The sequence below is a fragment of the Eschrichtius robustus genome, chromosome 4, assembly GCF_028021215.1.
Source record: "Eschrichtius robustus isolate mEscRob2 chromosome 4, mEscRob2.pri, whole genome shotgun sequence".
NCBI lineage: Eukaryota > Metazoa > Chordata > Mammalia > Artiodactyla > Eschrichtiidae > Eschrichtius > Eschrichtius robustus.
Genome location: NC_090827.1, coordinates 70,392,588 through 71,395,449, shown reverse-complemented (window position 1 = coordinate 71,395,449; position 1,002,862 = coordinate 70,392,588). Strand labels below are relative to the sequence as shown.

Here is a 1,002,862-nt window from a genome sequence, read left to right as displayed (position 1 = left end):
ATACACATACACATACACACATATATAATTTGTAGAATTTCTATTCAGGTTAATAATATGATTTTTTTGTGATAAAATACACATAAGACAAAATTTACCATTTTCACTATTTTTAAGTGTACAATTTTGTGGTATTTAGTACAACCAGGGTGTTGTGCCACCACCACCACTATCTACTTCAAGAATATTTTCGTCACTCTGAGCAGTATTTCCCACTCATCCTTCACCCCAGGCCCTGGCAACCATTAATCTGCTTTCTGTCTCTATGGATTTGCCTATCATTGATATTTCCTATAAATGGGAACATACAACACATGGCCTTTTGTGACTGGCTTATTTCACTTACCATAATGTCTTCGAGGTTCATGCATTTTGAAGCATGTGTCAGAATGTCCTTCCATTTTAAGGCTGAATAATATATTGTATGTATAGATCACATTTTGTTTATCCATTAATCCATTGATGGACACTTGGGTTGCTTCCACTTTTTGACTATTGTGAATAATGCTGCTATGAATATAAGTATACAAATATCTACTCAAGCCTCTGCTTTCATTTATTTTGGGTATATACCCAGAAGTAGAATTGCTGCATAATATGGGAATTCTGTGTTTAATTTTTTGAGGAATCACCACCATTTTCCAAAGCAGCTGCCCCATTTTCCAAAGCAGCTGCCCCATTTTACATTCTCACTACAAATGCACAAGGGTTCTAATTTCTCCACATCCTCGACAACACTTGTTATTTTCTGTGTTTTTGATAATAGCCATTCTAATAGGTGTGAAGAGATATCTTATTATGGTTTTTATTTGCATTTCACTAATGACTGGTAATGTTGAATATCTTTTTATCTCCTTACTGGCCATTTGTATATTTTCTTTTCTTTTAATTTTTTTAAACATCTTTATTGGAGTATAATTCCTTTACATTGATGTGTTAGTTTCTGCTGTATAAAAAACTGAATCAGCTATGTATACATGTATCCCCATATCCCCTCCCTCTTGCTTCTCCCTCCCACCCTCCCTATCCCACCCATCTAGGTGGTCACAAGGCACCTAGCTGATCTCCCTGTGCTATGTGCTGCTTCCCACTAGCTATCTTATTTTACATTTTGGTAGTATATATAAGTACATGTCACTCTCTCACTTCGTCCCAGCTTACCCTTCCCCCTCCCCATGTCCTCAAGTCCATTGTCTATGTCTGCGTCTTTATTCCTGTCTGGCCCTAGGTTCTTCAGAACCGTTCTTTCTTTCTTTTTTTTTTTAGATTCCACATATATGTGTCAGCATACGGTATTTGTTTTTCTCTTTCTGACTTACTTCACTCTGTATGACAGATGCTAGGTCCATCCACATAACTACAAATAACTCAATTTCGTTTCTTTTTATGGCTGAGTAATATTTCATTGTATATATGTGCCACATCTTCTTTATCCATTCATCTGTTGATGGACACTTAGGTTGCTTCCATGTCCTGGCTATTGTAAATAGTGCTGCAATGAATATTGTGGTACATGACTCTTTTTGAATTATGCTTTTCTCAGGGTATATACCCAGTAGTGGGATTGCTGGGTCATATGGTAGTTCTGTTTTTAGTTTTTTAAGGAACCTCCATACTGTTCTCCATAGTAGCTGTATCAATTTACGTTCCCACCAACAGTGCAAAAGGGTTCCTTTTTCTCCACATTTATTGTTTGCAGATTTTTTGATGATAGCCATTCTGACCGGTGTGAGGTGATACCTCATTGTAGTTTTGATTTGCATTTCTCTAATGATAAGTGATGTTGAGCATCCTTTCATGTGTTTGTTGGCAATCTGTATATCTTCGTTGGAGAAATGTCTATTTAGGTCTTCTGCCCATTTTTGGATTGGGTTGTTTGTTCTTTTGATATTGAGCTGCATGAGCTGCTTGTAAATCGTGGAGATTAATCCTTTGTCAGTTGCTTCATTTGCAAATATTTTCTCCCATTCTGAGGGTTGTCTTTTCGTTTTGCTTATGGTTTCCTTTGCTGTACAAAAGCTTTTAAGTTTCATTAGGTCCCATTTGTTTATTTTTGATTATACCTCCGTTTCCCTAGGAGGTTGGTCCAAAAGGATGTTGCTGTGATTTATGTCATAGAGTGTTCTGCCTATGTTTTCCTCTAAGAGTTTTATAGTGCCTGGCCTTACATTTAGGTCTGTAATCCATTTTGAGTTTATTTTTGTGTATGGTGCTAGGGAGTGTTCTAATTTCATTCTTTTACATGTAGCTGTCCAGTTTTCCCAGCACCACTTATTGAAGAGGCTGTCTTTTCTCCACTGTACATTCTTGCCTCCTTTATCAAAGATAAGGTGACCATATGTGCGTGGGTTTATCTCTGGGCTTTCTATCCTGTTTCATTGATCTATATTTCTGTTTTTGTGCCAGTACCAAACTGTCTTGATTACTGTAGCTTTGTAGTATAGTCTGAAGTCAGGGAGTCTGATTCCTCCAGCTCGGGTTTTCTTTCTCAAGATTGCTTTGGCTATTTGGGGTCTTTTGTGTTTCCATAAAATTGTGCAATTTTTTGTTCTAGTCCGATGAGAAATGGCCTTGGTAGTTTGATAGGGATTGCATTGAATCTGTAGATCGCTTTGGGTAGTATAGTCATTTTCACAATATTGATTCTTACAATCCAAGAACATGACATATCTCTCCATCTGTTTGTATTGTCTTTAATTTCTGTCATCAGTGTCTTATAGTTTTCTGCATACAGGTCTTTTGTCTCTTTAGGTAGGTTTATTCCTAGGAATTTCATTCTTTTTGTTGCAGTGGCAAATGGGATTGTTTCCTTAATTTCTCTTTCAATTTTTTCATCATTAGTGCATAGGAATGCCAGAGATTTCTGTACGTTAATTTTGTATATTGCTACTTTATCAAATTCATTGATTAGCTCTAGCAGTTTTCTAGTAGCCTCTTTAGGATTCTCTGTGTATAGTATCCTTTCATCTGAAAACAGTGACAGTTTTACTTCTTCTTTTCCAATCTGGATTCATTTTATTTCTTTTTTGTCTCTGATTGCTGTGGCTAAAACTTCCAAAACTATGTTGAATAATAGTTGTGCAAGTGGACAATCTTGTCTTGTTTCTGATCTTAGTGGAAATGGTTTCAGTTTTTCAACATAGAGAACAATGTTGGCTGTGGGTTTGTCATATATGGCCTTTATTATGTTGAGGTAAGTTCCCTCTATGCCTGCTTTCTGGAGAGTTTTTATCATAAACGGGTGTTGAATTTTGTTGAAAGCTTTTTCTGCATCTGTTGAGATGATCATATGGTTTTTATCCTGCAATTTGTTAATATCGTTTATCACATTGGTAGAATTACGTATATGGAAGAATCCTTGCATTTCTGGGATAAACCCCACTTGATCATGGTGTATGATTCTTTTAATATGCTGCTGCATTCTGTTTGCTAGTATTTTGTTGAGAATTTTAACATCAATCTTCATCAGTGATATTGGCCTGTAGTTTTCTTTCTTTGTGACATCTTTGTCTGGTTTTGGTATCAGGGTGATGGTGGCCTCATAGAATGAGTTGGGGAGTGTTCCTCCCTCTGCTATATTTTGGAAGAGTTTGAGAAGGATAGGTGCTTGCTCTTCTCTAAATGTTTTATAGAATCCGCCGGTGAATCCATCTGGTCCTGGGCTTTTTTTTGTCGGAAGATTTTTAATCACAGTTTCAATTTCAGTGCTTGTGATTGGTCTGTTTATATTTTCTATTTCTTCCTGGTTCAGTCTGGGAAGGTTTTGCTTTTGTAAGAATTTGCCCGTTTCTTCCAGGTTGTCCAGTGTATTGGCATATAGCTGCTTGTAGTAAATCTCTCGTGAACCTTTGTATTTCTGCAGTGTCAGTTGTTACTTCTCTGTTTTCATTTCTAATTCTGTAGAGCTGAGTCTTCTCTCTTTTTTTCATGATGCGTCTGGCTAATGGTTTATCAATTTTGTTTATCTTCTCAAAGAACCAGCTTTTAGTTTTATTGATCTTTGCTTTCATTTCCTTCATTTCTTTCTCATTTATTTCTGATCTGATCTTTATGATTTCTTTCCTTCTGCTACCTTTGGGGTATTTTTGTTCTTCTTTCTCTAATTGCTTTAGGTGTAAGGTTAGGTTGTTTATTTGAGATGTTTCTTGTTTCTTGATGTAGGATTGTATTGCTATAAACTTCCCTCTTATAACTGCTTTTGCTGCATCCCATAGGTTTTGGGCCATTGACATTTCATTGTCATTTGCTTTTAGGTATTTTTTGATTTCCTATTTGATTTCTTCAGTGATCTCTTGGTTCTTTAGTAGCATATTGTTTAGCCTCTATGTGTTTGCATTTTTTATAGTCGTTTTCCTGTAATTGATATCTAGTCTCATAGCACTGTGGTTGGAAAAGGTACTTGAAATGATTTCAATTTTCATAAATTTACCAAGGCTTGATTTTTTGCCCCAGGATATGATCTATCCCGGAGAATGTTCGATGAGCACTTGAGAAGAAAGTGTATTCTGTTTTTTTTTTTTTTGATGGAATGCTCTATAAATATCAATTAAGTCCATCTTGTTTATTGCGTCATTTAAAGCTTGTGTTTCCTTATTTATTTTCATTTTGGTTGATCTGTCCATTGGTGAAAGTGTGGTGTTAAAGCCCCTACTATGATTGTGTTACTGTCGATTTCCCCTCTTATAGCTGTTAGCATTTGCCTTCTCTATTGAGGTGCTCCTATGTTGGGTGCATAAATATTTACAATTGTTACATCTTCCTCTTGGATTGATCCTTTGATCATTATATATTGTTCTTCTTTGTCTCTTGTAATAGTCTTTATTTTTAAGTCTATTTTGTCTGATATGAGAATTGCTACTCCAGCTTTCTTTTGATTTCCATTTTCATGGGATGTCTTTTTCCATCTCCTCACTTTCAGTCTGTTTGTGTCCCTAGACCTGAAGTGGGTCTCCTGTACACAGCATATATACGGGTCTTGTTTTTATCTCCATTCATCCAGTCTATGTCTTTTGGTTGGAGTATTTAATCCATTTACATTTAATTTAATTATCAATATGTATGGTCCTAGTACCACTTTGTTAATTGTTTTGGGTTTGTTATTGTAGGTCTTTTCTTTCTCTTGTGTTTCCTGCCTAGAGAAGTTCCTGTAGCATTCGTTGTAAAGTTGGTTTGGTGGTGCGGAATTCTCTTAGCTTTTGCTTGTCTGTAAAGATTTTAATATCTCCATTGAATATGAATGAGTTCTTTGCTGGGTAGAGTAATCTTGGTTGTAGTTTTTTCCGTTTCATCACTTTAAATATGTCCTACCAGTCCCTTCTGGCTTGCAGAGTTTCTGCGGAAAGATCAGCTGTTAACTTTATGGTGGTTCACTTGTATGCTATTTGTTGCTTTTCCCTTGCTGCTTTCCATATTTTTTCTTTGTATTTAATTTTTGATAGTTTGATTAATATGTTCTTGGGGTGCTTCTCCTTGAATTTATCCTGAATGGACTCTCTGTGCTTCCTGGACTTGCTTGACTATTTCCTTTCCCATATTAGGGAAATTTTCAACTATAATCTCTTCAAATATTTTCTCAGTCCCTTTCTTTTTCTCTTCTTCTGGGACCCCTATAATTCGAATGTTGGTGCATTCCAGAGGTCTCTAAGACTGTCCTCAGTCTTTTCATTCTTTTTTCTTTATTCTGCTCTGCAGTAGTTATTTCCACTATTTTATCTTCCAGGTCACTCATCCATTCTTCTGCCTCAGTTTTTCTGCAATTTATTCCTTGTAGAGAATTTGTAATTTCATTCATTGTCTTGTTCATCATTGTTTGTTTGCTGTTTAGTTCTTCTAGGTCCTTTTTAAACGGTTCTTTTATTTTTTCTATTCTATTTCCAAGATTTTGGATCATCTTTACTGTCATTACTCTGAATTCTTTTTCAGGTAGACTGCCTATTTTCTCTTCATTTATTTGGCCTGGTGGGTTTTTACCTTGCTACTTCATCTGCTGCCTATTTCTTTGTCATCTCATTTTGCTTAACTTACTGTGTTTGGGATCTCCTTTTCACAGGCTGCACGTTCATAGTTCCCGTTGTTTTTGGTGTCTGCCACCAGTGGGTAAGGTTGGTTCAGTGGGTTGTGTAGGCTTCCTGGTGGAGGGGACTGGTACCTGTGTTCTGGTGGATGAAGCTGGATCTTGTCTTTCGGGTGTGCTATACCAAGTCCGTTGGTTTGTTTTGGGGTGTCTGTGAAAGTATTATGATTTTAGGCTGCCTCTCCGCTAATGGGTGTGGTTGCGTTCCTGTCTTTGTAGTTGTTTGGCATGAGATCTACAGCACTGGAGCTTGCTGGTCGTTCAGTGGAACTGGGTCTTAGCATTGAGACGGTGATCTCTGGGAGAGCTCTCGCTGATTGATATTACATGGGACCAGGAGGTCTCTGGTGGTCCAGTGTCCTGAACTCAGCTCTTCCATCTCCAAGGCTCAGACCGGACTCCTGGATGAGCACCAAGACCCTGTCAGCCACATGGCTCAGAAGCAAAGGGAGGAAAAAATAAATAAATAAATAAATAAATAAAATAAAATAAAATAAAATAATTAAAATAAAAAATTTAAAATATATATTATTTACATAAAAAATGAAAAAGTAATTAAAAAAAAAAGAGCAAACAAGCTAATAAACAAGTCCACCAATGATAAGAAGCACTAAAAACTAAACTAAGATAAACATATAAATCAGAAACTAGTTAGTCGCATACAGCAAACCCCAAGTACACTTGCTCCAAACGTCCACTGCCTCAATTTTGGGATGATTTTTTGTCTGTTCAGGTGTTCCACAGATGCAGGGTACCTCAAGTTGATTTTGGATATTTAGGCTGCTGCTCCTGAGGTTGCATGGAGAAATTTCCCTTTCTCTTCTTTGTTCACACAGCTCCTGGGGTTCAGCTTTGAATTGGCATGGCCCCACCTCTGTATGTAGGTTGCTTTCTGGCATCTGTTCTTTGCCCAGACAGGACGGGGTTAAAGGAGCGGCTCATTAGGGGCTTCTGGCTCACTCAGGCTGGGGGGGGAGGGCAGGGTACAGAATGCAGGGCAAGCCTTTGGCGGCAGAGGCCGGCGTGTCGTTGCAACAGCCTGAGGTGTGCCATGTGTTCTCCCGGGGAATTTGTCCCTGGATCACTGGACCCTGGCAGTGACGGACTGCACAGTCTCCTGGGCGGGAAGGTGTGGATAGTGACCTGTGTTTACACACAGGCTTATTTTGGGCTGCAGCAGCAGCCTTAGCGTTTCATGCCCGTCTCTGTTGTCCACACTGATAGCTGCGGCTCGTGCCCATCTCTGAAGCTCATTTAGGTGGTGCTCTGATTCTACTCTCCTCACGCACCCTGAAACAATGGTCTCTTGCCTCTTAGGCAGGTCCAGAGTTTTTCCTGGACTCCCTCCTGGCTAGCTGTGGTGCACTAACCCCCTTCAGGTTGTGTTCATTGCAGCCAACCCCTGTCCTCTCCCTGGGATCTGACCTCTGAAGCCCGAGCCTCAGCTCCCAGCCCCCGCTCATCCTAGTGGGTGAGCAGACCAGCTTCTCAGGCTGGTGAGTGCTGGTTGGCACTGATCCTCTGTGATCCTCCGCTTTGCCCTCTGCACCCCTTTTTTTGTGCTCTCCTCTGTGGTTCTGAAGCTTCCCCCTCCACCCACCCTTTGTCTCCGCCAGTGAAGGGGCTTCCTACAGTGTGGAAACTTTTCCTCCTTCACAGCCTCCTCCCCGAGGTGCTGGTCCCATCCCTGTTCTTTTGTCTCTGTTTTTTCTTTTGCCCTACCCAGGTACGTGGGGAGTTTTTTGCCCTTTGGGAAATCTTAGGTCTTCTGCCAGTGTTCATTCGGTGTTCTGTAGGAATTGTTCCACATGTAGATGTATTTTTGATGTATTTGTGGGGAGGAAGGTGATCTCCACGTCTTACTCCTCCACCATCTTGAAGGTCCTCTAGACATATCAATTTATTGTGAAGAGCAATTAAAATAAGATATTCTTGAAAAGGAGTTGAATATGTAGGACCACGTAAAGTTTAAACTAATATATATTTTGTCAGAAATACTTATCATGGAGGAGTAAAGTGTAGTGGTGAAGAGAATGGATGTGGGCCAGTCAGGTTTCAAATACTGGCCCTGCCACCTACTTGGTGAGTGGCCTCGGGCAAGTCACTTAATAGTCTCAGTTCCTTACCTTATTTACATACAGATTGGGGGTACTAAGAGTCCTTACTTAGTAAGGTTGTGGTACATATGAAGTTGATTAACATATGTAACATGCTTAGCACAGTGCTGTTAGAAAGGAAAGCTTCAGCTATCTTGGTTGCCTGTTCTTGAATTACAATTCTTCCTGTAGCTCTGAATCCCCATGAGGTTTCAGTTGAACAGCTCCTATAACTAAGTTTCACCTTAACTTAGTGGCCTTAGAAAGAAGCTAAGGGAATTCCCTGGCAGTCCAGTGGTTAGGACTCTGTGCTTCCACTGCAGAGGGCACAAGTTCAATCCCTGTTTGTTCCTGTTGTGCAGCCAAAAAAAAAAAAAAAAGAAAAAGAAAAGTTAAGAAAATTAGTACTTCTACTTTCTGAATACAGATTTCACTGAGAGAAAAGAAAAGGGTTTATTTAGGAAAAATAAGTGGTTTTGCTCATTGAATGTTTTTTGCTTTTTTTTTTCTGTTTGAGTTGTTTTTCATTCCTACCTTTCTTTTAGCATAATACTCAGATAAATTATAATATGACACAAATGTTTTGCATTTTAAATTTACTTCAAAACAAAGACTTATATTTAAGACAAAACTGTGAGAATGTATGCAAATAGAATTATTTTGGTGAAAAATAGATTATTATATTGTGCTGGAGTATGAAGAGCTTGATTTATAACCATGAATAGTTAATATGAATAAATCATACATTACAACAGTGAGCTTCTTCTGAGATTTAGAATACAGTATTTGCATATAGTCAGAATGAATTTGGCTGAACAAGTGTTAGCTTTTTGTTTGTGTGCATATATATATACATATACATGCACGTATGTATATATGTATACACAGCTATGGTCTTTAATCTTTTGTCCATGTAGACTCATATACAAATATTTTGTTTTTAATCACAAACTAAACATAGAAATATGTGATTTGACAGAATGGAAGATTTATTTTTCCCCCTTAATCTGTGAGAGAAGTCTTTATCTTTGGAATTTCTTTTGTTTAGAGCTTACTTTACCAGGAAGGCCTGAATGCCTTTCACACTGGAAATCCTTCCTCAGTGACAATGGTATTATAGAATAAAGATGAGAAATTTAATTATGTGGCTAGTAATATATTTTACCTGTTTGTTAAAGCAAAACAAAACAAAACTCTTAAAAAACGACTTCATGATCTTGGACTAAAATTTAGTTGGTTTTCCTTTTATGTACCTAAATGTAATCACTCTAACATAGTGGTGGTGGGGTGGGAAAAAACATGTTTTAGATTTGAAACACTTCAAAGAGGTTATTTTCTAACTAATGATGACAATTGAAGCAGAAAGAATATCATATGAAGGCTGGAGGAGTGGACAAGGCAGTGAGAAAAACATCAAAGCATTATTATTAAAAATGAAAAGAAGAATTAATCATAACTTTGGAAAGTTTTCAAAGTTGAAAATGTTTTCCTATGACAGAGATTACAGTTGAGAATATTTATAACTAGAAAAGGTAAAAATATGGTCAAAGCTTAGCTATCTATATTTGAGCCTGGATGCTGAGACTAACGTATTCTTAGTAATAAATTCGTTTATTTAACAAATTTACTGAGCATCAGCCATGTGCCTGGCCTAGAGATTGTAGGTGTGAACAAAATAGACAGAAAACATTGTTTTTCTGTAACTATTACTATATTACTATAGTAATATAATAATAATAATATAGTAATAGTCTGTAACTATTTAACTCAGCTATTCTCTATTCTAGTCTATCCTACTCTACTACATTCTATTCTTGATTCTGAATTAAGAAGAAATATTTACAGATAATAGCCCTACTCTACTTAAAGAAACACATTCTTTTACATCATTGAGATATTTGAAATTGAATAAACCTGTTACTTCATCATTAGATGTAAAGGACCTTTGATCAATAACAACATAGAGATAGATATGTGTTTAGTTATTTGTTACACACACACAGAAAAAACAATTTTCACACAGGTACGGAGCTGTATCTGTTTTATTCATTTGATCTCTACCAAATTGTCTATTAGTTTCACATGTATTTAATAATAAAACAAAGCAGATATTTGAACAGAATGTTACAAAACATTCCTAAAGGAATTCAATGAGTTATTTAAACAGCCTTTATTCCATACCTACTGCTTGTCTTCGCTTTGTTACTTAGGCTGATCAAATGTAAAGAAAAACACAGTCCCTAGAGTTTTGGGAACAAGAAAGAACAAACAAAATGATATGTGGCTCAGGTAAAACTATGTTGGTTTACTTTTGAGTCTAGAAGAGGTATATAAGAGTTTTGAAATGTGGTGTATTGAGGTAAGTCTCAAAATATGCATAAGTAGTTGTCAGAAGGAGAAGATAGGAAATGACCTCCCATTTATTGGTTAACATTTAGTCATACAAATTTTATTACATGGTAAAATGTAGGGAGTTATATAACTCAGTTTCTCTTCTAAATTACTTTTAGATGTTTTTCTACCAGTTAATATCACTTATTCATATTTTGATATACTTCTTTTTAGTCTTCTGAAAAAATGTACCTATGATGTTTTTTCTGATATAGAGTCTTTATGGACCAGATGCATGTACAGTTTGTGTCTTTTACTTAAATTAATACATCATGAGGTACTCTCCTTGCCCTTAAATACTTCTCAGAATGTGATTCAGTGACTGTTTGCATTGTTTCCAAGAAACTAATCTCCCTTTATTAAACCATGGTTTGAAAATATATAATTGCCCAAGTTAATAATAATTTTTCCAGATATAAAATTGGTATTTAGCCGTTAAGCAAGTTATTTCACTAGGTTGTATGTAGTTATCCTCAAGTACTTAGGGGTTGGCACCTGGTAGTCATAGTGCTTAATTTGGAAGATGATGGGAAATTGATTATTAAACATAAAGTAATAAAAATATGATTTTCATTAAATCACTTACCATGTCATATATTAAGAAAAAATCAAGAAAAATTTAAAATTCAGAAAATTCTGTCCATTGGCTTATTCTTTTCTGTGAATACAGTTTTGATAGCAGAGATCTCAGCTTAAATCATGTAATAGTCATGTTCTGAAGTAGCTTAGTTTGAAAACCTCTGTTAAAATGCAAATTACAGACAGTTGAATAATGGGAATTTAATCAAATTAATGGAGCTTTAATTTACATTTTTAATTCCTTCTGACTTGTTTCTTGTTCTTTGTGACTGGTCAGATTCAGTATATTCTAGAATGAGACCTACACTGGCAATTAAGTTTCATGAGTTGGCTTTTAAGGTCTGCTACTATATGTGTGAATTTTAGGAAAGTCATTTAATATCTCTTATTTTACTGACTTATAAAATGATTAGATAGGACAAGGTTAGAGTTTCTTAGTTATTCCTGAAGACCTTGAGTTTCTGTATAAATTTGTGTGTGTGTGTGTGTGTGTGTGTGTTTGTGTGTGTGTGTGTGTGTGTGTATGAATGCAGATTTTGCTTGGGGTTCCTAATCTCCAAAATTATATAAACAATCATTGATTTTTAAGGCCTCTTGCAAATATAGAATTCAGTCTTTCTAGAAGTCTTCAGATTTCATGAAATGCTTTTTGCCATAAATTTGTCAAGATGCTTTGTCAATGAGTTAACGTGTCTGTAGATAGTAACTATATAACAATAGATTGCATGTGATAGTATTCTTCTTTTTGTCATAATAAGTGGGGTACTTTGCATTATGATTTTGGACCACTGCTATTTGATTTGTATTTGTTTCATGGGAAGTGAAAATAACTAATTGGATATGTCCATAGATATGAATAGTAGTGTTTTAGTTCATAAAAGTATGATGAAACAACTGTTAAATATCTTTAGTTCACCTATAAAAATTCAAATTTTCTTTATTTTTTAAATCTGAGTTAATTGAATTACTTTACTAATTTTCAAAGAGATTTCTAAAGAAGTAATAAATAAAATCTTCATTAATAATTGTTTGGTCAGAAGGATAATATTATTTTAAGACTAGAAATATCACCTCCAGTAATGGTTCTTTATGTTCTAAATAGGTACTAGATACATGATTTATAAATGTACTTAAGATATGAGTATGATCTAATAATATTCTTGTTAGCTCTCAAATAGTGATTTGTCTTAGAAGAAATGGATTTGTAAAAATAACAGGAATAGAAATAGGTAAATTCCTAAATTTTGATCTTGAATACCAATTTATTCTAACTTATAAATAAGAAAATATAATGCTTTCTTGCCAAGTAATTGAATTTACCGCATCAAATTATCCAACACAAATTATTCAGGTCATCTAACATTACTGACCAAAGTTAATTTAAAATTATATCAAAATACATTTTAAATTATGAAGCATTTATTTATTTCCTTTTTGGAAACCTGTTATCCCTAGATGTTCTTGAGATATTTTATTTTTCAAAATAGCAAAACTGCAGTGTGATTAGCATGACACTAGTATCTTAGAATTTCAGTTCCATTTATTTTTCTAATTCCTATTTGTCACATTTTGTTTTAAAGGATTTGGTACATTTAAAATATCACCAATAAGTTGTTTGTTCAAAAACATGTTAATATTTAATGACATAACTGATGGTGATTTTTTAAGGATGAACTTTATATCGCAGTCAAAAATATATTTTAGTTTATCTTATTTAGCTCATGTTCTACTGTATGTGAATTATCTTTATAAATTTGTTTCATTAGATATTAAGGACAACCATTTAATCTTAAGTTTTAAACCCATTCTCATTCATTGACACTAACTTTTTAGGCACTTATCTTAAAATCCAGTAATAATTTAAAAAGTCATTAGAAACTGAATTGTGTCATCTTTCTAAGTCACCAGTACAGATCTTAGTAGACACCATATTGAATGGATTTATATAAACACTGTATGGTAACAAATTGATTTACCTCAGGATTACAGCTAGTTCCAGTTCCATGCCTCATAGCTGGTGTGAGTCATCTCAAAAGTGCATCCTTTATTTTCTGTTATTCATCTGTTCAGAGAGGATGAATTATTTTTCCTAATAAGAAAAAATAGTAATTAAAAAAATCAAACAGACAAAAACATCATAAATGACTAAGGCATGTATTATTAACTGCATGAGGTATAATAAAATATAGTATTTATATATGTAATTAAGGACCATCTTGTTGTAAAATTTATACTTGACCTTTCATTTTTATAGCCCTTTTAGGAACCTGGTTATCTCCATTAAATGCATAAATAGAGATAGGAAGAAGTACGATTTCAACAAGTATTTCTAATTTGAGCTGAACTTAATAACAGGCATAGTAAATTGTTGTCTATATATTGTTATTTTAAGGGTTCCAGAAAGTCCTTGGATCAACTAACCTCTTACTTTGCTGATGAATTAAATCTCCAGTAAGATCAATTCTTGGCTTTTATTGAAATGCAGGTGTTCTTGGGAAGGATAACTTGAGCCCTAGCAGAACTTTATGCTTTAGGTAAGGGAGCTTATCACATTGTTTTCTAAGTAAAGCAAGGAAGAAGGAGTGAGAATTTGAGAAAAAGGTGCCTCTGAAGGAAAAAGAAACAGTGTGGGGAAAATAGTTTCGAAATAGAGGAGACTGGGCGGCTGTCCTGGATGCTTTGGGCTTGGTTTGGTCCAGTTCACTGAATCAGTAGAAAAATTTGTTATGTACTGAAACATAATTAGCAAAGAATATGATGACTTGATAGTGTCATTGTCCCTTGGTAAACTGTGTCTTAAATGTCATTTAACAGAAGGAAGTAATAGATCTGAGTATTTGAGAGAAATAAAAAAAGAGAAAAAGAGATAGAAAGTTCTGTTGGGTTCTGTTTTCACCTTGGCCGAGTACATTGGGCCAATCAGCCTAGCCAGGTGTTCCGGTGTTACCCAGGATACACAGCCATTGTTCAATGAGTATAATGATTGTACAGTACCTGCTTCTTGGCAAAAGATAGAGGGCCAAAGCCAAGTAGCACAACTCCTACACCAACAAGATTAAGACTTAGTCAAATTTGGGCCTAATCAGAATGGTTTCAGTGGCCCCCTTCTTAGATGTTTCCTTGTTCCCACCTCCAGGGTGTTTAGTAGAAAAATATAAGCCTCAGTTACAGAGCTAATATTCTTCCAAAGGTGCAATAGTTTAAAAGTAAAGTGAATGTAGAAAGGAAATCACAAAAGGAGCAGGCATGGGCCATTTAAATTTTCCTTGTTCCTAGGTATGGTTAAAGGGGCGGGTAGGGTAGGCATAATGACTTGCAATTCTAAAGACATACAGATATACAGCATATACAAGCATATGCTGTTCATTTGAAATTCAAATTTCACTTAGCATCCTGCATTTTTCACTTTAATCTGGCAGTCCTTGTTTAGCGGACACATTAAAAAGAAAAAAATGAACATAATAAATACAATGCATATGGTGCTTTACCTTGAAAAATATTTCAAGTTTATTGTAGAAGTGTGTGTGAGATTGTGAGTTGTGAGGAAGGAGTGGATATGAAGGAGTGGATATGAAGGTTATCTGAAATTGGATGGGAAGTTTCAACGCCAGAGTGGACAAACTGAAGCCACCAGTGGACATTTGAATGTGTATCTATGCATTTTGTGTGTCACTCTGCATCTGGATTCAGTTGAGTACAGCGTTTTCCTAAGGGGCTAGAGATGGTCTGTTACAATTACTTGACATTTGAAGCCTGAAAGCAGTCATAGACAATACATAAAATGATGGGCATGGCTGTCTTCCAATAAAGCTTTATTATACAAAAACAGGCTACCTGCTGGTTTTGCATGGGTTTGCAGACCCATGGCTTAAAGTTTCTTGCCTACAAAGTCTCACATAAGCAAATACAAAAGTTGCATTATGTTCAAATAGTTTCCCAACCACACCAATTGCATTGGAACAAATTTATATTTTCAAAACAAGTCTTTCTTAAGTTTGGCATATTGGGGTACATGGACATATATATAGCAAGAGGGTGAAACTTAAATAAAGAGTCATTAATGCCTGTCCTTGGGAATATAAAAATGCAAATTTGTTAGCTGGGACATGCTAAGTCAGGTTCACATTCTCTGCCAAGGTGTTTTCATATTTTCATTTCTTTAATTTCTTAAATTTAACTTTTGGTTTGCACTGTTTATGTGTATGATATTTAAAAATATCTATTTACTCCAGCAATCTCTATAGTGCCTTTTGCATTTAATTTAGACTTTTAGAAAACATTTTAACTAAAGTTCTGAAATCCAAACATTTAAATATATATGTCTATTCTTTTAAAATAACATATAACTAATATTATAATTCCTAAAGAATTTATACTATGTAATACACATTTTAATATTAGAACTAGGAATATGCATTGCTTGTAATTGATATGGAAGGTATCCTTTCTTGACCACTTGATTTAAAATTGCTTTAAATTTTAGATAGTGTATTTATTAGTTATATGTTTCCCTAGAAAACTTATCAAGGTTGGAGCATATAAATACATTCTTTACAACTTTCCCTAATGCAGGCAACCAGTTTGTGTTTATGGTATATATAATTGGTGAATGCCTCAAATAGTACCATAAGCATATTAGTCTACATAACAATATAACTATTCCTCTGATAATCTGTATCTTCTGAACCTCAAACTGAAACAAAAAGCCTTTAGAATTGTTCTTTATAAATTGTCATCAATTGATCCTCAACACTGGGATCCTGATGTCAGTGCATGTTTTGGGAACGTGCATTTAAGTAAATGTTAAAATATGTGATTATTTTAGAAGACCCATGTAGACATGCTACATTTAGAGTATTTTGTATATCAATAAAATATCAATAAAAAAGGTATCTGCAAATATATTTATAGGTGTATATATGTAAATATAAAAATACAATTATTATTTAAAAAAATAAAAAAATTTAAAAAAATAAAAAATAAAAAATACAATTATTTGCAAGACTGCAAATATATTTCATTTTATAGTAAATATTTTTTCTGATTTAAAGTTAGTAAAGCTTGTCCAGAGGAAGATAGGAAGGATTTTAGGAAATAATTGTGAGAAGTTTTTAAATAGTATAAAATACAACCTACAAATAGCTACATTTTTGTCCTAAACAAGCAGATTAATCAGCTCTAACACAATACATAATATTACGTTTAAATATAATTGGGATACAATTGTAGAGACATATGGTTGTCCATTCTATAAATAATCTAGATGAATTTATATTGTATTTTATTGAAAGAAAAACAAACATTATGCTTTCTACTTATATTTCTTATAATTTTAAAGTTGAATGTTCAAAAAAGTCCAATAATTACTTGAGTATGAATTATGTATTTCTAACTGCCAAATGATTTTGCCAAAATTTATTTTTTTCTATTGGTAAGTTAGTCCAGCATGAATGTGGAATATAAAGCTGTGGTTTGTTTTGGATTTGGGGGCTGGTTCTTGAATGGTAAAGTAATATACATAAATTTTATATGGGATACATATTTTTGTTATACAATCATAATTCAATACAAATAAGCCAACTCATTTTTAATGTGAAAACTGAAAGGATTTAACAGTTGATAATCACATTTAAAACAATTTCCACTAACTGATCCCTTTCGATCTTATTTCTAGATTATCTCATACATTAGCCAGTATCAGAAAACAAAGCCTTGGGGAAATTTGTCATCTCTAAAAATGACTGTAAAATACATTTCAATTCACCATATTATTTTCTTATATGAAAGATCATTTTAAAAAGCCCTAAACATTTTGTGTCGTTAGCATTTCATATGGGTGCCAAGAGCAAAATGTCCACTAGATAATTCTATTGAAGTTATAGTTGGTTTAGTCTGGTAAAGCAGGGAGGATACAAAAATCAGCTTATGGACGAGTGTGTTTTCCATTACCTTCTTCATGCCATTAAATTGCCAAACAGTGGATCCAGTACTATTTAGAGAATTAAATATCCTCAAGGGATTATATGTTCCATAAAATCAGAGACTGCTGGCTTTGTTCCCTGCTCTATCCCCAGACTTAGAATGTCTGGTTACAAAGTAGACACCGAATAAATATTTGTTGAATGAAGGATGTCTTCCTGTGTTTGTTAAACCAATGAGAGTTCGATTAAACCAATAATCGTTTGGGAAAATTTATTATATAAAAATTAAGGAAGTAAATTTAAAATCAAACAGAACCCAGCTTGAATGTCAGCTTTGTTGATTTTAGAAAAGCACCTGACTGGCCACATTAATAAAATATGGATGATGATACCTAAATTACAAAACTATTATAAGGACCAAATAAAAAAATGCATTTAAGGGGCTTAGCACAATGCATAAGATGCGTGGCACACATTTTAAAAAGTAATTATTTTTGAAAACTATGTCTGTGGACCGGTTTATTCATTAACCATGTGATTATCACTTGCTATGCCAAGCTTTGGTTTAGGTCCTGGGGATGCAGAAATGAATAAGACACAGCCTGGATGTGTTCAAAGTCAAGGAGAAGCAACAGTTATAAAAGCAAATAATTACAATAAATTTTTAATGTCCATAATAGTGGTATGGACATTACAGTGTTAATGGAGACATGCATTTTGTCTTTAGGTATGTTTTGTTCCAGTCTCTCTCACCTATCGATGTGAAAGCTTGGTAGTTGCTTAAAGCACTTGAGAGTATTCCTGTTACCTTTGACTTCTATGCTCTAGTCTTGAAACTATTTTTATGGTGTTGTAGACCATACATTTAGCTAAGGAATTTCAATGCTTGACATACATTTAGTTAAAGAAATTCAGTGTCCGCTACTCTAAAAACTATTGTTGAATGGATGAGTGAATGGACACATTAATGAGAAGCTTGATTGCATTTCAAGTGTGGACATATGTATATGTGAAATAGATGAAGATTGAGGTAGATGTAGTTGGAGAAAAATTATTTCTTTAAGAAGTGTGGCAGTGAAAGGCATCTCATTTCAAGTTGAAACACTCAGGAGTAAAAGTGATCTCTAGTTTCCTTGTCACAGTTTGTGTGAACGTAGCTAAATCATCTCCTAATTATTTGACACCTCATTATCTCATTTGTAATTTTGCAGTTCTTGCTTTCCTTAAACAATTTCCCTTTTTCATTAAAAAAAATATTTGATTATTTTTCATTATTCTCCACCTCTCTCTCTCTCTCTCTCTCTCCCCCTCCCTCCCTCCCTCGCTCTCTCCTTTCCTTTCATCTGTTTTTGATTTCTGGAACATTGAAAATAGTTATGAATAACCACATATATTCTCTTCTCTGTGCATGACTATGGCTGCATGTCTGTATTGCTCTGTCTTTTTAATCACTGAATTGCTACGTACACCAGGAAAAATATTGTAATTATTGTAGAAAATTATGTTCTTGCTACCTAAATGTGTTTTTGTCACACCTTTGGCCTCTGTCAAGGGAAGGATAGATTAGACCTTGGGTAAGGCAAGTATACCATGGTATCTCAGGTAATATAGATAGAAGGGGACATGGAGAAGAACACAGGTGTCCAGAGAAGAGAACGTGAGTTTCTCTTTGTGTGTTGGGGGGAAGGGGATGAATTAGGGAAAGAAGTAGCTACCTTAGATGTGATTTATCAAGCATTAGTCAGTAAACTAGGGTGAGACAAATGCCCATGTTTTAAACTTTGTAATAATTTAGCTGGTCAAAATGCCTCTTTTATATGAATAAGCCAGAACTGTGGAAACAAGCCAACAAAAAACCTCAAGGAAACTTTAAAACGGCAGCATTGACTATTGATGCAAAGTTCTAATGATATCAGATTATTTGTCTTTGTTTCTTTGAATGTCTGTTGCCATCCTCACAAAATATTGCTTTGTAAAAGTCCACATGTAATAGTTCTATGCCATGTACAATGTACAATAATTTAGGATTAAGTAATTTAACATACATGAACTTATGTTCTGACACAGTCATACACATATTGCTTTCCTTTACTTTTGTGCTAGGGAAGCAATAAATAGCCAGGCTCTAGCAGGTTTTTCCCCTTTAACTAGTCTTTATAGTTACAAAAATCACTTTAGGCTAACAGTTCTCTAAATCATGGCAGCATATACTGCAACAGGTGCTGCAAAGGAATTACGCATAAAAGGGAATAAAACAAAGTAAAAACCCCATCGTTGAAAAACAGTTATTACCACAGGCATAATTTCTTCCATCCCTTCTCCTGAGCCCCTGCCCATATAGTGGACACCATCTCTTAAGCAATATCAGTCAGGTAACTTTGTGAAACCGTCTCTGTGTTTTACTGCCTGGCATATAAATACCAGGTAGCTCGGCTTCAGCAACTGTTTTCCTGACTTCGTGGCTTTGGTGAATCATTATAAGGTGCAGCTGGGATACCAATGCCAGAGGGCTAGGGAGAGATCTCTTTTTTTCAAAAAGGTCTGCCTTTGTCAAATCACCCTGAAAGGAACCATTTTTCTCTAAAAGACTTTTTCAGAGTGTCCCAAATATTCTGTAATATACAGGATGATTAGAGTTTAGAGAAGATTTTACTTTATCAAAACCTTAGCCTCAACTGAGTTAAAAATTCTTTCTCTTTGTCCAGAATAATAGTGTCTTATGAAGCTGCATGTTGGAAATAGTGGAGAGAGCGATCTGAGACTCTGGCAATAGAGGCTGGGAGTAGGCGTAGGATAATGCTGAACAACTGTGAGAAGTCCTTGTTTCTTGTTTAATGGACTTAATAACTTAATGGACGCCAGCTCTGTTACAGTGGCTGGCGTTAGGAGAGGGAATGTCATTTAGCAGAGCCTACGCTGCAGACTCGACCACAGAAAGAAGGACACCTAACTTCTCTACTTCAGTCATTGACTATCAAGCCAGTCACCTCTTTGTACTGACAGCTTCTCATTTCTCAAGTAATAGGTAAAATGAAAGATAAAAGTAAAATAGATTACTAAAGTATAAAAATGTTATCATTAAACTCTTCTTAACTTCTTTGTGTCCCTGGAGCCAGACTCAGAGTTCTGGACTGTGTGCTCTGTTTGGCTGGGCTTTGTCATCTAACCCTGTCCTAACTCCAGGGAGCATGGAATTTTTCTCTGTTCTTAATGAGAGGTCCAGCTACCATTATTTCTAATTGACTCCCAGTCAGCCCTCAGATCTTAGAAGGAAAGGCAATACACTGCCTTGTGGTTCTGAGTTTAGGCTCTGTAGTCAGCCTGCCTGGTTTGAATCCCTTTTTGGCCGCTGTGTGACTTTGTGAACAGAGATGTCTTCTTGGGAAATTCTTAATTGTTCTGTACCTCAGTTTCCTCATCGGTAAAGGTGATGAAAATAATAGCGTGTAACTTAAAGAATTATCATGATAAATAAATTAACCTTTGCCAAGTATTTTGAATGAAGCTGAGTATATCGTAGGTGTTCAAATGGGGAAGGCTTTCCTAAGTAAAGACTTCTGTTTAAAAGCTCTCACACACAGCCCCATAAATTTCTCTTTAGAAGCAATGGTCAGAGTTGCAGTTTTACCTTTGTGTGTGTGTGTGTGTGTGTGTGTGTGTGTGTATGTATGTGTGTGTGATTCAAGTTTGTCTCTTCATTTGAAAGCTATGCTCTTGGACATTTAAAAACTTGTCTTATATTAAAACTTGTTTTTACATCATCCTAATAACATTTTATCCCGTGTAAAATATTTTTAGTTACTCTTTTGAGATTGAATTTGGATAGAAAAAGAGATAGATTTGGCCATATGAAGATTCATAATTTTTAAACATTATCCAATTTCAAGGCAAATTGTAGTTTATCACATGAGAATATTGCACGGAATACAAGTGCCAAGAGAATATATAATATGGAAATTAATTTAGGATATAGTTACATATATGAATTGTTTTGAAAAGTCAGATACAACTCCAAGAGCCCTAACTGTATGTGCCTAGGAAGAAAAAGAAGACAAGATATTTTTATCACTGTTGTACCCCCAGTAAGAATTTGTTTCACTGTGTCTTGTTTAAAGAAAAAAATACCCTAAAGGAATGGGTACACTTTCTACCAGGTGGGTGCTTTATTTGTCATTATTGACTATATACACTGATTATATAAAGCTAATTTAAATTCTGCTTTTCCATTCTAATCACTTTGTCACACTTTTAGATGGTACATCATAGTAAGATTCTAGACAGCTGAGAGGAAAGTCTTTTTTCATATAATTGGAAAAACTATGCTTTTGAATGGGGAGGAAAATCTTGATCCTAAGTACCTTCTGAGGCAGATTCATTTTAAAAAGAGAATAGGTTGAATTCTAGGACCTGGAAATTGATTACGTTAAAATTATCTGTATCCCATACCTCTTAGAGAGTCTACATATTCCCAGGGTAGACATACCTGAGTTTAAAAAATATTGTCTTAAAACACTTAAGTAACAACTGAAAATAACAATAGAACCAATAAGACAGAGAGGTTCTTATCTGATTGACAAAAACATTTAGATAACAGTGATTTTTTAGAATTGCAGAAGTGGTCGATATAGGTGTCATTAAACTGAATTTTTGCTAATTCTGAACTTTTAAAGTAATATTTCAATACCTATTCTAAGGTTGCAAATTTGTCCCAACCACAAATAGCAGAAGGAAACCACTATATATATTTGAGAAACAGTAAACCAGTTAACACGAAGTGGAAGATTGTGTTTGACTTTGGGTACTAGATTCAGTATTTTTAACATATCCCTGGTATGTGACTACGTTTATGACATTGCTTGTGGGACACTGATTAACAAAAAAACATGGTCAATGTAATGGTGTTGGAAGGATAATGGATTAGAACAATACAAAATGCTTTGGGTTGAAGAGATACTTTAACTATTACAAGTAGTTTCAGGATAAGATGTATTATCTTTGTTGCATGAGAAAAATTACTCAAATTATCATCTTAAAAAAGCATTTTCTCATAATTTTGGTGGGTTATGAGTCTAAGTGTTACTTAGCTGAGTGCCTCTGGCTCTGTCTTGGGAGGTTGCAGTCAAGATGTTGGCCTAGGCTGCAGTCTCAACTGGAGGAGAATCCATTTCCACGCTTACTCAATGTGGGCCTCTCTACTGGCTACATCATGACATAGCAGCTGGGTTCCTCCAGAGTGAACCATACAAAATAGAGAGTACCTACGATAGAAGCCACAATATATTTATTATCTAATATTGGAAGTGACATCCTATCACTTCTGCCCTATTCTGTTTTTTTTTTTTAAACATCTTTATTGAAGTATAATTGCTTTACAATGGTGTGTTAGTTTCTGCTTTATAACAAAGTGAATCAGTTATACATATACATATGTTCCCATATCTCTTCCCTCTTGCATCTCCCTCCCTCCCATCCTCCCTATCCCACCCCTCTAGGTGGTCACAAAGCACCGAGCTGATCTCCCTGTGCTATGCGGCTGCTTCCCACTAGCTATCTATTTTACATTTGGTAGTGTATATATGTCCATGACACTCTCTCACCCTGTCACATCTCACCCCTCCCCCTCCCCATATCCTCAAGTCCATTCTCTAGTAGGACTGTGTCTTTATTCCCGTCTTGCCACTAGGTTCTTCATGACCTTTTTTTTTTTTTTCCTTAGATTCCATATATATGTGTTAGCATACTGTATTTGTTTTTCTCTTTCTGGCTTACTTCACTCTGTATGACAGACTCTAACTCCATCCACCTCATTACAAATACCTCCATTTCATTTATTTTTATGGCTGAGTAATATTCCATTGTATATATGTGCCACATCTTCTTTATCCATTCATCCGGTGATGGGCACTTAGGTTGCTTCCATGTCCTGGCTATTGTAAATAGAGTTGCAATGAACATTTTGGTACATGACTCTTTTTGAATTATGGTTTTCTCAGGGTATATGCCCAGTAGTGGGATTGCTGGGTCATATGCTAGTTCTATTTTTAGTTTTTTAAGGAACCTCCATACTGTTCTCCATAGTGGCTGTATCAATTTACATTCCCACCAACACTGCAAGAGTGTTCCCTTTTCTCCACACCCTCTCCAGCATTTATTGCTTCTAGATTTTTTGATGATGGCCATTCTGATCGGTGTGAGATGATACCTCATTGTAGTTTTGATTTGCATTTCTCTAATGATTAATGATGTTGAGCATTCTTTCATGTGTCTGTTGGCAATCTGTATATCTTCTTTGGAGAAATGTCTATTTAGGTCTTCTGCCCATTTTTGGATTGGGTTGTTTGTTTTTTTGATATTGAGCTGCATGAGCTGCTTGTAAATCTTGGAGATTAATCCTTTGTCAGTTGCTTCATTTGCAAATATTTTCTCCCATTCTGATGGTTGTCTTTTGGTCTTGTTTATGGTTTCCTTTGCTGTGCAAAAGCTTTTAAGTTTCATTAGGTCCCATTTGTTTATTTGTGTTTTTATTTCCATTTCTCTAGGAGCTGGGTCCAAAAGGATCTTGCTGTGATTTATGTCATAGAGTGTTCTGCCTATGTTTTCCTCTAAGCGTTTGATAGTGTCTGGCATTACACTTAGGTCTTTAATCCATTTTGAGTTTATTTTTGTGTATGGTGTCAGGGAGTGTTCTAATTTCATACTTTTACATGTACCTGTCCAATTTTCCCAGCACCACTTATTGAAGAGGCTGTCTTTTCTCCACTGTATGTGCTTACCTTCTTTATCAAAGATAAGGTGACCATATGTGCGTGGGTTTATCTCTGGGCTTTCTATCCTGTTCCATTGATCTATATTTCTGTTTTCGTGCCAGTACCAAACTATCTTGATTACTGTAGCTTTGTAATATAGTCTGAAGTCAGGGAGCCTGATTCCTCCAGCTCCATTTTTCATTCTCAAGATTGCTTTGGCTATTCGGGGTCTTTTGTGTTTCCATACAAATTGTGAAATTTTTTGTTCTAGTTCTGTGAAAAATGCCAGTGGTAGTTTGGTAGGGATTGCATTGAATCTGTAGATTGCTTTGGGTAGTAGAGTCATTTTCACAATGTTGATTCTTCCAATCCAAGAACATGGTATATCTCTCCATCTATTTGTATCATCTTTAATTTCTTTCATCAGTGTCCTATAATTTTCTGCATACAGGTCTTTTGTCTCCTTAGGTAGGTTTATTCCTAGATATTTTATTCTTTTTGTTGCAATGGTAAACGGGAGTGTTTTCTTAATTTCACTTTCAGATTTTTCATCATTAGTATATAGGAATGCAAGAGATTTCTGTGCATTAATTTTATATCCTGCTACTTTACCAAATTCATTGATTAGCTCTAGTAGTTTTCTAGTAGCATCTTTAGGATTCTCTATGTATAGTATCATGTCATCTGCAAACAGTGACAGCTTTACTTCTTCTTTTCCAATTTGGATTCCTTTTATTTCTTTTTCTTCTCTGATTGCTGTGGCTAAAACTTCCAAAACTATGTTGAATAACAGTGGTGAGAGTGGGAAACCTTGTCTTGTTCCTGATCTTAGTGGAAATGGTTTCAGTTTTTCACCATTGAGGACAATGTTGGCTGTGGGTTTGTCATATATGGCCTTTATTATGTTGAGGAAAGTTCCCTCTACGCCTACTTTCTGCAGGGCTTTTATTATAAATGGGTGTTGAATTTTGTCGAAAGCTTTCTCTGCATCTATTGAGATGATCATATGGTTTTTCTCCTTCGATTTGTTAATATGATGTATCACGTTGATTGATTTGCATATATTGAAGAATCCTTGCATTCCTGGAATAAACCCCACTTTATCATGGTGTATAATCCTTTTAATGTGCTGTTGGATTCTGTTTGCTAGTATTTTGTTGAGGATTTTTGCATCTATGTTCATCAGTGATGTTGGCCTGTAGTTTCCTTTGTGACATCTTTGTCTGGTTTTGGTATCAGGGTGATGGTGGCCTCGTAGAATGGGTTGGGGAGTGTTCCTCCCTCTGCAATATTTTGGAAGAGTTTGAGAAGGATAGGTGTTAGCTTTTCTCTAAATGTTTGATAGAATTCGCCTGTGAAGCCATCTGGTCCTGGGCTTTTGTTTGTTGGAAGATTTTTAATCACAGTTTCAATTTCAGTGCTTGTGTTTGGTCTGTTCATATATTCTATTTCTTCCTGGTTCAGTCTCGGCAGGTTGTGCATTTCTAAGAATCTGTCCATTTCTTCCAGGTTGTCCATTTTATTGGCATAGAGTTGCTTGTAGTACTCTCTCATGATCGTTTGTATTTCTGCAGTGTCAGTGGTTACCTCTCCTTTTTCATTTCTAATTCTATTGATTTGAGTCTTCTCCCTTTTTCTCTTGATGAGTCTGGCTAATGATTTATCAATTCTGTTTATCTTCTCAAAGAACCAGCTTTTAGTTTCATTGATTTTTGCTATTGTTTCCTTCATTTCTTTTTCATTTATTTCTGATCTGATCTTTATGATTTCTTTCCTTCTGCTAGCTTTGGGGTTTTTTTGTTCTTCTTTCTCTAATTGCTTTAGGTGCAAGGTTAGGTTGTTTATTCGAGATGCTTACTGTTTCTTGATGTAGGCTTGTATTGCTATAAACTTCCCTCTTAGAACTGTTTTTGCTGCATCCCATAGGTTTTGGGTCATTGTGTCTCCACTGTCATTTGTTTCTAGGTATTTTTTGATTTCCCCTTAGATTTCTTCAGTGATCACTTCGTTATTAAGTAGTGTATTGTGTAGCCTCCATGTGTTTGTATTTTTTACAGATATTTTCCTGTAATTGATATCTAGTCTCATAGCGTTGTGGTCAGAAAAGATACTTGATATGATTTCAATTTTCTTAAATTTACCAAGGCTTGATTTGTGACCCAAGATATGATCTATCCTGGAGAATGTTCCATGAGCACTTGAGAAAAATGTGTATTCTGTTGTTTTTGGGTGGAATGTCCTATAAATATCAATTAAGTCCATCTTGTTTAATGTATCATTTAAAGCTTGTGTTTCCTTATTTATTTTCATTTTGGATGATCTGTCCATTGGTGAAAGTGGGGTGTTAAAGTCCCCTACTATGATTGTGTTACTGTCGATTTCCCCTTTTATGGCTGTTAGTATTTGCCTTATGTATTGAGGTGCTCCTATGTTGGGTGCATAAATATTTACAATTGTTATAGCTTCCTCTTGGATCGATCCCTTGATCATTATATAGTGTCCTTCTTTGTCTCTTGTAATAGTCTTTATTTTAAAGTCTATTTTATCTGATATGAGTATTGCTACTCCAGGTTTCTTTTGATTTCCGTTTGCATGGAATATCTTTTTCCATCCCCTCACTTTCAGTCTGTATGTGTCTCTAGGTCTGAAGTGGGTCTCTTGTAGACAGCATATATATGGGTCTTGTTTTTGTATCCATTCAGCCAGTCTGTGTCTTTTGGTGGGAGCACTTAATCCATTTACATTTAAGGTAATTATCGATATGTATTTTCCTATTCTCATTTCCTTAAATGTTTTGGGTCTGTTATTTTAGGTGTTTTCCTTCTGTTGTGTTTCTTGCCTAGAGAAGTTCCTTTAGCATTTGTTGTAAAGCTGGTTTGGTGGTACTGAACTCTTTCAGCTTTTGCTTGTCTGTAAAGGTTTTAATTTCTCCATCAAATCTGAATGAGACCTTGCTGGGTAGAGTAACCTTGGTTGTAGGTTTTTCTCCTTCATCACTTTAAGTATATCCTGCCCCTCCCTTCTGGCTTGCAGAGTTTCTGCTATAAGATCAGCTGTTAACCTTATGGGGATTCCCTTGTGTGTTATTTGTTGTTTTTCCTTTGCTGCTTTTAATATGTTTTCTTTATATTTAATTTTTGATAGTTTGATTAATATGTGTCTTGGCATGTTTCTCCTTGGATTTATCCTGTATGGGACTGTGTGCTTCCAGGACTTGATTAACTATTTCTTTTCCCATATTAGGGAAGTTTTCAACTATAACCTCTTCAAATATTTTCTCAGTCCCTTTCTTTTTCTCTTCTTCTTCTGGGACCCCTATGATTCAAATGTTGATGCATTTTATGTTGTCCCAGAGGTCTCTAAGACTGTCCTCAATTCTTTTCAATCTTTTTTGTTTATTTTGCTGTGTGGTAGTTATTTCCACTATTTTATCTTCCAGGTTACTTATCCATTCTTCTGCCTCAGTTATTCTGCTATTGATTCCTTCTAGAGAATTTGTAATTTCATTTATTGTGTTGTTCATCATTGTTTGTTTGCTCTTTAGTTCTTCTAGGTCCTTGTCAAACGTTTCTTTTATTTTCTCCATTCTATTTCCAAGATTTTGGATCATCTTTACTATCATTATTCTGAATTCTTTTTCAGGTAGACTGCCTATTTCCTTTTCATTTGTTAGGTCTGGTGTGTTTTGACCCTGCTCCTTCACCTGCTGTGTGGTTTTTTGTCTTCTCATTTTGCTTATCTTACTGTGTTTGGGGTCTCCTTTTCACAGGCTGCAGGTTCGTAGTTCCCGTTGTTTTTGGTATCTGTCACCAGTGGCTAAGGTTGGTTCAATGGGTTGTGTAGGCTTCCTGGTGGAGGGGAGTAGTGCCTGTGTTCTGGTGGATGAGGTTGGATCTTGTCTTTCTGGTGGGCAGGTCCACGTCTGGTGGTGTGTTTTGGGGTGTCTGTGGCCTTATTATGATTTTAGGCAGCCTCTCTGCTAATGGATGGGGCTGTGTTCCTGTCTTGCTAGTTGTTTGGCATAGGGTGTCCAGCACTGTAGCTTGCTGGTCGTTGAGTGAAGCTGGGTCTTGATGTTGAGATGGAGATCTCTGAGAGATTTTCGCCGTTTGGTATTACGTCGAGCTGGGAGGTCTCTTGTGGACCAGTGTCCTGAAGTTGGCTCTCCCACCTCAGAGGCACAGCCCTGATGCCTGGCTGGAGCACCAAGAGCCTTTCATCCACACGGCTCAGAATAAAAGGGAGAAAAAATAGAAAGAAAGAAAGAAAGAGGATAAAATAAAATAAAATAAAGCTATTATAATAAAAAATAAGAAAAAAATTATTAAGAATAAATTTATTAAGAAAAATTTTTTTTTAAATTTTTAAATATAGATTTATTAGTTTTTTATAATAAAAAATAGGAAAAAAAATTATTAAGAAAAAAACGTAATTTTTTAAAATAAAAAATATGAAAAAACTTATTAAAAAATTTTTTTTTAATTTTTAAAAATAGAAAATAAGGAGAAAATGATTAAGAAAACATTTATTAGGGAAAAAAATTTTTAAGTAAAAAAAAAAATAAAATAAAATAAAACGGATGGACCTAACCCTAGGACTAACGGTGATAGCAAAGCTATACAAACAAAATCTCACCCATAAACATACACATATACACTCACAAAAAAAGGAAAAGGGGAAAAATTAATATATCCTGCTCCCAAAGTCCACCTCCTGAATTTGGGATGATTCGTTGTCTACTCAGGTATTCAACAGTTGCAAGCACATCAAGTTGTTTGTGGAGCTTTAATCCGCTGCTTCTGGGGCTGCTGGGAGAAATTTCCCTTTCTCTTCTTTGTTCGTACAGCTCCCGGGGTTCAGCTTTGGATTTGGACCCGCCTCTGCATGTAGGTCGCCTGAGGGCGTCTGTTCCCTGCCCAGACAGAACGGGGTTAAAGGAGCAGCTGCTTCGGGGGCTCTGGCTCACTCAGGCCGGGGGGAGGGAGGGGTACGGAGGAGGCGGGGTGAGCCTGCGGCGGCAGAAGCCGGCCTGACGTTGCAGCAGCCTGAGGCGTGCCGCGCGTTCTCCCTGGGAAGTTGTCTCCGGATCACAGGAGCCTGGCTGTGGCGGGCTGCACTGGCTCCCGGGAGGGGCGGTGTGGAGAGTGACCTTTGGTCGCACACGGACTTCTTGGTGGCAGCGGCAGCTGCCTTAGCGTCTCATGTCCATCTCTGGGGTCCGCGCTGATAACCGCGGCTCGCGCCCGTCTCTGGAGCTCGTTTAGGCGGTGCTGTGAATCCCCTCTCCTCGCGCACCGGGAAACAAAGAGGCAAGAAAAAGTCTCTTGCCTATTCGGCAGCTGCAGACTTTTTCCCGGACTCCATCCCGGCTAGCTGTGGCGCACTAACCCCTTCAGGCTGTGTTCACGCCGCCAACCCCAGTCCTCTCCCTGCGATCCGACCGAAGCCCGAGCCTCAGCTCCCAGCCCCCGCCCGCCCCGGTGGGTGAGCAGACAAGCCTCTCGGGCTGGTGAGTGCTGCTCGGCGCCGAGCCTCCGTGCGGGAATCTCTCCACTTTTCCCTCTGCGCCCCTGTTGCTGTGGGATCCGCGCTGATAGCCACGGCTCGCGCCCGTCTCTGGAGCTCGTTTAGGCGGCGCTCTGAATCCCCTCTCCTCGCGCACCGCGAAACAAAGAGGCAACAAAAAGTCTCTTGCCTCTTCGGCAGCTGCAGACTTTTTCCCGGCCTCCTTCCCGGCTAGCTGTGGCGCACTAGCCCCTTCAGACCGTGTTCACGCCGCCAACCCCAGTTCTCTCCCTGTGATCCGACTGAAGCCCGAGCCTCAGCTCCCAGCCCCCGGCCGTCCCGTTGGGTGAGCAGACAAGCCTCTCGGGCTGGTGAATGCTGGTCGGCGCCGAGCCTCTGTGCGGGAATCTCTCCGCTTTGCCCTCTGCACCCCTGTGGCTGCGCTCTCCTCTGTGGCTCTGAAGCTTCCCTCCTCTGCCACCCGCAGTCTCCGCCCGCGAAGGGGCTTCCTAATGTGTGGAAACCTTTCCTCCTTCACAGTTCCCTCCCACTCGTGCAGGTCCTGTCCCTATTCTTTTGTCTCTGTTATTTCTTTTTTCTTTTGCCCTACCCAAGTACGTGGGGATTTTCTTGCCTTTTGGGAGGTCTGACATCTTCTGCCAGCGTTCAGTGGGTGTTCTGTAGGAGCAGTTCCACGTGTAGATGTATTTCTACTGTATCTGTGGGAAAGAAGGTGATCTCTGCGTCTTACTCTTCCGCCATCTTACCGACTTCAGCCTGCCCTATTCTGTTTGTTTGAAGGGAGTCAGTAAGTCCAGTCCAGCCTCAAGGGGGATGGATTACATGCGAAGGTAGACACCTGCAGGCAGGAATCATTGAGGTCCATCTTGAGGCTGCCCACCAAAGAGATGAAAGCCTGAGATGTAGATTTGGTAGAAGTAGAAAAAAAAGATCTACAGTGAAGAAAGTATTGATGAACTTTGGAATGATAGCCCTAAATTTTAACCATGGCTCTGTGTCTAACTCAAGATATGATCTTGAGAGAACTAACTTATCTTCTTTAGGCCATAGATTTCCCATTTGTGAAGTGAGGTGTTGAGCTCAATTATACCTACGGTTTCATTATTATTTGGTATTATTTCCTTTTATCCTTTGCGTATGATTGAATTTTAGGAGCCAAGGGATCTGATTGGTATAAGGATCATCAGTGCTGCAGATGACTTAAGTAGATTGAAAACTATGAGGAGGCTACTGGATTTGACAATTAGCCATTAGGGAATTTTTTGAGAGACTTTTCAGTGAGAGGAGGAGACAGATCTGGACTGTAAGTAATTAGAGGTTGAAGTGGCTGTGATGTAACAGAGCCAACATTTATGTGCTAAGATGAGAATTTTGGCAGTGAAATGAAAAAGACACCTCTTCGTATGTTTTTGAGTGTATGTACGTGTTTTTTTTTAAAGCATTAGAGACTTTTATATATTTCTGAGAAAGACAGAGACCAGGGATAAAAGGGAGCCTCAGCCTTATTCACCTTTGTAACTTAGGTGCTTTGTGCAGTGCCTGGAGCAAAGCAAATGCAGGGCAAGGGTCTGATGGATGGATGAAAGCAGCTTTTCCTTCTCCCATCATCAGAGGCAGAGCTATACGGCTAAGAGCAGGCACTAGATTGAAACTACTTGGACTGAAGCCTGGATCCCACACATTTTAGTTTGGTGACAAGTATTTGAGCAAGTTCGTTAAGGTTTTTGTGGCTCAGCTTTTCCATGTGTAAAATGGGTATAATTCCAGACTGAACAAGAAATAAACGAAGAAAAAACAAAGACAAAACAAAAACATATATACTGTTTATAATAGGACATGAGACATGCTAAGAGCTTGATGTATGTTAACCTTTATTATTAACTAGTTTTATTTAGGAAAAAATATTTTCAGTCATTTTCTCTTTGACCTAATCAACTCTAATTTCTCATCATCTGGAACCTTAATCATTGGTTTATTCTGTTACAATTTAGTGAAGCAGACATTTATTGACCTACTATTAGATGCCAAGCCTTGTGCTAGTTGATGTGAACATAAAAATGAATAAAATATGATCTTGTACTTTTGGGCCTTATTGTCCAGGAGGAGATACACCTATGTGAACAAATGAGAGTAGTAAAGTATTCTTGACCTTGTGATAGAAATGTGAATAGACATTTTTGGGAATTTGTCAGGAAAACGTTTGCAGAATAAAAAATTGTGAATATTATAGAAGTAGGGTTTATTTTGTGATGGAAGAGATTAATGGATGTATTATCAATATTGACAATTAGCTCTGTTTACAGAGCTCATGCTTGAATCTTTACTTTTACAATAGTAAAAATCCTTACTTTTACAATATTGTAAAAATACTTTTACAATAGAGCCAGCAGGCAAAATATTTTGCAAGGCTAAGTTTCAGTGTACAATAAGAAGGTTAGGACAACTTGTGCAAAATCCCTCTGAAATATTCAGAATGTAGTCTTGGTATTTAGGTACAACTGTCTTATATGAATAACTTTTAAATAAGGAAAAGAATGTGACTATCCTATCACTTTTTGTGAATGACAGTAAAAACAGTTAATTAGAGTCTTTTCTATGGGAGGCTTTGTTTTGCCTCCCTACCACTTGAGGTTCTAAAAGTTAAGGACATGTAACAAACAAACAAGCCTCACTGAGTGTTATGGTAAATAGCACTTTTGGGATACTGAGATAATTTATGTACATCATTCATTGAACACAGGGGTTTTATAGATTATTATTAGTTGCCAAATTCATAGAACCAGAGTGATATCATTGCCCTTAAGTGTTGATAATTTTTTGAGGGAGAACATGTGAAAACCATTTGCCTAGCAAGAAGGAACAGTGAGAACACTTCAAATAGCAAAATAAACAAAAACTGAGAAATGTCCTTATTGTGTTACTTTTATAATTTTTCTCACTCTAAACAGTAGGTTAACATCATCAGCACCATTATAGATTTTATTAACATGAAAAGGCCTGCATATCTCAAAGCTTTAGCACTAAGGAATTACCAGCTTTTTAGTATGTAAAGCATAAATTTATTTCACTTGAGTGCTATTATACTTCATCTATTTATCCAAATTTAGTGTATTTCCTTCAAAGATAAATCCTTTCCCCCCACAAGATTTTGTTGCTGGTTAAATTAATATAACTTACTGTCCAACTCTCATTAAATCACTATTGTCCAATTGCACAAAGTTACGTTTTTAATTTAAAATGATTAATTGCTCACCAGAGAACATGTGCACTTCATAACAATCAATTAAACTATTTTAGACTCATGTAACAAACTATTTTAGAACATGACAGAAAATGTAAAATAAATGTCTTCTCACTGTGCTCTAATTGAACGTTCTGAACAGAGTTTTCACAAGCTGGGGCATTTTCTTGTGCTTCTTTGTTTACTATTGATTTGTTCTATAGTAGTATTTATTGCATGTCGCATGTCATAGGGTCCCTTGATTCTCTGTGTTAAAAATAATGGTATTTGAATCATGAAATTTTAAGCATGTTTTATCAGAACCTGAGGGAGGTGAAATAAGTTGAGATACTATCAACAAAACTACTATGTTACCTCAGCCAAAAGAAAAAGAATACAGTACATTCTGATTGAATTCAGGGCTCGTTTCTGAAAGTGACAAAGATTTATAGTTTCTTTTCTGTCAGTCCTGCTTAGTCCCCATGGTACTAGATCTTTCTTGAAGTACATAAGAAAGGGTTAGTGCTAATGGCAAGATATTTTCTATGAAGGTGTATTTTAAAGGTAGATTTGGGAAATGTTAGCAAAGCAACTCTGATTTTTTGAAACCATGATGAATTATGACTACCAAGTATAGGTCTTGATTAATAGTCATAAAATAGATCTTACATTTTCTTTGTTTTGTCAAAATACCTGCTAAGATCTTGTGTTAACTGCTGCGACCACAGAGATTCCTCGGAAACCTTGATAACATTTCAAGGCTTTAAACTTCAATTCAAGAATATTAAATCACGGACAAATGAAACTTCTAAATTCTATTACCTCAGTAGATTTATAGACTATGTGCATTTAGTATTGAAATCTATAGACATCATCTTATTCATTGTAAAGAGCAAATCTGTAGATCCTGTACTGATGAGAAAATAATGACAACCTTTAATTTCAAAAAGTAGATGATGTTACACAAACATTTTAGTTAAGAATTTAGACTTTACTCTTAAAAGATTAAGTGGCTTCTCAGAAAAATATGGGTGTATTAGCGGCATCACAATCTGTCTTGGCCTAGGGACATTTTTTGGGCTGTGCTCAGTTTGGGTCATAAGACTTCTATTATTTATCTTTGTATTTATAAATCAGATTTTCTGTTGTGCGATAGCTACTGTTCTATCGTCTGGCTAATTCCTTTCTAAATTAAGTATTCGAAAACGTTTGTTACCATAATCAAGTATTCAACAAATATCCTTGTGTATCAGTAATTTATAAGGATAATTATTACTGCTGGGGAGCTTCTGTCCCACATTCTACTTCCCATTTTATTTATTTATTAAACAAAAGACTTGAACTCAGTCATGTGAAAACATTGATGAAATATACAGAAATAAATGAAAAGGTATTGCACCAAATCTTAATCTTTGTGGTTTGAAAAAGCACTGTACTGTAATATGTCTGATACATAATTTTTAAACATCTTTCTTTCATAGCTTTTCAATAATTTTTTGTTCAATACATCTAAACTAATTTCAACTATAGTTTCGGTCTCCATACAAATAGTATAAAATCAAAAAAGTCAACTGCAATAGAGAAGTTAATAAAATTTCTCATTATTAGGTTAGAGTATTCATGGCCAGAATTTTTATCTGGCAGTATGGTCAAGCTTTGGTGTGGTGGTCATTTATGTTTTGTTATTATTAAGCTGTAGTAGTATTTTTTTAAAAAAATGGTGATAGTTTATTTAAAATAGCAATGATCCACATCAAAAATTGTAAAAAAGAGTTGAACCAAAAAAGCCTGCTTTCTTTTTTTTTTTTTTTTTTTTTGTAAAAATATTAATGTTCCAAGAATCAGTGAATTCTCTGGACAAAACTGCTTAGTACAAAAATGTGTGGAATCAAGAATTTGAACTGTACCCTTTAGCTCCTTGTAAACAGATGTTACCCCCAACTGTATTTTACATTTTCTTCAGTTTCTCTAAGACATTTGTAAATGCATCCCAGTACTAAAGTGTGTATAGGGGAAGGATGCAGAGAGCTTAGGGAAGTGTACAGCAATATCTCCTCCTCACTTGGCTTAAGGGATTTAAAAGTCTGTGTATACACACTACTATATCTAAAATAGATAAACAACAAGGACCTACTGTATAGCACAGGGAACTATATTCAATGTCATGTAGTAACCTATAATGGAAAAGACTCAAAAGAATAGATACATATGTGTGTGTGTGTGTGTCTAAAACTGAATCACTTTGCTGTACACCTGAAACTAACACAACATTGTAAATCAACTGTACTTCAGTTAAAAAAAAGAAAATTAAATTTATTGTGTGGTTTGGGGTTGGAGTTACTACTTTCTACCTTACTATTATAGTCCTTCTTTATCTTTATCATTTTAAAAAGCTTTATTTTGGCAGAAAAATATATTACTAATAGAGTATTCATTAAAAAAAACTAGTTGATTTTTAATGTTCAATGCATTGCATTTCTCCTCTTAAAAAAAAAAGGCTTGAAGAAGATGATTTTGAGAGATTTCCTTAGTTCTGACATGCCATAATTACCCAAATATGGACTTTGTACTTTTTACATATATTAAACTATTTTAGTTAATTTCTCCATAAAATGTCTTGAGTCACATGTTTCATTTTTATTTCCTTATACATTTTCTTGGAGAATAGAACATAAAATAATAATTACTTCATTTGGAATAAAATCTCCCAAGGCCAATAAAATGTTGATCTCTGTCAGAGTAATTTTTATAGTTATCTAGGATTAACTCTGTGCTAAAAGGATTAATGCTACATTTCTTTCCAGATAATTTTGTATATTCTGGTTAATTTTAAGATACATACGCTCACATTGAGATACATGTTTGCATAAAACCATCTACATTGATAGCAGGGTGATTCTTTGCATTCGTAGCTGGACCACTGTAAGTCAACAAAGCAAAAGAGAAAGAAAAAAAAGAGGGAAACATAGGGGGTCATGTCTGAGAGGAGCTAATGAATGCTTTTGGTATAATGATACCTGAAATATATTTTTTAATGTTCCTTAGAATTCAAAGAAACTTTTCCATTACAGTAACTGTTTTAATCCCTGGGAACACTGATGTTCTCCAGACTGCCCATCACATTTCTTTTTGCTTCTGCTATATATCTTCATTTCTGAATCTTTAAAAAAATTAAGGAATCCAGTGTGGGGCTATTTGACTCTTCTCTGTTTGAGATAAAGAGAATCATTGTAGTATCTGTGTCTTGGATTTGGATGATGAAGATGTTTTATAGTGGATGTTTACTGGCAGTATTCAGCAAATTTCCCCTTATCTATTAATTTATAATAATACATCCGTTTCTATCTAAAATTTTTAAATGTGCCTGTGTGTGCACATATGTATATGTTTTATTTATAGTCATATGAAATAATAAAATAATTATTTCAGGTAATATTTCCACAGTGAAAAAAAAGAATGTATAGATACATTGTAAAAAGAGCTCATTTTTTCTATAGCATTTGTCACATAGGAATTACTCAATGTATTTTTGTTGTTTGATTGGTTAACATTTGTTGCTGTATTTCAGCTGAACTAACAAAGGTTTTCCTTTTTTTCTTTTTAACATCTTTATTGGAGTATAATTGCTTTAGAATGGTGTGTTAGTTTCTGCTTTATAACAAAGTGAATCAGCTATACATATACATATATCCCCATATCTCCTCCTTCTTGCATCTCCCTCCCACCCTCCCTATCCCACCCCTCTAGGTGGTCACAAAGCACCGAGCTGATCTCCCTGTGCTATGGAGATGCTTCCCACTAGCTATCTATTTTATATTTGGTAGTGTATATATGTCCATGCCACTCTCTCTCTTCTTCCAGCTAAACCTTCCCTCTCCCCGTGTCCTCATATCCATTCTCTTTGTCTGCGTCTTTATTCCTGTCATGCCCCTAGGTTCTTCAGAACCATTTTTTTTTTTTTTTAGATTCCATATATATGTGTTAGCATATGGTATTTGTTTTTCTCTTTCTGACTTACTTCGCTCTGTATGACAGACTCTAGGTCCATCCACCTCACTACAAATAACTCAATTTCGTTTCTTTTCATGGCTGAGTAATATTCCATTGTATATATGTGCCATATCTTCTTTATCTATTCCTCTGTCAATGGACACTTAGGTTGCTTCCATGTCCTGGCTATTGTAAATAGTGCTGCAGTGAACATTGTGGTGCATGACTCTTTTTGAATTATGGTTTTCTCAGGGTATATTCCCAGGAGTGGGATTGCTGGGTTGTATGGTAGTTCTATTTTAGTTTTTTAAGGAACTTCCATACTGTTCTCCATAGTGGCTATATCAGTTTACATTCCCATTAATCTCCAAAATTTACAAGCAGCTCATGCAGCTCAATATCAAAAAAACAAGCAGCCCAATCCAAAAATGGGAAGAAAACCTAAATAGACATTTCTCCAAAGAAGATATACAGATTGCCAATAAACACATGAAAGGATGCTCAGTATCACTAATCATTAGAGAAATGCAAATCAAAACTACAATGAGGTATCACCTCACACCAGTCAGAATGGCCATCATCAAAAAATCTACAAACAATAAATCCTGGAAACGGTGTGGAGAAAAGGGAACCCTTTTTCCTTTTTTTTTTTGATATTAGTTATTAGCAAATTAACTCTAGGCAAAATTGTCAAAGAGATGCCTCTTTGACATCTTGATTCCCAAACTTCTTTTGTGTTTTGACACCAGGCTCCCAATCAGATCCACATTTTTCTTTGTATTAGAAGAAAATTAACATTAATAAGCCACAAATCCCTCAGTATAAATCAACTACCCATGCTAGAAAACTTCCGTATTTATAAAAGGACCTTATGAGAGGATATTTAAAATAAACTTAACACATAAGCTTTATAAACTAAACACAGGTGGAATACACACACATGGACAAATGCACACCCTGGTGGAAGAACGGATATTCAAAAATATTTGGTTATATTACCTACCTGTCTTCCTATAGAGTTCCTTGGTGAGAAATACATTAGGACCATAAGGCATTCCTCAATTCTGTAAAAATATAAAATGTAGGGTGCCATTCTTTCTGCTGACTGATAGGAGTGATTCTTAAAGGGAGCTATTTTTTGGAAATTTTTAAGAAATATCTTTTATTTTAAGTAAATATTAAAAAGTTAAGGAAATTAGAGAAGATTTAAATCAGAAACTATTTTTTGAGCCCACCACTGGGGAAAACACCATGGTGCATAAGTCTTGATTAAGATAATAAAGGAATTTTGAGGGGTAAAAATACAGTGTAAATTCACTGGAAACATGTACATCAAAGGTGAAATCACCGTATAGTGTTTACATGATTTTTTAAATATTTGAGATCCATATTAATATTGTTCCCAATGATATAATTTCTCCTTTTTTAAAGTTAGCATTGTTGTTACAGTCTAAGGATGCATTATGATTTAATTTTAAATCATAATGAATTACTCTAGAAGGCATTAACTTATCCCCTGAACAGTTTATAATGGTCAAAACTGATATTTTATAAATAATTATACAATTAAACTATGCTTAACACACCTCTAGTAATATACTGGCTGTGATAATGAACATTTATTCCAAACAGCCAGAATCTGAAACAATATAATTGTCAGTGATCTAATTAATAAACAGTAGTAAGTTCAGTGATGAGATTTAATCAAAGAATTTCATGCACTTCTTCATCTGACTAAAATGACTTGGTGATCGCAAAGTTTTCTTTGTACAATTACAAAGAATAGCAATAAAAAGGCAAAGAAGAGAAAAAAAGGTAGGATGATGCTTTGTAGATAGTGTGTACTGATTAACGATGACACTTTGTAGACCTTGGCTTTCTCAACTTCCTCAGGTGTAGTGAGGGAGCTTAGAGGAAGATGGGCTTTGGAGTTACCCAACTCCAACAGGTGAACAAGACCCACCAGAAACGTACATGTTCTTCATGTGGGCAAAACTGATGCAGTTTGTTAGAATAAAAAAAGCCACTCATGACAAGATTATGAAAAGCCACTAAATATAATTAATCTGTTGAGATGTTTATGTTAGGAATAATTGGAATTTTATATATTAATTAGGTTCCTTTATCAAGACCATGGGGAAGTTTGAGAGTATATTTATCTGTGTTTTATTTTTTTCTTCCAGTTTTATTGAGATATTATTGACATACAGCACTGTATAAGTTTAAGGTGTACAGCATAATGATTTGACTTATATATTATAAACATCACGAAAATATTGCCATAACAAACTTAGGGAACATCTATCTCCTTATACAGGTACAAAATTTAAAACAAAAGAAAAAAATTTTTCCTTGCAGAACTCTTGAGAGTTCTCTTGAGAACTCTTAGGATTTACTCTGTTAATAACTTTCATAGAAACCATACAACAGTGTTAATTATATTGATTGTACATTATATCGCTAGTATTTATTTATCTTATAAACTGGAAGTTTGTACCTCTTGACCACCTTTGTCACTACACAAAGATACTACATTATTATTACCTATATTCTCCACTCTGTACATTTCATCCTTGTAACTCATTTATTTTGTAACTAGAAAAACCAGTTATTAAAGTATACATTTTCATTAAAAGTAAAAAATAAGACTTATCATAAAGAAAAAAAAAAGAAGCCCTTTCAAAAGGCCACTATTTTAATTGACTAAATAATCTTATTGTTTCACAGCGAAAAATAATTATCTCCCTTGTATTTTAACAGTTTTAGGAAAAAAAAGTAAAGGATATAAGCTTTGTGTTTAAACCATGTTATGTTTCATGCATAGCATTAAAAAATTATTGCTATGGTAAATCTTCATAAAAGCAAGACTATGTTTCTTTGGAAATGCAAGTTCCTGAGATATTTCAGGGAACACCTTATTTTTCTGAAAGATAAATTAATGTCTCAAATGCAAGGAGAAATAATCTTTGGGGTGCTTTCAACTATATCTTATTCAGTAATCACAGACATGATAGAAAAAGCAAAACCAGAAAACATAGATATCTCTTGATTCTAAAAAAAAAGATAAAAGAGATTCGTAATTATTCTAACTCACAAAAAATTTAACTCCAAACTTAACACAAATATAGTTACTGTTTTTTTAAAAAATATTTTTAACCTAAAGTTGTTTCCACAGTTTCCATGGTAGGCAGTTATCTGCTATCTGCCATCACTGTGAAATATATTAGAAGAATATTTAAATAAAAGGATAGTTAAAATTGATCCAGATATCATTGTATATAATAATCTGCCAGCTTTGTTGTTTCTGATGGATTTTCCATCACAGTTGATCTGTGTTCCCTTACTTTATTTCTAGCTAGAGCCAAGTAACAATGACACTATATATCTTTTTGTACAATTTGCCAATTTTGGTTATTTTAGAACCTAGGTGCTCCTGAATTGTCCTTGTGAATCACCATTCTACAGAGAAAGGACTGAACAAAGAAATGATTTATGTACTGAAACATCAATGTGATTTTGAAACTACATAACTCAAAGATATTTTTACCAAAGATGGGGAGAAGGGCTTTTTGTAGGGAATCAAAACAATGGTATCTTTAAATAAATAGGAGCCATTAAGCCATTTTAAATGTCTTAATTATTAAGAAAATCAAATTTCATGAGAAAACCTTCTCACAGGCATTTACCTTAAATAATAATCTTTATCAAAGTAATTTTGGATAGCCACTTTTGTACTGCTCTTTTTCAAGTTTCTTTCCTTATGCTTTTTATTTGCATAGTCTCTAGAATGGATTGCTTTTGTCCTAAATTCACTTAAATATAACTTGGAGATAATTGTATAACATATCCTCTTACCTAATGGTAAATAAAAAACAGTCACCCTATAGAATAGTATCTGGCTCAAATCAGTGAGATGATTTCATTGACTTGTCCAGTTTTTGAACACTTTGGAAAGTACGAACACCCAGAGGATGCAGTGTAAACACCTCTAGGTGAGATGTGTATGCCGTTTGTGTGGTTAGGTTTTCATACGTTTTCATATGTCTTAATGGGGCCGTTCCTTTTCAAGAACAAAAGAACAACTTGGTTATTCTTCCCATTAACCAAGACTCTTTTGTTTTGTTTTGTTTTGGTTTTACCAGTTGTCTTAAGTCATTGTATTTGATTGGTTTAATTATCTTTTTACATCAGAAAACGTGTACTATTATTTGTGTGGACATCTTTAGGAGTCATTTGGTGTAATTTTTTTAAATGGCAAGTGTTTGACATTATTATAATTTGAGGTGCCACTTATTTTTACTATTATAAAATCACAAGATACACAGAAGGTACACTGAGAAATAGAAATTGACTATTTGAATGATAACTTTGGATTATGTATTCATATACATTCTCTTGTTGTACTAGGTTACTAAAATCACAAAAATTGTGAGTTGCAATATTTATTGGATAAAAATATGAATGGTATGATAAAAGATTATATGTTATAATTGTAGTTATATGTACATTCATATAAATTATATATTCATACGAATGAATAAATTCATATATTAATAACTATAAAAGTTCTGTTATAAAATTCTCTAATTATGGGAATCTGAACAGGATCTGACTTACATGTTCCTTCTCTAAATACATCCTTTATTAACCTGTATTTAAATACATTAGCCAAACCAGTTTAGTTATTCCTTTTCCACTGAGGTACTACCTTTAAGTGGAAATTTCCACTTAAATTTTTTTTTCTTTTTTTGATATTTTCTTTCCCAAGCTTTTGCTTACTTATCCCCAGACCTAATTGGTGCTTTTTAGTTTTTCCTAATGCTGTTCCACATCAGTTTCTATAGTGATAGGACCGGAAACAAGATGAATGAAACATAAAGATGGTTTCATTCTGATTTCATTTTACTTCCTGTTTGCCATTTTGCCTACCAGTTAAAACCCCAGAGTTGAGGAAATGTTTTTAATGTGAAAATAGGCTTCTTTGCCTTAAGCAGCAATGCCAATATCTCCATCATATACTTGTTTTATAGCTCCTGAAGAATTGATGTGATGATGATCATTATTTCTACTAAATTATATACATTTTACTATAAAGATTAAATATATTTTAGATATATTTTTCTTCCCCATGAAGAAAAATACTTTGACGTCTAAGCAGCTATCTTAAAAGTTAAGTTTTGTAAAGTGACCCATTTCATAATTTGGTAGCTACCTATAAATGCTAATCATCAAAGCATTAATATAAAATGTATTGATACATTGATATTTTTAATCTGTGTCTTGGTGTTATGCTAAACCTCACTATGGTAGCTGTTGATTTTAAAACCATAAATATGTATTTAAATAAACTCCCAGTCAGGCTAAAGTTACAGCAGAAATATTGCATCATATGCTACAACCTTAGAAACTCTCCCTTGACAGTAATGGTCCCTGACTGCCTTTGGGTATTTTAGGCATGATACTCCATAATGGGCCATTAAGGAAGATGTTTAATTTGAGACCTATCCAGGTGCATCCTACTGAGATGAGATAATTTCAAAATGTGTATTTTCTCTCCTGCCTGGTTACTACTGATACACCAACTACAAGGAATGAAATATAGCAAAGTTATCTTTATGAATCACAAAAGACAATGTATTTCTTTCATAATCTCAAGAACAAGGTATTTAAAATATATAGATATCCTATGTCAGGAGGTTCTAAAGGAATTATTTTTAGACCTTGTCCGCTATACATTTAAAAATATTTCCACTATTTTACAGTAATCTCTTTCTTATTAATACTTGTTTAATTCTTATTAATACTTGTTTAATTTAATTTTGAAAAAGAGACTTGTTGAAGTTTTTTAAAAATGTGAATATCAAGGGTTTAAATTCAAATTGTTTATATGAAAGAGATGAATGGGACTGACTAGTCATGATAACTAAACTACAGTGAAACTCTCATATAAGCATCTAGCTCATAAAGAAATTTAGCTTCCCCTGCATTCCTCTTGGTTTTGGAAAGTCTTTAAAGAAATTGTAAGTAGATGTGTATTTTTTTCTTATCTGCCTGAAGAAATTGGAATAGAATGAATTTGACATTACTACCTCATTTCTTGTAGCTTTTCTATCCTAGGCTTTATTTTTAAGTCAGTTTTATTTAGTAACTGTCATTGCTTTCAGAGAAAAAGTGTTAAGACTTTTTCCCCCAATTCAGCCCCCTAAACCCATGCTGTAGCTTGATATGATAATTTGACTTTTAAAGTTTATTGTTCCCAGCTATGGAAATAACTTTTTCACCAGTCTCAACTGTAGTGCTATCTGTAATGATATTTTCTACAATTTTGCTGGAGAAAACGTGGTTATGTTGGTTTTAAATCAAAACCTGCAACTTCACTTGTAAATGAAACTTACAGTAGATATAATATATTGTCATAGTTGTCAATTATGAAGTACCCAGGTGATTTCAGTTATAAAATTGTCAAAAAGGAAGCGACATAATGCAGTACTAGTTTATCCCAATCATACAGCCTCAGCAGATAATAAAAACCCAATAAATATTAGAAACGTTTGAGGTCAGCTTTACTGATCATTTGTTAATTTGATTCTTGAATTTAAAATAAGTGTGATAAAGTCACAAATAATTTTAATACTTTGAAGATATATTTTCTTCTTCTCAGTAACATTCCAAGTAATCTCAGTTCCCTTTTTGGAAAAATTACTAACAGAATTAGTCATGCTGACTGGAATTAAATTGATACATTTTGAAGCTTTTTCAGAATTTCACTTGGGAGATATTTATTTTTTTCCTGATTGCTTTCAACTTTTTATATAATTTAAGAAGCGCTTGCTTGGCTATTAAGAACCTCCGAGATCATCATTTCTGGGCTACTCACCTAATAAAGTCTGTGGGCTTGTCCCTCACTCACCCAAAACAAGCATGAATAAAATGGATCATTGGTGTCTATTCAGATATGCCAGAGATATATGATGCCAGCTAGTAGATTTTCAGAAGTGAAAATAATGAAGGCCTTCTGTTTATGGCATGAATCTCTCAATCTGAAGTTTGTTTGAATATTTCAGTGTATAACGATATCCTAGATCTTCATCTCACTTCATTCAACCCATAATCACTATCATAACTAGCTTAAAGCTCCTTACGTTTATATAAAGTATTTTTTTTTATCACAGACTGCTCTAAGAAAAATACCATAGGCTGGATATCTAAATAAACAACAGAAATTTATTTTTCACAGTTCTGTAGACTGGAATTCCAAGATCAGGGTACCAGCATGGTTGAGTTTTAGAGAGAGCCCACTTCCGGGGTTATAGACAGCTGTCCTCTTGCTGTGAGCTCACATGGTAGAAGGAGCTAGAAAACTCTCTGGGGATTCTTTTCTAAGGTGCTAATCTCATTCATGAGGATTCAGCTCTCCTGACCTAATCACTTCTCAAAGGCCTCACCTACAAATTCCATCACATTGGGATTTGTATTCAACATATGAATCCTTGGGGAGGGACAAGCACAATCCATGGGTCTAGACTGTTTAGGTGCAAATCTGGGCTCTTTATTTTCAGCCATGTGACCTCAGCAGGCTCTTTTAACTTCTTGTTCCTGTAGTTTCCTCATTGGCCAGTTAGGAATAATAATAGCCCCTTCCTTTGGAGATGTTATAGGATTAACAATAATGTTTATATTTAAAATCAATTAAATTATTTAATATGTGGGAAGCTCTTACAACAGTGCCTGATAGTAAGGGCTCAATGAATGTTAGCTGTTGTTATGAAGAAGACTATATTTTGCCTCGTGCTCTAGATTTTGGAATAGATTCACATGCTTCTGTTAGAAATGGAATTATTTACTTTGAAGTAGAAACCTGTTAAATCTGCATGTTTTAACTATAGCTTGCTTGCCTTTCCTAATTTTTACTTCCCTTGGAAACAGAAATTAATCCTTGATTATTATCGTAAATGATGTATTTTAAAGCAATTGTTAATTTTTTGAATATCCTTTTAAATAATGGCTATATTCATTCAAACTTATTTTTCACAACTAATATTGATGATAAAAATTTGAGATTTTATGAGTATTTTCATTTGTGAAGAGCAAAGTATCTATTTTACAAATCATATACATGGAAAGAGTGTGAGATTCAGTTTTTAGTTTTAAGTTATCTCATTTCAAACACAATTATTTCCCAAACTAGTTGCTTTAATGTAATTATTTATAGTTAGCTTAATTTCAGACTCATTGATTTTTATTTCCTATTGAACATATCAATGGAGGAAAATATTGTCTTATCCAAAGTCTGTTGGAAACAAACTCCAATCAGTTGCTTTGTGGGATCTCAGGGAGAAGGTTAACTCAAGGACACTTGGCAAGAAAATGATCCTCAGTAAAACATCAGTCTATTTTATGGTTAAATGATATGTTGCCCTAAAGCTAAAAATAGCATTGTTCATTAAATCCAAATTTGTTCCTAAACATTAATAGACACTTGTTAGATCATAACATTATCTGAAAGACAATTAGATGGGACTTTTACTCTAGAGAACTTCCTTATTAATATTACCTTCTAGATTACTTGTTTTCTAACGTAGCATCAAATTATGATTGAAATATAATTATAAGGCAATATGTGTTTTACTTAGGCAATAAAAAATATTGTTTGTTAACATTTCAGACAATGTGTAGAGATTTAGCATTTCATTGCTTGAAAAGTGTGTTAAGTAATCTTTAAAAAAATTTAATTATATACAAATAGGTCTTTCTTTGCTCTGATCGCTTTGAAACTTGTGGAGAAGATAGTAGGAAAGGAATGAGTGAAAGTTCTAGTGGAAACGTAGTTTTATTTCTGAACTATTCTCCCTACTTCTAATCTGATTTAATTTTTTCCTGTATCTTCTGTTTGCAGTGATTTTTATTTATTTCTGTAATTTGTGCTTTTAAAAATTAAAAAAATAATATTATTTAAATCTTCAAATTTGTAGTTGGAAACTAAGCAAATTGAATTCAAATTCCTTTGTATAGCCCTCAGAACCTTTCCTGTTTTACCCAAATGCATTGTCTATATGATTTTCTCTTGTTCCTTACTTGCCCAGTAAACCTGACATACCAGATAACTTGCAGTTCTGTAATATGCTGTTTCTTTTTCCTGCTCTTAACTTTTTTCATAACAACGCTTAACTTAGAATAATCCTTCTCCAACCACTGTTTAGTGAAATTTCATCTATTCGTATCCTAGCACAAGTATCATTCTCTTCTTGCAGGTCTTCCAGACCTTCCAAGCTATGTTATCTCCTTTATTTTTTTAACTCCCTTCTTTATCATATTTGGATTTAAATTTTATTATTTTTAAGTTTTTGCATTGTCTCTTCTCCTCTTCTTTTCTGTCCCATTATTGTCCTCCTGCTACTCCTTTTCCTCCTCTTCCTTCTTTAATGCAAGAATCATGCCATATATATCTCACACATCTCCTATGACCACAGTTTACATTGTTTGTATTCAGTGATGATCTCTTGGAACACAGTGATGAAAAAAACATGTGGGTTGATCAAATTTAATATTTCTTGAAAATATTAAACAAGATGATGGAGAATTTGTTTTCTACGAATCTCCAAAGGGATCTAGTGCTATTTAAAAAAGAATTCACTGCTCGAACATTCAGCTCCGTATTGTTATCAGACTCCATAGTTAAATACTTTTTAATTGTTATTTAATATAAAGTTCTTTGACTCCATAAATATTGAAAGAAAGGAAAGATCCTTGAACCTAGTTGCAGTGCTTCAGTTTTCAGAGTCAAAATATTGAGAAAGTACATGCCAAACATGTAAAAACAATCAAGATCTAAAAAGACTTAAATGACAAAACATGTAAATACACGAAATGTAGATTAATAAAAATTTGTAAAGTTGATATGGAGTAAAATTTGTAGTTAGCAGAATTTGTAATAAGTGAACATTTAATAGGTGGGGAGATGTAAAACTATTATAAAGAAGATAGTATAGTGTCTTTTCTAGGCTATTATGAGGCGAAAGGTATAATTATAACATGCAATTTAATTTGGGAAAAGATTGAGAGTAAGTTATGCATATGTGATTAAGAGTAGCTAAAATAGAAGTAACAATTCCAAGATGAGTGACATTCAGATTCTAATCCTAATCTTTATTTAGAGGGTAGAAAGAAAGCTAATATAAAGTAAAAATAGCTTTCAAATATGATTTGAGAAGAAGAATACATGAAAAAATTAAATGGGAAAAAAGTTATGACATCAGAATTTAAGGTGCCAGTTTCCTCAAAGTAAAATCAATGTCTTAAGTTTAGAAGAACTTTTGTTTCAGCAATAACGAAAAAAATTCAAATAGTTTCAGAGTTTAATTGTGCTAGACATGCATAAAATTTAGTCTAAATTTAAAAAATAAGGAATTTTCCATGCAGTTTATGAGGAAAGACTTTATTTACATAAAGCATTTGTAGACTATTTTTAGTCTACAAATGTGATTTAAAAAAAATATTTAGTGGAACATGAGTCATATCACACAGTTACATAATTATAATCTTAAATATTAATGATATAAATTAGGACACTTTTAATCAACCTCACTTTTTAATTTTGAATATTGTGAAGTGTAGTGAAGTTAGGTAGCTTTGTTGGAAGACATAAACTTCACTTACCTAATCAAAGTCTGCATTAGAAATATATACCTTCCAAGTTTTAGATAGGGTAACAGGCAAAACTACCATATTGTGATAATCTATGGTAAAAGTTAGAAACACTGCTTTCAATAATAATTTTTAAAGCCTTTTATGTGTTGATTTGTTACTGGAAATTAGTAGCCTAAGTAACAAAGTATATTTCAGACAAGACAAGCATACTGAAAATCCTTTTTTTAAAAATAAAATGTCACATTGTTTTAGTAGCCACCATTCAGCCATAGAATTCTTGAGTGTGCATCTCTCTCAAGGAGAGTGTGTTATTAGTTTCCTAAACATGTAAGTGAAAGGTATGGGAGTTGGGCCTGTGGTCTCTTCCTCAGTTTTGAAAGAATTAAGGAAACAAAGGAATTGGCGAATGACAGACATGCACTGACAGACATGCACGATGACACGACATCTCTGCATCAGACAATAATTTATGCTATTGCTAATCTTCTCAACCAACCTACAAGGTGAATATTGTTTTATCTTTCGTAGTTGAAGAAACTGAGATTCAGAGAGGTTTGTAAACTTGCCTAGCACCAGAATATTCAGTTTGCATGCTTTTAAGTCCCTTGCTGTTACATACAAAAGAAAATCTGGCAGTTTTTGTGTGTGTGTGTGTTTCTAGATTATCTCACATAACACATATCACATTTTGCACAGCTTTAATTACTGGTGAGTATACCTTCTAGCATTCCTATTTTACTGCAAGTTGTTTTAAAACGGTGATCAGAGACTTGTAGACACACTCTCCTTATTTGACCCATAGTGTTAACACAGAGCTTTGTACATAGAAAAGACTAAAGAAATTTCACTGGAGATGGAAATACATGTTGAAATTGACTTTTCAAATGCTTTTTATCATTAGTAAATCTTTTTTATGAGTAATTATTTTGTCTATAGATGACTTAATGAGTCCCTAATGTCTTTTCTTGGTTTTTCTTCTCTATGTGTTTTTGAAGAGCTATGTTTCAGAAATGACTTGAGTGCAAATCCCTTTTATATGAAAACTGGTTTGGTTAAGTTAATGACAACACATAAATTGGAAAAAAAAAAATCATCCCAGAAAGTTTTCTTTCTTTTTTGTTTTTTTAAAAGTTAGTATTTAAAGAGTGGTAATTTATCTTTCTGTAGATTATAAGCATACTTGTCTGGAACATTATCTATTAAAATTTATATAGTTTACTTATTGCAATTTTATTATATATATGCCCAAATTAGCACATTATTGTGGGGCTGTGGGTGAGAGGTCCATGGGTGGTGAGGCTAGGGTGTGAAAACATATTACCCTCCTCAAGTAATATCTTCTATTCATCTAAATTCCTTTCCCCACCTCTGTTTACAGAGTAATCATGAAAACAAATTCTTATGCTCAAATCAAATGCAAAATAATCTTAGTAGACATGGCTTTATGCCCTGCTGTGATATCTTAAAATAAGCCATTATTATAAATAATAGATAACACTTTCTTATCCTTTCCATAAAGTAACTCTCTAATTGCTTCATCAAGGTGACAATATACTATGTCATATGAAATAAACTATTCTGGTTTTCACTAAAGCTAGACTTAACAATTGCAATACTCATACTTCACTATGGAAATAATTTTCCGGCTCCTCCAAAAGGTACAGTGTTACAATTAGGCTGGTTTCCTTCTTAAACATGTCCTTCTTCTCCTTTCTCTTTGTCCCTCCACTTCTACCTCACATATCCATGCTGTTCCCTTTTTCTCTACTTGTCACAATTGGGTAACACATTTAAGCAAGGCCTAAGTCTTCCTTGGAAACTTGCTACATTGTCCCCCTTCCTTTGCACAATTACTACCCCTGGTTATGCTCATACATCTTCTTGTTTATTCTACCATAGAGAGAGGAAAGAGCACTGATGTTGGAGTCAGACATTTGGTATGAAATTCTTGCTGAGTAACATTGTCTGATTTTACTTCTCAGTCGACATGAGACAGTATTATCTACCTGATAGATTTGTATGGAGAATTAAATCATATAATTGTATAATATCTAGAACATTGATTGGAATATGATAGGAACTATGAAATGTTACTTCTTCTCTTTATGTTGAGACTTCATTTACTACGTCTTTTCCATTACAGTGGGAGTTGTGAGAAAAATTGTTCTACTTTATTTGTGATCTCAATAATATCCACCATGGTAGATATTTAGTATATATTTTTGAAATAATGTATAAATAACTCACCTAGATGGCTGCCCTCAATTTTTTTTTTCAGTTGCAAAACAGTACTGTATATATTTATCTTACGTATATGTGTGTAGGTGTTTGTGTATACATGTCTGTGTGTATATACATATCTCTTGTTGCCATAGTTATAGAGGGGAAAAAAAGACAATAACTGAATGTGAGGGGGTAATTGTTTACCTGTTGATGCATCAGTCAATTTAAGTATCCTCCTTTAAGTATCCATTAATTATTACATGCATGTAAAAGAATGCAATTTTAAATTAGCACCTGCTTTCAAATTTATTTTCAGAAAAAGTTAAACACTTATGGCACTTATGGTAATTAAGGAAAAGTTCTAAATGTTTTCTTGTAATTCAGAGTGTGAATAAGGAAAACAAAAGAAAAATGTTACGCATGATTCCTTTTTACATAATTTATTTTATCTCAGCCACATTTTTTTGTTGTCAATGCTTCCTCTATTTGTAAAATTAAAATGTTATGAGAGTGTTTATTATGAGCTTCATTTTTCTATAATGTCTGTGAGTTTATAAAGAAAATTATTATATCTGTTATTTCCAGATTTAGCGTTCTCCGAGTCTGTCTGTACAATAGTGACTCAATAAATATTTTTGGCTTGATTTATCAAATGGTCTTGCTTCTTACACAACCACATTAAAAAGTATGAGTAGGATAAAACTGAAAAGTAATGAGATGTGTAATAACTGTTAAGATATATAGCACTTATTACATACTAGACACTGTTCTGAGCAATACATATTTTTATGTATTGTATATAACTAAAATGATGATTTTTAGCTTATTTAATGTTCATATAACCATATGAATTAATATTACTCCCCCACCATTAGCAGATAGGAAACCAAGGAACCGAGGGCTTAAATGACTTGCCCAAGCTCTTAGTACTAGTAGAGCTAGTAATTGAAATTGGGTTGTCTTGCTTCAGAATCTGTGCTCTTAATTACCATGCTATGAATAGTGGTGCCAGAGATTCAGATAAATCTGTGTAATTTTGCCTTATAATGAAGACAAGTACTTCAAAAATACTTTGGAATGTGTTTTGGTAGAATGAGGCTTAATACAATCCTCAGTAAACTATCTCTATTTTGAATATTCCTTTCCAGAAAAATTTTAAACTTATACTCAAAATGTGAAATGATTTTAAATGTATACCATTCATTTTAATAGAAAATAGAAAGAGAGAGAGAGAGAAGGAAAGAAGGAAAGAAAAGTAGGATCCAGTTTGCATTTGATCAGTTTTAAAAATGCTCACTGTGATAAACATCTTCAAAATTTGGGTCATGTTCCTTTAGTATTTTCACTTCCTAAGATAAGTCTGTGCAAACTTTAAAGAGGGGGCAGCTATATCAGTTTGGTTCAGTAAAATAACTTTACAATGCTAACAGTTTTTAATGTCTTCCATATTCACTTAACACTTTTAAGCCAGATTCCTTATTTTAAGTTGTAAGATCCTGGAGGATAGGTTGCATGTTTTACTCAGTATTCTATTCTATGTTCCTAGCACAGTGCTTTGTATTTCAGCAGACACTCAATAAACTTCTGTTGAATGAATTGATTATGATTGAGCATAATTAATTAACATAAATCTATACTTTTCACAGATTTAATTATAAAAATATTTAGAAAAGTAATATAGTTAATATGTGGAATGATTTCTGAATGATTATTAGAGCCTGGAATGAAAGTAAGACTCATGCATTTAACTTTCTTTGTTTAAACACACAGTAATGGTAATGAATGATTTCTTTTGTTTTTACTTTTCTATTACTAGCAAAAATTATATTTGTGGAAAATGTTTACACAGAGTTAAGTACCAAATCTGTTTAAACACATTAACAAATTATACAAACTAATCATTAATTATTATACAAATGAGTATAGTATATTTATACTGCTTTGTCCAGCGAGACTGAATTATTTGTTTCAGTCCGTTTGGGGGCTGGGAAGTAAACACTGTGCTAATACATGCATAAATAATGTACCTTAGGTTACTTACTTATTTTTATACATGATGCATGTATTCATTAAAATGAAGAAGGGAGACGGTATACAGATGTTATATTCAGGAAGGAAATTTTCAAGGAAATGAGAAAACCTATATTTGATAACCCTTTTCTTTTCTTATTTGCAGGATTCAGATTTGGGATATTGGTGTTTCTGTTTTGAAGAATATTTCCTTTTGAGCTTTTTTTTTTTAATCATCGGTCTTGGACTACAGAAGAATCAGAAAGACACTTATTTTGTTTCAAGTTTGGAACAGTCACTCTTGAGGCACTCTCATGCCTGAGAACACGACCATGTGGCCATCACAGCTACTAGTCTTCATGATGCTCTTAGCACCGATAGTTCATGGTAAGACCTTTAATTATATTTTTGTGTGATGCTTAATGTTGTCTTAGTTGTTTACACTAGACCCTTTCTTCTAAATTTTTGCTCTATGATTTTGCAGCTTTTGCCTACCATATATTAATAGCAGTAAGTAATGTACCTTAAGCTGCAATAAATAGGATGTCGAGTTTGATTTCTTAAAATACCATTTAAAATGTATATCTAACCAAAGTTTTTAAAAAAAATAATGCATGTTTTATTCTTTGTTTTACTACACTTAAGGAATATCAGCTGAATTATTAACTATATCATTTATTGTGAATTATTTTTATTTACATATTTTTGTAGGTAAAATAACTTTTAATACAGTAAGTATGCACATTTGAAAGAAAACACTCCAAAAACCTACTTTCCTGAACGAAGTAATCATTTGTTTCTGAGTGTTTACTACTCTCCTCAATCTTTAACAAACAGAATAAAAATTAAACCTCTCATTAAAGCAAAATTCTCACATCCCTTTCAATGCAAAAAAAGGAAAAAAAACAACAACATCAAAATGATATCAACATATGCAAAAAGGTATTTTTCTTGAAACATGTAATATACTCATAAAAGACTGTGTTCTTTGTTCATTTAGACAGCTTGGTATTTATAACATGAGTATGATAGTTAAGAAATGATCTCCCTTTGCAAGTTTTATAAAACATATAATTATTCAATAAATAAGCAAGACAAATTCTGTACCACTTAGTACAATATTCATGGAATCTCTCTAAAAATTGGCAAATTAAAGTCTATATATATGTTCCTTTTTCACAATTTAAAGTTTTCTACTAATTATCATTGGTTTTGCACTAAGATGAAAATGGCATAATATAGTCACTATCTCATACATTAATGGTAATTAGAACAAAGAAAAAGGGACACAGCTGTATTTGCCACTGCTTAGAAGGTCTCAGAATATTATAGTTTAGCAAGCAGCTGAAATGCATTTTTAGCCTCTTCAGCTTACTTTTGGTTTTTAATTGACTACAGGAATCTATTGTAGTTCGTCAGTGATGTGAATCTGAATTTGGCTCATATTCATAAGTTTCAACGTGAATTCTGCATTCTGCTGTCAGTGTAAAAACTGGATATGATCACTTCTCTCTTGACATTTTCCCTAAAGTTCCCCTGATTTAACACCTTTATTTCAAACGAATCGCTATATGATAGTGTTTTTTTAAAAAACGAAAGTAAAATTATACAACCATCTACTTTTAAACAATGTAAATTTGTCAAATATTTCAAATTTTTTCCTTAATTCTTATACTGATGTAGCACTTACATACTGAGGCACATATAACATTTTGTGATAAGGGACAGTATAAGAATTATACAGCTTTAAACAAGTGCTTTTCTGATTATCTGTATATCTAAAGATGATTCTAATTAGGCTTTTAGATGTTATAAAAACACCTCACTCATAAGGTTACTTTGAAGATTAAATAAATAGCATATGTAAAGAATCTAGCACAGTGCATGACAGATATTAAGTGACTGAACACATTAATATCCTTTATCATACTATCTGCCCCTCCAGTTTATTTTTGTTCCAGTAAATGGTAACAACTAGGAATTAGCTAACCCTGAGAGCTTTTTCATTTGATGTTGATATTCAGAAAAAAACAAAACAAAACAAAACTCTATGTACAAGTCAAGTTTAAAAAGTCAGTCTAAAATTGCACTGTTAGAGCAAGGTAGGTTAAAAATAGCAGAAATAGATATTGTAAGAAAGACTCCCTTTTCAGAGGTGAAATTTCTGGTCTCCAAAAACTGACACCTACTGTGTATTTCAGTGGGCCCCAAACATGGCTGAGCCTTAGGTCATAGGTCTTGAGTTAAAGCCTGTACTGAACACACATACACACACACACAAACACACACACACACAATCTCTCCAAGCAGCCCTGAGAAGTATTTAAAAACTCCTAATAGGGCACAGAGAATATTGAGCCTGGTATATAAAAAATATAAAACATTTTGGCTAAAAACTAAAGTAATTCTTTCCATTGTATGTGAACTACTTTATATTATCTTGACTTTGAACCATATCAGGATGAACAATATAGAAGCGTTCCACTTATAAACTTTATTCTTATTACCTTGTGTAAGTATTTTAAAACTTCACACCAGAGAAAATGCAAATCAGTTTTGTCTGCCTTCCATAGGAGGCTTTCTCCATTGCCTTTGTGATACCACTTCGGGCTTGTAAATAAAGGGCTTCACTTGAGCAGCCTTTTGGAATCCATCATGCTCATAAACAGAGGAGTGTATGTGCCTTTGATCAGTGCTGAAATCTAATAGGATAGGCATTTTTAGAGTCCCAAATAGCATAGCGTCCCAGTCCTGGCTTAAAGGAATACCATATAGCTCGAAACCTTAGAGGACTGAGGTAAAGTGGATGTCTCAGTTATAGAAGTACTCTTGTTTCCAAAACATCCCCTGATAGCGTCTCTTTGCCTACTGCTGTTGAGATGCCTAGCTTCATTTGTCCTTGAGACCATAGAGAATTAACTTTTCTGGGTATTACCCGAATTGCTGGCCTTTTCTCCAGAGTAAATAATAATGATGACTATAAATTCTGTAGCCATAAAATTTAGAGGTATTGGTACAATTAATTATCACAACATTCTCATGGGTTGAATGTTATTTATTATTATCATCATTATCATTAACTTCTTATAGTAAAATCATTAAGGTAGCAAGTGGCAAAAGAACTTGACTAAGGTTGCACATGTGACCCAGAGAGGTTTTAAAACAAAGGACTTAGCTTCTTAAGCTCTGGTCTTAAGGCCAGTAGATAATCAGTTACTATCAAGGCAATTCTTCCCTACAGAAAAAATCCCACCTCAACTCTCCTGGTCCTTTGGGAGCAGATAAGGCAGAAAGGTAGATTACCTGCTTCTTCCATGTTCTGGGCACAGGCAGACTGGGATTTGAAGTCTAACAGACCTGAGATAAAATTTCAGCTCTACTGCTTACAAGCACTGTAACACTGTTACCTGGTAAACTAGTTAACAAGTGTCATTTATCATAGACTATGAGCCAGAAAACTGTGCTAGTTGCTAAAGGTAAGGTAGTGAACGAAAGATTCTTAATTTTTCCCTCAAGCTTACAGTAACTTAAACATTTGTAAATCTACTTCTCATCCGCAAGAATGAACACTTACTCCATGTGTGGTTATTTTAAGAAATGGATGGGATGATATGTGAATATTTCTAACATAGTGCTTGGCATTCAATAAATCTTTATATTTTATTTTCCTACCCCTAACTACCTTGAAATAGAACTAAACCTCTCAGCATTACATAAGGAAAATGCGTAATTATCATTATTCTTACCCTGATAATTGAAATCTTTTGCTACTTGGACCTCAGCATTTAAGTTTTGCCAGAAAATTTTAATACTAGTATCTAAACAAAATTATTATCAAACTGATATATATATGTGTATATATATATATAAAGGCTTAGTATATAATAATATAGTATATAATTGTCAATTGTCAGTGGTAGTAGTATATAATTGGTAGTATATAATTGTCAGAGAAACATTTTTTGCATGATTTCTACATGGGTAAAATTAGAAACTAAGCTGAAGAATTAATTCTGAATAATGTTAACATTAGTTGAATAATCTCCCACATCATCCTAGAAAGTCTGGCCAGTGTTTTTATAGGAAAACAAAATTAATTAGTATATCCACATTGTGTATACATATATATACACACACAATTTTAAAATTAAGAAATGTCTCTAGTTCTGTGTTTATCTGTCCATATTTTATGTCTCTGTGTACCTCTGTATTTCTCTTTTTCTGTTTACCATGACTGTGCCCCCTTCTTGTACAGCCATAAAATCCTTATCTATAATGCAATGAGACCTGGCAGAAGTAAAGAGAAGCAGCTAAAGCAGATGGCCAGTTCTTTTCTGTTAACTAATGTAGTGTTGCATGAAGATAAAAGTTTTTTTTGTTCTATTGATGTTGTTGGGCGCAAGAGAAAAAGGGGGAATCGGAGAACAAAAATCAAGTGATAACATGGGCACCTGGGACTCATCCTTATTGGCAGTAAAGCAATATGCTTCAGTGTAGGACCTGGACTAGGAGATCTGGTCCTGGGGGGGATGTCACCCAAGCCACAGTGTGTTGGGAGTTGAGAAGGTGATTGGGGTGCTCAAATATTTTAACTGCATCTCATCTTAATTAAACTGTGTTTAGAAACTGTCACAATTAAAAAGATAGAAAACAGTATCCTTGGAGCTTACTGTGTGCTAAAGGGAACAATATTTTTTATGGTACCTTTGCAGAAAAAAGTAGAATTAAAAAAAATTCTTCTGTGACCACCATATGTGTACTTTTTTCTGCAAGTCTATTTTTTTGTCATTAAAGTTGAATGTATATTTATATATTAGTGGACTTTACAGGCAAACCTGCTCTTTATTATTTCAAGAAGTTAATTATTATAAACAGTTCTTAGCAGGGACAAAACAGTGATCGAACGCATATATATTTCATACTATATGTTTTTATGTAATTTGCATTTTATTATTAACTATTTTTACAGTTATAATAGTATTTAATGTGTCAATGATTTAAAATAATAATTTAAAGTATTTTTTAACCTCTAATAAAATGTAAAGCTTGAGAAAGTACAAAATTACATTTTATAGCACAACATATTACCGTATAAGTTTTTTATGAAGTCATGTTTTATTAATTGTGAAAAAGACAGGTTGACTTCTAAGCTCTGCTTAACTTTGTTAGTGTTAGAAATTAATCATCCTTTAAATGTTTATAATGTCTGCCAGCCTAGGCAATTTGTAATACTTGCAGTAATATCACTGTTTTTATGGTCAAATATGTTATACAGAAAAATCTTTGTCATTATCACGTTATATGAGGTTACTGCAAACACATCCAACACCATCTACATTAGCCACTCGGTACTGAAATTCAAAATATATATTTCGAAAGTTAGCTATGCAGTCTCTAACATCACAATATTTACTACAAATATGCATGCCTGACAGCTTTCCTTTGTAAGAATGTGTTTAGGAGCCTTCCCTACACATTCGGTATGCAGGTTGGCAATTGGAAAATAGTTTTATTTTGCCTTTGCACTTGCAAAACATGTTATATGTGAATTTTATTGTAGTGATACTCTATGAGTAACACGGGTATACCTTGAGAATAAAATAACATTTTTTATTTTCAGATTTTATGTACTGTGACTATTTGGGGGGTTTAGGGTCATTTTTTTTTGTATTTCTTGGCTTTGGGGTAGACTGTGACTGCACTAGGATGGTCATCATACACTTGATGTTGAATGAATTTCAAAGTATTTTGATATATAATATATAAATAACTGATTATCTGTTTTCCTCTTCTTTGCATTGCTATTTACTTTCATTCTCAATGTAAGAATAGTTCTCTTATATTTATAATTTAATATAAATAGCCATAGTGCATTTTTCATACATTTATTTCCTCCGTTCTGATTGGGAAATGATTACTTAATGACCAATTAAAAAATTGAAATGCAATAGGAAAGAGTCTCATTGATTTGTCATGCAAATCAGACACTACATATTATATTGTGATCTGTTTTAATTCGACAGCTTAGAATAAGGCCCTATTGAAACATACGGTTAATATATTCTCTATTTCATGTTTTTAATTGATAAATCGAAAATAAACTATTTACATTTTAATACTTACATTTTTGTTTTATTTGAATCTATATTTGCCCTATATTACCATCATGGCAGAATTAGTTTCTTTAAATAAAGAAAATTGTATTCCTATCAGAAAAATTATATATGAAGGATTTGATCAAATAAGCTAGGCTAGCTAGGGATTTGCAAGAGAAATATGCTAGTTGTACTTCCAAAAGTAATAGATAGACATCTTTGTAGAAAAATAGATTCTCACAATGACATTTGATAAGCTTCCAGTGTTTATTTCATCTACACATACTATAGTTTGTGGTGATTTGACTGTCCAGAAGTCAAGGTTGTAGCTTACTGACAGAGCACAAGAACATAGTCTCATGTATTTTTTTTTTTTAATAGTAATACAATAAGCATTAATTCAATAAGATTTTTTTAAAGAAATTCACGTTCTTTTATTTATTTATTTATTTATTTATGACTGTGTTGAGTCTTCGTTTCTGTGCGAGGGCTTTCTCTAGTTGCGGCAAGTGGGGACCACTCTTCATCGCGGTGCGCGGGCCTCTCACCATCGCGGCCTCTCTTGTTGCGGAGCACAGGCTCCAGACGCGCAGGCTCAGTAATTGTGGCTCACGGGCCCAGTTGCTCCGTGGCATGTGCGATCTTCCCAGACCAGGGCTCGAACCCGTGTCCCCTGCATTGGCAGGCAGATTCTCAACCACTGCGCCACGAGGGAAGCCCGGTCTCATGTATTTTTGTTCGTCATTACCAGTGTCTCCTACTTTATTGTCAAAGTAATTCTCCTCATACAAATTTAGATCAGAAAGAAAAAATCCAATAATCCCATGACCCAGTGGTATAATTAATATTAATGCTTGTTAGATTTTTTTTGCAGTTATGTGTATGCACATTTTTTTAAAAATTGGAATAATGCTAGAAATAAAAGTTATATATTTAATTTTGACTTAACCTTAAAATTCAGACATTTCTAGCATCTCATTAAAGTTTCAAAAAATTATGATAACGTGTCATATGAATGAACCATTGTTTAACCATATGTTGAGGGCTCAGCATTGAAGGTCATTTACATTACCATTACAAAAAGCAGTAAGATGGAACACGGTTGTATATAAAATTTGACTGCATCTTAGTACGCCTAGAAGAAAATCTCTTGAGATATGGAAAGTAAAAGAATGATTCATTTTTAGGTTAATTAATAATTATTTAATAATTAATAATTGATAATTAATAACTCAATAATTAATACTATCTAAAATGAATGGTAGTAAATGATCAATACAGCCTTGCTTGTTATCATGACAGTTTGTTTAAAACAATTCCACATATTTTGGCTACTATAATAATGAACAAAATATAAATAAGAAGAGTAAATATTCAAATATTAAGATATAATTATTATTTGTAGGAGTATAATGATGTAGTCAGAAAATTCAAGAAATAATAACTTTCCCAGAATTAATGGGAGCACTGATTTCAGGTGTATGATTCAAACATACATATATGATTCCATCAAAACAGCAATGAAATGCCTGAGTTACTTAGGAAGTATCATAGCAGGAACTACATGGAACCTATGAGAAGAAAAATGTGAACCTTACTGGGAGTTATAAAAGAAGACATGCAATATACTATGTTCCTAGATGAAAAGACTAGGAATAGCAAAATTGTAAGTTATTTCCAAGTTAATCTATATATATGTTCACACACTGCATTCAGAGTACTGATGTGAGCTTATCTATGTAGAAATTCAACAAAATTATTCTAAAAAATATATATATATATAGAATATTAAACAAACATTAATATGAAATGAAAAGAGTAATAGGATGACATAAATTGAACATAAATATATATATTATGAAAGTACAGTAATTAAGATAAAGTCTCAAAATTAGGCAAATTGATCAATTGTAAAAGAGATCCCTGAAACGTTACTGCACTCTGTATGTTTGTGGTGTAATTTGATAGGAATGAGTCCTCAGAAAATCAAATGTCTAAGACAAGAAGTAGTCAAATAGGGATCAAATCAAGTGTGTGTGTGTATGTGTGTGTGTGTGTTTCCAATTATATATTATGAAATTTCTGGAGAAAGAAATTTGAGTTACCTACTTTAATTTCCATTCTTGAACAATGTATTAGATAGGATAAACTTCGGCTGTAGTCACAGTAGATTCCAAAATGAATAATGGATTCTAGAGAATATTTTCTTGTTCACCAAGCATTCCAAGGCAGGTAAGTGTTTCTGGTTGGATGTGTGTGTGTGGGTGTGTGTGTGTGGGGGGGGTGTGTGTGTGTGTATGTGGTAGGGGCTGGGAGGATGCCCTTCTTTTGTTCTCACAGTTATTCAGAGACCCAGTCTGATTTTGGAACAAGGGTTCCAAAATCTTTCTGAGGCTCATTGCCATTCCTGTCTACAGGAAGGAAGAACAAGCGTTGGGAAGATTCCAATGGAAAGTTTTTATGGATATGCTTGGAAATAGTGCACTTTACTTTTGCTTCCATTTTCATTAATTAAAACTCTTCCTCATAGCCACATCTATAAATGAGTCAGAAAAGCATAGTCCTCTTGTGATAAAGGAAGAAGAAAATATTTATAAAAGATGCCATGTAGTTTTAAAAAAAACTAGATCTGATGCACCACTATCTTTTTTAATGTATAAATGGGGATTTAAAAATATCTTTATTGATTTATATTTCACATACCATAACATTTACCCACTTAAAGTGTTTAGTTCAGTGGATTTTAGTGTATGCATAGTTGTGCACCCATCACTGAATCAATTTTAGAATGTTATCAGTCCTCCAGAAAGAAATTCTGTACCCATTAATAGTCATACCCAGTTTCCCCTTCTCCCCAGTCCCTGGCAACCACTAATCAATGTCTCTATGGGTTTGCCTATTGTAGACATTTTGTATAAATGGAATCATACAATCTTTTATCTTTTGTGACTTGCTTCTTTCATTTAACATAATAATTTTAAAATTTATTTATATCATAACATGTATCAGTAGTTAATTCTTTTTTTGTTTCCAAATAACAATCTATTGTATGAATAAACCACATTATATTTATTAGTTGATGGAAATTTGGATTATTCCTACTTTTTGTCTAATTTGTGTGCTGCTGTTATGAAAATTCATGTACAAGTTTTTGTGTGGACATGTTTTCACTTCTTGGGTATACACCTAGGAGTGGAATTGCTGAGTCATGATAACTATATTTAGCATTTTGAGGAACTGCTAAACTATATTCCAGAGTAGTTGCACAGTTATACATTCCAAACGGCAGTATGAGGGTTCTCACATTCTCACTTGCACTTGTTATTGTCTGTCTTTTTTCTTTTAGCCATTCTAGTCAAGATGAAGTAGTATCTCATTGTAGTTTTTTTCTTTTTTTTTTTGACAAACTGAATTAAAAATTTTTGTTTGTTTGTTTGCTATATAGTAGATCCTTTTTGGTTATCTATTTTAAATACAGTAGTGTGTACACATCAATCCTAAACTCCCAATCTTGATTTGTATTTCTTTAATGAATAATGTTGAGCTTCTTTTCATGTACTCATTGGCCATTTGTATTACTTACTTGAAGAAATATTATTTAATCATTTCTCAATTTTTATTTTTTATTGTTGATTTGTAAGCTTTCTTAAATATCTTTTTTAGAAAAGACCACAGTTTATCAACGTTAGAATACATTTAGATTTAAGAATTCTTTAGACTGCATTTTGTAAAAGAGGCTTTTTGCCTGGATTTAGCCACTTAAATCTCATGTATTTTAAATTCACTTTGAAATCATATATCGCTTGTCTAGCCCCACTCCATCTCCTCTTTTACTTACATATTTGATTCCTAAAAATAGTTCATTAATCTGCTTTTATTTTATGATGGCAAAAACTAGTAATTGACAATGATTGAAACCTTATTCTGAGATGTGAACTGTATAGTGTTGAATTATACACAAAACAGCAAGGTAATTCATTGGGTTCTTCTAGTTAGTTTCCAATTACTCGTCCTTAAGAAAATGGTAAAGAACATTAAGCTTTAATTGTAGTGGCCAGAAATGTTTGTGTTTTTGTTCTAGTCTGAATTCTTGTCCTTCCAGATTCTGGAAATCCCCCTTTTTTACATTTTTTTTGTATCATTGCTCAAATTATATTATAAATATTGAGTATTTTATTTCCGTACACTCGTTTTCTCTGATATGTTCTACAAACAACTCAATACCTCTTCTAATTCATCTCAAGAAATTTAGGCAATTTGTTGTGTCTCTCTATCAAATCTACATATTTTAATTAGTGTCCTCTGGACTCACTCATATCACATCTTTAAACAAACAAACAGAAAAAGATGAGAAATGGAAAAGGACCTGAGGTTTTATATGGAAAGGATCCTAGTATACTTGCACTATTTCAGCCCATTGAGCTTATCTGAAATATTACTATTTGGGGAGAAAAGATTAGGAGAAAACTAAATAAAGATAATGATTTATAAATGTTAATACTGTGAACAGCTCCTACAGTTTCAAGGAACCCTGAATAAAGGAAGATGTCAGTATTTAGAAAGTAATACTTAAATGCAGCCCAGAAACTGAAATTTAGAGTATTATTCAATCTAAACTGCTTTAGAATCCTAATTTGCATGGTTCTATTGAATGAAGTAGAAAGATTTCAAGCCTCAGAGTCTAATTCCAATTCTATTACTTCCAAGAAACATGACCTTAACCAATTTGAATCACAGTTTCTTTATTTATTAGAGGGGTAATTAGGCCTACTTTGTTATAGTATGAGGATTAAGTAAAATAATGTATAGAAAGGCCCTAACACAAAGCCTCACACATTTAATCCTGGGAAAATGTGGTCATTAAAACATACCTTTAGGAATTAGAACTAAAAACCAAATGACCTGGATAGTAAGCAAAATTTAAAATACAACACCATCTTGGGTCACTTACTTTCCATAGTGGTTTTCAAAGACTGCATTGTATATTCTTAATCCCCAAATGTGACAGTTTCTCTAATTATGAGCCTACACATTTGTACACACATTCCATCATTATATTCAGGACTTACCCACTGGACTGTAACTAAGTCTTTAATGAGTTACTAATGAACATCTTAAGCTTAGATCAGCAAAAAAAAAAAAAGAGTGTTGAAAAGCTATTCATAGTTAAGCCTGTTGCTTTTAATTAGACTGTAAGCCCAATCAAATTTCCTGTCTTCACTGTTCTTCCCAAGTTTGAAGAAATTGAATAACGAGTGACAGATGTATCCTTACTTTGATATTATTAGTTTAATGTGAAGTTAAAGGGGATAAATACATTGAGCTAAATTAGAGAAATCATTGCTTATTAAATACAAAGATAAAATAATATGCAAAATTAAAATAGCATTTTACAATGATTCATTTTTTTCTTGGATTCAGATGACTTCAAAACCGATTAATTTTGTTGTTGCCTTAAGAAATAACAGATGACATGAGGAAAAAAGATCCAGATATGATTAGACCACGTAGAGGAAAAAAAAACCCTCTATATTTATAAAAGAAAAAACAGCTTTCACACATTACTTCTTCTCTACAGGCTGTTAGAGATACTATGAGAGTAGTGAGCATAGACACTACCTGAATTAGATTACGACTATTCTTTTCTGTAGCGCTTGTTACAAATGAACGTGGTGGTGACTATTTAGCAATGATCCTTTTTTAAAAAATTCCTTTTGATAGTGAAGTTGGTGAAACCATGCATACTTTAAGGGCACATGATTTAATAATGCAGACAGATAATACATAAAATTCAAAGCAACAGGCTGGTATGATACTCCCTCCGAGGAACACTACATATTTGCTTAAAAGGAAGCCTTTTATATTAGTCACAATGGCTCAGGCCAGTGGGAAGAGCTGTGATAGCCCAGATGTTTTATGGGTTACAGGCTGTCGTTAGAGGCAAGCTTGTTGTCGTGCCTCTGCACAAAGATTGAAAACCACTATGCCGATTTTTAAAAGTAGGTGTCCAATAATAATTACACTCTATGTATATATCACCAACATAATAGAATCGATCGTTTTGACCTGTGAGCCTGTTAATATATCAGCTTTCTTGTGAACCAGCATTTAGGCATTCATTTAGTATGTGTGTTGAAGAGGGGGTGGAGGGGTAAAAGTCTCTTATTACCAGAAAAGGTACATAAAAAGTTTTCATTCTTCTCAACTACCTTCAGAGATGCCAGTTATGGTTAACTTAGGATGGGGAGAAAGAACTCGCTAACGAGACAGATCTCTGTCAAAATATGTATGGTTTTGCTGTTTTTTCCCCACATGTAGAGTACAATTGGCAACGTGATTAAGAAAAAGTGCCCCATTACTACAGTTATAAAGATTTCTAAAGAAATTATTTACAACATTCTGAAAGCACATTTTCTATACCATTAAAATTTTAATATCCTTTAAGAGGGGAGTAGAGGGAGGGAAGTCAAAAGAAAATCCATATTTTCCAAAGAATAAATTCCAGAATTTTTCTTTTGTTATCATGAATTGAAATCTGTTTGCATTATGTTTACAAAGAGGCAGGTGTTTTTAGTTTGAAAAAAAAAGCTATTATCACTCTTCTGAGGAACAAGATATGTAATAGGCATTTTATTTAATTTGAATGAAAATAATGTCTTTTTGTTAGAAACTGATTTTTTTTTTAACAAATTTACATCAATAGCAAAAATCTTACTCTGCTTACTCATTTTAACAAATGTTTGAGATATTTACATTACAATATTACAATCTAGGCAACCATTACAATGAATAAGCCACAATTTTTTTTCTATGTTTAAAACATGAAAGATGCCATACATGAAAGACAATTAAAAATAATCTTTTAATGTTGTTTCTTTTGTTTTTTAACACTAGGAATTAAGTTTCCCTTTAGCTTTATTCATAACAAGTGTTTGCTTCTTCCACTAGTCTCAGGATGTCTTATATAGCTTTCATAACTTGACTGTTCAGTCTTCTGGTGAAAGTTTAGCCATATTACATTTTATTTTACTGTAACAGCTCTGTTGTAGAGAAGAAGAGCAAGGAACCCAGTCTGAAGGGAAAATTGTTTGCCCGCACAGGACATACCAACACTTCATAAAATAGTTCAGCCCAGAGAACGAGTCTGTTGAGTTAAATTGAATAATATTCACGTATACTATGAAGGTTGCTTCATCATACATAGGTAGACAATTCAGCACTTCGGAGCCATTTTCTTGTAAGACCCAGAATTAAGTCAGAGTTTTCTCTGTGTTAGAACTTCCATGATGTAATTTCTACTTGGTGGCATCCTTAGTCAGGTGCTTGAATTGGAACTTTTATGACGGTTGTTAGAGATTACTACCCAGCCTACAAAGGAATTTTTCAGCTGTTGACACGCACTTCTAGGGAGAAATCAGGAAAGTAGTAATTTATTTATATGGCCAAAATGAAGGTGCTGGAAGAAAGGTAGAGCCTTTCAGGTATGCAAAAGGAAGCAGAATTGGAAAATGACCTTTACTTATAAGAAAAGAAATGAAAGCAGTAGTCTGTCTCCCTTTCTCTCTCTTTTCCCTCCTGCTTCCTCCCACCCCTTCCTCCCTCTCTCTATACATAGATAGAGAGATATAGTTATAGATATGGGACTGAATTGGATTAGATATTCTGTATCAATCAATCATTTGTTGTTGTAAGTATTTCAATATAATTTCTAGCATTTATGTAGCACTTTGCAGTTAGCTGAACACTTTTGCACACAATAGCTTAGGGAATACTCACAACAATCCCTTGAATCATAGGTAGTAGTATCAGTAATTTTAAGATGAACAAATATACTTGGAACCGTCAATCTAATGATGCAGTGACATTTCAAATAGTTGTTAGAAGAGAAACTCAAATCAAAATTCCTTAACCAGCTCATGGAGACTTCTTCCAAAGGCATTTTAATAACCTACTGAGAATTGCCTTATTTTGTAGACCTATGGTTTAAATTAGAAATAAACCAACCAAATCAGCATATAGAAGAATGAGCTAGAAACAAAAGAAGAAAACAAAAGAAGTAAAGTTTGTAAAGTTTGATTTAAGGAAAGCAGTATTGTATTTGCTTAAATCTTGGAAATAAAAAAGAAATCAAGATTTTAAATGTTTGGAAGATTTAAATTTTAATTTAAAAGTAGATTTAAAATTTTAGGTTTTAGTAGAGAATAGAAGGGAAGTAGTGTGAAATTTGGTGCTGATTATGTACATATTGAATAGTTTAGAATAATTATGGGAAGCATGATACTGGGAGTGTCATTTGGAAAGCCTGAGCAGTAGGGGAAAGAATTTCCTGTTAAGAAGGATAATTTGAACAACAGATTTGGCAGGTACATATAGAGAATAAGTTTTGTATTCAAGAGATAATAGTGAAAGGCAGAATTGAATATGTAGGTTAGGGTCATAGCTATAATTACAGTACATACATTACAGTACAGTTAAACCCTGTAAGGCTCATAATTAGCTAATTATTAAAAAGATATGGTAAACTATTTCCCCAAAACACAAAGACGAATGACTCATGAATATGAATGTTAAATCACCTGTAACTCTGATAAATAACACTCTGATGATGTCTTGTTGTAAGCATTTCTCTCTCCTTAGAAATATCTTAGAACTGCAGCCCATTGCTATATCTAGATTCCAGGCTCACTATTATGATCAATAGATGTTTGGAGGAAGAAGCTGAATAATTGAATTACATCGCTACTCACCTAAGGTGAACAAGAAAATAGAAGCAGTTGAAATTGGTTAGAAACAATGCTTATTTAGTATTTTTATTAATTATAAATCAGTTTTGATCTCTGAAGGCATATATTATTGAAATCTGATATTTTAATATTTATTTCAGTTATAAGCTCCACAGGTAATATGAAAACTCTGGTACCACCATCACAAATACTTTACCTCTTACATGCTCATTATTTTTCCTTTTCTTCTTGCCTCATATTTACCCACAGCCAATATTCAGGAACTTTGATACTCTGATGGCCTTTGATGTTCGAAGACTACACATAAACATAGTGGAAATATTTTGATCATTTCAGTAGGTTGTGAAATATTAATTTTTATATTTCATGCTTGCCCACTAGGAAAGCAGAATCAAAGTGTTTAAATAGTAAAAGTATCTGAATATGAATTAGTTATGTGGACAATTTATGGCGATAATTTACATTACTTATGATGAACTTTTAATATTATTAATGATTAAAGCAACTCACATTTTAAAAAAAATTAGTGTCCCTCTTTTAAAAAAATGAAATCTGAATCAGATATGTAATTTTTAAAGAAGTTAAGAATGAAGTTTTTCTCTCTTTGAAGAAGGATAGAAAGAAAGAAGAACAAGATGTATTGGCCTCATCGTTACTTCCTGCCCTGGAACCAAAATTACCTTTGAGACATCCTAAAATTTCATACAACAAAGTTTGAAAATGTGGTCTCAAGTAGAGATGGGTGTGGAGCATAAGGGGGATACCTTCCAAGTACAGATGATGTCACAACATTGTGGGGTATTTTTTCATAGTTAATTTGAAAGAAACCTTTCCCTTATGAATCTGGAGAAGAAAAGAGACATACAGGATGTGAAGGCTATCTTCAGATATCTGAAGACAAATGCCTTCTAGGAGTAGCTTGATAGGTTTTGCACATAGCCCATTTGTATCAAATTTAGACAAGTGGGTGGAGAATGCCAGAGTACAGATATCACACCTTTTTCAACGTGAGGAAGAACTTGCTGCTTCAAATGGAATTGGGTGGCCCAAGAACAGAGTGAGTTTGTGATCACTGTCTCCTTGTGTGAAACTTGGAGATTTTTAGCAGGGATGCTCTAAGGGTTATTATCTATTGTGTGAGTTGAATGATTCTTTCCAGACTTGAGATTCAATGCTTTTAATGGAATACCAGACTTATAACAGTGGTGTTTACCTTGAAGATTTATTTTTAAAATAGCTTCAGGAAGAAAAATGAGATTTATATTTATACTTGAGTAAATATTTCCCCAGAATTTATATAGTACCTTAAGTATAACATATACAATATTTTTTAAAACAAAAATTATGATTTTGGCTCTGTTCTAACAACCCTTCTCCATGTGGGCAGTGTAACGTCCCCTCCACTTTTGCTTCCAGTGGTCGGTGACTCTGGTTTCCTTTGATAGAGATGGTCAGTTTAAAGGAGAGGCTGATCTATAGACATATAAGATAATCCAGCTTCATGGAACACCTTGGAGTCTAATCTCCTTTAATTTATGAGTAAAAGTCTACTTAACTTCCTGGTATTTTTATTTTCCTCAGTCTTACCACATGGAATTATTTTGTTCTTTGATCCAGATCTATTCTTTCTGGGTCCCTAGACTTTGCTTTCCGGTTATAGTTCAAACATTTTTGTCTGTTTCTTGTTTAAGCTGAGATTCTTTTATTTAATGCAGGCACTATTATATCTTTCAACTGATGGTGATTCCACTCTATATGCATTTTAAATCAATTATAATTCTCTGCCTACTCTAGCAATTGACCTTTCCTGAAATAATTGATCTCTGATTCAGTAGAGATCATTATTCCTATGTCTTTTTTCCTATCCTGCCCTAGTCTTTTTTTCCCAGGAGCTTTATTCAGTATCCTAAACAGATGGTTGATTGTCCCCAAACTAAAAGCCTTACCCTGGTTTACAAAGCCCATGATCTGGCTGTTGCTTACCTCTCTGATCTCATTCCAGATTACTCTTCTCCCAGTCTACTACACACAGCTTCATTGGCCATTGTGCTATTTCTTGATCAGACCAAGGTGGTTCCAACCTGAGGCCTTTGCAGCAGACTGGAATGCTCTTTACTCCTGATTTTTGTATGACTAGCAACTACCAATATTTTGAGATCTCAGTTTAAATTTTACTCCCATAGATATGTCTTCCATAAAAACCTAAACAGAGTAGCCTTTACATATTACCCTACTTAAACTTTCTATGGTTTACTCATATCTATATTGTGTTAAAATTATTTATGTATTTGCATTATTCTCCATCTCCCGCACAAGAATGGGTGATTTATTAAAGTAGGTATGTTATCTGTTTTGTTCACCAAAATCTCCAGCACCTAGAAAAGGACCTGGCATATAATGGGAACTCAAAACATATTTGTTGAATGAATGAACAGTAAAATGCATGTTCCATCACCCCGAATGTCCTTATATGTTAATTTGGCTGAGGGTGAAATCTTTCAACTTTATTATACCTGAAGCTTGCAAGATAAATAATAGCTTTATAATCTTTTCCTAATTTCCTTCCATAGAGCAGTAAAAAAGGTGTTAGGAAAAACATACCTGTATATATTCATGTAAAAATAATCAAAAATTAGTCACATTGTCATTTTGGATAACAAAGAGAATGATATTTTGGAAGTTAAAAGATCAGAAAAGATGCCACTGGAGGTTATTATTTAGACATTTTAATTTTCACAGCTTTTTTGGTCTTAAAACTTGTTTCCTTCTTTGACACCTTTTCATTCACATGAACTATCAAAATAGCACTCAGGTTACCTCTTGCCTAGATATTTTAGTACACACACTTTATAATGAGTTTAAATAAAAATGTTGTTTAAGGGTGATGCCTTCAAGTTATATTCTAAACTTTTTCATTGTAGATGGATTGTTTGACAGATTTCTTAATATAATTTTTGTTTTCTATAAGAGCTGTATCATTTGTTGTGATTTGGAGGAGAATATGTTTTTCACTCTTAATTTGTAAATATTTTATATATCAAGAAATTGTAGCGCTACTTTATAAACTTCCAGTGTTAGAAAGATGATCTAAAATTCTCTTGCTTTATCGAATTTCTTAGTTTCTCTCCTGACTATTGAATGGTAGTCCTATGGCATTATTATCATGTTTTTAATATGCATGTTATAATATGTTAAAAATAATTATGTAAAGCAAAATCTTCTTCCTTGTAAAGTCTTTTTCTTTCTGTTAATAGGAACATTTTCATTATCACTCCTATTTATTACACTAGTTGCAATTAGTGTAGAGAAATATGTGTCTGTACCAATTCACCAAAAAAACAAAATCCTGTACTTATATCGTTCTGTTTTTCATATCATATAATGTATGACTGTTTTGTGAATATTAAAAAATAGTCATGTGTGTGCAATTTTATTTTTTCATTATTGTCTTGGTCTTCCATATTTATTCATTTATGTAATATGTACCATTTGTCAGTAAAATCACTGTGTATGTAAATGGCAAAAATGTATGTATATCCTTTTCACCCTAATGTCCATCACAGACCTTAATACAGCATCTTTCCAAAAAGGTTAATTGACCTGAAACATATAAATAAATATAAAACAATCCATGTAAGTGTAACAGTACAACAAACGAAACTAATAAAAAGAAAACCTCTCTGAAACTTTCTTCACCCATTACTTTATCAAGCTTTTCGTGTGTAAATATTTAGTTCAATAACCAGTATTTTTATTGACACAGATATTAGTGCCCATAAATTATAACAGAATGCTGTGAATCTTTAACAAATATAAATAATCTTTATATTTTTTCAGGTAGCTTTCTCTGCTTTCAATAATTATATTTAATTTTCTAATCATTGTTAGGAATTAGGATAAAGTTTTTGGCTTACTTAAGATCGTGATTAACTAGGACAGAGTTACGCAGTCAGTATCACACTAGCGACTAGGAGATACGATGTCCTCAGCTCCAGGGTTGTTTGTGGGGCCTGGGGTGGTGGAGTCCTGGGCCTATGGCCTGCAGCAGAGAGCAGCCTGGGAATAGCCCCTAGCAGGGCTCCTCTGAGGCCGGCCTGAGCTGAGCGGAGTCTGATGGTGCGCCCTGCGGTCCCCGCAGGTGGCAAGCACAGTGAGCGACATCCAGCCCTTGCTGCTCCACTGCGACATGCTGAGCGCAGCCCAGGAGGCGCTCTACCTCCCAGACATCTCCTTCAGCAGCCAGCTGCGGAGCACGCCACTGCTCATCGTGGACAAGGGCCCCGTGGAGCTGCCAGAGGAGTTCGTGGTCCAGGTGCCCAAGGAGCTCAGATCTCAGCCCAAGGTGCGGCCAGCGGTGGGGAAAGAGGGCTGCGGGTGGCTGGGCAGGGGCTCCTGGGAGGCTCAGCCTCAGGCAGTGGCCCAAATGTGTCTTCTCATATCCTTAGTCTCTGCATCCACTCATAGTGGCTGATGTTTGCCCCCACTGATATCCTGATCTGTTGTTGAACAATGCATGCTTGTTCTGCATTAGAGCCTCATCACTATCTCAGAACGTTTGACTTTAAATTTCTGATTGTGTTTGAAATATCTTCGCATTATCACAGGAAGTTTACAATTACTCTTAGTGACGATGTCAATGGTTGTAAAATGTGAATGGTTGTAAAAGACACGTTTTAACATTTCTGATCATCTGCTTGTTTGAAATAAAATTCACATCAGTGGAAACTACCAAGATTTTTGAGGCGATTATGGTGAAAACATCTTGGTTAGGAATTGTGTATAGTCATCTAAAGCATAAAACCTGATAGAAAGGTGATTTTTACACAAGCAACCTAATTTTCTTATGAAAATGTTGGAAAGTGCTTTATTTATAATATTATCTCTGCAGCTGGCAAGTACAGTGAGTGACATCCAGCCCTTGAAGTTCCAGTGAGGAATATTATACAATATTTGCACAAAATTCAATACTGTTCTTTTCCTCAATACTTTGTATATATATTTTTTACCTTTACGTAATGTTTAGGCAATGTAATTTTTCTTTTTACTCACCAAACTCAATTCAGACACTCTTATCCCTCTAATTTCCCTCAGGGAATATAATATGTATAATGTAATATAATATAACATAACATAATATACAAGCATTATATAATATTTATATATTTATTAAGTATTTATATAATTATATAAATATTATATTTGTAATTTTCTTTGTGCCTGCAGCATGAAAAAGGCTGAGAAGCATTTGGCAGTTGCAACCATGAGTATCAAGCCTTGTTACAAAACACACTCAGCTCTCCTATAGCATAATTTAATAATTATATAGGAAATACTGGCAAAGGAACATGAAATGCCACTATATTAGCTGAGCTTATCTTCTAAGCCCCGTTACAGAACTCCCTGGTAAAATAAATTGGAATACTGTGTTTTAGTTCAGGGACTAAGGTTGATGCATCACCCTTTGATCAATTTGAGATTTAAGAGACCTGTGAAATTTAAACCTAACTCTTCAATTACTGCAGCCACATAAAAAGAGTAAGTATGTGGTGACTTTGGCACTCACAGTGGCTCTGTCCACTCAGTCACATTGTTCAATCAGTGGCCTAGAATCTTTCAGTTCAGATTAACATTTCTTCCCTAGTGGTGATGATTGGGGGGCAGTGGTGGTGGGTAAGTGCATATGTTTCTACAGAAGCATGTAGAATTGACTCCAGTGTGTTCGGAAAAATCAGGGAAAATGTATGGTAAACATTCTTTAAGAACTACATTTTCTTTTGTTTTGCTTTGCATTACCATTTCAAACCTGAAATTCTCTAAATTGGGTGCAGTTATATTTTTCACAAAATGTGCTTCAGCAATCACAAAGTTTTCAGCAATCACAAAGTTTTCATCATAATATTGGCTTTTGATTTATATTGTAAAATAATAATATGAAATTAATATTATTTAATTTACCCAATGCATATATGTTCATCAGTTTCTAGTACTAGTGAAGAAGAAATCTAGAAATGAATTTTAATTTTTGAGGAGATGTTGTAAATGTTTAAATCAGCAACTATAACATAAACACACACACACACATGAACACCTGCTGGCAATACTGCCTTGTGACAAAAATTTAGAATAGCAGTCAATTAGAACAGTTTTTCCTATAGTACTTTTACTAAGATGTTGGCTGAATTTTTACATTCCCCCACTTTTATAGTTTAATAAGATTCTTCTATCTTACTGGCTTTTGCTTTTTGCCACGTATGTGGCAGATTACAGTGTAGTAATGGGATTAAGTCACATTTTTCTATCAACTTACAAATAGGAAAATTTTATTCTATTCTGTTTTGGACAAAGGCGAAAATGAGGGTACAAGGCAACCTTTACGTGATCTTGTAAATGAAGACTGATGTAAATGTCATGTGATTTAAAAGGAGCCTACAGAATCATGCTAATCTGTTATGATGAGGCCATACTTTTTGAAAGTTGCTTTTGTGCAAAAGTAATTTTATCAGTGAGATAGAGAACAACTGAAGGTCATCTTCAAATGCTCCCTATAGAAAGAATAAAGAAAGCAAAGTAAATATTACAGGGGCATACTCTTTCTTGATATAGAAGATAGTACATACAGCTAGAACACTTGGACCGTTATTAAAAATCAAATTAATATGGGAGATACCACACTACCTTGAGCTCTTCAAATTGAAAAGACATGAAGAATTCAAACTAGAAAATGTCAATGAACTCCAGCTTCCTTCCTTCCTCCCCCTGTCTTTCTAAAACAAAAACAACAGTATGTTATAGAAACAAGATAATTTAAGATATAAAAAAATCAGAAAAAAATGGAAAAAATGAAGACTGATATTAATGCAGTCTTTGATTGGAAAATAAAATTGATATTACTTTAAAAAAGTTAACCTCTATTTGTTCTATCGATAGCCAAACAAGCAAATAGAAACCCAACACACACAGCCTTAACAACATAACAAAAACCCTTTTATTTGTTTGAAATTGAACTTTGCCCCTTTTTTCCCCTTTATGTTCATTTGACTCCAGATAGCTAATAGCAGTTCTTGAGAGTTAATGAGTGTTTGGATTCAAGGAATTAGGACTTCACAGTAGAGCAGCAAAGCATAAAGAATTAAAAAACATTGTTCTCAGAAGACCTGTTTCTCTCTAGCGTACTAAGGCAGAAGGAAGTCTGAGGGCAGATTGCACAGTTAATGACTAGATATCACGACATTTCCTTGAAGCTAAAGGAATGTTGATGTGTTTTTTATCAGCATTTTCCTTGCTTCAATTGTGATTTTCATGCAGATGCCTAAAAAGTTCATTGAGATGATCTACAAATAACCCTCCTGCAAGCCATACATAGTGTGCAGAGCTCATACAAGTGTTCTCTCAGAGTATAGCTAAAGCCTTTCAATCCTGACAAGTCATAAAAACTCGACCCTGTGCTCATTTTTATTTTTAACATCTTTCTTGGAGTATAATTGTTTACAATGGTGTGTTAGTTTCTGCTTTACAACAAAGTGAATCAGCTATACATATACATATATCCCCATATCTCCTCCCTCCCACCCTCCTTATCTCACCCCTGTAGGTGGTCACAAAGCACCAAGCTGATCTCCCTGTGATATGTGGCTGCTTCCCACTACCTATCTGTTTTACATTGGATATTATATATAAGTCCATGCCACTCTCTCACTTCGGCCCAGCTTACCCTTCCCCCTCCCCATGTCCTCAAGTCCGTGCTCTACGTCTGCGTCTTTATTCCTGTCCTGACCCTAGGTTCTTCAGAACGATTTATTTTTTACATTCCATATATATGTGTTAGCATACCGTATTTGTTTTTCTCTTTCTGACTTACTTCACTCTGTATGAGAGACTCTAGGTCCATCCACCTCACTACAAATAACTCAATTTCGTTTCTTTTTATGGTTGAGTAATATTCCATTGTATATATGTGCCACATCTTCTTTATCCATTCATCTGTCGATGGACACTTAGGTTGCTTCCATGTCCTGGCTATTGTAAATAGAGCTGCAATGAACATTGTGGTACATGACTCTTTTTGAATTATGGTTTTCTCAGGGTATATGCCCAGTAGTGGCATTGCTGGGTCGTATGGTAGCTCTATTTTTAGTTTTTTAAGGAATCTCCATACTGTTCTCTATAGTGGCTGTATCAGTTTACATTCCCACCAACAGTGCAAGAGTGTTCCCTTTTCTCCACACTCTCTCCAGCATTTATTGTTTGTAGATTTTTTGATGATGGCCATTCTGACAGGTGAGAGGTGATATCTAATTGTAGTTTTGATTTGCACTAATGATTAGTGATATTGAGCATCCTTTCATGTGTTTGTTGGTAATCTGTATATCTTCTTTGGAGAAATGTCTGTTTAGGTCTTCTGCCCATTTTTGGATTGGGTTGTTTGTTTTTTTGATATTGAGCTGCATGAGCTGCTTGTAAATTTTGGAGGTTAATCCTTTGTCAGTTGCTGCATTTGCAAATATTTTCTCCGATTCTGAGGGTGGTCTTTTCGTCTTGTTTATGGTTTCCTTTGCTGTGCAAAAGCTTTTAAGTTTCATTAGGTCCCATTTATTTATTTTTGTTTTTATTTCCATTTCTCTAGGAGGTGGGTCAAAAAGGATCTTGCTGTGATTTATGTCATAGAGTGTTCTGCCTATATTTTCCTCTAAGGGTTTTACAGTGTCTGGCCTTATATTTATGTCTTTAATCCATTTTGAGTTTATTTTTGTGCCTGGTGTTAGGGAGTTTTCTAATTTCCTTCGTTTACATGTAGCTGTCCAGTTTTCCCAGCACCACTTATTGAAGAGGCTGTCTTTTCTCCATTGTATATTCTTGCCTCCTTTATCAAAAATAAGGTGACCATAGGTGCGTGGGTTTATCTCTGGGCTTTCTATCCTGTTCCATTGATCGATATTTCTGTTTTTGTGCCAGTACCATACTGTTTTGATTACTGTAGCTTTGTAGTATAGTCTGAAGTCTGGGAGCCTGATTCCTCCAGCTCCATTTTTCTTTCTCAAGATTGCTTCATCTACTCGGGGTGTTTTGTGTTTCCATGCAAATTGTGCAATTTTTTGTCCTAGTTCTGTGAAAAATGCCAGTGGTACTTTGATAGGGATTGCATTGAATCTGTAGATCACTTTGGGTAGTATAGTCATTTTCACAATGTTGATTCTTCCAATCCAAGAACATGGTATATCTCTCCATCTATTTGTATCATCTTTAATTTCTTTCATCAGTGTCTTATAATTTTCTGCATACAGGTCTTTTGTCTCCTTAGGTAGGTTTATTCCTAGGTATTTTATTCTGTTTGTTGCAATGGTAAATGGAGGTGTTTCCTTAATTTCTCTCAGATTTTTCACCATTAGTGTATAGGAATGCAAGAGATTTCTATGCATTAATTTTGTGTCCTGCTACTTTACCAAATTCATTGATTAGCTCTAGTAGTTTTCTCGTAGCATCTTTAGGATTCTCTATGTATAGGATCATGTCATCTGCAAACAGTGACAGCTTTAGTTCTTCTGTTCCAATTTGCATTTCTTTTATTTCTTTTTCTTCTCTGCTGGCTGTGGCTAAAACTTCCAAAACTATGTTGAATAATAGTGGTGAGAGTGGACAACCTTGTCTTGTTTCTCATCTTAGAGGAGATGGTTTCAGTTTTTTACCACTGAGAACGATGTTGGCTGTGGGTTTATCATATATGGCCTTTATTATGTTAAGGTAAGTTCCCTCTATGCCTACTTTCTGGAGGGTTTTTATCATAAATTGGTGTTGAATTTTGTCGAAAGCTTTTTCTGCATCTATTGAGATGATCATATGGTTTTTCTCCTTCAGTTTGTTAATATGGTGTATCACATTGATTGATTTGTGTATATTGAAGAATCCTTGCATTCTAGGGTTAATCCCCACTTGATCATGGTGTATGATCCTTTCAATGTGTTGTTGGATTCTGTTTGCTAGTATTTTGTTGAGGATTTTTGCATCTATCTTCATCAGTGATATTGGCCTGTAGTTTTCTTTCTTTGTGACATCTTTGTCTGGTTTTGGTATCAGGGTGATGGTCACCTCGTAGAATGAGTTTGGGAGTGTTCCTCCCTCTGCTCTATTTTGGAAGAGTTTGAGAAGGATAGGTGTTACCTCTTCTCTAAATGTTTGATAGAATTCACCTGTGAATCTATCTGGTCCTTGACTTTTGTTTGTTGGAAGATTTTTAATCACAGTTTCAATTTCAGTGCTTGTTATTGGTCTGTTTGTATTTTCTATGTCTTCCTGGTTCAGTATCGGAAGGTTGTGCTCTTCTAAGAATTTGTCCATTTCTTCCAGGTTGTCCGTTTTACTGGCATATAGTTGCTTGCAGTAATCTCTCATGATCCTTTGTATTTCTGCAGTGTCAGTTGTTCCTTCTCCTTTTTCATTTCTGATTCTGTTGATTTGAATCTTCTCCCTTTTTTTCTTGATGAGTCTGGCTAATGGTTTATCAATTTTGCTTATCTTCTCAAAGAACCAGCTTTTGCTTTTCTTGATCTTTGTTCCCTTCATGTCTTTTTCGCTTATTTCTTTTCTGGTCTTTATGATTTCTTTCCTTCTGCTAACTTTGGGGATGTTTGTTCTTCTTTCTCTAATTGCTTTAGATGTAAGGTTAGGTTGTTTATTTGAGATTTTTCTTGTTTCTTGAGGTAGGATTGTGTTGCTATAACCTTCCCTCTTAGAACTGCTTTTGCTGCATCCCATAGGTTTTGGGTTGTCGTGTTTTCATTGTCATTTTTTTCTCGGTATTTTTTGATTTCCTCTTTGTTTTCTTCAGTGATCTCTTGTTTGTTTAGTAGTTTATTGTTTAGCCTCCATGTGTTTGTATTTTTTACGGATTTTTTCCTGTAATTGATATCTAGTCTCATAGCATTGTGCTTGGAAAAGATACTTGGTATGATTTCAGTTTTCTTAAGTTTACCAAGGCTTGATTTGTGACCCAAGTTATGATCTATCCTGGAGAATGTTTGATGAGCACTTGGGAGTAAAGTGTATTCTATTGTTTTTGGATGGAATGTACTATAAATATCAATTAAGTCCATCTGCTTTAATGTATCATTTAAAGCTTTTGTTTCCTTATTAATTTTCTGTTTGGATGATCTGTCCATTGGTGAAAGTGGGGTATGAAAGTCCCATACTATGATTGTGTTACTGTCGATTTCCCCTTTAATGGCTGTTAGCATTTGCCTTAAGTATTGAGGTCCTCCTATGTTGGGTGCATAAATATTTACAATTGTTATATCTTCTTCTTGGATTGATCCCTTGATCATTATGTAGTGTCCTTCTTTGTCTCTTGTAATAGTCTTTATTTTAAAGTCTATTTTGTCTGATATGAGAATTGCTACTCCAGCTTTCTTTTGATTCCCATTTGCATTGGATATCTTTTTCCATCCCCTCACTTTCAGTCTGTATGTGTCCGTAGGTCTGAAGTGGGTCTCTTATAGACAGCATATATATGCGTCTTGTTTTTGTATCCATTCAGCCAGTCTATGTCTTTTGGTTGGAGCACTGAATCCATTTACATTTAAGGTAGTTATCGATATGTATGTTCCTATGACCATTTTCTTAATTGTTTTAGGTTTGTTGTTGTAGGCCTTTTCCTTCTCTTGTGTTTCCTGCCTAGAGAAGTTCCTGTAGCATTTGTTGTAAAGCTGGTTTGGTGGTGCTGAATTCTCTTAGCTTTTGCTTGTCTGTAAAGGTTTTAATTTCTCCGTCGAATCTGAATGAGATCCTTGCTGGGGAGAGTAATCTTGGTTGTAGGCTTCTTCCCTTTCAGCACTTTAAATATGTCCTGCCAGTCCCTTCTGGCTTGCAGAGCTTCTGCTGAAAGATCAGCTGTCAACCTGATGGGGACTCCCTTGTTTGTTATTTGTTGCTTTTCCCTTTTTGGTTTTAATATTTTTTCTTTGTATTTAATTTTTGATAGTTTGATTAACATGTGTCTTGGCATGTTTTTCTTTGGATTTATCCTGTTTGGGCTCTCTGTGCTTCTGGACTTGATTGACTATTTCCTTTCCCATATTAGGGAAGTGTTCAACTATAATCTCTTCAAATATTTTCTCAGTCCCTTTCTTTTTCTCTTCTTCTTCTGGGGCCCATATAATTCAAATGTCGGTGCGTTTAATGTTGTCCCAGACGTCTCTGAGAGTGTCCTCAGTGCTTTTCATTCCTTTTTGTTTATTTTGCTGTGTGGTAGTTATTTCCACTATTTTATCTTCCAGGTCACTTGTCCATTCTTCTGCCTCAGTTATTCTGCTATTGATTCCTTCTAGAGAACATTTAATTTTATTTACTGTGTTGTTCATCATTGTTTGTTTGCTCTTTAGTTCTTCGAGGTCCTTGTCAAACATTTCTTGTATTTTGCTCCATTCTATTTCCAAGATTTTGGATCAACTTTACTATCATTACTCTGAGTTCTTTTTCAGGTAGACTGCCTGTTTCCTCTTCATTTATTTGGTCTGGTGGGTTTTTACCTTGCTTCTTCATCTTCTGTGTGTTTCTCTGTCTTCTCGTTTTGCTTAACTTACTGTGTTTGGGGTCTCCTTTGCGCAGGCTGCAGGTTCATAGTTCCCTTTGTTTGTGGTGTCTGCCCCCATTGGCTAAAGTTGGTTCAGTGGGTTGTGTAGGCTTCCTGGTGGAGGGGACTGGTGCCTGTGTTCTGGTGGATGAGACTGGATCTTGTCTTTCTGGTGGACAGGACTGCATCTGGTGGTGTGTTTTGGGGTGTCTGTGACCTCATTATGATTTTCGGCAGCCTCTCTGGTAATGCGTGGGGTTGTGTTCCTGTTTTGCTAGTTGTTTGACATAGGGTGTCCAGCATTGTAGATTGCTGGTCGTTGAGTGGAGCTGGGTCTTAGCGTTGAGATGGAGATCTCTTGGAGAGCTTTTGCCGTTTGATATTACGTGGAGCTGGGAGGTCACTGGTCAACCAATGTCCTGAACTTGGCTCTCCCACCTCAGAGGCACAGGCCTGACACCCAGCCAGAACAACAAGACCCTGTCACCCACATGGCCAGCTACGTGGGGAGTTTCTTGCCTTTTGATAAGTCTGAGGTCTTCTGCCAGCATTCAGTAGGTGTTCTATGTGAGTTGTTCCACATGTAGATGTATTTCTGATGTATTTGTGGGGAGGAAGGTGATCTCCACGTCTTACTCCTCTACCATCTTGAAGGTCTCCAACTATTTGACCAAAACATATTCTCATGCCATTTACAATAGCCATTTCCGCCTCTGTCCGAGGGCTTCACTGCTGCAAGGCTCACGGCTTTGCTCCCGTCTCTTTAAATGGTGGGGCCAACTGGCCCTGTGCTCATTTTTAAGCGTACCTTTTGCAAGAGCCAAAATGCTTTTACAAGGGGCTTGTGTATTCTCTCAATCCTATTGGTGAATCACATCCAACTCTGCCATCACTTTTTTTCATTTTCTCCCATTCTTGGGGTTTTGTCTTTATAGATTAGAATGCTTTTATGATAATTAAAGCAAGGAGAAACTCTATTTGATTTTTTATTGCCTTACACAAATATCAGCCTTTAAAATTAGTCTGAATTATTAAATACTGGTGGTTCCTTCATTCATCCTTGCCCTCACTTATTTTTTCAACTTTAATTGAGCACCGATGCATGCTGTGTACTGCACTAAGTGGCAGGAAGGCAATGATGGAGAACTTACAATCTTCGATCTCTCAGTCAGTATTGGGAGTCAAGAATTGTACAGTATGGCAAACATTTGCTAGAGGATACCTCTTCCCTGCACCCAAGGAGACAAGAGCTTTGTTTGTAAAATGGTGATTAACATATGCCTTTGTGTGTGTGTGTGTGTAGGTGTGTGTTTGTGTGTGTGTGTGAGTGTATTTGAGGGGGAGTACTAACTGTAAGAGCACTATTTTAAGAATACATAATTCTTATGGAAATCTGAGGACACTCTTGAGTATTGGACTTTGGTTTATCAGTTAATGATGCCAAGTGTTTGTTTTGTTTTTTTTTTTTCTTTCCTGTGGGCCTAGTTCTTCTCTGATTCTTCTCTTACTTTCCAACAGCTTTCTTTGCTCATTAACATTGTAAGTGACCGCCAGCCTGAATTGTATACCACTGCTCTTAGCCACAGCACTAACCAGCAACTGGCACTTGTTGTCTTGCCTTTTGGTTTGAATTTCCAAAAAGAGAATTTAATCCTCATTGGGTAAGCCAAATATCCCTGATTTAATTATTCGTGTCACTGGCCGTCTCATGACCTAGGCCCACATAGAAGCAAGTTTGTGTAACAAAGAAGCAATACTGAGAATACCTTTTATAAAAGTGAGTATAAAGTACTATGGAGCATGTAGAGAGATTGTCAACCCAGTCTTGGAGGATCAGAGAAGATGCTTCTGAAGAAAAGTGCATTTAAGCTGGGACCCAACAGTCAAGTATTAGTTAGCCAAGCATAGAGGTAGAAGAAAGATACTATTATAGATAGGAAACAGTAGCACAAAGGCCTAGTTCAGTATGATTGGAACTTAACGTGTCCGAAGGATAATTTCTAGTTGTCAGTCCAGAAATCACCTGGAGAAGATCAGGATGGCACGATATAATGTTATGAGGAGTTCAGAATTTCTCTGATGGCAGTACGGGAAAAATTAAGTTAATCTTAGAGGAATTAAGGGAGGAATGACCTGCCACCTCCATTTGAAGAATAAACTAGAGGCTTCAGGACTGGAAATGGGAGGTTAGTCTATTGATTGAGATAAAAAATGATGGTGGCACTGACTCTAGGAGTGAGTGACATTAGTGATAATGAGGACCAATTGACAGGAGTTAGAGATTCATTGGATAAGTGAGTAAGACAAAGGGAAAACCCAAAGAGTACCCCCCCAGTTTCTGGCTTGAAAGGTTGTATGAAGAATGATTGTCTTACTGAGATAAGAAAGACAAGAGGAGGCACAGAGTGTTGGTAAGGAATGATGGTGGTGTTACCCAAACATTTACGAATGATTTCTTCAACATACCCCTTTGAATAGAAACCCTACTTTCTGGTCCCAAATTTAAGAACACTTAACTTAAATATAATACATAAATCTGTAAAAACATAGTTAAAAATGATGTTTGTTGAGCATGTTATTGTCATTGAAAAGAACAAAAATTATTATCATTCATTGTTAGGATTCTATTTTGGCTTAAGTGTGATAAGATTCTGCCACAAAAGATCATCTGCTAGGCTTTTCATTCAGTCCTTCCATCTACTTCCCAGTAATACCTAGCAGGGCTGTAGTGGAGCCAAGATTAGATTTGATTTTGAGCTCTCCTGTGTTCCCATGAAACAGCTGAAAGAATTCTTACTATATATGTTTTTTTCCAATGTATATTTTTCAATACTATGGCAAGGAGACAAATTGAATAAGGTTAAGACAGTTGATCTGCAGGCCTAAGTATATCGGGCATTCATTCAGTTCTTAGTACGATGTTCCATGTCAAAATTTGGAAAGAAGTAGGAGACTAGTCTGCTCATATTTGGGCTCATTAACAGTGTAACATAGCACACAGTTTAATAAAATAATAACAAAAATAATCTTCATGTGTCTTTTTGAGAATGCCTCAGAAACGAATCTTTATTAATACTCTTGCCTAATTAAAACTGATTTTTAAAATAGAATATCACCGGATGCCCTTGTTAAGTGATGCTTTATCTTAAGGAAATGTTTAATGTTCTCATTGGTTAAGAGTCTAGAAAAATAAAAGCTGCTCTCCAAAAAAAGTAAACACTTTTAAATTCATAGATCCAAGGCCACAGTTGCAGAACTCACCTAACTGTACATATGAAGGCATTATAATAAGCTGATAGAGGCAGGGAAAGGGTGGCAAAAGCTCATTTATTGGAATAATTGTAAGACAGTGATTTGGGAATGGAGCCAAGCCTTTAGTATACCATGAACTTACCAACATGATAGGGCGGGTCATGGACACTGGACTAAATAAAGAGCAGGAATGCTTTAAAACCTATGAGCCAAAACACATACATCCAGTAAATAAGATTAGTAGACAACACATTTTTCTCTTGCCTCAAACTACCTCTCCACATGCCTTATCCTTCAGCCACATGGAAGTTCTAACAGTTTATTAAACAAACCATGCCCCCTTCCTTCCACATCTTTGGCAAGTGATAATTATCTTTGCTGGTTGGAATCTTCTGTACCACCTGAGTCCTCCTCAGCTCAGCTAAAATTTTGATGTATGGTTGACTTGAATTGATTTTCCTCTGCCTGCATTCATCCTTAGCTCTATTCTTGACCAAACAATTTCTATCCTCCCTCTGATTCTGAATTACAGTGGCCGGAAAGTTGTGTGTGTGCATTTGGTAAACAATTTCTCTTTACTTCCTTCTGGCTTTTATATTTTCATTTGATATAACTAATGATCATAGGAAAACCTGAGACTTTTTTACTCAATATGTTTTTAATAGTGTTATTTATATTGACTTTGATGAGTTATCCTTCTGGCATGTTCTCATGTTCTTACTCTCCTTACTCCCAGATTTTTGGAAAAGCTGCTTTTAACCTTGTTATTACATTACAGTCTGACGTGTATAGGTAAAGTCCAGGAATTCATGGGGAAGTAGAAAGGTGAAAGAACTTGTAACAGAAGAACAGAGATTAATGTTTCTACAGCAATGGGAACCCTCTGTTTTACAAGCTCAGCCTTTTGGATATAACTGTTACTGCAAGAGAATAATATAATATGGCCTTCAAAGTGCTGTTAGCTTCTTGTTTTATATGACAATATAATATTTTTTCAGATAAAAACCCGTTCACATTTATTTGTGTCTTTCAGTGAGGTTTGCCAGTTTAGACAAAATGTCAGGTCTAATTGATATGCAAAATAAATTATTTGGACATCACCCTTTTGAATCCTTATATACTTAATATTATGTTATTCAGGAGGGGTCAAAAGGAGAGAGGAGACGCCAGTCCATATGTCCTACCAACCTCCCAGAATCCTTCTCGCTGGAATCCATCTTGGCTGAGCGATATGCGTGCCACCAGGAAGGACCCTGAGTCAGTGATTGGCCAGAGACAACCCGGAAACTAATCCCATCACCATAAAACCCGAGACTGCAAGCCGTGTAGCTGAGCAGTTCTCCTGGGTTCCCTTACCCTGCTGCTGTCCGCTAGGGCACCCCTTCCCATTAAAGTCTCTTGTTTGTCAGCAAAAAAAAAGGAAAAAAATTATATGTTTATGTGGAAAGAAGGAGGCTAATAGGCATTTAGGGAAATAGGTAAAGTATTGAGGTTAAACGATAATAATAAACTTTTCAGCCCTAAACATGATTTTAAAACATTTTTTTAGGATCTTGTCTCTTTCCCAAATGGTATAAATACCAGAATGATGTATCCAGTTGAAAATAAATGTGTTAGTGAGTTTGGCCTTCAAGTATTTTCAGGAAAATGTGAGAAACTCTTTTGTTTCTATTGGCATAAATTACAAATTATTTTCCCTTTCCATCTGACAAGTAAAATTTGAGTAGCTTCTCAAAATGCTTATGGAAATTATATGTTTCACCATTACATTTTTCTTGTTACAAAGAATATTAATAATGGAAAATGGATGCTAAACCTTGACATTCTGGCCAAAAAATGACTTAATTAGGAATATATAAGTCATTTCATTAATTGATTATTTGAATGTCTGCCACATAATAATAATTGTGTATATGTTCCAAAGAACCAAATTTTACCCTACCAGTCACAGATGCTTTCCAGAATAAATTAGTTAATTACTAGAAAATCTTTTCCTTTTTCTTTTGTTTCCCTTCAACTCTAACAATGTGTGGTAGTAAAAGAGATCTGAAGTATATCCCAGATACAAAGAGGAAACTTCCATTATATTTATAGAAGCCTTAACCTCAAATTAAGATGAAAGGGGAGAGCAGAGCAGGTGTTGTTTTGCATAGAACATCATACTTTCATAGACTGGTTTACGTCTGTGTTTTCAGATTTTGCATTATTCATATAGGTCTCCAGCACAGCAATGCAAAAATTTGGCCAGGCACTCTAATTTATACTTTCTCTTTTTCATATGTATAGTTAAGTAAATTGATGATTCTCCCTCTCCCCCAGCTTTTACTTCCTAAAGAAGCAATTTCTTTTTCTTGGCTATAGACATATCTTTAACTCTTCATTTTTGGGTTTTTTTTTTTATTGCTACAGAGAGGGTAGTAGTATGGAATTATAGGTACTTCGTGAGCTTTGGGGTCAGACAGATTTGGATTCATTCTCAGCTTTACTGTTTATTAACTGTCTTAACCAAGGCTAAGGACTTACATTTAAAAAACTTTGTTATCTCATCTGTAGAGTGTGATAATAAAAGTACATACATTGTTGTGATGATTAAGCATCATATGTGAATATATTAAAATGATTAAACTCATAGGTTTTGAAACCTAGTATGTGTTACCTACTACTATTTACCCTTTTTTAGGCTTTCTTTTTTGTAGTAATCATATCAGAGATATATAATGGAAGATCTGTGAAGAATTTTCAATGAATTTATTTAGTTACTTGTTAATATTTTTGTTTAGGTTTGGGAAGAGACAAAGTGCTGTAATAAAATACTGGCTTTATATTTTTGTCACAATCGTGGGTTCCTAGCTTGGGTAACTGAACATTGAGTATAAATGTTTAGGAGAGAAAATAACTTAATTTAATTTAATTTACATATTTCTTGTGCCTATAATGCACATAGAACCCTCCATAATGCTGTTTTTTCCTCAAGGACTTACAGTCTGTTGCTGGTAACAGAGAGAATAGAAAAACCAGTAGGCATTTGACTCAATGATTTGGTGAACTGTGGTGTCATACAAATGCTGTAGTATTTTATTTTATTTTTTATTAATTTTTATTGCAGTATAGTTGCTTTACAATGTTTTCTTAGTTTCTGCTGTACAGCAAAGTGAATCAGCTATAGGTATATATATATCCCCTCTTTTTTGGATTTCCTTCCCATTTAGGTCACCACAGAGCATTGAGTAGAGTTCCCTGTGCTATACAGTATATTCTCACAAGTTATCTATTTTATACATAATAGTATATATATATGTCAATCCCAATCTCCCAATTCATCCCACTTCCCCCTTCCTTCCTTGGTATCCATACGTTTTTTTCTCTACATCTGTGTCTCTCTTTCTGCTTTGCAAATAAGTCCATCTGTATCATTTTTCTAGATTCCACATGTAAGCGATATTATATGATATTTGTTTTTTCTCCTTCTGACTCACTCTGTATGACAGTCTCTAGGTACATCCACATCTCTGCAAATGGCACAATTTCATTTCTTTTTATGGCTGCGTAATATTCCATTGTATATATGTACCACATCTTCTTTATCCATTCCTCTGTTGATAGACATTTAGGTTGCTTCCATGTCCTGCCTATTGTAAACAGTGCTTCAGTGAACATTGGGGTGCATGTATCTTTTTGAATTATGGTTTTCTCCAGGTGCTATAGTATTTTAAAGAAGGAGGAAACGGCATCCCTGGTATGTGGGGATAGCGGAGAAAGGAGGGCAGGTAAAGCTTTCTTAGATAATGTGGTATTTTTACTAACTCTTAAAAAATTCCTAGGATCATTTGGAAAGTGCTGGCAGAGGGAGGGTGTTCCAGAGAAGTGAATTATGTGAAAAAAGTTATAGTTGGAGAAAATTATGACATTTTCATCAAACAGTTAATAGTCTAGTTTAACCAACAGTAAGAGCATGAGGAAAGAAGTGGTGGGGCAGGAAGTTTGAAAGGTAGTTTGTAACCATCTTGTAGGGGGTTTTAAATGCCCGTGTGTACATAATTTTGTCTGTAGTGGGGATTCTTTGGAAACTCTTGATCAGAGTTGCAGTTTAGAACCTGTCAGGATTGTGTGGGGAAGTTTAGTGTGGAGAGAGACTCGAACATGGAGAGATCAATTAGGTTGTTGCCATAGGGCAGAAGGTAATGAGTGTCTGAACTGGAGAGAGAGTAATCGGGATGGAAAGAAGAGGAACGATGTGAGAGATGCACAGAAATCGAATCTGCAGTGCTTGGCTACTAACTGGATGTAGGAAGTGAGGTTGAGGGAAGAATCAAAGATGCCTAGGTGACTGTGTGCTCCCATTCATAGAATTAGAATGTCAAGAGGAAGCTTTGGTTTTCAGGAAAAAAAGATGAATCTGGTCTTAGAAATATTGAGTTAGAGGTGTAAATGTGAAGTAAACTTTGAAATATTAATCTAAATATCAAGGGAAAAGTTATTGCTAGTAACAGAAGTTAGACATTTTCAACATAAAGGTGATAGTTAAGGTCACTGGGGTTTAGGAAATCGTCAAAGCAGAGAAGAGAATGGGCAAGGGGAAAACTGGGGGACACACTTTTCATTTAGAGAAGGGAAAATTATAAGCCAATGGAGGTGATCATGTCATGGGTTGATACAACTGGTAAATAAAAGTCCCAAACTTTTCTTATGCTTTGCCCCTCTGGTAGCCTCTGCTAATGCTAATCCACAGAAAGTTCATAAATGCATGATAAGAAGATGACAGAGTATGAGCTAAATGGATGAGAAAATGAAAGTGTTTCTGATTCTCACTGAAAGATTTGTGACGTGTGCTGATCTTTCTCAAATACCCTCTAGCAAGTAGAGCAAATAATAGATTAGATTTATGAGTATATATGATGGAATTGGGGAAATATTACTATGTCTAGTGATTTTCTTATATTTCAGAAATGTAGTTCCCTGATTTTTTTGTTTTTGATCATCGGTTAATTGTGAATCATCAGGCTAAAGTAGTGCTGGTGTGAACATATATTAAAAGTATATGAAAGTTTTTAAAATGTTAACTTCTGGAATGTTGTAATACTGTTTGAGATTAATAGTAAAACACTGGGATATTTTTTGATGAAACTTGGAAATTAATAATTAAACTAAATATTATATATTGTAATAAGTTCTAACTGGTTGAATCTAAATATATGCAGTCAATAGCAAAAAAAAGTGAAGACTTGTTTTAAATACTTAAATCACTTTAAAATTTAAGAATTATACCAAACAGATCGACTCCTCAATTTTATTTGAAACTACTGGCCTTGTAAAAGTAATTTATTCCCACAGTTTCACATCTGAAAGGAAAACTGTACCATTTGTTCATCTGATATTTATAAATCTTGTTTCATTTATATTAAGTAATGTGATTATTTATAGCATTAGAAAAATAATGTGTTTATAATGGGAAGATATTCTACCAGAATTATTTGAATAACCTATGACGATATGTGTCTTGTTGGTTTACTTCTTACTTCTTACCTATATTTTATTTGTCCGGTTATACAGATTTGTTTATCATGTTAACATCTATGACAACATATTATTGTTGAAAAGCTACTTGTATGAGATCTGTTTTTGCATTTCACACATTTTTAGTTGACATATACATATACGTAAGTGCATATCCATAGAATTACATATAATAATTACATGTGTGAAATCTAAACAAAATAAAAACGGTTATATAACCTATGGGTAGAACTGTACTACAGATTAGATGTAAGTTCTGTTAAAATCTTTATTTGTATTGCATTGTAGTTCAGAGAATGTTGAATTTTTTAATAAGATACTGCCTTAAATTGAAAGAAAGTTATCACCAATTGAAAATTTCAAGGCTTGTTTCATTTTTTGCATTTCATGCTCCATGATGTATTCATTTGCTTTCCCCTTATAACATTGTGATGTAGACTTTGAGTTACGGGGTCATGTGACAAGGAAGGTGATGAGATCTTTTGATAAGGCCTTTGGTAATCTCATTTTCTGGGCCCTGCCTAATTTAACAGCTTCATCTCTTACAATTCCTCATATGCATGCCAGGTTTTAACTCTCTTGAAGTGTGACGGTTGTCTTGGTTTGGGTTCTCATGTTACCATGCCCTTCTCTCCCTTTTTTGCCTTTCTAACTCCCATTCATATTTTAGTTTTTGGCACCTGGGATATGACGCAGTGTAATTTAGTGATTAAGTGGATGGTTTCTTGGGCCAGAATGCTTGGCATTCAATCCTGACTCCTTCACTTGCTAGATATATGACCTCTCTATGCCTTCCTTCTCTTATTTTTCAAATAGGAATAATAACAATAATGACTCATAGGGTTGTTATGAGTATTAAATGGGTTAGAAAATTGTTGCGGCATGCAGTAAGCAATAAATGTTAGTGAGTCTATTTTTCTCTTCTGGTCTGTTTTGTCCTATTCTATATTCTTTGGTGTCACTTCCTCTGGGAAGCCTTCCTTGATCCCTGGAGGCTAGCGTATGACAACACTATCATACCTTGTCTGTTTACTCATCTGTTTTCCTCCTTGGACTCTGTTTAAGAACAGAGGCTGTTGAGAATTCCCTGGTGGTCCAGTGGTTAAGACTCTGCGCTCCCAATGCAGGGGGCATGGGTTTGATCCCTGATCGGTCCCTCATGCCACACTGCATGGCCAAAAAAAAAAAGAAAGAACAGAGGCATGAGCATGCTGTGTGGTAGGTACTCAAATTTGTTGAATGAGTAAATAAATCAGTGGGACTTTGGGGATATGTGCTGTTGTGTGGGAATTTATATCAATGCAATAAAAGCCTCTACATAAACTACCAGGTAAGCTATAATAGAAGTCAGGACTGAAGGCTTACAGACCAAGATGCCAAGATTCGGGAATCACGTGCTTTATTTATTCTGTCGTGGGAAGCCAAGAACAAAGCTATAGGATACGTTTACACAGTTAGGATAGGGTTCCATTGGATGGTTGAAAGGATCACACTTTCTTAATTCTGTTTAATGTAATGTTGCAGTATCCTGATTCACTCTCCACTTCATCTGCTATTTCTGCTTATGGTGTGGTTACAAAGACCAGATAAACAAGGAAGCTCAGTGGTTGGACGGTATCTGCAGGTAACACAAGCTCAGTTTGTTGGAGAGATGCAGAGACTCGTACACCTGACCGCAGCTGTACCTCACTGTTTAATGTGTTGAGCCGCTGTGGCTTATATCTGTCTTTCTCAAGTGGAGAACACGTGGGGTCAGAAACGGACCATAATAGATGTCACTAAGGGAGGCAGATTTAGAGGGAAATAGCTATCAATATGAGGTGATATAATCTGGGCTTTATGAATACTTAAGATTTATGGTCTTTATATCCCTTTCTAAGTAACACTCTATTTGTTTCATTCTTGTAATTGTTCCATTAATTCTGTAATATGTGTACGGGTTACTAACTTACTTTCTATTCTTAGTACATGTTAATGAATTTTGCCTGACTCCCCAAGTTACTTGCCTGTACATTATGTATATTTAACACATAAGTCTTATCTATCCCATTTGTTTCTTGTATCTATAGCAGATTGAATATTCTCAATTGAAATAGCAAATACATATTGCATGTGTTATAGTTAGGCTAACCATATGTTCTGGTTTTCCCAGAGGGACCCAGTTTATACCTGTTGTCCTCCAGTATTAGTAATAGTAATAGTAATAGTAATAGTCGTTAAGCGTCCTCTCCCATTTTCAGAAGTGTTCTGATTTGGGTGATAATATATATTGCCACCTTAGTATTAATCTACCATCTGCTACTTGTAAAACTATATAAATTGTGGTAAATTATATAATATCCCATCTATAAAATTTGTAGATTGGCTATTATTTGTAAAGCCCTTGCCAAGTCCAAAGAACCTTTGATATTTATAGAAAAAAAATATAAAGCATTTTACTTCATTGAGTCTATTCATATGACTACTACCCTGAAGACAAGTACATTTATCCATTAGAAGTGGATCTAAATGCAAGTTGCATATAAATGTATGCATTAACTACTTTGAAATGTGCAAAATTACAGTTTTAATTTATACTTGGGATGAAATATTTGAGACATTGTGACCATAGACTTTAAAGTTGAAAAACTAAAAGCACTTTTATTAATTTCTTTAAAAATTGGGTGTATTAAATAAAAGTTTTTGAAATTACTATATGTGGTTTTTAAAATACTTTATGGCTGTGAGTTCAACCTATGCTTATATTCCTTATCTGAATATTGAATTAAATAGTTGGCAAGGAATACTGGTTTTTGAGGAAGGTAATAATTTTAGTTTTCACTCTGTTATATTTTCAGATGTCCATAGCCAGTTCTGTAGGGATTTTGAGAATAATGGGAATTAAAGTAAATCAGATCTTTAGCAATGGATTTGGACATTACCTAGAGAGAGGAAATCACATAAATGTATGAACTGTCCCAGAAGGGTTAGTGTAGACATAGAAGGGAAGTGAAGAAAATCTGGATAGCATTTCTGACTTTTTTTTTTTTTTAATTAATTTATTTATTTTGGCTGTGTTGGGTCTTCGTTTCTGTGTGAGGGCTTTCTCTAGTGTGGCAAGCGGGGGCCACTCTTCATCGCGGTGCACGGGCCTCTCACTATCGCGGCCTCTCTTGTTGCGGAGCACAGGCTCCAGATGCGCAGGCTCAGTAGTTGTGGCTCACGGGCCTAGTTGCTCCGAGGCATGTGGGATCCTCCCAGACCAGGGCTCGAACCCGTGTCCCCTACATTGGCAGGCAGAGTCTCAACCACTGCGCCACCAGGGAAGCCCCTGACTTTTTTTTTGCAGGTCAGTTAATTCTTGTTTTGTGGGTCTTTCAAATTGACAACTAAAAACCTTACCATATAGTAACTGGATTTGCTCTGCCCTCCAGAAAAAATCTTCTTAGAATATATATCTGTATTATTTCATTTTAATGCAACATTGCTTATTTTAGTTCTTTGTCATGGGTAGAAAATCCCATGGCCCAGCAATGAGTTTGTTGAACACAGACTATAGGGAGATAGATTTTGCTTTTTGGAATTTTGCACTTATATCGTTATTCCACTTTGAAGGGGCTGGGGGTAATACATTCATTCATTATTCAAGTCTCCCTGCACCCCTGCTTAGGTGATATGACACGACTAAAAAATGGTTCTAACAGCGTGCTGTGGTAACACATTAATTTTGAAAATACCAGGAGATTTGATGGATGATTAAATGACTTTAGCTTAGTGGAAACTTTCTCATTTTTGTAAGTGGATGGAGAAGCAAGAGTGATGGAAGTGTATTGATCTGTGTATAACTGGCAGTTTATAGGAATTAGTATAGGTTAGATGGCAACACTTGACCCTTAAATGTAGTAGAGAATTTATCACACTATCATATTATAGTTATGTATATATGAACCTTTTCCTCCTTACTTGATTATAAAAGTCTTGAGATGAGGAACTATTTTATTTATCATGTATTTGCCAGGGTTCTTAATATTATCTATGGTTTATGTTCTTTACCCAATAAATATTTCTTTAATGGTGTATTAATTATAATGCAAATAGCACAATATTTGTTTTCTGTAGACTACCGCCTATGAAAGCAGGAGGTAGCTGATAAAATATTGGCATGCTTCTATGACATATCACTGACGAGCCTATTAAGCAAATAAAATAAAATGAGTGTGCATGTTTGCACACATGTTCTTTCACAGACCTGAATCTCACTAAAATAATTAAGTGCTTTGCTCCCACCTCTACCCTGCAGGAGACACGTTTTTCTCCTAGTTTAACTTGCTTTATACTAACAGGCTGCAGTTCAGATTTCAGTTGTTTGCTTCTGGGCTTTGTGGAAGCTGCTCATTAATTCCTTTGGGGTTGTGGAGGGGAGGAAAGGTGAGTACCTTGCATCATTCTGTGATAGCCTCATGGGTTCATTCAAGAACCTTTGTGGCTTGCTGTGGTGAGAGCAATGAACAGCCCTCCAGTTGGAAAGACATTATAATTAAAGCATTTCATTTCCTTCATTCAGCAAGCATTTACTATGAACCTGCAGTGTATAAATGAATGACTGTTTAGATAAACAGTAGGAATCTGAAAATTTAACTCTTGCTTGGGAAGAAATAATAAACCAATAGATAAGATAGAAGATGAAGTAGAGAGGAGAGCAACCCTATTTTAAATCATTGAAGGATAGGGGATAATTGTTGTAATAGAATTCCCATATATGATGTGCTCTCTAATTTTCCAATAGTATGCCTTGTGTTTCCTCCTGCCTGCATGACTTTGCCCTTAGTACTTCTTAAGAAAAGCAGACAGCTCTTTTTATCCTCTAGTATACTTTTTGTTAGCCTGTAGAAGTATTATTTTTACCTCCCATAGTATAGTGTCTGTGCTTCAAATGAAGGTGGTGTGTTTTCTACCACATGCGTATAAAATAAGGAAAGGATCATTTTGGCTCTCTGAGTAAATTACTTATTTGATTCCATTCCGTCTGTTTTATAATACTGAGTAGTTAATAAGCTAAAACAAAATATTTGGCAGGGTTGACGATCCCTTTCCTTGGGAGAGATTTTGCAATCGGAAAGCATACCTCAATTTATATGAAGGTCACCAGTTTATACTGAGTATGTGAGGAAAGGAGGCAGTCAGATATGCGCGGCTGCATCTAGACAGGAAAAGTTTTGCATTTATAGCCAGGGCAGCTCTTTCTTGATCTTCAAAGTTAGAATAAAAGCTTGTATGACTTGGAGTGGGGAAAAAAGTTTATCAGCAAGATCATTAATAACTTGGTACTCAGCTTTTCAAGTTGCAATTAGCTGCTCAACAGCTTTAACCTTCAAGAATTACTCATTATTGTTGGTCCTGATTGTTCACTCCCACTCTAGAGCTCTTTTCCGAAATAGTTTCTCTGACATCATTGACCCCAGGGGTCAGAGTGAGAAATGAGTCTTCAAGCACTCATTTGTAAGTCTTGTTTCTGCAGGATGCTATGTGTGTGTGTGTGTGTGTGTGTGTCTAAGGAATTCAGCTGACAGTTAATGCTTCATTGTAAATCCAGCTGTTTGGTCAGATCTCAATTAGTATGATGCCTGCTGCAAGACGGGGCACTCCTGGGAGTAGCGAGGAGATTTAGTGGCCTCAAAAACAGAGTAAAATTGATGGTAACATAGACTCCATTTTATTTAGTTTTGTTTTTATTTTAAGTCTCAATGTACATGCTTGCCAAACTCTGTCATGCACCGTGTAGCATCTCAACGGATCAGCAGGGATTTTAAACATGCTGTGTATTTGGCGTACCCTGCAACCCAAAGAGAAAGTGGGGATTAGAGAAACTGTAGTGAAGTATGAAATGAAAGCTCAGCTGGAAAGGGAGGACTGGATTATGTTCAGCTTCTTTGCCTCAGTTCCTTTGGATATTAAGAACATGGGGCTCTTAGGAAAAAGGGATTTGCTTTCTCAAGGTGTAGTGCCTAATCTCTATGTTCTGAAAGGAGGCTTAATTAGGGAAAAGCTATCTGTCATAAAACAAAGAATAAGCAAATCGACAAGAAGGTTGATAGAATTTGTTACTGAAAAGGACTTTTCTGGCTAATTAAGACTCAAAATTGTATCTTTTACTCTTTGGGGAGTCTGGTCAATAAAATGTATATATAATGAAGTTTGTGAACATACAGCCTTGGCAATTTCAACCTGAGATCTCAAACATGTGAAGTCATTGTGACTCTATATGGGGATCTCTGGATAGGACGAGACGGTCTGGTTTCTAGTTCTGACTCATTTCCTTCCAAACCATGAGATCCAGGACAGCACCTCTGACCTGTGTGCTTCTTAGTTCTCAGTTGAGAAGATGATGGGACTGGATTAGACTTGAATGATATGTAATGTTCTTGGGGAGCTGCAATTCTCGGCATTGTAATCTCTGAGAGCATTTGTATTTCTCTATCACCTTCATTTTAACCATCTGCCCTGGTTTCACTATTACTAGCTTGAGTGACTGAAAGAACCCTTGAATAAAATTTAAATAAACTTTGGAGGTCTTTTCTTTTGTTTTCCGACATTAGACTTTCTACCACAACACGGTAATTTCTTTGCCATGTCTAATGCCAAATGGTTAGGTTATCTAATTTCTATTTTTTGAAATGTCTATATTCATGAATTTTCTAATATTATGATTTCTAAAGCATAGCTTTGCATTCAAATGTCTAAGTTTCCTCCAAAACCTATTAATGATGAAATTTAAACTATTATTGATTCTTTTAGCCAAAAGATACAGATAAACAATGGCAATAGTAATAACTTACTTATTAAAAATGTACTGTGTACCAAGTACTTTTTTTTAAGTACTTCACATTAATATATGTACTTCGCATATATTAACTTATTTACTCTTCATAATGAACCTCTGATATAGGAACTATTATTATTCCTTTTACAGATAAAGAAATTGAAGCACAAAGAAATTAAATGACTTGTTCAAAGTCATGGCAGAAGTAGGATTTGAACCCAGGCAGTCTGTCACAAAGTCTGAAATCTTTACCTCTATAACCATATTAATACTGAGTGAAATACATGGATTTTCTTCCAGGAATATAACATTTCCACATGTTTTAGACATTAGAATTATGAAACACATTCCTAAAACTGGATTAAATATAGTAAAATCTTGGGGGAGAGGATTTGAGAATACAGCAGAATTGTCAAGTTGAATTCATTGTGCTTGAAGATTAACCTGAACTTAATACCCAGGTTGATATTTCAAAGGGACACTTTAAAAAATATTATATCTGTGCATATTGGAAATCTACCACTGATTAACTACAACTGATCACGGACACACAGGGGCATCCTTGGTTGTAGAAAAGAAGTTAAAATATACAACATTGGGGCTTCCCTGGTGGCACAGTGGTTGAGAATCTGCCTGCCAATGCAGGGGACACGGGTTCGAGCCCTGGTCTGGGAAGATCCCACATGCCACGGAGCAACTGGGCCCGTGAGCCACAATTACTGAGCCTGCGCGTCTGGAGCCTGTGCTCCGCAACAAGAGAGGCCGCGATGGTGAGAGGCCCGCGCACCGCAATGAAGAGTGGTCCCCACTTGCCGCAACTAGAGAAAGCCCTCGCACAGAAACGAAGACTCAACACAGTCATAAATAAATAAATAAAGAAATAAAGAAAGAAAGAAAGAAAGAAAGAACATGAATTTCTTTAAAAAAAAAATATACAACATTTATCTCACTCGACTTTTATCAAAGTTTATATATGATAAAAAGGGAAATATTCCCCAAAAGGAAGAAAATTAGCCACACACCTATATTCACAAATAATTAGGATCAGCTGGATTACGCTGGGGAGGTAATGACCCAGAGGCTTGGTAAGCAGAAACCTCGAGGACATTGTTTTCGGAGGCAGAGTAAGAGAAGCATTCCAAGTTCATAGAAACTGCTGGTGGCCTGGAGAGCCATAGGAAATGAAAGGTCCGGGGCAAAATAGGCAGGAGTTCGTGGCCCCAGCAGCAAAATAAAGTCCTGAAGCAGCTTGATTTGCTCAGTCTTGGCTGTCTTTATTTGTTTCACCCCCAGTGAGAATTCATCCTGAGAGAACCTGGTCAGCAGGTGAGAATAACTGAAAACAGCTGGCTGTTAGTGAGGGCGGGGGTAGAACAGATGCTGTTTTCTCTTAGAGGTTTTTTTTTTTTTTTTTTCCTGACAACTGGGCAAGTCACATGTAGTTTACCCTTTTAGCTAGACATTGTAATGGTTCTTCTTATAATCCCATGCCCACAAGTCTGCCATTCTTATATGCTTGAAGGCTGATGTAGCTAAGGAAATATAAAGAAAGGATTGGGAATGAAGTATTGATATTCTTCAGTAAGGTTGATTTGCTTCCATCTCATAGCTAAACTCCAAAGTCATCTTGATAGGAAATCTGTCATTGGAAAGAGGAAGAATGCTCCCTAGAAATCCAAAAGGAATGTCAGCTCTATTCAGCTGGATTACCTGGAGAGCAGTTCCTCTGTACATTTCCCGAGGGAGCCCTCTGCTGAAAGAACTAGATGATTACCCAAAGTTCCCTTGAGCCTGTAAGTGTGTTCTTCCCTTCTCTCTTATCAAAGCAAACAATCTGTAAAGAAAGGCAACTAACCAGGCAAATGGATATATTGAGACAAATATATATATACACATATACACACTAATCTTTCAGTGGCAGTGCTGGTTGAGTTTTAAACCTATTTTAAATTGGTTTAGTCTATCCTTGCCTGTGACCATATTTAGTGACATAGAGCTGTGGGGTTATAGCAGATGCGTCCAAACTTTAACAAAGCCTGATTACTAGAAATAGCCCAGGAAAGTTTCTTTTTTCTGATAATTTTTTTATCTAAGTAAATTATATAGATTTTTGTATAAATAAAGATGATTATGTGAAAGTAGGAATGCAGTTTGAATCTGGATATTATCATAAAATGTTTAAGCTTAGAAGGGACCATTTGCGATCATATCTACAATCTATTGATTTGTAAATGAGGAAATTGTGGCCCGGAAGTTTCAAGTAACTTCCCCATAGTTAATGGGCTGATGCCAGTTATGGACCCAGTTCCATTTCCAAACAAGTTTTACAGTTTCTTTATTGTGAACACATATACATTTTTTAAGTGAAATATTTATATTTTGATTTTAGTTGTTCAAACAAAGACATTTCTGAGGAATCTTATTATTTATAAATATTTACATTATTTCTGGAAATTGAAAAATAATTCATGTTTATAATAGAATACTGAAAAAACATAGGAAACTTTTAAAGAAAAAAATCATATATCGAGCTGCTAAAGGCAACTGCTATGAAGAGTTTTATGTATTTTATCTTTTTATTTATGCTAGCTATGTATCGATATATTTAATGCAGTTGTGATTATACTATAATATTTTTTATCTTTTTTTTTCAACTAAGATTTTGAAAACATTGGACTCTTTTAAAGTGTTTACAACAGTTGCATTTGCATGATATTCCATTAAGAAATAGAGTAATTTATGTGCTCTCTATTTTTGGGCATTTCATTTTTACTAATAGGAGATTTTTGCATAATACAAATACATCTTAGAGAAGTGACATTGTGCTCTCTCACCATTTCCTCACGTCACATTCTCTCCTCAATTCACTTTAATGCTGCATTATTTGCTAACACTATACTCAGATTGCTTTTATTAAGTTCACCAAGTAATACCATTTTGCCAAATTCAGTGTTTGTTTCCTCTATCCTTATCTTAATTGACTTCACAGCATCATTTGACACAGCTGATAACACCACAGTCTCATGTTCCTCTTTTTCCTACACTATTTTAGGACCTTGGGCACACAGAATTGAGTTGATTTGTTCCACACTGGTGTCACACTATCATCACTCTTCCCAGCTTGTTCAATCTTTGTTTTTATTTATTTATTTTTATCTTTCCCTGTGGTGGGCAAATAATGGCCTCCCAAAGGTGTCACCATTCTAATCCCTCGAACCTGTGAATATGTTACCTTGTCTGGCAAAAAGGACTCTGCAGGTGTGATTAAGTTAAGGATGTTGCTGTAGAAAGAATATTCTGGATTATCCAGGTGTGTCCAGTGTAATCACAAGGATCCTTAAAAGTAGACTTAGGAGGGAAAAGGGAGAGACAGAGGGGGAGGAAAGAAAGGCACAAGGGATGCACCATTTGTTGGCTTTGAAAATGGAGGAAGGGGCCTCTAGAATCTAGAATTCTCCCCTAGTGGCTGGCTTCATAAAGGAACACAGCCCTACCAACTACTTGAGTTTAGCCTAGTGACAACCACGTCAAATTTCTGCCCGCTAGAACTGTGGAATAATAAAATTTGTGTTGTTGTGAGCGATTTAGTTTATATTAGTTCGTTACTGCAGCAACAGAAAACTAATACCAACTTTTCATCCTCCTTTCTCAAGCTCATTCTCCTTCCCTACTCTAGTGTATTTAATATATATTCTTCTGGTCATACCTTCAAATAGACCTGTATCCTTAAAAAATTAGAAAATATTTTGAGTGTTTTTTAATACACATGAATGCATAGGTGGTATCATGCTATTCATCTTATCTTTTTATTACTTTTTTCACTCAGTGCTGTCATTGAACTCTGTCCATATTGCTATGTTTGTTCAGTGATTCTGACATACTACATTATTGAGTATTCCACTGCTGTATCATGTTTCATCATATGCATGTACCACATATTACCCATCTAGTCTTCTAGTGATTCTGTCTGCCTATCTAGTCCATCATATGTGTGGTTTGCATTTTACTTACCCAGTGATGGGTACTTAGGATGCTTCTAACTCTTTATGATCAAAAACAATGTGCCAAACATCCTAAATGTCTCTTTGTGTATCAGTATGAGAGTTTCCTTGGGAATACATTCCAGAGTAGGTCACACACATAGATAACTAACTTTGCTAAGCAGTGACAGGTTGCTCTTCAGAATGACTGAGACAGTTTTCACTTGGGCTAGAGCTTCCCATTCTTATTAGCTTCTCCATAGCTTAATAGTAGAAGCCAGCTTTTTAATTTTTGCCTGTTGGATAGATATTAAGTGGTGTCTCATTGTTTTAATTTGCATTTCTCTGATTACTAATGAGATTGAATATCCATTTTCAATACTAACTAACCATTTGGATAGTTTCTTCTGTAAACTGACTCTTCGTAGTCATTACCTATTTTTCTCTTGGTTGTTTTTCCCCCCTAGGCTGTAAGAATTCTTGATAGTAAGCCTCTGACATTTTTAATTGTGCAAATATCTTCTTCCTCTCTGTTGCCCTTTAGATAAGTTTGGGCAGAAATCTTTCATTGAAATATAGTCACAACATGCCATTTTATCCCTTTTGGTTTGTGATTTGCAGGTGTTTGAAAAACCATTCCTCACCCAATATCATACATATTTTACCTTTCACATTTAGAGTCACTCTTAGAATTCAAGTAGGTTAACTTTAAGTTTTTGTATGTTATGAGTTAGAATTAAAACGTTTTTTGGATGTAGTGAGTCATTTTTTTCAATTCACATTACCAAATAATGCAAGCTCTCTTCAGTTGTTTCTGATGTTATTTCTGTATAACAAATTCTCCTGTACTCTTAGACTCTTTATTCTCTTTCACTGGTTCATTAGCCTGCATCTAATCCAGTGTACCACTATGGTTTTGCAATGTTGCTTAATACCTGCAGCAACAAGTCCCTTTTTTTTACTCCTTTTTCAAAATTGGCTTAAAAAGTTTTAAACCAGATTGTCAAGTTCGTCCCAAATTTTATGATTGAGTTTTCATTAGAAGTTCATTGAGTTTAGATTGATTTGTAGGAGGTTAATAAAGTGAATCATATTAATAAAGTAGTCAAAAATCTAGAAGTCCTCTTCCATTTCTCTTTTTTGTTTACCTCCCCCTCCTACTACATTGCCTTTACTATTTGTGGGGCTAGAACAGGAGCTTAAATAGAAGCCTGCATATCATACATCGTAGTTAAAAGTTATAAATCAAGCTATCCTCAATACCCTGCCCATGTTATCATCCTGAAATATGGAGGCTGAAGGAGTTTCCCTCCTTGTGGGACAAACGCTGATAAACCTGAAACTTGTACTGTTCTGCTGGTAGGAAATGGTAGAAGCTGGGTTTACTCAGGATCTACCCAGAGGCGGGACTGACATAATCAAACTCTCTAGGGAGACAAGGGTGGGCAATGCCTTTCCTCTGTATCTCACTTTTCCAACTCAGGATTTCCAGGCAGTTCTAGGCCCTTCCAAGCATAGAGGAAGAGAGAGGGAACTCTGTCTCCCTAGACATTGACTAAAGCTAGTTTGAGAAAGACAACTTTAGGCAAAAGCAGCCACTCTTTTCTCTGATTTTCTACTGCATAGTTTTTCCTCAGTTTTCACCTTCTACCACCACCCTTCCTCCTTCCCCCAGCTGTCAGACTTGCCAGCACTTTGGAGACAGTTCAGCTCCTGGGTCTCTCCCAGTAATTCTCCTTGGTTATTGAACTATCAAAAAACTTTCATACGACCTACAAAAGAGTTTCTGTGAATGTGATTTGTGGGTCTTAGTCTGATCTAAGGGCTGTGCTGCCTTTACCTCAATCCATCAATAAGTCTAGTCAAGCTACCTTGAAAACATTGTAATGAGTATCTTTTTTAAGCTGTTATTATCTCTCACCCAGGCTTCTACAGTAGCTTCTGTCTGGTCTCCCTGTTTCTTTTTTTACCTTCTTGAAATTAACTCTCCAGGGTACTGAGAAGGATCATTTTAGAACACAAATTGGGTCCTATCTCTCTCCTGATTTCAGCCCTCTAGGGGTTTTTCCTTATTCTTTCAATGAAATAAAAACTCCCTTCATTGGTTTATAAAACCCTTGCCTGCTCTGTCCCTGTTTACATCTGCAGCCTCATTTATATCATCTTATATGTATATTGAACCAGTGTGCTGGAGTTGGCCTGCATTGACCTGTGAGACTGAATTGGTAAATTTTCAGAAACTTTGCAAGCCAGCTGTTAAAACCAACTATTAAAAATAGTATATAATCTTACAATTAACTAAACTACATGGCAAGCAAATGTAATAAATACTCCAAGCTCATCACTTCCTAATTATTTTATTACCTTTTTAGTATTATTTATGCTCTTGGGGTCTTTTCAAGTATATTGTATGTGTATAGTTGAAATACTATATAATGGTTTTGCTTTTGCACATCTCTTCCCAACTTCATGTATAGTGAAGTCATGTTGATAGCTTGATATCAGCTATGGAGGGAGAATTTACACCATAGAAAAGGGCAAATGTTATAAATCAGTGCTTACTTAATGTTTTGTTGATTGTCTGGACATAAGTAAGTGTTGGAGAAAATTAGTAATGCAGAGTAAACTTAGCAGTGAGTTGTGTCTAGCTGTTACATTATGAATAGCACAAAATTTTGAGGAGATACTCCAGAATTTAGGAATTATAATGCAATATAACAAAGAAGTTACATTACTGATGAACCAGTAAAATTTCAACATTTGTAGTTTTATTTTCATCTTGCTCATTAAACAGAAATATCAATCAACATTAACTTTGGAACTACACTTGTTCATCAGTTACAACCTTACTTTGGCTACAGATAAAAGAGTTCAGCAAGTCAATGACAGCATACCATGAGAATCAATTGGCTGTATGGAATTTACAACATAGGGTATTGTATATGTTATTATTGTTTACAAATTGTATGCTAGACATCTTTTATATTAGTAAAATTTATAATAAACTTAATGTTTCTATATACACACGTGTTTTTCTAGAAAGCCAGCTGAACATTTGTCAGCACATCACTGCTCTCCACACCTCTCCATTAAGCTCTCACTTCAGGGCCTTTGCCTTAGTTATGCCCTCTGCCTAGATTTTTCTTCCTCCTCATTTTTGCTTGGATATTTCTTCTGCAATCTTCAGCTTGATTGTCACCTTTGTAGAGACCTTCTCTGACAAAAAATTAAAATAGTTCCTCTTTATCACAGCATCCTACTTTAATTCTCTGCAGAAGATTAGATATTATCATTATTATTTTTGTTTATTATCTGCCTCCCAGATTCTACCCTTATCCCTCTAAAATATAAGGTATCATGAGATTTGGTATCTGGCTTAATCATTTTATTAAGAGGGCCTTGAACAATATCTAGCATTTATTAAACACTAGGAATTATTTGGCTTATTTTCTTTTTGTTTATCATAGAAATGTTACATTTAAAGATTGCAGCTTGATTATTAAATTACATTTAAAATACTCAAATATGGTTATATGTATTGAAACTAATGTTGCTTGGACTTGAGAGTAATTGTTTGCAGAATATAATTTTATCTTATTGAAATGATGCAGGAAAAATTTAAATTATTTACCTAACTGGAAAAATACAGAAATATCATGAAATATACCACTTGAAATTTTATTCTGTCTTAATCCTCAGGATCTATCTAGTATATCTGTTATAGAGGAAAAATACACCACCCTAGAGACTAATGCTGGGCTTTAAATACATCAAATATGTTTGCTTTTTAAAATTCATACAGTATTTTTATCTTTGCAAGCAATATTTTTTGATCAGAATCATTTTACTTTGGGATTCAGTTGAAGTCCAGAAGATAAGTAAATTCAGAGAACTAGATTGTTTTTCTTCTGCTGTGGTTTCTGGTATAAGAAAACGAACTGAAGAGTGCTAAGAAAGACAATATTGTTAATAATGACAGAGAATTTTGAATTTGTGTACTTTTGTTGCCGACTCTCCCAAGTTGGCCCCCTGCAAGGGTCCTTCTGTCTGGTATTGTTCGAGCCAATAGAACGAGACTGAGTTCAGTTCAGAAGTAAAGGAAAGCTTTATTCTTCCATCAGAGAATGGAGAGGTGGGAGCTCATCATCTCCAGTCCAAGCTCTCCCGACAGGTTGCGGGTGGGGCTGCTTTATAGGGCTCTCTCTTTTTTTTTTTTTTTTTTAATTAATTATTTATTTTTGGCTGTGTTGGGTCTTCGTTTCTGTGCGAGGGCTTTCTCTAGTTGCGGCGAGCGGGGGCCACTCTTCATCGCGGTGCGCGGGCCTCTCACTGTCGCGGCCTCTCTTGTTGCGGAGCACAGGCTCCAGACGCGCATGCTCAGTAATTGTGGCTCACGGGCCCAGTTGCTCCGCGGCATGTGGGATCTTCCCAGACCAGGCCTCGAACCCGTGTGCCCTTCATTGGCAGGCAGATGCTCAACCGCTGCGCCACCAGGGAAGCCCTATAGGGCTCTTTTAAGTGGGGAGGGAGTTCTGTTGGGGCCGGCACAGCTGTGCTGCTCACGCTCCAGATCCCAGTGCCGGGCGCAGTGTCTCTGCTCACGACCCGCCGCCGCCATCTTGAGTCCAGGTGTCCTGTGGAGCTTCTGCCCGCGCCCGCCCAGCTGAGGTATTGCGCGCAGCCATTTGGCAGGCGGAATTCTGGTCTGAAGAGACAGGTTAGAGGCCTCTGCACGTGACACCCTATGAGCACAAAGGAAAGGAAAAGGAAACAAAAAGAAGTTAGACTTTATCTCATTACACAGATTCTATTTTTATTTCCCAGGAATTGTTAATGGACTTTGCTGGTGACACTTTCTCAGAAAGAGGCATGCCTTATTTGTATAGTAATATATATATATGCATGCACACACGTGTATGTGTTCTAACTAGGTATGTCAATAAAATATTAAGGGAATAGGGATTACCTCAGTGTCCTGTAATCTTTGTTGATTCACTTTATGAAGCAACAGACAAACTACCAATATTTTGGATATTTTGCTGTGGTGAATGGTGAATCAGTGATAAAAGCACTAGTCTAGGGATAACAAAGGAACAAGTATAAATATGATTCCAGAAGTATTCTTACTTGTGAGGCTAATTGATTTTGAGGGGCTGACTAAGGCATAGTTTTAGAGTTATGATATATTTATTAATTTATGGGCCATTAATCTAGGGAGGTGGCCAACTAAGTAGTTACCCTATTAAATAATGGCACTATAAATCCAGGTAATTCCTAAATATCTCACTATTTATATTATAAATTGAGCTAGTTATAGGACCTTTCAGTTCTCAACTGTCAGCTCGTATGTGTGTGTCTCTGTGTGTGATTAGACACTTGTATATTTTTACATTGAAGATATTAATCACGTTGTAGCTTCTTAGTCCTTTCTCATATCAGCTCCACAGTTAGTAGACTGTAGCTAAACATGGGATCCAAGAGTCACTGTACATATTCCTTTTAGATTAAACTAAGGATTCTATGGATATTTTTCCAGCACCAGGCCTTGAGACAGGTGTAACTGTTTGAAATTATATAGTAGATCCTGGCTTCTAAATTTAATTATTTAGAGACTTGCCTATCAAGTATTAGCAAATTCCTAGTGATGTTTTGTGTAATTATAAAACCAGGTATGTGCTTGTGGGGGAAGAAAAAATTTCCCTTCTTCCCTTCTATGTTCTTTGGCTGGTCTAATAATTAAGTTGATATAAAACAGAATAACAGGAGAAAAACAAACAAAATGGCGTGTATATGTAGGAGCCCCATAAAAATGAAGACTCAAAAGGCAGCCAGGTAATTAAAGCTTATGTAACATCCTGAGCTAAGGAAAGGGGTAGGGGTGTGGGGATTCAAAAGAGTCAAAGGCCATACACAGGAAGGCAGAGGAGATGTTTAGAAAACAAAGGTTGCCCTGTTACAAGTTATCAGTTATCGGTTTCTTAGGTAAAAAGATATTTCTGGTAACAGCTGTCTTCCTGGTACAAGCCCCTTTTCCAAAGGAAATTAAGGCTGTTGAGGGGAGGTAAAGAGCTGTCCCTCAATCTGTTGGGTTTTTGATTACCTTTAGCTTATAATAATCCTCATGCGAAAGTGACATATTAGGCAGGGGGTGACAAAATCTATGCACCTTCATGCTCAATGAAAATAAAAAGGTATACCTCAAAGGTCATAATTAATCAGCATTCTTCAGTTTAGGTAGAGTTGAAAGTATTCACAAAATCATGACACTGTGGATATTTGAATGTTAAAAAAGATTTTGGTCTTTTCCTCTTTCTTATTTTACTTTCATTACATATGAAAATTAAGAGTAATAACTCTGGAGGAGACTGAGTTATTAAGAGTAATAACTCTGGAGGAACTGTGATAACTGAGAAACACTAGAAAATTTTATTCATAGGATGTACGGTCAGTATTTATACAAGCTGTGATTGCACTTATATATAACTCATTACAGTTGACCCTTGATCAACATGGGTTTAAATGCTCAAGTCCACTTATATGCAGATTTTTTTCAGTAGTAAATGCTACAGTACCACACGATCTATGGTTGTTGAATTCAAAGATGTAGAACAGTGGCATCGGAGAAACTATGCATAAAGAGGGCCAACCATAAGTTATACACAGATATTCAAAGGCATGGAGGGTTGGTGCCCCTAACCTCCACGTTGTTCAGGAGTCAACTGTATATAGACTTGGACATGTCTCCTTTTGTTAAGATAATCAAGATCTTATTTTTACCCCTTGGGTTAGTAAATCCCTGATTCTAGGGTAATTTGTACAGATTACATAACAAACAAACTGAAGTTTTTTAACGTGTATACCTCATATACATATGGGAAATAGAAACAAATAAGCAATTCCTTGAGGTGGGCTAAGCCACCACCTTAATACCATCCTCAGCTAAAGAAAAATGGTTGTGTGAGGGGTGAGGGTTGGAGTAGATGGGGAGTTGGTAGGAGGGGAGGGGGAGAGGAGGTCCTTTATGGGAAGTTACCAGGAAAAGCAAGATAAACAAAGGTAAAGTGTGCTATGCAGATTTTGGATGGTGACTTTCCACTGATAAGATTCTCTTGTGATTTAGGGATCCTTCTCTTCCTGGTATAGAGAAGGAGACACTCTTACAAATGAAGATTTCTTTTATAAATGTAAATGTCCCTTACAAAAAAGTGACTTCTGTTTTCAGAGCATCTTCTGCAATTGCTGTTTCTCTAAATAATCTTCATAGCAAAGAACCATGTATTTTGTGGTAGCTTATTCTGCTACCCTTCACAACTTTGCCCCAAATCTAGACGTTACCAGTCCAGTAAGGGAGAAGGGGAAACACCACTTTTTGTTAGGTGGATTACATTTATTTAATAATATGAATTTGGGGGCTATTATTTTAAGTGTTTATGATACATTTTTTTATATGATTGATTAAATTCATTCTTGGTATCATTTTAAGAGAATGCAGCTTTAGCAAATCTATATAATGAAGTGAGATTATGTTCAAATTTTGGGTTATTGTTATATAATTTTTTTTGAATTTTATTTTATTGAATTTTTTTATACAGCAGGTTTTTATTAGCTATCTATTTTATATGTATTAATGCATATATGTCAATCCCAATCATCCCGCCGCCACCACCCCCCGCCCCCCCCGCTTTCCCCCTGGTGTCCATATGTTTGTTCTCTACATCTGTGTCTCTATTTCTGCCTTGCAAACCAGTTCATCTGTACCATTTTTCTAGATTCCACTTATATGCGTTAATATACGATATTTGTTTTTCTGACTTACTTCACTCTGTATGACAGTGTCTAGGTCCATCCACGTCTCCACAAATGACCGAATTTTGTTCCTTTTTATAGCTGAGTAATATTCCATTGCATATATGTGCCACATCTTCTTTATCCATTCGTCTGTCGATGGGCATTTAGGTTGCTTCCATGACCTGGCTATTGTAAATGGTGCTGCAATGAACATTGGGATGCATGTGTCTTTTTGAATTATGGTTTTCTCAGGGTATATGCCCAGTAGTCAGATTGCTGGGTCATATGGTAATTCCAATTTTAGTTTTTTAAGGAACCTCCATACTGTTCTTCATAGTGGCTGTATCAATTTACATTCCCACCAACAGTGCAAGAGGGTTCCCTTTTCTCCACACACTCTCTAGCATTTGTTGTTTTTAGATTTTCTGATGATGCCCATTCTAACTGGTGTGAAGCGATACCTCATTGTAGTTTTGATTTGGTGATGTCTCTAATGATTAGTGATGTTGAGCAGCTTTTCATGTGCCTCTTGGCCATCTGTATGTCTTCTTTGGAGAAATGTCTATTTAGGTCTTCTGCCCATTTTTGGATTGGGTTGTTTGTTTTTTAAATATTGAGCTGCATGAGCTGTTTATATATTTTGGAGATTAATCCTTTGTCCGCTGCTTCATTTGCAAATATTTTCTCCCATTCTTGGGGTTGTCTTTTCGTCTTGTTTATAGTTTCCTTTGCTGTGCAAAAAGCTTTTAAGTTTCGTTAGGTCCCATTTGTTTATTTTTGTTTTTATTTGCATTACTCTGGGAGGTGGGTCAAAAAAGATTTTGCTATGCTTTATGTCAAAGAGTGTTCTTCCTAAGTTTTCCTCTAAGAGTTTTATAGTGTCTGGTCTTATATTTAGGTCTTTAATCCATTTTGAGTTTATTTTTCTGTATGGTGTTAGGGAGTGTTCTAATTTCATTCATTTACATGTAGCTGTTCAGTTTTCACAGCACCACTTATTGAAGAGACTGTCTTTTCTCTATTGTATATCGTTGCCTCCTTTGTCATAGATTAGTTGACCATAGGTGCATGGGTTTAATCTCTGGGCTTTCTATCCTGTTCCATTGATCTATATTTCTGTTTTTGTGCCAGTACCATATTGTCTTCATTACCGTAGCTTTGTAGTATACACTGAAGTCAGGGTGTCTGATTCCTCCAGCTCTGTTTTTTTCCCTCAAGTTTGCTTTAGCTATTTGGGGTCTTTCGTGTCTCTATATAAATTTTAAGATTTTTTGTTCTAGTTCTGTAAAAAATGCCATTGGTAATTTGATAGGGATTGCATTGAATCTGTAGATTGCTTTGGATAGTATAGTCATTTTGACAATATTGATTCTTCCAATCCAAGTACATGGTATATCTCTCCATATGTTTGTGTCATCTTTGATTTCTTTCATCAGTGTCTTATAGTTTTCTGAGCACAGGTCTTTTACCTTCTAGTTAGGTTTATTCGAGGTATTTTATTCTTTTTGTTGCAATGGTGAATGGGATTGTGTCCTTAATTTCTCTTTCTGATCTTTCATTGTTAATGTATAGGAATGCAAGTGATTTCTGTGCATTAGTTTTGTATCCTGCAACTTTACCAAATTCATTGATTAGCTCTAGTAGTTTTATAGTGGCATCTTTAGGATTATCTATGTATAGTACCATGTCATTTGCAAACAGTGACAGCTTTACTTCTTCTTTTCTGATCTGTATTCCTTTTATTTCTTTTTCTTCTCTGATTGCCATGGCTAGGACTTCCAAAACTATGTTGAATAATAGTGGCGAGAGTGTACATCCTTGTCTTGTTCCTGATCTTAGAGGAAATGGTTTCAGTTTTTCACCATTGAGAATGATGTTTGCTGTAGGTTTGTCATATATGGCCTTTATTATGTTGAGGTAGGTTCCCTCTATGCCCACTATCTGGAGAGCTTTTATCATAAATGGTGTTAAATTTTGTCAAAAGCTTTTTCTGCATCTTTCGAGATGATCATATGGTTTTTATTCTTCAATTTCTTAATATGGTGTATCACATTGATCAGTTTGCGTATACTGAAGAATCCTTGCATCACTGGGATAAATACCACTTGATCATGGTGTATGATCCTTTTAATGTGCTGTTGGATTCTGCTTGCTAGTATTTTGTTGAGGATTTTTGCATCTATATTCATCAGTGATATTTCTGTGTAATTTTCTTTTTTTGTAGTTTCTTTGTTTGGTTTTGGTATCAGGGTGATGGTGGCCTCATAGAATGAGTTTGGGAGTGTTCCTTCCTTGCAATTTTTTGGAAGAGTTTGAGAAGGATGGGTGTTAGCTCGTCTCTAAATGTTTGATGGAATTCACCTGTGAAGCCATCTGGCCCTGGACTTTTGTTTGTTGGAAGATTTTTAATCACAGTTTCAATTTCATTACTTGTGGTTGGTCTCTTCATATTTTCTGTTTCTTCCTGGTTCAGTCTTGGAAGGTTATACCTTTCTAAGAATCTGTCCATTTCTTCCAGGGTGTCCATTTTATTGGCATAGAGTTGCTTGTAGTAGTCTCTTAGGATGCTTTGTATTTCTGCGGTGTCTGTTGTAACTTCTCCTTTTTCATTTCTAAGTTTATTGATTTGAGTCCTCTCCCTCTTTTTCTTGATGTGTCTGGCTAATGGCTTATCAATTTTGTTTATCTTCTCAAAGAACCAGTTTTAGTTTTATTGATCTTTGCTATTGTTTTCTTTGCTTCTATTTCATTTATTTTTGCTCTGATCTTTATGATTTCTTTCCTTCTACTAACTTTGGGTTTTGTTTGTTCTTCTTTCTCCATTTCCCGTAGGTGCAAGGTTAGATTGTTTATTTGAGATTTTTCTGTTTCTTGAGGTAGGATTGTATTGCTATAAACTTCCCTCTTAGAACTGCTTTTGCTGCATTCCAGAGGTTTTGGATCGTCGTGTTTTCATTGTCATTTGTCTCTAGGTATTTTTTTATTTTCTCTTTGATTTCTTCAGTGATTTCTTGGTTATTTAGTAACGTATTGTTTAGCCTCCATGTGCTTGTGTTTTTTGCGGTTTTTTACCTGTAATTGGTTTCTAATCTCATAGCATTGTGGTCAGAAAACATGCTTGATATGATTTCAATTTTCTTAAATTTACCAAGGCTTGATTTGTGACCCAAGATGTGATCTTTCCTGGAGAATGTTCTGTGTGCACTTGAGAAGAAACTGTAATCTGCTGCTTTTGGATGGAATGTCCTATAAATATCAATTAAATCTATCTGGTCTATTGTGTCATTTAAAGCTTGTGTTTCCTTATTAATTTTCTGTTTGGATGATCTGTCCATTGGTGTAAATGAGGTGTTAAAGTCCCCCGCTATTATTGTGTTACTGTCGATTTCCTCTTTTAGAGCTCTTAGCAGTCGCCTTATGTATTGAGGTGCTCCTGTGTTGGGTGCATATATAATTATAATTGTTATATCTTCTTCTTGGATTGACTCCTTGATCATTATGTAGTGTCCTTCCTTGTCTCTTGTAACATTCTTTATTTTAAAGTCGATTTTTATCTGATATGAGTATTACTACTCCAGCTTTCTTTTGATTTCCATTTGCGTGGAATATCTTTTTCTATCCTCTCACTTTCAGTCTGTATGTGTCCCTAGGTCTGAAGTGGGTCTCTTGTAGACAGCATATATATGGGTCTTGTTTTTGTATCCATTCAGCATGCCTGTGTCTTTTGGTTGCAGCATTTAATCCATTCACCTTTAAGGTAATTATCAATATGTATGTTCCTATTACTGTTTTCTTAATTGTTTTGGGTTTATTTTTGTAGGTCCTTTTCTTCTCTTGTGTTTCCTACTCAGAGAAGTTCCTTTAGCATTTGTTGTAGAGCTGGTTTGGTGGTGCTGAATTCTCTTAGCTTTTGCTTGTCTATAAAGCTTTTGATTTCTCCATCGAATCTGAGTGAGATCCTTGCCTGGTATAGTAATCTTGGGTAGAGTAATCTTCGTTGTAGGTTCTTCCCTTTCATCACTTTAAATATATTGTGCCACTCCCTTCTGGCTTGTAGAGTTTCTGCTGAGAAATCAACTGTTAACCTTTTGGGAGTTCCCTTTTATGTTATTTGTTGTTTTTCCCTTGTTGTTTTCCCTTGTTGTTTCTTTTAATAATTTTTTTTTTGCCTTTAATTTTTGTCAGTTTGATTACTATGTGTCTTGGCGTGTTTCTCCTTGAGTTTATCCTGCCTGGGACTCTCTGCACTTCCTGGATTTGGGTGGCTATTTCCTTTCCCATGTTAAGGAAGTTTTCAACTATAATCTCTTCACATATTTTCTCAGGTCCTTTCTCTCTCTTTCCTCTCTGGGACCCCTATAATGCAAATGTTGGTGCATTTAATGTTGTCCCAGAGGTCTCTTAGTCTGTCTTCATTTCTTTTCCTTCTTTTTTCTTTATTCTTTTCCAGGGCAGTGAATTCCACCATTCTGTCTTCCAGGTCACATATCCATTCCTCTGCCTCAGTTCTGCTACTGATTCCTTCTAGTGTATTTTTCATTTCACTTACTGTGTTATTCATCTCTGTTTGTTCTTTAATTCTTCTGGGTGTTTGTTGTTTAATTCTTCTAGGTCTTTGTCAAACATTTGTTGCATCTTCTCGATCTTTGCCTCCATTCTTTTTCTGAGGTCCTGGATCATTTTCACTATCATTATTCTGAATTCTTTTTCTGGAAGGTTGCCTATCTCCACTTCATTTAATTGTTTTTCTGGGGTTTTATCTTGTTTCTTCATCTGGTACATATTCCTCTGCCTTTTCATCTTGTCTGTCTTTCTGTGAATGTGGTTTTCATTCCACAGGCTGCCGCATTGTAGTTATTGCTTCTGCTGTCTGCCCTCTGGTGGATGAGGCTATCTAAGGGGCTTTTGCAAGCTTCGTTTATGATACATATTGATTATAGGTATGGAGTGAGTGATTATCTAGGGAATAGACTCAATAAATACAGGACAGCTTCATGACAATTGTTTACCTGAAACAAATTGTCTGCTAGGCATTACTCCAGCAAAGGTCATTTATTCAGAATCAGCAGAGAGTTGCAATTACAGGTCTGCAACCGTAACATGCCAGTTACAAGCCCCTACACAACAAGGGAAGTAGAACAATTTTATAGAGAGCAAAGGGGAGTTGGGAGGGCTCTCTAGTAAATAGAGTCCCTGGCTTTTCATTGGCTGTGTCCTTGCCAGGAAAGAAGAGTGAATCCTTCTTCTTGTTGGGTTCTGCTATCATCATGGAGTATGAGAGCTCCTCCTTCTAGTTTCCCAACTCTATTTAAGTGAGGTTTATGTTTATTAATTTTTTACACAATGTAAGTCTCATATATGTCATTTACTCACTATTTAATTCAAGCAAATTTATTGAACACCTACTATAGTATCAAATCAAGTACTGTTCCATCATAGTCTACTGTCTCAGAGTCTATTACCAATTGCTTTCTTTACTTTTCTTTTTTTAAATTGAAGTAAAGTTGATTTATGATATTATATTAGTTTCAGGTATGCTTTCTTTACTTTCTAATCTGTAGTTTAGGTAACTGGTTACAAACACTTGATTTATACTTTTTATTTTTAAAGTATTCTTTCTTTGTTTAATAAAAAGGAACTCCTCAGAAGATTGCCAAACTTTACATCACAGGGTCGTACTACCAAACTGAATCATATTTTTCTTTTATTTGTTGAAGGCCTTTTGTATTTGACTTTGTTATATCATGCCAAGACTACATTATTAGACCTTGTATGCTAAAAAGATAAAAAATTATTTCTCCGTCTAGCTTCTTTCCCTGTGTTCTTGTTTGTTCTTCACATTCTGTCCTACATTCAACTCCTTATCTATTTCCCTAAATGTTTTGAGAGGCTGCAGTGTGTCCAATGCCATGGCAAGTTCTGGGAAACAAAGATGTATACTATCAATCATTGCCATATGTGGGAAGCAACACACGCTAACAGGTAGTTTCAACTTATGTTAAAGGTATTTGGTTTATTGCACCTGCACTGTTTAAGTTATACGATGCCTCCAGTCACTTTTAGAAATGGGGATAGTTTATAGGTGCATGTTTTACATTTGGATATGTTACTAAGTTGGCTGGCCAGATTTCTCTTAATTAAATTTTATATAAATGGGCTGTGACAAAAGTGAAACAGCTGTTATTTCTGTATTTCCACTCTCTTTTCTTTTGAAATTCCAAAGCCAAAGAAAGCATGTCTATGTACCTAAGCATTGCTGTACCTAAAATATATAATCGAGATCAAAAATAACAGTAAAAATAAGAATAAATAAGTCTTTAGTGCAGTAGGCAAAGTGGAAAAATAGATTTAGATGTTTAGGCAGGGGAGAAAGAATTGTTTTAGCTGGATAAAATAGCACAACTGTTAATTATGCTCCCACAAACATACAAAATACTTCCCAGAATGCTAAATAAAGAAAGCTAAACAGTATAAATGGTTTAGCATTAAAATACATTCAGCCTCCCCAATTGATTATATAACTGGTTGGTTGTGTGATTTTTAACCGTTATTTAACTTTATTTTTTCCTATATGGACTTATTAATTATTGGCTGACCTTACAATATAATAAAAGGAATGATTTTTAGGTATTAAGATCATGTGTAAGCATAAAAAGAAATCACAATAATTCTAATTCATTGCACATTTTTCTATCAAGTGCTCTGAAATAAATAGATCACCAGATATTTCTGCAGCAAAGATGGGTTTATTTGGGATCAGCAGAGAATTATAATTTGGAATCTGTAACCATGGTGAGCCACATGTAAGTCTTTACACTACAAGGGAAGGAAAACACTTTTATAGAAGGGAAAAGGAAGTTGGGAGGGCTCTAGTAAAAAAGAGTCCATGGCTTTCCATTAGCTGAATCTTTGCCAGGAAAGAAGAGGAGTCTTTTTTCTTTCTGTTGGGCTCTGTTATCATTATAGGGCATGAGAGCTCCTCCTTCTGGTCTCCCAACTCTATTTAAATGACTTGTCTGTTTATTAAATTTCACAGTATGTTGTTCTAAACACCTCACCCAGTGGAAGTATTTGGTTAATTGGTGGCTAGGCAACAGGATGTTTTGTAGACTTGGTGGAAATTTTCTAAACTTCTCAATTAACTCCTACAATTGACATCTTTGGGTTTTCAGATTCTCAAGCTTGAAACCCAGTTAACAGCCCATTTTTAAATTAGCTTATGAAAATGAAGAGTATTTGAGCTGAAGCAATCAGTATTTACATATCAATGTTATGTGGAATTTTCTTTAAATTAGTGCTAGGGCAGTGCCTCTACATGTTGGAGGACCCAGGAGAAAGTTTTTGTGTGAAAGCTATTAATAGGAAAAAAAAAAAAAGTGTCCATTTTGTCAGTCTTTGTTTTAGGAATTCATTGTAATTCTCATTAACTCGTAATATTATTAAGAAATACTTTTAGTCCAGTTTGGAATGATGGCTCTTTAAATAAGGATCTCAAAGTCAAATTAAGTACAGACTTTTACTGTAAATTACTTGGACCTTTAAAATGTTTGATCCTGTTTATTTGTAAAAAATTTCTCTCCTAATTTTAGGTTTTTAGTTCTGTCATTTATATTCACATTTTCTGCTATATGTTTCCTAACCCACCATCTGTTTGTGTGTGAGTGTGTGTATGTGTGTGTGTTTGTGTGTTCATGAGAGAGAGAAACTGAACGAAGGAGAGACAGAGACAGAGAGAGAAGAAAATTGATTATGTATCTAAGTGTTTAAACAATAATTACAGGTTTTAAACTTTATGGCATTTCTACACTTTAATTTAAGAGGCACACTGAATTAAATTGTATGTCAACATAAGGCAGCTAAAACTTTCCTTCTTTCTTTGGAGCCTCCACATTAAAGTGATGCAAGACAGATTAGCAGGAGAGAAGTTTTATTTTGTATGCTTATGAGGAGCAACACAGAAAGGAAGCGAAATCCCGCAAAATGAGTTACACCTGGGGGCTTACATACCATTTTAACAAAGCGTGAAAAAGTGTGGATTAGAGACATTTTATAGGGGATGTTTTGGGGCTTCTGGGGGAGGAAAGGAATTGTGGAAAGGTAGGGTAATAAGGGTCCTCTAAACACATTTGTTGTGTAGACTCCAGTCATCTCAGGTGATAAGAGTTGTCTCCAGAGTAGTTCTCTCATACCTGGTAAGGAGAGGAGAACACCTTTACAAATGGAAATTTCCTTTACAGAAAGGAAATTTATATACTGCTTTTAGGTAGCAAGTGGAAGGGCAGAGAGCTCCTCTTGAGCTTGCTATTTCTTAATTGCTTTTAGCTCAAAATAATCCTTGCACCAATGTGCCGTATTTTGGGGTAACATGTTCTGATCCTTTTTATCTGCTTTAGAATGCCATTGAATGTCCAGTAAGAGAATTTTCTTGCAATTAGTATAGGCAGGTTTTAATTTTAACATACTGTATACCATAGCTCTTTATTTCCTACCTACAAGGTAGAAGAAATCTATATTTTAGTGAATGCAAATGACAAATGAGACTATTCAAAAAACAAAGCTCGGGTTATATACATTCTACCTTTTTTTCAATAAATATTAATTGACTATTACTGTGCTCTAGGAACTGTGCTAGATACTGAGAACACAGCAGCAGGATAGAAATGAGCAATAGACAATATTCTGCTTTCTTGGATAGGCAGTCTAGGAGGAGCAGATAGAGAAAAAAAAGAATGGGAATATAATTCATTGGTATACTGTATCAAAGGAAAATAATCTACCATTCTAGCTTCTTCCAGTGTTACCGAACCTAACTTTGGTCTACTCGCTTGATGCGCAGCAAAGCCAATTTACTGATACTAAGTTGTAATGAAGGAAAGTATAGTGTTTATACAGGGCACCAAACAGGGAGAATGGGCAGCTCTTCTCAAAAGACCTGAACTCCCTGATGGCTTTCAGGGAAGGGTTTTTAAAGGCAACAGCTTGGGTTAAGTTTGCAGGGTACATGACTTTCTTCTGATTGGTTGGTGGTGAGGTAACAGGTGATATTTTGGGAATCTCAGTCATCAACCTTCTAGTTCCAACAAGTTTAGGGTCTACATGCTTGTGGTCAGCATTTAGCCACCATCTTCCACCTGGGTAGAGGTCTTAGGTTTTGCCTAACAACTCAAAGATATGCATGAGATTGTTATGTATATCTTTTGAGGAGGAACTAGGACTCTGTTTTATGGCTGAACTATTGTTCAAGTTACCTTGCTTAACTTCTTTTCCTTTGTTTCTGCATTCCATCACTTCTCTAACTAGTAACTGCTTGAGTCTGCTGTTTGGAACTTAGCAAAAGCCTAGGAGATTAAAACCTTTTTCTACAAATAAGAAATGAGGGACCTGGAGGGGATTCTGTACCTGAGAGGCCTTCACAGGGACCTGCTTGGTTTCAATCCCTTCTTTTTTGATACTCCTCAATCCTAAGGGGAACAGAGGTGGGACAAGAAAGGGAATAAAGTTTTGAATAGAGAAGTTAATCATAAACTTAGCAGGAGAACTTGGTTTTGGGGGACTCTGTTTCACTGGCTGGTCTAAGGATTAAATTGACATGAGACAGATTAACAGGAGAAAATTGAATTTAATTTCATACATGTAGTAACCCCATATACATGAGAGGCTCAGAGACAGAAAAGTAAAATGAACTATATATGACATCCTGGGCTAAGAAATGGGATAAGGGCCTAGGACTCTCAAGGACAGGAAGGTCATTCACAGGACAATAAAAAGAACAGTTACTGGGTAACTAGATGTTTCCCTGCCATACAGATGGAATCACTTAGATACAATTTCTCTCTGGTAATAACTCTTTTTTTTTTTTTCAGGGAAAAAAAATTAATTTCTTCTAGGTTGTTAAAGGGGGCAGTTATTTCTCTTGAACCTCTGGGTTTCCATTACCTTTAGCTTAAAATAATCCACATGCCAAGATGGCACATTTTGGGGAGGCCTGTTTTAAAGCCCTGCAATATCATAGATCAAAAAGCATGGTATATATCAGAAAGTGATATAAAGAAACATAAGGCAGGGTAGATGAAAAAGGTTGCAAATATAAAGAATATAGTCAGAAAAGAATGCAATGAAAAAGTGACTTCTGATCGATACCTTGGGGAAGAACATTCCAAACAGAAGGAACAAACAGTAAAAGAAGGCTGTGAGACAGGAGTGTATTTGAAGAACAGCAAGGAGATTGGTGTGGCTAAGGCAGAATGAGCAAAGGGATGAGTACTGGGGAATGGCAGAGTTATGGAAGTGGGAGTTGTGTGTTGAGGGGGTTAGTTGGGCCAGAGTAAGGACTTTGGATCTGAGGAAAATGTGGCTTTGAGTAACAGGACTTGACTTCCCTGTATCCAAGGATCATCCTGCCTACTTTATAGATAACAATGGGGAAGGACCTTGCTCATTTTGAAATGAAAGGTTTTCCTAAACAACTAAAGCTCCACTCAACAAACATAGGTGCCTACAGGGCCAGGAGATAATGTCAAAGAGTAAAGCTAAAGATTGAAAGCAGCTGGGTGTTAAGAGGATAAAGGCAATAGGTATTTAGCCTCATTGTTGAGGATTTTAGGGAGTGGTGAAGGCTGAGACAATCAGAATGAGGGTGCACATTGTGGAGGTGCTGTCATTGCTCACCTCCAGTTTTTACAATATGATAACATGGGTCCAAGTGTTGTTAGGTCTTCAGATTTTTTTACGAGAAGCCAAAAATATGAATTTTTATGTTAAATCTGCCGATCTGTATAAGTATGGCCACCAGCTCAAATTTAAAACACTCAATAGCCCAATACTGTCTGGGTTGATTAAAGGATTTCTGAGGGTAGGATTTAGCAGAAAGGTTCCAGTTTGCATTCTCTAATCTACATACAGCAAGATAAAGCCGGTAGATTCAACACTGATAAATAAGAGATGAGATAAAGATGAAGGGAGAGAGATCAGTCCTTGTATTCTGATCTTTTCCGGTAAAAGTCTTATCAAAATTTTCTTCAGAAAAATATTTAGTCATAACCCAATAGTGAGTATGACTTAAATTATTATGCCTTAAAGATCTTCAATTTGCTTATCAGAATAAAATGATCCTTAACACATTCGGATGCTAGAATACTCTATCCTTGAATAGCAGGAGCTTGTATATATTACCTAAAACAGATTTTCATTATGGACCCTTAATGGATGCCTGGTACAGTCATTTTTGTAAAATTATAAATACATCATTGATTGACAGACGTGAGGCACCAGGAATTGCTGGAATCCATAGACTCACTGTGTGGTTTTGTTAAAAATAAGGTGGTAAAAGTTGATAACCCATTTATTATCAATGTGTACCCTCTACAGAACTGGGTATTTTAATGATGCAGTGGATAGATCTATCTAACAGGCATTTATAAGTCATTACTAATGTAAAATTATCCAGCAGGCTAACTGCCTGCCTTTTACTCTGTAATGCTAAAGTGCTGTAGGTCCCCAGAGTTGCAGTTAATAAGAGCACTCAAAAACCAACTTTAGGAATCTCTCACAGGGTGTGGTTTCTTTAGAATGAATGTATGTATATATATATATACTTTGGCTATTTTGCCTTAAATCACTGATCAGATTTTCTGTAGTTTTTTTTTTTTTCTTTTTATTTTATAAAAAAATATTAAAGAACTGTGATTGACTCCACCAATTTTTCATGAGAAGGGAATAACAGGTTACCTGGATGAGAATATTTACAAAACAGTTGAGGTAATATGGGTCTTTATCTTAAAAGCTGGTGCAAAACTTATGGGTAAAAATGGCACCTTTGATATAGTGGCTTGTGAAATATTTAAAAAGTGTCCCAAGTTTTGGGAAAGTCACAATATATATCTTGCATTTTATTAAAGTACTCCTATTGAGTTAGCTCAGATTTTGAGGTTATTGATTTATATTCTTTCCCATCACAATATATTTAATTTTCTGGCTACAAAATCTGATGATAGCCTAGTTGAATGGAGCTTTGATAGAATTGTAATACTTTTAAATCATTTTTCTTGTGTGTTCCTGGCTCCTTTCCTCATGGACTGTTCTAGTCTGCATTGGATGCCCATTTTAAGGGCTGAGTAAAAAAAAAGTAGCACTGTGAAATTGGTGTTTAGCCCTTTGGTAAACGTCTGATACACAATATTGCTTTTGGTTCTAATCTCTTTTACCAGTATCAGAGATAAGATAGATCTCTCTTTTTCTTTCCAGATACTTACCTATCTACCTCTCTCTCTACCTAGATTCACTGCCTGTAAAATTGCTTGAAGAAATTATTGTTATTATTCAATCATTTTTCAAAAATTATCTTAAGATTCCTACAATGGAATCATTTTATTTTAAAGAGGGATGCTATTAAGCTTCTGGCCAAAATGGGTACTATTTCTAGAACATATTGGACATATCCAAATCTCTTATAAAGTTTCAAAGTGCTGTTGAACAATGGGTGAATGACTTGAACTTTCTGAGTCTTCTTTTCTCATTGGGAAACGCGGATTATAATGCCCCTTGGGTTATCATAAGAATTAAAGGAGAATATTATGTATACACAACAATTGTACTGAGAATTAAAAGAATAATGATTAGCACAGGTTCTGGTGCAGTAAGTGCTTAGTCATACTTCGGGATTATTATTATCATCACATACTGTGCTATGTAAGGAATAAATGAGCCAGGTTACATAATATATTTAGTGATGTGTTTGTCACAGAGTAAGCTCTCTGCAATGGTAGCTTCCTATCATTATCACCACCATCACCATCCCTAACCGTTGACACTTTCTCAGTACATAAAATTCCAAATTTTATTTTTTGAATGATAAATAAAACAATCTATTTGCAGAGAAATGAGTCAGTAATTACAACTGGTTTTCAGTTCCCTTTAATTTTTGCGTGGTGACTAGAAAGTCTTCTGTCAGTTGCCCTCCCTTTGTCAATATAAGTTGCTTTTGTTTATGGCCTGGCTGAAGACTTACATAAAAATTAGAAAATGAAAAAGTTTAAAAATAAAACCTTGGATTGCACCCACCATGGCATTTAGTGTGATTAGTCTGAATTTGGCTCTTACTTGTCTACTGATAGTCAGTGCATCTGACACATTGGCAGGAGGTTTTTCCAGCACACATGTTCATGCATTGTAATATTTTGTACTTAGTGTGTGGACATATTTGTTATGTGTTACTTTTTTTCTGGCAGTACCATAAGGGGATGAAAGTATAACTAAAAATGTAGGAAACAAGAAAAGTATGAGTAAAATATTTGTGTCTTTCTTCCTTATTTGCTGATGTCCATATTAGTGTGTATAGTCCACTGACCAAAAGAGGAAATAATAGGGCATTTATGCATAATCATAATCATGTTATTTTTTTATTCTAGTGTTATATATGTTTTATAGAACTAAAATTAGCTTTGAAGGAATTGAGGAACTAAATATGGTATTTGGTTCACTTGTTACCCCCTGCATATGCTATATTCATTCATGCCTATTCCCTCTATATGTAATTATCTTCTTTCTGTTTGATCCTTAACCATACCCCTCTGATTGACATGACAAACTCCTAATTATCTTTCAAGATTCAGCTTCAAGACTCATTACACCCTAAAGAAGTCTGTCTGTGCTATTACTCCTTCTCTGGCCAGGTAGAATTAGAGAGGCCCCCTCTTTGCTCCTATGTCCTGCCTTCCACAGTTCTATTATGACATTTAGCCTATTATATTGTTATTGATTATTTGCCTGAAGCAAAATAAAAGTACAAACTGGGGAGGAATGCTGGATGTGTCTTTTTGTTGTTGTTTTAAATCTCTGATGCCTAGCATGGTGGTGACTAGCTTGTGATGTACAATAAATAATTGTTTGTTTCATGAAATAATGTATGCTAACTGTAATAGTTAATAAGGTATCTTTATGTATCCAGAAATCACTTGTATATAACATAATTTCCCTACATTTCAAAGTAGAAATTGTAAAAATTAATGGTAAACTGACTACATTTGACCGTTAAGTGACCAGGAGAATCTAAATTTCCAAGGGTCAAATTATTATATCCTGAAATTGTTGTGATGGTTGTTGTTTGTCTTTTGGGAAATGGTGTGATAATCTGAGTACCTGAAGTAATTATGGTGGATACCTGCCTTTGTAAGTCACGAAGTGTGTTGGGATAGAGAAACCCAGTCCTGCCAAATATGTCCAAATATTCCAGATCCCATTGAATTTGCCTTTTTTTTTTTTTAACCTTACTTAAAAAAAGGAAGGATAATCTACCCCTTCATAACAACCTAAAGAAGTCTTTTATCTCCATCTGGCTGATTCCTTATGGCCAACTTAGTGGCAATAAGACAGTGTGAGAGAGACATGCCTAATTGTTCTCCAGTCATAGGTTTGTTTTCATTGTCACTAAAATACAGATTCTCTGATTTATTTATTTATTTATTTATTTATGGTTGTAGCCATTTTCTTTAGGTGAAATATGGTAACTTGGGTTGCTAGTAACTTGAAAAAAGTTGAGAAAGATATAGTACTGTATAGATAAATAAACATGGTACATTTTATTTTAACTTTCTCTCTAGGTGCTTAAAGAGTATAAGTATGCTTTATTAATAATACTGATCAGTTCTTACACTGTAAGCTTTTATATCAAATTTTTTGCCATCCAGGGAAAACTAATTCTGCCATTCAAGACTCATTTCTATTAGGATGCAGTGCTCCATGTTGAATACCTTATTTGGCAGTAGATAAAAGAGGAGTTAATTCTGCTTATCTTACATTATTTAACAGCACCATTTTAGAATAATTTTAAAAAAACATGTTCCATTGCCAGTCTTCTGACTGAGGAAAATTGTCAAGAAAGTAATACATGTTTTGGATGACAATAGACCTTTTAATTTTCAAGATTTAATTATTTCAACCTGTGTCATTTATAATCTCATTTCTCTAGGTACATTAGGTTTCCTGATATATCTTCCCTTCTCCAAAAAGAAAAATAAGTAATTTACTGTTTGTTTGTTTGTTTGTTTTAAACAGATGATTCAGGGAGGTGGGGAAAGAGAAAGAGAAAAATCTCTTCAGGATATTTGATCTACTTTGAGTGAATTTTTGAATACCTGAAATTTTCATAGCCTTATGCTAAGTAAATATTAGTCAAGTCCTTGTAGAGAAAGCAGATATTTTCTGCATATGTTTCTCTCTATTATGAAACACACTAACAGTTGTTCCATTTCTATTTCATGGAAACTTACAAATTACAACCTATAAATATCATAAAAACCTACCAAATAAATATGAATTATTTTAATTCTCAGTAAGGTTGACTTCAGAAATTATTTTTAGCTATATATCATAATGTTTGCTCTTATCTTGTCATACTATCTATACTATGGATTACTAATTCTAAGCTCAAGCTTGCCATCTTGAGAGTTTATTACTTGTAAGATGGCTCTAACTCTATTAGTGTTTTGAGTAGACTTACAATTTATATTTAATCACATATTATGTTGGCACTGTTGATGATGGTATAGGATAATAAATCTTGTCTAATTGCCAATACACTGGAACCAAAATAGAAAGCCAAATCAATGGTACTTAGATATATCAGTTTAGGTATGTGCTATCTTCAATTTTCTTTGACCTGGGGATCTATTATTAGCTATGATACTGCTGAAATGATCCTTTCTTCCCCTCACTTGCTTGATTTTGTGGATTTATGAGCTTACTTGAGATTTATGATTTCCAAGTCATAGTTTTGAAAAGTCTAAAAGTATATTGATTCCGAGAAAGGGAGAAGAGAGGATTTGCCCAAGAACATTGAGCTGTAGGAAGTTTATTAGTTTGTCAGGGCTGCTGTAACAAAGTACCACAACGTGGGTGGCTTAAACAACAGAAATTTATTGTCTCTTTATCTCTCAAGACAACAAGTCTGAGATCAAGGTATCCACACATTGGTTCCTTCTAAGGTCTGTGAGGGAAGGAACTGTTCCAGGGCTCTCTCTTTGGCTTATAGATAGCTGTCTTCTCTCCGTGTCTCTTCATGCAATCTTCCCTCTATGTTTTGTCTCTATGTCTAGATTTTCTCTTATGAGGGCATCAGTCAAACTGGATTTCACTCTATCCTAATAACCTCATTTTAACTTGATTGTCTTTGTAAAGTTCCTGTCTCCAAATAAGGTCACATTCTGAGGTACTGGGGGTTAGGACTTCAACATAGAAATTTTGGTGGAGGACACAATTCAACTCATAACAGGAAGGAAAAGTTGCATTTTGGAAAAAACAATCTGTAATTTTTTTTTTCCTAGTAAGGCTTTACCTGCTATTTAAAGTTAATTTTTAAAATATGAACTGTTTCTCTTGGCATCTGTTAGAGGAGATTTAATAAAATACGTTTTGGCATATACTCAATAGTTTTAATGTGTCTGATGAAGGTAAGACGTGTATGCTTTAAAAATAAAATTAAATATTACATATCAATGCAATTTTGATGGTTTATACAAGGAATTTTGTTCTTAAAGTATAAATAATTGAATAATAAATAATAATTGAATAATTTAGTATAAAATTTGTACAATTTTACTATCATTAGCAATACATGTGTGCCCATTTTTATTTTTAAAAAAAACCGAGTTCCTGTCTTTTTGAGTAAATCTGATCTATTTGCTCAACAAAAATATAGCATCCTAACTTATAGAACATGGGATTGCCCATATTGTATCATCAATCACCTATTCAACTTGGACTCTAAGCTTGAAGAACATTATTAATCATTTACTTCCTATGTCTTATGATAAGGAAATAGATGCCTGAAGCAGAGAAGAAACTTGCCAAATGCTATGCAATTAGTAGAAAATGTAGGGCAAGAACCCCAAAATTACAGAATAAAAATTCAACAAATTTTACAACTTTAAATGACCTTTGAGTTCAACAGCTTTGTAATTTTCCAGATGAGGGAATTAAGGCTCAGAGAAGTTAAATAATTTGTCAAAGTCATACAGTTAGCTCAGTGGCAAAGTAAATATTAAAATGCACGTTTAATTGCTGCACTCATTTAGAAATCAGTTCAAGCAAGGTCAGTGTCATGGGATGTTTTAGGGGCCATTAGGTAGCCTACACTGATCTTCATCACCCCTTTCTCCAAATAACCCTACATGTAACTGCTAAATATAGTTAAGCAAATACATACATAGGTAGGAAAAATGGGGAGAGTATCTGCAATCTTCAGACTATTGAAGTCACAGCTCAATTTGTACTATTGTTGGAATAAGTAGCCAGTCATTAGGAAGAAAAGTATATTAAAATTTAAGGACAAGACCCTCTGTCCTCCTACCATCTGTCTCCCCAACTAGATTGCTATTCCTTAGCCCCTTCTGGAGCCTCTGGTGAATTCACTGATGTGTCCCATACACCATTCTTGTCAAGGCAGAAAGGAAATTAAGTCTAACTGTCAATTCGTTTTGGTGTGGTTTTTCTAATTATTATGGTGCCTTATATTTTTCCTTATTCAACTTTCATTTATCTTTTAATCTACCTAATTATATTATTAGTGTATTATCTGGCTTTATTTGAAAACTTCCTTTTCTATCAGGAAATTTCTCCTTTCCTTTTTAATCTTTTTGCATGGCCCCATATCAAGTATTTATAAACACTTTTAAGGCTTCTCCAGCAAGACATGCTCAAACAAGCAAACAAACAAAATAATAACAATAATAATTTCTAAAAGCCTGTACACCATACTACCCTTCAGCCTGTTCTCTTCTGATACTTTTTTATCAAATCATACTAATAATTTGTAACTAAATTTATTCTTTATCTTTAATGGGTTCAAATTCATGTTTTCCTTTCTTTCTGACTACTATAGAACCAATTCTTGCTAAGTGGAAGCAGTAGAAGAGGCATTGTGAAATAACTGCTTACATTCATAGTTGAGGCTGTGAGGAATTGAGAAATTATACAATGGTTATACACTTAACAAGTGATGAAGTCAGAACTCTTAACAAATAATTTTTCGAAAGTTTCTATTAGTCCCACTATAATGTATTAATGCAAAGGCATTAACTAAATTCTTAGTCTGGGATGCTATAACAGTATACCACTGACTGGGTGACTTTTAAACAAAAGTTTATTTCTCACAGTTCTGGCAGGTGGGGAGCCCAAGATCAAGGAGTTAGAACATTTGTTGTTTGATGAGGAGGCTTTCTGATTCATAGGTGGCCATCTTTTTGCTGAATTCTCTCATGGTCGTAGTAGGAAGGAATCTCTCTGGGGTCTTTTTTATTAGGGAACTAGTCCCATTTATGAGGGCTCTGCCCTCATGATTTAATCACCTAACAAAGGCTCCCACCTCCAAATACCATCATATTGGGGATTCAGTTTCACCGTATGGATTTTGGGGGGAGGGGGACACAAGCATTCAGTCTATAGCACTAAGTTAATCGTCTTTTTCACTCTTCATCATCAGTGAAAATTCTACATTACTCGATATTAATTGCTAGTTCCTTCATGATCCCCTTCACTCCATTTGATTCTGTAGAGCATAATCATGGTTCTTCTCTTGCTTCTTTAACTCTCTTTTCTTTTCCCTTTATGATTTCTTCTTCTATTTTTACTCCTTCTTCCAAAAATGAGTCTAATCCTTAGGATAATCCTCATCTCTCTTATGTTCTCCAGAATAAGTTTTTTTTTTTTTCAATCTATGGATTATGATGATTGAGTTAGAAAATCAATTTAATGGATTGAGATTAGAATATTCTAATGAACCACAATAGAATAGAGTGAACCTCATATAGTGAGCATTGGTACCGGTTGCAGAGACTTGTTTCCATTGTGTGTGTGTGTGTGTATGAGCTTTGTACTGGGTAAAATATAAAAATGTATTTATTTCGATAGGGTCATGGTCAAAAAAGTTTCAGAAATACCTCCCTGTCTAGATTGTCTTCCTTGGCAATCAAAAAAAATAGCTTTATTTAGATGTAGTTCATATGCCATAAAATCTATCCTCCTATAATATACAATTCAGTGGTTTATGGTATGTTCACAGAATTGAGCAACTTTCATCACAATCTAGAATTTAGAATATTTTCATCATCACAGAAAGGAAAACTATACCTATTAATACTCATTCACTATTTTTTTTCAAATTCCCAAGCCCTAGGCAACCACTAATCTACTTTCTGTCTATAGATGTGCCTATCTAGAGACTTAATATAGATAGAATACTACAATATGTTGTAGCTTATGACTGGCTTCTTTTACTTGGTACAATGTTTTCAAAGTTCATATAACTTACAGCATGTATCAGTACTTCAGTTTTTTTATTTTAATTTTTCTATTGAGGTGAAAGTCACATAGCATAAAATCAACCATTTAAAATTGTACACTTAATACTGTCACAATGATATGCAGTAACCACATATATCAATTTCTAAAACCTTTTTGTCACCTCCTTCATTCTTTATTATCGCCGAAAGATCTTCCATTGTGTGAATATACCACATTTTTTTTATCATTCATCAGTTGATGGACATTTGGCTTGTTTTCATTTTTGGCTATTATGAATATTACTGCTGTGAACATTTGTATACACATTTTTATTGGCAACCTTTTAAAATTCATGGAGTTCATGTATCATTTTAAATTCAGGTAATTATCACTTATGTTCCCCAAGGTTGATTTATATGAGTACTTGAGGTTTAAGGGCTAGATAGTTTTTGAGTCTTTTTCTATGTAAAGACTTACCTTAAAGTGAGCTTATCTTTGTCTCCCTTCCCACCAATTTGAATACTCCAGACTTCCCCTTTTTCTGCTAATACAGCCATCCTTGTCAACTTTGATACCATCCTACCCTTTCTTCCCACATCCTGAAAGTCAACAGAATTTTGAATTAATTTCCACAAGTCTCTTAGAGTCACACTCTATTTTCTTTATTAACATCATCATTTCTTCTTATTTGGGAGAGTACTATTGTTATCTTCTTATTCTTTCTACTATTTTTTCTCTCTAAATTCTCTCAAATCCATTTTGATCATCTCAGGCAGACTATGTTTCCTAATGTGCAGTTATAACCAAATCCAGACTCCACTCAAAGATATTCGTGCCTTGTCTCTGAAGCCCCTCCCTATCCCTCATGGCCTGTGTTCCTTGGGTCCTGAGCCTACTGATGGCAGTGCTCTCAGCTAGGAACACCAGACACATTCACTCGAGCCTGTATTACTTGTACTAAGCTCCACAGACATTTCTGCCACTGAGGCCATTGTAGTGGCTGGTTCTTACTGTGATCTCAGGACTCACTTTGGCAGAAACTACCAAGGAACTTTGAGGAACAAGATATATTACTCACAGGTCCTGCAGGGCACACAGCATGCACAAGAGCCACACAGGAAGGTTGTAGGTAGAGAGAGAGCAAATATGGACCTGGGGTTCTGCCTTTATTAGAATCTGTGGGTTCACTCTTTATTGGCTAAGTTAAAGCATAAGAGTGGGAGTTAGGGTTCATGAAAGGAGAAGCAGGATCACTCAAGTGGTCTGTTTTCTAGGTTATCAAGGTCTTTCTGAAAGAGGGAACTTCATGGGTTGGGGTGGCCTAGTTCCTGATCTGATTGTTTCACTATTAACTGTGTCATACAGCTGGAAATATGTTTATTCAATATGGATGTCTTTTGAAATGGACACCTCAGCAATCAAAAGTTTAATATCAGGCACTTATAATCAGAAAGCTTAATGTCAGGAACATATACTACAGTCTGTTACATTTTTTTTTGCCATAATACTTAACCACCAATGGACACAACATAAATTGATGGTTCATTTTATGTCTCCCCCAATCAGAAGTTAGGCTCCATGAGGGTAGAGATTTTTTTCTGTTAGTTTACTGCTATGCTCCAGCTCTTTGGACTGTGTGTAGGAGCTCGATAATTATTTGTTGAATGAACTAAAAGTCAAACCCAGACCTCTCTTGAACATAACCTAATATATATTTTCACTAGTAACATATATTATTTCTTGTCTTATACCTGTAGCTATAGCAAAAGTAGGTTTCTTGCCACTTCTAAATTAACTTCTGTGTTAATTTCAATTTAAACAAAATGGAGAAATGGGTGAGAATGGAAATGACTGAGGCTAGAGTGGTATGGCTCAGGATTATGGATAAGGGTTGGTCAAAGTAGTTCTGAAATCAGGGTTATCTCAAAAGGCATCTTAAAGCAGTGGAGACACAGAAAAGGACATAAAATACGATCTGAAAAAAAGCATAAAAACCAAATGATATTTATATTGAAGTGGAGACCAAAAACATGAGATCTACATTGTAGACACTGAGGCAATTAGAGGGCGCAGATCAGCGGAATGTGGAGGTTTTGGGCAGCATGGAGGCAGATAGTTGTTTTATTGGTTGTCTGTGTGTACTTCGGGCTCCCAGATGACTCTCTATGGCTTTATTTATACCATTTCATCTACTAGGAATGGTTTTGTATATAATTCTCATATTCACTTAAAACTCTGGCAATATCGAAATATACTAGATGTTTAACTTTGATCAAGCGCTTATTATGTGCCTGGCACTATGCTTGACAATTGATTTAATTCCTACGAAGGAGGTTCAAATTATTATCCTCATTTCATACAGAAGACGACAGCTACTTAAAAAGTTTGAGAAAGTTGCTCATGAATAAATAGCTTTTGGATAGGAACCATAACATTTATATTCATTACATTCATATTCATCTCCTAGAGAATAAAGCTTATTTCTTGGCATATAGTAAAACTCAACAGCTGTTTGTTGAATGAATGGCTGAGTAGATAGATAAATAAATTGTATTAACTTACAAATAGTAATAAGAGGTTCACATCAGATGATGTTTCCCAAATGAACTGTTTGAGTGTTTTTGAAGATTTTAATAATATTTGTTAGAGAGTTTTCGAAAATTCTCTTGGCTTGTTTTAAATCCTTTTTCTTGGCAAAACTTGCTTTAATAGATTTAGTGTTACGGTAAACAAGCACATAAACCATACAAAACACTATAATTATGTAATTCACCACTTTTTTAAAAGTGCAAATATTATTCCGTGGGCTTATGTTTTCTCTACGGAAACTGATCAGGGGACCACAAGTACAGAAGAAACTTCAGCTCTTCGTAAATCCTATCTGTGCAGTTATTCTTCCTTGTGTCATTTTTTGCTTCAGTGAAAACCACAATTACTTCAGCTTTACATGGTCTTCTATTTTGTCTTGTGAACAAATTTATAGCCCAGTCTGTCCTTAGACAGAGAAGTTAAAATTCTTAGTTTATCTAGATGTTGTAATGTGAGAAAAGAAATATAACTTAAATGCGTATGTTTTTAAAAAGAGCAATTTATGAGAAAGTGTGAATTATCTAAGAGACTATAGATGAATCCTTTTTTAATATATATTAGAAAATTTAAACCATGTGACTTGTGATATTTATGGCAATGTGGTATCTCAGAATACTATAAATTAAATAACATACCAGCAACTTGTGATTAATAAAAACCTCACTTATGTCACAATTTGTTTTCTCCATAAATATCACTGCATTAATTTGTGTCATGTGAAATTAAATACTGCAGAGATTTATAAGTATTATAGATGTGAAAATTCCATGTGTTCTCAAGGCCGCCTTCCGTGATATGACCTCATCTTTGAGACCACCCCAAAAAAGAAATGCTTTTGACACTTTGAGTCTCCAAGCATCTTTATGTAAATGATCATCTTTTGCCAAAAGTTCAGGCTTTTTGTGATGAATTCTTAGTGCATTTCTGAAATAAGATTTATGGGTGATCCAAGCAAAATTGTAGGACCAAAATAACAGTTGTTTATTAGTGCAGCAAACTAGAGATAGAAAGGTACTTATTCAATAAATACATGCTAAGCATAGTGTTAGGTATTGGGATCTGGTGGGATCTGTTCTGTTGTATTTGAAAAAATAACCCCATAAAATAAATATGATGTATAAATTGCTTGTATTGACCCTAGAATTTTATAATCTTGAATACTCTGGAGATTCAGATTTTCTCTCAATAACTTTTTTCTACATAGGAACTATCAATTTGTTACCTTAGATTTAAATTTTATCATTATAATACACAGATTTTAAATATATCTACATCCTGGCTCCCTGGAGAGGAAACATTTTATTTTCATTTTTAAACTTTCAAGTGCCTAAACATATTTCATACATGGTAAATAGACATTTAATGCATATTGAATGAGTGAGTGACTGAGTGAACCTGCATCTGATTTCTAGTTCTTCCAATTTCCCTACTGTTTTTTTCAGGAAAACCCCTTATATTCACAACATGATGTGAGTTTTTTCCTAAATTAATATTCATATGATATTAAATTATGCTTTGGTAAAATAGAAACCAAATGATTAATATTTTCCCATAAATTTATGAACTAGAATAGAATCTCTTATTTGGAGAGACTTTGGACAAAAAGTCTGTTCAATTAAAATTGATATATATAAAGAATATTTTTAAATACCTCTACTGACTTGCATTCAACAAATACTTATAAAAAGCCTGCTTAAAAAAAAAAAAAAAAAGCCTGCTAAATTGCATTCACTTGGACAGATGTAAAACAGCTAGAGAAAACTTACTAATTACGGAAAGCTAGATATTATTCACAATTTATTATAGAATGATAGTTGATTTTTTAAAAAATAATAATAACTGGTCTCTGTTTTTTGGATGTTCATGTGAGGGAAAAAAACCAATACGAAACTTTGGCCAAATAAGTGTACAAACAAGAAGAATGAAGAAACATTGAAAACTGCATTAATGATTATTTTTAAACTGTTTGTTTAAAGTGAAATACTTTCATTCTCAAACCAAGTGGCCTCTGTCATTCAACCTAATTCTATTTTCTGAATTGGGCATTTACTGATAAACAGATATGTTGAAAGCATACTTCAAATCAAACCAAGAGAAAGAGAATGACTCCATCATACCTACACCATCAGCAGTACTAGAAAAATAACTTAAAAATTGACATTTTCATAAAGCAGCCTTACGGGTGTATGTATGTATGGTGTGTCTGTATGATTTGTAATCCTTGTATATATTGAAAAAGCAAGCATAAATAAATGTAATAATTGCAATAAGGTATATGCATATAGTCATCATTTGTAAATATCAGTGTGTCACTTTAGAACTTTAATAATTAAGTTCAAATTTTAGTTTTTAAATAATAAACTTGGCAAAATGCCTTCTGAAATCATTATCAGTTCAGTAAACAAGATAATTAAAAAAAAAAACTTCCTCAAATATTAGGAACAGAATCCTGTTTGAATAATAGGGAAATGTATCAGCCATAGTCAACATTAAACAAGGATCTTGGAAATACTAGAGGATTCCAAGTGATAAATAAATATGAAACTAGATGATCAGCAGGATATAATTAAAATTCAATTCAATGACTCCAATATCATTGACAGGAAGATGTGTCAACTGTGGAAATAATTTTGGATTTATGTATTTTTAGTGATGGATTTGTTTCTTGGAGTTGGGCAAATTTCTAGGCATTAAAACGATTCTTTCACTAAAAACAACTTACATTTTACCTTGATGATAATTTGGAAACATTAAAATCTGTAAGATATCTTTGCTCCCATAAACTCTTTTAGAAATAGAGAGATTGGAAAATTCATATTAGATTAACTCAGTATATTATTTATTATTAATATTAGAAGGTTCCTCTATATTATTTATTAAAAGTTGCATACATCTTTTTTATAGCTGCATTCAAAGAATATGTATTACATTCTATGCCAGTTAAATCAAAGATCTGAAAATCTCTTTACAAATGTCAGCATTTTCTTGTTATCACATCTGTTTAAATATACTTATAAAGTGATATGGTTTGATTGAAGTGTGAAAAATAATGCAGTTTATCCCTTCATTCTTTTTTGGTATGAACCACAGAAAGCTAATTATGAGTGTAATCATCCTTTCTGCTCTCCCCTTCAACAGCTTATTGATTCAAGTAAATGTCTGTTTGTAATAATACATTTTCGAACGCTTCTTCCTCTACTAAGAGTTTGAGCAAGACTTAATGAAATAATTCATTTTGAATAACATTGAGCATTATAAGATTTTAAACTTGTGTTTTAGTAATTTTATAAACACTCTCATTAAAATCATTTTAGACACTCCCAGCTTTCTTGGGTAAACCACAGACATGCTGTTCAAACCTCAGTTGGTGAAGCTGTGTTGTTTTCTTTCATAGTGTCATATTTTGTTTTGTTTTGTTTTTCCATCATGGTCTTCATGATTATTTTGGGGTTATTTAATCATTTGTATATTTAATTGTTTTTAATGTTTATCCCCTGCCCCCATTTATGTTGTAAATTCCATAAGGTCATGAATCAATGTTTTATTGACCATTGAATACCCACAGCCTGGAACAGTGCTGGACACTTCCTTTAATGATCTATTTTTATTTGTTGAATGAATAGATGAAGTTAATCATTGATTAATATTTATTATTCAGGCATGTCAGAATATGTATTTCTCAACCATCATTTTGAAAACTGTTTTTTATTTCACAACTTGTTTTTTAATGATTTGAGGAAAAATCAGGGTAGATGTTTAGAACTTTGATTTTAATCTATTTCAAGAAACTTGCTGTGTGATCCTGAAAATGTATTATATAAAAACTTTCCATTAAATATTTTTGTAGGTGGGAAAATTTTAGTAACTTCAGTGGTATATTTTGTAGTTGAGCTGAACAAATAAAATAGAGTGCTGGACATGCCCTATGTCATTTCACGACAGTTTTCCCATGTATACAAATAATCCTGGGTATAGCCTTTATCACCTGTTTCCTGTGATTTTTTTAAATGTGGTTTTTGAAGTCAATTCATAAGGCTTTTTTTTTTTTTTTTTTTAGGCTTTTGAAACTTAAGTGTGTGAGGTGCTTTTCTGCCTTTCAGAATATTTTTGTTGTTTTTATTGTTGTTAGAAGAGAAAAATCTGTTTATTCAGAATCCTTCTGGTGGCTTTGCCTCACAGTTGGGGAAAGGTGAGAGTTCACTTCTGACCCAGCCCAACATATTTCACTTTCACTCAAAATATCTTCAATAGTGTCCAGAATTATCCGATGTGTGCTCAGGTTTTTTGTTTTGCCTAGGGTTTATAGTTTCATTTTGGCTAACTTTGTTCACATTCCTTTTTTTTGGCTGCGTTGGGTCTTCATTGCGAGCGGGCTTTCTCTAGTTGCGGTGAGTAGGGGCTACTCTTCGTTGCAATGTGTGAGCTTCTCATTGCTGAGGCTTCTCTTGTTGCGAAGCACAGGCTCTAGGCACGTGGTCTTCAGTAGTTGTGGCTCATGAGCTCTAGAGCACAGGCTCAGTAGTTGCGGCGCACGGGCTTAGTTGCTCCGCGGCATGTGGGATCTTCCCGGACCAGGGCTTGAACCCGTGTCCCCTGCATTGGCAGGAGGATTCTTAACCACTGGGCCACCAGGGAAGTCCCTTTTTTCACATTCTGACTGTTTATTTTTCCTATTTTGTAGGAAAAATTGTCATCAGTATTTATTAAAAAAAAAAACTACCTGGCTACTCTTCCTATCCTACAGTTTGCATATTTAGCAAGTATCTGGACTTTCCTAGGCTGAGAGATTTGGTTGGTTAATACATTCCTCATTTACCAATATCACCAAATAGAGATTCACTGTATTTAAAGCCAGGATTTACATTCAGTATTTAGTGTTTAGTTAACTTCTTAATGAAAATATATTTGTTTTAAAACAATGCTAATAAAAGTTTTCACTGGGAATAAAAAAAAGAATAAGCATTTCATTTTGCAAGCAGCATCGTCAGTTTGCAAACTTACTCCTAACAAATACATTCTAGTGGAATGAATGTTAACTTTTAGCTTCTGCAAACAGGTAGTAGGAAACTTTGGCTAGAAACCGTACCAATGTGGAGATGTGGATTTGGTCAGGGTCTTTATGATTAGATTTATTGTTCTAATCTCAGGTGCATTACACAGACACTAATGTTCAGCACTGACTGGGCGAGTTTATATATGTGAAAGCTGTTGTAAAGCTTGTGGATAAAGGATTTATAAACCCTGTTGTATATGTTTTTCAATATTGAAGATTACCAAAGAGGTTATTACAAGGTCTTTTCTTCAGAAGATTTACCCTGCTGAATTAGAAAATGTCTTAGCATTGCTTTCCTTAAGGATAAAACAAAACAAAAACTTTTAAGCCACTGAAAGCTCTTTATCCTTTCCAAGGAATATAGTGTGTTTGGGGGGAGAGAGGAGGGGACGAATGTAAGGTGCTGCTTGTGTATTTCTGAATGGCGTTTGCAGTGCAGTAGAGAGTTCATTCACTGTTTAGGAATTCCTTCCCTTCAAAATTAAATGTCATTTAGTCTTAACCTGAGACATCACTGTTTATTTAAAACTTGTATATATCCTTCTCTAAATTTACTGTATATTTCTTGTTAAAAATCTATGTGACTACAGATTTTCTCTGTTATATGACAAGAATAACATAAACTTTAAATTTGGCAATTTGCAATAAAGAAAATCATATATTTATATACTTCAGTAAAAGTATAATGACTACATTTGAGAATTAATGTCACATTTTAAAAGTAAAGTAGTGATTTTCCATCTTACTGCAGTAGATTTTCACACAAAGAAAAATTTCATATTAGTTTTTGTGATACAATATTAAAATGTATTAAAATGTTAGGAAAGAAATCTTAAAATTCGTAAAATAATAATATTATGCTGTTACGTTTTGTGCTATTAAAAGGCCCCTGTCAGACATAGTAAATGGAATATTTAACTTGCATTTCATATTTGGAAATAAGGCTTCATTTCATCAAAGGAATGGCAATCCATGAACTTTATATTATTGATAACTAGTGTGATATCCTCACATTGCCTTATGTATTTCCTGACAGAACTCCCCTTCCTTTGTTCTCTCTGTTTGTGTGACACACAAGGAGAGTCATTGCATCTTTTCTCTCACTTGTATGACTTTCTAGTTCATGCCTCACATTCTTAGCATTTTGGGCTAAACCATATTTTCCTGGTGTACACTAAATGGGGATGATAATATTGACAAGCTTTTATAGTTTGGAGTTTGAAATACAATGATACTTTTTTTTTTTTTTTTTTTTTTTTATTTATTTATGGCTGTGTTGGGTCTTCGTTTCTGTGCGAGGGCTTTCTCTAGTTGCGGCGAGTGGGGGCCACTCTTCATCGCGGTGCGCGGGCCTCTCACTGTCGCGGCCTCTCTTTTTGCAGAGCACAGGCTCCAGACGCGCAGGCTCAGTAGTTGTGGCTCACGGGCCTAGCTGCTCCGCGGCATGTGGGGATCTTCCCAGACCAGGGCTCGAACCCGTGTCCTCTGCAGTGGCAGGCAGATTCTCAACCACTGCGCCACCAGGGAAGCCCAATACTTTTTTTAAAATTAATTTTTATTGGAGTATAGTTGCTTTGCAATGTTGTGTTAGTTTCTACTGTACAGCAAAATGAATCAGCTATACATATACATATATTCCCTCTTTTTGGATTTCCTTCCCATTTAGATCACCGTCATGCATTCAGTAGAGTTCCCTGTGCTACACAGTATGTTCTCATTAGCAATGATACTTTAAAAAAAATAAAATGATACTTTTAAAATTAAAACACCCAATATGTATTAGCAGTTACCATCATCATATCGCCTTTTGTCTCATCAATTTCCAGACTCTGTTATCTTTCTCCTAATCTGTTTGAATAATTATTGGTTAGTGCTTTTTAAGATTAATTTCATTAATATTATTATTACATTATTCTTTTATGCTGTAATCTTCCACTACCCTATATAATTTGGGCTATATTCTGAATCTAATTTGAAGCCTGTTTCTGATTTGACTGCTGTTTAGTTCTGTCTGCCATCTACTCCCAAATCTCTTGTGAATATAACTGCTTTTCCCCATACTTATTGAGATATAATTGACATAGAATATTGTGTTTGTTTAAGGTGTACAACGTGTTGATTTGATACCCATGTATGTTGTAAAATGATTACCACATTAGAAGTAATTCACACCTTCATCACCTCACATAATTGCCATTTATTTTTTTGTGTTGGGAACATTTAAGGTCTACCCTCTTAGTAACTTTCAAGTATATAATACAGTTTTGTTAACTATAATCACCATGCTGTACATTAGATGTTCAGAACTTATCCATATTTCAACTACTGGAAATTTAAACCCTTTGACCAACATCTCCCCATTTCCCTTAACCCCCAACCCCCAGAAACCACTATTTTGTTTTCTGTTTCTATGAGTTTGGCTATTTTAGATTCCATATATAAGTGGTATCATACAGTATTTGTCTTTCTCTGGTCTGACTTACCTTACTTAGCATAATTTCCTGAAGGTTCATCATTGTTTGTTACAGATGGCAGGATTTCCTTCTTTCACATGACTGAATAATATTCCATTGTATGTATATACCACATCTGCTCTATCCATTTATCCATCGATGGATACTTAGGTTGTTTGCATATCTTGGCTATTGACAGTAGTGCTGTAATGAACAAGGGGGTACAGATATCTCTTTGAGATCCTCACTCAAAATGCTGAATATAGCTCTCTTTGCTCAGAATTTCTGCCTGGAATATTTTGTTATCTTTTCTCCTATATTCATATATTATTTCATCTTTAAAGGACATCTCAAGTTTGCTTCCTTCAAGAAATCTGTCTTAAGAAACCAAACAAATGTATCGCTTCATTACTTTGTAATCTGTTTCACATTTTCATTGTACTTTATGATGATTAAACCTTATATAGGTTGTGCATTCTCTCTACAACTCTAAGATTCTAGAGTGAAATGGAGACACTTAGGAAGACTCTCAGTACTTTTGCTCTGGATCATCTGTCCATCTGCTCTCCCCTGCTGTGAACTTTCACCCATCTGATCTTGTTGTCATTATTCTGTAATCTTTTGGTTTTAGTAATCATGGATACTGTCTTTTGGCTTTGGGGGTTTTGCTACACTCACATTATTAGGGTTCTCTAGATTGTTTTCCAATTATATTCATGGGATGAAATTTCTAAACTGTCAAATTTCACATATCACAGTTATCTATATTATCTATATCTATCTATCTATCTATCTAGATCAATATAAAGAGATTTATTATGAGGGGTTGACTCACACAATTATGAAGACTGAGAAGTCCCATGATTTGCTGTTTGCAAGCTGGCAGCCCAGGAAAACCAGTGATGTAGTTCCAACCCGTACTCAAAAACCTGGAAGTCAGAGGGCCACTGGTGTAGGCTCTGGCCTATGTCTGAAGGCCTGAGAACAAGGAGTACCAATGTTAGAGGGCAGAAGATCGTTACCCCAGCTCAAGCAGAGAGAAAATTTACACTTCCTCTGCCTTTTTGTTGTATTCAGGCCCTCACCAGACCACCTTAAATTGGTGAGGGTGATCTCTGTTAGTCTACAGAATCAAATGCTAATCTTTCTTAATCTTTTCTAGAGATGCCCTCAGAGAGATGCTGAAAAATAATGGTTTAGCAGCTACCTGGGCATCCCTTAGCCCAGTCACAATGACATAAAATTAACCATCACACACGAATGTTTATCATTTTCTTGATTTCATATGATACCTCTGAAGCTCCTTCTGCCAGACTTTTGGAATCCCATTCTGTATAGGACCACTCCTAGGCCTGAGCTAATCACCAATGTGGATGGAGAATTTAAACAATATCCATGTCTTGTGTTTAATAACTCCCAGCAGCCACATTGTAACTGATAAATATACATTTAGAGTTGAATTGGCATATCTTTTAAAATTTCTTTTGAATTCTATAATTATTTTTACTGGATTCTTGTTTATCTTGAAATTATAATTTTACTCTTAAGAACACTTTGAACAGCCAGTTTGGTGTTTTTGACATTTAGGAAAAGGCTGGGATAATAGCGATATGTGAAGTTTGACTCAGTTTTAGAAATTTTGTCCCTCATGAATATAATTGGAAGACAATGTAGAATATAATTTTATGAAGTGTTGAAAACTTATAACAAGTAGATATGAGTTCATTTATTCAAACACTTGCTACATTTTTTAGGCAACCTCCATGTGGATAATGTCACTTAAAGGTCACCATTTTGTATATATATCCTCAAAAAGAATGATTAATGTTACCCTCATGCTGAAGCTCCATAAGTCAGAACGACAGCTTTACAGTAATTGTTTTATGATATTCCTCTCATTAGGACACTTTTTTCCTGTAATTTCAGAAATTCTAAATTTCATGCTTTTCTTTTTGACCTCAGAACATAATTGCCTATGGTTATTTCTTTCTGGTGTCAATTTTAATTGTCACTGTGTTACATTTAATTAAATACTAAAGTATTTAAATTATATGTATTTTTTGTTGAAATAGACTTTTGAAATTCAGTATATTAGATGCTTACTGGTAGTAGATGTACTTTTATAGAAAGTAGATGATAGTTTGATATTTCACTGGGTTTCCAATGTTATTTTTGCTGCCGAACATTTCAGACTAGATTTTCAGAGCACGTTTTTTAAAATTTGGATAAGTGTGTTGGCATGTAAAACCGCACAGAGAAAATACGTATATTTAAGAAAATTATGTCATAGGTTCTGCTGAAACTTAAAATTGGGAATATTTGCTTTTTGGCAACATTTAAGTAATGAAGAATTTTTAAAAGGCATTGCCAATAATTTATTATAGGCAGTAACCCACTTCCAGATATGTAAGTGTCCTTCTCTATAATTAAGAAACGCCTTTAAAATCATTAGCCTTGACTTACAAATAGTTTAATTTACTTTTTTCTCATAAGGAACCAGATCTATTTTCTTTTTATTTTAAAGTTTTCAAAAGAGCCATTTTTTCCCCTTCTTATGATCATTGGGATACAGGGGGCAAAAAAAAACTTAACACCTATTAGTAATCTGTTTTTAGTGCTGAAACTGGTTTATTTATGTATTATATATAATGCATAATATAAAATATGTGTATAATAAATTATATATATATATATATGAAATGTTATATTTTTTAAATTAATGGCCCAAACTATGTTTAAGCAAAGGATGGTAATATTAGACTATCTGTGTGGGTCATTCATAGTATTTTTCTTTTATTGATTTGGTAATTCTTCAGTGTCGTCCAACAGTTTCAATGTCCACTCTTTAAACATTCCTTCAGAATTGATTTGCACTATATTAGTAATATATAGCCCAAAGCTTAGTGGCTTAAAACAGTAAATGTTTATTACCTTCTGCGGTTTCTTTAGGTTAGGAATCTGGGAATAGTTTACTTTGCTGGTTCTGGCTCCAGGTCTCTCATAGGGTTGTAGTTACCCAAAGGAAGGGTTTCTTGTGGCTGGAGGGTCAGCCTCCAAGATGCCTCACTTGCCTGCCTTGCAAGTTCATTCTGGCTGTCAGCATAGTGTTCAGTTCCTTTTCTGGACCTCTCCTTGGGGCTGCTTGAATGTGCTCAAGATTTGGTGACCGGCTTTGTATAAAGTGAGTGATTCAAGAGAGGTTAAAGCTGCAATGTCTTGTTAATGAACTACTCTTGGAAATCACACACTTTTACCAGGCTGTGTCCATTAGAAGTGAGTCACTAAGTAAAGCCCACATTCAAGAGGAAAGGGAAAAAAAATGGAGAAGTAGCAAAGAATTATGAATGTATTTTAAAACTGCCACGTGGACATGTTAAATAAAATCTTTCTCCCTCTATGGGTTATCTTATCTACTGCTCTGGTTTGAGTACTACCTTACAATTCTCAAATTTATAAAGATCTCTCTTCTAAATCACTGACCTGTATTCAACTTCCTACTAGATTTTGTTCATGGCACTACAATCTAATCACTTGCTTATGCCAGAAACCTGGTAGTCATCCTTGTACCCTCACTTTTACCCTTCATGTTCAACCAATCATCAAATCATGTAATTTTTTTTGTCCCTAAACATAAGTCAAATATGTTCTCTGTCATTACCCATTTAAAGCAACTGTTTTATCTTTATTGCTACAAAATAGCCTTTTCATTTGCATCTTCTTATCTATGCTTAAAATTTTTTCTTAGTAAATTTAATTTTACTTAATACATGGGATTTGGGGTAAACAAAGTATAAAAGTAAGGAAATGAAAAATAAATAAAAATATAAGCTGTATTGCTAATAGTTTTTAATATCACAACAAACACACACATAGGGCAGGCTGAAGATTTTAGTTTCTGCCTAATGGAGAATAGACTGCACCATATATTTTTGAGTGGATCATTGAATATGTAGAACAATCCATGGAAAAACCAGATTTGAACAGTGCATTAAAGGCTTGGCCCGGGGAGAGATATATATAAGTACTTGATTCATCTGTCCTGAAACTAAGTAGTAGTGGCAGGCATATTGTCCATTTAGTGAAAATCTAAATGAAAATCTTCCTTAAATACATACATGGTGCTTTTCTCTATGTTTTATATATATATATATGTCCAGCAACTAAGTAGTACACTCTTCTACATTTCTTCAGTGGCTACTGATACTCCACCGTCTGCATTTATTCTCCTCTACATCTACCCTCTTCAGCTACTTAATGTTATTACCATGGTTTTAGCCTATAGTCTACTCATCCATTCTAGACCCATGAACCCAAATGAAAATTAAACGTTCCTGAGTGTTATCCTGACACCTTAAATTCAACATGTTTAAAAACTTAATTAATTATACTGGGTTAATGCCCTCAACCAACTAACTGGCTGCTTACCTCTTAATATGTGTTTAGTCTTTTACTTATTGATATCCTTTGTCCTAACATCCTATGTCTCAAGTAGCACTCCCTTCTTTGAATGCTACCCTGTAAAGCCCTAGGGTCATCCTAGCAAATCTCTGACCCCTGTCCTTGAGTCCAGGAGGAATCAACTGACTCTTTGGTCATCAGCTTTTAGCACCCTGCTCCCGCCCTCACCCTGTCTTTAGACTGGTATCTTTAGTTATCATAACCCACATTCACCAAGAATTTAAAGCATTTTGAGTCAAAAGTCACCAAGCAGGATTGCAGTAGGAAAGCCCAAGAAGAGAGTAACCAAAAAACAAGAAGTTTTAACAACAGATTGGCTGAGGTCTCAGAAAAGGAAGAATAAGAGTGATTTGTGCAGAAACAAGTGAGCAAGAACCGGGAGCTAATTCTCCTGTTGTTTAATCCTTGGTCAGGAGCACTTTTAATTATAGGGATGTGTTCGACATGGAACTTGGGCAATTCCTGAGGTTCTGGACGTCGTTAGCAGAGAAGCTTAGTTTCATTTGCGTCCTCTTAGTCCCGTGGTCAGTGGGTAGTTCCAAAGTGCAGCATCTTAACAGAAGTCTACCAGATTTCACATCTGAACCTTTTCCAATTTATTCAGCCAATGTCTGTTACACACCTAATAGGTGACACTCTGTTCTTTGTTACAACAAATTAATTCATGGTATGAAAATGAGAAGGACCTCAAGAATATGCCATCTTTTCCCCGTATTATTTTTCCATAGCCACTTCACAGTTCCCAGTGCAATATTATCCTGATACAAAATACAATAGACTGTTTCACTGGCTAACTTGCATTGAATTGTTGACATTTTCCGTGTCTTAGTTTTTTCTCTGGTAACCAAAGTCTCTCCATTGTTAGCATGATAACTGAATGGTAAGAAAGACAAAACAACAACAACAAAAATCTTTTAACTTAAGCATATTTTTCCATTGGACTTTAGTTGCTGATTAAAGCATTTAGCAATGTAATTAAAATAATTTAAGTAGCTAATTAGATAATGTTATAGAATAGTTTCCAGTAATACATTCCTTTAAACAAAGCATCCATTATTCAGGAATGCAATTTATCACTGAGTTACTGATACTAATGCAATTATATGTTAAATGGAAGAAAGCATCCACAAATCAACCCTGGTACCCTGTAAAAATTTCCATATCTATAACTTTTGAATAATCCTTATAGGCTCAAAAGAGATACGTGGGAAATTTGCCCTCCACATTTTAGTTGACTTTGCCACTGTCTCGTTCTAAATCATGTTTTTGACAGTTAAGACCCAGATTAAAGCTATGTCTGTGTACGCGTTTTAGCAAAGTTGACTGATGAGTTTAATCAACCAAATTGTCCACTTAGTCAAACAATGCTTTGACTTTATTATTTGCTTATTTTTGTTTCTTTGTTAAATTAACTTGTTTTTTAACAATATGACTTAATTGGTTAGGTTAACAAAATATAGCAAGATCAACTCAATGTTTGGAAGCAGTTTCAATGTGATTTTTAAAAAATGGCTATACCAAAGTTAAGAAAAAAATTGTCTCAGCAAATGCTCAAAAGTTTACTGTAAAACATTCTGAAAAATTATGATTTCAAGAACATTTTATAAAAAAAGTAAGCAAAAAATTTCTATTATTCTATTTAAACTGATTGAAATTGTGAAACTGGATTCCCAAATTGGAACATTTTTATTGTTCAATGATTTTATTACTTAAAATGCTATATACAGTAATAAAAATGTCTTTTTCCATTAAAATAGAATCTGAGTATTAAAAAGGACTTCATGTTTAAACAGCCATCTAATTTCTAAATGATAGATAAATACATATATTTTAGGAACCATAGAAACACACATTTCAGAAATTCAGTCTCTATTGTGAGACTACCCTGTCAATATGTTGACTCAAGAACAAACTTTAAAAATATTGTTACCGGGCTTCCCTGGTGGCGCAGTGGTTAAGAATCTACCTGCCAATGCAGGGGACATGGGTTCGAGCCCTGGTCCGAGAAGATCCCACATGCTGCGGAGCAACTATGCCTGTGCGCCACAACTACTGAGCCTGCGCTCTAAAGCCCGTGCCCTTCAACAAGAGAAGCCACCGCAATGAGAAGCCTGTGCACCACAACGAAGAGTAGTCCCCGCTTACCACAACTAGAGAAAGCCCGCTTGCAGCAACAAAGACCCAATGCAGCCAAAAATAAAATAAATAAAATAAATTTATTAAAAAAAAATTATTACCACCAATCTCTGTGTTAACTCTCTTTGATCAGTGCTGTGGATGTGCTAGATTCATGTGTGTGTGTTTGCGTGTGTGTATCTGTCTGTCTGTGTTTGAGGGGGATTGAGGACAAAACAAGAAAGATGTTGAATGACAACCAGAATGGAATTAACTGTGCAGTGCAGCTTGAGTGACCTATTTGGCAGTTATGCGTGGGGTCTTTGGTACATGTATAGTTTTTCCAAAATGGTATAGAAACGGGGTAGAAATTAATGTCATTTTCTATTTTGAAATAATAGGTATGGTTTCATAAACCAAATCAATATTTTCTGTAGAGTTTCAAGTGAAAATATTTATAGTAATAAAATCTCTTTTTCCCTATTCCCACTCTTTTTACACTTTCTTGCTTCTCTCCTCCCTCCTTTGCTTTCCACATTTCATGCTTACTAAAAAAGCCATAAGAAAAGGTGAATGTATTTATTTAAATACATTTTTATGTATGTGCCAACATTAGTGAGTTAATCAACTATCAATGCAAATTTATAGCTGTCATGTATTCATCTCTATAATTAATTCTCTTATGTGAAAATCAACTTACTAGCTGGCTGGTAAAGAATTTAAGAATTTCATTTATGTGCTTTTAAAAGAAGACTTGTTGAGTTTTTACAATTAAACATTTGACTGTCTTCCAATAATGTACTGATTATATTCAGTCTTGGATTGTGAAACAGTTAAATCTGACGTGAAAAGGTAGACAGTTTGCTGTATAAAAATGAAATATCTATGTTCAGCAAACATATGAAACCAAACAACAAACTAGAAAAACATATTTGCCACAAGTATAAAGGACAACTTTTCAATTTTCTTCTATCCAAAGAACTTTTACAATAACAATGTATAATAAAAAAAAGATGAAGGGTCAAGAAACATATGGAAATATATTTAATTGTATAAAGTGGTGAAAATTAAGGATGTTATATCATTCTTTGTCTATCACATTGGCAAAATATAAACGAATTGGTAATGCGTAATTTTGAAGAGGAAAGTACTGCTGGTGTAAGTGTACATTTGTATTAAGCTTTTTGGACATCTAGTTGTTGATATTTGCCAAATTTCAAATATATTTATGCCTTCATCAATTTCATTTATTAACATATACCATAAAATATATTTGGATAGTTATATTTTTTCTAAAATATTATAGCCAAGGTACACAGGTAGGTTTATACTTCTTGCAGTATTATGACACAAAAACACTGGGATATTTCTTTTTTTTTGAATTTTTGAATTTTATTTTATTTATTTTTTTATACGCAGGTTCTTTTTAGTCATCCATTTTATACACATCAGTGTATACATGTCAATCATTTCTAAGTGCCCATTAACATAAGACCAATTAAATAATGTTTTATATGTATATGTAATGTAGCCATTAAAAATGAGGGATACAACATAGGAATGAAAAGATTTCCACCATATATTGTTAAATTAATAAGTAAAATAAATCAAGATATGAAACAATGTGTGTAGTGTGATACTACCCGATTAAAAGTTACTTAAGTAAAATTAAAAGAGGGATGGGAAGAAATATACAATGTTTGTTTTTTTTCTGTAGACAGTTCTAATAGAAAAGTCACCACATTGTTACCTGCTTACCTCTTGACATTGGGGGAAAGGTGTGGGAAGGGAGCTGAAGGAAAATTTAATTTGTCTCCTTACAAATATCTATTTTCTTAAAGAACATTCACTATTTCTATAATTAACTCAAAAAATATACTGATTATGTTATTACCTGAAACAATGAAACTGTTTCAAAATTGAAATAGATTATTTAAATAAGTATATATAAACTCAAGAGGAGTACGTTTTTTGTTGTTGTTGTTCATGGTTTCTATTAAAAAACAAAACAAATACACACAGTATTCCTGAGGTTAATCTGAGAATCTTGTTTTACAAACTGTATGATATTTCTGTATAGTCTTTACCTCACATACCAGCCAGTGTTTTAGAAAATCCAGAGTGCTTTGTTCCATTTATAAGAAAAATACCTGTGAGATAAGATTTCTAAGAAATAATTGTTATAGCTAGATTGTTAAAAATTCTGTCAAGTTACTGAAGTGAGAGATAGTCTACTTTTAGTTAAAATTATGAATTGTAACTGCTTTATTCCTTTATATTAGTATGTGAGAAATGGGTACTTTTCCTTTCTATGTAACAAAGATGACTTATTTTTCTTCCTCCTCCTGGTAGCTTTCAGCCGTGCCCCAATTCCAATGGCTGTGGTCCGCAGAGAGCTCTCCTGTGAGAGCTACCCCATAGAGCTCCGCTGTCCAGGAACAGATGTCATCATGATTGAAAGTGCCAACTATGGGAGGACTGATGACAAAATTTGTGACTCTGACCCTGCTCAGATGGAGAATATACGATGCTATCTGCCTGATGCCTATAAGATTATGTCTCAAAGGTATGATATTTCTAATATTCTTTGTGCATGTAATATAAACTGTCAACATGCATCTGTGTGACATATTGAGCATAGGTACACACAAAATTGTGTACTTTAGGATACTTTGAACTACTTTTTCAATATCAAACTATTCCCCATATCACTAAAATGCTAGTGCTAGAAATTGCAAATGGCATTTGGAAAATATTAGAATGTATTAGATTATTTTTTGTTTCATGTGTTCTAGTCTGTGTTCTCTAGAACTGAGTTCATTAGTTGAGAAACTAAATTTATTTTTCAGTTTTCATAAACAGAATTATGTAATTTTCTCCAGAAATTACAGAAAAATTATTTTACCGCTAACAATGATTTCCATTAGTGTGGGAAAAAGAGTAAAATTTAAATTCAGAGGCAATTTTATAACTATTAATCAAAATATAATAAAGACTATTGATTAATGATTATTTGGCCTTGGAAAACAATAAAAAATGTTACTTTGATATCTAATATATAAATTAATTTATTTAATACATTTAAACTATCTGAAATATTACCATAGTAAAATAATATAAAGTACCATAGCATATCACTGGATAAGTAAAAGAAAATCTTCAATTCTAAAGAGACTGGTCAATTAGAATCTATAGTATAGAAAGTTTATATTAAAATTTCTTGATAAATTAGTTAAATATTAAATATATCTCAAATATTTGTTCACTGTTATTATGATTTCTCAGAAATCAGTGACAGAGTCATTCATTTACGATAAGCCTTCATACTTTCTGACTACTTGCTCACAAAGTAATTTTTAAAAACTTAATCAATAAATGATTTACTTAGTAAATTTGTTTTTCATTAGGATTTCTACTTAGGCATTTCTTTCTTTTGTTTAAGGACTTCTTAAAATATGGGGGAAATCAAGCATATGTAAAAATAAATTGAATTATAAAAGCAAATACAGTGGATTTTAAGGATTATCTTTCTTGTACTTAAGAAAGCCTGCCTTATTTTTAACCTTCTTGATACTTAAAATTCTGATATCTACATTGATAGTCAATATTTTTATAAATTTCTGTCGTATAAATTATTCAAAGAAATTATCACATGCCAGGATTTTGATGATCAGAGCATCTGAGGTATACTTGAAGGATAGTGGTCTCTGGGCAAATCTGAGAGCTTTTATTTGTCTATTTCTAAAATGCTGGCTCATGCTAAGGTGAGTGTTAATGAGAATTCAAAACAAGAAGGAATACTCTTTTACCTAGATGATATTAGGTAGTATTCACTGAAGAGAAAGTGTTAGGCTCGTCCTTGAAAGGATTGCAGCGTTAGTGGAACCGGAAGAGACCAAAGTGATATGAGATATATAAGTGGATGAAAGCCAAAAAAGATCGTGGGAAACAGCTTCTCTTCAGTAACCCTTCACCCATCCTTTTCTGTCATGGCTTCACAAGCTTATTGGTGTCTGCTGTGCACAGCTTACTCTCTCTAGGCCCTCTTCCAAACGTGCCTGAAGCCAGCCCTCCACCATCATCCATCCCTATAGACCCAGTACACCTTGACAATTCGATGATAGACTAGCTTGGATGCTATTCCCTTGTCATTAAAAGCTCCGAATGGAGTCCTTCTTATAAATTGGACATAGATTCCATCTAAATGTGGGAAGTTTGAATATCATATGTAATGATATCTTCATGCCAGCTTTTTATGACAAATATTTTAAACATGTGGCATAACAGCCTTATTCTGCATAGAGTTGCCCATATTTTTTTAGGTGAAAAGGAATTTTGAACAAGCATGATATATATGTATATGAAGTACAGTGATTTATTGAGGTATAATATATATACTGAAAATTGCACACATGGTAAGTGTACAACTCAGTGAATTTTCACAAACCAAGCTTATCTAACAACAACCAAGTGAAGACAGAATGTTAAGGGTACCTCAGGCACCCCACCTTGTGCTTTGTACCAGCCATACTCCCCTCAACCAAGAATTGCTGCTATTGGGACTTTTATCATCTTAAGTTAGTTTTGCTTATTTTGTAATTTAAATAAATGGATTCATATAGTATATGCTTTTTGGTGTCTAGCTTCTGTCATTCAGTGTATTCAGTTTTAAATATAACTTTATTGAAGCATTTTTATATATCAAATTCACCCATTTCGAGTGTACAATGATTTTTTTTTTTTTAGTAAATTTACCAAGTGATACAATCATCACCATAAGTCAGTTTTAGATCATTTACATCACAACAGTAAGATTCTTCATGCCCATTGTTGTTAATCCTCATCTCCTTCTCCACCCCATGCAATGACTAGTCTATTTTCTGTCTTTGTGTCCATCCTTCATGCATTACTTTTTTAAGCTAAAACCTGAATATTTGAAGTCAAGTTAGATTTAGTGGGTGTTTCAGTGGGGATGTTATCAAAGAAATACTAGCAGTTATTCCTGGAGGCATGGACATAAATATGTTGCTTGCCTTTTGAATTATGTTAGAATCAAAGATCATTAATCTACACATTTAAAAAATACCCTCTTTAGAGTTTTCTATCAAGGAGAGATGTTAAATGTATAAAGTAGGAGTAATTTTTTTTCTGATTAAATGAGTGATTTAAGTTTTACTTTTAATCTTCCAGCACCATTTTAGCAATAGTACATTTTCACATGTCATAGTCACATCAAGAACATGCAAAAAAAAAAAAAAAAAAAAGAAAAAGAGGCAGGAGAGGGAGAATTGTTTCTCACCTTTCTGGAAAAGTTATGTTTCAGTTTATATCAGTATCATTGCAGGGGATTTTACAGTATACAAAAAGGCCTTTGTTTTTGTTGTGTTTAATCCTGGTGAAGTTAAGAACTCTTTCAATAGCAGTAGAAGAAGAAACGCCAGTGGCAGTTTTTGTATGTACATTGCTGAATAAATGTTCTGCAGTAACTGTATATAGACATGAGTTTTTCAATTTGAGTATTCTCCTTTGCTTCCTTGACAGAGTCATTACATCATATCTTGTATTTCTCTTATGAATTATAACAGATCAAAAACAATCCCGCATATCAGGGACTTTTCCATTGAATCCATATTCTAATGCAGTAAAATGAACAAAAGAACAGATAGGCCTAGAAACAGAAAGAAAAAAAGGAGGGAAGGAAATGAAGGAAGGAAGGAAGAAAAGTCCCATTCCCAAAGCCCAAATGTAGAGAATATGAAGAACCTGGAAAGTTTCTATCTGGAAGGCATTTATCTCTTCTTCTCTAATATCTTGTCCCATTTTGATTCTGAGAATACATATTTGATAATATTCTACTAAAATGCTTCCTAGTAATCTTTACTAATATTAATTTTGAATGAAATTATATGTTATGTATGTGTAGTTTGAAATTCAAAAAGTTAGTAAATGATTCAAGTATTTCAGGATAGCTTAGGATAAAAGTAAAAGGGAGTTGTGTTGGCTGTCTCTTACAGGTCTTGGGGAGTATTAACCCTTTGTGCAGCCGTTTTCTAAGCACTGTTCATGGAAACGTGGAATCCCTGAGTCCTTTCTTGGGATTCCACAGGGTCCAAACTATTTTCATAAAAATTCTGACATAAAATTTGCCATTTTCATTGTATTTGACATAGGCACTGATGGTGCAAAAGCAGTGGTAGGGAACTGTGGGCATCTTAGCAGGGATCAAGGCAGTAGCAACAGTGTACTTTTAAAAATATCTGTTATTTTAATTTCTAATATGATAAATATTGATAGCTATAACTCGTATAAACTGATAGTCTTTGAGAATCTTAATTATTTTGAGAGTTAAAAAGGTCATGAGACAAAAACTTAGGAAAATCGATGATTCATCAAACACAACTATTTTTTCATTTCTACTTATTGGCTGAAAATTAGTGATTTATGTTTTGTTTTCATTGTATTTACATTGCATAATACTCATTCTATTTGCTTTAAAATCATCTAGACATTTTCTATAAGTGCATTACTTTTGAAGGGAAGAATATCTGCATATTATAGAGTAGCCCCTGCTAATACAGAATCAAATGAGAATTAGACTCATTGCCTGAAAATTACTAACATAATTTTCTGTTCAGACACTCATAATTTTCATAAAATTATGAAAACCTCCTTAAATTAAAAATAAAATGATTAAAACAATAGAAACTTAGAATAGCTAATTTTTAAATAAAAAGTACTAAACAGGTTAACTTTATGATTTTGTAGGAGGGGAGGGAGAGCCCTGCCATGGTATTATTCTAAACACAAATATGTTGGAAGAACTAAATTTATAAGTATGTATACTGGGAAAAATATTTTTCAGTTTAATGTATTGCTGATGTCAATTTTCTTTTTTAAAAAGAGTCAACCTTGTAAAGACAGAGTTTAAGAAGTTTTGGGCACTCTTTGTTTCCAGGCACTCTTTAAATTTTCTGAGTTCTTTTTAATTTAGCAATGTTAATGGTAATTCCAATGCTTGTAGCCATTAGTAAATGCATTGGCAAACAAACTAAACAAAATAAACCTAGAAAGGACCTAGAAATACAGGTAGAATGAGAATGATAGATTTACCTGGAATTTGCCCTGTTTCTCACAGATTTATAAAACATAAGAATCACTTTTTTTCATTCATGGTAAATGAAAATAATAATCGTTTCCCCACCTCTAGCTTTTTAGAAATTTTATACTCTGTGGTCACTATGTAGAACTTGACATCTTGTGTAAAGTGTTTAGAAGATATTATCAAGAGAAGAAAGGTAAGTAGTTTCTGAAAATTAGAGAATATAGGATAAAAACACTGAAGCAATTATCTTGAGTATAGCTTAAATCCAAATGGAAAAGAAGTAAGCAGATTATGAACATAAATTCTGTCACTGACTAATGGGATGTCACTGGACTCTGGAGGAAAATAATTTACAGTGATATGTAGCAGATATTCAGAATAAATACCTCAGTTTCTCTATCATTACAATGATTTTAAAGATTGCTGAGGATATTGGGGCAGTGGCTTTCGAAGTACTTTGCCTTTCAGTTTTCGTTTTACTGATGAGGAAGCTAAGTTACACAGTTAAGAAATTTACCTGAAATTACTTAACTTTCTGTATGATGGTGCAAACATACCTGCTCTCTTTGGGCACAAAGCCTGTGATTTTTTTACTGTGCTCTTTTTTCTTCTTCTAAGGCACTAAGAATACTTTTTTTTCTCTCTTTTTTTTTTTTTTTTTACACACACTGTATTTTATTTTTACAAGAGATAAATAGACTGACACCAAGCATTGTATATGGATGACCACAACAAAAGCAACAATGATTGCAATTACCAAACATGAAACACACTCATACTATGTCATAATATTGACATTCAGTCCAGTAATCCTCCACTGTAACAGCTCCTTTACTTTGCAGTGAAAATTGATTTGTATATTCTTTGCCTCTGAGTCCTTGTGGGATTTTTTTTTTTTAACTCAGACAGAAAGTCACAAAAATTATACTCATCCTCATCAGTTCACTCAGTCCCATGTAATTAATTTTTTTTTCATCTTGATCTTTTGTTAGCACTTTTATGAGTTCATCAGTTTTTCATTAGAGTTCTGAAAATGCTTATTCATTCAGTTCAGCAGTATAGTCAGTTACCAGAAACCTGTACTTGTCAGAGTCTTTTCCATGAATTTCTTGAAGATGAAACCCTTTTATAGGAACATATTTGCAAAAGCATCAGAGTACACCCAGAACTGTCTGTAAAAGACAAAAGACTTAAAAATGACCACAGTTAAAGATTTGATGAAAGTTCATAATAATGCAGTTGACAAGAAAATTAGTTATTTCTGAGATATACATTTTAAAGTAATAACTAGGAGTATTACTTATAACATTATACCAGAACATATAAGATTTTTAGAAATTTCATGTAATGTCTGAAACATTTATATTAACATATTTCCATACATATTTCCATACAAATACAAATATAAGATTTTTAGAAATTTCATGTAATGTCTGAAACATTTATGTTAACATATTTCCATACAAATAACCCAATGAAAGTTTAGTATTAGTTGTTTTGTTTGTTTGTTTTTTTATACTGCAGGTTCTTATTAGGCATCAATTTTATACACATCAGTGTATACATGTCAATCCCAATCGCCCAATTCAGCACACCACCATCCCCACCCCACCGCAGTTTTCCCCCCTTGGTGTCCATATGTCCATTCTCTACATCTGTGTCTCAACTTCTGCCCTGCAAACTGGCTCATCTGTACCATTTTTCTAGGTTCCACATACATGCATTAATATACGATATTTGTTTTTCTCTTTCTGACTTACTTCACTCTGTATGACAGTCTCTAGATCCATCCACGTCTCAACAAATGACTCAATTTCGTTCCTTTTTATGGCTGAGTAATATTCCATTGTATATATGTACCACAACTTCTTTATCCATTCGTCTGTTGATGGGCATTTAGGTTGCTTCCATGACCTGGCTATTGTAAATAGTGCTGCAATGAACATTCGGGTGCATGTGTCTTTTTGAATTACGGTTTTCTCTGGGTATATGCCCAGTAGTGGGATTGCTGGGTCATATGGTAATTCTATTTTTAGTTTTTTAAGGAACCTCCATATTGTTCTCCATAGTGGCTGTATCAATTTACATTCCCACCAACAGTGCAAGAGGGTTCCCTTTTCTCCACACCCTCTCCAGCATTTGTTGTTTGTAGATTTTCTGATGATGCCCATTCTAACAGGAGTGAGGTGATACCTCATTGTAGTTTTGATTTGCATTTCTCTAATAATTAGTGATGTTGAGCATCTTTTCATGTGCTTCATGGCCGTCTGTATGTCTTCTTTGGAGAAATGTCTATTTAGGTCTTCTGCCCATTTTTGGATTGGGGTGTTTGTTTCTTTAATATTGAGCTGAATGAGCTGTTTATATATTTTGGAGATTAATCCTTTGTCCATTGATTCATTTGCAAATATTTTCTCCCATTCTGAGGGTTGCCTTTTTGTCTTGTTTATGGTTTCCTTTGCTGTGCAAAAGCTTTGAAGTTTCATTAGGTCCCACTTGTTTATTTTTGTTTTTATTTCCATTACTCTAGGAGGTGGATCAAAAAAGATCTTGCTGTGATTGATGTCAAAGAGTGTTCTTCCTATGTTTTCCTCTAAGAGTTTTATAGTGTCCAGTCTTATATTTAGGTCTCTAATCCATCTTGAGTTTATTTTTGTGTATGGTGTTAGGGAGTATTCTAATTTCATTCTTTTACATGTAGCTGTCCAGTTTTCCCAGCACCACTTATTGAAGAGACTGTCTTTTCTCCATTGTATATCTTTGCCTCCTTTGTCATAGATTAGTTGACCATAGGTGCGTGGGTTAATCTCTGGGCTTTCTATCTTGTTCCATTGATCTATGTTTCTGTTTTTGTGCCAGTACCATATTGTCTTGATTACTGTAGCTTTGTAGTATAGTCTGAAGTCAGGGAGTCTGATTCCTCCAGCTCCGTTTTTTTCCCTCCAGACTGCTTTGGCTATTCGGGGTCTTTTGTGTCTCCATACAAATTTTAAGATGATTTGTTCTAGCTCCGTAAAAAATGCCATTGGTAATTTGATAGGGATTGCATTGAATCTGTAGATTGCTTTGGGTAGTATACTCATTTTCACAATGTTGATTTTTCCAATCCAAGAACATGGTATATCTCTCCATCTGTTGGTATCATCTTTAATTTCTTTCATCAGTGTCTTATAGTTTTCTGCATACAGGTCTTTTGTCTCCCTAGGTAGGTTTATTCCTAGGTATTTTATTCTTTTTGTTGCAATGGTAAATGGGAGTGTTTCCATAATTGCTCTTTCAGATTTTTCATCGTTAGTGTATAGGAATGCAAGAGATTTCTGTGCATTAATTTTGTATCCTGCAACTTTACCATATTCATTAATTAGCTCTAGCAGTTTTCTGGTGGCACTTTTAGGATTCTCTATGTATAGTATCATGTCATCCGCAAACAGTGACAGTTTTACTTCTTCTTTTCCAATTTGTATTCCTTTTATTTCTTTTTCTTCTCTGATTGCCTTGGCTAGGACTTCCAGAACTAGGTTGAATAATAGTGGTGAGAGTGGACATCCTTGTCTCGTTCCTGATCTTAGAGGAAATGCTTTCAGTTTTTCACCATTGAGAATGATGTTTGCTGTGGGTTTGTCATATATGGCCTTTATTATGTTGAGGTAGGTTCCCTCTATGCCCACTTTCTGGAGAGTTTTTATCATAAATGGGTGTTGAATTTTGTCAAAAGCTTTTTCTGCATCTATTGAGATGATCATATGGTTTTTATTCTTCAATTTGTTAATATGGTGTATCACATTGATTGATTTGCATATATTGAAGAATCCTTGCATCCCTGGGATAAATCCCACTTGATCGTGGTGTATGATCCTTTTAATGTGTTGTTGGATTCTGTTTGCTAGTATTTTGTTGAGGATTTTTGCATCTATATTCATCAGTGATATTGGTCTGTAATTTTCTTTTTTTGTAGTGTCTTTGTCTGGTTTTGGTATCAGGGTGATGGTGGCCTCATAGAATGAGTTTGGGAGTGTTCCTTCCTCTGCAATTTTTTGGAAGAGTTTGAGAAGGATAGGTGTTAGCTCTTCTCTAAATGTTTGATAGAATTCACCTGTGAAGCCATCTGGTCCTGGACTTTTGTTTGTTGGAAGATTTTTAATCACAGTTTCAATTTCAGTGCTTGTGATTGGTCTGTTCATATTTTCTGTTTTTTCCTAGTTCAGTCTTGGAAGGTTATACCTTTCGAAAAATTTGTCCATTTCTTCCAGGTTGTCCATTTTATTGGCATAAAGTTGCTTGTAGTAGTCTCTTAGGATGCTTTGTATTTATGCAGTGTCTCTTGTAACTTCTCCTTTTTCATTTCTGATTTTATTGATTTGAGTCCTCTCCCTCTTTTTCTTGATGAGTCTGGCTAATGGCTTATCAATTTTGTTTATCTTCTCAAAGAACCAACTTTTAGTTTTATTGATCTTTGCTATTGTTTTCTTTGTTTCTGTTTCATTTATTTCTGCTCTGATCTTTATGATTTCTTTCCTTCTGCTAACTTTGGGTTTTGTTTGTTGTTCTTTCTCTAGTTTCTTTAGGTGTAAGGTTAGATTGTTTACTTGAGATTTTTCTTGTTTCTTTAGGTAGGCTTGTATAGCTATAAACTTCCCTCTTAGAACTGCTTTCGCTGCATCCCATAGGTTTTGGGTCGTCGTGTTTTCATTGTCATTTGTCTCTAGGTATTTTTTGATTTCCTCTTTGATTTCTTCAGTGATCTCTTGGTTATTTAGTAACGTATTGTTAGCCTCCATGTGTTTGTCTTTTTTACGTTTTTTTCCCAGTAATTCATTTCTAATCTGATAGCATTGTGGTCAGAAAAGATGCTTGATATGATTTCAATTTTCTTAAATTTACTGAGGCTTGATTTGTGACCCAAGATGTGATCTATCCTGGAGAATGTTCCGTGCGCACTTGAGAAGAACGTGTAATCTGCTGTTTTTGGATGGAATGTCCTATATATATCAATTAAATCTATCTGGTCTATTGTGTCATTTAAAGCTTCTGTTTCCTTATTTATTTTCATTTTGGATGATCTGTCCATTGGTGTAAGTGAGGTGTTAAAGTCCCCCACTATGATTGTGTTACTGTCGATTTCCTCTTTTATAGCTGTTAGCAGTTGCCTTATGTATTGAGGTGCTCCGATGTTGGGTGCATATATATTTATAATTGTTATATCTTCTTCTTGGATTGATCCCTGGATTATTATGTAGTGTCCTTCCTTGTCTCTTGTAACATTCTTTATTTTAAAGTCTATTTTATCTGATATGAGTATAGCTACTCCAGCTTTCTTTTGATTTCCATTTGCATGGAATATCTTTTTCCATCCCCTCACTTTCAGTCTGTATGTGTCCCTAGGTCTAAAGTGGGTCTCTTGTAGACAGCATATATATGGGTCTTGTTTTTGTATCCATTCAGCCAGTCTATGTCTTTTGGTTGGGGCATTTAATCCATTCACGTTTAAGGTAATTATCGATATGTATGTTCCTATGACCATTTTCTTAATTGTTTTGGGTTTGTTTTTGTAGGTCCTTTTCTTCTCTTGTGTTTCCCACTTAGAGAAGTTCCTTTAGCATTTGTTGTTGAGCTGGTTTGGTGGTGCAGAATTCTCTTAGCTTTTGCTTGTCTGTAAAACTTTTGATTTCTCCATCAAATCTAAATGAGATCCTTGCCGGGTAGAGTAATCTTGGTTGTAGGTTCTTCCCTTTCATCACTTTAAGTATATCATGCCACTCCCTTCTGGCTTGTAGAGTTTCTGCTGAGAAATCAGCTCTTAACCTTATGGGAGTTCCCTTGTATGTTATTTGTCGTTTTTCCCTTGCTGCTTTCAATAATTTTTCTTTGTCTTTAATTTTTGCCACTTTGATTACTATGTGTCTCGGCATGTTTCTCCTTGGGTTTATCCTGTATGGGACTCTCTGCGCTTCCTGGACTTGGGTGGCTATTTCCTTTCCCATGTTAGGGAAGTTTTTGACTATAATCTCTTCAAATATTTTCTCTGGTCCTTTCTCTCTCTCTTCTCCTTCTGGGACCCCTATAATGCGAATGTTGTTGCGTTTCATGTTGTCCCAGAGGTCTCTTAGGCTGTCTTCATTTCTTTTCATTCTTTTTTCTTTAGTCTGTTCCGCAGCAGTGAATTCCACCATTCTGTCTTCCAGGTCACTTATCCGTTCTTCTGCCTCAGTTATTCTGCTATTGATTCCTTCTAGTGTAGTTTTCATTTCAGTTATTGTATTGGTCATCTCTGTTTGTTTGTTCTTTAATTCTTCTAGGTCTTTGTTAATCATTTCTTGCATCTTCTCAATCTTTGCCTCCATTCTCATTCCGAGGTCCTGGATCATCTTCACTATCATTATTCTGAATTCTTTTTCTGGAAGGTTGCCTATCTCCACTTCATTTAGTTGTTTTTCTGGGTTTTTTTCTTGTTCCTTCATCTGGTACATAGCCCTCTGCCTTTTCATCTTGTCTATCTTTCTGTAACTGTGGTTTTTGGTCCACAGGCTGCAGGATTGTAGTTTTTCTTGCTTCTGCTGTCTTCCCTCTGGTGGTTGAGGCTATCTAAGAGGCTTGATGGGAGGCCCTGGTGGTGGGTAGAGCTGAGTGTTGCTGTGGTGGTCAGAGCTCAGTAAAACTTTAATCCACTTGACTGTTGATGGGTGGGGCTGGGTTCCCTCCCTGTTGGTTGTTTTGCCTGAGGCAGCCCATCACTGGAGCCTACCTGGGCTCTTTGGTGGGGTTAATGGCAGACTATGGGAGGGCTCACGCCAAGGAGCACTTCCCAGAACCTCCGCTGCCAGTGACCTTGTCCCCACGGTGAAACAGAGCCACCACCCGCCTCTGCAGGAGACCCCCCAGCACCAGCAGGTAGGTCTGGTTCAGTCTCCCCCAGGGTCACTGCTCCTTCCCATGGGTCCCGATGCCCACATTACTTTGTGTGTGCCCTCCAAGAGTGGGGTCTCTGTTTCCCCCAGTCCTGTCGAAGTCCTGCAATCAATTCCCACTAGGCTTCAAAGTCTGATTCTCTAAGAATTCCTCCTCCCGTTGCCGGATCCCCAGGTTGGGAAGCCTGACGTGGGGCTCAGAACCTTCACTCCAGTGGGTGGACTTCTGTGGTATAAGTGTTCGCCAGTCTGTGAGTCACCCACCCCGCAGTTATGGGATTTGATTTTACTCTGATTGTGCTCCTCCTACCGTCTCACTGTGGCTTCTCCTCTGTCCTTGGACGTGGGGTATCCTCCTTGGTGAAGTCCAGGGTCTTCCTGTCAATGATTGTCCAGCAGCCAGTTGTGATTCTGGTGCTCTCGCAACAGGGAGTGAGAGCACGTCCTTCTACTCCGCCATCTTGGTTAATCTTCCAAGCCCTTTCTCTTTTCTCTTTTTTTAAATTGGAGTGTAGTTGATTTACAATATTGTGTAGTTTTAGGTGTACAGCAAAGTGATTCAGTTATATATATATATATTTTTTCCCGATTATTTTTCTACTATAAGTTATTATATCGAAAATTGTTCCCTGTGTTATACAGTAAATCCTTGTTACTCATCTATTTTACGTAGAGTAGGTTGTATCTGTTAATCCCATACTCCTAATTTATCCCCCCCCTTTCCCCTTTGTAACCGTAAGTTTGAGTTCTAATTCTGTGAGTCTGTTTCTGTTTTGTATATAGAATCATTTGTACTATTTTTTTAGATTCCATATATAAGTGATATAATATTTATCTTCATCTGACTTCCCTCAGTATGATAACCTCGTACTAATTGCTGCAAATAGTAATATTTCATTCTTTTTTATGACTGAGTAATATTCCATTGTGTTTATATACCATATCATCTTTACCCATTCATCTGGTGATGGACACTTAGGTTGCTTCTATGTCTTGGCTCTTGTAAATAGTGCTGCTATGAACATTGGGGTACAAGTATCTTTTCGAATTAGAGGGTTTTTTTTTGGATATATGCCCAGGAGTGGGAATGCTGGGTCATAGTTATGGTAGCTCTATTTTTAGTTTTATAACGAAACACCATACTGTTTTCCATAGTGGCTGCCCAATTTACATTCCTACTAACAGTATAGGAGAGTTATTATCTGTAGACTTTTTGATGATAGCCAGTCTGACAGGTATGAGGTGGTACCTCATTGTGGTTTTGATTTGCATTTCTCTGATAACTAGTGATACACTAAGAATAATTTTTGTCACAAGGAAAGGTCTTTTCCCTTTTTTAGTACATCAGAAAAAGCAAGTCAGACAGTCAAATCCATCCACATTTTATATAATTCCATCTGTTGGTCAAACAAGAGAAGGGTTTTAATAAAACCAACCTTACAAAATTGATCAGTGTAGCCATTTAGTTTCATCTTTAGGAAAATATCCTTAATATTTAGGATATTATGTGCTTGAATAAATAGAAAGCATATTCACTTGTTATTGATAATAATAATACCTGTTAACATTTATCGTGTGCTTTTTATTTGCCGTAAACTCTGGTAATGAATTTACCTTTCATTATTTCATTGATTCCTCTCAATAATGCTAAGAGATACATATTGTTATCACTTCCATTATACAAATAAGTAATTAAAGCACATAGAAATTAACTTGCTGAAGAATTTATTTTAAGCCAATGTACTACTGCCTTATTTGAGGATTTGCGGTTTTGTTTATTGTAGCAAGGATGACGAAATGATAAAATGTTAAGATTAGTTAAGAACAGTGCTCCTGATTATGATCATGATGGTGAGAAAAGAAACTCATTCCATCTCATGGAAACATTCAACCAAATATTGGATTGGTTTGTCTCAGGTTTGATTAATGTTCAATTACAGCCGTACATAGATTTTTATTATTGAAGTTTTTGATAGAAATGATTAAATTATTGTGAATCTGAAACTCTCCAGCCTCTCAACCCCTTTTTTATTTGAATCAATTATGTTTATAAAATGTTTTGTATGATGTCATGTTTCTTGGAAAAACATGCATTGATAGAACAGAGCCAATTGTATTACTAAATATTCCAGCTATAACCGTATATAAAGCAATATTTGTTGAGAACTTTGTAGGAGCCAGGCAGTGTTCTAAGTACTTCATATGAATTAACTCATTTAATTCTTTGTTCACTCCTATGAAATGGATACTATTGTTATCCTTACTTTACTGATGGGGGAACTAAAGCACAGAGAGTTTGATTAACATCCCAAAGTTACACAGTTACATGGCAAAGCTGCAATTTTAACCTAGGAAATCCAGCTTCAAAATCCAGGATAACTACTACAATCTCTTGGCTGGTGTGCTCTGTCTAAATTATCTATTTTTAATAAAAGGCCTAACCCAGGAAACAAGTATGAACCAGTCACTGTTCCTGAAAAGAAAACACACGTGTGTGCGTGTGTGCATGTTCACCCACACACATATGTACACCGTAAGTGGTTTGTTGTCATATTCACATACAAATAATGAAAACATGGCATGAAACTTACTAAATTATATGACATTTATTTTCTGCCTTAGGATAAGTTTTCAAGAAAAATCACTCAAGTACTTGTGATAAAATTTTTCATAAGAAAAACTATGAAATCAGATTTTGTTATTGTTTTTAACATTTTAGAGGTTATAGGGAAACAATTATCTATAGAAATACTTCAGTAAAGGTGAACTTATGGGTAATAATGGGAGTAATACACCAGTTTCTATATGTGTATGGAAATAAAAGAAAATAGGTATCAGTTAATGTGCAAACTTTAGAACAGTGAGGACTCATGAGAGAAGCTAAATATATCATGTGGGTACTTTGAAATACTTGTAAATGAGAAAATGTATCATGCCAGCCTTTTTTAATCAAACTTGAATGTAAGTAACAGTGTGCATTAAAATTTCTAATGTTTTATATAATGAGATTTTAAACAGCATTAAACTCCACAAAGCTTTTGATAATAGTTATAAAAATGAAAGTGGATCTTTATTTGTACCACAATATGGTAACTTTGCTTTATTATAGAGGTCAGTTTATTCTTATTTGATATTTTCCATTTTATTTTTCATTTTCCGCCAGGTTATGCTGAAAACGTATTGGTAAATTTGCCTTCATGAATACTCTATTAAACACAAGCTTTAACTGATTTATTTTTTCTTTAGTATTAAGAATATGACTAAATAAAATATAGTTAATAAATCATTCTGCGTAATACATTTTCAATTTCTCATTATGTGATCTGATTAGTTTAACTCTAAGAAAAATGGTATTTCCCAAGTTGTTGGGGAATAACCATTACTCTAACATTTGTTAATATGAAAAAATGAATTTATTGATACCAGTTTCTGTAAAATTAGATATTTACTTTGTCACGTGTGTTGCAAGAAGATATGTAAATCATATTTATTTGTAACTCGGTTTACCAAATGGTAAAAGCAAAATATATTTCTTCGTGCATATGGGCTTATTTCTGTATATAAATATATGTTTGTGAGCTTTGGCTCAAAAAGACTTTGATCTTTCCAAAAATGCTAGTACCCATGACTATTAGTACTATCAACCTTATGAAAATAAACATTTGGAACTGTTTCTTGGACTTGTTAGTGTATTGAGGAAGTAATATTAGGAAAAGAATATAATTCTACAAAAATATTGCCATATAAAAAGAGAAAAACATACTTCAAAAGTATTATAAAAGACAAAAAGAGAAATTAAATGGCTATGGGTTCAAACCTTCAAAGGTAACAGTATAGTAATGTTATGTGAAAGATTTATGAGTCCTCTACCAATATGAACATCTTATTAAAGACAATATTCTAATATTAGCTCCTGATTTAATGGCATTGACTTTTTTATTTCATAGTAATAGTAGTGTTTTAGTTTCAGAATTATGCCCACCAAGGCCAGACAACATGCTACATCCTTGAGCATTTCTGTTATATATGAATATTTATATATGTGATTCTGATATATATCTAAATGTTTCTAATTTTATTTAGATACTATTTTTTATTATCTTATTTCTCTCCCCAAACCACAACTTTTTGTCTTTCCATTAGAGTATGCTGTAAAAGTACCTGTAACCAGTTTCATTGCTTACAATCTTCTAGACAGTGTGAATTATTTCTCTGAAGGTATTTTAGAAATTAGGTTCACAAAAATGTACTCCTTTTTTACAAATTAGTCTCTGCAAAATTTGTCACATTAAAGGCCTTTCACCTTTCCAAGGAATTCAAGCAGATCATTCTTGCCTGAGGAGATAAGATTCTGAATTATTTCCAAGTTCAGGTCTTAAAAAACAAAACAAAATAAAACAAAACAATAACTAGAGTCTTCCAAATGACTTTACATTCAATTATTTCCTCCAATAGCATTTCCCTGCTGTGACATAAAAAAAAAATACTACAACTGTAACAACAAAAATTCTATATAATCTTTCAGCAAAAGACATGGAAAAACATAAATTAATAAAAGCAACACAAGCCCACATGGATATTGGAATGGAATATGAGCTTCATTATGCAAATTAACAGAAAAAAATGTGTCTCAGAATAAGTTGTGAGGTACATAACATGTATCTAAAATGTTACATTATTATATGTAAAGGAAAAGATAATTATCCATGTGATATAATTGAATACGTATTTTATAGCTGTAATTGCATTATAAAAGGTCAGCAACAAATGACAAAAAGGATCTGCAACATAAATCTTATGCCCCAGATACTTTTAGTCTGTTGTACCACAATTTCTTGTGGGAAACAATTGAAAAGCATGTTGTCTTGATGGTTATAGCATGAACTCAGTGTATCCTTAGAGTGGCAGCTTTGAAACTGTTATGTCAGCAGTGTTGGCATTACATGTGTATACAGACACATGTACACAATACAAATAAAAGAGAACATAACTTCTGAGATATAAGTATAGAGCATTTATGATGTGTATTTCTTGAATGCAGATGAATTTTGAGAAAAAATGTATTTGCCCTGGAATCACATAGTTACATCGTTATCTAATGGGTCAAGACTTCAGATGATTTTCTTTTTTCTATCGTTTATTAAGTACAGGGATATGTTTCTCATCCATTTATTTGATTATTTTATTTTAAAATATTTTTTATTTGTGTTAGGATGATAGAGCAGGTATATTTATTTTATTTTACTGTTGATGGTACTGATGCTCAAACAGATAAAATGATTAATCCAAGGTTAAATGTGACCCTGTGCCTTTAAGTTTATTTATAGATTCACTAATCTATTCTTAAAACTAGTTTATTTGGAAAACAGATTGACTCATATTTGGTTTTATGAAATAAAAGTATGTCTTTCATTTATTAGCAAAATGAAAAACAGTTTAAATTCTTAGACTTCACAATTCAAAAATAAAATTTCCTAATTATAAGCGGAAACAAATTGGAAATGAGATATTCAACAAAGGTGTAGAGACTTTTTAAGAAAAAGGTGTCTCTTGGAGCTCCAGAATTATATTAGCTTTAGGAAGATGTTTAGAAACCACCCCCTTACTCCTCGGACACGTATGCCTCAATCTTGTAGGTTCAGCATATGTGCTTTGAAATCTTTGCAGCAGACTTTGGTTTGAAATCCAAGACATGTGTCCTGGTGCACATTGCTCCTCTGAGCAAGTTAGAAGTAATATACTTGCCTTGAAGGGCCATAATGAGGATAGAAAAGTTTATGTTTTTTCACATATATAATAGCACAATGTTAAAGTTGTTATTATTATGACTAGAGGTAAATGTTTCTGTATTATCGTCTATTGTTGAATAAGAGGTGTCAGTCTGGATTTTGATGTTTGTTTTCCTATGTAAGTCAAAAGAGAAGTGCTTAAAGAATTCCTGTCTCAGAAAGACTCTCCATTATGTCTTTAGCAATACATCAAGTTCATATTCCAAAGAAATATGGTAGGATTTATTTACACATGGAAATGTTTGTCTTGCTGTACTTATTTTAATTTTTTTTTAAATTTTATGATCTCTGTATAAAGAGTTCTGGTTCTGGGAAAATCCTTAAAGCACATGAAGTTTATCTTTGAAGCCAGAAAGCTTTTTTTTTGGGAGGCAGGGTTGGAGGCTTTCACTTCTTTATGTTCTGGGACCTCAGGCCTCATTTTTTTAGCATGTATAGTCTCTCTTCCCTATCCTAGTCTTTGCTTTATAGTCCTATATAAGAATGCCATTACTTTCTTACTTTAAAATTATCTCTGAAGCTAAGAATTGTTCCAATTTCAGGTGAAGCACATGCCTCAAAATGAGGGAAGAGGGCTCACCAAAGTTATATCTGTATGGTCCTGACAGAGAATGAGAGAAATAGGTGCTGGGGAGGTAATCAAAGGCAATTCAGAATTTTATGTGGAATATCACAAAATGATTTACCCTTAAATAGGAATAATGCCAGGTGTAATACTGTATAATATATTACAAAGCTATTATTATTTCTTGAAAGTGTTTGCTTCCCTCTTAGGAGTTCATCTACATACTCACAAGAGGCTATATTTCGAGCTATGAAAATGTCACTAGCTTGGCAAGAAATGTGGCTTGGGAATGTCTCCACAAATCATTTCTTTAGTTTTGGCATTGAATAATCAAATTTTGTAGATTTTCTCTCTTCTAGTTAAGGAAGTTATTTCAAATAATAATCTTCGTAGATTTTTAAAGGAAGTCTTATACTTGTGAATTCCGTCTCACCAGTGTCATTTCATTCTGTCATTATTGTTGGAAACATCTTGATAGACCACATAAGGAAGAGTCGCCCACACACTGTTTACATCAGTAATTAACAGAGATAGAATTTTAGGAGGGATTATAGGCAGTGTAATCACTCCAGAATTTTCCTCTTAATGAAGTAACTAGCACGGTGGGCAGCCAGCTGCATTTTTAAACCCAGCAGGCAAGATTGTGGAATAGAAACTATTAAGTGTCAGAAGGAAGGGTTTGAATATAACGTTTGCTACTACTGAAAATGATAAGAAGCTCTCTTGTAAGGAAATGCCTCTTGGACAATCCAGTCTAGGAGCTTAGAAAACTTCAGGGCTCTTTCCAAATACATGTTGCCATACATTTTCTAGTAGAGCTGGACGTTTTGTAGGCTAAGACCACAAAGCCTAAATAGGATCAGAATTCTCTGTGGCTTGTGAAGGCCCTCCTCCCTAAGACTAGAGCCAGAATTATTTAAGTAGGCTCTTTTACATATACCTATAGGTTTGGGAATAAAGTAGTCTTCTCTCAGCACTGAGGTATTGATATTTTCAGAAGGAAAAATTGAAAAAGGAACAAGCAGCTGTTTGAAAATCTAAACATACTAACTCCCATTCCTCTTAGTTTTTTTCCCGCCTTTTCCTGACCTCTGCCCTTTGGGTTAATGGCACCAATGGCTAAGAATGGTTCCGATCCCAGGGAGGCACATGCCTAAAAATAAGGGAAGAATGCTCACCAAAAGTAAATCTGTATGTTCTTGATAGAAAATGAGAGATACAGATGCTGGGGAGATAATCAACACTATCCATCCCCTACTCCAAATACAATTCAGTATTTTTTGTGGAATATCATAAAGCGATTTCCCCTTTACTGGAAATAACAATGCTAATCACAAAGACTCAGAATCTCAGAATCTTTCAGGTGTCTGCAGTACCACCTCCCCCACATGAACCAAACCAAGCCAAAGAAGATAAATGTGGTTCCCGCATGGTAGTACTTCACTTTTGAAAGAAAGAGAAGCAGTGCCTCTGTTTCAGTCTCATAGCACTGGATGCCCTATGATCTGATTGGAGATCCTGCCTGAAAGAAGAGATTTTTGGCACTAATTAAATTTGAATTCAAATTTTAGTTCTGTTGCAAGTTTTACATAGGCCTTTGAGAATTCTCCCTCTCTTTTCATCACTGATCTGAGGAGACTAATAATGAAGCCCTGGGCTGGCACTCACCCCTGAGTACGCGCTGGTGATTCTGACCTGAGACCTGGATGCCTCCTTTATGTTGGCATCGGCCTTCCACTCCAGCTTGTCAAGGTCAAACTACTGAAAGAAACTGGACGTGGGAAGCACTGGTCAGGTCTCACACTAACTGCAACCTCGAAAATTACTTAAAAAATTTAAAATCAGTGGTATTTTTGCTCGGAAATAAAATGTTTGTAAAAGTTAAAAAAGAGAAAGGCCATCACATTTTGCTCTTAGTATGAAATAACTAGCGAATTCAGTAATGAAAGTTTTCAAATGTTTAAAATTTTGTATTATGACAACAGAAAAAAAGTCTTAAAACAATGTAAAATCTCAAATGATCTCTTCTTCCCCTTTCTTTAGTTCAAATTGCACTTTTAAATTTGATAAAACAATTCTATATGTTCTACCATAAAAATAATTGCTGCAGTTTTTACAGCATCCTAACTTCTCTTGTTAACACATACACTAAATGAACCATTGTTAGATATTGCATAGTAAATGGTATAATTCATTTGTAACAGAAAAAACAAATAAACAAACAAACAAATATATATATACTGCTTTTAGCAGCAACCAAACACTTGAAAATCATTTTCCATTTCAGTCTGAATAAAAAAATAAATAAAAAGTCTATTATAAACATATGAGGTCTATTAATCTACCAAAAATTAGGAAACTTATTCATTATAGGAAGAAACTACTGTGCACTAAAATGCAAATCAGAAGTTCACTCTTCTGGTTTTTTGGAAACCTTTAAACTTGTCTTATTTGAAAAGACAGGAAAGGAGAGAGTCAGATATTAGAGGAAAGAGAAAGGTATTTCTATTTAAATCCCCGGCCTTCAAGAATGTAACTAATTAGCTGCTTCCAAGTTGTCAGCCTTGTTACCTGGCTAAGGTTTCCAAACCAGAAAGGGAGGAAGGTAATGGAGCCTTCTTCACCCTGAGGGCAGGGTAGAGGAAGGTGGCATGCATAGGGAAAAACCATAGATAGACAGCTTCCCTTGGTCTGTGTGCATCTGGCCTGTAACTAGTGTTCACAAAAGCCAGTCTTTAGCTTGTTTGTACCATCCTTCACCATTGCCATTTCCCCTATCAGAGAATGTAAATCATTTTAATAGTAGGCCCAAATAAACAACCTATATGGTATATACATCTCAAAAAAGGTAAAGCGATGCATGCCAACCAAACTAAAATCACTTGGATTGTCTACTTCTTGGGTCATCAGGGGTTCACAGAAGATTGGGAAAAGAAGCTGCACTTTATTGAGGACATTTTAGTTCCTTGTACCACCTCAGCAGAACTTTGTCCAGGCTCTCCTTTTACCTTTGTGCCTTGACTGTGGTCCTTTGTGGCAAGATGCTTTGGTTGGTAAAACATAATTTGGAACAAAGGATCCACTGAAGTGGAGGGAAAAAAAGGAAGAAAAGAAGGAAGTAACTTTTGAAGGATTTGGATCGTTGAAAAGTAATCTTTTTCACTTTCTGTATATATGCATTGAGTAAAGAAGTCTGTTAATTTTGTTTTGTGAAAGAGACCTTGATGTTTCATAAGAATTGTCAATAGCAAACATGTGTCTGCAACAATAGTAAATAATGTGATGCTACTTCTTAGACGGATCTGGCAGCTCCACTTGAGTCATTTGTAGTGAATGCAACAATATGTACTCTCATTAATCATTCCATATTCTATACAAACACTATGAGGTACAAGTAGTTCAAATACTTATAATCTAGGAATATGATTATATTATGGGTAGTTCAAGATCCTTGATTTCAAACTAAAAGCATAAGAAAAACCAAAAGCCTACTCTGTTTTGTCAATAAAATTACTTCGATACAAAAAGTACAAGTTTTACTTCTCAAACATCCAACAAATACCCACAGTTTGTATATTGCAGTCGACCTTTATTAAAAGCTTATATATGTGAAATGAGTATTGAAAGCTGATGGTAAACAAGTCCAGGCTTGATGGCACAAATAGACTCAAATTAACCACAGAGATAAGCTATTACTAAAGATACTTCCACTTAATGCACTTGTGCCGCGAATCCTGATAACTGCTAGGAACTTAAACATGACTAAAATTGTTCCTCACTATAAGGAAGTTTAAGGGAGAAGATTACATAAGCAATTAAACTGAATAAAATGTGGTAGATACAGTAAGAATGATACAGATAACTAAAGGACTAAATGAAAGGGCTCCTAATGTAGCCTGAAGTGTACTGGGAAGCTAAGGGGTAAAATCTTAGCTAAGTCTTAAAGTGTACATGAGAAAGGCATCAGAAGGGTATTAAGGGCTAAGGAGAGATATGGGATTGCACAGATGTGAAGGGAACTAACGTAGTTCAGTGACACTGGAAGTTAAACTGTAAACCAGAGACTAGGAAAACATGAGGTAGATAGAGGCAAAATAATGGCCTTGACTATCATGTTCCGAATGCTGGATTTTATAATGACTGTAGTAGTTTGCTAGGGCTGCCATAACAAAATACCACAGACAGTGTAGCTTAAACAACAGATGTTTAATTTCTCACAGTTCTGGAATTTAGACGTTTAAGATTAAAGTGTTGGGAGATTTGTTTTCTCCTGAGGCCTCTCTCCTTAACTTTCAGATGGCTTCTGTGTGTCCTCACATGGCCTTTTCTCTGTGCATATGCATCCCTGGTCCCTTCTTTATATAAGGACATCAGTCCTATTGGATTAGGGCCTGTCCTATAGCTCATTTAATTTTAATTACTTCTTTAAAGCCTCTCTCTCCAACTATGGAGGTTAGGGCTTCAACATATGATTTGGAGGGACACAGATCTGTCTGTAACAGTAATTATGAAAAGGGTCCCCTGAAGGGTTTTAAGTGAAGAATTAAATTCCTGCGTTAGGAAAATTTGTGTCTAGATGCATAATGAAGATAGATTTGAAGGGGAAAAATAATGGAGGCCTGAGGACTAGTTAGAAGCATATAACAAGTTTTTCGCTGTGAGAGGCTTGATCTAGGGCAGTTGTAGAATGAATGGAGAAGGGGAGACTGAGTTGAGAGAAATCTATCATTAATGGGATACAGAGGGTAAGGGGATAAAAAAATAAAAGTCCCAACTTCTGTCTTAGGAAAATAGATAGTGGTACAGGCCGACATAGAAAGGGAATAAAAACCGACCTTCAGCGCCGGACCAATCTGCCTCCACTGCCTGTGTCCCACAGTTGCCCACACAGCTGTGCCTCTTTGATCTTGTCTCTTTGTACTCCCAGACTTGCTCCTTCTAATCCAGCCACGATGGTGTGTCCTTGAACATGACAGACACCCACCACCTAACAATGCTATGAGTTGATCAAGGTAACAGCATAAGCATTGCTCTCATTACCTTGCTGTGGAATGCTGTAGACAAAAGTACAAACAGAAAAATAGAAAAACCTCCTAAGTACAGTCAGCATTATAAATAAACTGAGAACAAAACAAAACAAAACAAAAATCCCAAAACAAACAAAAAGTGAGGCAAAATCAGAAATGTAAAAGGGAAAAAAGTAGCATTTTGCAGACTCATTCAATCAATATTTGTTTATTTATGTATTGAAATATAAAGACAAACTCTGGTGGTTTTCGGGTGATAATGATAAGAAATGTTAAACTAGAGATATGTACACCGTCTAGAGGTTTGCCATTGGAACGCTAGCTATGTGCAGTTAGGCCTTTTTTATTAAGGAGAAGTCAGAAATTGGAGTTTTATAAAAATCTCCTAAATTCTATTGGATCACTTAAAAAATACATTAGGTGGGTTGTACAAAGTGTATCTGAAGAACAGATTTAGCTTGTATTTGACTGGTGTCTACTAGAATCTGGGGATTCAAATATGAATTATCATGAATGATGATTATTACTTCAAGAAGTCAATGAATAGGGCTCTATTTAATCTTCTGTTTAAAATGCATTTCAGTCATTCAAGGATCTTAATTAGTGTAGACAATCTCTTAAATTCACAAAACTGACAATCTCAGGGTTTGTTTCAGTTTACTTTCAAATTCACAACATGCACTTACATTCCAAGATTCTTCTGGGTGGTGGTAATGAAAGGAGCAGCTAGAGACCATCAGGGTGTAGCTTTGCAACAAAAACTGGAGTTATGTCAAAGCTAGATTTTCATAATTACATTTGGCCAGAGCCAGATAGTAAAATAATAAATGATTATAGGCTTATTAGAAATGTTTTCCCTCAGACATGATGTCATTAGAAACGGTATGCCTTCACTTATTTGTAATTTGAGAAGGTGTTGCCTAAGTACAGCAAATGAGGCAGGAAAAATTATCTTTGATTTTCATAGTTGAAAAATATGGAAACATAACTATTTACAAATTTTCAAATATAACTTAGTTTTTCAGGGACAAAACACCTCAGATCTGTTACAGAGATATTCTTGTATTGATTTGGCTCTTTTGCTGGCATTTTCACCTACTTTACCCTAATTGTACATAAGTGTAAGGGTGAGAAGGAGGTGAAATTTTCATCTATTAATATTATCTTTTAAACATGTGTCTGTTTTAATTTCATGAGTTAAGTCTTTTATGGGAAGCACTACAAGGTCATGGGTATATGGAATTTACTATACCTTTATTTACACTGTTAATTGAGAATAGTCTAAATCATTGATATATGCAATAGCATAAGGATATCACTTAGATTAGAAATATACCTGAGGGTATTGTTAGCGACCTCCGACAGCTCGATCATGTGACAGTATTTTGAAACAAGGTTATAATCTCTTTTTGAAAATTAATAATTCACTGACTTACCCATGAAATTATTTGTAATTTCTTGCTTAAGATTACAATGAGAAAAAAATAATAATTATTTTTTGTATTAAAGTTGTCTATTTTATATTTTACAGTTTAACATTCTGTTAAGTATGCGATAATGCTTATTTGTTTGTGTTTATGTAGATAAGCCTTATCAACTGTGAAGCTATTAACTATGGAGAGGAAGTCACAGCAGGCATGAAGCAGGAAAATCCTTGCCAACAATATTCTTATTGGTTAGCCTGTTTGCCAATTTTACGTGGAAAAGGATATCTGAGTTCCAAATTGTTTAATTTTGAGATTAATTAAAATTTACTCATCAGTATTCCCAGAGAAATCTACACTCATGTGTTATTCCGCACCTTCTGAAATAATAAATTCTAACTCTGCAGATTCGTGCAAATACATAATTAATAAGCAAGGTAAAATATGCTGTATATACTATTTTGGACTACACCCTAAAGACGATTTTAAAACCTTTGTTAGGTTTCATAAAGTCATTTATGAGTAAGAATGTGCCTGATTAATTTTCATAGCTATTAATATTTAATGGCATAGCTCTTAAATTTAAAGAAGTAAACATGGTTCATGGGGAAAACACCCAGAATATATGGGATTCATTTTTAAAGAATCATTTTATATTTTAACGTATTACTTAGTTCAGTTTCTCTGTAAGTATTTTGAGTATTTCAGAAGTCTTCCTTCTGAATTTTCTTTCCTGTATTTATATGTACAATCCTGATTATGCAACCCAGCTTCACCTAATATTATTACGTCTTAATCCTTCCATCCCTTTGGCATGCCCCATGTTATTTTCAAATGTGTAATATTATGATAACAAATATTTCAAATTAGAACCCTCCAGCTTCTGATATGAATTTTTAAAATTGCCTATGAGTACTTGGTTTTAATATACACAATAAAATGGGCATAAATTATCAATGGTTACTTTTGCTACCTTATGTAAGCAGATACGAATTTTTGTTTAAAGAGAGACACTTCTGAAAGTCAAAGTGGGCAGTGTTAGTAACTATGTCAAGATAGTAGGGGTATACAAGAAAAGCCCTGTACTTACGAGGCCATGTGTATGAAATCTATCTCCCAGAATTATTTATATTTTTATGAGCATTTCATATTAAAATAAGAGAAGTTATACATATACCTCTTTTATAAAAGGAACTGATTTCATTTTTAATGCAAGGAAATCTATGATGTAAACATTTAATTATAGATTTACTAACTCTCTAACTTAGTACTTTTCTTTAAGACAAGTGTCGTGTTCCTAAACTCCATTTTTTTTTTTTAACGTCTTTATTGGAGTATAATTGCTTTACAATGGTGTGTTAGTTTCTGCTGCATAACAAAATGAGTCAGCTGTACATATACATATGTCCCCGTATCTCCTCCCTCTTGCGTCTCCCTCCCGCCCTCTCTATCCCACCCCTCTAGGTGGTCAAAAAGCACTGAGCTGATCTCCCTGTGCTATGTGGCTGCTTCCCACTAGCTATCGATTTTACATTTGGTAGTATATATATGTCCATGCCACTCTCTCACTTCGTCCCAGCTTACCCTTCCCTCTCCCCGTGTCCTCAAGTCCATTCTCTATGTCTATGTCTTTACTAAAATCCATTCTTAATTTTAAACGTATGTGAGTAATGCATTGATTCTTCACCTCTAATGGGTCCTATTTCCAAAAATTGCCTGGGGATAAGTCAGCAAACTACATTTTAGATGTGTAATTTCAAATTTAGACATGACAGGTCACCTTCTTATATCAGAACTGATCTTTAAAGAATGTGATGGACCTTGGAAAAATACCATTTAATGTTTTATACTGTAAGTGATCTGGCAGATTAAAAAAATAACCATAGTCTAAGTATTTGTTGAAGAGAAATCCTCTAGAAATAACTTCACATAGATAATAGTGAGATGGTCTGGTGATTAGAGCATATCATATTTTTCCTTGAGTTTTAGCAAGAATATAGGCAAACGTTCAGATGTTCAATTTATTCTTCTAACATGTTATCTGCTTGTCAGTGGAAAAAGAAAAGAAAAAGGTTTTGACCATGGTGAACAGAACACTACATGAATACTTTGAAAGATGAAGTCTTTTATTTCTTTTAGATTAGAAATTCATTTTTTAGAGGTCAAAAAATAAATACTGAAGAGATAGTGAAGTGAAGAATGTTTGCATATAATCAGCATTAGCAATTTGACGAAAAAGTGACAACTACTTATCAAAATCTTTTAATATTTTTAGGCATAGGTAAAATATTCTTTTTCTTTTTGTTGCCCTCAAGTCCATTATGTCAAAATGTCAATATATGCAGGGCCATTCTGTTTTCGGGAGATGCTAGATGCTCTCATAAACCCCAGAATTTCAGAGGCTTAACACATTGAAGTTTATTTCTTGTCCTTATTACAGCGGCCCCCAACCTTTTTGGCACAAGGGACTGGTTTCGTGGAAGACAGTTTTTCCGTGGATGTGGGGGGATGTTTCAGGCAGTAATGTGAGCGATGGGGAGCGGCCCATGCAGCTTCGCTCGCTTGCCCGCTGCTCAGCTCCTGCTGTGTGGCCCGGTTCCTAACAGGCTGAGGACCGGCTCCAGTCTGCGGCCTGGGGGTTGGGGACCCCTGCTTATAAGACTTCGGAGTTGATTCTTTGACAGGTGATTTTCTTTCATATGGTTAGCAAAGAACCTAGAATCCCTCTAACCTGTGATTCCCCATCTTCCCTAGGGCCTAGGATTTCCGTGCATCCAGTGGCAGGGCAGACAGGGGACATGAACTAGATACAGAGGAACCCCAACAGATCTTCAAAACCCTGGCCTGGAAAGGTCACCTCTTGCTTCCAGTCACGACCCACTGGCAAGAACTAGTCACATAGCCACACCTGATAAAGGTGTTCTGGGAATTCCCTGGCAGTCCAGTGGTTAGGGCTCTATGCTTCCACTGCAGGGGGCTTGGGTTTGATCCCTGGTCGGGGAACTGAGATCCCGCATGCCGCGTGGCACAGCCAAGAAAAAAAAAAAAAGGTGTTCTGCTGGTCTATAGTTTCTATATGTGGCTACTTCCTACACTCTGGAGTAAAGAACACAAATTTTTGTTGATTAACTATCTCTATCAAAGTAATTATGGTAAATTTAATTTGATAGTGAAAGTTCATTCAAAAGATGAGTATTAACAAGCCATGAGAGTGATACCTCTAAAAGGGTGAGCTTCGTCCCCAAGGGGAAAAATATCTTCAGTTAATATCATTTTGAATTAATACCATGTGCGTGAATTAATTGATTAAATTGTCTATGTAAATTTAATGGAAAAGAATTTTAGTAATCAGTAACTCATCTACCCTAGTGTTTTACTGTAAACCATATACATCTTCTATTTACTTAGCACATTACAAAATGGGAATTTGATCATTTAAAGAGAATAAAAGTTAAAAAAATGAAATAGGGTTTGCTTAATTTTCCTGTTGGAAAACATTCCCACTAGTTCACATGATGAAAGAAAAAAAAATCCCTTTATTCTAATCAGATTGACATCTGGCCAGCTTAAGCATATGATGAGTACTTTAGAAAAAAAAGCAGATATAGCACAATATAATTGGCATGATTTTGATACCTTTCAATCTTTCAGCCATTAGGTTACTGTGAATTTTATCAATTGAAGCATTTACTGGTGGGAAGCCTGCTCTCTTCACTTCTGAAAAATCTCCAAGTGCTTCATTCTGCTAAAAGACTCATGAGAAAACAGAAACGATAGTCTAAAGGCTCACTACACATTAGACGGTGGAAGGAATCATAGTTATCCCTGTGTTTTGTCCTGAAAATATACACCTTTACTTATTTGTGGATCAACCAAAAATATGAAGAGTCTTTTAACTAGTTCTAAAGCGTTCACCTTACAATAATGACCTTTTCCTTACTGTTACAAGATGGTTATTACCCTTGATAGAGATGGTAATACACTTTGAGAGAGAATTAAAAAATGAAGGCAGGACTTCCTTGGTGGCGAAGTGGTTAAGAATCTGCCTGCCAATGCAGGGGACACAGGTTCAATCCCTGGTCCGGATCCCACATGCCGCGAAGCAGCTAAGCCCGTGCACCACAACAACTGAGCCTGTGCTCTAGAGCCCACAAGCCACAACTACTGAGCCCACGTGACACAACTACTGAAGCCCACGAGCCTAGAGCCCGTGGCAACAAGAGAAGCCACCACAATAAGAAGCCCATGCACGGCATCGAAGAGTAGCTCCGGCTCGCAGCAACTAGAGAAAGCCCACGCACAACAATGAAGACCCAATGCAGCCAAAAATATAAATAAATAAATAAATAAATAATTCTTTTTTTTTTTAAAAAGGAAGGCACTCAAAACAAGATCCTTAAATGCAAAGAGCAGTCTCTTTTGCCATTGGGAAAGTGGATTATATTACTAGCTACAAAAAGGTGATGGATTTAGGCTTTTGCAACCTAGTATACAGAATAAAGGACCATTTATAGATTTCACTACTCTGAGCACTGCTAAATTATTTATTGTTATACTTGGGATGTCTGGAATGGTGTGCTCGCCAGTTTAGTCTAGCCAATGTGAACATGAAATTTGCAGTCCCGTGTTAAAAAACCTCAAGGGCATGACTGGGAGCTGCTGTCTACTTCAAAGGAGAAAAGGAGAAGAGGAAATCCTAAAGCTTTAAGTCTCAAGAGGGTTAATTTATTTATTTTTTGTTTCTTTTTATCATCCTAAATCATTTTATAGGACATCTATGAGCAATTCAGGCAAAATTCCTACCCTCATACAATTTAACAAAAATTTTAAAGGAGCAGATTATCCCTTAAATAATCATATTTTGTGCCTTACCATGGCCCTCAAGACTGAATATGATGTGAACCCCAACTCCTGTCTGATCTTATCTCCTACCATGTTCCCCATTTTCACCAAATTCTACCCAGATGTTGTTTATGACTCTGGATTCGTTCCTTTAACATTTTCTTTATATTGGTCTGGGGAAGTTTTGAAGCTGACTTAAATGAGAGCATAATTTCAATTTCTCTTCTCTATTTTTCTTGTTTTGCATATTTTGCTACAAAGAATGATATATTTGAGGCCCAGTTTCACTGATATTTTCTAAGAATTGTATGTTTCAAAAATTGATCTAGAGTGGGTCCTGCAGACATGTTGTAGTAGTAGATTCAATTGTAAATGAAATATATACACTAAGATACAAATATGGAAATATATCATGTGTAAAAATGAAAATGTGATGGCAATGCTGCAGCTTGATACTGTCGAGTGCAGGATTCCAACTGTGAAGACAGAGGCGCTTGTTAAATTCCTAAATGGTATATGCATCAAAATCATCAGTGTGAATTTGTCCAGAATTTATTGGTAGGGATGCTTTACGGATAATGAATTTATTCCTCACATGCTTAATTTTTAATAAAGTTGAAAAAGTAGTAATTTTACGAAGGAAGTGAAATATCTAGATCTCAAGAAAAATATTACAAAGTAAAAAGGTACTACTGCTAACTTTATTTGCAATACTCACAGTCACCAGCCAGCACAGAAGCGAAAGTTGTCACTGGAAGATTCAAAGGCTGCCAGCATACTACTCAACACAGTACTCTCACTAATGGCATTATGCATGCTTACACTGAAAATGATCTCAGAAACATTGAATTTATACCAAGTGGCAAACTTCAGAAGGATCTCTTTCCAAACTTCATAGCATGCAGTTCAGAAAGTGATTGATCTTATTAAGCAGCCGCTGTTGTCTGCTATGAGGCAGTGATGCTTAAGGTCACTACTTATTCTGTGCACCATTTATCCCTACTGAGAATAGTTGTACTGCAGGATGTGAGCAATCAATTGGGATCCTGATGGCTAAAATATAAAGGCTAGCTTCTGATAGTGTAAATAAGCCACACTAGATTTAAAACACCTTTTAGCATAGTAGTCACCCTAGTGCTAAGAGAATTAAGATAAATTCATCAAGTCTAATAGAGAAAGAAAATCCAGGTGCCAAGAAATAACATACTGCACGTGGAATGATGCTCACTTTATTTAGTCTGTGCTTAAGACTCACATCTTAAAGAATCCTTTCTTGACCTCCATGTCTGAAAGAGCAGTTGTGACCCCCTACCCCCAGACACACTTATTTTATTTCCTTCTTCTCATTTATTTTTCTTCAGACATGACTACCAATCCATATAAATCTATTTAAATGTATGTATGTATGTATGTATTTGTGTATGTCTCACCCAATTAGAATATCATCTTTATGAGGGTAAGGACTTTGTCTTTTTTAGATCACTGCAATATGGCGGTGTCTAAGTGCCTGGAGTATAAAAGACCTTTTAAAAAAATAAATGAATGATGTGTAGTAAAAAGGAATGTACTATCCTTTTTTTCTCACTGGAACCAAAGTAAGGAATTTTTTATAAACTATCTCAGAATATAGAAAGAGTTTTACAGAGAACCTTTTATAATGGAAAGGAAGCTATTAATTTATAAGATAATGATAAGAAAAAAGTACAGTTTGAAAGGAAACAAAAATTAATATTTATATGAGGTATGCGTAAGGATGAAGATTTTAAGAAGTCTAACATCTTGAATTACGACTGCTATAAATTGTTTTTTAATAATTATTAAATTATGCTTACTATGCCTGACATTACACTAGACATTATGCATAAAAAGATTAATAGAGCATATGTCCTGCCCTTCAAAGGTTCACAGTCTGGAGAGAGTTGAAAACAACTACAATATATTTAAATCAATAATGTATGTGTTAAAATAGAAGCTCGAGGATCTGTGGGAACAAAGAGGGGAAATGCCTTGCAATGTTGAGGGAAGGCTTTGAGAAAGAGGTACTATTTAAATTTAATTTTGAAATATGGTAGAGATTTGTTGGTTGGTTAGACAAAAAGGAGCAAAGATGTGAGAAATAATTTGTATGTTCTGGTCAGAATCATGTGTGTGTGTATGTGTGTTATGTGACAGAATGGAAGGAGACTGATAGAGAAAGAGGGAGCAAATTATGGTTCTGAATATCGGATTAGAGAATACATTTTAATTTTATTCTCTAGGTGATAGGAAGCTGCCAAAGAATTTTAAGCAAGGGAATATAGCTTGAACAAGTGTGTGTTTTTAAAAAGTGATTTCTATGTCTAGAATGTGGTTAGTACATTGGAGGGAGACAATATGGCAAGGTAGGAGATTGATATCTGAGACCTCCAGTGTTCCCCAAATTTTGTTCAATGGAACACTGGTTTTACGGGACGTCCATTGAGAGTGTGTGAAAAAAGGATCGCATGATCAGCTATGTTTTGGAAGTATTAAGTTAAGCAAAGATAAAAGGTTTATTATTTCTATTATTGTTTTATTATTATTATTATTACTACAGAACTTCTTATCAAATTCAGTACATTTATGGGCATCATGAACCTCTAAGCTGGGGGAATGTTATGTCGTGTTTTCCAAACATGATTGACCATGGAACCATGTACCTTCCCTCCTCCTGTCAACTGCCAATTTTATATATGACACTCTTGAATCCTCAGTAGGGCCAGCATTTAGGTGGACTTTCTCAACTGGGCTTCTGTGAGAAATTAAGCCCTTAACGAAAATTATTTGGGTGAGTCTCTTGGCAATTCTCCCAAGCATGGTTCATAGGTAATACCATTCTAGATGCATAAGAGAGAAGCTAATTTCTTACATACAGTGAATGCACTTGGATATTAGAAATCAGTTCTCTAATGGGGCCCCAACTGAAAGGAACACACTTTGAGGGCTTGAGTTAAAGCAATAGGAGTGTTAATGAAGAGACTGCCCCAAACACTTTAGTGAGTTATTTTGATTTGGGGGGGAATTTATGGCTTGGATAGACAGCTTTTATCATAGATTTTCTTTATTGAAGATAAATAAATGCGCCAAAAAGAATCTCAATACATATATATTTGAATTTAAAAGTCTGACTTTTTCCTCCTCATAATTACATGACAGCAAGGCAGAGTTCTATTCAAAATGATTTAGAGACACATTAATATAAGGAACAAACTTCTTGTATAGAAAATAATGGGTAGGGAACATTTGCATCTCAAAGAGTCTGGGAACATATGTTTCAACAAAACTGACCATTTTGTTGAAACACAGGAAAGACATCATAAATATACTAAAGATCACATTGAAAATTATGAGGAAATTAGACACTGAGAGAAAATGGTCCAAAATATTTATTTTTAAAGGTTGACAATATAAGTGGTAGGAAAAGAAAACAAAAACTTAAGTTATTTGATCAGAATGATAAGTGGTTACAGAATAGCTGTGACAAAGGGATATGTTGAAAACTAAAACATTACTAGAAATAAAAGTTTTTAAAAGCAGCGTCTTACTGAAAATATGGAAATTTACATGGCAGATGACTAAACTTCATACAGTTAGCATTTTAAAGTATAATTTAAAGCCATTTATATTTTTAGTTTCAGAATGAAAGGTGTTAAATAGTTTAGTGGGCAAAACAATTTTATCACTACTGTAGATTAATTTTTACTTCAGTAATCATGGAAAGGAATTAAAATTTTTCTATCCTTAAAAGATGTCATGTAGAATTTGAAGCAACACAAAGACCACACGAGAAGACTTGTTTTTCACAAACAGCTTGATTGATGGAAGGTTTCTTTCTTTTTTTTTTTTAAGTAGCGCTGTCTTGCCAGTGAGATAGTCTCTATCCAACTATTGACTACAACCTTCCCATGTTGACAAAGATTTTTTTTTTTCTTTTTAATTTTTTTCTTTATAATTTTGGTTGGTACCTGGAAGGAAAGGCTAGATTTCTGATACTACTTTGTGAATTTCACTTCTGTTATCCATACTATACAGTGTGACCAATGATTTAAAAATAAGCTTTTTGTAAGTATGTTATGTTCTCTTATGTTGGTATCCAAAATTAGAAAAAAAATATTGAGTGGATTCTTAATATTTAAACATGATCCTATAATTTGTGATTTCTTCCTATAATAAAATCTTATCTTTATGGTACAATGAATATTTATTTTGTTAATTCCATTTCATGAAAATCTGGACTTGCATGGGAACTTTCATAGGCATAGGATTAATTAATTTTGATTCCTCATGAATTTGATCACAGATGCAAATGGTCTGTGTTGTTCATTAGAATGATTTTCCCTGTATTTTAAATGTGTGAAAATACAAACTTACATATAAACACATTGCATTTTTATTTAATATGGGGGTTATCAATTTTGATGTTTATGCTATTCAGGACAAATGCTGGCCTTTAGAATTTTTCATGATTGCTTGAGTACATTCATATTTTCCTTTTTATACTTCTTTCTTCTTTTAAACTTTTCTTTCCATTATACCATTTGTATTTTCTTAAGCTTCAAAACCCCAAAGCACTTGCTTTCTCTAAGCCGTTTAAATGAGCACTTTCTTTCCAGGTGTTTAATGCCTCTCATTATTTTTGGTGATCACTAATTGATTCTTCCACCTCTTGCTTTTTTTCCCAAAATTACTTTGAGTGCTTCCATTAAGGCTGGCACCTCTGCTGCTCAATCAAAAAGAAACTTCTTCTTCAAAGCTGCTCCCTATATAAAATGGGCAGGTAAGAGGCAGCCAAGAATTCAAACAGCATCTGCCCCCATCTCAGGTCACTTCAATGTCTCTTGTTCAACAGCTCTATTTTTTTTATTTCTTCAACTATCAATCTTACTGACATAGCTTGAATTCCGAAGACATGCTTAATATTTCCTTCCCTAAGCAAAAACCTTGACCTATCCATTCTGTTAACTTTTGTTATAAATCCTACTTGAGTAGCTACTCTGTTATCTACCTAGGGTCTCTCTGACTGCTCTGTATCAATCAAATTCTGTAACAGTCAAGTTCTGGTAAATTCAGCTCTGTAACATAGTTTGAATATCTATTATTTTAAAATCTTTATTTGGCCTGAGTATTAGGGCTTCACTGACAATAAGACATCTTCCTGACTTTGAAGAGTTAAAAGTCTAGTAAGAGAAAAAGTCACATAAATAGATAATTTCAGCCTAATATTTTAAGCCGTGAAATTGAGGGTATAATCAGGATTCTGCTGGAATCTAGAAATAAATTCTTGGCTCGATCTTAGAATTGAAGGATAGCTTCTTGAGAAAGATTCTATCTTGTAGAAGTAAGCAAAATAGGAAGATATTTCTAATAGCAGAAGCCCAGATATGAAACAGAATGAATGTGAGGAAAACTATAAGTTTTAAATTTTTATTTAATAAAAAACTGTTGTATTATTTTTAATACTTGTTTCAAAATGTCATTTTTTTATACTGTGAATTTTAATCAGAGTAAGACAGTGCATAAAATTGCTGTATCAGCTGTTTCTATTTAACAAATCACCCCAAAACTTGGGGTCTTAAAACAATAAATGGTGATCAGATTCACAGTTTTGTTGGTCAACTGTGTGATTTTTCTGATCAGATTTTGGCCTGCTAGGCTGAGGCTTGATGGCCTAGGATAGCCTCACCCATATTTCTAGTGGTTGGCAGAGTGATTCCTTTGGTTAGAGGAGAGTTGGAGGGTTCAGATGGAGCTGGTTGTCTGAGCTTTCCTTGATCTCCAGTTCTCCAGGCTTCTTTAAAAGGTGGTCTCAAGGTTCCAAGAAACTGCAAGCAAGAGCAATGTCCGGTATGCTAGCACTTTTCAAATCTCTGCCTGAGTCACATTTTTTTTTTTTTTTTAAGTGAACCATTAACCAAAGCAAGTCACATGGCCGATCCCAGAGACAATTGTGGAGAAAGAAACTTCACCTCTTTTTAAGAAAATAGTTGCAATTCAGGTTTCAAACAGATTGTTTGTATAGGGATAGGAACAATCTGTGTCTGTCTTTGTAATTTACCAGCCACCCTGTAGACTTTATAAAATTTTATCATTTCATTTTTTTTTCTTCCTTCATTGTGTTGTTTTCATACTAAAAAGCACATTCCAATTTGTCCTGGGGCCAATTATTATACATTTACAGTAAGAAGAGCCGATGTGTTTTTTGTTTGTTTGCTTTTGTTACTGTTAATTTAGTACATTTGCTTCCTCACAGATCTCCTTTGTTCTTTCTACTTGATCTTTTTTAATGTAATCTTCTGTAAAGAAATTCCCCCAAATATTTTTTTTCTAGAAATCAAAGCAAGAAAATAATTATTTTCTCTGGAAGGAGATACTGAAGTTATTTTTAAAAGATACTTCTATGCTACTCAGTACCCACGTTTGAAATACTCTGTTTGGTAGCTTTATTGCTAGGCTTTTGCAGAGTGTGTTGTAGATATACATTTTTTGTCATGTTTTTGGATATATAGCAACTTTTATGATATTTTAGATCCAGTTTTTCCCTGGTGTCCAAAGTACTCCTAGCTAGTAATTAAAACTCACAAGGCTCATTGCTGCTTTCTGGCTACCTGGGTGCCATTCAGAGCAGATCCACTGTAGCCACTGCAGTTCACCCTTGAAAGTTCTAGAGACTGCAGCTTCTCTCACATTTTTCTTTCTTTCTTCACTCAAAATATATCAGCTGTTTCCAAAGAAACATATCCTACCAAAGGACTTTACATTCTGGAGAAAGCAAATTTAATTTCTGGAGATTACTGCTGATTAAGCAAAAATGTGCTGCTACTCATCCTGGTAAGAACAAATAGTTAAAATTTCTCTGCATCAAGTTTCTGGTGGAGTTTTTACTAGTAGAAAGAATAGAGCGGAGTAAAATTATAAATAAAATATTTAAAATCTGTTCTTAGTTAATTTAGGATACTTTTTTCATATTTTAGATATATATATACGTATTTATATAGATGTATATATACATATAGATGTATGTATACATATATAAATATGTAAAATAAGCCTGCCTTTAGGCTTCTTTCTAAAAAAAAAAATGTTGGGGGTTCTTTAATAATGTAGAAAAGTACAAACAAGAACATTTTCCAATAAGTGTAGCAGATTTAACTCATGCAAAAGAATTTCTCTCCCTTCTGAAACCCATACTAATGACAGTAAAGAGATTTTTAAGACATAAATTCTACAACAATGGGAAGACTAATAAAGGAAACAATAGCTAGGCAATTTTAGAAGCTGGAAAGTAGATGGATGAATGGTAACTATTTGAGCATAGCTGAGAAATTTCCGTTCTAAACGGACATTGCAGAAAGCCTAAAACCAAGCCCATCCAAAGGTCTAAGGGATTGATGGTACCAGGTCCTTCTGGAGGTGGAAAATAAAATAAAAATAAAGTTATTTAATAAGCCACACTCGCAGAGAAGCCTGGACACTTGAATCTACACAAGTATCTCTAGTGTGCCTTGTATTCTTTCCCTTATCTCTTATGCAGTAGTAGACAAAGAAAAAGTTTGGCTGACTTATTTTCTACTCTTGTATATAGTATATGTAGTGTAAATTATGCCTTCCTGTAGTTCATTTCTGTAACAAGTTTTATGGGTTTATTTGGTTCTTTGTTTCTATTTTTCCTTTTTGTTTGTTTCGTTTTAAACAATAAAACCTCCATAGGACTGTGGAGGATTTCCCTCATTGAAGTGTATGTTGATAATGAACAGTCTTATGGCTTTATTTAGTATTGATTAATGCTTTTTAATCTTTTTTTCATATTTATTATAACTTTTTTCCTAGCTTCTTCTTTACCTATATCTTTTCTCTATTATATAGTTTATTTTAGTAACATGGATGAATTGAAGCCTGACAATTATAATGAAATTATCACAGGTTAAAGTCTTATCTGGAATTTAAATAATAACAATGATGACAAACACACAGTAATTTCTAAGAAAGATGTTTCACCCCCCCCACCCCATTCCCCTAGTGGACCTCAAGATGCTGTTGGATTGCTGGAAATTTCTTAGCGTTTATAATTGTGAGAATACTTTTTATGGTAAATTAGTAAAATCTGAATGAAGCAAGGAAATTTTATTAATCTTGAATTTTTTTCATTTTAAAAAGTCTTCGGTGTTTGGATTTTATCATATGTGTTAACATTTTGCTTCTCTTTGCTCAAATGTTTAAAAATATTATGCTCTTAATATTAATAAAAGCCTTTTTAAGTATATTAACTGTTCTCAGTAAAACCAACATTACCCTTTATTGCTCAGTGTGCTTAGTTAATTCTTCCAAACAGCTAATTTTCCTTTACTTACTGTCACCAGGACAGCAGAGCTAATTAATTTGAGTACAAAAAAGGCAGTTTTTAGGGGTTTTTTGAGTGCTTTTAGTTTTTGCTGTGAAATTTAATATTAAAGAAGAAAAATAGTTATATCTCTCATTTCCTGTCTTAAAAAGGGAAAAAGGCAATTAATTTCTACTTCCATAACTTATTCAGATGAAGACTAAGGATAGAAGAAATTGCTGTTTTCATCTTTGTCTGTACTTGTAAGCAAAATTTTAGTCAGACAGTTAGACCACCGTAATTATTCATCAAGAGATTGCCTGTATGTCTGTGACTGCTGTTGGTATACTTATATCAAACCAGTCAGTACTGCTTTCAGCATTTTCTGAGAGTTTACAAAACCAAGTTTGAGGCATATGTACAAAACAAAGAAAACTTTGGAACTACATCTCTTCTATACATTGCAAAAAACCCCGTCTTTTAAAGGAAAGTGATCTATAATCATTGGCCTAACATCAGTAAGCCACATCTCCTCAGTTTCATTCAAAAGATTCCATAAATTTTCCTGTATTCAGATTGAGGACAGTCTGTTAAAGTAAGAGAGAATAGTAATCCAAACCAATATTGATATAATGGCTGTGGGATTAAAAAATGTCCATATGAAGTTCTCACTGTGCGTTATAAAAGCTTCTACCTTAACATGCTCACCATTACCTCCCATTTCCCCAAAGCTTTTCTTACAAATTCAGTCTGATCTGTTAAGGTATCTTTTTATACATATGGCAGGATAATAATAAAATGAAAATAATAAAAATGAAAAAAACAGATTAGTAATAATAATATGACGAAGAAAAGAATAGTTAGCATTTATTAAATATTTGCTATGGGCAGGCATTCTGGTGGGTGCTTAATGTGGATTATCTCATTTAATCTTCACTATTAAGTAGATAAAAACTTTGCTTCCATTTAAAAAACTGACGCAGACACAGAGAATGGACTTGGGGACACGGGGAAGGGAGAAGGGTAAGCTGGGACGAAGTGAGAGAGTGGCATGGACATATATAGACTACCAAATGTAAAACAGATAGCTAGTGGGAAGCAACCACATAGCACAGGGAGATCAGCTCAGTGCTTTGTGACCACCTAGAGGGGTGGGATAGGGAGGGTGAGAGGGAGACGCAAGAGGGAGGAGATATGGGGATATATGTATATGTACAGCTGATTCACTTTGTTATGCAGCAGCAACTAACACACCATTGTAAAGCGATCATACTCCAATAAAGATGTTAAAAAAAAACAATAAATGAAGTGTGGCACACACAGAAATAAATAAATTTAAAAAATAAAAATAAAAAAAACTGGAGCAGGGAAAATTTAAAAATATATATTTCCCAAAGTCATATAGCGAGTAAGCAAAGGAGCTGAGATTGAAATCAAAGCAGTCATTTTCAAGGATTCACTATAACCGTAACATTCTACTTCGTCTTCCTCCTTAGTGGTTTAAGTGTAGTCATATCATAAAGTAACTATGATGATACCATTCTTCTCAGTAAGCATTATGCAAAAATTGAGAAAACCAGCTGTTCAGTTTTCAGTCTTTACATCTCAGAAGGAAAAAAAGAGATTGAAAAATAAATGTTTATTATAATGGTCATATTAATAGGCTAGTGAATAGGAAAATGTTTTAAAAGATAACCTGAAATTGGCTATTTAACCAGGTATCATTCTTTCCCATTGTGGCCTAGAGTAACATTTCTGCAATTTCAGAAAATGACCAAGTCTCATCTTCTTCAAACCTTATTCTGCTGTCCTATTTTGTCTTCACCACAAGTCTTCTCTAACTTAAGGTCCTAACTTTTTCTTCTCTGACTCATTTTATACATTCACATCTTTCTAATAAAACCAGTCTTTACTCAGCAATCTTGATTTTCCTAGAAGCCATCCCAGTAAATGTGCGTTAGCCATTTCAAAACCAAAGGTAACTTTAAAAACTGAAAAAGAAGAGAGATGGTGTTCAAGCAGAACTGTGTGGTCACAACCCTATAATTTAAAAAGATTTTAATATGAATTAATTGTCAACACAAAAATCCTCTATTATCTTCTTTCATGTTTGAATCTTAGAATGTAATCCTTCTAGAAATACTTCTTTGTAGATTTTTCCAAAGATAAAACACATTCATTGTTCAGAAAGTGATACAGTTTCTTCCATCATTACCTGTACTTGTCAGTAATTGGTATTCAGCTTGTCCCTGATTGTAATAATTTCAGCAAATATTTATTGTGTTCCTGATATGTGTTAGGCACTATGCTAGGGGATAGGGAGAAGATAGTATCTATTGAAGAAGACAAACATTCGAAAAATAACCCCGATTAGTATATTAGTAGTCTGATAGAAGTGCCCTGAAGGATAGGAACACGGTTCTGAAGAGTGTTTAACAAAGAAATCTGAGCTAGTCTGAGTGGGCATGTCATGGGAAATCACTCTAAAAGAGACATGAGCTGAAACAGTGGAGAAGGGTCAGGAGGCGTATGGAGGTGAGATGGGAATAGGTTCTAAGGAGAGGGAAAGTATGGCCAAATGCTCTTCCAAGGAACTTAAAGGTTCCACTTGTAGTGTGGCTGGTGCTTGCGGTACAAGGCGAGTGAGGCTAGAAATTTACTCCTTTCCTATGTATCTAAAATGATACCAGTCTTGTAACATCCTTGGAAGAACTGAGAAAATAGTCATATAAGTCTTTTTATGTAGGGTTTAATTATCTTGCAGAACACTAGTTGAGAAAGACTGGTTTGCTTCATGCCAGATACAATTTTACCTATGTCTTGAATGTAATGAATATGGGATATCTTTAAGCATTTTAAGTGAAGAAAAATCATTGTCATGATGAAATTAACTATAACAACTTAACTGTATTTAATAGTTAAGGTACCTCAGAAACAGCTTATATATTTTGTTATATATAGTTAAGAAATACCTTTTAAAAACTCATAAAACATGTCCTTAAAAATTACACTATAATAGTGGATATGCATCATTAATGTACCCTTTCTCGGATGCTTTAGAGATAAAATTTTTTCTTTCTATTAAAAATGCAAATGCTGCATATTTACAGTTCTTTTTGAAGTATGCATAGCTCCTTATTTTGAAGTAGGAAACTGGAAATTATTTTGAAAAATTGCCTGAGTGGTGATAAAGACCCCAAAAGAGACTAGAATGTTGAAAATGAAATGTAGAAAATGAAACAATGGCATCTGAACTTTGAACTTTAGATGTAATTACATTAAGGTAAAGTATTATTTTTCACCCAGTCATTCAGTAGTTATTTATTTAGTGCTTGGTATATGCCAAGCAGTATTTATGGCACTGGAAAAATCAGTGAACACACTAGATAAAATAAACGTTTGTGGGTGGGGTAGGCCAGATTGCTATTTATATAAGATGTTCAGAAAAGTTCTTGTTAAAAAATCATAAGCAAGATTGAGAGTATTTGTTACAAAAAGCGTATGGACTTAGTTTATAAACTTTAGGTAATTTCTGCTATGATTTGTTCTTTTTGGGATAATAAACTTAAGTGTTAGAGGGAATAAAGCCTATATATATTAATTAGTATGTAGAGACCTATATATTGGTTACAATACATATTTAAAATTTTTTAAAAATCTGTTTATGCCGACCCTAACTTAGGTGTTTTCCAACTTCTTAATTTGAATATTTTTGAATTTGATCATTTGTCCATTTACAGACCTGATAGTCCTAATGAAGGTCAGGCAGATATATAAAGATGAATAATGCAAAACTAAGAACTTGGATGGGGTCTTGATTCAGCATGGGGGTGGTGAAGGAGACTTCACAGAGAAGATGTTAGCTACTTGAAGGAGGAATAAAGTTAATTATAGGTGTGGCTGTGGGCACTGTAGGCATATCACTAAAACTAAGTTTTAACAGTGGGTACATAATGGGAAGCATTGCATCAATTGACAATATTTTCTTTTGCTCTATTTTATGTATTTTTATATACCACAGAACAAAGATCAGGTGGTTCTGCAAGTGGCAACTAGTTATTAAATAGAACTCTAAGTATGTGTAGAGTAAATTAAATTCCATTAAATTACAGTTGACCTTTGAGTAACAAAGGTTTGAAGTGCATGAATCCACTTATACATGGAAGTTTTTCAATAAATATATGTATATTTATTATTGGTTGAATTCATGGATGCAAACCCCATGGATATGGAGGGCTGACTATGGGAGTTGATCATCTGCAGATTTTGGTATCTGAGATGGGTCCTAGAACCAGTCACTCACGAATACCGAGGGACGACTGTATATTTTCTCACCATTTCACGGTGTAGAATGGATGTTTACAGAGCCTTTTATTTCTCTTCATATCAAATGAGAAAACTATGGGTAGAGATGTTAAATAATTTCTCACTTTAAAAGTCTGTAAGAATCTAAAAACTGATTTATTTTTTACATGATTTAATGATTTATTTTATTCAGAAATGTTACTGTTTTAGTGATTAAGTGAATGTTTTACACAGAATAACTTTGTCTGTGTTTGTCTTCAGCTTCATTTCCTCTCCTCCAAATACCTGTTTATTTAGATTAAACCACTTATCAAGTATTCGTATTTTCATACAATTCATGATTCAGCATATTTCTTCAAACAGAAAAGCTTGATAGGAACGAAGTTGGAGTCATTGACTGTATGCTACTTATATTCTCCTCAAACTTTTTTAAAAGATAATTTTTTTTTTCTTTTGATCTCTGTTGTATTATCCTGATAGTATTGTCTACCCTCTGGCAAGGTTGAAGAAGTAAATCTTTTTCTTCCTCAAGAGGGATCAAATACAACAACTAAAATTAATCATTAATTAAAAATTGTATTTCAGGTCCAAGGATGTTTCCTAATTTATGCTTATTAATTGCATAATTTCTAATTCCATTTTTATTATACCGTTATGAAAGAAAATTCTGGAAATAGTTTGGTGCTGATGATCACAGGCTTTAAGGTGATAAAGACCTAAGGTTAATAACAATTTTTGTTTATCCGTGAAATTACCTTTATTTAATCTTCATGGTTGATGATGATTTTAGTCTGGATATCCCCTTTTCCAAAGGGGATAAAAAATCATTTAAACTCATTTTTTTTTGCATTAAAGTTTCTTTTAAAATGTCAACACATTACTTTATAGATTATCTTTGAGTCACTATCATATATTTTGTGATTGGGTGGGATAGTGATGGAAGAGACGAAAGGAGGAGATGCAAAAAAGCAAGGATATACAGGTAGGAAGTAAACCTGGGTAACATCGACTCTTGGACCAAATTGTTGTATATTTCATGGTAACTCCCCTTGGAGTTAACTTGATAGCATGGTAGAAAGAATATAATAATAATGATAATAATAATAGCAGCTAATGCATAACATAGCTGTGTACAGCTTAATGATTAGTAGGACAAAAATAGTGCATGTTTCAGATTCTTTGACAAGTTATTTGTTTTAAAACAAAGGAGTTCTTAGAGAATAATTAATATTTATAATGTGGTTTACTCATGACTGAGTTCATTAAGCAGTTTCATTTAATATTATGCATCTCACTGATAACTGGAATTTAATTATAAATGAAGGATAAAAGCTTAAATCACAGTTTGACATCTTAACCTGCCTACTTGGAAAATTTTGGTATGGCTCTCTAGCATGAAAGATGGTTGCTTCTTTTCTCTCACATATTCTTTCCATTTTTTGTTGTTGTTCTTATTAAAGTTTTGAGGACAGTGTTCATTTCTCAAAGAGATGGCTGTAGGGAGGCTGGGAACTGCTTTGCCAAACTCAATGTTTCCTGCTTCAAAATATAGTTTAGGGACAGTCCTGTTTAAGAATCTCAGTATTAAAGAAAATAAAATTGGACCTTGCTCTTTTTGATAGTATATAAAATACCTGGAGAATAAGTGCTGCCACAGCATAGCAGTGGTACTTTCTGCTTACATAGCACCTATTCCTGCAAAGCAAATACAACCTTGCCTGCATGAGAGCCTCTGAGTCTCTGAAATGTGAGATCTTGCTACCTCACTTGACTAACAAATCAATGCTGAAAAGACAAGTGAGACTTTGGTGAAAATGATATGATTTGCAGATCAGCAAGGTGAGAATGAGTGAAACTTACCATATATAGATGGAGATTCTCTTTAGGAACCTTTTTGCCTCAGAAGTGCTATGGAGATAGAAAAGATTTGTTTTCATTTTCTAAAAGGACAACTCGTAATATTCACAAACAATTGACGCTGAAACTATTAGAAATTCGTAGGGATAAATGTATATTTTTATGGTGATGTGACATTAGTTATTTCTGTCCCCATTGTTACTTTGTGAACTTGCATTTGTAGTTCAACAACATACATCTTTCATAGTTATTCAGGGCCATATGCTATTAGTATCTAAAGTTGTACTACATGTTTTTCCTCCATCTTTAAAAAAGTCCATCTAATTTGGATTGATCTAAAAATCATAATGCAGATTGCTAGAATCATAGTCATTTGCATTGAACATGTGTTCTAATTGTATCCATGTGCTGGCATGATATTCTGTAGAGACTAATTCTAATCAGTTCTGTCTAAACATTCTGGATTTCCATAAATTACTATGCTAAGTCGTTGACAGAATTCCTGCCAATCTTTGGGCAAATGCTTCCCAGTACTGCCATTTTAACACTCCAGAGTGAGAGCAACATGACAGTTCTCTTCATCTATGTATTTTGCATACCCACCTTATTTAAATGTGAAAAATTACTCTTGTGAAATCTGTACTTCAATGGTATTATACTTTTCATGGATTTTATTGTACTGTATATATTGGAACAGTATGTTACCCCAGTTTTCTAAACTGAATTGGCAATTGGATTATTAGGGTATGTTTATACACGTGTAATACTCAGACATATTTTAACCCTTCTAACTAATATAATGCTATTCAAAAGGTGAAGTAATCTTTTCACTATTGACATTGTTATAATTTCATATGTATATATTATTCATGACATTTCACTTTTAATCATAGTTCTCTTTACTGCAAGTAATAGGATCTTAGTAAAAATAGTTTGATTGAGAAAGAAATTTTTTTAGAAATATATTGTGTTGTCTACTGACTTTACATTTTCCTGGAACAAAGAACTATGAAGACTTCAGCGGGACTTCCCTGGTGGCGCAGTGGTTAAGACTCTGTGCTCCCAATGCAGGGGGCCCGGGTTCTATCCATGGGCAGGGAATTAGATCCCACATGCATGCCACAACTAAGAGTGTGCATGCTGCAACTAAGGAGCCCACGAGCCACAACTAAGGAGCCTGCCTGCCTCAACTAAGACCTGGTGCAACCAAATAAATAAATTAAATTAAATTAATATAAAAAAAAAAGACTTCAGGGACTCAGTAAGCTCTGTGTCTTTCTTCCACTTACTTTCTCATTCTTTTTTTCTCCCTTACTCTCTTTATAATTCTCTTTTTTTCACTTATTTTTCTCAGTATTAAATGTTTCTTACAGCTAATGTGTACAAATGGCCAAAAAAAAAATCCTATAGAAATCATGTTTACATGTCTGCACTTCAAGAAACCAGCCAAAGCTGGCTAACCAAGTACCCAGGAAAGAACATTTGGGTTAGGTTGTAAATCTTGGTCACAAAGTAAATCTATGAGTGAGTGAAAAGTGCATATGTAAATATGGAGCATTTTTTATGGACAGAGATATAGGTCGTAGTTCTCAAAGAAGAGGTGGGCAGACACCCTGAAAGATGTCCACTTATATTATCTTTTAGAGGATATTGTATTCAGTCATTAAACTATGATGGTTGAAACTGGATGATAGTTTTTTCTTCACTGGCCACCTTCCTAGCCTAAATAATTCTGAATGCCAAATAAATATTTATTGCATAATTAAATGAGTGAAGTAATGGTTGGCAGGCATACCTATTGGTATCTCAATTTATGTTGATAATTCCATTACTTTCCCATATTCCAAGCTAAAAACCATGGCAATTGTCTTTGACTAGCCCTTCCTTTTATGCACCTTTAGTACACTCTCAGAGGTTCTTCCTATGCTTAATGAATTTGTACCTTTATCAATATTTCCAATGGCATCTCCCTAATCCTGACTTCTCCTAGATCAGCACTTTCTAGATTCAGTGTTGTGGAATAGTCATATCCAGTGAGATATTAATGAGAGTCCTGGGAAAAAATAATAAAAGGTTTCTGCTATCAAATAAATTTGGGAAAGCTGCATACTCTATCACCCCTTGGAGATTCACAGTGTACATTAGTGCTTTGAGAAGTTCTACAATAAAGAAACCTGTTTAATGTTGATTATCCTAGCATTTCTTTAAAACATTTGACCAATGAATTCTTTTATCATGGAGTTTCTGTTAGAATCTCATGAGATGGTGTTCTATAGATCAATGGTTGAAAAATGCTGAGCTGTAAAGTGTTAGAAGGAATTCTTAACCACTGTCTCTATTTCTTATCTTTCTGAGTCTCTGCATCCTATACATTGCCATTGAAAAAATAATTATGAAATACCACCATGTAATGGGCATATAGAAAGTGATTACTAATCCTGTTGACTAGATTTACTTCCTAGAGAAAAAAGAAAATGAGTTTAATTAAAATCAGGTATTACTTACTAGAATGTAACATATGTTAGTTACTTAAAATAAGCTTAAGGTAATTTCAAAAAGAGTAATATAACTAGTATTGTTTTACTTAAAAACTAACTACTATTTACATATCTATATCAGCAAGGCCCCTAAAAGGGAACTATGAAACAAAATAGATAGCTTCTCATAACATACATACCAACTCAAAGTTAATAATTGATAATAGGACAAATCAAACTGTATTAATTTTGATCATTGTTTCCTTAACTTTTATTTGCCTGTTATGTATTATTTTCTTTTAAATGGTGATACTGGGAAACGTTTTACATTTTAAAATTCCTAACCAGAAATATATTATTTATTTTGGTGTACTGGAAATCTTAAGGTCATAATAATTTTTCCATGTAAAGTAAAACGTTTATCTAAATATTTTGAAAGTCAGAATGAGAGTGAGAATGTGTTATTGAGTCTGCTGTATAACAAAGTGAACCAGCTACATGACTACTTATATCCCCATATCCCTTCCCTCTTGCATCTCCCTCCCACCCTCCATATCCCACCCCTCTAGGTGGTCACAAATCACCAAGCTGATCTCCCTGGGCTATGCGACTGCTTCCCACTAGCTATCTGTTTTACATTTGGTAGTGTATATATGTCCATGCCACTCTCTCACTTTGTCCCAGCTTACACTTCCCCCTCCCCGTGTCCTCAAGTCCATTCTCTACATCTGTGTCTTTATTCCTGTCCCGTCCCTAGGTTCTTCAGAACCATTTTTTTTTTGGTAAGATTCCACATATATGTGTTAGCATACGGTATTTGTTTTTCTCTTTCTGACTTACTTCACTCTGTATGACAGATTCTAGGTCCATCCACCTCACTACAAATAACTCAATTTCCTTTCTTTTTATGGCTGAGTAACGTTCCATTGTATATATGTGCCACATTTTCTTTATCCATTCATCTGTTGATGGACACTTAGGTTGCTTCCATGTCCTGGCTACTGTAAATACTGCTGCAATGAACATTTTGGTACATGTCTCTTCTTGAATTATGGTTTTCTCAGGGTATATGCCCAGTAGTAGGATTGCTGGGTTATATGGTAGTTCTATTTTTAGTTTTTTCAGGAACCTCCATACTGTTCTCCATAGTGGCTGTATCAATTTACATTCCCACCAACAGTACAAGAGGGTTCCCTTTTCTCCAGCATTTATTGCTTGTAGATTTTTTGATGATGGCCATTCTGACTGGTGTGAGGTGATACCTTGTTGTAGTTTTGATTTGCATTTCTCTAATGATTAGTGATGTTGAGCATCCTTTCATGTGTTTGTTGGCAATCTGTTTGTCAAAAAAAAAAATTGAACACAGGATCCTGGGAGGGGAGGTGTGGATAGTGACCTGTGCTCGCACACAGGCTTCTTGGTGGCTGCAGCAGCAGTGTTAGCATTTCATGCCCATCTCTGGTGTCCGCTCTGATAGCCGCGGCTCGTGCCCGTCTCTGGAGCTCCTTTAGACGGTGCTCTGAATCCCCTCTCCTGGCGCACCCCGCAACAATGGTCTCTTGACTCTTAGGCAGCTCCAGACCTTTTCCCGGACTCCCTCCCGGCTAGCTGTGGCGCACTAGCCCCTTCAGGCTGTGTTCACGCAGCCAACCCTAGTCCTCTCCCTGTGATCTGACCTCTGAAGCCCGAGCCTCAGCTCCCAGCACCTACCCATCTGGGAGGGTGAGCAGACAAGCCTCTCGGGCTGGTGAGTGCTGGTCGGCACCGATCCTCTGTGTGGGAATCTCTCTGCTTTGCCCTCTGCACCCCTGTTGCTGCGCTCTCCTCCGTGGCTCCGAAGGTTCCTCCCTCGCCACCCCCCATCTCCGCCAGTGAAGGGGCTCCCTAGTGTGTGGAAACTTTTCCTGCTTCACAGCTCTCTCCCAGAGGTTCAGGTCCCATCCCTATTCTTTTGTCTCTGTTTTTTTCTTTTTTCTTTTGCCCTACCTTGGTATGTGGGGAGTTTCTTGCCTTTTGGGAAGTCTGAGGTCTTCTGCCAGTGTTCAGTATGTGTTCTGTAGGAGTTGTTCCACATGTAGATGTATTTTTGATGTATTTGTGGGGAGGAAGGTGATCTCCATGTCTTACTCCTCCGCCATCTTGAAGGTCCTTCTAGCTTGTTCTTTTAAGTTAATGAAAGGAAGCAGTAGTCATCATCAAAGCATGTATTGTTTAAAAATCAATGAGGGAACTGCCTTCTATTGTGCTCTTTCCACTCTAATTTTTTTTTCCCTGTACCTCGAAGCTTAGGAAGAGTCCTTGTTGAGCCTTTAGATGTACAGTCTGGTGTCATGCCTGTTAACTCCATGATAAAAATACACTAGTGTCCCAGTCTAACCTAGATACTGGTCCTTGATGTTTTATACCTGGAAGGTAATTCTTGTTTCCCTTTTCAGAACCTCATTACCCCCAAACAACTTTTCTGTGCTCATGCTTATTTTATTTTCTCTTGCTAAGGATAATTGCATATAGTTCTTATTGCTTTTCTTAATGGTGTAAATATAAATTATCAATACAATGTAATTGTTGGCTGAGGTAAATGACCTTTCTGGGTTTCCAGAATGTTTTCTCCTTAGCTGATCTACCATATATGTATGGTATTGATGTACTGTATGTGAATTCACATTATTAACGATTTAAAAGGTTCATTAACTTTATTTTTAGGAAATAACATTGATAAATTTTAAAGTTTGGAGCTTCCCAATAATAACAGTGATGTTCATAGCTTATATTTGAAAGTAATTTACACGTTTGTAGATGTGCCTTCACATATATTATTTTATCCTTGTAGCAACCTTGTTAAGATCATAGATATTATTATTCCATATAATGAAGGGATGAAGTGTGTATTGTAGAGTCAATTACACTGTGTCCTCATACACATAGGAAGTTTTGGAGCTGGGATTCCAAAGCCAGTTTTTCTTACTTCTTTATTCCTGAAGTAGTAATTTGATAACATTGGATCCATGTTGCAATTTTTGGTTTTAAAGAATGTTTATTGTTTGTCACACACACTTAGGCTTAACATCTACTTCATGTACAGTCCTAAGTTTATTTTATCTTTTGTGTGCTCCTTTTACAATGCAAAAATAAAGTGGGCAGTATCTCAGCATTAATGCTAATTGCAAATCAGTTCTATGTTACTGTACTCTGTAAGCATATGATTTCACATATTCTGAAGGCGCAGAAAGAAGCAAATATTAAGGTGCTGGGAAGTAAAAGCAGTATACCAGTCTAGATATCCTATAAAGTCAGACCACATGGGTTTTAATTCACTCCTTCCAAGCTCTGTGATCTGGCCCAAGTTACTTAAGACTCATTTTTCTTATGTGTAAAGGGAGTACCATTAAAGTATTTTCCTTGTAGAATTGTTCTGAAAATTAAATGGCATAATATGTGTAATGCCATTAGTACAAACACTTGCTAATTTTTAGCTACGAAAAAAAATAGTGGAATGGAAACTTCAAACTATATTGAGACCACTGGAACATCAAAACACACAGGCATGAAGAAGAAGAGAGAAATGAAAAGGAAGGAAACAGGGGAATGAGAAAGGGTAATTAAAAAGAAATGTGATGGGGCTGCTATTTCGATTCAGGAGGTACAATGTTGCGAGAGAATGTTCCTACCAACCTAACAATAAAAACAAGCTGAATAAACTATAAAATCAGTTACTTTAGCCCATCAAAGAATCAGGCCCAAAGCAATTGAATAAATTAAAATCCAAAATTTGACAAACCTCTCTTAGCATATATAGCTGCTTTCATTTTTGAAATGTGGGAGGAGGAAGTCACTAAAGTAAAAATAAAGCAGCTGAACTTTTACATTTTTAAATGCCGTATGTGGGCTGGTGTAGGAGCTTAGAATTCCTAGGAGTCCTAGATACGAGGGGAATCTTTACTCTCTCCTCATCTTTTTCCCATTGGCTTTCATTTGAGAGCTCATGAGAAAGGACAGGATAAGGGCAAGAGAACTGAGAAGTGCATCCTGTCAGGAGCAGGTATACCAAGTCTGCTGTAGTCTCAGTGTGATAAATGAGAACTAAGAGAAATGCTTCTGCCTTCTGGGACTTACGTTGAACAGGTGGCAGAATCAATCTGCCACAGGAGAGGGGCAGGAGAGATCCCCACTGCTCCTGATCTGGGGTGGGAGTGGGGAGGGCTAGGAGAGCTGAGACCTCCCATACAGCCTGCTAAAGTGTGAGGGCAGGCAGAACAGAGGGCAGCCCACAAGCTCTCTCCCCTGAGTGAGTCAGTGTCTGTCTTCCATTAGGGGAGGGAGAAGAGAGTTGAGAGAGAAAGCCCCTAAATAACAGGTGCAGAGACCTGTTGAATGAAGTCGCAAGATGGAGCGGGAATAGGTGCCACCAGTGCACTGGGGGTTTGAGATCAGAACCAGGAGAAACCTGAGAGGCACTCCGGGCTCTTGAAAGAGTACCAGGAAGTGGCCCTATAGCACTGGGACAGCAAAAGCATTGCTGAGACACGCCTCTGGGGCATCTGAAGGCAGAGTATGACAACTAAGGAAAACCTTCTGTCACTTAGACTCTACAGTGAAGTTTCTAATTCCACCCTCAGCATTTAAGCCTGTGGTGAACTGAATTTAATTAAAACAACAGCAAAGCCCCGGGCCACTGTATTAGTTTGCTAGGTATGCCATAACAAACAACTACAGCCTGAGTGACTTAAACAACAGAAATTTATTTTCTCGTGATTTTGGAAGCTGGAAGACTGAGATTCACCCTAATGAGTACGTAAAATCTTAATTAACTATTTAAAGACCGTTTCTTCAATCACAATCATATTCTGAGGTACTGGGAGTTAGGACTTCAACATATGAATTTTGAGGTTACACGGTTTAGCTTATAATTCCTATGTAAACTGTACTAACATCTGGTCCAAACAGGAGTTGTACCCTTTTCTGTGTGTAAATATTATTCACCTCAACCCTTATTGTTCTTTCATACAATGTTCATATTCAATCAAAAAATTACAGTACACAAAAAAAGCAAGAAAATGTGATCCTTTGCCAAGAGAGGAAATAATCAATAGAACCAGATCCAAGATGCTGCAATTATCAGATTGGATTTTAAAATACCTCTAATGCATTAAGGGATTTTCTTGAAAAGATGGGCAACATGTGTGAGCAGATGGGGAATTTCAGCAGATAGAAACTATGAAAAACAATCAAATGTGAATGCTAGAGATGAAAAATACTGCATTGGAGATGAATAGTTCTTCTCATGATCTTATCAGTAATCTAACACATGAAAGGAAATATCAGTGAACCTGGTCAACATAGAGCAATAGAAATTTTCTAACTTGAAACACAGGAAGAAATATAACAGAGTAACTGATTTCTGTAAGACTATGTCTAAGTAGAGTCCCAGGAGGTGAAGAGAAAGAGAATGAGAGAAGAAATACTTGAATAATAATTGATAATTTTCCAACATTAATGAAAAACATCGACCACAGATCAAAACCCCAGAGAACTTCAATCAGTGTAAATACAAAGAAAAACATACCTAGAATATCCTAATCACACACAGAAAATCAAAGATAAAGAAAACTCAAGGAAGCAACCAGAGAAAGACACATTAAATACAGGGCAAGTGATGTAAATGATACCCAGTTTTTCATCAGAGGCGATGAAAGCCATGAGAGAACAGAATAACATCTTTAAAGTTCTGAAAGATAGATCTGTCAACCTAGAATTGATAACCCACAAAAAAATATTTTTCAAAAAAGAACGTGAAATGAAGACATTTTTTCTAAATTAAAAAAGCTGAATTTTTCTCTGAGATCTCCATTACAGATACGTTAAAGTTAAAAAAAAATAAAAAGGAAAGCTTCTTCAGGCTCTAGGGAAATGATAGCAAATATGTATCTGTGATCTTTGAGGTGAAGAATACCTCAAAGATATGGAATATATACATATGAATATATGTACATATATGGGAATATGTATATATAGTATATACATATATTTTTATAATAAATATACACACATTAAATATATTATCAATCTAGTTAAATACATTTGTGTGATTAAGGAAAAATAATAGCAGTATAATATGTTTATAGCATATATAGAAGTAAAACACGATAATAAGAGCACAAAGGATGGGAGGATGATAATTGGAAATATCCTGTTGTAAGGTTTTTATGTTTCTTATGAACTAATAGAGTATTTTTTTAAGTAGAGGGTGATAAGTTAAATATGCATATAGTAATGTTTTGAGCAACAACTGAAGTCAACAAAAGAGGCATTGTTATGGATTGAATTTTTTCCTCTCCCCCTAAATTCATATGTTTAAGTCCTAACCCCAGTACCTCAGAATGTGCCCTTCTTGGAAATAGCATCATTGCAGGTGTAATTAAGATGAGTTCTACTGGAGTTAAGATGAGGTTCTCTTGGAGTAGATAGAGTGGACCCCTAATTCAATGTGACTGGTATCCTTATATAAAAAGGAGAAATTTGGACACATACAGGAACCCAGGGAGAATGCCATGTGAAGATGAAGGCAGAGATCATGGTGATATTTCAATAAGCCAAGAATACCAAAGATTGACAGCAAACCCCTAGAAAGCAAGGGAAAGACATAGGACAGATTTCTCCTTCACATCTTATACTTCTAGCCTCTAAAACTGTGAGACAATTAATTTCTGTTGTTAAGCCATCCAACCTGTGATACTTTGTTACAGCAGCCCTAGCAAACTAATGCAGGCACAAATAAAAAGTCAGTAGCAAAGATAAAATGGAATACTAAAAGTACTTGGTTAACGCATGCCCAAAACAAGGCAGAAAGAGGAATAAACAAAATACAGATTTCATGAAACGAAATCAAACACCTGAATAGTGAATTAAACTCAAACATTGCAGTAATTGCATTGAAGATAAATGGACCAAACACTCCAATTAAAAGGCAGAAATTGTCAGACTGGATAATAACTTTGTCAGATTCTCATAAAAATGAACATACATCAACTTTATGTCTGAGTAATTCCAATCCTAAATATTTATCTATGAGAAATGAAAACATATATCCACAAAAATATTTGTACAAGGATGTTCATACTAGCTTTATTGATAATAGCCAAAACCAGGAAATAGCCTGCATGTTTATCCATAGGGGAATGGATAAACAAACTGTGGTATATTGCTAATACAATATGACATTACTCCCCAGTGAAAAAGAACAAACCACTGATGTATGCCACAAAAAGGAAAAGTCTCAAAAACATTGCTGAGTGAAGGAAACTAGACACTACTAAGTAAATATATACTGTTTGATTACTTAGTAATGGAAATCAGATGAGTTGTTTTTTGTGTGTGTGTTCCAGCAGGGTAGGGATTCAGTGGGAAGGGCATATATGAATCGTGGGGTAATGGGACTAACCCATGCTTCATAGGGTGGGTTAGGTGAATCTAGGCATTTGCCAAAATTGATCAAAATATGTTTAAGATCTCTTTATTTTATGTATGTAACTTGGGAAAAAATTGGAATAAGAAGCACATTTACTTATACTGACATGTGGTTGCTTTTTATTTGAATTTATCTATCTTTAGTGAACAATGTACACCATGTTTTAATCTACTAGTATACTACTACCACAGATATTTAATATTAATGTTCATACTGAGTTTCAGTTTACAAAGTATACTGCATACATACTATATTTTATTCAGGCTTCAAAATTACTCTGAGTTAAACAGGAAAGGCTCAGTATGATTATCTCTGTTTTATAGAGGGGATGATGTCACTCATGTTTATTTATCCAGAATCAGTGAGGTGATCAGTGGCCAAGACAAATCTTAAATGACAATATTTTGACTCTGACTCATTTCAGTGAATATCTTCTACTGAAAGCTCAATAGTATATAAATTTAGTTCCTCCCCCTCTCCCCCTCACTTAACCTGCTTGCTTATGTCTCATTTATGTTAAGTGGTTCTCTTTGAGCATTAGGTGGCATAAAGCTTGGTGGCTTGTTGAATTGATCCTATGTTCTAAGCCAGTCATATTGTACTTCCATGTCCCTGAATAAAACCTAGTTATTGAAAACAGCCAATGACAAGAGTGAGATTATTTCCTTTGTGCATATAGTAGGTTTAGAAGTAGAAGAAATGCCAACTCAAAATGTCTTTGTACTCTAAAGTAGAAAACCTATTTGTTTTAACCATATTTCTTCCATCCTCCTTGCTCCACCTCCCCAAGGCTGTGAGATGTGTTGTGGTGATTATTAAAAGATCTTAGGTTGTTGAGGCATTAGGTACTTTCTTATGAGGAAGATAAGACTTTGGAATAATATTTAATACAGTATGTGAATAATGCAGCATCTTAATAAATAAAATGATATGCTCAAATTCTTTTAAAAAAATTAGAAAATGTATCTGCCAAAATAGTATTAAACATTACTGCTATCTTCTGAAATTGGTCATCAAAACTTACATACTTGTGAGATCTTAGGAAGAACATTTCAAGAGTTACATTTACAACTCAAATAGGAAAGGGTGAATATAAATTAGAATCTCTCTGGAAAGTAGGTTTATCATGCAAAATAGGACTGATTCATTAGGGGGATTTATTTTACTCAATTAATAAAATATGATATCCTGCTGAAGACACGACTACAGCAAGTATAAACTGAAGTAGCAGAGAGGTCATAAAATCTCATTAAAAAGGATTTTAAAATTGTAGTCTCAGTAGTGGGTTAAATTAAAGAAAATGGGTGCACATATTTCTCATTCAGAATTATGTGTTCATAACCATAATTTTTAAACTTCAGTCATAGAGCCCATATTAAGTTCTAATTAATATTGACCATCTTTTCAAATAATTTTAGTATCTATCTAGATTTCTACTTAGTCCTTCATGTTACAGATTACATGGAAAAACAGTTGAGACCATCTATATTTCACAGAGGCTAGCCAATACTCACACTCATTAAAAGAGAATGGAAATGTCTGAGTAAATTGCTTCTGACTTTACTGCTGACAGCTGGAATCTAGAGAACAGTTCAGAGTATAATATCCTTATCTCCCTAAGCAAGAAGTGGTCAGAATAGTTAACACCTCTTTTTACTTTCAGCCGACTTACAACTTAGAATCATTTAAACTGCTGTGATTGAATAATCAGATTGGATCATGCTGCTGCCACCAACTAAATCTGTTCAGAAAGCAGAATATGGCAAGAGGAAATAATTGAGTGTGTCTTCATTTTGAACGGAAAAAAGCAAGAAAAGTAGTAATTAAATACAATACCATGTTTTCAACAGATGTCATCTTTTGAGAATGAGTTACATAACACATCCTTCTGCCTCTGACAGTATCCATTGGAGGCTATTTTTGCCTTCTGTAGTGTGAAGTAAGAATGTTAATGGTACCCCACAGAAGATCACTGTTACGTAGTTAGCCGTAATTGCCTTTTTAGGACACACAGTCTCATTGTGTGGGATTTTGTGAGCAAACCCTGATTCACTCTATTCTCCATATGACCTTATAGTTGTGGCACATTTCCATCATACTTTCTGATCTATTTGTCCATATCCATCTCTTCTCCATAGGATAACTCTGGGTGTGAAAACTCCATTTTATTAATTTATCTATCAGTGATAGTGATCCCTGTCAGGTCTTGACACATACTAGACACTCAATAGGTAGTTTTTATTTGTATGTAACACTTTTTCTTTAAAAAAATTATTGATTTCCACCAGTCAGTACTTAGAAAAATAGACCATTTTAAACCATTTTTTACAGGTCATCGGGTCTCATTATTCTGGAGTTCTGCTTGGATGGGCTTCTTTTTGTGTTTGTTTTAAAGAAACAAAAATGATTTATTTTTCTAGAATAAACTTGTTTTCCTTTGTAATTAACCAGAGTTTGACAAAGCTGTTTAATTTTCTTTAACTATTTAGTGCTTTGGATTAATGGATACACCTTTCAATTTTTTTAAAGAATTTTTTAAAAGCAGTTTTAGGTTAACAACAAAATCGAGAGGAAGGTACAGAGATTTCCCTTACACCCCCTTATACCCCTTGCCTCCCCCATTATCAGCCTCATTCACCAGAATACTTTTTTTTTTTTTTTTCTTTTTACCAAGGACGAAGCTACATAGGCACATCATTATTATCCAAAGTCCAGGATGTGCTTTAGAGTTTAGTTTCGGTGTTATACATTCTATGGGTTTCGATAAAAGTATAGTGGCATATATCCATCATTATAGTATCATATGGAATATTTTCACTGCCCTAAAAATCCTCTGTGATCTTCACACCCCACCTGCCAACAACCACTGATCTTTTTTTATTGTCTTTATAGTTTCACCTTTTACAGAGTGTCATATAGTTGGAATCGTACCGTATGTAGCCTTTTCAGATTGGCTTATTTTAGTTAGTAATATGCAGTTAAGGTATTTCCATATCTTTTCATGGTTTGATAGCTTATTTCTTTTTAGAGCTGAATAATATCCATTGTCTGGATGTACCAGAGTTTATTTATCCATTCATCTAACAAAGGCCACCTTGGGTGCTTCTAAGTCTTGGCAGTTATGAGTAAAGCTGCTATAAACATCTGTGTGCAGATTTTTGTGTGGACATAAGTTTTCAACTCCTTTGGGTATCAAGGAATGCAATTGCTGGATCCTATGGTAAGAATATGTTTAGTTTTGTAAGAAGCTGCCAAACTGTCTTCCAAAGTTGGTTGTACATTTTACATTCCTACCAGCAACGTATCAGAGTTCCTGTTGTTCCACATTCATGCCAGCATTTAGTGTTGTGTATGTTCTGGTTGTTGGTCATTCTGATATGTGTGTAGTAGTATCTAGTTTTATTTTGCATTTCTCTAGTAACATACGATGTGGAGCATCTTTTCATTTGCTTGTTTACCATCTGTATATCGTCTTTGGTGAGTTGTCTGTTAAGATCTTTGGCTCATTTCTTAAATCGTGTTTGTTCAAGAGTTCTTTTATGTTTGGGATAACAGTCCTTTATCAGATGTTTCTTTTGCAAATATTTTCTCCCAGTCTGTGGACTATCTTCTCATTCTCTTGACACTGCCTTTTGCGGAGCAAGAGTTTTTAATCTAGGATTTTAGTGAGTAGGCCTGAAGAATTGGGGAATGAAATCTGCATATACTTTTAAGTTGAAAACAGCTCTTAGTGAATGATTTTCTGTTCAGCAATGTTGGAATGATACACATTCCTTTCTAGGTCACTAAGTTAATCAAGTTAAGGATTTGTCTCCATTGACAATCCTATTGGTTACAGATATCATTGGTACTAGGAGGGTTTTTTGGGTTTTAAAAAGGTCTTTTCCTATGCTGAGTAATCCTCTTTCAAGTCTGTGAAGCTAAATGTCTAATAAGCTATGTTTCTATTCTCATTAGGGGAGAAAGAACAGTCTAGAATATGAAACATCATTGCCTTTCACTAATGAACAAGGGAGGAAAATGAGCAAACTGGCATTCATGTAGTAACTGCTGTGTGCCAGACACTGTTAAGCACCTTGCATATATCACTTCAATTACTTCTCATCTAATTCAGGCATTTAGATATTGTTTCAGTTTTATTGATGAAGAAATTGAGTCCCATGGGATGTGGTAATTTTTAAAAATAGTTTTTCATCTTAAAAGTACTAGGAACATAATAAGAACACAGTTTCCTATGACTTCAGCCATCTCTTTCCAGTATTCTATATACTACTTTCTCTCTTTTAGGTTCTTTAAATTACAGAAATAATGTTTTCCAAAAAAAAAAAAAAAATCACATTCTTGTCCTTATAAGTAACCACTTTTAACAATCATATTTTAATGCTACATATATGAACTACATATAAGAAAAGGGGATCTTACTCTATATATTGCTCTAAATATAGAGCAGTTAAAATAGGTACTTGCAGTTAAATACGTTTTGGAAAAGAATGCTAGTAAAAATAGTGCTATCTCATTCTTTATAAATAGTTATATATAAAGGTAACATCACATACTAATTAATGAAAAAATCAAGCTCATAAATTTTTTTGATAATATGATAACAAGATATGTATCCTTCTAGTATTTTGTATTTTATTAATAAGATAAAGGTCTGTAATTAATTCATCCTTAATAGCAGCAACATCTAAATTTGCCAAATAAATGTTTAAGGCTTTAGGCCTCTTATTATTCTCAGGCATGTTTATCTTTTATTTGTATGCCTTCAGTTCTCAGTAAATTTATAGGTGGAACTTTGCTTTGTCTTTTTATATTATCGTTTATTTTTTAGAGGTCCTTTTTTTTTTTGCTAGATTTATAGGTTATTTATATACTTTGTACCAGGGTTTAACCTTTTGTCACGTCTCTTTATTTTAATGATCTATACTTTTTTTTTTTTTTTTAAAGCACTAAGCAAAACACAGAACGTCTTTTGGGTTAATCCTAATGATTGCTTATCATCATTTTACACCCTTGTCGTTTAAGATGAAAGTTTTAGAGAGAGTCCAATCACGTTTTTAAAGATGAGAAAATTAATGTATCAATACAATTTTTCTTTGACCTGTAAATAGCAAAGTTAGAACCAGAACCAAGCCCTCTCTAGCTATTATTTCTAGAAGATACCCATCTACATACACACACACACATACACAAACACTCACACACACATATATGGATTTCAGTCCACATCTCAGTTTGCTTTCCTATTATAAAGATCCTTCATATTTTAGGAGGGAATTGTAATTCTTGTTCCAGTAAAGGTGACAAAGATTTACTGATCTAGCCTTGTCTAGGCTTCATTATGACCTTTTTCAAGATGGGCAGTTGGAACTGGAGCTGCAGTCCATTGTCTGGCATCTTTTCTGCACTTTTAGAAGAGTATCGTATCCAGTTAACAATAACACATGTATATTGTAACCAGCTAAAGGTGTGAAAGTGGAGAAGCAATTTAGGGCAACTAAATCTACCAAGAGAAATGAAGACTTTTAATCTTTGTCTTGAACAATAGTAAATGTATCCATATATCCTCTTATGTTATCAGGATTTACAGTGGAAATTTATTAAGGAGGATAATCAATAAAATACAACACCATTTTATAAAGTATAATCAAAATTGGACTTGATTCTATCTCAAAATACTCATTACTTTCTAAGAAGTAAATTATAATTGTTGGTAATACATACTCAATAACACTAGAAACGATGTATTGAATGGAAGCGTATTATAAGACTTCCAAAAGTTATACCAGATTCAGTATGCATCTATATTATTAGCACTGTCTATCTTGCGTGAAGTTTCTCTATTGTATATTTTTGCAATGATATATTCCTAAAACTTAAATATTAAATTCCAATTGTAATGTTTTTATGACAATATTTATTTTAAAAGTTATGACTACTATCATTCATGTTTTTGTAATTTTTTGGTATTTTTATTTTAATATGTTTTCTGGGGTTTTTTGTTAATTTTTTTGTTTTGTTGTTTTGGAATCTTTTGACCAAAAGTGACTACCAAGTGAACTAAATGAATAAATGATATTAATTTGACCTGGATCCTTATCAGTTGAAGAAGATAACTTGAGTTCCGACTACAAGGTCATGATGGAGATCATCCTTCACCTTAACCATAGTATATAAAGTAATTAAAATAAAATAAAATATGAAAACAGTGAAAATTAGCGTGGCCCCTGTATTTATATATGAAGTGATAGTGAGCTGGCAGAATCTATGCTGATTGTGGACGATGAGCAATAAATAATTTTTAGAAGGGTGTTTTTAGAATATCTGTTTGCCTGCTTAAGAAAAATAAAATGGAATAATAAAATAATACAGACAGGGATCAACTAAAGGACAAAGAGATTTGAATAATCAACCTCAATCATTGTGATTCTTGAACAAAATGATTTTTTTCCTATTAATTTGGTAGTTTTAAAATGTTGGGAGGAAAGGTTTTAGCTTATGGAGGCACTTTCCATATGAGAATGAGGTTAGAAATCTTAGCAAATTATTATTGGTCCATTAGAAAGCAGAAATGATTCTTTTTTTGGATCATATTACAAGGGCAATTGCAATCCCCAAACAAATACAAATGGGGTGATGAAAACTGATAAATAAACTGATAAATGTGTACAATGATTATAAATCCTTTGTATTTACACTGTTTCCTAAATCACTAAAATACCACTGAATATATTTATACTGTTTATTGGGTCAGTAAAAACAATTCACTAAATTATTAACATTTCTTCTCATTAATTGCTATATGAGAGCACTTCTCATATACAGTAGCCTGATCTACCAGCTGCAATTTTGAAAATGTATTTCAAGTTGTAGTGTTTTTGAGATTTGGAATGAAAGCTTTTCATACAGAGACCAGTTTTACTTTCAGGGGCGGGCTTAAAACTTTTATTGAGTAATGTTTTCAAAATAAATTACTTTTAAAGATAATTTTAATAATGTTTTAAAAAATAAAAATTCTATTAAAAATATTTACGCCAAAGAAGGAAGTATAATTGAATTAATTATTATTTTTCAATCTTTCTGACAATGTTTGCATATGCATATTAAAAAAGAATTTCCTTAATACCCTCTAACAGAATTGGAGAAAGCATAATTTATTCTCTATGTTTTGCCAAGCATCTAAGGGATGGCCTTAGTATAGATAACTTCAACAGAATATTGCAGAATACTGGAATCTTTTTGTTGTTGTGGGTGGTAGTGATAGTTTTGTTTGTTTGTTTTTTGTTTGTTTTGTTTTAGATATCAACATATGCATGGAACACAAAGCTATATAATTTTAAATTGGGGAAAATTTTTTGTACTACTTGATGATGGAATGCATAGGATTTTTTAAAAATTTTTATTGGAATATAGTCGATTTACAATGTTGTGTTACTTTCAGGTGTTCAGCAAAGCGAATCAGTTCTACATCTACATATATACACTATTTTTTTTTTTTTTTAAGATTCTTTTCCCATATAGGGCATTGCCGAGTGTTGAGTAGAGTTCCCTGTGCTATACAGCAGGTTCTTATCAGTTATCTACTTTATATATAGTAGTATGTATATGCTAATCCCAATCTCCCAGTTTATCCCTCCCCCTCCCTTATCCCCTGGTAACCATAGGATTTTAATAAGTATTTTTCTTTTATTTTTTACCCAATCTCAAAGTTAAAGATTGTTGACATCAAAATAGAGGTTTCTTTGGATTGATTGATTAAATAAATCAGGGGAGAGCAAGCAATGGCCCTCATTCCAAACTAGGCCTATTGTAACACAACTTATTTATTTGTTTTTTGTCTGTGGAGGTTTTCTTGCTACAATGACAGATTTGAATATTTGTGACAGAGCCCATCAGTTCAGTGAGGCCTAAAACATTTACTACCTGACTTTTAAAGAAAACTTATGCTGACCTCTCAAAGGAATACATACATATATACCATACATAGATCATCACCATATAGTGCATTTTAGAAATCATTTTGAAGAAAAATGTTTGGGTATAGAATCTATAAACTCTTCCAAGTTTATCAGTTTTTGCTTCCCTAACCTACAATATTTGTATTTCTATCATAATTATAACCACCTTTTTTTTTTCTTGTAAGAGCATTTTTTATATAATGGCTGCCAATAGAATAATTACTTAATGCCTTAATCAGTTACTGAGCACTTGGTAGGCACAGAAAAAGTAAGTACTAATGATATAAAAGTGAATAATTTTGTTCACAATCCACTGGGAGAGTCAGAGATAATCTAAATCAACACATGCATTATAGGCACTAAACAAGATGTAGTCAGGCCTGGAGGAAACTCAACTATTCAGGACTCTATAAACTGCAGAGAGCTCAGGCCTAACTTAAAATGACTTACAGAGCAAGAAATTACTTTTACCTGAAAAGCCCCAGGTTTAACTGACTTTAGGTCTCTCTTCATCTAGGTGCTCAAGAGATGCGATCAGAAATCTGTCTTTCTCCACTTCTGTTGTCCTTTGTGTTGGGCTTCATTTTTAAGTGTTAGCATATTGGCTCCAGGAGCAGCAGACTTATGTACGTGACCTTTCAATCTCAGTTTTAGATTACCAGCAATCTTTTTTCCAGTGTTCTCAGCAAAAATTCCAAGTTTGGATACTATTGACTTCTGTTGGATTGCAAGCCCATCCCTGATTCAGTCAGTGTGACCAGGGAGCTGCATTAGGCAGGTGAGGCTCACATGCCCAAATAGATTGAACATATGAGCAAATGATTCTTCAGGGCAAAATCCAGATGCACTTATAGGAGTGGGTGCTAGGTAGACAAATCGATATTGACTACATGCAGTTAACCTGAAAACCTCTTCTAGGGAAACTTTTCAATAATGTGTAATTCCATGTAGTTAGGATTTTCTACATTAATCTTTCTTTGTGATATTTTGGGCTAAAAAGAATATGACTTTTGTCTTTGGTGATGTACAATGAAAAAGTATGGGAGAAGATTACATTGACTAATTTTTTGTTTTGGTAAAAGTTTGTATTTCTTATGTATATCCTGGTGATTAGTTAATTTAGAAATTTGAAACTTTTTAAAAAAGTTTCTGATTTTTTTATATCCCTGATAATGAAAATTTTTGTAACGTATGTGATTTATTTCATTAAGAAAAATATATATATGTATGTTTGAACTTTCTCTTAGCACCCAAAATTTAGATATGAATATAAATACAGCATGGTTATTATATTAAATTGGACTCTCTTTTTCATTATTACCTATGAGGTGAGTTTGAAGTGTTTCCAGATGAATATATAAAATTGTTCATATGCTGTAGGATAAGTACTGACTTGAAAATTGAATATGAAAATGATTTTAACACTTTTGTATTTCTTAAAATTCTATTCCATGTTCTATTATTTCCTGAAATAAAAATGATTATGAAATTTGTATTATATAGTAAAAGACCTGAGTCTAAGAAAATGTTATTCTTTAATTATTGTATATATAAGTATATTAAAAAAAAATGCAAAGGAAACAGTGTTTTGAGAATGCGGTTCTCCAGGAATCTGACCTTTTTAAATGAGCTGCCTTTCACTGTTATTATTATTTTTATTTTTTTGGTATGGCTCCTGTTATCAGCACTATTAATACCTAAATGAAAGTGTCGTCTTGGTGACCAGTATTGTATTTACATATACTTTATGATTTGCCTCTTTTAATTCATACAGGGGCCCTATGAGGCATGGGTACAATTATCTCCATTATATAGATGAGGTGTTTGAGGCTTAGAAAGATTAAGTAACTTATAAACTATAATAGCTGATAATTGACTGACCCAGGATTTATTCTCAAGTTTGCATAATTTTTAAGCAAATGTTTTTAATTTATGCAAGGCTACCTCCAATTATCTCTATCATGTAATTTGAAAATCATACATTTGAAAAGCATTATAATAAAAACAATAGTATATATATAAAATCTTCATTGGCAAAATTTTTATGATTGCATTTAATAGTAATGTGCTTCCTCAGGCTTACCATTAAGTCAAGTCAGTAGTAACTAAGATAAATAAAACGAAATAAAATTAAAAAATGAGAAAACAGTTTAAATAATCAATTTTTTACATTAGGAAAAAAAAAATAACCTAAAGTTTGAGTTGCTTTTATGCAAATGCTTGTCTTTCCTAGTTAAAGCATTTTTGGCTCAAGATTGTGGTGGTGGTTAGTAACAACTGAGGCCTTCATTTTTCCTTCGATAGATAGATTCATTCAGAAAACTTTTTAAATCAGTGATTTCTATATGCTGGCCACTATGATAAATTATGGCACAAAAATTGGCAAATTTGACTTCTGCATAAGTCAAGTTTCTAAAAAAGATTTATTATATTTTTCTTCTTATGGAACTCTAAGTACACAGTTGACTTGAATTTAATTCAAGTAAAACAAATATAATGTTACCATAGATTTAGATTTTGAGTAAAAACATGTATTTCCTTTGGATTTATGAGATTCTAGATATATGTGGAATATACTTTACTAACTGTTATAAAAAAAAGTACCTGCTTCCTTGTCAATGTTAAAATTCAAGATCAGTGGTTGACTTGGCCCCCAGCTGTTTGGTTTTCTCCAGTAGCTTTTGACGTATTTTCTTAATCAGGTTCTTAATATTGAAATAAAGCATTAAGTGTTCACTTTATTGCCAAAAGGACATTTATTGTTTTAGTGAGGCATACATTCCATCTTTCAGCAGACAGCGATACAAATTTCATGAAAGTCCCTTAGTGCTCTCTTTTGATGCCACCACTTGTATAACTATAAGTCTGCATCTTAAAATATCTTTAAAATATTAGTATGAATTGGTAGTTTAGTTTTTCTCTATGAAATTAAACTTATATATGACCATTTGCTGCGTGAAAAAAAACTTGCAATAAATGTACATATAAATTGGTTGAAACATACAAGAAGTGTATTCTGTTACACTTTTTTTCATTGCTGTGTGCAGTGAACCCAAGAAGTCCTTGAAGATCAGGATAAATATATATTGGAACCCATATCCCTTAATTTTGGAATCTAAATTTTAAAACTGTGTGTTATAAATGACTATATACATGAGTTATTTAGCTGCTAGGTAAAATACAAGTCAAGTTTTTTTTTGTTTTTATATTTTTATCTTGCTATTTTGTAAATTCTGGCAAGTTGAGATGCAGTAGTTGTATGCTACACTTCTAGAGTGGGTCTCCACTGAAGGGGGAAAACAGCCAATGTATGATTTAGAGAATTGAAACAATGAATTTCCTAACTTTATCAGCCTCCTCACCCAGCATATACCATCTTGCTTGCTAGCTGACTACTTGTTCATTCCACTTAGACATTTCAAATTCAGTTAACCATTGCAGCTACTTAATTTTTATCCCCTGCTGTTTCTCTCTTTGCTAAACTTCCACTGATTTTCTAAGTTGGTGTGCTATTGATGGCAGTCTCCCAGTATTCTTTTCACCTTGTAAAAGCAGCAAACACATCCTTCAGTTTGCATACATTTGCCAAATCTCTACCCTTTTGATACGTTTTATTTGTAAAATGTGTTTACTTACCAAGTGGATTAAAATGCTTGAAATACGGTAAGCAGTAAAAAGCATATATGTTTTTTCACCTTTCCTCCTGTCCATTCTTATACTTCCCTTTCAGGCTTCTGCATTTTCTTTCCATCGTTTTTATGTAACTTGCTTCCCGCTGAGAAGCCATGAGAGTGGCTTTCCCTCAAGCTGACTCAAGTATCGCTCTGTAATTAGACCATAGGGAATGCTGCAGGAGGAAACAGCCACCTTCTTCTCTGCCTTTAGGGACTGTCATCTCTGCAATACACTCAAACTTTATAACCCTCAAGAGCTAATTCTACAGACATACATATATATGCCTTAGGTAAATAAATGTTTATTTATAATTGCATATGTTCAAAAATATATTGCCAACTGATAGTAACTCTAATCAATCTCTGACAGTATGGGAATTTTATTCACATAAGTATTATTCTCTCTGGAGACTCAATTCTTTAAAATGTGTTGTAAAAATTTCTAATCAATACCAAAGCCAAGAAACAAGGTTGTCCTTTTAATTCTGTAACTAACCAACTGCTTCAACCACTTCTTATATTTGCTCTTCTGAGAGATTTGAGTCTTTCTGACTAATTTTGAAAATGTTTCTTTCTTTGGAGAAAGAATAAACAACAACAACAAAATCTGGTTATTTGAATGTGTATATTGCATTGGAAATTGCTAAACATTTCAGATTATATATTAGAAAACCAAAGGATGGATACCCAAGATATTTCTTTTGACATATGAGATTTAGGTTTATATCTTAATCTCTTTAAGGACAACAATAAACATTGGAGAGCAAGAGAGTCTGTTTGGAGTCTGTTTAACAGAGTGCTGCTATCTGCCGCTCTGCCGCCTTATAGCGCAATATAGCAGAGGAGCAGTGCTTGTCGAAGGGCATTGGGGGTTTACCAGCAGTCATTCAGAGCTCGTATTATGTACACATCAACCCAGAACCAGTGCTTCATGTATCATTTTCCTAATGTAGATCTACTGTAACTTTTGCCCCCTCTTGTATTCTCTGCCTTCTTGGATTTCACCACCAAACATTCAATTTCCAAAGCTAGAGTCTGCCTTGGTTCCTCCCTCGTTTTAATTCTTGACATTCTAACCAATTATCAAGACCTTTCAGTTTTACATAAATATATTTTGAATTACTTAAAATATATATTAAATATATTTTGAATTCACTTTTTTTCCTCCATCTCTGTTATACAACCCCTATGCCTGTAAGCCTTTACTTCACAGATTCATTTTCTATAGAAACGGCAGATTAATGTATATGAAAAGCAATGAGAGCTATTACTTCCTTGCTTATAACACGTTCTATGATCTTACTTAACCAAGTAGATCAAGTCCAGACTCCTCTAATAACTAGGTGGATAACCTTTACATAAATCACAATTTCTCAAAGCCTTGCTTTTCTCATGTATACATGTATACAGCACTATTAGGGTCATTGTGAAGATTAGACAAGATAATGCACATGAAGCACTTTGCACAGCGCTGAACACAGAGGAAGCGATCGATACACGTTAGCTACTATCTCTATTAACATGTTATACAAAATCTCTGTATTTGAGCCTCTGCTTGCCTCTCTGACCTCTTCTCTTGTCAGCCTGTCTTCTACTCCAAGAGCACCAAATGGCTTCTGGGTCTCTATGTAACCCTGCTGTTTCAATTTTCTTTCTCTTTTCATCTGCCTGAAATGCCTTCTCTCTTCTTCCAGTAATTTCACCAAGGTGACTGTTATCCATCTCTCAACACTCAATTCTGATGTCATTTCCAGGAAACCTGCCCTGATATCCCCTATTCTGTCCAGGTTAGGTATCTGTATTATTTTCCTAGGGCTGCCAAAACAAAGTACCACAAACTAGGTGGCTTAAAACAACAAAATTTATTGTATCACAGTTCTGAAAGTCAGATATGCTAAGATGTCATAGGGCCCCGCTGCCTCTGAGCCTCTGAATAGAATTCTTCCTTGCCTTCCTAGCTTCTGGTAGTGGCCCTCAGTACTTGGTACTCCTTGGTTTGCAGCTGCATCACTCATGTGTGTCCAAATTTCCCTATACTATCATATTGGATTAAGGGCCCACACTACTCCACTCTGACCTCATCTTACCTAGTTACATCTGCAACAAGTCTAATTCCAAATAAGGTTACATTCTGAGGTACTGGGGGTTAACACTTAAACATATTTTTGAGGACACAATTCAACCAATAACAGTGACTCTCATGTGTATTTTTATATCACCTGTAATACAGCTATCATTGCACTTGACTCATCATATGTTAATAACCTGTTCGTGTATCTCCTATAGTAGATATCAAGCTCTCTAGAGCATGTGCCAAGTGTAATCTATCTTCCTAGCACAGGACACATGGTAAGCTTTTAATACATGTCAATTAAGTGAACATATCATTATTCACTATTTAAAAAACAGGTCTTGTGATACAAAAGATTACAAGAGTTGATAATGTCACATAATACCTAATAATCTGATTTTTATTTTCCCATTACTACAAAGAGAAAGGAAATAGAAATACCTTGAATCAGGGGCAAAGAGACTATATATAGTTATTTTCCCAGGGTCCTCATTGTTAGTGCCGCTTTGGGGAAATTACTTAATTCCTTCATGCTTATCTATAAATTATAAATAAAAGAAGTTATAACTTACTGATTCGTTTTCAGCATCATGCACTTTCCCTTCCAGAACCATCAAATACTTAATTTAATCAGAAAATAGGCACTACTTATGAAGAGCCTGGTATGTCATGTTTAGCTTCTAATCTGGAAGAAATGAAGGGTCGTGAAAATCAAGAGAGGATTCTGAGAAAAGCTGAGCTAAAACAGCAGTAGAGAATCTGATTAAGAAGGGATACTGGAGATGAGGGGGGACACACAAGTATGGGGCTGATTATACGTTGGGAAGGAAGAGAAAGAGGTTCAGGAAGCACTGTTGAATGAATCTTTGAACCTGTTCTCAAATGCCACATATCATGCTATGGATGCTGGAATCTAAAATTTTAGAATTCAGTAGAATGATAGTTTTGAAAATATTGGAGGCTTTAAGTGTCTTTCTCTGTATATGCGTGCTTCAATGAGACCTATACTGAAGTTATTATACCTTGTAATTATAAAATATTTACGTTTACCTCACTGTTCCCACTTCATATTACCTTTGATTTAGGGAGGCAAAGCCCTGTTACAGTTGTTTTACACATGAGTAGACTAAAACTCAGAAGGATAAATGGTTTGCTTGGATAATTGTTACTTTGAAAATGGTCTTTTGATTCAGAATTATTTTCTTAAAGTAAAGCATATATGTAATTTTAGTCTACTTCCTCTGACTACATCAACATGTATTCACTCCCTTAGCTACTAAAAATCAACAAATGTTTCTTAGTCATTATCTATCATCAGGGAGGTCTCCTATAATAGTTGAAAATATCGTGTGTATTTGGAAATGGGCATGGTCTTAAAGTGCAGTACAATTTTCCCAAACCCAAACTAAATGGTTTCCTAATTTTGTCTCCATTAATCAAGAGTATTTTAATTAAACTGTTCATGAGTAAGATCTAATGGCGTAGTGATATGAAGATCACCATATATTAATAATTTTAGTTGATGGCAATCCTGTGTGAAGGAAGAAAAGCGAAGTGCACAGTGCTAAGTGGCTTCTTTCTACTGAGTAACCTTTCTACATTGAACCTAGTTGTTCAAAAATGAAACCGTGAGGTTTGGATATACAATGCTTTGCTTTGTTGTCTGTGAATTGTTTCATTTTATTTGGAATGCCAAATTAAAGACTTTTTAGAATGCATTTATTTTATTTTGACCTTTTAATAATTTAATTCTTACCTTTTTTTAGAATTAATTATCATATATCTTGATTCAGTAACCCAGGATTTATTGAGTACCTACACCATCCTGGGTTATATGTTGTATTATCCTATATATTATTGCTTTTGAGTCTTAAAATAATCACAGATTATAATTACACATACACAGAAATTGAGGCCCTGAGGGGTTACATATCTTGTCTTGTTTACACCATAATATAGGTTCAAATGTAGGCTTCTGAGCTTAATTCTAGGATACTTTCTGTATTGCTAATGGTATCTAAGCTTTTGGCTGTGGATTTTTTAAGTACCTTAAAATTATTCTACATTTCAAGCATTGTCAGTAACCTGAAAACTACCTCTGCACATTTTGCATATTTTTCAAGTGTGTATAAAATTATTTGAATAATACAATATAAATCCATTTAAAAATAGTAAGAATAAAATGATCACTTTCCATTGTAGACTTTTTAATCAAAAAACAAGAATACAACTACTATTCTGTAATAGAATAGTGTTTTTCTTAAGAAGGAATTCTATATTCTTGAAAAGATCGGAAACCATTGGCTTACATCACGGCATTCTTCTAGTTAAGTGTTATATGTGAATAACAAAAAGTCTAGTACATAGTAAGCACATAGTAGGTATTCATTAAAAACTTTGTTTTTTTATTGTGTTTATTAGTTGTTATAAATATTTATGAAACTTTTCTTTCTCTAAAGAATGCAATTCTTAAAGAGCAATGTAAGGACTGTTGAATTATATTGATATTTTTTTCTCTCAAGTTTGACATAAAGTAATAATTGTGTGTATTTCATTATAAATTTTTTAGAGCAGTGCATTATGCATTATATTACATATTTTATTTCTATTTCGTATATGTGATTTCATAATAATAAAGGAAATGTTAATAAAACGTTAAGTGTTTAAGCTTGTTAGGGTTCAGTAAAACAAAGTTCTTTCACTTAAACTTCAAATTGTATAGATTATTTATTAAATATCTATCGATGATTCCAAATGCAAAAGGAAACACCAAGTTCCAATCACTGAAAATGGCAACCTGGCAACCAAGAAAATAAATATATCATATTTACCTAACTGTTGCTTATTCTCTTTAAAGGCAAGTTGTGATACCACATTTTTTCCTGCCCTTTTCTCTTTTACCACAAACTTTAAATTACTTAAGTTTTCTTAAATAAAAAGAAACGAAATTGAGTTATCTGTAGTGAGGTGGATGGACCTAGAGTCTGTCATACAGAGCAAAGTGAGTCAGAAAGAGAAAACAAGTACCATATGCTAATGTGTATATATGGGATCTAAAAAAAAATGGTACTGATGAACCTAGTGGCAGGGCAGGAATAAATACACAGACATAGAGAATGGACTTGAGGACATGGGGTGGAGGAGGGGGAAGCTGGGGCGAAGTGAGAGAAGCATCGACATATATACACTACCAAATATAAAATAGATAGCTAGTAGGAAGCAGCAGCATAGCACAGGGAGATCATCTTGGTACTTTGCGATGACCTAGAGGGGTGGGATAGTGAGGGTGGGAGGGAGGCTCAAGAGGGAGGGGATATGGGGATATATGTATGCATGTGGCTGATTCACTTTAGGAAGCATATGTCTCAGATAATCACTGTGTTGGATTGAGCATTATAGTATCACTTCAATATATTTCCCTTGTATATGGAATAAGGACCACCACTTTCAGAGACAAATGTGAAACACTCCCTGAAGACAGTGTCATTATAAATTGTCATAAGTTGTCATCAGAGTCATTCTAAGATGAATCAACTAATACTGTTATCATCTTAAGGCCTTAGCAACTGTAGCAGAGGTTATCCAGTTGTGAATGATATGTATCAGCTTTCTGGACATGTGGCAATCTAGATTTTCATTATGCCGGAATTGCTAGGTGATCTGCACCTGTACATTATCTCTAGAAAGAGGCTATTTCTCATCTCAATACTAAAAATAAATGTAATGTTTTAGAGGCAGAGATATGTGCAATAAATACAAGAGAAACTTTGTTTTACAGAAATATAACTTCTATGAAAGCTGCATTCTATAGATGTTATTATGTAAAAATTTTAAAGAGTTAAAAGGTTATCAGAATATGAAGTAGTTAGTTTGGATAGTCCTGAAAGAATTATCATTCTCTTTGAATTTTATGTACACTTTGGAATGATCATGAAATAGTAAATGTTCACTTTGTTTTAAAAGGGGGGGGAAAAACTATTAAGAAACTGACAACTCACACTTATTCTATATCTCAGTGATAATCAGTTGGTACTAATCCTTCATAGATATTCCGTACATTTATGCATGTATTCAGCTATACAATTTTTTTAACATTTTTATTTAAAATTTCAATATGAAGGGTTTTTTTCAGGTTAATAAAGGAAGTTACTTCATCATTTTTAATGGCTGTCTAGCATCACATAGTAGAGACTCATTTTAATGTATTTAACCAGACTCTGTACATTAGAATGCACATAGCATATACATACTTTCAAAGTAAAATATTGTGTTTTAAATTTGAAACAAGACTTATTTTATATGTCCCAATATTTTTTTGGTAGCTGTGCTGAAAACTTTGTAATATCTTAAATATGAGGTGTTTTTTGCTAGAGAAGGGAACTTGAGAGAATGGTATATCAAATATGTTTGCCTACGACAAACCCATCCTCACTAGCAAGACCATGATTTATTCACTCTCCTATAAGCGGCTAGTGCTTCAGAGGAGACCAGGTGCCTCTCTGGACCTGTGATAATGAAACTTCACTGGGTAAAACCAGTCATGTGGATGTCCTTCCCCTTGTGTGATTGTTTTAGGAGTAGGCATTGGCTCATTTTGGTCATTGTTCTTGAAGGGTAGTCTGCTGAGTGCTTATGTGTAGAATATCCTTACTCTTAAAATGAGACACAAGATAGGAACTTTACTTTTTCTGGATTTTATCTTCAAGTAACATCTACAAATGCAGTGGCCATCTTAGGACCATAGGACATAAATCCAGTAAAATCTCACAGACTCCAAGTCACAACCGAGACTTTGTAAATCTCTGAATTAACCAACTTGAATCAACTCATCTTCCAATTTTTAATATGTGAGATAATGCAACCCTTATTTTTCAGCCACTTTAATTTGTATTTGCTGTTTTTTGAAGCCTAAAGCATTCTGATACCAATAGAAATGTCTTTGCATTTCTCTTGTACTTATTGCTTCCTGGTGATACCATAATTCAAAGCAGGTAGGATATATGCTTGAGATGAGTCTCTGTCTGAGGTCATGACTGGACTTAATTCAACAGAGGTAGCCCAACAAGGCCAAGTACCAGAAGTGAGAGATGAAGCATCTCAGAGGAGAGGGGACCGTGAGAATTATTGGTCTTCAGTCACTGGCACAAGGGGGCTTTCTTTCATAATTTGTTGTGCTGCACCAGGTACATTATACTTACAAAGCATGAAGATGATTAAAATTATTTTTGTGTAATATGAATTTTACTACTGCACTCTTCAAAAAAATTTATGTATGAGGACACAGACAAAGTTTATTTCTGTTGTATATTCTGCTTTGGAAGTCTTTTTATATGTATATAAATGTGTATATACGAGTGTGTGCATGTGCATACATGGGTGCATGCACACACACACACACACACACACACACACAGAGTTATTCATTTGCTTTCATTTAGCACTTTATTGAAAGCAAAGGTGAGGAAGCCAAAGACATTTTTCCGAGCTCATCTTATGTTATTCCTTGGTTTTCATGTTAACTGACTTCAGTAGCCAACATTAGTAAAATTCCTTTTCCGTTGCAATTCTCTTTCTCAAGGTTTGAATTTATTTCTTTTTATTTTTCTCATACATACATAGTTTGATTTGGAAATTTTACACATTGACAAGAAAAAAGACTTAACTAAATGAATCAGTATGACATCTCTTGTCTTAGCTGTGTCTTGGCAGATAGGATATTCTTGTAGCTCAGGGAAGAAAAGAATGTCTTGCAGCACTCTTAGGAAGTGTAATCAATTATGTCTGTCTCTGACTTGAAAAAAAATCTAATTCTCTGCAAAGTGAACATTGTCTTCACTTAAGAAAAATACATACATATAAAATATTGTTCCTTTTTATTTAGAAGAAAACAAGTAATACCTCCATTTGCTACTGTACTTTCAGATAATGAATTCACACACACACACAGATTTATTTGGTTAACCATACATGCAAGTAAAGAATGTTCAGCTCCAATATGCTACTGCAAGTAGACAGTAATAAACTAATACAGATGCAATTCCAATTATTTTTAAATGAAAAGTTTCTCATAATTCTATGTAACCATTGTTATAGCATTCAGCTACTACTAGAAGATTACAGCTTAGAAATCACTGACACATAACTCAGGACTGAAATACTTTTCCAAGCAATGTTTGTGAACATGTTAATTTTAAATGCACATTTCCATTTATTGTCAACGCATGCTTCTATGAATTGTATTCATGCCTAACATAGCTAATCATTTTATTTTTGGAATGAGCTCCATAAATATTCTGTGGATGCTGACTGATGATTATGATAATTTATTCTATCAAACATTACCCAGAGATATGTGGAATATTTGGAAATTGGACTTCCTTGCAAGATTACTGCATTTTCAAACATATTTCAGTGTTTTCAAAATATTATTGTCAGTTTGAAAAATTCCCAATAATAAACCCTTAAGGTTCATAAACTTGTAAATTTATACTATAATAAGAGAATCTGAAAAGTTTCCTATTTTTCAAATTGCTACTGAAATAGTTTAGAGCATAGACAAATAATATCTTTTTAGTGCAGTACAGAATTAGTATTTTAAATTGAATTTTGTCAAAATAAAATTATTTATTTAAATCTGTGAATGTGAAATAGTCACCTTTTATTTATTCACAGAAAGGTGTAATGACACTGAAACATGAATTCAGTTTAATATGAATCAGTTGGGTTTCATTAATAATTTCTTAATGTTTGATATTTCACATTTTATGAAGTTTTATGTTTGATATTTTAAACTTTACAAAGTTCCAAATTGAAACAATGACCCAATTTCTGTAAAATGCTCTAAGAGTAACCTATATGGGTCAGGCAAATCTAGCTCAGTTTCTCACATCTATCACAATAAGCTTTATGCACTGAAAATTCCATTGTGATCCAACAAAACAAACATATAATACGATGTCTTTTAGCCAAACTATAATCAAACCATTTGTTTGTACTGAAAGATAGTGTATGTAAATGGAGGCCTATGCATCCTTTTAATAAATAAAACTGTATATTAGGGAGACATTAAACACCTTAGCCATGCTCCACTGTAATGATATGCATCTTCCCATGTAAGACTTCTACAAAGCGACCACCTCAGGAGACAGTCTCAATATGTCTTTTTGCTTAGCACTTGTGGTGGGCCGAATAATAGCCCCCCAATGATATTGCCATCTTACCCCCATAATCTGTGAATTGTACTAAAATTGGCTAAAAGAACTTTACTTAGGTGATGATGTTAAGGTTCTTGATGTGGGCCATTATCCTGGATTATGGAGGTGGGCCTTAAATGTGATCACAAGGGTCCTTATAAGAGGGAAGCAAGAAGGGCAAAGAAGGAAGAAGGCAGTGCCATGTCAGAATCAGGGTGAAGAAAGGTGATGTGGTGTGGGGTCACAAGCCAACAAATGAAGGCACAGCCTCTAGAAACTGAAAAAAGGCAAGAAAACAGATTCTCCTCAGAGCCTCCATGTGGGACAAATTCTGCCAACACCTTTGTCTTAGCCGTAGAAGACTCATTTTGGACTTCTACCTCCAGACCTATAAGAGAATAGATTTGCATTGTTTTAAGCCACTAAGTTTGTGGTAATTTGTTCCAGAAGCAATAAGAAAACTAACATAGTATCCTAGTTTCTATAGTTCTCCCCGCTCATCATTTTGGTCATGTTTTCACTTGCTTCTGTCACATCACATTTTTCTAATGTAAAGAATGTTTGTGAAATGAAATATAAAAGAATATAGAAAATGAAAGACTTGAGGCTAAAGAATCACCTTGTGAATCATAGAACTTGGTTTAAATACATTGTCACGATGTGTTCTTTAAGATCTTACTATATTTTTAGTTTATGATTTAGAATCAATGTTCTCAAAAATAAAAACAGCAAACAAGGGCCTTATCACTTCTGTTACTCTTCTTAAATTGCCACTTAAAGTGTATGTGGACAACATTGACAAATTCCTGTGTGAATGCTAGGTGTAGATATACAATATAAGAATTAGGGAAAATTTTTAATATTTATGATGATTGATTTCGTTTTTTCTGACCATTTTGTTCTCTTACTAATTGAGATCTACATGATTCCTTTATGATATATATATATATATATATTCATATTCTACCATGAGATATTTGCCTTATTCTTCCCAGGCAAGTCCAAAATGAATGACGTATTTGCAGGTCTCAGAGCGACAGGCAGTGGCACATAGGGAAAGTACTGTCTTGAGGAAAAGAGAGTTGTTCTGTTCTGTTTATGGACATTGAGCAAAATACTCTTGATATTCACATATGAATTTATGGGTTTTTTTATATTGCTACATTCCATCCTGAGAATTAAAAACTCCTAGTTACCCTGATTACTTAAAGGACCAGATGGCTTCACAGGCAAATTCTATCAAACATTTAGAGAAGAGCTAACACCTATCCTTCTGAAACTGTTCCAAGAAAATTGCAGAGGAAGGAACACCCCCAAACTCATTCTATGAGCCCACCCTGATACCAAAACCAGACAAAGATACCACAAAAAATAAAAATTGTAAGCCAATATCACTGATGGACATAGACACAAAAATCCTCAACAAAATACCAGCAAACTGAATTGAATAATACATTAAAAGGATCATACACCATGATCAAGTGTGACTTATCCCAGGGATGCAAGGATTTTTCAGTGTCAATCAGTGTGATACCCCACATAAACAAATTGAAGAATAAAAACAATATGATCATCTCAATAGATGCAGAAAAAGCTTTTGACAAAAATCAACACCTATTTATGATAAAAACTCTCCAGAAAGTGGGCATAGAGAGAACATACCTCAACATAGTAAAGGCCATATACGACAGACCTACAGCTAACATCATACTAAGTGGTGAAAAGCTGAAAGTACTTCCTCTAAGATCAGGAACAAGACAAGGATGTCCACTCTTGCCACTTTTATTCAACATAGTTTTGGAAGTCCTAGCTACGCCAGTCAGAGAAGGAAAAGAAGTAAAAGGAATCCAAATTGGAAAAGAAGAACTTAAACTGTCACTGTATACAGATGACATGATACTACACATAGAAAATCCTAAAGACGCTACCAGAAAACTACTAGAGCTCATCAATGAATTTGGTAAAGTTGCAGGTTACAAAATTAATACACAGAAATCTGTTGCATTTCTATACACTAACAATGAAAGCTCCGAAAGAGAAATTCAAGAAACAATCCCATTTACCATCGTATCTAAAAGAATAAAATACCTAGGAATAAACCTACCTAAGGTGACAAAAACCTGTACTCTGAAAACTATAAGACGCTGATGAAAGAAATTAAAGATGACACAAACAGATGGAAAGATATGCCATGTTCTTGGATTGGAAGAATCCGTATTGTCAAAATGACTATACTACCCAAGGAAATCTACAGATTCAGTGCAATCCCTATCAAATTACCAATGGCATTTTTCACAGAACCAGAACAAAATATCTTAAAATTTGTATGGAGACACAAAAGACCCCGAATAGCCACAGCAATCTTGAGAAACATTTTTAGATTTTAAATATTAATGTGTCATGATGGTAGTGCCTTGTTTTTTGCATGAATAGTTATCTTTAAAACATTTTTCTCTTGGAACATAATGCCTTATTCTTATATGATTTAAACACTGATTTGCCATATTTTAGATGCTGTGAATTACTTGAGTATACTCAGTGTATGTATTTCTTCATCAGTCATTTGATAAATACTAATATAAATTCATATGACTAATTTTGCTAACAAAGAGACACCCACAAAGTATGTTTTTTTTACACCATCATATCTTGTTATTCCAATTATTTTAAATGGAGTTTTATATATTTGCATGACTGAAGCATTAATTGAGACGTTTCTGAGCATTCGTAGGATTGGCTTTTTTGTACACACTGATTTAAGAGCATAATAAGAATATGTAATTGGATTTTTTAAGGGAGAACCCTATGGATTACCCTCCTAGTAGAGAAATACAACAATATTTTATTTAAATTATTTTAATTGTACCATATTAGATTACTAGAGCTATGGAACCAACCAATACAATCCTTATATGTCTCTTATGTAAGAATGTTTTAAAACATAGTTATACTTAAGATTCATTTTATATGCTTCACCTATAAATTTGTTGTAACTAAACGGGAGAAAATGGGCTGCTAATTATTATCTAGATATGGAAGTTAAAACAAACAACACTTTCCTAAATTTAGCAGAAAAGAGGTTGGTTCGTTTATTTTATATATAATAACTTACTGAGTAGATGATTTGTGCATAAACCTAGCAATATCATTTTTATTATATGCTGCAGTATGTTGTGGCAAATAAAGGAACTTCTTTGCCCCAGAGGTGACTTCTTCATTATCGTTCTTAACCACTTTTGTTCTTATACTGCTATGAATCATATTGGAATGAATAAGTTAGCATCAAATAATTCTGTGTCTAATTTCTAATCCTGTAATTATGTTTATCTTCCCTGGCAGTCATCATAAGACCTCTTTTTAAGTTAAGCAATAGTACTTTAAAATTAGTGCTAATAACCAATAGCATTCAACATATTACATAATATTTATTAAATAAACTTTATCAATAGATGGCAAATATACTTAAGTTGGAGCTTTGAATGTGGGTTGAATTAAAATGGCATGTTTTTGTGTTTCTTTTTTTCTTTTGGAATAGTCTATATATAAAGAAATACTCATTTATCTTATTACTCCTTCCACCTTATGTTCAGAGATTGATCTTTCTGATTGCTGCATTCCAATTTGAATTGAGAGGGCCTGGTTATGTAATGTTAATTTAAATTCAGAGCTTCCTTGGAATGCCTGATTCACACCACAGCTGAATGAATCCTGGGCCAGTTAGATATTTCACAGCTGATCTTTACCTCATCAGATCATCATAGTACTCCTGACAACATATAAGAGTGAATTAAATTAGTTTCCCAGAGTGACCATGAGATGTATGACTCACACGCTCAGGAGACAATAGGTTAGTGCTTTTCAGGTCATTGTTCTGGAGTCCAGTGATGATTATTTGATTACTGAGAGTCTGAAAAGTTATTCAACATCACCATACCTATTCCCTCCTCTGTGAAATTGGTACTAGTGACATTCATCTCAAAAAGAAGTGACAAGTAGGATATATGTGAACATGTTTGATAAGTTTAAAGCATTACTATAAATCTCAAACTTATGGTATCCTGGGTAATGTACTTTGCATACAACTAATTTATTTGGCTTTCTTTTTTAAAAAAACGTGAATCTGTTTTTTCCTGTTCCTACTCTCAATCCAAAGCATCTATGTGCTTGTCTGTGTGTCACTTCTTCTGTGTTGTAGGTTTCTCTCAAAAGACTCAGTCTATCTGGAATGAAGTGTTATTAACCCATCCCAAAGCAAATGACTGATGTTAATAATGATAACAATGTGGATAGGTACAGCAACAAATAGTATACCGTGTGCATTTATGTGATACTTTACAAATTTTTAATGCATTTTTATAAGCACGTCAACTCTGTGAGGTAGTAAAATAACTGACCTCCATGTTATATATGTAAAAATTGAAACTCCAAGAGATTCCTTTGAGAATTCTATCTGGTATTTGTTATTGTCATCTTCTTTTTTTTTTTTTATCAAATACTTTATTTGAATATTGTCTACTGTTGGGGTAGAAAAATTTTATTGCATAAATTTTCCGATGAAAAAATATTGAAACTTTTATCAAAAGTTGAAGCCTTAATGCTTTTATAAGATTATGGCATTTTTTTCTGTGAATATTAGTAGATTAGGATACATTTGACCATATCATTGTAGTCTTTTCTCACCCTTTACTATGGGTTTTAAGAATATCCTTAATATCAGGGTTACTGAAAATCATTTTTTAATTTATATTTAAATTAAAAGTAAATATAAAGAAAAATCTGAGTGTAAAGCACATTGGAACATTCAACTATTTTATTTCCCTTTTATCATCAAGAGTATTTTAGGATGAATTTACTTTTGATGACTTTGATATAATTATAAAAGTACTCTTACTGGTGTAAATTGATCAATAATCTTTAATCTAATATTAAGGTTAATTTCATTTTGACTCACAGCGACTGAAATCATAAAAAAGAAAGAACACAGACTTTTAAACTCCTGTTTTTGAAATGTAGCTAGCCTTTAAACAATCAGTATTATATCTTATACAAAAATAATATTCCAGAGGTTGCTTACCTTTTGATTTTTCAGTATCCTAATTTATAAAAAGCATTTGATATAGAAATCATAATAGAATATAAATTATTTTGAAAAGTAAATGCTGTAAAGCATTGTTTTCTACAGAACAATGATGACAATGACGCAGTATATTATTTGTGTAGAATGTGTTTGTTTATATACCTCTTCACATACACTATCTCATCAGGTAGAAGGCTTTCTTGATTCTTCTTTGGTTAACATTAAGTAAGATATTTGGGACTCATTACAGTGTCTAATGTTCATAACAAATGTCGCTTATTTCAGTTTTTTTACATATACATAAATAATTAGTATTTTTGTAAATTAAATAGTATATAATATGCAAATGATCAGTTCACATGTTTAGATAACTAGATGGATGGATGGATGTGTCTAATGTCCATATTATATTTTAATATCTGATCTATACATATATAACCATGTGAAATTCTTTTTGATTCAAGACACTTTTCTGTGAAACAAACACTTCCATAATTGTAAATTTTAACCTTTATGCCCTACTCAAAAATGACTAGTAATTTGGTTTGTTGATAGCAAACATTGATTGTTTAAATAATAAAAGATTTTTAATTGCCCATTTACATCTGAAAATTATAAGAATAGACACAGATTGTAAATTAATTTTATTATTATAAGAGCTGTAGTAATTAGAAAAAAGTACGATAGTAGGCAGTAAAACAACAGGAGGCCAAGAGACAAAGCATAATATATATAATATGTATATATATATATTTATTTTAAACATTATAATTTAATGATTGAGATCAGCAATAATATTATATTTACAGAATATTTAAATATCATCAAATTTTATCATGTATACTTTCATTTTGCATTATTTCTACTTTGAATGCATTTCTGATAATAACTGATTGTTTCTGTAACAATTATGGATATAACTGAGTTTATATAGCTGCTCATTGTATAAAATCCTGAGATAGATTTATGAGTTTATTTTTTAAAGGCGTGATGTGAAAACTGTATTGCTTTAACTGCAAAAACATGTCTTTTAACTTGAGACAGTTTCCTCTAAAGGGTTTTCTATGTAATAGGAAAGTACTGCTATTTTTAAAAAGTGTCAGTACACTAAAATATTTGCACTACCTATTTGTAATGCATGTTGAGGACAGCCACATTTACATTAATGTTATTATACAATTGTCTGATAATCATCTTTAGACACTAAATCTACACAAGAGAACTTTAGAACATGTTGACCCTCAGGATTAGCTGTTATGCTAAACTGACTGATGAGAATGGAATATTGGCTTTTATTAATCTTTCACTGATAACACAAAATGTATTTTTCAGTTTAAGACATTTACTAATGAATCAATTTTAATTTAGGGACTAAATAAAATCCTCAGTAAGCCTGGCAAATGATAGCCTTGAGTAAACACAAAGCATTTTCACTCTAAATCAAAATGAGTTCTGCCCTAAATGCTCCTTATCCAACTAGTAGCCTAGCAAGGATTCAGAGGTATTGGTCATATCAAAAAAGGAAGCATCTTTTTAAGAAAGGAAGGAAAGAAAGAAGGGAAGGAAGGGAGGAAAGAAAAAGAAAGAAAAGAAAAGAAAGAAGGAAGGGAGAAAGGAAGAGAGGGAGGGAGAGGAAGGGAGGAAGGAAGGGAGGAACGATATTGGGTCTAGAAAGTGTCAGAGTAAAATTTACTGTAACGAGGCCACTCTGACCTTGGGTGTCTTTTTCAGAGTAAGAATCAATTTCATTATATGTATATTTATTAACCCATGAGTAAATCTGCTAACCCAGATCTGTTTAGCCCAATTGCCACAAAATATGCCTAGTTTGTGTTTCTATTTCAATAGTGATGTCTGATTGTTCTCTTTGGAGATTTAAAGTTATTTTAAATTATACGATATTGGCATTTGTGAATAGCAATCTGTAAGGTAAGTGTCATTATTTGGCTGTACATGAGGAACATGAGTCCATTCTTAAAAATGGTTTTACTTATGGGATTAGTTTATTATTATATTAATTTATATAAATTAAATTTTTAGATATATTTTAATATTTAAAGTTTTTACTGATTTTATTTTTTAGGTTTGGCTAAAAGCATTTCAACACCATATGTTCACTGCCTATAAAAAAATAATATGATAATCAGTGAATTTATTTTACTACTGCCTAATTAAAGCTCTGTGGTTCTATTTTCTTAATTACTTTTTTTATAAGAGAGTGAGTTTTTCCTACCAAATCGTCCTGTCTTCACATTGGCAATATCCTATGGGCCAGTTAATGTTGCTTAAGCAGTATTTAACTCCTAACTCAAAATCATGCTGTGTTCAATCACATATTAAATTAGTTAATATAAATAAACTGAATGAATTTTTTATTTTTTATTTTTTTAACATCTTTATTGAAGTATAATTGCTTTACAATGGTGTGTTAGTTTCTGCTTAATAACAAAGTGAATCAGTTATACATATACATATGTTCCCATATCTCTTCCCTCTTGCATCTCCCTCCCTCCCACCCTCCCTATCCCACCCGTCTAGGTGGTCACACAGCACTGAGCTGATCTCCCTGTGCTATGCGGTTGCTTCCCACTAGCTATCTATTTTACGTTTGGTAGTGTATATATGTCCATGCCACTCTCTCACTTTGTCACAGCTTACCCTTCCCCCTCCCCATATCCTCAAGTCCATTCTCCAGTAGGTCTGTGTCTTTATTCCCGTCTTGCCCCTAGGTTCTTCATGACCTTTTTTTTTTTTTCTTAGATTCCATATATATGTGTTAGGATACTGTATTTCTTTTTCTCTTTCTGACGTACTTCACTCTGTATGACAGACTCTAACTCCATCCACCTCACTACAAATAACTCAATTTCGTTTCTTTTTATGGCTGAGTAATATTCCATTGTATATATGTGCCACATCTTCCTTATCCATTCATCTGTTGATGGACACTTAGGTTGCTTCCATGTCCTGGCTATTGTAAATAGAGCTGCAATGAACATTTTGGTACATGACTCTTTTTGAATTATGGATTTCTCAGGATATCTGCCCAAGTAGTGGGTTTGCGGGGTTGTAAGGTAGTTCTATTTTTTGTTTTTTAAAGAACCTCCATACTGTTCTCCATAGTGGCTGTATCAATTTACATTCCCACCGACAGTGCAAGAGTGTTCCCTTTTCTCCACACCCTCTCCAGCATTTATTGTTTCTAGATTTTTTGATGATGGCCATTCTGACTGGTGTGAGATGATATCTCATTGTAGTTTTGATTTGCATTTCTCTAATGATTAATGATGTTGAGCATTCTTTCATGTGTTTGTTGGCAATCTGTATATCTTCTTTGGAGAAATGTCTGTTGAGGCCTTCTGCCCATTTTTGGATTGGGCTGTTTGTTTTTTTGTTATTGAGCTGTATGAGCTGCTTGTAAATCTTGGAGATTAATCCTTTGTCAGTTGCTTCATTTGCAAATATTTTCTCCCATTCTGAGGGCTGTCTTTTCGTCTTGTTTATGGTTTCCTTTGCTGTGCAAAAGCTTTTAAGTTTCATTAGGTCCCATTTGTTTATTTTTGTTTTTATTTCCATTTCTCTAGGAGGTGGGTCAAAAGGATCTTGCTTTGATTTATGTCATAGAGTGTTCTGCCTATGTTTTCCTCTAAGAGTTTGATAGTGTCTGGCCTAACATTTAGATCTTTATTCCATTTTGAGTTTATTTTTGTATATGGTGTTAGGGAGTGATCTAATTTCATACTTTTACATGTAGCTGTCCAGTTTTCCCAGCACCACTTACTGAAGAGGCTGTCTTTTCTCCACTGTATATGCTTGCCTCCTTTATCAAACATAAGGTGACCATATGTGCATGGGTTTATCTCTGGGCTTTCTATCCTGTTCCATTGATCTATATTTCTGTTTTTGTGACAGTACCATACTGTCTTGATTACTGTAGCTTTGTAGTATAGTCTGAAGTCAGGGAGCCTGATTCCTCCAACTCCGTTTTTCGTTCTCAAGATTGCTTTGGCTATTCGGGGTCTTTTGTGTTTCCATACAAATTGTGAAATTTTTTGTTCTAGTTCTGTGAAAAATGCCAGTGGTAGTTTGATAGGGATTGCATTGAATCTGTAGATTGCTTTGGGTGGTAGAGTCATTTTCACAATGTTGATTCTTCCAATCCAAGAACATGGTATATCTCTCCATCTGTTTGTATCATCTTTAATTTCTTTCATCAGAGTCTTATAATTTTCTGCATACAGGTCTTTTGTCTCCTTAGGTAGGTTTATTCCTAGATATTTTATTCTTTTTGTTGCAATGGTAAATGGGAGTGTTTTCTTAATTTCACTTTCAGATTTTTCATCATTAGTGTAGAGGAATGCAAGAGATTTCTGTGCATTAATTTTGTATACTGCTACTTTAGCAAATTCATTGATTAGCTCTAGTAGTTTTCTGGTAGCATCTTTAGGATTCTCTATGTATAGTATCATGTGATCTGCAAACAGTGACAGCTTTACTTCTTCTTTTCTGATTTGGATTCCTTTTATTTCGTTTTCTTCTCTGATTGCTGTGGCTAAAAATTCCAAAATTATGTTGAATATTAGTGGTGAGAGTGGGCAACCTTGTCTTGTTCCTGATCTTAGTGGAAATGGTTTCCACCATTTTTCACTCTAGGCGAGAAACACAGTTTTTCACCATTGAGGACGATGTTGGCTGTGGGTTTGTCATATATGGCCTTTATTATGTTGAGGAAAGTTCCCTCTATGCCTACTTTCTGCAGGGCTTTTATCATAAATGGGTGTTGAATTTTGTCGAAAGCTTTCTCTGCATCTATTGAGATGATCATATGGTTTTTCTCCTTCAATTTGTTAATATGGTGTATCACGTTGATTGATTTGCATATATTGAAGAATCCTTGCATTCCTGGAATAGACCCCACTTGATCATGGTGTATGATCCTTTTAATGTGCTGTTGGATTCTGTTTGCTAGTATTTTGTTGAGGATTTTTGCATCTATGTTCATCAGTGATATTGGCCTGTAGTTTTCTTTCTTTGTGACATCTTTGTCTGGTTTTGGTATCAGGGTGATGGTGGCCTCGTAGAATGAGTTGGGGAGTGTTCCTCCCTCTGCAATATTTTGGAAGAGTTTGAGAAGGATAGGTGTTAGCTCTTCTCTAAATGTTTGATAGAATACGCCTGTGAAGCCATCTGGTCCTGGGCTTTTGTTTGTTGGAAGATTTTTTTTTTTTTTTTTTTTGTTGTTGGAAGATTTTTAATCACAGTTTCAATTTCAGTGCTTGTGATTGGTCTGTTCATATTTTCTATTTCTTCCTGGTTCAGTCTCGGCAGGTTGTGCGTTTCTAAGAATTTGTCCATTTCTTCCAAGTTGTCCATTTTATTGGCATAGAGTTGCTTGTAGTAATCTCTCATGATCGTTTGTATTTCTGCAGTGTCAGTTGTTACTTCTTTTTCATTTCTAATTCTATTGATTTGAGTCTTCTCCCTATTTTCCTTGATGAATCTGGCTAATGGTTTATCAATTTTGTTTATCTTCTCAAAGAATCAGCTTTTGGTTTTATTGATCTTTGCTATCATTTCCTTCATTTCTTTTTCATTTATTTCTGATCTGATCTTTGTGATTTCTTTCCTTCTGCTAACTTTGGGGTTTTTTTGTTCTTCTTTCTCTAATTGCTTTAGGTGCAAGGTTAGGTTGTTTATTTGAGATGTTTCCTGTTTCTTAAGGTAGGATTGTATTGCTATAAACTTCCCTCTTAGAATTGCTTTTGCTGCATCCCATAGGTTTTGGGTCGTCGTGTCTCCATTGTCATTTGTTTCTAGGTATTTTTTTATTTCCCCTTTGATTTCTTCAGTGATCACTTCATTATTAAGTAGTGTGTTGTTACCCTCCATGTGTTTGTATTTTTTATAGATCTTTTCCTGTAATTGATATCTAGTCTAATAGCGTTGTGGTCGGAAAAGATAGTTGATACAATTTCAATTTTCTTAAATTTACCAAGGCTTGATTTGTTACCCAAGATATGATCTATCCTGGAGAATGTTCCATGAGCACTTGAGAAAAATGTGTATTCTGTTGTTTTGGGGTGGAACGTCCTGTAAATATCAATTAAGTCCATCTTGTTTAACGTATCATTTAAAGCGTGTGTTTCCTTATTTATTTTCATTTTGGATGATCTGTCCATTGGTAAAAGTGGGGTGTTAAAGTCCCCTACTATGATTGTGTTACTGTCGATTTCCCCTTTTATGGCTGTTAGTATTTGCCTTATGTATTGAGGTGCTCCTATGTTGGGTGCATAAATATTTACAATTGTTATATCTTCTTCTTGGATTGATCCATTGATCATTATGTAGTGTCCTTCTTTGTCTCTTGTAATAGTCTTTATTTTAAAGTCTATTTTGTCAGATATGAGAATTGCTATTCCACTTCTCTTTTGATTTCCATTTGCATGGAATACCTTTTTCCATCCCCTTTCAGTCTGTATGTGTCCCTAGGTCTGAAGTGGGTCTCTTGTAGACAGCATATATATGGGTCTTGTTTTTGTATCCATTCAGCCAGTCTGTCTCTTTTGGTGGGAGCATTTAATCCATTTACATTTAAGGTAATTATCGATATGTATGTTCCTATTCCCATTTTCTCAGATGTTTTGGGTTTGTTATTGTAGGTGTTTTCCTTTTCTTGTGTTTCTTGCCTAGAGAAGTTCCTTTAGCATTTGTTGTAAAGCTGGTTTGGTGGTGCTGAACTCTCTCAGCTTTTGCTTGTCTGTAAAGGTTTTAATTTCTCCATCAAATCTGAATGAGATCCTTGCTGGGTAGAGTAATCTTGCTAGTAGGTTTTTCTCCTTCGTCACACTAAATATGTCCTGCCCCTCCCTTCTGGCTTGCAGAGTTTCTGCTGAAAGATCAACTGTTACCCTTATGGGGATTCCCTTGTGTGTTATTTGTTGTTTTTCCCTTGCTGCTTTTAATATGTTTTCTTTATATGTAATTTTTGATAGTTTGATTAATATGTGTCTTGGCGTGTTTCTCCTTGGACTTATCCTGTATGGGACTCTCTGTGCTTCCAGGACTTGATTAACTATTTCCTTTCCCATATTAGGGAAGTTTTCAACTATAATCTCTTCAAATATTTTCTCAGTCCCTTTCTTTTTTTCTTCTTCTTCTGGGACCCCTATAATTCGAATGTTGGTGCTTTTAGTGTTGTCCCAGAGGTCTCTGAGACTGTTCTCAGTTCTTTTCATTCTTTTTTCTTTATTCTGCTCTGCAGTAGTTATTTCCACTATTTTATCTTCCAGGTCACTTATCCGTTCTTCTGCCTCAGTTATTCTGCTATTGATCCCTTCTAGAGTATTTTTAATTTCATTTATTGTGTTCATCGTTGCTTGTTTCCTCTTTAGTTCTTCTAGGTCCTTGTTATATGTTTCTTGCATTTTGTCTATTCTATTTCCAAGATTTTGGATCATCTTTACTATCATTACTCTGAATTCTTTTTCAGGTAGACTGCCTATTTCCTCTTCATTTGTTCGGTGTGGTGGGTGTTTACCTTGCTCCTTCATCTGCCTTGTGTTTTTCTGTCTTCTCATTTTGCTTATCTTACTGTGTTTGAGGTCTCCTTTTCGCAGGCTGCAGGTTTGTAGTTCCCGTTGTTTTTGGTGTCTGTCCCCAGTGGCTAATGTTGGTTCAGTGGGTTGTGTAGGCTTCCTGGTGGAGGGAACTAGTGCCTGTGTTCTGGTGGATGAGGCTGGATCTTGTCTTTCTGGTGGGCAGGTCCATGTCTGGTGGTGTGTTTTGGGGTGTCTGTGGCCTTATTATGATTTTAGGCAGCCTCTCTGCTAATGGGTGGGGCTGTGTTCCTGTCTTGCTAGTTGTTTGTCATAGGATGTCCAGCACTGTATCTTGCTGGTCGTTGAGTGAAGCTGGGTCTTGATGTTGAGATGGAGATCTCTGAGAGATTTTCACCGTTTGGTATTACGTCGAGCTGGGAGGTCTCTTGTGGACCAGTGTCCTGAAGTTGGCTCTCCCACCTCAGAGGCACAGCCCTGATGCCTGGCTGGAGCACCAAGAGCCTTTCATGCACACGGCTCAGAATAAAAGGGAGAAAAAATAGAAAGAAAGAAAGAGGATAAAATAAAATAAGATAAAGTAAGATAAAATAAAATAAAGTTATTAAAATAAAAAATAATTATTAAATAAAAAAATTTTCTTAAGTAAAAAAAAAAAACCAAAAAACTGACTGACAGAACCCTAGGACAAATGGTGAAAGCAAAGCTATACAGACAGTATCTCACACAGAAGCATACACATACACACTCACAAAAAGAGGAAAAGGGGAAAAAATAATATATCTTGCTCCCAAAATCCACCTCCTCAATTTGGGATGATTCATTGTCTATTCAGGTATTCAACAGATGCAGGTACATCAAGTTGTTTGTGGAGCTTTAATCCGCTGCTCCTGAGGCTGCTGGGAGAAATTTCCTTTCTCTTCTTTGTTTGCACAGCTCCCGGGTTTCAGCTTTGGATTTGGACCCGCCTCTGCATGTAGGTCGCCTGAGAGCGGCTGTTCTTTGCCCAGACAGGATGGGGTTAAAGGAGCAGCTGCTTCAGGGGCTCTGGCTCACTCAGGCCGGGGGGAGGCAGGGGTACGGAGGCGGGGCGAGCCTGCGCGGCAGAGGCCAGCGTGACGTTGCAGCAGCCTGAGGCGCGCCGTGCATTCTCCTGGGGAAGTTGTCCCTGGATCTCGGGGCCCTGGCAGTGGCGGGCTGCACAGGCTCCCGGGAGGGGCGGTGTGGAGAGTGACCTGTGCTTGCACACAGGCTTCTTGGTGGCGGCAGCAGAAGCCTTAGCGTCTCATGCCCGTCTCTGGGGTCCGCGCTGATAGCCGCCGCTCGCGCCTGTCTCTGGGGCTCCTTTAAGCAGCGCTCTTAATCCCCTCTCCTCGTGCACCAGGAAACAAAGAGGCAAGAAAAAGTCTCTTGCCTCTTCGGCAAGTCCAGACCTTTTCCCGGCTTCCCTCCCGGCTAGCTGTGGTGCACTAGCCCCCTTCAGGCTGTGTTCACGCCACCAACCCCAGCCCTCTCCATGGGATCCGACTGAAGCCAGAGCCTCAGCTCCCAGCCCCCGCCCGCCCCGGCGGGGGAGCAGACAAGCCTCTCGGGCTGGTGAGTGCTGCTCGGCACCAATCCTCTTTGCGGGAATCTCTCCGCTTTGCCCTCCGCACCCCTGTGGCTGCGCTCTCCTCCGTGGCTCTGAAGCTTCCCCCGTCTGCCACCCGCAGTGTCCGCCCGCGAAGGGGCTCCTAGCGTGTGGAAACCTTTCCTCCTTCACAGCTCTCTCCCACTGGTGCAGGTCCTGTCCCTATTCTTTTGTCTCTGTTATTTCTTTTTTCTTTTGCCCTACCCAGGTACGTGGGGAGTTTCTTGCCTTTTGGGAGGTCTGAGGTCTTCTGCCAGCGTTCAGTAGGTGTTCTGTAGGAGCAGTTCCACGTACAGATGTATTTCTGATGTATCTGTGGGGAGGAAGATGATCTCTGCGTCTTACTCTTCAGCCATCTTCCGAACTCAGCCTGAATGAATTTTTAATGTCTATTGTTTTTTTAGGTATACTATAGATATTTCCTCAACAAGTCTAAAACCCTAAATTGACCAAAACCTTATTTAAATCTGTGTAATTAGCAACTAAAATAAAATTGGTATTGGTGTTAATAATCATTTAACTATGTAGAAACTTATTATTTTTTTCTTTTCTTCTCTTTTGACTTCAGGTGCAATAACAGAACCCAGTGTGCAGTGGTGGCAGGTCCCGATGTTTTTCCAGACCCATGTCCGGGAACCTATAAATACCTTGAAGTGCAGTATGAATGTGTCCCTTACAGTATGTATATTCCTGTACTTTTCTTGTAAAAAGGAAAGATATTAAGCTTTGTTTTGCATGCATTAACAACATAGTCTCTATGAAAACATAAAAATAATCACATAAATTATATTAAAAAGCTGGCTAATTTTAATTTTTCAGGGTCTTACATTCTCCCCACCCTTGGAAGAATTAGGTGTTGCCTGCATGATCCTGCAGCATTTAATTTTGACTATACATTTCTGTATATCAGTATCTATTTTAAAACTCTTTTCTTAATGCAATATAAAATATTTAGAAAAAGGATGAAAGAGTGGTATGCCAGTACTATATCCCTCCAGGTCCAAGCAAACAGAAATGAAAGTGAATAATATACTTGTATATATAGTAGTATAGAAAATGATAAATCTTGAATTTGATAGTAGCAATTATATCTAACCTTCCTGTGCTGCCAATATATTGAGAAGTAGAAATATATTCACCCAGAGGGAGCAGATTGGAAAGAAAATACAAGGATTACATGAACTAAAACACTCTTTAGAGAATGTATCTTTTACAGTCTCAAGAACTGTGTCTTTGCAACCTTTATGTCAGAAATGATATATACCAACAACTTTTCTTTTTTCTTCAGGAATAATGAAAAATCAAACAATCAAAAATGACACATTTTTTTTGACTTTTTTATCCAAAGGTAGAATCATCATCTCAAAAGAAATATTTTTGATCTGACTAGTTAATTATTCATGGGATACCTTAGTGAAGATCACTCAGGAAATCCTGTATTCTCAGGATTTCCTGAGTGATCTTATGCAGCTCATCCCAGAGGTAGAAAACTCCTGGGATCATAAACAAATCCCAGGTTCCAACTTCCCTTGACATCTCAGAAGAAACAAAGCATCTGGGGGTCAGCAAGTTTACTGTGTCAAGAGGTAGTTCTAGGCTTGCCTCACTGCTGTTTATTTAAAAAGCAGCACATTCCTTATGAGCTGTAAGTGTGTGTACTCCAATAACAGAGAAATTTGGCCAGCAAGAAATGAATTGAAATTTAAAAGTAATAATGAAAGCAATCAAGAGAAAATTTCTTTGTTCCTTTATTTACAGTGTGATTGAACAGAGAAAGTTTATCTAGGGCAGTTTTATAAGCTTACTTTCTTTGTTGTGAAAAAAGCATAAGTGTATAGGTTTTATTGAAATCTCAATTGAGGTTATGCTTCTTATATTGTTATCTCCAGGAACCCTTCTATAAAAATATAAAGCTAAATGACCATTTATTGTTCATTAGTGATACTTTAAAGAAATAAAATTTGTAGTCCACTTTAGAACTGTGACAGTTATACTTAGGTTGCATAATAAGATCTTTGTGAAATATGTAGAATAGCTATTTCCAAAAGCATTTAAAAAATATTAAATAAGGTGTGCCTCATTTTTAAAGGCAGTTTTAAGAAACTTACAATCATATTATTGCAACATGAAAGCTGAAGAAGTTTTGTCAAATTTTTTTTTTCACAATTTTTAAAAATTAAAGAATTTCACAGCTGTTTCTTCAGTTTTCTGTATTTCTTCAGAATTCCTTTAAGGATAACTACTCCAAATTCCTCTGCCAAACTCATTCTGAAAAATCATCTTCTTAAATCATTTCAATGTAGATAAGAACTTGCTCATACACTTTTGTATAAAAGGATTGTGGTTTACCACAGATTTCCTCTCTCTTATAAATTTTTAGAGTTGGGCAATTTGATTCCTGAATATCCTATATTTTCCGGTTTCTGGTAATCCCGAAAATGTACTGATTGCCTTAGAAGTATGTTCATATTATATTAAAATATTTATCTGATTGTTTCATTAAATAAGAATTATAAACACAGGTGCAACCACTTTCCAGTTTATGCACAGTTTAATTTATATGATATAGTATAATTGCGTTTGTTTAAATTATCTTCAGTATGTTTCAGTTAAAAGTGTAATGCGTAACTGGAAACTCATTTAGAAAATTTAACATGAACTTAAAAGAAAATAATCCAAAAGAAAGTAAAAACCATAAAATAAACTATAGTGACTGATTTGAAAGGTAGGCTGGTTTAGTAGAAAAATGGCCAGATATCAGGAAGCCTGGTTACTTAACAAAAATTCTGGATCCTTTAGCTCAGGTAAGCTATTAAAATTAAAATTTCCCTCATCTATAGTACAGTAGTCCCCTGTTATCTGTGATTTCACTTTCCTTGGTTTCAGTTATCCATGGTCAACCTCAGTCTGAAAATATTAAATGGAACTTTCCAGAAATAAACAATTCATAGGTTTTAAATCATGTGCCATTCTGAGTAGCATGATGAAATATGCCATCCTACTCGAGACGTGAATCATCCCCCTGTTTAGTGTATCCACTATATATGCTATCCACTTGTTAGTCAGTCATCTGTAACACTTCAGCTGTCACACTATCATAGTGCTTGTGTTCAAGTAACCCATGTTTTAATGGCCCCAAAGCGCAAGAGGAGTCATGCTGGAAATTTGGATATTTTCTTACTGTGCCTAATTTATAAATTAAACTTTATCATAGATATGTATGTATAGGAAGAAAAACAGTGTATATAGGGTTTGGTGCTATCTGCAGCTTCGGGAATCCACTGTGGGTCTTAGAATGTACTCCCCATGGATAAGGGGTGGACTACTACAAGTTCTGATTTAGTTAATAATAAGCTCTTTTTCTTTTCTCCAGCATAAAAAAAACACTGATTTTTCCAATGCTGAAAATATTCACTTATTAAAATAGCTTTCATCTATTAACATTTACTACATGGCTTATATGTTTACATACATTATTTTATTTAATTCTCACAGTCTCCTCCCTGTTAGGTATGAGTGTCAGCACTTTGCTGAAGAGGAAACATACTCAATAGGATAAGTAAAATGTTTCATGTAAAATGTAGAATAGCTAGGAAATGGCAGAGCCAAGAGTTGAGTTTGTCTGTAATACCTGTTCTTAAGGATGCAGCTATAGTTCTCCCCATAGATCTTACCCTTTATATTTTCAAGAGTTATTCAATGGTGTTCAATATTTAACTTTCATCAGTACAGTAATGGTACATAGTGAAAGCAAATGCTTCAAGGGCTCGGACCCTTTTTCTTCTTTCTTTTGCTACTTACTTTTAAGAGGTTTGTATTCTTTTCTTAAAACACCTGGATCACTGCAACTTTTATTTACCCAAACACCTAATGAAGCTTTATGGCAAAGACTAATTTGTGCTATAAAAATACCACCGACAATTTAGAATGAGGCTCTTATCTAAGTAGTAACTTAAAAAGTTGTTTAAATTACCTGTATTATAGGAGAAAATCCTTGTACTTAATTAATATGCTTGTTAAAAGACCCTATTATATTAGTAGCAGACAGACTTCATATTTAGGGTTCAATATTAATATTTGAAAATTTTCTAACTGAACAACTGAATAAACAACCAAACAACAAATGCTCTTAGGTTCTGTTTGTTATATAATTTAATAATATCCGTTTTCATTTTGAATTTAAGATGACAAACTGCAGTGTATATGGTGATATACTTTGTTATGAAAGTTTTCTTAATATTGATATGTGGAAAAATATTATTGATATTTTCTTTTTTTATATATGCTCTGTGTGTATATGTTTCTATGGTACTATTGATTTTTAAAGTGATACTTTTTCATGGAAAATATAGAAAGAAAATATAGAAATATAGAAAAACAAAAATATATAGAAAAACATATCAATATTAACGATATTTAAGAGGTAATATAGAAAAATTCAACAAAGCTTATTGTATCACACAGGAGAAGGAAAATTAAAAACATCTAAGATAAGCTTGCAATAATTTTTGCAGAGTTTTAGGAGTCAGTAAATCGGTATATAAATGAACACTGAAATTTTTAAGAGGACTTTAACCTAAATCAACCAAATGGTGTGGCTTGTTTTGAAAAGATGACAGTAGGAAATAAAATAAGGAAAATTAGGAATTTTAAACAATTTAGTGAGGCTACTGAATTTGTCTTATACTCAGTTTTTTGAGTGTCTTGTACTCAGTTTTTTCCAAATCACTAAAGTTGTATTTAATCTTTTCTTTCTACTGTCTGTAATTTCTTGTTTGGGTTCAACAGATACCCTGTTTTGGGGACAGTTGAATCAATACTTTTCTCTTTTCCTGTGACACCTTAGTTCCAGTATGACTTTTATAGCCTTTGCCTTTTCTTTTGAGGTTTGATTTTCCTCCTTCATGATATTTCCTCCCCAGGAGATGACCCAAATATTCAAGAGGTTAAACCTCAGCATTTACCAATGCCACAGTTTTGTTTTCGCAGCTTCCTTCTTCTCACCCCACCCCATCACTTCTAGCCTGATTTGGGATGGAAATTGTGGCATCTTTAAGTAGAGCTTCCTTCATTTAGCCAGTTTACAGGGATGACTTGTGTTAGAGAGAAAACAGTAAAACAACTAACCACCTATATAGAGTACTTCTGAGCAAAAAATCTTTACTTTAGCTTTACTTTATATCCTGCTGATAATTTGTCTTTCTTCCAAGGCATACAGTTTCACACACATTACACTCAAAAAGTGTTTGTCTTCTCTCACAGTCCAGCATTTCTCTTCAGTTCTTTGTTTCTTCTTTTTAAAAATACAAAGTACATATTACTTATTGTAGTAATCTTCTCTCCTGGTAGATTTTCTTCGAAATAGATGGGGGAAGCACACAATTGGAGAGCCACTAGAAATGAGTGTTTGGTTAAACCAATCTTATTTTATAGCACTTACAGACTTTCTCACCATTCATATTAGCCATCTGAAGTTATGTATGTGATTGTCTTTATGGAAAGACATGCAAAACAAGTAATGTTGGAAATTAATATTTACAATTAATTATATAACCTGTTATTTTGTCTTTTTTTACTAAAAGAAAAAAGTACTATCTTTCAGCATTTAAAATGAACAAAAGCCTTTAAATATTTAATTATAAATAACTAAATACATTTTGCAACTAATATTCAACTGAGTGCATATTTTAATATGTTCACACTTTGGTTCCTAGTATGTAAATAAATAATTACACATTTTAAAACTCATGCTGAAATTAACCCATATGTTAAATTTTAAAAATATCACAGAACGTCAAGATATAATTTGATTCCCAATGCCTCAGTACCTTTTCCAGTTTCCGATACATAGGAGACATTCAATAAAGGCATATTGAATGTTTGAAAGAAAAAAGGAAATATGGTCAAAATTTAATCCTCTAAAATCATTATGTTCATTGCTAAAATGATAAACAAAAGAAACTCTTGTCTACACACAAGACCTTATTAATTCAAAGGGAAGATCTATGGTAAAAAAATATAGATTATATGAATTTTAGTTTTTCCAAATTGTTTGATGTTGTAATTGTATTCCTCAAGAATGCTAGAATGCTCCTAGCAACCAATCTGTTTTTCATATTATTCTTCTGTATGCCTCCATATAATGTAGCAAGTATTGTCCCTTTATAAGAGGAATGTCAGTTATCTAAATTCTTTTTTAGAATGATACTTATAACAAGAACAATAAAATTCTTCCTTTCTTTCTCCTTTTTCTTCCCACCACAGTTTCTTTCTTTTTTCTTTTCTTTTCTTTTTAGATATTTGAAATACAATTTTATTCTGATTCTAAACAAAAAGGAATGGGAATGACAGTAACAAACAAGATTCCACCACTGAATACTGTGATGTGACTGTAGCAGTCTTATATTTGGAACTCAAGGAGGAAACAACTGTGTTCCCAAACACCTAAATATGCAGGTCCAAAAAAATGAAGGTTTTTTTTTTTTTTTAACTGCTACATTCACGCCGAAGCCCATTCATCTCCTTCAGCATCCCAAAGATTAAGCACATGTTCTGCTTAGCTATATAATAAAGTGGCAAACACACTGCACTACTGATATCACAGGACAGTTGCCTATAAAACTAGACTTCTGACGCTGGGCTCCAGCTTCACTTTCTCACAGGTCAGCATCTTCATCCGGGAGGGCAGTTGTCTGAGCAACCTCTAGATCGTGCTCTTACTGCGCTGCCAATGCTGGGTCCATGACCACCTCTGGCGGGGCGAGAGCAGGCATGGAGATGAACTCCAAGTTAGGGTCTCCCATCAGTTTTCTAGCAAGCCAGAGCAAGGGCTTTTCAAAGTTGTAGTTACTTTTGGCAGAAATGTCATAGTACTGAAGATTCTTCTTTCGGTGGAAGACAATGGACTTTGACTTAACCCTTCTGTCCTTAATATCCACTTTGTTGCCATACAACATGATGAGGGTGTTTTCACACACTCGTACCAGATCTCTATGCCAGTTAGGCACGTTCTTGTAAGTAACTCTTGATGTTACATCAAACATTATAATGGCACCTTGAGCTTGGATATAATAGCCATCTCTCAGTGCACCAAGTTTCTGCTGACCAGCTGTATCCCATACATTGAACTTAATAAGGTCCTCTGTTGGTATGGAACACAAGGGGACGGACCTCAACACCCAAGGTAGCTACATACTTCTACTCAAATTCACCAGTCAGGTGACGTTTCACAAATGTAGTTTTACCAGTACCACCATCACCAAACAATGTAAGTTTGAACTGAAGTTGGGGTTCTCCTTGGGCAGCCATCGTGATGTTAACGCGGGTGGGGGCTGCAAGGGCGCGCCATGGCGACGGCGTCTGGGGCGCTGCTTCCCCGCCCGGCTCCCCCGGCCCCCAGGGCCCGGCTCACGCCTGCTTCAAGTGCAGACCGGACAGAGCGGAGGCCCGCTCAGCGCAGAGGCCGGGGGCCAGTTTCTTTCTTAAATAGTTTCTACTTGACAGTATCTTGCACCTAACATAGAATTCATAAAACTTTTGCAAGTGAATCAGTAATTACTTAATAGTTAATTTAAACTTTTATTGTATGTCCCAAATATGAAATATTCATAAAAATTGCTATTATAAGTTTGGAAAACAGGAAGCGTAGGTGGACTACATACTTTCTTAGAAGTTCTCACCCTAAATTCTCTCCTATTCTTGTCTAGCTGCTTCATATGTTTATGGAAATTATTCTCAGCTAGATTATATCATTTGCTTTCAAGACCTCCCTCTTTTATCTTCCTTTCATCACACAACGTCTATTGCAGACCAGGCACTATGCTAAACACTAGGTAGAATGCTAGGATAAAAATTCTGCCATAGAGGAATTTAGCCAAATAAGGCTCAAGGTCCCCAAAGTTACACTGTTCCTAGTTCAGCAAAGCAACTAAGCACTTCATGTTAGCAGTGCACCTAGAAGACATGCCCATCCCATAGCGGCTGATGTTTGTAGGGGGTGTGTGGGGGTGTATATCTTCAGGGAAGGTTTTCTAGAGGAGATGACTCTTGAGCTGAATCTTAAAGAATGAGTAGACTTTAAAGAGAAGGGCAATCATTTTTGGCAGATGAGACAATGTAAGATAAGTAACTGTTATCGTGAATATAAAACCAAAACAGTTTGGTGTTTGCATGAAAAACAAAACACAAGAGTGACAGGAGATGAACCCACAGATGGGCAGGGTAGAAATCATGACTTACCTGTATGCTGGGATTCTTCTGAGCCCTAATACCCATCACAGTGTGGAGCACAAAGATAAACTGTTTTTAATGTAATTAACTAATACATTAATAAGAAATACTTGTTTGCAAATCTGCAAAAACCAATTTTGACTAATTTAAGTTGAAAAATGAAGCCTTTTGTGGCAGGAGGGAGGGTGGGAAATACAAAGTAATAGTTCCAGAATCAAAAGAAGAAAGGTGAAAAACAGGTCTGAAAAAATAAGATCCAGTGATCCAGAGAGCAAGAGTTAGTGGACAGTCTCTTAAGTACTCTGCGTTTGGATGAATCAGTTACCAAAATGGTCCATGTGATCTAAGTCCTGTAATGATCTAGACTAGGACATCAGGACTGCATGAAATTCAGTTGTTTCCAAGGAATGAGAATGGGGCTGGCAAAAAGCCTATATATAATTAGAAAGAAACAGATCCCTCAGTAGACTTTTGAGCAAGGGCTGCAGGTTAGTGGTCCTGGACCAGATTCAGCCTGCAGAGGGTTTCCTTAGGTCTCCCAAATCCCTAAAACTCAGATTTAACCTGAAGTCTGGAGAAACACTGGACCTGTATTCCCTTGGGCAACAATAGACTAGAGCTGAGTAGGTGCTGCACCTTTTAAATAGGGTCTATTCTTTGCTATTTCCTGTAATTTCCATTACTTATTTTATTGTACCTGGTTCATTATACTCTTTTAAAATATCTCCTGGCTTCTGAATATACTTAAATTTGCAACTCTTGTTCTAGAGTTGTATCTAGTTGTATCTAGTTGTATCTAGTTTGTATCTAGTTTGTATCTAATCAATGCTAATAGGTGTAAAAGCACTCTAAATAGTTACTATATATATTTTTTTATTTTCAAAATATATAGTATTAAGTTCTTGCACCAAAAATAATTCTACCAATAGAAGTTTATCAGTATGTATTATGGGTTAATCAGTGTGTTAAGTGCTGGGGAAAAGTAGAGTTCGGCCTTATGGATCTGGTGGTCCCGTGGATAAGGCAAATAATAAACACATGAACCAATACATATAATCATAAATGATAAAATGCAAGAAGAAAATAAACACAGTTGTACAATAGAAAACAATAAAAGGGCTAGCTTATATAGGTGTGATAAAAGACTGCTCTCAGGAGAGGGTATTTGAAACCTGAAGAATGAGAATGAGACAGTCAGGCAAAGAGCCTGGGAAAGAGCTTTCAAAGCAGAGAGATCATTAGTTCCAAAAAGCGTGAGGCTGGGAAGAGGTTGGCTTGTCCTAATACCTGATATAAAGTCAGTGTGATTGCCGTCAACATGGGGGAGGGTGACTTGGAGACATACCAACCAGCAATTAGTACTATTAATACCATTAATAATGAAGCAGCAATTTCTTTCAAGTTTCTAGGATTTATTAAGAATCAAAATATGTTTGCAGAATGAAATTTAATAAAGTGATATTTCCTTTAAAATATATATTTTTGAAAATATTACATTCTACAATAACATAAAGGTAAACTTATATCAAATAAACCAAATATCAAATGGCATCAACAGCTAGATAGAATAAATAGATATATTTATAGTGGATTAATAATATGTAAGTGTACACGTGATGCTAATTGTAAGGAAACAAGATGAATTGAGAGTATTAAAAAATTAATTGGATTGGCAAAGTTAGGAAAATATTTGATTTAGGAAGTAAAATGTTATTACAGACATAAATAAAGTTGGGGGATTAGTTTACCCATGCTTACTAGCTTTATTTGAAATAGTAAGATTATAGAACTAATGCACTTAAACTTAATTCAAATAATTTTTTATAAGATCCTCAAATTGAATAGCATAAACATGTGAGGTTTAAAGAGACATGGAATATAACATTTTGTTTTTAAAATATACTGCATATGTATGAGAAGAGAAGTAGTGAAAACGTGAAGGTGAGGGTTTTTTTTTTTTTTTCCCAAAGTGTTTATTGCTAAAAAGATCTTATAGCAAACTTGATGTATGAGATCTAAAGAGTTAATTTTCCAGATAAAATTTTTCTAAATTCTTGTAAAGTCAATTGAAATATTATGAAAGAGCATTGTTAATTTTCTTGTATTCTAATCATTAATCTTATGAAACTAGAAAAAAGTAATCAATTTGCTTAGAAAGTAGTTCATTCAAATTTTTCAATTTTAACACAATAGTAGTTCATTAAAATGATTAGTTAGTAAAGGGAAAAATCTACATAAACTTTAATGTTTTTGTTTTATTTCTGAGGAATTTCTCAAATGGTAGGAGATCACAATTCCTGTGAATGTTGTCAATTTTTTAAATTGCTTAAATTTTTTCAAAATCCTGCTATAAAACCCAAATTCTTTTACACAATTAAATACTTATATGGTAGATTCAATAACGGTCCCTCAAAGAAATCCATAATATGTTATTATAAATAGCAAAGAGACTTTGCAGATTTGATTGCATTAAGGATCTTGAGTTGGGGAGATTATCCTGGATTATCCATGGAGACCCAATCTAATCATAAATATCCTTATAAAAAGGAGGCAAGAGGTTAATGTTCGAAACAGGAGATATGACAACAGAAACAGAGATTAGAGTGATGGACATTGAAGATGGAGGAAGGGGCCACTAGCCAAGGAATTCAGGTATCCTCTGAGAAGCTGGAAAGAGCAAGAACATAAATGTTCCCTAGAGCATCCAGAATGAGCACAACTCTGCTGACCTCTTAATTTTAGCCCTTAAGACCCATTTTGAACTTCTGACAATTTGTGTTGTTTAAAACCACTAAGTTTGTGGTAATTTGTTATAGCAGTAGTAGAATACTAATACAACCTGCTATAATATTTTTTTCTGAAATGATTAATATAGTTTAAAAATTCATTTTTTTACTTAGGACATGGAGTAGTAAAGGCATAGTTTTGTTTTCTAAATAAAGATTATGGTGTATTTCTGTAACAATATTTTTAAAATGTAAACATAGAAACCTTCCCTGTCATGGCTGGACATGGGATGCACAGCATGTTGTTATAGACAAAAGTCATTTTAATTCTATAAATATACAAAACCCAAGGCAAACTGAAGTCAAATTAGTGTTTAGTAAAATCAGTTTTACTGTTTACACCTATCTACTATTTATATGAGGCAGCAGAAATAGTGAATGGGTAAATAAGTGGTTGATTATAAATATATGAGCTAGATGGACAGGATGAATAAATGTAATGAATTTCTGTTTAAATTTTCTTATACTTTAAACAAACAGGAAATTTTCACAATAACTGACTTGTAATACTTGAATTAAATCCATATTTATGGACTTCCAATTCTACTCTGTATGTACTAATTTAATTTAGTTTTATCAGCCCTTAATGAAAACCTCCTTGTTTTTTAAAACATTGCACAATGTCTACATGCCCCCCATAGTATAAATATGACTGTTTTCTAGCTTCCAGGAAACCATAATCTTCTCAGTATTCTGTAATGCTCAGAGTAATCATATCAACATAGAATCAGACAGGGAAGGAACTAATATTGCATAGTTTTTTTGTTTGTTTTGTTTTGTTTTTTTAATTTTTTAACATCTTTATTAGAGTATAATTGCTTTACAATGGTGTGTCAGTTTCTGCTTTATAAAAAAGTGAATCAGTTATACATATACATATGTCCCCATATCTCTTCCCTCTTGCATCTCCCTCCCTCCCACCCTCCCTATCCCATCCCTCTAGGTGGTCACAAAGCACTGAGCTGATCTTCCTGTGCTATGTGGCTGCTTCCCACTAGCTATCTATTTTACGTTTGGTAGTGTATATGTGTCCATGCCACTCTCTCACTTTGTCCGAACTTACCCTTCCCCCTCCCTGTATCCTCAAGTCCATTCTCTAGTAAGTCTGCATCTTTATTCCCGTCTTGCTCCTAGGTTCTTCTGACCATTTTCTTTTTTTTTAGATTCCATATATATGTGTTAGCATATGGTATTTGTTTTTCTCTTTCTGACTTACTTCATTCTTCTGTATAACAGTCTCTAGGTCTATCCACCTCACTACAAATAACTCAGTTTCATTCCTTTTTATGGCTGAGTAATATTCCATTGTATATATGTGCCACATCTTCTTTATCCATTCATCTGTTGATGGAAACTTAGGTTGCTTCCATGTCCTGGCTATTGTAAATAGAGCTGCAATGAACATTGTGGTACATGACTCTTTTTGAATTATGGTTTTCTCAGGGTATATGCCCAGGAGTGGGATTGCTGGGTTGTTTGGTAGTTCTATTTTTAGTTTTTTAAGGAACCACCATACTGTTCTCCATAGTGGCTGTATCAATTTACATTCCCACCAACAGTGGAAGAGGGTTCCCTTTTCTCCACAGCCTCTCCAGCATTTATTGTTTGTAGATTTTTTGATGATGGCCATTCTGACCGGTGAGAGGTTTTACCTCATTGTAGTTTTGATTTGCATTTCTCTAATGGTTAATGATGTTGAGCATTCTTTCATGTGTTTGTTGGCAATCTGTATATCTTCTTTGGAGAAATGTCTGTTTAGGTCTTCTGCCCATTTTTGGATTGGGTTGTTTGTTTTTTTGATATTGAGCTGCATGAGTTGCTTGTATGGTTTGGAGATTAATACTTTGTCAGTTGCTTCATTTGCAAATATTTTCTCCCATTCTGAGGGTTGTCTTTTCGTCTTGTTTATGGTTTCCTTTGCTGTGCAAAAGCTTTTAAGTTTCATTAGGTCCCATTTATTTATTTTTGTTTTTATTTCCATTTCTCTAAGAGGTGGGTCAAAAAGGATCTTGCTGTGATTTATGTCATAGAGTGTTCTGCCTATGTTTTCCTCTAAGAGTTTGATGGTGTCTGGCCTTACAGCTTAGTTTTTATTAATACATTTTATAAATATATTTCCTCCTCTCTGTGCTAACTGCTTTCTACTTCAATTAAAACAGAAACCAATGCAGAATAGAATAGTAAGTGATATGGAGACAAAAGAAGTGGCTGTTTTCAGGTATTCTTCATGGCAATGATGTATTTCTAATTATTACTTAGGCAGGTGGCAGGTCCTGTCACATTTTCCCTATTTTTGCCTTACCAGTTCTCTCAAGCACAAGAGCATAACGTAGTGGTTAAGAGTAAGAACCTTAGAATTTATGTTCTGATTTTGCTAATTAATAGCTGTTTTCTAGTGAAGTTGATTTACTCCTCTGTGAATGAGTCTCTTCACATAGAAAATAAGGATGATAATCAATTCACACAGTGTCTATGAAAATTAAAATAAAATATATGTAAAAAGGTTGTACAGTGATGGCCATGTTAGAAATTCTCAGTATATCATAGCTAGTAAAATTAATATGGCTCTGGCATCTCATCTATTTCTGAAGTTTTTTGACGATCAATACTATCATGTACTGGGGCTTAGAATTATGTTATGCTGTTAACTTATCCCAGGGAGCCCCAGGCATCATAGAGTTATAGCCTTCTCTATTGCTCTTGACTGTTGGTATAATTTCACAGACAAGACTTTTGTCTTAGTTCCTCACTTTTTATTTCAGATCACCTCTGGATTTTTAGTCTTTCTCAGAGCTAGTTACAAAGGCATCTGTCATCTGATTTAGTTCTTGAACCAGTTCTCTTTTACGGGGTTGCTCTCTTTAACCTAAAAGTGATACTAAGACACATCAAGCAAGCAGATTTTCTGAATCTACCCTCAGCTCAGTTGTCTCTGTGGGTTCTTTTATCACATATTTCCTGCTCTGCATCCCCTTCGGACTTAACCTGTTGGTGCTAGAAACTGCATGAATCACACCCAAGCTTGCTATGGAGTTTGAGCATTGCATCTTTTAGTTTCATACTTTCCTCACTAGTGTTAGCTTTTAGTACTAGGTTATTTACCTCCAGACCCATTTCTCCCCATAGATAACAATAGATAAAGAGGTGTCAATGTCCTCAAATACCTCCAGGTTGAGCCTGGCCATGTTCATTTATTTCATTCAACAAATATTGGTTCAGCCTTTATTATATGAGTTTTCACATACTGGATCTAGGTGATAACAGTGGAATTTAATCATAAAGAAATCTAAACCTATCTGTTAGTGTTTTTTGTAGGTGAATAACCTAAGACTCAGAATAAGTGAAATAGTTAATGATTATATAGTTATAACTCAATGACACCCAATTGTAAGTTGAGTTGTCAGTCCATCATCCTACTCTGTTTCTTTAAATTTCAGAATAGGTTTCTATAACCTAGAGACAGAAGCAGTGATTAAGGCATACTCTCAAAAATATAAAAGATTCAAATATATCCCCTTTAGTTGATATTTGTCATTCTAATTCAGTTCCTCATTTTAATTCACATTCTTCCAGGAAGATTTCAAAATTCAAAATGGCCCTCATGTGACTACTGGATTATTTTGTCTCTGTTTGCCTTCAATATAGCCTGTAATTTATACAATTACATACATACAATAGCATATTGAGTTATCAAAAAACCCAACTTTCTCAATATTATGAAAGAACAGTCTTTTCTGTGCATACAGCTAGATTTCAAGCCTCATGGCCTTTCTCATAAATTTATTTCAAAATTGCCTGGAGAAAGCCAATAAGTGAACATTTTTGGGGTGTGCAATTTACTTTTATGTTCACTATAAGCTATTTACTTTTGGAAGCCTTTGTCGGATATGTATCCAAATTTCTGTGGCAACTTCTTTCTCGTTTTAGTTTTTAAAGCAGCTTGAAATAAGTTCAGTACTCAGTTACGTTGAGATTTCATAGTTGCTAAAAACCGTCTGCAGTTAAAAACAAACAAACAAAAAACCCGGCTAATGTACTTATGGAGAAAATAGAAGAATGCATATCTCTCAAAAGGCAGAACACAGGATTTCCTTTAATGTGATTTTCCTTGACTTGCTCTCTCCCCTATTCTTCTTACACTTAGAGAACTCTTTGCTGTTAAGTTTATCAAGATAACAGGAAAGGCCCAGAAGGAAGATCATATTCAAATTTGTTGGAAATAAAATGCATTTATTTCTACAACAATGCTTTCTTTTTTTTTCTTCTGTATTCATTCTGATTGCTCAAGCACCAATAGAACTGGTAGCTGGCTACTTGTGTGTATCAGAATCTAACAGAAATTGTTCTTATGGCCATATTTTGGTTTTATCCTAGTCTGTTACTTATCGAGCTATCTACCCAGACTCATCAAGGCTTAACTTCAAGAAAAATGCTTGCCTAGTAAAAGAATATTATTGGGGAGATTATCAAGGCAAAGATCTAAGAATTCCTGATTCTACTTTATCATGCACTCACTAATACTCATATTAAATGTTTTCAAATATCAAGCTCAGATCTCATAAATTATGAATGACTGCCCTGCAACAGATGGCATGTGTTATTCTTTTTAAGAATGAGTGATAAGTGTAAAGTGAAAAACATAAGCTATTCTTCGTCTTTAGGACTGGCAATCCTTCTGTCATTTATCAATGATGGCCTACATTTGTGATTAACACTGTTTCTAATACAAAATTCAAGAGTTTATGATGAGTTATATTACTTGACTGAATCTCACCAGCTGCTGCTCCTTGCGGGTATCAGATGGTGTTTTCTAAAATGTTGAAATACCTTATCTTTATCATCAGGCAGTAGCTTGAACACTGGAGGAGCTGTTCACTAAAAATCCCATTTATCATTGGTTCTAAAAGTGCTCAAGATTCAGAGCTAATAGGGATCAACCTACAAAGGCCATTTTATTTTACCTAAGTAATGGAAAGCCAGGATCTTTTTTGCCTCATTGACGGATAATAGAGACGAAGAGTCTCATTGTGTACCAGAAGTTTCCAAATGAATCTAATGCTCTAGAAATATGATTTATCTCTTCAATGTAAGCACTACATCAAAGTTATGTTGACTCTCCAAATAACTAATACACACAACAGAATTAAAATAGTTTGTAGCATGTAATTAGTGCTTGATAAAAGTTTGGTATTATTATTTTAGTCTTCCATACAGTATGGATAGAGTGTTTAGTCTATTGTTGAAAACAGTAAAGAATGAAATTCTGAATACCAAGCTATAAATAATATTGCACATTCCCGATTTAGGCTCTTGAGAGCCCACCTGTGTGTGTTTTTAAGAGTTAAAATTCTGACATGGACTAGTATTCATCTATCTTCGAATCCTTTCAGTAGATTGTAGACTTTTACATAAACTCAAGTCCAATTTTATATTAGTGATGGTTGCCAGGTAACCATTTTATGCAAATAGTTCATTAAACATTTAGCAGCTCTTTCTCTGATTGGAGTGGAAACTGGAGGGACTTAGAAGCTGACAGCCCAGGAAATGATTGAGAAAGAATATCTTAGAGTGTTTAATACACACACACATATATAAGCACACACATATATATAAACATACAATTTAGCGTATGTTCTTGACAGTTCTTCCTATACTCAGGTATCCTTTGGAGATTTTTACATGAATATAGATTTATATATGTGTGTGTCTGGGTGTGTGTGTATGTGTCTTTACAAAAATGGGATCATATCATACATGCATCTTGCTTTTCTCATTATATGATATCTTGTGAAGTTAGCCAGAGTCAGCTGGTATAACTTTGATTCTTTTTAAGGGCTTTATAATATTTCATGGGTTGATGTAGACGATGTATTCAGTCATTCCCCTATTGATGGAAATTTTTATTTTGCTTCGTATGTGATAAGATGAATGATCTTTACCAGTAAGATGATCTCGGTTGGTTTACTAAGAATCATTTGTGTTATCTTACTTTTCAAACAGCAGTGGGACACTTGCCACTTGACACAAGAGCACCTGTCTGCTGACTGAAGTTAATGGTTCAAGGTATAGAGTTAAGTTGAATGGGATTGAACCTGTGACCTTTAATTCTCCACCAAAATGACTGACCCAACACCACTGACAAATCTTAGCCTTTGCTAAAGTTTGAGGCATGTGTCCTATGAATCTGTATAGTCACTTGATTTGGAGAGTTTTCATTAAATAAACTTTAGAAGTATCTGTCACAGGTAGTGCAACTACCTTAATCAAAATACCTATGGTAAGAGAACCAAAATAACTTTGAACTACTCAGAAACAGAGGGACTACTACACATGTGAACTAATTTCTGTAGTGGCACAAGGCTGGGAGGTTTTGTTTTTGTTTTTGTTTCTTAACTTAATGATATTCCTTAAGCATTTAGCAGCTACCTCCTCGCCATCTTTTTCCTCCACCAATTTACTGGTAACATTTTATCAAAAACCATCTGAAACTTTCTTTTGAGTCAAACTTTATTTTCTCAGAACTTATTCTTCAATATCTCCACAGTAGTTGTGACCATTTACTATCTCCTCCTTTACTAAGCTCTTCCTCTGACTTATGTAAAAATATTATCTTTTACATAATATCTAATTCCATCCTCTCAGTTTTCTTTCTTAATTTGTTTTGGCATTCCTTTCCTTCCCTCATCTCTACGCTTCTTTTGTCCCTCTCTATTTTTCAAACGCCATATAAAGAACTATACAATCAAGGTACTGGTTGAGTTTTGTTTGCCTTCTATCTGACTGTTAGTCATTCGGTCTGTCTGTCTATCTGTCTCTCTCTCCCACACACACACGGAGAACTGTCTTTAAATTTTGAAGAACCGTCGCCAATTCAATCTCATACTACAATTATTATTTTACTTTGTTGAATTTCTTATACTTTGAAGAATTCAATGACCCTAATCCTTCCACAAACATGTAGTGGGTAGCTTCAGTGTGTTCTTGACTACTCATGGAAAAATGTGAGTTATTTTCTTGAAAATTAACATGCTCCAATCCTTTTGCTCCTTAGCGATTTCTTCGTGTCCAGAAATTATTGTATAATTTCATTTTTTATAAAATGTCCCTGTGTGAAAGTAATTTAGAACTCAGGGGAAAATGCCAAAATCCATGAACGAAAGTACTTAAAGTTAAGGGCAGTTTTTTTTTTCTTTCATTCTTAGTCTTGTGAGGCTTAATGATCTTCGCTTTTGTGAAAAGAAAAGCAATAATTGGAATAATAACAGAAAATGTACCCTTTTGTTTTGCGCTCTTCTATTATCATACTTTAACTCAATATTACCACTGTTTATTTAGTTTCTTACATAAAGTAACCAGATTAACCTTTAAACTGCCATGTTCACTTTTCTAAAGCTTCAAAGGAAATGGATCACTTTAGCTCCAACCAAATTGTATTCTATTTTTTATGAGAGTTTTAGGCAAACCAAAGATTTAGCATGCCAGAATTCTAACTGGCATGCCTAAAGCTTATAATGTTATACCCTTAAATTGAGTATTATTAAATCACCAAGAAGGTTCAAAGTGGTAGAATAAAGATTATGTTAAGTCTGAGATTAAGCTGTCACATCAGAGTAATTTGATTTTAAGTCTGGCTCCATCACCTCCATAAGTAGTCATATCCTTGACAGAGACAAAGTTCATCCAATATGAGTTCTCACTGCAGATGAAGTATTGATGTTTTCATGTTACTTTGGTCAGTCAATAAGGTTAAAAGGATAAAGTTTATTTAGTTTTTAACATTGCCTTCTTAAAGTCAAATGTCTATTTAATTAAATTTTTGAAAATTTGGCAAGAAAGTACTGGTCATGTCAGCTTTCTTCAGCTTGATTTTTTTTTTTTTTTTAATTAGGAGAAAAAGAAATACATTTTAATTTATGTGTGTGGAGGTCTCATAGATATAGGACCTAAGAAGTGGCCAAAGCTTTTATACTTTTTAGACAAAGAAACAATACATTTGTGAAGAGGGGACAGGACAAAGAAACATAGCCTTTGGGTGCTTAATCAGTGAAGAATCTAAACGGAGTTTGGGCTTAGGGTAGTAAATTAAAGAAGTAACAAGGTTTGTTTACGCAGGCTTCTTGGCCCCAAATTCCCTATCTCTGGTGATAAGAGTGTCCTACTTCCAGATGCAGGGAGTGTACCTGTCATATGAGAGATTTATTTCCTGCTTAAGGAGACAGAACTGTCCCTCTTGCATTGGCTCTTTCTTTTTTTTTTTTTATTAACTTTTTTTAAAAATTCAAACAGAAAGTCACAAAAATTATAATCATCCTCATTCAGCTTGATATTAAATAGCATATTGTGAAATTTGATAGAGACTATCTACAGTAACATGAAACAGATACACTTGGAGTCTACTTAGAAGAGAATCAGGAGGTCCAAATTCTTTTTCAAGGTAATTAATAACTTCTAAGAGTCTCCTAATGCTATAAGTTTGAATTACATCTGCAAGTTTTAAGTATGATATTCATTTTCTAACTGGCTTATGGTAATACATAGTATTCTGTTTCTTCAAATATTGAGCAAAAAGTATATATATTATGTAATTCACAAAATTGTTTCTGAACCAAGAGATGATAATGACATCAAAACAGTATGTCTTCTACATTTTATTTCTAATCCAGGCACCTATCACATAATCATCTCATCTGCCTAGCCTTTTTGAAAATTTATAGTTGCTTTTTTAATATGCTGATGACATATACAAAGAAGAAAAAAATAGAAATTTAATTTATGAAAAATATGGCCACATTGGAGGCATTAACATTTTATTTCCTCAACAATGTTGTGTTTTTAGTTTAACTCAAAAAAATTACAAAATTTGCTCAACAGTTGAATCTTGTTTGCGATTAATATAGGTACCATGTTAAGCAGTCAGCATGCACCAGTGAATAAGATGGATAAGATTCTGGCCCTTACCATGTTTTCTTTCTAATGTAGCATAGAGTCATTAAATATAGCCGTTAACTACATTTGTAATAAATATTACAAAAAAAAAAAAAACCTCTAACAAAACATGTCAGTCTGGTGGTAAATTCTTGAGGGTAGAATTTCTTCTTCAAATTTATTATATGTAGATTTCTGACTCTACATCTTACGTGAACCCACAAAGTCAGGGGGAATATCCTATTCCAGAAAGGAGTGTGCTTCCCAGGACAGGGTTTTGACTGCCAATGAATTTTACAAGTTACCTGCAGGTCATGCTTAATCTTCATGGTAATTTTCCTTCCATAAAAAAATAGTAGAATGACTGTGATTTTAAGTATCTACTTTATTTCTTTTTGTTTGTTTGTTTGTTTTTTAACATCTTTATTGGAGTATAATTGCTTTACAATGGTGTGTTAGATTCTGCTTTATAACAAAGGGAATCAGCTATACATATACATATATCCCCATATCCCCTCCCTCTTGCATCTCCCTCCCACCCTACCTATCCCACTCCTCTAGGTGGTCACAAAGCACGGAGCTGATCTCCCTTTGCTATGTGGCTGCTTCCCACTAGCTATCTATTTTATATTTGGTAGTATATATAAGTCCTTGCCACTCTCTCACTTCATCCCAGCTTACCCTTACCCCTCCCCGAGTTCTCAAGTCCATTCTTTACATCTGCGTCTTTAGTCCTTTTCTGTACCTAGGTTCTTCATAAAGATTTTTTTTTTTAAGATTCCATATATATGTGTTAGCATACGGTATTTGTTTTTCTCTTTCTGACTTCCTTCACTCTGTATGACAGTCTCTAGGTCCATCCACCGCACTACACATAACTCAGTTTCATTTCTTTTTATGGCTGAGTAATATTCCACGGTATATATGTGCCACATCTTCTTTATCCATTCATCTGTCAGTGGACACTTAGGTTGCTTCCATGTCCTGGCTATTGTAAATAGAGCTGCAGTGAACATTGTGGTACATGACTCTTTTTGAATTATTCTTTTCCCAGGGTATATGCCCACTAGTGGGATTGCTGGGTCATATGGTCGTTCTATTTTTAGTTTTTTAAAGAACCTCCATACTGTTCTCCATAGCGGCTGTATCAATTTACATTCCCACCAACAGTGTAAGAGGGTTCCCTTTTCTCCACACCCTCTCCAGCATTTATTGTTTGTAGATTTTTTGATGATGGCTATTCTAACTGGTGTGAGGTGATACCTCATTGTAGTTTTGATTTGCATTTCTCTGATGATTAAGATGTTGAGCATGCTTTCATGTGTTTATGGGCAATCTCTGTTCTTTGGAGAAATATCTATTTAGGTCTTCTGCCCAATTTTGGTTTGGGTTGTTCGTTTTTTTGATATTGAGTTGCATGAGCTGCTTGTAAATTTTGGAGGTTAATCCTTTGTCAGTTGCTTCATTTGCAATTATTTTCTCCCACTCTGAGGGTTGTCTTTTCGTCTTGTTTATGGTTTCCTTTGCTGTGCAAAAGCATTTAAATTTCATTAGGTCCCATTTATTTATTTTTGTTTTTATTTCCATTTCTCTAAGAGGTGGGTCAAAAAGGATCTTGCTGTGATTTATGTCATGGAGAGTTCTGCCTATGTTTTCCTCTAAGAGTTTTATAGTGTCTGGCCTTACATTTAGGTCTTTAATTCATTTTGAGTTTATTTTTGTGTATGGTGTTAGGATGTGTTCTAATTTCATTCTTTTACATGTAGCTGTCCAGTTTTTCCAGCACCACTTATTGAAGAGGCTGTGTTTTCTCCATTGTATATTCTTGCCTCCTTTATCAAAACTAATCTGACCATATGTGCCTGGGTTTATCTCTGGGCTTTCTATCCTGTTCCATTGATCTATATTTCTGTTTTTGTGCCAGTACCATCCTGTCTTGATTATTGTAGCTTTGTAGTATAGTCTAAAGACAAGGCGCCTGATTCATCCAGCTACATTTTTCTTTCTCAAGATTGCTTTGGCAATTTAGGGTCTTTTGTGTTTCCATACAAATTGTGAAACTTTTTGTTCTAGTTCTGTGAAAAATGCCCTTGGTAGCTTGATAAGGATTGTAGTGAATCTGTAGATTGCTTTAGGTCGTATAGTCATTTTCACAATGTTGATTCTTCCAATCCAAGAACATGGTATATCTCTCCATCTGTTTGTATAATCTTTAGTTTCTTTCATCAGTGTCTTATAGTTTTCTGCATACAGGTCTTTTGTCTCCTTAGGTAGGTTTATTCATAGGTATTTTATTCTTTTAGCTGCCATGGTAAGTGGGATTGTTTCCTTAATTTCTCTTTCAGATATTTCATCATTAGTGTATAGGAATACAAGAGATTTCTGTGCATTAATTTTGTATCCTGCTACTTTACAAAATTCACTGATTAGCTCTAGTAGTTTTCTGGTAACATCTTTAGGATTCTCTATGTATAATATCATGTCATTTGCAAACAGTCACAGCTTTACTTCGTGTTTTCCAATTTGGATTCCTTTTATTTCTTTTTCTTCTCTGATTGCTGTGGCTAAAACTTCCAAAACTATGTTGAATAATAGTGGTGAGAGTGGGCCGCCTTGTCTTTTTCCAGATCTTAGTGGAAATGGTTTCAGTTTTTCACCATTGAGAACGATGTTGGCTGTGGGTTTGTCATATATGGCCTTAATTATGTTGAGGTAAGTTCCCTCTATGCCTACCTTCTGGAGGGTTTTTATCATAAATGGGTGTTGGATTTTGTCAAAAGCTTTTTCTGCATCTATTGAGATGATCATATGGTTTTTCTTCTTCAATTTGTTAATATGGTGTAGCACATGGATTGATTTGCCTGTATTGAAGATTCCTTGCATTCCTGGTATAAACCCCACTTGATCATGGTGTATGATCTTTTTAATGTGCTGTTGGATTCTGTTTGCTAGTATTTTGTTGAGGATCTTTGCATCTATGTTCATCAGTGATATTGGCCTGTAGTTTTCTTTCTTTGTGACATCTTTGTCTGGTTTTGGTATCAGGGTGATGGTGGCCTTGTAAAATGAGTTTGGGAGTGTTCCTCCCTCTGCTATATTTTGGAAGAGTTTGAGAAGGATAGGTGTCAGCTCTTCCCTAAATGTTTGACGGAATTCGCCTGTGAAGCCATCTGGTCCTGGGCTTTTGTTTGTTGGAAGATTTTTAATCAGAGTCTCTATTTCAGTACTTGTGAGTGGTCTGTTTATATTTTCTATTTCTTCCGGGTTCAGTCTCGGAAGATTGTTCTTTTCTAAGAATTTGTCCATTTCTTCCAAGTTGTCCATTTTATTGGCATACAGTTGCTTTTAGTAACCTCTCACAATCCTTTTTATTTCTGCACTGTCAGTTGTTACTTCTCCTTTTTCATTTCTAATGCTATTGATTTTAGTCTTCTCCCTTTTTTTCTTGGTGACTCTTGCTAATGGTTTATCAATTTTGTTTATCTTCTCAAAGAAACAGCTTTTAGTTTTATTGATCTTTGCTATCATTTCCTTCATTTCTTTTTCATTTATTTCTGATCTGATCTTTATGATTTCTTTCCTTCTGCTAACATTTGGGGGTTTTTTTGTTCTTCTTTCTCTAATTGCTTTAGGTGTAAGGTTAGGTTGTTTGAGATTTTGCTTGTTTCTTGAGGTAGGATTGTATTGCTATAAACTTCCCTCTCAGAACTGCTTTTGCTGCATCCCATAGGTTTGGGTCATCGTGCTTTCATTGTCATTTGTTTCTAGGTATTTTTGATTTCCTCTATGATTTCTTCAGTGATCTCTTGGTGATTAAGTAGTGTATTGCTTAGCCTCCATGTGTTTGTATTTTTTACAGATTTTTTCCTGTAATTGATATCTAGTCTCATAGCGTTGTGGTTGGAAAAGATATTTGATATGATTTCGATTTTCTTAAATTTACCAAGGCTGGATTTGTGACCCAAGATATGATCTGTCCTGGAGATTGTTCCATGAGTCCTTGAAAAGAAAGTGTATTCTGTTGTTTTTGGATGAAATGTCCTATAAATATCAATTAAGTCCATCTTGTTTAATGTATCATTTAAAGCTTGTCTTTCCTTATTTATTTTCATTTTGGCTGATCTGTCCATTGGTGAAAGTGGGGTGTTAAAGTCCCCTACTATGATTGTATTACTGTCTATTTCCCCTTTTATGGCTGTTAGTATTTGCCTTATGTATTGAGGTGCTCCTATGTTGGGTGCATAAATATTTACAATTGTTATAGCTTCCTCTTGGATCGATCCCTTGATCATTATATAGTGTCCTTCTTTGTCTCTTGTAATAGTCTTTATTTTAAAGTGTATTTTGTCTGATATGAGTATTGCTACTCCAGCTTTCTTTTGATTTCCATTTGCATGGAATATCTTTTTCCATCCCCTCACTTTCAGTCTGTATGTGTCTCTAGGTCTGAAGTGGGTCTCTTGCGGACAGCATATATATGAGTCTTGTTTTTGTGTCCATTCAGCCAGTCTGTGTCTTTTGGTGGGAGCATTTAATCCATTTACATTTAAGGTAATTATCAACATGTATGTTCCTATTCCCATTTTCTGAGATGTTTTGGGTTTGTTATTGTAGGTGTTTTCCTTCTCTTGTGTTTCTTGCCTAGAGAAGTTCCTTTAGCATTTGTTGTAAAGCTGGTTTGGTGGTGCTGAATTCTCTTAGCTTTTGCTTGTTTGTAAAGGTTTTAATGTCTCTGTCGAATGTGAATGAGATCCTTGCTGGGTAGAGTAATGTTGGTTGTAGGTTTTTCCCTTTCATCACTTTAAATATGTCCTGCCGCTCCCTTCTGGCTTGCAGAGTTTCTGCTGAAAGACCAGCTGTTAGCCTTATAGAGATTCCCTTGTATGTTATTTATTGTTTTTCCCTTGCTGCTTTTAATATTTTTTCTTTGTATTTAATTTTTGATAGCTTGATTAATATGTGTCTTGGCATGTTTCTCCTTGGATTTTTCCTGTATGGGACTCTCTGTGCTTCCTGGACTTGATTAACTCTTTCCTTTCCCATATTAGGGAAGTTTTCAACTATAATCTCTTCAAATATTTTCTCAGTCCCTTTCTTTTTTGCTTCTACTTCTGGGACCCCTATAATTCTAATGTTGGTGCATTAATGTTGTCCCAGAGGTCTCTGAGACTGTCCTCAATTCTTTACATTCTTTTTCCTTTATTCTGCTCTGTGGTAGTTATTTCCAGTATTTTATCTTCTAGATCACTTATCTGTTCTTCTGAGTCTGTTATACTGCTCTTGATTCCTTCTAGAGACTTTTTAATTTGATTTATTGTGTTTTGCATCATTGTTTGTTTGCTCTTTAGTTCTTCTAGGTCCTTGTTAATTGTTTCTTGTATTTTCTCCATTCTATTTCTAAGAATTTGGATCATCTTTACTATCATTACTCTGAATTCTTTTTCAGGTAGACTGCCTATTTCCTCTTGATTTGTTTGCTCTGGTAGGTTTTTACCTTGCTCCTTTATCTGCTGTGTGTTTCTCTGTCTTCTCATTTTGCTTAACTTACTGTGTTTGGGTTCTTCTTCTCTCAGGCTGCAGGTTCGTAGTTCCTGGGTTTTTTTGGTGTCTGCCCCCAGTGGCTAAGGCTGGTTCAGTGGGTTGTGTAAGCTTCCTGGTAGAGGGGACTAGTGCCTGTGTTCTGTTGGATGAGGCTGGATGTTGTCTTCCTGGTGGGCAGGTACACGTCCGGTGGTGTGTTTTGGAGTGTCTGTGACCTTATGATTTTAGGCAGCCTCTCTGCTAATGGGTGGGGTTGTGTTCCTGTCTTGCTTGTTGTTTGGCATAGGGTGTCCAGCACTGTAGCTTGCTGGTCGTTGAGTGGAGCTGGGTCTTAGCGTTGAGTTGGAGATCTCTTGTAGAGCTTTCACCATTTGATATTATGTGGAGCCCGGAGGTTTCTGGTGGACCAATGTCCTGAACTCAGCTCTCCTACCTCAGAGTCACAGGCCTGACATCCGGCCAGAGCACTAAAACCCTGTCAGCCACACGGCTCAAAAGAAAAGGAAGAAAAAAAGAAAGAAAAAAATAAAATAAAATAAATTAAGGTTATTAAAATAAAAAATAATTATTAAAATCAAAAAAAATTATAAAAGTAATAAAAAAAAGAAAGAAAGAAGAGAGCAACCAAACCAAAAACAAATCCACAAATGATAACAAGTGCTAAAAACTATACTAAATCAAAAAACAAAAAAACTGAGAGAAACCTAGGTCAAATGGTAAAAGCAAAGCTCTACAGACAATATCACACCAAGAAGTATACACGTACACACTCACAAAAAGAGAAAAAGGAAGAAAATATATATATCATTGCTCCCAAAGTCCACCACCTCAATTTTGGGATGATTCGTTGTCTATTCTGGTATTCCACAGATGCAGGGTACATTAAGTTGATTGTGGAGGTTTAATCCACTGCCCCTGAGGCTGCTGGGAGAGATTTCTGTGTCTCTTCTTTGTTCTCACCGCTCCTGGGGTTCAGCTTTGGATTTGGCCCCGCCTCTGCATGTAGGTCGCCTTAGAGCCTCTGTTCTTAGCCGAGGCAGGATGGTGTTAAAGGAGCAGCTGATTAGGGGACTCTAGCTCACTCAGGCCGGTGGGAGGGAGGGGTTCAGAATGCGGGGCAAGCCTGTGGTGGCAGAGGCCAGCATGACGTTGCACCAGCCTGAGGCAGCCGTGTGTTCTCCCGGGGAAGTTGTCCCTGGATTATGGGACCCTGGCAGTGGTGGGCTGCACAGGCTCCCGGGAGGGGAGCTGTGGCTAGTGACCTGTGCTTGCACACCAGCTTCTTGGTGGCTGCAGCAACAGCCTCAGCGTCTCATGCCCATCTCTGGTGTCTGCGCTAATAGCTGTGGCTCGTACCCGTCTCTGGAGCTCATTTAGGCTGTGCTCTGAATCCCCTCTCCTCGCGCACCCTGAATCAATGGTCTCTTGCCTCTTAGGCAGGTTCTGACTTTCTCCTGGGCTCCCTCCCGGCTAGCTGTGGTGCACTAGCCCCCTTAAGGCTGTGTTCACGCAGCCAACCCCAGTCCTCTCCCTGGGATCTAACCTCTGAAGCCCGAGCCTCAGCTCCCAGCCCCCACGTGCCCCAGTGGGTGAGCCGACAAGCCTCTCGGGCTGGTGAATGCTGGTCCGCAGTGATCCTCTGTGTGGGAATCTCTCTGCTTTGCCCTCTGCACCCCTATTGCTGCGCTCTCCTCCGTGGCTCTGAAGCTTCCCCACCAGCCATCCCCCGTCTCTGCCAGTGAAGGGGCTTCCTAGTGTGTGGAAACTTTTCCTCCTTCACAGCTCCCTCCCAGTGGTGCAGGTCCCTTCTCTATTCTTTTGTCTCTGTTTTTTCTTTTTTCTTTTGCCCTACCCAGCTACGTGGGGGAGTTTCTTGCCTTTTGGGAAGTCTGAGGTCTTCTGCCAGCATTCAGTAGGTGTTCTGTAGGAGCTGTTCCACATGTAGATGTATTTCTGATGTATTTGTGGGGAGGAAGGTGATCTCCACGTCTTACTCTTCTGCCATCTTGAAGGTCTCCTCTATTTCTTTTTTAAATTAATTATTTTTTATTGAAGCATAGTTGATTTACATTGTTGTTTTTCAAATTATTTTCCATTGTAGGTTTACTTTATTTGTTTTCTATCACTATTATCATGGATTTAAGTGATGATTTATTATTTTAATTAATTAAGATACTTGAGGTCCTATTAGCTTATATTTTAGTTTTAATTGCAACAGATGCTATATTTTAAAATCCCACCAACCACACAAAAAATTTTCTCATGTACATTCAACAAATATTTCCTGAATGCCTTCTATCTAAATGATAAGTGATATATTCACCAGGTCCCATGTGGTCAGGAACTATATATTTCTTGTCCATGTTTATATCCTGTTATGAATCACATTGCTCAATATATAGAAGATAGTTAGTAGTATTTTTTCAATGATCAATTGAAGACTAAATACAAAATAACCTTAATATCCTTTAAAAGCTTATCTCCAAATAGGTGAGAAAATACAAATTCACGAATGACTGTTATAGTGCTATATGTATAAAATAAAAATTATCATGTACCAGGTTCTGTAGAAGTAGAAAGAAATATTCAAAAACAAAAATAAGCAAAGATTTCAAGGTAGAAGAAATACTCATGATGAAGTGAATTAAAAGATAAGCCTCAATAATTTTTTAAATCAAACATATTTGATATTATTTGAAAATTGATAAAAATAGGTGGAAACATCCAAAAGCTCAGTGAAACATCAGAGGACCCTATACAAGTGGTTTAAGTGACAGAGGTGTTTCCAAGAAAACACTATCAACTGTATTCTGTCCATTTCTGAATTCTCCAGGAGCTGGCCTAATAATTGTAACATACTGTGTTTATGCGTAGGGAACTTTGCTGTGTCTCTGAACTTGAACCAGTGCCCACTTTGGAAACCCACAAAGCTTCTGCACCAGTTCTATGCTGTTAGCATGGAACCTCATTTACTAATCTCAAGTTAGTCTGTTTTATTCAGCTCTTAAACACAGAGAAATTTCTGCCACATGAAGGCCAAGAGAGATTATTGGACTAGAGTAGATCATTCTGATCTATACCATTATGTCTCAGCTATGGAGTAATATTTAGAATTACTAAATACTATTCAAGGGGCTTCCCACCATTAGGAATTGGGAGCCATAGAGGAGAATATCTCTCATCTTAATTTTCTCTGTTGGATTTCTGACTCTTCCTTTGAGGCACTAGTATCAAAACTTATTTGGCTATACAAAGTTATCAAATATTAATGATTGTGAATTTTATGATTTATTCAAAAACATTTATTGAGCTTCAGTGCTGCATGCTAGGCACTGGATAAAAAGCTGAGGCCAAAAGTAAAAAAATAGTTGGTCACTGACCTTACAGAGTGAAAAGAGGTTACACACATTCAGGTTCTTCTGACATTCTCAAATACTTAGTTCTAAAATTCCACTAATTATACATTAAATAAATTATGTACAGAAATTTTAGTAGTATGTGAGATTATCTTAAGAAAAATATGTGATTAAGTATTACATTCATTTTGGTTTGTGATTCTTCATTCAGTCACAGTGTATTGCAATCTTTGATTCCAGCCCCTGCTTATAAACTGAGATAATTGCATATTGCATAGACTTCCAGAAAATCCACTTTAAAATTAGATCTTATGTAAATGGGAGCCTGTTCTTTTGCAATGGGTGGCATTATTTAATCCAATTAAAATTACTTTCTTTTTAACTCTGGAGCTTTGACTTAAATTAGTTTATCTTGAGGCTTCAGCATCTCACTTAAACCATTAGTGTGCTTCTTCCTCTAGGGACTCCCATTTATACTTTCCCATTTAGAATATAATCCTATCAGAAATGGTAGTAATACTTTATACTTGGTAACATCTTTCATCCAAAGGCATCTTGAGCACTTTTAAATATGACTTTGTTAATGTTTGCAACATCCCTGAGATGTAGCCACTAGCTGAGAAGAATTTCTTCAATTTTACAGATGGAAGAATGGGGTGAAGGAGAAAAGTGTTCTCCAAATGTGATTTTAAGAGGGAAATCTAATGTGATGTAATGTGCATTTAAAAATGAAAGAAAAACTGTGAGAAGGAGTAAGTTGCATATCAGAGTTACTCCAGAAGAATATAAAATTTTTTTAGAAATATACTTATAATCAATTATAATATTTAATTTTAAAAATCATTTTCCACTAATCATTTATTAACTGGCTACTCTGGGCCCTCTGGTATGCTATGCGCTGAGTACAGCAGGAAGCAAAATAGAACCAGGGTGGAGAGGAAGACACAGGGTTCAGATCCTGCAAGGCCTGTGGGCCAGGGAAAGCATGTTTTAGGTTTAAAAAAAAATCACTCTCAGTGGAATGTGAAATAGGGGATTTAAGACAGGGAGCAGAGAAAACCCATTAGGATTTTTATTTCTAATATTGTGTATTGGCTGTTTTTGCTCTTATCTCTTAACCACGTGTTCAATGGTTCCTAAACACATAATAATAACTTGTAGAAATCTGTGCAATTATATAGGAATAAGTAATGTTGAATGTATTGAATTTTCTAATAAAATACGCTATTCTGTTCATTCAGGAGCTACTTGAAAATTGCTTAACTTGGAAGAAAGTATTATGGATAAATCATGCTTTTAAGAAGTTACAGTCTAATAGGAAAGTTTAGATCTGTGCTCAGATAACAAGAATCTATTTATCATCTATCTATCTGTCATATGGGCTAGATAAGGTATTGTAGGCATTCTAAAAAGAAAACAATTACTTGAGGGGAAAATGACCAGTGAGGGAGAAAGAAGCTGTATATTATATGTCAATCCATGAAAATGTATATAAAAAATTCACAAAAAGCCATGTCATTTCCCAAACACTATGGAAAGTTACTAAGAGTATATGGATGTGAATAAGACATTGTATTTGTATTCATAATGCTCATAGTCTATTGGAAGAAATAAATACTTGCATAAAAAGCTCTAATACTAGGCATAGTGTCATAAGTACCACAAAATGGAATATGAAAGAAGAAATTTAATACTACCCCAAAACCCAAGCAGATTTTGAATTTGAGAATAGTACACAATAAAATAGCAAGTTTTAATTCAAGAGAGAACAGATCTTACCTTAAATACCAGTTTAAAAGAAGACAAATGTATCAGAGAATTTTAGAATATGTTATGACAGTTGCATTCAGGTGCCTTAGATTCCAGAAAGAATAGGTAAGTAGATGAATTCCACAGTCTAGACGCTGAGTGATTCCAACTGAACTAATATGCTGATGATGGTGATGGGGATAAATGAGATTGGGGTGACATGGTAAAGAAAATTTGACAGAAACTAACAAATTCTTAAATGTGGTGAAAAAAAAAAACCCAAGAGCTGAGTTTTGAGCCATAGGGATTGTGCAAGTGGTAATATTGCCATTATTTACAATAGGAAGATGAAGAAATGTTGATGTGCAGAGTTCAGTGAAGTGGGGTTGGAAGCAGGTCTTAAACATCTAAAGTTTGAGGTGCTGCTGAAATTTATAGCCCTCAGCAGTGATGATAGCCTTAGGGCCAGAAAAGAGCTTGGGTTAGGAAAGAAAAAGAATAGCTAATAGTGGGACTTCCCTGGTGGTCCAGTGGTTAAGACTCCGCACTTCCACTTCTGGGGGCATGGGTTCAATCCCTGGTTGGGGAACTAAGATTCTGCATGCCATGCAGTGTGGAAAAAAAAAAAAAAAAAAAAAAAATGGCTTTTTTTAGTAAGTATTTGAGGCATTTTTTTCTGAACTCTAACTTAATTCTCAAAACTTGCTGAGCAAATACTACTAAAACCCAAGGTCATACAGCTAATAAGTAGACCTGAAGTTTGAACTCCTTCACAGTCATTTCACTGAACCAAACAACTATGCTGCCACTTAGGAAGGAACTAAACATTTGAGAATCATTTGTAGAGAGGTACAATTGGAATTTTGAGAGTGGTGCAAATATCTGAAACAAACCAAAGAAAAACAGTAGATAACAAAAATTTGGAAAACAGGATGGAGATACACATGGAGAAGGTCTGTCAAAGTTGAAAGACGCTAATCCAGAATCCAGGAAAAAAAGCTATTGTCACAAAAACTAGGAGAAAGAAGTTTAAAGTAAAATAAGTGCATGAGCTTGTAGAATTCTGTGGAGCAACATTTCTCAAAGTATGTTCTATGGAATATTAGCCATATACCATATTTGAGGGGGGCGGAGGAAGGAGTCCATCCATCATCAAGTAAGTTTGTTAAGACAAAATAACAGGCTGTCACTACCCTCTTTCCCCTCATCCTCTAGAATCACAGTGTAAATTAACACGTTAAAGCTATAGAGAAATAATTAAAGGAAGTTCACTTCATGGTAGCTTAGAAGGAATCTTCTTTTTTATTTTTTGAACCTAGAAATTACATATTTGAATATATTTTAAGAAAATCATATTTAGGGGTAGGATGAAGGTTCTAAAAGAGGGTGCTCTTGAGTTACTAAGATCTAAAGAATGTTAAAAGAGGTGGTGCAGAGATAAAAGAACAGTTTAAATCTAGATGGAGGATTAGGGGTAGAAAATGAAAGAGAATTGTGGAATTGTAGAATTAGGACGAAAGGGTGAGGCCCACTAGTTTAATGACTGTGTGTTAGAATTACCCTGGAGACAGGTTGGTTACAGAGCTCACGACAGGGTATCTGGGATGTGCAAAGCATGATGGGAATACCAGGCCCTGAATTATTTTGTCCTGCTAATGACTCCAGGTTCTTTTTTCATGGTTTCTAGACCCCAATTCTTTCGAGTTTCAATCTTTGAACTACTCCACCTTGATTATATTGATCTCAAAAGGTGTTGCTCAGAGCTGAAAACAGGAGTTTATTGCCTTTTCTAAGGCACTGTGGTTTTTTGTTTTTTCAAACATCTTCATTGGAGTATAATTGATTTACAATGGTGTGTTAGTTTCTGCTTTATAACAAAGTGAATCAGTTATACATACACATATATCCCCATATCTCCTCCCTCTTGCGTCTCCCTCCCACCCTCCCAATCCCACCCCTCTAGGTGGTCACAAAGCACTGAGCTGATCTCCGTGTGCTATGCAGCTGCTTCCCACTAGCTATCTATTTTACATTTGGTAGTGTATATATGTCCATGCCACTCTCTCACTTTGTCCCAGCTTACCCTTCCCACTCCCTGTGTCCTCAAGTCCATTCTCTACATCTGCATCTTTATTCCTGTCCTGCCCCTAGGTTCTTCAGAAACATTTTTTTTTTTTACATTCTATATATATATATATATATATATATGTGTTAGCATACGCTATTTGTTATTCTTTCTAACTTACTTCACTCTGTATGACAGACTCTAGATGCATCCACCTCACTACAAATAGCTCAGTTTCCTTTCTTTCTATGGTTGAGTAATGTTCCATTGTGTATATGTGCCACATTTTCTTTATCCATTCATCTGTCGATGGACACTTAGGTTGCTTCCATGTCCTAGCTATTGTAAATAGAGCTGCAGTGAACATTGTGGTACATGACTCTTTTTGAATTATGGTTTTCTCAGGGTTTATGCCTAGGAGTGGGATTGCTGGGTCATATGGTAGTTCTATTTTTACTTTTTCAAGGAACCTCCATACTGTTCTCCATAGTGGCTGTATCAATTTACATTCCCACCAACAGTGTAGGAGGGTTCCCTTTTCTCCACACCGTTTCCAGCATTTATTGTTTGTAGAGTTTTTGATGATGGCCATTCTGACTGGAGTGAGGTGATACCTCATTGTAGTTTTGATTTGCATTTCTCTAATGATTACTGATGTTGAGCATTCTTTCATGTGTTTGTTGGCAATCTGTATATCTTCTTTGGAGAAATGTCTGTTTAGGTCTTCTGCCCATTTTTGGATTGGGTTGTTTGTTTTTTTGATATTGAGCTGCATGAGCTGCTTGTAAATTTTGGAGATTAATCCTTTGTCTGTTGCTTCATTTGCAAATATTTTCCTCCATTCTGAGGGTTGTCTTTTTGTCTTGTTTATGGTTTCCTTTGCTGTGCGAAAGCTTTTAAGTTTCATTAGGTCCCATTTGTTTATTTTTGCTTTTTATTTCCATTTCTCTAGTAGGTGGGGCAAAACGGATCTTGGTATGATTTATGTCATAGAGTGTTCTGCCTATGTTTTATAGTGTCTGGCCTTACATTTAGGTCTTTAATCCATTTTGAGTTTATTTTTGTGTATGGTCTTAGGGAGTGTTCTAATTTCATTCTTTTACATGTAGCTGTCCAGTTTTCCCAGCAACAATTATTGAAGAAGTTGTCTTTTCTCCATTGTATATTCTTGCCTCCTTTATCAAAAATAAGCTAACCATATGTGCGTGGGTTTATCTCTGGGCTTTCTATCCTGTTCCATTGATCTATATTTCTGTTTTTGTGCCAGTACCAGACTGTCTTGATTACTGTAGCTTTGTAGTATAGTCTGAAGTCAGGGAGCCTGATTCCTCCAGATCTGTTTTTCTTTCTCAGGATTGCTTTGGCTATTCGGGGTCTTTTGTGTTTCCATACAAATTGTGAAATTTTCTGTTCTAGTTCTGTGAAAAATGCCCTTGGTAGTTTGATAGGGATTGCATTGAATCTATAGATTGCTTTGGGTCGTATAGTCATTTTCACAATGTTGATTCTTCCAATCCAAGGACATGGTATATCTCTCCATCTCTTTGTATCATCTTTAATTTCTTTCATCAGTGTCTTATAGTTTTCTGCATACAGGTCTCTTGTCTCCTTAGGTAGGTTTATTCCTAGGTAGGTTTATTTTATTCTTTTTATTGCAGTGGTAAATGAGAGTGTTTCCTTAATTTCTCTTTCAGATTTTTCATCGTTAGTGTATAGGAGTGCATGAGATTTCTGTGCATTAATTTTGTATACTGCTACTTTACCAAACTCATTGATTAGCTCTAGTAGTTTTCTGGTAGCATCTTTAGGATTCTCTATGTATAGTATCATGTCATCTGCAAACAGTGCCAGCTTTCCTTCTTCTTTTCCAATTTGGATTCCTTTTATTTCTTTTTCTTCTCTGATTGCTGTGGCTAAAACTTCCAAAGCTGTTGAATAATAGTGGTGAGAGTGGACAACCTTGTTTTGTTCCTGATCTTAGAGGAAATGGTTTCAGTTTTTCACCATTGAGAATGATGTTTGCTGTGGGTTTGTCATATATGGACTTTATTATGTTGAGGTAAGTTCCCTCTATGCTTACTTTCTGGAGGGTTTTTATCATAAATGGGTATTGAATTTTGTCAGAAGCTTTTTCTGCATCTATTTAGATGATCATATTGTTTTTCTCCTTCAATTTGTTAATGTGGTGTATCACATGGATTGATTTGCCTATATTGAAGATTCCTTGCTTTCCTGGGATAAACCCCACTTGATCATGGTGTATGATCCTTTTAATGTGCTGCTGGATTCTGTTTGCTAGTATTTTGTTGAGGATTTTTTCATCTATGTTCATCAGTCATATTGGCCTATAGTTTTCTTTCTTTGTGACATCTTTGTCTGGTTTTTGGTTTCAGGGTGATGGTGGCCTCGTAGAATGAGTTTGGGAGTGTTCCTCCCTCTGCTATATTTTGGAAGAGTTTGAGAAGGATAGGTGTTAGCTCTTCACTAAATGTTTGATAGAATTCACCTGTGAAGCCATCTGGTCCTGGGCTTTTGTTTGTTGGAAGATTTTTAATCACAGTCTGAATTTCAGTACTTGTGATTGGTCTGTTTGTATTTTCTATTTCTTCCAGGTTCAGTCTCGGAAGTTTGTGCTTTTCTGAGAATTTGTCCATTTCTTCCAGGTTGTCCATTTTATTGACGTATAGTTGTTTGTAATAATCTCTCATGTTCCTTTTTGTTTCTGCAGTGTCAGTTGTTACTTCTCCTTTTTCATTTCTAATTCTACGCATCTGAGTCTTCTCCCTTTTTTTCTTGATGAGTCTGGCTAATGGTTTATCAATTTTGTTTATCTTCTCAAAGAACCAGCTTTTAGTTTTATTGATCTTTGCTCTTGTTTCCTTCATTTCTTTTTCATTTATTTCTGATCTGATCTTTATGATTTCTTTGCTTCTCCAACTGAATATTAATATTTGAGTGATCAGTATGAAGGACAGAGGTTTGCTGAAAGCTGCTAGAATCATTGTCCAACTTTAACTTACCCAGATATCTCTCTGAGTACAGTTATTAATTGCATCCAGCTCATTGGGTACAGCTTTAAGTCCTCTTAAATGAATCATCATTGTTGTTTTTATTTCTACAATCTGTTCACTTATATATCAGGATAAAATTTGTCAAAGCCATTTGGTGTCCTGTAAAATCTTTATTCCTGCATTTCCTGATTTTCTGTGAAAAAGGTGGTGTTACTTTGATATAATTTGTAAGTGATTCCATTTTCATGTATTTAGAACCCATCTCTTCAATCATTCTAGAATCTAGCTTGTGTCCTAACTCAGTATCACTAATGTGTTTCTCTAAACATATATTCCCTCCCTTTCTACAAAAGGTATGTGTCTTTCCTCTTGCTTCCCCACAACTTTCATTTGTATTTTATTATTTTATTTGTGAAGTAGTTTATCATAGTGGCTTTGCATTCTTGAGTAATGCCCTCAAATTCTTTGTACCTCAGTTTCCTCATCATTGTGAAAATTAAATAAACTTAAGTGCTGAGAACATACTTTACACAGTAAATGCTCAACAAATCTTGGTTGTTATTTTTTTCAGCATGCTAGTCTTTTCAAAGAAGCATGATCTATTTACAACCCTAGAGTGAAAGTGCTTTTGGGAACTGTAAGTCTTTGAATAAATACAAAGTTTCTTTCAATTACTAAGCTTGAGGAGTGAGTGCAAGTCTTATGCTGGGAACTTAGTATTTAATTATTTCTACATAAACAGCTTCTGGGAGACATCTATCCAGTTAAAAATATGTAATAATGAAGGGTGCTGTTTATTCATTCAACATCTGAAAATAACTTTCCGAATTTGAAGTTACAATGCCAAGTATCAGAAAAATAGGGTACGGTTTTAGGAAAAATGGATCAATTTATAAAATAGACATCAAGACTGTTACTTCTATTGTTAGGGATAGAAAATTAGGATGGTCTTGCTGGGCAGTGACTCAGAGAGGCAGATGACAGAGAAAATGGGGGCTATAAAAAGACCAAACTCTGTCACCACAGAATTTACATTCCCTTCCTCCACCGGGCTATAGGATGTTCCTTTATGATGTATTTCTTCTATTGTTTGCTTTGATGTTATTTTAACCATTGTTCTTTTTACATAAAAAGGTTTGTTTAGAGACCAGAATGGAGAAAAGTTAAGGAGTAGTATCTGCACCCTAGGGAGGTGGTCACTTGTCACTGGAGCTCAGAATCACTTGCTTCAAAAGTGCTGAGCAGGAGACAGCTTCTTTGGGGTAGCATCTATGCTCTCTAGAAGATGTTTAACAGTAAAATTTAATTAATAGTGCTTCACGGGGCAACACTATTACTAGCTGAAGGATTTTAATGGGAACATAAAAATGTATAATTGCTAAAGAAGGTAAGTTTGCCCAGGCTTTGTTATTTGATATCACATCAAGTCCAAGATTGACTAGAAAATATGTATCAAAGTCTCTCCACTTACCAATAAGTAAACATTTCCAAAGGTGTACACATACTTGGAAAGAAAGGTAAACTATAGCAATATAAAATAAATAGCAGTTTGTTGATTTCTTTTTAATGTGTTAATATTACTATCTTTTCAATGATTTTAAAGGTGTTTGCTTGACCTTGATTTTTTTAAAGCTGTATTAGTTTAGCCTTGTTCAAACATGCAAACATTTTTAGCTATCTAGTCGGATCTTAGAAATACTTTTCAGCGTGTGTAAGCGTACTTTGAATTTTTTTAAGCCAACGAAGAAGAACTATGGAAAAGAAATGAAAACCCTCGAGTTTCATGTGTTTGTCACTCTTCATATGTATCCCAGCATATACTCCTTGGTGTGTAAGATTGTCTGCTGTTCTAAGACCCCCTGATGAAAGGCCCATGTGTACTTGCATATTGGCTGCAAGTCTACCAGGATCCCAATATGAGAACAGTGGAGGGTTTAACTCACCATGTCACTGCCTGCACTACTTATTTCAAATTCAGCTGTGGATCACCCCATGTTACTTCTATTCTTTCCCTTCTTTTGTGGCTGTAATGTATAATTTAACTATGTCTTCTTCAGTTGCACTCAACTTACCCAAATTTCAGACGTTCTTTTCTTAAAATCAGCTTTCCTGGGTCATTTGGCACAGTTATTGGCTTATTTCCAAGCTTGCCATCTCCCTTTTGTTTAGAATTGCTGGCATTTTCATGTTTATTCATGAAAAATATCATGTGAATTTACACTGGCACTGGGAGAAAGTGACTGCGGTGCCAATAATAAGTGTCATTTGGGATGTAGAGGGATTTAGAGCCATAATAAATTGTCTCATTCTAAGTAAAGTGATGTGTCAGAGTCATAAATCTTACCTTTCAAATGCCTTTCTTTAATTGCAGTTGTTTTTCTTTTTTCCTACACCACTAGCAAGAAAGATTTGATTATTCTTAATATCTTTAAAGATGGTTTAAAACAAGTTTTTAATGATACTTATTTTTACTAAGTTACTGGTTGTTTAAACTCTTAAGGTCTTAGGTTTTTTTTAATACAAAGTTTCCAAGTTGAAAATTCAGAATTTCTTAGATCTAGTTTTTTAAAGCAAGAACTAGAAAACTCAATGAAAATTCAAGAAACACATGATGTTTTCTACTTATATTTTTTTAAGTTATAAATGAAAATTTATTAAAGTTAAAAGATCACTTATTCCATTTTTAACAATTCTTAATCTTTCAGTTTAAGCCCCACCTTATCCATAGAACATTTCGTAGAGTCATATTGAAGTTGATATTACACCCTTCTGAAGATTTGTAGCTCATTGTATCTACTTCTTAAATTTAGCCCATTATTTTAGTCCAATTTATATCTAATCTGGTAATTTATTTCATATTTAAATCTTACCTAATTTGCTCATGTATTTAATTTTCTAATTCTTCAATCAGTAGAAGTCATATCTTTAGTAGCAAAATTATGAAAACCATAAAAGCAGGGAAACCATGTGTTTGCTTGTCTTCTGTTTACCAGTGACCCTCCTGTCATTTTAATAACAATTAAAAACAGTAATAATAATACCTAGTAGTTACCAAGCATTTATTCTCTGCCAAGCACTGTTCAAGCTTCATAATAAACCAGAGAGATAGAGACTTTTATTATACTTTTTTTTTTAACAACAAGGAAACTGAAGCACAGAAACATGTTATTCACCCAGTGATACATAGCTATCCAGTGGTAGAGCCAGGATTTGAATCTGTTTGAAACTATGTGACTCAAAACCTGTTCTCTTCACCACTGCAATACTCTGCCCAATAAAAAAGTACCACGCAATGAACTATTTGTTGAATTAATTATTTTTAGTGGACCAATCCAAATTCGGCCAGTAGTGGTTAGTATATACTTTATTAATGATTGCAATCAAATTTCTGGTATATTCAGGGAAGTTAATGCTTAGGGATAGAGGAGTACACATGATATAATAATAGAATTGAAGTAGGCAAATGCAGCTAATTTCCTGGAGTGACTTGAGAGTCCTAGGTCCTAGTGACCTTTATCAGGGTGTGGGCATGCTATTTCCTAGGCAACAGTTATTCAAAGCAGGATATGTTTTTATGGTAGCCAAGTTGGTTTTTCTATGGCTAAAGCTTAGAAATAATTAACATAGAAAACATGCTTATTATTTCTTAAACTGAACTTGGTAATGGAAGCTACTCTTACAGATGTTTAAAATGGGATGGGTTCTTTATCTTACCCAAATGTCTAAACAATGGCATTAAAAGCGGTTCTGAAGCCAGTGACTGGATGGTAGGTTTACCCAAGGCTTTGAGTCAAAGCTTTTATGAGATTCTAGATTTCCATATTTATAAAAGAAAGATTATTCATGACTTTGCTGTTCAGAAAAAAAAAATAGATGATATTTACAGAAAGAAAACTAATGGACTAGTCTGTGGAATGGCCAATGGATACAATCTTGAGCTTTAAAATATCCTTAAATTTATACTAGGGGAGGTCTGTCTTCACAATGTCCCTTTACTCTCCTGGAGGTCCTCACCTGCAGGATGCCACTCTCTTTGCCTTGAATGGCGGATTCTGTGATTCTTCTGGCCAAGTGGCAGGCCAACAGGAATATAGCAATTTGTTGAATATCTGAATTCCCAGATAGTATTTGGAAAGACTTAAACTAAGGTTATTGCAGATTATGCTTAGAGTATATATCAATGGTTCTGAACCTGTGTATGTACATGTGTATATTAAAGCACCTCCAAATAGCAGAATCTTTGTGGTTGTTTTGAATGAATTAAATTTCATTCACAAATATAGCGCTGCATATTCATTTTGGTGTGTTGCCCTCTCAACATAAACGTTTTTTGACCTACTACCCTTACAAACTTGTCAAACAAAGTTCATAGGTTTCAACTAAATATCACTGATCTGGGTTTTTGTAAATCTGTTTATTTTGGAGGAGTTTTTTTTGGCACTGGCTGTACTCTAAGTTGCACCCCACGTGTTACCACAACTCCACTTAATTTAACATTTCATCCAGCAGACATTATTCTTCTCAGTTGTATTTATGATAATGATTTTGCATATCAATCAAAATTTGGTACCACATCTGTGAAGGGTTTATAGTATATTATGAATTCTATAGACTTTTGCAGACTGTCCAGGAAAGTCAGCCACAGGTGGACATTATGTCTCGGGGGAAGACCAATCCCAAGATTTCAATGACCTAATTAGACACGTTTTTTAAAAAATACAGCCACTTCTTATATCAGAAGATATTTCTTTGCTTATAAAACACATATTGTAGCACAACTGTCAGCATTTACAAACAATGTGAGCAATGTTATTTGCCTGTTATAATTTTAGTGGAAAATATATTTCACTGCACTGGCTATACATGATATTTAGTTTGCAGTATTGATTTCTCTTAAATAAAGAGTATGCAATGATTGCTGGTGCTTCTTTCTGTCCTTTTTGTCTGTTACTAAAGTTAGGATCCATCTGGCAACAGGGAATGCTATGAACTTAACGGTGCTGTTTTAAAACATATGCTTCAGAGATTTTGCTGTAATAGTTCAATTATAGAACTAATAGATGCAACTATTTCAGTAAGTCAATTAGAATACCACTAACTTTGAACAGTATCAGGGAAAAACATTTTTGAGAGTTTTCAGCATCATCGCAAATGAAATTATATTTTACATTTGCGTTTCATTCTATACTCTGTTATATCCACAAACAGAAGTATAGCATTTAGGTTAGAATGTAGGTTTTGTAACCTTACAAATCTGGATTGAAATCCCAAGCTTTTCCATCACACTTGTGTGATTTGTGTCCTGGACTGTTCAGTTCACTGAGCCTTCATAGGGAAATGAAGACCTTAACCTGAGCGTTTTTATACGGAAGTTGATAAAGAGTAGCAAGGTGTGAGAAAACATGAGAAGACTAAAGGTATGAGTGAAGGTTGGTAAGCTGGGAGAAACTGTTCTTTTGGATTCCTCTCAGCATCCCTCTGTCTTTTGGGTATAGGGAGGGCACCTCTCACAAGAGGGTCTTAATGACGTGCTTCAGGGGAGAAGGGGAAGGTTAGAGAGTCCTTTCTGTACCTGCTGTTTCTCACATTTCTTCACCGTAAAAATATTATTTAATATGCCAAGGCGCCATATCTTAGGGTGGCATATTCTGATCCCTTTCATGTCCATACAGTTACATGGCTGATAACACTATGTGAGCATACTTGCCACCTATTTAAATTCAAGAGATGGCTGCCGTCTGCACGAAGGCAAATGATGCCTTACTCTTCACTGTGATTTTGGTTGCCTTTGTCTCTTGATGTAGCACTCTCTGTATACACTTATCTTCTGTGTTTCTTCTTGAAATGTGTTGGTTTAAAATTAAAATTGCCCTTTTTGACAAAAATGACTATCATATGCTTTCAAAATTGTCCATCAGTTAAACCTGGGTATCTGAGTTGCACAACACCCAGATACGTGGAAAACGATGAGGACTGATATTGCAGCTACTTCCAAGTACCCTTGCTCATTAAAAAGTAATTATATTTATGTGACTTATATTTATGACTTTATTATTATTTTAGTATGTAAGTATGAATGCATATTACTACATTACTAGCTTGATTCTGTAGCTACTTTTACATTAATAAACATACTGTCATTTTATATTAATTATATGAGTAGTTAATGGTCGTTTGTGCTCATTTCCTCCAATGAGAAAACATTTTGGAGCCAATTATGCTTGTATGGCGAGCACTGAGTGTACTCATTTTTTTTTTCTGTATGTTCTTCCTCCATCTAGAAATTAGTTCTTATTAACTCATCATTATGTTCATTAAGTCGATAAATCAGCAAGTATTTATTATGTACCCAGTGCTCAACAAAGCATACATTTTGTTGCCTTTAAATTGCTTATAAATATTTCAGGTTGCTTGCTAATTTACTGTGTTAGGTTAATTGACCTTGATCTACTTCTAGGTTTAAATTACATCTTCTCAGAATCTTAAAATTTGCAAGGGTTCACTTTTCTGTATGTGAGTTAGTAAATGAAAATATTTGAGTTAAAATTGCAAGCATTGCCCATCATTTCATTCTTCATTCAAGAATTTTAGACCGCCCTTTAACTGTACTGAACTACAGGTGATTTATTAAATTCAATGCTGTATTTTAAAAGGCCAAGAAATAAGACCCCTAAAAATGAATAATGGTTTCTACATAGGAAGTATTTTAATAGTTTCTTATGAGGTCTATCTAAACACATTTTCTCTTATGAAAATAGGAAGGGCTATCAAAAGCCTCCAATTTAAGTGAAAATAGGAAGGGGTATCAAAAGCCTAAATTTAAGTGACTGTTACCATATAAAGTAGCAGAAAAGAATTATTACTTCTCCCAAAGCCCCACTTGTCAGCTGGGTCTTAACTGCTTGTGAATTTAGGATTCGTGATCTAAGTGACTTATCTTTCTCTTTCTTCATTCCCAGAGTTGACATGAGAATAGACAGAATCAGTCACAGCAAGTTCTATTTTTCCCTTTCTGTGCCTGCAGGAGTTCTGTGGAATGTGTAAATTTTAGACCTCTAGCTACAATTCTTTTCTGAACTTTTCACTCTCAGCTGTGTGTAACCAGAAAAGATATTACAAAAATAAGCTGGTAATATTAAAGTAGTAAAGATTTTTTGGTTGTTGTTGGAGAAAGAGTGAAGAAAAACTGCTATGTAAAGAACCATATGAGTAACAATACCTATTGCTGTTTCCAAAATTGAAGTGACTGCTAAATAAATGTGAAACTTGGTATCATGAGAGAATAGAAGTTAAAGATTAAGGTTTAGGTACCTTAAACCTTAATTTTAAGGTTTTGTTCATGTGCGCCTGTACACACACACACACACACACACACACACACACACACACACACACACACACACAGCAGATGCCTCTGGCATACATATACCATCCCCTTGGCTCTACTCTGATTTTACCCAGACCCAAAATAAACTACTTTGTGGGCACTCAGGCCTATCTCAGTTACCCCATTCTCACCTCAAATGCCTTTGTCTTTTAGCGTTCTGCCATAAGACTTTCCCCAAGCCCAGAAACTTGTTTGGCTGGCACCCAGCCATTCACTTGTATGAAGGGCTTTCATCTGGTGAAATTGTCCTCAACCACTGGGGAGGAAGGGCCTGTGTATCATTACTCCAGATATATGTTACTCAGGGAAATATCTCAGAGATCTGGGCGGAATTTGGTCCTCCTTTCCAACAGTGGCAACTCCAATAATAATGCATATTGTGACTTTTCTTCCTTTTCAGTTTCTCTCTCCCTGTTCCTTCACACTTGTTTCCTGGTATCACCTCCCAAATAAACTACCTACATCAAAATTCTTGTCTCAGGGTCTACTTTCTGGGAATCCCAAATTAGGACACTATACCACATAAGATTGTTTGGATTTATTATGTTTGAGTAACTCAAAGCATTTGTAGGCATCATCAGTCAATAAGTATCTACCAACCGTTATGTAATTATTTAGTGTTATTATAAAAATATTACATAGCCTCTTGTAAATCTGATTTGACAAAACATTAATCATCTTATCACCTCTTTTATATAAGAAAGTAGATATTATCTACTTTCTTGAAAAGCAACTATAATCTTGTTGATGAAGTAAGATTTATATGTTTGAAACAGTTGGCCAATAATATAGAGAATCTACTCCTTTCTGGGATTCTACTGATTACTGAATTTCTTGTTAACATACTAATTGGAGTGATGTCTTACTCCATATCTCCCAAAGTGATCAATTTCTGCAAAACTTTCTTCCTAAGGCTTATCTTTCGAAAGCAGGCCTTCCTGGAAGCGGTGGTTCACGTGGGAAGTTGTTCAAAACTTCATAGAAGAGGTGGGATTTCAACAAATCTTAGATAAATGTATTGGAGATTGTGAAAGTCAGTATTAAATGATAAGTGGTATGTGCAAGGGCACAGATATAGAAGAATTAACTGTGTTTCATTGCAAAAGAGATGGTTTGGGAGAGGTGGCCCTATAACCAACTTGTTTTTTCTTGTGTAAAAGGGAAGTTTGTGTGCAAGAAAATAGTATCAATATATAAAAATGAAAGCAAGGCATTAATTCACACACAGCTTTTCAGAAATAAAATCAAGTGTATCATAATAAAAATTCTGGCATTTATCTACTGAGAGAGATTCTGTACCTGTGGTAGGTGCATAAAAGATACAGTGTATCTATTTTACAGCTGTGGGCATGATCTGATTTAATAAACATCAATGTTTTTCTTCCATTGTATTGCCATAACCAAGGATAAAGTGATTGCCATATAGAACTGGGAGAGAGCAGGTTTTATTATCAGTGAACATCTATTCTGACTTGCATGCTTGACCAATTGGTAAGAATTGCTCTAGGGGACTGATTATATAAGCTGTATCTATAACCATCTTCTGTGGGAAGTAAGGGATTGTAACAAGGAAGAGTTTATCTGTCTTCAAAGTAAAAAAATCTTTTCCTCTACAATACTGTCAAGAAAAATGCTGATCATTTCCAATATTTTGTTTTATCCCTCAATTATCAGTTTAAGAATATTGGACTAAATTTGCTTTTATTTTATTTTTATTTGTCCAAATGGAAATAAACTAGGTTCATCAATAAGCTATTTTTCTGTACTAAATTTAAAAAAGGCATCAAACTAACATTATAAAATTCAGCCAGTTAACTTAAGCTCTCTTGCCTCTTTCTATACTGAAGAGTTGTATGGCTCTAGAAACTATAGATAGACTCTTTTGAAGTCTTAATATACCCCTCTTTGACCCTCTTATAAATATTCCCAAGCATAATATATATCAGAAATATAGATCTGGCCCTATTAAGCTGCCATTTATTAACATTAACAAAGTAACATTGCTGCCAGGAACAAAAAAGGGAACATAACCTCTCTGCCTTCTTGAAGTTTGCAAGATAAATATGTACCAATTTTAAGTGAAAGTGAACATCAGTAAACTAGACAGATTTATTAAGTTAGCTTGTAGCAAAATGAGCTTGCCCCATTTTCACTTACTTTCTGGTAGTGAATGTTTTAATCAATGGATGCCGCGGAGAAATGCTACATTAGCTATAAAACAGAAAGAGGGCACTGCTCAGAGACAGAACCAATGATATTTATGGTGCAGCAAATACTTTTCAAATATTTAATGGCCCTGAATTCAAATAGGCAATATATAATTTACTAAGCTGAGAGAGAAGATTCATAAAAGACTGCTGCCTTCTCCAAATGCATAAACTTAACTTGGACATGAAATTAAGACATTAGTTTTACAGTGGTAGAAGAAACTATATTTGATTTCAAAAAGAAGGAAAATCCATTTTCATAGCACTGCTGCGCACTAGAATTTTGCACTCTGTTCTTCCCTTCGTAGTATAAGCACTTGACTTTTACTTTTGCTGCTAAGGAGTTGTAATTTTCCATCACAAATCTCTCCTCTTCTCTAAAATTGGTAGGCACAGTAGAGCATAGATCCTCACCGTGGTCTGATGAATCCATGCTACGTGCGTAACAAACGAACTGATGCTAGGAGAAGACTTGTGAGTTAAGATGCTATTGCTTGTGACTAGAAAATATCAACTTGAGAAATCTAAGAAATCTAAAACTTACCTCACGCTCTCTTTCCAAATGTGTATGGCGTTTATTTGCAAGTGGATACCAGATTCTGTGGGCCACAGAGTTTTCGTATAAGTAGCAAACCAGCCAAAATTCACAACTTGAGATTTCATTCAAAACATCATACTTTTGAATCTATTTTTCAAATTTATTGACATTTAAAATAGGGCATCAAACTGTTGCGTTACTCTATTTTCTGAGTGAGAAAAAGTAGTCAGTATAAGCTGACAAGGAATCTTCTTAAAAGATGATGTAGACCATCTGATGAGCATAAGCTTTTGGAGCCAGATTGTCTTTTTTCAAATCCTGCCTCTGTTTCTTACTAAATTTGTGACTTTAAGTAATTAACTTAATTTCTCCTCCTTACACTTTCTTCACCTGTAAAATGGTGATAGTATACTTACCTTAAAGAGTTGTTTTGATAATTAAATTAGTTAATAGTAAGGGTTTCCACATAGTAAACATTCAGTAACTGTTGCCTGTTGTTGCTATAAATGCTTCTTGTTTCAAAATTATGCATTTATTGTCATGTTTTAACATGCAAAAAAATGCAAATGATTTTGTTTCAATGTTCATTATTTTAAAATAGAGCATGATGGAATGGAGTATAGTACTTGTTTTTTTTTAAGTAATTAGATATTAACCTAAAATATCAAATGAGTTTATTAATTAAACATCATATGCAGAGAACTTTTGCTTCAGTATAGCAATTATGCAATCCACATACACATATCATTTAAAAATTTTTTCCTTTTATTTTGCCTTTGAAATATGAGTAAAGTTATACCAGTTATTCAAGACCATCATAGATAGAGACGCTTTATACTGATTTAACAGATTCAGTATATTTATTGAGTAGCTTCTATATTCCAGGCACTTTTCTGGGTGCTGAGACACAGTGGTGAATAAAATGGAGAGAGTCCTTGAATATATACAACTAACATTCTAGTAGATTAATAGAGCATGTCGTAATTTGAGTGTTCTTGAGGAAATATATAGTTTCTATTTGAAATTTATTTGGTCTGTAATGTTGTATTTTTTTAATCACCTTATGTGGTAGATGTAATGATAACATTTATGTAGTAGATGTAATGATATGTGGTAGATGTAATGTGGTAGATGTAATAATAACATTTATGTAGTACCTACAATTACACCTGTAAACGTGAAATTAAAAATTTAAATAAATACCATCTACATCAGTTTACTAGATGTTAATTGCTTTTTGTTTGTTTACAGGACTTTTTTAATTAAAAAGTGAGAAAATTATATATAATAATGTTACACTGATGATAGTTCGTTCCTTAATGCTCTAACCAGCAAATTCGTTTTTACGATCCTCCTACAGATAGCTTTTAAGGCAAAATTAACAAACAAACAAACAAATAAACAGGTGGAGCCTAGTTAGTTTAAACAGACTGTAAGGTATCTTGCCAGTGTCCACTAGAGCAAAGAATAAAGTGATCGTTTATTTCATTCTCTAAAACTTGCTTTTCCTCTAATTTGACATATTTTACTAAAACAAAACAATACATTTAGTGAGGTACTCAACAGATGTTGGCTGAGTATTATAAAGAGTGGAAGGGACAGCACTCTTTATGTTTTGTTTTAATTTAATTTTAAATTTAATATTTCAGCTTTGGGTGTCATACCACACTATATACATTTGAAAGGCTACCTGTTCATTATTTCCTTTCTCAACTTTCATCTAGCTAATTTACAACCATCTTTTAAGGAATATTTATTCCTTCTGTTACTGTCTCTCAAAAGAAGAACATAAGTTCACAAGGAAAGGAGGGAAGAATATGCTCCTGTTCTTAGGAGCATATACTTTTGATGTCAAATATTATAACATTGCAGAGCTAAATTCCATTATGAATGCTCTCACCTATGAGTGAGAAAAAAGTAGAACCCTTTCACTGTACAGTTAAGTATGTTTGGCTAGGCCAATGAAATCTTGCTACTAAATTGTCATAGACACACTATGATGGATACTGAGGAATTAAGAAACAGGAGACTCCCATGAGAAATCTGCTACGTCTACAGTTTACTCTAGGATGCATAATTAATAAAACGTGTTTTTCCTTCAAGTAGGAAAAAAGTAGCAAATAGTTTTATGTATGTCACCTTTATTTTGGTATACCTAATTCTTCTACCCCTGCATTTCTTCCAGCTCTGTCCGACATTATTGATTTAAGTCAGATGCTAGCTCCTGCCTTTACAGGTGACCAGTGTATGCCTTGTGAGTCAAAAAAAGTGTCAGAAAAGAAAGCCTGTTGTCTGGAAAGAGATCTTAAATAGATGGCTCTGACAAGAGATTCTTTAGCAAAAATCAGTGTAGCACTTTTTTTTCAAGTTAAGTTATTAGTAGTTGTTATTACTAACTTTTAAAAGGTTTTGTTTGTTGAAATCACAATCAGATATTTTCCTTGCGATCAGGCCATCAACTCATTTCCTATACCTGCTAAATATAGTTTAGTGGATAAAGCACTATTGGCATTTAGAAAGTCATAGGGATAGCTGAGACTCTATTCCTCACTCAGTTGATGGAATTATTCAACAATAGTAGCTTGCACTTGAAAGATACTGGTTTAGCACTTGGGTTCTTGTGTCAGAGGCCTGGCATTGGATCCTGGGTCTGCCACTTACTATTTATTTAACTTATCTGCATCTAGTTTCCTTCTCTGTAATATGGAAATAATAATACTGCCCACTTTATAATGGTAATGTGACTATTACGTGAATAGTATATGTAAATTATTTTAAACAGTAGACCACCTAGTAATTAGTAAGCACTCAGATAATATTAGCTGTGCTCATTGTTTTCATCATCACCTTCTTGTTTGCCAGAGAGTGTAGCACAGAGGTTAAGAGTGCAGGCTCAGAAGTTCAAATAGCAGCTCTACTAATTGCTAATTATATGGACTCTGAACTCCTCATCTGTATAGCATTAACAACATTCTCAGCAGGGTTGTTGTGAGGATTAAATAAGATAATATAGATAAAGTATTCGGCAAATAGCCTGACATAGTATAAATGTTAACTAAACATAAAAAAATCTAAAAATAATGTAAGTTTCAACATTCTTAAGGAGCAGTTCCACAGGGATTACAAAATCTTTCTTAGCAACTGATTGTAGAAGAAATATTTTGCAGTGTACAGTTGTTTAAGTAGATAGTGAGAGTTACAATGGACTCCATTATAGGGAGATAAGAAGTAGTACCTAAGCGGGATTTTATGTGCCTGTTTAGCAAAAGTACTTTGCCATCTGTAAGATTTGTCCCCTTCTCTTTTGTTCACATTATGAAATAAATCATACCAAGTTCATATTTGGAGCCATTTGCCTGTGATTTTAAAAGCATGTCAGTGCCAACATTTATTGACCAGCAGTTATAACAAGACATTAAGATAGAACCTTATAATGCCTGAGTGAATGATACAGAGTTCCTTGCCTTCAAGAACCTCTCAGTACAATTGATCCTTGAACAACTTAAGGGTTACTCTGAGTATAACTTATAGTTGATCCTCCGTATCCACTGATTCAACCAACCATGGACCATGTAGTACTGTAGTATTTACTATTGAAATATATCTGTGTATAAGTGGACCTGCACAGTTCAAACTCACATTGTTCAAGGGTCAACTGTGCTTCCAGAAGAAGGATAGAAGGTTAAAATACCAAGGGCCAGGAGAATAGTAAATGAGACCATATAAATGAAATTAACTAGAATAGCTATTAGCAAACTATGGCCAAGAGATAAACATCCAGTGGGTTGTTTATGTATTGGCCCATGAACTAAGAATATCTTTTACATTCTTAAAGAGTTGTTTAAAAAAAGAGAGAGAAGAAGACAACTGTGTGACACAGCTTGTATGTGGCTCACAAAACCTAAATTATTTACTATCTGGCCATTTGCAGAAAGTTTGCCAGTCTCTGGACTGGGACATTGTGGAAACCCCCCTCCTCCATAAACTATGTTGGAATTATTCAGTTAATCATTATGGAGCTGGAAAATAAAGTAGTGTTCATGAAGGAATAATTTAGAACCTAAAGATAGGGTTTGGCTTAACTGGGATATAAGGGGTGAGGCATTCTAAGTAGGGGCTACAGAGTGAGTAACAGTTGAAAAATAAATATAGGTGTGGAGTATATGAAGTAAAATGAATAAACCACTGTGAAGAATATGGTTAGCATGTAGAATTAGTAAGACACAAAATTAGAAAAATGTTATAAAGAACACTTTTTGGAGATTAATCCCTTGTTCGTTGCTTCATTTGCAAATATTTTCTCCCATTCTGAGGGTTGTCTTTTCATTTTGTTTATGGTTTCCTTTGCTGTGCAAAAGCTTTTAAGTTTCATTAGGTCCCATTTGTTTATTTTTGTTTTTATTTTCATTACTCTAGGAGGTGGATCGAAAAAGATCTTGCTGCAATTTATGTCAAAGATTGTTCTGCATGTGTTTTCCTCTAAGGGTTTTACAGTATCTGGCCTTACATTTAGATCTTTAATCCATTTTGAGTTTATTTTTGTGTATAGTGTTAGGGAGTGTTCTTATTTCTTCTGTTTACATGTAGCTGTCCAGTTTTCCCAGCACCACTTACTGAAGAGGCTGTCTTTTCCTCATTGTATATTCTCGCCTCCTTTGTCATAGATTAGGTGACCATAGGTGTGTGGGTTTATCTCTGGGCTTTCTATCCTGTTCCACTGATCTATATTTCTGTTTTTGTGCCTGTACTAGTTTTGATGACTGTGGCTTTGTAGTATAGTCTGAAGTCAAGGAGCCTGATTCCTCCAGCTCTGTTTTTCCTTCTCAAGATTGTTTTGCCTATTTGTGGTCTTTTGCATTTCCATGCAAATTGTAAGATTTTTTTGTTCTAATTCTGTGAAAGATGCCATTGGTAATTTGATAGGGATTGCAATGAATCTGTAGATTGCTTTGGGTAGGATAGTCATTTTCATAATATCGATTCATCCAATCCAAGAACATGGTATATCTCTCTGTTTGTGTCATCTTTGATTTCTTTCATCAGTGTCTTATAGTTTTCTGAGTACAGGTCTTTTGCCTCCTTAGATAAGTTTATTCATAGGTATTTTATTCTTTTTGATGTGATGCAAAACATACAAACAGCTCATGCAGTTCAATATCAAAAAAACAAATAACCCAATCAAAAAATGGGCAGAAGATCTACATAGGCATTTCTCCAAAGAAGACATACAGATGGCTAAAAAGCACATGAAAAAATGCTCAACATCACTAATTATTAGAGAAATGAAAATCAAACTTACAATGAGGTATCACCTCACACACTTCAGAATGGCCATCATCAAAAAATCTACAAACAATAAATGGTGAAAACGGTGTGGAGAAAAGGGAACCCTCCTACACTGTTGGTGGGAGTGTAAATTGGTACAGCCACTATGGAGAACAGTATGGAGGTTCCTTAAAAAACTAAAAATAGAGATACCATATGATCTAGCAATTCCACTCCTAGGCATATATCCAGAGAAAATCATAATTCGAAAAGATACATGCACCCCAGTGTTCATGGCAGCACTATTTGCAATAGCCAGGACATGGAAGCAGCCTAAATATCCCTTGACAGAGGAATGGATAAAGAAGATGTGGTACATATATACAATGGAATATTACTCAGCCATTAAGAAAAAGAAAACCGAAATAATGCCATTTACAGCAACATGATCTAGAGATTGTGATACTGAGTGAAGTAAGTCAGCCAGAGAAAGATAAATATCATACGATATTGCTTATATGTGGAATCTTAAAAAATAAAAAGGTACAAATGAACTTATGTACAAAACAGAAATAGAGTTACAGATGTAGAAAACAAACTTATGGTTACCAGGGGGTAAGAGGGGGAGGGATAAATTGGGAGATTGGGATTGATATATACACACTACTACATATAAAATAGATAACTAAAAAAATAAAATAAAATAAAATAAAATAGATAACTAATAATGGACTACTGTATAGTAAAGGGAACTCTACTCAATAATCTATAATGTCCTATAGGGGAAAATAATCTAAAAAAGAGTGGATATATGAATATGTATAACTGATTGACTTTGCTGTACACCTGAAACTAACACAACATTGCAAATCAACTATATGCCAATAAAAATTTTAAAAAAAAAGAACACATTTTTGGAAATTTATAGCAATGAATCTAAAGACCTGAAATTTATTCAGATGAATTGGTATTAGCATCTTAACTTTATCAAATGCCAAAATCTACATAAGTAAGGATCTTAAATCTACTTTCAAGAGATTCGATTGACATGTATATGATATTTTTGGTGTATATTTTCTACTAATGAATTCTGGGATTAATTTTGTTTGTTTTTTGTTTATAGTTCCAAAAATCATATTTATATTATTAATCTGGTTATTATTATCTATGCTATTACTGAATACAAAATATTTTCTGCTCTTTGGCTAGTGAACCTAGTTCAAGTTGGTTGGGATATTTGGAAGAGTTCTACAAAGTACCCCAGTACGTAGTAGCTCCTCAGATTCCTAAGCTATTCCTCAAAATGTTGTTTTCTTTTTTTCCTTACTGAATGTCACTGTGGGTTTTGTTGTCCCTTTCTCTTGTACCAAGTGATGATAAAAATTTTCAGTTCCAAGAATAATTCACAGGATCTTAAGAGCTCTGGTGAAGACTGACAGAATAATGTTTAGTCAAAAGTAAAGTAACTTGACTTCTTTCAGCTTCTGGTTTTTCTCATCAATAAAATTAGGATAGCCATTTCTGCCCTCACAATGCATAAAGTTGTTAAGTGACTCAAAATATTCACATTACTTAATAATTTGTTTTTAATACTATTAAAACCATAATTCAAAAATTAAACTGATTTGGGGCTATTATCTTAATTCTCTGGCTTCATTTTTCTAATTTGTAAAATACTGGCTGGGGCTAGATATCTACAAAGAACTTTCAGACCTAGAACCCTGGGAACATTAATTATAAGGTATTTACTAACTATCTGGGACTTGATTTAGATTCATTTTGAGTATTTTATTTTTTTAGATATGCAGAGCTGGATCCACAGAACCTAGTAATAGGCATCAGTCAAAAATATATTTCTCAAGAGCAAATGGATAACATTTTCCACAAGAAATTTGATGGTAGTCAAACTGTTATGCTTCGTGTTTCTAACTTCAGCTTCTCTTAACAATTCTCCCTTTCTCTGCCTTTCACTTCTATTCTTGTCTATTTTTAATCTTTTTATACTAGCTCCTTTGAAAGCATTTAAAAGGAACTTTTTGTTGGTAAACAAGTATACTGAAAATCACCACTTATTATAAGCTTCCCTAAGGCAGAGATCAGTTCCTCCCTTGTAACATATTCGTAATAGTACCAGCAAATCCAGTTTCTTTGAGGATTAAAGAAAATGATCTACTGGATGACTATTCACATAGTATATGTTCAGTAACTGTTAGGTATTATGATTGTTATTAGTTATCTCTGTATTCACAGCTCTGAGGGCCTCACACATAACAAATGCAGTCAGTGGATCTAATATATAAATATGCATATATAGTCTAGTACTCTCTGAGGGGACTCTGCCTTTGTTTTTTATTTAGCAACTCTAAATGCCACATGGTTTTTACATAGTGGTGACAAATCATTATGACAAGGGTACATCCTAGATGAACCAAATGTGATGTTGACTTTAACTGTTACCAATAATAACTTGGAAAATTACTATTTTCACTAGAAGCTATTACCAATAGATTCACAAAGGAGTCAACTAATAGCACCATTTTATTTTAAAAGGCTAAATTAACAGTTTGAAAGATTTTACAGATACATCAATGGAATGGAAAGTTAATACAAAATAAAAGGCAGTCTCATTTTCTGCAGCATCTATAGATATTGTATTGAAGTGCTTAAATTATAATGGGGCTAGTAAAAGCATTTTATGAATTATTGACATTTTCAATCTACACACTCCAGGATGAAATTCATTAGGAGGTGATAATTTTGGAAACACATTATATAAAGCCATTGTAATACAAGGTGCTTGAGTGGCACTTTTTTCACTGATGCATGGGTATCATTTGAAAAACATACTTTAGAAGCTGAGCTGCAGAGATTACCTTTGTCTTTCATTAAATAAAGGATTAGCACTTTGTTCACTGCAAGAGACAGATGTCTGTCAGAATTTTTGATATGTAATATACCAAAAAATTAATGAACTTCATAGATCTTTTTATTTCTGTTTATTAAAGTGCTTCTGTATTTTCTTGGTGGATGTGAAATGGAAGAAGAGAGAATTTTCTCTGCTTCAGAATAATAATTAACAGGACATGAGGTATTCAGAACTGGTTTGTTTCTGGTGATAAGGAATATCTCGTTTCCTTGGCCAAGAAATGAGGAACCCATTTTTTCTATTATTTTATCTTCTCTGGAGATATGCTTTGCGTCACCATTCTCAGGCTTGATAGCACTGAAAAGTATGACATTCAGTTCCTTTCTTTGAAAATACCACAGCGCAATTCATCATTGCATAGAGGCGTAAGAAATATTAATTGAGCTCTTTCTGTGTGCTGGGCATTGAAGATGCAGTGATGAATAAGATCAAAACTTGGATTTGAATTCCAGCTCTGCTACTTATTAACAAAAGATCTATGCATCTTTGTGCCTGTTTTGTCATTTCAAAAGTTAAGATAATGAGAATATCTACCTCACAGGGTTGTTGTAAGATGATTAAATTAGTATCATATGCAATATGTGGCATGTGGTACATACTTAATTAATGTTAATTTTTATAACAGACACAGTGCCTGACCTTAGGGAGTTTCCATTGATGTTATTTTTCTCCTCTAAAGTACACTCCTGCTTGGATTTGGTGACAGAAAGGAAATGGAGAGCAAGAACGCAACAAACTGTGTTTCACTGAGTTTACATGTTGTGAGAACCAGTGTATGATATTAGACAAATGACAGGACTCTGCCACCTACCAATGTTGACCTTGGTCAAATCCTTTTGAGTTTCAGTTGACTTTTCTCTGATATGGTAGTAACTAGCACCATATCACAGTGTTGTTTAAAGAATTAAAGCAAGTGAATTATATGAAAACATTTTGTTTACTTAGAAAGTACTATACTGATATAAAATATTATTGTGAACTTTTGGTTATCCACTTATAGATGATTTTGTTTGTAGATAATGCACGGGCAAATTTTCATCAAAGACTGATTTGTTTATTACTTACTTAGTTAGCCTTTCTGCCATCTCCTTAACTGCCCAACTGGCCTGTGATAAGTGTACCCAAATGTATTTTACTAGTCTAAGCCAAACGTAACCAAGAAAATAATTCTGTTCAAAATACTGCTACATTTCAATGATAAAAATATTTGTTTATAAATTATTTAATATTTCATTACTATCCTATGCTACTCATAAGTATCTTTTTATTTATATATTACAGAGATCCAGAGGCATCATTGTATTATAACGTTCGACTCATTTGGAACCTTTAAATCATAGATAGAAAATGTGTTGTATGACTTGCAGTTTAAAAGAAAAGGAATTTTAAGCTACATTAGAATTAGAGACAATTTCATAGTTCTTAGTTGTAGCAATTTAGTTCTAACAATTTTTGGCGTGCAACAATTTTACTTCTCTGTAATTTGCAACACAACTTGAAAAAACTTGGCAATGCATGCATATGCTCTCTCATCTATACCTTTTCTAATTAAGGAACACAATTCAAAAGTATTGCATATAGTACAAATATGGACAGAACTAATATAGAACTAATAACATCTTATTTTTCTAAACAATAACATGACTATATTATATCTATTTTATGAACTGTTGGGGAATGAAGGGAAAATTTACTATTCTTTTTTTTTTTTTCCTGTTTCTTCCTTTTATACAGAATACAATTACCCTTAGTCTGAATTTGTCATTTACTCTAACCACAGGATATAGCTTGAGACGTTAAGGGGGACAAAGGACAACAAGGAAATCACTTTGAGGAAATAGATAAATATATTTATGGAGGTTGAATGGACAATAAAAATAGTTTGGGGGTTAAAAGTGAAGAGAGAAAAGGAGAGAAACTAGTTCCAAGGAAGTTTGGACATGAACAACGGCAGCTATAATGTGGAATTCAGGATATCGGACCAGGCTGAAGACAAGAGGTCCTGACGAAGGCCTAGCAGAGTTGTCATCATACAATTCATTTATTTATGGTCTCATAACAGAGAGGAGTAAAGGGAGTACTTTCCACTTGTGTTTTTAGATTGTCACAGGCTGTTTTATAGCAACAAATTTTTCTTGCCAGTATAACCCTCAGAACCATTCATATACTTTTTCTTCTTTGCCTTTTTTTTTTGGTCTGGTTTTACATTTAATGAGTTGAAGAAACAAACTGCTTATAAATTTTACTTTCCTCCCCATCCATTAAAATATTCAAAGACATCATGCAGATATGCATTGCATGTATGAATCTATATAACAAGTCCAGATTCTCTTTTGCCACGTTTTTCTTTTTACTACAAGCTTAAAATATCGAGAAGCAGAATTAATCACCTCTATGTGGATTTTGTATTAATTCAATAGCTGTTCATCAAGTATGTATTATGTGCCAGGCATTGTGAGCTTGTGAAGGATACAGTGGTAAGCATGTTTTCTGTATGCAGGCAATTTGTTTGTTTGCATGTTTTTTGTTTTTTTTTCAGGTGAGGGAAGCTTCTAGAATCAGAATTAGATGATGGACAATCACTGGCCAATCCTAAATGTTACTAAGCTTTTCAGTTTCGAATCATGTTTGCCTTGCCAGTTTTTGTTGTGGGAGTATGATTTGTGTGTACTTACTTCAACTAAAGTTATAGGATATTTTACTTTAGTCTTGAAACTAGCAAATAAATGATGAATGGGCTACAGCCAGTCATGACATAGGCAAGACCATAATAATTTTCTCCGAAGTACAACTGCCTAATAAATCTTAATTTTGAGTCACCAGCGGTACCAGAGGCACACTTTACTTATGCTACAGTTCATGCCAGTTTCTTCACATTAGACCAGGACCAGAGAATTAAAAGTTAAATTTTACCTAATGACACTTGAGAAAAAAAGAGGTAAAAGTTGTTTGAAAAATAAAAATGTCCATTAAATTGTAAGATAGTATTTATACACTATAATAAATATCTTATCAATACTTTTTACCGTATATGCCATCTTCCTCATTAAGTATTTGTTGGAGAGAGAAATACGAATCACCAAGAAGTTAGGGCAATTGCAATCTAAGTTGAAGAATTTGATGTGGAATACGACTAAAGTTGTGTGAGCGTACATTTTATGTTGTAGAATATAAATACCTTCATATATAATCCAAAGGATATATATTTAGAGCTATTTCAAGGAACGAAATTAGTTCTAGAAATCCCTTTATAGGCTAGTGCTTGAAAAACGTCAGCTTTAGTGTAAGATTCCACTCCCAGCTTCATTGTAAAATGGGCCTCAAGTCCAAACTTTTGAGACTATTCATTAAAAAATTTTTTTTTTGCACTTTTGAAATCACATTTAATTCATTATTTTCATGGGCATTAGTATAATCTTTTATGTTACTTTTTTTAACAGTTGGCTTTTGATTAAATAATTTTTTTTAACATCTTTATTGGAGTATAATTGCTTTACAATGGTGTGTTAGTTTCTGCTTTATAACAAAGTGAATCAGTTATACATATACATATATCCCCATATCTCTTCCCTCTTGCATCTCCCTCCCTCCCACCCTCTCTATCCCACCCCTCCAGGTGGTCACAAAGCACTGAGCTGATCTCCCAGTGCTGTGAGGCTGCTTCCCACTAGCTATCTATTTTACATTTGGTAGTGTATATATGTCCATGACACTCTCTCACTTCGTCCCAGCTTACCCTTCCCCCTCCCCGTGTCCTCAAGTCCATTCTCTACGTGTGCGTCTTTATTCCTGTCCTGGCCCTAGGTTCTTCAGAACGATTTTTTTTTTTTTTTTTAGATTCCATATATATGTGTTAGCATACAGTATTTGTTTTTCTCTTTATGACTTACGTCACTCTGTATGACAGACTCTAGGTCCATCCACCTTACTACAAATAACTCAATATCGTTTCTTTTTATGGCTGAGTAATATTCCATTGTATGTATGTGCCACATCTTCTTTATCCATTCATCTGTCGATGGCCACTTAGGTTGCTTCCATGTCCTGGCTATTGTAAATAGAGCTGCAATGAACATTGTGGTACATGACTCTTTTTGAACTATGGTTTTCTCAGGGTATATGCCCACTAGTGGGATTGCTGGGTCGTATGGTAGTTCTATTTTTAGTTTTTTCAGGAACCTCCATACTGTTCTCCATAGTTGATGTATCAATTTACATTCCCAACAACAGTGCAAGAGGGTTCCCTTTTCTGCACACCCTCTCCAGCATTTATTGTTTGTAGATTTTTTGATGATGGCCATTCTGACCAGTGTGAGGTGATATCTCATTGTAGTTTTGATTTGCATTTCTCTAATGATTAAGGATGTTGAGTATTCTTTCATGTGTTTGTTGACAATCTGTATATCTTCTTTGGAGAAATGTCTATTTAGGTCTTCTGCCCATTTTTGGATTGGGTTGTTTGTTTTTTTGATATTGAGCTGCATGAGCTGCTTGTAGATTTTGGCTATTAATCCTTTGTCAGATGCTTCATTTGCTAATATTTTCTCCCATTCTGAGGGTTGTCTTTTCGTCTTGTTTATGGTTTCCTTTGCTGTGCAAAAGCTTTTAAGTTTCATTAGGTCCCATTGTTTATTTTTGTTTTTGATTCCATTTCTCTAGAAGGTGGATCAAAAAGGATCTTGCTGTGATTTATGTCATAGAGTGTTTTACCTATGTTTTCCTCTAAGAGTTTTATAGTGTCTGGCCTAAGCTTTAGATCTTTATTCCATTTTGAGTTTATTTTTGTGTATGGTGTTAGGGAGTGTTCTCATTTCATTCTTTTACATGTAGCTGTCCAGTTTTCCCAGCACCACTTATTGAAGAGGGTGTCTTTTCTCCATTGTATATTCTTGCCTCCTTTATCAAAGATAAGGTGACCATATGTGCATCGGTTTAACTCTGGGCTTTCTATCCTGTTCAGTTGATCTATATTTCTGTTTTTGTGCCAGTACCATACTGACTTGATTACTGTAGCTTTGTAGTTTAGTCTGAAGTCAGGGAGCCTGATTCCTCCAGCTCCATTTTTTCTTTCTCAAGATTGCTTTGGCTATTCGGGGTGATTTGTGTTTCCATACAAATTGTGAAATTTTTTGTTCTAGTTCTGTGAAAAATGCCAGTGGTAGTTTGATAGAGATTGCATTGAATCTGTAGGTTGCCTTAGGTAGTATAGTCATTTTCACAATGTTAATTCTTCCAATCCAGGAACATAGTATATCTCTCCATCTATTTGTGTCATCGTTAATTTCTTTCATCATTGTCTTATAATTGTCTGCATTTAGGTCTTCTGTCTCCTTAGGTAGGTTTATTCCTAGGTATTTTATTCTTTTTGTTGCAATGGTAAATGGGAGTGTTTTCTTAATTTCACTTTCAGATTTTTCATCATTAGTGTAGAGGAATGCAAGAGATTTCTGTGCATTAATTTTGTATACTGCTACTTTAGCAAATTCATTGATTAGCTCTAGTAGTTTTCTGGTAGCATCTTTAGGATTCTCTATGTATAGTATCATGTCATCTGCAAACAGTGACATCTTTACTTCTTCTTTTCTGATTTGGATTCCTTTTATTTCTTTTTCTTCTCTGATTGCTGTGACTAAACCTTTCAAAACTATGTTGAATAATAGTGGTGAGAGTGGGCAACCTTGTCTTGTTCCTGATCTTAGAGGAAATGGTTTCAGTTTTTCACCATTGAGGACGATGTTGACTGTGGGTTTGCCATATATGGCCTTGATTTTGTTGAGGTAAGTTCCCTCTAAGCCTACTTACTCTAGGGTTTTTATCATAAATGGGTGTTGAATTTTGTCAGAAGCTTTGTCTGCATCTATTGAGATGATCATACGGATTTTCTCCTTCAATTTGTTAATATGGTTTATCACAGGGATTGACTTGCATATATTGAAGAATCCTTGCATTCCTGGGATAAACCCCATTTGATCATTGTGTATGATCCTTTTAATGTGCTGTTGGATTCTGTTTGCTAGTATTTTGTTGAGGATATTTGCATCTATGTTCATCAGTGATATTGGCCTGTAGTTTTCTTTCTTTGTGACATCTTTGTCTAGTTTTGGTATCAGGGTGATGGTGGCCTCATAGAATGAGTTTGGGAGTGTTCCTCCCTCTGCTATATTTTGGAAGAGTTTGAGAAGGATAGGTGTCAGCTCTTCTCTAAATATTTGATAGAATTCTCCTGCGAAGCCATCTGGTCCTGGGCTTTTGTCTGTTGGAAGATTTTTAATCACAGTTTCTATTTTAGTGCTTGTGATTGGTCTGTTTCTATTTTCTATTTCTTCCTGGTTCAGTCTCAGAAGGTTGTGCATTTCTAAGAACTTGTCCATTTCTTTCAGGTTGTCCATTTTTTTGGCATATATTTGCTTGTAGTAATCTCTCATGATCCTTTGTATTTCTGCAGTGTCAGTTGTTATTCTCCTTTCTCATTTCTAATTCTATTGATTAGAGTCTTCTCCCTTTTCTTCTTGATGAGTCTGGCTAATGGTTCATAATATTGTTTATCTTCTCAAAGAACCAGCTTTTAGTTTTATTGATCTTTGCTATTGCTTCCTTCATTTCTTTTTCATTTATTTCTGATCTGATCTTTATGATTTTTGTCCTTCTGCTAACTTTGGGTTTTTTTTTTTTTTGTTTTTCTTTCTCTAATTGCTTTAGATGTAATGTTAGATTGTTTATTTGAGATGTTTCTTGTTTCTTGAGGTAGGACTGTATTGCTGTAAACTTCCCTCTCAGAAGTGCTTTTGCTGCATCCCATAGGTTTTGGGTCGTTGTGTTTTCACTGTCATTTGTTCCTAGGTATATTTTGATATCCTCTTTGATTTCTTCAGTGAACTCTTGGTTATTAAGTAGTGAATTGTTTAGCCGCCATGTGTTTGTATTTTTTACAGATTTTTTTCCTGTAATTGATATCTAGTCTCATAACGTTGTGGTCAGAAAAGATACTTGATATGATTTCAATTTTCTTAAATTTACCAAGGCTGGATTTGTGACCCAAGATATGATCTATCCTGGAGAATGTTCCATGAGCACTTGCGAAGAAAGTGTGTTTGTTGCTTTTGGATGGAATGTCGTATAAATATCAATTACCTCCATCTTGTTTAATGTATCATTAAAAGCTTGTGTTTCCTATTTATTTTCATTTTGGATGATCTGTCCATTGGTGAAATCGGGGTGTTAAAGTCCCCTACTCTGATTGTGTTACTGTTGATTTCTCCTTTTATGGCTGTTAGTATTTGCGTTATGTATTGGGGTGCTCCTATTGGGTGCTAATACAATTTTTATATCTTCTTCTTGGATTGATCCCTTGATCATTATGGAGTGTCCTTCTTTGTCTCTTGTAATAGTCTTTATTTTAAAGTCTACTTGTCTGATATGAGAATTGCTACTCCAGCTTTCTTTTGATTTTCTTTTGCATGGAATATCTTTTTCCAGCCCCTCACTTTCAGTCTGTATGTGTGCCTAGGTCTGAAGTGGGTCTCTTGTAGTCAGCATATGTATGGGTCTTGTTTTATATCCATTCAGCCAGCCTGTGTCTTTCGGTTGGAGCATTTAATCCATTTATATTTAAGGTAATTATCTATATGTTTGTTCCTATTACCATTTTCTTAATTGTTTTGGGTTTGTTATTGTAGGTCTTTTCCTTCTCTTGTGTTTCCTGCCTAGAGGAATTCCTTTAGCATTTGTTGTAAAGCTGGTTTGGTGGTGCTGAATTTTCGTAGCTTTTGCTTGTTTGTAAAGGTTTTAATTTCTCCGTCGAATATGAATGAGATCCTTGCTGGTTAGAGTAATCTTGGTTGTAGGTTTTTCCCTTTCATCACTCTAAATATGTCCTGCTGCTCCCTTCTGGCTTGGAGAGTTTCTGCTGAAAGATCAGCTGTTAACCTTATGGGGATTCCCTTGTAGGTTATTTTTTGCTTTTCCCTTGCTGCTTTTAATATTTTTTCTGTGTATTTAATTTTTGATAGTTTGATTAATATGTGTCTTGGTGTGTTTTTCCTAGGGTTTATCCTGTATGGGACTCTCTGTGCTTCCTGGACTTGGGTGACTATTTCCTTTCCCATGTTAGGAAGTTTTCAACTATAATCTCTTCAAATAATTTCTCAGTACCTTTCTTTTTCTCTTCTTCTTCTGGGACCCCTATAATTCGAATATTGGTGCAGTTAATGTTGTCCCAGATGTCTCTGAGACTGTCCTCAATTCTTTTCATTCTTTTTTCTTTATTCTGCTCTGCAGTCGTTATTTCCACTATTTTATCTTCCGGGTCACTTATCCGTTCTTCTGCCTCAGGTATTCTGCTATTGATTCCTTCTAGAGAATTTTTAATTTCATTTATTGTGTTGTTCATCACTGTTTGTTTGCTCTTTAGTTCTTTTAGTTCCTTGTGAAACGTTTCTTGCATTTTCTCCATTCTATTTCCAAGATTTTGGATCATCTTTACTGTCATTATTCTGAATTCTTTTTCAGGTAGACTGCCTATTTCCTCTTCATTTGTTAGGTCTGGTGTGTTTTTACCTTGCTCCTTCATCTGCTGTGTTTTTCTCTGTCTTCTCATTTTGCTTAGCTTACTGTGTTTGGGGTCTCCTTTTCACAGGCTGCAGGTTCGTAGCTCCTGTTTTTTTTTGGTGTCTGCCCCCAGTGGCTAATGTTGGTTTAGTGGCTTATGTAGGCTTCCTGGTGGAGGGGACTGGTGCCTGTGTTCTGGTGGATGAGACTGGATGTTGTCTTTCTGGTGGGCAGTTCCACGTCTGGTGATGTGTTTTGGGGTGCCTGTGACCTTATTATGATTTTCGGCAGCCTCTCTGCTAATGGGTGGGGCTGTGTTCCTGTCTTGCTAGTTGTTTGGCATAGGGTGTCCAGCACTGTAGCTTGCTGGTCATTGAGTGGAGCTGGGTCTTGACGTTGAGATGGAGATCTCTGGGAGATTTTCACCATTTGATATTACATGGAGCTGGGAGGACTCTGGTGGACCAATGTCCTGAACTGGGGTCTCCCACCACAGCGGCACAGCCCTGATGCCTAGGTGGAGCACCATCAGCCTGTCGTCCACACAGTTCAGAATAAAAGGGAGAAAAAAAAAGAAGGAAAGAAAGAAAAAGATAAAAGAAAATAAAATGAAATAAAATAAAATAAAGTTATTAAAATAAAAAATAATTATTAAAAAAAGTTTAAAAAGTAATAAAAAAAAAAAGAAAGAAAGAAAGAAGAGAGCAACGAATCCAAAAAACAAATCCACCAATGATAAGAAGCGCTAAAAACTATTCTAAAAAAAAAGAAAAAACAGAACAACAACAACAACAAAAAAGGACAGACAGAACCCTAGGACAAATGGTAAAAAGCAAAGCTATACAGACAAAATCACACATGGAAGCATACACATACACACTCACAGAAAGAGAAAAAGGGAAAAAAGTGTATATATCGTTGCTTCCAAAGTCCACCTCCTCAATTTTGGATGATTCATTGTCTATTCAGGTATTCCAGAGGTGCAGGGTACATCAAGTTGATTGTGGAGATTTAATCTGCTGCTCCTGAGGCTGCTGGGAGAGATTTCCCTTTCTCTTCTTTGTTCACACAGCTCCTGCGGTTCAGCTTTGGATTTGGCCCCGCCTCTAAGTGTAGGTCGCCTGAGTGGGGTCTGTTCTTCCCTCAGACAGGATGGGGTTAAAGTAGCAGCTGATTCGGGGGCTCTGGCTCACTCAGGCCAGCGGGGAGGGAGGGGTACAGAGTGCGGGGCAAGCCTGTGGCGGCAGAGGTCGGCATGATGTTGCACCAGACTGAGGCGTGCCATGTGTTCTCCCGGGGAAGTTGTCCTTGGATCACGGGACCCTGGAGGTGGTGGGCTGCACAGCCTCCCGAGAGGGGAGGTGTGGATAGTGAACTGTGCTTGCACACAGGCTTCTTGTTGGCTGCAGCAGCAGCCTTAGCGTCCCATGCCCGTGTCTGGTGTCCGCGCTGATAGCCACGGCTCGTGCTCGTCTCTGGAACTCCTTTAGGCAGCACTCTTAATCCCCTCTCCTTGTGCACCAGGAAACAAAGAGGCAAGAAAAAGTCTCTTGCCTCTTCGGCAGGTCCAGACCTTTTCCCGGACACACTCCCAGCTAGCCGTGGCGCACTAGTCCCCTCAGGCTGTTTTCACGCAGCCAACCCCAGTCCTCTCCGTGGGATCCAACCTCCGAAGCCCGAGCCTCAGCTCCCAGCCCCCGCCCACCCCGGCGGGTGAGCAGACAAGCCTCTCGGGCTGGTGAGTGCTGGTCGGTACCAATCCTCTGTGCTTTAATCTCTCCGCTTTACCCTCTGCACCCCTGTTGCTGCACTCTCCTCCGTGGCTCTGAAGCTTCCCGCCTCCGCCACCTGCAGTCTCCACCCGGGAAGGGGCTTCTAGTGTGTGGAAACCTTTCCTCCTTCACAGCTCCCTCCCACTGGTGCAGGTCCCATCCCTATTTTGTCTCTGTTTTTTCTTTTTTCTTTTGCCCTACCCAGGTACGTGGGGAGTTTCTTGTCTTTTGGGAGGTCTGAGGTCTTCTGCCAGCGTTCAGTAGGTGTTCTGTAGGAGTTGTTCCACATGTAGATACATTTCTGATGTATTTCCGCCATCTTGAAGCTCCTCTGATTAAATAATTTTTAAGGTGCTTAGTTATGCTTCTTCTAGTTGTCAGTCTGAACTCAGGTTTGTTAGTAATCTAGCCATAGCATGAAGTGCATCTCTTAGGTAAAGCTTTTAACTGACCTGTAATGAGGCATACAGTCCAGTGAACACTACAGTTACTTGATAAAGATCCATAATTGAGAATGATGATACATTTTAACAGTATGAGTATCATAGAGTTTTTTTAAGAGTCCTAGAAATATTGTTAAAGATAAGATTTGTAAATTAATGAGATAAGGAATCTTAAAAAGATAACCCCATTTACAACTTCCTGAGCATAACTTTTCATATATACCATTTTTGTTTTCTAACACGTGTGATACTGAGCTTTCAAAAGAAGTCAATGGAGAGAAATGAGTGTGATTTTGCCAACTATTGAAGACATGAGCTTAGGTCAATGCACAAAAATCTCACCTAAAAGTAACTATCCAAAACGGTATTTCTCCCTTGTTTTAAAAATTTCCTGTAGTTTTATTTATTGTGCATAGTAGCTCAATTTATCCCTTCCACTGAAATTATCTTAGATTTGTATCACTTGCAATCTGTGATTTTTTTTCAAAGTTTGCATTATGAACCCCTTCTTTCCTGACTCTTTCTCTCTTTTTTCCCATTGATTCTTTTTTTTTTCTTGTTGTGATCTAGGCAAATTGTCTACAATGAGACAAATGTTTATAAGATAAAGAAGATGCTGCTTGATGAGTTTCATGAATACGTTATAATTTCCCTGAATTTTCCCTGACTTGTATTAGTCAATATCTTAAAATAATAATGGAATCTAATTTGAAAGATACATAACCATAATGTGTTTGAGGATACTAATTTATTCTTTTAAGAGTTTGTTGAAAGACTCACTTAAGAATTTCAGAAAAGCCCAGGGGAGGTGGCTCATTATTTATATTAACCTTTGGATACAGATTTTTCTGAAAGACAGTATTTTTCCACAATAATATAAAATATCGTTGAGTGGGAGGAATAGAACTTTCTTCAATAAGGATTCTAAATATGTTTATTCAGAATGAGAGCATTCCCTGTTAATGTGTCACCCCATGAAGTACATTTCTCATAATACTGACAAGTTATAGAAAATATTAGGCCTTAGGAAATGAATTACAGAGTAGTTTCTTCTGAAGAGATCAATTCTTGAGATGGGTAAAAAGCAAGACTATTATGTTAAATAGTGATATAAACTATAATATTTAATAAATGAGACTATCCCAGCTATCTGAAAGCTTTCTATGTATGGTTACCAACCTGTCTTTCCAATGGAAAATATTTGTGTTATTATTATGAATATTGTATTCCCTATGTCTATAATTTGGAATGGTATGTTTATTCAGTCTTAGCTTGATTAACTTTTGCCTTATTTTTTCCAAGTTTGTACTGTATTTTTAAGCTTATAATGTGATTGTTTCTTAAAAAATAATTTTATAGAGGAATGGGTTTTTTAAAAAAACATAATGTTCAATAAAGCAAGTATGAGTGAAATGAGTTATTTACTTTCAGTTTGGAAGAGGTGAATAAAAAGTGCTTGGCCAATATCGTACCATTAATCTATTCTCTTTTCTTCTTTCTCTCTTTACTTCTCTCTCTCCAATAGAAGTGGAACAAAAAGGTAATTAAATACCTTTCATAAATTATATACTATTTATAGGCTAAGTTATTTAACAGTTTAACATCTAGTTAAAATAATTTTGTTATTAATTCTTATCTATTTTATGAAAATTTATTTACTACTTCTGCTGCTCAACTTCACTTTAGTCTGTTGTACTGACCAGTGCTGGTTTGATTTTTTTAATCCTAAAACAGTTTAATAGTGTAAAATTTTCAACCGTGCATTCTATTCCTCTTTATTTAAGCAGTTAGAAAAACGGTAGATGGTTTTGGATAGTAACTACTTTAAATTTGTTTTTATTCCTATACTAGATAATTTTCCATAGCTCTGGTGTGGTTCCCCTGTTCCTTTAATTTTTAACTATTAGGGGAAAAGGGGAGATGGTTTTCTAAAATACCTTAAAATAAATTGCTTTAGTAACCAAGGGCTGATTATTAACTAACATAAAGTTTATATACAATTTTGACAATAATACCTCCCCATCCTTTATAATTGTAGACATCATATTAGAATCCTGAGAAATTCTTCTAATAATCAATTTTATTATTGAGTATAATTAGATGATGGCCCTCTATCCTTGCTATGGAAGATTTTGATAGTTAACTTTTCCCCTAAACTTTTCATTTTTCCAAAATTAAAACTTTGGGCATTTTAATAATGTACTTTCCTTTTTAATAATCTGTAAACCCTAGCTGAGTTTCATCTTAGATTGTTTTCCATTGGATGTAGGTTTATAGTTGTTGTTAAAGAGCTAATCACTAATACCAAGAGAATAATACTTTAATCATTAAAATATGGGTCAACATCCAAATTTCTTGTGATTTCCTAATTTCTCCTCCCAATACACTTCTAATCATTTCAAACATAACAGTGGACTGCATGATTATTTTTCAATGTGTTTGCTCTGCAAAAATATTGGAGCACTGTTTCCCATAGTAGGTTCAGCAGAACATTACGCCCCATCAGGCTCTGTAGAAAGGGTTCCATGATCAAATTAGTTTGTGAAATTTGCTCACCCTCCCCACTTCCATCTTGGAGATTCACTAATGTACCTCAGCTATGAGAATCCTGATATTATGTTTAATATGATATTTCTTAAACACATATGGCTAGGAATCCCTGGTTTCTTTCTGTGTAATATGTGGCTAAATCACTTAAAACAGGTGCTTCAAGGACCTCCCTTTGGGAAACATTGCTTTTTAGCCCCTTCATTACAGATCAATCAGCCAAGTTTTGTTTTTTTACCACCACTCATATGATGTGCTACTGAATCATACTAAAAATCAACTGAATCAGATAATTTCTGCCCATTTTCAGTCTGAAGTATGAGCAGCAAAATATTGTAGCAAGTAATCTTGTTTTTTAATGTTCTTCTCATGTAACAGTAAAAGGTACATGTTTTTAAGTTCCAATACTACTGTATTTAACAGGACATTTTTAACTGATTAAAATCTAGATCTTGGGTTCTTCTCTGTAACCTTTCACCTTTTCTTCTTTCTTTATTCCTTCTTTCCTTTCTTTTTCTTCCTTTCTCTTTTTCCTTCCAGTATCCATCCATCACTCATTTTTAATTGTGTGGGTTGCATGCTCTGTGTGTGCTATAGCAGCTTTAAGAGCTTTTTTCCTAGAAGGCTCAGTGGCCTGTATTACAGGGCTTTTCTTTTCCCTTATTATTATATTTTAATTACTGTTGTATTTTCATATGCTTCTTAATAAGTATAGAATAGTTAATAGTGTCAGAATGAAAACAACATCTTTAAAAATTCCAAATAAGATATATAAAACCATCACATATAAAAATTTATATTTGCTATATGTCTATAGAATACATAGACATAAGTCACATTTATATATATAGCATATCCAAAATTATTGTAACACACTTGCAAAGGTAAAAAGCAAAGGAAAGCACAGCCACTCTTTAAAAGGCCAAATTTTTTTAGCAAATGAAATCAAAATGATTATGAACAAATGTCAAAATTAATGTGGAAGACTACTTTATGTTCTCAGAAGAATACAGCAAAATAATTAAGTGGTGGTGGGTATTTCTTGTTAGAGTTGAATTCCATTTGGTGAAAAATAAGAATATATGACAAAATATTAAAATTAATACATTTATTCTTTTGACTCTTTCCCTTCCAACAGTTTTTCTTTGTCCTGGACTACTAAAAGGAGTATACCAGAGCGAACATTTGTTTGAGTCCGACCACCAATCTGGGGCATGGTGCAAAGACCCTCTGCAGGCTTCTGACAAGATTTATTATATGCCCTGGACCCCCTACAGGACTGATACCCTGACTGAGTACTCATCCAAGGATGACTTCATTGCTGGAAGGCCAACTACAACCTACAAGCTCCCTCACAGGGTGGATGGCACAGGATTTGTAGTGTATGACGGAGCTTTGTTCTTCAATAAAGAGCGCACCAGGAACATAGTAAAGTTTGATTTGCGGACTAGGATAAAGAGTGGAGAGGCTATCATAGCAAACGCCAATTACCATGATACCTCCCCTTACCGTTGGGGAGGCAAATCTGACATAGACCTGGCAGTGGATGAGAATGGGCTATGGGTAATCTATGCAACAGAACAAAACAATGGTAAAATTGTCATTAGTCAGTTGAACCCTTACACCCTACGGATTGAAGGGACATGGGATACTGCATATGATAAAAGGTCAGCTTCCAACGCATTTATGATATGTGGGATTCTGTATGTGGTCAAATCTGTATACGAGGATGATGACAATGAGGCCACAGGGAATAAGATTGACTACATTTACAACACCGACCAAAGTAAGGATAGTTTGGTGGATGTACCCTTTCCCAATTCCTACCAGTACATAGCAGCTGTGGATTACAATCCCAGGGACAACCTTCTTTATGTATGGAATAACTATCACGTCGTGAAATATTCTTTGGATTTTGGACCTCTGGATAGTAGATCAGGTAAGTTTGACTTTTGATGGTACTTTAAGGGGAAATATTTACAACTTGCTCTTAGTAAGTTGATTGTATATTTTGATTAGACATCCTTTTGTGGTCTTTCTTCTGGCCTGTGTATTGAAAGTTATTCATTGTCTTTTCAGCTAAAAAATCGTTGCTGTTAATCGCTTTCAACTTTAAAAAAGTATAGACATAAGAAACTGACTCTTCCTCCTCTGTGCAGCTAGTCTCCAACCTTCAGCCCTTCTTTGAAGGGCATTTTCATTATCAGCTAGTTAGTTCTTTGTGTAGTGAAGTACACAAAACCTTTGCAAAAATAGAATGCCATCCCATCTAATTAATTGTGACATGCCCTGCGAAGTGCTCTCCACTTGGAAAATGTCAAAGGGTTGGCTTGATATAATTCTTCAGGAGGCCTGCACCAATATATTCAACTCACCAAGAGCATCATATATGACCACCCCTACTGGGAATATTGTCGGTTTGACTGTACATATGTCTGAGTGTATCTAATTAATACATACAGAAAAATGTTCATAACTGATACAGACAAAAAAATAGATCTCAATTTTATAAGAAACAGGAGTGCAAAACTCAGCTTTGAAAAAAATGAGACAAGCTTTAATCCCCATTCTTTAAAATTGTATTTTTCCTCTCTAGGACATACTGTTTACTTTTAATATTGTTTAAAGACAGTCATAAATTGCTTTATCTTTTATATTTCTATTTGCACAAGTGCGCAGGATTATCTTAGTCTAGAAGTTAAATTATTTTAACTAGCAATAATATTGTTCCTCCTGATAAAGTATAATGGAAAAGTAAGTTATAGGTGTCTGAATTTTGATAGTAATGTAGCAATTCATAGTTTAATTTTTTTCTTCTAGTGCTTACATGTTAATATTTCTTATTTTCTGCATTGCTTTTACTAGCATGTCATTCTGCTTACTAACTTACTTCACTATATACATATCTTCTTATACAATTAGATTTTAAGTGCCATAGAGCCAGTAATCTTGTCTTACTCATGAATGAATGCCTTTCCACTTCTCACTGTGATAGAATGTGAAATTGGGTGGCATTTTCTCTAATCCCTGTAAGAGTGACAGCAATTCTTTCCATGGCCAGCAATGCTGATATTATGTTGAATTGCTTTGTGTGGAAGGAGAAGCCTAATATGCAACAGCAGCAGAAGCAACTTCTCCTTAGTAAGTTCTCAAAAATCTCGTAGACCTGGCTAACCTCTGTACAGGTAAGGTTTCTCAATCCAACACACCCTTCAATTAAAAACCTAAGCAAATCATCTGGAATATTCTGGGAAGACAGTTCTTTCAGATCTGTGATGTTCTTAAACCAAAATTCATATTTTGGCAGTGAAAACTCTTGACGAGCGGTTCTTAGCCTTTTTTGACTTTTAATTGTAACTGGAGTAATTTCTAATTGCCTCCAAAGAAATAACATATAACTCACCGTCTTTTAATGTTCGTGAATAAGGGGCAGTAATGTATATTAATTTTATTTATTGGAAAGATCATGCATTATTTTTGTTTAGAATAATAGATAGGTTAAAATTAATTAGCATTTCAGGTTTTGATTTGATGGACTGAAGCAAATTCTTAGCTTAGGTTTTATAAATTATCCTTAAAGAAAAAGATGATACCATAGCCTCATGTATTTAGAGACTTGCCAAAAAATATTTCTAATGTACATTAATAAAATTATGTGTGTATCCATATATATGACATAATTGTAATTGTGGACATAGGAAAATTATACCACTCATTTAATTTTGTTTGTTTGTTTGATTATGGGAGTTAAATTATCAGCCATCTTGCCCACTTGTACTAGCGCTCCTATTTGTTAAAAGAATGCTTTTAAAGTGACAAACACTGAGAAATGATAAAGTTCAGCTTTTGAAACAAATTCCTAACTTAAGCCAGGAGATTCAGTTTTCACTCTTTTTAAATGACAGTGAAGCTCTCTTATGTTTTGCAAAGAGAGATTTCAGCTGTATTAAATTTGTATATATGATCACAAGAAAAATGATCAATTTTCATGCATGAATGCTCAAATTAAAAAGCTAGGACTTTGGTGTGGACTTAGCAGTTTAGGGGTAGAAAGCATAAGTGTAGAATAATAATAAGTGTACATTTTATGCATGAATATGAGAATTTCAGTTAGCATTAATGGAGGCTGTTCACCTTATTCTACACAAAGTTTCAACTGGGTGTTTCTCTTTAGTATAAATTACATTGACATTTTTCAAAGAAATTTCCTTTAATGAATTCTTATTACGGATCTTCTTATGTGTCTATGTATGGAAACCAACTTACTATAAATATGTTAGGGTCAAAAAGACTAATTCTAAGTCCATAGATCTATAGTATATTTTCTGTTGCCGTCTGTTGGAAGCAAGCTGAGTATTTTTGCTCTGATTTCAACTGAGCTCTAATCATTGAAAAGTCACACTTTTGAAGTTTTTATGTAAAGGGGTATCTGTGTTTTACTTCTACTGAATATTATTACTATTCTTTAAATTAAAAGTTCTGGGTGTTGGAAGTTGAGACAAATATGTTCTCTCAGCTGTATAAAAATCCTCAGGTGAAGCATCCATGGAGGTGGCATACTGCTTCTGAACATGGGTCTGGGAGCCTGAAGGACTTGTGTTTTAATTCTGCCTCAGGTGCTTGTTTGACTATAGGCAGGCTACTGAGCATGTTGGTCTTAGTTTCCTTAACTATAAAATGGAAAAAAAATAATACCTATCTTGGAAGATTATTGTTATGATATATGTAATAGGCATAGCAAAATTAACATAAAATCTACCTGCCAACCCTACAAGGACCATTATTATCCATATTATCTGATTGAGGGGCTTAAGGCACTACAGCTCGTATAATTTATTTAAAAATTACTCAGCTATTAAAATGCAGCCCAACTTGAGATTCATGCTCCCTTCCACGACACTAGTAGTGGAAAGTATGCCTACTGAAGCTATGTGTTTAGATGCGTTCACTTGACAGAAGTGATCTCAGTATCCCCATGTGCCAGACACTCTCCAGATGCACATCTAATTCGCAGTTCTCATGATTAGATAATTACCATAGATCTGCACTCCAAACAATTGCCTCTATTTTTCAATGGTGAAATCATACTGTGTCAAGATTTGTTGAATAATTTAAGAAATAAATAAATGAATTATTTTATATATATATATATATATATATATATATATAAAACCTTCTTATTCAGCATATTATGGGAATGGGAGTATTAGTCCTAACATTTGTTTTATTAAGATTACATGTATGCTTCTCGGGTAGTCCTCTTCACAGTTTGCCATGCACTCCTATGATCTAGAAGTGTTATGTCACCCCATTTATGTCACCCACACACCACCCATACCTACTTCGCCTCTTCACTCAGGTTGTAGCGATATTTGGTAACCTAAAGGAAGTTTAGCCTGTTAAAAAGTGCCAAAGCACTTTAACATCTAATGCACTTTCTTCCAGAAGAAGTAATGAGAGAAATTAGTCAGTATTTACAATGGGAAAGAAAGTGAACAACTGTTCAATGAATTTTATTTTCGGAACATATTCTCAAATTTTTCGGTTAATGAATTACAGGAATTTTTTCAACTTAGAGAAAACAGAAAGTGTATTCAAGGAATAAGTGTGTTCCTTTGAAAATACATTTTGTCTGCAGAACAGGTGATTGATTCGGTTTTGGACACCAGTATCAAAAATGCCTGTAAGCATTAGCACCTGAGGATAAAGTAAATATGAAAGTGCTATTTTTTTTTTCTGAGCAGAGAAGTAGCAAATCTAGAATTTTTCTCAAACGTACTTGTAACTGAGCCTTTTTCCTGTCTTATAAAATACGATAAAACTATACATTCATCATTGCCTCCAATTGGCTATCTTTTGTAAGATACACATTAAAAACCTCCAAACAATACTTAGCTATTTCACAAGTTATTTGAGTGATTCTCATGTCAGCATCATAATTCTAAAATTCTACCTGATGTCCTGATACATCCGGTGTGAGGGAATTAAATAGTTGCTTTACTTGCCTTTAGTTAACTGGTATTGAATGACTTTCACTCTTGAGTTCTTTCTCCTAAACCACCTCGTGCTGAGTTCATTATTCATTGATAAACAGGAGATGTGAGGTATTTTCTTTGACTCTTCCATTTTGTTTCTAAAGTGTCCACTGAATAATCTAAACTTTCCTTGTCAAATATACAAATATTTTCCACTATTTCCTACTGAAGGAAGAAGAAGTAGGCTCAGGTTGATTATAAGAGTAGACAGAGAAGCCCAGAGCCAAAAATTTTCTGAAAGTAGCGTGTCTAACAGATCTAAAAATCTATTGGTTGAGGTTTAGTGAAACACATCAAGCAGTCAGTATGAACCACAAATAATAAGAACCTGTAGCTACTGTCTGGTGCCTGCTCTTCTGCTTCCCAAATACAGTCCACATTTTCTTGAAAGCCATTTGAGATGATGTAAATGTAATCATTCTTGTCTATGCTGAAGATAGTAGACTCTAAAACCACAACAAAAAGCCTACACATAACAGTTTAACAATGCAGATAAGGTTGAACCTTCTGTCCTTATAATATGCTAATTAAGTGCATCTGGGTCTCCAGTAAAAGCTGTGGCTATGTAGTGATGAATAAGAACTTTAAACACACATGACACCTCGTTAAAATGTAATTTTCACATCATATATCTGAGCCCTTTACTTTGACAGCTGAGTAATGTGAGTGCTGGGCAGAGAATCTTGAACATTTCGAAACTGTCACGTGTTTAATAAGTAGCTGAATCTGCTTCCTGAACGATTTAGTTAAATATGTTGCACCCTAGTCACAAAATAGAGCCTGAAAGTAGTGGGATTTTAAATCACACTTGTCCTCAGTGTATGGGTTATGATTGCTTCACGGTTCCACTTGAGATGCCACATTGTCTCTAAAGTTTAATTTACATCTATCTTAGTAGCTGAGTGAACTTTACAGAAAGGAAAAATAGCTACTTGTTGCTAATTTCATCCAGGTCTGTATTTTTATGCATCATCTGTTTGCCTGTCTGCAGAGGAGCCCTCTCTTTTTCTCTCCAATGCTTGTTCATTGCCTGTAGTGACAGCTGCTGCCTGAAGGGCATTGCTGCTGGTGATTTTTCAGGGAGCACAGCCAAAACTTGCAAAATTTGCAATAGCTATTCCATTGCCACTTAACGTCAATTGAATTCTCTTATGTTTGTTTTTACGTGTCTTGTATTTTTCTTCTTCATAATTGAAGGCTAAACCTTTCCTAGAACAACACCTTCTGCTTTTCGGGCTCTGAATATCAACATTGCAGCCCTGTACAAAGCACAGCTAGCTGGACCTGGCTTTGTACAGCTGAGCCCGGCTTTGTACAGCTGATCCCAGCTTTGTACAGCTGAGCCCGGTGTTAGCCATTCATCCCACATCTAGGTGACCCTCCTAATAAAGGAGACAAGCTGCAAGGTTCACAAATGTTACTAACTTATTAATTTTTTTTTTCCTACAGAGTGATGTCCCTGATAAATGTATAATTATTAGGACAGTAATCATGATTATTTCTACATGTAGCTCACAGTCATAAAGGATGACTTACTTGTGAATAAGCTTCCCACTCACACCAGCTGTCTTTTCTGTAGCCATTTCACTGCTCATTAGCACATCCACCAGAGGGCAGGCAGGTGGAACTGAAATAGTTTGGCTGCTCATTATTAGCACATCTTGTCAGGGTTGGCAATAGTGATTATAATGGGATTTCTGGTTATTGAGGGGTTCCACTTTAGAATACTCTGCTTCTATCCATATTAACACAAATAAGTGAGAATTAACTTTATTATATAGCAAACTCTGACATTTGCTTTATTTCTCTGTTTTTTTTTTTTTTTAAATTTTAGACAATGAACAAATACCTTAGAATAGGGTTGCCAAGCAAAAATATGAATTTAAGCAGAAGAGTATTTCCCTCTTAATAACCACTTTCCACCACAGAGCTAAATTCTCAGATAATAATGATTAACGACCAAAAATTTAAGATACCTAAATTACCTGAATAATCTACCATGTTGTATAATTTTATGGGATGAGACATGTCAGATTTCCCTGAAAACAAATGGATAATATCTTTTTTGTTTGCTTAATAAGAACTTGCCTGTTTCTCTTCATTCCCTTCAGTAGTACAAATTCATAGCCAAACTCTATGCATCCACTTACCCCAATGAAAATACAAATTAAAATTTTCTAGTACTTTCTCTCTGAAGTGTCATGTGACTGAAATATTTTAGCCTTAAAATTTGGATTTTTAAAACTAATGTTAGAAAAAACAATTCTGCCAAAACTATACAAATGCAAGTGAAGTTAGGTATTTGTTGATTTCATAACTTAGAATTATCTCTTATGCTAATTTTTTAAATAAGAAATGTTTTTGAAGAAATTTTTGCCTTTGAGAGAAAATGGCACTTAAAAACACTTTGTTCAATAAAAATATAAAATCATAAACTTTTAAAATTTTTGAAAACAAAATTTCAAAATCTATGATAATTTTGCTATATAGTATACATATTTACATATTAAACAAAAAAAGAGACTTTTATATTTTATAGAGAAACCCACTGAAAGAAATCTGAGACAAATAGTGATTATAGTGGGGAAGGGGTTTCTGAAAATTCATTCTTTATTTTGATACAAAAAAATAAATCCTTCAGCCTGTTTGTGGAGAAGAAGCTTGAAAGTGGAGTTGGAAATATTAAGATAAGGTCAAAGGTGAAAAGTGAAATTCAGGCACAAAATCAAACCTGCTGCAGAAAGCAGAAGCAGAGAGCCAGACTGGGCTTAAGTCAGAAGTCCAATGATTGATTGATAGGTCTTTCTTCCTCTCTTTCTCTCTTCTTTCTCCCTTCCTTACTTCCTTTCATTACTCAAGAGACTTGGCTTTAGGTAGCTGAGGCCAAGCACTGTGCTATTCTCTGTGGTTACAACTGTGAACAGGGCAGGCATTGGCCCTGCCCTCATGGAGTTTACAGAATAGTGAAGACAAATAAGAAGAAACAGAAAGAGAAAGGGGGAGGGGTGTCAGAAAATAGTAGTACTTAATAGCTAATGTTTGTGGAGTGCTTTCTTTTCTGGCCTTTTACATAGATTGCCAAATTGAATCCTAATAAAAATCATGCAAAGAAAACATTATTCTCATTTCCAGATAAAGAAATTTAGGATCAGAGACGGTAAATAACTCAAATGTCACATACATAGTCCAGAGTTACAGTTAGAATGTTAGTCTGTCTGACTTTCTGCTATGTCATGTTGCCTCCAATCAGTAATTAAAAAGAATACGGGTGCCATAGCTAAGGAGCAAGGGAAAAGCAGGAAGGCAACGTACAGGTAGTAGAATATAAGCAAAGCAGGTAAAATGAAGTAGCAAACGCAAAGCAGCAAGGCCACATCAAACTCCTTTAGAATAAGGACAAGCAAGCAGCAGCTAGTGTTATAAAGCACCTACTGCACTCTGCCCTGCATCTGGCCATCCGGGCAGTGGGGTGGAGGGCCCTCCTTGGCATGTGCCTCGCTCCAGTGCTTGGCAAACAGTATCAGTGTATGAAACAGTATCAGCGTATTACAACAGGGTGGCTGGCAGACGGGCAGGCCTTCCTCACCTGGGTCTCTGGTCTCATTTGGCTGAAGCCTGAGAGTGAGCAGTCTCCACTGCTTTGCTGGGTACTCCCCTCCTCCCGTCCCCGGCCAAGACCTGCTCTAGTAAAGTAGAGGTGCAGCGGTCTTGTCAGGAGGATGGTGTAAGGATGTAGGAGCTACAGGTGTTTCTGGAGAGGACTTTGGAGAACTGAAGAGATGGTTCCAGATCACTTCCGTTTTCACACACACACACACCCACACAAAAAGCGCCTGCCATCCCCTCCAAATTGTACTGGGTTTCACACACGTGCCGTAACGCTTAAAAAAAATGCTATGAAGTACAGATGTGGAAAATAAGACTCAGAAATGTAAAATCATCTGTCCAGAGAAACCCAGTTGATAAATGTAGATGTGGGTTTCAAAGAAGCCCAGGTCTATTTGACTAAGTCATGAAGCTGAAACGGTTTATATTTACAGTGGGAAAAATTATAATACACACAAACATACAATAGAACATGATATAATGGTGCATAGGTTTGATGTGGGGGGGGTGTGTGTGTGTGCGTGTGTGTGTGTGTGTTCCTGTTCCTAGAAATGCTTGAAGAAACAGATTTAACTATTGGAGGATTAGAAGACTTAGAAACTTTTGCGGAAATTCTGAGCAATTTAAAAGACCGTATGCTAACAGATGTGTGTGGAATCTAAAAAAAAAAAAAAGCTTCTGAAGAACCTAAGGGCAGGACAGGAATAAAGATGCAGACGTAGAGCATGGACTTGAGGACATGGGGAGGGGGAAGGGTAAGCTGGGACAAAGTGAGAGAGTGGCATGGACATGTATACACTACCGAATGTAAAATAGATAGCTAGTGGGAAGCAGCCACATAGCACAGGGAGGTCAGCTCGGTGCTTTGTGACCACCTAGAGGGGTGGGATAGGGAGGGTGGGAGGGAGATGCAAGAGGGAGGAGATATGGGGATATATGTATATGTATAGCTGATTCACTTTGTTATAAAGCAGAAACTAACACACCATTGTAAAGCAATTACACTCCAATAAAGATGTTAAAAAAATAAAAATAAAAATAAATTAAATAAAAATAAAAGACTTTAGAGCTTTGGGGACTGGCTCTTTGTTAGATTTATTTCTACTTATTTCCATTTTCTTAATCCAGATGTTTTGCTAGCAATACTATTATGGTTACTATCTATGAGCAAGATTAGAAAAATGGGGAAAAAGTAAAACGAAGAAAGAAAAGAAAGGAGTTAGTGAGGCAAAGAATGAGGGAAATAAATTTTTTTTCCTAAAAATAAATGGACAAGAAATGAATGAGTTCCCTTTCTTCAAAGGGAGGGTGATGAAAGGGCATGCATTTAAAAATGTTAATTTTCCAAGATTGATTTAAGAAATAACCTCAAGTGATTAAAGGTAAAATTAAAGACAAAGTATGGAATACTTATACCTTGCTGGTTGGAATATAAATTGTTGTTAACCACTTTTGAGAGAAACTTGGCAATATCTAGTAGAGCCCATGTCTACATGATTGGCATATCTTATATACTAGCAAATCCACTTCTAGGTTTGCTCACTGGAGAAACTTTCTTACATGTGTGCATAGAGAGCAAGGTTTGTGTGTGGTTGCCCAAGTGACTAATAAGCAGCTGGAATAGGAGACATGAATGTGACATCTATCTTTGCTGGCACAGATATATTAAAAGCCCTGGTCAGTGTTGAAGGTAGAAGGAAACATTATGTGATCAGTTATTCCTTAGAAAGAAATATACTAAGTTAAGTACTGGTACCATGAAATGATAAGTAAGAAAAGATCTTATACTGGAATTTACTCTTTCTAGTAATATCATTCCATTTGGTCTCAAGCTGGCTGTAATAACTTAAAGAAGCCAGGATTATGATTTGCCAAAGTACCAACAACCTTTAACACCTGTAACTCTTTCTCAGAAATCATGACATGGTTAGTAAAAGAAGCCCTCTCTTGTCAGAAAAGGAAAATTTTACTCTGAAATTCTGAGTGTGACATAATAGTAGCTGTTATGTGTTTCAGCCACTGTGCACATTAAACAATTCTTGAGAATTTAATTGCTTTAAAAGTATTTTTATACCTCCTTCACTGAATTTTCCCCCTGAGTATGAATAGATTCATATATTCCGGATTCCTATAACAGCTTTTGGTATAACAATAAATTTTCAGCTTTCAGGAACATGGCAAAGTACTTCAGGGGATGAACAGGACTACTGAGTTAGCTGATCATGTTCCAAAGTTAAGAATTTACAATGCCATGACACAGGTTCAAGTCCCCAGTTTTTGCAAGCATGGAAAAGCTAAAATTTTCTAAACCGAATGGTGAACTAGAAGACATATGTGAATTAAGGTGGAGGTTTTAGTTCTCTGAGTTATACAACTGAAAAAGATGTTAATCTTAAGAGATAAGTGCCATGAAAGTATTGAATTTCAGGACAGAATATCACATAAGGAATATGAAAATAATTATCTAGTGGAGTTGAATTGTATATTGGGGTTAGAGTCTAAAATCATCTATTAAAGTAAAAATTAAATATAGTCAAACTTATTTTTGAAACTCCTTTAGTAGTTTATAAAATATAGTGAGTTTTTAAAAATATATCCATATAGAGTACAGAGATAGCATTATATGTTATTGTGCAATGAATATAGTGCATAATAAAAGGTACCTTTACAGAGTATAATTTTATAATATTTTAATTACATAAAAGAACTACATGAATTCATTTAAATTGAATGTAATTTCTGTGATACAATTACTCTGTATTAAAAAAAAAAGAGTTCCATAGTTATTTCTGTGTAAATTCTTTCCGTGAGAGCTTTTTTCCCTAAGCAATACATGTATTCTTCTTGAATATATTGATTTGTACTTTCCCATTAAGCTTATATACAATTATTAGATCACTTATTAAATGCCTCAGCAGTACAACTAAAAAAGTTATGTGACATAAGAATATTTAATTATATCAGAAATATTCATTATGTATTGCTAATTTTTCTTAGAAAGCAGGTTTAAATGATTTGGAATTTAGGTCATTATACATTTTTCTACTATTGCTTATGTTTGAAAATTTTTTTTAAAGTTTTTTTAAAAAGATTTATGTAGAATAGGCCTATTCATTATACCTAGTACATTTTTTAACAAGCTGAGGATCCAGAGTTTTAATGATAGTTAATTTCTTAATGGTTCAGATTTGAGCTTTTCTGGGTTTTCCCAAATTTCTTTAGTGAGTATGTTAAGTCTCTGAAATATTTGAAATAAATTTCTGAAAATTAAGCTAATATTCCACATGACCAGAGTAACAATAAGCTATTTAGAATTCTATGATGGAATGTAAAAAGGCCTTCTAATTGTGTTCAGGACAATTACTCAACTACCTAATTCCCACCCCCTTGTGACTAGGACACACAAATAAGAAATTGCCATAGTCTTACTGAGAGAATGAAACTGTAAGAGAGGAGCCTTACTCCATTTCTAGCTTATTTTTCCTTGCTAAGGAAGAAAATTTGTAGCTCTTAAAAGTATTGGGCATTCCTAGAAACTTTGCTTCTACCCCTTGACTACAGAGTCATTATATTATTTGGTTTAGTGGTACTTTCTGTCAATTTTGACTTTTAAACTTTTAAAGCATCAGTTTTCACCAGTTGTTTGTAAGGATAAAAATTGAAAAGGCAAAAACATAAAAAGACAACCATGAGTTTAAATATACCCAACATTGAATTTGAATGAAAAGAGAGTCAACCATTCTAATCAGATGAAACTTAAATATTTTGCTTTTAGCTTTGACAATAAAGCAGATAAATTTGCCCATCTGAAACTTTCAATATTATTTTTTTATTTATACAACTGTGCCCTTTTTATGTTCATGCTTATATTTTCTAGGAAGAAGTAGGTAAGTATGTTTATTGAACATAGACATTAACCATTAAAATAAGATATCCAATGAATATTTTTGATGAAGGAAAAGCACTAATGGTTTTTACCTTGGTATAATGATATTAAAAACCATTCATAGTCAAAGTATTAGAGTGTTTTGCTGCAATTTTATGTAGTTATTTTGGGAGGCAAATAATTTTGTTCTAGTGAACAGTGGGTTTAAATACTTTGGTGAATTAAAGCCTCTTTTTATATTTCTTTGTGTAGTAGAACTTAAGTGTGTGCAAACAGGTTATAGGCAAGTGATTCCTAAGTTATATAGGATAATGGATCTCAAAGCGTAGTCCAGCAGGAACTTGTTACAAATGCAAATTCTCAGGTCTCACCCCGGATTAAATCAGAAACTCTGGCGGTGAATCTCAGTAATCTATTTTTAATAGGCTGCTAAATTTGAGAATTACTGTGTAAGCCATAACCCCTAGGTTGTATATACTAGGTTAGTATACACTATGGAGTATAATTAAAAACATTAAACTTTGTTTTTTTTTTTTTTTGCTTTCTAAATTTCTGTGATATTTGTTGATTGCCTTTAAGTGTTTCCCAATCCCCTATCTGATGACTCCTGCAAAGAGGCTGTAAAAATCACTGAGGGAGCATGTTAAAATGCAGATTTCCTGTCTCTTTCAAATCACAGCCCTAAAATGTTGATTCAGTATGCAAAGTGAGGCGTGGGGATAGTATAATTTAAAGATGATTCTGGGTTTGGAAAAAATCACTACTCTAGATTCCCTAAGGTTTAAATAAGATTTATATCTTAGCAGGAATGTTATCTTAATGCATTAAGAATCTGTGGAGCGATACATACTTTCTACTTCCTCTCTGGGCTAAGGCTGTTCTGGCAGTGAAATGCATCACTTTGTTTTATTAAATGACCCTGTTTTGTATCCTCATAGAATTACTACCTGTGTGGTTGACAGAAAAGAACAGCAGCCTGATACAGGATGGACACATCCCCTCTCAGGCTTGTCCTAGCAATGCAAGATGCCATTCATCTTCACCTTGAATAGCTGGAATAAATTAACACAGTGAGAAGAGCAATGAGACTCTAGGCAATCATGCAGTGCCTCACAACCACTCATGGTCTAATCATATGTTGGGAAACAAACAAACAAACAAAAAAGGTGAAAAATGTGCAGGAAAACAAATTAGACCTGTCACTGTATTTGAAGGAATGTAGCAACCAGTATAATCCCATCCTTAACCATGAGCAATACCTCAAACTTCCATATTCTAATTTAAGGCTAAGTTTTGTTTCATAATCAAAAGTGAGGTAGAATTCTGAAATTTTCATTTATGCTCATAATTTTACAAGTATACTAACACATAGTCTGGAATACATGATAGTTCCTTCTTCTGTCCATTCCCACTGACTTTTGTAAACATGGACAGATGACAAGCTCTTTTGAAATGCTATTTTGCTGCCTGAGTCCAATCACTCTTTCTGACTGTTCATTTATTCTGGCTATTCAAGGCCAGCATGAATGGCACTCAGATTTGCCAGCTGAGATCTGAGTGGATGCAGAAAACGTGCCCATCCTGAATCAGGCTGATGTGTAATCTTTGTTTGGTCCAGCCCCCTGCTGCTCTCATTTTTCTCTTTTAAGACAGAAACATCTAGTGGCTTTGACCTAATAAGAATGTAAAATTTAAAAGCATGTTTTCAAATGTGAACCTGTTGAATTAAATATGCTGATATGCTTAAAAGGCACTCAAAAATTTTATATCATTTTAATTTTTAAACTAAAATTGTGCATGGAATTTCTCTTCCACTAAAGGAAATAACTATTTTTATGAAAAACTTTATGTTAAATTTCCCTTTCGCCTTTTAAAAAATATCTATTATTAGAGTTATCCCTAGAAATATTTGGCTTAGTGACTAGGGTAAATAGTAGTTGTTTGTTCCAAAGATTTTTTTGTTCAGTTTCCTCTAATTATTTTAATTTTACACCATCCATCCCCCTGATTTAGAGCTGAAAATACAGTCATTCATTCTTGTTGCATGAAGTTTGATTTATTTGTTTTGACTGTACTCTATTCCGATTAGTATGTAAGGCAATTCTGCTATTTTTCCTGTTTAAAATAATATGAAATAGTAAAAGCAATAAAATAATATGAAGCCTCACACAAGCCTTGGGGTTTTTTGCATGTCTAAACTATAGGAAAAAGGAAAATCTAAGAGATGGAAAATCTAAAAATCTTGTTTTACTAATAGCTATCATGATTTCTGATTTTAGATTCTAAGTATATTCTCTTTGAGATAATTCAGAGGCCTTTTAGATTTCCTTAATTATTTTATACAATACGACTAAAAATTTTACATAATTCATTTTGTCAACAAATACTGATTGAATTCTTAATTTTGTGTCCAGCTCTGTACTCAAGATCTTAAATTAATTAGAATGAATATGTGATGGAATTGATCCTTTTAAATTTCAAAGCAATTCATTTTAGTGTTAAAGTGGACTGACTATACTGCTTGAAATGGAACGAGTAGGACATAGTTATCATTTGGCAGGGTATCGATGGGTACTATAGGCAGAGATGCAACACTGGCTGCATCCTAAATATGTGAGCTCCCTGCTATTTTGACATACTCAGCTTATACTAGATTCCTTTCTTTTTCCATTAATGAGAAGGAATAATATTCACTGATTCAGTCTGTAGCACTTGGCCATTATTTGCTGAGCTGTATAAACAATGAGCAGCTGTGTCATTGTTTATATTACATGATTTTGTTTATTCATTTAAAAATTTTATGACAGTAGTGTGTCTTAGCAGCATGCTTATGGTAATGAAGAAGTTAATTAGCAATGTTGAGCAAGACTTCAGGAGATGAGTTTTAATAAGTAGTACTGAAAATATTATAGTAGTTATCCACAGATAAACATAATAAGCCTCAGACAAATGGGAAAAATGTTCAGATTACAAAAATATCACATTAGAATCCTTTGGCTTTCAGTTTCCAAAGAATAGCACGGATAAACACATACTCATTCAGATACCATAATTTCCCTGTTTTGTTTTGTTTTTTTCCTTAACAAAAAACTACAACATGGGTAGAAAATGGAAGATTACTTTAATAGAAAATAAGCAATCATCTTTAAATAATAAATTCACTCTGAAAGACAACTCTGCCAGTAAGAGTCAGACAGCTTACCAAGAATCCTGGAACTACATGAGCTTTCCAGCCCAGAAATATTGATAGACATAGTCTGAATGTGTCAGTCTGCTTCATTTTACAGCCAAAGAACTCTTAATTCAAGGATCAGGAAATCCATAATTGGAAAGAATCCCATAATCACTGCTGATATTTTCCTATATTTATAAGTGACTTTATTGTATCATAAGCCCACTGAAGAGCTCTGGATTTTGATAAGAAAAGTATTCTCAGGCTCCATTTACTAGACCTGGTGTTATCAGAAATTCACTTCTGCTGGCTATGCATTAGCGTGTCATGTAGTATTTGATAGAGTGATATGAAAAAGCTTATATTGGAGTATTTTAATACAGCATCAATTTTGCCTGGGGGCTAAACAGAGGTTAAACTTACATTTCTTGCCATTTGTAACTTAGTGGATACTATGACTCATTTTGGGAATTCATTATGATCGTGGCAGGTGACGTTACTTTGTTCTTTTGTCATGCACCATCAGCAGTGTCTCCATATCTGGGCCAAACTCATTGGATAACTTAGTATATATTCAATTCCCATAGACATAAAGAGGTTATTTATAATGAGGAAAAGGAATTTTTTTTCTTGTTTATAAATGTCGGATATATGAGTCTCATATGAGTGGGAAGTGCCAAAAGTTATTAAAGCCAAGAGAAGTTAAATTGGTGATAGGAGATATTCTGAAAAGAGATAGTTCCAGGAAACTGTACATAAAGCCTCTCAATGAAGATTTTTTTGTTGGATGAGTTATGCACACACTCAAAATATTATTTTATTTATTTAACATTTTGTGAGTGTTTATTATGTACAAAATACTTTACTGAATGCTGTGAGAAATAAAGTAAGAGCCTTGGCTCCATAGATAAGAAACATGTAATTCAGTTGGGTGGGCAGTGCACTGGAACAAAGTCAAGTCATGCCAAGTAACCAATATTTTTAGTTTTTAAAAAAACTCACCAAATTAATAATAATACATCTTAATAAAAAATAATAAATCTTGCAAAAGTCATATTCAACTTGGATTTAGTTTTATTTAAATGAGGTATTTGGCCAACTCTTATATGACAGTCTTAAGAGAAGATGAAGAAATGTGGATTGGATTAGATTAGGTTACATTATATAGAATTGCCAATATTTTTGCAGTTTTGGTTTACAAATTACCAGTTTCATATGACTTGACTTAATATAACGTAACATCTTCATAAGTGGCTTGAATTACCAAGTGAGAGTAAAGAAATATGTTGATTTGTCAGAGTAAGCCTAGAAGGTGGTCTTTTGAGCATGTTGACAGGCTTTGTCATTGGCCCTCTCCTGCTCAATATTTTTAATGAATAACTTTGATGAAGATATAGAAAATGTGACAATTTGCATTGATAGATGACAGATTATTGGGAGGAAATATAATGGACCAGGTGATAAAATCAGGAACCAAATGGATCTGGACAGCCTGTATCAATGATCTAAAATGAAAAAGATGAAATCTGACACGGATAAATGTAAAGTCCTCTGTTTAGGTTTGTTTGTTGGTTTGTTTGTGTATTACATAATACCCAAATGAGAAGACTCTGCTAGACAGTTGTTCATGTGAAAGAAAAAACAGAACAAAACTTTTAGTTCATTTTCAGTCAGCAAATACAAATTAGTTGACTCACAGCATAATATACTGGGAATGCAATGATCCAAACCCAGTTAGTCCCTATCTTCCCAAGCTTATAGGATGTGGAGGACCACAGATTAAATTTATATCAACAATTTGAAATATGGGATAGAAAAGATGAATGCAGTCTTCAAATGTGTTGATGATAACAAAAACAATAACAACAACAACAAAGTACCTGGAATAAAGAAGAAAATTTCATGCTATTCCCAATTTTTCAGACCATTTCCTAAGAATTTGGTTCAGAACTTCTGGGCACCAACTTTTACGAGCAATGTTAGTATATGAGAGTTCGTCCAGTGGAGGATGTGTAGGTTTGTTGTGTATTCTGGGAACTATGATCCATTTGATCCATTTGAAGGATCAGGATATTTAGCTAACAGAGATGAGATCTGATTGCATGAGTTAGAAAATGGCTCCTCCACTTACTAGTTGTGTGACTTAGGGCACGTTACTTGGCCTATCTTCACCTTAGTATCCTCACCTATAAAATGGAAATTGTGATAGTAGCTACATCTCAGGTTTGTTACAAAAAGTTGGTTAATATTTGTAAAGTACTTAAAACTATGAATGAAATATAAGTGACATATAAGTGCTAAAAATACATAAATGGCTAGCAAGGGAGAGAGAGAGTGATAGATTATTAATAAATAAATAGAAGGGTTTAGTAGGGAAATCAGAGGTGTCTTCAAAGATCTGAAGAGAAGTCTGTAGATGAGAAGGTATTTGTACTTCATTCTTCCTACAGTGAGCAAGGGCAAGTGGTTAGAAAGCACAGGGTGAAGAAAAATCATAGTCTTTTATAAAATATTTAAAATTTTTACATTTAGTCAATTGTATTTCTGCAGTGCTCTCCTCCTTCCTAAATTTTGGTAATTGCTAAAATGATGCAGAATTGGCAAATTAGCTTCAACAACCCTGCAACTTGACAGCCTTTATATGAACTAGGCAGCAGTGTTTTTAAGGTCTAAACAAATTTCAGAAATATTGTCAACTCCTAATATGAAAACAAAATGTATTCTAATAATGGTTTGGGACCTAACTGAGTACATGCCATGTTAGGGCATGACTGCCTAGTGACTGATAATATAGCTGACTTACAGTGGTGACCAGAGGTTGTAAAGTCTATTCCAGCAGCGCTTCTGCCAGAGATTATCTGAATAAACTCAAATAATTTTCTTAGCCTCTCTTTTTCTTTAACCAAATAAAATTTCATCAATGCAGTGCTATTGCTAGCATTATTGGAGATTTCTTGTAGTAACTTGTCCTACTGTGGTGACTTCTTCCTTTGACTATTCTTAATGGATTTAGTGAAACCTCTCTTGCTAACATTAATATAACGTAACATTTTCAAAGTAAAACCATGGTTATGAAGAAACAGAGGAGCTTTTGAAATATTTCTAAAAGTGACTTCCTTAAAAGGGAATTGCTTTTTTCCCTGGTATGCTAAGTCTACAATATTGTTAGGCCAACCACAAATAATCCAGAAAAATAAAAGTGTTAGCACATCCACTGACACTGTGGCTCAGTGATATTAGCTGTGCAGTGTTGTGTAATTGGACAACCGAGGTTTTCCTTATAAACTTGGAGACTGTATACCTAAGATACTTGTATGTATACTAGCTGTAATATTATAGCTTCATCTGTAGAATGTTAGTTTTGTGTCTCCACTGATACGTATCTACATTCATGATGTTAGAAAGCCATTTAATGTTGTTTTGGCTGTTTTCATAAAAACCAATTTCTCCTTACTAGAAATGTATAAGGTTTGGGATGTGATTAGTAAGCAGTCAGTTTTTAGCATTCAGTAAATAGTTCTCTTATTCATCTTCCTACAGTTTAAACATTTATTCATTCATTCACTCTGTTTTCATGAGGTTACTTGGTGGACACTGTGTGTGGATTTAACATATATAAAGAAATATATATTTTGCCCAAAATGAATGCAGTCCAGCTGGGGCACAGACCTTAAATGAATAAACCAAATGGAGAAAGGAGAGGAAGAGCATTCGTAAAATGATGAAATAACAATCAAAAAGGCAAAAGACGTGAGTGACTATGGGGAAAAAAGGAGATATAAGGTGTTTGATAAGGCACCCATTCCTTAGTTGCTATTGCCATTAACCAACAGAGTATTACATTTCTCATAGCTTTTATTTATTTTTACTTTTTAACCAATAACCTATCTGAAAAGGGTATTATATTGGATAGTATAAACAATGAATTTTTAAAAATTGCAGTTTTTGCTCACAGATGAGCTTATGAACTAATAGGATATTCTTACCCTAAGTGAGTTTTTGGTACAGAAACACTCTAATGTTTGCCCATTATGCTTTCATATATTTATTGTAATATAATTTATCAGTTTATAGATTTTAATGAGAGCCACTCAGCTTTCTGAAAAATTAGAATGGAATTCATCATGTGGTACCCCAAATAATCCTTATATTATGATGGTGATAAACCATACATCCAAAATAGACCTATTAATTTACTAATAAAAGCAAATGTTTTATATCCAAGAACTCTCATTTTACAGTATCAATAACAAAAATTAGATCTTTGTGAAGTCTTATCCTGATTATTTAAGAGTTTCTTTAGTATTAAAAAAAGAAAAAAGAAAATTTCTCACACAAAGCAATGCTAATTCTAATGGCATTCACCAGTACAAAAAAGATAAAGAGAAATCTAGAATATAAATTAATTAATTAAAAATAAATTTATTAACCGTTCTTAATTTCCCATATAAGTTATGCCCTGGGAGGTTGTTACAGGCAAAGGAGTTGTTATTATGTCCTGAAAATGACATAATTTGTGAATAATTCACTAACCTCACAATGGAATAGATCATTTCTCTTTGATATGCCACATAAGATAGAGTATTGTTTTCCACTAATTGCATATGTTATCCAGGCATTATTGGGCATCCTAGAATTTTGTGAAAATTTCCAATTATCCTCACATTATTTTGCAAATATTCCAGATCTTAGTAAATATAAAAGTAACATCATGGATTTAAAAAAGCATAGGCCCATATAACAGTGAATTTGGATTAAATAATATTTTGCCACTGTGTTATTTGAAAATCTTATTGTATGTTCCTTCAATATTATGAAGTAACACCATAAAGAGTTTTATGGGGATTTCAGCTTATGCCTGTGAAAGAAGAAAACAAGCTGGTGAAATTTGAGATCCAAAGCAAACCCATTCCAAATCTATTTTTCTTGCAGTTTACCATTAATTGAAAGTTTGCCAGAACTCTTTGTATGTTATTTCCTTTATTTTTTATTAAGGTCCTACCTGATTTCAAAGATAATTTTTTAAATTTTTTAAATTAGAGAATAAATTGTATACAGTAAAATTCACCCATTTTAGTATAGGTTTCTATAAATTTTAACAAATATAGTCATAAATTCACTACCACAGTCAAGGTATAGAATAGTTCTTCAAAAATCAGAAAAAGTTTAAGGTGTCTTATATTGGTACATAATATAGAGTAAGAGCACATAACCTAAAACTGAAAAAGACTAAGAAAAACAATAAAGAAAATACAGTGAAGAAAGTAATGAGGCTAAAAATGCATACTACATAACGTGATATCTGGCCACAATTTTGACAGTAAGGAACTTTTCCTATAGACGAGAATATGATAAAAAAACTTATGTGTGTATGTGTGTGTATGTAACTGGGTTATCAAATATTGCAGTCAAAAATGATTAGATGTTTATATATATATATATATATATATATATATATATACCATTATTCCAGTGTAATAAGTTTTTCCTTACATGAAATCAATATCTTTTACCCAGTTTTTTAAAAGTTTTCTACTTCCCTTTGGAGCAGGATGCAATAAATCAACTTCCATTTAAATATAATGGTCCATCACAAATTTAATAATTGCCCTTTTTTCAGTCTTCTTCTCCAGTCTGAGCATCATGTATCATCATAACAAGGTTATTAAGACTCCTTATCTCCTTTTCTCTTTCTATTCTCAAAACTGGGCACAACATAGAGATATAATGTGATCAATGTAGAGGTGGTTTGACTATCATCAGTGGTAACCACCAAAATTTATTGAGCTTTTCTAATGAACTGTGAGGTTTTATTTTTCCCATTTCACAGACGAAATAGAGAGTTACAAAGATTGGACTGTATCTCTATGATCACATAACTAGTAAGCTTAATACTGAAATTTCAATCTACATTTGACTCTGTTCAGAATACTAAACCATTTTAATACAGACTGAGAGTATATCAAAGTTTAAGTATCTGTATCGTTCTATTGATTCATGATGAATTTATGGTTAAGAAAACCAAGTTGAGCTTTCCAAAATATGACTTTTTTATGTGAAATATAAAACTATGTCTCCTCAACCCTATATATATATACGTACAATCCATATTTTAAAATTTAAATTCAGCCCAATTATGAGATCTTAAATGAAGTCATTCTTCACTTTTAAAATTTAAGTAGAGAATAGAAAATATTTTAATAAATTTTAACATTGGAGCCAGGATATTAGAAATTTATATATTTATGGCATGAAGACATGCATTAAAGCTGTTCTATTTATCTAGACTGTTTATATTTTTTTACTTTTTCTCAAAATATTTTTGTTAAAATATGTCTTACATTTTAGGTTCTATCTATTATAGGAATGAAAAGCATGTGTTTATATACTGAATTTATGTTTTATTGGAATACTTTTCACTAAATTATATAAGTAAAAAATATGGATATAAGTTGGTCTTCATTAAGAAAAGAAGAAATTCTCAAAAGAACTGTCCTATAAGGGCTTCATATGACACATTTAAACACATACTCCATAATAAAAATGACTGATAGTCAACTTTCAAATTCTCTAAGGAATGAAATGTCTTCATTACCAGCAAGGTGTAATTTTATTTTTTGCATTTTACTTTATTTTATTTTTATTTTATTTTACTTTATACAGCAGGTTCTTATTAGTTATCTATTTTATAAATATTAGTGTATACATGTCAATCCCAAGATCCCAATACATCCCACCACCACCCCTACCCCCCTCCTGCTTTCCCCTCCTGGTGTCCATATGTTTGTTCTCTACATCTGTGTCTCTATTTCTGCCTTGTAAACCAGTTCATATGTACCATTCTTCTAGATTTCACATATATGCATTAATATATGATATTTGTTTTTCTCTTTCTAACTTACTTCACTCAGTATGACAGTCTCTAGGTCCATCTACATCTCTACAAATGACCCAGTTTTTTCCTTTGTATGGCTGAGTAATATTCCATTGTATATATGTATCACATCTTCTTTATCCATTCGTCTGTTGATGGGCATTTAGGTTGCTTCCATGACCTGGCTGTTGTAAATAGTGCTGCAATGAACATTGGGGTGCATGTGTCTTTTTGAATTATGGTTTTCTCTGGGTATATGCCCAGTAGTGGGATTGCTGGGTCATATGGTAATTCTATTTTTAGTTTTTTAAGGAATCTCCGTACGGTTCTCCATAGTGGCTGTATCAATTTACATTCCCACCAAGACTGCAAGAGGGTTCCCTTTTCTCCATTTGTAGTTTTGATTTGCATTTCCCTAATAATTAGTGATGTTGAGCAGCTTTTCATGTGCCTCTGGCCATATGTATGTCTTCTTTGGAGAAATGTCTATTTAGGTCTTCTGCCCATTTTTTGATTGGTTTGTTTGTTTTTTTTAATATTGAGCTGCATGAGCTGTTTATATATTTTGGAGATTAATCCTTTGTCCATTGATTCGTTTGCAAATATTTTCTCCCATTCTGAGGGTTGTCTTTTCGTCTTGTTTATAGTTTCCTTTGCTGTGCAAAAGATTTTAAGTTTCATTAGGTCCCATTTGTTTATTTTTGTTTTTATTTCTCTTACTCTGGGAGGTGGGTCAAAAAAGACCGTGCTGTGATTTATGTCAAAGTGTGTTCTTCCTATGTTTTCATCTAAGAGTTTTATAGTGTCTGGCCTTACATTTAGGTCTTTAATCAATTTTGAGTTTATTTTTGTGTATGGTGTTAGAGAGTGTTCTAATTTCATTCTTTTACATGTAGCTGTCCAGTTTTCCCAGCACCACCTATTGAAGAGACTGGCTTTTCTCCATTGTATATCCTTGCCTTCTTTGTCATAGATTAGTTGACCATAGGTGCGTGGGTTTATCTCTGGGCTTTCTATACGGTTCCATTGATCTATGTTTCTGTTTTTGTGCCAGTACCATATTGTCTTGATTACTGTAGCTTTGTAGTATAGTCTGAAGTCAGGGAGTGTGATTCCTCCAGCTCTGTTTTTTTCCCTAAAGATTGCTTTGGCTATTTGGGGTCTTTTATGTTTCCATAGAAATTTTAAGATTTTTGTTCTAGTTCCATAAAAAATGCCATTGGTAATTTGATAGGGATTGCGTTGAATCTGTAGATTGCTTTGGGTAGTATAGTCATTTTCACAGTATTGATTCTTCCAATTCAAGAACATGGTATATCTCTCCATCTGTTTGTGTCATCTTCAATTTCTATCCTCAGTGTCTTATAGTTTTCTGCCTACCGGTCTTTTGTCTCCTTAGGTAAGTTTATCCTGGGTATTTTATTCTTTCTGTTGCAGTGGTGAATGAGATTGTTTCCTTAATTTCTCTTTCAGATTTTTCATCGTTAGTGTATAGGAATGCAAGAGATTTCTGTGCATTAATTTTGTATCCTGCAAGTTTACCAAATTCATTGATTAGCTCTAGTAATTTTCTGGTGGCATCTTTAGGATTATCTATGTAGAGTTTCATGTCATCTACAAGCAGTGACAGTTTTACTTCTTCTTTTCCAATTTGTATTCCTTTTATTTCCTTTTCTTCTCTGATTGCTGTGGCTAGGACTTCCAAAACTATGTTGAATAAGAGTGGCGAGAGTGGACATCCTTGTCTTGTTCCTGATCTTAGGGGAAATGCTTTCAGTTTTTCACCATTGAGAATGATGTTTGCTGTGGGTTTGTCGTATATGGCCTTTATTATGTTGAGGTAGGTTCCCTCTGTGCCCACTTTTTGGAGAGTTTTTATCATAAACGGGTGTTGAATTTTGTCAAAAGCTTTTTCTGCATCTATTGAGATGATCATATGGTTTTTATTCTTCAGTTTGTTAATATGTTGTATCACACTGACTGATTTGCATATATTGAAGAATCCTTGCATCTCTGGGATGAATCCCACTTGATCATGGTGTATGATCCTTTTAATGTGTTGTTGGATTCTGTTTGCTAGTATTTTGTTGAGGAATTTTACATCTATATTCATCAGTGATATTGGTCTGTAATTTTCTTTTTTTGTAGTATCTTTTTCTGGTTTTGGTATCAGGGTGATGGTGGCCTCGTAGAATGAGTTTGGGAGTGTTCCTTCCTCTGCAATTTTTGGGAAGAGTTTGAGAAGGATGGGTGTTAGCTCTTCTCTAAATGTTGGATAGAATTCACCTGTGAAGAATTCACCTGTGACGCCATCTGGTCCTGGACTTTTGTTTGTTGGGAGAGTTTTAATCACAGTTTCACAGTTTTAATCACAGTTTTAATCACAGAGTTTAATTTCAGAGTTTTAATCACAGTTTCATTACTTGTGTTTGGTCTGTTCATATTTTCTATTTCTTCCTGGTTCACTCTTGGAAGGTTATACCTTTCTACGAATTTGTCCATTTCTTCCAGGTTGTCCATTTTATTGGCATAGAGTTGCTTGTAGTAGTCTTTTATGATGCTTTTTATTTCTGCAGTGTCCATGTAACTTCTCCTTTTTCATTTCTAATTTTATTGATTGTGTCCTCTCCCTCTTTTTCTTAATGACTCTGGCTAAAGGTTTATCAATTTTGTTTATCTTCTCAAAGAACCAGCTTTTAGTTTTATTGATCTTTGCTATTGTTTTTTTCATTTCTATTTCATTTACTTCTGCTCTGATCTTTATGATTTCTTTCTTCTACCAAATTTCGGTTTTGTTTGTTCTTCTTTCTCTAGTTCCTTTAGGTGTAACGTTAGTTTGTTTATTTGAGATTTTTCTTGTTTCTTGAGGTAGGATTGTATTGCTATAAACTTCCCTCTTAGAATTGCTTTTGCTGCATCCCACAGGTTTTGGATTGTCGAATTTTCATTGTCATTTGTCTCTAGGTATTTTTTGATTTCCTCTTTGATTTCTTCAGTGATCCCTTGGTTATTTAGTAATGTATTGTTTAGCCACCATGTGTTTGTGTTTTTTTATGTTTTTCTTCCCTGTAATTGATTTCTAATCTCATAGCTTTATGGTTGGAAAAGATGCTTGATATGATTTCAGTTTTCTTAAATTTAACAAGGCTTGATTTGTGGCCCAAGATGTGATCTATCCTGGAGCATGTTCCATGTGCACTTGAGAAGATAGTGTAATCTGCTGTTTTCAGATGGAATGTCCTATAAATATCAGTTAAATTGATCTGGTCTGTTGTGTCATTTAAAGCTTGTGTTTCCTTGTTAATTTTCTGTCTGGAAGATCTGTCCATTGGTGTAAGTGAGGTGTTAAAGTCCCCCACTATTATTGTGTTACTGTAGATTTCCTGTTTTATAGCTGTTGGCAGTTGCCTTATGTATTGAGGTGCTCCTATGTTGGGTGCATATATATTTATAATTGCTACATCTCCTTCTTGGATTGATCCATTGATCATTTATGTAGTGTCCTTCCTTGTCTCTTGTAACATTCTTTATTTTAAAGTCTATTTTATCTGATATGAGTATTGCTACTCCAGCTTTCTTTTGATTTCCATTTGCATGGAATATCTTTTTCCATCCCCTCACTTTCAGTCTGTATGTGTCCCTAAGTCAAGTGGGTCTCTGTAGACAGTATATATATGGGTCTTGTTTTTGTATCCATTCCGCGAGCCTGTGTCTTTTAGTTGGAGCATTTAATCCATTCACATTTAAGGGAATTATCGATATGTATGTGCCTATTACCATTTTCTTAATTGTTTTGGGTTTGTTTTTGTAGGTCCTTTTCTTGTCTTGTGTTTCCCACTTAGAGAAGTTCCTTTAGCATTTGTTGTAGAGCTGGTTTGGTGGTGCTGAATTCTCTTAGCTTTTGCCTGTCTGTAGAGCTTTCAATTTCTCCATCGAATCTGAATGAGATCCTTGCCAGGTTGAGTAATCTTGGGTAGAGTAATCTTCGTTGTAGGTTCTTCCCTTTCATCACTTTAAATATATCGTGCCACTCCCTTCTGGCTTATAGAATTTCTGCTGAGAAATCAACTGTTAACCTTATGGGAGTTCCCTTGTATGTTATTTGTCTTTTTTCCCTTGTTGCTTTTAATAATTTCTCTTTAATTTTTGTCAGTTTGATTACCGTGTGTCTCAGTGTGTTTCTCCTTGGGTTTATCCTGCCTTGCACTCTGTACGCTTCCTGGACTTGGGTGGCTATTTCCTTTCCCATGTTAGGAAAGTTTTCGACTATCATCTCTTCAAATATTTTCTCAGGTCCTTTCTCTCTCTCTTCTCCTTCTGGGACCCCTATAATGCGAATGTTGTTGCGTTTAATGTTGTCCCAGAGGTCTCTTAGGCTGTCTTCATTTCTTTCATTCTTTTTTGTTTATTCTGTTCTGCAGCAGTGAATTCCACCATTCTGTCTTCCAGGTCACTTATCCATTTTTCTGCCTCAGTTATTCTGCTATTGATTCCTTCTAGTGTATTTTTCATTTCAGTTATTGTATTGTTCATCTCTGTTTGTTCTTTAATTCTTCTGGGTGTTTGTTCTTTAATTCTTCTAGGTCTTTGTTAAACATTTCTTGTGTCTTCTCAATCTTTGCCTCTATTCTTTTTCCAAGGTCCTGGATCATCTTCACTATCATTCTGAATTCTTTTTCTGGAAGGTTGCATATCTCCACTTCATTTAATTGTTTTTCTGGGGTTTTATCTTGTTTCTTCATCTGGTACGTAGTCTCCTGCCTTTTCATTTTGTCGACCTTACTGCGAATGTGGTTTCCATTCCACAGGCTGCAGGATTGTAGTTCTTATTGCTTCTTCTGTCTGCTCTCTCCAGCAAGGTGTAATTAATTCTAAATTTTTTCCACTTTTGCCAGAATACGTTCACACACTAGAATATACATTATGTAACGTCAATGGAAACGGTTCCAAAAAGACACCAAAAAATTGTTACATAATCCAAACTTGAATGAACAATATAAAGTGCAAATGCATAAATGAACCATGCCCTTTTCTCAGCACCTATTATTAAAAATAGAATGAAAGTTTTCCTTTTTGAATCCCTCAGAAAATGAGTCATTCTGAATAGCTGAATTCTCCTTCTAAATGAGAATGTTTAAGCACTAAAACATTTACGACATATTTTAATCATTTTGTAGAAATTCTTTCTGTAATTTTTTCTATACACTAACTTTCTATTTTTTTACCACACTTTTTTTCTGTATCAAAGCTAACTCACTCTAACTTTTAACGTTTCCTTGGTCACTCCAGTTTATCATTATGTTTGTGGCTTTTGACTTGTCTTACATATATTTCATATTTAAATTCCTGGTTTCAAAATAAGTGGGTTATTTTTACTGTGATATTATGAGAAATTAAGTGCCCATAACTTAAAATATATGTTCATTACAAACATTTATATTTCTAAATTAAACTTTCACAGCTCCTGTGACAATAGTTGGCTATACATTTATTTATGTAATCATGAATTACTTGGATTACACTGAATGCATGCATTTGTCTTATTATTTAAAATAAGCAAAAACAGATGTCAAACAGTGTTGACACTGTAAATTACTTCACTTGTATCAATTCTTTTCAAATTCTGGGATACTGGATTTATTTATATTTTTAAAAATCACATAACCTTGGCATCCCCTTTTCTACCCCACTGTCATTGTTTTACTGCAGTCTACTGATTTTCTATTCAGTTGAGGGGTGGGGACCTTGCAAATTATGTATTATAATCACCTGAACACATCAAGCTTCCAAAACCTCATATTCTAGAGTTTCACCTGTTGAAAATGATTGCTGGGTGAGTCACTGTTTCTGATGGAGGTTTGTCTTTCCTTTACGTATTTGGAGGCTGAAATGCGGGAGAACTATTGGTTGAGGTTCCCAGCATCACTTGCCTGTTGTCTTGCAGTAACTGATTTAACTCTCAGCCTCCAGTCTCAGCAGACTCCTCTCCACCCTCATTCCCACTCTCAGTCTGTCCTCCATACAACTATCAGATAGTTCTAAAACTCAAAACAATAATCTAAATCCTATAGTTTGTTTTCTTGACTCCCTGTTGATTTTACTGTAAACCCTATGAAACCTATCATGAGAAATATGACCTCAATATATAGACTGTGCCATAAACAGTGTGTTGTCATAATTTCACCTAAATTTGTACTATGAATGAGAATGCATTTTATATATTTAGTTCTAAAAGGAATATTAATTTAAGCTAATATTTTTAAAAATAGATTTTAAATACATTAAATAGCTGGAGAAGCTAGAATAATCCCCTGATAATGAGCAGCATATTAACTCATGGGAAATCTGTTTTACAAAGAAGGATTCTAGGTGACATGTCCACAATGTCATAACCTACTTTGCAGGCACAGTCATAGTTGATAAGGTTATATGCCTTGAGAGAACCAGGTAGATCATATATATTTTTGTAGTTAAAAGAGTCTTAAACATGTGATCTACTCTAGTTGACAATACTCACACAAAATGTCATTTAGCCATTTTTCCTGCTTATAAGTTTGTTTACCATTGGGGGGTGGGGGTGGATTCATTGTCACCTGAACAGTAGCCGAGGGTAATTTTATCCTCACAAAGGTAAGGATGTAAGTGGATGAATTATTACAGCATGGTGTCTTTAGTATTTTTCCACTGTAGGAGTTCACACTTTTGTGATGCCCTTTATCAGCATATTCTAGACAGGATGGAAATTTCTGCTTGTAATACTTTCTGAAAAGACCAAATTGGTTGGTTTTAAAACCAATTAATCTAAAAAAGAGAACACCTGTCTCTTCTTAAATAGTGAGTGTGATGTTTTCCCATGAATTCAGTTTAAGAGATAATGTAAAGCTGAATAGACATGATTCACTTGTAGTTGTCTATTTCTTCCAATTTGAAACAAATGAAAGGTTCCGGTTATTGAGGTTCCTGGAACGAAAAGACAAGTGATTGTTCACTTGCCTATGGAGATATTCTTAGTGAAGAGGAACTCAAATGCACCTGGTGATGATTGACTGACTTAAAGAATAAGGTAGCAGAGTTTAAGAGGCACTTGCTCATTTGTAAGTCGTGGAACCTAAATGAGGAAAACTATTAAGTGATGGCTCCTTCAGTTTTCTGTCATGTTTGCTTGTGAACTAATGACCATTTTGAGCATAGATCTTAACTGCAGATTATTCTAAAGAAAGTCACTCATCGCCGTCGCACTCACAATTACTTCCACATGAATAACTTATCTCTTAACCTCTTTTCATGCCTAAGCAGCTCAAGATATTCCTATGTAATAAATGCATTTTACATGAATGGTTTTATGTCAGGTCACTGAGGAGAAATTGAAGAGCTTATTCATTGGATTTTTCTGTATATCAAATAGAAACAATAATAGCTATTTTCTAAAAATGAAAAAAATCAGTTTGAGCTCAACCTAGATTAAAAAAAGATCAGATCAAGAATGATTAGAGAGCAAGTACTGATTAGAATTCTTGAGTTTCATTCTTTTCAGTTTATATGTGACCTTGAAGAAATCATTTGAACTCACCTCCGTTTAACTATGTCTAGGGAGTACATATATTATGCAAATTTTGAAAATAAAATATAGAAACATAAAGAAAATGAGTCACTTTTCCAGCTTATCAAGTTATCTCTTCAAAGGAGCACTTTTCAGCTATACATGGGGGTTTCCATTGTTTCTTAGAAGTATGGTAAGTCCAGACAGAAACCAAAGATCCTTTGCAGAAAAGGATAATTTTTTATTTCACTCTCCCAAAAGATTATTCTGTGACCATGTTGGAAAATATATCCAGAATCTGCTCCTGCTTACGTCTCTTATCCCATATCCCACTTCTTACTCCTTACTCAGCGCAATGCACTGTTGTGTCCCTGTGCTATTTCATGCAAATGAACCTCCCCACATGCTGCTACCTTGATGCTGCCTCTCTTTCCTCACTATAGAAGCGAACTCCTCTGTATCTTGTGAGATCGGGATGATCATAGAATTTATCACCCAAATTGGAACACGAGTAAAAAGGAAAGCTAACCAGACAGGAAGTGTGAAAATAGGTGTCAACAGGGATGTATGGTCCTCTTACTTAAGAGCCATCTAAAACATTATGTCCTCTGTGATGGTTTCTCCCAAAACCGAAATGCTTGTTTCCTTATTTTAATTGCTGTTGTACCTGTTATGGAACTTAACACATTGTAAACTTACTGTTTGTATACATGCCTGTCTCTTAGAAAGGGATCTTTTAGGGCAGGTTCATAATGCCATAATCATTTCAAATCCTCATCATACATACTTCACAGGAGACAAATTTTTTCCACCCTAACGTATCTCAGGGACATCCTCCTCTCATCAATGTCTGTGTCTCATTACCAGAATAACTTTTTTTTTTAAAACAATTATTTTTAAGGCCTTTTTAATATATTTTTCTTAACCATATTTGCTTATTTATTTATTTTTGGATGTGTTGGGTCTTCGTTTCTGTGCGAGGGCTTTCTCTAGTTGCAGCAAGTGGGGGCCACTCTTCATCGCGGTGCACGGGCCTCTCACTATCGTGGCCTCTCCTGTTGCGGAGCACAGGCTCCAGATGCGCAGGCTCAGTAATTGTGGCTCACGGGCCCAGTTGCTCCGCGGCATGTGGGATCTTCCCAGCCCAGGGCTCGAACCCGTGTCCCCTGCATTGGCAGGCAGATTCTCAACCACTGCGCCACCAGGGAAGCCCCAGAATAACTCTTGGTGGAGATGGAAAGGCCATCTCTCCCTGGCTTAAAGATAAAGGGATCAAATCAGAAACTGCAATCAGAGCTCTTATGAAATTTGAAAATGCTCTGATGGTGATTCCGAGGGAGATGGGCTAGAGAATCACTGGTGTAACACATCATGTGGATTTAATAAACATTTGTTAATGAATTAATAAAAGAGGTGTTTGTTGTAATAATAACAGTTGATGAAATCTATTATGATGAAAAAAGGCTTTACTGATTTCTCTTTTACCTCTGTTTTTCCATGCTAAATCTAAATGTCTCTCCTTTTTCGTGTGTTTGTTGTTTTAGTTCATTGTTAGTTATTTACCAGAAATGATTTAAATTTTTTCCTTAGAATAGTTTAAACATTAATGGGTTTCATTCTAACAAAGTAGAAATGGATTTCAAAAGGAAAAAAGAAAGCAGTTTGCACCCCTTCTGGTATTTTGGGTTTTATAATTGAACAATTTGATTTTGTGGTGGAGTTGTTTTCCCCTATTCTTTAGAATTTTTAAAGGTCAGCACTTACAACCTTCGTTTTTCTTTTTTCTTCTCTCTGGCTGGCTTTACCTTTTCTTCTCAAACACAGCATCCCTTTGCTTATCCAAAGAATTAAAAGGATTTCTCTGAAGTTCTTGCCTTTTTTCCTTACATGACCAATTCAAATGAAATTTGGTAATACTTTCCTTCTTTCAGTTTTTTGATAGCTTTTCATTCACAGAGAAGTTAAGCAATGTAAATTTATAACATAAGAAAATCAGAATTTTGGTTAGGACTCTGGTATCTAAGAACGATATTCAGACTCTATGACGCATGATGAAGAATGTTTCAAAATATCAGTTGTTTAATTTTAGACCAATATGGAAATTAAGTACCCTACAAAAGGGTATTTCTAAATTAAAGTCCTTAGTTTTAATTTGAGGGTCATATTTCCTCTGAAATTACCACAAATTTGAGGCAGAGTATATGGGGGAAAAACATGTTTAAACTGAGACTTAGTTTCCTCATTTGTTAAACAGTGACGACTAGAGCAATTACGTCATGGATCTGTTGTAAGGGTAAAAATGTGTTTATAAAATCCTTAACAGAGAATTTAGCACCGAGTTAAATATTCAACAAATATCATCAATGTTATCATTATCCTCATTTTTATATTATCTTTTATAACAGTTTATCGTTACACAAACCAATTGATAAACCAAGAAAAAGTCTGACTATTTAACCAAATATTCATGCTATTGGGGGAAAAAACCCAAAACACATATTCCCTTTTAGATTAAATTTAACCATATATATATGAATTCTCAATTCCTAATGGATAGATTAATTTTCTCCTTCATGTTCAACTTGCATATCCGAAGCCATGTCATTATAAATGTTAAATAATTAATGTGTTGTCATTTTTGTTAGCTATTTTATTTCCACACCCACCTCTTGTGGACTTAGTTTGTGACTTCAGAAAAATCACTGGATCACATCCCTCTCTCAGTATAGGAAGGCATAGCGTTCTATTACATTTGACAAGTGGAAGAGTTAGAATGATCAAGGGATGTTTAGAAAATGTATCTCAGTCTTTATTATTCATGTTTTGCACCTTATGGACAAAACTCAGGAGCATGCATTTTCTGAAGCAGCTAACTCCCATTGTCTTGTGTTGTACTGATTAGTAATAAAATAGCAAGAGGGACAGTCAACCATTGCTAGGTTTAAAAACGTCTCAGAGCTAAAATCACACCAAATCACAGTGGGAACTTTTATCATTTCTGAGTTCAATAGTTTGTTAATGTCCCTTATGATAAAACTGAGCCAACAGTAGGTACACACAAAGCAGCACCCACAATACTTTGTGTGTGTGTGTGTCTGAATGGAAATCTTTGATGTAGGACTCACTCCTATTAAATTCAGCTGCATGAACGAAAATGATCTAGACTGTATTTGCCAAATAATGTCTTGCAAGCATAATATCGTAATCTGTCTCTGCCTTATTTAGCATATGTCTTTAACCAGAGAAAGAAGAACCCTGTGGGAAAATTCTTTCTAATGAGTTTGGAATATGAGATATTTTCACATCAGAAGTCAGAGGTGACACAAGAAGTATTACTGCTTCCTTTACTGTGGCTTTTAGAAGAAGGCTTAGGTTAGTAGCAGGAATATTAACTATAATTATGCCAACTCCTCTGCTTAGCATTTACTTATGTGGCTCCTTTAATAGTCACAGTAATTCAAAGACAGAGATCAGCACAATTTTTCTTTAAAAGAGTAGATGATAAATATTTTAGATTTTGCAGAGACTACATATGATCTCCAGTGCTGCCACTGATGCTCTTCCTCTCCTTTTCTTCTTCTTTCCTCGTTTTCCTTCTACTTCTTTTTTTTCTTCTTCTAATCTTTTAAGAATTGAGAAACAATTCTTAGATCACAGGCCATGCAACGTCAGAGCATGGGTTAGATTTGGTCTACAGGCTGTAGTTGGCTGACCAATGCTTTATGAAATATCTTTAACTATCCCTATGTTCCAGATGGGGAAATGGAATCTCCAAGAGGCTAACCAGCCTTCCCAGTGTTCCTCAAGTAAAGACAATGCTTTGCTCTTCAGCTAAGAATCTCACCTCCAAAACCATCTCCTAATCACCAAGCTATTGATAATATACCCCCTGCTCAAAGGGGTTTGATGAACAGTGCTGATACTGTCTCATTTGTCTCAGAGGAAACAAGTATGAGATAGTGATGATGCAAACAGTTATAATGACAAAACTTTAACATTCAGGCACATTTACTAAGTGGCAGGCACTCTGCTTCATATTTATTATTTTTTTTGCCCTCACCACAATCCTGTGAAATGGGAATACTATTGTTTGCTTTTTACAGATGAGATGGACACTAAGAGATTAATATACTCAAAGCCACAGAATCCGTGAGTGATGTAAATGTATGAGTACCCATAGATCTTATATCTCTAAAACCTTTGTTCTTAACCATGGTACTATACTGCCTCACTACTGAAACTCATGTGTTCTGGGATACGTGACTTTGATTAGAGTTAGTGAAACCTATCTCATTTCGCCTTGTAAATAAGGTCTAGCAAAGACTAAGCTTCTTAACTACTTAGTAACAGTGAGCAAAGAAGTAGAACAAAAACAGGACAAAAAATGCACACATACACACACACATATATGTATATGTATTTTTTTTTTTTAAGATTTCCTTAGTGAGTACAGTTGAAGCAAGATGTAAGCTATCACCATGGGATTCAGCAGGAATGATTGTTTGGGGATGCTGAGTGACACTTTGAAGACTGAGCAATTTGTCACAATTCGTTAGCTAATTATTTCATATTATTTCATGATATTTTCATTCTGCTGTACGGGATCCTTTCTTGTCTGCACCATCTTTTTGGCTGTTTCTTGATAAGAAGAGTGGCATTCAGATAAGGATACTATTCATAAAGTTTCCAGCCTCAACTGAGATAAATTCAGGTATGGTCACAAAAAGATAATATCTGGCCATCGGTATATTGAAAATAATTGGCTCAGAGCTGAGGTAATGAAAACAGAGGTTCAAGATAGAACTAGAAACCCTTCGTGTTTTGATAAGTAACCCTGCAAAATCAAGACGTTCCCCTGGAGTTATCCTAAAATATAACTGAAGATACTTGTTCAAACATCTTTGGTCACTTTCTAATAATGTAATTTCCTTTAATGGGTTATCATGAACAGCACGGTTTGGACTTAACTCCTCTAGAGCGTAATTCTAAGGAGGATTTTAATGAAAATGGTCCCTCCATGTGTATAATATTTTCTAGATAACGTGACAATAATATTCTGGAAGAACCACTTAATTTTTTCCTTTAATAGTACACTATATGTCCAATAAGTCAAATTGTTTTTTTGTGACCAGCTTTTATTTCCTCAGCCATGTTCTAGTACTGATGTCCTCCTTCATACCTGGTTTATAGGACTGCTGTCCTACACAGTTAACTGTGCGATTTGATCAAGTTGAAAAGATAGTTGAGATGGTCCACTAGCCTCAAACCTTCCATGGAGTTAGCACAGTGTCACCTTTGATGTTCAGTGGCAGATGATTCAGCCCATCAGTATTCAACATTGCTTTTCTGGTTTTGCAGTTGTAGGTAAGACCTCGTGCTCTTCTGCACAGATAATCTACTTGAAAATATGCTTATTTTTAGAAATGAGGTTAGTGATGGGTACTTGGTAAAGCCGTCACTAAAGTGGAGGCCATGGATAATGGCTTTTGGAAGGTTTATATGCTTTTTTTTTCTTGAGATAACATTTCTATGAGCATTTAGAACACCAAGGCTATTATTTGAGTACAGCACCAGCACCTGATGTAAAATATTAATGATAAGACACAATGGTTTATATACATAACATGGAACAAATTTTCAATTAAATTGAGATTATTTGAATTCTATTCATTCTCTAGCTTTCATTTTTTTAATAGAATCTTACATTCATCTCATGAAAATAAGATGTTGGATAGTAGAATAAAGTGAAAAAAGCATCATTCCTTTATTGAAACCATAACTTCTCGTTACAAGTAGAACCTTGGACTGTCACATTCTAAGTCACTGTATCAGTGAAATACAAAAAGAGAAAAGTAAAAATATTATGATGCATCATGGTCTCATGATATAAGGCATCAATTGTTCATTCTATACTAAAGGAGAGCACAGTAACAAGTCTAGCGTTCCTGTATAATACAAGCAGCTCATAGTAGGATTTGCTAAGAATCTTGATTGATGCCTAGTATCCCTAAAAAGCATTTTCAAGATATAAAAGTACTTCAGACATGTTGGATATTGACATAGTTAATTTCCAGAGATGAATATTCTCCTTAATGGTTTAATGACTTCATGCTTTTCCCTCACCAACATATGAAGTGATTTAGCAAGTTTCTCTATTTTTTGTAGATACTGCTGTCTAAAATTTCTGAGGTGTCTCCCCTTTATTGCTAGTTAATAAGCATTTTAGGGACTTTGATAATGAGTAAATTTAAAAGAATTATATATTAGCCCTCCAAATATTCCCATTCAAAAAAGTGATATATTAAGATGTGTTAATTGAGTTATATGTGGCTGAATTAATTGAACTGAAACTATGTTAGCAAGTTTTTGAATGGTCAAGGGAAAAAAGCTGAAGTGATTAGCTTCCTTTTATAGAGTGCACTTATTAAAGGAAGAAAATACTTCTGCTTCCTAGACACACAGGCACATGTCTACACACACAAGATGCTTTTGTTTTAAAGTAAGAAAAACTCAACTCAAATTGGCTAAAGCTCAAAGAAGGCATTTGATGTCTCAGGTAACTAGACTTGCAAAGAGAGAGGCTTGCTTCAGATCTAAAAAGGAGGTGTTCATTTCTGTTATCAAGGTTCTATCTCACTCAGTCCCTAAACTCAGCTTGCTTCTGATTGGCTCCTGTTTCAGATATACTTCTTCCACGTGGTAACAAGATGATCACCAGCGTCTTCAAGCCTGTGTTTTTCATGGAGCTCAGGTTCTCAGAGAAAGAGCATTCCTTCTCTCTATTAGCATTAGCAAGTTCCAGAGAAAATTCTGATAGGGTCTTCTGATATATTTGATAGAACCCTCTGAGTGACCAAACCTGGGTGATGAACTCACCTCTCAGATTTTAGAGGATACTGGAAAGGGTCAGCCCTACCCAGTGTATTTAGAACAGGATTAATATTGAATGCTATATATATCCTGAAACAAAGGGATGCTGAACAACAAAAAAAACAGACATACAATTACACACAACAAAAAAAATCATCTAAATTTACACTAGTAGAGGTGTTTGTTTTTTTTTTTTTTTTATAAGCATGTCCTTGGAGTTATGTTTATTGCTTCTTTGCTTGTTTCCCCAAATATAAATCTTAAAATCCTTTATGAATAAGAATTAACACTTTCAGATCACTTGAGGAAAGCTAAAGTATCTATCAGATGGTGTTTCCTTGAAGTCTGAAGGAAAAAAATAAGACTATAATATGCAAAATTTTCACCAAAATTGAGACATAATAGGATCTGAGAGATTCATTTAGTCATACATTAAGTTGCAATAATGAAGTATGATGACCTTTTTAGAAATATGAAAATAATATATCTGTCTCTTAAAGAGGAAAACATAAAACTATGAAATAATGTGGCATAACTAAGAAAAAGATATTTCTATTAAAATATACAGTATCTTAAAACCAATCAAACTCTATACTGTTACTTTATAAATATTTTCACTTTTATGACAGCTTATACTTTTCATAGATAACTATAATATAAATGCCTAGTACCTCCAAATTATGCTAATAGTGCTTCCTATTCTTTGAGTGTAAAGCTAAATTCTAACTTTTCCAAATTCCTTTGATTAAGACTGCAAACATAAAAGTAGGATAAATCTGTCAAAAATGAACAATTTGCACAAAGAGTACAGATTTTTCAGCTGACAGCATTTTAGCACACAGAGGGGAGTTGTCAAAATTTCACTACAGGCAGTTTCGTTCTATACAATGATATATTTTAGAGTTTATTGAAAAGAATTAGGTGGTAAAATTCACTGTCATCATCCTGGAAGAATATCCATATCCTTTTATTCTCGATGTGAAAATCTGGTCTTATTATGCTTGGGTCACTCTGATCCCACTTTTGTAAGCCTATGCATGCAATACCTTTTGCATGGAATTTTCTGAATTCAGGTCTTTTGGGGTGTATATTGATCTCTGTCAACTAACTGAATAATCTGGCAGGTCCTGCTGGGCTCTCTTCATGATAGATCCTCTCACAGATCGCATGGATTGATGAAAAGGGAGAAGAGATTCGAGCCTAATTGTGGGGGAAATAAGCATCTCCCTTTCTCTTTTCTTTGAAAAAAAAGTTAATTTCATAAACAAACCTCATATATATTCTTGTAAAAAAAAATCTCCTCTGATTCTTCATTATCTTGCCTAAATATATCATTTTACATATAAAGAACTTCTTTGAACACTGGACCTGTAATTAATATATTTGAATTTTTCTACTCCTCTTTGAAATAAGTTTAGGTATATTTAGTTTATTATACTCTAGTATCCAAAGGTCTCATTCTAATTCTCCTATAGATATGGCTTCTCTAAGATTTACTGACTCAGAAGCTGAGAGGAAAAATGCCTGATGGGCATCATTTGAGAATAACACCTGATGAGTAGCTTTTACTTTGAGATCTATGTTGTCACACTTCTCCACTGATAACATTTATCCAGTCAAATCCAGGCTGCTACTTTTCATATTCTGAAACCTTCCTTGGGGGTGGGGCTAAGGTCAAGGTGTTAGCATTTTGTTGCCATCCACCTATGAACTTTTCTTCAGGTACATTTAACATGCTTTACCGTTCTTCTTTGTGGATTAGTGTTACTGGATATTTTCTGATCTATCAGCAGGGAGGACAAGAAAATTTAACATGTTATGCTTTTCTTAGCATGCTAGGATAGTCTTTAAAGCAGAACTTTAAAAGTATAAACACAGCAGGCCAGCTTCTTTGCTCTGTACTCTAGGGAACAAACCTCTTTGTTGTGAAGACCCTGGTCTATACTTTTCTTCTTGCTGCTTGCTTCTGTGGTTCTAGAAGCAGATTTTCATTTGCTAGTTCTCCTTTGAAGTAATTCTAATATCACTTTTCAGGCACCGTAACCCTTTATCCTAAATACGTAATTCCAATCTTTCCTTTATGACATTAACTATTTTCAGTTCCATTAAATACAGATAAATAATATAAATATAGTGCCAATTTATCCAATTTTTTCACAGTTTATCATAATGATGTAATTGCCACCTACTTAATAAGGGAGAAAATAAAATTAATAAAAGTACATTAGAAGAGTATTTTTATAAAATCTACATAAATGCATTGGGTTAAAGTCTGTACTAGGGAATTGCTGTGCATCTCATTTGGTAAAGACCTCTTCAAGAATCGCATGAATCTTTTCTGGTAGAAATGGACAGGCTGAGAGAATTTAATAGTTATAAAATTTGTAACATTTCTCAAACAAAATTAGTTGCACTATGAATTTATTTCCATTTATGAAAGAAATTTTCACAGAGTTTTACTATTTACCTAGTTTATAATTTGAAGTGTAGCAATTTTAACATTCATCTTAATTTTTATGTCATCGATGTGAATTTTCACAGAAATACACTGAATTCTTACAGTGACTAAGACATTTGAGTGAGTCCTAGGATGCCAGAGAATACATGGAAACGAGTTGTTATGCTTCCAGCTCTCATGGAGTTTTATACCTGGATCGACCTATGTAAAGTCTTTGCTATAAATGTGTTCAGTTCGCTTACTCTTCCAATGAAGATAGATTAGAGAAGTGAAAGGATGTTTCAGTTTTAATATTTACAAAATTGTAGCAAATGTTAAAACAAGTTTGAGAAATCCTAGAATAATTTGAGGGTATTCAAGGTGTGTATGTGTGTGTGTTCACATGTTCATGTGACTATAAATATAAATATATAAATATGAATACACACACAAAATTGCTCTTCACATTTTCCCACATCGCACATAGTTTCTGGAGAATACACATTTTTAAATATTATATAAATTTTCATAACTGAAAATGAGTATAAAGCCTACTTCACCCTTTTTATTTTCCTGGAATTTGATATCTAGGCTGCATGTTGAAAAGGTTAAATAATTGGTATCTTCTTTTGACATTAAGTTTTGATAGGTGAATTTAATTATAAGTAAAAATGTGGATTCAGTAAATTAATAGACTGTGCCCTTTATGTATTTTTTGCTATAAATCAGATACCATGGAAAACACCTCATCTTCTTCTCTCTCTTAAAAAGCACTTTATGATATGGTGAATCATATTTCCAAATATCACAAGAGAATTAGGAGAGTGAACATGACAACTTCAGTCTTATAGAGTCACAGTATGCACCTGATGCTGGTCCTCTGCCAGCCTTTCCTGAGTCACCCAAGGAGATTTTACTTCTCAGTAATCAAGGTTATTTTTGTCTTTCTTATAGGCAAAAATAATAAGTATTTACTGAACACCTACTCTGAGTCACATACATATTTATTGGGCTCCCTTTACCTTAATAAGTGGATTTTTCAATTAAATCCCATAATTTTATATCTCTGACTATAGGTTCCAAGAGTTAACAGTTTACTTGCTTATTTCCAGTAGTTGGTACCAGTAAATAGTAGGCACTCATTAAATATTGTCTGAATGAATAAATGAGTAATTAAGGAAATTAATGAAAGCTCATTCACAGTTTCTTTCTCTTTTGCCATTATTTGTGTTAAAGAGTTATTTTACTCAGTCTTTGCAAGTTCCATGATCAATAACTGCTATAAAACTAACATTTAGTAATTTATTTAAAAAATTTACAATTTTAGAATGACCCATTCTTGAACAAAGATATATCATCAGGAAGATCATATATACTTCATTATCACAATCCTGCACGGAATATCTGCTATATTCTTAAAATACCACAAAGTATCTGAATATTAATAAGAAGTGCAGTGATACATAATAGAAATTTTGAATCAGTAACCAAGCTTGCCCACATTTTAATATCCCACTACACAATTAGATTCTGAAAACATGACAAAGAATGATTCCAGCTTGATCCAAAATTCTCATGTCTTCATTTATTCCTCCCCAAAATTAGATATTAAAAAAACTTTTAAAAAGTAAGTTATTTTTCATTACTTATACTTATCATTTTTGTTTACTGATGAATAAGATGTCAGAAATGCACAACACAGCAATAAAATAACCTGAAAGGAAATATTTATTAAAGGGGTAGGAACTAAACTCATTTAGTGAAGCTTGATTCTGTACTAGACACTAGTAATCTTTATGTCACTATTGATTTCATACTCACAGTAAATCTGTGACCTAGGTAATTTCATAACAGTGGATAAACTCTAAATCTTCCTTTTATACAAAACTTTTATTTTCCTGTAATGCAGCATTCCTAGCCCTAATCGTTAGCCAACAAACTTTCTATACTTTCTATATTTTCTGTCATAAAAATAAGAGAAATAAAGGAGGAGAGAGGATGAATAGGCAAAGCACAGAGAATTTTTAGGGCAGTGAAAATACTCATATGATATCATAATCATGGACAGTTGTCATTATACATTTGTCCAAATCCATTGACTATACAACACCAAGAATGAGCCCTAATACTATATGCACTTTAGGTGATTATGATGTGTCAGTGTCAGTTCATCAATTGTAATAAATGTACCACTGTGGTCGGGGACATTGATAATGGCTATCTATACCTTTGTGGGGACAGGATACATGGGAAATCTGTACCTCCTTCTTAATTTCGCTATGAATTTTTAAATGTTCTAAAAAAATCCTAATTAAAAAAAAAATAAAGAGACAGAGTAGTATAAATGAAAGAACACATAACTAGGGGTTATGTAACTATTATGCTATGTCTACCTCTTGCCCTTAGCTAGAGGGTGACTTTACGTGAGTCCTATATCTTGTCTAGGCCTATTTCCCCCTGTAAATTACAGCAGTTGGGCTAGATGATTTCTAAGGAAACTATTCTATCTCTTTGATTTTTGTTTTGTCTATCTCATTATATATAGTTTTGTTTTATGCTTATCATTTAGTTGCCGTCATCAAGTTATTACATTGCCTTGTGAAGTAATCTCCTCTTTCTGATTAAAAGAACTATCTCTGCCACTGGTGTTATTTTAGGTGATGGTACATTCTTTTTTTTATTATTTATTTATTTATTTATTTATTTTTAAGGCTGTGTTGGGTCTTTGTTTCTGTGTGAGGGCTTTCTCTAGTTGCTGCAAGTGGGGTCCACTCTTCATCGCGGTGCGCGGGCCTCTCATTATCGCGGGCTCTCTTGTTGCAGAGCACAGGCTCCAGAAGCGCAGGCTCAGTAATTGTGGCTCACGGGCTTAGTTGCTCCGCGGCATGTGGGATCTTCCCAGACCAGGGCTCGAACCCGTGTCCCCTGCATTGGCAGGCAGATTCTCAACCACTGCACCACCAGGGAAGCCCCGGTGATGGTACATTCTTAATAATGTATGCAAGAATTTGTATGTATTAGAAAGATGTGGTTAAACGTTGAAGCTCTAGAACTGTCTTCTAGAGCAGTCTTGACAAAATGGAGAATATCAGTGTGTTTTAATATGGCAGCAATTCATATAAATAAATATATGGTAGAGTGTGTGTATGTGTGTGTGTTATAAGGGTGTAGAATAACTCCAGAAATGTACACAAGATACCGGAAAGAGAGATTGCCTGTGGATAGCCATCAGGTTGATTAGATGCTTTCATTTTGTCCCAGTTGAATATATACCATATCCATGTATTAGCTGTTCAAATAGTATATTTAATATGAAAAGGATATTTTTAGTATTAAAATAAAGACCAATTATTATATTGTGTCTTAGTTTTCTATCACTGCTGGAACAAAGTACCACAAACTTAGAGGGTTAAACAATGCCAATTTATTACTTTATATTTCTCTAAGACAGAAGTTCAACACAGGTCTTATTTGGCTAAAAGTAGTTCTTTATGTAGACTCTGGAAAGGATCTTTGTCTTTATTAGTTCTAGAAGCAGCCCCAATTCCTTGGTTCTGGTCCCCTTCCTCCATCTTCAAAGCCAGCAATGGCTTATCTAGTGTTTCTCACGTTGCACCACTCTGACTTACTCTTCTGCCTCCCTTTTCGACTTTCAAGAACTACTGTCATAAGGATAATCTCCCCATCTCAACCATAATCACATCTGCAAAGTCCCTCCTGCCGTATAAAATAACATACTTACAGATTCTGAGGATTAGGAAGGACCAGTGTTCTATCTACCATAAGCTATAAGCAAAATATCTGAGGAAGCTATAATTCCTAAATCAGAATTGCTCTGGAAGAGAAGGAGGCTTAGGAACAGCCTCTTGTATGTCCTGTGCTAATTGACCAACTGAAGTTATTGACCCCTGTGTTCATGCTAACAACACAGTTCTGCTCATTAGGTTCACCTGTGTTTTTTCTAAACTAGCTTTTCACAGCTCCTCACCCTGAATACACACCTTCAGTGGAATAGGGCTGAATATTAACTACTTCAATAGTAAAATATTTTCTCCTCATTCTACTGTATGCAAAACATGGGCTTAGTACAATGATGATAAACAATAGGAAAGATGTGAGTGTGCATGTGGGGAGGAGAACTGCTTCAAGTGTCTTTTTTCTTTTTCTTTTTTTTTTTTTAATTAATTAATTTATTTATTTATTTTTGGCTGTGTTGGGTCTTCGTTTCTGTGCGACGGCTTTCTCTAGTTGCGGCGAGCGGGGGCCACTCTTCATCGCGATGCGCGGGCCTCTCACTATTGCGGCCTCTCTTGTTGCGGAGCACAGGCTCCAGACGCGCAGGCTCGGTAATTGCGGCTCACGGGCCCAGCTGCTCCGCGGCATGCGGCATCTTCCCAGACCAGGGCTCGAACCCGTGTGCCCTGCGTTGGCAGGCGGATTCTCAACCACTGCACCACCAGGGAAGCCCTCTTTTTTCTTTTTTCCAGCTTTTGGAATCACAATGATTCAAGGAGATCTGTATTACTGACCCGTACCATTTTTAAGACCTCCATTAAAATTTTAAATAATGTCTGGGGAAGGCTAATATAGTTAACCTAGTGTTAAGTAGAACATAGTGTTTTGCTCATTGTTTGAGAAAAGTGATTTTAGAGTCCTGATTGTTCTGTGATTTAGTCTTTTATTAATGTAAACACTTAATTTTAGGTTAGCCTGGAAAAGGACTAAAAATTTCTAATGTTTCAGAAATTTAGTATATTTGCCTCTCTCCACCCTCCTAGGTCTATTTATAGGGTGTGGAGGCAGTAAGCTACATAGTAAGAACATGGTCTCTGGACTTGAAACCTGATTCCCACACACACTGTTGCGTAACCTTTGAAAATCCACTTAACCTTATAAAGCTTTAGTTACTGCATTTTAAAAATGGGAAGCAATGTTTACCTCACATGGTGCTTCTTAGTATTAGTCTCTTAGAAAATTAGAAAATAACTATTCTTATTACTATGATCTTCAGTTTCCAAAGTGTTCATTCCTGTTTATTTTTGAAGAATTATAAAAACTAGAAATTCAGGAAAGATAAATGCTCTGATTTATTTTTCTTTTTCTATTCTGTTTCTAGTTTACTTTTGTAAGGCTTGCTACAATAGGTTTTTGAGACTTCAAGGAATAATTTTGAAGTGATGCTTCCAAAATTCAGTGTTTATCGTTTTAACTACCAAGTCTGTTTTTCATGCTTGTGAAAGAAAGGAAAGCATTTGTATGGCTTATAAGATAGAGTCCCCTCTATATCTGTGAGCACCTGAAATTCATCATTGATATAAAACATTCCTCAGTCCAACATAATTTCAGCCCTAGGACCAATGAGGTATTTTGCAGGCCAACAGGTTTCATTTCTTTCAGACTGGCTGATTTCTTCCTGACAATTGCTTCATTGAATTTTACATTAAATTCATTTCACAATGTATCTTCCTAATTTTTAGGTATCATAATGGTATTGTGGTTGTTTTTAAAGAACTCATATTTTATAGACACATACTCAAATAATTTACAGATGAAATTATATGATGTTTGGGATTTGCTTCCCCTTATTCTGGGATGGGGAAAGAGGCATAGGAGGAGAACGGTGAAACAATATAGGCCCTGAATTAACCATTGATGAAGCTGGATGATAAACATGTGTAAAGGTGGAAAACTTGTCCCTTTTCCCCTTCTAAATTCTTTGGCTGGTCTAATAATTAAATTGACATAAAGAGTAGCCAGAGAAAAACAGATTTGATTTTGTTTGTACTGGAGCCAAAAAAAAATATGACTCAAAGAATTGACCATTGTAAGACAAAGGGGTTTGGACTTGGGGTAGTAAATTAGTGAAGAAGTAACAGGGCTTCTTTATGCAGCTTTCTCAGCCCTGAGTTCCCTATCTGGGATAACGATGCCTTCTGTCCTCCTCGTGCAGAGAGGATACCTTTCACATGGGAGATTTATTTCCTGCTTTCAGGGAGACAAAGAAGGGTCAGAGGGTCTTTCTTGTACCATTTGTTTCTCAAGTAACTTTAATTCAAAATAATCAATATGCCAGAGTGGCATGCTTTGGGGTGATATATTCTGTTTCCCTTCACATGTATTTTTTATTCTTTCATTTTTTTGTACATTTTTGAATTTTTACATTATTTTTAATCATCTTTTCTGCCCACCCTCCTTTGTGGGTCCCTGTCTCCTAGCCCTCTCACTTATCTGATCAGCAGGCATCCCCTCATATCATTCCTTCTGATTCCCTGTGCCTGCCATACTCTTTCACTAGACTACTAATTGCTGTTCCCTCAGTCTCATCTTTCTCCAGGTACTGTTCTTCCCTCACTTCACTTACCTCCGTTCGATGCTATTGTTGTACTCTTTTCTCTCACCTCTATCAAGGTACATATCATACTTCCCTGCAATTTCTTAACCCTGCATCTAAGCTGAAGTCTCTCTTTGGAGCATTGTATTATCTTGTTCATACGGTATTGTTAATACTGGTCACAGAGTGGGAGTGGGTACTGAAGAAATATTTGCTGGAAGAACTACACACACACACACACACACACACACACACACACACAAAACACAAGAAAGTTACCTTTGCTCCAAATTACTCCATTTGTTTTCTTTGTGGCAAGAAATATCCACTGGAGAGAAGCCCGTCAGTGACCTTTGTACCTCCATCAATGACTTTATATCCTCAATAAGAAGTCAAGCATGTAGTTGTTTCTCTGCTACTTCATATTTTACTAAAGTCACTGAAAATAAGTGTGAGTAATAAGATGAAGGGGGAAAAGGAAACCAGAGTGAAAAGATAGGTGTTAAATTGACAACTTTACAACTCTTTTCTTTGATGATTACTTTTGATTGGTGTTTATATCTGCACCTGAAAGCTGACTTTTTGGATGTCAGATGGTTATAGTCAGACTGGGATTTAAAGACAAAAAAAGCAAGCTGTTGTAATGTTAGGCACACCCAATTTTCCATCAGCACTACCAACACATTGACCTCTGGTATTTTTTTTGTAGCTGAAATTATTTTCAACAAAAAATTAAACTTTTTTTGAGGAGTCTCATTTACTTTCAGAGTATTTGAAAAACTTTAGAAAAATCCCATATGCCGTTCTTAAATGTAGTTTAGTATAGGTTTCCACATTCCACATGGAATCATTATTATAATAGGGCAGAGAAATGCAGAGATGTAACTTGCTATCATTCTAAAGCTTGTAAAAGGAAAATGGCAATATCATTAAAAACCCCATGTTAAAAAATGTGAGATCTATGTTATTGTTTTTAAGGAGGGGGAAATGTCATATCTCTAGAGGAAATAATTAAAATCAGAAGTTGAAAATTTAAAGGAAACGAACGAAAAGAAGGCATGAAATCTGCCTGGAGGGCCATAAACTATTAAACTTGTTTACAGCACTATATAGAAGATGAGGAAAATTTGAGTTGAAAAATAGTATAACTGGAGAAACCAATGGGGACTTTATGGTAGTAAAATGTGTTTTTACTTTAGGAACAAAGTTGTGTTCATTTTCCCAATTACATATCACCGTATTTTATTTATGTCTTCTTTTACTCATTGGTCATTGGTGTCATTATTAATATGTCTATGAATATGTGTAAAATTTGAAATAAATGTTAGGCAAAAGCATCTGCTACTAGCACATTTTTTTCTTTCATTCTTAATTAATAGAATTAGATTTGGACTCTTATCTATACTTTTATCTTTTTACAATTTCCTATAAAAGTCAGATAATATCTCTTGCCTTTTCTTGAACTCTTCAAAATCTATTCATAGAAATTAAATTAGGCCTTCCCGATCACTCTATTTAAAATTGCAACCTGCCCCTCCCACTTCAGATCCCCTTTAGCCTGTTCTAATTTGTTTCCATTGCCCTCAGCATCTCACACATATAATATTTACTGTGTTAAACGCTTACTGTCTGTCTTCCCCTACATAAGAGTGTGGATTATCATTTATTTTGTTGTGTGATGTATGCCAACCGCCTAAGAAGGCACCTGTCACATATGAGGCACTCAGTTAATATTGTTTGGTGAACTAATGAATGAAAGAATGAATTTAGCATAATAATAATAATAGCTAAAAATTCTAAGTGCTTTGCTGCATACCATGCACTGTTCTAATTACTACATATGTATACATTTATCTAATTTTCAAAACACCTCTATGAGGTCAGTGCTATTATAATCCCCATTATACAAATGAGGAAATCGAGGCACATAGAAGTTAAACAGCTTGATAATTGCTGGCTAATAACTTATATGGTTAATAATTCTATGGCTAAAATGTGGCAGAGTCCAAATACCAACACTGGCAGTTCTGTTTCCTGGGCATGATCTTACCTGTTATGCTAAGTTGCCTTTAGTTTATAGACATAGCCAAATCGAAAAAAAAAATACATATTTTTATAAATAAATAGTTTTCAACCCTTTTAATGTGTCAACAACCTGAAAGCTCATGGCCCACACACCTTGAAAATAATTGCTTGCTAAGTAAGGCTTCAGAAGTAAGAGAGGGTTGAGGGCAGTTTTCTGCAGGCTAGCTGCATTCCCTTTCTTACTGTCCTCTGACATCACTCTTGACAACCACCACCTTGATTTGACTTTTGAAAGTCACCAATTTATCGAGATGTCAGTTTCCTTATTCTAAAATGTAGGTTTGGGATTATAAGATATCAAATGTCTTTCTCCCTCCAAACTCTATGGTTCTAAAAATGTATTGCTGTGCTCTGATGTGCAAGTAAAGTATTGACAGTAGAAAGAGGAAAAAAAAATCCTTTTCCTGTACTTAGTGCCGGTCAAGTCCTTTCTATATTTGAACTTTAGTAGAAATTGCACAGAATTCCTCAATGAAATAGAAATTAAATGAAAGTTGAAAAAGAGATTGAAAGTAGAAAAATAATGGCTTTTCCAAAATCCATAATGGCCTTTTGGGTTCTACTAACCAGCATCCTTAAATCTTCTACATCTTTGGCATACCTAACACTGGATAGTTCACACATTTTCATTTCAGAACGTGAGCAGCTCTTTCTTTGTTTTCGTTTTTTTGGCCAGATCATTTTTTTCCTTCTACTCTCTCAATGTGGATGAACTGTACAACTTCTGACCCAAACCCTATGCTTTATTTTTCTGTGTTCATTTGGGGAGATTATTCCCTTCCCAGATTTCACAATTGTCTTAATATTAATTATTTCAGGTCTCATCAATCCTGATTAACTAGACTATCACCTTAAAATGAACAAACAAGCAAACAAGCAAAAAACCCTGAAAAACATCTCTGTGATAGTGGAAGCCTCATACATTCCTAATGAAAAGTAAAATGGTATAGCTTCTTTGGAAATCAGACTGACATTTCCACAAAAGTTTTTACATGGAGTTTACCATACGACCCAACAATTCCACTTCTAGGTATGTGTATTCAAGAAAAATGCAACATATGTCCACACAAAAACTTGTAAATGAAGGTTCATAGCAGAATTATTCATAATAGTCAAAAAGTGGAAATTATCCCCAAAGTCCATCAACTGATTAATGGATACAAAAAATATGCTATGTTTTTACAATGGAATATTATTTGGCAGCATAAAGGAATTAAGTACTGATTCACGCTACCATATGGAGCCTTTAAAATTAAATTGAATGAAGGAAACTGATCACAGAAGACTATATATTTGTATGATTCCAATTACGTGAAATGTCCAGAACAGGTAAATCTCTAGAGATGGAAAGGGGATGAGTGGTTGCCCAGGACTGGGGTGGGTTTGGAGGAAATGGGGAGTGACTGCTGAGAGACTTCAAATTTCTTTTTATGGTGATGAAATTAGTCTCAAATCGATTGTGGTAGTGGTTGCACAAATCTATGAATGTACGAAAAACATTGAATTGTATATTTGAAATGGATGATATATTTGAATTGTATATATATATATAAATTATATATCAGTATATATTTCATATAAATGGACACATATATACACGTATGTATGTACATACGTGTATATATATAAATGCATATATATGACATCTTCATGCAAATATATCATTTACCTACACTAAAAATTGAATAAAATCTAATTCATAAGCTACCCACCCATTACCCTGTTGCCATTATTCTTCTAGACTCCTAAGCAATGAACCAAGAAGCATTTTTTCCTCCCACTTTTTAATTCTTTGTAATTCTTTTATGAAATCTGTCATTAAGCAATGCTTATTCCTTTGGTAATTACTTTGTAGGGACTTAAAGATAAAATGACATGTGAATAGCAACACCAGGAAACTCTGTCCCCTAAAATGCATGTCCTATAAATTCAATCTTTAAAATTTAAATTCTGCAGCACAAAATAATTAAATACAAGAGTCTATAGATGAATCTTAACCTGGGAATATACTTCTTACAAGAAACAAAGATCACAGGGCCTCACCAAAATATTATTATCAGTGTGTCTAGCTCTAAGGAGCTAGTAAGGTAGACTCAATAACTAATAATTACAATAAAGGTCAAAAAAACTAAATGAAAGTCATCAAGAAAATTTAGAGATTTTATTCAAAATGGGGAAAATAGAATACTTACACAATGAAATATTCTTATAACCAAAATGTAGAAAACTTCAAAAATAATTTATTCCTATTTATTAAAAAACAATTCAAACAAAAAGCAATCCATTTAAAATACATAAAGACAAACTATTTAAAATATTTATTCTCCAAATTGGTTTATAGAATTAATGTAATTCTAATAAAATCTCAATATGATTTTTTACTTTAAAATTTAGAAAAAAATGCAATAAAATTCAGAAGGAAAAATAAGCAGATATGTATCTTTTTTAATTTGGAAAAGTAAGGACAAAAGTAACAAGAGCACATCACATATTTAGATATACAAAGCTGTGGTTATGAGGACCAGGTGAGACTAGTATAAGACAGTCAAATATGGTGGAAAATGTGTCATATTTTTAAAACATGTGTTTGTCATGCTTTTTACCTCTCTATGCTCTTTTGAGCTCCCACTTTGCATTGCATTTTTTGCTGAATATTATTCACCATAAAGTCCAAGAGAAATTTTTATGAAAGTTATTTATGGTTTTAACTGGAGTTTATTATTATTACTATTATTTTGCATTAATTCTTAATATTCTCTCTTAATATTTAATTTTTGTCATTTTAATTACAATGAGTCTTGGCATGATCCTCTTTCAGTTGATCCTGTCTGGGAGTCTCTGTGCTTCCTGTACATGGATGTCTGTTTCATTTCCCAGGTTAGGGAAGTTTTCAGCTACTATGTCTTCAAATATTTTCTCTGTCCCTTTCTCTCTCTCTTCTCCTTCTGAGACTCCTGTGATGAGAATTTTAGTACACTTGAAGTTGTCTCAGAGACCTCTTAAAATGACTTCATTTCTTTCTATTTTTTCAGTTCAGCTTTGGTGATTTCCATTACTATACCTTACAGCTCACTGATCTGTTCTTCTGTATCATCTAATCTGTTGATTCCTTACAGTGTATTTTTTATTTAAGTTATCGTATTCTTCGGGTGTGTTTAGTTCTTCTTTATGTCTTCTAACTGTTTGTTCAACTTCTCTCTGTGTTCATCCATTCTTCTCCTGAGTTCTTTGATCATCTTTATGATCATTACCTTAAAATAAACTCTTTATCAGGTAGACTGCCTATCTCTACTTCACTTAGTTCTTCTTCTGAGGTTTTATCTTATTCCTTCCATTGCAACATGTTCCTCTGTCGCCTCATTTTGCCTAATTTGCTGTTTTTATTTCTATGTATCTGGTAGGTTGGTTACATTTCCCAACCTTGGGGAAGTGGCCTTTTGTAGGAGGCATCCTGTGCATCCCAGCAGCACACTTCCCTCTGGTCACCAGAACTATATACTCTAGGGATGTCCCCTTTGTGGGCTGCATGGATCCTTCTGTTATGGAGGGCTGACTACGGTGGGTGGTCTGGTAGGTGTGGCTGGCCCCTGGTCCAGTTGGTTGCCAGACCCTGCGGAAGCTGGGAGCTGCTGGTTGGCAGGGCTGGGTCGTGAGGCTGCTCACTGCAGAATGCCACAGGGTCCTGGGGCTAATACTGACCCACTGGTGGGCAGAGCCAGGTTCTGGGGTGGGTGGTTTCAGGGCTGGGGTTCACAGATCTACTGTCAGCCTGCTGGTAGGTGGGCCGGTTCCTGACATGGCTGGCTGTGGGTTCTGGGGTGACCCAAATCTGGTGTCAAGCCTCTGGTGGCTGGGACTGGATCCTGGGCCACTGGCTGAGGAGCCCAAGGTGTCACAAAGCTGGTGTTGGGGGGACTTCCCTGGTGGTGCAGTGATTAAGAATCCACCTGCCAATGCAGGGGACACGGGTTCACGCCTTTATCCGAGAAGATCCCACATGCTGTGGAGCAACTAAGCCTGTGTGCCACAACTACTGAACCTGTGCTCTAGAGCCTGTGAGCCACAACTACTGAGCCCGCATGCCACAACTACTGAGCCCGCATGCCTAGAGCCCGTGCTCCGCAACAAAGAGAAGCCACCGCAGTGAGAAGCCCGCGCACCGCGATGAAGAGTAGCCCCTGCTCACCACAACTAGAGAAAGCCTATGTGCAGCAATGAAGACCCAAAGCAGCGAAAAATAAATAAATTAATTAATTACTTAATTAATTAAAAAAAAAAAAAGCTGGTGCTGGTGGGCAGGGCCAGGGCCCAAGTGATCTTAAGGCTGGTGCTGGCCTTTTGGTGGGTTGGCTGGGTCCTGACAAAGCAGGCTGCAGGGCTTTGGTGGTCCTGGGGCCGGTATCTGCTGCTGATGGGCAGGGCTGGGACCCAGGGTCTCTGGCTGCAGAGACCTGGGGGTTCCCAGGTCTAGTGTCTGTGCAGTAGTATGTAGGCCCAGATCCTGGGCCCTCTGGTGGACAGGGCCATGTCCTGAGATGGCTGTGGGCTCAGGGGGTCTTAAGGCAGCCTCACCCAGTTAGTTACTTGTCCTGATGCCTCCTAGTACTGGTGCAAACAAGCTGGTGGGCAGACCAGGTCCCAGTGCTAATAGGCTAGAGGGAAGATTCCAAAATGGCATTTACCAGTACCAGTGTCCGCGTGGAAGAATGAGCTCCCCAAAATGGCTTCCACCAGTGTCTTTATCTCCACGGTGAGCTTCAGTTGCCTTCTGCCTCTTCTGCAGGCTCTCCAAGATCAACTGGTGGGTCTGACCCAGGCTTCTTTCAACTTACTGCTTCTGCCTTGGGTCCTGGAGCATGTGAGATTTTGTGTATGTTCTTTAAGAGTGGAGTCTCTATTTCCCACAGCCCTCTGGCTCTCTGGACACTAAGCCCCACTGGCCTTCAAAACTAAATGTTCTGGAGATTTGTCTTCCTGGTACAAGACCCCCCGGCTGGGGAGCTTAATGTGGGGCTCAGACCTCTCACTCTTTGTAGAGAACCTCTGCAATTGTAATTATCCTCCCCCTTGTGGGTCACCCATCCAGGGGTATGGCTCTTGACTATATCGGGATTCCACTTACCCCTACGCGTCTCGTTGTGGTTCCTTCTTTATATCTTTAGTTGTAGAAGATCTTTTCTGCTAGTTTCCAGTCTTTGTCATCAATAGTCGCTCTGAAAATAGTTGTGATTTTGGTGTGCCTATGGAAGGAGGTGAGCTCAAGGTCTTCCTACTCCCCCATCTTGGCCAAATTCCTTTTTTTAGTAATTCTTTATGAGGGGGGTGGGACTTTGAGAGACAATGAATTTTTTTTCAAACTATGCACAGCATCTCCCCATGTTTCCATATGCCCTTCCTAATGATGACAGATTACTACCCTGAGAATTGTTGCCTTAGATTTCTTATCTATTAGTTAGTTATCCTTAGTTAGAAGTATTGCCTACTAGAATGTTTTGTTTTTTTTTTTTTACCTTTTATGTGTTTTTGTGGAGATAAATGTGTGAATACCACTGATCTAAAGTGTGGCAGGAATCTTTTTAAGAATTTGGTTAATTTAATCAATCAACAACAACCTGCATAATTTCTAGTTTTTATTCTGTAGATCAGAAATTTCAGTTACCAGGTTGGAATCCATTACCGCATTTCTCACCTTTCTCTAAGGCTTAGAATCCCCGTCAATGCCTACCACTGTGACTTTCCCTGCCATCCTGCATCCTGCAGTCTGCTAGATTTCTCCTTGGAGAGAGAATGGAAATTATGGCAAACCCGGTTCAGAATTTGACCATCAATAACCCCCATTCCATTCCACTGCCTCTTTGATATCCCCATTTTCCCTTAGGGATATACACATTGTGAACTTGTGCTGCCTAAATAGGTACCCATGTTGAGCACTGTTGAGGTTACATGCTTATCCCAAGAACAAAGGCAAATGTGGCATTTAAAGGGACTGTTTACTTCATTATAAATGTAGAGGTGACAGTTCCAAAAGCAGTTCCTTGTCAGAGTTTAATCACTAAAATCTATACGCATTATTTTCAGGTTTAATATACCTTCTTTGAGAAAAATATTATGATATAGGTGAAACCACTTGAAATTTGAAGTCAAAATATGACTGGCCTTGTTGTTTACTATCTGCGTGTTAGTTACTTAGTCTCCTCTGCTTGTATCTTTGATTTAAAAATGTGTGTGTACTAATGTATTACCTACCTTTAAATCCTTATAGTGATATTGGTTGCATAAAAGGAGATGATGTATGTATGAATGCATAGTGGTTATTATTATATGTAGTAAAAGCCATGTTCCTTGGTTTGACATGAAATCAATACGATTTTGTATGCTGATGTTATTTTGAACCACTATAAAGTGAAAGATTCTTATTTTCATTTACATGATCAATAAAGTTTCAAACCAATTCATTTGTAATGACACAAGACCTTAAAAGTAAAAATGTTTTTGCAACCAAGTATGCCACAGAGGTAAACATCAGGTGTTTTTATAATTAAGATAATCTGAAGTTTTTAATAAGCTATATTACACATGGACTGCTAGCGGTGCACAGTCGCTGTCATCTCTTTTATAATAGTGCTTTTAGTATTCCACTGAAACATGACCAGTGAAAGCATAATATTCTTAGTTACCATTATGAGGAGCTCTGTATATTACAGCTTCTCCACTGTGTCTGCTGTTAGCTAGAAAAATGCTGGGAGCAATAACAGCTACTATCAACAGGGAGCCATATTAATTATTTGAAATGTGCCTCATAAGAGAAATCAGCAGAGTTTATTACAAGTTGAATATTCCTTGAAACAGGAAGGTTACTCTAACTGTTATCATAATCTATGTATCGTTAACTTTCCTTGTTTAGGAAAAGAGATTAACAGCCCTGTAGATTGCTATAGTAAATGTATAAAATATAACTGCATATTCCCATTATAGAAAGAAAGCGGTGGGTTCTGTACTTTTACCCAAACCTTCTTTCTATAAAGTAGCTTTAGAAATTGAACTCTGTAATTATGCTTTCTTGCCTTAAAATCCTAATCGCTTACTGGATTATCAGTATACAAGCTATAGCTACTTTGAGCATTAGAAAACTCTTTTGTTTTGAAGCTAGCAATTTTTTTCAGTCAGCGTCTAGTCCTTCAAATCAACTTTAACTCATGAGACAGAAAATGTATTACAGATATGCAAGTGAGCTGGCAGAATGCTTTACAAGAAACAGAGAGTGAATCCATCTAGCTGCTTTTTTATATTGTGGTTAGTTATTTTTACATCAAATACAATAAGCAAGTAGGAGTAGTTTTCTACTCAAATAATAAGTAAAAAGTTTAAAAGTAATCATAAAAATAAGGTATAAATTAATTAGGGTTGTAAAGTTATCTAAATCAGTGCTATTCAAAGTGTTATCTGACATAGATGCCAGTCTGCAGACCATTTATTACTGATCTGCAGTGAAATAAATGCAAACATTAAGAGTAAATGTTTAGAAACACTTAAAGCAAATTGATAGAGTACTTAATGTCTGTTTAATAATGAAAAATGGGGACTTGTATTTTATGTCTTTGTTTTTAGTTTTTGCATTTCATTTTTCTTGTCAATCATTTTTATTGTATTTTTTAAAGCGTCACTCAACAATAAACTTGTGATTTAACAACAACAACAAAAGTAGATGGCTTAGGAAGGACTGATTTAATTGGTTGATGTTTGGATGACACATAATGATTCTGTGTTTGGATAGATCTGTCTGCACTCTATAATGGTTAGTAATTCAGTGTGAAGAGAGATGTATGACATCATAAAACCAAAAAAAATGCAAAAAGACATAATTATAATATCTTAACATTTATTTTTGGGTCCACAGGACAGGCACATCATGGACAGGTACCATACATCTCTCCACCAATTCACCTTGACTCTGAGCTAGAAAGACCCCCTGTTAGAGGTGAGTTGTATTCCTTTTTTTTTTTTTTTTAGTTTAAAGAAAAAGAAGTTTATTCATTCTTTGTTGAAGACAGTTAATTAAATTAAAGATAACTATAAATATGTATCTTACAATGCAGTGCCTATTTAAAAAACAGGAGGAAAATGGTGTGTAAGGAATAGAATAACAGAAAGAGTAAGTCTTATTTATAATAAGATGTGAAATATTGTTTTGAGAAATGTTTGTAAACCAAATAAGAAATGAGGATCCATAGTGGAAGACTAGTTGAAAACCAACCTAGATTTAGAGATTACCAGATAACCGTTACTTTTTTTTATTGGAAATTTCTTCTTCTACTATCCTTTTTTATTTTTAAATAAATTAAGATGTCTTAATCTAAGTCGTATTGACAGATTTATTTCCTTGCAAAGTGATATATTTTATTATTATTCCTTTTAAAAGTCATTTTATTATTAATATGATAATTTAGTTTTAAAGTATATAAATTAAAATTATGTATTTAAATTGATGCCTTCTGTTTAAAGATTTTTAAAAATAACGAGTCATACAAAATAGAAGTTAAAAGTAACATTTATCTCATAATCTAAATACAGAATTTATCTTCCTACTTTTTAAAATTAATGATTTTTAAATGTTTTATAATGTTCAAACTAATGTAATAATAGACAAACTTTTAATTTTATAAACACCAAATATCCTAAGGTTAATTTTTCAGTTTAAAGTAATATGGTATATTTTCTTTTTTTTTTTCAAAGGTGAACATAGATTCATTTTTATTTTATTTCATTTTTTTAAAACATCTTTATTGGAGTATAATTGCTTTACAATGGTGTGTTAGTTTCTTCTGTATAACAAAGTGAATCAGCTATACGTATACATATATCTCCACATCTCCTCCTTTCCTCCCCTCCCTCCGACTCTCCTCAGTTTGTCCCAGTGGCATGGTATATTTTCTTATACTTTCAGTAGTATACAATAAAAGTCATTAGATCTGACTTTTATGAGCATGTTTTCTATACATGCTATTTCCTCTTCCAGGAGTCTCTTACCTTTTCTTTTCTACCCAATAAGTTTCTACCAGTGTTGCAATGCTCTGCTTTACCTTCAGTTCCTCTGTTAAGCCTTCCCGTGTACCAGGCAGGAGCTAAGTACATGCCTCTGTCCTCCAGATATCCCCTGTGCTTGCCTCAGTTATTATACCTAAAACACTGCATTTTATTTTTCAGCTTGAATGTTCCCTTTCTCTTCTGTAAGATCCTTGAGGGCAAAGAGTGTCATAATTATTATTTCTCCTCCAGCCACTGGTCTGTGCTTGGCACGTAATAGGAACTCATACAATGATTTCTGTCTAAGTGACTGAAAGTGAAGGTGACAACCTAAATTGTGAAGGATGTATCCTCATTTTTCAAGAAGAAAACTGAGCAGGGACAATCAGAGAACCTTACAAAGAGGAAGTAGAATGAACCAAAATATGTATATGTGAAAGTTGTGATATTTTTAAGGAAATGTGCTGAGCGCACAGTAAAATGGGAGCAGTTTTAGAGGAAGAGACTGGGAAGATGTAATGAGGGAGATTGTGAAGGATTCTGTGTCTCATGCCAAGGAGTTTGTATTTTATCCTGGAAAAAAATCATCAAATATTTTTAATTTTTTAAAAAATTTTCCTAAGTTAGTGGGGTGTTACATCATAACAGAATCAGTTCTTGTTATGAGAAAAGTATCTTTGAAGTCAGTGTAGATGATGAAAGATTGACAGAGGGAGGCCATTTCAGTAATCCAGGTAAAAGATGATTGGGAAATTAGTTAGGAGTGTGTTGGCGGCAATGGTAGGGTCTGAGAAGTGTTTTGAAGAGACATGGCATTGGCTGAACTGATACAGGGAAAAGAGCAGAAATGCCTCTAAGGTTTCTATATTGATTAACTACTTGGATGCTTATGACATAATTTCTCATCATGAGGAAGAGATGAATTTTAAATGGATGCCTTGTTTTAGACATGTTAATTCTTAGTAGAATGTTGTTCCCACCAAAGATGGAGATCTGTTTATGCAAGTTGGTGACCTTAATATAATTCAATTCTTCAGACATGATCCCAGTATGATTTGGGAAGAATACTATAAAGTCTTGGGTATGACAGTGTAATAATCTACTCCAAAAGTTAGTGGCTTAAAACAGGAAACATTTTTATAGTTCTCATAGTTGGTTGAATCTCATATGTGCTGACTTGACTGAGGCTGGATGTTTAGTAGTTAGCAGGCTGGTTGGATTTTCAGGGGAGGAAACTCATTCACATGTTTGGTAGTCACCTTGATGTCATCTGCAGTGATGGCCATATGGCTCTCATCTTCCAGCAGGCTAGCCCCAGCTCATTCCCATTGTGACAGGATTCCCTGCAATGAGTAGGAAAGTCCCAAAGTTCAGGTATTGTTTAAGACTCTACTTGTGTCATGTTTGTTATGTCCCATTGGCCAAAGCCAGTCACATAGCCAACCCTAGACTTAAGAAATGGACTCCGTCTCTTGATGGAGGAACCACAATCCAAAGGACCATGGATACAGGAAGGAGAGGAATTTGGGCCATTTCAACCTACTGTAGCTAGGCAGATAAAGAGTAAAATAAATTTAGAATGAAATAAGACAAAAATTGAGTGATAAAATGAAGGGATTTATAGCCAATAAACTTAAACTTGGGAGCTCTAGACCTTTCTTATCTTTAATTTCCTCAACTACCACACAGAAGTTCAGAAATAAGAACTCCTCACAGTGTCTTTGTGAGGATTAAGGATGATACAGAATAGAGTCTGGCATCTGGTAAGCCCTAGATAATATGTGGCTATTACTATCGATACGAACTTTGGGGTTTGCTGTTGTGACATATGGGAAGAGACTGGGCCTTGGAGCCAGGCAGACCTGCATGACCGTAGACAGCTTCTGTCTATCAACTGTAAAACAAGTTTTTAAGGATGATTAAGTGAAACAGTTAGTGTCAAGTTCCTGGCAAATAACCTGACATAAACTAGACCCTGAAGAGTTAGTAGGCAAGTAGGCATTATTAAGAGCTTCACTTTAAAGCGGCATCATCTTAGTAAAAGTAGTGATGGTATTGACCTGGTGAAGAATGATTTACTAGAATCCAGCAGTGATCTCTGCTTTTTATCTACCTCAAATTGTGCTCTCTACCTTAGAAGAATTGTCTTGATAACTTCTAGTTCTCACATAGTTCCTCTACATGCATTGACCCAGAGACCCTCCTAAACTACTGTGAGTAATGCAATTGCAGTTGTAGTCATTAGTTCATGTGCCATAGTCCTGTAATTTTCAAAAAAAAAAATGAACATTTAATTGAATAAATAAAGGGGTTTCTATAAATCACCAAAATAACATTGCAAAAGATCTTGTGCTTTTTTTTCTTAAAACTATCTAATATTGTATTTGAAAACAAATATTGGAAATGGTAAGAGTTGGCAATATCATTGCTTTGGAACCACAAAGTATTTCCTTTCAACTTTCAACTCTCACCCCTCATCTTCATTTACTGTTTCTAATTATAGTGTACATTTTTGATATTTATGCACAGTCAAATTACACAAATGACCTGTACATTATCTATATCTATGTACAGAGAGGGAATCTCTCATGTATATTATAGGTTTCTATTTGAATTTATACAATAAGATAAATTAGGTTCTTTAAATACTTTGAAATTCTGTCTCTAATAATTTTTGTGTGATTATATAGCAATATCCTTTGAACTACCTGAAAAACCACATTTGCTAACAATTTTTTCTATTTTTCTACTATAATTTTATACATATTGAGAAAATGAGAGCTATGTCTTGATATTCCCCTTCCCCCACTGACCTACAGTTCTGTGTAGTCTCTTTCTTTCCCACCCTGTACCTATTTCCACTAGTGTACATGCATGTTCATGTTTTAGGAATTATTGCTTTATATATTAATTCCCTGTGTATTTTACAGACTTGACTATATTTTCATAGGAAAATCATACTTAAGCTTTTTGATATCCATCAAGAGAGCAATACAAAACAATGATTAAAATGTATTAATATAGCTATCAATATTAGAACAGGGAATTTTCAGTAGAAAGTATGAATTCTCTAACATACAATTACATATCAGATTGTTTCAGATACTTTGCCATTTTATTCTGTTCTTATCTCAAATATTTTGGATTACTTGGTACCTTTTTTTTTTAACAGTGATTGTGCTTTGAATATTTGAGATAGTGAGCTAATTATTGGTAACTTTGGAATTGTTTTTAAACCTCTATTTAAAAAAATAATTATATAATTATTTTTCAAAAAGTATATGTGTTACATTTTCATTTCTTTTTCATCCCCTTAAGTTCTATATGTAACTTATGAATCATTTTGGTTTTAATCCACATGTCACCATACTACCTCCTTTCTATTCTCTTGATTTCTTTCACTTTTGCACTCACTTTTTAGGGAAAAAATAGTTTGTGAAATTGATGCATTTGTTTGTCAAAATGTATTTCTTTTTTGGTACTGTGTATTTTAATTGTGACCAACATGCTCTTAGTAACCATATGGAAAATGTAGTAACAAGTTACCAAATAACCTTGAATAAAATGTTGAAATCTATATTTCAAAATAGCTGAAGTATATAAATTCAGTGGCACCCACCCCTGATGAGTAAATTTGAGAGATTCTGTTGTTTAATGTGATCATACATGGCATTTGGTCACATAATTTATGACTGTGATAACTTTATATGCATTCTTCAACTTATAGATTTTATTACTGAATAGGAGTGTAAATTCCAATAGTTTACTAGTGCATTAATGTCACAATACATTACAAGGTAATTAACCAGAGCTGCCACTATAAATAGAAAAAATAGTCACAGCCCTCACTATAAACTACTTAATAAAAATAAGATCCTGAGTCAGCATTCACCATTATAGTAATTTTTCTTCCCATATGTCTCATTAATCAGGACTTTTAAAAAAAAATAGTTTCATCTAGAAGCACTATTATTTTTAAACCTTTCATTATTAAAACAAGTTTGTTACAATTTTGTACTTAATTTAATGGGATTATTATATATTTCTGTATGCAAATAAGTTCTGTATGCTTTTCAGACCTATTTCCCAATTTTGTGTGTTATATCTGAAATGAACGTCTACTTTGTTATTTTTGTAGCAGATTTGTAAATCAGTGCAATGGAATTCTTAGCAGGGCTCATTAGAAGTTGCAATTCTGAAGGACATGTGTCCTCACCAAGGATCCTCTGTCCCTAACCTTTAGTTTGCTTCCTAACTACTCACAAAATACTCTACCCCAAAATCATGTCTGTATTACAGACAGAAGCACTCAATGAAGGTGTTTGGGTGGGAATTTATTTTGGAAGCTGAATTAGAATCCTAAGCAGAGGTGAATATTGAGACTCAAATATACCATTTGAGGCACGCTCTTCTGTTGAAACTCTGTTGTTTTATTTTTGGTTTGGTTTTGTTTCATTGTTTTTCTATACAATTTGTTGACAGCCTTAGCAGTTAATGATAGAACCCTACCTATGAATTCTTCACAACATCACTAGCAATTCAGTTTAGATAAGTTCCCGTCAATAACCAAGAAAAGACATTAACTTCTGAAAAATGTCCTCCATTTTATTACTAAGGATGATATTTTGAATAGTTTGCTACATAAAAATTTGCCAGTTACCAGATACATTCCGCCTTCTAATATGGTAAACGACTAGTAATAAAGCTGGTGAAAACAGTACTGTATTTATTCTGTATAGTAATGTGTATAGTCTTCCTTTAGGTAGAATCTTATGTTTGATCAGAAGTCTAATACTAAACACTAATTTATACAGTTGCTAATTGTTGACAGTTACAATTTATACTCTGAAAAAAATCTAAAATATTTGGGCACATTTGGAAAACAGCATCTATTTTTTTAAACTTTTTTTTCTATAATAAAATGAGTAATATAAACATGGTTCCATTGGCAGATAATCAATGAACTAGAATAATGCCAGGCATTAAGTTTCATGTGCAAACTAAATTGCATTCAGCACATCCACACACTGACAATATTTTTTTAAGTTCAGAATAAACAGATGGTCCTGCTTGGTACATATATATTAAAAATAAGCTATAGCCAAAGATTCAGCATCACAAACTTGAGATGTTAACAAACGATATTATTTAGTGAAATATAAAAGCATTTGATGTTGATTAAAATAAAATAGGAACAAGACATCTGGCATTCTTATTGAGGAGTCTCCAGGCTTGTCCTTTAAAGTGCTGTGATGGTGTTTTTCTAACTTACCTGGTTAGCAGATATTATATGGTAGAACATAATTTCCTAGCTTTATTCACCCTTTACCCAAGGGAATAAAAATTAAACTTGCATATAACAGAGTACTTTGACCATGTTAAGTAAACACCCTTTTCCTACACTTGCAAATGCCAAGCATTTTTTTTGCTGTGTTTAAGTACACTGTGGACACCTACAAGATAGAGGCAGAGAGTATAGCTTGTTATTATTAATGGTAAACACCACTCCCATTCATTAAGTATACTTGAATTTGGGTTGAATTTAATTGAAGTTAAATTCTAAACTTGATGGTAAAATGTGCTTTTTATTCAATATTGTTAGGAATAAGTAGGAGGGTTTTGTAAACTGTAACATACTTTCCAAATATAATATTGTTGAAAAGCCAACATTTATCATTTGAAATAATTTAGCACACTCCTGCAGGCCCCTTGTGGAAAATAATTCATGTGTTGAGAATAATTATTCCAGAGAGTAGTGTGATCTAGTAGTTTATCACATTAGGTTCCTAGTCAACTTGTCTTGGCATTCTCTCAGTGAGCCTGAATGAGAAGAAGGGAGCTTGTTTGAATTCTCTTTCCCATTGGCTGATGGAATGATAGCCTAGTATTCAAAGGGTATTAAGTAGAAGCTTGATACAGTTGTGATCTGAACATTTTCCTTCAGGTTCAGTGTGCCTAATGGCGAATCCAGTGATAATGATCCTTGACTTGAATATGACAATTCCTCCATTGGAGCTGTTGTTCAAGGCAAGGGAAAGTCTCCACGATTAAGATATCTCTAAGAAGCTATGACCAGGGTTCAGTTCTCTGAACTTCACAACTCCCCACACCTCCTAACCACTCCCGGCTTTCTGTGCCCCCTCCTAAGGTTGCTCAATGGCCCAGCTCTCCTAAGACTGCTACCACAGGTTCCAGTACTTACTTCTCTTTGTCTTATTTTGATTTGTCTCATTCAGATCAATGAGAGTAGAGCTGCTTTATCTTGTTTTTTTTTTTTTTTTAATTTTTATTTATTTATTTATTTATTATTTATGGCTGTGTTGGGTCTTCGTTTCTGTGCGAGGGCTTTCTCTAGTTGCGGCAAGTGGGGGCCACTCTTCATCGCGGTGCGCGGACCTCTCATTATCGCGGCCTCTCTTGTTGCGGAGCACAGGCTCCAGACGGTCAGGCTCAGTAATTGTGGCTCACGGGCTCAGTTGCTCCGCGGCATGTGGGATCTTCCCAGACCAGGGCTCGAACCCGTGTCCTCTGCATTAGCAGGCAGATTCTCAACCACTGCGCCACCAGGGAAGCCCTGCTTTATCTTGTTGAGGGAGAAAATATTTAGTATTTTCTGAATGTCACAACTTTACGGTGAGGTATTGCTAGTCAATAATAATAACAATAATAATAAGGGCTAATATTGATTATGCAAATTAACCTTAAGTCCTATGTTCAAACTAAAAATTATCCATATGATCCCCTCTCTCCCAATTCCCAAAGAGAGCCAAACATACTATTCTTCAGAATATTACAATAGATACCACCTTTTTGAGTTGACGAGGTATGAACACTTAATATTTATACTTAACATTTGTGCCACGCTCTATTCTAAGCACTTGACATGGATTATTATTTCACTGATTTCCCGAATACCATGAATCAGGTAGTATTATTATTGCAACTTTGTGAATGAAAAAACTGAGACATAGAGAGTTTTCTTTAACTTCATAAAGGTCGGACAAGTATTAAGTGTTGGAGCCAGGATTCAAACCTAGGCATCTGTAAAATCTGGTATGGCAGTTTTTCATTTATACAAAAGGAACTGTGACTTAATTTCTAAAACTACATACTATATAGCAAGTATTTAGTAATGAAACATATTGTCAGCAAGCAATGAGAGAGCTGACCATCCATAGTAGAGTATTTTTTTTAAAAATTCTCACTGTTTCCATTATTCATCTCTAGAACACAATATAAGTAGTTTGAACACTTATGTACTATTTACTACCCAGTAACAGATACATTTTTTGTCTGTTGTCTTTTTCTATAAAATAGAATATCTTTGTTCTACTGCTACTCTGTTACTTTTTACTCTTTTCATAAAATGTCTCACTGTTTCCCTCAAAAGAGGTATCTAATACTGTGTTTTTCAGTATTCTCTCCCCAAAATGGTTATTTATGTAATCACCAGAAAATAATTTTTTACCTGTATACTCAAAATAATTGATTGAATACCAGGAGCAGACAGCAGGCTGATAGTTGTATTAACTGCCACCACTAGAGCCTGGGATGGGGTGAAGAAGGAGTTGGCTTGACCTCCGAATATAGCAGTCACCTGCATCCCTACCTGCTGAATACTCACAGCTATAAGGTTATAATTTTTTGCTGTACCCACACAACACATGCATACACAAACACACACACACACACACACACACACTACTCAGGAGTACGTTCTTTAATATAACAATTCTTACTTGACAATAGGTTTAGAAGATAGGTATGATAAAGATAAAATGTATGGTAAATCCTTAAAATGTAAAATATCTTTTACTTTTAGAGTCAGTTGCCCGAGATTAGATAAGATCTCTTTTCTCCAGATTCATCTTTTATACCTGGATGGTAAGATTGAGACTATTACAGATACGATCAATGTATCATGAGAAATGAGGAGGGAGAGGATCTTGTTTTCTTAGTTCTAAAAGGCATATTTTTCAGTATGGGAAACATTACTTTGGGTATTATTCATCACATAACACCCCAAACAGCATTGCCTTCACAGTAAGAGACATTTGGCTCCCCCAATGCTAAGAAACACTTTTCTCTTTGTTAGTTATAGCTCTGGGTCCAGCAATTATTTCCAGTTCTTAAGAATTCAGCAAAAAACAATTTCCCTAACTGAAGCAGATAGTCCTGTTAAGTTTAGTATCAGAGTCTCCTGGGTGGAAGAACATGGAAGTATGCAGCTTCAGTTCTAAGCCTCAGATTTCATCCTGATAACCTTAATTTGCTACGTATATGATCTTGGACAAACCCAATAGCCACCGCAACAAACTCTCTCCCAAGATTTTTTAAGTATCAAATACAAAATATGATACTATATGTGAAAGTGCTTCATACCCTGTGGAATGCTATACAAATATTGTTTAATATAATTTAGCAACAATACTTTATTGCTCTAATCTAAAACTCATTTTAGCTCATATAGATCAAGGAAATAAGTCCTCAAGGGAGTCTGAATGTTCTTATCCTCCTTAAATCCTATTGGCTGAATTATGATACAGTTTCATATTAAAAATAACCATATTTTTCCTGTGAATGTCTATACATTTATTTTACTTTTAAAAATTATTTATTTATTTATTTTCGTCTGCGTTGGGTCTTCATTGCTGCACGCAGACTTTCTCTCGTTGCGGCGAGCGGGGGCTGCCCTTCGCTGCGGTGCGCGGGCTTCTCATTGCGGTGGCTTCTCGTGTTGCTGAGCACGGTCTCTAGGCATACGGGCCTCAGTAGTTGTGGCACGCGGGCTCAGTAATTGTGGCGCACGGGCTTAGTTGCTTTGCGGTATGTGGGATCTTCCCAGACCAGGGTTCGAACCTGTGTCCCCTGCATTGGCAGGTGGATTCTTAACTGCTGCGCCACCAGGGAAGTCCTGAATGTCTATACATTTAAAATCTCAAACATGTATCAGACAATAAAGCTATACATCAGCTTTTCTTTGTGCTCTCCTGAAAGACTAACGTACATTCAGTGTTCAGTGTTCTATGCAGCTGCATCTTATGCATAGGTTAGATTTTGAACTTAGGGGGTAAGGCCAAAAAAATAAAACATAAAACCCACCTTGAAAAGTGCTCAGAATTGTCTATAAAATATGGTTTATCCAACAGTGAGTTATTCCTCAATATCAGAAAATGTGAATAAAAAATACCTCAAATCTCTCTTGGGAATGGAGGTCCTTGTGTGATGAGTGCTGTGGAGAGACATAGAGCCGAGGGAACATATCTCTGCTTCTGTAGTCACTCTGGGCCTTGCGCTCCTTGAGTAAAATGGCAAATGGAATCTTCCCTCAAATCCTTTTTGAGTGAATATAGTTGAATTTAAGTCAAATTAATTTTGATGTGACTATACTATAGTGAATACCTTCTATGTGCCAAGCACTCTACAGGGGACAGGCAATACAGTGATGTACAAGAGAGAACAGCTGGACCTTACCTAGCAGTGGAGGAGGTAAACAATAGATCAAATACAGATTAAACAAGCAAGGTTATGAATAGGTTATGGTTAGAGCTATAAAGGAGATATATAAGGTGGATGGTCAACCAAAACCATTCTAGGTTGACTATTGAGCTGAACTGTGAAGAATGAAAGTGAGTTAGCCATGATTAAAGTTGAAGGATAGTGTAATCAAAGGCCCTGAAGTAGAAAAGTCATGATGTGTTAACCCATTTGTTCACTAAGCAGATACTGATTAGGCCCTCACATGTACCAGGCATTGATGGAACTGTGCAGTTTACAAGTCTGCCAAGACTTCAGTTCTCATGAAACATACACTCTAGACAGTTAGAGAAACAATAAATGAAGAGAAAAATTAACAAATAAGTGGATGTGATCATTTCTGGAACATAATGAGAGGGGGGACTGGGGATACAGGCAGAGTATTTAGGCAAGACTCAGATCATGAAGGGCCTTTTCAAGGAAAAACCAGAGCTGGACAGTAAAGGGATAAAAAAAGTTTTGGGGTTTTTTTCCCAGAGCTATTCTATAGAGGAATAAAGACCCTGGGATAGAAGGGACATCAACTCCAAATACAGCACAAACAAGTGGGAACTTATAGCCAAGGAACAGGGTGGGGGGAGGCGGTCACTGGATGAAAAATTACTAAGAGGAAACATCACAGGTGAGGGGGATTCTGGAACCACCTTAATAGGATTCTTGCTGAAGACAGGCCAGGGTGATAGGACATCACTCTGGCCTGTCTTCAGCCAGGGGATGGTGGAGGATGAGAATCTGATCAGATATGGAAGGTGATCAGATATTGAGGGTGGGAGTTCTGACTAAACTGACTTAACAGGGTCCTTGCTAAAACTGGATCGTACAAGGAAGTGCACAGATGGACTGAGAAGAAGGTTCAGGAGTCTAATTAAAGTTTGATCAAGCAGAGAATCTTTGTCAGCCTTGTAGGCCATGAAAGGAGTTTGGCTTTTATTTTAAGATCTGTGAGGATCCCTGAGGAATTTTTACACAGAATACTGCATAATCTGATTTTGATTTTAAAAAGATGACTCTAGCTATAGGGTGGAAAATGGCATAGAAAGAGGTAAATCCAATCATATTGGTGTGACCTTTATTTAAATTTCATTTAGAGAATTAAATTAATTAGAGAATTAATTAAATTTTTTGAAGATTTTCTTTCCTTCTTATCACTCCATTTTTCACATTACTGGCCTTTGGGTAATGTGAGACTTCTCTGATCCAGAAGTAGCAGAAAAATCTGGAAACTGTCTGTGGGACTAACTGCTGAGCCCTTTAGAAGTAGGACCTGAGGGAACACATCCCTGGATTCCAACAAATGCCTGGGGATTACAGTCCCTGGAGGGAAGACTGGCATTAAGTGCTAGCAGATAACCCATGAAAACACTGCATTTGCTGGGCCCAGGCTGGGTACACTGAATATTGACCCTGTTAAAGCAACAATAGTCTTAGTCACTTGGCTGGGTGACTGCTAGGCTGTTAAGCTACTGGTCAGGTTGGTCTGCATTGCCTCTGAAACTGGGAAAGGCTTCATTGTCTACAACTGGAATGATGTGAAATGGGAAAAAAGAAGCTGGCAAAAGGGTTTGTAGCTGAGATTATAGCAGATCTTTGTGTACTAAACCTAGCAATTCAATGTATCCTATAGAAACCACAAAGGACTTTGGGTATAGAAGGCATTAATACCACTATTTTGCATAGAAATGTTGACTACTCTGTTTAGGATGGATTAGGAATAAAGAAAATTAGTACGTTATTTAAGAAAGGATTCTTAGGAATACAAACTTAAAGACAGTAGCAATGGGAATACAAAAGACGTGATGGACTCACAGACATTCATGTATGCAGTTAAAGCATAATAGGACGTGGTTATTGGTTGGATATACTGGAGAGGGAAAAAAAATAATTCCTTGATTTCTAATTTGGATAGTTTGGGTAAATATTTATACTGTCCTGGAAGACAAGGGAAATCCATGTTCAAACTAAATATCACCCATTTTTATTTTTTGACAATACATGTAACATGGAATATGATTGGAACTCATTTCCTTTCAGTCTGTGGGAGATATGAAAAATAATTTCAGGGGTGTCTGAGACCTTTAGCCTTTTAGAAGTAATTGAATTGGCCCTTTGGTCACCAGGTGGTTAGTTATCCCAAGATGTAATTTATTTAGTAGAGTATGACTAGTGGATTTATGTGATACTGAGTCTGATAAAGCTCTTTCCTGGAACCTGAAAGGCATGCCTGCCAGACTTTATTTAGGTTTTAATGAATGAATAAATGAAGGCAAGGCTATAGAGTGAAAACCACCTCTGGTCACCAAATGGTCCACGCCTTTCCTTTGTTTCACTCTTTTGAACAATTGTACTTCTTCATTTCAAATGCGTGTGTTCATTTGAGAGGGGCACCTCAGGGCATACTTGTTTTTTTGTTAGATAAAACCATTCTTGAAGATGGAACATAGAATGTACAGGCTGCCCTGCAAGCACATAAAACCTGGAATACCAGATGGAAAATATCTTAGCCTTGAACTTCTGATTTCTTAAAGTTAAAAAATGGGGGGGTATGAACATTCAAATTTTGCTTCTGCTTTCCCTGTTGTATAAAAACATGATGTTGCTATCTTATAGAACATGGGTTTTCAGAAGCAAATCCTCAGAATGTTTAACCCCCCCAAAAAAAATGTGGTTTTATTTTTCTTTATAAAATCTATCCAGCTAAAATATTTTCTGATAAGTTCAAGTGCATATGAATTAATGCTCTGGAGAATTTCTTAATGGAGTACTTCATTTTGCACCTTACTGAAGTGTGTAATTTGAAAACACTGTTGAAATTTGCCATCCCCCTACCTGACACCAGCAGCTGCTGGAACCTGGACCATTTCTGATGGCCTACACTCAGGAAGCATCATTTCTGATGGCCTACACTCAGGCAGCAGTAATCTAAGGCAAATGACACATTAAAAGCCACCTCCCCACCCCTTCTTCTGTTAAACATATCTAAGGTAAAAGAAAGAGGATAATATTTTATTTAAGCTCCAGCTATTTTCCTTTTTCTCCTCTTCTCTTTCCACTCCTATTACTCTAAAACTATGACTAGTGGTCATGCTCTTAACGTTCAGATATTTATAGGAAGAAGATTTGTCTTGAATGAGCGGATGGGCCGGTTCTAAGACAAGCTGCTGTATTAGTAAACGTGTGGTGCTTTATCAGCAAAGGAGCCTATTTTGACATTTCTTCTGGATGATTTGTATAACCTATCACTATCACACCTGGTGCAGGGACAATAAATGGGCACTTAATAGTCAAGCAGTGTGTGAACACCTTCCATTATAGCTTCATTATGTCAGATATAATCATCTATTACTGAATGTCAGACATTTAATTTATGATCAGTTGCCCTACAGAATTAGTGGCCATACAAATGAATGGTCCATTCATGTCACTTTTACTGTAAATTTCCTTCTCCCGATACCAGCCCCTTTTTTAAACACATAGAATTAATTTGGTATCCTTTTGGGATTTCAAAATATAAGATGTTTTGTTCATATTTATGAAATTTGAGAAGATAAATATGAATCACATGTGATATAAGATTCCATATGTTAATGCACATATCTATTTAAAATAATAGTACAATGCTTTAGTTTCCTTTACTTATGAACTTTAATTTGATTTTGGTAAAGAAGTGACAATGCTCTTAGGAAAAAACAAGTTTCCCTAGAAATCTGCAAAGGTACAACAATGTGCATATAGTTAGCAATACTTTACTGTACATCTAAATGTTCATTGAGAGTAAATTGCATCTATGAATTTTTTACTATAATAATAATAATAACTCCATTGGACCATAATCAACTGTGGCACTGCCAAAAGATATGTACAAGACAGACAGCAAAAAGAAAAGAAAATCTTAGGTTTTTGAGAGAAAAGCTGAGGGAAATAAGAGAGCCAGGAAACTAGCACTTTGTAGTTTTTCAGAATTAATGTTCCTACAGGCATCTTTAGAACCCTCTGGCCCTTTTCTTTGGACTTAAGTAAACACAGCCAGAACTTCACCACGTCTATTTTCAAGATCTCTATTAGAGAGAGCTTCAGTTCTTATGAAGACTCCAGACTGAAATTACTATCTATGAAAAAGTTCTTTCAGAGATGTCTCAACTGCTGGCTAATAAGGACCTTAGGACTGGGGTGATGGTAGGATCCACTACATGGGAAAAGAAATCTCAAAGGCTATTAAACAATCAATGCAACTATTGGACCTTACAGATTGGAAAGAAAATGAATGGTACAGACAGGAAAATTTTAACAAACTGATAATAAAATTGGATGGTATGAGGATGAATCTACGTTAGTACCAACACCATATTACAATTGCCTTTGGCTGTTTGAAAGGCCAGAGCTGCAAAAAAGAAGGTTCCACCTGTATATTATGGACCTGCTTGTCTTCTACACAGTTCTAGCTTTCAATGTGATGAGTGACAGCACTCACACAGGAAACCAGGTGGCAGAAGATTATGAACTTCTTCATTAGAGTTATAAACTTAAACCATGCATTTTGGAAGGGATGTCTGACATAACTGAAAAATGTCATCAAGGACGAATAAGGGGAAGATGCTGGGTGGGGGATATTTAATTCTGATATCCTAAAGAAACAAAAAGCTCTGGCAGTGTGAATGAATACAATTGCAAAACCTCACTACACTGACACATTTCTAATTGGCATGGACATAGCTGCCTTTTATTTCTATTTTCTATAGACAGCAATGGTCAATAGACATATTAGTCCATAGAATATTCCATTGACTCAAATGTCTGGAAAGCTCATAAAGGGACCCAGGTTGTAGAAGATGATCTTTTAACGACCAACCCAAATAATGTTGTTAAGGTTTATTTGATGAAAACTCATGCTAAAGTGACTTAGAGTGATCCTGGCTGAGACTATTCAGGGATGCAAGCTCCCCAAATGAACTGATTAAGACTGCTGTCTTTTACAGATCGGAACCCTTGGACAAGTGTAACCAGAAGCAAGGGGAAGTTGGCATCAAGGCTTAGTTGGCTGGCAAAAAATTCCAAAACCTTCATAGTAAGCTTCACATAGGAGAGCCCTCACCCAGTCCAAGCATTAGACAGCTGACTAGACCTCAGTGCCTATTCTAAACCACCAGACTGATACTTGGCAGGGACCTCTGTTCATTTACTTTCCTTTCCCCATCGTCTTATATGTATTTTTCTCACAGCTTCATTGGGTCTGCTGTATCAAAAATTTACATCATCTGGAACCATATTGGAAAACCTGGTTTTATAATCACTTGACTGGTCCAGAATCATTGTTTTTCTCACCTTTCTAACCATCATGTTTATGTAGAGCCATGTTTATTTCCTGCTGTGTCTTCAGGCAGGATCTTCAGTTGTTTTTGTGTGCAAAATGAAAACTATTAAGAAACATTACCATTTGGAAATTAAAAGAAAAAATGCATTTATTTGAGTTTGTATCCTCAGACTCATTTTATTTTTGCTGGTTATGCCAAGACTGAATAGAGAATAGATGCATATATCATGATGTATAAGTGGTAGGAAAAATATGAAATTTCATGTAAAATAACTAGCATAATTCTTGCAAGGGCACTTGGCTCATACTACATTTTTTAAAAAATGTGCAAAGGTGAGTACTTTGCCTTTTTGTTTCCAGCTATAATTACAATCTGTAAAATCCGTATTAGTAACTTTAGTCCTCATACATACTGAAATTGGGCTTAACTGCTGCTAATGCACAAAGCAAATTCAAGAATATATATGAACAAATATTTTAAATGTTTAACAAGAAAAGAGAAAATGTTAATAAAAGTGAAAATATTTTTTAAAAATTTTAATGAAATAGCACATGGTGGAAAATAGCATAACAGTAATTTGTAATAGCAACATGGAGGAAGCCTGTGATCTACTTATAATTTTTTTAAGGTGTGTACAATCATAATGAAAAGACTATAACTAATATTTACAATTCTTACCTTGAACACTAATCATTCGATAAATGTTTATGGAATTTAACAGAAAACTTTAAGATATAGCATCTATTTTAGGCTATAGAGCAGCAAAATGTAAATTGCTTTCAGTCAGCAAGAAATGGGATAATTCCAAAATGTAAGCAGCTCCCTTTCCCTCTTGGGTATAATTAGAACCATTATTAAATCAGATCCATTAAACTGATGGGAATTTGGGAACAATAATTAGATTTATTTGCATAAATTGATTGAAGAATACCTAGCCTAAAGAAAAATGACATAAATTTTTGAGAATTCACACTTTTTACTTATTTATTCCCTTTTTATGTTTCAAATAGGTTGTGGCTTAATCTCTTTTCATTTTCTAAACTAGAAAAACTGCTCATTACATTAAAGCTTCAAAATTCTATGGTCTCTGAGAAAAAATATTATATAACTAGGTTCCTATCAAACTATGTAAACTCACTATTGTCTGTACTATTGAATAATATTTGCGATGCAAATAAGTGAAACCTTGGAGTCATATAGTTGTAAAAGCCAAGTGGAAACAATTTAAGTGCATTGTTTCTTATATAAAATCCACTAGAGTTTTTTCTTTCTTTCTTTTTTTATTCTATGATTTAGAATAGACAGTGTTAGATAATTGATATGAAATGTGATAGTCTCTCGTTCATTTTACCAATCAAATCTGGATGTGTGATATTCAGGACATTATGCATTTCTAAAACTATATGAATCTGAAGTACCCATAATTTCAAATTAAGAGACATGTAAAACCCAAATGTCTTCCTTATGCTAATACTTTTCCTTGAATAAAAATATTATTCATGAATGCTTATTATAGTACTTATTAACATTTCATTTTTAAATGACTGTATTTATCATGAAACAAATTTACTTTTGGGGAACTTTCTGATGTGTTCTCAATTAAGAAAAAAATTAGTAAGTGATTTCTATTTATTCTGTCATGTGAAATCTTTGCCTTTATAAACATGTGATTTAAAATATGACTTTTACTCAGCTTCTATCCAACTGTAACCATAGAGTAATACTGAATAATAGAAGAAAAATTGAAATCTAAGACTTAGGAAATATCTTTAGAAATGCTATTAGCAAACAAAATAAGAACAAGAAAGGTCACCACTGACTGAATGCCAGTTTTAAGCCTCATACACTGTTTGGTACTTCACGTAGGTTATTTCTAATTCTTATGAAAACTTGGGAAGGTAGGTCTCTTTATCCTCATTATAGAAATAAGAAGCTGAGGCTTAGAGAAGATGAGGCAACTCATCCAGGGTTGTACAGCTATTAAGTGCTAGAGCTGGGACTCTGGAAAATATTCCAACCAGTAACCTCATTTTTTATAGTCAGTGACAGATATGATAAAAGTAGCAAAATACTAGTATCTCTTAGGAAACAACTTAAAAAAAAAAAATCATGGTAGCATTCTAGGAAGAAAAGATCACACACTATTACCAGTTAATAGTTATCTCCCAGGGGTGGAGGTTGAGCGGATGGCATTGCATTATGGTTTTAAAGTGAAATGAACTGGATTGAATTCCATTTGTCACGATGTACTATACGCAGTTAGGAGTAAGGTTTAGAACTGTGTTGTTTGTTGTTGTTGATAAAATTTGTTTGTTTCTCATCAAATCCTCATTATCCTGGGTCACATTACTCAGACCCCAAGCTGTAACTAAATGTAAACCACACTGTGATGATATCAGTAATAATTACACTTGCCGGATTCTGTCACAGGGGAAAGAGAAAGAAATGTGTTCATAAACTACTTTGACCATCTCATTATATATAAAGATAAATATCAAGTTTAAAATCGAGAAATCTTGTGAACAGATTCTGAAAAATGCAGAGCTATTTTAATTGTGTTTACAGTGGTTTAAAATTACTTGAATATGAACTTAGCTCTATAAAAAGGAAACAAATGGGAATTTTTTACAGATTTCTCATGGTAGTTTAGCATTTGTCTTATTTAAAGTAAGATTGTCAAGCAGGTAAATTCAAGACCATTTTCTATTTGTTGAAACTTCAGATTTTGTTAAAACTACATATGAACATGTACAATTGAGTTACTTTGGTTACATATAGATATCTAATATATAAATATGTACTGAACATCTTGAAGAATCACCAGCTCTGTTTATATTAATGAATGAAGTTTTAGCACAAGAAAAACTATACCTTCTCTGGTTGGAAGTAAAAAAAGTCTGTGCCTTTTTAAGGAAAGGTCTGAAGATGCTGATTCATTTAATTGCTTCCCTTTGTTATGTTTTATTGTGGAGGAGATAATGGGATTGGTTTAATTTAAATAAAATAACTCTGTCTCTGTTATAACTAACTCTGTCTATAACTAACTCCCATTCATTTGTATGTCTAGGTGTCTAGAGAAATTAGAAGTGATCTTTTAAAAGTTTGATTTGAAGGCTAGTGAGACTAGTACAGAAGTGATCTTCAGAATCACTTAATGTAAAGGGTTGTGCTGATAGAGCGATTTTCTGTTAAGGAGACTTGGTAGATAGGGTGGAGTAGGGGGAGGCAGGAAGGAAGAGGGTGTGTGCTGGACTATTTAAAAGTATCGTACTTTATGCAGTAGTTTTAAAATGTGTTGCCATCCATGGTATTCTTTATTTTTATACAACTATAGAGTTTATAGTGCGACTCTTGAATTAACAGGAGAAACTATATTCATGTGGTAATTTTTTTTCTTTTTAATTGTCATAATTTTCCAGATTCTCTTCTTTTTAATTGGTTGGTTACTTTTGATTTAGTTATAGGTTTTAGAGATAAGATGTATAAAAAATTACAGCCTGTAAAAGTATGGTTCTGATGTAATGGCATAGAATGATGCTACCTTTTTTATTTAAAGGAATTAACCACTAACTAGTTTGTGTCATTTAACTTTCACAGAGACACCTGAAGTGATTATAAAACCCCATTTACTTATGTTAAAAGATAAACTAAGGCAAATTAAAATTTTAAGAACTTATTTGAGCAAAAGTTGATTCGAATCAGGCAGGAGCCAATCTAGCAGATAGAAAGGAGGTCTGAGGAGCTGTATAAAAGGAAAGACTTTTATAGGCAGAAGGGAGCGGAAGCAAGGAAGATATACTAGGCAAAAATACAGACTGGTGATTAGAAGATTACTTTCCTTTAAGGAATAGCAGGGGCAGATTATCTAACTAGTGCTGATCAGGCAATTCCTGACTGACTGGCTTAGGATTCCACTTCTGGGAGAGCCAAAACTGTAAATAAGCTGTGGTTGGTTTAGTGACCTGGGACTTAGTATAAGCAGCTCCATTTTGGGCCTATTGTCTTTTCTTTTACACATACAAGGAAAGGGAAGCTCTAACAGTTTGTGACTGGTAATAACACATTTTGAGTGTACCCTGTACACTCAAATCTGTATGAAAATTCTTTGGCATAACTGAAAACTGTTGGTCTCCACCAGGCCTCTCCAAGATGCTGGAGGCTCACTTATGTATTTGCATATAAATTATGTAGTTTCTTATATTTTCATATACATCCTCAGGCCTAACAGATATTCTCAGGTGATTTTCAAGTCAAAATCACAATAGCCAGTACCCTTAAGGAAGTTCTTTTAGAATTTTCTGTTCTCCCTACCTTTTCATTTCACTGCTCATCTTAATTGGCTCAAAACTTCGTCAGCACCACGTAGTAGTTGATAGAGATTTTGAGAATGAAAAATGAGGAAAAAGGTTAACAAAGCAAAACAGATCTGTTTCTAAGAATATTTCACACAAGAAGGATAAATTGTCTTTTCAGAGAGGAAGAAACACATCCATGAAATCATTTAAAACCATGAGATAATTTTGAAATTGTAGAATGGGAGAAATTTTTTTTTTTTTTGGACAAAGTAAATCAGTTATCATGAGGAAAAAATAATTTCCATAGTGAAATCATTTGTACCTGCTTGCTATTTTCTTCCTAGTTCCTTGCTGCCTAAAGTATTTTACTATTATCTTTGCACACATTGCCATTAGAGTAATACCTGTAGTGGGGGAAGGAGAGGGCATGGGAAGAGGCCAGCACAAATAGAGATAAATGACTGAAATTTGACTTTAGTTGTACCTAGAAAAAGCCAGCAAAGTTGACACTGTGGGTATTTTGCAATGATTTGGTTAATTAGCTGAAACTCCTAAGGGAAAATTTTATGAAATGGCAAACTCCCAAAGCCTAATGTAAATCTGTTTTTCCGTGTATGACAGAATTTCATAATACAGAGATGTTAAAAAGGTACCAGTGAATAAAACTCCATACAGTCAAACCTTTTAATACCAAAAGTAACATCTTACAGAGAAATGTGAAAATAAGTTCTATAGGTTAAAATATTATTCACCTGAGAGAATTAAGGTACATGTTTGCAGGTGGCTAAGATAATCGTATGTTGGCTAGGGGGATTTTCTTTTAACTCTCTCCATTTCCTCTCTTTCTTGTTTCCTGTGGATTTTTCTATATAGGTAAGTCTATAATCAAGTTTACATTCTGTTCTTACCTAATGGATTTTTTAATCTACAAGATAATTCACTTTTGGAACAACTAAAGGCTATGAATTCTTCATCATCCTGCTTTAGTGCTTTCAGAGTTTGGATTTAGGTAACTGGTCGACTGCAGAGGCTAGAGAACTAGGTTTTCTTTTGCATTTGGCTACACAGGCACAAACACATTGTGAGTCATTCTCCCAGGGGAGAAAATAGCAGCTGGCCAAAGAGCCATCTCCTCAGGTGTTCTTAGTTTCATTTAGAAAATCAAAATCTCATGAATGTATTGATTCCAGATGAATAAAATCCATCAGTTTTGTTATAATCCTGAAGCTAGAGGATGACTTTATATAAACTGTAGTTGAAAGCAGTTTGTGTTTTGTATGAAGCTGCATCATTGGCTGTTTTCAGTAACTGATGAATTTTCTTGAAAAGATTAGCTAAATGGAGGCTTCTAGTCATGAATGCATGTAGTCTACACTAAAGATGTAGTTTATACATTGCAGATTGGAAACAGGTGTTCCAGCACTGGTTCTATAAGGGCTGTTACAAATTGCTTTCAGTAGGAGGCTATGAGGAAACAAATGTAAGAAAAAGAGCAACTCATAATTCTTATGATTATTACCTCATCTATACAAGTATTGAATGACTCAAATGGAAAAAGACAGTAAAGAGCAACAGGGGATTAAATCTTTCAAAATGTAAGCCTAGGTGGGAAGGGTGTGATAGGACAGAGACAGAATCAGTGTTCATGCTGTAGAATTGTTCCATTTCCTTTGTTCTCAGAAGTAATTGATGTCATTTCTAAATGTATAGATATAAACTTATAGATACGAAAAATCCATGTAGCAGAGACAACTAGATGTCCAGTATCTGTTTACCATTTCTTCTGCAGTAATGGAGCCCTCATTTTTAGCTGGACCCTTGGCTAGTGGGAATAAAGAGATTTTCCCTTATACCTAAGGATATCTTAGCCAATAGTACATAAATAGAAGTGGTGTGTGCAACTTCCAAGAAGTGTTCTTGAATGAAGGTGGCATTCTCCTTCCCTTTTTTTAATCCTTCCTACTGGCTGGTTGCAATATGCTAGAGGAGCCACTATAGGTCACAAAGTAGACTCTTATGTATTAAAGGAAGCAAAGAACATGATAGAAAGTGCCTGCTTCCATATTAACCCTGGAAGCCTGTTTTCTCTTGAGAGAGAAATAAAATGATCTCTTGAGTTAGCCATTCTTCTGTTGAATTTTCTGTCACCAACAGCTAAACCTCATCCTATTATACTCTAGCATGAGATCCAATAATAATTTCACTAGTAGACTGTGCCTATATCAATTCATGAGGGTCTCTGCTTCTCAAAAATGCATAAAAATGTGAAAATTATATTTTATGTGTTTTCTCTTTCATCTTTGCTTTATTTTTTTTGCTGTGCTAGTTTTACTGATAGCAATTTCAGTCAAAAAAGGTTTCAGAAAAAAATTTAAGTAAAGGCTATATATTTACTTGTAAAAGCTGGGGAAAAACTGGCTAAAAGTGAATAATGGCAATAAACTCACTGTTTCATAGTTTGAACATTACTGCTTTAAAGATCCACATTGATGTACCTCTATATCCATTCCAACTGTCCTTGCCTTTTTGCAAAACCCCTTCAACTCTTGTTTGTGTTATTCCAAGAGACTCATACTACATTCATTGCTTTTGGACTATTTCTTTGCCTTCTCTGACCAGCTCCCTCATTCCCTTGTGCTACAGTGTATCTCATTAACACTCAACCACACTCTGCAGTCATTCTTTACATGGCAGTCAAAACCAATGGAACTGTTTGTTCCTGAAGGGCATTTGTCTATCTAGACTAATGGGCATATAGTAGCTACCCATTAAATCTTAGGAAAGAAAAAGGGATGGAGGGTAGGCAAGACGGAAGGGATTGTTCTTAGGGTAAGACAGCTTTCCTGTTTATATTCATTTTAAAAATTTTATGTGGACAGATACAGTCACCATATACATTTCTAGTATGTACAATAAACTTTTTTATTACAATTTTGTGTTTTAATAGTTTAATTCTTGGCATTTTAATTTTCTTTTAGGCATAAATTCTCTTGGAATGCCCCCTTACCTCTTCTTATTTGGACAATTTCTTATATTGAGAAAAAGGAGGAAGCTATTCATAACTGGTGGTCACGAGTCCCATTATATTTTTCTCTTCTCTTGTATTAACAATGATCACTCTCCACTGTGTTCTATTTAATGACCCAGAATTTGCTTAGTTGTAATATTAACCCTTAACGACAGAAATCAATAGCTTCTGTGGGAAGTGTGGCAGTTTGAGGGAAAATTGGAAGAGCTTATAGGGATACAGAAAGACACAAACTGAGACAGTGTAGATATTTACAAGATGAGATGGAAATCAATTTTTGCCAGCAATGGCCTCCACATTCTATTAATGTGTACTGTTCAGTACACTTTTACAATATTTGTTGGCATGACATTATTTCATCAGCGATTCTTTCATTCTTTGGTTGCAAAATTCTGTATTTACATAAAGTCTTTATTAAAAATTATACTCTTGCTCATGTAGGACACATTAAAAAGTAAAAAAGAATAAAATTAAAAATTACTCATATATTCACTTCCCAGAGATTACCAATGTTGTCATCTTAGCTTATAGCCACCTAGCTTCTGCTCCGCTTCTACAGGGAATATTATTGTATATTCTGTTTTGCAATCTATTTTATTAACTTCAAAATTGGTCATGAAAAAAGTTTACATCAACAAATGTTTTTCTACAATATTATTAATGTTGGTATGCTATTTCATTTGTATGGGTATAATATATTCAACTAATCTCATATTATGGGATACTTAGGATAATTCCAATTAGTTCATATCATAAATAGCACTGCAGTGAATATTCTTGCAAATTGTGTGATTATATGTTTTGTGCCCATCTATGACAGTGTCCTTAGACTAAATTCCTAGGTAATGAACTTCCTAAGTTAAAGGATAAGCAAAATGCTATCGCATCTTTTTAAATACTCATTGACAATTGTCCTGCAGAAACGTTGTACTAATATACAATGTAAATAGGGCTTTCCCCCAAATCCCACCAACTCTTCAGAGCCACTTAAAAAAATGTTTAGCAATTTAAGGAGAGGGGTGTGTGTGTAGGTATCACTTGAAAGTAGATATTATACTTTTTGTGTGAAGAATCATTAAATTTTTATCATAGAATTCTGTTGCTTAAAAGTCCCAATTGGGAATTTATGTTAACTGAAAATAATATTTACATATTTAAATAGTAATAGAAGAAGGGCAGAATATTTTTAAAATCATGTACTGTATCTAAAATTTTATCTTATAAACCATACTCTTATTTTGAAACCACATGTATTAGTTTCCTAAGGCTGTTGGAAAAAATCACCACATATTTTAATGGCTTCAAACAGCAGAAATTTATTCTCTCCATAGCTGTGGGAGCTAGAAGTCCAAAGTCAAGATGTCAGCTGGACCATAATCTCTCCAAAGCCTCTAGAACGAGATCCTTCCTTGCCTCTTAGCCCCTGGAGTTCCTTAGCTAGAGGCAGAGTAATTCCAACCTCCGCCTCCATCTTCACATGCTGTCTTCCCTGTGTGTCTCTATCTCAAAACACCAGTCAAAAAAAAAAAAAAAGATAAACACCAGTCAAGTTGGATTTAGGGCCTACCCTCTCCAGTATGACCTCATCTTAATTTGATTACATCAGCAAAGATTCTGTTTTATAAAGTAAGGCCACATTCAGGTCAGGACTTCAACCAAGCTCTCTTTGGAGGACACATTTTAACTCATAACCCCATATATCTTAAAATTTATCCAATAAATTATTATCTATTTTGATAATGAGGTAATAGTAGTTCTTACTTGTAGTCGATAATTTTAATAGTATTACCTCATGCAAGGAGAAATTAATTAAATGACCAAACTTTTGCATCCTGTGACTACTTTCTGTTCTAGAGACCCTCTTATATACAAATAATAGGAAAATTAAAATACACTGAGGATTTTTCTGAGACATGCCACTGATCTCACAGGTGTCTAGATTATGACAGAAGGCAGTGAAGAAAATTCCAGCCCATTCAGACCTCTGTCCATACCAGTATTTAGAGAAGTGCTTTATAAAGCTGTCTAAATACTTCAAAATAACCACACCAACTCGCATAAATAGGAGGTATATGCATTTTAACAAGTTCAGCTTTTAGCGATATGCAGTAAAGTTACAATAATAACCAGTTTTCATCTACTGAAAAGTCTTAGCCACTGTTGTAAAAAAAATTATTCATTTTTAGCTGGTCTTTTTTAGCAGGTCTTTTCCTTTTTTCTCTAGTTTAAGTTCTTTTGATCCTTTTCTATTTTTGAACTTTTTTTCCCTCACAATAGCCTACTATTCTTTACTAGGGCACTTACTACTATTTGTAAAAGTCCTGTCTGCTTATAGAGATGCTCAAATTTCACTTAAAATCCAATGATATTTAGCACTGTATTACCAATGGAGTATTGGTTCTTTAGGGCACAAACTTCTAAATGCTGTCTGCTGTATTTATCACACAGCTTCACTTAGTGTGAAGCTCTCTGTATCATTAGGATGGATTCTAATGTGTTTTCTGCTTTTCTGTAAAGAGAGGAATATTTTATATGATTTTTGTGGGATGTGGTTCAAAAACTGTATCCCCCTTCTTTCACTGGGCACAAACTGGTGTATCTTAACTATTCCTTAGTAACCCTTTCCGCACTCTCTGCAGTGCTTGTGGGGGGCCTTTTTATCCATTTTATATAGAAGTTATATATGTAACCTTTAGAAACAATTCTGTATCTTCTTGTTCTCATCTCTGATTTTAATTGTCTTTAGGTTAAATTTTCAATTTTTTCTTACAAATATTATACTCATTTAATATCTAAATGCCAGCTATGACTTTATTTCTTAAAAACAAAGAGAAAATGCAATGAACATAACCAAACACATTTAGTTTACTCCTAATTTGAGGACTGCTTAAGATATTTTCATACTCCTGTAAACATTGCCATGGGTATTTTAGGTATAAACACATTACATGTAAACAGAAGGCTTTTGCAAAACAGATTCACTTGTAAAATATTCACTTGAATTATAATGGCATAATATATACAGCATGTTTAGGCAGATTGTTGGCATTATTTTATTTTCCTAATTTCACCTATTGTGGACATCATAATCTTAACTCCTAATAAATATGTAGTATCCTCTGATCCAGGGCTTGATGAAAACAGTTCTTTAATTCAGAACATTGGATGCTCAGTCCATGTTCTCTCAATATTTATTGAGCACATGCTATGGGCCACATGCATTCTGCTTATTAACTTTATGCTTATTATCTTTTTTTATCCTCACAATTGTGGATTATTATTATTAATTTTTTTCCATTTTAAAAATAAAGACACTGAACCTTAGAGAAATAAAATAATTGCATTTTCTGTCCTAGTTTTAAATGCTATTATTCAATTTACTAGTACTTACCATCAGTGAAATATAAAAAGTAGAATGGGTTTGATATCAGACTTTAGCTTTTCTTACCGTTATTAGATGATAAACTTAACTTTAGTAACTAAGTGAATAGTCCTGATCCATTTTAGATCCTTTGTCCTAATTTTGTCCTAGGCTAAAGAGTTTCAAATTATGCAGGAAAATTGTATTGCTAATGATAGAAAAGATGTCAACATAACAATGCTAGTTCTCTGGGATCTTTCTAGCTGGCATTTTCTTCGCAGCATATTGCACTTAAAATGGATACTCTGGGCAAGGCTATTACTTCTTTATAACAGCATTAAATGTCTTCCATGTTATATAGGATTGTAGTTAAATGGAAATTTAAATATAGATGGAAAATCTAAAATTTTTTGTCAATAGTCTATTAGAAAGTATCCTCTGTGCAACAAAAGGGAAAAGAAAAAAAAATAACTTTAGATAGAGCAAAATATAAATTATTGCCTATCAAGATATACTGCTATGCTATTGAAAATTCTGTTCCCAAATGGAATCATCTTTGCCCATGGCGTTTCTCATTGAAATAAAGAAAGGCACATTTCCTAATAATGGAATGCATTAAAAAGTGAGCCAAATGGCATTTTTAATCACTCAACAGTGGAAATTTAAATTGAATGCTTCATATCTTTTATTCTAAAACAGATGTAATTTTATCTTCTTTATGTACTATTTTTATCATATATATTATTTTAATGTCCAAGTCTTTTATGTATTTATTTTTAAATGTAGTGATTTATCCAAAAGTCATATTATACAGAGAAATTATGAAAATCTTTAGGATTAACTTAAGTGAGCAAAGATGTATAGTTCAGGAAAGATATGTATTCATTTCAAGAGCATTTATTAAGGACCCATAATATGAATAACAAATAAAGGTTCTTGATTCAGTGCATTCAAGTGGCACTTTTAGGGGATAGTTATTACACAGTAACTTTGGTAGAGATTTTGTTAAAAATTTCACCCTAGACCCATGTTTCCTAAAATTATATTTTAAAGATTATTTTCCCCTTTGAAGTATTAGAATAAACCTCTCCAATAACATGTGAAACTGTTTATGTGTTTTTGACATAATATAATGGATGCAGTGGATTTACTTCTTTAAATCTTGAAAGACATTGTCAACATACAGTAGTAAAGACTTGTTTTGCTATAAACTAGAAGAAAGATTGACATAGCTTTTAGTTTGTCAGCAACTGATTATATAATTATGTATGTGTTTATGGAGGAAAAAAATGTCATAGCTAAAATATATATTGTTAGTGTCTAAGTATTTCCTAAGCAATTTAAAATTTAGATCTTAAATTTATATGTTGGGAGACCGCCAGGATGGAAAATAACAAATTGAGGGTGGCCATATTATTCTGTTTTTGTTTACTTAGGACAGTTTTTTAAAAGATGAAAAAAAAAAAAAAAAGGAAGTTTGTCTTGGTTTCTCTAAACCCTGCTTAGTTAGCACTGATATTACATTGATGTACTATTTAGTACAGTTTTTAAAAAACTGTTTTTAAAATGCAGATGCCATAGTTATTTAGTCCGTTTATTGCATTTAATTAGAGTGTGTGAAATTAAATATGGAAAACTCTTTATGAATCAAGTTTCAAAATGTGTGAAATTACCAGTTAGGTATTTTTGCCCACAGAAGAAGAATCTTGTTTTAGAACTCAGCTTCTTACTTTTTAAAACTACATCTAACTTCCCTCTTTTGAAATCACCAGCTACCGACTGTAGAAGAAAGAAACATGTTTTGTGCCCTAGAGGTGTGTGCCTGTCAGAGCTCATCCCTCATCGTACTCCCATTCTTAATTAGCACAGTGTCTGTCGTGGGGACTCACAGGGGCAAGATTTACTAATCCGGGATTCAGTGAATGCCTTACGCAATCACTATTTCTTAAAGAAATGTAAACATATAGAAAAAATGTAAACCAATATCTACCTAAGGATCTGGTGGTCTTCACACTGTAAGATCCATATGAATTACCTGGGATGCGGATTCCCAGGGCCCATCTCCCAGATTCTAACCCTTTAGGCTCATGATGGTGAAACAGAATTTGCATTGTTAACAATCAAATTTAGGAAATTTTGATAATCGTAGCCCATTTATCCCTCTGATCTTGGGAAACCCCACTAACACTACTATTATTATTGACAGCTTGTGTTACTAATATTTATTAAACACTTGTCACACGCTTGACAACATCGCATGCACTTTTTAAAGTACTCTCTTTTTATATCCTTACAGCAACCTTATATAGTAGGCACTATTTCTGCCCATTTTACGGACAAGGTAACTAAAGCCCAGAGAGTATGGTTAACTTGCCCAAAATTACAAAGTTAATAAGTTGATTTATAGAGATCTCTCACTTTAAATTTCTTAACATTTATTTAACAATTAATGATGCCCCCAAGTGGCTTTCACAAGATGGATGAATCAACCAAAACAATAAACCCAGACTACTCTAACCATACACATTATACATCTGCAGTATGATATCTACTAAACAATGACTTAATTTCTCTCATTAGAATGGCACTGATTTTTTTTAAACGTTTTTATTGGAGTAAAATTGCTTTACAATGGTGTGTTAGTTTCTGCTTTATAACAAAGGGAATCAGCTATACGTATACATATATCCCCATATCTCTGCCCTCTTGCGTCTCCCTCCCTCCCAGCCTCCCTATCCCACCCCTCTAGGTGGTCACAAAACACGGAGCTGATCTCCCTATGCTATGCGGCTGCTTCCCACTAGCTATGTATTTTACATTTGGTAGTGTATATATGTCCATGCCACTCTCTCACTTTGTCCCAGCTTACCCTTCCCCCTCCCTGCGTCCTCAAGTCCATTCACTAGTAGGTCTGCATCTCTAATCCCATCCTGCCCTAGGTTCTTCATGACCTTTTTTTTTTTTTTTTTTTTTAGATTCCATGTACTTCTGTTACCATACGGTATTTGTTTTTCTCTTTCTGACATACTTCACTCTGTGTGACAGACTCTAGGTCCATCCACCTCACTACAAATAACTCAATTTCGTTTCTTACTATGGCTGAGTAATATTCCATTGTATATATGTGCCACGTCTTCTTTATCCATTCGTCTGTCGATGAGCACTTAGGTTGCTTCCATGTCCTGGCTATTGTAAATAGAGCTGCAATGAACATTGTGGCACATGACACTTTTTGAATGATGGTTTTCTCAGGGTATATGCCCAGTAGTGGGATTGCTGGGTCATATGGTAGTTCTATTTTTAGTTTCTTAAGGAACCTCCATACTGTTCTCCGTAGTGGCTGTATCAATTTACATTGCCACCAACAGTGCAAGAGGGTTCCCTTTTCTCCACAGCCTCTCCAGCATTTATTGTTTGTAGATTTTTTGATGATGGGCATTCTGACCAGTGTGAGATGATGTCTCATTGTAGTTTTGACTTGAATTTCTCTAATGATTAAGGCTGTTGAGCATTCTTTCAAGTGTTTGTTGGCAATCTGTATATCTTCTTTGGAGAAATGTCTATTTAGGTCTTCTGCCCATTTTTGGATTGGGTTGTTTGTTTTTTTAATACTGAGCTGCATGAGCTGCTTGTAAATTTGGAGATTAATCCTTTGTCAGTTGCTTCATTAGCAAATATTTTCTCCGATTCTGAGGGTGGTCTTTACACCTGGTTTATGGTTTCCTTTGCTGTGCAAAAGCTTTTAAGTTTCATTAGGTCCTAATTGTTTATTTTTGTTTTTATTTCCATTTCTCTAAGAGGTGGATCAAAAAGGATCTTGCTGTGATTTATGTCATAGAGTGTTCTCCCTATGTTTTCCCCTAAGAGTTTTACAGTGTCTGGCCTTATATTTATGTCTTTAATCCATTTTGAGTTTATTTTTTGTGCATCGTGTTAGGGAATGTTCTAATTTCATTCTTTTACATGTAGCTGTCCAGTTTTCCCAGCACCACTTATTGAAGAGGCTGTCTTTTCTCCATTGTATATCCTTGCCTCCTTTATCAAAGATGAGGTGACCATATGTGCATGGGTTTAACTCTAGGCTTTCTATCCTGTTCAATTGATCTATATTTCTGTTTTTGTGCCAGTACCATACTGTCATGATTACTGTAGCTTTGTAGTATAGTCTGAAGTCAGGGAGGCTGATTCCTCCAGCTCCGTTTTTCTTTCTAAAGTTTGCTTTGGCTATTCACGGTCTTTTGTGTTTCCATACAAATTGTGAAATTTTTTGTTCTACTTCTGTGAAAAATGCCATTGGTAGTTTGATAGCGATTGCATTGAATCTGCAGATTTCTTTAGGTAGCATACTCATTTTCACAATGTTGATTCTTCCAATCCAAGAACATGGTATATCTCTCCATCTCTTTGTATCATCTTTAATTTCTTTCATCAGTGTCTTATAGTTTTCTGCATACAGTTCTTTTGTCTCCATAGGTAGGTTTATTCCTAGGTATTTTATTCTTTCTGTTGCAATGGTAAATGGGAGTGTTTCCTTAATTTCACTTTCAGATTTTTCATCATTAGTGTATAGCAATGCAAGAGATTTCTGTGCATTAATTTTGTATCCTGCTACTTTACCAAATTCATTGATTAATTCTCATAGTTTTCTGGTAGCGTCTTTAGGATTCTCTGTATATAGTATCATGTCGTCTGCAGATAGTGATGGCTTTACTTCTTCTTTTCCAATTTGGATTCCTTTTATATCTTTTTCTTCTCTGATTGCTGTGGCTAAAACTTCCAAAACTATGTTGAATACTAGTGGTGAGAGTTGACAACCTTGTCTTGGTCCTGATCTTAGAGGAAATTGTTTCAGTTTTTCACCATTGAGAACAATGTTGTCTATGGGGTTGTCATATATGGCCTTTATTATGTTGAGGTAAGTTCCCTCTATGCCTACTTTCTGGAGGGTTTTTGTCATAAATGGGTGTTGAATTTTGTCAAAAGCATTTTCTGCATCTATTGAGATGATCATATGGATTTTATTCTTCAATTTGTTAATATGGTATATCACACTGATTGATTTGCATATATTGAAGAATCCTTGCATTCCTGGGATAAATCCCAGTTGATCATGGTGTATGATCCTTTTAATTTGCTGTTGGATTCTGTCTGCTTGTATTTTGTTGAGGTTTTTTGCATCTATGTTCATCAGTGATATTGGCCTGTAATTTTCTTTCTTTGTGACACCTTTGTCTGGTTTTGGTGTCAGGGTGATTCTGGCCTCATAGAATGAGTTTGGAAGTGTTCCTCCCTCTGCAATATTTTGGAAGAGTTTGAGAAGGATAGGTGTTAGCTCTTCTCTAAATGTTTGTTGGAATTTGCCTGTGAAGCCATCTGGTCCTGGGCTTTTGTTTGTTGGAAGATTATTAATCACAGTTTCAATTTCAGTGCTTGTGATTGGTCTGTTTATATTTTATGTGTCTTCCTGGTTCAATCTCGGAAGGTTGTGCTTTTCTAAGAATGTGTCCATTTCTTCCAGGTTTTCCATTTTATTGACATATAGCTGCTTGTAGTAATCTCTCATGATCCTTTGTCTTTCTGCAGTGTCAGTTGTTACTTCTCCTTTTTCATTTCTAATTCTATTGATTTGAGTCTTCTCCCTTTTTTTCTTGATGAGTCTGGCTAATGGTTTAAAATTTTCTTTATCTTCTCAAAGAACCAGCTTTTAGTTTTATTGATGTTTGCTATCGTTTCCTTCATTGCGTTTTCTTTTATTTCTGATCTGATCTTTATGATTTCTTTCCTTCTGCTAGCTTTGGGTTTTTTTCGTTCTTCTTTCTCTAATTGCTTTAGGTGCAAGGTTAGGTTGATTATTTGAGATGTTTCTTTTTTCTTAAGGTAATATTGTATTGCTTTAAACTTCCCTCTTAGAACTGCTTTTGCTGCATCCCATAGGGTTTGGGTCATTGTGTTTTCATTGTCATTTTTTTCTAGGTATTTTTTGAATTCCTCTTTGATTTCCTCAGTGATCTCTTGGTTATTAAGTAGTGTATTGTTTAGCTGCCATGTGTTAGTATTTTTTACAGATTTTTTCCTGTAATTGATATCTAGTCTCATAACATTGTGGTCGGAAAAAATGCTTGATATGATTTCAATTTTCTTAAATTTACCAAGAATTGATTTGTGACCCAAGATATGATCTATCCTAGAGAATGTTCCATAAGCACTTGAGAAGAAAGTGTATTCTGTTGTTTTGGGATGGAATCTCCTATAAATATCAATTAAGTCCATCTTGTTTAGTGCATCCTTTAAAGCTTGTCTTTCCTTATTTATTTTCATTTTGGATGATCTGTCCATTGGTGAAAGTGGGGTGTTAAAGTCCCCTACTATGATTGTGTTACTGTCTATTTCCCGTCTTATGGCTGTTAGCATTTGCCTTATGTATTGAGGTGCTCCTATGTTGGGTGCATAAATATTTACAATTGTTACATCTTCTTTTTGGTTTGATCCCTTGATCATTATGGAATGTCTTTCTTTCTCTCCTGTAATAGTCTTTGTTTTAAAGTCTATTTTTTCTGATATGAGAATTGCTACTCCAGCTTTCTTTTGATTTCCATTTGCATGGAATATCTTTTTCCATCCCCTCACTTTCAGTCTGTATGTTTCCCTAGATCTGAAGTGGGTCACTTGTAGACAGCATATATACGGGTCTTGTTTTGTATTCATTCAGCCAGTCTATGTTTTTTGGTTGGAACATTTAATCCATTTACATTTAAGGTAATTATCAATATGTATGTTCCTATTACGATTTTCTTAATTGTTTTGGGTTTGTTATTGTAGGTCTTTTCCTTCTCTTGTGTTTCCTGCCTAGAGAAGTTCCTTTGGCATTTGTTGTAAAGCTGGTTTGGTGGTGCTGAATTTTCTTAGCTTTTGCTTGTCTGTAAAGGTTTTAATTTCTCCTTCAAATCTGAATGAGATCCTTGCTGGGTAGAATAATCTTCATTGTAGGTTTTTCCCTTTCATCACTTTAAATATAACTTGCCACTCCCTTCTGGCTTGCAGACTTTCTGCTGAAAGATCAGCTGTTAACCTTACGGGGATTCCCTTGTAGGTTATTTTGTTGTTTTTCCCTTGCTGCTTTTAATATTTTTTCTTTGTATTTAATTTTTGATAGTTTGATTTATATGTGTCTTGGCGTGTTTATCCTTGGATTTATCCTGTATGGGACTCTCTGTGCTTCCTGGACTTGATTAACTATTTCCTTTCCCATATTAGGGAAGTTTTCAACTATAATCTCGTCAAACATTTTCTCAGTCCCTTTCTTTTTCTCTTCTTCTTCTGGGACCCCTATGATTCAAGTGTTGGTGGATTTAATGTTGTCCCAGAGGTCTCTAAGACTGTCCTCAATTCTTTTCATTCTTTTTTCTTTATTCTGCTCTGCAGTCGTTATTTCCACTATTTTATCTTCCAGGTCACTTATCCATTCTTCTGCCTCAGTTATTCTGCTATTGATTCCTTCTAGAGAATTTTTAATTTCATTTATTGTGTTGTTCATCATTGTTTGTTTGCTCTTTAGTTCTTCTAGGTCCTTGTCAAACGTTTCTTGTATTTTCTCCTTTCTATTTCCAAGATTTTGGATCATCTTTACTATCATTATTCTGAATTCTTTTTCAGGTAGACTGCCTACTTCCTCTTCATTTGTTAGGTCTGGTGGGTTTTTACCTTGCTCCTTCATTGGCTCTGTGTTTCTCTGTCTTCTCATTTTGTTTAACTTACTGTGTTTGGGGTCTCCTTTTAGCAGGCTGCAGGTTCATAGTTCCCATTGTTTTTGGTGTCTCCCCTCCCAGTGGCTAAGGTTGGTTCAGTGAGTTGTGTAGGCTTTCTGGTGAAGGGGACTAGTGCCTGTGTTCTGGTGGATGAGGCTGGATCTTGTCTTTCTGGTGGGCAGGTCTGCATCCGGTGGTGTGTTTTGGGGTGTCTGTGACCCTTTTATGATTTTAGGCAGCCTCTCTGCTAATGGGTGGGGTTGTGTTCCTGTCTTGCTAGTTGTTTGGCATAGGGTGTCCAGCACTGTAACCTGCTGGCCATTGAGTGGAACTCGGTCTTGGTGTTGAGAGGGAGATCTCTGGGTTATTTTCGCCATTTGATATTATGTGAAGCTGGGACATCTCTGGTGGACCAGTGTCCTGAACTTGGCTCTCCCACCTCAGATGCACAGCCCTGATGCCCTGCCAGACTGCAAAGACCCTGTCATCCACACGGCTCAGAGTAAAAGGGAGAAAGAAGGAAAGAAAGATAGAAAACATAAAATAAAATAAAATAAAGTTATTAAAATAAAAAATAATTATTAAAAGTGAAAAAAAAATTTTTTTAAGTAATAAAAAAAGAGAAGGAAAGAAGAGACCAACCAAACCAAAAAACAAATCCACCAATGATAACAAACGCTAAAAACTATACTAAAAATACCAAAACCCAAAAAACAAACAAACAAAAAAACAGACAGACAGTACCCTGGGACAAATGGTAAAAGCAAAGCTATACAGACAAAATCACACACAGAAGCATACACATACACACTCACAAAAAGAGAAAAAGGGAAAAAATATATATATCATTGCTCCCAAAGTCCACTGCCTCAATTTGGGATGATTCGTTGTCTATTCACATGTTCCACAGATGCAGGGTACATCAAGTTGATTGTGGAGATTTAATCCGCTGCCCCTGAGGCTGATGGGAGAAATTTCCCTTTCTCTTCTTTGTTCTCACAGCTCCTGGGGTTCAGCTTTGGATTTGGCCCTGTCTCTGTGTGTAGGTCGCCTGAGGGTGTCTGTTCCCACTCAGACAGGATGGGGTTAAAGGAGCAGCTGATTCAGGGGCTCTGGCTCACTCAGGCTGGGGGTAGGGAGGGGTACAGAATGTGGGGCAAGCCTGCAGCGGTAGAAGCCAATAAGACATTGCAATAGCCTGAGGCACGCCATGTGTTCTCCCGGGGAATTTGTTCCTGGATCACAGGACCCTGGCAGTGGCAGGCTGCACAGACTCCGGGAGGAGATGTGTGGATAGTGACCTGTGGTTGCACACAGGCTTTTGGTGGCTGCAGCAGCAGTCTTAGCGTCTCATGCCCGTCTCTGGGGTCCTCGCTGATAGCCATGGCTCACTCCCATCTCTGGAGCTCGTTTAGGTGGTGCTCTGAGTTCCCTCTCCTCACGCACCCCGAAACAATCGTCTCTTGCCTCTTAGGCAGGTCCAGACTTTTTCCTGGACTCCCTCCCGGCTAGCTGTGGCGCACTAGCCCCCTTCAGTCTGTGTTCACGCAGCCAACCCCAGTCCTTTCCCTGGGATCTAACCTCCAAAGCCCGAGCCTCAGCTCCCAGCCCCCGCCCGCCCCAGTGGGTGAGCAGACAAGCCTCTCGGGCTGGTGAGTGCTGGTCAGCACCAATCCTCTGTGCAGGAATCTCTCCGCTTTGCCCTCCGCACCCCTGTTGCTGCGATCTCCTCTGTGGCTCCAAAGCTTCCCCTCTCTGCCACCCGCAGTCTCTGCCTGCAAAGGGGCTTCCTAGTGTGTGGAACCCTTTCCTCCTTCACAGCTCCCTCCCCCTGGTGCATGTTCTGTCCCTATTCTTAGGTCTCTGTTTTTTCTTTTTTCTCTTGCCCTGCCCAGGTACTTGGGGAGTTTCTTGCCTTTTGGGAGGTCTGAGGTCTTCTGCCAGTGTTCAGTAGGTGTTCTGTAGGGGCTGTTCCACATGTAGATGTATTTCTTATGTATTTGTGGGGAGGAAGGTGATCTCCACGTCTTACTCTTCTGCCATCTTGAAGCTCCTCCAAACTAGGGCCGAATGGCACTGATTTTTAATGCAAAAGTCAAACAAAGATCCTCTCAGTCAGGTTTTCCTTCAGGCCCCCACCCTCCTTGGTCTAAATCAACATTGCTTCTTCTTGTGTCTGTAGCTAGTTCGTTCTTCACAGTCAAGAATGAGTACAGTCATCAGTAGTCCTAACTGAGAGTTAGCTGTTACTAAGTAACTTCAAGAAATGTGATAAATGCATTGCTTTTCAGTGATACATAATGCAGGATTTTTTTATCCAGCTCTGTGGTCCACCCTTGTTACCTAATCTGTTGGTATTATTATCCTTTGCACAGTTTACCCAAACTATTCTAACAATTCAGGTTACATGCCCTAAAGGGGCCCTTATGTACTAGTAAAACTTAACCAAATAAATACATATATACATAAACAAAGGATGAGAAACACAAGATTGACAACATTTTTTTTATTTTGCCAAGAAATATATTAATTATATATATATATATATTTAAAACTATTATTGGCATCATTACATAAAAAGAAAGAATATTTTAGACCCTTCTCCAGTGAAGAAAGGGAGAATAAAAGTCATAATCTCAGAGTAAAAGATATTGTTTTGAGTTCCGGGAAGAAGGGAAATGGATTGGTATATGTTCCTGCACTGGCATTTTGCAGCTAGTGTTTTCAGCAGTTGCCTATATTGTTTTTTCAAGAGCTTCCTAATGAGTTGTTCCCTACTCTTATACTTACTTATAAAATGACCCCCTTCCAATTTTCAACCATTTTGAAAGATGCTTCCATCTTTCATTCCATTTAGAGTTTAAAATTTTGTAGCATCATTGCTATGATGCACCATTTCCTCTCTAAGTGAGCAGCAATCTGCAGTTTTTTAATTTCTGTAAAAATGTATTCCTAGTGTTCTTCTCTCAGCCTTCTACTTCCTTTTTTGACTAAAACATATTTAGAATGTATTGTTGCCTAATATTATCTTTAAAAAAGGAAAAAGATGTTCTCAGTTGCAATTTCAAAACAATAGCAATAGTTCTTTTGTTTCTATTTCTTTGTTTTTCTTACTACTGTATTGAAGGCACTACAAAAAGGAAGTCTGGAATTAGAGTAGTTAGGGACTATATGGTATGTCTTTCATTTTTTAAGGTATGTTTTCATATTGTTTGTATCTATTGTTTTCTGACACCAACCCGGTGTCCAATAATTCAATTCAATTCTGATACTAACTCCCAGAGTAAAAGAAGACCCCACAGGTTAAAGGCTCAGTCTCAAGAAGACTGCCGCCCCTCAGAGGCCAGCCACAAATGAGTGCCCAGGCTACCCACACTTCTGCCTACCTGACTACAAATTCAGAGGGTTCCCATGACTCCCTCCCCCATCTCAGGTTCAATAATTTTGTAGAACAACCCATGGAACTCTGAACTCATGCAACTGCTCTATTTAGGATTCCAACTTTATATGCAACTCAATAAAAGCCAAATTGAAGTGATTTGTAAGACGATGTGTGGCGTTCTGCACAACCTCAATGCTGGGTGTCAACTTCCAGCACATTAGTGTGTTCACCTAACCCAGAAACTTTCAGAATCTTATGGTTCAAGAGTTTGTATGACTGAATCTCCAGCCCTCTCTCCCCTCCCAGGCAGTTGAGGAATGAAGCCTAAAATTCCCACCCTCTAATCCTGCATTTGGTCTTTTTGTTAACCACCCCCCTCCTGAAACCATCTAGAGGCCCCACCCTGAGTCACCTCATTGGCATAAACTCAGAATTTGTTATTAATAACAAAAGACGCTCATAATCCTTAGGAAATTCTGAAGACTTTAGGAGTTCTGTGCCAGGAACCAGGGACAAAGACCAAACACATTTTTTATTTTACCACAGTTTGATTTCTGCAGAGACTGGAATATTATGACCAGATTTTCCTCTCCCAAACCATCAGTAGGCTTTCACAGTGTGTTTACTGTCTAATCATCTGCTAATTTTCTTATGTTCTACTACATAATTTCACTTTGGCTGCAGCATAAAATGGCTATGAAAATACTTGGAAAAATTTAAAAGTAATCTCTGCCATAAAGTATTATTATTACCTTAATTATTTTGAAGAACATTTCTCTCTTAAACACTAAAGAAGCATGTTTGTGTCCCCTGCCTTTGACCCATCAAGAGTGTAAACTCAAAGCCACCTGCTGAAGCATTTTTTCTTTACATGATTTGCATTACTTGTATTAATGTTCATATATAGTTCCTAATATTTGAGATTTATTCTTACTTTCCAGGAGCCCCAGTCTCCCAAGGCACAGGTTCGTCTGTAAAACTCAACAAGGGAGATCCAGAAATAGAAAGTATAAACTAGAATGATTCCTGAACATAATTGTTTTTATTTATAGCCTCTTTTCTACAGCCTGGTCTTGAGATCTATACTTGGTGTATAAAGCATATCTATCTTTTTGGGTACTTATGGATGTTAATACATTACAGTTATCATTTGCAGATATGGTTTAGTTTATTTTCTAAGAAATCTTCTATCTTAGCCTATTTATAAGCCAGGGTAGTTGGGAATTTATTGCCTCTTTATTGGTAGAAATACGTGTGTGTGAGTATGCTTGTATTCATATTCTTAGAAGGATTGATGGAATAATGGAGGGCATCCAGAAAGTTGACTAGTCAATACCCTCCTTGCAAAACTGAAACCAATATCAAAAATAAAAGAAGCCATGTAGCACCCAAGTCTTGGTTTCTAATATGATTCTCCAGTCAAAGAAACCAGCTCCTTGGAGGGGTGTCTGACTCTGGGACTGAGGCAGAAAGAATACAGAATGAGCCTGGAAAATCTTATAGTGTCAGAAAGTAAAGGGGGGGGGGTCTCAAAAAATAAAACAATGGGGATGTGTCAAAGACAGATGAGAGTAACTAACAAGGAAGAGCACCCATGGCCAAAGTGGAAATAATATGTGCAACAGATTAAATTATGTAACACTGGATTACAACTTACAGTATAAGATGAATATCCATGAGTCCATACTGATACAGATAAATGATTAAATAAGTAAATAAACGGAGGAGGAGAGACAAATCTCCTGCAGAAAAAAATTCCAAATAATTTGTGTTGATACTCCCTCCTCAATGAAATGAAGCTTAATTCCCACACCTTCAGTGTAGGTTACACTTAGTAACTTGCTATCAAAGAATACAATATGGAAGGGGAAATAAAAAACAAAAAGTAAGTTTACAGTGGAGAAATTTGGAAACACTACCTAAGTCAGATGATCAATGCTGATATCTTCATCAGTCAGACATGTTAATAGCATATACACTTGGCATGATGTGATTAAAATGGCACTTCACTTCTGTGGCCATCTTTCCAAAAGCCTACATTCCCAGTCTAAACATGAGAAAAGGACAAGAGACAAGCACAAATGTAGGGACATTCTACACATTATCTGACCAGAACTTCTCAAAATTATCAAGATCTTCACAAACAAGCAAAGTGTAAGAAAGTGTCACAGTCCATAGAAAGCTAAGGAGACACGACAACTAAATGTAATGTGACATCCTGGATGCGATCCTAGAACAGAAAAAGGACATTAGGGAAAAGCTAATAAACTATGGTGTTTGGTTAATAATAGTTTATTAATATTGGTTTATTAGCTATGACAAGTGTACTATAGTAATGTAAGATGTTAAAAATGGGGAAACTGAATGCTGAGTATATATGAAACCAGTTGCAAAGTAAAGTAATCTTTGCAAATTTTATGCAGTAAGCTAGAAACCATTTTTTTAATTGTAAAATAAAAAGTTAACTTCTAAGAACAAAGTAAAATTACAAAACCAAAAGTCTCACATTTATAGAGCTGATTGAGTTTTTGTATTGAATATTTTCCAGAAGCGATCAAATCCAGAAACTGAAGAGTATATGGTATTTGCTTGCTTTTCAACAGATGGGAGTTCTGATTTAAAAGACGTTGTTTAGTTAGTGAACTATCAATGAAGAATATTGAGATAGCAATAGGGAATATCAGTAAAGATTATTTTTCACTTTTAACAGTTTTCCTGGGACTATTGAAAAGATCATGACAGATTTAATTTTGTTCCTTAGATATCAGCAACTTGTTACTAGTAAAATGTACAACTGGCCCACCTTGGGACTTTAATAACCCACCTTGAATCATTTTAAAGTAGTTTTATGAGGGTTACGAGCTATTAGTGAAGAAAATACTTGCCTAATAGTAACTGAAAGGCAGTAGATGTAATTCCTTTAGTTTTTTCAGGCACACATTTATTGAATGCCTACCAGTTGCTAGGCTCTGGAGATACCAACTTAGTCCCTAATTTCAAGGAAGTTACAGTCTAGTAGAGGGCAATGGGCATACAATCAAGAGTAATTAAGTAAACTGTTTACCTGGGTCAATTGAGAGCACTGAAGAAGGAATCATCAATTCCAGAGGATAGGGACAGTTTACAAAGGCTTTGCAGAACAGGTGATTCCAGAACTTAAATATCTTTCATCATGCCAAAGAAGTTGGGAAACCAAAGGCATAGTCAGAAACCTGAAGCAGTATGTCAAATTCAGGCAACTGCTAGTGTTTGAGAATTTCTCAGTCATGGTGGGAGTAGAAATTCTACAGTAGAAAAGCTTCCATAAGCGAAAAACCTAGAAATAGAGGCATGCTCCAGGTTATAGGGGGCTTTATGAACCTGGCTAGAGTTTTAAATAAGGGAATAAGATGATCAAGTTATTCTGGCAGCTGTTTATCAAGGGCAGTGAAGGTGGCTTGCCTGTCAGAAAGTCTTGGGGCTTTGTTTTAACTTCCTACCACCTAAGCACTGCTAATTTCCTCCACAATGATGAAGAAATATACCTAAGAGTGGCGTTACAACAGCCATTAAATGTGTCTGGTAGAACATCGAGAAAAGCTTTGGAAGGGCATAAGATTGTAGACAGCTGAAAAAGGTGTTGAATGACTATTTTAATAGTCCACATAAGAGATCTGAATTAAAGTACAGCAATAATGATAGAGAGGAAGACAAATGTGAGATACTAGGTTGGCCAAAAAGTTCATTCGGGTTTTTCCTTCACATCGTACCAAAAACCCGAACGAACTTTTTGGCCAACCCAATACTTTGATGAGGCAGAATCCTTTGGAACTTAATCACTGATAAGTGGTAAGAGTAAAGATATCCCAAGTTACCTTTCATTATTGAAAGGAACAGAGGTCGGCTTGTGAGGAAAGATTATGAACTGTTTTAGCACATTGAGTTTGAGATACCAATGGGAAGCAGAGGTGACATACCCAAAAGGTAATAAATAAAATGATCTAGAGCAGGAGTTGGCAAACCTTTACGGTAAAGGACTAGATAGTAACTATTTTCGTCTTTGAAAGCTATATATAAGGTCTCTGTCACAGCTACTCAGTTCAGTTGTTGAAGCTGGGAAGTAGCCAGAGACACTATGTAAACAAATGAGGGAGGCTGTGTTCCAATAAAACCTTATGAACACTAAAATTTGATTTCATATCATTTTCATGTCATGAAGTATTCTTTTTTTCCTAACTATTAAAAAAACAGGAAAAAAAAAAAATCTGCACTCATGGGCTATAAGAAAACAGGCAGTGGGGCAGATCTGGCCCAGGATCCTTAATTTGCTGACCTTTGATCTAAAAAGAGATCTGACTTAGAGATGGGAAGTTTTTGTTATTAACCTATAGAAAGAAGTCTGAAGTGATGGTTGTGAATACCATAATGTCTATGGATTGAGGGAGAAAAGAGCATGGCTAGTATGTGGTTAGGGAACCAGAATTTATGGGATAGGAGTCAATAAATGAGATTTGAGAAGTAAAACAAATCCTGTATTGTTATGAATAATCCCATAATCATTATTCTATACATATGTTAACTATGAATCTATATACTATGAGTATATATACTACACTGCTGCTTCTGGGCTCATTTTTCTATGTATTTTTCAGTGTTTAGTGTACCACCTGCAATAGAGCTTGCATTTGAAAGATATCTAAAGGAGGATGGATGGTTAGTAAAAATTTTAAATACCGTTATTTAGAACTGTTTGATTTAGCTGGGAAAGTTGTAGGGAAACTAAGTGAAATGCTTAGAACTTTAAAATAATTTGCAGATCAAGTAATAATAAAAGAATTAGTAATGGTAATATTGCAGATTAGTGGTTACACTTAACTTTTTCATACTCCAGTCATGATGGTGCTAAATGTTTTTGTTTGTTTTTCCTAATTCCTTGATGGTGAAAAATAATTAATTAAAAACATTTATTAGTGAAGTCCCTAATCATTAGGTAGGTTTTAGTGAACCAGAGCTCCATATTTTCTCAATACTATTGTTATCTTTCCAATTTGTAAGTTGTTTTTAGCATGACATAGAAACAACAGTAACCTCTTGCAGTTCTGTAAGAAGTAGAAGAAGTTCAAATGTCAGAAAAGTTAAAAACATTATTAAATGATATTTACAACAGTTCTGATAAAATGCTAGGAAATAACTGTGATTATGGATCTACAATAATGATCTGTTTCTGCAGTATGTAGTATTAAAGTGGCATCATTCTCACTAAAGAGGCAACTACTAAACAGAACCAGTTATCTCATCAGTAAAACCAGTTTTAAAGGAAGCAAGTTAGTGCCTAATTATTCATATTAAAGAAATAAAGGACATAATCTTTTTCTGATGCTTGTCTGGGTTAGAGAAATATGGTCTCATTGCTTTTAGGTTAATAAAACAACACTATGCTAAAAGCTATTTTTCAAAGTACAAGTCCTTATACTTACCTTAAAAAATAGAAGTAAATGTGTATGTATATGTTTATTGTTTTGGAATAAAGCTTTTAACTAAAGGGTATACTTCAGAATTACTTGTGGAGAGTTTTGATTCAGTAGCTTCAGGGTGGCAGGGCTTTGTAATTTTTAAAAGCACCCCAGGAGCTTTCTAACATGCAAGTCAAAGGTAAGAAGCACAACTGTGTTGTGTGTGTGTATATATACAAGTTTGTGTATTGTTTCCTTCCTTCCCTGCATCCAGCTTAGGACAACCAACCCAAGAGCAGTGACATTCTCTCCTCTTTTTGTCTTTTTCCTTAACAATATGGAGATAAACTTAAGCCAGAAAAACTTTTTTTTTGGAGTATAATTGCTTTACAATGTTGTGTTAGTTTCTGCTGTACAATGAAGTGAATCAGCTGTATGTATACATATATCCTCTCCCTCTTGGACCTCCCTCCCACCCCCCCGTCCCACCCATCTAGGTCATCACAGAGCACTGACCTGAGCTCCCTGTGCTATACAGTAGGTTTCCACTAGCTAGCTATTTTACACATGGTAGTGTATTTATGTCAAACCTAATCTCCCAATTCATCCCACCTTCCGCTTCCCCTCCTGTGTCCACACGTCCATTCTCTATGTCTACTCCTGCCCTGCAAATATGTTCATCTGTACCATTTTTCTAGATTCCACATATATGTGTTAATATACGATATTTACTTTTCTCTTTCTGACTTACTTCACTCTTTATGACAGACTCTAGGTCCATTCACATCTCTACAAATGGCCCAGTTTTGTTCCTTTCTATGGCTGAGTAATATTCCATTGTATATATGTACCATATCTTCTTTATCCATTCATCATTTAGGTTGTTTCCATGTCCTGGCTATTGTAAACAGTGCTGCAATGAACACTGGGGTACATGTGTCTTTTTGAATTATGTTTTTCTCAGAGTATATGCCCAGTAGTGGGATTGCAGGGTCATATGGTAGCTCTATTGTTAGTTTTTTAAGGAACCTCCATACTGTTCTCCATAGTGGCTATATCAATTTACATTCCCACCAACAGTGCAAGAGGGTTCCCTTTTCTCCACACCCTCTCCAGCATTTATTGTTTGTAGATTTTTTGGTGATGGCCATTCTGACTGGTGTGAGACAAGCATTGTCCAAAATTAGATTATCAGAGTTGGGGTGAAATGTGGAATTATTTGTGATGCTGATCGGAAAGTGAACAAATTTGCCCACAAGCAGAGGTAGGATAACAGCAGCTGCCAGCGAATTCTTTTATCTCTCTGAATCTGGGTGGAGTAGAAGATGTTAATGATGCTGGCATCAATGCAGTGTGCTGATGCCAATATCTGGGCCCTTTTGTTCATGCCAACATTATACAAATCTTCTCATCCACTCTACTCCATCTGTGGTACTTCCCCTGGGTGCTACATCTAAGAGTTGTCACTGAATGCCTGATTCCAGTGCAGTCACCTCTCAGAGCTCCTTCAGGTTATTAATAGCTGCCATGAGAATGCCTGCCATGTGGCAACTACTCTTTGGAGCACTTTATGTCTTCTCATTCAATAATCATCGCAATATTACAAGATAACTACCATCATCATCATCATTATCATCCTTCTATTACAAATAAGAAAACTGAGGCTCAGCAAGTGTAAAGTAGCTTATCCAACAATAGGAAGTGATAAAGCCAGGATAAGAACCACATTCGGCCTAATCCTTAAGTCTGCTTTTTTCCCTAAGCCATGCTGCCAAATATTACTGTGTTAAATCACTCATCATTTTGTGTCCAATTGGCAAGTATTTCTACATATGAAATATTAAAATCTATTTCCTAGTATAGTGAGGATGCAGAGTGCTGCTTTGTGTCATAGGATAGGTGTACAAGGGCAGTTACATCCTCTCGTTTTAAAAAAAGCATAGTTCCAAATTAAGGAAACCAGCTTCAGGATTATCAGGGAAAGACCTGGGAAAGGTGAGAGCAAAAGAATATATCATGATTGTTAAAAGCAAGGACTTTGGAATGAAGTATGTATTTGAATTCAGAATCCAGTGGTTGTAAGATGTCAACTTGGGCATCTGTGCAATGGGGACAATAGCATCACAAGGTGTTGTGAAAATTACAGAAAATAATATAGGTGGTTAATTTAGGGTAATGCCTGATAAATAGTTAGTACTTATAATAGTTTGTTTAGAAAAAAAATGTTCTGAAAGACTAGATTGGTTTAAATCAAGAAATCAAAAGGATGGATGATTAAATTCAACCGAGGAACAGCATGCTTAAGCAACAATCTTCATAAAGCCAAGTCTAAATAGAAAAAAGGTTGGTCCCCTTTTAATTAGATGGGATTTTGATTACCTATTGGTGCATAACAAACCACCCCAAATTTAATAACATAAACTTTCATTTTATTCTGCTCATGAATTCTGGGGTCATCAATTCATCTCTAATATGGTGGAATTGGTTTGCTTTTGCTCCATGATATCAATAGCCTCAGCTGAGAAAACTTGAACAGGTGACTTGAATGACCAAGAATGGAATCATCTGGAAACCTTTATCACAAATTATCTGCTGGGGCTTGATTACTTAAAGCCCAAGCCTACCTGGAACTGACAACCAAAACACCTACATGTGGCTTTTCCACGTAGGATTGACTTCTCAGCATGGCATCTGCTGTCTGAAAAAGAGTGCCCCAAATTAAAGCTTCTGGACAGCAAATGTTCCAGAAAACACAGTAGAATCCGCACAGCCTTTTCTGACCTAGCCCTACAAGTTGTGTAGCATCACTTCGGGAACATTCTATTGGTGCAAGGCAGTCACTAAGGAAAGCCAAGATTCAGGGGAGATGAATCCTGGGAATGTCCCAGGATAGCCAGGATAAGTTGGTTTCTCTATGGTAAGCTCACATTCAGAAGAGCATTTGGAAGAAGATGACTGTTGCTCAAAATATAGTCTGCACCAAAGACAAAAACCACGGGGCAGAGCTGTAACTATGAGAAGGCAGTGTCTAGATCAGCCAAAGCACAGGCGTTTGCATGTTTCAGCTGGCCTGACCCACTTTTAGCTAGAGTTGTTGGATGGCTTTGTCAAATGTGGGTTAGAAGAGAAAGAGACTGACCTATGATGGGGTATTGAGTAACCTGGCCCTGAACGAAAACAAAGCAGACCGTTGTCCCCTCACACATGGTCCTTGGTGTTATGTGTAGCACCACTGCCAACAGTACCCTTGGGAAAACCTCTACTCTAAGTCTCTGCATAAGCTAGTGGCCTTGCTCTCCATAGCAGCGCAATGCAGAGCGTAATCCCTGGACCACTACTATTAGCCTCCCCAGGAGCTTGTTAGAACTATGACTTCCTGGACTCTATCTCAGAATGACTAAACCAGAATCACTGGGGGGTAACCCAGGAATCTGTGTTTAAACTCACTCTCCAGGTGATTCTGATGTTTGAGAAAGTATGAAAAGCAGGGCTCCAGCACAACTACTCCAGCGCAACTGCTACGTTAGTGGTTCTCATCCTGGGTGTGCATTTGAATCAATTTTTAATTTTTTGGTGGGATAGGGGGTATATGTTTAAATCAGACTAAAATAGGCTTCCTATTTTCTGTCACCAAAGTGATTCTGATTTAGAACATTAGAGAAACAGTAGATAGGCAAAAGAACTTGGATTTCAGAAGCCAGTATTTGCAGCCCAGCTTTGCCACTTAATTACTGTGTGACTCCTCTCTGAGAAGGGCAAGTTGAGCCAGATGAACAGTATGACCTTTCTCTGTTCTGACATTCTGTGATGTGCATGATATCCTGAACTCACTAACACAGACGAATACACTGTTGACTGGGAAATACTCTACTTCACATAGTGTCTGGACATCATTCATTCTCTAATTCCAGTCCCACATCTTTTAGGGAAGGGGGGGAAGTGGATATTAATGTTGATAGCAGCATACAGACACACACACATAGATACACATGAAATTACTTTATTTTCAAACATGAACACAAGTCTTACAAATATATCACATTAGTTGTGGAGGAAAGTAGATATTTTATAACTTCAGGCCTTTAATTTATTATTGGCAACAAAAGGCAAAAAAACTCACTGTCAGCATGAGGGCACAGTTTGAAGCAATTGAAATCATACAAGCATTGCTTCATAAACATCGATTTCTGAGCAGTATAGTTTCAGAAAAGATTGATTTTTAAAGGATATTTTAATTATGCTCTAACAGGTGTTTGGAATGAAATGGTATATTGCAGCTATCCATATGAAGGTTTGGTCAGCATTGATATTTGGAATGTCTAGCTTTGCAAGAGAGCAAAAAGGAAAGTGGTTTGAAATAAACTCTTGTAGCGTATGGTTTATATGACAAGAGGTTGTCATCAAATCTTGAAAATAGTCTTGATGTATTTAATTGAAAGACAGTGGACACTAAGCTGTTATAGGAACAAACTATCTGGGTTGCTTATCCTTGGAAATTAAGTTACTGAGTTAAAGTTCTTAGTTTTAAAACCTAATAGTAATCCATTTAGATCTTCTTTTCAAATCAGTTTACTCAGGAATAACTGCCATGTATACATTCCAATTTGTCAATGAATTGGCATGAAATGTTGGAAATTGATCTTTTTTCTTCTTAAACATCCTTATTGGAGTATAATTGCTTTACATTGTTTTGTCAGTTGCTGCTGTATAACAAAGTGAATCTGCCATACGTATACATATATCCCCATATCCCCTCTCTCTTGCCTCTCCCACCCTCCCTCCCTCCCTATCCCACCCCTCTAGGTGGTCACAAAGCACCGAGCTGATCTCCCTGTGCTGTGCAGCTGCTTCCCACTAGCTATCTATTTTACATTGGGTAGTGTATATATGTCAGTGCCACTCTCTCACTTTGTCCCAGCTTACCCTTCCCCCTCCCTGTGTCCTTAAGTCCATTTACTTCGTCTGCGTCTTTATTCCTGTCCTGCCCCTAGGTTCTTCGGGACCATTTTTTTTTTTTTGATTCCATATATATATATATGTTAGCATACAGTATTTGTTTTTCTCTTTCTGACTTACTTCACTCTGTATGATAATCTCTAGGTCCATCCACCTCGCTACAAATAACTCAATTTTCTTTCTTTTTATGGCTGAGTAATATTCCATTGTATATATGTATCACATCTTCTTTATCCATTCATCTGTCAGTGGACACTTAGGTTGCTTCCATGTCCTGGCTATTGTAAATAGTGCTGCAATGAACATTGCTGTACATGACCCTTTTTGAGTGATGGTTTTCTGAGGGTACATGCCCAGGTGTAGAATTGCTGGGTAAAATGGTAGTTCTTTTTTTAGTTTTTTAAGGAACCTCCATACTGTTCTCCATAGTGGCTGTATCAATTTACATTCCCACCAACAGTGCAAGAGCGTTCCCTTTTCTCCACACCCACTCCAGCATTTATTGTTTGTAGATTTTTTGATGACGGCTATTCTAACTGGTGTGAGGTGATACCTCGTTGTAGTTTTGATTTGCATTTCTCTAATGATTAGTGATGTTGAGCATTCTTTCATGTGTGTGTTGGCAATCTGTATATCTTCTGTGGAGAAATGTCTATTTAGGTCTTCTGCTCACTTTTGGATCGGGTTGTTTGTTTTTTTGATATTGAGCTGCATGAGCTGCTTGTATATTTTGGAGATTAATCCTTTGTCAGTTGCTTCATTTGCAAATATTTTCTCCCATGCTGAGGGTTGTCTTTTCATCTTGTTTATGGTTTCCTTTGCTGTGCAAAAGCTTTTAAGTTTCATTAGGTCCCATTTGTTTATTTTTGTTTTTATTTCCATTTCTCTAGGAGGTGGGTCCAAAAGGATCTTGCTGTGATTTATATCATAGAGTATTCTGCCTATGTTTTCCTCTAAGAGTTTTATAGTGTCTGGCCTTACATTTAGGTCTCTAATCCATTTTGAGTTTATTTTTGTGTATGGTGCTGGAGGGGTTCTAATTTCATTCTTTTCCATGTAGCTGTCCAGTTTTCCCAGCACCACTTATTGAAGAGACTGTCTTTCCTCCATTGCATAGCCTTGCCTCCTTTGTCATAGATTAGTTGACCATAGGTGCATGGGTTTATCTCTGGGCTTTCTATCCTGTTCCCTTGATCTGTATTTCTGTTGTTGTGCCAGTACCATATTGTCTTGATTACTGTAGCTTTCTTGTATAATATGAAGTCAGGGAGTCTGATTCCTCCAGCTCCGTTTTTCTTTCTCAAGATTGCTTTGGCTATTCGGGGTCTTTTGTGTTTCCATACAGATTGTGAAATTTTTTGTTTTACTTCTGTAAAAAGTGCCATTGGGAGTTTGATAGGGATTACATTGAATCTGTAGATTGCTTTGGGTAGTATAGTCATTTTCACAATTTTGATTCTTCCAATCCAAGAACATGGTATATCTCTCCATCTGTTTGTATCATCATCTTTAATTTCTTTCATCAGTGTCTTATAGTTTCCTGCATACAGGTCGTTTGTCTCCTTAGGAAGGTTTATTCCTAGGTATTTTATTCTTTTTGTTGCAATGGTAAATGGGAGTGTTTCCTTAATTTCTCTTTCAGATTTTTCATCGTTAGTGTATAGGAATGCAAGAGATTTCTGTGCATTAATTTTGTATCCTGCAGCTTTACCAAATTCATTGATTAGCTCTAGTAGTTTTCTGGTGGCATCTTTAGGATTCTCTATGTATAGTATCATGTCATCTGCAAACAGAGACAGTTTTACTTCTTTTCCAATTTGGATTCCTTTTATTTCTTTTTCGTCCCTGATTGCTGTGGCTAAAACTGTCAAAACTATGTTGAATAATAGTGGTGAGAGTGGGCAACTTTGTTTTGTTCCTGATCTTAGTGGAAATGGTTTCAGTTTTTCACCATTGAGAACGATGTTGGCTGTGGGTTTTCCATATATGTCCTTTATTATGATGAGGTAATTTCCCTCTATGCATACTTTTTGTAGAGTTTTTATCATAAATGGGTGTTGAATTTTGTCAAAAGCTTTTTCTGTACCTATTGAGATGATCATATGGTTTTTATCCTTCAGTTTGTTAATAGCGTGTGTCAAATTGATTGACTTGCGTATGTTGAAAAATCCTTGCATTCCTGGCGTAAACCCCACTTGATCATGGTGTATGATCCTTTTAATGTGCTGCTGGATTCTGTTTGCTAGTATTTTGTTGAGAATTTTTCCATGTATGTTCATCAGTGATATTGGCCTGTAGTTTTTTTTTTTTGTAACATCTTTGTCTGGTTTTGGTATCAGGGTGATGGTGGCCTCATAGAATGAGTTTGGGAGTGTTTCTCCCTCTGCTATATTTTGGAAGAGTTTGAGAAAGATAGGTTTTAACTCTTCTCTAAATGTTTGATAGAATTCACCTGTGAAGCCATCTGGTCCTGGGCTTTTGTTTGTTGGAAGGTTTTTAATCACAGTTTCAATTTCAGTGCTTGTGATTGGTCTGTTCATATTTTCTATTTCTTCCTGGTTCAGTCTTGGAAGGTTGCGCTTTTCTATGAATTTGTCCATTTCTTCCAGGTTGTCCATTTTATTGGCATATAGTTGCTTGTCGTAATCTCTCATGATCCTTTGTATTACTGCAGTATCAGTTATTACTTCTCCATTTTCATTTCTAATTCTGTTGATCTGAGTCTTCTCCCTTTTTTTCTTGATGAGTCTGGCTAATGGTTTATCAATTTTGTTTATCTTCTCAAAGAACCAGCTTTTAGTTTTATTGATCTTTGCTATCGTTTCCTTCATTTCTTTTTCTTTTATTTCTGATTGATCTTTATGATTTCTTTCCTTCTGCTAACTTTGGGGTTTTTTTGTTCTTTTTCTAATTGCTTTAGATGTAAGGTTAGGTTGTTTATTTGAGGTGTTTCTTGTTTCTTGAGGTAGGATTGTATTGCTATAAACTTCTCTCTTAGAACTGCTTTTGCTGCATCCCATAGGTTTTGGATCGTCGTGTTTCCATTGTCATTTTCTTCTAGGTATTTTTTGATTTCTTCAGTGATCTCTTGATTATTTAGTAGCGTATTGTTTAGCCTCCATTTGTTTGTATTTTTTCCAGCGTTTTTCCTGTAAATGATATCTAGTCTCATAGCGTTGTGGTAGGAAAAGATACTTGTTACGATTTCAGTTTTCTTAAATTTACCAAGGCTTCATTTGTGAGCCAAGATATGATATATCCTGCAGAATGTTCCATGAGCACTTGAGAAGAAAGTGTATTCTGTTGCTTTTGGGTGGAACGTCCTATAAATATCAATTAAGTCATCTTTTTAATGTATCATTTAAAGCTTGTGTTTCCTTATTTATTTTCATTTTGGTTGATCTGTCCATTGGTGAAAGTGGGGCATTGAAGTCCCCTACTATGATTGTGTTACTGTTGATTTCCCCTTTTATAGCTGTTAGCATTTCCTTATGTACTGTAGTGCTCCTATGTTTGTTGCATAAATATTTACAATTGTTATATCTTCTTCTTAGATTAATCCCTTTATCATTATGTAATATCCTTCTTTGTCTCTTGTAATAGTCTTTATTAAACATTTTCAGAACTCTGATGAAAAACTGATGAACTCATAAAAGTGCTAACAAAAGATCAAGATGAAAAAAAAAATTACAGGGGACTGAGTGAACTGATGAGGATGATTATAATTTTTGTGACTTTCTGTTTTAATTAAAAAAAAAAATCCCACAAGGACTCAGAGGCAAAGAATATACAAATCAATTTTCACTGCAAAGTAAAGGAGCTGTTACAGTGGAGGATTACTGGACTGAATGTCAATATTATGACATAGCATGAGTGTGTTTCATGTTTGGTAATTGCAATCATTGTTGCTTTTGTAAAAAAAAAAAAAAAAAAGTCTTTATTTTAAAGTCTATCTTGACTGATATGAGAATTGCTAGTCCAGCTTTCTTTTGATTTCCATTCGCATGGAATATCTTTTTCCATCCCCTCACTTTCAGTCTGTATGTGTCCCTAGGTCTGAACTGGGTCTCTTGTATACAGCATATATACGGTCTTGTTTTTGTATACATTCAGCCAGTCTGTAGCTTTTTCTTGGAGCATTTAATCCATTTACATTTAAGGTAATTATCGATATGTGTGTTCCTATTACCATTTTCTTAATTGTTATGGGTTTGTTATTGTAGGTCTTTTCCTTCTCTTGTGTTTCCTGCCTAGAGAAGTTCTTTTAGCATTTGTTATAAAGCTGGTTTGGTGGTGCTGAATTCTCTTAGCTTTTGTTTCTATGTAAAGGTTTTTATATCTCTGTCGAATCTGAACGAGATCCTTGCTGGGTAGGGTAATCTTGGTTGTATGTTGCTCCCTTTCTTCACTTTAAATATGTCTTGTCACTCCCTTCTGGCTTGCAGAGTTTCTGCTGAAAGACCAGCTGTTAACCATATGGGGATTCCCTTGTATATTATGTGTTGCTTTTCCCTTGCTGCTTTCAATATTTTTTGTTTGTATTTAATTTTTGATAGTTTGATCAATATGTGTCTTGGAATGTTTCTTCTTGGATTTATCCTTTATGGGACTCTGCCTCCTGGACTTGAATGACTCTTTCCTTTCCCATATTAGGGAAGTTTTCAAGTATAATCTCTTCAAATATTTTCTCAGTCCCTTTCTTTTTCTCTTCTTCTTCTGGGACCCCTATAATTCGAATGTTGGTGCATTTAATGTTGTCCCAGAGGTCTCGGAGACTCTCCTCAATTCTTTTCATTCTTTTTGCTTTATTGTGCTCTGTGGTAGTTATTTCCACTATTTTATCTTTGAGGTCACTTATCCGTTCTTCTGCCTCAGGTATTCTACTATTGATTCCTTCTCGAGAATTGTTAATTTCATTTATTGCATGTTGTTCATCATTATTTGTTTGCTCTTTAGTTCTTCTAGGGCCTTGTTAAACGTTTCTTGTATTTTCTCCATTGTATTTCCAAGATTTTGGATCATCTTTACCAATAATACTCTGAATTATTTTTCAGGTAGACTGCCTATTTCCTCTTCATTTGTTTGGTCTGGTGGGTTTTTACCTTGCTTCTTCATCTGCTGCATATTTCTCTGTCTTCTCATTTTGCTTAACTTACTGTGTTTTGGGGTCTCCTTTTAGCAGGCTGCAGGTTCATAGTTCCCATTGTTTTTGGTGTCTGCCCCCAGTGGGTAAGTTTGGTTCAGTGGCTTATGTAGGCTTCCTGGTGGAAGGGACTGGTGCCTCTGTTCTGGTGGATGAGGCTGGATCTTGTCTTTCTGGTGGGCAGGACCACATCCGGTGGTGTGTTTTGGGGTGTCTGTGACCTTTTTTATGATTTTAGGCAGTCACTCTGCTAATGGGTGGGGTCGTGTTCCTGTCTTGCTAGTTGTTTGGCATAGGCTGTCCAGCACTGGAGCTTGCTGGTTGTGTTGATTGGAGCTGGGTCTTAGCGTTCGGATGGAGATCTCTGGAAGAGCTCTCACCAATTGATATTACATGGGGCCAGGAGGTCTCTGGTGGTCCAATGTCCTGAACTCGGCTCTCCCACCTCCGAGGCTCAGGCCTGACACCAGGCTGGAGCACCAAGTCCCTGTCAGCCACATGGCTCAGAAGAAAAGGGAGAAAGAAAAGAAAGAAAGAAAAATAAGTAAAATAAAGTTATTAAAATAAATTTTTTTAATTATTAAAATAAAAAAATAAAAGGAATAAAAAAAGAAGAGAGCAACCAAACCAGTAAACAAATCCATCAATGATAACAAGCACTAAAAAGTAAGCTAAGGTAACCATATAAATCAGAAACTAGTGAGTTGCATACAGCAAACCCCAAGTCTACAGTTGTTCACAAAGTCCACCACCTCAATTTTGGGTTGATTCCTTGGCTATTCAGGTATTCCATAGATACAGGGTACATGAAGTTGATTGTGGAGATTTAATCTGCTGCTTCTGAGGCTGCATGGAGAAATTTCCCTTTCTCTTCTTTGTTCGCACCGCTCCTGGGGTTCAGCTTTGGATTTGACCCCGCCTCTGCATGTAGGTCGCCCTCTGGCATCTTTTCTTCACCCAGACAGGAGGGGGTTAAAGGAGCAGCTGTTTAGGGGTCTCTGGCTCACTCAGGCCAGGGGGAGGGAAGGGTACAGAATGCGAGGTGAGCCTGTAGTGGCAGAGGCCGACATGACATTGCAACTGCCTGAGGCATGCATGCCCTGTGTTCTCCTGGGGAAGTTGTCCCTGAATCATGGGACCCTGGCAGTGGCGGGCTGCACAGGCTCCTGGGAGGGGAGGTTTGGATAGTGTCCTGTGCTTGCACACAGGCTTCTTGGTGGCTGCAGCAGTGTTAGCATTTCATTCCCGTCTCTGGTGTCCACGCTGATAGTCGCGGCTCGTGCCCGTCTCTGGAGCTCATTTAGGCAGTGCTCTGAATCCCCTCTCCTCGTGCACCCCGAAACAATTGTCTCTTGCCTCTTAGGCACTTCCAGACTTTTTCCTGGACTCCTTCCCGGCTAGCTGTGGTGCACTAGTCCCCTCAGGCTGTTTTCACGCAGCCAACCCCAGTCCTCTCCCTGGGATCTGACTTCCGACACCTGAGCCTCAGCTCCCAGCTCCCACCTGCCCTGGCAGGTGAGCAGACAAGCCTCTCAGGCTGGTGAGTGCTGGTCGACAGCAATCCTCTGTGCGGGAATCTCTCCACTTTGCCCTCTGCACCCCTGTTGCTGTGCTCTCCTCCGTGGCTCCAAAGCTTCCCCCCACCACTGCCCCACCCGGTTCCTGCAAGTGAAGGGGCTTCCTAGTGTGTGGAAACCTTTCCTCCTTCACGGCTCCCTCCCAGAGGTGCAGGTCCCATCCCTATTCTTTTGTCTCTATTTTTTCTTTTTTCTTTTGCCCTACCCAGGTACGTGGGGAGTTTTGTGCCTTATGGGAGGTCTGATGTCTTCTGCCTTCGTTCAATAGGTGTTCTGTAGGAGTTGTTCCACATGTAGATTCATTTTTGATGTATTTGTGGGGAGGAAGGTGATCTCCACGTCTTGCTCCTCCGCCATCTTGAACGTCTATGGAAATTGATCTTTAAAGATAGCTTCTCTAACATAACAATGATTTCCCCACTGAATTCTAGCTCCTGATCAGAGCAGGAAGGCAAACTAGTTTTCTTCTCAGTGCCAAAGGCCTTTCAGGAGCCTCAGTATATATTTGCATGTCCAACATAAAATCCTGTTTCTTCCCTATCTTACATTTGATTTGAACATTTCAAAGGCCCAGAGTATCAGATACTCAAGTTAAACTGAGCTCACCAGAAAGCCAAGCTTTCAGATGTTATTGTGGCAGTGACTTACTGCCTAAAATGCGTGCAGAAACTATAGTAATGCTGGCTTTAGAAGGTCAGAATTTTGATCTACTATTCCCTTTTATTTGTGGTAGAATAACTTTATACTGCTGAGGCAAAAAATAAAGCTGAGGTCACTAGCAGAAACTGGAGCAAATAATGGAATTTTCAAGCAAGATTCTTTTCAATCTGGTGTTGAACTGACTGAGGGGAAAAAGTGTTACATTTACTGAACTGAGCAAGTTCTGTGAATAGTGCCCTGAAGACACATAAAAGGAACAGGTTGGAAAAACTGGTAAAGTTGTGAAGCTGTTGAACTAAAATGCAGTCACCAGAAGCATAGTATATAATGTTTCATTTAATCGTATCTTGTGGTTGTTTTATTTGGGGGACATACACTATCACATGTTTGTACTCTGATCCGGAATGGCCCAAATATCTAAATAATGATGCAGTATGCTGCATCGATTTTTAGCCTGTTAGGAGAAAATGTACAAAGTATTATTTATGCATGAATGTTTGTAATTTGCTTAGTAGTTTACTTATATCTCTCTGAATGAGGTTGGTTTAATTTAAGCAAAAACTATGAAATATAATTTTCATCTAGAATAAAATGATTATTTTAGATGAGAAACTTCAACCATCCAAGGAGGGGGGGAAAAAACGAAATTGAGTGAATCAATTTCTTCAGGGCCTTAGTGTAACTCTCTTGTATCCTGATATCACTTCACTCAACATGCAGATCCTCAGGAAGTCTAACTGGCCTAGCTTGACTCTCAGACCCACTCTGGACCAGAGAAAGTCAGGGCATCTTGAATGGCATTTCACAAGTTTATAGACACAGGAGGCTGGGTAGTTTCTCAAAGCAAAATTGAGATGCTTTCCCAAGCAGAAGGAATGAAAGTCTGGGAAGCCAAAACATAAATATTCAACACAGAAAGCAAAGTGGGAATTCATTCTTATTAGTCCTGGTAATGGAAGATAGTTTCTTACCAATCTGACACTTTTCCACTTCAGTTAACAGATAGTTTGCCAAATATTCCTGAAACACACACACACACACACACACACTTTATTTGATAGCAAAAATTAATCCAAAAATGCTTATGCCCATTCCTTCCCCTCCTTGCCTACTTCAAGGTTTCTCAACCTCCACACTTCGGGCAGGTGTCCATTTGGCGTTTTGACATCTGGGACAGGATAATTCTTTGTTGTAGGAGGCTGTCTTGTGCACTGTGGGCTGTTGAACAGCATCTCTGCCCTCTATCCACTGGATACCATCCCTCTCTGTTGTTACAACCAAAAATCTCTAGATATTGCCAAATGTCCTCTAGAGGACACCATCATCACCATCAAGACCCACTGAACTCCTAGACTATATTTGAGGAAAAATCTCTTTTTTCTAATGAAAATAAATGATAAGTCTGTTAATACATTTTACCTATTTGAAAGAAATTTCACATAGAGGAAGATTGCCCAATATACTAATATTAACATTTCTTTTTGTAATGGTTAGTCTGTAACCAGCACATTAAATAAGGATTCTGAGTTCAGTCATAAAGCACCTTTTTTCTGATCCTACCAAGTTTCTTCCCTGCCCTTATAGCCCCCTTTGCCCCGCAATCATCATTTCAGTCCAAAGAATAATCTAATTTTTGAAGTTCCCAGTTCCATGTACAGTTCCATATGATAGCAAAATTTCCAAACTTCATTTACAGTAAAGTTTCTTTGAAACGTTCCATCTCCTCAGTGCCGTAGGTAGGAAGCTTGCTGTGAGAACTGGATGCCTAGCCTGCTTCCTCTCTGTTTTTTCACTGGATGCTTCCACTTGTCTTCTGTGGGACAGACTGCCTCTAGCTCCTGAATGGTTTAGCATTGCAGGGGAGGAGGGGAGGAGAAGTGAGGAAAATTTTATGTGATAGATTTAGATGGAATAAAAAATAATTTCTCCTTAGGAAGATGGATAAAAATGAATCTGTCTTGGGCAGCTATTTGAAAGCTGAAAGGTCCTATTGAGAAATATTTGACTGTGTTTCATGTGAAAACAAATGATGCATGTTCTTCCAGCTGGATGACCACTTACATTTCCTCCTTATGCCCCTGGAAATTCAGTGGTACACCTCTTCTGCCGATATCATTTTTCACCTCCAAAAATCACCTTGGGCTTCCAGGCCACACCCTCCTCTAGTTCCTGAGAAACTTATGCAGCCTTCTTGTCAGATTTAGAGTAGAATTATAGCTAATTCCCTATGCATCTTGGTCTTTCTTTTTCTGCTTTGTCCCCAAACTCTGGGAAATACATATTAAGCTCCCGTGAATCCTTTCTCATTAGGTTTAAATGAGAGGGAAACAATGCCACAGCCGTTCAGTAACTCAAATACACTTGATGGTGGCATATCTCACCATTCTCACTGTAGTATGTTCCTCAGGGTCACATCACTTGTACAAGCTGCAGTGAAATTCCTCAGGACTGTCTGCAATCTAATGACATCAGATTTCTCTGCACTGGAGCTAGTCAGCCTGTCCTCAGCATATATGTTCTCTGTGGTAGGAGGAATTCAGGTGCTATTGGTACTGGCCTAAAGCTACTTTATTCTCTTCCTTTTCATGTCCATAGTAAAGCTGGAGAACACTCAGATTTCAAAATGCCTCCAAGCTTTCCAGTATAACTTTTGAAACCTTATAATTAAGGAACTTCCTGTTCAGCCAGTCTTTTCACTGAAGACTCCTTTCACTTCCTGGCATTAACTAAAATGCATGTCTCCCCTGAGCACACCCTCAAGTCCTCTTTGAAGGAAGATTATTTTCTCATATCTGTTGTAATTCTGGTTTAGGGATTAAAGGTAGTGTCACATTGATCAATCATCCACATGCTTGTAGAATAGCAAAAGTAAAGAAGACAAAACTAAAACTCTGTTCTTTTGAAGCTCATGGCATTCAGCTTTCAGTTTTCAGCTTCTCAGTTTTCCCTGAGAGTCAACTATGGGCACAGTAGAGATTATGTACAAACTCTATAAGAATCATATTGACTTTGTTGTAGTTTCTTTTGATTACAACATGGAAAACTCTTATGTACTTGGCCTTCAAATTCTGTTTCTTAGGTTAAAAATCATAGAAAAAGGATTACGATATTAGCCCATATCTATTTTTAACAGATATGCTAAGGAATATTTGCATTATAACTGGTTAGATTAAACCAAACAGAAACTTACATCTAAATGTAAATTTTTTGAGATAATCATATCAGCTCCCAATAGTAAGTTAAAGAATTAAACTTAAAAGGTAAAGAGGAGGAAGACCGTTATGAGGGCAAGAGAGGCAGGAGGTGGAGAAGGTAAGTGTGTGAGAAGGTATTCAGCTGGGTGAAATAGGAGCAGGAATTGAAAAAGGTAGTAAGGAATGAAACATGAACAAATTTCACCTGATTAACTAAAGATCCACCATAGGAGTCAGATAGATCTTATTTTGACTCCCTGCAATACTTCTAAGAAGTTGTTTTGGGTAGTTACTAGCATTGCCCTTCCAAATGACAGTAAGGTTTTTTTTTTTCCCCTAAAACATTACCAAACAAATGAATTTAAGTGAAGTTGATTTTAAGGAGGATCTGGTGGAGTCTAAGATCAAATAGTGTGTATATCCTTTAAAGTAGGAGCGGTAAAATGCAACTTGAATTGTGCATTAATAGTATACAGAGTCTTTTAAACAACACATTAGACTAGTAAATTTGTCAAATGGTTATGATAAAATATGAGAGAAGAGTTTTGTTTTTCTATTTGAAGTTGTTCCACTGAGAAAGAACAGTATCATATGTTTATTTTTTAAAGTTATTTGAATAACCCTTATCTTAAAGTTTTACCAAACACATTTGGAGTACTTGATAAGAAGTAATGGATTTTTGCTTTCATGATAAAGGGGAATTTATATACCTTTTCTTCTTTATGGGAAATGCCACTTAATGAAAATGTTGCCGTTGTATTTTTGATGACAGTTATTTATTTCTCTGAACATATGCCATATTCCAAAAAAAAAAGAAATATAACTGAACTTATTTTATAAAAGGGTATAGCAGAGAACCTTTCAAAATTACTTTCACATTCTGAATGTCTTTCACTACATACAGGTTGACATGAAATGTCAATCTTTTATTAGGTCATTGTAATATATGACAGATTGATTTTTGTCTTTAAGTTTTCTGATTAAATATATAGGGTAATAAGGGATAATATATATAATATAAATGTCACCATTTTGATGTGGTAAATGCAATATTATTCTTGACAATACTGCTATATAAGGTTTTATCTGTGAATATACGCAAATATTGAATTCCCAGTAAAGTAAGAAGTTTGAGACAAAATCAAAGAACATAAGATAGTCTATATAGAACAATATGAACAGCAGGTTTTTTTCTCTCTATTGATTACTTAGCAAATCTATAGAAGTCATTCCCGAAATGTAAGCTATACTTTTAGCATGTATTAGTATTTATGCTCTATTCCAGTGCTATGCCAGTTACTCAGTTTTTACATGGTTATGATAAGTAGACACATATTGTTGGGTCTTGTACTTTTTCTCTTGGATTTTGTATAAACTCTTAGATATATCTGTGCAGCTTATGTATTTATCACTTTTAGTGGCAATAATCTATAGCCACTTAAGCCATTCTAAAACTGTGCATATTTATATTCTCTTCATCTCCTCTCTAATATACAGCACACATATACATCATTTTATATACATATTTGGATTTCTTTTGTAGAATTTCCTTGTGATATAGTCCCTGAGATGGAAATATAAGGAGAAAGGGTTATGATGTCTTCTCCATTAACAAACTAATAATGGGACCACATTTTAAAATACACACTACCTTTTCTATTACCAGTGCCATTATTACCCTATTGTCCTTTAACTCTACTGTTTATTATAATAACTTCCAAACTGTTCTTTAACACTCTTCTTTCTTTCTTTTTTCTCTTATATTCTATGTTCTATAGCCAAATTATTCTTCCTAAAGCAGAACTTCATTCTCTGTTCATAAACTTCAACAGAAGTTTTAATTTCTAATTTAGTAGGCAATTACAGTCCTTAGCAAGACATTCAAGTTACTGCAAAGTATCACTTCAGCCCACTTTTGTAGCTTTGCAACCCAAATTTGGATGCCTTCCATTGGTACTATTAGTCATTAGAGTACTATCAATTATTCAAGATCCATCTGAAAGGTCTTTCTTTGACTTACCAAACAGTTACCAAGTGCCTACTATGTATAAGGCACTGAGAGATTCAAAAATGAAAGAAAAACAGAACAAAATATAGTTTCTATTCTTGCAATACTCACTGCACGAATTTGAGATTGAAAACAACACATTTGTGTAATTGTTGACAGCCTGAGTAGAACATGAGTTGCTTTGAATGATGAGTAGGTGCACACCAGACACAGGAAGTTAAGGACAAGACAATTCAGTGGGAAAGGAATAGTAGACTTTTTAACAAATTGTACTAGGACAGTTGGATATCTACATGCCAGTGAGTAGAGTTAGACTGCTGCCTTATAACATACACAGAAATTAACTAAAAATGAATCATAAACCTAAACATAAGAGCTAAACTATAAAACTTAGAAGAAAACATAGGAAAAATCTTCACAACCTTGGATTAGACAATAGTTTCTTAGATATGACACCAAAAAGCAGAAGCAACACAGAAAACAATAGATATATCATACTTCATCAAAATGAAAACCAATTGTACTTCAAAGGGCACTGTCAAGAAAGTGAAGACACCCACATAACCGGATAAATTATTTGTAAATCATATCGTATAGGAGAATTGTATTCAGAATATATAAAGAATTCTTACAACTTGATAATAAGAAGATAAATACCTAATTAAAAATTGGACAAATGATCTGAATAGACAGTTCTCCAAGGAAGATATGCAAATGTCAAGTAAGCACATGCAAAGGTAGTCAGCATTATTAGCCTTCAGGGAAAGGCAAATCAAAACTACAATTGTAGGACTTCCCTGTTGGTGCAGTGGTTAAGAATCCACCTGCCAATGCAGGGGACACAGGTTCAAGCCCTGATCTGGGAAGATCCCACATGCTGCAGAGCAACTGAGCCCGTGCACCACAATTACTGAGCCTGCGCTCTAGAGCCCACAAGCCACAACTACTGAGCCCGTGTGCCACAACTACTGAAGCCCGCTCTCCTAGAGCCCATGCTCTGCAACAAGAGAAGTCACTGCAATGAGAAGCCCGAGCACTGCAATGAAGAGCAGCCCCACTTGGCCCAACTAGAGAAAGCCCATGTGCAGCAACAAAGACCCAATGCAGCCAAAAATAAATAAATAAATAAGTTTATTTTTTAAAAAAACTGCAATTGTATATCACTTCTAACCATTAGACAGGCTGTAATCAGAAAGACAGATAACTATAAGTGTTGGCAAGAATATGAAGAAATTGAAACACTCATCCACTGTTGAGGATTGTAAAATGGTGTGGCCACTTTGAAAAACAGTCTGATAGTTTTTCAAATGGTTAAACATAGAGCCACCGTATGACTCAGTAGTTTTCCTTCTAGGTATCTACTCAAGAAAATTCAAACATATGTCCACATTAAAAAATACACAAATGTTTATAGCAGCATTTATTCATAATAGACAAAAAGTAGAAACAACCCAAATATCCATCAACAGATGAATGGATACATAAGATGCGGTATATTTGTAAGTAGACTATTACTTAGCAATAAAAAAGAATCAAGTACTGATTCAAGCTACGACATGGATAAACCTTGAAAACATTATGCTGAAGAAAATAAACAGTCAAAAAATTCACATATTGTATGATTCCATTTATATGAAATGTCTGAAATAGGCAAATCTGTAGAGATACAAAGAAAAGTAGTTGCTTCCTAGAGCTAGGGGGTTGGGGAAAATGGGGAGTGACTTCTAATGGGTATTCGGTTTCTTTTGGGGGTGATGAAATTATCCTAAAATAGATTGTGATAATGGATACACATTCATATGAATATACTAAAGACCATTGAATTGTGCACTCTAAATGGCTAAATTATATGGTATGTGAATTATATCTCAATACAGCTGTTACTTTTTAAAAGTTAAGGAAAGAAGGGTACAGAAAGGCATGTTCCCTTTACTTATATACTCTCTCTATATAGAATGATCTTCCCTAGTTATCTGTAGGGCTCACTGCTTCATTTTCTTCAAATGTCACCTTACAGTTGGGCCCACGTTTATTACCAATCTAAATTTCAAAATTTTCTCCTTTGCACATATTACTATCTAACATAAATATTTTACTTATCTTGTTTGTTATTTGCCTTCTCATGAAGGAAATAATTTTTGCATCTTAATTTGTTGCTGTATCTGTAGTCTCTAACACATAGTAAATATTTGTTCAATGTGTGAATGGTATTATATAAAAAAAAAAAGTGACAAGTAAACCCAGGTCTCAAACAGTGTGGTTTGTTTTGACACTACAAATGGTTCTTAAATAGCTGAATCAGAGGATAGCCAATGGGGTGTGGTATAAATAAGGCTGTAGAGGAAAGGAGAAGCCCTGTTTCTAAGGATCTTATATAGACACACTAAAGAGTTTAATCTTATATCCTATAGACAGGAGAGACCCATGGAAAGGTGATGACCAGGGGATTGTGATGATCCTTATTAGTTTGGTTGACTTGTAGAGGCAGAGAATTCTCTCTCTCCCTCTCTCCCTCTCTCTGTGTGTCTCTCTCTCGTAAGAAGGGGTCTCTTAAACTATTTTTCATTTTTCCGTAATAATATATATTGTCATGTATTTGGAAGTACTGGTGACACTAAGGACATATAATTTATAAGATTATTTATATTTGTTTATTTATTATTTTATTTTAGACTATTCCCCATGGTTTAAATTAGACATTTATTTAATCAGTCTCAAGTCAGTTTCTAGTCCCAATGTTAACCTTATTAAAAAAAAAAATAAGAGTAGAGATTCAGAAAAAATAAACAACACCCCCAAAGACTGAAAACAAAACAGTATTTTCCAATTTAACTTGATAACAATAGTATTTAGATTTTTCACACTAAAATCAGGGTAACTTAAAAAATGTCCATAGGCAAGTAGTACTTGTGAGAAAAGTAGTACTTTTTTTTTTGTTTAGTTTTAAAATTATTATTTAGGCCAAAAATGTGAACAGAAAGTGACTACAGTTTATTCTATTCTCTTAAGGCAAAAACCTATTTATCAACCCATAAGGAAATTACAAGCCCTGCTTTCTTTCAGTTCTTTGTTAAAAATGCACTGTAGTGCAGTATGATTTGCATGTTAATGATGTGAATCCAACTGTATAATAAATGAGAAGGGGAAGATATAAACTAGTTTCAGAGAGCAGGTTTGTTTGTTTTTCATGATTTCTTCCTTAAACGTTAACTTGAGAACACATCAATGAGGTATGCTTATATGAAAGCTGATAATTTGTGATCATCGAATGCAGTGGCATTGAAGCAAGAAGTTTCATTCTCAGATTTCTCACTCAGAAAGCAACTGGACACTAGAGGCATTTGAACATCTTTGGAAGGCAGATCAAATATAGTAAACAAGGGGCTAGCAGAATTTATTCTGTGCAGTGTGATCCCTGAAATCAGAAAGCATGAAGCCACCACAGTTTCTCTTTCTCTCACCAACTTCCCTCGTCCTTGATCCAATTCAAGCATACAATTGAGATGCTTTGTATTTTGTTTTTCATTAGTTTCCTGGTATGTTGTTACGCATGTGCTCCTTAAGTTAAACAGCAAAATAAAACCAATTTTTAAATATTAATGTCTGATTTGTGGAAATGTGTCTTAGAAGCATGGAAACACTAGAAATTGAAACACATAATCTGTGTTTTTGAAAGCCATCCAATTTCCTTTACTTACAGCCTTTGAACCATTTCACAAATTGAAAAGCAACCATCCAGCCATTTCATGTTTAGACTAATATATGTTTAAAAGATCCTAAAACCATTATCAGCATGCAGTGGCCCTCTCATGAACAAATATAGATCAGAGGTAAGTGAAGAAATTCCTAAATAGAGGTGATTTTCCCCAAAAAGGGCATTTGGCAATCTCTAGAGATATTTTTGATTATCACAACTAGGATTAGTGAGTACTACTGGCATCTAGTGCATAAAATCCAAGGATGTTGCTAAACATCCTAAAATGCACAGGACAACCCCCTTCCCCAACCCACACACACATACACACACATGCACCAAAGAGTTGTCAGTAGTACCAAGGTTGGGAATTCCTGCTCTCAGTAAAGTTGTGGAACCAAATCATATCTTAAATTTTAAATTCTAATTCACAAACATTTAAAACTCGGAAAACAGTTAGGACTTGTATTATCTACTGGTATATAAAAATGCTACCACAAACTTGGAGGCTTAAAACATGCACATTTATTATCTCAGAGATTCTGTGGATCAGGAGTCCAGGCACAGCTTAAGTGGGTCTTCTATAAAGCTGAAATCATAGTGCCACTCAGGGAAGAGTCCTCATCTGAAGGCTCAACTGGGGAAGAATCTGTTTTCAAGCTCATTCAATAGTTGGTAGAATTCAGTACCTTGTAGACTGTCAGATTGAGGGTTTCAGTTTCTTGCTGGCTGTTGTCCTCAGCTTCTTGTCCCATGGCTCTCTATAGGCAGTTCACAACATGGGCAGCATGCTTCCTCAAAGCCAGAAGGGAAAGTCTTCTCACAGACAGATAATATGTGTAATGTAAATCATGCACATAATCACATACATCCTGCCACCTTTGCCTATTTCTATAGGGTAGAAGTAAGTACAGATCTAGCCCACATTCAAGGGTAAGGAATTACACAAAAGTGTGAAAGTGTCCACTCCTCTGTCTGTTTCATTTTCTTTCTCTGTATTAAAAATTTTCACATTATTTGGGACTTGGGGGTTGGGGGTTTGGGGAGTAGAAAGGCCATCTTGGGTTCTTGTTCATTGCTAGTGATGGTTGAAGATGTGTCTGTATTTAAAATATACAATTGTAAATATGATAAATGGAATAACTAATAAGTGAACCTTATATGAGTTACATAACACAAAAGTCGGTATTGAATCTCTCTCCACTGTACATTAAGCTTAACTTATCATAATAAATTTGTCTTGTTATTATAAATTTTGTTTACTATATCCTTACTGGAGAACTTCTCTCTTTACTTTTACTTTAAGTTTATGCTGAATGTTCATTCCCTGTTATGCAACTATGTTTCCCTTTGGTTTTTATACAAGCCAGATTAATTTCTAGTGTTGGAAATTAATTTCAGCAGTGAAACTGTGATATTACATATGTTATAATATTAAAGAAAATTATTGTTAAGCAAGAAACACAAATATTAATGAGAAATAGGTTTATGATTACAATAAATCTTTTATGCATTTCTGTTCTTTTAAGATGTACAAATAACTATAGTTCTTTCCATATACTGTTTGATCTATTAAATATACTGTAAAACATATTCTATGGTATTTAATACATATGTGGTGACTGATAAAATTGCATTATTGTAGATATCAAGTGTATTTTTCACTTTCATAGGTGAATTCAGAGTTTCTATTTTATAGAAATTGTATTCATAAGCATAATTTAGGGAGACATGAAAATTACATAGTCAAATAGATTTTTTTGTTTCCTTCAAATAACTTTCTTGGACATTGGCACCATTTGCATATCTTACATGGATACGCACATATACACAAAATATTTATTAAGCGCCAAAGGGAACTAATGCTCATCCTTGTTTATAGACTTGACCAAAGTTTCAAAGCTAGAAAGAGCAAGAGCTGGTACTCATATGCAAACATCCCTTCATGTGGCTCTACCTAACTAGTAAGAATGAAATCTTGAATTCTTAGTCTAAATTAACATCCTAAAAATAATAAACATATATTGAATACAATTATGAGTAATCCAAAAATGACCATTTCATTCACCCTTTCCCCTTTTCTGCTTGCAATCACTATAAATCACAGCTATCGAAAAGATTAGTGATTTAGCCAAGTAAAGGGAGTGGGATGTGGGTGGGAAGAATAGTGAAGACTGAGAAGAGTGTGTTCCAGAAACAAATGTTAGTATCATTGAAGATGAGATGGGGCCTTTTTGGGACACAGGAAATAAATCCAGGATGGTTAGAAGGGAGAGAGCAAAGGCAAGGAGGCTTCAGTGGAAGCTTGAGAAGTAGACAGGATGAGGATCACAGGGCTTTTGAAACCATGTTTAAACATGTCAAATTTATAATAAGATCAGGTGGGAGCTTTTAAAGAGCAACAACATCAGATTTTCGTTTTTCAAGATCACTCCAGCGACAAGGTTAAAGGTAGATTATAGGTATTCATGCAATGATTCAGGGAGATAACTATTGATAGCTGCAACTACCTTGGTGGACCTCAAGAGCATTATGCTTAGAGAAAAAAAGGTAAATCCCAAAAGGCTTCATGCTTATGATTCTACTTATACAACACTCTTGAAAGGATGAGACTGTAGAGATGGAGAATAGATAAGAGGCTGCCAGGAGATATGGATGGGGATGTGTGGGTATGAATACAGAGAGGTTGCAGAGGCAGTTCTTCTCTATTGATGGAACATTTCTGTATCATTAATGTGGTGGTGGTCACACACATGTATTCATGAGATACAATCACATAGAACTATATGCAGGTATGCACAAATGAATGCAGTTTAAAAACGGTGAAAACTGAATAAAGTCTGGAGTCAAACTAAAAGTTATGTACCAATGCCTATTTCCTGGCTTTGATATTATACTGTAGTTATATAAGATCTCACCATTGGAGGGAAGCTAAAGGAAGGGATGCTTTGTACTATTTTTGCAACTTCCTGTGAGTCTATGCTTATTTCAAAATAAAAAGATTTTTTAAAAGCTATTGTAATAGAACAGGCTTAGGTTAGAATGTGAATGGTGGTGAAGAATGAGAAAGGCAATATTCTCTGGGCTCAATGACAATCAAATTTGCAAGTCCCAATGTTAATATTTTGTATGGAATCAAGGCAGTTGATGTTAGAGTGCTTTTATTGAACAAATATTAATTGAGCAACTTTCTGTGTCCCAGGCTGTTGAAGGCACTGAGGACCACTGTTGAGCAAAACAACAAGAGTCTGTCCTTATGGGACTTTGGGGCTACCAAAAGAGTCTAAAACATGCCTGCAGAGAGTGTTACACAAATTTTTGATACTCTCCTATATGAAGACCAGGCAGTGCTTCTAAGAGATCAAGCTACTGATAGCTTGTGGACTCCTAAATTATGTGAGCCATCTATAATTTTGATTCCATAGTAGTTTGATCTTCTTCATATCATATATTTCAATATTGATTTAAAATATCCTTTTCCTTCCCCATCCCTCCCATTTTACTTTCAAAACTAAATATTGAATTTTTTTGGAAAAAAAGATTTGTTATATCCTGTATGCCCCCAAATTTCAAGTTTTGAAATACCACAGAGCAGACAAACGATTTTGAAGAAATATTTGCTCCTTATTTACATTATTCTTACTTAAAAAAATATTCCCCTTTGGAGTGCAAGTAACAATATCTTATGTTTTCCAAAGTTGGTTTGGATAAAGTCAGTGGTAGATTACTAGTGGGGTTTTAAATATCCTTCAGAGATTGAGGTGAAAAAGATAAACCTTATAATTTTACTTCAGGGTGGTCTAATTTCAGGTCTTGTTATATAAATTCAGGAAATAGTTCAACTTTCTAAATTAGATGGCTGTTTATAACTTCCCTGAAAGAGTCAGTGGCATCTCAGGTTAACCTGCATTTGATATAATAATGCTATTACTACTGAATGTCTATTTTATGTCAGTATTACTGAAGTAAACATAGGAATCCACATTTTTTAAATCTATATTTTTAAAGATAAGTAAGTTTTTACTTTCTGGAAAATTAACTTGCCCAAATCCAAACAGCTAGTAGATGATTATCTAATATTTGAAGCTAAAATAAATGTTCTTTCCAGTACACCTCGCTGTCTTTTATCTTATTCTTACTACAGTAAATACACTGTTTAATGAAGACTTTGAGGGCTCTTCAGAGGGCTCTGAAAATGAACATAATTTTTTTGGAGTAGAAGAGCTCAATATAATCAGTATCCATTTTATTTACTTATTTTCCTAGCAATTTGAAATAGACATGTGATATGCATATATTTGTGTGCATAAGTGTGTGTGTGTGTGTGTGTGTGTGTGTAGAGAAACCTGAAAATTTTTATCCTGTGGGCAGATTTTTCTCCTAAGAAATTTGCTCCTCTGACCCATTTATTATGACCTGTGCAATGCGTGACTCCATCCTCTTAAAAGGAAAATCATCAGGAGAAAGCAAAATGGGGAGGTTTTTATTACTCTATTAATTTAGAAGGTTTTGAGTAGGCATGGTTGGCATCAGAGTAGGAAAAAAATAAATTGTTTGGTGCATATTTGAGTGACGAGACGTTACTACATTCCCAACTTGAGGACTGGAGAAAAAAACAGTCTCTTCAATACGTGGTGCTGGGAAAACTGGACAGCTGCATGTAAAGAATGAAATCAGAACACTCCCTAACACCATACACAAAAATAAACTCAAAATGGATTAAAGACTTAAATATAAGGCCAGACATCATAAAACTCTTAGAGGAAAACATAGGCAGAACACTCTTTGACATAAATCACAGCAAAATCTTTTTTGACCCACCTCCTACAGTAATGAAAATAAAATAAACAAGTGGGACCTAATTAAACTTAAAAGCTTTTGCACTGCAAAAGAAAGCATAAACAAGACAAAAAGACAACCCTTAGATTGGGAGAAAATATTTGGAAACAAAGCAACTGACAAAAGATTAATCTCCAAAATACACGAACAGCTCATGCAGCTCAATATCAAAAAAACAAACAACCTAATCAAAAAATGGGTGGAAGACGTAAATAGGCATTTCTCCAAAGAAGACATACAGATGGCCAACGAACACATGAAAAGATGCTGAACATCACTAATTATTAGAGAAATACAAATCAAAACTACAATGTGTTATCATCTCACACTGGTCAGAAGGGCCATCATCAAAAAAGCTACAGGCAATAAATGCTGGAGAGGGTGTGGAGAAAAGGGAGCCCTCTTACACTGTTGGTGGGAATGTAAATTGATACAGCCACTATGGAAAACAGGAGGTTCCTTAGAAAGCTAAAAATAGAACTACCATATGACCCAGCAATCCCACTATTGGGCATATACCCAGAGAAAACCATAATTCAAAAAGATACATGCACCCCAATGTTCATTGCAACACGACATGGAAGCAATCTAAGTGTCCATCGACAGAGGAATGAATCAGAAGATTTGATACATATATACAATGGAATATTACTCAGCCATAAAAAGGAACAAAACTGTGTCATTTGCAGAGACATGGATGGACCTAGAGAGTGTCATACAGAGTGAAGTAAATCAGAAAGAGAAAAACAAATATATATTAATGCATATATGTGGAATCTAGAAAAATGGTATAGATGATCTTATTTGCAGAGCAGGAATAGAGACACAGACATAGAGAAAAACCGTATGGATACCAAGGGGGAAGGGTGGTGGTGGGATGAATTGGGAGATTGGGATTAACGTATATACACTACTATGTATAAAATAGATAACTGAGAACCTACGGTATAGCACAGGGAACTCTACTCGGTGCTCTCTGCTGACCTAAATGGGAAGGAAATCCAAAAAAGAGGGGATATATGTGTATGTATGGCTGATTCACTTTGCTGTACAGCAGAAAATGACACAGCAATGTAAAGCAATTATACTCCAATTTAAAAAAAAATGACAGAGCTGTTGAGGATATGACAGACTGGTAGAACCAACTAGGCCCAAGATGGCGGAAGGTTCGACCTCCAGTAGACCTTGAGACTCATTATATGCTCATTGTAATACATTAGCATGCTAAATGACACACCCACCAGCACCACAACAGTTCCAAGGCCATAAAAGGACAAAAAGTAGGCAGTGGCTCAATTCCTGGAAATCCCATCCCTTCCTCAAAATAGTTGGAATAAATCTCCCACTCTTTATTTATTTTTTTTTAATTTTTAAATTATATTTTATTTTTTATACAACAGGTTCTTATTAATTATCTATTTTATACATAATAGTGCATATATGTTGATCCAAATCTCCCAATTCATCCCACCACCACCAGCCCCTGCCACTTTCCCCCCTTGGTGAACAAAGGTTTGTTCTCTACATCTGTCTCTCTATTTCTGCCCTGCAAACAAGTTCATCTGTACTATTTTTCTAGGTTCCACATATATGCGTTAATATACGGTATTGTTTTTTCTCTTTCTGACTTACTTCACTCTGTATGACAATCTCTAGATCCATCCACGACTCTACAAAGGACCCACTTTCACCCCTTTTTATGGCTGAGTAATATTCCACTGTATATATATACCACATCTTCTGTATCCCTTCATCTGTCGATGGGCACTTAGATTGCTTCCATGACCTGGCTATTGTAAATAGTGCTGCAATGAACATTGGGGTGCATGTGTCTTTTTGAATTATGGTTTTCTCAGGGTATATGCCCAGTAGTGAGATTGCTGGGTCATATGGTAATTCTATTTTTAGTTTTTTAAGGAACCTCCATACTGTTCTCCATAGTGGCTGTATCAATTTACATTCCCACCAACAGTGCAAGAGGGTTCCCTTTTGTCCACACCCTCTCCAGCATTTGTTGCTTGTAGATTTTCTGATGATGCCCATTCTAACTGGTGTGAGGTGATACCTCATTGTAGTTTTGATTTGTATTTCTCTAATAATTAGTGATGTTCAGCATCTTTTCATGTGTTCGTTGGCCATCTGTATGTCTTCTTTGGAGAAATGTCTATTTAGGTCTTATGTGCATTTTTGGATTGGGTTGTTTGTTTTTTTAATATTGAGCTGCATGAGCTGTTTATATATTTTGAAGATTAATCCTTTGTCCATTGATTCGTTTGCAAATATTTTCTCCCATTTTGAGGGTTGTCTTTTCGTCTTGTTTATGGTTTCCTTTGTTGTGCAAAAGCTGTTAAGTTTCATGAAGTCCCATTTGTTTATTTTTGTTTTTATTTCCATTACTCTAGGAGGTGGATCAAAAAAGATCTTGCTGTGATTTACATCAAAGAGTGTTCTTCCTATGTTTTCCTCTAAGAGTTTTATAGTGTCTGATCTTACATTTAGGTCTCTAATCCCTTTTGAGTTTATTTTTGTGTATGGTGTTAGGGAGTGTTCTAATTTCATTCTTTTACATGTAGCTGTCCAGTTTTCCCAGCACCACTTATTGAAGTGACTGTCTTTTCTCCATTGTATATCCTTGCCTCCTTTGTCATAGATTAGTTGACCATAGGTGCATGGGTTTATCTCTGGGCTTTCTATCTTGTTCCATTGATCTATATTTCTGTTTTTGTGCCAATACATATTGTCTTGATTACTGTAGCTTTGTAGTATAGTCTGAAGTCACAGAGTCTGATTCCTCCAGCTCCGCTTTTTTCCCTCAAGACTGCTTTGGGTATTCAGGGTCTTTTGTGTCTCCATACAAATTTTAAGATTTTTTGTTCTAGTTCTGTAAAAAATGCCATTGGTAATTTGATAGGGATTGCATTGAATCTATAGATTGCTTTGGGTAGAATAGTCATTTTCACAATAATGATTCATCCAATCCAGGAGCATGGTATATCTCTCCATCTGTTGGTATCATCTTTAATTTCTTTCATCAGTGTCTTATAGTTTCCTGTATACAGGTCTTTTATCTCCTTAGGTAGGTTTATTCCTAGGTATTTTATTCTTTTTGTTGCAATGGTAAATGGGAGTGTTTCCTTAATTTCTCTTTCAGATTTTTCATCGTTAGTGTATAGGAATGCAAGAGATTTCTGTGCATTAATTTTGTATCCTGCAACTTTACCAGATTCATTGATTAGCTCTAGTAGTTTTCTGGTGGCATCTTTAGGATTCTCTATGTATAGTATCATGTCATCTGCAAACAGTGACAATTTTACTTCTTCTTTTCCAATTTGTATTCCTTTTCTTTCTTTTTCTTCTCTGATTGCCATGGCTAAGACATCCAAAGCTATGTTGAATAATAGTGGTGAGAGTGGACATCCCTGTCTTGTTCCTGATCTTAGAGGAACTGCTTTCAGTTTTTCACCATTGAAAATAATGTTTGCTGTGGGTTTGTCATAAATGGCCTTTATTATGTTGAGGTAGGTTCCCTCTATGCCCACTTTCTGGAGAGTTTTTATCATAAATGGTGTTGAATTTTGTCAAAAGCTTTTTCTGCATCTATTGAGATGATCATATGGTTTTTATCCATCAATTTGTTAATACGGTGCATCACATTGATTGATTTGCATATATTGAAGAATCCTTGCATATCTGGGATAAGTCCCACTTGATAATGGTGTATGATCCTTTTAATGTGTTGTTGGATTCTGTTTAATAGTATTTTGTTGAGGATTGTTGCATCTATGTTCATCAGTGATATTGGCCTGTAGTTTTATTTCTTTGTGACATCTTTGTCTGGTTTTGGTATCAGGGTGATGGTGGCCTCGTAGAATGAGTTTGGGAGTGTTCCTTCCTCAGCAATTTTTTGGAAGAGTTTGAGAAAGATGGGTGTTAGCTCTTCTCTAAATGTTGGATAGAATTCACCTGTGAAGCTATCTGGCCCTGGACTTTTGTTTGTTGGAAGATTTTTTTTTTTTTTTTAATTTATTTATTTATTTATTTTTGGCTGTGTTGGGTCTTCATTTCTGTGCGAGGGCTTTCTCTAGTTGTGGTGAGCGGGGGCCACTCTTCATCGCGGTGCGCGGGCCTCTCACTATCGCGGCCTCTCTTGTTGGGAGCACAGGCTCCAGACGCGCAGGCTCAGCAGTTGTGGCTCACGGGCCCAGCCGCTCCACGGCATGTGGGATCCTCCCAGACCAGGGCTCGAACCCATGTCCGCTGCATTGGCAGGCAGACTCTCAACCACTGTGCCACCAGGGAAGCCCTGTTGGAAGATTTTAATCACAGTTTCAATTTCATTACTTGTGATTGGTCTGTTCATATTTTCTATTTCTTGCTGGTTCTGTCTTGGAAGGTTATACCTTTCTAAGAATTTGTCCATTTCTTCCATGTTGTCCATTTTATTGGCATAGAGTTGCTTGTAGTAGTCTCTTAGGATGCTTTGTATTTCTGAGGTGTCTGTTGTAAATTCTCCTTTTTCATGTCTAATTTTATTGATTTGACTCCTCTCCCTCTTATTCTTGATGAGTCTGGCTAATGGTTTATCAATTTTGTTTATCTTTCAAAGAACCATCTTTTAGTTTTATTGATCTTTGCTATTGTTTTCTTTGTTTCTATTTCATTTTTTCTGCTCTGATCTTTATGATTTCTTTCCTTCTACTAACTTTGGGTTCTGTTTTTTCTTCTTTCTCTAGTTCCTTTAGGTGTAAGGTCACATTGTTTATTTGAGATTTTTGTTGTTTCTTGAGGTAGGCTTGTATTGCTATAACTTCCCTCTTAGAACTGCTTTTGCTGAATCCCATAGGTTTTCGATCGTTGTGTTTTCATTGTAATTTGTCTCTAGGTATTTTTTGATTTCCTCTTTGATTTCTTCAGTGATCTCTTGGTTATTTAGTAACGTATTGTTTAGCCTCCATGCGTTTGTGTTTTTTACTTTTTGTCCCCCTGTAATTGATTTCTAATCTCATAGCATTGTGGTCAGAAAAGATGCTTGATATGATTTCAATTTTCTTAATTTTACTGAGGCTTGATTTGTGTCCCAGGATGTGATCTATCCTGGAGAATGTTCCATGTGCACTTGAGAAGAAAGTGAAATCTGCTGTTTTTGGATGGAATAGCCTATAAATATCAATTAAATCTATCTGGTCTATTGTGTCATTTAAAGCTTGTGTTTCCTTATTAATTTTCTGTTTGGATGATCTGTCCATTGTTTTAAGTGAGGTGTTAAAGTCCCCCATTATTATTGTGTTACTGTAGATTTCCTCTTTTATAGCTGTTATCAGTTGCCTTATGTATTGAGGTGGTCCTATGTTGTGTGCAATTTATAATTGTCATATCTCCTTCTTGGATTGATCCCTTGATCATTATGTAGTGTCCTTCCTTGTCTCTTGTAACATACTTATTTTAAAATCTATTTTATCTGATATGAATATTGCTACTCCAGCTTTCTTTTGATTTCCATTTTATGGAATACCTTTTTCCATCCCCTCACTTTCAGTTGGTATGTGTCCGTAGGTCTGAAGTGGGTCTCTTGTAGACAACATATATATGGGTCTTGTTTTTGTATCCATTCAGCGAGCCTGTGTCTTTTGGTTGGAGCACTTAATCCATTCACACTTAAGGTAATTATCAATATGTGTGTTCCTATGACCATTTTCTTAATTGTTTTGGGTTTATTTTTGTAGGTTCTTTTCTTCTCTTGTGTTTCCCACTTAGAGAAGTTCCTCTGGCATTTGTTGTAGAGCTGGTTTGGTGGTGCTGAATTCTCTTAGCTTTTGCTTGTCTGTAAAGCTTTTGATTTCTCCATCAAATCTGAATGAGATGCTTGCCGGGTAGAGTAATCTTGGTTGTAGGTTCTTCCCTTTCATTACTTTAAATATTTAGTGCCACTTCCTTCTGACTTATAGAGTTTCTGCTGAGAAATTGGCTGTTAACCTTATGGGAGTTCCCTTGTATGTTATTTGTCTTTTTTCCCTTGTTGCTTTCAATAATTTATTTTGCCTTTAATTTTTCTCAGTTTGATTACTATGTGTCTCAGCGTGTTTCTCCTTGGGTTTATCCTACCTGGGACTCTCTGCACTTCCTGGAGTTGGGTAGCCCTTTCCATTCCCATGTTAAGGAACTTTTCTAATATAATCTCTTCAAGTATTTTCTCGGGTCCATTCTCTCTCTATTCTCCTTCTGCGACCCCTATAATGTGAATGTTGTTGTGTTTAATGTTGTCCCAGAGGTCTCTTAAGCTGTCTTCATTTCTTTTCATTCTTTTTTCTTTATTCTGTTTCATGGCAGTGAATTCCACCATTCTGTCTTCCAGGTCACTTATCCATTCTTCTGCCTCAGTTATTCTGCCATTGATTCCTTCTAGTATATTTTTCATTTCAGTTATTGTATTTTTCATGTGTGTTTGTTCATTAATGCTTCTAGGTGTTTGTTTTTTAATTATTCTGGGTCTTTGTTAAACATTTCTTGCATCTTCTCAATCTTTGCCTCCATTCTTTTTTCGAGGTCCTGGATCATCTTCACTATCATTATTCTGAATTCTTTTTCTGGAAGGTTGCCCATCTCCACTTCATTTAATTGTTTTTCAGGGGTTTTGTCTTGTTCCTTCATCTGGTACAAAGTCCTCTGCCTTTTCATTTTGTCTATGTTTCTGTTAATGTGGTTTTCCTTCCACAGGCTGCAGAATTGTAGTTCTTCTTGCTTCTCCTCAAATCTCCCACTCTTTAAATTATGTAATTACCCAGCCCAAAAAAACTGTCCACCCCATATTTCAGGACTGCTCTCACCTGAGACAGCTCATACTCTATCTGTGGAGTGTGTATCTCACAGGGCCACTCTGGCCTTTTGAGATGGACTGCGTTCTGCCTATGGAATGTGTTTTTCTGTTTTCACTTTCCTATGGCTCACTCTTGAATTCTTTCCTGAGAGAAGCCAAGGACCCTCACTTGGTGGCCTATCCCAGCAACTTGCCTGAGACCTGGGACATGACCATCCTCTCAAGCCCCATTTTCCTGCAACCTCTTTACAAAGGGTGTTAATAAATCTATCTATGTCGTACCTTAAAACAAAACAAACAAACAAAGAAAAAGTTGCCCTAGAAATAAATGTCCTGAATTCTATTCCTGAATGTATAACAGAAAATACCGTGGCCTAATCACTCAACCACTTAGTTCTCTCAACATAGACAATTTCTACCCCTACCTTTATTTTAGAGGAAAGTAATCATTAATTACTAGTATCTATATAAATATTATGTTTCTTGAGAGTCTAGGTCTCTGATACTTGTATTATAACTGAATATTATATAAATTTAAATTTGATACTCCTGTATATTAAATCTTACAAAATTTAATCTGGAGTGGGTGATTAAATTATTTAATCCAACTTTATTAAAATCTCAATGTAATAAGATACAGTAACATATGTTCATAGATCTGAAAATACTTTTCAAAATAAAGCATAGATAATTATTCTATCACTCACCCATCATGCATTATTGAGTATTTAATATATGTCAGGTAGTATATTTGCATGGAAAACAAACTAGAATATAAAATTTCCTTTCACTCAGTAAGAGCTGTAGAGTTGTAGAGTTTAAATGTGGTTTTGGAAGAATGACTTAACTTATCAAGTCTGTAATCTATAAGCTGATAATTAAGTGACTCAGAAGAATGTTTATGGTTTTACTTGAAATTAAGAATCATTTATATGATAATTATGCAGCTCTCTTTCTTTTTTATAATTTAAATTACCTGAAAAAAATGAAATGTTTAGTGGTCTCATCAGTGTTAGAAAGATGATGGGCACAGTGGAGAGCCAAGATGTGACTCTCTACAACCTATAATACAGTGAGCCTGCCCACCCTGTAAACTCCTTCAGGAGAGGGGCCACGTCATATTCAAACTTGTATTCCCATCCTAGCAGCTAGGATCCTAGCGGTTGGATCTCCCATTTGTGTCACTGTTAGGTTTAATTGGTTAAAAAAAATAAAAATCAACGCTTGAGTTTAACTGTTTGCTTTTAAGAAAGTGCTTAGAAAGCAACATAATGACCTTCTTTTTTCCAGACTCTAAACATAAACAGCAAAACAAATAACCAAGAACTGTAGCCACCCTGAAAAAGGGCCTTACATTTTGCCAGTTTCTTGGAAACTTGTGTATATGTAACAGGGGCAAGCACATATATATTATTTCAAGCATCCGCAATAGATCAAAGTTACTAAAATTGCATTCTTTAAAAAATCTTGGAGCTTAAATTATGAGCTTTTCTTTGCTATTCACTTTGAATATTTCATTTCTAAATACAGAGAATAATTTTATTTTTCTTGAATTTATTTTAACTTCCTACTTACAAATGAATCATGTATAAGCCTTACAGTTTGGAATCACTTTGTCTTCATAGGTAAACTACAATTCACAAGTTAATAATAAAACATATGCCACTGCAAATATTAGGCAATAATTTTAGTACCTGGATAACAATGATGTCAAAAGTAGGGGAATAAAATACAATATTAAGGCTAGAAGCAAGGAATTATTCTAAATCCTAACCCAATTTAACTACTTACACTCCTTGAATGCTTTGCTGGTTGTTGAGAAATCAGTAAACTCAAATTCAGTTGAATTTATTCTCCCAGTTTTTTTGTTTGCATGGTTTTGTCACCACCAAAGTTTACTTAATATTCTCGTAAATCAAAACTTCTAGATATTTTGCAATAATGAGAAAACCAACACAACTCTGTTGGTTATAACTCAGGAATCCTTGGGAATATTTTCATACTGTTTGAAGTCAATATGTCTATGTGGTTGTTTCAATTTTAAATAAATAATAGTAATCGAGATGGAGCTGAAGAAGAATTGACTTTAGAAGAGCTAACTCTTCTTTTGTTAAAATGAAGAATCAAACATCAGCTCAATTCCACCAACATTGTTCAAGGCCTACTATGTACCAAGGAGGATCATAGTTTCCATACTCAAAAGCCATCACCTCTCTCACACCCCCATGCTCTTGTATATATGCACATGACCCATAGCATTCTAGTCATTATCATCACCACTGACACCTCAGACGTATAGTCAAATAGATACTTGTTCTCCCTGCTTCTGTTCTCTTCCCATTCAGTCACTCTTAAACACAGCAACCCAAGTGAACCTAAGTCAGATCATGTCTTTCCTCTGCACAGACCGTACAGTGGCTTCCCACACCAGACAGAGTAAATGCCAAAATCCTCCCTATAACTATAAAGTGCTATATGCTCAGTCCCTCACCACGTCTCTGATCTCATTCCATACTGGTTTTCCTTAACATTGCTCCAGCAACACTGGTCATCTCACTGCATATAGACCTTTGCGGATGCTCTTCCCTCTACCTGGAATGCTCCGCAGTTATTCACATCTCTCAGTCCTCCACTTCCTTCAGGTCCTCCTTGTCACCATAACAGCTAGGCAATGCCTGACACCCTACTAACAATTGTAATTTCCTCTACTAACACTTCCAATTACTTTCCCTTCCCCGGTTTGTTTGTTTTTTCTTCTTATCCTTAGCACTTTTTAATATCTAATATGCTATATATTTTAATTTTTTGCCCTGTTTATCCTAATGAAATGTAAGCTCTATGAAGGCAAGGATTTTTATTTTTTATTGTTTTTAGTGTTCAATTCTGTATCCCCTGCATTTAGAATAGCAATTGGCACATGGTAAGCAATCAATAATTCTTGGTTCTATTAGGGAATAAATAACATTATGACTGATAGTAAATGCTTATTCATCTGTTCTCTGTCATTTACTTTGCTAAGTACTTTAAACCCATATTGCCACTTTTTTCTCAAAAAAAAAACATATTATTGTCTCCATTTAGTGAAAAACACAAAAAGAAAACTAAAGTACAAAGGTATTATAATTTGTCCAAAGTCACGTTTCTTTTAAATGATTATTTATCTCATTGTATTATGAAGAGACATTTCTGTTACTACAGTATTTTATTAACTCTAAGATTCTCATGATTTCACCTCTTAACATTTCATTAGTTGGAATGTACCTAACACTTGAAGATATGTCACAGTTTACTTGGCAGAGATTTTTTTCTAAGTGGCACAAAGAAAAATTAATTGATCTTGTACCTTCCACAAAATACACTATATTAAAATCTTCTTGAGGGCAGTGCTCTTTGCTTAATCTCTGAATCCTTGATGACCATCACAATGTCTAGTATAAAACAAACACCAATAAATATTTACTGAATAAATAATATTTTTAGTATATTTCTCCTCTTTCTATTTCCTAACTTCTTCAGTAGATTTTCTATAAAGCTCCTTAGGGCTTCATGAGAGCAAGGAACATGATAACAATATTCAATGTTTTATTCCCAGTACTACTCCTGTCATATGGTAGATGATTAATAAATATGGATGGGATGAATTAATCTTATAATCCCTAGAAATGAGCTCTCTTATAGACAAATAATATATTCTAGACTTGATACTTTAAAAAATGACTTCAAATCTTTGTCAGATAATATGGATTACACATGGGTTTTGGAGTCAAACTATCCGTATTAAAATCCTGGATTTACCACTTCTGAACTATGTGAAATTAAGAAATTCTCTTCACCTCTCTGTACCTCAATTATGCATGTAAAGCATTAGCACACTACCAGGTACATAACATATGCTCACGATAAAGCAGCTGTATTTCACATTATGGTTTGCTGATTGTTTATTGCCTGCTTGTGTGCCCAAAACTGTACTCAATTTTCTGGACTTTATAGTTGTTTCTTGGGCGTCCTTACGTTAAGAGACTTAGACATGCCATAACAGAAAGAAATTAGCTCAAAGAGGATTACTTCCTCCAGTCTCACCATCAGTGGGCAGGTACTTTCCTGTGGATCAAGTTCAGGTTATCAATATTCCTTTGAAGTTACTGTGGTTAAGAGTGTGCCTAGGTTGTGTCTCTCTTATGAACTTTCAACCTTTGAAAAATTACTGAATCTCTTGTTGCTTCAGTTTCACCATCTGAAAATCATGATAATTAATAGTACAGATTTGTTGTCAGAATTAAATGGGCGAGTTCCTGTGAAGTGCTCAGAATAGTGCCAGATGCATAATAAGTACTCAAAACTACCCAATAGGTCCAGGCCATAGCAATACCAAGAAAGCATATGTGAGCAGTATTGGGGACATATTAATTTCCAAATTTATTGAGTTTTTACATATATGTTTCTGTCATTAAATTTTGTCTAAATTTTTAACAATACGATAATCCCAATAGAAAGGGAGAAATTTTGATAGACTTGGATTAGAATCCTGGTTCTATCACTTTCCAGCTATATAAGCTTGGGAGAATTGCCTAATTTGACTTCTTTCATCTCCAAAATGAAGATCGGTATAGCTACCCTAAGGTTATCAGGAATACTAAATTAGTATTTCTTATAATACATATATAAGACATACAGCACAGTTCCTGTCATGGTAAGGGCTAAATATGTAGCAGATAATTCTGATAAGATGCCCCCCAAATCCTTTATTTTACCTTAATATCTTACATGATAAGGCCATTACAAGTTCATGTTTATTAGAACAGATAATTTTCTTTATTTACAGTAAGAATATATTCTATGAGAGAATCAGAAAATATAAATGGATCAAGTTACAAAAATAACTTTACCCCCACATGGCTGATAGTATGTGGAATTTCACTATTTCAAGGGGCCATGGAGCCAAGTGTTATAGATGGATTCTGAAAAGAATTGGAAAATTTCATGATTTCATGACTGATAATGTTAATGTTTCTTTTTAGAAACTAAGTGTAATCAAATCTTCTGCCACCAACTGACATTCATGGAGGTCAGGCAGAATTTCTTTCTTCTACCCAGAGCACTGCACAAGCAGCCAAAAGCCACTTGCAGCATTGTTATGGTTTTGGTTTTCATATTTCCTTTATCACGCCCTTGGGAGGATTTCTTCAATAATTGACCTTGGGTTAAATGCTTGGAAGGTGGGGAGAAGGAAATGCTTCTGTAGTCAACCAAAATGCTTTATGTTGGGATGAAGTTAGCCCAAAAGAAAGGCTTGTAAAGGGAAAACCATGAGGGGAGGTGCATATTTTAAAGAGGAAAGGAAAAAATGGAGGATCAAGAAGAAGGTCCATGTATTTCATGAGTAGAAAGAAAACATTTCTTCTATTGTGAAGTTTATCCTATTTTTGATTCCATGGTTTATATTCTAAGTATTACATTTTTCAGAAGATGCCTGTATTAGTCTGCTAGGGCTGCAACAACAAAATACCACAGACTAGGTGGCTTAAGCCAACAGAAATTCATTTTCTCACAGTTCTGATGGCTGAAAGTTCAAACTCAAGGTGCTAGCAGGATTGGTTTCTCCTGAGGCTTCTCTCCTTGACTTAAGATGGTCACCTTCTCACTGTATCCTCACATGGCCTTTACTCTGTACCCCTGTATCCCTGGTATCTCTCTTCTTATATGGATACCAGTTCTATTGTATTAGGACCCCACCCTTATGAATTCATTGAATCTTAATTACCTCTTTAAAGGCCCTATCTCCAAATATAGTCATATGTGAAATAGGGCTTCAACATATGAATTTTTGGGGAAAACAACTAAGTCCATTAACAGTGTCAATCCCAAATAATAAATGTGTTTTGTGATCAAGAATAGTAATGTTTTATTAGAATCATTTTACTTCCTTCAGTCTCTTCTTAAAGGATTATGGAAGACTTGTAGTTGTAGAATTCATGAAATAATTCAGGCTGCCACTTTTAAAAGCATATTATGAAAAATATGGAATATGGAATTAGAGGACACTGACTTACTACTTGCATGATTATGATTCACTTACCAGTTGAGCCTATGTTTTCTCATTTGTAAAATTAGGAATTCATAGTTACAATTACTCTGCATTACATTGTAAAATAAGAATTCAATGAGATAATAGAGATAAGGGAAAGCATTACAAAATGTAAAGCACTATACAAATGTCGTTTATTTTCAGTTTTCCATAGTATACTCCACAGAGTATAAACTGTAGTAACATTCAAAATAATATTTATTCTTTTTAAGGCAGGCTGAAGAAAAAAAATTAAGCAAAATAAATCAAATCATAAGAATGAAATAAGCCATGGACAATAAATTTCGGAGGGCAAGAGAATTAAAAATTTATTTTGGAAATAAATGTTAATTATGAGGGAAAAATGTTAATATGAAGGACTTTTTTGGTTACATTTCTGATAACCAAATACTAATCTGTATAAACACAATAAGCACAATGACAAAATAATAAGGAAAATTGCACAATTTTGATAAAGTGTTTTATATAAACAGTCACTCAAACTTATTTTCTTTTACATAGTAACCTTCCCTGATACACAACCTCAAGCATATGAGGCACTAAAAACACATAGTTTTATTAAGCTGGCTATATCGTCAGGTAAGATTCAGTAAAAGTGTACACTGGAAAAGTGTCATATCACTCTTACCTTGCTGGAAGGTAGAGAAGGACAAACTCCTTATAGCATATGATATAGGCTGGAACGTCACCGAAGTGTGTTGCTAGAACTCTTTTGTGAATGTAGCTCTTTTTTCACAGTATCTAGAAGTAAGGCACGCTCTTTCCTGGGCACTGGTGACAACATGTATGTCACTCGTAGTACTTATTCTGCCAAAAGCTGGCACTGAGCAGAGCTCTTGGGAGTCTTACATGGCCGTAAATGGGAGGGAAGGGATCAGGGACAGCTTTTAAAATGGACTTTTATTCAGCTTAAAGTCAAACAGAAGGGTACAACCATGCTTGTAGATATCTCTCTGTGGCACAGTTCCAAGGAAAAGAGGTCTATACTGATGCTTAACAGTAGTGTTTCTGTATTAAACTAAATAAAGTCTTTGCAGTGTATTTCATACCAAATTGAACTTTAAAAAAATATATCTTTTATCAGTGTTGTTGCTTCACAAAAGTATATTCAATTTAAATATGATTGTTCTGAGATAAGGTAATTTGGGGAAAGAGGGGCTTTGTATTCTCCCTGTTTATTTTCTCTTTGAGTTATTTCTTTGAGTTTTCTTAATGTAGAGTAAAATGCATTTATAAAATAACTTTTGCAGCCCATCAACTGTAGAGATTCTTAGCTACCCCATTTGCTATTTCTTTCTATTTATCCTTTCCCATCTTTTGTGAATTTTTACAACGGGACCCTCTCCTGCTTCCTTGACCTATCCCTGATGGTGGTCATCTATCTTGGCTGAGAGCTTATTAACTCTTAGTCAGACACAAGGCCAAAAGTTGAGGAAATGATCTTGACAAAACACATTGTGGTATAAAACCCTGTCTTGTTAAATTTGAAAAGGTTCCTTGATGGAGATGCTATCCAATCTAAGCCCCACAGAATACATAGGAATTACTAGGTGGAAATGGGGGCAGGAGCACTGCAACATACGCAAAGACCCTGATGCCAAAAGAACAGGGGACAACTGGGAAACTACTGGTAATTTTGTATGGTTTACGAGTAGAAGTAAAAGGTAAAAAAGCATTATAAATGAGCTGGAGAAAGAAACTCCTAAGGGCTCTAGGCATGAAGAAAAGGGGTTCAGCTTTGTTTGGAGGGCAGGTAGAAACCATCTGGGGATTTTAATCTGGGGAGTAACATATTCCAATGTATACCCTAAGAGGTGTCTTTGGCAAAAGGTGGAGAATAGTTTGAATAGGGTATTTTAGAGAAAAATAAGAACACTGATTTTCATAATGTGGTGCTATTGTTGAATACTTTTTGGTGGGATACTATAGTTTTTAAAAATCTGAAATCTGGATCATTTAAATAGAGCACAATGATACATATATAAAATCTATGCTAAAAGACAATCCTATTCAAACTTGGCAAGCCTGGAATCAGAGCAAGCAAAAGTCTTATGATCATATGTCATTGCTCCTTGTGCATGATTTGTGTGATTGAGACAATAGGCCAGAGAATCTTCTCACCAGACATGTGATGATGCAGTTTTATCAGAGCAAAAATGATTACAAAAGAAATCCCCTCTTCTCCCAGAGGGTTGTATGTTAATTAAAATTTCTAAGTGAAGAAGGGTGCATTTATTTAGAAAGCATTCTTTAGTACCTGTAGAATTCTCAGGAAGAGAAGGAAGACCATTGAAAATCACAGCTTCTATTTTTAAATTAATTTCTTCTCTAGATCAAAAACTTCTTGAACGAGTAAATTTGACCATGAGATTATTTCACTAATACAGCTAACTGATATGAGTCTCCGTTTCTACATGATCAAAGTAGACTACAAAGAACTAAAAATGCTTTGTCTGAAACAAAAACTGTAGCTCATTATCAATGAAAAGATTCAGAGTCCCTTTCAAAAATTTCTAATTCAAAATCATCCCTTCAAAAGTACAAATGAGAGATGGCATTATTGAAATTGGAGTCAGAGAAAATAACTTGAAGTTAGCTTTTAACTATTGCCTTACTACTCCATCAAGTAGTATGAGGTCAAAAATAATTTTTCCATCAGCTGGAAAAATTTTCACAAAAAATGTGCTTATATTCCCAGCAATGACACAATTGACACATATTTTTTAAAAGCCAGTGCTAAATATTAATACAATTATATTGTTTACTTTTAACATTAATTAATATTAATAAATAATATTTCATTTTCAACTTATTAAATTTTCTTAATTTTATGTTTTCTTTTTGGAAACTTCTGATAATTTTATATGTAAGCAATTTATATTATAATAATTTTTACTGTTTATAATTTTAAGAATTCAATTACACTTGTTTAAAAATATGTTGCTAAATATTATATTTGAATTGTGTTAAATGCTTAGTGTGAAAAATTTTGTTTACTAAATCCTGAATTTCATTTTGCAAAAGTAGATATTGAAATACCAGTATTGGCATTTTGCTCTGGTGTTGCTTTTATTAGGAAAAATGTTAAAAGGCCACTGTTTTCATTCATAGATGATGGCAGGTTGAAAATAGATAATGGTGATTGGGAAGCCAGAGAAATTTTTTTTTTTTTAACATCTTTATTGGAGTATAATTGCTTTACAATGGTGTGTTAGTTTCTGCTTTATAACAAAGTGAATCAGCTATACATATACATATATCCCCATATCTCCTCCCTCCTGCGTCTCCCCCCCACCCTCCCTACCCCATCCCTCTAGATGGTCACAAAGCACCAAGCTGATCTCCCTGTGCTATGCAGCTGCTGCCCACTAGCTATCTATTTTACCTTTGGTAGTGTATGTATGTGCATGCCACTCTTTCACTTTGTCCCAGCTTACCCTTCCCTCTCCCCATGTCCTCAAGTCCATTCTCTACGTCTGTGTCTTTATTCCTGTCCTGCCCCTAGGTTCTTCAGAACCACTTTTTTTTTTTTTTACATTCTCTATATATGTGTTAGCATACGGTATTTGTTATTCTTTCTAACTTACTTCACTCTGTATGACAGACTCTAGATGCATCCACCTCACTACAAATACCTCAGTTTCCTTTCTTTCTATGGCTGAGTATATATGTGCCACATCTTCTTTATCCATTCATCTGTCGATGGACACTTAGGTTGCTTCCATGTCCTGGCAATTGTAAATAGTGCTGCAATGAACATTGTGGTACATGTATTTTTTTGAATTATGGTTTTCTCAGGGTATATGCCCAGTAGTGGGATTGCTGAGTCACATGGTAGCTCTATTTTTAGTTTTTTAAGGAACCTCCATACTGTCCTCCATAGTGGCTGTATCAATTTACATTCCCACCAACAGTGCAAGAGGGTTCCCTTTTCTCCACACCCTCTCCAGCATTTACTGTTTGTAGATTTTTTGATGATGGCCATTCTGACTTGTGTGAGGAGATACCTCATTGTAGTTCTGATTTGCATTTCTCTAATGATTAGTAATGTTGATCATCCTTTCATGTGTTTCTTGACAATCTGTATATCTTCTTTGGAGAAATGTCTTTTTAGGTCTTTTGCCCAGTTTTGGATTGGGTTGTTTGTTTTTTTAATATTGAGCTCCATGAGCTGCTTGCAAATTTTAGAGATTAATCCTTTGTCAGTTGCGTCATTTGAAAATATTTTCTCCCATTCTGAGGGTTGTCTTTTCGTCTTGTTTATGGTTTCCTTTGCTGTGCAAAAGCTTTTAAGTTTCATTAGGTCCCATTTGTTTATTTTTGTTTTTATTTCCATTTCTCTAGGAGGTGGGTCAAAAAGGATCCTGGTGTGATTTATGTCATAGAGTGTTCTGCCTATGTTTTCCTCTAAGAGTTTTATAGTGTCTGGCCTTACATTTAGGTCTTTAATCCATTTTGAGTTTATTTTTGGGCATGGTGTTTGGGAGTGTTCTAATTTCATTCTTTTCCATGTAGCTGTCCAGTTTTCCCAGCACCATTTATTGAAGAGATTGTCTTTTCTCCATTGTATATCATTGCCTCCTTAATCAAAAATAAGGTGACCATAGGTGCATGGGTTTATCTCTGGGCTTTCTATCCTGTTTCATTGATTTGTATTTCTGTTTTTGTGCCAGTACCATACTGTCTTGATTACTGTAGCTTTGTAGTATAGTGTGAAGTCAGGGAGCCTAATTCCTCCAGCTCCGTTTTTCTTTCTCAAGATTGCTTTGGCTATTCGGGGTCTTTTGTGTTTCCACATAAATTGTGAAACTTTTTGTTCCGGTTCTCTGAAAAATGCCCGTGGTAGTTTGATAGGAATTGCATTGAATCTGTAGATTGCTTTGGGTAGTATAGTCATTTTCTCAATGTTGATTCTTCCAATCCGAGAACATGGTATATCTCTCCATCTATTTGTATCATCTTTAATTTCTTTCATCAGTGTCTTATAGATTTCTGCATACAGGTCTATTGTCTCCTTAGGTAAGTTTATTGCTAGGTATTTTTTTCTTTTTATTGCAATGGTAAATGAGAGTGTTTCCTTAATTTCTCTTTCAGATTTTTCATCATTAGTGTATAGGAGTGCACGAGATTTCTGTGCATTAATTTTGTATCCTGCTACTTTACCAAATTCATTGATTAGCTCTAGTAGTTTTCTGGTAGCATCTTTAGTATTCTCTATGTATAGTATCATGTCATCTGCAAACAGAGACAGTTTTACTTCTTTTCCAATTTGGATTCCTTTTATTTCTTTTTCGTCTCTGATTGCTGTTGCTAAAACTTCCAAAATTATGTTGAATAATAGTGGTGAAAGTGGATAACCTTGTCTTGTTCCTGATCTTAGTGGAAATGATTTCAGTTTTTCACCATTGAGGATGATGTTGGCTGTGGGTATGTCATATATGGCCTTTATTATGCTGAGGTAAGTTCCCTCTATGCCTACTTTCTGGAGGGTTTTTATCATAAATTGGTGTTGAATTTTGTCAAAAGCTTTCTCTGCATCTATTGAGATGATCATATGGTTTTTCTCCTTCAATCTGTTAATATGGTGTACCACACTGATTGATTTGCATACACTGAAGAATCCTTGCATTCCTGGGATAAACCCCACTTGATCATGGTGTATGATTCTTTAAATGTGCTGTTGGATTCTGTTTGCTAGTATTTTGTTGAGGATTTTTGCATCCATGTTTATCAGTGCTATTGGCCTGTAGTTTTCTTTCTTTGTGACATCTGTGTCTGGTTTTGGTATCAGGATGATGGTGGCCGCAGAGAATGAGTTTGGGAGCATTCCTCCCTCTGCTCTATTTTGGAAGAGTTTTAGAAGGATAGGTGTAAGCTCTTCTCTAAATGTTTTATAGAATTCACCTGTGAAGCCATTTGGTCATTGGCTTTTGTTTGTTGGAAGATTTTTAGTCACAGTTTCAATTTCAGTGCTTGTGATTGGCCTGTTTATATTTTCTATTTCTTCCTGGTTCAGTCTTGGAAGGATGTGCTTTTCTAAGAATGTGCCCATTTCTTCCAGGTTGTCCATTTTATTGGCATATAGTCACTTGTAGTAATCCCTCATGATCCTTTGTATTTCTGCAGTGTCAGTTGTTACTTCTCCTTTTTCATTTCTAATTCTATTGATTGAGTCTTCTCCCTTTTTTTCTTCATGAGTCTGGCTAATGGTTTACCAATTTTGTTTATCTTCTCAAAGAACCAGCTTTTAATTTTATTGATGTTTGCTATCGTTTCCTTCATTTCTTTTTCTTTTATTTCTGATCTGATCTTTATGATTTCTTTCGTTCTGCTAACTTTGGGGTTTTTTTGTTCTTCTTTCTCTAATTGCTTTAGGTGTAAGGTTAGGTTGTTTATTTGAGATGTTTCTTGTTTCTTTAGGTAGGATTGTATTGCTATAAACTTCCCTCTTAGAACTGCTTTTGCTGCATCCCATACATTTTGGGTCATTGTGTTTTCATTGTCATTTGTTTGTAGGTATTTTTTGATTTCCTCTTTGATTTCTTCAGTGATCTCTTCGTTATTTAGTAATGTATTGTTTAGCCTCCATGTGTTTGTATTTTTTACAGATTTTTTCATGTAATTGATATCTAGTCTCATAGCGTTGTGGTTGGAAAAGTTACCTGATACGATTTCGATTTTCTTAAATTTTCCAAGGCTTGTTTTGTGATCCAGGGTATGATCTTTCCTGGAGAATGTTCCATGAGCACTTGAGAAGAAAGTGTATTCTGTTGCTTTTGGATGTAATGTCCTATAAATGTTAATGAAGTCCATCTAGTTTAATGTGTCATTTAAAGCTTGTGTTTCCTTATTTATTTTCATTTTGGATGATCTGTCAATTGGTGAAAGTGGGGTGTTAAAGTTCCCTACTATGACTGTGTTACTGTAGATTTCCGCTTTTATGGCTGTTAGCATTTGCCTTATGTATTGAGGTGCTCCTGTGTTGGGTGCATAAATATTACAATTGTTATATTTTCTTCTTAGATTGATCCCTTGATCATTATGTAGTGTCCTTCTTTGTGTCTTTTAGTAGTCTTTATCTTAAAGTCTATTTTGTCTGATATGAGAATTGCTACTCCAGCTTTCTTTTGATTTCCATTTGCATGGAATATCTTTTTCCATCCCCTCACTTTCAGTCAGTATGTGTCCCTAGGTCTGAAGTGGGTCTCTTGTAGACAGCACATATATGGGTCTTGTTCTTGTATCCATTCAGCTAGTCTGTGTCTTTTGGTTGGAGCAGTTAATCCATTTACATTTAAGGTAATTATCTATATGTATGTTTCCTATTACCATTTTCTTAATTGTTTTGGGTTTGCTATTGTAGGTCTTTCCCTTCTCTTGTGTTTCCTGCCTAGAGAAGGTCCTTTAGCATTTGTTGTGAAGCTGCTTTGGTGGTGCTTAATTCTCTTAGCTTTTGCTTGTCTGTAAAACTTTTAATTTCTCTGTCGAATCTGAATGAGATCTTTGCTGGGTACAGTAATCTTGGTTGTAGTTTTTTCCCTTTCATCACTTTAAATATGTCCCGCTACTCCCTTCTGGCTTGTAGAGTTTCTGCAGAAAGATCAGCTGTTAACCTTATGGGGATTCCCTTTTGTGTTATTTGTTGCTTTTCTCTTGCTGCTTTAAATATTTTTTCTTTGTATTTAATTTTTGATAGTTTGATTAATATGTGTCTTGGCATGTTTCTCCTTGGATTTATCCTGTATGGGACTCTCTGTGCTTCCTGGACTTGATTGACTATTTCCTTTCCCATATTAGGGAGTTTTCAACTATAATCTCTTCAAATATTTTCTCAATCCCTTTCTTTTTCTCTTCTTCTTCTGGGACCCATATAATTCGAATGTTGGTGCATTTAATGTTGTCCCAGAGGTCTCTGAGACTGTCCTCAATTCTTTCCATTCTTTTTTCTTTATTCTGCTCTGTGGTCGTTATTTCTACTATTTTATCTTTGAGGTCACTTATCTGTTCTTCTGCCTCACTTATTCTGCTATTGACTCCCTCTAGAGAATTTTTAATTTCATTTATTGTGTTGTTCATCATTGTTTGTTTACTCTTTAGTTCTTCTAGGTCCTTGTTAAATTTTTCTTGTATTTTCTCCATTGTATGTCCAAGATTTTGGATCATCTTTACTATCATTATTGTGAATTCTATTTCAGATAGAGTGCCTATTTCCTCTTCATTTGTTTGGTCTGGTGGGTTTTTACCTTGCTCCTTCATCTGCTGCATATTTCTCTGTCTTCTCGTTTTGCTTAACTTACTGTGTTTAGGGTCTCCTTTTTGCAGGCTGGAGGTTCGTATTTCCCGTTGTTTTTGGTGTCTGCCCCCAGTGGCTAAGGTTGGTTCAGTGGGTTATCTAGGCTTCCTTGTGGAGGGGACTGGTGCCTGTGTTCTGTGGATGAGACTGGATCTTTTCTTTCCTGTGGGCAGGACCATGTCCGGTGGTGTGTTTTGGGGTGTCTGTGACCTTTTTATATTTTAGGCAGCCTCTCTGCTAATGGGTGGGGTTGTGTTCCTGTCTTGCTAGTTGTTTGGCATAGGGTGTCCAGCAGTGGAGTTTGCTGGTCGTTGAGTGGAGCTGGGTCTTAGTATTAAGATGGAGATCTCTGGGAGAGCTTTTGTTGTTTGATATCACGTGGAGCTGGGAGGTCTCTTTTGGACCCACCTCAGAGGCACAGGCCTGACACCTGGCCGGAGCACGAAGACCCTGTCAGCCACACAGATGAGAAGAAAAGGGAGGGAGAGAGAGAGACAGAGAGAGAGAGAGACAGAGAGAGACAGAGAGAGAGACAGAGGGAGAGAAAGAAAGAAAAGAAAGTTATTAAAATTAAAAAAATGTTTAAATTATTAAACATATAAAAATTAAAGTGTAATAAAAAAAATAAGAAAGAAAGAAGAGAGCAACGAAATCAGAAAACAAATCCACCAATGATAGCAAGCACTAAAAACAATACTAAAAAAAAAACAAAAAACGGACAGACAGAACCCTAAGACAAATGGTAAAAGCAAAGCTATACAGACAAAATCACACAAATAAGCATACACATACACACTCACAAGAAAGAGAAAAAGGAAAAAAATATATATATATATAAAAAGGAAGAGAGCAGCCAAATCAATAAACAAATCTACCAATGATAAGAAACTCTAAATATTAAACTAAGATAAACGTAAGACCTGAAACAAATTAGATGCAGAAAGCAAATCCCATGTCTACATTTGCTCCAAAAGTCTACCGCCTCAATTTTGGGATGATTCATTGTCTATTCAGCTATTCCAGTGATGCGGAGTACATCAAGTTGATTGTGGAGATTTAATCCACTGCTCCTGAGGCTGCTGGGAGAAATATCCCTTTCTCTTCTTTGTTCGCACAGCTCCTGGGGTTCAGCTTTGAATTTGGCCTCGCCTTTGCATGTAGGTCCCCTGAGGGCATCTGTTCTCCGCTCAGACAGGATGGCGTTAAAGGAGCAGCTGATTAGGGGGCTCTGGCTCACTCAGGCTGGGGGGGAGGGAGAGGTATGGAGTGCGGGGCTAGCCTGTGGCGACAGAGGCCGGCCTGACATTGCGACAGCCTGTGGCACGCTGTGCGTTCTACCAGGGAAGTTGTCCCTGGATCACGGGACCCTGGCAGTGGCGGGCTGCACAGGCTCCTGGAAGGGGAGGTGTGGATAGTGACCTGTGATTGCACACAGGCTTCTTGGCGGCTGCAGCAACAGCCTTAGCCTTTCATACCCGTCTCTGGTGTCTGCGCTGATAGCCGCAGCTCGCGCCTGTCTCTGGAGCTCGTTTATGCAGTGCTCTGAATCCCCTCTCCTCGTGCACCCTGAAACAATGGTCTCTTGCCTCTTAGGCACTTCCAGAATTTTTCCTGATTCCCCCCCGGCTAGCTGTGGTGCACTAGCCCCCTTCAGGCTGTGTTCACGCAGCCAACCCCAGTCCTCTCCCTGGGATCTGACCTCCGACGCCCGAGCCTCACCTCCCAGCCCCCGCTTGTCCCGGCGGGTGAGCAGACAAGCCTCTCAGGCTGGTGAGTGCTTGTCAGCACCCATCCTCTCTGTGGGAATCTCTCCGCTTTGCCCTCTGCACCCCTGTTGCTGTGCTCTCCTCCATGGCTCCGAAGCTTTCCCCCTCTCCACCCCCCCGTCTCCACCAGTGAAGGGGCTTCCTACTGTGTGGAAACTTTTCCTCCTTCCCAGTTCCCTCCCAGAGGTGCAGGTCCCGTCCTTATTCTTTTGTCTCTGTTTTTTCTTTTTTCTTTTGCCCTACCCAGGTATGTGGGGAGTTTCTTGCCTTTTGGGAAGTCTGAGGTCTTCTGCCAGCCTTTAGTAGATGTTCTGTAGTTGTTCCACATGTAGATGTATTTCTGATGTATCTGTGGGGAGGAGGGTGATCTCCACATCTTACTCCTCTGCCATCTTGAAGGTCTCCAAGAAATTTTTTAAATTAGACAGAATCTGCCAGACTTGGCAATTTGGGGGATATGGTGTATACAGAAAAAAGAAGGGGAAAGAAGGATACTCTGGTTTCTTGTATGAACTTTGAGTAAATGTAGTTATGAACATTACCATTCACGTGGAGAGGGAACGTGAGAGAAAATGGAGGAAGGAGGGGAGAGGAAACAGAAGAACAAGCAAGAAGACAAAATAGCAAATAGTATCATTTCAGAAAGTGCTACAATTTCAACGATTAAATAAGTGTTTAAAATAGTTCTGATGAACCTAGGGGCAGGACAGGAATAAAGACACAAACATAGAGAATGGACTTGAGGACATGGGAAGGGGAAGCTGAGACAAAGTGAGAGAGTGGCATGGACATAAATACACTACCAAATATAAAATAGATAGCTAGTAGGAAGCAGCCACATAGCACAGGGAGATCAGCTCTGTGCTTTGTGACCACCTAGAGGGGTAGGAGAGGGAGGGTGGGAGGGAGACGCAAGAGGGAGGAGATATGGGGATATATGCATATGTATAGCTGATTCACTTTGTTATAAAGCAGAAACTAACACACCATTGTAAAGCAATTATACTCCAATAAAGATGTTAAAAAAACAAATAAATAAGTGTTTGAAAAATCATAGACCCTCCCCCTGCCATTTCTATTCTGTTTTATGCACCAAATGCACTGTGATGGATTTGGCATCTCTTCTGGGGCAGCAGAGTCTAATTGATGACATGGTAAAGCAGACCATGAATGACAAACAACAGGAGGCTCATCACAGTTCTCCCTTCAGTTTCTTAAACCTGTGCTACTTTGAATCTGACCAGAGCCAGTTCCCCCACTGTTTATTGCCAGTAAGTGAGGTTAAGAGTAGTTTCTAAACTTACAGTTAGGAAAGCAGTGTATGTATGTGGAGGCCTGGTACACGCTTGCATTCCTATCATGGGAATCTGAACATATTTTACCAGAAAGATAATTCTCTGCAGTGATTATTTCTATAGTATCATTAAGACATTCCTTTGTATACATTATAGATTTAATAACCTGTTAATATCTGATCAAGGAACCTAACCACTTTTATCTGGAACTTGGAATACATTGGGAAAATGCCACTTTAAAAATCTAGTTAGAAAATAATTTATGAACACTAATTGGAAATTACTAATGTGAAGTTTGAAAGTTTTGTTACAATGGGTCTGTTTTAAGAGCATCAGAGTAAATCACACTACTCTAATTCGTGTAAAGGATATTATACTCAGAATTGCTCTTTACCTTTTAGCTTGTGAGCACTTTAATTTCTGATTTTTTTTTTTTTTTGCTACATCTTTAGAAATTCATGTTATAGTTAATGTGGAAAAAATAGTGTATATAGCTCTCTCCCTTCCTATACCGAATTTGAAGATTCTAAACTCTGAAGCACTTAGTGCTTCTAAGCACTCTGATATTTTGTTATTGGCTTATTTTTCCCATGTTTAAGGCTCCTTGAATTGTCAAATAAAAATGACTTCTGAAGTATTAGGACATTTTTAGGTCCTACTGTGAACAAGCAATGTAGGCGTTTTCTTCTGAATTTTATTTCAGATGTCTCTACTGCAGGACCTCTTGGCACGGGAAGCACCACCACCAGTACCACCCTTCGGACCACAACTTGGAGCCCAGGCAGGAGTACCACCCCATCGGTGTCAGGAAGAAGAAACCGGAATACCAGCACACCATCTCCAGCAGTTGAGGTACTTGACGACATTACCACACACCTTCCATCAGGATCATCCCAAATCCCAGCTCTAGAAGAGAGCTGTGAGGCTGTGGAAGCTCGAGAAATCATGTGGTTTAAGACCCGTCAAGGACAGATGGCAAAGCAGCCGTGCCCTGCAGGAACTATAGGTAAGTCTGTCCTACAAAGCTGAGCTAAAAGTGTATTGTTACCTTGGCTTGCTTTCCTAGTTATTTTTTTTTTTGGTCACAACGTAGTTTTGTTACTTAACATTTGATTAAATTCTGGACTCAGCTAAATTACAATTTATAACCAAGTATTTTCAGAGTTTGAGAATGCAACCTGAAGAAGTCACAGGTGAGAATTTGGTGGGCATACCTGTGAGATAAATAGTTTTCACCCATGCTGTGAGGTCAAATTACAATTAAGCTATGGATGTCCCAGCTACTCCAAAGAGCCAGCTCACCTATGCAACAGCCCAGAGTGAATCACTGGATTGGTGGGAGCTAGTTCTCATGCTTGTCACCAATTTTCAAATGTTTATTGCAGAAAACTAGATCGAGGACTTCTGTATTAGATGATCGTTGAAACTACCTAACATTTAACAAAAGAGAAGATCTGACTATCCTTTATTACCAGTCATCATAGCTGTCCTTTAATAGTTGGAGCCTCTTGACATTGTCAGGGATGATGCTGGCAGGAGCCAACCTCCTCTTACACAACATCCACTAGAGGGATCAATCCTGCGTTGTTTTCTCTAGGAGGTAGTCAAGAACTAGATAGCTCTCTGTCCCCACACCTTTTTCTTTTCGCTGATGTGATTCATAATATCACCAAATGGTAACCATATTATTATTTACCATTTTAAGCCAGAAATAGTTTGATTTCTTATTGTTACAGATACAGATTGATCTTATTGTTACAGATTCTTATTGATCTTCATAAAACTAATACTTGACACCCTGCATAAAATTTGCATTATTGCATAAAATGTGTAAATAAAACAAATGCATTATAGACGTCACTAGACTAGCATTGTTAGGGGCTGTGATTTGGGGTGTTATTGATTTGGTTACTTCGATAGGTTTGTCTTAACAAAGTTTCAATGTGGAAATGTCCTTCTGAATTCCATGGTATATGAAGTGGTGGGAAGATAAGAAGATATATAAAAGTGCACATTTAATTTGTTTTCATCAAAGTGTTTAAAAATATTCTGAGATCTTCCTTCCCTTTATGAAGGGGCACAATATTTAGTTCCAAAGTTTTCTGCGGTATTGGAATCAGAAAACATTTGGAACTTTTCTCTTGGCGCTGTCCCCTTAGTTCTGGACCTCAGTTCCTTTATCTCTAAAAGAGAAATAATAACAGCCCCCCTTTCTTCAGATGTTTGTTGTAGAGGTTAGTGAAATACTGTATTTGAAAGCAGTTTGCAAACTACAAAGCAGTACGGAAATATGTCACTCTTGTTCTGTGAAAATTGAGAAAGAGATTTACAGGAAACCTTCTGAAGCCCTCCCTCCCAGGTGACTGTGCTTACTCTGCGGTCTTCTTTTTACCCTTTCTCTGTCCCCTCTGCTGTGCCCCTGTTCAAGGCCCACACAGTCTTTTCTCACCTGAATTATTGCAATAGCTTCCTCACAACTTCCATATCACTCCCTGAAATTCATCCTCCATGCTGCTGCCACAGTTATCTTTCTACAGCCTAAATCAGCCCATTTGTCTCCTCTGCGTAATGGTCTTCATTGATTTTCCAGCACCTACAGATGACAGACAAGGGCATTTATGATCTGGCTCTGCCAGCGTTTCCAACTCCATTAAATACAACTTCCCTACCCAGTAGACCTCAATTCAAAACACTTGATGATTCCCAAAGACAGCATACTTTTCCTTTGCCTGGAATGCCCTTACCCACCTTGTTTTCCTGAAAAACCTGCAAACTGATTCCTTTAAGACTCAACCGCTACCTTGCCTCTGAAAACTCAAGCAGTAAGCCCCATGGAGGCAGGTACCACATTCATCTAATTCATGAAGCTATTCCCTGTACCTGGTATAGTTGTCAGCAAATGCTTTAAAAACATTGAGTGTTTGTTGTATTATGTTTCTCTAATGCTAGTTGCTTGCTAGGCACTGTACATGGTGTTTTAATAGACATTACCTCAGTTTAATGATCATAGTCTTACCTTTGCTCATATTTGAACATATTATGGATATAAAGTCATTATAAGAAAGATGGTTTGAATATTTGAAGCAGACCTATTTCTCTCATTATTTTAGGAGTATCAACTTATCTATGCCTGGCTCCTGATGGAATCTGGGATCCCCAAGGACCAGACCTTAGCAACTGTTCTTCTCCTTGGGTCAGCCATATAACACAGAAGGTAAATCGTGTCACTGACAAGGAAGGCTTTGCCAGATCCAGATCCTCTGTTGTTGATTATAACTGCTGAAAACAAAATAGTCAATAATTTTTTTAATTAATGTGGAAAAAATTCTCCACTTTATTTTAATTTAAGATTTAATGACAAGCCTAATATGCTATGAGCTAATTCTAGGATTTTGTTGTTCTTAAAGGGGAAATCCATGTACTTCCTCTAAGCCAGGCAGTATTGCTTATAATAATTTTATTATTAATAAAATTTTTATGGTATTATGAACTACAGATATAAAAGTCCAAGAGGTATTATAAATCAAGCAAGCAAAAGCTTCTAGCATATATACATATGGATTTTCCTGTGGAAATAATAATTACAAAAAAAAAAAGAAGTCTACCTTTGGAATCTTAATCCATTTGATAAATGTTCTGTAACCTAATCATTTATCAGTGTTAAAAGTATACACATGTGTGACAGAATCTTGCAGACTCAAATTTGCAGGGCTTATTTGGTTGCAATATGTTGAACATTTTTATTATTAATGCACTGTGGGGCTTTGAATTGATTTCATTGCAAACAGAGACCAGATGTGCATTTATGCCAAAAGGGCTATGGGATGAATCCTTATTATAGCAATTTGTGCGGATTTATGCACTCTTAAAATGGAGAGTCCTTCTATGTTACATTAGCTATGCTGAGGAATTTCTGAAAGAGATTTTTCCTGAGAAATATTACAAATGATGGCCTTACTAAAAGCCTCTCTGTGCCATTTGCTCTTTTCTCTATTTGTTTTTAACCAGGCTTATCCTCAATAATATACTGTGCAATAATCCATAAATATCTACCCAGTAGATTGTTTAGCAGGTGAGCCATAACCATCTATTTACCCTAAATCATGGAAGAACAGTGGTTATATTGACTCCAGTTACCCTCTTACATGTGCATCTCCATACTTGTTGCTATTCATTATGATGCTTCTCCAGTTTCAGTACTGTTCCTGCCACAGTTTTTATGTCCTTTGATTTTATTACAATGTAGCTCAGACCCCAGGGCAAGTAACTCTTCCTGGATGTGATCAGATTAAAAGATCAGTAGCATATCTCCTTACATTAGCAACTTTTAAAAAATATTCCCTACATACTAAGCCCGGGGGGTTAATATTAATTCAGTAATAATTCACCTAGAAAGCTGAGTGTTTTCATGATAATTCCTGAATACGGTTGGCCTATTTCCTTGCAGAAATTACTGGTGACTTTAACTGATAATGATGCTTAATTCTTTTCTTTCCTCTGCAGACCTGCTAATCTTGTGACAAAAGGCACAATTCCTTGCAAAGAGCAGACAGCTCTTGCCCATTTGATTTAGGGATGGAATGTTTTTGTTTTATAGCAAGTATGTTCTGTTCTTTTGGAGCATTTCTGTGTAATCCTGTAGCACCTGTAAAATTATGTTGTATTATAATTATATTAAGATTATACAATTTAGAGAGTTGGAATTTATAATAATACCTTAGCTTGATTACTTATAAATTTATAGAATTGTCAAAAGTATAACAGGAGGTTTTTGAGCCCTGTGAATTGGCTTATGTAACTATTGCCAGGTCAGTGCTGGAGCTGGTGTTTAGCTGGGTCTACCTTTATCAACATGTCACATTTAGCCACAACACAGGCTACACTGTGAATAGATCATGATGGCCTTTATATCCCACACCCACTTACCTAGTCTCTCTTCACTTCTCTCCACTCTTTTACTTATACCTCCAACTATTTATGCTATTCATTAAACATAAATGATAGTTGAACAGGTTATCACAAACTCCGACACTTTCAACTATTCACATCGTAAGCTTCTGAGAGAGAATTTGTAGGCACTGTCCACAGAGTTATTTGTCCCTATTTTCTTTCTCTTTTTTTTTTTTTAAATACATTTATTTACTTATTGATTTTTGGCTGCTTTGGGTCTTCATTGCTGCACGCAGGCTTTCTCTAGTTGCAGCAAGCGGGAGCTACCTTTCGCTGCAGTGCACAGGCTTCCCATCGCATTGGCTTCTCTCTTGTTGCTGAGCATGGGCTCTAGGTACACGGGCTTCAGTAGTTGCGGCTCGCAGGCTTGGTTGCTCCGTGGCATGTGGGATCCTCCCAGACCAGGGCTCGAACCCGTGTCTCCTGCATTGACAGACAGATTCTTAACCATTGCACCACCAGGGAAGTCCTATTCTCTCTCCCTCCTTCCCAAAGCATCTTCCACAGAATTCATCCCTTTGCTCATTTCCTCCCTCAGTACCTGAGTCCCAAAAACAAACAGATGGAACCTTTGAAGAGGGTTTGTTTACAGTGACATTTGTGGGAGCAGAGGTGAACTGCAAGGGATTGAGAGGAACCCAGAGCTAGTAACAGGGATGGAGCTGTTCCCAACCCCAGGCCTCTGGTTGCCAGATCAATGGAATGACGGAAAATTGGTAACAGGGTATCCTTGAGGGGAAAGGTGACCTATAGACAAGAGACACAACCTAGCCTCAGGCAACTTTTCAGAAAAGATCTAGGGCAATAAATACTCTGATCTCAACCAGTCACCTCTTCCACCCTCCTCACCTGCCCAGCCTCACCACTGGCCAAACCCAAACAAAAGCCAGAAAAGAGGGGTGCTCTTACTAACATCATGTAAGTCCACCTCCCGGGGCAGAGAGAAGGATGGAGGAGGATGGAAAGAGGCCTTCCTTGAATTAGCAGATGGAAAGTAACCAGCAGAGTTCACAGTTTTTGCTTCCCTTCTCTCACCCCTCCTCCCTTTCCCATCCCCCTCTCTTTCTCTCTTCACCGCCCCTCTCTTCCCTCCTTCCTTTCCCTTGTTCCATCCTCCTTCCTCTGTTCTGACCTCCCCGCTTTTCTTTAGTTTGTTGGTTATGCCAGTGTGAAAAAGTAAAAGTGAAATAGGTACCCAGAATGATTTGTTCCTTCCCTCCTCTGCTCATTGTGGTTCAGACTTTTAAAATAGAGTAACACTTGTTACCCGCAATAAAAGCGTAGATGAAAAAAGAAAAGAAGGGGTGATTCTCTCATTTAAACAGTGTATTCAGTTTTCCCTCTGCAAGTTTGTGGGTGAACGTACCTTGGAACATGAGGCCCGTCTCTTATGGCTTTATAGTGCCTGTGGGGAATTCCTGAGGGCTTTTAAGGAAAGACCACCCTGGATCGCAGTCACTGCATCTTTCCCATGGGAGGATCTTTCATGTTGTTATTGGTACTATTCACTCACTGTGTGTCAGGCACCACTGTAGACAGCAAGTATATACAAATAAATGGATCAGGATGCTTTACTTTAGTTGGAAAAAGCAAACCTTAAATTTTCATTTTCATTAAGAAATGAGTAATGTTTTTTTCCCCTACAGTCAGGCCAGGAGGGAGAAAACAAGCAAAGAATCTTGTTGGTTTATGACTCACAAATGAATTTAGGCCACTTACATACTGGTGAAATTATAGATTACATTTTGAGTGATATTAAAGAGTAGATTACATTTCACTAGAGAAAATGTAAGCCTTTAAAGGCAGAAGAAATTTGTTACAAACTGGCCAGAATACTTTCATAATCATGAGATTTAATAATTTGTATAGACGGGGAAAAGCAGAAGTTGTACAAAAAAGTGCAGTGGTGGAGTGTAGGGGCAGAGAGGGAGAGAGATTGGTAGGTGGGTGGGTGGGTGGTTGGATGAATGGGTGGACAGAAAGTTAGGTACAAAGATAAACAGATGATTGGATACAAAGATAGATTAACTAGATAGTGAGATCAGGTACATATGTCTTCAAATTAATGTTTTAAAAATATGTTTCTGGTCATATTGGAAGCCAACAAATTAGTTTAGAGCTCTGCCTTCTCTAACATATGTGGTAAAATATCCTGTTTTCTCACATTTCTTAATGACTGTTTGCTGAAATCATAGACTCTGGCTTCAGCCTGACCTCTAGCTTGGACTCAACTTATCAAAAAGGAGTTTATATTTTCTATTTTGCATACCTTTAAAGAATTCATTGCACTTTATAATCCCTCCTGTCTTGTTTCAATTGAAAATTGTGGAATTAAAGTTGTGAAGACATTCCGTATTTATTTACATGTAAAGTAAGGTCTGCTTCCTACTTCATTACCTGGTCCAACTATTATAGGAAAAAGATATGCCTGAATTGTTACTGGGAAATAGTCTTATTTCTAGCAAACTGAAATATCTTTTCGTTTGTTTGCACACAAACTACTGACAGCTTTTGAGATAATGTAAGATTCTTCCTGCATTTTCTAAAGAAGGATGTGAAGATCTAGAAATGATGTTGCTGTTTTACAGTATAAAATAAGCCGGTGATTTGTTCTGGAAGACTGGTTGAATCCTGTCATCCAGATCTTAATTACTCCATTCTTTAACGTCTGTAGATCTACTGTGGAATGAAAGTAAATTGCTTGTTAATTTGATCAGAGATTAGTGGAATTTCCACATCTTCAGGCTCATTTAGCCTACATTCAGTTGTAAGCTAGAAGCATTTTATTGTTTATATACCTACTTGACTCAGATTTATAGAAAAATAGGCAGATCTTTCAAAGAAATAGTAGCTTTGTACTTAAACAATATGAGTAACTTCTTCATGAATTGTTTTGACACCTGATTAATATTTGATATAGTAAATCCCATAAAATGTCAAAGCTTATTTCAAAGAAAACTGTTTTTCCTTGTGTCAAAATTTGAAATGCAAATAGTATCCATCTCTGTCATAATTATTATCCTTAACTACAGCTGCAGGGTTTTCCCTCCCCTATTGAAGCCCTAGGTATAAACCCACCATTTCAATACAGGCACTAATTTACTAATCCTCACAAAACTCATAAGATTTCTCAGTGTGCATGTACTTATTTCTGAGAAATAACTTTAGCAGAATAAAAGAAATGTTAAGAGATAGACATTGTAATGATGTCTTTAAGCTAGAATATATGAAATAACTATTTCAATCCTGCCTCTTTGCTCAGAAGACTTGAGGCAGATTCAAGATATGTGTATATTTTTGTATGGAAATAAGATAATAACAGTGGTGAGAGAAATAAATAGGACAATCAGAAAGAAGAGTAGCTTCTGGATGCCCCTGGAAAGAATATGGTTAGTGAAGGCCTGGTCTGATAAGGCAACCTTTGAACTGAGCTTGAACCTTGAGGTCACAGTGACTATGAGAGGGTCCAGTTGATGGCACCACTGCCATTAACAACAAGAAAATTGGAGATGACTCTTGGTGCCTCCCTTTCCTTCCCCTCACACATCCAATCAGATAATAGGCCTCTCAGGGTACTTGTAAATCTCTCCCAAATCAGGCCAGTTGTCACTTTTCTTCACTGCTACTACCCTTAATCCACAACAGCTTCTTCTACTGCTGCGGCAGTAGAAGACCTCACAGCAGGTCCCCTTTCATTCACTCCTGAACTCTTTAATCCATTCTACTGAGTTTGATTTCAAATATAAGACTGATTAGCCCACTCCTATTTAGACTCTTTAGTACATTCACATCACTCTTAGCACAATTTTCCAAAATCGTCATCATGACTTCCAAAGTGGGACTACTCAATCTGCTCCTTGCTTACCTCTCCAGTTGCCTAAACCCCAGTCACAAGTGCCCTTTGTGCAGCACCCTTAAGACTCCCTGCCCCCCTCTCCTAAAAGCTGCTCTCTCTGCCTGGAAGCTCCTGCCCTCATCCCAAGCTAATTCCCTCTTTTCTATTTCATCTCAGATTACACATTCTTTCTCAGAGAAGTATTTCCTAAATTATTCCCTAACTTCATACACCAGGTTAAAATGCCTTTAAACTACTCTACCGCACTGGGATTCTGTATTGCCCTCAAAAAAACTGAAATCAAATTCTTGTGCAGTTAATTTATTGATAGCCCTTCCCTTACTAGTACGTAAGGTTATGTTATTGGGGACCATTTTATCCCGAGACTTTAGCATAATACTATTAGAAATTCAAATTTTGGTTAAAGAACAAATGAACATTTAGACTGAAGGAACAATTGTTGAAAATATAAATAGAGATAGAGCTATTCTATTTTTTAAAACTAGATATGTATATTTAATACATACAGACACACAATTTGTGCTATGTAGGTCCCAAATTGAATTCTGAAGATAGAAAAATGTGCTTTTTCTTTCTGTTCTGCCTTTAGTACCCTGTCTTCCCAAACCATGATTATTTAGACTTCGCTTTTTATATAGCATCTTCTTGGCTCTCTCTCCCCACCAGTCCCCACCAGAATTTTATCTTACCAAGTCACCCTCAACTTATCTTTTAACTTTCAACTTATTGTTACTTTCTGTTGCTTTCCCACCTAATTTCCAGGTGTTTATTACCCCTGTACTATATTCCAATAACACCCCATATACATTCTGTTATTATAATTGCATTGTTGAATTAGTATTATCTGCCTTTATGCACCCTGCCCCGCAATACCAACTAGTAGAACGTGAGATTCCTGAGTGCAAGAGCCACATATAACATTTGTCTTTATTTCCTTAGGAAATACCAAGTGTCCAAATGATTGTTGAATGAATGAAAGAATTTTACTATGATTTCTTCAATTTTAAGAGGAAGAGAGGATCATAATGAATAACTGGTTATATTAGTTCTTATTTTACTTTAAAAACATGCTTATCACATTTTTATTCTAAACATTTTTATAACTTATTTGTACTTTAGGTTTTTTCTTACAACTTTCTTGTTGGTGAACATTGAGTTCCAGAGTTCTTTTGGGGGATTAATTAGATTTATTCTTCATAAATAAACACTTGAGTGCTAAAATGTAGTTACTATTTTTAAGATAATCCACTAGTGATTTTCATATTTGACTCACGGTTTTACAACACTACACTATCTGCTATTGACACATATATAGGCAGCATCATTATCTTTTATGTTGAGAGCAGTAATATTTTGACTTATTAGTCATTTACATTTTCAACTTTCTCATTACTGTACATAAAGAAAAAGTTTAAATTTTTATATTAGGGAATTACATAAGCCTCCTTTTTCATCTTATCATGTCCTACCCCAATGTTATAATAATTAATAATTGAAGACTATGTTTGTACAACTACACAGAAAAAGAAAAGAAATTGAATTACAATGTGAAAATACCTATTTTTTTGTTTGACAAGTAATTTTGTTTTTTATAATGTTCCCTGATAGCTGTAATGAAAGGCAGTACTTGCATCTTTAGTTTTGAAGATGATGTATGAAAGAAAGCCTATTATCTACTTTAGTAGGTCTCAGCCTTTTTCCAACAGCGCCCGTTTAAGTGAATCAAAAGACTCCAGAGGTCCATGTGCCTTGACATTTTCTCATAGAAAAAATATTATGTGGTAATAAAGGCATAGAAGAAAACAATACAGTAATAATGATAATAAAACATACAAGTGCATAATGCTTAACAAAGTAAAACAATAGTAATTCCACAAATAGATTCATTTTTATAAGAATAGCGTAGGTGGGAAATTACAACAAATGCAAGACTCTATGAATGGTGGATGTGGCATCTGTCACCCCATTGATCTCCAGGGTTGATTCGACTGATCTGGCTGGCTAGGCGGGTGTCCCCTTCCACCCTCACCGCTCCACGTGCATCCTTTCCAAAGCTGCTCGCTTGGTTGAAGAGGATGACCTTTCCCAATAGAGGAGGACCATTCTTCAGTCAAGGGTATATGAGTAGGTGCACTCCCTTGCTAGAACCTAAAATCAAGCTCTCAAGGTCCATTTGTAGGAGAACATAGGGTAGTCAAGCTTCCAAGACTCTAGACATATCCAAATGAGGTGCTGCATGTGGCAGTCTGCCTTTCTATAAAAAAAAAAAAAAAGACTCTATGAGTGGTGCATTGATTAAAAGAATATCCCTTTGGAAAATGATAGGAATTCCAGCTATCTGGATACTCATGTGCACAGGAGTTTTGCAACATTGCCAAGCAATTGTATCAGGTGTTCAGACTTACTGATGGAATATTGAATTTGAATGCTTCATGAGTACTAGCATTTCATCAATTTAATTAATGAATATTGAATTTTATAAATCATTAATTGCTTTACTAGATTACCAGTAAGTAGCCCTAAATTATATGTAATGATTAAATGTGTGGATTATAATCACATTTACGTCACTTTGTGACCACTTAAAAGTACTTTCATGATCCATCAGTGGGTCTACATTGACTTTGTTACACACTTATCCTTGAACCTTACAATCTATTCCATTTGGTCTTACAAGTATCTCAGGTTTTCAGGTCCTGACCATAATTTACAAATTCAATAAATTTAGTGCAAGTGTTTTTTTATTTTAAGGGTTTCTAAAAAATACCAATTAACTATATAATAATACTTTAACATATTCTTCTTGTAATACACTTATATAGTCTTCTTGTAAAATTTAAACATTGAAGAAAAGGATTTGTTTTTTGATTTCCATGTTTCAGATTTTGTTCTATGTGTTTAAACATATACACATATATATATAAACATAAAATATTTACATATAATATTTATTTTTCATAGGTAACATGTTTATATGCTACTCAAGTTGTGTGTTCATATTTCACAAATAACATGCCTATATATATTAGCATATAAATAATTTTTATACTTGCATTTATTTTAACTCAATATTACATGTTGAAGATTAACGTTAACAATATTGTTCTCCTTCATACTTTTAAACGGTTGATTAATATTCCATAGTATTTATATACATGAGCAGTTTTCCACAGTCATAACCCATTTTGTTTTATAAGCAAGCTAGAATGAACATCTTTGAACATATCTCTTTCATAACAGTGGGATTATTTTTTTTATGGTTGATAGTGATAAGAGAAATCTCTGTCTTATACCGTCTTCACATTTCAGAGTTTAATAGACACTAGTAATTTACTCTACATAGGAAGTATGCAAATATACACATTCAGTAGTAGTTTATGATGGTCATATACATTTTTACAAATCTTTGCCAACACTTTGTTATTAAACTATTTTTATGTTTTTGAATTAGGATTTTTCTGTATACTTGAGAATGTGATTGTTAACAATTTAGTTATTCCAATTTCTCCAATTTATTCATGTTTCTTTAACATTCAATACCGCTAGGGATTTATTAAGCATCCCTGAGTAGATAGTGATAACCTATTTGACTAAGAGTTTTTGTTGTGCCCCTTATAGCTTTCTGGATAGCCATTAGGAAGATAGCCTTACAAAGAGAGGACCTTTCTGTTCGGGATTCTAAGTTCTGTATTAGACTGTGTTAAAAATAGAAAAAGAGAAGAAAAGAAAATTTTCTAAATAACGACACTATTATATATTTAAGTAGTAATAGAGCAGGCTAAAGTCAGGAAAGATACGTGCCAAACCATTAACAATCTCTGGGAAGTGGGAATATATAGAGGCAAAAGAAGAGACATTCATGATTTTTGCATTGCATACCTATATCTGTATTGTGTAAATGTTTTATAATCTTATTTTAGTCTATTAGTTTAAAAATGATAAAGGACATGATAAATTGGGAAATCACACTTACTTTCTTTTTTTAAGTTCCCCAGGCCTTCCTTATAAACTAATATATATTCCTGTCTTCTTATTACCCAGAGCTATCATATTTGCTCAAGTAATCATAGGGTATTAGTCTATCTCTTTTAACATCTTTGGATTGTTGACAATTTGAAAAATTCTTGTAGAATATACTTGAAAAAGCAGCACGTACTTTCAGAAAAGGAAAGTGCTAGAAACTAAGCAATAGTTTGCTACCTAGTACATTGGGAACAAAATCTCTTACTTAGTAAGAAGATGAAGAGCACTTTGAAAAGCAGGGATTTTATTTGGAATTAAATTTTCACAGAGTTTAGCAGCCAGTGACTATTTGTTGTGAACTAAGTGCTAAACTAGGCATAATGGAAAATTTGTACTGGCCTCTGTCAACATCCAATTTAGAAATGCATAGAGAAAAGTCATAGGGCAAACCTTTAGAAATGCATAGAGAAAAGTCATAGGGCAAACCAGATGGGTAAACTAAGAACAATTTCTAGAAGTTAGACTCCTCAAGAGGAGCTTCCTAAAGGCATGAATTTCAAGTTAAGTATTGAAGAAAATAATGGATTAGCAGGAAAACTTAAGGAATGTATACCAAGTAAAGATGGGGTTTAATAACTTTCTTGCCTCAGTGATTAAAACATATGCAAAAACAATTGTCCAAAGAAACCAATAAAATTACTTATTTAAGATCTCTTTCCTTTTTGTTCTGTTTTCAAAATTGTAGTTGAAATCTGGAGAGACGGCTGCCAACATTGCTAGAGAACTGGCTGAACAGACAAGAAATCATTTGAATGCTGGAGATATCACTTATTCAGTCCGGGCCATGGATCAGCTGGTAGGCCTCCTAGATGTACAGCTCCGGAACTTGACCCCAGGTGGAAAAGATAGTGCTGCACGAAGTTTGAACAAGGTAAGGACCTTAGTTACATGTATCTTTAAAGTTGTAAAATCAGTGAGACTTCCCTGATTAATTTCTTTCTTTCCATAAAATCAGATCATTCTAAAGAGAATTGCTAGCTATATTCAATTCACTTCACTATTGCAGTATAATAATGACCTTATTTGACTTTCAATCTAAGGAACAATAACTGATATCTCTCTATATGTATTTTGCATTTACAATTCTATTTTCCATAGTACTCTTTTGTATACTAAATTCTGACAGGGTTAACTTAATATAGATAAATGCCATTTCTTTTGGGGTTTTTTTCCCTTTCAAACCTTTATATTAATATAATTAACAGTAAAACAAATGTCTAATCAACAAGCAGAAATTTAGAAAATAACAATGAAAAAGGATATTAGTAATACATTATAGATTTTTTAAAAATCATTTAACCTAATTAATATTACATTAAAAAAACTCATAGGGCAAGTATTTGTTTTAATTTTTATTTCCTTTTGATTTTTTAAATTACTGATTTTGTATCATTACCATTATAATTTAAAAGGTTTAAATGTGTTTCAGCAACTTTGAATTGTAACTAATAAAAATAATTTATTTTTTAAATTTTAAGGAATTTTATGTATTTTAATTTATATTTATAAATCTACTATATATTTATATACATTATATACTCATATATAAGCATTTTATATATAACCTATACACATGTAAGCATTTTATTTACATAAGTATGTAAAATATATTTAATATATTTATAAAGAATATCATTTATTTATGTAACAAAATATCACATGGTGAAAAGATATTAGAATGCTGCCATCAGATAACATGTATTCCCTGAATGGCATTTTTGTAGTAAAGATGATCGGTTATTGAAACTTGATTTTAAGGTCTCAAATGTCAGTGATAATCTTATTACTTAAAAAAGCAAGAATTTGGCAGTGACGGTCTAATGTCCTGTATGGAATTCACTAAATGAACATTCCCCTTTAGAATGAAAAAATAACTTTGCAGACTGGTCTTTATTATGTTTATTTCTTTTCTGTCTTATTAGACTAGGAGTCTCACTCATGAGAAGGAAGAATTTTTTTTAAATAATAATGGTTCGACATTAAAAAGCTAGATATTTTATCTGTCAGTTTTTCCTGCAATTTCATCCTCAGAAAATAGATTCAGTTTTATCAATTAGATATAAATTATTACTAAAGTTTTTTTCATGCTGAGCAAAAAGGAGTTATTTTTGTCATTCATATTCCTGATAGAATCTCAACCAAGCCGCTGGCAGAATATAATCCACAGCTGCCTGTGTAATCTGGGCATGCTGTGATTTTAATGTGTTATTACCCAGGCTGACTGGAGGCTATTAATGAATATTGCTGCCAGCTATTGTTATCATAATGTACTGGATATAGTCATTTCTATTAATGTTACATATCCATACCATTACTTGTTATAGCAATACTTTGTATCTTTATTTAAAAATGGTGTCGATGTCTGGCAATATCAGGTAAAGCTGGCAATTAATGTCACATTCTAACTAGCTACAGCTAATCAGCTTGCCTAGTCTGAATATCAAATAACTACATAATGGACAAATTTTCATTTGTGAAGCTTTTTAATGCTCTCTTTTGTTTCTTATTTGGCTCTTTTCAACTGTTTATATAACGTGGTTTGTTATATGTTAATTTGCATGATGGGGTAAGAAGATGGGAGGGCAGAGGTTATTCACATGCTTCCTGGCTTGCTCTCATTTCCTGTGGTTCCCACTGTTCCCTGAAGCAGTTTTAACCCATCAGATTTGCAAAGTCAACTTGGTACAAATCAATTGTGCTCCACATTGAAATTCTGGAGGGTTTAGAGACCTGCTAAACCAAAATGAGAGTCAGTGATCCAAATGACAGTGCTGACAATTTACTTGCACTCATTCCTCAATTATTTCTTCAGAGGAGTAACTGCTCTATGCTCATTGAAGAATGCATGAATTAAAGTGGGAGAGTATTAGCCACACAAAAGGCATCAGAGTAACAGCTTCTTAAAACTGGGTAATTTTCTCCTTGAACAATAGAGGCTACTGAAGGAAAATAATAGGGAAAAGGAGGAAAACTACAATCTTAATTTATAAAATTTGCAGTCATTTATTTAAACAGAGCAAATATATGTATTAATTATTCATTTTATCACCAGGAAAAAATGTTTGGGACTGAGTATGAGTTGCTGTTAACCTTTTGCCCAGAAAAACATCATTCTGTATGCAAACAAAGAAACACACAGAAACAGGCTTGTTATCCCACCGAAGTTTCTAAAATGTATAAAATTTTTGGTCAAAACCATCAAAAGGAATTCTTCAAGAAATAAAAACAAGATAAATCACAATATCGATTGCATTCTTTTAATCAGAAGTTACTTATCTCTTGGTATTTGTCCCTTAGAATCAAATAGTCAAATGAATGGGCATTTCTATTTTCTCAATAAATAGAACTTTTTGTATGTATGAACAGATGGTTTGTGGGACACATTAACCATCTAAAAATCTGTAAACCACAGACAATTTACTATCTTTAAAAATGGGTTCCAAATTTTTGACATAATTTACTTAACTTCCTAGATCTTCATTTGTGGCCCATGAATTAATAACTAACCTCATATGAAATGAATCATGTCAAATGAATGAAGTATATTGATTTTTACTAATTTCTACTAAATTTAGTCTAAGATTTCTTTCCATCATTAACAGCTTTATACCATCCAGTTATCACTTGGGTTCTGAAAAGCTGTTAGTTACTATTTTTCAAGCCATTGCTGACATTTTGCTGCTGCTTAGCTTTCATTCTCTTCTTGAAAGTAGTGCACAACAAAATAAGGTGTTTGTGTAGATGTGTTCTTTTATTTTTCTTGTTTTCTTCTGTCACTAACTTGTTTTTTCTATTCTGTGTTTAATCTGCTGTCTTAATGGATTCAGCTTCAGAAAAGAGAGCGCTCTTGCAGAGCCTATGTCCAGGTACTTTCTGCGTTTTTATAAATGTGTTAAGTTGTTGAATTGTCTCTGTTGGTGATAGCATGTATGGGCGTCTGATAGAAAGATGATAATGTATCCTGTTGAACTAGAAGAATTTCAGGGAGGGCATGGAGGGTGGGAATGGAAAGTTATATGAAAGGGTATGTGCTAAAAAGAAATTTGACAGTGCCAGTGCTCTATCATACAAGAGAAGCCCAGACTAGCATAGAGGTGCAACTCTGGGTGTGAGAATTTTGATCATCACTGAAAGGTGAGTTGGGTGCAATATATAATAAATCTCTAATTTCTTCAGAGAGGTGGGTATGAAAACATTTCATTCCTATGTTGGTCTAGCTAATATTTGAGTAGCAAGTCATCCAGAAATGACACTCAATCAAATAAGACAACAATTCCAGGATACTTGGAATATCATGCTTCTGTGCCAAATTAATCAAGACAAGCTGTGGCGATCTTACTCTTCCACTTATTATAAACACATGAATCTGAATGTAAGTGTAATTTTTCCTCCAGTTCACATGTTGTAATTTGTTTCTAAGCAAGATAAAAAACATTTCTACTGTTTATGAGATCTTTGTGAAAAAGAATCCCAGAAGCAAGCTTCATAGTTATTTTTAGAATAAGGGAAAGAAGGGAGGGGAGGGGAGAAGAGGAAAGGAGAGGAGAGGAGAGAAGGGAAGGGGAGGGGAGGGGAGGGGAGGGGAGGGGAGGGGAGGGGAGGAGAGGAGGGAGGAACAAAGGCAGGCAAGGTCAAATGACAAATTAAAATGACAAAGCTATTTAGTAATGACTTTGATGTGCTTTATTCAAGGGAAAGCAATCCATGGGTTGAGGCAGTAAGTGCCTCACCATCAGTGGTGCATTCTCCCTGAGGGACGTTGGACAAGAGTGGGTTTTATAGAGACAACTCTAAACAGGGCGCGATTGGCAAGGAGGTTGGGGATTTCCTTATAAGGCTAGCAGGTCCTGTTTTCTAGGGTAAGGTGAGCTAGCTAACGCTGAGTTGGAGGATTGTGATTAGTGTATGTGAGGTTTCCTTGACAGTCATTTCCCATAAGTGCAGATTTAGATTTGTGATGTGGACCAGACCACTGGGGCGGCCTCCATATTGTGGGTCCCAAAATACAAATTAACTTTATCAGAAGGAAGAAAAAATATGAAACTGTGTGACTGTCAACTTTATTCCCTATGTGTATATATCATAGCATTTTTAAGGGGAAGGCCAACTACATTTATGAAGAGAGATGCCTTCAAGACCCAAATCGCAGGTTCTCAGATTAGTAGTCCAGAAAATACACAGTATCAGTTTATTCACAATAAGGGCATTTTGTGACACAGTCATTTAAAAGGAAAAAAATAATAATTTGAACATTGAACAGAGATTAGGAAGAAAAGCTTTTAATTTGCATTTAACTTTATAAATTAATGAATCTTTGTATATAAGAAGCTGTTCAGGTTTATTTTTCTAAGGTTTTGGGAAAGAAATTGCTTGGGGAGGTTTATGTATATATATTGCTTAGTGTGTGCCATAGACAGAGAAATTGAAGTACTCTTCAGCATTGAAAGCTGAGGATCATTTTTGAGCAATATTAGGATTGTTTTTTATTGCAATCTATGCTATCCCTTTAATGGGGCCTTGGAGATAATTAGCCTTTCAGTATTTAAATCTATGAAATGCATGGTCATTCAAACATGAATCTCTGATGGAAAATTAATAGCACAGTTTATTCAGTAGCTGATTTCCTGGTGTTGTAATTGACTGGCTATGAATAAATGTTTCAGCTATTGACTAAACATCTGATAAGACCAAATACAAACAGAATATTGGTGAAGCAGAAATGCTGTGCTCACTATAACACAGCATTATTTCTGTTCTTTTTATTGTAGATCATTATTCTATGAAATTCTAGAGTGAATAATACCTTAAACTTTAGTCTATTTGAATTTTAAAGACTTATGTTCCCTATTATTTCTATGTTCAGAGCACATTCTAGGCTACCTATGAAAGAGGTATGAAATACATTTGAAATGTTTTATGCATTAAATTTGAAAAAAGATTATTATTTAGTTATCACAAGATTCTTAAAAAAAAAAAAATTCCTTTCCATGGGCACAAGCAGTGATTCTCCTAGGTTTGATTTTGACCACCTAAACACATTTAGCTTTTAATTGTTTAGAAATAGTGTCTATTTTATGAATAATCTAGATCTATTTTTTATTTCTTGCTTCCCACTTTTTATTCCACACACACACACAAAAAAAGTGAAATCTGGACTGTCAGCCATCAGCTCTGATAACTCATCTGTAGGTGAACAATTAAAAGATAGTTGCTTTGATTTTTTACATAATATGTGAATCTCCTAAAACCCATTATTCTTTTGTCTCAAGAATTTTAACAAAAACAAAAAATTGGGTCAAATATATTTTATTTTTCTTTATTTAGTTGTAATTTTAGATTACATTAAAATCCTTGTTGACTATCAAAAGATAGATATTGACATGTCATAGTAAAAATAGCGTTACCGTATTGCAGGCATAATGCATACCTTCATTTAGGAGAGGGTTTTAAGTTTTATGCCAGAGAAAACAAATAAGGCTTGTGTTACATATGCATATTAAGTAGCTACCATGATATAATATTACAAGGAGGGACCTTAGAGATGAAGATGAGTGAGTTGAGATCTGGAGAGATGAAATGACTGGACCAAGGTCACACAACTAGCACCAGTGGCACTAATGCTGCTATCCTGATGTGCATCCAGTGCTTCTTCAACATCATGATTAAGAATAACAGTGATTTATTATGAAGAATAAATATGTTTATTAGGCACTGTGGCCATTATTGTGCAAAGCATTTTGCATAAATTCTTACTTAATATTCAAAACAACCCTATGATATAAGTTATTGCTATTCTTAAAGTAGAGAAAATGGGGCACAGGAAGCATTAAATGACTTTCACAGAATTACACAGTAATAATTGAGGGGCTCCTGAATTCAAAGTTAGGTCTTCCTGATTCAGAAACTCATGCTCTCATTCGCCAAAATAATGTGATTGCGGAACTGACATTATTTGGTGTTAGAAGTCAAGATATATTATTTGGTTTATATTTATTGATTTATGGTACTGTATTTCAGGAATGGTATAAAGTATAACAATTTTTTTTTAATTTCTCCTTTTTTTTGAGATTGAGCTCAAATGGCTGTGTGGTGATTATTTTGTACTCCTATAGCCAGGTCAAATACAAACATAATTTACTTTGAGGTCATTTGGTTTTCAGAGGAGACTGTGATTTAAAAATTATCATATTGAGAGAAGAAAAAAGCAAGTAGAAAATATTCTAACTCTATGTTAAAGGAGGAACAGTCAAACTGTTTTCCAAAGTGACCACACCATTTTACATTTCCACCAGCAATACGTGAGGGCTCCAATTTCTCCACATCTACAGCAGCACTGTTATTTTCTCTTTTTGATTATAACCATCCAAGTACATGTGAATTGCATAAGTTCTTAACTCTAGTGGTGGAATGGGGGCAGGGGAAGTTTTAGGAGGGTAATCCATGAACGAATAAAAAAATTATATGGCTCCAAAGAGAGGTCGGTGTTTTTCATGAGAATCTGAGAGTAGAGTGTGACCTCAAATAGCTTAAGAACAACTGCCTTCATGTTCTATAAATGTAACCAGAACTTATATTTATCAGCAGTTTCTTTTGTCCTCCAAATCTCAGAGGTGGCATGGACTCCTTAGAGTCTGCAGTCGATCTTGCTTAATGGGAAATATAAGTACATACAGTTTTTGATGTGAATCTTTTGAGTCATTCTTTGGAACCTACTATTATTTGCATAGTCGGGCTGAGAACTGATCAGAAAAAATTGGTAAATAGATGCACATTTTTTTAAAAAGACACATATACATGCATACCTGGTTTCCTCCCTTCTTCCCATCCTTCCTTAAATTTTTCTTTCCTTTTTTTTCAAAGGCAGATAGTCTATGTGTTCTTTAAATCTTACCAAGTATTTGTAATAAGCTCTCTTTTTATTTCAGTTTGGAATTATAGTTTGCTTTTTTGTTTATTTTATTTATTTATTTTGTTTGTTTCACCTTCATTATCCACTAGAAATCTGTATCCTAGGTACCATCAGTGTAAAAGCAATCTCTATCTTCAACTGTAAAAAACATCACATAGTAGTTAACAACAAAAACATTCAAGAATTACTAGTTCAGCACATGTGCCCAGTGATTTTATCAGTACTGGGAATATAGCAGTGCCCATAACAGGCCGAAATCCCTGCTCTCTCTCCTGGGGTGAAGTGTCCAGTAGCAGAATATAAACAGTATGCTAAGTATGTGAAATACATGGTATGTGAGATGATGATAAATGTTACAGAGAAAAATAAGAGCAAGAAACGCATCACTGAGGTGACATTTCAGAAAAACTCTGAAGGAGTGAGCTGTGAAGATATGCAGGAAAAAGCATTCCAGCAGAGAAAACAAAGTTTCTGAGGTGGAAATACGCCTGTGTTGTCCAGGAAGCGAATGCAACTGGAGGAGAGTGAAAGAGAAGAGGGTAGCAGGACATTAATCTGTGGGGCAGCGAGGGCCCAGATCTGATAGACCATCGTAAGGACTTCAACTTTTACTCATAGACACACAGGAAGCCACTGCAGGTTTTTGAGCAGAAGTATGACATGATGTGATGTGTTTTCAAAGTGGAGAAGAGATTCTAGCAGGAAAAGTAAGGGCTGAAACAGGGTGACCATTTGGGCAATAACAACATTCACTTGGAACCGGATATGAGTGCGGGATGCTGAGATAATTCTTCAGCTTTGGGAATTTTTTTAAGTGGAACAAACAGGATTCGCTAAGGGGTTGTATGTGAAGTGTCAGAGATAGAGAGGAGTTGGAATGACACCAAGTGTTTTGACTGAGCAACTGGAAAGATGCAGTCACCGTTTATTGAGATAGTCAATCTGTGACCAATTTGGGAGGAGCACGAAAAGAACTTCACTCAGGGGCATGTTAAGTTTGAGATTCTTATTAGATATGCAATATTGATGGTAAATATGCAGTTAGATATACGAGCTTGAAATTTACCTGAGAGGTCAAGCTAGACATCATCACTGAGTAATGTTTCACTTAGAGTGGCATTTTCAGCCAATGTACTAGATGAATTCATCAAGGAAATGAGTGTAGAAAGAGAAGAGAATCTAGAGCTGAGCCCCAGGACACTGTCATATGATGAGGTCAGGGAGAGGAAGAGGAACCACAGTAGAGAGTAACGACCAGCCTTAAGGAAGGAGGAGGACCTGGAGAGTATGGCACCCAGGAGTCAACTCAAGTTCTTGTTTCATGGAGGAGGAAATGATGTCAAGTGCTGCTGAATCTGCTCAGAAGTGCTGATACAGCTTTTCAACGATAAAAGTAATGTCAACTTTTGATGAATTTAAAAAAATTCTGGGGCTTCCCTGGTGGTGCAGTGGTTGAGAATCTGCCTGCCAATGCAGGGGACACGGGTTCGAGCCCTGGTCTGGGAAGATCCCACATGCCGCGGAGCAACTGGGCCCGTGAGCCACAACTACTGAGCCTGCGCGTCTGGAGCCTGTGCCCCGCAACGTGAGGGGCCGCGATAGTGAAAGGCCCGCGCACCGCGATGAAGAGTGGCCCCCGCTTGCCGCAACTAGAGAAAGCCCTCGCATGAAACAAAGACCCAACACAGCTAAAAAAATAAATAAATAAAGTAGCTATTAAAAAAAAAAAAAAATCCAAAGCCCAGATATCTATATTATTATATGTACTGCATAAACATTTTTACCTATTGCTTTCATTTTTTTGTCTGTAATGCAGACTTTTCTGTGAACCAAAGTTGCTACTTGCACCTTTGACAAAGTGCAGATTGAATTATGCCAGTTTTACTTGTGTGCCTTTGGTGCATGAGACAAGAAAGATTCTAACCACCATTTATACTGCTAGGAAGAAAGTAATGAGTATTTTCAAGTTTCTTGTTTGGTCACTTAATTGGCTGTGTGACAAAGAGCTCCATGGTGCATGTCAAACGACTTTCTGAGTCCTCTAATGATTTGTGCTTTGCTTGACTTGTGATACTATTCTGTGTGGCCTGTCAGGCTGGATATCCTTGTTAAAGTGGCTAGAATAAATTGGCTAGTGGTGTGCATACAATGTAGTATATTAACTGCAGCAACGGGGAGTACTTTTAGCAGCTCTTTCAGGAGATTTCGATGTTTGCCCATAAGCATCAAAGCCAACCCAAACTTTCATTTAATATAATTAAAAGGACATCTGAAAGTAGTTTGAATCACACCAGGTTCTTGAGGTTTGGTAACCCTTTGTTAAAACCTTGTGAACTTAATATATTTCACAGCTTGATAAATCTGCACTTGATTTGAGTCAGTAAGAGAAAAAATATAAATCTGCACCCTGCATGTTTCTGGTGCCCTGAACCTATTTCTAAAAGACTTTGAGATCAAAGAAAGTAACTTCCATCTACAAAGCAGAGTAGTTTTCTTTAGATAAAGAAGATATAAGAATTCTTTTCTATAAATTGCAGTCACTAAATGCTGTTGTAAAGCAATTGTTGAATCAAAAGATAGTAAAACCATATGTAATGTAAGCAGTGTAAATTATTCAGGTTATTATTTAAGAGCATAGGTAGGTCAGTTCATAAATCTAATAATTTGAAAACCTCCAAAGGACAATGACAGATGTTGATATTGGAGTTCCTGCTTTGACGTGCAAAGAACATCATTTTGGGAATCTCTCAAAATTCCCATGGCTAATGTGTCAGGTCAGGCAGAGACGGCCACTTTACAAAGTCATTTCTGACTTCCAGTTCGCACATTTCCTATAAGTAAACAAAATGTTCCAGCTGCTGTTTGTATATACATGGCTTGTAAATGCTTCAGGAAGTAATTCTAATAAGGGTGAAAAAAAAAAAGCCCTTTTGTTTTTAAATAAAATGTTTTCACTTAAAACAAAAGTATTTTCTCACTTCTTTTCACCAAATTTTATTTTGTTCTCTCTTATAACTTCTTGATCAAAGCCTAGATAACTACTTAATTGTAAAATTGTTTATTTAAAGTCCATTCTAATGCATCATTGCTTTCCGAACATGAGTTTACTTTCAGAAAAGTTTTAAATACATAGAATATAAATAGATATAATTTATACACAAACACAAGAGAATGCACATCAATTTACTTTGCTATTTCTTTAACAGCATTATGATCATGTACCTAACCAGAAGGAAAAAATACATTTAAAATAGGATTACAGATTTAAGGTCCTACTTTCTGAAACTATCATTAGCATTTCTGGTACAGGTCAGGAAAGCAATGGAAGTTTTAAGTTGTCATTTGCAGTAGAGAAGTTCCTTGATGGCTTGGAACCAAACAAATGATTTTTTAATATTGCTCCCAACAGAGTTATAATTCTGATATTTTCCCTTATCAGCCAGTAGTAACAGAAACTTAGCTATGACAACTTAAACTAGGGCTTTATTTTCATTAAGTAAAAAGGAAATGCAGCCGAAACAGTTCAGGATTAGCATGAAAACTCCGTATCAGAGACCAAGGCTTCATCTGCTTTTCTGCTCTATTGTCTTTAGCACATGGGTTTCCTTCCTCAAAATGACAAGATGGTTACTTAGCATCCATGCTAATTTTTACGTAGAAAGAAGGATAAGGACAAGTAACTAAAATATTCATCTCTGTTAGAACTTTCCAAATGTCTCACCCAACTATATTTGACCATTTCCCCTACTTCTGACCATATCCCTTGGGCTACTCAGGGATAGCCCAAGGGATTTAGCTTTGCATAGCTAAATGCTTCATTAATAGGTATACTTTTGCAGCTGGGCATAACTGTATCTATTAAAGTCCAGTGATTCTATATCTAAAACAAGAGAATTATTGGACAAATAGTATTCTTAGATGAAACCAAAAATATAATGTATTTAATGGTACATATTGATATATTCATCCAGTTTTGATGTAATAATCTACCATAGAGTTATGACAATACCAGTGGTTACTTTTAAACCCTAAGTGTAGATTAAAATGTTCTTTTGATTGTTCTCTTATAGTTATAGTCTGAAAGCAATCATTTTTGTTAAAAGGAAAAAAATTATTTCAGATTATTTCTGAATAGCTAATATAGGTATATGGTTTAAAATTCAAAAAGTAGTAATAATAGATATGGCTCCTTCCCACTGAGGCTGCTGCATTGCTAGCTCTGGGGCACGCCACTGACGTTGTGACCTATTTCAGTGGTGCCCCCTTGGAGTTGTGTGGTGCAAGCAACCCTGCCTCTCCCCTGCCTCTCTCCCCAGTCTTTCAGATCTCCTTGCTTACTGTTACTAGCCTCTTAAATATCCTACCAGAGAAGACTATTTTTACTCACATCCATGTTTCTATAATGTTTCTTTATAAATTTTGTCATACAATCACAAAACAGTGCTGTTCTCTTTACCTACAACTAGGACTTTGGGAATAGCTGTGGCAGACCCACATTATGTGGTAGCATGCCACCACTGAAAAGAATAAACATATAGAGATGATCACAAGGTACACTTGTATCACAGTTTATATCAACAAAAAAACTTAACTGTATCAGTAGGAAACCGGTTGAATAAAATGCTGCACCAGTGGAATAATCTTTAGCCACAGAAAGAATGAGGTAGATCTCGTATTGACTTAGAATGATGGGTACAGTACAGTATCAAGTAAAAAAAAAGAAAAAAAAAAAAAAGGCAAGCAGGCAAAACCAAACAAATAACGTTATTATGGTGATCACATCTATTTGTATGTATGTGTAAATATTTACGAGTCTGGAGGGGTCCACAACTAACTGTCAAAGAAATTCTTTTTGGGAGAGGTGGGTGTTATTCCATAAATAGACTTTCCAGTTTTAATGTATATACTTATGTATTTTCAACTGTTCACAACGTATACTTTTTAATTTTTTTTTTTTTACTAGTACAGATTATTTATTGGAAAAGTTTTAGACTTACAGAAAATTGGTCAGTTAGTATCGAGTTCCAATACCATATATCCCTCCTACACACAGAGTTTCCTTTATTATTACTACCTTACGTTAGTATGGTACATTCATTATAATTAATGAACCAATATGGATTGATATATTATTATTAACTAAAATGCATAGTTCAGATTCACTTAGTTTTTACCTATGCCTTTTTTCTGTTTCAGGATCCTATCAGGACATCACATTACATTTAAACATCATATCTCCTTAGGCTTCTCTAGGCTGTGACAGTTTTTCAGACTTTCCTGCAAGGTTGTCCTTTTTAAAGTCAGAAAATATATTTTCCATTTAAAATAATTAGTGTGTATACTTTAAGAAGAGCATAGAAGTATTCACTCATTCACTCACTCAGACAGTATTTGTTGAGCTCCTGTGCTTCAGGCACTGTTCCAGGTGCAATGATTCAAAGGTGAAGGCAGACAGGATTACTACTCTTGCAGAGCTCACATCCTAGTTTAGCAAACTGGAGTTTGGGAAGGAAATAGACAGTAGAGCAATCAAAATAATAAAAGAAGATAATGGCCAAAGTACTATGCAGAGAATTAAAACAGAATCATGAGTTAAAGTAACTGCTTGGTTACTTTAGACTGTATGTATCTGGGATATGGCAGTGCAGCTGACTCCTGGCAGTATGAGATCAGCCATGTGCCTATCTGGATAAAAAGCATTCCAGAATCAGAGGTCACCCATCATGGCCAAGTGAGGTTGGAGAGTTCTGGAAATAGAAAGAAGGCTAATATGCCTGAAGCAATGGGTTGAAGGAGAATACAGGGCTAGGAAAGCTATGGGAAGGAGTCAAGATTCTGAATGCCATTGAAGAGTTTTAACTAGGGTCGTGACAGTAGATTTTTGCAAGATTAATTTGGTTACAAATTTAGTTTTCCTCTGATATCCATTATTGCTGCTTCAGTTATCACCTTTATGTAGGTAATGTTCAAAAAACGTTAATCAACCACTTTAAACACTTAGAAATTTTGTCATTCCATTCTCCCTAATGCTGAGTAATGTTTTAAAGATGTAAATCTGATTAAGACTTGATCCCACTCAAAGACTGTCCATTACTCTCTTTTTCACTAAAGAAAAAATTTCCTGTTTTGGACTACAGTGTTTGAGAATTTGACTCCTCTTTTCCCATACCTGATTTCCCATACCTTTAGCTGGCCCCTTCCATATTCCTAGATTCTACACTCCCAAACCACCTAGGTACTTGCAGTTCATGTCTCTGTGCCTTTTTAGTCACAGTTATGTTCTGCTTGGATTACTTCTATATTTGTTCTCCTTTCTCCATCCTTTCTTCTCAGTAACGTTGACTTATCTGCCAACACCTACTTTATAAGCCAGTGACTCTAAAGAAGCATTCTTTCTCCCACCTAGCCTGGATAAATGCCCTCTTATACATCCTTGCTTTTCCTCTTATTACAGCAATTATCAAGCTATATATATTTTTTAATTTAATTTAATTTATTTTTTATACAGCAGGTTCTTCTTAGTCATCCATTTTGTACACATCAGTGTATACATGTCAATCACAATCTCCCAGTTCATCACAACACCACCCCCACACCCTGCTGCTTTCCCCACTTGGTGTCCATACGTTTGTTCTCTACATCTGTGTCTCAATTTCTGCCCTGCAAAGTGGTTCATCTGTACCATTTTTCTAGGTTCCACATATATGCGTTAATATGCGATATTTGTTTTTCTCTTTCTGACTTACATCACTCTGTATGACAGTCTCTAGATCCATCCACATCTCTACAAATGACCCAATTTCATTCCTTTTTATGGCTGAGTAATATTCCATTGTATATATGTACCATATCTTCTTTATCCATTTGTCTGTCGATGGGCATTTAGGTTGCTTCCATGACCCAGCTATTGTAAATAGTGCTGCAATGAACATTGGGGTGCATGTGTCTTTTTGAATTATGATTTTCTCTGGGTATATGCCCAGTAGTGGGATTGCTGGGTCATATGGTAATTCTATTTTTAGTTTTTTAAGGAACTTCCATACTGTTCTCCATAGTGGCTGTATCAATTTACATTCCCACCAACACTGTAAGAGGGTTCCCTTTTCTCCACACCCTCTCCAGCATTTGTTGTTTGTAGATTTTCTGATGATGCCCATTCTAACTGGTGTGAGGTGATACCTCATTGTAGTTTTGATTTACATTTCTCTAATAGTGATGTTAAGCAGCTTTTCATGTGCTTCTTGGCCATCTGTATGTCTTCTTTGGAGAAATGTCTATTTAGGTCTTCTGCCCATTTTTGGATTGGGTTTGTTTTTTTTTTCTTTTTAATTGAGCTGCATGAGCCATTTATGTATTTTGGAGATTAATCCTTTGTCTGTTGATTCATTTGCAAATATTTTCTCCCATTTTAAGAGTTATCTGTTTGTCTTGTTTATGGTTTCCTTTGATAGGGATTGCATTGAATCTGTAGATTGCTTTGGGTAGTATAGTCATTTTCACAATATTGATTCTTCCAATTCAAGAACATGGTATATCTCTCCATCTGTTGGTATCATCTTTAATTTCGATCATCAGTGTCTTATAGTTTTCTGCATACAGGTCTTTTGTCTCCCTAGGTAGGTTTATTCCTAGGTATTTTATTCTTTTTGTTGCAATGGTAAATGGGAGTGTTACCTTAATTTCTCTTTCAGATTTTTCATCATTAGTGTATAGGAATGCAAGAGATTTCTGTGCATTAATTTTGTATCCTGCAACTTTACCAAATTCACTGATTAGCTCTAGTAGTTTTCTGGTGGCATCTTTAGGATTCTCTATGTATAGTATCATGTCATCTGCAAACAGTGTATGCAGTTTGACAGTTTTACTTCTTCTTTTCCAATTTGTATTCTTTTTATTTCTTTTTCTTCTCTGATTGTGGTGGCTAGGACTTCCAAAACTATGTTGAATAATAGTGGTGAGAGTGGACATCCTTGTCTTGTTCCTGATCTTAGAGGAAATGCTTTCAGTTTTTCACCATTGAGAATGATGTTTGCTGTGGGTTTGTCCTATATGGCCTTTATTATGTTGAGGTAGGTTCCCTCTATGCCCACTTTCTGGAGAGTTTTTATCATAAATCAGTGTTAAATTTTGTCTAAAGCTTTTTCTGCATCTATTGAGATGTTCATATGGTTTTTCTTCTTCAATTTGTTAACATGGTGTATCACATTGATTGATTTGCATATATTGAAGAATCCTTGTATCCCTGGGATAAATCCCACTTGATCCTGTTGTATGATCCTTTTAATGCATTGTTGGATTCTGTTTGCTAGTATTTTGTTGGGGATTTTTGCATCTATATTCATCAGTGATATTGGTCTGTAATTTTCCTTTTTTATAGTATCTTTGTCTGATTTTGGTATCAGGGTGATGGTGGCCTCATAGAATGAGTTTGGGAGTGTTCCTTCCTCGGCAATTTTTTGGAAGAGTTTGAGAAAGATGGGTGTTAGCTCTTCTCTAAATGTTATCTAGCTATATTTTAATGTCTGTTCACTTTTGTATCTCGGAGCTCCTTGGAAAGGAACAGTGCCGCTTTTATTTCTATAACCCGATACCATTTAAATTCTACTTAGCACACAAAAGGTGACTTCTAAATATTTACCTTTTAATTGAGGCTTCCGGCTAATGTTTCCGATTGCTTGCTGGTATTTCCACTGCAGTAGAAATTCTCAAAACACTTGTCTACACTCACTATCACCAATCCCTCTCCTCATATTCTCTCTTGATTTCACCTCATCAGGCTTTTGCCCTCACTACCTTATTGCAACTGCACTTCTGAGGTCATTAAGGATTTCATGCTGCTAAACTCAGTAGTCAGTTGTCAATCCATCATACTTAACCAATCAGAAACATCCAACACTGTTGATCACTCCCCACTCCCTTTTCCTTGATACATTCTCATCAGGACAGCTCATTCTCTTGGTTTTCCTCCTCTTGATGCTTCTTTCCAGTCTCCTTTGCTGGTTCCTTTTCTCCCAAACCCTTGGGTTGGAGTGCCTCCTAGCTCAGTCTATTCTTGTTTTCTCTTTGTCCCCACACTCCCTTGGTGAGCTCATTGATTTAAATAGCACTTATGTGCCTAAGTCTCACAAATGTTATCTGCAGCACAGACCACTTCTCTGAACTCCAAAATTCATTTCAAGCTAACTTCTCAACATCTTCACATTTTTTTTTCTGACACCTCCATTTATAACTGAATTCCCAATCTTTACCTGAAAACTACGCTTTTGTGCAGTGTTTGCCTACTCAATTGATGTGATTCAGTCCCACCCCTCCTGTTTTCTGTTAAAAGCTCCAAACATGGGCCTCCTTAAGGTTTTGGAACATGCAGAGAATGTTTCCACTTGTGGACTTTTATTCTGTTTGTTTCCCTGATTGGAATATCTCCTCCAAATATCTGCATGGGTAACTCTCTCAGCAACTTTGTCTTTTTTAAATTTTTACACTTTCAAGGAGGCCCACTGGACCATCCTAGGTAAAATCACAAGCTAACCTGTCCTCAACCCTACCCCTAACTCTAGATCCCCCTATCATGTATATTTTACTTTTATTTTACTAGATAGTTAGATGATATATAGATAGATAGATAGATAGATAGATAGATAGATAGATAGATAGATAGATGATAGATAGATAGATAGATAAATCTATCTGATTTTAAGTTTACTTTCCTTGCCAGAACGTTTAGTTCTAGGATTTTTTCCCCTTTTCTGCTTTGTTTAAGATGTATCTCAAGAGTCTAGAACAGTATTGGGACATATTAAATGCTCAAGAAATACTTATTGAATGAATAAATGTCCTACTTCAAAGTAAAGATACTTCAAATTGAACTGATTATCCTTCAAAAGCAACTTCTCCATAGCTTTACTCTTTATTTTGCAACCATTTTACTAGTTACCCAGAAAAAAATCTAGAGTTATTATTATTTCAAGAAGGGCTTTTTTGATACTTTTATGATTGAGTTCATTTTGAAATTGATGGAAACAATCTTCCCTTGACTTCTGTGATACCACACTCTTCTGGCTACTTACTCTTTCTTCATCTCAGTTGTCGACTATTCTTTCTACGTTTTCTTCTTTATCATTAGTGTTTCTAATGATAAAGTCATCAGTTCTTCTCCTTCTACTCAGTTTATCTGGGTAATGTCAGACATCTCAGTGGCTTCAATGAGCTTCCTGAATTTATGATGCCTAAACCTGTATGCCAAGAGCAGATATCTTAGTAAACTGCAGACTGAAGAGGTTAAGAATATCCCACCCCAAACCCTGTCACTTTGGCACATTGATTATTTTGAACTGAAGGCAATTGAGAAACAGCAGATGAAGAAGGGCTTTCTGATCCCCCCCTTTCTATCTAAAAGCAGATCGTAAAATTTCCATGTGCCAGGAAGAGAAGAACATTCTTATCACCAGAGAGTGGGAGTCAATGCCAAAATGGATCTGAGCAAAAAAATGTACAAAAATGAAAATAACCCTTATTTTCCACTGGCTTCCCCCATGTATTTCCTAGTCACTTTCCCACAATTTACTGCCCCTAATAGCTTAATCCCTTTTCCTTTATGTTTACACTTCATCACAAATTTATCATTCTCTGGTTAAAAAAGCAGGTAAACTCTCAGTCCTAACTACTTCTTCAGGTCTTTATTTTTCCTATGAAGTTTCCCTTGTATTAAATAAAATTTGTGTGCTTTTCTCCTGTTACTCTATGTCAGTTTAATTCTCAGGTCTCGTCACCAAACCTAAGAGGGTAGTGGAAGGTTACTTTTCTCCCCTACAAGTCTTCTCTAGACCTTTTAAATTAATTCAATTCAAGTACTTTGCATTCAAAATAGACAAACGTGAATTCATCATGTTTTGCAGTCTCTCCCCCAGTATGTACTTACATCCTCTACCTTTTAATGATCAAAAATTTGCTCCTTTTCCTTTATTCCCATTTTAAGTGAGTACCACCTCATTGTCTACCCCCAAATTCTGTGCATTTCACTTCATTTCCCTTTCCAACTGTTAATTAATCAACAAATTGTTTTAAATATTTTTTGAATCTCTATTTTTCTCCATTCCCAGAGCAGAATACATGGATTTGAACCCTGATTCTGCCCTATGTTAACTAATTAACCTTTAGCAAGTTAACTTCTCTGAGTCTCGTGCTCGCTTCAACAGCACATATACTAAAATTGGAACGATACAGAGAAGATTAGCATGGCCCCTGCATAAGGAAGACAGGAAGAAAAAAAAAAAAAAAAACTTCTCTGAGTCTCAATTTTCTCACTGCAAGATGGGAATAATAACTACTTCTACCTCTTTGGGTTATTCTCAAAATTAAAGGAGCTGATGCATATAAAGCATTTAGATGACAGTCTGGAACACACTCAGTAAATATTAACCATTGTATTTTATATCACTCCCCTACCTTAAATTTTTCAGTGACTTCTTGGTGCCTTTTGGAAGAATTGCAAATATCTTAACAAGGTTTGCAAGCCTCTTTGAAAACTAGCCTTCACTTACTAATCTTGTCACTGAACCCTTTGCACTCTGCTCTACTGTAAGGAATTTTTTTTCAGTTCCTCTGAGATGCCTATTCTCTTTCACCTCTGTATGTATAAACACATGTTTACCCCTTGGCTGTTTGGTCAATGTTGTATTTAAGCTTGGAATTCTACTTCATGGAGCCTAATACAAAGCTTGAACGCCGTGTTTCCGCTATTATAATGCTTGTCATGTCGTATTTTATTTAGTGGCCTCACTATATTGTTATCACTTTGAGGGAAGGGAGAATATCCGTCCCTCTTGCAGTATCCCAATTGAAGGTACTTAGTTAATATTTGTAGAATGAATGTTGAGTTAGAAAAATGTTTGAGTCAAGTTTATAGCTCCATTTAATTCCTATAACACAATGTAGATTTGACAGTGTTCAATCATTTAACTCTAAATAAGATTTTAAAAATAATACAATTACAGTTTGCTAAAAATAATACATTTTTAAATAACAAGGGATTTCTTGAAGAGGCAGAGTCATTTCTATGAAATTTTAGTTTCACCTTGTTCTACTACTAAAGGTTCTTATTACTATATTAAGGTCAGTCGTGTTATGCAATCTAATTTAAGACTTGAAAATGCCAACTCTTCACTGTAATGTAAAAGGGAGTTCAGAGATTAGTGGTTTTTATATGCTTAGTAATATTAAATGACAGTAATTATAAAAAGAACCTTAGGTTTATTGATCAGATGTGTAAATATCAGTCACTCATCTTGACTTCTAATAAAAAACCTGCAAGTTTAAAACTGTTTTGAAGACTTCTAACATTTGACCTTTAAATTTTCGATTCGAATCAATGTCAAAACATAAATTGGAGTACAATGTGCCTTATTCAGGAATGATTGTAAACTTTTACTCTATTTTATTTTATTCTCAACTAATAAACTTTATATCAAGAAGTCAAAAATGAAGAATGAAAGAAAAGTTGTTTTTATTTTTTTAATTATAAATCAATGTAGAGTCTCTCTCTCTCTCTCTCTCTATACACACATATATACATATATATATAGTGAGAAAGCAAGAAATGGGAGTAGAGAAGACCTGAAGACTTATTTCTCTTTCTCTATATATCCTGAAATTTATACATGAAATATATTTAAACATAACCATATGTATAATATAGTAAGAGAAAATAAGTGTTCAGCATGATTACTGTATATATTGATAAAGAAATATTGCATTCAGGAGAACACATCATAAAACAAAGATGTGGAAGTAAAGAGTAAACTAAAATTTCATGTTACTAGGCACTTTTTCTAAAGGATGTCAGCAATTTATTAATTTAAATTTATCTACTAGTAGGAAACATTTTCTCTTAACTTTCTAATGGGCTGCCTAATGATAATCTGCATATATATAAATCTTTGCTTTATTTTAACACAAGAGAACTTAAAAATATAATAAATGAACTGAAGAACTTAAGATCTAAACTTATAACTCCTTTGCTTAAATATCTTTAATGGCTGTACATTTTCTACACAATAAAGCCCAAACTTCTATCATACTGCAGATCTTCTAAAATCTGACTTCTACTTACCATTTCTCTCACTGTACTCATCCTTTAAACTATCTTTCCATGCACAATACATGCTCCTCACCCCAAACCCAACAAATTTCTTGCCTTGGTACCTTCTTTTTTTTTTTTTTTAATCATCAACTTGCTTGTTATGTTCCTTAGCTTCAAATTTCCTCATCATAGTTAAAGAAAGTTTATTCATCTTTTAGTGTCCCACTCGAAACCAAACACCTCTGGGATCTTTTCTTGATCCTCCTCAGCAAGAATTCATTACTTTTTGTCCCATGTGATGTGCTTAACCTTCTGCTTTGGAGTATAGGCAAATTGAGAACAGATCCCATGTTTTCCTTATTTTTCCTAACCTCACGCAACAGTGACTTCCCTAGTTCTTTGCATATCATACATATTTAATAAAACCTCATTGAGTTGCATTGAAAGTGAGCTTTGGTACATTTTAAAACATTTTGGGGAATTCCCTGGTGGTCCAGTAGTTAGGACTCTGTGCTTTCACTGCGAGGGCATGGGTTCAATCCCTGGTCAGGGAACTAAGATCCCACAGGCCACGTGGCTCAGCCAAAAAAACCCCAAAATAAATAAATAAAACATTGTGGAAAGCTTTTTACAGAATATATTGTCATTATGCATAGTGATCTGCATTCACTACAATAACCTGTGCTTCTGCTTTTCTCCTTAATTCCCTGTAATTCACCCTGCCTTCCTTCCAAACCATGCTGATATCTCAGCACTCAGAAGACTTCTTGGGAGACACGACAAAAAGTTATAGAACTGAAAGAAGATGTTTTCAATTTCCCTATTTTATTAATGATTTGATATTAAAAGTAGGTTATTTTTGTTTAATGGGCATTTATTGAATACCCAAAATGTCTCAAGACACTAAAATTTACCCTGGAAAAATACAAATGAACATGATGTATCCCCTGAGAACGTCATAATCTAGTGAGAATGCCAGACCCAAATATGGATAATTCTATTAGAGGTGAATAAGTACTAAAATGGGAGCCCGTTGTGACATTCAGTCTCTGAAATGATAATGATTCAGATAACATTGGCTAGCTAATAGGTTTTTTCATTTGTGCTTAGATAATCTTTGCTCTTATAAAATCAGAGATTTGTTTTCTGCTAGTGTGAAAAGGGAGAAAACTCACGTGTGAATCTTCACTGGATGGCAATCATTCAGCAAAGAGTTATTGAACACTTATTATGTGCCAGGCACAGTTTTTGGCACTTACAAATGACACAGTCACCACCCTCATGAAGCTTGCCTTTTCTTGAGTGAGAGATCTTGAGTGAGAGAGTCCTGTAGGTAAATAAATATCTGACATATCTTAGATAATGATACATGATACAAAGAAAACAAAACAGATCTTGGATTTAAGGGTGGGAGACTCTGCCTAGATATGCTGATAGTGGAAGACCCCTTTGAGCAGTTGATACCTGAGTTAAAACCTGAATGAGATCATGATCAAAAAGCTTGTCTTCAGAAAAATACCATGGTGGTATAGTTGTATATCTTTTCACAAGACATTCGTTCTATCTGGATCTTTATTCTAGTGGTTTCAAACAAAGGAAGAAGGGTAACTAAGTTTCCCAGGTGGTTCTGCTTACCTAGTTTAAGATTTACAGCTCACCTCGGTAAGGAGTGCCATTGATACGTTTTTCACCATGGATCCTTTTTTTTTTTTTTAACATCTTTATTGGAGTATAATTGCTTTACAATGATGTGTTAGTTTCTGCTGTATAACAAAGTGAATTAGCTATATGTATACATATATCCCCATATCCCCTCCCTCTTGCATCTCCCTCCCACTTTCCCTATCCCACCTCTCTAGGTGGTCACAAAGCACTGAGCTGATCTCCCTGTGCTGTGTGGCTGCTTCCCACTAGCTATCTATTTTATATTTGGTAGTGTATATATATATCAGTGCCACTCTCTCACTTCGTCCCAGCTTACCCTTCCCCCTCCCTGTGTCCTCAAGTCCATTCTCTACGTCTGCGTCTTTATTCCTGTCCTGCCCCTAGGTTCTTCAGAACCTTTTTTTTTTGTAGACTCCATATATATGTGTTAGCATATGGTGTTTGTTTTTCACTTTCTGACTTACTTCAACCATGGATCCTTTTATGTATTCTTGCCAAGGAATCCTAGACTATTTCACAAGCACATTCTCCTGGAAAAATGACAAAAGTTCTTATTGGAAGGATATATAGCTGTTTTTCTCCAAAATTTTTCACAGTAGTTATAACAATTAAGTACATCCTCCCTTTTGAAATATATAAAGTGTGATTAAACAGTTTATAACATCTTTTAACAAACATACTACAGTTATATGCTCTGAGTAAAATTAGTCAAATGAATTTGCTTAATATCTGAATTTAATGATAAGAGGTTCAATAATATTGTGTAATGCAAATATATGTCCAGAAGGGTATGTTATGTACATGATCCTGGTATGAATGTAAGTGACTTTTCACACTTCCTAATTTATATTTGATTTTTATAAAGTCAAAAGTGACTTTAGGGGCTTACCTGGCGGTCCAGTGGTTAAGACTTCTCCTTCCAATGCAGGGGGAGCAGGTTCGATACCTTGGCTAGGGAGCTAAGATCCCACATGCCTCGTGGCCAAAAAACCAAAACATAAAACAGAAGCAATATTGTAACAAATTCAATAAAGACGTAAAAAAAAAAAAAGTGACTTTAGAGTCTAGTCCATAAACTGTATAACGAGAAGAGTAATATCTAATAGTAGAATGCCCCTAACCACCCTCGAATTGAAACACGATGAGTTTTCCTTTCTTTTGTAGTTCACACGTTGTTGATTGGTTGGAAAACATCAATTTGTTCAAAGGCACACAAATTCAGTGGCAGAACCAGAATGTAAATTTCCAATGTCCATCTCCTATTCAGTTTCTAGTGTTTTAAAAAAGATAATGGAGTGAATTAACATTTAGTTTCTGGCAAAGATATTGTTGACTAAATTAACTTCTCAAAATTTAGATTATTTCAGTCTATACATGTCAAAACCATTACGTGTTTTTTGTTTGTTTGTTTGTTTTTTCCTTCTGGATCAAGGCATTGTGGTGAGAATATAAATTACTTTAAGATAAATTCAGAACCAATCTTATTTCCGTCCAACTTTAGAATGTAAATTTTAGGTCAGAAAAAAAATTATAGCAGAAAATAGAAATTAATGAGAGCTGTTGGACATTAAAGTAATGCCACAGCACCTCACTTTAATCAAATTCATTGTATATTTCCTGTTCAACTTTGGTTCTAAGTGCAGTCAAGCTCATTTCTTTGTAACCAAATACCATGAAAATCAACCTGTTTTTTAAAGAAATGTTGTTGAGCTAATGAAAGCAATGCAAATAAGTAGTTTGACCAAGAAAGAAAAAAAAACACGAAAAACTTAATTACCAGATGTCATCATTTATGGGTAAATATATAAATGCAAAGTATTTAGGGAAAATGAAATATATTCTTTTACCATCGGAAGAGTTGTGACTATTTAATTGACCTTCATTAAACTGGTAACAGGGACACATCAACAACCTTTGGAAAGCTTACACAAATTGTATCAATTATAAAGCTATTAAGATTGACTTAATTGTGCTGTCTCACTAGCAGAAAACGGGTCAGTTAGTTCAAGCCTCTGGAACACTCATTATGAACTATTTAATACACATGTTCCTCCCGTTCCTCAGTAGTAAAGTTGTGTAACAGGTCTGTTTATGAAGATTGCATTGTAGAAGAGGTATTCCTTCCAGATCTCACTTCAGTGTGAATATTTTGCAATTATTGGGTATGGCTTGTGCTTTATTCAGTGAAGACCTCTTTTCTTCACACACTGGACTTTCATATCAAATCAAAGTAAAGATTGCACCTAAACACTTATTATGAGCCAGGCAACCTTATGAAATGATTATATTATCATCTCCAATTTACAGGTGAATGCAGAGAAGTGAAGTAACTTGCCCAACAGCACACAACTAGTAAAGTGGCAGAGTCCAGTTACAAACTCAGCAGATGTAGTTCCAAATCCCACACTGATTTTAGCACTAGAGAATTCTCTCTCTCAATTCTTGTGTTGACATTTCCTTTCAGTTATACTTGGGCCATCATAACAGGTGCTGTTTTAAGAATAAATAAATATTAGATTTGTGTCTTAACCCACCAGGTTTTAGGGCCATATTTTAAGTCTGTCGTTTCTGCAATGAACTTGGAAATCCTTTGGCCTTTAACAGAAAACTTCTCTAAAGACTATATTTTATTTCGGAAGATGCAGTTGTTGAAATGTACACAAAATGTATAACTATGAAAAAATATTGCACCTTATACATTTTCAGTTGCAAAACTAAGATAGTGGGGTGTGTTTGATTTATTTGCTGTCAATTTAAAGACAGTATTTTAGCTAAAGCAGTCTGTTGTAAACAGTTTTCTATTTAGAACATTCCCAGAGTTGACCATAGTTGCTTCTTTTTCTTTTTTCTTTTCTTTCTTTCCTCCTTTTGCATTTTTTAAATTTAAAACATTAAAAGCAATACAGAGCAGAACAGAAACATTGCATTATTCCCAAAAATGTTTCCCTGAGGTAAGGTTTAAATTAATCAATGTAAGATTATTCACTAACGTTAAGATGGCTGCTCCATAAAGCACAGGCATAATTTCTGTTTCGTATGGGGTTTTCAGAGCATTTCTAATGAATTCAGGGGATCATCTAATCCCAGAAAGAATACTTCCTTACACTCAAGAGGTCAGTGTCCTCTCTTTGGCGTCAGAAAATACCTAAACGTTTTGTTTGATTTCTATCTGGCACCCCCTTTTTTTGGCATAGCCTGTTGGCATCACCCCATAGAGAACTTCCTGAAAAGCAGATCAGATTGTTGTGATCCAGAAATGCTTTTGTCTGACTTCTAGGTCATGCTTTAAACCCAGAACAAGTGACAGAGCTAAGCATACTATGTGAAAATGACCAGTCACTAAACTCAAGAGGTTTTTTTTTTTAAATGATACAAAATACTCAAGTTGCAAGTAGAACTATTTTACATAAAAGTCCAGTAATGTTGATTTTTGGCCAGAACTTGGAATAGGTGGGAAAAATATCAAGAAAAACAATTTTTATCAAAAGGCAAATTAGTTTTTGAAGCTGGTGTTAATTGGCAGCCAAGGTGTTTCATTATGAAGCTGAATTTTTAACAGCTGTTACTTAGTTACTATGAAAACACCAACCAGAAGAAAACACTGCAGCCATAATGGATATTTCTCCAGTCTTTCCCTGTCCCTCTGCCAACGTGTCAATAATGTGAGTCCTGTTTCTAAACACCTATGTGCTGCCTGGAAATTGCCTGTGTTGGCTGTTTATTCAACTTTATTTCCAGATTAGATGCATATTTGATAATCAACAGGTTCAAGGATGATCACTTTCAAACTGCCAGTGTTGTATTTTTCTGTTTTGCAATTCTCTATGTTTGAGTGAAACCTTAAGAAGACCTTATTGGAAGAACTGTCTTTTCTTGTAACCTGGAGTATTGAGCTAACCACAGGAAATATATAAATTGTAACTAGAAAGATGATTCTTTTGGATGAAGCAAAGAGAAACGTGGTGCCTTATCTCTATGTGTGAGTGTACCTACTGCTGATTTTTTTTTTAAGGAAAAACACCTGAGGGCCATAGGTAGCAAGTTCCAACTGTTTAGTCCCCTCCCTAGTAATAAACAGCTCCAAGGTTTCTCTCCACACATAACACATCCAAAGCCCCTGGGAGTATGTATGCTTTGATATTTTCCCTATCCTGACATTTTACTAGCTGACTAAGAAAAAAATTGGTTTGCCCAGAATCCTCAACCTATAGGTGACAGATTCTTGTATTGTCCTGTCTATAGTCATCCTTTGATTTCTGTTATGTTTAGCATCTAGTTCTATGGTGATGTATAGAGAAAATCATTTTTTTGTGTGGTGATGTGATAAAAGTATTAGTTTAAATTACTTGCCAACAGTTCACCAACCAAATAATTTAACTATGCAATTATAGTCTTATTGAAGCCTTTGCTATTGATTTGAAGAAGCAACCATGGATCTATTTGTTGTCCTTCAGAACAAAAGCAGCTTTTCCTGTTGCCTTGCAAAGTCTCAGCTAGGGTTTTACAGAGCAAAATAATGAATGCTTCCACTGCAGCATGTCACAGGGCAGGCTGGGACAATACTGAACTCATGCACACCACTGATCCTTACTTGCTGGGCAACATGTATGATGCCTGGATTTCTGACAGCCCTGTGGGTTCACTAGAGACCTCAGTCATTCTGTTCGTCCTTTCGTAGGCAATGGTCGAGACAGTTAACAACCTCCTCCAGCCGCAAGCCTTGAATGCCTGGAGAGACCTGACTACAAGTGATCAACTGCGTGCAGCCACCATGCTGCTTGACACTGTGGAGGAAAGTGCTTTTGTGCTGGCTGATAACCTTTTGAAGACTGACATCGTCAGGGAGAACACAGACAATATTCGTAAGTGGCCTTTGTTCTACAGAAGGGCCAGAGAGGGACAAGAAAAAACTATCGTCTTGTTCAGCAGAAGAGGGAAAAGAAAGAAGTATCATCTATAGCGGACCAGATATCATGAGTGATACTTTATTTCAGTGGAGATAAGTTATCCTTTTTCTATAATTAGGAGGGTATCACCTGTCATTAGCTTAGAAGTATCCTCATAATCATGTATGTATCCTCCTAAGGACATTCCAATATTGAATATATTAGCCTGAGATCACTTACAATGAGGTCCATGTATATTTTTTTTCAGTTTTTATGTATGTGTGTATCTATGTATGTACAGTAGTATTTAAAATTTTATCCTTATGGGTCACTTCAGTTATAATAAGAATGTCTCTGAATTATAAACTATAAAGAAGCCAGTCATTTGCATGAAGATGATAAAACAATTTTTGATAATTGTGTTATTGGCTCATAAAGAGTGTAAATCTATTTTTAATGTGTCTAAGGATGTAGGTGACAGTTTTATTTCAGAAGATTTGATAAAGCTATTTCAAACTTATTACATTTAAAGATAAGTCAATATTGATATAATAGTACAGCTCTAGATTATAAAAGGATTTTCACTTAATTCATAAAATAAAGATAACATTTTGAAAGTAAACTTATAGTCAATGACAAATTGTAAGGATTTGAGCTTGAGTCTTAAAGTCTAGGCTTTGTAATTGATATCCTTGTATTCGTATCTACCTGATTTTAATAGCTTTTATTTGCTTTATTTTGAAAAAAATTAAAACACTAAAAAAACTTCTAAATAGAAGACTGAAGTACTATAAAGTATGGCAGACAGAACATTAATTCCAGTGTTCTGATTTCAGAAATATTTCAATAATTAGGAGATTATCTTAAATTTGTCATGTTTCTCAACGACCGCTGATATCTCTTTGCCATTAATAGAATTGGAAGTTGCAAGGCTGAGCACTGAAGGAAACTTAGAAGACCTAAAGTTTCCAGAAAACATGGGTCATGGAAGCACTATCCAGCTCTCTGCAAAGACTCTAAAACAAAATGGCCGAAATGGTAGGTTAGAATTTATTTATTAAGCTTGATGGAATTGAACTTGTCATTAATTCATTGCATCTTGACTTCAAATTTTAGATCTGCTATCTAAAAGCTCTCCTCTCCTCTCGCTCCACTGTCCTCTAACTTCACCTCCTCTTCCTCCTCTTTCTTAGCTCCTGCACCAACAATATTGCAATGATATTTGCTCTACAAAATTCTCAATTAGATTTGGAAATTGTTAATTTTCAGTTGTAGAAAAATATCAGAAACTGCAATGTAAGGGAAATTAATAAACAACAAAATCCAGATGTTCTGACTTTTTTCCTTAAAAGGAGTAACTCTCACTGAGTTGACAGATTTTGTTTCTAAAATTTCAAATGGAAATTTTACTTGTAATTTTAAAATTATATGTGTTTTTTCTTTATTAACTTCTTTTTGAGGGTGTTTCTATGCTTTTCCTTTGCAAAGCATATAAAAAATATAAATGTAAGGAGATGCTTTTGGGGAATGGAACTGGTAGATATAGATTAATTTAGTACTAGGTTATGTTCATTGAATATGATTAAAATTAAGTAAATAAATAATCCCACAGAGAAAGTATGTCTGAAGCCTCACTAATATTAATTTTTTAAAATTTTCTTTATATTTTGACTGCATTGGGACTTCATTTCCGCACGCGGGCTTTCTCTAGTTGTGGTGGGGGCTACTGTTCATTGCGGTGCACGGGCTTCTCATTGCAGTGGCTTCTCTTGTTGCGGAGCACAGGCTGTAGGCGTGCAGACTTCAGTAGTCGTGGCTAGCGGGCTCAGTAGTTGTGGCGCACGGCTTAATTGCTCCGCGGCATGTGGGATCTTCCCAGACCAGGGCTCGAACCCATGTCCCCTGCATTGGCAGGCAGATTCTCAACCACCGCGCCACTTTAGGGACGTCCCTAAAATTTTTTAAACATATTTTTTTGCTAAGGAAGTGAGATCTTTTAACCTGTTAGGTGATAGGAAGATGACTTCAGGTTGTAGCAACCAACTGAAAGCTGATTTTTCATATTACAAGGTAAACAGTTTTGAAAAAAGAAGAGACTGTTAAATAATATCAAGAAAAACAAATTATGTTTGTTGCCAGCAGAACAAAATTCTTTATAAGTGTTGGAAATCTTATAAGACTGAATTTATAAATAGTACTATGTTGCTAAATTGACTATGTGAATTTTGAGGCAGCAATAAGATTTTCCTTTTTTTTTTTTTTTTACTCTTTTATTTATTTATTTATTTAAATGTTTGAATTTTATTTAATTAATTTTTTTATACAGCAGGTCCTTATTAGTCATCAATTTTATACACATGAGTGTGCAGTAAGATTTTCTATAGCACGAAATCAGATTCCTGCATTAGCTTCCTAACTGGTTTCCCTTCTTTGACTCTTGCCCCACAACAGTATATCCTGTTGACAGAGTGTTCTTCCTGAAACATGAGTCTGACCAGTTCACCTCCAGTTATGCTTAGAATGAAATCAAGTGGCTTAACAGGCCTACTACATGCTCCCCGGTCCACTTCCTTCCTGCCTCAGCTGCTCCGCCTCACGTCTGTTTTTAGCATGCTCTCTGTGATCCAGACAGTCTAGTCTTGATTCTTTTTTTTTTTTTAATTGAGATATAATTGACATATAACATTATGTTTGTTTCAGGTGTACAACATAATGACTTGATATTTGTATATATTGTGAAATGATCACCCCAATAAGTCTAGTTAACATCCATCACCATACATAGTTACATTTTTTTTTTTTTGAGAGGAAAACTTTTAAGATGTACTCTTATATCAACTTTCATAATAGACAACACAGTATTATTGGGTTGGCCAAAAAGTTCATTCAAGTTTTCCCGTAAGATGTTATAGAAAACCCCAAACGAACTTTTTGACCAACCCAATATTAACTATAGTCACCATGCCACACATTACATCCCCATGACTTATTTATTTTATAAATGGAAGGTTTTACATTTTACCTTCTTCACCCATTTTGCCTACTCCCACCCCTCACCTCTAGCAACTAGCAGTCTGTTTTCATTTTTTTTGTTTGTTTGTTTGTTTTTAAGATTCCACATGTAAGTGAGATATTTATCTTTATCTGACTTATTTCACTTAGCATAATGCCCTCAAGGTCCATCCAGGTTATAGCAAATGGCAAAATTGCCCTTTTTATGGCTGAATAATATTCCATTCCCCATTTTATATCTCTATGTATAATTATATATATAACATTTTCTTTATCCATTCATTCATCAGTAGACACTTAGGTTGTTTCCATGTCTTGGCTATTATAAATGATTCTGCAACGAAAATGAGGGTGCATAGATTTTTTCAAGTCAGTGTTTCTGTTTGCTTCAGATAAATACCCAGAAGTAGAATTGCTGATCATATGGCAGTTCTATTTTTAATTTTTTGGGGAATCTCCATACTATTTTCCATAGTTGCTATATCAATTATATTTTTATCTACACTGCACAGGGTTCCCTAATTCAGTCTTGATTCTATTCCTCGAACACACCAAGAGTGTTCCTTCATCAGATGTTTGCATTTTCTTTCTTCTGGAATGCATTTTTTATATTTCTTTTTATAGAAACTTCTCTATCATTCACTGCTCATTATAAATCTTAACCTTCAGGAAAGCTTTTCCTATCTCCTCGAAGGTAGACTACTCTTTCCCAATCACTATTTTCCCATTAGCCATTTTCTGCCAGTGCTTCTTCATAGCATTTATTTACTTACCATTATATGAAATTATATTAATTATTATTATTTTTAAGTTGCCTGCTTATTGTCTGACTCTTTCTCTAGGAGATGATCTCCATGAGAGCAAGAGCAAGACAGCTCCCTTCCTCCTCAAAAACATGGAGAAAAAAAAATTTATTGTCTTTATTCCCACTTGACTCTAAGATTCAGGGATAAGGACTGGGACTTCCTCGTCTTAGTTACCACAGTGGTCAGTGCAGTTCCTGTCTCTTTTTTTTTTTTAAAGTGCACCCTTCTAAACGCTGTCTCCTTTTGCTTTTTAAATTTATTTATTTATTTATTTATTTATGTTTGGCTGTGTTGGGTCTTCGTTTCTGTGCGAGGGCTTTCTCCAGTTGCGGCGAGCGGGGGCCACTGTTCATTGCAGTGCGTGGGCCTCTCACTGTCACGGCCTCTCTTGTTGCGGAGCACAGGCTCCAGACGCGCAGGCTCAGTAGTTGTGGCTCACGGGCCCAGCTGCTCTGCGGCATGTGGGATCCTCCCAGATCAGGGCTCGAACCCGTGTCCCCTGCATTGGCAGGCAGATTCTCAACCACTGCGCCACCAGGGAAGCCAGTTCCTGTCTCTTGGGGCTCCACCAAAATGAATTTATACTGGAAGTAAAACATAGGACTTGACTTATTTTAAGAAAGGAAATGACACAAAATTTAAAAAACATCCTAAAAGAAGGTTAACTTTACAGAGGATTACTTGTAAAAGATTGCCATAAGGGAAAAAAAAAATAAGGTAGAAGGAGGTATGGAGATAGTGATCTTAAAAGAGCATGATAATTGAATTTTAAGACAGATAAAGATGTTTTTAAAATTTATTTTACTGAAGTATAGTTGATTTACAATACTGTGTTAATTTCTACTGTACAGCAAAGTGATTCAGTTATACATATATACATTCTTTTTATATTCTTTTCCATTATGGTTTATCACAGGATATTGAATATAGTTCCCTGTGCTATACAGTAGGACCTTGTTTACCCATTCTATATATAATAGTTTGCATCTGCTAATCCCAAACTCCCAATCCATCCCTCCCTCACACCCTCTCCCCCTTGGCAACCACAGGTAAAGATTTTGAATCTTCGTTTTGTTTTGTTTTGATTGTAATTGAGATATAATTTGCATAAAATAAAATGCACATATCTTCTGTTTAGCTTGATGAATTTGACAGTTGTACATTCCTCTGTGATACCACATAAAATAAGATGAAAATCTCATGTATTACCCAGAAAATGTCCTGATACCTCTTTTCACTCTTCTCACCCCATCTCCCCACCTGATGAACTACTTTCTTCTCATTACTATTTCTAAAGACAAATTTTACCTGTTCTTAGACTTCACGTAACTGGAATCATACAGTATGTACTCTTTCTGGCTGTATTCTTTATCTCAGTATAATATTTTTATGATTCAGTCATGATGCTCCATCTATCATTAGTTTGTTCTTTATTGATGTAGAGTAGCTATTATTTTAATAAGCCATAATTTATTTACTCTCCTATTGATAGATTTTTGAGTTGTTTCTAGTTTGGAGCTGTTGTGGATAGGGATGTTATAAACATTCTTATACAACATTTTTTCTTTGTGGATATATATTTTCATGCATCTAGGAAGGGTAGATATATGTTTAACTTTGTAAGAAATTGCCAAACATTTTTCCAAGTAGTTGAACCATTTTATACTCTCACCAGTAGTATGAAGAATTTCATTTGTTCCACATTTTTACTAACATTAGTGTGGCTAGTATTTTATAGTGTGGATTACAGAGATCCTAGTGGGTATGAAATTGTATCTCAATATGATTTTAATTTTTATTTCCCTAATTACTAATGATGTTGTTAATTTTTATGTGTCTATTAGCTTTTTAAAAATTAATTTATTTATATCCTTATTTTTGGCTGCGTGGGGTCTTTGTTGCTGCACATGGGCTTTCTCTAGTTGTGGCGAGCAGGGGCTACTCTTCATTGCAGCGTGCAGGCTTCTCATTGCAGTGGCTTCTCTTGTTGCAGAGCATGGGCTCTACACGTGCAGGTGTCAGTAGTTGTGGCACGTGGGCTCAGTAGTTGTGGCACACAGACTTAGTTGCTCCATGGCATGTGGGATCTTCCCGGACCAGGGCTCGAACCCATGTCCCCTGCATTGGCAGGCAGATTCTTAACCAATGTGCCACCAGGGTAGTCCCTTTTAGCTTTTTATATATCTATTTTTAAAGTGTGTTTTTATATCTTTTGCCATTTTAGTATGTTATTTATAATTCTACTGTTGAGTAGCAGAAATGCTTTATATATTTGAGTCATATGTATATATATATTTCCCAGTTTGTGGCTTGCCTATCCATTTTCTTAATGCTGTATTTTGATAGGCACAAATTTTCAATTTCGATAAAGTTTAGTTTACCATTTTTTATTTTATGGTTAGTGTTTTTTGAGTCCTATCCAAGGCATCTTTGCCTTCCCAAGATCACAAAGGTAGCCTATATTTTGTTCCAGAGGCTCTCTGGTTCTGATTTCTATATTTAGGACTGTGATCCATCTTGAATTAAGTTCTGAGTATGGAATGAGTTAGGGATTGAGGTTCACTTTTTTTAATACTGATATGTAGTTGTTTCAGTATCATTTGACTTTCCTCATTAATGTCTTGGCACTTTGGTTGAAATGAATATTTGATTTTGTTGTGAATATATATATTATACAGATTTGATTACAATCTAATTAGAACTCTCTAATTTAAGTGGGATGTACAAGCTAATCAGTTTCTTCCCAATTTATATGTACTTATTTTAGGAGAGATCAGAGTGGCCTTTGTCCTGTATAACAACTTGGGTCCTTATTTGTCCACGGAGAATGCCAGCATGAAGTTGGGAACAGAGGCTATGTCCACCAATCATTCTGTTATCGTCAATTCCCCAGTTATTACAGCAGCAATAAACAAAGAATTCAGTAATAAGGTTTATTTGGCTGATCCTGTGGTGTTCACTGTTAAACACATCAAGGTAAAAAAATGGCATGTGAAGTTTTTTGTCCACATTATCTATATTTGTTATAACAAGACCATGAAGTGTCTTAATTTTCTTTTTCTTTTTCCCTATTTTTTGACATATAACAATTCATTGTCTATAAAATGATTAGTGATTTTTCTTCCAAAATGAGGGAGGAGAATAATTCTTGTATATGTATATACTTAAGGTAACAACATTCATAGATGGATTTTTAAATGCTTCTCTATAATTAAAAAGAGCTAGCAATATGTTCAGTGGAACTCAGCATAGCTCAACTGATGTTACAAGTAGTTATGTCTTTGTGTGTAGATATATTTTTATGTATATGCAAAGATTGTATTGTAAATTGAAAAAAGAGTTTTAAAAACCATGCTATCAGAAGTTCATTGTATAGAGCAATTCTTTGCTTTGCAGTATAAATTAATTGATGTGATTCTGAGACAATGATACTAGTATTCCTTCAATATTACTTTTGAAAAATGAATTCACCTCTAATCAGGGGGAATAAATAACAACATATATTCAAATTTGCTTAGAATTGATAAGCCCCACTTAATATGAAAACTCTGGTAGACCTCTCCACAAAAATTGAAACATAGTGTGAAGTTGTGTTAGATGTAAAGAAAATGCCTACCTAATTTACATGATCAAAAAGTAGTTATTGGCTTTATTGATGTTTTTTTCCTGTAGCAGTCTGAGGAAAACTTCAATCCTAACTGTTCATTTTGGAGCTATTCCAAGCGCACAATGACAGGTTATTGGTCAACCCAAGGCTGTCGGCTCCTGACAACAAATAAGACACATACTACATGCTCTTGTAACCACCTAACCAATTTTGCAGTACTGATGGCACATGTGGAAGTTAAGGTAAGATACATACCATAAAATAAAAATGGCTTAGCATACAGTTAAGACACTAACTGTAAAAAGTCCTAACTCCATGTCCAACTTGAGTGTGTTTCTACTTTCACAGTAATTCTATTCAAGAACTCTCTGTTGTTCAACCCATATCCTATTGATGAGTCAAAGAACCCTTTTTTTCTATTATCAGTATAGTTCGTAAAATTGAAATTTGCTTATAAAATAAAATTTTGCTAAGAAAACTTCCCCTGTTCTTCCCTGCTTTTATTTTGTGTGAGTAAATATCAAACCATATCCTCATGAACAGGGCAAGGTAGGACCCCAGCACCAAAGGCCAGTGTGATAGGGTTAGAAAGCTGGGATCTGGTAGGCTGAAGACTAAGGAGCCGTGCATGGGATTAAATACTCTCAAAATGAGTCTTGGGAAAATAGCTGTTAAACACAGTACACAAAGCGTTGTAATACATAGAGCCTGGCAAATTCTAACATAATGTGATCGTTCTGTCCATTCAAGAAGACACTATTCTAAGGAAAAATCTAGGTGATAGGTTGTTTCCAAAATCAGAAACGTGGCTAACTTGGCTGCATCAGTCTCTTGCCAGGTGACTGGTTGTCTTGGAAGGCAGGAAGAGGATTTAGATTTCAGATATACTTAGGACATAAAAATACAAAGGGATTATTAGCTTGGTTATAGAAATTGATAGATGGGTTAGTAACAAGAAATTATATACTTGTGAATTCTCATCTTCCTGATGTCAATAAAAATAGAGGAAGTATCACTGTCCAATACATTTTAAAACATGAAAACCATGGCAAAGGTTTTATCCACCTGATACCATTTATCCAATAATTTCATCCAAAATTTTCTTTGACTCTGTTGAATTTAGAGATGAGGCAGGTATCTTAGAGGGAGACCAAATCCAAGCCCACTCAGGACCTTAGGAATAAATTACCTTAGCTGTGTCAACACAGTCAAGTTTGATCTTTAAAGGACTACAAACCGTAATTTGTCAGAGCTTCACACATTGATCAAGCTTAGTAAGATTGGCTACACTAACAAATGTTAGGTTTAAACCTGGAATGTATTTGTATGGCTCTAGGATTCTATCTTTTCAGTTTAGGGAATAAATTCAAACACAGAAAAATGGATCATATTTCAAGCAACCACAAAAAATAATTTTTTGCTCAGTTCATTGTATAACAATCTCTACCCAGTCCATTATGCAAGAATCTCAACTGTGACCATTACTGTGTGTCAACAAGAGATAAAAATAGATGGAAATCAATATTTTCCTTTGACAGTCATAGAGTAAGCATGCCCTGGGTTTCTTGTATCACAATCTCTTGCAGTTGCCTGGGTCATTCCCATCTTGATCACACAACATGATTTTGGCACTTGAAAAACGAAAAACAAGCAGAATGATCATCCCTGGAAGTCCAAAAGGAAACAAACCAACCAAACTTACATTAGACTAATGTCTAAAAATGAATGCTAGTTTATTGATGCACAGTGAGATATGCAACAGCCAGTTAGAACAGATATTTGTGCTTGCTAGTTATCACTTCCTAACTCCACAGGAAAATCTATAAAGGAAACAAAATTATATTCGAGAATTTTGCTTGATGAACTTGGAAAGAGAGCAAGAAGAGTTAGCTGACTAGTCTTGTTGCTATTGCTATTAAGCTGTGGTGCCCTAATGCGTGGGTCTTCACTCCAGGGTTCTACCTGTGTGTTGAGTTGCCTTTTCTATCATCTGTGTTACCTCTGCTATTCATTCAGTACTTCCTTCATTTTTTTTACTAACAATTTTCAAACACCTGAGTAAAGGTATTGACATGTTGCCTGCTACACCGTAGGCTGTCAATAAACGTAACTTCCTCCTGGTTTGCCAGAGATATCACTAGATTCCAGCATTCTGGTGAAGCTTCTGGCCCTCGTGGAACTTGCATTTTTGAGGGGAAAGAAAGGGTCGAGAAGTGAAGCTGCAGTCATAAATGTGATAAGTCTTATAACTGAGGCCCAAACTGTGATTTAGGGACACAGAGGGGGATCGTCTATCTAAGGCAGGACTGGTCAGAGAGGGCTTATCAAAAAAGTGACCTTCTCTGAAGGATGAGTAGGATGAATTTAATAAGGTAACCTGTGGAGAATTTGTATCAAGCACATTCTTGGAAGATTTTCTTCACTTTGCTTTGGGTACACCATTCTCTCTTGCTTCTTTCCTTCCTCAGCAGCTGGTCCTTTTTAGCTTCCTTTGCTCGTTCCTCCTCATCTCCACAGCCTCTTTTTGTTGCTCTGGCTCAGAGCGTAATCCTAGATGTAGTCTAGGCACTATCCATTCTTTCTCCGTAGTTGATCTCATATGTCCATATGGCTGTAAACATCATCTCATGATTCCCAGACTTCTATCTCCATTTCTTAACTCCAGACTCTTAGATTCAACAGTTAACTTGATATATCCACCTAGATTTCTAATAAGGGTCACAATTCTAGAACTACACTTTTGGTGTTTTCCCATTTGTCCTTTCCTTTTTAGTAAATGGTTACTCTGTTCTTCCAGGTGCTCCAGCCCTAAACCATACACCATCTTTGATTTGTTTCTTTTCACTCACACTGCACACCCAATCTCATGAGCATATCCTGCCAGATCCAGCATCTGACAACTTAGCATCTTCATTGCTACCACCTGGATTCCAGCCCTTATCCTGTCTCCTCTGCTCTTTTGTTATAGCCCTTTAATTGGTCTCCTTGCTTTATTTCTTGTCCTTCTTAAATTTATTCTCAGCGTAATTGCCAGAGGGATACTCTTAAAATGTGAGTCACTCTTCTGATTCATTCTCAAAAAGCCATACTGTAATCCCTTTAAAATGCAGATCAAGTACTTCACACCTTTGAAATAACTTCTTATCTCAATAAAAGCAAAGTCCCAAATTCTGACCCCTTTCTCAACTCTTGACCTACTCTCCTACTACTCTTCCCCTTGTTCACTTGGCTTCCTTGCCTTTCCACAAACGCATCAGGCTTGCTCAGGTTAGACTTAAAGTTTCCCTTCTCCTACCCTTCACCCCCCAGATAGCCACAAGGTCAGCTTTCTCATCTCCTTCAAGTCTTTGTTCCAGTGTCACCTTCTCAAAGAGGCTTTCCCTGTCCACCCTTTTAAAATTTCAGATTACCCCACCCCCACAAAATACTGTGGTAAATAAGGCAAAACAGGTCCCTGGCCTCAGTCAATTTATACTTTATCAATGGAGAGAAGTATTCAGGCTGGTTTTTGAATGGGGTGCTCAGAGAGGTTTCATAGCTAGGTCAATTTGAGCAGATAAAAGAAGGAAAGGGATGCCCCAAGGTGGCAGTGTTGCCAAAACCTGGCCTCAGTGCACCGGCACCAAGTTGAACCTTGGAGACTGAGTTTTGGGTGAAGTAGAAAGGAATAGCTTTATTCTTTTGCCAGGGATAGGGGGCCACAGTGGACTAATGCCCTCAAAAGTGTGTGTCCCCACCTGGGGGTGGGGTTGTAAGGAGTCTTATAGTAATGGTTCAAGGGGCAGTGTTGCTGATAAGGATCAGCGTGCATGCAGGGCCTGCATTCCTTCAATCCAGAAATCATTTGGTGTCCAGTGGTCTTGTGATAGGCTTCTGTGGTTCTGGAGGTTATCGAACTGTGACCTTCTCTCTGCAATGAAGAATGCTTCATGAAGTAGTTAACACCCTCCATTTGGCGGGGGTTTTAGTTCTACAGAAGAGCTCAAAGATACTGTTATGTGTATCTCTTGAGGAGGAACCAGGATCCTACCCCAAGGCTGCACTATTGTTTCTTGACTGCTTCTCCCTTGTCTCTGCATCCCCTCCCTTCCCTGATTAGCAACTGTGTGAATCTGCTCTTTGGAACTCAGGGGAATGTCATGGAGGTTGAATGAAGCCTATTTCCTACAAACAAGAAATGGGGGGCACAGAAAGAATTTTGTGCCTAGGGGCCCCACAGGGTCCTGCTCAGTTTCAGGAACACAGATGACTAACTACTTTCGCATTTTCTCTACTTCTCTCGTCTAAGGAAACAATTGATTGTCTTCTCTTTTAGATACAAAAGTAATAATTATGGAAATTTATGTAATTTTATATCAAACTGTGGTAGTATGCATGGCATTTTAAAAACTTTTCCATTATTGGAATCACCTGCAGGTTTATTTGTCTGTTGTTCAGTAGAATGTTGAATACACTAAATTCAAATGTCTGTCTCTTCTCATACCAGTAATTCTCTTTGTGAACACTCTTTGTGGGAGGAGTATTTTAGTTTGCAGGATCATAAGTTTCAAACTAATTGACTAATTAACATTTCTACTGTGGTTTTGTAGAGCACAGTAACAACTGGTTTCGAAAATGGTCTGAAAATTTATATCACCTATAGCTTTTTCCTCTACCCAAATTATAATTCTTTGGGGATAATAAAAAAAAGTCTCCCTTCTCATTTCTGTCAGTTCAACTTGACGTTGATTTTTATTATCTTTAAAAGGCTTCACTTTCCTTAGTTAGATGCTTGCATCTCTCTCTTTCTCCCTCTCTTTTCTTTTGAGCTTAGTATATCCTATTTCCCCTACCCCAACTTTACCCCAGTCCAAGTATAGGCATTATTTTGCTATTTAAAATTATTGTGTTTCTTTTTAAATTTAGTATTGATTTAAAACAATGACAATTTGGAAATTTTTAACTTCATACCATGGATTCTGTGTGTCAAATATTTTATAACTACACTTTTTCAAGGTTAGAAGAAAATACACTGTAAGGTTCTGCAGTTGCATATGAAGAAAAGTACTTACTTTTCAAAAAGAGTATTTTTACTTTTTTAAAGTTCAAAAGAAAAGTTAATTTAAGAGTTTAAAAAATGGTTTTATTAGTGAAAAATAAAATGTTTAATGTATGATGCTAAATGTTGTACACTTCCATTCCCAAATTTTTATGTTCATTTTGTATTTTGCCATCTATAGTGCAGTGGGATTGAGGTGAAGGTAGAGATTAAAAATCATAAATATTACATAGTACTTTAAACAACTATTTATTTAGAGGAAAAAAAAAACAACTAGGTAACTCACACGTTGAATACCCTCCAAATATGTAAAATTCCTTGAAAACAAAATGGTTTCAAAAATGACCAAAAATGTAAGATTTTATTATATTATCTTAAATATTAACTCTATCAAAAAAATCGACAACCTCTTAGAACCAAGAACTATTCTTGGACCTTCTCATAAAACAGTTTTATAATGATATGTTTCCTTCATAGATTTATTAAAATCTGAAATTATTTATATGCTGTTTTATTTTCTGCCTCCTCCACTGGACCCAAGCTCAGTGTTAGGAGCAGAGACCTGAAAGAAGTGAGAATCAGTCTTGCAGATCATCTAGGGAAAGACTCTTCCAGGCAGATGGAACAAGAACAAGAATCTGAAGCAGGGGTGATTCTGTGATTCTGATGAACTGCAAGGAGAACAGTGTAGCTGGAGTGGAAAGAAAAATTATTTTATTACTTATTTTCTCCACTCTTTTTATAGAACTTTTATAGAAAAGTTGAAAGAGTGTTACAGTAAACACTCATATACCCCTTTTTCTGAATTCATATTTAAATTTTGACACATTTGACTGTCACTCTTCTGTGTATGTACATGCATATATATTTTGCTATATTATTTGACTTTTTGAAAGTAAATTGCTGATTTTATAATATTTAATTCCTAAATCTTCCAGCAAATAGGTTTCAAGAACATGCTCTACCATTAAAACACATAAGAAATTTAACTTTGACTAAATATTATCATCTACTGTATAATTCATACACAGATTTTCTAGTTATCCTGATAATGTCCTTTACAGCCATTGTATTTCCACTTAGGGCCTGATCAAAGATCACAGTACCTTTAGTTGTGACATTTCTTTGCTCTTCTTTAGAAGTACCCCTGCCTGTTTTTTTCTTTCATGAAAATGACACTTTGCAGAGTCCAGGCCATTTGTCCTGTAGAATGTTTCACAATCTCAATCTTTCTGATTGTTTTCCCATAATTAGATCCAGGTTAAACATTTTTGGCAAAAATACCCTGTAGGAGATGCAGTATCCTTCCCATTGTAACAGGAAGCCCCATATTGGAGTTACTAAGTTTGATCATTTTGTTAAAGTTACATTGTACAGGAACATTGAAGTTTTTGTAATTAATAGGAACATGTGGAAACATATCTGGAAAGTTTGTTTTATTAATCTCAATTTCTTTCATTGTAATCTGTTTAGTCTACCCTTTACTTGTTCCTCAAATAGCTAAGTACTGTCTTTGTGACAGGCAAAGTTTATGATCTAATTAGTAATACAGATAAGTAATCAGCATAATCTGTATCTTAAGAGAAATGTCTTATTGCTGTGGTAGAGAATGCTGTAGAAACACATGGGGAAAAGCCTTAACTTGACCTTGAGAGGTCAGAGAAAATGCTCTAGATGAAATGAGATAACTAAGCAAAATGAGAGCAACAGGACTGAAGTAACATGAAGTAAGGCTGGATTTTTGTGGTTTTGAAGTGTATATTTTCAGTAAAATTTATATTCAAGAGAGTATTAATTACACTCTTCCTCTGATTGTTTTTATTTCTGAGTTGTAGTAGAATTTTTAAGCAGAAAGAGACCTGCAATCTTCTCATATGCACACTAGATCCTTACCCTTACAATTTTCAGGTTCTTTATCATCTTCAGTAAATAAGCATGGCTAAAAATAGCAGCTGGAGATGCATCTGCAATTCTAGTGAGAAATATAAGTAATAAAGTTTATGGAGATTGCGAAAAGTAGAGATCTGGTGAGGACTTAACTCTCAGAAAGGCCCAGCATGTTCAATGATAAGAGCAATTAATATCATTTCTTTAGTGTCTACATACATTATCTCATTTGATCCACAGAACCAGAATAGGAATTGTCATCATAATTTATTTTCCCATTTTATAATTTACAGGGAAGTTGGAATAAGAAAAGTTAGGAGGCTTAGGGTCCTGATTCCAGTTCTTTAGGTAATTGCCTCTATCTTTAGCAAATCATTTGGACTCACTGTTCCCATTATTAATCAGTTAACGGAGAGTAATAAAATTATTTCTAACATTATCTCAGGATTATTTGGGGGGATTGAATAACAAAATCTATTAAAATCATGTTGAGAATTATAAAGTTTTCTGAAAATATAATTTTTTAATTCACTATTTGCTTAACTGTCCTCAAAACCTTTGAGCTCTTGATCCTGGGAGTAGTTAACTATCAAGACCCAAATAGTTAATTGAGTTTCTAATAACTGATAATCATCTGCCGGTACCTGAAAGAAAGACATTTAGGCCAGTGCTTTGCATCACTGTTCACAGTGACAAATTCTTTTTATCACAATGAAATTGTCAATTTTTTTTAATATATTGGCTCTACTCACCCAATTTACCCATGCTTGAGAAAGTATAATCAACCAGCCAAGCAAAAGAAGCAAGCATGAAAACTTTCTCCATCCTAATATTCTAAAACTATCCTTAATTGCTTATACTGTTCTTGGTAAGAACTAGTTGATATGTTTACTAACTGTAGTCTATTTGTTCTGGGTCGTAAAATTTTACCCTTTTTTTTCTTTTTTTTTTTAAACATTCAGACTCTTCTGTGATTGTTCTTCTTTTTTCCTGGCCTATTTCATTCTACTGTGTCTAGTAAATAAAGTCATAAAGCTAGAGAACTATTGAACTCTAGAGGAATTAGGCTAGATTTTCCAGAATAGTTATATAGCTTTCTAAGATAGGCAGTAAGGTCAACTTGTGTGTAAGATTTTAAAAGCATGTGAACAAAAATGTGGCTGAACTAAATCATTTTTCATACCTTGTTATAGACCATTCAGGGGACTGCCAGTTTACTTTGTGTATCCTCACAGCATAAGCATTACTGTTTAAAGATCTTCTATGGTTGGTTACTTGCTGATTTAAAAAGCCAATCATGGAACTTTTAAGTTGTTAATTTTGTAAAATTTAATGTTAGCTCAAGCTATTGACTCGAGGCCTGTGGGATATTTGTCCCCAGGGTTATTATTTGGAAGACCCCTACTCTGTTTAAAATGCAATAAACTTATACATGAGAATGGAAAAAAGAAAGCCTAATAACCATCATCCCCTTTTTCTTTTTCCTGAATTTGGTATAGCTAAGAAAGCCAAATGAATATGAATAAAGTAAAGTAAAATAAAGTAAAATAAAGTAAAAATAAGTAAAAATGAGATATACGTGTGTGTGTACGTGTGTATATATTTATATTTCCATTCTGTTTTCTCAGTACCTGACACACAGTAGGCATCCAATGTTAGGATGAATCTACCAAATTTTATTAGATGTTTTTGGCTTGGTGTAGTTTCTATTTATTTGGTTTTCATAATGTAGTTATGCAAAATTACTTTCTCTGTTAAGCCTAATTGTATTTGTCTCTATTTTAAAACTTTTCTTTCTCATTGTGGTAAATTTATCTTTCCTTACATGCCAAAGGAAATGGCTCTATGAGAAGAATGATATTTAAAAAATAACAGTAAACATATCTGAGTAATTCAAGTCTGGCATTGCTATGGTTTCCCTTCATTTATACTTCAGCCCCTCTATCCCATTCCATTTCACCTAACCCTTTAAGAAGTACTTTCAAAAATTGTGTGTGTGTGTGTGTGTGTGTGTGTGTGTGTTTTAATGAAAACAATCTTAAACGAAGTTACCCATTTTGTCTGAGAATCAGGAAATTTGCTGAATGATCCCCAGCAAACTTTATTTTAACAAAACCACTGGATTTAATCATTGTATTTAAAGGATAGTCAAGAAATTTTCACCTGTAAACCCTACCTCTGTTTAGTTCTAAGGGGCTTAGTATAATTGAGTCTACAAAGGAAATATAGGAGAGGATCTGTGGTCCTCCCCACTGTTAGTAGTATTGTTAAGAGCATGGAGTATTTGGCCAGCAGTTAGGGTGATCAACCTTATAGAGAGCCAACCAGGAAACAGCACTACCAGATCAAAAAATATACTTAATATGCAATAAATAATTATGCACCTATGTGTTATTACTACTTAAAAGTGACAATTAGAAGTATTTAATGCTAATTAATAGTAGTGCTAATAGTGTGAATACCTATAACAATATTTTTTAAATGCTTCTTTCCATCCTCTGATACAGCAAAAGTCTCTATTGAATATTTAAAATTTCAGGCTATATTATTGCACATTTTATAAATGTGAGAATTAAATAAGTTAGTACAACAAAATAATTAAACAGATATGACCTATATTTAATAAAAATAACTATGACATGTTTTTTCTATGTGTATTTTTCATTTTTTTTTAATAAAGTTAAAACTGAATATAGTCAAAAGTAAAATTCACTTTGACCTGAAGTTCTGATCTTATCAAGCCCATATTACATTGATTCCTGGTGTCAATCCAATAGATGACATCAAAATAAATATCTTCTCAACAAAAGTATTCAGCATGGAGTGCTTAGGATTTTAATTAATAGCTTTACTTAGTAGCTTTTTAGACTTGTAGGAATTAGTTCCCAGCTCTCCAGAAATGCCCATCCACTTTGTATGTATAGGCTTGTTTTGATAAACCAGCTGTTTGTCAATTTGTTCTTTTGCATCTGTGAATTCATCATATGAGCTGTCCATGTCCAAAATGTTCATGATTTATAAACACTTCCAAGCACATTGGATGTCAGCATAATCTTAGACACTATCAGGGATAATGGTTTTAGAGCACTGAAATAGTTGTACTTTATGAAGTAAAGACTGGATCCCAAGCAAGTTATAGTTTTAATAAAGAAATGATAAAGTCCTATTAACATGACTGTCCTTTTCTGATGACATTTTTTTTTGTAAACAGTCTTAAATCCCCAAAATAAATCATGTTTTTCACTGTAATGATTTTTTTGTTCTAACCTACACAGAAGTCCATGCAACTCAGGTAGAATAAGTTCATCTTTTTCCAGGTTCCCTATAGCCTCTTCAGAGCTCATCAAACAGTTTTAGAGAAACATATAAGTGTGTCTTATTGTAATATTTTTCTCCATTCTCATCTGTCATATATTTCAAAGTTAGAGAAAGACATTTTTCTTGTCCCACACTTTGGAAATATGATTTTACAGAAGGTCAGTATTTTAACATCTTGTCTATGGCCAGCCCCAGTAATAGCCATCTTGAAGGCACATATCTCAGGAGACTATCTCCTTCCATTTCTAGAAAGTTAAAAGGCTCATTAAGTACTTCTACACTGTCAGTCACTGTTAGACTGAGGAACAAGTCCTGAGAGCAGGTGAGGGGATTAAGAAGAGACGGGGTCAGGAGGGTGGTGTACAAGCACACACACTTTATTTCCCATCAAAACTCGTTTTATAGATTGCAGTAGGCAATACATGTTTTTGTTAAAATCACAAGACAGAATCATCGGACAGTATTTCCTTAATGTTGAAGTTACAGTACAAAACATTCTGCGAACCAGAATATAAACATGCGTGAGAACAGACTGTGATTGACGAAACATGCCAAGGACAAACTATAGTTAGAGAAACCGCAAGCAACCTCACAGGCCAAGACTCATACCTTCTCTAGTAACTCTTTCGGGTCCTGTCAAGAATTAAGCAGGACTTTGCCATGCTTTAAGCTGCAAGGACTGTGTCAGCTTGCAGCTGGTTCCCGACACTACACATTTTGAAGAAACTGAAAAGTGACCAAATAATTTCATTATGAAACCTCATTATTGCAGGTAAGCACATCACATTCCTTTTTAGCAGCCTTGCCTACAAAGGTGTACAGCACATTTAGTGGGTAAGAACTGTTCATTTGCTTCTGTAAGAAGTTTATAGGCTGAATGGCATTTTCCAAAATTTACATTTGCACTGTCCATCAAATATGCAGATAGATGAGCAAAGTCTAGTTTATATATGGACAAGGTTATCAACAGTCTTTTGTTTCGTGTCTTCTGAAATTTAATCAAAACCTTTATGGAAATCAAGAAGACAATTTGAAACTCCATTTTTCAAATCAAAATGCATAAGAGCTGGGGGAAACATTATTTTGTTGCTATGATCCAACACTTCATTTTATATACTTTAGAAAGCATGATCTGACAGAATCAGCTCTACACTGTAAGGAAGCAAAACATTGGTTATCAAAATTTCTCCTTTTATTTACCCATAGGACGTTTCAGTTGCAACCTCTGAATCAGGAAAAGTAACTTTACTCAGGTGCAAAAACAAATAAAGGGAAGAAAGCAATAATACATGTTTATTCTCTTGGAATACTCAGGCTTACTCCACTACCATTAATTTCAACTGAACATTGGTACCTTTTGAGGGGAGGTTTAAAAAAAAAACATAAAACAAAAAAACCCACATTTTATCCTACAAAAACTTGCCTGTCTTATACTAGATTTGTGAGATTCAACCTCCATACGCACATTCACAGTCTTCTCATGCCTGGTCCCAAATTCATTTCCACATTTTGTGTAGCATGCTTTGTTTTGGTTATCTCTCTAATCTAATTTCATGTATCCTTCCATGTATCTTTAAAATAACACAGTTGTTTAGCATTCCTTTTCAGTATTGTCATGTTATTATATTGTTCTCAGTTTCATCAATGAACTCTTAGAAAACAGTCACAATAGTAACAATGTTAAAAATTAATTTAGCACAATCTTGGTACAAAGCACAACAGTTAATCCAAAGTCAAAGAGAAATTTAGGATCACAAGACCCTGAAGTTGCATACTTAGGTTTCATCACTCAGAATAATACAACAATGTCTGATTCTCTACTAGGAACTGCAAATCATGGTTTCCAGCATCAGTAGTCAGGGAAAAGAACAGCAGTAGTCACTAAGGAAGGTGGATATTCAATGCCTCAGACATTTGATACTAAAAATAGTGTTGCTTCCAGCCTCTATTTTCTAGACTTCCAGCCTCTATTTTCTAGACTATCATATGGATTTTGTACTTTTCTTTCAAACTTCTGAACCCATCTCTGATCTCTCGAATAGTTTCATGTCTGGGAGAGGATTTTCCCAGGATAGAAAAATTTAATGCTAAAACTAAGACATTCCTGAGCAAACCTGGATAGTTGGTCACGCTACCATTAATACTATATCTACTGCATTACTAGTTGAATGATCTGGGGTAAATTACTTATCTGTGCTTCAGTTTTTTCATCTGTAAATTGGAAATAATAATAGTATCACATCACAGTGTTTTATAGGACTAAGTGACAACCCTAATAACATAGATAAGCACTTCTAAAAGAAACTGATATTTTGAAAGTTATGTGTTAGCTATCATCATCATCATTATTATCATCATCACCATTATCATCATCACTGTACTTAACTCAGAAATGTTAACGATGAAATTTTCTATCTTCCCAGCTTCGTTTTCTACCCTCACCCCAGATACTCCTAAAATCTTTTTCTTATTTACTGCTTGATTACTTCATTTACTTTAAAAATTTCTAATTGGTCAGTAATTGTTTTTTGTTTATCAACTTTACTTTTTAAAAACCTATATCTGTATTTAATTCTCAACTACTGTAAGATACTTAGTTTCCACATTTCCTACTATTTCCTTTTCTGTTTCCTCTATTAAGGTAGTTGTGAATCTGGTTCACCAAATATGGTGAGATTAAAAATTTTTTTTTTCAATTCAAAGCAAGAAAACTTCAAATAACTTAGAGTATACAACGCTGTGCTTCTGAAACCAAAGAGATATTCTGAATAAGTTCTCTTGAATTCAAAGGATAGTTGGATATGAATATTTTTGTGTGCTTTTACTTGCCAGTGGTTCTCTCTCAGCAATTAAAGCTGGAAAATATTTGACTGATTTTTTTTTTCAACTTGATACAAATTTGGAAATTATTGCTGAGTTATTTTGGCTAACTTGCTATAAAAATCATAAGAAATGCAATCGTATCATTCTTCTTACTGTGTTACTCAACTTTGACCTTCATCCTATTACTGCAAAGAGAATTCTAATTTCCTCAGACCATTGAGCCCTTTATTTTCCCAAGCATTCGTGTGGTGACCTATGTGTTTGATGATCTGTTAGAGCAATGCAAGAAACTTATTTCACAGAGTTCTTACCACATTTATCAGAAAATAGGCCTTTCATAACCCTACTAGCTTCAGTGAAATTCCTGAGTCAAAGCAACGCCTTATGCTGATGTGATACATTGGTAGCAAAGTGAGTGCTCCTACATTTGCAAAGAAGAAAAAATAAAACTCATTTAGCTATATTACAAGTATTTCAGAACAAGATATGTTTAAGAGGCAATTTAAAAATCATATTATTATGCCTTAACAACTCTGACTCAACATTAAAATAATACATTTTAATGCAGAAAGTAAAATAGTTCTTGAAAATTACTGCCCACAATTAATAATTATTATAGGGTGATTGTTCAAGCAATGTCTGGAAAATGCAACTTTCTAAGATTATAAAAAAGCCAAAAACATCCAGAGGGGTTCAGAGTTAATTCATATAGTATGTGTATCTGGAAATATACAATATATCTGGAAATACTTAGGCAGTTAAAATGGAAAACATTTCAAAATCTATTTCTCCATCTTGTTTGCTGACAAGATGCTTTTTGGACGATAAAGTTAGAAATATCAAGATTTACATAAAGATCTTAGTGTACGCAGGTTGAGTTATTTTTAAATCATGAAGCAGAAGTCACATTTCCCTATTCCATGAATTTGGGCTTAGTTTCATTAAATGTACCTATTGGTATATTTGAGGGTTTTATACTGACAGAGTGAGTTTCACAAAACATCATTGTTTAAGCCACCTTTTTTTCCTTCATTGTGGTACTCACCCCTTTTGTGGTATTTGAATTACTCAGTAACCCCACAGTGACAGGACAAAGCAGATTCATTGAGGTGAAAATAAAAGGAAAAATCAGAAACTTTCTGTAGCTTTTACAAAATATCTGGCATTTCATATGTGAATGTAAGCTTCACAGGAAGCCTGAAAAATGAGTATTGTTTTCATAAAAATTTCTTTCTGGAGTGGATAGAGTCAATGAATTTCCTGAAAGTATATTCTGATGAATCATTCTGTCGTTCTGCTTGTAGATTTTCTCTCACAGCTCCCCATCTTCTTTAAGAAATTAATTTCCTTGAAGTTTATGATCCTTTATTTTTCTAATTTTTATTGGTGTATAACTGATTTACAATATCATGTTAGTTTCAGGTATACAACAAAGTGAATCTGTTTTATCTCTATGTGTATGAAGTATCTGATACTTTAAAGGGTAAGTAGTTGTTCAAGTTGTCCAATTGCAAAATTGGAGCGACAAGGTTAAATCCACATCTTCAGACTCTAATCATACTTACTCTGCAGTCCTCTTACTTCCACACATTTTAAGATATTATGGTGTAACGACCTCCTCATTCTCCAGCTTTAATTTTCTTTATCTTTTACTGAAGATTTTAGAGCAGGTAGTTTATGAACCAAAGAACCCCAAAGATTGAAATGGGCAGCATGATACAACTTTTAGTTTATAATCTAAATCCATTGCAGAAGTGGGGTGGGTAATTAAAGAGAGATTCATTTATTCAGTTCACACATTAATTGTGCATCCACTCTATGTGAGGCAGCTTTCTAGGATCTGGGGATACATTGCTGATAAAACAACTTATTCTCTTGCAGAGTACTTTCTAGTAAAGGCCACAGATGATGAACAAGAATTTTTTTTTTTTTTAATTTTATTGGAGTATAGTTGATTTACAATGTTGTGTTAATTTCAGGGGTACATTAAAGTGAATCAGTTATACATATACATATATCCTCCCTTTTTTAGATTCTTTTCCCATATAGGCCATTACACGGTATTGAATAGAGTTCCTTGTGCTATACAGTAGGTTCTAGACTATGTATTTTATTAATATTTCTTGTTTATGTAGAAAACATAAACAAGATATATTAATAAAATATATAGTCTAGGTAAATGTTAAGAGGAAAAAAAATTCAGGAAAAGTAATAGAGAGTCAGAGTGGGTAAATGATGTTTGCAATTTTAGATGAGGTGATTCAGAAAAACTCTGTGAGAAGGTGACATTTGAATGAAGAACTGAAGGAAGTTAGCAAGTAAGTCACACAGCTATTTTTTGGAAGAGAATTCCAGACCAAGGGAACATCAAGTACAAAGTCTCTGAGGCTGGAATGTGCTGGATGTATTCAAAGGCTAGAGGAGGCCAACTGGGGTAGAGTGAACTGAATGAAGGGGAGAATAGGAAATGTTTCACAGGAGTGCAGATCTTATAGGACATTGTAGACCTTTGTAAAGACTTTGGTTTTTACTTTTATTGAGGTAGGAGACATTGGATGCCTCCATCAATGAATCTTATTATCTGGCTTGTATTTAAAGAGAATCTCTCCATCTTGTTGAACAGAGAGGAAAGGGGGATGGATGAGGGTCAAATTAGGGAGATCATTTAGGAGGCTGTTTAAAAAAAAATCAGGTAGCTCTAACCAATTTGGTGCAATTGAGGTGAGGAGCAGCTGTCAGATAGAAGACAGGAGCTACAAGGTTTCTTGATGGATTAAGAGTAATGTGTGAAAAAGAGGAATCAATATGACTCTTAAGTTCTTGGCCAGAACACTTCAAACAACGAAGTTGCTGTTTACCGAAATGAGGAAAACCGAGGGAAGAGTAGATTTGGGAGTGGGGGGTGGGAGTGGAGGGAGAACCAGGATAAGAAGGGACTCAGTTTTGAACATGTAATGTTTGATATTGATACTTTTTAAAAATCCAGTGGGGATTAAATGGATACTAAAACTATACTGATGTAAGAGGGTTCAGCTCTTAGACATTTGGTTTAAGTGGAGTAGTGTTATTATAACCATTCAAAAACACATATTTATTAATCATTTTTTATGTGTCAAGCCCAATACTAAGTGCTAGGATATAATAATAAGATATAAGACTAATAAGATCTGAAGTCACATAATGGTATATAGTTCATGTCAGGGGTGATTGAGTTATAGAGTACTCAAAACGTGGAACCTTGGAAATAGGAATACTTGATCCATTATCACATTGTTAAAACTATACCTAGGAGTTTTATTCAATTGACCATCCTCTTGAAGGGGGGTTGGTTTTTATCAGGGCTTGGCCTCCTGAAAGTTCTGTTATGACAAGACTATTATAAAGAAGGCTAAATTCATAGGTCTTGTTCGCATTTAATGTCCATTGTTCTTTTTCTTTCATCTTACTGATAAAAATCAAGTGGTGAGTTATATTCGATCACAGTATAATACATATAAGGTAGTTGGTGTTTATGTTTTCTGAACTAGACAGTAATACCTGAAAGATGATTACTAATTAATTGCTAGACTTTTTTGTTCTTTCTTTGAGCGTTATGTACTTTTTGTACTGTTGTTTTGACATTTGGTATTCTTCTCTTAATAACTCTGCATGGGGTTTTTGAAAGACCTACAAAGGCACTGAGTAAAGTCAATACATTTCTAATAATGCAACTACCCAGGAAAAGCCGGAGTTATTTGGTTTCTTTTTTTTTTTTTCTTTCTTTCTTTTTTAGTGTTTTAGGTCTTTAGGATGTATTTGAGAATGTATTATACCTGCCATTATGGAAGACTGCTGTGCTGAACGCTGGTGCTTGATACTCAATTACAACATCTTTCCTTTGAGTCAAAGAAGAGAGCAAATAGCCCTCTGTTCAGGGAACCGGGTAGCACTAACCACTCTCCACTCTCCAATAGTAAAAGTAATTTAAGCTATCAGAGACCCAACACTACTTTAGCAGTGTCCCCTGGAGAACAAAGCAGTTAAAGCAAAATTTCATGTGGTTTTCTTTCATGATTTGAGCTCCTTCCGAGAAATACATCTAGAGTTATGCAGGAATAGTTTGAAACTGTTTCATTGACAGTGTCCTAGCAGAGTTCTTTATCAGATAACAACTGTGAAGTTGTATCTAGCAATATGCGAAGTGCTGTGATTCAGGTTACAGCATGGTGGCTCTCTTGTAAGGAGAATTTCCACATTCAGAATAATCTTTTTATGAAGTTTATATAAAACATAAAGGTACAAAGTTTGAATAAAAACAAAAATAGAAAACCTGGATATTTATGTATTTTTTAAGGTGAGCTAACAATGTGGGAGACAACTAAATGTAGTAACTTCCATCCTAAAACAAAAATCAATGTGTATGATCTATACAGTTGAAAAAGATGTCAATTAGAAACACATATCTTTGTTTTCAACTAAAAAATTTCCCATGCACATGTCATGCTTTCACTACTTATGCATATATCCATAAAAATCAATGTCATTGATTTGTGTCATTTAAAATTTTACATAAACGGTATCATACTGTATAGATACTTCTGCCACTTGCATTTTTTGAAACCTAATATTAGATTTTTGAGAAGTATCTATGTTTGTGACTATAAATCTAGAACATTGATTTTCTACTCCTCTTTTGAATATCACTCCATAAATATCAACCATTATTTATGTATTCCCCTACTGTTGGAAGTTAGGTCTTTAAGAATTTTCCAGAAACCTAGGAAGAAAAGAGGAATTGACAGTCATAGACAATTTCTCGATTCTGCTCCAACATGTTGGCACACCGATGTGTTGGGCTACCATACATTCTAAAGCTTCACAAAAGTGGTTTCGGACAGAGGCAAACTATCATAGGGTAGAAATGGAGTTTTGAATCTTAGAAGAGAGACAGAAATGAGTTAGTGGACAAACCAAGGAACATGGCAGGTATGGAACTCACAGGACTGTAACAGAGCCACATAATGTAGTTTCAGTGTGGAAGTTTTCATGAGTGTATTTCTTTTTCATGGCTCTACTATCTCTTTTGGGCTGCTATCGGGTATAGTAATTCTGAATACTTATTTTCCATCTGTGTATAACAGGTTCTATTCATGCAAAACCTTTCAGGGATCAAACTTCTTGATCTCCTTAAGCCATTCAATATGAATATAAATCCAGTGACTATCCTCATTCTTTTATATTTTCCACTAAATAAATGGTACACATATGTGGCTGTCCGTCAGAATTAACTGGGGATCTTTATAAAATTACATACTTTTATGAACTCAACCTTGGAAATTCTGATAAAGGATTTAGAGGACAGAGGAATTGTATTTTTTTTTATAAAAATACTTCAGTGATTCAAATAAATTTCAGTTGTGATACCACTTTCCTAAGTGTATAACTTAATTTTTATATAGAGTATTCCCTAGCAAGAGTTGTAAAAATATTAACCTAAAAACGTGATGTGGGGTAGAAAAACGAAAAGCTTTACCTTGAAATCTTTGGCCAGAATTAAGTTGATATGCTTCAGCTGAAAATGTACATAGTTGAAAATGTACAACTGAAAATGTACATAGCTAAGAAAGGTGCAAACACTATTGACAAACTGATTTACACCTCACAGAAAAGATAAAATGCTTTACCTGTGGATTAGAAAACCCAAATACCTAAGTTATCTTATTCATTGCATGTGTGGAGGATATTTAGTACATTATGAAAATCATGCTTCATGAAAACAGGCCCTTATAAACTTTGTAGTTGGTTATGCATAATTGCAACTTATGGCTTTTCTATTGTGTTTCCAGCACAGTGATGCGGTCCATGACCTTCTTCTGGATGTGATCACATGGGTTGGAATTTTGCTGTCCCTTGTTTGTCTCCTGATTTGCATCTTCACATTTTGCTTTTTCCGTGGGCTCCAGAGTGACCGTAACACCATCCATAAGAACCTCTGCATCAGCCTTTTTGTAGCAGAACTGCTCTTCTTGATTGGGATCAACCGAACAGATCAACCAGTAAGCAATTTATTTTGGTATTAGAAAAGAATTTCTCCACTTACAGCTTTCCAATACACAAAATATTCTTGTTTGAAAGTATCCTCTCTTCCAGTTGTCTAAGATAGTTATTAATTTTGAGATCTTATTCCCTTTTTCATGTCCATTGTCATAAAGAAGCAGTGAATATGTGGATGTATGAATGTACATTTCTTCAGAAATTCTGTTCAAAAGCTTGCCTTTCTAAAGAACTGTGTTTCTTCGTTAGTCTTTTTCTTTAATTTTTTTAATCACAAAGCTGAATATTGAGAAAACTTAAATCATTTGGGGAATGCAGGAGTATCTTTTCCAACATGTAATTGTTATTCTTTGAAGTTTATAATATATTTTTTTAAAAAAACACTGGAAATTATATTGAAAACTGCATGGCTAACATGAGTTGGTTTTTTTTTTTAATCTTTTTTTTTTAACATCTCTATTGGAGTATAATTACTTTACAATGGTGTGTTAGTTTCTGCTTTATAACAAAGTGAATCAGCTATACATATACATATATCCCCATATCTCCTCCTTGCATCTCCCTCCCACCCTCCCTATCCCACCCCTCTAGGTGGTCACAAAGCACTGAGCTGATCTCCTTGTGATATGCAGCTGCTTCCCACTAGCTATCTATTTTACACTTGGTAGTACATATAAGTCCATGCCACTTTCTCACTTCGTCCCAGACTACCCTTCCCCCTCCCCATGTCCTCAAGTCCATTCTCTACATCTGCATCTTTATTCCTGTCCTACCCCTAGGTTCTTCAGAACCTTTTTTTTGTTGTTTTAGATTCCATAAGCATGTGTTAACATACGGTATTTGTTTTTCTCTTTCTGACTTACTTCACTCTGTATGACCGACTCTAGGTCCATCCACCTCATTACAAATAACTCAATTTCATTTCCTTTTATGGCTGAGTAATATTCCATTGTACATATGTGCCACATCTTCTTTATCCATTCATCTGTCGATGGACACTTAGGTTGTTTCCATGTCCTGTCTATTGTAAATAGAGCTGCAATGAACATTGTGGCACATGACACTTTTTGAATTATGGTTTTCTCAGCGTGTATGCCATTAGTGGGATTGCTGGGTCACATGGTAGTTCTATTTTTAGTTTTTTAAGGAACCTCCATACTGTTCTCCATAGTGGCTGTATCAATTTACATTCCCACCGTTAGTGCAAGAGGGTTTCCTTTTCTCCACACCCTCTCCAGCATTTATTGTTTCTAGATTTTTTGGTGATGGCCATTCTGACTGGTGTGAGGTGATACCTCATTGTAGTTTTGATTTGCATTTCTCTAATGATTAGTGATGGTGAGCATCCTTTCATGTGTTTGTTGGCAATCTGTATGTCTTCTTTGGAGATACGTCTATTTAGGTCTTTTGCCCATTTTTGGATTGGGTTGTTTGTTTTTTTGATATTGAGATGCATGAGCTGCTTGTATATTTTGGAGATTAATCCTTTGTCAGTTGCTTCATTTGCAAATATTTTCTCCCATTCTGAGGGTTGTCTTTTCGTCTTGCTTATGGTTTCCTTTGCTGTGCAAAAGCTTTTAAGTTTCATTAGGTCCCATTTGTTTATTTTTGTTTTTTATTTCCATTTCTCTAGGAGGTTGGTCAAAAAGGATCTTGCTATGATTTATGTCATAAAGTGTTCTGCCTATGTTTTCCTCTAAGAGTTTTATAGTGTCTGGCCTTACATTCAGGTCTCTAAGCCATTTTGAGTTTATTTTTGTGTATGGTGTTACGGAATGTTCTAATTTCATTCTTTTACATGTAGCTGTCCAGTTTTCCCAGCACCACTTATTGAAGAGGCTGTCTTTTCTCCGTTGTATATCCTTGCCTCCTTTATCAAAAATAAGCTGACCATATGTGCATGGGTTTATCTCTGGGATTTCTATCCTGTTCTATTGATCTATATTTCTATTTTTGTGCCCGTACCATAAAGTCTTGATTACTGTAGCTTTGTAGTATAGTCTGAAGTCCAGGAGCCTGATTCCTCCAGCTCTGTTTTTGTTTCTCAAGATTGCTTTGGCTATTCTGGGTCTTTTGTGTTTCCATACAAATTGTGAAATTTTTGTTCTAGTTCTGTGAAAAATGCCATTGATAGTTTGGTAGGGATTGCATTGAATCTGTAGATTGCTTTGGGTAGTATAGTCATTTTCACAATGTTGATTTTTCCAATCCAAGAACATGGTATATCTCTCCATCTCTTTGTATCGTCTTTAATTTCTTTCATCAGTGTCTTATAGTTTTCTGCATACAGGTCTTTTGTCTCCTTAGGTAGGTTTATTCCTAGGTATTTTATTCTTTTTATTGCAATGGTAAATTAGGGTGTTTCCTTAATTTCTCATTCAGATTTTTCATTATTAGTGTATAGGAGTGCACGAGATTTCTGTGCATTAATTTCGTATCCTGCTACTTTACCAAATTCATTGATTAGCTCTAGTAGTTTTCTGGCAGCATCTTTAGGATTCTCTATGTATAGGATCATGTCATCTGCAAACAATGACAGCTTTACTTCTTCTTTTCCAATTTGGATTCCTTTCATTTAATTTTCTTCTCTGATTGCTGTGGCTAAAACTTCCAAAACTATGTTGAATAATAGTGGTGAGAGTGGACAACCTTGTCGTGTTCCTGATCTTAGTGGAAATGATTTCAGTTTTTCACCATTGAGAACAATGTTTGCTGTGGGTTTGTCATTTATGGCCTTAATTATGTTGAGGTAGGTTCCCTCTATGCCTACTTTCTGGAGGGTTTTTTTTTTTATCATAAATGGGTTTTGAATTTTGTCAAAAGCTTTTTCTCCATCTATTGAGATGATCATATGGTTTTTCCCTTCAATTTGTAATATAGTTTATCACACTGATTGATTTGCTAATATTGAAGAATCCTTGCATTCCTGGTATAAACCCCACTTGATCATGGTGTACAACACTTTAATATGCTGTTGGATTCTGTTTGCTAGTATTTTGTTGAGGATTTTTGCATCCATGTTCATCAGTGATATTGGCCTGTAGTTTTCTTTGTTTGTGACATCTTTGTTTGGTTTTGGTATCAGGGTGACGGTGGCCTCATAGAATGTGTTTGGGAGTGTTCCTCCCTCTGCTATATTTTGGAAGAGTTTGAGAAGGGTAGGTGTTAGCTCTTCTCTAAATGTTTTATAGAATTTGCCTGTGAAGCTATCTGGTCCTTGGCTTTTGTTTTTTGGAAGATTTTTAATCACAGTCTCAGTTTCAGTGCTTGTTATTCGTCTGTTTATATTATCTATCTCTTCCTGATTCAGTCTCAGAAGGTTGTGCTTTTCTAAGAATTTGTCCATTTCTTCCAGGTTGTCCATTTTATTGGCATATAGTTGCTTGTAGTAATCTCTCTTGATCTTTTGTATTTCTGCAGTGTCAGTTGCTACTTCTCCTTTTTTATTTCTAATTCTATTGATTTGAGTCTTCTGCCTTTTTTTCTTGATGAGTCTGGTTAATGGTTTATCAATTTTGTTTATCTTCTCAAAGAACCAGCTTTTAGTTTTATTGATCTTTGCTACTGTTCCCTTCATTTCTTTTTTACTTATTTCTGATCTGATTTTATGATTTCTTTCCTTCTGCTAACTTTGGGGTCTTTTTGTTCTGTCTCTAATTGCTTTAGGTGTAAGGTTAGGTTGTTTATTTGAGATGTTTCCTGGTTCTTGAGGTAGGATTGTATTGCTATAAACTTCCTTCTTAGAACTGCTTTTGCTGCATCCCATAGGTTCTGGGTCATTGTGTTTTCATTGTCACTGTTTCTAGGTATTTTTTGATTTCCTCTTTGATTTCTTCAGTGATCTCTTGGTTACTAAGTAGTGTATTGTTTAGCCTCCATGTGTTTGTATTTTTTACAGATTTTTCTCCTGTAATTGATATATAATCTCATAACTTTTTGGTCGGAAAAGATACTTGATACAATTTCAATTTTTTAAAAATTTACCAAGGCTTGTTTGTGATCCAAGATATGATCTATCCTGGAGACTGTCCCATTAGCATTTGAGAAGAAAGTGTATTCTGTTGCTTTTGGGTGGAACGTCCTATAAATATCAATTAAGTCATCTTTTTAATGTATCATTTAAAGCTTGTGTTTCCTTATTTATTTTCATTTTGGGTGATCTGTCCATAGGTAAAAGTGGGGTGTTAAAGTTCCATACTATAATTGTGTTACTGTTGATTTGCCCTTTTATGGCTGTTAGCATTTGCCTTATTTATTGAGGTGCTCCTATGTTGGGTGCATAAATATTTACAATTTTTATATCTTCTAAATATTTACAATTTTTATATCTTCAATTTTAAATATTTACAATCTATATCTTAAGAGTTTACAATACTTTTATATCTTCTTCTTGGATTGATCCCTTGATCATTATGTAGTGTCCTTCTTTGTCTCTTGTAATAGTCTTTGTTTTAAAGTCTATTTTTTCTGATATGAGAATTGCTACTCCAGCTTTCTTTTGATTTCCATTTGCATGGAATATCTTTTTCCATCCCTCGCTTTCAGTCGCTAAGTGTCCCTAGGTCTGAAGTGGGTCTCTTGTAGACAGCATATATATCAGTCTTGCTTTTGTATCCATTCAGCCAGTGTATGTCTTTTGGTTGGAGCAATTAATCCATTTACATTTAAGGTAATTATCGATATGTATGTCCTATTACCATTTTCTTAATTATTTTGTGTTTGTTATTGTAGGTCTTTTCCTTCTCTTGCGTTTCCTGCCTAAAGAAGTTCCTTTAGCATTTGTTGGTGGTTTAATGGTGCTGAATTCTCTTAGCTTTTGCTTGTCTGTAATGGTTTTAATTTCTCCATCGAATCTGAATGAGATCCTTGCTGGGTAGAGTAATCTTGGTTGTAGGTTTTTCCCTTTCATCACTTTAAATATATCCTGCCACTCCCTTCTGGCTTGCAGAGTTTCAGCTGTTAACCTTATGGGAATTCCCTTGTATGTTATTTGTTGTTTTTCCCTTGCTGCTTTTAATATTTTTTCTTTGTATTTAATTTTTGATAGTTTGATTAATATGGGTGTTGGCTTGTTTCTCTTTGGGTTTATCATGTATGGGACTCTCTGCGCTTCCTGGAGTTGATTGACTATTTCCTTTCTCATATTAAGGAAGTTTTCAACTATAATCTCTTCAAATATTTTCTCAATCCCTTTCTTTTTCTCTTCTTCTTCTGGGACCCCTAAAATTTGAGTGTTGGTGCGTTTAATGTTGTCCCAGAGTTGTCTAAGACTGTCCTCAATTCTGTTCATTCTTTTTTCTTTATTCTGCTCTGCAGTAGTTATTTCCACTATTTTATCTTCCAGGGCAGTTATCAGTTCTTCTGCTTCAGTTATAATGCTATTTATTCCTTCTAGAGAATTTTTAATTTCATTTATTGTGTTGTTGATCATTGTTTGTTTGCCCTTTAGTTCTTTTAGGTCGTTGTTAAACGTTTCTTGTATTGTCTCCATTTTTTTTCCAAGATTTTGGATCATTTTTACTAGCATTACTCTGAATTCTTTTTCAGGTAGACTGCCTATTTCCTCTTCATTAGTTTGGTCTGGTGGGTTTTTACCTTGCTCCTTCATCTGCTGCATATTTCTCTGTCTTCTCATTTTGCTTAATTTACTGTGTTTGGGGTCTCCTTTTTGCAGGCTGCAGGTTCATAGTTCCCGCTGTTTTTGGTGTCTGCCCCCAGTGGCCTGGGTTAGTTCAGTGGGTTGTGTAGGCTTCCTGGTGGAGGGGACTAGTGCCTGTGTTCTAGTGGATGAGGCTGGATCTTGTCTTTCTGATGGGCAGGTCCTCGTCCAGTGGTGTCTTTTGGGGTGTCTGTGACCTTATTATGATTTTCGGCAGCCTCTCTGCTAATGGGTGGGGTTGTGTTCCTGTGTTGCTAGTTGTTTGGCATAGAGTGTCCAGCACTGTAGCTTGCTGGTCATTGAGTGGAGCTGGGTCTTAGCATTGAGATAGAGATCTCTGGGAGATTTTCGCCTTTTGATATTACATGGAGCCGGGAAGTCTCTGGTGGACCAATGTCCTGAACTCAGCTCTCCCACCTCAGAGGCACAGGTCTGACACCCGGCCAGAGCACCAAGACCCTGTCAGCCACACGGCTCAAAAGAAAAGGGAGGGAAAAAAAGAAAGAAAGAAAATAAAATAAATAAAATAAAATAAAATAAAATAAAAACGTTATTAAAATAAAAAATAAAAAATAATTATTAAAAATAAAAAAAATTAAAAGGTAATAAAAAAAAGAAAGAAGGAAGAGAGCAACCAAACCAAAAAATAAATCCACCAGTGATAACAAGCGCTAAAAACTGTACTTAAAAAAAAGAAAAAGAAAAACAAACAAACAAAAAAACGGACAGACAGAACCCTAGGACAAATGGTAAAAGCAAAGCTGTACAGACAAAATCACACAAAGAAGCATACACATACACACTCACAAAAAAGAGAAAAAGGAAAAAAAAAATCTATATATTAAAAAAAAGGAAGAAAGCAACCAAATCAATAAACAAATCTACCAATGATAATAAACTCTAAATACTAAACTAAGATAAACATAAAACCAGATACAAATTAGAGGCAGAAAGCAAACCCCAAGTCTACAGTTGTTCCCAAAGTCCGCCACCTCAGTTTTGTGATGATTCGTTGTCTATTCATGTATTCCACAGATGCAGGGTACATCAAGTTGATTGTGAAGATTTAATCTGCTTCTCCTGAGGCTGCTGGGAGAGATTTCCCTTTCTCTTCTTTGTTCGCACAGCTCCTGGGGTTCAGCTTTGGATTTGGCCTCGCCTCTGCATATAAGTTGCCTGAGGGCGTCTGTTCTTAGCCCCCACAGGACGAGGTTAAAGGAGCAGCTGATTAGGGGGCTCTGGCTCACTCAGGCTGGGGAGAACGGAGGTACGGAATGTGGGGCGAGCCTGCGGTGGCAGAGCCTCGAGTGACGTGCAACAGCCTGAGGCGTGCCATGTGTTCTCCTGGGGAAGTTTTCCCTGTTTCACGGGACTCTGGCAGTGGCTCCTGGGAGGGGAGGTGTGGATAGTGGCCTGTTCTTGCACATAGCCTTCTTGATGGCTGCAGCAGCAGCCTTAGCGTTGCGTGCCCGTCTCTGGGATCCGTGCTGATAGCTGCGGCTCATGACAGTCTCTGGAGCTCGTTTAGGTGGTGCTCTGAATCCCCTCTCCTCGTGCATCCTGAAACAATGGTCTCTTGCCTCTTAGGCAGTTCCAAACTTTCTCCCGGACTCCCTCCAGCCTAGGTGTGGAGCACTAGCCCCCTTCAGGCTGTGTTCACGTAGCCAACCCCAGTCCTCTCCCTGGGATCTGACCTCCGAAGCCCGAGCTTCAGCTCCCAGCCCCCACCTACCCAAGCGGGTGAGCAGACAAGCCTCTCAGGCTGGTGAGTGCTGGTTGGCAGTGATCTTCTGTGCAGGAATCTCTCTGCTTTGCCCTCTGCACCACTGTTGCTGCGTTCTTCTCCATGCCTCCAAAGCTTCCCCACCGCCACCCCCCGTCTCCGCCAGTGAAGGGGCTTCCTAGTGTGTGGAGACTTTTATTCCTTCACATCTCCCTCCCAGAGGTGCAGGTCCCATCCCTATTCTTTTGTCTCTGTTTCTTCTTTTTTCTTTTGCCCTACCCAGGTATGTGGGGAGTTTCTTGCCTTGTGGGAAGTCTGAGGTCTTCTGCCAGCATTCAGTAGGCATTCTGTAGGAGTTGTTCCACATGTAGATCTATTTCTGATGTATTTGTGGGGAGGAAGGTGACCTCCACGTCTTACTCCTCCGCCATCTTGAAGGTCTCCTAACATGAGTTTTTCTAATTGACCTATTTTGGAAAACAGTTCAAACTCAATGTCATTTTTATAATTTATATACTCTTCCCAATTTTTGTTTTACACTTTATATTTTCTCAAGTTCTGTTTACATCTTTAAGTGCTAACTTCATACTTTATACTTTACTACTAACCACATTTAGCCATATCAAGAAAGGAAGGGAAGGAGGGAGAGAGATGGGGAGAGAGGGAGGGAGAGAGTGAGGGAGGAAAGGAAGGAGGGAAGGAAAGAAATAGGAAAAAATGAATAGCACTAGCCAACTGTTCTTGATAAACCCAAACAGAAAATATGATCAACAGACAATATCTAATATATTAAACAGACTTTATGCACATTTGTAATTTTTGTGAGGCCGTTTCTACTAACTTAAGATTCATGCACATAACGCAAGTTGGTTCTCATGACTAAAACTGCAAATGAAAATTTTCATTTTTTAGAAGACTTGTAGGCATAATAAATAATTCATTCATTTAATGCTGTTCTCTGGTATGTGTCCATATGTATACAGTACGTTACAATGAAAATGCTGTTGGATTCATGTTTGTGATTACACATTCATGATTAATGGCTGTGAAGGGTACAATTATGGTGATTATACTTTTAACTGGTTATCATATACAAATGTGACAGTTTTTCCCATAAATGCATACAGATGAATAAGCAATCAAAGTGCACATTTTTTCTCCAAAAAAGTAAAGCCTTTTGGTAACAAAAATTAATAGTTGAAGTTCTAACTCTACAAAGCAAGAAATGGAAAACTATGTTATTTCCCAAGAAGAAATCATTTCATTCTCTTTTTAACCTGCAATTCAAATGCTCTGTGATTTCTTTTCATTTAGAAACCTTATTCTTATTTTTGCTTCTTGATGTTACATATGGTATGATAAACTTCTCCAAATGTTGCATACTGCACAAAACTTCTGACATGTAGCATAAAGGACAGTGATTGATATGAAAAATTTGGGTTGAGTGCAGCTCAGCCCAACTTGTCTTTACTCTTATTGCTGGATATGTGTTCTGTTCCTGCCTGTTACGTGGCAGTCAGGCTCTGCTTTCTCTTTCTAGCCCCTTTGACACTTGAGTGCCTCATCTCCCCTTCATCGTCATCTCTCTAATCCAAGGAAATAGACCTGCCCTTCATCTCATTTCTCAAGGATCATACTCGTCATTGAATCCATACTAATCAGATAATTTCTATAAATTTGTTGCCTTTTCTAGTAGGAACTGTAGATTTTAGTTAGGACTTCTTATAAAAAATGAAGGCCTCCCCTCCAAAGGAGTGAGAATTTCAGGAACTGACATAAGAAAATTAATATATGGTCAGCTGAAACTTGTAGTACCTTAGAAAACATGCCAAAGTAAGGGCTAGCTGCCTTTTGTGACCAAGCTTGTATAGACCAACATTTAGTAAAATAACAAAAAATGAGAGAATGAAAGCATTCCTGGAACACTTTATTTTAACCAGATCTACATTTACACCTATGCATTACGAACTTCCCAATGTCATCTTAAATCCTTTCTGAAACAAGGCAAGGAAGAAATAATACATAATAATGAATTAATAATCTCATTATAAAATACTTTAATTATTATAGTTTTTATTTTAAGAGCTTTTATTCTCCTTGATTTTAGTGTTTCTCTTTCACTTACATTGAAGGACTTAATATGTTAATAAACACAGGATTATGACCAAGAAAAAAATTCATGAGATCTACTTTAAAACCTTTAGACTAATCTCAGTAATAATTATCAATAGGATCTTATTAGAACTTTTCCCTATATGTTATACTTTTTTCTTATTATAATGCTTTGCTGTCATCCATAGCCATTATTAACAAAACGTTAAATACAGTTTTCACAGATAAGTTATATCTAATAAGGTTTTAGTGTCTGAATTTTAAGAATCTTGTCTTGATTATTTTTTTGCAGACCTATCTTATTATTGCAGTCTTGATAAATATTTATTTTAATTTTATGGCAGTTGGTATTTCATTTGGTAGTTATTTGACTGACTCATTTGTTCCCTTCCCTAGATTGCCTGTGCCGTTTTTGCTGCTCTCTTACATTTCTTCTTCTTGGCTGCCTTCACGTGGATGTTCCTGGAGGGAGTGCAGCTGTATATCATGCTGGTGGAGGTTTTTGAGAGTGAACATTCACGAAGGAAATACTTTTACCTGGTCGGCTATGGGATGCCTGCGCTCATTGTGGCTGTGTCAGCTGCAGTAGACTATAGGAGTTATGGAACAGATAAAGTGTGAGTTTATGTTTTCTTTCCTTTTTTTCCTCTTTTAAAATCTAGTTGAAATTGAAACTTTGCATTTTCTCAGAAGCTAAGGTCTTTATATCACTCCACAGCAATAAACAACAGAACTGTAGAAGCAAATGGAGATAATTCAATTCATGGGTTGTACTTTTGTTATGATGTAAAGAGAGAAAAAATATTCCTGAGATTGCACATCTACATCACAACCTTGAGTAATTATAAAAGGATGATACTTTTAATATCTTTCAGAGCATTGAGACATTTGTCAAATGAAGAACTAGCTGTATTAAAGATGTGTATTCAGAGAACAGTGTAGTCCCTGACTTTAATGGCTTCTCTTCTTCCTGACATGTTAATTCTAGTCACTAGAAAGTAACTTATATCATTAACAGAAAGATAGAGTATATGAGCAGGGGCAGCTTGTGTTTTCCTTTTTTCCCCTAGGTGGCTATTGGGGTACAGTGATGAACTTTATTTTCAACACATACCTTCAAATTGGTGAAACATACCCATAGAGATGATCAGCATACTTATGGAAAGGAATTCAGTGAAAAATATTTCAGTAATCCACATCAATATAATAATTGGGATCCTGAGAATGAATGAGTTTCAATAGAAAAAGTTTAGAAAGAAGACCAAGATAGATCTCTGATGAATACTCACATTTAGAACATAGATTGAGGAGGGAGAATAAAAATAAAGAAAGAAAAGAGATGACCAGAGCCTTAAAAGAGAACCATGGGGAAAGTGAGAAGAAAGTTTCAAGGTGGTATTCTCTGTCCATTTATCCTTTGCAACAACTATTTTGGCAAAGTGCTGGAAGCAGAAGCCAAATTGGAAAGTGTGAAGAGATAAGTCAGTGGCAACAAAGTAGAGTCTTCAAGTGTTATCTACAGCCTGAAAAAGTTTGATTGAGAAATAGTGAAAATATTAATTCATGGTAACAGTAATGAAGAAGGATTTTTAAAAATGGAGTCCCAAAATATCTAGGTTGGGAAGAATCAAGTTGGTAAGAGAAGATTAGTAGAGAGAAAGTATCTTATGCCTCATTTGTATTAAATATATATATAGGCTGAATGAAAAGAAAAGGTCCTAGGGGGATAGAAAGGCATAAGATTAGACATAAGGTGAGAAAAACCTTGATTTAGTACTGAAAGTGGCCTTAGAATTCACCTAGTCCAAGGCATTAATTTTATAGATGAAAAAAAATCAAGAACCAGGTAAATTAATTGCCTTGTCCATGGTGATGGAGGTAGATAGTGGCAAACGTGTGATGAAATAAGTCGGGCTTATTTCCACTAAAACTAGGATGTTTTTGAAATAGTCAGATGACCCCTGTCTTCTGAGGTGTGAAGGAAATAACAGAAAGGATAAATTTGGAAGTGGAGGAATTTTTCCATCAAATAGGAGATGCTGATTTTTGAGCAAATAGGTGAGGTCACACTGAGAGGACAGATTTGAAAAGCTTTGAAATGAGCACTATGGAAAATGTGTTAAGGAGCCAATTAGACATTAATAAAACGATTTCCAAGCAGTAGTGTAGGCTCAGATGAGGTTAGACAACATCAATTGTACAGAAGTTAGTAAGCCAAATTTCATGACTTTTCACCAGCAGTCAGCAGCCTGAATATGCTGGCAATAAAGCAGCTCATTTCCCAGCAGAGAAGATTCAGGAGGGAACAGAAAGAGGACTCCAGAGTTATAGGGAGCATAGTTAGAATATACGTTGGTGTAGAAGCACCAACAATACGATTAAAAGAAGAGCATCTCGCTTCTGTTGAATTTTTTTCTTGAGTACAGTGACAAGCTACATAAAACAATTTGTCTAAATGTAACTAATAGTAATTATTTTTTAATCTAACCTTTGTGAATTATGGTTGAATCTGAGGTCATTTTGTGTATCCCAGTGGCAATCATGGACCAGATTAGGATTAGATAAAAATATTGCCTGTATTTGCTCCTAAAGACATTTTAGGGGAGGGGGATTAGATCATAGAATTTAATAAAAAACACCTTTATTGATATAATTTGCATACCATAGAATTCACTCTTTTAAAGAATACAATTCAGTTGTTTTTAGTACATTCAATGTTAGGCATCCATCACCACTATCTAATTTTAGAACATTTTTATCCCCTCTAAAAGAAGCCCATTAGCAGTTACTGCCCTTAGATCATAGGATTTTACCTTTTAATTAATGCATTTTCTCTCTAATGTATTAAATTGACTGATATTGTTATTTGTGACCTATACTATAAATATTGTGCTTATATAGTTCAATTTTTCTCTCTTGCAGTTCTTGACTTGCTTTTATTTTTGTTTTATGTTGTTTTTTCTCTTTAGATATTTGCAAGTTTTCCTATTACTGAACTGACAACTTGTTTGCTTTATGTTTTAGTCATTTATTTTGAAAGAGAGGTCATTTTCTGGGTTGCAGGAATCTATCTTTTCTTAGAATCAATACTATGTAGTCTCTTGTGACTTTGTTAAAGTTTTGGCCATCACTGCTTTAATTTTCTGCACATAACTGGAAGATCTCATTTACTGACATTATCACTTTGTGAGAATAGAGGCTAATTTTTTTCCCAGGCATTGATTTAAAACAAGCCTTAATAATAGTTCAGTTTCACCATTATGATTTTTCCCAACACAAAGAGAAGCAAAACAGATACAGATAAAATAAGTGGTAAATGAAAGAGGGATAGAAAAGGATAGGGAAAATTGCACTAAAATTCTTTCACAGGTGGGCATAGAGCATTTAGTGTCTCATTTGTGCATTTTCAATAAAATGTCCAGAGAGAGACCTTCAAAATACATGGAAAAAAGATTTAACTTCTTTCTTTGGGAATTCATCCAACCCAACGTCTATACAGTGCTGTTTTTCCCATTGAGGAATCAGGTGTTGAAAAATAAACATTATTCAGTCATTTGTATTTACTTGATAAGCTGAAATGAACAGATCATGTTTCCGTCAGGAGTTTAATCAAGATATTGTCTCAAATAAAAATATAAGCAATGAATTTTTATACACTGGAAGGATTTCTGCATATAGAATTATGTATCTTGTTCCTTATTATTAAATCTGTTTTTGTTGTCTGGTTTCTGTTACTATTGTTTATTTCTTTTATTTCAAATGGCATTTCCTACTTCCTGCTCATCACATTTGGGGGCTTTTTGGTTTGTTTGTTTGTTTCTGCCAGTGTTACCTTCTTATGTGCTACATTGATTTTTTAAAATACAAATATGTAAAGTCTACAGTCATAAATAAACTGGAATTAGCCAGAATTCAGAGACATACTGTCACTCATTTTCTGTAAATTCTTATTAAGCTTAATACAGTAAATTTTTATTTCTCAGAAGTCTATTTTACTTATCTTTGGAATTTTGTTATTATTAAATTTTTACTTCTTAGTCTCAACCACTTGGATTACATCGAGACTAAAACCATTGAATACATATTACAGTAATCCAAATAACAAATTTCTCTTTCTTTTCTCTCCTCTTAATGTACTTAATGTATTTTATTGTAATAACAATGAGGTTTTATTTCTGAAACCTTTAATAATAATAATAGTTTACATTTCTAAAAAGTAGAGAATCGTATCAATAGTAGGAGATAAAATTAGAGACAGAATTGTTTTTGTAGGTTAAATAAATGTTATTTTGATACAGATAGAGGTAACTATCATATTCCGTTTGGCTGAAGGATTATGATGTGTTTTTCTATTAAATGTTATTAGGGCTGTTGAATTGATTATTATGTAGAAAACACATACTCACACATAAAGCATACATAATTTGATTTCGAGAAGTTGCTTAGTTTGCCATCAATTTGCAGTATTTATAAGAGAATCTCATTATTTTCTGATGTTGTTTAATGAAATCTTTTTATCTGTATTGAAATTATTCTCGAGAGAATTTACTTAGAATTACATTTAGTCACAATTACCAGACACTTAAAAAATCAGATTAAAAGTCCAATACAGTCATTAAAAAAAAAAAAAAAATTCAGCTAGTGGACCACAGGTCTAAATTGCACTGACTATGGGGTGTTTTCCATTTTCTCTCTGTTTTTCTATCTACCATTAGTCTCTTATACTGTTATTCATATGAACATTCAGTGAAGCCATCCATGGGGTTATAGCTCAGAGGTAGAGCATTTGACTTTGGTGAAGCCATCCAATATGATACTGTCAAAAAAGAAAGGCTGGCATTGACTTAATAATTCAAACAGAATTGATACGGAAATTCTGTGCTAAGTACTTTGATTTTATGACCTGAAACTAATCAGTTCATGTAAACTTTAATTACCTCAATATTACCTCCAAAAATGCAAACTGTTTGAACAGTTAATTTTTATTCAAAGGGAAAAAATTACATTTATAGTTTATAGCACTTTCCTTGAAATCTAACTTTATGACAGAAAAAGCAGTGGTTAAAGTCATGGGTAGATTGGAAAAGGACTGGAAGTAGGTTCCAAGAAGAGGAGAAGGGAGGGTGCTGGGAAGGAGTAAAGCTCAGAGAATAGCCCAGAAATTAAAATGTGGGCTCAAAAATTGGTAAAAGTTTTCTGAAAGATGTTGATTAGGTCATGAACACTTTTAATGGACCAGAAAGAACATCCTTGAGTTCTAAAAGCATAACTGAGCTTTTAAAAATAATTGAAATCAATTTTATGATCTGAAAATTATTATAAATCATCTGTTAAATCTTAGATTTGTCTTCTTAGCTCACTAGCTTAACAACAGCTCTAAGAGGAGTAGTCTCTCCTCTGCTAGTTAAAAGCCCCCCAGTTTCTTTATTGCCACTTCATTCTCTAACCAGCATAATCATTTGGGTAGAAAAGTGATTATTGATTTTTAAAATACTAGGTTATATTATTATCCAAGAAGGAGCCGAGCCAAGGAACATTAAACTTGATAGTATCTGAAAGTTATATGCATAGTTTTATTCAATAGATTTTGCAATGTCTAAGCACGTCATCCTACTCATAGAACATTATATATTCATCTGAAATCTTTCTCTAAGCATGTTATTATATGTAAAATATTCCTACTTGTAACATTGTGTTGACATGAAGCATTTACCTTACTAAATATTTATCACCAGGCATGTTTGACTTTAGGTTGGCCAGTGGGAAAAAGTACAGATAATGAAGAAGTATTTATCATTGACATATATCAAGATAGTCATTCAATATGTGTATGGGGAATGCTCTGTATGTTATATGTTCTGTTGTTAAAGCTAAGAGCATATTTTATGTGTATGTATATCAGAGACTGAGGGCTTATTGTATCATCATTTCATCACCCAGGAACCCTATGACTGGCATAAGATTATCACCATATATAAGAATTTGGGGTTGAGCATAATTTTTTTGGTTAAGGAGTTATCCATTCCAGAGCTTATATAAGAGAACATCAGGACTGCTGTCCTGTTATTTAGAAAATATAATTGAAGTCTAATATGGAAATTAAGTTCTTACTGGAACCAAAGAAGTATATATAATAACTTCCACATCTAGAGATTACCTTTTATCATAATTTCACCCACTAGAAGGTTACAATCAAAAAGACAGCTAATGACACATATTGGTGAGGATGTGGAAAAATCAGAATCCTCATATATTTCTGGTGACAATGTAAAATGGTGCAGCTAACCACTTTGGAAAAGAGTTTGACAGATCTTCAAAATGCTAACATTAGATATCGAATGACCTAGCAATTCCACTCCTAGGGATTTACCCAAGAAAAAATGAAAACATAGGCTCATTCAAAAACTTTCACATGAATATCCATAGCAGCATTATTCATATTAGCGAAAAAAGTAGAAACCCCCATATCCATCAATTGAAGAGAAGATAAACAAAATGTGGTATATCCGTATGATAGAATATTATTTGGAAATAAAAATGAAGTATTGATACATGCTACAAAATGAACACAATTTAAAAACATTATGTTAAATGAAATAATCCAGTCACAAAAGACTACACATGTGTGATCCCATTTGTACTAAATGTCTAGAATAGACAAATTCTTAGAGACAAAAAGTATAGTGGTTACTAGGACTGGGGAGAGGGTAGGGAAGCCATTACCATACCAAGGGAGTGAATTTGGTAGAGACAATGGAGGATGGCTGTAGATAGGTACAAGTTTTCATTCTGATGCCATGAAAATATTCTAAAATTAGATTACAGTGATCATTTCCCAACCTTTAAATATACTAAAAGCATTGAATTATATACTTTAAATGGATGATTTAGAGTATATAAATTATACTGCAATAAAGCTGTTTAAAAATACTAAAATTTTTACTAACATCAAGAGATCACCTTATATTTGGAAAGATCTAGTATTTTTACTTGCGGCATATTTCAACAATCTGTGCTTTATGTACAGCATATAAATTTCTCATCTACTCATTGAGAATTTATCATTGTCAACAAAACTATAGCTTTTATTTATTTTATAGCTTGTATGTTTATTCTTTTTGAGAAACACATATTAGGTTCAGGGACTTTGGAGTCAGGTAGACTAGAATAAAATTCAGGCTCAACTAATTATTAGCCATGTGGCTGTGGGCAAGTCAGTTTGACTTTCTAATCTGTAACGTGGGGGTTATTATATAAGTACCTTGCAAAACTACTGCAATATTTTAAACTGTGTGTGTATGAGTAAATACATATGTATATGTATGTGTATGTGTGTGCATATATATGTATATATATTTAAGTATGCATGCATGTAAAATGTTTGGCATGTATAAGCATTTATTAAATTATAACTCTTATTATTACTGGTACTATTACTTAGCTGATACAAATGAAGGAATACAAACTTTATGATTAGCAACATTGTTTCAATTATAAAATAAATTATATTAAAAGCATCCATTTATAAGAGTAGTGATTACAATTCTTATGCTACTGCCTCCTGTTATTTCAAGCAACATGGGACCATGGGAATTATTCCAACATTTAGTATTAAAAAATTATAGCAGACAGCACTTTTCATACCTTTGTAGTCCACCATAAACTTATAGGATGTATTTTGCTGAAGAAATAATGAAACACTTATTTTTAAAAAACATATTGAGGGGAATTCCCTGGTGGTGCAGTGGTTAGGACTCCATGCTCTCACTGCTGAGGGCCCAGGTCCAATCCGTGGTCAATGAACTAAGATCCCGCAAGCCATGTGGCACGGCCAAAAAAAAAAAACAACAACCATATTGGGTGCATGAAGACAACCTAACCTATATTTGATGTATGAGATCTAGTTTTGTGTTCTAAAATTCAAAATTGTAGCTGAAGCACAAATGCCAGTCTTGAGTACCAGTGATCACACTCCATTCCTGCATTACTCTGCCAATCTTTTTTCCAGTTCATGCACTTGCAAAGTATTTCAATATTAGATGCATGAGTGTGCTGTGATACAAATGTCATTTAAAAACCCTTAACAGATGTATTATGCAGAAAGCTTAGAACTAGAGTAGAGTTATTATGCTTGAAGTGTGTATCTGTCCCTTTTCCTCTTCTCTTCCTTCTTTCTTGCCCCAATTCTCTTTATTCCTTCTTTTTTCTCTCGTTCTTGCCAGATATTTGTAGTACAAATATAGAAAGATCTGCATATGCTACAGAGAAAAGAAGAATATGTAGTTTACAAACTCTCATAAACAACCTGATATAATTAAACCCTATAAATTTCATGGTCTATCAGTCACAAAGATTGTTTACTGGTTACATTTAATACTCAACAAGGATAGTTTAGTCTGTGATTTAGGTCCTGTAGAAAATGAAGCAAGTATCATTGTTAATTTACATTACTTCGAAGAATTGGTTAATGGTCAGATGTCCGCTTTGGTAAGAGTGAATTAAACAGGCAAAAAAACACAATATCCCAAGGCATCTTAATGGAACAACATTAAACTAACTTTGAATAAGGAACTACACTCTGGTAGTGTTACTGGTACCTAAAAACATTATAAAACATATGTTTTAGGTGACATTTATATATGTTGGTCAATTGGTCTTACCACTTTTTAAAATACAGAGCCATGCCTTTTTAAAATGACTGATGATAGAAAAATGGTGAGGAGTATTTTAGTAGGAGAAGAGAATTAGCTTTAGAAGCATGGTTTTCTGTTGTCCTGTTTTGAGAAATTAATTAATTTCATTATTTTATTTTTCTGTTTTCTGAGTAAACCTAAAGGTAGTACTTGCTTAATTGGTAATTAACATTTTTACAGGAGACTGATCCAGATTTCAACACCTTTATTATTATTTAATTTGCAGTAATGTTTCTTATATTTTGGAAGAAAATAATTCTGGAAGAGCATAATAATTTATCCATGCAGATTAGTATCAGTTGTTTAGAGTATTAAACTAATAAACCTGAATTAATGTAGTAAGACTTTATCAAATATATGGCAATATATGCTGATTTTATAATTTTTTAAAAATTGCTACAAAAAGAATTTCAGTGACATCTTTGTATAGGTAAATGGGAGAAAAAGTCAAGGTTTATGGTATGTGACAAGTTCTCCTTTGAATTCCAAAATATATCTGGTCTTGTAAGATTTTTCAGTCTTGATTCAAATAAGCATGTAGTGTCATCAGAATGCATTTGCTCTTTCAACAGCAGGTTATCTCTTTTATTACAGTACTGATATAAACATAATTTATAGATTTTATGTATATGATAGAAGTTCATTTAAAAAAAGAATTGATATATCTTAAAAATTAAACAAAAGTAGCCTATTAAAATTAATGATTTCACAAATTAAATGATGCTTAGTGGATAAAGGCAATTTTCAGATAAATTGTATTTTTCAATGGCAGGTCTATCTGGCCATTTGCAAGTTGGACTTTATTATGTTTAGTACAATGAGCTGTTCCTTTATAGCATTTGTCTCCCCTTAATCAGTGGTTTTGCATTGTATCTAAGTGACAATGAATGGTCTAGACTTAGAGAATACTATGAGGTAGGATGTATGTGCCCAGGCATGTAAAAACACACACATAATACAGTCGGCCCTCCGGTTCCATGCATTCAGCATGAGTGGATATGGAGGGCCAGCTGTAAGGCACTTGAGCATCCATGGATTTTGGTATCCACGGGGGATCCTGGAAACAATTCCCCATGGTTTCTGAGGGATGTCTGTACTCTCCCTCACCTTAAAGCCAGGCTGAATTCTTTCAACATTGGCACAGGAAACTCAGGGCACAAATCACACAAGCTTTTAAGGTAGTTAATGGGAAAGAGGAAATACAGAAAGTTTTGAGAAAGCCAGCATGCGGCCAAAAACAGCAGGTATGGCCATATGGCAATTGAATTAGAAAAGGGATTCTTGCCACACTGTGGTCCAGAAGGTAGTCAAGCCCAGGCAGCCATCAAGGAGAGAGGATTTATTTAATACATGTTAAGTGTTTCATATCGCCTCTTTCACTGTTCAGTTCCTCAGAGAATTGAAATCTGTTGTACCGAATAGATATTGAAGAATTTTCTTACAGAAAAAAACAATAACTTCTAAAGTAATTTCACTTCTACATTTAGAGATCACTATGCCAAAAGCACATTTACTTCGAAATAAAGCATTTGCAAAACAAAGACCTTTTTCAAAAAGTATAAAAGTTTTGTAAGGCTAAAATTTAATGACATTATTTTATTTTAACAACACATTTGGTGAAATTATGTAAATTTTTTAAATTCCCTACTTTATCCAAGACATTCTGTAATATTGTAATTAAAATTGTTTGTCTAAGAAGTCATTAACCTGTAGAATAACAGTTTTCAGAAATTCTTGAAATACATTTTCCTTTGAAAACAACTTGCTGAAAATGTGTTTTGGTTCTCAGATTAGCTCTCTAAAACTCATCTGACCTACAGAAGAACAGGGGCTGTACTATTAACAGTCATTCTTAAATGTATTATTAGTACATCATGCTGTTACAATTTCAGCAACATTCTTGGACTCTGGTGTATGTGTTTGTGTGTATGTGTATGCTTTTGTATGTTTTAATTTGGGAATATGTCTATGCTTTGTCCTTTATTGTCCTTATCTTGAGGGAAAATGTGGTCTTTGTTGAGAACCCAGAGAGACCCATAAATATTTCCCCTTCTCTGGTCTCCCCGCAACACACACACTCCTTTGTCATTAGGGCGGTAACAAACTAGCCTCTGGTCAGAACGAAGACAATGTTCATATTTCAACCTTTGTGTTCTCTGGTTTGTTTCTGCTTATTGGCAATACCACACTTATTTTCCATGACCAAATTTTTTGAACAACAGCACAGCAAAAAGATAACCAATTACTCAAACAAACTAATGGCTAATAGTTTAAGTATTGATTGCCTCCCTAATAACATTTTTTCAAATTGGATTATTATGTTTATTTTGAATAAAGAGAAATTATATATCTATGTAAAAAATATGAACTTGTAGTCAGTTTCTGATTGGACTGCAAATATTATACTCCAATTGAAATTAGTTTACATATATTTAACTTAATAGAATAAGGCCAGATTTTCTTGTTTTGAAATCACTTTTTTTCAAGGCATTTGGTTATTTCTTTACTTAAAAATTTAGCTTCTAACCTTTTTAAAAAAAAATTGAAGTTACATAAAAGTAAAAAAAAAAACATAATAAACATCACTGCCTCTATCACTCAAATGTTAAAACTATTAGTATTTTGGCACATAGCTTTCAGTAATTACTAAAATAAAGCACATGGCTAAAGCCCCTTTCGTGGGCTTCTGGTCCTCTCTACTCACATACGAGAGGCAATCACTAATCTGAGTTTGATGATCTTTCCCATTTCATTAAAAAAAACTGCATACATATATGTATCTGTCAAAAATATGTGTATTATAGTTCAAAGATGTATAGATTCTTCACTTTACTTTTTCACTAAACTTTGTTACTGTGGTCTATTCTATTGACATATAAAGATCTACTTCCTCCCTCTTGACTATTTTATAATATTTCATCATATGAATAGGGAACATTTTATTTATTTAGTCCTGTATTGACATAGATAAAGTTCTTTCTACATAGCTTTTCTGGTATTCCATTATTGCTGAGGTTTAAGTAACAGTTACATAATAATCAGAAATATTTACATACTTTGGATTTGCTCTTTTAGACCACTTAGCAAAGCACTCGACTGTTTTCCACTGGAGATGTTTTCTTTTTTAATTATGCCTCAAATATAGCCAAATGGCAAATAATTCAAGATATGATTTTTAACATAAAATGTATTTTGTCCAAAATTTACATTAATCTTTCTCATAACTAGTCACTTCCATTTTGTCTCCCTGTCATCCTGAAGAATGAAAATGTAATTTCCCAGAGACTTTAAGAATTGAGGGAGTATTAAATGTAACTGAAATTAAGTGATTAATAATTTACTTTTGGGTCATGAATCAACTTCATGGGATGCTAAGGATAATTTGCAACCCCAGAAGCACTAGCAGTAACAATGCACTTTTTAAGACTTAAGAACTCTCAAAGGTTGGCTGCCCAACCTAATTAAACTTCAGTTTTCTGATACCAAATTTATTTCTTCTTTGTACTGAATTTCCTCAGATCTTCTTGACAGGAAAATGTCACTTTACCTGACAGCTGATAGACAGGTTATGTGGCACCATAATTGGAGAGAAAAAGATAGCTTAAAGCTACTCGATTTAATGGCTATGTGTATGGCTTTTTCTTTCTTTCTTTTTCTTTCCTTTTTTTTTTTAAGGTTTCTATGACACACAAAAGGCCCTAGCATATAGGCCCAGTGCCATTTTTTTCCTGCTTCCTCTAGGAGTGATTATCTTACTCCATCAATAGTGCTGTCAGAAATTGGGCACATAATTCAGCATTTAAATGAACAAGCAATGTAATATTTCCTGTCTCCCAGTGGAATGCTTTGCAGCTCACATTCTTCTCTGTCACTCGCTCACTCTTGATGTATGTCCCATATCCAGTCCTTGAATGCCTTCTCTTCCTTGTGTTTCATTGCAGATGTTGGCTCCGACTTGACACCTACTTCATTTGGAGTTTTATAGGACCAGCGACCTTGATAATTATGGTAAGAACTCCTAATTAACTATGTGTTTCCCAGATCAAGAAATAAAACTTTCACTATCCTCATGCTGTCTATCTTTAATTTACATAGAGTAATTTGGGGAAAGCATGTACTTATTTGACCCTATATAACTCAAGCAATTAGACACTCATTATAGTCTACTTTTATATTGTAAAATACTTAATCAAAACCCTTGGGAGAAGAAAACATGCATTTGCAAGTACTGTGGCTCCTCAGGGGCCTGATCTAGCATAATCCATTTGGTTTTATAGGTTTTAAACAGTGATGACTTTGTTTGACAATAGTACATTTTCTTTCTTTTTCATTTGGATAATTTGAATTATGAATGGAAACAGAAATTGGAAATGTGGCAAAACACCTTCCTGTTCCTTCCAGTTTTGTTTTTATATAAATCTCAAAAACTTTAAAATTTAAGAGGATTTCACTTGAGAATGATAAGTAGGTTAGGTAAACATTCTGGAATCATACTTTCTTTTTTTTATTTTTAAATGCATAATATCTTGATTTCAAACATGAATTATTTATCCTAATTGAGATACTATTGGTGGTATCATTATTTATATACTTACCATTTTAAAATACAAAATAGCCCGAAGTTCTGGAATATACAAACGAAGCAGGTGACAAGGACAATTCAACATGTGGTTTTTCTATACAGTTAACATATGTGTGATATTTGAAATTTACACTGGAGCTTTTATTTTGTTTTGTTTCAAATCATATGTTCTCTCTTGGTCCAGTGATATAACAATGTCAGTGGGGGTTCCCTCTACTTTAATCCTAATTTGTTGTAGCATCAAAATTTAACCAGCATTTTATAATCCTTTTGATCTAGCTATTCAAAAATATTATGATTTTTGTATTTATGTTTCGTAATGTAGTACTTGAACAGTAAATCAAGGGCCATGTTTAAAGGGTAGATATAGTAACACACCTGGAATAATTACTGTCTTTTTTAAAAATATATACTTGACTTGGCTTTGTCTTGCAGTTTCCATATCATCATTCCAACTGCTGCTGATTTTGTATGTGTGTGTATTTGGCATAGCAGTGCTTTGTAACTCATTGGTATCCCGAGTTCCCAAACTGGCCTCTTGCTTTTACTAAAACACTAGGCAGTCATGTATGATCCAATTCCTTTATAAGTGTAGGAGAGCTAATTTCCCAGAAAAACTCATCTGTCATAGAGAATACACTGACTTTTTTTCTACTCCAGTTATGCTATATAACAGTACCTTTTACATTCCAGCTTAATGTAATCTTCCTTGGGATTGCTTTATATAAAATGTTTCATCACACTGCCATTCTGAAACCTGAATCGGGCTGTCTTGATAATATCAAGTAAGTGATTTTTCTTTTTGTTTTCTTTAGTCTACCTTACTTTGATACACTAAACTATCCCTACTTTTCATTGTATTGAAATCTTACGGCAAAATGATAAAGATCAATGTGTTGTCGTTGCTGAATAAGATCATTTATTGACTACTGAGGTGACTTGATCTGCCTGAAAATAAGTATAGTGAAGTTCTGTCTTCAAAGAAACTTTTCCCCCTAAATTCTTATTTACAGTATGATAAGTTTTTATTAGATGCATTTATTTATTTTGTCCAGGAAACAAAGTTGCAGTGTCTGGGCAGACTGTTATTTGTTAGAGCCATAACCACACCAGTACTCAACACTCCATCTCTCCCTTCAGAGCAGTGTGAAGAGAGTGAGATGGTGGCACCTGCAAGTACCAAAAGGGGGATTTTTACACCAGAAGAGAGGAACCCTGAAATTATTAACCTGGGTTTTTGCAGAGGAGCTATTGTACAGCTGCCCTTCTCTCCTCCCGAGAGGGAAAAGGATACCCCAGCTCCCTAATGTAAAATCCTATTGTATACATATATATGGCTCCAGCTTGTACCCCCTTTGAAATGTTAACATTTACCTCTTGGGAAGTAAATCTCTCCATAAGACTGTCACTACCTATTCAATCATCTTTTAATTCCCAAGGTTTATCCTTTAACCCAAATTCTACTTTTTTATGCTCAAAAACCTGTACCATGCAGAGATATGAAAATATCCACAATCCTCTCCTCACTAGTAGTGCTTCTTTTATATATATGCAAAAAGAAGATAATTTGCATTTTCTGGGAAAAAAAAAATAGTTCTTTAGTGTAAACAAAAATTTTGTCTTATTCCCTTAGAGGCTGTGACACTTGAGAAAGAGTAATGTGAACATGTACTTTAGTCATTAATATATATTCTACATTAAGTAGCATTTGTATATGATTTGCCTGTGCTATGTGTTAACTTGGTTAAATGTTTTTATTTAAATGAATGCACTTTCAGAAGTTCCATGAGGTCACCTGTGACTTTCATGTGCTACTGACATTCTCCTTGAACTACCTCAGATAGCAGCTATGTCACCCATTTTTCATCCTCCTACATTCAGTGCCTGACATAGTTCCTTGCCCATAGTAGACCCTCAATGAATGTTTATAGAATAAAGTAATACATTAAAGACTGTAGTGACAGAAGTGTACTGACATTAAGTATTTAATTTTGTTTAAGGGGTCATCTGTCTACATTAGTTGGAAAGGTAGCTAAAGAAATAGAAAAAATAATGTAATGGAGTAAACTAGAAGTTATCTACTATGAGTAGTAGTCTTTTGTACTTCTTAATATTACTTAGCTGAGTCATTATACTGTTGAATTATGTACAACTAGATTGCCCTTCTAAAATGTAGTATTAGTTCCTTGGACCGTTTGCTCCTGATGATATTGAATTTGGATTGTTAAATAGGCACATAAAATATAATTTCTTTGTCTTATCATACTTCTACTCACTTTAGTATAAACTGCATCTTTATATCTATTATTGTGTAATATAAAACAAAATGCATATAATACTTTATTATCATTTTTGTTATGCTTTTAAAGTACTATCAGAAAGAAGTGAATAATACTTTAATATTTATGTAACAGCTTTTACCACATTAAAAATTTCAAAAAGGCCTTGTACTTAGTACAGTCACATATTTAAAAGATAGATTTGTATTCTCATTATTCGTATGTATTTCTTTAGGTAATATGGGTTGAATCTCTGTGATATTACAATTTAGAAAAACAAACACAAAAAAGCTAATAATTACGTGTAATGATATGGATGACATCAAACTTTATATTACAAAGCAAAATAAAGCCTTAAATGAGGCTGTCTTGATTTGAATTCTGTCTAAACTGCTTTATAGTTTATAGCCTTTGGAAAGTTTATTTAACCTTGCTGAGGCTTCCTATCCTCTTTAAAATGGATATAATAATGAAACATACCCAGCCATCAAATGAGCAGAGGTATGTAATCAGCCTTTGATGATGCTTCTTAAGGAAAAATCAATAAGGCTCAAGGAGAAAAATTAAGTAGCTATTAGAAAGAATATGGAGGGTGGTTTTAAGATGGAAAAAAAGGGGATATGGATATGCTGATGGGAAGGAACCAGTAAAAAAGTGGTTAGAAACAGAGGAAAGGAAATCAGTGTTATAGTCATGACCTGAGGAACTATAGGGAATGAGATCCAGAATAGCGGGAGAGTAATTCCACTCCATTCAGTTTCATGAAGGACACTTTTCTACTGAGATAACAGAAGCCAGCTAGAAGGATCCTTTTCTACTCAGACTAGATAAAATAAATAATAGGCGTGATGTAGATATGTTGGTGGAACCAGGGTAGAGCAGTAAATTGAGGGATTTCTGCCTACTCTCCTCTACAAAGTAGGAAAAATGATCATCTACAGGATATGAGAGCATGCAGGAGAGAGATAATAAGAGAGAAATCTCAAGAAAATAATCCTTAGAACTTTCCAGAATCTGAAGGACATTTCATTTCATTTAAAATATGTTAACTATTTAATAAGTGCTTATAAAAAAATCACCAGGGCATAATTGATAAGGAAAGAATTTAAGAAAGGTTTAAGCAGAACACAAAATCTGGCATCCTTTTTGTTTTTAACAAAAATAAGGATCTGTATAATATGAATTTTTAAGTGATATGGGTGATGTGAGAGTATTTTAAAGGCATAGCATCATTTATTTGCAATGTCTTCTCTTTTTAGTACAGGGAAAGGGCATAAAAGTTAATAATGTTTTCTTGGGGGTTTTTTGTAGTTTCGTAAAGTGATGAATAAGATGCACCACCTTGGGCAGTTTATTGAGAAAATAAACTCACCATATAAGGCCTTTTGCTAGTCAGTGTCTTTCTAAAACAATTCATTCGTTCATTTATCAAATATTTTTTGCTTTTATTATATACATTCTTTCACATAGAATTATCTTCTTTATCTAAAATGTGTTTGCTTCTCCCCATGTTCACTACCACCACTTCCTTTTTTGGCCACCATGAACTTCTTCTGCAAAGCTGCTTCAGTGGTCTCCTGACATTTTTCCCCATACTGATTCTTGCTCCTGCCTTCATTAGCTAGAGTGATCTCTTGAAAAGTTTAAATCTGATCATGCAACTCTCTTGGGTAAAACTCTTCAGTGATTTCCAGTTACTCTTACACTAAAGTCCAGACTTCCTACCATGGCCTACTTAGCCTTCCTGGTCTAGTTGTTCCTTTTTAAGCCATGTGCCCCTCTGGCCATCCTGGGTGTACTCACTTGTGCTTCAGGTCTTATCCGCTGCTACTCTACAGATTTTCTTTTCCCTAACACTGCATGGCTGACTCTAATTTACTCTAATTAATTTAATTATTATTTTTAAATAATGTAATTATATTTTAATTTTAAATTTACTTCACAGTCATCATAATAAACACCTTTTGGTATTAGTATAAAGCATTCATTTCGTTGGCTCATTACTATATTAATGATATACCCTGGGAAAAAATAATAATAAATTCCTGTAGTTAACGTGATTACAGAGGAAATGAGGTACTCCAAGCCTCAGATTTAACTAAAAATGTACTTAAAACTAAATAATACATTTCAGTTTGCTGTTTGCTTACTTATCCTTTGTCTTCTTTTCATCAAAATAGGTAATTATATTTGGAGGAAAAAAGTAATTCCAGTCATTTGAATTTTCTGATTTAATTTCAAACAAGTTGAAATTGGAGCTTACAGTAATCATAGCAAAAATCTAACCTAGTTCTTAAAAAATAATATAAATATAAATAAAACAATTAATGAATTGTTATCAGTACAAAATTAATTTATAGTATCGCTGTAGTATTATGACAGTTAGAACTTTAATTCTTGAGGAGCATTTATAGCACGCTTGACATTTAACTTAGAAATAAAAATTGATCATTTCTGTAGTTACCAACTACTTCTCTTGTTGAAAAAATATTTAACAGCATCACAAGTACTTTGCAGAATTAAAAGAAATAATAGAAGCTTTTAGGGCTAAGAAAGAAAATTGGTGCCCGTATGGAGAGACAAGGAGTCTACTAAGCTTCCCTTTCCTATGTCTGACCCTTTGCCTTTTTCCAGGGACAGACTTCTGCATCCAAGATTCTGATTTTGACCTAGTCCAGTTTTCCAGTTTCTGGTATCTCCCCTTAACTTGGGTTTTACATGAGTGATGGGCTGGCAAACACAATGTCAGATGGTTTAAAGAAACACCTTTCACTTTCCTTCCTTCCTCCCTGTGCTCTAATTGCTAAAGGAAGGTGTAGTGCTAAAGAGGAGCAAAAACTCATGTCATACACAATTTCAGTTTGAATTTCAGCTCAGTCCTGTGATGGTTATATGATCTTGCAAGTTACATCATGGCTCTCAGTCTCAGTATCTCCTCAGAATTGGGAATAATTGATTCTACTTTGTACAGTTTTGCTATAATTAAATATAATCATATATGTATAGCATACAGCTCATAATTTAGTATTCATACAGGATGGTTTGATTATTTTTAACCACTCTATGTGGAAATATATTGCTGCCTTTGGTTCTCTGTGTTTTCCTTAGTGAAATTTGCTCAACCTCTTATCAAAATCTCATTAGAATTTGCCTGGCTTTGTTTCTTATGTAGTGTCATAAAGAATTTGCCTGATATGATCCTTTTTTTTTTTTTAAGCCAAAGTTATCCTATTATGAAAGAATTGGCTCTAGGAGTGAAATGCTCATTTGATTAATAAATAGCAAGTTCTGTAGTTAGCTCTAAATTTAAAAAAAGAAGTGTCTCAGTGAACTTGGACACCTGCCATACATAACGAAATCTAAGAAGGCTTCTGAGTAGCTTCAGGGATGAATAGAAAAATGTTTTGCCTTACCAGTATCCATAATAACTTATTTATTCCTTAAGAAGGTAACGTTTGCTTTGTACTGTGTTTCCAGATATTGGTAGAAACAGTTAAGTAATTTAGCTTGACTAGTGTTACATTAGTACTTCATGGAGTTAAATGTGGTAGGGTTCTAAAAAATTGAAGGTGGAAAAGCAGAATGATATAATCCTGAAAAATGCAACAACATCACAAAAAAATTTCAATGCTTTAATTTTTCTTCTTTATATTAATATATTAAGATGGAATTATATATATATGGCCTGCTTTTCAAAATGGTAACATTTTTATACTGTAGTCAGAGCAATATCTTAAAAAAAGTTTGATCCTTTATGAGAACAGTAAACCTAGTTCTGAATTATACTTAATAAAAATATTCATCCACTTCAATGTTTTCTGGATGAGTTTTGAGGAAAATATTTATAGTACTTTCTCATTCTTCTTAAAATATTAGCTAGTGATATAAAAAGGTTGAAATATTGTTTTGGGTTTTTAAACAGGAAGCTCAGTATAGTTTATATAGTCCATGCCAACTTTTAAAAAAAAACTTATGTCTCCATTCACTTGACTTTATTTGTTGTTTACCTTCCACCACCAAAACTACTCAATTTAAATGAAAACATCACAAATTTCTAATTATTTTAAAATATTTCTAAATATTTAGAGATGTGTTTAAAAACTGTCACGTCTTATAGAAAGATTACAGGGCCAACACACTATACTGAAGATGTGTTTTTTTCCAAGCCTTTTTAATCAAATATACTTTTCAACACCCACACACACATTGAACACTTTAGTTCTTTTTTTTTTTTAATTTTATTTATTTATTTATTTATTTTTGGCTGTGTTGGGTCTTCGTTTCTGTGCAAGGGCTTTCTCTAGTTGCGGCGAGCGGGGGCCACTCTTCATCACGTTGCGCGGGCCTCTCACTGTCGCGGCCTCTCTTGTTGTGGAGCACAGGCTCCAGACGCGCAGGCTCAGTAGTTGTGGCTCACGGGCCTAGTTGCTCCGCGGCATGTGGGATCTTCCCAGACCAGGGCTCGAACCCGTGTCCCCTGCACTGGCAGGCAGATTCTCAACCACTGCGCCACCAGGGAAGCCCAACACTTTAGATCTTCAGTCAGAACCAATAATTGATTTATTTTATTCATTGTTATAAAATACTTTTTAAGAAATTCTGAAAGGAATATCATCTGTTATCTCATTTTCCCCACCTTTCCTCCATTTCCTTGTTCTGTGGTTAAATATCACTGGAAATGCGCCATAACGTTATCATAAATGATGCAGGTGTATTTGAAAAGTAATACAATCTAAACAGCACTGTTTGGAGCCCTGTGTATTTTTGACACCACTAGAGTCGCTTAGGTATTAGTTAGTCCTTTGCTGATTAACTTAATTTCAATTTACAAGCATTTAACAATCACTTCTATGGAAAATGAACTGTAGCCACTGGTTCACGAAGCTGTACATTCGCCAAGTGTTGTTGCCAATCTCATTGTATTATGTGCTTTACGCTGTAGTTTTAAGTTTTCTGAAACGTTAAAAGTGTTAGTCTCTGTTTTGAGGCTTTCTCTTTAAAATGCATTCAAATCCCTATGTGATCTTTCTAGGAACCAGGTGTTTTATGCATCACTGTATTTGGCATACTTCATACTCTGTGAGCTGACACTTGAGAAAAAAACAGTTTGAAGGATGACTGTCATAGGAACACTGGAACTGTTAAGTGTTATACCTTGAGATCAAATAATTCTTTCACTTTTCCCCAAAATAATTAGGTTTATATCAGAATTAGGAGAGTCAATTGCAGCCTAAGGATGAGAAAGCCTAAGAGACTACCTAAGGGAAAAATAATTCTTCTTTATGAGAAAAATGTAAAATTTAGCAGCTCCTGTGTTCTTTTTATGTGGCTGGACTCAGATTTCCTTTGTATCCTATATGAAATGTGCAGTCAGCTTTGGGAAAGCTTGGTAATCAGAATTGTATTATGAAACCAAAATTTCTGAAGTAATCGTACACACAACAGCAAAATTAATCTAAAATAAGTAGTCATAATAAGGCTGTAGTTTTTCCCCCCAAATAGTTAAGAGCAAATATTCACTTAAACTTTTATAAGAGTGGAAGAAATCTGAGAATAATTATAATTAAATAATATTTGTATTCCATATTATTCACATACTTTATTTAATTTTTATTGTATAAACTTTGATATGACTTTTTGTCCTTTATTCATTAATTTATTTAATAAACGAGAAGTGCTAAAATCTTGGATATGTTTTGAGGATAGAACTTACAGAATTGCTAATTTATTTTACGTAGACTATAAGAGAAAGGAGTGGAGTGTGATTCCAAGGTTTTTGGCTTGCAGTACTGAGATATGGAACTGTAGAAAAAAATCACATTAGGGGTAGATTAGGAGCTTTGGGGGAAGTGGTTAACAGCATAACTTTGAAAGACTTACTAAACATTACAGTGTAGATGCTGAGTAGGCAGTTGGAATAATGAAAGCTGAAGATTTAAATCTGGATTCATTGGTATATAGATTTTATTTTATTTTATTTTTGCATTTAATGGTTTTCAGGTTTTATTTATTTTCAGTATTGATTTTGTTTTATATGTCTTTATTACTTTCTATAATGGCAAATGATCCTGGTTTTTAAATTTATGACAATGATATATTTCCTTTTAAAACATAAAGCAAAGTGAGATATTTTGGGGAAAAAAAGTAATAATGTAAAGGTGGTATACAGATATGACAAAAATTTGAGATAGTGATTTTCCAGCCAGACTGGTTTCTGTCACTTAGTCACTGTATGTTTCTGTTAGGATAGCTTTGCTATGAGTAGCAAATGCTGACCAGTATAGGGCCTAAATCATAATGATGCTGATGATTTACAGAAACCAAAACCCAGAGGTAGGTGGTTCCATAGTTGGTTTAATAGCTCGGTAATGGTAGTAAGTACCTAAGCTCTTTCCATCTTTTATCATCCTTAGCATGTTGGCTGTTGTCATTCACAGTGTCAACGTGTGGTCCAAAGATGGCTCTTTCACCTCCTACCATCATATCCTTTAGCAATTGTGTTCAAAAGCAAAAATGAAGGGAGAAAAGAACGCTTTCCTCAGAAGCCTTTTCTCATGCCTTTCTCTCTCATGGTCAGGGTAGAAGATATTTCCCAGAAGCTCCTTGCTCATATCACATGTCTAGATCACATGACCACCTCTTAATGCAAGAGAGTCTGGGAAAGCAGGGATCTGGCATAGGGGACTGGCTCAGATCTCTGTGGGCAGGAACAGGCCAGTTTCAATATTTGCAGAGCTCAGGGCAAGAGTACAAAATGATAAATTAAACATATCCTAACCTCCTACTCTAACAGATATACCTTGAAAACCACCTGGAAGGCCAGGATTGAATTTAGAATCCTTCAGTTCCCTGGAGTTCCATGTCAGGATATGGCCATTGACTCACTACCCATCTTCCTTCTCTTCCTACCTCGACTTCCATCCCACACCATGTGGGGCCTCACACAGGCATGGGGACACTGCAACCAGCACATCCAACTTGTGTCTGTCTCTCCCACAAACAGCCACTCCTTGGCCACCCCTCAAATGTAGGAGTGTGGGTACTGGCTACAATCTTGGGAGAATGGGTCACAGTAGATTTTGTTTTAAACCCATGTGACTGGATAAAATAAAGGGATTGATATAGACATATAAAAGAAGAAGACCAAGGACTGAAACTCCGGGTCACTCTAACTTTTGAGATCTTGGAAATGCAGAATCTACAAAGTAGATTTAGAAAGAGCAGCCAGTGAGATAGGAAGAAAGTTAGAGATCCTGGAAGCTAGGCAAATGAAGCATTTCAATTAGGATGGGGACTTACACTTGACCACTGGATTTAGCAACTTGGAGGTTCTTGTGCCTTTGACAAAAGTTGTTTGATGAAGCCTTATTAAAATGGGTTGGAGGCAGATGGGAAGAGAGGAGTTAAAAACCACATGTAAAGACATCTCTTTTCAGATCTTTTTCTGTAAATAAGAGCTAAGAAATATAGTAGCTGGAGAGAAATGTTGGATCAAGGGCATTTTTCTGTTTTGTTTTGTTGATTGGTTAGTTTTTAAGCATGATAGAGATTACAGCCTCTTCCTTTTAATCTGGTATGAATAGACAATTAGTTGATGCAGGCAAGAGAGGGGAAAATTGTGTGGTTTCTGCATTTGAGTAGGCAAGGGAAGATGGGATCTAGTGTACAGGTGAAGGTAAGAAGGAGTACAGACAAAACAGTTCATCCTTTATATGATGAATTTATGACTGAGTTCTGTTAACTTATTGACCAGCAGATATTTTCCTTTAAAGTAATGCAATAAGTTATCATGACTCATAAGCAGTAACTACTCATTGTGTTCAGAAACATTCATCTACTTGGAAAGAAAGTTATATCATCTTGAAAAATACAATGTTATTACAAGATTTCTTTAATCCTCTATTTTCCCTTTTACATTAATATATATTAATGTATATACTGTTATAAATTTAATATTCTGCTTATAAAATCTATATCTATATGTAGGTATGTTTGTATGTATGTATATTATATAATATGCATACACTATATATAACCTATATACTTTATATAAAATGCAAATGTCCAAATACTTTGTTGATAAGTAAAAATATTTTATATTTTGAACATATTTAGTAACTTTTATGTGTATTTTTCATTAATTTAAGAAACAAAATCAATAGATCATACAGTTTGGAGAGGATTAATCGTCAATAAAAATTACTTAAAAAACAAAACTCCTTTTCCTTCAAGAAATAATGATACACATTTTTATACCTGAGACAATATTTTAGTTAGCTATCTTCCTGAAAATAAAATACAGAGTTATATATATATATTATAAAATTTTATCAAATATACTTTATAGGATAGCTGAGTGCTAATATACCTTTTGGGATATAAAATGAACATTCTTATTCCTCATAAGTGACTGATTATATATGCAGAAAAAAACCCTAAATGGAAATGTACTAAAAAGTTAATAATGGTCACGTTTTAGTGGCAAGATTGCATGTAACTTAAAATGTTCTTTTTTATGCACTTGTGTGGTGTTTTCTGACACCAATTTCATGTTGTTTTTCCACACACCAGCTGATTCTCCAACACCAACTAAGTTTCCAGCAATTCAATTCGATTCTGACACTAACCCATAGAATTAGAGCAGATCCCACAGGTTAAGGGCTCCCCACTGCAGATGCCAGCCACAAACAGAATGCCCAGGCTACCCACACTTCTGCCTGGAGAACTACAAATTTAGAGCTTCACAAGACCACCTCTCAGGTTCAGTAATTCACTAGAACAAATCACAGAACTCAGGAAACTGCTCTACTTACAACCGCAGCTTTATTAAAAAGGTATAAAACTTAGGAAAAAACAAATGAAAGCAATGCATGGGGAGAGGTGGAGGACTAAGATTCCATGGCCTCTCTGGGCTCCACCCTCCTAGCCCTTCAAAGTGTTTGCCAAACCTAGAAGCTCCTTGAACCACATCTGTTACGGATTTTAGAGGAGGTTTCATTACAAACGCATGATTGATTAAATCATTGGCCACTAGTGATTAAACTCAATCTCCTCCCCCCTCCCTTCCCTGGGCATGGGGTTGTAGGTGGGAGCAGGACTGAAAGTTCCAACCTTCTAATCTTGGCTTTGTTTCTCTCAGACCACTTCCCACCGGGGAGCTACTTAGCCCCCACTACCGTCTTCCATTACCTCTAGGCACCACCCCCACCCCCATCATCTCACAAGCATACAAAAGACACTGTTATCACTCCAAAGATTACAAGGATTTTAGAAGCCCTGCACTAGGAACCAGGACAAAGACCAAATATTTGTTTCTTTATTGTACCACAGCAATCTGAATTTTTGAAGTTGGTATTATGAATATATAGTACTCTTATAAAAATTTTTTTCTTCAAAATTGCTTGCCCTACATTATTTCCATAAACATATTAGTAATAGAATAATCTTAAAATGTCATTTTTCTGCAAGTCATTCTATATTTCTAACCTCTGAAAAAAGTTTCCAAAAAATCATGTCTAATTGTCTATTGTTAATTGTTTACTGTGGATATAGCCACATAATGAAAATTCAACCAAGTCTGATGAAAATGGGAGCATTAGATTACTGTAGTTCATTTATCTCCAAATTCTTTGACAGTTGGAACTCATTTTAAGGTTTTTAATTGCTTTTGTTTATACCACTGAAACAATTAATGTAAAAATCTAGTTATGATTTGGGGATAAAAAATTTTTTTAACTTATTGTTTTTATTTTTTTCTTCATTTTTTTTAATTTTTAATTTTTTTTTGAATTTTAGAATTTTATTGACTTTTTTATACAGCAGGTTCTTAATAGTTATCCATTTTATACATATTAGTGTATCTATGTCAATCCCAATCTCCCAATTCATCACACCACCACCCACCCCCCACCACTTCCCCCACCTGGTGTCCATACGTTTGTTCTCTATAACTGTGTCTCTATTTGTGCCCTGCAAACCAATACATCTGTACCATTTTTCTAGGTTCCACATATATGCGTTAATATACGATATTTGTTTTTCTCTTTCTGACTTACTTCACTCTGTATGACAGTCTCTAGATCCATCCACGTCTCTACAAATGACCCAATTTCATTCGTTTTTATGGCTGAGTAATATTCCATTGTATATATGTACCACATCTTCCTTATCCATTCGTCAGTCGGTGGGCATTTAGGTTGCTTCCATGATCTGACTATTGTAAATAGTGCTGCAATGAACATTGGGGTGCATGTGTCTTTTTGAATTATGGTTTTCTCTGGGTATATGCCCAGTAGTGGGATTGCTGGGTCATATGGTAGTTCTATTTTTAGTTTTTTAAGGAACCTCCATACTGTTCTCCATAGTGGCTGTATCAATTTACATTCCCACCAACACTGCAAGAGGGTCCCCTTTTCTCCACACCCTCTCCAGGATTTGTTGTTTGTAGATTTTCTGATGACACCCATTCTAACTGGTGTGAAATGATACCTCATTGTAGTTTTGATTTGCATTTCTGTAATAATTAGTGATGTTGAGCAGTTTTTCATGTGCTTCTTGGCCATCTGTATGTCTTCTTTGGAGAAATGTCTACTTAGGTCTTCTGCCCATTTTTTGATTGGGTTGCTTGTTTTTTTAATATTGAGCTGCATGAGCTGTTTATATATTCTGGAGATTAATACTTTGTTGATTCATTTGCAAATGTTTTCTCCCATTCTGAGGTTATCTTTTCGTCTTGTTTGTAGTTTCCTTTGCTTTGCAAAAGCTTTTAAGTTTCATTAGGTCCCATTAGTTCATTTTTGTTTTTATTTCCATTACTCTAGGAGGTGGATCAAAAAAGATCTCGCTGTGATTTATGTCAAACAGTGTTCTTCCTATGTTTTCCTCTAACAGTTTTATAGTGTTCAGTCTTACATTTGATCTCTAAGCCATTTTGAGTTTATTTTTGTGTATGGTGTTAGGGAGGGTTCTAATTTCATTCTTTTACATGTAGCTGTCCAGTTTTCCCAGCACCACTTATTGAAGAGACTGTCTTTTCTCCATTGTATATCTTTGCCTCCTTTGTCATAGATTAGTTGACCATAGGTGCATGGGTTTATTTCTGGGCTTTCTATCCTGTGCCATTGATCTATATTTCTGTTTTTGTGCCAGTACCATATTGTCTTGATTACTGTAGCTTTGTAGTATAGTATAGTCTGAAGTCAGGGAGTCTGATTCCTCCAGCTCCGTTTTTATCCCTCAAGACTGCTTTCGCTTTTCAGGGTCTTTTGTGTCTCCATACAAATTTTAAGATTTTTTGTTCTAGTTCTGTAAAAAATGCCATTGGTAATTTGATAGTGGTTGCATTGAATCTGTAGATTGCTTTGGGTAGTATAGTCATTTTCACAATGTTGATTCTTCCAATCCAAGAACATGGAATATCTCTCCATCTGTTTGTATCATCTTTAATTTCTTTCATCAGTGTCTTATAGTTTTCTGCATACAGTTCTTTTGTCTCCATAGGTAGGTTTATTCCTAGGTATTTTATTCTTTCTGTTGCAATGGTAAATGGGAGTGTTTCCTTAATTTCACTTTCAGATTTTTCATCATTAGTGTATAGCAATGCAAGAGATTTCTGTGCATTAATTTTGTATCCTGCTACTTTACCAAATTCATTGATCAGCTCTAGTAGTTTTCTGATGGCATCTTTAGGATTCTCTATGTATAGTATCATGTCATCTGCAAACAGTGACAGTTTTACTTCTTCTTTTCCGATTTGGATTCCTTTTCTTTCTTTTTCTTCTCTGATTGCCGTGGCTAGGACTTCCAAAACTATGTTGAATAATAGTGGCGAGAGTGGACATCCTTTTCTTGTTCCTGATCTTAGAGGAAGTGCTTTCACTTTTTCACCATTGAGAATGATGTTTGCCGTGGGTTTGTCGTATATGGCCTTTATTATTGTTGAGGTAGGTTCCCTCTGTGCCCACTTTTTGGAGAGTTTTTATCATAAGTGGGTGTTGAATTTTGTCAAAAGCTTTTTCTGCATCTATTGAGATGATCATATGGTTTTTATTCTTCAATTTGTTAATATGATGTATCACATCAATTGAGTTGCATGTATTGAAGAATCCTTGCATCCCTGGGATAAATCCCACTTGATCATGGTATATGATCTTTTTAATGTGTTGTTGGATTCGGTTTGCTAATATTTTGTTGAGGATTTTTGCATCTATATTCATCAGTGATATTGGTCTGTAATTTTCTTTTTTTTAGTATCTTTGTCTGGTTTTGGTATCAGGGTGATGGTGGCCTCATAGAATGAGTTTGGGAGTGTTCCTTCCTCAGCAGTTTTTTAGAAGAGTTTGAGAAAGATGGGTGTTAGCTCTTCTCTAAATGTTGGAGAGAATTCACCTGTGAAGCCATCTGGTCCTGGACTTTTTTTTGTTGGAAGATTTTATTCACACTTTCAATTTCATTACTTGTGATTGGTCTGTTCATATTTTCTATTTCTTCCTGGTTCAGTCTTGGAAGGTTATACCTTTCAAATAATTTGTCCACTTCTTCCAGGTTGTCCATTTTATTGGCATAGAGTTGCTTGTAGTAGTCTCTCAGGATGCTTTGTATTTCTGAGGTGTCTGTTTTAAATTCTCCTTTTTCATTTCTAATTTTATTGATTTGAGTCCTCTCCCTCTTTTTCTTGAGGGGTTTATCAGTTTTGTTTATCTTCTCAAAGAACCAGCTTTTAGTTTTATTGATCTTTGCTATTGTTTTCTTTGTTTCTATTTCATTTTTTCTGCTCTGATATTTATGATTTCTTTCCTTCTACTATCTGTTTTGTTTGTTCTTCTTTCTCTAGTTCCTTTAGGTGTAAGGTTAGATTGTTTATTTTTGTTGTTTCTTGAGGTAGGCTTGTATTGCTATAACTTCCCTCTTAGAACTGCTTTTGCTGAATCCCATAGGTTTTGGATCATCGTGTTTTCATTGTAATTTGTCTCTAGGTATTTTTTGACTTCCTCTTTGATTTCTTCAGTGATTTCTTGGTTATTTAGTAACGTATTCTTTAGCTTCCATGTGTTTGTGTTTTTTACTTTTTTTCCCCTGTAATTGATTTCTAATCTCATAACATTGTGGTCAGAAAAGATGCTTGATATCATTTCAATTTTCTTAAATTTACCAACGATTGATTTGTGACCCAAATGTGATCTATCCTGGAGAATGTTCCTTGCGCACTTGAGAAGAAAGTGTAATCCGCTGTTTTTGGATGGAATGTCCTATAAATATCAATTAAATCTATCTGGTCTGTTGTGTCATTTAAAGCTTGTGTTTCCTTATTAATTTTCTGTTTGGATGATCTGTCCATTGGTGTAAGTGAGGTATTAAAGTCCCCCACTATTATTGTGTTATTGTAGATTTCCTCTTTTTTATCTGTTAGCAGTTGCCTTATATATTGAGGTGGTCCTATGTTCAGTGCATAAATATTTACAATTGTTATATCTTCTTCTTGGATTGATCCCTTGATCATTATGTAGTGTCCTTCCTTGTCTCTTGTAACATTCTTTATTTTAAAGTCTTTTTTATCTGATATGAGTATTGCTACTCCAGCTTTCTTTTGATTTCCATTTGCATGGAATATCTTTTTCCATCCCCTCACTTTCAGTCTGTATGTGTCCCTAGGTCTGAAGTGGGTCTCTTGTAGACAGCATATATATGGGTCTTGTTTTTGTATCCAATCAGTGAACCTGTGTCTTTTGGTTGGAGCATTTAATCCATTTACGTTTAAGGTAATTATCGATATGTATGTTCCTATGACCATTTTCTTATTTGTTATGGGTTTGTTTTTGTAGGTCGTTTTCTTCTCTTGTGTTTCCCACTTAGAAAAGTTCCTTTAGCATTTGTTGTAGAGCTGGTTTGGTGGTGCTGAATTCTCTTAGCTTTTTCTTGTCTGTAAAGCTTTTGATTTCTCCATCGAATCTGAATGAGATCCTTGCTGGGTAGAGTAATCTTTGTTGTAGTTCCTTCCTTTTCATCACTTTAAATATATCATGCCACTCCCTCTAGCTTGTAGAGTTTCTGCTGAGAAATCAGCTGTTAACCTTATGGGGGTTCCCTTGTATGTTATGTGTCATTTTTCCCTTGTTGCTTTCAATAATTTTTCTTTGTCTTTAATTTTTGTAAATTTGATTACTATATGTCTCGGCGTGTTTTTCCTTGGGTTTATCCTGCCTTGTACTCTCTGTGCTTCCTGGGCTTGAGTGGCTATTTCCTTTCCCATGTTAGAGAAGTTTTCAACTATAATCTCTTCAAATATTTTCTTGGGTCCTTTCTCTCTCTGTCTTCTCCTTCTGGGACCCCTATAATGCGAATGTTGTTGTGTTTAATGTTGTCCCAGAGGTCTCTTAGGGTGTCTTCATTTCTTTTCCTCCTTTTTTTTTTATTCTGTTTCGTGGCAGTGAATTCCACCATTCTGTCTTCCATGTCACTTATCCGTTCTGCCTCAGTTATTCTGCTATTGATTCCTTCTAGTGTATTTTTCATTTCAGTTATTGTATTTTTCATCTCTGTTTGTTTGTTCTTTAATTCTTGTAGGTGTTCGTTCTTTAACTCTTCTAGATCTTTGTTAAACGTGTCTTGCATCTTCTCTGTCTTTGCCTCCATTCTTTTTCCAAGGTCCTGGATCATCTTGACTATCATTATTCTGAATTGTTTTTCTGGACGGTTTCCTATCTTCACTTCATTTAGTTGTTTTTCTTGGGTTTTATGTTGTTCCTTCATCTGGTACAAAGCTCTCTGCCTTTTCATCTTGTCTATCTTTCTGTGAATGTGGTTTTTTTCCCACAGGCTGCAGTATTGTAGTTCTCTTCTTGCTCTGCTGTCTTCCCTCTGGTGGATGAAGCTACCTAAGAGGCTTGTGCAAGTTTCCTGATAGGAGGGAGTGGTGGTGGGTAGAGCTGGGTGTTGCTCTGGTGGGCAGAGCTCAGTAAAACTTTAATCCACTTGTCTGCTGATGGGTGGAGCTGGGTTCCCTCCCTGTTGGTTGTTTGGACTGAGGTGACCCAACCCTGCAGCCTACCTGGCTCTTTGGTGGCGCAATGGTGGACTCTGGGAGGGCTCACACCAAGGAATACTTCCCAGAACTTCAGCTGCCATTGTCCTTTTCCTCATGGTGAACAACAGCCACCCCCGACTCTGCAGGAGACCCTCCAACACTAGCAGGTAGGTCTGGTTCAGTCTCCCATGGGGTCACTTCTCCTTCCCCTGGGTCCCGATGTGCACACTACTTTGTGTATGCCCTCCAAGAGTGGAGTCTCTGTTTCCCCCAGTCCTGCTGAAGTTCTGCAATCAAATCCCTGTAGACTTAAAAGTCTGATTCTCTAGGAATTCCTCCTTCTGTTGCCAGTCCCCCAGGTTGGGAAGCCTGACGTGGGGCTCAGAACCTTCACTCCAGTGGGTGGACTTCTGTGGTATAAGCGCCCTCCAGTTTGTGAGTCACCCACCCAGCAGTTATGGGAATTGATTTAATTGAGATTGCACCCCTCCTACCATCTCATTGTGGCTTCTCCTTTGTCTTTGGATGGGGGGTATTTTTTTGGTGAGTTCCAGTGTGTTCCTGTCGATGATTGTTCAGCAGTTAGTTGTGATTCCATTGCTCTCGCAAGAGGGAGTGAGCACACGTCCTACTCTACCATCTTGAAACAATCTCCATTTCTTCATTTTTTTTAAATGTAATTGCTGTGTATTTTCCTTGGATGTTAAACATTTGAATAAAGATTCAAAAACAGGTACATGTATTTAACAATATCTTGTTTAATTCTGTCTTATAAAATTAAATCATATATACTATGGGGTAAACTCAAAAATACTATCCTAAAATGATTTCATTCACTTTTAACATATTTATTTTAATATAGTTTCAGCTTATAAACAATTATACATGGAATTAATAGAGTTAGAACTGTAGATTTCAACTCTAAATGAAAGCATTTGAATCACTTTTGAATTATTTCCAAGCAGATAATTTTCCTTTTCAATATATAAGCCAATTTTTACCCCAGTGAATACTTAGGGTCCCAGTTCTTTAAAGCATAAAGTGGAAAATAGGATTACTTACAAAGGCTGAATGAAGTACATATGAAATCTCATGGATATCATAATCTGGCAGCTTTTAAGAGCTGTCTTGGTTGCTATAGTCAGAACCAAGTAGAAATTACGTTTTTTTCCTAATATAGCTCTGTTTGAAATGACACAAATTATTTTAAATTGAAATTTTTATTTAGTACAATGATTATATGTTTATAAATTAGGCTGAGAGACTTTTAGCATGCCAATCCTAATCAACCCATGTTTCAGATGCTTCTTGGAGATGTTTAAAGTAAAATTTTATGGGTAATATTAAGTTAAATATTATATCCTATTTTGAGTCACATACTGTAGGTAAAAATTTAGTCATAGATTCTGAAATAAACAACCTGTACTCTCTGGTTCTGCCCTTAAATCAACTATAATGGCTGCACTTGATCCAACATCAATTCGAGATTTCATGTATTGTGTCTATTTGAAACTATGTGCAAAATAACAAGACAGATACTTAACTTATTGAAGTTTTGCTATGTGGTAGGTACAGTTCTGCGTCCTCTACATGTGTAAATTTAATCTTTGCAATAACCCTTTGAGGTTTCTAAAAGGGTAATTAGCTCACCTTAAGACCTCACAGCTAGTTAGTGCCAAAACTTGGATTCCAACAGGCAGTCTGGCTTCAGTGTCCATTTTTTTACTCATTACCATATATTCCTTGTTATATCACATTGTATTTCTATAAATAAATTAAATTGTGCTTCATTTAAGAGTTTTTTAGTAAATATCATTTTAGATTGAAGACATGCTTAAAGAAGCTTTAAATTCAAATATTGATTGGAATACATGACCTAAGAGCCCCGTCTTTAAAATCCTGTGATTATTTTAATATTTTAAGTTATGAACTGTAAAATTAGGTTAGAAACATTCAATTTTCAAGAGTCTTAATGTCACAGCAGTCTTGTCAGAATTAGAGGTAGAGTTTTCAGAGTTACTAGTATTCAAAGTGAATTACTGAATGAAACCGCCCAAGAAGAATGTTATTTTGGTAAAGGTGACTCAGAAAGTATAGTCAATAAGGTAAATAAAAAATTATGTCATATAACCCAAGAATAGAAGAACTATAGTTGAATAGTTCTATTCTATTCAACTATAGAATATTGCTGAGTACTCAAGTATGATAAGATGGAAAAAGTTGACAAGGGATTTGGCAATGACGGGGCATTGTGGAGTTAGGAACATATGCCTATATAGAGTGGCTTTTATGAAAATGAGAAGTGACTGAGTATGAATTACAAAACTCTTGATAAATTTTTCAGGAAAGGATAACACAAAAGATTCTTGGAGAATCTCTGGGATCTGGAAGGTGTTTTGTTTTGTTTTGTTGTTTTGTTTTTTAAAGTAAGAAATACTAAAGTGTGTTTGCTGATGGGGGTGAGCCAATAGAGGAGGAGATATTGATAAAAGCAGAAGAGACAGGAGCACAGTTCTTGAGAAGCATCAGAATGAATGGATATGTGGGCTTTATAAGAGCAGAGGCACTTCTCTCATTATAATAGGAGGGAAGACAGTGTGTGTGGCTACTGTTGAAAGTAGTTGATAGATGTGGTGTTGGAAAGATGAGAATATTTCTGTCAGTAGTCTTGTTTGAGTTCTCCCAGAAGTGGACTCTGAGCCAAGGATTCAGCTCAAACAATTTATTATGGAAGTGCTTTCAGAGAAAATCAGTAAGAAAGTAAGGGGAAGCAAGGGGATAGATAAGAGGAAGAAGCTATGCAAGGTTGTCATTTTGGGTGAAGTCTCAGACTGACCCTGATCCTAAAGGGAGCTCTGGAGTGTAAATTACACTTTGGAACTGTCTTAAGGCAGTTAAGGCATAGGAGCTGGAATTCTGTAACTTCACACCTGTTCATAATTGATTACAGGCTTGCCGAAGGGGGGTGGGGAGCGGTTGTGAGAGTGGAATGTAAACTCCCAGACACTACTGGCTGTATGGGCATAGCAGCTCTGGTGCCCCAAAACAGTCATCTGTGGGTCACAGGGGCAAGTGTTTAGCAGCTAAACATGCAGCAGATGAGTGATAAATTCAGGAGCTGTGCAAGCGATTGTGAGGTCTGGACAGTGCACCAGTGCATTTGCAACTGTTAGATTGTTTCTATTTTTTTTTTTTTTAAGGAAATAGGAGGCAATATTCAGCTAAGGGGGTTGGGATGAAAAGGAAGTTTGAGGCTGAAGGAAGATGTGAAATATTCCTTATGGGGAAGGGGAAAGCATATGTGCTAGGGGAGTTTAGTTGGCTTTTGGATATTGGCTGTTAGACATTTGTTGTCATGAATTTGACATGTCTTCAGTAGTCATGGTTGTGTGTTTTTTCCATCAATGCTCACCTATCCAGGGTTGCATATTTTTTCAAATCATTAAGGATGAGGGAGAAGTAAGAAAGTAAAGGTCATAGAATCTAGTCTGGCCAAGCGGGAAATGATGGACACAAAAGGGGTGATACAAAGGGGTGATACATAGTGAAAATGTGGAGAGACAGAAAAATGGGAGGTCTGGAGATGCTACTAGGATAACAAAAACAAGAGGAAATAAGTGGTGGTAGTAAATATTTGATGGCAAGAACCTCAAAGGAGCTGGGGGTTTGGACGGAAGAGAAACAGTAGTTTGGCAGTGCCACTTCTACTGCCTGAGTTGTAAGAGAACCAATATTTGAGTTTGTGTGGTCTTCAGGGAAGGCACTGTCAGCAGGCAACAATTTTACTTAAAGCATGAAGGTGACAAAAACACACAGGGATGAAGATTAGAATGTAGGGGAATTTGTTGATATTGGACCAAGAATTTCAAAGGACAGTATGGAATTTGGGGGGAGGAAGAGAAATGTGGAAATTTGGATTGGATTAAGGGATATACAAAGAAATTTTAGAGTAAGTGGATGGAACAAGCTTGGAACCATTTTTGTTGTCCAAATTCATTACTTACTGTCTTCTTGCAGTCACTTACAATCTTGGGCAATAGAGTTCCTACCCAGTATCAGTGGAAAATCCCCCTAGGTTGATGAGAACACTACTTACACTCTGCCTTAGATACATACATTTTCTCCCCAAGTTCTAGAAAATACCAAGATACATAATCTTAAGAATCACATCTCAGGCTATTTAACTATATTCCAATTTCATAAAAGAAGGCTAAAATGCTCTATGATTAAAGGTAATAAATAGATGATCACTGATTGGCAAATTAATCATCTCAAAGGTTATGTGCTACACAAATGGACTGAAAAACTTACCAACACACTCTGGGTACATATCAGTTTTCCTTAATTCCAAGGGAATACCTCTCATTTAAATAAAAACAACATTAAGGTAAACAGCACTCTTTCAGACTTCAGCTTTTCTCATTCTCCTACTCTCCAGGAGTGCTTTTTAACAGGAGTGTTACTTTGTCTTAGAAAAGTTTACCTCATATTAAAAGTGGTGAAAGCATGTAAGTCAGAGTTATTTTAAATAAAGGACTGTGTAGTAAATCATTGGATTTGTAATTAAAACGTGTAGACAGTATAGTGGCATGTTAAGTGTCTTGAGCTACTCAGTCCACACTTGAAAATTTCCTAATCTGATTTTCTCTTGGCTGAATCCCAATTGTTGTTGGATTTTTCCACTACATACAATTATGTATTTTTAAAAGATCTGTCAACAAAGTCCCTGGCACTTTTATAAATGTGCTATTTGAGTATGTATTCTAGAATACTCTGGAATGTCGTCTGTAGAAGTTAACATTTTCAATCAGACATTGAAACGTGCTAATACAAAAATTCTCTCAGTTCCAGAACTGAGATTGATAGTGTAAGGTTATAATTTCAAACTGTTTAATTATGAGATAAAGGAAACAAGCCATCAGTATGAAAAGTACTAATTTATCAGCAAAAGTATTGACATGATTGAATATTAATATATTACATATACCAAGATGTAAGTTAAAAAAGTGGCACATTTTCTTTACAATAGTCATTGTCATTGCACTTTTCTCATTTTGCTCCCTTCTTTGAATTTACCACATCTTGCTCAGTTAGGTGTAGAAAGATTTCTAAAATTGCCAGATCTCCCACTCAGTAACTTTCATTCATGCAATAAAACAATAAAAATGTAACATCTCAGTTAATACCCACAGGAACCCTATTGGTAAAATGATTATGCTCATTTATTTCTATTAGATTTTTTAATGTTTTAAAAAATGTTTTAATTTTTTCCCATTTTTTTCTGTTAGCTTTTTGGTAAACTTTCCCCTTTGCTTGCTAACATACAACTTGAATGCTTTGGCTATTGCATGTATCTTCTCCCAGCCTGTCATGTCTCTGTTGATTTTGCCTTTGTTACAGAGAACAATATATATATTTAAATCATCATTTTTTTTTTCCTCTATAGCTTTTGACGTCTTTGGAGGGCATTTTGTGTTTCTTATATAAAGAGCCAAATTTCCAACATCATTTGCCAAATAATCCATCCTTTTCCTCCAGATTTGTGCTGCTACACTATTCCATATCAAACCTCTGTTTCTGTGCTGTCTTCTATTCCGAGGACATACACTTCGTTCCTCTACCATTGCCACATTATTACCAAAACTTGCTTAGTATCTGGTAGAATGAGTCCTCCCATTTTGATCATCTTTCAAAACTGCTTTAACTACTCAGACTTTCATTTTCTTTCACATAAATTTCAGAATCAGTTTCTAAAGTTCTTCTGATATATTCCTTACCATTCTGGAATAATTGATCATGATATTTATGCACCATTAGATTTTACTATTTAATAGCTTATTTAGGATTTTTATGTAAGAATTTTTTTTAAGTAAATTTTATTTATTTATTTATTATTATTATTATTATTTTTTGGCTGTGTTGGGTCTTCGTTTCTGTGTGCGGGCTTTCTCTAGTTGCGGCGAGCGGGGGCCACTCTTCATTGTGGTGCGTGGGCCTCTCACTGTCGCGGCCTCTCTTGTTGTGGAGCACAGGCTCCAGACTTGCAGGCTCAGTAATTGTGGCTCACGGGCCCAGTTGCTCCGCGGCATGTGGGATCTTCCCAGACCAGGGCTCGAACCCGTGTCCCCTGCATTGGCAGGCAGATTCTCAACCACTGCGCCACCAGGGAAGCCCTATGTAAGATTTTAAATAAAATGTTCTTATTTATTTTTTATTCTCTTAAACTGTTCCCACGTAGTAAGTTATAGTAGTCTCATAAAGTTTTTCTTCTTTTTTGTTTAGGCCTGTCCTATGTGAAAAAAGGATTATTTGTTACTTTAATATTAGATAGAACTTATTTGTAAAATGTTCGGGGTCTAGAGGCTTTTTTGGAGATGTAGCAACAGAAGGATAATTGTTCATGTGCATCTATGCATATTTTATTAGTTATTGATTTCTAATTTAACGTCACGATCATCAGAGAATACATTCTGATTGATGTTGATTCTTAGTACTTTATTTAGGCTGCCCTTTGGCCTAAAATGTGATTGATTTAAGAATTGTTATTTTGGTATTTGGAGCTTTTGTGTATCTATAATATTGGATTTGTTTACTATATTTGCTTAAATTTTCTATAACATTTAAAAATTTTTTCTTACTGACATAAATTTAAGATTATATTTAGATTTCTAGTAATAAATTTAATTAGGAACAACGACATCTTACAGGGCTTCTGTATTAGAAGCAGAATTGTGGTAGAGATCTTGTGTCATTCATTAACTAGGTCTACTCATTGTCCAAATAACTAGCTGGGGCATAGACTATTCTTTTCTTGGTCCATGAAACTCTAAAAAGATCCTAGTAAGATTGTTTTATTCATTGTGAAGGTGAGTAAAGTAAGTAATGAAGGTTAAATTACTTGACCAAAATTAAATAAAACTTGTCTGCTTCCTACTGTGTTTCAAGGCCTCCCTTTTTTCCATTTATTGGCATCTTAGTAAGTACAAACATGTTTTAAATACTCAGTTGTGCTTTTTTTATGTTTCAGTTGTTCTTACAAGCAGTTTATAATAAGGTGTTTATTCACAGAAGGGTTATGATGAATGTTTCTGTTGCAAGTTGTTGAAATGAGAGGTGATGATACCATATGGTATGAGAAAGAGTATAACAGCCATTCAACCTGTCAGAACACATTTGGCAAGAATATCAAAAAGTTATTAATTTCCTGACTTATTTTACTTAAGTTAAAAGTTTGTGTATCTTCTAAGTTGCAAAAAAAAAAAAACCCTGAAAGTAATATATTCTTTAAAGTACTTCCTCTCTTTGCATTCCAATGACCAGATTTTATCAGCGCTCTTGTTCTAAAGAGTCAGTGAATTCTAAGACTCATGTAAGTCTGAAAAACACTGGCCCTTCAATAGTGAACCAGGAAACAGGATTTTAACTATAAGTATTAATAAATAAAAGATAACTTGCCATTATTTTATAGCTCTTGAGATGTTTCTTACTAAAACCACAGTTTTCATAGATTACAAGATAAAAATTACTAATTAGAAATACAGATTTTTCTTTATATATTTTGTCATTTACTTTATCTTTCCTATTCAAAGTTTCAAGTTTTCAAAAAATCATAAGAAAATATTAATAAAGTTCAATTTTACAACATATATCTCAATGAATTTTCATGAACATTTCACATAATTTTATGTCCTTTGTTTCTTATTTTATGGTGAAATGATTACATTTAGTGAAACATGGCAGTTGCTTAGTGGACTTTTTGACACTGAAGATACTATATATTTATGAATTAAATTTGGATTTCTTATGTAATCCAGAGGACTCTGGGTTTCTATTTTAATGTGCATTAGGCATCTGAATATAACCCATTTCAAATGAGAATGTAAAAATTCATAGCATTTACTAAGCCTAAAGAAATCTTAGAATGAAATATTGGATAAACTGAAGCTTTCTAAATGTAAATAATAGAGATCATTTCAGAAAGAGACAGTAGTTCCCTCTTCCTCTTTGGATTTCTACTTAATATATGAATTTCCAAAACACTTAAAAGGAAAACTGTGTTTGTGTTTTTTCCCTATAGCTTGTTTTTTGAGGTCAGAAAGTCAATACACAACAGTAAATGTAATAGCACATATGTATATAGTACTTTTGTATGTTAAAATTTTGTGTATTTGAATAATTTTTGTATATTAAATAAAAGTTCCAAGCCCTTTTATTTAATACACACAACAGCCCTATGAACAGAGTTCTGTATTTATCCACATTTCGCAGATGAAGAATGTGAGGCTCAGAGAAGTTGAATAATTAGCCCAAGGTTGCAGCGTTAGTAGAATGCTCAGCTGGCATCCAAATGCAGGCAGGCTGATTCACAAATCCATACTTTCAGTCACTATGATATACTATCTTTCATATATTAATAGTAATAAGTAATCATACAGTGATCTTATTTGCTTCCAACATGATTCCAAAATTTTATATCTTATTTGCATGGCATCTTCCAATTCATTTTTATAACTCTGATAGATGGAGATACTAAACTGTAATAAGTTTGTAGCTGTCTGTGTACAATATACTAATTCATTATTCATTCTCATAATTGATACTCCTAATTTCTTTCATATATGTTAGTTCTTTGACCATATTATATTGAGTTATAAAAATTTGTATAACATTGAGTTGTGGAGATAATATAATTAAAGTTTTATTAGTTATTGATTTAATATTTATTGATCCTGATTTATTATACTCAATTCTGCCTAATTTCAGACTTACCCAATTCAGCAGCAGTGTGAAATCTGTGATTAAAAATTTAATATTGGTGTATGCTCTCAAATCTCCAATACTATTGTAAGAAAATTGAGGCATGGGAATGAAAATGTTTATGATATATTCGAAACCATTTATTTTAGTTATTTGGTTCATTTCATTCTCCTCTTAATATTTTTATATGAACAAAATGTAGAAATATAGCTTTTAGTAGTACTACTTTAATAGTAGTAAAATCTACAGTTGAAATAAAATCGTCTTCTCTGTTTATAATTTTTATATTTGTATTATATAACTTAAATATTTTGAAAGGATTTTTAATATATTTGATAGTTAGTGATTTAAACATAAGACCATGATGAAACATTGCTTATATTCTACTCAAAAATGTTGAATTCCATTCTAAATGGCGTTTCCTTTTAATCTTCCTATACTGGTTGAATAAAAGAGAGAGAACTGAATAATAATGTAATTCTAGGATGGTAGAGTCCCACTAATATAAAGTACATTTGAAAGAAATATAAAGCTGTCAAGATTTCTATCATAAGTGTTACAAACTGATTGAGCATTTTCAATACAGTGAGGTATAAACATTGATATGTTTAGATTTTTCTCTGATCACTACTCTTCCAACTATGCTATCTCAAATATCCCTTAACCAACCTGGTAACAGATATCTTAATGACATCTTAGACAGATCTTGATGCTTTGCCAGTCTATTCTGGTTATTAAATGTCTGACCAATTTAAAACTTAAATAACATCCCATTTAAAACATACTTCCTTCATTGCCTGTTAAGATTTGTGGCTGGGGGATTCATATAAGTAAAGGTGTTTTTTTTCTTCCTCTTTGCACTATTTTATGTATTCTATGAACATTGCAATCTTAAAAGGCCATGTCTTTACTCTTCCAGTTTTAAAGATTGGGGACACATATACACTATTGATACTATGTATCAAATAGATAACTAATGAGAACATACTGTATAGCACAGGGATCTCTACTTAATGCACTGTGGTGACCTAAATGGGAAGAAAATCCAAAAAAGAGGGGATTATGTATATGTATAGCTGATTCATTTTGCTGTACAGTAGAAACTAACACAACATTGTAAAGCAAGTATACTCCAATAAAAATTAATTAAAAATAAATAAATAAAGACTGGGGACCCCTGGATTTGGTAGTATGACAAAGCAGTGTCTCATAGATCACTTCTAAATGAAGTCTGTTAGCTTGGGTTGCTAGAATATGGGTAACTGAATCCTCTTTATCCTCAATTTGAGAGCCTCATTATCGAAGAGGGGCAACTGGGAAAGCCCACTCAACATACAGATACATAAGTATTTATTACTTTTTTTTTTCTTCAATGAAAAGTGAAGAATACTTTCATTTTGAGAAACTTACTCATATTACCTTTATCATTCCTACAGTAACCCAAACCAAATCCAAGGGGAAAAATCTTTATTCGTTTGATATAATTAGTTTTATATCAGGGAAAGTAAATTCAGCTGCATACTGAACCTGGAAATGCTGGAGCACTAACCAGAATGTATATATACCTCATGATCTCACTCCTTCTCGCTGTTAAATATACAGTTCACTCACCAACACCAATTAGCTAATTCGACAATTCCAGAGGATCCCAGAATGTATTAGTCTTAAAGTTGATGAGATCAACAATTCTGCCTAAAGGCATTCATTTTCCTTTACCTGTTGTGATTTATCAATGACCAGATCTTTTGGCTTGGGGATTAAATTCTCAAATATGGCTCTCATGACTCCATCTTTCTTCACACCAAACCTTACCCATGCCACTATTTTTTAAAATTCTGTACTATTTTATATAATAAAAGGGAAAGTTTAAAACTATTTTTAAAATTAATGTTCTTTATATCTTGAATTTTATGTAATATTTCCTTCAAAAATTTTGTCAAAAAACATTATACTTTGAACTGTTAAAGTCAGAGAAAGAATATCCTATAACTAATCTGATTCATTCATATTGTTTCTGTCCATTTATCATCTGTCTATACTGATATACTATATTATGAGTCTTTATATCATAGCATTAATTTATAAATTAATGTTTTGGTTAAGAAATCTATCCTCTTGAAGATATATTTTTTGCTAAGCTTCTATGGGGCTAGATTTTAATGTTCTTTGGAATTGTAGAATATATAAGCATATGCATAATTATTATCAATCTATGCAGAGGCCCCTAACAATTCTGATCTTGATTCTAATGATCACTTTTAAAGATAATTTTATGACATTAATGTTTAAATAAAGCTTTCAAATTTAGATGTAAGAATAAAATGATAAAATGTCTGATGAAAGAAAAGTGGATATGCTAAAGAAAGGAGGGTCTTTTTTTCTTCCTGTGCCTTGAAAATTGTACAATATGTTTTACTTCATTTTCAGTGTCACCATTTATAAATTCTAAGATAACCTGTAAGTTCCTATTAATGTCTGCCAGGAGCATCTTAAGCCTTTGTGTCCATATTTTCATAAAACCTTAAAATAATTGCAGTAAAATTGTTTTAGTCCTACACCTTGGAATGAAGTTTTGTTTCAATGGACTTTCATTGGTAAATCAAAATGAAAATTATTCAGCTTTAGAAACTAGTTACGTAGATATGTTTTTTAGAATAAAAAAAATGAATCTGTAGCATACAGCTTTAGCATCATAACTGGTGGCAACATTATCATCAACTTAATTTAGATTTGATGGAGAGACATTCTAAAACTAGATATTCTAAGCCAATAGAATATCTGACAAAATGATGGAAGGCACTGAAATATTATGGATAATCTTTAGTGATCTTTAGATTTTGAACCATTGTATATTATTCATGTCATCCTGGAAGTAAAATTAATGAATAGTTCTTTGCCATTAGCATGAATTTCTATACTGAATATGAACTAGGGATTCTTATAGCTAAAAGATACAAATTAAATGCTTTAGCAATTATTGCATAGGCTAAGACACTATAAAAATTACTCTAAATTATAGTTGCTTAAACTTATATGGGTCTAGAATAAGTGGTCTAAATCTAATACGGTGGCTCCACATCAATAAACAGCTTTCTTTCTAGGTCTGTCACTTTCTCCTAGCAAAAGAGAAGGGAAAAAAAAATGGTCAAAGGAAGCCCAATTCCAATCCTTTAATTGGCAAGACCCAGAAATGTCACAGTTCACTTCTGTTCACATTCCTGTGGACACTACTTAAACACATAGCTATAGCTAACTCTAAGTAAAGCTGGAATTGCTATCTTTGTTATTGAGTAGAGCAAGCGGCTGATCCCCACAATTACCAACAAAAACTGCTGAATTGCACCCTGATATCTCTCTTTAGTGGTTCTCATTAAAGGCAAACATCTCACTCCAGCCATTACAGTGCAAGTTCTGTATTTTATTTTTTGAAACATTTGGATAGCTTATTAAAATTTTGTAGAGTATTTTTGCATGTTTTCCTACATGCTAACGTCTGAAACTTTCTTTACTTAACATTGTACTATACAGATTAAGATACAGTCATTCCAATCATGAACTTGGCATCACAGATGGAATATATTGATGCAATGGGAATGCATATAATGGAATAAATATCATGTTATTTAGTTCTGTAACTTTTCAATGTTAGTAGAAGTACAGGATTTTCTTTTTTGGCACAGTTTACAGCTGTTAAATATGATCAATTCTTAGAAATTCTTCTCTCTTTATCTTTTCACATACCCATGGCTTTATTTAAATTTCTCTTGGAATTTCATTTCCTGGCTTAAAACTCTCTCTAATCCAGCACTGTCCAATTGAACTTTCTGTGAAGACAGAAATGTTCTAGAACTACACTGTCCAATATGGCAGCTACTGAAGCTTTTAAGTACTTGTAATGTAACTAGTGTGATTAAGGAACTGAATTTTAAACTTTATCTCATTTTAATGAATTTAAATTTAAACAAACCCATGTGGCCAGTAACTCCATATCAGACAGCATGGTTAGTTACTCCCTGCTCCATCTACAAACTTATTTCTGCCACATCTATTTTACATCATAATATTACTCCTGAAACATCCTCAAATGAATTTAACTATTCAACATTTATTATTTGGTGTTTTATTCTTTGGGTAAGAAATTCTGTATTTTCATTGTGAAAATAGTCTAATAATAACTATGTGATATTTATCAAACACAATATGTCAGGCAGTGTTCTGAGCACTCGATACACAGTATATCATTTCATTATCACAAGAAAATTACCACCATTTTATAGATGTATAAACTGACACAACCACAGGCTAATAAATTTTTTGCCTAAGATCAAATTGCTAGTAAGTGAATAAGTTAGGATGTAAACCTCAGGCAAACTGGCTTCAAAGCCCAGGCTCTCACTCTATTCTTTACCCTTTCATCACCCTGGAGAGTAAGGTTTTTTATCAGTGGTTCTCTTTGTTCAAAAGGCATGACAGTTGGGACCTTTCTAAGAGCTATACTTGTGTATGCATAATATCAGAAACTATTGCCTCTTGCAAGAGGTAAGAGAAAAGAGGACACAGTTTGCTGTTTCTTTTCTGTCCTATCACAATTCACTGAGCAGCAACTATGTTTGTAAAAAAATATCCAAAATATCCCCTAAACTAATCTTTACTAATTTGGCGCTTGGATCTCATTTTATCAGGATGATACTAAATAGATTAGTATATATAAGTGATAATGAACAGGTGCCATCTGTTTGCTCCTATTACTACAAAAGATTATTCAAAATTTTTTCTCAGTGCACTATCAGAAAGAATTTTAAAGTAGTTGGGTTGATTATTTTTAAAGGGCTATAATGTTCAGATTTAACTCAGGTCAATCATCTGCAAGTTAAAATTACTCAGAAGTGTACTGTCCATAATTAAGTAATCTTACCTACTAATATTATACAATAAGAAGACCTTTAGGTGACATGAAATCTGTCATTTTAAGTATGCCTCCAAGCCTTTTCCAGATTGCTCGTAAGATTTCTTATTCTCTAGAGAAATGTGATCTCTTAGAAATAAATGTCTCTGTCAAGTCACAAGTAATATGAGCATATGATGAAAAAATGGAATTTTTTAGTCTCATAAGGGATATTGCAGTATTGTAAAACTGATTTTATTCCTCGTTATTTAAGTTCTCATGGTCATTTTAGGATTTACCTTTTAGATATAAAGGGAAGTTTATGATGCCTTTTAGGGAGGTGGGGGACAGAGGCCTTTGGGGACCAGGAGAATATTTTTCATATGAAATTCTTTGTCATAAAATGCTAATGTTGGTGTTCTTGTCTTTATGTCTATGCATTCTTTAGCTATGAGGATAACAGACCCTTCATCAAGTAAGAATGACCTGAATGGCTGATAAATTCCATTTATCAGTGTGGTCCCATGAACCAGCTGTCAGATCAGTACTGAAAAATCATTAGAGCTTCTGTCATTCACATTGAGGCAGAAGAGCAAACTGTGCAGGAAAATAATCAGGCATACAACTTCTATGCAGAATAAATATGCTGCAGGTGTATTGCCAGAAAAATTCTGCTTCACCTCTTTTAATTGGATATCACCTGAATTTAGTGCCACAGTAATAGCAACTTCATGTGGTACAGACTTGTTTTGCTTTTAATAGATTTCTCCTTTCATTTCGATGTGCTCCTCTGTGTTGCATATGTCCTCATTTCTGTTGTTTGTTTGGACATCGTTCATCTAAAATTATTTCGTGATTTAGTGTTATATCTTCAAATGATCTCAGGGGTATGAAACTACCCAACAGCAAATGAAACTAATGAATTTTTAGGTTAAATATCCAAAAGAGGGGAAAATACCTCCTTCAAAAATTAAACTTTACATATGCAAAATTGTCTCTTTCAAATCTCGATACGTCACTTGATTGTTGATCTAATTGTTCATGAACGTATCTTTTAAATTTCTAAAACAAAGCTACAAGTCTGTACTAATCTATAAGCATAAACACAAATGCTAATATTTGGGCTTTTTTTCCTTTGTACATTTTAAAATTACATGTCCTGTAATTAAGATTGGCAACCTTTGGGTGACCTTGCTGTAGACTTTCAGTTTGTTCTTCTGGTGAAGAGTCCTTTGTTTTCATTTTCTCCAATACCGTTACACTTACTTCTTCATGCTCTTGCTTATTTTTTTCTTTTGAAGTTGGGCTCATCACTCTTTTATATCATTAACACTTGGGCCCATCATGTGTTTTCTAGTGGATAATAGCTGGCTTGAGTATTTTATCCTATCATTTTATTTCTAAATCTGAATAGCAATTTTGACTTGATTTAATGGCGACTCTTCCCATTTTTCCTTATTCCAATACCTGTAAACAAATAAGAGCTTTACCTTGAAAGTTCCCATACTTCTGAATCTGCTTGTAAAATAAGATATTAATATCTAAGATGTTTTCTTATTTGTATAAGCAAACATGCCACATACAATGGCAAGCTTCCTTTAGGGATTCTTTATTCAAGAATATTAAAGTTTTAAATTAAGCACATTAAATTTAGTGGATGTTTACATCTGAAATATAGTGGCTGATGGTTGTAGAAGGAAAATGGTAAATATTTGAGATTAATTTTAATAAGACTTTAATAATATTTGACTACTTTGGGACATATCTTTCTTAAGACATAGTTCTCTCTGAAAAATTTATTAAACCCAGCTTCAGATTATAGTAAACATATGTGATTTTGCCCCATCATTTTGCAAAGTTTCAATCCCCATATTTATTCCTTAGACAATGTAAGTAGCAGATAGTAGTCTGCTAAAAATAAATATTAGATTACCATGTTCAGGAAGGTACACTGGGAAAGGAAAGGGTGGGCTCATAAGAGTATAGAGATCTAGACTGTTTTGGTCCTATTCTATATACTTAGAGAGAAGTTGAGAAGATTCCATTTTCATTTATTGGATTCCCATCTATTGGAAAGATTCATTTTATTTTGATAGTAAATACATAATACATAACTACAAATATATGGACTTGTGTCACCCATTTATTACTATTGTGAATGGCAGCTTGGAGGAAACTAAGGGAATGGAGTGAGAGTGAGAATTTGTCTTCCATTTTGGACTACTTTGTTCATCCCTCTCCATCCCATTCTCAGCTTCATTTTCTCCCACGAGTTTGCAGACACTTCAAAGACAAGAAGGTGTCCTGAGCTATTGGGCTTCTTTTCAACAAAGCTGCCAATTGCCCGATTTCCAAAGTCTAGTCCAACATAACCCAAGACACAGCAATCCAAAGGCTGAAAGAGTAGATGGTGATCTAGAGGGAAACTATTTTTTCCCATTTACTGTATCTCACACTTGTTCTACTTAACTATAGAATCAGACAAATAGAAGTTTAAAATTTTATACAATCTTCCATATACTGGTTCCTTCTGTTTTTGTCTGTAAATTTTTTATGGAAAAAGAGGAAATTTGGAAAAATGGGCTAAAAGTGTATCAGATGAAGAGTCCAATCAAACAAATGTTTGATTAATGGAAAGAGTCCAATCAAACAAATGTTATCATACCAATGAGACCAGTGGAGACTAACATAGCTTTACAGACTCTTCCCCCTTGCCATTCACCATAATTACATCTCCATACCATTTGCATATGTGCTGCAAATACATGAATAATTTAATAGTACAAATCTGCTTTTGCATAAGTGAATTTCTGTGTTTATAGCATTTTCATTCATGTATATCTCCTTAAGCTTGAAAACATGTAAGTTCTCATTAAAATCTTAAAATACTTATACCACCTGTCTTACATTTTCTGTCAATAAAACTGTAACATCTTTTTCAGTGTCAGTATTGTTGATACAATATGACTGTGTTAATTAAAGACAAATTATTTGATAACCCTTAATTTTTTCTTCTCTCTGCAGGTCATGGGTTATAGGTGCAATAGCTCTTCTCTGCCTATTAGGACTGACCTGGGCCTTTGGACTCATGTATATTAATGAAAGCACAGTCATCATGGCGTATCTCTTCACCATTTTCAATTCTCTACAGGGAATGTTTATATTCATTTTCCATTGTGTCCTACAAAAGAAGGTAAGCTAGAATTCTCTATTCAAGAATAAATGGCATACATTCTATGACAGCAAATTACCCATAACATAAATCATTCTTGATGTGTTTGTCTCTAAGAAATAAATATATTCCTTCATTGATTTCATTTTTATAATAGTAAAGACAAAACAGACATAAAATGAAAGCATAAAAGTTGAATGTGCTTAACAGCAAAAAACAGAATCAAAATATTTTGATTTGGACAATGTACAAAAATTATATTCTTATAGATTTGACCTTATAGTCTTTAATAATTTTATTGGCAGACACATGGAATTTTTATATTAGGGAGTAGATTTTCTAAGATGTTATGGCGGTATGGGATATATGTATATATATGTACATATATGGCATGGCACAGGAAATATATATTTTTCTGTTTTTTTAAAAACTAATTTGTATTGATATATTCTAGAAAATATAATTATCTAAACATTTTGATAAAAACATTTATTTTTTAAATGAATGGTAGAAACTTAGTAAAGATCTCTGTATTTCTTTAAAAGCATCTTTTATAAAATCTATGATTTTGATGATTAGAATGCAATATTTAATTTTTATATTGGTCTATTTTTATGATTTTTCACATCTATAAGGACCAAAATATTCATTTTCAAAGTTAATTTTAGCAACTAAATACTTACATTGCATTTTTTTTTTTAATCTCAAGATTGATTTTCTCATCTTACACTGTTTAACTCTATTATAAATGTGGTCTTTGTAGTTCTGACCATATAGACTCCTGAACCAAGACTGGGTCTGAATCCTAGCTCCTCTACTTAAAGGCTTATGTGACTTTGGGCCATTTAATTAACCTTTGTATGCCCCAGTTTCCTCATGTGTAAAATGGAGGTAATAAAAATAATTATGAGATATTGAGAGGTGGCTCTGAAAATGAAGTGGCAAGAAGTGAAATTTTTTTTCTGAGAAAGAAACTATAAGACCTAAAATTGTTTTTGGAAAATAAAGAGTAAAGATATCCACCTCTACGATTTTTGGCTTGAGAGACTAAGGGAACCTCAAATAAAAGTTGAGAAAGGTGTCCACTTGTCGAGGTGGGTCCAGTTTTATCCTGTTTCAGTTTTATGTGTTGGTAGGTATTAAAAATGTGTTGGCATGATCTTAAATACAGGCTAGAATAGTAATGATGACTCAGACCTGTAAATGTAAGTTACAGAAAAGAAAAGAGGTTATGATGTTAGAATGGATGGATTCTAATCTAATGGATTAGAATTAACTTAGAAAAGAGGTTGTGTTGGAATGAATGAATCTTCCCAAATACTTAGTGTACACACACCCCAAATTGCAGTCACTTAACCTAATAAAGGTTTTTTTTACTCATTGCCCAATTGATGAGGGTGCCTCATGGAGGGACACAGGCCAATGAAAGCTCAGCCAACCTCACTGTTCGATTTCCACAGCCACCTTGGGTGTTGACATCTAGCAGATAGTCTGAGAAAGAGAGGATCTTGTATAAAAAGTCTGGAAGTGGTTCACATCACTTCTACTCACCTTCCATCAGATAGGACACTATCAATAGTACCAACTAAACTGCAGGGAAAACTGGGAAACATACTCTACTTTTTGTACCCCAGGAAGATGAGGAATTGGGTATTGCAAACAGCTAACAGTCTACCACACTTGATGATTATGAAGAGTAGGAGACATGAGTAATGAGCAAGAATAGAAATGGAAGGAAGAAAGTGTTTGAGGAGAAGAATGAGAAGATAATACCTAAATGAAACATAAGGGGAAAATGTCCAGAAGTAGACACTGGTCAGTATTATAAAACACTTCAGAGAAGTCAGAAAGACTAAGCACTTGGAAGGATTTCTAGATTTTGGTAGAAAAAAGCTATAACTGATTGTCAAGAGCAATATGTAGAATGATGGGTGCAAAATCAGGAGATTAAGGGAAAGGGTGGCATTTGTCCATATAAATAAGGGAATATTGGGCCATCATATTTAGTTATACTAACATCTTCAAATATAGGGAACCAGCTTTATCAATTATTTTATGTATTAGCTGGAAATTGGACTAACACATTTTTAAATTTGAATATGTATATTGAAGTTTTCTACAGAACAGAAAATATTTTTGTGCTTTGTGCATGAATGATTTTGATTGTAATTATTTTTTATTAGCCAGTACCTATTAGTTTTCCCAATTATTATTTTTATTGTATTACAAATACATGTCAATGTTTTGATGTCCAGGTAGAGATACCAGACCTCAGGATCCAAAAACTAGTCTAGAATTTTTAGTATATTGAACATATTTAACAGAAGTGAAATTTTAAAAAATATATGTCATCAAGCTCAATTTTGTGATTCATTAGAACAGAGTTCAGCAAACCACAGCTTGTGGGCCAGATTAGTCCAGCTGCTTTTAATTTTTACAGTCAGTCAGCCAAGAATGGTTTTTACATTTTTAAATGGATACATTTAAAATTTAAAATAAGTACACACACAGCATTGTTGGTTTTGCCTCTTGGTTCACAAAGCCTGAAATATTGACTGTCTGGACCTTCATGAAAAAAAGTGCCAGGCCCTGATTCAGAAGCTTATTTTTATGATTTATAATAACTAGTAATAAGCATATTTTCTTTCATGCATTCTATGTTTTGAATTTTTCGATTTTGGTGGCATTTTTATTGGGTGTCAAGAACATGGCCCAACATCAGAGAATATGGACATCGAATTATCATTCACCTTTTTTTTTGCCTACAAAAAATCCAGATACTTCTCTTTGAAATTACAGAAACAGTCAGGAGATTTTTCTTTTATTCCTTTTTTAAAAATTGAGGTATAATTGAGATATAACATTGTGTAAGTTTAAGGTATACAATGTATTGATTTGATACACTTATGTATTGTGAAATAATTACCACCATAGTGTTAATAGCTAATACCTCTATCATCTAACATCTTTTCTTTTTTGTGGTGAGAACACTTAAGATCTCCTCTCTTAGCAACTTTCAACTGTATAATACAGTACTGTTAACTAGAATCATCATCATGTATCTTAGATTTCTAGAACTTATTCATCTTATGGCTAGAAGTTTGTACCCTTTGACCAACATTTCCCCATTTCCACACAGCCAACCTCTGGTAACAACCAATCTATTCTGTTTCTATGAGTTTGGCTTTTTTAGATTCCACATATAAGTGACACCATACAGGATTCATCTTTCTCTCTCTGACTTACTTCACTTAGCATAATGCCTTCAAGGTCCATCCAACATTGTTGCAAATGGCAGGATTTCCTTCTTTCTTGTGGCTGAATAATATTCCTAGATATATGTAACACAACTTCTTTATCCATTCATTCACTGATGGACACTTAGGTTGCTTCCATATCTTGGCTGTTGTGAATAGTGCTGCAATGAATATGGGAGTACAGACATCTCTTTTATTTCCTTTGGATATATACCCAGAAGTGGGACTGCTGAATCATATGGTAGTTCTATTTTCAATTTTATGAGGAACCTCCATACTGTTTTCCATAATGGCTGTACTTATTTACATTCCCACCAACAGTGCACAAGGGCTCTCTTTTCTCCATATCCTCACCAATACTTATCTCTTGTCTTCTGGATGCTAGTCATTCTAACAGATGTGAAGTGATATCTCATTGTGATTTTATTTGCATTTTTCTAATTAGTTATGTTGAGCATCTTTTCATGTTAGCCATTTGTATGTCTTCTTAGGTAAAAAACGTCTATTCATTTGTCCACTTTTAAATTGGATTGTTTGGTTTTTTGCTTCTGAGTTGTATGAGTTCTTTATATATTTTTGGTATTAACCCCTTTTCAGATATATGATTTGCAAATATTTTATTCCATCTGCAGATTGCCAATAAATTCTGTTGTGTCTTTTGCTGTGTAGAAGCTTTTTAGTTTAATGTAGTACAACTTACTACTTTTGCTTTTGTTGCTTGTGCTTTCGATGTCATATCCAAAAAATTGTCAAGAACAATGTCCAGGAGTTTTCCCCTGTTTTCTTCTAGGAGTTTTGTGGTTACAGGTCTTATGTTTAATTCTTTAATCCATTTTGAGTTAAATGTTGTGGGTGGTATAAGATAGGGGTTCAATTTCATTCTTCTGCATGTGGTTAACCAGTTTTCCTAATACCATTTATTAAAGAGATTGTCTTTTCCCCATTAATTATTCATGGCTCCCTTGTCAGATATTAGTTGACCATATATGCAAGGGTTTATTTCTGGGCTCTCCATCTGTTCCATTGTCTATGTGTCTATTATGCCAATACCATACTGCTTTGGTTACTCTAGCTTTGTAGTATAGTGTGAAATCAGGAAACATGAAACCTTCATCTTTGTTCTTTCTCAGGATTGCTTTGGCTGTTTGAGGTCTTTGGTGGTTCTGTACAAATTTTAGGATTGTTTTTCCTATATCTGTGAAGAATATCATTGAAATTTTTTTGAGAGATTGCATTGAATCTATAGACAGTATTGGCTCTTATGGACATTTAACAATCATATTTCCTTTAGGAGGCTTTTCTTAAGCCATCTGACTGAATTTCAATAATATGCCCATGTAGTTGCTCTTATGTTTGATTAGGGAAATATGAATTATTCCATTTTTGAATTATTTGTTTTATAGGATTATTTGTTGATTGATTCAACTCATTAATAAAAATCAAACTGTGAGTTTTCAGTCCTTTTCTGAGTGTGGGTTGTATGATTGTGTCACCAGTATCTCCACTGAGTGACATTAAAGTTGTCAATTTTTCTTTTGTTGTGTACTCAATTATGTGATACATCTCAGAGGGTTTCATAATTATTTTATTTCTGAACAGAGAGTATAAAAGAAATATTCCATTTGTCAGGTGTATTTTCTTTCCCATCTTTATATATTCTAGAACAACCTCATGTTGAAATAATAAGATACCATATCTGATTGGGATAAGATGAAGTATCATGTGAAATAGTGGATTAGCATATGCAAATAATTGATCAGTCAAATAAATTTTATTGTAATCTAAAGAGAAATATCTCATGGACATGGTCCATGTTATTTTGAATTCTTCTTTTTAAAACACATGCTTACCACTTCAAATCTCATCATAGAAAAATAAAGTCTGTAATGATTCAGCAAATAATGTAGCTAAATGTGGGACTTGGCATCTCTAGATATCTTGATTTACTCGTTGTTTATATAATCAGTTCAGAACATTTAACCTTTGTTGGTAAATGTAAATAGTCCATGATGAATTCCTGTGTCTTATGCAATATTGCTGCCTTTGTAAGTAACAGGAATGGAACTGGTTCCTTTTCTCTCCTCTCCCTTTCCCCCAAAATATTTGTTCAGATTTAAGTCACTTCATTACAGAACACTTCCTCTTCTAAGAAGAAAAATCTCACTTGTTGAGTACATTAGGAAAAACAAAATGGGATGTAGGTTATGGTGAAAGTTTAGGTTTTTGGAAATGCTTCATAAATTCAGTACAAATTACTAAACTGTAATTGATAGTGCTTACCTTTGGGTGGAGAGTATTTTAAGTTTCCTCAAATTCTAATTAAATGTTTGTCCTTATTTTCTCCAGAGACAGAGGAGGAGATAATCTAATAGATTACTTTAATAATATATAATGCCTTGTGTTGGTCTTATATCAATATTAGAAATGTGGCATCTTAATAAGAGCTTTCTGATCATAAAGCACCCATGAGATTTGGATTTTTTTCACATAAGACACATCACTTAACTTTTTCAGTCTTTCAGTTTACTTTCATTGCTTAACCTTTTCAGTGTTGTTATCTGTAAAATGTAGGTAATAATTATTTCCCAGAATCATTTTGAGGGAGGAGCCTAGCATAGTTCCTAGCAAATAGTGATTAAAAAGTAGAAGCTTCTTCATCTCACCCTCCCAAAACTCACACATGTCTTGGACACACACAGGTGGGCACAAACTTACTTCTTTTAAAAAATAAACAAAATATGAATTGGCTTGTAAATAGTGAATAAAAATAATTATTTCTAATTATCGATAAATATAGCATAGAAGAGGTTGGTTGGAAAACATTAATATAACTTAAATATATTAAATAATATGTAATTTTGACCTTACAAATCAGAGAAAGGCTTCAAAGCTTAGCACATCATGCCTCTCTGTTTTGCTCTCACTGAATGCCTTTTTTCTCTTATCTATCCATTCTTTCAACTTAATCTTCTAAACCAACACATTCCAACCTATCTTTTAAAGATAGCTTGAAGAAGTCCTCTTCTCTGAGAAGCCTTCCTTGGTCTGCCTACCCACTTCCTATCAGGCTCTCTTCCTCCATGCTTTGATTCACCTCACTCTGTATCATTGTTCCTATCACATAATAAGGATTTAATGAATGTGAGTTCTTCAAACAAATCTGAATATAGTCAGTCTGTGATTTTGCTATATCTTTGATAGAATGAATGTTAATATATTAAGATATAATGTTTTATTTCAAATACTAATTTTAATGTGTCATCACACTCCTTATTTTTTTGTTTTTGATTCTAAATAACACTTCTCAAAAAAGCATGTTTTTATAACTTTGTTTTAAATAATATTACATTGTCACAAATTCTGGAAACTATGAACTCATGTGAAATCAATAAAGTGTTAAGAATAACATATATACAGTGTTATTTCATAATCAATGTAAAACTTGTGAATATAAAACCAGTAAGTTATCCTAGAATGTGTTTTTAGTTGATGAACAAGTAGTTGGAGATTATTTTTCTTGATGTTGCTAGTGGAGGTGAGATTTAGAACAGTTACTGTTTATTTTTGTATGTCTTGTTTGATTAAATAGGCAGTAATAAAAATTTTTAAATAAACATGATCAAAGTTTTCCACAAAATTGTTGATATATTTTCCTGTTCGAAAACATCAGCTAAAAAATGCTTATCTCCTTTTATCCTGTGATTTTTATACTACAGCAAGGATTAATAATGTAATCACAGTGCTATATAGAAAAGCATTCATATTTCTCTGTAATTATTGAATAGAACTATTTTGAAGGAATGAATTTAAAATATTTTGAGATTATTTTATAGTCTCAAGTTGCAAATTTGACCTCTTTTAAGAGAAATAAACTTCAGAGAAATATAAAATTTTTTAAAATGCTTAGCCCAACACATTCCTCTTTTTTCTGTTCTGTCTCTAAATATTCTCTCTCCTCTCTTTCTCCCTCTCCTTCTTTCTCCATTCCCTCTTCTCTGTAACTTCCTCACTACACTTCTGCCTAAAGAACAGTACAACTGTTCTAGTGAGGAAGTTAGAGAGAAGAGGGAATGGAGAAAGAGTTAGATAGGCTACTTCATATCAAATCTATGAAGCTAAAAATAGTGTCTTGAAGAGTCTTAAGTTTTGGTTTTTTCAACTGAGACTGTATCATTATAGTGTGATTGGACATACGTGTGTTTGTGTGTTTTAAAAGGCTCCAATTATGCAAAATTTCAATCTTGACAGTATGAATATTATTTTATATTGTAAAAAAAGTATAAAATATATGCTGAACAGACTTTTTTATATCTGTAGGGCAAAAAATTTTTTGTATTAATTATCTAAAATAAAACACATACATTTTATATTTCCTAGCTGAAATGAATTACTTGCTAACAGAAGTTGATATTTTTGGCTAGGTACGAAAAGAGTATGGGAAATGTCTGCGAACACATTGTTGTAGTGGCAAAAGTACAGAGAGCTCCATTGGCTCAGGGAAAACATCTGGTTCTCGAACTCCTGGGCGGTACTCCGCAGGCTCACAGGTAAACAATATTTGTTAACTACAATGAAATATCTCTTACCTATATTCTGTTATGAGTTGCTATCCTTTCTTGATGAGATCTATTTTCTATCCCAAGTATTTAACATATCAAATTTGTTGTTTTTAGTGTGTCTCAAATGAAAATTGTTATGACAGAAATTTAAGAAACCAAATTGCAAAAAAAGTGAAGTTTAGGGTCTAAGTTTGCATAATAATTCATGATTTCAGATTATTTCCAGCTGAATGAATATAGAAAGTAAGGAAAGGAATTTTGCATTCCACCCAAAATTCTAAGAAAGTAATATTTTACATAGATATATGATTCTTGAGTTAATTTCTTCTCTTAACTAGTGTAATAATTCTTTATCATATACTGTATTTACTTATTAGATGGTATGTTTAATAAAAACAGTTCTAACTCATACCATATTGTATGCTGGTAAATCGAAGGGCAATTCAGGTAGTGAAAAATACCATAATAGCATCATTGACTTAACTGATCTAAGTGCTACTCCCATCAGTCCAGCACTAAATATAGTAGCTGCATTATCCCTCATCAAAGAAATTTTAAACTTTTAGGTAACCTGTCTGCCATTTTTCTCAGGCCACAATGTCAGTCCAAAGATTATTACGTAGAAAGTTCAGCAACTCTAGGATGACTAAAATGAGCCAGTCAAATAAAAGACATATGTGGGTCATCCATGAATGAGTTTGGGTTCCAACTAGCATACTAATATTTTTAAGATTGTATGGTTCAGTGGGAAAAACAATCATTTTTTTCAGTGTTGTTAATAGCAATTTTCTGAAGAAGACTTGAATTTTAATTCCTAAATAAAGTTATAAATAAATAACATTTTTTTTAACTCAGCTCAACCTATAAATCTATTTTTTTAACCTGGTAATTTTATATATAATATAAAAAAGAACACTTCATTTGTTCTTTGACTAATTTCCAATCAGCTTGTAAATTTAATCAATTAAATTCACCTAAACAATTCCATTCATATGCTTAGAAAATTAAATATCCTTGTAACCTTTAAATATCATTTACAAATCTAATATATCTGATTCTCTCAAACACATTCACTGTCAGACTGGACTGTTGTACACACTTAACTAGCACTTGAAAAACTCTATAAACCAAAGATAATGAACAATATTCTCAGAAATAAACACTTGCCTCACGCTAAAGGAGTTCTCTTTTATCTTACAAATAAAACTACATATCTAATATCAATCTGATATTTCCAACTAAAAATTTTAAAACTAATCTATAACTGTCAAACCTATCAGACTATCTCAACACTTAACAAGCACTAATTATCATAATGAGCATGAAACTTATTCCTACATATAATATACAGCTATTAATAATTTGAATTTATTTTATTATTTCTATGCCTTACTGAGGTTGCAAAGTTGTAAATTAGGGGAAACAAATGTTCCAAGTTAGGTGGACTGAGATTTCTTAGTCTAGGACTACTAAATTTGTCAGTTAGAAATCTGAAGTTTCACATAAGAGTTGGGGCATACCTTCCAGCGTGACCTCCTTGGAATCCATTCCTTTATTTTCAACCTGATAATGCTTAACTCTCTTTTTTGTAACAATCTTTTCCCAGAACTTTTAAATTGCCGAGATTCTGTATGTCATTTAACTTGATTTGTTTGTGCATACTTCTCATAAAACCGAACGCATCAACCATTATCCTGTAGTCATTTTATTGACATATACCCTTAATGAAACAATACTTTGGAGCTTCATTTATTATGTTAGAACAGAGTTGTGCAGTGTTTAGCATTACTTCTAAGCTACATGATAGGGCAGTGCAGCTTAATAGAATAACCATAAACTTGGTGGGTGGGGAGACCTTGGTTTGAATTCTAGCCTTGCCATGTACCTACCAGCTGTGACACAAAACAAGTTATTAAGTCTCACTGACCCTCAGTTTTTTCATAAGTAAAGTGGTTTCTGATTTCTTATGTTGTTAGGAAGATCAAGCTAATGTATACCAAACACAACATACTGTACATGCTCAATAAACTGGAGCAGGTACCACTTACTAGTGTCATTATTGCAGACTATAATTTCAGGTATATATTTTAAAGTTGTGTCATTTTTTTCACTTTTACAGTTATAACATCACAATTCTAATATTGGGGAAAAAACCCAATATTAGGTTTTTATTATGCTTACTATAATACTAATTCTGATTAACTACAATAATCCAACCCTACGTAAAATGATAGTAACTTAAATCTAGTCTGTTTAGGTAAAAATAATAAATATTTCATCTTAACTGTGAACTTCCATGAGCAAAGTCTAAAACACTCACTGATATTAAGGTTAAATTTTGGGAGTATAGATGCCTTTTTCCACATCAGAGAACTTCTAAAATCACAATTGTTATATTTTTTGTTGAGAAACATTGAGTTTCTCTTTAAATGCCAGGCAGTCTTGTAAGCTCTGGTGATAAAATGATTGAAAGACAAATAACTTTCCCCATGATCTGGAGCTTTCATTCTAATTGTAAAAGGCAGAAAATTTATTAACAAACAAATAAACCAACAGGGAATATCAGATTATGAAAGCTGGTGGATAACCAAATATGGTTATGTGCTAGGCAAAGACTATTTGGGGAAATGACGGGAAGGAAGTTCAGGGAAAGAGAATTCCAGGTGAGAGAACATCAAATACAAAGCCCTTTAGGTGGGTGAGACCTTGCAACTTTGGGAATGAGAAGAATGTCATTGGCTAAAGTGGTGAGAGAGTGAATAGGAGATGAAGTCAAAGAAGGCTGGAGACGGATCCTAAGGTATTTTAAGAGTATGGGAGTTCACATTTTATTTTGATTACTTTAGAAAGGTAATGGGATCATTTAGAAAATGCAGTGACAGGAAATCATCCACATGTAATAAAGATCATGTGGCTACTATGTAGGTAATGAAAGAGTGTGATTGGCAAGACTAAAAATTAAAAAATCCTCTCCACCTGTTGATCCCCTAGTGATAATCACTTATAAAAAGTTGATAATATCCATAATCACACACAAGCATATATTCACAGAGATGTGTATAGGATTGGTATGTGTGTGTGTGTGTATTTTTAAAAACTATGAGCTGAAGTACTGTCCTTTCCACTTTGACCTTCCATTAATTGTTCTGTCATTTATATTTCATTTGTTTTATTGACTGTGTAAATGTATTTACTTTTGTTACATAATATTTGAAACATAAAAAAAATATGTGGCATATATTAAATTGTGAAGCATAGTATAATAAAATCAATACCCGTGAACTCACCAACCAACTTAGGAAACAATATTTTCCATATGTTTTTCCCTTGTTGAAACCTCTCCCTAACCAATCCCTATGCCTCTCTACCAGAGACAGCTACTAACTTTTGTTCTTCATTTCCTTGACTTTTCTAGTAATTTCTTCACCTCCAAAAAAGATGTTGTTTACTTCACCTTTTTAAAATCTTTCTTTAAAATGGCACCTTATTGTATGTAGTCTTCTGTGACTTGCTTTATTCACTGCCATATTCTAAGGCTTGTCCTGGTTCGTTCCATGAACACTTAAGTGTTGGCTCTGTGCCACATACTGTATACTTTTCTTCTGCCTGCAATACTTTACCCTTTTCTTCGCTTCCTTTTCAGCAATTATTTGATATAATGTAGTGAGTTGTTAATCTCCTAGATCAGGATTCAAATACTGGTTATGTCACTTATTTGGTCTGTGATATTGGACATGTGAACCTCTAAACCTCAATTTTGTAATGAATAAGAGAGTGAATACATGAAAAATACATAGCATAAAACCTAGAACATAGAAAGAATTGAAATATTTAAATATTATAGTTATAATACATATTTTATGTATATACACATATAATAATCACTGTGTACCAGGCGTTATTTCAGGTGTGTGATACATCACTGAACAAAAAAAGACAAAATTTTTGTTTTTCTTTTTTTCTTTTGGCCACGCTGCACTGCTCGCGGGATCTTAGCTCCCAGACCAGGGATTGAACCTGGACACTCGGCAGTGAAAGCATGGAGTCCTAACCACTCGACCGCCAGGGAATTCCCAAAATTTCTGTTTTTCTAGAGCCTCAAACCTAATGCAGACATTGGACATTAATTATTGGACATTAAATATAAATATAAGAAATAACTATGTTATAATAATATTGTAGAAGATGGTAAATGCTATGGGGGCAGAAATTGCAGAGTTGGGTGAGTGCAATACAGTTCTAAATAGGGTGATCAAGTTAGGTCTCTCTCAGGAGCAAAAGTTGAAGAGATGAAAGATTTATCCATACCAGTATCTGGGGAAGGAGCACTCCAGACAAAAGAAATAATCATACAAAACCTAAGGCAGAATTGTGCTTGGTGTGTTAAGGAATGGCAGGGGAACAGGTGTGGCTAGCCCAGGTAGGGGAGACTAATGAAAATAATAATAGAAGATAATGGGGGCAGCTCAAATAAATGTCACCTAACAATGATCATAATTCCATCAACTCTCAGCTGAGATGTCAGTTCTTCAGTGCAATGTTCTCAGATTTCCTAAACGTGTTCTCTTGTTACATGCACTTAAAAATTATTTCAATTAAGCAGTATAAAAAACATTAAAAAAGCATGCAAAATATAAGCGTATGGCACGGTGATTTATTACGCTTCCCCAGACCAAATATTAGAATATTGAGAGTGCCTCAGAAACCATTTGAACACTTCTCAATCTTTCACCTCAAAACATAGTAACTATCTTAACTTTTAACAGTACTTTTTGTTTTGCATGTGTCTGATACTTATCCACATGAAATCATCCAATACATATTTTATGTTTTCCTCCTTTCCTTGGACATCTATATTGCTTCAGGAGGCTATGTTGCTCTTTTATTTTCATCTCTGTATATTGTTCTATAATTTATTCATTCATTCTACCATTGATAATCAGTTGGGTTGTTCCCAGTTCTCAGCTATAAGTAATGCTTCTATGGAGATTTGTGGGCACATTGTACTTTTGCATTTATTTTTGTTAATTTATATTTGATTAGTCTGTCAATTACTAGTCTAGCAACTCCATGAAGGCAAAGATGTTTGTGTTTGCCTTTCCCCTTTGTATTTCCTAGATTCGTATTTGGCATGCAGTAGAGGGTAATTGATATTTTTAATTAGTTAACTAATAAAGCAAATGTGAGAGATTTGTTCTCAGTATTTCAGCTTGAAGTTTTGAAGTATTTTTCAATAGAAACATTTTTCAAGTGCAGGTTTTGCTGCACCGATTTTCTTATTGTACTTTTATTAGTTTTGCTGTATGTGTATGTATGTATTTGCTGACCTATATAACAATATAGACATTTCTAAAAGATAAACATATCCCAATATTCATAAAACCAATTGTCTAATATTTTAAGATTAGGTACTCCTATTATTCAAGGAATTCAAATATATTTGGAACATAACCCATTTGTGAGCTTGATTTCACCATTAGTACTAGTAATAGTTCTAAGAAGTTTTTCATCCTTGGAAAAGCTTCTGAAAATATTTTTGTTTCCTGCTCACAAGATTGTTAATACTTTTTGATCCGTAACTCAAATAAAATAGCAAAGCAATAAACCAGAAAAAAGTCCCCCCCAATGGAAAAATATTACACTGCTTTCTTGAATTATCAGACACTTGGAAAATTGAATTTGAGAATATATATAATGACGTAAGAATTTTCAGTTCTCTATAAAACTTCCTACTGTCTAGAAATGAATAAAGATGAATCGACTTCCTTTATCTCCTTCAAAAGAAAGAAAAGTTGAGATAGTATGTAACCTGTAAAATTACATTGGTCTTACAAAATTTATGGAAAATGTTAAGTTTAGTAACATTTTAATATACTCTGTGTTCTTTTCTTACCAAACTGTTTCTTCTTGCAAGATTCTGAATTCATAAGTAAATCTTTTGTTAATACAACTTACAAATTAATGCATATTTAAATATCTCATTCCCATAAAAGTTACAATGAAAATAATTTGTTTTACCTTAGAAATTTAAATTATTAAATTCTATCTAGAGTACATTTCTATGTATCTTCATGTTTAAATTGGTATAGTATGTTACATTTATTCCTTTTAAATAGTTATAATTATTTCTGGCATAGGCATTTAAGAATACACTTAATGAGAACCAATTATTATCATTAATTTAGTTCCTGATGTTCTCATGCTACTGTACTACAAGCATGTAGAAGTTGTATGTTTGCCAGATGCCAGAAATATAAGCCTCATATAACTGTAATAGAAACAAAAAAGAACACTATGTGTGAAAATTCACAGTGTGGTGAGTGCATTTCCTTTTTATCCTTTCCCTCATCCAGAGCCGAATTCGTAGGATGTGGAATGACACGGTCCGAAAGCAGTCAGAGTCTTCCTTCATTACTGGAGATATAAACAGTTCAGCATCACTCAACAGAGGTAATTAGAAATAATTTTTCATATTTACTCTTTTTTGTGATTACTTTAAGAAGTTCTTAAATGCATTGCTTTATTTGCAACTTCTGGACCTTGTTCCATGTGATAGGAATATTGCAAGGATATAAAACCTGGTTGAGTGTAGTAGTGTATTCCATTATTCATAAGCCTTTTTGTTTTTTCAATCCAGAATTTTCAGGAGATCTTTTCTGAAAGTAAGTTAAAAAGTGAGAAACTTCTTTCTCTAGTCATCTGCCACTGTTATAAACTGGTGAGCTGTCAGGTCAGGCCTCATTGGAAGCAGTGAAAATGGGCAATTATGTGGCTATATAGTCTGCTAAACATCATAGAATTCCACATTATCCCACGTATAGAGCAATTTCATAGTCTTTGTGGAAGTAAAATTATACTCTCTAATACATACTTAAGGCAACCTGTGTATTTGGGGAAAAATCCCACCTAATCTTAATATCAAAAAGATGTGTCCAGATAATATTGGATACTTAAAGATACAGAAGAAAAAACCCACTATATATAAATTTTATATATATATAAAATGATTTTTTTGGTGTGTATGTGCTTCTGGTTAAAATGCTTCTGGGGTATCATTTTGATTTTGAAAATGAAGTTCCCTTAATCTACTATTTTGTTTGTGGTTGATGTTTTTATTGCCTCTGTCTCTCTCTTTCACCCTCTTCTCCCCCTCCCCACTGTGTGTGTGTGTGTGTGATTAAAATTAAATTGACTGCAGTAAAAATGAGTAGATATAATGTTTGTGGAGAGCTAGAGTACACTACAGTCTGTACTGGGAAATCTTTAGAATACACTTTTATCTGGGGGGTGGCGCTTCTATGAGCACATTCTAATTGCACTGTCCTAAAAGAGACATTTTTTTATGCATATATTCAGTGGTTATTTTTATGATTGACATTGTTATTTTTTTTTAGCCTCCAAGCTAGAATTATTTGTTTGTTTTAAACCTGTTTCTGTGAGCTTTCTGTTATATTAAATGCTACTTAGAAACAAATAATTTAATAATTATGGTTTATGATTAAGAAAGATTCAGATGCTGTGCTGTTAATTACTTTTACTCAAGTAAGTTGCATCGTATTTATATAAAAGAAGTTACAACAAGTAGTGTCTAGGTTGAATTCGATATAGGGATTCATCCATATTATATTTAATCTTGATTGATTTACATACTTTTATTTGTGGTAGTGATATAGTAACTATAACCTAGTAATGATATTAAATTTTCTACATCACTTTTGCTTAAGTTAAAACAGTGAGTGCAAATATTCCTCCAAATATGAAGAAAATACATTAAAATAAAACAATTACCTTTTATTTTGTTTCACTTTTAGTTTATTTTACATAATATCTCTCAAGTATTCTTCTCATTTTAAGTTTAGTTTTACTGGTTAGTTTGTGAAAATTTAAATATGAATACTTTTAACTTTCTGACATACTTCCTAAACCACAGAGAACAAATTACTTACACATGCCTCCAAAGTTTAGGAACAAATTTGCTTTCATAGTGACAGATTTTTCTTTTCACTTTAAATAATACATAGAAATAATACATAGAAAATTTACAGTATGTGCCTTTAAGAAAACTATCCTTATTAATAAGATTTATTATTAGAAGTATCTTGCATCTAATGGTCACAGCAACCATAGGATAAGTGTCATTTAAACAAAAGATGAGATTTAATTTTAATGATGCACTGTTTATTTGCCTAATGTGAAGACAGATAAAATATGTAAAATAACTATTTGTTTTAGCATTATGATCTAAATTTGTATAAAGATAGTAAGGTATTCAGCTTTATTAAAAATTATTTTAAATGCATAATTTTTATGACCTTGATTTTTAAGGTCAATCACATTATATAGCATTGCTGTGCCCTTTTTAGTTCCTTCTCAGAAAGTTCAACTTGGAATATGTGCTATGAGGATGACTAGGTCAATTTGAAATATATTTAAAGAAAATAATATTTTATATTGTCTGATTATATGTTTAAATCTGTTTTTAAAATCTTTAGCTTTAAAAGATATTTCTTAAAGTTATTGAAGAAAGGGTATAAAATTTCTTGTGACATCCAATAAGTTACTTTGATGATGGCCTTGGGGAGGGGGTTAAATTGAATTTATGACTTGTATGTTCATGCAGTGATCTTTTCCTTCAGGATATATATTCTTCCTTTCACTCAGTGACTTTAATGGTGGTAGACATCATAGTGATCTTCCTGATCTCCTATATTAATTTCCTAGTTCCCCTAGTCAGAAACTCCTCGTTTTATTCTCATCTCATTATGTTTTATCTTAGATGAGTGCAGTATTTTAAAATTTTATTTCTTCATATTATATCTCTGAAGCTAGTCTTTAACTTCCTTCTTTAATCTTGTCTTATTTCCCAGGGTCCTATCCTCCCTGCATTCAGGCGTGTGTATCATGTTTAGGTAGGTGGCATCCAAGATTCACCTTTCCAGATAAACACTTCAGTCACCTCAGCAACATAATTATTCACATCTATTTATTCAAAAAATTGTATTCCCTATTATTAAAATAAAATGTTAGGCACTGCATTTTTACATCTTCATGTACAGTATTCTAACTTCCCATTCATTCTTAGTTTCTTACAGCTGCAATTTTTTTTTTAAATTCCAACTCCATTTTCCTTTCTTTCTAACTTAGATATATTAAATCTCTTATGTTTGCCTTTAGAATACTTCTGACCTTTGAAAACTACAAGAAGTTGTCTAAAAATTAGTCCTATTTTCACTTCAGGTTTTCTTTCCTATTCATACCACTGCTCAATTCATCAAAAGAATAATTATTTTAAAATTCTGTATGTCTTATCACCTATTCTTCCAAACAAGAATCCATCATTATCATCTTTGGGATTCATTAAGAATAAAGCATCTACCATGCAGTGCAGAAATCTTTCTCAATGGTTTTTATTTTTTCAAATCATCTCTAATATTCTGTTCTTGAACCAGCTTGTTACATCCTATGTATCAGTTTACCTGTCCAGATTTCCCAGTGTGATAAATTTGATTACTATTGGGATTTTACTCCTTGGAATCAAGCAAGACCTTGGAACATTTGTTGATAATTTTCAATTTATGTAATCATTCTTATATATTCTCTTTGGGATTTTGTTATTTGGTCACCTCATCTCTTTAAAAACTTTCATTACATTGTCCTTTGAATATATTTATGAAAATGTTTTCCAGGTGTTCTCTATACATTTTCAAAAATTTTTCTTCTGCTGACTTGTTGGCTACAATGCTACACACTCATATGAAGCCAGAATTTCTTGAGGGCAATACCCAACACTCCAGGGTTACCATCGAGTTAACTTCACCGATGCCGCTGTATACACAGGTAGAAGGAGCTTTTTGAGAGCCCTAAGGTGATGGTTGATTACAGAGAGTTTCAAGGAAAGTTAACTCTTATCCAAACCCAAGTTTCACAAACCCCACAGGAGGGTTTATTCATTTGTTCATTTAAATATATACAATTTGCACATACCTCGAAGTCAGTCCTCAATCCCCAAGCTCCTCCCAGGCCAATAGAACTCTAATCCAAATTTCTGGTAGCTCTAAGTTCCTGATAGTAGTAGAAACGATTTGCAGCTAAGGTAATCTTTTTCACCTGTATCCCCTACCCACAATCTCTGCTAGCCAAACAGCATTCTGAGCGATTTAGATTAGCAATACCTATGAAACTTGAGTTTGATCCAAAAATGAAGCATTTGGGGAGAAATTTCTCTGGTAGTTCAGTTAATTGTTACACATTTCCACTCTTTCTGTAGATTTATGTGGAAATTGGGATTTTTCTGAAATGAGATTTTACTAGGCTTTATCATCATGGATAATATAATTGCATTTCCCATTTTCTTTTTTTTAATAAGTTGAATTGACATCAGAAATTTCAGTTTAAAATCAAGGTTTGCTAGGTAGCTGCTACCAGTATGGTATTGCTATATGAATTACCAAAAGGTGGCCCCCTCCCAGCTGTGGATTGCAAAAATGTGCCACATCTGAGTGGCAGAATTAGCAAAAAGGCATTTCTCCTTCTGCAACAATGACTTGGCCTGTATTGTGGGTTTTTATTTCCCCTACCTCCCATTCTCCATCTTATCAACCTCCCACACAAGTTAATGCAGTATAGATTTTTATTCATGGAGATCAGACCAGTAAAGCTATATTTATTTAAGCCAGATTTAAGTGTTATATGGCAGAAGAATGTCTAATCTGTAGTTGTTTTTTGCATCGAAGTTTTGAGTAAGGAGTTTTAACCCAGCGACTTTGGGTAAATTGCTTAACTTCTCAGTGTCTATGTAATAGGGATATAAACAGTACCCACTTCATAGGGACTTTGAGAGGACTGAGTTAATATGTGTTAATTGCTTACAACATGCCAGGGACATAATAAGTACTATTATTATTCTATTCAGAAGTTCACTTATATTTTCTAACAAATGAAAACTGGTCCTTGCCAGTGCTCTCAATAATGTTATTAAAATTCATCATTCACTACCAAAGGTTTCTTTTACTTTGTATTTTCTAATAATAGGTGGGAGGAATGAGGTAGTTACCTGAATGTCAAGTAAAAGAAATAATTTACCTAAAATGGTGCTCCCCTTGATGCTAACAAAAGGAAATAAACTAATAAAACTGAATTATCTCTTTTAAATTAGAAATTAAATGCAAATTACATCTGCATAGTTGTACTTTCCATTTTTGATTTGTAACTATATTTTAGCAATGAGGAAATAAAGGTAAAATATTTCTTCTCCCTACCTTAGATAATGATATAAACAAGCACTGCCTTCTCTTTCCTCCAAGCCCTCCCACCCTTCAGAGGTTTAGAGAACACTAGTTAGACAGGCCTGCCAAATAACCAGTTATGTAGCACAGTAAGGATGTGACTCATTCCCTTTTTAAACTCATATCTTCTCAGAGCCTGTATTGTCTTTCCCAGGAGGTTGGTCACTGGCACGGATGAAACTTCACAATAAATCACCTGCTGTCTCATTAATATTCAGGCTACTAAACATATTTTGTTTTTATGTTTTTAAAGAAAAATACAAATGAAAAGTGGTGTTCACCGCAATTAATGATTTCTATAAATTAAAGCTACTAGGGTGAACATGCATACTCATTCACTCCATTTTATTAATGTTAGTAAATATAATTTGGCTTATATGCATAAAATGTCATATTGCCCAAAAGCCTTGCTGTTTTGAAGGATTATAAAATCATTTGTTTTAAATATTAACCAGATTCTAATATAAGCTGACATTTGTCAAATGTGCAGAAACAGTTAATCATATGCCTAAGAGCACTTCTTGCATAGCTAACAAATCAGACTAGGCTATATAACAAATTATTTTTTGTTTTGAGAAAGTATTACAATGATCTGAGCACAAATATAATAAGTGTCCCATGGCATGGAGAAATTTTTCATTTGAGATTCACCATTATATTTATATCTAGTATTTTTTGACCTTTATATTCTTGATTGTAAATGAGGCAACAGTGATTTCTGTGTTAATTTCTTTCCTTTGTATGTGTCCTCAATAATCAGAAAATGTACAATAAAATAAGGATACCTTCTGTTTCAGGAAAAATCAGTTTAATATACAAAAGCAAAATAGGTACAGATTTTAAAAAGTGAGATGCTGCATCAAATAGATAACTAAACAATACTACTAATACCCTGATTCCTAACTCTAGGAGACCGAATAACTTTCAGAATGAACTTTTCATTGTAAAATGGAATATATTAAATATTGATCTCTAGTCAATCTGGGGCAAATGTTCTTTCTATAAGTTGTTAGCAGGAACTGAAAAAGAAAAACTTTTAAAATGCATGCCCAGTGAGTCCTTCTTATGTTTTGCTCTTAACTTTGTCTCTTTGTTCAGAATCCTTGAAATCATCCAGCCTCTCACAGCCAGCTACACAATATTAAAAATGGTTTTATTATTATTATTATTATTATTATTATTATAGTTTTCAAAGATCCCTTCACAAAGGGGTTATTTATGTAGAGTAGATTTCTCATTTTTATGGTTTATTATCTTACTGCCTTTATATATACTTAGCAGTATCTCTTACCTCTTTGTTATAAATCAGACAAGCCACAGTGGGTTACCTTGATAACTTCTAAATATGGTGCTATAGAACATTTCCAATTGGTTTTAAAATATTACTGTTTTGTATAAGTTGCTGAGGATGTAATTTTTTTTAGAAAACAGTATCTTTTTTGAGAACTAAATGTGAATACTACAACTTATCTTCAGAAATTAGTGGTATTCTTTTCTCTGATAGAACACAATGTGCCTCTTTATAGTCTTGGTGAAGTTGGGATTTCTCCTTTAGTGTGTGTAACTATCATTTACCTGTTTTACACTGTTCATTATTTATTATCCATTATCTTTATATCCATGAAGAACCTGGGTTTTTTGGCAATTTGTCCAAAATCACATGGCTGATAAAGAACACAATCTAAATTCCAAACGGGGGCTTTCTGACCACACAGTCCTACTTACAATAATAAAAATTTTCGTTATTTTCTTATGATGACAGTTTTACATGAAGCTTGCTGAAGATTAGAATTAAGCTTCCAAGAATGTATTTCAGAATGATTTTTATCACCTCATGGAAATAAGATATTCTTAAAGCGCAATTATTCACATCTTTATTTCTTAATTTCCTTGATGTACTATTCATTTCTTTCCACTTTATTTTGTTCTAAGTACAATTCTTTAGAGTGGATTCATTCATCCTATTTACTCAGGGAAAGAGAAGCTTTAAAATATTGTGAATATATGGGGAGATGGATTGACCAATAACATTTTTTTACAAAACTATTTGATATCGAATATGCTGAATTACTATACATAACTGTTCAGTTGTAGGACTTAGATTGCAAGAATTTTGTAATCATTTTTTTCTCCTGGAAGTTCTCAAATACCAAAAATCTCAAGATATTTTATTAGTAGAATCCTTTTATCTTTAATTTTTAATTTCTTATATTTCAGTAAAAGGATGAATATTTTAGTCAGAGCAAAGACTGTGTTTAAAAAATCTGGTAAATAGCTTCTGCCTATAATCATTTAGTAATAGAACCAAAGATATAACTTTCCCAAATCTCCGTACTCCTGAATTTGATATTCCTTGAAACTGTGTCCTCTGTCAGGGCAATATAATAATGCCTAGAACAGATAGGAAATTTATTTGAGTTGACTTCAAATAGGTAGTGATAATGTTATAAATTAAACTTTGTATTACTTTTATGTGCTAATTCCAGTTTTTTAAAAACTATGAAATGCCTTATAATTCAAAATTTAAAAGCAAACAAAACTAGACTGTACCTCTCATCTGGAAAAATACTCCTACTGTATTATAAGCATAAAATTGTGATGATATAAATGCGGTATATAATATCCAAAGTTAACTAAAGTCATCACTTGTTCAGATTAGTTTTTCTAAGAAATAGATTATATTAACCTATATCTGCTATTTGAAAGTAAATAGAAGTTAGTTCATTTACATGAAAAATTAAAATATGGAAATGGGATATATGTTTAGCATAAGAAGGTCTTATTAGAAAAAAAAGATACTTAAATACCAATTATTGTGTATTATCCAAGATAGCCCCTGTTTATTGCATACTGGGGCTTGCACTTTATATAGTTCAGCCTTATATGCTGCATGCCATTTAAAAATAAGTGTTTATGTAATAGGCTCTCCTGTAATCTTCATAATAGGCTTTTCTCATAATTTATTATTATAAGGAATGTGGGTGCTTTAAAAACTAAAACAAGTTACCCATCACATTCATAAATAGTAATTTATAACCCCAGAAAATCACTGCAGAACTAAGAAAGATTTAAGAGGATATACAGATTGAGGGAAGACAGTTAGTCTTGATGTAGAAAAATAGAAACAATATGTTTCCTGAAACAGTCTCAGTCTAAACAGAACAGAGCTGGTTATGATTATATGACAAAATAAGCCTTCTCTGAACAACATAATCAAGAATCTCTTTATTCATAGATATCTTGTTTTAATTCATATCTACTTTTCTCTCACATGCTTTTTTTTCAAATAAATTTCCAAATATAAAATTCAGGTTTTAGCTGGTATAGACTTTCTGCATACGAATTTGTATAATTTGCACAATATAAGAAAGTATGCCAATATAGGGCAGAGAAATATATGAAAAGTCATATTTTCTTCAAATTGGTAAATTATTTTGTATTGTTAAATAGTTATACTTTCCTTTGTTCTGAGGTTTGTTTTATTCATCAGAAATTCACAAGCAGTGTGAATTTACAAATAAAATGTAAAGCAGTGTGTGATTTACAAATAAACATAGCTGTGGGAATGACTACATACCACATACTATACACTACCTTCTTACTAAAAAGAAATGGAATTTACTGCTACTTTACCTGTGGTTAAGCATACTTGACCCATTATCTTTGGGCTCAGTATTCTTTGTTTTGAGTACTATGCCAATGTATTCAAAATGTCCAAGTTCAAAGCACACAGAAATACATGACTTTGACCACAAAAAATGAGTTTTAAAGATGAATGACTGAGTAGTATAGGTTCATCATTTCTACTTGCAAATCAGCCACTTCCTATACTGTAAAGCAAAGATTCGCCAAGAATTATGATTTCCAAGCCTACCACTGTTGGCTAGAGCAGTCAGAAAACATAAGATCTCTGAGAAGCTTCTTTTTCAATAAAAAACAGCAATGAATATCTAATGGTATCAGTTTCTTCATTGCAATACAACCAGGTTGTGTTGAATTTCAGGGCAAAAAAAAAAAAAGTATATACATAAAATAATACTTTAGAGCTTTTGGAAGAAAATATATTTTAGATTTTAGGTTAAAGGAGTGCTTAAAGACAAAATAACAAAGATCATAAATTATAAGAAAAAGACAGATAAGAGTCCTATCTCAAAATTTAAACAGTACTCAAAACAGGTGAGCTACTGGAAGGAGGTGTAAACAATACATATAAAAAACAAAATGTTAATGCATATATTGTGTAAAGAATGCCTACAAATCAATAAATAGAGTTCAACAACCTAGTATGTATGTGGGCAGAAGATAAGAACAGGCAATTCACAGAATAAGAAACCTTTACAACCAATAAATATATGAAAAATTATTCCATCTCTCTGGTAATCAGGAAAATGCAAAGTATAACAGTAATATGAGATACTTCATACTCTATCAAATTGGCAAAATGTCAGCCTGACAATACCATGTCCTAGCAAGAATTTAAGAAATATACACTGCTTATGGGAAGTGTGAATTGATACATACATATTTGACAGCATTGTGGCAATATGTTGTAAAATGAAAATGTGGACCACATATGACCCAGGAATTTGACTTCTAAATGTTTATTGTAGAAAAACCCATGTATCTGATGAAGAAGACATGTATAAAGCCAATTAGTGCAAAATAAGGGAGAACAGAATATGTAATTTCTAGGGTTCCCAACTCTAAAGCTTTGAATTTACATATTGAAATAGAGGCAACACCTCTACATTCAGAATATTTCATTTTATACTGAACTGACAATGACCCAATCTGTACTCTGGAGAAGACATGTCATTGAAATCCATATTAATAGATTCCCAGTGAATGAATTAGCTATTAAAAGAAGCTGAAGTATCCCTGAACCATTTGAAAGAAATTTAATAGGCAGGTTGATTAAAATTTAATAGCTAACTTGTTGGCTATTAAAAGTGCACAGTGTGATAAATCAAGATGTCAGCTCTTCAATTTATGACTTTAGAAAAAAATGATGAAAGAGATTTTGGCTTTCAATAAAACATTTCTTTGACACTTTGTAATTTCATTAATTGTTTGAATAAAAACAGTAAAAAATATAAAATTATGGTTTCTATGGCTTTAAAACTTGTATAACTTTTAAGGATAGTAGGCAGATTATTTTAGCTTTGTTTGTTATTATAAACAACTTGGTCTTGATTAATATGGCTGTCTCTATTTTATAAAGTAGCCCTTTAAAATTGAACTAATCATTGCTTACACTGTCTTTCTGTAGATTGCATGTGTGCTGATATTGTTTTGTTACATAGAAAAGCAAAAAATAGGAAACAAAATATTTAAAATAGAAAATGCCTATTGAATCAGTTCTCCACAGTTCTAGAAGTCTCTTTTATCTATTTACTTTTAGTTTTGTTTATTTATGTTATGTGAATTAATATGTGAATATGAAAATAAAATAATTGAATATTACAGAAAAGCATATTATAAAAAAATAATGCACTCCTATAAGGCTCCTAATAAAATTTTATTGAAACATATTTTTGGGAGAGGGTGCTAAAAAATGTTTGAAAATCACTGATATAAATATGTTTAAGAAAAACTACCAGAGTCATGTGTGACCTTGAATAAATTATGAACATCTCTGGACCTGCGTTCCTTTACATATTGAGCGATGATAGTAGATTAGATAAGATTAAAATCTTATTCCATTGTAAATTCTGGACTATAACCTTTCTCCATTATGTTATACTGCAATTGATTAGGTGATACTTACATACATAAGATATGTTTTGGGTATTCTGAATCATTTTTTCCAGTTTTCTTGTTTATATTATAGGTCACTCGCCCAAGAAAGAGACATGTCTTTTTTCCTGTATACCACTTTTCTTAAATATTGAAAAGGAAGTAAAAGCCTCAGGACCCTTTCACCGGAAAGAAGTGCAGGCATGTGTATGCACAACGGAGCACACAAACATACACCAAAAGCATTTTACATACAATTTTAAGGGTTTCACAACTTCATAGATACCATCTCCTGGTGAAAGATTCCTTGCCTTACACTGAAGTTAGTATTCTAATTCTATAGAAAATACCATCATTAGTGAAATTATTTTTACTTGTACAAAATGAAATCTCTGCTTTGGGCCAAAATTAATGTCTGAAAACAAAAGCACAAAGTCATCACTCAGTAGTAACTCTGCTTTGTGTATAACTCTGACTTGTATGCATCAGTCGATATATATAATGAAAATGACTTCATAAAAGAAAAATATGTCAAACCAAAGGAGAGAGAACCACGAGGGAATTAAGTAGAGGATGAGGTACATTAAGAAAGAAAGAATCATCCAGGTAAAACTATTTTATTGAAATAAAACAAACAGAACATTTACCATGTTATATGTTTATACATAAAAATTTGAAAATTGATGTATATTGGTATGTGACTATTACAGAATGGTTGTATTCAGTTGGTTCATTAGATCACCAAGGTCTTAATTTATAAAACTTTGCCCATTCAATATGATAAAAATAAGACTGTAACTACATTTTTTAAAAAATGAAGTGTGAGGGGCAAGCAGAGTGATAGTTCAAGTTATTTTGAGCTGTTCAGTATACTTTTGTTAGCCTGCTGTCAAGAAGAAACGTTGTTTGAATTATGTTTCTGAATGATATAATATAGATTCAAGTGAGATCCAACTGTCATCTTGTTTCAGATCTGTTCTTTACTTCACAATTTCAAAGCAGGCAGATCTGCCTTGGAGCTTCAGTCCTCAATTACATGTTCACATTGAACTGGCCTAGGCAGTGCTGTCATTCAGGGCCTCCCAATGTCAAAACACCTATTTTATTTTCATAAGGAAAGAAATGTAGCAGTTTTGTGGTTAAAAACTACACATTTGAAAAGAGTGTACTCATTATTCCATTCACATTTCACTCATTTAAAAACTTTTATATCAAAACCTCAGTCTTCAGGTATAAAGTTAAAAAAACTCTTCTTAAAATGATTATCTGTGATTTTGAACTTAGTCTTTTTTCAGTAACTTACGGTCTTACAAAAAATCATCAGAAAAACTTGCCTAAGTTTTTCAGTGTGGAATATGAAAATCCTCTTTTGCTTTCTATCATGCTTTCACCAGAAATAAAGATTTTGTGCTTGGTCTTCTGTTGATAGCCTTGTTAATGATTCACATATGTAGAAATTCAATGGTAATTCCTTTTCCATGGTTTTATGAAAGAGCTGACCCTTGTTTCTGATAGCAAATATGCAGGTATGACTAGACTGTAGCCAGGATTTAAGGACTCAGAGAATTAAAGAACAGCTATTTTTCACAGCCACCTTGAGCTGTTTTACCCTATTTAGCTTTTTGAGTCATGGCAGGTTGTACTGTTTCTTTCCCCTCTAATTAATATCTGCAGTTAGTATTCAGGTAGCATTTTCTATTTCCAAATAATTATATGGATGTTTATCTTTGCTTTAAAAGTTTCAGTATTATGGCCACTGGTGTAGTATTAGAAGGAAATAAATCACATTAGAAATTAGACAAATGGCACTCTTCAAAAATTTACTCAAAATATAAAACTACTCATAATTGATAAAATGACTTGTTTTAGTTTTCATATTTTCAGGATGCCATGAATTTCACATAAATTTTTTCTTTAATTAAGGAAATATTTATTGAGCTCTAAGAACTATCCTAGACATGCGGTATAGAGCAGTGAAAAAACAAAAACCCTATGTATTCCCTGTTTTCCTGGGGTGTACATTCCAGTGAAATTAGCACATAAACATGCTTTTCACATACATAGGCTGTAACTACCTCCCAGCATCAACGTATTTGTGTTTTCAAACTGGCTAACCAGTAAGCTTAACTTTTCAGCTGAAAAACAGTGACAGATGGTCTGTAAACACTGATTTTCTTGGAAGTCTTCAGCAATTTCACAGCTATTAGAAGGGAAGTTTACAAATCAGAAGTTAGTTGGAGGTTAGAGAAAGAGGCAGGATGGACAGAACCTTGGAAAATAGTATCAGAATTCAAAGTGACCCTATTAAATTGGAGAAGCAGCTAGAAGCAAACAGAATAGACTTGGGCAAAGACAAGTGAAATGCAGTGCAGCTACAGAGAAAAGACAAAAGTAACTGCACATAAAAGATGAAGGAAAAACAGGTTCTGTGCAGGTTTTTAGGAAAAGATCTAGGCATTGGCAAGAAGCAGGTTTTTTTAGCACAGTCGGTGCTACCTTTCAAAAGTATAACTGAAGTGCCTAAATGTGGGTGGGTACTGTAGGCAACACTTTCTAGGAAAATTGCACTTGTTTGGCATGCCAACAGGAAAAATGGCCTCTTGAGGTCACAGCAAGCTGTGAGTGTCCATTAAAAATTATTAACTTCTTACACTAGGTGAATCAAATGAGGGATAATTGTTCAGTTATTCAGACATCTCCCTCATCCTTTCAAACTAGCAAACTCATAGAGCTTACCCATAACCTTATATTCTTTGCAAAAAATTAATCACCAAACTTTACATCCTGCTCTGTAATTCCTGTGACTGAGCCCTCACTTGTGTTATAACTCTCCACTTTCAGGACTAAATCAGTTTCAGTGATATTATATTAGTTTTAAATGGTGCATGAAGTATAAAAATGAGCGATAGTTAAAAAGCAACTTAATATAAATAGTGTTTCTTTTTCTGTCAGGAAAAAATGTCCTTAATACCAAGGATAAAGAAAAAACTGATTTTATTTTTAAGTTTTAAATTTTTTAAATAAATGTTTGTGTAGTTTTAGATTTAACAGCAGGTAGATCTCCAATCATGTCACTCATTAGGGCTGTAGATTAGTAACAGATTCTGTGTTGAACCCGGATTTGAGGAAGCACGCTACCAAAGCCATGTGGCGGAGACTGAATACTGTTCCATTTCACCAACATTGTGTCATAATACAGCTGTATACCAATCCTTTTCTGCTATTGTTGCTTGCCTTTCTAGCTCAGCAGGAATTGATGATAAATAAGTGAACTTTAAAATTCAGTCTTCCTATATTAGTAGATTTCACTGATATAAGTGCTTTAAATTTAAAGTACATTCAAAAATTAGGAAAACACTAAGAAAAACTGAAAAGGAACTTTATGCTAAGAAAACTAGAACCAGATAGATTATCTATACAAATTGTGATAGCTTTGTTAGAATTCCATTATGGAGCTCCATTTTTGTATGATTAAACTTTTTTTATTCTCACATTATTAGCTTTTTTTGTAAACTGAATGCTAAACAGAAACCAAAATATTGAGTCACCTGCTTCTTGCTTATGCTTGATTCTTCCCAACTCAATTGTTTCCTTATTCTAACGTATAGATCATCTTTTTTTAAATTACATTCTTTTATCATTTATTTATTAGTTTTTGAATTCAGGTAAATTGACATATAACATTATACTAGTTTCAGGTGTATAACAATTGAATACTTGTACATATTATGAAATGGTCACCACATGAGTCTAGTACACATTCATCACCATACAAAATTACAGTTTTTTTTCTTCTGATGAGAACTTTTAAGCAGATCATCTTCTTTTACATCAGCAGGTAAAAAAAAGGAATATTTTCTTTTATAAGCTATATGAAGCCAGGGAAAAAAGTGACGAGCCATCTTTCCAGCCTACTGTTTGTTTTCCAGTTAGTTTAAATTACATAATGTGTAGGAATAAAGGGGAATGTGTAGAGATGTACATCTAAGTCCCAGGCATAAAGATCTTACCCTTATTTGATCTATAAGGAAGTGTAAAAAGTTTGAGCAATTTTATATTTTTAAGTTACCCTAGTTCATTTTAAGTTGCTTACACCTTTCTTTTTTTATTTCAATGCTTATTTAGAGTAACTTTAGAAGACAGCTACTTGTGTTAGAAAACTAACTTTCCTTTTTACTTGAGAAAAGGCTGCAATAATAAATATTAGGTAGCAGATACAATTTACAGGTAGTTTGCTTTCTAAAAATGTTGGGCAGACCAAATCCTGTCTCAAACAATTAATCTTAAATTTGTGTAACATCAACAATATCCATGTTTGAGATTAACAGTATCCCATTTCTTATCTGAAAGGCACTGTAGCCAACTCTTTTTAGCTTTTCATACTAATATACCATGTATTTAATTCATCAATGGGAAATAATAACCTGATATGCCCATTATATGATAAATTGAAGATCTGTCATCTCACTGTGTAAAGACATCTAAATGTATATGAAGTACAATTTCAGCAAATATTCATCGAGCACATAGAATACTTCTGTGCTAGTTCTATGCTAGTTCTTTGCAGAATGTGTAGGATGCAAACATATGGCTTATTTCCTGATAAAACTGAAACTTTCTACCTCTAGCGATCAGACAAGCTTTATTGTCCTTTAAATCAATAATTCACTTTCCCAATTTTGAGGTTAAAATATTTATTTGACTGGTAATTTACTATATAACAAAGAGCTATGATTAAGAAAAAATTAAAACTGCCATGGCCAAGTTTTCCCTTTTCATTTTTTTAACATTTCTATGAGTGACTGAATGTTCTTGTCATATTCATTCAATATAGATTACTTTTTATTTTGAGATAGTTGTAGATTCACTTGCAGTTGTATGAAATGATACAGAGATTATGTACCTTTTGCCCAGTTTCCCTCAGTAATATCTTGTAAAACTGTACTACAGTGTCACAGCCAGGACACTGACATTGAAGCAGTCCTCCAATTTTGTTCAGATTTCTTCTCTTTTACTTGTATTTAATTGTATTTGTGTGTGTGTGTGTGTGTTTAGTTCACTGCAATTCTATCACAAGAGTAAGTTTGTGTATCCACCACCATAGCCAAGATACAGAGTCATTCCATCACCTCAAGGATGCCTCATGCTGCCCTTTTATTACCATACCCACCTCCCTCCCGTTTGCATTTTTAAACCCTGGAAACCACTAATCTGTTCTCCATTTCTATAATTTTGTCATTTCAAGAATATATGTATTTATGGAATCATTCAGTTTTTGAATTGTCTCTTTTACCCAGTATAATTCTCTAGAAATTCATCCAGGTCATTATGTGTATTGATAGTTGTTCCTTTTTATTCCTGAGTAGTGTTCCATGGTATGGATGTGCCACAGATTGTTTAACCATTCACCAGTTGAAGGACATCTGGGCTCTTTCCCATTATGGGCTATTACAAATAAAGCTGCCAAGACCATTCATCTGTAGGTTTTTGTGTGAACATAAATTTCCAGTTCTCTGGGATAAATGTTCAAGAGTACAATTCCTGGGTGGTATGGTAATTGCATGTTGCATAGTTTTATAAGAAACTTGCAAACTGTTTTTCAGAGTAGCTGTACTATTTTACATTCCCACCAGCAAAATATGAGTGATCCAGTTTCTCTTCATCCATGCCAGCATTTTTGTCACCACCATTTTTAAGTGTGTAGTAATATCTCATTATGGTTTTAACCTGTATTTTCCTAATGACTAATAACAGTTCTTTTCTCATTATGAGCTTGTTTGCCACCTGTATACCCTCTTCCATAAAATGTCTGTTTATACTTTTGGCCCATTTTCTAATTGGATTGTTTTTGGTTTTGTTTCTTGTTGATTGTTTTTTACTGTTGACTTTTGGGAGTTGTCCAAAGTCCCATATATCCCAGATACTAGTCCTTTGTTGGATTGCAAATATTTGTAAATTTGTTTGCAAGTATTTTCTCCTGTTCTATATATTTCTATTCTCTAATATATATATTTAAATTAATATATACCTGTGTTTTCAACCTATCCTTATATAATTTGTGTTTTTCTTTCTTCATTTTTCTTTTCTTTATCATCTAACATAAATATACATTCTGCCTATCATTTCCATACATGGCCTAATTATATTTAATAAAACTGTCATTCTCAATTTTTTGCTTTTTTGGTTAAATGACTCTTGAGGGTGGGAGGTTGTAATGCATACTGACAGTATGTTAGAGATTAAGTATGTCTGTTCATAAAGAGATGAAAGAGTTTAACTTTGTTGCTTTGCTATGCCAAAGTCCAAACAACCAGTTGGAAAATGGAAAATGGAATTATATATATTGCTTGATACCATGAAGTTAATATTTTATTTAAAATATTTAAAAATAATATCCTTATGATCATTTTATCAGATTTGTAAGTTCACCTAATTAGTATGCTTACTATGGTGTACTAATAAGTGTGATTGCATTTTAGTTTATTTCAATTTAAAGAATTCTTCTTCATAGAATTTTAAGTAATGTCAAAATCTTCTGTTGTGTCAACAGCTGCTCTCCAAATGAGTGTTTTATCATAAATGTTGCCTTTTATTATTTCATTGAAAACAACCCAATGGTTTCCGTGATTGAGGGAATGTTTTGTTTAATTTTAACTTTTCTTTCTGTGTTTTAAACTTTTCTTTCAGCTTTTGTTTTGTGTTATATGTTTTGTTTATATGGAAGACAATATTTTGCTTTTTTTAAAAATTTTTCCATTTTTAGCAAGCATGGGAATATATTTTTGCTTACACTCTGGGAAAGAGAAGACCCTAAATGTGGCTTAATCAACATTGTAAATCATTTAATTTCTTTCCCATTGAGTTGGATATGTGCCTTGTTGGAAACGTGTGCTTTAGTGGCATATATTTTTGAGTCGAACTAGCTGCCTGCCTGTAATCAGGACTATATCAACTGTTGTCATTCTAAATGTTTCCTTTCCTTTTTTTCAAACACATTTGCCTGATTGACCTTTTTTTTTTTCTCTGTCTTTCTATGGGGCTGCTCCAGGAGCCATGGCTAATCATCTTATAAGCAATGCTCTGCTTCGTCCGCATGGTACTAACAATCCCTATAATACATTGCTTGGGGAACCGGCGGTCTGTAACAACCCTTCTGTCAGCATGTACAACGCACAAGGTGTGCTGGAGTTTATCTTAATTTTTTCAAGTGAGAGTCCCAGTTTATGTAGCTTTTATGGCCACATTCTATTTTTCTTTCTTTCCTCCTGCCTTTTCTTTCTTTTGGAAGCAGACACACAGACTCTTTTTGCCTTCCACCCCTCTTGGTGCTTTTATTTTCCATTTTCCTTAGGTTTTCCTTAGTAAGAAATGGATTCCTTCCTTCTGATAAACAAATGCTTGATTCATCAATATGTGTTTGTTTCTCTGTAATGTTGTAAAATGTATTGTGATTTGTCAGTGCTTTTCTTGTTGTTGATTGATTTCTATATTAAATACCTATGTATTCATTTTAAGAAATGAGATATTTGCCTAAGGTAAGTAAGATAAAGGAAGGCTTGATTCAGCAATCTTAAGATCAAGAAAGTAATCTTACTCTGTATAACATGGTATAACCATGACGCACACTCTAGGCACAAACATCACCACTGATGAAAGCACTTAGATCAACTCCATGGAAAACACTGAAATAAACTGTGGTGGAAAGAACAGTGAATTGAACAGTAGCAGATCAGGTTCTACCATAGCTTGATATTCCCTCTATGAACTGGCTCAGGAAGGTCATGAAATGCTTTTTCTACTGTGGCTGCATGTTAAAAACAAGGATTTTGAATATGGTTCCTCTGTATATCCTCCAACTTTAAATGATTTAAAAATTTAATTGTATCTCAAACACATAAGCATGAATCTCTTTAAAACCACTTACAATGTAAGCATTTTTATGTGACTTTTTACCTTTTCTAAGCTAAAAAATGTATTGGGGCACAAGAAATTAAAAATATTCATATCATAAATAAAGTGACCACAGGAAAAACTTATTCAAGTAAAAGTGTCATAAAAGAAAAATTTTAGTCAGTGATACACCTATTTAAAATTATATTTGAAAGAAAATTCACAATAACAAAGAGACTTCAGTGGTTCCTTCAAGTTGCATGAGACAGATTAGCAATATTTTAAATTTTTCCCAGACAATCTTGAATAAAATTTCTATTATCCTCTTTGGGAATCTTTGTGTGTGTGTGTGTGTGTGTGTGTGTGTGTGTGTGTGTGTTTTCCTTGTCAGTCAGAGGTAAAAGATTAGTGGCATGAGTGTGAAAAACTTGGTGTGCATGCTTATTCCAGAAAAGCATGTTTGTTGCAACATGGTCATTGGGTGTCTAAAACCATCTGAGTTTCCCAGGTGACACCTTGTCAGATACGAAGGATAATTTTAAATTATTTCAAAAATACCAAAGCCAGTAAGTCAGAAGTGACTTCAGGAATAGTCAAGTTGTTTTCCAATAGGATTAAATAATTAAGCAAACTGTCAGTTTTATCCAGTTTCTTAAGGGCCTACACCTAAGAATCATAGACTTAGAATCAAAAGAATAGATAGAACTCATTGAATCCTCTTTACCACATTGTGGATGTTCTGTCAACCTGTGCTTAAGTATTTCCTCTAATGAGGCCCTTCCTACCTCAGGATTTTATATATTCAATTGTTGAAATGCTCCATTCGTTATAAATATTTTTTCTTTCCACCAAGTCGAAATTTGCCTCTGGCCGTGATGCTTAGGTTTGCCTTCTAGAACAAAGATGAGCAGAGCATTTTTCTGCTGTCTGTGGCAATCCTTTAAATACTTGAAGGCAATTAATCTGGCTTCTTTTAGTCCTCCATTTTCTAGTAAAGCAACCTCAGTGCTATCAGTAGGAGAAAGTTTCTTCATGGTTGTCCCCCTTTACATTGTCTACCATTTGTCAATGTCCCTATTTCATTGTAGCACTCAGTGATGTATATATTACATAATGCACTAAATGTGGTTTGTCAGAACAATTTTGCAGACCTTATAGAGTCTTGTTCGGGTTTTTCTCTTTATTTTCATTGGGCTAAATGACATAAATGTGTCCTTAGAGTATTGTAAATTGTTCTGACATATTAATAAGTTTTGAAAGATGTTAAATGAAGATTTACACCATATTTGCATATTAAATCTATTCTACATTATTCACCTTATGCAAAGAGTTGTTGGAAATTGTTTTAAAATAAGTAATAATTTAGATCATATTTTGTTTTGCTTTTTTGATTATTCAGATATAATTTCTAATGTCTTAAATAATGAAAAACTAACAATCATTAATCTGTATGTTTTCCTTAATTCAGTATCTGCCTTCTTGTCTTATTTTACTCCTGGTATCCTAAGTTAGGAGATTTTTCTAAGGATGGAACACTATTATAAACACTATCAAAGTGAAATTCTCACGACAAAATTTAAAATAATACCATATAAATCCAAAGTTTTATTCCTATCGAGCCTACTACTGAATATTGCTATTAAGATTATCAAAAAATACACAAAGGATTCTTCGGAATGGATTTGATGTTTATGCCAGTAAATTAAATTCTACTGACTTTTCTTAAAAACAAAAGTAAATAATTTTATTATTGGTTTTCAGAGTCAGAAATGGAATTGTTCAACTACTTTATGTTTTAATATTTTTGAGATGTTAAGAAACTAGGGTAGTGCTTAAAATAATTTTTTTACCACTGAACGAAAAACTTGGTGATTGTCATATTGCTACTAATCTTATGCTTTCAGATGAATGCACTTATATTCTTACTGGCAAGGTGAAATCTTACATGAAATATAGGTGGCTCGGTATGTACTGGAGTGGTTTATGTTGAATTACCACTTGGTTCTGTTCTGTTGGTCCTTTAATTCTGTTGTACCAATGCCATCCAAGCAAAGACGCATTCAGATTTAAAGTATCCGTTTTTGTTTGTGATGCCTTTATTTAAAATATGTAAAGATATGTTACAGTATTACTAATGCATATAGAGTTAGGAATAAAGATGAATAATATAATTTTGTTATATTAGATTCAGATTCTATCTGTGGAAATATTTAAAACTTCATGCATAGTATTTCTGGACCATTATCTTCTTGTCAGTATTGGAGAATTTAGTTTTTGTTAGATAAATCTCATTATAGATTAACCTGTCAACAAAATGTAATATGGAGAAGTCATGCTTTTACAAGTTAATTTACATTTTAAAGTAATTTAATTCAATTCTAAAACTTTAAAGAAAAACATATCTTTAGGATAAAATATAGTGAAGAATACATTATAGTTGTCAAGAATACAAGGTTATGGTATAAAGTATATAAATAAATATTCTGTTATAGCTTTCAAAGCCTAAGGCGGATGTGAAGAGAAGGAGGTAGTAGTGCACAGAGTCAATCTAGAAGATTCCCATTATGATCCCAGTTCTGCGACGGTTAGCAGAAGTGGTGTTAGATAAGGCTCAGTCTCTTGTGGTTGAAGCTTCCTCATCTTAAAAAGCAGGAGCTGAACTTCAATTATCTCTTATGTGCTTTCCAGTTCTAAAATGTTATCATTTACGGAAGGAGCCATAATGAGCCTACTAGCAATTTCCATCTGTTGCAATACTAGTTTGGCTTTTTATTTCCAATTCTTTTTCTAAATGTGTTTTGAAACTTTAAAAGAAATTTTCTCTGCATTTTGAAATATTGTTGGTCTTTTGCTGAGAAGCAAATCGACTTTTTAAAGTACAAAAACAGTATCTCTAAAGCAACGGCTAAATTATAACAAGTTGGAATCTCTTGAAATGATATAGCCCAATGACTTTGCTGGTTTTTATTTTGTGATGATTTAACCTTCTTATAAACAAAATCAGCAAGAGCAGGTTTTTTGACAGGATTAAAATATGACGGTTTTCTTTTTTTAATAATTTTGCTACTATTGTTCTTAAAGGATTAACTTTTAAAATGTTAGATTGCATATGATTGTGCAACAATCCAGAAGAAAACCTGACATTGATTGGTGGTATTTTTTCCCCCTCACATTTTCTTGATACAGAATAATGGTTGCATTTAACCTTTTTCTTTCTCCATAGTTATACAACTTTTGAATATGAGCTCCAGAAATGACAGTATCGATCAGTATAATTTACAAATGATAAAAAGCATTTGTATGGGTACAGTGGGAGAAGAATAACCTTTGTACATGAAAAGAGAAGATACATAAGAGAAAACACAATTATGAAAAGTTCAAACTGTGGTATTTTTCTCTGTATATAAACGAAAGAATTTATTTATAATCTTACTGAAAAATTTTAAAGTTAAATGACATTCCTTAGAAGCAAGTATGTCCTAACCTATACACACACACATATACATAATACTGAATTATAGTTGTGGAAATAGTCATAGCTTGCCCTCAAGATTTTACTCTCTTTGGTTGGTGTGATAATTTTAACTTTAAAATAAGTGTGTATTTGTTTGAAATTTATGAACTGCAGAAACGCTTATTAAAGACTCATTAGCATGTATTATGGGGGTTTCTTATTTTCTGACTAACATTTCAGTATTTTTAATTATGATAAACCATGTAACACAGACTCATGAATTTTGGGGCAGTGGAACTATTTCCTTTGACTCTTTTTTCTGCATATCATCAATTTGCTTTTTACTCATGTTTCTTCTACTGTCGCTGTAAGCTTACTTGTTGTTTTTTCTTTCCTTTTCTTCATGCTGTCGTTTAGAGCCCTACAGAGAGACAAGTATGGGAGTAAAGCTAAACATTGCATATCAAATGTAATTTTTTTTAGTTCACTTTTATTGCATCACATATAGATGATGTAGTTATTAAAAACAGTTCATCTCACAATTTAAAAACTAAAGAACCTATGAATCAACTTATATAAATATATGTTAATAGAGATTAGACGCTTTTGTTGTCTGATTCTTTTATTGTGTCACATAACATAGTTGTTAAGTCTCATGTAATGTTTGTGTGAGTTAAATTGTTTTTAAATTAAGCATTTATTTTTGCTAAGTAATTCATAAACTTTTAATTTTCATTACTACATTCCATCATACAAATACATGTCACATGCAACATACCCAGTTTATTTAACTATGGCTGTTTTCAAGCCATACCCAATGCATTGACAACAGAAATAATAAACACATGTTTCAATGCATCAGTTGCTCAACCATAACCATCAAGCCTACCATAGCAGCCTCTGCAGCAACAATCACCCATCACATATGGCCCTTTAAAAAGCATTTACTTTTATTTTTTCTTAACATTGTGGATTTGTCTACAAGATATCTTATAACATGAAAATAAATCGCTTCACCCTATGTCTGTGATGGCTGCTTTTTTAATGTATTTAATGCATTGCTATTTTTGAAAACTGTGTTACTTGAATACAGAGTATGCATCAGAAGTCCATATAAAAATTGTTATATTTGGGATACTTTATTTAAACAAGTAATGAACTAGTTCAGTTTTGGTAAACATAACTGCATCACAGATATAGAATGAATGCTATATTTTCACAAGTTAGTGATGTTTTGACAAATTTAATAGAATTCTTCAATTAATTGTTCTACAAAGAAATACGCCTTATTATTTAGCAGTATTCGTTAAATGTTTGTGTTTTATTTTCTTTTGTGGTTGCATTCGGAGAGATTTATGGAACTATTATAGACCCTTGGATTTCTGTTCAAGAAAATGCAAAAACCTTGAAGAAGCATGTGGTCAAATTTATTTCACTGCAGCTGTTTCTTCCCAGAATAAGACATTTAATCTCTTTTAAACCCAAAGTTTAATATGCACACAAAGTCATCACTCGTTATGAAATGGAACCTTCAATACTGACACTGCGTTTTTAGGAATCAGATCCCCCATGTCTTTACAGTCTTTTGTAGAATTATCTAATGACCCTAAACAATTACTAATGGATTAATATATAATAGTAACCAAAGTACTTATAGCAGAAAAAAAAATTGGAAAGTAAATCCAAATATTTTTGTTTTGAAAGTTCCTATGTGCAAATTATTTTGAAGTGCCATTTATTTGACTAGGCATTATTTCATGACTATATCATTCTGACAAATTTAACATAATCCTTTTGTAGTTTTGTGTATAGGGATTATTTTCAATCTTATAAATTACATATCAGATTATTAGAAACTGCTTGAATCTTTTACTTTGACCAGTATATTCAAAGTACCACACATGAATTATGTTAATTTTATACCTATTGCAATGTTAAGACAGCACATAAAATTAAAGGTAATGAATTATTGGATTGACTTTGGTGTGTATAAATTGAAAGCTATGAATGACTACAGCAAAATTTTGCGTTTTTTTTCCCTAAGTCATAACCAAATATGTTTCAAATACTGTCAAACAATGTTTGTGTGGAAATTGCAAATTTATAGGGTTTTTAAAAATTCTTTTAAAGATTTACTTTAAATACTTCTTGTCTGTTTATAAGATTTCTATCAATAGTCCAAGTATACATATACATATAGATATGTACATATAGATTTAATATTTTTTTATTTCCAAACATTTTATACTTAATTAAAATTGCTAGCAATTTATACATACTTCATAGTCGGGTGTTTTTGCTTTTCTGTTTGTGTGTGTGTTCTATGGCCAATCGGATATAAATGTCATGATGTTTTGTAATCTTTTTCAGAGGGGCTTCTGAACAATGCCAGGGATACAAGTGTCATGGATACTCTACCACTGAATGGTAACCATGGCAATAGTTACAGCATTGCCAGTGGCGAATACTTGAGCAACTGTGTGCAAATCATAGACCGTGGCTATAACCATAACGAGACCGCCCTAGAGAAAAAGATTCTGAAGGAACTCACTTCCAACTATATCCCGTCTTACCTGAATAACCATGAGCGCTCCAGCGAACAGAACAGGAATCTGATGAACAAGCTGGTGAATAACCTGGGCAGTGGGAGTGAAGACGATGCCATTGTCCTGGATGATGCCACCTCCTTTAACCATGAGGAGAGTCTGGGCCTAGAACTTATTCATGAGGAATCTGATGCTCCTTTGCTGCCCCCAAGAGTTTACTCCACAGAGAACCACCAGCCACATCATTACACCAGAAGGCGGATCCCCCAAGACCACAGTGAGAGCTTTTTCCCTTTGCTAACCAACGAGCACACAGAAGATCTCCAGTCACCCCATAGGGACTCTCTCTACACCAGCATGCCGGCACTGGCTGGTGTGCCTGCCGCAGAGAGCGTTACCACCAGCACCCAGACCGAACCCCCACCGGCCAAATGTGGTGATGCCGAAGATGTTTACTACAAAAGCATGCCAAACCTAGGCTCCAGAAACCACATCCATCAGCTGCATACCTACTACCAGCTAGGTCGCGGTAGCAGTGATGGATTTATAGTTCCTCCAAACAAAGATGGGACCCCTCCAGAGGGGAGTTCAAAAGGACCTGCTCATTTGGTCACTAGCCTATAGAAGATGACAGAAATTTAAGCCAACAAAACTGCTAACACCTGGTTGACTGTTCTGAGTTGATATAAGCAGTGGTAATAATGTGTGTACTCCTAAATCTTTATGCTGTTCTTAAACGACAAACACAAACTCTCAGACTTCTTTTTTTTTCTTTTTTCTTTTTAAACTGGGATTTTTTTAGGTCAGCCCAGGGGAGAAAGATAATTGCTGAAATTCCCCTGTGCCAGCTTCTTTCCTGTCCTTCCCCCCTCAGATGGAGACTTCATTATGTTAATGAACGAGATTTGAAGAAAATGGCGCTCATTGTGGCCTTGTTGAATTATGTTGTGTTTGTTCTAACATCTCTGATGCTCTGTTACTATAATTACAAGGACCTGATTTTTTGAAAGGCCAGAACACTTGTTTGAAATTAGTAACAATGCTGCATCTAGATTGGAGTGCTGCACAAACATAAAATCAAAGCAAACTATCACATAGTGGTTTTTAGTCGCTCACAGCCTGAATTCACCACAGCGGGAATAGCTGAGGTGTACAAAATAAAACAACAAAATCGATAATGAAATGGAGGGGAATTCTAGAATTATATGCTAAATGCATATTTTATGATTTGCTGTATTAACTGATGATAAAACTAATGGCAGAAAAAAAATTTGAACAATTCTATGTAATGTACAGATACTAGCATTGCACATGTAGTCTGCTTTCTGTTCTTCCAGAATTTGAGTCCTGTTAATGTAGTGGAAAAAAAAGAAATTTTCTTTTTCTTTCGTGCTGGTCTTGCAAGTTTGTCTACCAGTAAGAGAGCAAAGTTTCCTTCCTTTCTTCTTTCTTTCTTCATTTTCTTTTTTCTTTCTTTCTTTCTTTTGTTCTTTTTTTTTTTTTTTTGCCTTTTTTTTCTTTAAAATTTCACATGGCAAAAAATAAATAAATAAATAAATGAAGCTATCACTTTATAAGAATCATTTTCTAGTAATGCAAACAAATTATTTTTTACAAAAAAAATAAAATAAATAAAATTAGACTTCCTTCCCTCACTATATATCTTTATTCAGTCAGAATATTTCCAAGAACATTTTTGCAATTAGAGCAGGAAGAACTTTTCTGTTTACAGTGCACATCTGTTGTAATGCAAAGCATATTTGGCAAGCAGTTCATCACTAAGAGAGTAGCTATGATTCTAGAAGTAAAGAGGTGTCAATAGAACTAGTGGGGCTTCTGCATGTGAAAAATGGTAACCCATGGGTGTGAAAGTGCTGAATGCTCAGTCTGTTCCCCAAGTGGGCACCTGCACTACCAATTTTTAAAAGAAATTCACTCCCTCGTAGAAAGAATCAAAAGGTCAATTATTTTGAAGTGATTTTTTAAAAAACTCTTCTGTTTATTAACAGGAAAATTTATTTATTTGACAGGATTTTAAGTAATGTAGGAATACAAGAGGTAAATTAGCAGCACATATAATTTTTTTTAAACTTATGATCCATTTTGTATGGTCTCAAAGTTGGATGACCTCATTACTAATATTTGTTGTAAAAGTGAAACTTGTTTGCCAACCAATAAACAACTGATTGAGATTTAGAAGATATTGTATTGATGTATGTACTATATGATTAATTATTATTTTCATTTTTCTCGTCTTTCCTTCTGTTTTCAATATATAAACTTTGCTAATCCTCTATGGCCCAAATGAGCCATGCAAAAGAAATCAACCTGCCTAAACTAAGCACAAAATTATACAGTTTTTGCAAAATAATCCAGAAAAATGGGATGGGCATGTTTATGTTGGCTGAAATAAGATGCATAACGTACTTTCGAGCAGGTTAATATATAGGCTACTATGTGCTTATTTATAAGCCAACTGCAGTCACACAGCTTATTATAAATAAGTCAGCTTCAGTCAGAGATTTAAGTATTGAACTGGGGAAGGGGGGAATCATATTTTTTCCTCCCTTGTATGCTTCATTTTGATGTTGGATATTAAATTCACTCAATTGGCTAAAAATGCAAGAATAATGGCAAGAAGAATATCCATTTTATAAAGATGGTACTATAAGACAGTTTTTTGCCAATTTTTTGTTTTTCTATATATGGATAAAATGGGAGGGAAAAAGTCCTTTTAAAGAAACTTTCTGGATCTCCAATTACTGAAGAATCTTTACCAGCAGTGTCCAAGCATGGAGACCCTCCTAGGGCAAAGTTAGAATGAATTTGCCAAATTGTAATTTCTGTTATGTTATGTGATATCTTGGCAATTTCTTTTTCTTTATTTTTTCAAAAAAAATTTAAGCACCAGCCACTTATAAATGAATTTCTTAAGATTAGAAGGAGTAGTTTAGAGAATAGCCAGTAATCTATACATACAGTTTTAAAATATATAACAAAAGAAAAAATTCTGTGCTGGGCCAGAGTATATCATAACCTTAAATTAATATCACCTCAAAATATCTTATGTACCATTCCTTTTTAGTCACTTGACATAAGTATTTTTTAAGTCTACAGATTTTCTCTAAGTTGCAGGAGAACCACAAGCTTTAATAGTAATTAGGTTTTCTCATACCACTTATGGCAATATTAGCACCTGAAAGGTGGTGAGCCTATCTGTTACATAGAACACATTTGGTAATGAAAGAATCCTTTTTAGACATGTTTAAGGTAACTTCAGAAACACAAATGTAGTCTGTGGATTTATGAGTATTTATGCTAGTTTTGCCAATCCAACAGTAATCTATATGAAAGCAGCTCCATCAATAAGAAGCTAGTTTCACAGAATAATGGGGAAACTACCTCAATTCAGCTTGCTGTTGCTGCCGATTCTGATTTTCTGCTATTGCTACCTCCCTGCCCATTATCTTTTGTGTTTCATTGTAGGAAAATTTGAAGCCAATAGCTTCCCAGCTCTACATAGTCCAAATTGAAGAAAATCACTTGAATACATAAACTGGTACGGAAAGCCATTCAGTCCTGTTAGTTACTACCAAGTTCTTACATCAAGATGAAAGGGTGAGATTTTTGAACTCGCATACATTGTAATTGGTGTGCTTTCAGCGAGACTTACGATCCCAAAGACCTTCACATGAAGATATTATTCCCCCAAATTGAATATGACTATAATGAAAACAAAACTGGATGAAAGTTAATTATGTATACATTTCAATAGAAATTTGTGTATGTCTAACATGTACTCATTTAGTCCTCTTTACACTAGCAAGGGTTGAATTCCTGAACTTTAATCTTTGTTTTACATGCATTTTCATGTGTAGTGACTGATAAATTAATAATTTTAAAATTTTCTCATTTTTTGCCATCTTTGGCAGACTATATTTGCAATACCCTGTGACATTCATGACCTTATTTGCATATTTCTGATGTGTTTATCTGATTTGCCATTAAGAAGTGAATTTTCATCAAATATACTATACATACATAGCACATTATTTGGATAGCTGGAAGTAAAAGTTATGCCAATGAAACAAATTATTATTTCCAAGTAAAATAATATTTTCATAACATTTTACACTTTTTTTTCCTCTTTGAGGTCTATTTCACTTGATACTTTATTAGGACACTAGCTAACAAACCTCATGTTATTTGATTCAGAAGCTGTTGGATTGTTGCACAGCTCACATTCCTAATTGATAATATTTATGGAGAAGTATAAATTTTGTGAAGGAGAATAGGCTGGAATTCCAATTCAATTTTTGAACATCCCTCTTTGTTTTCACTCTACTAAAATTAAAAATACTATACTTAAATAATAATTGCTATGCTAAAATAATCATAATGACAAAAAAGAACTGGCAGGAGGACAATCATCTTGAGATAAAAATAGTGGGGAAAATGTAGTAATCAAATGCAGGTAAAGGAAACCCCTTAACTTCCTGTAATACAAATTCACAATGACTTAAATTAAAATGTAGTTTACGATGTGTATTTTTAAATTCCCCATTAATCTAAAAATGTTGACATATTGATGAAAAGTCTTTGAGATTTCATTTTGTAATTTTTTAATATTAACTTGGTGTAACATGTTTTCATAATAATGGAGATAAGCATGTAAGTGAATTAGTAATTTTATAAAGAACCCATAGACATAAATTTAGGCAATATCTTCAGCTTTTCCCCCCATGCTTGTTCAGATCCATTGACTAATTTGCTTATTTTTTAAAAATGACATTAAAAACTTCAAAGACTGACTTTTTGCTCAATTATAGAGACCAAAAGGGAGAGGAAAAATATTTCTTCTGGGTTGTCTAAGGATCAACTTCAAATTAATCAATCATCACCTCCTATTAGTGAAAGAATAATTCATTTTTAGAAGTTGTCCATCAGTAGTGTACCAAAGTGCTACTGCTTGGGGCATTCTTCAAAAAACACGAAACACTGCAGAACTACAATGCAGTCAATTCAAATTTAGAGAGAGAGAAATTTAGAGGAAAAAAATAAGAACCCAAACCCTAATTTGATTTTGAGCAATTCTGAAAATATTGACATGAATGTCCTTTCTTCTCTAACAAAAATATTTTAGATAAAATAACAATATGTATGATCTTCCCAGTATATTATAGTATCAAGGTATTAAGAATTAATTAGTTCATGTTTACCAATTCATAACTCACCACATAAATAATTCTTATGCATTTCTAAGTAATACTTTAAATATATCTCATGTTAGATTTCTGCACATCAGTAAATTAGGAACATGGAAGCACAAGAGTGAAGCAGCAACTTTGCAAAATAGTTTATGGAAGAATTTTTGTGCAAATGAATTCTACATGAGATGCTTCTTTGACCTTATAAAATAGATTTGATGGATCCAAACTGTAAATTCAATTTTGTAATCAGCAAATAGGTCCTTATTAAACCATCTGGAAAATATTGCTAAATATCTAAATTTTCATTTCTAGACTAGAAGAAGTTAAAGTGTTTGTAGCCGCTTCTTTCCTGCTTAGGCTGTAAGAGGAATCTTTCCTATTTACTAATTAACCTGATTACTTCCTCTTTGCTTTAAAAGGGAAATCAATCTTCAACTTTCACCTATACACATACCTACATACTCCATTCCTTCTATTTCCAGCCTGCAAAGGAAATAGCTTGTTTACATTATTGCAAACTTTGTGATTTTTGCAATGAAACAGGTAGTTATTATGGTTTTGCATATTCTCATTTGAAATAAAGTTATTGCTAGTCCCTCTTTTAAAAGAGTCAAAAGTCAGCACTTCTTTAACATCTAGGATCTTTGTTATTATTCAAATGTCTTGATTTCAACTATGTTGTGAAGTTTCTTTCTCTCTCTTAATATTACATCACACAAATTTTTCTTAATTTGTGTCCCTTTAGAATATTTATTGCATTTAGGTAAACACAAACTATGATTTTTAAGAAGGCATGTGAAAGGAGAACTTTGATTTACGTGACGAAGTCAAGGAAGACCATACAAGAAAAAAACCTCTATTGAGATAACAAAGTCTTTTCAATCGCAATGTGAACAGGAGAGCAGAACCAAGCTGGCAAATTCATGGTGAGGTAACTGGACCTAAATTAGAGATACAGAGAAAAATTATCCAGGAGAAAAATAATAAAATTCCTTAGAGTGATAAAAATCTTAAACACTGTACCCAATGCTATTGATGTGTTGAAAAAAATAAAACTGAAGTTTACCATATTATAATTTTAACCTGCTGATTCCACAGAAGACACTAAAACACTTTTAACACTCTTTAGGCATTTCTTGTCTAAGTATTTTTGCCTCAATTCACGTTCACTCTCTAATCTGCTTACTCTGCTGTATGCCAACGCAGTTAATGCTACTAGTAGCTTTGTACCTTTTAGAGCTTTATTATGAATCTTTCTAATAAACATTAAATTAATATTAAATTGGAATTATGTATGTTGTGCAAAATAATTCATAACCAAGCAATAGTCATAGGATAATTCATTATATATATGAATATTACTTTGAGACTGAACAAATAATTACACTGCTGAAAATATTACTCTCAAGTCCTTCTCTCTCTTCAATTATTGTAGTCAATTCATAAAGTTCTGCAGACACTTGTACACATGATATGTTATCAAAGTACTCCATAATCCAAATGTGTCTAAAAGTATTCCAATGCTTCTTTCATTCTAGAATGCTAAAGGAAAGAGCTTGAAAGAAGAGGAAAGTAAAGCTGTCTTCTAAGTATCTAATTTAGATAAACATTGTCATTCAGAATGAAAAATTTTGAAACGAGAACGTTCCACTTTGTGGTCTGAGGGAGAGGTTATTAAAGATTACACTTAGTCCAGTATTGGAGGATTTTAAATTTTAAAGAAGTTAAGTTTGTCTCAGTGGCCCAAGACTGTAGAATTTCACAGTACATTGGCAAGGAAATATGTTTAAAATCCATACCCAAAGTGGCTTTTTAAAGGTTAAAAATTCCTCTGATTCTTCTGAAGGTGAAACTGGCAAAATAGTCCTGGCTTCAAAATGAAATGTATTAGTTGACCTAAAAAAATGGCAAAATTCATGAATGCCAGCAACTCTTTAATAGTAGGTAGAGGTCTTTGGGGATGGAACTCAGGATACACTGACTAGAACAGAGTGTCCTCTCATGCAGACCACTGCCTAGTCCTCTAGAACATTTTTAATGCCTTGAATTTCAACTTGTCACAATGTCTTATGTTTTGAATGACATCATGAATCAAGAGATGAGGAAAAAAACATTTAAAGTTGGTTTTCATGCCGCATTTGAAAATAAAGATTTCCTTTACCATCCTAAGTAATAAAAGATGATATGTCTTGAAACAGCTGTGGGCAATCAGAATGTTTTCATTTATAAAGAAGTCTTATTTGTATATTCTAACACTGCTCTTTGCCTATGAACTACAAAGACAAGTATTGTAGAAAGGGTCAACTTGATTTCCTTTAATGGCTTCTGTGAATGTATTGGAAGATGGAAGGATAATTGAAAAAGTTTTTTCATACTCTTTTCCCACTTGCCAAGCATTAAATCTAATTCAAGATACATCTTTTAAAAAAATGATAGTTTACTTTAAAAACTAACAACTAACTAGGCTATTTCTCATTGATAAGAAAAATCATTTTTTAGGAACAAGAATACAGCTATTGCAAGCTTTGGTCTCTTACATTCTCATATATTACACATGGCATTAATCTTACCATATACACCCACCAGATTTCAATCTATTGGATTTTTTTCCCCTTGTACAACCTTTCCAACCTATTTTTTCCCTTTAAATCTTCTGTACAATCACATGTAAAGTCATGAGCTACAAACCTCAATAAAAAATATCAGTGAACAATAAGTGATGTAGTCACTGTTATTATATGGTAATACTCAAACATTGGTTTGGGGACAGTGTTTCGAACTGCAGGATAATAACTGAAACATGAACTCCTACTATATTTTCTTACTATCCCCGCACCCTTCAACCTCCTCTCATATATTGAAAATAAAATGTGAGGCTTTTTTCTTTATGTTTCCAGAGAACTGCTGCCACCCAAGGTGTCTGTATGTCGATTTGTTCTTTCCAGGAAGATAGGAAGTTAAATTAAGAACTTAAAGTTTGCCCTTAAAGTTTGCCAATGATGTGATATAATTAGATGTAGTCCTATATCTGCTGCCTGATCAATTTATTTCTCCTAATCTTAAACTGGGTAGTAGGAGAGTCAGTCACCAATGAACCTTTGGTCCAAAGGAGAGTTAGGAACTCTGTGCTATTCTTCTTTTGAATAAAGAGCACAATAAATATTAGTATACGTTGTGGATCACAAAGATAGACATTGCATAACCATCATTCTGTAGTGTCAGGGATTCTGATTATTTAGTTTACTAACTCTTAGCATCAGTAATATGAGTACAAGTATCAGCTAGAGTAATCTAATTTAGATGCCTCTACTTTATAATATTGAAAATACATTTTCATAAAAAATATTCCAAAGAGGAAACAGAGAGAAATTAGCAGCTCCTGAGTGGTTAGTATGTGCCTGGCACTTTACATTGCCTCATTTGATGTTTTCAATAATATGGTGAAATAGATTTTTTTCATACTTGCTTTATGAAGGAAGTTGAAATTCAGATCTCAGAGTCATAAAGCTAGTAAGTTTTGAACCAAAATCTCTCAGTCTAAAGTCCATTTTATTCTTTTTTAACCATGTTACATTGCATCAACTAAATGATTAGTTGAAAAGAGATTAACCCATCCCTTGTCGTTTAAATAAACGGGTGGAACAGACATTCAAGGAAACCTTAAAAAAACATGGAGCCTGCTTTTAAAGAGCTTGAAGTTTATGCAAACTCCATTTTACCAGGCAGTTGGGAGAAATAAAAAGAGAGAGAGAAAAAGAGAAGTGTCACTGATTCTACACTTTTGAACAAATTACTTTTCTAAGAATAAGGCTTCGCATCTCTAAAGTAAATTCAATACCTAATTTGTATGTGATACATAATGTACTTGGTACACATTAAATTCTCGACAAAACTCTTAAACAGATTTTTGGTTAGTACTAAATAGACTCTGTGTGTGTGTCTTGTTTTTCAGCAGGTCTCATTTGATGAAAAAAACGTTTTTGAGTTTAAATACATTTGGCAGATGTCGGGCTAAAGTAAAACAGCTTTTTTATTACAAGATTTCAGAGAATGCGCTGCAAAGTAGAAGACTATTTATCATGCTGTTTCCTAAACTAATTTGGCCCTGAAATCCTCAAGGAACCTGAAGAGCAATAATTTAAAACTATTAACCCATGGAACTCAGTTTGTAAAACACTGCCCAAAATATTTTTGTTGCAACTGAGTTTTTTCCCCGAGTATTTTACATCAATGAGATGCTGGAGGTGTGACTCCTCCAATATTAATTGGTTTTATAACTCATCATAAAATAATGTTACAAAAGTTTCTCCACTAAATGTATGGTCCCAATCTTCAGGTAGAGAAAGAGCAATTAATAAGATGAATGATGGCTTAAGTATTCTGCCCTAATCATAGAATCCCTTGATTTTAGTATAGCTTCCTATCTTCCAATATCAAATATCCACTTGGCTACAGCAGCTGGAGACAAAGAGTTTTTACTCAACAATCGTGTTTCTCAAAATAAAAATCAACTGGATTATTAAATATATATTTCATTTTTTAATTCATAGAACAAAAACTCTTATTCAGAATATCTGGATTTCTATCACCATTTTCAGGGTCCATGAATATTATCATATAGAAAGAAGTCAGTTATTAATTTTAAATCATGCAGAATTCACAGATAAATATCAGAATTATTTACATGGAACAAAAGCCTCTTCAAGTTTTCCCTGGAAATTTGACTGTTATCAGACCATATATCTACCTGGTATTTAGTACAGTGTCACAGCTATTCAAAAATCTACTCATTGTAAAAGTGAATTGACTGTAATTCCACAGAATAAAGCTGTCAATTGATGAAGGATATACTTTTTTTATTATTTAAAATGCATGATAGTAAATCGAGTTCCTTCAGTGTAACTCCCAGCTTATATTTAGCTGTTGGCCACCCAATTCACATTCTTCTTTTTAAGTTTTAGTAAACAGCTAATATTGATTCCTAAAAGTTTCTCTAAACAGGAATAGCATGGAGGACCCCATAGAAGGTAAGAGAAAAATTAGTAACCATTCATTAGATAGAAATAACCACTTCTCTTGGGTTCTCACAACCACTAGTCTTCTCCTTCAATGGTTAGTAATAATGTATAGAACTAATACATCTAAATTACCAAGCTACTTATCGCATAACTTTCATGGATAAAGTGATAGGGTGTCAAATAGTTTTTACTCTGGTGACAGCTAATCCAATGGTAATGCCTGTTTGGAGCACGTCTTCAGAAGGCTGCATCTAAGATTAAGAAAGAATTCCATGATGTATTATTTATGTCTGCTATGGTCAGGGAAAAGAACCGCAGGGGTAATAATCAACTCACATGCAATTTACATATAAATTATATATATTTATCTCTTGTATACAAATTGTTAATACAAATATCTGACACATATTTTATTTTATTTTTATTTACTTATTTATTTAAATTTATTTATTTTTGGCTGTGTTGGGTCTTTGTTGCTGCACGAGGGCTTTCTCCAGTTGCGGCAAGCAGGGGCTACTCTTTGTTGCAGTGCGCAGACTTCTCATTGCAGTGGCTTCTCTTGTTGCCAAGCACGGGCTCTAGGCACGTGGGCCTCAGTAGTTGTGGCACGTGGGCTCAGTAGTTGTGGTGCACGGGCTTAATTGCTCTGCGGCATGTGGGATCTTCACCGACCAGGGCTCGAACCCGTGTCCCCTGCATTGGCAGGTGGATTCTTAACCACTGCGCCACCAGGGAAGTCCCTCTGACACATATTTCAGAAGAATCCAGTGCCCTAACTCCTTTTTGATGATAGCTACTTCAATTATGCAATGATAGAAAATATTGATATTTTACAAGGGGAGCAGAAAAATTATTTATATCATTCATTCCACTTCTTTCTCATGTTTGCTTTATATAAATTATTGGGTTGTGTTTAGAAAGCTTTCTTTCCCATTATTGTCACAGAGCTATACCTAAGCCCTCCTCTCCTCTATGCAGTCATCACCTCCATCTGACCACATCCCTGACCAGTCTCCCTCAGATTCAGGCTAAATTCCATCTAATCTCATAGAAATACGAGATCTCTTTTCTCTTTAATCTTTTCCTACCTAACAATCTCATTCTCGGTCTCCCTCTTATGTTTAATCTTAGTTTTACTCGTTTTCCCCTTTTATGTCTGTGTTTCGCAAGTCATTTCTATCTTATCTGATGTTTCTTTAATTCCAAAAATCAGCAGCATCTTCTCTCACTCAGTCTAGAGACTTACCCATCAGATAGTCCTTTTCTTCGTTTCTTCTTTCTCTCAAAATTCCCAGACCCACCTTTGTCTTAGCCCTCAACCACATTTTTTTTTCTAGGTCATTTTCATCCATCTCTCTGAACTTCTCCACTCATCACTCTAAGCCGTTTTTTTTTTTCCTACGTACAGTGTAAATTCACAGAATTGCAGACCTGAAAAAACCCTTGAAATCATTTAGTTCAATCCCTTTACTTCACAGATAAGTAAACTGAGGACTACAGAGGACATGTGACTGTTCAATGTCATAGCTCATTCATGCTGGAGCTAATTCTTGAGTCAGGGCTTCCTGATCAGCATATTTTCTACTATGTGATTTTTAAAATATTTTCCTGGCTAGGCCTTTCTACTGCAACATGTCTGCCTCACCTGTGATCTAGTTTCTCCTCTCTTACTAGATGAGTATTTCAGTACCCTTTGGTTTTAAGCAACAGAACCATAATTTAAACTTGCTTAAGCTAAACAAGTGAAAAACATCAAATTATATTTTTACATTTTTACTGGAGTATAATTGCTGTACAGTGTTGTGTTAGTTTCTGCTGTATAACACAGTGAATCAGCTATATGTATACATATATCCCCATATCCCCTCCCTCTTGTGCCTCCCTCCCACCCTCTCTACCCCACCCCCCTAGGTGGTCACAAAGCACCGAGCTGATCTCCCTGTGCTATGCAGCTGCTTCCCACTAGCTATCTATTTTACATTTGGCAGTGTATATTTGTCATTTCTACTCTCTCACTTCATCCCAGTTTCCACATCTCCCTCCCCTACACCCGTGTCCTCAAGTCCATTCTCTATGTCTACGTCTTTATTCCTGTCCTGCCCCTAGGTTCATCAGAATAATTTTTTTTTTTTTTTAGATTCCATATATATGTGTTAGCATACGGTATTTGTTTTTCTCTTTCTGACTTACTTTACTCTGTATGACAGACTCTAGGTCCATTCACCTCACTACAAATAACTCAATTTTGTTTCTTTTTATGGCTGAGTAATATTCCATTGTATATATGTGCCACATCTTCTTCATCCATTCATCTGTCGATGAACATTTAGGTTGCTTCCATGTCCTGGCGATTGTAAATAGTGCTGCAATGAACATTGTGGTACATGTATTTTTTTGAATTATGGTTTTCTCAGGGTATATGCCCAGTAGTGGGATTGCTGGGTCATATGGTAGCTCTATTTTTAGTTTTTTAAGGAACCTCCATACTGTTCTCCATAGTGGCTGTATCAATTTACATTCCCACCAACAGTGCAAGAGGGTTCCCTTTTCTCCACACCCTCTCCAGCATTTACTGTTTGTAGATTTTTTGATGATGGCCATTCTGACTTGTGTGAGGTGATACCTCATTGTGGTTTTGATTTCCATTTCTCTAACGATTAGTGATGTTGAACATCCTTTCATGTGTTTGTTGGCAATCTGTATATCTTCTTTGGAGAAATGTCTGTTTAGGTCTTCCTCCCATTTTGGGATTGGGCTGTATGATTTTTTTGATATTGAGCTGCATGAGCTGCTTGTATATTTTGGAGATTAATCTTTGTGAGTTGTTTCATTAGCAAATATTTTCTCCCATTCTGAGGTTTGTCTTTTTGTCTTGTGTATGGTTTCCTTTGCTGTGCAAAAGCTTTTAAGTTTCATTAGGTCAAATATTTTAATGGGATTTGTTGACTCACCTAATCATGGAGAAAAAGTGTGAGGCCAAGGCTAATTAGGAACCAGGACAATGAACAGTAAAGACTTTCTCTGTGTCTTATCTTTTCTGTTTTTCCCTGTGTGCTAGCTTGATTTTTTTTCCCTACTGAGAAGCAGTATCTGATGGTGGTTGAGTTTCCAGACTTCGAATCTAGACTGTGTGAGTTAAAAGCCTGCTTCTCTATTTTCTAGTCTTGGGATTATGAGCAAGTTCCTCTCTATAACTCAGTCTCCTCCTCTATTAAAAAAAAAAAAAAGGTAATAAAATCTACTGAATAGAGTTACTGAGATAATAGAGTTAAAATCATGAGTTAGTAAAGTGTTTAGAACAGTGCCTTACACATAATACATGCTTAAGAACTGTTCCCTCTTCTTACTGTTGCAACAAGACAGTCTCTTTTTTATAGAGAGTCATGTTTGGCAGCTGTTTTGGACTTTGAATCAAATAGCTCCATGAAAATATGGAAGGGCATTTGGTTAGAAAAATCTCAAGGAAGGATTCAGATTCACCATGCTTGGTTCTAGTACCTTACCCTGGACCAGTTCTGCCCAGAGGATTGAGTATCATGATGATGAGTACTAGCAGCCTAGGTTACTGTTCATATCTCCAACTAGGACAGCAAAGTCGTTCTAGGTGCTAGTATGAGGGGAATGCTGGACAAACACACTTGGAGTAGAATCAGTTCTTACAGTGTTATGTCTTACCTAGTCCATCTGAGACATGAACCTTGCAAACTTCACTCTTTCTTATTTAAATCATGCTTCACGTCTGACTGAACTTAACTGTTTATCTTTACTCAGTTCCGTGTTCTATCTCACCAGTATACTGCTAATCAAATGCACCGAGTAACCCCAATAATTCAATCAATATTACAAAGTGACACATTTCCATCAGTTACAATTCACTTCTCTCCTCTCTTTAATAAGCCTTAATTGTAAACATTAGAAAATCAGAAATGAATGTTTTGTTCTTCTCACTCTTCTCTCAGATCAAGGTCTTGAATTCCACTCTGTAAGTTTGAAATTTTCAAGTAGAGAAATACTACTTTTTCTAAATACTATGTGTCCTTGAAAAGATAATTAAATTGGTTTTGATGAAAACTCTTTCTCAAAAAAAAGGTAGAAATGAAAATGCTATTAGGTTTAATCCAGGATTAGCAAGAGATATCCAGAAAAGCTGTTATTCTTACTAAGCCTGAAGGCTTAGAGCTGAGGGATACACCCTACCACAATACGTACATCTAAATAAGAGAACAGTTATATTTACAAAGAGTGCTGCCACCAGTCAGAAACAGTCTTTCAGATAAAATTGTCGGGACTTTTCCCAAGGTATGCCTTGCACGAAAAGCATTTATTTGAACATGGGTTGCCGATCTTACTTTTCAACACACACACAACTATTGTGAGGAAAAAACAAGTGAAAAATATGTATACACAATTCTAGCAAACAAAAGTGAATACTATCAGTTTTCCCCCAATTTCACGAAGGATGTATATGTATACAGCATATTCTGGGGTCCTCCACATTCTCTGAGTTAAGGAGAAGATCCAACCCTTAGTATAGTGCCATAGGATTTCCAAAGTCAGAAGTGAAAAACAATTACAGTCCTGCATCTTCTGCACAGTGATCCATATGACTGTAGAGTTGTGTTTTATTTATTAGTATCTTCAGTTTTATTTTAAGTGGAAGTGGTTATTGAGATTTTTGTGAATAAACAAACCAGAAGTGCTACTAAATTTTGATTTTTCTTTTGAAGCATTTACTGAAATGTTAAAAGCTAGACAAAAATAAAAAAAACTAATTGAGTGGTCTCATTAAAAAAAAAGTTTGAAGTGTTACAAATCTGCAAAAACTTGGATATATGTCAGAAGAAATTACTATTTCGAGTAGATTTAATTTAAAACAAGCTACAGGAGAGACCATAATAAGAAAATGATACAAATCTTTAATTCAAATAATTAAAGTCTAATAGTGACTTAATTACAGATAAGATTAAATTTTGTCAATTTTACAAATAAAATTCAATTGAATGTTAATGCTTTATTGAAGGTTTGCTAGATTTAAAAGCCTACATTTTGGAATTGTGGAATTTTGATTACTAAAAAAGACCTCTTCCTTTATCTATATATGCTTTACATTAAAGCAGTTGCATAATCTCAGGACACTAAAGTTTTTTAGATGATAGAATGTTCAACCATTTCTTGTCACCCTCCATAAGTGCTAACAACATAAAAAATCAACATATACTTTCACTTTTCTCAGAGGAATATCGACTTCAAGAACAAACCAAAATACTGAGGATTAAATCACACTTGGGGCTTATAGAGTCACATGCCCAAAGTGTTTGAAAATGCTTTCAAGAGAAGGGAGTGCTTAAAAGGATTATAACTCTCAAGACTATTATAACTAAGCACATTGTGCTACAAATAAATCCTGATGTGACTGTTACAGAAAATAGGTGCTGTAAAGACCATCCTTTAAAGGGAAAATACAAGCTGTCTATGCGAATAATAAAACCTTTCTCATTAAATGAGCTGAAGCTCTGATGTCTCCAGAGTTTTAGAATGCTATTCAGCAATTATGTCCCTACTGAGATTTAATTAACCCGTTAGATATTTATTTACTACTACGTATTAAGTTACAGTACTCTATTAGAGTCTGTGGACTAATAAATACATAACTACTGCTAGATACAAACAGCTTAGCCAAATAATTATTTCCAATTATTTCACTAATATTTAACAATATCCCCAGAACAATCCTCTGCCCAGAATAGGCATTTTTTAAAAAAAATGAATGAATTAATTAATTATTATTTTTTTTATGTATGTGTTGGGTCTTCGTTTCTGTGCGAGGGCTTTCTCTAGTTGTGGCAAGTGGGGGCCACTCTTCATCGCGGTGCGCGGGCCTCTCATATCGCGGCCTCTCGTGTTGCGGAGCACAGGCTCCAGACGCGCAGGCTCAGTAGTTGTGGCTCACGGGCCTAGTTGCTCTGAGGCATGTGGGATCTTCCCAGACCAGGGCTCGAACCCGTGTCCCCTGCATTGGCAGGCAGATTCTCAACCACTGCGCCACCAGGGAAGCCCCAGAATAGGCATTTAATAAATAATTTTTGGAAATGAGAGGATGGAGGAGGGATGACCTGACTTGCATGTTATTTGGCTGCTATTATCTGATTTCCTTTGCAATAAACCTTATGGCGATCCCCTTAGAACTTTAAGTTGAGTCTCAAACTACATTAAGCAGGCTTGGGAAAGGAAAGTAACATAGAGAAATGGAAGAATGTATAGGGTCACTTACAAGTAAGTAACTTTTTAAACACAGGCTGCTAGGGTTATTTTCTCTGCCAAAAGCTACCATAGGTTGGCAAGAGAATGTTTACTGTGCTAGGAACTGAGACACAAAGGACTAGAGATAAATAGAGATCTCTTCTGCAAAAGAAGAGAGAAAAAAAAAAAAAAAGATCTACTGATCTCAAAGTAAGCTTAGTGTTTCTCCAGTAAATGAATGTTTATATTACACCTCTTATTCAAAGAGTTTGGAAAAGTTATCAAGCCTTCAAAATAATCTCTATCATGATGACATTTCTCCAGCAATGAAGCGTTAAGAAGTTATTCTAAGGCTTAAGTCAATGTTTCCCAAACTACTCTGAAAAACTTCTGTTCTTTGAGATATTATGTGTGTGTGAGGGTTGGGGGAGGAGGATTTTCTGTGAGTCAAGTAAATTAAGGGAGACCAAATTAAACAAATTTAAACACATTTTTTAACCACAAGATTTGCAAAAGCTGTAATATACTAACTGTTGTTGTGAGTCTCCACAAAGACAACATAAACTGAATATTTATTAAGAGGATAATATTCCGGATTATAATGGGATATAAAAGAAGGAAATTAAAATAGAAAGAACATTAGAGATCCATTACTAAGTCCATGATCCGTTGATTTCTAAACCTAGTTCTTGATCAACAGGATCTCAATCATGCTCTATTTTTTAAGTAGATATTGGAGAGGAGTGACAGAATAGACTCAGTCTTTGGTGAATAAGCAATTGTATGTTACTTACCCAGTCATCCTTGTCCCTCTTAGAGAGGTGGGATAGCTATTTGTGGGGGGATAAACAAAGTCTGCCTTGAAGGTATTACTGGAACACAGCCATGCCCATTCATTTAGTTTCATCTATTGCTGCTGCTTTTGATTTACAAGGGTAGAGTTGAATAATTGCATATAGACCTTATGGCTGGCAAGCCTAAAATATTGAGTATCTGGCCCTTTTTAAAAAAAGATTGTCCTGTCCTGCCACTAGGTTCATCAGAACCATTTTTTTTTTTTTTTTTAGATTCCATATATATGTGTCAGCATACAGTATTTGTTTTTCTCTTTCTGAGGGGTGGGATAAGGAGGGTGGGAGGGAGGCTCAAGAGGGAGGGGATATGGGGATATATGTATACATAGAGCTGATCCACTTTGTTATACAGCAGAAACTAACACAATATTGCAAAGCAATTATACTCCAAAAAAGATGTAAAAAAAAAAAAAAAAAGATCTAAGAAGGTCTTTAAGAAGGACCACTTCTTGGACTTTGTAGTGTTGAAAAAAAAATAAAACAAGGTTGTCAACCTCGGCATTACTAGTTAGGGGTACACACTCTGGAACCATAAATCAGGCTTCAAATCTTGGATTATTCCTGACTTAGGCGAGTTACACAACCCTTCACTATCTCAGCTACCTCATCTGCAAAACATGAGTAATAATTTTACCTCCCTCATAGGGTTGTTATAAGAACTAAATAAGTTAATCTAGGAAAAGCACTTAGAACTTGTGGTACACGTGTATGCCTGACACACATAAAGTGTACATAAGTACTAAACTGTTATTACTATTACTAATAAAACCCTGATATTATTTACCATTGCAGTTTGCTCAGGTACAAATCAATATTACCCATCCTTTCTTGTAGCTGGAAGTGATCAATGAGATATAGCTGAAAATTATTGATATTGCTTCAAAGAAGACTCCTTAAAGGGACTTGCCTCAGCTGGGCAGTGTGTCCTTCATCCTTCTTCCTCTTCCTCCTTATCCCTGTTGGAATATAACTGTGATGGTTGGAATGCTAGCAGCCATCTTGGACCATTAAGCAACCTTGAAAAAGAAAGCTATATGCTAAAGATGGCAGAGCAAGAGATTGTAGGAGCATAAGTCCCTGGTGACTGTGCAGCTTCTGTATGACCCTGAATTGTCCACCTTCAGACATCTTTCACCTGAGCAAAAATAAATCACAGACTTATTTTAGTCATTGTTACTTAGACTTTTCTAGCACATGTAGCTAAACATAATTCCTAACTGACAGAGCAGTGAATCAATTAAATTACTATTTTCTTTTTTTGATGGGGGTGGGAAAAGGTAATAATGCCCCTTCTTTTAAGCATAAGGAAAGAGTGGCAGAGCTTTACCCTTCAACATTAAACTACAGCTTTGCATCAAGGTCTCACTTTAGACCGCTTAAAACAGGATGATTCCATTTAATTCTAATCTCTTCATGGATTATATATTATTGTGGAAAAATCTCAGCTATCATTTAGCTCCAGCACAGCATGATTTCTCATTACTAACCTACAGTTATCAGAAGAGTTTCCTCTCAATGTTGCAATCATTATGAAAATGACAATGAAATATTTAGTCGAAAGATAGTAAAGTATGCTTCAATTAAAACCTGAGAGCAACACAAATCTTTCTTTCCTTTCTTGACTCATGCATAAAAGCTGTCTATATCAACACTTAACTACTCAATTAAAAAAGAGTACTAGATAAGGTATAGCAAGGGCCATAATGGCAAACACACCATGAGACGGCTATTTAACAAATGCTGCAGTATCTTATTGGGGAAGGGGGAATGATGGCCAGGTATGTGATTTAACTTTCCTCTTGATAAGGCCATGCCATTTTACCCAGTGATGTCAGTAAGATACAACTCTCCGTCCAAGTAACACAGCACACATGACTAGCATAATATAATCAAGCTGATAAGCAATTGGTTGGTAAAACACTTAATAAGTGTTGCTTAGATGGACATTTCTGAATATTTCTTCATTCTCCATCTTTTGCACATATACAGATACCTCCATTATTTGAAATTAAGAGGAACAAACAGGAAGAGTATAATTAGATGTAGTGGCAAGTGAAGAAACTAGTTTCAACAAGTGGTTACAAGGAAAAATAGTGAAGATTGTTAGAGCTAAACACATAAGTATTTAAAAATGACTCAAGGTTTGATTTGATAGGTTCTCAAATAGATCACTGCCAACTGGCACCCAGGCTAATGCTTTCCTTTTCTGCAAATGGTCATACTTCCAAATTAAATGAAGACAATCACAGATGTCTTTTTATAAGTATTTTCATGTGCAAATGATACAAACTTATAAATAACTACATAAGAAAAATCCCCAAAGCTAGTATTGCAAAAAACAATAAAAAAATGTCTGATAGCCTGTCTTATCTCACTCAGTGTCAAAAAAGTAAGTCCTTACTAAGACCTACAAGATCAGGCACCCAGTTCCCTCTGAATTCATCTCCTATACTCTTCCCTTCATTCTCTCCCCTCAGCCACACTGTTCTCGGTGCCAGTCCTCAAAGATAGGTGTGCTCTTGCAAAAAGTCCTTGCAATTGATATTCCCTCTGCTGCAGGGCTCCCTCCCGAGAAAATCTCCAGGGTTACTGCCCACAGTTCCTCAGTGAGTCTTGTGCTGGCCAACCTATCTAAAAATTCAGCAATCTCCCCCTCCCACTCTTTCTTTGTTTAATTTTTCTTGTGATATGCTATAACTTTTACTTATTTATCTGGTATATTATCACTAACCATGAGAGTAGTGATTTATGTCTGTGTTATTCATTAGTGTGTTCCCAGTTCCTGGAATCATATGTGGCACATAGTGGCACTAAATAAGTATTTGTTAAATAAATGAGTCAATGAATGGATAGGCAATAATGAAAAATTTTATAATAGCGTATTATAAAATTTGCCACTGATATCAGTTTGGTGCGTATTCCTTCTAAAAACTTTCTAGGGATATGCCAGTGTGTACTTGTGCCTGGGTATACATTCACACATGTATATGTATGTTGATATGCATATATAGGCACACTTTATATAATTATATATTTTACACTGACACTTTTATATATTCACATTTAATATGTTACTTATGTTACTTGTGAGAAATTATTTTCAGCAAATGGCTTTTTTTTTTTTTTACATTTTGAGTATTTCATTGGCAACAGAGGGAATAGCACTTATTCTCTATAATAATTGTTCATTACTGAATTTATTTTTTTCTTTTATTTCTAATTTTTTTTGTTCAATCACCTTGTCTAAACTTTCAAAATTCTGATATATATTGTTCTTTCATAACTTCTATCATTTTATTATTTTTCTTACTTTATTTTAAAATTTTATTTTATAATTTTTATCTTTTTTGAGGCCATCTGGTCTGCTTTCATGTGTGTAGGAAGTTCTGCTACATATTCTTTTCTTACTTCCAAAAACTTTGTATGGGTTTCAAACCAATCACTTTCCATAGCTCAGTTCTATCTGAATTTAGTTATCTGAACTTTTAGAAAGGAGAGGTTGATCAGAATATTTTTTTAGCATATTTCTAGGAATCCTTCTTGTTTTCATAAAGTGTTAAAAAAAATATGGTTTTATATTTTCTGAACCCTCCTGATCTGGTACCCTTCTTCTGTTTTTATTCAGACCTTCTCTTTTCTTATATTTTATATCGTCCCTGTCTTGCTCAAGTTGCAATCTGTTCCCAACAATTTCTTCTCATTGTGGTACTTTGTCCTAGATGGAAGCTTTGGCTGGTTAGTTTTGAGTGTTCACAGAGACTGTACTGCGCCATCCTGTCAGACCCTACCATGGAACTCGTGCACTCAAGAATTGGAATGTGCAAAAACTCTCCCACTTTCAGCTCCTGTGCTTTCTGGTAAAAATCTGTTGGAATTCTGGAGTTCTCCTCCTTTCAGATCACTCAGATTTCCATTTGCTTCATTTTTATCCCTCCAATGAATGCTATGAATTAGAGTTTTATAATTATTGGTGGTCTACCCCCATCTGCTTGTATCTTGGAGTCCATGGAGATACTTTGCCATTTTTATTGTAGTTGCTAGCTGTGAGGTTTTGGTTTTTGCTATGCAGTTTCTGCATCTCTTTTTATGGTGGGATTTTGGAAGATCCAACATTATACCGCTACAACAATCATTTCAGAATATTCTAGAAAAGAGGGTATGTGGCTTTTTAATTTTGATGGGTAGGGGGAAATTTCCCTCAACAAAGTCTTAGTCATTGTGCTCTCACATACAGTTTATGAGAGTTTCTTTCCCCACCCTATGGCTAACATTAGATATTATTACTTTTCATCTTCAGCAGTCTATCAACTGAACAGTTGTAGATCACTGTTTTATGTTGCCTTTCATGAAAGAAGCTTAAGAAGAAAGGGTGATTTGAGCTGTTTTCATGGATATACTGGGCAATCATGTATGTTTTCCTAGGAACTAATGTTTTGTATCCTTTGAACATATTTCTAACAGGTTGGTGGTCTTGTTACTACTGATTTATTATTTTAATATATTAATAAATTCATTAAATTATTTAGAGAATTTTAATGTAGTGATTCATAGTGTCCTAAGTATTCCATGTCATTTGTCTTTCGTAAAACAGCCTGGCGTTTAAACATTGTTGCCCAAATATTCTGTTTTCTTCGATGATTTGAAATCCCACGTTTATCACTCTTAAATTACAAAACTGTACTTGGATTGATTAATGGGCATTTAATTCTGATTCACTTGAACTGTCTGCCTACTCTCTTCTATTACAATCCATTTAAAATTATTATCTTTACAGTATATTTTAATATCTATAAGGACTATGTTCTTCTCAACACATTTTTCTTAATGTTTTCTTTCTATTAGATGAAATTTAATTATAATTTTTACTTTTTAAGGAAGTAAGTGGCTTGCCTAAAGACACATAACTAGTGGTGTGCAGAAACAGCATTTGAAATAAAATCTGCCTGGCTCCAAAATTTATGCTCTATGTACATGCTTCTTTTTTATAAACTTCAGTTCATTCATCAAGAAAAACAAATTTGTGGTGTGTACTGGGTGCCAGATTCTGTGTTAACTGCTAAGGCTACAAAGATAAATTACTTTGTTTTTGAACTTGAGAGCTTATTGCCTAATATCCTATTGTAATCCTTTTTTATTGCCAATTTCCCTCAAGAAAAATCATATATGAATCTTTACAGAGCCTTTTAAAACCATAGAAGCAGCCATTTTAAATATCATAAATATGTCATTTGTGCACAGAGATGGTTTCTAAAATAATTTTTCTTCGGATTCATTTTTATAGGAGAATACTACTTTAAAAAAAAGCAAGCTTTATATTTTAAAAATAACAGAGTAAGTATAATCTCTTCTACAAAACAGTTGCTTTACAGTTTATACATAAAGATCCTAATTCATGTTCCCTAATTCCCCTTTAAAGATTGTTTGAGCTATTGGAAAACATGGCTCAGGTTTCAAATCATTCCTCCTTGTATTAGTTATTTGTAGCTGCATAAAATATTACCCTGACACTACCTTAAAACAACAATATTTATTATCTCACAGTTTCAGTAGGTCAGGACTCCAAGTGACGCCAGGCTGGGTGTTCTGTTTCAAGTTACAATCAATCAAGATGTCAACCAGGAGAGCAGTCCTCATCAGGTTCAACTGACTAAGGGTCCACTTCCAAGCTCACTCACCAAATTGTTGGCAAGATTTAGGGCCTCAGTTTTCACTGGCTGTTAGTCAGAGGCTGCCTTCAGTTCCTTGCCAGTCGGACCTCTCTATAGCACAACATGGCCTCACAACATGGCACCTTGCTTCATCAGAGCCAGCAAGCAAGAAGACAAGAGAAAGCTGTGCTAGCAAATGGCAGTCAGATTTGAATCTAGTCTTGGTAACACCATCCCATCACCTTTGCTGGCTTCAATTCATTAGAAGTAGGTCACTAGGTTCATCCCACATACAAGTGAAAGGGATCATAAAATGACATGAATAACAGGAGGCAGGAGTCATTACAGGTCACCTTAGAGGTCTGCCTACAACTCTCCTTTCTGTACTGATTCTGTTACCTTGGCTTGTCTGTGTAATAGAGAGTCAGAGAAGAAAAGAAACATATTTACAAATTATTATCAATAAAATTAAATCTAGATATTCATGGAATAAAATTTTGTCAATATTTTCTTTATTTTTACTCTTACTGATAATAGTTAACATCCATTAACCACTTACTGTACAGCCAGCGCCGAACTAAATATTGTACAAGTTTTATCTCCTCTAGTATTCACATAAGATTACTAACACAATCTTAAGTTAGGTGATCACTGTGTCCCCTTGTTGTATTTGACAAAACCAGGGCACAGAGAATCTAAGTAACTTGTCTCAAGTCATACAACTAGTAAAAACCTGCCAGCCTATCTCCAACTTCATGATTGCCACCACTACATTGTAAACAAAAGTTGTGTTTATTTTTAAAGTCTCTCTAAATACTGTAAACTGGAAACTCTCTACTGCATTGCTAGTAACTAATGCTGAGACCAAAATCATCTTCTAGGTAGGACTTTGGGTGTTTGAAAAAAAAAAAAGTCAGCTATGAGTTAAAGTTCACATAAATATCATACAGTAAGGCTTTGCTGCACAGAAATTTTATAAGCCTGCAGCAGTTATTACCCTGAACTGTGAAAAAACCTGAACAGACACAAACCTTTTGCAGATAACTGTGCTGACATTCCTACTTCATTACTTTTAATAGAATTGAATTTGTGGTGCTCATGCCCAGGTACATGAGTGCTACCTTCAGGAGGAAGACGTGTCAAGTGTCTTTATTCCCAGGTGAATTGAATGTTTTGGGCAGAAAGTCACTGTGCAGCACAAAGGACACATTCACTTAACCAGATTTATTAAAACAAAATAATTTTAAAAATGATTTCAGATGACCCCGTGCATCTAGCCTAGCTATAAGTAAAAGAGATGTGATGATAGAAAGCAATTATACAATAGAGCTCTATGGGCAAATTTGGTATCCGTTCCAATATGTATCAAGAATTAACTAGATAACCCACTCTTTTAAACTCTGAGGGGGAGTCAAACAAATATACATTGTCAAGGGTTACTTTTGTATTCAGTGAGTGATGAGATTGAGAAAACTTTAAAACATTTAATATGAAACAAATTTAATCAATAAAATTAAACAGTTAAACATAATACTCAGGTTCCTTTGCCTATCCAAATGAACTTCGTTCTAGCCCCGAAACCACTCCATTTTGTCATTCAAGTCACTTTATTAAATGAATATTCATTGAAAATAGGTTGTATATCACTGCTATTCCTGCACTCATTCAACTAGTGATTTTATATGCTTTCCTTACTAAGAGACTTTTCCTGACTAATGCTACTCCACACAGTATTGGATTTTTTCCAACACATTTTAAGATTATAAAACATATATATAAAATGGTGATACTCTCCAAATTGATCTAAAGATTAATTCAAATCCTGTCAAAATCCCAGGGACCTGTTTTGCAGAATTTAGCAAGCTGCTTCTAATATTCATATGGAAATGCAAGGGACCCCAAATGACCAAAGCAGATTAAAAAAAAAGAAGAAGAAGAATTTAAACTTCCTGATTTTAAAACTTACTACAAAGCTGTTTATCAAGACAGTAGGATGCTTGCATAAGGATTGACATACATATCAATGGAATAGAATTTAAGTTCCAGAAATAAACCTTTACATTTATGGTCAATTGATTTTGACAAGGGTGCCAAATCAATTTTATTTGGGGGGTGGTGGTGAGGATAGAAGCCTTTCTATAAAAAGTGCTTGGGCAATGAGACATCTGCATGAAAAGGAAAGAATTTGGTCCTCTACATCATATCATATGTAAAAACTAACTCAAAATGAGTCAAAGACCTAAATTTAAGAGCTAAATATATGAAACTCTTAGAAGAAAACATAGTAGCCAATTTTCATGACCTTGGATTAGTAAATAGTTTCTTAGTTATGATGATCAAAGCACAAACAACGAAAGAGAAATAGATAAATTAAACTTCTTCAAAAATAAAAATGTGCTTTAATGTGTACCATCAAGGAAGTGAAAAGACAAACACAGAATGGGAGAAAATATTTGCAAATCATAAGGGATTTGTATCCAGAATATATGCAAAATTTACAACTCAACCAGGAAAAGTTAAATAACCTAATTAAATAATGGGTAAAAAAAACCAAATAGACATTTCTCCATAGAAGGTACACAAATGGCAAATAAGCACATGAAAAGAGATGCTCAGTATCACTAGCCATTAGGGAAAGGCAAATCAAAACAATAGTGAGATGCCCCTTCACACTCACTTGAATGGCTGAAACAAAAAAAACACAGAATAACAAATTTTGGCAGTTGTGGAGAAAGTGAAACCATTAAACACTGCTTGTAAAATGGTAAAAGGTTCAGGCACTAAGGATGACAGTTCAGCAGTTCCTCAAAAGAGTAAATAAGCATAGAGCTATTATATGTGGCAGCAATTCTTCTCCTAGGGATATCCCCGAGAGAACTGAAAACATATGTCCACACAAAAACTTGCATACAAATGTTCACAGCCACATATTCATAATAGTCAAAAAATGGAAACAAATCAAATTCCACAAACATAAATGTATAAACAAAATGTGGTATATTCATACAGTGGAATATTATTCATCTATAAAAAGAAATGAAGACTGGTACATGCTACAACCTGGATGAACCTCAAAAATAGCATGCTATGTAAAAGAAGCCACTCACGAAAGACCAGATATTCAATCATTCATTTATACGAAATGTCCAGAATAGGCAAATCCAGAGAAAGAGAGAGTAGGTTAATGGTTGCCAAGGACTGGGGCAAGGAGAAAATTGGGAGTGACTGCTAATGCGTGTGGAGTTTCTTTGGGGGGTGATAAAAATATCTTGGAATTAGATAGTTGTTGTGTTTGCACAATTCTATGAACATTAAAGACAACTCTATATTTCAGATAGGTACGTTTTATGTTATATGAATTATATCCCAATAGAAGTGTATAAGAAAATTGTACTTGCCTCATTATGTATTTGTCTATTTTTTCCTATTACATTTTAAGTTTTTGTTTTTACCTGAATATAAAAATTCATTAAAATTAGAAGGGTTCTACTTCCCTGTGAAATTGTACTTATTCTCTTTAATAACTATCTTTAACTGTACTTTTTGACATAAAGTCTATTTGTCTATTGTTTTTAAAGCTACAACAGCTTTCTTTGATAAAGATATGGTGTGTTATAACTTTTTAAGAATTCTTTTAATTTCAACTCTCTATTTTTCAATTCTAAATGTTTCTCTAACAAGTAGCAAAGTCCTTGGAAAGGCCTTAGGCAATGTATTCATTGGACATATGTTTTGGTTAAATTTGCAGTAAAAGATATTTTGACTGTAATTGATTGATTGCTCATTTTTTCCACTCAGTTTTTCCTCAGTCATACTTCCCTACCTGGTTGATGGCAATAGAGTGGCCATGGAACTTTTGGGGATTCAGCTAAGGGGATAAGTTCTTTAGGTGTAGAGAAATGTGTTTATGTGGTTTATAGGGTTAACTTTCCTGGATTTTTTTTTTTTTTTTTAAAGAGCTCCTGACTTATTTATTTATTTAATTTTATTTTTTTGGCTGTGTTGGGGCTTTGTTTCTATGCGAGGGCTTTCTCTAGTTGCGGCAAGTGGGGGGCCACGCTTCATCGCGGTGCGCGGGCCTCTCACTATCGCGGCCTCTCTTGTTGCTGGGCACAGGCTCCAGACGCACAGGCTCAGTAGTTGTGGCTCACGGGCCTAGTTGCTCCGCGGCATGTGGGATCTTCCCAGACCAGGGCTCGAACCCATGTCCCCTGCATTGGCAGGCAGACCCTCAACCACTGCGCCACCAGCGAAGCCCCTTTCCTGGATTTTTAATTCTCGTTTGCCGTGTTGGGGTAGGAAAGCCTTCCAGGAGTTCTCCAACCATGCATCATGCAGTCTCACCTGGCATCACGGCACAGAACTTATGACCCTGAAACTGAGCTGCCAAATGAACTTGTCCTACAGTTCCTGGCAACAGAAATATATGTGAAGTGAAGGAGAAATAAGTTTTCAAAAGCATGAATGCAGGAACTTACTTGTGGAAAATTCTTCCATAGAGGTTTAAGATGGTAAGCAGAGGGTGTGGTTATTCTCAATGCTTATTCAGAGCAGAAGCTCTGTCCTGTCCGATACACACCCAATAATTCACAGGTACAGTTATAAATACACACTTTTTAAAAAGTAACTTATACAGTAGGATCTATTAGACCTCCAGTGTTTTGTAGGGCACAAACATGTAGACATGCTGCAAATAAGTACACCAGCACGTTCAAGCTTGTTTTATACATCTCGACATATGGGAACACATCTTAGTATATTAAATGCATTTGTCTTTTAAGTTCCAGATGTATGGCTCATGCTAGAAAAAAAAAAAGATTTCTTGCTGATGTGACCCAAAATATTAACATTGATGAATATACCATAAAATATACCACACAATAAGGCTATTAATAATTTGGTTAATGAATACATAATTCTTTAATATATTTCCCTACACAAGAAAAATTTAAATGCCCTGAAATCTCCTAGCTCATATATGAAACAAACTTACAGAGGTTTTCCTAATTTTGACAAAAATCTTTAAAAAAATCTAAATGATATTACTAATAGTAAGTCATAAAGCTGAAACTTTTCTACACTACCAATATTAGAAACAAACTTCAATCATGTTAAAAATTGGAATTATCTTTCTATTCCCTTCACTAAAAATTTTCGCAAATTGTTATTATCAATATATGAAGAGCAGTAAAGAAATATGCAGCTGTGGGGAATTCCCTGGTGGTCTAGTCGTTAGGACTCTGTCCTCTCACTGCCAAGGGCCCAGGTTCAATCTCTGGTCAGGGAACCAGGATCCCACATGCCTTGTGGCCCAGCCAAAAAAGAAAACAAACAAACAAACAAACAAAAGGGTAGAGGGGAATATGCAGCCAAAAAGTTCAGGGACATACCATTATAAGATATATCCAAAAGGAAATTTTTTTACGTTTTTTTTTTGTTTATTTGTTTTGGCTTATGGTGTTTGTAGTATTTATCAGCTTTTAAAATTTGTAATTTGCTGTGATTTCTCTTGTTAAATAAATATTAAATTTTATACCTAATTTGTTATTAGTTATTCTTTATTTCTTTTTTCTTAGAGAGAGAACCCCAAATTAAACCCCTGGATTCTTACAAAATCTGGATTTGTGTCTATCATTTATTTTAATTTTTGTCATTAAGTGCATATAAAATGGTATTTCACTGTGGTTTTTTTGTTTGGTTTTTGTTTTCTTGGTTTATTGGTTTTTTTGCATTTCCCTGTCCACTACTAATGTTTTTATTGGCCATGTGAATTTCTTTTTCTTTGAAACGTCTCCATCCCTTTTGACCATTTCTTTTATTATTTAAAAGTTTTTCATATTATTTTTTTACTACATCTTTACTGTTATATATATTGCAAATATTTTCTCCTACTTTGTAACATTTTTACTTTAATACATCTTTTGATTAATAACAGCTTTCAGTTTTGATATAGTTAAATTTATGTCTTTTTATTTATGGTCAACTCTTTTTTCTAAATGTATTTTAAAGAAACTTTCATGTCCCTAATTCTAAAAACTTTTAAAATAGGTTTTTCTACCAGACACTTAAGACATTTCATTTTTGACATTTAAGTCTTTAAATCTTTGCACTTTATGTTTATATATGAGATGAAGTGGCTTCCTTTTTTTTTTTTTTCTTTTTTTATCTTTTTTCCATATGGATAGTCATTTTTTCCCCAAACATCTTTCCTTTCCCAACTGATCTGAAATGTCACCTCTGTCATGTATGAACAAGTGTGGGTATGTGTCTTAGTTCTCTATTTAGCTTGTCATTTTGTTTATTCTTGTACCAGTTTAACTTCCCACTTATTATAGGTTTATAATAATTCCTGGTCACTCTTTGGGCAATTCCTTTCCCCTTGATCTCTGGCTACTATTGGCCCTCTACTCTTCCACATAACATTTTAGGATCAGATTATGCTGCATGAATAATATTGGTATGCATTGGAATTGTATTGGGTATAATTATTATCAGAAGATATACTATTTCCAAATATCAGTCTTTCTAGCCAGAGACATGGTACATTACTCGATATACTTAGATGTCTTTTAATATCTGATAATAAAGCTTTTAAAAAATGTCATCTTAGCAGTCTTGAACATTTTTAAAGATTCTTGATCTTCTGTGATAATATTGTAAATTATGATATCTATTTAATTGTGTTTTCAGAATGCTTATTACTGGCAATTAGAAATGCAACTGATGTAAATTTTGTATTACTATTTAATTAAATATTAATTATATATAGCCAATTTACTAAGTTATTTTTAGTAATTTATAAACTCTTTGGTTTTCTATGTAAATTATATCTTTCCTACTTCACATCTTTATGTCTCATTTTTTTCTTATTACACTTGCTAAGACTTCTAAAGCAGTGTTGCATAAAAGGACTGGTATTTTGCATCCTTGTCTTCGTCCTGATTATAAAGAAAACTCTTCTAAAGTTTCCCCTTTCAGGATGGTATTAACCCTAGGTCTATCCTCTTTACAAGATTAAGGATGTTCTACTCTACATTCCTTGTTTACTAATAACATTTATTATGATGGGTATTGGATTTTATTAAATGTTTTTTTTCAACCTAAGTAGTTGATCACTTTTTTCCCCTTTAATCTGTAAATGTGCTGAATTAAATGTATGAATGTGAAAATATTGACCTAATCTCACATAACTGAGATACCATTTTGGCCAAATATATTATTTGAAAAAGACACTTGGATTCTATTTGCTAATATTCTGTTTAGGATATTGCATCTGTGTCCATGAATGAAATGTTTCTGTAATTTTCCTTTCTTGTATTTTTCTGGGTTTAATATCAGGCATGTCCATGAATAGTAGAATGAGTTTGGAGGATTTTCTCTTTTTCTATTGTCTATAATATTTGGCATGATCTGTTCTTTGAAAATTTGATAGAACTCTCCTATCTTCTGGATTCCATTTTTGTTATTAAAACGTTAACTGTCTAGGGTACATTCCTTTGAAAATAACCTGTCTTTTTCTCGATCTCATTTTAATATTTTGTCTTTTTATTTGCTGTCTATAATTTCATTAAAATGTTGCCATGTATGGATTTCTTTAATCTATTCTATAAGTGACACATCAGACTTCTTGAGTCTTTTGTTTGGCATTTTCCATTAGTTATAGAATACTCTCAACCTCACTCTTTTTACTAATTAATTTATTTCTCTCTAGCTGGATCAGTAATTGAACTATGTTAGATTTTCTCAGTTATTTTCACCATCTCTTAACCTTTTTCGTAGTTTCTAAGTTTTACATTCTGTTCTGCATTCTGTGTCCTTTCTTCTTACCTAGCTTCCATTGTACTAACTCTTTCCCTCTTTTGTGTCTAATCCGATGTTATAACCATTTATTGAGCTTCTATTTTCAGTTTTCACATTTTAAATTTCTATAAGTTCTCTTTGGTTTTTTTTTCCCCCAAAGTTGCTTGCTTTCTTTATTGTTTCCAGTTTCCTGAAGATAGAGTCAAACTAATATTTTGTTTCTTTAATTCTAGCCAGCATAATTGCTTTTTATTTTCATAATGTGAATATTTGATGCATTCATGGTTTACTTCTGTGGTCTGATTTATTTTTGCTGGTTCTTACATATAATGACATATTTCCTTGAATACTTTTTGATTTATTTTTCTTATAACTGCTTATGTTTTGGGGAAATTATCCATGAGAGTTCTTTGAGTCCTAAGATGAAGGTTTGCTCCTCTAGAAAAGATTTTTATTTGCTTCTTCCACATCCCTGGAAGTACTAGCAATCTCCATCAACTTTACTGTAAATTTACGACAAGTTTTCATGTATTAACAGTACAATGCGAATTTTTGGCAGCAAATTCACCTTGGGACCAGTCTGAGTTACTACTTCACAAAGTCAGTTCTATGTTATACGTTTGCTCCGGGAATTTAATTATTGGTGATTTATTCAAACAATTTTATTGGTTGTGTTAGGATTAACAGCCATACTTTGAGTTTGCATTGCAGTTAGTCTAAACACTTGAGAAACAGGAAATTTGATATTTCCTTCAGATCCCAGTTTATGATAGCTTTATAACACCTGTGTTACTGAAATGATCTGATTACTATAAATTTGTGGATTCAGTTTAAGATTAAGGTTAGATGGGTTTAATAGCTATTCAATTATAGAATTCATCATTGCATGTTTACAGGAAATTGATTTGGCCAGAGACCAAAATGTGGAGATGTTTTTATGGCATTGCTTATTTGTAAACATTTTGCTTAGGCTAAGCTTTTAAGCAGTTAAATATGAATAGATACTGTGAATAATAATGTAAGCACCAGAGTAGTTTAAAATACCTTCATCTAAAGGAAAATACCATTCTGGTGCCTTTATTAGCAATCAACATATGTATTTAATGTAAGATTTTTCATCATCATTATTAACTACTGAGCTTCTGAAAGGAGAAATGCACACATTTTAAAAAAGCAGTTTGCCTAGATTATAAAGATATAATATTCACTCATACATCACTTAATAGATTTTCCTATCACTGTACATCTTTAAGTTTAATTATTGCTTTCTTTATTTACTTAGAACCAAATTCTAAAGCAACAGATGTACTGAAATAATATATTTGATGCAAAAATTCATTACAACAATATGCATGTGTGTAATATATATTATTATATACATAATTGTGCCTGCTTAGCACAGATTCCTAGCACTTCACATAAATGAGGCGGCTGTGATCATGATTCCCAAGTTCATGTTCTTTTAGATGTATTATGATAAAGTACATTACACTTCAGAGTATAATGTTAACACTCAGGTTGTATGAAATGGAAACCCACTCAGCTTGAGCAAAAAGCTAATTTATTAGGGCAGCAATATATCTGGGCCTCAGGAATAGAATTAGACTGGGAACACACTAATGAATACATTAAGTTAGTCTCTTGGTTCCTCTTATGTCTATTTTTCTCTGAATACCATGCTTTGTTTTTCTTCTTCATTGAAAGACAGTTTTTCTCTTTCCCCGTCCCCTGGGTAGAAAATGACCACCAACACTTGCTCTGGAATTTAAGTAAAGTCATGAGGTAACTGAGAGATACCAAATTGACTCTCCCTGGGTCTCAGCTCTCACTATTTGACAAGGAACTGATTGGTTGAGTTCAGGGCTCACTCCTGGGGTGTGAATCAGATAGAATCTTGAGGGCTTCCACTGTATCAGTGTTGATGGAGAGAAAAGGGAATATTCCAAGAAAAGAGATGCTGGACAACAGTTTAGTAGTATCTCTTGTATTTGGCTAGAGGCTGCATTCCCTAACCGCTTGCCACTCAAAGTGTGGTCAATGGAATAATAATGCTGGTATTATCAGGGAGCTTGATTGAAATTTAGAATCTCAGCTGCACCCTATCTCTTATGAATTTGGATTTGCAATTAACAAGATCCTCAGGTGATTTGAATGCAGGTTAAAAATTAAAACACGGTTCTAGTCTGTTAAAATGTCAGGACCAGGTGCATAAAAATTGATGCTATTTCAAGGTACCTTTTACTCCTAATCAGACATAACCCTTTAGCTTCCCAAGTTAACCTTTTACATCCTGGCAGTCCCTATCAACTGATATATATACATTTAATATATAGACACAAGTATAGATTTAATTATAATATAAAGGTAATCTTGAGAGTGTGTAGATCACTGCAAATTCATTTCCATTAATGGAAAAATCAAACAAGTTAAGATTTAGATCCTAATAATTTGGGTCAATAGTCCCAATTTTACATATGAAGGATAGCATAATATATCTATTGACAATGTATTCCTAATATTTAAAAATTTTACTAATATGACACATTTATATTAATTACCAGAAAAATAATAACTGATTGGACAATTCAGATGGAAACAAGAAATCCAGGTAACCTTTATGAAGATGCTTAAGATCATGGAAATCATCAGGTCTTAGGTTATCATATGCTTTAATTTTTATGTAAGCATATCTTACAGAGTAAAATATTATCAGCTGAGTGTTATTAATGTTTATTGCATGCCAAAAAACCTTCCTAAATAATTTACATAGATTTTCTGGTTTATATTTGGTGGTGTTCAGATTGTGATCCACCATTAATTGAACTTTTACAAATATAATTGTTTTTAAAAGCTAGGTTTTCTTTTCTGTCTTTACCACGGTAGTATACATTTTAACTTGAGCTTGGGATATGGTGTTGGACTGATACTTGGATTTGAATTCGGGTTCAACTTCTTGCTGGTTGTATGTGCTTGGGCTATTTACATCACTTCCCTAAGCCTCAGTTCCTTAACTATAAAGTAGAAATAATCATTGCAATTTTTTTATAGAGTTGTGAGACTTGAAAGAGAAAGTGTATATGTCCTGGCAGATAGTTCGCATCACGTATGGTCAGGCCACTCAAGATGGCTGTGCTCTTGCTCTCTGTACATTCCCTGCTTGACCAGTCCCTGCTTCCCCTACACCATACTCACATGAGCATGCTTGCCCCCAGCCTCAGCTAGTGATTGCCCTAATCCTTAGGCCAGAACGGGTCCACCTGCTAGTTCATTAAAGGGAAAGCCCTTGTGATGGTGTTAACCTGAGGGGCTGTGAGGAACACGCCCCAGCTTCTGGTTTCCCTGGTAACTGATGAGCCAACCTGATGCCAGTTTCCCCTATAAATGGTAGCCTCCTTCTCCCCTGAGTAGTGAAGATGGTTATCTGTCCTGTCTGCTACTCGCTATCCATAGTGGGATGTCGCTTCAGGACCTTTTGCTTCAGACAGGTAAGATTCCCTGTCTGGTAAGCCATCAATGTCTCTGTCTCCTTCTCAGAGCTCTTTCTTTGGTCTCGAGGCTGGGCTACTACAAGGCTTGCAAGCCTGCGGTGTGCAGCCCAATACTTCAGTAAGGATTAGTTATTATTATTATTATTTACTTATGCAGTCACTCTTACTTAATTTCATTTGGTTCCTGACAGGAAGTTTTTTCATGTTGCTTTTGGAAACATTTTTACTCTATCTAACCACTAAGAAAAGGAAACTTTCTTCTTTGGTCAGATTATTTTCACTAAGCCAAATGTGGCTGATTTGGGTTAGAGATTTATTGCCAATAGCTCTCCTTCTTGAATGGGAACTTGAAAATAGCATGTGTTGCCTGTATTTGGTCATACATTATGTGTTGCCTGTATTTGGTTATAAACGCCATTGGAGTTTTCAACTGGATCCTATTTAGGTTGACTTCATGTAATCTTATACCATTGTATATATACTGTGTCAGAAACAGGTAAGCAGAGAAAAGTCAACATGAAAGACCTTGTTTGATGATGTTTATATATATTTTAAACATAAATAGATCTCTAGCTTCCTTACCTCCTGATTCAATATTAGATTTGCCACAGACAATTCATACAACATTTTAGAGGTTGGAACCTCCAGGTTAGAAGTTTTGTGGTAAATTTATACTTTCCTATAATCATAAAGGCAATCCTTGATCTCATAATAATTTATTTTAAAGAACTTTGCAAATATCCTTTTAATATTTCTGTATGACACAGGGTTAGGTGGAATATTATTCTGATTCAATATTATTATTTCTCATATATTTCATGAGGTGAAAAATTCAGGTAGAATGTATCTCACTTAAAAACACATTGAATTTTCATTTCTCAAGGTTTATTCTTTTTTCAGGTTTGGAAGCAACTGAGAGATAGACTTGAAGACCAGACAAAGAACAAAATGTCACATTCATTTCTCTCATGAGTAATTGGAAAAGGTAAATTTAGATGTAAAGCTAAATTGGCTTACTAATAATCCATCTCTGTATCAGACTAACTCACCCCATTAATGGGAGAACTGTATAATCCCAGAGTGGATATACCAGACTTTTTTCCCCTTACAAATAAGACAGTAAATAGACCAGAATAGATGCCTCCTGCAGACAAAATAGAAACACAGAAGTTGCCAAGAGACTTATGCTTAATTCTTTCTTCTAGCACTACCATCATCATGAAAATCATTCCTCCTTCTACGATCAAGGTAATTTGAACTTTATTTTTTTTTCAAGGTAATACAGTGAAATAACACAAAACTTTAATATTACTATGGAACTGAAGACATCTTAAGCACTGGTAAATAATAGCATTCTAACATTCTGGGTAGTTTTCAAAACCTAAGGATAGATTGTTCACCTTAAATGTATTATCATTTTAAGTTTGTGTAAGATTAAATAGAGATCTGTGACACCCTCAGAAAAGTAAAATCTAGCCCAATCTTTGGAACTATGAATTTAAGCTGTAAAAATGCTGTAGATTTCCTCTTACCATTGACTATTAAAGGGTGCACCTTCTTTACTAAACCTCTTCTAACTTCATGTATTTCCTTCTGCCCAACTTTTTTTCTAGTATACCAACAGTTTCAGGGTGGGAGGAAGCTCATTGGGTAGGATCCAAGGCAAACCATTAATTATGATGAAATTGCAATGATAAAAATCTCAAACATCAAATTTAAAATTTACTTTTACTTTTTTTCTTCATTGGATCAACTCAGTTTACTTTGATTCCTCCAGCTCCAACCTTACTCATTACATCATCATAAGAAACTAATCTCTTCCCATGACATTGTGTATATGGAATGCATAAGAAAGCCACAGAGACAAGATTTATTTGTCAAATCTCTAGCTCTGAGGTTTCATGAGTGGACAAAGAAGTTGAAGTTCTGCTTCTCTTTTCCTTTCTTATATTTTAATTGTAGTTTTCGAGACTATTGTTTTTGTTTTTGTTTTTTAAAAACCTGCAACTTTTATCATTTAATTTAATTGAGCATTGTCTGAAACAGATTTTGGGACATCATTTTTTTCAATATAAACACCCATTTCAAAATACACATGTTGGGTATTAGTTACATTCTTAAAGATGATTAAACTATTCTCTCTGGACAATTTAACAGCATTCTTACTGTATTCACTTCAACCATCTGGTTTACCTAAAGAGAATTTAAAGGATGATGTCATGAGAGTACCTCATCTACATTGAGAGCACTACACAGCATACACAAGTGTGTTATTAGAAACATATGTTTGGTTTAAAAACACCTTCCATTTCATTCACTGTGAGCCAGATTCCATCAGTGACAAAAATTTCTCAGGAAGTTGGCTAGCACTTGAATTTATTAAATTACTGCTAAAAGGCACAACATCTTAAAACTAGTTTCAAATATCTGTTGCACCAATCAATACTTGATTTACTCTAAAGAGAACATTCTCCTCTTTAAAAAAAACCAAAACACAACAGCTGTATTATAGTTGAGAAGGCATAGCAAAGATTTAGAGAGTCTATATACCACCACTTATATTGTTTCATGTTTAAAGAAAAGAAGGTCAACATTTAGTCTCACAGTGAAATTATTGACCTATTTCCACAGAGGGTTAAAAAAAATTAAATTGTCTGGCTTTGGAGAGGAAATGCAAAAGACATAGGGGAACATTTAAAAGAAATAATCAGAACAAAGTATTCTTTTGGGGCTAACCTAGTGTTTTCAGTGACTTAATTTTTAAAAGAAAGAGCTGTTTATAATATTGTTTTAGAGCTTCCTCCTCCAAACCAATTGCCTCATAATTTCTTTTTAATATGTTTTTCCTGAAAGACAAAAAACTTTAGACTAGCAAAATTCATCTTACTTACTTTAAAAAATAGTCTAGAACCAGCCTGGAAAACGGGTGGTAAATATCAAACAAAATCATATTTCTGAGAACAAGGATAAAGATGGAATGGTTTTTAGATAGGCAATCAACCACATGTGCTTCTAAGGGCTTATATGAAATCAATTTTGATGTAGTCAAATTATTCAATGTACTTGAAGTATGTTATTGCATTATACATTAATGTATTAATTGCTCTATTTCTTGTGAAAGCTAAAGCTCTCAAAATAAAAAAATAACCCTTATATTTTCCAGTGTAAATGACAGAATAAAAATATACCTTAAAGTCAATGAAACTGATACTATGGGTACAAGATATAAATAACCCAGGAATAATGTGGTCCCCGAAAAACCTTGTTTGTTGATAAAGCAGATTACATATGTAGAATGGTCTTTGACTTAACAAATGTCATAAATTTAATGTCATATTGAAATGTGGTTTATTCTGTAAGCTTGTGAGTATCCATAAAGTTCAACAACTTCCAAATTGGGATACATTTTAGGAGATAATGTAGTAAAGTGAATGGGGCATGGGTTTTGGAAAAACAAACAAATGTCCCCCAAACAAGAGCCTGAGTTTTAATCCCAATGTCTTTATATACTAACAGTGTGGGTCAGAGTGAGTCATATAATCTGAGCCTGTTTTCACTTCTGTAAAATGGGATAATTTTAAGGTGCTGTGTATATGACATATACTTATTCCAGTTTCTAAGGCTTCATAACAAATCACCCAAAAGTTAATGGTATACAACTGTCCAAGCGTTCTGTGGGTCCAGAATTCAGCCAGGACACAATGGGAATGGTTTTTTATCTGCTCTACAATGTCCTTCACCTTAGCAGGTACCTCTTCCCATGAGCCTCTCTGTGTGAGGGCTAGTTTAGGCTTCCTCACAGCATGGTATCTGGGTTGCAAGGATGAGTGTCCTGAGAGAGCACCAAGGGAAGCTGCATCCATTATGGAACCTAACCTTAGCAGTCAATAAAGTTATTCTGCCATACTCCGTTGGGTAGAGCACTTACAAACCCCTGCCCAGACACAATGGAACCCTACCTCTTGATGGGAAGATTTTCAGTCACATTGTAAGAACATGTGGGATGGGGTACATACATTCTGTGATCATTTTTAGAAAATAAAATTTCCTACAGTACTCAACATATAGAAGCTATTATTATTATTACTTTTATGCGATATAGTATAGAACTGTGGAAAAGGCAAGGATTTGGGATCAGGATACTTTGCTACTTAAAAGTCCTTGTTAAGTTATTTAGTGTCTCTGACAAATTCTTCACCTATTAAATTAGTATGATACACTTATTTTGAAGGGTTATTGTGAGGATTTAAGAGATAATATGCAAAATTATTTGACAGATACTACGTGCTCAGTAAATGCTCCCCCAAATTTTGGCTCAACAGGTAATGGCACTAAAAATGCCTCAGTCTGCTACAAAATCAGAGTCCCCAACAAGCCAAAGTGGTTGTGAATAAACCAAAGGGATGGATTTCTGTTTAGAATGAAACTTTGAGCACGGTGTTCAGGACCAGCAAAACATAACTTTATATGGAAAAATCCAGTGTCACCAACAAGTCTGAGGAACGAATTGAATCACAGACTCATGGAATCTTAGAGAAGGAAGGTGGCTGACAGATAAAACTCCACATTTTATAGATAAGAGAATCAAGAGAGGTTAAATTGCTTGCTCAAGGTTATACTCTAAGGAGCAAATCTGCAGCTGAAATTCATGTCTGCTAACTTGTAAGTTGAAATCTTTAATAGTCAACTATGCACAAGTTCAAATCTTCAATAGCCAACTATGCACATTATGAATTTTCTTTATACCTTTTCCCCTCTGGAATAGACTCCTGAATTAATTACAATTGAGCATATTATTTGTGTGAATACAATAATAATGTGATTACAATAGCTAATGAATTAAAGTCTTATGAGAGTTTTTCAAAATTTTAGTACAATAGAAGGAATTATTATTCCATTATGGGAAACAATCAGGAAATTAAGCCTTAAAAATAGCTGAAAAAAATTTCCAGTTTCCCAAAATGTACATTTCCAGTTTTGAATTTTTGACATTGGTTAACCAAAAATGCAAATATGGTTGGATTGGTCATAGATACATACTGGGCAAGTCAGTCAGCTTTCCCATGGAATACAGTGTAGCAGGTAAGGATAAGGGGTTTGGAACCAGACTACCTAGATTGGATCCACACTACCTGGATTGGATAAGTAAACTGTGCTTCCAATAATAGTTGGAACATTGAGTAGTTGTGAGAACTAAGTGGTGTATTAGTTTCCTGCTGTTGCTGTGAAAAATTGCCACAACATAGTGGCATAAAACAACACAAATGTATTTTCTTACAATTCTGGACTAGAAGTCCTAAACAAGTCTCATAGTTTCATTTGGTTAAAGTCAAGGTGTTGGCAGTCTCCTCTGGAGGCTCTGAGGGGAGAATCTTTTTTTTTTTTTTTTTTTGCTTTTTTCAACTTCTAGTGGCCACCTGCATTCCTTGTGATTACATTTAGGGCCACATAGATAATCCAGAATCATCTTTCCATCTCAAGATACTTAAGTAACTCGCATTTGTAAAGTCCCTTTGGTCATATTAGAAAACATTCACAGGTCTTAGATGTAGGTAAACATAGGAGTCTTTATTCAGCCTACCACAAGTGGGATGATACTTACATAGTACTTTACCTCTTGCCTGGCTCTAAGCAAAGGCTCAATAAATGCTAACAATTATTATGAAATACAGCTAATTTATAGTTATACACATAGACACCATTTGTATCCCTCGAAGCCACACTATTGTGTATGTTATTCAAAGAATGTAGGTGACAAAAACAATTTAGTTAAAGATGATCTTTGTCTCTGAGCATTACCTAGTGGAATCACTAGAAACCAAGCACACTCCAAAGCCCTTCCTTCCCCTCACATGATCCTAAGAAGTCACCTCTGTATTCCATGCACTTTTAAATCTTCTTCTTTCCACCTCTTTCCTGATTCTCACTCTTGATCTGCAAAGATGTCCACCTTTGCGTTTCCTGCGTCAGTGACATTTTGGCACTGCTGCTGATGCATCCTAGGTCCGTCCCTGCCAACCAGGGTTGCTCCACTCACCATGAATCCTCAGTCATGGGTGAGATGCCCCACCCTTTTCTCTCTTTATCACTCTGATGATTCAAGGCCATTTTGGGGCCCTTCTCTTCCCCTAGGTTTCTTTTTTTCTTTCTTTTACCAACTTGAATATTGTATACTCCTTTATTAATTGATGTCTGTAGGTCTCTCATAGCCCTCTTGTGCAAGGCACTTCAAGCAGCTTTCCCTAGGCTAAAATGGAGGACATTAACATCAGCTGTCTCATTGACAGAAGATGTTCAGGATGAAGGTATTCTTTTTGCCAAACACAGAGTGAGTTTTCTGTCGATCTAGGATGTGAATAATGATTAAAAATTTAGTGCACATCAGGCCTGTGTTGATGAACAGGAAAGCCACACTCTCTGCCTAAGAAGTTTGTTAAGTATAGGGAAAAAAACATGAAACAGGTAATTATAATCCAGAGTGATATGCTAGAGAATATTAGACATTTAGGGTGCTACAGGAGCACATAGGAGAGGCAACTAATCCTGATCTGGAGAGTTAGAGGATGGTTCCTGGAGAAAATGTTCAGTAGGATGAGACTTAAAGGATCAACACTCCTTAGAAAAATGAAGTGCAAGAGAGGATAGGACTGATGGCTGCATGGAGAATACAGTTTTCGAAGGAAAAAGAAAAGCCTAAAGCAGATACTTAGAGATTAAGAGAGGCTGGTGTGTGTAAAGTTCTGAGTGATTTCAGAATGGCTGAAGCATTTGGTATGACAGGAGAATGGGAAAAGAGAAGACTGGAGAGGTTAGCCAGATCCTGAGGACTTTAAGAGTGATTTTAAGAAGTTTAGATTTTATATAAAGGACGAAGAGGAATTCTTGAAGTGGAGTGGTATTTTAGGAGTGGTGTTTAGGAAGATCATTCTTTGACTCATATTGCAATGGAAAAAGGGTAAATGGCGAGACTGGAGATTGATTGGGTAGGGCAGTGTGGAACCTATTACAGTAATACAGTTGAGCTTCATTTTAACTGGTGATCGTGACAGAATAAAGTAGACAGGTTTAAGAACTACTTAGGAGGTAAACCTCACAGTATTTTACGTTTGTTTGAATATGAATGTTGGAGTGAAATGAGAGAGAGGAGTTCCTGGTGCCTGTCATGTATAGATTCTTGGTTCTGAGGTTAGCTGTCAGACTTTAGGGTCCTCTCACAGTTTTTCTAAGGAAACACTTCATTTTTGCATGAAAAGAACTGACAAGCTGGAATTCATGGCGCACTCACAGATTTTGCCCTTCAACTAGGCCTCTTGTTGCACATATACTTTTTATTATAATCATTATTGTTTAACCATTGCATGGGATTCATTTCTGCGACCCTCCCATAGAATTAGATGGAACTGATTTTCACAAGCCCCATAAATCAAGAAAAAGTTAGGAAACATATGGCTACAGATTAGTCAGAAAGTCTTGTTGTTTAGGAGACGAAGACATTTTGATGAAGCCCCTGGGAATCTTTCAGCTGAAATATCTTGACAGTTTCCTTCTACTCTTTAGGAGGTATCAGAGGCAATGGTCTTATTAGAGACAGTGAGGCAAAATTTTCCTACTCAGCTCCTGTCTATTTTTAGGGTCATTTCCTAGTGTGATTCCAGAATGTTGTAAGGTGCTGAATTATTAGTAAATCCAAACAATAAGGCAGAGTAAAAGCTTTTATAACTAGGAGATGAGAGAAAAACTTTATCCAATGGATTGTTTCTTCTCCTTTCTGAGGAATGACCTTAGACTGTCAAATCATATCCAACATGACCACAATACACACTATGCAGCCATTAGGAATTCATCTCCTGTTACGACGGGAATTGGTAAGATCTTTGGTTGCAAAGCTCTATACAGTTGGCTAGCCTTTGCAAACAATGTGGGAGAAGCACAATTCGTGGGTTTCTAGAGTTTGACAGAATCCTTTAATTTTTTATTAAAGGATGTGAACAGTTTACACAGTTGTCTGCATTTTCTAAGAGAAAACCAGGCAGGTCAAATTTCAGAAAGATATGCAGTACTCTTTTGGCATGCCAATGTGTTTTTCTTTGTATGCTCTACAGAGGACCATGAACAAAAATAGTAAAATTACTGTTCAAAAATAATACAAAACAAAACAAAATGAAAAAACAAAACAAAAAGAAATACAAGAATAAATATGTAGATAATTTTGGATTGTATTACAGGGAGGACTTTTAAAAGCACAAAACAAATGAAAGAAATGACAAAAGATGGACAGTTTATGTCCCTTAGAAAAATATCTATATGCAAATATTAATCGAATCAAATGTAATGACAAACTGGACGGATATGATTAAGAAATAGGACAGAAAAATAGTTTAGAACCTTAACCTCTTGCTTTTTAAAAAAAACAAATTCACCGGGAAATTTTAATTACTTTAGGACAAAGTTTGGAACTAGCTCACAGAGAAATACCAATAGCCTATACGTGTATTGTGATGACCATTTGTTTTTCCTTGAGCTCTCCAGCAGTTATTCTCTTCTGACATCACTCCATGAAATTCATTTGGGGACTCCACCTCCAACCCCAGTGGTGAACCATGTAATCTAGGCTCAAGACAATCAGTAGTTCAGAGCTGGGCATGTGTCGTAAGAGGATCCATTTAGATCTTAGGCTCTTTCTGGCTACTTGTAAAGAGGCTACTTGTAAAGAGGCTTTCCCACTGAACTTGAACCCAAGAATATATGACTTTGGAGTTACTGCAGCCATTCTGCCACTCTGTGGTGCCTGAGAATATAGTTTACATGTAGAAGAAAGAAGAATATAGCAAATAAACAAATAAGGAGACTAGGAAATGATGACATTGTTTAGAGCCTAGAAATTCATCTGTACTTGGAAAGTAGTTACAACCTTTTTGCAGAAAAATATGTTAATAATATTAGCTCATATGACCCAGAATATATAAGTTAATACACTAAAATGTTAACATACTCATATTGCATATATTTGGTTGATATAATTACTAATGATTTTAATTTCCTTTTTTCATGTTCTAGTTCCTAAATTCTTCTAAAATGACATTTATTACTTTTGTTTTTTTAATTTTTATCTTTTTGTATTACCTTTATAAATAAGAAAAATATACATTATTAATGTATGTTAATTAATTTGATCAACTGTATGAGCAGCATGACTTAATTCACATATTGTGAATTTAGTTAGACTTAAACATTTACTCTCACAGCTATAATAAGATGTTACTGGTTTGCCAGATTGTGAGGCTTGAGGATACATACCTCTAGACTGCCAAGTGTGCCCAAGACTTCTGACATCAACTGCAAGTTTGGGGGGTTACCATAACCACTCTAAATTTGAACAATTAGCTAGAAGAACTCACAGAACTCATTGAAAGCCAGTATACTCATGGTTGCAGATGATTACAGGAAAAGACAATATATGAAAATATCAGTTGAGGGACAAGATGCATAAGGCAAGTCTGGGAGGGTTCCAGATGTGAAGCTTCTGTTGACTTCTGGGTGATTTACTCTCCTGGCATTGGTGGTGACAATACACCTGAAGTATTGCCAACCAGAGAAATTCACCTGACTTTCAGTGTCCAGAGTTTTTACTGAGGCTTTGTTACATAGGCATAATTGATTGATTGGTTGCCCATGTGGTTTAACTCAATCACCAGGTAGATTACTCTGCTTGGACTGCCATAACAAAATACCACAGACTGGATGACTTAAACAACAAAAATTTATTTCTTATAGTTCTGGAGGCTGGGATGTCCAAGATCAATGTCTTGGTAAGGTAGATTTCATTCTAAGGCCTCTTCTCCTGGCTTGTCAATGGCCACCATCTTTCTGTGGGCTCACAGAGAAAGAGCTATCTGGTGTCTCTTATAAGAGCACCAGTCTCATTAGACCAGGGCCCCACCTTCATGAACTCATCTAACCAAAATTACCACCCCAAAGCCCCTTCTCCAAATACTGTCACATTGTGGTTTAGGGCTTCAATATATGAATTTTGGAAGGACACAAACACTCAACCCATAAAACCAGGTCAATTGATACCATGGGATTCAAAGCCCCCACTCTAATCCACATGGTTAGTCTTTCTAGCAGGACCAGCTCCACACTAAGGTCCAGTGTGGCAAGAGCCCTCACCTTTAAACAATGGCATAGAATACCTGGCAGAAGCTGAGGGCAAAGGCCAACCTCTTTTGGGGCAAGGTCAAATTCTTCACCACACAGATGCCATATATATGTATATATATGGCTAGTTTTTTTTTTTAAGAAAAACAGGTTAACTTAGTAAAGTGCAATAAGGGAACAGCTTTATTCTTTCCCTTTTTCTGTGTTTTGATATAGGCTTTTCTTTCCCTACCTGATGACAATATCTCTGGCAGATTCTGTGGCTGTACACAGTCACTGTCAACTATAAAAATAGTCTTACTTAATCTTAAATAAAATTTAAGTCTTTTCTTCTCCCTTTCCTCACACTGAATCTGTGGCCGGTACCTGCAGTAGGGATGAGACATAGTCTCTTTTTCTCTTTCCCTCCACCTCCTTCCCAATCCTTCTGATACTGCCAGGGTAGGGTTTAGATTCAACAGAGAAATTATTCAACAGAGAAATAGAGCAAATATTTTCATTGGTTGGATACTGGTGTAACCTGGCTCTCAATACACTCTGCCATGTCAGGCATGCATGGGTTTATGTAGGCTCATACACAACAGATAATACTTTTGGGCTGGTCTCTTTCTACCCTTTTATTAATTCTTTCCCATCCAAGTGGTTCTGTCCCCTAGTCCACAGCTCCAGGTCAAGCCACTTACCCACAGTGGCATCCTTGTGGCCCAAGGGAACTCATGCCTCCTGGCTCCACAAAATGCCAAATTTAGCTAAAATTTTAGGTTGATAGGAAATGCCCCATTCAACGTCCCATCAAATGTCCCATAACACATGGCATATGTTACTATGTTCACTTGCTGCCCAGAAGAACTAAGGCATATGGCTGCCTGCTTGCTGTACTGTCCTCTCCCTTCACCTTGTCAGTAAATGTTACCAAGGCTGGCATCATTGCCTCCTCTGAAGTTCCCAAGATAAGTGTGTACAGTCTTTCTCTTCACATTACCCCCAAATCTGGAAGACTCACATCAGTTTTTCTTAAGAATTCTCTCATGCTTTATGTCATTAGATCTGTAGCTTCACAAGCATAAGATCCAAATAGTGAGAGAGATGCTAATATTCCCTCTTACAGAAAACTCTTATTTATATTAATAATTTTGGGGGGCACCTCTCTTCACTTGGCGGCAGTGGGACAATGGAAACACTCTTTCCTTTCCATGGACGAAGGAAAGAGTGAGGCACAGTTTTCTCTACTTTTATGAATTTCTTTTAAGTAATCTCCTCATGAATCTTCCAGTCATTTTTAACAAAGACTGGAAGTGGGTGATGGTCATTGATAGTCAAAGAACAAATTTAATCACATGTTATTAAGTTCTGTGGGAATGTTTGTAGCTCTCTTTGGGTGAGGGAGTTATATATCACCTACTGTCTGCAGCTTTGGGGATTTCACCAAATTTTTCAAGTCGATAGGAAACGTCCCATTCAACATCCTAAAACATATGACATATATTACTATGCTCATTTGCTGCCCCCCAAAACTAAACAGTATTGAACTAATATAGACTTAGGGAAAACTATTATTTCTGATTGATCTTATTCTAATCTAGCACTTCCTAATGCTGCTTTAGAGAAAGACTTCTAATGGAGGAATCCTCGGGCTCCCATCATAGTAAAGATTCTGAGAAATCACAACAATGATCTGTACCAAACCACCCCAAAATTCAGTGGATTGAAATAACACATTTATTCTTGTGTATCTGTTCATCTTGTGGGGCTTGGCTGATCTAAGTTGAACTTGACTAGGTGGCCCTCTGCAGACAATGATGCCTCAGATCCTGATTCTAATTAAAGGTTGAAGTCAGAGTGGGCATATTCAGTATCTCTTATTTTCCTTGTGTCAGAGAGGTAGCCAGAGATGTCCCTTCCTCTCATAGCACTGGCACACAGGTGCAAGATAATAAGCACAAACATGCGTCCTACTAAGGTCCGGGCTTGGCACTGGCACATTGTTACATCTACCCACAGACCTTTAATCAAAGTCAGTCATTTGACTAAGCCAAAGTCAAGGGGTGGTGAAATATACCCATGATGAGGCCATGGCAAGGTGTGGATGCATTGTAGGGGAGAATAATCAGGGCAATAATTCAATTCAATCTGAAATAGCATTGTTTGATGAAAATTTTGCAAGCTTTATATCTATATATACACATATGTATGTATATATATATATATATAACCATGAGGTTCTTTTTATTAAAATGCAATACCTAATAAAATCCTAGGTGCTTTGGGAAATGTTATTCTAGACCATTCTCAAAAAGTGGACAATAAACTGTCTATTGGGTCAGAGATAAGTTCTAACGGTTTACCTCAACAACAAGCAAACTTACTTCAAACAAGTAATGATGACGTCATTAGCCAGGCTTCAAACTCAGAGTCAGAGCCTATCTGTGGCACCCTTTATCTGAGTGACCATGGGTGAGACACTCCACTTCTCTAAAGTTTAGCTTCCTCATATGCAAATCTAAGATAAAGAATAATAAATTCCACTTCACTGAAAAGTGGTGAGGAGTAAAAGAGATAATATGAATGATTAAATAATAATCTATTTTCTATATTGTCTTGTTTATTTTTTACCAGTATCATCTGTGTATTAAATTTCACAACTGCCATGCCTTTTAAAATCGATTCAACTCCCTTCCGTTTTAGGCAGTAGTTGTAAACTTTTCAGTGTTTTATAACCTGTATCCTCTAAATACTTTTCTTCCTCACCACCTCCTGCTCCATCCTGGTTGCAACCATCACAGACTTAGACAGTCTCAATAGTTTCCTAACCTGGATCCTCACTATCTCCTGTTGCCTTACTATCCACCAACCCATTCTCCACAGTGTACTCCACAGTGTACTACTGTGGTACTGTAAATAGAAATCTATTCTTGTTCATACATACGTACAGATACACACATGTGCACGCACACACACGTCTCATTGTTTTTATTTTTTGTTTGAATTTATTTTTTATTTTTCAATTATTTCATTGTTTTTAAAAAGGTAAAAATCTTTAACATGAGATACAAGATACAAAGTCTTGCATTGTATTTTATCCCTATTTTCCTCCATGTCTTGCAACGTTCTTCCCCTTGATCTTTTTACAAGAGCTACATCAATCTAATATTTCCTTAAAAGTGTCAAACTATCTTCTGTTCTTGCCTTTCCAGGGAAGGGAAGGCTGTTTCCTCTACCAGGAGTCCTCTCTTGCCTTCACTAAACTCTCCCTCTCCTTCATTTCTCAGTCAATCACCACTTCCTTGGTCAAGACTTCCAGGACTTTCCACCTTGGTCATTTCCTCCATTACAAGTTCTCATAATCACTGTGTTCCTTCCTGAAACATTTGTAGGGTAAGAAAAGTTTCTTTTCCTCTACGTATTTTAGGTTCTCTAGCTGGGGCTCTGTAAATTAGACTGGCCAAAGACAGATTAACAAGAGAAAAACAACAGAAATTTATAGACATGTGCATCACACATATACACAGAAAAACACCCAGTGATGACTAACCCAAAAGGGTGTTTAGAACTTAAATTAACATAATATCTTAAGCTAAACCAATGAAAAAGAAGTTTTAGGCTTCCAGGCAGGGGACAGTAACCTGGAAAAGCATAGTAAACAAAGGTTTAATAAGGTTTGTTATGCAGCTTTAAGTCAGTAGGTGCCTTCTCCATTGATAAGAGGTATTAAAAGTCCTCCTCTTCCTAGTATGGTAGAGGGAGACACCTTTTACAGATAGAAATTTCCTTTATAAATGTAAATTTCCTTCACAAGTGGAAAACTTGTGCCCTGTTTTTAGCACTTTTTCTGCATCTGCTTGTTCTCTATGGCCTTTAGTTGAAAATAATCCATATGCCAAAGGGGCATATTTTGGGGTGACATATTCTTGTATCCTTCACATTACTTATTACAATGGCAATGTTATATTTCTTTGTGTGATCATTTAATTAATGTCTCTCTTACTAACTTGAATATAGGCTCCAAGAGGACAGGAGACATGCTGGATTCAGTCACTGATATCACTAATGTCATGCAAACTACCTCCCCAAATTCAGGAAATACATTTATTGGATTATTTTGACCATTATTTCTTATAGTGTAGGATAAGAATAGTTTATAATATCTGGGATTACATTATTGTAGCACAAGGGAAAAAAGGAAATATATAGGTATTCATTTATTGTCATAGAATGATTCCAAGTTTTTTCCTTAGAGTCTGATTTCTTTTTTAAACAAGTTTTCTTTTAAATTATGCCTCAATAAAGAGGTTCTACCTTTGTTTATAACTTCCCTTTCTACCTTCTTTCACATCCTTCTGTTCTTTTATCTTTAAAACATATCTTTTAATGCTGAACCCTGAACTAACCTGATTCTATACCCCAAAAGCCTGAGTTTTGGTAAATCCCAAGGGGTTCCCCATCAAGCTAAAGAAAAACACTGATTTACGTGAGTGGATGAAGTCTCTACCATCTTAAATTCCTGTTATAATTAGTTTCAGAAGAACATATTCATGTTATGTCTATTTCTATTCCTTTCCTCCTCTGTAGCAGGGGAATGAGTCATTAGAATTTTAACATCAGCATTACATGCCAGCAGAAGTCCGTTGTTATTCTTTAACTACTTAAATATTCTGAATTCTGACTGGCTTATCCGTTCTACCTTTTATTGTAAGAAAACAGGAATGGACTCTTAATCAAACAAGAGAACATGGAAAGCATGGGAAAGGTCAAATGAGTGCAAAATCGTCTGTCGATCATTAAATGGTGACAGAATTAGAAGGCTTGCTTTTGTGACTAAGATTGAAACTGAAACACAGAATGTCACCACATGAATCCTCTAGATTCACAATGAAGTGGTTGGAGTAGGAATGGAGAAGAATTAACTATTTTAAAACAATTGTGTTGCATTGAAAATTCTAAAAAGACACATTCTTTAGCCACAGGAAATGGTTCCAGTGATAATGGGGTGGTGATAGTGTGCTGTTCTGAACTCATCCGAGTGCAACATTTTTTGGATAAACATTTAAAAAGAAGCCAAGTCCTATTCTTGAAGCATTTCATAAATTTCGCTACTAAGATAGTATATCTTTTCAAATTGACCTTCATTGTAGAAAAAGGAGAGGAGATAAAACTGTAAGAGTGAGGTTCAGTCCAATGACTAAATGAAGTTTGTAGTGTTATTTGTATGGTTCAGTCTCCTCTACCCCCTTTATCTTCCTAAGTCTCTGGAAATTAAATTTATTTGTTCCTTTGCCAGGTGTTGAGACTGTTACCAAACTCAGTTTGGCTGTTTTGCCACTCAAAAGACAATACTCAAGAGGCAAGTGTTGGTAAAAAGGAAATGTTGCTTTAATCAGAAGACCAATAATCTGGGGAGAAGGTGGATTTATGTCTCCAAAACCAACTCTGAAATTCTGCTTGTCCATGACAGTTTTTAAAGGGAAAAGGGTGAAAGAATCTCAGTGAATCATCGAGGTAGGAGGTTAGATTCTGCATCATTCTCCATTGTGTGAAGACTGGCTGACTCCTCATTATCTTTCTTTAGATTTTATCTAGACCACGTGATCTGCCTGCAGGATTGCTAAGGGAGCTCCTGGGGGTTATAGAGCTAGTCATTCCTTAACTACTTAATTCTTCATTCTTATTTATTTTAATCTAGGGAAAGAATCAACAGGTTAGGCAAGGCATGGTGTGCATTCAGTAGAGCATAAGTCAGGAGTTAGGTTAAACTGCCTCATGATCTCCTTTCTGTAGTTAGGTTCTTCTAAGGTTAAAGGGGAACAGGAATGGGCAAACAGGAAAGAAGCAAAAGAGCTGCTTTCAAGACCTGTACAATGTCATCTGAAAGGATCTTTTTATATATGGAAAACAACTCTAAAACACTTAACCATTTGTCATAAATTGGATTCTTTGGCTTAGCAACTGCTTTGTTAGCCAGCAGGCTCAGAGAAAAGTTTTTTGATCACTGGTGTTGTCTATAGACATGCAGTCTGTAACAGCAATAGAAATCTTGGAAGTTGAGAAGCAGCTGTGGACAGAAGTACAAGATAAATTATTGTCACTCTCATAACAAAAGTAAAGAGCTAAATTAGCTGATCCAGAAGTAAATCAGAACATCGTGCTTAAGGATATAATTTTGTATTTCATGGAAGTTGAGAGGTAGACAACAAAACTCAATGTGAACACTAATAGAAAAATAGAGAAGGCCCAGAAAATAGAAGTCACTATTAAAACATGTGATTTATAGGTCTGCCAGAGGGGACTCTAAGAGTCTTGATTTCAGTGAAATTATTTGAAAAATCTATTCAGAGAGGTGCAATGAAGAGGGCAAGGGAAGAGTGGAATAAAATTGATAGAATCCTTCATCTTCACATGCTCAGCACATGACTTCAAGGCTCAGTAAAAGTGCAATTGGCAGTATTTTGAGTCCATGATATATAAAGGAAGCTGTGTTATTGTCATGAGTCTTCATTAAAACTGACTAAAATTCACAGTCAGATTAGGCAAGTTCAGTTTGTTCAATATGTATGCATATTGATTATAGCACTCTTTTTGTCATTGCAGAGGGGAAAAACAATCAAACTTAGAGAATGCCCTGGACCTAGGACTTTATGTTTATAAATCCAATTTTCTTTTCATTATGCCCCCTCTACATTGTTTTAGTCTTGAACCAGAAGATGAATGGGTCAAATAAAGGAATGCTTTGTGGGTATGTGGATTACCAAAAATATGTAAGAGGATGAAAAGCATAATCTGATATGGGCACGGGCAATATATGTGATGTGGTAATAAAGTGTGGCTCAGACGTGACAACACATTCCAAGACCTCTGATAATTGCAAATACCTAATTTGGTGTGCTATTTCAGGCTTGCTGTGTCTGAAACATGCATAAGAGCATCTTATAAGGCTGACCACGGTTGGAGGAGTCTAAGTCACTTTGTCAGTTGCAGCTCTTTAATGATATTAAATTCATTAGTTCACTAAGACTGAGGTGAGAATAAGAAGTACTCACAAAAATATACTATTTCTATGGTCTTTGAGTTTTTAAAGGGCTCTTAGGGGTAGTTGAAGAAGCAATCTGTCAAAAGAACTGAGTACCTCTTATGCTAGAGGCAGTGTGCCAGGTAAGGAAGTGGGCTACAAATAAACCATAAGACCCAGTTAAGACTCTGAAACAACAAACTACCTTGCTTGAGAAATAAAATCTGAAACAACAACCAAGAACAATTGAAATCTCTGAGATCCAGCCTATCAGTGCCTAGACTGTATTGACCATGATTAAATGTTGAATAGAATTCATTCATTCGTTCATTCATTCGTTCATTCATTCATTTGAGGAGGGGAGACACCACCAGAGTGGGCACAATAGTACATACCTCCTTTCTTCAGTATTTTTTGACACCACCACATCCTCCTAAATATTGGAACATGGGAAGTGAGAATGGGAGGTGGGGGAGGTTGCATAGGGGTTGGCAAGGATGACCTTTTGATAATCTCTGTTTAACTCAATTGCACTTGGATATATTAATGTAGAAAAATGAAGAATATAGAGGAGGAAAGATAATTTTTCCTCTATCTGTCTGAGTTCTTGTCTGAGATCCCTATAATAAAAGACAGATTAACAAAAGAATACCAAGCAAATTTATTAACATGTACAACTCACGTATACTTGGAAGATACCCAGGAAAACGTGAATAACTCTCTGGGGTGGCTTAGAACTCAAGCTTGAATGTCATTTTAACCTAAAGATAAAAGAAAGAAATGTGTGTGTTTGGCAGAGGCCAGTTATGAAGAGATTACTAGGAAAAGCTTAGTAAATAGCTATAAGGTTTGTTATGAAGACTTAAGCACGTGCCTTCTCTATTGATAAGATTCTCTTGTGACTTAGAGTCATCCTTCTCTTCCTGGTACAGAGAAGGAGACACCCTTACAAATGAAGATTTCATTTATAAATGTAAATTTCTCTTTCAAAAGGGTACTTTCTACTTTTTTCAGAGCTTTTCCTGTTGTGATGTTTCTCAAAATAATCAGCTCAAAATAATGCTTATGCCAAAGAGGCATATTTTGGGGTGGCATATTCTACTGTCCTTTATAGAAGAATATTGTTTACATAATTATGTAGGTCAATATGACCTAGAAGAAATTGTAAATTGCACTTATATGTGTTAGCTTCATTAATTTTATATATATTTTGGAATATACAGGAAAGGTGTACAAAAGTGTCAGGCAGTTAACTAATACAGATATTTTTCCCCCTCAATTTTATGTTTGTGCTACAATCAAAAGATGTTAGTTTTTTAAAAGATGTTAGTTTGTTTACTTTTCTTCAGTAGAGTCCTCCAAATTATATGAGTTTTAGGCCTCATAAAACTTTTATCCATCCCTTATAAATATTTAGCAATAATAATTTAAAAAATACATTTGGTTAAAAACATGAACTCTTAGTCACTTAACCAGATGTAAGTTGTATTTTTGACATAGTTTTCTATCAAGCTTGTGATAATGAGCCTATAAGTATTAACTGACTCATAAATGACAGAAGGGGCCACTGCAGCTAGCAGGGAAGTTAGTTGTTAGGGTCATTAGATAAATAGGAAAAAAGCTATAAAAGTGGAAGTGTTATAAATATCACTGTATAATGTATACAAAACTTGCCACACATTGCATGAAAAGTCTTAGTACAGGAAAAATACTTTGATATCTATAAAAATATAATTATTTGAAGTCTTAGGCATCATCTTATTTGAAAAAATTGACTTTCATATTTTTTCTTCATCAGGGTTCATCAACACTCAAAGGTCAGTACCTTTGAAATAGCTCAGGAGATTTGTTAACAGAAATTCTCTTATAATAGTTTTCCAACAGAAAACAAAAAATTCTAGGAGACTTGGTCAATAATCATTTTTTCCTAGATAAAGCATGGAGTGTTGTATACATTTTTTAATAGTGGTAAACATGTCAGACTCTAAAATGAGACTAACATATTATCAAGGTATTTATCTTATTAATTTGTGTTTCCAAATACTGCAATTTTTGATTAATGCAATGTTTGGAAAAATAAATCTGCATCTACAGATGTGATTCTCTCACCCAACAATATCTCCCTACAATTGTTCTTCTAGTCGTCAAATTCCACTTCTTCAAAGAAGACTTCCTGACTGACTGAGAGGGTCTTTAACCCTCTCTCCTCTGAAATCTTATATTACTATTGTTTTACAAATACTCTTTATAAATTATTCCTCACTGCGATCTTAATTCTTCATTGTTCAAGTCTAATCTCCCCAATTAGCTTTTAATCTCTATCAAGACAAGATCTGTGTCTTTTGACTTCTTGTTACTGCTCACAGTAAAATGTAAGTAATTAAGATTTAATGTGATTGAATTTAATTTAATTTGATGTAGATTCCAATGGATTTTTTTCCAATTAGATGGCTTGGGATTTTTATCCATTAAAAAATATGCTATTATTACTAATTTTAGCCCTTCACACTTATCTAAAGGATGAGCTGACTTGTTATATTTTGCAATCTTGAGGTACATTTCATAGGCTCTTCATCTAATCACTTTTCTATTCATCTTCTACAAATTCTATCCATAAAATATAGCATGCAATTGTCTCAGCTCAGATTTACTATATATCCTTGTTCTACAAGAAACCGTATATTTATAAATTTATGAAAAACATTAGATATAGGAGAAAGAACATATTGAAAACATTTTAAATATATTATTCAAGAAAGAGATGATAATGTATCAGATCAGATTTAAGTACTGAATAAAGAAGAAAACTTCTGGATGGGGGGATCTGATTACTGTGTCTTGCCCCTTTCACCCACGATTTGACTACTCTCTTCAAACATTTACAAATATATATATTTAAAACCATTCAAGGTTTAAATAATCAGTTTGTTGAGCCGTCTAAATTCAATTGCTTTAAAAAAAATGAAGCAGCTTTATTTTTCTTCAATCACTGCCTTTAGTTATGCTGTAACTTATCTCCATTTCTGGTCCCTTAAACAATATTTGAGAGAGATTCCCTATTCCCAGTCAATCTCACTTATTATAACCAGCCCAGTTAAAACATTGAAACTTAAACTCTTTATAAATCTCATCTCCTCACCTCTGCTTAGCACAGACCAGATTCCTGGCTCCAACACATGAAGGGAGCGCTGAGGAGCATGGCTTTGGGATACATCCACCACTTCTCTCTTCCAGGTCCAAAATTTTTCCCATTAGGGATTGAGGGTTCAGCTTAGGGGACAAGATTACTCTCATCATTTCAGAGGGAAGAGAAAGAATCCCCTCTTTTTGGCTACAAAGCTTTTCAGGACAGATAGAAATTGGGTGAATAGTCACCCTAAAAAAATATGTCCAAGTCCTAGCCCCTGGTATCTGTGAACGTGACCATATTTGGAAATAGGGTGTTTGCAGATGTAATTAAGGCTCTTTAGATGAGATCATCCCGCTTTTATAGGGCGGTCCCCAAATCCAACAATGAACATCCTTATAAAACAAAGAAAAGGAGAAAACACAGAGACATACAGAGAGGAAAGTCATGTGAAGATGGAGACAGAGATTGGAGTTTTACATCTACAAGCCAAAGAACATCAAGCATTGCTGGCAGCCATCAGAAGCTAGGAAAGAGAGACATGGAATGAATTCTGCCTCAAGCCTTCAAAAGGAACCCACACTTCAGACACCTTGATTTTGGACTTCTGGACTCTAGAACTGTGTGGTAGTAAGTTTTTATTGGTTTAAGCCACCTAGTTTGTGGTCATTTGTTATGACAGCTGTAGGACACTAATACAGACTCGTTCTTGATACCTGTGTGTGGCAGATATTTAAGTGTTTTCCCTGTCGGGTTGTATACTCGAGTTCTTAAGAGAATCTTAGGCAGTCTCCCACTGTCATTTCCCTGATCTGAAAAGTCAGCCTTGAGCTCAAATTTCCCTCCTCATTTTAACCCCTGTAGCAAGCAGTATATCCAAAAGTTTGTGCTGTTGTTATCCTCTTGCCTTGAGGTCAATTCTCATTTATGGCTTACTGGCAAGATAGCTCAGATATTCTGTTGTATTCCCCTGATCTCTGAGAAACCCACACACTTTCAACACAACAAATACTGAAAACAGGTCACTCTAGTCCTTTCACTTCTGTACCTCTCCCTAATTTTCTTGTCCTGCTCTGAGGAATCTAATGCCTAACAGTCAACTAACTTAGGGAATGGTATGCCAGCTCCTTCTCCTGAAGGACGTCCATTTCTAAGAGTACAGCATGGTTTCAGATTTTTTGAGAAGCAGCACCCCCTTCCCTTTGGGGAGGGGAATTAATAATATTTTCTCTAAGAACTTATAGTTTCTACAAGAAAAATAACCTAATGTCTTTCTCTCTCTTACTCCACATGGACCCAACCTCTTTCTTAGATTGGGAAAGAAGATGGAATAGCAGCTGGTGGTAGAGTTGAGGCTGGTTCTCCAAACCCATAATTAACTCAGGAGTCGGGATAGGGGTAGACAGTGTTTGTCCTTAGCTGTTGACCAGCTCTCCTTAAAATGTTGGGTAGTTAGTGCCTCTTTGTCTTCAACTCTGGATTCTGGACACTGATTTGGGGCACACTGGGAGCCATTTCACTCAATAACATTACATATACTTTACGTGAAATCCCTCCACTAGGTATCTTTAAGTTTGTGGATTAAAATCTTTAATGTGAAAAAGCAGTTAGCAAGATTTAATTTTACTATTTATTTGATGTCCAACTGAACTCTTCAATTTAATTCTTTGTAAAGTAAGAGAATTGGACAAAAATCAGGTATTTCTTACGCAACTGGTTTTTAGGAGATAGAAAGGAAATTAAATGTGCAAAGTAGTCACTGTGAATGGGGGCTGTGATCAACTTAAAAGTGTCAATACTTACCTGAGATGTTGACATTGTTAGCCAAGACAATCATAGCAGGTCTTCTGGAAGCCAGTTCCTAACCTCTGCTAGATGGCCTTTAATGTCCATTCCACATTTAATTGTCCATGCATCTGTTCTCTATGTCACTTAGACAGTATGAGACCATATTTTTCTTGTCATAATGATCGGAAGTAGGTGCTACTAGTCTTTTTCGTTATAAGGGACCAGAAAGATTATATATGCAATTCTCCTTTGTTCCACATGATTTCCAAATGGTACATAGGACATTCATGCAGCGAAAAAAATCTGTTCTTATTTATTTGAATAGAAACTCAATTCTGTTTTTTATAGAGAGAGATATAGATAAAGACTCCTTGCATAATTTTACAGAGATATTTTTCCTGAAATACACATTACTGTGTATATTGAGGGATTATTGCACTTTATTTTGTTTAAAGTCTTACCCAGCATTATTTAGTATCAGTCACTCTTTCACAAAATCATTTCAGCAACAGCAAGTTATTCATAGAATTTGAGTCCCCAATCTTTCACACCTGAATCAGGTAGCATTTGTAGTTCTGCATTTATGTAATTATATGGATAGAGGCCAGCATCTGACTATGTCATGAAATCTTCTTGTGTAGCTATGCCTAAGAGTGTACATACTGAACTTCAGGTTTTTTCCCTAATAAACTGCTTTCTTATTATTTATACTTAAATAGCAGATAGGGCATTATATAGATATTAAAAAAATATGTGTAGGTAGATCTTCATATCTGTGGTCTTCATTTTTGGGTGGTAAACCATGTATAACAAATTATTTGCCATAAAAAGGGAAAGATGATTTGATAACACTGATCTATACCTACTTCCAGAGATCTGTAAAATTCCAAAGTTCATCAAAATTCCAGAGTTACCCATATATGTACATATATGCATCTTCATCTATTTCCTGGTATATACCTCTGCAATGTCGTTTACCATGGCATTGTCCTCACACTATGATATTCTTTTCAGAGTCACGAGGGGTTTAAAATAGTTTGGTCTTGTTGTAACATAGTAAAAATTTCAACCCGACACCAACTTCCAGAGAAATTACTCATTTGATGATTTCCTGAATAGAGGCAGTTTTCAATTCTAGATTTAATATGAGAGAAGTGCGGCTCCCTAAATATTGTCTATGGTTATTTTTTAGATTTTTACAGAATTCTTTTTTTTTTAACCATGATTAAAATATTTATGAAACTGAGGAATTTTAAAATTCAAACTAATAAATTGGAAACAGGTTAAATGGCAAAGCATTTTCAACATTATAATGATGGATCATTTTATTTTCAGATCCTTTTTCTTGCTAATTGAATCTAATTAGTGAGCACATGCTAAAAAAGGTGAAAATATTAATGAGATATTCATAGATGTTTCATAGAATGAGGTCAAATATTATCACCTATATATATATTTGTATATATGTCACAGAGAAAATTCTCATTATGCAAGATAATTGTCACTTGTCACAAAAATTTTCCATAGAAATTACAGGTGGCATAAAATTGCAAGAAGCCATTTATCTGATCTTTCCCCTTTCAGTTATTTACTACCTTTTGTCCATAAATGAATCTTCCTATTTGCTCACATCTTTAATTGCCACTAAAAAATAAGAGAGTGAGAGAGCAATTTCTACTACAATTTTAAACTGAAAGTTTGCTCATTCTGCAAACGTGGTGACTGCCTGATACAGTTAAAAGATAGCGTAGATGTTGTCAGGGACAGAAAGTGTGGGAGACGATTTATACCTCTTATTTCTCTCCATTCTGCAATTATAGAAAAAGATAGTTTACATTTAAAAAATTTACATATTCTTTAATTAGTTACATTTATTAAATTGGGCAACAAAAATAAAGTGATTTTTAGGATAGGCATTTCTGTATCTTCTTTTTCCCTAGTTTGTATTTTCATTATTTTTATATTATTTTCATTTCCTTCATAAAGTTTTATATATCTGTGATATAATGTCTAAATTTGGAGATTGAAATAAAACCCAGGTTGACAGTATATATGAACAGTATTATAATCCAGAAGGAATACCTTTATATTGTTCATAATTGTTTCTAATTTGAACTATAATTATTAAGGGAATCTGCTAACAGAAGATTGTTTGGCAGAGGATATAACTACAGTGTTATGTAACATACAAATTGCTCCTCAAGGTAGCAACCAGCTTGAAGGAACCTATAACTGTCATGTCCCTGAGGGGTGCTTAATCCAGAGTTCATGGCTGAAATTGTATGCAATATTTTAAGCATTTTTCTGTGTGTGTGTGTGTGTGTGTGTGTGTGTGTGTGTGTGTGTGTGTGTGTGTTTGTGATTTTTGCGGGGTGGGGGAGGGTATGGCCCATTTATTATCATCAGATTCTAAAACCTTAAGATTCTAAACTCCCTAAACCTTAAGATCGCCTGAAACCTCAGCTTTCTACAGGAAAAGATTTGATTTCTCCCCTATTTTAAATATTTCATGGAATAAATAAATTATCCTGCTGTTCAACTGATAAAGGCAATACATGATTTTGGCCATTAAAATCCACTAACACGGGCTTCCCTAGTGACCAGTGGTTAAGAATCTGCCTGCCAATGCAGGGGACGCGGGTTCGAGCCCTGGTCCGGGAAGATCCCACATGCCGCGGAGCAACTAAGCCCGTGCGCCACAACTACTGAGCCTACGCTCTAGAGCCCGCGAGCCACAACTACTGAGCCTGCGCGCCTAGAAGCCTGTGCTCCGCAACAAGAGAAGCCACCGCAATGAGGAGCGCACGCACCGCAACGAAGAGCAGCCCCCACTCGCTGCAACTAGAGAAAGCCCGAGCACAGCAACAAAGACCCAACACAGCACCCCCCCCCAAAAAAAATCCACTAACACTATTGGCTTTGACAGGCTCTGCTCAAATAAAGACTAGTTCCACTTCATTTTTAAGCCATTCAGCTTTATCCAAGTGACATTCCTGAAAGTTGTACATTTCATTTGTGCATTCTAATCATTTAATTTAGTAAGCTTAATAAGCTTATCTCTAGTCAAAGATAACATGACATTTATATGACTCTAGGGTGTGTGTTAGGACTGGATTCTTCCTGTTTCAGTTTCAACCTAGACTCTATTTTGATAATATCAGATACCAAAGTGAGTGTGAAACAAATCTACCCAGGAAGATTTTAAAAGAAACTGATGAAGAACCTACTCTTTTATTTCTTGAACACTCTCACTTACTTAGAGACTATACAAGAGGATCATGGTGTAAAGAGAGGATCTTATGAAAAGGATTAGTAAAGATGTTTCTTTGGAGCTGTTGCCTTGCTTGGTTGTTCCATCCTCTTTTGAGGAAGAGGCATTAAGAGGGGAGTTACTTTCCAACCCCAAGCTTGAAGAGGGTGGGCTTTTAGGCTCACAATTGGTGACTTTTGAAATAGTCAGGAAACTTTATTTGTGCCTGACCAAAATAAAGCAAGGTAAAGCAGAATGAATTCTGAGGTTTTTCCTGCCCAGGAAACCCAAAGGAAGAGAGAAGTTCTGAGCAAAAGCTGTTGCTTTGGTGGCTGCACTGGGGTAGGCCCACCCTCTCAAATCTTGTCAAGGAAAAAGAGGTGTAATTGTTTCTGGTGAACCAGACGTGGATGTGCTTTGAAGATTTTTGGGGGGCGGGGGGCTTGTCCATTAGGGGTCTCAGGAGGAAGCGATGAGGGCTGGAAGTATGCTATGAATGCTCTGGGACTAGGACAGAGTCACAAGAGGCCACATGTTGTAGAGACAGATCAACTCAGGACAAGGGTATTTCAGGCAAGAGGAGGAGAATAGAACCATTCTGAAGGTCATAAAGTCAAGATCATGAGAGAAAGGGTCAGCTTTGACTATCTGCTAGGTGCACTGAAGGCACCCAGAGGTTCACCCATCTCCTCTGCCCAGATAGCACAAAGCCAGCCAGTCAAGTAAATCTGGTAAGGAACCAAACAGCAGCTTGCAAGTAGAGAGAGAAGCTGGTAGACAGCAGAAGCCCTGGGCACCACCCTCGTCCACCTTCCTTGAGCTTCCACTTGGGGAAGAAAGAGATTTCAAACAACATCGACTGGAGTGTTCTGAGTATCTGATAGTGGATATTCTAATTACTAAAATGAAATAGTATCTGCCAACTGAAATGACCATATTGTGATCTATTCCTCAAGAATGTGCAAAAAAGCCTTGGGACCCACTGAGCTTCCATCCAGGGCTACAGGGAGATGGTCTTTATTGTAGAAAGTTTAAAGGGATGGTGTTAGAGCAAAAGAAAGTTGTGTTTTATTCATGTCTCAAGTTCTATTTGTTCATTGTACTAGTTATACTGCTTAAATGGAATCCAGGCAATTAGTACTCATATTGATAACTGATTCTTTTTTTTTTTAATGCAACATACTATTTTTTTTTTACAGTACTGTAGATGAATAGATGGGTAGAGTCTAATAGTACTTAGCTTTCAAGTGATATGTTTTAGTCTCCATCATTTTCACTATTAAAAAGATAAGTCATACATGTTTAATCCTTGATGTGTTTTCCATACTATTTCAGGTTATGATATAGTTCATTTCCAAACTTAGTGATTTTCAGAAGAATCTGGGTGTCACTTATGTTAGTGAGAGTGTGTCTGTCATCCAGGGTCAATACTCATGACTCCATACAACCTTGTCTCCCACCTCACTCACTGGAGATGAGAAAACTCTGACTTTTAGAGAAAGACTGTCTGGAAGTCATAATGTGAAATTGCCTTCTAAACGAATTCAGCTAAATCACATTTAATATCAGATTTTAGTGACTTTCTCATGACTATTTATCAGCTCTCTAAGCTCCCAAATGACTCTTTAATTAATTGTTTCTCCTTTAGTGGCTCATTTTTTGTCAGGTCCTAGGGCACTGTTTCACCACCCATATGGCGGAAAGGCTGTCTGAGATTCCACTATTGTTAAATGTAGCCCAGTATCATTTAAGTATGTTACCTTGATGACGGTGATGTCACTCAGGTATTTGGCCTACAAGGAGCTAGCACAGTTTCACTTATTTCATTTTAATGGGTCCCCTTGGCTTTGAGGCTATAAACTAAAAGACCATTGCAGTCTCCTCTAGCAATCTCAAACTTAATTATTCCACTCCAGGAAGCTGTCTGATGGCCCTGCCAGAGACCTGCTTTTTCTCTCAAATGCAATCCCTTATTGTGTGGCAAAATTACCTTTGTTTCACGTTCTTTTTTTTTTTTTTTTTAATTTATTTACAAACAGCATGGAAAACACTTCTCAGCACAATTTAATAGGTGATTATCACACATTTGATTTCAAGAAGTTAGATTGGATATTTGTCAGGGTTTACTTTTTATTCTTTCCTATGTAATCATGAAGACTTCTTAAATACTATTCCAAGTACTGGGCATTGTGGGTAATGAGGTGTAAATTGTCAGGATAGCTGACTCAAATCTTTTCCCCTACTAAGTTTTGATATTATTTATTAAGTTTCATAGTTCAGATGACACATCTTATATGCCCATCTCTACCAATATCTTTTTTGCTGCTTTGAGCAAATTTAGTTTTCTAAACTAAAATTTCTAAGTGATTTTGAAGAAAGCAGAGAGAGTGACAGAGATACATTGCAAGAGAAAGAGCCAGAGATATCAGAGATTTACAGATGTCATTTGCAATACACAGTTATTTATGAAAATGGAAATGGTCACTAACACATTTGATGAGTGATTGAAATTTTCTTTTAAAATTTTACATTTATAATATGGAGTAATACTAATATGAATATTTTCACAATTTGAATAATAACCAAGAAAAATTCAGTTCATAGTCAAAAAGAAGATTGAACTGAAAGCCAGAAACTCTGTAATATTATACAAAGGAATATTTCAGCTCTATTCAACACTTTGGTCTATGAAGACTAATAGGAATCTTATTTCTTACTTCTGTCTCACATTCTTTAAAGACAAAGGGGTAGCCCATGCATGTGCTATGTTTCCTATTAATAACATTTTCTTTCCATTGTTAGTCTTAGGCTTTGGAAAAAAAAATGGCGAGGTGAGAGAGAAAAAAGTGAGAGAGCCTGGTTTTATTATACTTTATGTGTGCAAGTAGTTTTTCATTTTGTTCTTTTCAGCCTAATGCTCTCATCTGTGCAAGAAATTAAGTGCATGAGAATTAATATGCTGCAGTCAATAGGTGAAGCAATAAAATATAACTGAAGAGAAAGGGTCCCCATCATACACAAACTTTACAGACATTTAATTCCCTGTGTGGATGGGATATTTACTTCCCTGGACTGAAGCTTCACACAAAACAAGAATTAGATTTTCTTCATTTTGAGCTTGCAATCCTACTTCATTTAACAACTGTGGAACTGAGAAAGAAAAACAGATGCACGGGCAGACAATATTTGGAAAAAGAACCAGAATGAAGTTGAATTCCACTTGTTTATTTTGGGTTTTGGAGAATGTGGAAAAAAAGAGATTGAATTTAAACACACGAAAACCACAAACACTTTTTTCTAAAACTCATTTTAGTTATCCTCGCTGAACAAACTGAACAATATTTAGTGAAGCTCTGTCTCAATCCCAGTGACCAGTTTTAAATTACCGGATGGTCAGGGAAGAATTGGCGAGCACATCAAAGATTGACAAGTCATTGCACACAGAGCAGGCTGATGCAGGTTTCACATAATCTATTGCTTCACCATGAAATGTTCCCCATAAAATGAGTTACTATACTTTGCAGACACATTGAAAAACATATAGGTATTCATAGATGTTATTTGCTTAGGCTTAGAGATAAACAGAAACTAATACTAAGTTTTTAATATTAGGAAATGCCAATTTCTTAATATTAAAGAAGACTTTATGATTGAAGGCTAATATACCAAAACATAAAGTCTATATATTGTTACCACATAAGTGAAGCATATAATTTCCTACTCAAAGGGAACTAATAGGTTAAAATGACACAACAGTCCTGAAAGAACTTTGAAAACGTTTATATAAACCTATAGCTTTGACTTTCATTTTGACTGTAATAAATTTCATCCTCTTTCTACTCCTGCAAAGAGATTATTTTCCATATTCAACAAGGTAAAAATTATGTTTTTAAGCAAGTGTCTTTGTATTATGAGGGCTGATTTATTCAACAAATATTAATTAATGGTACTTAGCACTGTGTGACTAGGTTTGCTTCACTCCTGCCATTAAACAGAAAACTTTTAGGCAGGGCAGATACAGATTTTGTGGTGTCTGAAGTTTCCAAAATTTTTAAAGGAATGAAGTACAAAATTGCAAACACATAACTACAAGGGACCCCTCCTAGGGTCTTGGAAGGGGTGTGGTCTAGTGAGGGCCCCAAATTTTAAGCTATATTAGCTTCATAGTTAATCTTACCCTGGTCTCTTGTAATCTTATGGAAAGCATGATTCTCCTATCCTTTGAATTGGAAACAAATGGTATCAACCTGAAAAAAAAAAAGAATGCACTCTCCTTTGTTTTTCAATACAATGCTGAACAAGATTTTCTTCAACTTTCCAGCATCAAATGGTGATAAATATGTCTTTCCCTACCTCTTTAGTGGTATTATGATGAGGACACATTGTTTGGGTGGCAATTGATCTAAATGACAGGTAGCAGGAGATGAATCCCACAGCATCAGGAAGTGTATTATGGAGATATGGTACAATACAAGCAACTTAAGATCTCATAAATATTAAGAAATAGTGTGGAGCCCAAACCAGGAGTGAACCTAGAGGTGTCAGAGCAGGGATTCAGGCTAGGGAAACTGAGGTTATGACAACTATTCATACACTAACTGAGACTGGGTTTTGGTAACACATTTATGGAACACTCACCTTTTGGCCATGCATTATGCTAGGCCCTAAAGATATACATACAACAGAAACCAACCACCAGGGAATTAAAAATCTTGTGGGAGAGGTACCTTCTTCAACAGGTGGCATTGAAATAACTGATTTTTAAATTATAAAAACCTATATAAATCATGAAGTTCCTTGAGTGATTATAATTTGTTTACTTAATCAATTTGGAAATCACTCCAGTCCTCCACTCTACCTGCAACATATCCCCTTGATTCAGGAGGCATATCTTTGATTACCTTCACTGCCATTTAATCCAATCCCTATGCCATTTCAGTTTTTCACAGATGCTGGAACTTGGTTAGCTCTTGGAAGGTGCACCTGGGGCAGGACTTGCTTTGCATGGTAAAGTTAGTGGTCCCATGTTTGGATGTGAGAAGAATTAAAAAATGGAGAGACAGGTAATTTTATTGATATGCTGCCTTCACTATAGAAGTGAAAGAATACCTTGCTTCATGATCTCAGGAAAGAGGAGGCTTCCTTCTTCATGTAAGACAACCCTTCCCTAGAAGTCACCCTATAGTCTCTGGAGAGAAGATGCCCTCATAGAGTTTTGAGCTCCTGGCAGCTTTGGATAGCACCAGTGACTTTCATGCCGTCAGATGCTGACTTCATCTATCAGCAGTGTAGGGGAGGAAAAAGGGTTACTCAATCCTTTTGCAGTCCTTGGCTGCGTCTGAAAATTAAACTAACAAAAAGCAATTAGCAGGAGAAAAGTACACAAATGTATATAAGTTTTATGTGACATGGGAGATTTCATTAAGGAAATGAAGACCCAAAGAAATACACCTGAGTATTTTAATGCTAGGTTTGATGAAGAATGCACAGTCGTGTAGATATAGGATAGGTCAGAGAGCATGAGGTAAGTATAGCAAACTGGGGAAACTTAGCAAGGCCTATTCGTTCAGATTCTTCTAGGTGTCCCTTTGTCTTTGGAGATAAGGATGCTCGTTTCCTCTGGGTATAGGGAGGGCACCTCTCACGTAGGGATTTCATGGTCTGTTTCAGGGAAGAAGGGCAAGCTTGGGGCTGGAGGTCAGAGTGAACTTCCTGCTTCTCAAACTCCTTCAGCTTAAAATATTCAATATGCCAAGGTGACATATTTGGGGGTAGCATGTCCTGAAACCCAGCAGCAGCAGTACTGGAAACATTTGATCACTCCTGTCTCCTTAAAACACTTTCTCCTGACTTCTGGGACACAATTCTCTCTTGGTTCTTTTCTACCTCATGAGTTGTTCCTCCTGAGTCTGCTCTGTCAGTTTCTTTCTTCCTAATGTCTCCAAGTTGGAGTGCTCAGGGCTCAGTCTTGAAGCTTTTGTCCTGTCAGCCTATCTACACACTTCCAGTGGTCTCATCAGATCACATATATGGCTTCAAATAACATTGATATTGTGATGACTCTAAATTTACGTCTCCAGCCTGAACCATTTCCATGAAATCCAGGCACGTATGTTAAACTGCCATAGACATCTCCACTTAGATTTCTCAAATTAATATATCAAAAATTGTGTTCCTGATTTCCCATCCTAAACTAACTTTTCTCACCTATAATCCCACCTCCTAGTCAAAGTCAATTCCATTCTTCTAGCTGTTCAGACAAAAAGTTTGAAGTCATCATTGATTTCTCTCTATAGTTCCCACCCTATATCCAAACCAATAGTAAATTCTATCATCTCTGTTTGCAGTCCAATATAGAATTTAATTCTTACTACCTTCATTGCTACTGTCTACATACAAAACACCATTATTTCTTGCCTGGACTTTTGCAATAGCCTTATAACTGGTCTCCATTATCACCCTTCTCTCACTACAGATTAGTCTCTTCCCACAGTCAGGGTGATTCTTTCTAACATGTCAGATTATGTCATCCCCTACAAAGCCCTACAATGGTTATCCATCTCCACAGGGCTAAAATCTAAAGTCCTAATTATCTGGCTTCCATGACATTTTTATGCTTTCCACCTCTGGTCTCCTCCTTGCTCACTTAGGTCCAGATATGCTGGCCAATGTGCAGTTTCTTGAACATGTAGAACATGTTCCAACCTCAGAATCTTTGCACGTGCTGTTCTCATTATGCTCTTCACCAAGATATTTGCACAGCTTACTCTCAGTTGATTCTTAACTTTCATGAGACAGAGAGGAGACACCTACCACCTGAAATTCTCTATTCATCTTACCTTGATTTATTTTCTTCATATAAGGTATCGTCATTTAACATATTATTGAATATATATGTTGTTTTCAGCTTTATTGAGGTATAATTGACATATAACTTTGTGTAAGTTTAAGGTGTATGATATATGACTTGATACACTCATTTTGCAAAACTAGCATAGTAACGTTCCTTAACATCGCCATCACCGCACATAATTACCATTTCTTTTTTGTGGTGAGAACATTTAAGATCTACTCTCTCAGCAATTTTCAGGTATATAATACAGTATTTTAAACTATACTCACCATGCTGTACATTAGATTTCCAGAATTTTTTCATCTTATAACTCGGAGTTTGTACCCTTGGACTGACATCTTGCCATTTCTTCCACCCTCAGCCCCAGGCAACTATCATTCTACTTTCTTTTTCTATGAGTGTGACTTTTTTCCCCTAGATTCCGCATAAGAGTGATATAATGCAGTATTTGTCTTTCTCTTTATGACTTACTTCACTTAGCATAATGCTCTCAAGGTTCATCCATGTTGTAACAAATAGTAAGATTTCCTTCTTTCTCTTGGCTGAATAATATTCCATTGTACATATGTACCTCATCTTCTTTATCAGTTCATCTATTGATGAACACTTAGGTTGTTTCATATCTTGGCTATTGTGAATAATGCTGCAATGAACATGAGAGTGCAGATATCTTTTTGGGATCCTGATTTTATTTCTTTTGGATTTATACCCAGAAGTGAGATTGCTGGATCATATGGTAGTTCTAAGTTTAATTTTGTGAAGAACTCTGTACTGTTTTCCATAGTGGCTGAACCAATAGACATTCCCACCAACAGTGCACAAGGGTTCCCTTTTCTTCTCAACCTTGCCAACATTTCTTATCTCTTGTCTTTTTGATAGCAGCCATTTTAACAGGTGTGAGATGTTATCTTGTGGTTTTGATTTGCATTTCTCTGATGATGAATGATGTTGAGCATATTTTATTTACATGTTGGCCATTTGGATGTCTTTTTTGGTGAAATGTCTATACAGATCCTCTGCCCATTTTAAAATCAGATTGGTTATTTTTTGCTATTGAGTTGTATGTGTTCCGTATATATTTCAGATATTAACCCCTTATCAGATACATAATTTGCAAATATTTTCTTTCATTACATAAGTTTTATTTTGTTGATTGTTTCTTTTGCTGTGCAGAGGCTTTTTTGTTTGTAAAAAGCCTCACTTATTTATTTTTGTTGCTTGTGTCTTTGATGTCAGTTTCAAAAACGCATCTCTAAGACCAATGTCAAGGAGTTTTTCCCCAGGTTTTCTTCTGGGAGTTTTATGGTTTCTGGTCTTACATTTAAATTTTTAATTAATTTTGTGTTAATTTTTGTGCATGGTATAAGGTAGAGTCTTGATTTCATTTCATGTGATTACCCAGTTTTCTCAACACTATTTATTGAAGAGACTATCTTTTCCTCATTGATTATTCTTGGTTCCCTTGTCAAATTTTAGTTGACCATATACATGAAGGTCTATTTCTGGGCTCTTGATTCTGTTCCATTGTCTATGTATCTCTTTTTATTTCAGTTCCATACTGTGTTTTGATTACTACAGGTATCTAGTATACTTTAAATCAGGAAGTGTGATGCTTCCAGCTTTTTTCTTTCTCAGGATTGCTTTGGCTATTTGGGGTCTTTTGTGGTTTCACATAAATTTTGGAATTGTTTTTTTCTATTACTGTGAAAAATGCCATTGGAATTTTGATAGGAATTGAATTGAATCTATAGATGCCTTTGAGTAGTATGGCCATTTAAACAATATTTGTTAACAATATATAGAATTAGTAATAATATTTGTTAAATGTCTTAAGGGATGCTTAAAAAGATTTGGAAAAAATAATTCCAATATCCTATTATATAAAATTTAGTGTTTTTTAAAAAAACTAAAAATAGATCTATCATACGACCCAGCAATCCCACTACTAGGCATATACCCTGAGAAGACCATAATTCAAAAGGAGTCATGTACCAAAATGTTCATTGCAGCTCTATTTACAATAGCCAGGACATGGAAGCAACCTAAGTGTCCATCACCAGATGAATGGATAAAGAAGATGTGGCACATATATACAATGGAACGTTACTCAGCCATAAAAAGAAAGGAAATTGAGTTATTTGTAGTGAGGTGGGTGGACCTAGAGTCTGTCATACAGAGTGAAGTAAGTCAGAAAGAGAAAAACAAATACAGTATGCTAACACATATATATGGAATCTAAGGAAAAAAAAAAAAAAAGGTCATGAAGAACCTAATGGTAAGACGGGAATAAAGACACAGTCCTACTAGAGAATGGACTTGAGGATATGGGGAAGGGGAAGGGTAAGCTGTGACAAAGTGAGAGAGTGGCATGGACATATATACACTACCAAACATAAAATAGATAGCTAGTGGGAAGCAAGCGCCTAGCACAGGGAGATCAGCTCGGTGTTTTATGACCACCTAGAGGGGTGGGATAGCGAGGGTGGGAGGGAGGGAGATGCAAGAGGGAAGAGATATGGGAAGATATGTATATGTATAACTGATTCACTTTGTTATAAAGCAGAAACTAACACACCATTGTAAAGCAATTATACTCCAATAAAGATGTTTTAAAAAAAAACTATAAAAAGGAGAAAAAAAAAAAGATTATTCACTGAAAGAAAAAAAAAATTTAGTGTTAATATATTTTCAGGAAAAGGTTTCTAAAAAAATCTACCTCAAATGAAAGGGGCTATTTTCCAGACAGTGTAAATAATGGAATTTAGAATAGCTTCTTGGCTATCTGGCTTTTCCATCTTCTACAGTGTGCATGAAGAAGACCCTTGTCAATTTGGTTGGTCACTCTGTTACTGTTGGTGTATTTCCTTTCTAACTTTAACAGATTTCATTTGAATAGATGTCATGTGCACATATTTCTGTGATGGCCTGGTGTTGCTCACTTGGTTTACAAACACCCAGGGATGTTGGGTTTAGAAGCTGCCAAGACATTCAGCACCCATGAGACTCTTTCTGGTCTGTGTCAGCTTTGCTTCTCAGGTGGGGTTAATGGCTGTTCTTTCTAGAACTTGACAATTGTATTTCTAGTATGCAAGAAGTGTTTCTAACTGCTTTTTGTATTAGGCTTAATCTAGGAGTAACAAAAATATTTTTTTTTTTTTCCCCTGGGGCCCTTCAACACTTCAACATGTGGGACCAGAAACTGTCTTTTGTAAGAAGTGAGAGAAATTGCAAATATATCTAAACAATTTTGGGGAATATAATCTGTGAAAACAGTTTCATTATTCAGTACATCTGAAATGTGAAAATGAAATAAAACAAAACCAAAAGCACCATGGGACGGAATAGTTTGTAAAATAGATGGAAGAATTAACTAAAGCCTGCATATTTTTGGTGGCTTCAGATTCTTAACATGAAGGCAATATGGACGAGAGTGTAAGAAAATGGCTTCATGACAATATGCCAAGAAAATAACCCTATAAATACTGAGTTATCTGTATCTAACCAATGTGCAGTATTTGGCAAATTTCTTAAACTTACATTTGTAAGAAATATCTATAGAACAGTTGTTTGGCTTCCTTAAGTTTTAATTCTTTGATAGATATATTTTTGCACGTTTTGATAGAGTTGAAATGCAATTCAATTATGCTTTATAATTACAAAATATTTTTGCAGGAGAAAATGTCACACCCTAAAATTCAGAAAGATTGAAAAAAGGTAAAAAATCATGAAAGGTCTTTCTAAGGAAGTAAAAATTAGGATCAATTTATCAGTGAAATGATTTAGCCTAGAGCCTAATTTTAGTTAATTCTAAGTCGTTAACATATATTTTAATAGTTTTATTGAGTATGTATTAATCTTTTAAAATATCTTAAAACACCTTTTAAAAACTCTGGTTCTCTCTATTATAGTTTATATTAAATATTAGATAGAAGGTAGACATAAGATGATAAGCCTTTTAAGGAAGATATATTTACTTCACATAGGTTTTCTACTTTCCAAAATAACCCCAAATTTATATATATTTTCAATATCATCTGACAGTGCTTGGCATAACACTTGGAATATCATGGTTATATCAGTCTGGATTCTGGGTTGCAAGCCACACTAACAATAGCTGGCTAACTTATCAGAAAAGAAATTTCTTGGAAGTGTATCAGGCCATCACTCACAGACTTAATGGGAAAACTTTAAGATTCTCTGAGCCTGAGAATCAGGCTCAGAGAATGAATAGGAAACAAGGAAGAATCAACATCAAGATTTCCAGCCCTTGTCACATTACAAAGTTGTCTGATCTGGCCTCCATGACAAAATGCTGCTGCTGCTGAAAGTTGCCCCCTGAGAATATATTAAAAATTATGCCTTTGTCTTCATGTCACAAGCTTTCACGTCCATCTCGAGATTCAGTGTCATAGGTAATAACATTCACTTGACTGACAATAGTTAAGTGCCTGACCCTTACTGCCAAGGTTATGGAGAGACAGTATCTGATACCCTTCAGCTTGACAATTTACACCCCAACCAAGGCTTAAACAATGGAAGAATCCCCTCCATTAAATAAGGAGAAACTTTGAATAATGGGGAACTAAAGACAAACAGATGTCCTCTAAACTTGGCATTCTATAATATATAGACAGTTAATTATTGTTATTCACGTTTGTTATGTTCTATAAAGTCTCCTTCAACACTGAGTTAGCCAATGCTAAGCATTGCAATTAGGGAAAAATACAGAATTAGGTTCCCGTGAGCCACTGGCTACAACATTTTCATCAGCCAAAACAAATGTATAACTTTGTTTTATTTGTGTTTATGTTTAAAGACACCTTATTTAACATATATTGTTGATTCATTAACCTTGGACTTATGACCAACAGCACTACAACTGATGTCTGAATGAAGCTTGTCTAACACACGTATTTCCTCCATAAGACACATCACAGCCATCTTGACTTTTGTAACACCAGGTAGCACGTTGGCACTATGCTTGGGGGCCATTTTAAACACCAAAATCATCAACAAAAAGCACAAAAATGCAAAAAGTGTGGTGCTAAATAAACTGTGGAAAGGACACTTGTTTACAGTATGAGAGCTAAAACAAGAAGGTAGAGTGTTGCCTTGTTCAATTTCCAAAGGGAATGTGAGTGCTGGCAGCTGAAATTTTTTGCTGCTCTGTGCTTGAGTATGTCTGCAAATGACAGCAAAAATATCACAAGTATTGATTTTGGGGTTACAAATAAATTTCAGCAAGTAGTTGAATTAACAAATATGAAAGGTGTATAGATATATATATTTGGAATTAACAAATAGTGCTGTGCTTTTGCAAACTGTAAAGCATACACATGCATATAAAACTGAAAGCACAGTAGTGTAAGTTAATCATCTAACATACCTGAAAATTCTGTATTGGCATTGAAACCTTTCAACATTTAAAATTCCTAGTATATTTCTATTATTAGATAAATGTGATAATGTGAGAAGTTATATATCTATTCTCTATTTGGTTGTCCAGGTTAATTGCTAATACTTTGAAAACCTTTTTACATCTATGAATTTGAATTTGCTTATCACTTGTGGATTTTAGTTTTGCTCAGTTATGTCAAAATCTCTTAGTCATTATTCAGGTATCCATTACAAAAAGCTAGTACCGAAGTTCTGTATACTGTTTTCAATCTCTAAACTACATTTAAAGGTAATCATCTAAATAGTTAATTGCTCTCCTTTGTTCAAGGATACTCAGATTGAAATAAACTTTTTTTACTTACACATCTGATGAGTTGGCTAGACCTCATCAGCCAAATGGCTTCTCTGGGCATCTGGTAAATTAAAGATATCAAAACATAAATAAGCCTAATTCCTGTCAACATTCCCACCTTTGGTTTCTTTCTGGACATTAGCAGAAAGTCAGTATGGCTTAGTGCTCTCAGTACCTTAAAGTTTTCAATCTTCCTCAGCTTTTTCTTGGATCACTGACTTTTGACCTTTGGTTTATGTCAATGAAGATAATAATATGAAATATGTTTTATGAAGAAATGAGGAGAAATAACTATCAGATCCAAAAACCAAGTTCCAGATGGAAAACCTTGCCAGTCCTACAGTTAATGTTGGCATTGTTGATAACTCTGGCAAAGGTGGGTCAGAAGGATAGTGTTAGGACTTATTTGAAGCAAAGGTTTAGATCAAGAATATAGTAAACTTTTACATCAACGTGAGGTTGAACAAAAAAATCACAATAGGTAGGAGTGGTGTGGCAGACACCTCAGTTCTAGACTGAAATAGATCAGATAGAACATCTAAGAAATCAGAGAATGAATATGATTAATTCTAGAAATTGCAGGCTGCTTGGCATCTGCTCCATTTTATACTGCCTCCTAGAGTGGGTAGGCTCAGGTCTTGAGATACCATTTTAAGCAAGAAAGGTCGGAAGCTTGCAGGATAAGATCAGACATGTTAAAATAATATTTTGAAAATAATAATTCTATGATAAAATTAGGTACAAGTATATGAGTTTCTGAGGGGAAGTGAATTTAGTTCTTGGAAAATAATAAAGAAAAATGGCAACGCCTCTAAGACCTAATATTTCATATATTCATTTATCTGAAGTAAAAGCAATTTTTCATATCTAAAATAAAGATAAAATACCATAATTCATTGATTCTAAGATGCACTGTTTCACATTCTTAACACCTCTGGAACCTGGAAGCATCTTACAATTAATGGCATCCTACAATTAAAATTGAATAATTTTTTTTCTTCATGAAACTTAAAATAATGAGGCATGTTACAATTGAAGTTAACTTTGCTTTGATTAAATATCGTAATATGCCTTACATTTAGAAAGAGATATTCATTAATAAAAGTAAGATTAATAAAGTGTACAAAATAAACATTTTAAGATAAATTTAACATAATACTTCACAATTCAAACCTAGGGCTCAGTGGACCCCTTTCAAGGGTCAACTTTCTGTTATTTTGTACACTGTTCTTTTTGTATATGCGTACGTGTATTTTTCTCCATAAAGAGTCTGTAGTTCTCATCTAATTCTAAGTCAGTATTCAAAAACTGAAAAACACCTTAAATAATTAAGATGATTAATTTTAATATTCCAAATAATGATTATATAGTAGATATTTTCTAATGACTACATTAAACAATTTACATAGGTAGCATTTTTTTCATTTTTGATTCTTCATTACTCTCCTAATATCACACAGCTTAACAGACATGAATCCACCTAAATTTATAGTAGAGTCCATCACTTATACATAGGGAAAAGAAGTAGAAAGGACCCTCTACTATTCGAGTTCTCAAATATACCCCTATATTACATTTTAATGTCTAGAAAAGTGTCAATTTTCATATTGACATTTAAAAAATAAGTTTAAATCAAACTTTATAGTGTAGAATAATTTCTTCTAATTTTAAAAACAATGTGGTATTTTTGGTAACATACATACAATGGGAAGAAAAAATATCACACAAAATTGAACTGTATTCACACCTTAATTTTAGAGGGAAAAAAAGCATTGATCAGGGCTTCCCTGGTGGCGCAGTGGTTGAGAATCTGCCTGCCAATGCAGGGGACACGGGTTCGAGCCCTGGTCTGGGAAGATCCCACATGCCGCGGAGCAACTAGGCCCGTGAGCCACAACTACTGAGCCTGCGCGTCTGGAGCCTGTGCTCCGCAACAAGAGAGGCCGCGATAGTGAGAGGCCCGCGCACCGCGATGAAGAGTGGCCCCCGCTTGCCACAACTAGAGAAAGCCCAACTAGAGAAAGCCCTCGCACAGAAACGAAGACCCAACACAGCCAAAAATAAATAATAAATAAATAAATAAAAAATGTACTTATAAAAAAACAAAAAAGCATTGATCAGGGATAGATAAATTTTTTTAAGATGTAAAATCCAAATAATAGATCTTTTGGTTATGAAGTTCAAAGGCCAGGCTGCTCTGGAGAGGTGACAAAAAATAGATATTCTTTCTTCAGAACAATAACAGGAAATTTGAGTTGTTCTTTGCCTCTTAAAGACTCAAGAAGGAGGTCATTGGTTTGCGTCAAAAGATTCCAGGCACAGGGAAAATGGGAAAGGGGGACCCTAAAAGGGGAACAGCAACGTGAGAAATTGGGGAACAAAGACAGGAACGTAAGTAAGAGATTCTTTGCGGCAGAGATGGCTAGGAATTTAGGAGCAATAATGGCTGCCATTCAATTTTTAATCTTTACTTTTTTGTTCTGCAGTAATGGTGCTCCAGTATACCATGGATTTGATTGAAGTTTCACACAACAGCAGTATGTTAGTTACCTCTTGGGGAATGAAATAGAGGCAGTGCAGACATATTTGAGAGTGCAGACTTTGCAGCCAGACTTGCCTAGGTTCAGATCCTGGCTCCACATATAACCACCAGCCTCTTTGTGCTTCATTTACCTTAGCTCCAAAATGGGAGTAAAGTGTGCTTAATCCAGAGAGTTGTTTTAGGATTAAATCTGTTAATGCAGCAGTCCCCAACCTTTATCGGCACCAGGGATAATTTTTCCATCGGGAGGTGGGGGTCGTGGGAGGAGGTGGGGAATGGTTCAGGCAGTCATGCAAGCGATGGGGAGTGATGGGGAGCGGCAGATGAAGCTTCGCTAGCTCACCTCCTGCTGTGCGGCCTGGGGTCAGGGGGTGGGTTGGCGACCCCTGAGTTAATGCATATGAAGTTCTTATACCACCGCTGGGCATAACGTAAACGTTAAATACAAGTTTTGGTGTAAAATCACACACAGAGAACTGGAGCACCCTGAGGTAGCACTGAGATTTACTAAGTAACTTAAAACTGAACCAGGAACAGGGATTTAGAGTAAAGCGTCTGTGCAAGTCTGAGAGTCCCTTCTGCAAGTGTCCTTTCTAATTCTGTGCGGTATCTCAGGAAGACTCAGAAATAGAGGGCAGAGGAATGAACCTGCTCCAGTTTCATGGAATGGAGCCTTGGGTTGACTTTACAAGGCTATTAATAAAGGGTAACTCTGGAAGGCTGCATAACTTCCAAATGTTCTGGTCATATATGCAACATAGAAAGTGAAATATCCCAGTCATCTTGCTCCTCAGAAATACCCTCTGTTGGGAATTTAATGTACAGAATATCCTTGTTTTCTTCACAGTCTTAATAAAATTAGTTTGCTTTTGAAGGAAGAAAAATAAGTGCCCAACCGTCATTTTCATTTCCCTGAATTGACCAGTGTGAAAATACCCCTGTGTTTTCATTGCATTCAAGGTAAGATGCGGCCTTGAAAACTGGGAGACACAGTGGCCCAAACTTGGGTCTGCTCACCTGTGTGCGGTAAAACCAATCTACTGACACTGGGTGGTGGTGAAGGAAAGTACAGCATTTATTTCAGGGTGCCAATCAAAGAGTCCAGGGCAACTAGTGCTCAAATATGCCCAAACTCCCTGGTGGGTTTCAGGAAAGCATTTTTAAAGGCAGGGTGAGAGAGGGGCAGCCCGGGGTATGTGACCAGCTCACGCACAGTTCTCTGACTGGTTGTTGGCGAGGTAACAGGGCTGTGTCACAGGGGTTAACAGTGTCAATCATGAGGTCCCATTAGGCCTGGGGCCTATGTGCTCATGGTCATCAAGTAGTTAATATCTTCCAGCTGGTATTGGTTAAAGACTCTGTAAAAGCTGTTATCTAGGTATTTGAGAGAGGAGCTAAAGCAGAGGATATGGGGGAGGGGTCTGTCCCAGGAAGACCCCATAGGGTCTTGCTCAGTTACAGTAGGTCTTCTGGTTTTAACTTGTATTATTCTATGTAAATTGCTTCATATCTGAAGGACTCAATTTCATCATATTTTAAATGAAAGTACTTAGCAAATCTTCCCTAAAGCACCTTCCACATCTAAAATTATATAATTTTAAGTGTTCAATAGCAATTTGGCTGATTGGATTATAACAAAAGCGCTTTTATTTCTAAAAGCAAGTATTTTCTTTTTCTTTTCTGAAAATGGTGATTCAATAGCCCATAGTCCACAACCTCTAGGTTTCACCAAACAAGTCACAATCTAAATACTTCAGAGTAACTGCGAAGGTGATTCTTAATGATTATTCTCTGTATGGGGTAGTATTACATCTCCACTGTATTTATTTACATACCTCTTCATTCTTTTAATCATGAAAGATTTGATGAGAAGTTGAGTTTTAATCTAATATCTGTACTTGGCTGCAGGTATACATGACAATCTCAGTAGACTGGAGGCCATCTGATGGAGGTAGACTGGCTTGCCCTACCTATTTTTAAAGAGCCTTCAGTCAGAATGACCAATTTATAACAACTGGTGTTATAACTGGTGGTGACAGTGGAAAAGGAAGCAGGTAGATCTATAACATAATCTGGGGAAAATAAAAGGAAAAGAAAGGGTTAGTCAGAGATTGCACTAGATAAAGCAATAATTTCTAGAAATTTTTTTTCTCCAACCTCCTATAGATTTTGCCTTAGTTATCCATTACCACCCAATCTGCAGTTGTAGTATAACTCACTGTAGGTAGATGTTCTTTAGAATGAGTAGCACATAAAGACATTATTCATTTAACTATTGGTATTTGAGCTAACCTGATTGTTTCTGTCATCAGGACCAGTAAACAGAGACAACTTTGTGGAATACTGTGGAAATCTAGAGTTGGGAGAGCCCATATGAAGTAGATAACTGAATGAGAATTATAGACACATTGACGGGTGGCAGGGTTGGTATGAAGAGAATGGTGCATAGAGGGAAGAGAAACTTGCTAATATACAAGTTCTCTGAAAACTTCCTTTGAGTTTTAATTTTCCATGAAAGCTGGCCCCCAATCAAAGTTCCTAGGGAAACTGGGCTAATTCAAAATGTAGATTCTGTAGTCTGAGATGCTTTGAATCTATTTATTCAGCTCAAGGCATTTGCTCTCTATACATGTTATTTTAGGATTATGATGCCAGATGTTTCTTGTGCAGGATGCCGGCAATGAAATTCTTCATATATTTACCTTTTGATTTTTATCTGGGAGGCTTTGACTGAATGCCACATGACCAGAATTAAAAGAAATATGCAATCCAGTTTTTAAACTTAATATTTAATAACTCTTCTCACAGAGATATACTTATTAATCTTAATGTCATTGATAGTAGGCACTTTTCTCAGTTTTTGTTGATTTTATCTTGTCTTCAATCATACGCTGTGAAATAAAATTAAACATATATAATTACAGTCCTCTTGGTAGGCTGTTGACTATTTTGAGTTAAAAAGCATTCTGTGCTGGCAGCAGAAACACAGCAGCAGTGGTCTAATTTCCTCTAATCCACTAGGTGCCTGCTTAATTACAACCTTCCATTTACTAGCTCTTTGGCTGTATTCCATCTTTGCTTGTATATTTTCTTCATTCAGTTTATTGTCCATTTCTATTTCATCGAGTAACGTAACATAGACTGTGCCTGTTTTGCTCCCTAGCTTGCACACATTCAGTTGAGCCATTTCTATATTTTGTTATGGAATTGATTTTAACTTTTTTATTTACTCAGAGAAGAAAGACATTCATAATAAAGTTTAGTATAGAAAAGGTTGTTTTTTTTTTTTAAATGTCAGAACATTATGGGAAATAACAGAGGAGTTTGAAAGTCATTTCAACTATCAAATTGAAGATAGATAGATACTGGGAAAAAAAAACAGATGTTGGTGGAAGAGTTTTCTTACCATTTAATGTATTTTGTTAATTAGTTTTAATGAAAGAAAGACTCTTAGAACTAGTTTTCAAAACTGTCTTATGTATATATAATGATATAATTCTTCAAACCAACCAAATATTTTTTTAATTAAAAAGATTTATTGAAATATAGTTGATTTACAATGTATTAGACAAACCAACCAAATATTGAATGAAGTAAATGAATGAAAAATACAAAATTTATTTATTCATTTAGTGTACAATGCTTATTTGTTTAAGTACTTATTGGTTATATGCATTTAATTGTATACATGTAAAATATACGGAGTTTCTATCAGCTGAAACAGTTCTGTCATTTTTGTGGTGTTAAAATTACACAGGATGTGTTAGATTCAATAGAATTAATGATATTGGGTTTGGTTTACAGTAAGTTTATTCAACTTACTTAGATTGTAATCCACTTGAGGGTGGGGATCTTGTCTAACTTTTCTAGCACCATAGTCTGAGACTGATGCTAAATATAATGCCTGGCAATGAGTATGAGGATTTAAGTGAATTTTTCCTATACAGACATAAGGTGACCTACACTTACAGATTTAGCACCGGTACACAACCAGATATACACATGAAGTTTGGCCAAATGCAGAATGAGTTTAACCTTGTGAAGGCTGTCGTCAGCAGCCAGAAGACAAAATCAGGAAGGTTAGAGAGAAGCAGAGACAGGAAATTCTATCTACAAGCTAATAATTCAAATGTTAGCTTTTTTAGATTAAAATAAATGATGGCTAAGAGTTGGGGGAGGTATCAAATGGAAAGGGGAACAAAGGATGATTTTAGAGTGATGAACATGTCTGTATCTTGATTGTGGTGTTGGTTACATGTGTGTATAACATTTGCCAAAACTCATAGAGCTATTCTCTTAAAATAAGTGCTTTTTACGGTTTGTAAGTTATAGTCTTCAATATGGTTGATTCAAAGAATGTTCTTAGATAGATAGATAGATAGATAGACAGACAGGTAATGTCTCATAATGTGCCTTTTAAAAAACTTTAGCCAGAGAAACATTTTACAACCTGACTGGAAGCCTAACCTGGAAATAATTTGTCAACTTGGAATTTGTTGACTAGAAAATCAGTGACTGTCATTTTCATTTGATTCTTTTGCCTTTCCTGGCTATTAATCCCTGTGGAAGCAGTGCATAGAAAATAGTAAAGGCTAGAAAGGACCAATAAATCTCCTTAAGCTCTTTAATTATTATTAGAGAATGAGTTAGAAATTAGGGTCACTCAATATAACTTGTTGCATTTCTGAAGAAACGTTTTTGTAATGGCATCAAAATTCCATTTTTTTGAAGAGAATTTTTTTTATCTCTAATTTTGCTGTCATTGCTCATTTTTATTCAGTTAGAAATAGACCTGCCTCATTTGCTGGGACTGTACTTTGAGGGTCTGATCATAAAGCCCTGTCTGACTTCAAATTATGTGATTCTTTAAGCTTTCCCACTGGAATGCATGCTCACTCTTCTAACTTTAGTGCTTAACAATGAAACCATCATGTCATATGCTGTAAATAAATAACATGGATAAGTGAATTACTCTCTCCAGCAGATTTTTTTAACTTAGGTTGAGATAGTCTAGATGAGACAATTTGGGGTTTTGTTTTGTTTTGTTTACTACTATATTCTACAAAAAAGTATGTAATATGTTCTCATTTGATTCTTAGCCTCCATTACCTTAAATTAGAATGCCAATTCCATTTGCATCTAGGATCTACAGGTATGTTTCAATGACTGTTCTTCATACTCAGTGGTTGTCTGCCACATTTTGAGCACTCCTTTTCATCTTTGGGGGAATTTTCTTCCTTATAAGTCTTGTCTTCTCAAGGAAAATACCAGGAATTTACTTTCCCAGCCTCCCTTGAAACTAGGCTGTGGAATTAGAGGGCTCTGCCAATTAGAAGCATCCATTCAAGAGTTTGATTTGGAAGAGGAGTTATCATTACACGTTGGACGTTACCTGGTGTACCAAGCCATACATTTGGGCATGTCCAGTAAACCTCCACCATAAAGTGAGTTCATCTATTCCATTAATTTATGCCTATGATTTCATGAGAAGTTAATTAATGGAGGAAGAAAAAAATTGAGCTTGGTTTGGATTATAGACCTTCCTGCATGGTATATCAGGAATGTGGACCTCTGCAGTGTTAGAATAGTACTCAGGGATGTTCCTAAAAGACAGTGGGGAAGAATTAATATCCTAATGGGGAGAATTAGGGGATATACCTCTCATTGTCTATTTGTCTCGGAAGGAAAAATGACACTAGGTACCTTTCACACCCATTCATGGATGCTGATTAATAGTTAGGCTGGATTGGCTTGGACTTACTTAGAAGGAACGAGAATGGTAGACGGCTGGCAAATAAACTCACACTCTAGGTATTTTTTATTTTCTATCTGAATAGCTCTTTGAGGAAATATAGATACCATCCATACCTGTGGGTAGAGTACGAACTAGTCAAGAGCTAGTCAACTAGTATGAACTAGTTACCATGAACTGGACAATAATTTGGGCTTACAGGAATAAATTACTATTTTGGATTTGGAATATTTGGATTTACTTTCTCTCTTCTCCATGAATAATATCTGTGGACTAATTGAATGCCTTGTGTTCCATTATGATATCCATGTACAAGTGCTTCTGATCCTGGAACTGATTTTACAGGGACAAAATTAAGGCATAGATGTATACTCACTGGATTTAGAGGTCTAGCTTTATACCCTGTCACCCAAAAGTTGCTGGTCTTGCTGTGTGTAAGATTATTGAAGACACATTACGGCACCAGTCTTATGAGGCTAGAATGCCATCTTGCAGAATGTGGCATATGTTATATACTATTCAATAATAGACAGTGCTTTTTCTGTCAAAGATCTGAGAACAAAGTGATTGGGAGTCAGAATATAACCTCTCACTTTTAGACCTCATGACCTATTGAACAAAAATTATAGTTCATGGTCCATGACTTTTGGCTTTGTTGGTTTGGAAGTCTCAGTACTCAAGAAAAGATTGCTTTCACCCTGGCACACAAGTGTGTTTCCATAGAACTGGGACCAGAGACTGCTTCATGACCGTTACAAGCTTCTTATGAACAGGACAAGAAGGGGGGTTAAAGTGTTGCTAGTGTGATTGATTATCAGAGGTAATAGGGGACTACATATGGGGTACAGGGATGAATATTTAAAATATGGGGGATATGCTGGTCTTCATAGCACGATTATAGCTAGTGATAAAGTGAATGGAAGGCTACCATAGGTAGGTACACAAAGGAAGGACCACCAAGGTCCCTGTATCTAAGGAATAAAATGTGGTGTACTATGTCAGGGAAGAACCCTGAACAGTTGAGGAACTGGCCGAGGGAAAAAGAAGCCTAGAATATGTAGTAGAGAAAGAAAATCAAAACTTGACATAATAAGCCATTCCAGAAATAAAGAATATAGTATCTACTCATATTCCCTGCAGTGTCTTACACATATTTACATAATTTAAAATATTTTTTCTCTTTCCCATTCTATTATTATTTTATATTTATATATTTTTATTTCACAATTTAGTATATAAGAGAATATAAAGATGGACCTATGACTTAGAAAAATAATGACTATCATCTAGATACCTTAGATTTGGAATTGAATGGGGAAACCTGTGGAGCTTTGGATTTGCTACTTGTTTAGAGTGAGGGCACTTGTATTTTCATTTGTATGAAGAAAATTGCAATATGTGAGCCTGGAACATTTTCTTGTTGGAAATTTAAATATGAAAGGAAAATATGTGGTGATGTTGGGATGTCAAGAAATGGATAATAGTGGATATTTGTCATCTCTTGTGGCCATCAGCATGTTTTGAACATTCCTCCTCTATTTTTGAATTTCCAGTGTTAGGAGCCCCACATCTGCAAGGTGGAAGTCCCCTTCCCCAGGTTCTCTTACGGCTAAAATATAGATCCGTGACCTAAGTGCTACCAATAAGACATACCACTCAAAGAATTCTGTTCGGAAGAGAGTGCCTTGAGGAAGGAGGTACTCATAGGATCTTTCTGGCAATTGTGGCAGAACCTGGTGGAGACATTTCTTTTTGGGGTGGGGGCATAAGTAGCATAGGCCCTAAAGGCCATTTTTTACCTAACCTGTTAAAATGGTTTCTATTGTTTGCAATCCTGACTGAAACTTACATTGAACTATATGGCACCTGAGTGTGTGTATTGTGTGCATGTGCGTACATGTATGCACATGCATTGAGACACATACATAATACACATTTTTCTCCATATGTGTCTATTTATTTATAATATGCTCCCTAAACATAGTGGAACTCAAAAGGCAGTCTGGATGAACAACTGATATATGTGTGTGTGCGCGTGTGTGTGTGTATGACATAGCATTAATTCAATTTGAATATTTCTAGTATGTAAGTTTTCAGACTACCTCCCATTTTTATATTTATTTGATGAAATGAATTATTCATTTTCCGAGTATCTTGATTATGAAGAATATAGATTATGAGATTCTCAATATCACCCAATTGAACTTTTGAAATAGTATCACAACATTTTTTTTTTTTAATTTCAAGGTATTTCTACTCATATAAATCCAATGGCAAGGGAAAATTCACAACTTCACTAAATAATATGAAAGGGTATATATCAGATATATAACTTTTAGAACATTATTTCTTACTTATTTAAAATAATTTTTAATAGTTTGAGGCTACTATTTTTATTCTTTGCTCAGTGATTTGGAAAGTCCCAGCACTTACTAATCGTTTTTTTTTTTTTTTTATTCCAATCATGCATACATATTTTACGAGAGTAATTTATATTTTTAAAAAATACTCTTGTAAATGTTTACTATGATTTCTTCTCATTGCTTATCAAGCCCAAGTTACTCAGTAACTGAATTGAACACATTTTGAGTGAATTAAAACAATAAGTTTTCAACTATTTAACCAAGTAAATCATGTCAAAGACAATCTTTTCATTTGTTCAGCCCAAGCCAATAAACTGGTCCTTTTCCAGTGTGGTGCTTGTCTCTGAGTGGCCAGGTTCTCATTCAGGATGCTCTGCTTCTTCAGCCTTTACTAGACTCTCATACCTGAGTTAGGAATCTGAGAGGCACACAGTCTGTGCAGGTTTATAAGGTTAAGGTACTGTTGTATTTCTTTTGCAGTTTAGTGTGGTATCTATTCACACTTAAAGAGGGGAAAAAACTCCAAACAATAGAGAGGGCTTCCAAAATGTCTGCCTTCAGGCCTCTCTCCATTTAAATATTTCTTGTGGGTTTTCTGCCTCTATTTCCTCTGGTTTCTAGTGCTTCCTTTTATTCAAGCATTTAAAGAGGAAGTACTAAAACAGACCAAAGGAATCCTGTTCTAGGTGAATAGATTCAAGAGCGCAGTTCTGATGTCTTCAGGGCACACAGAGCAAAACAACTGAGCCTAGAAAGGTTTTGGGGAGGTGTAAGGAGCCTGGAAACAATCCAGCTATTCTCATCAGAGTTCTTGTGTACTCCTGTCATCAGCAGGGATTAAATGTGAAAGAAAAGAAATTCTCTACTCTGCTCACTGGCTGCTCAACGGGCAAAGCATTAAATCTCCAAGTCCCTTCTACTCGTGAATTTTAATTGATGGGGCTGGTCCACAGAGTAAAGCCATTTTGGCACAAATGACATGCGTTGGCATTTAAACAAGAATGGCAATTTTAATTTTATCTTCATTCCAAATTAGAAAGGCAAAAAAAAAAAAAAAAAAAAGGAAAAACTCTGTGGTTTGTCAAACAAAAAACGTTCTTTTGTTTGTTTTTCGTTTCTGGTTTTTCTGTTTTTTAATGTGGTTTACAGGTATAAAGAAAAAAATAATTAAAAGTTGCCTATGTCCTTTTAAAGCAGTTGGTTAATAAGCTTTGGCTTACAATTTCAATCTGGAATTTCCCTAGACTACCCTATTTATGATAGAGGCTGGATTTTACAGTGGCATTTTATGTGCCTGGTCTACATTTTAAAGCCCAGCCCTGTTGTTTAGGACCAGAAATGGACACAATTTAATTCTGTTTATTATAGAAATCAAGTGCTTTTGGAGAGAGACTTGTGAGCAGCTGTTTAATATTGTCTTTCTGCTAATATAAAGGTTCATTTCTCTTGCCCTCTGAGGAAATAGCAATTCATGAGATTTCTGGAGGCTGGTTTCTATAGAAATACAGGTCTGCTGCCAGGATTTAGGAGAAAAAAAGATTTGCTGTTAATTGGTGGGGCTGGCTCTCTCTGACAGGTGTCAGTTTAAGACCTGTACTCTTAATGTCAGAGGATTGTGCAAAGAAGACATCAATAATCAAAATAGAAAAGAAAACATCATTTTTGTCATACAATTTCTTAGCTTTTTTTTTTTTTTTTTTTTTACTTTTTGTAGCTAAATTCAATATGAAGTTTTTGAAATGAAGATGGGCAAGAATTATCTGCCTTCCTCAGAGACTGTGTTCAATAGTTAAGGAAATTTAAAATTTTCTTTTGAAAACAATGCAGTTAAAATAATTGAGCAAGCGTTAAGGTGAGATGACTATTTAAATAATTGTACTTACAGTGATAAATAACTGAAACTCACGGTCTCTTGAAGCAGGGCCTTGAATATAGCATTTGATGTGTCTTACAGTGACGTAAAGGAGACTATTAGACTTGGAAAATTTAAATGGCATTTGGCTCTTAAGCCATTCCTTTATTTGGTATTGATATGAGTAAAAACATACCTCCAGGATGGGACAGCTCATATTCTCTTAAGGGCCAGTTCTGGCTGTATATTCACTATCTCAAACCTTAGGGTCCTTTTTGTTAGTGTTAAGAGAGAGACAGCCAACTGTATCTAAGAATTTCAGTGATGATATGAGTCAAAGAATAACAATATCCAGGTAATTGCCTTATTCTTAAGGAATTTTATGAATATAAACTAAATGTGAACTACTTTGACAGTTGGAAAAACATTGAGGAATTATTAAATGGAATAGGATTTCTACCTCACATAAATTTTGAGCCAAATGCCCATTTAATATACGCCTTGAGAACATACCTCGGTGTATTTCTGAAAGTATGCTGGTGGTCTTATAGGTGTGTGCTTTCTGGATTAAGACTACATGGTGTGAGGTTATTTCTCTTTGTGTTCCATGATTACTTTGTTTTTATGGTGTCCATGATTTTGGAAAAGCTAGTTTGGATTTCTTCTTTCATGGGTTTTTCCTTCTGTAAAAAAAAGGTACTAAATTTAAAATTTATTGCACAAACATCGCATTTTGACTAAGTTGTGTAAAATGATTTTACATTTTACAAAATGTAAATGTAACAAAAGAAACAAATTGTTTAAGAGTTAGGTAGTGTTTGTCACCTGCCTGCCTAAGAAGCTGATGTATTAGAATACAGATTTTAACTCTTCCTGTTGGAAGCACCCTGTGAATCTGCATTCCAAGGTTCTGTTTTTTTTTTGGTTTCCAACTCAAATAACAAGTATTACTGAATTAGGTGGTAATCAAAATATACAGGATGTTTACCTTGAAAACTTGGCTTGTGAAGAAAAGCTCTTTGAAATAAAAAATAATAGACATACACTTACTTTATGGAAAAGAAAAGTTTAATAAGAAATTTTAGTCCCTGAGACTTTTTGGGTTTCAGCAAGCATGCAGCCTCAAGATCTCAGAAGCAAGGATGTTGGAATAAATAAATAAATAAATAAAGTTTCCTTTCCGTAAAAGGAAACTTGTGGACTTGACTGTGTTGCTGCCATATTCACCCTGGACTATCTGTTAGAGAGAATGACAGTTTTTTTGTTAAACCCTATAAGCCCTGTTTATTTTTGTTGTTATATAAAGGTGAACGCAATACTAACTGAAACATTTATCCAAGCAAATTGGGGTGGGGAAACTGCATGAATCTCTCTGTTTTTCTCTCTTACTTTCCCTCCTGTGCCCTCTCCTGTTGGGTTGGGAAATGAGGTGTCATAGTCATACCCATGCCAAAATACACTTCAAATGAAAAGGAAATAAAGCTTGATTTGAAGTTGTAGGCTCTGTATTCACACTTGTTTTCTCTACTGCACAGATATTTTAACAGTATTTGTCATTTATGTGCATGATCCTGCTGTTATTTTATTCAAGATTAGACTGATGATGAATGAAATAAGATAAGAAAACAAAACCTGACACAGAGTGGCAGTCAAAAAATGTTGTTTCCTCTTTCTCTTTCCTTTAGGAAATGAGGCAATGTCAGAGTTCACAGAGTTCACATAGGGATTAGAGCACTTTTTGGCATTTGAAAGGTCACGTTATTCTTGCATGTGTTTTATCCTGAAATTACTGATAGTAACATGTAATTATGCTGTAGAATACTATTTGGGGAGTGGTGGAATTAAACTTATATCCTACATTTGCAAGCATGTTGTTCTCAGTTGAATGGAGAGAAGAATCGAATTAGCTGATGACTTTTAAAAGACAGTACAATTTCTATTTTCAAGAATTTTATAAACTTTGACCAAGCAGAAATCTTATCAGCCTGTAAGAAGACTGGTATTCCTTAAAAAAAAAAAAAATACTCTTCAGTATCTTACATGGGAAATGACAATTCTTGTTTCACTGTATGTGAAGAAATTGGTGGCTTCCTTAAGTTGACTGTTTTTACAATTTAGTTTAGGAGAAAGCTATCACCTAAACCATTCACTTTTCACCCCCTTGCACTGCCACATGGGAATGCATTTAAAGCAACTTGAACTTTGTACATGAGGATGATCCAGCTTTAGTCTTGTGTATTTCAGAAAAATGTGGGTAATTTTCATCAATTACATTTCCATATGTTTCTAGTCCTCTGTTATGGCTATATCAAGAGGCAAAACTTGTGGAAATAGTACCAGACAGTGATCCTGTTTTAATAAGATTTTCAGTCTAATTATATGTGTTCTAGAGGTTCAAATAACATTTGGATCAACTGCCAAGTTTTGGGGGTGCTTAGCTGAACTGAACTTCTGAACTTCTGAACAAGCTTACTTTTCAGTGCTTGAAAGACTCTTTTAGTGAAAGCAAATCCTTTGGTCTGGTCAGGATTTATTTATATATTTTTTTACAGTCTAGCCTGCTACATCTGACCTGTATATATCTTTTCTACTTAGTTTACTACTAAGGAAATAGAACCGTCAGTTTCAGAAAATGACAGATTTTTTTTCTAAGGTGGTGAATACATATTTTGAACTGTGTCCTTTTATGTTCAGGCTGGGAAAGAAAAAAATTTCTTTTTTTATGTTTGTAATTTACATTAAATTAAGCTGATGGCTAGATGATGTCATCTCTGACTGTAAAAGATAATGTTTTCCAATTAATAGTAACAACCAAGCTTTATATGGATTTTATAATGCCCTCCCCATTTGTTTTAATACACATGTGATCCTAACAATTCCCCGTGACATTTCTTATTAAACTCATTTTACCGGAAATGAAGGAGTCTTAGTAGTATAATGACTGGCTGAGCATCTGAGTTAGTTCTCAAACTGAGATATTCTGACTTTTGGTCCATTTTTCATTCCAGTGTATCACAACTACCTCATGTGATTAGGCTTTTTCAAGAGACAGAAGAAAACACAATGAGTAATATGGAAATAGGTAGATTTTAATCTGTGAGGGTGGCAAGTTTAAGGAGAGCTGGAATCTGCACCACACATAATGGCAGAGGAGAAGTGATTGAGAGGAAGTACCTCCAACAAGACGGGAGGTGGCCCTGGTTCTACAGTTTTGTTTTGTTTTTTTTGAAAAAAATAAAAAGAATAACAACATAAGAATCTGATGTTCTCCAGTAAGTGATAGATTCAAAAGGCATTTTTAATTTTTTTTTAATTTTCAGAAGATTGAAAGATAGCTCTCCTTCTTTCCAACATGTCCACCCAAAGAAAATTTTAAAATTCTAAAATATTTAAATGATTTAAACTGAATCTAGAAAATTAACCATTCAAATTCTGTCATAGATCCAGTTATATTATTATGAATTACTGCAATTGTTTGAAAAATATCTCTCTGGCTGAATTCAACCATTTAAAGGAGCCTCTAAATATTAATCTCAGGCAACTATTTCCTCTCCTCTGAGGATTCTTCTGAAATCACAGAAAAACCTTAACAAAAACAACAAAGATACAATATTGTCATTAAAAATCAAGAAGAGGTTTTGCCAGAACAACAAAAGCTTGAAAGGATTCCTGTAGGATAGAAAGCAAGCGATAAGACTGAAGGAGGAAGAAAAGAAAACTGGCCCTGGGCACTAGACAGAAGCATAGATCCTCTCTAGAAACTCCAAGGTCATACAATCTACAGGTACAAGTGGGAGTGGGCCAGGGAGCAACCAGCACAGCGATTCATTACAGAGCTGCCTCTTTCTCATTTAAATAAATAGGCTGGCAGTAATGACTTTTACCCTTAGGCTCAAGCCAGGGAACTGCTCTAGAAAGAGTTTGTCATTGGCCTCAGGGGTGAATTTCTGGGTCCAGAGAGAGAGACAGAGAGAGAGAGAGACAGAGCGATAGAGAGAGAGAGAGAAGCACAGTGGAATTTGAGGTAAACAGATTTAAACAATGAATACAAGAAAAAGACTCCTCTATTCTCAGCCTCGCACCCCCCCACCAAAAAAAAAACCCACAAACTATATACTCTCCTTAATTTGTAAAATGTTGTTGGAGGGAAGGGGAGTTTCCAGTTGCCTACCTAGTGGTTCTTTATCTGTATACCCTACTGGCAAAACTGTCACTAGGCCCCAGCCCAACAATAATCTGAAATCATGAATTAGTGTCCCCCATTCAAGGAACGTTGTTGGTTGAGAGGAAAAAAATCTATCTATCTATCTATCTATGTATCTATCTATCTATCTATCTATCTATCTATCTATCTATCTATCTATGATCTGTCTGTATCATCTTATACCATCTCTGTCTCTTATCTCTATCTCATCATCCTCTATGTACACAGGAAACCCATGCAAGTCAACTAACTAACCTAGTATTTCCTTCAAAGTAGGACTGACTCCATGTGTAGTGGGTACATTAAACAAGAAAAATTTATGGGGTATAATCATAAAAGCAACTTTATTTTTCTCTTCCACTGTCCTTTTTATCTCACTGGTCAGGCAGAATATATTTTCCTTACTTTTTGATGAAAACTCATGAGTATTTTGTGGTATTGCTAATCTAGACAGAACAGACAAAGACAAAACAGACAAGTCCTTGCTCTCAGGGGCCTTATATATTCTTAAGGGATTTTAGCTTAAGCAGTATTTGTTATATGCCTTCCTGAGGAACTTGGAAAAGTGATTTTTCCTTGGAGTTGGCCCAGGGTTTGAGTGAGACCAAGGTGTGGAAAGGTGACATAATCGTGTTCTTCAGGCAACAGGTACTTTATAAATAAGTTGGTCTTCAAATTGGGGTCACGTCAGTTCACTCTTGGCAACAGGAGTGGTGAGTGAGCTCAGCACCTAGTAGCTACCACTAATACCATATTTGGGAGATTTTGCTGTGCCAGCTGAATCAACAGCTGGGATTCTAAAATCCCTAACTTGCACATAGGATTTAGCTTTCTCACCCACAAAATTACGGTCCTATATTTACCATCTGTGTGTCACTTTATATTTATGAAATTATAAAAATAAGGATTTATTGGGGAAGAAATAGTTTTGAAAATAATTTAAAAGCACAGATCTGTGGCTTAGAAATGCAGTTCTTGATAAGACATGGTCCATTAGACATACAATAGCCCATTAACAAAGAGTTGATATTAGCTAATAATTTTTGACAGGAATCATTATTAATTAAAAAAAAATCCTGAGATATTGAAAAGGCTATCTCCTTTACCAATAATAGCAAAAAGCCTTCCAAATTGCTACAGAGTTCATCCAATGCTTTATTCTTTTTAACTGTATCAAGTTCAATACACAATGGAAAGAACAATGAAAGCTAATCTTGTGGCACCTTTGAATGTCTTTTGTTTTTTGCCTTGTATTCAAAGGGCATTTGCTTTTTGCTAGAGGCTTTGAATTGAAAGAATGTCTGTCAAAATGTGGGTCACTTTGTCAGGTGGACGACAGGTTGAGAAACAAAGAAATATGATTCTACCAGGCTAATATACACCTGGTAGATGCAAATCTCTTCCTAACTGTTCCCGTCGGTGTCATTAGCCCTCCTATCCATAAATAAACAGGCTCTCTGAGAAAGAGCTTCTAGGTATTATGCTTCTCCTTCTGAGTGCCATCATCCTACAAACAAGGAAAAAGTGATCAGAGAGAAGGTGCTGCCCAGATAGGTTATCACCATAGACTGAGCCTTTGTGCTGGTCTGGGGAACAAAGGGCATGACTTCTATGTGCGTCAATGGAGTAGTGTGTCTGTTCTCATATACACTTTTCTCTTGATAAGGAATCAGTGAGTGTTTGTACGTCTCTGCAGTATCTTAAGTTCACTGTTTATAGTATTTCATAATAAGGAACCTTAGAGATGAACCTCTTACAGAGGAGAAACCTTTTCACATTTGCCTTTTTTGGGAACTTATTTTTCTTATTGCAAATGACTGAGTTTAAGTGGGAGTGGAAGTGGTTTTTTGTTTTTTTTGTTGTTGTTGTTGTTGTTCGGTGAATTATCAATTTAAACATACTTCTTAGTTTGGGAAAGAGAAAAATCAAGTGGAATTCTCCTTGAAATGTTTAGTCACTCTTTCTCCAGATTTTTGGAAATGACTGAACATGAACTTACAAAGACACATTTTCTTTGTTTCAAAATAGTTTTGGGTATTTAATCTGATGTTAAAGTTTATAATCAGAGGTGATTTTATTTGTTTGTCATGAAAGATTTCCAGTGTCAGTAATTCCATAAGTGTATGGTCTTAATTTAACATAATTGTTCTGAAGTAAAAATAAGCAACTCTGTCACTGTGACACTTTAAAAAAAAAGGGGGTAGTCTTCCAAGCAAATTATAAACAAATTGACCCTCTTGAGATTTTCGTTCTTATCTAAAAACCCATTCTTTGCCAGTAAGCCTCATGATTTTTTTTGTGGCTAAGAAAGCATGATTCTTAAAGGCTCATTATCCTCAGCCCTCCTGCTCCAGACAAGTAAATGTAAGCCCATGCCTCATGAAGAATGATTGATTTAGTTACAAGGGCATAATTGTTTTATTAGGAAGAATCAGTTCCTTAAAGCTTTAGGGGAATGACTAAGTTAGAGGTGAGGCTAGCTAGAGTTACTCTGACATGGAGACAATCAAGTGAGGGGAAATCAACTGGCATCTATTTAATACTCCATGATGTGTGAAAACTATCCCAAGAAATTGTTTCTTTTTCCTTTTTTTCTGTCAAAAGAGAGAAATCAGTACTTTTAGTTAAAATTTACATTCCATTTATAAATAAATGTAAGATGATTTCAAAGTGTATGAAGCTTCTTGAGAGACAGAACTTCATTCTAATTTATATTTATACATACTACCAGTACAGACTACTCTTTGTAGATAAGGCTCTTTTACTTAGGTTTACAAGGCATAGAGGAGCATCTTATAGAAGCAAGTTGATATTGTAAGAGTAAAGAAATATATATATATTTATATATATATATATATAAAACTGTATTATTCTGTGAGCAATATGATATGCCACTAATAGATTTATAGGGTTATAGGATAATAGTAATAACAGTACATTGAATTTTCCAGCTTTTGCAGGGATATGCTTTTTCACAGAGACACTACAAATTAGCCACTTCTATGTAATTCCAGTTACTCATGTGGAAACTGAATTTCAAGGTCACCTTGGTTGTGGGAACCAGACCTAGACTTGATTCTAGACCTTTTTGGACCTGGAGAATATTGAGGTAATCCTATTATTTTATATGTAATGAAATAACATTTTTGAGATTTCTGAATTGTTCAAGATCATAGCTTAAATTGACTCATATTAAGCTTTATTGAATCATTTAAGAATTTATAAATACATTTTATTGTAAAGAATTTAAATCATATAGATGCAGAAGTTAGGAAGTCACCTTTCTTCTCTATCTATAACCTTGTCAGATTGCTGTGAATCATTTCAGACATAGCCCTCTGGATGTAACCACAAAGGAACATGTTTACACACATACACATAGCCTCTCTCTCACACGTCTGATTCATTTACTTATAAAATTAATAATAATTTCCATCTTTTTTCTGCAATCTGATTTTTAAACTTAATACATGCAGAGAAACTCTTGTATTTAGAATAGCTATACTATTCTTTGAAATTACTACATAGTATTACATAAGAGATAAAAACCCCTTACTTATGTGATCTCTAACCTATTTGTTAAATAAACTGGGCATTCCCTACTGATTTCAAAGGTCAACTCAATAATGTACTAAATTCTTATTTATATATAACATGAAGTGTATAGTCCTATGATTGGGCCTCAGTCTTTTAGTGACCCTGCACTTCTGGACTGTGTACTTCACAAGGGTGTCTCAGTTTTGTTTTTTTGTTTTTTTCCTGTTAGGTGCGATAGTATGGCTAGAGTGGACTGGAGTTGGGTATTTTCCTTCTCCAGCTTCTCCAGAGCTGCTGCAGTTAGAAATTTCCCTTGCCCAGGTCAATTAGGCTCTGATAATACTACAGCAGGTTAGGCTTTGGTTAACTGGTTTCCTCTGAGGGCAGGCCTTGTTAAGAAGGACAGAGTGTTCTGGTGTATTTCAAAATGGCTTCCTTTCCCTTCCCTCTGCAGGAAGTCCAAGGGTATTTTCCTAAAATATTTCAATATATACCATGGGAACCTGGTCAAGCTCCTGGAGGTAAATCTCACAGTATTGTGGGGCTCCCCTGTGACAGGATCCCCTTGGGGCTTTTAGTTGTCAGAGCTGTCTGCAGTTTGTCAAGTTCAGAGTTTCCTACCAGAGCACTGCTTCCTGCAGCATAAGTCTTCCACTCCAGGAAGCAGCCATTTCCTGTATTCACCTGTCTCTCCAATCTTGTGGGCTGCAGATTGCCCTGTGTCATCCCCTTTCTTAAGAATCCTAGAAGAGTTGTTGATTTTTGGGGTCTGTTCAGCTTTTTATTTGTTGTTTGGATGGTGTGGCAACTGCTAATCTGAGGGTATGTTTTATTTTGCATCTGATTATTGTTGTTTATAGGAAGACTATTGATTTTCACCTGATTAGTATATGGCAAATGATAATTAGTAGATCTAATAGTGCTTCAGTTTATATTTTTATTTTCTAGATGGAAAATTATATCATCTATAAATATGATAATTCTTATTTTTCTAATTATACATACTTATTTTCATTGAAGAGCCAATTTGGTTTTATTGTCTTCTGTTTTTTACTCTATTTAGTTTGCATGCTTCTTTTATTTTCTAGTTTCAGAATTTGTGCTTTAAGATTTGTTGCTTTCTTTTTGCATCTTTTAATTCCCTTTCTTGTATATCTGAAAACATTTCAATTTAGGGGTTGTTTTGACTGAATTCAAAGTTCAAAAAAAATAGTATTCCTTTTATGGTGTTATGTTCCAAGATTCAATATTATTGATGAAAAGATATTTGTATAATTCTCATTCTTTGTAAGCATCCTATGTTAAAAGAAAAAGCACACCCCCTCAAAAAAAGGCCAATTTATGAAATGCAAATAAGGGAAATATAAAAGGCTAACAGTTATATGAAGAGATGCTCATATAAATTGTACCCATCAGACTGGGGAAAAATGATATAGTTTTATAATTCCAAGTACTGGAAGATATTTAGATAAAGAAATCTTGTGCACTGATGTTGAAGGTACAGACTGGTTCAACCACATTGTCAAGATATCTTATATCACTTGGTGAAATTATGTATGCCCACACCGAAACCCAGCAATCCAGCTCCTAAGTGTATATCCCAGAGAAATTCTACAAAGGACGTAAGGAGACATTGATGACGATTTGTAGTAGCAGAGAGTTAGAGGCAATTGTCTGTCACTGGGAGAATGGACGTGTGTGATGTGGTGGTTACACTTCAAAATGTACCATGAAGCTGCTAGAAACAATGACTAGATATACACATAAAACTTGATCGCTCTTAGGAACAGTGTTGCATGGAAAAAAAAAAGAAAAACATAATGTTCCCAGCAAAATACCATTTATATACTCCAAACATATAAATGCAGAAAATAAAACTTTATATGTCCTTCTTAACATGAAAGAGTAAAAGGCCAAGAATAATCAGGATGTTTCTGAAGAATGAAATTAAGAGTAGAAGACGAGTCCTACAAGACATCAGGACTTATTTTGAAGCTTCAATCATTGAAACAGGTACTCCTGTAAGGAATAAAATAGAATAGGACAAAACAGAAGATTTGGAAACAGACACATGCATTTATTGCACTTCAATTTATGACAGAAATGACATGATCAGTAAGTGAAGAATTGAAGGGCATTTAGTTAGTGAAATTGTAAAAATGCTTATTGACATAGAAATATCAAAAGGAGGGGAATACGCTCTGTGCCCACCAAAAATAGAAAAATAGAATATTCATGAAGAATCCTAATTACCACTACAGTTATACTCTAAATAATCAGAGGTTCTTAAGTAGTTTTTAACTTAAGAGTAATTTAAGATAAAATTTCCAATTGTTTAGATATTTTTGTTTCTAAGTTTTAAAACTTTTCAGAATGATTACATGGTTAGCTAATAGAATCCATAGTTTAAAATATATTTTGCAAATTATTGAGAATTTCATATGATCAATGTGTATAAATGTTCCACCATCTGCTGAAAAGAAAATATAATGTAATTTCTACTATCATAGTAGTATGTTTATATTCAATATGAATTGTATGTTATACTTCTGTCATTTATATTTTCTGTTTTAGTGCTTTGTTTATAAATTCTGCTATTTAGTTTTAAATACTTTTGTTTTTTGTAAATTCTATTGCTACTATTTTTGGAGGTTTATACTTTTATTTTGGTACTCGTTGAGGTAATTTTATAAATTTATATTATATGCTTAAACATATATATTGATTCATAGGCTTTAGAGAGTGTCTTCTATTGACTATCTACTATAATGGTTAAAATAGTACATTTATCATTCTTCATCTCTCTTTATGGCCACTCCAGTTATTTGGTAGTTTTGTTGGTTTTCATAGATATTAAACACTACTGAATTAATAGATACAAGCCAGAACAATTTTGGATCTGTTTTTCTCTTGAAACACAGTGTCCCCTCCTTAGTTCTTCTTTTCAGATAGGGTTGCAGGGAAATGATGAATACAGATTTGATCCCTGCTCTTATCTTCTTGTAATTTTGTTAAAAGTTCTATTCTGAGGTTCAGTTCAACTGCCTGAGTGTATACAGCTCATGATCTTAAGATTGCTTTTGTATTTTCTTTATTTTTTCCCCCACTCAATTCATTAGCTTCATTGAATTCATCATTTCTTCCTGGCAGAAGATACAAAAGACAGCAGAACTTGAGGTCTCTGGCCAAGAAGCTACTAGGGAAGGACATAGAAAATAGAGTGTTCCTTGAAACTTTGCCCTTGGCCATTCACTTCCTTAGAGCTTCTACTCTATTCTCTCTTTTGATCTCTGTTCAGATTGAATATGGCTTTCAAGACTCAGGCAAATGTTTATTTTATTTTTTAAAAAATTTCCCATTGCAAGTCTTTTTTATGAAAAAAACATACTCAAAAGAAAGAAAATTATATAATATATCCCCATATATTCATCACCCAGCTTCTATAATTATCATCTCATGTCAGTTGGATTTATCTATATTCCTAGCCTGTTCCTCTTCCTTTCTCTTGGGTTATTTTGGAGAAAACATCACGTATCATATTACATTGTCTGTGTGTATTTTCGATGTATCTCTAAAAGATGGCTCATTTTAAAATAGAACCTCTCTTATTACATAAAAGACTAGGAGGGATTCTTTAATATAATTGAACATATAAAGATTGTTTAAATTCCCACAACTATATCTCACTTTTTTTAAACAATTTAATTCTTCAAATCATGATCCAAATAAATTCCATGTACAGCAATTGGTGGATATATCACGTCTTTTTTAATCTATAGCTTCTACCTCTATCTCACTATTATTTTCTCACAGTTATTTGTTATAGCTTGTGTTATAGAATTTCCCACAGTCTAAATTTTGCTGATTGCATCCTGTGATATATTTAAATTGGTCCTCTACTTTTTTTCCCAAAAATTGATTAGATTGAGACTTGATGTTTTTGGACAAAGCTACTTGATGAGTGATGCAATATTTCCATTAGAAGGAGTCATTATATCTGCTTGTCTGTTTTTTGTGAATTTAGCAGATGATCACTGCTAGATCCATTATTTCATAAAGGGTTGTAAAAGGGTGATATTCTAATTCAATCATTCCTTTTCAATTATTATCTGAAAAAACTTAGATGAATAAAAAATTCTCCCCCGTCAACTTTTTGTTTATCTGAACTCAGAGCATATAGGGATAGAACTACAGGGTAGATGCTTGAGTCTTCTCCCTATTTACCAGATTTCTAGATAATTAGTTGAATTCCTAGCATCCTTGCAAAATCATGAATTAGTTTTATAAAATATATATTTTAAAGAGCTTATGAATGTAAATATTTGATGTATTTTAAACAATTGAAATTATTATTATTATTTATGTTTGGATTTTCCTAGATTTGGATAGTAGGAGTGTTTCCCAGTTGGCTTCTGAGTCCTTTTGACATGATTTCAGTAATGTTTGCCTCCTTACTGTGTGGTTTGATAACATGTTCTCAGCTCATCTTGCATAATTTCTACCCCAGCTTGAAATTTAAAATTTTTTTGAGGGGCTCCATTTCCTTTGTGATAAATGATATCTGGAAACCAATATCTGGTTAAAAGTGATATTTATTGTCCCTGTGTAGGTCTTTTTAGTGAAAAGAAGTAGGACATATTTTTTTTTAAATCATATATTCATGTTTATACTCCAATTCAAATTTAACAAATTTATGAATTCAGGATTTTTAAAAAATTTTTCATTTATTTATTTATTTTTGGCTGCATTGGGTCTTCGTTGTTGCGTGCGGGCTTTCTCTAGTTGCGACGAGCAGGGGCTACTCTTCGTTGCGGTGTACGGGCTTCTCATTGCGGTGGCTTCTCTTGTTGCGGAGCACGGGCTCTAGGTGCATGGGCTTCAGTAGTTGTGGCATACGGGCTCAGTAGTTGTGGCTCGCGGGCTCTAGAGCACAGGCTCAGCAGTTGTGGCACATGGGCTCAGTTGCTCCGCAGCATGTGGGATCTTCTTGGACCAGGGCTTGAACCCATGTCCCCTGCATTGGCAGGTGGATTCTTAACCACTGTGCCACCAGGAAAGCCCAGGAATTCAGGACTTTTACTTAACCAAATTCCTCTTACATGTGAGTCTTCTTTCCTCATGACCAAAATTCCAGTTTTCAATGACATCATTATTATTATTCATTCGTTATGTCCTGTACAGCACACTCAGGGAAACAGTGCTAGCTCTCAAAAATATGATTACTGAAAATAGTTTGAGAATTTTTTTCATATTCAGTTTTTTCCCTTTTAGTGTATATCCTATTAAGAATGAACAATTGATTTACTGTGTTTTAAAAATCACTTGAAACAAATACTTCCTCTCAGTGTAGTTATTTTTATCAACTCCATAAGGCTGTGCTCATTTTTTATTAATTTTCTGTTGGGATTAAGATTTTTAAAAAGTTCTTTTTTTTGTATTTATAGAAAATATTTGTTATTCTATCAACTCTCTTTTTCTTTTTTTAAAAAAACTGCTTTGTTTGTTTTTGTTTATTTCTCCACTTGGAAAAAGTACAAGCAAATATGCTCTTTCTTAGGTCAGTGGTAGGATTTAAAGCATCTTTAAAGATGAATAACATCTCTGTGTGTGTGTGTTTGTGCATGAGAGAAAGAGAGAGAAAGAAAGAGGAAGAAATCACACAGTTTCAAGAATGTGTGCTAAGTTTTGGCATGGCAAGTAAATTTGTTTGAATTTATGGAAATTTCCCAAGATAATTTCACTGTACATATTTATAACTAGGAGTCTGTTTAATTTGACTGTTAATAGGCAAAGTTTTATAATTTACATGACTTTTTTTCTAACATATCCTCTGAGGTTGTTTACAAAGCCTACGTGATTCCACTGAGTTTATTTGAATAATTGTGAATGTGGTCTTCATTTATATTTTAATGTGTAAATATATCTTTGACAAATACAAGGTCATTTGGAAATATTCTTTTTATTAAAACACTGTAATTTAGTAATGAGTTGAATGTGTTTTGATAATATTCAGTTTTAACTGAGAATGAAATAAGCCTATCATTATTATATATTAACATTGCTATATTGATTCTTCAAATTTAATTTAACATAGCTCTAATCTTTGAGAATAATTTTTCTAGCTTGCCTATTTTGGTGACTGCTAATGATCCGTGTCTCATGGTATTTATGCTCTTATGTTGTCTCCTTCCACCTTAGACCCAGCTTGATTTGGTAAACGTTTCTCCACAATTTTTCATTGATTTTATCACTTCTTATAGTAGTTACATATATCAATAACTGTCAAATCAATGACATGTTAAAAAGAAGACTTTATTTACTAGGATTCTAGGCAAAATGCTCATTTCAAAAAATGCAATTAATGGATGATGGATGACACTTTTCCAGTGACTAGTCATGGTTGAAAATATGTCAAGATTTGGAGGAGATGTAGTGAGAGGTGAGCAGTGTGACAGTGTAGTAGTGCTGGGACAGAGTGGAAGGAAAGAGAGATTCTTAATACCCTGAAAATGAAACTTGGGAGCATGAGGGTCTAAAGGAAAAATTTTAAAAATGCTTACCAGTATGATGGCACAGTTTATGATATCCTTGGCCACACTTTCAAGAAAACCTATAGTCAAACGCTTCTGACTGGTCAGTGTGTAAAGAACTAGACTCATATTTCTTTGTGGTGGATCCCGGATTTTACAGCTAGAGGATACTAGCCTAGTTTTACATAGATTTTATCTATTTTTTTAAATTTTATTTTATTTACTTATTTATTTATTTTTATTTTTGGCTGTGTTGGGTCTTCGTTTCTGTGTGAGGGCTTTCTCTAGTTGCGGCAGGCGGGGGCCGCTCTTCATCACGGTGCGATTTTATCTATTGTTTCATCTCTATTCTTCCCTGAACTCATCCTATCCACAGTCCACATCTGCTCTTCTGACTCTCGTTTCAGTGCATGGAAATACCGTCTAACTTATGACTCAATATAGAAACGAGAGCCATCCTTAACATTTGCCTGCCCCTTCATTTTCATAATCATTCATTGAGTCTTATCAAGATTCTTCCTGAAATATCTCTCAAATTTGTCCTCTCTGATCACAACCTCCCAAACATTGCTTTAAGTCAGAATCTCCACAGCTGTGTTCTGATCTATTAAAATAGCTTCCTGACTCTTGTGCCTATCTTCAGAATCTGTCTAGCTCTAAACTATTCCCTCCACTTCCATTAATTTTTACTACAAAACACAGATAAAATACCTCCAAATTTTAGATAGAAAATCTTAGATGGCACTGAATTACCAACTGTTAGAAGTCCAGATACCTCAGGATGACATGCAAGTTTTATCCCATTGACCCAATATATCTTTGGGGATTGCACTGCTATCCAAAAGAATTCCCTTAACTGAAAAGAGAATCCAAGCATTTGGTTGGTCCAGGGATGGGCAAAGGACAATGCAAAGGCAATCCAAAACCCTTTTTATGGCATGACAGGAGGAGAAAATTTGGAGTTAGGCTACAGAAATGGAGAGAGAGAAAAATAGAGATTGAAACTTGGTCTCTCTCCTTATGACTGGACCTCTTTCATGTAAATTTAAGGAACTGTTGGCAGTCATCTTCCTTCTTTCACGTGACCTGAGTAGTAGAGAAAGTAGATATGTTGAGAAAAATTATTTAAATACGTTATCAGAAAGAAGCACATATGAAAGATTACAGAGCTTGCTTCCCAGATCCCTTGAAACCTTCTAGTTGCTGATATCCTGAGATGTGGGTTTCTACTCGTCTATAGAAAAAAAAAAAAAAAGGAAAAAGAAAAAATGAAAAAAGAAAAAGCCAATGAATCTAGTGGTATTGGGAAAAAATAGAAGATACAAGTAATTCTGCTAATTACTAAGTGAGAAGGATAATTTTATTAAAGTTTGTTCAATTTTAACACACAAAGAATTAGCAGAGTTTTGAAATTTGTTATATCTCTATAAAAAGCTATATATATATTATATATATATAAATGTATATATGTTTATAGTATTGAACATTAAAGTTAGATAAGGAAACCATTAACAGGATTGTAATACAGTTATTCATTCATCTTTGTCTTTATCTGAAAACTTAAATCTTTGCAATTAGTTCAGAAAAAAATTTTTTTTCTCTGCAAACAGTACTTAATGTATAATTGGAATGAGATGTATTTTCTCAGTCAGGTGTGAATCGAGGCAAACTATGCCCTGTACCCCACCTCTAGCTCACCTATTCATGATTACATGTTAGATTCTTATCAAATAACAATGTCAGTGTAAGCTATGTGGAGCTTCTCTGCTGTCCCAAAATTGAGTATGAGGCTTAACGCTAAAGATAAATGAGCTCTAAGTAGCCAATTTCTAAAACGGGTCACTGGCAATTAAGTCTAGAATCGTCCCACGCTTCCCACTCTTTATCCCTGGATATTAAACTTGAGGCATGTCTCCTATATTGGCTAGACTGTATTGGAGACAGATGTAAATATGTAACTAGTGATTTAAGAAGGTTAATTTCTGAGAGCAATAGGTGCTCTGAAGGATACAAACACTGAATGTGACAGAATGTGACTGGGACATGGACTCTTGGTAGGATGGTCCACAAGGGACTCTGAAAAGATGACAGTTGGGCTGAGATCTGAATGATGAGATGGATTTGGCTACCTGAATACTCACAGGAAGAGCATCCAAAGGAACAAGTGCAAAGATCAGGATGTTGGAACATGTCTGAGGTGGTTACAGAACAGAAAGGTCAATGGGCAACTGAGAGGCATAGAGCAGAATAATTAATATTATGATTTTAATGTATTTGCTAGAATAAATCTGACTATAATAATATGAATTATTTGGCCTTTTCAATGTTTCAATTTCTTATTTAATAACAAATATATCTTAATTTTATATTCAGTGTTTATTTGAATTATTATAATTAATTATAAAAATTGTGAATGATTCTTAGATACTCTTTGCAAGATCAACTCCTATGTTCTAAATGTAGAATGGGGCTTGTTTTCATAAGAAATATTGTTCATTATAGACATGAATATCCAGAAATTTTATATAAAGTTCTATTAGCACCTTATAGTGAGAAATGAAAGAGTCAATAGCATTCAAATACTTCAGTTTGAATATAAAAGGAAATACTATCTATTCCTCATGTCAGCTATCCTGGACAGTTTGAACTTGTTCACCTAATGTGGTTATCTGGTAAGATTTTTCTCTTTTTTTTTAGTCAAATCACAGATCCCTTTTCCTTTGCCTAGAGGAATTGGCAAGTATATACTTTTTAACTTACTGTAAAACTTTAAAAGTGATCACTTTGAGCAGATCTTTATTTTAAGATCTTAAGACTATCAATAACTGATGGAGTACAACAGGATTTTTATCCATTAATGACTTGCAGAAAGTTATTGTAAGTCATTATACAAGGCTCATCAGCCCACTGGCTAAAGCAGCAGAAATTCACTTGCAGGCATGCGTGTACTTCAGTACTACAGTTATTGGCTCCATTTGTCAATGGAGAAATGAAGGCTAAGAAAGATTAATTAGGTTTCCCAAGCTTACAAAACATTGGAGTGACAGAACTAGAAAAAGAGCCTGTGTTGTCTGACACCCAAACCTCAGCTCAGAGTCCTACATAATTTTGCCTCCAGCTAAATGTTACTGGTTTGGTGGATAACAGGCTCAGTGCAGTGTTTTTTGTTTTTTTTTAAAATTTTTTAAATATCTTTATTGGAGTATAATTGCTTTACAATGTTGTGTTAGTTTCTGTTGTACAACAAAATGAGCCAGCTATAAGTATACATATATCCCCGTATCCCCTCCCTCTTGAGGCTCCCTCCCATCCTCCCTATCCCACCCGTCTAAGTGGTCACAAAGCACCGAGCTGATCTCCCTGTGCTATGCGGCGGCTTCCCACTAGCTATCTATTTTACATCTGGTAGTGTATATATGTCAATGCTACTCTCTCATTTCATCCCAGCTTCCCCTTCCCCCACTGTGTCCTTAAGTCCTTTCTCTACGTCTGTATCATTATTCCTCCCCCACCACTAGGTTCATCAGTACCGTTTTTTTAGATACCATACATGTGCGTTAGCACACAGCATTTGTTTTTCTATTTTGGACTTACTTCACTCTGTGTGACAGACTCTAGGTCCATCCACCTCCTTACAAATAACTCAGCTTCATTCCTTTTTATGGCTGAGTAATATTCCATTGTATATATGTGCCACATCTTCTTTATACATTCATCTGTCTATGGACATTTAGGTGGTTTCCATGTCCTAGCAATTGTAAATATTGCTGCAATGGACATTGTGGTACATGACTCTTTTAGAATTGTGGTTTTCTCAGGGTATATGCCCAGTAGTGGGATTGCTGGGTCATATGGTAGTTCTATTTTTAGTTTTTTAAGGAACCTCCATACTGTTCTCCATAATGGCTGTATCAATTTGCATTCTCACCAACAGTGCCAGAGGGTTCCCTTTTCTCCACACCCTCTCCAACATTTATTGTTTGTAGATTTTTTGATGATGGTCATTCTGACCGGTGTGAGGTGATACCTCATTGTGGTTTTGATTTGCATTTCTCTAATGATCAGTGATGTTGAGTATCTTTTCATGTGTTTGTTGGCAATCTATATGTCTTCTTTGGAGAAATGTCTATTTAGGTCTTCTGCCCATTTTTGGATTGGGTTGTTTGTTTTTTTTGATATTGAGATGCATGAGCTGCTTGTATATTTTGGAGAGTAATCCTTTGTCAGTTGCTTCATTTGCAAATATTTTCTCCCATTCTGAGGGTTGTCTTTTTATCCTGTTTATGGTTTCCTTTGCTGTGCAAAAGCTTTTGTTTCATTAGGTCCATTTGTTTATTTTTGATTTTATTTCCATTATTCTAGGAGGTGGGTCAAAAAGATCTTGCTGTGATTTATGTTAAAGAGTGTTGTTCCTATGTTTTCCTCTAAGGGTTTTATAGTGTCTGGCCTTACATTTAGGTCTTTAATCAATTTTGAGTTTATTGTTGTGTATGGTGTTAGGGAGTGTTCTAATTTCCTTCTTTTACACGTAGCTGTCCAGATTTCCCAGCTCCACTTATTGAAGATGCTGTCTTTTCTCTAGTATATATTCTTGCCTCCTTTGTCAAAGATAAGGTGCCCATATGTGCATGGGTTTATCTCTGGGCTTTCTATCCTGTTCCATTGATTTATATTTCTGTTTTAGTGCCAGCACCACATTGTCTTGATTAATGTAGCTTTGTAGTATAGTCTGAAGTCAGGGAGCCAGATTCCTCCAGCTCCATTTTTCGTTCTCAAGATTGCTTTGGCTATTTGGGGTCTTCTGTGTTTCCATACAAATTGTAAACATTTTTGTTCTGGTTCTGTGAAAAATGTCATTTGTAATTTGATAGGGATTGCATTGAATCTGTAGGTTGCTTTGGGTAGTATAGTCATTTTCACAAAGTAATGCAATGCTTTTTATTGTGACTTTTTGGTAATTAATGACTAGGGATGCCTTCTCTGTTCTTTCTAAGTCGTTAAACTGTTTCTCTGTGAGTTCTTAGTCATGAATCTTTGTTCTGTACTTGCCTATATTTCTCACCCCACTGATTTCACAGCGAGATGGAATACAGGAAAGATGTAAAGCCTCTGCCCTTTTTTCCATGAGTGACAATATTTTTCCAGTTCAGTTACAGGTTTAAGCATAGGCTCTTTGTTTGCCAGTTCATCCAATACCTTGCTCACACAGAGCCCAAAACATACAAATGCTTCCTAAATCTTTATGTTCTTATTCTATTAATTTCAGAGACAAAGTAATGTGATGTTTTTACTTTATATCTTTTTATCATGAAATTTATGAATTCTGCAATAACTTATTGGTAAGATAGGTTACCAAGGAGTATTGATTAAATCCTATTCATTTGTGAACAAGTACTTTTTAACCCCATTTCTCATGGGCTAGGATTTGTTTCATAAATCAGATATGCCTTTGTGAAATGTAGCAATATTTTGAGAAACGTAAATAATGACATTGAAGTTTTCCAGTCAATAGTATAATATAATACATTTAATTAATTTTCTTGCCACATCCCAAAGGCAATTGAAAATGGAAGATTTTTCCTCGTCAAAATGTGCTGAACCCACTTGTAATAGTATATCTTGATAAAAAAGGCTATGGCAGTGTGCCAGGGAAAGAAAATGCATTAAAAGGCCTTGTGTTGTGGAAGCAAAAGTACCTGGATAATAAGTTGCCAGTCAATTGAGATTTCACCCTAGGTAACAGAACAAGACATTAGTGATACTAAATGTAGAGAGAATATACCCAGAGCTGATTCCTAGTTCATGATCTTTAAAATATTTGGGTGATTTGTTTATCATTTGCACTTTTTCATTTAAAATACATGTATTATAAATTCTGATTACATTAAAAAAATTAGAAGTGAAGGTTTATTTTTTTTCAGAAATTTCACACATTTTGCCATTGCATTTAACCAACATGACTTAAAATTATACTTAACATGTCTGTTTCCATACAGTTTCATTTTATTACCTGTAATTAATTAGCAGTATTTCAACAAAATGAATAAAACTCATTAAGTTTTTCAGAATATGCCCTTCTGATTATTACAGTTCCTAGGTTTTTCTTGCATGGAGAATATTTGGCATAACCATATGCATCTGTTAAAAAAGTTAACATCTAATCTAAGGAATTTTTTTCTTCTTTGATTGATGGGCAATTTGTAAAGAATGCAGTTTGTCAAGAAGCCTTTCCCTTTTCCTTCCTGAAATCCCTGTTTCAAACCAGTACTAGCAATTTCCTGTCTGTGTTGGCATTCAAGGCATGAGATATCCTTGTTTTTGACAGCAAAGGACATTTGTTTTGTTTGAGCTGCACTCTTATCAGTGACAACAATAAAATTGTCAAGTGTGTTATTTGAAACATCAAATTCAATAAGCACCTTTGTGTAAGTAAGGGAAATTGGATATAATAATGTTTTCTTTCTTAACCAATGGAGCACACAGCTAGACTTTGGAATAGTTGTGGATTAAATGATAAATACTATATAATTACAAAAGAATGTAATTACAAGGAATCAAGGAAGACATTTTTGTAAATGACAGAGTAGAATGTAAGTTATTTGTTGAATTATATATTTGGAATCAAGGGGACTATAACAACAAATAGTTTAAAAATGCAAATAAATTTCAGTTCTCAACAAAGATTTGAAGTTAAATATCTGAGTTGCCACTAAAAAATGAATGAAACAAGATAAAAATTAGACTTCTATATCTCTGTTGATTTAGAAAATCTCACTGTCAATTGGAAATAATAAGAGTTATTCATTCATTTTCCATATTGGTTTGAAGCCATATCCTTCTGACCCAACTCAGACCCATATTTCTTAATGGATTCAGTCTCTGTAAATGAAAAGAACTAACTACCTTGTGACTTGCTGAGGTAAATTAGATGAAAAGAATTTAAGGATTAAATTTAAGATTCACAACGTTTCAAGTTTTACAACTTATTCTACTCTTGGAAAAATCATAATTATACCGAATCTTAGAAAAAATTTCAGTTAGAATAAAATTCACAGTCCTATGAACATATAACTATATTCTATTAAGTTAAAATAGTTGTAAATCTGTCACAATATAAGATCCTACACACAGTGTAATAATTATGGAATTATTAAAACAGTCACCAGCAATTTTTATTTTTAGCATCTGTGAAGCAACTCTAATTTATATTACTAATTATAAGTAGACCATATTTTTATCTTACAAGCACAGAAATATCTGTTTTTAATTTCTTGGTTTCTTGCTTTTCAAGATTCCTAAAATATAAATTTAGACAATGTATCCTGAAACACAAAATTAGTAAACATATATGATAGGGATAAGACTATATATTTTCTTATTTTAAATGTATTGCATTTTCTTGGAACACCCTATAGCCAAAGGGAAAAAAATACATGGTATCGCAGTCCTTACCTAAGTAAAAAATTTTAGGTAAGAATTGTCGTATCATTTTTTTCTTAAGTATAACTAAAAAAATCCTCTGAAGTTCTGTTCCTTCTGGAGTAATGTGTAAGCTACATGGGTCCAAGAAGATACAACTTCTTTTTAATGGATGGGGGATATAATGTGTTAACTTATTTCCTATGTGTAAACACATCTGAAGAGGTGTTCAGAGTAGAATCCATTAATGTTTAAAATGCACCTAGGGTTGCATTAGTGTCTAAAATAGAGAAAAGGAGAAGGGTAAGATTGTCATTACAATTCTTTCTCTTCTTCACTTTATTTCCTCTTTGCTTCTTGTCTTCCTCCCTTACTTGTTTACCTATGCACACCCCTGATTCACATATAGTCCAAGACTGATGGGCAGATTCATTTCTAGATTTGCAACTGAATTGAATCAGTTTCCCTGCCACTGAGTGAGCAAACTGCAGGAAACTATTTAGGCATTTGGGAAATAATGACTTTATTTTTAAAGATTTTACTGAGAAAAAGCATTAGCTCTGAATTAGAGGACTTTTTAGAAGTTGAAATTAATAGGTGAATGCATAATTAAAGTTACTTAATTTGAGAGCTATATATCCTTTAAATTTTTTCAAGCCATGGGATATTTAATTGGTAAAGTACACAAGAATGAAAATATCTTGGACCCATTTACTCTTTTTAAAACATAAAAAATTATATATTCATAATATATATATAATTATTATGTATGTAGTTACTAATCTAATGATAATGCCTGCTAAATATCCTAGAATTCAATCGCCAAGTCATATGATATTTCCCTCTAATGCATAGTGTACATACAGCTGGAATTCCACCTGACTATGTTATGTCCAGGCTTTTACCAGATTACCCTACTTCTGGCAATCTCCAGAGAATGCATGTACGTAAGTTCTGATCCCTGTTGGCACATCAAGTAGCCACCTGCCTCTAGAATCCAGCTCTCCACTCTGCTCAGTTTACCTTGTGCTCTGTGGTTTGTCATCTCACCCTCTGTCTTAAGACTTACTTCTCTCAGGTGACTATTGTTGGTCCAAACTGCTTCATTTTAAGTTTGGGCAGAGAGCTGGCTTTTCAGCTCCCCGCAGGAATGAATCCCTGAGAACAGGTTGTAATATTTAACAAGATTTTGCTGAAGACTTGGGAACAATAGAAGAGAAATATATAATATAATACAAAGAACTTTTAAAAGGATGCTCTATAGAGCCACTCTCAGTACAAGCCAGCATCAGCTCGGTTCCTCCTGCACCTGCCACAGAGTCTGACACATAAAGGTGCTGGGTCGGTATTGTTTTTTGTGAATTCCTTAATGGAATTAAATGTTTGTAAAATCCACATATTCAAATATATTCGCAGAGTTTTTGAACTAGGAGCTTCTTGACCTCTACCCTGCCAACTTGCATCGGGGTTCAGTTTACCTACCCTCAAAGAGAGTCACTTTGAGAAGTTCTCGAATCCAGGCCCCATCTCTTTAAAACTAACACTAACTAAGCCATTTTTTCCTCCTTGTCCAAGTATGAGGATTATTTCTGAAGTAGTGATTGCTATAATACCTTCATTATTCTAATATCTGCCATAACATGGTACTTTTAAGTACAAAAATTACACATTGTTGTAGTTGGTGTGATATCAGTCAGCACCTCCATTCCCTTTTTGAATTTCTTTCCCTTTCCTCTGCTGCCCACCACCCCACCTTTTGGTTTTTCTGACTCTTTCACCCTTGAAACTTGGTACTCTCACTGTCAGGCCCTTAACTATTTGTCTCCACACAGTTCCTACAAGCTCCTTCCCACCTGTTCCATTTCTCCATGACCCCCTCTGGTCTGGCAACCCTACCAGCTCTCCAAGTTTATCTTTCATCTGAAGAAGGGGAGAAGTTAGATCAAAAAAAGGGACATTCTGTAATCAAATGTTCTGTAAAATTGCCCTTAGGAAATTTCCTGGGAAATTCTGTCAGGGTAAATAAACATGCCAAGGAATTCTGAAGCCTAATAAGCCCAGCTCTCCCAGAGTTAGGAATTCATTCCGAGGCTGCCTTGGGTGTGCTGGACTAAAGTTAAAGGAAACAACTGAGCCTGGAGCAGCTATCAACTTAAATTAGCAAGACGATAACTGATACACAGGCACATGTATACGTTTATGTTTTACCCAATGTTTTCCTTTAAAGTAAAGTTATTTGTGTTTTCATAATTTCTAACACAATATTAATATGCAGTAAAATACTAGGAAATTTTTGTATTAAGCTATTTCTTTAAGAAGTTTTGAACGTACATGATATTTTATTTAATAACCTTTTAATCTTTCTATAATCAGGTAGTATAGAAAGCTTAGAGAATTACACAATTTATCATTAATAATATTTCTTGATTTGGTTATTCACTACTCATTGAAAAAACGTATCACTTACACATGTGGATTATCAAAGGAATGATGTTTGTGTCCTCGGAGAGGGTAGTTTTGACATTCTCAAAGTGAAGTGGAACACTGGTCAATGTCAGAGGTAGAAAAGAACCTGTTATTTTTTTTAAATTGAAGTATAGTTGATTTACAATGTTATATTAGTTTTGGGTGTACAACATAGTGGTTCGATATTTTTATAGATCACACTCAATTTAAATTTATTATAAAATATTGCTTACAGTCCCTGTGCTGTACATTACGTCCTTGTATTTTATTTATTTTATTTTTGTTTTGTTTTTTGGTCGTGCTGTGGGGCTTGCAGGATCTTAGTTCCCCAGCAAGAGACTGAACCTGGGCCCACGGCAGTGAAAGCGCTGAGTCCTAACCACTGGACCGCCAGGGAATTCCCATATCTTATTTATTTTGGAATTCCTATATCTTATTTACTTTAAACCTAGTAGTTTGTACCTCTTAATCTCCTTCCCCTATCTTGCCCCTCCCCACCCAGGAAGCACTAGTTTGTTCTCTGTGTCTATGAATCTGTTTCTGTTTTGTTATACTCTTTCATTTTTTTTTTTTTTTTAGGTTCTACATATAAGTGAAAACATACAATATTTGTCTTTCTCTGACTTACTTTACTAAGTATAATACTCTGTAGGTCCATCCATGTTATTACATATGCAAAATTTCATTCTTTTTTATGGATGAGTAATATTCCATTGTGTTTTGTCAGTGTGTGCATGTGTGTTTATGTATATCACATCTTATTTATCCATTCATCTGTTGGTTGATACTTAGGTTGCTTCCATATCTCAGCTATTGTAAATAATGCTGCCATGAACACTGGGATACATATATCTTTTCGAAGTAGTGTTTTCCGTTGAAGAGAACTTATTTTAGTGACAGCAAGATAAAATTACTTAGCCAAGGCAGTAGTGGGTATTAGAGAATTATGGGAGGTGTATCTGGATTGATAGGAGAATTCTTATTTTATTTTATTTTTTTGGAGAATTCTTATTTTAAAGTCAGTAAATAAATTTTGCACTGAGGGAAGCAGGAAATATTGAGTTCAAAAAATTTTAGTTTGTTAAAGAAATCACAGAAACCGTACAGCTTTTTATTTAGTGTGTTGATACTGCAGCTAGCCATGTTATCCAACAAAATGCAACATTGTTGTATGTTATGCTCTCATAGCAAAAGGAATAAAAATGTATGCCTTCTGTCCATTCTAGAGCTGAAACTATAGTGGCACACCCTATTACTTACATAAAATCCAATAGTTCTCCCAACTTAAAGATGATGAATTTGGAAAAAATGTAACCTCTGAAATAAAACTTAAGTGACAGTTATTTAGGAACAAATCCCAAGTGCAAACTTTTCTTGTGAAGTAAAACGTTCTGAGTCATTTTCAAACATTTGATAGAAGCTGTGAATCTCCTTTGTGAATTTATAAGAAAAAAATCTAGTGAAAGCAACTGAAAGTTAGCATCTACTTAAGAAAACAAAAATATTCCTTTATATGTATTGTGTGTGTGTGTTTGTGTGTGTGTGTGTTTGTACTAGATCTTGTATTGCTTTTGCTACTAATGTAGGAAGTACCATAAGCCCAAGCATCCCATGCCAGTTAGAGAGGTACAAACTAGGAGCATAGTGTTATTCAGACTTTGTGACAAATATTGCTGCAAGTGCCAAGACAGGTGCAAAATTTTCAAATTATCACCTGGTTTGTTTGCAAGAAGGAGAAGCGTCATGCTGCTTAGCGGAAATGTTGTAGCATTGTGATTCTAACACCTACTCTCTGTGCAAGACAAACCCTTAAACTTTTCCATCTGTGATGGTACCACATTTCATTGAGAAGAATCTATGCCAATTGTACAGCTGTGTGATGGCAGCCAAAAATAAAGAGATTTTGTAGTTCAAGGATTACAATCTATTAAACTATCTTAATTTTAGAAACTAGGGATGCATTTTGATTTCTTTAGGTCATGTATTTGTTGGATTTCTAAAAACAACCCACAGTTGAATTAGTGAAGGATTCACTATTCATACCTCCAGTCCTAAATTGAACACATATACGAGAGTAAAAAGAAAATGCCATTGCCATGTTGGTTTTTTTTACATGAATGTATTCTACTGATTTATTCTAGATACTCATGTGCTGGTTAATTAGCTATCTGTAACACTCCTGTTTTAGAACACTAACTGCTCACATTGAAAGTGTTATCTGTTGCCATTTGCTTGCGTGGCATTGCTCTTGTGAGCTACTGATACTCAGACAAAGAAATATAGTGCATTGAGATGTTGGAAAATCTTATGCATTATATAATATTCAACTGTAAAAATTAGCGTGAATATTGATAAGGGGCCTATGTGCATTCGTTGTTCTAATAGCCTGCTGGTTTTAGAAATAAAATCACAAACTCATTTCACATCAACATAAAACTTCTGTGAGTTGCTACAAGAAATAGTCTGCAAGTTAAAATGATATTAGAACATGTCTGTCCAGATTGGTGGGAGCCGGAGGAATTTGGCATTTGAAAGTCCATAACCTTGATTTTGCTTTCTATCTCCTGATCCCTTGTTATACTTTTTTACACATTTCTTAATAGTAACTAGTTCAGTGTCAGTAGAGCTCCTTTCTCTCTCATGAAAACACCTCAGGTCTCTCTGTGGCTTGGGTCATTATCCCCATTTGTTACCTATCCAGTGCTCCATTTCATGCAAGTTCCACCTCTTGCTCTATCTTATGCTTTCTTCTCCCTTCAACTGAATGTGCAGGACCAAATAAACCTGGCATCTGGATGTGTAGGGACCAATATTTGAGAGTCTGCTCTGTATCTTAGGAACTAAATTCCATCAACCAAAGCGCTCATAAGTTCTGGTTTGATTGACATGCTGTTTATATTATGATTTGCATATTAAATATCTGTAAATTCAGTACTTTGAACATGTTGTCATACAACTGTCACATTAACAGTAAAATACTTTTTTTGTCTTTATCTTTTTGCCTTGTGACCCATTTTTATTTCCATCACCATTTTGTACACACACACACACACACACACACATACACACACACACAGAGGCACATCTCCAAAATCCCTCATTGAATTAGACCTGGGGAAGGATCCCTTATGATGCTGTATAGGAGAGAACAAAAATTCCTACCACCACTGAACCGTAGTTTGGAGCCTGAATTTATTTTCTATGAGCCTCTTGAACCACTAATTTAGAAAAAGGATAGATTATTTAATGCTAGCAGCTTTCAACTATTTTTGCTTTAGACTAGTTGAATATTATTACATTTTTAGTTGCACTGGCTTTATAAATTGATCCCTGTGGAACTATCTTTTCCATAGGTGGTGTGCCTTCTTTTAAGCCTGGATTAATGCCACTGAATTTGCCCTTTGATGTTAATAATTAAAAGAGAATAAATACTCCTTGTGGATTTTTTCTTCAATGTAATTTAAGCTTCATTTCTTTCTCAGTAGTAGCTATCTGATAAGATTTACATCAATGATAAAGACTAATTGGAATTTGTGGTTCATTTTTGAACTGTTGGGAATAATACTAAATATGTTTCTGTAGTCTCTCTGGAATCATCAGGCTCTGTACAGAAAATCTTTTGATTTTCAGAGAGTATGTATAGTGAGTATATTTGGTTTCATTCAATCTAGAAGTATATATCGTGCCTGAGCCATTTTGAATAATGCTATGTAGGAATCAAAACAAAAAGATATAAGGTGACTTTCTCAAGTTACTATAATGTATTAGGGAATATAAGACAATTGCAAGTAACTGTATTAAAAACAAAACATAGAAAATGTTCTAAAAATGGTAAAATGCAATGTAGGAGTGCAGAAAGGAGAGTTTTTTTCATTGTTATTCTATTCCTAAGTAATAACACATGAGTAGCCCTAAAATATTTGAGGTTTTAGTATGGCAATTTATTTTAAAGTCATCCTCTTCAAATTTTACTAAATTACCACGTTCTTACTTTCAAAATATTCTTGGAGAAAAGTTATTTGTAAAATCAGTGTTTCTGATTTGAGAATATGCAGTAGTTACTTTTACTTGATTTTAGCAAATAGTAAAAACCTTGTAGAATATCCTAGGTCCAGTACATAACTCTGAAAAAATTCTAATATGTGAGCTTTAATTCCACATAAATTATTATAAACTGGTAAAGGTAGAAATCACTGGTATAAATTATTTCAGCCCACTGGAAAATAGTATGACTCATTGATGAGATGCTGGGTCCTGGCTTTATTTTCGGAAACCCAATGGTATTGAAACTACTACAGCTACCGGGAAACCAAGAAAACTTGAAAAGCCTGCAGGAGATTCACAGTAATACTAGAAGTTTCATTAAGTAGAGTCTTAGGGCCAGAAATCTGGTTAGTGAACTTACCTTGTAGATGTGTTTATTTAGGAAGCACATTATTTTTCCTTAGAGTGTAGGTATATTGGGATGGCTGGAGGCTGATAGAGAACATGAGGTGGCAAACCCCATCCTCACAACAACCCATGTCATAACCATGAGATCATTAATTGAAAGATTTTACTGTGTTAAATAACCTAACTTCTTATGATTAGTTTCTTGGGGGAATTTTCCATTGGCCTGAACAACTGAAATTACTTGCAATGGCATTAACTGAGAAAGAATATTTGTTACAGTGTAGTATTTGCTATTCTTCCTTAACAGGTATGTTTTTAATATGTACACCTCACCTGAACTTTAACATGATCTCTGATAAATGTGCTACATTTCCTATATGCTTATGGTGGATTTGCTCTTTAGACAAATTCTGCTTTGGGGCATGTATTAGTTTGCAAGGTCTACTGTAACAAAATACCAGAGACTGGGTGGCTTAAGCAACAGTTCATTTTCTCATAGTTCTGAAGGTTGGAAGTCTAAGACCAAAGATGTCAGAAGTTTTGGGTTCTCCTAAGACTTCTTTTTTTGGCCTGCAAATGGCCATCTTCTCGTGGTATCCTCACAAGGCCTTTTCTCTGGTGTCTCTCTATGTAGGTCCTAATCTCCTCTTCTTATAAGGACACCAGTCATATTAGACCTTATGATCTCATTTAACTGTAATTACCTCCTTAAAGGACCTGTGTCCAAATATAGTCCCATGGTGGGTGGGTGTTAGAGCTTTAACATACGAATTTGAGGGGGGACAACGTTCAGTCCATAAGAGAGAGTTACAGGGGTTTAGATTTGCTGAACAATGAGAAACTCTAAAAAGTACCCTGAGTAACTAGGGAAACAGTATATGCTGTGAAAAGAGGCTTTATGTGATATTTACTGGCTGCTTGTTTTACCCGTCAAGAACAGCAACAGTTGTTTGAGTCAAGAATCTGGGATTCATTCATTACTCCTCACTCTCCTGATTATTTAATGAGTTACTTAGGAGAATAAAATCTGTTCTCTCTCCTGAAGATCTGTCCAGTCCATCAACTTTCCTCCAGTCTCAGTATGAATATGTTAACTTACATCCTGGCTAGATTACTAGGGAAATTTCCTCATTAGTATTTCTGCCATTCTCCTAATTTTAACTCCTTCCGATTCATCCCCAATTTAACATCCAGAGTGATCTTTGTATAAACTCTTCAATGTTTCCCCCTTGAACACAGAACTGAGTGAAATTCCCCGCATGATTTAATAAGCTTCTGTCTACTTCTGTACCCTTGTCCTCTGTCTCCTTCTCTTTTGTTTTCTCACTCACCTCTTACTATTCTATACTTTAGCCAGACTAAGCTGCATTTCTTGAGAAAGATCATGTTCCCTCTTGCTTCTGGTACTTTGTACATGTGGAAATTTTAGCCTGGAGCACTTTCTGCCAAGAATCTTGTCCATATTTAAGGTCTTAGTTTACACAGCATTTTATACAGGAAACCTTTATTGACCCTCAAATCTGGGTCAGATGCTCTTTTAAGCTATCACCAAAACCGATTTTTTTTGTAATTAAGTAATCCATACTTCTCCCATGATAATATTTCTCTCAGTACATTAAAATTACATTTTTTTACTAGCATATGTACTACTACAACATAAGCTCCTTGAGAAATAACAATCCTGCCTTGCTCACTGCTCTAATCCGAGTACTACTGTTGAGCCTGGCATATAGTAGGCCTTCAACAGGATGAAGTTACTGAACGAATGATTAGGTTATGGAAGCTCTTCTAACAAATATCAGTTTTTAATAGGTCAGGGATTAATGGCAGGGTAATAATTAAAAAATTATAAGTTTTCTTTAATTATATGATTTTGGTGTCTTCAATATTTTCTTCTTCTGTTTCTATCATTTCCTGTACTGAAGAGTTTTCTGTATTTTTGATCCCAAGAGTCAGGTCATCACTTTTTTTTTTCTTTTCACCTTGCATGTTACAAAGAGAAGCTTGAAAGATGCTGATATAGTGTATAAACTGACAACCGGGATGAATTGAAAAACTGAAGCCCAGCATCCAAATTAACCAAGAGGAAGAAAGTAAAAGGACAGTCTGTGTGACACAGGGGATGCTTTAGGGCAGCTGAGGGTGCTGCTGTCAAGTTTCTGCCTGATAACAGAGCTGGTTGGTAGCTATCGTTACTAGATTGCTTTCAAAAGACAGGAGACGCTGCAGCTGTGTGCGCATGTGCATTTTAAGAGAAGTAATGTCCACCCAAACATCAAGGTTGTAAATTGTGTGTGACAGTGAATTAGAGCTTTATTCTTCAAACAATGAAACTGAAATGTGATTGAAAGTGAGTGAAGCATGAAAGGGGAACTCACATGCAAAACACTCCTGGAAGAAAGAATGCCTGTGTAATGACTGTGCTAAAAACCTATCATTTCTAAATATATGCTATCAGTTTCACCAGGAATTGGGTCCAGGTTTGTAAACATTTAGTCAAATAATAAATTTCAGAATAAAATTACTCTTTACTTTAGGTAAAGACTTTGACTATTTGATTACTATGAGAAATGCTTGTAGTCTTTGGTCCTTATGTCTTACATGCCCTCAGTTCTTTAGAAACCATTATGATATATTACTATCGTATCCCTTTAAATGAAGTATTGAGTATTGAGTATATTGCTCAATATATATTGAGCATATCAAGTCCTCTGTGGACTGTGAGTGAAAATGTTAGGGCTTCCCTGGTGGCGCAGTGGTTGAGGGTCTGCCTGCCAATGCAGGGACACGGGTTCAAGCCCTGGTCTGGGAAGATCCCACATGCCACGGAGCAACTAGGCCCGTGAGCCACAATTACTGAGCCTGTGCGTCTGGAGCCTGTGCTCCGCAACAAGAGAGGCCGCGATAGTGAGAGGCCCGCGCACCGCGATGAAGAGTGGCCCCCGCTTGCCGCAACTAGAGAGAGCCCTCGCACAGAAACGAAGACCCAACACAGCCAAAAAAAAAAAAAAAAAAAAAAAAAAAGAATCCTTTCTTTAGGTGGCTGTCTGTCCAGATACAGTTATTTGAAGAAAAAAAAAAAAAAAAAAAGAAAGAAAGAAAATGTTAGAAAATCATACTTATACATCTTGCTGCTTTTTTGAGTATAAAGAAACTGCCTTGTTGCTCCTGAGAGGAAAGTTGGACTATGTGGACGGAGGTAATGCCCTGTTACTGGAATTTTACTTCTAGAAAGGGAAATCTTTGGTAAACAAAGTACAAATGACTAGAGAATATATTTGTCCAGTCAGAAGTAACAGACCAACAGTTTAAATCTTTCCCCAAAGAATTACAACATCACCAGGAGGAGGCGTAGGTTGCCTTGCGTGTACTCTTTTCACAACTACTTTGATATCAGTAATTAAACACACATGTATTGAGTAATGACCATGATGTCTAGGACTGTGCAGGGCAATAGAGATGCAAAAATTAAGATTCTTGTCATCAACTTGCTCACAACCACTTGGAAAACTCATGATTTTTCTCAATAATATTATGTTTTCAAAATTTTAATCTCATCATGATCCTTTCTTGCTAAGCCTTCAATGTTTACCCTTTACACCTGGAATAAACTAAAACTAGACACCACGATTCACAACAGTGCAACTGACCTAGTCTAAGTTTCTGGTCTCTTCCACCATCTCCTCAACCCTCACTCTGCTCTTTCAGGTCTTTACATGGTCACTCCTTCTCACAATGTTATTCTCTGTTATATGTTTCTTCCTCAGCGAGACTTTCCCTGACCATGATATTTAACAATCACTTCCCACTCCACACCCCTAAGTCAGTGTCTATCTCCTTTCACTGCTTAATATTCTTTATAGCACTTATCACTACCTGAAATGTTTGGTTATGTTAAGAAAATCCCAATGAAATTAAGCTCCACGGGGAAAAGACTTTTTGGTAACTGCTGAATTCACATTGTATAAACGTGTGGCTCACGGAAGGTGCTTGATGAGTATGTGTTGTGCGAATGAATGACATTCTGGAGAGGTCTTGGCCGTTCAGCATAGGGCGCCACAGTCCTCCACACAGCAGTAGTTTCCACACAACTGCAACAGTGGAAAAAGCTCAGGAAGCCAATCAAAACGTTTATGGAAAACGTTTTCTCCAGTCTCCCATTAAATGCATATTTATAAAATGTAATTTGGCACTTAGACGTAGGAAGAGATGCAGAATTTCCCCTCAGTTAAGACCTCAATACTGAAAGACTTATCTAGACATGGGATCTTTCCCATGAACTTACACATCAGATGAAGTCCTTAACATTCATTTCTTGAATATATTCCTAAAAACTTGGTTATAAAATCAATTTTTACAAAAAATGTTTTTGAAAAAGTAGTGAGTTTTGGTAAATAGATCTCATATTAAATGTGATTTTTATAAAAATATGTAGATATTTAGAAAGCTGTGTTTTCATGTCAGAATTTCTTAAAATAGAATGTATCTGTAATAGGTATATATGTTGTAAGATTAAAGTGGCACTTCTGGTTATCTTAAAGCATGGCTAGGTTGCAAACTTTACAAACGCTTTACAACAGTGTGCCAAGAAAGCCAATTTCAAAAAACAATTTGGACTAAAGGTACACACATGTTAAGCCCTGAACCACATGTTGTTTAAACTACATCCCTCTTATTTTAAAGACTGCACTTGCAAATACTGAGGGTGCATTGAGAATGTTTATTATCTACCAGTTTCCTTTTTAGCTTGAGAGACAGTACTCAATGTGATAAATTACCTTTCTGGTAGAAAATCCATTCCAGAGAAACCCTCTGAAGTGACTACCTGTTAAACTAGAAGATATTTAAAATGAATACATTTTATAATGAGAAAAAGAAATTGAAAGGCGAAGCACTGAAATAAAATGCCTGATGGTTGAAGGAAAAAATGAAACTGGATAACATGTAAAATTTACCTTTTTGAGTCATGCTTCATTAAAAAAAAGATATAACAGTAGAGGTAACATGAAATGGTAAATGTCATGCTCAAGATAGGTTTTTGCTGTATGTAATTATGTTATTTTAGTTCATATGATTAAACTGTAGTCTTGTAGATTGCTTTGGGTTAACTTAAAAAAATCTGATATTGTAAACTGAGTTTTTGGGAGGACATGATTCGTGGATAAGTTTTGAGTTGTACCACTGGGAAACCTTCAGATTGAATTCTTCCATTTTCCATCTACCCTTCAGGTTCCTCAGAGCAAATGTTGTTGAAGAACATACCTCAGTAATATTTCCTTAGAAACAGTCACTTCTGAGTGGAAAAATATATTCCACCTATAACACCTAAATAAGTTGCTTCTGTATAAACCTCTCTCTTTCCCTTTTCCACCTCCTTACCCATCCCCCCCCCACCCCAAGTCTGTCTGTCTCCTCAAACTTCCTTCCTGACAAGTTACCTTTAAAGTGACTCAATGACTGTTTTCTCATTCAAGTCTCAAGTCAAATGCAGTGGAGTTTGTCAGAAGGTAGTCACTCCTGGACTGCTGTAATAAGAGAAGCTCTCCTAACTTGAAGTTTGCAACATAAAATCTCTCCAGGGAGAATGAAATGGCAGCTGGGAACAGCACTTTAGGCGCTGGAAGCAATATAGCAGCTGTTAGTGGACAGCATTCCTCTTATAGACATCTATGTGATTTTCTTAGCCAGGGACACATCTGCAGGGCATTATGAATCTGCCAGAAGATTAAAAAATTCATTTATACTTATCGAAATGTCTGAGGGAACTATTTGAAGTGTGAGAGCCCTTTGTAGCTTTTACGAGGAGGCCTTTTCAGAAGCAAGAAATGTCATGTATTACAAAGGCCAGTTTTAAATTCAAACTAAAAAAAAAAATCTTATTTTAGGACCTGAATAGTAGAGTGAATGTTAAAAAGTGAAAAAAAAAAGTAGCATTCTTCTAACAAAATGGCTATTAGTAGAAAATTATCAGGAGACCAAATTCTTTTAATGTTCCAACTTGTGTTATCATTTATGTATTTATTTCTCTCTGTGAATGTATACATATATGTATACATATATGTACACATATATATTCTAAAATAGTACACACCTGAGACATCTGCTCAAATGAGGATAATTATGTAAATGATATTTACATAGGACTTTTATGTTTTTCAAAAAAATTTTAATTTAAAATTTGAACTTCAAAATAGAAAGGTAATATAGGGCAAATATTTTTGTTTTCATAGTACAGACTGGGAAAACTGATGTTGTGAGAATTTGTCTGTGGTTCTCCAAAATTGCCACAGCAATTGAATGCAATACTTCTAGTTCTAAGTCAACACAGGGCCCAGTACAGCACCTAACGTAGGGTAGATGTTCATTTCTTTTACATTAAAGAGAAATATGTTTAATGTTAAAAATTTCAAGTGATGTGTTAAAATTATAACATGAAGAATATAATTTAATAATATTACTTATATAGCATTGGTAAAACATATAAAAATATTGACAATAAATTTAGATGGTATGTGGTTTTTGATGAGATATGATAGGATTTATCCTGTTCTTGGAGCAAAATAAATAAGTGGCCACAGATTACTGCTTACTATATATGATTAGAAGATCAAGAATGGGCATGTAGAAGTGGAGGTCACTTGCCTCCATAGAAAGTTATGATCTCTTGCTTTTTAGTTCCTAGATGTGAGCCAGTTCTCACACCCAGAAATCATGGATTGAAAAGCAGTGATCTCCCTACTCCCTCCCCTAAAAGGACCTAGGGCCACTTGTTAGGGTAACCATACACTGGGGAATGGGGAATAATAGATCTTTAGAGGACCCTTGGATGTAGGATCTGAGTTGACACTGACATTTGGGACCCAAAGTGTTGTCATGGCACCCCTGTTAAAGGAGGGATGAACACAATCAGGTAAGAGAGTTCAGATCCATCTCACAGTGGGTCCACTGGATCAACTTTGGCCCAGCCTATGCTCACGTCTCTGGTACTTAAACTGATATACTTAGCTGTTGGCACAACCCTCATACTTCTTGACCTGTCGAGTAACAGCTAGAAGGAAAGGACTAGAAGTCTTGAAAGTTATGCTTTTTTCAAGATAGTAAATGAAAAAGCACTGGCTATTCTCTAATTGGCAGGGAGATAGGGCCACCTCTGCAGGGTAATGATATCCCCAAGCTTCCCTATGGGATCAGATTGAAGCTAGTCTCTGGCTGAGACCACATACTTACTATGCTTTTTTCCTCTGCTCTTTCCACTTGGAGTTCTCCCTTTCTCCTGAGAGATTTTCCCAATAAGTCATTGAACAGTAATTCCAGACTTAGGCTCTTCTCTAGGGAAACTATAATTTTTTTTTTTAATTTTTAAAATTTTATATTGGAATATAGTTGAATCGCAGTGTTGTGTCAGTTTCAGGTGTACAGCAAAGTGATTTAGTTATACATATTCTTATATCTATTCTTTTTCAGATTCTTTTCCCTTATAGGTTATTACAGAGTACTGAGTATAGCTCCCTGTGCTGTTCAGTAGGTCCTTGCTGATTATCTATTTTACATTTAGTAGTGTGCATATGCCAATCTCAACCTCCCAATTCATCCCTCCCCCCACTTTTTCCCATTGGCAACCACAAACCTGCTCTCTAAGTGTGTGAGTCGGTTTCTGTTCTGTAAACAAGCTCACCTGCGCCATTATTTTAGATTCCACATATAAGTGATATCATATGATATTTGTCTTGCTCAGTCTGACTTACTTTACTTAGTTTGATAATCTCTAGGTCCATCCATGTTGCTGCAAATGGCATTATTTCATTACTTTTATGGCTGAGTAATATTCCATTGTATATATGTACCACATCTTCTTTATCCATTCATCTGTCAGTGGACATTTAGGTTGCTTCCACGTTTTGGCTATTGTAAATAGCCAATGAACATTGGGGTGCAAGTATCTTTTTGAATTATGGTTATCTCCAGATATATGCCCAGGAGTGGGATTGCTGGATCAACTGGTAGCTCTATTTTTAGTTTTTTAAGGAACCTCCGTACTGTTCTCCATAGTGGCCATACCAATTTACATTCCCACTAACAGTGTAGGAGGAGGAACCCATCATATTTGAAATAACCTCCTCCACTCTCTACCACCTTTTGTTTTCTATCCTCTCACCCATTTTATTTTACTTTTTACATACCTCAAAACTACTTCACATTATATTTCTAAATAACTATTTTTAAAGGTATTCAAATGAACTCCCTAATTAGATTATAAGCTATTCTGAGATACTTTGTGTTGTTCACTACTTTAGCTCAGACAGAATAGGACCTAAGCAATAGTAGATACTCCAATAAATTGTTCATGTGAATAAGCAAATGAATTTGAAATGGTCAGCATTCATTTACCTTTAAATTTTGTTGTTCTTTATTGGGTAGTTTGTTAACTTATTCCTAAAGGGAAATTTAGTAGCTCAGTTTAACATATGCCTTTTCCTATTCTTATTGTATGTGTAGATTCAAATAGGATCAAGAAAATATTTTGAATAAACTTAAATAAACTCATAAGTAAGAATTTAGAAGTTTATATTCGTATAAGTTTAACCTAGTTTTAAACTTATTTTTCCAAATTTACAAACTGAGTTCTTTCCCTTTTATGTTGATAACCTATATCTTGGGTGTTCTAAACTTCAATATGATGATATACCTATACCCTGAAACATAGCAGTTTCCTAATTGCTCCCTACTGGTTAATAGTCATTTTATAAATGGAGCAGTATAATCTTTAACTATCCCAATATGCCATCCATTTAAAGAATGTCAACCTTTTGCACCTTTAGGCTTCTAAAACTTGGTGTAAGGTAGTGGATATATTTTACTATAGCCAGTATCTTATAAAACCTCTATAATTTTTGGAATTGAGTAGATTTTTGAAATCGTTATAGTCTTTATAGCAATATTAATGTATAAAAAGATTTCCTTTTTTTCACTTAAACTAATTGAATTATTTCACTACATATTTTATAGTAGCCTTTAAAATATAGTGAGATAACTTAAAAATATAGCACATTAAATCAAGAAGTTGACATATACTGAGAGAAAGCAGATACTTTGAGCTTATCTCAAGCTGTCCTGCATATTACAAAGCCTAGAGATTTAAAACCTTGAAACAATATTATTTGGTAGGAGTTTGGAGGCAACAACAATCAGAACAAAAACAAGACAGTTCAGTGATTTAAAAGTATCATCAAAGAATTAAGTCCAGTAGAGGAGGCATCAGGAGAACGGATTTGTCGTCCCAACTTTGCTTTATCTAGCTATGTGATCTGAGATATAAGTATTATCATCAATAAAGTGATTTTATTTGATCAATATTGAGTGAATGTAATATAAATTTCTACTGTGTTTTGACTCCGTTGCACTCTTCGCTTTAATCCCGTGCATGAGCCCATTTGAGTTATGAGGTCACAGTTGCTCATATGGTCACAGTTGCCAAACCAGTAAATAGGAACTGTACATGCTTGACTTTTAAGTAGCAGTCCATGGATGACATTAAGAGATCTGGAAGAATACTTCCTGAATGCTACCAACTGAGCGTTTATAATTCTCCAAATTCATATATTAAATCCTAACTCTAAATGTGATAGTATTAGGAGATGAGATCTTTGTGAGGAGATTAGGTCATGGGAGGGGAACCCTCATGAATGGGATTAGTGGCCTTATAAAAGAGACCCCAGACAGCTTCCTTGTCCCTTCTGCCAGGTGAGGTTACAGCTAGTAGGAGCCATCTATGAACCAAGAAGTGGGCTTTCACAAGACATTGAATTTGTTTTGACCTTGGACTTCCTGGTCACCAGACCGTGAGAAATACATTTCTGTTATTTGTAAGCCACCAGCCTATGGTATTTGTTATAGCATCCCAGACACTCTAAGGCCCTGGGTAAGTTGCTCCCACACTAGAAGAGGTTAAAATTCTTGGCTGAATTTTAGACATGACAATGACAGGAAGCAAAAGTAAACTCTAGTGAAAGAAGAGGCTGTGTGCTCTAACCCTTCAACCCCTGAGTCTTACCATTCACGTTTGGGGTAATAAAACTGCCAGCTAAATTTGGGCAGCTAAGAGTTTAAGGAGCTGTGCTCTCCAAATTTGTCTGTAAAACTGGAAAACTGCAGCCTTGCAGGCATTCACTATGCCATTTTGACATGAGAACAAGAGAAGATAGATGGTTATCGGAGTTGGACACAGGGTAATTACATAGCCTAGTTTGCCCAGGACAGTCCTGATTTACATCTGCTTTTCAATAGCATTTGTCTCAGACAACATGTCCCAGTTTCAGATGATAAATTAGATGATCACTCTAGCTGTAAGTGGCAAATAGAGTTTGAAGTAGCCTTACGAAGTTTCTCATGGCACTAGATTGGAATACGAATGTAGCTGCATTTGACTGTGTCCCAGTCTACTTAAGGAGACACAACAGTTGAACGAGGCATACATGTGGAGACTGCATTTAACTTGGGGCACCTAGATGAATAGAGAGGTGCCTATGACCATGTAAAAATTTACTTGGCTGTAGATACAAATGGCAGCATAATAAACAATATAACAAAATATTATTATGCCTGTCCATTAATGTCACCATGGCACTGTCAAATCCCTGGATAAAGGAGCCTAAATTGACTGATTATAACCTGAAATGACTATTTATCTGAGACTGAATAAGATTAAATTTTTCACTACGTTTTGAAACTAAGTTAAAACTTAGTTCAGTGATCGTTAAAAAGGAAAAAGTAATATATAGATTGAGGAAAGTTACCAGCTACACGTATTTTTCAAACTGTTCTCTGAGATGTTCTACAGGTCCTCAGAGTGACATCAGGGACAATAGGGTATCTTGGGGGAGGGATCTGAGCTCACCACCCCTGCTTCAATCAGTTTGATTCTGTTCCTACTTGTTACAAAAGGTTTAATTGAAGAAAAGATTTTGCTACTAATACAACGATATTAGAATAACATTTATTCCTCTGTTTTTCTCACAGCCTCTATCCAACACAAGTTTTACTGCTTCTGTTTTCAAAAGTCTGATCATTTCCTACTATCCCCACTGTTAATCACCATACTCACAACCATCATCATTTCTCACCTGGATTAATGCAAGGACCTCCCAACTGGTTCCCTTTTGCTACCTTTATTACCCAATAGTCTATTCTCAACAGAGCAGCTAGAATAATCCTTTTAAAAAGATAAGTAAAATCAGGTCATTTCTGTGCTCATGACTCTTCAACAGTATCCCATATCACTTAGGCCCTACATGACCTGCCCCATATGGTACCTCCTATCACAAGGCCCTGTTTGAGCTGCCCTCTTCTACCTACTATCTCTCTGATCTTATCCTTTTCCACACTTTCTTATTCTCTCTGTTCAGCTGGCTTCTCAGTATCACTATGTGTACAAACATGCTAATTATTCATCCACTTCAGGGTTTTTGCATTTTCTATTCACTATGACTAGCCCACCTTTCCCCCGGAGCAGGCACTAAAAAATAAGTTTAATGACCACTAGACCCAATGATTTCTACAAAATCATTTTTATAACTTTAGTTCTGTAATTATAAAAAAAAATCGTGCATTGGAATACCTGGAATTGAACGAGATGTTCTCTTAAAACTCTTTAAAGGTGAAGAACTCTGTCTCTGTTATGCAGTTCTATGGTGTCAATTTCCAAAATGTCTATTTGTCTCCTGATAGGGGAATTTTGGACCACTGATGTCAATACCAAAGAAATTACAAATAGCATACATTCAACTACCAATATTTATAGGATAAGGATACCATTGCTATCTTACACCATGTAGCAAAGAATTTAAAAATTGCATTTGTTGTTAAAATTTACAAACCTTAAAATCTTCACTCTAATAAATTCAAGGAATCCTGTCTTGTGTTCATTTTAGTCTTTCCTGTAGTTTTCACTTAGTTAGGTATTACTTACAAAATTAGCTTTATAATCATTTCCATAGTCCTCACATATTTAGGTATTGCTTCTAAAATTAGTTTTAAGATCAAGCCAAAAATACTGTCCAAATAATGTAAGCAGCCATACATTATTTCTAGAAATAGACACTTGAATGCAAACTTGTCTAGAGAACTGGAGTCCAATGATCAAGTCAGTTAACTTTTTGAGGATGCAGTTAATTTGTTTTTCTCATGTCGTAGGCAGCCACTAGAGTGGCCCTCAATTATCCTCACCTCCTAGTATTCACACCCTTGTTTAATCTTGCCCCCTTGACTGTGAGATGGACTTAATTCTGATGAATAGAATGTAAGAAATGATGGGTAGTCATTTTTGAAGTTAGGTTATAAAAAGTCTATGGCTTCTGTCTTGGGTGCTCTCCCTTTCTCTGTTACCTTGCCAGTTCTGGGGGAGGTAAGTTTGGTGTCCCAAAGCAGCCCTGTGGAGGATCCCACATGAGTGAGCTTGAAAGCAGATCTTCTGAGCTCTGTCAAGAGCTATGTGAGTGAGTTTAGACACAGATCTTCTGAGGGCTAAGAGCCGTGTGAGTGGACTTGGAAGCAATTCTTCCCAGTTGACCCTTGAGGTGGCAGCAGCCCTGGCTGCCACATTGATTGCAGCCTTGTGAGAGATGCTGAGGCATAAACACTCAGCTAAGCTCTCTTGAATCTTTAACCATGACATAATAAATGTTTGTTATCACATGATATCATGGGAATATCATGCTAGGGATATGTTACCTAAGGATAACATTACTGATTACTGTAAAGTTCTTTCCTCTCTTAAATCCCTCCCTGCTTTGCTAGGGATAATCGGATTAGACTATAAGCATTGCCATTCTCACTGGTCAAAGAGTAAAAATAATCAACTTGAGGAGAAATGTGATTTTGCATTGTGATAAATCTCTTAAATGGCCAATTGGACACATCAAATATGTTTAATGTACGTTAATTTTGTAATTTTGTCCTAAAACTCTAGACTTTTCAAAAGTTAGTTTCCTAAGTCACCTGCCCAACTTTAGTCTAAAGTGATAAAGTTAAGACAGTCAAGCCAGAGTGACTGCTCTAGCCCTCTTGCATAAGAAAGTTTACCTAGAGGAGACTTAGTTCTGTTCAGATCTGGGCTGCCTCAAAATGACAGCAGTAGACAGGCTGGTCAGGAGGCAGCAGCCTTGATCTTCATGACTGCTGTCCTTACATTCCAAGCTTATACCAATGCCCTTTGAAATGACATATTTTGATCCTTCTGGTCCATCCACACTGGTATGGTTTTAATTTGTCAGAGTCCATTGATATCAGTCCTTCACTCATGGCCTTGCTATATTATGGCTCTGGTACCAGGGACCTCTAGCATCACTGAGCCTTTTATTTGTACAAAAGGAGAAATCTTTCAACATTATTTATATAACTAGCACCTCCATGGCTCAAAGCAGCAGCCTGCAGCCTCAGCTTTCTCCCAATTTTTTACAGCCTTTCTGTATATATAGGAGCATCAGTATTTTTATCTCTACCATTTTCTCTTAGTTAAACTTCAATGTGCATTTATATATATAGATACATGCAGACATATGATCATACACACATACACACAAATATAAGAATTTTTCTTTTTTCCAGCTAAACGCAGTGTAATAATTATGTAACAGTTAATAAAGTAGATAAAATAATGATTACAATAGTTTTTACTATAAACAGGTGACACCTTATATTAAATACCAATTAAATACAGAAATACCTTAACTCTATACTAAAATTAATCTGTTTTTGTGTCCCCACAAAATAGAAAATAATAGAAAGTTGTCTATTCACACACTCTCACATACACATACATGAACACACACACGCCCACGCCCACACTTTTCTCCTTGGAGAACATTTACCAACAACATGCTGTTATTTGTTTAGGTATTTCATAAACAAGTCATCTTTAGAGTTCTCTGATAATAGTCCCCAAGTGCACTTCTTTGGTTATTTTTAGTCAGGTGTTGACTTATTATATACTAACAATTCTCAGGTCACATATGTTTGAAAAATGCTGGATTAAACAAGGTGAAATAAAAGTTGTCACCTCAGGAAATATTAGATTTTAATATGCTTATATGTATTATGAATGTGCAGTGGGGGACTGCAGGATGCAGCATTCCTCAGAAGAACTGATAAAGAATTGTTGTTTAGAAAAACTATATTTGGGGAAAGAAAAAGGAAGAAAGGAGAGAAAAAGAAAGAAAGAGTATGGAAGGAAGGAAGGAAAGAAGGAAGAGAGGAAAGGAGGGAGGAAGGAAGAAAGAAAGGATGAAAAAAAAGGAAGTAAGTAGGAAAGAAGGAAAGAAAGAGAAAAAGGGACACATATTACTTTTCCAATTGGTTAAAAGACACAAAAAATAGATAATTCACTGGCTGGAATCTACCTAGCATACAATTGTGCTTTTACATGTGTAACTATCAATCACATCGTAAGTGATACGACTACTTAAAAAAAAAAAAAAATCAAGATTTCTAGAAACCAAATGGGTAAAAGCTCTTTAAGGTGTACATTTAACCTTTTTAACAGGCTTGTTTTTAACATGAACGCTTATTTAAATTCTTAAAGACATCTTCATGTCTTTTTTGTTCTTTGAAGAAGGCTTTAAATCATATCAATGAACTTCAATTATAAATAGCCCTCATGCTTCTAGGAAATAAAATGAAAATATTATTAACCAATTCTCCCACCTGAGAGACATGGGAGAGTTAGCAGAGAGCAAGGACTACAAGTGTTTAATGAAGATATGAAATGTGAAATACCTAGTTAAGTAGTTCTTAGTAATAATTATTACCAACACAATATGGTACCAATTGATATTTTATTGTGCTATAAATATTGCAGCCACTTTCCTGCATAAATACTAAAGTGTGAAATTTAAACTATTTGCTGAAAGAGCTTGCCAGATCTGAAACTACACAAAGGAAAAACAAAAACCAAAAGCCAAAAACATAAGTACTCTCATAGTCAGAGGAACTCCACCCAACACTTCACTTCCCTATTCAGCTAGCACAGCATAGACTCATTTTTTTTTTTTTTTCCTGAGCTGGTTAAAATATATGTGTGTATAGTATTCTTGAATGAATTAATCAAGAGGAGGCATAGTGGCACATAAACAGAGATGATTTGGTATTGTAAGAATGTCAGTCCCCTGAGGCACTACAGCGACAGTACATAATGTTAAGTGGATGATAATCCTCAATTACATCAGTCAAAGGATATAGTCAAATCTATGAAGGCCACCTGTATGATTGTCTTGTACAAACAAGAGCATTGGTTTTCATTTCAACATCTTTGCTTGCCTATCTCTCTAAAATGAGGCATCTCTCATGGCTAGATTTCCATGTGTTTCCCCTCAAAATTACATGTATTTTTACATGTATTGAAACATTTACATGTATTAAAACATTTGAGATTCACGTTTATAATCCACCCTCCCACCCATTGTTGGGAGTTAGATGTTTTTATCTTTATTTTATAGGTGCAGGAAGTGAAGCTCCCAAAGTTCAAGTGATTTGACCAAGGACACCCAGGTCAGAAGTGGACAAACCAGATTTGATGCCGTCTTTCTGCTTCCAAGACAAGAACGCTTTTACTTATACCAGACTGTGGAAAGAACCAGGCTGTAATATCTATTTGCTAAAATTTCATGGCAGAGAGATCTTGGAGCAGACTCTCTGAAATGATACTGTGGATTTTACTACATCTACTGATATAGATGCTTGACAATCCTGCAGCCTGTGGAACAAAAACCACATTCACAGAAAGATAGAAAAGATGAAAAGGCAGAGGGCTATGTACCAGATGAAGGAACAAGATAAAACCCCAGAAAAATAACTAAATGAAGTGGAGATAGGCAACATTCCAGAAAAAGAATTCAGAATAATGATAGGGAAGATGATCCAGGACCTCGGAAAAAGAATGGAGGCAAAGATCGAGAAAGTGCAAGAAATGTTTAACAAAGACCTAGAAGAATTAAAGAACAAACAACAGAGATGAACAATACAATAACTGAAATGAAAACTACACTAGAAGGAATCAATAGCAGATTAACTGAGGCAGAAGAACGGATAAGTGAGCTGGAAGACAGAATGGTGGAATTCACTGCTGTGGAATAGAATAAAGAAAAAAGAATGAAAAGAAATGAAGACAGCCTAAGAGACCTCTGGGAGAACATTAGACACAACAACATTCACATTATAGGGGTCCCAGAAGGAGAAGAGAGAGAGAAAGGACCAGAGAAAATATTTAAAGTTGAAATATTTATAGTTGAAAACTTCCCTAACATGGGAAAGGAAATAGCCACCCAAGTCCAGGAAGTGCAGCGAGTCCCAAACAGGATAAACCCAAGGAGCAACAGGCCAAGACACATAGTAATCAAATTGACAAAAAATAAGGACAAAGAAAAATTATTGAAAGCAGCAAGGGAAACACGACAAATAACATACAAAGGAATGCCCAAAGGTAAACAGCTGATTTCTCAGCAGAAACCCTACAAGCCAGAAGGCAGTGGCATGATATACTTAAAGTGATGAAAGGGAAGAACCTACAACCAAGATTACTCTACCCAGCAAGGATCTCATTCAGATTCGATGGAGAAATCGAAAGCTTTACAGACAAGCAAAAGCTAAGAGAATTCAGCACCACCAAACCAGCTCTACAACAAATGCTAAAGGAACTTCTCTAAGTGGGAAACACAAGAGAAGAAAAGGACCTACAAAAACAAACCAAAACAATTAAGAAAATGGTCATAGGAACATACATATCGATAATTACCTTAAACATGAATGGATTAAATGCTGCAACCAAAAGACATAGGCTTGCTGAACAGATACAAAAACAAGACCCACGTATGTGCTGTCTACAAGAGATCCACTTCAGACCTAGGGACACATACAGACTGAAAGTGAGGGGATGGAAAAAGATATTCCATGCAAATGGAAATCAAAAGAAAGCTGGAGTAGCAATACTCATATCAGATAAAATAGACATTTAAATAAGCAATGTTACAAGAGACAAAGAAGGACACAACATAATGATCAAGGGATCAATCCAAGAAGAAGATATGACAATTATAATTATATATGCACCCAACATAGGAGTACCTGAATACATAAGGCAACTGCTAACACCTATAAAAATGGAAATCGACAGTAACACAATACTAGTGGGAGACTTTAACACCCCACTTACACCAATGGACAGATCATCCAAAATGAAAATAAATAAGGAACCAGAAACTAAACGACACAATAGACCAGATATATTTAACTAATGTTTATAGGACGTTCCATCCAAAAACAGCAGATTACACTTTCTTCTCAAGTGCACGCAGAACATTCTCCAGGATAGATCACATCTTGGGTCACAAAGCAAACCTCAGTAAATTTAAGAAAATTGAAATCATATCAAGCATCTTTTCTGACCACAACGTTATGAGATTAGAAACGAATTACAGGGAAAAAAGTGTAAAAAACACAAACACATGGAAGCTAAACAATACGTTACTAAATAACCAAGAGATCACTGAAGAAATCAAGGAGGAAATCAAAAATACCTAGAGACAAATGACAATGAAAACACGACGATCCAAAACCTATGGGATGCAGCAAAAGCAGTTCTAAGGGGGAAGTTTATAGCTATACAAGCCTACCTCAAGAAACAAGAAAAATCTCAAATAAACAATCTAACCTTACATCTAAAGGAACTAGAGAAAGAAGAACAAACAAAACCCAAAGTTAGCAGAAGGAAAGAAATCATAAAGATCAGAGTGGAAATAAATGAAATAGAAACAAAGAAAACAATAGCAAAGATCAATAAAACTAAAAGCTGGTTCTTTGAGAAGATAAACAACATTGATAAACCATTAGCCAGACTCATCAAGAAAAAGAGGGAGAGGACTCAAATCAATAAAATTAGAAATGACAAAAATAGAAGTTACAACAGACACCGCAGAAATACAAAGCATCCTAAGAGACTACTACAAGCAACTCTATGCCAATAAAATGGACACCCTGGAAGAAGTGGACAAATTATTAGAAAGGTATAACCTTCCAAGACTGAACCAGGAAGAAACAGAAAATATGAACAGACCATTCACAAGTAATGAAATTGAAACTGTGATTAAAAATCTTCCAACAAACAAAAGCCCAGGACCAGATGGCTTCACAGGTGAATTCTATCAAACATTTAGAGAAGAGCTAACACCCATCCTTCTCAGACTCTTCCAAAAAATTGCAGAGGAAGGAACACTCCCAAACTCATTCTATGAGCCACCATCACCCTGATAGCAAAACCAGACAAAGATATTACAAAAAAAGATAATTACAGACCAATATCACTGATGAATATAGATGCAAAATTCCTCAACAAAATACTAGCAAACAGAATCTGACCACACATTAATGGGATAATGGACCATGGTCAAGTGGGATTTATCCCAGAGATGCAAGGATTCTTCAATATACGCAAATCAATCAACGTGATACACCATATTAACAAATTGAAGAATACAAACCGTATGGTCATCTCAATAGATGCAGGAAAAGCTTTTGACAGAATTCAACACCCATTTATGATAAAAACTCTCCAGAAAGTGGGCATAGAGGGAACCTACCTCAACATAATAAAGGTCATATATGACAAACCCACAGCAAACTTCATTCTCAATGGTGAAAAACTGAAAACATTTCCTCTAAGATCAGGAACGAGACAAGGATGTCCACTCTCACCACTATTATTCAACATAGTTTTGGAAGTCCTAGCCACAGCAATCAGAGAAGAAAAAGAAATAAAAGGAATACAAATTGGAAAAGAAGTAAAACTGTCACTTTTTGCTGATGACATGATACTATACATAGAAAATCCTAAAGATGCCACCAGAAATCTACTAGAGCTGATCAATGAATTTGGTAAAGTTGCAGGATACAAAATTAACGCACAAAAATCTCTTGCATTCCTATACACTAATGATGAAAAATCTGAAAGAGAAATTAAGGAAACACTCCCATTTACCATTGCAACAAAAAGAATAAAATACCTAGGAATAAACCTACCTAGGGAGACAAAAGACCTGTATGCAGAAAACTCTAAGACACTGATGAAAGAAATTAAAGATGATACCAACAGATGGAGAGATATACCATATTCTCGGATTGGAAGAATCAATATTGTGAAAATGACTATACTACCCAAAGCAATCTACAGATTCAATGCAATGCCTATCAAATTACCAATGGCATTTTTTACAGAATTAGAACAAAAAATCTTAAAATTTGTATGGAGACACAAAAATCCCGAATAGCCAAAGCAGTCTTGAGGGAAAAAAACAGAGCTGGAGGAATCAGACTCCCTGACTTCAGACTACACTACAAGGCTACAGTAATCAAGAAAATATGGTACTGGCACCAAAATCAGAAACATAGATCAATGGAAAAAGATAGAAGCCCAGAGGTAAATCCACGCAACTATGGTCAACTAATCTATGACAAAGGAGACAAAAATATACAATGGAGAAAAGACAGTCCCTTCAGTAAGTGGTGCTGGGAAAACTGGATAGATACATGTAAAAGAAAGAAATTAGAACACTCCTTAACACCATACACAAAAATAAACTCAAAATGGATAGAGACCTAAATGTAAGACCGGACACTATAAAACTCTTAGAGGAAAACATAGGAAGAACACTCATTGACATAAGTCACAGCAAGATCTTTTTTGACCCACCTCCTAGAGTAATGGAAATAAAAACAAAAATAAACAAATGGGACCTGCACAACAAAGGAAACCATAAACAAGATGAAAATACAACCCTCAGAATGGGAGAAAATATTTGCAAATGAAGCAACAGACACAGGTTTAATCTCCAAAATACATAAACAGCTCATGCAGCTCAATATTAAAAAACAAACAACCCAATCCAAAAATGGGCAGAAGACCTAAATAGACACTTCTTCAAAGAAGATATACAGATGGCCAAGAAGCACATGAAAAGCTGCTCAACATCACTAATTATTAGAGAAATGCAAATCAAAACTACAATGAGGTACCACCTCACACCAGTTAGAATGCGCATCATCAAAAAACCTACAAACAACAAATGCTGGAGAGGGCGTGGAGAAAAGGGAACCTTCTTGCACTGTTGGTGGGAATGTAAATTGATGCAGCCACTATGGACAACAGTATGGAGGTTCCTTAAAAAACTAAAAATCGAACTACCATATGATCCAGCAATCCCACTCCTGGGCATATACCCAGAGAAAACCATAATTCAAAAAGACACATGCACCCCAATGTCCATTGCAGCACTATTTACAACAGCCAAGTCATGGAAGCAACCTAAATGCTCATAGACAGACAAATGGATAAAGAAGATGTGGTACATATATACAATGGAATATTACTCAGCCATAAAAAGGGACGAAATTGGGTCATTTGTTGAGATGTGGATGGATCTAGAGACTGTCATATAGAGTGAAGTAAGTCAGAAAGAGAAAAACAGATATCGTATATTAATGCATATATGTGGAACCTAGAAAAATGGTACAGATGGACCAGTTTGTAGGGCAGAAATAGAGACACAGATGTAGAGAACAAACATATGGACACCAAGGGGGGAAAGTGGTGGGGGGGTGGTGGTGGTGGTGTGATAAATTGGGCGATTGGGATTGACATGTATACACTGAAGTGTATAAAATTGATGACTAATAAGAACCTGCTGTATAAAAAAATAAATAAAATAAAATTCAAAAATTAAAAACAAAAAAACAAAAAAAACATTTGAGCTCCTTTCCATGGGAACTGCCATCTTCCAGTAATTTGCCAAAATGACTAACACAAGGATAAAGAGGAGAGAGACACCTGCTATATGTTTTCTAGGCCTTTTAGAAAACATGGAGTTGTTGTTTTGGCAACATACATGTAAATATACAAGAAAGGTGCTACTATAGACATGGAGGGAATGGGCACTGTTCAAAAAGGAATATGCCACAAATATTACCATGGCAAAACTGGAAGTGTCTAGAGTGTACCCAGCAGGCTGTTGGCACTGTTGTAACAAGTTAAGGGTAAGATTCTTGCCAAGAGAATTAGTGTATGTGTTAGGCATATACACTCTAAGAGCCATGATAGCTTCCTGAAGCTCATGAAGGAAAATGATCAGAAAAGAAGGAAGCCAAGGAGAAAGGTACCTGGGTTCACTTGAAGCCCCAGTCTGCTCCACCCAGAGGAGCACAGTTTGTGAGCACCAATGGAAAGGAGCCTGAACAGCTGGAACATATTCCCTATGAATTCACAGATTGTAAATGTTGTAAAAGTTAGGACTTTGTTTTTTTCTTAATTGAATAGAATGTAGTATCTCCTCCCCCAAAGAAATATTTAAAGCAAACTTTGTGTCCTAATTAATTAGGTAATATCTTTACTATTAAAATTTAATGTTTTTCTTGCTAAAAAAGAAGTTTGAACTACTCTCTGGTCTGTATAGGACAGTGTGATTCAAACATTCTGCTGCACTTCTGGCTCAACAAGTCACAATGAACAAAGAGTGTGTTAAATGGGGCAGATATAGCTTTCTTCAAATCATTTTGCTCTTCCATATTCATAGAAAACCTCCCTTGTTTGTCAGATCTGTTTATTTCCTTTTCTTGTTTTTTCATTAATTATTAACATCCATTTTCCCCACTAATCTCTTCCCTCCTGATTTTTCTTTAGATTAGATCAACTCCACTCATATTATTCACTGCTCCTGGAGGTGAGGAAAAGATAAGCAAACATAACCGGAGAGATTAAAAAGATAAACTGGAGAGCTAGGGGTAGGGCTAAAGAAGCCAGAAGTATAATGGGGACTGAATTCTAGAGATACAGCTAAATGTGTTTCTCTCTGAAGGAAACAAAATTCAGTTCACCAATTAATAACTTGTTCTCCCTTCTGCCTGGTACACACTCTTCTAGATCAATGCCTGCTCAGCTCTTTCTCATAAGTTAGGACTCAGCTCATAAATTACTTTCTTTGAGCAGCTTTTCTTAATTTCCCAGTATAAAATAATGTCCCTTCATCACTTATATCACATCACCATGTTTCAGTTTCTGTATGTCACCTGAGACTATCTGAATATATTTTATGTCATCACAAGTTCGTTGTCTCCTTCAAATAAAAAGTAACCTCCGCGTGGGCAAGGTTCTTGTTTTTCTTTGAAGTCTCTATCACTGGCATCAAAAGAAAAGACATAATTTTTTTTTTTTTATAAAGGTAGATCTTTCTCTTCATAGAAGTTATAATTTAATTAGAGAGTGGAATAACTAGAAAAAGCCTGAATAGTACAATGCACCTTGTGAGCCATCAGTCCAGGTTCATGGATGAGAGAAATCAATACCACTAAAAACATTTGGGAAGACTTCATAGGGGATGTGAGCTTTAAAATGGCCTCTGAAGAACAGGCGAAAAGAAGAAAGAGTGTTCCCAGGGAGGGGAACAGCATGCACAGAGATAGTGGGGTAAGAATTAGCCTTAAATGCTACTAAGTGGTTTATTTCACACCACCAGCTCCTAAGTTCTTTCATGCAAGAGTGCCATTTGAAATTATCCTCCTGAATTTTTTATATTTAACACCATGGCTTCCTTAAGGAACTGGTTGTAAAGGCATCACTTGTCTTTGTGCTCAAGTGTAGTGCTCAATAAGCCTATGTTCAATGAAGTGCTGTCTTTCTGACAAGACAGATGAGGCAGTGACATTGTGAGCAGCAGTTGAAGACTGTGTGGGCTGTGGCTTTCACAGCAGGGATTTGTCAGACTAGTCTGGATTTCATTTGGAAAACCTTAAGCGCATTTTCATGAGGATGTCTACATGGGCTGGCATAAGAGTTTCTCACTATTGCCCTAGGCCAGCGTATACACATTGCCTTCTCTCACCTTTTGATTTAGAAGCTGTCAATTTACCACTTTCTCCATCTGATGAAAACCCTGCCTAAGGATCATTTTATTCCACAGGGTATTTAGTTAGTGGAAGGGAGGCAGCTAAGTATGAATTTTTAATATTGGGGAGTGGGGAATTAGCAAAACCAAATTTTTTCTTGTGGTTACCTTTGATATTGTCTTGTGTGTTTGTGACTTTGTGTGGATGCATGTGTGTGTTTCGTGTTTGTCTGTGTGTGTATGTGTGAGTGTCTGTTTTCCTGCTCCTTTTCTTTCTTTTCTTTTATTGTCGTATTGACAGGACTGTGCCCTTCTGGACTGTACAATGTCGAAATAGAAAGCAATCTATTTTGAAACGGCTGTTTTAAAGAATAATTGATGGAGATGGAAACCACTAGTAGGAAAGAAAAGGAATACAGATGATAAATTACTATAGATCTGAGTGTTACAAACATTTAAAATATTGAGACACACTCATGCCAAGAGGTTTTGATTTCCTAAATAATAAGAAAAAACTTAATTGGAAGCATCATTTTCTTGATTTCTAGTAAGACCATATCCACAACCAAAGACAAGAGCTGACATACAGATGCTGAGGGTACCATTATATCTAGAAAAGATAATCTTATCTTTGAAAGTTTCTATAGTTATGAATGACATTTTTTTATGGCTATTAGCGATGTCCTTAAAATTTCTGTAAAACACTTCTATAAAGTATGATGATAAACTGAATATTGGGTTAATTTTTATTTAAAAATCTTTTCCCAATGTGTATATACTCTTGTATATGTTCAGGTATATGTTATGGTGACATATGTTTATAAATGTACTGTGAAGATTGTCAATACAGCTGTCACCTAATATAAAAGGTTACTATCTGTGATGGATGTTGGATGACATTTAAAAAATAAAAATAATTTTTAGCAATACTTAAAACTATTAAAGATATTTTCCTTTTAAAGAAAACATTGTAGAAAAAGGTAACTTAAGCAATGATATTTTGAGTTTACATTAAATGTAAATGATAAAGCAGGATAAAACAAATAACCAATGTAATGCTCTTGGTTTAATAAGCTCATAACTTGGAAATGTATCACTGGTGCATTCAAAATATAACCAATTTTGGGTGAACATTTAAAGAAATTATGGAGAAATAACCTAATTATAAAATTTTAAAAATTCAACCATAAATGATCTATATTTACTTTGAAATGTTATATAATTATTTCAAATCTACTGGATTCGATAAAACATAGAAAGTAAAAATACTAAAAAGATTTGTAGCATTCAGACAGCAGTACAGCATATCTCACCAATTGTGATAAAAGATTTACAGGCTAAATTACAGAACTGTACTTAATTGTCTATATGTTTATTCATTTATTTGATCCTTCATTAATTTATAATTTCATTGTGCTTGTTAATTGGTTAGCCAATTGAATTAAATAGTTGTTTATTCTAAGTTAGGAACTTCCTAATTGCTCCTGGTTGGATTTGGACCAAAATTTTCCATGCCTTAATTTATAAAAGAGGTTATATGTCTGTTTACTAGTTTGGGCTCACCTAAATGCTAGGTTGAAAATTAAAATACATTTGCCTTTTGGGACTACAGTTTCACTTTCGGAATGTTTTCTCACTGTTTGTCCATATTCCCTTCATTTACTGTTGGCACTTGCATCCTCAAACCCATCTGTTCTGCTGTGTGTTAGTCACTTCATATAAGGCAAGTATTTCACTAATTAACAATATCTGTAATTTTGGAATGCAGCATCTTTCCCTGTTAAGAGAAAGTCAAGCTTTAAGCAGCGAGTGGGTATAGAATTGGGGGAGCTAGGTGTGGCATTTGAGGAGTGTCTATTTCAGAGGGGAAAGTATAAAAGGAAAAAGGAAAACTAACATTTATTAAATACTATTATTATGTGCCAGTTACCCTGCACATGCATTTATCCATTTTATCTTATTTGATGCTCAAAATAATCCCATGAGCTGGGTATTACTGCTATCATATTATAAGTAATATGTACTTTTGGTAATGAAATCTAAAAATTACCTATCTGAGATGGCTGCCAAGTATCAGACTATGCATTATAAAAGATTCAGGCTCCATTAACTTAGGGTTCCTCTATGGTAATGCAGTCCACTATGTAAACAGGTGTCATATGACTCTCTTATGTTGCCCTATGGGAATTGGCAACTGGGGAATTGGCACAAGAATGCTGGTACTCTGGCTATTGCTAATGTTGTGAGTAATAAACTCTTCATCTCTGACCCAGGAATCTCATGTCTTCTATCAGCTTTCATGAAACTGTGGAAAGCTAACTTGTTAGGTTCCAAATAGAGTAAAATTGTGGACCCTTTACAGCTCTTGGCAATGATGCCATGATTTGACTGGTAGCTTTATTTTCTTAGTGGTACATGAAGTAATGGTATATTTGAAAATTAATGGCTTCTTGGATTCAATGACATGTAGTATCTGAATATACATTCCTACACTTACCATGAATAGAGTCAATGGCATCCACACTTTCTCTCTAAGAATCTTGTCAAATTTCAAGTTCTTATAGCACAGAGCTGACCAGAACATGGTATAATCCCAATATTTTCATTTAAAATTAGACCTAGAGAGAAACCTCATATTAGCTTTACTCGAGCTCTGTTTTGGAAAGCATTTGATACTGGCCCACCTAATCAACTCATACTTTTATTTCTCACTTTCTATTCCCACCTTGTACATAGTCTCCTGGGAAACTTCCTTGGAGGAAGTTTGTCTGAGAAAGCTGGCTTTAGGAATTTTTGGCTGCGACACTCTATTCCTTACTCTTTTTTAATGAAATCAACAAGAAAATTTATTATTTTAGAGTGAGGAATAACTGTGAAAGGGCCAAGACACTTCTGTCTTATATATTATCTCCCTGTAGACAAGCAACATGGGAAGACAAATCATCATTACAAGATTTTGTGGTAGGCACAGAATTAAACAATATTAATGTCATTATGTTGTTTACTAGCATATGATTGGAAAAAAAAAAAAGCAACAAAACCCATTAATATCCTTTCCCTGGGATGCCAGGGTCCAGTGTATCATTTGCTCCATTGGCTTAAGCCTTATCTCAATGGTTTCATTCTTCAGGATAAGTGCTTTAGTTTTGGACATCAGAAAAAATTCAAGCTGTTGAGATATGAAAGGAAAGAGACTGAGGATTTCTGAAAAAGACACACATTTCCTGTGGGCATTGTCTGGAATGGGCATTTGAAGATGGATGGAAATGTAGTAGCCATCTGCAACCATATACAGAGCTAGCCTGTAGACAGGCCAAAATATACTTAGAAATAGCAAGATGGAAATCACCAGATGCCAATTCTGTCACTCTGTACTCAGCAGAAAACTTTCCTGGGCTAACCTTGCATGTCTTTTTTGCCTTCCTTCCCTGGCAGGAGTTGAGGGGCTTAGTGGGATAGAGTAGATTTGAGCAAAAGACATGGGCTCTCACTTATTTCTTACTACAGCTCTTCTCATTAATTTTCAGCCTAGTTTAATTCTTCCCTAGCTGAGAAAAGAGATATCAGTTTTCTTAATTCATGAATAATTGCTGGTCTTTTTTTTTTCTTTCTTTCTGATTCCAGGTATAGAATTATTTCAGTATTGAAGATTACAATGTAGTGTTCTTTTTCTCCAATGTCCTTTTGAGGGACAAGAAAAGAGTATTGAATGGAAATGAAAGTAAACCAGTTTTGTTTTGTTTTGTTTTTTTAAATAATATTTATTTATTTATGGCTGTGTTGGGTCTTCGTTTCTGTGAGAGGGCTTTCTCCAGTTGCGGCAAGCGGGGGCCACTCTTCATCGCGGTGCACGGGCCTCTCATTATCGCGGCCTCTCTTGTTGCGGAGCACAGGGTCCAGACGCGCATGCTCAGTAATTGTGGCTCACGGGCCTAGTTGCTCCGCGGCATGTGGGATCTTCCCAGACCAGGGCTCGAATCCGTGTCCCCTGCGTTGGCAGGCAGATTCTCAACCACTGCGCCACCAGGGAAGCCCCAGTAAACCAATTTTTGAAAAAGCAAATTTCTAACAGCCACAAATGAATGATCCATGTACCATATTTTTATGTATATCATTAGCCATTATACTTTCTTATTATTATAGGCTTTTAATCATTATTCCTCTAAACAAACTATGGCTGCATGCATATCTTACTCTGTTTTATGTAATTTCTGTTAGTTCTTATAAATTTTATCATATTTCTTTGCTTTTATAAAATTATTATTACATTTATTTTATGGTATTTGATTAAGAGTTTCAACATATCAGATATTGAAACTCATATTTTTCAGACCATTGCTCTTAATAAACTTATTATCTGATTGATTTTTTTTCTGTTTTACACTTTAATATTTGCTCTTATTGATAATCATAGAAGAAGTTACATGTAAAAAATAATTTTCCCATTTCATCCATGCTAGGTGCATTGTTCTGTAGGGAATAATTCTCTTTCATAATCACAAAAGTGCTCCCAAAGATAGTTTTGTACTATTTCTTTTCAAAGTGTCTTTTGAAACACCATATTTTCATGACCATATATAATTTCCTGAAGCCTTTTTATAAAAGGCTAAATGGTAGCTTTTATCTCACTTTCTTGATACAATTTTTCACATTTCTATCACAGGTTTTACTTTTCTTTCAGCAACATTATTTTTAAACTTCAAATAGTAGTAGAATTCTATGTCACTTCCAAACCATTGATCAGGCTATTGTAAATAACACCTCATTCTCCATCATGATTCTCTGTTACTTTCTTTCACACTGGCTGTAGTTACAAATGAAAGAAGGGTCAAAGTGAGGTCACTGCAATTGCTTTGAATATGAGTGAATAGTGACCTCTGCAAGGTAGAGCCAAAGCTTGGGATTTGAGTATGGCAACAAATACAGGGAACTGTTAGTTCTAAGGATGCCCACCAATAAGTGAGTCAGAGTATGTTAAATATTGGGGATCAGTATATAGGCCAGCAAGACTCAAATAGATTTGGAAATGTGTTTGAACTGAGTTCTAGATCCAAGAAGCTGTCACTATTTTTATTTAACAGGGTCTGTAAAGCCCTGCCAATATAATAAGATTGTACACAGTAAGTTGTTATAAAAAGAAAAAAATTGTCATTATTTCCAAATAATATAGCTATTATATTTGTTCAAAATTGCATCTCACCTGAGAGTCCTGAAAAACAATGGCTTACACAAAATTAATATTTATTATTGTTATTATTATTGTTGCACATAAAAGAATACTAGGGGTAGGAACTTCCCTATTGATATGAGTTTTCCTTACATTATCAGAGAATGAGGCTTCTTCTAGTTTTTGCTCCATCTTCCTTAGTATGTGATTGTTGTTAATGTTTTCAAGATAGCTAATGGGCAGTAAGGATCAGGACAAAGGGAAAGAAAAAAAAAAGATCATGGCTAGGTGAGTCTGCCCTGCTATTTAAGTATGTTTTCCTGGAAAGTGCATTTAAGAATTTCTACTTATATAGACTATGTCTCATGATCATCTCTACTCTCCAAGTGAGGCTGAAAGACAGTTTTTAAAGCTGCATTGATATATTAAATAACATTAGAGATTTTTTAGTAAGAGAGAGGAGGATGACCATTGGGTAGGAGAAAAATAGTCTCTGCCACACTTAAACATTAGAAAACCAAAGAGAAGAAACCGAAAATTCTTGGAAATAATGAGAACATTTACTATGTGGATTATGGTTAAGACAGATACACAAAATCAAAATGCATTTTTGTATGCCAGAAGTTGAAATGTAGAAACAATAACAGTCACTAACCAAAATAAACTGTAAATACTTGGAAATTACTCTAAAAAATTCATAATATTTATTTGAAGCTCTTCACACAACTTTCTTGAGAAATGTGGGAAAAGATTTTAATGACTGGAGACACATGACGTATTCTTGGATGAAAAATAGAATGTTTTAAAAATATCAGTTATTTCCAAATTAGTTTATTGGCTTAGTGTAAAGCCAATGAAATGCCAATTTTTTTCCCATCTCCAACTCAATTCTCAAAATTAACAGGAAAAATAGTAAGAACAGAATATTAAGATGTTTTTAAATTGTAACAAGGATAGATTTGCACTACCAAACATAAAAACGTGTCATCATGTTATAAAAACAAAATAGTGCAATTATGAAAAGCCATAGTACTGAGCAAGGTTTAGAAACCAGATCAGTAAAACAGAATGAATTGTCACAAAATAAAGTAAAATATATACATATATTGTATTTATCATATTCTTAGTATATGATAAAGATATCATTATAAACTGTTAGGAATGAAATAGACTTTTCAACAAATATATGAAAAAAGTGTACTTAAAAATAAAAAATCAAATCAGATCATTGTTGTATCCAAAACACCCAAACTCCAGATGAATTAAAGTGTTGAAAGTAAAATTCATAAACAAAGAAACAATAAACAAAAGAATTAAAAATCTAGAAAACACTGATCTCAGATCAGAAAGGGCTTTTTGAGCCTTCTAGTTCCTGAAAATTATATCACAAGGAAAAGACTGATAAATTTGCTAGATTAAAATTTTGAAACTATCTTGATGGTAAAATACCATAGAAAACATTGAACAGTCAGAAACATATTTAAAGTAAAAGTGACAAAGAAAGAGGATGTAGAGACATAACTGAAGGCCAGCACTGGACAATGGTGTACAAGTTATAGAAATAACTGTCTGGCAAGTATTTTATTGATAGCATAGTATAACTAACCACCAGGGTTTACAGAAAAGCCTTAATTTCAATTTATATAAGACTTACCATTGGCAGGTTTTTATATTATATTGATAGGTTTTCTCAATATGGACACATCTATGACATGTTCATAACTTCATCATCCTGAGTTATATTAAATCATGGCTTAAATCCCATAAATTCTGATAGATCAATCCAGCAGCATTTGTCCTAATGTACATGTATCAATAAAACATAAGGTATAAAACTTGTTCATTTACTTTATCACCTCTCAAGTTTTGTTACTATGTTCTTCCCAGTAGTGTATTTCAGCTTAATATATTTTATTGCTTTGCTGCCATCCAAGAGATTTCTACAGTTCTCATGTTTCTGTTTGTTCTTAAAGTGCCTATGTGAATATATTTTATTTCAGCAACTATAAAATGTCTGCTAGCTACTTAGAAATCATTACATTTTGGAAAAGAAAACCACCTTTAAATCAAATTGAATATGCATGGGTCTTTAAAAGGTCTGACCCTACTTAAACAAATGTTACCTTAACAGAGCAATTGATCTCAAGGAGGATCAATTATGATGAAAATCACTAACTTCAAAAGAGAAGTCTTGTCTTTGGAAATGAACATGAAATTATTCCTTTGAATTCTAATAATACATATGCCATTAGAAAAATGAAATGCCTTTATCACAGAGAAGATATGGAAATGTGTGTGAGAGAATTGATTACATAATAATTAGTTCTTGCTGTTTAAGTTCATTAGTATTATTCATGGAATAAATAGACCGTATATGCCAGAGCTAGGTCTTCTTCCAAATTCTGTGAACTACTTTAAAGGAAATACTGCCTTTATTTTTAGGGAAAAAATTTAATAAGACTTTTCTTGATTCAAACAAATAATGACTTTATTTTGGTTAATGTTAATTCAAGACCTAAACCGATCACTTTTCTGGATATATTATCTTTGAACATATTAGGGAATGAAATACTTCTTTCAGATAAGAGAACTACTTGTGCATATAAACTATCTATAATTTATCTTTATTATTGTTAAAACAGTGGCAAAAATTCTCATTTACCCTATTATCTTACTTGCTGAAAGTAAAACTGAGCCATGTACACACAAACCAACATATTTAAGTGAAAATTAAAAGTTCATTTTGATCTGTGTAAACCTTTGTAATTAACCAAATATGTGGAATTAAGAAAACAGATCCTTATTTAACTCATTCATGTATTAACACAACATTTAACAGCAGTTAAATGGCCAAACCTTCATTGCCTTCTTGCACATTTCTAGCTTAAACAAATTTTTACACAAATATTTAAAATTTAATAGGTATTTCAATAAGTTAAAGTATTTTGTCTTTTCAAAAATATACCTTGTTCATGATAAAATGTCTTTCTTTAAGGGAGGATATTGGTATATATAATACTCACTGCTTATGATGCATAGACTGTCAGAGTCATATAATAATGAGTTTGAAACGATTAAATGAAAGCCCTTCCTAAGTTTCTGTAGTGTGAAGACTAAAAAAGAAGGTGATTTTAATGTGCTTGCAAAAGAAATGTCATGATGTCCCTGTTTGGCCAGTGTGGATGTGTTTTCTGCTTGGGCCTTGTATTAGTTTGCTAGGGTTGCCATAACAAAGTATCAATACCACATACTGCATGGCTTAAACAACAGAAATTTATTGTCTCACAGTTTTGAAGGCTAGAAGTCCAAGATCAAGGTGTCAGCAGGGTTGATTTATTTTGAGCCATCTCTCTTTGGCTTAGAGATACCCTTCTTCTCTTTGTGTCTTCACATGGTCTTTCCTCCGTGCCTGTCTGTTCTAAATCTTCTCTTCTTATAAGGACACCAGTTATAATGAATTAGAATCAACCCCAGTGACCTCATTTAACTTTAATTACCTCTTTAACAGCTCTATCTCCCATATGATCACATTCTGGGGTATTGGGTGTTGGTACTTCAACATATGAATTTTGGAGTGACATAATTCAGCTCATAACATACTTTGAGCAAGAAATGAATCTTTCTGCCAAGGGAATTTAAACATCTCTATCATCATCACAGTAGGCAAAACTGTGGTGATGATGATAATGCTGACTAGGGAAGAAAGAGTATAGCTTAAAATCAACACAGAGTAAGAAAGCTAAAATTACATAGTGCAGTAATACCCAGCCATTCTCTTTTAACGAAGCTGGCAGTCACCATTTTGGATACATATTGCAAGGAAGAAAACTGATATGATTAGTTCTACTAACTTAAGGTGTGAGTGCTATTATGTTTAGTTTTTCTCTGTGTACCAGAATGCACAAATGTTCCCAGAAGACCAAGAATAAAATAATCAGGTGGCAAGTGCTTTGGCCTTCCAAACTGAAGTGCTACTACATACTTATGCCAGACATGCAAATGAAGAGGTCAAAACTCAGTTTTGCAATCCTTGGCTCACTATCTACCTTAGCCTCAAAAGTTGAGCTTGGGAATTAGAGGGATGATTTTTCTTCAGCAGAAACTTATACTTGTTTAAAAAGGGGTAGGGGAAATTGTGCTTTACCTCATTTCAAGTCAAGGGTGATGGTCTTGACTTTGGTGCCTGCAGTTTGGGAGCATATTGAACTGGCATAAGATGCATACCTAAACACTTTCCCCACTTATATTCTCCTCTCAAAAAGTGTAGAGGCTAGAGGCTGGCAGAAATGACCTACAGAAGCAGAATAGAGCTCTGTATTAGGACAGTAACTGCACTCTAATTCCCAACACAATAGACCAAGACTATATCTTTTTTGCTGAAAAAATCTGGGCCATATGAACAAGAAAAAGCTGGCCATGGGCTGACTTAGACATGATCCAAGAGCATAAGACATCTCGAATAACGAGAGAGAATTCAGAGAACCATAACACTACTCTATGAAAGAAAGTGATAGCTTTAAATACCTACCTGGTCCAGGATGTACCATAACCCTCATGACAGTACTGGTCATACATGATCTTCCCACTAGCATCATGTCCAAGTTAGGGAAGAAGGGAAACTTATACTTGACATGTAATTCAGAGTTCTGACTGTTAGATACAATAGACATTTAAGTTGTATAAATGATATTAGGCTCAAAACTAAAAGTGAACAGAGAGCTTTTTTTTTTCTGAGAGTCAGGAGATAGGATTCAAGGCCTGCCCAAGATTTCACATGGTGACAGGAAAGAACCAAACCTACAGGATAGATTTGAATGTGTACCCAGCAGGAAAGAATATTTGTTTCTGAATTACATGCAACCCTCGTTTATTTGATTAATGCTTAAAAAATATTAAATACTGCTCAAGTCTCTGGAATTATGGAAGTATTCTTTTTTTTTAATAAATTTATTTATTTTTATTTATTTATTTTTGGCTGCGTTGGGTCTTCGTTGCCATGCATGGGCTTTCTTTAGTTGCAGCAGGCAGGGGCTACTCTTCGTTGCAGTGAGTGGACTTCTCATTGCGGTGGCTTCTCTTGTTGCTCTAGGTGCTCAGGCTTTAGTAATTGCGGCATGAGGGCTCAGTAGTTGTGGCTCATGGGCTCTAACGCGCAGGCTCAGTAGGCGTGGTGCATGGGCTTAGTTGCTCCGCGGCATGTGGGATCTTCCCAGACTGGGGAACGAACCCGTGTCCCCTGCATTGGCAGGTGGATTCTTAACCACTGTGCCACAAGGGAAGTCCCTGGAAGTATTCTTTAGGGCTCCCTTCTTGCCAGATTGTCCAAGAAACCTGACGGGCTTTCAAAAAGTGAGAAGTCCACCTTCCACATTCTTGTGGATTTACCTTTCTGTGTATCTCTGAGTTCTTGTCACAACTTCCATGTGTTGCTATGGTTGAGTCTTCATTATCTGCAGTGCATGAAATTTGTCTGGGCTCTGATTCCCAGAAGAAGCTAGCATGATCCCTTGAAGGTGAAGAATTGCACCTTGTTTATGGTAGGATCCACTAAGAAAGCTTCAGTTAGATTACAGCCTGTGGTCTTCTGCAATTTTTAACAATATACATAGATAACATCTTCATACACCCTGCCACCTTTTATGTGCTATACCAGAGTGTCCACTAGGATGCTTCTATTGCTGCCATTCATCCTAGGAGATCAGACAGGTTTCACTTGGCTACCATTCAAGGATAGCAGTCAATACACTGATTCCTTTCTGTAGAGGCACAGTCCTGTCAGCCCTGACCTACCTTTCCCATCCCCACCCACTGCTAGTAGATATTCATGGAGAAGGTGCAGAAAGAATGACATGCTCTCTCAGCCCTCAACGTGTCACCCTACCACATCAACTTTTTAAGGAACTGGTACTTGATTTCTTTCCTTTCAACAAATAGGTTTGCAGATAGTAATAAAGTCCTTAAAACAATAAATATACATCCTATTGCAAACAGCCTGGGGCAAACTATAACTTGTTTGTAATAGGAAGTGATGCCTTGAAACTTTCATAAACAAATCCATACCAGATCAGAATAGAGAGACTGATCTTAACAATACCAGTTAAAAATCATTGTTTCCTTACTCAGAAAGTGAAATAGATAGGAGAATTTTCTAAATATCACACACACACACACACACACACACACACACACACACACATAGTACTCTAAACTGTAAGCTTTTCACATTACATGGTCATAATCCATTCAGTTTCGGAAAGTCTTTTTATCATCTTCATAAAGTGGTAAGTTAAAAAAATCATTGGTTTAGGTGGAATTTCTCTGTCCATTAGCATCAGACTTTTGTACCTAAAGTTGGAAAAACCAGGGAAACAAAATGTATTACAGAATAATGTCTTCAAGAGGTTAAATTCCACCTGGTGTCAACATAATAGAGGAATACATTCCATGGTTATAATAGTCTATTTTAAGCTGGAGAGCTTAATTATGACTGGCAGATGAGTTTTTCCCTTGAAGCAAGTATATTTGTAAAACTATTAAAAATGCTAGGGAAGGTAAACAGCTATCTAAATTTGCATCTCATTTGATAAATATTAAATGCTTTGGAAAGACGGGATGAATCTGCACTAAGACCTAATTGATCTTGATTAAACCCATGAAAGTCTTCATCATTGATAAAATTGATTTGAGGAGTTAGGACCAGGACCAGTACATAAAATACTCTGGTAAGTTTCTCTAAACAACAATTAGTTCCTTTCCAGCCCCTCTGATATCTGCTGTATTATAAACTCAACACGAGAATTAGAAGTAAAGAAAACAGGAACTAATTAAGCCAAAATAAGCATAAATAATTTATAAAGAAACCATTGGGGGGGACACACAACCCTTGGTCTAAGGCAGTTGACTATGATGTACCAGACAACACTAATCAATCAGAGTTTGAGTTCCCTTTATTCTGACAAGGCTTCCTAATATAAGCCATCAAAAGTAGTTTAAAACTCGGTAGTCTTGCCACCCTGTTTTTAATAGAACAGGGACATACCTCAGCTGCTGTCTTTTCCTTTATTGAAAAACTGACAGAGCATTACAAAATGCATCTGCCTTAAATATTTGAGGTCATCTATAAAACATCAAGATACATGGTAATAAATGCATCCGTGATGATGTGCTGTGAAAAGAAATATTCATAAAACTGTCAAAAGGCCAGCAAAACAAAACAAAACAAAACAAAACCTCCGAAACTGGAAGAGCAGGAATGAAGTTAGAAAAATAATTTTGCTAAGAAGGCAAAAATATAGTGGAAAAAAGCCTGGATTTAGTGGTCAGGAGACCTGACTTCTACTCTCTCCATGGGAGCTAAAACCTGGGTAATGTAGGCAAATTGCTAAGTCTCTCCAGGTTTCCCTGCACAAATTTAGAAAGTAGGGAGGCAGACTGGATGATTTCCAAGCTCCCTTCCAAAGCCAAAATCTGATGAGTTTTTAGTGATTTGTAGTTGTTAGAAAGAAGACAAGAAAATTCAAATTCTTGCTTAACAATCTTCAGATGAAAATAAAATTTTCTTTTTTAACTTGTAGAAATTGTAATTGAAATACAAATGGCCACAACTCTCTATATATGTATTTTTTGCTGCTTATTTTTCTAGCACTTGGTTTGATATTTATTTCTCATGATCCATTTTCACAAATAAAGAACTCAATATCATCAAAATTACTATCAGATATTTGTCAAGTACTCACATGGCCATGAAGCAAATGTGTATGGAGTTCTTAACAAATTATTTCCTTAGACCTAATGGTCCTTAAAGGAGGCTCTGTAAATATTTACTGAACTTCTACTATGTGCAAGGAACTATTCTAGATTCTAATAATAAAGTGGTAAACAAGACAAGCAAGATATTTGATCTGACCTATTTTACATTCTAGAGGAGGATGATGAAGAATAGATTAGCAAATTAGTAAACAGATAAAGGAATAAGAACATCTCACATGATGGTAAGTTTTATGAAGAAAGTAAAATGAGCTAGATGTATGCAAATGTATTTCTATCAGTTCCTAATTTTCCTTTCCTATCATAGGGAGATTGCCTTCCTTATTATATGATTAACAGCTACCAGTTTAAAACAAATGTTCAACCTGGACAACCAGACACCTATTCCCACACCAAACACAGAAACCAGCTTAGCCCAATGGATGTGACTTCTGTGTTGTTCCTCCGTGTCCTAGTATTTTCCATTTCTATTTAAATCTGGAATTTAAGATATCAAAATGGATCTGTAGGGCAAAATCTGGAGATAAAATTTACCATTTTAATTAATGTACTAGATGATGAAATATTTAGCATATATGAGAGAGGCTGATTAATATTAATTTAATGTGTTTTTTTTTTCCTTCCTGTAAAGATTTGTACTGAGATGTGGTGAGTTTTGAGATAATACTATATCCCTTACTTTTTATTATTTGGATTTTCTTTATTAGATAGTTTTTTGGAGATGTATTACCTGAAAATATAATTTGATTAGTGGGGAGGGAGGATTAGTGGATGAGTGCCAGGCTAGATGTGGTCTCCTCAAGGCCCCTGACAATTCCTTGTTTTTCTCTGTGACAGCTGCTGAAACAAAGAGCACCCTAGGCTGTTTGCAATTCCCTATTTCATTGTGTGAATAAGAATGAGCTTTTCCAGGCCACAGGTCCCTGGGAACTCAGCCTATTCTATGTTGGAACTCCCTAGCTGCCCTTGGGATGGAGTGGGCTCACGCTGTGGATCTGTGCAATTTACTGCTTACTTAGTTGCAGGTGCAACTTGCACCTCTGCTAGGTACTCTACCTTTAGTTTCAAGGGGAATTAGCAACTTCTACAATGGCATAGAGAAAAGATAATTATTAGTGGTCAGAACCTGAAGTTGAATCCCAATGGTTCTAATATTGTTCTAATTGTTCCAAACAGCTCTAATACTACTATTACCAAAAATAAAAATCATGACAATAAGAGCTAATATTAATTGTGTTTTAGGCAGTGCAAAATGCTTTATGTGTTATTTCAATTAATATTTGTAACAACCCATGGAGGTAAGTACCATTGTCCCTTGATATCTGCAGGGGAATTGGTTCCAGGACCCCTGTAGATACCCAGATTCAGTGGCTCAAGTCTCTTATATAAAATGGCATAGTGGAGTCAGCACTTGGTATCCATGGAGGTGGAACCCCTGGATACAGGAGGGCCAACTGTATTATTATTAGCACAGAGAGATTAAATAATTTGTTCAAGTTGAGGGTGGTCATTTTTTTAACTTAAATTCTCTTGTTCTTAGCCACTTTGTGTGACAATGTTACTTAGCTTTCCTTAGAGTCCTAGATTTAGTTTCCTCATGTAAAATAGGAATAATAATGTTTCCTCCTCCTCACATATATTAATGTTATATATATAATATGTATATATATATTCATAGAGACATATCTATCTCTGTCTCTTTATCTCTTTTTCTCTATCTCTATCTCTAACTCTATCTCTACCTCATCATTTAGCACAAAGCCTGACCAGTGATACATTGTTAATAAACAGTAGCTCAGCTTTTCTTTTTTTTTTTATTTATAAAATTAATTTCTTTTTAAAAAAATTTTATTGGAGTATAGTTGATTTACAATGTTGTGTTAATTTCTGCTGTACAATGAAGTGAATCAGTTATATATATACATATATCCACCCTTTTTTGGATTCTTTTCCCATATAGGCCATTACAGAATATTGAGTAGAGTTCCCTGTGCTATACAGTAGGTTCTTGTTAGTTATCTATTTTATATATAGTAGTGTGTGTGTGTGTATGTCAATCCCAATCTCCCAATTTATCCCACCCCCCCGTATCCCCTGGGAACCATAAGTTTGTTTTCTACATCCATTACTCTACTTCTGTTTTGTAAATAAGTTCATTTGTATGCTTTTTTAAAATTCCACATATAAGTGATATCATATGATATTTCTCTTTCAGTGTCTGACTTACTTCACTCAGTATGACAATTTCTAGGTCCATCCATGTTGCTGCAAATGGCGTTATTTTGTTCTCTTTTATGACTGAGTAATATTCCATTGTATATATGTACCACATCTTCTATATCCATTCCTCTTTTGATGGACATTTATGTGGCTTCCATGTCTTGGCTATTGTACATAGTGCTGCAATGAACATTGGGGTGCATGTATATTTTTGGATTATGGTTTTCTCTGGGTGTATGCCCAGGAGTGGGATTGCTGGATCATATGGTAGTTCTATTTTTAGTTTTTTAAAGAACCTTCATAATGTTCTCCATAGTGGCTGTATCAATTTACTTTCCCACCAACAGTGTAGGAGGGTTCCCTTTTCTCCACACCCTCTCCAGCATTTATTGTTTGTAGATTTTTTGATGATGGCATTCTGATCAGTGTGAGGTGATACCTCATAGTAGTTTTGATTTGCATTTCTCTTATAATTAGTGATCTTGACCATCTTTTCATGTGCTTTTTGGCCATCTGTATGTCTTCTTTGGAGAAATGTCTATTTTGGTCTTTTCCCCATTTTTAAATTGGGTTGTTTGTTTTTTTGATATTGAGCCACATGAGCTGTTTGTATATTTTGGAGATTAATCCCTTGTAGGTTGCTTCATTTGCAAGTATTTTCTCCCATTCTGAGGGTTGTCTTTTCATTTTGTTTATGGTTTCCTTTGTTGTGCAAAAGCATTTAAGTTTAATTGGTCTCATTTGTTTATTTTGTTTTTATTTTCATTACCCTAGGAGGTGGATCAAAAAAGATCTTGCTGTGATTTATGTCCAAGAGTGTTCTGCCTATGTTTTCCTCTAAGAATTTTATTGTGTCTGACCTTACATTTAGGTCTTTAGTTCATTTTGAGTTTATTTTTATGTATGGTGTTAGGGAGTGTTCTAATTTCATTTGTTTACATTGAAATTTTTTATGTATGGTGTTAGGGAGTGTTCTAATTTCATTTGTTTACATGTAGCTGTCCAGTTTTCCCAGCCACTTATGGAAGAGACTGTCTTTTCTCCATTGTATATTGCCTCCTTTGTTATAGATTAGGTGACCATAGGTGCGTGAGTTTATCTTTGGACTTTCTATGCTGTTCCATTGATCTATATTCCTGTTTTTGTGCCAGTACCATATTGTTTTGATTACTGTAGCTTTGTAGTGTAATTTGAAGTCAGGGAGACTGGTTCCTCCAGCTCCAGTTTTCTTTCTCAAGATTGCTTTGGCTATTCAGGGTCTTTTGCGTTTCTATACAAATTGTAAAATTTTTTGTCCTGATTCTGTGAAAAATGCCATTGGTAATTTGATAGGGATTGCATTGAATCTGTAGATTGCTTTGTGTAGTATAGTCATTTTCACAATATTGATTCTTCTAGCTCATCTTTTCTTTGCTTGTGCAAGGTGCCTACTCTAATGTTGAACTGAACCCAGAGAGGAGAGCAAGAAGTTGGTATGCATCAGTGACAGATACCTTTGCTTTAGTTAGGTCTGACAAATTTAATGAATTTACTGAAGACAAAGTCAAGTCTGATCTTTTCTGATTCCTCACACAATGGCTAGACTAATGTCATTACCAGCCATTTATGAATTCCTACACATTTATAATTTTTTATTCATACTGATAATGCAAAACTATTGTTATCACTTCCTTTTTATAGATAAAGAGAGGAAGGCTAAAGAGACAAAATGATTTGTTCTAAGTCATACAGAAAGTGACAGTAAGGGTATGTGTGTGTAACTACAAAGCTCATGATATGTTTTGTAAATCAGATCACCTCTGTGGCAGACAGATCCTAGGGTAGCCCCCATGGTTCCCTACCCCCTGATGTTTATCTCCCTTGAATGTAGGTGGGACCCATGATTTGCTACTAGTCAGTAGAATATGGCAAACATCAAGGGCTTCTGCAGATGTAATAAAAGTCCTAAATCAGTTGGTTTTGCATTAATCAAAAGAGAGATTATCTTGGGTGGGCCTGACTTAATCATACAAAAATGCTTAAAATAAGGACTGGGATCTCCCTGAGGTGAAAGATTCTCCTTATGGATCTGATGAAGTAAGCAGCCATATTAGAGAAACCTACATGGAAGGAACTGTGGACAGCCACTAGGTCCAGCCTCTAACCAACTGTTGGAAAAAAACTGAGACCCTCAGTAATACAGCTGCAAGGAAATGAATTCTGTCAACAACTTACATTAGCTTGCAAGTGGATTCTTCCCCAGTCAAGACTCCAGATGACAGCACAGCCTGGCTGAAATGTTGATTGCAGCCATGTGAATTGCTGAGAAGAGGACCCATCTAAGCTTTGCCCAGACTGCTAGTACCTAGAAAGTGTGAGATAATAAAATGTGTGTTAGTTTAAGTTACAAAGATTACAGTAATTTGTTATGCAACAATAGAAAACTACAGCAATATCAAAAGTATTCATTCAACTAATATTTGTGGAGTATTTTCTATGTGCAAAGTACTGTGCTAAGGCCATATTAAATGTAAATAAAGCTATTTTCTAGAATCCCTGTTCTCAAGAAAATTACAGCTGCAACAGTAGAATCACATTGGCATCCTGGTACCATTTGACTTCTTCTAGGAAATTTTATTAGCCCTTATTTGCAATCCTCCATTAATCAGAACATGACAGCCAGGTAGTAGTATCTATTTCTTGAATTTTGACAAGGATTGGGCTAAGAAAAATACTTTCAAATACAGGGATATTAATTTGGACATGGGTTCTTTTCTAAGCTCATATGAAAACATGATATCCAAAGATAGCCAAATTAAATAGACATTTTTATGATAACTTCAGGTTTGGTTACATTTGAAGGTTATAGATCTCTTGAATTGCTTTTTAATTTTAAAAATGTATCAGTATTTATGACTGTAGTCAGTCCTATTGTCCCCTGGATTTGAACAACATAGTTCCTAAATTAAGGGAATAAAAACAGATGATATAAATTCAATACTAATTTACATGAAGTTATATTAGAAAGAATGTTCTTTGGATTCCAGTCATGGAAATCTTGGGGAAAAAAAGATTTCCAAATTCAATTCAAAGCATACAATGTTAAATAAATGTGTTCTTATTGCGATCTAAATTTGTGTTTCTTAACTGCCATAGGATTTTCAACATCAACATTCATTCAAATTTGTTTGCATACTGTAAAAGTCAATTAAGCTGAATAGGTCATTCTTATGTTGTAGGGCATATCAATTTAAACTCCAGAGGAAATCTTCTAACTCCTATATAGGAGTGCTTTTAGTTCTTGGGCTTTCAAGCAAGAAGTATAGAAGATATTTCCTTATACTTTGTTAACCTCAAAATAAATAGCTTTTGTAGGAGGTATCCCAAGTTTTGGTCTTTTCTGATATCCAGGTACTATCCAGATAATATTAAACATCAGTATGCTTAAATTATTTACAAATTAAGCATGCTGACATCAAATATAGAAAAAATGCAAACTAGCATGATAAATTATCAGTAAGAGGTGAATATTCTGAAGTGAAATTATACAATAGCAGGTACACTAAATACAAGATCTCAGAATAAGAATAAGTAAGACAGAGATTAATTATATAGTAAACAGAAGAATGGATTTAGGTTTTGTCCTCCTTTAAATCTAGTTTTTCTCTTAACTCTTACCTTCTGTATTCTTAAAAAACAAACAAAAAAAACAAATTTCATGGAATATCTCACGTTAGTGAAAAATATCCTTCTTTAATCTTAATCTCTCAGAGAAAACTCTCTTTCCCACCACTTCTTTACCTGATTTGCATTGAAAATTCATAGTAGAAGAAGAAAAACAAAAAAGCTTTTACTCTTAGAAAACCAAAAAAGCTGGTAGAAAGCTTTGAAATATCAATACAAAAATTTGTTTTCTATCTAAAACTCTCTCACATACACACACCTACACACACAGACCCTAGTCATCAATACTACTGATTTTCTTTTTTTTTCTGAGTCTGTCACTCCTACCAGAAGTAGCTGCTAGGCTTGATTTCCTCCATTAATGAGATCTGTTCAAGAGTGTAATTTTCCCAGTAATACTCTTGGAGAGCTTTTTGTCTCAACAACCCCATGCTTCAAAATCTCAAAGTTGCAGTCCATGTGTACAAACATGTACCATCAAGAGATTTCATTTCCGATCAGTTGTCCTACTAGTAGTGCCTGCTGCAGTCCCTGCTAATGTACCATACAGAAGAAAAGAAAAGAAAAGAAAAGAGGAATAAAATAAAAGCCTGCTGCAGTCCCTGCTAATGTACCATACAGAAGAAAAGAAAATAAAATAAAAGAGGAATTGAAGTGAACATCTTTTTCCTCTCCGTTTATCTGCATTTGGAGGGCCTCTCTTTCTGTGCAAAATACACTAGAGAAAGCATGATTGTTTGGATGCTCCCTGCATTTCATTATCTTTTGGAGTTTATAGTTTTTGCTTGCTTTATCTTTCTTTATCATTATGGAAGTTTCTCTCTGGGTCTCTGAGTTACTGTGTTTTGCCAGTTAAATCCATGAAACCCTTTATTTGCAGAAAGAATTGCATACCAGTACTGTCAATAATGAATGGTTATTGTACAAAGGGGCTCAGAGAAAATAATTAAGAGATGGAAATCTCTTAAGAAACTTTTGCAAACCAATTGCAGATGTAATCTATTTATGTAAATGATGGGTTAACATGTGTATAGCACCTTTCTTCCAAATAGATTACTAGATACTTAACAACTGTGACTATTATATTCTTGAATGCATAGTATATTCTTTCCTTTCTCTGAAGTTGTTTTCATGATGAAATGTTGGGTTGGTTTGATAAAGTTTGGTATAGATTATTTAAGGCAAGAAATATAAAAGAATGGATGATACATTTGAGACAATTAAATTACATCAACGTGGTTCAACGTGCACATGTCCAAAAAACTTTGGGATTGGAAAGGCAATAACTGGGCCCAGGGGACCAAAAAATAACTGCTTTCCCTCTGTTATATCTCCCATCTTGTAACCACGACTTGACACATTTACCTACTACCACCACCTCACCTTTTATTTGCTTCATGCATAATTCCCTTCATTCTCCCTTTCTCAATTAGAAGTGTGAGAACTTCCATTCGATACGGTTATTATAACTTTCTCTTCACCAAACTGCAGTTGTTTCCAGTTATTTGGCGGGGCTCTTGTCCCTGTATTTTATAAAATCCAGCTTTTCTAAGATCTCACTCTGGTCCTACATCCTCCCTATATTAGTAACACCCTAATCTCTTCATTCATTTTCTTTTGTGAAAAAATAAATTTCTCTACAGGTGTCAAATATAGAAACTTACATAGTGACTGTGTATTCAAACCAAGATGAATTTGTAATTAAAAAATAGCTTCAAGGTGTGTTGTTCCTGTGTGGACATGAATTAGTTGCAAATGGGATTGGGGAAATACACGGAAAATATGTGAAAGATGTGTTATTCAGAGGATGATTTGTTTTTAATAGTGGAAGAAAGCTGTAAGAAATAAGTGCTGCCTCTCTAAAAATAATATTAAGAGAAGTTATTGAAATGTTCTCTGGGAGAACCAGTAAATGAAGTGTGGAAGCTAATTGGATTCTCAAAAATTGACCCCAGCAGTATTCTTGTTTGAGTATTGTCAGTGTGAGTAGACAGTATGCAGAGGTCCAGTCACAGGACAGACTGTGTTCTGGGCACTGTGGATGAAAACAGGAACAGGGCACAGCCTTTGCTTCCGATTAATTAGTGCATTTGAGTTTATATGGCTAATTGGAATGATAAAAAAAATGAAGAGAAGTCCTTTATGGTTGCAGTCACCCAAAATAAAAGCCTATTACCCAGGATTAGACAAAGACAGGTAAATAGTATTATCATTTTCCTGGCTAATTTGTAGCTTGTGACTTTAAATATATTTTGATAGTAATGCAGGCATACCTTCAATTCTAAGCTTGGAACCTTCTATAAGGCAGAGTAATAAACAAAATTCTCTCAGGGCAGGTACATGCCTATTTTATACCTTTCTGACTTTAAAAATTAATTGGCTCTTAAAGCATGACATTGGATATATCTCCTTACTGGAGTAGTTGAAAGGAATGATTTAAGGATAACTGGAAATTACAAAGGGCTTCACAAATTAAGTTAATCCTCCCTTGCAATAGACTTTCTCGGTAGAAAAATATTGTCCTCCTATAAATGGCAGTTAAAATGGCAGTTAAAATAAATAAATTAATACGAAGAAAAAGATCAAGATTAACATTATGTTGGCCTTATGGTCTGATGATAAAAATCTCTTCTTCCCTATTAAAGGTAATGCCCTTAAGAGTTATGCGTTTCTTAAGGCATGTATCTTTTTATATCATCATCATCAACGACAACATTATTATCATTATTTTCATTGTTATTACAACACTAGTCACATTAGCATTTCGTACTAAAATATTTAATAACACTCTCCAGATACTGACAGTATATGATAGATAGGCCACTTCTAAATAGTTGCAGTTCAGGCTTTCTCTGTTCTGGTCTATGTGTGAAAACACAGTAAAAAAGAGAGGCCTGGAAAGCAGAAGGACAACCATTCCTTTGAGATGTTTTTCAGAATTTGAGCTAGGGAAACAGTAAGTGAAATAGCTCCTTGTTGACCTCTGCACTTTATCGTTTTTTTTTCTTGGCTCTAATTCTGGATTTATTTTCTTACATTGTTTTGTATAAGCGATGTTGGGATTTGTCCTGACTTCCAAGCACTATGGGATACTTTATATTAGGGTTCTTTTAGTTAAAATCTGGTATAAGAATGTGCTTTTATATGAAAGCCTGATTGTATAATTTTGTTGTTCCAGCTTTTCCTTTTCTCTTACGTTTTTTGAACTACAAGTTTCAAGTAATTTGAAATGGGGCCCTTTTCCTTATTCTAATTTTAAGAATTTTGTATATGCTTACTGGGAAGAATTAGGGCAGATGTTTAGGCTGGTTTACTTGTTTATCATAGAAACAATCCTGTTTTCAGGACAGTATTTTCCAAACAGATCAGTAGTGACAATGTTGAACTAAGCCTTGTGATCCTGGAAGAGTGAAGGTTAAAGAAATCCCTCAACCCTTTTGTGTTCCTGAAAAGGCCTTACTTGGAAGAACCATCCCTCCCAGGTGACATAGATAAGACTCAGGGATGCATCCTATTTTATTGATGACAAGCCAGACACAGACCCACCAAATTCCCCTTTTTGGCTTCTAAATGACTAGCTGAAAGGCTTGCCCCACTAGTCAATAGGAACAAAATGCTGGTTAACCAGACCTTGGTTAAGCTTCTCTCCTTCCCTCAGCCCCCTAAACATTAACACACCCTCAGCCTGAGCAGCAACAACCTTCCTTAACAGCCTCTCCCAAGCTGTATTTCAGGCCTTGGGATAAAACATTTTCTGATCTACTACCTACTATCCTGTCATCTCACTTTCCCACCTATTTTAGGCTTATTTACTCCTAATAAAAGAAAACCCTTTTATTAAAAAAAAAAAAAAGAAAGAAAGAAAGAAGAAGAGAACCGTTTTCTGCCTGATCTCTGAGACACTGGCTGATCTCATGGTCAGAGCTTCTCCCTCTTGAAACAGTCCCCTCCCCCAATTACAATAGTCCCTTTCCCTCTCTTGCAATAATTTTTTCTAATAGAGTCTTTCCTTAGCAATGTCCAGAGTTGTTATTTGAAATCTGTAAATATTTGTTAGTTAATGATATAGTATTATATTCAGCTAGTGCCTTAAATATGGTAGATTAAATAAGGTAACTAATGTATCTAGAGTAGATTATTATCAAAAGAATTAACACATAAATGACTGTGTCAATTATCAACTTACTGTGTTTTAGTTCCAACTCTACCCTTGTTTACCTTGCTTCCTGACATCGGAGCTGTGCTCTGTAAACTCCTTTGCCAGCTGGCAGAACGTTAAGCTTCATCAGTAGAGGGCACTGGAGTGACTGCAAGGTGATAGCAGTAGGAAGACACTTTCCAGGTTCAAAGTCCCCATTTATTATTATTATTATTTTTTTTTTTTTAAATTTATTTATTTATTTTTTATTTATTTCTGGCTGTGTTGGGTCTTCGTTTCTGTGCGAGGGCTTCCTCTAGTTGCAGCAAGCGGGGGCCACTCTTCATCGCGGTGCGCGGGCCTCTCACTATCGCGGCCTCTCTTGTTGCGGAGCACAGGCTCCAGACGCGCAGGCTCAGTAGCTGTGGCTCACGGGCCTAGTTGCTCCGCGGCATGTGGGATCCTCCCAGACCAGGGCTCGAACCCGCGTCCCCTGCATTGGCAGGCAGACTCTCAACCACTGCGCCACCAGGGAAGCCCCCCATTTATTATTATTATCATCATTTTTAATCTTTATTGGAGTAGAGTTGATTTACAATTTTGTGTTAGTTTCAGGTGTACAGCAAAGTGAATCAGTTATGCATATATATATCCACTTTTTTTTTTTTTTTTAGATTCCTTTCCCATATAGGCCATTACAGAGTACTGAGAAGAGTTCCCTGGGCTATATGGCAGGTTCTTATTAGTTATCTATTTCTATATATAGTAGTGTGTATACATAAGTCCCAATCTCCCAATTTATGCCTCCCTCCTCTTAACCCCTGGTAACCATAAGTTTGTTTTCTACATCTATTACTCTACTTCTGTTTTGTGAATATGTTCATTTGTACCCTTTTTTTTTAGATTCCACACATAAGTGATATGATATTTGTCTTTCTGTGTCTGACTTACTTCACTCAGTATGACAATCTCTAGGTCCATCCATGTTGCTGCAAATGGCATTATTGAGTCAGGGGCTCCAGGGGCCTCTGCAGACAAGCAACAGCTGTGCCCTCATGCCATGTTCTCCCCACCAGCAGCCCTTCTGAAGGCTCCCAAACCCCAACAGTTCATTGCTTCTACAAACTATTGTCAGCCAAGCCCTCTGACAAGTTTCTTCACCACTGGCAGGCTGTGTATCCCTGTGGCAGCCATGCTCTCTTTGCTGAAGCCTGAATCTCAGCATTGGCTGGGCAGTGGTCTCTCCTGGTTCTTAGTTTCTTTATTGTTTCTCATCCTCTAGAGGTAGTAGCTGCCCTTTTGCACCCACTGCTTCTATATCCTTTGAAGTCCATTTTATTTACTCTTAGTAGTTAAACCATTTTTTACTAGTTAACAATTATTTATATTGAAATTTCTCTTTTTGAATAACCAGTGTAGTTTCTGTCTCCTAACTGCTACAATGCAATGAGTGAAATAAAATTTCCTACAAGTATTCTTGGTCTCAATTTTCAGTATTAGTGGGCTCTAGTCTTAACCATTTCTCCAATTTTATCCATCTCAGTAAAACATACTCATGTGATAAATCACATGACCAACTCTTCTGTCTAGAAATCTGGGAGTCATCCTTGACACTTCCCTTTTTCTCTCACCTAAAATTTAATTCATCATCAAGTCCTGTAGATTCTACAAATGTATCCCAAGTAGTATACTATTGACAATCTCTATTCCACTCCACCATCCTACATTACTATAGGCTCTTAAATGGTTCCCCTTCTAGTATTGTTTCTCAATCAGCTTACACAATTCAGACTGATTTTTTAGAATACAAACTGGATTATATTATTTACCTGGTTAAAATATGTCAATAACTTACCATTGCACTTTGGATAAAATTAAAATTCACTCATATAGCCTATAGGCTACTATCATGCTTTGGCTACTGACTACCTCTTCCCTCATGTTACATTTACATTGACCTACCCTGTTTCTCTTGTTTTGTGTAGAAAATAACATTTTAAATTTCAGGACAAATCAAAGCGTTATCTTTCAGAGGTATTTAAAATGTCACTGAAATTCACCAGTGTGTTTCCAACAATACACATAATTCAACCTAAGTGACAACAATGGACAGCTTGGTTATATACTGACAATGACAACTACACCATGGGTGCTGCCTGGCTTTCAGAAATTGTAAAACACCATTGATTGTAAGACACAACAGAATGGTGAAGCACAATAAAATGTAAAAAACAAAACAAAACTTGTGTTTTAAAACTGATGATATACAATAGATAATTGTTTGTGCTATTATTTATTTAATGTCTGCTTGTTGACTAGACTGAAAGCCATGTGGCTTCTGTGGACCATTTGATTTCTAGCATCTTATGCACTTTCAGGCATTAGGATGTATTCCATAAATATCAGTTAGTAAATTTGCTCAACTTCTCTAAGTACTAAGTGGTAAGATTCAGGATGATTTTTGTCAATGGGAGAGAAAATGGTAGCTGACTTCAGTCTGCATGACTATTCACACCTCAGAGACTGACCTTGAATAACAGCCCTAACCTAATTAGGTGCCACCAAGCCAGGGATTAGAGAACCAAGAAAACAGAGTCTTTTAGTTTCACTGAAGCTTACCACAAAAGGAGAAGTATCCAGACTTTATATACAAAGGTTGTTGGGAGACCTTTTCCTCCCTGTATTTTCTCAACAGAACCTACAGGCTGTGACTTTAAACCTCAAGACAAGCTATGTGTCACATGGGCTACAGAGCATTAGAGTATGTGGTTTTTGCCTTATAATTTTAGCATTGATCGTTAGTTGGCATATTAAATCAATAGCCAAAACCATTGTTCTACTTTATCTTGTTATTAGCTGTATTCAGGACCAAAGAAAAAACATTGCAGAGCTGATAACTTACTGTATTTATGAGGCCTGCCCATTAGTTGGAGGGCCAGTCCTCTCCTCTAACACATCCTTCAAATCATGTTTGATTTATTGATTATATAAGTCTTGAACTGTGAACGTTGGCTTCAGGAGCCAGTCAGCATATTCAACCACAGAGGAGTGGTGAATATTTATTGATAAACAGATAAATAGAGAGGGGGGCTCTGTTTTAACAGTAATATTGATTCTTTTTGAAAGTGGTAGAAGAAACTTTGAGATTACCACACATCCCAAGATCAAAGTAAAAAAAATCTTGTATGTAGGGTGCTTTGTTGTGTAAAATCTGTTGACACCAAAAGAGTATAAGAACTTTGGACATCAGAAAAGTTTCAAGATGTTAGATGAATGAAGCTCGGGGAATTATTTTAACTCTGGAAATAGCAGCAAGCACATTGGGGAAGTATCAAGGAGTATTGGAGAAACATACTTAAAAGGAGGCAAGGTCATTGAAGCCAAAGTAGATCTATTTGACAGGCTAAAAAAATAGTTTTATTTATTTATTTAAAAAATACTTAAGCACTTGCTATACTGCACAGAAAATAAAAAAGAAAAAGAAAAAAGAAGCCGCAAATCCCTTCCCTCTATAGAGCTCATATTTTAGCAGATATACTCAGAACTTACTGCTGTTAAAATGGTATTATAAGGGCAGCTATATGTGACTTATTACTAGATTGACTGGGGTCAGAGAAACCTAAAAGAAAACAAGAGGCATGATCTCATGGAGTAAACTGGAGTCATACCCCTGAAAAATCCTGGATCCAAGTAAGTACACTTTTGAGAGGCTCCCTGTTAAACTTCAGACATGAAATCAGTAATTAAAACATTCTTGGGTTAATCGTTCATTGAGGAAAGGGACATATTAATGTGGTAAGAAAAAAGATATGAAAGGAGCCTGAGAAGACAACCTTGACATATCATTTTTAGATTAGTTTCAACAGGACATTTATCCTTAGATAGCACACCAGGGAAATATATGTAGTTAGGGCTCAAAGGAAAGGCATAGGGAACATGAACTATACTAAAGGGAAACCAAGCAAGACATTAACAGATGAAGTCAAATCCTGAGTTAGTTGAGCATTTAATACTAACAAGAATTTAGAAAAAATTAATAACCTGACCCAAAAGCAAAACGAAAAAAAAAAGTAAAATATGTACACTTTGGAGAGAAGAAAAGGGATGACTGAAGAAGATTAAAATCTGCTGAGCCTGCCTAGAAGAAGAAACAGAAGATAACAACACTAGAGGGTAATCCTATTAAAGCAGAAAAACATAATTGGCGAAACAAAATGTTTCCGCTGTTGTCAAGGTAGTAGAATTACTCAAGGTATGGAAAATGGAAAAGTTTTCAAAAGGACAGATTTTGAGGTAGGTTTATGGCCCTCTTCAGAGTTCCGAGACGCATGTTTCAAAACGATCAGTTGTACTTTTGATTCAAGATTCTGCTGAGGATAATTTTCCAGCTGGGAAAAAAAAATACGCTGAGAGGCTTTTCTTTAGAAGGCAGATTTCCCAGGGCTAAGACAATTTTCAGAGCAAGAAGCAAAGGTAAGTAAGTGGGTTACAATGCCAGAAGGGTTAGCAGGAAACTTACCATGTAAGACTCAGGGACCCTGGGGATCACCACTGCAGACTTCTGTATTTTACATGAAAATGGGTAGTCACTTGCCAGGAAAGGAGGCAGAAAGAATAGGTTGGTCCTGCCCCACCTTCCTTCCCTACCTCCGGAGATAGGGTAAACATGGTGACATAATGAACCACTTGTTTTATCCATTGAGATTAAATTTATAGGTTGTAAGCTACATCAGTTTGCACAGGCTAATTGGCACCCTGCTGAGATGAAGCCAAGAGAATTTTTCCTTTATTCTCATAGCATCTTTGTGGTCTGAACCTTCCTTCAGATAAAAGGACCCTTTGACAACATTAATATGGAGTACAAAAAACACTAAGAATGAAAGATTGCTTATGGACACTGGGGAATTTCTTGTGTTCTCTAAATTTTGTGGGCATATGGCTGGTTTTGCAATCACAAGACATGTCCTTGTAATTATTAAGGGCCTTTTAAACAGCCATATATGCATACATATAATAATAATAATAATTTTATTGATCATTCTTATTATGTACCAGACACTGTTGTTCTAAAGTTTTAATTTAAAACATAAATAAGCTTAGGGTTCAATTAATTCAACCTTAAAGCCTAAAAGAGCTCTTTTTTTTTTTTTTAATTCCTGGGAAAACTAAGTCATGAGACTAATTACCTGGGATTCCATGAGAACCCTCTAACTGAGAGTGAGCAGAAATTGAGGATGGTAATTATGGATTTCATTTCTTGAGATTTTCGTAATTTTGAAGTAGAATTAAAGTTTGGACTTTAATTTCTTCCTGGACTTTGATAAATGGGAGAGGAATTAATAGTATTTAAATGTTAGGCATTTGAATATTTGTGTTCTTTGAGGTGTTTTTCTGCCATCACTGAGCTGATTACCAAATTTCTAGTAAGCTAGATCCGTCCTTGGGACAAGATATAATATTTAGGATGGGAATTATTCTAGGAAGCAACTTTATTGGCCGGTGGGGGTAGTGTGGCCTTGAAATTAATTTTGTGTAATATTTTGACTTAATCTAATACTTTCTTGAGGCAAAAGCTAAACCCACATCCAGTGGCCCCAGGATGATATTCCAAAAAAGCTGTATTTGGTATAGAGAAATTATATTAGGAAGTGGGAGTAGGACCAGCCTGAGAGAATAATGATCTTCTCCACACAGGGGCACAGCCACATCCCTGCTTTTAATTACTAAGGGTTAATTGTTAAGACCCATAGGTTAAGATAATAAAATCTGGGGAGTGATAGAGTGCAACTTATTTCCTTATAAATCTATTTCCCGGAGATATCATTTATTCCAGTCCCAGGGAGAGAACAGTATTGTGAAGTTAATTTTGCTGTTCTTCCAACCTCCCAACTCCTTCCCTTGCTAATTGCCTAAAGCAATTTAAGAGAAAACAAATTGATCAACATGATAATTATTGTTGAGAATTGAATCTCAGTTACTAGTGTTTTGAGCATTGGCAATTTTGGTGTATCATGTTGTAGTTTTTGTAAATTATTTTGGATCTCTGCTTAGTTGTTTTTTTTAGATTTCTCTCAATTTTGTACTTTTTATAATCAACTTTAAGTCAATTATATATATATATATATATATCACTATTTGTAACATAAAAAACTTGTGCCAATTTTAATACCAAACAGTAGAACATTAATTAGAAAACTGAAAATAACCCTAATATACTGTGTGGAGCAATTTTAACAAGAATAGGTTAGTTGGAACCCTTTAGGGTTTCACAATTGATGGGATGCTTGTGTAAACTATGATAGTGTGCCTAAAGTCAATAAAACTTACTTAAACATAGACTAGGATTTGGAAATATAAACATCAGGGTTTTATTAGTGGTGGTATCTGGATACATGAAAATGTCTGGAGGCATGTGATTTTCCTATGACTTTTTTTCACTTAATTGTATCAATTATTCTGTAGTTAAGTATTGCATTTGTAATAGGAAAACTAGAATTAATCTAAAAATAAAATTTACTGTAAAAGGAAAATGAGTAGGTTTGGGGAATCTCAGTGATTAAAAATTATAATTCATTGTAAACCAATTATTTCACTTCTGCTGGTTTACTATGTTTTAATTTTATGCTTAGTTGTGAAAAACAGTTTGTTCCAATTAATTCCTCTTGCTGGACATTTAATTTTACTTCCCAATTAAACCCATATTATTGGATATTGAAGTTGTGCAAATTATTTTCAGTTAACTCACCAGACAGTTGCAATGTATAACTCTTTAATTGAAACTAAAGATTTTAAATGAATTAGAATATAATTAAAAATTATAAAATTAAAAAATCTACATATGCTTATACCTTAACTCTGCAGAATGCAACTTTACCTTTTTGTTATTTTGATTCCATTTTAGGAACTTACATCTCAGGGTCGGGTCACCAATAATAAATATTTATTAGAGTAATAGTCATTGTGTATTTATCCCAAATCACTTGGCTTTTCATAAAAACACTTGAGTTTTCTTTAGCATTTAATACTGTTGAAATCTGCTCATAACTCTCTCCATTACTTTAATACAGTCCTACAATATCATGCTTCTCTTTCAATATCTTTACTATGTCTTAATTGTTATTATCTTCTACTGTCTGCCACTTCTATTTGTCCTTTTTCATTCCCCCTTTCCTCTCTTTCACCAGTTGTTTCCTTCTTCACTTTCTTTCTCCTTATCTCTACTCTTCCATTTTTACTTTCTTTTTGTTTCTGATTATATTTTTTCCCCTTTTTTATTTTCTGCTATGATCTTCCTCCTTCTCCTGCTCTTGTTCTTTTCCCTTCTAAATGAAGGCAATCCTTTAATTCCTAATTTTAATTCTTAATTCTAAATCCTAATCTTAATTCTTTTGAATTTCCTCTACACCAGTGAACTTCAAAATGTGGTCCCTTCTTTAACTGCATATTTGTGTGAGGCCAGATTTTTTTTTAACGTATTTCAACCAAAACAATGTATCACAAAGAATTTCACTCCTGCTAGATGGCCACATCCTAATCCCTGAAACCTATGAATGTTTTACCTTAAGTGGATCAAAGACTTGCAGGTGTGATTAAGTTAAGGCTTTTAGGATGGAGAGATTTTTCAGGTGGTCCCAATGTAGTCACAGGTATCCTTATAAGAGGGAGGCGCTAGGTCAGCGTCAAAGAAGTGAGGATGGAATCAGAGGCCAGAGTGATTTGGCCAAAGTCAGGGAATGAGCCACTTCCAGAAGCTGGAAGAGGTAAGGAATGTGTTCTTGCCAAAAGCCTCCAGGAAGAAAACAACTTTGATTTGCTTCATGAGACCTGTTCAGACTTCTCACCACCAGAACTGTAAGATAATATGTTTTTATTGTTTTAAGCCACTAAGTTTGTAGTAATTTGTTACAATAGCAATAGGAAACTAACACAGGATTTGTGTTAGGATGGCTGTTTCAGGCTGGTTGTTGAAGAGCTTTAAAGATTGTAGGTTCCTCCCCTCAGAGAGTAAGATTGTTTTCAGATATGGAAGGGGAATTGGAAGTTATTATTGCTGGGTTTTTTGGCCTTAGTAATTTGAGATGTTACCTTTATCATATATAAGATTTTTGTGTATACTTGAGCCAATTTATGGGCTTTCTATTCAATTACACTCATCTATTTTCTATTTCTAATCCAGTACCGCACTTTTAATTATAGAGGTCTTATAGTATGCTTTAATTTCCGGTCGGGTTAGTCACCTCTCCTAGTTTTTTGTTTTCCTGGCTATTTTTGCATGTTTTACTTTCCACTCTAGAATGAACTTTTTAATCTCTATAAATTATTTTTAAAAGTTGCCCAGTTGACTCTGGAAATCAGAAAGGTTTAAGAACTGCCGATGAAGAGTTTAACTGCTGATGGGAATGTAAAGGGCAGGTGTATTCTGTTTAGAGGAAGGTAAACTGAATTTGTGACAATTGCAAATTGAAAATATCAGTAAATAATTATTTGTAATCCACTTGATGATAATTGCCTTTAAAATCCACTGTAGTCCAGTTGCTTTAGGAAATCTTTTAACCTTAATAATCTGTACTGATACTGAGTAGCCATTACCATAGTAATTTCCCTGGTTGATTATGTGAGAAAATTACAAAAGTTAATTCTCTTCAGTAATCTATTCAGTGTAATTTTCCATAGCTATAATCTTTTTTTCTCTTATCTCTTTAATTTTTTAAGGGCTATTGATTCATAATGAGTTGACAGTGTTAGTTTATTTAACTTGTGGGTAAGGAAACCACAGCTGGGATGGGGAAGATTTTAGAGCAGTAAAGGAGATTCAAGGATGTCATTTTTTGCTTGTAAAAAATATGTATTTCTTTTAAACACACTCACACATACATATATGGAAGCAGAATGTAGAAAGTGGTATAAATAGTTATAAGTAAAATGCTATGCATGTAAAAAAGAAAAAGGAATAAGTACACTGCTCACCCAAATGGCTGTTACTGAGTTATAATTGGCAAATCAGGTTTTTAACAATAAAATGGAGTAAATAGTCATTTCAGCTATCAGGCTAAAAGTAGCTTACAAGTACTATGGTGCTTGGTTAGTGGGAAGTCTCTCTAGGAGCAATGTGTAATAGAACCTTCTCCACAATGAGGGAAATATTCTAGATCTGTGCCGTCCAATATGATAGCCATTAAATATGTGAGTCTACTAAGCACATGGAATGTGGCTAGTGCAACTCAAGAACATAACTTTTAATGTTATTTAACTATAGTTAAAATTTTATTGAAAGTGACATGGAGCTAGTGACTACTGTACACACTATCATTATTGCCTCAAATAGCTGATTCAGACTTCTTTGTTAAAAATGATGGTGCAATATCTAAGGTACGTGGATATATTTGTCTCTATAAAGGTAAACAACTACTTTTTTAAAATTTTTATTTTTCATAAATTTATTTATTTATTTTTGGCTGCTTTGGGTCTTTGTTGCTGCGCAGGGCTTTCTCTAGTTGCGGCGAGCAGGGTCTACTCTTTGTTGCAGTGCGCGGGCTTCTCGTTGTGGTGGCTTCTCTTGTTGCAGAGCACGGGCTCTAGGTGTGCGGGCTTCAGTAGTTGTGGCACAGGGGCTCAGTCGTTGTGGGTCACGGCTTCTAGAACGCAGGCTCAGTAGCTGTGGCACATGGGCTTAGCTGCTCTGCGGCATGTGGGATTTTCCCGGACCAGGGCTCGAACTCGTGTCCCCTGCACTGGCAGGCGGATTCCTAATGTCTGCACCACCAGGGAAGTCCCTGACAACTACTTTTCTTTGGCCATTGCTAGCTGGTCACTGTATAGATAGATAGGCTTGCTTGTAACCTTTACTTAGCTATTTACAAGACTATTTACTACACCTCATTGAAGATTTAGTTGTACTTCATGATTTCCTATGACAAAATAATTTTGTTAAACAATGCTAGTCTCAAGCAATCTATACCAGCCTGTTCTCCAGTAACAATGCAAAGATACGACTAAATTCTATAAATTTAGATTACGTGCTCTGTTTGAGCTCATTAGGAATAACAGTCAGTGGTATACCACCAGCCTTGCTTACTGCTATTTAATCTACTCTAGTTATTCTAATACTCGCCTGTGCCTTACAAGAGAGAATATAAAAGAAAATTTTTGTCCTTTGTATATATCCTAGGTTGCTGAAGATTCTCTTTCCAAAGGGTTCTTTAAGACTCATATTCTGTCATACAATTTATCTCATCATAAATATTTGAAGACTGAATGCTCAGTACTGTTTATTTATTCATCATAGAGTATTTCTGAATTATTTCATGGGTATGGGATTTTTGATGCCAAACTGAAAAAACAAAAAACTAATAAACCAAAAAATTCCCAACTTTTTGAAAATACATGCATACTTTTAAAATAGAACAATAAAAGTGTGTAATGAGAAACTTTTTGGAGTTGCATATATATTTAGAGATAAGATAAAAATCTTTTTAATATAGAAAATTTGAAACATATGTAATATTAAAGATAATAGTGAAAAAAACATGAAATACCCATCATCCACTTTCAATGATTATCAGGGCACAGCCAATCTTGTTTCATCTATAGCCCCATCCTTTGTCTCCCACATGGTTATTTTGAAGCAATTACCGACATTATTTTGGCTCATCTGTAAATATTTCAGTATGATCTTTAAAATACAAAGTCTTTAAAAATCACAGTGACAAATCAAGTATCACATCTAAATAATAATAATTTCAATATTGTCGAATATCCAGTTAGTATTCAATTTTCATCATTGTTTTGAACACACAGTTTGTTTGCTTAATTCAAGGTTGAAATAAGCTCCATGCATATAGATGAATGACTGATGTTTCTTGAGTCTTTTTGATGAATGGGTTTCATCTCCATTGAACATTTTTTCTTTAGAATTTTGCTATTAAAGAGACCAGGGTGTTTGTCCCATGGAATTACCTGCAGCCTGAATTTTGCTGATTTTAGAGCATAAACTAGACTTTGAGTAATACTGCCATATTTTACTCAACAAATCTGCTATGGATAGACTTTTGAGTGGTTTGCACACTTTACTATTTTGATAATGCTGTAATAACTAGCTTTGTGCATACTTAGTTTGTATTTTTGCCAGGGTGTATTTCATATAGGTAGCTAGACGTGGGATCATAGGGTCAAAAAGTAAACCATATGAAATTACTAGACATTGCCAAATTCTCTGCCGTTAGAGTTGTTCCATTTGCATTTCCACTAGCAATGTTTTAGTATGCTTGTTTCCCTACAACTTTGCCAACAGAGTAGTAGTCAAACTTTTGGATTTTTGCCTAATAGTTGAGAAATGCCATCGAAGTATAGCTTTTCTTTGCATTTATCTTACCATAAGTTAGGTTAAACATACAGACGAGATAACTTTGTACTGTCAGGGCATTAAGCAACAATTTTTTACTAAAAAGTTATATATATGTATGTATATATGTGTGTATGTATATATATGTAATATAAAAGCAGTGGCTAGCCTAAAAAGTTACTTTTAGAGTGGCTTATTGGGATATTAAATGTTAAGATGATTTTGATAAACAAAATATTGTGGAAATAACTAATTTAATCTAAACATCAACTTAATCAATTGTGGTATATCTGAAAGTATTTTGTAGAATGATTTTCATCTGATAAATGGAAAAATTGGTAAAGGTGCTCTCATAGTCTGTCAAATATTTTTCTGTCTTGGAAAAAGTAAAATTTAGATTTTTTTAATTCTTGATATTTTAATATGTCCTGTGGTTTCTTTAATTTTGCAAACGTTAATTATCTGGTAATAGTGGCTCACTTTGAAACATAGGATGTAAGAAAGCAAAGAAAGTATTTCTTTTTCTCCCATCTCAAGAATGAAAGGCTAAATAGGCAAAATGGAATACTTAATATACACAGTGGGTCTGAGATTTAAGAGGGCAGAGGCAGAAGGGGAAGCTAAGAAGGTAAAAGCTGTCTCTTCCAAAAGGAATGCCTTTTTGATATTTCTTAAAATGTCTGAAAGACTCTTTGTTTTGTAACATTATTTTTTAGATTTGACCTTTCCTCTTCTTCCCCTTTCCATATGTGGCAAGGGTAAACTGCACTTTCCTTCCTTTAGGAAGTCCCATGGAAGGCTGGAGAAGCCAGGGTGAGGTCTAGTGGAAATCAGATACAGAATTGGCAACTTAGGAAAACTTTGTTCAAGTATGTTATAATAAATTCTAGAGTAGTAGATCCCAGAGCCTGGTTTTGACCTAGGAGAAAGCAGATAAGGGTATTGCTCAACCTACTTTAATTTGAACCACTCAGTGGGTAGAAAAGAATACTTGAAGATCACAAGGCTAAGATATCACTCATCACTCTGGGACCAAAGGGCTGCATGGTGTTTCTCCCTCGAAGACTTGAAAATGTATCAGGCTGCTGGCTTAGACTTTGGCTTTCCCAGCTGTTGTTTTTCAATGAAAGCAAAATTAACATCTTCCATGTGCCTATCACATGGTAGGTTATGAACCAGTTCCTGAGGATATAAAATGATAAGACCTCTGTTCTGAAAAAGGTTGTAATCTACTCAAAGAAGCACTAGAACACAGTGGTTAAACATGTGAATTCTGGAACTATATTCTTAAGTCTGGGTGACTTTTCAGCAAGCTATTTAACCTCATTGTAACTCAGTTACTTCATCTGAAAATTGTTAATAGTAACTGACAATATTTGTAAAATGCTTAAAATAGCACTTTGTACCTAGTGAATACTTAATATTAGTATGAGTATAGTTATTTAAAATAGATCTCATCTTTGATTTGCCCCTGTAAAAAAAAAAAAAAATGGATATGCTCTTCATTTTTCTAATATCTCCAGTTCCATCCCTAAGGCTAAGTGCAGGTAATCTTCCCTGATCATCCTGCTAGAGGTCCAGGGACATATATACTCCTGTTTTTCTTGATAGATGAAGACAGTGTTTAGTGGAATAAGCAATTTTTTAGCCATACAATCTTTTTTGTGCCGCGAATTAGCTGTGCATCCAAAATAGATGATTTACTAGCCACAGATCTTAGTTTACCAACTTACAAAATATGGAAGTTTATCTTTAAAGTCCATCATATCTGTGAAACATCATCATTAATGCATAATCTTGACACAAATATGCTTTATTTTAAGCTACTATATGAGAAATTTAGACAAATTTTCAAATACAGCCAAGTACACTCTACCTACTGAAAACCTTGCAGTCAGTTATTGCTAATTCTTGGGCTGGGAGGAAATTTGGGATCTAAAGTTTATAGTCCACTGAGCTTAAAGTTAATCACAGGGTGTTTAAGATTAAGTGCTATATTTACAGAACTAACAATTCTCTTTAGAAAACATACCCCAATTGGGTTTGCCACATATGCCAATCTCTTCAGAACCTGCAGATACCGAAGGCCAACTGTACTATGCTTTTTTATACAAGGGACTTGAGCATCTGTGGATTTGGGTTCTCCACAGGGGGGTCCTAGAACCAATTCTCCACGAATACTGAGGGACAACTATAATGGAAAATATGCGATCATTGGTTCATTGGTACTACTTCTCCATGTGGGTGAGTGTGTGTGTATATAAGTATATATATGTGTGTCTATATATATATATATATATGTATTTTGGTATATATACATTATATATTTACATATATGTACATACATACATGTGTAGACTCACATATATTTGACATGCACATGTTTACATACATGGCATACACAGAGGGACAGATACAATCATGGCAATGGTGTGTGTGTGTATCCTTAGAGCAGTGGAATGATTAAATCATTGCAGATTTCTGATTTACAGTAACTTGTAGACTGTAAGTAATCATTCTGAACTTAACTTTTATAAGACTCAAAAACACTTAAGATATTGAACTCTAATATTTCAATTATAGTTATTTATAACACAAATAACTATATTAAATAATTTCTAACATATTATACTGAGGTAAAATACAACAAACATTTGACATTGATATTAACAAAATCTGCTACTAAAGACTAAAAATTGAAAATGTTTATAGAGATTGGTTCATATCTGTAAAAGGAGAAGTTCCCATTAGAGATTGTATGGTTTAAAGTATATGAGGAATATGGGGGGGGACCTTCAAGATGGCAGAGGAGTAAGATGTGGTGATCACCTTCCTCCTGACAAATACATCAAAAATACATCAAAATGTGGAACAACTCCTACAGAACAGCTAATGAATGTTGGCAGAAGACCTCAGACTTCCCAAAAGGAACAGAAGCCTGTGGGCAACCTACATGCAGAGTGGGGACAAAACCAAAGCTGAACCCCAGGAGCTGTGAGAACAAAGAATAGAAGGGAAATTTCTCCGTGCAACCTTAGGAGCAGTGGATTAAACCCCACAATCAACTTGATGTACCCTGCATCTGTGGAGTACCTGAATAGACAACGAATCAACCCAAAATTGAGTCATTGGACTTTGGCAGCAACTGTAGACTTGGGGTTTGCTGTCTGCAACTGACTTGTTTTTGATTTTTATGTTTATCTTAGTATAGTTTTTAGTGCTTGTTACATTGATGGATTTGTTTATTGGTTTGGTTGCTCCCTTCTTTGTTTTAATTAATTTTTAAATTTTAATAATTAAAAAAAAGTTTAATTTTAATTATTTTTGAATTTTTTTCTTTCTTTTTTTCTCCCTTTTCTTCTGAGCCGTGTGGCTGACAGGGTCTTGGTTCTCCTGCCTGGTGTCAGGCCTGAGCCTCGGAGGTGGGAGAGCCAAGATCAGGACATTGGACAACCAGAGACCTCCAGGCCCCATGTAATATCAATCAGTGAGAGCTCTCCCAGAGATCTCTGTCTCAATGCTAAGACCCAGCTCTACCCAATGGCCAGCAAGCTCCAGTGCTGGAAGCCCCAAGCCAAACAACTAGCAAAACAGGAACACAACCCCACCCATTAGCAGAGAGGCTGCTTAAAATCATACTAAGCTCAGACACCCCAAAACACACCACCTGATGCAACCCTGCCCATCAGAAAGACAAGATCCAGCCCCACCCACCAGAACATAGGCTTCAGTCCCCTCCACCAGGAAGCCTACACAAACCACTGAAACAACCTTACCCACTGAGGGCAGACACCAAAAACAATGGGAACTACAAACCTGCAGCCTGTGAAAAGGAGAGACCCCAAACGTAGTAAGTTAAGCAAAATGGGAAGACAGATAAATATGCAGCAGATGAAGGAGAAAGGTAAAAACCCATCAGACCAAACAAATGAAGAGGAAATAAGCAGTCTACCTGAAAAAGAATTCAGAGTAATGATAGTAAAGATGATCCAAATCTTGGAAATAGAACGGAGAAAATACAAGAAACGTTTAACAAGGACCTAAAGAGCAAACAAACAATGATGAACAACACAATAAATGAAATTTAAAATTCTCTAGGGGGAATCAATAGCAGAATAACTGAGGCAAAAGAATGGATAAGTGACCTGGAAGATAAAATAATGGAAATAACTACTGCAGAGCAGAATGAAGAAAAAAAGAATGAAAAGAACTGAGGACAATCTCAGAGACATCTGGGACAACATTAAATGCACCAACATTTGAATTATAAGGGTCCCAGAAGAAGAAGAGAAAAAGAAAGGGAATGAGAAAATATTTGAAGAGATTATAGTTGAAAACTTCCCTAATATGGGAAAGGAAATAGTTAATCAAGTCCAGGAAGCACAGAGAGTCCCATACAAGATAAATCCAAGGAGAAACACGCCAAGACACATATTATTCAAACTATCAAAAATTAAATACAAAGAACAAATATTAAAAGCAGGAGGGGAAAAACAACAAATAACATACAAGGGAATCCCCATAAGGTTAACAGCTGAGCTTTCAGCAGAAACTCTGCTGAAAGGGAGAGTGACAGGACATATTTAAAGTGATGAAAGGAAAAACCTACAACCAAGGTTACTCTACCCAGCAAGGATCTCATTCAGATTCGATGGAGAAATTAAAAACTTTATACAGAGCAAAAGCTAAGAGAATTCAGCACTACCAAACCAGCTTTACAACAAATGCTAAAGGAACTTCTCTAGGCAGGAAACACAAGAGAAGGAAAAGACCTACAAAAACAAACGCCAAACAATTAAGAAATGGTAATAGGAACATACCTATCAATAATTATCTTAAATGTAAGTGGATTAAGTGCTCCAACTAAGAGACACAGACTGGCTGAATGGATACAAAAACAAGACCCATATATATGCTGTCTACAAGAGACCCACTTCAGACCTAGGGACACATACAGACTGAAAGTGAGGGGTGGAAAAAGATATTCCATGCAAATGGAAATCGAAAGAAAACTGGAGTAGCAATTCTCATATCAGGCAAAATAGACTTTAAAGACTATTACAAGAGACAAAGAAAGACACTACATAACAATCTAGGAATCAATCCAACAAGAAGATATAACAATTGTAAATATTTATGCACCCAACATAGGAGCACCTCAACACATAAGGCAAATGCTAACAGCCATAAAAGGGGAAATCAACAGTAACACAATCATAGTAGGTGACTTTAACACCCCACTTTCACCAATGGACAGATCATCCAAAATGAAAATAAATAAGGAAACAAGCTTTAAATGACACATTAAAAAGATGGGCTTAATTGATATTTATAGGACATTCCATCCAAAAACGACAGAATACGCTTCCTTCTCAAGTGCTCATGGAACATTTTTCCGGATAGATCATATCTTGGGTCACAAACCAAGCCTTGGTAAATTTAAGAAAATTGAAATTGTATGAAGTATCTTTTCCCACCACAACACTATGAGACTAGATATCAATTACAGGAAAAAACTGTAAAAAATATAAACACATGGAGGCTAAACAATACGCTACTAAATAACCAAGAGATCACTGAAGAAATCAAAGAGGAAATCAAAAAATACCTAGAAACAAATGACAATGAAAACACGATGACTCAAAACCCATGGGATACAGCAAAAGCAGTTCTAAGAGGGAAGTTTATAGTAATACAATTTTACTTCAAGAAACAAGAAAAATCTCAAACAACCTAAGCTTACAGCTAAAGCAATTAGAGAAAGAAGAACAAAAAATCCACAAAGTTAGCAGAAGGAAAGAAATCATAAAGATCAGATCAGAAATTAATGAAAAAGAAATGAAGGAAATGATAGCAAAGATCAATAAAACTAAAAGCTGGTTCTTTGAGAAGATAAACAAAATTGATAAACCACCAACCAGACTCTTCAAGAAAATAAGGGAGAAGACTCAAATCAATAGAATTAGAAATGAAAAAAAGAGAAGTAACAACTGACCCTGAAGAAATACAAAGGATCATGAGAGATTACTACTAGCAACTATATGCCAATAAAATGGACAACCTGGAAGAAACGGACAAATTCTTAGAAAAGCACAACCTTCTGAGACTGAACCAGGAAGGAATAGAAAATATGACCTGACCAGTCATAAGGACTGAAATTGAAACTGTGATTAAAAATCTTCCAACAAACAAAAGTCCAGGACCAGATGGCTTCACAGGCGAATTCTAGCAAACATTTAGAGAAGAGCTAGCACCTATCCTTCTCAAACTCTTCCAATATCTAGCAGAGGGAGGAATACTCCCAAACTCATTCTACGAGGCCACCATCATCCTGATACCAAAGCCAGACAAAGATGTCACAAAAAAAGAAAACTACAGGCCAATATCACTGATGAACATACATGCAAAAATCCTCAACAAAATACTATCAAACAGAATCCAACAGCACATTAAAAGGATCATACACCATGATCAAGTGAGGTTTATCCCAGGAATGAAAGGATTCTTCAATATACGCAAATCAATCAATGTGATACACCATATTAACAAATTGAAGGAGAAAAACCAAATGGTAATCTCAATAGATGCAGAAATCGCTTTCAACAAAACTCAACACCGATTTATGATATAAACTCTTCAGAAAGTAGTCATAGAGTGAACTTACCTCAACACAATAAAGGCCATATATGACAAACCCACAGCCAACATTGTTCTCAGTGGTGAAAAACTGAAACCATTTCCTCTAAAATCAGGAGCAAGACTAGGATGCCCACTCTCACCACTATTATTCAACATAGTTTTGGAAGTTTAGCCACAGCAATCAGAGAATAAAAAGAAATAAAAGGAATCCAAATTGGAAAAGAAGTAAAAGCGTCACTCTTTGCAGATGACATGATACAATACATAGAGAATCTTAAAGATGCTACCAGAAAACTACTAGAGCTCATCAATGAATATGTAAAGTAGCAGGATACAAAATTAATGCACAGAAATCTCTTGCATTCCTATACACTAATGATGAAAAATCTGAAAGAGAAATTAAGGAAACACTCCCATTTACCATTGCAACAAAAATAATAAAATATCTAGGAATAAACCTACCTAAAGAGACAAAAGACCTGTATGCAGAAAACTGTACGACACTGATGAAAGACATTAAAGACGATACAGCAGATGGAGAGATATATCATGTTCTTGGATTCGAAGAATCAACATTGTGAAAATGACTGTACTACCCAAAGCAATCTACAAATTCAGTACAATCCCTATGAAACTACCAATGGCATTTTTCACAGAACTAGAACAAAACATTTTGCAATTTGCATAGAAACACAAAAGACCCTGAATAGCCAAAGCAGCCTTGTAAAAGGAAAACGGAGCTGGAGGAATCAGGCTCCCGGACGTCAGACTATAGTGCAAAGTTACAGTAATCAAGACAGTATGGTACTGGCACAGAAACAGAAATATAGATCAATGGAACAGGATAGAAATCCCAGAGATAAACCCACACACATATGGTCACGTTATCTTTGATAAAGTAGGCAAGAATATACAATGGAGAAAAGACAGCCTCTTCATTAAGTCGTGCTGGGAAAACTGGACAGCTACATGTAAAAGAATGAAATTAGAGCACTTCCTAACAGCATACACAAAAATAAACTCAAAATGGATTAAAGACCTAAATTTAAGGGCAGACACTATAAAACTCTTAGAGGAAAACATGGGAAGAACACTCTCTGTCATAAATCACAGCAAGATCCTTTTTGACTCACCTCCTAGAAGAATGGAAATAAAAACAAAAATAAACAAATGGGACCTAATGAAACTCGAAAGCTTTTGCACAACAAAGGAAACCATAAACAGGATGAAAATACATCCCTCAGAATGGGAGAAAATATTTGCAAACGAAGCAACTGACAAAGGATTAATCTCCAACATATACAAGCAGCTCATGCAGCTCAATATCAAAAAGACAAACAACCCAATCCAAAAATGGGCAGAAGATCTAAATAGACTTTTCTCCAAAGAAGATATACAGATTACTAACAAAAACATGAAAGGATGCTCAACATCACTAATCATTAGAGAAATGCAAATCAAAACTACAATGAGGTATCACTTCACACTAGTCAGAAGGGCCATCACCAAAAAATCTACAAACAGTAAACCCTGGAGAGGGTGTGGAGAAAAGGGAACCCTCTTGCACTGTGGGTGGGAATGTAAATTCTATGTTCTCCATAGTGATACAGCCACTATGGAGAACAGTATGGAGGTTCCTTAAAAAACTAAAAATAGAACTCCCATGTGACCCAGCAATCCCACTACTGGGCATGTACCCTGAGAAAACCATAATTCAAAAGGAGTCATGTACCTCAATATCCATTGCAGCACTGTTTACAATAGCCAGGACATGGAAGCAACCTAAATGTCCATCGACAGATGAGTGAATAAAGAAGATGTGGCACATATATACAATGGAATGTTACTCAGCTATAAAAAGAAACGAAATTGAGTTATTTATAGTGAGGTGGATGGACCTAGACTCTGTCATACAGAGTGACGTAAGTCAGAAAGAGAAAAACAAATACCGTATGCTAACACATATATATGGAATCTAAAAAGAAAAAAATATGGTTTTGATGAACCTAGGGGCAGGGCAGGAATAAAGATGCAGACGTAGAGAATGGACTTGAGGACACGAGGAGGGGGAAGGGTTAGCTGGGACAAAGTGAGAGAGTGGCATGTACATATATACTCTACCAAATGTAAAACTGATAGCTAGTGGGAAGCAGCCGCATAGCACAGGCAGATCAGCTCGGTGCTTTGTGACCACCTAGAGGGGTGGGATTGGGAGGGTGGGAGGGAGACGCAAGAGGGAGGGGATATTGGGATATACGTATACATAATGTAGCTGATTCACTTTGTTATAAAGCAGAAACTAAAACAACATTGTAAAGCAATTATACTCCAATAAATATCTTAAAAAAATATATGAGGCATATGGTTTGATAATGTGAGCTCTTGAGATGGACTGCCTAAGCAAAATTGGCTTTGTCATTTATTAACAGTGTGATCTTGGACGCTCCATTTCTTCATCTGTCAAGTATATGTAAGGGGTGTGGGACAGTGCTTGGCACAGTTAAAATGACCATAATTGTAATGAAATAATGGAGATTCTTCCAGGTCTATAATTCTATGAAATAATAATCATGCCTGTTTAAAAGAAGATACTAAGGTTTTCTTTAGCCATATGATACTGAAGAATCTGAGCCCTTAATGAAGTAAAAACTTCAATTCTTTTTTATCATATGCATTTACAATATAAAGCAATAGCTTACAGAACTTAGCTTGGAACTTGCTACAGTTGGAGGTGATATGAGAAGGGCAGTGTATTTGTGGAGTTCTTGAGAGAAATAGAATCCTGTTCTGAGAGGGGAGAGGGGAGCAGAGAGAAGAAAAGGATTATTAGAAATTGGCTCATGTGATTGTGGATGTTGTGAATTCCCACACTCTGCCATCTGCAAGCTGGCATTATACAGGAGAGCTGGCAGTATAATTCAGTCCGAGTCAGAAGGCCTGACAACCAGGAAAGCTGAGGTTTGTAAATCCCAGTCCGAGGGCAGGAGAAGATGAGACGAAATGTCCCAGCTAAAGAATGAATCTAGAAAAGAAGGCAAATTCCTTCTTCCTTCACATTTTGTTCTATTTAAGCCCTCAGTGGATTAGATAATGCTTACCTACATTGGGGAGTGCAATCTACTTTGAGTCCACAGATTCAAATACTAATCTCACCCAGGAACACTCTCAAGATACATCCAGAAAGAACATTTAATCTGGCACACCATGGCCAGTCAAGTTAAAATTAAACATCAGAGGTAAATATGGTGATAACTGGAGGAATAGTACCAATGTATTTATATTTCTAATCTTGACATATGAAATGAAGGACTCATGTAAATATCACTCATGTTTTATATACTATTAATTTAGCTTTGTAGTGACTCAGCTATTTGCTACGTCTGAACTCTTTATAAGGAGAATTTTAGACCTGAGCATCAATTAAACCATATATTCAGGGAATGTACTTGGTGGAAAAAAGAAGGCCAGTGCTTACACATCGACCTCTCTTCTTTCTCTGTAGAGTATACACTTTATAAATCACTGAGGAATAGAGAAAAAACTTGATGATTTTAATGGTACTGGCTATTGTTTCCCTAGAGTAATTCAGTTAAAGCTGCCCTAAGTTGAACATCAACGAAACAATTTCTCTTTCCTCTTAAGTTCATGCTGTATAGACAGTTAAATGGGAAAAAAATATATTCTAGGTCATTTTTACAAGGACAAAACTTTTTGGCCAATGTTTTTCATTGTAAAGAGTTGTGTAAGTAAAGATTATTCATTTAGACAGTGTTCTCATTTCAACAATAGCTCATTTCTAGTATTTAATTACATGTTGTTCCAAATGATATCATATCATACCAGTAGAATAGGAAAGCTTTCTCAGTCACTCTTTGGAATATCTCATCTAATTAGAGGACAGAACTTTTATGTTGTGAATATAATCTAATGTTGTAGAATATAATTTCTATTTTATTATTTGGATAAAGAAGATAGGAGAGTGATCAAGAAAGAAATGTTTGAATAAACATTTAAAATAAGTTCAAATGCTCAAATGTGTTTTTATTAAAGTGAAATAGGTTACATTAGAAAATAATTGTATATTTTGTAATTTTACTAGTCTTTAAGGATTATATGAATAAAATGCAGACACTAAAAACTTATACCAGAGTCACAAAACTAGTGGGAAAATTAACATGACCAATTCTAATAATTTATTTAAAAGAACTGTAGACCCAGAAATAGACCCCAACAAATACCGACTTTTAATTTTTGATGAAGGTGCAACAGCAAGAGAAAGAGTAGTCTTTTCAACAAATGGTGCTGAAGTAATTAAACATCTATAGACAAAAATAATAAACCTCAATGTGTACCTCACACCTTATCCACAAACTAACTCAAAATGGATAATTCAAAGCTATTTAAACTTTCAGAAGATAACATAGGAGAAAACCTAGAGCTTGGTCAAGTGTTCTTTAGAAATGACACCAAAAGCGTGATTTAAAAAATCGATCATTGGACTTTATCAAAATGAAAACCATTAGCTCTGAGAAAGACGGTTAAGAAGATTAAAAGACAACCTGCAGACTGAGAAAAGAATTGCAAACTGCATGTCTGATAAAGATTTATATCTAGAACATAAAAAGACCTCTTAAAACTCAACAGTAACAAACAAAAAACCCAAACCATTCCAAATAGAAAGTGGACAAAGAACATGAAGAAACAGTACATTGAAAAGGATGTAAGGATGGCAATAAACAGATGAAAAAATGTTCAACATCACTAGCCGTTAGGGAAATAAAAATTTAAACCAAAATGGCATACTTATTGTAAGAGCTAAAATAAAAAATAATTACAATACCAAATGCTGATGAGGATGCAGAGAAAGCAAATGTCTCTTGCATTGCTAGTGCCACTGTAAGATCCTGATTTCATGTGATATTCCAAAACAAGACATAGAACTCAAGATTATTATCTTCTCCCTGATTTACTACCATATCTTAGCACAATATTTTAGTTAGGACATGCCTTGAGTTTAATTTCTTATGAGTTAAACTTTAAAAATTTTTATATTGTATTATGTAACATTTATTATACTATATATTGTATATAAAATATGGGTTGAGCCATCCGTGTTTCCACAAATTTTTAAAAATAAATTTGTTTATTTATTTATTTATTTTTGGCTGCGTTGGGTCTTCGTTGCTGCGTGCGGGCTTTCTCTCTAATTGCGGCAAGCGGGGGCTACTCTTTGCAGTGCGTGGGCTTCTCATCTTGGTGGCTCCTCTTGTTGCAGTGCACTGGCTCTAGGCACGCGGACTTCAGTAATTGTGGCGTGCGGGCTCAGTGGTTGTGTCTTGCAGGCTCTAGAGCGCAGGCTCAGTAGTTGTGGCGCACGGGCTTAGTTGCTCCATGGCATGTGGGATTTTTCCCAGACTAGCGCTCGAACCTGTATCCCCTGCGTTGGCAGGCAGATTCTTAACCACTGCACCACCAGGGAAGTCCCCCACAAATTGTTTCAATATTACAAAGACATACAATTTTACTTAACTAAAAGAGCTTGTAATAATGAATAACTTTTTTAATAAATAACTGCCAAAAGTGGTTAAGCCTATGAATACTTACAATGGTACCAATGATATAGACAATGTATTCACTTAATTTTAATTTTTAGACTGTTACTTTAAGGTCTTAGACTAATATCTTACTGAGTTAATAACTTAATCTTTGGTTACTTGGACAATTTCTAAGAAGAAAAAGATGACAAACACTGGTCATTAGTCCTTGTCTATATCTACCCTTTTCTTTATTTTTATATATTATAGAATGGTTGTATAGTAAAAGTATATACAATTGCCTTTGAATGATCAACCTAAAAATTTATTAATCTGATAGATTTATGCTTATGAAATAATATTTGTTGGCTTTCTGCCTTTATTTTTGAGTTTGGGAAAACAAAATTTGGTTACTTTGGATAAAGATATTAATTAGAAATAAACTATATTTAGATAACACTTGGTTCAAGAGTTACAGAGAAATATCAATGTATTAGTTTGCCAGGGCTGCCATAACGAACTATTACATACTGAATGATTTAAGTAACATAAATTTATTTTCTCACAATTCTGGAGACAAAAAGTTCAAGATCAATGTGTCAAGCAGGGTTAGTTTCTTCTGAGGTCTCTCTCCTTGGTTTGTAGATGGCTGTCTTTTCCCTGTGTCCTCATGTGTTCTTTCCTCTGTGTTTGTGTTCAAATCCCCTTTTCTTATAAGGACAGCAGTCATTTTTGACTAGGGCCCACTCTAATGATCTCATTTACTTAATTACTATTTTAAAGACCGTATCTCTAAATATAATCACATTTTGAGGTACCAGGGGTTAGGATCTCAATATATGAATTTTGGGAAGATACAATTCAGCCCATAACATACATACATAATATATATTTACATATACAAACATAACACACATACATACACACACACATACACACAAGATGATAAATATGCTTTGGTAAATACCCCAGTATCTCTTTCTATTAGATTGGTGAAAGGATTGTTCTCTTGGTTTAATTTGGGCACTCTTATCCTCTAGTGTAGAAGAAAACTAAAAACTCTGATCATGATCTTTTCTTAGTATTTACTATGCTGCAGTGCTCAAATGTATGATCTCTAGAGTCTTAAATGCTGTTATACAGCTACTGTCCCCAAACAATCATATACCAAAAAGAATGAGGAAATCTAAACTTTGTAGAGATTGAAATGACCACAACCAGAACTTGTTACATGATCACACTCCACAAAACATGGTCTAGACTTGGACTGATCGCATCCCTAGATGATACTGACTTATTGTTCAGCACAGATATAAGAATTACAAGGGAGCATAGAGAACTGTGGTTACATATGATAATATGTACACAACTCTGTCCCAGGAAGTTCTTTCTCAGGAAGGTAAGGGTGTAAACCAAAAAATAACTTTACTGTTTACTTCAGGAAATTGCTGTAAATCAATTTATCTGGGCAAACAATTTGCTCCTCTGGGCAAACAACTCTCCGGTCAGGAAAATAGAATGATCACTGGTGCAAAAACTCACATGTCATGTAAGATTTTACTCATCAAAACCCTCACTGTGTTATGTCCATCAGTTCTAAATTATTATGTCATATTCTATGCTGAATATCAATCAAGTTCTTGTCTTGAACTTTGAACCTAGTCTCCCAAATTTTGTAAGAATCCTTCCTTGATCTCTCTCTTTTGAGGTGCAGCTAGGACTGTCAAAGTGGTATTCTGTCTTACAGTCCAAACTCTAAGAAACTTAACTTTGCTGGAAAGACAGATTTTTGATGTTCTTTTAGGGGATGTGACAGTTGATGCATTTTACACCTAAACTATGAATGTTAATGTTATTAGGAATAATCTATTTGATATATTTACATATCATTTTGAGTATTTTAGTTTTCATTTCCTCAAAGTTAAACTTGTCTTCCAAATAAATTAAGTAAAAACCCACAGAATCTATATTTTGATGATTTAACACTTAATCCATTAAATTATTTGAGTGATTAACCTAAAAATTCGATTCAATGTTATAATTTGATGAGGTAATGAAGCGGTGTCAGACACCGTGCCTTGACGTTTAACCATTTCCTCTTTTTTACTTCCTGACAAAGTGCGCCTCTCATCATAAAAAACGAAAATGTCAGATTCTGACTTTTCAGCCTCGCTTACAGTAAGGCTAAGCCATAGCTCTGGCCAAAGAGATAAAAAAGCAGAAGTGTGTGTGTGTGTGTGTGTGTGCGCGCGCGCGTGTGTGTGCATGCACACGCGTATCTGATATTTTCCTTGATTAAAAAAAAATAGGGAGGATAGAATAGAACCTTAACTTACTTTCTTCTTTGGGTACTGTTTGAGCATGTGATACAAAGACATGCAACATCAATCCTGAAACCACGAAGCCACAGCCTGAAAAGAGAAGCCAGGTCTGGATCTTTGGTGACACTGAGACATTGAGCTAACCTTTAAAGTACCTACCTTTAGACTTGTTGTTTATAATAAATACTTATTATTTGAATAGGTTATTCCATAACTTACAGCCAATAGCATCTCTGATTCAAATATTAGACCCATTAATTAATTATTATTATTTTTTTGAGTAACAGGTTATTTGGTTAAAAACAATATGTATGTTTTTGGTGGCAAATAAAGGGTCTGCTCATAGTACATTGCATTATAAAACAATAATTGTTTTATAATCACAACATATGAAAATAATATTTTGATTGTTAGACATATGATTGGATCTATTGAATTTTCAGTGTTTTTTGGGGGGGGGGTTTTGCATTTTATTGATCATTTGCATAGGAAACTCAGAGGAAAGTAGACGTTTATGTCCATTTCAGCCTCTTATAAGGAAATCCCACAGCATTTTATATTTAAAATTTTACATTTCTTTTTGGAGGTTTTTTTTTAAGGAAAACATGATAAGTATTCAGATAAGTTAAAAACAATGAAGCATTATCACATTATTTTCAGTCTTCTGTGAACACTTTTCCTTTTCTTTCCCATTTTTCCTCCCTTATATATTTGAGCAGAGCTGGATTTGAGCAGATCTTTCACCTTTGTGGAAGGTAAAAAATGGGTTTTTGCTGATGATTGTGCGCTCCAAATAGAGGAAAGTGTTCTGACACATTTTTGAAAATGATAGCAGTGATAGCATTCAATCATAACTCCATGACTCCATTTAGGACAGGTTTAATGAGCAGGCCTATCTCTATTTTTTATTAGCAACATTATACACTGAGCTATACTGAATACTTTTCATTGCATTATATGGAAAAAAAATATTTGGACAAAAATTTCGCTGGGAACTTTGTAATCTCTGCAATTTATTTTTGCAATTGTGTGAAATTTAAATGTGTACATGGATATAAGTGGAACTAATTTGAAAACATAATATAGTCACAACTTATAGTTTTAAACTTTTTCTTCAAGCAGAGGGAAAGCTTTAACTGTATTCAATTATTAAGGGTACTTCAAGCTTAGTAAAGGGGTATTGTCTAAGAAGAGTCTATATTTTTAGGTTTTCTTAACAATTATCCAATGTATTTTTAAACAAATTATCTTTTTACTTGGCCTGTAAATGCATAAAAAGTATATGACCTGTGTTCATTTTTTGTGTGACAATTTACCTGGTTTAGAGACCTTGGTTACTTTGCATATAGTTTTCTAAAAGGCAAAATTAGCAGACTACAGAAATCGTGTGAGGGGGAAAAAAAAAGAAAAAAAAAATTTGGTTGTTTTGGGTGAATCTAGCAGAGAAAGATTCTAAGATAAATAAATTCTTAAATAGTCAAATATAGCACTCAAACAGTCTCCTCCAAAGAAGTCAATGAGAGACAAACTCCAGTCAATTGAGAGATGAACAAAAATAAAGTAAAAATTGTTGTGTAAAAGGACTTACAGTAAGTACTGAATAGTTAAATAGATTTAAATCAATAGTTTGTAAATATATTTATTATAAAAATGGTAACTGAGTTAATATTTTAATGTTAAATTGTATTTTTTGCTCCCAGTAGGTACATTTCTATGTGATACTTGTGTCATGTTTTCTAGAAAAGATTGAGTACCTAGGACTCTGTGGAGGAGAGAGCAGGCCATTAAATTTCTTATTTTGAGATTTGCATTTTAAGATGGACTTTTGAAATTTCTGGTGTAGGTAACAGTTTGACTTTAGAGTATCCAGAGTCAAAATACATACCTTAATAATAGATTTCGGAAAAATGCATCATTAATAAGTATAAGATTTCCTGCTGTAGATATAGTAAAGAAAGGGAGCAGATTGGAGAAGATAGCAAACATTAGAAGTTTGCATCCTCACCCAGGCTAAGGTCTGGGGTCTATGATAGCAGCTTTGTGATGGTGGGGATTTGAGGACGGAAGGGAGACACTTTCTCATTTCTCAGGAGGTGCACAGAAGGTGAACAGTCTTCTGGAATTGAGTTTTATTGCTCTAGCATGGTGCCCCCAGGAGAATAAACATGGTAGCTTGTGGTTTTGTTACAGAAAAGGTCTGATGCCAACAAAAAATGGATTTCAGTGACTCCCAAAGGCAGCTTGTTCCTGATGCAGTGATGCTATATAAACATGCTGCCCTCCTCAAATTCTACCCCTAGATGCCATCACAGGTAAAAGGAAGAGTAAAGGTCAATTCTCTATTAACATATTTTAAAGTTGAAATTATTAGTAAACCTCAGGAGTTACTGAGTTTACTTGAAAATGTCTAGATTCAGTTTTTTGCAATTGCATGAAACAGGAGTTTGAAGTGAGACTAATTTTAGTTTTAAGGATATTTTCAAAATAACATTTTTGTGTACATCAGTTTGTTATGAGAAAACATATCTGCTAAAAACTAAAATTTCAGTGACTAATTACTGAGATAAAAATACATAAAATGTAAAATGTTAATAATAAAATTCCAAATAGTATACACAAAAAAACAGGAAGTGGCTATTAATTTCTTTATAATTCCCAGTGAATCAGGATGCTTTTTCATCTTGATGATGATTTGAGAATTATAAGTCTAAATATAAATTTAATACCTTAACGTCCTTGTGAAAGTAAAAATAGTATGTACATTATATAAATTATAAGAATGAAAAAAATCAAAGAAAATATTGTACGCAGAATAAAATATATGTAATAAAGGAATAGCAAGAAAATACAACAAAAAACAGCAAGTACAGTAAACTATAGAAGAAAAAGAAGTGCATTAACTTTGACAATAATTGTAAAAATTTGAACTTGTTTATAGAGCAAATAGTTTCTTGGAATGGGTTCCAAATCAAAATCCATCTATATGATGCTTGCAGAGCTACACTTAAGATGATACAGAAAGCTAAAATGCAAAGAATGCATAAAGCAAATCCAAAACGAAAAATAAAGAAAAAACTTAAAAAAGCAGGTGTCAGTATACTCTTAGGAGACAAAGTAGAATTTAAAATAGAAAAAGTTAACTTGAAAAAAGACAGCCATTCATATTTATAAACAGTACAGTCCACAAATCAGCTATATCTCTCATGAAACTATGAACCACTATGCAACACATAATAGAATATAAAAATATATAAAGGGACAGAAAAATAGTAGAAAAAGAGGTAGAAACTCTATTCTACTAAGAAATGTTAGTCTTTTATGGCTGGTAGAGGTAAAATAAAAATAACATTAAATGTCCTATATGCCATGCACTGTTTTGAGTTCTTTGCATGCATTTATTTAATCCTTATAACAGCTCCCTCAGGTCATATTATCCCAGTTTTTCATATAAGAAAACTAAGACAGAGATAGTTTAAATAACATCCTTAAAGTCACACTGGCTTGAATTTGACCTAGGCAACTGAACTCCAGAATTCACACTCCTATCCACTACATTATAAAAATTATAGGTAACACAGTCTCAAATATGATCTTCAGACATTTAAATGTACCTTTTTAAGTATCAATAGATATACTTAAAGATCATTTCATAAACAAATTTCAATAAGTTAAATAAATTAAAAACAAGATAGTGGTTACCAGTGAGGAGAGGGAAGGGGGAAGGGGTAATATAGGTATAGAGGAGTAAGAGGTACAAACTATTCGGTATAAAATTAACTACAAGGATACATTGTACAGCACAAGGAACATAGCCGATATTTTATAAATGGAGCATAACCTTTAAAAGTGTGAATCACTCTATTGTACACCTGTAACTTATGTTAAAAAGAGAAAAGAGTTCCCAGCTGAGAGAGAGAGGTACAGGTAAACATGTATGTGGAAAGAGCATGGAACAGAGGTACTCTGGCTCAGCCAGGAGTGATAAGCAAGGAGTAAGATGAAAGAAGAGGTCAGGGAAGAATTCCTGGAGAAGGCAATGCCAGATCAGAGTTCCTTCTTCAGAACTACACACGTGGCTGGATCAAGTAAGAGGTTTATGAAAATTTGAAAATTAAGTGAGAGGGAGCTCCTTCTGGTCCTCTAAAAAATTGACAGTATTAGACAGGAGATTGTATTAATTTAGCTGGTCCCAGTGACTATTAATCTTAGCTGTAATTGAAATCCACATAGCATTAACCTCTGGGTCTGCTGTTTTAGAGTTTTCCAGGTTCTTCTCTGCTGGAGGAAGTGGTTCATTTGTCCCATGACAATGAATTCCTTTGTGCCTGTCTTTCTAGCTGGCATCCAGGTCTTCTGAGCTCGTTATAAAGTGGTTCTCCTGCCAAAACCCAAAAAAATCACAGAATACAAGCCAAATAAGAATTGTGAAATCTCTTAGGATGCCCCTTAATTCCCAAACAATATTTCCTCATAGAAATATCAGTTTTAAGATGACTCAAATGTTCGTAATTAATTGAAACTGGTGATTCCATTATTCGGTTAAACAATCAGTCAACCCAGTATTTATTGACTGCATGATGCCAAGCTCTATTTTAGGCATTGAGGATTCCATTGTAAGCTAGGAGTCAAGGTCCCTTCACCCACAGCATCTCTAGCCTGGTAAAGAATATGAATAAATATGCAAACAAATTAATTTGTGGTGATGAGTGCTTTCATGGGACAAGTTCAAAGTTCAAGATCTCAAACCAGGTGTATCAGGGAAGACTTCTCGGAAGAAATGATATGTAAGCTTGGACCTGAAGGAGTAGGAGAATCAGGTAAAGAATTCACAGTCTCAAAGAGATGGAGGAGGGGGATGATGAAGAATGTTCTTGTTGACTGAGCATGAGACTGTGGGAGGAGCGAGGGGAAATGTGACTTGTTTCAGAAGAGCTGAATGCTCAGTACCACTGAACTATAAAGTAGGAAACAAGAATGTGAACAATGAGGCTGGAGGCGGGTAGCAGAGGCCCAGGCAGAAAAGGTCTAATTAACCATGTTACAGACTTTATATCATTGAGCAGTGAGGACCAATTGAAGTATTAAAACTGTGATTATGTTATGGAAGTAACTTAATCAGATTGGTGTTTTTGCAAGCTCACTCAGGATACTTACTATGTGGGAGAATAGATTAGAGTGGAGCAAGAGGTAGGCAGGGAAACCAGTTAGAGATTTTGAAGCTCTGTGAAGCTTCCTAGATTTGGGAATTGTCCTTTCCTTTGATATCCAAATCTAAATAAAATAGAATAAAATAAAACAAACCCCATCCCACATCACCCAGAATAATGTTACATTTTCCTCTTAATAGTCCATACTTCTAGCTCAGAATTCCTGCTTCTGAGTCAGTTCTTAATCCCTTTCCCCATCATCTCATGTAGCTGATTGTCTCTCTACGGTGCTTTGCCCCAACAATGTGGGGAAAAGAACAAAAAACAAACCAAAAAAACCCAACAGAAATTGCCATTTTCTGGCAAAGGTGAAGAAACATGAATAGGTTAAATAAATTCAGCACAATGTGATAAATATTCCCATTGTGGCATGCACAGGACACATAAGTTGGCAACTCCACTGCACAGTTCGCAGTTCAGGGGAAAGGAAATCTAAGCTGTGTCCAGTCCATGGAGCAGGATTCAGACAAATGAGAAGGTGCAGGGCAGAGGGAAGGTGAGTGTGCAGGGAATGAAATGGCCCGGGAAAAGCCGCACAGACACAGGAAGACAGGTTTTGGGAAATTGCATATAATTTAGTATTGTTGGGACATTGGTGCAAGATGTGAAGTTGGAAGAGTTAAGTTGGAAAAGATGATGAAAGTCAATCTTTTCTTTAATGCTTTAATTCTGAAGGACCTCTCAAAATTTAAGTATTATTTCCATCAAAGTAATATATCAAGTTTAAAAAGTAAAATTTGTACTATAAGGATTATAAAAATAGCAGGCCTCTGTCTAATTCCGTCTGGAAGCTTCCACTTTATGGTGTTTTTTTTGACATCTACTTCTATTCTAAATAGCATGAGTATATCAATGCTTTTTTCTTTCTTTTTAAAACTTATGAATTTAATTTTTTGGTCATGTTTTAAAAATACTTCCCCAAGTTTGAGTTGCATATTCCCCCACCTTGTCTTGCGGAAATAAAGGCATAAAAAATTTAAATCATTTGCCTAAAGTCATAACAAATCTTTTAAGTAAAGCCAGGTAATTTTCCACACAAAGCAAATAGGTAATATGATAAGAACTAGGAGAACTATACCATCATTGGGTTTCTTGTTTTTGTGTGTGTGTGTGTTTGTTTGTTTTTCTGTAGGACAGTAGTGACACTTGTGTTTCATGATGAATTCTATATAAACTTGCAAGTATGATATGTTGCATCTAATAAAGAATTCCTTCTTGAAAGAACAAAATACCAAAATATTTTGCACTGGAATTTATTTGAAATTACTTTTGCTTTTGTGGATTTATACAGTGTTCGGTCTCTGGGATTAGTTTTCAAATTGGATTTCAGGAGGGTTTGAAGCATGTGCTTATATGGCTCCCAATATTTGTTATAATTTTATTTATGATTTAAAAAATTTTTAGATATTAATATCCTATAAGAAAATAAATCATCTGTCTTTCATCCTCCCTCCCTCATGTATACAAATCTACTTCCATCCATTGTTCCAATATACTTATACTACAATTTTTGGTTAAATAGTCATTAAAGTAACTGTGGATATTTTTTACAGCCAAGACGTACTATGTACTATGATCATTTTCCCTTTATTTTACGTTTCAATTGTTTAAAAAGTAGTCAATAATATATTTTCATTTGCTTAGCTTTCTGTCCACCCTATCAATAATTTATCCCTAAGTTATCTGATAGAATTGAAAATAACTCCTGGATATGTTAAAGCACATCAGATACTCTACCCGTTTAATTTTCTTCTAGCAGACAGGACTCTCAGAACACTTTGTCCTCCCGCTTTAGTTTCAGCTCTTTGCTCTGTAACTTGTTCCTCACACTATCTTCTTGAAAATCCCTTTCTTTGACCAGCATCTATTATTTTTTGAGTTGTTGTTTCCTCTTTACTGATTTATTCCCTTAGTTTGGTGGGCTACACTCACTGTTAGCTTTCTGAGGAAAATCCCTGAGTTATCCATTGGTTAGCTTCTGTTTGACTTTATCTCTCTGGGGTTTAGATTCCAGGTTTCTCTGAGTTACTAAATCATCTTAAGGGTTCAGGTTGTAGCTTTTTCTGAGCTATTAAATCATGTACTATTAGTCCAGTTACTTTCTTGGTTTCTTGTCTGCTGTTGTTACTTTTTCCATTCCATTTGTCCTGCTGGCTTAGTTCCTGTTTTATCCTTTTATTATCTATTTAAAAGGTTTGGTCAGCAGTCTCTGAAATGGCCTCTGAGAGTCACTGCCTCCTGGCATTCATGCTCTTGTGTAACCTCCTCCCCTTAAATATGGGCCGGACCTAGTGACTCACTTATAAAGAATAGTATATGACAAATGTAATGTAATTTCACCTCTAAGATTAGGTTACAAAGAGACCTTGATTTTGGTCTTACTTTCTGTCTCTCTTGCTCTCACTCTCATTCTTGCTCTCTCGTTAGCTCTGAGAGAAGCAAGTTTCCGATTGTGAGCTGCCCTATACAGAGCCCACATGGCAATGAGCAAAGGGAGGTCTCTGGTCAATAATCATCAAGGAATGTAGGCCCTCAGTGCAATAGGCTGGGAGGAACTGAATTCTGCCACATGAATGAGCTTAGAAGCAGATCCTCCCCAATTCAAGTCTTCAGACAAGAAGACTTGACACTTTGACACCTTGGTTGTTGGCTTGTGAGAAACCGTGAGGCAGAGGTACTCAGATAAGCTGCACCCAAGTTATCCTAATTCTCAAGGTGATAGTATTAGGAGTTGGGCCTTTGGGAGGTGATTAGATCATGAAGACAGAGACCTCATGAATGGTATTAGTGCTCTTATAAAAGACACCCCAGAGAGATCCCTTGTCCCTTCCACCGTGTGAGGATACAGTGAAAAGGTGTCTGTGAATCAGGAAACAGGCCTTCACCAGACACTAAATCTGCTGGTGTCTTGAGCTTGGACTTATTGACCTCCAGAACTGTGAGAAATAAATTTCTGTAGTTTTTAAGCTAACCAGTTTATGGTAGTTTGTTATAGCAGCCTGAGCAGACTAAGACCCTGACCCACAGAAACTGTGAGATAATAAATGTTTGTTGTTTTAAACTGCTAAATTGATATTATTTATTTTATAACCATAGATGGCAAATATAGAGAGATTTTTAAGAAGGAATAGAGAATATCACATGTGTTTGATTTGTCATGTCTGAACAAAATCCTGAAGACTTTTCACTAGAAGTCATGATATAATTTTTTAAAAGAAAGTAAAAAGATAATTATTTTAAAGAGTTACTATATGGAAACCTTGTGGGGAACATACGGGAGGGAGCCAGACTGGAAGAAAGGAGCTATTGCAATGATCAGATGAAAAATGATGAGGACCTGAATTAAATCAGTATCAGAGAATATGGAGGAGAGAAGGCAAATTTGAGAGCTATTAGTCATTGATACAATGTGATTGCTGAGTAGATATTGTGATTAGATAATAAGCAGATTTCTCCCAGATTCCAGTCTTGAGGGAATGAAGTGGATTATGGTTCTGTTAATTAGGGTGAAGACTAGAGAAGAAGGTGTGAAAGTGGAGAGGATAAGAATAAGTTTAGTTTTGGACATTCTGAATTTGAGATGCCCTGGTACATCTGCATGAAAATAATGGTAATGACGATGATAATAAGCAACATGCATTAACTGCTTAATTATCAATAGGCCATCTTTGATGCAGCCTACATGAATTATTTTGTATTATTCCCGTGACAACAATATCTAATAGTTGCTATCATTATTTCCATTAAACAATGAATAATTTGAGGATTAGAGAGGTCAAATAACTTTCCCAAAGGGCGTAGAGTGATTTTGATATAATAATTTAAACATAAACCATCTGTTTCCAAAGCTCAAGCTTCCTGTCTCCCCTCTACACTGTTCTTATAGGACCAGCTCTCAAAAGGAAATAATTGGGCATTGTCTTCAGAAATTCTGAATTCCTTTTGGTTGCCCTAAACATTTTTGTAACCAGACAATTCTGGTTCTAATTACATGACTGGGCCTACAGCCTGGACTATAATTATAGGCATTTAAAATTTTCTGGTGAATTATTGCATTTTGTGGATCAATTACATGTAAGATATGTTGTTGATAGATATGGAAAAAGACAGGCCTGGTTTTTAGTGTTAAATTTAATAATCATTATAGAACAAGCCTCCTGGGTGATGTATCTCACATTCATTTAAGTAGGTTATGATAGTGACTGTTTAAATCCAGGATCTTCAGTAATCAGAGACTGCACAGAATAAAGGTCATTCTATCTTAATTATGCCATTGAGAAATTATGACCCAAATAGTGTTATGTAAATATCATTGAATTTGGTTTATTTTGACTTTGCCTTACATAAAAAGAAAAAATTCTGCAAATGGCTGCTTGGATAGAACAGAAAATTTCATTATATTTTCTGAAATAATCATCAGTTTGGCAGAACACGTAAATTGCAAAGCTATATATAAAACAAAAAAAGAGAGAGATGTACTCTGGGTATTCTCTTAGGACTGCTAGAAGATGATTTTTATTACTGAAATGAGTAAGTGAACTTTCGTGATGATTGCAGATGCCTAAGAAGAGTGTAGGAAGATATTTAGATAGCAAAGCTATAGAGATATGGAATGGTCAAGGCCAAGGGCATTAAGGGAAGACTTGCACGTGGGCATTAATTCAAAGAATATCAATTCATTCAGTGACCTCTTCTCTATACTGTTTGCATTCTGTCTTCTATTATTTTTATATCCATATCTTGAACTCATCTCCATGCTATCACCTTATGAAGTTTGAACTCATCTCCATGCTATCACCTTATGAAGCCTCTTTTAATCCAGCTTATTATTATAAAAATATACAACAAAAAATAATGCAATAAACCCCTGATACTCTTCATCTAGGTTCGGCAGTTGTTAATGTTTGCCATATTGGCGTGTGTGCATGTGTGTATGTATGTGTGTATTCTAATTCGCCCTTGAGTATTTTAGTGTGTGTGTTTAGGAATAAGGGATTCTTTAGGGACTCTTCAATGACTATTAGAAGAGAGTTTGATGTAATGATTAAGAGCAAAAGCGTTAGAGAACTAAGTTTGGATCCTGACCCTACTACTTACTATCTATGTAAAATTGCTTTACGTCTTATAACCTCAGTTTTGTCATACATGAAATGGGGATGAAATGCTTTGCAACCTGACAGGATTACTATAAGATCAAATGAGAGAGTATAAGCAAAATGTTTTAGCCTAATCCCTCATAAAAAGTGAGTGCTCAGGAAAAAGTGTAATTTTTATTAGGCACTTGTCATCTCTTTCCATCCTTGCCTCATTGCTCCCTCTTTCTACTGTTCAGGCATTGCATACTCACAGTCAACATTAAATCACATTAAGATTGAAAATGGAAATCTGAAGAAAAGTTTGGAGAAGGTATAATTCTGTTGGTTAACATATTTTTACTTAATTCAATTTTAAACTACTCTGCAAAGGAAAAAAAGAATTTAACAGAAAGTCTTGCTTGCCTATGTTGTACTTTGCTGAGAATGAATGAATCTGAGTCTCTTTCGGCTCAAGTTAATTCTGCATTATTTAGGAAGACTTTCAAAGATAGGCAGGGCTTGAGAACTTTTAAACAGTCCTCATTCGGGTGAGTTTATAGCCAGTAATGTGTCTGTCATTAGAAAGAAACCTTTTGTTATTTGGCTATTTTCACAGAGAATGAAATAAGAGTAATTGGGAGGCAGCTGGTGCCCTTTGGCAACTCTTAGAGAAACAAGGGAAGGATTGTGGAAGGATTACTAGTAGTACTATATTTAGGAGGAAAAGCACCTATCTTGGGATTGAGTCAGTGATACTGGCTTTGCTGTAGCCCAGAGTGGAGAGGTTGCTGCTTCTTTGTGAAGAAACCAACTGAGCTGGGAAGCACAGAGAAAAGGGGAAGAAAGAGAGTGAACATTTATAGAACACTTCTTTTAGTCAGATACTGGCCTAATGTTGTGTGTGTATGTTTCTAATTTTAAATGAATCCCCACAATGACCCTAAGTAGTGTTGATTGCCATCTTTCATATGTACAAATGAGGACTCAGAAGATTTAAGACACTGAGGCTTTTGCTCAATGTCACACAGCTAGCAAATAACGCAGTTGTAATTCAGACTTCTAAAGTTGATACTCCTTCCATTATAACAGTGGATCTCCAAGTGTGGTCCTCTACCCAGCATCACTGATACCACTTGTAAGAAATACAGATTTTTCAGACCCTAACCTATATCTACTGAATCATAATCTCTGGGCATGGGGCCTGGCAATCTGTGTATTACAAATTCTCCAGGTGATTTTGAGGCACACTAAAGAGTGAGACCCCTTGTGCTATATTATCTCTCTCTCCCATTATATTATATTATTTCAAATTTTGAGAAGGAAGTAGGTATTAAGGGCATGCAGTTCCAACTTGGCACCTATTGTTATGATGACACTTCTCTGAAGGCATTGTAATCACAAGCTAGATCAGGAAGAAAACTAAGGGACTTCCCTGGATAATATCTATGAAACATCTAGAGAACTGGGATGGGGAGAATCCATTGAAATAGGACTTCCAGCAGAGGAGCACGTTGGTGGAAGGGAAAGATGGATCAGGCCAGTGGGGAGATCATAAGATTGTATGCTGTGAAGACCACTCAGCAGAGGATATTTTAGCTGACCCTCTGGGAATTATTGACTCTAATGCTTATTAGAAAAAGATTCTTCAGAGACTATTTTGGAAAATATTTGACATATGAGGCACTGTGGTAGCTGTGATTTGCTGTGATTTGTTTCTTTACTTTATCAACTTTTAATAGAATTTACTTTGAATCCACTGTGGCCAGCATCTTGCAAGCTGGGCTACAGATGGCAGCCTACTACACTATAAATACTATTTGACAAACGCGTATTGAAGCTCTATATTAGACTAGGTGGTAGGTAAACAGTATAAATTTCCCAGTTGGGGCTCTAAGCCAAAAGAAGAAAGTCACATACACATAAAAATATTAAGTTATTTTGTGGCCCTAGAATTTTAGACAAAAGCAGGAGGGTAAAATTTTGTTTTCTGATTATACTTACTCCAAACTGTAAGCTAAAGGGTTAGGCATGAAGTTGTCATTTATCACACATCAATTAAAAATAAAGATGGTAAGCAGATGTGACATTATAACTAGAGGAAACAGAAGCAAAACAAAGACAATTTTACTTAAATGAACAGATGCGTGTAAGAAAACAAAACCAGCAAAACAAACAAACATTTGAAATCAGAATTTTTAAATTAAAAAATGAATTAAAAAGGAACTATGTTCCTAAATTGAAATATCTAGTGTGGTGAAGTGTTTTCCGTCAGCTTCCTTGGCAAATATCATTTTTTAGGCATCTGTGATCAGCATAAAGACTACTAGCTTCCAGCTCTGAGTTTCTCCCACATTTAGATCTCATGCAAGCCTGGGTATGGGAGCAATATTGCCACCCATCCAAGGTTTCTGGACATTTACTATTCAAGATGGTGAGTGAATGTAGCAGAGCCTGGAATGTGGTCACTGTGGCCATGCCTGTCGTTCCTACACTTCCAGAGTCTTTGGACTGCCAGAATAAATTTGGCACTACCAAGGTGGGTTCTTCCAGTACTAGTATTAAGCCTTATTTGTACCAATTTTCTGAATATCTGGTTGATTGAGAATTTCCTTCTTATCACTAGTGTACTAGGAAAATACAGAAATACATTTAAAATAATTAAACAAGATTAAAAAGAAAAGATGTAGAGAAGCTTTCTTATAGGTTTCACATAAGTAGAATTGTATAGTTACAGAGTTGAATAAGCTACACTTTAACCTCTTTTTACCACCTTTGGGCAATCTGTGTATTAACAAGTTTTCCAGGTAATTTCAATACACATTTAAGTGTGAGAACCATGTGCACGGACTTACCTTATTCAAATATCTACTCTTTCTTCTATAATAGCATCTCCACAATACTGAATTTTCAAACCTAGATTATAGTCCTCTAGCAAAGCATTATATTTGTAGAGAAATGTATAGTATACTATACATGAATACTATAAGGCTTTGCAGTACAGCAGAGAAAGTATGAGGTTTGTAGACAGAAGATCCAATTTTGAATCCTGGCTTGGTCATCGACTATTTCTGCTACATTGGAAAAGTCATTTATTATTTCTTACACTCAGTTTTCATGGTTGTAAAGTGAGATAGTAATTGCTTCTAACTCATAGAGTGGTTGTGTTACTAATGAAAAAATTAATTATTCAGCTGACATTTCTTGATCACCTACTGTGTCTGGAATGGTGCTAGGAGATAGAGTAAACAAGACATAGTCTTTTCCCTTAAGAAACAATAGATGATACCAAATGTATTAGTACTTCTGGGGGGTAAGGTGAGAACATAACCCATTCTGTGTATATATGGTGGGAAAGAATCAGGAAGACTTCTCAAGGGATGTTCTGTTCAGAGAAAGATGCAAGTAAAGTAGGAAGAAAAATTCTATAATGGAAGTGGGTGGTGGGTGGGGCGTTCTGGGTAGAGGGAATAACATGGAAAAATTTGGAGGTAACAGAGCATTGATCATTAATGGGACTGTAGGAAGTTGATGTGCTAATTGAGGCAAAGGTAAGAGTCTTGAGAGATGAACCTGAACATGTAAACAGCAGCCAAATGAGTAAGGGCTTTACACACCATAATGTGTGGAATGTGAAGTCACCAGTGCGGAATTTTGAAGAGACATTTGCACAATGAGATGGATATTTTGTAAAGACTAATTGGCTATATTACATAAGATGGGGAAGGAGTCCATCTAGGTGGTCATTGTGATAATTCGGGCAAGAGGTAATGATGACCTAAACTTGGGATAAGGCAAGAAGTAGAGATTAGAGGTGATAAAATTATAGCCTAAATGGCGTTTGGAAATGAATAGGATATGACTGAGAAAATGTATTAATATCAGTTTCCTAGACCTTGCAAGCCTATAGTTACAAAATTATTTTTAATGCCCAGATTAGCATGTGTTGAGCTCTCACTGGCCTAATTGTTAGCAATCCATCCTCCTTAAAATGACTTTCTCCCCAGAGGTGATTTCCAGGGTGCTGCCTCTTATGCACTCAAGGACAAGTCCCTGAAGTCCCTCCGCTCTGTCCCTCTGTCATGCCGCCCTATGACTGCCTGTTTTGCAGGTCATCCTATAGTCTGTCTTTGGACACACACATTTTCTACTGGATTGGTTGTTGCTTTCGCCATCCTAGCCATGAGAACCCTGTGAGCTATGGTTCAGACCTCTGCTACAGTAATAGATGCATGGCTCAGTATCTGATTTGGGGATGCTAATTCTACAAAGTGCAGCTGAGACCCGTCCATAACTTTAAGGATATTTTCCTAAAGGTCTAAGGAACCAGATTCTAGGGAAATACAACACAGAAATTGATTTACAACAATATGTGGGTTCCAAGTCATTTTAGAATTCCTTATCCTGCCTCATTGCCCACCGCTCTTCATGTGGTCAGGAGTACCGAACTCCTGCACTGAAGTTTACCAAGATCTCCACACCTTGAATTCAGACCAAATCTACTTTCAACTCTAAAAAGAAAAATAAACTTTTTCCTCACACCTAACTAAGGCTTGCACACTTGACTTGTGACTTATTTCTGGAGCCTGAATGATAGCAAGTATGTCCATTTTTCTTCAGGAGAAACCTCATCTCCATTCACAGTTTTCTGTTCTGTTCCCAAGGCCTCAACAAAAAAACATAATGTAATAGTAAGACATCAGTATACTTCTCAGAGTCTAGATTATTTGGTTTTAAACATGAACAGTCTTATCCTGTGGGCTAATAAGACATAGTTTAGTTTCCTTTTTGTCTCATTTCACCAGTGATTTAATAACCTTGGGGTTAAAACTCATTCATGGTAACCTTATTACTTATATATAAGTGCTTTTTATTAACTGTTATACACTAAACAAATATAAGTGCTATTATTTTTATGCAAAAAACAAAGTCTAAATTATTTAATACAATTCAGTGAATTGTATTAAAGAAACTGGTTGCTCCTTATCCAGAGTATGATGATATAAAGCCCTATACTTTATTGAGTTTGACTTTATAAGATAGCAGGAATAACAATATCTGAAGCAAAATCTGTTTACAGCAGCTTGCCTCACTAAGTCACCAAAATCCTAAGCAGACATGATTTTCACTGGAATTTATCTGATAATAATTTTTCAGTAAGGTGAAATGAAAAGGAAATTATAATACCTTTGTCAGACTGATTCTTATTCTTTTTATTCTTCTTCTAGAGAACGAGCATCACTTTTTTCCTGAAGCTAAAAGGAATTTTTACTTTGTGTGTTAATTTTTATCAAAATTAGCACCAAGAACAGCTATATATCCATGGTCCTAGAATCTGGACAATATAAGTCATATGGCAAACATTTCAAGCTTCAAGAAACTGATAATTTAAGCTAAATAATACTGATATAGGCAGATAAAACCATTTATTAAAAACAATCAGAAAAAAAGAATAATATATCATTTAGTAAGTAAGGATAGACAACAATTGAAAATGAATCTTAGGCTCTGGAGTGAGAAAGGAAAAAAATTCCTTTATGTTGGGTTCAAATGGGAAAATATTATCCATAAAGTCCACAGAGTGTTGGAGATGGGGGAACAGCTTCTTACACCATAAAACAGTCCCACACCCACATCCCCACCAGGCTCATTTTCTCCATAAAACTTAGGACATTAATTCTCTACCTTCAAACCTACTTGGCCATACCTTCTTAATAAGCAAAACTCCTTTTTTTTCTAGATTCCTTTCTCCTCTCTTGCCCTATTAACTCTCAGCCCCCTTAAATGATTTTCTGTCCCATTGAGAATCTTTTACTGGCTCTACTTTCTGCTTCTATATTCAGTCACTCGGGTCCCTCTACTTCCATTGCTGATTGTAGATGACAGGTGGAAGGGAGGTTGGAAATGGTTCTCTGATCACGAACTGGACTCAGAGTGGAATAGATAAAAGATGATCCAAGTTCTCAGTATCTAGAAAATTCCTGCTTTCATGTTGCCTCTATGATAGGAAAATTATGGCTTTCTCTGTCTGTGCCCAAGAAGAGAGCAGGGAGGTGGACCAAAAGCTGCTCTACCACCTGCTGCCCTGGTAGAATACCTTCAGTCCTGAACACTCCCTCTCTTCATAGTAGATAAAAAAGAACTCACTTGAAACACTGCTTGTCGCACAGCAGGGAGTTAATAGTTTCCCTGCCCACTTAGCTAGCTGGTTTAGGTCCTGTGGGAACTTGTCATTAATTGCTTTGCTTTGTAAACTGGCTACTTTATAAATTCACCTTTGAATATACTCATTCTTCTGCAGTGGTCCGGGATTCTTAGTTTTTCTTCCCTGAGATACAATGATTTTAAATGATTTCATTTAAAGACTCCTACTTGCTTCTTTGAATGTATTCTACCAAAGAGGACTTGCCCTGGCACATGTTGAGACAGAAAACATTCCATTGCCATCCGTGCTTGAGAGGACATAGGGCCTCTCACAGGTTTCTAGGTCCCTCATTCTCTTCCTTCTCAATATACACCCTGAACTATCTGTTATATATGTCACAGTTATTGACAGATTGTGAGGTGGCATACATTCTCCTCTGAACTAATTTATGAAAATGTAGAAAGATATTTCTGTACACAGCCTTAGCATTCCCGGTTATGGCTTTAGACTTTACGAGGTATACTAGAAAGAATTCTAACTCTTCTAATACAAAATGTGGATCCATTTGCATTTGTCTGCTGAAATTCTTTTGTGAGACTCAATGTCCTTTTGCAGCTTCTGACCCTGCATGTGCATATCATAGAATTTTGATCTGTTACATATATAACCCAAAGCAGATGTATTTGCTGGAGTATCTCCTATACATTTTTAGGTTAAAAGAGTATCTTTCTCTGCATTAGTTGATATTCTTAATGTTGTAAATGACAGAATCCCAATCAAAATTGGCTTAAGCAAAATTAAATTTATTGGGTCCCATAACTAGGAAGTCCAATGGCTTCACGATGCAATGTCATTAGAACTCATTGTATCTTCCATCATTTCTTGCCTTGCTTTTACATTTTTGATTCCAAGCGGTAACAAGATGATTGCAGGATCTCCAGTTCCGATGTAATTTCAGGCCTCACAGGAAAGGGTAGGAATATCCTTTCCAGAGATTAGAGTAAAATCGTCTTCCATCTCACAAGCTCAGCTTAGGTTATGTGTCTGTTCCTTAACAATTGATGTGGCCAGGCAAATGCTGTACTCCAAATTTCCAGGTCTAAATCACACAGTATTGGGAGATGGATTCAACTCTAACAGAAGCAAATGGACTGAGAAGAAAATTAGAATGTGGTTATCAGAAAGTGCTGGGCAGCAAAAACAACAGATGTTCACTGTAGTCTCCCTCATCTTGGTGTGTGGCAAGATCCAGGAAAGAAATGGGTTGACAAACATAATGACCCAATTAGAAAAAGATGGCATCATAGGGAATATTTTGTTTCGCAAGTATTTGAAAAGAAGATAACTTGGCATAGAATGATCGTCTGGACATTGAGATTTAGAGAAAGACAAAAATGTAATAGGAAGTTTTTGGGTGTTCAATACATGATATATTTTTAAAGTTCAGTAATTGTCCCAAGCAAAAAAGATTTCCAACATCAAGAAGGAAACATTTGAAAATGATGTAGCAATTACAATTCTTCCAGTAGTTATCTACATTTAAATGCTCCAAATATTCTCCTTTGTATTACATAGGTAACATTTTAAAATGCCATTACCTATTAAATATGGTGTATGTATTCATTAAAAAATACCTTTGACATATACTCTAAAGTACTGCTACAAAGAACAGATAACTGTTCTGAAAAGAACGGATTGTTTATATTTAATTTTATTTATTTATTTATTTATTTATTTATTTATTTATTTATTTATTTATTTATTTATTTATTTATTATTATTTTTTTGGCTGTGTCGGGTCCTAGTTTCTGTGCGAGGGCTTCCTCCAGTTGCGGCAAGCGGCAGCCACTCTTCATTGCGGTGCGCGGGCCTCTCACTATCGCGGCCTCTCTTGTTGCGGAGCACAGGCTCCAGACGCGCAGGCTCAGTAATTGTGGCTCACGGGCCCAGCTGCTCCGCGGCATGTGGGATCCTCCCAGACCAGGGCTCGAACCCGTGTCCCCTGCATTAGCAGGCAGCTTCTCAACCACTGCGCCACCAGGGAAGCCCTATACTTAATTTTATTTAAAACAATATTAAAATAGTTCCAGAGGGAGCAAGTAAAATATCAATAATAAGAAAATATATTTTATCCATTAATAAAACCTGTATTATATGAAGAAATTTTGGCAAATAAAAATCTTCCAAAGCTCAGTGATTCACAGACAAAGAAGATAAACATTTTCCCTCCACATACATATATTTTTAATAAATTATTTTCTAGCAGACAGGCCATTTTTCATGCAAAGTCTGTATTTCTAATTGTGAATGTATAAACTGAGAAGAAAATTATGCCACATGAATATCAATGAAATTCTAAATTAGGGTTACCTTTCTTGATGGGAGAAACTCAAACCTTCATAATCAAGAGGGCAAAGTTTGAATTCTGGGAAGTGTTATGACCAGGTTTGTTAGGGGTTGAATTGTATCCTCTCAAATTCATATTAAAGTCCTAAGCCCCAGTACCTTAGAATGTAACTGTGTTTTTTTTTTTTTTTGTAATTTTTATTGGAGTATAGTTGATTTACAATGTTGTGTTAGTTTCAGGTGTACAGCAAAGTGAATCAGTTATGCATATACATATATCCACTCTTTTTTAGATTCTTTTCCCATATAGGCTATTATAGAGTATTGAGTAGAGTTCCCTGTGCTATGCAGCAGGTCCTTATTACTTATCTATTTTATATATAGTAGTGCATATATGTCTATCCCAATCTCCTAATGTATCCCTCCCCCCGCCTTACCCCCTGGTAACCATAAGTTTGCTTACTACATCTGTACCTCTATTTCTGTTTTGTAGATAAGTTCATTTGCACCCCTTTTTTAGATTCCACATATAAGCAATATCATATGATATTTGTCTTTCTCTGTCTGACTTACTTCACTCAGTATGACACCATCCATGTTGCTGCAAATGGCATTATTTCACTCTTTTTATGGCTGAATTATATTCCATTGTGTATATGTACCACATCTTCTTTATCCATTCCTCTGGTGATGGACATTTAGGTTGCTTCCATGTCCTGACTATTGTAAATAGTGCTGCAATGAACATTGGGGTGTATGTATCTTTTTGAATTATGGTTTTCTCCTGATATATGCCCAGGGGTGGGATTGCTGGATCATATGGTAGCTCTATTTTTAGTTTTTTAAGGAACCTCCATACTGTTCCCCATAGTGCTTGTACCAATTTACATTCCCACCAACAGTGTAGGAGGGTTCCCTTTTCTCCACACCCTCTCCAGCATTTATTGTTTGTAGATTTTGTGGTGATGGCCATTCTGACCAGTGTGAGGTGATGATACCTCATTGTAGTTTTGATTTGCATTTCTCTAATAATTAGTGACGCTGGGCATCTTTATGAGCTTGTTAGCCATCTGTATGTCTTCTTTGAAGAAATGTCTATTAGATCTTCCAATAATTTTTTGATTGGGTTTTTTTTTTGTTTTTGTTTTTTTGATATTGAGCTGCATGGGTTGTTTGTATATTTTGGAGATTAATCCCTTGTTGGTTGCTTCATTTACAAAATATTTTCTCCCATTCTGAGGGTTGTCTTTTCTTTTTTGTTTATAGTTTCCCTTGCTGTGCAAAAGTTTTTGAGTTTAATTAGGTACCATTTGTTTATTTTTGTTTTTATTTTAATTACTCTAGGAGGTGGATCGAAAAAGATCTTGCTGTGATTTATGTCAAAAAGTGTTCTATGTTTTCCTCTGAGAGTTTCATAGTATCTGGCCTTACATTTAGGTCTTTAATCCATTTTGAGTTTATTTTTGTGTGTGGTGTTAAGGAGTGTTCTAATTTCATTTGTTTACATGTAGCTGTCCAGTTTTCCCAGCCCCACTTATTGAAGAGACTGTCTTTTCTCCATTGTAGAATCTTCCCTCCTTTGTCATAGATTAGTTGACCATAGGTGCGTGGGTTTATCTCTGGACTTTCTATCCTGTTGCATTGATCTATATTTCTTTTTTTGTGCCAGTACCATACTGTTTTGATGACTGTAGCTTTGTAGTATAGTCTGAAGTCAGGGAGACTGGTTCCTCCAGCTCCAGTTTTCTTTCTCAAGATTGCTTTGGCTGTTCAGGGTCTTTTGTGTTTGCATACAAATTGTAAATTTTTTTTGTCCTAATTCTGTGAAAAATGCTATTGGTAATTTGATAGGGATTCCATTGAATCTGTAGATTGCTTTGGGTGGTGTAGTCATTTTCACAATATTGATTCTTCCAATCCAAGGACATGGTATATCTCTCCATCTGTTTGTGTCATCTTTTATTTCTTTCATCAGTATCTTATAGTTTTCTGAGTACAGATCTTTCCTCCTTAGGTAAGTTTATTCCTAGGTATTTTCTTCTTTTTGATGCAGTGGTAAATGGGATTGTTTCCTTGATTTCTTTTTCTGATCTTTCATTGTTAGTGTATAGGAATGCAAGAGATTTCTGTGTATTAATCTTGTATCCTGCAACTTTATCAATTTCATAGATGAGCTCTAGTAGTTGTATTTGGAGATAAGGTTTTTATAAAGGGTGATTAAATTAAAATGAGGTCTTTAGAGTGGACCCTAATCTAATATGGCTGGTGTTCTTAAAAGAAGAGGAAATTTGTACATATGAACCAACATCAGAAGACCATATGAAGACATCCGAAGAAGGTGGCCATCTACAATTCATGGAAAGAGGTCTCAGAAGAACTAAACATGCTGTTATCTTGATCTCAGACTTCCAACCTTCAGAATTGTGGGTAATAAATTTCTGTTTTTTAAGCTACCCAGACTGATAGTTTGTTTTGGCAACTCTAACACATTAATACAAGGTTTAAAAACACTGGAGTCCCTGATAGAATAATATAGTAATTAATTGATAAATAGTGCCCTGGTCTAGATAGTTCATCACCATTCATTGAGTAGGCATTGTGACCGTACCATAATAAACAAAAGGAAAATTGTGTGAGATGAAACAATAGAGTAAATAACATCTAGAGCATGTAGGGCTTTGTTAGTTCTTGAACTTGATCCAAAAGATGTTATAAATTTGCTGAAGAGAGTGACAAAATCAGACCTGCCTTTTAGGAAGTTCAATCTGATGGTAGTAAGGATGGATAAGATAGGATCAAAAGTAGATTCATGGAAACCTGAAAGGAGTAGAGTTTAGGTAAGAAGTAAGGCTTCTCTCCACAGGAAGTAATGGGAATGGAAAGAAAGGGAGGATTGTAAGTAATATACAAGAGTGTATTAGTAAGACTTGGTTAGAGGATATGAGTGATGAGGAACATTAGAAAGGGAGGGGACAAGAACAGCGATCAGGATTTAAGTTGAAAACTTGGTAGACAGTATGAACACGCAGTAAACAGGAAAAACTGGAATAGGAGCAAGTTTTAGGGGACGATTATACATTTAGCCAAAGAATATTAATATTAATAACTGATAGAGTTGTTAAATGTCTTTGAGAGGGAACAGCCAGAAAGATAGGAAAAAAATTAAGAAAATAGCTTGTTATGAAAGCTAAGGTGAGGAAGTGTTGAAAGAATTAGCCAGTGGTGAACCATATCAAATGACACTGGGGGTGGGGTGGGGAGGGTCATATAAGATGTGGCCTGAAAGATGACCATTAGATGGACTGACATAAAAGTCTAAAGAAACAGAGTGAAAATTTTCTGGCAAGAATTGAGGAGTGGTAGAAGGAGAAGAAATGTAGACAAGAAAGAATTTAACCTGGTCAGTTGAATCTCTCTTTCCTTAATCTGCCTCTACACAGCTCTTTATGATTTTCTCTCTCTCCACCCTCACGTAAAGAAGGGTCTTTAATTGGTTAGAGCCCAGGGCATTAATTGAGTTACATTTTACTAGGGGGATGGTTTAACTTTAAAACTGTATTTTAAAGTTTAGCATCTCTGGACAGAGCCTTGTTTTTCTAATGTCGGTCCTAGGCAGACTCTACATACTAGGGCAAATCATGCTCAATCTTTATTTGTTCTCTAAATTCTGACCACATAAAATGGATATAAGGTAAGGACAGTGCCTGTTCTCCAGACCTGCTTTTTCTTATTGAGCAGAAAATACGAATGTGCCCTCACATAGAACTTTAGTAATAAAGTTGATTCTCCAAACCACTTTGGAGCTTGTGAGTTAACTAGGTTATCAGATTCTTGCTTACTCTCAATAAAGTAACATGCTGATTCTTTTTGCCATGGTTCCTAATATTTACATCTTTCTGTTGATACCCTACTGAAGAGAGTTAACAGACAGATTAGGATTTAAGCAATCCTGGGTCCCTGTTCTGAATACTATGCAATACGAACCACACTTTACACCTCAACTTTTAACAAAATGCAGGGAAATAGAGAAAAGACAGTAGCTGGGTGAGGAAATATGATCAAAGAATATTTTTAAGGTGGATATAAAGAAGACAATAGACAGGGAGATGTTAATAATATCGGAGAAAGAAGATAACTGAATATATTATTTTTCTAAAGGAAATAAGCTTAGGGCACAGTGGGAGGGATTGCATATTTACTCCATTATAAAAAGACAAAGGTAACAAAGAACAGCAAATGTAGTTAAGAAGGTAAGAATTGTTCCAAGCTGGTAACTTCTAGTTTCTCTGTAGCAGAAAGGGTCATCTACTGAGAGTGAAAAATGAAGAAAGCTTGTCAGAGGGTTGAGGAGAGTAGAGAAGCTTTGAAATATCATTGCTGCAGAGGATGGGAGGATGAAAAGACTAGAAAAAGATGATTGCCCTGCCAGGGTTATTGAGGATCCAGCCGAGTTTGGAGAACAAGTACCAATATTCCTGGTTAGGCTTTTTACTCCAACAATGCCAAGAGGCCCTGGGAGGTGATAATTAAATGAAATAGGGTTGGTATTTTGAAGGAAGGGTGAGAAAAATGACAGAGGCAAATAAGTGAAGACAAGAAGGGGGATGATGTATAGAAAGCAGAGGCCAATGGAGTAAGTCCAAAATCAGCTGTGATATGGTAAGTAATGAAGCATGTTAAAACAATAAGAGCTTGTGATTAGAAACTGGGATACATGAATTAATGATGGCACCATTTGAATTGTCTAATTTGGAGATAGAAGACTTTTGGATATTTTCATCAAGAGGGGTTGTCTAAATAATCTAACCCTCCATTTTCAAATCCAGAGCCTCTTGTCTTCATAGTTATATTTCTAATTGGATTCTCCAGTTAGTAAAACAGGAGTCAAGTAATTCCTTTCAAAAGCTGTGACTTCAGTGTTATCTATATCATATTGATAAAGATAATTAACACTGCTGTACATTATAAATGAAAGTTAAGAGAGTAAATCCTGAGTTCTCATCACAAGAAAAAAATTTTTTCTATTAATGCTGTATCTATATGAGATGATGAATGTTCACTAAGCCTATTGTGATAATTATTTCATGATGTATATAAGTCAACTCATTATGTTGTACAACTTAAACTTATATAGTACTGTATGTCAATTATATGTCAGTAAAACTGGAAAAAGAAAAAAAGAATCCCAACCCACCAATCCCAACATAATACATGGTAAAAGTTTTGTTTTAGTAACAAAAGCTATGTGATCCTAAGAAGTACTTTTGACTATTTTTTAAACTAAATTAATAAAATTTTTGGCGTCAAGTTAATGCAAAAAAATAGTCATTAGACAGAAGAATCTCTTGTAACTTGAACATTTTAAAAAGTTGTCACTTTGTTATATACTAGCACACCCTAGGATTTTTTTAAAAATTGAATATTTGGAACAATCTTTTAATTCTTAGTTGTTCTTAAATCTTATATAACCTCTTTTTGTTTTTCACCCAAGCTTTTCCTAAATGATGACAGGACTTCTGTATAATATATTGCCAATATTTTCCTATATGTGGATTTAATAAAAAAAACATAACTGAATATCCAGATATACCACATATGAATAAGATGGGTTTATATTTTCTTTTTTATTTAAAAAAGGTTTCTCTACTAAATTAGGTTTTATAGTATGCTTTGGTGTTATATAGATATGAAAAAATACATATTAAATGACAAATTTTAGTGTAACCCATAGGTTATAGAAAACTTAATGTAGGAGAATCTTAAGAATGTTTTGTGTTATTTTTTTCTGCTTTAGAAGAACAATTTTGAATATCCTTAGGGCTTGGGAGACTGTCTATTGCATTGTTTCATAGTAACTATGACTGATATCTAAATATGTGTGTGTGAATATATATATATATATATATATATGTGTACACATGTATGTTAAATTTTGCCCGATATATACATATATATGCACACACATGTATACAATTTAAATTATAAATCTGAGTGCTATTGCTAACAAGTTTATTAAAAAAAAAAATCTGTCCTTCCTGAAGTTTGATCACAAAACATGCTATGTACATTTTCAGTCTTTTGAAATTTATTGAGACCCATTTTATGGCTCAGTATATTGTTTGTCTTGGTGAATGTTACATGTGCAGGTAAAAAGTGTGTAAATGTGTATCCTGTAGTTGTGGGATGTACTGTTCTAGAAATATCAATTAACTTATATTGATTGATAATTCAAATCTTCTATATCCTTACAGAATTTTTTTTGTCTAATTGATCTAACAATTATTAGAAAATGATAATGCCTCTAATAAAGATTTTAAATTTCTTTATTTCTCTCTAGTGCTGTCAGCTTTTCCTTCAAGTGTTTTGAAACTCTATTATTTAGGTCCATATATTATTAAAAAACTTATGTTTTTCTGATGATAGTTTCCTTTTAAAGTTTGAAATATACTTAATTATCTCTGAAAATATTTGCTATCTTGAAGTGTGCTTTAGTATTAATTTAGCTAAACAAACTGGGTTTCTTTTCATATTTTTTCTTTCTATATTTCATCTCATATTTTGAATGCATTTATTGACAACAGAATATAGTTAAGTTTTCTTTTCTTTTATCCAATGTGACGATCTCTGTCCTACAATTGTAGTGTTTAGTAATTTGTATTTAATACAATTATTCCTATGATTGAGGTTTAGATAATATCATGTTAGTATTTATTTTCTATTTGTTCCATCTTTTTAAATTTTAATTTTGTTGATTCTTCCTTCCTTTCTGTATTCACTATTTCAAATTAACCAAAAAAAAAAAAAAACTTTTAAATTCCATTTTAACTCTTCTAAAACCTTTATAGCTGTAACTCTTCAATTTCTTTTTTCTAGTAGTTGCTCTAGTTATTACAATGTACACCTTTAACATACTAAAGTCTACTTAGAGTTAACATTGTACCACTTCATGTGAAATGTAAGAGCCTTATAAAAGCATAATTCCATTTATGCCTTTCAACCTTTTTGTTATTTTTATCATAAATTTCACTTCTCTGTGCAGTATAACCATATAGGAAAATGTTATCATTTTTTCCTTGAAACAGTGTTAAATTAAAAGAAGAAAAACAATTTTTATATTATCTACATATTTATTTTTCCTATATTTTTTTAGTTTCATTTGATAGACCTTTCTTTAGCATTTGCATTCATTTAGTTAAAGCATTTTGGCAATTTTTTTGTTTTGTTTTGTTCATCTCAAATGTTTTAATTTTAGTATCATTTGTACTGGATGTATACTCCTGTGTTGGCACACTTTAAAGTAGTTTTTCCATTATTTTTGATAAAGAGCCAGTCATATTTTGTATATAATGGTTTTTCTTTCCTGGCTGCTTTTATTCTGTCTACTTTATTATAGGTCTTCAGCAATTTGCCTATGATACACCTAGGTGTGGTTTTCTTTTTATTTATCATGCTTAGATTTTAATATCTATAGTATGAACTTTCTAAACAAATTTTGAAAAAAATTAGCAATTACTTCTTCAAAAAGTTTTCACCCAATTTTTTTATTTCTCTCTTTTAGAAATTCAAAGTAAGTATATGTTAGATCACTTGAGATTATCCAACAAGTCACTTGGGACCTGTTTATTTTTTCCTCTCCTTTGATAGAATAATTTCTATGGTTCTGTCTTCATGTTAACTGAGCATTCATTTTATTGTTTTCAATATGCTGTTAAACCCATATAGTTCAGTTTTTTATTTCAGATAATGCACTTACCATCTTTGAGATTCCCAATAGGTTCTTTTTTACATTTTCAATGTCTTTGCCAATATTCCCTGTTTATTCATATGTTCTTCTTTTCATTTAATTTCTTACAGATAATGATAATTGCTATTCAAAATCCTTCTCTACCAGTTCTAATATCTGGGTCTTCTGGCATGTTTCTGTTGGCTGCTTCCTCCACCCCTGCCCCAATCATATGTCATATTTTCATTCTTCTTTGCTCTTCAGTGTTTTTTTTTATTGTATGCTATATATTATCAGTTATGTTGTAGGGGATCTTGCTTATTTTGTCTTCTCTTAAGGGTATTAAACTTAGTTCTAGTAGGCAGTTATTTATAGGGGAATCTTTTGATGTCATCAGACATGATTTTATTCCTTGTGAATGATAATTTCAGTTTTGGCCTAGTACTAAAGCATGCCCGTTAGTGTAGGAAGCATTTCTCATTCTTGATGAGTGACCATTCTGGGGTTTCAGCTGAAAGCGTAGGTGCTCAGGGAGTTCTCTCTACTCTGGCTGGGCCAGAACTTCAGTACCTCACAGCACTGCACCACCTTAGATCAGTTCTTACTTTGTTTCTCACTTAGTGCTCCTAGTACTCACAGAATCTTACCCTGCTTATAACTACACTCATGTCGAAAGACTTAACAGTGAATCCCCATACAGATTTTGGATGTCTTCTTCTGTGTTGCATTTCTATTGCTGGGTAACCAATTACCACAAATTTAGCAGCTTAAAAAACACCCATTTATTAGTTCACAGTTCAGTAGTTCAGGAGACCAGGCACAGAGTGGCTGGGTTCTCTCCTCAGGGTCTTCTAAGGATGAAATCAAAAGGTTTTGACAGGGCTACATTTCTTTCTGGAAGCTCTGGAGAAGAATCCACTTCCAGGCACAATCATATCGTTGGAAGAATTTAGTTTTCTGCAACTAAAAAACTAGTTGCAGGACTAAGGTCCCTGTTTCCTTGTTGGCTCTCAGCCAGGGACCCCTCCGCTCCTAGAAGTTGCCCGTATTCCTTACCATGTACCCACAGTAGGCATTTTACAACATGGCTGTGGCTTTTCTTTCCAACTGGAAAGATTGTCTCTCTGACTGCTTCTTCTGTGACCAGCTAGAGAAAACTAAGGGACTCACCTAAGCAGATGAGGTTCATCCCAGATCATCTCTTTTTTCTGAAGTTAAATGTGCCATATAACATAACTTAATCATGTGAGTAAAATCTATCATATTCACAGTCCTGGTGTCTATAGAGATATGTACACTATGGACAGGGATCTTGGTGCCATTGTAGGATTCTATCACACCCTCTATGTATCTCCTTTCTCTCTGATACCCTACCCTTAAAATTCCACCCTATTCTGCTATCCCAGCTTCTTCACCCAATGAGAATCCCATACTGTGCTTATACTCCATCTCTCTGCACCATGGTGTGCAAAGTACCACTAGGCAGAAAGCTGATGCAAATGTAGGGTTTACCTTATACGTTCTTCTTCCTTCAAGGATCACTTTGCTGTACTGCCTTTTGCAAAATGCTTGAAAACAGTTGACTCATGAATTTTGTTTAGTATTTCAGTTCTTTACCTCAGGAGGGCAAGTCTAATTCCAGTTATTCCATCATAACTTGAAGAACAATTGGAAGTACTTTTATAAAGTGATGTGCCATGCAAATATCTGAGAAAAAGTATACCAGGGTTAGGTACCAACAAGTGCATACTTGTTTCATATTATCAAACACATTATCCAAACTGGATTAAACACACACACATAATAGAAGAGATGACTTTCCTTTGGGGATGTAATTTGTGTGAGGGAGTTGGATCACTTGGAAAGCTTTATTTTCCATATGCAATCTTAGTGGGTATCAACAAGAGGTATTTTTGAGTATATAGACTGTCAGAGCACAAATACCCTTCTCTTTGTTATTTGCATGCACTGCCAAGGTAATCCATTCAGTCCTGTGGCTCAGACATTATCTTATGCTTAAATACTGATCATGTTCAAATACATCTCTTGAGCCTTGATGTCTCTCCATGACTTTTTGGCTAATATATCTAATTCTCTGCTCAACATATTATCTTGCTTGACTAAGAGGCAAATCAAAATTAACATGTGCAAAATCAGCTCTTGATAATCTTCCCCCACCCACCTGACAGAAGAATTTACCATCCCTGAGTCTCTCCTATTGTAGTAAATAATCTGTTCTTTCTGTTGCTCAGGCTAAAAACTCAGAGAAATCCTTGACTTATTTCTTTTAAAACTCATCACACTGATAAGCAAATCTTATTATCTCTGCTTTCAATCTTGAATCCCCTAAGGCAACAAGATTTGTTGGATCTAGTTCAAAATATATTCCACATGTTACCACTTCTAATCCCCTCCAGAGCTACCACTCTGGAGCAAAATCACCAAAATCTCTTACCTTGATTACTACAGTAGACTCCAAACAAGTCTACTGTTTATAGTCTACTCCCCAGCCCTAACAGTCTCTTCGTACAACAGTCAGATGATCCTTCAAAAATATAAATCAAAATTCCCCTGCTCAAAACTCTCCTATGTTTCCCTACCGCACCTAGGAAAAAAAAATGCCAAACTTCAGTAAGATTAACAACCCAGGTGATTAACTCCTATCTACTTTTCTAACCTTATTATCTAGCACTCTCCCTCTTGCTTTCTCTATTATAGGCACACTGATCTCACTGATTTGTTCCATTAACAAATCAAACGTACTCCTACCATAGGGCTTTTATATTTGATAGTTACTTTCTTTGGAAAGTTCTTCCCAGAAATTCATATGGTTCTCTCATATCACTAAGTTTTCTGCTCCGCAAATAGGCTTATCACAACCATCCTACCTAAAGTAGCAATCCTTCCACTCTACTTTATCTTTCTCCTACTATTTGTCACTTTTTGACATCCTATTATACCTCAATTGATTGTTTATTAATTGTATTCCTTCGCCACTACCACATAAGGTCATTGAAGGCAGAGACCTTATCTGTTTTGCTTTGTGTTGCTTTCCCAGAAACTTTACCAATGTGTTGTTGATAGTATGCAGTCAATAAGTAAGTGCATGAATGACTAAATGTTTTCCTGCTCTGGAAACTTTATCTTCTCAATTCTGTGACCGTTGAGACTCAGGTAATTCACTCCCTGATAAATTGGTATTACTTCCTAGATCAAAGAGCAAGTAATCAAGCCTGAAGTTTAAATAAAGGGGCTTTAAAAAAAAAAAAAAGAATTTGTAAGCATTGCATTTTTCTCTCCTTCATTGCAGATATGCAACCTAACACTTGGAAAGAGCATGCATAAGCTGTTATATTTTGTTTAACACACTAGATACAGACTATTAATATCATATGTTTCATGAGAATGGTAGTGTCAGGATTTTTAAGACCTGTGTGAAGAATTTTATAGAGGGTTTCCCAACAGTTATTCTCTATCAGAGAATGGCTGCTCTCCAATATTTACTCTCTTTTCTTTTTTATTAATAAACTTTAACAGTTATTATTACTGTCAAACACAGATTTGTATATCTGGTGTGTTCTTAAGTAACAAACTGCTGACCCCCATGATAGTTCATGAGATATAAGACAGATTTGGTGTCACCATAGGTTAAACTCTCACTTAGAAGGAGCTTCCTATTTATAAGATCAAGCCCTACGTGTTTAGGTGAACACAATTTAAATTCTTTATTATTCTTTCCTTTTGTTGGCATTATTGCATTTTTCTCTTTTCCCTGATGAAACACTTCACTGTTTATTGCATTTGTTAATTAGATTAGCAATTACTAATTAAGTTAAATTTCAAAGTATCAATCAAACTTTATATCTTAATTTGTTACACCATTACTAATTAAAATAGCAGATTTTACTTAATGGATTACATGTGAATTAAGATGATTCAGTCCATTTTTCAAAGGCTACATATATTTTACTAATTAGCATAGTAATCCTTAGCTTATATTTAAATTTAATATGTCAAGTTAGTAAAAAGTCATGTGACAGTTCAATTCAAGTCTGTGTGAAATATAGGAAAAATACTAGGGTAAACAAGAGTTAATTAAATTCAAAATTATCCAAAGTTTGAGTTGAGATGAGTAATGCTTTGGAAGATGTGTATAATCGTGCTTTTGAAGACAGATCATCTAAGTCTTCTAATAAGAAGAACAAACAGAGATTAAAATATTTTAGTAATATTCAAAAAACACTTTGTAGAAATATGGTCCTTTCATCTGGCAGTTAGTGATTTACATACTTTTTGGTGGATAGTAGCTGAGGGTGCACTGGTTCTGCCAGAGGCATGTAAATGAAATTATAATTTTTAAAGTTTTCATTGGGTTTCTACATCTGGACTTCGAAAATTGTTCAAATACTGATCTCCTTTTACTGACTTTTAACGAATATTGTGAACAATTCTACTGCCAGATGTTTTCTTACTATATTGGAGATACATCAAAGAAAACATATAAAATCTTAGCAGTGTAATAGATATACATTTGTAGTAAAGAAAATATTCTATAAAATGACTATAAAATGCTTAATTATATTAACAACTTACTACACTTACAACATCAACTACATTAACTAGGTTAATATGCTTTCATCTGACTATACTTACCACATTTAATAATTATTTTAGTCATGCACAAAAGTTTATATTGTTTAGCATAGTTCTCTAGCCCTGGGCCAAACAGGAGAGAATAGAAAGAAATATAGCTTTACTCAATTATAAACTTGTATAAATTGTGAAATTGCAGTCTGGCTCACAAGACTGTTATTACTTAATGCACTCCAGCTCTTTGGTCTTAGTTATAACCCTAGTATAGTGAAAGATGACGCAAAATTACAAATTAGCAAATACATATATTTTAAGACACTAATAATTAAAAAGGAGATCTACTAACCGACTTGGGTAAAAATCAGTTATTGTGAATACCTATTCCTGAGTTGTTGATGTTTGCATATCTGTCTTTTTGCAAAGGGGTCTTTTATGGAATCCATCTAGGAATCTGGCGTACAAATGGTTAAGCAGTAGGTCTGCAATTAACTCTCTCCTTTTAGGGAGAACTTCTGGTCAGGAAAGAAGCTGACCCAGTCTAATCTCCCTCTAAACAGGTTAATGACAAAAATTTTGGCAAACAAACCAATGATACTCGCTAGTGGAATAGTTCATGTCTATGGATGCTTTTAGCAGGTTGGACCAGGGTTACTATAATAAGTTATGGTAAAAAAAAAATTCAAAGCTTTCAATTTATGGGGCAGTTCTCTGGAAGGAAAATGTCTTATAAGCTATGTAACTATCTGATTAGAAGGTGCAGATGTCTTATAATCCAGACAGTTCTCTACTGTGTAAAGTGTGTAGTTGCATACATTATCCTAGATGTCTCCTTGCTGGCCTGCACCTTGAGATTATTCATGTCATCAAAACTATTAGTAAAACTGTGTTACTGGCTCAGAGCTCTGATTCATGTGAGTGAGATTTGACAATCTGGTCTTTTGTGTTATCATAGTATACATATAATATTTTAGGTTAACTATATGGCAGACTAAATATTTAAAAAATTATATGGTTGGATGAAAAATACAAAGTTATAACCACTTAAAGTGGCTATAATATAAACATATGGGAAAGTGATAGGATCCTGGTCTTAGGCACAAATGTCATTAAAATGCACCCTTTATTTAAGAATCCAATAGTTAATGCACTCTAAAAATTCTTTGTCTATTAAACTTAAGTATAAATTAATTCAATTTTTACTAGGATTTGTGGAAGATGGATTACAATAAAAAAGCCATTAGCTTTTTTCTTTTTCATTTTGTTTGGACAAAGTGTAAAGAAGTAGGAAAGGAAAAACTCAAAGTATTAATTTTCACTCATCTATTTCAATACTATTACAACTTCCTCCCATTTACTTTAGGTTTTGATCTCTTTAATTTTACTTCATTATTTTATTTCCTTCTAGTTTTTTCTCTTATCTTTAGTCATAGACTCTGTTTTCTCTTAACCATATTCATCTCCTGCATATTTCTCTCCCTACAAATAGCTTCTGTTATATTTTTGCGTGTGTCTTTCTGGATTTGTTTATGTCTGTATGCATACATAAACTTTTACATTTCTTTCTCTATTTCCTCTTTGTTTTTTTCTAAAGTCAAAAATGTGCCATTCTATTAAGTAAATTGCTTTTTCTTTTATCAAACTGTATTTACTGTCATTAAATATGAGCTCTTTAAAAAGGAAAAAACTTAATATTAAGGAAGATTCCACAATTTTGATTCTGATGAGAGATTTTCCCTAAAATCATCTGACTATTTTCCAATCTCCTTCTGCCTTCCTCCCACTCCTGCCCAGTTCTTCCCAACAGAAGAAGGTCCCAATACAGGTAAAACTGGGAAAAACTCATCTGGCTCCAGAGAATGTGAGTTAGTTTCTACTTCTTCATGCTCTAAGTCTTCCCAGGTCATCTGTTAAGCCATCAGGGGGAAGTTTGCCTGAGATTAGTTATCTAATAGTAGACTAATATGTCTGTCTAACTCTGGGATTCACTGTTGGATTGAATATTTCACTCTCAAATTACGCTATGTGTCCTGACTTACCCCTTATTGATGTTAATGATAACATTATTGCTCTCGAATATCCATCTGTTCAGGAACACAGTAAGGGAAAGGGTAAGGAACCTAACTAATTATTAGGTTCCTGTAAAGACCTCAATGAATCATCATTTGTTTAAACTATCAGTGGACAATTAGGTTGTTTTTAGATTTCTGTGTTTACAACAAATTAGTAATGAAAATTTTTATAGCTATATTTTTGCATATTTGTGTGATTTTCATCTTTAGGCTAAATTTCTAAAATTTAAATTGCTGAGCCAAATATTTTTGCACATTAAAATTTTTATAGATATTTCCAAGGATTATCTAAAATTTCACTAATTTATACTCACAACAATAATGTGTTAAGTGATTTTTTCTGCTATGACATCTGATAAGTTGATTATTCATTCTATTTTTATAGGGTTGAGCAAAGTATCACATATTTACTGTCATCTGTCTATTCTTCTGTAAATTTCATATTTATGTCCTATAACATGTTTTTCTATTTTTCTTTTTAAAACTTTATTTGTAAAGACTTCTTTTATATTAAAGAATTTTATTCTTTCTCAGCATATGTATGTAAATAGTATTTTTAAAGTTGTCCTTTATTTTTGACTTATTCTTTATGTATCTTTAACACGTATATGTTCTTGGATTTTATGTATTTAAATTGCTTACTGTTTTTCTTTATGGCTTCAGAACATCAGGTTTAGAAAATTCTTTTTTTCTATCCACTTCAAAATTATACAATAGCTATCATTTTCTTAACTCCCACAATTTTCTCTGCATTGAATGGGAAAGTGGGGTGATGTATTAAGCCTGACTGTTTTCAAATTTTCCTTCCTATAAAAAATGAATAATGTTTGAAGATGGATCAGAGACAGCAGAAAGTGAAGTAAGTTGAGTCAACTTAAGCTGCTAAAAAAGCCAAAAACAAATGCAGAAAAAAGAGTGCATAAAAAAAGAACTCTTGGAAGAACATAGGGGTCAGAGGTATCTGTGATAGGGAGGAGTTGATAAGCTTCTCTAAAAAAGAATGATTCAAAAGATTGAGAGATTCCTGCTGTGTAATGTAGAAGGAAAGGCAGATAATAGGTTGTGTTTTCCTTAACACTGAGTGATGGGAAGATTGTATCCATTTTTGTTTCAATTTGCTCCGATTTCTAAAACAGCTTTAAACATAATGCTCTACTTTATTTGTAGCTCACTTACCAATAATTCTGACTTATTCAAGCATGAGGAATACCTTAACATCCGAAAAGTACTTATTCCCTTATTACCTGCTAGTAAATTATGTAATAAATGTTATTGTCAAATATGGAATACTAAAGTCTGACTTGTAATCTATTATTGTAACTTTAAATTGGAATTAGCTCTAGAGTCAAAATAGATTATAATTTTTTTAAATTTTAATCAATTTAATACTTTTTGTTAATAAGATGACATTAACTTTATAATTTTAAAATCAAGTGTTTCACATTAATTGGATTGAAGATTTAAATATATTAAATATCTTTAAGCACTAGAAGCATTAGAGGAAAATTTGTATGATTTTGATAAGTGACAAGAATTAATATGGAAAAATTAATATGGAAAAATGAAAAGCAATTTAGGGAAGGTAGATACAATTAACAAACTATATAGAACTAATTTTATTATTTTATTTTGGTATCAGAAATACCTACCATAAAATGTTATATAGCAAGTAATAGAATAAATATTTAAAATGTATATGACATTAGATGATTAATATACCTAGTACTAAGAATATTTCAAAGTGATCAGAAAAAGACCAATCCCTTCCCAAATTGACAAAATATTTCAGTAATCAATTTAAATTAGAGGAAAACCTAACAGCCAAAATAATTGTGACAGGAATCTAAACCATTTTTGATTAATGTCTGCATTAATGAGATTTATTTTATACATCATTTTGAAAGACAAAACAGAACGACAGCCTCTAATTTTGGTGAGAGTGTGAGGAATAGACATTCATATGTTGTTAATAGAAATAATCGTTGCTACAGCTTTTATGAAATGTAAATTGCCTCTACCTTTAACATTAAAAGAATAAACCCACCACTTACCATTTTTCCAGAAATCCTACTTTTGGGGATCTATCACATAGAAGAAGTAAGTATCCATATATGGCTACAAATCAGATAGAGAGTTGTAGATGTAAATATATGTATACATATATACAGATAGATATATAGAAATGTATTGCAGCATTGGTTTGCTGAAAAGATATTGGCAAAAAATTGAATGTCTATCAATATTTACCATGACAGAAATCATTAGTGTCATGTAAAGATATTACATAGTGTTACAAAACTATTACAAAAAAAGAGGTAGCTCTATAGTTATTGACTTGATATGCTATAAAAAAAAAAATGGGAAAAATTTGAAAAGTATGATTACATTTTGGTAAAATAGCAATAAAATGACTTAAGTGTGAGTGTTCGTATTAATGTTATAGAAGGAAATATATCAATCTGTTAGTGGATGGAGAGGGGATTTAAGGTTAGGAATTCTAGAACAGCTACTTACTTTATGCATTGTTTAAATGTTTGCAGAGAATAGGTTTCTACTGTTGTAAATATTAAATACAAATTTAATATAAGAAATGTGCAAATAAAGGACAATTGGAATCAAAGTAAATAAGAATGAAAAAGCAAAAAGGTTTTTAAAAAAATTATCATTATTATTATTATAAACACATGGTTTGGGGTCCCTAAATTTGTACATTTTATTTTTTAAAAAACTCTCACAAAATAGGAAGTTAACAATTCTATCATGAATTGGCCATTTCCATTGAACTATTTGAGTGTAAAAATTTAAACACATACACTGCTATTGTAAATTACATGACAAAAGGATGTTTAACTTACATAGGATTTTTTTCCAATCTATGCTGGAATGCATTCATTCTTACATTAGTTTTCAAATTAAATTTAAAATGTATATATAATTAAAGGGTTAACAATGTGCTGCTTGCTAAGGTCAATTCAGACAAATTAGGGAATAGCTGAGCATTTAAATAGATTTATCATTTTGAACTATGTTTTCATCCAATTAGGATGATTTTAAATGAAACTTGGAATTTTCTAAAATAAAAAATATATGTCTAGGCATTATTGATCTTCTAGTTTAGTAGTATAAAATAGTATTAAAGCAAATGGAATCCTTCCTTTCCTGGGATATCATTAGTCACAGTCTCAATACAGGTAGATCTAAAGCTGGTTCAGTTGAGGACCCTACCTCGAGATATTGGGGCTTCTACCACTACCACCTCCTGCTCCCACACCCTCATCATGTACTATGATGCTAAATGGACAGGGGAAAGGGGAAATATGGAAAAACATAGATTTTTACAACAAAACTTTATCCCAGTCACATCCAGCCTGAATGACAGATAAAAGCAGAACTGATTTGCTCTTCTCCTGAGTGCCTTTCCCAAAAGTGCCACATATCAACACTTTCAAAAGTAATATGTTGACAGGATAGTTATTAAAACTGTAAAATTAGAGGACGTGTGTAAAAGTAAAACCTGGAAGCTGTCAGAGGATTGTGCTATTCGTACCAGCTTCTTCCCAACCAAACAATAGGACAGGCCCTGCTGAGACTTGCCCCTTGGCTTGGTTCCTTTGATGATGAAACCCTGACTTTCCTAAATCCTCCCACCTCTCCCCAACGCAAATATCACAAAGGAATCTGGGCCGCTATGGAGCTCAGTTAAGAGCAAAGCACAAAACTCACTGTTTAATTTTTAGGCCCAGCAAATAATAGTTTTAAAATTTTTTTGAATTGGAGAAATCTGAAACTGCAAGTGGAGTTTGGAGAAATATGAAATTATAGATGTTTACATGGGGTATCCCCCTTTATTATTAACCATTTTCAACTCACATTCTCCATAACTTATTAGACTGATGACTGACTTACTGACTTATTCACTCATTTGTTTATTCATCTGTTAGATCAAAATTTACTGTGTGTATTATTCAGAGTTCTCCAGAGAAACAGAACTAATAGTATGCATACGCACACACACACACACACATTTATGTGTATATATATGTATATCTATATCTATATATCTGTCTATCTATCTATTCATCCATCCATCTACTTATCTATTGAGAGAGATTTTAAGGAAGTAACTCGTGCAACTGTGGATGCTAGCAAGTTCAAAATCTTTATGGCATCCTGACAGGCTGGAGACCCAGGGAAGAGTTGATGTTTCAGCATCAGTCTGAAGACAGTCTGAATGTAGGCTTCTTTCCTGTGTGAGGGCCCTCAGTCTTTTTTTCTTAAGCCCTTCAACTGATTGGATGAGGCTCACACACATTATGGAGGGTAATCTGCTTTATTCAAAGTCTACTGATTTAAATGTTAATCACATCTAAAAAATACCTTTCACAGAAACATCAAGACTCACATTTGATGAAACAGCTGGGTACTGCAGCCTAGCCAAGTTGACACACACATTTAATCATCACTGATTTTCAAATACAAAAAGCCTAAAAATCTGTTCAGTACATAACCTCATGGTAGAGATGGAAAGGGAGGGAAGAGAAGGTGAGGGACAGGCACAAGGTTAACTAACTGGATTGCAATAGAAGAAGCAAAGTAACAGATACTTACAAAATGTCAAGGGAGCTGAGAGTAGGAAGTGAATAATTTTTCATGAATAAAAAAAAAGATGCATTGATGCTCAAGATGCCTTCCTCTTGTCCAGATATTTGGCCCAGAAGAGCAGTTGCTCTAGTCAGAGAGAAATTTAAAGAGACGTGTGAATCTCTACCTTGGGGCTCATGAGGAACTTGTTCTAGGCTCAGTTCCAAAATATTTGCAAACTTAAGCTGGGATTCAATTTTTTAGTGAAACTTAATATGCATTGGGACCTTTCTTAGTTTGAGACATTGTCTTTAAGAATCTCATTCCCCCAGATAGATTTTATTTTATAAGCATTGTATATGACTATTTGTTTGAATAAATGTGCAGAGTTTTTGGAAAACTGTTTTTAACTGCTTTAGACTGTGAGCTATGCAGTTTTTCCATATGAAATTTTCATAGTAGAATCTTTGCTTCAGCAAATTGCAAAGCGTTTTTTTTTCTTTTGTTTCAGAGTTTTGGCAGCTAAATTCACTCTGAGCACAGTGGGCTGTCTTTCTCCAGCACACTGCATTAGAAAAAGAGTTTTACACCCTAAGGGTTTTAGAGTTTCTTTGTTCAGCAAAGAATTGAATCATATTCCTGAAAGTGGATCTGTTTCTTTCAAGGGTTAATTTAAATGATCATTGACAAATCAAGCTAGACATTAATTAGCTCTCCTATTGAAATTAATGTATTTTATATGTATTAATGTGAATATCACAGGAGGCACACTGTCAATCTAGATTTCGTAAAGGAATGTTACATACCTTCCAAATAATTTGTACTGGCAAAAGTTTCTAGAATTCTGTCTCATCCTGTACTATTCTCCCTGCTATTTGTGTTTTGGTCACACTGGCCTCCAAGTTCCTTGATTGTTCAAGATTCTTCTCATTTTAGGGTCTTCATATTTCCAGTTCCAACTGGGCCTGGAAAACTAATTTCCTGTTTCTCCCATGACTTGCCTTTCTTTATCCTTTGAGTCTTAACTTCTATTTTACCTCCTAAGAGAAGCTGTCTTTGGCCATCCTGCTGTAGTAAGCCTCCTCACCACCCATTTCTCATCTGTGGTCCTCCTCTCTCTATTGCAGTACACTCTTTATTTCCATCAGATTATTTATTGTAATCTTAAATTATTTGCTTATTTATTTACTCAAATAGAGTCTGTTTTACCCACTAGGAAATATGTTTCATTAGAACAAGGAACTTGCCTTTTTTTTTTCACAGCTGCATCCTTAGCACAAAATGTGAACATATTTATATTTCTTGATGAAACACTGGAAACAAAGCAATGTATTCATGACAAACAAAATGTTATTGAAAGTAAGTTTCTTAGAAAAAGTTGAGTATGTAATAAAATCATACTTTCTGCTTTATTTTAAAGGAGATGTCAATAACGATACACATCAGACTCCTAAGTAGATGTGAAATAAAAGGCCATACACAGAATTTACAAAACGAAATGGTCTACAACTTTGGACCCTCTGTCCATAACAAGGATAAAAAAGAAACGGTCATATTTTATGGAGGCAAGAAAACTTTGTGAAGATATTGCTTTGGGGAAAGTTGTTGCTCTGTTGGTCACCTGGCCTCCCACTTCATTCACCCTTCTCAAACCTAGAGAGGTGATAGAAATAAGATCAGAATGAGACTTGGAGAATATATAAATCTGGAGCTGACTCAGCCAAAGAAATCCAAAGGCTCCTGGGCAGTAGGATAAAAATGATAGTTTTGTGAGCGACTGACATTCTCAGAAATGTTCATTGCTGGAGGTGAACACATATTCCTTGGGGCTTAGAAAGGAGCCACAAACAATCAGCCAGAATTAGAATAGAGATACCTGTACCCAGGTCAAAGAATTAACAGGAGAAGAGTACCTACCTAAACCTGGAACTCTCTGAAGGACCTAAGAGACCCCACAAGAGAAGGTGTAAGATTTCAACATCTACCATGCCCAAAGAGCATAAAGCCACTCATACAAGTAAAATGATGAGGATGAAGTAAGAATTGGTTTTCCATCCTCTACCTTTTCTTACCATCTCTCCCAACCTCCCCCTTCTCTTCCATGCTTCTTTCAACCTTAGCCAAAGTCCCTAACACTGACTAAGAAAAGATAGAACATTAGAGCAGGGAGAGAGTGTAGATGCTGACCTCACCCCATACCCCAAAGACAGGCAGTATCTATTATAAATCTTAGTTCAGAAGGTGTTGAAAAGTTCTAATTTTGAATAGAGATTAAAGCGTTTGAGTCATAGCTGAGTAGTACTGTAACTGGAGAAATGCCTCTTGACTAAGATGAAGCAGAAAATTCATGGAATCTGACTAAATATGCATCCACGGGAGGAGAAGATTACCCCCACTGAGTAAGTTTTAAAGGGTCAGAGAGAAAAAAAAAACTGTGTGTTGATTTCATCTCATGAATCAGGTATTCCAACACATCAGTTACAGGAAATTTTGTTACCCTAATTATTCTTTTAAAATTTACAGCTGAAATTTGTCTCTCTTTCAATCTATTCTCCATACAGCAGTCATATTTTAAAAGCTCAAATTAGATTATGACAATCTCCTGCTCAAAACTCTCCAAGTGCCCTTTAATGCCTTTAGAATAAAATTTAATCTCCTTGACCATAGTGTATAGGGGCTATCTGTTTTGCCTGTTGCCCAATTCGCTGACACATTTCCTTCAATCCCTGTTCCTTAAACACGTTGCCTTACTTTTCATTCTTACATATGCCAGGCTCATTCCTGCTGAGAGTACTGTTTCTCCAGCCTGATATATTTTGGTCCTGGATTTCATGGCTGTTTCCTTAGACACACAAGTTTTACCACAATTCTTCCCTCTTCAGTTAGACCCTCTCTGATCTCATAAAGACTCTTTATCCCTGGCCCACTGTGGACCCGCTCTACCACTCTCTACTTCATCAACTAGTTTTATTTTCTTCATATGATTTATCATGTGAGATTACTTATTTATTATCATGTTTGCTTTCTGTTGTCTGTGACTTGCATCAGATTATAAACTGCATGAGAGTAGTGCATAAATTTGTTGTTTACCACTGAATTCTTTGGAACATAGTATGTGCTCAGTACATTTGGCTGGATGGAGAATTAAGACCAAAACATTTCTTTAATTAAACATGAAATTATCGTATAGCTGAATTTATTTTTCTTTTAAAACAAATTGATTGTGACCTTAAAAAATCCATTACATATAACTCATTATTTTTATGCCACAGTAGCTTTAAATTTGTGTCTTTATGTTTCAGATAGTTCAATTAGACATTTATAGGCTATGTCAAACATATCGATAAAATATCGAACAATTATTTTTTTATAGAGAGTCAAACATTTAAGTATTTTTAGACAGGGTAGACTTATGTTTATACAGAAGAGTTGGCCAATAGGATAGTCCAGTTTATAGAATATTTTAAGTTTATCAGATAGAACAGGCATTGATAAATAACTTCTCTGGAATCAGAGTAAAGAAATCAATTTAAAACTGAAGGTCGGTTTTTCTGTTGTTTCGATGACTGAATACACTCTAGAATTTTGCTGGACATTATTAGGAATACTGTAGAATCACAGGTATTAGTGCTGGGTAGGGTCTTAGGATCCTCTGCATCTCTAAGGGTCCACTTGTTCCTACTTCTCAACTTCCAATAAATAAAATGCTATTCAGAGGGGTGGGAGTAGGGGTGTAAGTAGAACTGAATTCCATGCTTTTTTTCTTCACATAGAAGTGCCACATGATCTTAACAAAACTGTCTAGGAATAGAAAGAATTTATTCCTCATAGTCAAATCTTATTTCCTTCTCTCAATATCTTGATAGAAATTACTTAATTTTAGGGTTGTTTTTTTTTTCCTCCAAGTCTACAGACTTCCAGAGCTTAATTAGACTACTGTGTAATGGGAAGGATGAGATATGAGTGTGCCTAGCAAGTGTCTAAGTGGAAATGCTACTAGAGTTCTAACTTGCTCGTCATTGTTAAATGTTCATCTCATAAATTGCTGTATGTTTATAACCGTCCTCTTAATATCACTCAAATAATGTGGCAGAAAACATCATAATATGGTACAGTGGCTCTTTATGTACCAGTTTATAGTTTTTTTAAATTAACTAAAACTTGATCTCATTTGATCATCTGTAAAAACAGGGAAAAGAAAGCACCAATCTCCAAGGTAATTCTGCATGAGGATCAAGTGAGATACAATGTGTGTAACAGTGTTTTGTTCCTATAGGATATTGTGTTTTCATTTAACATGCCTTGTACTACATTGCATTCCAATTAATTTTTAAATTTAAGTTTGTTATAGTGGTGAGTGTTAGGTTATTAGGTAAAGCAAAAGTTTTAATTAATTAATAAAAGGTTTTATTTTATGTATCTACCTCATTTTTAACAACAGTCTTGGCCTGATATTTGAGAGAAGAGAGAGAGAGGAGAGAGAGAGCTGAAAGGGGAATGAGAACAGATCCAAAGTAGTCTTTGGAGGAAAAAAAAAAAACAAACTTACTTATGGGTGATAAAATATAAGTAGTTCAATACTTTTAAAATATTTTTTGAAAATGAAATTCATTTTCTTTTCTTAGGAAGTTGGACTGTGGAAAGCAGTTCTCCCTGTAACAGGGTGTAATGTCCCCAACAGAAGTGTAGGTATATGCCACCATGAGAAGGAAGGGCAGGACTTAGAAGAAATCTTGGCCTGAGGGAAAGAGCAGAAAACTGGCACTGTTTGATCTTCTTATAATTGTGGGAAGAACCGGATACAGAGGGGAAGCACCCAGTGAGACATTTTTGTCATGATCCTTCAGATCTGGACAAAATTTTATTTTCCATATGCGGCTCTGTGAAGAGACCAGCTCTCTGTTCCCTGAAAGCCTGGGACACTTAGGAGTCATCCAGCTCCCACACAAACACAGCACTCCCAAACCTCCCTTGGATGCCATGTAGTGTGAAGGACCTGGAAATTCCTCTACACCCCGAGGAGAGTTGAGGCAATTGCTGAATCTGAGTGGATAGATGGCCAAAGGGAATCCCTGAGAGGTAGGGAGTAATCCTACTCTTGAGGTCTTTATGGATGACCAGTTTTCCTGGGGAAAAATGAAAATTATAGCCAGTACTCAAATTGTGCCAACAAGTACTGGATCAAGGGGTACTGGGGGTGCCAGTGATCACATGTTCTAATCTACCTAAGATTCATCCCACCTGTTAACCAGACTCAGATTTCAGCATTAAAAGCCAGCATTACACCTAATGTCCAGGTGACAGGTGGCATCATCATGGAAATCAGAGGAGCCAGAAGATAGTACAAGGTCTCACTCATATAGATTAGATGCATGTGCTCCCAACATAGGAAGTTATTTAAGGTCCCACTTTCTACATATGTTTCAGATGCCATCTGGTAGTAATATGGAAACGGAAAGGAAACCTCAAAGATTAAAAATTTATCAGTTATAAAGCAGGAACTAACACACCACTGTAAAGCAATTTTACTCCAATAAAGATGTTAAAAAAAAAAAACAACAAAGTTGACACACGAAGCTTGTTTTCTATGGCCCCAAAGGGTTCATATTAGCATATTTATCTTTAAAATAACATAAGAAAGCCTTATTGTAACTATTCCAGTTAGTTGAATTATGATACTAATAAACACCCGTTGGAATAAATTCAGTCAATAAAGAAGAGTCTAAACACACACACACGCACAAAAAATTTATCAAGAAAATAAAAAGACTGAGTTATCCATAGTGACTCTTTACATTATTGGATAGGATTAAGTTTATCAAATTGGAATATCCCTATCCTCTATATGTCTCTCTCTCTATCTACCTACTACCTACCTATCTATTTTTTTCCACACTACTCCCTAGTGCCCAGTATGGTAGATTAATATAAGCAAGAAAAAATATGATGAAAGATTATCTTTGATTATCTGAATGCATCCCTGATAAATGCACTATAATAAATAGATTCATATTAGTGTTATCTTACAAACACAAAAAAAGGAAATACTTCTGTTTATATTATTGACAATTTTTTCAGATGAACTTTAAAGTTAAAATTAGAATTGGTTTGAAGGAAAAGAACATTTTAAGAGATAGTTTTTAAAGAGAACACTTAAAATTGAACATAATCTTACCATTTATAAAATCCTTCATCTCTTCCACTTATTTTATTTTTTTAAATTAGTATTTTTATTGTCATGTATTTTATATTATTTTTTGATGATTTTATACATTGCGAAATGATCACACAGTAAGTCTAGTTAACATCTGTCGCCATACATAGCTACAAAAGAATTATTTTTCTTGTGATGAGGACTTCTAAGATTTACTCTTAGCAACTTTCAAATGTACAATACAGTAGTACAGTATTGACAATATTTAATTTTTAAATACTAGTTACTTTTTCAAAAATTTGCTGCAGAGTAGGAAGTTATATTTGCAGTATGCTTTTATCATTGTCCAATTATGATTACAAGGGGAAATTAGTCTTTTTCTCAGCAGTCCACTTGCCTCTATTATCAGAAAACACAGAATTATTTATTAAAAGACGTCTTCCAGAATTGGGCTCTATGTGGATTTGGGGGTTTATTGGTAAATTCAGCAAATTAATGGCTTGGCATTTTGATTTTTTTACCCTTTCCTTGCTCGGGCAATTCTTGTCTGGACAGTGTGCTGCAGTATTTGTGATTCTTTCCTGAGCACTTGAGCAAAATCCTGCTATCTTGTTAATCTGAATATTCCCTCACCTTACATCTCAGATTGTTCATTTGATACTCTCAATTCAACTTGCTATGGAAACTGGGATAGCGGTATGCATATTGGAAATCCACAGATGAATTAATATATTTATTCAATAATTCAGTTTCTCTTTAAGTCATTTGCTAGAGATGCTAATAGAGTAACTTTGAATTTTGTCCTTAAGCACTTGGTATAGGTGCTAATACGTAAATAAGCAAAAGAGCAGTTCCCAAAGGAGAGCAGCATCGACCGCTGATGGGAAGATGCATCCATGCATAATGAAGAGCTAGATGCATCTCACTTTAGCTGTAGGACAGAAAAGCATGTCATAGGTCTGTGACCACGAGGCAAAGGAAAGGTTAATTCTCATAAACTCATCTTTCTCCACCTTAACTGATTAACAATAAGATTCATTAGAATTATTTAGCTTATAGATATATGAAATTCCAATTTTGTATTTCTCCTATAATTTGAGAATAATCCTATAGATGACACAGGGAGACCTATTCTACATAAAAATACTTAATTTAAATTAAGGTATTTAAATTTAAATTAAATCAGCTCTTTTAATGACTTTTCTCAAATGTAGATCAGTATTTTAAATGCTTGAGGGTAGAGAACCGTGAAGAAAAAGAAGATGGGGGAAGGGATAAGGGATTACAAAAATCATACTTGTATGTTTGCTGCAGTGAATTCACAATACTTATTATGAAGCCAGAGCATCAATATAAATTGAACACAAACCAAAGATGAACTTGATAAGACTTTCAATTTTATGGAGATATTAGATTTATCAATGAAGCAAACATTTATTTAGGACCCACTATGTGTCAAACACTATAAAAAGGTGTTGGAAATAGAAGGTGAACTACAGAAGAGGAGGGGGAGAAAGACTCATAGTAATGGTTACTCAGCATCAGGCATTTTCTTACAGATTTACCTGAATTATTTGATTTGATTCTCACACTTATTTTATGAGATATTTTACTCTAGTTTTACATATACGGAAACTGTGAAGCTGATCACTGAGGTTAAATTGTCCAGAGCTGTGTGGTTACTCTATTAGTCATGAAAGTTAAGGCCATGCTACGTGTCAAAGAAATACCAGAATCGTTAGAGGTTAACAGAATAAAGGTCTATCAGGTCTATTTCTTGACCATGTCCTAGTCTTATATGGTTCAGGAAGCCCTCCTTAAAGTGGTGGCCCAGGGATCCAAGTTGCTTCCATGTTGCAGCTACAACACTATAGTCACAACATCAGAAATACCTACCTCTCAAAGTCATCATAGAGGGATTAAGGGGAGTAAGGATTGCTCAAGGGGGATAATGACCAACCCTCAAAACGGCGAAATTGCTTCCCTCATATCCACTGACCGTAACAGTCATGTGGGTCTAGCTTAGTATAAAGAAACCTGGATAATATTGCTGTCTTACGTGCTCGCAGAAGGAAATGGATTGGTGAACATCTAACAAGTCTATACCGTGGTTACTAAGTAGCACAGTCAAGATTTCAACTTAAGATTTATAGGGCACACCCTCTTAATCACTAAGTGTTCCTTATGAAGAAATATTTATACTGCAATGTGGTAAACAGAGCTAAGCAGAAACAATCCAAACCAATATGGGAGAGTAAAAGAGGGCACTTAGTAGTCAGCAAGTCCTCATCAAACTCATACCAAAATCACATGTAACGTTGAAGGTTGGTATTTGTCCTTCTGAATGAACAAGATGGCATGTCAGTGCTGCAGTTTGTTCTAATACAGTGTTTCTTTGTAAAGGAAAGAATATTCTTAGGGCTTACCAGTTTTATTGTGTAGTTTTATTATAATGTTGTTTATATATCTAACCTAAAAAAGGGGATAAATTCTTCATGCTTTTCTCTGTTATTCAACTTTAAAATAAAATTTACACATGAAATATAAACATATCTGAAAAACCAGTGCAATTCAAATAACATTAAGATGACAGATAAGATTGTTTTGTTGAATCTAAATTTCAGTTCCCATTATGTCTATGATTTTGATTGCTGTTCCTTTGGTTTTGGCACATCTCAAGTGCTGGTTACCCTGTGTGGCCTCACATTTCCTACCATTTTTTCCTATTTGAATAAGTGGGAAACATTTGTTCATGCAGCACTTTCTAGTATCATTTGGCCTTCATGTGGCTTTGGTGCAAAAGCGTTTACACGCTAAGTTGGGCTCTGTCTTGTCTTTATTCCCTGTGACTTCTAAAGTAGAATTGACTGCAGGCAGCTTAATTATATATATAACTGCAATCATGGGCACTAAAACTGTCTAACAGAACTCAAAATGTAAGGAATATCTTTTTAGTGTAGAACTTACAGATTTCTACAAATACCTGGGGATATATAGGGTCCTGTCCACAAACTGATAAGCAATGTCTTAGGGGGTGGGCTCTTTAACACAGGAGAAAAACAGACATACCTTGTTTTTATTGTGCTTTGCTTTATTACACTTTGAAGATACTGCATTTTTTTTACAAATTGATGGACTGTGGCAACCCCGTGTCAAGCAAGTCTGTTGGTGCCATTTTTCCAACAGCATTTGCTCACTTTGTGTTTCTGTGTCACGTTTTGGTAATTCTCACAATATTTCAAACTTTTTCATTCTTATATTTGTTATGGTGATCTGTGATCAGTGATCTTTGATGTTCCTATTGCAAAAAGGTTACAATTTACTGAAGGTTCAGTTATGGTTAGCATTTTTACCAATAAAGAATTTTTTTAATTAAGATATGTAACTTGTTTAGACATAATGCCATTGCGTGCTTAATAGACTACAGTAAAATATAAACATACCTTTTATAGGCACTGGGAAACCCCAAAATTTGTGTGACTCACTTTATTGTGATATTCACTTTATTGCTATATTTACTTTATTGTGGTGGTCTGGAACTGAACTCACAATGTCTCCGAGGTATGCCTGTAGCTAACTTGGTTTTTCTTAAAGAAATATGAGTAAATGTCTCTACAGAAGACAAGGAACAGGGCTCTATTTCTTGATCCATAGAGGCTATGTGTAATCTAAGCCAGCTTGGAATTCAGTTCTTCATTTCCATGTCCTGGCACTCTATTGCACCTGATTTGTAATCTTTATGCATATTTGACATGAAATATTTTCTGAAATACACATGAAAACATGAAAAGTATGTTTGTTGAGCAGGCATTGTTAAGTTTAGAAGTTACAAACAATGCTAAAACCTGAAACTCTGGTGGATGCCTACAGTAATAGAATTTTTTATTCTAATAGAAGTTAAGAGTCTTTTATTTTTAGAGATCTGAATTACCTGAGAACACAATAATATATTATTCAATGAAACAGGAATTCAAGCCCAAATGAGAACTTAAAGCAAAAACTTCCATTTTATTCTTTCTTTCCTCATTTTTTTCTACTTCTCTACTTTTTTTTTTTATATCTATAGCTGTCCCCCCTTCCTACTCCTCTCTGTCTTCATTTGCTTCATCAGTGAACAACGATTATGGAACGCATACCATTTGTCAGGCATTATGCTAAGTACAGGTGATTCACAGATAACTAGGAACCGGTCTTGAATTTCAAGGAGATTGCAGTCTTTTAGGAGAAGTAGACTGAAAAGCAATCACTAACTTACTGAGGTAATGGGCTGAGTGCTGTAATTGCCTAGGGAAGGAAACAGCTAAATTTAAATAGAGGGGGTTAAATGAGAGTCAGGGAAAGTCCTGAGGCTAGATGAGGGTCAAAAGGGCTGCTAAGAGCTCTCTTTTAGGTTGAGTCTGTAAGGATGTATAGACTGCTCAGGTGGTCATGGAGACCTTGGGAAGAATGGCTTTACAGCACACAATACAAATGAAAAAATTATTTGCACAAATGAGGATTTTCTTTCAGATAGAGAGCCTGTTAGTTCTGTCCAGCCTATTATTGATGGTATTACACTCTCATGTCCATTAAAAACATCTGCAGTGTTTAATAAGCAAGGAGGTATCTAAGTCCTCTCCCCAAAGATTTGTATCAGGATGGAGGAATCAGCATTTTAAACAACGCTGGTTGTTTCTTAAGCAGCTGGTCTAGGGACCGTAGTTTTATAAACTCTCTACATTTGCTTTGCAAATATAATGATACAGCTGCGGTTGTTTTTGGGGTGTAGGGGTCAGTACAGTTAAACAACTTTTCATACGAGAGTGAGAAGGATTGTTCGGGGTGCAGTGGTTAGGGGCTGTGAGAGTACATTTATGGTAATGTAACCGGGATAAAGAGAAATCTCTGAGAATACAAGAAGGGGGAGTGCCTCCTGAGGTGAAATGAAAGGAAAAAAAAAAAAAAAAAAACTGTGAAAGTCACAGTAGTGCAGAGGATGAAGAATTTCTGAGAACAAAATATATGATGGTTGACTTGAAGTTCTTGTGTTTTAATAAAAATACTCCAATCTCCACCAGCTCTTTAGTGGAGACCACTGCACAAGCACAGTCTGCTTTGTGTGAGCATTTTTTTTTTTTTTTTTTTAAGAAAATGAGAAAGATGCTCTGTCAGTGATGTGCTGGAGCCAGACTGTAGCAGCTTGGAAAAGCCAATTTTTTAAATTTCAGTGATTTTGTGAGATGGTTGTTAAACAGAGCCGTTATTAAAAATTATCTTATGTAAACTTGTAAGCAAATAAATCACAATAAAAACAAAGCTAATAAATACTGAAAACATATCACTTTCTAATTATTTTACTACGTAGTACTATTGTTGTTTTTGAGGTTATTGATGTTGATTGTATCTGTGTGTGTGTATGTGTATATAGATATACTTCTGTGCATCTTTACCAAACTCTGCATTTAGTGACCTGATATCTTGAAATCATCATGTTGGGAGAATTTGCAGTATAAAAATTGTCAAACAGTGCAGAGAAAGTCTTATATTTTGTTTTGTTTGCTTATTTATTTTTTTGAAAGCTGATTGTTAAATATTTATCTACACCACTGTCTTAGTGGACTATTTTCTATCATTTTTCCTTCCTCCCTCCTTCCATCTCTCCTTTCCTCTTTGTAATTTTGCCTTCCTCTTCCCTCCCTCCCTTCCTTCCTTTTTTTCTCTCTCTGTTCTTCAGTTCCTTCTTTCTCTCCTTTTTGCCCATCCAGCATTCATTTTCCTTTCTTATGGCTACAATATGTTCATTTCGCTTTTGGGAACCACCTACTGGTACTAACAACCTGTCTACTTTGGATGACACGATTCAGTGGAGCATAGGATTTAGGGTAAACCAATCCAGACATCCACAAGTTCCACCCTCAGCCATAGCTGATTCAGGGAAATGTACTTGACTGAAGTCAGGCTAGACACAGTTGAAATTTCTGCTTGAAATTCCAGGATTTCTTTTTTAAAGGCCTAGGAAATAGTCAGTTTCTTTTCCTCTGGATGACTCCCCAGGTAATAGCTTAGGGTTTGCTGGATGTAAATTAATGGCTAAAAGAAAAGATGGCTTGAGAAGGAAGCCGAAACTGAAAAAGGAACTAAGAACACAAGAAAGTAAAGTGGGTCCTGATTGTATCACTTGAGCCCTAGGTTAAGCTACATCTGGACTATTCACCTTCTTGAGCCAAAAAATTGCTTTTTTTCATTAAGTACATTTGGGAGGGCTTTTATGCATAGTTATATAAAACTTTCTAACTGAAACAGATTGAGCCTTGTGTCTTAGTCAAAATAGTATAAAGCAGAGATCATTTCTATGATGAGATAATTTACAAACTGGAGAAGAAAGAGTCCAGAAAGAGTGTGTGGTGAGAGCAAGGACACACATGTGGAAAAGAGAAACTGAGCTCTCAAACTTGGCACTGGTGATGATCACATTACTTACTATTGATTAGTGCTTGGCCTTCTACTAGTAGTTACTTTTCATTCAATTGTTACACAGTTATAGAATCTGTATTCTTGGTTTGTTTTATGTATTTTGTCTATAGAGTTAGTTGAAATAGAAATTTCTTGAGGTTAAAGACTATATTTTTGTTAGGTTTTTAACCTCACATCACCTGATGTCTTACTTTGAAATACAGTGTTCATTAAATACTTTTGACTAACTACGTCTTATTGCATCTTAGAAATATTTTAACTTCAAAAATTTCCTGTATTTCCACTATTTACTATGACTCTTTTGAAAAGTATGTATTACCCTAAAGTGCTTCAGTGAAAAATGGATAATAAATTGGGCAAATTAGATCAATAACCTCTATGATAACTTATAAAGAAGGAGATTAGGGAAGATGATAGAAGATACATTTTCCTGTTAAGAAGTTCATGCATTAAGTGGGACTTAAAATAGTTTATTCCTAGGGTGACCATACATTCTAGTTTGCCTCTCATTCTGATAAAGTTATTAATAGCTCTCTTTAATTCTCAACAGTGTCCCAGTTTGGATGATAAATTACATTGCTCAGTCATTATTCCAATAGTTCCCAACCATGGATGGTGATCTGTATTATCTGGGGACAGTATTTTTAAAATATATAAAATATCCTAAGTATATAAAAAAAATAACAAAATAACAGTAACCTGTATACCCACGGTCAAAACTTGACAGTTAACATTTTGCCATTATTTTCTTTAACTTTTTCTTTTTAAGGAATAAACAATGTCACAGTTAGAATTAAAGAATTCTCTTTCCCAGTCCCATTTTCTTCCCTCCCTCCCCAGAGGTAAACATTAAGAAGTTAGCACATGTCCTGCCTATGTATGCATTTATATTTTGATGTGTATATTAAAAAGTTCGACTGTAACAATTTGCATATAGTTTAATACTATTTCTGTAAACATTACTAAAACAAACAAAAAAACCAATATATATTCTTATGGGAACATTTAAAAAGTATGGATTTCTGAGCACCTTTTCCAGTCTATTAACTCAGAATGTCTTGAGGTTGGGGCCAGGAATATACATACCCTAAATGATTCTGATATTCCTACAGACTTGGGAAATTTGATTAATGTCAGATCCCAAACTAATTTACAATGTTTATTTACATTTAAAATATCTGGTTTGATGGGCTAGAGGTTCAATATTGAATATGAGCAGTAAACATCTCAGGATCAAATCTGACAACCTAAGCAGGTCAATTTTTTAGTAACCTTTTAAAATATAGCCTTAATGGTATATTTTCCCTTTGTAATACTGGTATCTTCATTTCACATTGGTTTTCAGGGTTGAGAGAACTACGAAATTTACACCTATTATTTCAATTCACAAATGAAAAAGGGGCCAATTAAATGGTGATGGCTGCATAAGATAACATATTTAAAATTAAATTTAAGGAACACTTACGTGAATAAAACACAATGCTGATACATAATAGGACATCAGGAACGGCCAGAAACATTTTGGAAACCATTAATGGGTTCAGAGACTAAATGTAGAGAATATGATCTTAATGCGCTGTATAAAGAGAGTGTAATATGGAAAGCACCATCGATGAGATTTCAGAGTAGAAATAAAGTAGAATATAAAAGTATAAATCTAAGTAAATTAATGATTCCTGGAAAGCACTGAAAGGTATCTAATTTCAGAGAGTTCACTAAACTTATTGAAATCTTTACTGTATTGTATATTTAACTTCCTTAATCATTGAATGTTTGGTCTCTCTTTAACCAAAACCAACTGGTTCAGTGTACTTTGATTATATGAGTGTTTATACAGTTGTCCTTGAGCCCTAAAGCAAAATGTGGATTCATTTCATACAATGGTACTAATGATAGAAAACAATTTAGAAGATAAACTTTGAGACTCTGCCAGAAAATTTCAAGTGATGTATCTTAAACACTTACATGTGTATTTACATGAGACTTCATTGACATTGACACGAGATTCTCACCATCATACTTCATCAGTCAGGCATCAATCAGAGTTAATTGGAAAGACAGAGATACGTTCCCAAAATTTCATCAAAAAACTTAACAATGTTACTCTTTGTTTCTAAAAGTTACAGTGAATTTGGCACGTCATCTTTTTACTTAGTCTTTTGGAGTCTCAAGATAATAAAAGGGGAATAATGGAATGGATAGGATAATTTGGGAAGAAATTGTGTTTGCAACTGAGCTATCAAATAAATCACCCTCTAAGGGAGACAACAATAGAAAAGATTTTGGCTCTAGCAATTGCATAAAGATAAGCATTCAAAATGAGACAACTGGGGCTAGGATAGATAATAGCTTGTCCATCAGGGTCAATGTTGCCAATCAGTGCTAATAGAAGCATACAGAATTTCACAATATTGCTGCTAGCCATGCTGAGAATATTGTAACATTAGTATGTGTATCCTTTATTAAGCACCTAGAATGAAAAAGTGGGGGAAAATAGAATCAAATCTTCTTTATTGAAGGTAAGGGAGATTTTAATTGAGAATCACTTTTTCAAAAAGTGTTTTAGAAGAAAAATAAGGTGATTACACATTTTCTTTTATTATACAGATGGTTCTCAATTTTGGACTGACAAAAGTTGTCACCTCATTAATCTACTAATTAAATATTACAAGTGTCTGGATCTGTATGAAGCACTGGAGATAGAGAAGTGAATAAGACAGTTGAGGCCACTGCCAATTATAGTATTCCATGGTAAGGATAATGAAGGGGAATTATCAGTGCTATGGGAACATATAAGAAGGTTACTTAACTCAGGCTTGAGGGTCAGGAAATGTTTGCCAGTCGGTGAGAGATAACTAGATGAAGAATTGAAAGAAAGCTGGGAGTTAAGCTAAAAGAGAGGGGACGAGGGGTTAAAGTTCCTGGTAAAATTAACGGCAGGTGCAAAGACCTGTAATAAGGATAATATGCTTATTAACTAAAAGAAGTCTGCTTTGATAGGAGACTTCAAAGGGGAATGGTTAGAAACATAGCTGATATATCATGCAATGATAGATATTTGAATTTTATTATAGAAAATGTGGATAGTTATTGAAGACCAGACATGATCAGACTTGGGATTTAGAGAGATAGCTTTGATTCGTTGTGGAGAATGGATTAGGTGAAGGTGCAAATGAAGACAGGGGTGGGGTGTGCTTTCAGTGGTCCAGGTAAGTCTAGACAAGAGTAGTGACTCATTAGTGAGGTAGGCAGTTTTGACAGATTTCAGGGATAGTTGAGACAGATCTTGGTGATTAATTGGATGAGGCTGATAGGGAGTAAGAAGAATTAAGAATAATGTCCAAGTTGATTATGAAAGTGGGAATACAGTATTGTGATGCCCTTGGATGAGGTAAAAATCATTGGAGCAGAAGATTATGGGAGAAGATAAAAACTGAGTAGAAGGCAAATGTTTATGATAGGATCTAAGCATTTGCATGTAAGATCTGTTGTTTATTGGAGTTTCTTGGTCCGGGATTATGTTTTTGAGAGACACTAACCTTCAAGTATGAACTGGAATTGTAGGAATGAGTGAGATGTCATAGTATGCAGAAAGAAAAGACGAAGTCTCAGCATAAGTTTTCTTTGAGAAAACATCTAACTTAGAAAAGTGTATCTCCAAAAGGAAAAACCAGAATGTGGAATGAAAAATAGAAGATGGAAAACTCCAGAAGAATTAGGACATGTAGAGAAATCTCTTTGTTACGGGGTGGGACTTCTACAGAATGCAACAGATGGGATAGACAGGGAGGGATCAGTTAGAGACAGGGAGAAACAGAATTTCATAAGCTAAATCAGTTTATGTCTATGATGTAAGATCAGAACAGGAAGCACGTTGTGATGACCTGAACTCATGTTTTTAAAGGAATAAGCCTAATGGTTCCCTGGCAGATGAGTTTGATGTCCTCCTCTCCCACAGGTACTATATTTTCAGAAACTATGTAGAACTTTTATAAATACTAAATCTGGAATTCTCATATAACAAAATCAATTTCATACCTCTGTTGATGTGGTTTCAGTACTTCAGTAGTTAATGTCTAAAGAGTTTGTGCCCTTTTTTTTTTTTTTATGATAGAACATGATAGCAAAGCCATCAGGCATCAGATTTCAGAGATTTGGTCAGTCCTATATAAGGAGTTGAATGATTTTCTTAAAAGTTATGACCACCAAGATTTTCATCTTTTCTCCCTTATCTGACCATAATATTGTAAAACAGAAATTGGAATTTTTGCTCTTTACTCTTATCATTGTTGCTAAAATTTCATAAAATATGTGAATTTTAAAATCATCATTCTTCAGTGACCTATATTTTTAAAAAATTAATAATAATCATAACCCAAGAATTTTTAAAAAAAATTTTAATTGAAGTATAGTTGATTTACAATGTTGCCTTAGTTTCAGGTGTACAGCAAAATGATTCAGTTATATATATACATATATGTATAATATATATATTCTTTTTCAGATTCTTTTCCATTATAGGTTATTATAAGATATTGAATATCTTAGTTATAAGATATTGACTATTCCCTGTGCTACACTGTAGATCCTTGTTGTTTATCTATTTTATACATAATAGTGTGTATATGCTAATCCCTCACTCCTGATTTATCCCTCCCCTCCCATTTCCCCTTTGGTAACCATAAGTTTGTTTTCTATGTCTGTGAGTCTGTTATGTAAATAAGTTCATTTGTATCATGTTTTTTAGATTCCATGTATCAGTGATATCATATATTTGTCTTTGTCTGACTTACTTTACTTAATATGATAATCTCTAGGTCCATCCATGTTGCTGCAAATGGCATTATTTCATTTTTTTTATGGCTGAGTAATATTCCATTGTGTGTGTGTGTGGTGTGTGTGTGTGTGTGTGTGTGTGTATATATATATATATATATATATATATATATATATATATATATATATATATATATATATATATATATATATATATATATACATATATATACAACATCTTCTTTTTCCAGTCATCTGTCAATGGACATTTAGGTTGTTTCTATGACTTGGCTACTGTAAATAGTGCTGCAATGAACATTGGGGTGCATGTGCATGTATCTTTTCGAATTAGTTTTCTCCAGATATATGCCCGGGAGTGGCATTGCTATATCTTATGGTAACTATATCTTTAGATTTTTAAGGAACCTCCGTACTGTTTTCCATAGTGGCTACACCAATTTACACTCCCACCAACAGTGTAGGAGGGTTCCTTTTTCTCCACATCCTCTCCAGCGTTTATGATTTGTAGAATCATTTTTGTTGTGCCATTTTTTGAGGATAATGCTGTTAGGAAATATACAGAAACTTAAGTTTTCTGATGAAAGTCCTAGTCCCCAAAATATGTTACACTTCAAGATGAGACCTGCTTTAACATACGAAAGAAGAAAAGCGAAGTCTTCCAAATAGTTTTTAAATTTTAATTTACACTTTGATCTTACATTTCCAGTTTACCTTTGAAATGTGCATTGTGGATGACAACAAACTGTACTATCATAGCTTAAATCAAAGCAATTATTATTTCTTTTATCTGAGAATTAGGCATGAATTTTTCATTTCTCATAAATGTATAATAGATGAAGACACTTGTATTTTCAGATTAGTTGGCACAGCAACAAGATCAGCTAGAACTAATCTGTGAAAGTAATGAGATTCTGACAAGTGTTTTCACTGAAAATTAATATTTTGTTTTGCTATTTAGAATAGCCAGTATTTTTATTTCCTTCAATATATTATAAAAAAACCTCTCTCCTCTTTCTTGCAGGAAGCATTAAGGGACTACATAAAATAAGATTATATACTCATATTTAGGCCCAACAAATTTATTATACATTTTTTTTTTTGGCGTATAAATTAGGGCAGATATCCACTCTGGCTAACCATAGTAAAACTTAAACTGCAAAACCCCAGTTGTTTTTTTCTTCTTATGAAAAGTTAGATACAAGTTGAGCAGTCTTTTTTCATCTTAGACTGCACCATGTGGAACACTTGGATGCTGTAGAAAGAAAGAAGAGGAATACCAGTGGTGAACTGCCTCGGGCACGAAAGAATATTCATTATTCTGCTTATGGTCTATGGATCAGAACAGGTTAAATAGCTGCAACTTAACCACAAAAAAAAGACTGGGGAGAGCAAACGAACACACGAAATACTGGGCACTAACTGTCTTTGCCCATTATAGAGTTTATAGAGCTAGAGTATTAGTTAAAGAATCCAGACTCCAGAAAGCCTGGAACCAGAGGATCTAGGGAACCAGGGACCTTAGAGGAAGGGACTCAGTCCTCAGAGAGTGTGCACCTTTCTGCTTTTTGTTTCTTGATTCTTCCTTGTTTGGGTCATTCCCTCATATGGTTTGTAACTACTTATTTATGTGTGTTTTTCTAATTGATTTCTAGGAGCTCTTTATGTATTCTAAATGTAAGCCCTTTTAAAATTTTCTGTTGCCTATATACACTTGCATTCTATGGCTTGATATTCTATTAGCTTAATTATTTTTTAATAAATAAATTAATTAGTTTGATGAACTGATGTTCTTATTTTTAACATGACCCATTTATCATTTTCCCCCTTATGGTTAGTGCTTTCTGTAAATTATTTAAATATTTCCTACACAAGAATATGAAGATATTTTTATATTATTTTTCAGAAGGTTTTTATTTGTCTCATTCATATTTATGCCTATAGTCTCCATGAAACCTTTTTTTTTTTTTTTTGTAGAGGTAAAGGTCCAATTTATTTTTTTCCTATTTAAGAATATCCAGTTTCCCAGCATCACACATTAAAAAGACTATCATTTCTCCACTACTCTGCAGTGCTGCTGTTATAAAAACTCAAGTGATCATTTAAATATTCATAGGGCTCTTTTTCTAGGCTCTATTCTGCTCTGTTCTGTTCTGTTCCATTCCATTCCATTCTTCTATCCTTGTGCCAATAGCACACTCAGTTGTACAGTATTATAAGTCTTAAAATCTGGAAATATAATTTTTACTATTTATTTGTGTTTTTCAAGATTTTCCTGGCTGGTTTTGGCCCTTAAACTTTCTATTTAAATGTCAGATTCAGTTTGTCCTATTCTACAAATACACACACACACACACACACACACATTATGTTATTTTTGGGAATGTATTAAATCTGTAAAACCTAGGGGGGAATAGACAGCTTTACAAAATTAAATCTAGTAGTACACGAACATAGTGTGTCTTGCTGTTTTAGGCTCTTCTTTTATTTCTATCAGTAGAGGTTTGTAGTTGTCTTAATATAGGTTTTGTGCATCTTTTGTTATATTTATTCCCAGATACTTGACTTTTTATGCTATTTAAATCTTTTAAAGATAATATTGTATTTTTCACTGGTATATAGAAATAAAATTGATTTTATATTGTATTTAAATATGTCCTGCAGATTTGCTAAATCCTCTTAATAATGCTAATAGTTTATCTGAATGTTTTTCTAGATTTCCAATGTACACAATCATTTTATCTGTGAATAGATACTTTTCCTCCTCTTTCAAGCTCAATAACTTTTATTTTTCTCATTTATTTTACTGCTTAGAACCCTCAGAACTAAGTTAAATAGAAGTGGTAATAAAGATTAGCCTTGCCTTTTTCCGGATCTCAAGAGCAACACTAATTTTTTATGATTTTCTATGATATTTTCTGTAGGATTTTACTTTTATAGACATTCTATCAGATTAAGTTTCTTTCTATTTCAGTTTGTTAAGATTAGAATTTTACCAAATATTTCTACATGTATTGAGATGATCATATGATTTTTCTCTTTAATCTATTAATGGGGGAAATGGATTATTGATCCAACTTCACATTCCTGGAATAATATGAGCTTGGTTGTAATGTATTACCAGTTTTTATATTACTGTTTTCAATTTGATAATTTTTTTTTTGTTTAGAAATTCTGCCTTGGGATGATTTCCTCATTATCTTTCAATGTCTATGAGATCTGTAGTGATGACTTTCCAAGCCCAATACTATACTGAATATTTGTATACCTTTTCTCTTTTTCTTGTCCTGTAGTCTCACTAGAGGTTATCAAGTTTATATTTAGTGGCTTTTCTTCTTTTTCAAATAAGCTACTTTGGCTTTGTGGATCCTATAATAATTTTTTAAAATAATTTTTACTCTATTCTTCCTCTTTTCTATTTGTTTCAGTCTATTTTGTTCTTCATTTTCTAATTTTGAGTTGGACGCCTAACTCATATTTCTCAGTCTTTCCTTTTCCTCATGTGTGCTTTTAAAACTATGAGTTTTCTTCTATGTACTGTTTTGATTCATCTTACAGTTTTGATATGTAGTATTTTTATTTTCAATAATTTCAGAGTATGTTTTAACTTTTCTATTATAACATCCAAACATTTGGGCACTTTTTAGTTATTATTTTTATTATTGATTTCTAGCAAAAGTTTGTTATAGTCAGAAAATAAACTCTATATTTCAATCCTTTGAAATATTGAGACTTGATTTATAGCTCAGTATGTAGTCAATTTTTCTAAAAGATTTCATGTGTGCTTGCACAGCCGATATATTCTGCATTTGTTCCATTATCATGTTGTTCAAATAATGTGCTTTCTCCAGTTCTTTGGTTATGTACCTAGAGAGGAACTTTAAAATCTTCTACTACGATTATAGATTTTTTCCATTTATTCTTGTAGTCGTGTCAATATTTGATTTTTAATATTCAAGGACAATTATTAGATTAAAAATTAAAATGTTTATATAGTCTTGGTGAATTAAACTATTATCATTATGAAGTGGTCCTCTTGATTTCTAATAATGCCTTTGCCTTAATGTAGATGTGTACTGACATTAATATATCTATGTTGGCTTTCTGTTTTTTGTTCTTCATATAAAAAATTTTTTTCTAGCATTTATCATATGACTCTCTATCCCTTATGTTTATATTATTTTAATATTTAAATATTCTACAAACAATAAAGATTTTAAGAAATTAATATAGCTGACAATCTTAAAAAAATTGGAACACTAATTTCTTATACAAAATGTAATTTTTTGTAGTAGACTTTATAGTTTTTTGTTACAATATGATTCCATTTGTTCTGCTTATTCTAGCTTTTTTATTTCCCTTCTTCTTCTCCTCCTTCTTCTTCTTCTTCTCCTTCTCCTCCTCCTCCTCCTCCCCTCCCCCTCCCCCTCCCCCTCCTCCCCTCCCCTCCCCCTCCCCCTCCCCTCCCCCTCCCCTCCCCCTCCCCCCTCCCCCTCCCCCTCCCCCTCCTCCTCCTCCTCCTCCTCCTCCTCCTCCTTCTCCTTCTCCTCTGGTAACTACTAGTTTGTTCTCTGTATCTATGGTCTGTTTCTGTGTTTTTGTTTTTTGTTTTTATAGATTCCACATATAAGTGAAATCATGCATATATATGTATATATATGTATAACTGAGTGACTTTGCTGTGCACCTGAAACATTCTAAATCAACTGTACTTCAACAAAAAAATTGTTAAATTAAAAAAAAACTTGCTTTTGTCCAAGATCCCTCTGGAATAATGCTCCATTGCTTGCAGACATTGTGCTTCTCTAATCCATGGATTGTTTCCTTTAAATAAAGTATGTCAAACTCTTTAAAAAAAAAAAAAGAAATCATACAATATTTGTCTTTTTCTGTCTGACTTATTTCACTTTGCCTAATACCCTTCAGGTCCATCCATGTTGCTGCAAATGGCAGGGCTTCATTCTTTTTTATGACTGAGTAACATTCCATTTTATATATATATATATACACATCACATCTTCTTTATCCATTAATCAATTGATGGACACAGGTTGCTTCCACATCTTGGCTATTTTAAATAGTGCTGTAATGAACAGAGGAGTACATATATCTTTTTGAATTAGTGTTTTCATTTTCTTCAGATAAATATTCAGAAGTGCAATTGCTGCATTATATGTTAGTTCTATTTTCAGTTTTCTGAGGCCATCCATAATATTTTTCATAGTGATTGCACTGATTTACTTTCCTCAAAACAATACCTGAGGGTCCTGTTTTCTCCATATCCTCACCAAAACTTGTTGTTTCCTGTCTTTTTGATAATAGCCATTCTGAGAGCTGTGAAGTGGTATTTCATTGTGGTTTTGATTTACATCTCACTGATGATTAGTGATGTTGAGCATTTTTTCATGTGCCTGTTGGCCATCTGTATGTTTTCATTAGAAAAATGTCTATTCGGTCCTCTGCCCGTTCTTTAATTGGGTTTTTTTTTTTTTTAATTGATCTGTATGAGTCCTCTATATGTTTTAGATATCAACTCTTTATTATATATATCATTTACAGATATCTTCTCTAATTTGGTACATTGCCTTTTCATTTTGTTGGTGACTTCTTTCACTGTGCAAAAGCTTTTTAGGTTGTTGTAGTCCCATTTGCTTATTTTTGCTTTTATTGCCCTTGCCTGACAAAATACATCCAAAAAAATATTGCTAAGACTGATATTAAAGAACATACAGATTATGTTTTATTTTAAGAATGTTATGGGTCCAGTTATTACATTCAAGTCTTTAATCCATTTTAAGTTTATTTTTATATATAGAGTGAGAATGTAGTCAGTTTGATTTTTTTTTTTTTTTGCATGCAGCTGTCCAGTTATCCCAACACCAATTACTGAAGAGGCTGTCTTTTCCCCCACTTTATATTCTTGGCTCCTTTGTCATAGATTAACTGACCACAAGTATGTGGGTTTATTTCTGGTGTATCTATGCTGATCCATTGATCTGTTTGTCTGTTTTTTTGTGCCATTACCATACCATTTTTATATTACTGTCACTTTATAGTGTAGTTTGAAATCAGGGAGCGTGATAAACCCAACTTTGTTCTTCTTTCTCAAGGTTGCTTTGGCTATTCGAGATCCTTTGTGGTTCAATACAAATTTTAGGACTATTTGTTCTAGTTCTGTGAATGATGCCATTGGTATTTTGATAGAGATTGCATGAAATGTAGATTGCTTTGGGTAGTATAGACATTTTCATGGTATTGATTTTTCCAATCCAAGAGCACAGGATATCTTTCCATTTCTTTGTATCACCTTTAATTTCCTTTATCAGTGTTTTATAGTTTTCAGAGTATAGGGTTAACCCATACTTAACCCAAATCCTGGGTTATGGTTATTCAGAGGTATTTTATACTTTTTGATGAAACTGTAAATGGGATTGTTTCCTTCATTTCTTTTTCTGATACTTTGTTATTAGTGTATAGAAATGCAACAGACTTCTGTATATTAATTTTGTATTCTGCAACTTTAAATAAGTGAAATATTTATTTAATAAAATATTTAAATAAAATTTATTTATTAGTTCTAATAAATTTTGGTGGAATCTTTATGGTTTTCTATATATAGTATCATATCATCTGAAAAGAGTGACAGTTTTACTTCTCCATTTTAATTTTGGATGCCTTTTATTATTCTTTTTCTTACATAATTGCTGTGGTTAGGACTTCCAATACAATACTGAATAAAAATGGTGAGAGTGGCATCCTTGTCTTGTTTTTGATCTCAGAAGAAAAGTTTTCAGCTTTACACCACTGAATATGATGTTAGCTATAGAGTTTTCATATATGGCCTTTATTATGTTGAGGTGTGTTCCCTCTATTCCCACTTCATTGAGAGTTTTTGTCATAAATGGATGTTGAATTTTGTCAAATGCTTTTTCGGCATCTATGGAGATGATCATTTGATTTTAATCCTTTGTTTTATTAATGTAGTGTTTCACATTGACTAATTTACAGATGTCACACCATCTATGTATCTCTGGAATGAATTGCACTTGATCATGGTGTATGATTCTTTTAATGTATTATTGAATATGGTCTGCTAATATTTTGTTAAGGATATCTGCAACTATGTTCATCAGGGATATTAGCCTGCAATTTTCTCTTTTTATGGTGTCTTTGTATGATTTTGACATCAGAGTAATACTGGCCTCATAAAATGAGTTTGGAAGTGTTCCTTCCTCTTCAGTTTTTTGGAATAACTTGAGAAAGATAGATATAAGCTCTTCTTTAAATGTTTGGTGGAATTCACCTGTGAAGCCATTTGGACCTGGACTTTTGTTTGTTGGATAGTTTATTATTACTGGTTTAATTTCACTATTTGTAATCGATCTATTTAAATTTTCTATTTTTTCATGACAGTCTTGGAAGGTTTTTGGTTTCCAGGAATTTATCCATTTCTTTTAGGTTGTCTAATTAGTTGGCATATAATTGTTCACAGTATTCTCTTACCATCCTTTGTATTTCTGTGGTGTCAGTTTTAATTTCTCTTCTTTCATTTTTGATTTACTTACTTGGCCTCCCTCTCTTTTTTCTTGATGAGTCTGGCTAAAGGTTTGTCAATTTTATTTACCTTTTCAAAGAACCTACTCTTAGTTTCATTGATTTTTTTTTTCTATTTTCCTTTAGTCTCTATTTTATTTATTTCTGTTCTGATCTCTATTATTTTCTTCCTTATACTCTTTTTGGGCTTTGCTTGTTGTTTCTTTTTCTAGCTCTGTTCAATGCAATTTAGACTTTTTTCCTTGTTTCTTGGAGTAGGCTTGTATTGCTATGAACTTCCCTGTTAAAATTGCTTTTGCTTCATCCCATAAATTTTGAGAAGTTGTGTTTCCATTTCCATTTGTCTCAACATATTTTTAAATTTTCTCTTTGATCTCTTTATTACCTATTGTTTAGTAGAATGTTGTTTAGTATGCAAGTGCTTGCTTTTTTTTCCAGTTTTCTTCTTGTAATTGATTTCTAGTTCCATACCTTTGTGGTTGGAAAAAAATGCTTGATATGATTTCAGTCTTCTTAAATTTATTGAGACTTATTTTGTGGCCTAACATGTGATCTATCCTGGAGAATGTTTCATGTGCATTGGAAAAGGATGTATATTTTGCTGCTTTTGGGTAAAATGTTCTGTATATATCTATTAACTCTATCTGCTCTAATGTGTCACTTAAGACCAGTGTTTCCTCACTGAATTTTTGTGAGTGATCTATCCATTGTTGTAAGGGTACTAAAGTCCCCTACGATTATTGTATTACTGTCTATTTCTTCCTTTATGTCTGTTAATATTTGCTTTACATATTTAGGTACTCCTATATTGGGTGCATAAATGTTTACAAGTGTTACATCCTTTCATTGGATTGACCACTTTATCATTATGTAATGGTCTTTGTCTTTTATTACAGTCTTTGTTTTAAAAATCTATTTTGTCTGATATGAATATTGCTACTCCAGCTTTTTTTTCTTTTCCATTTGCATGGAATATCTTTTTTCATTCTTTCAATTTCAGTCTATGTGTGTCTTTAGATCTGAAGTGTGTCTCTTATAGGCAGCATATAGATGGGTCTTTTTAAGAAACCATTCAGCCATCCTTTGTCTTTTGATTGGAGCATTTAGGCCATTTACATTTCAAGTAATTATTATTATTTTTTTTTCATTTGTTACTGAAGTTTATTTGTCAGACTCCAGTGGTAGTCAGTTTCCTAAAATAGATCCCATTAGGTTGACATCCATCCATCAGTGGCCCCATTTCCCCTATACTGTAGGATCTACTGTAAGACAAAGTTCCCACTCCTTAATGCTGCACTGAATGCCTCCTCCATGATGCTGTCCCCAATTCCCTCTCCAGCCACACATCCCACCAGGTCTCCTGAACTCATTTCAAGTAATTATTGATAGGTGTGCACTTATTGCTATCTTATTGTTTTCTGGTTGTTTTTGTAGTTATTCTCTGTTCTTGTCTTCTTTTCTTGATTTATTCCCTTGTGATTTTTGGATTCCTGTAGTGTTATGTATGCATTTCTTTTTTTTTTAATATTGCATGTATCCATTGTAGGTTTTTGATTTGTGGTTACCATGAGGTCATATATCAACCTGTATATATATAGCAGTCTAGTTTAAGCTGATGGCCACTTAAGTTAGAATGCATTCTAAAAGTACTACATTTTTATCCCACCCCCTCCACATTTTATGTTTTTGACATCATATTTTACATCTGTAGTTTGTATATCCCTTAACTACTTATTTTAGTTATAGTTGATTGTGCTACTTTTGTCTTTTAACCTTCATACTTGTTTTTTAAGGAGGTGATCCACTGCCTTTGTTATATATTTATCTTTATCAGTAAGATTTTTTTGTTCATATATTTTCTTATTTCTAGTTGTGGCCTTTCCTTTTCCCCTTAATGAAGACCTTTAACATTTCTTGTAAGGTCAGTTTAGTGGTGATGAATTCCTTTAGTTTGCTTGTCTGGGAAATTCTTTACCTCTTCTTCAATTCTGAATGATAACCTTGCTGGATAGAGTTTTCTACATTGTAAGTTTTTTTTTCCTTCTAGCACTTTAAATATGTCTTGCCCCTCCTTTCTGTCCCGTAAAGTTTCTGCTGAAAAATCAGCTGATAGGCTTAGGGGGATTCCTTTTTATGTGACTCATTGTTTTTTCCTTGCTGCCTTTAAAATCTCTCTTTATCTTTAATTATTGCCATTCTAATTATAATATGTCTTAGTGTGGCTCTCTTTGGGTTTGTCTTGTTTAGGACTCTCCGTGCTTCCTGGAGCTGTGTGGTATTTTCTTCCATAGGTTAGGAACTTTTCAGCCATTATTTCTTCAGTTAAGTTTTTTGTCATTTTCTCTCTCTCTCTTCTCTTTCTGGGACTCCTATAGTGTAAATGCTAGTATGCTTGATATTATTTCAGAGGTTTCTTAAACTATCCTCACTAACTTTTTTTTCTTCTTTGCTGTTCTAATTTGGATGATTTTTACTATCCTCTTTCAAATTGATTTTCCAGTCTTCTGGATCATATAATCTGCTGTTGACTCACTAGTGTATTTTTTAATTTCAGTTATTATATTCTTCAGCTCTATATTTTCTAACACTTTGATGAAGTTCTCACTGATTTCACACATTCTTCTCCCAAATTTAGTTAGTTAGACCATTTTTAAAAATTCTTTATCAGGAAATTTACTTATCTCCATCTTATTAAGGTTTTTTTTGTTGTTGTTGTTTTTCCCCTTGGGTTTTATCTTGTTCTTTTGTTTGGAACATATTTCTCTGTCTTTTCATTTTGTTTGCCTTTCTGTTTTTTTGTTTGTTTGTTTGTTTTTTCCCCTATGAATTAGGTAAAGAGCTACCTCTCCCAGTCTTGAAGGAATGGTCTGGTACAGGGAAGTATCCATGTACCTGTGTGTGCTGGGCATTTTTGGTAGGTTGCCTGGAGCCGGAGTGGGTGTGGGCTGTGGGAGTCCCAGGGTACTCCTGGCAGAAGTCACCTTTATGATATGGCTGGAGCTGGAGCAGGCATGGGCAGGGAGGTATCTTGGGGCAGGCTATGCTGTGGCTGTCTTGGTGAGATGGCTAGACCAAGACCAGATGTGGGTCAGGGGCTGTCCCAGGGGGCACTGCACTGTGGCTGCTTTGGTAGGATGGTTGGGAGCTGGAGTTGGTGTGGGCTGAAGGCTGTTCCAAGGGTACTCCAACACTGGTGTTCACCAGTGCCTCTTACTCCAGACAGAGTTCCAGCAGTTCCTCTCTCATTTGGCAGATGCCCTAAGGTTAGTATTTGGATCTCCTTCTGTATAGTTTAAGTGCTATTTAAACTTTGGTTTTTTGCTGTGTTTCAGGGTCGGTGAGTCTGTGCTTGGGCTCCTCAATGATATCCCTCTCTACTGTAGGTCACTATGTAGGGGGTGGGTTTCCCAAGGATACCATTTCTCCATCTTTCATCCAGTTTCTATGTGGTTCCTCTATGTGCAGAAGCTGTTAAATCAGCCCTCAGGTCTTCTTCAAGAAGAATTGCTCTATGTATAGGTTTAGATTCACTGTGTCAGTGGGAGGAGGTAGACTTAGAGTCTTTCAATGCCATATTTTTAGACCCCTCCTCTCCCATCACTTTATATAATTTCAAACCCCTTCTTAAATATTCAAGTTTAGCATTCGTTTTTATTTCTGGACATAACAAGTACAGCAGTTTTACAGTTTTACTCACAACTTTAGTGTCATAGTCCTACTGTGTCTTTTGTATTTCTGTGTTTTCCCCCTGCCCCACTGCTTATTTGAAAAGAAAATTATTTATAGTAATTATTTGATGGCAGGGTATTTTTTTCTCCCTTCAAGGATTATGCTAGGTACATGGGGACACTAAAAATTCAGTTTCTCCTTAATCGTATTTCAAATATCAAGATTTTCTTGTCTGTTCAGATGATTTTAAGACTGGCTACAATAGAGTTAGTTTAGTTTCAGTTAATCTTATTTCTAGGGTATAACTGTTTCAGTATCAGCCCAAAGTGATAGGAATAATTTAGCATTTCCCCATCTTGGTGAACCCTAGAGAGAAAGTAGATCAAAATTTTCCTAATCCTGTGAGGCTATAAAATTTGCAACTCAGTTTGCATCTGCTAATCTCAAGCTCGCAATTTATCCCTCCCCAACTCCCCTTCCCCATTGACAACCACAAGTCTGTTCTCTATGTCTGTGAATCTGTTTCTTTTATATAGATACGTTCATTTGTGTCATATTTTAGATTCTACATATAAGTGATATCATATGGTATTTGTGTTTCTCTGTCTGACTTACTTCACTTAGTATGATAATCTCTAGGCCCGTCCATGTTGCTGCAAGTGGCATTATTTCATTGTTTTTTTATGGTTGAGTAATATTCCATTGTATATATGTACCACATCTTTATCCATTCATCCACTGATGGACATTTAGGTTGTTTCCATGTCTTGGCTATTGTGAATAATGCTTCTATGAACATAGGGTTGAATGTATCTTTTTGAATTATAGTTTTGTCCAGATATATGCCCTGGCGTGGGATCAAGGGATCATATGGCAACTTTATTTTTGGTTTTTTGAGGAACCTCTGTATTGCCCTCCATAGTGGCTGCACCAATTTACATTCCCACCAGCAATGTAGGAAGGTTCCCTTTTCTCCACACCCTCTCCAGAATTTGTTATTTGTATATTTTTTGATGATGGCCATTCTGACTGGTGTGAGGTGGTACCTCATTGTAGTTTTGATTTGCATTTCTCAAAATTAGTGATGTTGAACATCTTTTCATGTGCCTGTTGGGTATCTGTATGTAAGACCTTAACTTCTGCCTCCATGGGCAATTAAAATCTATCCTCAGACAGACTGTTGGGTCAGAATCAGATTTTGAGGCCCCTAAGGCTACAGTGGCATCACTTAGTGAACTTATCTTTCTTGCTTTATAGTCCTTCCTTATTTATTCACAGGGGAATTTTCTCTCTTTCTTTTCTCCCTCCCTCCTCTCTCCCTTCCCTCCCTTTCCCTCTCTCCCTCCCTTCTTTTTCTTTCCTTCCTTTTTTCCTGCTTTTTTTTTTTTTTAACTCACCTCAACCTTTGCTTTTGTTGTTGTTGTCCATAATTTTTATATTTGTTTGGAGGAAATTAGAACTGTGATAGCTCAATATACCATGTTGCCAATACCAGAAGTATCAGTGCAAGAATAAAACAATACTTTAAAAAAATCAATTCTTTATATTTGGATTATTAATTAACTAAACAAGTCTCTACAAATTATACATATTTATCAGATGTTTATTTAGCAGTGTGATATCAAGATGGCAAACTGGCATGAGCTGTTGGTTTCCTCCATCAAAATCACTAGGGAAACTAAAGAAGTAAAACAGATGTGTAGACTCTGGGAATTAAAATCTACAACATAAACAACTATGAGAAATCTCTGCAGAGACCAAAGGTTGACTTCAGGTTTAGAGAAAGTAACGGATAGTGACCTTGGTGCGGGAAATGAGTGGAGGAAAAACTGTTTCCATACTAAGATTTCTGTTCTTTTCCCCTCTACTCTCACAACTTCTTTTAGATGGTCAGTGGTCAGTGACTGTGCTTCCACTGCAACAAGTTCTACCACTGGTTCAGATAACCAAGTATAGTATCAAGATAACACAAAAGTCTTGCAGTTGTGAGGAGTTGATGAAAGCAGTACAATCACAACAGTTTTCCTAGGGAATTTACTCTTCAACACTTCTCCCTCCAAATCTCCATTATTGGTAAATTATAACCTAAGGAGGCTGCTTCTTCCCAATGCTGCTTTTTCCTGAGCATTTAACAGAGAGTTTTTGAATATAAGAGATACCTCATGAGTGCCAACCAAAAGGAGTGATCAAAGATGTCTTATAGGTCCTGGGGCTCTCTGCTCTGAACTCATCCCTTCTCTCTTTCTAAACTCCTCAGTACTAATACACACTGGCCTGGCCTTTGGATCTTTCCCAATATATATGACCAGATAAAATAATTCATACCCTGGGGAAGTATGTCCTCATAGGACAAAATAAATGGACATCTAAGGAGTACAACACCCTCAGGGGAAAGATAGCAAACCATTGGATTCTTATACCATCCTAAGACAAAGTTTTGTATTAGAAGGATAATGTGTGATATCATTTAGTTAGAAGATTGATCTTTCTTGTAAGTTGTGTGTGTGTGTGTGTGTGTGTGTGTGTAAATTGAATGCTTAGTAGATTTGCTATAGGATGGAATACTAGAGAGCATTATGTGTAGGAAGGAAGTTATAATCAGTTTGATTAGAGCGAGTTACCACTAAAGATATGTCTTGAACCACAAGTGCCATTATTTTTATAAAATTACATGTGGAGTGAAAAAAATAGTTACCATATATGGAGTGCTCATATACCAGACATTGTGCTAGGCAGATGGTAGACATTATTTTAATCCTTAGATAAGTATTATCTGTTCAGATGAGGAACTCAAGGTTTAGAAGCTTAAGTGACTTGTCCAGGTCCAAATTAAGAAGGGGGGTTTTCTCTTCTCAACCTGGTCAAAGCAATCCTTGGGGGATTATCTCACACTATAAATTCAATTTTGGGGTGGTGAAGAAGGTACTATTTTACTGTTATCTGGCAGTGATGGGAACTGGAGGGAAAAGGAGATGTTCTGCCAATTGGTCTTAATAAAGTAAAAGACCTGACGTATATACACTTAGGGCTGGTTCATAAATATATTCTCTATTGCCAAGCCAAGTCTTCATCTGATCCGTGGCCATGTGTTCCATTTTGTGAATTTTCTCTCTTCCAAACTTGCCTTTAATGGTGTTTAAACCTGCATCTACCCCAGAGTAGAATTTTTCTGGGCCCTGCATCCAGCTAGAGATGACCAGGCATTTCTAGTTTGTTCATGGCAGGCTCAGAACTGCTGTTTCTCAGCCTAATGCTTGGAGTGCTACAGTGGCCATGGGTGTGAGAGGACAGTACAAACAAACAATAAAAATCAGAGTAGTCCTGGGTAATAACTATACATTTCTTTCCCTCTGGCTGCTACAATTGAGGAAGGTAGACCTTAGGAGCCAGGATGGGTTCTTATCTGTCTTAATCCTCTTCGACAGCACAATATATGTTTCTCTAGGCTATGTACTTCTTATATTACCAAAAGTTGATTTCATGCCAGGAGGTAAGTATGGTGAACAAAAGCAAAGTGTTACTAGTTTCATATATTTTATTTAAAGAAATATAATTCTTAGTGCCACCAAAATAAGCTTGCAAAGTTCAAGTTTCCTTTTGTAAACTTAGGTTTCTTTTTAAAAAGACGTCTAGATGCAATTACAATGGTTGTCTCAAGGTGGAAGTGTATTGTGATAATACACTGAAGTCTACTCCCAGCTGTTTGAAATTATTCTATGAGTTACATCATGATTTTCATGATGTAGCCTCTTTGAAATTAAACATTTATTTTAAGAGTTACATATCAATCACACTATCGTTTGTGACAAAGTTTATGGGAAAAGAAAAGCAATGTAAGGTGAGAAATATTGGAATGTTTATCTTACACATTCAAAAGTTGTACAAAGAATTCTCTGATAACTGCAACCATGAAACAATCTTATTTTGTCATCCTGAGGGTTTATTTGTTCTACAACTTCAAGATTTAAGGGAGGGCAAATTCTTTGGTAAACATCATCTAGAAGTTGATATTTTGGGGAATAATAAACCCAATCCTTCTGTATTGCTTTATGTTAACCCCAGGAAGATATTAAATATTATTGTAAGAATGCCTTTCTTTGGCATCAAGTCTTTGCTTATATTATACCCCAACACTTGCATTAATAACTGCTAAAAGTGTGATTATATTAAACTGTTTCAAACTATGGGTTGCCCTCTAATTTTACTATTGTTTCCACCTTTTTAGACATACAAGATAGAATAGTCTCAAGCAAACAATTGGCAAATGTTGCTAATTTCATTGCTGGGATTGTTTTATTTAACATTTCAAGGAAAATGCTCACACCATTTAATCATGAGGTGTTTGTCTCAGTAGCCCAAACTATGAAGCCAATTGATTAGTTTCTATCAGTGATGAGATGTTTTGGTTTCAAAAAACTTACATGGCAGGAAAGTTAAACAATATAACTAAGAGTTTAAATTTGTATGTCCATTTTGAATGAAAATTTATCCCCATCTCCATCTGCATCTTCATCCCCATCCCCAAGATTCTCCAAGAACCAGTGGTGAAAGAGAGAAAAGTGTGTAAGGCCCACCTTCACTTTGCAGCTTACACAGAGAGCTGAATCTGCCTAGTATATCCAGCACATTCAGAACTCTGAGGAATTACTATGCTTTGGATTTAAGATTTCTGATTTGTTTATTTACTGGCTCTTAAATTTCTTTGCTAATGATACACAGAATACAAAGGGAATAGTTTGAAAAGTTACAATCAGTTTAGTTTGGGAAACATTGTTTGAGTATGAGTCTGAAACTCCAAGAAGAGTACTAGATATAGAATTAAGTTGAATTTTTTCATACAAAATTATCTAGCACAATATATTGATTAATCAATATAATGCCAATTTATAATAACACCAAGTTCTCATTATATGTGGGTCATTTCTTGAGCACTCTGAACTGTTACACTGACATACATTACTTGCCCACTCCCATGCCAACATTACACTAGTTTTATTTTAAAAGTCTTGTTATTGCATAAATAAGTCTCCACACCTTATCATTACCACATCTTCTTCTTCCTCTTCAAAATTGTCTTGGTTGTTTTCGTTCTTTTTTTTTTTTTCTTTATACAGCAGTTTCTTATCAGTCATCAATTTTATACACATCAGTGTATACATGTCAATACCAATCGTCCAATTCATCACACCACCACCCCCACCCTCCCGCCACTTTCCCCCCTTGGTGTCCATATGTTTGTTCTCTACATCGGTGTCTCTATTTCTGCCCTGCAAACCGGTTCATCTGTACCATTTTTCTAGGTTCCACATATATGTGTTATTATACGATATTTGTTTTTCTCTTTCTGCCTTGCTTAACTCTGTATGACAGTCTCTAAATCCATCCATGTCTCAACAAATGACCCAATTTCATTCCTTTTTATGGCTAAGTAATATTCCATTGTATATATATAACACATCGTCTTTATCCATTCATCTGTCGATGGGCATTTAGGATGCTTCCATGACCTGGCTATTGTAAATAGTGCTGCAGTGAACATTGGGGTGCATGTGTCTTTTTGAATTATGGTTTTCTCTGGGTATATGCTGAGTAGTGGGATTGCTGGATCATATGGTAATTCTATTTTTAGTTTTTTAAGAAACCTCCATACTGTTCTCCATAGTGGCTGTATCAATTTACATTCCCACCAACAGTGCAAGAGGGTTCCCTTTTCTCCACGCCCTCTCCAGCATTTGTTGTTTGTAGATTTTCTGATGATGCCCATTCTAACTTCTGTGAGGTGGTACCTCATTGTAGTTTTGATTTGCATTTCTCTAATAATTAGTGATGTTGAGCATCTTTTCATGTGCTTCTTGGCCATCTGTATGTCTTCTTTGGAGAAATGTCTATTTAGGTCTTCTGCCCATTTTTGGATTGGGTTGTTTGTTTCTTTAATATTGAGCTGCATGAGCTGTTTATATATTTTGGAGATTAATGCTATGTCCGTTGATTTGTTTGCAAATATTTTCTCCCATTCTGAGGGTTGTCTTTTCGTCTTGTTTATGGTTTCCTTTGCTGTGCAAAAGCTTTGAAGTTTCATTAGGTCCCACTTTTTTATTTTCATTTTTATTTCCATTACTCTAGGAGGTGGATCAAAAAAGATCTTGCTGTACTTTATGTCAAATAGTGTTCTTCCTATGTTTTCCTCTAAGAGTTTTATAGTGTCCGGTCTTACATTTAGGTCTTTAATCCATTTTGAGTTTATTTTTGTGTATGGTGTTAGGGAGTGTTCTAATTTCATTCTTTAACATGTAGCTGTCCAGTTTTCCCAGCACCACTTATTGAAGAGACTGTCTTTTCTCCATTGTATAGCCTTGCCTCCTTTGTCATAGATTAGTTGACCATAGGTACGTGGGTTTATCTCTGGGCTTTCTATCTTGTTCCATTGATCTATGTTTCTGTTTTTGTGCCAGTACCAAACTGTCTTGATTACTGCAGCTTTGTAGTATAGTCTGAAGTCAGGGAGTCTGATTCCTCCAGCTCCGTTTTTTTCCCTTAAGACTGCTTTGTCTTTTCGGGGTCTTTTGTGTCTCAATACAAATTTTAAGATTTTTTGTTCTTGTTCCGTAAAAAATGCCGTTAGACATTTGATAAGGATTGCATTGTATCTGTAGATTGCTTAGGGTAGTATAGTCATTTTCACAATGTTGATTCTTCCAATCTAAGAACATGGTATATCTCTCCGTCTGTTGGTATCATCTTTAATTTCTTTCATCAGTGTCTTAGAGTTTTCTGGAAACAGGTCTTTTGTCTCCCTAGGTAGGTTTATTCCTAGGTATTTTATTCTTTTTGTTGCAATGGTAAATGGTAATGTTTCCTTAATTTCTGTTTCAGATTTTTCATCATTAGTGTATAGGAATGCAAGAGATTTCTGTACATTAATTTTGTATCCTGCAACTTTACCAAATTCATTGATTAGCTCTAGTAGTTTTCTGGTGGCATCCTTAGGATTCTCTATGTATAGTATCATGTCATCTGCAAACAATGACAGCTTTACTTCTTCTTTTCCAATTTGTATTCCTTGTATTTCTTTTTCTGCTCTGATTACCATGGCTAGGACTTCCAAAACTATGTTGAATAATAGTGGTGAGAGTGGGCATCCTTGTCTTGTTCCTGATCTTAGAGGAAATGTTTTCAATTTTTCTCCATTGAGAATGATGTTTGCTGTGGGTTTGTCGTATATGGCCTTTATTATGTTGAAGTAGGTTCCCTCTATGCCCACTTTCTGGAGAGTTTTTATCATAAATAGGTGTTGAATTTTGTCACAAGCTTTTTCTTCATCTATTGAGATGATCGTATAGTTTTTATTCTTCAATTTGTTAATATGGTGTATCACATTGATTGATTTGCATATATTGAAGAATCCTTGCATCCCTGGGATAAATCCCATTTGATCATGATGTATGATCCTTTTAATGTGTTGTTGGATTCTGCTTGCTAGTATTTTGTTGAGGATTTTTGCATCTATATTCATCAGTGATATTGGTCTGTAATTTTCTTTTTTTGTGGTATGATTGTCTGGTTTTGGTATCAGGGTGATGGTGGCCTCATAGAATGAGTTTGGGAGTGTTCCTTCCTCTGTAATTTTTTGGAAGAGTTTGAGAAGGATGGGTGTTAGCTCTTCTCTAAATGTTTCATAGAATTCATCTGTGAAGCCATCTGGTCCTGGACTTTTGTTTGCTACAAGATTTTTAATCACAGTTTCAGTTTCATTACTCGGAATTGGTCTCTTCATATTTTCTATTTCTTCCTGGTTCAGTCTTGAAGGTTATACCTTTCTAAGAATTTGTCCTTTACTTCCAGGTTGTCCATTTTGTTGGCATAGAGTTGCTTGTAGTAGTCTCTAGCATGCTTTGTATTTCTGTGGTGTCTGTTATAACTTCTCCTTTTTCATTTCTAATATTATTGATTTGAGTCCTCTCCCTCTTTTTCTTGATGGGTCTGGCTAATGGTTTATCAGTTTTGTTTATCTGCTCCAAGAATCAGCTTTTAGTTTTATTGATCTTTGCTATTGTTTTCTTTGTTTCTATTTCATTTATTTCTGCTCTGATCTTTATTATTTCTTTCCTTCTGCTAACTTTGGGTTTTGTTTGTTCTACTTTCTCTAGTTCCTTTAGGTGTACGGTTAGGTTGTTTATTTGAGATGTTTCTTGTTTCTTGAGGTAGGCTTGTATAGCTATAAACTTCCCTCTTAGAACTGCTTTTGCTGCATCCCATAGGTTTTGGATCATCGTGTTTTCATTGTCATTTGTCTCTAGGTATTTTTTGATTTCCTCTTTGATTTCTTCTGTGATCTCTTGGTTATTTAGTAACGTATTGTTTAGCCTCTATGAGTTTGTGTTTTTCACGTTATTTTCCCTGTAATTCATTTCTAATCTCATAGCGTTGTGGTCAGAAAAGATTCTTGATATGATTTCAATTTTATTAAATTTACTGAGGCTTGATTTGTGACCCAAGATATGATCTATCTTGGAGAATGTTCCATGCGCACTTTAGAAGAAGGTGTAATCTGCTGTTTTTGGATGGAATATCCTATAAATATCAATTAAATCTATCTGGTCTATTGTGTCATTTAAAGCTTCTGTTTCCTTATTTATTTTCATTTTGGATGATCTGTCCATTGGTGTAAGTGAGGTGTTAAAGTCCCCCACTAGTATTGTGTTACTGTCGATTTCCTCTTTTATAGCTGTTAGCAGTTGCCTTATGTATTGAGGTGCTCCTATGTTGGGTGCATATATATTTATAATTGTTATGTCTTCTTCTTGGATTGATCCCTTGATCATTATGTAGTGTCCTTCCTTGTCTCTTGTAACATTCTTTATTTTAAAGTCTATATTATCTGATATGAATATTGGTACTTCAGCTTTCTTTTGATTTCCATTTGTATGGAGTATCATTTTCCATCCCCTCACTTTCAGTCTGTATGTGTCCCTAGGTCTGAAGTGGGTCTCTTGTAGATAGCATATACATGGGTCTTGTTTTTGTATCCATTCAGCAAGCCTGTGTCTTTTGGTTGGGGCATTTAATCCATTCACGTTTAAGGTATTTATCGATATGTATGTTCCTATGACCATTTTCTTATTTGTTTTGGTTTGTTTCTGTAGGTCTCCTTTTCTTCTCTTGTGTTTCCCACTTAGAGAAGTTCCTTTAGCATTTGTTGTAGAGCTGGTTTGGTGGTGTTGAATTCTCTTAGCTTTTGCTTGTCTGTAAAGCTTTTGATTTCTCCATCAAATCTGAATGAGATCCTTGACAGGTAGAGTAATCTTGGTTGTAGGTTCTTCCCTTTCATCACTTTAAGTATATCATGCCACTCCCTTCTGGCTTGTAGGGTTTCTGCTGGGAAATCAGCTTTTAACCATATGGGAGTTCCCTTGTATGTTATTTGTCATTTTTCCCTTGCTGCTCTCAATAATTTTTGTTTGTCATTATTTTTTGCCAGTTTGATTACTGTGTGTCTCAGCGTGTTTCTCCTTGGGTTTATCCTTTATGGGACTCTCTGTGCTTCCTGCACTTGGTTGGCTATTTCCTTTCCTATGTTAGGGAAGTTTTTGACTATAATCTCTTCACATATTTTCTCTGGTCCTTTCTGTCTCTCTTCTCCTTCTGGGACCCCTATAATGCGAATGTTGTTGCATTTAATGTTGTCCCTGAGGTCTCTTAGGCTGTCTTCATTTCTTTTCATTCTTTTTTCTTTATTCTGTTCCGCAGCAGTGAATTCCACCGTTCTGTCTTCCAGGTCACTTATCCGTTCTTCTGCCTCAGTTATTCTGCTTTTGATTCCTTAATGTGTAGTTTTCATTTCAGTTATTGTATTGGTCATCTCTGTTTGTTTGTTCTTTAATTCTTTTAAGTCTTTGTTAAACATTTCTTCCATCTTCTCTATCTTTGCCTCCATTCTTTTTCCGAGGTCCTGGATCATCTTCACTATCATTATTCTGAATTCTTTTTCTGGAAGGTTGCTTATCTGCACTTCATTTAGTTGTTTTTCTGGGGTATTATCTTGTTCCTTCATCTGGTACATAGTCCTCTGCCTTTTCATCTTGTCTATCTTTCTGTGAATGTGGTTTTTGTTCCACAGGCTGCAGGATTGTTGTTCTTCTTGCTTCTGCTGTTGGCTCTCTGGTGGATGAGGCTATATAAGAAGACTTCTAATTTAAATGAGTGGTAACTACAGGGGGGGAAACTGTGGAAATTTCATCTTCGTAATCTAGTTTTGATATCCAGTAACGTCTGGACTAAACTATAACATTTACTAACACCAACAAAGAAGAAGAAAGGAAAAAAGTGTATACATATATATGGAATCTAAAAAAAAAAAAAAAAGGTTCTGAAGAACCCTAGAGTAGGACAGGAATAAAGACGCAGACATAGAGAATGGATTTGAGGACACGGGGAGGGGGAAGGTTAAGCTGGGATGACGTGAGAGAGTGGCATGGACATATATACACTAGCAAATGTAAAATAGATTGCTAGTGGGAAGCAGCCACATAGCACAGGGAGATCAGCTCAGTGCTTTGTTACCACCTATAGAGGTGGGATAGGGAGGGTAGGAGGGAGATGTAAGAGGGAGGAGATATGAGGATATATATATATGTGTAGCTGATTCACTTTGTTATAAAGCAGAAACTAAAACACCATTTTAAAGCAATTATACTCCAATAAAGATGTTAAAAAAAAGAATGAAGTAAAAATTATAAAACTGAAAACCAAAAAAAAAGAAAGAAAAAGTTCTGTTCAATACAATAACCTGAATTAGACGGAAATTGTGACTTTTAAAAGATGCAACAGGAAGAGACATTCCATGAGACAGAGCAACTCTGTTGTACTAGAAACAGGACAAGTTCTTCTAATCCCAATGTCATGTGGGTGATATGCGCTTATTTTCCCCAGTTGGGTTACCATTAATAGCGAAATAAAAATAAACCTTCATAAAAAAGAAGTGTGTATTCTATATATTATGTAATTTGTGCTGACTGTAATGTATATAAGTGTATTTAATATACATGTAAAGTAAATGTGTATATGTGTATCTGTTTTAATTGAACGAAGCATGTATTACTTTGTTTCGGTAAGGGAGACTGAATTTGAAAAAATAACTGTAAGACTCTTCTTCCTTTAGGCGAAAGAAGCAAGTTAAATGAGGGACATAATAAGTATCTTCACCTGTGTATCTTTCAAGTCCTTGATGTTGACCCTAATCTTCAAAGTTCTCCCAAAAATGGGGCATTGTTTTTGCTTTATTACTCTGGCATAGAGGTGTGGTTCCAGAAGTTTTCACTTGCCCTTTTCTTTTAAAATAACATTTACTTCATTGGTTAGGAAACCAATGTCATGATATTGCTAGTCCACTAAGATCACTGTAAGACCAAACTCCATTCATTATTTGACCCTCATAAATTCCCACTTTCATGGCTGGATCACCATAATATTCTATGTGATAAGTTTACAGCTTGGTGGTAGAATAATGACCCCACCCCCCACCCAAATGTGCCCCTGCCTTACTCACTAGAACCTGTGAATGTGTTAGGGAATTAAAGTTGTAGACCGGATAAATGCTTGCAATTAACTGACCTTGAGATGGGAAGATTATACTCTATTATCCAGAGGGTCCAATATAATCACAAGGGTTCTAATGAAAAGAAGAGGGAGGCAGAGACAGTTGTGTCAGAGTAATGTAAAAGACTTGACCAGTTTTTACTGGCTTTGAAGATAGAAGTGGGCCAGGGACCAAAAATGTAGGAGCTTCTAGAAGCTGCAAAGGTATGAAATCAGATTCTCCCCTATAGGCTCCAGAAAATTATGAAGTCCTACTGACATCTTGATTTCAGCCCAATAAGACCTATTTCAGACTTCTGACTTCCAGAACTGTATGTTTGTGTAACTTGTTACAGTAGCAATAGAAAAGTAATACAGAGCCTGAGTCAATAAATCCCAAAAAGTTTGGACATTTCTCTTTCCCAAATGCACAGTTATCTTGGTTAATAACAACAAGTTCTTTTGTTAAAGAAAACTTATAACAGGGACTTGTGATGTTATTGCTTATTTCTTTCTCAAGGGTGCCCATTCTCCTCATTCAAGGAGCTCTAGGTCTTTGAACGGATTTAAAGTTTCTAGTTCTCTATTTTGTTTGCTGAAGTCAGGCCTTATTCATCTGAACTAGAGGTTTTTCATATGTATTGGAACAGTGGGACTTTCTTGAGCTTTTTATCTAGGATGATTTTAGAAACCACCAAACAATGCCAAACAATTCTGATTACTACTCTGCCCTTGCTCTCTTTTATGGTACTAGTACCCTCCTTTGTCTTGCCAGTTAAGTGTTGCTATTTAGTATCATCCCTGGACTTCACGATCCTCATGGAACCCATTGCAGTGATGTTATCTCCCATCTTTATCCATGGTCTACACTGGAGAGCCACCATGATATTTTTTCAAGAATGCCATCAATGTGATTCTTAATGACTCTGTGAAACAAAGTCTAATACGGCCTGTTATATGTCTTAGTTCAGGCTGCTATAATAAAATACCATAGACTGGGTGGCTTAAACCATAAATATTTCTCACACTTTTGGAGGCTGGGAAGTCCAAGATCAAGTTGTTGGCAGATTCACTATCTGGGAGGGCTCTCTTCCTGGTTTGCAGGCAGCTGTCCTCTCACTGTATTCTCACATGGTGGGGGAGAGGAGGGAGAGAAGGAAGGAAGGAAGGAAGGAAGGAAGGAAGGAAGGAAGGAAGGAAGGAAGGAAGGAAGGAAGGAAAGAAAAGAGAGAGAGAGAGCTCTTATCTCACCCTCATGACCTCACCTAAACATAGTTATCTCCCAAAGGCCCCACTTCCTAATACCATCACACTGGGGTATAGGGCTTCAACAAGTGAATTTTGGGGAACAAAAACTTTCAGCCCCAAATACAGCCTCTCTGGAGAAAGGATTAAGGGCTGTCTGTGTGTGTTGTTCATGATACATCTACTCCAACAATTCTATATCACTAAATCTTTGAGCCTTGCAAGGAATTTGGGGTATTCAATTTCATTTACAATAGATCTAAAAAGTATCAGCCAACCATCCAAGCAAGAGATAAAATCCTACTCCTTGAGTTTGTATACTGAATTTAGTTAGAAGCAGCCTGCCTCTCCAGTGTTTTTGAATTCTTTGTTTCTCTTAGTTATCTGTCATTATGGTCATCATTCTGCCAAAGCTTTCCTTTAAGTCATTTATTTCTACGTGCCCACAGTTTTAATGAAATTAAATAGCTATTTCTTGTATGGCATTGGTTAATAGCCTCATCTTCTATTGTCAACTGGATTCTATCTTCAAACTGAAATAGGTTAGAAAAATAATCCATGTTTTCTCATTGCTTGATGATCTGTTGTTGACAAGCACTTTTGTTCCTAATTGTCTTCTTGGCTAGTATTTTATTTACAGTCAGCTACATCCACTGTAGCTAGTTTTGCAAGTAGGGATTTATCAGAAAACATGAGTTACCTGATAAAATTTCTAGGAGTATCAGGGTACCAAATATTCAAGATGCAAGAGAAGTGTAGATATGAGAAAGCATCCAACTGTCAAGTGGTTATTCAGACAAAAATCCTTCTGTTATTACTGTCTTGAGGGACTCTAGGAGAGGAGAAGTGGAAAAGGTTGGAAGGACAAAGGAACCTCTGTTACAACTGTTGCAAAATAATTACATACCTTTCCACAGTGCTCATCAGAAGAGCCACTCATTATTGACTTAACTAATCTTTTTGCCTTCTAATTCCCATGTAGATACATTTGCTTAGTAGAACCTAAGTCACTTGTGAACCCTGAGCTACAGAAAAATTCTAGAAAATTTAATTTTTCTTTTGAGAAATAGCACATTTATATTTACAGTTGTCTGTTACAGCAGCATAACCTAATCTATCCTGACTATAGTAGAGTAGTATATGTATGTGTGTGTATGTATTTATACACATATACACACACACAGGTACACTCACACAAACTAAAAAAAGATTGGCATATATTCTTTTGTAGCATATTTTTTTGGCTAAGAAATATGTTTATTATTCAAAAGTTGTTTATTGAGCACTTACTATATCTTCGCACTTTTCTAGATGTTGATGCTATATTAGTTAACAAAACAGAAAAAAGCCCACCCTCAATGGAATTTGTTTACATGGAAATTTTCCATGTTTATATGTATATATTTATTATTCTTTTCTTTTTTACCATCTTAACCATTTTTTGAGTCTGCAGTTCCATGGTGCTAAGTTTATTCACATTGTTATCAAAGAGATTTCCAGAACTTTATCATCTTGCAAAACTGAAACTCTATATCTATTAAATAATGACTCCCTTTCTCCTCTCCCCCCAGCACCTGATAACCACCATTCTACTTTCTGTTTCTATGAATTTGACTACATTAGTCACCTCATATAAGTGGAATCATATATTTGTTGTTTTGTGACTGGGTTATTAAAATTTTAATCTTTAGCTTTTTAATCTCCAGTGTACAGCAAGGCAAAGTAGAAGGAGGTTGAAGGATTTTGTTGAGTTAATCTCCAGAGTTTTCCATAGTTATTCTTTTAAACTTTCTTCACTGGAAAGAGAAAGTAAAATCAAATGCAAAAAAAAAAAAAAAAGGGTGGGGGGGAGCTAAAGCAGGCCAATTTAGTTTAGGTTCTCCAAAGGCAGACCATGAGAAAGAGGTTATTGTACAAGGGATTAATTCAGGAAGTTCTCTTAGAATAAATATGTAATAGTATAATGACAGCAGGGTAGAGCAGAGGAAGAAGTTGGGCAAAGATGTCTATCAGAGAAGTATAGCCTCAGCTTGATCTCATGGGGAGTTCTGGAGTGTGATCTCACCAGTACTTCATCATGAGGGCAGGGCTGCTATAGCTCGACCTTTGGGAGTCATTGGCTAGGAAAGACCTAGGAGATGGGAGTTCCAAAGATGATGAGATTCAAAGGAAAGGATACAAGCGTGAGTCAAAAAAAATAAAGAAATATAAACTCAATGAGAATACATACACGTGCATGTGCACACACACATATAACTTAGAGAGAGACAGATATGTATTTATTTTGCAGCAATGTTTAAATAATGGGACAAGAATTAGTGGCAACCTAGGAGAAAGTCTGAAATGGTATATCTTGGGTCTAAATTACTAATTTTCTGTAAATATTTTAGCCATGACTACAATTATAAGCTGTTGCTTCTATAGAAACACAACTGGGAGAGAAAGATAATGAATTAAAAACAATATTTGAAGTTATCTCATTCATCCAATGTAAGTCTAGGTATTTCATTGATGAGTCCAAGGCATTTTGATATGTGTTGAGAAAAAGTTATAATCAAAATAAACAATGGTCCAAAACCAATAAAATGAAATATAGTGAGGCAAATGTAGAGCCTTGAATTCACATTTAAAAAAATAAATGTAGAGCCCTGAATTTACATTTTAAAAAATAAATTTTTATGACCATTAATGCTCCTATTGGACAGGAACTTCCTAGACATAACAATAATAAGTTCCAGACAAGATACAAAACAAAACAGCAAGAATGTGGAGAAAAGGAAACCCTCAAATACTGTTGGTGGGACTGTAAACTGGTACAGCCACTATGAAAATCTATATAAAGATTCCTCAAAAAAATTAAGAATAAAAGTACTATATGGCCCAGCTATTCCACTTCTGGATGTATATCAAAAGAACAAGGAAACACTAATTCAAAAAGATACATGCACCCTTATCTTCATTGCAGCATAATTTACAATAGCCAAGTTATGGAAACAACCTATCTATCAATGGATGAATGGATAAAGAAGGTGTGGTTTATATATAAATGGAATACTATTCAGTCATAAAAAACAGTGAAATCCAGCCATAGTAGTCAACATAGATAGGCTTGAAAGTATTTAGGCTACATGAAATAAGTCAGATAGAAAAAGACAAATACTGTATTACTTTACTCATATGTGGAATATAAAAACAAAGCAAATGAACAAACAAAATAAAACAAAAGGAAATCCATAGACACAGAGAATAGATTAGTGATTACCAGCAGGGAAGAGGGTTGGGGTTGGGTGAAATGGGTTAAAGGGGTCAGCCATATGGTGATGGATGGTAATTAGTCTTGCGGTAGTGATCATTTTGTGATGTATACAGGTGTTGAATTATAATGCTGTACACCTGAAACATATAATAAAAAATAATTTCAAATTATATACAGTATGTTCTCTTATCACAGAAGAATTAAATTAGAAATCAATAACAATAAGACGCCTAGGAAAACCTCAAAACATTTAGAAATTAAATAACAGTTAATTCTAAATACATAGATCAAGGAAGGAATCACATATGAATTTATAAAATATTTCAAACTTGTGTAAATGAAAATACAATATAAGATGTGGCCCACTGCCAAGTTTTTGGAACACAGCCACACCTGTTTATATTGACTGGCTGCTTCCCTTCTACAATGGCAGGATAGAGTAGTTGGGACAAAGACCATATGGAAATGGCCACAAAATATAAAGTAGTTACTATGCAGCCTATTACCGAAGCAGTTTGCCAACTTCTGTCTTAAGCAATCATTCAGAACATTTTCCTCTTTTGGTGATGGGGGAGTGGATTTTAGCATATTGACTATCTGGTTTCCACACCTGTACTAATTAAAAATCACAAAGTCACTGTCAGTTGGGTGAAAGTTGTGAGTTTCAGGGTGTAGAAGACCAAAAGGGCCATTAAAATGTACCAAATACTATAATGATATTAATTGGGTGCTGAGTGCAGATGGTATTGCTGCAGAGAATAGTAATTGGGTTCAAAGTCATGGCCATATAGGACATGTTTTTGTTAATACAGATATAATTCCAATGTATTTTTTTGAAAAACATGAAATGTATGTAACACAGTATTAAAATCTCTCCTCTGAAAATGGCTAAAAAAGGAAGGAAAAAGAACTTCGAAAAACCCTCTAAACTCTGTTGGAATCTATAATTCCAAATGTAATTATGCATTAGAAATTCAAGAGGAAGTGAATTTCTTATTTGAGTTTAATTTCCTGCTAATTGATTAGACAATTGAGACCAAAGTCCCAAAGCTGAAGCAAAATTTGGTTTTAAAATGTGGATGTAACTGGCTAACGTTCAGTACATAGGAGAGTCCAATCTAGACAAATTTAGATATCAGCTACATTTGTATGAGTTTTGTAAGGCTTTGAAATGATATGCATATGTCTGGTGTACCTGTGCCTGGCACATGATAGACATTAATAATTATAGTAGTATTTTTTTTTTAATGTTGATATACTTTACTGCCACGTGAGGTTTTTTTTTAATTTTTATTTATTTATTTTTATTTTATTTATTTATTTATTTATTTATTTATTTATTTATTTATTTATTTATGGCTGTGTTGGGTCTTCGTTTCTGTGCGAGGGCTTTCTCTAGTTGCGGCAAGTGGGGACCACTCTTCATCGCGGTGCGCGGGCCTCTCACTATCGCGGCCTCTCTTGTTGCGGAGCACAGGCTCCAGACGCGCAGGCTCAGTAGTTGTGGCTCACGGGCCCAGTTGCTCCGCGGCATGTGGGATCTTCCCAGACCAGGGCTCGAACCCGTGTCCCCTGCATTGGCAGGCAGATTCTCAACCACTGAGCCACCAGGGAAGCCCCTATACTAGTATTTTTTATTGTAATTATTTTTATTTACCTCTAACACCATGAAGGCATTACTACCATCCCCACCACTGCTACTCTGAGATGGTCTCATCTATAACATAAACTATGTCGAAGGGTCTAGTAAGTACTTGGTATGTATTAGGTATGCTTTCTACCTCTGCGGTTTTTGTCCTTCTTGTGTTCACCTCTGGATTTGTAAATTTGTAAAGCCCTAATATAATGCTTGTTATTGACCCCAAATGAACTGTTATGGAGAGAATTACAGACATGCACATATGTGTGGGACAGACATAATTCTTCAACATTAGAAGTGCTTTCAAGGGAAAGATGGTAAATAATAACTCTTTGTGAAAGTCACAGAGCTTTTAGAAGACAGATGGATGTTTTTTATCCTCCTATAAGGGCTAATGTATGTGTCAGTGACATTTTACAAACAAATGAAAAATGCTTCTTCTGAGGCTGCTAAATTTGAAACCAGAAAAGAGATGATAGGTAACACTCATCACATAGCTAAATTATGCTTACTAGCTACTGGATGATAAGATGTAGTTTTAGGCACTCAGTCAATTTTGGAGCATATTTTTAATTTCTCCAGGTATTTGAAGGGATTGATTGCTATTGTTCCATTAGGTAACATCATTGCATTATTTTAAGGTTGATATCATTAGCTGCAGGAACATACAAAATATAAAAACTAAATTTTAAAAGAAAAGGTGACCTTCCAGCTTAGAACACAGATAAAGAGTCAATGACTGCTATCAATAGACTGCTATCTCCAAGAAGGTAGAAACTAGATTTTAGTGTTTATAATACATGTAATACTTTGCACAGCGTTATGTTCTTATAGATATTAGTTCTGATTCCAAAGGAGCAGCAGTTGATATTAAAACTGTTACAAAGTAAAGAAGGGAAACGCATGGAACAAGAATTCATCTCAATTATTATAAATGGCAGTCCTCCAGTGACATTTAGGTAGAGTATCTTAGGCATTAAGAACTCCAGCTTCAGAGTCAGAGAAACAGGAGCTTGAGTCCCAGCTTCTCTGCTGAGATTTGCTGATATTGGGCAAGGTAATTCAATCTTATTTTCTTCACTGATGGATGGGAAAAACAAAAATACCTATAACATTTGCTGGTGTGAATTCTTATCATCATTGTTATGTATTTTTTTCATGATGTCTACGTAAGCAATTACATTATTGAAAATGTGTTCCGTCTCTAAGATGTTCAAAGAATGTACAGCACTCTGCCTACCAGAGAGAGTATACTAAGGAAATAGTACCTGCTGCTGCTAGATGCCTACCAATTAGGCATTCTTCTTCTCAGTTTTGCAAACAGGATGCTGATTTTATTCACATATAGGGGAAGAATTGTGCTCTGCACAGGACATGACTATTGATTGATGTAGTCAATTATATGAATCCTTTTCGTCTGGTTAAGGATTGAGCATGTGACCCTGTTCTGGTTAAAAATACATAAGAGTAACACGGCTGAGGGACTTTGGGAAAAACGTTTCCTCTCTAATTAAGAGGGAGAGGTGCATAAGGGGTCCCTTCGTTTCCTTCCCACCTTCGCCTTTCAACAGTTATATGTGAGTGAGGCTTGCAACAGCTTTGGGCAATGGTGAGGGAAGAGACAGGAGAATCGTAAATGACTGAGAGGTCTGACATTGGTTGAGCTGCTGAATTAACCTCTGAACTTCTTGTTATTCAAGACTTATTAATATAACCATATGTTTAAGTCACTGATAGTAGGTATGTTGTTACTTGAAGCCAAAAGCATTTTAGGGCTGTTGCTCTAGTTAAAACACATGATTTCATTAAATTCTTTCTTTGGGAGGTCTCAAATGAAAAGTCTTATAATTAATCTAATAATTAATATGTTTCATGTATTCACTTATTCAACACATGTTTCTTAAGCTCAAAAAGTGAAACAAACATTTATTACACACTGGATAGGGGGGATACTGAACAAATTAGAATAGTTAATGAACAACAGCACCTGGTATTGAAATGCCATGGGCTTTGAAGTACAACAGAACAGAGTTTTAATCTGGGTGTTACCAATAGCAAGCTCTATGGTCTTTAGGACAGGACTTAAGAGTCTCTGAAAAATGAGGATAAAATGATCCCTACCTCTAACATTGCTTCAAAGATTGGTGATTAAAGTTATGTCGAAAAATTAATCAGTCGATCTAAGAAAGAAATGGAAAATTTTATTCCAGCCAAATTTGAGGATTATAAACCTGGAAGAGCATCTCAGAAAACTACGAGAGCTGTTCCACCCATTAGAAGTCAAGGAACAGTTCTGTAAGTTTTTTGAGGCAGAGGGCTGTACATTAAATGATGTATTATTGACAGTTTACACAATCCAGATCTAAATGTCATGTGGCCCCTTACAAGATTGAGACAGAATGTTATTTTTTTTAAAGAAGTTGTTTTGTTGGTGCCAGGAGAATGCTACTCTTTATTGTTAAGCAGGTATTGCTGCCAATGGGGGAGGCTTGGTCGATGCGTAATGCAGATACACAATGTACAATTGGAGGAGAGAGGAGGCCAGAGGGCAGAGAAAATTTTTTATGTTTAAACTTTTCTTGTCTTACCATAAAATATGAATTTTATTTCACAGTTATCACTTATTATTTAGGTATAATCTCTAACCTTAATAAATAATAGTTGAATGAGTAAGTGGTATATTTTCTCATTTTCCTAATAATGATATATATATTTTGCTTAGAGTTGAGTTTTCTAAAAAGAACAGAACAAAATTTATTTTAGAACACCTCACTTAAAAACCAGTTATTAAAATTTTAAATAAAATTGTTAAAATGTTCATGAACCTAAGACCCCTGGGAGAATACCATCTATGCTCCATTTTCTCATGGACTTTCTATGCTGCATTACATTGCAGCACTAGTCACATGTCTTTTGCTTCAATAATTTAAGCCAGAATAAAATGTGTGTATTCTCAGTTATTTTGTTTGAAAATAGCAGTCTAGGACAATCAAATAAAATTTCCTCACTTTAAAACTGTCAGGTAAGTATAACCTCTCATTCAAACTGTAATTAATGCACATAGGACATTTTATTGACATAAAATTAAGTGTATGTAATGACTATTAGAACATAAATATATGTGTGACCTTTATTACTTTTCACCTATATTTTACTGGCATATATAGAAAAATCATATAGGGGAAAATTATATACAGCTGAAGAACTTGGAGCCTTATTGAATATAACCTAAAAATAAGACATATACTCAAATCACTTAAACAGGTATTAACAATAGTAATCAATCGCATAATATCACTTATATGTGAAATCTAGTAAAATGGTACAGATGAACTTATTTGCAAAGCAGAAATAGAGTCACAGATGTAGAGAACAAACTTATGGTTACCAAGGGGGGAAGGAGGGGTGGGACGAATTGGAAGATTGGGACTGACATATATACTCTACTATGTATAAAATAGATAACTACTGAGAACCTACTGTATAGCACAGGGAACTCTACTCAGTGATCTGTGGTGACCTAAATGGGAAGGAAATCCAAAAAAGAGGGGATATAGGTATACATATAACTGATTCACTCTGCTGTACAGCAGAAACTAACACAACATTGTAACGCAACTATACTTCAGTAAAAAAAAAAAAAAAAAAAGCATAGAAAAGAAAAAAAAAAACAATAGTAATCAAAGTTAACATTTATTGAGCACTTACTATGTGCTAGACACTTGTTCTAAGCCCTGTATGTGTATTCACTCACTTAAACCCATGATGTTACTGTTATTATTCCTATTTTACAGAGAAGGAAACTGAGACACAAGGGGATTTATTAGCTTCCTTAAGAGTATACAGCTATTAAGTGGCAGATATGGGATATGATCTAGGCATTCTGCTATAGAATCTATGCTCTTAACCATCATACACATTACTTGGAGGAGGTGAGATTTACATTAGTACATCATTAAGTGCCAATGGTTCAGTTCTTAAATGCTTAGGGATTCTGAGAAATAAAAAAAATCAGTAATGCTTTGAGTAAATATTGGTGTTAGCTTGTAGGAAGAAGGATCTTGCTAGAAACCTGAAAACAGATTATGCTTTGGATAGGCAGTGCATAAAAGGTGTGCATTTGAACAGGGCAAAAAGCATGTGTAAGACACTAGTGCAGCAATGAGCTTGTAACATAGGGACACTAAGGACGTGGATGAAAATAGTCTCAGAAAAAAAATGTTTTTAAATCTTTTTAAAGTCCATTCCTTTTCTTTGTTGTTTCCATGCTTCCCTATTCCCTTCAGGGCCTCCTCTCAATTAAATGAGGTGACAGGCTTATTAATTACTCCCCAAAGATGCCCACATCCTAACTGGAACTTTTGAATAGGTTGTTACCTGGCAAAAGGGACTTTGCAAATATAATTTAGATTATGCATTTCAGAATAGGCAGTTTACCTTGTATTATCTGGGTGGGCCCAATCTTATCACATGAGCCCTTGGGAGCAGAAATATTTCCCTGGTTGGAATCAGAGAGATGCAACAGCGGCAAAAGCCAGATGGGATACAGCACAAGGGGAAATCAGAGAGGTCCCAAGCTTGAGAGGGACTCACTATGCTGTTGCTGGTTCTGAGATGTAAGTGTCCCATCAGTGAGGACTAGAAAGAGGCTTCTAGGAGTTAAGGTGTCTCTGGCTGACAGCCAGTAAAGACAGGGAATTAATCCTACAAATTTATAGAACTGAAATCTGCCAACAATGCAAATGAGCTTAGACTGGATTCTTACCCAGAGCCTGCAATAAGGAACACAGCCCTGTTGACACCTTGGTTTTCATCCAGTGAGACCCATCTCAGGTTTCTGACCTACAGAAACTGTGAAAAAATGACTGTGTTTTGTTGTAAACCACCAAGTTTGTGGTAATCTGTTATAGCAGTAATAGAAAACTAATACAGATGATATGCTGAATATTGTATTTGAACTATGGAAGAGGCAAGGGCAAGTAGTGGTAACATTTCTATCACTTTTCCTTACTCCTCACTTCAAATCCTGACAATAATGGGGATGCATATAAATACTCCAAAAATCTTTTTCTCAGATTACTCAGGAGCCGGATATTAAAAATGGTCCATTTCCACTTTTTTCCGTCTTGATTTTTAAGTAAAAGAGTTACCATTGGGGCTTCCCTGGTGGCGCAGTGGTTGAGAGTCCGCGTGCCAATGCGGGGGACACGGGTTCGAGCCCTGTTCTGGGAGGATCCCACGTGCCGCGGAGCAGCTGGGCCCGTGAGCCACAGATGCTGAGCCTGCGCGTCTGGAGCCTGTGCTCCGCAACAAGAGAGGCCGCGATAGTGAAAGGCCCGGGCACCGCGATGAACAGTGGTCCCCACTTGCCGCAACTGGGGAGAGCCCTCGCACGGAAACGAAGACCTAACACAGCCATAAATAAAATAAATAAATTAAAAAAAAAAAAAAAAAAAGAGTTATCATTCCTTAAAGTGCTTTAAAAATGGTAAATTAAATTGATACTCTATTCATTTTCCCTCTCTCCACAGCAAAAGTTTTCATTTAACTGGGATATTTTTATCTTAGTCAATACTTATAGGAAAACAGTGGAACAAGAATTTTGCTTACTTTGAGAGTTCTATGAGATCATGAGAGTTCTATGAGATAATAATCTAAAGGATTATTATCCTTTATGGATTTTTATAGGGAGGGAAGAGCGAAAACAGTTTTTTCCTGCTGGTATATAAAAAGAAAAGATTTATTAGTCATGAGAAAGATATTGGTAACTCAGGTTAGTTGTGGTTTCTAAAATAAGAGGCTATGCCTCTTGCCAAGGGAAAGGATTCCAGCATTGAATATGCATTTCCTTTTGGTGTATCTTTCTGTCACTTTTCATATTCCAGGCTTTATCGTGGTCTACTGCCCTCATGTGGATCTATTTGTGAGGATTAAAAACAACTGCTTAATTAAAGACAATACTCATGTTAATACTCCATCTTTTCTCTTTTTACCATTAATCTGTTTAGTTTTGTATTTACAGACATGACAACACTTAAATTTTGAGTAAGTTCTTTCAACATCAAAAGTGTAAAATCTATCTAAAAGAAGTATTCTGTCCTAAACAAAGTTTTATCTGAAATTTAGGAAAATAATAAGCAAAATTGCTGAGCTTAGGGTGGAGGCTGTATTTTCTTTTCTTGGTTGAATTTAAATTAGATTTTTTTGTTGTTGATTAGCTGCTTTTTGTTGTTGTTTTTACAGTGAGATAACTAAAGCTATGTTGAATAGAAATGTCTTTTTTTTGGCAATTGTATTTCTAACATGACACTAAGAGAAACGAACATAGAATCTAAAGTGCTACAGGCTTAACCTTAAGTAAAAACAGAGTTATAGGGATTGTTAAGCTGAACTGAATTCTAGTGACTTAGGTTATGTCTGTCTAATTTGTTTTGAGAATAACTCTCATGTTTTAATATGTATGTTTTATATCATGTTGATTCCAGAACTTACACCATTGATTATCTCAGTGTTTAAAGAAAAAAAATCACACATAAATAAATAATTTATTGCTCTGTTTAATTCAGGACAAATTGTTTAGAATCTCCCCATCTTAACTGGAGCTAGTGCTTTCCTGCTGTAACTCCATGATTCAGGTTAATAGAAACCAAGCACTTTGCCCCACACAGATACTAAATAGTTATAATTTATGTTTTATAGATTTTATAAAGTGTCTCATATTTTCTTAACCTAGTTATAAGTATAATACATCATCATTCTAAAAAGTTTGGGGAAAATTTTATGAAGAAGGCAAGAAAGATCACCTATGACTACACCATCAAAATATTAATATTTTGGGTGATGTTTATTTTAAGACTTTTTATTATGCATATGTAATGAGATAATATTTTGAAAGAAAATTGATATGATTTTTAAAAATTTTTTATTGGAATATAGTTGATTGACAATGTTGTGTTAGTTTCTGCTGTACAGCAGAATGAATCAGTTATACAGACACATATCCACTCTTTTTTAGATTATTTTCCCATATAGGTCATTACAGAGTATTGAGTAGAGTTCCCTGTGCTATACAGTAGGTCCTTATTAGTTACCTATTTTATATATAATAGTGTGTATATGTCAATCCCAATCTCCCAATTTATCTGCCCTCCCTTTCCTTCCTGGTAACCATAAGTTTCTTTTTTACATTTGTGACTCTATTTCTGTATTGTAAATAAGTTTATTTGTACCATTTTTTTTAATGCCTTTCTTATCACAAGGTCTTTCTCTTAGTTGGCCCAACACATTCTTTTACCTGGGGGAACTGTATGGATTGTTACAGAATACATATAGAAAAAGAAAGAGTGACAAACTTTTGACTTCAAAATAAGATTTTTTGGAACATCTTCAAAGCCAGTCTTCATAAAAGCAAACAATTTTTCTAAATTTATTTTAACTCACATTTAACCTATCAAGGGGCAGATTGCAGAGTTTTTAATAATTTAGAGAAGATACTTTGTCTTCAGTTAAGACTTAAGATATTTGAATTGGGAAGAAGTTGGGAATGTGACCAAGGAAATGTGGAAACCTGAGAGGGACATGGAAGAAAACAAAAAAGAGAGATTGAGGTGGTCAGAATCTAGGGATAATTATGTTCCCTTATTTCCTTGTCCCTGATCCAAGCCAAGGGCTAAGCTCAAAATGCATGGGGGCAGACAGTGGGAGGAGGGGGAAGGCATTGGTTTAAAAACACCGTTGACTCTTGTACAACATGGGGGCTTAGGGGCCAACCTCCACAGATTCAAAAATCCACATACAATTTTTGACTCCCCAAAACTTAATAGCCTACTCTTGACTTGAAACCTTATTGATAACATAAACAGTCAATTAACATATTTTTTGTGTTATATGTATTATAAACTGTATTCTTACAATAAGTAGGCTAGCGAAAAGAAAATGTTCTTAAGAAAATTTTAAGGCGAAAATACTTTTATAGTAGTGTACTGTACTTATTGATACTGTAAGTTTGTGTTGTCTGTTTACAAGACGAATCCTCTGTCAGTACCTATATCAATATTTTCTCGTATGATACAAAATACTGTAGATGTTATACATATTACTAACTCTAGACATCAAAAATGAAAAGATAATGTGAAAAAAGTTCACTTTTATTTACAGGTATAATTCATGCATTGATAACAGAGAAGCAGCAATATAATTGCCTTATGATAGCCTGGCCTAGAGACTAATGAATGGATCATTATAAAATCTTTATGGCCTACGTTATTATAGTCATATTCATAGTACAGTACTGGAAACACTGTTACATTAAAAACACATGTGACACAATTCTCCAATCAACTGTAATACAAAGTTGAGGAAAGCACTGAGGGCAGAAAGGAATTGAAATGAGATGAGGTGGTCATTTAAAGGGGACAGAGCTGTGAACTTAGGCAGAGAGAAAGAGAGGGAGTGTAGTTAGTTGATTTATAAGAGTCATTTGGTTTCTATACAGTACTGTGCTGAATTGAGTGTCACTATGCCAAGGGGGCCAGACAACTGTACGAATGAACTAGACTTAAAACAGCGGCTACGGATGGATCAGTAGGTAGAAGGAAAATATGGTAAAGTTTCAAAAATGACTGTAGCCAGTGAGAGTTATGTGGAGGTCATGCCAATAGGAAGAGCTACTGAGATAAGACTAAAGGAGTAAAAGGGTCTTGAGTTGTGTCATCTGCTGACATCAACCTTACATGCCAACAGGAAGAGCCAAGAAGACAAGGGGTATTGCTGTAGAGCTCAGAGCTGCCACTGGCCTCCCTGCTGATGCAATGACCTGCTTCCTGTAGCCAACAAAGTCACCTTGTTGCCTACATTTATCTAAACATTATCTTGAATAGAAGCAGGAATTTGGGGAGGAACGGAAATAAGAGAAACTGAATCATTATCTAAAATTCATTACATTTTACATTTAAAAAATATTTGGTTTGACTAAAGATTAAGTCAGAATTAAGTAAATATAGTTTTAGCTGCTACTTTAGGGGTAGGGACTTGGGAAGAAGATCACATTGGTATAAGTAAATTTTAAGCTCCATTACACAACAAAGTTTAAAATATGTGATTAAATATTTATACATCTATTGAAATAATTATGTAAGTATAAATATATATATATGTGAATGCACACACAGACATACACACACAAAGGAAACCCTGCTACTCTATTTAATATTATAACATATTTATCTTCTCTTTTCAAGAATTGTTTGAAACTATGCATTTAAAAGCATTATGTTTGTATTGTGAAATATAACATAACTAATTATAAAACATACATTTATGGAATAAATTCACACTTCAGAAGCCTACTATATATTCCTTCTTAGTCATAATCCTCTCCCTACTCCAGGTATTTACTAACATACTTTTATAAAAATTATTCTCTTACTGCTATGTACACTTTATCACCTATATAATTTCCCTTAAAAATATGGTACAGTTTTGCTTTTTGTGAGGTTTATATAATGAGATTACACTGTACGAATTATTTTTGTATCCTGATTTTTAACCCAACATTGTCTTAAATATGTAATCCATTTTATTGCATGAAGCTATAGCTAGTATTCTTATATGTACCCAATGATATTGTATGACTATATCAGAAATGTTTTATTTATTCTATTATGGGTAACGTGGGTTATTTTTAGTACTTTGATGTCACAAACCACACTGCTCTGATCATTCTTGTATATATACATATTATGCTTAACAGTGTGAATTTCTCTAGACTATGTAATATGGGTGGGATTGCTATATCACAGAGTATGCATATTTTCCACTTTATTAAGAATGCCAAACCACTTCCCAGATGGATTAGACAAACCAAATCATGCTTAGTAGTCCTCGGAAAGTTTTTACTTGAATAGATTCTCTGTGGTGTGTGTATCCATTTCTTTAGCTTGGCATGTAGGTTGTTTTCCTTTCTTTATGATTACATATTCTACAATGAGTTTCTTTGTGAACTTTACATACTATGTCAAAGTTTCTATTTCTTTCCCTATAATCAATTCTTAGATTTGAAATTATTTTGATCAACAGATGAAATTATTTTGGTCAACAGTTGATCATTTTTGTGGTTCTTGATATAATTTTTGTGCTTAAATACACTCTTATTTGGGACAGCTTGCATATATCTTTATTCCTTTGCCACCTTGTAAAGCATAGTGCTGTTACTGAAAGTCAGTTTTACAATAACATTGAGGAAGAAATAAATGTGGCAGAATCTTTTCTTATGTATATCACCTATTTCTTATAAACAGGGGTGTTTCCTAGAATAGTAGAAATGCTTTTCCTACTCAAATTCTTTTCATTAGGTTACTGAAATTATGTTCCTGAAAACACTTTTTAAAAAATATATACATGATTTCTGGGAGTGTCTTTTGTTTAAGAAAAAAGGCTCATGTCAAAACTTTTGAGCGTCCTGTTCTGATGTACCAAAGAGTCATGCACTTCTGTTCTGACTAGAGCTAAGCAAAGCAATAGATGTAAAATACGTTTCTATAGTCACAGCATTTGTAGGTGAATTTTTAGGGCTACCAATATTGAAGTGTACCTGGAAAAAAATGAAAGCTCAAATAATTCTAAAAAGGTCCTCAAATATATATCAAATCTGCAATTGTTCTATGTTTATTTAAAATGGTATTGGCTATTCTCAAACATATTTAATTTTTTTAGTAGCCGCATATTTTCTATGAAATTCCCTGAGATTTTATTTCAAAATATATTTTGTTTTGGTTGCACAGTTAATTTTCAAAGGTTAACCATGCAGAAAAGTAAGTTGTGCCTCAAGAATAACCATGCTGGGGATTAAACTCCAAGGGAAAGGTAAATCTACTGAGACTGCACAAGACGGAACTGCACTAATGCCCGTTTATTTTATTTGGATTGAATTGCCTACAACTAGAGCTGAGTTAACCAGAGCCCTCAATTTCTTTTTTCCCTTTTAGAAGTGGCCTGACTGATTTGATTTCAAGTCTCCTGGAGTTGTAAGAAACAAAATCCTCCCCCGTTAAAACTGCATGGTGTTTATTACCACCACAGGGATGGTTTAAAAAACAATGAAAAAAGTTGACTTATGAAAAACAAAGCTGGTTAATTACAGCAAATGGACTAAATTAAAAACCACAGGTGCCTCTTTCATAAGCTTTTGTTGAGCTCTTGCCCATAGCATGTTTATATGACATGGATGGAGATGAAATCTTTGCTGTGGCCAGCTTTAAATGGGAAACATTTGGTTCACCTCCATACACAGTTCAGACCACATGTGATGTCATATAAATGATACAACCTATGAATACTGTTTGGAATACAACCTGTGAATATTGTTTCTGCCTTGAAGAATACTGCATCTGCTTCATTATTTATAGAATTTAAATAAAATGATATCAATTAATGCCCTGGCAAAGAACTCATTTGCTATATATTTTAAGTAGAAATATAAAGGGATTTACTCTATAGTTCATACAATTTTACTTTTAGAAATCTGTGATTTTAGAAGCATTAAGATATGTTTGGTAAAATTATGTTTTGCTAAAATAACTTTAGTTACAGTGGATATCCATAAGCTTATAAATAAGTTGTGCGTGGTTTTGTATTCTAGGGCTTAAAATATTTCCTCAAGCATATGTGTACATTTTTCACACTAACATTTCATTTGCAAGTTTTTATTTGATTATTTTAGTGATGTTCATCTCTTACAAGTGTAATATATTCTATTCAGAAGACCCTTTAATCTCAGAAGGAATGAGAATGTCTGTTTTTCTCTTTGCCTAAATCCTGACACAAATATTTTCTTGATATATTTTTCATGGATGTGATAAACTTCAAATCTCCTTACTCTAGGTGCTTAGAGTTTAGGTTAGCTCCTTGAGGTCCTTGTGTTTCTAAATCAAGCTGGCATCTAATCTTCTTCTTATCCTTGAGTAGTTAGAACTTCTGGGCTATAATCAGATTTAGAATAGAATCATTTAGGATCAAGGAGGAAGCCAACGAATCCCACAGATTGCCATACTGAAATTAACCCAAAGCAGTAGAGAGAACAGCAAAACATACATATTATATGTTTCCAATTACTTTTCAATACAAACACTACATCATAAACAAATCATCTAAAATTTACTAAATAACACCATTTCAGGTACCATATTGAATCTGTGCACAGATTATAATGAACTATGAAATCCCTTACATAGTCATAAGTATGCATCTACTGCTTTTTATATTTAACAGGAAAAAATCTGTGCAAGCTGTTCCAGTTTGATTATCTTTTATACTAGCTTTATGATTATGTTTAGAAAGCATATGTTATGTCACAAAATGAGACCCTCAGGTTCTTCATCTGTTAAATCAAGCTGACAAATCCTCTCTTGTAGAGTTCTTGGTGGAATTGCAGGGACTCAGTAAATGGTAGAATTATGTTGTCATTGTTGCATTAATATATACATTTAAAGTATTTATTATCTAAAAAAATCTCTCTGTTTTGCAAAAATATTTTCTTTATTGACGATCATTAATTATGAGCTTTGGGACTCAATCTCATGTGCAGGTCAAATATGTGCATATATCAATAGCAACTAGTATGACCCAGGTTTTAATGTATTTTTTAAATTGACTTTCATAGGATTATAGTTGCTTTACAATGTTGTGTTAGTTTCTGCTGTACAGCAAAGTGAATCAGCTATATGTAAACATATATCCCCTCTTTTTTGGATTTCCATCCCATTTAGGTTACCACAGTGCATTGAGTAGAGTTCCCTGTGCTATATAGTAGGTTCTCATTAGTTGTCTATTTTATACATAGTAGTGTATATATGTCAATCCCATTCTCCAAATTCATCCCACCCCTCCTTCCATCACTGGTATCCATACGTCCTTTCTCTAAGTCTATGTCTCTATTTCTGTTTTGCAAATAAGTTCATCTGTATCATTTTTCTAGATTCCACATATGTGATATTATATATTTCTTTTTCTCTTTATGACTCACTTCACTTTGTGTGACAGTCTCTAGGTCCATCCATGTCTCTGCAAATTGCACAGTTTTGTTCCTTTTCATGGGTGAGTAATAATCCATTGTATATATATGTACCACATTTTCTTTATCCATTCTTCTGTTGATGGACATTTAGGTTGCTTCCATGTCCTGGCTATTGTAAATAATGCTGCAGTGAACATTGGGGTGCATGTATCTTTTTGAATTATGGTTTTCTCTAGGTATATGCCCAGGAGTGGGATTGTTGGGTCATATGGTAGTTCTATTTTTAGTTTCTTAATGAACCTCCATAATGTTCTCCATAGTGGCTGTATCAATTTACATTCCCACCAACAGTGTAAGAGGGTTCCCTTTTCTCCACACCCTCTCCAGCATTTATTGTTTATGAAAATGACTATACTACTAAATGCAATCTACAGATTCAGTGCAATCCCTATCAAATTACCAATGGCATTTTTCACAGAATTAGAACAAAATAATTTACAATTTGTATGGAAACACAAAAGACCATGAATAGCCAAAGCAATCTTGAGAAAGAAAAATGGAGTGGGAGGAATCAGACTCCTTGATTTCAGACTACACTACAAAGCTACAGTCATCAAGACAGTAAGGTACTGGCACAAAAACAGAAATATAGATCAATGGAACAGGATAGAAAGCCCAGAGATAAACCCATAGACCTATGGTCACCTAATCTATGACAAAGGAGGCAAGAATATACAATGAAGAAAAGACAGTCTCTTCAATAAGTGTTGCTGAGAAAACTGGACAGCTACATGTAAAAGAATGAAGTTAGTATATTCCCCAGCACCATCAGAAAAATAAACTCACAATGGAGTAAAGACCTAATTGTAAAGCCAGACACTATAAAACTCTTAGAGGAAAGCATAAGAAGAACACTCTGACATAAATTGCAGCAAGATCTTTTTTGAGCCACTTCCTAGAGTAATGAAACTAAAAACAAAATTAAACAAATGGGACCTAATTAAACTTAAAACCTTTTGCACAGCAAAGGAAACCATAAACAAGACAAAAAGACGACCCTCAGAATGGGAGAAAATTGTTGCAAAGAAAGCAACTGACAAGGGATTAATCTCCAAAATATACAAACAGCTCATGCAGCTCAATATCAAAAAAACAACCCAATCAAAAAATGGGCAAAAGACCTAAATAGACATTTCTCCAAAGAAAACATACAGATGGCCAACAAACACATGAAAAGATGCTCAACATCACTAATTATTAGAGAAATGCAAATCAAAATTACAATGAGGTATGACCTCACACTGGTCAGAATGGCCATCGTCAGATTTTAATATATTTTAAGGAAAATTCTACATAACTTTATTTCCATCAAAAAATATTTCCATCCTTGTCATTATTTATATTTTAAAGAAGGACAATTCTAATTATTGAAGAAAGATAAATATGAAATTTGCCCATTATCACAATTAATCATTGTCTTAACAGCAGATGGATTTTATTTAGCACCTATTATTGGGTTGGCCAAAAAGTTCATTTGGGTTCCATAAGACATTATGGAAAAACCCAAATGAATTTTTCAGCCAACCCAGTACATTGCAAATGTTATGCTACACATAATGACCATATCATTGCTAATCCTTACAACACAAATATTATCTCATTTTTGTTATGATAAAAGTGAGAGTTGAGGAGGTTATGCAATTTGTCCAAAGTGACCAAAACGTGAACTGACTACAGGTTTGTCTGACTCCTGCTTTCCCGATTTCTAGAAATGCAGGCATCATCTTTCATTGGGGTAGGCTCAACTAGCTTACTGATACATGCAGACTTCTAATCCTAGATCTGTGTTACCTGCATTTGGAAAGTTTAACATAGAAATAGCTTAATATTGCTTAATCTGTTCTGTGCTACTGTTGTTACAAGAATATTCAATTGACTCAGTTTTTCTTGTCTTAGGATATTGCTGACAACAGTAGAGCTTAAATACTTTGCTCAGCAACAACAAATTATTCCAGCCAAGATACATTGATATTTCTGTATTCTCCTTTAAAGAGTAAATCTGTGGAAAATTGAACTGCATAAACACTACAGCATAGCTAAGACTTCAAATATATATAATGAGAATGGCATTTGATATTTCATTTACCACAGAATTATGGAAAGTTAGAATTCAAGGGTCACTGTAAATTAGTTCAAAATCAAGATTGAGTCCCAGAGGATTTGCAAAGAACTAGGACTAGAATACGGGTCTTATTCATATAAATGGTGTCCACCTAGAAGGTTGAGATAAATGTCTGAATGCATTAAAATTCAGGTTGAAGGCTAGGTTCATTTGTTTTTTAGTACTGATTAAATGCCTTCCATTATGTCAGATGTTGTTCCAGGGAATGGAAGCCCGGTGATAAATAAAATAGGTAAGGTCCCTGCTCTTATGGAGCTTATTCTTTAGTGGAAGGGAAAACAATTCACAAGCCAGAGAACAAACAAATGAAGATACATTTCATATTTTGATAAGTGCAATGATGAAAAGTGCCTGAAGATTAAGGGATGTGAATGTGTGTGTGTGTGTGTGTGTGTGCACACACGAAGGTGTATATGGAATACTTTAGGGAAGACCCACCCAGAGGATGTGACCTGTAAACTGAGATGTCCCTGGAAAGGTAATATTTGAGACTCAAATGATAACAAGAACACTATGTGAAAATCTGGCATCACAGTGTTTCAGAAAACATAAAGTACCTGAGGTCTCTAAAAGTTTGGATCGTTTGAGTAAATAGAATTAAGGCCAATATGGTTAAAAGACAGTGAAGAGTGGGGCTTAGAATTTTCTACATGGAAGGGGCCTGAGGAATAAATCTGTTTGGAGGTAGAGGTTGGGAGATTATCATGAGCCTTACAAGCACATTGTTTTTACTTTGACTACAAATTTCTTTGTGACAATTTTGAGAGGGCAGATAGAAATTACAGAGATCTTTAAGCTCCCAGTTTGACATTCACAAGCTACCCTGGTGTCTGTTTGGAGGAGCTGTAGACAGATGTTAGATCATGTATGTCTGATCAGATCATGTGGTGCATATTAGGTAGTTTAGATGTATTCTAAATGTAGTATTAAGTGATATGATATGTTTAGTATATTTTCAAGGATCAGTCTAACTGCGAAATGAAGAATTTCATGGGAAATCTATTAAGAGATTAATGTTCTATGATTTATTCAATCATTTATTCAACATCAGGTTCCTACTATGGGCCAAGCACTCTTCTAGGCACTGAGGAAATAGCACTGAATATAACAAAGTGAGGGCAGGAATACAAAAATAAGTAAATACAAATATCAGATGGTGATAAGTGCTTCATTTCAGACATAAAGCAGGAGAATAAGATAGAAAGTGGTGTGTCTTGTTAAATTATACAAGTGGTTGGGTCAAGAATTTTCTGATTATATGGCATTTCAGCACAAACTAGAAGGCAATAAGGGAGTAAATAAGTCAATATTTATCTGAAGGACATTCCAGTTAGAGGGCCACTGTAAGTGTAAATGCAGTGGCGGGTGGGGGTGTAAATTTTATATATATTTTTTTCCTTCATTTTGCCAGAAAACATGAAAGAAGAGTCAGAATTTTGGCTTGTTTTTTCTGGCATATTTGTTGATTAAATATATAAATACAATATTTATATAATACATATTTATAATTACATCTATAACATAAATTAAAAATATATTGTAAAATCTTTAGTCACTATATATTACAATGTCTAGTATACTTTGAAAAAGACACCACCATTCAGAAAGTGAAAGAATGAGAGACCTACAGTAGTAATTCCCAAATCCTGCTGGATAAATGTGTTGCACCTCTGCCGTGGTGATAGGAAATACTCCCTGTTTAGGACACAGTTTGGCATCTGCTCTAGCTTTCCAGTTCATTGTTTTTCATGGCTCTTGGGCTCTCCTTCTGGGAATTCTTTCCTTTTCTATTATGCCCCTTGGCCTCATCTAAGGAGTTTACTGAAGAATATGCCCCCTTTAAAGGCTGAGCAATATCTTGCCCATAAACGTTTGGGGGTCTCAAAATTCCTCTTCAAAGTGTAAATATCTGTCAGTAATAATTTAGTGTTACCATACTGGGTGATAAATAACATTCTGGTTGTATCATTCATGCATTAATCTGTGATTAATTGATATTTCTATCTCATTTTATTATAGACTAAAATCTTTTTTTCTCCATAAATATTTAAGATTAACTAAAGCTACTAGGCATAGTGGATACAAAGAATAAGATATATTTCATGTCCAAAAATTTTTCCATGAAGGAGATTGATAAGAATATGAAAAGTTATAATATTACCTAATAAGTGTTGTAATATTAGTTGTGTTGTGCTCTGGGGGCAGTGAGGGGTACCAGACATAAGTTTGTACATATGGTAATTTTTTTCTGAACTCAAATAATAAAGAGTAATTAGCCAGAGGACGAAGGAGTTTCCAACAGAAAATGTATAAAAAGCACAGGGACCTGAGATTTTAACATTCATTTGGGAAAAATCAAATGACCTTTCATGGCTGAAATATAGCCCGTCTACAGGGAAGTGATAGGTGGAGAGTTGAGTTGATAGAGGTATGTTAAGCTATTTGTATTTTACCTTGAGAATAATAGGGGAGATAATGATGTGTTAAAACAAGTATCAAGCTTAAGGATGAATAAAGAATTTGCAGGTAGTGAAGGAAAGGAGAGAGAGGTGATATTGGAAACTGAAGGAAAAGGTGGAAATCTAGACATTTTGATGAACTGAATTAGAGTGGTGTCAGTAGAGCAATGTGGAAAGAGAATGAGAATGTAGAGGTGAGAGAACTTTTTGACTGAGGGTGTGGGGGGGTGGGACTGGGGAAAAATTCTCAGCTTTTTTTCTTTTTTTGTATTCGTTTTTTTTTTGGAATTTTATTTTATTTATTTTTTTATACAGCAGGTTCTTATTAGTCATCAATTTTATACACATCAGTGTATATATGTCAATCCCAATCGCCCAATTCAACCCACCACCATCCACAACCCACCGTGGCTTTCCCCTCTTGGTGTCCATACATTTGTTCTCTACACCCGTGTCTCAAGCTCTGCCCTGCAAACCAGTTCATCTGCACGATTTTTTTAGGTTCCACATGCATGCGTTAATATACGATATTTGTTTTTCTCTTTCTGACTTACTTCACTCTGTATGACAGTCTCCAAATCCATCCACGTCTCAACAAATGACTCAATTTCGTTCCTTTTTATGGCTGAGTAATATTCCATTCTATATATGTACCACAACTTCTTTATCCATTCGTCTGTCAATGGGCATTAAGGTTGCTTCCATGATCTGGCTATTATAAATAGTGCTGCAATGAACATTGGGGTGCCTTTTTATATTATGATTTTCTCTGGGTATATGCCCAGTAGTGACATTGCTGGATTATATGGTAGTTCAATTTTTAGTTTTTTAAGGAACCTCCATACTGTTCTCCATAGTGGCTGTATCAATTTACATTCCCACCAACAGTGCAAGAGGGTTCCCTTTTCTCCACACCCTCTCCAGCATTTGTTGTTTATAGATTTTCTGATGATGCCCATTCTAACTGGTGTGAGGTGATACCTCATTGTAGTTTTGATTTGCATTTCTCTAATAATTAGTGATGTTGAGCAGCTTTTCATGTGCTTCTTGGCCATCTGTATGTCTTCTTTGGAGAAATGTCTACTTAGGTCTTCTGCCCATTTTTGGATTGGGTTGTTTGTTTCTTTAATATTGAGCTGCATGAGCTGTTTATATATTTTGGAGATTAATGCTTTGTCCGTTGATTCATTTGCAAATATTTTCTCCCATTCTGAGGGTTGTCTTTTCGTCTTGTTTATGGTTTCCTTTGCTGTGCAAAAGCTTTGAAGTTTCATTAGGTCCCACTTTTTTATTTTCGTTTTTATTTCCATTACTCTAGGAGGTGGATCAAAAAAGATCTTGCTGTGCTTTATGTCAAAGAGTGTTCTTCCTATGTTTTCCTCTAAGAGTTTTATAGTGCCCAGTCTTACATTTAGGTCTCTAATCCATTCTGAGTTTATTGTTGTGTATGGTGTTAGGGAGTGTTCTAATTTCATTCTTTTACATGGAGCTGTCCACTTTCCCCAGCACCACTTATTGAAGAGACTGTCTTTTCTCCATTGTATAGCCTTGCCTCCTTTGTCATAGATTAGTTGACCATAGGTGCGTGGGTTTACCTCTGGGCTTTCTATCTTGTTCCATTGATCTATGTTTCTGTTTTTGTGCCAGTACCATATTGTCTTGATTACTGTAGCTTTGAAGTATAGCCTGAAGTCAGGGAGTCTGATTCCTCCAGCTCCGTTTTTTTCCCTCAAGACTATTTGTCTATTCGAGGTCTTTTGTGTCTCCATACAAATTTTAAGATTTTTTGTTCTAGTTCCATAAAAAAATGTCATTGGTAATTTGATAGGGATTGCATTGAATCTGTAGATTGCTTTGGGTAGTATAGTCATTTTCACAATATTGATTCTTCCAATCCAAGAACATGGTATATCTCTCCATCTGTTGGTATCATCTGTAATTTCTTTCATCACTGTCTTATAGTTTTCTGCATACAGGTCTTTTGTCTCCCTAGGTAGGTTTATTCCTAGGTATTTTATTCTTTTTGTTGCAATGGTAAATGGGAGTGTTTCCTTAATTTCTCTTCCAGATTTTTCATCATTAGTGTATAGGAATGCAAGAGATTTCTGTGCATTAATTTTGTATCCTGCAACTTTACCAACTTCATTGATTAGCTCTAGTAGTTTTCTGGTGGCATCTTTAGGATTCTCTATGTATAGTATCATGTCATCTGCAAACAGTGACAGTTTTCCTTCTTCTCTTCCAATTTGTATTCCTTTTATTTCTTTTTCTACTCTGATTGCTGTGGCTAGGACTTTTATTCAACTATGTTGAATAATAGTGGTGACAGTGGACATCCTTGTCTCATTCCTAATCTTAGAGGAAATGCTTTCAGTTTTTCACTGTTGAGAATGATGTTTGCTGTGGGTTTGTCACATATGGCCTTTATTATGTTGAGGTAGGTTCCCTCTATGCCCACTTTCTGGAGAGTTTTTATCATAAATGGGTGTTGAAATTTGTCAAAAGCTTTTCCTGCGTCTATTGAGATGATCATATGGTTTTTATTCTTCAATTTGTTAATATGGTGTATCACATTGATTGATTTGCGTATATTGAAGAATCCTTGCATCCCTGGGATAAATCCCACTTGATCATGATGTATGATCCTTTTAATGTGTTGTTGGATTCTGTTTGCTAGTATTTTGTTGAGGATTTTTGCATCTATATTCATCAGTGATATTGGTCTGTAATTTTCCTTTTTTGTAGTATCTTTGTCTCGTTTTGGTATCAGGGTGATGGTGGCCTCATAGAATGAGTTTGGGAGTGTTCCTTCCTCTGCAATTTTTTGGAAGAGTTTGAGAAGGATGGGTGTTAGCTCTTTTCTAAATGTTTCATAGAATTCACCTGTGAAGTCATCTGGTCCTGGATTTTTGTTTGTTGGAAGATTTTTAATCACAGTTTCAATTTCATTACTTGTGATTGGTCTGTTCATATTTTCTATATCTTCCTGGTTCAGTCTTGGAAGGTTATTCCTTTCTAAGAATTTGTCCATTTCTTCCAGGTTGTCCATTTTATTGGCAACTCTATTTATAGAGTTGCTTGTAGTAGTCTCTAGGATGCTTTGTATTTCTGCGGTTTCTGTTGTAACTTCTCCTTTTCCATTTCTAGTTTTATTGATTTGAGTCCTCTCCCTCTTTTTCTTGATGAGTCTGGCTAATGGTTTATCAATTTTGTTTATCTTCTCAAAGAACGAGCTTTTAGTTTTATTGATCGTTGCTATTGTTTTCTTTGTTTCTATTTCATTTATTTCTACTCTGACCTTTATGATTTCTTTCTTTCTGCTAACTTTGGGTTTTGTTTGTTCTTCTTTCTCTAGTTCCTTCAGGTGTAAGGTTAGATTGTTTATTTGAGATGTTTCTTGTTTCTTGAGGTAGGTTTGTATAGCTATAAACTTCCCTTTTAGAACTGCTTTTCCTGCATCCCATAGGTTTTGGATCATCGTGTTTTCATTGTCATTTGTCTCTAGGTATTTTTTGATTTCCTCTTTGACTTTCTCCATCAGATCTCTTGGTTATTTAGTAACGTATTGTTTAGCCTTCATGTGTTCGTGTTTTTTACGTTATTTTCCCTGTAATTCATTTCTAATCTCATAGCGTTGTGGTCAGAAATGATGCTTGATATGATTTCAATTTTATTAAATTTACTGAGGCTTCATTTTTGACCCAAGATGTGATCTATCCTGGAGAATGTTCCATGTGCACTTGAGAAGAAAGTGTAATCTGTTATTTTTGGATGGAATATCCTATAAATATCAACTAAATCTATCTGGTCTATTTTGTCATTTGAAGCTTCTGTTTCCTTATTTATTTTCATTTTGGGTGATATGTCCATTGGTGTAAGTGAGGTGTTAAAGTCCCCCACTTTTACTGAGTTACTGTCGATTTCCTCTTTTGTAGCTGTTAGCAGTTGCCTTATGTATTGAGGTGCTCTTATGTTGGGTGCATATATATTTATAATTGTTATATCTTCTTCTTGGATTGATCCCTTGATCATTATGTAGTGTCCTTCCTTGTCTCTTGTAACATTCTTTATTTTAAAGTCTATTTTATCTGATATGAGTATTGCTACTCCAGCTTTCCTTTGATTTCCATTTGCATGAAGTATCTTTTTCCATCCCGTCACTTTCAGTCTGTATGTGTCCCTAGGTCTGAAGTGGGTCTCTTGTAGATAGCATATATATGGGTCTTGTTTTTGTATCCATTCAGCAAGCCTATGTCTTTTGGTTGGCGCATTTAATCCATTCACGTTTAAGGTAATTATCGATATGCATGTTTCTGTGACCATTTTCTTAATTGTTTTGGGTTTGTTTTTGTAGGTCCTTTTCTTCTCTTGTGTTTCCCACTTAGAGAAGTTCCTTTAGCATTTGTTGTAGAGCTGATTTGGTGGTGCTGAATTCTTTTGGCTTTTGCTTGTCTGTAAAGCTTTTGAATTCTCCATCAAATCTGAATGAGATCCTTGCCGGGTAGAGTAATCTTGGTTGTAGGTTCTTCCCTTTCATCACTTTAAGTATATCATGCCACTCCCTTCTGGCTTGTAGAGTTTCTGCTGAGAAATCAGCTGTTAAACTTGTGGGAGTTACCTTGTATGTTATTTGTCGTTTTTCCCTTGCTGCTTTCAATAATTTTTCTTTGATGTTTGCCAATTTGATTACTATGTGTCTCGGCGTGTTTCTCCTTGGGTTTACCCTGTATGGGACTCGCTGCACTTCCTGGACTTGGGTGGCTCTTTCCTTTCCCATGTTAGGGAAGTGTTCGACTATAATCTATTCGAATATTTTCTATGGTCCTTTCTCTCTCTCTTCTCCTTCTGGGACTCCTACAGTGCAAATGTTGTTGTGTTTAATGTTGTCCCTGAGGTCTCTTAGGCTGTCTTCTTTTCTTTTCATTCTTTTTTCTTTATTCTGTTCCGCAGCAGTGAATTCCACCATTCTGTCTTCCAGGTCACTTTTCCGTTCTTCTTCCTCAGTTATTCTGCTTTTGATTCCTTCTAGTGTAGTTTTCATTTCAGTTATTGTATTGTTCATCTCTGTTTGTTTGTTCTTTAATTCTTCTAGGTCTTTGTTAAACATTTCTTGCATCTTCTCGATCTTTGCCTCCATTCTTTTTCCGAGGTCCTGGATCATCTTCACTATCATTATTCTGAATTCTTTTTGTGGAAGGTTGCCTATCTCCACTTCATTTCGTTGTTTTTCTGGGGTTTTTTCTTGTTCCTTCATCTGGTCCATAGCTCTCTGCCTTCTCATCTTGTCTATCTTTCTGTGAGTGTGATTTTTGTTCCACAGGCTGCAGGATTGTAGTTCTTCTTGCTTCTGCTGTCTGCCCTCTGGTGGATGAGGCTATCTAAGAGGCTTGTGTAAGTTTCCTGATGGGAGGGACTGGTGGTGGGTAGAGCTGACTGTTGCTCTTCTCAGCTTTTTTATTTCACAAAGAATATTTGAAGAGGAGAAACTGGTGTGGTATATGTGATACATTTAATTATGCGGAGACTGAGTGGTCTATGTTTTATTCAAATAGATAGGTAAATATAAACATGGATACAAAAGTCTGGGGCTCAGGAGAAAGAGAGCCACCTATATACAGGTGATGTGAACCCATGGAATAGTTAGAGGAAAAGTTACTGGTAGAGAACCAGAAAATGGTAGAGAAGTAGTAGAAGGGAAAAAACGTTTTTCGTGGAAGTGAAGAGAAGAGGTGTTATTTATGGAGAAGATCATGCATGGTATTGAAGTCAAAGAGAAGTCAACCAAGGAAAAGTTTCTGTGAACTTTACCACTAGGAAATAATTGGTGATCTTAGGGGGAACAATTTCAGGATAATGTACCTAAGTAGATTTCTGATAATTGAGATGGAAATGTAAGGCAAGGAAGTGAAGGTGATGAACTTGGGACTAATATTTATTCTTGATAATGAATAAAGGGAGGGCATTAAGGCAACACTAAGATTGTCTATTTTCTTAATGTCTGAGGAGACTCTAGCATTCTGTTTGGCAAGTGTTGGGAGGTAGCAGAGTGGTAGGGAGAAAGATAATGAATCAAGAAGTGGTGCTTGTTTGATCAAGGCCCTAAGGATGTGACATGGATTGAAAAGGGAGAAATTGGAATCAAGTGAAGAAGCAAAAGATGATTCATCTTTTAAATAATAAGTACACAGAGGTATTTTTGAGAATATAATTGGGGATTATTTCTAAGTTTTTAAGTGGTAAAATTAAAGTTTTGTACAGTTCAATTTCTCTAAGTATTTTCCTTTTCATTTGATATGCAAAGATTTTACTGTTGAGCTAAATAGCAATCTGAATTCTCTGAAAAAAATCCACAATCAGAAGCAACAGAAACAAATAAGTATTGACTGGATATATTGAATAAATAATCCTGTCTCGGAATAGGACTAGAAAATAATTACTTTGGAGAATTACACTCTGACCTCATAGAGTTCAATGTGATTTTCACACTTACCCTGCAGTTCTGTATTTTATGTATGTCAGGCTGATCTCCTTGAGGTTATAACTGTTCAGTTATGATTTATGAAGAGTAATAACTTGATCTGTTTTTATCTCTAAGTATGAAGTACAAGATGACACTTGAGCATGAAATAGAAAACTTACTTTTGCCATATATTAAAATATACATCCAGCAAATAACTTGAATTTTGAAATGATTATTCTTAGAAGCAGCATTGCGTAGTAGATTAGACAGCAATAATGACACTATTAATAAGGACTGTGTACCAGTATATGCTATTATATTTATTCACTATAACCCTCATAACCAATTGTAAGTAGAAAACACAGAAATCAATCATAATGTATTATAAATTGTCACAACATTGAAAAAATATTATCTACATGTCCGTTTTCTGTAAAGCAATTATACTCTAATAAAAAAATTTTTTTAAGTATCATCTATGGATCGAAAGAATTTAATCTATAGATCTGGGCTTCTTGGTACCTAAAGATGCATGGCTGGGTTAAGAGAAAGAGAGAGGAAAACTGAGAGGGAAGGGAGAGGTGCCAGGGCTGTGCAATTTAGACTCTGGATGTAGGAGTGAAAGGGTTCCACCACTCTTAATAGCTCCTAAGATTAGGAGTCTAGATAATGTACCTGGGTCATTCCTCAGGTCTGATCTTCTGTATGGCCATACCTACTAGTCTTATTGTAAAATGGCTAACTGCATGAGTTACATGACTTATTCTCCTCTATGATATATGTGCCATTTCCTTGTAAAAAAATTCCTTTACCAGCCGAAAAGTTAAGTCTTTTGTTGTAAATGAGAGTTAACCGGTTTAAAATGCAAATATTCCCAGGAAAGATAGCACTTTTATATAACTTGATTTTAACAGAGATAATAACCACAAGTACTGGTTGGTGTTAGATTCATTTTTGTTTCAAAGCTTAAGGTAAATGGGGGTGAGGGGCAGACATACATTGGATGCATGAAATGAGGGATAATTGAGTAAAGGAAGAGCTTAGGTGTATAAAGGATTAGTCACACTCAATTACAACTGAGTTCCTATAGCAATTCAACAGATTGATAGAAAGCCAAATTTGAAACTATTTGTGCCTTCTAGAAGCAAAACAGACAGGTCTTTATTAGCTATAACTTTTTTTGCTTGCTTTTAACCAGTCTCACTTCATATAATGACGTTTTTATACCAGAGATTTGTCAATGTACAAAAGAATTTGTCACAAGAATCTCATCCTAAAACCATATTTTGTTTTGCATATCTAATGAAGTAAATATAAGTCATAAATACATTGGCACTTTGTCCCTCTGTCAGCATAATAGGCCTTTTTATATTTTCTAATCCTTCACATATTGACTATAATAATAGTTATTTGCAAGTGAAGAACACACTATCCCAAATGACGACAATTTGAAATGCAAGTATAATTCCCTAATGAATAATAGCACACTTCAGTATTAGAAAGGGCTGTCTCTGAATTCCATTTCCACCTCTTAACTAATTTTTAGACTTTCAGTAACTTATGTTTTCTAAGCCTCAGTTTCCATATGAACTTAGTAACCACTTCTTGCACTTTTAATGAATATTAAATAAGATGCATATGTAGCACATAGTAAATACTTAGTAAACGCTAGTGAACAGGAGGAAACCTGCCAGTAATAAAGTAGTGAGTTGCTTGCCTTTAATAGTAGAACAGTATTTGTTGCCTATTACTATCATTTAGAAAATGATCTTTTTCTTGAATTTAAAATAGGTTGGAAAGAATAACCACAAAGCCAGAAATTTTTTTTACTATATATGTGCATAATATATATGTATACATATATATGTGGCACAGATTTATTAGTAATAGAAAATTCTCAGTTTTTACCAGTTTCCTGATCGTGCTTAACTAAGATAACATCTTTGACATAAAACTCTTATTTTCTGCATGTTATTGTACTTTCTAATAAACAGTGGTAAATGATTGGAAAGAGAACTGGGCTTCTGGAAATGGTGAGGTTAGTGACAAGGGTCCTTGAAAGTATTAGGTAGACAATATTTGGACCAGGCAAACTCATTTGGTGGGAGACAAGGGTAAACATGCCTGACATCCTCTGTGTCTGAGGTTGGCTCTGGGCCCTAATTTTTATCCAGTAAACTAATACTACTTTTAAGGTACTGGAAGTAAAAAGATCTCAAGAGACTGTTGATTCCTGCTTTCATAGAATCTACCCACTCAGACAAGAAAACCAGATCTATATGTCTTAGAGAAATAAAGACATCGTTTTGCAATACCTTTAGACCATTAGTTAATTTTTTAAATAAACATTGTTGCAAGAAAAACAGTCTTCCTATATAACCAACATACTTTATAACTAACAACTTATTTATTAACTACTACATTCTATGCACTTTTGTATCAAGATTCCATTAGCCCCTTACAGCAAATTTCTTTTTTTTTATTTAAATTGAAGTATAGTTGACTTATAATATTATATTAGTTTCAGGTGTACAACATAGTAATTTGATATTTTTGTAGAGTATATTCCATACAAATTATTATAAAACATTGACTATATTCCCTGTGCTGTACTCGTTACTTATTTATTGTACACCTAGTAGTTGTATCTTTTCATTCCCTTCACCTATCTTGCCCCTTCCCTCTTCCCTTTTCTTACTAGTAACCACTAGTTTGTTTTCTATACCTGTGAATCTGTTTCTGTTTTGTTATGTTCATTCGTTTTATTTTTAGATTCCACAGATAGGTGACATCATACAGTATTTGTCTTTTTCTCTCTGACTTTTTTCACTAAGCATAAAACCCTCCAAGTTGATGCATGTTGTTGCAAATGGCAAAGTTTTATTCTTTTTATGGCTGAATAGTGTTCCATTGTATAGATATATACCACATCTTCTTTATCCAGTCATCTGTTGATGGGCACTTAGATTGTTTCTGTATCTTGGCAGTTGTAATTAATGCTGTTATGAACATTGGGGTGCAAATTTCTTAGTCTGGTTTTAATGATGAAGAGTAACAAAGCTCAGAGAGTTGAACAGTTTGGGTTAAGAAAGCACAACTGGTGGATGGCAAAGCAGAGTTTCACTGCTGATGAGTTACCATTTTTCTGTTCTTAGTTACAGTAGATAATGGTTGTATAAAACCATTTAATGAATCTTCTTATATGAACTCTGTTCCCAGACATTTTTTTCTTTCTTGTCAAGGAAAATGTACTATACTTTTTTTTTTTTTCTAAAGGAAGTATCCATTAACTCATTCTTAGTGGGACATTCAACTTTAACTTATTTCCTAGTACTGGTAATGCATATTCATGAGACACTTCGGTGTTCAGGAACAAAGTACAACAATTTAACATAGTTGTTAAGATTTAGCTTTGGAATTCAACAGACTTGAAATCAAGTATCAGTCACATCACCTCTAGGTAAATTACTAAGTAAATTTTGCTGAGTTTCCTAATCTATATAAACCACATTTTCCTCACATGGAAAAGAGCTATAATAATACCTCGGTTATAACTGTACATTCATTTAAAAATGGTATATACATTGCATAAAATACATAAAATTATATAACTATACATTCATTTGTTTAATGTGTACTAGTATATTCACTTATTCCTACTTTGCTTGTCTTAGGATGAATAATGTTTCTACTCCACAAATAAGGAAACTAGGCCATTGGATGCTAAATGACTCAGCAAGGGAGTGATATAATTAAGAATATTATCTAGATCAAATGCATTCTTTTTAATCATCATATAATTTTCTATAATACTGGGCTAACTACATTATTCTATCATTCTTTTATGGTTGGACAATAAGTTTATCCTGTTTTGTTTTGTCTGTTTAGATTCCAAGAATTATAAATGCCCCATCAAAGTTTAGGAACTTTTAAATTTTAATAAATTTTGCTGATGTGTTTATACAACAATTATTTAAAATATTTTCTCATAATCTAGGTCATTAATATGCAGAAAAGGATGACACCTCCCAGTGGCTTAAATCTAAGTGTTCACTGTATATTTTGCGTTTGTAAAGTGTTATGGGGTCTAAAAATAATAAAATTTTAAAACTCTGGTTTCTAGAAAACTGTATGTGGAATAAAGATTTAATATTATTTGTGAAGATACACTGAATGTGATTCATATTAGGGCTCTACAAATAATGAGTAAAAATGCAGGATAAATTTGAATTTTGAGAGGGTTACTTAGCCAAGACTTTTGAATGAGATGAGTTTTCAGCTGCTTTTAGCAGGAGAGAAGGAGAAAGTACAGTTAGAAATCAGTAGTTCCCAAATATTTTTCTGTTATCTACCAGCTAAGGCAAAATCCTACCAGCTGTTAAAAGTACCTTCCTTATATACATTTTATCAACCTTTATGATAAATTTAATTTTGAAAAGTTATCATTTATTACCATGGAGTAATTTCCTGCAGACTTTTTGAACAAAGCTTTCATAGATAAATTTAACCTTAGTACAGTAGCCCTTTCTCCTAGGCTATATTTGGAGCTTCCACTCATTTAAAGCATATAATTTTTTATAAAAGATTGCAGCTATGAAATAGCCTCCTGTTATAAGCAAAATCGTAATGATGAAAAATATCACCTCTATTTTGGTACCTGTATGAAATTACCAGCAGTATTTCATATAGATGAAAAAGTGTACATTGACATTTAAATCTATTACATATTATGCCCCTTTCTATATTTTTGATTTAGTAGTGTAAATCCTCATACAACTTTGTTTTTTACGCTACATATTATAATTATAGGGAATAAATTTTGTCATATAAATTGAGCTCTTGGGGAAATTTTATTACTGGGAACATCTTCTTCTGGGGGAGCAAAAAGATTATATATTCTCATAACCACATAGAAAAATTCTAAGTTTTCGATTGCTGTCAGTATGTTAATAGACGACCCTCTTCAAAAAATAAAAAATAATAATACGGGCCCTTTGGGCCAAGCTAACATTGTACTCAGGAAGACTGTGTTTAAATCCAGGCTTTGAGTGTCATCTATAGTTATAACCCTAACAAGTCCCACACTGTTGTTCCTAAGGAACAAATCCCACACTGTTGTTCCTAAGTGTCCAGATGAAAGAACTTTTTGTTTCTCCACGGTTTTCTTCATGATAAAGAGGTCAACTTCACCTTTAGATATAACCTTCTGTTTGGCGATACTTGCTATGTACACTTTGGGAATAGATTTGTTTCTCTGTATAATGCTTGGGGTCTGCCATTGAATAAAAGAAAAAAACATTTTCAATAGAAGCTGTGTTTGTGTGTAGAATAAGACAGGAGTTGGCCTTCTATGTGGATTTTTCCTTTGAGGCTTTTTTACCTGACTCCAGTTTCTACTTTTTGAAGTAGCCTGTGAAAGTTTAATAAGCAGTTTGTGGAATCCTTAAGGAATGCAAGCCTTTTGTGTTCTGTTGTTGAAATATAGAACTGATTCTCACTTGATGTCAGAGGTGCTACCTCTATTAATAAGTTGACAACTGTTCCAAAATACATCTTTCTGGAGAACATTTTTGAATTGGAGAAATAAACTAGAATAGAAATATAAACAAAACAAAAAGTAGAACATTAGCCATTTTTGATTTTTCTACTTTTGCCTAGTGACAATGCAACACTAGGCAGCAAGTTTGTATCTTTTAAACATACTTCTCCCAAATGCTTTTTTTTTTTTAATTTATAGAATTTATTTATTAGAGAAGTTTTGGGCTTACAAAATAAAATGAGCTCTACAGAGAGTTCTTGTATATTTCCTTCTCCTTCCTGCATATCCCCTCCCTCAGTAGTTTCTCTATGATTAACCTCTTGCATTAATGTGGCACATTTTTTACAGTTGTTGAGCTAATATTAATACATTGTAATGAACTAAAGTCAGTAGTTTACATTAGGGTTCACTCTTCCTATTGTACAGTTTAATGGGTTTTGACAAATGATAATATCAATATTATACAGAATAGGTCCACTGTCCTACAAATGTCCGGCGCTCCACCAATATATCCTTTCCTCCCCAAATCCTGGCAGCTACTGATCTTTTTACTGTCTCTATAATTGTACCTTTTTCAGTATGTCATACAGTTAGAACTGTATAGTATGTAACCTTTTCAGGCTGGTTTCTTTCACTCTGCAGTATGCATTTAAGGCTCCTCAATGTCTTTTCCTTGTTTAATATGTCACTTACTTTTATCACAGAATAGCGTTGCATTGTATGGATTTATCACAGTTTATCCATACATCTATTGAAAGTCATCTTGGTGGCATTCAATTTTTGGCAATTATGAGTAAAACTGCTATAAACATTTGTGTGCAGGATTTTGTGTGGATGTAAGTTTTCAACTTATTTGGGTAAATACTTATGCATCTGATTGCTCGATCATATGGTAAAACTATGTTTAGTTTTGTTAACAAAAACCTTGCCAAACTATCTTCCAAAGTGGCTGTATCATTTTGCATTCCAACCAGCAAAAAATGAGAGTTCCTGTTGGTCCACATCCTCCTCAGCATTTGATGTTGTCAGTGTTTTGGATTTTAGCCATTCTGTAGGTGTGTAGTGATATCTCGTTATTTTAATTTGCAATTCCCTAATGACATATGGTATTGAGCATCATTTCATATGCTTATTTACCATCTGTATACTTTCTTTCATGAGGTGACTGTTCAGATCGCCTGTCTACTTTTTAACTGGGTTGCTTGTTTTCTTATTATTGAGTTTCCAGAGTTCTTGCATATTTAAGGGATATAAGTCCTTTATCAAATACCTATTTTGCAAATATTTTCTTCTAGTGTGTGACTTGTCTTTTCATTTTCTTAACAGTGTCTTTGCAGAGCAGAAGTTTTAAATTTTAATGAAGTACAACTTATAAGTGTTTTCCTTCATGGATTATGTGGTTAGAGTTATATCTAAAAACTCATTGCCAAACCTAAAGTCACCTTGATTTTCTACTCTCTTATCTTGTAGAACTTCATTTCTTCTACATAGACAATTACGTCATATGCAAACAAAGACAGTTTTATTTCTTCCTTTCCAGTATATAAGGCTTTTATTTCCTTTCTTGTCTAATTGCATTAGCTAGGATTTCCAGAATGACGTTCAATCAGATATCTGAGAATGGATATCCTTACCATGTTCCTCATCTTAGGGGGAGAGCATCTAGTTTCTAACCATCAAGTATAATGTTAGTCATAGGTTTTTTGGTATATGTTCTTTATCAAGTTGAAGAACTTCCCCTCTATTTATTATGGAGCTTCCAGGGGGAGAATATATTTTCTTGCTTTTTCCAGCTTCTAAAGCTTTCTACATTTCTTGGCCTTCCATATTTAAAGTGCATCAATCGAAATTCTGCTTCCATTGTTGTACCTAGTTTTTCTAAATTTGACCTTCTTGCCTCCCTTATAATAAACTCCCCTGTGAGTATATTGGGCACACCCAGATAATTCAGGTTAATCTCATATCAAGATCCTTAACTTAATCACACAGTAATAGTTCCTTTTGCCACATATTTACAGCTTCTGGGGATTAGGACCTAAGCATCTTTGGAAAGCCTTCATTTTTTCAACCACAGTAAGCTTCCTTGCTTCCATCTTTTCTACTTAAATCTTCCATATTCCTTTTAATTCAACTGAAATATCACTTTCATGGTGAAATATCTCTGAACCATTTAATAAGATTTGTTTTCTCCTTCCTGTATACAGTTTTTACATTTTTCTTGACTTATTTAAATTTTTTGGACTCACTTAAAACTTTATTTCTTGTTGTCCTTTGTATTACTTCCTTTTAATCATCTTTCCTCTTTTTCATAAAAATATGATCTTGAAAACACTATTCATTCAACAAATATTTATTGTACCCTTATTATATGTCAAGTCCTGTGATAAGCACTAAGAATAATATAGTAAGCGAAAGAGACATCTTTCTTATTTATTTTTTTGAGGATAATATGTATTGCTTACATAGACAATGATTGAATTATGAGTCCAAGTTCAGAATGGAAAAATATTTGGCGAAAACAATTAAAAACATATCTACCATTGACTAGAACTGCAAATCTAAAAATTTCTTCTTTTGTTAATTTAATTTTTTATTGAGTTATAGTTGATTTACAATATTATGTTAGTTTCAGGTGTACAACATATTGATTCAAAATATTTATAGATTATAATCAATTTATAGTTATTAGAAAATGTGGCCTATATTCTCTGTGCTATACAGTATATCCTTATAGCTTGTTTATTGTGTACATTGAAGTTTGTACCTCTTAACTGCCTACTGCTTCTTGCTCGTCCACCTTCCATCTCCTCACTGGTAACCAATAGTTTATTCTCTACATCTGTGAGTCTGCTTTTTTTCATTGTATTCACTAGTTTGTTTTATTTTATAGATTCCACATATACATGACATCATACAGTAATTGTCTTTGTCTGACTCATTTCACTAAGCATAATACCCTCCAGGTTCATCCATGTTGATACAAATGGTAATTTTTTTAAATTGCTGAATAGCATTGCATTGTGTGTGTGTGTGTGTGTGTGTGTGTGTGTATATACACACACACACACACAACATCTTTATCCATTCATCTGTTGATGGCACTTAGGTTGCTCGCATATCTTGGCTATTGTAAATAATGTTGCGATGAACACTGGGGTGCATGTATCTTTTTGAATTAATGGCTTTGTTTTCTTTGGATATATACCTAGAATAGAATTGCTGGATCATATGATATTTCTATCTTTTAGTTTTTTGAGGAACCTCCATACAGCTTTCCACAGTGACTGCACAAATTTACATTCCCACCAACAGTGTACAGGGTTCCATTTTCTCCACTTCATTACCAACATTTATTATCTGTGTGTTTTTGGATGGTAGCCACTCTGACAGGTGTGAGGTGATGTTTCATTGTGGTTTTGATTTGCATTTCTCTGATGATTAGTGACGTTGTGCATCTTTTCATGTCCCTGTTGGCCATCTGTATGTCTTCTTTGGAAAAATGTCTATTCAGGCCTTCTGCCCATTTTTTAATCAGATTGTTTTTGTTGCTATTGAATTGTATAAGCTGTTTATATATTTTGGGTATTACCTTGTTATTGGTCATATCATGTGCAAATACTTTCTCCCATTAAGTAAGTTGGCTTTTTATTTGTTGATGGTTTACTTTGCTTTACAAAAACTTTTAAGTTTAATTAAGTCCCATTCATTTATTTTGTCTTTTGTTTCCTTTGCCTTAAGAGACAGATCCAAAAAAATATTGCTATGATTTATGTCAAAAGGTGTTCTGCCTCTGTTCTCTTTAAGGAATTTTATGGTTTCTGGTCTTACATTTAGGTCTTTAATTCATTTTGAGCTTATTTTTGTACACGGTGTGAGAAAATGTTCTAATTTCATTCTTTTCCATGTAGTGGTCCAGTTTTCCCAGCACCACTTATTGAAGAAACTGTCTTTTCTCCATTTTTCTTCATTGTATGTTCTTGCCTCCTTTGTCATGGATTAACTGACCATAAGTATGTGGATTTATTTCTAGCCTCTCTGTTCTGTTCCATTGATCAATGTGTCTGTTTTTGTGACAGTACCATACTGTTTTAATTACTGTAGCTTTGTAATATAGTCTGAAGACAGGAAGATTGATAACTCCATCTCTTCTCTTCTTTCTCAGGATTGTTTTGGCTATTTGGGGTCTTTAATGTTTCCACACAAATTTTAAAATTATTTGTTTTAGTTCTGTGAAAAATGCCATTCATATTTTGATAGGAATTTAATCGAATCTGTAGGTTGCCTTAGGTGGTATGGTCGTTTTAACAATATCAAATCTTCCAATCCTTGAACATATTATATCTTTCCATCTATTTGTGTTGTTTTCAATTTCTTTCATCAGTGTCTAATAGTTCTTGGAGTACAGGTCTTTTACTTCCTTAGGTAGGTATATTCTTAGGTATTTTATTCTTTTTGACGTACTTGTAAATTAGACTGTTTTCTTAATTTCTCTTTATAATAGTTCATTGTTATTGAATAGAAATTCAACAGATTACGTATATTAATTTTGTATCCTACAACTTTACTGAATTCACTGATGAGCTCTAGTAGTTTTTTCGTGGAGTCTTTAGGATTTTACTTGTATAGTATCATGTCATCTGCAAACAGTGATAGTTTTACTTCTGGCTTTCCAATTTGGATTCCTTGTATTTCTTTTTCTTGTCTGATTGCTGTGTCTAGGACTTCCAATACTATCTTGAATAAAAGTGGTGAGAGAGGGCATCCTTGTCATGTTCCTCATCTTAGAGGAAAAGCTATCAACTTTTCATCATTGAATATGATGTTAGTTGTGAGCTAATCATATATGGCCTTTACTTTGTTGAGGTATGTTCCCTCTGTATCCACTTTCTGGGAAGTTTTAACCATAAATGGATGTTGAGTTTTGTTAAAGCTTTTCATGCATCTACTGAGATAATCATATTGTTTTTATTCTTCAGTTTGTTAATGTGGTGCATCACACTGATTGATTTGCTCATCCTTGCATCCTTGGGATAAATTCTACTTGATCATGCTGTATGATCCCTTTAATTTATTGTTGGATTTGGTTTGCTAATATTTTGTTGAGGATTTTTGCATCTATGTTCATCTTTGATATTGGCCTTAATTGTCTTTTTTATGTGATATCTTTTTCTGGTTTTGGTATCAGGGTGATACTGGCCTTGTAGAATGAGTTAAGAAGCATTCCTTCCTCTGCAAAGTTTTGGAATAGTTTGAGAAGGATGGGCATTAACTCTTCTCTATATGTCTGGTAGAGTTGTTCTCTGTCCCTTTTTCTTTCTCTTCTCCTTCTGGGACCCCTATAATATGAATGTTAGTGCATTTGATGTTGTCCTAGAGGTCTCATACAGAACTCATTTATTTTTACATTTTTTCTTTTTTCTGTTCAGCTTTAGTGATTTCCACTACTCTGCCTTCCAGCTTACCGATCTGTTCTTCTGTATCATTTATTCTACTGTTGATTCCTTCTAGTGTATTTGTCATTTCAGTTATTATATTCATCATCTATGTTCGGTTGTTCTTCATTTTTTCTAACTCTATTTTAAAAAACTTCTAAATTCTCACTGTTCATCCATTCTTCTCCTGAGTTCTTTGATCATCTTTATAATATTTGCCTTGAACTCTTTCTTGGATAAATTGCCTATCTCCACTTACTTAGTTCTTCTTCTGGGGTTTTATCTTGTTCCTTCTTTTGGAACATGTTCCTCTATCACCTCATTTTATCTAACTTTCTGTTTTCATTTCTATGTCTCTGATAAGTTGGTTCTGTTTCCTGACATTGGAGAAATGGCTTTTTGTAGAAGATGTCCTATGCATCCCAGCAGTGCACTCCCCTCTGGTCACCAGGGCTATATGCTCTAAAGGTGTTCCCTATGTGGGCTGCGTGGGTCCTTTTGTTGCAGTAGGCTGACAGTTCTGGGCAGTCTGGTAGGTGTGGCTGGCCCCCACTGTGGTTGGTTGCCAGGATATACTTTGTGCAGAGCTTGCTCGTTGTTGGTTGGTGGGGCTGGGTCATGAGGTGGCTGGCTGTGGAAGCCCAGGAGGCCTTGGGGCTAGTGCTGACTCACTGTTGGGCAGAGTCAGGGTCCAAGAGATCCTGGGACTGGTGCCCCTCCACCAGTGGGTGAAGCTGGGTCTGATATTTGTGATTTTGGTGTGTCTGTGTGAGGAGGTGATCTCAAGGTCTTTCTACTCTGCCATCTTGAGAACTCCACCTCAACACCTTTTTTATTTTAATGGAGCTTACAGATCACAAAAATATTTAATTATAATATGGGATAGATTTAATGGAGATAAGATTATATGAATTTAATAGTGGAACTGAGCTGGTCTGGTGGGGACAGAAGTGGTGGTAGTGATGACAATGGTGGAGGTTAAGGACAGCTTAGACTTTTACAAGGATATTAAATTGATACTTCAAGTTCAGGAGATGTTTCAAACAGAGAAAATAGTATATATAGAGGGGTTGGGAAGGGAAAAAATGTTTAAGGAACTGAAAGAAGATCCGAATGACTAAGTATGGAGAAAACAGAGAATGTCATGGAATGGGACTTCAGAGGTAGGCAAGGGCTAGATCTGAAAGGGCTTTTTAAGTCATGTTACAGGTCCTCACTGGTAATTGTCATTTTAAGCAGTGAATTACCATGACTATATCTAGGTTTGAAAAGGAATCACCATAATTACATTTCTCTTTTAAAAATACCTGATAATTCCTTTTAGTCTATCTCACAGTAATTTTTCATACTACCTTCTGTATATTTCTACTGGTTAAAAAGATTTTTGCCATGATTTATTGCTGGCAGTCTGTTTTTTTTTTTATTTTAAGAAAGCAACTTTTTCACATTTGCCTTGAAGAAAAATTTATTGAAGGTGGAATTTTAAGTTGAAGGGGAGGAGAGTGTTAGATGCTTCATTACCTGTGCAGACCTCCTCTGTACCACTGTTGGTTTGTTAACCAGTTTTCCCATATAGATTGCAAAGAGATCAGAAAAGGTGCTTCAGTCATGTTCCTGAATTCCCAGGAACATAGTAGGTGTTAAATACATTTAAATCATATGGATATATTTAGTTCAATTAAAAATGTTACATGAAGACTATTTGCTTACACTTAATGCAGGGAACTATTACATTTCACAAAGAGAAATGGAATTTTACCAAAAAGAATTGGGGCATTTGTTCTCTTTTTTATTGCCATAGTAACAATGCACTTTTCAATGTGTCCTTATAATATTCACCAGTTTTCCACTTTGCTATCTTTTAAAATAGAAGGAAAACACTCTGCCCATCTGGAAAGAAAAAATAATGAAGGTAGTATCAAATATAGTTTGAAATAACAAATGCAATCATTTTTACTGGGTGCTACCATGTTCAAAAATAGTAAAATATGTATTTTATAGTATAATATTAGTCTGAAACCTCATGGGAAAATTCATGGCATCTCAGATGTATTTACCATTCAACATGATGATTTTGAGGTTTTATGACTGTATTTCTGTAAGAAACCATGGCAACTTAGGTAATGGCCTTCTTTTTTTTTAAACTTATTTATTTTATTTATTTATTTTTGGTTGCATTGGGTCTTCGTTGCAGTGCACGGACTTTCTCTAGTTGTGGTGAGTGGGGGCTACTCTTAGTTGCAGTGCACGAGCTTCTCATTGAGGTGGCTTCTCTTGTTGTGGAGCATGGGCTTTAGGCGTGCAGGCTCAGTAGTTGTGGCACGCGGGCTCAGTAGTTGTGGCACACGGGCTTAGTTGCTCTGCAGCATGTGGGGTCTTCCTGGAACAGGGCTCGAACCTGTGCTTCCTGCATTGACAGGTGGATTCTTAACCACTGCGCCACCAGGGAAGTCCCGGTAATGGCTTTCTTTTCTGACAATCTCCCAAACCTCAGGTTATCTGTAGATGACAAGTATCTTTTTTATATTGATACTATTCTGCCTCACTAATTATGCCAGACCAATACAGCTGTTGTTCTCTTCAGGACACTTCCACCAAATATTATGTTAATTAAGGTTAGCATGTTTGTTGCATCTAACGTGTTATGTGTCTGATTTGAAAAACTACTTCTCATTTTAATAACATACATAAGGACAGGGACAAGTAAATTTAGGATATGTAAGAGATTGATTTGGCACTATATTTCACAAAGAGAAAAAAATGCAAGTGTCTATGGGGGTAGTGAAGGATGGGAATGAATGTTTGTTTTGTGTGTGTGTGTGTGTATGTATATATGTGTGCATACATGTATATATGTCTATAAATAAACATATAGGTTATATTACATATGTATATATACACAGAGAATAACAAACATACAAATTAATTGTATGAGAGTAACGAACTAAGCATAATTCACATAAACAATTATCCATTTGCCTGTAAGACAAATATTGTCTTATTTCAGTGAAGGCAAAAAGAAAAAAATAAGCAGTTATTATATGCTTGTTTTTATTATAATAAAGAGTAACGTCTTTCAATAACTTTGTCTCAGATTCATTGACTAACCAAGTTCAGAGAAATGTATAAATATATACTAGAAAGCCCAACAGTTATGGAGCCAGGCATAGTATATTTAACTTTGCACAAGTTTTGTAACTGTTTCTATATAAAGTGTGGATGGTGATGGCAATTGCTACCTTGTAGCATTAGTTTTTATGAGGATGAATTGGAAAAGTATTTATATAGTGATCAGAGGATGCTATTCTTCTCAAAATTGAGATTAAGGAACAAAGAGATTGAGTTACTTGAGAATAAATCATAATCTCTAATATGCCTGTCGTATAATTTAATTCCACTTTAAAAAAAAATTTATTTATTTAATTTATCTATTTTTGGCTGCGTTGGGTCTTCATTGCCACACACGGGCTTTCTCTAGTTGCAGCGAACGGGGGCTACTCTTCATTGTGGTGCACAGGTTTCTCATTGTGGTGGCTTCTCTTGTTGCAGAGCACAGGCTCTAGGCGCTCAGCCTTCAATAGTTGCGGCACGTGGGCTCAGTAGTTGTGGCTCGCGGGCTCTAGAGCACAGGCTCAGTAGTTGTGGTGCACAGGCTTAGTTGCTCCTCTGCATGTGGGATCTTCCTGGACCAAGGCTCAAACCCATGTGCCCCTGCATTGGCAGGCGGATTCCTAACCAGGGAAGCCCGATGCCACTTTTAATATAGATGGGAAAGGAAGTTGTAGACCTGGTCCATGTCAGACCAGAGATATGAACTCAGTCCTTTTAAGTCCAATGAGTAGTGGTCTTTTCAAAATGCCGTGGATGACTGAAAATGATGTCTGGAAAGGTTTTCTCCCATGAACAATTTAAGGCAAATTACATTACCTTCTATCAGCAAAGATATATTCCAAGGTAAATGGACAAAGGGAGATTATGATGGGAAGTTACACCAAGAAAATGCCACATTACAAGGACAAGGTCCAGAGAGCAAGTGTGAATAGGAGTGTCGATTACTGAGATATCTACATTGTTACCAGATATCTGTGGGCTGGAAGGGCCTAAGTGAGAAAAAGTAGTACAGAAAGTGTCACTAAGGAACCCTTAAGTATACTTTGTGATTTGGTTCTATTCCAAATTCACGTTTCTCTGTTCCTTGACTTGCAGATCATAATTTAATCATTCATTCAACCAACAGTTACTATGTATCAGGAACTATTCTAGATACTGGATGCATCTCTGAACATAAAAGATGAAAAGTCCTGCTCCCATGAAGATTAAACTGTAGTTGGAAATAGTAAAATATTTATGGATTTCTGCAGTGCTCTTTCCTTCCTCTTCACCTAGGTAATCTTTAGTAGTCTGCTTAGCGCTCATGTCTTTTAGGAAACCTTCCTGAATCTTGTCATGTGGATGATATTTCCAATTTTATGTGCCTCTGATATTAACACTTAACATATCTCTTTACTGTTGTTGGCTTTTTTTTTCTTTTTTTTGTCTAAAGGTAGGGTCTTCGTCTTCTTTGTATGTATATTACCTGTACAAGTTTCTTGAATAAAAGAATAAACTTCCTTTGTGAATGTGTGCAAGAACTATCCTTGTTTAATTTTATATTTAAAAATATATAAATATGATATTACTTATAACTAATTAAAATTAATTGTGAATATTAATGATAAATGTTATCTATAATAATTATTATAAAATTAATAAAAAATTATATATATGTTTTTATGTATATGTTTGCTGATTGAATTTTGGTAAATATTTAGTTAAATTTTCCCAATGTTGTTTTTATTGATCAAATGTCTAGATATCTGCCAAATTTCTGCATCAACCTGGAACCATGTAAACATGTTTTTCCCTGTCCTTTAAGATCCCTTGAAATAAACAAAGGAATATAGAAAATATATTAATAGAAACATTATAAAGCATGATATTCAGTTAATATTACTGACACTAAATAACTGTTCTGTCTATACCTTTAAATTCCCTGTGTATTAATAGTAAGGTAATAGTTTGTGAATAAATGCACAGGCGTGCACACACACACACACACAGCTAATGATTGACATTCTTACCACCATTTTCAAAGATTTTGAGCAGCACGTTAGCCCAAAGACAATTTAAAAAAAAGAACAAATTCCAAACCCATTAGGGAGAAAAATTACCTATGGAGCTGGAGTTGATCTGATATATCCAGCAAAACTGGGTATAGCAACTTGAATAATGATCCAGAAGACTGACAGGGTGATTGATAGACTTCTATAAACCCACGGGGCTCATAGAGGATTTCTCCACTCTGTCTGGAGTTGCAGCAACTGGTGTGGTTCCTTTAATCTGCAGCTGAAATGTATTAGAATATATGATGCATTAACATGGATTTTTCTTCCTTTTCTCACTGTCAGTTTTATAAAAATAGGAAAAATACACTATTAGACATACACATTAAACGATCTTGTTGTATTTAATAATTCTCCATTTCCTTTGTGATTTGTTCACTTATTATCTATGACTCCTCATCAGCTTAGTGAGTTTTATTTTGTTCTACTAAATGAGTGAACACTGAAATTGTTGCTCATAGCATCTATTAGCCTATGCTTCACCCTTCCCTTCATCATTCTTGCTTTATGATTTAAAATTAAATCCTTTCCTCTTACTAACAACCTTAGTTATTCAGAAGCCATGTGTGGAGTGGGTAAGTGAACATACATGGACTGACTTTGCTGCTCTGTGACTTAACAGTTGGGTGAACTGGGCCAACCTTGGCCAACTTACTTACCCTTTCTGCTGTTTCTTACTTGTGAAATCAAGAAATACATCACAGGATTGTAATGAAGATTGAATGATGCTGCAAGCAAATCATCTAGAACACTGTAAGCACCCGGAAGTGCTAATTCCTTCCCTGTCCATGAATATAGCTATTTCTGTGACTATGTTTTCATGTTATTTTTCTTCATTATAATAACGAGCAGAAAGGAAACAAAGCTTATATTTACACCCTAATTTTACACAGGAAGAAACATAGTTACTGGCCCAAGTTCATTTAGCTAGTAAGACCTAGAGACAATAATCTTTAGGTCATAACCTGAGTAATCTGGCTCTTATAATTCATAGAATTTTAGATTAATAAAGGGGAATAGTTGACTACAATGTGAGGTTCTGTGCCAAGCACTTAATTTCCATTATTTTATATAAGCCCCTCCCCTACACAGTCTTAAAAGGCAGATACTTATTTTAAGAGTAAATTTAGACTCATGAAAGTTAATTAACTTGCTATTGCTCACCCAGACAATATGTGGTGAATTTCAGATTAAAATCCAGGAAACAATAACCTTAAAATCTATACTCTCTCTAATAATGCTGGATCCATGCTTGGAGGCACCTTAAGGGTAATTTATGTCAACTTTCTCTTTTTAGAAGAAATTTCGTCTAAGGAAATCAACTTATACAAGGCAAAGCCAAAACTTGTCTCCTCAAAACTTTGTCTCATATGTGATCATTAGACTTTTTTTTAAAAAACCTTTATTTGACTTATTGCTTTCTTTTAAACATATTGACATATTTCAACAATTTTTCTTTGTCTCTAAATCTCCTATTATTTTTGAATCTACTTGTCTTTAGGTCAGACTTTATATCAAGAAGAGATCACTGGGTTTTAGCCTTCAGCTGAACTCCAGTGAGGTATTTGGTAACATGTGACTCAATGTCTTCGTCTCCTTCTTATATTGGTGTCTATTGTGAAGAATGCAAGTGAATAATATCTTAGATATTATTAAATATCATAATTATAAAATAATAATATCTTAGATATTATAAAATATCATAATCATTTTCAAAATATCTGCCAAATATTAGGTGACAAAAGTGATCATAACCGCTTATATCTAATAGCCTTGAGAGAACTCCTTAAAGTTACTTCAAGTATATTATGCAAAGAAATATAATGATTATTAATATATATATATAATTCATCCTTCTTATCAGTCCAGATTTGTTAGGGAGTCTATATTTTTCAGTTGTCCCTATAAAAGTACCACAATTTTTTCCTTCTGTGCTATTTTTTTCTGAATTTCCAAAAATTATCCACCTTTTCAGATCATGTACTCTTTGGCCTGACTGACTTAGGAATCCTCTAGTTCTTCAAAATAATAGCCAAGAAGTTTTAAATATGGCTTTCTTCTCAGATATATGAAATATAGTTGTCGTAATGACTGACTTTTGACAAGATGACATCATTTTAACATCATAATAGAACTGAGAATTCTTAGTTCTGTCAATATAAAAGAAGGGCTAAAACGTTCATTGTTTATACCAGGCCTGAAATGGATAAAACTAAACACACTAACGAGCTTATAACTGATCTTAGGATCAATGTCTTTTTTGGTAATCTCTCTTTCTTTATGATAATATCTTGTAAAAATATACCTGGCCATGAGTAGAAAGCAAGTTTTGCTTAAGAATAGTCTGTCACCAAGGTCAGAAGCTATCAGCATTGCTTTGTATATGTAGCAACTCAAGACTCACTATACCATTCCTACTGTAAAGGCAACTCTTGCAGCATTTTTATTCCTTTCTCCCATTTACTTCACAGTGTATAATTGATCCTTCCATAAACTCTACAAGATAAAGTATCTCACTCAATATCACTTTTACAATTAATGATAAAATATAAACCAACATGCTGAGGACTCAGTTAATACTGTCTTTTCCTCTGCTTTCTATAACGTTTAGTGAAATGACTATTTCAGTAGCACGTGCTCCAATGCCCCACACACGGTGAGGGCAAGAGTCAAGACTAAGCATTGTTCCTCTAGAATGGGTCTTACTCAAGGTATGAGTTCAGTACATGCTGACTGAATCAATCTATGTATAGTTATATCACTTTAGGTCTTTACATAATCACAAATATATTAATATATATGATTACATGTCAGTGCTACTGAAAGTATTCCCTTAAACATATATTTAAACTTATTTTTAAAAATAATAAATCATGGGTTAGTTAGGATAATCACTTTTATTTTCAACTATGATCTTTTATTCATTTATTTGAACAGAGCTCTATTTATATCAAAACGTTATATTTATGTGGCTGCTTTCAGGTTGCAAATTAATTTCAAAAACATTTTCCCGTTTGATCTTTAGTGTATCTGCAGAAAGGAAAGCTAGGTATTATTTCTATTTTACAAGTAAGGAGAAGAAGTTTGAAGTTAATTTGAACGAGTTTACTGGTACTAACACAGTGAATAGTTATTTTTGCAACAAAGTTAATTTTCCAAAGATTTATTAGAAAATTCATCAAAGTATTTTGTTTGTATATAAACACTCATACTGCATATTTATTCAACATAGCATTGAGTGTGTGTCAGAGAAGTAAAATTTGGATCCTTCCAGAAGGCTCTTTTCTAAGTGGATGTGCAATATCATTATTGCTATAATCAGCAATGCTTTATTTATTTGTTTATTTTCCCTCTGGTATCAGCCTCCTTCCTTCAGATTCTTTGTGCTCCTGAGATTACACAACATTCCTCTTGAGTAAGGATGCAGTCATTGCACATTCTGTGGAGAAGACGTAAGCTGTGGACAAGTGAAAGCTGCTGCTGTGTTTTATCTGGCTTTTTAGAGATAAGCACTCTAAGGTCAAGATAAGTTTTTATGCTCCTCTGCTCTTTATTAATTGCTTTAAATTATGATAAGAGGTCAAAACACAGAGGTTCTACTAATCTATTTCCTAATTATTATGTGTGTGCGTGTGTGTGTGTACACATATGATGTCTCAAAAGGAAAAGGCAAAAAAATAAAAAAAGTAATATAAAATGAATTTAGAGACAAGAAATGTGAAGGGGGTCATAGTGGTATTTATTTGATAGACAGAGTAGTCTTTGCTAAAGTATGGATTTGTGGCCATGTTGGAAGAAGTTTGTCAGTCTGAAGAGGAAAAATCCCAAATCCCTGAAATGATTTGTTCACAGACTTAAACAAATCTGAAATGTAAGATTAATTTTTATTTGTATGGAAATCCCATTACTCAGACAGTTAATGATAATTAGGTCCTCTAAAGTTATACATGTCCTCTAAAATTATGTATGTCCTTTTCAGGACTGCATCGGTTTGTTTGTCTGAAAATATCTAGCTGGTAGGATAACGTTTGTCTCACCTAATATATTTTCATGCTACTGTTAACATTATTAAATTTGTAATTTTGTTTTTATGCTTGTGCTGCATGATATCCCCAGTTCTCAAAAATGGACCCATGACTGAAATGTGATTCACTGAAGCCTGAAAAGTGATAGAAAGAGTTACGTAAATAGTACAACCACAGATAACATCATAAACAAAGAGTGAACCGGTCTCCAGTGCTGAATATGGAATGCAAATCTGTATATGCTGGGACACATAAGTCTGCAAGTGTCATGATTTCACATATGCAGCAGGAAGAGAAAAATACAAATAGGAAGTACATTTATGAATATCTTTAAAAAATTGAATTATATTTGACTAGAGATTAATTTACCACTATTCCCTAGTTTATTTTCCATTATAAAACCTTGTCAAACAAGGACATAAATGTCTGGCAAGACCATTTCTTGAAGGATTAATTGATGTGTTCCCCCTGCTTCCTTGTGAAATATTCAGCTTATAGCCTGAGAAATATTCCACTCTCCTCAGACACATGAGTAAGGGAAATCACCCACTACAGAATCATCCTCAGAAAGTCTAACATCATAAAGGTAGGGAAGAAAAGAGAGGAGTAAGGGAAGACACGGAGCCGGGAGATGAAAGAAAAGAAGGAGTAGGCACAGAAGGGAAGGAAAGAGAAAGGAGGCAGGAAAGGAAGGGCTTATCTTGTCTGAGGAGTAGGTAGAAAATACCTTCACTGTTAGGTACCAGAAGGCTGCATGGATCATGGCTAACTGTGGAGCGATCGTTTTTGTTTCCCATGGAGAGGTCCCCAAATAGAGAAACTGCAGCTTTTTTTGTATATGAATACCCAGTTACAATGTAACTGTCCTATAACCTGAAGACTCTACTTTCATTTTCTCCACTCCCAAATGTCGAGTTATCTGCGACTAACCCACCACTCTATAGTTTGGGATACATTCTGTACCTCCTCAGCAGAGGGGAACTTAGACATGAGTTGTCTGGTGGGCTGGTAGTGGTGGTGGTGATGGTGATACTCACTCATTGCAGGAGTGGGAGGGGTAGAAGAACTGGAAATAATAAGTTGGAAATTGTCATTGATTCTTTTATTTTTGATGCAGTAAACTAAGGAGTTTTTTAAAAAATAACAGGCAAAAAATAAAAAATAAAAAAATAACATGCATAAATAATTTCTATGCAATAAAAGTGATTAATTTTTTTGCTAAACGTACAGAAGAGAAGCATTTAAGATTTCACACTTTATAGCAAAAACTACTTAAAAAAACTATATAGCCAATTGCAATATTAATGGCAAATATTACAAACAAAGAGAAAGTAGAGGAGGTTATTGTCAAAAATCTTTTATCGAATGATATTTCAAGATGATGCATAATATTAACTATGTATCAAAGGAAGAAAAATAATTACTATGTGGTAGGTACCTGTAGATATTTTAATAACCAGTTGATTGACACCAACTTTGCAGATTATGAATGAATTCTTGGCCCATGCACTGTACAGATATGAGAGAATCAGAGTTGATGAATTTTTATCCTGTTTATCAATGAGGAAGTCATCCTACAAGGATAAGAGATATTTTATTTGGTTAACACTTATTTTGTTATCTTGGCCTTTGTAGCTGTGGGCTTGTAAGAAGAGTTGGGAGGAGGGAAAGGGGTTACTTTGTGGACCAGTCTGAGTGTCCTTTGATACTAATCTACGTACAACTTCATTCATAGTAAATATTTTGTGTACATTGATATGCTTCCTGACTTTGATTTCGTGTATCAAGAAACAGTAAAAATGTTAATTCACTCCCATTGTGGCCACAAAATCTTCTGCTTAGTGAAAAAGTGGGCAGCGAGTTTAAGAATCTGCTTTTCCGTGTTAATGTACTCTCTCTGTGCTGGGTAAGGTACCTACATGACTTTTTGAAAATCTTGTTCAGGTTAATATGCTCTGCCTACACACCAATATTGTCCCTAAATAATATTCACACATTTCAAGTAATTTCCTCACTAGCGTATCAACCATATATATTGAGTATGTTAAATTACTTGAGCCTATCCTTCAGAGCTGAAATGACAAAATATTCAATGTTGAAGATTAGACATTAAGGTTTCTTAAGTTAATTGTGCAGCAAATTCTTTGCCTTTGATATTTTGATTAATTTCCTCTTGGTTGATTATATTTTTCACTTGTTGAAGAAATACATCAAGAGATAATATCACATGAACTTAAAAATCACATTAAAACATGGTAAGAGAACATGCAAAAAAGAATTCTAGAAATGAATCTAACATAGAGTGGATTAGAAATTTATCCATTGATCTTCAAAGATTCAGGTACATGTGCATTTCTCTCATCTTTAAAATTAACTTAGAAAATTAATATTTTTAAATTGGATGGTCCTTAGTTAATTTTATAGCCACATTGAAAGTAGGAGTACTTTTAATATTCAATCTTAATGCTGATTTCTTATCCACTGACTTCCTGTCTTGCTGAAGGCAACACACTTCACAGAGAGGAACAGCAGAGTGGAGGAGCCATTGAACAATAGGGAACTCTTAGTCCAAAATCCAGCCATTGTTGCAATAGGTGACAAAATTATCTCTAGCACCAGGAACTGCTTTAGAGCCAACCCCCAAGGCCTATGAATTCATAGTGAGTGTTATGAAATCCATGGCCTGCAGGGCTGGACTGCAAAGTATTTGGTACTGGTACACGAAAAGATAAATATAGAAAATGAGAAGAAGAATTTGGAATTTTTTTACAGTAATTTGACAACCTACTGCATACAAGCATGTGATCAGTGGACTCACATCACTGAGAAGGTTTAGACTAGTTTTGGTAAAGTTCATCTTGGGGAGTAAGCTGGCATAGGGTGAGATGCTTATGTGTAGTAAGATCACAACACAACATGTGGCATTTTAAAGTTAGCTTGTTAAGTATAACTCAAAAGGATATATCAGAAAAACATGTCATTGGTTTCTTAAGTCTTGTTATTTCTACATCATTTGGGGTTTTAATTAAGCCTGGTTTTTAATTTATAGTTTAACAAGACTTGGAAAAATAAGGAAGTGACATATATATTATTTGTTTTCACTCCTAATTTACAGATTATGAAACATTTTCACTGAACTATTTTTTCAAGAAAAGATAAAACTTTTCTAACTGTTGCAGAATGGTAGTGTAAAAAATTCTGATCTTAGGTAAAGAGAAGCTTTATTAAAAAGGACAATTGCAATAGAAGGAAGGGCGCTATTGCCATAGGATGAGGGAGACTTTTGCAATAGGGAGAACACTTTGACCATGATAAGATCTGCAAGACTCTTCAATATCAGGCAAAAAGGTATTTTCTTTTATAGGATGACTAACAAGGCTAAAAAGAACTTAGTGAGTAAAAGGGGAATGATTGGGTGGTGTGATCAAACAGCTGATCAGAAAATGTCTTTCCTTAAGATCAACTGATTCTTGATTCTCTGGCGGGGTTGTTATGAAAGTTGGTTCACATTCCAATACTGACTAAGGCTGGGCATGCATCAAATTCAGTTTTGTGTGTTCTGAGGAAGAAAAGAAATGAAACTAAAGTTTACTCAACTAAAGTTAGCAGATATGTTGTCCAGATTGGTCAGTGAGTACAAATTGTTTAGCTAATCATGGATGAGACAAAGAATGAGAATTTGGTCTTTGTCTAGCCTTGTCCTAGGTGAGTAAGGTAGGAGGCATCATTGACTCTTACCTAAGTCATAGAGGAAGAGTGGTTCTTTGCAGTAAGTTGTTTTATAGAATACAAAATGATTAAGGGGGAATTTCTTACCTGTCACTGTTTGCCGGGAGCACAGGAATCTGGTAGAGTTTAACACTGTCAGCTCCCCCATTTGCTTAAGCCAAATGAATATCATTCATTGCTGAGTAACTCAGAGGGTATTGTAAATCAGAGTGGGGCAAAGTAGCTTCTAAGTAGACACCTGAGGACTCTTGTTGGCACTGTTCCTGTAAAATCAGTTAAACTATCTGTTGAGAGATAGTAGCAAAGGTCAGTTGCGTTAGGTTCAGGCATCTTAAAAGAAAGTTGCTTAAAATGAAAATAAGAATTATTAATGGAAAAAATTGTATTAAAGTAAAAAGCCAGAAGTTGAACCCCAGAAGGTATTCAGTGAATTCTAAGAGTTTGATGGATGAAAATCTTTCAGTTATGTAGCAGTGCTTGTTGAGTTTCTTGAAGCTAATAAGATGTCAGTGTTCCAGTTATCTCTCCTCTAAGAGCTTGCAAGACCTGAGAACTTTATCAGACTTCTTAATGACCCAGTCAGCAGATAGTGCAGGAAGAAATTTGTCCCATGCATAATCTACTGTGGTGATAAGTCCTTCAAGGTTATCAAGTTTTCAGAATTTAGCTCACATATTTTTCTTCACATGTTGGAGGAAAGGGTCTGTTACATGGCTACCTAGAGTCCATATAAGAGTCTGGTTAGTCAGGTTTCAGCTCTTGGTAATACCAAGTAAGGAAGGAGGGAGAAAAATTGGAAACATTAGTTGGGGGTATAGCCAAATATTGAAGAAAACCAGAAGAATTGAAAATATTATAAAGGTTGACAATCCATGACAGATGAAAGGATCCAGTCCAATTGAAATATAGGTAACAAAACTGGTTTTTCATATCCATTTGTTACTTACAATTTGGCAAGCGATGCTAAATAGCTCAAAAACAATTGAAGGCCAGAATATGATGACCTGCATGGAGTGCTATAGTTGTCCACTGATACACAAAATTTCTTTCTATAGTCACCCTTCCTTTGATCAAAGAAAATGTCAAAGAAAGGTATTCTAGATCATAAATTAAGGTTTCTTTCATTAGATTTGGCCTCATTATTTCATAGATAGAGTAAGAATGGTGATTTGCCCTTATAGGCCTTCTAAAATTTACTTTGCTGAAAATTTTCATGAGGAACCTCAGATAGCGTTTCAAAAGCCTCTTAAGGCTAGGAAGCCAAACCAAGAACTCATCATTATACTTCACCTTCAGTACCTATAAATTTGGGTGAATTTCTCTCTTCTAGAGGTCCCTAAAATATCCTAAACTCCCTATGCCTGCAAAGAAATGCTAATCCTTGTCAACCAGAAGCCTGGAAACTCTGTAAAGCTAGGTACTTCACTAGTTTTCCTAGTAAGGCTTTGTGAGTTTTGGCTCTATAAAGTTAACTCGAACTCCTTAATAGTGTCTAGTCATATGTGATTTAAAGTATCATTCTCAAATATGACATTCCAGTCAAAGCCTTGGTTTATTACCAATGTTTTCAATTATGTCCTGCTAACAAAGGAAGACACATTGAACCTAAGCCAAAGTTATATTGCCATAAAATAAAAACATTCAATCCATAAGACTTTCCAAAATATGAAGGGATCAGGATAAATGTTTCATTTCTGTTTATAAGAACATAGTCTACTAAATTGTTAGGAATTATAGAGAGAAAAAGAGAAAAGAAAAAGGGGTTCCTCATATCCAGAAAATAGGATGTTAAATCAGCAGTATTCTAAGCAAAATCCATAATCATCCTTCATGGGTTCTTTCTGTCCTATGTAATTAATTCTTGTTCTGATAGATTCAGGGCTGTCTTGTGATCTCATTTGCTTCTACATTAGAGTTATGAAAATCCTGACTCAGTCCAATGGTATGATCTCAAAGTTATTTAAGCAATGCCTTCAGAAACCTATGCCCAAGAGTACCTGGCATAGTCATTTTCTAAGGGTCTCTAAGACAGTCCTTTTTTGAAGACAGCATTCTGGTCTGTAGCTAATTTGCAAGTGCTTTCAGGGAAGCATGAGAATAAAACAAAAAACTTTGTGTAGAGGATGTAAGACTTTAAACTTGTTGTGATTAATTTATCATTGATAATTTTCAAAAGCAAAAGATCTAATGAAAGTTTATTAAAATATAAATGCCACTGACAAGAAAATTTGCTTGTTTTTGGCACACAAAACAAAATCAATCAAAAATCACTGTGACAATAAGGGGTTTTTAAAGTATACATAAGATGTAATAAGAACTGAGCACAAAAATGAGAAAACTTATTTTCTTAACTAATTATGGTCATGATAAAGTCAAAATAAAGCACAAGAAACAATTCCAATATGACACAGAATTTTTGTCTCCTAGGCAGATTATTCAGAAGGTAAAGATACACATTTTACAACCTCTTGCTAATAACAAACCGATAATTCAAGAAAATTTGTCATTTTAACAGAGAGAAAACCAGATGTTAGTTTTGCATCAATGTATTATTTTACACAAAAGCACTTTTCAAACAGTTCTTATAAATATACCTTTGATAGCTTTAAACATAAACAAATAAAACTGCCTGTCTGTAGCTCTTTACAACTTTCCATACCATTCAGGTTTTGTTCTACACTTTCCTCTTTCTCACATGGAATAACTAATCACTTTACACTGGGACAAAATTACTCCTTTTTCCCCTAACGAAAGTAATTCCTGAATACCCTGTATAGAAATTTGTTTTTCTCTGCCACTGTTTCTTCTGGTATAGTCTCATTAACATATATTGGTTATAAATTTTAACTATATTAGCTTCCATGTCACAGAGAAAAGTATAAAGTGGATAATTGTGAACTCAGTGTCATAGACCAGGGGTTTGTCTTAGAGCTTAAGAATATACATACCCCAATTTTTATAACCGTTTATATCCTTGTAATATAACTTGTAAATGTGACCAAAAATGAATAACATTAACAGACCCAAATACGTAGAGTCTTAAAATTAGGCTTAGTAATTTATATTTCAGTATTTCATCTTACATAGAAATGATTTAGGTATTGAAAGAATAGTCATTAGTTAACCTAATGTAACATAAGTCTAGGAGATTTTGTTTTTGTTTTTTTTGGTCATGCCGCCACATGTGGGATCTTAGTTCCCCGACCAGGGATCGAACCCATGCCCCCTGCAATGGAAGTGCAGAGTCCTAACCACTGGACCACAAGGGTTAGGGGTTAGACTCCTGAGGCTAAGATTTTAAGTTATCAAAAGATCTTGGAGATTATATCTTCATATTGATGACCTATAAATCATAATTACTGTTGAAATAAAGTTTGTCAAAATAATTATTCAATTTGATTAATCATAAATTTACATTTTCATATCTTAAACATCTAGTAGATATAATGTAAAGTTAGTCAGTAGAATATAAGTTTAGGAGGAACATATCCAAATAGGAAAAAAGAAAAAGATTGTATTAGTCTTAATTTCTGGCAATTTTAGGAATATTCAACTTATATAAACTCTTATTGATCTCTAAGCCAATCAGAATAGAGCTCCTTTGAGGAATTTTATAATTTAACTTGGTAATACCATCCAGAGTTAGGAAAATATTACACATGCATAACTGACATACATACATACATACATATATACATACTATGTTAGTCTGCTCAAGCTAGCAGAACAGAATACTCCTTATGGCTCTTTCTAATGGCCCCTTCTACATAGCCCTCTGTAGGCACCTTGCCCTGTGGCTCTTTATAAGGGCAGTGGGATCCAGTGAAACCGAGGAGGTGGTTCTATCCTGTGAAATCAAGGAGGAATCAGCCTTATCCTCTGAGCCTATGGTGGGAGTGGCAACCTCCACCTCCCACTATGATCTCTGAATTGTCTTTGAAGTTATTCTTCCCTGTTCTTGAAAGATAATGAATGTATATTCACAACTGAATAGATTTATGATCCTGTCCTGTAGAATCCCAGAAGTCTGACAGCCTTCCTTCATTCTGTCGTGTTTTCTCTCCCCTTTAGTTCCAGTTGTGTTTCTGCTGGTATAATTCCACCTCTATTCCTGGCTTCTGCTGAGGTGGCTGATTAAATCCATGAGTTGCACCCATGATTTCTTTATCAAATGGTTGTTCAGCCATACTCATCGTGTTCTCTTCAGAACATGCTCCTTCACTTTTTACAGTATAGATAGGCTGAGAATTTTGCAAATCTTCAAGTTCTGATTCCTTTTTCCTTCAGTTTACCTCTTCTTTTGCATTTTACTATAAGTAGTAGAGAGAAACTAAACCTCTCTTTCAATACTTTGCTTAAAAATCTCCTCAGCTAAATTATAAATTTATCATTCCCAAGTTCTACCTTCCACCAAACACTAGAGAGGAGCCAAGTTCTTTGCTACTTTATAACAAGGATGGTCTTTCCTCTAGTTTCCAAAAACCTGTTCCTCATTTCCATCTGAAACCTCACCAAAATCACCTTCAATGTCCATATTTCTATCAACACTCCCTTCAAAGATCATGTAGGCTATTTCTAGCATGAACCTCAAAACTTTTCTGGCCTCTACCCATCATTAAGTTCTGAAACCAATCCCACATTATTAAGTATTTGCTACAACAGTACCCCACTTCACAGTACCCGAATTTGCATACTAGTCAATTGGGGCTGGCATAACAAAAGACCACAGACTGAGTGGCTTAAACAACAGAAATTTATTTTCTCAAAGTTCTGGATGCCAGAAGTCCAAGTTCAAGGTGCTGGCATAGTCAGGTTCTGGTGAGAGCTTTCTTGCTGGCTTGCACCTGGCTGCTTCTCACAGAGCCTTTCTTCTGTGTGTGCAGAGAGAGAGAGAGAGAGAGAGAGGGAATGCTCTAGTATCTCTTCCTCTTCTTATAAAGACATCAGCCTTATCAGATTAGAGCTCCACCCTTTTGACTTCATTTAACCATAATTACCTCCTTAAAGGCCCTATCTCCAAATATTGTCATATTGGGGGTTAGAACTTCAATATATAAATTGAGGGGGAGGCATAATTCAGTTCATAACACATATATATGCATATACATACATGCATAGACAGACCAAACAGACCCAAATGTAGAGCTTATAGGTTCAATTCTAAAATTTCAGCTATGAGTCAGACATAAACACAGAAATACAAAACTCACTGGTTTGTAGAGAAGGTCTGGCTCTAATCCCCACCTTTATATTTTTACCAGGATTATGTTTCTGGTAAATGGGAAAATTTAAGGTTGCCTGTTTAATATGGGATTTAAAGGATACCCACTAACATTTGTGGAAGAGAGCATTAAATTTTTTTTTGCTCTGGTGTGTAATCTTATTTCGCCTATAGACTAAATATTGGACCAGGGAAAAAGAGGAGAACAAGTGGCCATCTTGAGGTCTCCAAAGCTCATATAAGTGATATGATACCCAGACTGTTTCCAGTTAGCTTTTTCAGTCTCAGGCAGTTGCTTTTAGGGTCCTGAGCCCTTTGAGAGCCCAAGTAAAGCTGGAATATGGAGTTACTATAAAGAGCTGAGGGCCAAAGTGAGAAGGGAAAGGTCTGGCAGAGGTGGACATCGTGGTGGAGGAGTTGGAGATGTTGAAGAGAGAGAGATAAAAGATTCACAGGACCTGAAGGAAGACCAAAGGTAGTACAAAGGAAGAAAGAGAAGGAATGGGTGATGGGAAAGGGAGGCTTTAAATGGCCCAGAATTTGGGGCAGTCCCAAATTTTCCAAAAAGTCCAGAATATTGAAGTTTTAAATGGTTCCATGGTGAATTTTTCCATTTCTCAAGGTACTGAACAGAATTAGTGCCTGAACATTTGTGCCCCCCAAATTTATATGTTGAAGCCCTAACCACCAATGTGAAGATATTTGAGGATGGGACCTTTAGGAGGGAATGATTAGATAAGGACATGAGGATTAGTGCCTTTATAAGAAAAGCAGCAAGAGAGCTTACCCGCTCTCGCACTCTCTCTCTCCATGGGCATGCACGTGAGAAAAGCCATGTGAGTACACAGCAAGGAAGCAGTCACCTGCAAGCAAGGAAAAAAGTTCTTACCAGAACCTAACTATGCTGGTACCATGATCCCAGACTTCCAGCACTGTGAGAATATAAATTTATGATTCTAATTTCCCCAATCTATAGTATTTTGTTATGGCAGCTCAAGCAGATTAAGACAGTACAATTATGGAAAAGCATGTAGTCAATGGGAAAAGATGAGGCAGAGTGCCTAATCAGGTGAAAGTTACACATGGGACTAGATAATTAAATCAGAGATAAAACCTTAAGGGGGCTGGGAAAAGGCCCACTTGATTCATTCCTTCACACAATCCCCACATAACCAAGGAAATTCCTCCATGTAATACCCAGTTAAGGAGCTAAAGAAATTCCCTCAAATGATCCTCAGCTTGAGGAGACAAGAAGAAACAGAAAAGGCCTCACAGAAGGGCCAAGAAAATTGTCTATGCATGAGAGAATCAAAGTAACCCTTTATCATGTTACAACAGACAAATGTCCAGAAAATGGGTGAAGAGTTGAGACTTACCACCATGGTTAAGAACCCCAGCCAGGAAAGAACAGAGGATCAGAGAAACTGGAATGAACACGGAGGAAGACAGAGGGTCTGAGGGTGGTCAGCACTCCATTCGAGTGTCAGCATCCAAAAACTTTCAAATAAAAACAGATTGGGCCCTAGGTAAGGAGAAATTTTACTTAGAATGACTGTTGCACTAAGGAGAGGTAGACCACTGCATTAGGAAAAACTCTCCAAGCATAATATCTAAAAGTGTCTCAAATGTCAGGCAGAAAAGAACTTTCTTTTATAGGGAGAGGTAAGTAAGGTTAGAAAGAATTGGGCTTGGGGAGCAGGTTGAGCAGGTATGTGATCAGACATTGGATCAGGGAACTTCTTTCCCTGTGGTCAGCCAATTCTTGGGCCTCTATGGAGGGTTGTTCCACATTTAGAAGTAGGAGAGAGGTTCAACCAAATTTAGGTTAAGTTAGCAGGTATTTTGTTCAGATTTTTTAGTGGCTATAAATAGTTCAACTAATCATGTATGAGACAAAGAATGGAAATTTTGGAGGATCCGTGTCTGGCCTTGAGACAGGTAAACAAGGGGCATCCTTGAATCTTGTCTAATTCCTGTGGTACGGAAGGTTGGCTCTTTGCAGTAAGCCATTTCCCAGAACACAATTGGGTGGGGAGATTTCTTAACTGTTGCTGTTTCAGGAGCACAGAGCCCAAAGAAAGATGAACTCTGTTGGTTGTAAACCAAGTGATGGCAATGGAAGTAACTCTGAAGAAATCCCAAATATGTACTACTGATTTTACCTAGAAACATGATCTCTTGTGTGCCAAGTTCGGTTTTGTAGCCATAATTAATGGAGGAATATAAAGAATAGTATCTTATTTGTGGGGTCATAACATGGCTAATGAAGCAAGAAAACCATCAAAATCCAAGCAAAATTTATGAACAAATCATGAAGAAACAATTTCAAAACAAAAAATATTTGAAGGAAAAAGCATTGAATTAAAGGCTGTTAGAAACAGATGTTTCATAGTTTACCTATGAACATTAGTGCTTTGCAGGATTCTAATAAAGTAACAGCCAAGACTAAAAAGATACAATTGCCATGATATTATATTGGCTTAAAAATAGTGGTGAATTTGTAGCAGAGAAAGTAGTGAAAATACCACTTTGCTCTGATACCATATCATGTATTCCAGAACAGGCTAACGATAAGAAGGACCATCTCAGAAAACAAAGCTTTCAAAGTATTTTTCATTGCAACTTGGCAAATGCCCAGATACAGCTAACATGACAATTTAAAAAATGTATCTATGATTTGAACATAGTAGTGATGGGAAGGAAGAATAATTTTTTAGCTTCATTGCTGGAAACACAACAAAATTTATACTTTATAAAAATATAAGAGGTTACATAGTTTGAAAATGTGGTTTGGAGTCTAAGTTTGGTAGAAGTGTGTTCTGAAGAAATAGCTGTGATATCAGAAAACCTTCTGAAGTAGTTATATAGATTAAAGAGTGAGATTGTGCCAGAGTATAAATTGATACACTTCTTGCTTCACGGAGAAAGACTTGCTGTGAAAAAGAAATGTGCCTAGTGACATAGTAACATTTATTAATTACATAGGCTAAAACATTAAAGTTGTGATTATTATTATGTGATAATATGGACCTGATCATAAACAGGAATCAAAAGTTCTGTTCAAAATGTTTTAATTACTGAACACTTAGTATTTCTACAAAATAACAATGTTTGGTCCCAACTTTTTAAAGCTATAAATTGGGCCACTAGTTTTCATATTGCATATATGCAGCCTTTATAATATTTTAAATTTTTGCATGCAAATGACCCAATACAACATGGCTTTCAAAGGCAGATAAGATCAAAGAACAAAAACAAAAGTTAGAAGTCTAGAAGAACCATTTCCACAGATTCTGTAACGTGTTTCTTAATTTAAGAATAATTAACAGTTAAGTAGGGGATGTTCATGTTACATATCTGAGGAAAGTTATCACTGAAAAACAAGAATTCTACAGAAAATTTTGATTTGAGTTTTTCAAGAAGCTAAGTTTCACATATGACAAATCTATGAATATGGGATTCCTTACTTTAATCATAAAATAATTTAAATTTAATCATAATTATATAGAATATGTTGTTGGAATTGCTATTGATGAGTAATTAAAACTGAATTGTGAAAAGCAGCACAATTTGCTTCATTTTGGATAAAAGTTAAAAATGAACATTCTGAGACTGACTGAAATCACTTTAAATTTGATTTTTCATTCAATTCAACAAAGCTCTCTGAGACTGGCTTCTCTACCCATATTATCAAAACAAAATATAAATACCATGTAGGTATACATTATCCCAAGCAAGTACCATTGTCATCAATCTCACCTAGATTAGATAAACTAACAAGCAAGGAGCAAGCTCATTTGTCACATTAAATCTTTAAGAATTGACATGCATAGTATTCATCAAAATGTTTGTAAAGACATTTAACGTGGAAACTAGCCCTTTCACTCATAACTTCAGTAATCTATAGTTTGGAATTCCAGAAATGTGGGAGTGTAATAGTGATTCCTTACATAGCATTTTCGAACATTCAGTAAACAACATGTGTAGTTCTGGTAACTCTTTTTCCCTATGTCTGTGAAATTTGGTCTTTTCTTGTGTAGGTGTATTTTTTCATTTTATTTTTGCTAGTAATTTATTGTTAAATTTTATAAAGCTATCTAACCATGACAGATTATTAATTTAAAAAGGATAAAACTAGTCCTTCATTAAGTATAGCTTGAAAAGCACTATTCTAGAGCATTCTCTGATGTCCTGTCCTAATTCTGGGCTCTAGCCTTTAACTTTACTCCCATCAACTTCTATGAAGTAAAAGATAATGTCTAATTTGGCAATCCAGATCTCTCTTTAGCCTCCCTCAGTGAACTAAAAATCACCCCTAACTTAAAACAATCCCTGGTAACTTGCACTTTCTCTTCGTCATGTTTAGATATGACATGGCTCTACCTAAATACTTGCTTTCTCTCAGAGACTAGCTTCAAAATGTAGGCACAAATCTGCAAGGGTCATCTAGAGGTACAGGTTTCATAAAATATACTTAAAAGTGTTTACTTTTGCCATTTGAGAATATTGTCAAGACTTCAAAATATAGAAGTCGTAGTTGTCAAAATATGTCTGGCATATAACAGTGGATATTTTTATTTTTTTCAATGCACTTGTAAAGAATACAGCCAAGAAGGAAAAGTAAATATTACAAATACAACTTATTACAAATAAATAATTTTGATTCTGCAAAGACTTACAAAAAGTTTTTGATTATGAAAATACAGGGTATGTATGGAGTGTACAGTGGGGGCTATGATAGAATGGATAATGGCCCCTTAAATATGTCCACATCCTAATCCCCAGAACCTATGGATATTACTTTTTATGGCAAAGTAGGCTTTGTAGATGTGATTAAGTTCAGAATCTTGAGACAGGGAGATTATCCTGGATTATTATGCTATGTCTGATGTAATCATAAGGGCCCTTTTAAGAGGAGGAGACCAGAGTTACTAGTAGGAGATGTGACCATGGAAGCAAGAGGTTGAAATAAAGGGAGGAAGGAGCCATGAGCCAAGTATGTAGGTGGCTTTTAGAAACTGGAAAATGCAAGAAAACAGATTTTTCCCTAGAGTCTCTAGCAGAACCAAGCCCTGCCGACATCTTGATTTTAGCCCAGTGAAAATGATTTTGGACTTCTGACCTTCAGAACAGGTAAGATAATAAATGTGTCTTGTTTTAAGCCATTAAGTGGCTTAAATAGAAAACTAATACAGGCACCTAATGTTTGTAGGTGAGAAGCAGAGAACGTTTTCCATAGGAAATGATATTTAATCTGAGGTAAAAAGAAAAACCAAAAATTAGCCAGGTGAAGAGAAGCAGAAATTTCTAGGTAAGGGTCATATTGTGTATGTAAAGAATTTGAGGCCAAAAAGAACATGGTGAGTGTGTTAGTTACCTACTGCTTCTATAACAGATTCCACAAACTTACTGATTTAACACAGATTTATTATGTAGCAGTTTTGGAGGTCAAAAGTGCAAAATCAGTCTCACTAGGCTAAAATCAGGGCGTTGATAGGACTATGTTCCTTTTGGAGACTCTGAGAAAAATCCGTTTCTTTGCCTTTGGACACTTCTAGAATTTGCCTATATTTCTTGGCTTGTGGGTGCCTCCAAGTCAGCAATCACATCACCCCAAACTCTCCTCCGACTCTCCTGCTTCCCTCTTTTACTTACAAGGATTACATTGGGCCCACTGGGATAATGTGGGCTTACCTCCCCATCTCAAGACCCTTAACTTAGTCATATTTGTGAAGTAATTTTTACCATGTAAGATAACATATTCACAGGTTTCTGGGGTTAAGATGTGGACAAGTGAATTACTGTGCTTACCACAGTGACTTTAAGAAATGGAAATGCTTGTGATGTCTCAAGAACAAGAGTATGAGGAGAGAGTAGTAAAATACAGCCTTAACTGATAAGCAACTACGAAGGGCATCTTAAACCATGTTAAAAGTTTCAAATGTTGCCCAAAGTGAAGTCATTATATTCTACCCTAGAACACCTAGAAGACTTCCTAGAAATTCATCTATTATTTTTTTTTAAGTGTAAAGGTAATTTTGACCTTCCTGTGAGGAACGAACTAGATGTAAGTCATTAGGAGATAAATTCAGAGGCTAGGAGAGATGGTTGGGATGAAGGTAGTGGAATAGAGATGCAAATAAGTGGATAGATTCAAGAACATTTTCCAATGAAAAATTGAAAAGAATTCATGAGTGACTGGAAAGGTAAGTGAGCAAACAAGCTTGGGCAACATGATTTCTACTAAACCCTGGCATGCATGTAGGCCATAAACTGAGAGGATAAACTGGATGGAGGGGCAAATTGGGAGAGGGGAGATCTTGAGTTTAATTATAGAAATACTATGTTTTGGTATTATAGGTACATTCAACTGAAGATAATTGTTCTCACAGTTTAGGAGCACAGATATGAGGAGTAGACTGGGGATGATGTATTTGTGATTCATAGACATACACATCATAATTCAAACCAATGGAGTGGAGGGTATCACTCAGGGAAATAATATAGATTCAGAAAAGAAATGAGTTGAGCAATTCCAACATTTACTGGAGTAAGAGAAAGCAGAACAAAGGTGATAAAATATTATCTTAGGGAGAGATAGAAAGAAGCCTGGAGGTTGAACCAAGAGATGAGAATATTTTAAAATTGAGATTTTTAATTAGGTTGAAAGTTGTCAAGAGTTTAATGAAGGAAAAGCAACACTGCCCATTGGATTTATTAATGTTTTATTTCTTGGCAAACTTAACAAATATAAATTCTGTGGATTAATGGGGGCAAAAGTAGTTAGATTTTGGTGGATCAAGGAAGTGAAAATTCCAAGTGTTGACAACTCTGTTATGAAGGCTGATGGTGAAGAGGAGTAAAGAGATGCACAGTTAATTGAAATTTGGCGTGTGGTCTGGGGATGATGATAGGAGAAACTAAATTATGTTTCAATGCCTATGAGAAAGTTCAAGGTAGCAAAAGAGAAGTGAGGGAAGTCTCGATGGTTTAATGTTCCTGGAGACCTTACTCAAAAAGTTGCTGCTTAGCTTGAAGGAGAAACATTTGACTAAGCAAAGTGCAGGATTTAACCAAAAATTTGATATTTTCTCATGTTAGAGTACTATCTCTTGCCTGACATCTAACCAAGTTAAGATGTTACATTTATTTTTCTTTGAAAATTATTTCTGCAATTCTTTTTCTGTTTGTTTGTTTGTTTTAATTACTTTATTTATTTTTCATATTAGTCATCCATTTTATACACATCAGTGTATACATGTCAATCCCAATCTCCCAATTCATCACACCACAACCCCCACCCCTTGCCGCTTTCCCTCCTTGGAGTCCATACGTTTTTTCTCTACTTCTGTCCCTCAGTTTCTGCTCTGCAAAGCGGTTTACCTGTACCAATTTCTAGGTTCCACATATATGCGTTAATATACGCTATTTGTTTTTCTCTTTCTGACTTACTTCACTCTGTATGACAGTCTCTAGATACATCTACGTCTCTAAAAATGACCCAATTTCGTTCCTTTTTATGGCTGAGTAATATTCCATTGCAAAAATGGACCACTTCTTTGTTATCCATCCGTCTGTTGATGGGCATTTAGGTTACTTCTATGACCTGGCTATTGTAAATAGTGCTGCAATGAACATTGGGGTGCATATGCTTTTTGAATTACGGTTTACTCAGGGTATATGCCCAGTAGTGGGATTGCTGGGTCATATGGTAATTCTACTTTTAGTTCTTTAAAAACCTCCATACTATTCTCCATAGTGGCTGTAACAATTTACATTCCCACCAACAGTGCAAGAGGGTTCCCTTTTCTCCACACCCTCTCTAGCATTTGTTGTTTGTAGATTTTCTGATGATGCCCATTCTAACTGGTGTGAGGTGATACCTCATTGTAGTTTTGATTTGCATTTTTCTAATAATTAGTGACATTGAGCAGCTTTTCATGTGCTTCTTGACCATCTGTATGTCTTCTTTGGAGAAATGTCTATTTAGGTCTTCTGCCCGTATTTGGATTGGGTTGTTTCTTTTTTTTAATATTGAGCTGCATGAGCTGTTTATATATTTTGGAGATTAATCCTTTGTCCGATGATTCATTTGCAAATATTTTCTCCCATTCTGAGGGTTGTCTTTTCGTTGTGTTTATGATTTCCTTTGCTGTGCAAAAGCTTTTAAGTTTCATTAGGTCCCATTTGTTTATTTTTGTTTTTATTTCCATTACTCTAGGAGGTCGATCAAAAAAGATCTTGCTGTGATTTACGTCAAAGAGTGTTCTTCCTATGTATTCCTCTAAGAGTTTTATAGTTTCCAGTCTTACATTTAGGTCTCTAATCCATTCTGAGTTTATTTTTGTGTATGGTGTTAAGGAGTGTTCTAATTTCATTCTTTTACATGGAGCTGTCCAGTTTCCCCAGCACCACTTATTGAAGAGGCTGTCTTTTCTCCATTGTATATCCTTGCCTCCTTTGTCATAGATTAGTTGACCATAGTTGTGTGGGTTTATCTCTGGGCTTTCTATCCTGTTCCATTGATCTATATTTCTGTTTTTGAGCCAGTGTCATATTTTCTTGATTACTGTAGCTCTGTAGTATAGTCTGAAGTCAGGGAGTCTGATTCCTCCAGCTCCATTTCTTTCCCTCAAGACTGCTTTGTCTATTCGGGGTCTTTTGTGTCTCCATACAAATTTTAAGATTTTTTGTTCTAGTTCTGTAAAAAATGTCATTGGTAATTTGATAAGGCTTGCATTGAATCTGTAGATTGCTTTGGGTAGTATAGTCATTTTCACAATATTGATTCTTCCAATCCAAGAACATGGTATATCTCTCCATCTGTTGGTATCATCTGTAATTTCGTTCATCAGTGTCTTAGAGTTTTCTGGAAACAGGTCTTTTGTCTCCCTAGGTAGGTTTATTCCTAGGTATTTTATTCTTTTTGTTGCAATGGTAAATGGGGGTGTTTCCTTAATTTCTCTTTCAGATTTTTCATCATTAGTGTATAGGAATGCAAGAGATTTCTGTGCATTAATTTTGTATCTTGCAACTTTACCAGATTCATTGATTAGCTCTAGTTGTTTGTTTTTTTTTTCAAAATATTATTTCTAACTCTACTATATTTCTTTCTCTTTTTTTTTTTTAACATCTTTATTGAAGTATAATTGCCTTACAATGGTGTGTTAGCTTCTGCTTTATAACAAAGTGAATCAGTTATACATATACAGTATGTTCCCATTTCTCTTCCCTCTTGCATCTCCCTCCCTCCCACCCTCCCCATCCCACCCCTCTAGGTGGTCACAAAGCACCGAGCTGATCTCCCTGTGCTATGCGGCTGCTTCCCACTAGTTATCTATTTTACATTTGGTAGTGTATATATGTCCATGACACTCTCTTACCCTGTCACATCTCACCCCACCCCCTCCCCATATCCTCAAGTCCATTCTCTAGTAGGTCTGTGTCTTTATTCCCGTCTTGCCACTAGGTTCTTCATGGCCTTTTTTTTTTTTTTTTTTCCCTTAGATTCTGTATATATGTGTTAGCATACTGTATTTGTTTTTCTCTTTCTGACTTACTTCACTCTGTATGACAGACTCTAACTCCATCCACCTCATTACAAATACCTCCATTTCATTTCTTTTTATGGCTGAGTAATATTCCATTGTATATATGTGCCACATCTTCTTTATCCATTCATCTGTCGATGGACATTTAGGTTGCTTCCATGTCCTGGCTATTGTAAATAGAGCTGCAATGAACATTTTGGTACATGACTCTTTTTGACCTATGGTTTTCTCAGGGTATATGCCCAGTAGTGGGATTGCTGGGTCGTATGGTAGTTCTATTTGTAGTTTTTTAAGGAACCTCCATACTGTTCTCCATAGTGGCTGTATCAATTTACATTCCCACCAACAGTGCAAGAGTGTTCCCTTTCCTCCACACCCTCTCCAGCATTTATTGTTTCTAGATTTTTTGATGATGGCCATTCTGACCGGTGTGAGATGATATCTCATTGTAGTTTTGATTTGCATTTCTCTAATGATTAATGATGTTGAGCATTCTTTCATGTGTCTGTAGGCCATCTGTATATCTTCTTTGGAGAAATGTCTATTTAGGTCTTCTGCCCATTTTTGGATTGGGTTGTTCGTTTTTTTGTTATTGAGCTGCATGAGCTGCTTGTAAATCTTGGAGATTAATCCTTTGTCAGTTGCTTCATTTGCAAATATTTTCTCCCATTCTGATGGTTGTCTTTTGGTCTTGTTTATGGTTTTCTTTGCTGTGCAAAAGCTTTTAAGTTTCATTAGGTCCCATTTATTTATTTGTGTTCTTATTTCCATTTCTCTGGGAGCTGGGTCAAAAAGAATCTTGCTGTGATGTATGTCATAGGGTGTTCTGCCTATGTTTTCCTCTAAGAGTTTGATAGTGTCTGCCCTTACGCTTAGGTCTTTAATCCATTTTGAGTTTATTTTTGTGCATGGTGTCAGGGAGTGTTCTAATTTCATACTTTTACATGTAGCTGTCCAATTTTCCCAGCACCACTTATTGAAGAGGCTGTCTTTTCTCCACTGTATATGCTTGCCTCCTTTATCAAAGATAAGGTGACCATATGTGTGTGGGTTTATCTCTGGGCTTTCTATCCTGTTCCACTGATCTATATTTCTGTTTTTGTGCCAGTACCAAACTGTCTTGATTACTGAAGCTTTGTAATATAGTCTGAAGTCAGGGAGCCTGATTCCCCCAGCTCCATTTTTCGTTCTCAAGATTGCTTTGGCTATTCGGGGTCTTTTGTGTTTCCATACAAATTGTAAAATTTTTTGTTCTAGTTCTGTGAAAAATGCCAGTGGTAGTTTGATAGGGATTGCATTGAATCTGTAGATTGCTTTGGGTAGTAGAGTCATTTTCACAATGTTGATTCTTCCAATCCAGGAACATGGTATATCTCTCCATCTATTTGTATCATCTTTAATTTCTTTCATCAGTGTCTTATAATTTTCTGCATACAGGTCTTTTGTCTCCTTAGGTAGGTTTATTCCTAGATATTTTATTCTTTTTGTTGCAATGGTAAATGGGAGTGTTTTCTTAATTTCACTTTCAGATTTTTCGTCATTAGTGTATAGAAATGCAAGAGATTTCTGTGCATTAATTTTGTATCCTGCTACTTTACCAAATTCATTGATTAGCTCTAGGAGTTTTCTGGTAGCATCTTTAGGATTCTCTATGTATAGTATCATGTCATCTGCAAACAGTGACAGTTTTACTTCTTCTTTTCCAAATTGTATTCCTTTTATTTCTTTTTCTTCTCTGATTGCTGTGGCTAGGACTTCCAAAACTATGTTGAATAATAGTGGTGAGAGTGGACATCCTTGTCTTGTTCCTGATCTTAGAGGAAATGCTTTCAGTTTTTCACCATTGAGAATGATCTTTGCTGTGGGTTTGTCATATATGGCCTTTATTATGTTGAAGTAGGTTCCCTCTATGCCCACTTTCTGGAGAGTTTTTATCATAAATAGGTGTTGAATTTTGTCAAAAGCTTTTTCTGCGTCTATTGAGATGACCATATGGTTTTTATTCTTCAATTTGTTAATATGGTGTATCACATCGATTGATCTGCGTATATTGAAGAATCCTTGCATCCCTGGGATAAATCCCACTTGATCATGGTGTATGATCCTTTAATGTGTTGTTGGATTCTGTTTGCTAGTATTTTGTTGAGGATTTTTGCATCTGTATTCATCAGTGATATTGGTGTAATTTTCTTTTTTTGTAGTCTCTTTGTCTGGTTTTGGTATCAGGGTGATGGTGGCCTCATAGAATGAGTTTGGGAGTGTTCCTTCCTCCAAAATTTTTTGGAAGAGTTTGAGAAGGATGAGTGTTAGCTCTTCTCCAAATGTTTGATGAATCCACCTGTGAAGCCATCTGGTCCTGGACTTTTGTTTGTTGGAAGATTTTTAATCAGAGTTTCAATTTCATTACTTGTGATTGGTCTGTTCATATTTTCTATTTCTTCCTGGTTCAGTCTTGGAAGGTTATACCTTTCTAAGAATTTGTCCATTTCTTCCAGGTTGTCCATTTTATTGGCATACAGTTGCTTGTAGTAGTCTCTTAGGATGCTTTGTATTTCTGCGGTGTCTGTTGTAACTTCTCTTTTTTTCATTCTAATTTTATTGATTTGAGTCCTCTCCCTCTTTTTCTTGATGAGTCTGGTTAATGGTTTATCAATTTTGTTTATCTTCTCAAAGAACCAGCTTTTAGTTTTATTGATCTTTGCTATTGTTTTCTTTGTTTCTATTTCATTTATTTCTGCTCTGATCTTTATGATTTCTTTCTTTCTGCTAACTTTGGGTTTTGTTTGTTTTTCTTTCTCTAGTTCCTTTAGGTGTAAGGTTAGATTATTTATTTGAGATTTTTCTTGTTTTTTGAGGTAGGCTTGTATAGTTATAAACGTCCCTCTTAGAACTGCTTTTGCTGAATCCCATAGGTTTTGGATCGTCGTGTTTTCATTGTCATTTGTCTGTAGGTATTTTTTGATTTCCTCTTTGTATTCTTCCGTGATCTCTTGGTTATTTAGTAACGTATTGTTTAGCCTCCAAGTGTTTGTGTTTTTTACGTTTTTCTCCCTGTAATTGATTTCTAATCTCATAATGTTGTGGTCAGAAAAGATGCTTGATATGATTTCAATTTTATTAAATTTACTGAGACTTGATTTGTGACCCAAGATGTGATATATCCTGGAGAATGTTCCTTGCGCACTTGAGAAGAAAGTGTAATCTGCTGTTTTTGGATGGAATGTCCTATAAATATCAATTAAATCTATCTGGTCTGTTGTGCCATTTAAAGCTCGGTTTCCTTATTAATTTTCTGTTTGGATGATCTTTCCATTGGTGTAAGTGAGGTGTTAAAGTCCCCCACTATTATTGTGTTACTGTCAATTTCCTCTTGTAGAGCTGTTAGCAGTTGCCTTATGTATCGAGGTGCTCCTATGTTGGGTGCATATATATTTATAATTGTTATATCTTCTTCTTGGATTGATCCCTGGGTCATTACATAATGTCCTTCCTTGTCTCTTGTAACATTCTTTATTTAAAAGTCTATTTTATCTGATATGAGTATTGCTATTCCAGCTTTCTTTTGATTTCCATTTGCATGGAATATCTTTTTCCATCCCCTCACTTTCAGTCTGTATGTGTCCCTAGTTCTGAAGTGGGTCTCTTTTAGACAGTATATAGATGGGTCTTGTTTTTTTATCCATTCAGCAAGCCTGTGTCTTTTAGTTGGAGCATTCAAGCCATTCACGTTTAAGGTAATTATCAATATATATGTTCCTATGACCATTTTCTTAGTTGTTTTAGGTTTGTTTTTGTAGGTCCTTTTCTTCTCTTGTGTTTCCCACTTAGAGAAGTTCCTTTAGCATTTGTTGTAGAGCTGGTTTGCTGGTGCTGAATTCTCTTAGCTTTTGCTTGTCTGTAAAGCTTTTGATTTCTCCATCAAATCTGAATGAGATCCTTGCTGGGTAGAGTAATCTTGGTTGTAGGTTCTTCCCTTTCATCACTTTAAGTGCATCATGACACTCCCTTCTAGCTTGTAGAGTTTCTGCTGAGAAATCAGCTGTTAACCTTATGCAAGTTCCCTTGTATGTTATTTGTCATTTTTCCCTTGCTGCTTTCAATAATTTTTCTTTGTCCTTAATTTTTGCCAGTTTGATTACTATGTGTCTCAGCGTGTTTCTCCTTGGGTTTATCCTGTATGGGACTCTCCATGCTTCCTGGACTTTGGTGGCTATTTCCTTTCCCATGTTAGGGAAGTTTTTGACTCTAATATCTTCAGATATTTTCTCTGGTCCTTTCTCTCTCTCTTCTCCTTCTGGGACCCCTATAATGTGAATGTTGTTGCGTTTAATGTTGTCCCAGAGGTCTCTTATGCTGCCTTCATTTCTTTACATTCTTTTTTCTTTATTCTGTTCCACAGCAGTGAATTCCACCATTCTGCTTCCAGGTCACTTATCCGTTCTTCTGCCTCAGTTTTTCTGCTATTGATTCCTTCTAGTGTATTTTTCATTTCAGTTATTTTATTGTTCATCTCTCTTTGTTTGTTCTTTAATTCTTCTAGGTCTTTGTTAAACATTTCTTCCATCTTCTCGATCTTTGCCTCCATTCTTTTTCCGAGGTCCTGGATCATCTTCACTATCATTATTCTGAATTCTTTTTCTGGAAGATGGCCTGTCTACATTTCATTTAGTTTGTTTTCTGGGGTTTTATCTTGTTCCTTCATCTGGTACATAGCCCTCTGCATTTTCATCTTGTCTGTCTTTCTGTGAATGTGGTTTTTGTTCCTCAGGCTGCAGGATTGTAGTTCTTCTTGCTTCTGCTGTCTGCCCTCTAGTGGATGAGGTTATCTAAGAGGCTTGTGGAAGTTTCCTGATGGGAGGGAATGGTGGTGGGTAGAGCTGGCTGTTGCTCTGGTGGGCAGACCTCAGTAAAACTTTAATCTGATTGTCTGCTGGTGGGTGCAGCTGTGTTCCTTCCCTGTTGGTTGTTTGGCCTCAGACAACCCAACACTGGAGCCTACACGGGCTCTTTGGTGGGGCTGATGGCAGACTCTCTGAGGGCTCACGCCAAGCAGTACTTCCCAGAACTTCTGCTGCCATCGTCCTTGTCCCTTGCTGAACCACAGCTGCCCTCCGCCTCTGCAGGAGACCCTCCAACACTAGCAGGTAGGTCTGGTTCAGTGTCCTATGGAGTAACTGCTCCTTCCCCTGGGTTCCAATGTGCACACTACTTTGTGTATGCCCTACAAGAGTGGAGTCTCTGGTTCCCCCAGTCCTGCTGAAGTCCTGCAATCAAATCCTTCTAGCCTTCAAAGTCTGATTCTCTAGGAATTCCTCCTCCCGTTGCCAGACCTCCAGGTTGGGAAGCCTGACGTGTGGCTCAGAATCTTCAATCCAGTGGGTGGACTTCTGTGGTATGTGTTCTCCAGTTTGAGTCACCCCCCAAGCAGTTATGGGATTTGATTTTATTGTGATAGCGCCCCTCCTACCATCTCATTGCTGCTTCTCCTTTGTCTTGGCATGTGGGGTATCTTTTTTGGTGAGTTCTAGAGTCTTCCTGTTGATGATTGTTCAGCAGTTAGTTGTGAATCCGGTGTTCTCGAAAGAGGGAGTGCAATTCTCTTTTTTAGTTAAAAAGTATCCTTTTACTTTTAGCTTGTAATTCATGTTTTAAGCTATGTATCTCAAACCTTCAACTCTTTTTCTTTTATAAAATTACTTTGTGCTTCTCATCTTTATTTTTTCCCAGCTTTTTTAAAACTTTATCTATCTTGTGTTTACCATTGCTAGAACTTTAAGCTTCTTTAATTTTTACTCAATTCTTTTTCTTTCAATATATCACTGTTTTGTTGTTATTGCTCTTTTCATCTTAATCTTAAAGCAAAATCAGTCCCTCTTTGAATTAGTTTTTTAAAAATCCACGTCTCTATTTCAATTTTTAATGTAAAAATTTTGAATTTTTAATGATTATGAAATATGATTACAGAGAAGTTAGTATATACAGCTCCTTTCCCATATATAGGAGACTGTTCGTTTTCTTCCCATTATCTGACACTGGAGTAAACAACAGCTCCATTTTTTTCCAGTGGATCTCTCCATCCTTTTAATGATAACTCTTAAAAACAATTAAAAACCTTTTAACAAGGAGATTAAGAATAATGGGTTAAATCCTAGCTGAACTAAAATTGTTTCTTAGTATATTATATATTTGATACATATGAAATTATTTTTTTCTAGATATTCACACCATAAAGTGGTGAAAATATTTTTTTTTTAAAATTCATTGTCCCTGGCATATCAAAGCATAAGATTTTAAGCAAAGAAATGTAGCACATCACAAGTGTTGTGATCATTCTGATAGATACTTATACAAATAGACATGGTAAAGATCACCAACTCAGTGCTGCTACATAAAAAATATTCTTCTTTGGTCCTTTGAACTTCTTTACTATGATGTTCTTTGTAGAAAGTTAAGCTCATATCTCATATACTATTTTGCTTTTATCATTTAATTTTGGATTTTGAGCATTTTACCACTTAAAAGATGTTTTAAATGAATAATATTTCATTATATGGATGATCTGTAGTTTAAACATTTTCGTATTATAGGACTCATCTTGTTTCAGAATCTTGCATGTAATTCAGTTCACCTGACTATTACCTTTGGATACATATTAAAAAATGAAATTATTGGATAAAAGGGTATAACCATTTTTAAAGGTCTTGTTACTTATTGCCAAAATGCATAATCACACCATGTAATGAATGTGTGACTGTCTTTTTTGTTTTAACCATAACATTATTAATTAGTCTCTAGTTCTGCTCCCTGAGATTGACCTCCCAGTCTGTTGTGCTCTATTGCTCTAGGCTATACTGGCTGATATATCCTCCTTTCTTTATCATCCTCCTTTCTTTATCACCCTCCTTGGCTACTTTGAAGAAATTACTCCCTTGGCCATGTGAGTAGATTTCTAAGTCTACTTCCTGCTCTTAGAAAGTTGGGAGTGCGAGAGTGCTTTTATATTTGTAATAGTCTCAGTTCCTTTCAGTCCAAGTTGCTGATGCTTTTGCCTTATAGCTATTTCAAAAATATTGTAGTATCCTATTTATCTTGAATTCATCCCATGAGCCCAAAATCTATATCCACGATTCTTTTGGACATGACTCTGTGTAGACATAGTTCTGAGTTCTTTGGACAATGCTGGAAAATCCCAAGCCACATGGTGACCCCAGAATAAGAGTGGGAGGGCCCTACAAAGTTACATGGTGAAGGGCAAGGCTGTAGGGGGGGGTGAATACTTTGGGCTATTTTTGCCATCTAATACACTGTAGTGGAAGGAAACAATGGGTATTGGGGTGTAATGTGGAATCTGAGCCACAGCTGTACACGAAATTCTTAAGCCATGAGCTATTTTCTTTTTAAAATTCTGTGTAAGTTGTTTCATATAATCCTAATATTTAGCATTGCAGATGACAAGCCTAGGACTAGCCTGGGTTTTATTCCTCTTAGATAACTATTTTTATGTTCACTGCTTTTCTTATTAACTTGCAATGCAAAAATTTTTATCAGTTGTGTTAATGTATATCTTTTGCATGGTTTAACATGAATCATGAAGGATGTCTTTAATGTGTATACTCAGAAAGTTTGGAGAGGTTTAGAATTTTTTTTCCAAATTCTATCTTTATGAGAAGTTTCTTTTTTAAACTACAAATTCAGTTTCTTTAATAGATACAGTTATATTCAAATTTTCTGTTTCTTATTTAGTGTACTTTGTGTCAGTCAAGGAATTTGACCTTATCATCTAAGGTGTTGAATGTATTGGCATAAATTTATTCACAATATTTCCTCATTTTTCCTGTAATGTCAGTAGGATAAGTAGTGATGTCCACCTCTCTTTCGTTCTCAATATTGGTTATTTTGGGGGGATAAATTTGGCTGGGGATTTATCAATCTTATTGACTCATTAAAGAAAAACCAACTTTGGTTTCATTGATTTTCTTGACTGTATTTTTTCTATTTCATTATTTCTTCTCTTATCTTTCTATCCTCTCTTTTGCCTATTTCTGGTTTTGTTTGCTGTTTTTTTCTAGTTTTGTAAAGTGGAAACTTAGATCATTGATTTGAGATTTGATTTTCTAACAGACATTTAATGGATATATTTCCCTCGAGGCAGTGGTTTTGCTGCATCTCACATATTTTGTATGTAGTGTTTTCACTGAGTGAAATGTATTTCAAAAATATTTTCTAAATTCTGTTGTGATTTGTTCTTTGCCTCATGGATTATTTGGAAGTACGTTGACAAATTTCCAAATATTTGGGGATATTTCAGTTATCTCTATGATTCTGTGGTCTAATTTACAGAACGTAGTACAGTTTTAACCCTTTGATGTTTACTGAGATTAACGTGTGGTCCAGATTATTTTCTATAATGGTGAATGTTTCCTGTACAATTGAAAAGAATTTGTATACTCCTATTACTGGAACATCTTTTTTCTCCTTCCTCCATCTTCTCTCTCTTTCTCTGTCTTCCTTCCCCCCGTCCCTCTTCTTCTTGTCATTAAAGTATTCTTTTTATTTTAGCTTTCAGTATTTTGATGTAGCCTGGTGCATTTTTCTTTGTATTCATGTATTTATTCTGCTTGGGGTCCTGTGAGTTTCTTGAGTCTGTGGTTTGTTTTCATTTCTTAATTTAGGAAATTCTCAGACATTATATCTTCATATATTTCTTCTGCTTTACTTTGTTTTTCTTCTCTTTCCTGGATTCCAATCATACATATATTTTAGGGCCTGTCATATTTTCCCAGGTTTTTGATGCTCTGTTCTTCTTTTTAAAAATTGTTTGTTACTGTTGTTTGTTTGTTTTTGGTATTTCAGTTTGGATAATTTCTATTTACATATCTCAAGTTAAGTGATTCAAGTTCAGTGATTCTTTCCACTGCTATGCCCAGCTGTATAATAGTCTTATTGATAGATTTCTTCATCTTTGATATTTTTTTTCCTAACATTCCTACTTGACTTTTTTTTTTCTAATAGTTTCTGTTTCTCTGCTGAAATTCCCCACCTGTTCATGGATTTGCTCACTTTTTCCATTAGATTATTTAAATATTAATAAGTTATTTTTAAAGCCTCTCTTTTTTTAAAACTTATTTATTTATTTTTGGCTGTGTTGGGTCTTCGTTTCTGTGTGAGGGGCTTTCACTAGTTGCGGCGAGCGGGGGCCACTCTTCATCGCGGTGCGCGGGCCTCTCACTGTCGTGGCCTCTCTTGTTGTGGAGCACAGGCTCCAGAAGCGCAGGCTCAGTAGTTGTGGTTCATGGGCCTAGTTGCTCCGCAGCATGTGGGATCTTCCCAGACCAGAGCTCAAACCCATGTCCCCTGCATTGGCAGGCAGATTCTCAACCACTGCGCCACCAGGGAAGCCCAAGCCTCTCTTTGATAGTTGGGCTGGGCTATCTTTTATCTGGTTCTGTAGACTATTTTCTTTCTTGACAATTGATTCTTTTTATTGCTTTTCTATATGTCTCATAATATTTGATTGAATACTGGATAATATGTGTAAAAGAACAGTAGAATCTGAGATAAAAATATTTATGGCTGGAAATAGGTACCCTTTTTCTTGTCAGGCCATTACAATGGTTGGTTGCCTTAATCCAGTCAGTAGTTGCATTGGGTTAGGTTTTTGTTGTTGGTATATCTACCTTTAATACACTGTGGGATTGAAATGCCTTCAGAAGTGGGGTATTGCTATCTTGTTTATCTTCTGGGTATAATAGTTTGCTAGGGCTTCTGTAACAAAGTACCACAAACTGACTGGCTCAAAAACAGAATTTTGGGCTTCCCTGGTGGCGCAGTGGTTGAGAATCTGCCTGCCAATGCAGGGGACACGGGTTCGAGCCCTGGTCTGGGAAGATCCCACATGCCGCGGAGCGACTAAGCCCGTGAGCCACAATTGCTGAGCCTGCGCGTCTGGAGCCTGTGCTCCGCAACGGGAGAGGCCGCGATAGTGAGAGGCCCACGCACCGCGATGAAGAGTGGCCCCCACTTGCCGCAACTAGAGAAAGCCCTCACACAGAAACGAAGACCCAACACAGCCATAAATAAATAAATAAATAAATAAAATTTAAAAAAAAAAACAAAAACAGAATTTTATCCTCTCATAATTCTGAAGGCTGGAAGTCTGAGATCAAGGTGTCAGCAGGGTCACTCCAGAGCTCTTTCCTAGCTTCTGGTATTTCTTTGTTTTGTGGCAGCATAACTCCAGTCTTCACATTGCATTTTCTCTGTGTAGGTGTTTGTCTCTAAATTTCCCCTTTTGATAAGACCACCAGACATACTGGATTAGGGGCACACCCTACTGCAGTGTGAATTCATATTAACTATATACATCTGTAATGACCTTATTTCAAATAAGTTCAACTTTTGAGATATTGGGGATTATGTTTTCAACTTATGAATTTTTTTAATTTTTGTTTAAAAAATAAAATAAATTTATTTAAAACAACAACAACAACAACAACAAAAACAAAGATAGTGTCTAGTTTAGAAGGGGTGTACTGGTCAGTTTTCTGTGTGTCGTTATTTGACAAGTCAAATATTTGTTAGTCACAAAGTTCTAATCTAATGTTGTTACTACACATATGGACATCTGTTGTACACACATGCACACATTTCTGTTTGGGTCTTCATTATCACTGGGAGATGTACTCACAGTAGCCATCTCCAGTTGAGAGATACAGTACTTAAAGTTTTGATCGTTTGATAGAAGGTTGCCAAGAAGTCCAAATTCCACAGGTTAGTTTTTGTACAGAATCCTGCATCCATATTTATTTAATGTGAAGATCCTCTTATCATTGTTATACTTTCTGTCTCTGCACATGAGAAATTGATGGAAGGTCTTTGTCCTTCAAATCCAGGGGCACTTGTTGGCCACTTGAGGATATTTCATCCACCATTGTTTTGTTATGCAGGTATCAACTTATGAATTTTTGAGGGGACAAAATTCAACCCATAAGAATAAATAAGAGCACAGGGAGATCAGCTCGGTGCTTTGTGACCACCTAGAGGGGTGGGATGGGGAGGGTGGGAGGGAGGGAGATGCAAGAGGGAAGAGAAATGGGAACATACTGTATATGTATAACAGATTCACTTTGTTATAAAGCAGAAGCTAACACACCATTGTAAGGCAATTATACTTCAATAAAGATGTTAAAAAAAAATAAAATTAAATTAAAAAAAAAAAAAAGAATAAATAAGAGAGTGCTGAACAGCTCTACTCAGTGCTCCATCCTCTCCTTTCACCGGATCCTGTACACCTGTGTCACAAAGGGGTGACTTGCCTTGGCCCTTTAGCTGTGGCAGACTGCTATTGCTTGTTATTTAATGCAAGGCTTGTTTTGCCGGGGGCTGGTGGGGGGGCAGATGTGCTTCTTTGTCAGTCTTAAGCAGGCTTTGTTTTTCTGAGACTCAGGAATGAAGCTTTCTCTGAGTTCCTGGCCCTTCACTCACCACAGACAAATTCTATCTCATATATGGTGCAGTCTATAGGGCCAGTGTGTTCCTGCTCCTCCACCCACAGGGCAGCCAAACTCTTCCCTGTGTTGGTAAGGAGTCTTGGCTGTGAGTGAATGTCCTGCTCTTACTACAGTGGTAACAGTTTTTAGTTTTGTGTCAGTGTATGTTCTAGGCCTGAGCAGATTTCCTGCCTTTGCCCCAGTGGCAGATGGCTTTGTGACTGCACAGTGGAATTGGGAGGAAGTGGCAAGTTTTCTGTCCCTCCTTCAGAGGCATCCAACCTTTGCTGGAACCAGGGAATAGAAGAGGATTTTGTTCTACTCCCACATAAATATAGCCACCTACAGGTAGCTTTAGCTTCCACCAAAATCAGTAGCAGCCTATCTTTGCCTTGGATTTGGTGAAGTCCAAGTTGGTGTTCAACTTTTCCTGTCAAAGCAGGGTTAGGTCCCAGACAAGAGTGGATTGTTTGCCACTCCCTCAGAAGCAGCTTGCTTTTGTTTTGTTTCAGAAAAAGGTCTGGCGGGGTTTTGCCCTGTCCCCCACCAGCAGCTGATCACCATTTTGCACTTATGCACAGCCTGAGTCATTAATGTGCTTCTCTAAGTATGAATACTCCACTCTCAGTACTCCTTCCAAGCCTGTGCCACAAGGGGAACTCATTCATTTCTCTTGCCCTGTCCCCAGTCTTTCTCATGAACACCTAGTGAAGGCCTATAGAAAAGAGCTGCTGGATGAGGGCAAACTTATCTTGTATATGAGGCTCCCATGTAATCTACAGCATCACTAGGGCCCACAGAAGTGTTCATCTCCCATTAGAATTAGGTTTACCTTATTACATGGTAACCTCAGCTCCCTGTTGAGTTAAAAAAAAAAAAATCCAGATTTTTCTCATTGTTAGGGTTGGAGTGACATTCTGCTGCAGATTTACACATCTTAGTTAGTTAGTAGAACTCTTTCTAATTATATCTTGAATTATTCTGCAATCCAATATTTCTGGTACATTCCCCAGAAGCACCTAGTTTTTCATTTCAGGTTTCTATTCTCTGTCTTTCATAGTTCTTATATTTTCTTTTATAATTTCTCCTTGTCCATTTCCTCCGTGTTACCTGCTCTAGATCTCTGCAGATTATTTCCTGAAAATAATTTTCTTACTGTTTCAATGGGTATTTTAAGATTGAATTTTCGGCCTTCCTCAGAACAAACAGCTAGCAGTTTAGTCCAGAGCATCTCAGGTGTTTGCTCTCCTTTGTGTATTACACTTCCTGCTTCCTACTCTTCTTTCATAGGAGTCAGATCTCCTTATAACCTACTGAGGACAATGAAGAACATTTTCTAACGTTTCTTATGGTTACACTACAGAATCTTTCCTGATATAGTTTTCATTTGAATTTCAGGCTGATGTTCTTTTTATTCTGTATTGTAAGACAGTTTTTTTCATTGTCCCAAAATTTTGTTTATTTGGAAATTATTCTTTGTTTAGAACCGACTTATTTACTCAGGAAGCATGTGTGTGATCTACAGTTTTGCTAAGTGTTCTTTGCAATCTTGGTAGATTTGCCATCTCGTTGCCGTGACAGGAAGGCAAATTATATTATGCAAATTCTAGTGTAATTTCTAACAAGATTCTGATAAGAGGAAATAGGAATGAAGTATACTAGGCAATACCAAAGAGTATCCACACTAATGAGTATAGGTCTGCTGCCTTTTGATCAAGAAATTGATTGTGGATTGGAGCCACTTTCTACCTACTTCCAAGAACAGTTGTTTGCTTTGTTTTGCAAGATAGAGAGGCAAATATGGTTAAATTAATTGAATTTGTCCATGTAGCTTCATGGCTTTGGTTACTTGAAGTTTCTCTTTAATTTTGGCAGTAAGTTTATGACTTGGTTTTAACATTATTGTATAAAACTATGTTATCCTCTCCATTTATGGGCACCTAGGAGGAAGTTTAAAAAGTCGGATCAAAGACTACTACTGGTCAGACTCCATTTTTAAACTGAAAACCTTACATGGAATTTTCAGACAATGACATATATTCTACGGTCATCATATTGATGCTGAAGTTGGCAATTTTTGATAAAGCAAATAAACAGCTGTTTGTTACTGATACGGTGTAAGAGGTGTGCAGTACTTAATCATTAAACTGCATCTGTGGTTTAATCAATTGTTGTCACATATTTATTGAGTGCCTAGCAGGCGGTCTGAGTTATCAAACCTCCACTGTGGCATCACACTATGAATTTCAGAGCTTTGATATTTGACAGAGCATTCTTTAAGCAGCCATACTTAAATTTGGCTTTCAAGCTGTTACCTAGTTAGATAAAATATAACTTTTGTCAATTTTAATCTGTGCTAGGAAAGAACATCTAAATTAAAATCAAACAGAAATGGTGTGCTCATTTCCCTTTCAGTTTTTCTCCCAATGTTACAGATAATTTACCCTCTAAATCCAGAAGATACATAGCATAGCTCTGTGCTATGATGCTTAGGTTATCTTTTCTGCATTTCTAGGGACAGTCTAACTGGGTGTGAGTTCTTTGATTTCTGATTGGGATTTGCTGGAGATAGCAATGGGGTACTGAAATCTTGGTGAAAAGCAGTTCTGGAAAATACTAAACATTCTAGACTCTTAATCATAAATTGAAGCAATGTGATAGATATGGGGGCTCCCAGAATAGAACAAATCTCTCATGTGAAAACCTTCATGGTTTAGAGTTTGAGGTCAGTAAAGTGGGATTGGGAACTAAGAGACGTTAAGTAAATACCTTGTCCCCAATTTATTATGTACTAGTACCTACACACCCACTTCCCCATTTCCCACTCTTTTAAACATGATTAATCTAGAGTATGGAGAGTTTAATAACTTATACCATCAATTGGTAGAGTCATATTTTGCACTTAGGTCTTTATGGGTACAAATCCTGTGTTCTTTTCCCTCTGTATTTTGCTTACAGTGTGTAAGATATCATTTAGGTTTTGGAGTTACAGAGGACTTGTTTGACTCTTCAAGGTTTAATGTCTAGTTAGGGGATTTGGATACTTCAATTTAAACAGAAAATTTGTATTAAAGGTAGTCCAGGAAAGGGGTCATTCCAATAAGGGGGAAAACTTCATAGGAGAAAATATTCATGACCGGGATAGTTGGGTATATATTTATGATTTGGAGGAAGGAATTAAGATATGTAATGAGTATCAGGCTGGCCTGAAAGTCTCAAGAGTGGGTTCCAACACTAAGAAAAAACAACAAAAAATATTTAGAATTATAAGTTAAAATTATAAGTCAAAACAGAAGCATATAATATCATACTGACATCACCAGGGCTAAGGAAAAACAAAGTCTTCTTCTCTCTTATTTATGTTTCCACTTGAGATCTATAGCCATACAGTTGCTTTTTAAACATTTAGTTAACATGGTAAACACAGTTAAGACAATAGTGTCTATCTGGAGCAGCCTAAAAGTGCCAGATATGTGGAAGCTATTTAAACTACATTAAAAGGTCACTTAGCATTTGTGGCTTACAGGATTTCAGGAGTGAAGTGTACTGGGTAGCATCTTCACCTGGCATTCATATGGACATCAACAGCCTAATTCTTTTACAAGGTTACAAAATACTTTTGATGTTCTGCACAAGAGGCAGCTATTATCTGGAAATACTTTAAAACTTTCAAATATTTATTGCTCAAGGAAAAGGATAAGAAGGATACTTTAAGAAAGGAGGTGAGTAATGAGCTACAGGATAAACCAGGAAATAGATGATAAATGCTTTTGGAGCAATGAATCCATCAGTGTGCTGGAATGAATAAGTGCATCTTTAGGTGTATTTAAAGATAAGCCAGGAAAGGTAAGTAGTAGCCAGGTTGTGAATGATCAGGTTAAAATGTTGGGATTTTTCATTAGGTGATTGGGAACAATAAAACATTTGAGCAGTAAAAAGGAGAGTTCCAGTGGTATTATAGAGGTTAAAACTGGCAGAGGTGCATTCTATCAAACAGAGGAAAGAGAGCCTAAAGGCTGAGTTTTTGTTATACAACAAAGATCCTCAAAATATCAGTGGCTTACAACAATGGACATTTATAACTTGTCTTTCATAGTTTTGCAGGTCAGTTGAAGCACTTTGCCTTCAGGTTGCCAATTGTCTAGGCTTGCTATAGATTGCAGGTTGGATTCAGGTCCCCAGGCCCCACGGTGTCTCATTCTGGGATCATGGTCTACCAGGGACATTTCTCTTGGCAATGACACAAGCACAAGCAGAAACACCTGCTGACTCTCAAAGCCTCAGCTCAGAACTAGTTTTTGTCATTCTGCCTCACATTCCATTGGCTTAAGCAAGTCAATGTCCAAGCTCAAGATCAATAGGGTAGAAACATATACTTTGCACATTCTAGTAGTATTGCAAAGGCACGTGGCAAAGGGTGTGGCACTATAATTGTAATTTAGGGAGGGAGTGAAGAACTGGGACCAAGGACTAAATCTACCATGTAGAAAGAGACTATTTGGGGACCTACTTGAGTAATCTGGACTTATGGTGACAACAACCTTCACTAGTATAATAGAAAAATTGCTGATTATATGATGGGAAGAATTCAAGAGATATTCCTAATGAAGAAGGAAGAGGATTTGCTGACTGACCTGATATCAGGAATACTGGAAAAAGATTCAAATCAACACAAAAGACTCAGTGGATGACAGAGGATACGTAATTTTTCATAAACACTTGAAATTTAAAAATTGTCATGAACTTGAAAACCAAGTAGGATCAACTCCAAAATTCATAATCCCCACTACCATTCTGTGTTGTTACCAGTAATATTATTTCCAGAAATAAAGCACAATATGGGTTGAATGTGTGGAGAACTGGTCAAGTCACCATTGCTCTTAACTGGATCCTTTGCTTCAGTCCCTCCCTGTGCCTACTGGTATCTGAACATATCAATCTACATTTTTAAGAACCAAATTCACACATTCTCTTCAGAAGTGACTGTGATCATAGATAATGCAAAATAGCTGGAGGTTATGAGAGCTTCTTCCAAGAAAATTTTAGCTTGCTCTGTTTTGGCCAAATTCTATGGCATGCATTTCAAATTAGACAGTTTATCTCATTTGTTGGCTGCATGGATTATTCTTTTCTTAGAGCTTCCTTATATTGTGATTTTGGATATATAAATTTTTTCATGACTCCAAGCTAATTTCTTCATGTGTATAACTGAGAAAAAAATTAAGGAAGGTGATAATATGTGATATGAAAACTTATTGAAAGGATTAATGCAAATATGACAGTAATCCTTTTATTGAATGGATCTTAGAATATGACCATGATGTATATATAAAATAAGCTGTGGAAAAATTTTAAAATGTTAAATGGATCTTTAGACTTAATGTTTGATAAAATTTTAAAGAAAAATCAAATTGATTTGATTGACTGAACTTCAGTTATATTTAGACATAATTATTATCAGTTAAGGATATTTATACCAGTTCTTTATAACATAGAAGCTATTATGCCTGTGAACAGAAAACAGATTATTTAGTGAAAAAAAAGCTATCAATATTATCATGTGACATCATGTGGAGAGATCAATAGGTTTCTTGAATGTGTTACTACTTATTTGGGTGTTGTATTGCTACAGCCTAGCAAAAACTTTTCTGTGTATTTTTCTCTTCTCTTTCAAGTCATGCTATCTTCCAATTATTAAAATAATAAAAGAAAAAGTGGAACATCATGGCATTTTCCCACAATATCACATCTATGACCTTTTTAAATTTACCATTTTCTATCTCACATAAGGGAAGACTGCATATGTGATAAGCATAAATAAACCATCAAAGAATGGAAAAGAATATATTAGAATAAAAGATAGTCATAAAAATACTTGGCTTAGAAAATATAATTAAATATATTTACCACTATTTGCATTATTGTCATTAAGTCAAAATTTGGAAGAATGAAATGCAGAACTCAGTGAAATTATAACTGGAAATCTAAATATTTTCCAGACAATAGAGAACTTAAGTAAAAGTAAACTTTTTAACCCTACAGAGCTGTTGAAGAGCAATAAACATTGCTGAGTGTCTTGGACTTAAATTCTAAAGTCAAACTCAAGGTTTGAACCCTTCCCACTGGAGCTGAATTTACAGCTTAACCTTGATATTCCTTTATAAAGAGAGGTGAAATGCAAAAGTGTTGAAGCAGAAGAGCAGAAATTGATTGTCATCAAAATGTCAATAAGCGTTACATTTACACAACATGAATAGGGCCTATAAATTCTTAAAACTCACCATGAATCAAAATATGAAGCTGGGGTTTAGAAAGAAAGACATAAAAAGGAATTCTGCATTTAAAAAGCAGTTATATTTTTCCTTGAGTCCTGGCAGCTTCAGTGGTCTGCAATGGAAACAGTGATAGATACATCTCAGAATCTGCAAAGCTGCGGTGCTTCTAAAGTGGTGAGAGATTGGATTCTTTAAAAGGATGAGAAAAAGTTAGATGTTTGTTTGTTTAAAATGTCTCCATTAATATAAATTAACACAACAGAGACTACTGCAGTTGACGTAGTAGTTGAATATCAAATTTGTCATTTTTGTGTTGGACCATAAATTGCTTGTCTTATTTCAGAGCATTATATTTCTCCCCATATTTTATAATTTTTATCACTGTTAAACTCTCAGGTTTTCAAGATATAAGATTACATTTTGTTCTTTAAGCAATTAAAGAGAAATACAACATAATGTCAAGGAAGAAATAATAGTGTTTTTATTGTTTATTGCCTGAAAAATGCCTATATATTTTTTCCAAACTTCCTAAAATGTATTGTTTCAAAATTTAAAAAAAAAATCAGTCATTAAGTAGATTCAAGTTCCAAAGTGATGAATCCAATGAGAGAAAATGAAAATTCAGCAGTCTCTGAGCAAGCTATCGAATATAAAATATTCTAAAAACACTTTTTGTTTTTCTTAGCATCAAATATGTGAAAATTATGGAGTGAAAAATATATACATATATAAGCAATAGAAACTATTTTAGATATGAACATGTGAAAAATTTTATAAGAAAAGATCAGCATAATTTAGCTGTAGTCATACAGAATTGAGCCAAAATTAAGATTTTGCTAACACTGCTTACATGACTATGTGTTGGTTACCATCCTCCCTTAGACTTAATTTCCACATCTCTTAAATGACGGAAATTAAAAAAAAAATAATAATGGTTTTAATCTGATGATGAAATTAGATCATATGTACAGATAACTTAGTTCTAGAGTATAATGCTTGGCACGTAGTGAACTAATGATCTGTTATTGTTATTATTGTTATATTATTCTCATTGCAGAATACACTGAGTGCCAATCCCTAACACCTGAGGCCTGATAATTTGCAGACCATAGCATTAATTTTGATGACTTAGTTCAATTATTCTATGTAACTTTTTTAGCTACTTAAAAAAAATTAACTTATTTACACTATATCTCTAGGTGATTTTATTTATAATTCTATGCTAGTGCTTTTATATTTTTATCTCAGGGCTAAAATTTTCCTTTAAGTTCCAAACTCACATCCAACTGCATATTTGATATATCAACTTGCACATCTCTCAGGTACATGTTCAAACTTGAACTCTTGATCAGATTGATAAACTGCTTTCCCCCCAAAAGCAACCCCCACAACACACACACACAAATAACAAAAGCACTAACCAAGCAACTGTTCCAGTTACGGTGGCTGCGTAACAAATAACTCCACAACTTGATAGGTTAAAGCACAATGACATTTATTTTTCTCACAAGTCTGCCTTTTAGGTAGGGCTTGCTAGTGATAGCTTGTCACTGCTGCAATTGGTGTCAGCTGGGATCTAGAATGGCCTCAAGGCCCCTTCACTATCATGTCAGGTGGTTGGTGCTGGCTTTCAGCTAAGACCTTAACTGGGACTTGGTTAGAGCACCTTTCTTCCTAGGTAGCCTTCACTTCCTTACAACCTGATGGCTGGCTTCCAAGAATGAGCCTCCTGAGAGCGAGATTGCCTTTTATGACCTAGCGTCAGAAGTCAGGTAGCATCCCTTACCTTGCATTCTTATTTGGTAATGTAGCCAAAATGATCCAGCTGGGTCCAAAGGAGGGGAGATAGTCTCCCTAGCTAGAGGTACAAGTGGATGTAGGATCAGAAATATTGCATCGCCATTGTTTGGGGAAAATATTGATATAAAATATTGATATAATGATAACAAAGTACCATTCCTTTATCAATCATTTGAATTTCAGCAAATGTCTCTGTCATCTTTCTATCTGCTCAAACCCCAAACCAAGGAATCAGCCTTAATTTATTCTTTTCTTTCACTCTCACATCAGTAAGTCCAGCTGGTATTATCACCCATATCATTTATCTTGAATTCCCTTTCTCCTATCCTTTTGCTATGTCCCTACCAATCCCAACATATTTTTTCTTTCTCCTAAACCTCACCAGTAAACGCCTAACACACAACCTGCTACTTTTTTGTCCTTACCCAATCCTTTCTCCACATATATTCATTACCTTTAATAAGAGAAATTAGCTGATGTCACTTCCTTGGTTAAAACAGCCACACATAAACTTTTCTTATATGGAAATATGATATGGGTATATGAATCATTCCAATCGTGAGAGTTGTGTATGATGGAAAAGAGTAACAAATATGTCTCAATCACCTTTGATTGCTTAAAGATTAGTGGAGTTTATATTCAGTTGCTTTCTGCCTTGAAATGATAAATAAAGAAAAGATTAGCTGTGGTTTTTTAAACACCCAGAACATCATATGTTTTATTCTTATGTCTCAAAAAGTATATTATTGTTTTCTCCTATAAATGAATATATGGGCCATAAACTCTTTTTCTTTCCTTAACCACCATTTTGGATTAGGTCCTAGAGGTCTAATTTTTTATCTATTAAATGTTTCCAGCATATAATTACATAAGGCAAACAACCATCTTGAAAAGACACAGACTATTTATACATTATTTACTATTTCTATTATGCAGCTTCATGTTTATATAAAATACATTTATTTTTATACCAATCTGAGGATAAAAAGTAGTAGGATTTTAGATAAGTTAAAAATGTATTTCTCAATATCCTTTGTATTCTATCTGCTTTTCATGCTTGATTTTCCTTACACTCAATAGTACTTCTACACAATAAAAATGATCTCTTCATATATAATCTATAATCTGTAATCTATAATACAAAATATATAACATTTATATATATTTATCCACACACTTCTTTGGCAAGAATTTTAAATTGTTACATTTTTTTCTTTAGCCATTGCATATTTTATGTAATGAAATTCACACAAGGAGCTTGAAAACAGTATAATTTATATTTTATAAAGGCTTATTTTTCTTTTATTTTTTCCTTTGCTAGTGGCGGTCTTCGTAGTGACAGTTTTTATTTTTCTTCCAAACTTTGAAAGAGCATGTATTGTGTATGCCTAGGGCATAAATGTATGCTTTTAAGCAATATGTGGATGGTTTTGCTGGATCAAAAACTGGACAGATATGCTAACTTTACTGGTAGGATTTTACCTTTTTTCAATTCACAGTCTTCTAATAATTCTTTAGCAACTTCATGAATTTGTGGATTATTTTAGTTTAATAGGAGGTATTTTACATTTAAGTTATTAATATAATAAACAACCTTTGGGGAAGTATTCTTACCTTAATAAAGCTTATTTTTTTTTAAAGTAGTGATTTTTTGAAAATCAGATGTTTTATCCCGTGTATTTCAGACATTTTTCTAATGACCTCAACTCTGAAACATTATTTTTCAAATTGGTTTGCATTAAAAATGATCATATCAAAACATTACATTTCATAGAAGCTTTTTTAAAAGTGAGAAATAAATACCCTCCCAAGAGATAACTTCCTTAATTTATTAGAAAAAATGATAAAATACAGGACACACTTCACATTGCATAATAATGTATGTGAGAAAACTTTCACTAATGAAATTATTCAATATCTTTACTCTAGATTTTTCTTGCAGTTGAGATATAATTGACATATAATATATTAGTTTCAACTGTACAACATAAGATTGTAACTGTTGGATTTTTGATATTCCTCTTTACTGATTTCATCCTACATGTCCACATAAGGTGTTCTGAATTAGAAACAGATTTTTTGTTAGGTGTTTCATAGTAAATAATAGTATCATCATCCATGTGTTCTATCTTTATCTTTGGGACTATAAGATGCAAGCATGTTATTGTTCCAAGGGAAGAAGAGCTTGACCCCCATAGTGAGGGATGGGGAAAAATGATTGTTCTCTGTTTATAAAGGACCAAGACACCTTCTCTTCCTTTCTTTTTTCTCCATCTTGGAAGGGTATCTTCCTTACTCTAGCCCTTTGCTCTGTAAATAAAATTTCTCCAGGAAACAGATAACCCTTGGGTCTGGTTTACAACCTAGAGAAGTCTCCAAGTTCCTGGGCCTCATTCCTCCTTGAAATGAGAATACTTAAGATAAACTTTGCAGTTTTCCTGGCACCTTGGGGGCTTAACCCAGAGACCTACTCCTGGCCGTATCCACTATTCTTCTGATTAGAACAATTAACTAGACAAATGGCTATAGATCTAATTCTCATAGTATGTCAACTTGTTACCAGGAGACTAGGGGTTTTTACCTGAACATTGAGAAATCTCGGAAAGTTTTATTTCGCACAGTAACTTAATCATTGAAGTGATAGCTCATCACTTTTATCATATTCTATTAGAAGGAAGTCACAGGTCCCACCCACACTCAAGGAGAGAAGCTTATACATGGCATAAGTACTGGACATCAGGAAGTGGTGCTATATTTGGGTGCCACCTGAAAGTCTACACACCACAGCCACCTTTGAAGACATCAAATAGTTTGAAAGTAAATACAGCTAAAAATAATCATATCAACTTATATTTGCAACAATAAAGTTTAAAAATCTAGTTTTATATCGACATTTCCTGGAACAGAAATCTTGGCTCAATCTGTGTAAAAAATTCCCAAATTGTTGAAAATTTATTAGACCAATAATGAATCCACATGACGATATTTTATCTTTGGGCTACCTCAAATTCAGTTTTAATTGGTTTGCTTTAAAAAGTCTTGTTACCATCTTTCTAAAATCAAGAGAGTTTTTTTTAAATTAATGGTAAACTGTACCTTACACGAGTATAACAGTTTATAAGGTGCTTATTCTCCTCATAACAATGTGAGGAATATAAGGATTTTTAATTACAGTTTGCCTTCAAGGAAATTGAATCGAAGAAAGATTTTCTAAGTTACTCTAAGTTGCTATCCAGCTACCAAGGCAGGGCCAGGTGTTTTAACCCAGGTTTCCCAATATGATCAAGGTTACTTCATATGTATCTCATAGTTTTTTTGTATTGGTTGTTTTTTGTTTGTTTACATTAAAGAGATCAAAAAGGAAGGAGCACTGAAAACAATTTTTTGAGAAATATATATTTTTCACATTATCATTTCCTTTCTTCCTTCCTTCCTTCCTTGCTTCCTTCCTCTCTCCCTCCCTCCCTCCCTCCTTTCTTCCTTCTTATTTCAATATCGCAATCTTCCTAAAACTATGAAAAATTAACTTCTTGTGAAAACTGTGTTACTTTTATCCTTAATATTGATAGGCTTGTTTGTTAGCACTTTTTCTTAAAACTACCAAGTGTATGCTAGAAAATTAGAATTTTATTGAGGACTCTCTTTGCATTAAATTATTAAAGTGAAAATTAATGTATAGAAATAACATGTTTCATCAGGCTAAGCATGTACTTTTGTATAAGTTTTCTCATTTGGTTATTGAGAGTCCATCTAAGAACTCATCAAACTGTAGTAGCCAATCTGGATATCAGCAGTGAGAACAGACAAGTAAAGCACAGAACATGATCTTATTTAAAACTGAAGCACAGTTTATTGAAAAGCCACAGTCCATAGACTGTCATCAGGTTTCACCACTAGCACTCCTGTGGTCAATGAATGAAAATCAGAAAAGAGTAGTCCCGCTTAGTAAACTAGTAAATTCTAGGTCACCTGAGCTGGCTGTGAAATTTCTCTGAAATATGAAAAAGTATGTATTTTATACTTTATAGTCTAATAGGTAATTAGACAATTGCTCCTTATGGTAGACCAATTTTGAAATCAGCATTTTAAGAATTGTTTTGGATGGCATATAGTTATTTTTCATCTTTGTTTACTGAAGAGCTGAAGTCTAATTTCTGGGTAACATTATCATTAGTATTTACTGAATTCAAAGCATATTTTTTACTAGAATAACACAGATAGTTTTATATTTTGCAATATTCTGGACTTAGAGGCTCTTCTTTAGCGGTTTAATTTTCTTATCTGTTTAATTTGGGGTAAACTTCAAACTGTCTAAAATCCCTTTAGTTCAAATATTTACTGACTTTCATTCTGTTTACCTTTTGAAATCTGTATATGTCAATTTCATGTTATCCTTGTTTTCGTCTCCTCTAAGATTACTGGAATATTGGTAATTGTGTTTTCCAGGGACAATTATATGGCACTACAAAATTAAAAGTAGATTGTGTTTTAAAATATATTAGGCATAAAAGTTTAGGAAAAGTAAAACAGGTGGATCCTAATTTTAATTGATTTATTAAGAAAGAAATTAAATACTTTGACCTCCTTTTTATACATAAAAGTCCATAATTCATTTGTTCCTATAAGATAATTCAGGGATATTATGTTGATTTATCCAGACAGCTCCTTCCCTTCATAGGAAAATATAGCAAGTTTTATTGTCTCCAACTCCTCTGGTCATGTGACAGTCACCAATGACCTCCTTGTTGTCAAATCCATGGGCATTTCTCATTCTTTGTCTGACTTGACTTCTCAGCTTTATTTGATTTATTTGATGTTAAAAATTGGCTGATTTATTTGTGTTAAAAATAGTCTTTAATTTAATTTCATGATATGTTCTTTAAGTTTGGGTTTTTCTTTCTTCATTATGTTTTCTTCTATGTCTCTTTTGCTGGCTATTTCTTTTTCATACAGCCTCAGGTCTTTGCACTGTGGGGTTTTTGTTCTTGTTTGTTTGTTTGTTCTCTCATGCTAAATACACTTACTTTGCCTAAATCATGTCATCTCCCTGCCTTTGGAAACCATTTATACGCTTACCTCTCCCCAAAATGTATCACCAGCTCTGGTTTCACTTTTGAGTTTCAGAACCCATAAGTAACAATCTACTATACATCTACATTTGGATATCTCTTGATCATCTTGGTCCTAAGATGACCAAAATTAATTTTTTCTTAACTCTGCAAATAAACTTGCTTCTCTTCCAGTATTCACTATTTCAGTAAATGACATCACCACCCACTAGCTGCTCAAGGAAGAAAGTAGAACAACCCTCACATAAAACTGAACGCCACATCCTGCCAATTTTGCCTCAAAAATAATACCTCAAATATGACAATTTATCTCCATCTCCACCCCACCACCCTGTTTTAGTCACTTTGCCTTATCTTCTATAACAATTGCTCTCCTACTCTTGCTCCTAACCAATCCAATCTGCTAATAGCAGCCACAATAATCATAAAATATAAATCAGGTGATGTCACTTATCTGATTAAATTTTCCAATAGCTCTGCATTGCATTCAAGAGAAAACAAAAAATCTTTGACCTTGCCCTCATGATACCTTTCTAGTTTTATCTCCAGTCACTCTCAGTATCACTTACTCTTTCCACATTTGCTTTCAGGCCACCTTGGCTTTTAGGCCTTTATAATTTCATCTCTCATTGCTTGAAGCACACCTATTAGTTGACTCCCTCTACTCTGTGCTCCAAATACTTTTACCAAGCTATTCATACTCTTTAATGAGGTTTTGGCTTAAACGTCAATTTCTCAAAAAAACTTTCCATGATTCTTTAATCTAAATAAATTCCTTTTTTAATAATCTCAGAGCATCAATTTCCTTTACTTCATATACAGTATCAGTTTCTAAGCATGACTGTTTATTTCAGTGATTATCTATATGCTTTCTCCTTTTACTGGACAACAAATAGTAAACTTTGTTTCTCTTTTGCTTACATTTTATCGCTAAAGTTTAGTACAATAAATAGTACATAATGAGGGATAATTTTGATGCAATAGCTTCCCAAAATTTCATTTTTCCAAAATAATATTGTGTATGTTTATTTGCATTGTTCTTGATAACTTCTGGATTATCTCTTTTACCTCCTATTGTTCTAAAGCCCATCTTATCTCAACAGGATGTGCTTATCAGTTCTTCTTCAAAGCACTTCAGATCACTTTGGTGACCCTCTGTTGCGGAGACATGCAGTGCCTGTGAAATATCATTGTCAAGCTTCATTACTTTATAATTTATTTTTCTACCTAAATATTCCCTAACCTTGTCTACAATAAATTTGTCTAGAATAAATTCAAACATGTATATTCAAACCTCTTCTATAATTTCTTTCTAGAATTTTTTTTTTTTACAAACTTGCATTCCCATGGTTTTCTAATTTATCTAGTAATTCTTCTTTACTTTTTAATAATTTGAATTTAATAATGGCCATAGTAGCACAATAGTAACTGTTAAAATTTCCATGATAGTTTTCTATTTCAAGAACTCCTTTAATCATACATAAAGGGAATGCTTCTTTTTCCTAAAACTGCAGGAGATCTGAACTCAGCTTTTGTGTATCTTATTGTTAGGAAAGGAGAGCAAAAATGGTTAAAGGATCTTAACTTTACTTTGCCTGAGTGGGAACCTCACCGCAGTGAGAATTTATGTAGGAAGTTGACTACCAGAGCTGAACACTAGGTTTGATTTTCTTCCCTACAACAAGAAAAAATGTATTTTGGGGGTGGCGGGGTGGGAAAGAGCATTTAATTGAGCCCATTAAATGCTACGTGTGCATCAGGTCTTTTCTTTTTTCTATTGATACAATATTGTTTCCTTCCAGGAAGGTATCAGAGATGCTAATTATCAAGCCATCATTTTTTATGGGCAAGAATGAAAAGATCATCAAGTAGGATGGAAAGTGAATTACTTGCTACATCTCAGATAACACAATTCATTTGGCCAGTTTATATTTGGTGGCTTTGTCAATAGTTATGTGAAAAGAGTTAATTCACCACCATAGCAGGCAGATTCCTTAAACAACTTTTCTTCTTTTCACAGACAGTTTTGTGTAATGTGGTGTTACTTACTAAATCAATTTGGAGAGACTCCATAGGGAAAAGGAAAAAATAGATATACACACAATTACTCTGTGGGGGGGGGGGCAGATGAAAAATAATTAGGTTTGAGCATGATTAAACTTTTTGTTGTCAATGTGTATATATGTTTATTTGCACAGTGTTTCTTTTACCAAAATTAAGCATACTTTTAAAATAGGAGCTGCAAGATACCCCAACAAAAGTGAGTCTTATAGTGATGGGATTTTATAATTGGTGCCACTTTTCTTTTTGCTCACTTGACTTTAAAACTTATAATACATTTAATCCAATTGCCTACATATTAAATACTATTAAGGATTTTTTAAAAAGAAAAACTCTTGTCTTATTTCTAACAAATAGATTCACAGAGAATAACCAATTATACTCTATGATGGGACATATACTTATGTAATGTACATTATTATAAGAATAAATATGCAAAATAAATAAAATCATTGTTCACTGTATTCTGATAGTCAAATTACAATTCTTAATAAATGAAGGAAAACTGTCCTTATTCTGAGTCAGTCAAGATTTTCAATTTTTTTGCTGAATATTTTTCAATTATGACCATTTGTGCTGTATTCATTATGGTCAGTTGCTTGCTGTTATCTCACTCTCAGCGCACTTCTGCATAATTCCCTCTAGTGGGGCCTCTTGTGCCTACTCTGTCCAAGGAGCTCTGCACAGCTTCATGCTTGATTCGTCTGTTAGGAGTATCAATGTTGTCAAATACATTAATCCTTGGGAGTGTCAATATCATCAAATATTTTATCCTTTTGTTTCCATACCCTGAATTCTCTCCATTTTTGTATGCTGGGCTCTTCTTCCTAGCCATAGTAACAGTCTTCCCTTTGCAACCAAGGGCAGAACACCTAAAATCTCCTTGACTGTGAAGCATTAACTTGCTACTTGTATTTCAGGCTGAAAAAGAATCACTCATCCTACTGAATCATTATTACTCTGTTTCTGTCTTCCTACTGAAAGCAATGCCCAGCTGTTAACTGTTCAGTCATTTTTTTACCCAGTATAATGAAGACAGCCAATATATGTCATGTCTAAGTTTTCTTTAAATTTATAAAAATCTGTGCCTTTATGACATAAATGACATGACAAAGCCTTTAAAAATTCCCAGTTAGTAGTAGAAAAATACAATTTTATTTCTGGTTTAACTTTTTAATTTGCTTACATAGTCTATAAAAATGATAGTTACTTATAAGATGCATATGTATGTGTGTCTATATATATGATATATAGTTGATTAAACCTATTAGAGAATTGAATACTTTACTATTATAGAACAATCAAACAATGGAACTATCTTAAAAATAAAGTTACAATGGTTTCAAATGTCATTCAAATTAAATATTTCTAAATAAATACTGATTATTAGGAGTTAATTCTAATAGATAACAGTTGTTTTACCAGAGTAACTATTTTTATGCCCCATGCCCCAAAATGCACAATATGATGGTTTACTCTTACACAACCAAAAAAATCTTAAAATGGAGAAATAGACCAAAGTCTACTTTTATCTAATTATACTTTTTCCTTCATAAATCAAGGAGAATGTGAGTTGTGGTGAAAAATTCAATGAATATATGATATATTACATAACTTACTTTTGAAGAAGAAAATTATCTTAGGAGGAAATGGAAATTTAATATTAATTGAGGTGAGAACAGGTCTTTTTTTTTAATGTTTAGTTCTTTGTAGTCCCAATTTTATTAACAAAAACATGTTCAATATTGGCATTACAGGTATCACCATGTGGCACTCAGAATACTGGGAAATATATGTAATTGAAATAATAAAAATAATTCATTCATTTAAGAAGATTATAGTTAATAAGTAACATCTTATGGAAAAACACGAACAAATTTTTGGCCAGCCCAATATTTATAATGTGAAATTAACCAACTTGATATACCAATTACATAATTTATAATTTATAAATATGATTTGCATTACTTTTTTGTGATTGAATATTTTTATAGATTATACTCCATTTAAAATTATTATAAAATATCAGCTATATTCCCTCTGCTGTACAATATATCCTTGTAACTTATTTATTTTATACATAGTAGTCTGTATCTCTTAATTCCCTATCCCTTTCATGTCCCTCTGTCTTCTCTCTCCCCACTGGCAACCACTAGTTTGTTCTCTATATCTGTAAGTCTCTTTTTATTATGTTATATTCATTTGTTTGTTTTATTTTATAGATTCTACATATAAGTGATAGCATACGGTATTTGTCTATCTGTCTGACTTATTTCATTAAGCATAATACCCTCCAGCTCCAGCTGTGTTGTTACAAATGGCAAAATTTCATTCTTTGTTATGGCTGAGTAATAGTCCTTGTATTGTATATATATATATATATATATGTATATATACATACCATATCTTCCTTATTCATTTATCTGTTGATGGATACTTAGGTTGCTTCCCCATCTTAACTATTGTAAATAATGCTGCTATGAACATTGGCGTGTGTGTATCTTTTCAAATTAGTGTTTTCATTTTCTTTGGATATATACACAGGAGTGGAATTGCTGAATCATATGGTAGTTCCGTTTTCAGTTTTTTGAGGCACCTCCATATTGTTTTCCATAGTGGCTGAACCAATTTATATTTCCATCAACAATGTACTAGGGTACACTTTTCTACATCCTTCCCAACATTTGTTATTTGTGGTATTTTGGAGGACAGTCATCTGACAGGTATGAGGCAATACCTCATTGTGTTTATTTTTTTCTTTTTCAGATTCTCTTCCATTATAGGTTATTACAAGATATTGAGTATAGTTCCCTGTGTTATACAGTATGTCTTTGTTGTTTACCTATTTTATATATAGTAATTTGTATTTGCTAATCCCAAACTCATAATTTATCCCTTCTCCCCATTTTTCCTTTGGTAACCTTAAGTTTGTTTTCTATGTCTGTGAGTCTTTCTGTTTTGTAAATAAATTCATTTGTATCATTTTTTAAAAAATTCTACATTTAAGTAATATCATATGATATTTGTCTTTCTCTGATTTACTTCACTTAGTATGGTAATCTCTAGGTTCATCCATGTTGCTGCAAATGGCATTATTTCATTCTTTTTTGTGGCCAATATTCCATTATATACACACACACACACACACACACACACACACACACACACACCACATCTTCTTTATCCATTCATCTGTCAGTGGACATTTAGGTTGCTTCCATGTCTTGGCTATTGTAAATAGTGCTGCTATGAACATTGGGGTGCATGTATCTTTTCAAATTATGGTTTTCTCTGGGTATATGCCTAGGAGTGGGTTTGCTGGGTCATATGGTAGTTCTATTTTTAGTTTTCTAAGGAACCTCCATACTGTTCTCCATATGGCTGTATAAATTGACATCCCCACCAACAGTGCAAGAGGGTTCCTTTTTATCCACACCCTCTCCAGCATTTATTATTTGTAGACATTTTGATAATGACCTTTCTGACTGGTGTGAGGTGATACCTCATTGTGGTTTTGATTTGCATTTCTCTAATAATTAGCAATGTTGAGCATCTTTTCATGTGCTTTTGGCCATCTGTATGTCTTCTTTGGAGAAATGTCTATTTAAGTCTTCTGCCCACTATTTGATTGGGTTTTTTGTTTTTGTTTTTTGATATTGAGCCACACGAGCTGTTTATGTATCTTGGAAATTAATCCCTTGTCAGTAGCATCATTTGCAAATATTTTCTCCCAGTCCATAGGTTGTCTTTTTGTTTAGTTGATGGTTTCCTTTGCTGTGAAAAAGCTTTTAAGTTTAATTAGGTCTCATTTGTTTATTTTTGTTTTTATTTCCACTACTCTAGGACATGAACCCAAAAAATATTGCTGTGATTTATGTCAAAGACTGTTCTGTCTATATTTTCCTCTAGGAGTTTTAGAGTATCTGGCCTTACATTTAGGTCTTTAATCCATTTCAAGCATACTTTCATATATGGTGTTAGAGAATGTTCTGTGCTTCTAATTTGTATTTCTCTGATGATTAGTGTTGTTGAGCATCCTTTCATGTGCCTGTTGGCCATCTGTATGTCTTCACTGGAAAATTGTCTATTCTGCTCTTCTGCCCACTTTTAATTGTGTTGTTTGTTTTTTGGGTATTGAGTTTTATGAGCTGTTTATATATTTTGGATATTAACCCCTTATTGGTTATATCATTTTCTTCCATTCAGTAGGTAGTCTTTTCATTTTGTCAATGATTTCCTTTGCTGCTCAAAAGCTTTTAAGTTAATTTGTTTATTTTGGCTTTTGTTTCCTTTGCCTTAGTAGACAGATCCAAGAAACTATTGCTACAATTTATGTCAAAGAAAGTTCTACCTATGTTGTCTTCTAGAAGTTTTAAGATTTCAGGTCTTATATTTAGGTTTTTAATCCATTTTGAGTTTATTTTGTATATGGTGTGAAGAAGTGTATTAATTTCATTATTTTACATGTAGCTGTCCAGTTTTCCCAGCACCACTTATTGAAGAGACTGTCTTTTCTCCATTGTATATCTTGCCTGTTTTGTCATAGAATAATTGACCATAGACACAAAGGTTTATTTCTGGGCTCTCTATTCTATTCCATTGATCTATGTGTCTGTTTTTGTGTCAGTACCACACTGTTTTGGTTACTGTAGCTTTGTAGTATATCTGAAGTCAAGGAATGTGTGTTTCCACATAATTTTCAGGATTATATTGTTCTAGTCCTGTGAAAAATGTCGTGAGTATTTCGATAGGGATTACATGAAATCTTTAGATTGCTTTGAGTCATATGGTCATTTTAACAATATTAATTCTTCCAAACAAAGATCATGGGATATTTTTCCATTTCTTTGTATCATCTTCAACTTCCTTCATCAATGTTTTAACAGTTTTCTGAATATATGTCTTTCACCTCCTTGGTTAAGTTTATTCCTAGGTATTTTATTCTTTTTAATGTGAAGTAAATTGTTTACTTGCTTGATCTATGTATCTATTGACTTGCTTGATCTTGATCTATTGTTTTCTTGCTATCTCTTTAATAATAGTTCATTAATAGTCTATAGAAAAGGAACAGATTTCTGTATATTAATGTTGTATTCTGTAACTTTACTGAATTCATTTAGTAGTTCTAATAGTTTTTTTGGTGGAAGCATTACAGTTTTCTATACATGGTAACATGTCATTGGCAAATAGTGACAGTTTTACTTCTTCTCTTCCAATTTGAATGCCCTTTATTTGTTTTTCTTGTCTGATTGTTTTGGTTGGGACTTACAATACTATGTTAAATAGAAGTAGTGAGAGTGGGTACCTTGGTCTTGTACCTGATTTTAGAGGAAAACCTTTCAGCTTTTCATCATTGAGTATGATTTCAGCTGTGGGTTTGTCATATGTGGCCTTTATTTTGTTGCGATATGTTTCCTCTTTACTGACCTTGATGAGAGTTTTTATCATGAATGGATGTTGAAGTTTGTCAAATGCTTTTTCTGTGTCAATTGAGATGGTCATGTAATTTTTATCCTTCCTCTTGTTAATGCAATGCATCACATTGATTGATTTGCAGATATTGAAGCATGCTTGTAGTCTTGGCATAAATCCCACTTGATTATGGTGTATGATCTTTTTATATATTGTTGAATGTGATTTGCTAATATTTTGTTGAAGATTTGTACATGTATCTTCATCAGACATATTGTCCTATAATATTTTTTTGTAGTGTTTTTGTCTGGTTTGGCATCAGGGTAATGGTGGCCTCTTAGAATGAATTTTGGAGTATTCCCTCCTCTTTGACTTTTTGGAATAGTTTGAAAAGGATAGGTATTATCTCTTCCTTATATATTTGATAGAATTCTTCTGTGAAGCCATCTGGTCCTGGACTTTTGTTTGCTGGGAGATTTTTGATTACTGATTCAATTTCACTACTAGTTTTTGGTATGCTCAGATTTCTTACTGATTCTGCCTTGAAAGATTGTATGTTTCTAGAATTTTATCCATTTCTTCTAGGTTGTCCAATTTGTTAACATATAACTGTTCATAGTAGTCTCTTATGATATTTTTGATCTCTGTGGCATCATTAGTAATTTTTTCTCTTTCATTTCTTATTTAGTTTATTTGGATCCTCTCTCTTTTTTCCTTAATGAGCTTAAGTCTTATCAATTTTGTTTACCCTTTCAAAAAACAGCTTCTGGTTTCACTGATCTTTCCTACTTTTTTGGTGGGGTGGTCTCTTTATTTCCTCTCTGAGCTTTATTATTTCCTTTCTTCTGCTGACTTTGGGCTTTGTTCTTCTTTCTCTAATTCTTTTACATGGTAGGTTAGGTTGTTTATTTGAGATTTTTCTCATTTCTTAAGCCTGTATCGCTATAAACTTACCTCTTATAACTACTTTTTCTCTGTCCCATAGATTTTGGAAAGTTGTTTAAATTTTTATTTGTTTCAAGGTATATTCTGATTTTCTCTTTAATTTATTCATTGACCCATTGGTTTTTTAGTGGCATGTTGTTCAGTCTCCATATGTTTGTGTTTTTCCTGTTCCTCTTCCTGTAATTGATTTCTAGTTTCATACTCTTGTGGTCAGAAAAATTGCTTAACATAATTTCTATCCTCTTAAGTTTGCTGAAACTTGTTTTATGGCTTAGCATGTGATCTGTCCTGGAGAATGTTCCAGGTGTACTTGAAAAGAATGTGTATTCTACTGTTTTTATATAGAAGTCCTGTAGATATCTATGAAGTCCAATTGGTCTATTATATCATTTAAGGCCACAGTTGCCTTATTGACTTTCTGTCTGGATAATCTGTCCATTGATATAAGTGGGGTGTTAAAGTCCCCTACTATTATTGTACTTTTATTGATTTCTCCCCTTTTGTCTATTAATATTTGCTTTATATATTTAGATCCTCCCATATTAGGTGCTTATATGTCTTTTGATTAGAAGATTTTAGTCCATTGACATTTAAAGTGATTATTGATAGGTGTGTACTTATTGTCATTTTGTTAATTGTTTTCTGGTTGTTTTTGTAGTTCTTCTCTGTTCTGTCTTTCATCTTTTAGTTTCTTCCCTGTGGCTTGAGGATTTTCTTTAGTGGTATGCTTGAGTTCCTTTCTTTCTGGCTTTTGTAAATCTATTGTATGTTTTTGATTTGTGGTTACCTTTAGGTTCATGTATGTTGACCTGTAACTATATCTACTTGCTTTAAACTGATAGTCATTCAAGTTCAAACACATTCTAAAAGATCTACATTCTTTTACTCCTCTCCCCAACGTTTTGTGTTTTTTGTTGTCATATTTTACATCTTCATGTTTACCCCTTAACTGTTTATTGTAGTTGTATTTTATAATTTTTGACTTTTAACTTCTATACTAGTTTATTTTATTGGTTGATCCACAGCCTTTACCCTACATTTGTATTTACTAGTGGGATTTTTCCTTTCCTATCAGTTCTTACTTCTTGTTTTAGCCTTTTCTTTTCCACTTAGAGATGACCCTTTAACATTTTTTTAGGGTCAGTTTAGTGTTGATGAACTCATAGTTTTTGCTTATCTAAGAAGTTATTTATTTCTCCTTCAATTCTGAATGATAATCTTGATGGGTAGAGTATCCCAGGTTGTAGGTTTTTCCCTTTCAGCACTTTACATGTATCATGCCACTCCCTTCTGGCCTGCAAATTTTCTGCAGAAAAAAATCAGCCAATAACCTTGTGGGAGTTCCCGTGTATGTGACTCTTGGTTTTTCTCTTACTGCCTTTAGAATCCTCTCTTTATCTTTAACGTTTGTCATTTTTATTATGATGTGTCTTGGTGTGGCTCTCTTTGGGTTCATCTTATTTGGTACTCTCTGTGCTTCCTGTACCTGGATATCTGTTTCCTTCTTCAGCTTTGGGACATTTTCAGCCACAATTTCATCAAATACATTTTGGCCCCTTTCTCTTTCTCTTCTCCTGCTGAAACTCCTATAATGTGAATGTTAGTATGTATGATATTGTTTCAGAGGTAATTTAAACTGGTCTCATTTTTAAATTTGTTTTTCTTTTTGCTGTTCTGATTGGGTGATTTCTATTATTTTATCTTCCAGATCACTTATGCATACTTCTGTATCACTTAGTCTGCTGTTAATTCCTTCTAGTGTGTTTTTTCATTTCAGTTTTGAACATTTTATCTGGTAAATTATTTATCTCTGTTTCACTTTTGGTTTGAACAAATTCCTCTGTCTTCTCATTTTGCTTTGCTTTCTCTGTCTCTGTGAAATTAGGTGAAACAGTTACCTATCCTGTTCTTGAAGGGGTGTCCTTTTGTGTAAGCATCACTATGCAGTCTATATGTGCTCCATGGCTTTGTTGGGAGAGCTGGATTTGAAGTGAGCACAAGTCACATCTTCCCCTCAAGGTGTCCTGGCAGCTATCACCTTGGTGGGAGTTGGGACTGGAGGTGGAGGATCTAGAGCCAGAGCCAGGTGTGAGCTAGGGCTTCTCCTATTCTCAGTGGCTGTCCTTGCCCTATCAGGGGTGGGGGTCTGGTCCCAAGGTGCTATAGCAGAAGCCCTGAGGGTAGGGTCCAAGCTGGTTCTGTTCTCTCTAAGTGTGTACACTCCTAGCAACAGCATCTTCTCCCCAGAGGGGAGTAGTGCTAGAGCAAGAGGGTTTGGAGCGGGTGCCCAGTGTAAGGCAGTGCATGTGCTGGGATGGTCTCGACCACCTAGTCAGAGCTCTAGACTTCTCCCAATCTGTCACCTCTGTGAACATCACGAATGGCCAACCTTGCCCCACTTGGATGCTTTGCCAGGTCTGAGCCAGCTCCATTCCCCCCAGCTGTGCATCCTTCCCAGCTACAACAGCTTTTGCCCTAGTAGAGAGCTACGCTGGAGCTAGAAGTGCCAGAAGGGGCACTTGGTATGGGACAGGGCATGTGCTGGGGTAGTTGTGGGAAGCCAGCCAGAGTCCCAGGCTGTTTCAGTCTGCTTCCTCCACCTTGTTCCCGGGAGTAAACAAGCATGTGCACACTGTTCATGAGTAGAGTCTAGTTTCTTTCAGCCTTCCTGCTAGTCCCACTGGTTCTCAAACCAGCTAGGGGACTCACTTTCCCAGTGTTGGATGCCAGGGCTATGGTGCCCAATACATGGTTCAAAAAGCTCGCTCACCAGGGAGGATCTCCAAGCCCATGTAATCCTCCTCCTCTTCTGTGTCCCCTCCTAAGGGTCCAGGTTCCGAGCTGATTGTATCTGTTTCCTTCCTACCTGACTCCATGTGGTTCTTTCTTTACAGCTTCTGTTGTAGAAGAGTCTTTCTGACAGTCTCCAGTTTGTTTTCTGTGAGAATTGCTCCACATGTAGGTCTATTTTTGATGTGTTCATGGGGGGAGATGTGGTCAGTGTCCTCCTACTCTGCCATCTTGATCTCCTCCGCCCACCTCCTTCTGCTTTGGCAAGGCATTACTTTTGAGTTCCTATAATATACCTAATTATTAAATTCCAATATAAAAAAAAAAGTGTAATGGAAGCAAATAAGACACATGTCATAGTTTGGGAAGAAAATAATTATGAAAAGTGTATTTTGACATAATTTTATGAGGTAATATATTTTACCAGTACTAGCCAAGGGAAAAGAGTCAAATAGAACAATTATATGTGAATGTTATAGTTAATTTTAATGTGTCAACTTGACTGGGTCATAGGGTGGTCAGATATTTGGTTAAACATTATTTCTGCGTGTGTTTTGAGGTTGTTTCTGAATGAGATTAACATTTGAATTGGCAGACTGAGTAAAATAGATTGCCCTTCCCACTGTGGGTGGGCATCATCTAATTCATTGAGGGGCTGAATAGAACAAAAATGTAGAGAAAGGGAGAATTTACTCTTTCGGCCTGACTGTTGAGCTGAGCCGTCTTTCCTGCCCTTGGACTGGGTCTTATACCATCAGCTCTCTTGCTTCTCAGGTCTTTGGACTTGGACTGGATCTATACCACCAGCTTTCCTGGTTCTCCAACTTTCAGACAACAGATTTAGGGACTTAGCCTCCATGATTGTGTGAGCCAATCCTATTGATTTTGTTTCTCTGGTGACCCCTGACTGATACAGTGGGTAAAATTAAAGTATACTGTTATAGTTCATCCATATTATACTTGCACAAAAGATGCTATTTACTTAAAGAAGTATAAAAGCATTCATTGAGGATATACAAATAGAAGAAAGAATTTTCACACAACGTAACTAAATTAATATTTAGTGAACTAGAATATAGTGCAATTATTTGTTGCTTCTCTGAGGATTTTGTCAAAAAAGAAAGAAAGAAAGGGAAAGAAAGAAAGAGAAAGAAAGAAAAAGAAAATGAAAAAGGGAACAGAAATCTATAAATTCTAATTCAATTTGGAAAAAGAAATAGAGCTCTTATATTCTTACAGAAGAAAATTGTTTTTTCAACTGTCCAAATGACTGAAATATCCAAACAAAGGATTCATGATAAAATGAATTACAAAAGTGAAAACTATTAAAATGTCCTGTAGTAAGGGAAGAACTCTGTGTGGTTCAGGGTGTACCATGATGGTGTGAACAACAGTGTTGCCATTAAAAGGTCCATGCTGTCACAGTGGCCGTATTCAAGAAAATGGACAGAGAGGTGTAGATCATAATATCATGGTGATGTAGGAATAGGGAACATTCTTAACTTTATATGATTTGACAGATAACTGTTTTAGAACGCTGAATTGGAAAATGCAAATACATATTACATGTATCATTCCTTTATACAACCAAAGAGAAAAAGAAAGTATTTATAATATGTTAAAGAAAAATCAAGAGACAGAAAAAGTCTCTGTTGTGAATACCTAATTTCCAGACATATTATTAATCCAGGAAGAAAATTATAGAAGAAGCTTCAAATGTACTTTGACCTATTAGAAAATTCTGTATAATGAAACTAGTTATTAAAGAATATAATTTTTCACACCAAAATATAATTTTAACAGCCTAACAAAAAGCCACTGTTATTTGCTTAAATGGCAGAAAGCCAACCAGAGCAACATCATTATATGAAAATTTTCTAGAAATGTTATTTTTCTTTTAGTTAAGAGTGAAGCACACAATGTCAGTATTAATTTGAGTTCATCTACCCATGAAGTGATTCAAAATTGATTTTAGGTAGTATTTTTATATTATTTTATTTATAGCACCAATTAAGACTATTTCATTGAAACCATAGTTTAATATGCTTCTGTTTAGCCCTAATGCATTCTTTAAAATATGCAACTTATTAGAATTGCCTTATAATGAATATTTTTGTCATTTTGTTGCAAGATCTGGTGATATTCTTTCAGCTGTGCATCAAAGAAACTTAAGAAAAAAATTAACCCTATAAAATGTGCACTTGCTTTGATCCTCTCACTGATTTCAATAATATTCAACACCCTGAAAGAGTAGGATACTGCTTTATAAAGTCCATTAGTGCAGTATCCTAGAAAAGAGAGAACTGGTCTGTGTAGACTTTTAATAATAAAAGATTATTACTTTCATATTGAAAAGGACTTTTCTGATCATTTACAGGATGGTAATTATTCTCTGTGTCATCACTAGCGATGCGTGTATTAAAACAACCCTTGTATAGAAATCAGTTAATAAATCAATGAGACTGAAATCTGCAGGAAATCCTGTACTGCTCTCTTTCATGAACAGGCTTCACCAAACACTATGGGGATGAATGCAAAACAGGCCTGAAATACCAAGCTTGGCTGCAGGAATATAAGGAGATGGCTAGACAGACCAGACATTTTTTTTTTTCATATCCAGGGAATTGTTAAGTCTGTAGAAGTGCTTAGTATTAGGTTTCAAAAAAACCAGTCAAATGTTCCAAATATTAACCTTTTATGGAAGCACAGGTCAGAGAAACAAGATAAAAAAACCTTCTAAATTATTTCTGTATTCGAGGTTCTTAGAGAAGAAATATTTAATATTCCTCGCTTTTCATTGGAAAGTAAAAGCCATCCTCAAACAGTCTTGTTGTTTTCTCTCTCTATTCCCTTTATGATCACTATCATCTTTATATTTTCGCCATTTACCAGTGTTTTGAGGTAAACTACTGACTCTACACTATTATTGTTATACTGCAGATAGACATTTTTGAAGATTCTTTTCTGTTTTCCGTGAGAGCCAGATTACTGACAGCAATGGGAAAAAGAGACCTAGATAGTCTCTGCTGGTTTTTCCAAAGTGCCCACTAAGGCCTTTATTAGTTAGTAGTTGACACAGCTGCCAGTTTCTGGCCCTTTTCACTGGGATCTGGGACCAGGACATGGGTCCCTATTTTTAGAGTAAGAGGATCATTATGAGGGGTAAGGTTTGGTGGTTCCTCAAGGAGGTACTGTTTGCTGATGGACAAAGTCATTGAAAGGATGTAAAATCAATGACCGAAGTATTGAAGTCATAGCTATGTTTCTCAAAGCTTTTGCAGAGTATCTATAGTGGCATAGGATAATAAACCAGGGACACCTTGTGGACTGCTTGGTGTCCCACTGCCCCATTCTTAAAAGTTCATGGGAAGTTTACATTCAGCTCTATAAAGCATCAGTTTTTTATCACAAAAAAATGATATTTTACATTACTTACTATATGAGATTTTTTGATTTCTCTTTTGCTTAATGGCTAAAATAAATGTCTATTTATTAAAAATCTAGGTTGAATAGAGAAGCATCATGGCATACCAGCTTCCTTATCTGGGCAATTTTCTTTTGTAAAAAAAAATATTTAGAAATATATATATATATAGAGAGAGAGATAAATGTGAACTGATATTCCCCAGTTGAATGAGGAATCCCTGAAGAGAAGTGCTGGAATAATATTTTCAAAGAGGAGACTCCATCCAATGCTGAAATTTTCAGTAAATGAATCTTACTACTGGGGAACTTAGTTAATTGTGTCATATGTCAGTGAAAGTTTCACTGACTTATTCCTCAGTCTATTTTACTAGACTAGACATATTTAGTAAAGAAAGATAACTCATGCATTCTTTTTAACCACTAACACTACAATTTTTGTCACATGTAATGAAAGATAAAACATGACTTGTATTACCAATAATCAAGTCTCCCTTTCCAGTTCCAACTGTATTTCAATTTTATGGATATCGTCAAGTACCTTACAACAATTCGAAGTTAAACTTACACTTGTTGGACGTGAATGCTCAGGCTAGAAAAATAGCTGCTAAATAATCTGAATTTGTGAGCAACTTGTTAGGTAAACAATGAATCATTTCACCCTGTCCTCATGTTTATCCTTTGCCAGGGCATCGTTATTTTTCTTATTTAAGAAAAGCAGCAAATAAATTTTGGCTAATGCATTCTACATGCCAAGTAAGAATTTATCACTGTACCTGAAGAAAGCATATAAGTCACTTCAAATTCCATTATAAGTATGGCCAAAAGGGTTTAAATTATTATTTTAACTTACCATTTGAGCACCCAATGAAGATACTGAGAAAATCAGGTGAGAAAACCAGCTGAGAAATCACACTGAAAGATTTTCAGGATAAACAATGGGTGCAGTGTGAACTCCCAGTCTTGCATTTTACCTGTTAAAGTTTTTGTGCCATATAAGTATATATTTCTATTTCTTCCCAGTTGAAAAAAATTAATATTTGAAAAATTCTTTACAAGTAATTTCACAATTAAATCTGTCTTCACACATATAATTTTTGTGTGTGGGAAAACAAAATAAAACAAAACAACAAAATAACCAAAGTGCTGACTATACATTCATAAAAGTTCAAGTTAACATTCTGGTTGGTTTCAGTCTTTCAACCAATTATTCAAAATATTCTTTAAGCATTATAAAATAAGGACACTTTTTTTTCCAGCTTGGCTACATTTTTTTACCAAAAATAGATTCATTCATATCCTCAATGCAGTACTTCATAAAATTTCCCATAGCATGAGCTTACTTTTCTGACATGAGTTGAAAACTTGTAAGAATCTTCAATTATTTTTATTTGCTAAGTCACAGGTAAAAAATCTCATTTTATTAATTCAGGTGTGTAATAAATAGAAATTTATTTTTATAAAATCGTTTTTTATTTGGAGCCCTATTCCAGCACAGTGTCAAAACTTGTAATCCAAATTATTTCTCAGTCTCTCCTTTCCTTTTCTAGGTACTCTGTCAAGGTTCCACGGTCCTTACATAGTCCCAAGTCATTGGAGGGTAGGCTGGGCATCTAGTCCTAAGTGTGCTTTGTCCAGGCTGACTTCTATTGAGTCATTCATTGTCTTGCTGGTTTCTCAGTGGTCAATCTGTATAGATTCCTTCTAAATTATTGCTGATTCTCATCTGGTTCAGCAAAGCTCTTTTCTTCTGCAGTGCCGTGCTCAGGCAGAGAGAAATCTTTCTATTTTTTGCTCACACAACATTGTGCTTGGGGAACTTTCTGAGCCTGGCTAAGCCCCAATCTGCCTAGAACTTCCATGCAACCGTTTTTACTTTTCACCGCATTTTGTGTTGCATGTATGTCATTCTGCTGTTGCTGTACACTCTGGGACCTAAGGAGCTCTATGACACTTTCTAAAGCTCTACCTGCATAACACATAATTTAGTCATCTTTCCCTGGAGACTCACTATTTTGCTAAGGTGTTATTGAGAGGTAAGGTACAATTACACCCTGGTCTCAGTTGCCTCAAACATGTTCAGGATTAATGGATTCTAGAAAAATAAAAAAAGGTAATACAAAATAAACTGGACTGACTGTTTACCTGATTCTACATGGCTGTATTTTTCCCTTAAATAGGAAGATAGTTTTTCTTCTCTCAATTGTAGGCTTTTCCTCTTACCTGGGCTTTGTACTCCATCTCTTTCTTTCTTTAGGCACTTATTTCCACATTTAACTGATTTCTATTTACTGACTCATTCTGATGGTGATGATGATGCTGATAGCTGTATCAATCAGGGCAAAGTCAGGAAGAGAGAACCCATGCCAGGTAGTATAATAGAGGGAGTGTAATGTTGGAAACTAGTTGTAAAAGTGATAAAAGACTTGAAAATTGGGTGATAGTAAGACACCCAGAACTTAGCAACAGCTGAAAGCTACTATCATTTTCATGGTACAGTGGAACAAGATGGTGCTACAGAGTTCAGGGATGGATAGTTTCCAATTTAGCTCACACAGTGAAGGAGAGGCAGCTCCTGCTGAGACCTGGCATGGAGCCCAGTGAAAGAGAAAGTTAAATATCCTGATTTCTTTTCTCTCCTCTAGTGTTCTGCTAGTGCATCCAGAATCTGGAAACTAATTAGAAACCAATAGACAAAGGAGCCCAGAAAATGGAGGAGTCAGATATCTGTGGTATAGAACAAAGCAAGGGGTATGAAGGAGTGGATCTGAGAATAAACAAACCAGTCACAGGCCCAACTGCCAAGGAATAATAGCAAACATAATGCTTACCAACCTTTGATGCTGGCACTAACATTATCCTCACTTTACAGGAGAGAAAATTAGAACGATGTCATATTAAAACTGGTAATAAGGAAAAAGAACAAGGGGGCTGGGAGGATAGGAGAGATGTGAAGAAAATATTAATCCTTCTTTTAGTCACCTTTACACTGATTAACTTGTTAAAATCAACATATATCCCTTCAGTAAATAAAAAATAATGTGAAAATGATCATGCACCTCCCTTTTTAAATAAGTACTTAGTTTCCAATTCCTCCTTGATTTACTTTTCTATCTGTCTCATCTCTTTCATAATCAAACTTCTGGAAAGATTTTTATAAACTGTCCCCGTATTTCTACCTTTTTACTCACTCTGTTCCCTGCAATGTCTTCTAATCCTCTCACTCCATTGAAACAATACTTGATAAAGACCCCAAATGATGTTTTATCATGACATTCAGTGAGTCTTTTTCATTCCTTTTTACTTGACCCTTTTCTCTTTTTCTTAAAAAATGTTTCTGCCTTTTAGCATAAAAGTCACCAAGATCATTTTTGATTTCTAGGCAGTAAGTTGGAGAATGTAGAAAAAAAAAAGGCCACATCCATACCTTCTAATGAACTTTATGAAGATATCATACATTTCTATTATATCTCCTTGGTTAGAAGTAAGTCATAGGGCCATATCTAGCTTCAAGGAATTCTGGGATACAAAATCTTTTAGCTGGTGGCAATATGCTTATGGAAAGAATGGATTTCCGTTATTTAAAAAAAATTTAAAAATTGAATGGCTATTTTGAGGTTCCTAGCAGTTTCTGCCAAAGCTGTTATGTTCGATGTCATCGATTGTCTTATAAAATATTAAGTAGATCATTAACACTTAACACAATGGAGTTGAGAATGTGGACTAAGGACATGATAACTTATCTCAGAATGCTGGAAACAAATGCACTAAGGAAACATCATAGGAATTCTAGGAGTTATATATTATGTACTCATTTGAGTAATTTGATTATGACTTTAATGTGAAATATGCCATTGTATGATTTCCTCTCCCCTAGAAATATTCAGACGCTCAATTACAGGCAGCAAAATGGTACAGGTTAGAGTTCAACAAGAGTTCTTTTAGGGTGAAAAAGGGAGGGGAAATGAGAAGAATGAGTTGAGAGTGTTAAATGTGGGAGTGGGCATCTAAGGTAGAGATGAGAGTCCAAGGATTAAAGAGACCGGGTGTGGCTAATTCATCTATGTCCATGTTGAAGTAGCTGAGAATGATAATGAGGTAGGGAGAAATTCTTTGCCCTGAGAGATGTCTTCAAAAAATAATGAGTAATTCAGTAGATGGTATCAAGACACAAAGAGAAGGTGGCACAGGAAGATGACGTAAGCTTTAGATAGTATTAATTCCCTCAGAAGAAGGCAGGGGGATTAATTACCTGAATGTAGTTTTAAGGAGGAAGGAGGACACCTATCTTATCTCTTGGTCCTGAGGTTTGTGGACTGAGAAAGAAAAAACAAAACAACAACAACAACAAAAACTTTTTGTTAAGAGCAATTTAGTGGAAGGATTTCCATTGGAGGCAGCCAGGTTTTAATGAAGGTCATCCAGTCGCGAGAACATTCCAAGAAGTGATGGCAGCTGTAGGTGAGTTTGATGATCATAAGTGAGAAGGTTGAAATGCATGAAGGAGAGTGGAAGACAATTTGGTAGATAAGAGTGTGTAGACAACAATTTTGGAACTAGTGATTATGGGCATAAATAAGAATGTGAGGTATTAAGGCCTCAGATCTCACAATCTGAAATGAGGGTGAGCCAAACACCATTTCCCTGGGCCTTTGTGCTTTTCCAATGATTTACTAAAAGGCAGCTCCTTGAAGTTTCTACTTTTCTAATGGCTAAGGATAGATCTTTATTATAATTACATATTTAACTTTATTAGAATTCTTATTCGGTTTCTCCCTGCTAGGTTATACACTCTGTGGAGTCAAAAACCCACTCAGTATTGCTAACAATTTTATTCCTAGGAACTAGACTAGTGCCTGGCTTGTTTACCTGGGGTTTCTAGTGCAAAAGTTTGCAGGGGCCACAATGATAGTATAAATCATTAAAAAGGGACTGGGTTTTGTCTTTTCTTTTTGGTGTTACAGAGCTGTTTGTATATTTAATAGTGGGAATAGTCTTATTTCTACAAGTAAACATATTTTTCCCCTTTTCTTAAAATGTGATATTTTATTGGTCTAGCTTTTGGTTTTCAATTCTTTACCGAGGCACAGGTATAAAGAAATATTTTTCTAAGGATAGCAGGGTGGCAGGGCTCTGATAGAGGACAGTTGAGAGAGACAGGGTTTCAGTGGGGAGTGGTCAGAACTGTGGTGAAATGACGCAGCCTGTCTCACAAAGGCAGCCTCTTCTCTCTTCCAGCAGATGTCTGGCCTAGGCAAATGCCTGTGTTGTTTAAGAGAAGACAGATATCTAGGTTTGTATATGAAATCCCCTGATTTTTTAAAAGTTGGTTCAACTTTTCAAAAGTGCAGAAAAAATATATGATGTCAGATGACCATGTTTGAGCTCTCATCCTCAGTCTAGATTCCTATGTATTCAACAAGTATTTGTTGAAAAAAATGAATGAATGATTTGAAGAAGATAATTTTCTTTAACTTATTTTAAACATTTGGTTATTATTAAAGGAAAATCCCTTTAAATCAAGCAATTTAATATTACACACTTCCCTTTTAGAATTTTCTTATTCAGAGGTTGGGTTTTTTTTTCAAGTTCTTAAAGGTAACATGGTGGTGTATTCAGAAGATTTGTTTTACCCAGAATAAAGGAAGTGTGAGACTGCATAATCAGTTTTTTATTGTGAAATTATTTTTATACATACTTTATGATTTGTTGTGACCTCTTCCTAAAGATAGCAATAATACATTCATCTAATGAAATTGCTTTTGAAGAACTTGTAAAGTTAATAAATTATTTTACATATGAGATTTAATTATTTTTAGTAAAAAAGCAATTTCACAGTCAGATTGCTCTTCTCTCAGGACTGTAATCAATGAATGAAAAACACTGATGGTAGGTTATCATACTTCTCTTAGCTATGATGGTCTATAAAGAATTTCCATCTTGATTTTCAAAACTGTCCTTAAAATATCACCAATTCAAAGTAGCAGAAATGCGATTCCTCCCAAAACAAACCAAAAAAACTAAGTCAAAAAAAAAAAGTCTGTCTATTTTACGTAGAAATCTATACACAGATGTTTTCAAAAACATAATCTTTTTCCGGTATAGAAACATATCTTTGAGTATATAAACTTATTATGAAACTCACTTCCACATGCATAGATTAGTATGAAAATAAGTATTTAGGATTTTGAGGGGTCCTCTATCTATGTCATAAAAGGAGTGAGAGACTGACCATGCAAATGGAAATGGCCAGACCATATATTAAAATAAAACTCTAATCCACAAACCCTGCAGCAAACATTCTCAGAAGCCAAACCACAACTTCTGAACCAGTTTTCCCCAAATGGTAATGACTTGATCAATAAATGCCAGCTTCCCTCATTTTGCTCCTGTTCACAATTTAGGGCCAATCAGAGCAAGAGAAGTATGCTCTCCTAACCAGTCATGCAGGATGGTCCAGTTCTATCAGCCTGCCTCTAGAGTCCTCATGCCAATAACCTCCAACTAGAGCCTTCCCTTTTTTTCCACTATAAAGCTTTCCCACTCCCATCTGCCTTGAGTCTCTGCCAAATGCAAGTGATGGCAGCTGACTCCCTTGCTTTATAGCAAGCTCTGAATAGCCTTTGCTTGTTCTATCTGGGTGGTCTTTGTTTATTTCCACAGGAGTTATATACATTTTTGTCTGTTTCAAATAAATACATGTAAGCAAATGGACAATCAATACTTACTCTATGCCAGAAGATCTATGAGATAAAATATGGTGATATTTTATAAATGGTAATGTGTTAGTGTTCTTTAAGATTCTAAAAGAAGAACCTTGGCCTTTTCCTAGACAAATAGGGAAGGAATATTTTCTAAATTGGTAAATCCTTTGACTACATACCTCAATAAGAATTTTAAGGCCTAGAGAAGGGCTTAGATTTCAGGAAGAAAAAATAGTTTCCACTGACAGTACCAGAAGGGGAGGAGGAAAATACTATTGTTTTAAGAGGAAAAATAACTCACATTTGCCTGCTTAAGATTCACATGTGACTATAGCACATTTGGCCTTCCATTTGCCAGAGTTTAGGAATTTAGATTTACCTCTAGAAACATTATTGACTATGGTAGAGTGTAAACTCCATGAAGGCTTATATTGATAATAATAATGATAATAATACTAAAAACAATAAAAGATAATAGCAGCTATTATTTACCAAATGCCTAGTATGTATTAGCCTGCTTTAAATTCATCTTCTCATCTAAGTCTTATAAAAGTCCCATGAAGTAGAATTTACCTTTGTTTTAAAGATGAGAAAACTGAATCTTGGACTGTATAAGGACCTCCAAACTTCACCTGACTAGTGGCAAAACTGAATCCATTCCCCTTAATGATCAGAATTAAAGCCCCTGCCAGATTGGTGATTCCTTTCCTTGGCATCAGGAGCCTGAAGTCACTGAGTAGCATCTGTAGCTTAAATTTTATTGAGATAGGCTACGTCTTGGAAAGATTGTTATTCTGGGAACTAAGAATTCTAGAATATACTGTTGTAATCTAATGTAGGAAGCATGAATCCTCCAAGTGGGTCACTGGGATAAATGATGAGCAAGGTCACTCCTAACTTTACTCTTTGGTCCCAGAGCTACGTGTTCTATCTATTATGTTCATTGCACCATTGAATGGTTCTTGATTTAGGGTGGAAACCACATCCTAAAGTTTAGTGTCCCATCCTTGTAGGGTCACATCTCTAAGCTAGCACTTCAACTGAATATTGAAAATGTTGTCCCATTGCTTCATTTGACTGGCAGCCACAGGGAGTGCAGTATGGGATTGGACTATCCTGTGTTCATGTGTCCACCGTCACATGTCCTTTGCTTTGGAGTGATTCTCCTGGTTTGAGATGATGTTATGTGTGATGGTGTCCGGTGGATTAAACATTTCTAACTTTGTCAAGGCTCTGTGTGTAGGAAAGGCAAACCTGTACCTGAAATTTGTGACAATTCTAGTTGCAGTGGAGCAAAATTTGCCACCCCAAAATGTGTATCTTTGGCGTGAGAATTAATTTAGGTTGATTATTTTTAAGAAACAGAAGACACAGAAAGTTTTTCTTGTTACTCTCCCCCTTAACTACCTAAAATAATTTAGGTAAAAGGCCCGTTCCAGAATAGAGCTATCCCCAGACATATCTGCAAAGAACATAGTATAGGTGTGGTGAGGGAAACTCAGCAGGGCCCAGAGATCAGAGTGCGTTCTGTACCCCACTGTTCCTGCATGGCCCAGCAAACATTCGTTCACCAAACATTTGCTTTTCCACCTCCATTTGAATTTTCTTCCCTTTTGAAGTCCTAAACCACGACCCCCAGCATCCTCTTTTGTCTTTATCTGAAGATGGTATTTAAGGTGAGGGTTTTGACCATTTGGGGGAATCACTCAGTTTTCCTGGGTCTCTCCCATGTATACATGTTATTAAATTCTGATTTTTCTCCTGTTAATCTGTCTCATACAAATTTAATTCTTAGCCCAGCCAGAAAAACCTAGAAGGTTAGAGGAAAATTTCTTCCTCCCCAGCACAGTTGCTATAGATCATTACCCTTGCCAGGATTGAAGGTGTACAATGTAGTCAACTTGCCACCAGCTGGTTGTTTGGTCTCCTTGAAAGATGGTTTGTCTGGAATTGTCCCAGGTTTAGCACTGAATGTCCACCGTCCTGGATAACCCCTCAGTCTTGGACTAACTGGGACTGTTGTCCACCTTCAGTGGTGCTTTATGGAGGCTTTTTTTCATTCTCTGCTGATGATAGGTTGAACATTGTGCTGTAGCAGTAGCTAGATCAGCTTTGATGAATAGGAACCTATACTTTTGGGCTTATGCACAGGCTCTATCTTTGTCATTATGGCTTGTCCATTCACAGGCTCAGTGTGCCACCATTAGGGTATCAGTTGTCAGAACCTGGCTGATGGGAAATGGCTAACTTTTTTGTTTAGGCTTCTTATGTGATAAATGGGCACTCATGGACATCAACATGCAATACAAAGACTGCTTTATTATCACTCCCATAGTCATGCTTTATGCTTCCGCCCATAGGTCCATTCGTATGCCTTTCCCCTAGACGTCCTTATTTCTTATCTTTTTCTTCCCCCCAGTTCCCAATCAACAAGCTGAGGCATTTGTCAATGCCCATGATTCTGTGTATATTCTTTATTTTCAGATGCCCATGTCTAAAGTTCTGTTCCCTTTAACTTTGCTCCTTTTACTGTATCAATTATTTATTTCTACATACCAAATTCCACCCCCCCAAATTAGCGGCTTAAAGCAACAAGCATTTATTAATTTTCATGTTTTTTCTGGTTTGCTGGCTATTCTGATGATCTAGATCAAGTTCATCTTATCTTACCTGGACTCCTTTACGCATCTGCAGTCAGCTGGTGGGTCCATGGGCTCTGACTTGTCAAAGATGGCCTCAGCTAGAATGGGTTCATTCCCCTCCACATTCTCCTCTAGTAGACTAGGCTAGGTATGTCATAGGAGTAGCAGAGTTCCATGAGAAAAAGCAGAAACATTCAAGACTTTTTCAGCTGGAGGATCAGAGAGTAATCAATCACTCACCATAACAGCCTGAATTACTTACGTGGGTAGACAAGTGGACAATCAAAGCTTGTAGGAATGTCTGAGAAAGTAAAGTCATCAAGCCATGAAAACAAGATCATGAAGAATGTGATCACGGTCATGTCTTTGGAAACTTTCACCTCTGTGGGAGGTGCTGCCGAACATGCGTTGGTGAGTTTGAGGCTGATTTTGGTTGGTTAGGCTAGCAGCTGGGGAGACTGGTTGGACACAGAGTGTAAGAGAGGACTGAGGAAAACCTGGGGCCCATCATTTCTCTCACTTCAGTATTCAAGTGAATATAAAAGTCTACCATTGTTTCTTTTCTGCTTTGTGTGTCTCGACACAATGATCACATTGATATGGACATTTCTTTCTAGATTTACTAAGGTAACTCACTTTTTATTTGTTCACTAAACATAATGTCATTCTCTCCTCCAGTCTCCTCAATACACTCCTTTCCATCTTTCCCTTGCCTCTTTCTCTCAATATTTTCACCCTACTTCCTTAGATTCTACACCCTGCGCTTTTTGGACAGCTCCCTTTTCCTCAAATTTTGTCACTATTTTCTTTCAAATAAATCCTTACCTGACCTATAGCCAATTCTATTAGGCCACTGTTCTCTATAAATTAGATACAAATCATTTAATAAATTGAGCCTGCTATCAATTGAGTGGCTTTGTGGAGATCCATATCCTATAACATAAGATTGATTCTAACTGGGGAGTATAGACCCTGCTGAACATCAGAGAAGAATTTTGGTGTAAGAACACTGCATTTGTTAAGTAACACAATGCATATTGTTACTGGCCTCATAAATGGATACATTTTCTGAGAAAACTACAGGTTGTAATTTTAAAAAATTAATAAGCTGCTACAGCAGGGGCTGACATCCCAAAGAAGAATTCCTTAGAAGGGAATGATGCATGCTTGTACTTCACGTACAGCTTCAAAGACTTGTGAAGTCGTGGATGAGGCTGGGTGTTACAGGGTCTCGTGGTAGCAAAGGCGAGGAGTATGAAAGAATTCTCCTTTTGATATAGCCCTTTGATTTTTCAAAAGTCTGTTTTCTATGATGCAAGACACAGAACAATGCATTTGTGACATACATATTTTCACATTGTGAATATATAATGTGAATTTATATAACACACTTCTCTGCTACAAAGCTTAATGCATTTATTAATGGTGGATACATGTTATGCTTCAAAAAAACCCTTACATTTGTGTTGTATTTTATACTCACTCAGGTATTATAAGAATTTATATAACGATATTAAGTGATTAAGCTACAAAATTTGTTTTATAACAATAAATTGTATTAGGAATACACATTTGAAAGTATAAAGAGTAAAGGACCCAGAAGTATGAATAATACTCCAAAAGTGGAGCAGAGCCAAAATGAATACAAATTTCCCCATGACAAGTAATTTTATCCCTGTGCTTTAAAACTAAACCACTTTGGTGAACTTGAAAAAATATAATCTTTGGACTCAAATTCATTAGATTTCATTACTTTTCTCACTTCACATTTTTACATTTATGTTTTCTGAACAGACGTAGATCCCTTAAAAACCTGCAAAGAATATGCTGCTTATTTAGGGAATGTATTTAAAAATGATATTTTAGGGGCAGCAGAAAATTTTGTCAAAAGTTAGAAACTCAATCATACTTCTTCAGTCTTTGTTTCAAACAATAAAAAAGTTTTGGAGTAAATTTTAGATTGTTTTCAATGAACTTTATTAATGCACAAAACTATTGAAAAATATTAAAAGATCTTATTAGAACATATGAATGTTGCTTTTGATAGATTTGCAGTGTAGGAGGAAGTGGTAGAAGAACTGTTGAATAATTTTTATGTAGAAAGGCATTATAAAGAACATATTTTTTTAAAAATTAACTATATGATACAAGTCATGTTGAGTCAGTCACTGTAATTTTATAAAGGCATGGCTACTTCTTAAATGAGACTGAAAAAAACCAAAGGTCATAAATCTAGTGTATTGAATTTTTTTTTTTGCAGTACCAACCAATGATCATTGTGTTAACATCCTTAAAAATGCAAATATTTATTTTGTTCCTAGAGTATTTTAGAAATGATACAAATAAGCTCTAAAAAATAAAACAAGTGTTCTTTCCTGTTTGTGATACATATTTCCCCACAAGTGCATATACACACTTGATGTAGAAAATAACCTAAAACTAATGCATGGCAAGAGAAGCAAATTGTCATAAGCTTTAACTGCATCAAAATACTGACCATGATTCAGACAAACCAATTTATCATCATCTTTTAAGTATTTTTCTGTAACCAATTTACTGTATTCAAAACTGTCATGTCATCCCTTCCCTTCTTGTCCCTTACCTTATTTTCCTTCCCTTTCCTTTTCAACAAGAGAAAGCCACTGTTCTGTTCATTTTGTGATTTGTTCTATTATAATGGTCCGTCAGCATATCTGCTTCTATCAGCACTACTGACAGTTTATGTGAAGTTGCACTGTCTTTGTAGCAAAGATTTTCCCTATAACCCTAGATGGACATCTTCAGATCAGCTTTTAAACACAAAACAAAATGAGTATTTTGTTTTTCTTGTTAGGAAGGTTCCATTAGTATATGATACATCTTTCAGTTCTCTTATATACCATTTTCAATCTATATTTGTATATCAGGCAATTCACAGATATTCACTCTTTGTTTTTGTTTTGTTAGTTTAGAGTTGAAATAAGCACATATAAGATTAGCTGAGTATATTTATTTTCTTGGTATTTCCAGGGTAGCTCACAAAACAATTTTCTATTAATGAAGATGCAACATTACCGGGCTAAAGTTGTGTGCAAGAATTAGTGGTAATATGAGATATTATATGAGATATGCTTAATTTTGCTTAATATGAGATATGCTTAATTTTTTAACCCAGGCTTTCCTAACCCTCACTAACTTTATAATAGCTCCCTTTCCCCGAGTAAAATACATTATAGAATACAAAAGGGATTTCTTTCATATGCGTGAATACTAGCTAGTTTACCCACTTAAAGAAAAAAGGGAAAAAGAGAATTTGAAGAGGCAAAAGACAAATGTAAAATTAGAGGGGAAAAAAAGAGAAAAACAAATATAATGCAGAAAAAATCATGGGACAGCAATGCAAGAGTGAAAGTGACCCAACTATAACCCATTTTAAACATTTCAACCCCTGCCATATTCAAACTATACACTTTTATACTATGAACCTACAAATGCCCTAGATCCTGTGTCTGAATTACAGATTATGCTTTTAATATCAAAAGCACAAATTGTCACATCGCCATCTGATAGGGATCAGTGTATTTTGGACCCTGTAAAATAAAGACTTTATGGGTTTCTGGTCACTAATTTGACCCCATCTATCTCATTTATTTGGTGATTTTAAAAAATACCTTGATTATAATTAAAGATCTCTGGAGAGGTGATTTTGCTACTTATCAACTGCTTGATCTTTTTATATAGGATTAGAAGGAAAGAGAAAACTACTCGGTGATAAGCATTCTGAGATATTGTCAGCCAGAGGGTTTAGCCTGAGGCAAGGTATCTCAAGACACTTATTGCCAAAAAAGGAGTTTGTGGCTCCTGCACATCTATAAATTTGGCAACAGATTAACATTTAATGATCTGTGTTAGCTTTCATTTTTGAGTTAAGGTATACTTACCTATGCTTTATTAAATTACAAAGGTAATTTACAAAGTGTAATTATTAACTTTTTACCGAAAATTAAAGCCATATATATATATAGAGAGAGAGAGAGAATGCTGGTTTTCAAAAGGATTGATACCATGATATTTTTAAAAATTGGAAAGTTATTAAAATGAATACTTAAATGTAGCTATTATATTTTGACTTTTGGTACCCTTTTCCTCTGGGGCTCTAGGCCAGCTAAGCCCTTTTGGCTGATAGCACAGAACAGGGAACTCAATCCAAGAAACAAGCTGCTACAATGTCTACAACAACCAGCCAAAAACACAGAAAAAGTTGACTTTTATTTTTCAATCCAAAATCCCGTTCCATAGGTAATGCCAATAATTTGAATAGGTCATGCAAATTGAATGTGCAACTGCTTGATTTATTCAAATTGTTTGCAACTAAAAGAGCAGGAGATGCCACAGATGTGGTCCAGAAACTCAAGGGTATACAAGCTTAATTTAACCCCTTTATTCAAAACACAAATTCTTTCCTAACTGATACTGTCATGGAGGAAGACATTTTCCTTCTAGGTTCTTCTGGATGGTCTAAGTATTAAATTTACATGAGACAGATTAACAGGAGAAACAAAAGTTTAATAACATAGAAGAGACCCAGGAAAACTGAGTAACTCCCTAAAATGGCCGAAACCTTCACCTTAAATACCATGTTCAAAAGAGGATGTTGAGGGTTGTGGTTTGGGATTTCAAAAGGGAAGAAGGAAATTCACACGGAGAAGGAAAAGCTAATGTTTGGTTAACGAATGTTTGCTTGTGCATATAGAGAAAATGGGGCACAGAGTGAACTCTGATCTCTAGGCCCTGCTGAGTTTCTCCCATCACAACCAGCCCATATTCTTTGCAGATATGTCTGGTGATAGCTATAGTCTAGGAACAGGCTCTTTTTTTTAAATCAAAATACAGTTGATTTACAATGTTGCGTTAGTTTCTGGTGTACAGAAAAGTGATTCAATATATATATTCTTTTTTAGATTCTTTTCCAGTGTAGTTTATTACAAGATGTTGAGTATTGTTCCCTGTGTTATACAGCAGGACATCATTTTTTATCTATTTTATATATAGTAGTTTGTATTTGCTAATCCCAAACTCATAATTTATCCCTTCCCCCCATTTATCCTTTGGTAACCTTAAATTTGTTTTTTATGTCTGTGAGTCTTTCTGTTTTGTAAATAAGTTCATTTGTATCATTTTTTTAAGATTCCACATTTAAGTGATATCATATGATATTTGTCTTTCTCTGACTTACTTCACTTAGTATGGTAATGTCTAGGTTCATCCATGTTGCTGCAAATGTCATTATTTCATTCTTTTTTATGGCTGACTAATATTCCATTGTGTATATATACACCAGATCTTCTTTAGCCATTCATCGGTCAGTGGACACTTAGGTTGCTCCCATGTCTTGGCTACTGTAAATAGTGCTGCTATGAACACTGGGGGGAATGTATCTTTTCAAATTAGAGTTTTCATCTTTTCCAGGTATATGCCCAAGAGTGGGATTGCTGGGTCATATGGTAACTCTATTTTTAGTTTTTTCAGAAACCTACATATTGTTCTTCATAGTGGCTGCACCAATTTACATTAGGAAAAGGCTTTTGATCTAAATTCTTTTAAGCAGTTAAGGGGGAAGAAACAAGAAAAACTTCTTGAATCTTCTTTTTCTTAAACATAATCAGCCTAAATTAATCTTCATGTCAAAGAGACATATTTTGGGATGGCCAATTGCTCCCTTACAATATCAACCATTGTCTGAAGATGAGCCAGAGAATATGGATCTGTAGGGAAGTGTTTAAAGGTGCCCTGGAGATGCTGGTCTCCTCATCCCACAGAGAAGCTGTGCAAGGCCTGGGGAGCCAGCGAGCTTGTGCTAATTGCCCACTTTTTCCATTTATCCCAGTGTGTGTGCAAAAATTATTTCTTATGATGTATTCCATGACATTAAAAAAGGTCTCAAAACCATTTTTCCTGGACAGACTTTCTTCTAAGGTAGAACTAGCTAGGTACATCTTTCATATGAATAATAATTATTGATACTTAATTTGTGGGTAATATTTTTCATTATAATATAATTCCCATAAGATGATGGGGTTGTGGGGTAGAGGTTTGTTACCAACTCACCACGGAGCCATGATTGTGCTGTTTAGCATTATGGAATCCTATTTAGCTGTGCTCTTGTTTCACCTTCTTTCTTCATTCTAAAGGATGTAAAATGTAATACAATTCTGTTTCTTTCCCTATCTTCCTTGTTACTACACAAAAGTCATACTGATGCAAACACTCTTCTTAAACTTGCTAAACTAACCCACTTTCATCTACTAACTAAATTCATGTCTTTCTCTTCTCTAATGCTGTAAGTTGTCTTCTCACCAATACTGTTCACTCAATACTGTACTATTTGTTTTTATCCATAGATCAATAGAAATAGCTTTTTTCTTCTTATCTCTGTTAATGCAAGAGGCTTTTAAATAGCAGAATGACATATTGGACTTTCTCTCCTGATGTTTAGGGGAAAATAGATGCCGTCATTTGTTGGGTACTTGTAGTATTGCAGATACTTTTGAAATAATCTATATTAGCTGTGAAAATTGGCTCTCTTTTGTTGTTTCTAAAAAGTCATATCAGCAACAATAAAGTCCAGTTTATAGTCAAAAGTACAAGGCTGGCTTTTTTTCAATTTGAATTTTCTCTACCCAAATAACTCTTATTGCATGTAGCCATACATATAATTTTCATAAAAATGAAAATGGTTCTGTATTGATTGATTGCTTATAGCCATGTTCCCTGCCTGTTTTATGTATGCTTCCATCCTAAGAGCCTTGAAATTTTTCTTGGTCAGTCATAAACACTTAGAATATCCCTTTCCCTCTTTTAAACATGAGAACCATCCAGCAAAGTTTCTATCAGAATTATTATTCAAACATATTTTTTGGCTGATAATTTTTAACTGTGTTCAAAGCTAGTAGAATAGTTTCAAACATTTGCTGAACATAACAAAGACAGTAAAACACTTGTTCAGTACGATCAAGAAACACTTTAGGGATTCTTAAACATCCCCAGAAATTCCAAATCTTTAGGGTGGCCACATTCAGGTGAGGGTAGTGTAGGAAGAAAATTAATGATACGTGTTGTGTGCATACTTGCTGAGGTGATAATGGTCCCTGGTTAAATTGTAAAAGAACCATTGAGGTCAGAAAACAGAGCATACATGCAAAGTGTAATATCCTCAATATAAATACTTCTGTAACATGCATTTTTCAAAGCAATGTGATTCTATATTGCTATAAGAAGTATTATATTTTACCCAAGGAAATTTCCATAAAGAAGCAGAATTGAAGAAAAAGATATACATTGCTAGATACTCTCCATACATAATTTAAGGGTTTCAAATTCTTTAGGATCTATATCACTCCAGCTATTCCACCTATGAAAATTGGCCTTTGATCCACATCTTAAGATTATTATACAAATGTTGAAAGAAGCCATAGGTAAAAATATTCACACAAAGGATGAATATACAGCATGCAAACTATGGATCTTGAATAGACCGTATGGAGTCAGAAGTAAATTGTAAATAGCCATGGTAAATTGAATCTTGAGAATTATCAGTAGAATTAGAAATTTCTACCAAAGAGAATGTGATTTCACTGTATCACATTTGTTATATTTGATTTATAGTTTGTGATTTTATGTTTCTGCCCTTAATAAGCATTGACTGTGAGCCTACTCTGTGCTACAGACTAAGGTGGAGACCAAGATGATCGTGACCCAGTTCTGCCCTTCAAGGAAGCTAACACTAGTGGGAAGAACAGTAGTATAGGTTAAAAACAAGCAAACAAACAAAAAACAAAACCAGAACTACATGGCTATCTTTGTTGAGGTCAAATGGTATTTACAGACTGTCTGTACTTTAGAAATTCAGCCGTGTCAGCAAAAGCAGTTGTAGTTGAGGAAGTCTTCTAGAAAATGACAAGATTTGATTGGATTCTTAAAGAATGGAGAAAATATGTCTAAACAGAGAGGAGATGGAGAGATCATTGCAGGAGGTGGGCAACCTTCCAGGAACAACAAGGAACTAGGGATTTGTGGTGAATAACTGAGTTTGGCTTAAGCAACTGATTTCCAATGGCAAACAGCTGGTGAGAAGATGGGAAAGGCAGGCTGGAGTCAGAAGGAAAATGTGGTCCTCCCCCAGGTAGTTGTTAGAGAAACCCTTTCAGGGCTGCCTCTCTCCTGCGCAGCAGGTCTGAGGAAGAAGGTGGCACCAGGCAGGACTGTGTGAATATTTATTATTGCTAATGTTGTTTTGTTTTTTAATTCATTTGGTGGGACTTAAGGCCTATGGAGGAGGTTTGTCTGTATTTTTTCTTTTTGTAAAACTTTGTTAGTTCAATTTTTGCCTAAGGCTTTATTTCCATGAAGATCTTCCTGAGCTGTCCGGAATATGGGTACCATTCCCTCTTACATAGACCCAGAAAAAACTGAAGCCCTGTCATATTTTTATTGTCCTTCTATGTGTAGGAAAGCAGTTCTTAAGCCTTCCTCAAAAGAGGAAATAGCTCTCTCTGTTCCTAAGGACCTAAAGTGTTTCCACGACAACCAACTTATCCCTCTCCAAGAGCCCTCTCACTTGTCCTGGAAGTCTCAGAGGTACAACTGTGAGTTGGCATGTATTTTCTAACAACAACAAATAGTTTTTATCTGTGGCCAATAGCATTAAATTGCTACAAAGTTTGTTGAATGCTCTGAGATTGACTGTGGTCTCCAATTTCAGAACTATTTACTATTTGCCAAACATCATGTAGACCCACTGACTAGATAGACTGTCATCTGGAAACACCATCATAGAGTTCTTAGGTTTGTCCTGGAGGTGATGTGAAATCAGATAATATGACACTCTATTACCATCCTCCAGTGACAGGTTAGATCAAGAGTGAACATCAGGATGCCTTGATTTAAGGATTCAAGCAAGTTGAATTTGTCAAGTCCCAGGAGTGGAGGTGACACAGGAAACTGAGAGGAAAGTTAGAGTAGCAGAGAGGGTAGAAGAAGAGGGTAGTGTTATGGAAGT

The 1,002,862-nt window shown here is 34.9% G+C and overlaps 1 protein-coding gene, 1 non-coding gene and 1 pseudogene across 7 annotated transcripts; 2 read left to right on the top strand and 1 right to left on the bottom strand.

Moving 5' to 3' along the window:
* The first annotated feature begins 51,634 nt into the window (after positions 1-51,634).
* ADGRL3 (adhesion G protein-coupled receptor L3) lies at positions 51,635-614,770 on the top strand. Of its 6 annotated transcripts, XM_068542875.1 has the most exons (24): positions 51,635-51,809; positions 70,400-70,603; positions 144,452-144,665; positions 233,920-234,029; positions 301,784-302,584; positions 357,379-357,459; positions 451,637-451,924; positions 454,029-454,132; positions 464,433-464,618; positions 467,575-467,613; positions 491,078-491,261; positions 492,201-492,323; positions 497,871-498,079; positions 498,776-498,952; positions 517,602-517,811; positions 527,700-527,920; positions 539,938-540,004; positions 541,272-541,363; positions 574,546-574,714; positions 582,372-582,497; positions 588,863-588,959; positions 606,579-606,707; positions 611,292-611,309; positions 613,245-614,770. In XM_068542875.1, exons 1-24 carry the CDS (start codon positions 51,737-51,739, stop codon positions 614,042-614,044), a joined length of 4,722 nt encoding a protein of 1,573 aa, XP_068398976.1. In that variant the 5' UTR covers positions 51,635-51,736; the 3' UTR covers positions 614,045-614,770. The 6 variants fall into 6 exon arrangements, with proteins under 6 accessions (XP_068398976.1, XP_068398972.1, XP_068398971.1 ...); XM_068542871.1 differs by lacking the exons at positions 606,579-606,707; positions 611,292-611,309; XM_068542870.1 differs by lacking the exons at positions 606,579-606,707; positions 611,292-611,309 and having other exon boundaries at positions 451,622-451,924.
* On the bottom strand, positions 239,826-240,662 carry LOC137763733 (GTP-binding nuclear protein Ran-like; annotated as a pseudogene).
* LOC137764521 (U6 spliceosomal RNA) lies at positions 482,836-482,942 on the top strand. Its single transcript, XR_011074022.1, has one exon. It is a non-coding gene; the product is annotated as a U6 spliceosomal RNA (small nuclear RNA).
* Positions 614,771-1,002,862: the final 388,092 nt, after the last annotated feature.

What these genes read in the sequence shown, in the direction of transcription:
- ADGRL3 (XM_068542875.1), top strand. Translation starts at nt 51,737, where the DNA reads ATGCCTGAGAACACGACCATGTGGCCATCACAGCTACTAGTCTTCATG. An exon ending in CTGCACGAAGTTTGAACAAG is followed by an intron (nt 464,619 to 467,574) that starts GTAAGGACCTTA and finishes TAATGGATTCAG; the next exon opens with CTTCAGAAAAGAGAGCGCTC. An exon ending in TCAACCGAACAGATCAACCA is followed by an intron (nt 517,812 to 527,699) that starts GTAAGCAATTTA and finishes TCCCTTCCCTAG; the next exon opens with ATTGCCTGTGCCGTTTTTGC.